The sequence below is a fragment of the Lynx rufus genome, unplaced genomic scaffold (assembly GCF_022079265.1).
Source record: "Lynx rufus isolate CCGP_SWC_20201006 ecotype Redwood Valley unplaced genomic scaffold, mLynRuf1.p SCAF_9, whole genome shotgun sequence".
NCBI classification, from domain to species: Eukaryota; Metazoa; Chordata; class Mammalia; order Carnivora; family Felidae; genus Lynx; species Lynx rufus.
Genome location: NW_025814897.1, coordinates 29,087,936 through 30,241,368, shown reverse-complemented (window position 1 = coordinate 30,241,368; position 1,153,433 = coordinate 29,087,936). Strand labels below are relative to the sequence as shown.

Genomic DNA, 1,153,433 nt, shown 5'->3' with positions numbered 1-1,153,433 from the left:
AATATTAGGGCACTAGAACATAGATAAATGGGACTTCAGCTTCTGGGGAGGCAGCATAGAATGGTGGGAGAAGCAGGGATAATGGTATCGAATTGATCGGGTTCTAACTGTAGCTCAGCCACATAGTAGCTGTGTGTCCATAAGCAAGTTACTAGTCTTGGTGTCCTAATCCATATAGTAGAGGTAATAATATCTACCCTCATACCTTGTTGTTAATATTTAAAAGGAAAACATGCAAATACAAGGATGGGAACTGGTACATAATAGGTGCTGAATAGGTGTGGGTTTCCTCATCTTCCTTCACTGCAGTACCAGAAACTCAGAGTTACTGCTCTGTTTTTGCTTTGCACAGCCGGCGGTGAGAGTTTGAGTGATGGTGTGAGACATGACCATCAGAGGGACATCATCTCTTTTCTCAGATGATGGTAGTCACTGGAAGATGAGAAGAGCACAAGAAATCCCATTTAAACCACATTTTAATTAAAGTATTAAAAGTGGGGATATGGAAGATTTTTTCCTTCACCACCTGCCCCCCCCCCCAGCTGTGGAAGCTCTTTTGCTCATTATTAGCCAATGAATATACACAACACCATTGCCCCATCTCTTATTATTTGCTGTAGGGAATTTACATTTCAGTGGTGGACAGGCTGTCTAACATATTGGGGAAAGAACTGGAAGAGGAGGGGGATGAATTCATTTGAAAGTTTGAATGATGCCATTTTTATCACACTTTCACCTAACGTTAGGCTGTATTATATACAAAGGAAACCTAGAGAAGTTGTACATGGTTCTTGCCCAGAGGGAGGTAATATCCGTGAAGGAGATGATAAGTATACCATGGTTATGGTAAGTATACCATGGTGACATGATAGTAAAGGAGGACCCCAACTTAGCCAGAGGCTGTAGGTGTCAGGGAACTAGAAGTTGTTGCACTCAAACTTAGTTTAAAAGATAAAAAGGACCTAGCTAGTCAAGTGGGAAGAAAATGTTGCTTAGAAAAAACTTAATATCTATGTGGCCATGGGCACATCATTTACTTGCCATGGGTGACAGTCACCTCAAGTGACAACTTAGGAAGTTGTTTTAGCCTTTATAGTCTTTCTCGGGTCTAATACTTTATGATTCCATATTTGTTCTAGAAAGTAGCTTGCCCTTTTCTCAAAATGTAACATCAGCCTGGAAAGAACTATGAATGCTCCTTATCCTGGCACCCTGACCATCAGGACAGAGGATTCAATCTCAATGACTCTTTGTACCTTATGTTCCCCAACATGTGCATCAGTTGTCTGTATCTCATGACCTCTAAGACTCAACCTCTTGTTTAGGGAGGTTTATCATCAACAGTTGTCTACACATTTCCTAGCCAACCATAGGACAGCAGCCAGGAAAAAAAAGAAGTCTCTGAAAGTGTTTGGGAAGATTGGAGATTAAGGGTTTGGGGCTGGGAGAATCTAAGTAGAATCTAAGAGAATATCCTGAGTGAAGTTGGCGTCATGGGACCTTTTCCCAGAAATCCCTGCTCCAGGCCTTTCAGATAAAGTATCTAACAGCCTTTTAGCGGCAGCTTTTTCTCTAGAAACAAAAGCCCATGTTTTACATCTTATTGCAAGCACCCAGCTGCTGATAAACCTGTCAGAACAATTGTGCCCCAATGCAGATAGGCTGTCAGCCTCCTGTCTGCTGGGAGTTTCAACCTTCAAGATTGCTCCCTTGTCTGACAGCAGGATTGAGGGATAGGGGGACTCTGCTTCCTTCTTTTTTCTTCCCTGGTAGCCCTTGGATCTCGTAACTTGCCACGAAAGTGAGACAATAATAGAGACTAGGGCTCTGGGGCCTTAGAAAGTGAGCAGGTGGGTTTGCAGAGGCAGAACAGCATGGTGGCATGGTGGTGAAAAGCTTGGGCTCAGAGCCAGAAACACCTGAATGTTGTAATTTAGACTGTACCATTTATTAAGTGTGGTCTTAGGCACAACTGAGCCTTGATTTCTTCCTACTAAAATGGAGATTTTAGCACTCCACTCCCTTCACTGGGTGTTTTGGGGGATGCAGTGAGGTAAATGGAAGTGAATAGCACGGTGTCTGATAAAGTGTACTGATAAACCACAAATGTTACCTCATCATTACCGTCATCATTGTTACCATCACCACTGTCTTCAAGAGGGTAGGCAGAGTTGGACAATGAACTGAAGCAGTAGTTAAAGGAAAGGCAGGACAGGAAGGAGGTATCAGGAACCTTACCTACAACATCGCTCCTTAGAGTACTCCTAACCAAGCCAGGGGAAATGGGCAAATTCCTGGGAAATATTTCTGCTGCTAGAATTTAGCAGCAGTACTTTGTGTCTTACTTCAGTGTTTGGAATCATCTTTGGAATGGTAACAAGAAACGAGGCAAGCAGTGGAGTTTCTCCAAAATTGCTGGATGCCAAAATCTTATATCTCCATTCAAAATAGGAACCACCCCCAGCACCCACCATTATTTGTGTCATTTGCAGAATGAACTGGATCTCACTTCTTTTTGGAGGTGGGCCCAGCTGTGGAATGTTTTCTTTCTCAAGGTTTTTCTCTTTTTCCTCCTCCAGTCTCTTCCTTCTGATTCCATTTTCTGCAATTCTTGATCCCTCCCCTGAATGGCACTTTACCTGATAAGTAGAGATTTGGATATTGCATATTGTTTTCTCTGGAAGTCCAAGCTTGAAACCAAAGAGATGTTTGAGCCCCAGTGAAGTACCCCTGATGCTTGAAATAGGAGTGATCTAAGCTTCCTGCCATCACCCACAGACAGCTCAGGTGATAATGGCCAGCCTTAGAAGGATTTTCATGGCTTCCGAGGTCTATATATTACTAAGATTTGGTAATTCTCTATCCTATAGAGGAAAATGGTTTCTGTGGGTCAGAAAGAACCAGAAATTCTGCTTAAAAATAGATTATCCCTCAATAAAAATAATGTAAAAATGACCTCTTCAGGGATTTAGGGTAATTGGAAACAGTGTATTATTTTTTATTTCTCCTTCTCCCCCTCCCCATAGTCCAGACTGGCTCACTCACGTCTATAAAATATCCTGCCTCACTTCCCCACTCGTTTTATTTTGCTTTTACCTATTTGTGACAGAAGTTCTTGGTATTCAACAATATTCATGAGATTTTTTTTCCCTGAGCCTCCCTTTTTATTTTATTCAGTCCTGGCCAGTGGGATATAGAAGGGAGCATAGTAATTTCAAACTTGCTCCCTAAAACCATGCACATCTCTGTCTGCTCACTCTATCCCTCTCCCTTCCTTTCTCTCTCTCTTTCATTGTGTCTCTGTCTCTCCCTACCTCCCTCTGCTCTATTGGCTGGCTAAATGCAGAGAATTCTGAAGAGACCATAGGGAATAACTGATCCACAAATACAAAGGGGCATGGGCCCTGGGATCATGAAATGAGTGAGAAATGAATCACTGAGATTGGGAGGTTGTTTGTTATAGCAACTAGCATTACTTACACTGACTTATACTCTATTGTTTTCCTGCAGAACAAGGAAATCAAGTGCCACTAAAATGGAAATATAGACATTTCCTTCTCCCTCTCTGGTATTAAAAAAAAAAACAATAACTTAATGAAAAGAGAAACATTTTCATTGTTTATTTCTTTATTCCCAACACTTACTCTAATCATTGGCACATAGTCTGTTCTACAAATATCATTCACGTAAATGAGAGAGCCTAGCAGTGCTTTTCTTGCTAGAGAGCACTGGTTCTTTTTGCTAAGTGGTCATGGGCTGTAGCTGCTGTTGGATTGGATACCCTAGGATTATCCTTTATCTTGCCTTGACACTATCCCCAAACCAGACCATTCTTTTGGGCTAAAAGTAAGTGTGACAGCCTTTATGAAGTACTGTTAGCAGGTCTCTACCCTTATCATCCACAGTCTCAATATAGACCCATGGAGATCAAAGCTGAGGGAGGCGTCAGCTCCAGCATGGGTAAGCTCTCATCCTGGGGCTATTGACTGACCATGAGCTGCTTGCAGAGGTGCCATCAAAGCCTCTACATTCACCATGGAGCAAAAGAGAGAAAGAGAAAACAGAGAGAGGAGGGTGGCCAACATAGTCAGCTAACTCCCACCTAGCGGTTCCCATTTTTCTACTTCTAAACGTTATTGACCTGGAGAAAAAAGAATTGGGATCTGAGATGACCCCACTTGGTGTAAATCTTGATAAGATTAGTGTCAGCATCTCCAGGTAAACGTTTATTCCTTGAACTCAGTCTCCTGTATTTTTGAGGAAGAGTAGGAATTTCCCACCTGGGATATGTATTTAAATCACTGGGAAAACTCTGCAAAATCACAGGTTCCTAAACCTCAGCAAGTTTGGCTTAGTAAGTCTTTCTGAAGATGGGGCCTGGGAATCTTTGTTTTAGAATGCTTCATAAAATCCTATCACACTTCTTGTTGTTAAAGCAACTTTTATTGAATGCATGCTAATGTCAGGCTCTCATGTGGGTAACTTTCTTCCATTAACTCCTTAAATACTTAGGGTCACCTTGTGATCTTGGTGTTGTTATTGCTCTCTGATTTTTAATGAGTGAACAGACTGGAATAGATACTTTACCTATGAATTGATTTCTCTCTTGCCCAGGAGACCACACTCTTAACCATTTCCTCTAATGTAGTGAAAAAAAGCATAAGATTTGAAACCAGAAAACCCAAATTCCATTTCTGGTTAGGATCTTTCAAACATCACCTCGAGGCTCATTTTTCTCCTCAAGTAAAAACATAATGTGAATATGCTTGTGGATTGTAGGGCACTATTCAAATGGCAGGTTTATCTTTTGCCATCATTGCTCTCTGGTTTGAATGAGTGTGTTGTATATTCTCCCAGGTGTATCCCTGTCCACGGAGCGCTGTGGCTATGGTGGGTTTGGTGCATTTGCCTCTCACCTGCTGACATGCTCCCTCAATTCATAGTCCAGAAGCTTTGTTCCACTGAGGAAGCAACTCTACACAACCCAAGGTTTTATTCGAGGTTCACACAACATGGAATAAGAGTGACAGGAAAGGAAGTTATTGAGAAAAGAGGTTCTTTGGATGAGAGGAAGATTCACCAAGTAGAATCCCTCTAAATACAAAAAAAAAAAAAAAATGACTCACCTCTCCCTGTCTCTTGCACCAGATTCTCTTACCTTCCAGATGGTGGAACATGAGAAAGGGGTTCCAAAGATCTCTTTCAATTCTTTTGAACATTGCTATTCCCTCAGTCTGGAATACTCCCTCACTTTCCCATTTCTCTCCCAGATGCTCTTTGACCTAACTCCAATAATCATTTCAGTCTCAGCTTACGTGAAACTTCCTTCCAGAAGCCTACCCTGACTCTAGCACTTCTGCTCTCAGGGCACATACTACATGATGGTTGCAATTGCTTAAGGATCTCCTTTCCCTGTTAGACTATCTTGCCCACCTTCTGTCTCTCTCTCTCTCTCTCTCTCTCTCTCTCTCTCTCTCTCTCTCTCTGTAATGCCAGCACAGTGCCTGGTACATAGAAAGCACTCAAATTTTGTTAAATGATCAAAAAGCATCCTCATTTTCATAAATAGTCCAGAACTTGTTCTTATCTTCTTACTCTCTTACCCAGCTGTTTATTGGATGGATGTCTCCAACTTATGAATCAAAGGCTCAAAGGTCCTTTAAACTCACCATGTTTCAAACTTATCTCATTGCTTTGTTCACTACCTACTGTGTATTATCATGTACCCAGGTGACGCAGCTAAAATGCTTTCAAGTCTGACCAAATTCATCATGTTCTGTCATCTCAACATCTCTTATCCATCATTGCATCTCCATCTCAACTGCCACTGGGTATAATAGACCCCTTTCTTTTCTCTCTAGAATTATCAGAACGGTCTCTACAAACTTTTTTTCCCTGGTCATCCATCCTCTGCCAAAATCCCAGGGTGTATTATCTTAAGAATGTGAATCTGGCCATTGTGTTACCCTTAAAATGTCAGTAATTCCTCAAGGCTGACAGGACAAGATCCTGTCCCATACTTAGGCCCAAATCATCTGCATTCATGATCTGGCCTTGAAGTCAGTCTTGCCTCCTGCTATTCTGCTCCTGGCATCCTAAATTTTAGACATATTCAATTTTTAGTTTTTAGAGTATTCCCTGTTGTTCATGCTTCAAATGTTGTGCCCTGATCTTCAGCCCCTCAGTGTCCCCTGAACTGCTCACCTGGGAAATGCCTCCTCAGCTTTCCAGACTCTGCTCCAGCACCATATTCTTGCTAATGAAGTTTTGCCATGGTACTTGCCCCTCCCCAAATTACATATGACAGACACCTCTCCCATTAAGTCCACTCTTATCCTATGAAGACTTTGTCACAGACATTTAATACCTCCTTGCCCTATTTGTTTACATATTTGTTTCCTTCTACCAGATTGCAAACACCATATGATCAAGGACAACCTATAACTCTTTTTTTCCGCCACTTTTAGTACATAGCATACAATTTGGCACTTAGTAAATGCTCAGTAAATGTTGGTAGAATTACTGAATCCCAAATGTGTGCCAAAAATGTAAAAATCAACTGAAACTAGCCAAATGCAAATAATGGCTGTATAGAATCTGGGGAAAGAGGAAAGAAAGGATCTTGCACTTGTGTGGGGGCTTTGTGGTAGGCATGAGAGTGGCCCTTTCAGATCTCCTCCTCAGGGAAGGACAGTAATTGACTCATGGTCCCACCTTCTGTGTCCTGAAACCCATTACCACTTTTGTGCCCAGGCATGCTTTCCATGCCACTCCAGCTAGTGAGTGATTACAACAGGTAAACTAAGGCAGGCCTGTTCCTGGAAGAGACAAGGGTTTTCAGATGTGTGGCTTTGATTCAAGGACTCGTTCTTCACCTTGTGGAGACTTTCTTAGAAATGCTGTGCAGTCCATGACCTTCCTTCTTTTCCTTCTTTTGTCCCTCTTTCTCTTCCACAGGACACCTGTCTCAAGGTCTGGCAAGACCTCCAGATGCTTTCATATAATTCCCCATTTTTTTTGCACAGCCCTTCCCCAGTATGTGTGTGTGTGTGTGTGTGTGTATATATATATATATATACCCATCTTTGTGGCTGACTCTTCAAGAATCCAATCCAAATTAACAAAGTTATACCAAAAATGGACTTAATCCAACTGCCAAACATATAAAAAATTCTGATTATATATTCAGAAGCTGAGAAAATGACCATTGGGTGTATCTGTGGTCCCACAGGGCCCACTGTAAGCCAGATTTCAGCCACACTCTTGTTATTACCTGGCCCCACAAATTCCTAGTATAACAGACATGATGTCACTTTGGGTCTCTGAATATCTAGACCCTGTGTCCAGTAGATCTCAATATTCCTGGATATTTCTCTTTACTTAGTATACAGTCACCTTATTAATTCGTTATAATTCTCCTTGGGAAAGGACTGGGGGAATTTTCACTGGGGTTTCATATTCATATACCTGCCACAACATTACCTCCTAGTCATCCAGCCAACTCTATTCAGTGAATTCTGAATCTGAAAATTGACTCAATATACTTGAGTATATCAGCTGGTAACTGAACAAGGAATTGTAGCTACTCTGGTGCTATCCCATTCAGTCTCCTGCTCTTCCATTCTTTGTTGTTGCTGGTAGAATTGTTAGGCAGCACACTCTTGGCTGCCCACCTATTTTGCCCCTCAGCACGTTATAATCTATTAACCATCTCCATGAGTCCATGTCAAGACCACTTGGCTCATCCACTGGTCTTTGCAGACATAGTAATTATTGTCTCCTGGCTTTCTGGCAGTTAAGTGCCATCACCTAGCCTTTAGTACTCTTGGACCCATTATCCTCATGGAAATGAACCAGCTTAGTTCTGTGAGCATTTCTCCTACCATTGACCTTGACCTTCAAGGGTAAGCCACACTGAACATCTTTGTGATGATAAGTGCACTTCTCACTACCACATTCATAATGGTTCTTAGTGAATAAGTGTCCTCAGCCCCCTTATGGCCTATGAATCTCTAGTGGGTCTTCCAGCCTCATACAATTCATCCATTCTAGCATGCCCACTTCTCTGAGCTTCTTTATTCCCTCTTCCAGCATGTTCCAGAACATCTCAGGCATTCCCACTTCACTGAGAACAGGCCTATCTCTTTTCCAGGCTTCTATAAACCAGCCCAGCAATGAGTTTGCTCCATCCCTGGGTACTTGTGAGGGTTTTAAGTCCCCTCTCCTGAGAAAGTGCCCTTAGGCAAATGAATTCTTGCTTCTCCGTATTACCTACAAGCTTCTTTGACAAGTAACTCTGACCAGAAAGCCTTTCTCATGATAGAAACTCATAGCAGTTCATCTCAGTCCATGACCTTTTTCATTCCTCCATTCTCTCCCACATAGGGTCAGACCTGCATTGTGGTCTGACAGCCCCTTCAGCCTCCTACGGCTCCCCGCTTTCCCTAAGACATTTCTCCCATTACCTTTCTTTCCCTTATAATGCCTTCTTGACATCTAGCCTTTCGGAAGACCCAGACTAAACAGGACTAAGATAGGAAAAACAAGGTTTTATCTTAATTTATAGGGAGGGAGAAACAAGGAATGGAGACAGGAATAAGCAGGTTTTATGTCTCTGTGTATGTGTGATTAGTTCCCCTATAATGCATGAGAACTTCATGTGCATAAGTTTGCATATACACACATCTGTGTCAGCATTACCTAAGATGCATGCCTATAATGTGTGCAGGCCACATATACAGCAGGGACACGAAAAAGAGAAAAAAAATCATCTTTGATAACCTTCTCCACAATTTTGCACTTTACAAATTTCTGAACAAAGCTATTTTAATTTTTGTAGAATTAGAAAATTTCTTTTTGTGGTTTAGTATAATATTTGTGATCAACTTTATACCAAGGGCCACCCTAATCTCCATGCTTAGAGCCTTACCAGGTCTCAATCCTGCCCTGGTGTGAAAGTGAGAAAAGATGGAGGGTGGCTTTGTGTTTTCCCTAGGGACAGAGGCCTCTTACAGGAAACTGTTATGCCCAAGGCAGGAAGGGCATGGTCCTAGAAAGGGACTTAAGAGGTAACCCTGTCTTTGAGTAGGGTGATAATTCTTCTTTTCTTCCCTCCTACTCTCCTCCTCCTCTCTCCTACTGGCTGGGGTCTGCTTCCCCGGAGGATTCCAGGTGGAAGCAGAGATCACTGAGCAGTGAAAGCAAAAATAATGTGTCCTCTTGTCTGTGACCGTTTCTGTCACATCTGAGAGAGACCCTGCAATCTCCAGAAGAAAGATATGCTGAGAGAGCAGCACAGCCTCCCTGCCCCTGCTCTGTTCCTGTTCTGAACATGCAGCCATGGCCTCGTGCTGCCAGGCCCCAGCAGCTTTGGCTGGGTGTGCAGGGAGCTGGGGAAGCTGGCAGCTCATGGTGCACGTGAGGGGTGGGAGCCAGGGTGGGCGAAGGGGAGAGGTGTTTTCACTCCATATGCAAGTCACTTAATGAGAAAGTGTGCATCTGCTGCACAGCCCCACCCTGGGGAATGCTGCCAGCTCTACTCGTGGGTGGCTGTAGTAAGTCGGGCCTAAACACAGACTGATTCTCTAAGGCATCCCTGAGCACATCAGAGGCACTGGGAGTTTGTTCCAGCAGCAGGGCTGCCCCAGCCGAATGGGTTCTCATTGTGTTTCTGCTTGCCCTCTGGGCCTGGGCCTGGACCTGGGCCCTGGATTCCAGCCCTGTCAAGCTCTTGGGGGATTACTTCCCCCTCTTTCCCATTGCCCCTTTCTCTTTGTTCTACCAATAGCATTGGTTTGGATTCTTGAATCAATATACACCCTGACCCACACTCTCTCCTTCAGTAACCCTCATCCTCTCATGTTGCTACAACTTTTCTTCATAGCCAGACTGTCTGAATCACTAGCCTGCTGGTCTATGCCACCTCAATAGTTATCCCATGCTTGCTCTTTGATGGGGATCCTCTCTTGCAGAACATGCACTCATTGCTCATGAGCCTATAGTCTGTTCCTGGGTCATTTCTTTTCTAGGCCCCCATTCTGAGTGATGAAACCCCTCTTTACTTCACTTACCTCTGCCTCAGGTTGCATGACCTCCAAAGGGCTGTACCTCTCTTGCTATGAATTTCCCTGCCTTGGTGGGTTCCCTCACTGACCCCTCCCTCTGAGTATGCTATTCTGAGGCCCAGTTCTCTACCCTCCTTTTACTGCTTTTCTTCTTTTTCTCATGAAATATTTTAGATGACATCCAGAACATCTGTTCAGAGCATTTATCCTTTTTTCAAGATTTAAAAATATAGAAAAGTACAATGAATACTCTAACTCACATGTACAGCTTCACCATTCAAAATCAACAGCTATTAGCATTTTGTCTCCTTGGTATCTAGTATTCTTTTGTTCTTCTTGAAGAAATAAAGCATTATAGAGACATTCAAGTTAAAGTTCCCTTCAGTCAACATCCCCTTTCCTTTTCCTCTCCAATAGTTCCCAGAGGCAAGCCTTGCAGTTCATGTCTCTGGCTTTTAGTGTTAGATATCCATGAATGATACATGGGCATCACATGGCATTAGTGTTTGTCCTAGCCATTAGTTGTATTTACAGAGATCTGTGTTTATTCTTTTTAGTTGCTACAAAATATTCTATTATAAAATATGTATAACACTGAATTACTTTGTGATACGTTCCCCTATGTATGGACATTTACCTTCTTTCCAGTGTTTTACCAGCCAACAACAACAAAAATGCTCCAGTCACACCTGTGAACATATTTCTTTGTACACATTGGGAGGAGTTTCTCCAAGGCATATACACAAAGGTGGAACTGATGGGTTATGAAGCAAACCGATTTTCAATTTTATAAGATATGCCATTTTTTTCCTCCAAAGTAGATGTACCAATTTACATTCCCACTCACAATTTATGAGTATCATATCACCCAAATCCTTGTCAACACTTGATATTGTCACACTTTAAAATTTCTGACAATCTGTGGGTGAAAAATTATATCTCATTGTTATTTTAATTTATATTTCTCTATTATTAATAATAGCTAACAATTACATAGCACTTATTCAGTGCCAGACATTATTCTAAGCAGTTTACATATATTAACTTACTTAATCTTCACCACAACCCCTTCAGATAGTTTCTATTGTTCTCATTCTCATTTTACAGATAATAAAATGAGGTTTAATATGGTATCCAAGCTTTCACAGCTTGTAAGGAGTGGTGGAGGTACTCAGACTTGGCCTGGGTCTGCACAGTTCACCATCATGTTGTCCTGGGTCCCTCATTCTGCTGAGGCCAAATGTCCTTCATGTGCTTTGAGCCATTTGTATTTTCTCTTCTATCAAGTTCCCTATTTACATCTATAGCTAGTTTTCGATTAGGTAATTAGTGGTTCCTTCCTTCCTTCCTTCCTTCCTTCCTTCCTTCCTTCCTTCCTTCATCTTTCTATCTTTCTTAAATTATTTTTATAGCTTGGATATCAATTCTTTGCCTGTTATACATGATGCAGTAATTTTTTTACAAGGACACTTGTCTTTCAGTGTTCCTTATTTTCTAATTGTGATTTTGTTTTTTGCCATACTTTTCTTTAAAATGTTTTGTTCCCCCCTTTTTGAACTGGTTCTGTTTGAACCAGTTCAGACTATTTTGACTGTTGTTCATGTCCTGGTGACTATTCCTGTCTGATGTCTACAGCTCAACTTATCATACAATTTCAAGACATGACCCACAAATTGCTTCAGAGATGTCTTTGCTTGAATCTCCCTCTGGTCCCTTAAACTGCAGACGTCTTATATGACCCCATCTTCACAAATATAGATACAGATTGTCACTGTTCCAACAGCCACTGTCCCACCTAAGTACGTGATCACTCAGACCTGTACGGCTGTAGTAGATTCCAAATCACTGTCCTAAAACTTCAAAAGCTTTTGGTGGTCCCCATTTTCTCCTGGAACATTCTTTTTATGTCCCTCATGACCTGGTTCCAACACTAATTTGGACCCTTACTGTCTTTCTTTGGACACCTGTGTTCTAGTCAGCTGCTATAACAAGTCCTTGACACAGGAACCTGCTCATTCCTTGTTCTAAGGCTTAGCTCACACTACCTCCCCTGCCTGGGCTCTTTCTCCCCCTCTTCTGCTATGTAAGTGCTGCTGTTGATCTGTGTCCAGCTATCTCCCCACTTCCTTGTAGAAGTCTTCTCCAATGCTACAGCCCCCACTCATTTTCTCCACATCTTCCTGATATCTTCCTGCACAGACCAGCTGGATCACTCCTGTGACAGTCACATGTTACCTTGAATTGTTATTCAATGGCTTCATTAAGCTGTATTGTTGGATCCTGTAGAGAAGGGACTGTGTCTTAAATTTCTTTTGTGTAATTCACAACACCTCGCACAGCATGAGACACATATAAGGTGTTAGTACTTTTCTGTGTTTGAGATGGCTAGAGTGTGGAAACCTTGTACTCACAATGATATTGGTACACCTCTTTGCAAATAAATTCATTCTCTAGTCTCAGCTCCCTAATTTGGTAGGCAGCAGAGTTTCCAAGGCTATGTGTGTGTAGACCCATCTAGCTCCTCCTTCCAAAAGTGTAAGGCTTACCATTGTGTTTACATGCTATCAAGCATTAAGAAACAAAAGTCTGTTTTTTTTTCTGTTGCCTCAATATCTACTGTGACCACTTTGATCCCCACCATTGCAGATATTCACCAAATGCTAAGCTTATTGGCTCATACACGTGTGTCAGATATGGCAAAGGAGGAGAGCAGAAGGAGGAAGTGGCAGAGCCATCATATAATCTGGTAAAGGAATATCAGCACCAGTTTAAATAGATAAAAAAAAGAACTCCAGGGGCGCCTGGGTGGCGCAGTCGGTTGAGCGTCCGACTTCAGCCAGGTCACGATCTCGCGGTCCAGGAGTTCGAGCCCCGCGTCAGGCTCTGGGCTGATGGCTCAGAGCCTGGAGCCTGTTTCCGATTCTGTGTCTCCCTCTCTCTCTGCCCCTCCCCCATTCATGCTCTGTCTCTCTCTGTCCCAAAAATAAATAAATGTTGAAAAAAAAATTAAAAAAAAAAAAAGAACTCCAATAGGCCTTTAGTTAATACTTGCTGAATGAATGAGATTTCTAGTAGGAGCTGCAAAATTGTTTTATTTCAATCAATTTGTGTAGAAAAAAAAGGAGATTAGAATCTCTGTCTCTTTCCTGATTCTGAAAGTGGATCTTGTAGAACGTTTATAGGGAGGAAGATTTCTGAAGTAATCGGGGACTCTCTGGGACTGGCCTCCATCTGTGTAGGTGCACAGGTGCTCTGCGAAAGAACCTGGCTACATCCTGCTCAAGAAGTGACAGGAAACTTGATTCTCACCTCCTCACCTAGCCTGCATGTCATACTCTGGTATCCCCAGTTTCTATTTCTCTGTTTCACTCTTGAATTTTCTCTCTGCCCAACATCCTTCTTTATGACTCTTGGGCACAAACTTATGCATCTCTTTTTAATATCTTTAAACTGGTAGTTGACTGACTTCCTCATTGGCCAGCCCCAGTGATAATAATTTGAGACATTGATTGTCCATGATGTGAGTTCAGACCAAAAGGAGCATTTATTAATTGATTCTTTTTTCATTTTTTCCCTGAAACATGTTCATACATATGTAACCCTTCAATCCTAGACACCAGGATGATTAGGTCTCCAAACAATAAACAAGATGCAAAGGAAAGCTGACCTCATCCTGAGGCCTCATTCTGCAACTGTTCTGTCCTGTTATACTCACTTACTTATCCTCCTGTGAACCCAGTAACTAGATACTAACAGAACTTGGGTTGAGACCCTCCTCAGCAGCTGAGCCAGCACTTCTGGAGGGGACGTAAGAAGGGTCCAGTGACACCAGGGTAGCAGCTTGTCGAAGAACCATTGATCTGGCAGTTTCTGTAGGATATGCATAACTATGAGGCTGAGCTTTCTGACTGTGATACAGAAGAAAGGAGGGGCCTGAGGGTCAGGAGTGGAGCATTCTTCTGTCCCTCTGCCCTACTTTCACTGTCCTTTCTTGTAGGAGAAACTGCTATCAGCATCTTTTATCATTAAAAAAATGTTTTTTCAGCATCTTTTTGTGCACATTTTGGCACCAAGAGTTTTGCATTCTGATCATCCTGAGAGATGGTAACTTTATTCATATACAATAAAATGCAGAAAGGGTGTAATTAAATAACAAGATGTGAACAATCAGAAAAGCATATATAAGGAACACAGGGTGGGCTGGGTGCAGGAACCGGGGTCAGTAATATAGTAGGGATCCAGAGGCAAGTTGTGAGGTAGTCACACATACTTGGATGTTATTGCTTGGGGGAAGCTATTTCCCCTTGGTTAGCACCTCACCTTCAAAACTGAGGTGAGCCAGAATCTGGCCTGGCTGCTATAACTTGATTACAGAACTTAGATAAAACCCAGTTCACCTGAGAAATCATCTCTACTTCCTGGAACTGTATTGTTTATCTCTTCTGTATAGCCAGCACAGTGCTTTCCACAGAGTAGATGCTGAAAAAATATTTAATCCTTAATGAATGAACAAATAAATAGAAACATAGGGAACTTGTGTTGCTTGCATATTAAAGACAGGTAAAGGAGGGTGATTCTAATTCTGGCTATCTACCTTGCTCAGCTGGAATATTGTCAAATCCCTGAAAGGTTCTTCCAAGGTAGTGTTACATTTTTTAGGGGAAGAATAAGTTGGAAGTGGTGAATTAAAGTCAGGTTTAACAATCTCAAGTTGGGAGTTTTTTTTCTCACCCCCTCATCCCTCTGAGAAATAAGGGAACACAGAGAGGATTGTGACAAAGTCTGTTAACTGATAAACAATCCCCTGGTCTCTTCTTAGGCATGACTATATTTTCTGGCCTTCTCTGCAGTTAGGGCAGCCTGGTAACTCAGTTTTGACCAGGATATGAGTGGAAGTATTTTATGCCACTTTCAAGCAACTTCATTAAAAAAAATTCATACTTAGTTCTCCATGTTTCTTTGTTCCCCATCTGACTTGATGTTAATGGATATGATGGTTTGGGGTCATGAACTGGGAGACAGAGAGCCACTAGGCAATAGAAGTGTGGGGCCCTGACTCCCAAGTGAGGAGCCTCAATCTGAGCAGGGACATGTGTTTACTACTTTATGCGATGAGAAATAAACTCCACTGAGATTTGGAAGCTTGTCATAGCATATCAGAAATAAGCCCAGGATATAGTTTGCTACGTTATGAAGAAGAAGCCTCTTCTCTATTCTTCAGTATAAATAAAACCAAATTGCTCTCTGAGTACTTCAGGCCTAAATGGATTAATTATTGAAACTTTCAGAGATTGCTCAAAAGGTTCTTGTTTTTATTTGTTTGCTTTATGCCTTCTACTAATGTGTTAAGGAAAGTGCTCAGAGTAGAAGAGAGATGTAAGGATGAATAAGACATGGATCTGTTCTTATGGAGATCTTGACTGATTTTGATGCTTCTGATATTAGGTTGATGATTTGATTTGGACTCAAATATCTTGTGCTCTTGACTTTGTCTTGAAAACTGGATTCAGAACTCTCATTTACTTAGCCTGCTCCCACTGAAACCATTTACTTCTAATTCTCAATCTACATTGTTTTCAATCATACCCTAGTGACCTAACATAGATGTGTAAACTCAGTTGAGCTGATTTTGGTGCTCCTGACTCTGGCTTCGATCTTGACTTGACTCAGGGCAGCCATAGTGATTAACCTGGAAAGGTCATTTCTCCTTTCTTGGTGAAACTTGGATTTGTGTTGATTCTCTAAGCAATGATGTGAAACAATTTATGTTGACTGAAGATAGATCAAACAGTAAAGCAAGTCATAGCAAAAAGCAAGTCATAGTTTGTGCTGCATTCACAGTTTCCACAGTTTGATCATTTCTAAATTATGTAAGATGAAAATCTCCAATAGATTATAGTAATGACATCTTATCCATTGCTAATAAGTTCCAGATGCTTTATCCATGCCTCATTAATAGGATGTGCTTCACTGTTCCAAGCTACAGTTCCCAGGAGGAACCCCAATTGGAGGAATCAGCTGTAATCTGATTTCTGGATGGGACTGAAATGTTTACACTTGAATAATATAGTGGGAACACATGCACAGTCACTTATGGACATATCGTAGATAAAGAGGCAGAGAAGAAACTAACTTAAACTACTAAGTACCTGCATTAAATACCTAATGTGTGCAAAGCACTGAATGACATGTGTTTGGGGAGGGTACATGGAAAGGATAAGCCAAGAAGAGTTAGGAGTTGTCCCTATCTTGAAGGACCTCAGTAACTAATGTAAGAAAAGGATACCCAGATGCTGAGAAAAGAAGGTGGTAAATTCAGCAATACAGACATGAATAAGAACTACTAAGGGAGTGAGATGGGGGAGATTTTCTGGAGAAGGTGGCACATGAACTTGGTAGGATGAGTAGGAGTTTGACAGTCAAAGGTTAAGAATTGTTTGGGATGGAAGTGATGTGCAGCTTTTAGACATATGGCCCAGCTTCAGCTAAGACATGAACTTTAGTATATATATTAAATTATGTACATGTATACATTAATATATATTATTGATATGCCACCTATTTATAGCAATAATATCTTCAGAATTTTTATGGGGGTGTGATTATCTCAGTTTTTAAAAATTACATTCATATGAAGTGATTTATTAAGTGAATTTATTATTATTTTGTAATGATTTTCTTTGTTGGTAGTTTCAAATAGGGAAAAAATACAATCCTTTGTCACTTGACATAGTCCAGTTTGAGTTCAGATATCATGTGCACTGTAATAGCTGTCACATATTGACTATGCGATAAAATATAAAATATGTGAAAAAGTTTTATTGAAAAATAATTGACATATATCACTGTATAAGTTAAAGGCATACAGCATGATGGCTTGATTTACATATGTTGTGAAATGATTACCACAATAGGTTCAGCAAACATTCATCTTCTCACATAGATACAATAAAAAGAAAAACAAAAAATGAAAAAATTCTCATGATGAAAACTCTTAGGATTTACTCTATTAACAACTTTTCTATAGATCCTACAGTAACATTAGCTATAGTTATCATGTTGTATGGTGCATCCTTAGTATTTCTTTATCTTATAACTGGTAGTTTGTACCTTTTGACCACCTTCCTCCAGTTCTTTCACCTCTGGCATCTGGTAACCATAAGTCTGGTGTCTTTTTATAATTCCACATTTAAGTGAAATCATATAGTATCTGTCTTTATATGTATAACTTATTTCACTTGATAATGACTTCAAGGTCCACATGGTAGGATTTCATCATGCTTTATGGCTGAATAATATTCCACTGTGTATATACTACACAACTTCCTTGTCCATTCATCTATTAGTGGATGGTTAAGTTGTTTCAATGTCTTAGCTATGGTAAATAATGCTGCCATTAATATGGAGGTGAATTTATCTTTTTTTGAGTTAGTGTTTCTGTTTCCTCTGGATATATCTCCAGAAGTGGAATTGCTAGATCATGTGGTAATATTTTTTTAAATTTTTTGAGCTTCCTCCATACTGTTTTCCATAGTGGCTGCACCATTTAAAATCCCCAAAGTGCACATATCACCTAGGCATGAGGCCATATGTCATCATCACCCTAATGACTGGTGATCTTGAGCATCTTTTCATGTACCTGTTGGCTCTTTGTATATCCTCTTTGGATAAATGTCTACTCAAATCCTTTGCCCATTTTAAAAATTGGGTTATTTTGGGTGTGGAGTAATAGATCTACCCTGTGGCCCCGCAATAGCACTGCTAGGAATTTATCCAAGGGATACAGGAGTGCTAATGCATAGACACTTGTACTCCCAATGTTTATAACAGCACTTTCAACAATAGCCAAATTATGGAAAGAGCCTAAATGTCCATCAATTGACGAATGTATAAAGAAATTGTGGTTTATATACACAGTGGAATACTACATGGCAATGAGAAAGAATATGGCCTTTTGTAGCAACGTGGACGGAACTGGAGAGTGTTATGCTAAGTGAAATAAGTCATACAGAGAAAGACAGATAGCATATGTTTTCACTCCTATGTAGATCCTCAGAAAGTTAACAGAAGACCATAGGGGAGGGGAAGGAAATAAAAGAAAAGTTAGAGAGGGAGGGAGCCAAAACATAAGAGAGTCTTAAAAACTGAGAACAAACTGAGGGTTGATGGGGGATGGGAGGGAGGGAAGTGTGGGTGAGGGGTATTGAGGAGGGCACCTGTTGGGATGAGCACTGGGTGTTGTATGGAAACCAATTTGACAATAAATTTCATATTAAAAAAATAAAAATCGGGTTATTATTATTATTTGATATTGAGTTGTATGAGTTCTTTACATATTTTGGATATTAACCCTTTATCAGATATATGGTTGCAAATATTTTTTTTTCCCATTTTGTAGATTGTTTCCCATTTTGCTGTAGTTTCTTTGGCTGTGGAGAAGCTTTTTAGTTTATTCCCACTCATTTATTTATTTATTTATTTTATTTCTTGCACTTTAGGTGTCATATCCAAAAAATCATTACCAAGACCCAGGTCAAGAAGTGTTATTCTTATGTTTCCTTCTAGGGATTTCATGGTTTTAGATCTTACATTTAATTCTTTAATCTGTTTTGAGTTAATTTTTTGGGAATAGTGTAATATATGGGTCCAGTTTTATTGTTTAATTATTTTATATGTAAATATTTAATTATCCTCACACCATTTATTTAAAAGCTTGCTTTTCCCCCTTTGAGTATTTTTGGCTCCCTTGTCAAATATTAGTTGACCTCTATATACTTGGGTTTCTTTCTGGGCTCTCAATTCTGTTCCATTGATCCATTTGTCTGTTTTTATGACAGTACCATACTGATTTGATGACTGTAGGTTTAGTATAGCTTGAATCAAAAAGTGTGATGCCTCTTGCTTTGTTCTTCTTTCTCAGGATTTCTTTTACTATGTGGAGTCTGTTGTGGCTCCGTATAAATTTTAGGAGTTTTTCCCCTTGCTTCTGTAAAAGAAGCCATGGGAATCTTGATAGGGATTGCATTGAACCTATAGATGGCTTTTTTTTTTTTGTATTTTTGACATTTTAACAATATTAATTCTTCCAATCCAGGAACACTGGATACCTTTCCATTTATTTGTATATGCTTTGATTTCTTTCATCAGTGTCTTGTAGTTTTCAGTGTGGAAATCTTTCACCTACTTAATTTATTCCAAGTATTATATTTTTTTTGATACTATTAAAATGTAATCAAATTTCCCCCAAATTGGATTGTTAGTGTATAGAAATGCTACTGATTTTTGTATGTTAATTTTGTATCCTACAACTTTACTGAACTCTTTGATTGGATGTTACAGTTTTTTGGGTTAGTCTTTAGGATTCTCTAGATCTAAAATCATGTTATCTGCAAATAGAGACAATTCTACTTCTTCTTTTCAAATTTTGATATCTTTTATTTCTTTTTCTTGCCTGATTGCTGTAACTAGCACTATCTTGAATAGGAGTAGCAAGAGTAGTTGCCCTTGTCTTATTTTTGATCTTAGAAGAGAAGTTTTCAATCTTTCACTATTAAGTATGATAGTTGTGGGTTTGTCATATATGGCATTTACTATGTTGAGATGTTTCTTCTATACCTAATTTAAAAGTTTTTAAATCAGGAATGGATGTTGAATTTTGTCAAATGCTTTATCTGTGTCTATTGAGAGGATCATGATTCTTTTTTTCCATTCTATTAATGTAATGTATCACATTGATTGATTTGCATATGCTCAACAATCCTTACATTCCAGGGATAGATCCCACTTAATCATGGTGAATGATCATCTTAATGTGCTGATGAATTGGATTTTCTAGTATTTTATTGAGAATTTTTGCATCTATATTCACCAGGGACATTGGCCTATAATTTTCTTTTCTACTATGTCCTTTTCTTTTTTTGGTATCAAGATAATGCTGGCCTCATAAAATGAGTGTGAAAGTGTTCCCTCTTCTTCATTTTTTTGGAAGGGTTTGAAAAGGATTAGTGTAACTCTTCTTTAAATGTTTGGTAAAATTCACCAGTGAAGTCCTATGATCCTCAGCTTTACTCATTGGCAGATTTTTTTTTTTTATTACTGATTTAATGTCTTTATTAGTGATTGGTCAATTCATATTTTCTACTTCTTCCTAATTCAGTTTTGAGAAGTTATATGTTTCTAAGAATTTTTCCTAGGTTGTTCAATTTGTTGGTGTATAGTTGTTCATCTTATAATCCTTTGAATTTGTTATAACAGTTATAATGTCTCCTTTCCTTTTTCATTTATAATTTTGTTAATTTTATTACTTTCTCTTTTTTCCTTGGTTAGCCTAGCTAGGGGTTTGTCAAATTTGGTTATCTTTTCAAAGCACCTACTGTTAGTATGGTTAACCTTTTTTTTTAAATCATTTTTTCTGTTTCCTATTTCACTTATTTCTGCTCTAATCTTTATTATTTCCTTTCTTCTTCTAACTTTAGGCTCATTTTCCTCTTCTTTTTACAGTTCCTTAAGGCATAGAGTAAGGTTGTTAATTTGGGATCTGTCTTGCTTCTTTTTTTTTTTTATTTTTTTTTTAAATGTTTATTTATTTTTGAGACAGAGACAGAGCATGAACGGGGGAAGGTCAGAGAGAGAGGGAGACACATAATCTGAAGCAGGCTCCAGGCTCTGAGCTGTCAGCACAGAGCCCGACGCGGGGCTTGAACTCACAGACCTTGAGATCATGACCTGAGCTGAAGTCGGACGCTTAACCGACTGAGCCACCCAGGCGCCCCTGTGTTGCTTTTTAATGCAGGTGTTTATTAGAATGATCTTCTCTCTTAGATCTGCTTTTGCTGTGTCCCACAAGTTCTGGTATAATATGCTACCATTTTCATTTGTCTCAAGAAAACTTTTTATTTTCCTTTTAATTTATTCTTGATCCATTGGTTGTTGAGAAGAATGCTTAATTTCCATGTGTTTGTGAATTTTCCAGTTTTTGGCCCCTTATTTTTTATTTCTAGTTTTTTGGCATTGCAGTAAAAAAAAAAAAGATACTTGATATGATTTCAGTCTTCTTGAATTTGCTGAGAGTTGTTTTGTGGCCTGACATATGGTCTTTCCTAGAAAATTTTTCATGTGTGCTTGAGAAAAATGTGTATTTTGCTGTTTATGGATAGAATGTTCTGTATATGTCTGTTAGGCCCATTTGATCTATGCTATTGTTTAAATCTGTTTCTTTATTGATTTTTCTGAATAATCTATCCATTATTGAGAGTGACATATTAAAGTTCCCAACTACTATTATATTACAGTTTATTTCTTTTAGCTATATTAGGTTTTGCTTTATATATTTAGGTGCTTCAATGTTGAGCACATAAATATTTATAGTTATTATATCTTCCTGATGTACTATATTGTATAATAATCTTCTTTGTCTCTTTTTACAATATTTAATTCAATGCCTATTTTGTCTATGTATAGCCCCTGCTTTTTGTTTTTTGTTTTTTTGTTACCATTCACTTGAGAGGTCCTTTTCCATTCCTTCACTCTCAGTTTGTGTGTTTTTTATAGACCAAAGTGACTCTCTTGTGAGCAGCAGATTGTTGAATCTTGTTTTTTAAATCCATTTAGTCATTCTGTCCTTTGATTGAAGAATTTATTCCTTTTATGTTTAATCATTAATGGATAAGAACTTATGATTGGCATTTTGTTATCATTTTTAAGTTGTTTTGTAGATCTATTGTTCCTTGTTTCTTGTCTTGCTGTCTTTTTGTATGTGTTTTTTGATGTGTTCTGGTATCAGATTGATTTGAATTCTTTATCATGTTCCTTTGCATAATTACTACAAGATTATCCCCTGTGGTTACCATGACACTTACAGGAAATATCTTAAAATTATAACAACCTATTTTAAACTGATATCTTCAATAGAATTCATAAACTTTACATTTTTACTTTTCCCTCCCCTCACATTTTAAATAATTGCTGTTATAATTATATGTTCTTTATATTATGTAACTAATAACAGATTGTCATAGTTATGTTTTTGACCATGTTTATTTTTAACTAGTTTTAAGTGAATTCTGCACTACTATTACCGTACCGCAGAATATAAATATTGTTTCTTTCCATTGTGCACCATAATTCATATAGGTATTCCTCACTATTTTTCATTCATTTTTTCTTTTTTTTTCTCCTCTGGGTAATTTCCAATGTTCTAACCTTCAGGTCAGATTATTTCTACTGCATGGTCAAGTCTACTTTTGAAAGTCTCTATTGAATTCTTCAGTTTAGTTAATGAATTTTTCAACTCTAGGATTTTTGTTAGTTTGTTTTTGTTCTCTTACTTCTGCATTCATTATAAACTGTACCCTATAATGTTATATTTGCTTTAAATACAGGTAGTCCTAGCTTTGTACAGTTGTGATACACAAATTCCAGTTATAACATTCATTTAATTAATATCAGTCCTCTAACAAAAGGACTTACATTTCAGTTACCGCTGTGAGTAATTATATAAAATACAAATTTTGTTGCTGGCTTTTCAGTCAGTGAATCACGACATAAATAGTCGGTGTATATCATGATCAGTAACCAATCTTCTTGCTAAGTCTGTTCATGACTATGTCGCCTTTCATTTGTTACTTAACTAAATAACATTTAGTTCAGGGGCACCTGGGTGGCTCAGTCAGTTAAACGTCCAACTTCAGCTCAGGTCATGATCTCGTGGTTCGTGAGTTCGAGCCCCATGTCAGGCTTTGTGCTGACAGCTCAGATTCTGTGTCTCCCTCTCTCTCTGTCCCTCCCCTGTTCATACTCTGTCTCTCTCTGTCTCTCAATAATAAATAAATGTTAAAAAATTTAAAAAAATAACATTTAGTTATTAGTGCATTAACTAATGCACAGACAGCAAAACAATATAGGTGTGTCACTTCTTTGTCTCCCAGTGAGAGACCCACATAATAGTGTACAAAAATGAATGGTAAAATGAGGAAGTTGGCCAACAAAGATGATAGAGCAGCAAAGAAATGAAAAGTAATAGTATGTGATAAGTGAAACTTCCCTGGAACTTCAGCAGAGTTATCGAAGAAATACTTGATCATGTGGGACTGTTGACACTGCCACTATTTGAGAGACTCTAGATATTCAGCCAAATGACTTAGTGAAGGCAAAATTACAACCATAAATGAAAAAAGTAGCTGTGATTTAAAAAGGATGATGGTGTCTTCCAAGAAGTAATGCCACCCCAAAAATAAATGAATCACATTTCAAAGACTCTTAGAGATACTTCATGATATTGAAAGCACAAAGCCCTCATCAGTTAAAAATGTAATCTGTTAGGAACTGATCCAAACTTTAAAAAGGAGTTAAAAATTTTCCAAGGCATAGCAAAGATGTTCATTCTATATCTTAAGTTATATGAAGAGAAGGCAAGCATTCTTCAAGCTACTCTTGGTAATTTCTTTTTGTAATGGAAATATTTCAATTCTCAATGATTCTAATGTTCTAAATTACAGTATCTAAATATTAATTTTACTTTTTCTCTCTTTCTTATGCATTTACATAATGAAGAGTAAAGAGTTAATATTTTGACAAAGAATTGTAAAGGTAGTAGAACCATCATAATTTTCCCATTGATTATTAATATCACTTTGTGTGGTTTCAAGGTGCTTAGTCATTTTCATATTCCCACACTACCAAGAAAAGTAAGAACTACTGGGAATCAAAAAAAATTTTTTTGAAATAAAAAAAACAGGAAAAATATACTATTTTCTATTTACTTACTTATTACCATTTCCGTTTTTCTTGCCTCACTATAAGACTGAGCATCTGTTATCATTCTACAGTACTCTTTCTATTATATGTCTGCTGTTGAAAAATTATTTCAGCTTTAGTTTTCTTAAATATGTCTGTATTTCATCCTAATTTTTGAGGGATACTTTTACTGAATACAGAGTTTTAGATTGAGAGATGGTTTTAATTGAGAACCTAATGTTGTTACATTGTCTCCTGGTGACAGTTGTTTCCAACTTGGAAATAAATCTAATAATCCAGGTGGCTGTTTCCCTATGCATAATATTCACCCCTCTACTACCACAATAAGCTGTTTCAAGATTCTCTCTCTCTCTCTCTGTCTCTTCTTTTTTTTTTTCTTTTTTCACAGTTTGCCTATGTTGTGACTGGCTATGATTTGTCTTATATTTATCCTGCGTGGGCTTGTTGAACTTCTTGAATTTGAAAGTTGGTATTTTTCATCAAATTTGGCAAATATTCAGCTATTATACTTCTTCAAATATGCTTTTAGTTGCATTCTCGTTCTCTTCTCTGTGTACCTATTATATACATGTTAAACTGTTTACATTTGCCCCATGGATCTCTAAGGCTGTATTCATTTTTCTTCAGTAATTTTTCTCACTGATTAAAATTAGATACTCTTTATTATTTTACTTGGTTTTTTAAGTTTTATTGAAATATAATTGACATACAACACTGTATAAGTTTAAGGTGTACAACATAGTGACTTGACATACATATATATTAAAAATGATTACCGTAAAATGTTTAGTTAACATCCATCACCTCACATAGTTACAATTTTTTCCCTTAGTGAGATTGAATAGTTTTTTATTGATTATTTGTAAAGTTTACTGGCTATTATGTTACTTCCAATCTTCTGTTAGGACTGTCCATGGGGCACCTGGGTGGCTCAGTTGGGTAAGTGCTTGACTTTGGCTCAGGTCATGATCTCAACAGTTTGTGAGTTTGAGCACTGTGTTGGGCTCTGTGCTGACACCTCAGAACCTGGAGCCTGCTTCATATTTTGTATATCCCTCTCTCTTTGCCCCTCCCCTGCTCATGCTCTGTCTCTCTCAGAAATGAATAAACATTAAAAACATTTTAAAAATAAAAGGCTGTCCAGAATTTTTAAAAATTTTACTTATTCTACTTTTTTTTCCCCATTTGGTTCTTTGTTGTTATTGTTGTTTATAATGTTCATTTCTCTTCTAGAATTCTGCATCTCTTTTCTCATTAAGACCATGTCTTCCTTAGGGGGAGGAGCCAAGATGGCAGAACAGCATGAAAGTTTTTTGTGTGTCTCAAGACCATGAAATACAGCCAGATCAACACTAAACCATCCTGCACACCTAGAAAACTTATTTGAGGATTAACACAACAATCTGCACAACCTGAACCACAGAACTCAGCAGGTATGTGGCATGGAGAGGTGAACTGGGGGAGAGAGAAACTGCAGAGGGCAGGGAGCTGTTTCCGCTTATGGAGAGAGGATGGAGACAGGGGGAGAGTACAGGAAAACATCCCCCCCCAAAGAAGCTGGAAAGTGGGAGCAGCCACAGGGACTGAGCTAAAAGGAGAGAAAGGAGAAAGGAGAGGGTTTAAATTCCACTAAGACTCTATAAACAGGGGGATCACAGAGTCTGAAACTCTGCAGCTCAATACCTGGAGGTACTCTGGTGGCAAAGGTGAATCCCCAGGAGCAGAGTAAGGTCCTGGGATCCTCAGGCCACACTGGGACAGATGGTTCCCCTAGTGGAAGAACATTTGGTAGAGGCTGTGTGGCCACTTGGTCCCAGAAGACCCCAGAAAACAACCACATTTGCTGGTGCTGGAACAAGATCATTAAGGGTGAAGCCTGGTGGCAGATTTGTATTGTGATTTTACATAATGCTGCTGCTATATAATCACATAAGTTTTTTCTGGGGTGGGCTGGCACCCAACTGCAGTCTCTGAGCAGTGGCAGCAGCATGATCCTGTGAACATTCCTGGGTGCAGCTGGCACCTGTCCCTTGTTTGGTGAGACCCTCCCCCAGAGGATCTGAGTGGGTCAAAGATGCTGTCCCCCAGAAGTGAGAGGTCGGGAAGCAGCGAGGATGTGGAGAAAGAGGATCTCTTTTGCACTGCTGCTGGGAATGCAAACTGGTGCAGCCATTCTGGAAAACAGAATGGCTTTTGTTTGGAGAGTCCTCAAAAAACTAAAAATAGAAGTACCCTACGACCCAGCAATTGCACTACTAGGCATTTATCCATGGTATACAGGTGTGCTGTTTCAAAGGGGCACATGCACCCCCATGTTTATAGCAGCACTATCAACAATAGCCAAAGTATGGAAAGAGCCCAAATGTCCATCGATGGATGAGTGGATAAGGAAGATGTGGTATATATATACAATGGAGTATTACTCGGCAATCAAAAAGAATGAAATCTTGCCATTTGCAACTACATGGTTGGAACTGGAGGGTATTATGCTAAGTGAAATTAGTCAGAGAAAGACAAAAATCATATGACTTCACTCATATGAGGAATTTAAGAGACAAAACAGATGAACATAAGGGAAGGGAAACAAAAATAATATAAAAACATGGAGAGGGAAAAAAAGCAGAAGAGATTCATAAATATGGAGAACAAACTGTGGGTTATGGGAGGGGTTGTGGGAGTGGGGATGGGCTAAATGGGTAAGGGACATTAAGGAATCTACTCCTGAAATCATTGTTGCCCTATGTGCTAACTAACTTAGATGTAAATTTAAAAAATAAATTAAATAAAAATACCAAAAAAAAAATAAAGACCATGTCTTCCTTACATTTAAGAATCAAGTATCTTTCAACATATGTATAAAAACGACTTTAAACCATTGTCTGCTAAAGCCTGTCTGGGTCATTTGAGGATATGTTTCCATTTCCAAACTACCTTTTTTCTTTATTGTGGGTCATATTTTCCCATTTTTGAATATCTGGTGATTTTTTTATATTTTTGGATTTTGTTGGGAAGGGCATACAGCAGAGACTGGATTCTGTAATTTTTTTGTGTGAAAAGTGATACTTTTTACCTAGAAGGTAGTTCAGTTACTGACTTCTGGCCTTGAAGTTACATAGACTTGAATTCATGTTTTATTGGGATGATCTTTGGAAAACCCAAGTTTCTCTAAAGTTCCTCTAACAGCAGTACTCAACCTTTAAACTCTCTCCTCCATGAAGACTTAGCCAGTGCTTGCCTTTAGACTTTGATAGAATGCTTTACTCTAGGGCTTGGTCCTTACTCCTCAGGGATGGTCTCTCTGGTGTCTCAGCTGGGTTCCTGAGGAATTACCAAGATTTAAATGAGGTCTATCTACTCAAATGGGGCAATAATCCCAAAGCTCCACAGAACTGCTTGAACTTTAAAATTACTCTTTTGTTCTCAGCCTGTAGAATTCAGTTTCTGGTAAGCCTTGTCTACTCACACCCTGGGCACCTGGAACTCAGACTTTGGCTGCAGGTGTCAAAGGAACCCCTTTATATAGAATCATGGGGACACAGATGTGTTGCTTCCTCCTCCCTGGTTTTTGCCTTTAAGAATCCCAGTCTCTTAAACTACTCCAAAGTTTGAACTCTGCATTTTTAGGTTAGTAGAGCTACTGTATCCTGCTTTGATTCCAAGCTGTGGTGCTAATGTCAGGAAATTATCTGCAGGCACATCTATGGTAATCATAGGGTTCATCTCCATGAGTTTCCCTCTCTCAAAGATTGGAGTGTGGGGCTGCCTATTGTCCAATGCCTGAAAACAATTGCCTAATATATTTCATTCAGTTTTTATGGTTATTTAAGGTGGGTAGGAGTAATCCATTGCCCATTAATATGTCTTATTCAGAGTGCAGTTTTACATTCCATTTTTTGTTTAGTTTTATAATGTTTTAAAATTTATATTTATTTATTTATTTATTTATTTATTTATTTATTTTTTCAGAGAGAGAGAGAGAGAAAAAAAGAGCATGAATGGGGAAGGGGCAGAGAGAAAGGGAGACATAGAATCAGAAGCAGGCTTCAGTCTCCGAGATGTCAGCACAGAGCCCAAAGCGGGACTTGAACTCATGAACCTCTAGATCATGACCTAAGCCGAAGTCGGACACTTGGAGCCACCCAGGCACCCTCACATTCCATTTTGAATTGCCCAAAAGTCAGAGGCCAGGTTCGTGGAAGAAGAAAACTAATTAAGCAAAATCTTGTTTCCTGACACGTTATCTACATGAGAGCTTCTGACACCTTGTCATCCATTTTCTACTCTGAGTTTTCTCTATTGATATGACATTAAGACTGAGAACTTTTTTTTTTTGGTCATACTTATGAATATATGTAAAGTTCAGCGTGGTGTTGCATGAACCCAGGAATAAGCCCTGGCTTTCATATTCTATATAGTACTGCACAGTTTCATGAGACTATTAACATGATAAAACAACAAAATAAGCAAAAACAAACCAAACCATGTTTTCTTGGTTCTAAGGTACACATGACCCTCATTTTAATGGTTCTGAAATGTTAATGTATCTTACGATAAAAGTTTAAATTTTTTTGATGCCAAAAAAGCTAAAATAAAACAATTTGTCTTAAAACCAATGGAATTTATATTCAAAATATTTGTTGGCATCTGGTAATATGTACTCTACTCCAGTTGCTGTTTCATTTGGCTCCAAATTTCTAAATACTTCCATAGAGTGTCAGTAGAAATTGCCTCTTTTCTTCACAGAAAATAAAACAATAAGAAATTGATTTTTTTTTTTTTGGCAGCAGTGGATTTAAGGAGAATGTTAGAAGTATCCTGACTTCAACATGGCTCTGAGATGTTGAAATGTATCTGTAGATTAAAAAATATATTTTTTAAATTAGGTTTCATTACACATAGGACAAAACATTTTGATGAAGATGATGACAGATGATGGTGGATTAAGTGAGGTCTTTCCTGGGAATAGAAAAATTGACCTGAAGACCCATAAGAGGCTTATTGTGAACTCTAGAATTCTATTCCCAAAGTCATGATTTTAATTCCTTCTAGGAGTAGGTATCTCCTGACCAATACATATTAGCACAAATTATGACAGTTTACTATAGAAGATTGATTATGGGCATATTGTTCACCTACCATGGAATAACATTTCCCATCAGACCGTCATTTCTTGTTTAGGAGAATAAATGCTTCTCCTATCTTGACATGTTTATTATTGCATGCCTGAGTTAATTATCCCTATGGGCTTAGTTTAGTTCCTAAAACTGATAGATTATTATCATGTCTTTTGGAAATGATGCATGCCACACATATGTAGGTGTGTGACAGAAGAAAAACATTTTTTGAAATCTTTATCTGCATCATTTACTGGCAATTGCATACTGCATTGAAAACCACATGCATACATGACAGCATATGCTAAGACATATATATGCATATATATGTCTTAGTGTGTATATATATATATGTATGTCTTAGTATATATATATATACGTATGTCTTAGTGTGTATATATATATATATATATATACACACACACAATCTTTCATGTATAAAATGTAGTCATATATATATATATATATTATATGGTCTTATATGTATAATATGCAAACTATGTATGTGTAATATACATGGGTGTGTGTGCATTGAATTTGTTTTTTTATACAGCTTAAAGTTAGTGGTGATCTCTAACTTGAGGTCAACTTGATCTCTTAGCTATGATCTAAGATATTCTATTTCTCATACTTATTTCTAATTTTTCTGTATATTACGTTAAAACTTAATAACTCTTCTCTCCTTCTGTCTGTGTCTTCTAATCTAAACACTCAAGTCATCTTAGTGGCTAACAGGAGAGATAAGTAGCCTTCCTTCAGTAATTGGCAAAGTTAAGGTAGACCATTTTCATTATGTCTTTAAAACTGCCAAAATTACTCTGCTGGCACAAAATCTCAGGACAAAGCATGATCATGGAGGATTTCATCCGAACCACAAGCTTTGTTGTTCATCCCTTTCAGGTAGAGTTTAGACTAGCCATTCAGAATTGGAGTTACCAACTGGAAAATGGTAGGGCTGGAACAACCTTCCACACATGGTCCTTGGTTCTCGGGTCCCTTTGAGCATTATCTCCTTTCCTGTCTCCAAAATTATACCCACACCTTGGTCCAGTTAATATATTGAATGATTGATGATATTTCCAGGCTGGCATGAATACAGGCTGGGTGAACTGGGGACCATCTACATGGCAAATGGCCCTTCTGAACATGTTTTAAGCTCTATTTCTTTAAAAAATGCTATCACACCCAAGAAATGTAAGATTCTTGATGCTTTATAAAAATGGAATGTGGTATTTATGACATGAAAAATTGGTTGTATAAAGAAGGAGGCTACACAGGAGGCCTGTGAAGCCAACTACAACCCACTGTTCTAATATCCTGTTGCTTAGATTCCAGGCCCTGTGTGTTGTTTTTTTCAGTCTCAGAGACCTTTAAGTCCCCATGGTTCCTAGTTGCTTATATGCAGTGTGTTCTCTTAATTCTCCTGGCAGACATATTCTCACATACTTGGAGGTTAAAAGGAAGGGAAAAAAACTCTCCAAAACATAAACCCCAAACTAAAAAAAAACATAAGTAGGAAATGTTGAAGCTGGGAGCCCAGTTACCGTGGCAACTTGGGTTTGCCAAGTTCCCCTCTCAGAGAGCTGGACCTTGCTTGAATTGGTTGCTTCTCAGATGGGCCTCAACCACTAGGTATGTGACTCCAGCCAAATGCATTGAAAAGGAAAACTGGATTTGGCATAGTCCCATCTCCTGGGAACATCATCTACATGAGAGCTACTGATTCCTTTGTTTGAGTCCATCTCCATCCCACATCCTCTCTCTGGGGAGCATGGAGAAGCCCAGAAACTTCTTGACTATGGTAGTTGTGAAAAGAATTAGGAAAAAGGTAGGGAGTCATCTGGTCTCTATAAGGAGAAGACTCTATAGGGCCTTGGTAACACATTTTTGTGCTCTCTATATTCTTTTCAGTGAACATTTCTGGCATTTTTTCCAGAAACAGGGAACAGTACTAGTTGTTAGGAATAAAAATAGGAGTCAAATGACCCTGCCTGTAAGGTTCTTATGGTCCCCTGAAAAACCATGCCATATATAAGGTAACAAATGGTAAGTACAGATAATATTTTCAGAGGAGCTTGGAGACATTGAAGGCAAATGACTTGGCAATCAAAAAGGATACCAGAGAGAAGATGGAGCTAGAGTTGAGTGTGGAGGAAAAGCAACACTGAGCCCAGAAGTGCTTGATGATCACAAGATGAATGTAGGTTGAGGCTGATAGGCTTGGATAGGCCTGAGTGTTGCAGAGTTTGCAAAGGGGCATAAGGGAACTAAGTTAGGAGTATTAGTTGAGGTTTCAATTCTTCAGTGCATTTAAAGTAAGACTGAAAAACTAATGAAACTGCTATGAAGGTTTTCTTAGCAAAGAAGTCGAGTGATGAAAATAAACTTTTAGGATACGTAACCTGGGTGTTAAAATGTTAGAAATAAAGATACTGAAAAAAAAAAAGAACCAAAAAGGGAAGCTCTCAGGATCCTCTATTAGTTTGGTTTTATTTACTCTTTCCTGAAAACTTATTGTATTCTAGATGCTTCACAGAGAAGGTAGAACCATTTTTGAGCCAAGGTTTCACTAGCTCTTTCTTTCTCTTTTATGAAGCAAACTGGAGTCCATCAGACATGTCTTTGGTTTGCGCATCTCAAGGTCCACCATCTATCTGTCAAAAACTAATTTCTATACTTACATTGACATTATTTATCTTAGAAAATGGAAGTTTGGCATTTTCCTAGCAGGAAATTACATCTTTAACTCCATCAAACCATTCCTCCTCACTAGCCATTCCAAGAGGTCTGTTTCTCACTAGCAGATGGACCCCTGTGCTCCCTCTTTGTGAAATAACTTTAGAAGTGGGAACTTCAGGATCCCACTTTCATTATTCAAGACAAGAAATATGAATTCTCCCATCACAAGCTTTTCAGATTTTGTGCAAAAGAAACATGTTATCATTATGTTGTTACTGTACCACTATTGAGAATATTACATTTCAATTCTATAATACTTTTTATTTTCCAAGTACTTCTAAATAAATAATAAAACTCTCTAAACATCTACCAACTGTGGTACACACCAGTATGAATTAATGGGACATCTGAATTCTAAAATGTATTTTTAAAAAAGCAATGCCATTACAGGAAAGATTGGTTCAAGCAGTAGTTGCTGGGGGATGTTACCTGCTGATGCAGACTATCAGGCCCTCTCTTATTTTCAGACAAGTGTTGATACAAGGCCACCCAAATAAATAATAGTTTTCATCTCAGCTGATACAAATGGCAGGAACAGCCAGGGTGTGTTGTAGTGCATGGGCTGGCATATGAGATACTGTCCTTGAACAACATCAAGTCTGCCAGTGGGACCATCCAGCTTTTCTTTTCTTTTGCCACGATTCCAATTATCCTATAGCTGACATTCTGTATAATGTGAACATGTCAGCTATTACAATGGAAGGAAAATAGACAGAGAGAGGTGAAGTATCAGAATAGTGCAGGAGAGGCATTTCATTGTTTAGAAAGGAATCAGCACTGATACCACACATTTATCCCAAACTAAAAACATTGCTCTCAAATGTGTATGGCTATGACTCAACCAATAAGGAATCTTAGGGGAAAGAAGATACTAAAAAATAGTAATAACTTTTATGACATCCATTTCAGTTAATTATCATAAGAACTCAATGAGGTAGCTATTATTATCCCAATATTATAGAGAAGGAATTGATGTTCAAAGATATCAAGTAACTTTTGGAGATCACACAGCTAGTGAGGATTGCGCTAAGGATTCAAATGCATATTTGATTGTATACCATGTGGCCTTTACCTATTCAATGAAAAGTTCCCTGAAGAAGAATTTGTAATTAACATATAACGGGAACTTAAGGGAACACTTCTATGGAGCCTGTGGAGGCTTGGATATATTATGCTCTCATAGGAAGCAAAACACTTTTTCAGTGATCTCTTATACAGCCTCCAGTGTCCAGACAGGAAATATAAATGTATGAATGGGGCTGGGTGACTGTTCCTGAGAAGATGTTGGGGTTGGATAGGAATGGAACATCCTGCCCTGCTAATGATAGCAAAATTGGTGCTTTTACAAACACTGTGGGGTTAAGTAAAACTTCAGTTTATTATTCAGTAACCTCACTTTTCCACTGATGAATATTCAGAATTATCACATGTATTTTTTTTTCCATCATACATGTTAAAAAGACCAGAGCCTTGTATAAGTATGAACTTGTTGGGACCAAATCAGGGAAGACCTTTTTTTTTTTTTTTTTTTTTTTTTAATTTAGACCCAGAACAATGAAACTAGAAGTACTGGGAAAGTATTATGAGCCCCACGGTAATGTTGGGCCAAACTACAGATGAGACATGTCATGCTGCACAGCTCATAAGTCATAAAGTTTGTGCCCTGGTTCAGAATGGATGGGGACTAGTTGCAAGGGAAGTTCTCCAATCTGATGCAGTGAGTGGTGACATGCTGGTTGACTGGCTGGAAGTTGGACAAGCTTCCGCAGCTAAAGACAGACAGAGATACTTACGAAGTAGAACAAATGTATATAATATTCTGAATAAGTAGAAAAACTTTCTTAAAGGATTGTAACATAAATATTTTTGAATATAAAGAGTTGCCTATATCTTCATAAAATTAAAAAGACATTAGTGTGGTAGGAATTTAAAATGATGTAATCACTTGGAAAACAATCTGGTGGTTCCTCAAAAGTTAAACATAGCATTACCATAAGACCCAGCTCCACTCTTAGGTGTATACCCCCAAAGAATTAAGACAACAACAACAACAACAACAGATGTTCAAATAAAAGCTTGTACGTGAATGTTCATAGCAGCTCTATTCACAATAGCAAAATGGTGGCGACAACTCAAATGCCCATCAGCAGATTAATGGATAAAAAATGTGGTCTATGTATACAATGGATGTAATGGAATCAAATATTATTTGGCCACCAAAAGGTGTAAAAGTGTTGACACCTGCTACAACATAGATAAATCTTCAAAACATTAGGCTAAGGGTAAGGAGTCAGTCACAAAAGACCATATATTATATGATTCCATTCATATGAACTGTTCAGAATAAGCAAGTCCACAGAGACAGAAGGCAGATGTGTGGTTGCTTAAGACTGGGGATGATGGGGGAGTAGAAAGGTGATAACTAAAAGACATGGGGTTTCTCTTTATAGTAATAAAAATGTTGTAAAATTGACTGTAGTGATTGTTGCATATAGCTGTGATTACACTAGAAACCAATGAACTCTAAATTTAAGTGAGTGCATTGTATGGTAAGTAGATTCCATCTCAATAAATCTGTTTTTTTTTTTTTTTTTTTTGCAAAAGAATATTATGTCACATGGGACTCCATGCAATCCATTCCATCTAAGGCAGTTCTGTATTCTATGTTTCAGCCATGTGTGGTACTGGTTGATTACAATGGCCTATGCTTGGGTGGCACCCTTCTTTCAAGGCTGTCAAGCAGTTTTCAAATGCTAATTAAGCCAGTATTACTGGAAGATTGGTAAACATTGTTTTACTTCTTAGACAAACATTCCAGGAAAGCTGCTCTGGGAGTCCCTGCACTGGTGCAATTGATGTAACACTTTTCCTCCTGTTGGTTGAATCTAGAGCATTTTTAAGGATTAAGGATGTAGAAAGGGAAATCATAATTAGTAAATGTTTTCTATGAATTTCCCATTGCTGTAGAACATACTATGAACACTATATGTCATTTAGCTTTCACATCAATTCAGGAAGTAAGGATAGTCACTATATCTCATGTAAGGAAATTGAGCTCCAGAGAAGTTGAGTGTATCAGTCAGGGTGCTTGGTTCCAAGCAATAGAAATCAACCCTGACTAAGTTGAAGCACCAAGGAATTTATTTTAGGATTGCTGATAGGATCAATAGGGAAGGTTGGAGCACAAAACACGAACTAAGGGGGAATGTGGGAGCCAAGAGCATAACAGATTTTATCATTGGTACCCCCATCTCCAGTACACTCCACACTGCCACTGCAAGTATTGCTGACCCTGGACAATTGGGGTCTATTCCGTAGGCTCTTAATTAAACCACTGTCTCTGTGATTAATTTCTGATGGTCACTATATTTTGTTACACTTTTCTAAGACTTAAAGTTCTAAGCCCATGCATGTGATTTGCCAAGCTTAAGTCACACTGTTTCACTGCACAACCGAAGTGCAGATATATGGGATACCACTCCAATTTACCTTTTATAGGGAAGGGAGAGCCTATCCAGGCATCCCCAAAGAGGGCAAAGTTCAGTGACTGTATAGCCAAAATGACACAGAAGATGTGAGCATCTGATTCTAAGTCTAGTGTTCTTACTAGTAAGTCTAGTGCACTTACTATGCATTGGGTAACTGCAAGCTGCTGATCATGTGGAGAAAGGAACCACACTCTCCCTTATTCAGGTTTAGACCGGTGGGGAGATGGTGAAGGGGAGGCAAAATTGAAACGTAATGTGCCATATGGAGATATTTCCAATGGTCTATGTGAGCATCCTGGAGGGGTTTGTATTCCAGACCCCAGGGAATCAGGCAAAGGTATAGACCAGTTTAGGGAATGCCTTCAGCACAAACATTAGCTTTTGACTAACTTTCTCTCCTGTAGATTATGTGTTTTCCTCTTTCCTATTATTTGCTGAAAGTGTATTTATCATCCTAGTCACCTGCCATTTGAATCCATTAAATGAGAGTGGATATATTAATGAAGAAGATTCTTATTATGGTGAAAATACTATACATGTCACCAGGGATGGTTTCCTGCTTGTCATGTCTTCATCAGGCTATCAACACCTTACCTTGATGTTCATTCATTCATGTATTCAACATATATTCATTGGGCATCTGCTATTTGCCAAACCCGGTTCTAGGCACTCAGGATGCAAAATAAATAAGACAAAGTGCCCACCTACATCCTAGTGGGGAAGGCATGCAATGGACAAACAGATAACATTTTGTCAGGTACTGATAAATGTTGCAATGAACAGTAAAATCGGGTAAAGTGTTAGAGATTAATAAGACCGGAGTGCCTGATTTTCTAGATAGAGGAGTCAGGGGTCAAGTAGTTAGGGAGAGTCACATGCATAGCTAAGTTTTTTTTTTTGATTGGGTCAGGTTGAAAGTGTTTGAAAAGGTGGAAAGCTTTCTTTGCAAATGACTGTATATGCATTAGTTACTCCATGGAGTGTCCAAGTAGTCCAGTTTGACAGGAGTGTAGAAAGCCAGGTAGGTGAGAAGTGAGGTCATGTTGAAGAGGTAGGTGACGGTCAGACAGTGGAACACCTTGTGCACTGTGCCCAAGAATTTGACATAAATATATGTTGGATCCATACAACTAGAAGGCCCTAGGAAACACTAAGCAGTTTGAAGTGAAAGGGTGCAGATGTGATCAGATTTGTGTTATAAGAAAGTTTAATCCAGTGGCAGGATGGAGACATTATTTGAAGTGGGGACAAGAGCAGAGTCAGGAATACTGGTCAACATGTATTACAGAAATCCAGACGAGAGATGCTGAGGGCTGGGCTGGAGCACTCAAGACAGATGGAGAGGAGGTGTGGATTGTTGTTTTCTCTCTGATGTTAGCATCAAGAATGCCCTGGCTACAGAATTAGGCCAATGGTATCACCTTATTTACACCATTTATTGAAAACTCCAATGGGACAATATATTCTAGGAGACTGGAGGTAATTTTTTCTTTTCAATGTAGATTTGTGAAGCCCTTAAATATATTAGTATACTTGGTAACCATTTTAAAAAATCAATTTAGCTTATTTAATTGTGCAAGTGTCTCCCCCATGACTGTGTCTGAGGTGGACATGCTGTAAGTCTCAAGGATTTTCGTTTCTCACTTTGGTCTCTCATTGCTTGTTGGATTCTAACAGGAATTGAGAGAGAGGACAGAAACTTCATAAATACTTTCCTTTTTATTACTACCTCTCTGGGGTTCCTTCATTCCTAAGGCAGTAGAATCTAGCATCTGACCAAATCACTCTATAGTGACTGTAGTCAGAGATATTTTATTCAGAGTTCTGTTTCCTCTCATGGAAGCCACAGCTGGAGCACAATGACAGTGATTTACTGGTGTTCAGTGGTCCAGTTCATGCTGGAAAAGCAGCTGTCTCTGAGTTGCATGCTACGTGTCACCCAAGACCCAGGTTTTGTAGTCATAAGTGGGCATTCTGCTCTCTTACCCAGGTACCATTAAGTATAAGCCAAACAAATTGGGGGGATGGATAGAGGAGTCCTGTCTCATTTCTGGGCTGGCCAGGAAGTGCATTGCTTTATATTTGGGACCCAACAGAATCAGGAGACTCAGACTGGGATCTTTGAGGATGGAATCTCTTGTAGACTCAATCTGGCTCATAATATCTGGCTTTGTTAACTCATTCCTATTTTCCTTTCTTCCACAGATTATGGTCCACTATGTGCCAAACATTGTTATAGACACTGGTGTGCAAAGAAGAATTGGCTCCTGCCCTAAAACTGCTCACAGTTTGTTGGTAAAGAATGATAAATAAACAGATGACTAAAATACAGTAAAATAAGCACTGTGGTGAAGATTTATCTTTTCACTTTTAGAAGGTTTTTAAAAAAATCCAGAGAGGCTTATAAATTTTACTTTAATTTCCTGTTAGAGAGTTTACAGATATATTTTAATGCTTCACCAACCCTATATCAAGAAAAAAAAAACTTACCTTAATCTCTTCGTCTATATTTCTCCATAAGAATCAATTGCCAGTTCAAGAGTCACAAACACCCATGTGTCCTTAAGGGCCAGGCAGGTGACATGAATGAGTGGAGGGGCTTCATGAGAGAGATAGAGACGGTACAAACTGAGGAGTGCTTTTCCAATGGGGGCAGCTGCTACTCAGAGAAGGCAGATTGTTGCAGGCAGAAATACACATCCACTGATGCCAGCTCTTATAATTTTTCAAAAGAAACTGGGTTTTATGTGAAGTCTCTGATTTTTAAATGTTAGCAACCAACTCCAATTAAAAAAAAAAAGATGAGTGCCAGGGAATGTCTTCTTGGGCTGTATTGTCCAGAGCAATAACAGTATTGTCAGAGAAAGGCTTGTACCAACTACTAAAGATGGGTGTGAAGACCATGGCAGAAATGTCTGGAGTTATCAAATAACTCTCATCCTTTGTTTTGGAGAGACAGAAAAGGAAACTCAAATACTTGTCATTTGCTTTCTTCCCTTTGTTATTGCAAAGCACTTTGCAGTATTTGAAGAAAAACAACTCAACTAAACAACACTATTTTTCCACTGAAGATGAAAGATATCCCAGAGCACATCCACTGGAGGTTTTTACTAAATCTGACCATTTTCATGCATCCTTTGACACCCACATTGAGTGACCATTACACTCTAAATTCTCCTTTATAGAAGCAAGAAGAAGTACTGAAAGCTAAGGGGCACTGGCCAGCCTGGGGAAGTTTCCCTTCTCCCAGTAGGTCCACCCAAAGGACTTCCTGGTTCTTTGATTCTGAGGACTCTGCCTTCCTCCCTCCCATTCTGTTATCTCTCTTTTTTAGCACTGCTGAAGGGAGCATCTGGGATGGAGGATCTATCTTTAGGGCTGTGCCCCTTTTATCCCCACTCCCTTAGGGCCAATATTTCTGTGTCTGGTAGCTACAGCCCAAGTCAGGGAGACATGCTTGATTTTGGACTATTTGAAATATAGCTGGTGTGACCTTCCTTGAAAGATGAGTGGGGCACAAGCCACTGTGAACTGTGGAGCCTCCCTCCCTCCTTAGGGAATGGGATGTAGTGTGGAGAGGTAAGCTTCCGACCTGGGGGCCCTGCTCCTTTGGCAGGCTGTATTCTCCAGACTGTCAATGGGTGCCAGCTGCCCTTTTGCTTTGCACAAGCCAATGGCTATAAATACAGTCACATTTCCCACATACTGTATTTATGTTTCAGAAAATGTCTGCGTTGCATACGTAATGGAGGAGATATAATTATAATATTTCAAAACTGGCCAAATTTCATGAAATATAAAATAACAGATGGCACCACACAATATTGGTGTGGTGCGCTTCATTTAAATCATAACTCAGGCCTGAAAATGTTCCCATTTGGTACGGGGTGGTGACAAGTGTGTATGTTCTGGGAGTTAGGGGGTGGTGTGGTTCCTCTTCTTTGTCCTCTCTAAGCTTTTCAGGGAAAGTGGAGTTACAAAGCTATACATTCCCAGGAATATCAAGTTTGGGTCTTGTCCATCTATCATTTTATGCTGCTTGGTATTTCCTTTAGCTGGCAAGTAGGAAGCGTGACTTCTAACTTGGGTGGTATTGGCCCTTCACCGTTTTCCATTCTTACTTAAGCACCACCAAGAAGTTGTTGCTAAATTTTAAAAACTTCAGATACTTATTTTCCATCTTCAGCAGCAGTTCCAAGAGATGTTCCCGTGTTGTGGGTTGTTCAGGATGGATGTGTTGGTACTTGCTTTGTTTTGACTCCATTGCTTGTTCCCCACCTTCACCAGATTCCAACACAATCTGAGGTCTCACTGATCCTCAGAAAGCCTGTGGCATGCTGGAGTTTAAATGGTAAAATTTAGTAAGCTCTCAAGGGCACACAGGCTTATCCAGAAGCAAGGTCAGAGTAAGAGACACCCACACCACCTGTGCTGCTCAAATCTTGTGCTAAACCAAATGACTCATTGATTCAGATAGATAAGGATTCATACAAACTCTTCTATGCAACCCAGATTCTCCAAGTGGTAGTATTTCGCTCCTGCTTTTTGTCATCTCAATTGCTCTTCCCATCTCACTGAAGGAACCATAAAATTTAGCAGTAAGGTTTCAGACTCCTAAATTGTTGATGAACAATACAGGCTAAGGAGCCATGAATGCCTGTTGTTGGCTCTCCCAGCCTATATGTGAAGTCTTTCGTAACAGCCTTTATTGAATCAAAGGACAGCATAATAAGCCCCACTTGTGCTTCTGTGATGGCCTCTGTGTGTCTGATAATTCTTTCCTTGTTCCAGTCTTGACTTAGAATGAGCTACCAAAAATCTGCTGGAGAAGTTATATGTTTGCAAAGCTACCTTTAAATTTATAGCATAACAAGAGTCAAAAGGTAAACACATTTTATTTTTCTTCTCTATTTTCAGAGAAAAAACCTCATGAGGTCCAAATTAGCCTTAAATTCCCTTCTCTCAATAGATTGAGATGTATCATTCTCTTTCTGAGTTTTCTTCTCTACCAGTATCTCCAATCAAAGTTGGAAAAGTGAGTCTATCCTGTTGTGCTATGATAGTGTGCAATGGAAGTAGAAATCTCTTTATCAGTGCTACTAATAGAATGTTTACATTGTAACAGCTGCCGGGGGGGTGGGCAGAAAAGGATTGTGTGGTGGCCCAAATGAGCTCTAGGAAAGTTGTGAGCTGACTTCTGTTTGAGACAAGCAAGTGGAGGCCATGGCTATGGTCTATGCTTTGTCTGTATTTATCTGGGGCAGCACCAATTTACCACAAAGAGTAAAAATAGTTACTGGGTGTGCTTTTGGATTCTGTGTTTACCATTCTGAATGGAATTATGTTTTATAGCTCCTGCCCATCACACATACTTGGGAATTAATATGTCAAGAAATCATTGATCTTTGACCCAGTATGGTCACTCCCATGAGTATTACCTGAGAGAAGTATTAAATCTATTCCTATGGCCCTAGTGGGTAAAACAACATTTGATGGGTGGGAATAACAGATTTGAGTAGTCCAAGATTGAAAAAAACTACTTTAGGAGGTAGTAAATTCCCCATTAATGGAGGAATCCATGCTAAGTCTGGGTGGCCACTGGGTAATGATATAGTTGAAGGAATTCTAGAGTCTTGCATTTCAAAGTATGGGCACAGAACAAGATGCATCAGTATTATCTAGAAGCTTGTTAGAAATACAGACTCCCAGGCCTCACCTAAGACCTATTGAATCAGCATTTGCATTTTGGCAACATCTTCCCCCCCCCCCAGTGATTTGTGTGCACAGTAGAGTCTGAGAAGCACTGTTGTATAAGATTCCTTTTAGGGGTGCCATGGTGGCCTCTGTAGGTTGAGCGTCTGACTTCAGACCAGGTCATGATCTCACAGTTCATGAGTTTGAGCCCTACCTCGGGCTCTGTGCTGACATGACAGCTCAGAGCCTGGAGCCTGCTTCGGATTCTGTGTCTCTGTCTCTCTCTGCCCCTCCCCCACCTTCAAAAATAAATAAGCGTTATAAAAATTAAAAAAAGATTCCTTTTAAGGTTCAGATATATTTCTAAGTAAACTGTGTGAGATGCATGGGTTTTACCATGAACATATGATTTTCTTTGGCACCCAGCACCTACTCAATTAGAGAAACCACATAAAAAGAGGATGTGAGGAGATTCATACATACTTTGATGAATTGGAATTAGAGTGTTTCTCCCTATCTTCTGTCCTCCACTCCACTGTAATCTACCACATGTGCTGAAATCCACACCACAAGTTATTCCTTTGAGTGTGAACATTGAAGGACAACATGAAGATGATAACATCTAAATTAGATGGGGTAATGCTTTAAGCTATTATTACCAATTAAGTTATTAATGTTAATTAGTGCATCAATTTGTTATCAGAGAGCAGGGATTATCATCTTAGTATTCCTACTATTTAGCATGTTCCTGACAAATGTTAATATATAATTTATTTTCTATGATAACTCTTTCCAAAAAAGGATTTGGGGTGGCATTGTCTAGACTAACAAATACATGTTGAACTGGAATGGTTCAGACTCTGTGGGAATAAGTCAAGGGTCAAGTGGGTGTTGGCATTTTTCACAGTGGAATTTCTGACAATAAGGTTCCAGAGATGTTGTCAACCATGGGTGGCAAAAAAGAGGAAGAGGAGAAGTCATGGAGAGGAGTCCCTGCATTGACATGCACAGATTAAAAAAAAATTATACAAGAGTGCATCTTATGTTTCTGTTTTTCTGTACATTTGAAATACTTTTTGGTTAAAAATAATTTTGTAAACTTGATTATTTCTTGAGAAGCAGGTAATAATTATATGGTCAAACTGCAGAGAAGACTCAAGTTGACAATGTCTCTACAGAATCTTAGTCACATAAAAAATGTGCTCCCACTGCCTATATGCTCCTTGCCTTTCCTATAATGGACTATAGAACTAGAATTGTGTGTCAGCATTTACAAATCCAAATGTGATACTGTAAAGTGGCTAAGATTGTGAACTCTAGGGGCAGAATATCTGCGTTCAAACTCTGGCTATCTCTTACTTGAGTAATAGCCTTGGGCAAGTTACTCAGCTTCTTTAACCCTCTGTGTCTTCATCTGTAAAATGAAGAAAATAGTGGACCAACCCACAGTGTTGCTAAGGGGATGAAATGACATAATACCCTGTGCTTTGCACAGTGCCTCACTCTTAAGTGGTAAGCAAATGCTAAATGCTCTTGTCACTGCCATTGTTGTTATTATTGTCTTCTATGGCATATTGCCCAAGCTATTTAAACTTGCAGTCAACTGTAATCATACACTTTAGTAACCTCAGAATGTCGCCGATGATTTTATTACTTCTTAGTACAACCTAAAGATTTCAGAATCTGCCGTTCCCTATGATTGGTTTGTATACTTTTGCTACAGACTTCACCATTCTTTTGCAGATGCAAGTAGTTTCTTGGAAAATCTTCATTTTTTATAGGGGTATGGAAGATCCATATTCCCTTATAATAAAGGGGCAAAGCTAGAGATATTTTATTTAATATTCATTGCCACGTGATTGTTAAATATGCTCTCCTGGAAGCCTTCAGGCATGAGAACAAAATACTACAGATGGAACCAAGTAGAATAAGTTGTGATCGAGCTCCTTACACATCCTGCAAGCAGAACTCTCCCCACATTTAAACAATCCTGTGGGAAGGAAAACTGGGTGGGGGTCCTACAAAGGAGGTAGCCACCTTTCTCTTAAATTTTTTTTTAAGAAGGTTAACTTGTTTAGTAAAAAGACGTAAGAATGTCTCAGATATCATTTGACCTTTCCACACTTTTCTGTTGGACTGCTTTGGAGGAAGAGATTACACATCTCTCAACTGTTTCTAAGAAGTGAGAGTCTTGGGTACAAGTGGTAGGGCTCAGTGCCTCAGGCTGGGTGCTTTAAGGGCATTTACCAGTTTCCCCACTAATTTCTTTCTTCTGTTCCAGAATCCCATCCAGGATACCATATTGCATCTAGTTATTATGTCTCCTCAGTCTCCTCTGGTCTGTCTCCAACACAGAAATCCAATTTTGTCAACAGACATCACCACAAGCATGGAGAAGAATGCTGCCTGTTTCTCTGTTATTTTACAATCACTTGTTGAGTTGCTACTATGTGACACAAGTAAAAATGATTAAATCCCTGCCCTAGAGAAATTTACCAGCTGAGGATGGTTATAGATAGGTAAAGAAATAATTACTGTACCTTGTGATAGGTAATATAACAAAACAAAATACTCGAGGTGCTATAATATCCCTGCAAAGAAGGGATGACTCCTGATGATCCTTGCCAGGAAAACACAATGACCCAATTCATATTTTCTGGTAGAGGACTCATTGGGATGGACCTCATGGTCAAATGAATCAATTGAATTAAGATATTCAATTTATATAAGAGATTGTGTTTCATCACAGGTCTGAAGGGAAAAAATGTCTGTGAGCAGTGTGCCTATGCATCCATGATTAAGAGGGGAGTTTGGTATGGTAGTGGGTGTGGGGGAATTAATACACAGAGCCAAGTTTTTCCAAATCAGCTGTGAAATGCATACTAGGGATTCCTTGGAACAGAGATCTAGATTTGGTTTTTAGAGAGATAAATTACCACTCTTTCTCTGCTTTTCTAGAGCTTAATTTCTTGAAAAGTTGCCATCTGAACTTTCTCCTTTTCCTCACCTTCCAGTCATCTCCCAACCTACAGCATTTGGGCTTCTGTCCCTCTTTCTGACAATATATATATATATATATATATATATATATATATATATATATATATTTTTTTTTTTTTTTTCCAAGACCTCCCTGACAAGAATCTAATAGAAAATTTTTAACATTCATCTTATCCAACTTCTTGGTAACCTTCTGCATTGTTATTCCCTCCTTCCTCAGACTTTCTTCTCTTGGATTGTGTAACACATTTCTGTCTTAATATCACTCCCCTTGTCCTTGACTAGTCCTTCTTTAGTCAGAACACTAAAAAGGGTTAAGACTCAGTTCTAGATCCTCTTATTCCTGTACATTTTTCCTGAGATTATCCCACTGACATCAGCGATTGCTTCAATTACTGGTGGGATTTAAAAGGCACAATTGATAATTTCTCTTCCCCTACCAAGGTCCGAGCCAACTGAGAAACACAAAGTCAAGCAGGCATCAAACTATCAATTTTATTATGGGGAAAGCTGAATTGCAGAATGTGATCTTGATTCAAGTCCAAAATGAGATTCTCACTTAATACACTTCTTTCTCCCAATTGGTTTTATTCACTCAGCCACAGGCAGGATAATTTGTCAACTGTAGCTGTAGGCCTTCCCCTGCAGAGACAGGGCCTGACAGGGAGCTTACCATATAGAGGTGGATGGAACAGAAAGGAAAACACATATGAACTACAGATAGTCCTTTTAAGGGGAAAAAGGGAGGCAGAGGGAGGGAGGGAAGGAAGTGGGGAGGAAGGGAGAGGGAGAGAGGGAGATGGAAATGGAGATGGAGAGAGAGAAGGGGAGAGGGAGAGAGAGAGAGAGAGAGAATATGAATGCATAGAGCCTGGTAACACATTAATCCTGCTTAGCAAAGAATCAAGGACACAGACATGTCAGACCTTTGTCATCTTTCTGATCAGATAGGTCAGATAAGTCAATCTTATTCTTGTAAGGGGAGAAAAACAAAACAGTGAGAGGTGAAGCAAAAACAGCCGCTTCTTCTCCAATACTTTTTCTGAGGAGGCAGAAGTTTCTATTACATAAACCTGAAGAAATTCAGAGAGAAGGAAAGATGACTCCACTAATTACTACCTACACTAAGATAGCTCACAAATCTTTATCTTAGTCAAAAACTCTCATCTCAGATGCAGGTTTGTATGTTTAATTTCTGACTTGATGTCTCCATTTGGATATCTCAAATGTATTTGTGATTCAACATACCCCCAGATAATCCTATTAGAAACCAAGTATTGAGTTATACTATGTGCCAGGCACTGTGATAATAGCTGTATGTCAGTTATCTCATTTGATCTTCATACCAATTCTACAAGATAGGTGGGGATCATTAATGAAATGGAGCTTCGAGAGTTTCAGACTTGCAAGCAGTAGATAAGAGGTTAGAACCCAGGTTTCCAACTCTAGAACTGTTAGCTGCTACACTACTTTCCCAACTGAGTCCATAACTGCTGTCTTAAGTTGGGTCCAAATCCAGTAAATCTTTTCTCAGTTATTGGCATTATGTCCATCCAGAAACCAAACTAAGAACAAAGGTATGAGTCTTGAAAACTCTGTTTACTTTATTCCCATCTCCACCAAATCCTGCAGATTATATCCCCTAAAAATCTCTATGGTCTATCCAGGGGCATCCACATCTGTCACAATTGACTAATACTTTTGACAAAGCTCTTCTCATTCCTGCCTGGATGGCTGTGGTGCACTTCCAAACGGCCACACCATGTTGGCTCCGTTCCAGTCCAATCTGGATGCTGCCTGCAGTGTGGCAATGTATGTTCCCTTCCCCCACCTGAGATCTCTTGCAAAACTCCCCATCAGCAATGGGATGAAACAAAGCTGCTTTGAAGACTCTGTTGATCTCTGCATGATTTGGCCTTCTTCTCCTCTTCCACCCTCCTCTGTCCACTCATTCCCTATCCTCTATCTATCTGCACCTTCTTTTAGTTCCTTAAATGTTCATTGTCATTTCCCACATGTGCTGTTTCCTCTACTTGGTATACTCCTCTCTCACCAGATTTAATTAACTTCTCCTTCTTCAGATCTCAGATGAAATATCTTCTCCCCAGGGAAGCCTTCCCTGACCTGTTTAACTAGGTCACACTTCCCATTTCTCCTCTCTTAATACAAGATATCTCCATTTCAAGGCAATCATACCAATTGTAATTGACATCCATGTATGTGATTATTTGACAAAAGTCCGTGCCTCCCTCTAGATTTTAAACTCGAGAGGCCAGAGTCTCTGCTTGGTATTGCTTTCCATTGTATCCCAAGTGCCTAGTATATGGTTTAGTACAAGAATTGCTCAGTGAATGATAGTTGGATCCCCTTATAATGATGGTTCCATCAACTGGGTATTTTCTATATGCCAGGCATTGTGTTCAGTGTTGAACACATTTTGTCATTCATTCTCTCAGTGGTGTGGGGAAATAGCTACTTTGCTTATGTCCATTTTGCAGATGAGGAAACTGAAGATGGGAGAGGTGTGGCACCCTGCCTGGAGATACCACATGTCAGAGCCAGATCCTGAATCCAGGTCTGCTTGGTTGTTTCCATGAAGATCTTCCATCTCTGCGATGTTGATTGCTGGGCCATCTATTTATTTGAGGGCTTGAAAGAAGAAATCAAACCCAAAGTTATGCATAAAATGGCCTAGCTCTCTATTGCATACATATTTTAAGTGTAATTTTACTTGACTGAAACAAAATTATTTGTAACTGTCTTAAACATGAGTTTCCTTGTTTCTGATGCTTAATGATTGAAACAGGACAATGAGAAACACCAGACAACATACAGTCAAGTAAAAAGTGCCCTAGGGAATGCCACAGGGAACACGCTAAGAAAAGAGCACAGGGACTCAAGGAGACAAGTAGGTAAGAAGCTGGAAAAGACAAATCAAGAAATAAAAGAGGGAAGAATCTAAAGTTCAGTCAAGAGAACTGGAAGAGCAGTCACCTTGTGGCTTTATTCAAACCCAGGCTCTGGAGGAGAAACTTCTCATCAGCATGACAGTTTGGAGAAAGAGCTTGATGAAGAGTTCCAGAAGTGAAATCCTGGGAAGCAATCTGCTCAAGGTCACTGTGTGGGAGAGGAGTAGTTTCCATCTGGCATATGAGCCAGGAAATTTCCAACTGGGAATCTGTAGGATTGGCCTGAGATTGAGACTTTCTAGAAATCAATAAGCCAGGTTGTTGCAGGGCCAGTAATGACAACAGTTGCCATTTATTGAGTTCTTAAGCACTGGGCTAAGTGATTTACAGACTTTCTCTCACTAATCTTCATGGCCACCTACCCAGATGGACATTGTTATCTTAATTCACCAGGTAAGGAAATAGAGACTCAGAGAGGGGAAGATGTTTGTCTAAGGACACACAGGTAGATTCCAACCAGACCTAATTCCAAAATCTCTTTGCCATCTGCATTTTGCCTCTCTGAGTATGATCTATGGCTTATGATGCAAAAGTGGTTTTATATGAAACCTAGCATGCTCATTCATTCATGCCTGCATTTATGCATTCATTCCGTACACATTTACTGAGAACTCTCTGAAGACGAAGACTGGGGATCAGAACAGCAATATTGAGAAAGCCCTAACCCCAGAGATGCAAGAAGCAAATGTGGTGATCATGGCACCCAATGTGGATTTCCCGTTTCCTGGTGTTCCAGTTGCTGACATCACAAGCTGTGATAGGATACCTTTTTCCAATGAAAGCAGCACAAAGCAAGGAGCTTGCCCAAGATAAGGAAGCTGCCCGTGATCCCTTTCACCATCCAACAATAAAAGAACCCCAAGATGTTACACACATCATCACCAGATGACTATTTCCATGTCTGTGCTGTTGGGAACTTCTGAGGACTCGTGACTCAAATGAGTTCCTTGCCAATTAGGTGCTCCATGGCTTCTACCATGTGCTCTCTCAGCTTGACTTCTTGCTTCCAAATGCCCTGTTCTCCCAAAGCCAAAATCTGTACCTTACTGTGCTCACTTTCATTCTGTGGAACCAGCTGCTTCACTACCCTCCACTCCCTCCCCACCTTATTTATTTCCATCCTTGGGGGGCAACGGGGACTTTCCCTTAAACCATAACTCAAATTTGAGAGTCCCTCTGACAAAATTTCTGCTTAAGAAATGAGATGAAGAATCATAGAAAATAAGCTGTTTTTTTCCTGTGTGTGTGTGTGTGTGTGTGTGTGTGTGTGGTGATGGTGGTATTTCGAACAGTTTCTCTCCTGCCTGAATACATCACTGAAGAATTTTGCTCTTTTATTTTTGCATCTACGTCCTGGAAAATGATTTGAGTATCACTAAGCAGACTCTTCCTGGGGACTTCTTCCTTCCCCTGCCTGTTATGAAAGCCCAGCTGACCTGCCCTGAACGAGTAATGGAAGCTGTTCTTTTCATTTTATGCTGGTTTCTCTATCTGTGTGTGCCTGTGAAGGTCACACATGACTTTTCACCTCCCCTGTCTCGTTTTCCAAGTTTTCTGGAACATGAACATCCCTCTTGGGAGGACAGTATTATCTGCAACTTATTATAGAAATGTAATGAAAGCATCATGAACAGCATACTGAGATATCCAGATGGGTAATGTTGAGCCCTTGCAAAATGAGCTCTTTACTATTTATCTTACTTGGGGGGAAAGTTTGATCATTTCTAAGCCTCTGGTGGTGTTTTCTTGGGTCAAGATAAAGGCATTCTCTGCTTGTTAACTTATAATAATTATAGAAGGAGGGTGAGAGAAAAAGGGAGGAGGGAGAGAGAGCGAGAGTAAGAGGGAGAGAGAGAGAGAGAGAGACTGGAAATTTATTCCATAGGAGCAGATGAGGCCTGAGGCCTGTGGGCCCAGGGAAGCCGTGTAGATAAATGCAGTAGGTCTGGTGAGGCAGCAAGATGGAGGATGCTTCCCTTTATACAGGGGCAGCTAGAGCATCAGATGATTTTTATTCAGACAGAATGAAGAATCAGCATGACCAGGTCTTCTCATTTTTCAAGAGTAACTGAAAATCTGCATGAGCAGATGTTTAAATACTGGCAACATATTCCATTTAAAAAGTACTGCTGGATGTAGAAAATGTGTCTGAAGGTCAGATCCAGCCCTCAGGCTGCCATATGCTATTCCAAAAGAAAGGCATTGGAAACTGTGGATCAGGTCTTGGGCCTTCTTCATGGGAGGCAGTTAGAGAGGTTATCTTTCTTTAATGAAAATTCCAGTGGAAGAAATATTTCCTCTTTGTTGTCAGAGATCAGAGCACTGGCATTAGGAGGTCCTGTGCTCTAAGGTGGTGGCAAAAAGGTGAAGGCTGAGACACTCAGGAGCAAGAGGGCCCTTTGGCATTGCTGGACCCTTTGTTGTCTGTTGTGTCCAGGTCTGTATCCTTAGGTCCAAACCTTGTCACTGGCAGCTTCTGGCAAAAAGCCCCACTGGCTGAGTTCCACCTAAATTGCTGTCACACATTGGTGGGAAATTCTCTTTTTAGGACTTTAGAAACCTCTAAGGCCAGGCTGTAATGGTAGGTGGCTCCTAAAGGGACAAGTGGTAATATGGTTTGTGAGTTATTCCCTAAGTGACCTTGAGGAGTCCATGGTAGCTTCTTGGGAACATGGGGACACTATGCAGAGGTCTTTCTGTGTACAGATTTAGCTGCAACAAACAGACTCCCTCAGTGTCCATAATGGTGTTTTGCCACAATATTAATGAAGTTATTTTCTCCAGCCACACATTTCTGATAAGAACGTATGAATTTAAGTGAGGCTCTGGAAATATTGATGTCAGGCAACAAGAGATTCATTTGGAAAGGAGGCCAATATTCATCAATTGATCATTCTTCTTGCTCCAGGGTGGCTGGGGCCATAGGCCCAATTTTCCTGGAGAATTCAAAACCTGTGTTTGTGTTGGAAGTAATGAGAGACACACAGTTTCTGTTGAAAATAATAAAAGGAGGGCACGTCCACTCAAAATTCTGCTCTATGTGAACGAAGTCCACAGATTCTGATCTCTCATTTTATATCAGCTTTTGTGTCCAGGCATGATATGACAAAAGTTTGGGGGACAAAAGTTCATTCCAGGGACTACTCAGTGTGCCCTTCAGAAACAAAAGAGGAGAGAGAGAGAGAAAGAAAGAAAAAAAGAAAGAAAGAATGAATGAAAGAAAGAAAGAAAAATTGATCCACACTTCCCCTTCTGACAATTGCACTTCAATAGTATAGCCTTCTGAGTAGGGGTATCTTTAGGTTGGCATCCGAACATGTGAGCCTTTAGTTTAACTGAACTTTGGAGCCTCTGAGGCTCTTACATCCTTCAAGGAAATACTGAAAGCAGAAGCAAGTGTGTCAAACACAGGTACCTAGTGAAGCTTGAAGAATCTAATTTTGCAGGAGGGCATCTTCATATAAATGCTGCAGTTCTGCTGTAAAGTAAGTCAACCCTCTGCTGAGGAGAGAAATCAGATTCATTTCAGTCTTGAGCTATCCACAATTTCCCATCCAAATAGATGGAGCTTGAGTTGGTTTTTTTTTTCCCTGTCATTACTACTCGGTCCAGTGTTTCCATTTTAAAAGGTGTGCATGTGGACTGAACCAAAACAGGGATTATTTAAAATACTGTGCCTGCTGATTTCATTTAAATGGACCCAATATCTTTGGCTAATAGTAGGTGCATTTTTAGGAAAACACACAGATTTGGCCAGGCCTAGTGAATTTAATATCGTTCCCAACAACAATACTATGGGGCATTTTTAGGACTGGTTATGTTTTCTGAGGGTTTTCCCATTCATCCCTGATTTGCTCCCTCCCTTCCCTGGGAAATGTAGAGCAGGAGGGCAGGGCCATGATGTTTTCTACAGTCTTCCATTCAAACCCAGTTCCTCATGTGTACAGTGGGTGTTCAGCAATTAAATACTCAGTAAATGTTACTTGAAAATAAGCTAACATGGCCCTCAATTAGATTGTGACTTTATTTTCGATGTAGAAAGACACATGGAAAATTAGGTTCCTCAGCCACTTTACCACATAGAGTATGTGATACTCCCAGCCCCCAGAGGTGACAAACTTGTACCTGCATCTCTGTGCAGTTTTTGAATGGATTCTTGGTATAATCCTTTAAAGAATGTGTGTATTGCCTATGCATTGAATGTTGGTCTCTGGAAAAAGTCGAATATGGAATTAAGTACCTCATGGCTAGAAAATGTCAGAACCTAGATCGTAACCTAAGTGTATGATCCCTAGTTGTATACTTTTTAATTACCTGACCTTTATTTTAAAATCAGTTAGAGCAGCAGGCACAACCCTGAAGTCACTGTCATGTAGTCTCTGGGGCCAGCCTATGCTAATAAGACCTCCTGCCTCTCCTGAGCTCCTATACTGCAAGAACACTTCTTTGGGTCTCCAGTCTCACACAAAGGGTCAGTGTCAGCAATGTCTGAGCATATGAGTGGGGGAGGGGTGAAGACTGAGATGTTGTCTCTGTGCTGGACGCCTCTCAGCAAATGGGCCTGGGCTGGGTGGGGGGAAAACAGCAGCTGGTGTGATGGAGAGGCTGGAGGAGTTGGGAGGCAGAAAGAGAAAGAGACACAGTTAAAATTCTTTGCCATTGCCTGACCATGTCCCCCTTGGTAGCCATGTAGTCAGGGAATGTATGGCTGTGTGTTTTTCTTTTTCTTCACCCCCCCCTTTCTCTTTTTCTTCCCCCAAATGCAAATCAATAGATGTTTATTCACAGACTAACATGATGTCAAGGAGAGAAGAGTAGCCTTTTCATCCAGAGGAGAGTGCAGGGAGCAGCCCAGCCCCTTCACACAGGGAGGAAAGGAAGACAGGAAACGAAATGTGGGGAGAAAGGACAGAAAGAGAAAGGGAGACAAAATCTGGGGAGAAGATGGTGGACAGTGCTCTGGGTAGGCATGGGCGTTTGGCCATGCATGTCCACTTACACGTGGTGTGGGCATCCTGTGGCTTTTTTCTCCACTAGCTAGAATATTTCAGCTCTTTCTTGAAAGTTGTCCTGGGGAAAAAAAACACGCATATATAGGTGAAAATTGTATGCCATTTTCTTCAATACCTCGCTAAAATTTGATCAGGCATATCTAAGTGGAAGGCTTTATGATAATGTGAGATTAGACAATATATTATCTTGAATAAATCTAGCCAGTTTCTGAGCTGTAAGTGAACCAGGGCGATACTTATGTAATTAGTAACAACAAGAACAATAATAATGATTGAAAGGAGTACTCATTGTTGGAATTAACTGATCACTTAAGACTTAAGTTAGAATATGTGGATTTTAGTCTTGGCTTCTTCCCTCTGGGTCTTTTGAAATATATATGTAAATTTCAGGGGCACCTTCAGGTGCCCTGGCTGGCTCAGTTGGAATAGTATGTGACTCTTGATCTCAGGATTGTGAGTTCCAGCCCCACTTTGGATATAGAGATGATTTAAAATGAATGAATAAATTAAAACTTAAAAAAATAAATTGCAACGTCTTCTTATTTCTCTACCTGGAAAATGGAGCTAATTAACTCCATCTCTATGTTACTTCATATGGGAGTGAAACAAATAAATGAGATTATAAATGTCCAAGTCTTTGATACGTACATCAGCAACATTAGCTCCTATTTTAGTTACTTCCATTTATGAAGGATTTTAGCTTTATATTGGAAAAACAGATTTTTGTTCCAGGTGTTTTGAGAATTTTGTTTGTAATCTTTTTTGCTTTATGGTACCAAGTGTATGAACTAGTGTTCAGTTCATCATGGAGAGCTGGCTGCCATCTTGGTCTTCAGTGTCTTCTCAAATCTCATGAAAATGATAGCAAAGGATTAAAAAGGTGCAAACCCCAAGGGCAAAAAGTTGGAAGAAAAAATAATAATGGGTGAGAGTGGGTTTTTCTTTGAAAAGAAGAGGAAGAGTGGCAACTGATTTAGTAAAACACACACACACGACAACAACAACAACAACAACAATAAAACAGAGGTATAAGGCATCTGCAGAGGATGTATAAATAGAACTATGTGGGTTTATACCACTGAACCCAGGACAGCCCAGGAATGACAGCTACAGGGTACTTCAAAAGGCAGAAATTTGAAGGGATGAATTGAAAGCCTGTATTAGACACACCCTCACTTCATTCTGCTTCTCCTATATCCCATGAATGAGAAATTAACTTTTTTGAAGCAATTGAAGAAGAACAAGAGACAGTTGAAGTACCCTGGTGAAAATAGAGAGGTTGTGGATCTCCATCCTGAATGGTAAAACCCACTGGTCACCTTTAGAATATTGGAAAACAGGATTTTACCATCCTGGTGGGTGAATGGAGGCCTCTTTTGGAAACCTGAGTGACTCAAGACAAACAGACCTACAATACTGACATTTGGAGGAAGTGGTTCCAAGGCCATTCCTTGCCTAATAATTTTTAAAGCCTCCACTAGTAAATAAACTCCACTGGAAAACACAGATGCCAGCCAGTCTATTGTTGCTTACTCTTAAATAGGAAAAGAAGACCAAAGATCACCAGACGGTTGAAGAAGCTTTCTTACATGAAAGACAAATATAAAAACAAATAAGCAGAATAAAAGAAAATTTAAAAAATAAAATAAAACAAAGGAAATGGAAACAGTGCTGACAGTAAAAGGAAACATCACTAAGTGTTGATTAATATTCTCAGAGAAGATATTGTAACTATAGAAAAAGAATAGGCACTATAAAAAATCAGACAAGGAAGTTTTGAAATTAATAATTTGATAATATTTTTTTAAATCAGTAGGATAAATGGAAATTAAAATAAAGAATACTTATAAGAAAAAGAGAGGAGTAAATATAAGAAAATTAGGGAACTAATCCTGAAAACTAATAGTCACTTAACAGAAATTCCACAAAGAATGAATAGTATAGAGGAGAGAAAACTTTCAAAGCTTTGAAATAAATAAGTAAAAATACCCAGTGTTGAATAAAATGAAATTTCTATATTGAAAGAGTATACTGAATGCCTGATACAATGGAAGAAAACAGATCCACATGAAGAATTTCATCTTTGTGAAATTTTGGAAAGCTATGGATAAAGAGAATATTCTAAATGTTTACTGAGAGAAAATCAAGTCATTAACATACAAAAATGCAAATTGATATAAATCAGATGTTTCAACAATGTTTACACTTAGGTCAAAATGGAGAAATGGCTTCAAAATTTAGAGAGGGTAATAATTTTCAACCTAGAATTCTCTGTTCAATGCTTATTTATTTATTTTTAAAGAGAGAGAACGTGTGTGCAAATGAATGGAGGAGAAGCAGAAAGAGAGAGAGAGAGTGAGAGAGAGAGATTGAGAGAGAATCCCAAGCAGCCTCTGTGTCATCAGTGCAGAGCCTGATGTGGGGCTTGATGTCAGGAACCATGAGATCATAACCTGAGCTGAAATCAAGAATCGGACTTTTAACTGGCTGAGCCACCCAGGTGTCCCTCAAACTAGAATTTTATTGGCAGCTGAACTAACCATACTTCAGTTGAGTGAGATTAAAGACATTTTTGAGTATTCAAGGTCCTGCATAATGGCCATCTATGAATATTTTCTCAGCAAACTGTTAAAAACTGTGTTGAATTAAAACAAGGAAGAGCACCAAGAAACAAGACCTAGGTTACATGTCCGACTTCAGCTCAGGTCATGATCTCATGGTTTGTGGGTTTGAGCCCTGCTTCAGGCTCTGCACTGACAGTTCAGAGCCTACTTGGGATTCTCTCTCTCTCTCTCTCTCTCTCTCTGCACACCCCTCCCACTTGTTCTTTCTCTCTCAAAATAAATAAAATAAACATTAAAAAACATGATACTGATAGATTACTAGATGTATTTTTATTTTTTTATGTTTATTTATTTTTGAGAGCAAGAGAGACAGAACACAAGCCAGGGAGGGGCAGAGAAAGAGGGAGACACTGAATCTGAAGCAGGCTCCAGGCTCCAAGCTGTCAGCACAGAGCCTGAAGTGGAGCTCGAACCCACAGACCACAAGATCATGACCTGAGCCAAAGTCAGATGCTTAACTGACTGAGCCACCCAGGTGCTCTGATTGCTAGATGTTTTTAATTATACTGAGATGAATTATAGAATTCTACAGGGCAGTTGGAGACATTTAAATATAAGTCCATAAAAAATTCAGCAAATGAAACAAAAAGGCAAATATCATCTCTGGGAAAAGCAAAAAGGTACACAAGAAAGACAATAGTTAAATAATCATAACAATATAAATACTAAATATTGATGTATTAAAAATTGTGACATTTACATCAGGTAAATGAAAGGAGATTTGTGGGGGTTAGTGGCGAACAGGACTAAATCCTTATCTTCTGTGGCACAAAGTCAATAGCTAATTTAAAAAAATCATAGGGGCGCCTGGGTGGCGCAGTCGGTTAAGCGTCCGACTTCAGCCAGGTCACGATCTCACGGTCCGTGAGTTCGAGCCCCGTATCAGGCTCTGGGCTGATGGCTCGGAGCCTGGAGCCTGTATCCGGTTCTGTGTCTCCCTCTCTCTCTGCCCCTCCCCCGTTCATGCTCTGTCTCTCTCTGTCCCAAAAATAAATAAAAACGCTGAAAAAAAATCATTAAATCAGGAAATAAAAAATAAGCAGATTAAAAAAATTTTAATGTTTATTTATTTTGAGAGAGAGAGAGACAGAGCACAAGCAGGGGAGGAGCAGAGAGAGAGAGAGAGAGACACAGAATCCAAAGCAGGCTCCAGTCTCTGAGCTGTCAGAACAGTGTCCAACATGGGGCTCAAACTCACGAATGGTGAGATCATGACCTGAGCTGAAGTCAGACGCTTAATCAACTCAGCCACCCAGGCACCCCATAGGTTTTTAAAAAGAATAGGTAGAAGAGATAGAAGTGGCTGCTTCTGAGGAGTGAGATTTAGAATCCTGTTTTCAATCATAAGCCTTTTAGTACTAGTAAAAGGTAAATCATGTAATATATTCTTTGATTAAAGTTTTTTCAAATGAAAAATAAAGTGTGATGGAAAAAATTCAGTCTTTGGATTCAGATAGTTCTAAGACAGCTCTAAGACAATCTTAGCTCTGTCAATTCTCTGCAGGGCCTTGGGGAAGTCCTAGTTCACATGTCTGAAAGATGTGTGTCATGTGTCTTCTATTTTATGGAAGGGATTGGTTTGCAGTCCCTAGGACTTCAGAAGTGTTTACTCTTTCAGTCATAAGTCAGTTGCTTAATCAATTCTTGCTCCTTTGAACTAAATGGTACCTTGTGGTTTATGGGAGTTATGGTACCTTTCAGAGTCTTCAGCTTGCTCTGAGGGAATCGCTTATAACCCAGGAGGCTCCAGTTCATTTTGGAATATTTAAAGCTAAAATGACAGAGTTAGGTTTTAATCTGTAGTATTTTACCATCTGTACCTTTTTTTATTATTTACAAGAAAAAATCCCAATGTTACAATATCTAAAATTCTATCCTTCCTTGTCCCTTAGTCAGGCTGCAAATGCAGTGATCCATCATTCTAACACTATTTACTGAGTTGATTTCAGTAAAAGTTGCTGAATGTGAATTAGAAGTCACTTCTTAGGGCATTTTCCCACACTCTCCATCTCCCCTTTGTTTTGTGCTCTCCTACCAACCTGTATTTTTTTTCTATAATCACTTATAAATGTGGTCAATGATACAATTAACAGATTAATATTTGTCTCTCCTATTAATCTGAATTTTAGGTGGGTGAGGACAGTCATAATTTTATCTTGCTTTATATTACATGTCCTGTACATCACTCATAGTAGATATTACCTGACCCATAGCAGGTACATGATGAATATTTATTCCATGAATGAATGAGTGAATGAATGAATGACTATATATAGTACCAAAAGGTAGTATACACCGTTTTTTAAAAATGTGGATCAGAGAGTCCTTGTATTCTTTACCCAAGGCCATACAGCTAGTAGGGAAAGAGGTAAGACAGGGACCCAGGTGTATTTGTCACAGGAGAAGGTCCCAGTTGTGACCCAGCCTTCCCCATTCTACATCTAGCTCTAAGAAGCCAGTCACTGCATTTGAAGAGGTATGCCTAACAACCATCCCTGGTCCAGAGGAAAGAAGCATAGGCTGGAGTAAAAGTGTGACAGTCAGCCTCATTGCACAATTGCCTGGTTTCGGTTGGTTTGTTCCCCTACCTTATTGCTATTTAAATACAGTTTTGATGATTTTGTTTGCTTTAGAGGAAGAGAAAAAATCATAGAAGGTATAGAATTGCATATTATTTACCCCAGAGAGGAGAACAGTCCCCTTAGTAAATATGCATTGAAGCATTTTTATTTGTATTTGTATTTTTTTAAGGTGTTTAAATAGACCCAGTAGACCGTAATATCTCTTTTCAGAGTTGGTGCCATCTATTGATTAAATATGTATTTATACATTTCTTCTTCTTCTTTTTTTTAAATAAAAGAGACATATTTTAATCATATAATAGACCTAGAAGAATTGATCAGTAAAAATACATATTTATGTGTTTCCTTATGGAAGATTTTATTAGGCATAACATTTTGAAAACTAAAATATTTCTTGATATATATTGATGTTTCTTAAGTGTGAATTTAATTAAAGATGCAGGGTGTGTGTGTGCATGCATGTGTGTATTAGGAAATAGTCTGGTTGAATAAATGGGGTGTTTTAAAACAAAAAATGTAACTCACAGGAAGTAGAGAAAGAACATAAACTTTGTTATGAGAAAGAACATAAACTTGGTTGTAACAGACCAAAATGTCTCCATCACTTATCCTTGGAGGAGGAACTTGGAGATTTCTATAAGTGTGTCTATTTCTTCACCTGTGGAATGAGGATAGAGATAGGGGAGAAAACATACATGAAGTTCCTAGCATTGTGTCTGGTCCAATAAAGGGAGATAAAGGTTAATTCCTGTCTATCCAAATAGCTCACAAAGGGGTAGTGTATGTGTCCTTTTACCTAGAGAGGGGTTAGTCTGCCCTATGCATCTCAGGGTAGCCTAAAATAACACTTAGCACATGGTTGACACTCAGGGAGTGCCTGCTGAGGGCGTAAAAGTCCTTCTCTCTCCTCCTTGTGGTGAAAGCCCTGTTGGTGAAGGCAGACCTGGCCCCAAACCCTGGCTCTATGTCTGAACAACTCTGTGACTTTGTGGAAGTTATTTAAGCTCTTTGAGCACTATGGGAATAATAATGACTAATTCACTAGCTTGTGGAGAAGATAATAAGGGATATATGAAGCCAATGACAGAGGACTTGGCACACAGATATGAAATAAAATGAGAGTACTCAGAATTACGAATTTTTCTTAGGGAGGCATTCACTTTGGAAACCGAAAAACCTGGGTTTGCATTTTAGCTGTGTCATTAAGTAACTGTGTGGCCTTGGATAAATTACCTAACCTCTCTGACTCTCGGTTTCCTCATCTCTCAAAAAGTTATAATGACACTTTCTAGGAAGACAAGTCTTCAGATAAAATGTGATTGATATATTTCAAAATCTTGGTCCACAGAGGGTGCAGAAGTGATGTCTATGATTTGTATGAGGCCTTTAGTTGCTGAGACTGACTAATTTTTCTGTTTCACACCCAGCCCCCAGCTTTTCCTCTTCCACTGTTACCACCTAGTTCCAGAAGGTGTCAAATCTGGGCCGGACCTACTAACAAGTACCCCAGCCTCAATAGACCCTGTGCACCTTATCCAGATTAACTTACATAAATAAACTTCCCCTTATTCATAGAGCTTCCCTGCTTAAAAAGATATAACTTTTTTTTTTCTTAACAGCAGTAGGGAATTTCTAAATATCATTGATCTGGAATTCAAGGCCTCTTTTACTCTGTCTTCTGTTTACTCCCCAAAGTCCTCCCCAGTTTTCCCCTAAAGGGTTTCTGTCTGTGTCTCCTCAGCTTCTCCAACTTGGCATATCCATCTAATTTCTCTGGTCTACCTGGTCCCTCCCTCCCTTTTCAAGCCAGTTCTGTTCTGCAGCAGGTTCAGCAATTAGTTATAATTCTTATAAACTTCTATAGGATTCTAGCATGGTTCAAAGGACTCACAGATCGATTTTTCTGTGAATGGCATGTTTTCAACTTTGGTGTGTAGATTATGTGTGTGTCCATTATCTTCTACGTAGAGTCAAAAGGTATTTTAATTTTTGGCTGGTCTTTTCAAATATATTGTATACCCTTTTCAAAGAAAAGCAAGTTATATTCTTTATATTCCCAGCCTTAAAAAAGGACTTTATATTAAGTACATAGTTTGTAAGTGCCAGGTGATGATTATATATATTCATCATATATTTTCTACTTGACTCATAAAGCTTTCAGACTTGTTTATAAGAAGGGAAATAATTAATTGTCTTACTTCTTTAAAAACAAATGGGGTTCCTTTTGGAGGAAGAGAGGAACTCTGTTAGACTGAAGTAGCTTGCTGGCAATTGATTGAGGCATAACCACTTTAGTAGAAATGGTGGCTTTTGCTGTAGGACAGATCTGGGTTTGAATCCCAACTCTTATTAGCTGCATGGCTTTTAGTAAGTTGCCAAAGCTCTCTGAACCTCAGTTTCAGTCTATTAAAATCCAGGAGTGGTAAGCCTATGTGGCAGGGCCATGGTGAGGATTAACTAAAAAGATACATGTGAATACCTGTGATGTAGTAGATACTTGGGGGAAATATTAACCATTGCAGTGGAGGAGGAAGGTGCTCTTACATGGGGGACAGGCACTTAAGATCTCCAACCCTGCACACACTTTGAGGTGGGAGGGAATTCAAGGCACTGTGGATCTTTGGAGGAAAGCCCGGGACAGAAGTTGTGTTTTAATATATCTGCTCAGTTCCTTCTATAATACCTGAGGATCTTATCACAGATCCTCAAAGTCCAAAGAATACTTCAGGGGTAGCATTTACTCAGCAAGCAAACCATACTGCTCACAAGCATGCTTTAGGGAAGGCTACAGGCCGTGTTAGAGCAGGTGCTGAGCAGGAGAAATTCTGAGGTACATCACATCCAGAACTACTGTGGGACAGGCTGGACTGTGAAATGGAAAAGCAAAAAATGGAAGACAAGAAGCCACAGGTATTCTTTCATGGCCTCTTCCTGAAGATTGCTGATGACTTCAGCAAGTTTCCTTTTCCTTGAGATCTAATCTGAATATATCCCTGCCTATGCTGTAATCATAGCAATTGTTTGGGCTTCTATAGCATCTTGTCTTGGTAGAGTTTCAGAATGCTCTAATTGTGGGGAACTGGCCAATTCTCTGCATCCTTGGTGAAAAAATCCTAACACACCCATCTTCCTGCTGGGAAAACTGAATTGTTTCCAAGTGCTCTTTTAATAGCAGAATGGGGGAGCAGGGATAGATTTAAAGGTCTCAGTGTTCTCTGTGGGTTATGGCTCCTTCTGCCTCCCTACCTGGAGACCAGGAAGACAGAACAATGATAAGGAATGGATTGGCCTGGGCTTTAGTAACATTTCCTTTCTTGTTGTGTCCTGAGCCCTGCTTGGGTAAGGATGACACCAACAGTTTCAGCCTCCTCCCCACTGCCCACCGAGGCGCTCGTGTGTCCCCACGGAAGCCACACTCTGGCATACTGACACAGACACCGGTGCACACTGCCGTGCTCGGGTGAGGGGTGAGGAAGGGACAAGATTCAACTCCCCTTGGAGTCAAACCTCCCAGATAGGAAAGCGTCCGGGTGTCGCTCAGCAGAGTGGAGCCAATGCGTGCCTTGGAGGAGGTCTGCTTTGAGCCCTGTACAGATTGGTGCTGATGATTCTTACCAGTTGTGTGTATGTGCAAGAAAAAAAAAAAATCAGAGAGGCTGCCTGCCTGCTCCCATCTCTCGCGCGCTCTCTCTTGCTCCCTCTCTCTTTTGCTCTCTCCCTCCCTTTGCAAACATTGGATTTAAACCTGCTCAGAATTCAGCACAGAGGAAGGCAGCAGCGGTAGCAGCAGCAGAAGCAGTAGCAAGCCCAGCAGCTGAGACACCGCAGCCTCAAGATGTACCACCCCGCCTGCTGGATCGTCTTCTCCGCGACGACCGCCCTGCTCTTCATCCCAGGTACGGGGAAGGGGTCTTTCTCTTCCTGGGGCGATTTGGAGATGTTAGAGAAGAAGAAGAAGGGGGAAAGAGGAGAGCCCAGGAGGAAGAGAGGGAGTGGGAGACGCATGTGGGGGAAAGAGGTAGGTTTGCTGTATGCACGCACACACATCCGCTCCCTCACTCACAGGCACGCAGATGCTTGCAGCACAGGATTTGCTCTCTGTTCCCGGAGATGCGATCTGTGAGCTGGGTTCGAGAGCTGCACCCTGCTGTGAGGCACCGCTGTTTCTCTGCAAGGTACCAACTGGCATTAACCAGTTGTGGTCCCATGGGTCTGAGAAGAGGGGTTGAAACTCCCAATTGTAAATCCTTGTCGATGCTTGTGTTGGGACCTGCAGGGCAGACGGGGCATCCTTATTTCTCTCCCCATCTGCTGTCTCTCTGTTTCTGAATCAGTGTCTACCTCTCCACCTCCTATATCTCTGTTTTTCCTGTCTCTCTTCCTGTCTCTTTTCTCTCCACTCCTCTCCCTCCACCCCTTCCTCCCTCCCTTCCTCCAGAACCCTGCCCCCCCCTTCCCCCTGCTCCTGTATTTCTTGCCTACCACTTCTCCTCCTTTCTTTATCCTTCCACCAAATGGGCAGATTATGCCTTTGGAATCCACAATCTTCTCCGTGTCTCCTCTGACTCCTCACCTGGGAAATGTGAATTTCCCTTGACAGAATTTGGAATGTTCTCATGGGGAAGGCTGGGGATCTGGATTTACCTGATTCTCCTCAGCACCTCCCCTATCTTATCTAATGATTTAGATATGATTCTAGCTATCACAGCAGTTACTTGTTTGGGGAAAACAAATCTGCAGTGACACAGGTAAGATGCTGCAATACTACCAGAAAAAGCTTAGTGGAAGTGTTGCAAAACCCAACACGTTTTAATAGATTTGATAATTGCACGCATGCCGTTCTCAAGCAGACAACTGAACGCCTGCAGGCATCCTTCAAACAATGCTGAAGGGACTGGTTATGCTTGCCAAGGTTTTAGGCAGCATCAAAGGGTCTGTGGGGTTTCCATACTAAACCCCAACCCAGTAACGATTTTCTTTTCTTTTCCTTTTTTTTTCCCAAATTGAGATACATGCATTTAGGTAAACATTCACTTAAATGTAAAATCCCAGACATATATACACAGACACAAATTCTGAGGTTCTTAAACCTTACATATCCTGATATAGGTAGAACATATAATTTTATATTTTTATATACAGAATCACTGGTTTTGATTTTTATTCTCAAGAAATGAAAGTCCTAAGTATTTCTAAGCTACCAAAGTGAAATTCGAAAAATTAAAGTTTACTGGGGAGAAAGAAGAGAGGAGTAACTTTAAAAAATAAGAAGAAATCCCTTGTATGATGTTTTCTAATTTTTTTTTAATTGTACTTTTTGTAGCAGAGATGAGCTCTGCATAACCATGTTCTTGGCTGTTTTAGGCTGCAAAGTTCATAGTGCCAGATGCTGTCCTTCTTCCAGATTCAAGCCTGGGGGGGGGGGTGGTGGCCAGACAGGGTTGGGGGAGGGGGGGAAGGCAGGGCAGGGAGGGAATACTCAGTACCTGCTCCAGCCTGGTAGAGGGAGCCAGGTGGGCTCTTTGGGTCCACAGTGTGAGAAGACAAACTTTCTCCTGTGTGAGCAAGTCCCTGACTGGCTGGCAGCTATTAGGGCCTCCTCTTGCCAGATTGCGCTCCTCCCACTGTGCTGGGGTCCAAGCAGGCAGAGCAGCAGAGCTCAGGACACTCACCCCAAGTGCTCTGGGCTGTGGGTTTGCTCTTCTTCTGGCAGGAATGAGAAAATTACACCTCAAAAGGAGAGGGGGTGAGTCCTAGTCAGCTGAAGCTGCATTGCAGTGCACCCTGAAGGAATCAGGGTGATACCTCCCTCTAGAGGTCCCATGGCACCCGAAAACGCAGCTCTACTCCATTGGTGGGGAGTGTTGGCCTTGCTTGCTGGAGAAGCCTCCATACCTAAAGGCAGCTGTGCTCAAGGGAATGACCCTGACCTCCAAGCACCTTCAGCTCTCCCTGGAATAAAGTGTGGTGGACGCAGAGCAAAGGCAGGGCACAGGGGAGAGCCTAGTGTCAGTCCTGCTTGGAGGCTGCTCTCTATGCTGGTTGTGCCAGGAGCCTGGCCTGAGAGGTCTCACAGGGAGGAGGAAAAGTTGGCTTTGTGAAGTGTATGTGGAGAGAAGGAAAACATCATTTCATGAAGGATTCCTGTGGGAAATGAAACTTGGCTATACCCAAAAGTTCTGATTAGCAGAAACGGCTTACTTGTGACTTCCTCCTTGCTTCTCTTCCTTCATTAGGATTTTAGACTTTTCTTTTTCTTTGTTTCACATGCTTTTTCTCCCACCGGGGTTAATACCAGCTCGTTAGCCATTTACTTTTCCTGTGTCTAAAGACAGAGGCTAATGTAATAATGAAACCCTGACCTGGTTAGGCCTCGATGCCATTTTATTCTGCAGCTTTCTGTTTCTTGGTAAACATGTTTCCATCCCAGAATAATTTTAAGGCTAATGTTGTTGTCTCTTGGTGCCTTCCAGGAGGAGACTGATGGTCATAAATTGCTTTTCTGGGCTGACTCTCTGGGATAGGAAAGACAGTAGCAAGTGGAAACTATAATGAACCCCCACCCAAGATTGGGAGAGGGCATAGGTTGACAATTTAAGTGTCACGCCAAGGCTCAAGAAGCTTCTGAGGCCAAGAGCTTTTATGGTCCTAGGTAGGAGGAGAGATGGGTACCTGGGGGAAGCAAGTCAAGAGAAACCTGGAGGAAAGTACATTTGCATCTGAATCATGGAGTGGGGGTGGGGTGGGGGAAAAGGATTAAAATGCAGACTCTCTGCCCCCATCTCAGACTTGCCACTTTAATCAGCATCCCAGAACCTTCTGAAGTGCTGTAAACCCACTTGGTCTGCAGTTTAAAATCTATGTGTCTATGATCTGCAGGACTCTTGTAGAAACCCATTTTCTGCCTGCCTTTTCCCTTCAGCTGTAAGAAATGGCAGGATCCTGGGGGTGAGCAGGTGTTGCTATGTTTAGTGGCCAAGGCTCAGGTCCCTGGAGCACAGCACAGTCCCTCTTTCCTCAAGTTCAGACCATTACCTCCTGTTTGCCCCCTTCTCCTTGGCCCCGTCCTGCTTGTGGCTTCTATGCTGTGACTCTAAGCAGAGAAGTTAGCTGTGAAGCATCCCCATCTACCTGCACTGGACTGAGTTATGCCCCATGCACAGTTCTGTCAGCTTGGATTCACGGCCACAGCCACATCTTCCATTACTTAATCAGGCTTGGCCTGAGAGCACTGGACTTGCATAGGCAGTTCTGTGAGGTACAGGGTTCTTCTCTTCCCAGCACATGTGCTTCTTACATCTCCCTTCAGAGAAGTGCCCTGGGCCTAGGGCTCTTTGGGCCGGAATGCTTGGCTTTGGGGTGAGTCCTGGGGTGGGCTCTATAGCCAAGTTTCTGTGAATTCTTTCCCCATCCCTTACTTCATCACCAGCACAGAGTTGAGGAGTTGGCTAAGATTGCCTGGTTTGCCTGAGAGACCAAGTAGGAGAACCCTTTGCCATTAGGAGTATCCGAGGCCTAGACTCACTACAAATGAGATATGAACAAGGAATGAGGATCCAGTTATGATCAAGACCTAATCATCCTTTTATCAATCATAGATTTGTGCCTCTTTTTCCCAACCTACCCTGTGGCTTTCAATCCCTTACAAATAATGGACATGTTAATAAGGTCAGACTACATGCTGTCAGCACTCAGCACTGGCCCACTGGCAATAGCAGGTCTGAGAAGCACTGAGAAGTGCTATGAGGCAATAGCAGGTGTCGGCAGCCTCATAAAGATGGCTTTTTCAGTAGCCTGGAGCCAGGCAGTGTTGCTCAACCTGAAATTAATCAGGGATAGATCCTGAGTGGCTTGGGGTCCTGGCATGTTGCTTCAATCCTGTCTGCTCTGTGCTTTCTCTCATTCTTAGAACCCTCTGCCATGTCTCAGTAGCCTGGAAAATTACAGAAGAAAAGTCTTGAGACAGTTGGCACTTGCCTGGGTTTATTATTTAGCAGCTCTGGGCCTGGGCCTCCCACATCAGCTACTGACAGCTATACCTGATGCTCACTGTGTCAAACCTGTGTCAGAGCTTCACGGGGCAGAGTGCACATATCATGAGGTGGGATTCTGCCCAAGCCTCCAAAAGTGTGAAAAGCAGAGGACTGACAACTCTGGTTAGGAGCTCTTTGAGGTTTCTTTGGTTGGCTCAAGGTATTCTCTTGAGTCTCAGCCTACCAATCTGTGGAATGGGTTCCAGTGACATATGCTCTTGTTCCATTTAGACTTGTCCAAAAGTGTAAGACAAAAGGGACATGTCTAAATTTTTGTCATTAAAAACAAAAACAAAACACCTCATTCTGCTCTCCTAGCAATAGGACAAAAAAGAGGCTTGTGCACAGAAGGAGACAGCACTCTTTATTGCTGAAGGAGGAGGAAGACAAGCCTGGCCCATACCAGCTCACACAGGGCTTTACCTCAGCAATGAAAATTAGCAGAACATAATTCATCCATTCATTTACCCAGTAAGACAGGTTCTAATTAAACAAAATCTATTAAGTAAGATGCTCTCCTGCCCCAAGAAACACAGGTCCAGTAAAACAGGAAATTATTCTGTATTCTCCTTTTGGACTCCCAATGAGATATGCATGCTGACCTTGAGCTTCCCAGGCCTTGGTTTCTCTGCATTGAAAACTAGGGCAGCAGACATGGCTCCAATGGTTTCCCAAAACATTGCTTTGCAATATTTTTGGTGGGGTGCTATGGACATGGAATTATTCATCAGCACTAGACAGTGCCACTCCAGGAACCCCATCACCCATGGCCCTGTACTATGGCTTGCCTGTCCCTGGCTCACTAAATAGCGGCCCATGGCCTGCTGCCATCTGCTTGCAGCTGGCTAGCACTGGGGAGAGAGGACAGTGGGAAAGCAAAGCTTGGCTATTCCTGTCAGTGAACTCAAGTGTCAGCCCACAGATGGCCTGTGGCTGCTGACAAGCCGGGCTGTCAGAAGCGGTGAATATTAGCACATCTGGATGCTGAGTGGCACCTTCCAGACACAGGGGCTGAGCAGGCACTCAGAGGAAGGAAACAGGTTGGCATCACCTTGGGATGGCTCTGCTCCACTCTCCCACTCCTTCTGACCCTGCTATAGACACCAAGCTCCTGGGGACATTTGTCCCTCTTGCTTTTATATTCTGCTGGTGGGAAACAGAGACTTGGGCTTTGCTTCTTAATCTGTGAGGCCTTGGTTACCTCAGCCTTTTCCTGAAGGGCAGGGAGGTGGTAACACAGTGGGGCATGGATATTGTTCCATTTACCAGATTCCTATACCACTTAGTTCTGTACTGAGACAATGGTGCTTGTAAGGCTTGGGGCAAAATTGAAGTACTTCTGAGGATAGGGAAAAATGAAATCCTATAACCAGAGAAAAACTTTAAGACAATTTGCTTACTATTGCCTTCCTGGAGGTTTGTGAATCACATTCCCTCCTTTCTCTACCCTCCCTTCTGAATGTCAACTCACACAGACACACACACACACACACAGTACACACGCAGATGAGAGTTTAGCTACCCTTAAAATCATATACATAACTTCTTAAAGAAAGCAAGCCACTTCCTCTTGACTTCTAACTCTGCCTTTCCAGAACTCCCTTCTGTGGCCTCCAGGCCTTGGTGTTCTTCCTGTGGGCACCTATGGCAAGGAGCCTACAGGTTGTCTCTACCAGATACAGCCATGACCAAGATGTGTGGGTGCTTCCCCTAGTGATGCAGAGACCCCCTGCAAATTGACCCCCTTACCTCTGAGCCCTTCCAGCTGGTGCTGGAGGCAGGCCTGTTTGCTGCCTTGTTTGCTATCACCTCTCTCCTACCCAGACCCTTTGGTGCTGAGACGCTAGGGACTCCCCTGCAGTCACTAGACTAACTTAATTAAATGTTTGCAAAATGCTTTGAGACACCCCTGGGCAATGTGCTGGGTAAGTGCAGAGCATTATCATTATGATGCAGGCACATTTCCTTTAATGAGCAGAGATGCTGTGCAGAGAGACCCCTGTAAAGGCCAAGATGAATCAATGCATTAGGACACAGGCCATTGATTGGAATGGCTGCTTGTATGTTAGTGGGGGATGATAAGTGACAGCCAAATGACACACTCAAATCCAACATGGAGAAAACCAGCTTGTTTGTCATTTCAAGAGAGAGTCTCTGAAATGGTCTGAGTGGTCACTTTTGAACCTTTATTTACAGGGAATTTTCACAGGCTTTACCTTTCATGGGAGTTTGCTTAGTGGTTACACGAAGAATAATGATGGTCTCATGTTCTATGGTTTACCTGGAAAATTTATCTTTGGCCTCATTTGTTCCTCAAAGTCATCATGACATAGGCCAGGCAGATATTGCCCAATTCTGATCTTTGCTTCCCTTTGCTTATAACACCAGGTAGACTTCTGGTTGCCTGTAGAATAGAGTCCAAAGTACTCAACATAGTTCACCAGCCATGACCGGCCGTGGTTCTCATTTTATCTCATCTCACACCTCTCTCCCCTCCCAGCTGGTGGCTTTAATCACTCTGGAGTGTCTCAATCCCCCCAAACACACCATATTCTTTCTTTCTTCAAGGGCTTCATCTGTGAGGTGACCTGATCCTCTTATCATGTTTCTGCCTAAACTTCCATTCCATCCTTCAGGGCTTAGCTTAAATATTGCTTCCCAGGAGAGCAGAGCATTCTCCATGCTCTACACTAGGTTAGCTCTGCCTCTTTTTTATGCAAGTCCATGATACTGGGTGCCTTCTTTCTAACATTGTGAGTCCGTATATTTTAAAGTAATTCTTTGTTTTATGTCTCTTTTCCTTCTTAGACCATGGTCCATAAAAGTAGGGAAAATGTTTTGTTCTCTAGCGTATCCTCAGTGCCTAACACAATGGCAGGTATTAAACAAGTGCTCCAAAAGTATTTGTTGATTAAGTGAGTAGGTGAATTGAATGGACAAATGCACAGGTAATCAGCCAAGGTCACACAAATACCAAGTGTCAGATCATCTATTCTATCATTCTGTTCCATTCCATTGAATACTCATAGGCATCTGGGACCCTGGTTCTCAGCCTGCGCATCCACTTCCCCATCTGCAGAGTAAGGACACAGAGGCATGGAGATGCGCTCTGCTAATGGCAGATGAAAATGTGCAAAGAATGCTTATAATGATTACTCACTCCAGTGTTCATGCTTGTCAATAAACACCAGCTCTGAGCTACCAACCAAACACACAGCAGCTTGGAGCTAGAGCTGCATGTTTTCAGATCTCACATCACATGGTGCGACAGACATGACTGACAGTGAGAGTCATTCCGTAAACACAGATGTGGGTCCTGATGTGGGCTCTTGCTTTAATGCAAACCCAAATTACTTAGCAGACTTAATCAGGGTGTCTGTTGAAATGGCCCCAATTATTTGAAACAGAGTCATGCCTGTGGCACCAATAAGTATACCCTTTACCAGTACAAGGAGGAATTGTATTGTTCACAAGAAGTAAAATGTTGAGTTACAGATAGTAAGATGCTAAGAGTGGAAGAGTGAGTTATGCTTGAACAATTGAAGCTTAAATGGGTTGATGTTCTTATAGAAAAGGTAAAAAGGGGTTCAACAAATCAGAAGAAATTGAAAAAGGCCTTTCTCATTCCTTGTACCCAGTCATTTTTTGTAGTCTTGCCTATTTCAGACTTGGTGTTTCATGGCTGTGGGATTTGGAATAGGAGGATCTTGCATTATTCACCTGGAAGTGCTCTAAGCGTCAAGCACATTAACTTATTTCACATGTTATTTATTGAGTGATTACTATGTGGCAAGCTCTATGCTAGGCACTAGGAATTCAATGCCTGAACAAAAATATTTATGGTCCTTGCTCTTGCAAAGTTTACAGTCTAGTGGGTGAGACAGATATGCATCAAATAAATACCCATATGGTTGTGAAATCACAACTGAGAAAAGGCTTTGGAGGGGGAAATGTGTGCTGATATGATTGCCTATAAGGAGGGCTTGATCTTGCCAGGGAGGCCAGCAAAGCCTTTCCTATGAAAGTGACAACTGGGATGAGCTGTGAAGGATGAAGAGTGAAAATTATCCAAACCCAAGGGAGGAGGCAGAGGAAGAGGCAGAGTGAACAAGATACACAGAGACAACACAGTGGAAATAATCTGAAGACATTCTATTGGGCTGCAATGGAGAGGTAGCAAGTGGAATGCAAGATGAGATGAGACGTCTAGGAAGAAGTTAGAAGAATCAACACCCTCCTCACCCCTAAGGTCATGTTTATCATTTTGGTCTTTATTCTAGAAGTGATGGAACACCACTGATGTGACTCATGTGGTGGGGGTGAAGATCATAAGTTACATTTCTGACTCTTGTTCTTGTTGCATTTGCAGAATGGACTAGAGGTGAGCAGACATGCAAGAGGTAGGCCAGTGGGAGGCTACTGCAGTAGTTCAGATGGGAAAAGGCTGGTGGTGCATGGAACGGGGAGATATGGATGACCTGAGAGACTTTATAGGAATATCAGAGGCGTGCCTTATATGTTTGAAGAATAAAATCTAAAAGTAAACCCACAATAAGCTGACAGCCTTTTTGGGGAGCATTAAGAAGAGAATCTGTCCTCAAGTTCCTGCTCACAAGCCACATTTTTCAGTTTAGGTGCAATCTTTATATGAGATAAGGAATAGACTGTTTTTGGAAATTCCATCATTTCTGGAAGTCTAATAATCTCAGATCCTTAACTGGTGTTCTCTCAGTGGTTTAATGTGGAAGCTTAAGGTTGCATCACTCAACCCCCAATCCATCAGAAGGATTACAAAGAGCTCTCACTGTGTTAACTGCTAGATTCTGCCCATAGCTGTTTCCTCCTGGAAGAAACCAGGCATTTTAGAGTTTTGATTGGGGTCTAGAGTGATTTTTGGGCATGAAGATGCAATCATTTCATAAATATTATCATGATGATAGGAAAGAATGCCTGACCACTCCCCAAGATCAACAAGTTGGATAAATTACATTAATTTATTTAGAAAAGTAAAGGTCACTGGAACTGCGAAGGACCTTGCAGATTATCTAATCCATTCAATTCATTTTATAGATGAAGACACTGAGGCAAAGGGAGTCTAAGTATCTTATTCATGGTCACATTATCACATAGTGACTGAGCCAACTTTTGAACACAGCATTTTCAGTAACCTGTGTTCATAGCCTGCCTAGTGTCATTTCAGCATGATAGTGAAGGGATGAGTTGAACTTTGTCCCCCTCTCTGGTACACTATTGGAAAATGAACTTACAACCTTGGCCACTACTCTGTTTCCCTGAAGCTCTCTCATCTTAGTGCACAAAGAACATCGTGGAACAGGGCAACTCCACAGTATCTTTTACCCAATGATTCAGGTGAGGGGTCAAGAAACAAAAGAGAAACCTTGTCCTTTTCAGAGGCTTTCTCATACTTTGAAGGACCTTTGTAACTGAACTAGGAGACGTCTTAAAATCAATCATTTCTTGATATGCAGAATGATATGCTCAGGGTAGTACAATATTGAATTTCAGACATGTGTCCACCTGACTTGCTTAGTCTACACACTATGAAAGACACCTGCATCTATCATCACTATGCCATCAAAATACCTATTTTAAACTTGTCTATTCAGTCTTGGCTCTGAACTAAGAAAGAGAAAATCCACATTAAGAATGCCTGAGTCTCTATATTAATGATTCATGTTTAAATGGTGACTTGCAGTGTACAAAGCACATCCATGTACATCATAACTATCTTGTATGCTAGTGAGTGAAAGAGCCAAAACGTCTAGGTCTTTTTACTTCTCCACTCCTACACCATCACACTGCCTTTCAGAATGGACAACATGGGGATGGGTGGAATCAAAATAGGTTCAAAACAGCTATAGACAAATGCAGAATGGAAAGCAAGAGTTCAATGATATGCCAGATATGACCAAGGATGGTTGCAATGATATATGTAAGATGGCAGGATTGCTAAAACATGAGAGTGGTGAGGCCAGGCAGCTATGGGCATTTCTGTTTCAAGAAAGACAGGCCTAAAGAAGCCTTTGGCTTCTTTGAACAAGCCAACCTTATTCTTCTGCATAGCCAAGTGCCAAGGGATTTCCCACTCTCCTCAAAGAGAGGAGAATGTTGGAAGAGAGAATGTGGCAGATGGAACTAGCCCGTCAGCCTACAAGCTCCAAGAGAAGCTGGAGTTTCCTTGGGAGTCCCCTGGCTTTATCCCATGGAGAAGAGAATGCCCAGTCTTACTTGGCACTGGGGTGGATGCCTCTTTGGGTGAGGCCCAGATGGGAAAGGATGATGAAAACCACTATCAGGATTCTGCATCTTTCTCTTATGGGCCTTTTCCTCTTTTTGTTTGGGACAAAACCTTGGGAGTAAAAGGGAACTGCCTTACAACTGACACCAATTTAGCTCGCATGATGTTCATGAAGACTGGACAGCTTTCTTATTATGACCTGGGCAATTCTCTTTTTCCTTGTTTCATTTATATTATTTATTTTTTAAGTAGACAATTAACCCTCTCCATTACCTTATGGGAGAGCATGAAAACACTGGCCTAGAAAGCAAAAGACACTGTCTCTGGCTTTGTCTCTGCATTTCTGAACTGAAATGTGGTGGGCAAGTGGTTCAACGTCTCCAAGACTCAATCTTCTTTGTAAAATCCTCTTTGTTTTACTTCTTTCTTAGGGTGGCCATAAGGGTGGTAACAAATGCATGATAGATGTGCCCTCTTGGAAATGTTCTACAGTTCTAACTTGCCAGGTCTTATTTTGTCTGTTGGGTTGGCCAATTCTGTCTGAGTATTTCTCTCTTCTTTTTCTGTGTAAACTTCCTTACTCCTGATTTTCTGTCTTGCTTTGACTATCGTGGGTTATGGTTATAATTGTCAGTGGAACATAAACCAAATTGCCTGTGACATTTGTTTTAGAGGAAGATGCCTATTTCAGGCAACTCCTGCATTCACTCCTCTAGTCTTAAAGCAATATTTGGTTGTTTTTTCCTTTTTCCATGGAGAGTACTGATAAGTGCTTTATGTTTCCTCAGCTGAGCTACTTTGGCTCTGCTGAGAACATGAACTCTGCTTTTTGGGTTGGGGTGAAAGAGACCCAGATGGAGTTGAGAAGAGCTCCAGTATGGAGCCTAAAGTCAGGCAAAAAAGAGCTCTTCAGCTCTGTGAATGCCAGGCCTGGGCTAATGACACCTGCCTCCGAGATGTGCTGTCACAACTTAAAGTAGAATTTCTGGAAGCAGTGCGTTGATCAAGATAATACTTTTGTGGGAAGAAGGGTTCTCTTTGGCTCTCCTAAACAAATAATGGAGAGGGGACTAATTTGTCCCCATATGGGCTAATTAAATGAATACCTAGAGATTAAAGTCCTCTTTGCCCAGGTATGTAGGGAAACTGTACAGCACACAAACCCCACAAACCCACACAGGTCCCCACAAACCCACACAGACTATACTGGGCTGAATCCAGGATGAGATCCATTGATTCAATAGTGTTCTTTGGGTGGTAGAAAGAGGGTAATCTCATGAGTCACATACCTGTCTTGTACCCCGCCCAAACCCAACATGTTCAGTTTAAATAGCCTCAGAAAAAGACCCAGCTTGAGTGGAGATGGTGAGGTGGCCCACATTTCTGGAAAGGGCCTTTGAGACCAAGAATCTTCTAAGCACATTGCACTTGGTAAGAGTCTTTCTGTCTATCTTGCTGGGCTGTCTTCTGAGTAGCTAAAGCAAGTGGACCATGACTATAAGCTTGGTCTCTGGAGAAGAATACAGCTTGCTTGAACCTTAACCACATACTGAGTCTTTGTCTTATCTTAGGTGAGGTAGGGCATAGCTCCATTTTGGAACTAGAAAATTAATTTTTTTCATATTTTAACATCTATAAAGATTGGTGAGAGTAACTTTGGGTGAGCAGACTTTCAGAGATGTAGGGCTGCACCATCTAGCTTTGGTTTTGAACTGCTCAGTTCACAACTCCCAGCCCTGGGTCTCACTCATATGCATCAGAAGCTGTGTTGACATGATCAAATTCCACAGAAACAGTGGATGCTTTTTTGGAAGCCAGTTAGCCAGGGCAGAGTATGAAATTCAGGCAGGCACATCTACTTATAGATTAAAGAGAGAGGAACTGCTGACATTTCCACAGGTTAGACTTCCAGATGTATCACTGAAGTCTTTGTGCCTGAGAGGGCAACAGGTACCAAAAAAGGTAGCAGAAGTAATGGAAGAGAGATCAGGAAGATGGGGGAGAAGTCAAAGATACATAATAGCTTTTTCCCCCTATAAAGGAACCCTACATTCTCTATTCCTCTTTATTTTCAATTCTTCATGGCTACATTTTCCTTGAGGATTTCTCCTCTTTTGTATTGCACTGGACATTTGGTGGTGGATGACAGAGTCAATGTGAAGCCAGGGAGCAAGTGTCAGAGCTGGAAGGAAAGTTAGAAGAAAGTGGAACTATGCATCACTTAAAGTCAAAGACAAGGAAGGATAAAGATGAATCCCTAGGCTACCAAGCAAGAGGATGCAGGGACAGAGACAGGCAGAGGAAGAGACAGCTACCCAGTGAGTGGAGCTGATAATGCATCAGGGAGAAAGATGTCTGAGTCCTGAAGATGTTCCTGCCTCAGAGCAGGGTACCTTCCCAGTGTTGAGGTGCTATATAGTGACTTTTAGCCACGGAGGCAAACATGTCTGTGGACAGACAGATGCCCAAGTTATCAGAGGGCAAGTCATGCAACTCAGAAATATCAAAAACCCTAACGAGTAAACACAGGGCACCTGGGTATGTACAATAACTGCCTGCCTTCCAGCCTACCCCTACTTACCACCCACCGATAAGGATACATTGCTCTATACCTCCTCTTCATTAATAATTTCTGCTAGTAAGTTAACCACCCCTCTTTTCTGCATTAAACTTGCTTTGTCCAAAGCCTACAGGCTTGGTTGCAGCTAAGTAGGTGGGAATCGATCTCCCATTCACTGAAAAAAGTATTTTTTTTGTTTTTTATTTTGTTTTGTTTTGCTTTGAAGGTTATGTCTCTGTAACATCAGAAACAGAAATGTCATAGGATTCCACTTTTTTCTAATCATAGGATGTTAGAAATGGAAAGAGATTTAAGAACTCTCTAGTCTTCCTTGCTAATTTGGTAGGTGATGCTTATGGAGGAGGACATCCTTGCTTGTTTCCTTCCTGCACTCACCTATGGCTACAGATGTCCCTTTTATTAATTTGTTTTTTTAAATTTTTTAATGTTTATGTATTTCTGAGAGAGAGAGACAGAGCATGGGCAAGGAAAGAGCAGAGAGAGAGGGAAACACAGAATCTGAAGCAGTCTCCAGGCTCTAAGCTGTCAGCACAGAACCTGACATGGGGTTCAAACTCACAAACCTGGAGACCATGGCCTGAGCTGAAGTCTGACACTTAACTGAGCAATCCACGTGCCCCTACAGGTGTCCCTCTTAAAGCCTGCCATAGTTATTCATCTACTCAGTTCTGCTAGGAAAAATTTCTTATCCCCAATCGCCTCTTCAGAACTACTTTACTCTTGCCTAGGATACTTCCTCTGTTCCGTTCTATTGCCCAGCTCTTCATAGCTGTTTGGACTCTTCATACTGATGGCTTTGCTCAAGAGTTTGCTCAGCTCTAATTAGTTTTCTTCCGCCAAGACCATGCCTCTCCGATTACTTCCAGCAGCTCCATATCCTGCTGCCTATGGTGTCCTATTTGTGTTGTTCAGAGCCCTAAGGTTCTGCTGAAGCTAAGTGGATGGGAGTCTATTCCCCACTCCCTGACCACAGCTGCCCTTAACAACCAGAGTAGCTTCACCTTCACTTATTTTGTACCATCACTTTTTGCTATTAAAAAAAACAAAAATTAAGACTCACAGTATTATCAGTGGTCTCTGAACTTTTTTGCTTTAAAGCATGTACACACAATCTATTTATTTATGTAGAAATGATAATATGTTGCCACACATGTATGATGATATAAAGTATAAGATAAAAATGAATAATAATAGGTATTCTAATATCCCTTTCCTTCACATCATTGTAACATCAGACCATACCTGGGGGCAAGCACCACATTGGAGACCACTGCACCAAGTCATACTGTGTCCTTGGGACTAGAATCAAGACAGAAATATCAAATCATCCTTGGCAAAATGATCCTAATAGCTCAACTCTGGCTGCTTATCTCTGGGACTTAGCATGGGGATGTGTCCTTGGCTACAGGTCACTCTGGATATTGGTACAATACTGTTGCTATGGAAGACCCCATCCCGGAGCAACTGCAATGTTCTTCAACAATATTATTGTGGTAAAAAATTGAGTTATGTGTCAGTGGACACAGACCAATATCAGGAATATTCTCTTGTTTATCAAAACAGGAAATAAATGCAAAATAGTCTTTAGAAGAAGAAAAAGCTGAGGACAAGGACCAACCTTTCCAAGTGCCCATGATTTTTCATTTCCAGAGTTCTCACTCTTTTCCCTCTGTGTCAGCTCTTCTGCAGGGACCACCTACAATAGAGACACTGAGGTCTTAGCTTTCCTGACTTAGCTTGAGAAGTACCCTTTCCCCTGAGGAAAATCCAGCAGAGGTAAGGTTAGAATTTTTCAAAAGAGATATTATTAGACCATAGTAATGTACATATACAGAAAGGACTAGCTATAAGGAAAATTGGAAATGCACGCACCTTCCTGAGCATAGTTTTTATCCTCAAGTGACTGAAGTCTTGTCCTGGTGTTGGTGGCAGCTGTGAAAATGTATCTTTCAGATCTTTGACTACAATAAATATAATTGACCGAGTATCCCAGCATCTGCTGTGTCAGATCCATTGCTGTGTTGGCTTTGAGGCCATGTTTCTCACATACTGCTCTCAGCCAGTGACTGAGTGGGACAGAGATAGTAGGTCAGGTCTATTCTTGGGAGATATGGTCTCCTCTTTTGGAAAACTTTGACTTGAGGGTCCCCAATGGCCTTGCCAAAATTTCCTTAGGACTACACTTCATTCTCTGCTTCCACCCAGACTTACTGCCTGGCCCCTGAACCAACAACTCACTAGGGATCAGACTGGCACTGTAGTCTGCTGGATCCTCTAGTCTTTCTCACCTCCTTTTCCATTTTCTCTCACAGATGTTTCCCCTAGTAAATGTGTTGCACATTTAGTCCTGTATTGATGTCTGGTTCTTGGAGGACCCAGGATAACACGGTGTTGCTTGGCTGACAAAGCTAAGTAGGTGTGCAAGCCAATATTTTGCTCCACATTCTAAACTTTCTAGTTTGATGTTATGCTATCCATCCCACTCTGCAGAGTTAGGATGCATTGGGCATCACTGAGATATGTGCGGTTTTCAATACCAGTAGAAACTTGTTTTTTGGTACTCTCTTAAGCAGAATCCAGTAGCCCTGCTCCTTGGAGGCCCTACTCTGACCATGGAGTAAGTAAGACATTTTTAAAACATGTCTCTTAAAATTTCTCACCTAGGTTTCTGGCTTTTCTGGACCTTACATTCATTCCTCATTCTCCTGGTTTATTATCTACTGCATATCACTATGTAGCTCATAAAGCTGGTTCTACCCTTCAGTAATGCTTCAGTTTGTAATTGTTATGGTTTTGTCTTAGCTTCTTGAACTCAGTTTTCCTAATGTTTCCATGGCATGTTTTTTTTTTTTTTTAAGTTGGCATTATTGACATTTTAGGCAGGATACTCCTTTGTTATGGGACTGTCTATACATTGTGGGATCTTTAGCAATATTCTTGACCTCCTTTATTCATTAGATTCCAATAGCACCCTTTAATTTGTGACAATCAAAAATGTCTCTAGACAGACAAGTGTCCCCTGGGGAACAAAGTTGATCCCAGTTTAGAATCACTGTTCTGTGGTTTTCAATGGTCAGTACAGTATCCTAACAACCCCTCTGACTTATGTCAGTTTTCTTTTCTTCAACTAATGAAATATGGGCTTCTTTTTTTTTAAGTTTATTTATTTATTTTGAGGATGAGAGAGAGAGAGAGAGACAGAGAGAGAGAGAGGGCATGAGAACATGGGTGTGGAGGAAAAATGGAGAGGGGGAGAAAGAATCCCAAGCACTCTCCATGCTGTCAGCGCAGAGCCTGACACGGGACTCAATCTTATGAACTGCAAGATCATGGCCTGAGCCAAAATCAAGAGTTGGATGCTTACCCAGTTGAGCCACCCAGGTGCTTCTGGACTTATCTTCTTATTTCATAGGCATGCACATCTGACCTAGTCTAGTTTCAAATCTATCAGAAACTTCTAGTTCTCAGTTTGTTTGTTTCACTGAAAATTTTGCTTATTCAGAACCTGTAAATTAGGTAATAATCTTTTTCATCTGTGTCAGGTGGTTAACAAGATGAAAATATTTCATAATAATACTATTAGACATAATAGTAAGCTTGTTCTCTGGAATGGGATATATGGATTAAAACAGATATGAAAAATCTAAGCCATAGCTATGTTATCAGTCAGATTAGCTGGACTGACTCTCTTATTGAACAAACAATTTTTATTAACCAAACTTTTCTAGCACCTTTTCTTTAGGGCAGACTTACATTTTAGTGTATTAGCTTGAAAGTGGTCAGAAGTGAGAACAACAGCCCAGATATGGTTCCTGTGCACAGACCTAAAACTAAAACTAAATGCAATATCTAGAAATTAGTGCATTGTAAATATAGGATATGCCTACCTACAATTGTGGCAGTAGAATTTTGAGATCAATGAAAGGTATTGTGCCGATTTGAAAAGAAACATGCTCCCACCAAATCAAGAATGGAGAAGGGTCCTATATATTAAAAACAAAGCCACACACACACACACACAAATTCTTGACTAAAATTTCTGGGTTACTTATTAATGAAAAGGAGAGATATTTGGCAGAACATGAATAGTCCTGTCCACAATAATTTTGGTAACAGGGGAGTCAAGAGCTTCAGGTAAGGGGGAGACACAGGTAAGGTGGAACGGAATGTCAGTTCCAAACAAGTAGGGATTTTTTATTGATCCCTTTCCTTTAAGCTTCTTTGGGAGTGACCTGTAGCCCAAAGCATAAAGCCCATATTCAAGAGGTCATTGTCTTAGGACTCCAAACCTAAGGAGCAACCCAAATGTCTCCCTTGTAAGTAACTATTGCAGAAAGTATATCTGACAATTATTTGACCAGCTGGCCCTGTATTGGTTTCTCGTTTGGATGCAAGCTTCTTATGACCCCTATTGCATATACTGACAATGCTGGAGCTCTTAAGATCTTGTAGATGCCAGATGATATGATCTCTTACTATAGCTCTTGGATGTCTTTCTTATGGTCTTGACCAGTCTTGAGGTATCTCTTTATCTTGCAGGATGTGCTCTCCAATTCCCTGTTACAGAATCCTTTATAGCCCTAGAGGGACTTGTTGTCTAAGGACTGACCCTTTGGGATTCTAAATCATATCTTTCTATATTCAGCTGGCCTCGCTGACCTGATTTCTCTGCTGCTATGTTGTTGACGACAATAATTTTAGAAGCTAAACTATTAATTTCTGGGATCGAGCTTACTGATTAGGATCTTTTCAAGAACCATTATAAATGCCAGATTTGGTTTAGATAAAAGTTACTTCCTTGTGAAACACCACATACAGTTAATAATTCTATAAGGTCATTTGTATAACTGGCCCTCATTGAGTGCTTACTCTCTACCAAGCACCAGTGGCCCGGGATAGCAAGATGACTAAGTCAAGGTCACTGTCCTTGAATGATCCACTCAGGAAGAGACAGGCCTATAAACTTATAAACACATTACAGTGTGTTACCTCAGCAACCTTTTTCATAAACCATCTCATGAAAGCATTTAAAGAAGGAAGAAACTCACTCTCTTAGTTTCCTCAGGGAAGCTTCCCAGAAGAGGGGACATTTGAGGTGAGGTTTTAAAGAAGTGGGGAACTACCTCATGGAGAAGATGACCAAGAATTCCATTAGCCACATGCATTGATGTCTGGGAATTGGCTGGGAAATAGGGAGTAGGAGGTAAAGCAGTGAGAGAAAGGTAAGGGAATGATCTAAGACCTCCAAAGTACAGTGTTGAGAAAGTGGCAGTGCTTTGTAATCCAAGCAATAATGCTCTCACTGTGTTGTGGATTTATGTTGTGTAATTTAAATGTCAAAGACATGACTGGTGATACTGGTGAAATCTGAATTTTTAATATTTCCACAAGTTTCTATATGTCCATGTTATGAATGGAGTCAAAGGGGTGAAAGAAACTTTGTGTGTGTGTGTGTGTTCTGGACTTCACACATTATCAGAGACAGGGTGCATTTCTCCTCAGATTCTTCTGTTTCTTTCAAGATGGACTTGCAACCTGTAGGTTTATGAATTCCAGAAAGCAGGACAAGTAATATTAAATTATGATTTACGCCTTGAAGGGTTTGTTTTAATTGCAAGTTATGCTCACCTTCCAGAATAAAGGTATATTTAATTGCTTATTGGGTTCTTGAAGATGAATTTATATGGTGATTGTTCTTTAACTACATTCACTCAACAAATATGTAGTGAGGACCTAGCATGGGTCAAACACTGTTCTAAGGCTTTGGGATTCTTCAATGAATAAAACAAAGACTCCTGCTCTTAGGAAGCTCATATACCAGTGGGGGAATCAGATAATGAGCAATAAACATAATACGTATATTTAATGGTATGCTGGATGATTGGAAGTAATACAGAAAAAAGAAAAGTACAGAAGAGTATGGAGACTGGCTTGGAATGCTGGGGAAGAGAGTTGCAATTTTAAATAGGGCAGTCAGGGTAGGGTTCATTGAGATAGGTGTAACTGAGGAAGTGTTGGAAGGAGGTGAGGAAGTTTGCCATGAGGACATCTGAAGGAAAGAGCATTCCAGGCAGAAGCACTGCCTAATGCACAGACCCTATGGTGCAAGTCGAATCTACCTGGTTTATTCAAGAAACAGCAAGGAGGCAAGTGTGTTTTAAGTGGGGTAAGCAAATAGAAAGTAGTAGGAGATGCAACCAGATCAATAATAGGGGACCCAATTAAATAAGCCTGTACTCCTCTGTAAGGAGTTTGGCTTTTTCTCTGAGTTACGTGAAGAGCTTCTTCAGATTTTTGAGCAGAGAATTTGTTTAAAAATATCATTCTGGATGCAGAAGGGTAGAAGTAGGCAGACCAGTCAGGAGCTATGGTCATAATCCAAGCAAAGGATAATAGTGGTTTCAGCAAGGTGAGGTGACAGAAGTAGCTAATAGCTATATGTTAAATGCAGAGCTACCAGGCTGGCAGATTGAATATGGGGTGAGACAGAATAAATAGATCCAGGGGAGGACTCCACTTTTTTTTTACCTGAACAGTAAAAAAGGAAGGATCTATTGGAAGGATAGATTTGGAAGGATAAAGTTGACATCAACTGTGATGAAAATCTATGGGTAGAGCAGTGTTTGGGGGGAAGGACCAGAAGTTTATTTTGGACATGTTGAACTGGGTATGTCTCTTGGACATCTTTGGAATGCATGGGAAAGTGGCATGAATATGATATTTAAAGTCAGAAAGCTAAATGATCTTACAGGGAATAGAATAGAATAGAATAGAATAGAATAGAATAGAATAGAATAGAGAAAGGAGAACTCCAGACCTTAAGCTCTGGGAAACTTCAACATTAAAAAACAGTGAAGGAGGTGATTACATACAAGTATGAAGAGTTCATGTATAGTAACATGTAGGTAGGCTGGTAAATGGGTCAAGGCAACAACCAATAGGTGAGTGACAAGCAAGGCTTGTTAGGCACACAATTCTTGATCACATGTCATTCCAAATCACTGCAGTATACAAAAGGTGGTGTTAATAAAGTACAGGACACATTCATAATGCTATCTTAAGTATTTAATACTAGGGCATGAAGAGAAACCCAAGACGGGGGGAGGCTAAGTCTATGCCCACAAATGTTGAGCATATCACAAGGGACAGTAAGATCATTTAAGCCAAACAACTTGATTTACAAATTAGAAGACTCATGTCTCAAAAGTGAACTGGTTTAACCAGGTTCACACAGCAAGCTATGGGACAATCAGGTACAGAAATGAGGTCTAATTTTTCCCCATTTAGAGGACTTCCCTCTCTACTATCTTCCAGAACTCACTGAGAGTCTACTATTGATCATACCCAAGAAATAATATTATGAAAATCTGAAAGCCTTCTCTGCTTGGTCAGCCAAGCTTTGAGCCACAAACGTAAACAACAGGTCTTCTAGGCTGTTGGTCTTGTGCTACTCAAACTTGCATCTTGTGGTTGTGTACTCTCTGCTCAGTGACCAGCTTAGAGCAGGTTGAATGACTGCACATGCCTGCATTTTTAGAGGCATAAAATTATCAGCAAACCTTTAGTGGAATTCTCTGTTTAAGAACTTCTCCATGTGACCTCAGTGCTTTTCCTGTGGTCAGTGGTTTGACTAGTGTGTCTGATCTGGGGAATGAATGTAGGCATGAGGTAGATTCCAACAACCTTTAAGAGGAGGCACCCAAGAGGTGGTGCCTTGCACGTAAAAAGCTCTCAGTAGATATTTACTGAATAAATATCTTAATGGGTGACTCCATCCAGTAGAAACATCTTATGTAAGCAGATTAACTGGAGAGTAGAAAATCTGCAATGTTGCTGATTACCCATATGCCTTTGGGTACCTTCTTAACCCCTCTGAGACTTAGTTTTTCTGCCTATAAATAAGATTGGAGCTGCTGACTTAGATCAATGGGAGAAGGTTAATTGAAAACAGTTATAGAAAGCATAGAAGAGTATTTCAAGACAATGTGTAAAAGCTGAATGTCATCGTCACCACAGCCAAATTAAAGAGGGGCCTTGAGTAATTCAGGAAGTGTTGGGAAGTGCAGCCCCCTTCTGTCTGTTCTGTCCTTGTAACTGGGTGGTGGTGTGGTGATGCCAAGCGAGAGGTGGGAAGCCCAGCATGCCTCCAACTCCCACTTTAGAAGCCCTTAGCTCTTTCCTTACTGTTGTTGGGTGTGTGCCCAGTTGCATCCAGAACAGAGGGAAGAGCCTGCTGACAAAGGCAGATGAGATCTGTGGTGTAAAGCCACAGGAGAGATGATATTTGACAGATCTCTCCACAATTATGTCCCTTCTTCCCATTCCCTCATGCAATTAGGGGTCTGGGTCCAGTTCCTTACTAGGCCAGCAACTTCAGCAACCCCAACCCCCCAGTTGATTTCAGTGTGGGGTCAGATAAGCAAGAGTCAGGTCTGCTGAACTTGCAAGCTTCTGTCTCCAAGGGCATGAGACCTTTTTAAAAAATGGTCTCACCTACTTCATATGGAAAACTGGAGGCAAAATTGTCCCGGATCGTTATGCAGAAGATGGAGACAAAGGCTCTAAGAAGACACTAATGTTGAATGGATCTTGCTACTCAAAATGTGCTTCCTTGATCAGCAACATGGAAGTGAAGAATCTTGGGCTCACCCCAGGTTCTTGCCCATCTCTCCAATTTCAACACAAAACCCATTTCAAATACATTTTCTTCCAAGCAGCCTTTCCTAGACACTTCACCCAATAAGAATCTCCTTCCCTCTGACCTCCTAGAAAAAAAGTTCAGAACTTAGCTGTGCATCAGAATCACCTGGGGGAACTTCAAAACCTAATAGATGCCTACCTAGAGCCTGCTCCCCAAGATTTTTATGTAATTGGTCAGTGTAGAACATCAGATATTAGTATTTTTTAAAAGATCCTAATATCTGTGTTGGGGAAAACTATTTTAAACATGCATTATTAGCCCTGACTTATTTAGGATTTTAATGATTTACTCTCTCAACAATCACTTTTAAAAGTGTCTTTATCTTGTCTCTATAATCAGAGAGTAAACTACTTGGGAACAGGGATTCTTTCCTCCTGTTTCCCCCAAGTGAACACATGTGGTGCCAAGGAAGAAGCAGTAGGAATGAAGACCTCTCATTCCTGTTCTTTCCTGGGGGTGCCTGGCTGTGTGACCTTGGGGCAGGGGTGATGGCATCCATTGGGCTTTTCTCAGCCTTGAATTCCTTCTCTACAAAAGAAGGTTGAGTTAGATGATCCCTTAAGGTGCTTGCTGGCTCTGATGTTTTGTAATTCTAATGAGCACTTAGAAAATGGGGATTGATTGCAGGCAGCCCACTGCCTTGAAACCTGGTATTTGACCCATTTTAGCATGTTGTTGCCTTCTTTCTGCTCCACAGGGGTAAGATGCTGGTACTTCTCACCTCTGAAGATGTGTCTTCTCAGCTGGCTATTAGGCTTTCCATGAGGTCACTTCTACTAAGCCTTATCCTAGTCCATGGTGTTTCTCGGTCTGCATTGCAGCAAAGAATTGATCAGATCCCCAGAATGAGCTAGCAAGACAGTGGAAAAAGGTCTTCTCTGTCCTGACTCCCACTCTATGGAGCAAAGGGAAAACAGGCACAATATTTAAATAAACACACACAGGTTAAAGAAGGGAAGCAGGAGAAGGATCCATACTGCAGGAACAAGAACAAAAAAATCAGAGATGTCAGGTGCCCACTGGACTTGGAGGGAAACAAGTGAGTGACTGGGGAAACTATGGGAACTATAGATTCAAGTGGAGAAACATGATCCAGTCCAGAGGAAGTCAGCCACTCTCCAGCCCTGCACAGATGTCATCTTTGGAGGCATGCAGAAAATTCATTCTCTTGCCCCTGCTCCAGCACAAAGCATATGAACAATGGCATTTGCCCTTGCTGATTAGACACTATTCTGTTTGGGGATTCCAGGATAAAGTTTTTTTTTTTTTTTTTCTGTTCATATGGTTAGGGCAATGTCCCCTGCAGCAACTACTGTCTCATTTTCTCAGAATTGCTAGTACCACTTCATTCTGGCTTCTGTGGCTAATGTTTCCTTCCTATTCCTGCCTTCCCACACAGTCCTCCCAGGATGCTTATCTCAGGCTTATCTGAAATTAAAAAAAAAAAAGAAGTATTGCTAAACCATGCACACATTTCCTAAAGGATCATGATGACAGAGCAGGTAGAGGAATAGAGAGGCAAAGGTAAAAAGACCATCTTTTACTACAGACTGCACTGGAAGCTTTGGGAAGTAGTGAGCTCATGTCAGCAAAGCCCTCTGAGCTATTGCTCTTTACTGAGAATTTTGGAGGCTCTTATGTGCCAACCTATTTGCAGACATTTAAGAATTAACCCTCTCACAGCTCTAGAGGGGTGTTTTGTTCTGCTCTTCAAAACTTAAATGAAGTGATTCCAAATTTGAAGTAAACTTAGAGATAAGATATGTGGCTTTTAGTCCCTCTTAACTATGGGCTGTGGAAATTTAGATAAGACATTTTCTTTGCTGGGGTCTTGGTTCATACTTATTATAGAGGCTTGCTTTTTATTTGGGTGAAAACAATAGTCCCTAATCTCAAAGAGAAAGGAAATGGTGCCAACTTCCAATCATAGGTAGTAGTCCCATGGACCATTTGGCTCACTGGGAAAGAGGCCCATGATTAGTTAGCAACTTCTGAAGAGGGTGTGTGGAGAAGGAAGCTGAGGTGGGAATTCAATACATTCAGTCACCATTCCTAAAGGGACAGGCTTCATAGGGCTTTTATCGGCAGGGTGGGGGAGGGGAGTAATGGTGGTAGGTAGAATTAATGTCCTTTTCCCAAGGATATAAGGGAAGGATTTTGTTCTCTTCCTTTTGGTGGGGGTTGGGGGAGTGGGGGTGGGGATTAGTACATCATTGCTTGTTATGGTTAATGTATGTAAGAGTAGGGAGGGTATTAAAGGCAAATATCCATTGTAGGAATGAGAAACTCAGTAGATGGATAATATGTCACTGGAACCAGATTTCTGGTATCAGTCCAAGGTGTCAGTGGGAAGTGAGAGTGAATGAAAGAAACAGTGAAGAGTGAGGGGTCAAAGGGAAGGTGGGATAAAATGACAGAGAGTAAATGTATTAGAGATGAACCCGTGTGTATGATAAGGGTTCCTGGGATAAGTGTTGAGTTGTAATCAGAGTAAGACTGAGTTGTAATCAGAGCCCCTGTCTCCATATCCCACACCTGGGCTCCCTCCTTGTAGAAGATCTTCTCTCTGGCCAAGGTTCACCCCTTTGAGCAAACCAGGAACTGATTATGTGAGGACATTTCTGTGCTGGTCAGATGCAATTATCTCTCTGAACAAAGAAGCTTCCTGCCCCCCTTCTCTCCAAGGGACCATCCTCAAGACTGTGGCCATCTCAAAAGACCACTTCTTTATTCTTTCCTACTTAGAATGAATGCTCTTAACAGAGACATGAAAAAGATTATGTTACTTTCTCATTGTCCTAGAGATGGAATTCAGGGGTTTGGTGAGGTTAAGTGCCTTTTCTAAGGTCATGCAATGTGGGGCAGCAGAAGAGCTTGTCTGAGGCCCACGAGCAGCCTGTTGCTCAGTCACTGTGCTTGTTACATTCATCTTTCCTGTCTCCTTAGGGGGTGTCTCAACCTTTCTTAGTCTGTCACATATAAGGTCCCTGTTGGTCATTTTTGCTTCTGTATTTTAATGGTTGGACTGATTTCCACTTTATTTTTGTATTTATTTTAACACAATCACTTATAATGAGGCTAATGACATTTTGTCTCCATGGTGGCGCATTTTAATTTGGTCTCGGAAATGTCAAAGCGATCAGACAATTTTGTATCTCGGAAACACAAAATGTGGCAGGGACAATAGATTCTTCTCCCCATCACTCCATCTCCCTTGTTATCTGCTAGCTCCTGGGGCCATTCTGTCCCACTGGCTGCTTCTCCATGCTGGCATGGGCAGAGATCAGCCACGAAACATTGCCAAGACAAGAGACAAGAAGGATCCAGCAGACGGACTCTTTCCAGCAAGCACAGTTAACACGATTTATCAGATTTCAGCACCTGAGCTAAGTTTGTTATGATAGAAACATGGCATTGTTTTCCTGGTGCCATTTTGTATTGATCCTTGTCCATCCATCCATCTCAGTCTTTCTTTTGACCCTGCATATAGCTTTCCACATCTCTCCTTTAAGACTAGGTTAGTCATTTTTCTTTTCTTTTCTTTTCTTTTCTTTTCTTTTCTTTTCTTTTTTTCTTTTTCTTTTTCTTTTTTTTTTTTTTTTTTTTGAAGTAAATAGCTTGGGCTTTTTTGGCCTCATAAAGTCTCTCCATCATATTCTTCTTCCTCTTTTTACAACCCTTTACAAATGTAAAATCCATTCTTAGTTTGCAAGCCATATGAATTATCAGGCAATCTTGGATTTGGGGGTTTTTAGGGAAACTTTTAGCAGTATTTGGATTGAGGAACTGAATCCAAGTCCTTTCCAGCATGGAATTCATTAGAGTATCTATCCTGTAAAACAGAGCCACTAACAGTTGCCTGTGCTGAGGTTGGGTGGTAGGTAAATTCTCTAATGATGTAAATATATAACACATCTCCATAGAGATGGTTGATTTTAGCTTTGTTGGAAATGTAGGATTCAGGGCTTGATGGGTTTTCCTCAGGAAGGTTGTGTTGTCCTGTGTTTATTCTAAAAAACTGGTTAGTGTCAGGTCTGAATTTGGAGGTCTCTCATTCTGGACTTGCCTTCCCTGCCTAGCACTTCCCTGTGGCCAGCCTCCTCTCCACCCTGCTTTGTCCTTGGAGGGAAGGAGATGGATGGTGTCTGCAGATGGGGCAGTGCAGCCCTCTCAGCCCTGATAGCAACCACATTAGTCTTCACTTCAGCACCAAGGCTCATTTCTTGGAAGCTAATCTCTGAAGTGGAAATCAGAACAGTGAAAGGAAGAGGGTCCTGGTGTGGCGAAATCTTCAGGCCGAATCCCGGAAATTCGCAGCATAACCCAGATAGAACCTGTGCCCTAGGAATGGCCTCAGCCAGGCTTCTATTTAGAAGCCATTTTGTCAATTTCTTTGCCAGCTTTTCCATGTAGTAAGGATACTTTATCTCTATAAAGCAGCAATAAGTGGACAGTATAATATATTTCACTTTTAATAAGGTGTTGCCAGTTGCACACACTCTGTAGAGCAATTAGTGTCAAAAGCTGCTAAGCAATGGAGGGAACTGTATCTGAGTGTTTACAGACTGGAAGGATTTACAGCTGGGTTTGGAGGAGCCATAGCCACAACATGGAAGGCGGGGAAGCAGATATTGACCAGCTGAGTTTAAATCCACTGATATGGGCATTTTTGAGACTTCTGGAAGGCAGGCCCTTGCATTGTGTTGTGATCTTTGCTCCTGGGGCTTGGAGATGGTGATTGTCCTCACAGAGCTAGCTCATGGGGCTGGGGAAAGAGCATGGGTTTAGTGGTGCCATAGATATAAGCCGCAAACTCAACTGTGCCATGTAAGGATGACTCCTTGGCAAACATATTTTATGAAATGCATTTTCTCCATCTATAAAACTTAAATGGGAAAATCATCAGAGAATTTAGAGTATGGAGCCTTTTTGCAGTTTGTAGCCCTTAAGTCAGGCTGTGTCTTTTCAAATTGCATCTTTCCTGTCCCATCAATGCTAATAAGGATGGGACATTTTCAGAAATCAAGTCTAAACTAGATTATCCACCTTGTGTCAGTTTGCCCAAAACTCTCCTGACTTTGAAATAAAAAGCCCTACACCCTGGGAGCTCTCAGTCCCAGGCAGACTGGGATGGTGGATCATCCTGTCTAGTCTAGAAGCACTTCTCTTCTCTCAAGTGATGAGCTCAAGTGTTGACAGCATACAAGTCAGGAATTCAGACCATGCATTTCACTGCACACAAAACACAGGCAGAGGCAAACATCTGTGAAGGACAAGGGTAGAGATCTTTGACAGGCTGGGGGACAATGGGTCCAGTGATGAAGTGAGCCTCTGGACTAAAAGTCAGAGGATCTGGCTAAAAGGCTCTTAGATTCATTTTTTCCCTGAGGATGTTATTTTGACTGTTGGAAGGGAGAAGAGGCATTTGTATTTCCTTGTTCCAATTTGTTTGAATGTTTTGAGGTTGTGTCCATGGATTCATGCCACACAATGAAGCTACTTTTCTAAATCATGTACAGAGCACCCCTCAATCCAACCCAAGGTTGGTGCACTCAGTTCATACCCTGAACACCACTCCAGAGTGACCCCTACTCCCCACCTAGGGAGCTTTTCTCCTACTTTGGAAGAAAAATGTCAGGGAGCACTGCTCTGGTCTAGGCAGCTGGCCAGCTACCCCATATCTGTCTGAACCTTTTGCAAAGTGGGGACAGAAGAGCCTTCACTCTGGCATAATGCTCCTCACTTTATCAATTAGGAAACAGACTGAGAGGAAAAGTTAAAGAAAATCCCAAGTTGGCTGGGTTCAAACCTATGTCTTGAGTCTTGAGGGGGCAGTTTCTTCTCACTTTTTCTTTTGTCTTACTTTTGCCAAAAAGTGTAGTTGTCTTCCATGACAAGATATACACTTTGCATATGGAGGGAATTTAGCAGGGGTGAATCATCTAAGATGTTGAGTGAGAAGGGATGGCTGGTTGGTGAAGAGAAGGGGTGACAGCTGGTTCTTGAGGGTGGTGGCTGTGGAAATGGCTGAGGGGTGGGGGAGGCTCACTGTGCAAAGGGAAGGTGAGAATGAGCACAGAATGTAGGCAGACAACAGGATATCAGATTAGAATGAGGGGTGTGGGGGGCAGATGTGAAGAACCTGGGCTGCTTAGTGAGGGGGGCTTGCTTCTCAGAGGCCTTGAATGCCAGGAAGACCACACTGAAGATTATTCACAAGCTTCTGAAGTATCTTAGTCACAGAATGGTTTGCAGCCCTACTCCTGCTTTTCGTGAAGTAAGTTCCCCTTTAAGTAACTATGGGGGCTGGGGAATATAGAATAATTCTCTCCAAGTACTTCCTTATGTATCCAATGGGAGTGAGAGGAAGTGTGGTCTCACTGGATACATATATTCTGAGTTAATTCCATGGGACTATGTCTTCCTTTTCTTGTATAACAAGATCAGCTTTAAGGATGTCAGAGCACCTTATTTAAAATGTTATTTCAAATATTTGTTGGGTACCTTCTTCATTTAAGTTTTATAGGGGAGAGTATACCAATATGAAAAGGTTGTGTAATTAATTAATTTTGACCACAAAAGCATAAATCAGCACTGTACTTAATTTTGTAAGTGTTACTTGGTTCCTATGTATGCTTGGAATTTACATGTCCCATTGCAAGATGGTGTCCCATTGACTCTCCTAGAAAATCTGCAATGAAGGTAAGGGCCTCCTGTAAATCAGTACACAGTTCACACTGACCACAGATAGGTTGGTGAATCCGGTGTTTTTCTTTCTCCATATGCTGCTCTTTCACTAGATCCTTTATGGTGGGCAAGGATCTTACTTAAAGTATGCAGGCCTTACAGAAGTTAGGGCTCTCAGAGCTTTCTGTCCAGTTTAATGTCCAGCAGGCCTTGGTGCTGGAGCTCTTACAGGTTCTGTTTGTTTCTCTTTTCCTGCTGGCTGTCCCAGCTCCAGGGCTTCCCCCTGGGTCCCAGTTGCTCATCCTAGGGACCCTCACTGTGTGCTCATCCTCTGCAGACTCCCTAATTGTATGAGAACTGTCCTCCCCTTCCTGCTCAAATTCCTCCCCTCTTCCCTCCAGCCTTCTTTCTCAGTTCAGTTAAGTCCCCATCTCTGGGTTTGTTCTCAAAATTTGAAATTTGAAGGTTTCTATTTTCACACCTCAGTAATTGGTGCTATCCGTTGAGAGTAACTCTGTAACTCCAGCCTGCTGGGGTCAGGAAGAACTGAATTGAATTAAAAAGAGTAGAAATTGGCTAGAAGCAGGAGGAAGACTTGAGCGGTGTGCTTTCTCTCCTCCATGTGGCTAGCAATCTTTGGGCAGGAGCCTGCCTTTAGAGCTGGCTGGTGTATATCCCACCTTATTCCCTTCACTTGATGGGGTTCCTGCAGGGGAGGTGGTAGAAGGGAATGAGACTCCCCGCCTGGCATACCCTCAGCTCAGGGAGTGACACTGGGGACCCAGGAAATACACGCCAGCAAAAAGTATTATGTCAGTGAAATGACATTGGAGCCATTAAAAATGCAAAACACTCCCTGTTTTAATAGCATAATGGCGGGGAGAAAAGCTGTCAGAAGCCAGGAGTCTCTTCGTGACAGCAGCTAATCCATCCACAATTCATGCCAGGGTGGTAGATACAGTCCCTTGAGCCTGGGTCATGGTAAGGCAGGCCTGGATCCCAATTCAGACTCACAGATGCTGCCTGCTGGTACCCAGATGAGAGGAAACAGTGTTTTTTATGATTTCTCTTTTGATGTTAAGAATTGAATTAATCCTTAGATTAAAAAAAATATATTGTTATTTTCTGCTAGTGTTGTTGATCATTTATTTTTGGTCTCCTGGGAGATTTTTCAATTCTACTTCCAGGCAACAGGTGTGTCGTGGCCATTCTTCAAAGCTGTGACAGATTTATTCTCACCCAAATCCATCAGTGGGTCTACCTCCAGGGTAGGGATGAACTTTGGGTGTGATTCAGAATCTCAGAGTCTCAAAGAATGTGCTTCCCTTGGGGCTGAGAAAAGGTCAAAACAATGAACTTCCACTTTGGTTACAGAAGTTATTATTGTTCCAGTGCCCCCCCCCGCCACCCCCCCTCCCCCCCCCCCCCCACACACACACAGGGTAAGGAGCGGATCATTAAAATACATACAGGTATTTTTCTGATTAGAAATATGTCTCATGTTAATGGTGGAATATTTGGATAGAGGAAGAAAATAGAAATTATGTTTCTTTGATGTTTGGAGCACTGGTAGAGATTTCATAGAGGGAAACTTGCTTTGATGCTACCTCTGATTCCTGCCACCTGTCCCCTTCTTGCCCCTCAGCATAGTGGTGGTGATGTTTGCAAAGGCTTTCCCCTCACTTTTCACTTTCTGTAAAGGTGGGTTTTGTTCCAATTCAGCAAGAAGGTTAGGATCTAGACAGACTGGATTGTTCTTCAATGCATCTACACTGGAGACTGTCTTTCCTTCAGTGACTAAACAGGGCAGTAAGTAGTGGTAAACATGGTGGTTAGATGTCTGAGAACACGTGCTGGTCCTTTCCCTTCCTGGCTTGGAATTTGTGGACACAGACACACAACAGAACCTCCCTGTGCCTCAACTTGCTCACCTGTAAAGTGGCAATGATGCTACTACCTTACCACATGGAGTTCTTGTGGAACTTTAGTACCTCATTCAGTGTTAGGCAAGTCAAGCTCTGTAACCCAATCCATAGTAGTTACTCTTACATATAAAGTTACCATGAGGGCACCCCTTCATCCTGCCTCTTTTTTACAGGTTTAAATTTCTAACAGTTTCCTCCTTTTTACATTCTCCTTGGGTTCCTGGCTACTTTTCATATTCTTCATGTCAAGTGGAACATAAAATTAGATGCACAACTCAGTTGGACTCTGATTCTAATAAGACTTGAGTCTGTATTCCTGAATGTGGACTTTAAATCACTGATTTAGCCACATTTGTGTAAATAAGTAGAGAGAAGGACTCACTATATTTTCAAAGTAAAGTTGTCTCAATGCATCCAGGGATGCCCAGACCAGGCAAGACAGGCTGCCAAGAAGGGGACGTGTGTTCTTTGTTGTTTTTTTTTTTCTTAATGTTGATCCGGTCCTCATTCTATCCAATTTTCCTTGGTCTCTGCATGGTTTTCACTCCTTCAGCCTCTGTTTCCTTTTCTGTTTGTCTCTGGTCCTGCATTTGACTCAAACATTGTCTCTACATCATGTCTTCATGAAGCACAGAATTTCAGTTCTTCCTTGCAGACTTGGGGATGGAGTCCAACAGACAGTGCAGAGTACGGGGTGGGGGGCTGCTTGGAGGAAAGACACAAGTCCACTTTGGCTTTGAACTGGACACCCTCCCCCCCCACTCCGAGATCCTGTACCCACTCAGAGATATTTAGGATGAAGAGGAGCAATGGAGTAGCTGCAGCTTGCCTGCTGCCTGCCTGTGTTCTTTCCTTGTCTCTCCCTTGGTGCAGAGATGCTGTGCAGCCCTGGCCCCTGCATAGCCTGGCCTGAAAATTATACAAGTGTAGCTGATGTTCTTTTTTAAATTGATAAAAGCAGAGGATGGAGCCTGGGAAGCCCTCTGACCCTGGAACCTTGGTCCATGAAAATTACAGGCGGTGTGCAGTGCTCTGTCTCTTGATGTGTACTTGCAGTGGGGAGATGCTGGTTAATTTCTCAGGACTCAGAGGTGACCCAGGTTTAATAAAGAGGATTAATGGATTTGAGCTAAAGGTCCTGGCTGTTTCAAGCAGATAGCCTCTTCCTCCTAAGACAGTTTGCAGGCTCTCGTTCAGTTCCTTCTCTTTGGGGAAAAAGCTCAAGCTGCCTATTTAAAGGGGCCTTCCTCTCCCTTCCTTCTCGACACTAATTGGACTAAGGTGGCCATCTGTCCTTTATGCACAGTCCAAACCAAAGGCATGAGGGCATTCCTGCTGACAAGAACATCAGCAACAACGAAAAAAGGGACACTTTCACATTCTGCTAGTCCAAGCTACCACTTTTCCAAAAAGCATTTTTGTCACAAGCATCAAAACTTAAAAATATTGTATATACTCTTTCACACACCAATTTATTTTCATAATTTTATGTTATGGAGTAATTAAAGATGCCTGCAAAGATGTTTACCCAAAAGATATTTATTTAAAAAAAGAAGAAAAAGAATGGGGGATCAAGAGATGTGTAACAATAGGGATTAAGTTAAATATTGTATATTATACTAAATTTATGAAATGGAGTAATGGCCATTAAGAAAATATGTTGTATTTTTATTGACTTGAAATGTTCATAGATTCTAAACCATTATGTGTAAAATGGTTTTTGTAAGTATATATATATATATATATATATATATATATATATACTTATGTATACAGTTAAGGGATGGAGACCAAGTGGCTGAACAATGAGATTCAGAATTATTTTATTTTGATTTTATTTATCCTTACTTTCTAATTATTTCCACAATTGTATGTCACTTGTGTAATGACAGCAGGGTGAGACCTGAGTGGGATCTCCCAGAGGATGCTGGGTAGCTCCTCTGTGTGTCCTGTCCAAGCCCCGTACACTCAGGTCAGGTCTACTTCTTGTCCTCTTTTCTTCTCTCAGGAGAATGTAGATCATAGGCTCCTGAGGGACAGCAAATGGCTCTCTGGGTGGCAAGGTCTTGATTTGGCCAAAGGCACACTTGCTATGACTGGTCCCAGGCAGTCTCTCCCAGAGTCTCCAGGAGAGGAAAACCCTCCACTGGAGACACAAGGGCTGAGACCATGGGACAGAGTGACCCTTTCCAAATGGAGCGGTTTTAATCAAGCCCCTCTGTTTGACCCTCGTGGAGGTGCCTACTTGTTTCCTATCCTGTATTCTCAGATGTGCGTTTCCAATCCTGTTTTAAATGACTCCCATATGGGTGATCCTGCCATATCCCCAAAGGAGTCTGTTCTGTTTCTAATAGACTATTCTGCCATCTAATAGACCTCACTGTCAGGATATTTTCCCTTGTTTCCATTAGTCACTAAGTGCTTATATGTTTTTACCCTTAAAATTCATTCCAATTTTTAGTGGGCACTGAATTTGGACTTTTTCAACAGTAATTGCCCTCTTGGCTCTTCTCTCTGATATTAACATCGGGATTACTTTTTTATGTTTTCCCTTTGATAGTTTGGCATCATTGTCTCCAATGTAATTCTTCTGTAATCCTGAGATGTGTTTTAGTCTCTAATGACTTATCTCTCTATTCATATGACCGTGGCTTAATTTGCCATTACAAAAAAAATATCTTCTGAGTGGCTTTTTACCACTGATTTTAGCTTCAAATCTTCATGACGTTGGCATTGTTCCTCTCTTTGCTTTTATGTGCTTTGCTGTTATCAAGGGTAGAAAAGGGGTGAAAAGCTGATTGGGGAGTGACAGTTTATCTCCTAGGGGACTAAGTATGAAAAGGAAAAAAAAGGCGGAATGCACCCATACAAAGCAAGGCTTCAATACTCCGCACACATTTGTGAAATGGAACCTGTCCCAGAGTGCCACAAACTAGCCCAGCAGGGAGGTGGCTACCAGCTGTGCCCCAGCTCAGCCACAGCTCCCTTCTTTCCCCCACATCCAAGGATTCCACAAAATTGGCCCGGCCAGGTTTTTGCTTGGAGCAGGACAGAGAACTCCTGAGATCCACCCATGTAAAAAGCAGGGTACCCAGAAATGACATGGGTTCCCCAGTATTCTACCTGTGGATTAAATCTTGTGTGTGATTGTAGAGTATTGTTTTAAATGTGCTTACCTCATCTCCTCTGCTGCCTACCCCAGTCTGTTAGGAGTTTGAATCAACATGTAAAGCTTGCTGGGAGATCCCAGGACAGAAAGGAGCTATAAGTGAGAAATACAATAGTTCTGCTATTTCTGGGATGGCCCTAAGTTGGGTTCCTGATCCTTTCACGCTTCTGGCTCCATTTTCTCTCTGGCTTACCTGTTCAGTTAACTGAGTTATAAATGCTCAGTGCTTCTCCCTTCTTTGAAATATGTCACCCATTTCTTAATGTACTGGAAACCACTCTTTCTCCATGGCACTGTGGCCAGACGGAGGCTTTAGTGTGTACCAGGAGATCCAGGAGAGTATTTCAAAGCTGATAGTGCTGCCACAAACTGTCTCAGTCACACTGTGTCTCTAGGTGGTTTTCTGGAATTTCTCACGTGGCTTATGGGTACTCCTTGTCTATGTTTCTCATCTCCCAATCTTCTCTAATGTCTTCAGTGAAAATGGGAAGTAAGGATTCATGGCACCGGTATATATAGACATGATAAGGGAAATTTTGTTTATGAGAAGGAACTAAGCTAAAACCAGATAGTAGATTTTTTTCCCCAGCCTGTTCTTTTCCCAAGAGGCTCATTACAGTGAAATCGATAAAACGAGGTGTTTTTCTCTTCTCACTGGGTGTGTAGTGATGCCTTCCAAAAATGAGTGCAAAGAGGCACTTTTCAAGTCTGAGTGATGCTGAGGTAAAGTGGTAAAGCGACTGAGGTAGGGAGACACCAGCAAACTCCACATACGGGATAAGTTACCCCTGGACTAGCCTAGCACCTCGCTTGCCTTCTGCACCTCCACTGCCTCCTTACGGCTGCAGCCCCCAGTCGCTGTCCTGAATATCACTGCTCACCACATTCAACCTTTGCTCAACTTTATTAAAGAATTTTGCAGTGCTGACTCAGTCAATAAAAATTTACTGAATACCTACTTCTGTGTCATGCACTCTTCTAGGTACTGGGGATTCAGCAATATACCAGGTAGATCACAATTCTGGCTTTCATGGAGCTTATGTCCTAGGGGTACATCACATGATATGCTATCAAGGGGTAAGAGCTAGTGGGGAAAAAAATAACCAAGGTGGAGGGTGAATGAAGATAGTATTTACCTAGGATTTCAGAGGGATGAGATAGTAAGCTGTGAAGATATGTGGGAAGCAGCCTGTCTTGTGCATGTAGGAGCATATCTGGAACACTTGGAGGAGTAATGAATGACTGGAGAGACACAAGCAAAGGAGAAAAAATACACAAATTTGGTTATTATTCTGGTTGAGAGGAAATAATTGAGATGGGAGGCCATTGGAATCTTTTCCACAGAGAAATGACATGGGTTGATCCAGGTTTCTATGTCTAGGACAAATGGCACCTCCTCCTTTATTGGAATTTTCTCTTCTACTTGGCTTCAGCAATTGCTCTCTTGAGTCTCACTTTACTTCATTGACCCTGCCTGCCATCCTATCCTGCAACCTTATTTCACCAATACCTTTGTAAATATATTTCTTATAGAATATGAGATGCAGAGGATATAAAAACTAAAAATATAAAATATTCAATATAAAATGCATATTCATATACATTTACTAAAAATGTAAAATATTAAGCTGTACAAAAGGCAGGTCCTTTGGTGTTTTCTATGGTTCATATGTAGGTCTGGGATGGAAACCTCATGACAGTATGTTCTTGCTGAGAGTTGCAACATCCTGTCACCGTGTTTCCACTCTCACCCTCAAAAGTTTTATCTCACATGTGTCCTTGTCACAGTGTCATGCTGATAACAACCAGCTATCTGAAGGACAAAAAAGAAGCCCTTTTACATAATTGTCCAAACTTGGAAGCAGCATGATGTCTTTTAGTAGGTGAATGGATAAATAAACTATGGTTCATCCATACAACAAGATACTATTCAGCGCTAAAATGAAAGGAGTTATTCGCTAGAAAAAGACATAGGCTAACCATAAATGCATATCACTAAGTGAAAGAAGCCAGTTTGAAAAGGCCACATACTATATAATTCCAACCATATGATATTCTGGAAAAGGCAAAACTCTCAGACACAGTAAAAATATCAGTGGTTACCAGTTACTGGGGAGAAGGAATGTATAGGTAGAGCACAGATGATTTTTTATGGCAGCAAGAATACTCTTCATGATAGTATAATGATGGATACATGTCTTTCTACATTTGTCCAAACCTATACAATGTATAACATCAAGAGTGAACCTTAATGTAAACTATGGACTTTGGGTGATCATGATGTATCAGTGTAGGTTCAATTATAACAGATGTACCACTCTGTAGGGGGATGTTGATAAGGAGGCTATGCATGTGTAGGGGTAGGGTTATATGGGAAATCTCTGTATTTTCTTCTCAATTTTGTTGTGAACCTAAATCTTCTTTTACAAAAATAAAGTCTTTTTTAAAAAGCCTTAATTCATAACATTTGCTGATTCCAGGGTATAAATACTCCAACTCTGATTAATTTCAAGCCACCAAAGAATGTGGTGGGAGGTACCTAAGTCCCCATTAATATGAAATAACCACTTTAGCTGTCTGCTAAGTTCCCATATATAGCTTTTTTTCTTTACTTTTACTTTGACACCATTGATTTATTTGTGTATCCCTGTGACTGAACCATCCTACTTAGAATAATCATAGAAATCATATGTTCATGGGTCACCTGAGTGGATCAGTTGGTTAAGTTTCTGACTTTTGATGTTGGCTCAGATCATGGTCTCACAGTTCATGGGATGCAGTTCGTGTTGGGCGCTGCACTCATAGCAAGAAGCCTGCTTGGGATTCTCTCTATCTCTGCTCTCCACCCTGTGTCTCAACAAAACAAAACAAAACAAAACACAACACAACACAACAAAAAAAAGAAAAAACAAAACTAACAAACAAACAAAAAAGAAATCATAGGTTGGTTAGCTTAATAAAGTCCATCCAGACCAAGTCTTACTGATTAGTCAAGTACCAACTTTACCAGAATTTTGATTGGGGTTACTTTACTTTCTTTTTAAATGTTTTAATGTTTAGTTTTGAGAGGGGGTGGGGAGAGAGGTGCAGAGAGAGAGGGAGATACAGAATCTGAAGCAGGGTCCAGGCTCTGAGCCATCAGCACAAAGCCCAACGTGAAGCTTGAAGTCATGAACCATGAGATCATGACCTGAGTCAAAGTCAGATGCTTAACTGAATGAACCCCCCAGGCACCCCAAATTGGAGTTTACACACACACACACACACACACGCACACACACACACACATTTAGCATCTCTACGCTATTGAGACTTTACAGTAAAATGACACATTCCTTCAAAGAATATTTATTTAAAATCTATTATGTACCTGAAATCACCCTGGCTCTGAGACAGACAAAATTGCCAAAGTTTTTCTCTAATAAAACTTACATTCTGGACGATGAAATGGGGAAGTCTCATGATGAGCAGGTGAATAAGAGAAAAATATCAAGACCAACCGTGGTGAAAAGACTATGGAAAGGAAAATAACAAGTTAATAAAATAGAATATGACTAAGAAGGAGGTGCTTTTTTGTTTGTTTGTTTGTTTTTGTTTTTGTTTTGGATTGCATATTCAGGGAATCCTCTCTGAGGGAGCTGTATTTTAGCTAGTACCTGATCATGAGGAGTCAACTAAGAAAAAATCTGAGAGAAGAACATTTCAGAGGTATCAGCCAGCACAAAGTGCCTAGGTTGGTAACTACCTTGTCAGTTTCAAGAACTAAAAAAGACAACAAGGTGCAAGATAAGCTATTTTGTCAGTGATCAGCGATATAGACAAAGATAGATCATGTAGGGTCATAGTAAAAGATTTAGATAATATTCTCAATACAATACAAAGCCTTTGGAGGGTTTCGAATAAAGTGGAATCATTTGAATTGCAATTTACCAGCCCATTCTAGTTTCTGTGAGAACAGATTGTATGTGTGTTGGGGAGAAAATAGAGGAGGTAGGAGTTGTTTAAAAAATAGTTGCTGTAATCAGGATAAAAGATGATGGGACTGTAGATTATGACAGAAACAGTGAGGTGGAGAGATGCTAATTGATTTAGCATATATTTTCTTTTTTTTTTAATTTTTTTAACGTTTATTTATTTTTGAGACAGAGAGAGACAGAGCATGAACGGGGGAGGGGCAGAGGGAGAGGGAGACACAGAATCGGAAGCATGCTCCAGGCTCTGAGCCATCAGCCCAGAGCCTGACGCGGGGCTCGAACTCACGGACCGCGAGATCGTGACCTGGCTGAAGTCGGACGCTTAACCGACTGAGCCACCCCGGCGCCCTATTTAGCATATATTTTCAAAGTAGAGACAGGGAGTTTTCTGATGCATTGATTGTATGGAATGAGAGAGAGAGTGAAGAAAAAGAAGTGGCTCCAAAGACTTCAGGTTTGAGAAGCTAATTGAATGAGAAGATTGGAGAGGTGAAACATGCGGGTCCATCTAGAGTTGTTCATGGATTCTGTGCTAACTCTAAAAGATCATCCATGTACAGATGTCAGGAAGTAGTTCTGAGTCTTGAGGAGAGTTCTGCTGGCTATAAATGCCTGAGAATTGTCAGCATATTGTTGTCCATTAAAGCTATTGGTTTAGAAGAGATTCCCAGGGAAGAGGCTGATAAGAGAAGCAGATTAAGAGAGTTCCAAGGAACTCCTACACAAAGGTTGAGGAAAAGAAGACAGTAAGGGAGGCTGTGGAGGAGCAATGATGGAGATAGCGCAGTTTTGAGAAAAACCCAAAAAAGGTTTTTCAAGAAGGTGTGGTTATTGTACAGAATGTTGTGGATGGTCAATGTGACGAGGGGAGAGAACAGATGTCTCAGACCCTTGGAATTGGTAACTGGCGACATTAGCCAGAGTTAATTATGATGAAATGATGAGTTCAAAAGCTTGCCTGGAGTTGAAGAAAGAATGAGACATGAAGAAATGAAATACAGTCAATTTGCATTATTTGTGGTAGTTATGTTTGGTAAAATCACCACAAACACTATACTAGTGATTATGGAACCACTTTTCCTAGGTTCCTAGGTCTTTAGGAAGGAGCCTCTCTTTATAACATTTTTATCAACCAATCAATACATAAACTCATGTGCATTTCTCTGTAAAGACACTTTACTACTCTATATTGTTGATTAATTAACATTGAACTCATGGTAAACAGCACTATAACTCATCTCTGAACACTTTTCTCCATAAGGTACATCGCAACTTTTTCACTCTTAAGAACATTAGAAAGCAACTCAGTACTAATCTTGGGTGTTATTTTAAACAGCAAAATCACCAAGAAAAAACACAAAAATGGGGAAAACATGGCACTTCATAGACCAAGCAAAGGACACTTACTTAGAGTTAAGAAAGCTGGAACAGAAGGGCAGAGCATGATCTTGTTAAACCTCAGATGGAAACATGCATGTGAGGTGACTCACATTTTTTGCTGCTCGTGTCCATGAATGACTACAAAAGTGCCGTAAGAACTGATTTGGGGATTACACAAAAATTTAGCAAATAGGCAGCTAGGCATATAAAGAATCTGTGAATTATGAAGATTGGCAGTAGTAACGATAGGCAAGTCTTTGGAGATATATTAATCTGAGGTTTTGTGTGGCAATGGAGGTCTTATTTTGCTTTTAATCATATGGATGATACTAAAGTGTGTTTTACAATGAGAGGACTTCACAGTACAGACAGAAACCTGACAATGCAAAACGGAGAACCATAGGCCAAGCAAAGTCTCCAGTAGGTAGGGGCGAGGTGGAATGCAAATCATCAGTGTAGGAGGATACTCGGATCAGAACAGTAACTGTTCATCATAGCTATCATTCAGGGCTTTTTAAAATGTTCTTTCATAATGTTTTATAGTTTCATTTATATAGCTCTTGTGAATTTCTTATTAAATTAATCCTTATTCATGTTGTAATTTTTGACATTGGTTTGATTTTTTAAATGTTTTATTTATTTTTGAGAGACAGAGAGAGAGAGAGCGAGAAAGAGCGAGCATACATAAGTGGGGGAGGGGCTGAGTGGGAGACAGAGGATCGAAGCAGGCTCTGTGCTGACAGGAGGGCTTGAACTTATGAACCATGAGATCATAACCTGAGTGGAAGTCAGGTACTCAACCGTCTGAGACACCCAGGCATCCCAAATATGTTTTTAATAATTGCACCTTATAACTACTTATTGCTGGTATAAAGGAAATCTATTGATTTTTGGTTGTTTATTTTTTGTATATTCTTTTATATCCAGTCACTTCATTGATGTTTTTTGTTTTTGTTTTTATTTGTGTATTTATTTGAAAGTTTTAATAATTTGCATTTCTAAGGAGACACTTATATTTTTGTTACATAATAATAAATTTATTTATTTATTTATTTTTTGTCTTCCCAACCCTCTCCACCCTCATGTTTATTTAAAATCTCTAGATGGGTATTCTTTTCTTGTTCATAATTTTATGGAATTGTCTTCTGTGTTTCAAGATTCAGTGAGGTTTGCTGTTAATTTTTGTTATACAACTTTATGAGCTTTGGGAAATTTACCTTTTTTCCTAATTTGCCTAAAGTTTTCATTCTTTTTTTTCCATTGAATAGTTGTTAATTTTAACAAAACTTATTTGGCCATCTAATGATATTATTGCATGATTTTTTTCCTCTGTATTTTAGTGCAATGCTTTATTATTGATGGATCTAATATAGTTGAGATCTGGTATACCTAGCATGAACCCTACCAAATGTGGTACAATTTTTAGTATGCTGCTGAATTTTATGTTATTACTGTTTTACATCATATTATGTAGTAATTGATTTAAAATTTTTTTTTGTTTTTTTCTAGCTGGTTTTGTAGCAAGGTGGGTGTAACCTTATTAAATAAATTGAGAAAGTTTCTATTGTTTTTTTTTTTCCTGTGGTTTTCACTACCTCTTCTGTGTTCTCTGTCCCTCCTGCTTTCTTTTCTTGGCTCTATTCTTTGGCAATGTTATCTACTGCCTAACCACGGATTTAGCTATCACTTCTAGATGTGCCTTTGCGAATCCCTCCTCTATGTCTCAGTTCTCTAAGTTGCCAACTCCTATTTTCAACTACTGGTTGGATCTTTTTTCTTTTAATTTAGAATCTTAGGTGTAGACGACTGGGTCTCATATTCACGGGACATTATCATCATTGGACAATGCATTAAGGCCCCTTTTCCTGTTTTATTTATGTAGTTATTTCCTGTTATCCCCATTTCTGATAGCTATGCCCCCATTAAGGACCATTCAAATGCATTTCATGTGTATCCTTTTAAAGCTCTTTGATCTCTCTCTCTCTCTCTCTCTCTAGATATATATATATATAGATAGAGAGAGAGAGAGATAGTTTTTATGTCTTACTGTCTTATATATATATAGAGAGAGAGAGATAGTTTTTATGTAACATAAATGGTGATGTGTTACATATTATATACTGTTACTTAATTTTTTCAGCACTGTTTAAAACCCAATAATATTTTTATGTAACTTTATGTAACTTCTAACTACTTTTAACTTTCAGTGGGGCACATCTATCAAATTTCACTTGTCCACTATTCCAGTGATTGACACTGGTTGCCTTCAGTATAAGTGCTAAGATGAGCATCTTTAAGCATGGTTTGAAAGAGGCCTGTGCAAGAATCCTGTAGGTTTATATACTTAGGAGTGGGATGAATGGTTCCAGACTGTACATTGCTTTATCTGACTGCCCTATGCTGTGGCAGTTCTAGTCTGCACTCCCACATGCAGTTCTGTGGGGTATTTTTCTCTTCCCTTTCTTCAATATTTGGCTTTATCCAACTTTCTAAACCTTACCAGTTAAGCAGGTTATTAATTGATATCTCATTTGAAAATTTGCTGATTACCAATTAATTTCAGAGTTTCTTTATATACTTCTCAGCGTTTTGTGTTTCTCCTTCTTTAAATATATCATTTAAATTTTTGCCCCTATTTTCTCTTAGGGTTGCTGTCCTTTTCTGTATGCATCCCTGATATATTCTAAATAGTAGTCTTTTGTCCGTTTCAAATACTTCAGATGTCTTTTCCTAATCTATCACTGTCTGTTAATTCTATCATGGCTTCTGTTGAAGTACATACTCCAATTTTTATATGATCATATTTGGAAACTTTTGCATAATATTTTGGGCTTTTGTTTAAACATTTGGTCTCTATCCTTAGGTTACAAAGATCTCCCCCCATATTTTCTTCTATTATATTTCAATTTAACTTTTTCATTTCAGTCTTTAATTTATGCTGCATCTACCTTTGAATATAGAGTTAAATAGATAAGAAGTTTTACTTTTGTCCATTTAATAAGCTGGTTTTTATAACATCATTTTTCCTTTCCTCAGTTATTTACAATGCCATCTTCATTGTATCTGAAAGCTCTAGCAGCTGTTTGCAGTGGTGCTAGAACAGGTGAATTTTGCCAAAAGGCAAAATAAAAGGAAATAAGAGAACTTGAAAGTCTTCCTCCAACTTACCCTCTCACTCCCTGTCTCTGCTGTCCTCAAACCAGGGGTGAGGGCACTGCCCCTGTTCTAAGCTCCTACAATAGAACCACTCAAGGTTAAGACAATGTTCAGATTTTCTAGGGATTTCTCATGGGCATTTTTGATATTTTTGTCCTCATAACTTTGTAAAACCCATGCTGTCCTCTGTATTCTAGTTTCCCCATGGTTGATTTTAGGAGAAAAAGTCAGAAGTCCAAGCTGTGTTGGTACTTTGACAAGGAACACCTTGTTGGACATCCTTAACTACATGTCACCTACCACCTCAAGTTTGGAGCAGCTAGATTCAAGCTCACATTTCCTCTCAGATGTTCTCCTTTCATGTCACTGACACCATTGTTGACATTGTCATCAGCTCTTCTCACCAGCAGGCATGTAGGTCCCATCAGCTATGGGGAACTGACAGTTCTGCATCGAGGTATCCTGCATTTTCCCCCAGTTACTGCACTTATTCTAACTCCATTGCCTCCCTAGTCTGTGCACTTTAATGACCACCTTATCTGCTTTACTCTGATCATGGTACCTCCAGGTGCCAAGTGCCAAAGTCTATAATTTAAAGACTACTGCACAGACAATACTATATAGGTTCCTTCTGGACAAGCTCCTTCACGTGGTACTCCAATCCCATCATGTTATGACCTCAGCCTTCTCCCTCATCTCCTTCTAGAAATATGAATTCTAGTTAGTCTACTTTACTTGGCAGTCTCTGAGTAGAAGTTCCTCAAGGTCCTCTCCTCCTTCCTTTGTGCTCTTCTCTCCCCTTTAGATGGTTAATACCTTGAATTTGTTTTATTTTGTTGAAGGTTATGAACACCATCCTGTGTATGATTTCATTTAGGGTTCCCCCTTATTTTTTTTCCTGTTTCCTGTCTCAGTCTGTTGAAATTTCTGCTTTTTCTCAAGGCTTCACTCAGATATACTTCTACTATAGCACCTATTATAGTCCTCACTTATTTTTCATTTGAGGATAGAATTTTAAATAAACAATGATTTCTGTAGGGACTTAAGGACATGATCTTTTGTGGACTTCTGCTACAAAATAATTCCCATCATTGGCCTGAGTGTTTTATCTTTTCACTAACTGAAATTGTAGCCACTGTTACATTGGGTTTTGTTACTCTGGGAAGAAGGGTTGTGATACAATGAAACAGATTCAGGTTCTAATACTGGATGTGCCCCTAGAGAGCTGTGTGGCCATTGTCAGTAGCCTCCCTTCTCTGGGTCTCACTGTTCTCTATTGCAAAATGAGGTGATTAGATTCCTATTCTCCAAAGACTCGTTAAGCTCTAATGTTATATTTGATTAGTGTAAGCCCTTTCGGGACAGAGGCAGCCTTGTGCATTTTTGCATATAGAAGCTGTCCAATGAATGTCTCTTGAATTGAATTAGCTTCATGATAAAATTCTGGCCTCAAATTTGTGCAATACATTCACATCCATATACACTTAATCTCAATAAAGCTGTTTAGCATCAGTGGGTCATATTATCTTGGTAATAACTTTAATTCTCCTTGTCACCTATGTATGCATCAGCCTGGTTACAGCCTCATGAGTGCCTGCCTCCACCCCCACACTCAGTGTGAGCACAAGCCCTTGCATTCTTGATAATCCCAGTAAGACAAGACAGTAAGACTATTTGTTGATACTCTCAGACTATGCAGTTCATTTAGTTCAAAATTAGTCATCTCATTCATATTGTACCCATTATGAGTAGAGCACTACAGAAGATGCCACTGAGCTTAAAAAGACCAATATAGCATGATACTCTGTAAGGAGTTTGTAATTTGCCTAGGAGAGTCAGATATGGATGACACTGAAACATACACATAATAATACAGGATAGTAAGTAATTACAAAAATGATTTTAGTAGAAGGGGATAGTGTTTTGAGGAAAAGTGGCCAGCAAGAGCTTCATGGGTGATGTAAGTTTTAATCTAGGCCATGGAGAGAATGGTTAGGCATTTACAACCAGAAAAAAAAAAAGATATTGAGTCATGTTACCTGTAGGTACAACTGCAAGTCTCAACAAGGGACCAGTACACAGTGTGGGGACTCATCAAGGGCAAGAGAGACTAACCAGTCAGGAGGCAGCAGGTCATCAAAGGCACCTTAGCTACAACACCTGTAAGGTGAGGATGGAACGAAGTACATGGTGACCTAGAGCTCAGAAAAAGCAGAAACCAAAGGGGAGGACTTCAGGGTGAAGTATAAGGAGGGTGCTGCCGGGGTTCAAAAGCTGATGCTACCACTCCTGAGTGTGTGGAGAAGATAAGTGAGGTGACTATGTGGACATTGGTTTTCTCATCTGTAAAATAAAGATAGTAGTAGCAACTGCCTAGGATGTAAGAGATGTGAGAGGGCTAACCAAAGCCAAACATTACTTCCTGGCCTAGAGTAGTCCCTGAAGAAATTTTGCTTAATTGTAGATATAAGTGATCAGACTGAGGGAAGGGAGGATGGGATGTACTTGGACACCCACCTTAAGAAGGAAAAAACTGGGCACTAAAGTTGAATGGGGAGACTGGGGCACTGTTGTGGGTCAGGGTTCACAAAACAAGCACACAGAAGTCATGCTTCAGTCAGCAAGAGCCCCCCCTTTGAATCCTTCCTCCTTTTCTTCATTATGAAGTGACAGGCATGGTGGGCTGGCTCTTTGGGTAGATGCTTAGCAGGCAAGATTTAGACTTCAGGGCTGGTGCTGATGACTTTAAGTAAGGATGCTGCATTAGAGCAGTGCAGGGTAAGGAGTAGAAATCAGCAATGGGGTGACATTCTTTGATGGCCATGCAAAAGCCACTGTGGTATGGGGCTGGTTCAAAGCACTTGTCTCACTAGGAGTGTGTGAATTGGTTGGGGCCCAAATGGGCAAGTACCAAATGGGCTTGCTGGGAGTGGGAGTGCCAGCAGCGGCAGGGCCCAGACCTGCCAGGACCTCCCCTCCCGACAAACTGCAGGAAACTGCAGGACTCGATGCCCTCCCCCTCCGGAGGAGAGGCGACAGATGGGAGGGACACTGGGGCCTTTCTGCTCCTCACCAGGGTCCACAAGGTTCTTCCCTTAGGCCATCCTTGCTGTGTTCTGGGCCCCAGGAAGGGGGGAGGGTGGGGACAGTAGGTTCTTGGTACTTAAGACTCCTGTGGTTGCCCTTTGGCTGTGCTGCTGCCTGCCTCTGTCCCCTCCTAGCAGCTGGCTCTGACGTAGGGTCCTGCACGCGTGGTGGTTCCCAGTCCCGGGGTCAAGGGCGGGAAGGACTGGGACCCCTCCTGTGGATGAGGGGATCAGCCTAGCCACAGGGGATTCCTTGGCCTGATCCCTCCCCCACATCCGGGGAAAGAACTCTCAACTTTTTATTTTAATTTTTGTTTGAAATAAAGTCCTTAGTTAGCCATCTGTGAAAAAACAAACAAACAAACAAACAAACAAACAAACAAAAAAACTAGAGCTGTGCTAAGGTCAATGCTGCTAGACCTTATCTGAGTCACTGTAGGATATAGAGAGAACACTGCCTCCTTACCTCTGAACTCCCTGGGAAGCACTTCTGGGCCTGCTGTGCACACACCAAATCTGTATGCAGGGGGTGCTAGGCCAAGGCTGTATTTCTGATAATGATATCACATTGACAATGGATATTTCCAGGTTGTTCATATACTGGGTTTAACTTTCTCTTTAACATACTCTGATAATGACTCAGGCTGAGGTAGGGGGTAAACCCATCCAAGAACACTCCTTATATTTGGTGTAGGGAGTAGTTCAATCCTAGTGCTCTAAAGGGAACTGACATTTCTTCTAGTGGCCCTGAATGGTCATAGTGCATGAGAATCACCTGAGGGTGCTTGTTGGCACTATGACACCTGGGCCGTGGTCCAGGGTACTGACCCAGTGGGTCTCTGGTGGAGCTTAAGAATGTGCATCTGTTATATTCACTCCCAAGTTGTTCAGATATAGATGGTCATGGGCCACCTGAGGAAGACTGATTTACTGAGCCCTTGTTTATAGGCCAAGAACTGTGTGCTAAACTCTAAATAAATTATTTCATTTAATCCTGATGTATCCTTTAAGATCTACACAGTTATTATCTCTATTTTACAGATTGAAGGTGAAAAAAAGCAACAAAGCAGCCCTGAGGCTTAGGTAGATTAAGTGATTTGCCTAAGATAACAATGCTACAAGGTGATGACCCAGGATCCATTTAGGAGGATGGGACTTTTTTTCACTTGACTCTACCTCCTTTGATGCCAAGGCAGTGGGTGGAGTGGGGGGGGGGGGGTGTGGGGAAGTGGAGAGAATCTATTAGATAGCAGGGAACAAAGTTAAAAAATGAAAAATGGTTATGGCATCAGCTTTCAAGGAATTCAAAGCCTAATATTAGAGACAGACAGAAGCAAATGTTAAATGAGGAAACATGTAATTGAAATGTCAAAATAGTATATCAAATGGAAACAGAGGGCAGAAATTATTTTTTTCAGTTTGTCTATAGTTTAGGTTCATCCCGATGGCCTTTGGAGGAGGTAGATCCTGTACTCCAATTATAGGTCTGTCATTTGTCTTACGTAACTTATGGAAGAAAGGTGGCTTGAAAGAAATCAATCAATTTACAATATACCATGAGTCCTTAAGCATTGCAGGCAGTATGTTTAGGCTCAGGATAGTGAGGCTCTTATGGGTTGCTCCTTCCCCACGTGGGATCCCAGACCAATGAGAATACTGAGGCACTGTGTTCTCCAAGTTCAAGATGCAAGGCCCTCAGTCAAATCACTGTGGTCTCTCACTCAAACTTTTTCCACACTCACATAGGCCTGCAACTTCCCTCTGAAGGAATAAAGGCTGGGATTCTGGGGAAAAGCAGGGGGAGGAGAAGTGGAGAGGGGCAGGGGGAGCCACATCACAGGTTGTTTGCTCCACCCTCCTTCTTTTCCCAGCTTCTCAAAGCCCAGGATGATCTCTGGGTAGATTTTGGACTCTGCCTTTTACCCCAATACACCCCATCCTGAGCAGATTTGCCCCTTTTTCAATACAGGCAAACCAAAATTAAATCTATAATTATCATTACTAATTCCACTTAATTAGTCACAAGCCAGCAGCCAAATTGGCTTTCTCATAATTATCTGATAAGCAGTAAGCACATCTCATAGATTATAATTAACACTACTTAATTAAAATCTAATATACATACACCCTTTCCTCAAAATATATCTAATTGGGTTCATAACAGCAGAAGATAAAAATTCCTCTTTGGTTACCCCTCCATAAGGATTTCAATACCCAATTTCTTTTCTTTCAGTCCCCTCTGAGAGATCTGAAGGTGCACTGCAGATACTTTTGCTGATTTGTTATTTCAGAAAGTTATAAATACTCCCCCATCCCATCCCCTCCCCAGGGGACTGAGGAAAGTCTCTCATCTTTCCTGTCTCTTGAAGTGTCTTCCCTCAAACTAAGAAATTCTTGGCCCACAGTGGCCACACAACTGGTTCACACTTCACACCAGGGAAATTTCAGCTCCCAGCATAGATTTCTTTACAGTTTTGTCTTACTGTGGATAGTGTTGAAAAGTTCCTGTCCACCTCTAACCTGGAAAAAAAAATCCCTATCAAACTTCCACCAAAAATCCTAGCAAAATTTTTGAAAGTGAGTAGGATTCAAAGCTTTTTTGAAGTTCTTAATGGCTGTGATCTGTATGTTTCAACCACTTCCATCTCTGGCAAGGCTATAACACAGGCATCTGATGTTATATTCCCGTGGGGGTGCTAGCTGGGATTAGAAGGCAGAGTATTCAACATCTTGAAAGTAAAAAGACTATTCTACCTGAGATTGCTGTCCACCCATTCCTTGGAGACAAGTTCAGAGAATAGGTCAAAGAGGACCAAAGATGGTTGTTATTTCATGTCTTTACAAGTTAGTGCTATACCATCCAGAAGGCAAAGAGCCATGGACACTCTTCATGTGCTGAATGTAGAAAGGGTAAAAAGGAGAAAAGAGAAGAATAAGTGGATAGAAAAGGAACAAAACTTTGTCGAATGGAAGTAGCCCTCTGATTGGCACAGTGGCAATGCTGTGCTTGTAACTGACTTTTTGTTTGCAAACCACAGGGAGATTTATGCATGACAATGCTGTGTCTTTCCCAGGGACTTTCTACCACTTGTATCTTACTTGTCTCACCCTGCTTGCCCTCTAGTTTAGAGCCAGGAAATGGAAGGGAATCGATAAATAGTTTCTGTATTGATACCTAGGTGGTAGATGGTTTTATACCCACTTTTCAGAATACAGAGAAATGCCTTAGTCAGCTGAGGTGTGGCAATGAAAGTACTAGAGCCAGCTACCCTTCTGGTTACTTCTCCCTGGTCACTTTTCTCCATGACACTCATGTTATTAATCATTACAGTGTAAAGTCTGCCCTCCCTGATAAATTATATGTTTCATGAAAGCAAGACCTGGGTTACTTGTTCACTGCTGTGTTCCCCACCACCTCCACATTCTAACATATACTAAATGTCCAACATATTCCTGTTAACAAATAAATTCATTTCTTATGACTTCTTTCTTATTTAACAGCAAAACACACAAACAAAAAGCAAATTCATTATCAATTATCCCTGCACAGGGCAAATACTTGAAATCTGTACTGGGAGATTGATCACATATTCATTGCTACTAAATTTCTCCTGTGAAGTCCATTTTGAATCATGAAAAACTAACCACCTAACAGTAATCAGAAGGGAAAGAATCTGCTTATAACTTGTCTTGGTATTTGTACCTATCTACCTACTTCTTTCTCCAATCAAACTGTTTGACCAGTAGGTCTATCATTAGCAATTTAAGCTGGCTCTGGGAGAGTAATTAGATGTTGAACAGTCCATCTATTTATAGTCCACCAAGGAGGTAGCTATAAATGCCTTGGAGGATGATCTTGTGTGATGAAAATCACCTTAATGGGTTTTGATCCAAATGCCATTTCTCTTCTTGTATCTTGGGTTTCTATTTACTTAGCCAGGTCAGTTGGGTGGTGACAGCTGTGTGAGTACAGGGAGACCTCTGTCTGGGCAAGAGTTTTGCTGGTGGCCCTTAGAAGCTTTTGAAGCCTTTTGGCTTTCATCCTCTTTCCACTCCCAGGGAGCCTCCAAATGAACACAGCTTGCTACTCACCTCCCATGGCCCCTGGGAGGGCCCTGCAGCCATCCTTCCTCTCTCATCCTTTTTCCCACCTGGCAAGAGCTTTTTAAAAAATTTCAGTATCTTGGAGGAAAGGATTTTCATCCTGTAGGAATGATCTCAGGGGAAACACTCCGTTTATCCTGTTTCTTTGACGCCGCCTTGGCCACCTAATCCCCCACCCACGCTGGGCTTTCTGTAATACACTGGGTTTGAATAAATTATATTTTCAAAGGTTAAGACTGGATTTAGCAGTCAAAGGTTTAGACTGGATCAGTAGTCCTGCTGATGTCTCTGTTATTTTCTGAACGCAAGCAAAATGGTGAGAACGGGTAGGCATATTATAAAGGGAAGAGATCTCTTCTCCAGTGCCATCCCTGGGAAAATTTTTTCTTTTGCAAAAAATTGAATTCTGTCTTCTCCTCCAAGTCATGGCTGTGGGACTGAGAGAACTATGTCTCTCTGGTGCTTCTTGTTCTGGAAGTTCATGGACATGGGTGGCTCCTGTGACTTTGCCTCTCAGTCTGTACCAGTTAGTGCACAAGGGAAGAAAAGGAGGGAGAAACAAGATGGAGAATGGTTGGAGGAGAAAGGTGCAAAGGAGGAAGAAGAGTAAGCAATTGAGCAGCTATTTGTTACACTGGCATTTGCATCTTATTTGGCTGGAAATATTTACCTTCTCTTGGATATGGTACCAGGTGGCAAGAAAGAGAAAAAAAAAAAACAAAACACACGTGTGTGCACACACACGTACACATCCACAACCAAAAACAAACACTTCTAAAACATCTAGTTGTGTAGCAATGATATTAAATAACTACAATGTCTGCCAACATATTTCTGGAGCAGCATCAGGGTAGGGAAGGGCAACCAGAGCACACCTAGTCTAGCTAGTCTCAGGGCTAGGGAGTGAAGGTGGCATATTCCAGGTATAGTCTGAGACTTTGTTGGTAGTCTCAGGAGATACGTGTGTGACATGGCAGACTATGGTTCCTTGGCAGGAGCATTCTGTCTGCTATGCTTGCAAGTCCTTCCACAATTCCTCAGCATCCTTTCTCTTTGACATCGTCTCTGAAGGAAGAGGGCTACTTGCTGAGCACACCCAAAAGCCAGTGCCCCAGCACATCTGAGATCCCCTACCTTCCTCTCCTGTATTCTTTCTTGCCCACTTCCCTGCCATCTGTCCTTTTGTGCAGAGAATGAGTCTTGAAATGCGTAGGTTCAGACCAAGTCTCAGAGGGTATACAGAGTGAATTGGGTCCTGGGTTGTTTACAACCGATTGGCTTTTTGACTTTGATGTCCTGAAAGGAATTCATAGTCGCATGAATCAGTGACTGCTTGTGGAGTAGTTAGGCTGTACAGAGAGAAAAATCTTTTGACACTGGAATTCTCAATACCGTTGATGTGAAATTAAGATTAAATACTAAACATGAAGATCATTTCCTCTCACTATGCATCCCCATTTCTTCTGTCACCAAATACTAATTCAATATCTTGAATATTCCCAGAGCTTCTCTACTCCTCTCCTTACCCACTACCAGTATTGCAGTTTGGGTCCTCATAATCCTTGCCTTGCTCAAGTTAGCATAGTCCAAACCTGTGTGCTCATCACCGTTTGGGAGTGGCTTGCCTGTGATGCCAAGCGATCCTGTCTCTCCCCTGCTTGTAATCCTTGGACTCCCGGAGGCCTGAAGATTTTTTTTTTCTGAACTCCACAGCACAATATTTGAAAGCTGGCCACTGTTCACCTCCACAGCCTCATATATCATCAGTTTCCCCACCCACTCACTCACTATTACTATAAATAAGTAGATTGGACTCCTGTAGCTCCCCCATATGTTACATGTGCTTCCTCCTCTCTTTGGATTGTTCCTCTGTGTTTCTACCAATGCTTCTCATCTGTAGGGCTCTTCTTCTCCAGGAATAATTATTACCTTGTTCTAGCCTCAGTCTTGGTTTGAGATGCCTCCCTACCCTTCCATAGCACCCTGTGATTTTACTCATATTTAAACTTAGTTCAGTGCAAGATATTTCTCTATTTCTTATCCTTCTTTTATTTTGGACTGTACCATCATAGAGGATAGCCATGCCTATCTAGAACAGTTGCAGGTAAACAGTTGTTGATTAATAAAAGCTTTCTGAATTCATAAATAAATGGCATCTTTAGTTGCTCACTTTAGAAGGTGGAGATCTGATAAAAATGAGGGAAATGAATGACAGCCTGTGATTTTACAATCAGTGCTGGAAGAGTCTGTATTTTCTTATCTGGATGTTGCTCTTTTTCTAGGAGACTGTGATATACTTGGCTTGGACCACATACTGTGTACTCTAGTTCAGGCAGGGACTGGCAAATTCAGAGCTTTCAAGAAATATTAAATTACTGTTTACATAAAGAATATCACCTTTGCTTATATGGCAATCCATAAACTAATTTACTTATCAATAAAAATAGAAAAAAATAAGAGCAAGTAGGTCAGAAAACAGAATGTAAAAAAAGAAGGTCTTGTATATACCAGAAGTATCCTCTTTCTTTTCTTAACTAGTCAATAACAGCTTTGCCTTAACTAGTTCTAGTTCAGCTCATGTTCACCTGTTTTCAATGTTTATTTATTTATTTAATTTAGAGAGAGAGAGAGAGAGAGAGAGAGAGAGCACACTTGCATGCATATGAGCAAGAGAGGGGCAGAGAGAGGAGACCAAGAATCCCAAGTAGGCTCTGCACTGATGTGAGGCTAGAACTCACAACTGTGAGATCATGACCTGAGCTGAAATCAAGAATCAGACGCTTAACTGACAGAGCCACGCAGGTGCCCCTATCTTCACTTTTTAAAATACATTCCATTTATAAAGATTGTATTCTTGTTAAAGTGTTACTTTCTTTAAGTAGCGTGGACATTGGTTTTGTAAATTTGTACAGCAACTCATCCCTCTTCTGGTTGTCAGTGTCCAGATAGTCTTGGAAATGAGCCCTCCCACCAATTCAGCCTGTGTGGTTTGAATGCACTGCAACAAGCCTAGCTTCAGAAATGGGCCAGTGACCCAGGGTGGCCCTGGTCTTTTTTCTAAATAACCCATTCAGAAATAGAGACCCTGGGCCTCTTATTCCCCATCCCCTCATATTTGCCCAATACAGCAAAAAGTGCCAACTAAGCAAACACCAGAAAGATCCCCAGTGTGAAATCCAACTTCCCAGAATGTGATAGCCTCAAAACGACCTCCTTTTAATGAGATTAAAAGTGGCAGTAGAGTAACTAATGGATGAAATGAATAATTTTTTTAACGTTTTTTAACATTTTTATTTATTATTGAGAAACAGAGAGAGACAGAGCATGAGCATGGGAGGGACAGAGAGAAGGGGAGACAGAATCTGAAGCAGGCTCCAGCTCTGAGCCATCAGCACAGAGCCTGACGTGGGGCTTGAACTCATAAATTGCAAGATCATGACCTGAGCCAAAGTTGGATGCTCAACTGACTGAGCTATCCAGGTGTCCTGAAATGAATAAATTTCTATTTCTTAGTCTTGAGTACTTGTAAGACTAAACACTCTCCGCTGAAAGGAACCAAGGCACCTGCGTGTAATGGTTGGTTGGTTCCAGGTCTGGGGCATGGAAAATTCAAAGTGATACTGAAATATTTTGTACCAGAAAACATGAAAATACTCAAAAACTGATGGGAATATGTTAAAACTATAGAAGAGGCAACCTGAAGAGGGTTACAATGGCTAAAATTCGGTAACATTTGAGTCTCAGAAAGAGTAATGATAATGACGGATTATAACAGTATGGGTAATAAAACAAAGACTCTTGAGTCCAAAATATTACAGAAATACAGATAAGTTCTTTTTATGGAAGAATGCCAGCCAATAGTTATAGAAGGAATGATAAAATTATAATATAACTATTTTATAATTACCAAAATAATTTAGGTAAGTATCAATGATGGGTGATAAAAACCATTGGGTGAATGTTATTGTAGCAAGATATTCACATCGTCTGACAGTATCATCCTACAGGTTATATATTAATTACAAATGAAAACATGTGACACTTTGCAGTGCAGAAATCCAGAAGACACTTCTCACCAGCTGAGCATATTAGCATCACCAACAATGAAAAAAACTGACATTCTGTGTCTCTTGATTTAATATAGTAAAAAGTCACAACAACACCTATGTAATACTCTTAGGTAAGAATGTTAACCTGAATCTAATCATAGCAAAGTAATCATATAAATCTAAATTATGTGGTATTTAAAATACCAATATTATAAAACATTTTAAAAAATAAATAGGAGACTATTCTTGATTAATAGAGTTTATGAAGATATATCAACTAAATTCAATGCATGACCTTTGAATTCTGGGTCAAATGAAGGGAAAAATCTATGTAAGAATTTGTTCAGAGAATTGCAGAATTAAATATGGGCTGTAGATTGGAAAATATCCTTTAAAGCAAAGAGAAAATATTCTGGTATTGATGTTCACTTTTTTTGAGAATTTTATCATGGTGCTTTTAGGGGACACTTGCTATAGTATTTGGGGGCAAATTTTAATCCCAATGTCTACAGTATACTTTCAACTGGTTTGTGAGGGACAGGGAAGGAAGATGGGAGCATAGAGAAAGCAAGCACACATAACAAAATGAACAATTGGTGAATCTGAGGGAAATATAAGTGAATCTTCATTATAATATTCTTTCAATTATTTTGTAGGTTTTGAATGTTTCAAAAGAAAAGGTCGAGAAAAAAAAAAAAGAAAAAGAAGCAAAAGAAATAAGCCTGGCCCAAACCAGTCCTGTGAGACATAATTCTAAGGCTGGTGTGGAATGGTTGGGTAGATTATGCATTTGTACCTCCAGTGACTTCCCTTCCTCCTTGACCCTCTTCTGATTTTGTTTTCCTTTGTTTTCTGTTTTTTTTTCAATGACAAAATATGAAGCAACCTGATTCACCAACCAACTCCTATTTCCTCATTTCCCTCTAAGTACCTGACTCAGCAATCCAACTTTTAAGGAGTTCAAATTATGGCAATGAGAAAGAATGAAGTCATTCCATTTGCAGCAATGTGGATGGAACTGGAGGGTATTATGCTAAGTGAAATAAGTTAGTCAGAGAAAGACAGATACCATATGTTTTCACTCATGTGGATCTTGAGAAACTTAACAGAAGACTATGGGGGAGGGGAAGGGGAAAAAAGTTACAAACAGATAGGGAGGGTGACAAACCATAAGAGACTCTTAAATACTGAACACAAACTGAGGGTTGATGGGGGGGTGGGGGAGAGGGGAAAGTGGGTGATGGGCACTGAGGAGGGCACTTGTTGGGATGAGCACTGGGTGTTGAACAGGAACCAATTTGACAATAAATTTATTAAAAAATAAATTGAGGTCAAATTATTTAAAACCACAGACTACTCTAAAGTCAACAAACCTAGTTAGCATCACAGTTTTTTAAAATATTTTTTAAGTTTTATTTATTTATTTTGAGAGACACAGAGACAGTATGAGCAAGGGAGGGGCAGGGGGAGAGAGAGAGAGAGAGAGAGAGAGAGAGAGAGAATCTCAAGCAGGCTCCACACTGTCAGCGCAGAGCCCAACGTGGGGCTTGAGCTCATGAAACCATGAGATCATGTCCTGAGCTGAAACTGAGAGTCAGAAACTTAATGGACTGAGCCACCCAGGCACCCCAGCATCACAGTTTTAAAATAAGAACAAACACAGATTTTCACAGGGACTTAGATGCCACTGGAGAAACAGACATAATGGGCTTTTTCTTTTTCTTTTTCTTTTTCTTTTTCTTTTTCTTTTTCTTTTTCTTTTTCTTTCTTTTCTTTTCTTTTCTTTTTTTCTTTTCTTTCTTTCTTTCATATAATTTATTGTCAAATTGGTTTCCATACAATACCAAGTGCTCATCCCAACAAGTGCCCTCCTCAATGATGGGCTTTGTTTTACACCTCCTTATTCTTGGCCCTCTATTTCTGGATTTATTTAAAGTTTGAGACTGGGTTAGGTTTCTGCACTATTGTTCTCTGCTATCAACACTCTTGGACCTCCTGTTATGCCACAGGGTGAAAGGTTATCTATTGAAAGAAGGCCAAAGCCAAGATCCTAGAGGTGGTCTAGATAACACTCATCCTCCCTGAAAATGTGATCCAAAGTCCTAGCCTCTGTGGGCTGAAATGGACCAGAGGGAGAGACAGTCCCAGGCACAGAGAAGTGCCACCTTTGGCCCTCGGTTATCTGTGGGCATTTGTGTGTGGAAGGCAGAGTGGAGGCTGAGGGAGTGCAAGAAGAGTGGTTGCAGGCAGTGTTCCTGGTCCAGGTAGTAGGATCAGGTCACTATCTCCACACCCAAGGGAGGATATTGCCAATCACTTCAGGGTCTGCTCACAGATCTTTTCAGGCAATCTCAGGCTTTCATTTTTCAGAAACACTGGAGAATTTGTATGCACAAATGAGAAAAATGCAAAGGTTCCTTGCAGTAGGAAGACAAAATATAACTGCCACTGGTTTCTAGATGGATACAGGCACACTATTTGGGGCTCTGCTGGCAGTCTCAACATTAAAACTCAGCAAGATACCCCCTGAGCCACGGTGATGCAGCTTTCAGAGGGCTCCTCACCCTCCCAAAACAACGGTAGGCAGAACAGTGTGTCAAGGCTGTGGCTCCAGGTGTAAGATTGGACAGTGACCCACCTGGGTCACATTATTATGGGAGGAAGAGTGATATGGTTCATGATAGAGAGCCTGTTCTCCAGCTTTGCCCAGGTGGCAATGACTATTTAAACTCTTGTTCCCCAAATATTGTCAAGACTGTCTTGTGTCTGACTCAGGCTATCTGAGTAGGGTTGCTTCCTCCAAAATTCATGGCCCATAATCTCTTATTTCTTTGTAATCATCAGAGAGATGTGTTTCTATTGAAAAGGCCATTGTGCTATTCAAAGTTTCACCAAGGAAAGGTTTGGCCTGGCTTCTGGCATTTGCAGAGGATTTAAGGATTAGTGCTAAGTGTTGTGTGCAGAAAAGAAAAGCAACTAAAAGACCCTCATCTCTGAAACAAAGTGTGTTAAAAGGGTTCACTTGTCTTTTTGCCAGTAGCAAAAAAATCAAATGTAACTTTCCATTCTCACTTCCATCTTAATGCAGGAGCCATATGCTTGGTCTGCTGCTGGAGCCTTCTGCCATCAACATCTCCCTACTCCAGCATACCTGCCACATCTGTACCCATATTCCTAAAATAAACTATTTGCTCTTAGCCCACCTTCGAGAGCACCCATGGTCACTTTCCATTTTACTACTTCAACTCTCCCTCCTAGATCTTTCTGGCACAAGCTTTCTGTTTCAGCTCGAGGTGTAGATGTGATATTTTTTCACTCATTCCATTCCATTCTCTCTCTCTCTCTCTTTTTCAGAATCAGATGTTTCAAAATTCAAAAGGCAGAAAAGGGATAGAAATGCCTGTGAAATGTCTTTCTTCCATCCCTGTCACTAGCCAATCAGTTCTTCTTTCTCAAGGCAGTTAATGCCATCAAAAGTCTTCTATGAACACATAAGCACATATTTTCTCTCTGTCTCTCTGTGTGTCTCTGTCTATCTCTCACACACAGAGATGGTACCTACAAGACACCCTATTGTGACCCTTTATTTAACAATATTTATTGGAGATCATTCCATATCAGTACATAAAGACCTCCTTCACTCTTTTTAACGTATCCTTTTGATTGCTTCTGCATTTCATTCTTCTGTTCCTCCAAAATCTTTTTTGAAATCTTGAACTTCAAGGCTACTTTTCCGGGGAAGTGTTTTCTAGTGACTCCAGCACCCAGTGTCTCTCACAATGCTCAGCCAAGGGTTTGTTGTTTATTTCTTTGTTTTTTAAACTACTTATTCTGTGTATTGCTAGCTTTCTTTAACGTTCTTGGCTGCAGCTTCCCAGATAGACTGTGATGTCCTTAAGGACAGGGGCCAGGTCTTATCCTACTGTGTAACTCTTACTATACTACCCTAACAGAGGCCATGTCCTTAGTAGGGATACAGTTAATTTTTTGATTTGATAGCTCAAAGAACAGAATGTGCCAATTTTCTTCCTTGTTATAGAGTCTGTGTCAGAGACCAGGTTTGTTTGCATTGACCCTGAATGATCTCTCCAGCCAAAAAAGCCTTCTCAAGCATCTCTGGTAATGTAAATGTGTGCTTGTCCTAAGCAAGGCATAAAGGGCATTTCCATGCTTGTTTTCCTTCAACAATCAGTTGCTCTTTCCATTTTTTTTCCTCCAAAAGTCAGCCAATGGGTAGGTTCTGCCAAAGCACAAAGTACAGAACAGAAAGATCAACTCTCTTGGTCAGAAGTGCTTGGGGTCAAGCCCACTTCAAGATGACTGGCAGAAGTATGGCATTCTGTCAGGTCTCCAGAAATCCCACTGCTGTTCAGGGCTACAGAGACAAGGGCAAAGTGGGATATCACATTTTACCAACTTTCTTACCTGCCCTCATTCCAAGTGATGGCTGTCGTGGTGTCTGAGACCAGCTGTGTACACCTGCATCAATCACAGGGATAGGGAAAGCTGTGGTTTCTTCCCACACTCTGGTCAGCTCCTCCCTGGGGAATTTCTCCACTATGAGATTGTTCCCAGATAAAGTAAATAACTTCACATTAGTCTAATTAATTCTAATAGACTCATTATTTCAGTCTTAGAGCTCATTCTCAAGGGAGCAATGGTCAAAAACTGTGAGGAGTATTTCCTTTGTGAGAAAATCATGTTTTCTTTCAGGTTGGAAATCCAAACTTGGCTTCTTGGACTTAAAGAACATGCCTAATTTCTTGGAGCATCAGGAATCTCAGTCCAGATGCACAGAGTCAATATGCTCTGGTGAAGGTGTCCTTGCTGTTGCTGCTCTGGGATTTCAAGACAGAGTAAATCAGCTTGTAGTGTCAAAGGACTCATTATAGTTAATGAAGACTAAGCATGCACAAATAAAAACATAACTAATATATGGCAATATGGCCTAAGTGTCACAGAAATGAAGTGTTTTAATTGTTTGGAGGTGGGATAAGTTCAGGAAATGTTTCCCTGGGGAGCTGGACTTGGAAGACCTTTTAAGAATGAGTAGGACTCAGGGCACGTGGGTGGCTCAGTTGGTTGAACATCTGACTTCGGCTCAGGTCATGATCTCACAGCTTGTGTGTTCGAGCCCTGCATTGGGCTCTGTGCTGACAGCTCAGAGCCTGGAGCCTGCTTCAGATTCTGTCTTCCTCTCTCTCTGTCCCTTCCCTGCTCACACTCTGTCTCCCTCTCTCTCCAAAATAAATATTAAAAAAATTAAAAAAAGAATGAGTAGGACTTTATGAAAGAAGAAGAAAGGAGGAAGGAGTTGAAGGAACACGTGTAATCCAGGACCCAGGACAGCCTGAGGTTTTATCACAGAATGGTGAGGGAAGCAGTCGAGCCATAGGGGAAACTTTGTGTTGGGGCTTAGGACACTGACAAGCTTCAAAAGGCAATTGGAGTATGGTGGTCAATTGAGGAGTGTGGTGGTCAAATTTACAATAGTGGATTCTTCCTGAAAACAGTGAAGGACTCCTGAAGGGGTTATTGTGAAAAGAGGTAAAACATTGAGAACAACTGTTCAGGAAAAGCAAAGAGATGACAATGTGCAGAATGAATTGAAGTGGGCTGAGGCTAGGGCAGGATGAAGCCAGAGCAAACAGGTGGGTTCAGAGGCATTTGCATTACTATTTCAGGTGATTTGTCAACAATCCAAAGGAGGTATTATGCCACAAATATTTCTGAGGGACATAGCACTTATTTGGTAATCCATACATTAGTGTGAACAAGCTACTCAGAAACTGGGTGAGGAAGTGCAGCCAGCCAATCCTGGTGTCTGCTCAGGGTGGTCAGCACCCTTGAATCTGGGGCCTTCTGTTCCTGGGTGTCCACCTGCCTCTTGTCCCATAGGGGAACTCGTGATACACATTCCTGGTTATCAATAATTATTGTTTATCCATAATATCCTTGGCTCACCACCAGAAAGCAGCGTTGCTGAACATATGGCACTGATTACTTTCACTGTCTCCTCCACCCTAAAAGAGGGGCTGCAGATCATTTCAAAAGATAGAAAAGGCGGCTGGGGAGTAGTGAACAGAGCATTACTGCAGAATTCTCATGAATGCTTGTCAAGAAGACTTTTTCTCCTGGACATCTCCATGGAACCCATTATCTCTCAGGGCCATGGTGCCTGGAAGGGCTTTACGCCAAACATGATTTTGTATTCTAATCTCATTTGCTTTGGACGTTTTCTCCAGGGCTGTGCTGTCATTGTTAAGTCTGGTTCTGGGAATGCATCAGAGGCAATCATCCAGTGCCCTGCAGCCAAAGCTACCACAGGCTAAATCTTAGTTTTGGGAGGCACTGTCCATGCCTGGTAGCAACAGCAGGAGCCCACACTTCCCATTCCAGGGCTGTAGAGCTCCAATGTCACATGCCTCAGGAAGATCTGAGTATGTCACATGTCCTAGGAAGGTCTGAGTGTGCAGGGGACCATTTCTGCCTTAGGTTATCTTCTTCCAAGACCTCAGCCTCTACTGTCTGCAAGCAGGATTCCTTTCCCTCCACAACTGTCACACAAGAGAGGGACTCGACAAGCACAGGGCTGTGTTTTGACTGTCCCATGGGACGGTGGGGAGGGTGGCAGAAGATCACGTCTCAACTGCCACCAGTGAAAAGTGAGGAGAAACCCCTTGAGTTTTGAAATTTGTTTTAAAACCTTTACATCATTTCAATTTGCAGCCATTTATCAAGAGCGTTTACCGTGTGCCAGGTACCAGGCATCTTACATGAGATGTTTGCCATCCCTGCTGTAGAGATGAGAAAATTGCAGTGCTGGCAGGTCAAATTGCCCAATGCACAGAGATCGTAAGTGGCTAAGGGGGAGGGTGCTGTAAATTCATTATTATACAAATAATCCATTATTATATAAACAAAGCTTCCACTCTTTCTCCTCCACAACACTTCTTCCCAAGTTCAGAGGCTAGATTGCTTTATTCCCTTTTATTTATTTATTTTTATTCATTTATTTTTTAAATATATGAAATTTATTGTCAAATTGGTTTCCATACAACACCCAGTCCTCATCCCAAAAGGTGCCCTCCTCAATGCCCATCACCCACCTTCCCCTCCCTCCCACCCCCCATCAGCCCTCAGTTTGTTCTCAGTTTTTAAGAGTCTCTTATGCTTTGGCTCTCTCCCACTCTAACCTCTTGGATTGCTTTATTACATTGAATTCACTGTTGTTTTTTTTCAGCCTGGGGAGTGAGCACTGAACAAGTAGCCAATGAAGTAGAGTGCCATAGAGTCATAATGCAGCAGAAAAAGGCTGGGAAGTCAAAGACATTGACTTATGCACCAACCCTACCATTTGGGACATGCAGCATGAGGCAGGGTACTTACCTTTTCTTCAGTTTGGTGAAATGAAAATGACTTCTTGATCTACAGGTGTGTTGTAAATATTGACCAAATAAACTATTTGAAGCACCTGCCATGAGAAGAATGGGAGCACTCAGTAATTCTTAGTTTCCTCTCTGGTCTTTTTATTTTATTTTTTGATGATTCTCTTCCCCTCTTTAAAAGTATTGTTAATCTAAGGGTGCTGGAGCCATTCAGTTAAGCATCTAACTCTTGATATTGGCTCAGGTTGTGATCTCCTGGTCATGAGATCCAGCTCCACTTCAGACTCTGTGCTAAGCATGGAGCCTGATGGCATTCTCTCGCTACCTCTCTCTGTCTGCCCCTCCCCCGCTGGCATGCTTTCTCTCTCTCAAAATAAATAACTAAACACACACAAAAATAAAAGTGTTTTTAATCCAGTGTTTGGGCTGTTGTAGATGTTCAATATATAGCTGCCAAAGTAATCAGTAAACATAAATACACAAATGTGTGTAATTTTATTGAATTTGCTTGAGAACTTTTTTTGAGACTTCTCAGATAGGCTACAGACAGGGGTAGAGGAAGTGATTTGTAAAACCAGGTGTAAACAGCCTGAAGGCACTTATGAAATGCATGAGATCTTCCCTCCATATCATGGATTTTATCAGATTTTGCACTTGAAAAGAAAGAGCAAGGATAAAACTGTAAGCTCTTTAAGGCCAGGACCTTGTGTGCCTTTTGCCTTTTGCCCAACATTGGGTCTGGCAATGCAGTGTAGGGGAAGCAATTGTCTTCCTAGCACTGAGAATGGCCTCTTTGTATCCCCAGTGCCCTTAGACTTCATGAAGAATAGCAGTGGGTTCATACGTGGTTCACAGATGCTCTGCATAACAGATGCAAAATGCAACAGCTTCGTCAAATGAATTTTTTTGGGAAGGGGAAAAAACAGTAGTTGACTTTTTTTGTTTTGAGTGCAAACTAAATATAAATACTTGTTTTTTGTTTTTTGGTTTTTTTTGTAAACCTGTAGCAGAGAAATGACAGAAGTGTTTGATGCAGTGGGTTTCCATTTTCTTTCATAGGATGTTTGGGATGAAAAGCTCACTTGGGAGCATTGATACCATCTGTCTTTTCTGTTAGATATCAGCTAGGATACCCGTCTTTTTCTCCTGTTCTTCCTGTCTCCACCTTTTTGTTATCTAGATTAGTGAATCTGAAGTATTAGTGCATTGCAATTGAAATTCATCCAAGTTTACTATTATGTATGAAAAAATATGTTTTTGTATATTTTCTGGAGTGAAAAAAATGTAGTTAGCATTTGTACTGTAAAGATGAATCAGGGCGCCTGGGTGGCTCAGTTGGTTAAGGATGAATTAAAATTCCTTGGCCTGATATTGAATATTCTCATAGTTTAATTGGAAAGCATTTTGTTGGCTTTATTTCCCACTCTTCCCCAGAATGGTCTTTTGCTTCAACAAAACTGTTTTCCTATTCTCTTCATTTTGTGACTCCACTGGCCTCCTGCTTATGAATCCTACTCATTTGCTAATGTCCTCATTCAGATTCTATTTCTTCCAGAAGAGATCAACATAACCACAATGACCTCACCTTCCTTGACTGCAAATTTAGCCTGTACCAATTACTTATACTGAATGGTCTTGCGACTTCTCTTTTATTTTGGTCTCAGATTTCATTTTTCTTTAACCTTCCAAATATTTGTGTTGTCTTCCATATAGATTCCACTACAAAGTTTTCTTGGACTATCTCCTTAATCCTACATAATCTCTGTGAGGTCCATGATATTATTATGTCCATTTTACAGGTGAGCAAACTGAAGCTTTGGGGGGCTACATAATCTGCTCAAGGTCAACCAAAAAATGGAGAAACTGGGATTTGAGCTTTCATCTGACTCCAGACCCAAGACTCTGACTGACCAAATTCACTCCCTCTCAGATATCCTATCACAAAACTCCAGACTCTGAATGACCAAATTACTCCCTTTCAGATATACCATCATGGAATTTATGATATAAAATACATGTGCTTGTTCATCTACAACAACGTGAACACCATAAAAGAAGAAAGCTTACTGTTATAACCCCAGCTCCAAGGACAGTTCCCAACCTAGAGCTTAGATGCTCAAAAAGTATTTGTTGGGCAAGTGAACTAAAAACATTCTGCACATATGATGGTGGACAGAATAATGGTGCCCCAGAGATGTCCAAATCCAGATTGCCAGAACCTGTGAATAATTTACCTTACATAGCAATAAGACCTTTAAAATGTGATTAAGTTAAGGATCATGATATGGGGAAATCATCCTTGGGGAGGCACAGTGTAATTATAAGGGTCCTTATGAGAGGAAGGAAGGTCAAAGTCAGTAATAAAGGATCTAAAAAAGTGAGAGTTTGGAGGGATCTGAGGGAGAGGCCAAGAGTTTAGGAATGCAGGTAGCCTCTGGCAACTAGAAAAAAAAACAAGGAAACAGAGTCTGCTCCTGTAGTCCCCAAAAGAAATTAAATTCTGCCAACACTTTAGTTTTACATGCCTGTCCTCCTGAACCATAAGGAATAAATGTATGTTGTTTAAGCTGCCACGTTTATGGCAATTTGTTACAGCAGCCATAGGAAGCTAATACACATACCTGCTCTTTATTCTCTTCTTTAGTCCCTCCAAACCCTCATCTGCACAGCACTGTCAGAGCAGGAGCCTCTACTGCTGCAGCACCAGCAAAGAGGAAGTAGGGCTGAGTCCTGCTGAGATCAAGGGCTGAGATCAAGACTTGTCCTAACCTTATTCCTCTCCTTTGAATGCCAAATCCTTCTAAATGTCTCTGTTGTGCCAACCTCCATCCCTGCACCGCCATCTTAGTTTACACCAGTTTTCTCTTAATTTAGATTTCAGAAAATATCTTAACAGACCTTCCTGTCGCCAGACTTCCTGGTAAAATCTGTTATCTACATATATCACCCTCTGCCACACTGACATTTTCTCAGTTTCACACAGACCTCCGCTCTTGGGCCTTTCTTTCCACAGACTGTCTTTCCTGACAGAAATGTCTTGACTCATTGCTCTTCCATTTGCAAAGATTCCAACTCTTCCCCAATGCATTAGTCCTTAGTTTAAATATGACTTTTAAAGGGAAGCCTTCTCCAAATCCTTCCACATCAAATTAATGTCCTCTGATGCATCTTTTTACAAAGTTTATCTTTTTACACTTGTATTTACTTACAATTGATTGTTTTTTACCTATATTTTTGACTATTAGCTCTGTATTGCTTACCACTATAATCCATAGATTAGAACATTGCCTGACATCCACTGAATATTTGTTAAAAGAAAGAATAAATACAGGCATGGGAGAATGAATGTGGACTACTTCAAAGCAATAACTAGAAAATGGGGATCCTGGGAAGATGGCGGCATAGGAGGACACTGGGCTCACCGCACGTCCTGCTGATCACTTCCACCTACACCTGCCTAAATAACCCAGAAAACCACCAGAAGACTAGCAGAACAGAGTCTCCAGAGCCAAGTGCAGACGAGAGGCCCACGGAAGAGGGTAGCAAGGGCGGTGAGGCGGTTCGTGCTCCACGGACTGGTGGGAGGGAGCAGGGGTGGAGGGGCAGCCTGCCAGCCAAGCAGAGCCCCTGAGTCTGGTTTGCAAAAGCGAAGGGGCTGGATGGAGTGTGTTCTGACAGCAAGCGGGACTTAACATCTGGAAGGTTATAAGCTAACAGCTCTGCTCGGAGAACGGGAGGGCTGGAGGACAACGGGAGGGAGAGTTGTTGAGCCCCAGATGACAGAGCTCAGCTTGGCACAGAACAAAGGCGCTCACCAGTGTGGTCTCCTTCGCCCATCCCCCAGCCAAAATCCCAAAGGGAACCAGTTCCTGCCAGGGAACTTGCTTGCACCGCGCAAACACCCAACGCCTAATGCTGTGCTTCTGCGGATCCATCCCTCCAGCGGGTCTGACTCCCTCCCGGTGCTGCAGGGCCCCTCCCGAAGCAGATCTCCGAAGGAAAAGCGAGCTGAGCCTGCCCCTCCCACCCTCACGCACCTTGCGGATCCACCCCAGCTAATACGCCAGATCCCCACCACCACAAGCCTGGCAATGTGCAAGCAGCCCAGACGGGCCACACCACCCCACAGTGAATCCCGCCCCTAGGAGGGGGGAAGAGAAGGCACACACCAGTCTGACTGTGGCCCCAGTGGTGGGCTGGGGGAAGACATCAGGTCTGACTGTGGCCCCGCCCACCAAAGCAAGTTATTCAAGACAGCACAGGGGAAGTGCCCCCAGTCCCGCACCACTCCAGGGACTATCCAAAATGACGAAACGGAAGAATTCCCCTCAGAAAAATGTCCAGGAAATAACAACAGCTAACGAACTGATCAAAAAGGATTTAAACAATATAACAGAAAGTGAATTTAGAATAATAGCCATAAAATTAATCGCTGGGCTTGAAAACAGTATAAAGGACAGCAGAGAATCTCTTGCTACAGAGATCAAGGGACTAAGGAACAGCCAGGAGGAGCTAAAAAATGCTACCAATGTGTTGCAAAATAAAATGGAGACAACTACGGCTCAGATTGAAGAGGCAGAGGAGAGAATAGGTGAACTAGAAGATAAAATTATGGAAAAAGAAGAAGCTGAGAAAAAGAGAGATAAAAAAATCCGGGAGTATGAGGGGAAAATTAGAGAACTAAGTGATGCACTAAAGAGAAATAATATACACATAATTGGTATTCCAGAGGAGGAAGAGAGGGAAAGGTGCTGAAGGTGTACCTGAAGAAATAATAGCTGAGAACTTCCCGGATCTGGGGAAGGAAAAAGGCATTGAAATCCAAGAAGCACAGAGAACTCCCTACAGACATAACTTGAATCGATCTTCTGCATGACATATCATAGTGAAACTGGCAAAATACAAGGATAAAGAGAAAATTCTGAAAGCAGCTAGAGATAAACGTGCTCTAACATATAACGGGAGACCTATAAGACTCGTGACCAATATCTCTACTGAAACTTGGCAGGCCAGAAAGGAATGGCAGGAGATCTTCAATGTGATGAACAGAAAAACATATGCAGCTGAGAATCCTTTATCCAGCAAGTCTGTCATTTAGAATAGAAGGAGAGATAAAGGTCTTCACAAACAAAAACTGAAGGAATTCATCACCACTAAACCAGCCCTACAAGAGATCCTAAGGGGGATCCTGTGAGACAAAGTCCCAGAGACATCGCTACAAGCATGAAACCTACAGACATCACAATGACTCTAAACCCATATCTTTCTATATTAACACTGAATGTAAATGGACTAAATGCACCAACCAAAAGACAGGGTATCAGAATGGATAAAAAACAAGACCCATCTATTTGCTGTCTACAAGAGACTCATTTTAGACCTGAGGACACCTTTAGATTGAGAGTGAGGGGATGGAGAACTATTTATCATGCCACTGGAAGTCAAAAGAAAGCTGGAGTAGCCATACTTATATGAGACAAACTAGACTTTAAATTAAAGGCTATAACAAGAGATGAAGAAGGACATTATATAATAATCACAGGGTCTATCCATCAGGAAGAGCTAACAATTATAAATGTCTATGCGCCGAATACAGGAGCTCCCAAATATATAAAACAATTACTCACAAACATAAGCAACCTTATTGATAAGAATGTGGTAATTGCAGGGGACTTTAACACTCCACTTACAGAAATGGATAGATCATCTAAACACACGGTCAATAAAGAAACAAGGGCCCTGATGACCTTATGAAGATAAAAAGCTTCTGCACAGCAAAGGAAACAACCAACAAAACCAAAAGGCAACCAACGGAATGGGAAAAGATATTTGCAAATGACATATCGGACAAAAGGCTAGTATCCAAAATCTATAAAGAGTTCACCAAACTCCACACCCAAAAAGCAAATAACCCAGTGAAGAAATGGGCAGAAAACATGAATAGACACTTCTCTAAAGAATACATCCGGATGGCCAACAGGCACATGAAAAGATGCTCAACGTCACTCCTCATCAGGGAAATACAAATCAAAACCACACTCAGATATCACCTCACGCCGGTCAGAGTGGCCAAAATGAACAAATCAGGAGACTATAGATGCTGGAGAGGATGTGGAGAAACGGGAGGCCTCTTGCACTGTTGGTGGGAATGCAAATTGGTGCAGCCACTCTGGAAAACAGTGTGGAGGTTCCTCAGAAAATTAAAAATAGACCTACCCTATGACCCAGCAATAGCACTGCTAGGAATTTACCCAAGGGATACAGGAGTACTGATGCATAGGGGCACTTGTACCCCAATGTTTATAGCAGCACTCTCAACAATAGCCAAATTATGGAAACAGCCTAAATGTCCATCAACTGATGAATGGATAAAGAAATTGTGGTTTACATACACAATGGAGTACTACGTGGCAATGAGAAAGAATGAAATATGGCCCTTTGTAGCAACATGGATGGAACTGGAGAGTGTTATGTTAAGTGAAATAAGCCATACAGAGAAAGACAGATACCATATGGTTTCACTCTTATGTGGATCCTGAGAAACTTAACAGGAACCCATGGGGGAGGGGAAGGAAAAAAAAAAAAAAAAAAAGGACGTTAGAGTGGGAGAGAGCCAAAGCATAAGAGACTGTTAAAAACTGAGAACAAACTGAGGGTTGATGGGGGGTGGGAGGGAGGGGAGGGTGGGTGATGGGTATTGAGGAGGACACCTTTTGGGATGAACACTGGGTGTTGTATGGAAACCAATTTGACAATAAACTTCATATATTGAAAAAAAATAAAATAAATTATAAAAAAATAAGTAGAAAATGGGAAGTTTGAAGCTTTTGGTGGATGACTGAATAGTTTAAAATGTTGGATTTTACATTATTTTAGGCATAATAAAGGATAGTTTCAGGTGTTTAAGAAGGTGATGGGACATGAGTAAGTTGACTCAATCAAGTAAGTGATTGACTGTGGTGCAGACTGAAGTTAGGAGTTCCTTTTAGCAGGTAATCTCTTTGGGAGGCTGTACCATTGTGTTAAAAGCAAGAATGGGACCATGGGACCATGAGATAGATATGATTTCAAGGGGAAAAAAGAATTAACAGAACTTAAAGACAGGTAGAATGTAGAGGGGTAGAAGAAGACATTGCCCAGTTCTATTGCCAACAAACACCTGTCTTGTGGGATGCCTTTTTGGATATTCGGATTCACCTGCCTCTTCATGTAATTTCTGTTTTTTTTTTTTTTTAAATATTCCAACTCATACATCTGATGATTTAATTCTTCTTGCTTTTCTTGGAAGATAGAAAACTAAGGTCTAAAATACTTCTTTGCCCAAAAAAAAACCATTTGCTAAATTCTGAGTACTCTACTGGGCACATAGTAAGGTATTCAGTATATTAATTGATTTAACACGTTTATTGAGAATTCAGTATAAGATCAAGAGATAAGATCTGGAAGGATTTACTTTGAAAATTATTTAACTAAATGGTATTTTTAATATTATTCAATGTTGTGAAGTGGAGGTCTTGTACTGTTGGTAAGAGTAGAAGTAGTAAATCCTTTTAAAAGTGTAATATGTATTAAAAGGCTTTAAAGTGCTGCTATGAACATTGGGGTACAAGTGCCCCTATGCATCAGTACTCCTGTATCCCTTGGATAAATTCCTAGCAGTGCTACTGCTGGGTCATAGGGTAGGTCTATTTTTAATTTTCTGAGGAACCTCCACACTGCTTTCCAGAGCGGCATAAGAGACTGTTAAAAACTGAGAACAAACTGAGGGTTGATGGGGGGTGGGAGGGAGGGGAGGGTGGGTGATGGGTATTGAGGAGGGCACCTTTTGGGATGAGCACTGGGTGTTGTATGGAAACCAATTTGTCAATAAATTTCATATATAAAAAAAATAAAAAAAAATAAAAGGCTTTAAAGTAAATTTAAATGTCTTAAAAAACATTTAAAATGTTGCTTTACATTTTTAAAACCATTTCTAATGGTTTATGTATTATGTATATATACATACTATAAAATTGATCACTGTAACCATTTTTAAATATAGTTTAAAATCTTTAAGTACCTTCACATTGTTGAACAACCATCACCACCATCCATCTCCAGAACTTATGCTATCTTCCCAAACTGACATCTTGTACCCATTCAATGATAATTTCCCATTTTCTTCTTCCTCTGTCCCTCACAATCACCATTTCACCTTCTGTTTATATGAACTTGGCTACTTTAGGTATCTCATATAAGTGGAATCATACAGCATTTGTTCTCTTGTGACTAGCTGATTTTACCAACATAATGTCTTCAAGTTTTTATCCATATTGTAGCATGTAGCAGAATTTTCCTCCTTTTTAAGGATGAATAATATTCCATTCTGTGAATATACCACATTTTGTTAATTCATTCAGCTGCTGTTGGACACTTGGATTGCTTCCATATTTTTGGTTATTATAAATAATGTTGCTGTGAACATGGGCATATAAATATCTGTTAATGTCTCTCCTTGCTTTCCCTTATTCTGGGTAAACACCCAGAAATGAAATTGCCAGACCTCATGTAATTCTATGTTTAATTGTTTGAGGACTCACCATACTGTTTTCCATAGTAGCTTTGCAGTTTTACATTCAACCAGCAGTGCACAAGGAGTCCAATTTTTCTACATCCACACCACCACTTTCTTATTTTCTGTTTCTTTCATAATAGCCATTTTAGTGGGTGTGAAGTGGTGTCTCAATGTGGTTTTAATTGACATTTTCCTAATGACTTGTGATGTTAAGCATCTTTGCATGTGCTTATTGGCCATTTGCACATCTTCTTTGGAGACATATCCTATTTTTTTAAGATTATTTATTTATTTATTTATTTAGAGGAGAGAGAGAGACAGAGAGAGAGAGAGAGAGAGAGAGTCTGTGTAGGCAGTGGAGGGGCAGAGAGACAGAGAGACAGAATTCCAAGCAGGCTCTGCTCTATCAGCGTGGAGCCCAAAGCAGAGCTTGAACTCACAGTGAGATCATGACCTGAGGTGAAATCAAGAGCCAACACGTAACTGACTCATGAGAGCATGAGCATCAGGGGAGGGAAGGAGAGAGAATCCCAAGCATTCTTCACCCCATCAGTGTGGAACCCAATGCAGGACTCAGAACCCATGAATCCTGAGATCCTGACCTTAGCCGAAACCAAGAGTCACGCTTAACTTACTGAGCCACCCAAGCACCCCTGGAGAAATATCTATTCGAGTCATTTGCCCATTGTAAAAAGTAGGTTATCTGTTTTTTTGGATGTTGAGTTGCAGTTGCAGATGTTCTCAGATGTTCTTTATATATTCTGGATACTAGTCTATTATCTAAAAAATATATATATTGTGTATATATATATATATATATATACTTGCAAATATTTTTTCCCATTCAGTAGTTTACCTTTTCACTGTGTTCATAGTATTCTTTAATGTATAAAAGGTTTTAATTTTGATAATGAATCCCTATTTATCTATTTTTTGTTGTTGTTGCCTGGACGTTGGGTGTCATACCCAAGAAAACATTGCCAAATCCAACATCACAAAGATTTTCTCTATATTTTCTTCTAAAAGTATTACAGTTTTAGCTCTTACATTTAGGTCTTTGATACATTTTGAGTTAATTTTTGTATGTGGTATAAGATAAACATCCAATTTCTTTTTTTTTTCTTTTTTCCATGTGGATATCGGTTTCTCAAACCATTTATCAAAATGACTATCCTTTCCCCATTGGCAACCTTGTCAAAAATCATTTGAGTATAGATGTGAAGATTTATTTCTATAATCTGTATTTTAGTCCATTAATCTATATGTCTATATTTATGCAAGTATCACACTGTGTTGTTTACTGTAACTTTATATTAAGTTTAGACACTAGTAAGTGTGAGACATCCACCTTGTTCTTCTTTTTTCAAGATTGTTTTAGTTTTTTGAGGTTTCTTGAGTTTCCATATGAATTGTAGGATGGATCGTCTATTTTTTACAAAAAAAATCATTTTGATTTTAATAGAAATTGTATTGAATCTGTAGACTGTTCAGGGTAGTATCAACATCTTACCAATACTACATTTTCCAATTCATAAACATGGGATATTGTCCATTTATTTGTATCTTTAATTTCTTTCAGATATTTTGTAGTTTCCAGTGCACAAGTCTTTTTCTGTTTTGGTTAAGCTTATTCTTAAATATTTTATTCTTTTTAATACTATTGTAGGTAGAATTATTTTCTCCATTTCCTTTTTGGATTATTCTTTGTTAATGTACAGAAATGCAAGTGATTTGTGCATATTGATTTTGTATCCTGTGACTTTGCTGAATTCATTTATTAGCTCTAATAGTGTTATATATGTTTGTTTATATGTGTAGAATTTTGAGTGTTTTTTACATAAAATATCATGTCATTGGTGAAAACAGATAATTTTACTTCTTTTTAAATTTAAATGTTTTTTTATTTCTTCTTCTTCTTCTTCTTCTTCTTCTTCTTCTTCTTCTTCTTTTCTAATTTGCTCTGACTGGTACTTTCAGTACTATGTTGAATAGAAGTAGTGAAAATGGGCTCTTTGTCTTGTTTTTGATTTCAGATAAAAAGTTTTCAGTCTTTTGCCATGGAGTGTTACTTTAGTTCTAGGTTTCTTATAAATGGCCTTTTTTATGGTGGACTAGTTTCTTTCTAGTTTGTTGAGTGTTTTTATCATGAAATGGCATTAAATTTCACCAAATACTGTTCATGCATCAATTGAGATTATCATTGTGGTTTTTTTCCCCTTTAATCTATTAATTGTAGTGTATATCATTGATTTTTCATATATTGATCTATCCTTGTATTGCGGGAATAGATCCTACTATGTCATAGTGTAACAAGGTAGCTAATATTCTGTTGGATTCTTTGTGCTAGTATTTTGTTGATGGTTTTTGCATCAATGTCAATAAGGGATATTGCTCTATAGTTTTCTTGGAGTGTCTTTGTCTGGCTTTGGTATCAGGGCACCATAGGTCCTCTAGAATAAGTTAGAAAGCATTCTCTCCTCTTCACTTTTTTGGGAGAGTTTGAGGGAGATTGATGTTAATTTTTCTTTAAATGTTTGGGAAAATTACTAGTGAAGCCATCTGGTCATGGGGTTTTCTTTTTGGGGGAGTTTTTTTGATTACCGATTTAATCTTGTTCTAGTTATAAGTCTATTCAGATTTCCTATTTCTGCATGAATCAGTCTTGATAGGTTGTATATTTCTAGAAATTTTTTCATGTGTGTTATCCAATATGTTAGCATATACTTGTCTGAGATGCTCTCATATGATCCTTTCTTATGTTTTCTATTTCCTTTTATGACTTATTATATCTTTTCCTTACTAATTTTACAGAAATAATTAAAATTGGTGGTAATGTCCTTTCTTTAATTTTTGATTTTAGTTATTTGAGTCTTTTCTTTTTTCTTAGTCCAGCTAGCTAAAAGTTTTGTCAATTTTGATCTTTTAGAAAAACCAACTCTTGATTTCACAAAAATTTCTACCTTTATTTTTTCTATTTTATTTCTGTTTAATTGTTATCATTCCCTTTCTTCTGCTACCTTTAGTATTGGTTTATTATTTTTTCTAGCTTCTTCAGTTTGAGATTTAAGTTTTTAATTTGAGATCTTCTAATTTAATGTTAGCTTTTATAGCTACAAATTTCCCTCTTAATGCTGTTTTTGCTGCATCCCATAAGTTTTGTGTATTGTGTTTTCATTTTAAATTGTTTCAAGGTATATTATAATTTTCATTGTAATTTCTTTGTATTGTTTAATTTTCACATATTTGTGAATTTCCTAGTTTTCCTTCTGCTATTGATTTCTAGTTTTTATATTGTGATTGGAAAAGATGCTGGATGATTTCATTTTTTAAAAAAATTAAGCTTGTTTGGTGGCCTACCATATGACTTAATAACATATGGTTTATCATGGAGAAAGTTCTACACTCACTCGAGAAAATGTTGTTTTCTGCTGGTTCTGGGTATAGAGTTCTATATATGTATGTTAGTTCCAATTGGGCTATAGTGTTGTTTAAGTCTTCTATTTAAAAAAAAAATGTTTATTTTTGAGAGAGAGTGAGAGAAAGAGAGAGAGCAAGCAGGGGAGGGGCAGAGAGAGAGGGAAACACAGAATCCGAAGCAGGCTCCAGGCTCTGAGTTGTCAGCATAGAGCCCAACATGGGGTTCTAACTCAACGAACTGCAAGATCATGACCTGAGCCGAAGTCAGCCGCTCAACCAACTGAGCCACAGGGTGCCCTTAAGTCTTCTATTTTCTTATTGATCTTTGTCAGATTTTCTATCCATTTTTGAAAGTACGTATTGAAATCTCCTCCTATTATTATAGATCTATTTCTCCCTTCAATTCCGTCAGTGGAATTTGAAGGAGACAGAGAGAGAGACAGAGCATGAGTGGGGGAGGAGCAGAGAGAGAGGGAGACACAGAATCTGAAGCAGGCTCCAGGCTCTGAGCTGTCAGCACAGAGGCTGATGTGGGGCTTGAACTCACGAACCGTGAGATCATGATGTAAGCCAAAGTTGGACACTTAACCAACTGAACCACCCAGGCGCCCAAACCCCTTTTATTATTATATAATATCTTTATGTGTCTCTTCTAATAATTTTTTACTTAAAATTTAGTTTGTTTCCTTTTTATATAGTTTGCTCAACTCTCCTTTGGTTACTACTTTCATGCAATATCTTCTTCTATCCTTTCACTTTCAACATATGCATGTTCTTACATCTTAAGTGAGTCTTTTGTAGACAGTGTATAGTTAGATAATATTTTTCAATTCACTCTGCCAATCTATGTCTTTGGTTTGGGAGTGTAATTCATTTCCATTTAAAGTAATTACTTCTACAAAACACTTCCTTTTGCTATTTGTTTTCTGTATGTTTTAGAGTTTTTTTGATTCCCCATTTCCTTCACTGTTTTTTTTTCATTGTGTTAATTTGAATATTCTTTTATAGTGACATATTTTGATTATCTTCTCATTTTGTTTATAGTCTATATATATTTTCTTTGTGGTTACCAAGAGGATTACATACAACATCCTAGAATTATGACAGTTATTCTTTTTTTTTTAATTTCTTTAATGTTTATTATTTTTGAGAGAGAGACAGAGAGCAAGCAGGGGAGGGACAGAGAGAGAGGGAGACACAGAATTGGAAGCAGGCTCTAGACTCTGAGCTGCCAGCACAGAGCCTGCTGATGCAGGACTCAAACTCACAGACGATGAGATCATGACCTGTACTGAATTCTGCCACTTAATGGACTGAGCCACTCAGGCATCTCTTATGATTGTTATTCTTTTTTTTTTTTTTTAAATTTTTTTCAACGTTTTTTATTTATTTTTGGGACAGAGAGAGACAGAGCATGAACGGGGGAGGGGCAGAGAGAGAGGGAGACACAGAATCGGAAACAGGCTCCAGGCTCCGAGCCATCAGCCCAGAGCCCGACGCGGGGCTCGAACTCACGGACCGCGAGATCGTGACCTGGCTGAAGTCGGACGCTTAACCGACTGCGCCACCCAGGCGCCCCCTTTTTTTTTTTTAATTTTTTTTTCAACGTTTATGATTGTTATTCTTAAGTTGACACCAACTTAACTTCAACTGCATACAAAAACCTTATTTTTTAATAGCTCCTCCTCTTCCCACTTTACATTATTCATGTATTGTTACATCTTTATATATATTGAGTACAAATATATTTATTTTTTTGTTTTTGCCTTTTAAACCTCATATAGTAATTAGAAGTGGAATTAAAAACCAAAATTGCAATGATATTATTTTAAAATTATTGTCCATGTATTTACCTTATTGGAGAAGTTTATGTTTTCATGTGGTTTTGAGTTACTGTCTAGTGTCCTTTCATTTCAACTTGAAGGACTCTTTTTAGCACTTTTTTCTGAAGCAAATGTAGTGATAATGAATTCCCTATGCTGTTGTTTACCTGTGAAGTCTTAATTTCTCCCTCATTTTGGAAGCAGTTTTTTCTGGATATAGAATTATCAAGTGATAGTTTTGGGTTGCTGTTGTTTTTGTTCCCTTTTAGCTCTTTAACTATATTATCCCTTTTCCTCCGGCCTGTGAGGTTTCTGGTGAGGAATCTATGGACAGTTTACTGTGGATCATTTATGCATTATGAGTTACTCTTCTTTTCAAGATTCTCTCTGTTTTATTGTCTTTTGTCAGTTTGACTATAAAGTGTCTTTGTATGGATATCTTTGAGTCCTTCTTATTTAGATTTCTTCTTGTATTTGTATATCCAGTATTTTCTTCATTTTGGGAATGTTTTCAATTATTATTTTTAAAAAATAACCTCTGTTCCTTTCTCTCTCTCTTTTCTTTTTGAAACTCCTATAATACATATATTGGTCCACTTGATGGTATCTCTTAAGTCTCCTAGGTTCTACTCACTTTCTTTCGTTAGTTTTTTTTTCTTTTTTGCTCATGAGACTCCATAATATAAATTATAAATTATAAATTATAAATTATAAATTATATATATATATATATATATATATATATATACAAATTATAAATTATGTCATCATTCCCATCTAAGCTCCAAGTCAGGCAGGATAGAAACCAGTCTTTTGGACAGCCCACAGACAGGGTAGGACATTGTAATTGTGTTTTACTCTGGTCCTATGAGACCTAGGAAGGAAACCAGGAATTGAGGCATTTCTTTCCAACTGCATTAACCAGGGAGGGGGATAGAGCAAAGATGAGTTAAAAACACCATGAGGGGCACCTGGGTGGCTCAGTGGGTTGAGTCTGATTTCAGCTCAGGTCATGATCTAATGGCTTATGAGTTTGAGCCCCGAGCCCCACATTGGACTCTCTGCTGTGGGCATGAAACCAGCTTCAGATCTTCTGTCCCTCTGACCCCGTCCCTTCCCCATCTCTCAAAATTAAAAATAAAACATTTAAAAAAACCATGAAATTTTCCACTATTTAAATGTGGCTTTTGGGGAGCCTGGGTGGCTCAGTCAGTTAAGCCTCCGACTTTGGGTCAGGCCATGATCTTACCATCCGTGAGTTCAAGCCCCACGTCGGGCTCTGTGCTGACAGCTCAGAGCCTGGAGCCTGCTTCGGATTCTGTGTCTCCCTCTCTCTCTGACCCTCCCTTGTTCATGCTATCTCTCTGTCTCAAAAATAAATAAACATTAAAAAAAATTAAATGTGGCTTTTTCTCTATTAGGCATTCACTTGGTTACTGTAGAACTTTGACTAGTTTCCAGAGCTGGTATAAAGTTACTTTAGTCAGTCTATCATTGTTTTTATTAATTTTCAGTAGGGTAATAAGGGCAAAAATCTTTGTAGTCCACCATCTTGTTGACATCATTCTTACAAGTCACTTTTGCATAGTATCTGGCCAATAGAAAGCATGGTTATTAATTACTATTGTCATTACTTTTTCCAATTATATACCTATTTCAAACTATTTATCCAGGCAGTTAGGAAGGGACACAGCAGTGGTAGCATACTGGAGAATTATTTGAAAAAACTGTACAGAGAGAAAATGGGTTTTGTGACATCCTTAAATTGTACCATGTTCATATCTGCCAAATATCTTGCTGGAGTTTGATTTTCTTAAGTGAGAACATTCACTAGATCTGAAGGCAACCCCCATATGGCCTCTAGTATATAACCCAGAAGTAGAATATGCAGGAATCACAATAATGAAGTGAGAATTTCTTAGATAGCTTTTCAGAAGAAAGCTGGACTTAAATAAAGAATGTAAGAATCCACACCACCGTCTTTTGGTATTTCCTATTCTAAGAAGGCTGACCCCATATCAAGGTGGTCTGGTAGCAATGTGAGACATATTTTAAGACTAGTGTTGATAAGAATATTTTATTCTAAACCTTCAAAAATCAGTAGTTAACTTTGTCTTTTGGTGATAAAAGTGTGTTTTTTAGCCTCACAAAGGAAGCAAGACAAACTTTGGGTTTTGATGAATGAGTTTTGGCTCTAAGACTGTGTCTGTTAAGTCATATGGTGCAAACTTCCAGAGGTGAAAATAATCCTGATGAGGAAAAAAAAAAGAGTCTTATCTCATACTTGTTTTCTTCCTTTCTCTGCATAAGTGATGAAAATACATGAACTTTTAGGGCCGTTCATTCTTTTACTCAACTCTGGTCCACTCCACCTCTCCTTTTATAACATCAAAGAAGGAGATATTGATCATGAACAAGTGACATCTTTCTTATCAGGCTGTGTTTTTCTCAGTTCAGTCAAGAAAAATGAATGTTTGACCTATTCTTAAAGTTCTCCAAAGAGATCATGATATAGATGATAAATAGTTTCTTCTATCACATTTATAATCAGGATACAGTTTTGCTTTCTTCCCCTCTACACCTTTTATCTTCTTTTATTCTATTTTCTGGAATTAAATTAATCATCATTGATCAACATCTTATTTAAGATAATTTTAATGTATTAGAAAATAATTGAATTCTACCTCAGGCTTGTATTCACTCAGCTAAACAGTTCCAAAACTCTTTAACCTTTTCCAGCATACAGTCAATGATCAATGAATATTGACCCCATTTTCCAATATTTTAAGCAATTTTGACTAGGAAAAAATTTAACAGGATTCCTGAATTCAACTATATTTTTTTTGTTGCTAAACTAAGACTATGATTCCCATTAGAACAGAAACCATCCATGTGTTTTAAACTCTCTCACAAACAACAGTACAAGGCTAAGAACATACTGACCTATATCTTATCATTGCTAGGCCTAATGGATTAACACTACATTTTTTAGTAAGTCATATCTGAGACATGTATAAATATGTTCAAGATGAATTTTAAGAACCCAGAATTCAGGACAGAGACAATTAGGATAAAAGGAATATAAGATGTGATTTCCAAAGCTCTGCAATTTTTATTACTTTGATAACTAGTGAGCCTTAATTTGGCTCTTCTGGTATGAATTCCTAAAATCTTAAGTATTGTCAACTTTCAGGATTCTTGCTTTGGGAATGTAGTTGGATTAAATGGCCTCTAAAGTTCCTTCCAAACCTCAGATTATGTGATTCTGTGAAACCACAGTGGACATAAATTATTTTTTCCTTTCACTAGATTCCTGTGTGGATGAACTTCCTTTCATCTACATGCACATATCTCATTAATATCATCACTTTAGACAACCTGTGTGTTTGAATTCACATGTAGGCTCTGTCCCCAAGCATTCATATTTATTTTGGCTTTCTTTCATCTCCATCTGTACGATATATTTCTGTGTTACTTATGGACATATAGGTCTCTTATCTGTGGCAAAGCTTATGCCATGTTTGTAAACAGTCATCAAAAGAACATTTTGAAGATTCAGGGTTGATGAGAAGTGCCCTGGACTAAATTGAGAAATTGTGGCTGAGCTGTGTTTGGAAAGCTAGTGTACCCAACACCAGCCCACAGACTCCCTGAGGATAGCTAGGGTTGTCAGCTCAGCACAGAGAAATGAAAAACAGTGAAGTTTTAAAATACACATCCATTTTTAAGCAATTTATATATATTTGGCTTGTCTTCATTTTTGGCACTTGTTTGTCAGAGCAGGAAAAAAACAAACTTCTGGGAAATTAAATAAATAATTATTCTTTATAAAAGGGAAAAGTAAAGCAATAAATTATAAATACTTTTTTCCCCTGTCAGAGTTTAACATTCCAGTATCTGATCAAAAGTTTTAAACTTCCTTTTCTATGCTTACAGTACATTAGATAAATAGGTTTTTAAAATGCACATACTCACAACAGAACCTCATTCTGATTAAATTTTCAATTCAGTCACCACCCACTTTATTTTTGATGGGCTTCATAGGAGAAACTTTATAAAGAAAATCTGATGCTTCAAGCATTGTTGGAACTTCCTGTAATGTGAGTTGTTTTGATTTCCAAATGCAATTCTACTAAATGTAGATTGGGAGAGAAGTAAGACGTATGTTTACTCTCAACTACAGCATTTAGTCCAATGCTCTTTAAGACCTTTTCATGAAGCACATACTAGGGTCTTTGTGCGGTAATCTGAGACCTGGGCTGGGACTATCTTGTATTAATCTATCGAGGAATTACTGAAGATTATATATGTTTGGTTAAGATTTTCTGGTTTCTTTTAGTTCAGGTGTTTACAAAAGTAGAAGACCTGTATGTTGGTCTTAAACTTTATTCTAATTAGTTTGAGGACTGCTAACAAATCAGCCTTAGAAATTTAGCAAAAGGCTTAGGTATTTAGCAAAAAGATTATTTAGATCCAACCTCACATTTGATAGAGAAACACAATAGGGTCCATGCAGACTAAATGTCTCACTCAGTGCCGTAAAGAGATTTTGGTAGTTAAGATTTGGTTTTCTTGACTCAATGTGCAATATTCTTTTCTTTTTACCAGACTATCTGCTACCATACTTTTTAACCTCCAAGATAACACATGGTGACCAGCTTTCCATGTTGTTTTTATTTAGAAAAAAATAGACGTGGAATTATTTTCAAAAATATAAAGCGGATTATTAAAGTGATTTCATTGTTCACTTTTATAATTTTTTTTCCCTGCTGATAGTTTCTCATTGTTCATTCATTTTCCTTCTTATTATTGAGTATAGTTATAATAGCTGCTTTTTGAGTCCTTGTGTACTCGTGTTGCCATAGATTTGGTCTTCATTGATTACCTTTCTTCTTCTATATGGGTCATATTTTTCTGTTTCTTTGTAATCTAGTAATTGTTATCATATTCTGTACATTGTGACTGGTGCAAAACTCTAGATTCTGTTGTGCTCCTATGAAAGAATTTTTTCTTTCAGAAAGTAGTCCACTTGGCAAGATTCAAACTCCAAACTGTCTCCCCTGTGGTGGGCAGCAATAGAAATCATCATTCAGTCTTTTTTAGCCTAACTGGGTGGCTTATAGTCTTCCCTGTACATGAGGAGTTCTGGGATAAGCTAGAGATTTAAACAGATTTTTTATGCAGAATTTAGGACACACTCTCTCTCTCTCTCTCTGTGGATATCTCTTTTTATGGGATTTCTCTTCTCAATTTGTACCTGCTGTGGTCACTTCAAACTCTATCAGTAAAATTATAGGTATTCTTTTGAGTTTTAGTAACTCTATTTGATGCTGACTAGAACTGCCTTCAGACAAAAGTTCATAAAATATTGGAAATTTACCCAGACCCATTCCATTCTCTTTTTTTTGAGTGTAAATTTTCCTTGTTTGCTTGCCATTGCCTTCAGGTAATGTGGGGGTTTCTCCCTTTAATTTGCTTGTTTGTATATGTGTATGTTTGTGTGTCCAGATTTAATAGCTACTGTCTGTGTAAAGGTAAACCCAGTAGAAGCTATTCCTCCATTACCAAAATGAAGAAGTAAATTTTCTTAAAAGAACTTCTCTTAGGAGTAAATTTTATAAATTATTTTTGAGTTTTATAGTCCTTTTACTTCCCTAATTACATACAAAATAAACACTCCTAGTGTAAAAATGGTAGAAAGTTTTATATGACATATCATTTTATTGTATAGATTACATACACATATATGTAGCACATTTAACATTTACACTGTATATATATATACATTAAGTATGGAGAACACATGTTATATGACACACTTTTAAGAAATACGCTGTGTACTCAATGCTTTATTTTGTTACCTGGACTGGCATACCAGACCTTTGATCTGCATGCTTCCTTGTCAGCATCCCTGGTGCCTCACAGTATCACTGGAGTTATCTGGGACAGCTATTTTACCTCCAGCCTAACCACCACCTCTCCCCTCTACCTGTGCACTCTCCATCTCTGCTTACAGCCATGATCCTTTTCTCTTTTTACCCATAGAAGTAATAGGATGCAGAGGAATTGCTTCCTATACAGGTTAGCCTTCAAAGTTAGCAGAGAGAAGGAATCAGTCTCTCTCATTTTTAAATATACCTCCCATTTTATTTTCCTTTTTTCTTTCTGGATGGTCCCATTTTTTGAAGAGAACTGTTTCCATTCCCACTGGGTATTCCAATGCTTTTTCTGCCTAGCCTCCATATTATGTCCAAGCATTAAATTTGAAAGTGGTTATAGACTTTGTGCTCAGCAAGTCAATGTCAAAGTAAGAAAATTTGAAAAGAAAATGGATTTGTACTGATGCTTCTTCTAATACTGGGGGGCAGATCAACAGCTTCCTGAGTTGCTATGGCTTCCAGTTGTTATTTTCTGGAAAAGTATCCTGGAATAGTTAGGATGATTTGACTGCAAGTAATAATAAACCTGAATTCAATGCCTTAAAAATAGGGGTTTTATTGCCTCTCCTAACAAGAATCCCCAAATTAGGAATTTGGAAAGTTGGTTAATTCAGCATCTCCATGATGAACAGACATATCAGCCATGCTGCACTGCTCCTGGCTTTCCCCTTATACCCACAGATGATTGCCTCAACTCTTAGTATCATATCTTCCTGTGATAACATTCAGATACAGGAAGGTATAAAAGTTGCACCTGTACTTTTTTTTTTTTTTGTAATCAAACAGAACACATTTTTCCCACATCACCCAGTAGATAGCTTTTTTGGTCTCACTGGCTAAAAGTGACTCATTTGCTCTCTGCTAGATAATTAATATAGGCAGGGGCAATGGGATTGTCATCACTGGCCTGGATTAGGTTGAATATCCCTTCCCAAAACAAACTCATATCCATGTGGAATGTCACACTGTGAACTTATTTAGAAATAAGGTCTTTACAGTTGAATTATTCATGATAATAAGCAAATAGTTAATTGTCCACACTTGTAATCCAGTAAATTCATCAAATGTATAGGCTCCCAGGTGGTTTTTATTATTAATACAATTGTCAATAGTACTATATTTTATGTGTTAATATTTTACAAATTTGGCAGAATAAATATTCATAGTGATAATCTTGATATTATAGATTGTGTATACAAAGTACAAGGTTACAAACATTCCTTTTTATATTTTTGAATCTCCAGATGATGATATTCAAGACGTAGGGCTAAAAACACTGAAAAATTCTGCAATAAACAACCAAGGGTAGTGCTTGTGCAATCTTATACATATAGCTCATATCTGCAAGTAATAGTGATAGTAAACCAAAATGTGGAATCCAGAAAAAAAAATCCTTGTAGTATTCTATTGATTACCAGTAAAGATGCCAAGGGTAATTTTACCCTTTTAACGGGTAAAAGATAATCTTTTCTACAAAGTGTTAGGACCATTGGATATCCACTTGCAAAAGAGAATAATTTTGATCTTTGCCTCACACTATACACAAATATTAGCAAAAAATAAACTGTAGACCTAAATGTAAGAGCTAAAATTATAAAACTAGAATAAAACATAAAAGAAAATCTTCATGACTTGGCTTAGGAAGACAGTTCTTACATATGATACCAAAAACATGATTCATAAAAGAAAGGAATAATAAATTGGACTTTTCAAAATTTAAAACTTTAAGCTTCTAAAGACACCATTAAGAAAATGAAAAGACAAGCCACAGTTAGGGAGACAATATTTACAATTTATATATCCAATAAAAGACTGGTACACAGAGTAAATAAAGAACACTTACAAGTCAACTATAAGAAGCCCAACAACCCACTTAAAAATAAACAAATAGTTTTTCTCCAAAGAAAATATTTGAATGGCACGGAAGTACATGCAAAGATACTTAACATTACTACTCATTAAAAAATGCATATTAAAAACCCAATGAGAGGGGCACCTGGGTGGCTCAGTCAGTTAAACATCTGACTCTTGATTGTGACTCAGGTCATAAATTCATGGTCCGTAAGATCAAGCCCCATGTCAGCCTCTGTGTTGACAGCCCAAGGGCTTGCTTTGGATTCTCTCTCTCTCTTTACCCCTCCCCCATTCACACAAGAGCTCTCTCTCTTTCTTTCTATCTAAAATAAATAAATAAACATTAACCCAATGAGATACCATTTCAATCAAAAAAGACAATAACCACATTGGCAGGGTGTAGAGAGACTGGCATTTTCATACATTGCTGATGGGAATGTGAAATGGTATGGCTACTTTGAAAAGGAGGTTGGCAGTTTAATAAAACTTTCAACATCAATTTACTATATGATCCAACAATTCGACTTCTAGGTTTTACCCAAAAGAAGTGAAAATACATGTCCATAAAAAGACTTGTACACAGAAATTAATAGAAGCATTATTTATTATAAACAACAATTGGAAACAATGCGAGTGTCCATCAATAGATGAATGGACAAGGATAATCAAAGGACAAGGTATTCTGTACAATGTACTATTCAGTAATAAAAAGGAACAAACTATGGAAACATAAATAACCCTTGAAAAAAACCATGCTATATTAAAGGCACCAGAGGGATGCCTGGCTAGCTCAGTTGGTAGAGCATGTGACTCTTGATCCTGGAGTCATGAGCTCAAGTCCCACATTGTGTGTAGAGATTACTTAAAAAAAAAAAAAAAAAGAAGCACCTGACACAAATGGCAAAATGTGTGATTCCATTTTTATGAAATGCCCAGAAAAGGCATATCTATAGAGAAAAAGTTGCAGGGTTGCCTGCAGCTGGGGTTGGAAACAACTGGGAACATGAGACCTTTTTGAATGCTGGAAAGTTTCTGAAATTATGGTGACAGTTGTGCAATTTATAATTTATACTTCAATGAAAGTTTTTAAAATATATATAACAAAGGTATTTTTAAGAATCTGCACATATCTAACTTTTGTTCAGTAGAAAACATTGATGCCAACTAATAAAGTTTGTAGACTGTATTGATTGCTATCTCACCCAGAAAACTGATTATAAAAGGGTTGAAGGGGGACTGGGGATTCTCGTTCTTGTCAAAGAGATGTTTAACTATTGTGTAGCTCACAGTGGAATGCCTGAGTTTCCTGGCCTCCCACTGACCCAGTAAGCAGGGTAAAAAAGGAAGAATCCTATTAGCTGAATGAGCAGAACATACTTTTATAGCTTTCCTCTCTTTATTTTACCTTTATACCATCCTGTGAGGTAGGTTGAATAGATGTTTTTGGTCCCCTTTCAGATCCTAAAATCAGACATATCACTAAGATAAACTCATATCTGACTTTTTAAACAGTCTTGGGACGTCCACCTTACTTTTCTTACTCAACTCCCTTTTTCCATCTTCCTAATAAAGTCTATATCTTGTACCAACATTACATTTAACTCTTTCATTTCTCCCTTCTCCTTTTCTCCTCAGAGAAAAAACCATAAGGCTATAATCCTAAATCCAATCTGTTTAAAATCTACCCTGGAATGCAGACAAAGCCAGTTCCAAGACAACCTTTTAGCCAGGAGGTAAATTACACTTTGCAAAATTATTATTTTGTGAGTTTCCTTCATTTACCCAAGTTGAATCTAATTTAAATTAAATTTGACCATATTCTCTAGACTATAAATGATGAGAGGACTTTGTTGCATGGTATAACAACTACAACATTTGTAAAACTATTTAGCGAGTGCTAGGAAGTCTAGGAGAAACACTTTGCTTGGATTGTCTCATTTACTCCTCACTCCTGTTCTTTGAGACAGGTGCCTTTTTTTCCATTACAGATGAGAAAATTGGGACTTAGATTATATTTAGCTAGAAAGTGGTAGAATGCAGATGTAACCCAGATCTTCAGAGTTGTAAACTCTTGTCCTTAATGCTTACACAATGCTGACTTCTTGTCACTTGGCCGACACATGTTTAGGGAGAGAGAATTGAACATCATGATCTCTTGGTTTCTTTTCTTACTGTTTTAGTCTGCTTCAGCTGCTATTACAAATATCATAGACTGAGTGACTTAGCAAACATTTATTTCTCACAGTTCTGGAGGTTGGGAAGTCAAGATCCCAAGGTACCAGCAGATTCAGTGTCTGATGAAGCTTTCTTTCTGGTTTGCAGATGGCCATCTTGCTGTTATTTTTACATGACCCCATGGAGAGAGAGAGAAAGGGAGAGGGAGACAGAGAAAGAAACAGAGAGAGAGAGAGAGAGGGAAAGAGAAAGAGAAAGAGAAAGAGAGAGAAGGAAATATCTTTCTCATATCTCTTCTTACAGGAGACTTAATCCTATCTTGGGAATTCCACTTTCATAAACTCATCTAAAGCTAATTATTTCCCAAAGACCCACCTTCAAATGCCATAAAGAATTAAGGCTTCAACTTGGGAATCTTGGGGAGAAACAAACATTTAGGCACGGTTGTAATTCTACAGATGCATAGACTAATCTCTATTCACATCTGAAGACTATCATGAACGCAGCTGTGTAAGAAAAACAGTCCTGAAGTTAGAAATAGGCAAAGGGATAACTGCATGTTTTTTCAATGCCATGTCTGAACATCACCTATTAGGCTGACCAAAGTTTATCTAGTCCTCTAGGGGGATGATTGATTCTTTGTTTGATCTACTTCTTATTATTGATTAGTATATTTTATCCCTCTGTGGGAGTAAATATTAGCTTTTATAAAACTGATATCAGTACAAATTATTCTTGTTGAAAGCAAGAAGATATTGCCTTAGAAGTTACAGTTTTATTGCCCTGTAGGATTTTAACCAGTTTTGTATGTAATTTAGCAATCTAGCATTTTTTCAGAACCTACATACAACTAACTTAGTCCTTCAAGTCCTCTTTGAACTAGCTTTACCATTCTTCTGGTTCTCCCATTAATGAGTTAAATAAAACTTTGACATGTGTTCACTTAATATTTGTAGAAAGGCCTGTTTAACTTTTTTTGAAAATTATACTCTGATAGCTTTACACTTGTTGAGAGCAGGAAAACTATTTTTTTTCTATGCCACCGAGTGACTAGTATATTGATTTTACTCTCTAAAAACATATTACATTCTACATTTTTTATTCCCTACTCCTCTTCTGCTTGTACATGCTTGGGGGCAGCATGGGGAAGGGTGAAGACTGTTTGCTGTGCTCCCATCTGCTGCCTCTACTTGAAGCATGTGGAAACATGTAGAAGAGGTTTGGTGTCTCCCTCATGCCCGGTTGTTCCCCGTGCAAACAGGAAAGCTGATATCTGGGTGCCGTGATTCTTCTGTTCTTCTGGGTCCCAGGCATGTTGCCCAGTAACAACATGTTAATAAGACATGCAAGACTTCCTTTCTAAATACGGGGCACCTGCTGTGGACATCCATACTGATGCTTTTGCAGGCAGCTCATCAACTGGGACAGAGGCTCAGCAAACTTGAACTACTGCTTCTCACAAAAGAAGTGCTGCACACACAACACTTAACCCACTTCAGAGCTGAATGATCTTGATTTGGAATATTGGTACCGGGAGGAAATAATAGGTGTTAACTGCAGCAATGAAAGGCAGCGTAACCTGGTTACTAATGTACAATGGGGCCTATTATTTTCACCCAGGATGAAGTGTTGTGAGTCTGATTAACTGTAATGAGCAATGCTGTGCATGTTTTAACAAGGAAAAGAGAATAGAAATCTAAAGTTCTTTCTGCCACAGGTAACTCTGCATCTGTCTGTGGTATTAATTCAGGATCAATCTTGTGTTAAGGGTGCAGCTTCATGTTGGTAAAATGAGAGGGAATCTGAAAACTCCAGGCTGAATTGCCACCATATCTTAGTAAAATGATTTGGCATGACATAAAAAACACTCAGCACAGAAGCCATCTCTCTCCTCAAATAGAAAGATGTTGTGAAGTTTGTACAATAGATTGATTTGGGCTCTTTTTCTTAAATAGTTAATTCTAGACCTCTAGTGTGATAGATCACATTTATGTTCCAGATTTTGTAGATCCTTGCCATGACCCTGAATTGGGGTGATACATGCAACACCCTGAATTGGGGTGATTGATGCCAATAATATGCTGCCAAAGGTTTTTACCTTGTTGTTTGTGTTTTCTATGGCTTCAGTTTCAATTCCATTACTTTACATTATTTATTTTTCTTTGTATTCTTGTTGTTGTCTTCATGACATGAGCATCTTCTCATTGTAAAAGATTCAAGGAATAGATATTGGTATTCAGTATAAAGTTAAAGTTTATCTTCTTCCTCTCTCTGCCTTCCATCCCACATGATTCAGTTTCTCTCTCCAGCAGGAAACACTGATCACAGTGAAAAGTGCTTGGTGTGTGTCTTTTTAGTTCCTTTTCTAAGCAAATAAACACACACACACACACACACACACACACACACACACACATCCCTCTTTCCACCCTTCCCTCCCTCTCTCTCCTTCCTTCCTTCCTCCCTTCCTTCCTTCCTTCTTTCCTTCCTTCCTTCCATTTTTAAAAGTATGAATAGGTTTGTTTCTGCAATTTGCTTTTTTCAGGGAACAATAGGTCAATAGGCTTTGCAATCATTCCCTATCAATTCTACTTCATTCTTATTAGAGGCTGAATGCTATTTTATTGTAGAGACAGCCCCCAAATTGTTTCACTAGGCTGCTACTTACTGACAGATATGTTGGTTCTGAGTTTCTAATCCTACAACTATTGCTGTCATAACATTCTATTTCAAACATCTTTTGCATATGGCAACTATTTCTTAATGATAACCTCCTGAAAGTGGAATTCTTGGGTCAAATGGTAGGCTTTAAAATGCTTTTAAAGAGTCTGCCACACTACTCTTCAAAAAGGCTTTATCAATTTATACCTCCATCAAGAATGAGAATAAAAGTTTTCCCTCATCCCTACTAACACTGAACATTACCAATCTTTTACAAGACTTATACCAATTTGATGAAAAGAAGAAAAAACAAAACAAAACATGGCAGTGTAGTGAACCAGTTTGTGAGCCAGACTGGCTTGGTTCAAGTTCAAACTATCTCACAACTATCTGTGTGCTGTAGGCAAGCTCTTTCAGTTTTCCACATCCTCTTTTCCTCTCTTTACAATGGGGCACACACCCACCCTGCAAAGCCTGGTGTAAGGCTTCCATAATCTGCACAGGCCAAACCCACAGACTGGTGGGCCAGGACAAGCACTCCACAATGTTAGGTGTACTTATTATTATTAGAATTAATATTATTAAAGCACAAATGTTAGGTATACTTATTATTATTATTATTATTAGCATTTTGTTGACTCTAGTAGGGCTCTATATATTTGCATATATTTATATATACGCAAAATCTTATGAGAATTACTTTTTAATGTAATTTGTGTTCTAGTAGGTGCTTTAACTTTTTCTCAAAAATTTGAAAGTACATTATATACACCCACATATATGTATATTAAATATTAAACTGTTGTCTGATTTTATGTAGAAAATAGTTTTCACAGCTATTCATATGTCCTATAATGTTGCTGTATTATTTTATAAAGTTATAGAAGTTACAATTTTTATTTTCATCAAATCTGGTCTTCCTTAACTAACTGTGACTTATGATTGCAAAGCCTAACTTAACTGTGACTGAGGGAAACCTCCCCAACCAAGATTTTTGGGAAAAAATCATGAAAACATATATATTTAATATTTAGCTCCCTAATCCTTTTGAAATTCTGAAATTTATTTGAATATAGTATAAAAAAAGTTCTGCTTTTATTTATTTTCTTACAAACAATTAATTGGATAGATAGTGCATCTTTTCTGTACTTACTTGAAGTGACACCTTTATGCATTATCATAAAATAAGTGCCTAGGTATCTATGGAGTTGTTTCTCAATTCTCAAATTCTGTCCTATTTTTTTATTAATAGTCCAACTGTTTTTACTACAATAGTTTTTTTTTTTTATATTCAGATAGTAAATTGATAGAACAATTGACTTCTAACTTTCTTTTCAAAATTCCCATGGTATTCTTGGGCTTTTTAAAAAATGTTTTAATAGTGTGTGTGTGTAGGGGTGTGGTTCTGTATATAATCAGGATTTTTAAAAATTACATTTTCTAGTTTATGCCATATGCTAACATATAAGACTATTATTGATTTTTCTACATAATGATGTGTCTGTCATTTTATGGGGCTTTCTTATTCTAATAGTTTTTATCTGTAGAGTCTGTCAATTCTTTTAGAGGTGGAAGATCATACTGTAGAAAAGTGTGACAGTTTTGTAGCTGCCTTTATGCTCTTTACACCATTTACATATTTACTTTGACAGTTTCATGGCTAGGCCTGCAGTGTAATGTTGAAAGGAATCTCTTTCCCCCCAAACTCTAATAGGAATGCTGTTAGTGAGTCATCTTATATATAATTGCTGTAGGCTTCTGTAAAAAGCCTTTGTAACATTGAAGACATTCCCATCTATTTCCAACTCGCCAAAATGTTTGTTTGCTCAAACATGGCCGCTAGATGCTATCAAATGCTTTTCAGTTTTTATTAAGATGATTGTATTGGGTTTCTCTTTAAATCTATTATCATACCTAATGATATTAATATATTAATAGTTTTGCTGATATTAAATCATTTTGGTATTCCAGAGTTAAACTTGTCATCATACAGTAGTCTGTTAATTCATAAGTGAATTTAATTTGCTCATATTTTATTTAGGAGTCTTAGAGAAATTAAATTACTCTTTTAATTTCTTCTTTGTAGTTTTTGCTTGATTTTGGTATCAGAGTTAGGCTGTCCTCATAGGAATTTCTTATTTTCTGAAACAGCTGGAATGTTTTTATAAACTCACTTCAGAGTGGTTTTGTGATTTGTCTTTACTTTTGTTTTTTAGAAGATATCAAATGATTGGAAACTTGAGAAAGTCATAAATATTTTTCTACTATTTGTTTATTCAGTTTTCTGAATCTTCTCAACTGACTGGAATAAGTTGTTTTTCCCAGAACATATCCTTTCTCCCTCTCTCCTGCACTCAGTCTCTCCCTTTTCTCTCTCTTTCTCTGTCTTCCTCTCCTGACCTGTGTCCATTCCTCTTTCATTCCTACTCTATCAACAGTTCTCGAAAGAGGTATGGTTAAAGTTCCTTCCGTGTTTGAGGATTTTTTAGTTTCTTCTTGCATGTTCATCAGATTTTGCTGATCACACACACACACACACACACGTGCATATTTAGTTTTGCAGCTAGATGGATAAAAATTTTTGACTAATTTCATTTTATTAGATTACATGTTTTATTAATTCTGGGTATTCACTTTATCCTATTAAATACTTATTACTGTAATCCACTTTTTGATGTTAATTTTGTTACACTATACCATTTATAATACTTTTTGTTGGCATTTACCTAGTAAATATTTTTACACCCTTAAAAAATCCATTGTCTTTTAATTTCAGTGGGCATGTTGTAGTCTCCATGTAGCCAATTTTTTTTCAGAGAGTTTAAAATGTACATTATTTGTGGTTGCTAATATACTTTGATTTTACTGTGTTTTTGTTTCTTTCTATATTACCCTTTGCTGAATTGATTATACATTATATAATATATAATTATATATAATATAATCCCGTTAAATTTTCTCTGTAGTTATTTGAAATTTATATTTTTCTATTTAAATTTATATGTTTCTCTTTTTCTAGGATCACACATAGTTTTTAACAATTTTAACAATCTGTCAATAGCTTAGTACTTATATCTTCCTCTTACATAAGAATAAAAATTTTAGTATTCTTGCACTTCCCACTACCCTTTCTGGCAGACTCCATGTTGAGAACATCTGGGATTTTAGTTCCAGATGGTTATTTTATACATTTTTAAGACATCGAGCATCAACAGTTATTTAATCCATCTATAACTTTTAGTGTTTCCTTTGATCATTATTCTTTTTGGTATCCTTTTCGCGGTTTTGTTATTTATCGTATTGGTTTATCCTTTCATCAATTTTTTCAGAAGTATTTGCAGGTGTCAAAATTCCCAAGTCTTTGCAGGTTCAAACTTTTTTTTTTTTTTTTGTCTCCATACTTGAATCTAAATTCGACAGGGTATAAAGTTTGGGTTTCGAGTAATGACATGGGGTTTGTTTTCTTTTAGCATCCAGTATTGCTATTGAAAAATGGGATGTGAATTTAATCCCCATATCTTTGTAAGTAATCCATTATTTTCACTTTAGAACTTTTTAGGATTTTTCTTTATGCATCAACCGCTGTTTTGACCCTGCGTCAGTTCCACAAGCCTACTTAAGATTCTCTCTCTCTGTCACCCTCTGTCCCTCTCCTCCGCTTCCACTCTCTCTCTATCTCTCTCTAAAATGAAAAAAAAAATTAAGGAGCTATGTATTCACCTCTAAGTAAATTTCAACGATGCTGGTATTCCTCTTCATTCTTCTTTTCCAGAACTCTTCTTCTTGTCTCTTCAATTCTCTTATGCTTTCTATTTCTTTTTTTCTTATTTATGATGTTTTCTAGGAGAAACCCTTAGCTTGATTTTCCAGCTTACTAACTTATTTCAGTTATATATTTTAGTATTTATTTTACTTTAAAGATTATATTTTTTTTTGATCCAAGCTCTAGTTGTTTCTGTTTAAAGATTTCATATCTTCTAACGTAACTCTAAAGACATTAATATAATTTAAAGTCTTCATCTCTGTTCTACTAAGTACTTTTTAAAAAATGCATGTTGGTTTCCTCCAAATGGTGTGTGAGTCCTGATTGTGTGTGTTTTCCTTTTTATTTGAAGTTGCTTCCCCTTTTTTGTCCGGTGCTACGTTTTCTTGACTGTTCTGGTTCACGTTACTATGGGAGAAGGCTAATGATGTACTGTTGAGGGTGATATGGCAGGTAGGGTTTGACATTGGGTACAAGTATCTCTCATCCTGGAAGAACCCATCCCCTAGGTCTCAATTTCTTAATGCTCACAGAAACTGCTTTTCAGTGGTACAAATGCTAAGGAGCTCTGCTGATTTGGTCAAGAACACAGCTAGAGAGACCAACAGACTTAGTGACTTTTTGCACATATCTTAAATCACCTCTGAACAATTTTTCAATTAACTATGCAATCAGAACTCTTTGCATATTTCATTCCACAAGTCTTCTCTTCATGAGTCATGTACTTTTGGACTCTTGTTTTACCAGATTTCATTTTTTTTTTGTAACTCTGATTCTATCTGCTTTATATTGTTTAGAGAATCATCAAAATCTGTTGTTCACTGTTACAACTCTTGTTTCTCTGTACTCTTATAAGTTTTCTCTCACCAGCCCCCATATATGTTTCTTGTTACTCCATAGGATTTGGGATCGGTTAAAGGGAAAACCCACATGGTTCAAGCTTATCTTCTTAAATTTTCTTTTTAATGTTTTTTTTTTTTGAGAGAGAGAGAGAGAGAGAGAGAGAGACAGAGACAGAGTACAAGAGGGGGAGAGGCAGAGAGAGAGGGAGACAGAATCCACAAAGTAGGCTCCAGGCTCTGAGCTGTCAGCACAGTCCCCAACGAGGGGTTTGAACTCATGAATGAGATCATAACTTGAGCTGAAGTTGGACGCTTAACCAACTGAGCCACCCAGGTGCCCCAGGCTTATCTTCTTGATCAAATTTTTGTTTTATCTATTTGAGATGGTCTTCCTCTAGGGAGCAAAGCCTTAGATTTTCTAACTCTTTCAATGTAGAGTGTCTTTCCTTCATCCATTCATCAATATTTACAATATTTGATACATACAATATTTGAGTATGTGTTTACAATATTTACAATATTTGTAAATATTTTACATACAATATTTGTAAATATTTACAATATTTGTAAATATTGTACATACAATATTGTACATACAAATATTGTACAATACAATATTTGTAAAATATTTACAATATTTACAATATTTGATACATACAATATTTGAGTATGTGTTATGTGACTGACACCTTCCTGGGGAGGAGTATAGGTCTTAAAAGACTGTGTAAGATTTGGATCTTTTCTCTGTAGAGTCAAGCTCACTTGGTGTATACTTCAAAAATGTTTCATAATGGAAAAAGAGTCATGGGTAAAAAGGTGATGGAGTGACAAAATCGTCCATTAGGGAAGATGTGGGTAACTATTTCATAGATAAGATGACTTTTGAGTTGTTTCTTTAAGGGTAAGTAGAAGTTTGCAGTCAGAGAATGTGGATGGGTGAGTGTCAGAAGTGGAGAATATGAAGACATTCCAGGCAAGAGTGAATAGTTGAGAGGTCTTGAAGTGCATGGTGTGTTTAACAAATGCTAAGTGATCTGTTATCTTGTATATTTGAAAAAGGGAGAATGAAGAAACCACTTGGTTGAGGGGTGATAGACCTCCAAAGGAAATATATACCAGGTGCTAATTGTCTCCAATGGGATTTCTCTACAGGTGGACCCACAATTTCCCAAGTGTGCATGATATTGAATCATTTACATTGTGGACTCCAATACCTGTGGATTTTCCAGGAAGGGACTAAGAAGGGGTGTCCAGAGAGTAGGTAGAAGTGGCTCTTGCACTTCATCTCATCACAGCCCCTACTGACATTATTGATCATGGCTTTTGTCTGTGGTAGATAATATAGACTGCATAATTCCCTATACCTATCTAATGGAAGTATTAGGCTTGGCTGATATATAACATGCTATGATCTGGACCCTGGTCATTAAGCAACATTATCAGTTAACAGTATATAAATATTGATTTACTGTCAGAGAAATAAAATAACATAGAAATTAAATAGATGTGATAAAAACTTGAATAATCATTAAACTTATATGAAAAGAAATAAGCATGAATATGTATTAATGAACCAAAATAAGAAAGCATTCCAACAGACTGCTGGGTGATAACAAGGGAAAGGAGTCAGGACTATTTAGTCATGCAAGGGTTTTCACGTAAAGTGTTACCCTGGCTCTGCCGAAGAATCATGTGAGTTACATTCTATTATCCTCACTCTCTACCTAACAAAGCTGAACATTTTAGTTTCAAGCTCACACAGCTAGTAAGTAGTGCAACTGAGCCTTAAGTCCATATTTCTCTAATTGTATGCTTTCATTTTCACACAGCTTTCAAGCTCACACAGCTAGTAAGTAGTGCAACTGAGCCTTAAGTCCATATTTCTCTAATTGTATGCTTTCATTTTCACAAGTATCCCTTCTACCAAACATCTTATGTCATGGTGCTCACACACACGAGTATAGGAACTCTTCCTATGCAATGATAGACTTTGAGATAATATTTATGAGCTTCATAGAACTCATCCCTTTCAAGGGAAAAGTGAATTGAGTGAAATTGTTAACTCACTCAATATAGGAAATTTCACTTTAACTATAATGCACGTGCAGACTTTTTTCAGGGTAGGGGAATTTTATCCTAAGAAAAGTCTTGGAGATAGGGGAACAAAGGACAAAAAATGGCCCTGCGATTTCCCACCCACTGCCTTACTGTATTCCATGTTGCTTTGTGCCAAGTAAGAAATAAATTAAGTGGAATTTCCAAAACTTATCATCTTTTAGCATTCATTTAATGTCACTAACTGATCCTAGTCCTTTCTTATTTATTTTCTTTATTTCTTCCTTTGAAAATGACAATGTAAGCAATGGACCATTCTGTTATTGTTCTTGCTGCAATATTAGGTTTCTTTTTAATTATAGGAACTGAACAATTTGTTGCCAGTTCTAAAATACATCTATTCAATTTTCAATTAAGTATTTTGTGTATATGTTTGTATGTGGTTGTACAAGTGAGTGTGTATATGAGTGTGCATGTATATTTTGGAAAATGTTATTTATACTCTTAATTAGTATTTTTAAAAAGAACCATACAGGCTCAGTACTTTGTTTTCAAATGTGAGCAGCTGAAATTAGCTCCTTCTTACACCTTTTTGTAACAAAACTGTGTAATATGCATAATGGCTGTCTTCTCCCACCCATGGAGAATGGAAGTGGTTAATCCTCTTCACAGGGGCTGAATTGGAAATGAAGCTTTGCAAATGAAGACAGAGATAATTTCCCATCTTCATTATTTATGAAAATCAGCTACTTAATTTTAATTATCCACTGTTTGTATTGTCCACATAAAATGCCATTTCTTTTATTTAAACTGTGAATATTTTCTGGTAGAATTATTCATTGGAAATTGGAATCCACTTTTTTGATCTCTAGAAAGCCTATTAATAATGAATGAGGATGTTATTTATTTGTTACAATTTCACAAATGGAAACTGAAGAAAGACTCTATATTCCTCACTTATTCTGATGTTACTTAAGTAAACTCACCTAAAAAGAAATGCAAGAATGTGGAGAAGCAATGTAAAAATGAGAACAGCTTCCATTTTTCCTTCATTTTTTCTTCTTCTTTCCTTCCTTCTTTCAGCAAATACTGACACGTGGTTACTTTGGGGAAAGCACTGTTAGTTAAAAATGAAGAAAAGGAGTTAAATGCTGCCTAGGATCTAAGAAACATTCATAAAATCCTTGACATTCACAAGGGATACACCCTGAGACCTTCTAGAATCCCCATATTTATAAATCTTACTGTTGCATATAATTTCCTACATAAAATGCAGTAAAATATAACTGAAAAATTTAAGTGACCCCTTTGAACCCTTAATGATTCTATAAATAAAGGATTCAAGTAATTTATAAAGCCATTAAAATAATTTTTTCATTAACATAAACTCCATACCATGTATCTTTCACTTGAGCAGTTTTGGCACTATCCACAGTACTTGCTAAAATAGTTTCATGGATTATTTTTCTCAGTTTCCACATAGAATGTGTGGTAGAATCATTCATGTCTGAGCAACTGCAGAAACTGAATCTTTTGAAATCTTAAATTTATTTTAAAAAATCTATTTTCTGGCCATAGCCATCACTTGATTGGATTTCCTCATAATCTCATCATGTTCATTACCAAGAGTAGAAGATAATTTTCTTATTAGGAAGCTGGGTATTTTTTCCCCCTTGAGAGAATCAAAGTTTTGCCATCTTATTAGCATGTGTATGGAGATAAACATAGATTAACTGGAACATGGATGCCCAGGGCCTTCCCAGCTGCCCTTAGGAGCTACTGGAATCACTTCTCACAATAGCCATGGAGTATTAGATTCAATTTTGGGCATCAATACTAAAGTATAATATCAATAATGAAACTTTGAAGGCTTTGCAAATGATCAAAGCCCTAACTTCTATAATCACAACTGAACAGTGTCTACCATATTTAGATAATCAACACAGGAAAGAAAAGGATAGATTTCCAAATGAAAGGTACAGATAAATTTCTAAATTCAGAGCTGCAAGAAAGATTAAAGAATGCTTCATGGAGGAAGCAGCATTTGTCTTGGACTTTGAGTACAGGTAACACTTAGAAATGTGTGAAGGACAAAGACATTTTAAGTAGCAGAACGGGATGATCAAAGACATGTAGATGAGGGTGTAGGAATCTTACACAAGGAAAACGAATAGTATATTCCCACCTAATTACAAAGATAATGTATCCTCGATGTAGAAAATACAGGAAATCTTTCTCTTCTTTTAGCAATATGGCAGACGAGGGATACAATATTACATTGTTATTCACCAAAATTGTCTTAGTGCTTTAATGTTTTATTATTTTATATTTAATATTTTAAAACATCTGAAATATTCTTTGCAGTATGTACTAATGTGAATATCTATTTTAATTATATTTCCCAAATGTTTAACCCTACCAGTAGATCCACTTTATTCCCTATTTCTCTGTTCCTCTTTAAAGCAAAAATCTTATAAAGAGTTGTCTCTACTGAGAGTTGGCTGCTAGATCCCACCTTTCCACCAAATTACCTCTTATCAGAGTCACCAATGAGATCCACTGGTCAATTTCTAGTCTAGATGAAATTGATCTATCAGTGGCATGTGCATGTTTGATCACAGTCTCTTCTGGCAACACATTCACCACCACAACCTCCGACCTCACTGACCATTCCTTCGCTGTCTTTTTGTTCATTCCTGCTTGTGATCTCAATGCTAAATGTTGATAGGCCTTAGACCTCAGTCCATGGACTTCTCTCTCCATACTCACACCATCAATGATTTTATCCAAACACATGGTTTCAAATAAAATTTATATATTATAACTCCCAAATTTATACCCCTAACCTGGATATCCCCCCCTTGAATATACAATAAGTTTCTCAATATTTCTAACTGGATGCAAATTCTTGATCTTCTCTCTCCAAACTGCTGTCTGTGAGGCCATCCCAACTTAGCTAATGGAAACTACATCCTTCCAGTGCTCAGGCCAAATGCTTTAGAGTCATATTTGTTCTCTCTCTCTTCAGACCTCACTTTTACTCCTTCAGTAAATCCTGCTCCAAAATTGCCCTTATCATCTTCACTGCTATTTTGTTCATCATATCTTGGTTGGATCATTGCAATAGCCCTCAACTGATCTTCCCAATTTCTCTCTTATTTCTTTACAGTCTATTGACAAAGCAGCCAGAGTGGTCATTTAAAAATGAAAATCAGGTCATGACATGCTTTTGTCCTCCTGCGAGTGAAAGCTAAAATCCTAGTGCCTATCTAGCCCTGTTTCCTACTACTCCCCTGCCCTGCTAACTCCAGGAGGAGGGATGGCTTGGTTTCTTAGTTCTTCCTTAAACAAATCAGGGCCATTCCCAGCTCTGAGGGTTTGCAGCTGCAATTTTCTTCTAGAGCCTCTCCCCCAAGATAAGGGTGGGACACTCGTCACTACTTCATCTTCTCCAAATCCTTCTCAATTTACCTTTCCAGTGATCCTTTCCTCACCATCCTGTTTAAAATTTCAATCTCTGTCCACACCACCATTCCCTTTTCGGACCATTGTTGTTACCCTTGTCATCTAACACATTATTATATGTATTAGAGTTTAATTCTTAGCAAACTTCATCTCTTCTGATCTTTCTGTCAATTATTGAACCCGTAGATCTGCTTTAATCATTGTGATTTTGTAAAATGTACTTAATGCCTAGTGAAGCAAGTCTTCTTTATTATTGTTCTTTTACAAAATTCTCTTGGTTATTCTTAGCTTTATGCCAGCTTAACCTTAAAAGTACTTTGTCATGTTCTAAAAGAAGAAAAATCGAGTTTTTTATTGGAATTTCATCATACATGCACATTCATTTGGAAAGAATTAATGTCTTTACATTATTCATTCTTCCTTTCCAGGAATGTGATATGCTCCTCCATTTATTCAGATCTATTTTCTTTTTGGTATCAAAATTTTAGAATTCCACATTTTTTATACTTCTTACATATTGCTTAAGTTATTTGTTTTAGTCAGTGTTTTCCCCCTAATACGTTTCTATTGTTGCTACTTTCTTCCATTATATATTTTCAAATGGTATTCTTAGATGAATTTTTTTCAAATTTGTATCCAACAATATATTGTTCAACGATCTTCTTAGTTGCAGTAGATTTTCAACTTATACTTTTGGTTTTCTAAGTAGACATAATGATAATTCTGTCTCTTCTCTTCCTCATATTTTGTCCCATGGTGTAATGCCTTGGCTAGACTTCTGAAAGGATGTTGAATAACTGCAGTGATAACTGGCCTGTTCCTTTTCTTCTTCTTGTCATTCTGGAGTCTGTTGTTGACTTTTTTTTTTTATAGTTTTTCAATAGACCAAACTTTTTTTTGTTTATTTATTTATTTTGAGAGAGACAGACAGCACGAGTGGGGGAGGGACAAAGAGTGGGAGAGAGAGGATCCCAAGTAGGTTCTGCACTGCCAGCGCAGAACCAGACTCGGGGCTCAAACTCACAAAACTGTGAGATCAAGACCAAAAGTCCATGCTCAACCAACTGAGCCACCCTTGCTGGTGACTATTGGTTTAAGATGCCTATCTTTCAGGTTAAGTAAATATCTTTACATTCTTATTTCACGAAAGGCTTTTTTGAGAAAACAAGGAACAATTGAGAAGTTCATATTGTGCTTTGTGTTTATATCAATTGAACTTAATATCACCTATTGATTTGATGAATAGATTTCTCCATAATAAATGACAGAAATGACTGTCATGAGTGTTTTTTAAAAAAAAATTTTGTGGAATTTAATTATTAAATATTTATTTATTTTTTATTTTTTACATTTATTTATTTTTGAGAGAGAGAGAGAGAGACAGAGCACAAGTGGAGAAGGGGCAGAGAAACACAGAATCTGAAGCAGGCTCCAGGTTTTGAGTTGTCAGCACAGAGCCTGACTCGGGGCTGGAACCCATGACCCTGAGATCATGACCTGAACTGAAGTCAGATGTTCAACCCACTGAGCCACCCAGGCGCCCCAAATTCTTCAATATTTAAATGAGGATATTATATCCATATCCACAAGTGTCTCTGATCTATACTTTTCATATCAGTGCAATCTTTTGTAATTTGTTGGAATCTGTGTTAGGGTATTTATAAAACAAACTGAAAAGCAGTTTGTCTTATTCCATACTTAGGGTAGAAAAGCAGAACATGTGTGTCTAGGTGTGTGCATATACATATATACATGCATAAATATTTCTATGGTGATTACCTGCTTTTAAGAAATTTGACAGGATTTATTGTTCAAAACTAGTCTCAAAGCCCCATAGCCCTTTTGGCTAACTTAATGATTTTTTTCTATGTCTATTGCTATATATCAGTATTCTGCTTTTTTTTTTAAAGTTTATTTATTTTAAGAGAGAGAGAGAGACAGAGAGGGAGAGACTGTGAGTGGGGTAGAGGCAGAGAGAGAGAACCTAAGCAAGGTTCATGCTATCAACACAGAGCCCGACATGGAGCTTGATCCCAGGAACCATGAGATCATGGCCTGCGTTAAGATCAAGAGTCAGATGCTTAACCCACTGAGCCACCCAGGCTCCCAATATTCTACTGCTTTTAATAGGAATCTTTATAGGTTTTGCTTTTCTAATAAATAGTCTATTTCAACTGAATTTTTAAATTATAACTGTGGAATTGTACATAGCATTCCTTATAGGTAACATATATATATATATATATATATATATATATTCTGAATCTGTTGTTTTAGCCTATACTCATTTCCTAGCTTTGCTTATTTTTATTTTTTTTTCATTTTTCATATTGGTTTTTCAAGAGGCTCACCTTATTAATTAAATTTTCCTTTCTAAGAATAAAGCATTTAAGATCTGTAAGCCAATATTTTGATAAGTTTTGACATCAGTTCTTTTTTAATCTTTCAAAAACCTGGCTTCAAATTTAGTTTGCCTGAGATATTATATATGTATTGAAGAGAGTGATTTTTAATTTCCCATTAAGCTTTTGTTTATTTGTTAAAATTATCATTCTTATTTTCTCTTCTTATTTTAGTGTAGTCTGTGAATGTGGCCCATGTAATTTTTGCTACTGAGATTTATTGGTGCTTTCTTGCAATCTAGTAGATTAAGTTTTGTAATGGTTAATGGTTACTTCAAAATAAGGTGCTTTTCAGGGCATCTCGGTGGCTTAATCAGTTAAATGTCTGACTTGATTTTGGCTCAGGTCATGATCTCATGATTCATGAGATCAAGCCCTACATTGGGCTCTACATTGACAGTGTGGAGCCCTCTTGGGATTTTATATATATATATATATATATATATAAAGGTACTTTATATATATATATGTATATACATATACACATATATACATGTATACATATATACATATATATATATATGGTGCTTTTCTAATTGTAGTGAAGAAAATTACATTATTTCTACTTCTTGAATTATAAGATCATATTCTGTATTTGGTTAGGGGCTATTTTATGTCTTAAGGTGTTACAATTTCCTGCAATAATATTTATGCTGATTTTGCCTCATTCTGCCAACTGTTTATCTGTTTCACTTTATATATTGATTCTTCAATTTTTTGCATACACATTCATCAGAATTCAGTATTTTTAGAAACGTACTTATGTTCCCTGTACTATGTAACCTACATGAAATTGCTTCACAAATTGAATTCTTCTTTCACTGATAGTAATATTTTTTGTGTATTTATTTATTTTGAGAGATAAAAAGAACAAGTGGGGGGGGAGGGGCAGAGACAGGAGAGGAAGAGAATCCTAAGCAGGATCCGCATTGTCATCACAGAGCCCCACATGGGGCTCCAACTCATCAACCATGAAATCATGACTTGAGGTAAAGTCCCATGCTTAACCGACTGAGCCATCCAGACACCCCCTAATATTTCTAACCCTGCTTTCTGCCTCTCCTTTTCAGAAAAAGTAAAAATTAACCTTCAGCATTTTCTGATTCTGGGACTCTACCCTTCCTACAATATTTGAAGTGACAACATACCCATCTAAGATTCCCCGCCCGCCCCCACCCCCACCCCCACCCCCCGCATTTCTCCTCCCTTGACTCTTTGTTTCTTTTCTGGTCACAGCATTTTCTGTACACATTGTGGTAGTAACTCTATGACTGCTTTGCATGGTTTCCAGGCTGCTGTGGACTGTGGGCCCCTGGAGCAGGGGGAAGGTGTGGCTTCCTATTTCCTTTTGCGACCATTAATGGCACCTTCACTGTTTCATCTGTAGGCTTCTTCAACTCTACAGTGTGTGGGAATCACCCTCACATTCCCATAATGAGTCTGTCTGCTTTTAGGGATATATTATGTTTCTTTTCTCTTCCTTTTTCTTCCAGTATTTTAATAGACATTTTTATGGACAGTTGATAGAGACAACATCAGGAGCCAATGGTCTAGTAAAAATAAATAAAATAAAATAAAATAAAATAAAATAAAATAAAATAAAACAAAACAAAAATTTTTGCTCTTGGCGTGTTTCTAAGGAGATGTGGAATATTTTATCAGCTGTGTACTCCAGAACTCTCACCTGGTCAGAGTGTAACAGAAGGCTGACCTGGGAGGAAAGTGCAGCAATCCCTGAGAGGTCCCAGGTCCTTGTAGTAGGGATGGACCATGGAGTACATGGACAGATGCATTAGGGGCAGAATCTATAATGTGGAAAATAAATAATCTTGTACATACACGTACAATCATGAACTGAGAGTTGGGTAGTAAGAACAAAATGTGTGGGAGAGCTCACATCCACACTGAACTTCTCAGCACAAATTAATGGAAATGTTTGGCCTGTAGTATGGAAATGTTTGGCCATACTGCCCTGAAGGTGCCGGATCTCATCGGAAATGTTTGTCATGTTGCCAAAGGAAGAACGATTTTGAAAGGAAAATAATTGTAGTAATGCAGAATAAGGGTTTCATTTTATTTTTTAAAGAATTTCATAGGGAAGCAGTAAAATGCAATGTTGTAGAAAAATAGCTGAATTAAAGATGAAAATATGTTTAAAATGTTTAAATCAAGGAAATGGTATGTTAATGTATATTTTACTTTTTTTTTTTTTTTACTTCTCTGTACGTAGAGAACATTTTCATAATAAAAAGCACGAAGGAAAGAGGAAAGGAGAAAAGTGACCTAGTTTGGGACATACTGTCTTAGGCTGCTACTAGAGCCCCCTTCTCCAGGTGAAATGGGCAGTGGCCACTGGAAATGTAAGAATAGACCCCCAGTGATAAAGTAGGAAGAGTTGTAAGTATACAAGTTGTAGATGAAGTTATTATATGCTAAGAGTTCATGAGACTACTTTCTAACTATGTAACATTAATGTCATCTTCTGTTGCCAGTAAGCTGTGTGGTTGTAGACAGTTTCAGTTTACAGAGGATATTATGGTATGGATTATTTCTATTAGATTTTAGTGTTTATGGCATACTGTTGCCTTCACAGCAGATAACACCCATTGTTTGGTAAAGTTTAATGAAGCTTCTCATTCATTTAGCAATCTGTATCAAAGGCCATAAAATAATCTTTGAGTAGTTTAACTCTTAGGAAGCAGTTATTCAGAACCATGAAAGACATGGACAAAAGATGTGAGCAAAGATGTTTATCATCATACTCTTAGAACAGAAAATGTAAAGTAAAGAAAGTGATCTTAAGTGGGCAGACAGAAAATAGATGATGATTTAGCCACAGGAAGGGGCACTGTGCATAACTAGGACGCATTGTGGTTTTGGCAATGATGTGGGAGAGTCTCTCCAAACTAGATGAGACCTATTTCAGGGTTACAAGATGACAGATTTTTGTCTTCATTTTTGTAATTTTCTGTATTTTCTGTAAATATTGAAAATAAACACTGTTGGGGCACCTGGGTGGCTCAGTCGTTTAAGTGTCCGACATCAGCTTAGGTCACAATTTCACGATTCAGCTCTGCATCAGGCTCTCTACTGTCAGCACAGAGCCTGCTTCAGATCCTCTGTCCCCCTCTCTATCTGCCCCTCTCCTGCTCGTGGTCTCTCTCTCTCTCAAAAATAAACATTAAAAAATAATAAACACTGTTTTTATCAGAAAATAAACACTATTTAAATAAAAATGAAAGTAAAGTGGTGGAAAGGAGGTCTCAGTGCCTTCCAAAGAGAAAAGGAGTTTGTCTATCTCTGTTTGTACAGCAAATGATGCAGTAGAGCCAGGGAAGTCTAAATGAAAAACACTCTAGAATTGGAGAGTTGGTTTGGGGTTCAAAATCGTTCTGGACAATGGATTGTTACCTGTGTTAATACATATTAGCACATTAGAGAATATGACTCCTGCTATCACTCAGTGCCCTTTGGTGACAAATAACATTAAGAATTCCACAAAATACTCAGCAAATGTACTTATTTCTCCTTGTTTCCCCATCCCTTATCACCCTTATCGGATCTACTTTTTAAAAAAGAATTGAAATTCCTTGAGGATTTCTCATTAGTGATTATTTTCTCCGCACTGGGAACATCTATGACCCCTTGTTGCCAGGAGGGTAATAGACTCCAGAGAATTTAAATAATTTGCCTACAAATACAATATAAACTGAATGCCCTGGATCAGTTGTCATATAGGGAAACTTGGAGTTATGATCCACTATTATTTATATGCAGCTGCAGCCCAAATGGCCAACAGATGCTGAATGCTAGCTGGATGTCCATTAGAAGTGTATTTAACCTACCTAAAATTCTAATTGTTGAAATGAAGAAAATAAATAAGGTATAAAAACACCAGAATGAAGCAATTAAAATGATCAGGAAGATGATTGGGTGCTGAAGAAAAAGATACATTTTTTTTTTCAAATGGAAAACTAAATGCTGAGAGAAGATGAATGTTTATAAGATTATGAAAGGCAAATATAAACCCATTTCTTAATTCTGGAGTACACACTTGAGGGTATAACTTGAATTCTAAAGGAAGTAAAAAGAAGAAAAGATCTTTGGATGGAGCAATGAAGAAGGAAGTAAAAAGGAAGGTATTTTGTACACATTCTGTCATTACATGGCAAGCTATCAAAGCATGTTGTTACAGTTCCAACTCTGCCACCAGCCATTCACATGATTTTCATTTGTTAGGCCTCTCATTTCTTTTGTATAGAATCAGGAATAGAATCAGTTGGACTTGAGAATGCTTTCTGATTCAAAAAGATTTTTTTAAATTTTGTAATACAAAAAATTATAAATATTCCAGTGTTACTTGTTATTCTCCAAATATTGTAAGTACTGGAAATGTGAAAATATCTGGGAAGTGTTTATATATGTTTGAGGTTGCTGGTGACATTATAATTATTAAAAGAAAATTAGTGGGTCCTAACAAGACCCAAACCTAACACGATTGCAGGTTTCCTCTCCCAAGATTAGTACCCAGGCAGTGATAGATGGGACACAGATTTGATGCAGTGTATATATGTATAATGTCTTGGTCTGAGAAAAAGTGCAACATGATATGGCTTTCCCATGAAATGGGAAATTAAACGATTCTGTTTATTCCTCTTACTCCATGTCTTTGTGCCTAACAGTGATTCCCACAACACACTTGTAGCAACTCAGATCTTTGTTAAAGGGGTCATCAGGTATAAAATCAGTGAAGAACTGATGATTTTTACTTGTAGGGAGTTACAATAATGCCCAGCCCCACCCCCATGCCTATGAATTACAATCTAAGCAGTATGTACATTTAATGCTACTTCTTCTTCAGGAGAAAGGATGAGATTCTAAATCAAGAGTTGTCTTGTCCTGTGGTGAAGAGCTGACCACTTCCCTGGCTCCTAGTTTCTACCTCCTCTTATCCTCAGAGCCATTGAGGCTGAGGTTAAAGTATGTTTTTGTTTTTGTTTTTGTTTTTATTTTGAGAAAGAGAGAGAGAGAGAGAGAGAGAGAGAAACTTGCAGTAGAAAGCACTAGCAGTAGAAAGACTTGATCTCACAAGGCTCAATTTCATGATTTGGAGATCATGACCTAAGCTGAAATCAAGATTCAGATACTTAACTGACTGAGCCACTCAGGCACCCCTGAAGTGTGGTCTTTATAGTGAGATTTGCCTGGGAGTGTAGTTAAAGCCTCAGAGGAAAATGTGCTTAAAGATATTTGAGAAACACAACTATCTCAAAAGAAATATAGATACCAGATTATAGGTTACATCAGAAGCAAAAATACCAGAGCAGCTGAACCAAAAAATTAAAATTAGTTTTAAAAACAAACAAAAAAGAGATTAAAAATCTGAAATAGGAACAAGAAAACATAAAAAGAACAAAAAAAACCCCATTAAGTATGAACGATGTATTAGTCATATTTTAAAAACAAACAGTAGAGGAATAAATAGCTGAGGAGCTAATTAAGTCTTTGGAGGATCATAGTAACCAAATCTTCAATACGGAAAAAGGAAAGACAAATAATGGAATATATAAAAGAAAAGCCAAGAAGTATGAAGAATATAGATAGTCAAGGTAATGTCTGGAAAATAGAGATATTAGAAAAACAAATTTTAAAATAGAGATGAGAAAATATTTAAAATAACAGATTTTTAAAAATTAAAATGAAAGATTATAGTTGGGAATCATTTAAGGAATATCAAAGGAGAAAGAGAAGGAATGATTCACTCATAGAAACAGAAAACATTAAAGTGAGAGAAAATTCCAAAAGCTTACAGAGAAAAAAGAATAAAAATAAAATGAACAACAGATTATTCAACAACAACATTGGATACAAGAAGACAAGTTTAAAATCTAGAAGCATCTATATAGTCAAGTTTTCACTGAAATATAAAGATATGATAAAAATATTCTTATAATTATAAAATCTCAGAAAATTTGTCAGAATTTCAGAATCAATTGGATTAAAATAGATTTTATAAACTATTCAAATAAAAGCCAAGACAATTCTGGAAGTTGTCACAAAAGATATAAAAAAATAAAGATGACCAAATATTTTGGTAATGTTTTTTTTTTTATTTTTTTTTTAAATTTTTTTTTTCAACGTTTATTTATTTTTGGGACAGAGAGAGACAGAGCATGAACAGGGGAGGGGCAGAGAGAGAGGGAGACACAGAATCGGAAACAGGCTCCAGGCTCCGAGCCATCAGCCCAGAGCCTGACGCGGGGCTCGAACTCACAGACCGCGAGATCGTGACCTGGCTGAAGTCAGACGCTTAACCGACTGCGCCACCCAGGCACCCCTTTGGTAATGTTTTTAATTGCATTTTTAAATAGTAAATGAAACAAAAAAGTCTAGATCTGTACTAATATGACAGCTGCTAGCTATGTGAAATGTAGGCATTTCAAAAATTTATAATGAAAAAATATCTCAATATTTTTATATTAATTTCAATTTGAAATGATATTTTGAATATATTGGACTAAATACAATTATATAATAAAAATTAATTCATCTTTTTTTAAACTTTCTTTTATGTGTCCACCAGAAAATTTAAAATTTTTTCTGTCTCAAAAATAAACAAAAACATTAAAAAAAAAGGGGGGGAGCAGCTGGGTGGCTCAGTCGGTTAAGCGTCTGGCTTTGGCTCAGGTCATGATCTCACAGTCCGTGAGTTCGAGCCCCGTGTCGGGCTCTGTGCTGACACTGCAGAGCCTGGAGCCTGCTTCAGATTCTGTGTCTCCCTCTCTCTCTGCCCCTCCCCTGCTCATGCTCAACCTCTCTCTGTCTCAAAAATAAATAAAAACATTAAAAAAATTTGCATATGACTTGCATTTGTAGTTTAAATTACATTTTAATTAGACTACACAGATATAGATAACATCAACATGATAGGAATTGGAGAAAAGGGAAACAAAAGTTCTAGTCTTATCAGGTCTAGTCTTACAGGTCTCAAAATAAAAAGAAGTAAGAATAAGAAGTAGAAATAGAAAACAAATTAGTATGATAGAAACAAATCAAGAATTATAATAAGCATAAATGGACTAATTTTATATTTGAAGATAAACATCAACTAACTGGATTGATTGCAAATATGTAGAAAAAATAGATTCTTTACAAGAGATATAGTCAAAGCATAAGGATATGAAAAAGTTAATAGTAAAAAGATGAAAAACAGACAAATTAGGCAAATACTAACCAAATAAAGGTGGTATGGCTATATTAATATCAGGTAAAAATGAGGTTAAGACAAAAAAAATCAATGGTGAGATGGAATAGAACTTATATGTTCATATGATTTTATGAACTTACATGATCAATTTGCTGAGACAATATAATAGTTTTAAGCACAAAATACAGGCAGGAAAAACTGACAAAACTACAAAGAAAATCCACCACCATATTGGGAGATATCAACACATATCTCTTGATAATTGATAGCTCAAACATCCAGGTTAAAGAAAAGAAAGCAATATAAACAAGAAGACTGATCTAGTGGTTTCATTTAGAATTCTACATTCAGTAAATAGAACTGACAAATTTTTATCAAGCATGCATGAAAAAAAAGAAAGCATATATTTGGTCATAAAAAAAGCCTCAACATATCTCAATAACAACAACTTCAATAACAAATCTAAATAATAACAATACAGACCATGATCTTTTACTACAACATCATTAATTTAGAAGTTAATAGCAAAAAGAAATTTAAAGATCCCCACATATGTATAAATTCAAAAATACTGATAAATATCACCTATTATGAAAGAAACCATGAAAAAATTAAATAATACATGAAACTAAATAATAAATATGCTCTATAGAAACACTTGTAAGATTAGCAAAAATGGTGCTTCAAAAAAGTATCATCTTAAATATTTATAATACAAAGGGAGAAATTGTCAAAAATAATGAGCAAAATCTTTAGCTCAGAAATTTTAAAAAGAGTTATAGAATAAGCCTAAAGAAAAGAGAAAGAGATAATAAATAGAAGTGTAGAAATAAATTGATGTACTTAAAAAAAATCATATAGGGGTGCCTGGGTGGCTCAGTCAAACTCTTGAGCCCTGCATTAGGCTCTGCACTGAGCGTGGAACCTGCTTAAGATTCTCTCTCTCCCTCTGCCTCTTCCTTACTTGTGCACACTCACTCTCTCTCTCAAAAAAATTAATTAAAAAAATCATAGTATACCACGATCAAATTTTGTTTATCCTAGATATTCAAGAATTATTTATTATTTAAAAAATCCATAATATAATTTGGATTAAAAGATGTAATTGGATAAAATACATTAAAAGACAAAAGACAGAAAACCATATGAATATCTCAGTAGACATTTACAAAGTGTTGAATACAATTCAGTACTCATTGTTCACTAAGAAAAAAATACCATTAGGAAATTAGGAGTACGTGAGAACTTCTAAAACCTGATAAAGGGTGTGTTAGTAAGAGTTCTGCAGAGAAATAGTACCAATGAAATGTGTATACATAGAAACATTGACTTATAAGATTATGGAGGCTGGAGAGTCCAAAATCTGTAGGGTATGCTGGCAGTCTGGAGAACCAGAAAGGGCTGATGTTACAAATAACTCCAATGGCAGTCTGCTGGAAAATTCTCTCTTATGCAATGGATGCTGGTCTTCTTGTTCGCTTTAGGTCTTCAACTGATTGGATGAGGCCCACCCTCACATGGAGGGAAATCTGCTTTACTCAAAAGCCACTGATTTAATTGTTAATGTCATCTAAAACACACTCACAATAACATTCAGAATAATGTTTGGCCAAATATCTAGGCACATTTTGGCTCAGCCAAATTGATGTATAGAGTTAACCATCACAATGAATATCTAAAATATATAACAAACAAAAAAGAGACAAGAACAAACATGATTGTAAATGGAAAATGTTAGAAGCATTTAGTTTAAAGCTGAGATGAGATCAAAAAGTGACTAATAACACATATATTTAATATTGTAGTGACTACCTTGCTAGCACAATGAAACAAGAATAAAGAAATTAGAGGCATATAAATTAGAAAGGAGGAAATAAAAGTGTCCAAATAATTTATATTGAAAAAAACAGTCAATAGGTGAATTATTATAAGTGGGGAGAATTTCAAACATAGTTGGATACAAAATAAAATACACAGTCAGTTGCCCTTTTGTACACCAGTGACTAAAACCCAGAATATGTTAAAACCAATATGTCATTAAAAATAGTAGCAGAGAATACCAAGTACCTACAAAAAAAATCTAACAAAAGTTGTATAAGATCTCTACGAAAAAAATTATAACCTTTATTTAGAAATGTTAAAAAAATCTAAATAATTGGAAAAATGCATCATATCCATGGGTAAAAAGACAATACTATGTAGTATCAATTCTCAAACTCACCTGGATTCAGTACAATTCAATTAAAATGTCAGCAGGGTATTTAATAGATCCTGAGAAGATTTCTCTAAAAATCTTTATGTTTGATAAAAGAATATCATTGAAGAGATGAACTACAATGAAAGACTTGTCCTACACAATATCATTTATTTTGAAAAGATGTATTATAAAAGTGTGATAATTTAGATAGTACAATACTGACAGAATTAAACAGAAAGTCCAGGAACAGACCATGCATACATGGAACTTTGATATAAGACAGAAATGTTATATCAAAACATTAAAACATTTTTAAATTAAAATACTTAATATTGATAAGAAAAAAATGTAACATTAGGGGCTCCTGTGGCTTAGTTGGTTTAGTGTCTGATTCTTGATATTGGCTCAGGTCATGATCCCAGGGTTCTTGGGATTATCCCACATCAGGTTCTGTGCTGAGCATAGAGCCTGCTTAAGATTTCCTCCCTCTCTCTCTCTCTCTGTTTCTCTCTCTCTCTCTCTCTCTCAAAAATAAATAAATAAATAAATAAATAAATAAATAAATAAGAAGAAAGAAAGTAAAATTAAATCCCTGCCTCACACAGTAAAACAAAAATCAACTGCAGAGTGATTAAGCACTTCAATATTAAAAAGTAAAACTTTGGAACTGTTTGTAGAAAATATGTGTGAAAATGTTTTGGACCACAGGGAAGTATTTTTTTTTAGGACATAGAAAACATTTCTGTAAGGACATTGTTGAGTTGACCAAGTGATTCTACTCCCTTCGTCTATACCCAAGCAAAATTCAGGCATATGTACACTAAAGGAAATGTTTAAAAGTGTTTAGAATAGCACTGTTCACAATAGCACTGTTACAGCAAAAGCTGGAAACAACTCAAATGGCTATCATCAGGAGAACGGTGGAGCAAACTATTGTCTCTTCACACAATGTAATATTATACATCGATCTAAACAAATATAGTACAGAATGTGGATGAACTTTAGCAATAAATATCAAGCAAAAAAGTAAATTCCAAATTATATAGCAGCATATGTCTTATAATCACATATAAAAAAAAGAAAGCAATGAAATGATTAATATGGAATCCAGGATATGGTTTCCTTGGATGATGTGAGGTAAGGGTATGGGGACTACCACATAATTACATATAGATTATTGTGAAAGTCACATCTTTTGTTTTGCATTCTAGGTTCATGTGTACTTACTATATTATTAGAATTAACTGTCTTATGTTTTTAGTCAATTATGAAAACGTAGTCCTTATGCCTAATTCTACTCCAGTCAATCATGCTGCAGACATAGTATATCTTCAGTTAACTAGAGCTGTGTTACTTACCTATTGCTACCTAAAAACTATGCCCAACGTTTGAGGCTTAAACCAATAAGTATTATTTCTCACAGTTTCTGTGGGTCAGCAATTCAGACAGATTACAGTGAGGATGGCTTGCGTCTGCTCCATGGTGCCTAGGGACTCAGCTGGAAGACTCAAAATCAATTGATATCTAGAGCATTAAGGACTGTTGTCATTGCTGTGGTCTGTTTGCTAGGATGTTTATCTTAGTTACTCCTTACTCACAAGAAGGAAGGCAAGTTTCAATAAATAAAAGGTTCATTTAGATCTAAGAGGAATAAAGTAAGAGTGAACAACTGGGCTCTTACATTCAATGGTTATTGAGGTTAAAACTCCCAGTTCTCAAATTGTCTTTCTATATAACATAAAGTAGCTGAACCAACAATCCCAACTCTATAGTTTGAAACAGTTTGTGTGAAGACTGAGGAGGAAAAACAATCAAAGTGTGTAGATAACTATAAAAATGATAATTTAGTTTTATCTCTGAGCTCCAACAAGAACAACTGGTGGAAAACAGACACAACCAAGTCTTCACTTTTCCTTCTTATGGTCCCCATGAGGCATTTTGTTCACCATCTTGATGCTTGTGATCTTTTCCTATATATATTCCTTTAAATTCATTCCCTTGGGATGGCCACATTCTGCAAATGATGTTTCTTCATATATGCTTAGCAAGATGAGCCAACCTTGTGCAGTGGGACATGGGGCTTGCCTCTTAGATAATATTGCTTTTCACCTTGGGACTAGGGACTATCATTATGTTTTCCCAACAGTTTGTCCTTTATTAGAGTGTGGAGAAAATTTATAGAGTTAGGTTGGAAAACATTTGTGTAACATTGATGTATTAACCCAACAGTGTGATTACCCTGAGATAATCAGGCAAGAGCTCAAGACACAATGCAGATGTCATGGTTTTATCATACTTTAGTTGAATTCTAGCCTCACAAACCACTTTTTCCACTCATGCACTCACCTGATTCAGAGGTCTCATTTTCCAGGCAATTATCAGCCACCGTGATCCTTTTTACTATTTTGATTGAAGGCTTATGGACACTCATAAATAGAAATTTGTTTTGACTGCCAGGACATACCAAATTTACCTTGGTGTGAAGTCTCCCTATATTCTTCTAGTTTTCAACTAATACCAGATTAGGGAATCTTGAGTTTAACTTGAATGCTGAATTCAATTACTTTATAAATCTAATTGCCAAGCTCTTGGCATGCCCCTGAACAATTTTTGGCCTGCCTAGATTCATCCTTTTTCAATTTGCTGATTAGAACCAAAACTTTCTGAGGCTCCTATACCCTTAATCCCATGATCATTACCAAAGATAATGATAAATGATAATGTTTCAGTGTTAATGAGGGAGTAAATAGCATGCTAATGACGTTTGCAGATGTATCTAAATTAGGAGAAGTTGTTAACACCAATGAAGACGGAAAGAAAATACTGGAAGTTCTAAAAAAGTAGAAGCATGCAGAGGAAAAAAATGAAAACAAACTGAGATTCAACTGATATAATACATATTATTGTTATGAACAAAGAGGTAATGGGAAAATAAAAAAAAAACAACTACTGTCCCAGAGACCTGAAGAAAGAAAGGAACAGCAAAGGCTATCTAAAGAGAATTTTACCCATGGCTTAAATATAAAATTCCAAGGATTTTATAACATGAACTTTTAAAAGTATTCTTTCTTCTTTGATGATTGCTGTCCTGGTAAATGTTTAACAAGTGGATCTCTGACCAAAAACAAACAAACAAACAAACAAACAAACAAAAACAAACCAAAAACAAAAAAAGGAAAGAAAAGAAAAGGAGAAATGTGTGTGCATATACACACACATTAATTATTTTAACATTTTCTGGCATAAAGGATGTATAACACAACACACCATTTACAAATAATCAATATGTAATACTCTTTGTTATAAATTAGATATAAACGATTGATTCTCATAGAAAAAATTCCCTTCATTTTTGCCAAACTCCTATACTCATAGCCCATCTATGATGTGCAAAAATAATTCCAACATTGATTCTGGTTGATATTTTCATCTACATTGAATAAGATGAAAGTAAAATAGCAAAGGTGTATGTCAGAATTTCTTTTGTCTGTCAATGACTTAAGCAACTTTTTTGCTGAACCAAATAAATAGTCTGAATACTCAAAGAATACTCAACTACTCAAAGTATGTCCTCCATTTTTGTGCTATTCACAATACGATGGTTGCATACATAAAACTTTTAAATTTAATGTCTATTATTAACATTTTCTTCATCACTTTCTTAAGTCTAGACAATCAACAAAGCAATTAATCAAGCCTTGATTTGTGGTTTTTGCTGATTTCCATGGTTTAAATAGTCTTACTATGGACAATTTCAAGCTATCAGCCTGCTGTCACTGATCATGGGCTTGTGAAAGATGCACGCTAGCATACCATTACATAGGGTTTTTATCATATAATTAACATAGTTATAAATAAATTTAAGAACATAGATAATAGAAAACTAGTAAAATGTTGAAACTTATGGCTTTTGTATTCATTGTCTTTTAAAACATTATTTAGTTGAAATTTTATATGATTTAATTTTTAATAATATCTGTGTTTAATAGCTGGCTCATAAAATTTTTGAAAATTTAACAACTGACTCACAAGTCAGTATGAATAGGTTCTAGCACATTCCACTCAGTGACTTTACTCCTGAGGCTCAGGCCTAGGGTCTAGTTTGTGCTGGAAATCATAGGATTCACAAATTCAACATGTTCAAAAACAAATTAATCTACTTTCTACCAGTGATTACTCTTATTCCCTTATCTACCTAGCTGCACAAGCTAGAAGCATGGAAAACTTTAAGACCCCATCGTATTCAGCTCTCAAATCACCAGTCACCAATTCCTAGGTATGGTGTTTCTGAATTAGCTCTTGAATTTTTGTCCTTTCTATTCCTCATCATCTAGTATAAATTCCTACTAGAATAGCCCCTCCTTCACAAATCTCCCATATTAGTCTACAACAGTGTTGGCCTTGGCCTTGGTCTGCTTCAAAACTGATCAATGTAATAATTAGGTGACTACTCTATTACTCTGCTATGGCAGACAGTTGAGAGAATTTCTTGTCTTTATTGCTCATCTCCTGCCATTTTACCCATAACTCCATGTTCCTCTGTTCTTAACTCCATACCTCTGATGGCATATTCCACAGGTAATGCTCTCAATTCAATTACTTCTCCACCTAGTATGTTCTACCCACTCTTCTCCATCAGAAGAAATTGTATTTGTTTTTCAGAAAGCAATTCAAATGTAAAGCTTTCCTTAACTCTCTGAAAAAGAGTTACTTATTCCCTCTTCTGGACTTCTGTTACTATTTTTTAAAATATTTTTCTTAAATAATGTATATAGCATGCTTTATACAAGACATAGCATATAGTGGATATTTGCTTGGTAGTCTCTCTTCCAAACTTCTAGTGGCAAGGGCATGAATTTTAGAATTCAGGTCCCAGTGACTTGCTAGCTCTGTGATCTTGGGCAAATTATACAACCTTTGTACATTTCAGTTTCTTCATCTATAAAATGGAAATAATGATGCTATCTTTTAGAGATATAGGGAAGACTAAATTAGATATAGCTGATAAAGCATGAGGCCCATTTTAAGTACCTAGTACATGTTAATTCTTTGTCTCTCGAACCCCATTTTTTTTCACTTTATATATTATTTGTTCTCACGTGCTTCTTTCTTATAAGACTATGAGTTTCCTGGGTGCTGAGACCATCCTTAATTTTCTGTGCTTCAAGCTGACCTGGTGTAATCCTTGGAATATGGTGTATACTCAGTGACTATGACATGAATAAAGATGGAGTATGTCTTAGATTTCCTTATTGTGTCTAGATTTAGTACAAGCAACCTAGAAATCTGAGGGCAACATGAATCCATGGAATGAACCAACCACCTGGTAATAAGTGAGCCTCTACTATGGGCAGAATATGAGAGAAACTTAAGACATAGTTATTGTTTTAAGTGAGTTTATGGTATAAGTTGGGAGACAAGATATCTCTGTATAAAACTTTAGATGAAGAACTTGATAAGATCTTTCATGTGCAAATTCTTCACTATAAACAAAATATCAAGTAGAATATAAGAGACTGGCAGGTTTCTCTGGTGGGCAAACACATTCAGGCATTAGTGGAGGAAGTGGGATCTTAGGAACCATGTGTACTAGATTAGGTAAAGTGAGTAAATCTTAAAAAGCTATTGATGGTTCTTGAGCAACAACAGGGCATAATGAGAATTCATTAAACAAATTAACATGTTCAAGTTCTGCACAAGAGTCTGAAGAAAGTAGCCATTTGAAGTGGAGTTTTCATTAAAAAACAAACACAACTGAATGTTAGGAGCTGAATTATGTGCCTCGAAATTCATATTTGAAATTATAACCTCAATAGCTCAGAATGTGACTGTATTTAAAGATTAGGTCTTTAAAGAGGTAATTAAGTAAACTGATATCATATGAGTGGTCACTAATCCATATGCCTGGCATCCTCATAAGAAGAAGAGATTTAGGACACAGATGGTACAGGTTGAGAAAAGATCTTGTGAGGACACCGAGAAGGTAGTCATCTGGAAGCCAACCCTGTTGAACACCTTGATCCTTGACTTCCAGCCTCCAGAACTATAAGAAAATAAACTTCCACTATTTAAGCCATCCTGTCTGTTGTTTGTTATGGCATATCAAGCAGATTAACACACTGAGCAAGGTTGACAGCAATAAATTCCTAAAAAGAATGGAAGTGAATCTGAGGTTCACTGCAAAGGAACCATGAGAAGGACCGAATGAAACACTAGAAATTGGGGGTCAGCATTTAGGACGTACACCATAGCAAACTCATCTGGAGGGCTGTGACCCTCCCAGGTCCCTTTCAGTAGTTTCTGTTTACTTCCTGACATTTTCCAGGCTTCTACTCCTCCTTCTCCCACAATTCCTTGTTTTGCTTTCTTTCAGAAGTCTGCCTAGTTTTTCCCATGCCCCTGTCAACCCTCCTTGTAAGATAACTTGTTCCCTGTCTCATTACCCTTCATACTGACTTTGCCACAGTCTGTAGTCTAGGGTCTGTCTCCCAGCTAGTTGTGAGCTCCTGATGGATGGGGTCAGTTTTAGGTATATTTATAGATCTAGAGCCAAACACAGCATTTGACATGTAGCAAGTGCTTAATACATATTTCTGGCCAGGACTACACTTGGTTTATGCCTTAATCTTGATACTGTTTTATGCCTTGACATATGCCTTTAGTACTTTATATGCTCTTTAGTGGAATAGAAAATTGACATTTTGGGTTGGTTTATTTCTTCTTACTGCTGTTCCTTTGTGCCCTTCCTCCTACTCCTTCTCCACTGCTCCCACCAGGAAATCTAGGCTATAAAATCACTGATGGTGGAATTTGTTGTTTCATTATCTCTGCCCTCTTGTCCCTTGCCACCTCTCTAAATCAAGAATTCTGCCCCAGAGTTGCTGCTGCTGGTGCCATTGGTCAAATGTAAGATGAGTTCACAGGTCTGGGCTTTGAGAGTTTTCCTTTCTAGCTCTTGTTTACAGAGTTTGGGATACACAACTCAGTTTGAAATCACAGTCACATGAAAGGGTAGATGATCATTCAATGAACATTTGCTGGGATACTGTTAAAGGAGTTGGAGATATAGGAGAAAGAAAAGAAGCCTGTCCTCAAAGAGCTCACAGTCAAGGAGACAATAACAATAAAGCAACAGATTGTAAAACAACAGTATTAAGAACAGTGTATCAGTCACCTGACTCACATTAAAGGTACTCAGAGAACGTGACATCTGTACAGGACACTCTTCATGGGGAAGTCAGAGTTAGTCAAGTTTGGTTGGACAAGAGAAAAGATTGTACTGGTAGAGATGGATCAGATAACTAAGCACAGACAAATTATAAAGACACTTTTATTCCTGTACACATATTTAAGCCATTAAAGTGTTTTAAAGGAGGGTAGGGGATTATTATGTTCAGAAGGAAATTTTAAAAAGCTCTCTCTAGCTTCTGGGTTTAGTGAATCAATTACAGAAAGAGACTAGAAGCAGGGAGATGAGAGATCAATTTTTATTTTATCTTGAAAATAAAGGAGAACTTTCTTATATTTTTTTATATTTACATGGGCAGTCATTTGCATGGTGGTGTATTAGTCTTTTACCACTGCAAATTATCCCAAATTTAGTTGCTTAAAACAAGAAAAAAATATTATCTTCCATTTCTGTAAGTCAGAAGTCTGGTATGGGTCTCAGTGAGCTAAAATTAAGGTATAGGCAGACAGTGTTCTTATCTAGAGGTTTTAGGAGAGACTCCCTTTCATTAATCATTCGAGCATTGGCTGGATTAGCGTTTTAAGCTTGGCCATGCATTTTTAAGATCGAGGCTTCTGAATCTTGCTGGCTGTCAAACAGGGGTCACCATTACCTCCCAGATGTCTCTTCTTTATTTGCACATAGGCCCCTATGTCTCAGAGCAGTGAAGGGTTGTCAAATGCTTCTCATTATGCCATTTCTCTGATTCAACCGGGCAAGTTTCTCTGATTTTGAGGATTCATGTGATTATATTGAGCTTCCTGAATAATCCAGGATAACCTCCCCATCTCAAAATCTTTAAATCAAATTGGCAAAATCCCTTTGCCATGTAAGCTAACATATTCACAGGTTCCAGGGATTTGAATATGGATATTTTTGAAGGGCTATTGTTTTGCTTATCACAGGTGGTGACCTTCTGTCTCTCATAGTCCTGGCTGACCCTCATTGCCTGTAACACTGTTTTGGCTCTTGTTGCCACATCTTGATTTCTCTAAATCCTTGTCACTTGAAGTGTGATTGAAAATGTGGAACCTTGGACCTCACCCTAAATCTACAGAATGAAAGTCTGCATTTTAGCTACATTTCCAAGTGATTCATATGGATATTAAAATCTGGGAAGCACCGTTCTATACCCCCCTCTATACTTAGAACATTTCAACTCTTGTTGTCTAGTTGAATTGAGTTGTGGAAAGGAGATTTGGTCAAGCAGATCCCCTGTGTTGGCGACCGATATTTCTTTATGCCTTCTCATCATTGCTAACAACTGATGCCATTCCTGGGACTGGCATCAATATCTGCCTTTCTAGAATCACAAAATCTCCAAGGTCAAGATGTCACTGCCTGCAGGGGGTAGAAGGTATAGTGAATTCTGGGGTAGAAAGGAAGAAAGGGAAGTATTTTTAAGTGGCACAGTCTGTTCAAATCACTGTGCTGATGAGTCAGGGAAGAGCAGAGAACTAGGAATTTCTGAATCCAGGCTGTTAACTGGGTTTTATGGGGAGTTGTCAAAGCCTGGAGAATTGGCTTCATCTGAAAGTCTATGGGGTTAGATGCATTCCTAAATTCACAGGGCCAGATTGAATTGTTGGAGGCTTTATGTAAAGCAGACTTTATTATAGAGCAGTAGTTTTGAGTTTATTTCTGTCACTACCATACTTGAGGACCTAGACTCACATCTATAACCACAGCCCATTGGTCTCAGTTTGGTGTGTGGATGAAAGAATGACTGAATGCAAAGTGATGGTAGTGATGCTGGGAATTTCCCTTATGCATTCTGCCCACTCCCCCAACCCTACTATTCTGCCAGCCATAGGATGGCATATCAATGTTTCTGAGAATCTGGGGCACAAAGAAAAAAGTCATGAAAGTGATTTTGATAAATCCCTAGGAAGATCATGCTTGCCAAGAATTTCTTAAAATTTGATGTTTTAAGGTGAGAGGTCCCATTGTAAGCCATGGAGGCTTTTATAGGCCTTATCCTCTTGCCTTGATAATTCAGAATGCTGGTAAGTCGGGTTGCTCATTCCAGTGCCCATACACACCACAAGGAGCAGAGTGCTTTGTTTAAAGTAGCTCCAAGTAAGGAACTGTTGAAAGAAAAACACACAAATGAGTATGAACCATTATATTTCTTCTGTATTGAAGCCACCACACTTCTAAGAAAACACATACATTTAAGTAGCCTCAGGGAGTAGGAGAAGGAGAGGGAGCACTTCCCTTGCTCATTCATATTGGCTTGTGAGGAAGCATCTCCATAGACTCCATAGTCTGGCTCCTTTGCTCCAGCCCGCTCTTCCTGGGGTTCTCTACTTTTCTCCAGCAGCATGTCCTTGGGTCACCCATTGGACTGGATGAAAGGACCTTTATTAAGTTTCCCTTCACACCCTGACAAGTGCAATCACTCTTGTAGGTTTTAATTAAAATGTTTAATTAAGCACAGTTCTAGTGGCAAAAAGTTAGCTCTCATCCTGGCAAAATCCCCAGGCTTGGAGTTGTAGGAGGAGAAAGAGAATGGAGGAGGTGTAGCAGGAACCTTTACAGTTTTCCATTATCTATAAAATATAACATGATGAAGTGAAGAGAGACATTTTGTTGTTTTTCCACTTGATATGGGTTTCAGGTCAAATGAGAAAGAAATTAATTTTGGCTTCAATATTCTCCTGTCCTTACTCTTGACAACCCTCACCCCCATGGATGGGTCTCGAGGCTTTCTGCAGTTCTTCAAAGCCCCCTGCAGCATCTTATCAATTCCATACAACATTCCATATTCTCTAATTTTCCCCAGCAATAACTGTCCTGTACATACATACTGTCTTTCCCCATACTTGCCCATCCTATGTCATTTTCTCAGGCCCCTGCCTCTGATGAAAGTCAATGGCTTGGCTGTGAGTACTAGACTGAGTGATGGTGCTTTCAAGCCATACCTTGATCTTAGTGACAAAAAGCCTTGCAGACTCTCCAAGATAAAGGAAAGGATCTTAGCCTTAAGGGGAGATAGTTTTGATCAAAAATAACCTTTTGGCACTCCTCAAATCAATTAAAATTTACTAGTTTTAGAGTGGTGGGTCTTGTATGTCATAATCACTCAGTAAAGAGGCTGCCCAGACTCTCCATTCCCTTTCCAGGCATATTCTCCCTTGCTGATAGACACCTTACTTCCTTCCCTTTCCAAAATTGAAGCTGAAGCAACCACAAGCAAAAAGAGCAAACTGTACCAGGAAACTTTGTTGAGGATATGAAGAGTAGATAGAGCCATAAATGTGCTGTTTTTTTTTTTCTTTGTCTTATAAACTTGGCTGGTGGTAATGAGACAGCTTCTCTTTTTTAGGAAATAGTTTTCAAATAAAACCTCCAAAACCAATGGGTACCATAATATAATGAAATGGTATGATGTTAAAGATGAAGATAAAGGTGTTGCTAGATACCTTCCACATCGATCTCTAAAGTGCTGTATGTCCTGAATAGTTGACCTCAATAAAGCATATCAACATGCTCTCTTACCCTCTGGTTTCCAATTGGCTTGCCCAAAGTAATTCATTGGCAAGAGTTAGGAGGGTGAGAGTAAGGTCTAGGTATTGATTCTCCCAATTCCTCCCTTGGCTAAATCATATTTCCTCTTATATGAGCATTTCCAATAATTCTTTTTTTCTAGGTCACTGCTCCAGTAACTATTTCTACTTTAGGTCTAGGGGTGGTAACAGTGTTTTTAATGACCAGTTCTAAGGTACTGCATTTTTTACACATTGGGGTTTCCTTATAATCCACCTTTGCTTTGTAGCTAGTGCATTTATTACTCACCTTAAATTAATCCATTTGAATATGCCATGTGTTTCCTTCTGGTGCCCTGAAAGATTCAGTGGTAAAAGGATAGATATGGAGGGACTGGTCCATAAGTAGTCAATTTGATGAAATCAATGGCAGAGCTGATAAGCATTTTCTGATTCTTGATGTTTGAGAAAAATCCAGTTTCCCTTCCCAAACTTTTGTCTTACATAAGCATTGTTTTACATATCCACTTAAAGACAACAAAAGAAGGTAGCACTGAAGGTAGAGGTATTCCTTCTCTTATTTTCCACAACAAGCAGTAAAGAAGCATAGAAAAATCTGGGAACTGAGAGAGTTCGAGCTATACCTTGGATTCCACTGCCTCATTAATAAATTGAGATAATAATACCTGTCCACCTACCTCTGAGGTTTGTTGTGAGAATAGCATGAAATAATGTCTGTGAGCACTCCAAGTTGCTGAACAAGCCATCCAGTTTCTTCTAAGATTGAGAGGTGATAGGGCCCAGAATAAAGGAATACTGTGAGACCAAAGTAAAGAAGACTTTCCTCTAAAGTAAGAGCCAGTTAGGCCTTGTAATCTTCATTCTGTTCCAAGGGTTTCTTACCTGTCACCACTGGCTGCTACTTTCCTCTGTTGGACTGGAACTTTTGCCATAAGTGGATGCATTCTAGGACTGTGCTGTCATGACTGAAGATGCATTCTGAGGAAAGGTCAGATAATTACTGTACTTTTCTTCATTAAACCACTTTTCAGCAACCATTTATTTAAAACAATGACCAGGGAGTGAGAATGAAACTTTTTCCAAAAACTCAGATATGAGATATCACATGTACTTAAATAAATTCTTTTTTAAATCATACTAAATCCAAGTTTGAGACTGTATCCTCCCAAGTTGACAGGAAAATCAATCACAGTCTTCCTCAATCCATCCCTTCCACCTCTTCTCTCCATCCCCAGTTGTCCAAAGGTCTCTGAAGTCTCAGGAAGAACAAAAACTCCATAACATGTACTTTCTACTTCATACCACTGAGGCATGCATTATCCATGTCCTCCATGATCTCTGAAGTCCACCAGCTCAGTTGCTTCCATGGTAAGCTTTCGAAATGAAAAGTCTTTGCCTAGACTCCAGCACCCCTTTGGAGTAGCTGGCCTTCATCCACTGTCTCTCTAATATCCATCTAATTCCATAGGTTCTTGAAAGGGAGCTCCTCTCAGGTCTAACCACCTGAGATATTCAAAGACTTTTATTTGTCCTATTGGTAGGCTTGAGGAGATCTGCTACCTCCTTTCCTGCTTCCATTTCTCTTTTCCAATGCCACCCCTTCTCTCTTCTTAATACTTTATGAGCACAGGCCTTCAAAAAGGAGGGACAAGAGGTTACCCTTGAATCTTTTGGCCTAACATGCAAACCTCTCCCTTAGGCAAATAGGCAAAAGTTTGGTTGCCTTATTTAAACACAGGTAAGAAAAAATAGAGAATGAATTCCAAATAGTACTGCAAAAACATCTTGCCACAATTGTTTTCTGCATGCAGCTTGTCTTTTTTTTTTTATATGAAGTTTATTGACAAATTGGTTTCCATACAACACCCAGTGCTCATCCCAAAAGGTGCCCTCCTCAATACCCATCACCCACCCGCCCCTCCCTCCCACCCCCCATCAACCCTCAGTTTGTTCTCAGTTTTTAACAGTCTCTTATGCTTTGGCTCTCTCCCACTCTAACGTCCTTTTTTTTTTTCCTTCCCCTCCCCCATGGGTTCCTGTTAAGTTTCTCAGGATCCACATAAGAGTGAAACCATATGGTATCTGTCTTTCTCTGTATGGCTTATTTCACTTAGCATCACACTCTCCAGTTCCATCCACGTTGCTACAAAAGGCCATATTTCATTTTTTCTCATTGCCACGTAGTATTCCATTGTGTATATAAACCACAATTTCTTTATCCATTCATCAGTTGATGGACATTTAGGCTCTTTCCATAATTTGGCTATTGTTGAGAGTGCTGCTATGAACATTGGGGTACAAGTGCCCCTATGCATCAGTACTCCTGTATCCCTTGGGTAAATTCCTAGCAGTGCTATTGCTGGGTCATAGGGTAGGTCTATTTTTAATTTTCTGAGGAACCTCCACACTGCTTTCCAGAGCGGCTGCACCAATTTGCATTCCCACCAACAGTGCAAGAGGGTTCCCGTTTCTCCACATCCTCTCCAGCATCTATAGTCTCCTGATTTGTTCATTTTGGCCACTCTGACCGGCGTGAGGTGATATCTGAGTGTGGTTTTGATTTGTATTTCCCTGATAAGGAGCGACGCTGAACATCTTTTCATGTGCCTGTTGGCCATCTGGATGTCTTCTTTAGAGAAGTGTCTATTCATGTTTTCTGCCCATTTCTTCACTGGGTTATTTGTTTTTCGGGTGTGGAGTTTGGTGAGCTCTTTATAGATTTTAGATACTAGCCCTTTGTCCGATATGTCATTTGCAAATATCTTTTCCCATTCCGTTGGTTTGCATGCAGCTTGTCTTAAACCAAGGAAGTTAAAGGTGCATGGAGGCTGGGGCACCTGGGTGTCTCAGTCCGTTGAGCATCTGACTCTTGATTTTGGCTTGGGTCGTGATCTTATGTTTTATGTGATTGAGCCCCACACTAGGAATGTAGAACCTGCTTGTGATTCTCTCTCCCTCCCTCTCTCTCTGTCCCTCCCTTGGCCCTCTCTCTCAAAGTAAATAAATAAACATTTAAAAATATTCAAGGATGTTTGACAAAAGAATGAAAGGTGTTGTGATAACTTTTGGGGACCATGCTTGGTTCTGATGCCTCTATTTTGAGGTCACTGGGGTGGGCGATTCTATAGTTTCTAAGAGTTAAATTACTCTTCTAAATTACTTGTTTACAGGCCCAGGAAAGCTCTTCCATTGCAGAAGGAGGATCAGAATGTATAACACATCTCCAAATGATGCTTTCTGCTTTAGGGTTTATTTAAAATATATTTCTTCTTTAAAGCCCATTTGGAGACTCACTATTGCTTGCTTTGTCTCCCAGCAACGTCAAAAAAGCTGAAGGGAATAACATTTTTTTTTCTTAATGTGTGCTTTCATTCAAGGGGGAAAAAAAAGGCAACAAAAACCTTGCGACTTCTAAACCAGTTCCCAAAATAGACCCAGAGAGAGAGAGAGAAACCAAAGCATGCCATGCAACCCTTCTTAGGGAGCAATTATAACCTGGAGAAAAAGACACAATGAGTGCATGGCTTCCAGAAACAGAACCTATTACAGAGGCATCTTCCTTTCCTATTCTCCCACTAGACACAAACATATATCATAGCAAAAGCTAGGTTTGTCCAAAAAATAAATTTACCAGGACTCTAAGAAGATTGTAGTATTAGAACTGTTCAGAGAATTTTGGACAATCATCAAGTCAGGCCACCTGGAGATAAGGCTGGAATCTTGATGTACTCCAACATCCATTTATTCACATATCTACCCAATAAGGCATTGAGAGGTGATTCAATGGGCAGGTACTATGGTAGGCTTTGGTGATATAATTGGAAATACCTTTCAGTAATGTAACAAACACTCCAGTCACTTCTTTCATCACTTCCTTCTATGTTGTATGGTGTGTACCAGTCATATTTGACCAGGAGTTTTCTGACCTTTATTGTTCTTATTTTTGTTCTTGAGGCTTTGCATATGCCATCCCTTCAACCTGATACATTATTGTCTCTCTCTCTTTTACTTTCCAGTGCATCTTTCCCTTGACTATTACCTGACCCAATTGTACAGGTAGATGTATGTCCTACTTGCGAGTTCTCATAGCATACAGTATTTGTTTTTGTAGTACTTAATCATGGTTCTGAGTTTTCTGTTTGTCTCTCCACAATCCCCAGACTATAAGATCTACAAGGGCAGACATTTTATTAGTTTTTCCATCTGTGTTCTGCAGGCTTAGCATGGTGCCTTTTGCTGCCTAGTAGGCATTTGACTATTACCTAATTATGGTTTAAGAAGTTAATTCTAGAAACTAAATTCCTTGTTCTGAATAGGCAAAGGAAACATTCAGACTTAAAACTGTCTATCAGGCTTCAGGCAACTCTCCAGGTCTCAGTTTTACCAGTTGTAAATTAGGGATGGTAATATCTTTTATGATTGGTAGAAAAACTTAAGGATAAAAAAATATGTAAGACATCTATCATGTGGCACATAATAGAAGCTCAATAGTAATAAACATTATGATGCTTAGATATAATGTTAAAGAAAAATTTTTGATGTTGTTTGAATTCTTCATTTACAATGGGAAACCAGGTGCTTTTAATTTCAACTTATGGATTAAATATTTTCACTGGCAATACCACCTTCTTAGCAACTCATGCCAAAGATTTTTCTAAATTCTCTAATCACATCATTATTTTCATCTGTCAAGGTTTTATGAACTTACAAATTAGGCACAAAATAACTCTGGAGTAAGAATTAAAAATTGTACCTCTGTGACAGAAGTAAAGAGCTCAGGCTCTGAAGTCACACTGCCTAGAATTGAGTTCTAGAAAGCTGTCATATATCTCTGCGCCACAGTGTCCTTATGGGTATCATGGTGTATTGATTGGTTCTTCTGGAAAGAGACCCCTGCTCTAAACAGTTACAACGTCCTTCCTTTGACAATCCACATATGTCCTTAAAACTTCCTGTTCTTTGCTCAGGTACATACAAGTGGCTGTTTTTTCCAGGTGTTGAGGGATATGCATGAGGCCTGGTTGATATTTAGCAAAACTTCAAGGCATCAACAGACAATAAGCAATGTTTGGCTGGCATATAATAGAGGGTATTTGATCACCAGAGGATTGAATGCCATAAACTTTCCAATCCTCAGGTTCCATGATTATATTCTAGGACAGCAAATTGCTAGGCACACAGTGAGTGCCTGGCTCCTAAAATGGGTCTCAGAATAACATGACTTTATATGTGGGAAAATCTTAGAGTTTATCTGCTCCAGTGGTCCCTAGCTGAGGGTAATTAGAATTAAACAGAAGCCTCAGTCCCTTGAAGTACTGGTTCAGGATAAAGCTCACATAATTTTTTTAAAAGTGTGCTGGGTAATTCTGTTGACACCCTCTGATCTATAGTCCATGTTTCTGTTCTCTGGGGAAAGCCTCTAACCTGTAAAATTTCATTCCTCTAAGAAGTAGTTATAAAAGAAAAAGAATCTGAAAGTGGTAGACTTCCAAAATCTGACTAAGCAACAGACCCCTGTCCACATTTCTATTAGATGGAAATCCACACTGGACATTCTTGGCAAAGATGGAGACACAAAGGGAATGTAGATCTCATCACTGTGCTCAGCATTGAGAATTGCAAGGAAGCATCCTTCTGTCTGCCCCACCACTGCATGCTGGGATGCATTTCCATAATCAAGCTCTCTCAAGCACAAAATGTGCATCTAATGGAATATCATTTTTCAGGGCAGCAAATTCAAATGTAAGCATCAGATTTTTACTTTATTGCCTTACATCATGAAATACAACTATGTCTGAAGATTGATGACTCCAGTTAACCCTCTACTCCTAATTCCTTAGATAAATATTGGACACTAATTGAAACTTTGCCTTCTGATACTAACTCTAGATTTTGATTTCTTGAATGCTAATAAAAGCCTTTATCCTGTGGATTACTCTCAATTTTAGACCCACCATTCTAAGACAGATTTGTATTATCTTGAAATGTCAGGTGGATGGGTTTGACCTGAGACCTAGAGGGGAGAAATAGACTGCTTAGTAGTTCAAAGATGAATGAAGGTAGTCAAGACAAAGCCACAATGTGGCTTCCATACCACTACAATGTTGAGTGAAAGGTTTGGGAATTTGTGGCTGGAAAACCAGACTTTTCCAGGTTGTTTTTCATAGGGTGATCACTGATATATTTATTTCTCTGATTAATGAACTTTGCAAATTAACCTCCATGCTACTCTGTAACTGTGATTTAGGTTTCAAAAAATCACTTAGGCATACGGTTCCTTTACTCCTGAGTCTATTCCAGCTGGATGGCCAGCTCACTGTGTTGATTTCACAAAGATACTGCCAGTCTCCTGACCTCTGAATTTACAATTAATTATTGCATTCAGCACCCAAATTACCCCCAGCCTCCATGTGTCTGGCTTTATCTCTCTGCACACACAAGCCTGGTTTTTAATTAAAGGCCCTCCAAATTAAATGAAAACAAATTCAATTATTACATCTCATTGGAACAGCTTACAGCATATCCTGACAGCATTTATCCAATGGACAACTCAGGGAGAGCTCAGCTCCCACAACTGAAATTAATGTGCCCAGTAAATGATTTTTCTTATCATTGCTTGAACAGGCTTTTTGCCATTGGGTCAGCCCTAGCTGTGGTCTTTGCTGCCTCTGAAGCAACTAGGTTTAATAATTTTTCTCTTCTCTCAATCTTTTCTAATCTCTACCTAGCTCTTATTTGGTCTGCATGGAAAAAGAATGGCCTCATGTTCTGCTTCCTCTGAGGCTACAAGATAATTACCCTCCAGTCTCTGCAGGTTCAGAGGTGCAGCTCAGAGATGCACCCTTTAAATTCAGATCCTTATGCAAAGCTCTTAGGTATATACAAGGGACTGGGTATATGTTTCTTGCTCTCTATGCTGCTCAAAGTTTAGAAGAATGTGCATTGAATTGAGATTATTGTTATGATATATCGTGTTTACTCAGGACTGTAATGTGCCAGGCAGTGCAAGCAGCTCACAATTAGACGCAGTCTGTACCCAGTGGGCCTATTACATAAATAGGAAGCAAGGCAAGATCCAAACAAAAGGAAAGATAGAAATGAACTGAAGGGGGAGTTGAAAAGGGAGGAAACATGATTTCTTTTGATCACTGCAGACTGAGTCTATTTTGCTGAGGCTATATCACTTAGACAGAACTTTTGTTTGTTTGTTTTTGTTTTTAGGTATGAAACTCTTCAGCTAAATGGCAAGTTGGGACTAATATTGGAGGATTTGTAAGAAGAAAAAGATTATTAAGAGGCAGGGAACTGGATCCTTTCGCTTCTGCAGGGATTGACATAGTCTGATCTGGAAGTGGCTTGTTTAGGTATGGGTACAAAACAGATGATGTTGTGCCTGACAGGAGCACAAGGTAGCCCATAGGCAACATAATCATCCTACTCCCCAGGCACAAGGGCTGGACCATGCAAAGTGGATACAAGTGAGGAGAAAGGCTAGAAACAGAGTTCAATGGATTTGCATGGAAAAAAGTAGTTCCCAGGTCTTGTACCTGAGGGTACCCTTTTTTAAAAAAAATGTTGATTGGATTTGTCTTATATCCCATGTTGCTGAGAAAGAAGACACAAATGTTGATGAGAATGGAAAGAAAACATGTAGATCATAAAAACTTCCTAACCCACTCACAACCCAGTAGGTAGAGAAAAGCAAAGCAGGAAAAAGAAGTATGGGCAAAGGAGAGGGAGCTGCAATCTGAAGTCCATGGCTTCCAGAGAGTCTGCCTCACATTTCATATGCCCTGAAACATAGGCCACACTCTTCAGAGGAAACAGGTTTGCCTGGAGAGCTCTGTTGAGTATGTGAAACTCCAGGAGAGGGGACATCATGTCCCCGTGCTCAGCATGCACAGGTGTCACTAATAGCTCCTGGGTTTGTCAAGCAGTTGGGAGAAGCAAAGACTTTAGGGAACAACACAGCTCATGCTCTATCATCTTTTCTACATCTTTGGTTGAGCAAACATCCTTAATAAGCACTTTCCCTGAGTGTCCTATGTGCAGGAAGCATTGCAAAACCCTGTTTGGAATAGATACAAGGGAAGTGGAAGATCATCTCAAGGTATTTATAATCTGGGTGGTAAAAAATACACAATCATGCAGGAACTCTAAAATGTCAAGTTGCATCTTTCCATGATGATTTCCACAATTTCCACATATGTTTGCAATTCATCTTAACACTTTGTATTGAAATTGTTTGTTTATATCTTATTATTCTGCTCTAGACTAAGCCTTATCAGCACAAAGTCTACTTTATTTTGTGGGTTTAAAAAAAATTTTTATCTCCAAAAATTAGTACTGCCTCTGGCATTTGGCAATATCTATTTACCTTTGAAGTGTATAAAGTAAAAGTCTAGTTCAAATGCTCCCATCCAGAGCAATATCAGCCTCTCTGGTCTCCTGTCACACGTTGTTTATGCTTCTTTTATCATTATTATTTAATGAGCCTCATCTCACCTACAGGTTGTAAGAGATAGTGTAGAAGAGGATTTAAGAGGTCAAACATCAAAAACAAGTTGTCTGACCCTGGACAAATTACTTCATCTCTCTGGTCTTTCCCTGTCTATAAGTTGAAAAGGATGACAATAATATTCACTTTATAGACTTATAATGAGGATTACTTGAGTAACATATGAACTGTAGCAATGCTTGGTACATGGTGAGTGTTGTATAAGTGTTACTTCTTCTTAGTATTAAAACCCTAAAGGGTACTTAGTCTGCGTTGGATTGTGTCCTCCAAAAAGATATATTCAAGTGTCAACTCCCAGTACCTGTGAATGGGATCTTATTTGGAAACAGAGTCTTTGCAGAAGTAATCAATTTAGGATGAGGCAATACTGGATTAGGATGGGCTCTAATCCAATGACTGGCGTCCTTCTAAGAAGAAGGAAATTTGGATACAGAAACACACACAGTGGGAAGATGTAAAGACACAAACAGACACAAGGAGAATGCCATGTGAGGATGGCAACAGAAATTGGAGTGATATGTCTACAAGCCAAAGAATGCCAGGGATTGCAAGCAACTGTTGGAAGCTAGGAGAGAAGCGTGGAAGAGATTATCTCCCTCAGATCCTCCACAAGGACCCAACCCTGCTAACAACTGGATTTCCAGACTTCTAGCTTCCATAACTAGGAGAAAATAAATATATGTTGTTTTCAGCCACCCAGTTTGTGGTCATTTACAGACTAAGCAAGCTTTATCTTCTGTGTATTTATCCAACACAGCACCTAGTAGAATGCTTGGAGGACAGAAGATCTTAGCCAATGAATATTTCCTGAAATGGATAGAATTAGCTATGTGATCATTAATGTGAAGACAGAATTAAAGAATAGTTTTAAAGGAGTTAGAGTTTACCAGTTTTATTCTAGGTATCACCTATTTGAAATTAATAAAAGGGCAACTTGTTATTGGTATGATGATATCACATATAAAGTTCCCTTTAAAATGTAATAATAAAAGGAAAGGATGTTGTCATAAAAGGGTAATATTCTATGGAGACCTGATCTTAGTTCATTCCCCCCCAATTCTTCCCAGTATTCTGCAGATTCTGATTTCTTCCTATGATTCTAGGAAACTCTTAAATGATAATTGGTAATTCTGCATAGAAAAAAAAAAGAAAGCAAAGTATGATGTATGTTTAATATTATGTTGGTTTTGAGCAGAATTTCATTCATAAAAATTTATCAAATGGCTTATTGTGTGCCTGGAGCTGTGCTAGAGCAGGAGAATAGGACAGAATGAAAACAACAATGATTAACATTTTATGAAATTTTTATTATGTGCCGGGCAGCATGCTAAATGCATTATTTTATGTGATCCTTTCAATAACTGTATGGTTAGGGAAGTCCATTTCATAGATAATAAAACATGCTTAGTGAGATTTAGACACTTGCCCAAAGTCATAGAGTAAATGATAGAGCCCCAGTTTTATACCTCAGCAGTCTGACTCCAGAGCTTTTCAATCACTGCAAAGAAATTAGATACCTTTTATCCTCATGGGGCTTATGGTATAGCAGTAAAACAGGTAAGCAGAGCCATGGTTAAAACATGGATAAGAATACTTGCGGCAGAGACCCTAACTTAGGGTTTCCTGGGTTCAAACTACGTACCAGCTAGGGCAAAGAGAGAGGGAGCCATAGCTGTGGCTGACTGATCCTTACAAATCCTACCTTGGTTTGGCCTCAGGGGTCCAGCCTCTTGGGCTTTTGTGGGTTAGAGTTTCTGTAGACGCCTGCAGGGCAGAAACCAGAAGACCAGGTTTCTTAGCAGTTTTTAGTTAAGAGCCAAAGGTAGGATCAGGGGCCTGAGCTGGGTTATCTGTCTGCTTTCCGTCCAGGTCTGTCTTATAAAGATCCAGGACATCTGATGTTGACATAACTCCAGGCAAGGCCCATTTTTTATGGCAAATTGAAAAGAATCTCTTGTCCTTGCCAAGAGATGGTAATCCAAGGTGAGCAACTGTGTTTTTAGGATAGAGTCATCATCTACATGGCATAGCTGCCTTCCTTCTACAGATTTCAGCTAACCTTAGAATGTACAGTTTCAGGAATCTTTTTCAATCTTGTTGGAGTCTATGCATTTGACTTGCCCGTGGCCCAGTTGATTTAGAAGTTGACAATCAGCATTAACTCTATCAAAGCATTTGCTAGGCTGCTACACTGAGAACTCACTGCCGTGTTCATTGTCTCCAGTCCCGGTGGACTTCCCAGGGTTTCCTTTAAAAATTCCACACTCAACAGTTTCCCACTCACTGAAGGCTTAAAAAAGGATACTCTTAAAAAGAATGGCTATTTTTAGTAGGGAGTCAGTTGTAAAGAGATTATTAGTGGGAGAGTCAGCCTGAGGGAAACTAGCATCTTCCCAGCTATCCTGAGCTTTTTTTTTTTTTTTTCTTTTTTTGGAGTGTATGTCCCAAACATCAGTCATATTAAAACCAATCCCACCAAAACTCAACTTGCATAAAGAGGGTTAAAGAACAGTAATATCAACCTAACATTTAACAATAGAAGAACTGTCTAGGGACCCAGCTCTTCTACCTAGAGACCCTGTGACCCTGGGCCAAAATGCAAACCCTCTATGCCTGTTTCCTCCATCATAAAAGTAGAATAATAACAATAATAATAGTTTATTTCACAAGGTTTTGGGAAAAGTCAAATGAGATAATGTTTGGACAGTGTTTTGCAAATTGCAAAATATTGTACAAAGCTTAGTTATTTTTACAGAAAATACATATGGATTTTCTGCCCTTTTGAATTATTCATTTTCCATCTCTTTCTAGTGGTCTGAACAATTGGGTATTTGATTTTTATCTTACTTCCTGGGAACTCTCTGTACTCTCACATCAATTATTTCATTTCATTTTCACACCACGTCTGTTTTACCTACAAAATATGGAGTGTGACTGAGTTGTCTAATATTTAAAATAAGTTGAGCTCTGACTTCTAAGCCTCTTGGTATTTATTTTTTAGTTACCTTTCTGATGTGAACTTGGGGAAAATTGTTAGGGTGGATAGTTGGAGTATTACTTATCAAAGCAAACAGACTTAAGAAATTACTTTTTCCTCAGATTCGTAATGTTTATAAAGAGGAAAGCAGTTGGGTGCTGGAAAGAAAAGAGTTCCAGTGTCCCATGTGTCCAGTGATTGTTTTTCCCTGAATATATGGCATTTTCAGAATGTAAGATTTAGCATCCTTTCAGGCAGGCTTCTCAGGAACTTACTAGCTTAGGGGCCCAACATGAGTTTGGGTGCAGCTGGAACCAGTCTTAATGAGCCAGACCATCACAGGGTCCAGAGAACACATCGCTCAGTGGGAAGAGCCTGGAACTGAGGATCAGATGAAGGTGGTTGATAATGGAGGGGTCAGTTCTAGCTGGATTACTTGCCTTAAGCATGTCACTTCCCTTTACAACATTACCCATCTACCTCAAAGACTGTTTTATTTTTAATTAAAAATTTTTAATGTGGTAAAATATACATAACATAAAATTTACCATTCTAACCATGTTTACATGTACATTTCAGTGGCATTAAGTACATTCACATTGTCATACTCACCACCAGTCATCTCCACCACTGCAAAAGGTTGTTTTAGAGTAAAATGAAATAATTTCTGTAAAAGCCCTTAGAGAGGCATAAGGCACCATCCAAATGCACAAATATTGTTATGACTCTTTTTCGTCCAATAGTTTAGCAGAAGGGGCAAAGATGGGGTTAAAAACATTCCTTAACTTCTAACTGGTTAAAGGAAGTTGAATGAACTATCTTTTTGGAAGGATTCACATGAGTAGAGATGCCCTCATGGTCAGGACATGTGGACAATTTGTTGCCAAGGGCAAGAAGTACTACCTGTACATTTGAAGTCATTTCCAACTTGGAATTTCTACAAATTCACAGCAATCACTTCTTTGCTCTAGTCTCAGTTAGAAGATGTCATTCCCCCCCAATGTTGGGCATTTGAAACTTACAGATCAGATAAGTTGGAACAGCAAAGAAAGAAGAGTATGTGATGCCTAACAGATAAGTTAAGGGATAGTTGGGGGAAATCACTCTATAAAGTGAAAAGTTTTGATGTTCTTATAGATGATGAGTAGCTTTCTAACTTTATCCAAACCAGTTTTTTTCATCCTAAATTCACAGGAAGGCTTTCCTAGCTTGTCAAATGCAAACTGGAGCAGACCTTTGCATTCATTAGTAGACAAATGCATAAAAGCATTCATTCAACAATATATGTACTTTCCTAATCTGGTTAAGTTTAGGAAATTGGATTAAAGAAAAGACAAATCTAGAAATTAAATGCTGTTTAAGGGAGTAGAAATCCAGTGGCATAGGACTCTCTCTGGGGGTGTTGTGCTTAGGTTATTTTGAGACCTGCCATTCTCTTTTGAAATTAACTTTGTAAAGTAAGGATAATTGTTGCTTCTAGCCAGCTGTCTATGTCCTTTACTCATCTAGAGTAGTGGAGTAGAGTAATGGTGTATGCGTATGTGTTGTTCATTGCACTCCCATTGTCCTGGGGATTCATAACACAGTTGTGCGTGGCAATGAAGTTGGTTTGCAAAAGCACTGTGAGAGGAGGAAGAGAAGATGGTAATGGTGATGATGAAGGCAACAACTGACACTATTAAGAACTTACTATATACCTACCATTTTGCTAAACATGTTAGCTGTTTTTGGTACTTAATTATTGTGTTCACTGAAGCTTAAACAGGTTAAGCAAATCTCACAAGGTCAGTATAGCCCAGGCTTCACTTACTGTTAAGTCCAAATCCCACCATACACCATCAATGGAGGTGAAAAAAAATCACAAGTTTGAAGAAAGTACAGGACAAGTTCCCTTCAGTACCTTTATTCTTTATATTAACATTTCTTCCTTAAACCTCTTTCTACTATAAAGAGGGATTTTTAAAAAAAGCATATATAAAATAATTTCAAAAAAGAAGTAAAGAGTTTCACAATAAATACCAAGATTCCTGCTTAAGGAAGAGTATACCAACACAATTGCAGATCCAGGTGTATCCCCAGGATGATGCATATAATGAATCTGGTGTTTCTTTGTCTTTGGCAGGAGTGAGTCCTTTAGCATAAAAAAGTCTTGCAGACTGGACTTAAACTCTATACTCTTTAGTAATTTTCAGGACAGTGATTCTCAACACACATGGGAAAAATAGGACTAATAGAAACAGATTTGGTAAAGGGTGGCTGATCAGAAGGAAATGGTTGACACTTGCATTTTATGTGGTTGAAAATGGGGCCTGGATTGAGAAGTATAAGGTGAGGGTCTGGGGAAAGGTTAACACTCTCTAAAGTGCCTATATAACTTAGAATGTGGTTAACAAAGGTATTTGGATTGTTTAAAACTTATTTTTGAACATTGTATCTTTTCTGTTCGCATCTCTTTAGATCGCTTTATTCAAAAATATTTCTAGTCTTGTCCTTCCTCTCAGATAGAGAGAAGGAATATGTATATCTTAAGGTGCCACTTTACTAAATGGTCCTTATAGTTTCTCCTGGGGGAAGAGAGAAGAAGCAACTCATTTATTCAATTAGTATTAACTGAATCTTTACAATGGACCAGACATTGCAGTAGATGCAGGTATCAAGAAGAAAGACATTCTCACTGCCTATGAGGAGTGTGCAATAAAGTGATTTTTGAGAAATAACCCTGTCCTAAGCCAGGAAACAAATGGTTAACATAGACCTGAGAAGGAAGTAGTTTTCTAGTAGGGCTGCACTGGACAGTACTTAGTAAGACACCTGAGAGATTCCATCAAAGCTAAAGATCAGAGACAAAACTTAGAAACGTCAGTAGAATAGGGGTGCCTGTGTGGCTCAGTCAGCTAAGCATCCAACGGTTCAGGTCATGATCTCACAGTTTGTGAGTTTGAGCCCCGCATCAGGCTCTGTGCTGACAGCTCAGAGCCTGGAGTCTGCTTCAAATTCTGTGTCTCCCTCTCTCTCTCTCTGCCCATTCCCCACTCATGCTCTGTCTCTCCCAAATATAAATAAACATTAAATTTTTTTTTAAATAATAAAAAAAGAAATGTCAGTGGAATAAATGTTACTTGCCATGAGCAAGGTTTGAGTTTTGGGCTGACCAGTGTAATTTTATTAGGGGTCTGTGATTCCTAGGCACAGTCTCCCAGGCCAGGAGATCATGCCCCTTTGTATTAGTGGCAGTAGATGAGGTCTCTCATTGCAAACAGGTTTCTGCAGGAGCATGCCCTTGGCAACACAAGGGACTAGGTAAAAGGGCAGAATTGGATAAGCTCATACCCATCACAGCCCCTAGAAAAATATTTCAGAAAACAGGCCATACTAATGATGGTCAAATAGTGTCATCTTCCTTGAAGAAATGCCTTTCCTGCATCAGGACCTAATGTAATACCCTCAACTTTCATGTAGGATCAATATGAGACCTGGCAATTGAAGAGCATTTCTCTATGTTCTATAAAAATGGGGCTGAAAGTATTTTTCCACTGTGTCAGTCAAAGTCCTTTTTATAAATCCTGTCGATTGCAATCCACACTATCTCTCACAGTTAATTTCTGATTAAGTTTGGTTCCAAGGAAAATGCTGTCTGGACTGATGAATTTGTCCACTTTCTGTTTTTAGAGAACAAATGACATAAGCCGATGTCCTTTCCATTTGCCTTAGCTGGCACAAACTCAGAACCAAATGCATTACCCAAGTGTTATCTGCCCAACTCAGGTAGCTGGAGCACTCATCCTTCTACATCCTCCAGATGACTCCCATTTTGACTTACCCTTAAAAGACTTGCTTTTCTTGACAGGGCCAGCTCAAGTCCACTTAGTAGGTAAGACACTTTTTTAGTTAGAAAGATATACAGTTTTACTTGTTCATCTTTCTATCTGAAAAGTAGCACAGAACCAAGTGAAATCAGGCTTTCTTGAGTTATTGGCCAGCAGGATGGCATTTTACTGATACTTGAGAATAACAAAATATAGATAAATGGAGAATTTTTTGAATATAGATGATTTCACATTTCTATACTGGTTATTGAAAGAGAGAAGAGAAAAAGAAATAGATATAGATGTTGCACTTGGAAGATAGCAGTCCAACCAAGGTGGGGGGATCATCTCTACTTCCATTTCCTCTCCACTTGCACTCACTAGGAAGTGACTCTGGAATATCCATCAGTTGTCTGAAAATAAGCACTAATTATAGCAACACTTCAATGACTAAGAATATCCTTCAGGACCACTTCTTTAAACACATGGACATGGAACCCTACAATGTGCACACTATTAAGGGGTGAAGGCCATGAGTCACACTCAGTTTTTGTTCTCAAGATCTGGTAGTCAAAATAGATGTTACAACAACTCCATGAATTCTCTAATATGGTGGAATGTAAATTCCTTGGTAGAAGTGGGAACATAGTTCAACCCAGAAGAGCAAAGTATCATTTTTTGTTGTTGGAAGATCAGGAAATGGTTTATAGATGAGGTGATATTGCACAGAAGGACAGTCTAGGTTGAGCAAGCAAAGATATGAAAAAGAGCAACTTCTGAGGGTGTTCAAGGATAGTGGAGGTACCATTTGTCTCATAGTTATCTGAAGGGGAGAACAGTAAGAGAGATGAGTGATAAGTTAGGAATACATCACTGCATCCTTGAGAAGTTGTACTAAATATTGTAGTTAAAGGAGAGCTATTGAAGGTTTTTGAGCAGAAGTGATACACTAGAATTGTCCTTCAGAACAATGGAGTAGAGCGCTGTAGTAAAGAAATACCAGCAATTTACAGTCCAGAGAAAAGTTTATTGTAGTAACATGGAGGACAAATAGTACTCCTTCATTGGGAATTGTTGATGGGAATGAGAAGAGATAAGGATGGATGATGCAGATGTGGGGATGATTGTTGACAACATAACTCAGCAACTGATCCTATGTGGAGTAATGTACAAGTGCTAGCCACAGCCTGTGATGACCCTGAGCTTGGGTGACTACAAGTCTCATGATGCCATCCAGGAGGAGTGATGGGGGGCCAGGAATAGAAGTTTATTGAGAGGGCTTAGATGAGGGATGGAGGAAAGCTGATGGGGCATTTTGCAGATGAGGAGCTGCTGAGAAGTATCATAAGGGTAATGTGCAGTGGGGAGGCCTGCTGGGCTGTATGGGAACAGGTGGGGGCATCATGGAGAGAGGCCATTCTATTTCCTCAGCACTGGGTGAGAGAAATGGAGGGGAGAAATGGAGGAGTTGGAGATCCTTCTCAGTTAAGTGATTGAAACTTCTTTAAACTCCTGAGCCAGATATGAGGGGAGAGGTTCTGACAAAGCCATAGTCATTGCATTTTCTGTATTAACCATCCTCCGGACAATCCTCCAGAGTTTGGGTTGTCCTGAAATTAGCTCAACATTTTTCCAAGAAGTATACCCAGCCTGAAAAGGAAACAGAAGATCAGTGACTGGCTTTCCTGAGACTGCCCTTGCTACCCCAGTGAGGGCTACTGGTGACAACAAATTCACAGAGGCTGCGGTCCATTGAGCAGCTTACTCACTGCGTGCCAAATATCACACTACACACTTTATCTCGCTGACCAGTTGTAACTTGATTAGGCAGACTCTATGATTATTGTCATTGTATAAATGAGATAACTGAGGCTGAAGTGGATTTTTCAATGTCATACAGCTACCAAAGTGAGTTAGCAATAGCCAGGCACACTCTGGGGTGGAGGAAGACTATAGTCAGTTTTATTGTTTGTAGTAGTTTTAAGGCATCTCAAACACTGAATTAGCAAACACTGAACATTGCTCCTGAGGGAAATAAAGAGTTGGGGTCCTCCGAGCCTCTGGTCACATTTTTGTCAACCAATCAATACATGGTCTTGTCTTATGTGTATTTCCTTTTAAAGTTACCTTATTTGATATATACTTTTCACTTGTTAACATCGAACTTGGCCAACAGGACTGTAAGTCATGCCTGAGCTCGACTTCCCTAACACATGTATTTCTTTGTAAGGCACACCCTAGCTGTCTTGTGATCAGCACTAGAGAGCCCTTCTGCAATACATGTGGGGCCACTTTACAAAGGGAAACTACCATGAAAAAGTGCAACAATGCAAAAAACATGGCACTGAATAGACTTCAAATGGGACACTGTTTATGGTGGGAGAACTGAGACAAGAAGGCAGGATATTGCCTTGTTCCACTGCAGCTGGGAACACATACACTGGTGACTCCGGTTTTTCACCACTCTGCCCATGTCTGCAAATGTCCGTGAAAGAGCCACAGGTATTGATGTTGGGGTTACAAATAAATTTTGACAAGTAGGCAAGTTAGAAAATGAAGGATCTTTGCATACTGAGGAACAACTCTACCTCAGGCCATGGGCACATTTCTTGAAATCTATGCACTTTCAAGAAAAACCTAGGGAGAAGTGACCATGTTTTATTTTGCTTGCTCTTGTATTTTTTACCTTCACCCTAAGATTCATCATTTCCTTGTTCCTGAGTGTAAAGAACAGCCTCCTTAGGGGTAAGTCGCAAGCCCCGAAATGAGCTGCAGGCCAAGATCACATGGCCTTAAGCAGAAGTGTCAGACTAGGACCCAAGTCCTCCTGAAGACCCACAAGTGAAGGGCAGGGTGACCCAGCAGGTGCTATAGGACTGATGAACCCAGCACCCTGCATCCTCCCTCCTGTACATTCTGGACGCTTATTTACCCTTTCTTGATCTCTTTTGGGTTTGACAACAGTGAGAGTTATAGCAGTTATTCTAATGCTAAAATTCATACTCATATAACTGTTTATGATTTTTGGTATGTTACAGAATATGGCAGGTTAGGCTGAAAGTTTTAGAGTCAGAGAGAGATATAAGTTTATTCCTGGTTCTGACCCTTAATCCACTGTAATCTTATATAAATACTTTAATCTTTTCAATCTTTAGTCTCCTCATCTGTAAAATGAGGGTAACAGCTTATATGCTTCTTTTATTTTTAGTGAAGATTAAGTGCATTGATTTATGCAAGGGGCTTAGAATGGTATCTGCAATATGACAAACACTTGGTAAGCATTAGCTTTTAAAAATTTTATATGTAATTCAAAAACAGAGCCTCTGATTTTTTTTTTTTGCTTCTACAATCTAATGATCAAGAATGGGCTTTGAAGTCATATCTCCCCAATTCTACTCCTATCTTCTCCTTTCTCTATCTGGATAACTTTGGATGGAACTTCCTTGAATGGATGGAAATTCCATTGAACGGAACTTCCTTGAATCTCAGATTCCTAATTTGTCAAAGATGGGGGCAATGTCTAACACTTGGATTGTTTTGAATGTTAAACAATATAATACATTTAAGAGAATTTTAGCACTGGTTCTGACACATGAGAAGCCTCAATAAATCCTTGCTGCTACTGTTATTACTAATATTATTAATACTAATATGGTATCTGCATTTTGGAGAGTGCATCACAATGCATTATGTAGATTTAGGATTTATTTCTTACCTTTGTTGACACATTGTATCAATGGAATGCACCCTGCTTCTTCATAGGATTGCTGTATGGTCCTGCTGAGCATTGTCAGTGGAAGAGGGCCGAAGGTCCCTCCAAGAAAGGGTGGCTGGGGCTGGAACTGGAAAGGATGGTGAGACAGCACAAGTTCTGCTGGAAAAAAAGTTTTTTGCATCCTTAACTTCCAATTCTTATCTGTCTGGGGGATCATGGAGGAGGACAACTTCTTACAAGGATCCATGTTTATACATCATATAGCCCCACTGGTTAGTTAGATGCTCAGAGCTTCTGGTACACCAACCACAATGACAGAAGTCCCTGAAGAGACTGATGGGTTTCCTTGTGTGCTTGGAGAAGCAATGTCAGAGAGCCAGTAGGTCACTTTGCACTCATAAATGTGTCTCCACCAGTACATCTCACTACAGGGACGATTCATCAAGGCTGCTTGTCCACTGCTGCTTAGCAGGACAGCCACATGCAAGCCACTGCATCACACCATCCACTGCAAAACTGTTGACATTCATTCTGCAGCTGACCTTTTCTTTCCCCCTCTTTCTTACCCAAACTTCTCCTTCCACGAGTCCTGTAGGTGGGTAAATCTTCTTATGCTACATCCCCATGCTGGGGAAATTGTCTGGCTCTGCTAAGTGTGATTGGAGCCGTTTGTTTTTAAGCTGCACATAAGCATCGGGTGAGATTTATAACACTTTCCTTCTTGCCGAATCGACCCACTGGGAGCCATTAAAGTTTTATTGCTCTCTGCAGTTGCCTGGCCAGAGTGGAATTGAGGGGGCCTGCAGTTGGAAAAACTTTTTCTTCCATTGCCTTATTCACAGAGAGCATTGGGGGCAGGGAATAGAAGACATGGTGGTTTTATTTGGTCTCCCCATTTTGGTCCCAATTCTTTTCCAAACTGCACTGAACTTTTGCAATGACCCCTCATATAATTTGCACTGCATGCTATACTTTCTCCTTCTCTCAAGGCTTCCCAGGGTCCCATCTCTTCCAGGAAGTCTTCTTGTATTGATCAAATGAAGGCCAAGACTTTCTCTGAGATCCCCCTTACCTCTCTTGGCTGGACACCAAGCTCTTTTTCATTTCACTGGTTTTTGTCCCAGATTTTGATACCTATTTTCCTTCTGACTTGCAGATACCTATTTTCATCTTATTGGATAAATGTACATGAATCCTAAAGTTGTAGGATCCTAAATCTGGAAGAAGTATTAGAAATTCTTTGGTTCAACTCAAACAGTAAATTAAATTACTTAAGTTCACATAGCAGTTAAGGTATTCTTATCCCTGTCCTCAAGGGGAAATTTTGACAAGGAATGTTTGTACACTAGGTTAAATAAAAAGAACAATATTTTAGTGATGACTTCAACTATCTCCCACACTCTCATTGAGCCTTTAGATGCAGTACGTAGGCCTGGCTTGATTTTCACTGGTGGAAGACATCCTAATTTCCTGTCAATCCATAATAGTTATTCCATATTTACCAGGTTCCAAGCACTCAGGAGGTCCTGAGACAATAGACACATAGGTCCTATATTGAAGACGTCTTGTATAATATCTTCTGAACAGCACCTGGCCAGGGTCTTGTGATCATTTATGCAGCTATGAGGGCCAGGATTCTATCAACACCAGTCTTTAATACAGTAAGATACAGTTTATATTGACAGCAATAAAGACCATTTTTGAGCACCTATTTTATTCAGGCACTGCACTAAATACATAAATAATTTCATTTTTATTCTGATAAAAAAACCTCCTAAGATAATTGTAGCTGCATGCTATCTATAAGGAAACCAGAGCTGAAGAAGGATGCAGTGACTGGTCCATGGTGGTATAACCATCAGGTGGTGGAGCTGGGCCTAGAGGCCAGACTCAGGCCCCATACATCTACATACTCTGTCTCCTATCTCATTGCAGACCTGTCAGCCTCAGGAAACTCTCAGAGTCATTGATCCCTCAGTGTGATGTCAGGTTGCTATTCTCCCTTCCTTACATATTTGCATTCAGTTGGTTCAGCATCTGACTCTTGATTTCAGCCCAGGTCATGATCTCACGGATTGTGGGATTGAGCCCTTCATCATGCTCTCCACTGTTAGCATAGAGCCAACTTGAAATTCTCTCCTCTCTCTCTCTCTCTCTCTCTCTCTCTCTGCTTCTCCCTTCTCAAATAATCATTTAAAATTTTTTTAAAAAGAATAAATGTTTTAGATGGGATATAAGATTTTATTAACAGGGATGGGAATTTTAACATAAGCACTTTGTATGAAGTCACTCCCTAAAAGGTCTACTTCATCAACTGTCATCCCAACAATCATTGATAACAAGGACATTCCACTTTTATTGGAGATTGACAGCAACATAGCAAAACAGTTGAGAGCCCAGTGCTGAGGTCAGGGTTCCAGTGTTTGATTCTTGCAACGGTCACTTATTAGGAGCTAAGTGATCTTAACTTTCTATGGGCCTCAGTTTCTTCATCTGTACCATGGGAATGATAAAAGAATCTACTGTACATGGTTAATGTCATGGCCAAATTAAAGCTAATACATCTAAAACACTTATAACTATGTCTGGCACATAATAAATTCTCAATTAAATTTGATTTTTATTTTCTCTCTTTCAAGTGTCTAAAGCCATTCACATTATCATCACATTTAGCCTCATATTCTGGGATAAAAGCTATCATTAAATGATCACTTAATTAAGGAGGCATTTGTAGACAACAAGGAAGACACAAGTTCACAGGCACTGGAATTCACTGAGATGAACCAAGGCAAAGCAGAGAATTTCAAATTCCTCATTACAGATCTCTCTTTAGAAGAAACCCATCTTCTCAATACTGTGGATGTAGTATGGTGAACATTCTGGATCAGCAGACCTTCTAATTTTGGGACTAAACTGAAACGTAACATTTGGTTATGTTACCAGTTCTCTTGACAGAGACACTTCCTTTTCCCAGTCACCTAATCCTGCCCCAGGATTGTTGGTACAATGTAAACATCCAGAACTCTTGTATGTCTCCAGTGCTCTGTTTATTCTCTTTTCCCTAACACATCCCAAAGGACAAGGTCAAAAGTGGAATACAAACTCTTTCCAAATAGTTCTCAAATTTTTTACAATTCCCAGATTTGATAGATGAGGGGTAAACTGGCAAAACGAAACCAGTGGGGAACTTCAAAATATGCAGCTGTTATACTTCGTGTATCTCTGTGTGCTAACACAAGCCCACCTCTCTTTGGCCATTGTTATCAATATAATAGTTTTAGTGATATAAATATAATAATAATTACTATTGTCACAATAATTTTTACTGGGCATTTCTTTGTGCCAGTCACAGTGTGAGGCAGGTGGATCCAAGAGATGAAGGCTTGCAACAGTCTTAAAAGGCAAATACATCTGCAGCAGAGCTTTTCTTTAGATGCAGAGTGGAAACTCTGGACATACTCTAAAACTGAATGCCTATCTGACCCTTCATATCTCCAGCCTCATCCAACCACTCTCACCACAGCTTTCATGCCCTCCCCAAACATATACAGCTGGCTAGTTCCTGTTTCACTGTCTCTGCATTTGGTATCCCTCTTCTGGGAAAAGTTATACTGGACCATGAGATGTCTCACTACCTTTTGAGATTTGGGTCTTGTTCCTGTTACTGAGGCAGGTCTGCCCTTACGCCACATTCTGAATTAATCCCCTCACCTTTAGTTTTATTTATAGCACATTTCTTTATGTATAGAGCATGCCATGCATTTGCCAGTCTAACTTCTATATTAGAATCACAAGCCTGTGCAGACAGGGATTTTGTCCGTTTTGCTCACCCTGCATTTCTATCTACAGAAACACTTGGAATGTAGCAGGCACTGAATACATATTTATTGAATAAACATAAACACCAAATGAAGGAATTAATAAACTAAGGGAATTAACTTCCTAAGTTTGCACATCTGGTGATTCTGTCAGTAACTTCTTGTGGGAGAGCCCTGGTATGGGGTAGAAAGCTTTACCTTCGGTGCCTGGAGAAGCTGTCTCATCCAGTCCTCTTATTGAAAAGGTAAAGAAAGGCAGGCCCAGGCCCATAAGTCATGACTGCGACATGGTCAAGCATAGTTTCCCTCTCATCCATAAAGTCTCTTTATGTAATGGCCAAATGCTGATGCCATTAATCACACTTAAATGGCATCTTGCCTCTTCATTGGGGCTGGCCCCCCTACAAGTGATTTGCTGGTTCCTGAATAGAGGGCGAGTACAGAATGGTGACATAGGCCACTGCCCCCTCTCCACCCGAGGCAGAGCCTCCTTGATCCCTGAGCCTGAATCCTGCCTCAAATCTAAGCCAAGGTTAGTCCCTTGTTAGGAATTGTCTCAAATTCTGGCCATGTGTTTGATGAACAGTTGTATAGAATATGGTGCAAAGGCCAGGGTATCTGAATTGAGGGATGCTGCCTGCCTGGCCAATCTAGAAAGGGTGTTTTCATCTTGTCAACCTCAGTTTTCTCAGCTGAGATACGATGGACAGGTGGGACCATCTGCAGCCTTCAAGACTCCTGTCACCTCTGAGGGACCCTCTCTAGTGTCCACCTTGTTCTGCTCCTATTACTGTGTGATGCTTTGCTGGCCAGTACAGACCTGGCTGCTTCTCTCTCCCAAAGACCCTGGGGTGAAGCCTGGTCACTCTGCCAAGAGCCAAGATGCAGAGAGAGAGAGAGAGAGAGAGAACGCACAAAGACAGAAGGATTGTCACCTATTAAGCAGTCTGACTTGCTTAATCTGACTTGCTTGATTCTTTCCTGCCCCAGTGAATTAGAAAAGGACATCTCAGGAAAATAGAAGCAGGGGGACGTAAGCAATATTTTTATACTGCCAATTATCAAGAAACTGTAATCATGGGAAACACCTAGCAAAGTCTACAGCTCCTCATGTGCTTGTTCTCTGAGTGCAGAGACCGCCCCCACCCCCAAGATAAGCAGAAAGGGGAGGGAGCCCTTTTGAGAGAGGAAGAGAAAAAAATAGTTCCTTAGAGCTGGGAGCTGGCCAGCGTGTCTTCTAATTTAATTACTTATCTTTCCCTCAAATTGTTTATGGTACACTAGGCTATTAAATGTGCCATAAGCAAACTGCTCTTGAAAGAGGAAGTGGATTTATTTGTTTTAGTTACCACTCCAACAAAAGTCTATTTCTTCCGCTAATTAAGATTCCATTCGCTAATTTAAATGGTATGCTAATTAAAGTATAATTCTGGAAATGTAAAAAGGAGTTAAAAAAAGAAAGAAAAAACTGGGTTGGCCTTTAGGAATTACATTAAATTTATTGCGTTGTAACAATGGTAAGCTGGGTGATTATTTCATTTGCCTCGCATGCTGTATTCACGCTTCTGCTTATTCATACCCATTCTCTCACTTCAGCTCATTAACACACACTTCCCCACTCCCTCTCTAATGGGAGTCTTCTTGTGATGGTTTAAGATGAGTTGTGAGTTAGATCCTTGAAGCAATGTTTAGAATTTCTTCAGCTGGGCCACACAGAGTGTTGCAAGCTGCCTCCCGACTTGATGTTTAGAGAGAGAAAAAAGAAAACATCTGGATTTCTGCTTTGTAACCAATTTCTGGAGCCAAGTTGCTGCTGCTCCAGCTTTTCCTCCATCTTCTCTGAAGTCTGGGTATGTTACAGATAACAGAGATTATAGTATTTTACAAGAAAGAGAATGATTTTCCTTGGTCACGTTAGTGCCTGGTGCTTCTTTTCTGAGCTCAGGTGTGGGACTCTGGTGACCTCAGTGGATGTTCATGACATGGGCAAACCCTTCTCCTAAACTTCAGCTTCCTCATCAGAAAATGCAGGTTATTAGTAGGATTGAACACACTGAAGCTTAGGAAAGCACGCATCACAGCGACTGGGACATAGCAAGCTGCCCGTGTGTCCACTTTCTTCCTAATTTTGAGACTGTAGCACCAGACCAGAAGCTAAGGCTCTGGAATTTCTCAGCTTGAACTTTGCCCTGCAGGTGATCAAGAGAGAATACTTAGCTTCTGCCTCCAATTAAGGCAAAACACATGTAGCCAAATGCATTTATTTTTTATTGCTGCATAACAAATTACCCCACAATTTAGTAGATTAAAGCTGCAGACACTATTATCTCCGTTTCTGTGGGTCAGAAATCTGCAAGAGGCTTCTCTGGGCATTTCTGGCTTAGAGACTTTCAAGAGACCTAGCAATTAACAGACCAGCCACAGCTGCAGGCTTCCAGGCCTGACTGGCCTTGAGGATCCAAGTCCAAACTCGCTCTCACAGGCTGTCAGCAGCCAGGAGCTTCATGGTGCGGGGGCCGGGGGGGGGGTGTCTCTCCAGAGGGCAGCTGGCTTCTCATCTACATTTCCTCCTTCTTCTATTCATTACTAGTCACTAAGTACTACTCACAAGCAACAAGGAGGGGATTTCACAAGGATGGGAACCCAAGGCAGACCACAGGATCATCTGAGAAGCTGGTGTGCCATTTTGGGGTACTTACTTTATGACTCAGTGCTTTGGTCTGTCTTGCCCTCTTCTTGTCAGAACAATAGCTTATGTCCATCCATCTCCCCACTGTCCAGTATGGACATCTTGGGATGGAAGTCTTCAGACTCTTGCTCAGAGTCAGCTGTCCAGGGATGTGTCATGTGACCACCACAGAGGGACTTAAAAAGGACTGTCTATCACAAGGGTGTGTGCAAGGATGAGTGTTGTCTGTGTGTGTCCTGAAAATCCATAGGTGGACTCTGGGCCATATCTCTGACAATGCTAGCAGCCTTCTGACTGTGGGACACTTCGGGGAAACAGTTAGAACTCAGTACAAGAGGTCGGGGCGGGGAGGTTTCTTTTGCAGTAAGGCACAGGAGCTAGGACTAATAGAAAAGGAAGCTAACAAAAATGAATTCACTTGCATCTCAATTTGACTTTCAATGCCAGAAAGGAGAAGGAAAACAGCATCACAGAGTTAATTGTCTTTCATTTCTCATCTGGTTAGGTTGGCTTATTCTTTTATTAGTGTCTTTCTTGCCAACCCTTGAGTGAGATGTTAACACTATAAACCTAAGGCCACCATCTAAGTGAATCTTGACAATTCCTGCTTTCTTCTGGCCCGTGGCTTGGAAGGGAGAGGAAGGTGATAGGTGCTAGGTGGGAGGGGGCCGGAAGTAGGAAGTCAGTGCTGGGTAGTTGGCGTCCACAGCAGAATAGCCTTTGGCGGGCACATTAATCTATGGGGCTGTTGGAAAACTGCTGTCAAAAGTCTCCCCAGAAATTGGATACACTGTTGCTAATTGAATCACACAGCTGGGGTAGTCTGGCATTTATACTGGCAGACTACAGGAATATTTGCTTGTCTTTACTACTAAAGGAGAGGAGGACCAGGTGGGTGGGGAAGTGATATTCAGAATAGGTCCACAGGTGAGCAGAGATGGGCATGATACCCTTCTGGGACACCACTCACACATCCCTGCTGTGCCTGGGAGAGTAGTTAGTTTGCCCTGGTCTGTCATACACCCCTCCCTCCACTCACTGTGAGTGTAGACTGTATTTACCCAGGTGTGCAACACAGGTGGACTTATTCCCTACTCACTGCTGTCCTCGTGTGAGACTTAGGAACATAGAGTCTCAGCCAACAGAATGGACCCATAAGCTCATTTATCGCTCAACAATGAATAGCTGGTTCTGATTCTATTAGGGTTTATAAATCACCTTCTAAGAACCTCAATTGCTGTTCACTTCATTCACACTTCACACGATCTCAGGATAGAGTTTGTGGTATGTTTAGTGAGTAAATATTTACCAAACATTCCCTAATATGCTGAGTGCTGTGTTTGATGCTGGGAAATGAGTGGTGGTGACAAAAACAAATGCAGTCTGATCCCTGTCCTCAGTTTACATGAAGAAGGAATAAGTGTCTCGGGTGGGAGAGTGGTGGATTACTGATGGCCCAACTGCGTTTACATCTTCACTCAGATACCTGCCAGCTGTGTGACCTTGGGCAAGTTACCCAAACATTTCTAATCAGGAATGAAATGATCAGATCTGTGTTTTAGAAAGAGCATTATCACAGCAAGTCCAGAAAGCTGATGGCTAGAGTGGAACCAGAAAAAATGGTTATCAGTTAATGAACTCTTGCAGTGGTCAGGGTAGGAGGTATCAGAATTTGAACTAAGAAGAAAACAGGATGAAAGTGAAGGAAACAGGAAGCAGCAACTGTTTGGGCATGCAGGAAAGAGAGGGAGGCATGCAGATGGCTCAGGTTTAATCTCTCGGTGACTGGTGCATGTCGGTGTTATTAACTACGGTAGGAAAAGGAGTGCAGAAGTTGGGAATGTGGCAAAGAGAAGAAACTTAGAACTTGCCTTTGGGATGAGTTGTACTAAGGGCTCCTTGGTGTCTGTGCTATGATCTGTGACCTGGGTTCTGTGCTCCAATTCCAAGGAGGTCACCTAGAGGAGCTGAGGATCAGAAAAAAACTGTGGAGGAACGGGATTCTGGTGGCAGTTTTAAAAACTCCTTTCATAAGCAGTGAAATAAATCTGGAGAGATGCCCTCCTCTCCCCTCAGAGGCTTCTTCTTTGTCGGGCTGGATGGAGTGGGGTGACAGAACATTGATCGGTATGAGATAGATGGGAGGAAAAGCCCTCATTGCCTGCTGAATCAATGCTCCCTTAAAGACTGCAACAAACAGGATTAAAGGTTGAAAGACATTTATTGAGGGGCGAATCTGAGTGTATGTTTTATTAGTCAGCCATGGTCCTGGGTTTATAGAAATGCCCAGCCTAGACACTGCCAAGAGCAATAAATCAGGGCTTTCTTCATTGGCTGGCTGCCTGGGCAATGATGTGGGGGTGTGTAGCCCCAGGCCAGAAGGATGGAAGAGAGTGTTGTCTCTAGTCCATCTGGGGTGGGGGAGGGGCTGGAGGAGGCTTGGCCAACACCGGCTCCTGGCTTCCTTCCCCAGTCACTCACAGACTTAAGATCAAACATACTTACTGCATGGGTAGAGGCCTCGGGGCTCTCTCAGAATTAGGATGTTCCCCACCCTTCCTGCCAAAATCATTTGCCTAACCTTTTGCCTGAGTGATTCAGAAGCTATTAAATATACAACATCCACACAGCTGGGCATTAATTGGAGGCCAGAGCTTGATTAATGAACATTATGCTAATGTCGGGTCAGGGGGCAGATTATGTGTAAAGGGCCAAAACAGTAAGCCGAGTCAAAAGTAATAACACCACCTTTCCATCCCTCCGCCTCCCCAAGTTAGTTGGCAGCTGGAGGCAAGCAGAGAAAAGGCATATTGATGAGATGGTGCATCACAGTTTGGCACTTGCCCTGGCTTGAGACATCCACAGAGGATCATCGCCCCAAGGAGGAGTGGCAGCCACCCTGGAAAGGTGGGCTCCTGCTCCAAGCTTCCCTCTGGGAGGTGCAAGCAGCTATGGGTTGCGGATGTGACACTTCTCAGGCTAAGTGGCTCTTTCGAGGACTCTGAAAACTTATAGAGATGAGTAATAAAATATCCCACTATGAACATGTCCACGTAAAGTGTTTGTGTCTGAACACTGAAATGAACTTGGACAAAAAAATCCTTAATCAGTCACTCCTTAGAAATCTTGTTTCATTTGTCAGGTAGAATACCACTCACTTCTGAGCCTCCATGTGCTTGCCTAAGTGTTCTGTAGTCTCTCTTCCTCTGATTCCTCCTCCTGAGTTCTCCCTTGAACACAGAATTTCTATCATGTTCTTTCTTCTTCTTCTTGTCTTCATGCTCCATGATTTCTCCAGGGCTGAGTGTAAGTTATCACAGATGACTTTTTATGAGGTAAGTTATCACAGATGACTCCAGAAGGTATATGTCTGAGCAACACGTCTCCACCATAGATTTGTTGCCCAACACCTCTGTGTGTAAATTCTGTAAAATCCCTAATTCACTGTACAACATGCTGAATTCTTCTATTACTAGCATACATGTACTTGCTGCCTGATACAGAAACAGAAGTTTCTGTTTGGGCTTCCCCCTCACTTCTTTTTTAAAGTTTATTTGTTGATTTTAAGAGAGGGAGAAAGCATAAGTGAGAGAGGAACAGAGAGAGAGAGAGAGAGAGAGAGAGAGAGAGAGAGAGACTTGGAGCTCAATCCTAAGAACGATGAGATCATGACCTGAGCTGCAATCAAGAATTTGATGATGCTTAACCGACTAAGCCACCCAGGCAACCCTCCCCGTCACTTCTTAAACTGCCCATGCCACTTTCTCTGCCAATTTCTACATTTCCAGTGTCTCTGCCACTTGTGGAGTTCAGAGTCCCACCCTCTCATTTATGCTATAGCACGGTCTCTCAACCCATCCCTCCTTACCCAGTCAATGCACCATCCTGATCAGCGGATGTATTTCTCTCCGTGTTGAGCCTAACAGTGCTTTCCCACTGCCAGGCTCCCTAAAGGCATACACAACCCTTCAGACTCTGGGTTTAACTGATACTTAATCCCATTTCATGCCCTTCTCACCTTTCTCTTCTTCCCTTCATGCCATGGGGCTAATGGCGTTTCTGGAGGATGTAACCCACATGTGGACCTCTTTGGTCTATACATGGTGTTGTGTTGATGTGAGTCTTCAGGACCTCAGGTTTCTGTCCTAGACCTGTCTTGGGAAATGACTTCATAGATGACTCAAATGAGAGTACATATAACGATAAGCTAAGGCATACCTACAAGATTGGGAATGACAAGAAGCTGGGGGGAGAGACTAAATATGTTGGATGACAAACTAAGAATCACAAATGAAACTGACAGCCTGTGAATGGAATGTAACCATATTGAATTTAACAGGAATAAATATAAAGTCACATTTTTGGGTTAAAAACAATCTTTAAAAAGATACAGGATAAGAGAAATATGGTTTAGCTAAGGCACCAATTAAGGAAATTTCTATTGACAGCAAGCATAATTTAGGACAATACAGTCCAAGTTATCAAAAAAGAAGAGAGAATTTTAGGCAATATTGAAATTTTCTACCAGAAGGATGGTGACAGTCTTCATTGATTCCATGTTAGGCATTGTATACTCAGAGTACTATACTTTTCATAAATTAGACAAAAGGGCATGTTTTATGAAGATTAATTAAAGATATATATATATATATATATATATATATATATGAATTATTGAAGGAATTAGGTGTCTCCCTATCCCTTCCAAAATTGAAACTGTAAATGGTCTTTCTCCCCCTAACTTCTGAGGCCCTTTGAAATATTCTTTATTCTTTTGATCTAAATGAAATGTTATTCCTTTAAACCCTCCCTAGTACACTTCATGTGAATTGACTGCATCCTCTTTCATGATCCCATTGCATTTTGCCTGGTCTTGTGTTTATATTCTGGCCAGTCATTTGTATTTCAGCCACCAAGTTTTAAGCCATATGAGACTCAATTTGGTATTTCAGAATCAAGCATATAATTAGTAAATGTTGAAAAAACTTACATACAGGGACAATATTACCCTTTAATCCAATATTTCCCAAACTGTTTTCTAGCTGTGTTCTGAAAGCTCTAAGAGAAGCATAGTCTCACAGCTATTAATACATACTCCAGAAAGAGTTCTGTGGTCAATTAAATAGGGGAGGTGTTAGGTTAATTAAGGTGAAACTGGTTTCTTTACTACAGGACATTTTGGACTCTTTAATATGTTCATGTACCCTGTGAATCACCAACAGATGGCTATCATATGCAGGGTCTACCAAAATCATTTAACTATAGAACACAACTTTTATGTAACACCATTTGACATTTAGTGGAACATAGTTTGAGAAATGTTGAACTAAGTCTACCTTTAAAGAAATGGAGCATAACCTGTCCAGGGAGGGCCAAGAGGTAAAGTGAAAGGGGTAAGAACTTGGGAACTCACCTTATAAAGAAGGAGATACTACATAGCCATGTACTTGAGACTTCAAGCAAATATGTATTTAAAATTTGATGGCAATGTTAGCCATGATGATAGCTAAAAAAGATTGGGACACCCTGAATACAGAATCACCAAATCTCCTGATAACTAGAGAGATAAGTGGAACCTTTAAAGAAACAGGTGTGACCACAGAGGGAGATCTCTGAGGAGTTCAACCCAAAGGCTGGAAATGGAGACAGAAATATACGAGGTAGAATGTACAGAAATGCAGCAGAGTGGGGGAATCAACACACAGGATGGTGATGGCCCAGGGCAAAGGGAGCCAATTTTTAGACCAAATCATTAGTGTGTGAACTAATTAGAAGGCACACAGGTTCCTTCAAAGTACACACAGCAACCTGTTTTGGGTGGCTGATCTGGAAAATCATTATGCATGGATTTTGATATAGGCCCGTTTTGAGTTCTGCCTTTTTCAAAGATTTAATGGTGAAATAAAAGGCATGATTACCAAATTTGCATACAGCAAAAATCTGGATAGTCAACAATGTTGACAAAGGGAAGTCAAGATTTAAAAAGATTTCAGTTGCTGAGAATAATTGATCAAACAATTACAGAATGAGAGCCAGTAGAGATAAAGGTGAATATTTGCAATTAATTTCCAATTTGCAGGGGTGTGGGGTCTGACTTGATTGTATGTGGAGAGAGCACCCTTACAAGGCTATTGGCCCAATAGGAGGAAAAGCTGACCACCCTGCCCACTGCCAATACGTACCACAAATGTTAAATCTAATACAAGTGTGATGTTTTGGGTAAAGGTGGTAGTGGTTTTACTGTTCTCCTGAGAGGTCATACAAAATGTGAAATGTTTTGTTCTCTTTCGAGCAGGATTGGAGATACATATTGACACAAAACTTTGGTCCAAGGGAGGTGGCCTAGGAAAGTGAAGGAAAAGATAAAAATCCTATCTGAAGAAAAATGGTTGGAAGGACTGGAGATATTTAATTTGTAAAAGAAAAGACTTTGGGGAGACATTGCTTTTTCCAAACATCTGAAGCATAAAAAGATAAATTGGATCAACTGGATGGCTTCTGGTGTTAGAATAAAGAGTAATGCCTGGGATTACAGGGAGGCAGATTTCAGCTCATTGTGGTGTATTAAACTTTTTAACAACTGGTGCTATTGAGCAAAGAACTGATTCACCCTAAAGGTCTCGAATGAACTGCCTGTGATTAAAATGAGGTAATGTGCTAGCAGCACTGAGCATAGTTCCTGACACAGGGGAAACACATGCTTCATGGTTATTTTTCCTTCTCTCTCATGATGTTCATCTGTGTCCAGTGAGGAAATGGGAAACCACACTATGTATTTCCAACAGAGAGAATTCAATAAAGAGAATTAGCTACAGCAATGTTGGGGAACTAAAAGAGCCAAAAGAAATGAATGTGTGCCCCCAAGATAACCATAGGAAGTAGCTACCATTCCATGGAGATGGAGGAGAAAGGGAAGGGGTGGAACTCGGGACATAGCAGCTCAGAGGACAGACCGTTTGGAATTAGTGCTCAGATTTCTGAAAATGGAGCACCTGTGGGAGAACATGATGAGATTAGTTCTGGGATTTCTAAACAGAAGCTAGAGGTTGAAGCCAACTGCAGCCACTGGAGGTCTTCTGCCAATTCTGGATACCCACGACAGAAACACGGGAAAAGAGGAGAAAAGTAGCCTTCTCATACCCCACCTTTTGGATTCAATTTGTATTCTCAATTGGCAGGTCTTATGAGCTGACCAGAAAATGTATTTCTCAGTATTCCAGGTATAGGGCAAAGTCTGGAAGGTAAATTTGGAGCCAAAGGAAAATATTCAGCACAGTTGGCCCCTTGACTACTCTGAATCCACACACACCTTTATATACTTTACATGGGTGCCCTGCAACTTCATGCTTCAACTAAACTTTCATTCTCTCATGCATTGCCCATGACATGTGCCTGTTGCCCTCAGGCAGCACCTCCACCTGGTAGGATTTCCTATCTGGTGGGATGACTCAAATCTCCATTCTTGATTTGCTTTAGTTTTGTACCAACATTGACTACTGGACATAGAAACACTAAGGCAGATGCGTTCCCTCCTCCTCCTTCCCTTCCACCATTTCTCTCCTTTCTTTTTCTTCCTTTACCCCCTCCCCTTCCTCCTTCTTTCCTATTGCCCTACAAAATACCTGGAGGGCTGTTGTGGAGGGGATTCCTATAGTGGGTGAGAAGTTAGATCAAAATAGTTTTCATGCTTCTTTAATGCAAAATGTTCAAAGTTTTAATAAAAACAGATTGTTACTATATTGTGATTTTGTATTAACTAGTTTCACTGCATTAGTTTCTCTTTGCCTCTGGATATCTTCTATCTGGACTCCCTGATTCACATGCCTGGCTATTCCCAATTACTCTATCAAATAGATCATATTTAACGGTCAAAATTTAGAAAGTGTAGGCAAACAAGAAGACTACAAACAGCTCATAATATAATCTCAACTCCAAGCAGGCATCACTGTTCAACTGTTGGTAAATACCCATGTAGTCGTATTTCCATATTTATGAATTATATGTAGATATAGATACAGATATTTGTATCATTCACTACAAATGGTTTTATAATCTTTCTGGTACTTTTTGGTAATTTTTTATGTATGTGAGTATTTTCCTTTTACAAATCATTCCTATACTATTTTTAATCTCTGTATAGTACTACAGCATATGGCTGTATCATAATTTATTTAACCAATCCTCCATCACTTGGGCATTCGGTTGCTTAGAATTTGTTGCTGTCATAAATATTGTGCATGTTCTCAATGATCATTATGGAATGAAGTCTTTATTGCCTACCCTCTTGATGGTTAAACAATTTATAACTTTTTAATTGCCAAAATATGTACACACGATTTCATTATAAAAGGCCTGGGAATGAAGAACAATGACAAACCAATAGTTCTGTCATGAGATTCCCAAGGCACCTTATTTAATGAGCACTGTGTGTCCAGCACCATGCTGGGTGCTGTAAGAGCACAGATATGTGGTGTTTCTCCTAAGAGAGATAATAGCCCCATAGAAGAAAACGAGGCAAGAGACTATCAGAAAAGTGTTATGATTTAAGTAGAAGTGAAAGCCACAGCAACAGCTCAGCTGAGGATTAGGTGAAGCTTACAGGAGATAACAAGAAGATCCCAGTTCCGTCTTGTTAGGCAAGCCACACAGGGTGGTCATGTCAGGCCATGGTACCAGACCCTGGACACTGCCATTTGGGCATCAAGTTTATAGTTCTGTTCTCAGGTCATCTCTAAAAATAGTTCCATGGTTATTTTCTTCTTGGAATCTGAGAAATGACACCTAAATCATACCCAGTGGAGAGGGTACCTAGGATTCTTCTTTCCCTTCACCTGAAAACAAGTTTTTGTGGCACATTGTCTGCAATGTGCATCTGCCAGGAGATGGTGAAGACAAAGGTGAATCAGGAAGTCCTGTCTTTGAGCAACTTACCAAAACACGTAGAAGGAAGTTATGTGCTTATATGGCAAGCATACAAACTTAAGTATGTGATAAGCATACAAGTGTCATGAGGTAAGCACATCTCACAGATCATGAAAATTCAGATGTAGACTTATGGAGGAAATGGTCATGAAGGGTGGGCAGAATTGTGATATGTAAAGACAGAGAAGGGAACGGCATATATGAAGTTTGAGGAATGAGAGCACAGTTTGAGGAATGTCTAGACAGAGTAATATGGTGTAAACTAACAGTTTAAAATTCTGCTTTGAAAAATTTTATTACAACATTTTAGTCAAATCATTACTACCCCATTTTACAGATGAGGAAATTGAGTGTTACACAAGGAATGACTTAGTTCAGTGCCATTTCCACTTGATTACTCAGTTGGCACATGCTACACGGACTCCATAAAATAAGTAGAGTGTAGAAAGGGAGGTAGGGGCCAAATAATGTTGGTTCATGGATGCCAAAATAAGCAGTTGATATGGAGAGTTCACTAAGTGAAAACTGAGGAGCAGATGAAAAGTTTTGATCAGAACTGAGCTTGAGGAAGATTAATCCAGCAAAAGGAATAGTGTATAGGAAGGTCAGATTGGTAGCAGGGCAATCTGTTAAGATGTTATGTTTCTAATCAGTGCCTAAGGCAAAAAGATTCTAAGAAAGGAATTCCACTAGTTCACAGAGACACTTCTCACCATTTTGAATCACTTTATTGAAATATAACTGACACACAACAAACTGCACATATTTCAACAAGTCAATAAGTTGTGATATATGTACACAATCACCACAGTTAATATAGTGAACATATCTCTCATCTCAAATGTCTCATGTCCCTTGGTAATGCCTCCCTACTCCCTCACTCCTGGGCAATCACTAATCTAATTTCTATTGCTCTAGGTTATATTGTATTTTCTAGACTTTTATATAAATGGAATGTTATAGAACAAATTCTTGTCTAGCTTTTATGGATGAACTTAATTATTTTGAGATTCATTTACATTACTGTGTTCATTATTTTTCATTCCATTGTACGGATGTACCACAATTGAGCCATCCATTCACCCATTGAGGGATTGATTATTGTGTTGCTTACAGTCTTGGACATTATAAATAAAGTTTCTATGAACAGCTGTCTTTTTGTAGACATACACTTTCATTTCTGTAGGTTATTGACCTAGGAGTAGAGTGATTGCATCATATAGTGGGCATATGTTCAAAGTTTTTTAAATTAGCTGCACAGAATTTTTGTATTAGTGAAAAATCAGAAGCAATTTAAATTAAATGGCTAAGTGCATATGATACATACAAATGATGAAAAAGCCCAATGAAGGCTTTGTATTTGGCAGAAATATGACTGGAAATATGGCAGGTTATAGACATATATATGTGTATATATATATATATATATAGGCGAATATGTAAAATGTGGGTATACTTTAATGTATTTTTAATTTGTTTTTATAATAAATAAAACATGTTTATAATCTGCAAAAAAACTAATAAGGCTATTCTTACATTGGAAGTGGAAAGAAAAAAAAAAGCTTACACAGCTTCAACTAACCAAATAGTCAGAGGTAGGCAAGTTTTGGAGTGTGGGAGCTTCTGGAATGGGAAATGAACCATAACCACCTTGTATTGTTTTTGTTTTTGGTCTTTTTTGTTTTCATTTTTGCTCTTTATTTTTTATTATGAACTATATGCTTTTCTCTGAAAGAGAAGAAAATTTTATTTTTCAGAGTACAGGAAGAAAATAAGAATGAGTGTTAATAATAGCTTGATTATTTTCAACTCAATGGCTAAGTAAAGTAACAACTGATGTATAACTTATGCAGATCTATGCAAACAATTATTTAAATTGGAAAAGGAAGGATGGAATACACAAGAATGGCAATATTTGCCAGATTGTTAATATGTCAGGCAAGTTCTTTGGTACAAGGCCACCAGAATGAGGAATGAAGGACATTTAGCTTTGAGAAGGTCCCAGCTTGTTTCAGTTGGAGGACATTGGGAATTTCAAGGTTAACCTAATATAATGACAATCATTTATGAAGTGGTTTATTGTTTCCCAAACACATCCATATACATGAGCTTGCTTAGTCCTGAGAAAATCCTATAAGGAAGCAGGAGAGGGATTTCATTTTAACCCCAATTTGATAAAGGAGAAAAGTCAGGTCCATAGACATTAAATATAGTAACAAATGTTGGTATAGCTCCTCAAGGTTTACCAGGAGCTTTCCCATGCATTTTTTTCATTGAATCCTCACGACCACTTCAGGAGGAAGTAAAATGTGTAGTTATTTTTAACCCTTCAACCCATTTCTCAAGTAAAGAAATTGGGTTAAATTATAAGTTGAACAAGGGACCGATGGTGGACTGGTTGTTATAAGATATTAACTTTAGACTTGGGTTCCAAAGCCAATGTTCTTTCATTTGCTCTTTAACCATGGCACACCTGAAATCCCAAGCTGGTGAATAATGGAGCCAGTGCTTAACTTCAGTTTTCTGACTGAATTTAATGCTTCTTATCGAATACTGCATGGCCAGGTAAGTGTTAAAGCATATATTCTTTACCTTTCATCATTGTTTTGTTTAATATAGTAGAAAGTTGAAGTTGTGTGTGTGTGTGTGTGTGTGTGTGTGTGTGTGTGTGTGTAAGTAATGGTATAGAACTGGGGACTCTTTTCAAATCCATTGAGTTTTGAGTGCATGGCATGGGGTTGTGGAATGATGTATTGTTCCATTACAGCTCATGACTCCCTGTACTTTGTGACAATATCTTATGTCATGATGAAATATGGTGTGTGTGGTTAGAAAAGTGCAGATATGCCAACTGGCCCTGTGCTTTGATTCAATTATTTACTGCTACTACTCTTATCCTACTAAAAAGCTTTCCTCTTCTGTAGCATTTCTTAATAAAGCTAATGACTTGGTCTCTTCCTCTCTTGAAAATTCTTTTTGGAAAGCTTCTCCACATTGACAAGTTGAGGATGATGTTTATTGTGGTATTGCCTACTAAGAGTGAAATTATTGGCTTAGCATTGTTTAGTAATGCATTTCTCTTTTGTTTTTGTTCCTAAGTATTTTTTAATAAGGACAAGAAATTCCTAATTCATTTTAAGTTATTGTGTAACAAATTATTACTTTTGTTGCAAGCTTAAGTCAGGACGCATACGTTTCCTTTTCTTAGAAACAAGAGGGCAGACGAATACCCTTGGAGTTGATTTAGCCTTGCAATCACTTGAGACTTCGTTGCACCAGATCTGATTGGTCTGAATATTTGTAGATGGGATTTCCTGGCCCTCTGCCCAAGATCAAGAATGCTTTTGATTTTTAGCATCACCATCCTTTTGAAAATCTAGAAGGCATTCTTACAGAAGTTTTAAATTCATTTAATTGTATAGCTATGTTTATCTGGCATAGAGAAGTCAAGTGAGGAATCAGATATCTAGGACAAAGTCTTGAGACTTGGAATCCAGTCCTTTACTCTGCTGAGCCGAAGAATAGGCTGGATAGTAACAGCATTATTCTAAAAGTGTGAGTCACGTCCAAAGTGGATACCTAATTACTGTTTCTATATCTGCCCATTGAGATTTTTAATGAATATCATAAGAGTTCTGGATTTTTAAAACATTATAAACATTATATGACTTTATCTTTCATCCCTCTTCTCTCTTGTGCTTACTTAAATACCCTTCACAGATAATGATGGGGGCTGGTGATTGATTGGATAGTCTCAATTTGTCCATTGTTTTGCTTGGCTTTTTTTTTTTTATTAGTGCCAATTTTTATTTGTGCTCATCCATTATTAATCAGAGCTTGTCAGCAGTCTGAATATGGCCTGAACATCAGCACTAAAAATAAAGATGACAGTAAACAATTAGAGGCTATTGGTGTAGATTAAGAGACAATGAATGAGTTCAACTTACAGATCTCAGTTTCTTAGGTCCTACTTTTTCCCTTTGAAGCCAGAGAACGACAGCATGAAGTCCATCAGTTAAAATCTATTGGTAGAGCCCCTCCTGATCCCATGACACAACTGGGAGTGTGAACACAACTGCCAAGGCAAGAACTTAGAATTTGTTTTTAAATGTTTATTTATTTATTTTGAGGGAGAGAGAGAGAGAGAGAGAGAGAAGTGCAAGAGGGGGAGAGGCAGAGAGAGAGAGAAGGAGAGAGAGAATCCCAAGCAGGCTCAGTGCTGTCAGCGCAGAACCCAATGACACAAACCATGACATCATGACCTGAGCCAAAATCAAGAGTCAAAATCTCAACTGACTGAACCACCCAGGCACCCCAAACACCTAGAATTTGGATGCAGGGTCATAGGAAAGTTGGGAAGACAGGCTTTGTTTTGATAGCAATGGGATATTTGTTGAAACAAGTGGACAAAGAAGAGAAACAGGTCAGCAAGAAGCTCCATGGAGCTGTCATAGGGAGAGTAAATTGCCCTTCATGGGTTGTCTCAAAGTGTTTGACCTAGTTGGGAAACTCCGAAGATCTTTTCTGTTTCTATTCTATTGCAGGATTGGAGAGACAGGGATATACTTACCTTGGACCAAAGAGGCTGGGCAATAAATAATTTTACATTATTATAGTGCTAGGTTCCCTTTGACTTTAATGGTTGAATCTGATCCCCCACTCTGTCCCTCTGTTGCCATCCCCCAACACACTCACACAGAACATTCACAAAATTTCCCTCTCTCCCTCCTCCTTCCTCTCTTGCTTTCACATTGGACTGATAACCAAAAAGAGTGAAAGTGTGAGGGCTTCTAACACCAATTCCCAACCTGCAGTAATATCACAGAAGCTCAGTGAACAGCCCTGGAGGGGCACCTTCCTCCGAGGACTGCCGAGGCTGTTTACACCATTTTCTCACCGATTTTTGGAGGGTATGAGGAACAGATAATGCAATTTCCCATCTTGGTAGCTAGACAGAGACACAAGTTGCAGGCACTGTGGAGACTCATGCTGAGTCAGGAAACAAGTCCAGTTTTCACTCAAACATCCCCACATTTGTGCTCAGATGCAGGGCTGCTCTGTGCCAAAGAAATGGCTAATGGGGTGCTAAATCAGGAAGCAGAGGTCAGCTCCCTGAAGGGGAATGACAAGTTCTCTGTGGGTGTTTGTGAGGGCGGTGGAAGAAGGGCCAGTGTATACAAGTTAAAAGAAAAGGAAAAGAAAATAACTAGTCTTTGGGTTTTGCAAAACTCCTCAAGTAGAAACAGATGGGATCTGTGTCTTAATTGAGCTATTATTAGACGCTAAATTTGAACCACTTTTAACTGTGCCACCTTCCCTCAAATTACCGATTTACTCAAAAAGCCCTGATTGTGTTTCCGTGGTTTTTGGCAAAGGTAAATTGAATGAGCAAAGATGTCAAATTTTAATTGTCTTTTTCTCCCTTATGTCAGCTGCTGAAGGAGGTGTTATTCTCCAAGAGACAAAAGTGGACGCTGACAGTGGGGATTTTTTTTCCTTTTCATTTAGAGTGGAGTCAATGAATTTCTGGCTCTTGAAGAAGTATCTCCACCCTCAGCTTCCCTTGATGAGCTGATTGTGTGTGTGTGTGTGTGTGTGTGTGTGTGTGTGTAGGTAGGTAGGGGTGGGGAGTGGGGAATGGAGTCAGAGAAAAAAGTAACATATGTGCTGTTTCTTTAGCTACCTGAAGCACTTTACTCCTGTCTTGGAAAATACATTTTATGGTGTGGATGATTCAAAGGGGAGGGTGAATAAAGACACTCAGCTCAGCACATTGGGGATCCTCTGCGTGGCTCCTCTGCATCTTTAGTTGGCACACCCTGGGTGTTAGCATTGATGTGTGGTGCGTGGAATCTTGGACACGATCATAGCTTTGTACTCATCTCTTAAATGCAGAGCTCTTACATGTGCATGGTGAAAAGACTAAGTAATCTCAACATTAAATCACTCTAGAAATTAAACATTGCAAGTATGAGAACAAAATTTATTGTTGCTAATGCTAAGGAGTAGGAATCTGGACTGGACATTGTGATACCTATTCTGCAGACCTTTCTGCATCATCCTTCCCTGATACTTTCCTGGCTCCTTCCCCTTACCATGTGGGTATAGTTGTAAAGATAGAAGGAAGAGAAGGAACTGATGGTTTCCTCCCAGACTTCAAGCCCCAGCTCAGTATAATTTCGGCCTTTGTCTTGACACTTTCTGTCATGTTCTTCGGGCATGTTGAGTTCTGTTCTTCCCCATAGCGAAGGGGTGAAAAGTTCAGCTTTAGTTCAGGCCAGGCGCCCTTCTTTTTTCTGGTCTCCTGAAAAGAGTTGCTGATGCTCGCAGTTGATGTCACTTAGTCATGCAGCCTCATGCTCTCGACCTGTTCACCTTCCATGCTTTCAATAAACAGTGACAGGGCTGGGCTCACGTCTCCAGGATCTCCCAGCAGCATTTGTATTCGTGGACTGATTTACACTTTTTTTCTCCCTGCCAACAATTTGTGAAGCATTTGTTGAGATGTGAAAAGTGAGGAAGGTGGTAGCATGTTTCTCTGGCCATTAGCCTATGTATTTCAAAGACCAGCACACTCTAAGTTAAGAGGAAAATGGAAGAAGGAGGAAGTGTGGGTTGTGGGAACACTACTGGGGGCCCTAATACCCATGGCCCTTACTGGTTCATAAGATCCCTGCTTGGGGCAGCTGGTGGCCCATCCTAAGGATTGACCATACTTCCTGATGTCCCAGCCTCCTCTGCACTGTTTGGCCAGTGGGATGTAAGTGGGAGTTGGTTTCCAGGAAAGCTTTTCCATAATCAATAAAAAGCTCAGTTACCACTTGCATTAGCCTTTTCCCCTTTTCTCGCCTTGAATGTCAGAAGCTATTTTGTAGGCACAAGGTGGCAAGTGTGAACACAAATGCTGAGGGTAGAAAGCTAGAAGGTTGAACCTGGACCCCAGATGGCCTCTCTGAGTATCTCAACACTAGTAACTTTCTTCCCATCCCCCAACTTCATGTTCCAAGAGGAGGGGAAATCTCTATTCTTATAACCCACTTTGCATGAGGTTGTTACTTCCCATTGGAAGCACTCCTAACAGGTATTGGTACAGCTGTGAGAGATCCTCTGAGAGGCTGCTGAGTAGGTCCTGTGTAGGTCCTGCTGACTACACATCTGGACATGGCAAGCTGATGCTCAGAAGTGGTTCCTAGGGTCTGAGAGAGAGAGAGAGAGAGAGAGAGAGAGAGAGAGCTTGTGACAGAGAGAGAGAGAGAGAGAGAGAGAGAGAGAGAAGGGGAGGGGGAGAGAGAGAGGGATGAAAAGAGAGAAGTAGAGAAGTAGAGAGGGAGATAAACAAAGAGAAGAAGAGAAGGGGAGGGAGTGGATGTAGTGGGCAGAAGCATAATAATGAAGAAGAAGAAGAAGAAGAAGAAGAAGAAGAAGAAGAAGGGAAGGAGGAGGAGGAGGAGGAAGAGGAGGAGGAGGAGGAAGATTCCAATCCTTGGAATATTTACCCAAATCAAGTATTTGGAAAAGAGGTAGCTTAAGAGCAAGAGTCACAATAATTTGCTCTCAATTTTATTTACAATTTTAAGGCTCAACCTCCCCACCCTCACCTCAGTTCTCTGTCAGGCATTTCCCCTTTTAAGGAGGAAATCTACTTTTTAAAATGTATTCATTCTACAGAAATTCAGAGTCCTCACTCAGTGACAGTGTTATTCTAAAGACTGAGGGAACAAATATAAAAACAAGGGCTAGAGCTCACATTCTTGGAAGTGCCTATTTATTTTGCAACATATTTTAATGCTTGAAATAATATTATGAAATAAACAGAGTTTTTTTCACCACCATTTTACAGATGGAAAAAGTGAGTATTGGTTTGAGGTTAAGTAACTTCCCCCAGGTCACCCAACTAATCATTGTTGGAGCTGGCATTTACAACTGTATCTAAATGCAGAGTCAGCTTGTTTTCTGCTGAACTATCATTTTCTGCCTTTTAAGGTTCCCACTCTAATGGGGTGGAGACAATAGGGAATATACTAATGAAGAGTATGGCTTTGGAGTCAAAGGGACAAGAGTTGGAGTCCCAACTCCAGCACTAGTTAGTTGTATATATTAGCATAGTTTAGCCTTTGCTTCTTTATTTGGAAACTAGAAATATTAATGGCCAGAATTTAGTAAATATTAAATATATGATAGCTTTGGTATAGTGTGTGTGTGTGTGTGTGTGAACCAGACCTTTCAATGACTGAAATATAATGTGATAGCCATATTATTTGCACTTACAAAGCACCTACAAATACCAGTAGGTACCGAATAACTGAGGGAAACCAACAACATCACAGAAAAGGGACATGTGAGCTGGGACTTACAGGATGACAAGATCTCACTAGTCTGAGAAGAAAGAGTGGGAAGGGGAGACCCTCTGAGCAGAGAGCTTGTGCACAAAGATGGAGCTATGAGAGAACATCAGGTGTTAGAGTCATCGCCTGTGCGGAGGCTTGGGTGTGGCCCAAGGAGCAGGCAGAGAGGGAGGTGAGAATAGAAAACTATGCTCAAGGTCAGCCTATGAAAGTTCTTGAGAGCCATGCTGAGCCAAAAGAGACAGTGAGCCTGGATGTCAACTCTTATTTTTTTTTTAACGTTTATTTATTTTTGAGACAGAGAGAGACAGAGCATGAATGGGGGAGGGTCAGAGAGAGAGGGAGACACAGAATCTGAAACAGGCTCCAGGTTCTGAACTGTCAGCACAGAGCCCGATGCGGGGCTCGAACTCACCGACTGTGGGATCATGACCTGAGCCGAAGTCTGATGCCCAACTGACTGAGCCACCCAGGTGCCCCCTGTCAACTCTTTATTAAGGGGAAACAGAGAGCCTTGTTTGGTTTAGAACACAGCTTCCAGGTGCTGACAGGCAGGTGGGTAAGCTGATGGAATTCATGAAGGTGTCATTCAGGATGGTGAGGGTGATTCCTTTCTCCTCCCTGCCCATCCATCCTGCCACATTTCCCTTCACAGCTCATGTACAGAATTGCTGCTTTTCCAAACAAGCATGAGAGGGCACCTGTGTTGGGAAGATTGTGCCTCTGCATCTCCCTATCAAATAGCATCTCCTAAGAAGGTGATAGCTCTAATGGGTGTCTCTATTATAGTAATAGCCAAAGACATCACCCTGCAAGTAGTATTAAAAAGAAAAAGGCAGAGAGAAGATAAGTCAACAATCTGTGTTTTGGTTGGGGGAGTGTTATCTTATCATACAAGGAGAATTTATCCAAAACATCTGGTACTATTTCATGAGAAAACTCACCAATATGCCATCGTTCAGCCCCAACCCTTGACCTTTCTAGCTGTTTGGGGATTTCTATTTTCCATCATCGTATTCTATTCAGCCCATGAAACCTCCTAGAATATGTGTAAGTAGAGCTATCTTACTCTGTCCATGAGAAGCAAAGTGGAACCCCATGCTCATTCACATGACAGTGTTTTCAGTAGCCCTTGGTTACCCACCCCCCATCCTCTTTCAGTCACAAAGAAATGTACTTCTTGTGGCTTTCCCCACAATTTCTCCCCTGAGTGGTCTTTCCATGGGGGCAGGGTTTTTCCAGTGTTAGGATGCCTGGCTGGCTTAGTGTAGTGCCCTTCTCAGAATCTTACCCGAATAGTTAAGCTGCCATATGATAATTCAGTCTCACATGAAGACACAAGAGCATGCTTGCTTTCTCTATATCTTCTTCTAAGCAGTGTTAGAGCACAGAGCTGTTTCTGTGAATTTTCTCACTCTCTACTTTTTAGGAAAAATGGCTTTGCCTCATGTATGAGCCCTGGGCAAGACAGAAGGTAAGTAGAGGAATTACAGGGTGGGATGAAGTGCTGATTGTTTCACCTTGGGTCCTCAGTTTTAATGCTGTTGGATCCTGTGGGAGTTTGGAACTGTGCTCTTGTAATCCTTCTTTCATGGCCTACTTTATTTCTCATTTCTAGATTCCCAGCCCAAGGCAGGGTTAACATGTGTGACTAATATCATATCCACTCAAGATGTTTCTCACCTCATTCCCTTTAGCCAGCCCCTGCTCTTCAGCCCTATGTCTCGTGTTACATTTATCTCCATCAGAAACAGATGGAATATTGTGATTATGGCAGCTTGACAAGGTTCTGTTTTTTTGAGTGAATAATCCCAGAAGACCCAAGCCCTCAAGTCTGAACCTCCCTTGGTGTGTCTGTAGGATAGCCCAGTCCTGTCTGATGGCAGGCAGCTTCCAGGGGTGTGGGAAGGGAGGGGACAGCATGAGAGGGGAAAGCAATTCCAGTGGGGAAGGAGCTGGGTCTCTTTATTCTAGCTGTGCAGCTCTTTGCAGTACAGTCTAATTGTGAAGCAGTCATTTGGCTTACTGAGCCCAGTCCCTTTCACATTCATTCTTCATACCACCTGCCCTTTCTCTCCACGAATCACCATATTTTTCAAAATCCCAAGTAACTCTGCTTCTTTGCAGGAAGCCTGTTAGATGGGCTCTGCTTCTGAGGGAGATAGTTATGTGACAGTGAGAGGAAAATACATTTAGTAGTAAATGGATGATCTAACTTCAAGACTCAGATCCTATGTCTATGCCTTGTTTAATGCCTAAAACCACCATAGTAAGACACCATCCCATCTAGGCCTCACATGAAAGTGCCCTTGTACACTTCTCAGATGAATATTGTCATGCCAGTACTTTACCTTTCAGAGAGATTATTGCTTTGTGAGGGCCTTTTGGTTATTTTATGTAGCTAAGTGTTTCCCTTGAGAGGCAGGGTTGAGACTCATACGGCTTCTCTGTCTCCCATGTTGAACATCTCACTCTTGTACTGAATACATTTTGAGAATTGTGAACCATTTAAAGGATGAACAAATGTACCTGTTAGCTTTATTTTGAGCTTTCTTTTGAGTCACATACAATATGTGAGCAGGGTACTTGTTCTTGGCTCCTCATGCTTCTTTCATCGAATCCTAAGTGCCTCACTCAGGGTCCTGCTTGGAGTGAGTGCTAGCATGATGACTCTGGCCCTGGGACACCCACCAGCCTGCTTTCCTCCTGATTTGTATGGAAGCTGAGCCACATCACCTTTGGTTCCAGTAAGTCAGCAAACCATGAGCTGCCAAAGCCAGCTCCATCAATTGAGCTTCACCCTAAAAGGACTTCTCTTCTGAATAACCCAGGGGACACTATGGCCTGTTCGGCCCAGGGAACTCCCTAGCATTTCCAGACTGAGGTAAAACCATCCATCTGGGGGAGCTCATGGGCTCCAGGAGCCTGCTGGACCAGATGGCTAGTGGCTGCAGGCTCTAGCCCTACAATAAGCAGGGACCATAAATACCCACTGAGGCTAGGGACACAAAGCAGCAATATGAACTGAATAAAATTAACAAGGACAGGAAAGGAAGAGCATTGGAATAACAGTTCTGCAGTTAGAGGTGTATGATTTCAAGGCCATCATTGTTTGAGCATTTTCCTTGTCACAGACTCCATGGCAAACCATTTGACCTTCATAATAGCCCTTAGTGTTGGACTATTAAGGGTTGATGGGGGGTGGGAGGGAGGGGCGGGTGGGTGATGGGTATTGAGGAGGGCATCTTTTGGGATGAGCACTGGGTGTTGTATGGAGACCAATTTGTCAATAAACTTCATATAAAAAAAAAAAAAGATCTCCAGTTTACAGATTAGAAAATGGGGGGCATGGAGATGGTCATTTTCTTGGCCAGGTTAGATAGGAGCTGGAGCTGATATATGAACTGAGATGAGTCTGATTCCAATGTTTCTGTCCTTAAATATTCTCCTATAAAGTGTGTGGATAAAACAAATACAATGAATAATGGGAACAAAGAAAGCTGGGCTGGACAGACATTGTTAATCAAAATTAAGCATCGTGAATTCTCTTCCTTCCTTCCTTCCTTCCTTCCTTCCTTCCTTCCTTCCTTTCTTCCTCTCCATCAACATTTATTAAAAGCTTCCTACCTGTGTGTTCCACAATTACTGTCAAAATCATGTTTTCCCAGCCATGGAGGCTCATCTCTCTACCTCACAGCATTAAAACTACCTCAACTTTCTATCCGCTTCTATTCTTAGTGCTAAAATCATCTTTATTCCTAAGCCCCAGGACTGTGGACATTCTGTGGAGGTTTTTTATGCCCTACAGGCCAGGGAACTGTATGGAACCTTGTGCAAGCACATTGTTGAGGCTTCTGTTATGATTATGTAGGTATAATGATAATATTAGGTCCCAGTTTGATGTAGTAGAGAGAAGAAGTTTGGAATTGGCCAGATATAGAATGGCATCTCAGCTCTGATACTTCCTTACCATATTCTTTCAAAAATATATTTATCTTTTTTGATATTCAGTTTCCTAGTGTTTGATAATTCATTCTTATGGGTAATTAAACAAGAAAGTAGATGTCACACTGCTAGCACAGTACTTGGCATATTATTGGAGTACAATAAGTGTTAATTCCCATTTTTCTTCTCTGATTGGATTTTAAGTTTCTTCGGATAAGTGCCAATTGTATTTACCTTTGTATCTTCCACAACACAAACATCCACCTCTACATATTGGATCACATAGTTTTGTGGAACAAATAGACACAGAAATGAGTGAATAAATTTTAAAAACTGGGCAAATGTAAAGATTTTCATGGATGATGCCTCTGAGATCTTTCCCTTGTGATCATTCTCAAAGTTGTACTTATATTAACAAGTAATTCTTAAGCAACCATTCTGATAAATACTGAGGATAACAAGATGAATTAAATTTGCTCTATGCCATGAAGGAGCTTACAGTTAAATGAAGCAGACATTCAGAAATAACTACCTACAAGTGTATGAAAGAACACAGGCATCTGGGATAATGGGCCTTAATTTTTGCTCTTACTTGCAGTGAAGTAAGTTTTGGGAACTTACTTCACGTATCTGACTCAGTCTTTGCTTTCTCATCTGCAAGATGGAGATAGGGATATATTCAAGTTTCTAATGAGAAGTGCCCAGCAGAATGTCATACCTATTGTAGGTGCCAAATAAACAATAGTTGATAGGATGATTAGCTAGATATAGTCATCAGTACCATGCTCTAGGGGCCTAAGTTCCAAGAAGATATCACTCATTATACGGAGATCTAATGAATATGAACAATTAAGAAGGAGAATAAAATGTATTCCTGAAGGTGGAAATATAATACATCAATTCAGCAGCCACAGGCAGAGACACCAAAAAATTTGGCTTGAGAAAAAAGCAAGGATATGAGAAAGTGATGGGGAAGAAAGCATAAGTCTGTATCATAGAGGAATTTAAAGGTCAAGTAAAGGCATTTGGAATTTATTTTGAAGGAAATAATAAGCAAATACAAAATTTAATATCAGAGAAATGTGATCAGAGCTGTGTTTAGGGATCATAATTTAAGATCCCTATTCAAATTATTCTGATGACTTCCCATGTAATTCAGAATAAATTTGAACATTCTTGCCATGGCCTACCAGGCCTCCCTTCCCCATATCATCCCCTATATCTTATCCCTCCCTGGTCTCCCACACCCCTGCACCCCTGCCACACTGGTCTCCTTGCTTTTCAGAAGCCCATTAAGCATCAGTTTGGAGCCTTTGTGCCTGCTGTTCTCTCCATGTAGGGTGCTTTCTCAGGAGATTTCTAGATGACACATTCCCTCCATTCAGATCTCTGTTCAAATGCCAATGAACCACAAAGGCCTTTCTCAACCAGTTGTCTAAATAGCACTACCCAGCAATTTGTGCATGCTCACCTACTTTGCCATCCCTAATATATACTTGTATCTTATTTGGCCTTTGCTTCCCTAAATTGTAAGCTACATGAGACCAGAACAGAGCCCAGAAAAGAAAGATGCTCAGTTGATATTTGTTGAATAAATGAATGACCTAAATAGTGATGAATAAATAAGATGATTATCAAAAAGCACAGTTTACAGATGATGAGGCTCAACCAAGGGAATGATGGGAATGAATAGCAGTACATGTGTTGGTTAGTCAGACACTAAGTTTATGTTATTGAGTATCTAGTCAAAGCCCCATAGTAAGTGGTGAGAATACAAGAGAGATGGAATCTTTGCCTTGTCTGAACTTAGACCTCACTAGGGAAGAGAAAAAACAATAGAACAGGTGATTATAAGACTGTACAATAAGAGATTTGGATAATTTTGGAGGTGATAGAGTACAGGGATAGATTAACATGATAAGAGTTGTCATCAATTTATTCATCATGGAATCTGTGAATCAATCAATCAGGCAAAGAAGGAGAAGGACAAGTCAAATCTGTTTCCATTTGGGCTTAACTGTGAAGGGGCTAATGTATTATCTGAAATGAGAATGATGCCAGGGAAGGTAGGGGCAAGAGGGAAGGGTACCAGCTTCAAGTGTCTACGGTGTGCAGTGGGAAAGCTGGATATGAGAAAGAAGTAGTCGGTGCAGATTTCTTTTCCAAGAGGTTGGCGGTGAAGGTATGGAAAGAGTGAAGAAGAGCCAGCTCAGAGGGGAGGTTTTGGTTTAGTTTTGAATTTGGCTGTTTGTTATTTTGGAGGGATTTCAGTCTGTAATCTGGCAGGAGAGGAGTGAGCATGAAGAAGTTTCCAACAAGTCATTAAACTTGATGAAAGAAGATCATGGAGGACACAGGAAGGTGAGGGGTTAAGAGCAGGATATTTATCCTTCAAAAATAGGAGGAAAATATTCTTCAGAATCAACACAGAAGATGATTTCAGCAGTGGACACATTTTGATTTAGACAAGTTATGGACCCTCATGAGATCTTGGTCTTTCTCGTCAAAGATTAAAAGATGAGATTTGAGAAGATTGGATTTGAAAAGAAAGCAGGAGGTGGTACTATGAGGACTAGACAGCAGATCCAGTGGTGTCCTTAAGACCATTAAAAAGCAGCTGAAGTGAGCCCACGTAGGTGGAAAGTCTCCCCCCAACCACCACATGCACTTCTTTAAAAAGCTTTGGTTTATCGTCCACTTACTTATGCCAGGCATATACCCTTGGCTTTTCATATATTATTTCTGGTAATTCTCACCACAACCCTATGGAGACAAGGGTACTTTCTACATTCTATGGACAGACAAAAAAATCTGAGAGTAACTTTAGCAGAGTTAGACAGCTACTAAAAAGAACCAGGTTTGAATCCAGATCAAAGCACACATCAGTGCATCCAAGTTATTAGGTTACTCCCTCACGAAGGCCTCATCTGAGATGGTCATTTTCCTAGCAATGGCCTCATCTGGGGTAGTGTATAGTACATGACGTGGGTATGATTTAAGTTCTGTAAGTCTGAGGTGGTTTTAGGAGCACTTTCAGAAATGGCCATGAGTTTATATTCCTTTCACAGAGCAAACTGTAAAATGACAATTCAAGCATAAATCTGGATTTTTCAATACATCTCTGTATGACCATAGGGTGCCCTTTGTCTTAAGTGGGATTAGCTGGTGGTCTAGTGTTGCTAGAACCAGCTTCTAAGATTACAAACAAGTTTCTTGATTCCTTCTGCAGGAAGGTCCTTTAAAATGAGCTGTCTGCTAAGCTTGGCCAGTAGACTGTTTGCATGAGCATTTATTTAAAAAAAAAAAAATTCAAACCTGACCTGGAAGAGACCTTGAGTTTCCAGAATTAATATATGTCCTGTTCCTGCCACACCTGTGACACTGTGAATTTGTAACCACAAACAAAACCTGGACAGATTCCATGCCAGCCGTGACTTTAATTAAAGCTATTTGGAGGGGCTGAAGGCTAATTTAAAGGTGATTGCCAGATGGGTTTTCTCAACTCTAAAAGTGCTAGTTTGACGATTAATGATAGTGCAGGGCTTAATTGGCTAGAGTTAAACAAGGAAAAAGCAATAGAGGGAGAGTATAAGCTGACAAGGCCCTCTGTCCACATGGTGACAAGTCACCTGAAAACCCATTGCTGTCTACTTCCTCACGTAAGCAGAGGAACAGAGAGGCAAGCATAGAACTGGGTGTGGATAGATAATAGTGGGCAATCATTTCACTACATTTACTTTGCTTCAGTGTGTGATCAAACCCTGTTGAAACACAACTTTTTATTAAGATTTGGAAACTTGGTAGCTTGGAATATAAACTGTGAGGAACATAACCACAACATACAAAACACCCTTCACCTGTAATTGGATGTTAGTTCTATGTCCCAACCCCAGCAGAGACAGCTCCCTAAAGAGTTAGACTATAAAATATTTTTAAGAAACTTGTGAAAGGAGAAATTCCAGCTTTCTCCCAATCATATCTGTCATTGCTAATTGCTTGTTTTTCACCTAGTTCTACAACTGAAACTCTCCTCCCCACCAGCTTTTGGAAGCTTTCAGAGATTTTCTTTCCTTCTGGCAAAATAAACTAGGTTACACTGAATGCCCACTCTATTTCAATCCTTCTGGCCTTTCTTCTAATACTAAGAGCGAAATAAAGCTGGTTAGTGAGGCCATTAGAAACATAGGTCCTAACTGTATAACCAGGGATTCTGTAAATTATAGACCTCACTCACTACAACTGCAAATTTCTGTAACCTTTAGGGACGTGTATGAATTTGACTGAAATCTACTTTAAAAGACAGAATATATAACCACTTAAGATTTTTTTTTTTAATCAGCTGCCATTTTCTTTGTAGTAGTTAGACTGAATCACTTCAAATATTTCTTAGACTGGTAGAGCTAAAAGTTAGTAATGAAATCACCTGATATGGGATGGAGAGCACTGGGCTGCAGTTCAGGAGAGATAACATTCCAGACCTAACTGTGTCACTTGTTTATCAATGAGTTCTTAGGCTAAATACTTCCTCAGTATCTCAGTCCTTTATCTAAGTGTTGACTTTGCTCTAAATGACCTAGGAGTTTCTTTACAACTCTATATTATTTCTGTAACTCTAGTTCATGGTCACCAATGAAGTTTCTGGATGACTTGAATTTAGAATCCTGGATTCTGACTCGTAACCCAGTGCTCTGTGCATTCTGCCAGATAGACTTGAATTATGACTCAGAACATGTTATTAAAATTGGTTAATTCCATTAACAGTTACTGGGGATCAGAGAAACAGAATGTGCTAGAAGGATGAGTTGCAACAGAGACCTCATTTTATTCAGTCAATTAGAAAATAGATTTGAGGTTTCCAAATCTGTTCCTTGTGGGCAGCCGCTATTTGACCTAATTTGAAAAGTCATTGGCATTGACTTCGAATTTGCAGAACTCCACTTAGTTAACTGAAAGCCCTTAACCTTGTGTTAAGCACTTATTACCTTTGTTAGGAAAGGCAGACCTTATGACCTTTCCCTTCTAGGTAAATGGAATCAAGAAACTGGTAAGAAATTTGTGCAATTTAGTAGCTAGTCATTTTCTCCCAACTCTACCCCATCTTTGTCCTTCTTTAATTCATGTGGGATTTTTGGTTCTGTTTAAGAATATCTAGAAGTTTATCTACTTTTTAAACAAATTATTTGAGAAGAAACATTCTTTCTATAATTTCATGTTCCACATGCATGTCATGTCATTTTTATTTCTGAGGCATTTGCAAAGCCAAATTCTTGAATGGAGTACCTTCTGTAAATACACATGTTGTGTCACTCTGCAGCCACTAATCCTGGAGTTAGAAAAGTATGTTGAATAACATTTCACTACATACTATGCATCTTTCTTCAATAGCTCTCAAACATTGAGATATTACAAATAGAATACAATTGTTACATCTCCCAGCTTACAAATGGCGAAATAAGAGTACTTTTAAAAGTTGACCAAGGTTAAAACGGTCTTTTAGTTAAAGGCTGGTATTCTGTACTTAGGCTGCATAGATTGAAATCAATTAGAACAAGAATTCAGTTCTGCTGCTTGCTAGCTAAGTTAATTATAGAACATCTCTGTGCCCCTGTATTTTGTCTGTAAAATGAAGATAATAATACCTCCCTCATAGGGGTGTTATAAGAATAATATTTTACAGTAAGCATTCTGTATGTGTTAAGTCTTGTTTTCTTCTTCCCCTTATCACCATCACTACCACTACCACTTCATCATCACCACCACCACCACACCATCACCATTATCACCTGAACAACCACCACCACCACCACCACCCTCCTTACCACCAACACCACCACTATCATCACCATCACCCTCACCATCATCACCATCATCAACATCATTACCACTGCTACTACCACCACCATATGTGTAACTATTTACATTTTGGAAAAATAGCCTATGAGTGTTGCAAACCTAAATCCAGAACACCAGAAATACAAAGCAGACACAGACTTTGAAAACATGTTTTGGGCTACAGTAAAAAGAGACTTTGCTTACACTCTGGGGGAAGAAACAGAATATCTGATTCCACAGCCTGTAATAAGTGCACAGAAGTGTGATAAAAGGAATAATTCTTTTTTTTTTTTTGAGGGTGGGTTGGGAATGGAGGACATTATCTAAATTAACCAGGTCCACCAGACAGGTAAACTTCCTATAGCTTGAGCCCTGCCTAGCCTTCTTCCTAGAAAATTGAGGAAACAGCAGGCATGAAACCTCCAATTTTGTTTCATCTACATTATCCAAAAGTTTGAATCCCTGTGATACCCTGGGATAAAGTCAATCTAGAAGGAATCTGTCTTGGTGGTATAGTGGCTGGAAGCAGAGAGCAGGCTCCTGTCTGCCAAGCGAGGATCTTACCAGTTAGATGGTGGTGGAGGAGCAGTGAGCTCACTGATTTACTTGGAGAAAAGGGACCAGAGGATTTGCACAGACTGATTTCTTCTCCATCATCTGGTTTTTCAGCCCCCATTAGCATGGAGACAAAGTACTTAAAATATGCAATCAAACCAGATGCTTCCTTCCATCTCTAATGAGAACTGGCCAAAACGAGGGCTTACAGTAAAAAGCCAGAATCTTTTGGATAGATATGATTCTGAGGCAGATTCTAGGGAAGAGGATGAAGCCTCCATCATTGGAATTGTTTCAATATGGGAATAGATATTTAAATTTTTTTTCAATGTTTATTTATTTTTGGGACAGAGAGAGACAGAGCATGAACGGGGGAGGGGCAGAGAGAGAGGGAGACACAGAATCGGAAACAGGCTCCAGGCTCTGAGCCATCAGCCCAGAGCCTGACGCGGGGCTCGAACTCCCGGACCGCGAGATCGTGACCTGGCTGAAGTCGGACGCTTAACCGACTACGCCACCCAGGCGCCCCTAGATATTTAGATATACAACCCATAAGTGAGACAAAAAATACTGAGCACCAGTTGTAACTTAGAGACTGAGGCAATGATTACTTAATTTGTCTTCGTGGTAATTGTAGGGATTATTATTTTCATTTAGTAGATAAGGAAACTGAAGCCCATACTTTCCTCAGGTCAAACAGTTTGACATGAACCTAGATTCACTGGTTCCAAGTCCACTGCTTCAGTTATATTTGTCTAAGCCCTAGGAAATGTTACTTTTGGAAAATAGGGATGGAAACTGACTTTTTGCCATCCTTCAATTCTAAGTATTCTTATGTCCAGGGAAATCTCATTCATGCATTCTCTCATTAATTCATTAACTTATTCATTCAATAATTTTTATAATCTACTATTCCGTGAGTATCAAGGATATAACAGTGACAAAGTCCTTATTATCACAGAGATTCCCCATTTTTATTCATGCATTAGATATAATAAACATGTAAACTTACATAAGTAGATTTGTTCTGTGAAGTAGGCAGTGGTAGAAAAAGCCACCAGTGATGGGTTTGAGATACTTGAGCTCAAGAAGTCAGAGAAGGCTCAGTGAAGGCTACTTTGAGAATAGAACAACTACTTTATTATCTATGGGAAAAGGCATTCTTGATAGATAAGAAAGCAGGCACAAAAGTCAAAGAAAACAATGAGCATTGCTTGTTTTGGAGGAATAGAAAGAAAGTCAGTGATGTGGAAACATAGCAACAATGGGAACATTTCAGGAGATGGGGTCCCAAAATTTGCCTCAATAAGTTCATCTAAGGCCTCAAAAGCAGGGTAAAATAATTGAAGTTTATTCTAAGTTTAATAGTGGAGGCATTAAAGGTTTGGACCATCAGAGTGAAGTGATCTGATTTGAATGTTAAAATTACCCTGACTGATAGGTAGAGAATGAACTTCCAGAGAGAAAGAGGGAAATGGATTATAAGGCTATTCCATTAATCCAGGTAAGAGACAGTTGTATAAACTATGGTGGTAGCCATGGAAATAGAAGGAAATGGAAAACTAGATATTCATTGGAAGTAGTATGGAGAAAACTGACCAATGGATTGAATATAAAGTAAGAAGGAAAGAGAGAAATTAAAGATGATTCCTTGTTTTCATCTAAAGAAATTAATTGGTAGATGGAGGTGTCATTTGCTAAGACAGAAGCATCTCAAGGAAGGAAAGATATATGTGGCAGGGGTGTGGTATGCCATGGAATTCCATTGTGTGTGTGTGTGTGTGTGTGTGTGTGTTAAGTTTGAGAAGCCTGTTGAATTCAAGTGGGCATTTACATGTATGAACTTTGTACTCTGGGAGACGAACTGGATTGAGAATAGGCAGTATTCTCAACGGAGTAAGCAGAATACAAATGACATTTAAAACCATGGGGTGGCATGAGGCCATCCTAGCAGAGAGCGTAGTGACAGGAGAATTGGGGACTGTGGCACTCCTTTTAGAGGTGAGGAAGAGGAGAGGCAGAGACTATCAAGAAGAGACAACTACCTAGTGGATGACAAGCAAATGAACAAATGAACAGGAGAGTATGATGTCACAGAAATGCAGAGAGGCAAGTATTTCCTTTAAATGTTGATGAGAAGAGAGAAATACAATGGGAAGACTGAAATGACTTTTGGCAATTTGGTAAGATGGAGTAGTTGATGATCTCGATAACAACTGTTTTGTTGGAATGGATGGATTTGAAAGCTCAATTGTGGGTTGAGAAGGAAGGTGAGAAAGGGGAGAGATGGAGAATATAGACAACACTCTCCTCAATCCACTCCTAATTACACTTAGTCCCATACCACAAAAGCTAGATATTGACAAAACTTTGAAAGGCCATTTACTGCTCCTAAAATAACCATGGCAAATGGGGGAAAGCCATTTTGTGGTACCTCGTTGGAACTCAGTCCATTTTTAAACAACTTTCACTGTCAGCAAGTTTTTCTATCTATTGACCTCAGAGATTTTTATCCATTTTAATTTTATGAAGATAGAGACATACTAAGTACATTCACATACTGCTCCTTATGCCCATGCTTCCATAGCTTTCCACCTTTCTTGACTGGGCTACCCCCAGCTCTTCATGACTAATACCTCCATGTGAGCTCCCTGCAGTTTCCAGTCTGTGCTGTGTGTATTGATTTGTATGTTGGACTCTTTCACTAACATGTTAAGTTCCTGGAGAGAAGAAGTGCCTGCTATCAAATGTGTATACGTGGCCCATGTCGATAATATTTTTTTAGTATAAAACTGGTCTTTGGTAACTTTTAAAGTCTAGATATATTTGCTCAGTTTTTCTTAAGTTAGAATAATGGTATTCTAGGCCACCCACATACATGGGGTATGAGAAATTCCATATAAAAACAGTAGTTTGAGATGGAGAGTGTGATTTTTTTCCCCATTCCCATCCAAAATTTCTTAACTCTGTTCTTATTCTGGTGGGGTAATACTCCTATGCTATTATTTGTTCTACCTTCACATTATGACTTTCCATTTCTAGAAAGAAGATAGATGTGAATTTCTTTACAAATAGGATGTGCTTCCTCACATCCTACTGATGTTTTCAGTCTAAGGCGAGGGGTGGAGGGGACAGCAATCTGGATGATTCCCTATTAGAAGTGTGTTATTAAGTTGTCAATTTCCTGAACTACATGGTTGAAAAACCATCATTCCCCCCCCCCCGGTAGTTTACCCTAAACTATATACCTGTCACCAGGCAGTGTTCTAGCGTGTGGGTACAGAGAAACTGTGGGAAGATCTGCGTGGCACTTAAATTACATTCTCCCTTTGATTTTGAAGACATTTAGTGCCATTTAGTAGAATTCCAATGCAGTTGGTTCCATAGAGGATGGGGGTTGTCCCTTTTAGAAGTGTCACTGCTGCAGTGACTAAGAAAAATAAATAAAGGCATTAAAACAACAGGGTAGCCTTTTTTTTTATCCAGATCATCATGGAATTCTGTGGCTCTACTACAATCTTGCAATGGTGTTAACTGCTTCACATCTGTTCCAGAACTGGATAGACCAATCATCCCACATTTTTCTATCCCACTATTTGGGCACTAATGTTTCCATGAAAAGTTGGTTCTTTTAAGAAGGCAAGTGGGTAAGGACAAGAATGGATTTCATGCAGAAGATTGCTCTTTCTATCTGGTAGTTTCTAGAGAAAGTTTGTTCTGTGCATAAGTCAAAATATTGTTTTGATTGCTAAACATGTTCCACTATTTCCATCTGAGATCTGAGAGCACAGCTGTATTCTTCCTGTCTCACACCTCACCTTCAGAAAGAAAATCCTTCAAAGGCAATGTGGTCACAGACTGCACAAAATCTACAGGGAAGAAAGATGCCACGTTGTGATTGCCCAGGCATTTTAAATAGATTCTATAAAGGTCATGGAGATATGGGTCACTATCCCTGAATCAGAAGGGATTACTGGTGTATCTCTGGCTGGCACCATGCTCTGCTTGTAATATGAGGTATTCTCACTCAGGGTAGACCTAGCTCAGAGCCCATCCTGTGATGAGTTCTGTTTGTCTACATCTCTGAATACTATTTTGAAAATAGTATTTTCAAATGCTATTCAGTTTTTGAAACAGAACCACATGGTTTAAGTACCTTCCAATGCACTATCTGAAGGAGTTCTTTCTTCAGAATGAAGAGTTGAGAATTTACACAATGCTACATAAAGAATTAGCACTTAAAATGTTAACGTTTTTCCTCAAAACTGCAGATGGCTAAGTAAACAGTTAACAATTGCAAATTTAGAGCACAATTTACAGATACAAAGGTATTTGTTTCCAATCCATACTCAAGAAGGAACTGTGAAATAAATATTCAGTCAGTTTTGGCTGAGGAAATGGTTTCCATCTTGCCCTTTGTTAGGTTCTTATCCTCTCATAAAAGTAAAAGCTTGCATTTATTGACTGGTTACCATGTACACGCACTGTTTATAAAGGGTCAGAAGTGGATACAATTAATGCTATTTACAAAGTGAGACTTAGAGAAGCCAGGTCACATGCCAAAATGTCAGTGTCTGAGTTACTGAGGTGCACAGCCTGTGATTCAAACCTGAGCCATTTGCCTTCAAGGTCCGCATGTCAAATATTTCCACTCCCTGGTGTCTCAATTCACGGTGCTCTTTCTTTGCCACTAGACTGTGAATTCTTTGAAGGTCAAGGACATGTATTTTTTTGTCTTTGCATCCAGCTCATGGTTGGTGCTTACTAACTATGGTTTAAATGTTGATTGAATCTGTCCCACATGGTGTACTTCCCCCTTGACATGGTTTGACTTATAACCGTGTATCAGGATTTTTATACTAACTGAAATGAATTCATGACTTCTTTATCTAGAAGCACACAGATCAGATTTTAACACAGCATTTTTTTCTGTCAGTTTTTATTGCTATTAATGCTTAATCAAACCATGAAATCTTAGAACTTGCTACTGAAGTTCAAAGGCTCTCAGAGACTGTGTGCCCATCTGTTTGTGAATAGTTTCTCTGAGTAGCAGTAGTGAGGGGGTTGGGGGAAGTAGACACTTTTCCAGGAGATTGAGCATCTCCTGAATAGGCCCTTCTAAATGTTTCCTTATATGTACTGCATGCATTATATTGTCAAACATTTCTCTTCACTTAAGAAAGCAGTCTCCTATCAGTTGCTCTATGCAAGGCATCATTCTAGGTGTTGGGGGGACTCAAAGGGAAATTAGCCATAGTCCTTGCCCACAAGAAGCTCACAGCTGAGTTATGCTAGATGAGATTCAATTGGCATCTGGGCTCTGGTGAATCAATGACTCTCATTTGCAGTAGGTCTTATTCATCATCATCATGGAACTGGTATAATAATAATTCAGGCGATCTGAGGATCATTCTTTCTTATCTTATCCTGGATTTCTACCCCAAGTACGTTCAGTGTTGAAGTGAATGAAAGCAATTCCAGTCCCATCAGGCAAAGAGAAATTGGCTAGCAGAAGCCTCCTTTCCAGGTCAAGATAATCTCTCTTCTCATTTGGAAATGAAATTAATGTTTTTTTTTCCTGTGTCTAAATGCAGATGGGATCTTCACCCATTAGAAGTCCCTGGTGTACATCTTTAGCCTTAATTTCAGAGGCCAACCTGTATGCTGCCTCAGTAGATAGTGAGTCACATATAGGATGTAGGACAAAATTCTCATAAGAACAATTGAATGTTTTATATTGCTTTTCTGCTCTTAATCTAAGCCTACTTTTGGTTTCCAGTTACCAAAATCTCAATTTTGAAACTTATCAGTCCTGTGATCTTCCAAGGGTGTGTCCAAGGAAATGCCACCAGTTTTAATGACCTCCAAAAGCTATCTTTATAATTCTTGCATGTCAGAATAAAGTAGATGCAGCTCCCAAAAGAATTATTGCAGTTGTGTTGGGCTGCCCTCTAGGGCAAAGAAGTAATTAAAGAAGGCATGGAGAGGTATAGTAACAACATGCCACTCTCTGGCCAAGTGTGCTTTCCAAGCGGCTTAAAACCAAAGCTAAAGCATAAATCAACAACTACTTTCTGAAGAACAAACAAAATGGTATGAGTAATTAGTTCTCTGGCAACAATAACAACAAAAAGTAAATAAATAAGAACATAATTTTGTGCTCAAGTTAATGCAGGAATTTGAATGCATTATTCTTTCCACCTCCAAGTAGTATGCACCCCCATTATCCTTTCAAAATAATGTGAAGCCATTCCTTCTGGAGGGTTGCCAGAAGTTACGAAAGATGGTCTTCTGTAGGACCTATTATAATTATAATTATAATAAGTTATACGAGATCTGCATCAAAAAGACCACAGCTAGCAATCTAGTTGAGAAGTTTGATTTTATGGATGAGTTTTTATAGAGGTTAAATAAATAACCCGAGCTCATAGAGCTAGTAAGTGGCAAAACACAGTCTGAAACCAGGTTTTCTGATGCACAATTTTGTGTTCTTTCTACTGCCACCATTTTGTTTTGAATCTAATGCCTACTTGAAAATGGATATGGCTAAAGTACCTATCTAATCCATGCTGGCCCTTCCAGAAGCTGATATGAAGAGACTAGATACCCTGGTGGCTGCATATCCTTCTACATGCCTTCATATTTCCAGTGAATTGTTCAGTAGGGTGCATTTCAAAAACTGCATTTGCATTTCTGTTCTTCTGTAGCCCTCTAGTACCATTCACATCTCGAAATATTGGCCTGTGTTCTTTCTTCTGCTTTTGGAAGCAAGAATTACCTATCAAAAGAATGGGAATTGCCTCTCACATGCTGAGGCTTAGTTTTCATCAGGAATTTGGCTGACTCATGAGCATCCTGCTTGACATTCAGGGATGTGTACCTGCTGAGGGGTTGGAGGAGGAATCAACCTAAGCCAGACCTGTGAACCCCCCTTAGGGACTCTGACTCTTTGCCTACGACAATGGTAATGTTGATAACCAAAGTCCATTACAGCTAGGGGAGCCCATGTCACAGTCTAGTTCCTGTCAGGGCTTATACCAAATTATCCAAACTCTCAACACTCAGTTCATCATTTTCATGGAAATAAACACATTTTATCATTGGGTGAACATTAATAACCTCAATGTTAGTCAAGAACTACTTTAATGCTGATAAAATTCTCAATTATTCTAGTAAAATCTCCTGGCTTCTTATTGGCATACCAGTGGCCAGAGCTACAAATGTAACAGCCTTGCTTTAGTTTAAGGATCTGGTTTGACCAGATCCAGAGTGTCTGTGTTCCCTGCAGCCACCATGCTTTATGAGGTATATTGATAATTGAAGAGAATCAAGCAGAAGGGACCCGGCTGTTACTAGAATGTGAAATGTCATCAGAGTAATCATTGAAGGCTCAAGTGGATTTTAGCCTGCAGGATATAATTAGAAGAACCATGAGAACTTTCTTCGTGTATTTGAAGACTGATTAGTTTGCTCCATATAGCCCTAGAGGACAAATCTGAAAGTTCAAGAAAGAAGTTATTTTGTTAAATGCAACAAAGAATGTTGTGGTAGGGAAATGACACAAGCAGTAAGTTCTCAAATCAATTATGAACGCAGAACTGATGTAGAGGGGAGCCAAACATTTAATGAAGGATAGGGCTGAGTGATCCTAGACCAGTGTGTTTCATGGAACATTACTACGATGAGGTCATTCACTACAGAGAGTAGATGACATGGTAAATATGTTTGGGGAATAAATATACTGTATTTATGGAGATACATTATTAATATTAAAAACAGTAAATAAATTTGTTTACAGTTGGTTCATGTAGGTTTTCCCAAATGCATTGGGCTTTCATGACTGCCTGTTTTTAAGTAACGCTGACTTATACCCTTTGAAATACTTCCCTGTGTGTTCTTTTCCTATTCTGAGATTTTATATATTTAGAAATTCTAAATTCTTTAAAACAGATGTGACTTTGATTCAATGGCAGCCCTTGTAGACACTGTACGGTTTCCAGTTATGAGAGTATTATTCTAGGACTCTGTGATTGATTTAGGGTCAGGTTGTTTATGTTGTGTGAGATAAATGTGATTGCCTAGATTAATTCTAAAGAGAGATAATGGAAGCCATTCAGATTGTAATGGTGAGGAAGAGCACAAGGCTGTAACTATCGATCTGCTGGAGGAAATCTCTGTATGGGACATAGCTGGACAAATCCACTCACTTTTTATTCTTTCCTCTTTGAGGTTTTACAATTCCCAGAGAAGCAAATCAAAGAGCACATAGTGCAAGTCTCCAGGTGCTGAGGTTTGCAACCAGAGATTTTTATGGGACTCTCATGAATGGAGGTGGCATCATCTTGAGGTTTTTCTCTTAGCTAGATCTTCCAAACTTTCAATAAAGCAAATGGCAGTCCTGTCACTGAATCCTGGTATGCAGAGTTCCACCTTTTGATATAGTCGGAGACAGAAGGTTTTCAAAAAGAGAGAAGTGGAGAAGTCAGGATTCTTGAGTTGATTTAGTCAAAGGTAATGGCTAGCATGCTCCCATTTGTCAAAGGTTGAGTTGATTTAGTCAAAGGTAATGGCCAACATGCTCTCCCATGTGAGAGAGAAGAGTGTGTTTGCCTCATTTGAGCAGGATGTTTTCTAAAACATCATAGGAGTTGGGGGTAGTGACTTGGGGAGATGGGAGGGAAGGAAAGTCTTGACTATATGAATGAACTGCGGTTTTGTCCATTGTTTTAGGAAAGTGTAGTATATGTGAAATGTTCAAAGTACAGTGGAGAAGGGTATCCTGGACATCAGGTGGACAGGGTGAGGTCAAGAAAGAGTTACAAGCCAGAACCATACCACTGAGTCATGTACACCTCCTCAAAGACAGAGAGCCTGGCTCTAGGGGCTAAGCTCAGAGAGATGTCAGTGGATTCATCTTTTCAACAGTCAGCAGGAGCACTGTAGGCTGGACTGCCAGACCCAGTCCCTCACTCCCACCCTGAACTGGGGCTGCCACTGTGTAGATGTGACTGACCTGAGTCTAGGAGCAGGCATGCTGATTATCCCATGGATCCTGACTAATAGAGAGGGCATTCATCATGCATTGCTGAGGTGGGTGGAATTTAGAGTCTGCAGCTCACCTTTTAAATGTGTTTCCTTATGTGCTTTAATCTTTTATTGTGAAGGCTATTAGGGATTTCATCACATGCTGCTTTGGCAATTAGTTCAGAATAAACTGAGAAAACTCCAGGGGCATTGCTGGGGAGACTTTAGCCTTTGCATTGACAGCATCTTTTTTAAGTGAAATAATGAGTGTGTTTAAATTGTACAGAGATATTTCTAAGAGTGATGAATTTTCAAGCTGCTGTGAGGAAGTATAGTACAGAAGAAGAGAAGGAGGGGGGAACACAACAACCACCCTGCATCAGTTGTTTATTCCATTCCTAAAGTGATTGAGCTTTATTGTAAACATGGATGTTTTTTGTTAAATTCATCCTAATGCTAGGCAGAGAGCTGAGAAGAAATGAGTCAAATCTTTAAGTGTTAGTGAAATTTAATCCCACTACTCATTGTTTTGAAGTAAATATCTTGGTTGGTAACAGTTTGGAAGCTGCTCTGGCTCTAGGGGAGAAAAGCCCCTCAGCTTGCAGGATGGGAACTCCTGTCAGCCCCACCCTGCAGCTCTCTCTGATCACAGGCAGAAGAAACCTACAATAGAAGGTTTGGCTCTGTGTCAATAAGCCATGTGGCCTGATAAGGGTAATTGATTTCCATTACTTTAATTAACAAAATTTAATTTTTATCTAATGAGGGAGACTTGGGTATGACAAGGGTAGATGGCAAGCTGCCAAGTGCTTGGCCCCATGGTTTAAAGGGGGAGTGAGGATGACTTGGGCCCTTTGAGGATCTAAGGGGGCAACACAAAGGAGTCATTAGAGATAGGTCACTACACCAGTAAGCAAGCCAAGCCTCCTTCTCTTAGGACTTTTTGCAGCCCTTATTGGAAAGGACTCGGGATCTGTTATTCCCTTGTGATGCCAGATTTCTGAAACCCATCACTTCCTCCTCAGGAGTCCCCGACTAATGATTCTCAGCAAAAGCTCCGTAAAAGGCTGAGGCACCAATTAGTCTCCCCCCTCCTAGCTTCCCCAACTCCAGCCCAGTCTCTTGCTCTCTCTCAACACCAACTGCCTTCAAAGCCAGCAGGGTCCCAGACCCGAGCTGCCCTCTGACTCTCAATGGCCACTCCGTGTCCCTGCCTCTTCACGGGCTCCAGAGTGCCATACATCTTCCCCAGTCTCAGCACCAGCTAATCCTGCGGGATGACTTACAGCCAGCCTTGGGTATGTGTCTGGCATCATCAGTAGGCAGTAGGGAGATTTGTTCCTCATTGGTTTGATCAATCTCTCCGCCGTTGAAGCCTCTCAATGAGTTGAAAGTGATTTTCCCCGCCATATGTACAGGTGGGAGTAGATCACTTTCAATTTCTAGTGTAGCTCCCGCGGTGCCCTCGCAAGGTGCCACCTTGCATAACCATGAGCGCAGGCGTTTCAAGTGCACATGGACTGATGGCGATGCTCGGCTGTGTGATCTATCTTAGCCCCGTTTGCTGGAGTGCTTCATGTCAAAGGCACAGCTATTTCTAGTGCGTTAGCTCTCCTCTTCCCTCTGGGGGTCTCTGAAATACAGGAGGCCCCTAGCGATGGTTAAAAGAAAAACTGCAAAACTGCCGTGATTAGTTCTGATACCTTAGGAAACTCACGCTTAGCCAAGAGATATCACACAGAAGCCTCAAAGCTGTCTTCCCACCCTCCCTAGAAACACGTTTTCACCCTCTTTAAACACAGTTTAGACAACTTCTTATGGTTCTCTGTGGGACATGGTAAAAACACTGCTTCTTCTGGCTTCATGGTGTTAATCCCCAGTTCTGTTTCAGAGGAATAACTTGGCAAAGGCATTGTAAGGGAAGCTAATTCCTCTTCCTCCTGCAAAACCAAAGGGTGCGATCTGGGATTGTCTACAAGGAAGCATCCAGGTAGACCTTGCTACTGAATGCTTCACCCATTGAGGGCTGTGTTTTCAAGGGTGGAGGGGAAATAGCATCACCAAGATCACCCGAAAATCATTTAGAGGGTAGGACCCGCTGCCCAACTTGTTCACATCAAGGGGATTCAGGGAGACTTAGAAACAGGCAGTAATAGGTTGCTAACCTTGTCTAGGTATCTCATTTTACAGATGAGAAGGGTAAAACGCACAGAGATGAAGTCATTTTTTGAGTCCCTGATTTGGTTAGCATTAAATTAGAATTAGATTCAGGACCTTTTTTTTTTTTTTTTTCCAAATCTACTTATTAGAATTCACTTATGTGTTTATCTAACAATTCCTCATTGATGCTTTATTAAACATCTGTGATATTCCAGGCGGGGAGGCTTCTAGGTCTTGGGAATACAGAAATGAATGAACTAGACAGGACTCCTACAGTCATGGAGCTCCCACTCTGGGAGTGTGTATGAAGGCAGAGGAAGAAATGCACACAGGGCATCAGCAGTACCACTGCCATGATAAAAACAGAGTGGGAGATTGAAACTGATGGGGGTACCACTGCATAGGAAGCATTAGGGAAATACCTGTCTAACACTACATTCAGTAGAGATATGCAGAAAGTATGGAGCAGTTGTGTGGCCCCTGGAGGGAGGACCACTCTAGACAGAGGGAATGGCAATTGCAAAGGTCCTGAATTCATCTTTTTTTTTTTTACCTGTCATCACAGAAACAGGTGTCAATTTATACATATTCTTACACATACAATTAAGCCTCTCTCTTTCTTTCCCCCTCTCTCTCTCTCTGTCTCTCTCTGTATCTCTCTTTTTCATGCATATACAGACACATGCATACACAATTAGTGGGCTACAGGGGTTATACACAGTTCAGCTGTAAAAAAAAGAAAAGAGAAGAGAAGAAAGGTGATGGGGTGGGGGAAAATGTTTAGGATCTGGAGACTGTCCATGGATATTACAGCATGTACCACTTAAGCACAAATTGCTGGTCTACTCTAGGATGGATAGGCTGGTAAAGAAACTGAGAAGTGCATTTTTGACAGCTAGAATTGGCCAGGAACACGCTGCATGCATCTGGATTATCTGAGAGTAAAATGATCCTCTTTGGGGCTTGGATGTTGGTTCTTACTTTGTGTTTCTCATATATTCAGAAATCAGTGCCAGCAGAAAAGGGGGGGTGATGTCCTATTTCAAGTCAGAGTCCTCACTGTCACATAAACAAAGGCAGACCTTTGTATAAGCACACCTGGGTATTCTTCAGAGTTAGAAAAGAAAACCATTTTTCCCAGCTACAAACAGAGCACCAAAGATTGTAAGGAGCAGAGGTGCATGTGGTTTGATTCAGCCATGTGTGGCATTAAAGGCACAGTAGATTATGGTAGCCCATTCATTTTCTCTTACAGTTTTTGTGAGACATGGGGGTTAGAATATTCTCCGGAGTCCCACACTAGGCTGATCTAATTCAATTGAGTATTTGCTATGTTTCTCATATTGGCAAGATTTTACAAGGGATATAAAATAATATATGACAGTTTTCTTTCTATTAAATGGCTCATAGTCTCTGATAACAAGGCAGTATACAGACATAGACAACAGGGGCCATCACGCAGTGACTCTGATTGTGTGCCACAGGGTCCAAGGGGATGCGGGTGGGCTTGGATCCCTCAGAGAACATTGCAAAGAAGACTGGACTTGAGCCAGTCTTTGAGAAATGGTAAGATTCAAATAAGGGAAGACATAACAGGCCAGATGGGAGAAGGGATGAATGTGAGCATGGTTTGTTGTATAAGACAATGAAGTGGCTAGCCTGAATGGAATGCAGGCTCTCTTTGGCATAGAGGGGGCTCTGGGTGAGAAATTGAGAGAATCTGTGGGCAGGCTTCCATGCCAAGTAGAGAGTTTAATGGTGAAGAACATGGGCTATGGAATGAACCACCTGGTTTTAGATCCTGGCTCTAATACATACTAGCTGTGACCTTGTCAAACTGTAACCTCTCAGAGAATCAATTTTCTTCATTTTTAAAATGAAGAGGGTAATAATACCAACTTAGAAGATTGCTGTGGGAATTAATTAATACGTGTAAAGTTATAAGAAAATTTCTAGTATATAGTAAGTGCTCAGTAAAGTGTCATTGACATTAATAGAACAGCATATTTTGCTTTAGTGAGGATGGGCGGGCATGAGAGATGATTAGATAGAGTTGTGACCTAATAGAGGATCAGGGGAGGAAAGTCATGTTACAGGAAGTGGCGGTGTGAAAGGTGGTTTTCAACAATTGAGAGGTGAGAACAACAATGCTGGCTGGCCAAGCTCAGGCCTTGCAACAGGGAGGGTGTTACAAGAACAGGGAGGAGGGGGAGAATCTCGAATATATTTGAGGAGGGCATCGGCAACTTTCCTCTTATGAAAAGTCACCTCCTTGAACATTTATTCCCAGCTTTAAGACTCACAGAGAGATGAGGAGCCAGCTGAGGAGACACATTCTTCACAACACTGGCCAGCCCAGTTACTGGTGCACAAAGCCTTTTCCAGCAGGAAAGCTTCTTTCCAAAGCCATTTCTATCAATCCAAAGATTATAGGGATGATTGGGGTGAGGGGATGCCCATTTTCCCTTCTCACAGACCAGAATGAGGCATCATTTTGAGCTTCTTTCCATTGTTCTGACCCGTCTTACCTACTTTAGCCCTAACCAAAGTGGCAAATGTTACTACAGATGCTTTTCTTCTGAAAGCTCGGCACAGAACAACCCTGCAGCGTGTTGGGGGCCCAAGGGGCTGGCAAAAGTGAAGTTTCACTGTTGGCCCTTGTTATGTAAGACAATCAAACCAGACTTCAGGAACCAGAATAGCAGGAGCCCAAGCACGGACCAACACACTTCTCTTCCCCAAATCCCTCTTGTCTGCAGCATGAAACCCCACACAGTCATGGAATCGCCCATCCTGTCCCAGGGGACATGGCATCACCCATCTGGCTTAGTCACCAAGGCCCAGGCTGACTGGAAGAGGGGCTTTTTTAGCCAGTGGCTGGTGCTGGGTAAGTGCCTGCTATGCTGTTTTCCGTACCACCTCTGAGATGAATTAAGTGTCTGCAAAATTGCGGCATTCACAGGCTGCCATCCAAACAATTGCATTCGAAGGAAGAAAACAAACTCCCTGTCCACAGGCAGTCATGTTTGGATTCTGAAGAAACAGTAGCAAAGCTGATGGAAAGGGGTGGAAGCAACCAAGCTTTCTTCCCCCACAACGAAGGATTTCGAGATTTGTTACCCTGCACCACCCCTGTTCTGCATCAGCTGTCAGGGGGTGGTGGGGTCTGGCCAAGGGACAAACGCTCTCCAAGTGGAGACAGAAAACTCACTGGATATCTAAGTGGTTGGAAATGGTTAGTGGGGAAATTGTGTGCAGGACTCTGCAATTTCAGAAGAAAGACTTGATATGCTGATCATATTATATTGATTTAACATCCTTTCCTTTTTATTTAAACTTGGTGTTTGCAAAATTCTAAAGCAACTTGTGAGTTTCTGGAGACCCGGTTTTGCCCGGGGTGAAAGCTAGCCCTGTGTCCTTCCTCCCAATGTTATGTGGAGGCCACACTTTTACATGGAACTGTTGATGAAGAAACACTGTGAATGTGGCCTGGTGAGGTAGGAGTGAGTATTGACAGAAATGAGAGCTGGATTCCCTTACTCAGAAGTCAATTAACTGTGGAATATGCAAGGTTTCTTCCCACAGCAGATAAAGGCACTAAAGTGGTTGCTGATTTCCCCAAATAGCTCAGGAATCCACAATGTGTGTCAGAAGCTTAGGGCAACTGAGCTTTCCATTTCTGGCATCACCTTGGCCAGGAGGCGGACCCTGCAAGCCTCCTGCATGAATCCCTGGTTCCCCAGGCAACTAGGCTATTGTTTCTGGTGCCTTGTAAGACCAGACTTCTTTTGAGTGGGTGTTTATCAGTAGCAGCCCAGTGGGTGAGCAGGACAGCCAGGTAATAGTATTTAGAAAGTAAGGGCGTCTTTGTACCTCTAACAGCTGTAGAGGGGCCTGCACAGGTGGCAGCTGTAGGGAAAATCTCTCTAAATAGTGGCTGACTCCTTGGCACCCCTTGCCATGGGACAAGCAAAGGAATTATTGACACGTCATGTCTTACTTATCATATCTAAAAAGGATAGTCTTACCCCAACTATCTATTTCTATCATCATAAAATATCTTTCCAGAGTGTGCTGTGTGTGTGTGTACATGCACACACGCACACACACGCATGCACATGCACACAAGTGTTTTCCTTTTGCCTCCAAGATACTGTGCCCCATGTTAAGTAATTCTTCATTATACATTCATTCGGTTCTCTGTTGCCCTTGCAAGCTTAACAACCTTAAAAATTGGATGCTTCTCACTGGTTCTATAATGAAGTAGCAGTTTGTCTCTAGATCCAAATCCAGGTGTAGCTATGCTAACTTGCAGCCTGGCCTTGAGCATCTGGCGAATATTAAATATCTCTGGGTGTAGGAAATTCTTGGATGTCACAAAAAGGGGGAAAAAAGTCTTCATGCCTTTTAATAACATATGGAGGTGAGAGGAAGCGAGGAAGGAGAAATACCAAGAGCAAGGACAGTCACTAAAATTAGAACCTCTGACAGTAGCAGGAACCCACCTTTCCTTCATCTCCTTCCTCCCACTTCAAGTGAAATGTTAAATTGAGGCTGGGAAACAAATTATTTTATTTTAAGATACTATTGCTGAATTTTTCCTATGTTCCAGGTTTAAGGGTTTTCTATTTCTATTGCCTCATTTAAATTTCTCAGTCCTATGAAAGAGATTCTATATTGACCCCCACCTTAAAAGCAATGACATCACATGCTGAAGATAATAAGTGCCTTTCCAGGGCCATCCAGTTGTCTAGTGTGAAGACTTTAACATAGCTTTACTTGTTCCTATGTTCTTAGCTACCATGTCCTACTTCTTGAGGGTTTGTTATTGTTGTTGTTCAATTAGGAAAAACTAAAAATTCTATGACACCCGAAGGGGCCAAAGTGCTTTCTCAAAGTTGGCTTGGCTCCCAAACCCTGCATCTCACACCTGACAAGCCTTCTCCCCTCTGCGCACCATTCCCATGGTCCACACTGTTCAGAGACAGGGTGTGGGCTAATTCTGACCCTATACCCTGTGGATTCTTCATCAATTGACCTTTGCTTTTTTTAAACTTTGATTGGTACCTTGGTCCTGACCACAGACATCCTTTCTATTTTGAAGTCATTCCCATAACAATATTGATTCCATTCTCTGATCTGGTCTCCTAGTTTCATCCTGGGTTAGTCCTCCTGGGTTGCTCTTAATGGTCCCCTCCAATAACTGGGAGCTCACCCTGTCTGGATCCTCTTTAAACAGAGCCCCTAGATAGAGACTCCTTTCTTTCAGGGTCTCCATATTGTTTTATCATATCCATATTGTCCTATCAAGGACATCCTCAATCTTTATTCAGCAAACCCAGCTGTTAACTTTTCTAAGGTATAACAATTCCTTAGATTAATTCCTGGGGGCTGCATTTGCCAGAGCATGAGCCTCTGCTGTTAGCCAGTGCCACTGGGCCAGCTTTGCTGCAGCCTCACCTGGGAAACTGTCCAAGATGCTCTGTCTTGTGGAGATTCAGAAAAGAGAAAGGAGGGGCGCCTGGGTGGCGCAGTCGGTTAAGCGTCCGACTTCAGCCAGGTCACGATCTCGTGGTCCGAGAGTTCGAGCCCCGCGTCGGGCTCTGGGCTGATGGCTCAGAGCCTGGAGCCTGTTTCCGATTCTGTGTCCCCCTCTCTCTGCCCCTCTCCCGTTCATGCTCTGTCTCTCTCTGTCCCAAAAATAAATAAATGTTGGAAAAAAAAAAAAAAGAGAAAGGAGAGGATGTTGAAGATTTACCAGATATGACTCAATGGTTGAATTAGCGGCTTTAAAGTCAGGGTACCTGGGTAGCTCAGTCAGTTGAGTGTCCGACTTCAGCTCAGGTCATGATCTCATGGTTTGTGGGTTCAAGCCTCACACCAGGCACTGTGCTGAAAATGCTAAGCCTGCTTGGGATTCTCTGTCTCCCTCTCTCTTCCCCTCCCCCACTCACACTTTCAATAAATAAATAAATAAATAAATAAGTCAACTTGTCCTCTAGTCCTTCATTGAAAACTAGGCATTAGGGAGGCTGATGACTCTTAGCCTCATTTAATTTGTATAACACCATGGTCCATAGAGTTTGTCAACGCCACCAGCAGCATCTTAGGCAGAGGCTTTTACTTCCTTGGGAAGCATCTAACCAGTGACATAGCCTGGGGGGAATGCTGCAAAGAAAAAACTGCTATTCTTATTCTCAGGCAATGTCCCAGTTACTTGTCTAGTACAACTATCAGCATAAAGTACTGAAGGGAGCACTGGATGCTCCTAGATCTAGGTACTACTCTACAACTCTGTGTGACGTCTGCAAGTTCACAGCCTCTTGGCCTGAGTGTCCTTCTTTATAAAACGAAATTGTGGTAATAGTTGTCTTGTTCATCATGAAAAATGGACATAGCTCAGGACATGATCTCATATAGTTCATGAGATGGAGCCTCACAGCAGGCTTTGCACTGATAGTGCAGAGCTTGGTTGGGATTCTCTCTCTCCTCTCTCTGCTCTCTCTCTCTCTCTCTCTCAATAAATAAACATTTTAAGTGGACATAGGATTAGATAAATCAGTGTTTCTCAGCAGGGGGTGATTTTGCTGCCCAGAGGACATTTCACAATTACTAGAGAAGACATGTTTGATTGTCACAACTTGTCTCAGGAATTGCTACCGGCTTCCCAAAAGGTAGAGGTCAGGGCTGCTATAAACACAGGTACAGGAGAGCCTCCCACAACAAACAAGTATCCAGCCCAAAATGTCAAGAGTTCAAGCTGTTATATGGTTTCATTTAATCTGTTTCAGGTGTTATGTTCCAGTGACAAACAGCACCCTATTCTTACCAATCCTACAAGGAAGTAACAGCAGAGAGTGCCACATAACTAATAGGACTTGTTCCTGCTGCTCCCTCCCAGGCTCCACCCAAAGGCCTCCCTAAACTGACTGAGGACATCTGCCATGGAGACCTGGAGGCCACAGATGAATCCCTACAAAAGTTCTAAGCTTCTATACAACAGGCACTTTGGATTTACTAGAACATGCAACTGCAGACTGGTCCTGGTCTCTGACTTCCACACCCACTGCATTAGGAGAAAGCTACTTTAACTTGTGGTAAAAAGGTTAGATTTAGAACCCCTCAGACTTGAGCCTCAGCCCTGGCTATGCCACTTAATGAACTAACTGAATGTGAACCAATTGTCTGGTTTGTTTGAGTCTCAAATTTCTGACCTATAAATTAGAAGATATATTATTTAGCATGGTTTCTGACAAATTAAGGCTGAACGATAGTAGTAGTAGTTGTTGCAGCAATTGATTTTATTCTTATTTATATTGGTAACACTAATATTATTTTTATCATTATGCTATGAACTGAGATCTTTTTAACCTGCTCAAAGTGTCTCAGCCTTGGACACCTATTGGTCACCTGAAAATATTTTTAAAAATATTGATGCTTGCTCTCTCTCTCTCTCAAAAATAAATAAACACTGAAAAAAATTTAAAAAAATGGGGGGCACCTGAGTGGGTCAGTTGGTTAAGCATCCAACTTCAGCTCAGGTCATGATCTTGCATTTCATGAGTTCCAGCCCTATGCCAGGCTCTGTTCTGACAGCTTAGAGTCTGGAGACTGCTTCAGATTCTGCCTCCTTCTCTCTCTGCCCCCAAAATAAATAAACATTAAAAAAAATTTTAAAGTATTGATGCTTGAAGCCCACTCCATGCCCATTCACTTGATTTCTCTAGAGGACAAGCCTAGGCATGGGTTGTTCTAATTCTAATAAGGTGACCCCCAGGTAATTCTAATAAGTGACCAGGATTGAAAACCTATTGTTTTAAACAATATCCTGGGCCTAACCTTGCTGAGGACACAGATGGCACTGAATACTCTATCAGCACATCGAAAGAGGGAGAGTAGAGGTCTATTCAAACTTCTGGACCCATTCTGCCTATAACAGACAGTCTAGGACAGTCTAGCTCATGGACAGCTTATAGGAAGACCCATTCTGTATACAGTAATTCCTGGTGTCTTCCTGTTATTAGAGGAAAGCATGAGCAGATCAAACTAGAAGAGGCCTCCAGCATCTGTCATTTGTAGGCTTAAGTCCATCTTAATAGTTGATGATTGCCATCATTTATTAACAAGACATTTTATGTGTACAGTGCTTTATAGATCAAATTGCTTCCTGCTTATAAATTTATTTAATTCATGGGTGATCTGAGGCTCAGAGCTTTCATAAGGATGAACTTGTGCAACTCCAACTATCTATGGCAGAGATTTGTGGAGGACACCTTTCAGCTGGTTGGGATAACCTTGTGTGGAGTTTGTGGGACAGTGGTGAGAATAACTGTTCATCATGCTCTCGCTATCTGCCCTTACTTCCTGGTAGACTCCATGAGAGCTCACACTGCTCTGGACCCAAACATCTGAAAAGAGCCTGATTAAATTTTTTGAATGAAAAATTTACCACTATGGTCATGCTTTTTATTGGTTATTATAAATAGAAATAAAATATAAGATAAATTCAGGTCACAATGGGAAGATATTATATATATATATGTATATATAAATATGTGTGTATATATATATATATATATATACACACACATTAACTATAATAAAAATAGGAAGATAGGAGAGAATTCTTTACAATTGCCAAAATTGCAAATAGAAATAAAGTAGAATTGTAAAATAGCAGTGATCAAGTCACAAAAGATAAAAGCTTAAGAGTTACAAAATAATGTATAATATATGATATTTAAATATATAAGATAAGAAGGCTTTTAGAAGCCAATAAAATACAAGATTAAAAGATCAAGACAAAAGGCTAAACCCATAACATAAAAAGTTAAAAACAAAGAAGTATATAGAATTAAGAAGCAGAAATAACAAACAGAAAATTAAAATTAAAAAAAACCATGGAAACTATTGCAGTGCTTTTTTAAAAGAGCTTTTTGATGTGTGTGTGTGTGTGTGTGTGTGTGTGTGTGTATTTAGTTTCTGTCTTTTTTTTTTTTTAAGGAAATAAGCTAGTGTTCGAAAATTAGAGAGAATGAGTAAGAAAAACAAAATTTTAGTTAGAAGCAGACCTGAGTCCAGGGCTGTAAATGAGGCCCCAGGTGGCTCTGATTCCCCTGTGGAATCCTGCTAGGAATCACAATATCCCTCCTGGGCAGAGAGACGGGGATGGGGGCACTGCAGACCCCTGACTCCCACATGCAAGCCCACATGTGGCATGTTCCATGTCAGTTATTCCTATCAGCCCCACTGCTAAGAACATGAGATATGGGGGACCCTGGACAGGTGGGGGAAGCCAGAGTCCACAGCCAACTCTTCTTGTGAAATTTACCAGCTTCCCAAGGGACAGTACAGTCAATGGGATTTCAGAAGTTCTGATCTCCCAGTGCTGGTTCTCACTGAGTCTACTCCTCTCCTCTTTCTTGCTCATTCTTGAAACTTCTGACAGAATAACGCAACATATAAGTTCATGAGTGACCAAATCCAATTTCTCTTTTGATTTTATTACTGGATCTATCTATACTAATTGCTATGGAAAGCAAATAGAGGAAATCCTTTGTAATAACTTGGATTTAGGTTCTAATTGCACTTTTGTCAATTAACAGCTGTGTAACTTAGACACTTTATTTATTTGAACTTCAGTTGCATCATTTAAAAAAGAGGAAGAATAAAAAAGTCTACCTCTCTTAATTATACAAGTGAAGTATTTTCTAGATTATAAGCTAGTCAAAGTCATGACCATTTATTATTTGCCTTTACGTCCTCAATACTTGGTAAACTGCCCAGTATATGTTACTTAACATACCAATGCTTCTCTGATAATAAAAATAAAAGCCATTTTTTTAAAATTATGCATTGCTATGTGCCAGGAATTATGCTATGCATTTTACTATGATTATATCAATTAGTCATTATAAACACACATACAAGAGGCTTATAATCTCACTATCCCATTCTACAGATTAAGCCTAGCAGTTAACTTGTCAATTCTCAGCTACTTTTGAGTTTTTAATCATAACTTAATGAGTATCCAGATCTTTGGTAAGCACAGGAGTTGAAGCAGGTTAAATAGGAACTTAAGAATGGCTGGAATACCCAACTCACTCTTACCATAGTGTTTTCTGGAGCTTTGCCCCCAGTACCTCAAAGTGGCTTCCCAGTATTCATGGTTAAAGTCCCTGAGCATTGCAGTATAAGCCCCATGTTGCTCTGATCAGAACCCAGGGGCATATCAGTCCCATCTCAGGTAGACTGTTTTTGGGCCTCAAAGTGGGATCTATGCCCATGCGTCTTGGACTCTCCACTGCAGCCCCACCCTGCTGGCCAGGATTGAATGGTCATTCTCTGCCTATCAACAGAAGAGGGGCTTCAGTGCTGCTCAAAAATCTGGAGCTATAAAATTGGGTCTGTAGACTTCCCCATATCCACTTGGTCCTAAAGGAGAAATTAAGTAAATAAGCTGATTGAGAGAGTTAGAAAAGAAAGTGAGCATAAGCTAAGTAGATGTGGGGTGGGGCAGCTTTATCAGAGCCTGAGAGCTCTCCTCTTAAACAATCCAGTGCTCACCCATAAAAATTTTCTCTTACTTCCCTGTGTAGGAGTCTGACCCTGAAGAATTACTCTGAGCTGTTACCACTCCAGATGGGAATATAAGACCATTTTATCCCTGCAGTTAGCATAAACTGGAGCATAGCCACTAATTCCCGAGTCTGGGCAAAAATTTCATGCCAAAATATACCAAATGGCCCCTTCAGGTACATATTGGGGGCTTAGTTAAGTAAAAACACCCTCAATTCTCTCCCCTGCCAATACACACACACACACACACACACACACACACACACACACACACACGAATTTCTTTTCTTCTATTGCCCATACAAAGGAGGGGTAAAATTGGGTGGAATAAACTATCTTGATTGTTTTTGGAGGAAAAGAACATTAATGAAGTGACAAGCTATGAAGTGTTATGAAGTGACAGGAAAATAAAGCAGCAAGAAAAATAGGTTCTGTACTGCACTCAGTTTTGCTGAGGAAAACAGGAAAAGAAGAGCAAGAAACGAGGCTTAATTTTAATGAAGGGAAATTTGCTGCTAAGTAAAGAGATTGCAGGAAGTGGGGGTTAATGGGTTTCAAAGAAGAGCAGGGCCTTACATTTCATTGTTATGGACAAAATTTTGTTCCTGAAGAAACAGTCTTAGCACACAAAAGACTGAAAACAGAAAATGCTGGAGGTAGAGTACAAAACAGACTTCTGCAATGCAGGGAAGAAGAGACCCACTTTCTTCCGAGATGAGCTCTGTGGAGGTCGATTAAGGATATGCCTTTCTCACTCTGAAATTCCTATTTTTTCTCCACATGAGTGCTTTGAACACGCAAAAGATGCTGCATATCTTGGCGAGGACTCATCTCTCTTCCCTAGAGAAACTTGGTCAGATTTCCCAATCAGGGGCTTCTGGGATATCTTAAAAATCTCATTACCATTTATCACCTATTTATAGAATTAAAAATTTATATATATATATAAACTTATATAGTCTAATATAATAAAAGTAGTATATATATGTGATATATATGTCACTATTTGGGGGCTGTTTTTGCATTTTGACAGGTGTTAAAATTACTTCAGTGGTAATGAAGTTTTGTTGGTGTAAAAAGACTAAGGTAAATTTTCTTCACTTAGTAGTTCAAGTTAATAAGTTAACAATAATCAGAGTAATTACATTTTCAGGTATTTAAACAGAAGTGGATTAGTGAAAGATGGGTGGGGTCAAGAATGATTTCTCTAAAATAATGCAGCCTAGCAATATAATATTTGGAAGGGTGAACATAGAAGATAAAAAGGAATGCTTTGGTCTATATGTATGCCAAATCAGATCTTCTAATATTTCCAATCAGAATACAATGCATCCACAGCAGTATGTACTGGAAAATTGAGGCTTTTGATACTAGAGCCTCTGCTAGTAAGTGAGTCTGGAGCCCTCTGGCTCAGTGCTCCCAGAACCTTGCCATTCCCTGTGCTCCAGGACTCTCCCTAGTTCTCTTGGAGGACAGTCTTCACACAGAGGACACCTGCAAAGTTTCAAGTATCTATCTGGAATGGAGATTACAGTATTGCAAATCTTAATCATAGACGTAGTAAAAGAAATTCGAGGGTGTGTAGAGGTATAGATGTAGAGTATATGTAATACTATATGTGTACTATACATAGAATTGTATGTATAATACTATATATAATTCTTTTTCTATATATATATATGTATAATACTATAGATACAATTCCATATATAAATATATATATATACACTTATATATTTATAAATATGTAAATGTATACACCTATATATCTAAGCTAAAATTTAATTTAGCATTTAGTGCCCTGATGGAGAATACAGCAATAGCAGTTTTGTTGTAGTTTGGAACTGCTTAGTGACAACTTAACATCGCAAAGGCAGGAGAGTAAGACCAGCAACGACGGAGAAGTGTACTCATTAGAGGATGTCACGGGGCCTTCAGAAAGGCAAGTTAGCTGGGGTGCAGTCAGATTGTGGAGGCTTCTGAGCAGTTAGTTTCTTCTCAAAATGATTTCCTTCCCTTCCCTAGCAATAAGTGTTTTCTACTGACCCAGAATTCTTCATTTTCTTAGAAGTTCTAGGTTAACTGTAGACAGTAAAGTTTTCCTTCATCTTGATTCCAGCCCTGCATTCTTAGATAATTGATTTTTTCACTTTGGCTGAGCAGAGGCAGTATGGCTATAATTACAGAGTGGTGGCATGCCATCCCTACATTCTTTTTTTTTTTTTTTTAATTCCCCCAGAAATGGCTCACACCTTGGATTTGAGCAATGTGGAGGCAATCTCTTCAGACAGTGGAACAGGCAGGGATCAGACCACATTTGCAGTTAAAAGGAGGGAAAAAAAGACCCTACTCAAATATTCAGGGAGAACAACAAAATGCTGAAGTAAATCCTCATCAGGAATTTTAATGAGCAAAATAAAATATGAAATCTCTGTGATTAAAATCAAATCTTTCCCCTTCTGCTCGGCTAGAGCTGACTGCCAAAACCAAGGCACAAGGAAGGCGCTGGGAGGCCTTTTGTATTTAATTACTGCCAGGGTTTTTCCTGGGTTCAAAGCAATCTCCCAAGCCCCCACAGGGGTAATAGAGAACTTGAGAGAACAAATAAGCTCTCTTCTGAGTGATTTAGAATCCTGGACAACAAACAATAAACATTTTAACTGAATTGTAGAGATCCAAGCCAGCTTAGAATTTGTGTCCCTGTTGGGGAGGGGGACATAGTGACGTCTGGAGGAAGCTGGAAGGTTGGACCACTATCTCCCATTCCTGGACCATCCTTCAGGGGCCACTCAGACTTTTTGTTTTGTCTCCTCCTTTGATCTCTTCCATAGTCTCTGTATGTATCTCAAACCCACAAGCTTGGGAGTTGAATAGGAGAGATATCCATCCATAATAATCCAGGAATATCTGGAATATAATATTCATCTCTCATGCCTAGTGGCCTGGTTGGTGCCTCAGCTCATTTGGAGAAGTTACTTCTGTCAGCTCATCTCCTAAACTCTCAGTGTTGTCTGAACAGCACCAGTGGAATTACTCAAAAGGATTGTCCTTAACCCTGAAACATTTTCCTTCTTTAGTGGTTACAACAGCTGTTTTTGTTGGGGTATCTTTTGGGGGCTTGCATATTTGAGGTGACTATGCAGTGTCTGTCTTTTCAGTTCAGAAATATTATCTTTCCATTTACATTCAGATTTGTTTCATTTCAAGCAGCGACTTCACCACCTTTGCCCTTTGTGAGGAGCAAGGCTATTTTGTGTAAGCTTTCAGACTGGATAGAACACATGTGGGCTGTAGAGACTCTCCAGAAATCCAATCTTCTGCTTCTCAGATGAGGAGGCGCTAATTGATATCTTGCCACCTGATATCCCTGTGTGGACTGTGAAGATGGTAAAGCTCTGGCACATGCATTCCCCAGCTGTACGCTTTTTAGTAGGAGGGAAACAGGAGATTGGGCAGGCTTGGACCACAGGTTTCCACATCTCTGGGTGCTCTGTGTGGCCAGTATGCCATTGGGATGTTTTTCTTCCCTGGTATTTACTGCAACCCTTAGACATATTATTAACTTTTTTTAATTCAGTGTCTACTAATATTAATTCAATTTTATACATACCAGGTCTGGTGCAAATAGTTGAAAAGTACATCATGAAGAATGGCTCAATTGTTTTTTTATTCTCTCAAAAAATGTGTATGGAGCAGGTATTATGTGTCAGTCACTGTGCTAATCCTCGGGAACAAGGCAGTTGGTGGGCAGGGGATTGCAGCTTGGACTACATTGGTATCTGTGAGGTTGACAGAACATGTGCCTGAGAGTATTTTGGAGATAGATCCAGGAGCACTGGTTGGTGGGCTAGATGAGGAAAGCAGGTAATCAAGGATTATTCCTATATTATTGGTGATAGCAATTATGTCAATGGTGGTACCCACTGACACACCCAATAGGTCTTGGGAAAGACCAAAGACTCTTCTTCAGTGCCTAAATAGCTGCCATTTTAATATTCCTTTAATGCAGTAGCTTAATCAGTACATATCAGAATTAACTGTTAAGATTTTAATTTTTTTTTTAATACAATTGCATTGGACCCACCCCAAGTCTTACTGAATCAGATTATTTTGTTGGTGGGACCTAAGCACCTATGTTTGAAAAAGGTTCCTAGACATTCTTTGCATATCTCTGGTTAAAAAAAAAATTATTGCTGGAAAGCATCACAGTAAACACACGTGGGTATTATGTGTTTGTGTATCAATATTCACATGGGTCTGTATAATCCAACTGTGATACGCTTTTTTTTTTAATTTTTTTTCAACGTTTATTTATTTTTTTTGGGACAGAGAGAGACAGAGCATGAACGGGGGAGGGGCAGAGAGAGAGGGAGACACAGAATCAGAAACAGGCTCCAGGCTCCAAGCTATCAGCCCAGAGCACGACGCGGGGCTCGAACTCATGGACCGCGAGATCGTGACCTGGCTGAAGTCGGACGCTTAACCGACTGCGCCACCCAGGTGCCCCTGTGATAAGCTTTTAACCTCAAACTGAGTTCTCCAAATAACTGTCTTTAATTAATCTCTGCCCAATTGCCATCAGTCAGTGCATCTTCCTTGCCTTTGAATAAATAACTGAAAGCTGATATTGTCTGTTAATATAAAATCACATATATAATTTTTATTATTTTTCAGCAGAAGCCTTCTGTCTGGTGCCACACTTTTTAAGACCATTTGGCTCCTAAATGTAATCTTGCTTGAGTTTTGCACTCAGAAGTGATCATAAACACTCATATCTCTTCACATGTTTAAAATAGTAATACAAGTATCTTCCACAGTAACCACCACCCTGAATCCATGGGACCAAGCTTGAGTTTCTAATAGCTGGTTGGCATTTAGTACATATGTGTATTATTATATATTTCAACTACATTAGAGTCAACAGCTAACCTGCATTGATATACGGTAATGAGAAAAATGGGTATTTGCTGCATAGGAAATCAGAAGCAGAGTTAAGATTCCTGGTTTTATGCTTTTGCCATAACCAAAACCACAGTATAATACTCCCATCCAGAGTGGCCCATACTGTGAAAATGCCTTTTCAGTCCCCAAATACCCCCAACCATAGAAATATTTAGGTCCACACACACCACAGGGGGGGTCTGCTCTTGCAGCTTCATATGTGCTGACAGCCTGATACAATTTATCTTTTGAATACCCCATCTAAACCAACTATGAAAAAAATCAATTTAACCAAAATCAATGTTCTTTTGTACAGCTGCTTAAAATCTAAGTGGAAGTGAAATCTTTGAAGCTGCCTTCCCTCAGTAAATGCAGCACTTACTGAGCTTTTGATGGTTGCAGGCACCTGTGGGATCCTCCTGTGTCAGGTGATTTGGCACCTACATTCCAGGAGCCGGACAGTAATTAGGGAATGGGCAGAAATTGAATCAATTATGGATTTTTTTTTTACAAAACGTTTTTTCCTCCCTAGTGCTGAGACAGCCCGGTGTGTTTGTCCCAGTAGTCTGTGTATCTGGGCTGATGTATCTGTAGACTGGTGGGTTCCATAAAACACTTCGCTTTGCACATTTTACATACAGCAGAAAAAGAGGACCTGAGACAGCATCCAATTCTAAGTTGTGGGATGGCCAATGCCATTTATTTACACATTAAAAAAGTTGATTGTTTTCCAGAACGAGCATAATTTTTAAGAGCTTTTATTTTAAATTATTAAGTCAATACTTCATAAGCAACAGAAAGGCATTTATAAGATGTTAGCATTCTGAAATTGGTGAAAATACTTAACATTTTAATTTATGAAGGAAGAAGTTGATAAGAACATTTATTAGATGCTTATTATGTGCTAAGTACTCTGATACTTCATGCAAATTATCTCATTTAATTACAGCAAGAAACTCTGAGTTGGGTGGGGTTATTATTCTCATTTTATGTGTAGAATAGATGAATAGAGGATGTTTCAAAAAATGTCACATAGAATGAGAAGCAAAACCAGGACTCTAACCCCATTCCATCAACCTGACTCTCAAGTTCATGGGATAAAGAAAGACAGCTATCATTAAAAAAAAAAAAAGAACAAGAAGAAAGAGAAGGAGGAAGAGTGGGGGGCAGAGGAGGGGGAGGGGAGCACGAAGAAGGAGGAGGAGAGAATAAAGGGAAAAAAAACCCAAATTCTCTTTTCAAGTAGATTGTCTCTATTCATTAAATTAACTACATAATTGGTCAAGTTATAAAAATTAAGTGTGCCATTCAATGAGTTTTGGTACATATTAGTAGGAAGTAAAATGTATATAGTGTTAAACACAGCAAAATAATCAGATGAAATGAAAAAATGGAATGGTGAGGAAAACATCCCCGTTAGCGTGCCCTGTGACAAGAACAGAAGCTGCTTCACCACTGGCATTCATTCAGTGTCAAGGACAAGGTCAACTCAAAACAAATTTTTCCAGGACATTTCCTGGAAAGCTTTGAATGTAAAAGAATATGGTTCTGCACCACCCTAATGCCTCGGAAATTTTAGAAAATGCAGTTTTCTCTGAATTACTCAATTAAAGAAAATTGGTGGAAGACTTTTATCAGCACAGAGGTGCTTTTTGGTGCTTCCAGGGGGCTGTCTCCAGGAGCTGCTGGCCATACCAGCTGAGCTGTCCTAGGTTGGGGACCCTCCTGAGACTGGCATCTCTGTGTTTCTTACTGTGTACCTTTATTTTAAATTTGCTGGATAGGTGGTGTTAATGCTCAGACAGGCCCAGACTTAAAGCCATGGAAAATGTGTCAGAGTCAAGAGTGAAGGCAAAACAACAATCTTTTCTTTCCTGTTTTTTTCCCCCTAGGCGATTAGAGGATCCAGAAAATAAGAGTCAGATTGATGCTGGTTATGGGTGATGTTTTAATTCATGGGTAATCTTCCCTTTTGGGAGATCACAGCGGGGTTGCCACTAAATGCCACAAATTCCAAGCGGTTCTGAGCTAAGATTTCGAGCAAAGAATTTCACCCTGTCAGGAGCTCAAAAGCAGCCTCTTGCTGTTGTTAAGGGAGGCATATGGAACAGCTGGGTGGTCTGTGAACTGTGCCATGTGCAGTCAATTCTGATGCAGGGCAGGTAAAAACAGTGCTCTGATTTTCCATTCACGTGCATCTCACCTGGGTGCACAACTAGACTGGGCTGCTGGAATGTCTTGACTTGTCAACAGGATGTGCCCTGAATTTTGAAAAGAAGGCACTGAAAAGGACAGAGTAATTACTGTCATAGGTTACAAAGATCAGGCTTGAAGTAAAGAAGTCTCAGCATCTTAGACCAGTGAAATCACTGAAGCTGTGAGCAAAGCAAGTTTTGATACCTACATCATATTTAACTTAGCTTGTCTAGTCTTTCAAGCTTTGGGCTTATGGGATGGAGCCATGCACGTGGCTGGTTGGGATGGAACACAAATATGATTGTGTTCATGACTGCGCAAGATGAGACAGGGTGGTCCAGCAATTGGAATGTGTGTTCCGGTGCAATTTGATTCTCATAGAATAGTTAGTATGAAGCATCGGAATTGCTGACCACCATAACGTGGAGGATATTTTTCTGGGGTTTTGTCTATTGGCAAATAACTGAACCTGTCTATGCTTCTGTTTCCTCATCCCATCCATAAATGGAAATAATAATAATTATAATAATATTATCTACTGCATAGGGTAGCTCTGAAGCATAATTGCACATGATAATTGGCATGTAGTAAATATTAGAAATTGTTATTATAACAAAAAAGTTATATAGGTCTGGTATTTCCATGAACTTACGATTTTAGACTAACACACTAGCACTGACATACACACAGCACCCACAAGAGAAGCTTAAGGAGCAGAATTTGGATACCCTGCTAGAAGCCACTAGTGTGGATATAAAGTAAAGAAGACAGCACTGGTACAATCACTTACCATGCTGATTGTTGCCGACCTCTCTCATACAGTTTTAAATTTAGGCAATAAGCAATGACACATCAGCATATAAATATCCCATGAATCTGTAGCGATAATATCACTATGATACTAATTTCTAGCTCTGCCACCAGTATTGCAATTACCACTTCCATTAATGAATATTTTGTTCTTGCTATCTCCCTTAAAGACAGTATCTACTACATAGTAGAAGCTCAACAATTACTTGTTGAATTTGTTCATTGATGATGAAGATATTGATGCTGAGGCTATTTATAATATAGGGGAACAAGAATAGAGACATGAAGTGGTTTTAAAGTCTCTGCTCTAGCAATGGCCTCAGGTGTGAGTTTCACCTTGAGATGACTTTGGAAAGAAAGAGAGGTCTTCTAGTTCATTGTTGGTGGGGATTTGCTCATATATCAATCCAACATATATGCCTCCTCTAAAATTGAGGAGTCCTTCCAGTGTGAGAGTTATTTTTATAAGCAAATGACTTTTGTAGCACATAAGTTAATATGGTATCACAAGAGTGATATGTCCAATGCTGACTAGGCCAATTGACTTTTATTGCCATTAGATTCCCCTTTAGAAACTGCACATGCATTAACTTTCATAGTTTAAAAGAGGAAAGGTAGATGCATGGTTTTTCGGGACCCATTTGAAGCCTTAATTTTTTAAGGTTAGAAAAAATCAGAAGTGAAATGGTGCTAAAAATGTTTAGGAGACAAGCATCTAATTTATTTTTAATGAACTGGTGAAGTTCCCTATTTTACCTTATTCAGTTAGTTTTTGATTCACTTTTTTAAAGTTTTTGTTTCAAGCTGTTTATTTATTTTTAGAGAATAAATAAAGGGACAGAGACAGCATGAGTTGGGGAGGGGCAGAGAGAGAGAGGGAGATAGAGAATTTCAAGCAGGCTCTATGCAGAGCCCAATGCAGGGCTTGAACCCAGGAACCGTGAGATCATGACCTGAACCAAAACCAAGAGTCAGATGGTTAACCAACTAAGCCACCCAGGCATCCCATACTTGGTTCACTTTTTAATTCTACAGAATACTCAGTATACACAGTCTTTCTTTAAACATATACATATGCACAGACACCTGCACACAGACACACGTACACAAGCATGCACATGCAGACACACATACACAGACTCATGCTGAGGTGTGGTTTTCAAGGTCCTATCGTGTTTAGCAAATATTTCATATGAAACGATATGTTCATCTGTTACACTGATTGCCAAGATTACAGCATGACAACAGACATTATTTGGGGGATTGAAGCTAAAATTACAGCCCACTCTGCTGTCTGCAGCGATGAATGGATGCATGTTAATTTTCTGCAACAATGTCCATTACTTTAGAGCGAGGAATCCCAGGGCATTAGTGTCACAGCCGGCAGGCCGGATGGCTCTATGGTGGAGACAGATGAGCCAGTGGGCTGTTGAAGGCTGTAACAATTAGTGTTCTCGGGAAGATGCAGATACCATATGAAAAAAAAATGTGCTGATTATGAAAGGCAACATGGAAAGCCATAGCAGAGGAAGGTTTTGGCTCCAGATGTACGGTGCTACCCACTGCTTAATGAATAGTATGTGGAAGCCAGCCACATTTTTGGAACAAAGAAATCAATGGAGGTTTCAAGTTTTCCTTATAAGCACACACAGAGAAAAACAAATTGTGCAGTCATCCCCAAGTTTTTAAATTCTCTAATTTTGGCCCTAAGTTTGGAGAGCTGTTTACAAGGAAGTTTATGGAATCAAGTGATTTTTTTTTTAATGTGAGTGAATTTTTTTTTACAATGTCGAAAATCCTATTCTGGTAGCAAATAAGCAATGGACTTCCTCAGACTGATATTAGTTTTCTATCACTACTGTAACATAGTATAACCAATGTAGTAGCTTGAAATAACACACATCTGTTATCTTAGAGTTTCGTCCATCAGGAATCTGAATTGGGTCTCACTCGGCTGAAATCAGGGTGTGGGCAGGACTGCATCCTTTATGGGGGTTCTAGAAGAGAATCCATTTTCTCATCTTTTCCAGCTTCCTGAGGCCATTTATGTTCCTTGGATCATGGCGCCCTTCCTCCATCTTCAAAGCCAGCATCATACTGTTTCTCTGACCCTACCTATCTCACATCACTTTCCCTGACCACAGACTGGAAAAGTTCTTCACTTGTAAAGATCCATGTAAATAAATAGGGACTGTCTGATAAATCAGGATAACCTCCCAATATATAGGTCCTTAACTTAATTGCATCCTCAAAATCCAATTTTTTAAATAAATGTTAATTCATTTTTGAGAGAGTGTGAGTGGGGGAGCAGCAGAAAGAGAGAGGGAGAGGATCTGAATCAGGCTCTGTGCTAACAGCAGTGAGAGCCCAATGTGTGGCTTGAATTCACGAATGTTAAGATCATGACCAGAGCTGAAGTCGGAAGCTCAACCAACTGAGCCATTCCAGGTGCCCCTGGAAAATCCATTTTGCCATTCACCGGTTTTGGGAATTAGGAGGTGGAAATGTTTGGAGGACATTTTTCTGCCTACCAAAATTATGTGGGAAAGACCCAATATGGGTGTCAAGTAAAATCTGCCTCCATCATTTTTAGAGTTTATTCATTTATGAAGAGTTAGCATACTTACTTGGTTAAGGGCATAGGCTTTGGAGTAAGTCAGATCTGAGTTCAAAACTTGACTAGCTGCATTCATTCATTCATTCATTCAACACATATTTACTGAATGTCTGCTAAATGCCAAGCTTTGTTCTGGTCACTGGGGATGTAGCAGTGAATAAGAAAAATTTGCTGCCCACAAGATATTTATATTGTGGTAAGGGACATAGATAGTATAAATAAAGAAATATATCATGCAATGTCAGATAGTGATACATACTATAAAGGTAGATGGTAATACAGGCTTATGCTGTTCATGTATAAAAATTACTCAGTGACTGTAGCCATGTGTCTGTTCATTCATTTGTGTCACCATCAAACTTTTCACTGAGAGACTGATTGTGTATAAGGCATTAGAAAAGAGTTTCAGTACACATTTTGCTTTTTTATATTCAACATAAACCTAGGAGATTGTTGGTGTTTTCTGACTTTGTTGATGAAAACACTGAGGGTCAAAAAAGCTAAATGGCTTTTTATCATGTGGTAGAGCAATACAATGAAGCAAGTTTGAAGCTTGTTTGCTTTAATTGTGTTTGTTCTCTACCTAAGCAAGGAATGACCCCCTTGTAATTGTAGATCGGAGAGGAAAGCCTGGCATGGCATTTGAAACACTTTATTTTCCTCCAAACCTGAGATAATATGATTTCTTTGAGCTTCCCCTAATTTCCTTTTGATCATTATGTGACTATTCTATCTTTGATCAATCATTTAAATCTGTGTTTACACAGGCCAGGGAAAAGGAAGAGTAAGACAATTACCCATGCCTTGGAACTAATCTAAACAGCCTATTCAGGGCTTCAGCTCATCCTCTATTATTTCATTCTCTTTGCTCAGATACAGCTGCTGAGTACACACAGATTGGGTGAAATGAGGGAGAGGAGGTTAGAGGAGAGACTGTACAAAACAAGAGCCTTTCAACAAGGTGTTTTACTATTGATGCCATTGGTGGTATTGGTGGCTATGCTTTACGGGGGAGTATTTTCTTCTCTTGGTTAATTAGATGTGCTTATAAGCTACATACATGTATTACTTGAACATATTCTCCATAAAATATTTTTGAAAGGATTTGGATATAAATGCATTCTCAATGTCTATCTCACAGAGGAAGCTATTTAGTCTCCAACTGGCTTTTTTCTTTAAGATATCTCCTCCTATAATCTGATTGTGTGTGTGTGTGTGTGTGTGTGTGTAATATTATATATATAACATTATATATATAGCATAACAAAATCCTTAACTTTCTGTCCTTCCTACCCTAAACAGAGGTCCCTTTCCCAGGTCTGGTTGTGAGCCCTGGAAATAATTCTGCAGTAGAGAGTTAATGAATCCCACTGCAGTGAATAACATGTCTCAGCATAAAGTCTACTTCTGTGTCACTTCTAACTTTTGCCCAGCTCTTGGTGGAGAAGGATCCCAATGCTTCTGTCATACCATGCCTGCATGCCTGCCTTCATCATTTTTCTCAGGTCTCAGTTACTGCAGAACTTGGCCTTTGCTTTGACTTGCTCCCAGACATTGGACTCCAGTCCCATGGTGCGGATCCTCCTATCTGCTGCCAGGCCATATCTAAATCTCATCTTAGCCTCCTAAACTCTGTGAAATTTCTCTTTCTGGACCCCTATGAATCATATTAAGAAAAAAAACTTCCTACTTAGAGCTTATTTCATCTCATATAGCTGGGTTTGGCCCAAACACCCCTTCCCACTGTCCCTGAGCTTCCATTTGAACACCAGCTGGGCCTTTTGCTTTTAGAATCCTAAGACTCTACCACTAATGATGCTGTGTTCTTGCTTAAAATCTCTAGAAAGTCTGGGCCAAAATCTCAATGCTTCAAACACACTGAAGGAAAGCAGCATATTATATAACAGGAAGAAATAGATGATGTCTTGTATCCTTCTAGTCTTTCTCCCTCTCACTAAACCACACTTCCCTTTCAAAGTCTACCCCTAGAAGTGTTTCAAGGGAAATGCCAGTAAGTGCAAAGATTATAAATTAATAATCCACAGCAATACTTTAAAATGAATTTTTTCCTGAAGTGTTAGCATGAGAAAAAAAATTGAAAAGGGGGGGGAGTGGGTGGATAACTAATCCAACAGTGAAAGAACAGGATTCTGAACACAATATCCTCCTAAATGACACACAGAAGGAGTTGGAGCTTTGTAATACCTTTTATATTGCTGTCTGCCATCTGGTCAGCAATTCTTAAGCCTAAAATATTCAGGTAAGCTCTTTTTTCCCAAATAGAGTGGTGTTATGGGGATTTCAGAAGCTACTTGTCTTTTTAAATATCATTATATTTTACTGTTTTCCAGGGCAAAACAAACCATGTTAGCAGGATATTTGCATAGCATGCAGAGAGTTACGTTGAAGGTACTGGGGAGGACTAGGCAGTGTTTCTGTGCAGAGAGGATTTCTGCATGAGAGCAAGGTGTTCTGTTTGCACTTTGAGCCAAGAGTTCAGATTGAGGATTCTCATCTGACATGGATTGACTCATTCATCTGAATCCTGGCTGGAAACAGTCTTCTCAGGGAAGAATGACTCTTGGACACTCAACAAGAACAGTAGGAATTATTAAATCATCTCCTTTGTTATAGATGAGGCCCATCGGCAGAGTGTGGGGCCCCAGGCCAAGCATTTCCTAGGATTTTTTTTTTTAATTTTAAGACTGCTTGTTGATTATTGTTATCATCCTCTTAGAAAGTGGTAAAGGAAATAAATAGGTCATATATTACTTGACATTATACTTTTAAAGTATAATTTACTTTGAGGTATCAGTTCTATCAATAAGCTAGATATTTAAACTCTGGGGAAAGGCTTTTTAAATAAAACCTGAGATACAGGGATGATGAACAGATGTAATGAAATATGCTTAAAGGCAGATTTAAACATCTATGTAATACAGGTGTCTGAGAAGATGGAGTTATTTCTTCCTCCACACATATGTTTAATACACTTCATGGAACCACTTTTTTTTTTTTTTGCCAGGCACAATACTAAGTGGTAGAACACAGATATAAATAAGCTATATCTCCTGTTTGTAAACCAAAGTAAATGTGAACAAGAGTTAAATTTCAGTTTCATCCTTGAGACATTTTTCTCTTCACCACTCATGTTCTTCCTCAATGATTCCATCCATTCCCATGCCTCTAGCTAACTTCTAGATGTTGACTTTTTCACAATTTATATTTCCAATTCATACCTCTGTCTTAGACTCTAGACACATTTACCAAACTGACTAAATCATGTGTCCATCTGAATTTTCTAGAAGCACCTCAAACTCATCATGTTCCCAAATGGAACACTCATTGCCCTCCCACGCCTGCACTACTACCTGACTTCACCATACTGCTGAGTGATCACCATTATCCCTGACACTCCACATTTCATTGATCACTGGTCTTATAGATTCTACCACCTTTCTATTGTTCTCTGGTTCCACTCTCTACAGCTTTGCTTAACTTTTCTTTCTGAAATAAAGTTAAACAGGCAGAAAAGTTACAAAAGTAGTAGAGAGAGTCCCAAATACCCTTCATCTATGTCAACATCCTGCATAATCATAGGGTAATTATCAAACTAAGAAATTAACCTTGGTACAATTCTATTAACTACAGAACATATTCAGAGTTCACCAGTTTCCCCACTAATGTTTTTTTCTGTTCCAGGATTCAATGCAGAATCCTATGTTGCATTTAGCTATCATGTCTTCTTAATCTTCTCCAACCTGTGACAATTTCTCAGTCTTTCCTTGTCTTTGGTAACATCAACACTTTCAAAGAGCACTGTTTCATGGCTCTGTGCAATATCCTACAACTTAGTCTTTACTGATATTTTCTCATGATTAGCATGAGATTATGAATTACTGGGAAAGATGCCACAGCATTAATGTGCTGATAAAAGTCCACAATATCAGCAGGTACATGATATTGATATGTGTCTTTCACTAAAGATGTTATCCCTGGGAGTGTTAAGGTAGTATCTGCCAGCAATCTCCAGTGTAAAGTTACTTTGTTCTCTTTGGGGTACTTAGGGTGAGAAACATCTCCTGTTTCTGCTTAAATTTTTGCCCATTAATTTTAGCATTGATTGGTGGTTCTTGTGGAAGCAATTATTACTGCATGCTTTTAATGTTGCTTTTCCATTTCTGTCATTTATTTTCTCCAATTGTTCATTGGAATCCTTTTGCAAGAAGGAGTAGTCTCCTCCTCCTGTTATGTGTATATTCAGTTAGTTATTCATATCAATATAGACTCATGGCTATTTATTTTAATCTTTGTTATTTATTTTGTTTCTCAAGTTGTTCCAACTTTAGTCATTGGGAGCTCTTTCAAGTTGGCTGCTGTAACTTTTCAATATGGACACATTCCTCTCTCTTTCTTTAAGCACTTTCTTACTTTCTCGTGCCAGAAAATGCTACAGTTTCATCTTATATTTTCCTTTCCCTCTCCCTGGAATCTACCATTTCTCTAAAGAGCCTGGTTACTTTTTATTGGACAATGGTATTTAGAAACCAAGGTGTAAGTGCTAGGTGTGTTTGTTGCTGCTGTGGGGTGACTGCATGGAGTCTGTCTCAGTGGAGAGGGCTCATGCATAAGTGAAACCCACCCCTATCTGTCTCTCTCTATATATCTGTAGATATATTTAAATCCTTTGACTCCACACTGATACCTGTGACTCTAATGAGCACTACAGTGCTTATCCTTGTCTTTTTCTTTCCTTATCTGAAGCCTCTTTCTCCAATGGTGAGAAATCTGGCTCTTATTATCTACAATACATTGGCTTGTTTAACCCGAGTATGCAGATAAAATCGTTTCAGAATTGTTAATCCCTGCCCCTATAAGAAAAAAAAACAAAACACTAAGTACAATGTTTGGTTTGGGTTCTTTTGTTATTATTCTTACAATAGCTTACTGCCTTAAGCTTTCCTCATTTCTCTGTGGCTAGCCTGCTGGAACTAGAATTCCTAGTGAGTTTTTCCTACCTCTGATTCATTCTTCACATGGCAGTCAGAATTGATTCAGCCAAAATAAAAATCAGATTATCTTACTCTGCTGCTTACAATTTTCCAATATCTCCCTTTAGCCCATAAGATAAAGGCTCAAGTTTTTGGTATTGCTTATGAATACCTTCCCAATATGGCTCTTATCTCATCATTTGGTTATTAGCTCTCTAGCTCCTTGCACTGAACCTGATTCAAAACTCCCTGTATGTTCATTGACAAAAAAAAAAAAAAAAAAGTATACAGTCTTTGATTGATAAAAGTGCTCTGAGAGCATTAAGTCCATGACAGTTTTCCTGAAAGGTAAAATAGAAAAAGGGAACTTGAAAATAGGAGAAGAGAGAAATAAGATGGTGGACCTAGTACTTTAGAAAGGTCATCTCCTTCAGCCTCTTGGTCACTCTGAATGTGGCACAGTTAATGGTGCAGCTCCTGGGAGCAAAACAGACCTGAGTTCAATCCACTTGCCACTTGCTAACCACACCTGGGACCAAAGCTAGTGTTATTGTCCTGACACCATGGTCTTTCCCTTGGAAGTAGTTAAGATGGAGGCTCAGAAGAGACACCATCTGACCTGAGTCAGAGAGGAAAGCAAAACATTCAACCTAGACATGTGAGCGACCAAAAGAAATGCTCAGGAGAGGGCAAAGGGATTACCTAAAACAACAAACTATCCATTTCAGTCTTCTCCATGGCTACTCTTTTATGTATGTATTATATACATGTACACTTGTGGAAAGAGACTTTGCAATATAATGTAGCAGAAAGGATATAGAAATCAAAATTGGAAGTTTCATTTCCAGTCTTGGCTATATCCCTGACTAGCTGTGTAATCTCAGTCATGCCATTTCAACTCCTTGAATCTCAAATTATTCCTATTTGAAACCCTGGAAGCTGAATTTATGACCTCTCACATCCCTTCCTTCTCTTTGCTTTTAGGATATTACTCATTTCCCTAGCCTTAACTACCTCTGCTCATCCCACTTTGCTCTCCCTGACACTCATGTAACTTTACTTGCAAAATGGACTTATAAATGCTGTGGGAGGCTGTGTCTATGACTTTGAAAGAGGGAGGAGGTGAAGGACAATGGCATAGGATAGGGGAGAGCAAAGCAGTGGCCACTAGGTGATCATGACCAACTGACCCCAGCTTTAAGTCTGTATCATTACCAAGCTACCAAGTGTTCTTATAGATTCCCCAGTGTATCCACTGTATAGGTGATGCAGGGTTAACCGACTACAAAAATACTGCCCCAAAGTTGACTAGACAATTTTGAATCACAGAACATCCTATTATGTGGCCAGTTGTATGTGTCTCTGTTAAGGATAAAACAATAAGAAATGGAATCAAATTGTGGCACAAAAAATTTTATGCTAGCCATGAGGAGAAATCTGATGTCAGGCAAATAACTCACCGGCATCTAGTTTGTAGAATATCTTTCCCTTTATCCCTTTCACATTTAACTGAACTGCCAAGAGGTAGGATAGACCAGATCACTCCCTTAACGCCTGTCACCCCATTTATAAAAATACCAGATTTTTCTACATTTATGTGACATTTGGATTTTTGCCATTGTATGTTAATAAAATCTCTTACCAACTTTCACAGAATATGGAGACTACAGGTCACATGTATACACTACTACTTCTGGTAAGCTGTCCTGTATGTCCAAAACATTTCATAGCAATTATGTGAAAAGAAATTGTCCCTTGTAAATTGAAGTCAAAGTCGACTTTGGACTAACTGAATCACATTATCATTAAAACTTAAATCATCATCACCGTTTTCTTAAAATAATTATGTACAGTTATGCAATTGTCATTGTTTTTGGTATTTTGCATTGCTTCTATTTTATTTAGATCATGAAACTTCTGAATTATTTCACGGTGGTATTTAGAGCTTTCCTAGTGTACTCAGACATACAGATACCCATTTTATTGACTTGTAATACAGCCTGCATATAAACACACAGACATGATTTTAGCACCAAGAGGAGTCCGCCTCTGGATCGTTCCACTGTTACATGCCAGTTAAGGCTCTGAACAGCTACATTATTGTGTCACCAATTCAGTCAGGTTGCAATATTTAAGAGAGTGGAAAAATACTACTAATGGTGATATACTTTTAAGCACCTTTTTAGCTCTAAAAGGCTCTTCAGGCAATGCACTGATGCTTTTTCAGTTGAAATAAAGATGTGAAGGTCCTTCTTATTTAAGACTTTTAAATAAGCCAGATTTACCAATGTCAAATTACTGGTGAGTCGTTTGACCCCATATTTATTTCTAATTTCCACAAGCTGTTGGTAAGAGCTGCTGTAAATCAGGTTGCCATTGATCTTGGCTCCCGCTCATGTAATTCTCAGATGAACTGCTTATGATGAACAGTCTTTTTCTAAAGACTGTCGCTCTGAAGAGAACACCTGCAGAAGGAGTCCCCAGGACACCCTGGGACATGCAGGGGGGCCAGCCATTCAGAGAATAGAGGAGGCAGCCACCTGTGCACTTATGTGGGGTGAAGGGGGACTACGAAGTGAACCTATACATCAGGACATCTGAGTGTGGAAAGCAGTGAAATTTGGCCTTAGAGGAGGCATTAGGGAAAATGATAAGCATGACTATAATACACCATCACTTAAAACTATCGATTTAATTAAAAGTAACTGCATATGCAGGGCACTTAAATGATTCTATCAGACCTCCTATACGTCATGGTGTTTTTATTTGAGTACTCTGCTTTCTTAGCCAGAGGGAAGGCTCTTCGATCTCCCACAGGCTTTGCCTATTTCCACATGCAATGGAAATTGTCTGAGCCAATCATCCTTTTCCAATGTTGGCATCCTCGGGTTGCTGTGGCCATCCTTGGAGGGGAGGGCGGGGGAGCCATTGTCCGAAGAATAATGTAATAATGAGCTTTCCTTAAGTCCTTCTAAGACTGTCATTGTGCTCCTTGCTTCATGGCTTTTATTGAAGCCTTACAGCATCTCTGTGAGATACGTATGAAGAGAAGGTGGGCTTTTCTCTCTAGTTGGGAACAGGAGAGAGAATGATTTGTGATAAAGGAGAAGAGTTAGGAATCATGCTCTGCTTATTACTCTCTGCATAAAAAAAAAAAAAAAAAAAAACTATGGGGGAAGAAGGGGCAGGTTGCTTACTCCTTCTGAGCCACAGTGTCTTGAGGCAGTGACTGCTTGGCAATTTGGAGCCCATATCTTGGTGCAGGTGGGTCTCCTTACACATAAGAGAGAGCTCAGGAAATTCAGCTGGAAAGCAAATTTCCATAAATGAATCCTATTTTCTACTAACTCCCGTTACATAATTTGGGATTCGTTTTGACTAGAAAAAACTCTTCAAAGGTATTTTTGGTGAGGAAGAAGTTAGGTGGTGGTAAGATATCTGCTTCAGGATATCCGTTGTTCCCTTTCCATGGCAACATGGGTGGCCCTTAATTCTACTGTTGGGTTCAGGAATTTTAGACTGCCTTTCCTTATCTCAACCCAAATGCTTGGGGAACCCCATGATTTCACACTTCTGCTTTCAAGAAAGCCTTGGCTAAGTGAATTGTTGTGGAATCCAAGTACAAGCTGGAGCTTGAGTTGTATATGCTCTCTGGACATTGTCTCTGCATCTAGGAAATAGAAATCACACCAGTTTGCAGTCCACGATCCTTGTAAAGTGCTGAGTCCAGTGCTTTCTGTTTGCTGAGTTTATTCTGTTAATTTGGGGGTCTGTCAGGTATTTGCTATTCTTCCAAGGAAAGGGGCCAGAAAACAGATTTCCATAAATTTCACCTGTTATTATTCAGGTACTCTGTTTCCATCCTCTTGTTATCTTACTGATGACGGGGTTGGATTTTAGTGAATAGAAGTTCTACTTCACAATAGGTATTTGCTGTGTTCCTGAGTCTAGATGTGGCATAGCTGTGATCTACAGAATCATACCTCACTTGTGGATTCAGCCATCTAGCACACTCTGCTTCTTTGTGTGAACACCTCTGATTTTCAGAGTTTGTAAACTAGAACAACAAATGTATCACCAATATCAGTGAAAAAATTTTACACATAAACCTTACTAAGACAGAATGGTTTTCACGCTAAGTTTTTCTGGTACTTATTAAAGTTTTAATCTACAATCAAGAACATGGGATGAGAGCAATAAAGTTTTCGGCTTCCCATTGTTCACAATGGATACAAAGGATAGCACAAAGAAACTTGCTACAAGCATTATTTTCTTGTGTGACTCTATGTGGAACTTTTCTTCATCTCAGCAGTGTTCTCTCTCTCTCTTTGGTTTCTGCATACTTTTTAGAGTTCTCTTCTGTGTATTTCAATCTACTATCTGACAAATAATGTATGCTAAATTGTAGATGACTGATGTCAGTTTATTGATAACATGCCATCAATAACAGATCAAGGTCAATCCTGGAACACAATGGTAGCACATTTCCTAAAAGCCTCATTCAATACCATACAGGATTCAAATATCCACTGTAACACAAGTTATTAATAGGATCCAGGTGTTCATTGTTTTCTTGCTAGACTTTCTATTTCTATTATTTAGTGAAAACTAAAGAACCAACAGGCTAACTGCAATGAATAGCAGACTCAGCAATCAGCAGTCATGAAACCATCCAGCTTACCATTTGCATGCTGTTATGCAGTAGGTAGTTGAAGGTGGAGACCGTGTGATAAGGCACATTTTTGTTAGATTTTTCTCTTCTCGTGCCATATGTATGATTGCCTCCTGGTAACGAAATTGGTTCTACATGCTTAAATACTTTCCAAGTGCTGCTTTCCCCTTATGCCAATTTCCATTTCTGTGTCTTAATTGTCTTTCCTGTGCACCGGAGGGCCTCGCATTTTCCCTCTTTTGCTCCAACTTCATTATCCAAAAACAGACGTCAGTGTATTTACTTTTGGGTTGCATATTCTTCTTTCTTTCTTTCTTTCTTTCTTTCTTTCTTTCTTTCTTTCTTTTTCTTTTCTTTTGTTAACTTCCATTTATTTGTGAATAGTTCATAGTCAAAATCAGACCAGGTCATCCAATGTTTAGGTACCTTGAACAGTAATCAATATCCAAACATACTCCTTTGATGAGAGGTGTTATTCATAGGAGAGCTGGAAATTCTAGTCAGTTGGCCAATTAATCATTTCTAAGCTGCTTATGGTTCAGTAGTACTAGAGATGGAAACTGTTTTGGGTAATCTTTCCTAATTAAATTTATTTAATTTTTTTTTGCTGAATCCCAATGTATAACATTGCATACCTTCAACTTGTGAGAATATAATCTAATTGGCTTAATTGACAAGAATTTAGTTTCAGAGAATAGGTTGAAAGTTTCATATTAGTCCAAGGACTAGAGAGTAAGGAGCTCTAAGTTCCGTGGAATTTAGAAATACTGTAACGTATATAACATATATTTTAAAGCAAATTTATCAGTTCATATTGAGTAAGACAAAGGTGACATGTGATGTTCTTTTCATATGACATGTGAAATTCCTGCCATACACTATTTTCCCAGATTGGCCTTGCACATTCTTCCCTCTGCCCCTATTAATACCAATGTGAATCCCATGCTATGTATTCAAACTCCAGCACAAAGCCCAACTCTTTATGAAGCTGTTCACAATTATCTTAGCACACAGTGGACTGTCCCTTCTCTTAATGTTTCTGGTACCTGCAGTTAATGCCATATAATTTAGTACAATAAAGCCTTGCATTGGCTTTTGATTGGTTAAAGTCTTCCATGTCTCTCCGAAACTTCCATGTCCCCAGTGAAATTGTAAGTAGACCAGAAATTGTAGAATATATTTTATGCTGTTTGCTTCATTCCAGTGTTTAGTATATAGTGATTTACACTCATACATACTTGTTACTTGATTCATGTAACTGCTGGCTCTGGATCCTAAGGATTTTATTGGTTGGAATTATGTTAACTTATTATTTTTTTACATGCATACTCATGCTATTTCATATATACTCAGTTAAATTGCTTCCTGATTGCCCCCCCCCAACCTGGACACACACACACACACACACACACACACACACATAAATATGCACAAACAAGCAGATATTTACTTTGACAGGGTCCGTGTACATCATCTTAGCAGTGTGTCAGTAGTCATTTCAAATGGACCTTCCAGCTTCCCTCTTCCATTCTCATCAAATATGTTTATGTAGATATTTCCTCTGACATAACCCCACAAAAGACATAAAACTGTATTTACTTAAACATATAGAACAGGCCCCTTATATGTATCAAAAGTGTTATCAATTTTGAAAGTCCAGTCTGAGATTAAGATCTTTATTCATTTTCAGGACAAACCTCAGGTTTTGAGTGAAGCCAACTTGAAAAACCTCACCTTCGAGCAACAAATATCTCTGAGCATGTTCTCTACTTCAGTCAAACAAAATATTTCCTTATTTCTAAAATTCATATTTAAAAAAGATTGTGAGCAAATCATTTCTAAAATGACTGGGAATTTTCTTCTTTACTTCAGAAACTGTACACTGCTTGCCTACAGTAGGCATGACATTGTGTTAAGTGTACTGTGGATAACACAACAAAGATTAAAATATCGTCTGCATCTAGGCTGATCATATAATTTTTCTCTAAACTAGAACAGTTAGGGAGTGAAAGGGGAACTATTATAATTACACCAAGAGGATACGCATACAGCGGGGCTGTCCAGGGAGATTCTGCTCCTATAGTCACTTGATATATTCTGTATTAGTTTCTTAGGTCTGGTATAACAAATTACCATACACCTGGTAGGTTGAAACAATAGAAATTTATTGTCTTACTTTCCAGAGAAGAGCAGTCCAAGATTAGTAATGCTGAGCTGAGATCTTTGTGTTGGCAGGGCTATGCTCTCCACAGACTATAGGGGAGGGTCTGTGTGTTGCCTCTTCCAGTTTCTGGTGACTGCCAGCATCCCAGGGCTTGTGATTGCATTGCTCCACTCTCCGTCTTTGTGGTCACACAGCTTCCTCCTCTTCCATCTTGATGAAATCTCCCTGTGCCTCCCTGTTATGAGGAAACTTGGGAGGGAATTTAGAGCCCACCAGGATAATGAAAATTAATCACTCAATCTCAAAATCCTTAACTTAATCAGAGCTGCAAAAACCCTTTTTCCTTATATAAAGAGATGTTTATAAATTGAGGAATTAGGACGTGACATCTTTGGAAGCCATTGAATAATGGCTTCCACACCATCCCTACCCTTAATGTATTCCTGGTGTCACCAAGGGACAAAATACACAGTTAAGGAATTAGAAATCATATCAGGGAGTATTCATGACTCAGTTCCACATGAATGGTGTGGACCATATTGTGCTGTAGTAGAAGTAGAAATGAGGTAGACTTATCATTAAAGAATGACAGAATTTGGAAGGATGTGGGAGAACAATTGAAGGCACACACAGCCTGAGCAAGGTTTGAGGATGGGCATGAGCAGAGAGGTTTGGGAGACATGCCTTAAAAGCAGAGGTCATGTTAGGAGCAATGGAATTAAGTTTGAGAGTGAGCCTGACATCCTACGCCAAGCAAGTCCTTCACATCCTCCTACCTTATTTATTCTAGCACTCCTTCCTTTCAGCCTCCCAGTCAGCTCATCCTCTTTAAATCTCCATGATTCATCTGTTCTTTTCCCTTTCACAATTTTTGTAACTTTGCTTCCACATCCTGAGTCCCACTCACCCTGTTCTGCCTGCCAGGATGATTTCTACACCTCAGACCCACTGTTCTTTTTTTTTTTAATTTAGTTTTGAGAGGGAGAGAGAGAGAGAGAGAGAGAGAGAGAGACGAGTATGAGTAGGGAAGGAGCAGAGAGACAGGGAGACACGGAATCTGAAGTAGTCTCCAGGCTCTGAGCTGTCAGCACAGCTGTTGAACATGGGACTCAAACTCACAACTGCAAGAACATGACCTGAGCTGAAGTAGGACACTTAACTGATTGAGCCACCCAGGCACCTGACCCACGTCCTTACTACTTTGCTTTGCAAACCTGTTGTACAAGACTATGAACTCTTTGAGAGAAAGGGCCATGCCATGTGCATCTTGGTATCTCCAGTGCTTTATTAGCACAGGCTAATAAACGGATATATAGGTTTATACCAAGGACACTGAGACTCCTTTGAATGTCTTCAATTAATAAGAATGATAAAAGTGGTGGTGGTATTTGTTTTTTGTAAGGTAGTGATCCCTTCTCTTCCACCAAAAATGAATCTGGAACTCCTTAGACATCATCTGGGTCACCCTCAGTCTACTTAGAGGTAATAGCAAATTATCTTTGTTAGAAGCTATGTGCAGTATGTTCTTTCTAAAGATATTTGGAAGTGATACAGATGATTTTCTTCTATCAATTTCAAGCACGTTTTATCTCACTTCCTCCTTCATGTTACCCACTTTCATAATCTACACATTTTCTCTTGTTCTGCCTTCAGGCAGTTAGGAAATAAATAATTAGCTACCTGTTCTTGATAGCCCACAAATGATATTGGTTTCTGGTCACTGTAATTAAAGGTGACTTAAGTAGAAGAAATTGGGTATCTGCTCATTAATAAGCAAGGTTATGTTCATAAGCTGCTTTGCCACTGTCAGGCTCCTAAATCCAACCCCAACAGCTTTCCATTAAAACAGGGGATTAACTATCGGTGCAGCACAATGGAAGGGACAAGAAGAACAGCTCCTTGGGTCCCAACAACAAATTACTTCTGAACCAAACCTCTGATTAATAGCTCCAGAGTTGCCTCTCTGCTTTGCATAATTAAGTTTCATGGAGTGTTACAATTAACAGCCTTGCCATCACCCAGGTAGACACAGCCACCATTTATTTGGCCAGCAGTGTCAAAAAGTGCTGGGTGGTGAATAAGAGGCATTTATAAGGGGATTAGGTGCATTCTGGTCATAAATTGAATAAGGCTATAATAATCTTCCAACAAAAACTACAAATATGATGATCCCATGATACCAACCCAAAGTCTCCTTTCATTTTTTTTTTCTACTGATGTGGGTGTGAGAATTCCCATCCCTAGTCAAATACTAGCTATGGTGCTGTGAAACTTGTAGATATACATGCAATTTGACAGCTTCCTCTCTCTAATATGTCATGGCCTTTCTGAACCTCCAATGAATAACTTGTTTTATACCATTTATTATTGTGGCATTTGTTATCACACAGGTAGTCAGACATGCACTGCAGAAGTCGGGTAAGCTTCAGACTCTTGGAATTATCTGGGAAGAAAGCCAAGATGTCATTAGAAGTACCAGGATACAACAAAATGCTGAGTGCTTTGTTGGTTGTGAGCAGGCCAGGAATTAACCATTCATCAATGCCTGGGATTAAAACATGACCAGAAAATATCCCTTTTAGACTTTCTTTTTTTTTTTTTTCTGTGAAATGTCCTTTCTCTGACACAGTTACTACCTTGACCAATGTTATTTTTTTATTTTTATATTTTTAAATGTTTTTATTTATTTTTGAGAGAGAGAAAGAGAGAGAGAGAGAGAAACAGAAAACTAGTGAGGGATGGGCAGAGAGAAAGGGAGACACAGAATCTGAAGCAGGCTCCATGCTCTGAGTTCTCAGAACAGAGCCTGATGTGGGGCTCGAACTCACAAATTGTGAGATCATGACCTGAGCCGAAGTCGGACACTTAACCGACTGAGCCACCCAGGCGCCCCAATGACCAATGTTATTTAGACATTTCAGGCATATAGATCAACAACAGCCATTATATGGATGATAGCCTCTGTATAGTCAAGTTCTTCTTAAGTCAGTAGACATGAAGGAATGGATGATAACAACTAGTTTTATGGGGTTTCTCTGTCAAGTGTTTTTCCATTCTTTTTACTTGCACAAATGTGTTCGATAAAGAACTTGTAGCATATTTGATTAGCTTTAAATCTTTCTGCCTTTCCTACTTCCTTACCCCTTCCTTCCTTTACTACCCTCCTCTTCCTCAATTTGCTCATTCCCCCTTCTTCTTTCTCTTTCTATCCTTCTCCATGTTTCTTCTTAGCTACCTTTATACAATGTCTGAGATTTGATCAAGAGTGAATAATGGGAAACCAGGAAAGCCAAATTCAAGTCCTGGAACTGTCATTCTTTCTGAGTCTCATTTTAGGAAAGCTGGTTAATTAAACTAAGTCCCAGGTTGCTTACTTCAAAAAAAAGTGGGGGGGGAATAAGGAGAAGAAAGAATGGGGGATAAAGAAGAGGAGGATGAGGGGCAGAGATAAAAAAAAAAAACAACCTGTTGTACCTACAATAAAATGTTGCCATGAAAACCAAAAGATATGGTGTCTGTGAAAGCCCTATGTAAATTGTATAAATTCTACAAATTTCACTTGTTTTTGCTAACCACCTAATAAATATTTTCAGGAATTTTACTAGGTTTTAGAGCCAGGCATATTTGAAAAAAAAAAAAAAAAGACAGACCATGCTCTAGACAAATTGGGTGCCTCGTTACACACTTACCAGGAGGAAAATGCTGCCATTGCTTGCTAAAATCCCATTTGTCTTGCAAATTTCTATAATGAACAGATTTTGGAATAAATACCATGTAATCTGTGATGACAGTTCTCTCATTTCTTTTTTATTAGTTCAATCTTCTTAGCATCTGAACCACATAGCTACAGAACCTCCATAATCATTAAGGCAGCTGGGTCGTATGCATTTTTCCCCTTTTTTTTTGGCACATAACTGAGTCCCCAGCCAGTCTCTTGTTACTAGGCCCATGTTCTGGTTGCTAAATGCACCTGTATAAGAACACCAAATCGGAAAAGAAAAACAGTAAGCTGTGTGGCCTTTGCAACAATATGCCATTTCCCCACTGACCTTTACCTGGGTATATTTAAAACTTGAATTTTACTTGGAGCTTGTGGAGAACTTGAATTGCATTAAACAATAGATTATCTTAAAATAGATCATCTCTATGGAACATAATGTGGTTGTGGTAAACGCTAATCCTTCTTTTTCTCTATGCTTTTTCTCTTTTGTCTTTCCCTAGGTAAGTGATTTTTTATTATTGTTTCGAGCTTCTTCAAGAGACAGCTCAAAGGCCTGCTCAGTTCTCAGTCCCTTTGGAAGGAAGTCTTTGGCCAGTTACTATTTATTCTGCTCAGTGGTTCCATTTCATCTCTTGGATTCTACAGCATGACAAGGCACGTGGAGGTATGGCAGTTTACCATTAATGGGTTTGCATCTGTTCATGGTAAAAGGAATGTGAGTGTTGGATCAGTGTCAATGACACAGTTAAAAGAAATTGCTAAGGATTGAATGCCAGAAGACAGTCATTTTACCTCTGCCTATCAACTCATTTTATAGGTTCTCATGAATTTTATGTGAATCTAATAGTAAAAATAAACTTGGTGAAGCATCTAAGTGAATTATAATAATTTCATTTCTACTAAGTAAAGACTTTATGAATAATTTTTACCTCTTTTTAAAAAGGAGAAAACAGGTTTAAATATATTATTTTGTTTATAGACCAATTGGGTACATATCGGAGTGTGAGTATTCTCAGATGATGGCATTCAGTATGCTTGGACATATAATTGAAAACATTAGGAAAATACAAGTATAGAGTGTCAATGGATAATTCACTTCAAGGACTAAAATTATTCATATTCCTTGTGTTTTTGACTTTTAGCACATTAAGTCCTTGCCCCATAAAATTTACTGTAGAACTGTTCTATCAACTTTGAAATCAGAATATTTAATGGAATTGCCAAGAGGACATTCAGAGTCATGAATCTCACCCCACAGCAGCTGAAGAGGGTCTTCTAATTCAGGTGGTTGTGGAAGTCAAAGCTGGGCTAAGTGATAATGACAGAATCTGTAGCAAGAGCAAATGGTGATGACATAATAAACAGTTAACTGCAGACTTTAATCTAGATGAAACACAGGTATGATTTCATTGTAGTATTTCTACTAGAAATCTCCTCTGTCTGCTAAGTCGATAGAAACTTTAACCAGGTGTGGCTAAAGGAGATTTCTTACTCTGATTCAAGTGGAAGACATACTCTTCCTTCATCACCCTGGTTCTATGTCATTCACTGACACGTTCCATGATAGTCTATGTCATTTCCTTTATTATACTAAATACATGGAGCATCCCTGTCTACTTTACTTGTTAAAAGATAATTCTCAGAAAAGGTAAAATGATAAAAGCAATAATTTTTTATGATAAAACATGAACAATATATTGTTTAAATCATTATGAATGAAGAAACGGGGAAGATGGTATATATGTTCCAAAAGAGAAGTCACAGAAGTGCAAATGTGTGTACAATAAAGGAATATGGAAATCAATTTGAAATGAACAGGAGACTGGATTTTTCCAAGGGAGAGAAGGAAGTTGATTGAAACTGCATGAGACTGAATTTATTTCCACGTCTGTAGATGGAATTGTGTTTGCAATGCTATCAGTTATCTACAATTTACAGAGTTGTAAAATATCACAGAGGCTAGAATGAGATAGCCCAGTAGGGTGTGCTCTAAACAACACACCATTTTCCATTAGACACTGTAATCTCATTTGCTTGTTTCAAATTCTCTTACATACTCAAAAGTGTCAATTTTAAAACAGGAAGTCACCATCTACCATATTTTCAGATTCTGATAATCTATGCTCCTATTTATTAAAGTTCAGATCTGTGCCAAGTCTGGAACTTCAGGTAGTACAAGGCTTCCTTTGATTTTGTGAACAATTCTGCCTTACTTTTTTTTTTTTTGTGAGTTTTCTGGAATGCTTAGTTTTACCACTGCTATTAAAGAAATTCTTAGTATTTTACTAAAAAAAAGTACACATTCATAAGAAATGTTTGCTCAATCAATGAGACCTTTAAAGCTATGCATTAGCTAGAAGCTCTTTATTTTTTGGTTATTTATTAAATGGTATTATTAAAGTATTCCTCCAATGGAAAAGGTTGGATTTGAAACCTTATGCTTGCAGTACCTTTGCCCTTGAACACATTTTGGCCCTGTAATTCATCTTCCTAAGTAGTGTGGTGTTTCGCAGATCTCATATTTGTTTCATATCAGTGAGATTGTGATGTAGCTATAGCATATTATCTAGTTTTGTTGGCTGTTTTTCCAATGTGGTTGTGCATCAAGGCATCTCATTCACCAATTTGGGAACACTTCCCCAAATGGGTAGGAACCAGAGGGAAAAGAGGTGGCCCAAGCTGAAGGGGAGAGAAAGGCAAGCATCACAGAGGCATGGGAGGCTGTCTTCATAGAGGAGCACTGTGATTTCAGCTCCCAGTCTCATGCAGCAGGGGAGTCTGTGGGTGTGATTGCCTCCCAGCAGACGTGCAAGAGTTGTTGCTAGCAAGCCCATTTGCCTCTGCAGAATTCTGCTTCACGCTGTTGTCACTGATGAAAATCCCTCTCAGTGGGCTAAGGCTATGGTGCCACCAGGACCCACAGTGATGACTTTTTCAGGAGAGGCAGTGCTTCTTTCCAACACTTCCCAGAAAATCATATCATTTTCACTGTTAGCAGCTCTCCCTGAGATTTCCCTAACTCCTCTCACGTAGAAGATCCAGCTGTGCTGCTGGGAGAAGTTTGAAAGTGAAAGACCTGTTCCAGTATTTTTCTTCCTCATAAACCATCTGGATTTTTTTTTTCCTTTCTGAGATTGTTTTCTTTTTAGGGTGCAAAGAGGAAGCTCCCAAAGAGAACAGACTCCTCAGCCAAGACTTCCCACTGATTTGATAAAACTCTGATGGGAACCTATGTGCTACTGGATTTACTGTGTAGATTCCTCTTAGAGTGTACAAGGTCACTGCCATGACATGGTTCATCTTTGAACTTTTCTTTTTTGGAGTAAATTGGAACCAGAAGGTTTGACTTGATTAAGGCAATAAAGATGGCCATTGGTGCGACCGAGTCCAGAACACCAATCTGTTTACTCTTTGTTATTTCTTTGTTTGATTCTCTATGGCATATGCAATGTGAAGTGTAGATTCTAAACATTTAGTGTTTTATTGTTTCATAGCTGATTTTACTTCCAGTTTCGTGAAGGGGCCCTAGATCTCTACACATTACCTGTCAGACATATCCTTGGGATGAGGATACCCATCAGCCTGGAATCTATTCACTTTTTGTGAAGTGATTTACTAACAGCTCATGGAGTCCTGAGATAACCCATTTTCTGGCTTTAAATTCTAAAAACCAAATGTGTGGGGTGCCTGGGTGGCTCAGTCAGTTGAGTGTCCAACTTCAGCTCAGGTCATAATCTCACATCTCGTGAGTTCGATCACTGCAGCTGACAGCTCAGAGCCCGGAGCCTGCTTCAGATTCTGTGTCTTCCTCTCTCTCTCTCTCTCTCTGCCCTTCCCCTGATTGCTTTCTCTCTCTCTCTCTCTCCCAAAAATAAATATACATTTTTAAATTTTTAAAAAAATTTAAAAATATTCAAAAATCAAATGTGTTTTGTAAATAAATAAAAAATATGATTTCTCTCCCATGCACCCACTGAAGTCACAGAGGGTGTATGTCTCCAGGATGATAGGAAGGAAGGCCTGAGGCATGTGGTGCCTGTCATTCGTGCAGGGCTGCTTGGCTGTCTCAGTCCCTGCTCTTTCCTCTACCTCATTCCCATTCACAAACTCTACCCAGCTCTGAAAAATACTGAGATTTCCAAGGGGGCCATCTCCCATACTGAGAAAGACAGAATTACCAGGTGGCTGTGGCTTATTAAGCTGTGCATATCTGTGTTCTCGGACTTCTTTACAGAGCAGGCAGTCATTGGAGCACAAGGCTGAGTGACCATCCCTTCCTCCCCCCATAGCTTCTCTTCCTTTCTTTTTAATTCTCTCAGTATCATATCATACCCCTCCTGCCTGAGCCTGCAGTCCAGAGAAGAGCAGCCCCATGTGCAAATTTTAGCTGCAGATTGATTTCTAGAATCATGATGTGAAGCCACAAGCAATATGCCAGGTGGAGGAGAGTGTGATCTAGCTTCCTTATATAACCCTCTGTAGCTCAGTCACTGAATGTCACTATTTCTCAAGTCCATATATTATCTCACTATAGCAGATGCAATAAGGCAGAAATACAGGGTACTTGGAATGCAGTTTATTAAGACATGTTTTGGAGCCAGTTGGAAGGGCACTGGCTAGAAATGTTAATCACAGTAACCACCAGGGTATTGACCTGCTTGCTGTTCTCCTCTGCCTTGGGGGATTGGAACAGGGCACCCAGCCCCTATCACTCGAATTCTGGTTGATTATGATTATGACTTCCTTCTGGCATGTGTATCAAACTGTATCTTTTTACTTATTTGGCAAACAACAAAATAATAGTGTGGAGGTCACAGCATACTCACTGTATTAGAGTAGGAAAGAAAGAGATTCCTGCAGGGAGGAAAGGGGCAATTTTTTGAACCTCTAGGAAATTTTCTGGATGTTGGAAAGAATCTGAAAAGCCACAATCAAAAAAGCAATATTGCATCTATATCGCAATGAGCTTTTCTAGGAGCTGAAAATGGCATTATTACTCCTGGAGAAAAGAGTGCTTTTTTTCCCCTCCCTTTTGATTTAGACTTCTGTGAGTTAAAGTGTTCTGGTGTTTTAATGGTCTGTTTTAAAGATGGAAAGGGCCCTTATGTGTCAGAACACAAGCCTGTCCCAGTCAGCACGGGGCTTTGTTTGATTATGAAGCTTGTTTGGGATAGATGATATTTTTATAGCTTCTGCTTTGCTTCACCGACGGCCATATTGATGTAGCTCTCCAGGACGGGCCTAATAAATAGTTTATAAAACTGTAAGGCCATTCTCTTGGGTAATCTACCACTGTGCCTTCCCAGACTGCAAAATTGCACGTCCAGCGTGAGCTGGCTTCTCACACACACAGCTGGCCTCAGGCCTTGGGTAGGAGATTTCATGGTGTGTGTATGTATATGTGTGTACCTTCAAAAGAACTGCCTGAACTTTCTTGTGAACATTTTAGAAGAGCAGTGGAGAGTGAAATGCTGAGATGGAGTGTTTCATTAATGTTGCTCAATCTGTGTTCAGATGTTGTGGCTGCTGGGAAAGCTGGGGCCCAGGAAAACTGTGGAAAACCCTTCCAAAGTGTTTTAAGCCTCTGTGACCTCATTATTTGCCAGAAAACTAAGAAGGAGCTGGGAGACAGTAGAAAGATGGTGAATTGGACCTGCTGGCACATCAGGATAGAGGTGGTAAGAGGTGATCAAGCACACAGCCTGCTCAGGACCCAGGTGAGACCTGCAATTCCTTTAAGGAGGATGGCAGAGGCTAGCTCCCCCTGGGCAAGGATAGGGACTGTGCCCATAGGGGACACTTTTACAGTAGCATGCTGACAACCAGGGGAGTGGGGGTGGGGCAGAGCTCACCGAGGCCATGGATGCTTGCATGCTAGGAGAGAGGAGGCTCTGTGTTGACATTAGTAAGTATCTGCAGATATCTGTGCCAGCAATTCTGCGTTCATCATCTATCTCAATAAATTATCACAGTGTCACAATGTTGAAGATGAGGAAATTGCTTCAGAGAGGGTTACAGAACAGACAAAGCAAACTTACCAAAACAAAACAAAACAAAACAAAACAACAGCAACAACAACAACACCTGAAAACTTGCCTCACAGTGGTTCAGCTAACTGGCAGAGTCAGAATTTGAACCTGTATTTTTGTCTGACCACACAGCCTTGCACAGTGAACTATACATGACATGAGCAATGTTGGTGTTCTGTGTAAGCTATGTAGGCAACTATTTATGAGATATGACTTTAAAAACTTGGGGAAATGCCTTTGCCCAGAAATCCCCACTGCTCCAAATACCTGAGCATTTCAGGCTGATCTGTCTGAAAACATACCTCTAGTTTGAGGACTTCAGACTTATTAAAATTCAAGTGTCCCTGGGAGAGATAAAAGCTTATGCTGGTATTTATTCTTGAAACTCCATTCCATTGGCTTCACCAGAGCAGGGTTTAATGGAGTCACAATAATAGTCCCAACAAATCTTTCTCAAGCTCTGCCCCCACCCACCCAGTGGGAATGGAGGCTCTTCTAAAGGCCCTTCCAGCTAGTTCTGGGAATCCAAGGCACGTTGCAAATGAATCCCTGGAGGAGCTTCTTGGTTTCTTGGGATTGTTTATTGTTTCCTGTTCTCGTCTCTTTGTTCTGATCACATCTCCTGATACTCCTAATCCTCTGCTAGCTGCAGGTTCTCACCCAGAGATGTGCTGGCAGGGGCAGCTGCCTCTGACAGCCCAATGTGGATGGCAGCTGTTTGCCCCTATTCTGCTTGTGCCAATACCTCCCATTCATTTACACAGCATCCAGTCACCCACTGTAACTGCTAAGCTGCTAGCCCCTTCCTTTTGGGTGGTCCATACAGGATGGAGTGAACTAGCTCATTTAGTTTTTAGTTGTTCGTATATTGAAGTCAAAATCACCCTAAGGCTCAAGCACAGGCCATCAGGCTATCTGAATCACAGGTAACATTTTCTGTTGAGGATTGCCACCCTAATCCAGCATTCACCCACTCTTGTTGAACTCAGCTGTGTGACTCACGATCCCTCATTCAATACTTGACCCTCTGGGTCTCCAGAGAGTCCCAGATATGTCTGAATACCAGTGTGAATACAGGACAGCTGGAGAGGTAGAACTTTGAGATGCTGTAGGCAACAGGTTTTCCCGAGGGCTCTTTATGTGAGGTCCCACTTTCTAGATATAGCCTTTGTCACTGGAATGAATTAATAGAAATGCTGAGAGTGAATTGTCTCAGTGGGTTAGAAAGGGAAGTCTCTGGAAGCTGGAGTATTGGGGAAGGGGCTTTGTGTTTGTCTCAGGTCACGTCTTCCTCCCAGGTACCTTGCCCACCTCCACACCACTGGTGGTCTTATCAAGGTAGCATAGGAATGAGTGGCTGGTGACCCCCCCAGAGTCTGCAAAGACCCAGCATTCTTCACAGGTAGTTCTTCGCAGGCTTCTGTGGACCCTAGAATTTTGTAGTGCCCAAGGAAAAGGAAATAAGAATGTAAACCCTTGTCCAGGCTTGCACATTAACTGTGTGACCCCAGCCAAGTCAGTTTAGTGTGACTAACACCAGCTTATCTCCTTACCTGTGACTAACGAACAGGAATACTGACCCTACTTGCCAAAATTCAACTAATGGTAAAGATATGCAAATAAATATCACCAATTAAAATGGAATTAAATTGCCATCCAAATATAAAGCAGAAGAAAACTAGAACATAAATATTTGTCTCATCTCTCATGTGAAAGTTTCCTAAATCAGTGTTTATCATCCAAAGCAAACAAACAAGTAGTATCAACTTAATCCATTATTCATTATACCCTGATTTCAACAAAGCAAACACCATCTAGGATAAATCTGGGTCTTGCTATTTCTTTTTTTTTTAAAGTTTATTTATTTATTTATTTTGAGAGAGAGAGAGAGAGAGAAATGAGTGGGTGGAGGAGCAGAGAGAGAATTCCAGGTAGGTTCCGCACTATCTGCACCAAGCCTGACACAGGGTTCGAGCCCACAAACTGTGAGGTCAGACCTGAGCCAAAGTCAAGAGTTAAACACCTAACTGACTGAGCCACCCAGGCACCCTTTGGCCTTGTAATTTCTTATCCAAGTTACTGCTATGATCTTTTAGCTCATTCCTAGTGCCTTTAATATATTTCCCACACGTCTGCGATAATGCTCTTTTTAAGGGTTCATCAAAAGCAAAGTAAGCCATGATGGATCTGGCACTGTGTTAGGCCCAGTTGTGGGATGATATCGAGTTGAATCTTCTATATTCAGGACAACTAAAGGCTATGTATGTCTCACCTTTTACCACTCCCTTCAAACTTCCAAGAGAAACAGCCAAGAGGCAAGGCCAGGCAAATGTAAAGTACTGACTTCCATGAGTCTGCAGCCTAAACCTCAACACATTTGGTCTGCCGCAAGCTAGCCTGATGGTCAAGAGCAGAGTCTCTGCTCTGGCTGTTCATGAGAATCACCTGGGAGATCTGAAAATAAAAAAACAAATAAAAACAGTGGTTCTCAGGCTTTTTCTCACAGGATTCCAATTTAATTGATCAGGGCTAAAGCTTGGACATCAATGTTCTAAAAGTGCCCAGATGATTTTGATGTGCTGCCTGCGTTGAGAGCTATGGATTTGGGGAACTTTTGCACGGGCTATGGCCTGGTTTGGACCCCAGACAGTCTATTTTCTATTTCTTCCAAGCCCAAAGCAGAGTCTGGCCCCTCTCTTTTAAAGCACTTGAAAGGAAATAAGCACTTTGGTTAAATGGAGACTGAGGAGCTATAAACCTGACAGCCTGTGGAATTTGCCCAGTGTCTAGGAGCTGCTTATAGGTGCTTGACTTCTGGGTGTCTCAGGTTGGGATAACTCCCAGCAGGACTATTTCTAGGTCTTCATAACATCTCCAGGTTCTAGGAAGCAAGAGTCCAGAGAGAGACAGAACAAGGAGGCCAGGAGCCTTCTGGTACCTTCCTAGAGCTCTTCTTCTTATGCCAAACTTAGCCTTGAAAGAATGGAGTTTAAAGAGAGAGTCCCTCACAGAAGTCCAGGAAGTTTCACTCTTATCACTGATGCCCAGAACTTACCCACAAGAGGAACTCCATTTGGAAACAGCATGTAGCTTCCTTTATCCAGAAGTCAGCCAGACAAAAAACATGTAAGCCTGTCTTTGAGGGGACTGTAAGCCGGGACAAAAAGACTACAATCTATAAGCCTGTCCTTGAGGGGACTGTAACCTAATGATGGGGGCCAGAAGTCAGCTGCAACCCTGGCCTCCCCTCTGCTTTTGCAGGATGCAATCTGAATTCCAAAGTCTGACAGAATTGGTGATCTGATGGTTTCCTTCTTGTGAGTTTTCTCTCTCTGGCCATCCCCCATACACACCTAAGTAGTTCTCTGCATGATTATTTCCTACCAGTATCTCATGCAGATCCTCTGCCTTCTCCTGCTTTTCCCCATGGCTACTTCCTGCTGGCCTGGAAATGTCTACCTCAGCTGTTTCTTCCTCTAGAAAGCCTTCCCTGGCACCTCTAGTCAGTGGAAAGCTCCTCTCCTGTGCTGCAATAACATAGTATGTACACTTCTTCCCCAGAAAATTCCATATCCAATTTTGTTTGTTTCTTTGTTGGTATTTTTTAATTCAACTTTCTGATGGAAGAAACCAGTCAGTAGCTATAGATGTTCTGCCCAGTGTGGTGGTCACTAGCCTTATGTGATTTTTGAAGTGTGCCTAGTACGTACCCATGTTGAAAAGATAATATTTTTAATATATTAAGTTAAAAAATATGTTAGAATAATTTAACTGTATATTTTTAATTTTTTTATTTAAATTTATTTTTCTTAAATAATCTCTATGTCCAACATGGGGCTTGAACTCACAACCCTGAGATCAAGAGTTGCATGCTCTACCCACTGAGCCAGCCAGGCGTCCCTCATATATATATATATATATATATATATATATATATATATATGTACATACACATATATATATAACTTTTTACTATGTGGCTACTAGAATATTTTAAATTATTTTTATGGCAAAAATTATATGTGTGGCTCATATTATATTTTTATTGGATTGCTTTGGTTTATAATATGAAATAAAGGGTCAGCCACTGCCCTTCACATTGTTCCTGTTTATATATATATATTTTTTTTTTTAATTCTTTTTTTATTTTAGAGAGAGAGAGAGCAAGAAGGGTAGAGGGGCAGAGGGGGAAAGAGAGAGAATCTCAAGCATGTTCCATGCTCAGCACAGAGCATGACTTGGGGCTTGATCCCACAACACTGGGATCGTGACCTGAGCCAAAATCAAGAGTTGGACACTCAACTGACTGAGCCACCCAGGCGTTCCTATTCCTGTTTATATCTTATCTTTTCTTTCTGTCCTCATCCTCCAACCTTTTCCTTCCAGATAGCGAGCTGGTGATAAAAGGATGAATAAGATATTGCCCTTGATCTTTTAGTTTTTATGGAGACATATTTTACTTTTGCAAATCTTCTAAACTTCCTTTCCATGGTGCCTACAGTAGAGTCACTGCTCCACAAGTAATTATTGGTCAATTCATTCGTGCAATTATTATTTATCCAGAATTATAAAGCATGGTTTTATGTAGCTCTTTTAAAATTTAAATGGTCCCTTTTTTTATGGAGTTTAAAGTCCCTCACCTTTATTTCATTTATAAATGCATTTATCTCCTTAACACACTCGAGGTTAGCAAAAGGGTGTGCAGTCAGGTTCTGATTTTATTGGTGGGCAAGTGAATCATACTGAGAATAAATTAGCAACGAGGAAGGGATCAGCCACAGATCCTCACATTATAACACACTGCTAATTCAGTTTATGGACAGAAGAGCCAATATTTGGAAACTAATCAGTGAAAAATCAAATGAAATTGAGGTTGTCTTGAATATGGTATCTGCTCCTGAGTACTTTTTCAGGTGTAATGCTTCCTCAAGTGCCTTTGAGGGAAGGATTTAGAAACTAAGTGCCCCACTAAGGTGGGGCAGAGGGAGGGTCCTCTCTTGAAGCAGATGAATGTACCTGCTTTTACAGTTCCACTCATGTCTCCCTCTCAGGGAAACCTACCCTTCCCAGCCCCTCTCAATCCTTTCTCTACCTCAGAGTTCTGTAATACATTTATTTTGCAAATACATATTTTGTGTGCTATTTATGCTATTATTTTGAGTGGTCAATGATCTTTTGAACTGCTCCATACACATGGTGTGTGTTTGTGTCTCCCCAGTGTGGCAGTCAACTCATACAGGATGGGACTGTATGGTATGCTGCCCACGTCCTTGCATACAGACTTACACAGTGTGCAAGCCTATGGGGAGTGAGAAAGTAGCATGGTAATACACTTAAGAGAGGTTTAGGAAGGGGTACAATTTCATATACCTTTTTAAAGGAGTCAAATCATTAGCCAAATCCATGGAAGTTTCTTAAAGTTTATAAATTGTTTAAAATTAATTAGGCAAACAAAGTTCAGTTCATGTAAAGTGGTATCATAAATAGATCTGACTGAAGCAGAAATAGCACTCTCTCCTCTAGCGGACTCCCTTTAGCAGCTGAAGATTGTTCCGTTGATATGACGCTTCCTCTCCGCTGTCACTGTCATTGTCCCTTCCTTAATTCCAAAGCTATTCCAAATTAATCATAGCATTGTAACAGCAACTAAAGCATACCCTATGACAAAGATCTCATGCCTACAAGTCTCCCAAGCCCTCATAGCCAGTGTTCATTCAGATTGATCTTCAAACCACCTGCTGAGTGATATTTCTAAAGTCACTCCAAGGTTAAGAATGACTTAAAAGGGTCCTCATTTCCTGTCTGTGTGAGGGAACATCCAGACAACGTAAATCAGCATACATGACCCTGTGTCTGTCTTGCTGCCTGTTTATCCTCCCCACACACCCTCTGCTTGGCCATAAACATCTCAGTTGGACAAACACATGTTGCTTGACTTGTCTTTCTGACATCAAACTTACTCTTCCATTTCCTGGATCCTCATCTGGAACTCCCTCTTATTTCACTTATTACTCATTACTTATTTATTATTACTTTATGCAGAATTAGTTACTCCACTCCTTGTATTCTAACTCTTTCATTTATGTATCTTCTAGCATATGAAATTGCAAGTAACTGTGGTTCTCCCCTGCCTCCCCAGAGACTCCAACCTCCCAGAGCAGGAACCTTGTCTACCAGCTCTTGTTTGGTGAGTGCCTGCCATGTGGCAGGCATTTTACTTGTAATATCTCATGTAAATCTTTAAACTGTTTTACTGGGTCATGTTATTTTCCTTGGTTGAGATCAAACTGAAGCTCTGGGATTTTTTTGTCATTTACCTAAATCATAAGTAAAGCCAAGATTTGAATCCAGGTGTGTCTATTCTAAAGCCAATGACTTTTACCAGGCAACGTGTGTTACCTTTCCTAATTGAAATTTATCTGCCTGTGCCTAACATGCAGAGTTGGTAGCAAATGAACTGACAGCTCAGTGAACGAGGCCAGATTTCCAGTGCCCATGGCCCTTGAAGGGAGGTGTGACACTGGACCTTTTCTAGTTTTCTCTTCCTGTTCTTCTTTTCCTCCTTCTCCCCCCCGCACCCAACCCTGTCTCCATCTTGCTAACCATGTGGGTCATTTTCTAGTTGACTGTTTGTTGTTTGTTCTGCAGGCATTACAACTGCTCCCCAGCCCTCAATGACATCTCCCATACACTCCCTTTGCTTTCTGACATTTTCAGTGTCTGCTGCCAAGACCTGCTGTGATCCCTGTGACAGTAGCTTTGTGTGTGAGCTTGAGGCAGTCAGAAGGGCCTCTGACAGGACAGGTCATCTCTAAGCCTGTCAGGATGCTGGGGCATAATGAGCTTGCCATTTGAAAGACCCGAATCCCAGGTTTTGTTTGGTTCCTCCTCCCTCTCTTCCTCCCCTTGCTACTTGATGTGGATTGGCACAGACCAGGTTTTTCTCAGTGTAAGAACATAAAGACATGAAATATTTTCAGAACAGGAAAAGGCCACACAACTCAATATATTGACCTCTCCTGTTAATATTTCCACTGATTCTTCACTTTGGTAAAAGAGTTTTGCTGATTAATAATGGCACGAAGCAAAGGAGTGAGAAGTTTCTTTTGAGTTTGACGTTTGGGTATTAGAAGATAGGAGGGGTCTGCACGAGTGTCAGGCCCAACTCCTCACTTTAAAGATGAGCATAAGTGGCTCTTGAAGGAGGTGAGATTTCTCAAGGAACACAGGTATTTAGAGCTGAGCTCAGATCCAAATGGAATTCGTAAGTCAGGAGGCAGTATTCATAGCACAATCCCAAACCTCTGCCCACAGCAAAATGAACCACAGCCAGGGAAGGTTTATTCTCTCAGTTTGCATTTTAGAATTTATTGGGCAGAGTCACTTGAAGACTGGGATTCAGCACTCTTCTTTGATCTATACTAAATTCAAAATAATCTGGTCCCACAAAGATCTAGGATGCAGGCTGTGGGTGATGACCTTATTTTTCCACAGAGGGCTTCCCCATTGCAATTTTTCTGCAAAGTGTCTCTAGAGCTAGGAGTGAGCTCCAGTAAGGGACACAGTCTATAGGATAAATCAGCCCACAGTAGACATTTTCTTGTTCTGACAATTGCTGTACTGCCTCTGTAGAAATTCTTTAGCTACCATGCTAGAATAATCTTCCCTAATGGATTAGAACAATTCTCAAGATGTTTAGGATAGTGAGTGGAATTTACGAGGGGCAGGACCTGACCACTGCTCTCTCCTTGCTCTTGGTGAGAACTCCTGCTTTCTCACCAACTGCCATTCTGATTAGCAGTGGGTCCCAAGTCATAGGGATTCCTTACTCTCTTGAAGTACTTGACACTCTCAGCACCACATCATCATAAAGTGGTTCACAAAAGATCTCAAAGGTCTTATTATTTTCATGCAGCTAGGGTAACAATTTATGTCAACAAATCAGTCCCCCATGTGCACTGCATCCTTCCTCCTTCCTGAAATACATATCTGTCACTTACTACATGCAAGGGACAAAGAGTGCCATTATTCAAACATGGATCCTCAAGCACGTGTTGGTCAACAGAGCAACTGTTAAGTGTTATTCTAGAGATATGCATAAACATTAGGGGATCTAATTTTGTCTTGCATGTAGCGGGAGGAGGGAGCAGAGTAGACTTCCCGAATGAAGTGCTCCTCCAAAGCCATCTGGTAATTCATATTTTAGCTGAGGCAACAGAAGATCTGTTAGTTCATTGAAACCACTTTCTCCCTTACTACAGGTGAAGAATGTTAGACCAGTTTCTGCTCAATTTTTTTCTTACTGCAACATCAGATGAAATTTATATTCTTAAATCACTTCCCTGGACACTTCTAAGATTATGCAAAGTTCTGAACATGAGAAAAGGAGGGACGGGAAAAAGATGAAATTTATTTGCAAGGCTTAAGTAAATGGAAGCTACAATGAGACATATAGAATGGTTTCATATGCAAATGTAGGAGGATGAAGCTATTTTGTCTGATAAGTATAAATTCATTGAAAACAGAGGCCATATCTGTCTTTGCCATGCATTCCCAATTCAACTTCTGAGGCTCAAGAAATACATCTACCCTATCACAACTCAATTCTTGTTCTGGCGTCTCCTTTTTAGTCCTGCTTTTTTATTGTTATCTGGGTAGAGGGATGGTGACAGTGTCTGGAGGAGAGGCCACAGATAACATCTGCCTGGCTATTTCCTCCAAAAAAAGAAATTAACTAATTGTGCACCGGTATTCACACAAATATCTTCAGCTTCTCTAAGTTTCGAGAGGAAATTTAATTCAAAAAAACTTGGATTTCTTTTTTTATTCTTTATGAGCCAAGTTGTTTTTCACTTCTTTGCTTGAGAAGGGGAAATAATTGAAATAGGGGAACATTTCATTCCCCTGCCTACTGTGGAAAGACATTTTTCAATCATGGTTGAGGTTCTCTGAAGTGGTGTATGGCCAGGCTGGCAGAGACACCAGCAGAAAGCAGTGGAAGCTGGGGCCTGGACTGGGGGTGAAGGGGAGGAAGGGGGGGCTTGTTTGAAAATGACTCCAGCCATCATCCTAAGACCTGGGCAGCAGCAGTTGGAGAGAGGAACTCTGGCAGGGAGGAACAAAGTAGCAGGCTTGCTAGGATGGGAACCTGCTTTTCCTTCCCCTCCTTAGCCATACAACTGCTTATCAGGAGCCCTCAGACTGGAAGACAGGAAATTAATGCTGGATTGTAGGGTCGTTTGTGCTAAACTGCCCATGGTTGCTTAGGAGAGCTCATAGGCACTGAGCCCTGGCCACACCTCTGTGCCTGCAGAGAGCAGCACCAGGCATTTCATAGCAAGAATTTAGACCTGAAAAAGAAGTGAGCTGTTCTGAGTGGGTCATAACATGATGCCTACTTTAGACATTGAGAGATTCATGGCATGCAAAATGCTCTAAGTGAACAGATTTAAGGAGGGAGACTGTTGTTTATTTATTTATTGCCATATGACTGGGGGCCCAGGTTTGGAATTGCTGAGGCTCTCGCTTCAGTTCCTTCTATCAACCTTGGGCTACCAGTGGCAAAGTCAGAAGAATAAGACCTTGGTTCTGTGAAATCACCCAGGGTTAAGCGCCAGCACTATAATTCAGGCGTTGCAGTTGAACAGACTTGGGTTTTAATGTCCAATCTGCTGTTGACTAGGCGAGTGAAAGTAAGTTACTTAGAGGCTGTAAGTCCCAGTTTTCTCATCTGTGAAATGAAGATAATATAGACCTCAGGGAATTTCTATGAGTGTTGAGTTTGGGACCTTAGAGTTAACATACTCCTTTATTCTTCACTGCTGAATTTGGAATCAATCAAGCAGATGATAGATTTGTTGCTGTTGTTGTTAAGAAACAAACAAAAAGATTAGGTTTATTACTACTAGTGTTATATTAGAGAACAAGCTTGAATCCACAGATAAAATTTGGGCTTTTTAATATTCTCAGAAGGAAACTCACATGTCCGGAAAGGCAGACTTCTGTCTCTATCCTCTCTTTTGTGCGCACACACACACACACACACACACACACACGGGGTGGGGATTTCTTTCAGGAAGCAGAAATTCCCCATGGGAACATAAAGACAGGGGACTATGAGTCCAAGCTGACAGTGAGAAAGGTGAGTCAAATAATTACTAGCACCCTATTATTATTTTATTGATATAGCTTCTCACTCATCTCTAAATAAACAGGTTCATGAAACACTTTAAAAAAACCAAAACAGTAACACAACAGAAAACCACATATATGTATCTTTTCTTCATTTCCTGCTGTCTTTGTGTTGGTTCTCATAGGGACCTGAAGGCAGATACTGATATTCATGGTTTCATTCTCCTCAGTCATGGCATGTGGGTGATTTCTATGCAAGAGTTCCAAGCCTGACATCCAAACAGGCTTTGAAAAGCTAGTCATGGTGTGGGCTGGTTATACACTACCATGGGACAATGGATATTACAGCCAATATATTCCAGACTTACTCTCAGAGTCCATGGCCCATTGAATCACACTTCTAGAAAGAACTACAACATTTAAAAGTGACTTCTCTGGCATTCCAGAGAGAACTATAAAGCTGGAGTTGAGATACATGCTTGAATCCTACCTCCGCCATGTACTAAGTGAACTTAGACATTTCTTATCTTCCTCTCTCTTTACTTCATTCTCCCTACCTATAAAATACAGACAATAGGGTTGCCTGGATGGCTCAGGCAGTGGAGTCTGCAACTCTTGATCTTGGGGTTTGAAATCAAGATCTTGTGAGTTTGAGTACTATGTTGGGTATGGAGATTACTTAAAAAATAAAAAGTCTTTAAAAAATATGGACAATAATACCCATATCACAGGGTTCTTGACAGGATCAAATAAAGTAATCCTTGGTAACAGTCAGTTTCATATGCATATATGTCAGATCTGGAAGGAATACATATAGAAAGGAATCACCCAGTTTACTCCCCTCACCCCCACCCCCAAAACCCCACATGACTTGAAGGGGAGGGATTTGAGGGCAATATGAAACAGTTATTTTGCAAGCTCATATGACCAGCCAGCAACATTTGTTTTTCATTACCGTTTCTGCATGATGGTATAATGTCATCTAGAAGTGACCCAAATGCCTAAATGAATACAAAAATTAATGAACATATAAAAATGTTTGTCTTTTTGTATCAGAAAAAATAACATTCCTTTGGCCATAAAAAACATATGACAGTCAACTCCTCATGTTGATCTATCTGCACATTTTATTTAATTTAAGTATGAAAACAGGACTTTTGGACAGGGGAGCAAATTGATTGCAACTGTGCAGGCCTGGTTAGGGAATTGGTAGTGAGTTAAAGCTGATGGCTGAGATTGACAAGAATTTGAAGATGAGAAGTCAGCCAAGCATAGAGAGGAGTTGAAGATGACTAGTAAGTTTTCAGTCTGTGTAACTTGCCCTAGGGAGTGAGAAAAGGGTTCTGGAGAGTGTTGCAATGAAGAAATTAAGGATGCCAGGAAATAGAATTTGTTTCTGACTAAAGTAAAGGAGTGGATGAATTTAAGATATCTGTAGGAGATAATAGATGATAAATAAATAGATGATAGATGATAGAGTTTGAAATATGTCTGAAATTTGAGATTTGCAAATACTAAGGAAGTAAGTGAAGCCATTGAAATGGATGGGGTCATTCAAAAATCTGGAGTAATGGCTAAAATTACTGACAGGGGTGAGAAGTGGATGGAGAGATTTGTTTAAAAAAAAAGATGGAGAAATAAATAATCTGGGTGGTCCAATGGCCTCAGTGTCATGGGAGAAGAGCATTTCAAGAAAGGAATGATCAGGGTCAGGCCCTATAGAGATTAAGAGAAATAGAATATAAGAAAAAGGTCTCTCAATTTGGTATTTGGAAGTTGCCATGGATTTAGAATATTTCCACATGCCAGGGTGCTAGGGATTAAGGAGTGGATAAACGTAGGGGTAAAGGCATTAATATTCTTTTAAGAAGACTAGGGTAACAAATGAAGGAAAGAATCAGTTTCCTAAAACAAAAAAAAAAAAAGAATCAGTTTCCTGAGTTTTTTGTTTGTTTCTCCTTTGTAAAGAAGAATTTGGACATGAGCATGTTTATAGGTAGAAATAAAGATGAGTGGAAGAGACTGAAGGTCTACAAGTGGGAAAGGACCAAGATCCTATAGGATCTGGAAGGATGGGCCAAGAGCAAGGGAGAAGTGGAGGAGGGGCTAAGGGGGACAGACATGAAATAAGCTCACCTCAAATGAATTTACTCTTAGTTATAAGAAGTGGGATACTCTCTGAGATGGCAGGATAGATATGGATGAGGCTTGCAACAGCCATCAGGGGAATGAGGTAGGAATTTCTTGAGAATCATGAAGGGAACTCCAACAGTGAGCACTCAGCTGATGCTGGAAACACAGTGAACATCACAGTCAAGTTCTTATTTTGCTCATCACTTCATTTTATTTGTATAACATGTTAGATTTGCCAAGGTCAGAATTTATTTTTCAGTGCTGCACTTTGGGATGCATAAGGAGCCACCTATATTTTTTTAATAAGTACCCTCCTAATCATGTTGACATTTCTGGGTGAGTTTTCTAATATAATTGTCATTTATAAAACATTGGCTGTAACAGATAGATACTTGATTCCAAGTTGTGTATTTTCCCAAAGATGGTTTCCCATTATTAGTACTCATTCTTTATTCTGAATCTTGAGATTAATCTTAACTTTGAGACTTTGGCCACTATTCACCCTCTAACCATCTCTCTTTGGTTTTGCTTTGTTTGGTCATACTTTAGTGGGGATGTGGACATCCTAAACATCCGAGAATGGCCAAAATGACCAAAGGGTTACAAAAAGGTAATAGTTTGGGTAGTTTAGTGACATTGATGCCAAGAGAGGAGATGAGAACAGCATCAACAATTATTCCTACAATTCCTTTCTTCTGTTTATCAACAGATACATATTTAACACCCACGTACTGGGCACTTTGTTTGATGCAAGTAATTCTTGGTGGATGAGCAGATCTTCAGCTTCCAACATGCTTAGTGTCCAGCAGAGAGAGGGAATGTTTTCAACTGTGGTATATTAATCTCAAATTGTCATTCTCCTGGTGGGGCTGGAGCTCATATCAGTGTTTGTTGAGCCAAAGCAAGATGGATAGTGGTAACATTCTTGAGGTCAGTGGTTTCTAAATGCCAATCCAGGGACTGATGCTCGTCCATAATGGAACCCCAATCTGTGGAGGAATAAGAAAAAATAAGGAGATCAATGTCAGCGTGAACAACTGTCCTTTAAACTATGATTTTATCCCCCCCCCATTTGTGTGATGTAAAAATGCTCACTTTGTTTTTAAGAATTAGTGGTAAGAGAGAGTAGATATTTACTTGGCAAAATAAAATATTTGCCACATAATTCTGTCTTTTTTTTTTACCTTTTAAATTTTATTGGCCTCTACAACTCTGAATTCTAAGAGTGTCTGCTCAAAATGATCCCTGTTATGCAAGCAATACATCTTTTTTGAGGAAAGAAAAACTCCTCAGTTGGGAAAATCCAGGCTGAGTTGAGAGTTGGTCCAATTTCCCTGTTTCTCTTTGCCTGGATAGAGTGCACATTCTGCCAAGGAAACCCACTATGAAGCGGAGGGGTGATTTGTCAGTAAATCAACTTAATTGTTAATGGGGGCCCGACCCAGAAATGTTCTTGGGACAACTAAAATCATAGCTGCCTCTCTGACCATAAGGACAGGAGACATAAGTTTCAAAGACAAAATCTAAGTCAAGTGTCCCAAGGCAAATTAAAACAAATGATACCCACCCAGAGTTTCTGATAAAGAGAAGGTGTTAAGCTTTCCAGCTGAATTGAGTTTTCCTTTTTATCTGCCTGCCCTTTGTAGGATTTAAGGTGGGAATTCTGAGAGAAACTTTAAAGTTGGGATTCAACTTGATTAATTCTTTTCAAAACCTCTGTGACTCAGTAGCAGTGTGGGGGGCTACTGTTGGGTGGACTCTAAGCTTCTGGAAACTGGGAGCTAATCATGTTAAACCTAGCATTTCAGTGTTGGGTCAGTTTCCTAGGGCTATTATAACAAAGTGCCAATAGCTGGGTGTCTTAAAAACCACAGATTTTTATTGCCTCACAGTTTTGGAGGCTAGAAGTTCAAAATCATGGTATTGGCAGGACCATGGTGCCTCTGAAACCTATAGGGAAGACTCTTTCCTTGTCTTTTCCTAGCTTCTGGTATTTTATCAAAGATTCTTGGTGTCCCTTGGCTCCCTTCAATCTCTGTGACTCTGCCTCTGTGTCTCTTCTTATAAGGGAGCCAGGCATGTTGTAGTATGGGCCCACCCTACTCCAATGTGACCTCATCTTAACTAATTATATCTGCCTTGACCATTTAGCAAAATAAGGTAATATTCACAGATACTGGGGGCTAAGGCTTTAATGTATCTTTTTGGAAGACACAATTCAACATAAAAAGTACTCAGTAATGGAGTATGAATAAACAATTCTTGGAACTCCTACCAGTTAGGACTTTGTCTGTGAGCATGACAGATAGTGAACAGAGAAGTGTATACTTTCTCTAGATCTGAATGTAGCTATGAGCATGTGTTTGCATGTGGGTAAAAATATTTTGTTGTATTTGGATATTACCTATGTAGCATTTAAGATTATATTAAAAATTTGAGTTTGTGTTTTTGAAAGATCTAATACATGGATTTCGAAGTAGTAATAATTGAACTTGCACATATTGTCGATCTTGCCCATGGCCTTACAATTTCACACTCATGAGGTTTTACCTTATTGAAAGACTCCATTTGTACTGAGGGAAATCAGCTTGCAATGGGACTGACCATTTTCTGTGAGAACAATTAAGTACTCCTGAGGTTGAGAGGGCCTCCAGAAAAGGTAAATGGTTCTTACCTGTTTTTTAAGAAAACAGGACTCATTCTTCCTCTAGAAGGAAGAAGACCATCTCTCTTTGGCTTCTGGCTTAACAGTTCCCATGAGGAACTATTTAAAGCCCAAGAATAATTTTTACTAATTAATTTTTTTTAGGTTTCTGGAAAAAAAAAACACTTCTGTCTCTTGAACTCCAGTTCTGTAAGAGAAAGAACACAAGGTCCTCACATTATCACAAAAATGACCTTTCATGGAGAGGCATAATGAGACAGAGGAAACAGTTTGAGGGGTGTGTGTGAGGACCAGTTCTCAGCTCCTCAGGCCTCTGAAGGACTTGAAAGTAGGGTTTGGTGTGTGGCAGGAAGAGCTGATCCTCAGGTCTCCAGCCTCTTGCACTTGCTCTTGGGTTTTCCACTTGCTCACGTGTATCATTTATATCAACATCCATGTTCCTCCAAAGCTCAGAGGCCTGCTAGTGTTTCTAGCTTGTTCTTAGGGCATTTTCTTCCCTTTTCACACCTCCCCATTTTTCCTGTTCACTTCCTTGCTTGAGAGAATGTGCTGATTTGTGTCTGCTCTGTGATGCTAGCTAGAATAAAATAAAAGGAATGGTTTCACAAGTCAAGAAGCTTTTAATTTCCTTGCATGGTGACACCCACTTCCATTGGTCCACTGCTGCCTCTTGCTCTGTCCATCTGTACTCAAGACTCCTGGCAGCCATCTGAGATTAAATGCAGAGCTCTTGAATAATCCAAACCCAGCAAGAAGCCACTATCTCAGCAGCAGGCTGAGTGTTCTAGACTGTCATCATAGTAAGAGCAAAAGGGAAATTTTTGACTTAGAGGAAGGCCCTTAATTTTCCAACAAGGAGTGGAAGTGATGATATTTCTTCCACCCCCTGCCAGCTTACCACTTTATAGAAACTTGGCTTCTCCATGTCCCACTCATTCTATTGTGCTTGGATATTTTGTCAAAGGCTTTCACAAAGAGATGTTCTTTAACAAGAAATGCATTGAACCTGTGGAAGGGAACAAACTGATGTATATTTGTGAGTTTGGCAAAATAAAAAAAGATGTGTTCATCAGGAGACTATAGATGCTGGAGAGGATGTGGAGAAATGGGAACCCTCTTGCACTGTTGGTGGGAATGCAAATTGGTGCAGCCACTCTGGAAAGCAGTGTGGAGGTTCCTCAGAAAATTAAAAATAGACCTACCCTATGGCCCAGCAATAGCACTGCTAGGAATTTACCCAAGGGATACAGGAGTACTGATGCATAGGGGCACTTGTACCCCAATGTTTATAGCAGCACTCTCAACAATAGCCAAATTATGGAAAGAGCCTAAATGTCCATCAACTGATGAATGGATCAAGAAATTGTGGTTTATATACACAATGGAGTACTATGTGGCAATGAGAAAGAATAAAATATGGCCCTTTGTAGCAACATGGATGGAACTGGAGAGTGTTATGCTAAGTGAAATAAGCCATACAGAGAAAGGCAGATACCATATGGTTTCACTCTTATGTGGATCCTGAGAAACTTAACAGCAACCCATGGGGGAGGGGAAGGAAAAAAAAAAAAAGAGGTTAGAGTGGAAGAGAGCCAAAGCATAAGAGACTCTTAAAAACTGAGAACAAACTGAGGGTTGATGGGTGGTGGGAGGGAGGGGAGTGTGGGTTATGGGTATTGGGGAGGGCACCTTTTGGGATGAGCACTGGGTGTTGAGCACCCATTGGATGAGCACCAATTTGACAATAAACTTCATATATTGAAAAAAGAAAGGAAGAAAGATGTGTTCTCAGCATGTGATCCTACATGTTCAGACCTAGCTCACCTGTAATTCCTCCAAGCTACCCCCGCCTCCTGGCTCCCTTTCTCTTGACTCACACTCTGTACCATGGCATCACCCTCCTTGGCTGAAAGGGAATGGCCATGCCTTTTATATGACCACAGGGGCTGATTCAGAAACACAAATATGATTCCATGACAAGGAATACTGTTTAAAAGTAGTGTTGTGTACATGGAAAATCTACATCCTGATATATGCCCCATAAATAGACTGCCTTGTGGGTCTAGTTGCAACAAATTTTAGTCAATAATCCTATACAATATTGTCTGATAAGAAGTAACTGTAATTTGCATGATGTTCTGGGCTGTTATATCTTTTCTTGTTACTCTACTAGCAAAATGCATTTATCTTTCATTTTGTTTTCAGTTCAAATGTCCTGCAACTGCTTTATAGAGCACTTCAACTTGCCATTTATCACTAATTTGAAATATGCCAGAAAGCAGTATAAGGGCTAAGAGAAAACTGTCTCTAATAAGAGGTGAAGCAATAGTTTGGGGACTGTTAATACAGATAGTGACTAGATAGTAAGCAGCCGTCTCCCCTTGGGAATGGTCTCCAATCTCCGATGAACATCACAGTGAGACACACAGATGGGGATGTGAGTGGGGGTCTAACCCAAACATGTCACCTTGTTTTACTAGGTTTGTTTGAACAATTTAGGTTCAGGGACTGTATGTTTTCATCTTTATAACCCTTGCCTTTAGCATACTGCCTGGCACATAGCGAGCGCTCACCTAGTTTTGTAGAATGAATCAGTACACAAATGAATGAGGAAGTCATTCTGGATTCTGTACAGTATATCAGTGTATAACTGACTCAGGTATAAGGCATGATTCTGGTGGCAATTTTATATTTGTACTAGTTTCTGGAGTATTGCCATTGTGTAGTAATACTGCACAAGGTTAAGAATGTTAGTTGGAGCAATTACAGCTTCTAAGGTTCAGTTTCTTCTTCTGTAAAATGGGAGCCACAATGGTAGCTCCTTCATAGTGTTGTATGTGTATGTGGTCAGTGAAGTAATGCATATATTTAGCATGGCACCTCACAGACAGTAAGGGCTGCTCCAGTGGTGGCTAAAGTGGTATCATGATTATTATTGAGACTATGATCATATCCTCCCCTCTTCCTACCATTTAATCTGACTAATTTTTTTTTTATCTCCAATATATTTAAGACCCACGTGCCTTCATGTTTTCAATTTACATTCAGGCTACGTCCATCAACATCAAAGATCCAGGTGTTAAGAACTGAAGAGTCTGCTCTCTGTGTCTGTGCATGTGTGTGTGTGTTAGTCTTCAAAACCTTACCAATGGCTCAAGAGGACTACTATTAACTGGGTGTTGAGACTCTGTGCGAGGCTCTGGAACAGCAAGATACTTTATAAATGCTATCCTCTTTAAAGTGTATATATATATATATATATATTTTTACAAACTAGGGAATTTCAGCACAGAAAGCAATATACAACTCACTCAAATTCTTATGTTAAGAAAATGGCAGGTTCGGGCTTTCTCGGCTACAATAGCCATTCTCTTTCTGCCATGTTAGATCAGCGTGCCCTTCCTTTTAGACTCAGAGTGAATGCCAAATTGGTGAGCCTATTTCAAGAAGTAGCTCAAAATCAAATATACAGATCTTAACCAGGATACAGCAGACCTGATACTTAGTCAACCACTTCCTCAAGCTGAAGCTTCTGGCGATCTCTCTGAGCCTCCTAGGCAAAGATGGTAGCACAATGGGGACCATGGCAAGTAAACTCAGGATGTCCTTTACACAACCTCATACCTATGACTTCAGACTTGGAATGCGTCAACTTTGCAACAAGATTAGGATAAATGTGAATCATTTAATTGGAGAGGAATTTTCTCTTTCCTTGTCTTGGCTGTCTGAAATTCTGTGAACCCCTGCATTCTTTAAGTGTAAGTTGCTAAAACTAGCTGCTTATAGTGTTCTCAACCTCTCAACCAGTAAAATTCCATTTTGAATTACACAAGAAATTGTTATGGAAATGCACACATCTGAAAGAATAAACAAATACCAGATATCTATGTTAAATGGAAGCCAAAAATATGTCATTGGTATTTTGTATTTCTCTACTTAAATGCTCCTAAAATAGGTCTCCAGGAACCAGAGAAGCAGAATTTCAGACCCTGGAGGGACCTGAGATAAGATTTGTCTAGGCTTCTCATTTTCCAGATAAAGAAAGAGGTTCTTTTCCCAACTGTATAATATTTTTAAGTTCTCCAGTGGCCTAATTCCCCATCTTGCTAGTGTTCACTGGTGTGAGGCCACATGGAGAAAGTATTGAGAAAGTCATACATTCCACAAAATGCCAAATGGGTCATTGCTCTGTATTTTCTGTCAATCAATCAGTCAATCCAACCAAAAGATCTCATCAATATAAAACCTGAAATTAAACACAAAAATTACAAAGTAACAAGAAGTCTGTTCTTGCTATCTTTTCTGTAATTGTTAGCACCTCTACATTGAAAGAGCCATGAACTATGATGTGAGAATTAGATTCAAATGTCTGCATTCAAGAGCTCCCAAGTATCATCTTTTACTTAAGATTTCCTGTATTTTTAAGTTATACCTTGGAGTTATCCAGCTACAAAAATAAAATATATAAAGTCACACCTCTTGGAGGTATTTTCCTTTTGTTCATTCCTTTCATTATCATGAAGAACTTTCCTGCAGGGATGCTGAGGTTTGCCAGAACTCTTGTATACTGCTCTCTTCCTTGGTAAATGATAGGGTATTCTTCTTCCTCTTACAAAAAAGTAATCTTATCAACAATGCTTCCCTAGTTAGAGAGATGGTTTGCTGCATATGGATGATATTGTCTACTTCTGATATGGAGTTCAGTCCCCACGTGCTCCCATGTTTAGCATGTTAATGTGAGTTTTTGCCACTGCCTAAAATGGATAGTACGTGGGCTTAAATGAAATTCAGTGTTCTTCATTCTTTTTTTTTTTTCAAACTATTATTAAAAAAAAAAAAAGTAGTAGAGAGAATCCAGTCCATAGCAATGTGATAAACTAGATTGGCTTTTGGGAAATAGAATGTTAGCACATCAGTGAGCAAGAAGGCCATGAAGTTCCCAAACCAACTATGCTATCTTCCTCTGGGGGAAAACACCGATTGCTCTGAGGTCTTTTGAAAAGCATCTTTCCTCCCTGTTGAGAGTCACATACAACTACTCTCTGCAAAATGTATGTGTCCAAGTTTATTTTCCACTTCCCCAATATCCCCCCCACCAAGGGAATTGCAGTTTGGAATTGGATCAATTCTAATGTTTGACGCTATCACTGAAAAAGCCATGAACATAGAGTGTTATTGTTCAGAGATGTCTTCCCAAATAAGTGAACCATCACTCCTAGACATAAAGTGAAGTCTCCAAACTAAAGAACTCATAGGTCTTTGGTGATCTCACACTTGTGTCTGAGCCTGTGGATCTCACTGTCTCTGGGAAAAGGAAGGTTCTGGAGCCACCAGCTGCCACAGAGCACTCTTGTCAAGTATATGTCATTTACATATACTACAGTGTAAATAAATGGTGCCCTCTATATTGCAAAAACACAATACCAATTGACTGTGCACTTTGCATTCAATGCAAATCCTTGGGACCAACATTTTCTACTCTAAGACTTAAACATCATGGTGGCAAAATCTACCTTTAGAGAAATGCATGCACTACTTAGCCATTTTCATTTCATTTCATGTTAAAGGAGAGATTATCTACCCATATCATACTCAAAACTCTTCTGTCTCTATTCATGCTAAGTTATTATATTTGGAACCTATAAAGTCTCTTTTATAGAGGTGGTGAATTTAACCTGCTCAACACTAATCATAATTTTGGAAACATTTTTTAATATGTGTGGTACTAAAATTTGTTAATCTACAGTCTTGCACTTTTTCCTGTCGATCTATAATTAAATCATCTGAAAACACACTGATTTTACATCATTATAATAAAGGTGTATTCTGATATCTCTGATGACTGTGGCTCCCTCACATTCATTATTTAATTGCTAGACATTTTACTATCAGCTCACACGGTGTTATCTAAATTAATTGTGAACTTTAATATACTTGGATCTAAAAAGGAAATCAGCTGTCTCCTCTGTAAAGAAGTCTCAAAAGCTGAATAGACCAATTTTATGTTAACAACCTAATATCCTCTTATGGTTAGGAACAAAATCTAAATGTTTGGGGAAATGCCCACTTTATAGAAGGTTCTAAATTGTGACACTATTCTATCAGTTTATTGGATATCAGTTTTATTGAACTGTTTGGTGAGTGTATTTCTAAATCAATTTCAAGACAGCAAAATCCATTTAAGAAGGTCCCTTAAGTGCACACGCACCCCAATGTGTATAGCAGCACTGTCAGCAATAGCCAAAGTATGGATAGAACCCAAATGCTTATCAACTGATGAATGGATAAAGAAAAAGTGGTGTATATATAAAAGGAATATTATTGGTGATCAAAAAGAATGGAATCTTACCATTTGCAATAACATGGATGGAACTAGAGTGTATTATGCTAAGTGAAATAAGTCAGTCAGAGAAACAAAAATATCATATGACTTCAGTCCTATGTGGAATTTAAGAAACAAAACAGATGAATATAGGGGAAAGGAAACAAAAATAAGATAAAAACAGAGAGGGAGACAAACTATAAGAGACTCTTTTTTTTTTTTTTTTTTATAAGAGACTCTTAAATACAGAGAACAAATTGAGGGCTGTTGGAGGGGTGTTGGGTGGGGGGATGGGATAAATGGGTGATGGGCATTAAGGAGGGCACTTAGTAGGATGAGCACTGGGTGTCATATATAAGTGATGAATCACTGAATTCTATTACTGAAATTATTATTACACTATGTGTTAACCTGGATTTAAATAATAATAAAAAGGTTCCCCTAAATATGGTCTGAATATCCAGACCTTTCTACTTGGGCCTGGAGAGTTTGCTGGAAATTCTTTGCTGGGCTAGGAAAGAGACACAGGAAGGAACATAATCAAGGGAAACACCAGTGATACTCATTATCAAATCCATGAATATAGAATCTGCAGATCATACAAAAAGAAATATGTCTATTGGATGGACTAGAGAGGGAAATAGAAGGCACAAACAGTTACATTTTATCATGGATTGGGACCAAAAATATTTGAAAAAAATTATTATCAATATAATAAATGAATGGTAAAAAATTCTGTTTGTCCTCTGTTATGATTCAGACACTCAATTAAGAACTTTAGTATGTATCTCCTTTAATCCTTACATTGTGTATGTAAGGAGATTTGATTGTTCCATTTTACAGATGACAAAACTGAAGCTCAGAGTGATCAGAAAACTTTCTTAGTAGCACACTGCTAGAAAGGGGTAGAGACAGGATATGGAATCCTTTTTTTTTTATCTGCCATTGATAATAATTATTGAAACTCAAGTCTGTAATATAATATTAATTTGTATAACTATATAGCAGTGCTAAGAGTTGGGCTGAGAGTGACTGTAACTTGGTCCAAATCACACTGCTAGTAAATTGCAGAGCTGGGATAGGAGCCAAGGTCATTTTAATTCCAAAAGTTATGCTCTTTCCAGCATACTGCCTTCTACCATCTACAAAAGTCCTCTCTGTTATACTAAACAGTCTCTCTAGGGAAACAAACAATTATTTATCTTCCCAAGGTACAGATTCATAGTTCTGCCTTTAAGATAGACAACACAGTAGATATATCCTGCAGGTCTTTATCTGTCCAAAGTTGGACAAGGAAGTTTCTGAGATCACATTTAAAAAGGGGCTCCCCCTTTAGACATCTCACCCACCCTGAAACGTGGGGAAACTCTCCAGCATAAAATAATCTATTAGGCTGGGATTCCAATCTAAAGCAATAGCATATACCTTGGCACGAACCATAATGTTCTGGTTTGGAATGTTAAAGCTTGCTAGTTCTATTCTTACTTTATGCTCAACACTTACTCATTCCCTTGGACCACATGTCTGTATTACCCACTAAATTGAAAGCTTCCTCAAGGCAAGGAGTGTGTTTCCAGTTAGTCATGCAATATATATTTATTGAGATCCTGATATGTGCCAGGCATTGTTCTAAATCCTGAAGATAAACTGTTAAGCTGGACAGACATGGGTTCCTGCTTGCACATTTTAGGAGGAGATAACAACAGACAATGAGAACAACATCTTGTGACAGAGTGTGATGAGAAAGAGTAGTATATTGTAGGAGCACATATAACCCAGATTTAGAGGCCAGAGGAAGATTCTTGAGGGAACATCTAAGAGAAGCCCAAAAGGATAAGCCAAAATCAGTCATGAAAATTTAGGGTCATGGAGGCTGGTGAGGGCTCATAGTGGAAGGAACAGTCTGTTTGAAGGAGTGCAATGAGCAAGAGAATGGGGTATTCAAGTAGTTGAAAGGTCAGTTTAGGTGCATGTGGTCAGGGAGGGCTAGAGGCAGGGGAACACTGGGAGCCCACTGCTACCCTCCTCAAGTCCTGTGGGGCTTGCATAAAAGATTCATATATCTGTTTGCATGTTTGTTTGGTTGGTTTGTTTTGAGATGCTTTGGATTGGTTACTTCAATTTGGGATTTGATGTCTACGTTCTTGGCTTTTTCTTCCAGTGCTGCTATCAAATTGCTATTTTGATCTTTGGCCAGGTTGCCTCATGTTGCTCCACTCCCTACCCGTTTTGTAAATGGAGGTCTATTAATACTTTATTCACAGTGAACTTGTCAGGACTAATTATCTGATGCCTGCAAAGCCTTGTGAGCCGATTGGCTGAGAGATGTGCCACCAAGTCTCATTGCTTCTCAAAAGCCCTGATTGCTTCCGGCACATTCTCCCCCTTCTGTTTCTGTGGTCTGCAGCAGCAGTTTATCCCAGTGCCTGTTATTCCAGAGTCTGTTACTCATGAATCATCTGACACCTGGGAGGGGTGCTGGCAGCATCTCTGATGTGCAGCCTGATTCCTTCAGACAGATCTTCACCCACAAACAGAGAAGGGATGCTGATGCCCCTGAGACGGAGACACAGCCCCATGTTTGAATTCTTGTGCAAGAGCAGAACTTCTCTACTCCCCAACCCTCATTTCCCTGTCTTGTTTCAAAGTAATCAAATCCTGCTTTCTCCTGCTCTCTGGGATATTACATCCTTCAATACTTGTCAGAAACAATTAATGGTGAGTTTTTTTCCCCTACTTTTTTTCCAGAGGAGAAATTAATAGTAATTATTCAGACCTCTCCCCTGATGTTGAAGTTTCTAGAAGACAGAAAACAGAAAGTGGCAGCATCAGAGGTAGAAAATGCCTATCAGACTGTCAAGACACATTTCACTCAGTGATGAGGGATAGGAAGTGCCAATGCAAATAGCCCAGAGATCAGATACATGAGGAACTTGGCTGAGGAGGACAGATGCTCACTTTACTCCATTTCAGGCTCATTCTCTCCCCCCCTCTCTACTGGCTGGTTTCAGGATCACACTGTGTTGCTCATCTCTTCCAGAGAGTTCTTTAAAGTAAGGTCATTTGCCACTGCATTCCCATAGTGCGCTTTTTCCAGTGGATGGATGGCAAAGAACAGACCTGGGCTCAATCCTCAGATCTCCTGGGGGCTCTCTGTGGGGCCCTGTGCAGGTTAAAATCTCTGAGATTTTCTTCCGTCCCATGTAAAATGAAGAGGCACACTAAATCTACAAAGGTGGCAAAAAAATTCTAACGCATGATTAAAGGGTCTATTACTTGAAGCAAATATTAGAATCCTATCTCCTTAAAGTATTTAGTTTACTGAATTTTTATGCACTGTTTATAATTAATTATGATATATTGGTGACAGTTGTAAAGCCGTGTACTTTTTTATAAAGAGCTACTGCATGCATTTTTTTCTGTTGATTTGCAAAAAGCCCTGTGAATTGGATAAAGGAGGTATTCCTATCATCTTGATTTCAAAGTTGGGAAATCTGAGGCTTGCACTTGTTTCTGAGTGCTGTTATAGGCTTGCCATCTGTGCCTTAGTTAATGGTTAACTCCAGCATGCGAGTTCACCCACAGAGCCCAGGAAGTTGGCTATGCAGTGGTCATGGTGGGAGGGAGTGCCCTCTTGGTTAGATCAGACACTGACCAAGAGAAAGACCTCCATTCCAGGGCCCCACACATTTGTATTGAGTACACACATTTGTATTGAGTACACAAGGATAGATAGAAGTTCTCAGGTACTTGGTTATAAGAGGAAAGACTTCTGAACATTTCCCTCTTGAGAATTCACTGAGAATGCTTTTGATTGTGTTTGTCAGCTTCATCAAATTTGGGAGATGAGAGCATGCTTTTGTTCGTGAAATGATAGCATCCTGTCCCACATGTAATAATTTTCAATATGGTGTTGTCATCACTTGGAAGAAGTTATTTTTTTCTCAGCATCAGTGCTTACTTTGGGGATTCTTTTACTTCAGGTATTAATTGGTCTTGGTCTTTACATTTATTCTTATTCCTCTTATATCTCTAAATAAAACCTTCCGGTTTTCCCCACCTTCCATTCTCAACAAATCCAGGGGTGGATTTTTCTTTCTATTTTTCAGTATCAAAATATTAATTTTCAGTGGAATTTTTTTATTGTTGCCTTTCAATTCTAGGAGAGAAAACAATGTAAGATGGTATCTTTTCTCTGTTCTGTTTTAAACATGATATCGAGAGTCTTGAGGACAGGTGTGTAATGGAATTGTTGCCATGCTCTCCCAAACTGAATCATGTAGAACTTTTACAAAATGACTGCAAATGCAGTTTGGAAAGCACCAGGTCTAAAATATAAGTCAGATTTCCGTATCTGCATGAGAAATAAAAGGAAGTATATGCTATTATGTATTTCTGGTGTCTGATTTCTCTTCCCGGGTAGATCTTTCTCGTGTGTCTCAAGAAGACCTAAAAGCCCATATTCTGTCATCAAAGCCATGTCCTTGGCTAGTTGTCCATTAGCAATGGGAATTTCATAGATGAGTAAACATAGGCCACCCACCCCTGCCTCCTCACAGGAATACAAGTCATGATCCAGTGCAGCGGTTAACTACTGGAGTGTCTTTTGCTTTATACATTTTTTTTTAATCTCTGAAAAAACCTGTATCAGATATGTAATGTTATCTTCTATCATTTACATTTCAAAGAAGTCACTTTTTTGCGTGGTGTCACATCATGGGAAGTTTCTGAGCTAAGATCCAACAAGGTACCCTTCCTTTCAGATTCCATGCTTTTTATACTACATGACCACTTCCCCAATTGGCTTGGGATAACATTAAGTTGGGCATCCCTTCTTTTTATTTCGAGAAGTCTCAAGGTATCCGTCCCAGTTCCATCCTGGGGCATTTCTCCTAGACATCATTTAACTATGGATGCTGGGTCAGTGTAGGATATCTACCAGCCATTTGCTGCTGCTAGACACTCCCTTTTGGGGCAAATCCAGCTTCAGGCCTGAAATCCTTTTCTCAGGGACTTCACAGGCAGTATCCCTTGGCTGGAATGGCCCTGCTGCTACTCTCTAGTCAAGATATCCTAATATAATTCTCTACTAGAAGTACATCAAGGGAGCATGCTGGTAAGAACTGGATGGGAATCCCCAGAACATTGCTAAAGCTATTCAAGCATTGACAAATGAGGCAGTGTCTGTAGTGTAAGTGTTTCCAGATGTACATTTCTATCCTCTCTGTTCCTTGTACCAGTAAAGATGCCTCACTCTGCAAACTATTTGAGAATGATTGCTAATGCTTCTTGAACACATCCTATGTTCAAGAATGTTTCTTAACATTTATAATGCATTATCTCATTTAGACACGAGAACCTGTTTTTAACAGGTGGATCCTATTATTAATTAGATTTTACAGAAAATTGAGGCAAGGAGGAGTGAAGTAGCTGTGCCCCATTTCAAGAAGCTGAGTGAGTGCTATAGCCATCCCACATACAGGAAGCCTAGGAGAAAGGGGCAAATATGTGATCAGGAAAACCAGGATGCTAGGAAGCAAAGCAGAGGCAAGAAAGAGAGAGTCTGACAGTAAGAGGAGAGGCTCCACAGCCCTTGCTCCTGTGCATGGCATTCCACTACAGCTCCTCCACAGCCAGAAGCCAAGACTTCATGTGGCCACTGAGGGTGTATGATGATTGAAAAATAATAGGCCCAGAAAAACTTATTCTCTCCTTCTCTTCCTCCTTTCCTCTTTCCATCCCTCCCTTCTCCCATCATCCCCTTCCATGTATTGTGCATCTATTACATGCTGGTCTCTAGACATTGAAGACACAACAGTGAACAAGAACAGTGAGAATCCACCCATCCCAGAGGTCATATGGGGAGGCAGTGCTAATGCCTAGATGCTTCCAAACAGGTAGAGATTGATGTGGCCCATGCTGTAGCTTCCAGGACTCTTTCCTGGAATGCTCTTTCCAGGGATGCTAGCCTGAGCATAGATAGAGATACCACAGTTCCATTTGATATACAGCTGCTGAAATGTTTCCAACAAGAAAACAAGACTGAAGAGACAGGACAGGGTCAGATCTCCTAGGCTCTAAAGCAAAGGAGAGCTATAGGAAGAATCAATCAATCACCTATTGGCCCAGAGAGGGCAGTTCAGGAATGAGAAAGGACATTCCTTTCTTATTCAGAGGGCCAAGGAGTGGTCAGATCTGGACTATAATTCACCCCAGTCCTGGATCGCATATCCTGAGGCTTTCTTCACATTTAGCAATAGCTCCAATCTGAGACTGTCACCAGTGACTTGGAGCACTTGCCTCTGCACCTACAGCAGGTCAGACTGGCCAAAGAACTGAATTCATAAGTAAAATGCACCGAGCAGCCAGGAGACCTGTGGTGTGTAACAATAAGGAGTTAGTGTTGTAGGGAGTACTCTGTCCTCTGTGTTCCATTTTTCTGTTTCTCCTCTTTCCTTCTTAGTCTGATTTGGAAAAGACCATGTTGTAAAACATGGAGGAATAAAGTAAATTTTCCTGTGTGTAAATCACGGAAGTTCAGGGGAGCAGAGTATCTACAATCCAGAGGCAGTTGTGGCAACCGAAATCTGGGCTGGGGCCATCTACTCTGTCTCAAGTTTTAGTCATCTTGACTCCTCACTCCATCTCTAAGACAACCTCCCCCCGCTTCCTCACCCCCACAATCTTGAAGCAAATCCAAGTGGCTCTACCTTCAAAGCCTTTTTAGAGCATGATACCTCATCACTGCTTATACTGTTACCACTCTGGCCCAAGTCTCCTGGGCCTTGGCTGCCCTGCCTGGTCCCTATCATCAGCCCGGTCCCCCACAGCAACCAGAGGGAGTTCTTCCAGATGGAAAGCAGACCATTTAAGTCTTCTGCTCACATGCTCCATGTATGCTCCAGTGAAAGCCAAAATCTTCAAAACTCCCTCCAGGACAGCACTTGATCTACATCCCACAAGCTTTCTGGCTTGGCGTCTTTCTCCCTTCACCTCATTCACATGGCACTAGCCCCACTGGCCTCCTGTTTTCTTTGAAGTTGCCACATATGCTTCCACTTCTGGTCCTTTGCAAATTCCCCTTTCCCTGGGGCTCTCTGCTGTTGCTAGGTATGGGCTGACCCCATATTCGCTTAGGGTCTTCACTGACGCACCTCGATAAAATCGGACCCTCCCCTGCCTCCTCTCCTTTTCTTTGAATTATCATTAGCCAACATATTACATATTCTAATATATTTATTTTTTGTTTATTGGCTGTCATATTTTTGATTAAAATATAAGCTCTATGAAGATGGGGGCTTTGTTATGTTCACAACTGTCTAGAACTAAGAAGGTAATAAATAATAATAAATTGATTTAATGATTAATAACTAAGTAGTTAATATTCATTCAGTGAAAGTTCCTAGGGCCTAAAGAATTGATTTGGCCTTCTTGTTGCTAACTGACCTTATATTATTGTTTCCTCTCAGGCAAGATAAGTTTGGCTTAATAATTAACATTCTAGTTTTTTAATGTAATACTCATTTTTTAATTTTTTTATATATTTTCATTTATTTAATTTACATCCAAGTTAGTTAGCTTATAGTGCAACAATGATTTCAGGGGTAGATTCCTTAATGCCCCTTACCCATTTAGCCCATCGCCCCTCCCACAACTCCTCCAGTAACCCTCTGTTCTCCATATTTAAGAGTCACTTATGTTTTGTCCCCCTCCCTGTTTTTATATTATTTTTGCTTCCCTTTCCTTGTGTTGATTTCCTTTTTGTTTCCCTTCTCACACCACTGCATCAAAGATTGAGAAGAATCAGCTTATTTCTACCAAATACAATTGACCTTTGAACAACACATGTTTGAACTGTGGGTCCACTTATACATGGATTTTTTCTTTTAAAAATACAGTGCATTTGGGGTACCTGGGTGGCTCAGTCGGTTAAGCTTCTGACTTCAGCTTAGGTCATGATCTCACGGTTCGTGCGTTCGAGCCCTGTGTCGGCCTCTGTGCTGACATCTCAGAGCCTGGAGCCTGCTTCAGATTCTGTGTCTCCCTCTCTCTCTGCCCCTATGCTGTTCATGCTTTGTGTGTGTGTGTGTGTCTCTCTCTCTCAAAAATGAATAAGCATTAAAAAAAATACAGTGCATTTATAGAGTAAACATATTTTCTCTTCCTTATGGTTTTCTTAATAACATTTTATTTTTTATAATTTATTGTAAGAATGTAGTATATAATACTCATAATACACAAAATAGATGTTAACCAACTATTTATGTTATTAGTAAGGCTTCTGATCAACATTAGGCTGTCAGTACTTAAGTTTTGTGGGGAGCCAAAATCATACACAGACTCTGACAGTGCCGGGGGTGCCGTATCCCAATGCCTGTGTCCTTCAGGGCTCAACTGTAGATAGAGATACGTGTGCTTAGATGGAAATGCATGGGCTTTTATTACATTAAGTGTTATCACATCTCAGACTTCACAAACTAGCCTTCCCTTGAATGGCAGAGTATTATAGGAAGAAATACACTGTTCTGGGTTGCAGCCTGGTAGTGGTGAAAAACACTGACTTCATAACCTCACTACTGAAGTTCAAATATCAGCCTGTTTCAGTCACATACTCTGTGACCTTGAGGAAATTACTAAATCTCACTGTGCCCCAGTTTCTACTTTTGGAACCTAGAGAAGGTAATGATGGTGTTAGTTATATAATCCCACAAATTTGAATTGAGAATTAAATGCGGGAATACTTGAAACGTATTTTGAGCCAGGCCTAGCATAAAAAATGTTTGTTTGAGAAACAAAAATGGGTGCCTGGGTGGCTCAATTGTTTAAGCGTCCAAATTTGGCTCAGGTCATGATCTCATGGTTCAGGAGTTCGAGTTTGAGCCCCACATCAGGCTCTGCACTGATGGTTCAGAGACTGGAGCCTGCTTTGGATTTTGTGTTTCCCTCTCTCTCTGCCCTTCCCTGCTCATTCTCTCTCTCGATCTCTCTCTCTCTCTCTCTCCCTCTCTCAAAAATAAAAACATTAAAAAAAATTAAAAACAAAAACATAACAAGGCACTTCCTTTTCCTATATCTGGGATCATGAACAAGTATTTCCCATCACACTGCACTGGGCCTCAGTTTCCCTATTGATAAAGAGGGATAGGAAAAATTGGATTATTTCTAATTGTGATTTTATCCACTCTAACATTAGAAGTCTAAGGTGAGGTTGTCTAAGAGCCAGGAAGACAGATTTTGTGCTTCTATTTTAATTTAATTTTTACATTACTTCTGCCCAGACCTTGAGGTTTCCAATGGATTATCCTGATTTCAAGTCCAAACTCTGGTAGGCCCTTCTGCTTCTCTTGCAGTTTCTTCCTGAAATACAGAGGGGATGCATTTACAGAAGCTGCTGAGGAGCTGGGCTGGGTGGGGTGAGGCCATAGGGTCTCATCGCATCCAGGACCCCTTAGCTGTTGGGACTCCTAGGGAGCATCGGGGGACATTGGATCACCAGAACTATGTGTGTTAGTGGGGTGGGCCAAGGGTGAGAGGGTAGCATGTGTGTCAGAAGAAGTTGGCAGAAGTCTTTCCAGAAGTCCCCAGTGACACTGCCCAGCAAATCTCCAGGGTTGTGACTAGCAATGTTAACCTCTGCAGGAGGTTTTCCTGAGAAGGTAAAAAGAGCCCAATGAGCACAGAACTTTGGGTGCAGAGGCTGAATCATTGTAACATCTGGTGGGTCTTCTCACTCAAAGTGACAAGGAGTTCATTGTCACTGCCTGCATGATGAAAGGGGAGTTGAGCCTATAACTCCTATGCCCATAGGCAAGAACCTAACTTCCTACTCTCGCTGACCAGAGCCCACTAATTCTCAAAGCCTTGAACAAGATGCCTAACTGTAAGGCTTGCCTTATAGAGCCAGTTTTTTTTTTTTTTCTACTCAGATCATTTGTTTGTTCATTTCCTCCATGCCCCATTCACAGAAATAAAAGGATCTTTGTCATTCTATACTGACTGTGACGTGTGTGGCCTTCCAAATCTGGATGTTGTTCAAATGGCAGGGACTCGGGCCAGCAGGATGTGCCAGCCTCTCTTTGTCTTTACCCTTGGTGCCAATGTCCCAGCCTGTGTGAGCTAAGGCACGAGGACCCTGGGGAGACGCTCCAGAATACATTGCTGTTTGTGGCTGTCATGCCACCATGAGGACAGAGGGATTTGGGGCCAGTGTTGAACTACCTGAAATTCTCAACAGCTTAGTACTATAGAGTTTTTTAAATCACCCCCAGATACAACCCTAGAGCAAATCTAAAGGCCAATAAGCTTTTCCAGTAATCAATGGATTTAGTAGTCCTGACCTTGTCCCAAAGGTGTTCAGCTACACTGATCTTCCTGAAGAAAGAAAAGAAGGGAAAAGTGAGATTGGTAGGAAAAGAAAAGAGAAAAAGGAAAATAAAGAGCACCTGGCATACAATAGGGTCTCAGTAAATTTTTGTTGGACAGGTCAATGAATGGATGGCGTGAGTCATAACAAGATTGTTGTAACAATGGAGAAAAGAACACTGAAAGTAGACACCTATGTTCTTAATCTGCTGCTGCTATGCTGCTGTCTAGTGGGGTGTGACCTCTGGAAAAATCCTTCACTGCAGCAGAATTCAGGTTTCGCATCTGTCCTTGTAGGGAATCAATCAACAGAATACCTTAAATTCTGCTGGCTCTAAAAGCTGTTTGTTTATTCACCCATTCCACAAACATTTGTGGAGTGTATGCATCTTCTAGACTCCGAGAATAAAAAAGGAAGACATTAAGGAGTTGAAGGAGTTCCCTACCATGTGGGTAGGGTGGGGTGGCCCTGGGTGAATGGCTCCTGCAGCAGAAGTCCAGAGACCACGATAGAGAGGACTTACATCTGGCACAAATCACAAGTACAAAACAAGTGACTGGAATGCATTCCATCCTTCTTATTGGAGAGGTATTCCTCAGACACCATGGCTCTGTTTCAAAACACAGTGAAATGAGAGTCATCCCACAGGCTACCTGTTCTCTACCTGAATGTTGCCCTTTAATTTAGGAACCCTCGCTTATTCCTAAACACTTGGACCCCTATTCAGAACTAACCATCTCTTGCGTATTTTTGAAATTGTAGATCATTGAGATAGAAATACAACCTACGGAGACAGAATGTTGAATGCTATTTTTATACCTGGTTTTGTCCACTTCAGTTCCCAAAATCTTTACTTTAATAGTTAAGTAGGACAGTTGTGTTTCAGAGCCATCACAGATCAGTGTGTGAGGAGCTGATTGTTAAATATTCAGGGATTTTGTAGCCCAGTTTAAATTGTTGGCAACTTCAAATTGGCCCTAGTGGGAGTATTTACCTCACAGAAATCAGCAAACAGTACAAATCAGAGCTTTCTTTTCTTTTTCTTTCTTCTTCTTCTTCTTTTTTTTTTCCAGAGAGCTGGTTTACCGGCCTGAGTAGAACCCACTTTGTGTAGGTACCAGTTAATGAAGTCACCCAGAGGACTATTTCAAAACAAACATATGCAAAAGAATTGAAGCAGTGCGTGATAATAATACAGAATATGAATCATTCCAAAACTTCAGGCATTTCCAGACTTTGCATTCTTTGCCATATTTGTACTAACCTATATCAATATGTTTACTATTTTCTAATTTAAAGCTAATAATTTTTATATATATTTTAAAGGAATTTTTCTTATTGCTATAAGTGAAAAAAAGTATTTCTGTTCTTTTTTTTAAACATTTATTTATTTTTGAGGGAGAGAGAGACAGAGACAGAGTGTGAGCCAAGAAGGGGCAGAGAGAGAGAGAGGGAGACACAGAATATGAAGCAGGCTCCAGACTCTGAACTGTCAGCACAGAACCTAACATGGGGCTCGAACCCACGAACTGTGAGATCATGACCTGAGCCGAAGTCCGGCGCTTAAACAACTGAGCCACCCAGGCGCCCCAAAAGTATCTCTGTTCTAATTGTAATAAATGAATAACATTAAAATAATCTCATATAAAAATGAAATAAATTTAAATAATCTCATATATATATAACCATGCATATATAGATATATAACTATATATAGATAGATATACAACTATATATAGTATAGTTATATATCTATGTATATAACCACTTAAAATCATCCCACATACCATCAGAGGTGAGGAAAATGAAAAATAAGATTATAAAATGAGTTCTTATCATAGTCTTCAGTGTCTTTTCTCTAAGGAATGATCATTGCAAGGGTTATGATACATATATTAATGTATATCACATATAGTTATATATACATCAATACAAGTGCATTAGTTACAGATATGAACTCATTTAATTACTGTAAAAAATTCTTTGAGGGAGATATTATACTCCAGTGTTAGAGATAAGGAAACTGAGCATGGAAAGTTGAAATAATTTGCCCAAAGTTTGCGGCAAAGCCAAAATGGAGCCCAGGCAGCTGAGCTCTTAAGCTTGTGCTCTTTACTTCATGGGTGGGTCAGTCCATGTGGTGTGTCTGACTCTTGATTTCAGCCCAGGTCATGATCCCAGGGTCCTGGGATTAAGACCCACATCAGACTTTCCACAGAACATGGAGCCTGTTTAAGATTATTTCTCTCCCTCTGTCCCTTCTCCCCTGCTCATGTGCTCATTTTCTCCCTCTCTCTCACTTTAAAATAAATAATAATAATAATAATGAATAAACTAAAAATACATATAATACTAGGATTTTGTTAGTAATCCTAAATCTTAGAAGACCTGGAAAACTATTCCATAAAAATAAAAGCAATATAATTAAAAGTACGTATTTTTGACTTGCGCTATTATAGTTTTGGTAGCAAAATAAATAAATAAATGTCCACTAGTAGGTATGTTACCAAGAGTGAGATGGAAAAGGAAAGAGGCCTTGGTTCTTTTTGCTGCCACAGTGAAGAATTGTAGGGCTGTGAAATGAAAGTGAAGCAGAGCAAAGTTTTATTAAAGTGTGTTCCAAGGAAGGAGCAGGGCAGTCAAAAGAGACAAGGGCCTTGAAAAGTCTGGAGTGTGAGATTATGTCATTTTTTTTTTTTTCTTTTGGGTGTGTCCTAGGGTGGCAACTTTGAGTGATAGGCCTGTATTACACAATAATTAGCTAATTAGGCATGTGCTTTCCCATGGTGAATTCAAAATACTGTATCTGCAAGGGGTAGAAAACTGCAACGTTGTTTCTGTTCTAGAGACAGAAGTCAAATCAGAACAAGCAGCTGCTTTCTGCACAGCTCAACACTCTTAACTCTTCCTCTGCTCGGTGTTCCTCTGACTGGTAGATGGGTAGAATGGGGTGGTCCCTGGGTGATCTCTGGGTGGGCATCTCCATCAGGACGTCTAAGGTCATCCTCCGGTCACTCAAGCCTCGCTTCCTGCCAAACAGGTAAATGGTAGAGTGAATGAGGTTTTACTTACAGCGAGGAATTTATGCAGCTTCTAAAAGGATAAATTCAAACTAGGCCAGATAATTTGGAGGGATTTCCATGGGGTACCACTGGAGTAAGAAAAGGAAGATAGAGGCAAACATGTACAGTCCTCCCGGTTTTATAACATCACACTGAAAAAAGTATTATTTCCCTGCCAGCGGTAGGTGGTCTCAGCCTTGAAAGCATCTGCCCAGTCGTGAGTGTGGAGCAGCAGGCTGTGTGATTTGTGTTTCCCAAACTACTGCAGAGATGCACACAAGTTCACGTCACCTTTCCATTTGTACTTGTTCTGTGAATAATCCGTTTGTTGCACATTTTAATTTGTTTATCAATCATTTCTTTTTAATTTGCAAGAGTTCTTTTTTTTTTTTTTACTTTCTTCTTTATTTTAATGTATGGCCTCTTTGTAAATCTCTCTCTCTCTCTTTTTAAATAAATCTCTTATTCGTCTTTTGACTTTGTCACAAAGTTTCAGGTTTTCATGTAGTCCCATATGTGTATCTCCTTTTTAAAAAGCACTTGTTTGTTTTCAGTCTCAGGTTAAAAGTAAAGAAAAGGAAAATAAAATAGAGACAAATAAAATCTTGGTTGGAGGGATCCTCTCCTTCCTAATAAGACTATGAACCTAAAAGGAATCAATCTCTGTGCCATACTCTGACCCTCCCTGTAAAACAGCATTAAATCCCTTTCTCAGGCAGCAGGGGAGAAGACGTTACTATTTAAGCATTCTGGGGCCCAGTTGTGTGCTGTATACCTCCATTCCTGTCTACCAACCAGCTCGTGTCATCACTGGACAAGTTTCCGATAGGAGTGTGAGAAAAGAAGGTGGCAGGTTGAGTTACATTAGCATATCTATGGCACAGCACTCCTTATATTTTATTATCCTAATTAGATGGGTATTAGGTGATATTTAAAGCTTAATTCTTCATTATATCCTATTACTTTTGTGGATTTTTAAAAATCCAACACGACTTTGAATCAAGGCAGATTCTTAATTTGGCTTCCCTGTCTATTATTTTGTCTGTTTGCCAGATTCTTCCCACTTTTTGAACTCAGTGCTATATTTAATGGGCTCATCAAACATATATATAATTTAGTGTTCCTTATGAAGAGTCTCTGGGGCCTCATGAAGCAAGGTAAAGATTACCAATTCTGTGGCTCCCCTCTGCTTGTGTCACTTCCAGTATACTCCCATGAAAATTTGTCTCCCTCCAGCTACCCCCGGACGAACAAATGCCCCAGCTTGAAACTATGGATTCACCAGACTCCTCTATCCCTTCACCCCAACCATTTAGGAGTCAAGTACAGTCTAAGGAGATCTGTCTTCTAGCTGGCCCCTCTCCTCTCTTCTCTCCTTAGGCTTATCCTCAGCTTCCTTGGCCCTGGACTGTCATTATAGCATCAGGCGCCCACCCAATTCTCCATCCTAGCCTCCATTTGTTCCAGAGCTGTCCTTCTGGACAACACATATTTTACCATTCCTCTTTGAAGAACCTTTCATGCATGGAGGATAAAATCCACATTCCTTGGTGTGGCCCCCAAATGCTAACCTTATCTGACCCCAAAGTTACCCTCATTGACTGTCCCATAGACAAGTAGAAATACCCTGGTAAGATGAGTGTGGGATGAAGTGTGAAATAGAGCAAACTCCTGCTAATCATGATTTCTTAAGGGGGCTGCTCTTGCTTTCGAAGCTGCCTGGAACATCCTTTTCTTTTTCCCTGGGGGATTAAATACTAGTTGTTATTTAAAGCCCCATTCAAGTGTCACCTCCTCTCTAAAGCTTTCCTAATAACCCTAGTGAAAATGAATCCCCCCTCCTTTGACGTTCCTTGAAAATTTCTAATACCAGTTTTGTTGTCGCTCAGCTGATTGCATACCTTTGAAGGTAGAACCAACATCATGGTCATCTTTGTAGATTTTGCCCATAGCACACTTGAGTGTAGTTGTTCCTCACTGTAAGTATGTGGAAGGAAGGGGGAAAGGAGTGGGGAGAAGGGAAGGAAAGGGGAGAGAGAAGAAAAGGAAGGAAGGAAATATGTGGTAACCTTAAACAAATACCTCCCTGGACTCCACATATCTTGTTTATTTCTTGCTTGCTTGCTTTGTTTTACTTCTTTGTTTATTTTCTTATTTTTTTAAAATGATAAAATAAGCACTACCACTTAACTGTGGAGCTTCAAGTTTTGCTTGTAGTGAAGATTTAAAAAGTGACTTGCACTGTATAAGACATATAGTAGTCATTACAAAAGATCACTTATCATTATTTTCATCATTAATCACATGAGCATTCCTATTTTTATTAATTCCAGTTCTGATTCTAATGCATTCTAAGCATAAGAGAAAATAAGGACACTTGCACAGAATCTAGGGTCAACATAGTCTGCCTATATTTTGCTGTACCTCATTAAGATATTGATCCCTATCCCTTCTACCCAATCCCCTACTCAGCAAACAAGGAAAGAAGAAAAGGCCATGATGCTGGCATTTTTGACTAGAAGCACAGGGGAATGGGCAGAAGCCAGATGGGAGGTTCTGTGGAGCAAAGCCCAGCAGCTAGTAGTAATGAGATTCCTAGAGAAGATAGTCAGAATTAAAAACATTTAGGGCAATGCTGAGAACCATCTGAACTAAGAGAGTTAATCAGAAATGGGGCCTCCAGAGGTTTGCCCATCCCCAGCTAAGCATTACAGCACCTGATCAGGTGACTTCAGTTGCTGATGGGTGACAGCTTAATTTACAAGAATGTAGAGCAACAGCAAATTTGAAAATAAACCAAATATACACTTTATAAGGAAAGGGAAATGTGATTCTGAACTCCATTGCATAGTTTCCCTGAAGCTTCACCAACCTTATAATTAGATGATACCTAAACTGGATAAAACATTCATATTAAATATTATGAGAAATCTATTGGAGTTTGTGCTATACCTTCTATTTATATTTCTGGTCTAGTTTGTCTGTCTTATATTAGTAGAGAATATGTATGCATGTATGTGTATATGTACTTTAGAAATTTCCATTAGGAATTATTTCTGATGTCTTAAAAAAGATTAACCTTGCTGGTACCTAATATAATTTATTTTAAGAAATGAAATTTCTACCACTGCAGAGGTTTTAATGGGTAGGCTTTCTTGGTATCCCTCCAGAAATCTCCCTGCCTAAGGCTGCAGTTTTCCTAAAAGATTCACTCCCTGCAGATTCTGGTGGGAAGCTTGCCTGCACAGCAGCTGTGAAATCAAACCTTACTTCTCAATAGAATCCCACTCTCAGACAAAAGATGGGACTCACATCTACCTAAGTATTTTGCGCAGTCTGAAATAACTATTTATTAATAGCATGAGCCTCTGTGCACCTTTCCAGCCTTCCCTCTCTGGGTAACCAAGAGGCATTTGACTATTCTAGAAAGACAGACAAGCATTAGACTCCACATTAAGGGTGGCTCAAAGGACCGAGAACTTAGCTCCTCTTAAAGCCTAGTGCATTTTGATTCTCTGAGATATGACATTAGCAAACTCTTTGATACTGACTTTTCTGAGAAATTGTGATTCCAGCAATCGTATGTGTTCCTTTACACAAACCTAAGAAAACTCTTCCAGGGCTTCCAAAATTACACAACGAGGCCTGGTTCGTGTGGGCACTTGAAGAGTAGAGGATGAAGGAACAAGGTTGGGAGTTCCTCATCTTTATCTGTCACTTTCTGTCTCACAGAAAAGGTACATGGTTCTTTTTGCCTCATCAGGACCATCCTGCTGTTTTCTAACAGATTCAGAAAGGCTTTGCTTTTCTGTGTTCTCCTAATAAGTGCCAGGACAGTGCTGTTGACTAGAATTCCACACCATCTAACATTGAGAATGCACAATTGGCTCTGTTTCTGTCCCTATAGATATTTGTCTGTTTGGGACACTAAACCTTCTGCTTTGTCTCCAATTCTGCCTTATACTCCTTTTTTTCTGCCCTGTAAAATGGTCCATGTTCAAATCCAGAGTGTCTTAAAAGATTTCTACATAGAGTCTTCAGCTCTCTAAAAACATGTTTACTGAGCATCCTTGAGGTTTTCTGTGTTTGCTGAGAAATTTCCTTCTCCAATAATCTTTTAGCAATCCATGTGAATATGGAATTTTTCATATAAACCAGGTAGGGTCACTAACGTGTCCATGGGTTCATACTACTCAAAGGACTAAGGTTTCTCTTATTCCCAGTGGACATCTTTTCCCCAAAGACACACTAGGGTCACACTAGGCCCTTTTCCCCTCGGGCCACACTAGGACATGTTGCAGAAATCCAGTCCTCCTCCTGCTCAGTACAGTATTGTGTTGGCAGGTGCAGCAGAGATGAGAAGTGAAAGGGACTGCAAGGGTGGCAAGCGTTTTGAATCCTAGAGGTCCATTGCTAATGATAGTCATAGTAATTAAATTAAAGAAGAGCTGCCAATTACAGTTCTTTCTTTGCTCTTTAAAAAATGTTTTCTTTCCTTTCAGGTGCCCTTTTTATGAGCTTGAAAAAAATTCGAATTAAGGAAATCTCTCCTGATTTGGTCCTTAGTAAACACTGTAGTCTTTCAGTCCAATAGAGGAAATAATAGGATGATGTTTCTGCTTACTTTCTTAATTTACTGTCACAATGAACTATGTTAAAAATCTTCCATGTTGAAGAGATTTTTGTTTTATCTCTTTGTACTCTTCTTCTTTCTTTCCTTCTTTTCTCCCTTCTTCCTCCATCCTTCCTTTTCTTTCTTTTCCTTTCTTCTTTCCTACTTTATTGATGGAAAATTTATTTCATACAAAACCTGGATTGCTAGTTTGGCTGATATAGAATTATAGGTTATTGTTCAAAAAACATGGAAAGATTCACTCTTTTGTAAACCTCTTCCTTTTTAAAGTAAATGGCTCAATGAATTATATCATAAATATAGTGGACACAAATGATAAATGTTAAGCTTAAAGAAAAAATTATTTTTTAAAACTCTTTTTTAATGTTATTTATTTTTGAATGATAGAGTCCAAGCAGCAGAGGGGAAGAGAGAGAGGGAGACACAGAATCCGAAGGAGGCTCCAGGCTCTGAGTTGTCAGCATAGAGCCCAACGCAGGGCTCGAACTCACGAACCATGAGATCATGACATGAGCCGTCATTGAAGTCGGATGCTCAACTGACTGAGCCACCTAGATGCCCCCAAGCTTAAAGAAAAATTTAAAAGAGAGACATACCCATGTTATTACCTAAGAGGGACCTGGGGTCACATGGATGTGTTTACTTTGTTACATTCTGAGCATCTATGATGTGTGGAACAAACTTGTGCTACATGAGGATACTCTTTAAGCTGAATTCGGCTCTTTGGTTGATTCCTTCATTGCCTCCAACCAGGGAAGTTGGGTAACTGGGGGTTATTAAATGGTATCTCCCAAGCTCAGAGTTGGTAATCTGAACTGTGTTGTTTCTTCTTGGCTAAGTCCTGACCTAACTTCTTCCCATAGTCCATTTTCTTTTCATCACGCTTCTGACAAGTCTTGCTCAGACTGTTGGACTGCCTTCTGGCATTGTTATGTGAAAAAAAAATTAATAAGAAGAGTCATAAAGTGCTTTGACATTCTAAAGTGCTATAGAACTGTTTAATGATGATAGAATTACCATGGAGCTGTCTGGTTCCAATCACATCTTCAGAGGGAGTCTAGATTGAATTGACAGCTCTGGTAGGTGAAGTTTAAAATATAAACTGTCAAAAAGATCAGAAATGGGTGGTGACATTGTCAGCTTTCCTTCTATTGCCTTTGTCTGGGTTGCCTCAATCCTGTTATAAAGTATCTCTTCTAGAGCAAGAGATACATCAAAAAAAAAGTCTGTTTGTTCAAGAGTCAAATGGGATGGGCCAGTAGCTCTTCTTGTTGTGGGTTTTGCTGCATGGGCTCCAGGTGGTTTCAAAAGAGGGGCTAGAAGAAATAACTGATTTTGTATGCCCAAAGAACTCTACAGTGGTAGGTAATGAAATCCTGCCATTTTTCCCAAACGTGGTCACATCCAAGTAGATGACACATATAGCACTTTAATCCCATAACTTCTCTTGTATTCTGAAGACCTTCACCTTCGCTCCCTTTCAGCAGTCCACTCTCCTGACCACACGCTGAAATTGGAAGTTACTTGAAACTTCTGTGACCTTAAACTCTACTGTTTGATACTATCATTTCCTCTGTCTATGGACCCTGATCTTCTGTCATATCCTCAACTCTTCTACCATTTCTAAAAGTCCTCAGATTATTTCCTTTTGTCCAGGTCTGCCAGTTTCTTCTTGGTTCCACCTAACTTCTGTATCCATTTTAGAACACACTCAACTTACCTACCACCTTTTATTTTTGCCACAGATGCCTTGAACCACCTCACTGCTGACCCTCCACATCATCATATCTTCTTTATATCCAGGATTCCAAGCACTGCTGCAGGGAAATTATTTAGCTGTGTAGACTGGTATCCTTATAAAGTTATGACTGGGAGCTAAATCTGTGCCCTTTGCCTTTCTTGGTACATCTCTACCTTGACTATTTCAAATCTACCACTCCCTTCAAGGCTTCCTACACATTTTTTTTTTTTTTGTCATTTTCAACAGATGACCTTGCCCCAAGTTCATCAATGAAGTAATCGTGTATAACTTCCCTCAAATTATTTACCTGCCTCCCATTTACAAATTTATCTGCATTCATATCCCCCTTGCCTTCTTCCATTCCATCTTAGTCAAAGAAGTGCCTCTCATCCTGGTTATAGGTAAGCCCACTTCATATGAAGTCAGCTCCATTAGTGAACCAATATGCTCTACTTATTTTCAAAATTATCTATTTAGTCATTTTCTTCAAGTGAAACAATATGTTCAAGTCGCTCCCATCTTTTCAAAAACCTCCCTCAACTTTCTTGCTCTTTCACTGGGTGAAAGCATAATCTATACTCATTATTTGTTTCCTCACTTTCTGAGCATTCATCAAGCTACAGGAGTTTAACTTCTTTATGTCCTTGTCTGCTCACGTTCCTTTCACTAAAACCAGAATGGTCTTCCAATGCCCAGTCTTGTACTCATCTGATTTTACATTTCTCTGGCATTGATGCAATCAACTGCTCTTCCCCTTTCTCTTTAAAACTCAAAGTCTCCTTCCTAACACTGTTTGAAAAAAAAAAATTCCTTTCTGTGATTATTGAATAAATATTCATCTCCCCAATTGTACTGTAACTACATAGAGGGAGAAATCATGTCTTTATTGATACACATTTTAAACCTACTGCCTAGCACACATATTAGATTTATGATTTATGTTTAATTGAATGGGTGGATGCTTTCATGGAAGATGTAGCACCATTCTTTCTCCTAGTGTTTCTCTTACTTTTCTGGGCTCTCCATTTCAATTTTATACTTAGCACACCCTTTACATGTTGGTGTTTCTCAAGGTATCATTTAGCATCTTTATTCTCATTCTTGAGAGCATGCTTATAAATCAATCTACTCTGTGTCCATATTTTCAAGTGTTCACTCTCTCCTGAGCTACAGCCTTATATAGCTGTCTTCCTATTGGATGTTTCATTTGAATTTCCATAGATACATTAACTTCATCTCCATCAAACTTGATGTCTTCATCTCCTTCTACTTTCATTCTTGTCTTATATTATAGTCCATATCATGGCTGTTGACATAATGTGCAATGCCACAGCCCAAGAGGCTGGCAATGTTGGTTCATGCACACCATCACCTCAGGAAAGACTTTTCTGAACTAGCATGTATTAAAACACTCCTTTGTACTTCCATAGATTCTTGCCTCTCCTTCTATTTTGTGATTATCACATTGTTTTCTATGTAAACTATTTTTGTTTCTCTATCCTTCTACTAAATTGAGAACAATTTGAAGGCAGAGACTACATATCCCCAATGCCTAACAAACATGGTATCCATAATATAAGAGTTTAATAAATCTACATTGAATGGATTTTGAACTCTTCATATTTGTGTGCCTATTATGAAATAATTGGACCATTTTCCCATCAAGCCTCTTAATTCTGGGAAAGAGAACCCTGCAGTTGTTTGAGGTAAAAGAAAGAATGCATACTCAGCCACTGTTGAGCTGTAGGAAGGATGTGTTGAAAATTCCAATACATTGGCGTCAAGGAGGTTTTAACTCAGAGACTCCAAGACTCATTATTTCCTGGGACCAACAAGCTGCACTGGGTGTGCATGTAGTCCTCCACATCAATGGCCAAAGTAATGGGAAGCCCAGATGGCTTCCCTTACCATTCAGGCAGCTTTGACCTGCCTTCTCCAACAGCCAGCTGGTGTGTGCTTAGGGAATAGAGACCCATTTTAATACTTCTCTAAGAAAATTTGCTGTGCCTAAGTGTACCTAAAAGATAACTGTAAAAAAAAAAATTGAATTATCCAAAGGTTTGTGCGTTCCTACCTTTAATCTTTCCCAATAGTGCAGACAGTTGAGAATTGACTATGATTAAAGTGACACATTGTTCTGTACAGCCACATACTCCAGATAACTAGGTGAGAGGTGTGTCCTTAAGATCTGATCACAAATTTTCAGTAAGTCATTTTTTATACAATGGTAGACTTACTTTAACATCTGCTAAGTAAAATCATGAAGAAGATATCCTTAAGGGGAGGTTGCTCACATCCTTGTGAATTACTGCAAGAGCACAGAGATTGCCTATTTCCCGACAGGCTGTAGGGTCTCTGGGAAGCATTCTCCTCCGTGACAACTTCACAGTCTATATTTACTCCAGAACTTACCTGTTCTAGGCCTCATGCATTCAGGAACCCACTCTTCGCTAATTTGGTAGGTTAACGTGATCATATTGGTGGTTAACAATACAAATAACTAACATTACTGAGTGCTTAGCAAATACTCAGAGCATTGCATAAATAAATTCACTTCATCCTACCTCAGCCCTTTCAGGCACGTCCATGCATTACTATTTCTGCTTTTTCAAATGGAGAAATTGAGATATAAATGATTAAGTAACTTGGCTAAGGGCACTCTACTACTAAATGGCAAACTAGAACTCCAAGCCACGCTGATTCCAAAGTCTGTCTTTACCCTCCAGATGTTGTGTGTACCCCACCTGTGTCCTCTGAATTCCTACTGTTAGTACCTGGGTTTCTCCACCTAAATATGGAGCCCACCCAGTTACTGCTGGAGCCCACTCTGTGTCCAGGAGACAGGGCAGAAGGGCTGGGAGGTGATGTACCCCCATCCACCTCCCAGAGCAGCCATCTGCCTGTGACTGCAGCAGTTGGTGTGTGCACATTGCTGTGGCTCTTGCCTGCCTCCAGTGGGATAACTGAGGTGTGGGTTTTACGCTGGCCCTCGAGTTACCAGATGGGATGAAGTTTGCCCTTCTTTCCTTGTCTCAAGACCCTGCTCCCCCACAGGTGTTTTCCTTTACCTCCTAAATAAACAAACTGTCCTTATACCCTTATCTCAGCAGCTGCTTCTAAGAGAATCCAAATCAAAGCGAATGACTTGCTGTGTTAACCACTCCCAGATCCCCTGCAAGGACTTTCAATGCCCTAAATAGAGCAAAGCAGAGACTGACATGGGGACTTTGAAGCCTGTGGGAGTGTCTGGCTTCTCTGTCTATCCAGAGCCCTGGCTCTGCCTTTCCCTGCCTCTCAACATTACCTGCTTTTCTCCCTTTCTAAAAGCAGATGTCTGGTCCCTCTACAGGGCCTCCTCACCTTGCTGTGAGCACATTTGCAATAAGCCACTGTACCTCGCTCCATTGCACCTGGAAGGATAAATGGTTCTCACCTCTTGTCCCCTGGATCAAGTTATTTGGCGGCTGGTTATTGCAACAAAAATAACTACAGGTGAAAGTGGCAAATCATCCCCACTCTTCTCTGTGTGGCTCGCCTGGAAGCCCAACCCACACATTTCCAAGAATGGCTCTCTCCATCCCCACAGCAGAAACCCCACTCACCTCACCTCATTTAGCATACTGACTACCTCTGGGTTTTTGGTACCGTACTAGACACTCTCTCTCTCTCAGGCTTGCACCTAGTATTAGAAAATAGTTATTCTCAAGGATACCTTGTTTGCCCTGAGCCCTGGGCTCCTGAGTTTTTACCAGATTCTGGAATTTCACAAGAATCTCCCTGCTCCAAGTGATTGCCTGCAGCAAACACAAGATGTGCTCCCCATTTCCCTGGCACAAAGAGTCTGGGGACAAATAAAGACCAAGAAAAAAGAAAGCAGAGGCAACAGAGCGAAACTTGTTTTGATTGTACTGCTGGGTTTTGTTGGACGTTTTTCTTTCACCTTAAAAAAAAGAAATGTATCCTTACTTCTTTTGAACCTGGAACTTGGGAAAAGTTCAAATGTCTCTTGTCACTTTAAGCTGGAAAACAAAGACAAACACAAACAAAGGAACAAAAAAATAGAACAATCACAATATTCCCTCTCCAAAATTAATAGGTCAGTTTCTCAGTTACACTTAGTATTTAGTGTATATATAGCAATTATGTGCAAAGTGCAGTAAGAATACTGTTATAAGCAGACTGTGTCCCTTCCAAAAGCCAGACATATATTGAAGCCCTAAGTACCAGTTCCTGAGAATGTGACCAAATTTGGATATAGGGCCTTTAAGGAGGTAAGTTAAAATTAGATGGTTATGGCAGGCTTCATCTAACTGACTGATGTCCTTATATAAAGAGGGAGAAACACTGGGGACACACACAGAGAAAATGTGAGGCCACAGGGGGAAGGCAGCCATCCTCAGGCCAATGAGAGAGGCTTCAGAGGAGAACAAACCTGCCGACATCTTTATTTTGAGCTTCTAGGCTCCAGAACTGTGAGGGAATAAATCTTTGTTGTTTGAGTCAGTCAGTCTATGTCATTTTATCATAGCAGCCTTAACAAAATAATATAAATCCTCTAGTGTGAATCGGGGCACCTGGAATAGAACCAGAGCTGTGACCTCTAATTCACTCTTTGATCTTGAGAATATCACTTGTCTCTCATAAGCTCAGCTTTTCTAAGTGATAATGTAATTATATGATTCTCTGAACCTTGGTGAAATGACATATTTATAAAATGTGCATGAAGGTACCTACCCAGCACACAGTGTTCTCACATGCATGCTTAACACATATTGGTGATTTGTTTTCTGGGTGTCAGAAGAGGAGACAGGATCCAAATTTTTTTACAACTTAGCTGCCATGTAAGTCACAAACATTTATGAAGGCTAACTAAAATATACGACTTATGTGTGAATGTGGTGATAAATACATCTTAAAAGATTGCAAGAAGGGATGCTGGTGTATGATGTTCTCTGGGTGGGTACCAGGGAAAGATTTTCTGAAGATGCACCCTGATCTAGACCCCATATGATAGGTAGTATTGGAGAATCGTATGGAGAGAATAGACTGTGCAATGTGTCGCTGGAGTCATGTAAGCTGGTGGCAGCAAGGAGTTCTGCAGGTCAGAGTGTGCCCTTTGTTGGTGTCCCATAAGAGATGGCCTACAGGCCAGTGGGCAGTGCCATGCTCTTCTCTTTGGATTTTGGGAAAAGGGCACCCCAGAAGAGAGTCTGACTTTGGGAAGGAAGTAGTTCTTACATGGTCTATGACCTCCTTTGACTCTAAAATTCTCTAATATGACATGAAAGTTAGTAGGGGCTAGTTTGATACATGGATAGACTTTTCCATTGGGTAATTGGAAGCAAATAATTTTTTTTTCTTATAGGACATGATCGGTGATGTTAAAATGTGCTCTAACAATTCATCCAACAGTGCACTGGAAGTATCTGCCAAGGGGACTAGTCTGCAATGCAGCAGAATGAAGAGCTAGATCTTGCCTCTGGCTCTACCATTCACTAGCTGTGTGACCTTTGGAATATGATGTCACTCATTTACTTCCATGCACATATTTCACTCATTGGGGAATAATTTAGTTTGTGCTTTCCATCTCACAGGCACACTGCTGAACAATGAGGAAGTGGTGGTAAATAGTTACTGATCACATGTAACCAATACCTAGTGTTCATGACAGAGAAAGTGTTGAATGATATAGGGGTTAAAAGAAGCACAAAACTACTCTTCAGGGATTAAGGAAGTGATATTGAGGCTTCCCAGGAAAAGTATGTGAAATGAGCCCCCTTTCCCCTACCTACTGAAAACAAAAAGGAGGGAGGATATTTTGCCTGCCTATTTCATCCGTTTCCTAAGAGCACAAATAAGAGGAATGTATGAGAAGTGTTTAGAAGCTCTAATTGCTAAATAAATATAGGGTATTATGCTTCAAAGAAAGAATTGGCAGATCTTCACAGCTGATTGGATATGGAGGAATGATAAAGCCATAAGGAAAAGTAGGCTATAGTTTTCAACCTGGAGAAGGGAAAGATGTGGGATATTTTTAAATTCCAAACTAAGTGGAATGGTTTAAGAACAGACACTTGTTGGCTGAGGAGAAGGGGCAGCAATGAGAACGATGTTGACTTTTGAGATGATCTATGACTATATGATGAAAGTATCTGAGACAGGTAGGGCTCAGCTAGAGGGGAAAAAAAAGGATTACCAATATAAAGGTGATGTCTGGGAGCTAGGTCAGTGTTCAAATAAAGAAATGCAGAAGATCTTTCCTTATCTTGATTTTAAAAAGAATGTTAGAACTTTGGAATTATATATCCCCCACACAAAGCCGAAGCCTGGTGTGCTGTCTGCTGGCTACTTTGCTCTGTAGTGGGTACTTCTGGCTGCAGAATGAAGGCCTGCAGGGGTGGGGGGAGGGGAGGCTGGAGGGAGGACAGAGAGACCATAGCTCTGATGACTGGTTTAATGGACCCACAGATAAGGATTTGTAATCTACTAGCTGAAGAATTGTGGGTGAGAAGAAAGCAATTGATTGAGCCCTGGGGAAAGCCCACACTTGGTGGGCAGGAATTAAAAATAGTTGGGGAATGATGAATAAAACATTATGGATAGATTTCCTTAGCATGAGATAGGGTGCATGCAAGTCTGGTTTTCTGCTCCGCTCTATGACAAAGGGTGAGGGGTATTCAGTCCGTTCCACACAAGACTCTTGTACAGGAAGGAAGCAGCACATAAGACAGAGCATTTGCCGGGAACGGTAGGGCTTCTGGGGAGGCCTGTGCACTGTGCACATCTAATGTTTTTGTTGGAGCCATTTCCCATTATTTAATGTTTGAATCTAATCATTTCCTTGATTTAGCAAATCAAAGATTTTTTTTTCTTCATTTTATTTTCTTCTCTATAATTAAGTAATTTCTTAATTAGTAATGTTCAATTTATCCAATCTGAAATGACACATTTTATTTTATTTTTTTATAAAAGCTTGCATTCACACACAGCCCCCACCTGATGGTGGAGTGCTTGTCACTCCTGTGCTCTTTTGTGTCCCTGAGCTCTGCCCCCACCCCCCTCATTCTCTTTCTCACTTGGTGAGAGATTAGGCATCTCCAGCAGTTCTTCCTGAGCAGTGGGGAATCCAGCTGTGTCATCTCACACTGTGACTTCCTGGTGGCTTTAATTAGCATAAAGGAATTTCTCCTCAGAGGGGATGTCACACTGTGGCTTTGCGCCTGGTGGGCAACCCTACTTTTTGGTCTTTCACACTTGGCAGGCAGGGGGTAGGGTGTCTTCTGGAGAGCTGACCCAGTGGCCTTAGTTGTGGCATTCCTCAAGTACTTCACACCTGAGGCTGGGCTCAGGTCAGGCTGCAGGGAGCTTGCATGGAGTATGCCCCCTTTCTATTTTTGCAGGCTTTCTCCCTTTGCTTGATTAAGCACAGCATCAGATGTCACTTCCCTCATGTCAACCTGTTGTAGGCTCCAGGAAATGGTAGGGGTCCAAGCAAAGGCTGGTCTGATTGGACTGAACACCATATTTAAGTGCTATGTCCTGTGTCAGGCTGTCTTGTCTGCCACCAAGGTTAACAATTCTTGACAGATAACCTTCTCCACCAAACAGCTCAGTCAACCAGCGAGCACCTGAGTGCTTGTTAGGTGTCAGCTCTATGAAAAATTCACAGGGAATGCAGAGAGAGCACTGAGGAAGGAATTATTTGGTGCAAGTTCTCAGGATCCCCCTCTGTATATGTGTGAGTCCAGTCCTCCAAGATAACTTTACCTGAGACCCGGGCTGGATGCAAGGAGGGAAGCTCTCCCCAGCCTGTGTCTACTGCTCTTCCCTGACCACAGGCAACCTGTTACTTTCTCTCTCCCCAGCTACTCTCAAGCCTGGTAGCAAGGGAGATAATGATTCAGTGTTCCAATGAGGCACAATTAATGTTAAAGTAATAGAACAATAATGCCTGCCTGTGATAGGGACTTTGAAATCTCCAGATGAAAGGCCCACAGAAGTACAGAAGTATAGCTATTATTAGCATTTATGTAGCACATTTCATCTTCAAAGCACTTTGCAAATATTAACTAATGAACACAGAATACTGTCTTTTTTCTCCCCTCCATGAGCCTCTGATGAGTTTCCACTTAAATGGAAACACTACTCCATGACATAGAGGCCGAGGAAACTCCTCTCAGTGGCCATCTTCAGTCTGTTTAGGGACAGTCCATGGAAAGGAGATGCAAGCCTGCTGTTTCCCTATGGATGTCTAGGAAATCAGAGCACCAGCTCAGACCAGTGCTGTCCAATAGAAGTATAACGTGAGCCACACATGTGATTCCAATTTTCTAGGGCTAGTCTTTAAAAAAGTAAATAGGTGAAATTGGCCTTAGTAAGTTAGCTTACATGACTTATCCACGATATTATAATTTTAGCAACATAAATTTATTAATGAGATATTTTATGCTTTTTTTGTACCGTCTTTGAAATAGGCATATATTTCATACTGAGAGCACATCTCAGTTTGCACTAACCACATTTCTCATGCCTAATTGCCACATATGGACAGTGGCTACTGTATAGGATAGCACAGATCTAGACCCTTTTTGAGAAGGAAAGCCCAGAATGCCTGGTGGTTTCATCCAGGGCTATAACTCAAATGGCAGAGTGGGACTGTGGTCAAGTGTGGGCCATAGTTGAACAAACCTAAAATCCCATCCTGATTCAGAAACCAACTAGCTGTGTGACACTGGACTTATTTAACACATTTGAAGTTCCCCATGTAGAACTATGAGTACTACTACATCCATTGTCACAGTTTGTATGAGGATTAGATGAGATTATTTTTGTAAAACATTTAGTGTAGTACTTAGCATGTAATGACAATGCAATGAAAAGTAAATATTGACATCTGATCAGAGTGAGCTCCTATTTCAGGACCTTGACTCTATCTCATTCTCCACTAGCATCAAATGCATCCTAGTTCTGTCTCTGCATTTGGTTGGGTTTTGGCAATGGGGTGGATAGATGCAGTCTCTCAGCCTCAACCCACAGTGGTCTGTGTTCTCCACATGAATATACACTCACAGCTTTGTATGGCCAGGACAAGGACCCCTTGTAGGGTCACATGATTTGAAAAGAGGAAAGCTAAAAGGGGGCTGGAATCTGAAAGTTATTTCTGCAAGTGTCTTGGAGTCTCCAATTACTTTCTGCTGTCTACTCCTTAACAAGAAACAATAGCCCTTCCATAACTCTCGCCCACCTTTAACCTGACCTTGCCCCTCCCATGATGCAGGCACTCCAATCCCTCTATCTAGAAAAGTTCTTCCAACTCAACCCACAGATCTTGTGTTAACTTTAATCCCAGCACTTGTAGCATATCATTGCATTTACTTCTTCAGGGCAGAGTTGGCATGTACTAGCTTCTCAATAAATGCTTACTGAATCTTTGCTAAGTTACAGGGAGGGTTGCTAGTGGTATGGGACACACCTGCCAGGCGCATGCAGGCCAGGCCTCCACACCCCCTCTGTGCATATTGTGGGTGCTCTGTGCTGTCTCAACCTGAAGCTCAGTGTTATTTACACAAACAATTCCTCCTGTTTAAATAATTTTAAAATAAGAAACAGCAATGGAATTATGACTTGTCCTGTTTTAAAATGTATCACTTCTAGAGACATCTTTTCAGCAAGAAGCTTTCATATTCTAAAGCATTTCTTATGGTTTCTCAGCTCAGGAAGTGGACCTCTTACAATCCTAGATATTCTTTTTTTTTTTTTTTAATTTTTTTTTTCAAAGTTTATTTATTTTTGGGACAAAGAGAGACAGAGCATGAACGGGGGAGGGGCAGAGAGAGAGGGAGACACAGAAACGGAAACAGGCTCCAGGCTCTGAGCCGTCAGCCCAGAGCCCGACGCGGGGCTCGAACTCACGGACCGCGAGATCGTGACCTGGCTGAAGTCGGACGCTTAACCGACTGCGCCACCCAGGCGCCCCTCAATCCTAGATATTCTAACACAGAATGTGCCCTAGCTCAAGCCCTCCCACTTACAAAGGAGGAGACCAGTGCTCAGCTACTTCCAGTCTGAGCTGGTAACTGATCCTAGACCTAGACTACCCACTGGTCATAGTTCTCTGACTCGATAAATCCAAAATGACCATAGCATCCAGTTGTCGACAACGAAATTCTCTGGTCCCTAATGGGTGTCTCTCTTTGTTTAGGACCACAAGGAGTAATCCAATGGGGACTGTTGAGCCTCGGTTCGTTTTCATAACAGGATGATCTCTCCCAGCACTACAAGCAGCTGCACGCAGTGTGCCCTGACGTTTGTTGCATCTTGTAAAGCAGCTTGGGTGCTGGTGCTGACACAAGCATTGCTGCTCTGCCCTCCTGTCTGAGTTGAATATGTTTGATTCCTTCCTACTTGCTTTTTCCTTCCCCTCCTTTCTCTTCATTTCCCTTTCTTGCATTTTATTTCCCTACCTTTGTTCTCATTTCCCTCCCCCCATGTAAATGTCTGGTGCTAGGGTTACAGAATAATCAACTACCTCTCAGGAAAGGGAGTGGGAAAAATAGGAATTGATTTTCATGAGATAAACTGGCCCAAGTTGGACTTGTACCAAGGGTTCCTTGCCTCCAGGAATTTCCTCTGTTGGGCTCTTCAGAGCAAAACACAAAAGCACAAGACACAACTGACCAATTGTACAGAACTATTTGTAGGGAAAGATAGTGTGGTTGGGTGGGGAAAGGAATTCTTTGTAATCCCCCCCCCCAGGTGGCCAGCCAAAGCTACTGAGCCCCTGAAGCATGAAATTTGATTACTCTTATCTTGGTGCACAGCTCCTGATAACTGCTGTTGGTCATTCAATTACCCAGCAACCTCAACAAATGTCTGCAACAGAAGGTAACGCAGCATTAGAGTGGAACACTCCACCTTCCTCAGGTGATACCTCTGAAATGGCAGCAGACCATGGGCAACATGGAAATGGCCTGGCCAGGGACGACTCAGGGCTTTGATTGTTACTCCTAGGCGCTTCTATCAAATGAATGCTTTCTTCTGCTTTGAAGATTTTGTTGACTCCCTCCTCAGATGATACATAACAATGGCTTGAAGAGATTCCAAGGTGATTAAGGAGTTTGGAGAATAAAAAGCTCCAAAGAAAGGCTAAAGAACTAGCATTATTTAATGTGGAGGAGAGAGGCTGAGGGTGATTTACTATCTTCAAACGTGCAGAAAGGCCCACAAGTTGGGAGATGATCAGCCACTCTGAATATATCCTGAAGCCAAAAGAAGAGGAATTGGGTCCCCATGGAGTGCAGGATACAAGTGCTGGCCTGGACAGTTGGGAGACCTATTCCCAATCGTGTCCCTTCCATTAGAAGTTCTCTGTGTGACTTTGGATATATCCCTTAGCTTTCTGGGCTTCATGCTAGATGGCCTGCTTTATTTCCTGAATTTTTTATGATTCTATGAGTCATTAGGTTAAAATAGGGGGTAGCCTGAAAAATAGCAAGTTTTCAATGGCTGATAGAATACTGCCCAGAAGCAAAAGAACCTGCTAAATAATCCTTCAACTTTTTAAGGGCAGTTTCCAAAGATTTTTGTTAGTTATTTAAAAATGGAAATTGAGGTGTTTTTGAGGGAACTGAGGAACTGGACTCTTTCAAAGAAGAACTGGGTCTGAGGAACAACATCAGCTTCCACTAAGACAAAATCCCAACAATTCTGATCTCTGTCCCTATAACAGTATCCCCATTGTCTTGGAACCCGAGATGGTCTAGTTGGGAACTTTGTCCCTTTCCAGGTTAATGCTGGTGGCATTTCAGTTGTGCAACCATTTCAATTATCTAGCACATGACAGGAACTGGAGAGCAGGAGAGAACAGCTGTCCCGGTTGTTCTGAGTGTTGTTTAACATGAGCCAGCCAATGGTCCAGGCAGGTGACATGCCCTGGGCAATCTGGGTTTTATCAGCAGGGGAGGAAAGACTTTTCCTTTACTCTTTCAAGTTCTATAATTAGGACCTATGACTTGAGTTGACAAGATACAGTTTCATTGGAGAAAAGCATATAAATTTTACTTAATGTTAATATTTTTTTCTTAATTTTTTTAACATTTTATTTTATTTTTTGAGAGACTAAGATAGAGGGCAAGCAGGGAAGGGGCAGAGAGGGAGACAGAGAATCCAAAGCAGGCTCCAGACTCCAAGCTGTCAGCTCAGAGCCCAATGCAGGGCCCAAACCCACAAATGCAAGATTATGACCTGACCTGAAGTCAGATGCTCAACCAACTGAGCCACCCAGGTGCCCCTTGATGTTAATAGTTTTTACATGACACTGGGGGTCTTCATAGAAAGAAGAGGTTAGACCCAGGGGCTTATCTACACTTTAATAAAGAGCAATATGTTGTGGACACTAGGCAAGACATAGTAAAAAGGTGCTTGGGTGAGGGACAGTAAAATTTGGATAGTGACTAGAAAATACATGAAGGAAACTAGTGAAAAATCAGTGTTATTTTAGTACATCTGTTTGTACAGATCCATTTTGTTGCTCCCAGTCCTTGGTGAGAAGAATGTTCTTCTCTTCCTAGTACAGGGAAGTTTTCTAATGGGAAATTTCATGTCCTGCGTTTAGGTAGAAAAGGGTGGGGGGCAGAGACCCCTCTGTGCACCTGCTGTTTCTCAAGTGCCTTCAGCCCAAAATAATCAATGTGACAATGTGGTATATTTTGGGGGAGCACATTCTGAACCCCCTCACATCCTTCCTACAAAGGCTAGTGCAGCAGCTGGGAAATGCAGCTGCATCCTCACCCTCCATGACCCTTCTCTCCAGTCCAAAAGGAAGTGCAACACCTATTTTGGCCCATAATTTATTTGGATATATTTCCACAAAAGTTGCTGTTGTTCTTTGTAAAAGAATCTATCTACTACACAGTCAAATGTGGGATGGCCCCATCAGGCCACCAGGCTAAGAAGAGCCCCAAAGAATGGCCCAAGCTCCCAGGTGCCATGACAGTGGAAGCAGGTGTTATTTAGCAGAAGTCAACAATACCCCTGACACAATCCCAACTACAAAGGCAGTATATCCTAATTAACTGCAAATGTCTTGCTCATAAACCTGTCAGCACTGGGCTCTAATGTCTGTACTTTTAATGATGCATTTGATTAGTAGGTAATTTTATTCACTCGGTGGCAGTCAGAACTGTTTGGTGAGGGTATCTTTCCCCTGCTCTTTCTCCACCTTTCTTCTCCTGTTCAAAACATTTATAAAATTGTGATGCCCAAAACTATCTGATAAGTAAATAAATAAACCCACAAAGCAATGTCACAATGACTGCTCAACACCAGCCTGTGTGTGTGTGTGTGTGTGTGTGTGTGTGTGTGTGTGTGTGTTGTTGTTGTTGTAATGGGGTATAGTGAAGTGTGATTTTTCTAATTTCTCATAAGGGCCCACACCTGAAATCTCTTCTTTTCCAACCTAATATTCTTTTCACTCCAAGTCCAAATAATTAACATGGCTTCACAGAGCATCATATTTTTCACATTGATTCCATGTTCTTTTATTTCATTTACCTCTAGCAATATACCCATGAGATAGTTGTGCCTCTGATGTTGGAAAAGAAATTCAGAGATGATATCATCTGTCTTGGGGATCCAGTCAGTAAGTAAGGAATTCAAAACCAATCCCAGTTTAAATTCTAGGTTTTCTCTACTACACCACACATCTTTCCAAGGAATAGTTTTATCTTTTTTCATTGAAAAGGAAACATGAGGCTGACCTGTACTAGTAATTGTTGCTAGAGGACACCCAGGGAGAGGTGTGGCTGGGTCCAGTCAAGATTATGCACCTCCTAGATCCCATTTCTTGCTGTGGAAGCATAAGGTCATGTTTAAGGTAACTAAAAATACAGATTTTGGAGTACATCCAGAAGCCCACATGAACTGTGCTCTGCCTCTCTCCCTACCCCACCTCGTCCCCCCTGTTCTTCCTGAGGGTGCATGGTCTCTTCCATACAGGATCTGGGCCTCTTGCATCTCTGGATTCCATTTCCTTCTCCTTGCATGGTTTCTTCTCCTTGCATGGTTTTTACATGTATCAGCTCCCTTACTCTACATATAACGTAGACACCGTATTATCCCCTGAAGGAAACTATGTTCCCAAGGTCATCTCACCCAAGGTTACAGAGAGGGTGAGTGGAGGGGCTGCCAGCATGACTCCATTGACTGAGGTCTCCATTGCTGCTTGTGTGAATAAGCATATTGCTAGCAGGTATCTGATGTGCTTTACACTGAGTTAGGTGCTATGAGAGGCACCACAGGAAAAATAAGAGATGATACATAATTTTTAACTTGGGATCCCAGAAGAAGAGCACTTCTCTAAATTACCATTTAATATCTGTATGTCAAGGCACACACACTGTCACCTAGGAATCTCCAAACACCACGGCCTGAGTATGGAGTGTACTGTGCTTCTAACTCTTTTACCTTGTTTTGTAATTGAAGGTCATAAAGGTTAAGTGGCTTTGATTTGTGTGTTGTTGGTGGTTGGTGGCAGTGCAGGGATTCTATACCAGGTTTTGGGGCCCAAGGGCCAATCCTCTCTCCACTTTACTGTACCTCCTGTCTGTATTCATCAAGGGGCAAAACAGAAGAGTCTGCTGTGCCCATCTCCTCCGAGCTTAATTTTTATTCTGAAATGTTTCAAGCCTAGCTACTCTTTAGGTGGTTGATTATACTTCTATGAAATCTCCATTTGAAGGAAAATTGTATCATGTGTTAGAACAGCGAAGAGAAGAACTCATGACCTTGCATTGCTTTGTATTATGTCGCCTTCCCTGATATTCTCTAGTGCAGCTAGCAGGGAGTTTGACACATTGAGTCAGACAGCCCCTTATTATTAAATCTGTTTGCAAATGTGTGGAAAGTGCCCTGCACACCCCCCCTCGTTATGAGTGGTGGCAGGTCGTGGATATGAATCATAGGCTCCTAGAAGCACTTGCCTTCTCCCTTTCCTTAAATGAGATTGTCAACATTTCAAAAACAGTAATGGTAATAATGTTGGGCCATCTGAGCCATTGAGCTGCATCCTGTAACATGAGGCACATCACTCTGAAGAAGTGGACCACTAGGTGAAAAAGGTTCATCTTTCAGTGAAATAGGTTCTACCTCACCCTGATTGCGCTAAGATGGGGGCATTGTGTGTGTGTGTATACCATCTACTTTTATGATGACCTTGATTGTATGGAATTAATTAACTGAGTTATGATTACCAAACATTCTAGAAATGTGAAATGCTGGATAAGATCTTGTTAAAATAATAATCTCATAAACTAAGCAGGTTTGAGTGCGGTGGGTGCCCAGGGGAAAGCCCCCTTGGGAAAGCCTTTCGCTCCAGTTCTGGTTCAAAGCCTGTGTTCTGTTCCTTAGGTCAGCATCCCTCCCTCCAAGTCTACCCAGGGGCTTATCTACCACTTTAAGATAAGTACAAAGTATAGCAGCTGCTGGCTCTCCAGTGCCTCGCCCTGACCAATGGCCAGAGTGGAGTGTGAACGCCTTTCCATGATCTACATCTCAGGCAGGGCTGCCGCTTCACAATCATTTGACTGCCACGCGATTCCCCCCACTCTTAGCCACCACTACACTACATCAAGATGAGACTTTTCGGGGGCGCCTGGGTGGCGCAGTCGGTTAAGCGTCCGACTTCAGCCAGGTCACGATCTCGCGGTCCGTGAGTTCGAGCCCCGCGTCGGGCTCTGGGCTGATGGCTCAGAGCCTGGAGCCTGTTTCCGGTTCTGTGTCTCCCTCTCTCTCTGCCCCTCCCCCATTCGTGCTCTGTCTCTCTCTGTCCCAAAAATAAATAAAAAAAAAAGTTGAAAAAAAAATTTTTTTTTTTTTTTTTTTTTAAATTTTTTTTTTTAACGTTTATTTATTTTTGAGACAGAGAGAGACAGAGCATGAACGGGGGAGGGGCAGAGAGAGAGGGAGACACAGAATCGGAAACAGGCTCCAGGCTCTGAGCCATCAGCACAGAGCCCGATGCGGGGCTCGAACTCACGGACCGCGAGATCGTGACCTGGCTGAAGTCGGACGCTTAACCGACTGCGCCACCCAGGCGCCCCGAAAAAAAAATTTAAAAAAAAAGATGAGACTTTTCGTTTCCACTTAATTTGGAAAGTAGTGTTTCCATACTTCTGCTAAAATTCATTCAGTTCTTCATTCATTCAGCAAATCTCCAGAGAGCTGTGTGCTTAGCAATATGCAGAATTGCATGTCAGATGCATTGGGGTGCATTTTTCTAATCCTATGAATTGATCATTTTTTCCCACTCTGGATAAAAGTCAGCAAGGCATCTTATGAAATATCTAATATAATCAAGACACAGGCTGAGGCAGTCATGTAAGAATACATGCATATAGTAGGGCTTCTTAGGTGAGGAAATTATATATTCACACATACACGCCATGAAACTGACAAGGCAATGTACGTTAACTGTACTCTGTAAAGGACTCTGGGGATTTATTAAAAGGATTGAGAGTCCTAGATGGGTTGTTCTGGGAAGGCTTCATGGAAGAGGTGAGAACAAGGTAGAGCCTTGAGAGGTGCTAAAATCTTATATTCAAGATCTCCTAGGCTTTGTCCTCCAATAATGAAATAAATTTTAAGTGAGTGCTGAGCATCCTGTCCTTGCCCCAGGCAACCTGATAACTGCAACTTTAACAAAAGAAAAGCAATTTAAACAGGCTTGGCTTCCTGGAGTGTCCTTTGCCTTCACTTTAATGCCCTGGACCTGCTTCTGCTCTGGCCTCCTCCAAGTCCAGCCCCTAGGTGAAGCCTCTTCCTAGTTTCTAGATTTTTTTTTTTCATAAGGAGAAATCTGGAGATGAAGTACAAAAACTTACTGAGAATTATGGGGTGCCATTGGGACACTTTGGTTTTAAATTGAGACCTCAGCACATAAAAAGTCTGCTGCAAACGCAGAGGTTTGGCTTCAGAAATTAAAGCCTGTCACTTTAAACTGATTTCCTCTTCCTGGGTCTGCTCTCCTGGCCCCAGCCTAAGGCAGAGGAAAAGGGATATTTTAAAGTGACAGGTTTAAACAGCCTCCATGTGTGCGGTGCAATCATTTTTCACGTGTAGCCTCCTGGGCTCCTGCTGAGGGGCCCTGCAGGATCCAATCTCCCTCTATAAATTCCTGGGAAGCCCCATGCTGCCTGGAAGCAAGAACTGGCAGGAGGGGCTGCCTGAGGCAGAGTAAGGGAGCAAGAAGAAGGCTTGAAGAAAAAGAGTCTCCAGAGGGCACTGCGCCCTCAGGCCTCCATGCACACTTTGGCTGGCACTGCTGAGCACCAATGGGCACCTCACAGTTGGCCCATCAGAGGTGAGGAGTAGATTCTATGAATGCCTTTGAAAATTATGTCTGAGAGTCTATTTCCAGGAGGTATAGTAGAAAGAGAATAGAAATTAGAAGCAGAAAGCTTGGTATCTAGCCCTATTTTGTCCAGTATTTGTGCCGTATTGACCTTCACCAAGTTCTACTGTTCCAAATCTCACACTCCAGATGCCCCTCGGGGCCTGTTTCAGCTTGTACACTGGAGGTGATGACACCTGCCATGCTCACCTCCCATGTTCCTCCAGTTCCTGGAAGGAACCCCTGAGCCCTGGATCTGAAAGAGTTTTGTACAGTGCAGTGTGGTACAAGGAAATGGCCTTTATTGCGTTGCCACAGTGACACCTGTAGAATTGGACGCCAGTGGCAGAGGTGTGCACCTAACTCGCTGTTCTCACAGCATAGTAGTGAAAGCCAGTCTCCTCTTAGCACTTACTCAGAACCATTACTGTAATAATGAATGGGATACTCCCACCTCAAAGGCAAAGGTCTCCTAATAAAGATGAGATCCTCAGCTAAGAAGTGAAATAATCCCAGCCGCAGCGCTCCAGGCAGAGTCCCCAGGATTCTGGCCTTGGCCATTGCCCTCTAAGCATGAATGGACACTGGGCATGTTGCCCTCTGGGTCAGAACCTGACCCAGCTTCCCTTTGCTCATGGCCATAAGGCCCTGCTCCTGACCTCAGGAAGTCTTAGATGCAGAGATTTAATCCAGTTCCTGTTTGCCTGGATCCCAATGAAGCTGTCCCCCCTTGTCCTGTAAGGAGAAGAAAGCTGTCTGGGAGAGGCAGGTGGCTCCTGGTCACTGTCTGGCTCTGCTCCACAGAAGCCCTTCGTGCAGGTGGGCTGCAGAATTTCCAGACAGAGCCACAGGGAACCTAGTCTAATGGGTGGGGGTGGAAGAACTGCCTTTTTTCCCTTCCCTTGCTTTAAAACCCTATGATTTTTCTGAGCAATTCTTAGCTTGCCGGCTGAGCATCACAGCCACTGATATATTTAAACTTTCGGTATTAAAGATCTCAGAAGCCTCTCCCAGGAAATTACCTCCCCAGTTCAAGTAAGCCAGGTGTCCTCTTGAGATGTGTGAGATTCGTGTCCCCAGCAAAAACCTCTCTCTTCAAACTGGTAGATGGCAGTGCATAGGCCTATTACTGGAAATAGATGCATTTATGAATTTCAACATCCTATTAGCAGTGATGATCTGACAAAATCACGAGAATGGAGATATTTGGGTGTAGTGCTGACAGATGATTTATGTGCTCAGATATCACGAGGATGTTGAGTGTGTCTCCAAAAGGCCCTCCAGGAGACAGTGCGGGTGCAGCCTGGGGGGGTGGTGCAGAGATCCCACCATTGTGACACAGGGGCTGCCTTGGAGTTCATGAGGCCCCTTTGGGACATTCTTAACGACCACGAAGCTCAGGCAGTGACACAGAGGGGTGTGCAGGTACTGGAAAGGAGGAGCAGCTTGTGAGGACAGCACTCCTCACTCACGCGCCAGTCTCCTTGAAACAGGTTTGAACTGACACAGGCAGATCAGCCAAGGTAAATTTCTTTTCCTCGGATGTAATAATTTAACTGGAATTGATAAAATGAAATATATTTTGGAATCACTATCTACCCCAAGTGAGATTGGATCATGACAAGAATATATTGAGTTATGCATATCTAAACATGGCCGTTAAGGGACTCCCTCTCCCGATATCCATTGGACATGGGCCCTGCTATTATTAGTTGCCTGATTTGGGCTCCTATGGCTGTGTTGACTGTTTATCCAACCCATTCTCCCACACTTTTCCCCCAGAGCAGAGAGTTACCTAGATCTTTATTGGATTTTATGCTTTCTCAAGCTCCATAGATAAGAGAAAAATTGAATTGGTCCCATTAGCTTGATTTTAGTAGTTATGGAGAAGGTAATGGATTCCAGGCTCGCTTGCCATTTAATTTAGATGTTAAAATATTGCATATGATTGACCTAGATACATCACTGCTGCTGCCATAGGAGGTTGGAAGTGCACAGGAAGGGAGTACCAACAGCCCTTGTAGGTCATCAGTGACCCCATTTGTGAAATATTTAGTTAATTAAGTGAAGATGGTCACCAAATTGAATTCCTTCAGGTATAAAAGAGATTGGAAAAATAATTTGTTATAGCTGGCTTTCTTCATCTCAACCATCACCATCTGAAGAACATAAAAGGAAGGGAGCTTCGTCATCCTGGTGGGAACAGAGCAAATCACTCCTCTTATCCCACCAACTCACACACAAATTGCAGTGTTTTAGAATCATGGACCACAACTCCCAAAGGACAAAAAACATGCCTGGCAGGTTCACTGCCATACCCATAGTGTCTCTCCCTGTACCTGAGTGGGGTGGGAGTGGGAATGGGCTGGAAAGAGAGCAAGGGTGTGGAGATTTGGGAAGTATTTGTTGAAGGTACCATAAGGTTGGTAGATAATTTGGACTTCATCCTCAGTTTAATCTCCTACTCAAAGAGGGCTCTGCAGCCAACTGGAAACTTTCAAATCCCAGCTTTGCACTTAATTGCTGTGCAAACTGCTGCAGGTGACCTAGCCTCTCTGTAGAGTTTCCTTATCTGTAAAATGTCAGTCCTAATGATACATACTGCATACAGATTTTTGTGGGCTAGAATACTTATTGCATGAAAAGCTCTGTGAAGACTAGTGTCCATTATAAACATGTTAGTGTCACTTGGTATTATTATTAAATGGTGCTTGCAATTTGCTTTTCGCTCATCTGTCTATATGCCTATTTAAGATAGGAAATGCCAAATTGTAAGAATTTTCAATTATTTTGTTATATGTTAAACCACCTTTCCTTATACCAAACTCATAAAGATAACACAAATCGACTATCAAAGCTACCTGGATGACCATGGATAAGTCTCTGTTCTCTGTGGACCTCAGTTTTGCTTTGTTTTGTATAATGTGGAGGCCAAGCTACATCATCTCCAGAGGACTCTTTCAGCTCCACTATGGTTATTATGGGCCATAGAAGCAGCAGCTACACTTAAATTATTAGCTAAGCACTGTTGTCTTAACTTCTTTAATTCATACAATGATCCCACTGAGGAATTTCTTTTTTTTTTAATATTTTAATGTTTATTTATTTTTGAGAGAGAGAGGGGATGGGGAGGGGCAGAGAGAGATGGAGATACAGAATCTGAAGAAGGCTCTAGGCTCTGAGCTATCAGTACAGAGCCCACCGCGGGGCTCAAACCCATGAACCACGAGATCTTGACCTGAGCTGAAGTCAGATGCTTAACCAACTGCGCCACCCAGGCACCCCTGCATTGAGGAATTTCAATGTATATCTTCATCCTGAAGATGAGAAACTGAGGCACAGGGTTCAGGTAGCTTGTCACGGTTGCCCCAACCGTAAGTAGAGGAGCCAATATTTGGATCTAGGAGAGTCTGTGAGTATATGGAGCAGAATCACTGCTTCCATGGTTTTCTGTTACTATGGTTTTGTGAACCTTCCTGAACTCAGGGAAAATCTAGAAATCAGAATATTTCTACTCTATTGGCTTTATACAGGGACCTGACCTTGGCATCAAAGAATATTTTCCATCCATAAATAGCAAAACACATCATTGCCAAATAAATTAGAGAATATTTGCTACTGTGAAATGTCCCCAACAAGCTGAGTTATTACTACTGTGTCATGATTATAACAAGAATAATGTGCATTTATGGAACACTTTATGTCCTCCAAGTACTTCATGGCCGTCCTAATTAGGCAGCCTGTTGACACATTCCCAGGAGATGTCTGCAAATGTTTATTTCAATGCTTTGGTGCCAGAAAATGTAGAAGTCCCTCTCAGCTTGGGGTGGAGAGCTGGGGAAGAGGTATAGGAAAGCCAACAAGGCTGAGTCCCAAACAATGACTGAATAAGGATCAGACCTAATATGTTAGAAATGCAATTCTTGATCCAAATCTCTTTGGACTGTGTAAATCAAAAGTTAATTACTGGGAGGGCCCCATTTGTATTTTTATTGCTCTATTTACATTTTATGAAACCATCTGGTATCATTAATATGCTCAAAGTCAGTTTAGCTTTATTTGTAATTTTACAGCAAAAGAAAAAGTTCATTCTTCCTTAAGTGTGAGAAATCACAGGCCTGGGGGAGGAAGGTGGCTGGCATGGGCGTGGCTTTGGCTGGAACAATGACCAATGGAGTGGCTCCTGGGGTTCTCTCTGGATTAGATCTGGGCAGGTTTCCAGGGGTCCTGGCAGCTTTTTGGCTGGCTTAGTCTCGTGGAGGGAGGGAGGTGACCTGAGCTGAAGGATAATCAGCATCTCTGGGATTCGGACTTCTTAAGAGTTGTACAATGACAGGTTGAAGACCAGTAGAACAAGCCCACCAGCTGCCCTTTCTGGGCACCAGGCTACAGTGAACCAGTCCAAGATATCACTGTCTCCAACCAGGCCCATCTGCAGAGCATCCCAGGGGCCACACACATGGATGGCGCCTACAAGCCCTCTTGTTCTTTTTCTCTTGTTCAGCTTCCCTAGGACACAGCTGAGTGGCCCCCTTGGAGGTGGCTTAGGGAGATGAGGAACCACCTCCAGCCACTCTTGGCTCAGGGATTAATGGCAAAATGCTGCCTCCCAATCTCAGCCCAAAGTGAGCAGCTGCTGGAGGATTACAAAGCACTGGACCTTCTCGTTTTCATTTTAAATGTTATCTCAGCTGGGCAGTTCTTGCAAATAAGCTCTTCACCCTCCCTTCCTTTCTAATTTCCACTCCCTCCACCCCACAATAATCAACGTACACTCTACCCAAATATGCTCCGGCCAAAACCAGGGCCTACAAGTGGTGCACATTAACTAAATTGCAGCTTACTGGCTATATTGGTGATGTTCCCAGATTGAGTTCCTCTGGCTTAACACTTGGATGCTAATGACAGGAACTGGTGGGTCAGATGTGGCAGAGGGATAGCCTTCAAAACCTAAATGGGAAGAGTTAGCATCGCGGAGCTTCAGTTTTAAACTAGATCATGGATCCATAAGTAAGGTACAGTGGGGGTGTATTTCTTTTAAACAGTGAAAACATCTTTCTTTCTGCTACAGAAAAACTTGTACTTCATAACTGTCTGCAATCGTACCCTGCAGGTTTCAGAAACACAAAACAAAACCTTTTATTGATTCTGCTGAAAAATAACCGTAGTTTCTTTCTCTAAGTGATCCCCCGGTGCGGTTTCTTCCCTGTGACCCCTGTCTCCGTAGTTTTCCTGACTCTGCCTCCTCCTCCCATCCAGTTTTTTCTCTGCTACAAGATAGGAAGGGGAGGGTGGCAGTGGGGGGCGGGGGGGAGGATCAAAGGCTTTGAACAGGAAAAAGAAATAAGAAAAACAGAACAACAACACAGTACGTGCTTGATCATTTCTATCAGATACTACAATTGCTTGGGACCCAGAAAGAATGTTTTGTCCGTCCTTCCCTATTCCCAGCTGGAGGCCATTTCCACAGCTGAAACCACAACAACAGACAGTGAACAAGGGCAATGGTTAAGAAACTGAACTCACTCACTGGGCACTGGAGAGTGGAGAAGGACTTCTGGAGTTAGGGCTTGGTCTGGTACTCCATGAGGAGCAGAGCAGAGACGATTTCTCTCCCTGCCTAGGGAGGCGCCATTGCCCCTGCCTGAACTGGTCAGAGTTCTGGCCCAGCTCTTGGCAGGATGCTGCCCTTTGCTCTGGTGTTTGTAGTTTCAAAGGAGGTGGAATATCTGGCATTCTCCATGTGAAATCCAAATGCCCAACATCCATGAGTCTGGGACCCGGGGAGGGTTGATCAGGTGCTCTTCTAATTCCAAGTGCTTTCCAACCTGCCCTTTTGTTTCCTCCTGTTACTGTGCAGCCCATGTTTGATTCATGATGGGGTCCTCGCTTCCTAATGCCATCCCTTCCTTCTTGCCCCCTTATGCCTCCACGCATGTCCATTTTAATCCTCTCCTCCTTCCTTTGGCATCTGGTTTATTTTGTATATAAACTGCTGATGTAAATGTCCAAAATAAATTATGCTGAATAATAGATGAAGACAGCTACATAATTTATAATGCTAGAGGCCAGTTAGAGCTGCATGGGCTGTGTTCAGGCCAGCGCCCCCTCCTCAGGTGTTTACCACAGCCTACTGAGTGTTTACAGCCTTAATGTTAGGAAGCAAAAGGGCCCAGTGTCTGTGGCTCAGATGGTCTTCCTTGAGGTGTGTGTCTGCCCTCACGTGGACCCAGACTCTTCCACCCAAGCAGCAGCTGTGCACTCACAGAAGGACTGTGTGCCACATCTGCCCATCAGCCCAGACCCTGAACCTGGCTCTTCCAGCACCCCTGGCCTCCCAGCCTGCAAGCCCCACCTGATGCTCTAACCACCACCCCTCACCTGTGTCCACACTTCTGAGTCTTCTTCCTTGCTTTCTTGCTACACCTGGCCTGTGTACTGTTTCAGCTTCTCGTGTGCTCTTCCATTCACCCATACCTGGCAATGTGGTTGTTCATGGGCCTATAAATTCACATAGTCAACTTCCCTGTCAGGGCGCCTCAGCCCTGATCACCCACAGCCCAGGAACTCGAGTGTGTGGGCCTGCTGGACCTGTACTGGCTGCAGGCCATATACCTGGGGACTGGCAAGTCTTGCCTGTTTTCCCTGACCTTGGGAAGCTACAGGTTGGAGCAAGTGCATAGAACTGGTGTTGAAAAGGGGAAGAGAAAGTATCCTTCAGCTTTGCAAACCCAGGCAGCTGTCTCTGCTCCTAGAAGACATCTTCGGAAGAGGGGGCCATCAGTTATTTTTCCCAGTCCTTGGTGTCATATGATAATTGAGAATTGTGGAATGGCTTGGATCACAGCACTACGTGATCAGCTAACAAGAAATGCTAGTTGTGTAATTATGACAGCAAATTCACACAGGTCAAAACTCATTAGCCAAAGTGTAAAAACAGCATCTTTTGCTGTTTTTTGGAGTATATTACAGCATTCACTGTGTAGCTATGTGCCTTCAACTTAATTCCCATCATGCCTCAGAATATCAGCAGATGACACCCTCCCCACATGTGCATCTGTCGCTCCCTGCCTTGTACCTTTGCAGATGTGGCAGGTTTCTAAATCCAGGAGCTGTGACCCAGGGGTATGGGCACCATGGTAAGAGATTCTGAATTTCCTCAATGCCCACTATGGTCGAGGAACTGTGCTGGCACATGAATAAGTGTTATCTAATTCACGCCTTAAACTACCCAGGAACTGCTGTCTGCTCCATGTTCCAGAGAAGGAACCCAGGCTTTGAACTAAGCAACACTGTTCAGATCACACAGGTGACATGTAGAGGAAAGGGGGATTTGGGATGCTATAGAAAGGGTCAGAGAGCAGGAGGCTGAGGTGTCTTCTGGGACACAGATTTCTTCATAGGTACCAACCAATTCCAACCTGTTCATTCTGCAGAAGAGATTTATTTTCCTCACAAGAGCTAATCACCAGAGCCCTGTGCCATCATGCGCTGGTACCTTCTCTATCCTGAGCTGCTGAGAGAGCAGTGGACAGAGCATTACCAACCACAGGCTCAGAAGAGGCATCTTGTCAAACCCTTGCTATGTAATGTAGACAAGTGACCGGGACAGCAGCTGCATTTGAGAAGGCCTTCTGAGCATTGGAAAATAGTTTGGGGATCTAAAAAAGGAAAGCGCATTTGGGCCATGAGGATAGTTGTGGAATGATTTCAGATTCTCATTTCCGACAAAAAGATAGAAAGGCCATATAACTGTGAGATTAGTTCTGTCCACTTTCACATCTGTGACTCACCAGCAAGGCCTGGGGGATCTTGCACTGCTAAACAGAGAATCCAGAAAAAAACAGTTTTGTAAACAGACCCCAACAGGGGCAAAGGCCTCTGGATTTGGGGGCCTTTCATGCATTTAGAGGCTCCTCCAGCTCCCTTGGAGTTGTGGCTTACAAATGGAGTAGGGGATCTGTGAGTGGGACTTTGCTGTCTGAGATCTTGGGAGAGAATTTAGTGGTGGCACAGGTGGAATATCTGAGTGATTTTAAGACCTGAAATAAGAACAGCCTCAGGCAGGAAATATCCAGAGTTTGCTATTCTTAAGCAGGCTAAAAGTGACTTGCATGCCTTGAAAACCCATATGCTTGCTATGTGTCCAGAAGGCACAGTGACAGCCAAGGGGAGGCTTCCCTACTCTGGCCTCTGCCTCCCAGGGACTCCAGGTGCCTGTAGCCCCTCTCCTGGAGGTTCCTGTGTGACAGCTTGGAAGCCCTAGGAAAGCAAGGGCAACTGTGACGATCACCCACACAAAGCTGAAGAAACTTCTTCAGAAGAATAGCAGGAGCCCTGGCATTTCTGTGACCTTAACTCCTATTTTATTTCCTAATGCGCTTCTCAGGTTAACGTCTCCAACACAGCTCCTTGATGACTAACTCTCATGTGATTCACATGCAAAAATTAGACACCCCATGTACCTCTTCTCTGAAAGATTAGATAAGGAAGCCATTTGCGCCTCTTGTCTGGCAGGCTTTTCACCTGTCAAGCAAGTGCTTTCACTGGGACTTGGTGGCCTAGGGCACACCTGTCCTATCTCCCACTGCAGAAACCTGGGGCGGGGGGAACCTCACATGTCAAACCCCAGCATTTAACTTCTCAGTTTGGAACAGTCTTAGTGTTGATGGAATAGATGGGTATTATAGCAATTGGTTGAGGAATAATGGCACAGCCTGTTAAGGATATGGGGTAATATTGAATAGAAATGATGTTACTGCAACCACTTTGTACTCAAAATCTGATCAGCATGAGCAATTAGTAGGATTTCTCAACTCTGGCATTACTGACATTTTGTGCTGTATAATCCTTTGTTGTGGGGACTGTCCTGTGCCTATGGTATTTAACGGCATCCCTGATGTCTACCCACTAGATGCCGGTATCACCACCTGCCCCCAATTGTTACAGCTCAAAGTGTCTCCTGATATTGTCAAATGTCCTCCAGGAAGCAAAATTTTCCCTGGTCCCATAACTACTGTGGAAACTAATCTCAATCTTCTCCATCAGAGCCAAACAAAGTGAGGTCCTGGGACGTGTAGCAGTGGTGTCACCTGGGGGCTCCTTAGAAATGCAAATTCTCATATCACACCCAGACCTCCAGAATCAGAAGTGCTGGCTCTGGGACTCAGGGTCTTATGTTTTAACAAACCTTCCAGGTGATTCTTATCCATGCAAAAATTTGAGAAATATTGCTACAAGGTAGCCACTTCCCATTTGTGGCTATTTGAATTGTTTCAATTACATTAACTAAAACTAAAAATTCAGTTTCTCAGTTGCTCTAGCCACATTTCAAAAGTCCAATAGCCACATGTAACTGGTGGCTACCAATACTTGCTAAGACAGTCTGACAGTCTGCAGTCATTTTCATCACTGCAGAAAGTTCCATTGGAGTGCACTGTTTTTCACCATAATGAAGTTGCTGCCAAAATGTGGATGCCTCCAAGAACCACAAGACTGTCACTTTTGCTCTCAGCCAAGTCTTATGGAATAAGCACTGGCTACCTTATGGTATTATGTAGCTAGATATAGAAGCAAACTGAGAGAAGCCACATTTCTTCCTCACCTATATTTGCGTGTAAGATAGATATAATAGTATTTACCTCCCCCACAGCCTATCTATGGTAACAGTCAAGGCAACTGGCCAGAAGAACATAAAGTTTGGGGTAAAATACACAATACAGAGCAGGCCCAAGTCTTACTTTAAGGCAATACATTATGGTAGGGAAATAAAAACAATTATAAATTCAACTATAACTACATTGATAACAAAGGACATAGGGATATGGTGTTAGTTACTTTGGTGGGGCGCTGGGCTTCTGGTAGGATGATGGTGGACTAGCTCATTCTAGTGCCTGTACTACTGGCTCATGTACAACTGATGAACTTGGATGAACACTAATCCCCGCTACTTCAGAGGAGTTAATGTAGGGCTCTTACTCTAGCAAACTCAAAAATAGAGCTTAGCAGCTCCAGAATAAGACATAATAATTCTCATAGCACCAGACTTCCAAGCAATCCCTAGAGTAGAGAGCTGTAGCACATTCACCACCTCTTCTCCCTGCCCTGCTTGCTGCAGACATCATTTGTCAATTGAGGATGCAGTCAGTACCAATCAATCCACATTTACATGCACAGGATGCCACCCATTCACAGTCTTTGTCTAACCAGGATTCTCTTATTTACCTCTGTTTCTTTTTGAAATAGCCCAATGCAACAAGATGTTCTACCACATTTCTCCTTTAGTGACTAGAGTGTTTCTTGGCTTCTAGAAGGTGATCACTAAATGTTTACTGTAATCATTCCTTCTCTATAGCCAAACCCTGTATTTTGGCATAAACTGTAACTCACTGTCCAATACTAAGCAGCTGAGCCCCTGGAGCTGCACAGACACAAGTCTACATCTGAGGTACTCCTGGGTTGGTTGATTCCAATTTGGATTATACCAAGCCTGGAGTTCTTTATGATTTATTATCAACTAGAAATAAAATAAAATAAAATAAGACTTATAAAAAATGCACAGGACATTCCCACCCCAGTCTGCAACAGTTCAGCAAGACCTTCTCTGCAGGAACCCAGTCTTGAGTGAAATCTGCTCAATGAAGAAAATCTCTTAAACCTCTGCCAGACAGCTCAGCAGGCTCAGTGCTATTTGTCTCCAGCCTCCCTCATATCCCCTGAGACAGGCTGGGAAAGGGCTTCACTGAACACGAAAATGTAAAAGGTACTGACCCCGTTGGCCTGGCTGCAGTGGCTGGCCAACTGGGGCACCCTCCACCCAGACTGATGGTTCCTCCTGCTGCTGTCAGATCTCCGGCTGACTCAGTCCTCTGGTTACCATCTTGGGTACCGTAATACTGTGTCCTCCTTTTGGACTTCACTCTCATCCCCCCACTGTACTCAAATTAGAAGTACTTTAAAGCATAAGAACAAGCAGAGAGCTTCTGGCATGCTCATTTTCTGAAGGCCCCAAAAGTGCATGAGCTGAATAAGACAATGAGCTTCCACTTCTACCTATGGGAAAGAGTGAAACTGATGAACACTTAAAAGAATGAAGGTTCATCCCTGGTGACCTGATTGTGGGAGAGTGTCGAGAAACAGCAAAGGGGCTGCAGCAGCAGACCAGGGTGCTAGAGAATTCTAGCCAAGAGAGATTGTGAAGGTTGACTGGAAATTAGAGAAACAGGTATGTTTGGTGGAAATTGGGCCATAGATCTGAAGGTGAGAGATTGTCCCTATTCTCTAAAAGGAAATTACAAAGTTCCTACAAAGATGTGGGATGAATGTAGTCAGTTGATTTGGGGTGAATTTTTTTTAATGTTTGTTAATTTTTGAGAGACAGAGAGAGCAAGAGTGAGAGAGCGAGACCAAGAAAGAAAGAAAGGAGGGGGCAGAGAGAGAGAGAGGTAGAAAGAGAATCCCAAGCAGGCTACAAACTGTCAACACAGACTCCAAAGCAGGACTTGAACACACGAACCATGAAATCATGACCTGGGTCAAAATTAAGAGTCAAATACATGGGGCGCCTGGGTGGCTCAGTCGGTTAAGTGTTCAGCTCAGGTCATGATCTCACGGTTTGTGAGTTGGAGCCCTGCGTTAGGCTCTGGGCTGACAGCTCAGAGCCTGAAGCCTGCTTCGGATTCTGTGTCTCCCTCTCTCTCTGCCCCTCCCCTGCTCATGCTCTGTTTCTCTCTGTCTCAAAAATAAATAAAACATTAAAAAAAAGAGTCAGATACTTAACCAACTGAGCCACCCAGGAGCCCCTGAAATCTTATTCTTCAATACAAGCTACAGATTACACCAGGCCAAGCCACGTGCTCTGATTAGCTCTATTTCTGAGACATACACAGTATTTGCTTGTGACCCTATACCTATTTATACATGTACCATACATATTGATACATAGATTTCATATGTTTATTTGTATGTAAATTACCTATATACACATACATATATATAAACACATATATTTATATATAAAGATATATATATATATCATGATAAAAAGGTTTGACTGCAAAATGTCTATGTATATACATATTTGTACATATAAATGAACATATGTGCAAATTATGACATGATCATAAAAAAGGCATAGTCTTTGCTATGAGATAGTTTCAATTTTGAGTCCCAGTTCTGTCACTTAGGGGAGGTGTTCCCTTGGGTGGAATATTTAATTGAGCCTTAATTTCCTGTTCTGAAAATAGGTATAATGACACACATAAATTTCATACAGATGTTATAAGGAATAATATAATGAATATAAAACATACAGAGCAGGCAATGAATGGTAGATATAGCTATGTGCCCACCTTTTCTGCTACTACATTGAGTTGAAGAATGACTCTCTTATTCTCTTGGGTGGGTAGTGAAAATAGGGCAGAGTTGGTGGCATTTCTGTTTGAGGTATTCCAAACAAATTCATCCATTATATACCATCCAGAGTGTTCCTAAGGGATATCTTTACTTTTTTTTTTTTAATCAAGTTGCTTCTATTGCAAGAATGACTCATTTCTATTTTATAACTGGGTGATTTATTGGAGGTGTTCCCTGTTGGGGTTTATAAACCACACGGGTGCAGGTGACAGCTTGTAAATCCAGTTTCAGGGAGTTAAATATCAACTCCATACAAAGGAGAACTTTCTAAGACAGTTGCTTCTAGAGGGAGTGAGTTCCATGTCATGTTCAGCAGAGTCAGAGAAATCATATTGGGAATTTAAATATCAGATGAGTGTTGCACTACATATTTTTGAGGGTCCCTTGGACCAAGAAATCCACATATTCCGTGGCTTTTTAGATAGTGCCTTCTGAATGTGGTGTGCTGTGATTTCTGTATTACCTGCACCCCCACCCTCACTCCACCTCCCTCCTGGTGGCCTCTATTCATCAGTTACAAGGCCTGAAGGAATCCAATAGTGAGGAGGTGAGATTACATTCTGAGGAAATGGGTAAACTGAAATGGGCCTGGGATTGAACTCAACCAGGCAGCCAGCTTCATTTAGCGGCTAGGGCAGTCTTATTAGGAAAATGCAACGATCCAGAACAGCAGCTCTTACCCGCTCTCCTGGTGGCAGGAGGGGGCGAGGCTAGGCACGCTGCAGTTGGAGGATGCAACCCTTTGCACTGGCTATGAGCTGCCTCCTTACCAAGACAGCTCCCCTGGGCTCAGCTCCCTTCGGTGATCAAAGGGTACGTATGCCCTGATGCAATTCGGCCCCTGACTGCCATGTCTGTTCTCTGGGAGCTTCCTTCCAGGTGAATTTCTTGCCTTGCCTCACTAAGTGTTCTCCCCAAGCCATTTCTGATGTATGTTTCTCTTCACTAGTCTACAGAATAAAACATGTTGCAGTGGACTGGGAATAGAAGGTAGACTACACTGAGTATCTAGATCAGAACAGTCATGAGGGGAAATTAGAAAATGACATATGAAGAACATTGGAAACATCCATGAAGACAGTCTCTGTCCCTTTGAGGACAGACAGCGAATGAATAAGGACAGGGAGTAACAACTCAAACAGAAGCTATTCAGGTTCATCTTGCTAAAAAGAACGCCTGGAGTTCATAAGATTTCAACCCCAGCTATTCGTAACCTCACAAGCCACAAGAGAAGGATGTTTCTGCATTTCTTCAATCCTCAGGCTCTCCTCTCACCCTCTAACTCCTTGTCTCTATTTCTCTGCCCCTGTCTCTCTGTCTCTTTATCTCTCTATCACACACACACACACACACACACACGCACACACACGCTCAAAATACCACCTTTTCCTGAACTCCTTTGAGCTTTACAGGGCCATAAGCCTGGGAGGAAGGACTTTTAGTTCCCTGCTTTATAGTTGCTTAAGCCTTTCCCATCTATAAAAAGGTAGAAATATTTAAAGATACGACTAGGTATTTTTGTGTCTGTGGCACATTCAAAGATATATGCTCATGCCATTCTAAAGGCAGCCTTGGCAATTTTCAGATGAAAAATGTCATAGAAGTTTGAGATTCTGTAATTATCTATTTATATGCTATGGATGCCCAATGAGGAGTCCAGAGATTGCCTCATTTGCTGACTAGATAGCTGTTCATAAGTAAGTGTAATGTGACACACACCCTATATTGGTTCATAGGGATGGGAAAATTAGTTATGTCACATCTGAAAGCCACTTTACATTCATAGGTCATAAACCAAGAGGAAAAATAACCCAAAGTTTCAGTATTCAATTTGTTTACTCTGAGCAAAATGCAACCTCTTAAGCTGATGAGCAGAGGGTGGAAGAGATGGAAACGGCTTTTAGGAGCTCACTTTAAAAGCTCAAAAGGTGTCTGGGACATTAAATAGCTGTTAAAAGCTCTAGTTGGATAATTTAGGTGTAAATGAGTATGAACTATATGGATTAAATTTGCCTTAAAATACCAGTCTGAAAAATTAAAGAAAGACTATTTGAGACAAACACAGTTTGCCTTTTTTCAAAACCTGAACGTTTTGAAAAAAATAATTCAGAGTTTCAATGAAAGCTTAAATGCAGTCAGATTTAACTGTCCCTAATGATCTCCCCATTAAAAGCTACAATTCAGTAATAATTACACTGCCATTAAAATAAGTACATGTGTTTATACACACACCACATAAAGTGTACAGATTTAGTCTAAGCTTTTAAAACCTTTTCTACCATAAATATATATAGTATATATAAATACACACACCACACACACACACACACACGCACAGGAAAGTTCAGAATTTGAAAATGTGGATTAGAAAAAACTTTACAATTTACTATGCTTGTTTATTTTGTCCTTTTGGGTACTGTCTTATTATTATTAAAATTGTAATATTATACCTTTATTGTATATTTTGCCCCCAAATTACTGCTAAAGTCTCTCATTTTGCTAAATTAATATATAAAGAATTTTTGTGCTTCCTTCTGAGAATAGTCACATTTGAAATACTGTTACACTAAAATACCATGTTTTCAACTTTAATTATAACCTGTAGAGATGATTTTCTACATTGTGTTCCTTATGCAATGAAGGCATCCATGAAGGAACATCTTTTTAATTATTCATTATCATTATCATTATTGTTCTATTAAGGCCATACTTTTGCTTGATTTTAATGTGCTTTTCTTTAGAATTTAAACATTATGTGCAACATTTGGCAAAAAAAAAATTCCATTTCAAATATCCTGTACTCTGTAAGGCCCTGTTTTTTTAGAACATATTGGCTTTTCTCTCTTCTTAACTCATCAGGGTGTTGTGGGTTCATAAGGAAAGGGAAGAAAACTTGAGAAATGAGAAAATTGGGTCACAGAAATGCCCATGACCTTGCCCTAGGTTACAGTGGCAGCTAGTGGAGGTATTAGGCTACAGAATGATTTACTATTCTTTCAATTTCCAGGGTTCCATTGCAATATACCACTAAAGTTTAAGGTGTCTAGCCCAATATCATTGACACGATTTTTGAAGTTTTTGAAGTACCATCAGAGTAACTGTTTGATGTAAGTTTGAAAAGAATGATACAGATACATACCTGGAATTTTAGTGTCTGGAAATCCACACTAACGATGATGTGCCATGAGATTACTCAACCTCTTAACAGTTCTGATACCAGGTTCAGTCCCAAAGGGTCTGACACATGCGAGGGCATCCCTGGATTTCACACTAATGGCTCATGTGGCCTGTGACAAACACCATGGCAGTATCAATTTAAAACTGACTCTAAACCATAATTTCTATGAAATCATGGGCTTAATTTTTAAAATACCCCTTTTGAAAATATTCACTAAATCAATATATACAATTTTGTCTAAATTTCCACCCATATACCATCCAAAATCACTATGCATGGCATGCACCCTATAATTTCTAAAACACCAGTCTAACCTATTAGTCTGATAGAATGTCTTTGATTAAATCCAATTAAATTCAGCAGACATTGGCCTGCTGTGTGCCAAGATCACAGAAACCCTTAAGATTTAAAGGTGAAAAATACTCATTTCCTGTATTTGAGGTGCTCATTGACTCTTTATATTCTGGTAGTAACATACATCTTATGTATCACTTAACTTGTGCTACATGACAAATTACCCCCCCAAAGCTTAGTGGTTTTTAAGCAGCAAATGTTTATTGTTTCTCAAGGAATCTATGGATAGACTAAGAGCTAGTTCTAGTCTGGACTAGTTCAGCTGATCTCTAAGGTCGGCTGGAGGCTCAGTTGGGCTAGATGATTTCACTCATGATTTTGGCTTGATGTCAGCTAGAGTAACTGGAAGGCATGGCCTTACATCTCTCTTCATTCCACAGACTAACAAGGGCTCATCCCTATGGTGGTAGTCACAGGTGTGAGAAAAGTCCCAATGAGTCAGTGTTATGGGAGTGTCTTCTAGGGCAACTTTGCTAATGTCTCATTGGCTAAAGTAAGTCCTGTGGTCAAACCCAACCTTAGGGAATGAAGAAATAGACTATGTGTTTTGATGGAAGTAGCAGCAAAGTCACACTACATACGAGGATATGAGGAATTTGTGGCCACTTTTGTAATCTACCACATCACATTACCACATAATATATCTTTTAACATACCCAAGTAGAAATCAGTACAAGGAACTAAAAAAGGAATCAGACTTGATATATTAAGGAAGACTTTGCAGAGTTGATGACCTGTGCATAAGATTTTGGAGGACAAATGGAAGCTCTTTGAGTTTAAGAAATCTGATTAGAAGAGCTAGAGCCAGGAAAGACAGAGACAGAGAATCAAGGAGTCAGAGTGCACACAGAGAGAGGTAATCAGACTCCACTGTCCTTGCTGGAGGATAAGGCTGGGCTAGAATCGTGATCCTGAAATTATATACAAAGTACTGTATTGTTGCTATTTTAATTTTATTATTATAGGTTTTTCCCCTCATTTTAGATTTTCTCTCAACCCAAATGAAAATTAAATATCTTATTGGTAAAGGAACTTTTTCTTTTTCTTTTCTAAGGTGTGTTGTTTGCAAGCCGTCCTTTGCAAATTAACTATAAATATTAAGCTTGCTTTTCTTTTGAGCATCTGGAAGATGCACACAATTAAACCAAGATCTGGATGCTCTCTAGAGTATAGATTCTCAGAACTTAATTTTTCTGAGCTCCTCCTTGTGTTCTATCTCAATTTATTAAAACATTAAAATGCTTTCTTAGCCACAATTTGACTCATCTTGAGTTGTAACTGGATGTTTCATTTTAGTATTTAGAGCCCTGAGTGTTGAAAAAAAATAGGTTAAGCAAGATTACTTAGCTCAGTCATTCACACAAATACTATTCTAGGCACCGGAGTAAAATAGGCATAGAGCCATAGAGTCATGGAGCTTCTGGACTAACAGGAGATGGACAATAACAACACTCATAGTAAGGAAGTAAATCATACAGATTGTTAGATGACGAGTGCTTTGGAAGAACTACACAAATAGAACAGAGTAAGGGGAATCAAGAGTGCAGTGGAGTGGGGAAAGTAGGCTGCAGTTTCAATAGGTTGTTCAGGGTTGGCTTCCTGGGGAAAGAGACAAATGAGCAAAAGACTTGAAGGTAAGATGTTGGCCAAGCTTTCAAGGAAAAGAAAACAGGGGGTGCAAAGATCTTGATACAGAAGTGCACCTGACATATTTGATGAACAGCAAAAGGAATCAGTGTGGCTGGGATGAAGTAGCAATGAAGGAAAGTGGTAGGAGGTGAGATCTGAGACGTGATTGGGGAAGAAAAGAGACAGATTATATACAGTCTTAGAGACTATTGGAAGAACTTTACAAACTTTACACTATCAGATAAATAAAGCTATCAGATTTGTTTTATTGTTGTTCTTGCTAATTTGGTTGATTGGGTAGTTGGTTGTCATCTTGTGATTGAGGGTATTGTGGGTATTAACACATTCAGGTTCAAGTACGTGAAAAATCTTGACGCCATGTCTCACTCTGCTAGTATACTCTATATCTTTGAAAGACTGCTCACAGTGATATATACTGTCAAGGCAACAGGGGGCATGGCCAGGTTGATGCCACCAGAGTTTGTGGCACCGTTTGAGTACATGGACTACTTCATAGTATTTGTGATCAAAAGTTCCAGAGTTAATGTCTTGGTTTCCACTCTGCATTCTTTCCCTCCCTAACTATGTAAGTTTAGGTCAAATGCTTACACTCTTAAAGCCTTAGATTTGTCTATAGAGTTTTTGTGACACTTTTTAAAGGAGGTATTGTGTGAAAAGCATGATGTGATGATTATAATGGTGATGATGATGATTGATGATGATGATGATGATGATGATGATGATGTAATCAACATACTCCGTTTTGCACAAATCTGGATGGTTCTCTGTCCTGGGAATGTCTCCTATCACAAGATTTACAGGTGTAGATATAGAGAAGGCCTCTGAGTCTCTTGACTTCCTCCTGGGAAACTACTTTCCACTCTATTGTGCCAAATCAGAGCATGGTCACAAAGTCTTTGAAGAATTCAAGGTTTTAATAGTCTCCAACACACACGTACACTTATGCCACCTCTGGCTTATATGCAGACTGTATGTGGGAAAAGTCTCTAGGGGCCCAAGGCTGTTTATTGATAATGTCTCATTGCAGTACAGTAAACACTTTCATCACAGATGTAAAGCTTTGATGCCCCATTGTTCTATGTCTCTGTGTGACAGAGAGGACTCAGGACTTCCAAGAGTTCAATCACTAAAGAAATCAAAGGGACACTTTGCCTGGAGAGTGAAGTTTGGGGCACTGGGAGCTGTTGTCTCACAATGTCCTCAAAATGATAAATAACAACAAACTACCTTGCTCCCTGGGCTCCAGAAACCATCATTGGAAGGCAGAACCTGAAGGAATCTTGACTAAATTTTCCAAACTTATGGAAATATTTGACTCCTCCTGAGAGGCTTATCAACCAGATGATGATTGGAAAGCTGAGGTTGCAATGGACAGGCCTCCATTTGGAATGATGCTTCATTTTTTCTCTATCAGTAGGTAGTTGTTCATAGAGAAATTTCCCTGTATGTTTTCTTTTATTTTGCTAGATTTTCTCCTCTTATGAGGATAAGGGAATTATGGCAATGATTGAAAATCTGGGATGAGGACAAGTTACCAGAGGGCACCAACGTGTAAGAGACCCAAGTCATTCTTACTGTGCACCTGTTCTGCACCAGGCACCATAGACAATCCTTTGTTGCCTCATAAAAATAGTGTGTTCAGTAAAGCAGGTTCAGAGAAGTTAGGTAAACTTCCCAAGATCATATATCTATTAGGAAACAGAAGTGGAATTGGAATCCTAGTCTTTCTGAGTTAGGGTCCAGGTTGATTTTCACTAGAAAACAGCTTAATTCCATCCCACATTTCCCCCAAAAGAAAAATAAATTGTAATATGTATAGGGACCCCCAATTCCACTAAAACTATTTTTTAGTCACTTCCACTGTGATGGAACTGTGATGAAGAAGGCAACAAAGAAGATATGTTCCTTTGAGCTTAGTTTCCATGGTTTTGCTAGCCAAAAGCAAAAGAGGTTCAGTCAAAGCAGCACACAATTGAATATAGGCTTTTTTAACATAAATCTCAAGAGGAAGTTCATCAGAGAGAGAACACAGGCCAGCAGAAGGAATCTTAGCCAAGGAACTCTGTTGTGTCAGTAATGGTAGAGCTGCAAAATACCACAGTGGGGCAGTCCTGGAAAGAGGGAGAGAGAAAGGAGGGTCAGGCAGGAGAAAGAGAAGACAGGGCATCAGAGCAAGGAAGAGGCACATCATTTTCTTTATTATCCTGTCCATTCGCCTTCATTTTCCTGATGTTCTGTCCATCAGTTGCTAACACCTAATTCTCTAAAAAATAAATACAACTTGAGCAAATTAAATGAAAAGGCTTTGGAAAGCCCAATTACTCTGTGTCCCCCAGTTGCTTGGAAATGGACTTCATTTCCCTGTAATGAACAAAATGGTGAGTGACAGCCTGGCCAAATGAGGCATGTCCCAGCTCTGGCTTCATCTGTCAGGCACAGGCAGAGAGAGAAAGACTTTATGGATTGTCGCTGCAGCACACACAAATGTGTGAGTGTGTGTGTGTGTGTGTGTGTGTGTGTGTGTGTACACATGTATACTTAAACTAAATTGAAAGACACCTGCTCCTGGGAGAGCTGCTATTTTTTTCTAACCAATTCATCATAGCATCATAGCAGTTGCTACCTCTTGAAAATCTAGTAGGTTTCTGAGAAAAGTCATGTTTATTATGGAAGTCATTTATGAATAATAAATAGAGGTGAAATGCAGAAACAGAAATATTTTGCTTCCCCATACCTAATATGAAGATATTAATGGATAACTTCCTTCTACCTTACAGACTGGACTCATTGTTTTTAGTTACTTCTCTAGATATTTTTGGTTCATTCATTCATTCAGCAGATACTTAACAAAAGTCTACCCTCTGCCATGACTATAATAGGGGCAGGGTGGTTGCAAAGCTGATTAAACAATATTTCCCTACAAGAACTTCTTATCTGTGAATAGATACAGACATATAAAAAACAAATATCTAAATTATAATGTGTTATATGTAATGCTAGAACATTCCCTTTGAAGAATGATATGATATCTTTCAAATTCAGATTGGTAGTTTTTGCCCTTTTATTTTGATGAGTGTGCTATTTGCCAAATTATCTCAGGGTAAACACACTTGCATTTCTATTTTTGACCCTAACTTTGGCATTAGGGCAGCTGACAAGTGTGCCTTTTCCTATGTGTGATGTGAGACTTTTATTCTTAAACTTCTCAGTACTGAAAATAATGTAGTTTCTTTATCATCCATTTGACAAATAATTGTTGGGCATCTCTTCCATTCCAGGTATCATATTGGATGCTGGGATTCTAGAGGTAAACCTGACTCATGCAGTCCCTACCCTTATGTAGTTTCTAATCTATCAAGGGAAATAGATATTAAACAAATAATTACACCATAATTATTTAATTATAGGTATAATTAAGTGATGTGATGGAAAAGAACAGAATGCTTTAAGAATATATAATAAGGACCTGATATAATTTGGGGGAAGTGAGGGAGGGTCCACGAAAAGCTTTCTTGATAAATGAAATCTATAATGAATTGATCACATGGGAAGGACATAGGACGTCTTTTTAGGATGATTTCTTTTATTGTTGTTCCCATAGAAGTATCTTTTTCTGAGAGTGGGTGGGTTTGATTCTGAGATATCAGTGGGGGTGTGTGTGACAGCAGGGCTACCTTGAGAGCAGTTAGAACATGTAGTCTGCAGTGGCGTGATTTATTGGGAATGGGAAGCCCCATACCCTGAACCATACCCTGAACCATATCACCTGCTCCAGCCCTTCATATAGTCCTTTGGTTCTGGATGAGGCTATTGATTTAGACAAAATGTTTTTCAGTCTTATAGCATCCTTTATTCATGTGGGCATTCTTCTAGGATAGCCAAAACTTGTAAATTCTTGAATTAAAAGAATACAAGGTGCATGAGGCTTAACAGCAGAAAAAGAGCACATAGTAGGTGAGATGTGTGTCAAATGTGTATCAGAGACCATCTCTTCCTACTCTGTGTCCATTAGTATAGATATATGGATAGCAAGTGCTGGTGTTGGTTATATTTACGATGCCCTACCAACATACGTCATTTAACTTTATCATTCCAAACTATTCATGCAAAAATTGAGTAATTTAGAGAGGTTTAATGAGTTACTCTATGTCATATCCTGTGCAGAGTTTACTTGAGAGATTCAAAGTTCTCACCTACTGTTCTTTCTACTATGGCCCAGTTGCCCTGTCAAAAGTTCATAAATAGAAGAAGTAAAACCAATGAATCACTGAAGTAGGAATTAGTAAATGTTTATTGTGCCCACACCAAAAAGACAGTTTGTAAACTAGGACCACTCAAACCAAAACATGAAATGAGGCTCAGAGTTATGTTGTTATAAAGCAGCATATATAGTGAAAAAGCAGTGACTATATATTCTTTACAGTAATTGTTTACAATATTAGGCTTTTCTTAAATGATAGAGAATTGGCTAGTGGTTATATCATGTCACCCTGGGAACCAGCTTAAGTTTTGCTTATAATTTCCAGAGGCATAAGCAAGAAATGACCCAGGTCAGGTTAGGTCTTACAAAATAATGTAAATTAAACTTTATATGACTATACTGGTCTTATCTGCTCAGGGAATTTCAAGGCTGGTCTCCATTGTTTTTTATTGTAATCGCCTCTCCACAATGATTCTGACTATAGCAAAACACGTACAGTACAGACTTCTTCCCTGCATCAATTTACCCACTCATGTATTTATACTCAATAATACAACACAACAGAGTACAAAGCAACACACCACAACATGACACAGTGCAACACAACACTACACAATGCAACACAACACAATACAATACAAAGTACAATAAGTGTTGCTAAGTACTTTCTATGTGCTGAGCAATGTTCCAAGAACTTAGGATACAATGGTGAGCAGAATAGACAGGACTCTTGCCCTAATAGAGTTTATAATCAAGTTAAAAAGAGCAATAACTCTTCAATATAGGGTGATAGGTGCCCCTATGTAGAGAAAGTATAAGATGCCATGGAAACTCAGAATGGGGGATGCTTCACCTTGCATGGATGGTTAAATGCAGTCTCAAGTGTTAATTATGTGCCTTAGAGGTGCTAAACAGATGGGGAAAAGGAAAAGTCCAAAGTGAAAGGACAACTCAAGTGAAGATCTCATGCTGGCTAGAACAGAACATATTGCAGAGTTCAATATGACTGCAGTAAAGCATGAGGGGGGCAGTGGCAAGAAGTAAGGACATCACAAGGGTTGTCTTATTTTCTAATATTAAAAAATGATCATAGTGATAGCAATGTATCCAGAAGCCTGGGCCTGAAAATTATATTTAACAGTTTGCTTTCTTCCTCTGTTGATATTGTTTTCTGAGAGTGCACGTACTACACCACAGACTTACGGTGCTTTTGCATCTAACAGTTAATGCTCATCTCAGCAATAGGCTTTTTTTGAATGAACACATGATTAAAAATAGAATTTGAAGAAACCCAAGTTCTACCAATCCTGTCCCAATTCCTGCAGATGAAAAAACTGAGGCCTAGTGATAGATAGTGAATTACCCAAGGTCACAGAGCTACAGACACATCTGAAGTTACAATCAAAATCATGCAGTCCAAAGCCTTTAAACTGGATTATGATTATTATTATTCATTATTAAGGAAAGTGCCTAAAAACTCTAATATTCAATTGCTAATATTCTGAATTTAAAACCTGTTAATTTGTTCAGTAGCAAAGCCACTGACTTCAACTGAGAGTTTTTATGGCTTTCCTCTGGAAAATCAGGTTAATGTATTGCTTGGTCTGAAGCTTTACTCAGCACCCCCACACTCCCTTAATCTTTAAGCCCTAAGACTCTGTCAGTGGGTCACTGCAACTGTGAGTACATAAGTGGGAGCAGAGAGGGCAAAAATGTGTGCTCTATTCATTCACAAATTTGCTGACCAGAAGGATCTTCTGAATTAGTGTACTTCTGGTTTCCATTTTGGCCCCAGGGATAACAGCTGGTAAACAAGTATACCTGTGATACAGGAACAGAAGGTGCATAAGGTAAGACAATGTGATCAGCCCTAGTAATCTCTCAGAGTAACACTGGACACTTGCTTATTGGGCTAGCCTATAAATGGCCTTTCAAACCCACTAGGCTTTATGTACTTAATGGCTTAGAATTGCAAATGTTTCAGGGGCACAGGATGTTACAGAGGAGCGATAGGGAACAGTAATTCTCTTTGTTCCCTTCCTCTCTGACACATTCTTTGTACTCTTACTGAGGAGTCATGGAATCCAGCAGTTTTACAGCTGAAAGAGCCTTTGATTATTTAGTTTTTGTATTTTATAGCTCAGGAAACTGAGGACCCCAGAAGCTACACAATTTCCTGAAAGCTCCCTAGCTACATGGTAGTAAATACAGAACTGAGTGTATCAATGTCTCTGAGAAAGGATAGCACACACAGACATAAATATGGTAAGTTTTTCTTACTGTTTAATTACTCTGATTTTTTAATAGCAATGGTTCCCATCCATTGAGTATTTATGATTGTTAGGCACGATGTAAAGTATTTTTGGTTCATGGTCTCTTTTAAGCCTTAAAATAACATTATGAAGTATAGCTAGTATCATCATACCTGTTTTACAGAATAAGAGTTGATTATTAAATGCTCACTGTGGGCACTAGACACTGTTCCAAATACTTTATGTGTATTAGCTCTTGTATTATTCATAACAGTTTTGCTAGAAACCCCCATCTCACTGATGGGAAACTGAGGCAAAGCAAAGGTGCATAAGGTTTCCAAGATCATAAAGCTAGCAAATATTTGGAGGCAGGATTTGTACTGGAGCCCTCACTTCGCTGAATCTTACTTCACACCATTACATCTTCATGAGGCAAGATGTGAATTCACACATCACCAGAGACTAATTCACATCTGTCAGAATCCAGAACATTTGCTCTTTCTCACTGTACTTTATTCTTTCTAAGTTTATAAACACAAAATATACCTTATGCCAAATGACATCTTCTTGAGATTCTTAATGACAAGGGATAATACAAACAGTAATCATTTCTTTTTTTAAAAAAATATTTATTTTTGAGAGAGAGAGAGAGAGAGTGGGAGAAGGAGAGAGAGAGAAAGAGAGAGAGAGATCAGGGGAGGAGAGAGAGAGAGAGAGAGAGAGAGAGAGAGAGAGAGAGAGAGAGAGATACAGAATCTGAAGCAGGCTTCAGGCTCTGAGCTGTCAGCACAGAGCCTCATGCAGGGCTCAAACTCACAAGCCATGAGATCATGACTTGAGCTGAAGTCAGATGCTTAACCAACTGAGCTACCCAGGCACCCCTCATTTCTTTATCATGAACCAATTTAAGGTCAGTATCAACTGATGAACTCTGATCTTCACCCTTCTGAGAAACAACAGCTACAGGACATCAGACATCCTCTATAGTCCCTAACCTGTCATTTTCCTGCCTTTTGGAAAACTAAAATTGCTTTTTTTCATTAACAAGTGCATATAATCCTAAAGAATCTGATAACTAATTATATTCATTGTATTCCCAAGCCACTCAACATCACCCCCACCAAAAATAAACAAACATATATAAAACTTCCTATTTGTTTAGTTCTATTGTGTGTGTGTGTGTGTGTGTTTCACAGATGATTGGCAAAGGTTATGCTGTAGTGTATGGATCAGGCCACAGGGGAGTGATGAAGTATCAGCCTATTAGCAGTCTTTACATCTTCCTTGGTGCTCAGCTATCATAATTTCCTTCTATATAAAGATTTTCCATGCATCACATGATTTGAATGCCATATAATCCATTCACTTTCCATGTTTAGAGTAACAGAGAATGGAGAGTAAGTATAGGCTTAAGTGGTGAATATCAAAATAGAAATGTCAAATTTGGTTTACAAATAATTTTCAATGTAAGTCAAATGACCAGATTATTCTTCTTCTAATTTGGCATTTAGATAATAACTTTGCCCAATTCTGTATTGTCCTTTTATTTTCAGAATATATATTTTACATAGTTTAAATAGTTCGTAATTCACAATGCAAGTTCTCTGTTAAGATGAAAGAGATCCCTTTTCCAATGTATATTTTTAAATATTTTTTAATGTTTATTTTTGAGACAGAGACAGAGCGTGAGCAGGGGAGGGGCAGATAGAGAGACACAGGATCCAAAGCAGGCTCCAGACTCTGAGCTGTCAGCACAGAGCCTGATGCAGGGCTCGAACTCACAAACCGTGAGATCATGACCTGAGCCAAAGTCGGACACTTAACTGACTGAGCCACCCAGGTGTCCCTCCATTGTATATTTTTAAAATTATCTTGCAACAAAGATAAATTATGTTATTTAAAAACACTTAGCATAGTCTGACAGAAAGACACAGTATAGCCTTATTAACTTGGACTCCACAAATTCAGAATTTTATAATAATTTGCACATAGGACTGGCCAGAGATTGCAGATTATTTACCCTTATTGATAATTCACTTCCTAGTTCCACAACTTTATACAAATAATTCAGAACTACCTATTGGCTGTATTTTGAGACAGAAAAATATTGTATGGAAAGTCTCTGAACTGAGCACTAATACCTCTCTTCCCCTCTAGCCTTCCAGGTCCTTCATGGATTTCACTTGGAAAGCAAGGATACTCCCTGTTGGCCATGTAGGCATTCTAAGACAGTGGTTGAGGGATGAAACAGTAGCAAAGGGAACAGTACTTCAAGCTATTGTTATCCTATTCTACAGATAAGGAAAATGAAGTCCAAACAAACTGAGTAACTTTTCCAGATTTATGATGGAAAGCTTGGGATTTGAAACTAGATCTGGGTTTGAATTCTAACTCTACCTCCAGTTCCCATCTGGCTTTGGGGTCTTGAGCAAGTTACTTATTATCTTTCTTTGTGCCTCTTTCTCTGCATTTGTAATATGGTGACACAATGGTACTTCATATGTAATAGTAGAACCTCATGATGTTCCTGTGGCAAAACGTAGATAAATTCCACTCAGCACTGGGACATAGGAAGTACTAAACAATGGTAGCTATTTTTACTTATTGTTCAAGTATTGTTCATACTGCTTGTAAGAGAAGAAATGAGGATAGAAATCTAGGAGGGACATTCCAAAGCCTGTACCTTTCCCCAGTGCCTACTCCCTTATACACATTTGTCCCAGCATCTAAGATTTTCTGGTGGAATGAAGCTGTGTGCAATTAATATTGGGTCCTAGCAGGTTCCTTGGGAACTGTGACAGAACATACGAGCTTCCCACAGATTCCCTAACTCAAATAACTAAGCAGGTCATTATTTGAAGAAGTTTCTCTGTAAGGAGCAACGCCTTGAAATCATCAAAACCACAAAGATGGAGCTTCTGGACAATTGATCCTTGTCCCAGGCACTTAAGCAAGACAAGGGATGACAGAGGCCCTTAGACTTACTGCTCCTGCTGCTGCTAAGTGGTCTACATGGTCCTTTTTATGTTAAAGACAGTGAGGTACCTCTGATAGCACTCTTATTTTGTAGAAACATGACACCAGAGACTATTATTATTGGTGGAAGGACTAATTAGTGGAAGTCATTAATTCAATTGCTTACACAAATGAGAAAAAGACACAGGGAGTAGAAATATCTGCCCAAGTTTATAGAGCCAATTGGTAACAGAAAGGAAAGAATGGAGGAGGTGGGTTTAGGCAAAATCTCAGCAGTCTTTCCATTCCATCTACTGAATGAAATATGATTTCTGCCATAGAGTAGCATGGCTGGCCTTGTCAGATCTCTGGGCAAACATTACATCCTCAGAAGACCCTACCTTGATTATTAGTGCAAAATCTTTCTCTATTTCTTGTACTCTTATTCCTTTACTATTTAATAGTGTTACCAGTAGCTGACAGTTGATTATGTATTTTATTATGTAACTTATTGTCTGCTTGTTCCATTGGAGTATAAGATCCATTATGCAAGGAACTTTGTTTTGAAAATAGCTTTATCCCCAAACACATGGAACAATAATAGTAGCATAATAATTAATAAATATTCAATAATTTTTTCTTGAACGACAATGATATAAAATACTAACCCAAGAATGTAATAGGTAACTATTGGGAGGTAAGTTTGGAGAGGCAATGAGAAGGAGAGCAAATTTTCCATCCTTGTCTCCTGGTATGGCTCTAGAGAGTGCTGAGTATTTCTAGAGGCAGACACAGTACAGGAATAAAGTCTTCCAAGTTACTCATCTCGGCTACTCTGCAACCTCAGCTTTCTGGAAATCCGGAAAATCTCACCTTTTCCTGTTTTTCTTTATTTACTTCCTCTCCTTTTGCCTTCTTGCACTCTGTTCTTGATTTACAACTGCATATCTTCTGAATAATGAATCTTTCAGATTGTCAACATCTTGCTCACATGCTACATACCTACGTACTTGTGATAAACTGAAGTGAGTTATGGTTACCTAATTAATCTAAAAAAAAGGCTTAGAGTACATGAAGAGAAAATATTCATCAAAATGTTTGACCACCTGGAATTGTAAGTAGGACCTAGTCATTTACGAAGTGTACAGCATTGTGCTAAGTCTTAGGAATCCATAGTAGATTACATTGCATAAAATATACTTCCATGCTATGGAATCATACTCAATTGTAAACAAAACAAACCAAAAAATGGGTTATTTTCTATATATACTGACATGGGAGATATCCAGGCCATATTATTAAGTGAAAAAAAATAAATAAATTGCAATTTGGTATACATATATTAAGAACTTGTTTTTAAAATATCACAATTTGTATCTATTTCCGTATCTGTATGTCTATGCCCATATCTCATCTATATCTATAGATTAGATATATACTCAGAGATTTTTGAGTGATAATATCTACAGAAAAAAATACCTTTAAAACAGCATAACAATTTGATACTAGTGGACACCTCTACAAGAATGGGATTGATGATAGCAGAGTTTTGCTTTATGTACCTTGCTATTTTTCCAAACATTTTATGTAATGAGAATAACATTTATAATTAATTTTTTTAATGTTTATTTATTTTTGACAGATAGAAAGACAGAGCATGAGCAGGGGAGGGGCAGAGAGAGAGGGAGACACAGAATCTGAAACAGGCTCCAGGCTCTGAGCTGTCGGCACACAGCCGGACGAGGGGCTTGAACCCACAGACTGCGAGATCATGACCTGAGCCGAAGTCTGACGCTCAACCGACTGAGCGACCCGGGCGCCCCTAACATTTATAATTTTAAAACAAGAGGTAATAACAACAAAAATGGTTGTGCAATCAGCGTCTACAGAATTGCTCCCATATACCACCCTAAATAAGCTATGGCCCTCTTCTTATGGGAGACAGGCACATATAAACAATTGCAAGCCAGTGTGCAAACTATTGCACATCTGAGATGCATAAAATCTTCTGAGATTACACGGGGGGAGGGGCTTTTCTTGCAGCAGTCATGGATGATTTCTCAGATTATTCTTGAACTGGTTCTTAAAGCGTAAGTGGGGGTTTGGGAGGCAATTAGGGGTTTCCACACCCAAGGGAGCATGCAGACAGGTTTGGGAACTTGTCTGAGAAGTAAAGAGCAATTCAGCATGGATGGACGGCAGGGTGTGGCTGGGCAGTAGCTTGAAGAAGGCCAAAAAGGTAGGCTGGGTAAAGACTTAATCACTTATCCTTTCAGAAAGCCCCCAGAAGCCAGTGCAGAGATTGATTCACTTTATTCTTAAATTTCGGAAAATTTTTTGAACATCCACTTGGTTTTAGAATTTTACTATGTGTGAGGACTTAATAATAAACAAGAAATATAGAGACCTTGCCTTTTTGGAGACTCTAGTAGTCTTAGAGATTTTTTTTTTCTTCTCAAGAAAGACAAGAGATAACAAATGATCATATGATTTATAGGTAGTTAAGAATTAAGAATTGGTGAAATCAGGTGTTGCTAAAGGACCAGTGATTCAAATCTATAGCTCGGACATTCCATACTTTGGGGAATACTTGCCAAGGATTAAAATGCATAGGTAGAGTTGATTTCTTAAAATCAACATTGAAATGGAACAGAATAGAAAACTCAGAAATAAATCTACATTTATATATTCAGTGAATCTTTGACAAAGTAGGAAAGAGCATCCAGTGGGAAAAAGATAGTCTCTTCAACAAATGGTGTTGGGAAAACTCGTCAGCTACAGGCAAAAACAAATGAAACTGGACCATTTTCTTACACCATATACCAAAATAAACTCAAAATGGATTAAAGACCTAAATGTGAGACTTGAAACCATAAAAATTCTAAAAACAAATACAGACAGTAATGTCTCTAACATTGGCCATAGCAACATTTGTCTAGATATGTCTCCTGAGGCAAGGGAAATAAAAGCAAAAATAAACTATTGGGACCACATCAAAAAAACAAAAACAAAAACAAAAACAAACAAACAAACAAAAAACTTCTGCACAGTGAAGGAAACAATAAAAGGCAACTTACTGAATGGGAGAAGATATTTGCAAATGACATATCTGATAAAGTGTTAGTATCCAAAATATATAAATAATTTATACAACTCACATCCCCCCCCAAAATAAATAATCCAATTAAAAATGGCCAGACAACATGAACAGATATTTCTTCAAAGAAGACATCCAGAGGGCCAACAGACACATTAAAAGATGCTCAACATCACTTATTATCAGAGAAATGCAAATCGAAACTACAATAAGATATCACCTCATACCTGACAGAATGGCTAGAATCAACAACAAAAGAAACAAAAGGTGTTAGCAAGGATGTGAAGGTAAAGGAATACTCTTTCATTGTTGTGGAAAACTGTATGGAGTTTCCACAAAAAATTAAAAATATAACTATCCTATTATCTACAATCACACTACTAGGTATTTATACCAAGAATACAAAAACACTAATTGAAAGGGATACATGCACCCCAGTGGTTACACAGCATCATTTACAATAGCCCAATTATGGAAGCAGCCCAAGTGTCCATCAGTAGATGAATGAATGAAGAAGATGTGCTAATATATCTAATATAATCTTGTCATTTGCAACATGATTAGAGCTAGAGATTACAATGCTAGTCTCAATAAATCAGTCAGGGAATGATAAACACCATGTGATTTCACTCATATGTGGAATTTAAAAACACAATGAACAAAGGGAAAAAAAAAGAGAGAGACAAACCAAGAAACAGACTCAATGAAACTATAGAACTATAGAAAACAACCTGATGATTACCAGAGAGGAGGTGGGTGAAATAGGTGATAGGGATTAAGGAGTGCACTTGTCATGGTGAGTACAGGTCATGTATGGAAGTGTTGAATCACTATATTGTAAACCTGAAACTAACACAGCACTGTATGTAAACTATACTGGCATTAAAAAAAATTGAAATAGCTGCAGCATTTATTCTTCTGTCAATTGTATTGAGAGTAGAGAGTTAATTTGTTTAGCTCATCTGTCTAGCTAGCTACTTTCCTCTCCATGTTACTGTTACCTCCATCACTCTGTGAATAGAGAGTCATGGGTCTGTGTTGGCACACTAAACGGTGAACCTTATATTAAAAAGAAACAAAACAAATTCTATTAAAACTAAAAAAAAGGAAGAAAGAAAAAGGAAAAGAAACAGAAAAGGAAAAACTGATTACTTGTAAAACAATAGTAGAAGCAAAGATAATTTTCAAAGGCAACACATAGAAGTATATTACTTTTCTCTTTGTTCTTCCCCAGAGCTAATTTTAAGCCAGAAACTGTTTTCAGATCCTCTAAAAGAAGTTCACTTAAAATTATCCCTTGTCCGCCCTCTCCCCAACTTTTGAATAAGATCAGGCTATTCTCATTCTTTTCGAATTTCATTGGCTCTTGAGGACTTAAGTGTGCCAAAACTCTCTGTAAACTAGAGCTTTCTGTTCTTTTCAATTAGCCAGTTTAATATTTTTCATATCCTTTTTTATGTGAATTTTTCCCTTGGGAATTAAATCTTGCTGTTCTCTTTTCCATCGTGTTGTTTGTACCTTGTGTATGGGGGAATATGTTCTTTATTTAAATACCTTGAGTGATGTATCTTCCCGTATAAAGTATTTTGATGTACAAAAAGATTGATTTCAGAGATTCATATATTTTTATTATTAGAGTAAAACTATAGCTCATCATTTGATATGCCCTCAATCCAATATGCATGTTGTCTACAGTCTTTCCATTGAGTACTCAAAGAGCCTCTGTTTGAGCATCCCTGAGGACATGTCTTCTACTTACAACTCATGCCATTATACGTAGCTATGGTTTTTAGACGGAGTTTCTTCCCATTACAATTCCATGGTCCCCCAGTAAACTCCCCCCTGTCAAATATTCGTTCAATTTCGGAGAACATATAGAACAAATATGATCCACTTCCCCATCTATTCAAAGGGACCTATGTTGTGTCTCTTGACATTGCTCTTCTTCATATCCATCAAAAGTCTGATAGTGAGGCCCTCCTTAATTCTGGTTCTTTTCAGGCAATGGTCTTGGTTTGTACAGGCCTTTATTATGTGTTGTCACCAGATATAGTCCGATCAATGGAGCAAGAGTCTTTTTTCTTTTGTTTTTATACTTTACGTGTTTAATATGCCCACTGTGTAAACTACATGAAATCTATGATAAAATATACATTTTAAATAGTGATTTCATCATTAAATTTTTAACTCAGGGCTTTGAGAATACTATAAAATTGTTAAGAATCTTTCACACATATTGCTATTACAACACACCTTCTCATTGAATTTTTAAGTTATTGTACAGGAACCTGCTTCTTTCTTTGTAAGAAGCAAAATGGAATAGGGTTTTACATAGTCTCATCAAGTTAATCCATATACAAATCATTAAATGGGACATAAATCTTTTGAACCCATTTTGGAAGGATACAGAAAAGAGTTTTTGTTCTAGGAAAGCTGAAAAATGACAATTTCATTCATTTTTCTACTAGTATAAAAAGTATGGCTACCTTATGTTGGGAATGAATAACTTAAAAATAGGTTGTCTGTCTGGGTTGATGACTGTTTTTGAGGAGGGCCTGGTGGTTGTGCAATGGAGCCTCCTGCAAGAAATAATTTTACTATATGGCACTCCTTTTTTTTTCTGGCTATGCCAAGGCCTAAATTTTCCATAAAAGATAACTGTTTTCTCCCTTACTCACTTGCTCCTTGACTAAAAGCTGATTTGGGAGACATCCCAATCAGATCATACCTGCCCCATTTAAGCAAGTGATCAGTAAAGTCCATCACACACAGGCACTTTTGAAAGATCTGATAGCTCAGACTCTCTGGATCCCACTCTTGCTGGATCAATACCCACTGAAGCAGTGTGGCTATTGACTCAGAATTCATTGCCATAAACACCATTTGTCAGCCTTCCAGAGAGAAGAGTTCCGTGACCAACCTAAAGACTGACTCACTCCTGTGATTAGTCATTCTAACCTAATTGCAGTGAATAGTTTGTTATCTCAGCACCTCCAGACCTTACTCACTTGTGAGAAGCAGTGAGGTGTGGAAATGAGTCCACACTAGCATTCTTACTATTATAGTAGTTCTGCTATTGTCACATGTCTTAAGCAGGTACCCATGAGCTAAATTTAGTACAGAATTTTGAAATGACATGGTTTCTGCCTTTAATAAGGGGAAAAATTAAGGTTTAATGGTATTTTACCAAAAATCTGATCCTTTTGTAGGTAAAGGGCAATATTACTCTAGAAGTAAAGTTGTACTTTATTTACACTTCTCAAAACCTTTCAGATTTTATACAGCAAGATTCCAATGGGATCCATTATACCCTGATGCTATCACTTAAGATGCTAAAAGGGGAAGAAGTATCTAGTGGAGGAAAATCTTACTACTAAAATGCTATATTATTTGTAGTGAGTATAAAATATTGCAGAGATGATAGATTCCATATTCCAGTGTGGGAAAAACTTAATTTAACTTAAGACAGCCCACTTCTAGTAGCATACTGATTTGGATCAAGATGACACACTCAGGGCAAGTCATTCCCAGTTGACTGGCTTCCTTAACTGTGTAGTCCCTGCACCCTGTCTTTATCGGAAATGGTGAGATGCCCTCTCTTTGAGTAATATCAAATTGTACACAGAATCACGCCTGCTTCCAGTAAGCCTTTGGGTCACGACAGTTACAGGAACAAGTCCTTATGCTTCAGACATGTAAATAAATAGCTCTTTAGTATTTCAGATTCTCATCAATTTACAAGTGTCCCACCCCAGTGTAACTGGGTAATTGACCATGTATCTTGGCTCACAAACTGTTTTTTCTTTTATTTGGTAGCCCTGCTCCCAATTGTTCCTCACTCTCCTCACTAACATTTCCCTTTCTCCCATTACTCTATTCTGGAAGAAATAATATTTGATTGTCAATAAATCTCTCAGTGAACAGTGCTATTAAGGGGCAAAATATTTTTATTTAAAAGTCTGGTTCCAGGCAATGGAGACATTTCAGAATTGGTACTTAGATTACCAAGCTATCCCCTCTGGTATCAAGAAGCAGACTGCCTGGTAAGAAAGTCAGAAAATAACCTTCACCAAGGGCATTAGATTTTGCCTTGTCATCTTTGCAAAGATTAATATGCATGAGCATTCCCCAAGATTCTATAGAATAATTGTTGGATGAAGGATGTAAACCCAGTCATTGTAGTTCCCATGGAGAAGAGATAAGGAGTCAGAGTGAGCAGCTGCATGAATGGATGCATTAAGCTGATATTAAAATCGCCAAGGTGGTTAAGAAATCCACTAATAACACCTTGCAAGGCTCAGGGGCAGATTTGACTTAGGTAGTTCAGGAAATTCCACACCTGGCTTGTTGCAGTAAACCCCAGAGTCATTATGAAGAATTAGTTAAGCCCCCTTGTTCCTTATACATTTATTTTCCTTGATCCTATTTAGTTCTTTCTTCAATTTGCTAAGACACAGGTGTACACTGATCTCAGCAGCCCATGAATATTTGAAAACTAAACTTTCTTGTCCCAAATCACTGCCTTAAATTTGTATTGTCTGATCACTTAAGCTCAAGGAAGCCTTTGGGAATGCTTCAATTTAGAGAGAGAAAAGGCGGAAGGAGTCTGGCCTATAATTATTCTACTTCTAAGGACCAATGCTGATTTAGTATGACAACAGAGTTCATTCATGTCACAAATATTTATTCATTGAGTGTATACTATATTTCAGTACTTGGTTTGGTGCTGAAGATCATGACCATGAAGACAGATGTAACCCTTGTCTTTATGGAGTTTATAATCTAATCGAAAGACAAAGACACATAAGCAGGGAATTTTAATATGTAATGGTAGATGTGATCCTTTCAAAATAAAGACCATTTTCATGATAACTTAATCCTGTACTTCTCCTTCCCACATTAATTTAATACTGTACAGATACCATGATGTGATTGATGACAGAACATAATAATTGATTCTTATCAATGATACTTGATTGAATACCATAACGGATGCTAGAAATAGAGTCCAAAAGAACTTCAATGTATTAGAGAAATGTTTATCAAAGTCAGCAAGAACAAGCAGAATTTTACAGAAAGGCACAGATTATACGTGTTGAAGACGCCAGCATTTTTTCTCATGGTTCTCATCCTACTTTAACAATGGACTGTTAATGAACATTAATGGAACACCTAGTGTGGACCATACACAATACATGAGTAAACTTTTACATATTAGAGAAATGGTTGTTAAGATGCAGCAAAATAAAGACATTAATATGGTTTTACTAAAAGCCATAGGTCCTAACATTTCAAGATATTGATGTTTTCCCCATGGGTGTCCTCCCCACTGTAGCAATAGAATTCAAAATATATATATTAAACAACTACTACATACAAAACTCATGTACTCTGGGGTCTTATAACCTACTAGGGGAGAGTTGTGTATACATTTAATTTTATACAAAGGGGGCGCCTGTAAAAATCGATCTGGCTTTTTAAGTAGAAGAAGTGTCTTGAGGGAAGACACTTGAGGTGGCTCAGTCGGTTAAGCGTCCAAATTTAGCTCAGGTCATGATCTCGCGGTCTGTGAGTTCGAGCCCCGCGTCCGGCCCTGTGCTGACCGCTCAGAGCCTGGAGTCTGTTACAGATTCTGTGTCTCCCTCTCTCTCTGACCCTCCCCGGTTCATGGTCTGTCTCTCTCTGTCTCAAAAATAAATAAAAACGTTAAAAAATAATTTTATACAAAGAAGAACTAAAGAAATGATCTAAAAATGCTACAATTATGATTGCACTGGAGTACAAGGAAATCAGGGATCAACACTAAGTAAAGGGACTATGAAAGGCTACATGAAAGAGTTGAGATTTGAGCTACACCTTAAAGAAGAATCTCAGCAGATAGGGAAGTGAATTCCATGTGGGAATTAGTCTGAACAAAGTCACAGACATATGTAAGTGCATCAAGTGGAAGGGTCATTATAAGTATGCCAGTAGAAGTAGGTTCTGAAGAGAGAATATGGTGCAATGTGGAGCTGAAAAGCTAGGGTGAAGACAGGTGATCAACACAGATTTTTAATTTCATTCCTTCAATTTGTTATTATTGAAGGATCTTGAGAAAGGGGTTATCTACGTTTTATGAACCTCCTTGTGTAGGGAAAAAGATGGATGTGGAAAATTCTGGGTGTAGGAGGTAGTTATGAGGTTATTATAGCTCATTATAACCTCATCATTATGAGGAGATGTGGCCTGAAGTAAAGCTAGGGTGGTCATTTTCGATGACTGAAGCAATGGACTCAAACTTCACCTGTGAGTAAGCTGAGTCTGGATAGGCTGAGAGAGTCACATGGACTTATATTAGCTTCTCTCCTCACTTAGGATAGGCACACTACCTCCTTAAAAAAAAAAGTTTATTTATTTTTGAGAGGGGGAGGGACAAAGAGAGGGAGGGAGAGAGAATCCCAAGCAGGCTCCACAGAGCCTAATGCAGGACTTAAACACACAAACCATGACATCATGACCTGAGCTGAAACCAAGAATCAGATGCTTAATGGACTAAGCCACTGTGGTACCCTTAGACAGCTTACCTTCTTCAGAAGCAAACAAAAGTACATTTATATCTGAGACACATCTGTTCCTGAATCCAGTAATTTAAAAGTGCTTGTGAAATCTTCCTCTTTTTCTAAAATAATAAGTTGTATTATTCTAAGTGTTATTTTCTTTTCCTTTATTTTTTATTATAAGACATTGATTATTGTTGTTATTATTATAATTCTTAAAATTACATTTTCTTTGAATCATAAATCTATGGATTATCTTCCCTCAAGACACTTCTTCTACTTAAAAAGCCAGATCGATTTTTACAGGATATGCCAACAATAAATCTTCGGGCACTATTTTTTCCTCCTGAAGACTTTTGGATAAGGATTATTATTATCATTATTTATTATTTATTGAGTGCTGTCAGTGAGCTTAGCGATATACAAATATAAATGGATAAACATCATCATTAAATTTGTTTCCAAAAGGAGCAGGTGTTTATCATTTAAAAAGAAAAGTATTTGAATTACCAAAATAATATCCATTAGTGGTTTTCATTTCCTGGAAAATATTGCCTTTGTGGTCATTCAACTCCTGTGGCATTTCAAGTGGAATAAGTGGGAGCAATTTCTAATTTCTGATTCATTTCCAAATTGGGAATTACCTCCTGCTTTTTGAAAGTTATCCTTTATTTAATCGGATTAGCTTTGGCTTGATACCTTCTAAGATTTTCTCTTCATTAGTGACTTAAAGCCCAGCTCCCTTCTTCAGGGGAGAAGCTTTCATTTACCTCTTGGTCTTCTCCCTGTGACCACCTAAAAGGAAGCCAGCCCAACCAGAAGTTGCCTTCTTTTATGCCATTTATGATGGTTAACAAGAGGAGTGATTATAGCCTGAGCAATACAGGTCCAGAAATCTTCTGGTTCTATGAACTGTGAGTTGGAAAGGGGCAAGTTCTATCACGTACAAACTGGAAGAATGTGGTAGTAACCCCCTTTCTCTCACTAACACCTCAAGGACCACAATTAACAAAAGCATTCCCTGTCATTCTTTTGGGTCAGATTTATGCAATATCTAGGTATCCATAGAACCATTTTCCCTTAAACTCTCCTGTAGTCTGTGTTAGTGGAAAAGAAACACGATGTCAAGAATCAACCATTTATCTCTAACTTTTATTTTAGTCATTTGTTTTAAACTATTTCCAAATGTCACATTAACAAAGCTGTAAAGGAGAAAAAAAAAAGCAGAATAACTAATGGGTTGATTTGAGGTTGCCAAATGATAATAGCAACCACTGGTAACATTTGTTTTGAGTTTAACTTTTTGCAAGGTACTCTCCCTTATTACCTCAACTTATATTCACAACCATCCTGGAAGGGAGGGTAAAAGCATATTATATTTAACATCTCGAATCTATGGAAGAGGAAACTGAGACTCAGAGAAGTTAAGTGACTTGCCCACAATTAAACAACTAATATGTTGCAGAAATTGAAGCCCTGTCCCTTTTTATTATTTTTTATTATTTTTATTATGTTTTATTATTGAATATGACCAAGTAAGGACCAAAGGACAGGTAACCAGCGTTAGAAACAAAGGAAATACAAGGAATATAGTTAGTCTTCAGAGAATAAATGTTAAGGGCAAGAGTGGTGGAACTGCTAAATAAATTACTTTTAAACATCCTTCTAGATCTGAGTAAACAGGTGGTCTGATAATCACGCATGACTTAGATCTGTTTACCTTCCCAGAACTAGATAAAAACCATCTCATGTATATATAACGACCTACACTGGGAAATAGACATATTTATAGATAGGGCTATCAATCTGTAAATGAGCTTCTCTCCCTGATGAAACTTGGAAAAATATTTAGGACCATCAAAACATTAGTATTATTGGCTCTGGATTTGGAAGAGCAACAACCCTCTGACCAAGAATGAAATAAATCTGTCTTTTCATCAGCTTTTCTAAATGGACAAAGCCAAACATTTAAAACCAAATGCTTCCCAAGAAATTATGGGCGTTGCATCACTTCAACTGACACTTAATGAGCACTTACCATGTGCAATGATGTTTTATTGTTCTTTTTTAGTGTATGTATCTCAAATGAATATGACTTCAAATTTGCCTCAGGACTAAACAGTGGACAATTCAGGTGTTTCTGTATAGCTCTAAGGTTTTCTACCAATGAACACACCAAGGTTTTCTACCAATGAAGTTTCAACATGCAATACCCATGGGCATGTCAATGGGAATCTATGGGAATTTAAGAGATGAGAAGAATTATATGAAGATATGTTCATTCTTTGGTAGAAATCAGAATTTATCTTGTTCTAATGATTTTCAATGTTGTGAAATATACATTTAACTTTATAAATTTGCATCTAAAATCATTAGCAAGTGTATAAGAATGCAACTGATTTCTGTACATTGATTTTGTATCCTGCAACTTTGCTGAATTCATGTATCAGTTCTAGCAGACTTTTGGTGGAGTCTATCGGATTTTCCATGTATAATATCATGTCATCTGCAAAAAGCGAAAGCTTGACTTCATCTTTGCCAATTTTGATGCCTTTGATTTCCTTTTGTTGTCTGATTGCTGATGCTAGAACTTCCAGCACTATGTTAAACAACAACGGTGAGAGTGGGCATCCCTGTCGTGTTCCTGATCTCAGGGAAAAAGCTCTCAGTTTTTCCCCGTTGAGGATGATGTTAGCTGTGGGCTTTTCATAAATGGCTTTTATGATCTTTAAGTATGTTCCTTCTATCCCGACTTTCTCAAGGGTTTTTATTAAGAAAGGGTGCTGGATTTTGTCAAAGGCCTTTTCTGCATCGATTGACAGGATCATATGGTTCTTCTCTTTTTTTTTGTTAATGTGATGTATCACGTTGATTGATTTGCGAATGTTGAACCAGCCCTGCATCCCAGGAATGAATCCCACTTGATCATGGTGAATAATTCTTTTTATATGCTGTTGAATTCGATTTGCTAGTATCTTATTGAGAATTTTGGCATCCATATTCGTCAGGGATATTGGCCTGTAGTTCTCTTTTTTTACTGGGTCTCTGTCTGGTTTAGGAATCAAAGTAATACTGGCTTCATAGAATGAGTCTGGAAGTTTTCCTTCCCTTTCTATTTCTTGGAATAGCTTGAGAAGGATAGGTATTATCTCTGCTTTAAATATCTGGTAGAACTCCCCTGGGAAGCCATCTGGTCCTGGACTCTTATTTGTTGGGAGATTTTTGATAACCGATTCAATTTCTTCACTGGTTATGGGTCTGTTCAAGCTTTCTATGGGAAAAGATATTTGCAAATGACATATCGGACAAAGGGCTAGTATCTAAAATCTATAAAGAGCTCACCAAACTCCACACACGAAAAACAAATAACCCAGTGAAGAAATGGGCAGAAAACATGAATAGACACTTCTCTAAAGAAGACATCCAGATGGCCAACAGGCACATGAAAAGATGTTCAGCGTCGCTCCTTATCAGGGAAATACAAATCAAAACCACACTCAGGTATCACCTCACGCCAGTCAGAGTGGCCAAAATGAACAAATCAGGAGACTATAGATGCTGGAGAGGATGTGGAGAAACGGGAACCCTCTTGCACTGTTGGTGGGAATGCAAATTGGTGCAGTCGCTCTGGAAAGCAGTGTGGAGGTTCCTCAGAAAATTAAAAATAGACCTACCCTATGACCCAGCAATAGCACTGCTAGGAATCTACCCAAGGGATACAGGAGTACTGATGCATAGGGGCACTTGTACCCCAATGTTCATAGCAGCACTCTCAACAATAGCCAAATTATGGAAAGAGCCTAAATGTCCATCAACTGATGAATGGATAAAGAAATTGTGGTTTATATACACAATGGAATACTACGTGGCAATGAGAAAAAATGAAATATGGCCTTTTGTAGCAACGTGGATGGAACTGGAGAGTGTGATGCTAAGTGAAATAAGCCATACAGAGAAAGAGAGATACCATATGGTTTCACTCTTATGTGGATCCTGAGAAACTTAACAGGAACCCATGGGGGAGGGGAAGGAAAAAAAAAAAAAAGAGGTTAGAGTGGGAGAGAGCCAAAGCATAAGAGACTGTTAAAAACTGAGAACAAACTGAGGGTTGATGGGGGGTGGGAGGGAGGGGCGGGTGGGTGATGGGTATTGAGGAGGGCACCTTTTGGGATGAGCACTGGGTGTTGTATGGAAACCAATTTGTCAATAAACTTCATATAAAAAAAAATAAAAAAAAAATAAAACTTGTTCTTTGAATTAGAGCCTATAAAAAAAAATAAATAAAATCATTAGCAAGAAAGCAACGGGAAAAACTCTTACAACTCACTAATAAAAAGGCCAATAACCCAATTTTAAAATGACCCAAGAATTTGAACAGACATTTATTTGAAGAAATACACAAATGGCAAATAAGTATATGAAAGATGCTCAGCATCACTAATAATTAGGGAAATACAAACCCAAACCATAATGAGATATCACTTCACACCCACCAGAATGGCTATAATAAAAAGGAGAGATAATAATAAATGTTGAAGGGGAAGTAGAGACATTGGAGCTCTCATATAAATGCAAAATGGTCCAGCTGCTTTAAAAAAAATCCTGTTTTTTCCTCAAAGTTTCAAACATAATTACCTTATGAACCAGCAGTTTCACTCTTATACATATACCCAAGAGTAATAAAAATATATGTTCACACACACACACACACACACGCACACTTAAATATCAGTATATATATCAACATTATTTGTAATGTTTAAAAAGTGGAAACTGTCCAAATGTACAACTGATGAATGGATACACAGTAAGTGGATGGATGAATAAGTAAAATGTGGTATACCCATACAAGGAAATATTCAGAAATAAAAAGAAATGAAGTACTGATGCATGTTACAACATGGATGAGTCTTGAAAATAAAAGCTAAATGAAAGAAGCTAGCTAGTTACAGAAGACCACATATTGTACTATTTTACTTATATGAAATGTTTATAATAGGCATATCTATTAGAATGGAAGTACAAGTAGTGATTACCTAGGGCTGTGGATGGGTTTGAGAGATTAAGGATAATTGCTAAAAGATATAGGAATCAATCTTTTTTGAGGTGATTAAAATGTTCTAATTGTGATGATGGCTGTGCAAGTTTGTGAATGTACTAAAATCCATTGAATCACACATTTTAAATGGATGAATATATTATATGAATATACAAAAAAAAATCAGAAAGCAACTGGCTTTCATAGACAATGGTCATCCTTAGATATCACCAAAATATTTGTGATGCACATTGATTCCCTTCTTCCTTCCTCTTTCTTTAATCCCTTAGAATGGCTCTGGAAAAAGCAGCAATTATGTTTGTACATGCTGCCTTGCAAGATGGAAGCAAGACTATATACAGCTTTTTCATCTCTTGTCTCCATGGGGAAATTTTAGATGTTGGGGACTTATAATAGCTTAGAGCAAATTCCCAGCTGGTCACAGCGTGTTTGGACTCTGGCTTTCAGGATTGGAATTCATCAAGAACTTTTGTGTTTGCTGCTGTCTGTAGGATTATATCTTTATTGATCCTCCCTAATACCGATGGGAACTACATGGAAAAGATAAAGCCCTTTGGAAAGAAAATTCAGAATCTGGTGAAAACTAACCAGGACCCACCAGGGGAGGATGAAGCATCTGTGTGGAGTCTGTTCAATACAAAACAACAACCATTCCTTGTTTTTCCTGTTCAATTAGAAGAATGTTCAATTGCCCTGGCTGTAAGCAGCCCCTAGGGATGAATATGGCTTTCCCCCCAATTACTTAGACAGCTGGTTCATTTGGGAATCAACCATGAGTTGATTGTAGCCATACCTGATGAATACCCTCTAACTTATTTAAAATGGCAAATGGAAACTATACCATAAAATGGCAAATGGAAACAATGGATGGGAAGGGATGAGGCATGGGATTATGAAGCTCTGTGCAGCCTCAGAGTACCCCAGACACCTGATATGTGAGGATACTGGGAAGGATTCTTGTTTGTAATCAAGAAGAGAAAGGGACCACATGGTTTTTCAAAATTTTGGTATTTATAAAAATGGGTACTATACTTATCAGGTAAAATTTAGCTGATATCATGTATACAATAGTTCCTAATTAAGACTCCATTTTCCAGTAAGTGTTAAAAATATAGGAGACAAATATTGAAGGGAACATTAAATACCAGAACTTACCAGTGTGTATATAATCTAGAGCTTTCTACCCTGATCTTCAGTTTCCTCATCTATTAAAAAAAGTGAGTATTTAGTCCAGATGAGCTCCAATGCAAATTACACACCAAATATCCAGAACTTATGTCAGCCTATGAAAAACCATAGTGTTTTCTGTTTCTTTATCAGGGTCTTGATTTATCCATTATGTAGCAATATATAATGAGCACTTACTATATGTTGACCACGGTGTCAAGAATTGGGACCACAGAAGTGAAGTACCTGCCCTCATGGAATAGGCACTAGAAAATAAGCAAGAAAATACACAAACTGTTTATAGAATCCAGTGATTACACCAAAGGGAATAAACAGGTGATGTAACAGAGGAGAACAGAGGTACAGGTAAAAGTTTACTTTAGAATGGGCTTATAAGGGAAGGCTTCTCTGGGAAGGTATCTGACTCAGTGATAAAGAAAGGGAACAAGACAGTCATTCTAAGTTTTTAGAGACACAATAGGTGGAGGACAGCAAGTTCACAAGCCCTGAGAAGAACATAAAGAAGACATGTGACAAGAGCCTGGTCACCAAGTCAGAGAGGGTAATGGGAAGCTGGAGATATAGGAGATACAGTTAGACTATAGAAGGCCTTGGAAACCCTAGCGGGCAGAATAATATTTATTCCAGGAGAATGAATATTTTAACTTGACTTACATTTAAGAATGATTACTGGGGTGCCTGGGTGGCTCAGTCGGTTGAGCGACCAACTTTGGCTCAGGTCATGATCTCACAGTTTGTGAGTTTGAGACCTGCGTTGGGCTCTGTGATGAGGGCTCAGAGCCCGGAGCCTGCTTCTGATTCTGTGTGTCCTTCTCTCTCTGCCCCTTCCCCACTCATGCTCTGTCTCTCTCTGTGTCAGAAATAAACATTAAACAAAAGAATGTTTACTAGCTATTTTGTGGAAGGTCAATTTGGGAGTTGAAACTGAAAACAAAGAGGCCAGCCAAGAGGCTATTGTATAAGTCAAGGTGACAAGGGTGGCAACTTTGACAATGGTGGCAACTTTGACAATGGTGGTGGCAGCGGAGAAGAAGAGGCAAATTTAGAAAACATATTGGAAGAACAAATAAAACATGGTGATGGATGGGAAGTCGGGGTGAGGGAATAGAAGGAAACAAGGATGAGCACCTGGATAGATGGGTGGTATGATTGACCAGATGGAGCAGAGCAGGGAGAAGCATGTCTGAAGGCTGGGGACAGGTGGAGGACAAAGTCCAAGAGCTCTGTCTTGGATGTACTATGTTTGTGCAGGGATACCATCAGAAATATAAGCTGAGATAGCATGTGTATAGTTCTACATGCAAGTCCCTTGCTAAAATGGCTTCCTACTCTGTCAAAGTACAGAAATCATGCCTGGACAGGAAGTAAGAGGTACAAAGGTGAAGTATTTAGGGTACATGCACTATGTCACATCTAAATGCGGCAGAACCTCACTAATGGGGATGATTTAAAGACCTTCAATCTATAATTTTGAGGAAGGTAGAGTACCTATAGTTAAAAATAGAAAGTAGAAGGGAAGATTTTCATCACTTTCCAGTTATTAAATTTCTTTCCTAAAGTATGGATGCTCAGCTTTCTGTATTTTAAAAATGTTTTCGGGCGCCTGGGTGGCACAGTCGGTTAAGCGTCCGACTTCAGCCAGGTCACGATCTCGCGGTCCGTGAGTTCAAGCCCTGCGTCAGGCTCCGGGCTGATGGCTCGGAGCCTGGAGCCTGTTTCCGATTCTGTGTCTCCCTCTCTCTCTGCCCCTCCCCCGTTCATGCTCTGTCTCTCTCTGTCCCAAAAAAGATAAATAAACATTGAAAAAAAAATTAAAAAAATGTTTTCATATAAGCACATTTTAAAACAATAAATGTATATATTTTTTCTATCTCCTGTGTCTATGACAATTTCCTCTTATCTTTCACCTAGGACAAATCTCAAACTATTGTCTTTTTTAATCCAATCTTCTATTGTCTATGAATAAGAAATAAATATTCTTTTCTTATTTTTGTTTTTATTTGTTTCTTTGTTTTTCTTCTTTATTTCATTCTTTTATTCTTTCCTTCCATCCTCCCTCCCTCCCTCTTTCTCCTTCCTTCCTTCCTTCCTTCCTTCCTTCCTTCCTTCCTTCCTTCTTTTGAATTAGGCTTGTGGCAATACAGATAGTTATGGGCTTGATAAATGTTTTCCCATTGTTCCTCAGAGATATTATTATTATTTTTAAAATATAATTTATTGTAAATTTGGCTTACATACAACACAGAGTGCTCATTCCAACAAGTGCCCTCCTCAATGCCCATCACCCACTTTTCCCTCTCCTCTACCCACCATCATCCCTGTTTGTTCTCTGTATTTAAGAATCTCCTCAGAGAAATTATTTTATTCTGAACAGGCAATTTCACAGAAACAGTCAATGGTAAGGACAAAAGTGAAGAAAAGCTTGCCCAAATATTTGTTCCTGAAGGTAGGAAAGCCCCTTCTAGTGTATGAAGACACCCGGACCAGAGTTCAGTCAATTCTTAACGATAATTGTGATGTCAGTTTGTTGGGAGATAATTTCATTCTCTGCCATTCAGCTGATTCTGACCAAAAATGACCCTCTTTGTGGATTGGTGTAATTTTCTCTTGAGAGCAAAAGACTAGTAAGATTTTAAAGGTTGGAAACTAGGGAAAATATTCCTGGACCTTCAGCTGGGACAGAAGTTTTCAAAACCCATTTTCTTTTGTCACCCAGAGCTGACTCAATGTTCTGGAGCATCGTGCTTCAGAAGTATAACAAGTTGGAAGTGTGTCTTGACTCAATCACTTGTCAGCTGTGTAGTCTGGGACAGTTTATTCTGTCATTCTTATCTCCAGTTTTACCTCATTATCAGTTGGGAAATATAAAAATCTATGAGACAGTTGCATCTGTATGACTTACTTCACAGGGATATTATAAAAATCATGAGAAATGAAGGAAATACTAACCCTTAGAAATTATTGTACACAATATATGCATAACAGTATACCTGACACTGGGTAAGGAGATGAGCTATCACATTTTCTAAACACAGTAGCTATAGTAGACTACATTGTACAGCTGCCAATGGCCCATTTTCTGAAAGAGCTTAAAGTCCCAATTTATCTTAACTCTGTTTGCTGCTCTTGGCATCTGCTCACACCCTTCTCTTGGTGAGCAGAAGGGGGGTGTGGTTTGGAGGAGAATCTGAAGAGAAGGAAACAGTCAGATCAAGCAAAGATTAGAGACTGGGTGGGTATGTGAGTTTGGGGCAGACAGCTTGCTGATACAACATCTGGCTGCTAGAATTCTCAATAGAAATCCTCAGGGCTGAAGCCAATGCACTGCAGAGCTGATTCTGAAACTTGGCTCTGGACCATCCAGGAATTTCTTTTGGAATTCCTGCCAGAACTGGAGCTGATATCCAATTAGAAGCAAACTTGAGGAGACCTACACCCCAGTGAAAAGATAAGGGGAGTGTATTTTAGGTGAGAACATGAGTGTCAGTGTGTAAATGTGGTTTTAGGTGCAAGTCAGAGGACAATATCTGACCACCACTCCCCACCTCCATTACAACCACACTGACAGGCAGGGATTACTGCAATTGCTTCCTGCCTGTCCTCCCTGCTGCTATTCCTGTTTCCTACAATCTGTTATCGATATAGCACCCTTTATGATATCAATCAGGTTATGCCGCATCTCTGTTCATAGTGTTGTAATGGCTCCCTATTCCACTCAGTAAATGTTCAGGTCTTAATGGGCTCTATATCTTCTGGAATCCCCCACACTTCCTTCCACATAACCGATTCCTCTTTACTTCCATCCCTTATCCCCCCCTTCTTCACTGTTCTAGCCACACTGATTGCCTTGTTATTCTGTGGTTACCCCAGGCATACTCTGGTCTCAGGGCATTTGCTATAGCTGTTATAGAATATTTTTTACCTAGATATTTGCATGGGTAGTCCCCTCACCTGCTTTAAATCCTTGTTTAATTTTCACTTCTTCAGTGAAGCCTACTCTGACAATCATATTTAGGATTATAGACATCTCTCGAGCCCCTGTCCTCATACCTTTCCCTATTTGAAAAAAAATCTACAATAGTTAACACCATTTAAAAGGCTGTCTGATTGGCTTATTTATTATGACTTGCCTGCACCTTATAGAATAGAATATATGAGGAGACAGATCTTTGCCTGTTTTGTTCATGGGTATAACTGAAGCAACTAGAACACCTGGATATTGTAGACACAATAAATATTTGTCAAATGATGGAGAACAGAAGCCAAAAAGACACAGAGTAACCCAGTAACCCAAGACAAGGATAATAAAGAGACATATGAAAGACAAGGCCTTTCTCCTTATCACTCCCTTCCCTAATCTCCACTTTCCCTATTTCCTCTTCCTTTCTTTTCTCAGCTCTCTCTCACTTCTCATATGGCCAACTTTGTCCCATCTGGTGTGAGCATCTACTGCAGAGGCTACTGAGGCAAGCAAGGGGCCTGAACGTGAATGACTTTTCACTGTTAGGTCACAGATATACTCACAAATAAATATGTATCCCAAACTGGTACAAGAAAATGAGTAATGTGCCCTTAAAATCTACACTTTGGGAGACCAGTTACTTCCACCCTATTGTGTCCATTCTTCTCCATTATACCACTTATGGGAAACTTCTGTGCTAGGACTTACATACACTGCCTGTAGCTCATCCTTTGACATATTCTCAGAAGTAACAAACCTGATTTCCCTCAGAGTGGGACCACTTTTGAGAAGCAGTGAAACATCACAGAAAATCAAGTCTGACATACAAGCTAAAGGACCAAGCTGATGATTCGTATTTGGATCAGAGCCAATATAACTACAAAGGCTTAAAGCTAGGTTTCTGGTATACTAGGTTACTATGGCAATACTCAAAGGTAACTATAGATGTCCAGAACTGTGGTTGTGCCATCATTGGAATAAGAACATATACTCTCAAAGTGACTACTTTGACAAACAGTACTTATGAATGTCTTCTGAGAATATAATTTAAAAAATACATTATTCTACCATCATAAATCCTACATTTTATAGAATTCACAAACCATCTGACTTTGTTTATGCACTGGTAGAAAGGAAAGAAAGATTTCTTTCCACATCATACTAGGGAAATGGGAATATGAGGAGGAAAAGATATACTTGCCATAGTTCTACCATAGAAAGGTAACCATATCAACCATGAATCGTTTTTTTTTTTATCCTGAAATAAAATAGTCATGGGACCAGAGAACCAAAATACACTATTTTTCTTGCTTTCCATTTTTCTATCCATCCCCCACCTCCTCCTTTGTCTTTGAGTTTTCTTAGTAGCTTTATCCTTCTGGATTTTTCTCTGTGCACAATTGTTCTCTAATTCCCCCATCCTCCACATCCCCACTGTGCCACCATTTTGTCCCTCCTGTTGGAATCCATTGTAGGTGGCTGTCTGCCTTCCCTGAGATTGGCTAGAGCCTGCAGCAGCTCTCAGAGAGGCCCTGCTGACACAGTGAAATGAAGTCAGAAAGCTACATTAATTTAAATGACTTTTCTTCACATTTAGGACTGCTATTATGATGTTGATGGTAATAAAAGACATTTTTAGTGTGGGAAATCAAATAATCTTACACAAACATAAATGGGTCTGGACAGTAATTATCCTAATGTAATTGGAGAGTGAACTCTGATTATGGGTGTCAGTTCTTGCCTTTCTTAAGGTATTGTAGGGCTAATATAGCGATTGATAGATTGACACTCTTTGTAAGGTGTGGAGTTTATCATTAACATGCTGCATTTCTTACATTTTGTTTCTCTGTAGCTAAGACGTTTTTGAGGATGAGTTTTGATAGCTTTGTAAGTATTGGTTTTGTAGAAGTTTCCAGAAATGTTTGGCAGTGAAGTATGATAGTATCAAGATTGGGGGGAAAAGTCAATCTGGTCATCAAAGTTTCTCTATACAAAGTGTGCTCATCACTCACTCATCTCTCAAGAGAAGTAAAGGAATTCGCATTTAGGGAGGAAACGTGTAGTAGAGACAGAAATGTCCTGTGGGAAACAATTCCCTGTTTGTCAGTAGACAAAAATTTACCTGTCTAGAAAATGATTTCCATTCATCCTGGAAAATGTCCTTGCTCTACGTTAAATAACATATGGCTAAAAATATATTTGTTGAGATTTATTTTTTTATTTTTTTTCAATATTGTTGAGATTTAATAACCCTGCAATCAATGTCTTCTGTGAATAGCTGACTAGTTGGTAATAAAGATCTACTGTCCTACTGAACTGAGGCGGAGCTCCCTGTCTTAATTATTTTAACTAGGTAGTTAACTTAATGGACCTGGGTTTTATGGATCTGCCAGTGGTGTTTTTTATGTGTACATAATAAAGGGCCAACAGACAGACTTACACTTTCATCTAAGGGACAGGTGTTAGTGCCAAGTCCAATCTTGCTACTCAGCCCATTACACCTTTACTCCCTTTCTTACCTCCTCACAGAAAGCCCTCTCTCTCCTTCAGCTATCCTCTTCCCCATCCCTTTCAGGCCATGTCTCACCTACCACATCCTATGAGGCTGAGACCCGGAAGGCCACCTCATCCAGGAAGCCTCCTCTGATCTTCCTAAGAAGTCAACTCTTCCTCCTCTTCTTTTTCTTGGTTATAGCAGTCATCACTTGCCCCCATTTTGTATCATATTCACCATTACATCTCCCTGAACATCTAGTGGTGTCTTATTACAAAGTAGCACTCAGTGAAGGTTGAATGAGTGAGCAAATAGATTAATGAATGAATCTCACACTGAATACTCTGGTCACTCTTAACCTGAAGCATCTATCTTTGTAACCCTCTTTATTCTGCTCCAGGATTAGGGTCCCGAGCTGAGGCCCTACTTCCTCAACTCGTTTATTTAATATCAGATTATATCTGACAAGCTTGACAACTAGAGTGAATATTATCAAACAGGACAATGGTTTGTGCTTCATAAATAAGTGGGCCTCTTAGGTGAGAACCAGTTAATCATATCTCAATGTGAGTGAGTGTAGGCTTGAACGTGATTGAAAAGCAAGACATTTGTTTAGAGTGGATGTTCAGGAAGCACTCTGCAGCTGTTTCGAATTCTTTGAGTTTATTTTCTCTTCAGGGTGTGAATTTCTCTCAGGCTTATGAGCTGACTAGTTCATTAGGCCCTAACTCATACACAGCCTTTTACTTTTGTTTATGTATTTTTAATGTTTGTCTAATATCTCCAGATACATTATGAGCACCTGGAAGGCAAAAACTAAGCCTTACAATTCTTTGTATCTCTTAAAACAACATGGCCATGGTGTAATATAGTACACATTCTCAAAAGTTTAAGTAGGATTTTGCTTGTACAGTGGAGTGTAATAACTGAGTGGAAGAGAGAGGTTGTGAGAAAGTTTGTTTTAATGGGGATGATACTTATCTCACAGCAGTTAGAAGAAATTATTTTACAGTCATGAAATTGTAATTCAGCAATATTATTTATTTATGCTATCTTATTTCTCAGCTCAGAATTCTGCCACCAACCAGAATGTTTTTACTTTAGGAAATTCTACTCTACTATGTGGAGTAAAAGCTTTCCTAGGTTGTGAGATGTGACTTTGCAGAATGAGATTGGATTTAAGACATGATTTGAGATTACTAACAGTTTTTCCTCTCTCTGCTTTATCCAGCAGAACTGCACAGCCCGTGAATATTTCCTATTTACTTTTGGTAGAGTCCAAAAGGATTTAGCCAAAAACAGATTTTATTTCTTAGACTCTCATGTCTATCTATAATTCCTATAAGATTGGAATTCATGAGATTTTCTTTTCAATAGATATTTATAATCAGCGATATGGACCCACAGAAAGCTATAATAATGAGATTTTATTGTGGGCTAAAAATGGCACCATATGGCTTCTTTGCCACCCCACCTTATAGAGTGGTGGTGTTGATAAAATTAGCACCTTTTCAATTTTCTTGACACACTCTGGTGATCACCTTGGTTGTTTATGGGCTAGAATTTTAGACTAGTCAATTGACTTAGGGTAGACTCCCTCATGGTTATCTAGGAAGAAAGAGTTTCTTTCTTCTTTGTGAGTACAGGGATTTATGACCATTCTCAATATCCACCACATGCACTTTCTTTTGCTTCAGTTCCACCAAGTTCCTTGACACTCTTGTAATGTAAACCTTTATTAACTACAGAGTTTTAGACCCACTTGAACAGGAATTCAGTTTTTCATGTCATTTTGCTTTTCCTTTTTTTTTTAAATTTTTTAAATGTTTATTCATTTTTGAGAGACAGAGCACTAGTGGGAGAGGGGCAGAGAGAGAGGGAGACACAGAACCCGAAGCAGGCTGCAGGCTCTGAGCTGTCAGCAAAGGGCCCAATGCGGGGCTCGAACTCACAAACAGTGAGATCATAACCTGAGCCGAAGTTAGATACTTAACTGACTGAGCCACCCAGGTGCCCTTCATGTTGCTTTTCTGAAGGTAAACCATACTTTGGCATCTTGGCTCTGGCTTCCTCACTTTCTCACAGGTGACCTTGCCACTCTTGACAGTCCTGGAAATTCCTAACACCTGGCAACTCTTGCTGGAGGTTTATGACACCCCTTCAGAGATAAGATAAAGTGACATTCTTCTAAGCTGAGCTTTCATTTAGTGGCCTTCTTGTGCAGGAGGAGTGTCTCTTCCTTTCCTTCACTGCTATGTCATCCTTGCAGGACATGACTGGTGGTCAGCTGGCAGCTGTGCTGGCCTTGGGTTGATATTAATAAGAAAGAATAAGAAGTATGTTCAGTTTAGATAACCATACAAATTGCACTGCTGCATCTTGTCTCGATATTTTTAAAAGGTTAAGATGTTTTTCTAGTTCCAAAATAATAAGAAATCAAGGGAATGGCTAATCTTTTGGTCCCACTTTAGCATCGATTTCAGCTATAGGAGATGAACCATCTCTCAGAAGATTGACATCTTGCATAGGAAGCTTTTCATTCCCATTACATGGATTTTCCTCGAGATGGTGAATCTTCAGCCACATCATGGAGGAGGATGTTGTAAAAGAGAGTAAAGTGCCAGCAATGAAGGGGAGAGTCGATATGAGGGTTGCCCTCCAATTACTTTGCTGAGGAATCAGTACCAGTCTGTTGCTTTTTTGAAGATGGGGCTTTGAGAAAGTGGCCAGTAATGAGAGTGCAGAATGTGCCTAATTTATGTAAATCTTCACCATACACCTGAGCACATGGATTAGTGATTTGTCTGATGGCGGCTTTTTGTCAGTCATATCTTTGGCTAGACTGAGGACTCAAAGCACATTGACCAACTGAGGGAGATCCACTGTCATATCCCATCCAGAACAGAGTAATTCCTGATGAGAAAGGACCACACTAGAGCTTAACTTTGAGACTTATAATTTAAGGAAGAAATGAACATTTCTTCTACAGAACAATGGTATATTGACAGGTAAAGTTTGCTTTCCCCCCCATATCATTTTTTATTAAACCTTTTTTGAGTTAATTTTAAATTTGCATGCTGTTGTAAGAAATAATATGGAGACAGTGTAACTTTAACTCAGTTTCTTCCAGTGGTAGGTAACACCTTGTAAAACTATAGTACAGTATCACCACCAGGGTCAAACATATAATCCATTCATCTTATTCAGATTTCCCCAGTGTTACCTGCACCCAGGTGTGTGTGTGTGTGTGTGTGTGTGTGTGTGTGTGTGTGTGTGTTTAGTTTTATGTACTTTTATCATACACGTAGTTGCCTGTATCTACCATGACAATCAAGATACTGACCAGCTTCAACAACATAAGGATTCCCTGAGTTGCCGTTCATAACCACTCTAGCTTTCCACCCTCCATCCCTAACCCTTCACAATCACTACTCCATTTCTATAATTTTATCATTCTGATAATTAAATCATAAAATATGTAATTTTTAAGACTGACGTTTTCTCACAGCATAATTTATCTGAATTCATCCAGGTTTTTGTGTGTACCAATAGTTGATTCCTTTCTATTGTTGAGTAATATTCCATAGTCTAGATGTGGCACAGTTTATTTAACCACTCACCTATGGAAGATCATCTGGGTTGTTTCCATCTTGGGGCAATATAAATAAAGCTAGTATAAACTGTCATATATAGGTTATGTGGATGTGACAACCTCTGGGAAAGAAGGTTGTATCCACAATCGTAGCTCATGGGCACAGCATATGCATCTTCACAGATTGTGCCTACTGCATGGATATAATGAGGTGTTCACCACTTTTCTGCAGTAATGATGATGAACAAGGTCATGCCTGTGGTGTAAGTGGGAAACTAAGACAGGAAATGCAGGGGCTCACAGCCTCTCCTTCTGATCCATGGGATCAGAAGTCTGAGCTCCATCTTTCTTTAAAAACCCTTGCCCCTCCTTTCAGGGTCCATCTCATTTCCCTTACCTCCGGTTGAAAGGCGCATACACTGCAGAGAGAGCAGAGGTGATGTGGTTCTCATGTCCTTGCAATGACCTTGTCCCAATTGCAGATGATTTACATGAAGCCCACATTTGTTCTGGTTTTAGTTGGATTGACACTGAGGAGGGACATGAGGTGGTGAAAGGGAGGGAGGTTCTGGGAAGAAGCAAGAGCAGTTCATTGATTGTTACTCATTTGTAATCAACCTCTCAGGTTACATGCTCATCTCTACATGGCAAGAAAAGTCTCTTTCTCACTCTTATCAGTGGCCAAGAAAGCATTTTATGAACTCACTAATGGGTCTGAATGAAACCCATGAGGACTCACCTGGGCAGGGTGTACAAAAACCCTGGCACTTGTTCCCTGATTCATCCAACCCCTTCTTGTTAAGGGTGGTCGTGGAAAGGTATGGGACCTGTGTGTGAAGGGCCATGCTTAGTACAATTATCTGATAGGCATGGAGCTAAGTTGCTCATCACTGCCATCCTAGTCTTTTAGCCTCTTCTTGTTCTCACTGTCTTTCCTACGCAGGGACACAGATTCATGTGTTGGTCCTCTGGTTACCTTCTGTGGGTTTCTATTGGCCTCAAACAGAGGTTCTGTTGTTTAAGGCCCTCCATCACCTTCTCAGTGCCACCCCACCTCTCTGCTACCAGGAGCCAACTTGTTCCATTGAAATTTCCACAATCATCTCTTCATACCTTATTCTTCTTACCTGGAATGTCCTTTCCTCTGCTCTTCCTAGAAAATTTCTAGTTCACTTCTGGGGCACAGTTCCAACATCCTGTCTCCTGTCTTGCCCACACTTTTTGCTTTTGGCATGTATCAATATCACAGTGTTGCTGTGCTTCTAAATTTCCATGGACTCTGAGGTCTTTGACAATTGAAATGTATTCTTCTTTGACCTCATAGTGTCTAGTATTTTATAGCCACCTAATACATGTCTGCTGCATGAAGGATGGAAAAGAAAGAGACCAATGTCAACCTGGTGACTCCCTCCTTGTACTCAGAGACCTGCTCCTTCTGCTCACCATTTCCCTTCCTCTGTACAGCAGTAGGGAGTGCCTTCCCCCACAAGTACCATGCAGTATCTTTGGACATCTGCATGGAAAAGAGGCTTTGTCCCATCCAATGGGAATAAATTCCGTGGTACCTACCCACTCCTGAAGTTCCAACTAAGTCCTGTAGTGTCTGTTATTAGTAGTCATAGTAAAATGATTTCCCTTTTTATGAATTCCCTTGTGGAGTGTTACTCTGCCTTTCTCTGATTTTTTTTTAATTAGTTAATTATTTTATTTATTTATTTATTTATTTATTTATTTATTTATCTTAACCTCACATTTATATCCTTCAGGTGCCTATGTATTTGCTGAACACATTCCCAAACCAACAATACCACACAGACAAAAATTAGACAGACATTTCCTCCAGGGTTTCTGTTTGCGTGAGGGACAGAGGTGGCTTATGCTGGCTTACCAAAAGGATAGTAAACAAAATGGGTGTGGTTCAGAGGAAAAGAGGCAGAAATATATGGGACAGCCATTTAGAAAAACACCTTTTGCCTACTTAAGAAGCTTTAAGTCAGAGTCTTTACCCCTCTTTAGAATCACGGAGGAGAAGTAATTTTTCGATAGAAGTAATTTTTCTCTGAAACATCTGCATACTGTACATGCTGTGTAGTAGTTCTTTCCATTCCAACATATTGTTTCTTTCAATACTTTGCTTTCAGGTGAATATGTCTTATTTCCCTCAACTAGTGCACAGTCTGTGAAAGATAGGAAACATGATTTTACTATGTACTTTGTACCTAGCAAGTATCTAAATATGTATATGTATATATTCATATTCATATTGATTATATATGAATAGTATATCTTAATATTATTTATATATTATATATATTCACATGAATATATATGAATGCATATTCATATTAAAATAACAGCCTTCTGGGTTGCAGAGGGTCTCAGAGGCTGGGTCCGGTCATTTGGGAAGGTCATTGTGACCCATTCACTCAGAGCAGACCACTCTGAGTGATGGATCCATGTTCACATCTGCAGAATAGCACACAACATACTAGTGTTAACACCCTCCAACCTCTGCCTAAACAAAAAACAAAGAAACTATGCTTCCAGAAGGCAGTTTCTTACAGTTGTCTACACATCCAAGTTGTATTCCCATTTTATGCCTGAGGCCAATGAGGCCGAGGGACATTTCATGGCCTCATTGTATTAGTACTAGGATTTGTAATGGTAAGAGCTCCTGACTTTAAAGTGCTCATGAATTTGGTCGTTTATTGTCATTTGTCCTTGGAAAATAATATCCCTTGTCTGATCCAAATTAATCCTAAAATATATGTATCAACAAAGCTATCTTAAGTTGGCCTTGAACCTTGGAATTGCCTCCTGCCAGTCCTCATTTATTCAGTGTGGCTTAAAAGAACAGAGGCATCTTGAAAATGGCCAGATGGCCCCACATGTCAGTCTCCCTTCTTCTTTCTTCCTCACAGAGTAAATGAAAGTCTGCAGTAAGTGATTCTGAATGTTTAATTTGATGCTTTGATATCAAAATTTGGAGCCATTTCTGTGAATATGTGGCACCGATTTCATAATGAGATCCTTCATTTGCTGCAGCAGCTGGAAAAATCTGTGGATGTTAGTGTAGCACCCACTGCTATTCAATTGGCAGTTCTGAGAAGTCATGTTCTCCATGAGAATCAAGTCATGGGAAGAAAGGGAAGGGTCAGGGAAAGAAGTGGAGTTGGATTCATGTTTTCTTACACTACCTCAGTAAGTAGATTCTAGAGTTTCTCTCTCTGAGAAAGCTTAGCCCTGGTGCAATCTTTCATGTCCAGGGGATATCAGAATTCTGATCTGTTTATTTATTTGTTCAGTCATTTCAGTGGATTAGCTAAGCTTAATAAAATTCAAGCAACCTGTCCAAAATCATAAATTAGCATTAGTGATTCAAGAATACTGATTTCCTCAGGGTTCTGGCAGAATTTACAGCCATCTTCACTTCCTTCTTTTAAATTATAGAATCTTAAAAAGACCTTGGAAGTCATGCAGCCCCACTACCACCCCTTATTAGATCTCTATTAGGCATGCATCCAGCCCCTGCTTGGATCAGTGGCTCTCAACAGGTATGCAGAGATACATCTGTGTTCCTTGATCCCTTCACAAGTGTGCTTCTAAATATTAATTAAGGAGTAAACTTTATATTTATAAAACTAACACATGCAGTATTATGGTGATGCCTGGCACTTGACCTCACATGACCTCCCATTGAGAGGATTGCAGTTTGTGCTAGTAATACCACAGGAGAAGCTGAAGCTGGTGCCAAACATAGGTTGCATGCCTCAGGAACTTCACCTGGGAGATGTCTAGACTGTGGAGAACAGAGTGGGGGCAGACAGCTCTGTTCACACTGCTGGTTGGTGCTCAAATTTGGCCAAAGGGTTGTGGGACAATTGTGGAGGCTCTTGTGGACGACAGGGCGACTTATTTTTAGACCATGGGAGAGATTGTGAGGCAATTATTGCTGACTTGCCTAGAAGATTCTGTGTTAAAATAGTGCCATGGATACAAAATAATTCAAGACTACTGCACTGCTCCCTTTTCATGATGGAGTCTCATTACCTCAAAAAGCAGTCTATTCCAGTTTTGCCCAGCTTCAGTTTTATACAGTTTATATTAAAAATATTTGCTAATACCAATGTAAAATCTGGCTGTCTATAACTTCCACCCAAGAGTTTATGTTTTGTTTTTGGAATAGAAACAAATACATCAAACTCCATGTTTACCAAAACTGGCTGTACAATGAATCCTGTAGGAACCCACTTTAAAGTTTGGACTCAGAGATTCCACCCCCAGAAATTCTGCTTGATAGTGGTCCAGGAGATCCTTATTTTTTATTAAGCTTCATAGATACTGCTAATGGACAGCCAAGTTTGGAAAATACTGATGTCTTATAATCTTTAGCTGGTAGCTAATTCTTTTAGGTTAATTGAACAATTTTTCATAAGCTAAAAACCAGACTCCCAACATATAGATCTTATTCATGGCACATTTTCATGCCTTTCATGTGGGTGTATGGCTCTCTTCTATGAAGGAAAAGAATTTAGGTTCTGAGTACATCCATTTACACCATGCATACCTGCTCAGTGTGGGTTGGTCCTACCTAATGCTGTCATCTACAGACACTTTAAATCCAGACTTTAAAAAAAAAAAGACACACAATCAGTGAATTAGAGTATTTTCTTTTAGGGCTCATCATCCTTTGTTGTCCTTTCCTTTCAATTTCAAGTTTCCTAATTAAATGTGTGAACAGAGAAACTGTGTTCTTGATAGATGTTACCTGTCATGGGTTGTAGTCCATAATAGAAAACCTAGTTGTTCTTTCTTCTTCTTCTTCTTCTTCTTCTTCTTCTTCTTCTTCTTCTTCTTCTTCTTCTTCTACTTCTCTTATACTTATAAGCCTATACCAAAGTAAGTAAGGTATAAACATGTTTAGTAACAAAAATAAATAAGCAACAGAGGAGATGACTCATCAGACGTTGAGTGAACTTTATCACTATCAGGCCTAAAATAGAATGCGCTGTTACTGCTCATGACTCCAGCAGACTCTTAGCAGATACAAGTCCTTCCTTTTAGCCACATCCTTTCCGATCGTTGTGTCTTCCATTTGAATTGAGCTGTGGTCTTCTGTCTGCCCACATAGTTCTTGTTCCTTTCAAATACAACATAGTCTCCTTTTTACATCTGCTCAGACTGATCCTGTAACACCAAGTAAATCTTGTAAAATACTAGCAAGCTTGTGACAAACAGATCTATATTCTACTTCCAGGATTTGGGAATTCTCTTTTCTAGTCTTTACTGAGACTATTCTTAAAGTACTTGTTTTCTAGTGCACAAGAAATAGATATTCATCACAAAGAACTAGAACACAGATTTTAAGAGACTACAAAATGGGCACAGAGATGAAAATATAGACACACATATTTTTTTCCCAAACAACAGCAAAACCACACTATACATTCTATTGTCTCTTTTTCCCCACTAAACAATATTCCACAAACAATTTTCCATACAAATGGATCATTTTGCATACAAGTAAATACATATATTCACCATAAAGACATAGCACAACTACTTTTACTGTTGTTGGGTATCTTGTTTCTAGTTCTCCACTATTATAAATGGTAATGATCATAATCATCTCTTAACCATAAGAATTTAATGTTAGTATATATATTTTTTAACTCTGCCAAGAAAATTATTCTGTCTTTCATAGTTGGAGGTGGGGTTTCAGTGCCCTTCTTTCCACTATTAAGTTACAGAATATGGTGCTTTTAAGAAACTAGAAAGTAGTAATTTTATCTAACCTGGAACTTGGGTTCATCATGAGGTTCTTCATGTTTCTAAGTTTGGGAGGAATGGTGCTCATTCTGTTCAGCCTTCTAGAGTCTACTATGGTGCTCCACTTGCTTCTTCCTTTCCTGGTGGTGGGGCGCAGCACTTCTTTGTGTCAGAGAAGGTGGGGAAGGAGGGTGAGGGAAGACACAAGGGACAGCCTGACAACACAGAAAATGCTGACATAAATTAATCAAACGAGGCATCTCACAGGATTGAATTAGTTCCTGATTTATGGTTGCAGTGCTGCGGCTGCCAGGCCGTTTCTTCATGCTCATCTGTTGTTGCCCCTGATTTATGTCGGAGTCTCAGTGCATTGGCTGACTAGAGATCCTTGCACGATGGATGGAAGGGAGAGGGCTGCTCCAATAGTGGCCGTCCCTGGTCCAATCTTCATTCCACCCTCAGAGGGCAGACCCATCTATCAACTTCATTATTTGCCTCATAAACTCAATGTCTGCATCTTTAGGCTCTGTTACATTGCCATGCAAGTCGGGATGGTGGTAAAGGGAAAAAAAATATTATTTTTTGACTTCCGTGTTCTTAGAAATTCTTAAAACTGGATAAGATTAAAGCTAAGTCTGTGCTGATGTTATTACCTGTAGGGAGTTGCCCACCCTTCTGTTAGCCTCCTTAAGGTACTCTTAATTTTTGCAATGAGAGACACCTGGGGGGTGATTTGTACAAAGATGTGGTTTGGATGCTTGGGGGCTTTTTCCTTCAGAGAGAAAATTTACCATTGCAACACTTTGTTATAGGAAAAAAAGTTGTTGGGAACACTTTGCTGCTCATTCTAGAAATCTGTCTGTGGCCTAGTGGATATTCATTAATTCATTTGTTTATGTGTATTCTTTTTCAACGACCTTGCTAAATGCCGTATACTGATTTCCTGCACTTTTGTCTATATTCTCTGACTTCCAGTCTTTAAGAATTCTATGGCCTACAGGAGGAGACAGGCATAAAACATTTTATCAAATAATCATATGATTGTAGGTGTATAATTGCTAATGGTAATAATTCTGGTAAGTGGATTCAAAGTTATGCAGAGTATGTCTAATTTTTTTAAGTGAACATGGAAAACATCAACATCTTTGGAATTCATATGAAACATTCTCTTAAATATAGAGTAGGTAGTGTTGTTTTTGTTTTTGTTTTAAACATATGGTTGGTTGTTGGAAATGGCTAATGTTACTTTAAAACAAGCCTTATTGATAAGGTGAAAGATCAAGTTCACCAATAGTAACTTTGTTCACAATTATCTAAATGATGTGTGATTGCCAAGGCACAGGATTATTTTTATTAGTCTTTAAATGTTATGACTATAATTTCCAAATCTATATCCTAGGCAAAACAGTAAACATCTCTAAAACTCATTGTTCTCATCTCTAAATAGTATCTGATTCATAAAGTTAGTATGAAATAAGATAAGTTATTTAATATACTTAGCACAACAGGGATACCTGGGTGGCTTGAGGCCCCTGGGTGGCTCATTCCATTGGGCATCTGACTCTTGATTTTGTCTCAGGTCATGATCTCAGAATTTGTGAGGTTGAATCTTGTGTTGGGCTCCATGCTAACAGCACAGAGACTGCTTGGGATTCTCTCTCTCCCTCTCTCTCTGCCCCTCCACTGCTTGCATGTGCATGTACTCTCTCTCTCTCTCTCAAACTAAATAAATAACCATATATATATATATATATACATATATATGTGTATATATATAGAGATAGATATACATATATATGTGTGTATATGTATGTGTGTGTATCTATCTATAAATAAATAAATATATATATATATCATATGTATATATATATGTGTATCTATCTATCTATAAATAAGTATACATATATATATCATATATATATGTATATATGTATGTGTGTGTATTTATCTATCTGTATATAAACCTAGGACAACAATACCTGGCATATAGTAGATATTTGACAAATTCCTGTTATTATTTATTGACTTACTTATTTCTAGCACAAATATTTCTCCTATGTTTAAGAATCACATATTATTTATTGGATATCACCAATTGGATATCCTATAGAAACTTCAAAATTAGAATATTAAAAATAAACCTGGATTGATTGTCTTCTCACTCAAATCTGCTAGTACTGCTACTTGCCTCAGATCAATGAACAGCTTTCACCAAAAACATAGGTGCTCCTGTAGGAGTCTAGTTCAGTCTTCCCATGTATCAAGGTTCCAACCATATTGAATGCTTTCACTTCCTCCACCCTGCCATGGTTTTCTCCCTCAGAGCCTTTACCTATGTGGATCCCTCTGCCTGAAACACTCTGTCTTCCTTCATTTCAACTATGTATCTACTATGCATCCTTCAAGTATCAAGTAGACAGCGCTTCTTCCAAGAAGCTTTATTAAACCTCCATACCTTTTATGGGATTCTTCTAAATATTTCATAGTATCTTATAGTATTCCGATTGTGGCACATAACTTCTTATATAAAAAAATAACTATTTTTTGTTACTGAGTCATGGTCTCTACTATTCAGTCACTGAAATACACATTACACTTTATCCCTTTCATAGATTGAGGAGTAGGTGCTTGGTACTGCACTACTGAATGAATGAGTCTATCTTCACAGGCAATTCCAATACAGAGGAACTTAAAAACTAATTTAAAGGGTATTTTAAATTAAAAGAGAGGTAATCTTCCAATTGAGTTCAAAGCATCTGCATATACGCACAGGCGGCTTATGCTATGCATTCAAATAAGTACCATGATTCACTTTTTACAGAATGAACAGATCAACATGAAATCAATTTCCATGAAGTTTTCCAAGAACTATAAAATAAGCCAACTATACTAACTAGATTCTAACCATTAGCTTTCTTAGCATCACACTTTCTGCATCTCTTCTCCCCCAAACACCCCCCCCCCCAGGTAGTTCTTATACCCTGGGAAAAAGCAAATATCCTTCCAGTCCCCCAACCTTTGCTATTTCTTTGACATCACTCATGAATTTCAGTGTTAAAGGGCACTTTAAAAGTTTTGACCTCTTCTCCTGGGAGACCCGATCTACAGAAGAATTCTTGAGGTAAAAGATAAGCAGTCTTAGACTTTGCAAATTTTTTCCCTACACAACCTGATATCAGACAGAAGAGCAAACAGTTAGAGCTTCTGGCTTCCTGTGGGATATTGATTTTCCCTCTCTGCTACAGCATTTTCCTCATCCTCTTGGCATCCTCTGCAAAAATGAAACATGAGACTTGAAAAACTAAAAATACTGAAAGTGACAGGTTATTCTGGCATCATGGGTTATGTGAGAATTCTAGTGGAGAGGGGACCAATGTAGCACACTATTGCCCTTCAGGGGTCATCGAGTAGGCTTTTTAGACCCTGGAGAAGATTGACATAAATAATAGGTACTAGGAATGGCAACATAAAAGCCTTTTGGAAAAGTAGGCTAGAAGGACATCAAGAAGCAAATCTGAGGAGATAATGGAAGACAGAGGTAATGGCCCCACAAAGCAAACAGGAAATGTCTTTTTGAGTTCCTTTAGTAGCAACAGAGTAGGTAGCGGCAGACAGGTAGAACATGTGAGTCAGGATGACTGTTTCTTAAGTAAAACAATGAGGTATTGGCCAACTTGTTCCCTGAATCTTATCATCAGTTTGATAGTGGGTGGCTCTCAGCTCTCATACTGGTGAGTCTCCCAGATGTCCTACTGGCCTCTCCAAGGCTGACTGTGCCCATAGTTCAGCCCCACTCCCATAGTCTGTGCTGAATCCCATTTTACAGAAGGAAATATTTGAGAAGCTCTTGCCTCATGCTCAGTACTTCTATTTTCAGTCTCACCCACTGTCTAACTGACTTTAATTTAGCACCCATGTTCAATTAACAAGGGAATTGTTGTTCCAGATACCTGTTTCTCACCTTGCCCTACAGTTCTGAATACTAAATTGGGTTCTTTCTTTCGACAACTGAATCCCTGTATTGACTTCTCTAATACTTCAGTTCCCTCTTAGTTTTTACATCTCTTCTGGATTGTGCCTTGTCTCTAGTGGTTGAAAAAAAAATATTACTTTTTGCAGTCTTATTTCCCCAACTATCATGATCTAAAACTTGACCAAGCCACCCATCTGTTTGCTGTCTTTTTCCTTTGATATTTTGTCTTAAGGTCATATCAGACACCCAGCCAGTACCTGGTCACTTTAGTGGAAAGATTTAATATTGGGTTCTGTCCCCCATCTCACTGTAATTAAATGGTTCATGCCCTGTACCTGCACATTTGAGACTTGTCTTCTCTGCTTTTCAAACTGATCATTTAGTCTAGCTGCACAAAGACCTGTACATTATCTTCTGATTTATATGTTAAGCTGTCCAGTGGACATATTTACCTGCCTTTATTATGGGCAACTCTAACTCAGTGTTTAGGAGGCCTAAGTATATCACTTTCTTTCAAATTCTGCTTCTCCTTCTCTATCCTCTTTTGGTTAATGAAATCACCATCTGTTTACTAACTCAAGCCAGAAACTTAGGCATCAACTTTGACTCACTTTTTCTTTCACCACCTATTCCCTAGGTTCTCTATTCATATCTGTGACTTCTCTCTCCATGAGTGACCTCATCTGATCTTACAGCTCTAAATATTACCCATGTTTTTATGAGATCTAAAACAATTAAAAATAATGTGTGTGTTAGTGTGTGTGCATGTGTGTACATGTGTGTGTCTCCTTGATGCTCGATACCTGACTTGGCTACCTATCTAACAGTCATCTCAAACACAACATATTCAAAGCAGAACACTTGCTGTCTGACCCCAACACAAGTCTACACTCCCAACAGTCTTCTCCCATCTCAGCAAATGGCATCACCATGTTGCTCAAAGCCAAATTCTCATAGTTAGCTTTAATTCCTCCTACTGAAATGTAGGCTCCAAGAGAACAGGGGCTTCCTGAGTCTGGCTGAGCACTGTATCCTCAGTGCCTGAACATACTACATACTTAATAATATTTGTTCAATTAATTAATTGATAGGTAATCACCCCCTATATCTTTGCTTGTTAAATTATCATTATTTGACCTTTCTCTATAAATAGTAGTTTAGCCATGTTTATAACTCTTAATTTAGCTGTATTTAGAATTCTCAGGTAATGTTTCCCTTTTATCCTTTTCAACAGCCCTAATGAGGCAGATGCAGGTATTTTCTGGCAACAAATGAAGACAGTGAGCAGAGAGATGTTAAGCTAATTATCCAAGGTCACTCTGCTGCCCAGTGACTGTTCCAGGATCCCACCAAGGAGAGTCTACATCCAGATTTCTCCTTTTCAACCAGTCTCATGAGGAGGCAGCTAATCGTTGCTCTTCTCGGGATAACCTGCCTGGCCTTAGCTTCCAGGTTTTCACCAGAATCTAGCTCCATCTAGATGCAGGGGGCTTGTGGCTGGAGGTTGTCCCTGACTGTGTCCAGTCTCATAGTTTTTTAGGTCCACAGCTTTTACCTTCTTTAGAGCTTCAAGGTAAAATAAAGAATATCTGTTTAAATTTGAATTTCAGATAGAAAATAAATCTTATCTTTTAGTGTAACTATGTCCCATGCATTTAATATGAAACTCAAGTTTAACTGTACATTCTATATTTTTATTTGCTACATTGGGAGTCCCTACCCCTCCTCACTTATATATTTGCCTTTCTGTTCTGACCCATGAAACATTTGGCTTGCTTTCAAGCGTGGCTATATCCTTTTATTCTCTCTATATATGTAGCTTAAGTGTAATATATATATATTCCTCTGGTTCTTAAATTTTTTTAATGCTTATTCATTTTTTAAGAGAGAAAGAGAGAGAGAGAGCATGTGTGCACATGAGTGGGGGAGGGGCAGAGAGAGAGGGAGACACAGAATCTGAAGCAGGATCTAGGCCTTGAGCTGTCAGCACAGAGCCCGATATGGGGCTTCAACTCACAAACCGCAAGATCATGGCCTGAGCCAAAGTTGGACACTTAATCACCTGAGCCACCCAGGCGCACCATACATTCCTCCAGTTCTGAGTCCTAAATTGTATATATGTATATATAATTTATTATTGTTGGGTCTTTGGAATAGAAGTTAGTGACCACAGTGTAATTCATTGTAGCATTTTGATAAGAAATCTACTTCATTTAAAAAAAAAAAGTGTATCTCAAATTTTGTAATTCTTTCCCTCTTTTAGATACAGAAAAACTCATATGATGTTCCTTCATCTTCATACACCACCAGCAAAAGTGATTTCCTTAAGTTCTAATGTTTGGTACTAATATAAAAATAATGTCTGTTTTGCTTTTCAAATGTAAATTTATTATAAAACATGTTTTTCTTCAACTATCTGTGTTTCTTCTAACAAGATGGGTCTCAAACTTCTTTAAAATGATTCTTAAGTACCCCTTCTACAAGAAACCTTCTTGGGCTCTCTCAGGGAGAGCTCATCACTCCCTGCTCTGGGCCACAGTGCTCCTTCAGATCCACCTGTCAATTCCTATTGAACACTTTGCCTCTGAATTTATGAATGCATTGAACACTGAGGTGCACATAGCACAATGTTTTGTTTTGTTTTTACCTCTATGCTCCCAGCCCCTTGCAAATTCAATAAATATATGTGGTCAATTACTTTTCTAATAAATGTTTACAAGAATAAAGAAGAGCGATATGAGAGCAGCAAAACTTCTATCCCAAGCAAGAAACAATTGGCTCCTCAAAGTTAGATTTTTGACTGAAAATTGGCAGATATTAGTGCCAAATAGTAACATTGTTTCTCTCATCTATGCTTATATTTTATATATTTTTCTTTGAGTTTTAAACTTTGGAAAAGGGCATTTATTCTCCTTTCTCGTGTAGTTTTCGTGAACACATATAACAAAGTAGATAAGAAATTAGCATCTGGACCCAGACTGGTTAGGCTCAAGCCAAGACTCTATTACTTTCTAGCTGGACAATACAGGAAAGTTGCACTTTGTGCCTCACATTCTTATATGTAAAGATGGATTATTAACAAGTGCTTTCTCATGTGGTTCTGGTAATAGTAGGTGGATTAATACGTATAAGGAATTCACACAATTCCTAGAACACAGTGATGAGCATGATGTACATGATGAGAGCATGCAGGTCTACATGGCCCAGCTCTTTTCTGAAGCATCACTTTTTACTTTTGGAAGAGTTGTTGGTGTCTGAAGGCCTGTGGTAAGATGTGGTGCATGTGCTCTTGTGCAAGATAGGACAACCCAGAGCTTTCTGTCAAGCAACTTACCATAAATTTTCTAAACTGTACAATATTTCATATTGCTTGTTTTAATACTTAAAGTCCTCTGTCAGCCTGACATCTGTTTTATTCCTTCAGCTTTCTGCTTTCTTTCTTCTCAGAACACCATTTTTTGTCATTCATTGTTGACTGCTACATACCCCCAAACATCATTTTCTAGAGCATTAGCCCACATGAAAATCTTCCGGCTCTTTCTGATCATCTAATCAGAAAAGGCAGGACTCTACTGCCAGAACCATCTTCCCCACTTTCCTTTTCACTCACTGACTCTTCCCACTTCCAGTTTTCCTGTGTTTGGCCTTTTGGAGGCCATTTTGCTAACACCTTTTCCCAACAGCAAAGCATTCCCAGTCTGGGAGAAAAAATCATCCTGGTACCTCTTCCTGATGTTATTGTTGCTGCTGTGCAAATTAGGAAGGCATGTCACCTGGTTGTCCCCAAGCACACAAAAAAGTAAGATTGAATATTCTGGCTCCCACCTATAATCAAGTGAATTATCTTCCCATATTTCTTATTGGGACAGGCAGCAGAGCTCATCTTTTTCTGTGGAATTTTTCACGGGAATTTGTTGACATGCCTTTGTTTCCTCCTATATTTGTTAAAATTGAAATATAAGTGAACCTAATACTTTAGGAGGAAACTGTTCTCTTTAGTTTTCTTGAAAGAAGGAGGAAGAGAGAGATGAATGGACATGTGAATTCACACACTGATAGGTGTGTGAAAGAAAGGGATGGGTCAAAAACACATGCAAGTTTCTGGTTGAGGTGGACAGTTAGATAACAACTGAGATAGAGAAAACTGGAAAAGAAGTTAGAGTATGAAAGGTTATGTGATAGACATGTTGAATTTGCATTAACTGTTGCGGAAAAGTCTGTGCTGAAAAAGGCTAGGGAATCTCCAGCATGTGGGTGATGGTTGAAAACCCAAAAATGGATACTATCATCCTGGAGGTTATAAAGAAAGAGCACAAAAGGTGAAGCCTAGGAAAATGCTAGCATTGGAGTCATGATTTCTTCAGGAATGGAAAAACTTAGGCATATTGATAGCCTGAGGAAAACAGCAAAGAAAATTATCGCAAGAAATTCCCATACATTGCTCACCTGTGGGAAAGGCATTCAACACGGTCCACTGTGGTCAAACCTCTGGCTCAAATTAGAAGGTGACCAGCTTTTTAGATCTGCTTGGAATTCAACTGAGTTAGACAAGATTGTGTTTACCCATAATAGCTAACATGGGTCCAGTGGTTTCACTTATTTATTTCATATTTCTCAACAACTGTACAATTTAGGTATTATTCACTTGTTATTAGAGATAAGAGAAACAAATAAATGGAGACCCAAAGGATGAGGGTACATGTCCAAGCGACATACCTAGTTAGTGCCAGAACTGGCTTCCAGCCCTAATCAGCTGACCCTAAATCCTATAATTTTTAAAGAAAACACTGTCCATTTTTTTGCTTTATAGCACCTACTCCTCTAAAATCATTTTGTGGCTCTTTAACTCTTTTTACCTCTTGCTTTTATGTGCTGATATTTTACTATTCTGATAAGAACCCTAGACTGATAATAAGAGGATGGGGACAACAAAACACCAGGGAGAAAAAGGCCAGCCTATTTGCCAGTAATCACACACTTTTCTTCTAGATAATATGCAAGCAACAACGCAGAGGCAGTGATCCAAAACAATGCCAATACTCACTGAATGGAATTGCTAAGAGGTTTCAGTGCTCCCCCCAAAGAGGACAGGTCTGGTAATTGCAAATGAGTTTAATCTGTTTCACATCTGAATTATCCTGGGCTTAGTATCCAAATTGGCTTGCTTCTCAAGTTTGTCAGGTTGGTCTCCTGCACGCTCACCTTTGTCAAGGGAGAAGGAGGTCTGATGAAGAGCAGAGCATGGCTTGGAGCCAGTCTGCTCATCAAGCCGCTATATATTGCACACCTATCCACATAAGTCAAATATGATTTTCCTCGGCAAATCTCCTGCCACCCCATCTCTACCCTAGCAGAAGTAATTGCTCCTTCTGTGTATTCCTACTGCATATGCCAACATTATAACATTAACTCTATCACACATAGACTAGTGTTAAGAGTGCAGATACTTCCTGGGTTTGACAGAGGTCAGCCATTATTAGCTATATGACCTTGGGTAGGTCATATATTCTCTATGTCCCAGCTCCATCATTTATAAAATAGAATATAGTTCTTGTGTAGATTAAATAAGCTAATATGCATAAGGAACATGTAAGAGCTCCTAGGATCTAGGAATTATTTAAATGTTAAGTCATTATCATTAGTTTCTTTAAACATTACCTATTCCACAAAACTGTAGGTAGTGGTCATTCCTTAATTAATTTATATTTCTCCTCATAGCACCATCTGAGATAGAGAAGATGTTCAGTTACTACTAGCTGCAAAAGGAGAATGAATGACTCTCATCTTGGAATGACTAAGGCAGTGTCTGACAATTAGTAAACTGAGCAAGGGAGAGAGTGAGGACCAAATGAATATAAAATCTGTGGAATGGTAGCTGACAGCAGAGTTGGCATTCAATACATTTTTGTGTCCATCACCAAGCATCTACCTGCTTTTTAGGTAGGTCCCATTAAGTCTTCCAATTGCCTTTGTCTAGGTAGCATGTATCTGAGGTGTACCCCACCAGAGGACTCCGGTGTTGGGTTTCAGGCTCTGGAGATGAGGGTGGCCTACAGCTATCAAAGAAGCATCCTGGAGAAAAACTCTTACAGTGATCCTAGAAGGATAGACAAGTATTACAGACCATAGTAGGAGGGGAGGGTCTGCCAGAACCAGCAGCTTCCATCTTCTTTTGCTTGGTGCTGTGTGGTAAAACAAACATGAAACACAGGAAACAAAAACCTGAAAGTACAACCTCCACCCTCAGGGAAAAGACCATTGTATTCATTAGATAAAAGCTTGGAGGACATTTATTCTGCTGGACTCTTTAAAACTGAGAAATTAGAAAGCATTTTATTTGTTTTTAATGTTTGTTTATTTTGAGAGCGAGAGAGAGAGTGCACGTGCACAGGCAGAGGAGGAACAGAGAGAAGGGGAGAGAGAATCCCAAGTAGGCTCTGCACTATCAGCGCAGGGCCCGATGCTCTGTGAACCATGAGTTCATGAACCATGAGATTGTAACCTGAGCCGAAATCAAGAGTTGGACATTCAACTGACTGAGCCACCCACGAACTCCAGAAAACTTGAGACGTATGAAGGTGTAGGTTCAGAGACAAAGAAGGAATGAGTACTTTTGATAACCCTAGTTAGCACTAGGAGCTGTGTTTGCCTGAGTTTGGTGAATCAAGACTCCTCATGCAGGTTCCTAGCTACTGAATTGGAACTTGGAGCTTCGGGGTACAAGTAGACGCCTCTCCTGAGCTCACTACAGTTGGGTCATTGTGGTTCAAATAAGCCAATTATCCCCATGGGACCCCTTCTCATAGCTTCAGTGCCACAGCCTTGGGATAGGAAAGCCACTGTACTCCAGCAACTGGAGAATGGACTGCTACTGGCTGAAGCCACTTCAAGCTTTGTAGAGACCCAGGACCACATGGCTGCAGTGGGTCTGCTGGACTGTGGCTCAATATGCTCTATGAGTGTTCCAGCTGTGACCAAATCACAGACATATTTTTCTCTTGAGTGTGTTTCCCCCTTAATTTTAAAAATGTATATGTATTTCAAGGAAAATTAAATCCATGGGTTTCTAGTTCATTTACCCTTAAATCATTAAAATGCCGTTTAAGAACATTAGGCATCCAAAGAGCTTTGTGAGCCATTCTAATAAGCATTTGAAAGACTCTTCTCTGGTTTCCTCTGGAGCAAATGGATGTGGAGTTTCACAGGATGCAAGTGTGATTTGGAATTCTGAATCAATGTTTTATATAAGGCAAAGGGCCTTAAACCAGATGAAAACACACTACTCTCAATACAGGGAGGTCATAAAAATAATTCTGTTTATTCTACCAACTATGAGTCTAGGAGCACCTTCTGGGATTCTTGAGGAGTAAACCTAACACGAGGTCGCATTTTCAGAGCACTGAATACAGTCAGTCCCTGGGCTCTGTGCCTTAATGTCCCTCACCCCTACAGCACTGCAAGGAAGAAATTGCCCCCATTATTTGAATGAGTTTGAGAGAAATAGATTCTGTTACCTGAGATCTCAGGGTGGTAGCCCTAGGATCCACCTTTCCAAAAGCACTTACAATGTGTCCAGAAATTTACCAAACAATCCATTCAATATATATGTTTATTCATTTGAGACATATTTATTCCAGACACTAAATTAATCCTTAAAATAACCCAGTGAGATGGGCATGATGGTTTCCATTTCACAAATAGGGAAGGGGGTGGAAGGCATGGGGAACAAGAAAGGCTCAGAGGTTTAGTGGCTTGTCAAAAGCCACCTATATAACCTGAAAATCCTGTGTCACTCTGTGTCATTGCCTTTTTAAGACAGATATGTCTCAGGCAAAGAGTTACCTGGTTGTTACCACACTGTCGCTGCTCTAATTTAGACAACTTCTTAATAGCAACTTGGACGTTAGCGCATACAGTTGGGTGGTTTCATGCAACTGACAGAATAGCTGCTGTGTTTTAAGTAGAATTGTTGGGGATAAGACATCGATCCCTTATTCATACAAGGGGAAAAGCAAGTGTATTGGGTTCATTAGCAAGGAGAATTTATTCATATCACATAGACACTAAGTTGAAAGCTGTATGGTAGGTTTTTAATTGAAAGTCTGGTCAGTGTTGCTGTGATAGCAAAAGCAAAATGAAATTTGGGAGGGGCTAATGGTTCCAACTCATTTGAACTGGAGTTGTTATTTATCTAATACAGTAATTGCAGGGTTAAAGGAGACAGGGGCACATCTCTGTAGTACTAAGGATAAAAAAAAAAATGGAAGAACACTCTAAAATTAAATCAAGTCTTTCTTTCAACACCCATGCCTACATATTTGGAAAAAAAATGTGGCCACTAGAGGGTACTGTCCAAACACCCAAAGAGATGGAAAGGAGGTAGCTCCTGCTGTATATTTGAAATCCAAAGGAATTCCTAGCAGTGCTATTGCTGGGTCATAGGGTAGGTCTATTTTTAATTTTCTGAGGAACCTCCACACTGCTTTCCAGAGCGGCTGCACCAATTTGCATTCCCACCAACAGTGCAAGAGGGTTCCCGTTTCTCCACATCCTCTCCAGCATCTATAGTCTCCTGATTTGTTCATTTTGGCCACTCTGACTGGCGTGAGGTGATACCTGAGTGTGGTTTTGATTTGTATTTCCCTGATAAGGAGCGACGCTGAACATCTTTTCATGTGCCTGTTGGCCATCTGGATGTCTTCTTTAGAGAAGTGTCTATTCATGTTTTCTGCCCATTTCTTCACTGGGTTATTTGTTTTTCGGGTGTGGAGTTTGGTGAGCTCTTTATAGATTTTAGATACTAGACCTTTGTCCGATATGTCATTTGCAAATATCTTTTCCCATTCCGTTGGTTGCCTTTTAGTTTTGTTGGTTGTTTCCTTTGCTGTGCAGAAGCTTTTTATCTTCATAAGGTCCCAGTAATTCACTTTTGCTTTTAATTCCCTTGCCTTTGGGGATGTGGCAATGAGAAAAAATGAAATATGGCCTTTTGTAGCAACGTGGATGGAACTGGAGAGTGTGATGCTAAGTGAAATAAGCCATACAGAGAAAGACAGATACCATATGGTTTCACTCTTATGTGGATCCTGAGAAACTTAACAGGAACCCATGGGGGAGGGGAAGGGAAAAAAAAAAAAGGACGTTAGAGTGGGAGAGAGCCAAAGCATAAGAGACTGTTAAAAACTGAGAACAAACTGAGGGTTGATGGGGGGTGGGAGGGAGGGGCGGGTGGGTGATGGGTATTGAGGAGGGCACCTTTTGGGATGAGCACTGGGTGTTGTATGGAAACCAAGTTGTCAATAAACTTCATATAAAAAAAATAAAATAAAATCATGCACTTAAGATAGATTAAAAAAATAAATAAATAAATTTAAGTCCCAAAAAAAAAAAAAAAAAAAAAAGAAATCCAAAGGAATAAATTAATTCAAGAGGTACTGCAATGAATAGTCTGTGATCTTCAAACTATTATTCCTGAATCACACATGCCTTGTGAGCCTTTTACTTTTTTTAAAATTTTTTTAATGTTTATTTATTTCTGAGACAGAGAGAGACAGAGCATGAAAGGGGGAGGGGCAGAGAAAGAGGGAGACACAGAATCTGAAGCAGGCTCCAGGCTCTGAGCTGTCAGCACAGCTGAAGCGGGGCTCAAACTCACAAACCATGAGATCATGACCTGAGCCAAAGTCCGTCGCTCAACCAACTGAGCCACCCAGGTGCCCCATCTTTTGCTTTCTTCATGGGACTGAAGAGGAAATTTTCACTCATTTGCATCATATCTTGTTGCATGTGCTCCAGGAACAGTAACTTTCAGGTTTATTACATTTTCTCCCTACCCAACTTTTATACTATAGACCACACAGTACAAATCTAACCTTAGCATAACTTAACGGTCCCAAAATATTTTATAAACCAGACTTCCAGGAACATGTACTGAATACCTTCTGACGTGTTTACTGTGTTATAAAATGATAACCCTAAATTAAAGAAAGAGTGGCTTTTGGCTAAGCAACAACTTACCATCTAAAATAACCAGAGTAGTCGCCCGTTCATGCTCTGTCTCTCTCTGTCCCGAAAATAAATAAAAAAAGGTTGAGAAAAAAAAAATAACCAGAGTATATGGAAACACAAGAAACATGCCAAGAACCAGCATACATATAATTAGTATTTCTGTGCCAATATGATCTCCCATTTGGAGAGCAATTTTTGACAACTTTTCATCTATGTAGCTCATGTGATCATTTTATCTTTATACAGATGTCATGATTTAGGAGATCCTTTTTTATCAACACACCCATTTTATAGAACCACAAACAGAGGCTCAAGGGAGTAAGTGGATAAGACTGGTTACTATAAATCCAGATTCAAATTTCTTTTTTTGAATCTAAAAATGCTTCCAATACAGTGAGATGCTTCTTGGTTTTCAGTACACATATCAATGAAATAGATTAATTCCTGATTTCAGTAACAAAACAAGGACATGTGCATTAAGCAAATTAAGTCAAGGGCAGATCAGGAAAGCTATGCCAGCCTCTGGGATATCTTTCCAGCTGACTTGACCATGACTGTCTCTTTTTCTTCCCTTTTGACTGTTAACTGCAAAATTTCCTATATGTGGATACTGTTGTGATGAATGTCACAGCTGTTTATTTACCATCAAATCCAGTTTGGTATAGCTCATAGTGGGTAAGTTCCTAAATAAGCCAGCAGTGGAAGCCTGCAGATCCACAGACTCTCTGGCTGAACCCCACCAGCACTGATTCATGAGGGATGTCTTGCTAGTCTTCCAGCCAAAGTAAGGCAAGATGGATTAAGACAGGGGCCTTTTTTCCCCCTGCAAACATGAACTAGAGCTGCCATACTTCAGTAGTGTTCCATTTTACCTTTGTACCAATAAAATCTCACAGCAAAATGCTCAAGTGGAGGGCAAAGTCAGTGGCCAACTCATCACCCTGAGAGTGCTTCCTTATAGGACGTGGCCAGCCAGCCCTTGCTGCCCTCAGGTTCTCAGGGCTGGCTCCTGGTTTGATTGATTTTATCTGCTGCAGGGCCATCTGCATATCTCGCAGACCTCACTCTATAGTGAGGGTTCTCTGTGCTTTCCTTTTTTCTTATTCCTTCAACTGAGTTGGTTTGTATGCACTTTCCCTTCCCCTTCACTGCCAAAATCCAGGTACAATGGAGAGTGACAAGCCTGAGATTCAAAGTGGAAGAAAAAAGGAAAGAGTCTGATAAAGTGTGGATGCTGAACAATTTAGGAAAAGCTCAATCTACGGACATGTAGGATATGCACGTAGCACAATTTTATGCAAAAACAAAACAAAACAAAACAAAACAAAACAACAACAATGACCAAAAAACCAAAAACCACAAGAGACCTCCTATCCTGGGCTAAAAATAGTCATCCTTGTCTATTTGTTGTTTTCCCTGATGGGGCTAGAATAAAGTGTCACTGGAGAGCTAGGTGCTGTGCTGGGTTTTGAAAATGTTTTTCAAGTTTTGGTTGTCCTATTTTTCAGCTTTATTTTTTTCTGTGTTAAAACAGTATTTATTTATATATTTGGCAATTGCTGTGTATGTGTTGAAATCCCATGACATACATACACTTGGGCTTATCCAAGGTAGAGGCTACAAAGAAGTATGAGTGAGACCCATGCCTTCAAGACAAGACACATCTATGTATATATTTACTACATTAATAAAAATTAAATTACAATACAACATCTATATCAAGCCTTTTAGTTGGACACCACTTATGTGAAACAGTATTCCTGTTATATGGTGAACTCTCAAGATTAGGTAGGCAGAGAACTTTAAAAATCATCTATGGATTTCCCCTAAGCTGTCTTACCAGACTAAATTCCCACTTCATTCATAAAGATGAACAGACCCTGCTAACCATCAGCTACAGATGTTCTGCCTATCCATACCTCTGTCCACACACCTGTCCACACCAGCGCTCAGTTCCCCACTATTCCTGCACACTAGGGTTCTCATCTTCTGGTACTTAAGCTCCACCTCCACTGCGAACCCTCTCTGTGGTCATTTCAGTTAGAAAAGCTCTCTCCCTCCCCCAAAGTCTAGTAACAGGTATGTTGTTTGACAACTCTTCTACTGAATTCATCTTCTGTTTTAAAAGAAATTACTTAATTTTTATTCTTTGTATTTTATGTCTTGCCTCTGCAATGAACCAGAATTTCTACCTCTGACTTCCTTTCTATCTTGGAGGCCACAGAGTCCATGGGGAAACACAGTAAAAGCTGTGCCCGGCTTGTCTGATTTTCCTTCTATGGATTCCCTTTAGTTAAATACAAAAATGAAGGAAATGTAAGACAGGGGCTATGATACTTTCATTCGGCCCGCTGCCTGCTCCTTGTTGGGCCTGCTGCCTAAGTTCTGTTTGGCTTGATGTACCTGGGCTGGGGCTATTTCCAGGGCAGGCCCCGTGCCGTGAAGAACATGGCAGACTGCTTGCTTGGTGAGTTGAGCCATGTGGCACTATAGCACTCCATATGCTCATTGGCTTTGTCTGTTTCCAGTACTTCATCTGACTTTTCTACAACTCTTCCAGGAATGAAGGCAATGTCTACTTTTCATGGCCTAAGCACAACCTGCCAAGATGGGGATAAGTCTAGTCAAGGTTACTCAGGCTTGTAAGTTCCTAGACCAATTCTGGGAGGAAAACTTTCTTTACCAGGCTGATAGTCTATGGAGGCACTGTACCAGAATAGGAAACTGGAAGGTTAGCAACCAGGAAAGAAAATCAGGAGGCATGGTGATTTAAGGTAAAGCTGCCTACCAACTTTGTGGACCAAGGCAGGAAGCCTGGGGCTCAAACAAGGATCAAAATAGATACAGATAAGACAAGACATGCTCAGCTCCAAGGGAGACTCAGGGCTAATGTGGCCTTTAGGTCAGTCAATGGCAGAATCTTCCTATTAGGCTAGAATCTTGTCTATTCTTGGGCAAGACTTGGGGACTGAACATTAATGCCTGGCACACAATAAGTGATCAATGATTATTAAATTGTGTTTCTTCTCATCCTGCCCAAGGGCCACCAAGGCTTTGGAAGTAGATGCTCACTGTAAACTAATTCACTTAGCTCCTTTTACTGGAAATAGCTGGGTAGGTTCAGTTCTATTTATCATCAAATGAGAGATCTGGCGATACTGTAAAATTGGTAGTTACACATTTCACATTAAAATTTCCTAGAAATTCTTCACTGAGTATAATTTTGAATTGCTGAAGTAAATAGAACATAATAGAGCACATAATCCCTTCTGCTGGGTTTGTTTAAAAGATGAAATGTCAGAAACCAATGTGTGTTTTCCTCAAGCTTTTACTCAGCTGAAAGGGCCTTTTGATAGCCAGTTCTTCCTCCACTGTTTATGTCCTCTCTGTCTTTGATTATCCCTAAGACAAGGCTGAAACCACAGCGTACAAAAAGGTGGCCAGGTAGTAAATGTTGCACAAAAGATAAAACCCTACTGGTGATAACTTGGGGTGCCCTGGTACACTATGGGCTGGAATGTTGGATAGGTCAGGGTGGGTACACAATCTTGAGCTTGTTTTGTAACGGGGCTGGAGGACAGTGCTTTTGTGAGAGACTCCACAGTGGTGGGCTCATTCCATATTCCAAAGATGACAGAGCGCTGACTACTTTGTTAGGAGATTGCAACAATCTTTGTAAATAGTTGCCTTCCTTCTCTGTGAAATAATGAATTATTGCCTTCCTGTTGAACTCAGGAATGGCCACATGACTTGCTTTAGCCAAGGAAATGAGAGAAGAAATGATAGTGTCAGTTCCCAGCAGAAATTTTAATCCACAATTCCTTCTTCCTCCTCTAATGTGAGACTGGCAATAGACCATTTAGAGGTTGCCTAGCCACTCTTGGTCTAGAGGGAACACACTGTGGAATTGGATGGACATCTACTCCTTAGCACAAAGTACAGAGCTGTTTGTCACATCCTCTAAGATTCAGGGTCATTTGTTATCACAGCATAACTTAGCCCATCCTGACTGATGTATATACCATACCCCAGAGACCTCTGACCTCTCCCTATTCCACACTGCAGAGCACTCCTGGGAAAGGAGCATCACATTCAGAACACAGAGTATGTGCTGGTTATGTTTTCAAATGCCTAGATGTGTGAAGAATTTCTTGAATATCCCCTGTGGCGTCAGTCTCAATCAGGATCAGGATCAGAATCGATCTTAATTCACTTTCAGTTAGCTCAGGAGCATTTTGCAGACGAGACCCAGGAAAAGGCAAGGAGACTTCCTGAAGAATTTTAAGAATTGGGGAATAATGCAACTCTTAACAAATCCATGATGAATGGAATGGAACGTGACACCTAAGTGTGCAATCTAGGTATCTCCATCTTGCCTGGTGCAAATCAATGGCAGGAAATGGAGTACTGACCGCATTCCCACTCTCTTGGGTAGGGAAGGCCAACCTTCTAGACAGAAGAGAATGGGTAGCCCAGCTTGTGCTATGTTCTTTAGGATTTTCCTCCCATTTCTCATTAGGGGCTTTTACACCTCTCAGAGCTTACCTTTGGGAAATAAACCTTAGACACTTAGACACCTTTCTTATTTGCTGATGAGGTTTTGTTTTTGTTTTTTGATATCTCATCTAAGCTTCTCATTTATATTTTGTTTTGAAAAACAAATCCTCTTTGGTATCAGGGAGAGGCTTCATTTCAGGAATGGAGAAATTGAAATGTGAGAAGAGGCTTGCCCCACATTTCTGAACTCAGTGTGTAGAACACAAGAATCTGATAACCCAGTTCTCAATGCTAAGTCTCCACATTAAGCCAAGCATCCTGCCCCTGCTTGAAAATGTTTGTCTCGGCCTTTATCTTCCTCCGGAGCCAAGTTCCAAATGTACATTTAAGACAAAGCTGAAATGTTTGTTTCACTTTTCCCCTGTTATTTTTCAATTTCCCATGGCTCTGCACTTCCTGCTGGCCCTTGCTGGAGACCTGAATACAGACCCAGGAGGAGTAGCCTCTTGCATTACCAGGGTCCCAGGAAGCTGGCAGGATGATTTGTTTTTGAAGATGTGCTTTCTTTCATTTCTCATTTTCTAGGATCAATGCAGAGGAAGAGGCAGTCCCGGGTCTCAGGTTTTTGGACGATAAAATTAAATTAGCAAGCTAGGTGGACAAACCAAAATTGGACAGTTTAGGTCCCATTTTCCTTGGGTTGTTTAGACAGATTGGTACAATTTTAGTTTGCAGTTTGATCCAAAGAAGGAGTTGATTACTGGCTCTGAAATGAGCTTCCTTCATTCCCTGCGTGAGCTGGTTGAGAAGATGAATCCTACAGCAGCCAAAGGAGGCTGCTAACTGAAAAGAGAGAGAGCTGAGGAGGGTTGTAGGGACAGGGGAGGAGGAGGGGCGTGAAGAGGGGGGTAACAAAAAGTGGGAAGGTTGTGGTGTTTCTTATTGCTGCCCAGCTAAGCCTGCTGGTGATTAACCTGGTAATAAAAGTCAACTCTGTGAGGCATGCCTGGAAATGAAAAGAGGGCCCAAAGTGGATATAAAACAATCTCCCTTTGCTTAGAAATTGACAGCTGATGTTGTGTCCCCTCGGGGAGCCTGTGGGAGGCGACCAGTCTGTCAGCATTCTGAACAGAGCTCCTGCTGCAGCTGCCCGGTCCTGATGAACTGCGAGATGCTTCCTTACAAACTCAATAGGACAAAAGTTTTCTCCATGGCTTTTAATTTGTAAGGTCTGGTGATGGTTTTTTATAATTATGACAGCCTGCCCGTGGTGTCTGCGGTACACCGTGCGCACTCCGACTTTTTCTTGTCCTTCAGCAAGAGCTATTTTGCTCATTAGCTTCAGTATGAGGGAGAAATTGCCGGCTCCCTCTGAAGATTTTGCCATTGGGTGACCTGATAAGCAGAATGCAAATGTGCAAATGTAGCTGGAGCCCAGCTCTGGATATCTCTGTGGCTGTGAGGATGAAGTTTTCTGAGTGGTTTCATGGACTGGGATTTAGGGGCAGACAGGGAACAGCCTACTGTGAAGACTGCTGAAAGGGACCAGAGCATGCCAGCCTTCCTGATTTGCTTAGTCTAGGATCCAGCATGAAGTACGTTGTTTTGGTGTCAGTGTCAGATTTTTTTTAAGCAAATATAACAACAAAATACAGTAGTTTTGATTTTGTTTTAGGGTGTGTGTAGGTTTTCCTGCGTTGGGGATTAAAATAGCCATTTACCCAAGGGACCCTTATTTGGAAGACATCTTTTTAAGTAAACACTGGTTTTTCTTCATAATTCTTTGTAGATAGCCTTATGGTTAATTGTGTGTGTGTGTGTGTGTGTGTGTGTGTGTGTGTGTGTGTTTCGGTATAGTTTATAAACAATTCAACAAACTTTTTATTAGTTCCTATAAAGAGACAGACACTTTACTAAGAGATGATACAAAAATGTGGTTTTCCTCTTCTCAGCCCAGTGCAACAATCAGATGAGTAAACAAAGATGCTGGGAATGCATATGGTAAGTACTCTCATAGAGGTAGATTCTTACCCAGACAGAGATAGGAACATGGAGGAGGTGCACCTGAGGAACTATTCCTTTCTGCAGACAGTGACAAGAGAGCTGACTTGTGCAGGCTAGGAATGGGCAGCTAGGTAGACAAGGGAGTTCCCAAAGGAATACATGTCTTCAGGTAGCTGCTAGAATCTTGAGTTGGATAGAGTGAAGGGTGTAGGAAAGAGGGGCTGCAAGGAGATGAGGATGGCCATGAGGTGGGGGATCACATAAAAATGGAAGCTCTGTCCACCATGCTAAGGAATTGGGATTTTATCCTCAAGAACAAAGGGAGACTTAAAAATAATTTAAGCAGGAAGGTGATATGATCAGATTTGCATTTTGTAAAGATACTCTGACAGCCAAGAAAAGGGACTGGTGAAAATTAACACCGGTGGCACAATATCTAGTTAGTAGACATGCTGATAGGTTAAATAGGAAATTCTGAGGCTCTGACCTTGGACAAAGACCAGAGGATTACAGAAATGGGAGGTCTGAGAGATAGTGGGTAGAAAGGTGAGGATCTGTTATTTGGATGATGAGAGGGAGAAGCAGGCAGAGATGGTCCCCAGGATTGTCATTCTAGAAACTGGGTAGATGAACAAGTCATGTTCAAAATGGGGACTAGAGTAGGAGGAACAAGCTGGGAGCAGGCACTGGAGGAAGATATAGGTTTAAATTTGGATCCGTAGAGATGAATAGAAGGCAGTTGAATAAATTTGAGTTCAGAAAAGAATTCTGGCCTGGATATAGATATGGATACAGACATATAAATGTATAGATTATATATAGTAGACTGACGTAACATAGCTGATGCTGAGTGTGTGAGCGGAGGATGTACAGTGACAAAACATGTTGAAAAGCTGCAGGTAAAGGGGCACTGGGTAGCACTCCCATGCAAGAAATTGTAGATGTCCCAGAAAGATGGAGGGAAAGCTATGGCCAAGAAATTAGGAGAAATTTTAGGAGATGATTTCATGAAAACAAAAGTGTTTCAAGAACAGAGTGGTCAAAATGATCACAAAGAGGAAGACAGGCAGTAAAAACGTATCTTTTGAACTTTCTAACCTGGAGTTCCTTGGAGGTCAATATTGTGTAGGAATAGAAACCAGTTGGCAGTGGGACTGAATGAAAGGTGAAGGGAGGTAAGAAAATGTAACACCAAAAGTAGACCACTCTTATGACATTTCCCTGTCGGTGGAGGACAATCAGAGTCCTGACTCTCACAGCTTCTTGGCCTTTAATAGCAAGGATTTCTGTATTCCCCTCCAATTCTCCACTCTGGCTTTAAGTGGCTTTTCTAGTAACGTAAGGGGCAAATTTCCCCTAAGTGCACATTTACAACATGCCTTTTTTTTTTTTCCCTGTGGAAACCCTTAGCAACCTATTTAACCAAATAATAGGATAAACAGAGTAAAATTTGATCCTATCTTGTATCACTTTTCTAGAAAGACACAAGAAACAGTACTAATGCAAAGTTCTCTGAGGTAAGAAAATGGTAATTCAAGACATTGCAATGCCTATGTCTTCCATTCCCAGAAACCTAGATGTTTTCACTCACAAAGTTTAGCATTTTACTATTTTTTTTTACTATTATTCACACTTATCTGCTCTTTTCTTTTTTTTCCCCCCCCATTGGCCATCTTTCAATCTGGATTTATTCTCAATTCTTAACGTCCCATCAATCCACTCATTACATGTTCAATAGTATTTTTCTGATATGCTGGAGTTGTTTCCCTGATGAATGGTTTTTCCCTTTAATTTTCAGGCAGCCCTTTTAAGATATTGTAATGCTGATAATTAAAAATAACAGTAGGTTAAAGACACATTTTCCCCAGTGAATGAGGTTTCCCAAATATTTGGACAGATAAAAATGAAACTCAATTCCATGTGGAAGCATAGTCACAGCTGCATAATCTGTTATAAAAGTAAAAGTTCCCAGTGACATGAGAAAGTGGAGAAAGACTAAAGTCACTGAAACACACACTTTTATAAAATTTAGAGAAAAAAAATAATGATTAGGTGGCATTTATCAGGTGACTTATTTTGTCATATTTTTTGCAACTTGCTCATGACAATGTCTTCTTTGGAGAAAATAAAATTAACTCTATGGGGGCATGAACGCACTTGGGGAGATGGTGACAATGGCATTCATATATATCCTTTCTGGTCTGTCTGCTCAGCAGCTGCTCTAGAAACCTGACAGATGGGGACCCTGAAGTGGATGGGGTTGAGCTCTCTGGATGAGATGCTTCTAGGCATTATTTCTGCAGGGCTACCCTGGTGACTAGGGGAGCCCCAATCAATCCCCTGCCTCCTAAGACTTGCTTCTTCTTCCCTAGGGCCTCTGATCAAAGAGGAGGCCCTTCCAATGTTCTCTTCAAAGAGCAGGAAGAAGTGTCAGTTGGTAAAAATATATCTTCTTGGCTTACTTGTATGTGCATCTAATTAAAGGGACTTTAACTGCATTATCTAAATGCAACTTAGGTGTGTGGTACTGGACATCGATGGGCCAGTCATCTTACTGCACTGTTTAGGAGGAAACCAGCACTCTTTCCTTTTTCTTCCTACTTTTAACCTGGACAATGAGAGGATAAAATGAAATCCTAATGAGAACAGTATCTGGGCTGGAAACTAGAGATGTTTTCATCATGCTTCTGCCCCTCTGCTCTTAAACCAACTCTTTGGAAAGAAAAACTGAGTCAGGTAGGCTTAGATCCATCCTTCAAATAAATGGGGTGGTGGCAGAAGAGCCAGCTCTTTAATGAGGAAGAGACCCTCCAAGCCACCAGGCCTTGGGGATGGAGAGCTTTTTAGCCACTCCACAGGAAACAATGACAGGAGGAGTTTAGAATGTGATCTAAGCACCAAGCTACAACTGGCTTGCTGGGCAAATGCCCTTAGAGCCCCCACACCTCGCTTCAGTGAGATTGCCCAGAAATGGGAAACACCTGAACCTGCCATTTAGGCAGCTGGGTTCCCTTCTCTCCCTCTGGAAGATTAGTTCCCCTGTGGAGAAGCCTTCTTTGTGACTCCAGCTCTGGTTTCTTGCAGCAGCCTCAAGCCCTCTGTGTAGCTTCTGCTGGAGGTGAGAGAAATGGCCTTTCACTGCCTCCCCTTCAGAAAGTGTCTCCAGGTATCTGGCTGTGCGGCTGGCTGGCTCTTCTCCACAGCCCCAGAAACTGCGGAAATTTCTAGTGCTTTTCTTCTGGCTGCAGGAGGATGTGGGAGGCTTGATTAAGTCCTGATTGAGATGCCAAAGCAGAACTCCCCCTGGCACCACCCTCACAACCTGATGGCGGCCCTTGCAGGCAGGTTGCAGAATGCCACATAGGGAAAAGGTCACTGAGGAACGCCACAGCACTCAGGATACTGCCCCTCACCAATCGCTGCCAAAGCTTTCAGGCTGTGAAATGAATATTTTATTACCTTATGAAGGGGGAAAAGATTAAATTAGCAAAATGACGATAAAAAAGGGATAACCTGACTTCAACCCTTTTATTATGCTTCACACAACTAGACAGCAAATTGCGTTCTGGGGCTTCTGCTTAGATGGCTGTAAAGAATCTAACTTTTGCTTTCAAATTAACCTGTCAAATCATATATTTATAAAGGAATGAAGGGAAGAAAATGAGGGGCCTAGGTAGTCCCACGCATCAATTAGAGAGAAATTAATTACAATTTATGTGCATTAGCACAGGAACACTCCCAGATTACTCAAGAAATGTCTCTGTACCAGGAAAGGAGTCAAAACAGACCACGTTGGAGGGTAGAGGGTGTCAGGAGGGAAGGGGTTAGTTTCGGCCCAAAGCTAGAGTGGAAGGGGTAGGGGATGGTAGAGATGGTCATGGTTGCTGGCAATTAGACACTCTTCCTGGTGCCTGCTGATGCAGGAGCCTCTAATGAGTGACATATTTTGAGGAAGCAACCTTAGAAAGATCCCCCACACTCTGAAATTATGAAGTGGGCATCCACATACAATAATACCACACTGCTCCAGATAAAGATAGAGTGTCTCGTACTTTCAGTGAATAAGAAAGAACCACATAAAGAAAGGCAAACATCCTTCTTTCTCTTCCTTTGGGACACTGCTAGGTGAGGGAAACTTAGTGGCTGCCCAGAAGGTTAGGAAGGAAATTAGAAGGGGTGTATGATGCTCCTTCAAGTAGTTCCTCAATCTGGTGGATGGCATTGGAATGTGAAGAAAGTCTGTGAATGTCAGAAAACTTCACACTCAAGGTCAAGACAGCCCATGAGAAAATAAATCAACAAGTTAGCAGATTAGACTTTAAATCTTTGTCTCTGTTTTTCATAACTGTGAACAAGGATAATGTTTTGTTTCATATAAGAATCACAGAAGCCTTCTGGAAGGTCAGGAATTGGAAGCACTCTCTTCCCTGGGGGCCCGGCCAAGGTACCACGATGCCTCCTCTCTATAGGTGCTGGGCTGGGAAGCTGGGTGGACAGCCTCTGTGACTAACGTCTTTCTTCATGCCTGGGAACTGAGGCTGGGATCTGTGCTGGAACCCAGACAACTCTAGACCAGAGTCCCCACCTTGGTCTCCTAGCTATTTCTCTAGAAGACCTAACAGCCCCTGCGATGGAAGGAATACGGGAACCATGAGGGGCATCTGTGGGGTGTGAGGAAAGCCTCCTGGACTGAGGTGCAGAACACAGGGGTCTGTGTGGTCAGCAAAGCCTTAAGCTCTTGAAGATGTTTCCTCATCTGAAAACATTAGGTTAATTAAAATCACACTATTCTCACTCAGTTTGTTTTAAGAAGCAAAATGTGCATATGGAAACTTTTTGTGAAGTCTCAGGAGCTGTACAAATTTAAGGTCTTACTGTTATAGGCTGCTCTCACTTTAAAAGGTGTACTTTTTTAAAGCAAATGCTCTTTTCCCTTCCTCCTCCATTCCCCCTCCCTCTCTTTCCCTCCACCCTCCTTCCTACTTCCCCTCCTCCCTTTCTCCCCCATCTTACCATACTCCAGCCTATGAATCTGAAAACGACCTTTTCCAGTTGTGTGGGAGTCTCTTAGGCCCATTAGATCTTTGTTTTCCTCTTTTTAAATTTTTTTATTTCCCCTCTGGAGTTGATGAATTATTCATGTCTTTGAAATAGTTTCTGAAGGCACTGCCTCCAGAGAAAGGTTCCCTTGGCAGGGGACCCTGTGGCTTGCTGATAGAGCTACCAGCCCTTCTCTGATACCCTTCCAACCCTGCAACCTCCACACACTTGTCCGGGGCTGCAACCCCTCAGTACAGCCTGATGGCTTCTGCAATACTCCAGATACAAGTGCCACTTTTATTTTCATTACTAGGATCAAGGGGTCCATTTGACGTCCCTGTAACCTGGGAGAAGGGAAGAGAGAGAGGAGAGAGGAAGCCACTTTATAAGATGCCTGGCAGAGACGTGCAAAATGGGCAATGGGGTGGACAAGGATCATTGTCTTTAGGCAGCCTGGACCCTGCAGGGGTTGCTGCTGAGACTGGAAGGGGGAACCAGATGCCAAATCATCACAGGGCTTAACTTTTGAAATGGAACCATAGTGAGCAGCATAAAGCACATCAAGTGAGAGAGCTTGAGAGAGAGTATGAATTTTGAAGACTATACATATGGGTTCAAATTCCTGCAACCCTGATATTTACTCACAGCACAGGCTCTGGAGTGCTGGATTGAAACCCTGCCTGCACCATGTTAACTTGGGCAAGGTACATACCTTCTGTGAGCCTGGTGCTCCCCCTTTAACTGAAGATGATGATGGTGCCCCTTGGGTTGTTGGAGGGTCCAGTAAGATCATCCACACAGAGGTTTAGCACTGTATCGGGCAGAGAACGGGGGTCCAATCCACCTTAGATGTTGCTATTACCCACTGTGTGTCTACAATGTGTTAAGTGATGTATCTGTGAAGCTGTGTTTCCTCATTTGTAAGTTAGGAGGTGGTGACAGACGTATAAATACCTAAGACACATTTCCCAAAGCTACTGTTTATGTTTTAAATGAAATAGCAGAAGAAGACTACTCATACTGAGCCTAGCCCAGAAGGGAAGGGATGACCAGGGTGGGCAGGGTTAATCTAGGAACACTTGCTTTCTGGAGGCCCTGGCTGTAGCTCCACTGCCTGGTGCTCTCCTGTAGGCAGGGATGAAGTTCTCTTAGAAAACAAGTTCTAGATGGTTGCCTTCACCAGTGCTGAGTACTAGTGTTATGTCTCTTTAAGCATTGCAATGGTTCATCCTCTGTGACTTGTCTCCTTGGGCACAACCACCCTCACTGCCCCCTGCCCCCCTCCCAAGAAGGTTCTCCTTTGATCTCCCCAGATAAGCCTCCTCTCAATAGTCAGGCCTGGAATCCAAATTGGATGTCTGCTGCTCAGACTGAAGGATTACCCAGCTGATAGGATGTGTGTTCTCAGCAGCTTCAAAGGTCACCTGTACAGACACTGAGAAGCAGGCTGGGGTTTCAGTGAGCAAATAGCACCACCCACACCTGCAAGATGCCCTTATAACTAAATGGACAAGGTGTCCACAGTTGATTATTAAACTGAAAACTAGTTTTTATTACCTCAATGGCAGGAGCAAACGTGGAGGTGGGGACTGAGGAAATTTTCCTGGACAAGTGGTTTATCAGTAACAAACTGAACGGCAGAGGAGATAAAAGACAGGACACTTAAATTTTATGTCTATTTTTTGCAACTAAATTAACATTGCTGTCCTTGAAGTGGGAAGGATAGGAGTTGCCTGGGGCCTCTCTCTGCCTTGACTCAAAGAGGTAGGCTGGGAAGAGTAGAAATGGCCCTTTGTAGGGGAAATGTATGGGTTTTATGTTGCAATGTCAGGAATATTTTCTCATCTCCACAAACTGGGGCTCATCGTGAGTCTCCTGTAGGACCTGCTCCAGATGTTACCATTACAAATTCTTAATTTACATTGCCCCATGTGCAAATATTGTGCTATGTCACAAAGTTAGAATGGACAAACCACAAGACCTAAATAACAGACCTTCAGAAGAGAAGACGAGAGCCATCAATTTAGATTTTTAAAGTGCTAAATAGAATTGAGGTGGCTGTCTGGTATACTGCTTTTTGGGGAAGGAGGAGAATAGGGCTGAGGGTGGGTGAGGGATATTTCTTTCTTCTACCCTTTCCCCTCTGCCTTATCCTATCTCCTTCCCACAATCTAGTGTGCTTGGTTAATCAGGATCCTAACTCCTGCATCTTGGTGGTTGCTCTCTGCATGTGCTCTTTCCCTGTCTAATAGTTATTGCCTGTCTGGTCTTGGACAAATCACTTAAACTCTGCTCCTTGTCCCTGGTATTTGTAGGGCTGGAACACTAGGTCTGCATTCCATTTCCACCTCTAGAGGGTCATGGTGACAGAATGACAACTGACTTGGTCTCCTTGGAGGCACCACCCCTGTGTCCTCTAGGCCTGGAGGCCAAATCTCCCTGATAGGTGGGCAGAGCTTCCAAACCAGTGCTCCAGGGCTACAAAACCCAACAACCTGGGTTTTCTCCTTTTGCATTTTAAGGGAAGTTGGAGTGAAGTAACTCCTTCTCTTTACTGACTAGCTGAGTATTCTCTATCCAAGTTATCCCATCAAAGTCACTGGGTCACAAACTCAAAGATACAGTTTGCAGTGGGCAAATCTCCCTTCACAGCTCTTGAGCCACAGGAGAGGGGCCCTTCAGTTGGCTGAGCAGGAGAGATTATTGAAAGACCCAGTGACTTTCCTGAAGAGTAGAGAGAAATGAGATTCCTGGTTCTTTTTTTTCTTAGGAGAGATAGAGAGAATGGCAGAGAGAGAGAGAGAGAGAGAGAGAATCTTAAGCAGGCTCCATGAGATCATGACCTGAGCTGAAACCAAGAGTTGTATTCTTAATCAAATGAGCCATCCAGGCACCCCAAGGCCCCTGGTTCTAAAGAGGTTAACATTTTGCAGAACCTACTTAGTGTGCTTCTAAAGATAATTGCTTTGGGGACAGACTATGGTAAATCTGGCAGCTCAGATCCCTGATACCCAAAGGTAAAATTCCCACCTTTAGCACTGCTGTCCTCCCTGCCTCCCTCACTCTGTCAGACAGATCACCAGGGAATTGGCAGGAGACAGGCAGGAGGAAGGCATTTGCTGAGTGACTACTGAAGGACAGGCAGTGGGCCGGGTGATTCTGAGTTAAGTGTGATCTTCATTTCATATTTGCAGATAAAGGATGGATGGAGGTTATCAAGTAGCTGAGTTTGCACAACTTATAAGTATCAGAGTGGTGGACTGGATTCCACAAGTGACAGGGATTTGGTACAGCTGGGGCCAGCCTTCTGTGAGCCTGGCACTTGGTGGGCACTGATTTAAAAATTAAGTAAAAGAAACTTCTCTAAAGAAGACATCCGGATGGCCAACAGGCACATGAAAAGATGTTCAGCATCGCTCCTTATCAGGGAAATACAAATCAAAACCACACTCAGGTATCACCTCACGCCAGTCAGAGTGGCCAAAATGAACAAATCAGGAGACTATAGATGCTGGAGAGGATGTGGAGAAACGGGAACCCTCTTGCACTGTTGGTGGGAATGCAAATTGGTGCAGCCGCTCTGGAAAGCAGTGTGGAGGTTCCTCAGAAAATTAAAAATAGACCTACCCTATGACCCAGCAATAGCACTGCTAGGAATTTATCCAAGGGATAGAGGAGTACTGATGCATAGGGGTACTTGTACCCCAATGTTCATAGCAGTACTCTCAACAATAGCCAAATTATGGAAAGAGCCTAAATGTCCATCAACTGATGAATGGATAAAGAAATTGTGGTATATATACACAATGGAATACTACATGGCAATGAGAAAAAATGAAATATGGCCTTTTGTAGCAACGTGGATGGAACTGGAGAGTGTGATGCTAAGTGAAATAAGCCATACAGAGAAAGACAGATACCATATGGTTTCACTCTTATGTGGATCCTGAGAAACTTAACAGGAACCCATGGGGGAGGGGAAGGAAAAAAAAAAAAAGAGGTTAGAGTGGGAGAGAGCCAAAGCATAAGAGACTGTTAAAAACTGAGAACAAACTGAGGGTTGATGGGGGGGTGGGATGGAGGAGAGGGTGGGTGATGGGTATTGAAGAGGGCACCTTTTGGGATGAGCACTGGGTATTGTATGGAAACCAATTTGTCAATAAATTTCATATATAAAAAAAATAAAATAAAAAAATAAAAATTAAGTAAAAGAAAAAGACATGGTGAGTTGACATTAGGTACATGATGTTAGCATTTGCTAGCTCCCTAGAAAGTGCCATGCAAACCACCTGATCATTTATATATATTACTTCATTTAATCCCCACAAATCTATCCCAGGCAAGCATTATCATCCCTATCTTACAAACCCATACTTAATTGTTAATGTTCAAGTAAATGCTATTAGTGATTTTGGAATTGGCCTTTATCCTCCTCACATGATGTGTTCTTCACCTTTGGAAGGAGGAATGCATTCTCATCTACTGTCTGCTCAGAAGTTGCCTCCCTTCTCCCAGGTGCTGAATCAGCCAGCTGTTGCTCAGCCTAGATTTAGTGCCATCTCGAACTCATCATTCAGTCCATCAAAATCTGAAAACTCCTCAAATATCCTGTGACCTACGGCTACCCTGGTATCCTGCCACCTGCCTCTCTCCCTTCTGAATGACCAGTAGCTTCCTGTTCCTTATCTTTTGTCAGAGGTGCTGAAGCCAGAACCTGCATATGGAAAATGACACAGCAAGAAAGCTTATAACTTTCAAAACAAAAATATTCCTGTGACAAACCATTTGAAGTTCAAGTGGGAAGGGAGCTGGGAGGCCCTGACACTCAGGAATTGGGCCCCATAATCTACTGCTGACTGAGGGAGTTGTAGTCTTCATGTTTGATGAGGATGCCTTGGTGACGGTTATTTGAGTATGCTCCATTCATTGAGCTCCTACAGATGAGAAACATGCTGGGGGAGGCACCACCACTTCTCAGCACTCAGCAGAGGTCAGGAGGGGAACAGCCGACAAATTGGACAGCTCTTTTTAGAAGTTTAATCTCAAATGTGATTTTTTCCCCTTGTCTATACTGAACACTTGCACTAGCCCTGTCATGTTACTAAGCCTGGGAAGTAAGTCCTCCGGTTTTGCAGGAGGTGGACATGGTGGGAGATAGAGTTTTTGCAGTGAAAACGTCTGCACTCTAATTGATCATGACTTCTTGTTCCCAGAGCTCAGAGCATCTTATCTAGAGGTCCGTGCATTCATCATCCCCATGGCCTTATCAAGTAAGCCATTATTGGGCATCATTAGCCCCATTTCTCTGTTATGCAGCCAGAGTCCCAACAAAGCTGAGTGATATATCTGGCAGTATACAGCACAAATGGTCAGCCAGGAGTAAAATGGAGTAAAATTCAGCTCTCAGAACTTTAGTTTACTGCCTCAGTCATGGATTCAAGCTATCATTTTATTTTACTTTTAAAAGTGTGTTTATTTATTTTGAGAGAGAAAGAGAGAGAACGTGCACACACAGAAGCAGGAGAGGGGCAGAGAGAGACAGAATCCCAAGCAGGCTCCACCCTGTCAGTGTGGAGCCTGATGCAGGACTTGAACTCATAAACCACAAGATCATGACCTGGGTTGAAATCAAGAATTGGTCATTTAATCGACTGAGACACCCAGGCACCCCCATTGCTAGCATTTTAAAATAAAGATAATAAACCAGTCTCACAGAACTGTCATTAATAGAATTGTATATGAATATCCTTAAACTTGTCAGGTGTTTGCTAATGCTATGTGGTCTTGTTCCTTTACTTCTTTTTTTTTTCTTTTTTGCAACATATTTGAAGTTTAGTGTAGAGGCCTTTAAATTATTGGAGTCTAGAACTGACACATTGACATTTGTAATGGTCAGAACATTTGCTGTTGAAATTAGTATTGACTCTATTCATTCTTTTCAATAACCTGTGCCCCAAACCCAGAACTTTATAAATCACAAAGGAAGCTGTTAAATCTGGGGTGTCTGCACACAGTGAGAGTCTCTCCCTGATCCAACTGGCCAGGCTACCAGAGATGGGCCATGATGGGCACAGATACTGGAGGAGACATGGCATGTCACCAGGAATAAACATTGTCCAGTGAAGACAAGAAGCTTCTCCAACCACTGGAGGGAAGTTCCATTAACACATGTAGATGATCAGTTAATAGCATTCAAACTTAACCATGTATTTAGAATAGAAGAAAATCTCTTATTTTTCCTTCTCTAATGCCCTAATAAATCCACAATAGCCTCTTCATATATTTGCCACTCCTTAAAACTCCCAAATCTATCTCTGTCACCCTTTTTCAGCTCCAGACCTCTGCCATTACTCTAGAGAAAAACAAAAAACAAACAAACAAACAAAAAAAATAAAAAAAAAACCAGGAACCCACCAGTGTCAACGTACTCTCTTTGCACTTCACGACTTTCTTAATGGCATCCTCCTCCTCCTGGTCACTTGGGTTCCATCTCCTAGAATTTCCATCTACTTCTGCCTCTCTTTCATACTTATATTCAGTCAGCAATCACAGCCTCCTCATCTGGTCCTCCCCTTGAGCTCAGCCCCCTTCCAATATACTTCCAATAGCACTTCAATAGCTCACAACCTCATGGCCATACCTCCACTTTCAAATTAGTCCTCTTACTTCGAGTCCTTTCCTTATGTGACATATCTTGGGCATTACCTCCAGAGCCACCTTCCTAAAATACAATTTTTGTCCATAACTCCTATACTCACAAGCTTTCAATAGCTTCTTGTTATATTCAGAACAAAGCATAAATGCTTAAGTTTCACATTTATAACTCTTAACTGTGTAAGCCAATCAAACTTTCCAGTCTTCTTTACAATAAAACTTTTTATTCACTCCTATACCTAATTTTCCTAGGCCAATTTAATAATTACCTAGGACATTCCTTCTTGTTCTTATCTCTTTTCTTATCTTCTCCCTCTCCTATAATTGCCAGCCAACATCATATGTAACTTACAAAGCTTAAGTAAATTCCATTTCTTTTAAATGTCCTACCATATATACCACCACCCCGACCTTGACAAAATACGTCTTTCATTACATTCCCATAGCACTTTGTAATTCTAGTGAACCACTCATTATTAATCATAGTCAACCTTAGATTAGTTAGTAATAGATCTTTATCTCTATTGTTCTTTAACATATACTGGTGAACTAAGTCCTCTTTGTTTCCTCTAAAGAATCAGGCAAGCATAGTTTGGGAGCCCAAAATATATTTGTTGAAATGAATTATCACCTGGCTTCACCTCTATTTCCTGCCAATTCCCATAGGCCACCTGAAGACTCAATTCTCATCTGGTCCCCTTTTGTTGCTTAAGAGCCCAAGATTTTTCTTGCCTGGATACCCAAGAAGTATCTGTTTTCTGCTTCTCAGAAACTTGAATTAATTCACTACTCTGTTTTGCTAACTTCTTTTTGTCTCTCATCCAGATGTCTGAGTATTATTGTTTATTTATTCCCTGAATTTGGACCCACAGATCCTTTTTTTCCCCACTAGAAAATGAAAGACATATATCTCCCTTACTTATTAATAATTAACATGTAAAAATTAGCTGTAGCTGTTAGAATATAGATATTTGATCATTTGTCTCAATTCACTTGAAATAAGATTGGATATCAATGGACAAATATACCATATAGAAAGTAAGACTGTAGTCAAAATCATGCATTAACTTTTCCCTCAGCAAACATTTATTAAGCTTTTGCTATGTGCCAGCCACCATGCTAAATGCTGCTCATGTGTAGAAAAGTACAGCTGAGACCTTCCCTGAGCTCACAGGTAGGCTACTATTGGTAGGTCCACTCATATCAAATCTGTTCCTACTTTGCATCAGTTCTGGATTTAAAGGTATTTGAAACTGATACATCAGCCACGTGAAGAAAAAAAAAGTCAAAATTTCTGAGAAAAGTAAAAATGTAACCCACCAAGAAAGAAGGACTCCATGTTGCTTGATGGCACTGGCATGTCTCTTCCTTTGGGCATGCACCAGGTTCTACTGAGAATTTGTGGCAGGCAGGTGGTAAGGAGAGAGACTTTCGGGGTAGGGGCTAGATCCTTATTAATCCCTGGCAACTAGCCCAAGGAAGAGAGCACAGGGAAGCAGAGAAGGGCTGCTGTTTTTGCTCTTTTCTTCCAGTGACTGAAATATCCACTGTGCAAGGAAAGGGAAGTTACCCCTCCTTGCATTCCCTTCTTGAAATTCTCCTTAAAGTCCTCTCACCACAAGAGAGAGGGGGGCAGGATACAAGGAGGCAAGCAGACTCTGACTAAGAGGCATTTCTTAAAGTTCAGATATAAAACAAGAACCAGACAAAACAGTGTGTACTCAAGGGCCAGCGTGAGCTCTCCTCCACCTTCATGTAGCAGATCTCAAGAGCCCTCTGCCTTCCTCTTCTCCTCCCTCTTCCTGCCTCTAAAAAGAGCGATGTGATTTATAAACCTGGATTGCAGTTGGTGCCACAGAAATAGAATGTGTTGATCTGTGGAAGAAAATAATAACAGTGGCATTGAACAATAGTTTTTCTATTTAGGAGAGATAGTGTGGTCAAGTAGAGAGAGAAGTAGACAATTTTCCCCAAAGTCCTAGATTCTAATTGAGGGATTTAAGACAGGCCAAGTAAACATTTCTATCATCACAAAGAAAATAGCATGTCAGACTTATCTCTCCTTTATCCCAGGTTTGCTCTGTGGTTTGACTGAGACAAGCAATGTGAAAGTGTTTTGAACAGTGTATTAGTTAGCCTAACCAATACTAAGTGTTATAGTAAATAACCCGCAGATCATAGTACTTAATAAAAAATATCTCACAACAGTTTGTGGTTCAGCAAGGGCTCTCTGCTCTATGTATTCATTCAGGGCCTTGGGCCTACTCACATTGAGGCTCTGTTGTGCCTCAATGCCATGCTGGCCATTCCAACCACAGAAAATGGGAGAGAGGGCAGGGCTTTGTACTGGAATTGCCACTCTTTCATCCCATTCCATTCAGGAAAGTGGATGCTAGTGTTCTAGCTAAATTCAAGGCAGCTATGAAATATAGTTTGTGTTAGTCCCAGAAGGAGAAGTGGGTCCGATGACCATCTTGCCCAGTCACTGGCCCAGTTGCTGTAGGTTATGATTCAAATGCCATCCATCATTCTATCTAGCTAATAATAGGTTGTGACACCTCATCCTAATGGCAACCATCCAAGGTCAACTATTCTCTGCAGTCAGATTCACTAAGGCCACACACATGGAGTAGATATTCAGTACACGCTGTGGCTGACTGCTCATGAGACATGTGGTCTCTGACCACATCTGAGGACAATAGCAGCAACATGGCCTATGCCTGGGCTGCACAATTACTTTCACATCGAAGGGTGTGTGATCCAGGAATGTGATAAGACCTTTGGCGGTCTCTTCTCAGACTGTGTCAGACAGACAGCTATGGAGTTAGAAGGCTTGGACCTTACCCTGTAGCCATCAGAATTCCCATTATCAACAGCTATCTCTATGCCATGCTCACCCACTCACATGTAAGCTCCTGCTTTATCTCTTTCATGTCCCTTCATATCTTTGCCTTTTATTTATCAATCTCCTAGTATTTCAGCAGAGATAAACACCTCATTTACATTTAATTAACAAAAATAATTGAGAACCTACTGTGTGCCATGTTACTGCCAGTGCTACAGATGTAAAATCAAATTTCAGACATCTGCGTTCTTATAGTTTAGGAATAAGAACAATAAACAAAAGACAGTGCAATAGTATTAAATTGGTAATATTGACAAAAATGCAAAACGGGGTCAGAGGAAATTCAAGTTACAAGCAGCCCATTGGTGCAATGTTTTGAGTGGGATTTTTGGTTCCAATCAGAAGGTAGATAGAAACAGCAAAGATTGTAAATTGATCACTCTGACAGGACTAGAATGCAGATAGACTACTAGGGAAAGTGCTTAAAAAGACAGTGAGGGCCAGGCTACAGACATTTTATTTTATTTATTAAGCATTTTGGAAACTTTTGTGGTTTTAGATTAGTGAAATTGTATTGTCACAATAGTGTGTTAAGAAAACTATTCTTTTGATAGAGAACATGATGGATTGGAATAGATACAAAACTAAGGGAAAATAAGTAATATTAACAAAATAACTACTTACTAAGAATTTACTCAGCATGTGACTACTTAATCGTATCAACCACTTTATGGGTATGTATTATTGTTATTTTATTTAATCAGTATAACAAAGTCAGAATTTGGGCAGTAGCCCAGCTGGTTCATACCCCTAAATGCTAGTAACTTGGCAGAGTAATAAGGACATCTTGAAATTTGGGATGGTGGTAATGAGAATACAAGGAAAGATGAATGAGGCAGAGATTGTAAAAGAAGAATGGATCAGCTGTGTGGATAGATTGGATTTAGGGAATACAGGAAAGGTGAAACATTTATCCTCATTTTCATCCTAGATGAGTCTAGAAAAGCAAAAAGTATCATTAAGGAAATTAAGAGGAAAGCATTTTGAGGAGGAAGGAGAAGGTAATTTAACCTTCAGGTATATTGAGTTTCAGATGCACATGGATGTAGATAGTAGCTATGTTGGTGGTTCAGTGTGACAATTGATCCTCATCCAGGAAAGAAAAGAGATTTCAGTTCTTGGCTGGGGATACCCAGGTACAGTGCCCAGGAGGCGGTGGAAATGTGGAATCAGTAAAAGCGTGGGAGTCATCTATGTAGAGGTGACAGTCATAAAATACAATAGTCTGTAGGAATTGAGGGAGAGATAGAGAGGATTAGGGCTTCAGAAGAGTGAGAAAAGCTAGCATCCCCCTTGTCAAGGGAGGACCAGGGAACCCAGAGAGATGAAGGCTATCTTGTCCAATAACATGTGGATACTTGTTGAAACTAGTTCTGAACACAGGGGATCTAGTGAAAGGGACAGGCAGACCAAGAGAAAGAGAGAGAAAAATGTGAGCACATCATGGGATGGGTCTAGAAGCAATAGCAAAGGATGCCATTTGATAAATGTGCCATGGTGGGCAAGACTCGAGAGCAACGCCCTAGCTGGAGTGAAGAGAAGCTGCACACTTATTCTTTTCACTGCTCCTCCCCCTTCACACGCTGCAGTCATGGTAAATCTACTTTATGAGGTAATCTCTCCCAAATTCACACACTCTCTTTTAACTCACTTTTTTTCTTCCTTTTCTACTTCTAGCTAAAGACTCCCCAGTAACCTCAGGAAAACCACACTTGCTCTCTTCTATTTTCTTTTTTTTTAATTTTTTAATGTTTATTTATTTTTGAGAGACAGAGTGTGAGCGGGGGAGGGGCAGAGAGAGAGAGAGAGAGAGAGAAAGACACAAAATCTGAAGAGGCTCCAGGCTCTGAGCTGTCAGCACAGAGCCCGATGCGGGGCTTGAACTCACAAGCCATGAGATCATGACCTGAGCCAAAGTCGGATGCTTAATTGACTGAGCCACCCAGGGGCCCCCTTTTATTTTCACTTGTAAGGGAAAAATGTCAAAGACTAGCCATGGCTGATCCAAGTGAAAAGAGCTTTAGCCATGCATCTACTACAGGAATACTCAAGCCCTGAATCCAGATGGAAAATTAGACACAATAGAGGTGGTGTTCCCAGTTCCCATCACCTCCAAAATGCAAGACATTTCCATTAAAGAATATCAGTCTAATCTGCCTTGCTTTTTCTAATTAAGCAAGCATCAGAACACAAATAGATGCATAGCTGTTCCTTTGCATCTATATATTCAGTAGATAAATTTTCATTGCTTTCTACAGCATATAATCTGAAAGCAGACTGAGCTTAAATTCCAGTTCTATCACTTGCTAACTAGTTCACACTGGGCAATCTTTCTGGTCTCAGTTTCTTCAGCTGGGGATAAGAGATCTTACCATATTAGGGGGGCCTGGGTGACCCAGTCAGTTGAGTGTCTGACTTTGACTCAGATCATGATCTTGTGGTTCATGAGTTCAAGCCTCACATCGGGCTCTGGGCTGACAGCTCAGAACCTGGAACCTGCTTCGGATTTGGTGTCTCCCTCTCTCTCTGCCCCTACCCCCCATCAAAAATAAATAAACATTAATTAAAAAAAAGAGATCCTACCTTGTTAGGTTGATGTGAGGAATATATTAATTAATATATTAAACACTTAGAATAGTATCTGGCACACAGTAAGCACCACATTAGTGCTAGCAGCAATTATTGCTGCTGTTGAGCTATGCAAAGATAAATATGATGTGTTTTCTATCCTCAATGAACTCTCATAGAAAGAAGACTGATTTATTTAGCTTATTTTCACATTTTTCTTAATTATTAGTTTAGCAGGGCCATAATGAGAGTATTTCAATGACATTAAGAATTAAAAATATTTTTATTGGGTCAGTGGAAGACTCTGACAATCATTTATGGCATTATATCTAGAAAAATGCATACCGAGCTCTATACAATCAATACACAAATACCTATAAATCACATCCTATTGTAAATTTGGGGTCTGTTTTTTTGGCCAGAGAGGAGACTCATATGTCAGAGTGACACTCCTTGTAGGTTTGTGAATGGGAAGAGGCTTGACTACCTTTCAAGTATCCCTGGAAATGGTTGAGAACCCAGGAAAAGAAGGTTTACTACATAGTCATATCCAGGAATGCTGTCTGGGAGGAGACCTCAAGGATTCCCTTTAAGGTGTCGATTTAGAGTCATTACAACCTATAGCATCTACCAGTGATGGGACAAGAGATGGGTGGAGAATCTTTCTTTAAGGCATACATAGGATTTGGTAATCAGGGGTTGGGGAATGCCTATGAAAGGTGAGTTGTGTACCATGGTACACATGTGTACCACAAGTAGAGAACTGAACAGATTGTCCTACTTTGCAGATGAAGAAACTTGATTTTGAGAGGTTAGGAAACTCTCTTCAAATCAGAACAAAATCCTGGCTATCTGGCCGCCATGGAAAAGATCTACATTTGGGGCAGAGGCAGAGAACAAGCTTACAAAGATTTTCCTTACTCCACATGGCTAGTTTGACTGAACACAGGCACCCTTACTTTTCTATTAAGGACTCAAAAAGAACTGTGTTTTAGCTGCTAGATGCGTGTAATTTGCTATCTGTAAACTTCTCTGAAATACTCCCGCCTTAACTAGAGGTTGATTTTTTGATTGCTAGAAAGTGAAATTTGCTGCTAAAATGTGAAACTTCACCCTAAATGGAAAGGGGAGGAATATGAAATGACCACAACATTTAGCTTGTTTTTCTCAGGGAGGAGACAGAATGTTAAGGTGCAGTGAGCCTCACTGCAGACCAGGACACCGGCCTGTTTCATGCACTCTTGACATTCAGAGTGGGTTTACAAGAACAGTATGACATGATAGCATGCTGATACACCACACTCCATGTTATGAATCTGACAGATATCAGAAGCAATATGGCTCGCTTTACATTCATCCTTATGAAGCAATCTAATGCGTGAGAGCCATCTTGAAGTCCTTAACATTCCTTTTATTCATCAGTCAGTCCTCCCAATTTAAAACAAACAAACAAGCAAAGAATATTGATGTGATTAGGAGTAAATTCTTGACTCCTTGTTGTCTTCTTTGTGCCTAAGTAAAATTCCAGAATAATATAAACCTCAATTTTAAGCAGAGTTAAAAAAAAAAGCAAATGAATAAAATTAAGAACACCATTTATATGTCTCAAAGAAGATTCCATACCTTCCAAAAGAGTGATTTTTTTTTTCCAGGCAGAATAGCTGATCAAGCTTAAACTCATTACAAATAGCCAAGATCAGAAAAGTTTTCCAAGAGATGCTCATCCAAATTTTCTGTAAAAATATTTCTCTCTCGGGGCGCCTGGGTGGCTTAGTCTGTTGAAAGTCAGACTTCGGCTCGGGTCATGATCTCACAGTTAGTGAGTTCAAGCCCCACATCGGGCTCTGTGCTGACAGCTCAGAGCCTGGAGCCTGCTTCAGATTCTGTGTCTTTCTGTCTCTCTCTGCCCTTCCCCAGATCATGCATGCTCTGTCCTCTCTCTCTCTCTTTCTCTCAAAAATAAACATTAAATTTATAAAAAATATTTCTCTCTCTCTTCTTTCTTTCTTTCTTTCTTTCTTTCTTTCTTTCTTTCTTTCTTTCTTCTTTCTTTCTTCTTTCTTTCAATATTTCCACAAGTACTAAAGCTTCCTATTGTTAAATGGGCCTTAAACCAGTAATGACAAAATCATCCTTCACATTAATGGTATTTTTGGCCTTTTTGGTCCTGAAATATGAAAATTCCTTGGAAGATATTGGTCATAATTGTTTCCCCAAAATAGTTTACCTTTTCAAAGGCATATTTCTGATAATAATTCTCCTTTGCTAAAAAGTATCCCCTGAAACACCCCAAAACATATCAAACTCTGCAGCAAACACATGAACATACACAATGACTTCAGTGGCTTTCCTTAATTAACAAATAAAGCACATGCATTCCAGGTCCTTCAAAATCCAATCACATCCTAAATTTCTGATTTATTTTCTTTGTTGTTGTTGTTGTTGTTTTTATTTTTTAGAAAGAGAGTGAGAGCCCATGCATGTGCATGAGCCGGGGAGGGTCAGAGGGAGAGGGAGAGAGAAAATCCCAAGCAGGCTCCATGCCGAGCACAGAGCCCAATGCAAGGCTCAATATCGTGACTGTGAGATACTGACCTGAGCAGAAATCAAGAGTCAGACACTTAGCAGACTGAGCTACCCACCCAGGCCTCCCCTGATTTATTTTCAAGTGTAGCATCTTCTCCTCTCAACCCTCTCCATCCCTTATTCTCTCTCCCATTCTCTCAGAGATCTGACTCTCCCAGCTTGCATGCCTTTCTGCCTGGAATGGCCTTCCTTCCACCTCTACCTCTTGAAAATCTACCCAGCCCACAAGGAAACAGCTTTATTTTTAGTGTTGGAAGATTCCAAGCTACCATCACCTTGTGGTGTCCTGCCAAGGCTTCAGTATTGATCTGGAAGCTTGGAGGGTCCTTTCTCTGACTCTGTAGTGCTTGCAAACTCCCCATGTTCAAGGCAGTGAGGAAAGAGCCACTGGCTTGCCTGATGGAGATATACTTCCACCTTGTTTGAGGATGAGTTTGAGTTTAGCAGTAGAGGTTTGGACCTCAAAGTCAAATGTTTTATTCCTTCCCTGCCCTTGCCTTATTTCTCATCATGCACACCATCCCAAACTCTTACCACCGTACCTTGCCTCACAAGAGCTCTTCTTCAGAGATAGAAATTAAATGGGTTTTACTGTTTGCATTATTAATTTTTCTTACCTGTCTTCTTCTCTCAGACACTACATCCCTGAGTCTCTGCAAATACCAGTAATGAATTTCTCATAATAAGTAGTTAGATCCTAGGTCTCTTGAATAAATGGGGGTGAGGAACAAACAATCAGAATGGGTCTGTGAAGGGTAATATGATATTTCTTGGTCAATATTGCTTTTTTGTCCCACCATGGAATTCTGCAGCTGTCGTATATGGCAAGTTTCTAATTTGGGTAATTACAGTCTGCTTACCTCTGTTTCTCTTGTGGTTCAAATATAACTTATTTTTCATGTGCTTTCCTAAATAAAACAAAGAAGCCTACTTGTGGTATTGCTATTTGCAGAAACAAAGGGGGTGGAGAGGGGTAGCAGAGTAGAAAAGAAAAGTGCTTTCAGAGTCAGAGGCACAGGCCTTGCCATGCATGCTAGGAGGACCCTAAACACTGAAGAGTCTCAGGTTTTGCATCTGTAGTTTGGGAATCTTATCCTGACTGCTGCAGGGATTACATAGGATAATGCAGCTACATAGAAACTTTAAGTTGGTAGGAACAGGTTTAGCAGAGCATTTCATGTAAGCAAGGAAACCTCCTTTCTTCTGCAGTGTACGTCCAGTTCATACCAATTGTTAAGAAAAGCACAATGAAGTGGAGGAAAGAAGAGTAATCACCATGACTACCTCTTGCGCAAGGAGATAGCTAACCACTATGGAAGGAGAACCAGCACAGGAGTTAAGAGTCAAGGGGTTCACATCTGGTTGACCTCAGCTGCTAACCAGCTAACCACCCATCAATCACAAGGCCATTAAATTCCTCCCTAACAATCAGGGAAAAGTAACTTCAGTTGTTACTTATTGTCACAAATGTTGTTGTAAAGCTCAGAAGAACTGACATAGGTGTATGCACAATGATCAAATATAAGTCCTGTGTATTCATTAAGTAGAGAGGAAGGCCAGCCTTAGTAAGTTAGGTAACCAGTAAGAGCAATCTCTTTCAGAGCATTTCTTCCAGAAGTTTCTTATCAGCGATTGTACCATTCTGTGCACTCCGCTGGCTTCTAAAATGAACCTGATGGGGCACTTGGGTGGCTCAGTCAGTTAAGCATCTGACTATTGATCTCGGCTCAGGTCATGATCTCATGGTTTTGGGTTCGAGTCCCAAGTCAGGCTCCATGCTAACAGTGTGGAGGCTGCTTGGGATCCTCTCCCTCTCTGCCCCTCCCCCACTCATTCTCTTTCTCTCTCTTAAAATAAATAAACTTAAATAAGTAAATAAAATGAATGTGAGGCTGTTATGCAATTAAAAAAAAAGGAATCAGTAAATTTGGATAAAATGTGCAGTAGAAAATTAGCCAAGAAATGAAGAGAAGGCAGTTCTGGAAACAGAAAAAAATACTCCAGAAAATACTGGTAAAGGAAAGTGACTACAATAAAGCACAGCAGCTCTTATCAAAGAACCTTATTGGTGATCTCTGCCCCCTCCTGGCTCTGGGGTCTCTCACTCCCTCCTGAGTATGGATTTAGGGAGAAGAGCTCTACCCGATTCTACCAGCAGAATGCTGCCCCATCTGTGTTGCCTTCACAAGTTACACAAGATTTCCCAGTCAAGCAAAAAGCCAAAGACCAGGACTGGGACACATTATGGAGGCAGCATCCAGAGAGGAGCTTCTGAGCTGATAGGACAGGGCAGGAAAAGAAGGCTTGGAGTGAGCCCCCAGGACTGACCCATCCAGCCCTCCTGTCCTGTCTCCACTGCCCACGCAGGGGTGAAGGCACCCCCACCCATCTGCCCAGGTCTCCCATGGGAGACCTCTGTGAGCGATTTCAGCTCACTCTTAAAGAGTCTCCCGCTCTTATTTTATATGGATTTCATTTTGTAGACACTAAGTCTACCTGCACACATTTCCCTAGTTAAGTCTACAAGTGGAGAAGTTAAGCAGGCTTTGCAGTGCTTGCTATGTGAGCAGGAGAGGGGTGTGGGGGCACTGCAGGAGGGGGATGTAAGACCCGAAGGAGCCTTATTAATAGTTAAGTGGACAGGGCTGATAATGGGATATCTTTGTATTGTCCCAACAGATAAGTTACAATACACAAGCTTGCAGGCAGCTCCCGTGATTTGCATTGATACAATTCAGGCTGAGGTTTTTCATTATATGCCAGGAATGATACAGGAGCCTGTATTATCAAAGACAGCTGAAAAGCGCTCGGCAGCTAGCTCATATTCTGTGTGTGCGTATTCATTAACAGTTAGTAAGGTACTTTGTCCCCGGTGGTATTGGATGTTTCATGGTGAATCATTAACAACTTGAACAGCTTCATACATATGTCTTATTGATGTGTAAAGTTATTGCAACCCAGGCTTTTTTTTCTTTCTTTTTTCCTGAATGAGTGAATTCTGCTCTACTCCAGATTTTGAGGAAAGCCTAAGTGACACTTTCAGTGATTCAAGGATCTTTGAACTAGAGACGGGCTGCTATAAGGCAAGCCCCCAGGAAGCTGACAATCTGGCTGATGAGACAACAGGTGGATAGATTTTTTAAAAAGAGTATGGAGCAGGAGATGCTCTGTAGCTATTCCTCAAGGGCAATAGAAGGGCAGCCACTGCATTGCCAAGCAGACAACATAAAATGAAGACTGTGGACAAGGGTGACTGGTAGCCCTTCTGGACAGAGGGCAAGGCGGGGAAACTGAAACCCTAAGCAGCCCTAAGGTAAAGGAAGGACTATGTGAAGGAGGGAGTGAAGTCTCAAGAGGATGGAAGAGACAAAAATGCTTAGCAGCTGACAGTAAGAAAATTTGGAAGCTAAAAACAAAGGAGCCAAGGCAGCTTTTCCTGGCTAGGGATAGAAAGAATAAATGGTATCAGAGTTAGAAACTAATTATCTCTGATTGCACAATCAGGAACCTGCTTTGAGCCAGGCTCCAGCCCCACCACCACCCAGGGGTCTGGGGCCACCTGAGAATGATGTCAGACCCCAGGAACTGCTCCATCCTATTTACTTAAGTCTGGATTAGCATTAGACAACATTTGGGGGCCATGCCTTCTGAGTTCTAACAAAGCAGAGAATTTCCTGGCAGTTGTCAGAACTATTTTGTTGGTAGAATTTCAATTTCTGAGTCGTTAGGCACCAAACAATCCAAAATATATTTTCTGATTTCCATGACTTTTGTTCCAAGCCCTCAAAGAGCTTCTTCAAAAGAACACATACAGTTGACCCTTGAACAACACACGTTTGAACTGTGTAGTTTCGTTTATATGCAGATTGTTTTTATAGTACCGTACTATAAATGTATTTTCCTTAAGATTTTATTAATAACAGTTTCTTTTCTCTAGCTGACTTTATGGTAAAAATACAGTATATTATACATATACAAAATGAGTCAATCAACTATGTTATTGGTAAGGCTTCTGGTCAATAGTAGACTATTACTAGTTAAGTTTGGGAGAGTTGGGACATCTGGGTGGCTCAGTCTGTTGAGGGACCAACTCTCGATTTCAGCTCGGGTCATGATCCCAGGGTATGTGGAATCGAGCCCGCATCAGGCTCCATGCTCACAGTGCAGAACCTGCTTGGGATTTTCTCTCTCCATCTCTCTCTCTCTCTCTCTCTCTCTCTCTCTGCCCCTCACACCTGTGCACGTGTGTTCTCCTTCTCTCTCAAAATAAATAAACATTTTTTTTAAAAGTTTTGGGGAGTCAAAATTTATATGCAAAGTTTCAGCTACAGAGTGTAGGTGTCCCTAACCCTGACAGGGGTCAACTATACTTTATGCTATCTCTAAAGCCACTGGTCTCACTATTCTATATGTTTAACCACTGAGTGCCTTTGTGTCTAATCTGCATTAGGCCACCACTGTCTTCCTCCCCAGTCCCATCCAACCAGATGTGATCTACTGCAAAATCTGCACAATTGCTTCATGGTCTGTTTTTGTTTGTTTGTTTTTTTAACAGTTTTATTTAGATTATAATTGACATACAAGAAACCTCATATATTAAAAAGGTATAATTTGATTAGTTACAGCAAATATATACGTCCATGAAATAATCACCATCAACATAATGACCTTACAACACCCACAAATTTTGTCATTTCCCTTTGTAATCCCCTTCTCAACCCTGGAGGACCACTGATCACATTAAATAGTTTACATTTTCGGTATTTTAAGATATTTCATTTATTTTAATAAATGGAATCATGGAGTATATAACTCTTATTTTTTTGTTTTTGTTTTTGTTTGTTTTTTGTTTTTGTTTTTGTTTTGTTTTTTTGGTCTGGCTTCTTTCACTTATCACTATTGTCAAGTAGTATTCCATTGCAGAAATATACCAAACATAGTTTGGATATCCATTCACTTATTGATCAAATTTAGTTTGTTTCCAGTTTGGGGCTACTATAAATAAAGCTGAGATGAACATTTTTTTAAGTTTATTTATTTATTTTGAGTGAGAGAGAGCAAGAGCGAGTTTGGGGCACAGAGAAGAAGAGAGACAGAATCTCAAGCAGGTTCCACACTGTCAGTGCAGAGCCCGATACAGGGCTCGAACTAACGAAACGTGAGATCATCACCTGAGCCGAAATCAAGAGTTGGACGTTTAACTGACTGACCCACCCAAGTACCCAGTGATGAACATTTGTGTACAGGTCTTTATGACCATATACCTGAATTCACCTTGGAAAAATATCTAGGAGAGGAAAGCCTGGTCATTTGATGGGTTTACTTTTAACTTTTTAGGAAACTGCCCAAATATTTTCCAAATTGGTTCTACCATTTTATATTTCCATCAGCAGTGTAGGGGAGTTCTAGATGCTCCAATCCTTTCAGGCACTGGTTAGAGTCAATATTTTAACATTACCCATTTGAGTAAGTGTAAAGTGGTTCTCACTGTGGTTTTAATTTGCATTTTCTCTAATGACTAATGAGATTAGGCATCTTTTCATGTGCTCATTTGCCTTCAGTGTATCTTTGGTGAAGTGTTTTTCAAATCTTCTGCCAATTTTTAAATGGGTTGTTTATTTTCTTACAATTGAATTTTGAGAGTTGTTATATATTCTTGATATGAGTCCTTTACTAACTATATGATTTGCAAATATTTTCTCCCTGTATTTAGTTGTCTTCTCATTCTCTAAACAGCAATTTTAAAGGAACAGTTATTAATTTTAATGAAGTCTAATTTATAAATTTAACCTCTTACGGATCCTTCTAAAAGTTTTATGCTTTGTATTTAGATCTGGGTCCATTTTAATTTTTGTATGTGGCCTGTATTATGATTTGGAGTCCATTATTTTGCATATGGATATGCAATTTTTCCACCACCACTCAGTGAGAAGTGTGTTCTTTCTCCACTGAATTGACTTAGCATTTAAAAAAAAGGTTTATTTTTTAATATAATTTATTGTCAAATTGGCTTACATACAACACCCAGTGTTCATCCCAACAAGTGCCCTCCTCAATACCCATCACCCATTTTCCCTTTCCTCCAACCCCCCCACTCCCTCCACCTTCAGTTTATTCTCTGTATTTAAGAGTCTTTTGTGGTTTGCCTCCCTCCCTCTGTGTTTGTATCTATTCCCCACCCCACCCCTTCTGCCATGGTCTTAAGTTTCTCAAGATCCACATATGAGTGAAAACATATGATATCTGTCTTTCTCTGACTGACTTATTTCACTCAGCATAATACCTTCCAGTTCCATCCACATTGCTGCAAATGTCAGTAGACAGAACACTAGTGGGGGAGGGGCAGAGAGAGAGGGAGACAAAGAATCTGAAGCAGGCTCCAAGTTCTGAGCTGTCAGCACAGAGCCCCACGTGGGGATAGAACTCGCAAACCATGAGATCATGACCTGAACCGAAGTCAGATGCTCAACTGACTGAGCCACCCAGGGGCTCCGTGTCTTAGCACATTTATCAAAAAACACTTGTCCATATACATATATATTAGTCTACTTGTAAATTCCCCATACTGTCCCAATGATAGATTTCTCCACTTTTACATAAAACCACACTGTTTGGATTGTTGTAACTTTATTATAATCTGGACTTAGATTGTGCTAGTACTCTGACTTTACTCTTCTTTGTCAAGGTTCTTTGTTCATGCTGGGTCTAACATTTTCACATAAATTCTATAAAAGTCAGTTTGTCAATTTCTAATGATAACAATAATAATAATAACAATAATAATAACAATAATAAACCTGCTGGGATTTTCATTGGAAATGCATAGAATTTAGAAAACAATTTGGGGAGAATTGGCATCTTTGATTAGTTTTGGTGTTAGGCTTAACTAATAAATTGAGTTGGGAAATTTCTCTTTTTCTAATTTCTGAGTTTGTGTAGCATTAGTGTTATTTCTTTGTTGAGTATTTGATAGAATTTACCACAGAAGTAATCTGGGACTGGAATTTTATTTCTGGAAGGATTTTAAATTATAATCTTAATTTCCATAATGGGTATAATAGTATTCAAGTTACCTATGTCTTTATGAGTGACCTGTGGTAGTTTGTGTCTTTGGAGAATTTTTTTTTCTTTTTATTTAAGTTGTTGAATTTATTGGCACAAACTTGTTAATAATATGCCCTTACTATCCTTTAATTGTCTGTAGAAACTATAATGATGTCTCTTTTGATTTCTGTTGTCTCTCTCTGTTATTATTCCCTGATCAATTAGAATTCGATCCCTTTGGGTTTTAATTTTAAAATTCGTTATGGGTCTTGCTTTTAAAGTTTGTTAGGCTGAACTGGAGTTATGCACTCTCTATGGCTAATTATTTCCTACTACTAAAGATAGTTCTGTGTACTCTACCCAATGTCCTGGGAATAATGTGTTCTTCCAGTCTGGCGGGTAGCAACAGGCACTTTTCCTGACCCAGTGTGTTGTTACTGCTAATCACTTGAAGTGATCTTTTTCATGGCCTTGGGTACCTTACATGCATGTTCTGATCAGTACTCAGCTGAGAACTTCAGGGGAACTCTTTGAAGCTCTCTGAAATTCCCTCTCTGTGAAGCTAGCTCTCTCCTCTCCAGCACTCTGTTCTGCAAACTCTAGCTGCTTTGGTCTCTCCCGACTCTCAACCTAGTCTCTTCATTTCGGAGAGACCTCAAGGCTCCATCTATTTCCGTAGCCTGCATACTCCTCTGTATCACTGCAGAGGTTACTTTCTTTGTTTTCCATCTCTTATGGGTCACTGTCTCTCACTGCCTGATGTTCAGGGCCTTGGAAATCATTGTTTCATATATTCTGGCTGTGTTTTTGGTTGTTGCAGTCGAGAGGGAAAAACTGGTCCCTGTTATTCCATTGTGGCTTGAAGCAGAGCCTTTGATATAGAGAAGACTTCCCAGAGCCCTCAAGAGAAAGAAGGCTGCACTGTTTCATTTCTGCTGGCATTTTCTTTTCCATTCTCTTGGCCTTCTTGATAGCCCTCCCTCTCCCAGGGTCAGTGAAAAGCTGTTCCAAAAATGCAGACTATCCAAAGAGCTGTGCTGATAGACCTTCTCTACCCTGGAGTTCTGCAGTCAGCAAAAAGTTCCCACCCATGGGAAGCCTGCTTTGAAGCCAGAGCTGTGGTGAGGCTCTTCCTCTGACTTACTTTTCTGAGATATCTCCAGTGGTTCTTTTCACTGCCAGGGATTACACCGTTTAAAAGTCAGAGCCTTCTCCTCCACAGGAGGGAAAACCTCATTTTGTGGAGCAAAGAGTTTAGTTTAGAGAACTATACATAAAAAATTTGACTTTATAAGGAACAAAAGGAACCATTCTCCAGGGATTATTTTCCTCCCTTTGCCTCTTCTACTTTTTACATTTGAAAGGGATGGAAAGGCTGAGAAAGGTATCTGCCAGATCCTTCAGGCTGATTCTGCAAAGCCAGAGTCCAATGACTGTAAGAGCAGCAATAAATCAGGATTCCACCTCCTTAGGGGTGTCTGCAGAATCCATCAGGTACGAGGTTGGAGAGGGGTTGCCAATCAGCATCCTTCACTAATTCCTTTATTCTATAAATTTCTGCTATGTCTTTAAATCCACCAGTCACTTTGAGATGCTGAAGATAAATGATTGAGAAAACCTGGTATAAAGGAAAATATCAGGAGTGAGGGCACAAAAGAGGAGACTTTATGGAGTCTCTGGAAAAAAATTCAAGGGAAATTAGTCCTATTATGTTACTATGGACTGATGGTTATTTACACTGCAGAACCAGCATGTCCTAAAAATCACACTGTCTTCTGGTATGGAATAAAGCACATGGCTATTCCCTTCTTCTTTTGGCCAACTCTACCTGTTTCTGAGGGCTTGGTTTGGAAGCCTCTCCTATCTCTTATGTCTCCATTAGGTGCCTGTCTTTGATGCTTGTGAAGACCATTATATTTGCCCCTTAGTAAAATACACTTTAATGTTCTACTATTGTTTTTTTTTTTCTCAAATAGATCATAGGCTTCAGGAAAGCAGCAATTTGTCTCCTTCATAGTTGTATCCCTACTGCCAGCACAAGTCTGTGCACATGGCTGGTAGTTGGTAAATATTCCTTAAATAAATGAATGTTGACGCATTATTTTTTTTTCCCCTCAAGTGAATCTGTGAGATAGGAAGAGGACCTGTAATTATCATCATTTGACAGATATGCAAAGGAGGCTCAAAATAGTTGGATCTTGAAATCTTAGAATAATAGCATTTTAAATTCCTGGGGATCTTGAAGAATGTGCACTACAGGGTATGGCAAGACCCCTTTGAACTTGGAGGTACAAGATGATGAATCAAAAGAGAGAAAGGAGCCACATCTAAGGGCAGCTCAGGGTCACACTTCTTTTCTAGTTTCACATATATTACCATATTCTTTTGAAAGTTTGAGGATGGGAAAAGAGGACATGCCAACAGAGTTGGAAGTACAGTGGAAACATGGAAGCCACCTCTGAGCACTATCCAGGCACTATTTCAGAGCACTGGTTTAAAAAAAAAAACACATCTTTCCTTACCTGCCACTTTTCTAGGCATTGTCTTTTTTGGTAGCGATTTTGCATCTTTCCCATTCCTACTTTTCTGTCAACCTTCTGCAGGTGCATTTGTGTGCCCATGGCTCAGAAATCCAGAAAGGATGCCTGGCTGGTTTAGTCAGTTAAAGCGTCTGACTTTGGCTCAGGTCATGGTCTCATGGTTCGTGAGTTCAAGCCCCACATGGGGTTCTGTGCTGAGAGCTCAGAGATTCTGTGTCTCCCTCTCTCTCTGCTCTCAAAAAAAATAAACGGTTCCCCTGCTCTCTCTCTCCCTGTCAGAAACAAGTAAACCAATTTTTTTATTAAAAAAAAAAGAAAAAAAAAAAAAGAAATCCAGAAGGGATCTGGCATTCCAGTCTGTTTCCCCGCTTAACTGAGTAGCAGTGAACAAATTATTCAGCTTCCCCCAACCTCATCATTCTCCACAGAGAAATTATAAAAATACGGGGAGGAAGGACAAATGTCATCTTCAGGATAGTGGCTGCCTCTGTAGTATCAAGGGGTAAGATTCAAAGGAGATTTCAACCCTATCTGTAAGATTTTTCATTCTTAAAAATTTATGAGGAGCACCTGCGTGTCTCAGTCAAACTGCTGACTTCGGCTCAGGTCATGATCTCACGGTCTGTGAGTTTGAGCCCCATGTCGGGCTCTGTGCTGACAGCTCAGAGCCTGAAGCCTGTTTCAGATTCTCTGTCTCCCTCTCTCTCTGCCCCTTCCCCACTCATGCTCTGTCTCTCTAGCTCTCAAAAGTAAATAAACATAAAAAATTTAAAAAAACTTATTAAGTAAAAGTGGGAAAATGTAATACTTCTTAATTTTCAGTGCTGGGTACATGAATATTTGTCCATAGTCCTCTGTACTTGTCTGTATGTAGTTTGCATAAAAAACATTAAGGGGTGGCAATAGGGTGATAATTAAAGTACCTTGCAGAGTTTGGGTAAAATATGGATTCTGTATGTAAAACATTAATACACAGCTGACACAGCGATGGCGGGTGGTGAGGGAGAGAAAAAGAGTGAGTTATGAACAAGTCAGGGAGGTAAAGCTCAAACATAGACCCCGAGAATGGCCTTGGTCCATTAATCCAGGGAAGCAATTATTTCACTTATGGAAAATAAATCTATCATGGATATTTTTAAGTGTCTATATAAAAACCTTGTGCAGGGGTAAACCCATTGACTCCCTGGGATTGGCTGCTCCCTGTACACATCCTTAACATCAGAAAGGGAGCTGGTCCCCTGTTGTGCTACTAATAACCATGAATACAACCAGTTGGTGCATCTCCAGTGGCTACACCTTCCAGTTCCAAGAGGTTGCTTAGACAACAGAGAACTCAGATCACTGTGTCTTTTTGTTCTTATTTGCATCAATTCCTGGCCCACAGAGGGTTTAGCCAGAGCCCACTGACCAGTACACCAGCTGTGCACAGGTAAGAAATGGCTTCCACTTTGTGTCCACAGGAAAGACCTTGGTTCTTTGGGTCTCTTCTGTCTCATGTAAATGGCCAGGTCAAAAGGAATTGAATGAGTGGATTATTCAGGTTTCCATGCTACTGTGGAAGAGACTGTAGGCAAAGTGTTAGCAAGGAGATGTTGAGGAGGAAGATGGCGGGGAGGACAGAGATGAAGAGAATATTTCAGGCACCGAAATGGGAAGGGTTTCTCAGAGGCACAGGAGACCTCAGGGCTGCAGGAGGTGGGGCCTGTGTGAAGCTGAAGATGACAGCTCCATCTCAATGCCACCACACTGCCTGCTTGGCCCTGCAGTGGGGCTCTGTGATTAGAACGGGAACCTTTGCCCTCTGGGGATGCTCAGCAAATGTCAGGCTTTAATGAGATTTCCCACTCTGGTGAAGGGCGCTTGTGAAGTGTGTGCCATTCACAGCAAGAAACCAGCTGGAGGTTGCATCGACCTGCCACTCTGGGAAAGGTCCCCTGAACCTGCGATGAAGCATAGAAACCATAGAAAGGTGCCCAGGGCCCCTGGGTAGAGGAGATGTCCAGGACTCCATGCTTCCATCCTGGGCTGTCCCTGAATTTGCTGAATGCTTTGCACAGAACCCACAGATGGGGAATGCTGTGGTAGAGAAAGAACCATAAGATGTCACACTGCTTAACCTTCTACCTTCAGGAAATACTATACTTTAAGCAAATCAGAGAACATATGCACTTTCTTAGAATGATTTTTTTATTCCTTGAGGGCATAACTTAAGTACTGGAGAGAAATGGACAAATTCTCTCCCACCCACTTTTCACTCTTCATTCCACATTTCCTTCCCTGTAAGACCTAGAAGGCTTTGGGCTACCCAAGTGCAGAACAGAGATAAGACCACTTTCTGTGCCTTAAGGGCATGGTAGCCATTGCTGGCATTACTGCTGAGGGACAATAACCAAATTGAGAACCTTCAACCTGAACGGTGTGAGCTTGCATTGGGAGCTTGCTCTGTTAGCATACTCCACATCCTTTTTTCAGATTTATTCTCTTGAAGGCTCAGATGAGATAGCAAGGTTGATATCAATGATATTAGTACTTAAAGTAATTATAATAATGCATTCATTAAAACCCCACAATGCCTGAAATCACCAGGGTGCTGACTCCAAATGAAAAATCACAAAGAGAGAACCAGGAAGGATGCTACTCTGGTCGAGGTGACCTTTTGGCATATGGTGATTCAGAGGTTGGGTGCATTGGTTCTTAAAGAACTCTCTAAGAACCCATCCATCTGGACCCCTGTGTTGCTCCTCGAAGCATTCCGAGCTGACCATATGGCCCTTGATAAAGCAGCTACGGAAGAGGGAGGTAGGGAACCCATCCAGAATAGCTTGTCATTCTCAAGGCATGCTGCACTTGGCTAAGGCACATCCCTTGTTTAAATCTTAAAAGGAAAAATATAAATAAATAATGTAAATTTTAAAAATATACCTTAAAAGAAAAGTTTTTTGTTCGTATGTTTTGCTTGTATGTGTTGTCATTTCTACCAGGGCAAACAATAAAAAAGACGCCCACCAAATATACATTTGAGTAAAACACAATCAGACCTTAATAAATAAAGAAATGGTCTCTAGCATGAGAATTTCTCCACTCAGGGACTCTGTTTAATATGCATGATCATTTCAAAATCTTTTAAAGCCTGAAAAATGCAATGGTAATTCAAGGGCAAGAATTATCTGTCACCCAAAAGGGCTAGCTGACCCCAAACCATACAATCAATACAGAGTCTGGAATTGAGAGAATTTCTTCCTGAATGATGTCATAGGTGAATGTTCTTCAAATCCATGTCCTTGGGGTTATCATAGTGTACACAGTGATCTGAGAAGGAATTAATTCTATGGATTAAAGTATTTTTTCCTGGTGAATTTTCTTAAGAAGAAGTCATGGAGAAACATAATTTCTGCTTTAAGAAGACTTTAAGAAAATTGTAGAATATATCCTCCACAGTAATTTAGACACACTTTGATAGTAATTTCCAAATGAAAAGACTCTTTAAGTACCTTACAGGGAAGAAAGCAGCTGGAGAATGGAAGAATTACATGCTGGTCATTGGATAAAATGTCATAGTAGTGAAAACGAGCTTTTGCCAAGTTGTTATTGAGAAACACACTATAGATTCCAACATACCTTTGGAAGCAGGTATATTGGATGGCCAGCTAGGCTTCTTTGAAGGGTGATTGAGGTACATGTTAGAATAATCAGAAAATTGATAGCTAGGGGAATTGAGTTTGAGTCATGTTGGAGAAAAGAGTTAAAGTGGAAGGAAGGCAAGTATATGTTGACTAAAAGATCCCTGGATGACTCTGATGTGCTGTCTGCACACCTCACCCATACTCTATGAAGAACCACCATCCAATTATGCTCAATGCACATAAATGTGATAAACCTAAAAAGTCAATAAAAATAAGAGGCCTCCTGTCCAGAAATGTAGGAGGAACTCAATACTATTATTTTGAAAGTGAAACAGAAGTCAGGACATTTCTTGCCTAGCACAAGATTGTCAATAACCAGCAGGATGACTTTGCAAAAACCCATTTTACATAGAGATTATGTCACCCTATAACTCTACTATGGCCAAGGAAACTGAAGTCCCAAGAGGATTGTCACCCCTTTATCCACTACCTTTCAAGGTCAGGCAACGATTTAGTTAGCAGAACTGGAACTAGAATTCAGGATTCTCCAGCTCCATTAGTGCTTATACAATTACTGCCATACATATTCTTTTCAAAAATACATTGCAATCAATAAGGACATCTCCCTATAATCCATAAGGATCATCTCTGTTATTACCAGGAATAATAGCTTTACTATTCCCAAATGACTTTCACAAATGTAATATAGATAAATATGAGGATATGGGGAACTTTGACAATATGGATCTTCAAATAAGCATTTGAGCAGACCCTACATCAAGAAATACAGCTTTAAAATAATCACAAGGAAATGGCACTGGTATTTTGTCATTTATTTGGGTCAAAACAAAATGCAATTACACATGATTACTTTCCTGGGAATGAAAATATTAGCATTAGATGTTCCTTAGGGATTTTTTTGAGATCATTTTTATTAAATATTTGTACTCATAGAAAAGTTTTCTTTGGGGGCGCCTGGGTGGCTCAGTCGGTTAAGCGTCCGACTTCAGCTCAGGTCATGATCTCGCGGTCCGTGAGTTCAAGCCCCGCGTCGGGCTCTGTGCTGACCGCTCAGAGCCTGGAGCCTGTTTTTCATTTTGTCTCCCTCTCTCTGACCCTCCCCCATTCATGCTCTGTCTCTCTCTGTCTCAAAAATAAACATTAAAAAAATTTTTTTTAAAAAGAAAAGTTTTCTTTTTAATCTTGAAAACTTTAGAAGGTCTTAAGGATTGTCAAGAAATGAAATGGTATTCATCTGGAAAATATGCTGGCAGATTTCAAGAGCTTTAAGTGGGTAGGCAAGCAACAAAGTCTAATGTGATCAAGTATATATTAAAAGATCTAGGTGAGTGAAATCTAATATATGTAAAATGTTTTCCTAGATCTCATCAGTTTGGGGGTAAAAATAAAACTATATGAAAAGTAATAAACAGATACAACAGTCTTTACTTCTTGCTGATCCTTGGCCGGGACACCTACAAATGCACTCCCTTCCCAGGTATTTCAGGGCAACCAAATGCCTATTAATCCCTGCCAGTCACTCACTAAAAGGGCAGATGAGTAAATATCCCAAGTTTTGATGATTTAACAAAAGTTAAAAAGTCTAAAAAGTTCCTGCCAGCCATAGGAAATGACTCTGTGTAGATTTAGACTAATTAAAATATTATGGTTTCCTTCATAAATGCCATATATATTAATACAATGGGGTGTTTGGTGAATTGTAATAAATAAGGGAAACTGTGAGAAGTTATCAGAATAATTTAATGGTACATAGTATCTTCCTTATAGTTGGAAGCTCTGGTCCTGGAAATAGATCATCTCTAAGCACTGGAAAACTTTTAGGGTGCACATGATAATAGTAGAGTGGCCAATGTATGAGTTTTTGAGATAGATCAGAATTAGAGTGATGTTTACAAAATTATTTAGTCTCTCTGAACTTTGACTTCATCCTTTGAGGCACAGATCTTTTTCTATTTAAAACTATTAGGTGGATGGCCTTGGATAGCTTCCTTAACCTGTGTTTACTTCACATAGTATGGAGTCAATCAATTTACCTTCTAGAACTGTGAGATCAAATTAGTTGATTTATGTAAAATGATTAGAACAGGACCTGCATCACATGGTAAGTGTTCATTAAGGCTTAGCTCTTGTATTTTTCCAACTTGATTTTAAACTCCATGAAGGCATGGATTTTGCTGCATCCCCAGTGCCTAGAACACTGCCTTGTCCATATTACATGCTTAATAAATATTTAAATATTAACTGAACTAGTCTTTGCAATGGAAATAATACCTACACATATCAAGATGCAAAACATTGTCTTCTGTATATATATATGTGTACGTATATATATACACACATATATATACACACACATATATACATATACACACACATATATATATACACACATATACACATATATATGTGTGTGTGTGTGTGTGTGTAGCTTATACACACACACACACTCACACACACACACACACACACACACCCTGGGGAGGATCACCATAGACAGGGTTGGCACTTTACTTCTGGGCCCAGAGCTCAAGAGCTTTGATCAGTGGTCCTGGAGCAAGTCCAGAAGTTATGCTATCCCTGAGCTTCAGACATCCAGGTTAGGTCCAAAGCTCTGAACAAAGCTGGGCCTGGAGCTGTTGTTTCCTAGGATTCTACATGATTGTTGATTTCCATGTTTACAAGCCTCCACTGGTTTTCCAGTGCTCACAGAAAGAGTCTGAATCTGCTAAAACAGCACCCATTGCCCTCCCCTCCAGCCTTGCCTGCCTGCCCAGCTCAACTTTCCCCATGCCCTTGCTGCTGCTTTGCACCGTGTGTGATGTGAAAGTAGACTCAGCTTGCCTTAGCCTAACTCCCAGCCCTTGGGAAAGCTGTTCCTTTCCCTTCTCTTCTACTGGCAAGTTTCTCCTCATTTGTGATTATACTCCATTGCCTTCTTGTGTTTACCTCAATTTCCTTCCTTGGTGTGAATTTTATCCTTTGAAAGTATCCTGCAAGATTCTGTGTATACCTTTAATATTCCAAATGATATTTTGAACTATATCTGTTTCCAGGTTCATATGAGTTTCTCATATATATTCAAGTGTATTACTGATCTGGGTGTTCTGGTGCTTTGTCCTGGGCTTGGTACCAAGAAGTGCTTGGTGAAGATTTGCTGAAGGAACATTCAAGTGAAGGGTTGATTTTATCCCTGGTCCCACTGGCCAGCCAGGTATTTCTAGCATAGTTTCCTACAAATCAGGGACAAAGTGCCCTACTGGGAGAGCATATAATTGCAAATATATCTTTAAGGAGATACAGATGTAGAGATGTGTGCCCCTGATAGCTGAGTACAGGAACATGGACCTCCAAGGAGAGGCCATACCTGAACCACTTAGGCCTCTTCTCTCACCAGAGAAGAGACGTCTCTTGTCCAGTACGTTCATCTCAGGCTTGACTGCAGTGATGAGCCCCTTCCAGTGCCTGAGGCATAATGGTGCTAGAAGGAGTTTGGATTGATACTGATAATACTTGCCAAGCTATGGCATGATGTGGTATTTATATGCCCAATAGGCCTCTAAAAAAGTAATTATCTAAAGGAAGGAATTGTTTAGAGCCTCACATTGAATTCCAGTCTTCCTTTGGCCTTCAGGGCTAACATTGCTAATCAGTGCCAAATTACCACTATTTTAATACTTGAATTAAAAACAAAACCAACCATTTGCTCAGTGGGAGGTCTTAACTGGACCATATCCATGCCTGGGTCTCTGTAGAGGGCACTTTGCTATATTTCTGGTTGCCAGTGAGCACTTGTGGACAGAAGCAAGACCAGGAAAACTGCCAGCCAGCTGCCTGCTTCCCCCACCTCATCTCTCCAGCGGCAGGCCCTGCGTACAGGGGCAAGTAGCAGTTCTGTGAGCAGAAACAGTGAGTAGATTGGAATTGAAGAATTGTATTTTTTGATATGATAAAATTGCATTTCATGTGAGAGGAGATTTTCTCACGAAGACAGATGGTCACAAAGGCAGCCTCTAGGAGACTGCTTCTCCACCTTGCCTCCCTCTTGCTTTTCATGCCTTTGTGATTCTTACTACTGAGCTCATCTCTCTTCATTCTGTCTCTTTGACCAAAAGATGGTATAAGGGGAGGTCTTTTCAATATTCTTCCAGTTCCCTGTCCACTTTAATCAGGGCCATTGGGTAAATGCCATGAAACGAAAGCCACCCCTGACTCTGATAAAGACTCTAGTTTATTACTCTCACTATTAAGGAAATTAACTGCCATACTCCAGCCCAGGGCCTGAGCTCTACAAGGATAAACTTTCCTTCAGAACGGCTTCCCTATGGCTTTGATGGTGTGAACAAAGCCCGGGACATAGACATGTCTCAGATATGTCCGATGTAGTCTCTGGAAAGAACGAGGCATCTTAACTATGGAGACAGATGCCACACTACCGTGTATAGAGACATATTCAAAGGCTGTTAGTGTAGTGCAAGATTTTTTACCCGAGTTACAGTTAGTTAACAAGGGAGCTGGGACTCACACTGTGACATGTTTGTTTGTTTGTTTTCTGAGGAGTGTTTTCACCTGCTGGAGAAACATTGTACCTTTATGGGCTTAAATTGAAAACAAGGGCTATTATTTGATAATTATTTGATATTGTTTGATATTGATAATCCTCGTCCAGCTCTCAAAGGATGGTGGATTTTGAACAGTACCTATTTCTTCCTGGAAATATCTGTTTGCATATTACTGTAGACTTGATAAAGTCCCTGAAAAGGTTCCAGTGATGCTTTTACAATCTATTGGTATCATTATTATTACAATCATTCAAAAGTTAGAGCATAGTCTGCTTGAGATCTAAGCAATTTATATAGCTTCATTTTCCATTGCAGTTGTGCATTACTTTCATTTTTATTTTCTGTAGTTGAAAATAGTTGTTTTTACTTTGAAAGTGATTATCAGACTGATCACTCTGAGCCCAATTACAAGGTAAATTGTCTAGTATGTCCCAACATACTAGGTTTAAAATTAGGTTCTCACTTGAGCAATTATCTAGTTAAACAACTTCTCATATGAGCATTAGATCAAAAAGTAATCTGTGCTAGACATAGACATGTGGGAAGGAAGCAAGGAAGGAAGGAAGGAAGGAAGGAACGAAAAAGGGAAAACATAAAAGGGAGGAAATGAGCAACTGCAATAGAATATTAAGCTAGTGAAGTTGCTTACATCAGAAGCAGACTATGCTCTAACTCTTAGAAAGAAAAGAAAGAGGGAAGAAGGAGGGATGAAGGAAGGAGGGAAGGAAGGAGGGAAGGAGAAAAAGAAGGAAGGAAGGAAGGGTCATAGACTCTAAGTCTAAAGTTCTCTTTTGTCTAACAAAGGAGCGGACACAGGATTAAAATGAAAGATGGCTATTGTCCTGGGAGACACACACACACACACACACACACACACACACACACACACACGAGCCCCCGAATAAGGATCCTTGCCTCATATTTATTCAGATCAGAAGGCTTGCAAATGTGATGGGTGTTTACAAAGAGACAAACTAGGAACTTTAACTTGTGGATGTGAGGAGGAAAAGGGGATTTTGAAGATATACAGTGTTTGGGGTTTGGGTCAATGTAAAACAAAATCCAGGTGCCAGGCAGATGAGTAGATGGTTGTTAATGGCAGACAGGAGGCGCACTATCTGTTTATCTTTGCCAGCCTAGGGGATGAGACAGACAGGGGAATAACCTCAGGGTTAACAAGACACCTGTTTTTTTTGTTAACTGTGTCTGCTCCGGGCTGCTTTGCCTGAGGCACAGCGGTCCAAAGTCCAATTCGCCAATTTACCTAACCTGGCCCTATTCTCCTATGAAAGCAGCTTTCTGCTGTAGTACTAAACTTGGGGTGCTTTCACCCTGAATATCTAATCTTGTTATTCCTATGCATTGGGCACCTTTGCGCCAATTCTATTTCAGGCCTTTGCCTCTCTCTCTCTATTTTTGGGGGTTCAGCACCCCCCTATTTTGGGGTGTCTTTGCACCTCCTTATTCTTGGCACATTTGTGCCTCCCTATTCTTAAAGTGCCAATCTGGTTACCCAAACTCGGGTGTGAACATTTTATGACTTTGTGTTTCTTTATGCCTTGTTAACCCACTGGTGTAGGCTCCAGGGGATTCCTAAGCTTATCCCCCACAAGGAGGGAAGGAAGGAAGGAAGGAAGGAAGGAAGGAAGGAAGGAAGGAACTGCCATCTGCAATAGGGCCAGTTCTCTATGGTCCCTTTATAGCCCAAGATTAGTCTTCTTTCAAAAGTCTGTGGGAATCCTATAGGACCATGGTTAATGGAAAAGATCAGTGAAAGCTCTGATTCATCCCAGACTCTCTTTAAAAGTAGCCAAAATTCTGGGGCGCCTGGGTGGCGCACTCGGTTAAGCGTCCGACTTCAGCCAGGTCACGATCTCGCGGTCCGTGAGTTCGAGCCCCGCGTCAGGCTCTGGGCTGATGGCTCAGAGCCTGGAGCCTGTTCCCAATTCTGTGTCTCCCTCTCTCTCTGCCCCTCCCCCGTTCATGCTCTGTCTCTCTCTGTCCCCAAAAAAATAAATAAACGTTGAAAAAAAATTTAAAAAAAAAGTAGCCAAAATTCAAAAACTTTCAAGTTAATGATATATATGAGGTGGGAAAGAGCTATATACTCTACTCAAAAGTAGTCTAAACTCCTTGCTGATATAGATGGATCCAGGGCTGAGGTAAAGGGTCTACAAAATGAGTCTTGAACATTTTCATAGGCCACAAAATAAAGATAATGCTCAAGAAGACAATTGGAATATTTATTTTTAAAATTTTTAGTGTTTACTTATTTTTGAGAGAGAGAGAGAGAGAGAGAGCAGAGAGAGAGAGAGAGGGAGACACAAAATTCAAAGAAGGCTCCAGGCTCTGAGCTGTCAGCACAGAGCCTGACATGGGGATAGAACTCACAGACTGCAAGATCATGACCTGAGCCAAAGTCAGATGCTTAGCCAACTGAGCCACCCTGGAACCCCAAGAGTTGGAACATTTAAAATGACATGGGAGCCAGTTTACAGAGGTCTCCCTGAACAAATCTGAGCTAATTTGAGCATCAAAACAAAACAAAACCGTTTTTAAAAGCTTATAACATAAATAAAAGACTTTAATCCCTGAATAAAATAGAATCAAAGAGTCTGTATGGATTTAAATAGAGGGATGAATGAATGAATATATGAATTCATGAATGAATGAATGGAAAATATCTTTCTGGCAGTATAATTCCAACTCAGAATGAAGAATAAAAGAAGAAATTGGAACAGCACCTTTTGCAACATCCACAGAAATAATTGATACAGGCAGTAATCATCAGCAGTATTAAAACTAGCTGATGAATGTTTGATGAGGAATAAGACACGGATATAGTTATAAAGTATCTTCTCAGAAACTACTTATAATTTACAAAAGAAAAAGAATATTCACTTGACATAATAAAAACCCGCCAGACCCTAACCAAGTAATCAAAAAGTTAACATCCCCAGGAATGGTTCAAACCTATATCACATACCTTTATAAAGAGATGCATTCAAGAAGAACATGGCATCATTTCTATTTATTCCTGTCAAGAATGTATAACCAGAATCTAAAACTAGAAAATATTTAGCACACTTACATTAGGGACAATTCTACAAATTCACTGGTCAAAATCTTCAAAAACATGAAGGTTTGAAAGAAAGAAAGCTTGAGGAATGGTTCCAGACTAGAGCAGTGCCAAAGCTATTTCACAACTAAATGTAATGAATCTTTTCAGATTGGCTTCTGAACCTGGAGGATAGAAAATTACAGGGGATATTATTGAGAAAACTAATAAAATTTGTCTGTAAATGGTGCATTTGATATTAATGCTAAAATTTCCTGATTTTGAAAATTGTACTGTGGCTATGTAAAGAACACCCTCAATTTTAGGAAAGAAGCACTGAAGTATTTCAGGGGTAAATGGACATAATGGTTCAAATTTACTGCTGATTATTAATAAAAATGTAAGAAAGCAAACACATTAGCAAAAATACTAAAAAAAAAAATAGGTACAATGTTACCCAGTGAATCTGGGTAAACATATGAAAGATTTTGTATTTTTTCCCTAAATTCAAAATTATATAAACATACACTTAAAGGGGTGCCTGGGTGGCTTGGTTGGTTGAACATCTGACTTCACCTGAGGTCATGATCTCACAGTTTGTGAGTTCAAGCACCGCACTGCTGTCAGTGGGAACCCACTTTGTAACCCCTGTCACCCTCCTCCTCTGCTTGTATATGCTCTCTCTCTCTCTCTTAAAAATAAATAAAATATTTCAAAAACTTTAAAAAACATACACTTAAAAATAATTTTTAAACTGTTCAAAGCAGACCTAAAAAGCTATAACAATTCAGCTAAATTTATAGTCCCTTAGTCTTTAGCCATTTCATAAGGCTGGTTTTATCATTAATTTTTAGTAAGAAATGGAATGTTTGTCAAAGTGATTCAGAGGAATGGGTTTCTTACATCTCAGAAATGTGTGTGAATGTTTATAAGACTCCAATTACTTTTTACTTCTTTAGACCTCAGATATAGATCCATTTTTTTGTTAGAATGGCTTCAGAGTAGAAATTATAGGCACAAAAAGTTAGTTCCAGGGGAGATTACCTTCTCAGCACCCTCATTTGCTTCATAACCCCTACCTGCGTGGGCTGGACCAGCACAGTGGTAGATTTGCAAACAGCTTAGAGGAAACACCCAGAAAGCATTGCTACAAGGCAGACAAAAGTGCAACTACTCTCCCAGATCTGTAACCTGACCTACAATGAGGTTTCATAATCTTAGACCAAGATAGCAACTCCCCTTTGTGAATAGTGTCAGGATAGTATGAACCTTGTTGGGGGACCTCAGGACTGGAATGTAGATTGGATAGCTACAAACAAGGAAGTGATTGGTATATAGGCAAATGTCAGTGTCAGCTTGTGATATGCTCTTCAACCTCTCATTCAATGATATACAAATAACTTGTAAACAAAATTTAACTGACACCCTACATGATCCAGCCTTTAAAGAGTGTCAAGTCAAAGCCACAGTATACTTACAGAAAAAAGTAGAACTGAAAACAATTTCAAGAAAACAATTTCAATTCAATTCTAAGAAAACATGAAAAGGGAGGGAGTGACTTTTTAATATACAACAAGACACCTTAAATATCCTTTACCTCAAACCACTGCTCTCTGTAAAACTCTCAATCCAGTCTTTGAGGTTCTTAAGTCTGCCTCCTTATTCATCCATCAAACAAGTATTTAATTAGCACCTACTTCATGCCAAGTACAATATTTTGCCCTGGAGATACAGTGGTGAAAGAAATAGACACAATTTTCTGTCTCTGTGGATTTTGTATCTGGTAGAAAAAGTAAGCATTACATGAGGAACTATTGCATATTTTGAACATGATCTGGCTTAAACCTTTAAAAAATATCTCTGGCCATGGGTTAGAAAAGGGCTTCAAGGCAATTGAAGAAGAAAATGGAAGATGATGGTTTGGTCCAGGATGATGACATTAAAGGTAAAGGATAATGATAATATTCTAGAACTTGAAGGTACAGTTGGCAGTATTTGCCATGGATAGGGAATGGGATATGAAAAAAAGAAAGTCATCAGCATGGCCACAAGATTTTGGCCAGAGCAACTAACGAGATGCTATTAGCACTTCCAGAGGCTGGGAAGACAGTGGGAGGAGTGTGCTGAGAGAGGCCCAGAGTTCAGCTTGGGTACCTAGTAGATAGACTTATACACTGTGAAAGCAGTTCAGGGGACTAGTTTGTGTTGGAGATGTCACTGTGTGCCTAATTAGTGTAAGTCTTTCACATAAGCTTTTTGTGAACAACGGGATGATAAAGCAAGTAGAAGGTCTTCAACAACTGTAAATATGAGGAATTCTTCTTATGCTTATGCCCCATTTCTGATGAAAGCAGAGGGTAACGTGTATAGGCCCTGGTGTGTTTCAGAATGGCCTCTTTCCAAGCATGGGTCCACAATCTCACAAAAAATCACAATTTGGTCTAAATGCTCACACTGTTTTGTTTTTTGTTGTTTTTTATAAAAATGAGTCTTTCAGTAAGGTACAATGCATTTAGTTTTATGCTAATGAGGAAAGAATCCTATTTGTGCTTGAAGCTCAGAAGTCAAAGCACTGAACTAGATAATAAAAATGAGCAGCCTTATTCACACACTGGGGGAGAAAATCATAGTTTCTTATCTATGGAGGGGAAACTAAGAAAAATCATATGATTTCTTTAGGATCAGTTTATTCTTCAGCCCTTAGTCATTAATAAAATTGCCTTATCCTTTAACAGAACAGGAAATCAGCTATTGCCAGCATTTGGCTTCAGCCACAGTTTAAGTTTCTTGTTTCCTCTTGAGCTATGTTTCCATTCTATTCTAAAAAGAGCAATGAACTTTCAGTCAGAAAACCTGAGTGTATATCCTGACTCTATGTGACCTATGAACATTAGTTTCTTGGCTATGATAAAATTTGATGTACGTATCCCTTAGAGGTTTTAAAAGAATTGAATAATGATATACATGCATGAAACCATCATAAAAATGAAAGTAGTTCTATTATTTTTCTCTCCTTCCTTATTGCTCTATCTTCTGCTCAAGTTTCAAATTCTTAAGGCCTAAAACCATGCTGTAGGCAAATAAAAGAGTGACCAATTGGTTGATTTAAAAGATTATTTTTTTTTCTTTTGATCAAAGTTTTTTTTTTATATGAAGTTTATTGACAAATTGGTTTCCATACAACACCCAGTGCTCATCCCAAAAGGTGCCCTCCTCAATACCCATCACCCACCCGCCCCTCCCTCCCACCCCCCATCAACCCTCAGTTTGTTCTCAGTTTTTAACAGTCTCTTATGCTTTGGCTCTCTCCCACTCTAACGTCCTTTTTTTTTTTTTTTTTTTCCTTCCCCTCCCCCATGGGTTCCTGTTAAGTTTCTCAGGATCCACATAAGAGTGAAACCATATGGTATCTGTCTTTCTCTGTATGGCTTATTTCACTTAGCATCACACTCTCCAGTTCCATCCACGTTGCTACAAAAGGCCATCCCCAAAGGCAAGGGAATTAAAAGCAAAAGTGAATTACTGGGACCTTATGAAGATAAAAAGCTTCTGCACAGCAAAGGAAACAACCAACAAAACTAAAAGGCAACCAACGGAATGGGAAAAGATATTTGCAAAGGACATATCGGACAAAGGGCTAGTATCTAAAATTTATAAAGAGCTCACCAAACTCCACACCCGAAAAACAAATAACCCAGTGAAGAAATGGGCAGAAAACATGAATAGACACTTCTCTAAAGAAGACATCCAGATGGCCAACAGGCACATGAAAAGATGTTCAGCGTCGCTCCTTATCAGGGAAATACAAATCAAAACCACACTCAGGTATCACCTCACGCCAGTCAGAGTGGCCAAAATGAACAAATCAGGAGACTCTAGATGCTGGCGAGGATGTGGAGAAACGGGAACCCTCTTGCACTGTTGGTGAGAATGCAAATTGGTGCAGCCGCTCTGGAAAGCAGTGTGGAGGTTCCTCAGAAAATTAAAAATAGACCTACCCTATGACCCAGCAATAGCACTGCTAGGAATCTACCCAAGGGATACAGGAGTACTGATGCATAGGGGCACTTGTACCCCAATGTTCATAGCAGCACTCTCAACAATAGCCAAATTATGGAAAGAGCCTAAATGTCCATCAACTGATGAATGGATAAAGAAATTGTGGTTTATATACACAATGGAATACTACGTGGCAATGAGAAAAAATGAAATAAAAGATTATTTTTAATGGATTGCATTTTCTGAAAAATCTTCATTCTTTCTAAATAGTAATTCAAAAAGATAATGTGAAACCATGGCAAAATGGCAAAGCAGATACAAAATAAAGCAAAGGGAAAGAGCTGGAAAAAAAATTGTTTTATACCCATGCAGTTTAGCTCTGAGCAGACAAAACAAAAAGCCCTTCTTTTCACATGGTATGAAGAGGAGACTCACCACTGTCACTGGGCTTTCAATGAGGCATTTAAAAAATACATTTGGTGCATTTTCAATTTAGCTGGGAGAGCGAGAAGGTTTTCACCTTCTCATGTACACTGTAATTGCAAGTCAACTGCAGGTGGGAATTGTAAATACTAGGACTTGCCTGGATCTGGGTGGAGCAAGGGAAAACATAAGTCACAGCATTTTCCCTCAGGGGCTGGTGGCTGAGGCAGACACAGTGAAATCCCCCAAAGGGCAAGAGGAATGACAGTTGTCTAGTCTTGAGCTTTGTGAAATAAATGAGTTGCCAAGTGTCTTTTCACTGGCTTGCTCTGGGCTCACATGGAGCACTTCTGAAGGTGGCAGGACGATGTTTTTACAGAAGGCGGGTGGAAGTGCTACTGAACTACAACAAGATAGAAAGAGGCAACTTGTTTCCTCCTTAGCTCGGACTTGCTAAACCTGGGGACATTGATCTATCCAAAAAAAAGTATAAGGTAAATACCCCCTCATCTTGGGTCTGCTATTAGGACACCTGTTATTCTAAAAATATGCAATGTCATTTTTTCTCTGAAAAAATAAAATACATCTAAAGGACAGCAGCTCTTTTTGCCCATGTTCAGAAAATTGTCTGAAATTGTTCTGACAAGGAAAAAAAAAAACAACCAAGACCAATCCAGTTATACTCTTTATTAATTACTTCTTTACTTATTTTGAACTAATTTCCAATATGTTAGACACTCAGCATCACAGTAACTGAGTTTTAAGATCAACGTTCATTTTTACGCATTTATATTCCATTGAGTTTTATAAGTAATATGTTTTTTTTTTCTTTTAATAATTTCTTCTTTGGGAGGCTACTGGGTGGCTCAGTCTTAGGTTAAGCATCTGACTTTGGTTCAGGTCATGATCTCACAGTTTGTGAGTTTGAACCCTACATTGGGCTCTGTGGTGGTTCAGAGCCTGCTTGGGATTCTCTCTCTCTCCCTCTCTCTCTGTCCCTCCCCCACTTGTGCTCTGTGTCTCTCAAAAATAAATAATAAACTAAAGTTTTTAAAAATATTTTTTCCCTTTTTGGCCAGAAGTGAACAAACTTGAACTTCAAAAAGCCTGAGTCTTCTTCAAAATTCTTATAAAGTACAAAGTCAAAAAAAAAAAAAAAGATTTGATGAAACCATACTCTCTGGATTAATATAAGGAATCAATAAGTTTATCATCAAGCTGTCTATCACCATATCAAAACTAGGGTAATGAAAGTGCATACATGCATTATTTGAATATTACACACAAGCTTGGCAATATATTTCCTAAGAACCAGCATGAAGGTGGAGGTACAGGACAATTTCCCCAGTCCAATGTCTGTAGATCTATAACAACATCTTAAGAAAAAAATAATATCCTTCACTGCTGCCCTTGAGTGACAAAGCTGATGAAAAATAAAGTCATAGATAACTCTGGCTGACAATATAAGCATCTTTTACCCATCTTGCAGGTTATTAACAGGTGTCAATCACAGGTGGGAATCTAATCAAATATCAATGTAATTCCCTAGGCAATGATAAGACCAATATCACCTATGAAGGATCAGCTCATCCCCCCCTCCAAACAAACAAACAAACAAAGAAAACCTTTCCCAGAACTGTGTCTTATGGGAGCCCTGTCTGCCTAGGATAGAAAAGTTACCCAAGTTCATTGTTTTTCTAGACAGGTGGTGTTCCATGAGTTTGAAGTGGGCTCCAGATGGGCAGAGATGATGAAAGAATCATCCAAGTGAAACACATCCCTCCTGGGTGTTGAATAGTGCATTGACTGTGTCATGGAGCTTTGAAACCAATAAGGCTAATGACAGAGCTGGTATCTGAGAAGGCTTGCACTAACATCGGGGAAACATGTCAAGTGACCTCTTGGAGAACTGGGGACAGAGGGAATATGATCGTGGAAAGTCTTTCTCCCCAGCCATAGCAAAAGAAAGAGATGGATATTTTCTCAGGGATACTTCAGTTTCCATCTAAGTTGCAGATGCACCAGAATAGACAAAGAAACCAGCTACAGTGCCAGTAAGCGAATGATTTGTTTTTTACTATTATGTTGTAAATGGCCCAAGAGTATTCTGCTGGGATTATAGTAGATTTGTGTGTTTTTTTTTTCTCACTCACATGAATTAAGCATATTACCCCAAACAATGTTCAACGTTCTCCTTTCTGCAGGGATCAGACTGGCTTGGAGAAGAATACTCCTAACCTTTGACCCAGAAACCAAATCACACTGGCTGGTCCCATTTATTTAGCTCCTTACTCAGGGCTGTCTTACATACTTTTTGCATATTATTTGTTTTGCTGCCAACAACCATGTGGGTCAGTATTACTATTATTCCTACCTCATACGTGAAGGGAACTGAGGGCTAAAAAAGTTAAAGAACAGCCTGATAGCATGGAGATGATAAATGGCAAAAGTCAAATCCTGTCACAATATGACTCCAGAGTCCATGATCTTAACCACTGCACCAGATTTTTCCCAGTTAGTTTCTGTGTTCCACACTATCTCTGCCCTTAGTACTGCTGATTGTACCCAGTTCATAAGGGGAAATGCTGTTACATAACTTGCTTCCCACCTGGCTCTTAGAACTAGGAGAGATGTTGGGGAAGAAAAAATAATCTTATAGATTACCAGAAATTCTACCTTTGAACTGCAGGGTTACCATTCATTCTGAACCCCAGAATGAAGAAGACAGAGGTTGTTCTAGGTAATGTAAAAAAAAAAAAATCCTACAGCTGAGCTGAAGAGCCAAACGTCTTGACTTTTAGCTCAAAACCCTTCTCAAAACACTAAACACTGTACCTTCTTCTCTGATATAGGAACTCAGTTTATGGTCTCAAGATAAATGTAAGATCACTCACAAAGATCTGTCACATCTGCTACATACTCAGAACTTGAGTGACTTAACAATGCACAGAGCTCATACTGTGAGAACACCAGACTGAGGCAAGACTCAGGAAGCCTTGTCTTTTCTGTACCTGATGAATATAAGGTGTTCTTTGGGGGGGGGCAGGGTGGTATCATATTTACTCATTAATATTTAAATATAGGAGTGCCTGGGTGGCTCAGTCGGTTAAGTGTCCAACTTTGGCTCAGGACATGATCTCATGGTTTATGAGTTCTAGCTCCAAATCAGGCTCCATGCTGTTAGCATGGATTCTGTATCTCCCTCTCTCTCTGCCCCTCCCCCCTTTCTCAAAAATAAATAAACATTAAAAGAAAATATTTAAGTATAGTCACATAATCTTCACCTTACAGAACACCCATTATCCTAAAGTTTCTGCTCTGTGGAGAATATACTCCAGAAATGTAATGTAATTTTATCTCTTTCATTCCATCCTTGTCTATGTTATGTTGCCTTAATAAACTAGAAAAAAGGTTTTCCCACCTTTGCACTATTGACTTTTTGGACTGAGAAATTCTTTACATGTGTGGGCTATCCTGTGCACTATAGGATGTTTAGCCTCCCCGTCCTCTACTTGCTGGATGACAGCAGCACCTCCTACCCAAGTTATGCCAATCAGAACTATCTCCAGGCCATGCCAAATGCTCTAAGGAGGCCAAAATTGCCCTTAGTTGAGAACCACTGGGCCATAGGCTTCCTGAGTTTAAGTTCCATGCATTCTATTTGCTTTCTATTTCTGCCTCACTTTCTTCGATTGCAAAATTGGATTGGATGAGATAAACTCTAACTTACCCATTTTCACATTTTTTAAATGTTTATTTATTTTTGAGAAAGGCAGAGTACGAGCAGGGGAGAAGCAGGGAGAGAGGGAGACACAGAATCTGAAGCCAGCTCCAGGCTCTGAGCTGTCAGCACATTTCCTGATGTGGGGCCTGAACTCACGGACCACCAGATCATGACCTGAGCCAAAGTCGGAACCTTAACAGACTGAGTCACACAGATGCCCCACTTACCCATTTTCAAATATAAGGACTCATCTCTCTTTTGGGATCTGATCTTCCAGTGCTCAACAATATTTCCTGGGGGGCTAAACTCATAGGTAAGTTTTGGGGCAACGCCAAGATCAATTTACCCAGTGTACTAACCAAAAGCATTCTTTGGGGGCTAAAACTGTAAGTGATAAGGATTCCACTAGAAAACACAGAAGGAAAGCTAGCTAGAGAGAACCAATTAACCCACCCAGAAGATAGGAAGAGCAACCAGGAAGTCGGAGGAAAGAGCAGGAAAGTCCCAGCCTTCTGAAGCAGTCAGCTTGGATGTGAGTCTTCCTGAGGCCTGGAGGCTTGCAAAGGGCTTAAAGCAATAGAACCACAAGACTTCCTGCATGTGAAGATACACATGCAGGAAACATCAGTAAAACCTTCCCCTACCTAGTATATTTCATAGAACGTGCTTCATTGTATATTTAACATGTATTTTTGATCACCTATAGCTTTCAAAGTGCTCTCTTTGATAAAAGGAAGGTATAAAGATTTATTAAATATGCTTTATCACAAAAGGACTTAAAATTAGTGAAGGTGATACATTTGTATTCAATCCACAGAAGAGAGTAAATGGTAACCCAAGGAAAGGCAGGCAGGCTTAGTGTCGACTCATTATGGAAGACCCAGTCGTATGTGTAAAGTGACTTGTTTGCTAGAACCTCAATGTTTCAATTTACCCCCCTGAAAAGCTCTAGTGCAGAACATTCTAACATCTTTGGGATAGTAAGCTACAACGGTCTTTCTTCCTCGAAATATAATAAAGTGTTGACTATAATTTTATTAGGAAGGATTGAATTTTCATTTTGTATTCTTAGACCAACCAAGTAAATGTGTAGCCAAATGTCTGTGCACCCGTAATCCTATAATTTAGTAATATATGGCCACTTAGAGGACTAACAACTTTCTAAGGACTAAGAATAGAAGTAGAGTTGCATATTAATTCATAGCAAATTTGTCTCTTGGTCTGATCTGAAAATATATCTTGACACTGATCAGCAAATGTATGCCAGCCTTTACTCTGAAATTAAAAGAAAAAAAAGGTATTTTTCAAGGCTTATTTCTTTGTTATACTTCTGTCTTGATCTAAAGTGAACCCTCTCCTGCCATAAACAAGAATAATTTGGCTTCTGTGCTTTTGTGAGTCCCGAACCCTTTCCTTTAACAATCTTGATGAGCATGTGGGGTTGTGTGCTGCATACCAATAGCCACTCCAAGCCTGAAAAAGAGGTAGTCAACCCAACCCACACCATCTGTGGTCTCAGCTAGATTTGTGGCATGTCTCCCTGAGCTGAAGCAAACCTCCCTCTGTCTCAAGTACATTGAGAATCAGAAATAAAAAATAAATTAAGACAAGAAGGCAAACATTAAAATGAGTTGTTACAGAACATTTGTGTACATTCCAATCTTCATGTCAAGAGAGCATCATTCTGTTATAATGGCATCCTTTCCTGAGAGCACCTCATGGCAGTCAGTCATAAATAAGAAGCCATGGAAATAAATAATAATGGGAAAATGGAAACTGAGTCACTGAGGATCTTTATTACCATTTAGACAAAGCATCAGTGACTGTGAAGACGGAAAGACAAACAAAAACAATGAAGAAAAGAAGTCCCACTATTGTATTGCTGTCTTGTCTATGTCAACAAAAAATCTGGCTCTGTTTGGCTGACAAGTTGTCTGAATAAATAAGTTAGAGCCAGAAGTATTCATTTGTGATGAGAAGTTTCTTATAGCCTGTATCAGGAGTTCCAGAAGCCCTGACAAGGACAGCACTGACTCTATAAATCAGTGAGGTCATTTTGTCTTTCTCAAAAATATTATCTCAGGGTTCATCTGGGCAATTTTGAAGGGCTCTCTCCCTCCCTCTTATCAGAGAGCAACAGCTTTAAATGCAGATAGACACCCTCTAATAAAAATGCAAGCAGAAGTCTTCAATCCGTATTAAGTTATGGTGGTTAATCATTTATTTATATGTACTTTGGCATTTCTATTTAAATATATACCATTTGTTTACTACCACCATTCCAAAAGTGGTCACAGTTATGCCTGGGGTAGGCATCCCTTGCAATTCTCCTCTTGAGTAGAGGAAAGGAGTCTGGCCTGAGGTTAGGGAGAGTTTTAAGTCTTGATCCGGGCATGATTTACCTACAGGCCCTTGGCCTTATTTTCCAAATGAGGTTGCCTATGACTGGAATATATTACCAAGCATCTTATTACCTACGGAGTTAACATAATTGATAAAGAGCTCATCTCTCCCCCTAGTGCAGTGAGTGGTTGATAGTCTCTTTAATGTTGAGTGGGGTCAGACCAAAGGAGGCTTAGAGGCAAGAGTGGGGAATGATGACTGATCTGAAAAGCACTGAGTACTTTGGAAGTAGTATCATGCATTTGTATTTATGTTTATGTAGTGTATATTTACTTTTTATTTTTGTCTCCTCCTCCCCCATCCCAAGCAGCTGACTTTGACATGTGCTCCATTGTCTGGTCCTGGATATGTCATTTGTGCTTACATTTGCTTTGCGGTTTGCTATTTGAAGTATCATTAGTTGCTTCCTCATCCTGGCTTTACCATCATCCCATTTGCCATCTGGATGGAACACATTGCTATAAGCACTGCAGCCCCATATACACAATTATGTAGTTCCTTACACTGCTGGGGGGTTCGTTATTTCTTTAGAAAACAAAGATGTGATGTGCATAAAAGCGTTAGCTCTGATTTTACCATCTAAGACATATGATAAATTCTTTGAGACTATTTCTAGTTGCTATCATCATTTCTTGCAGAAAATCTGCATTATGTATCTGCATGGTGCTTTACAGACTATGGCAGATATCGCTAAGTAAGTGCAATGTTTGTCTTCTAGAAACCTGCAGTTTCAAAAGGGCAGGATGAACAAATGTTGGTAAAGATACCCAACTATACAGTGCACAAAAATTCTTTTTCTCACAAGTGAGTTTTTGTGAAAGTAAGTTGATAAAAATCACTGTTAAATTGGTATAAGTGTACATGTGCTATTAACAATTATAACAACTGTTTGAGAAAATGAGGAATTTAAAACATTAAAATCATTCAGTTTAGCCATAACAATGCTGGATCTAGATGGAATATTGTTACTTTCAAATAGTGCCATTGAACATGATTTTTCTACAAAACTATTCTTTTTCTATTTGTGACCCAATAATTCCAGTTGCCCTAGCTAAAAAGCTCCAAATCCTCTTTGAGTCATTCTTGTTTTTCTTCTACTAAATCAAATTTGTTATCAAGTCCTTTCATTCAGAATGTGTCTTAATATTCACATTCTTTCCATCTCTATTTTAGACCTATTTCTGAATTTTGGCAGCTCTCCCCCAGGAGATCTCCTTACCATTGGTTTCCACTCATTTCGATGTATCTGCGCACTGACACTAAACACTGGCTCTGACATGCACATATCACCAATGATTATACATATCCACATCTTTTCTTCATTTCTTGAAGGTGGAAATCCCCTCTTTGTACCATTCAGTTACACAAATCTTATTTTCACCTCATGACCCCATCAACGAAACCCTCAGCAACTATACTTAGTCTGATTAAAACTTTCTCTGCCTTGAAATTTGTGCTTCTAGTTAGAACCACAGCTACATAATTAATTGTTTTCTTAATGATTTCACATATGCATTTGTCCCTAGCTCTGGCTCTAGGTCTTACATTTCATTTTTAGTTATCAGCTCACCAAGCATAAAGTTGATCAAACAGACATAATAGGTGGACAACAAACCTTTGATTGTTTTTCCAGGCATATCTCTAAACCATAAAGTTCAAAGAGACATAGAAAATTCTTAATGTGTCTAACAACCCATTATACACCTATAGCATATAATTGGTTCAAAATTGTTTTGGCCTATTAATATTTTGCTTTACATTACATCTTGGGTTAGCTGGCATTAATGGCTAAATTCTGACTGAGAGTGACCTTTATAGGAAAATTATTCCCACAGTTCCTGATTTGGATTTGAGTCTTTAATATTTTTCTCTATAGCTTGGTTGTGAACTATGTTTGATTTAATTAAAATCCACTTTTAGATACAAAAGAAATCAACAATCTGAAGAAAAGTGAAATGTCATATTCTTCAATCCTCTCTCTTGAGTGCTTTGAATTTTTTCTTAAAGCATTTGCTGAAGGCATTTATAGGCCCTTTTCACCAGAAATAAAACCTAACACCAGCTGAGTCAGAATCAAGATTAGTTCAAATCTTGGACATGTTTTAATTTCAATGTTTTTACATCTTAGCAACATTATGAGAACATATTTTAATTACCATATGTATCTAGGATGTATAGTTTCCAAAGCACAGGGAGATAGAATGCCAAACCATCACCAAATGGACAAATGCCCAAAAAATTGGTAAGTATTGCTAAAGAATTTGTTTTCTGAAAATTTCTTTCTTTTGCCAGGATCCCATGAGGTTAGGGTATGTTTATGCTAAGTAACAAAACATTTAGAGGTTTTGGGGAGCTAGACTGTGAGATCCTTGAGGTTTCTGGCTCTCAGGCAGGCCCAGCCCTCTGTCTAATGAAGGGAAAGGGGAAGAATTGATGATGACTCTTCAGTACATTGGACAGCTCCTGCTGCCAGCCTGCCATGGAAAAGCTTCATCAACAGATTGCTAATTTCCCTCCTTTCTCCCTGAATAGCATTATGCCTTCTGGCAAGAAGCAGTGTGTTGCATCCATCCACAAGACCTCACCTGTGGACATGTGAAGCTATCTAATGGGCTCCTGCTTTTTGCCCCACTGGTCTGTGACTGAGCAGGGAGACAAAGCTGCACAAGTTGCTAATTGTCTCAGCCTGTAACTCTTGAATGATGAAAAATATTAAAATGGAAGGAAAACAGCTATTATATCTCTTTCTTGAAAAAACTTGCACTGTGAAAGGCTCATTAACATCATTAGTGTTCCATTAACCTCTAGCTAGACAAATAAACTGGAGGTAATTTCAGACTAGAGAGAGAAAGAGAGAGAGAGAGAGAGAAAGGAACTTAAAAATTATCCATGTCTAGGTGACATTTTCCAGCTACCCTGATTGAACATTTGGACAGACACCAGCAACTTTACTTACTTTAATGCCAGCCTGGCACTGGAGTATAGCCAGAACCCTGGCTGCTAGGGAGGGCTGTAGGTAACAGCAAGTGGGGAGATTCATTGACTGGGACAAAATGAAATTCATTTTAACACAACATATTAAATCTTGCAAAGGAACACTGTGTGATACAATACAAGCTTAAAAAATATCTACTACAAAATTATCTTCTATTGTATGAACAAGAGGCTTTTTCACCTTGTAATTTTTCCCCATCACATTTTGTTTTATTCTAATCCACACCTCCCTACCTGGCTCTCCTTCTTTGATCCCCATTCTCAAAGTCTACTACAAATCTGGAAGTTAAATGCAAGCATTGCAAAGGCTGTTAATCTTTAGGTTTCTTAGTATAGGGTGTAATTTTTTACATGGGAACAAATCTTAGGTTTTGTTTTTGACTCAATCTCAAAATACAACGTGGATTTTGTTGATTGCATTTTTCCTTCTTTAGAAAAAAGATCTTTAAGTTTTCTTGAGTACTATTTGTGAAAAATATAGATGTATAAAGTTTGATCAAAGTATAATAGGTAGTAAAACTATAGTTTCGCAATTATCCAACATAAGCCTAAACAAATACATAAGTTACAATGTCTGCCTCAAAATTGAAATCCTCAGATCACTGTTATAATAGTGTTTTTTTAATGTTTATTTTTGAGAGAGAGACATACAGACAGAGAGACAGACAGAGCATGAGCGGGGGAGAGGCAGAGAGAGAGGGAAACAGAATCCTAAGCAAGCGCCAGGCTCCAGGCTTTGAGCTGTCAGCAAAGAGCCTGATGCAGGGCTTGAGCTCACTGATCGCAAGATTATGACTGAAGCCAAAGTTAGACTCTTAACTGACTGAGCCACCCAGATACCCCACAATAAAATAGTGTTTTAGTTTTATTATTAATTTTAGATATAACAATTATTTGCATTATTTCCTTAATTTTGTATCCAGGCATGAAAAGTTCATGACAATAATTAAGGCACCTTTATAGGGAGGGACACTTTCCCCAGTAACCACTGACCATCCTATTATTTCCCAGAGAAGGGATGCTGGCTGTCTGTTGAGAACTTGATATGGCACCTGGGGTTTTACTCCAGCTTCATACTTCATGGGTCATAAAATTATCTCATTTAGAGAGATTTCAGTTTCCATCCATACAGACATTTACGTTGGATATTCAAAATCAAAGTTGGCTTAGTCATGGAGCATGTATTTCTCTACATATTATGTACTTAAGAGTCTTTCTCAAACTCTGAATAATTCTCTTAGCTTGGATGGAATGGTTTAGCCTTTTTGATTATAATTCAAGGCCACTGAATCATTAGTTTCAAATTAAATCTTTTTCGTTCGCATGCCAGATAAATTTTCTTTTCTCACTTGGATCTGGGAAGTAAACTTTGAACTTATCTCTACCTTAGAAGACTCTGGGTAAGGTCATATCCATAAACAGATAATCTTTCTGAATTCTCCTTTGAAGCTCTTAAACCCTTTCTTTCACCACACAACTGTTCACTTACTTATTCCTTCCCTAAAAAGTGCCTAATAGTTATTAGGCAATATGCAAGACATTAATGATCTAAATATCATGAGTTCCCTCTAACTCCTCCCACTAACCCAATTCTCAGATGATCTCCCTTCTTCTCTTCGTCTTCTTAGGTCCCATCGTCTTTATTCTGTCCTGTTTCCCCTAGCCAGAAACAGACATGCAGTTGCAAAAAACATTTGCATTAAAATAATTTTAGCCTCAACAAATCAGGCTAGTAGGGCTGTTTTATGGGAATATATGGCTGGAAAACATCTTACTCACCAGATGAGGAAATGCATACAACTCATTATATATTGATACACTGAGATACTGTCTGGCATCAGTAGAACAGCTAGATAAACAGTGTCCTAATGTTGAACCTTGACACAACCATAACACGCAGATACCCAGTATCTAAGGACACTGCTGATTTCTCCTTGGAAATGTAGCACGTTATATGATAGGATGCTCTGGTGTTGGTGCATACATAATTGAGCTTTGTACTAAATATCAGCAACCAGATGAAATATTTGCACAAAGCTGCTGGTATTTGAATGCCCAGCAGCACTAAGGTAAAAATTTAATGTTATATCCCAGTACTCTCTTTATATTCATGTTTTCATGAACTCTCCTTCCCAAGCTCAAACATCTGCTAGATACATGCTTCAAGACCCTGCTGTTGCTAACTCATTTCCAGCATCTCAAGAGAACTTTAAGGCAGGTGTTTGAATGTGTAAGCATATAGTTCATTCCAGACATTGATTCCCTAATAAGTTGTCATTTGGTACCGTCTTGCTCTTTCCTGCTATTCCTTGAATAAACAAGATATTGTCCTTAGTTCTGGTGATTTGAGCATTCATCCAGACCCTTGCATCAAGATAGAAGTAGTAGATCATTGTCTAAAAGCAAGATAAAAACTCAAATGATGCTTCTGAACAACTTGCATGTGTAGAAGCATTAACAATGCCATGTGTCACCTACTGTAGGTCATTGTAAGAGAAGCATTGCAAAGAGCTAACAAAGGACAGTGATTTGCCAAAAGATTGGAAAAGTTGCTTCAGGCTCTCTCAGGGAACCATGGGTTGAAGACTTGAAAATAATGTCTGGACATTTGTCCCTAGTTTTGCAAATTTTTATACTGGAGTTTTCAGCAACATAACCTTATCTGGTAAATCTGGCCTGTAAGCAAACAGATTTAAATCAAATATATTCATTGGTGCATGGGTGATTTCTGTTAAATGTATTCTTGTGACTAGCTTTCTTGACTGAAACAAAAACTACTTCTCCATTTAAAGAAACTTTGATCTGAAAGCCTCAAAGGCAAAGTAATTAACAGCTATTCTCACATCTCACAGTACAGGTAGATAATTATAGCCACACCTATATTTTTTCAGAAACAGTTTATCCCAGATTCATACAAGTGGAGTAATGCTATTAAAATAAGGGCAATATTTAAACACATCAGGGGGCACTTGGGTGGCTCAGTCCCTCTATTAAGCATCCAACTCATGTCATGATCTATTAAGCATCCAACTCATGTCATGATCTTATGGATCATGAGTTCAAGCCCTGTGTCAGACTGTGCTGACAGCATGGATCTGCTTGGAAATCTCTCTTATCTTTTCTCTCTGCCTCTCTCCTCCTTTCTATCTATCGATCTCTCTCTATATATATATCTCTATCACTCTCTCTCTCAAAATAAATAAATAAACTTATTTTTTTAATAAAAAATAAACATACCAGGACTCCTGATTTCTAGCACTCAGATCACAGCTAGCAGAAATGAAGACCACCTGGCCAGTGAAACCACTGGACTTATTTATCAACTCATATTCTTGGCTTTGACTTAACTTTATGTTTCTTGTAAGAGAAAAATTAAGATTTGTCTATTTTTTAAGTGAATTGAATTAACTGAAGGAAATGCAGAAGCATCATGCACATTGTGAGCCCCTTTACCACACACTCAAAAACTCTAGCAGTGGTTGTTCAGAAAGTTAAGTACAGATTCCTAACTTTGGCATGAAAGACCCTGATCAGCATAAGTCTGCCACTTTCTTTGGAAATAAGCCCTTGTACTCCAGTAAATCTATATATTTTTAAAGCTATTTTTAATGCATGTATACTACTTGCTTACTACTTGCTTTCAAGACAGATGGAATTGTGTTTAAATTCAGGCCCGTTATTTTCTGAGAATAATAATAATCTCATAGATCTTTGTGATAATTATGTAAGATTCAAACTGTAACTTACCAAAGGTTGTGCTGGACGTGTAACAGGTGATTAATAAATGATAGTCATTACAGTTACTATGCATTCAACAATTACTATAGCTTGGTTGCAAGCTATAGAATCCAGTCAATCGAGCTTAGAAAAATAATGGGATTTATTTGAAAGACGCTGGATATTTCTGATAAGCAAGCTATGGGATGGGAAAGTGCACAGCTAGACCTCAGAGATACCTGGCGTTAACAATTCAAACACTGTTACCATAACTCATCTGTTTCTCTTTTGCTTCTCACATTCTCTTTCTTTTGCTCCTTCTTATAAGTTGGATCTCTATAATGTTTGTATTGTAGACTGAACTCCTCTGTGTGAAAAGAATAAGATAATTGAGAGTTCTTGGGCTTCATTTCGTGATTTACTCCCATTCTCTGTGGTTCTTACTCCAAAAGTAGAGGCTATCCCAGAGTGCAAAGACTGTTATCAGATGAGAAGTGCCAAGGATTATCCATTATAATTATTGTAGAATATGAGCATATAAAGATAGCAAAATTAAATCCCTATCCTCAAATTACTTAAAGTTGTAATTAAAGTAAAATAAAGTTGTTGAGAGTTATGTTAAGAAAGTGAAAAAGATTAAAGTGTAGACAAAAGAGTGCCTAACTTGGAGGGGATGGGAAGGCAGGGAGGGTCATGATTTATGTGGGAAGTGAGCTGATGACTGAAAGAGTGTGTGCATGTAAGTGTGTATATGCAAGCACACACAGCTGTGCAGGAAGGAACTATTGTGAGTAAAGATATTCCAACCAAAATGAGCATCGTTTGTAAAAGTACATAAACCTGCGTAAGCTTTCTGTCTTTGGAAATTCCTGGGCAGTTTCTTATGGCTATTTATACAGTCTGTTAGACCCTGTGTACATGGAAGAATCTTAGCAGGAGAATTCATACTTTGAAATGTTTTTATGAGATATGATGAGGTTGGATGATAGATTATAGATGGTAGGATCCATTCAAGTATTTAAATTAGGAAAATGATATAATCATATTTACTTTTTAGAAAGATCATTTTGATAGTGCAGAGAATAGGTTGGAGGGGAATAGGCAGAGGACACAAGAGAATCTGTATAACTCAGGTAATATAATGATAATATGAACCATGAAAAGTGATTCTAGAGATAGTAATGAGGCAGAAATGATAAGGCCTGCTGACCTATCAGACTTCAAGGAGAAGAACAATCAGTGTGGCTCATATATGCATGGGATGCATGGAATAGCAAATGGAAAGAAGAGGCAGATTTAGAAGAGAAAAATGTTGATTGAGCTCATATTTGGATAAACTGAATCCAGGGTATTTGTGGATTGAACCCACCCACCACTTCTCTTCACTTCCCTTATACTACACTTTCAGTTCTTTAGACTTTCCATATGGGCAGGTACATGCACTGCCCTCTCACTACTGTGGTCTTTCCACTGTCTCATCAACTTAAGTGCAACCTGTCTCTGAATTGCAATTCAATATTTATTTTCTCTGTATATACAGTCTTCCTTGTTTGTCCTTATCCTGTGGTATTATGGCCCCAGGTATCTCTTCTTCACAAGATTATCACAGTTATAGTTTCAGATTTTGTTAGAAAAATTACACCAGATGTTTGTTAAAAATGTCAAAGAATACTTTATTCAAGATGATTACAGTGAGGGTCAATACTATTAGGATAGGGGAGAGAGAGATTGAACTCAGCTCTGAATACAATAGGACCAAGAAGGAATTTGAGGCCAAGGAGCAGATGGAAAATCACTTAAGAGGAACTTGTTTAAAGTATCAAGGTTAGAGGAAGGGAGGTGAATTAGCTATCAAGGTGAGGGGTTCTTCACAGACTGGCTCAGCAGACCAAGGACAGGGCCAGGGACAGAGTCAGGAAGAGAACACAGAGGAGCCAAATAAAAGTTTGGTCAATAAAGGAGTTCTTGTCAACTTACATGGGTGAGTTTTTGATAACTTTGTATCCATTAGAATGATAGCTCCGAAAGAATGAAGATCCTGTCAACTTCAGCTCAGCCTTTATTCCCAACCCTAAAGCAATGTCTGGCACATGGCATGTGCTCAATAAATAACTGTTTAATCATGGAAATAGATGTCAAATTTGGAGACTCAATCACAACTTTCTACACACAACTCTTTCTGCTTCAACCCCCCCCCCATCCAGTGTCTCTATCCAATCATAAGGTCCTGGGCTTTCTTTTGGGGGGTGGTTGAAGTCCCCACTTGTCAACAAGTCTTCTCTGATATCTTTAGTTCCAAGTATATCCTATTTCCCTGAACTTCAACAAGTCCTTATTATCTGTTTCATTTATCAAGCACTTAATCATATTCTTCCTTATTTTTTAATGAATTCAGTGAGACTCCCACAACAACTAGATGATGTGTCCTTAGAGAGCAAGAAACTTGTCAGAAGACTTTTGCTTTAACTTTAGCACAGAGAATGCTGCTATCACCTGGTAGTTCTCAGTCAATACCTCCAAACAAGTGAGTGACTTCATTAATTAATACAATTAATTCTTATCCCTAAAGAAGTTTATAATTAATAAGGAGCATAGGATAAATATTTATTATTTTTCTTACAAAAATAATATAACTTATCTGTCTAGGTAAGTAAAATTGCCTTCAAAGAAATCACCTTGGGAAATAATACACTGTTGTTAAAATATATTCATTGCTCAGAATGTACTCAGAATTTCTCTTTTGGCATAACATATGCTGTTTGACATATTTCCAGATGCTACGTGTTATATCTATACTTGTCACGTAGTAGCAATGATCTCAACAAGGCAATTGGTCCTGTTCACTTACTATTATCACACAGAATGGCTCAAGATCAACTGTTCTTCTTCTTCTTCTTTTTTTTTTTTTGGCACTTTTCTTTCAAAATTTAATTGGCTTAGATCCAACAATTCTTGACAGTGGGTCAAATCATTCCATTACCGTGATACATTTGGCAGTGTATATCAGCAGGTTCCCCAGAAACTACATTACTTACTATTGGCCTTCCTATGGGAATTTGTGGAGATATTTTTATTGCTGTGATGGACGATTGATAACACTTGCTTTGAAATTTTTCTGGGATAAAATTGTAGTCACTCTGCTTTGTGTATTAAAAAAATGGGTACTTGATCACCAAATATCCCTGTTTAATATAAGTTGCCAACCTTATTCTTCACTCAAATTGATGGTCAAAGCATCTAAATCATTCTGGATTGGTAACAACATAGACTACCTGCATTCTGGATGTTTGCCAGAAAGCTATGTTGTCCTTTTTTTTTTTTTTATTGTTCTACTGTCATTAAAGTTCAATTGTGGGAAGAGCTATTTATCCAGATTGTGTAATCCTTTAGTTGAATTAAATTAAGACAACCTCATGTTTTAACTTAGTATCAAATTATTTTTATTGTAATCCCCTTTTTATATTATTACCTAATTCACTGCAGGCCAAGGGAAGGTGATAAAAGTTGTTGTTTTCTATTAAAGAGTGTTATGGAAGAAAGTGCCTGCTGTCACTTTTATTCACTGCTCCCACTGTGTGGGCATGGCACTCCACCCAAGGGCACTTGTATCTTCCCACTGGATGGAAGAGGACATTATGACTTACAGCTGAAGTATCCAACTAAGGGGCCAAGGTGGATCTCAAGCCCAAGTCTATGTGACTTCAGAGTCTATGTTATTTTTTTCATTAAAAAATATATTTTAGAGAGGGATAGAATGAGCAGGGGAGAGGGGCAGAGGGAGAGAGAGAGAGAGAAAGAGAGAGAGAGAGAGATTGGATCCTAAGTAGGCTCCATGCTCAGGACAGAGCTAGACATGGGGCTCAATCCCAAGACCCTGGGATCATAACCTGAGCAGAAACCAAGATTCAACACCCAACTGACTAAGCCACACAGGTGTCCCTCAGAGTCTGTGTTCTTAAGACATAATGAAAAACCATGGAGTTTTCTGATAGACTCAGTATTGAAAAGAAAGAAAGAAAAAAGAAAAAGAAGAAAGGAAAGCTGTGGTTCTCTTGAGAAATGAGCTCACTTTTACTTTACCAACTACTTGCCTGTAGTAAGAGCATGTTTCTCTTTCTGAAGTTGATAGCACAGAGTCAAATTTGCCACCCACTGTTCACATTTGTATAAGATTTTAAAAGATATTTCTACAGTGATTTTCTGTGTAGTTGTATTTTTTTCTTAACCTTATTTTTTCTGCATACACATTTTTCCATATATTTATTTCATTATGCTCTGTAGTAAATACTTTTGCATGTTGTCACAAACTTAATGTGATAATTACAGCTTATAAGTTTTACTCACCTATACCATCTACTAAGGTGAGTTCCCACTTTACAGATGAGAATTCAGGTTCCTACAGTATAATCTGTATATGCAATATTACCCAGCCAGCAAGTATGGGAAAGAACCTATCACAAACCTGGGCTGACTTCTGCAGCATTGGAGTAGAAGGCAACATTTCCCCAACACTGTTCTCTGGTCACTAGGGTCTGAGATGTGGTAATAGATACTTATTAAAAAAAAATAAGTTTTGAAAGGCCTGTGGTCACATATGTGGGTCAAAGTATGTATAGCATCTCTCACCACTCCCTCTCTTTCTCTCTCTCTCTCTCTCTCTCTCTCTCAGGGAGTTACTAAAAATGAATATTGTAAATTCTCTATGAAGACCAGTAATAAATAAACCAGTAAGCAAATTTATAAACTACTGAGTCAAACTGGTACTTTTAAAGTTTATTTGGTCCTCTTTTTTCTTTTCGCTTAAAACATCTATTAAAATCTTCTTGGGAATTGTTATTTTTAAAAGCACAGCTTGGAAAATGTTGGTAAATGAAATAAAAAAATATCAAAGCAGAAATATAAGCAGCAACTAGATGTTAGCCTGAGCTCTCTGCTAACCAGCAGTGTGACCTTCATTCAGTCACTTAACCTCTTTGGGTTGTAAGATCATCCTGTGTTAAATTATAGGTTTGAACTAGATGCCCTCAAATGCGCCTCTCAGTGCTAACATTTTTGATGCCTGACTCTAAGTGCAATCTCATTTGAGGCAGGTTCAAGTGTATACTTAGGTTTGAGGGTTGAATGTAGCATCCAGAGGAGTTTTGATTCGGGAATGAGCTCAAAAACAGTAAAGTCCTAGTTCATCAAGATATATTAGGAAGCACTTCAAAGACACAAAGGAAGAGTATCATGGCCCCGTCATGGGGATGGGGATGAGAAGTAGGGAAGGAGGAACACAAGGAGCGGCAGAGAATCTTCCTTCTCCCAAAATGAAAAGGCAAGCACAGGTCCTTTGGCAGAATTTTCAGCTGCAAGAAGGAGATGAAGTAAAGAGGAGGATATTTATTAGATAATAAATTGAATTTTTTTATTGCAAACTGGAAATTGAACTTACCTGCATTTCTTTTCCTATTTATAATATTCTCCAACTTGTAGGAAGCTCGGAGGAAAAAAAAAAACTCGAATACATAAAAAAAGTTGATGTCCCTTGCAAAGTTAAAAAAATCACATCACATTTTATGTTAGGCTTTTAAAATAGGGAAAAATAATTACACCTTGAATTGAGAACATTGTTTGACTGTAATATCTCTTTTCAAGTAGATTCTACTAATTCCAGATTTAGAAAATGAAAATGTGTTCATAGAAACCATCAGAGCAAGGCAGATGGAATAAGGTATTTGAAAAATCTTAAAGCTGCACTTGAATTATCACCTTCAGATCTGCATATTTGAAATATATTATTAAAAGTCTTTCTCTAGCACTGCTTTATACCGCCTTCTGATATGTACAAAGGGGCATCATTAACTGTCCTCTATTTTCTCTGAGGACTGAATAAAGGGAGGAGAGATTTTAACAGCAGCAGGAAGAAGCTAAGTTAGCTATTAGATGAACTGGCAGGTTAATTAAATGATGCAACTACATAAATATATGCATGATCTAGATTGCCTTCTATTCTATAATTTATTCTCAGATTGGATTTGCAAAAGGACCCAGAAAGTCTTTATTCTTCTACTTCCTTTCCAACATGGAATACCTATTTAGCTCTTTGCCCAAACCCCAATAATTCTTTGAGGTGCACATAGATGCTTCTTCTTCTTTTTTTTATATAAATGGTTCTTTACTTCATGTAACACTCTATTACATATTGTTCTTTATTTTCATCAATAACATAAGCTTTGGCACTTTATTATAGGAGTATGTAAATGATGTTACATAGGCTACAGCACTGACTTAGTTAATTGTTACTTATGGTTTGTCTTGCCAAATGTACTGAAAGTTCTTTCAAATCAATTCAATAAAGAGTGTCTTCTCTTTGTGCTGGGTACTTACGAGATCTTAAAGATGATGGAAACCTCCACTGTCCCAGGTCTCTAGGAGCTTAGGTCAAGTGGGGAGTGGCATGCTTGCAACGGATTAGAACACAGAGCAGCCCAGAGCAAGGGTGGAGAAGAAAGAGAAGGAAGACATTTTATGTAAGAGGTAATGAAGAGAAACTTCCTTTTGGCAGATTAATAGCCCTACTATGCAACACAATGGCATATATTAGTTACTCATGGAATACATTTAATTGTATGAATGAAAGAAGAGATGAATGTATGTTGATAGACAAAGACATGAGGGAAGTGAAATGTAAAAAGAAAGGTAAACATTAATATTTAATAGTAAGGATTCCATTTAACTGGCTTCTATAAGAAGGGAAGGTAAAGGAGATAAACTTGGAAAAGTGGGTAGGAACAAGGTATTTGAGTGCTTAAATGACAAAATATGTGGTTTATTCTTCATTCTGTAGGTAATGGAAAAAAAGGTGGAATTTGAGCAGAAGAATGACATTATGGAGTGTTTTGATGTCAGTATTTTTATATCATGATTCTTACAATAAATGTGTATTGCATGGTAGGTGCTTACTTATATCTGAATTACTGTTTTGAGTTCTAATTTAAAAAACGGCAATAGGTTAGATAGAAAATGCAGGAGTCACATTCATATAAAAAAAACAAAACAAACAAAAAAAACAACCCTGATCTAAGAGGCAATCTTGCACTCACTGTAGAGAAGGCTATGGAAACCAAATGAGGTTCAACAAAAGAGCTAGGATCAGAACCCAGGTGTCCTGTTTCCAGGTCAAGCACCATCCTACTGGCTTAGGCCCCCGAATGTCCCTCCGGGCAACCCACTCCCACAAAGGCTTCCAAGCAGAGCCTAATCTCCTTCAATTTCACTTGAAAAGATGAAGTGCTTCAAGTTTCAAACTTAGACACCCTCTAGAGGTGCCTGGGTCAATATTTGCCTCCCGGGTATGAAGTTCTCTGTGTCTAAGCTGTATCTTACTGCTAAAGCCTAAGACCAATTTATGAGGAACTAAAATTTGAATTTGAAAATTGACCTTCATCAAATTTTATTTTACATCTTCAAACATTGATGGTTAAGGATAATAAGACTCAAACAGCATTTATTGAGCACCTAGTGTGTGTAAGGTACTGTGTCAGGGTCTGTGGGGTGGGCTGGAGTAGAACTTCCCAGTGCAAATCCTAGTTATGCCACATACTAGGTGTTCTTAAATGAGCTATTGCCTTCCATTAGTCACTTTCCTTAAAATGAGAATAATAAAACCTACTTTTCAGGTCTTTTCTGTGGTTACAGGCAGTATAGAATTTTGTCTTTTCTAGCCAGATAAAAATAGCCAAGACAGGTCTCCACTCTCAAAGAATTTGCTGTCTAGTTAGGGAGACAAGGCTGGAGCATGCAAAAAGTTAATTAGTAACAAAAGATTAAAATAACAGCTCCAGACAACAATAGGAAAGATGTCACAAGGCTGTATAAGATTAATTGCCAAATGAATTCTTTACACAATAATAATCCAAAGAAAGAACGAATCATTTAAGATTCAGAAGCCAACCAAATTCATCACCCCCTCCTTCAATACTCTTCTATAGGTGGGGGGGGCGTGGGGGGGATGTTCCTACACCCAAATTGAGAAGCCCTGGATTCTCAGAGCTCATGTGGAACTCTACCCTGGTCTTGAGAGCACTTGACCTGGTCTTCCCTGAGTTGGGTATGTGATGGCATCTTCCCTAATAACAAGGCCATGTTCATGCTAATATTCCCTGGGGTACCTAGAATATAAGGCATTTATTCCATTAATGCATTACCTGGTCTTTTTTTATTAAAAGTGGCAAAAATGCAAGTAACTCAACCCAGCTTTTTTATATGTGAATTTATTGGCTCAATGGCTGAAAAAATAGAGGGTGCAATTACTGGTTTCAGGTACCCCTGAATTCACAGGGCCAGGTGGCCTCATCAGGACTCTGCCTCTTTTCATCCTTTGTCTTCTCTCCTTATTGAAGGGAGCCCCCACTCAGGTAAGCTTTCTCCACAAAGTGAATGCACATAATCCCCATAATCCTAATAGCTGTTAACCCCAGAGAAAAGAGCACCAGCCATTTCTCCAGTCTCAGGACAAGTCCCTTCCAGGATGACCTGGCATGGGAACATGTGAATTACCATTTCTTCAGAATCATGGGGAGGGATGCTGCACAAAGGAAAAAATTCTGGGCTGACAAAATAGCAGTATATGGCCACTTCATAGTAAATTCTAAGCTTGTTCATATTTTTTATCATTGGAGATAGAGGAAAAAACTACAAAGAAATTTGTACCTTGATGAGTGTGCATACCCAACTCGGTGTGTGTGAGTGCATGTGAGTGAGTGAGTGTATGTGTGAGTGTGTGTAGCAAGCAGGTGGGTAAGGCTGATGGGGATTACTAGCATTGGTGCTCAACTTCTCCCTCACGCAAGACTCACCTGAGGCTCAAAGTCCTTCAGATGGAGAAAAGATAACATAAACTCATCACCATGGTTTCCTATTATTTCTCTTATCTCCTGCCATGTTGCAAAGAAATGCTAGGTTTGAATTTTCCCAGGACTACGAGAAGTCTTCATGGATTTCCATGTGTCCATGAGGACACAGCCCTGGCCAGCTGAGCTGGGGCAGCGGGGGGGTGGGGGGTGGGGGGAGACAGTTCCCCTGACTGCAGCAGCCTAGCTGTGGAGGGAGCAGGTTGCACCCACTCTGTCACCTTGTGCTATGCTCAGCCCTTGAGCATCTGCTTGATTGACTCGCTGGTGCCTGTCCAGGGCATGCTGTTAAATTCCTTGGTCACAGTCCTGTTTTCCTTTTGGCCAGAGCTCTTGTTTTTTTTAAATGGATGCCTGGTCTATAATGAGCTATACAGCTCAAGGCAGGTTTAAAGACTTTCCGGGTCAGTGAGCCAGAACGAGGTACCAAAAGCAGGGGCAGATGGCAGAAAGGACGGGGACCTGTGGGGCTGCAATGGGTCTCCAGACACAGCCTGTGTGTGGGTTTCAGTGCCCAAGTGATGGGCTGCTGACAGGATCTGTCAATCAGAGGGGTCTTGCAGGTGTAAGACAGCTCTCCTGTTCCCATATGACTGTCTGGAGATGCGATAATCAGTACTATGGCTGAGGGAAGGTGAGCTCTGCAGCTGCACTGACAACCTAGGGTAGGAGGGGAGGTCCTCCAGATAGAGGAAGGCTAGGCGGGAGCCTTCAAGGGGTGTCCACCTTGAAATGTATTCCAAGGAAATGAGCTGGAACTGAAGAAGGGAAGGCTAGGTAGTGCTGCATCACAGACTCCTTCTGAGTGCATGTATTCCTTCTCTCAGGAGAGAAGCGGCTTGCTGTCTGCTCCTGGGACTCCCTGGTGCTCTGTCCTCCTGGAAGAACTTTTTGCTTTCTGTGATCTAGAGCAATGCAGGAAACTCCTGGCAGCTTATTTGGATGCAGGGCTCCCTCCAGGGGCTGTTATGGGAACTGAAGTACTAAGCAGGGTCAGGCTTGTTCATCTTCTGGGTCTGTCCAGGAAGCACTGGGCCAGGCACTAGGCATTCCAGGACCAACCAGACATAACCCTTATTTTCAAGGAGCTCTCCAGCAGAGGAATGAGCTCCAATAAACAATCTAGCACAGTATGATAGGAGTAAAATGGAAGTGTATGTGCATACTCTGGAGGAAGGGACCAGAACTCCTCAGTAATCCTAGGATGCTTCCCAGAGGATGTAGCACTCTGGGGTTGAAAGAGGGACTTTTGTTTGATAGAGAAGAACATTCCAGCCAGAGAGAATGACCTCTGCAAAGGCAGAGAAGACCATGTCTGAAGCTGGTGAGAGGTGGGCTCAGTAGGGTGGTAGGATGTGTGCAGTAGAAGTACTCAGATATGAATGGAGGTATAAAAGACTATCTGGAACTTTACACACTATGTTCATGACTGCATCCAGATTCTTCCTTCAACCTCAGTTTCTTTTCCTAGGAATGAGATTCTTGACTGGGTGATAAGCACAATTGAAATATGCCTCAAAACCTGGACTGTCCAAACTTCTCAGCTGAGAGGGTCCCTCGAGAGGCCCCACAGCAGGGCCCCACAGTGAGAACCCATGGCAGAGCCCAACAGTGGAACCCTACAGTAGGACTCCTATAACAGAACCCCATAACAAGGGTACATTGTATACACTACTGGGCCTTTCACATTCTACCTCTGAGGTTGTGGCAGAAGCTACTATCTGCCACCTCAAGAGGAGGTAGGACCTACCTATGGATTGGTCAGTGGCTCTTACATGTGCCACCAGTCCCACACGTAAAAGTCAAGAGATGGGCTGTGAACATCAAATACATTACTATGTGTCAAACGCTTCATTCACTCATTCTCTCACTTATTTCTGAGTTCAGCAAACTTTTGTTGAGCTTGTACATCACAGCACAGGTCAGCTAGGTGTTGAGAATACAAAGGAAATGGGATTTCGGTGCTAAGTCACAGAACTTGTAATTTTGAGGGAGATGTTCACTTGCATGAATAATTAGGATGCAGTGTCCAATGAGATGCCTGTTAAGTATCTCCACAGTGTGAGGGCATCCCTGAGGAAAAAGGGAAATAAACTCTTCACAGAATTCCAGGGAGTTTTGGAGAAAAGCTTCCATCAAAGAAAAGTTCATAGAGTCTTTCCAGGCAGAAGCACTGACTTCTAACTTCATGTACCTCATATGGTCTCCTCCACCACCCATAATTGATGCTAGAAGGGCCTGTAGCCCTGAAATCCTGAACACAGACTGGGGATGCTGTGGCAGGTCCTACAGAGGATAGCAACATTGAATATCTGGACTTCAGATCCCTCTTAGTCTGTTCAGGCTGCTATCACACCAGGTGGCTTAAACAACAGACATTTCTTTCTCACAGTTCTGGAGGCTGGGAAGCTCCAAGACGAAGGTACAATAATGGTCAGGTACTAGTGAGGGTTCTCTTCCCAGCTGGTGGAGGCCACGTTCTCACCATATCCTCATCTAAACTTAATTACCTCCCAAGTCCCCATCTCTGAATAGCATCACGTTAGAAGGTGATGGATTTGTGAAGGACATAAACATTCAGTGGTCCTTTCCAGTTCTAAATCTTCTGATTTATATATTTTAATATACTTTTGCAAATCATTCCCACCAAAAGCTAGGTGGGGCCTCACACTCTTCACAATGCATTCTGCACCCACACCCTCTGCCACTTCCCATCCATCTCCACTGGACTGTGAGGTCCATGGACAAGTCTTGTTCTATGCTGAAATGCCAGATACTAGACCAGAGTTTGGGATTTAGTAGAAACCTTGAATAAGTAATGAATAGACAAATATGTGAAGAAACAGACACTGGAGAAGTGGTGAACACACCTAGTCCTCCAAAACAACGTGAGCTTTTCCCCATCTTTAAGTTACTCACAGGCTCTTTTAAGTGAAAAGACAGGAGCACAGTGAGATCAGGTACCTTGCTGGCTTCAAGGCAGGGACGAACTTGTTTAATGAGATATGTGAATATGAACCCCGGGCCTGTGGGTATCCTCACAGCCAAACCGTGGTCTCAGGCAATGTTACAGCTAAAATCTTCCACAGAAGAGACGAGAGCCTGTTTCAGGGAAAGCCATTTCCACAAGAAAATGGAAATGAGTTATGGGTCCACTTTGCATATAGATTTTATGCTCCTTCCTGGTCCACACAGAAGCTGAAGTAAACAATTCTTAGAAATGAAGGGACTCAGGTTACACGCAGACCTACCAAAGCAGAACCTGCATTTTGACAAGCCTGCCAGGTGGCTAACCAGTGTGCACCTAACAGCATGAGAGTCACTGCCCTGTGGTCCCATTTTTGTTTTTGTTTTTGTTTTTTGTTTTTAACATTTATTCAGTTTTTGAGAGACAGAGACAGAGACAGAGCATGAATAGGGGAGGGGCAGAGAGAGAGGGAGACACAGAATCCAAAGCAGGCTCCAGGCTCCGAACTGACAGCAAGGAGCCCGACAGGCAGGCTCAAACCCACAGACTGTGAGATCATGACCTGAGCCTAAGTAGGACGCTTAACCAACTGAGCCACCTAGGCGACCCCCGTTTTGTTGACTCAGGGTCAGTTCTTTACCTCTGACTGTTTGCATGTCTGGCTGGATTGCTGTAGGTAGCTCTACCTACAGATTGGTCAGTGGCTCTTGGTGTGGGTGGGTGGGGACATTCTTCCTAACCCTTGAGGAGTTTTTCTGTAGTGGCATTCTTCTGCTCACACTCATCCACCACTGGGCTCTGAAACCTCTGGTAAGATGCTCTCCTTCGTGTCAAATCAATTCTGTAAATCTGTTTTGCTAACATTGTTGAAGTTCTTTTGAATGAGTTCTCTTCCCAATGAGCTGCTTCATTAAGAGGGAAGAGTAGAGCCTACCTTCCTGTCCTCCAGGAGAGGCATCACAGCATGCCTACAACACCTACAAGGAGAAAAGGCAGACCCTGCCGCAGGCTGGAGAAGATCAGGGTAGGAGAGGTGGATGGAATGTTGGAGATCTCGCCATTCATTCCAAACAGAGGGTGGTTATGGAATTGATGAGCTCACTCGATGACCTGGTGTGAGGGTTGAGTTAGGAATGAAGCCTGGCCTGTCCAGAGACTCCTGCAGTTCCCATGGGGCGTAGCTACCCTTGGCTGTGCTCTACATGGAGATTTCCAAAATCACTTTGTCTTCCCCCTGAGGACAAGCTCCGAACACTTCGGGTGCATTTTTTACTTTCTCCCTTTTCATAAAGAGGATTTTAATTCATTTTTATTTCCTTCAATCCTGGATTTATTTATTTATTTATTTATTTATTTATTTATTTATTTTAAATATAATTTATTGTCAAGTTATCTAACATACAGTGTATACAGTGTGCTTTTGGCTTCAGGAGTAGATTCCCATGATTCATCGCTTACATACAACACCCAGTGCCAGACTGGAGATCACAAGTTGTTTCCACTAAGACCAAAAACAAATTAATGGTTAGTAATAATGGTAAACACGATCTACTCCAGCTGTGTATCAAAAACATGGGCCCTGTCTCCAGCGTTCCTGCATCATTGATGTGTGGCCTTGAACACTTCTGAGGAAAAAGGGAAATTATTCTGGAATAAGAAAAACCCACTATGAGCTCTAATGAGTCATATGGTCACTTTTTCCTTCTGTTGGGCTGCAGTATGTCTCTCTTGATTTACACTAGCACAAATGTGTATCAAAAGTATCTGCAATGACATATCTAATACTTTTCCCAACAACCAATGTCTTCATCCTGAAGCAGGGTCAGAAGAGCAATTCAGGCAGATGTGCATGCAGAAAACTGCGTGAGGCAAGATGGGAAATGAAGGTGGCCAGAACGAATGCTGGAGTGGGGATGATCCAGGATGACAAGAGGAATAACAAGCACGGCATTTCTGAGGAACACCAGGAGACCAAGCCACTCAGTGGCTTTTTCTGGCTCAGGATTTTCATCTGCCATTCAAGACCCTGTAATAAGTGTATACTTTGTATTTGTCAGGAAGTGAAAAAATAGAATAGAATAAAGGTCAATAAAGGACATATACGTAATTCTGGTGGGAGTCATCCTCCAATATAAGAGGTTTCTTTTATATTTTAAGTTTTGAGAGACAGCCAGGATTATGAAAATCCATGGGCAGAGAGCGCCCTCTTGTGTCCTACAGGAGTCAGTACAGTAAGTGAATTACTGTGCTAGGGAAATGAGCTTAAGGAATGTTGGAGTTTTGGACTGGAGGTGATTTTAGGGCTTGTGTTATTCCTTCACTACACAGAAAAGGAACAAGGGACTTGGACAAGAGGAATGGAGGATCAAGGGTAGAATGTAGGTTTCTAAACGTCCAAATCCTATTGCCTTTCATTTTACTGCATTCATTTTTCATTCAGGCACAGACCAATGAATGAATCATACTTCTTCCTTTCTGGTATGTCATCATTCTGGCTTGCAGGAGGACTCTCTCATTCCTTCACCCTTTCTTTAGTTTCCTCTAATCCATATTCTCCACTCAAATCACTGCACACAGGCAACGTTGCCTCTGTTTGCACATCTAGTGTAAAAAAATATATGTAGACATTCAGCTGTTGACAACATTCAGCTGTTTAGGTAAGTGATGCTGTTTGATATCTTGTTCCCATCTTTGCCACCCAGAGTCATGTTGCTGCCCTGTGTGTACTGAGTTAATGGCTTCTAATCGCTGTTCTGTGCTGTGTATGTGCACAATGTGCTGCCTCTTGACCACCCAGCTGACGTGCACCACGAATGTCTGCAGCCCTCTTCCACCAGCATGTCCGTGGGCATTCTCCCAGGTGCACCCTTAAGGACACACATATCTGGGGCTGATCTGGACCCAGAAGTGAAATTGCTGGGTTACAGAATATCATTTATTTAATCTAAGTGCTTCCGGATCTCTCTTCAGAATAACTGCTTCCACAAGTTTTCTGATATTTCCTGTATCCCCTACAACACTTGACATTATCCACCTTTCCAATCTTTCCCAGTCAATTAAGTGTAAAGTTATTTCATTCCCTTTTCTCATCATTTTAATCTCTATTTATCGGATCACCAATGAGATGAAGATCGCTTCCTGCAGTGATAGCCACGTGAATTTCATCTTTAAATTGCTCATATATTTTGCCTATTTTCCTTTATAATTCTTTTCTTTTTTTAATGATTTGAATAATTTATTTGTAGAAACAAAGTACTAACTCCTGTTTTTTTTTTAATTCATTACAAACATCTTCTCCTAGTAAGTCAACTATTTTTTTTTAATTTTTTTTAACGTTTATTTTTGAGACAGAGAGAGACAGAGCATGAACGGGGGAGGGTCAGAGAGAGGGAGACACAGAATCTGAAACAGGCTCCAGGCTCTGAGCTGTCAGCACAGAGCCCGACGCAGGGCTCGAACTCACAGACCGCGAGATCGTGACCTGAGCCGAAGTCAGCTGCCTAACCGACTGAGCCACCCAGGCGCCCCTAAGTCAACTATTTTTAAAACGTTTCCTTCATTGACCAGAAATGCTTAATTCTGACACACTTAGAATCATCAGTTTTCCTTGTGCTTTTACTTTTGAAGTTATTTATAGAAATTCAGAAAACCCTTCCCCTGTTCTAGTTCACAAAGACATGCTCCAACATTTCCTTCTATTGATTATATAATTTCACTTCACATTTCACTTTTTAAATCACACAGAATCCAGCTCTGAGAGTGACATTAGGCAGCAAAGGATCTGACTTATTTCATTCTTGAATTCAAACTGCTTTCTACTTGTCACTTACACAAGGTATCACACCAAGCCCACAAGGAAACTGCAGGCAGATCTGTAAGCCTTAGACCTGATTCCACGTGCTCAGCTCCCTACGTCGAGGGAACAATCCCAAAAGCTTTTTTTTAAGGTTGGGCAGAACCCAAGATCTCTTTCAAGTACCCCCAGGCATTCCTAGCCTTCATGATATCCCATCAGGAGTGGGTCCTTAAAGTCTCATGTTGCTATATGAGAAGCTTGTAAGCTGACCTTATCTGATTTTCTCAATGTCACATGAGGGAACTGAGGTCTCATACAGACTGGCTCATGTTCAGAAATCAGTGATTTTTGTCTGTTGCAGGCTTCTCTCAAGGAAAAGGCATCAGGCACCTTTTGTAGGTAGGTTAATAGGGAAGAGCAAAATAATCCACATGTGCCACTTACCATCATCCCCTGAAGACTTCACTATCAGACAGCTAAGTATTTCCCCACACTATCTTTTAAATATTATGTCCCTAGGAATCATTCAGAGCTTACATAAGAATTGAAATTGACTTGGGGCTTTTGTCTCCTTGAAGGAAGAGAACTGGGTGAAATTCATGTACCAGCATGTAAAGGATTATGAAGTGGGAGGCAGGAGATACATTTTTCATCCAACCTGAGCACTGATTTCAAATCACTTAGTTCCTCTGAGCCTCAGTATCTTCATGATAATGACAACAATGATGATGGTGGTGGTGGTGGTAGCATCACACGTGGTTTCACAAGGGTGGGCCAGTGAAGGTGACAGCTTTAGAGGTCTACAACACAGAGTAGTGGCGAGATCCAGTAATTTGTCCCAGAAATGACCCTCTCCTCAAAAACCTGAGTCATTAAGATGGAAACATTTTTGGAATAGGGGACAGGACAAATTATTTGGACAAGTAAATGTAGAATTAGGCAGAAGTAGCCAATTTGTTTACCAAAGATATACATGTAATGACTTGAAAAGATGTCTACAAAATATTAAATAAATAAAACATAAATACAATAGTATTGCATCCCTCTGTCTATTAAAAAAACACAAGTGGGTGCCTGGATGTTCAGTCAGTTAAGCATCCTACTTTTGATATTGGCTCAGGTCACGATCCTGGGATCATGAATCCAGCCCTGCATCAGGCTCCATGCTGGAGCCTGCTTGAGATTCTCTCTCCCTTCTCTGCGCCTCTCCACTGCTTGCATGCTCTCCCTTTCTCTCTAAAATAAACAAAGCAAGAAAGGTGTACAGATTTTATATACATTTTTTCATGAAAAGAATAAATTATGGAAAGAATATGCAGTACTTTTCTAAAATTCTAAAACATTGTAATATCAGTATAGATGGGAGAGGCAAAGACTATGGATTTTACATTAGATTTTTTTGTATTTTTCAAGGTATTTCAATGAACATGCATTAGGTTCAAAATTCAAATAGCAAAACAAGCTATAGGATGATTTGGATTTTGGAGACAGATTCAACTGCTGTTGGCCCCTTCCAGTTTCCATATAGATTTATACATATCAGCAGAATCCATGCCTCAAGAAGGCCCCACTCTCCTAGGCCTTATCTATGGCTTTCTGTTGCTCCAAAGGTCAAGTGTGCCTGAACCATGAGGAAATGGGACTCTCTGGTGTCCTGGCCTTGCCCTAAAGAATATTCTCTTCCTGATTAAGTGGTCAGAGTCTTCAGGGAAAATGGGTCATGTGTTTTTCTTGGCCAAGTCTTTTAGGGCCTCAGGTGTGAAAGGCAGCACTGCCAATAAGCAGTCTGTGTGGCAAGTGAGGGTGTTCAAACCTGCAGAAAATAACAGTAAACCCAGGCCTTCCATGCAACCTTTGCACCCCTACACCATCAACAATATCCCACAAGTTTTTCTGAACACCTCCCAACAAGCGCCTCTTAGAAATGTCAGCCCTTCTTTAGAGAGGCATAGGAAGAATGAAGGGATGTGCCTGTTAGAAAGCCTTCTCACATTTGTGTCTCTGTTAAGAAGAAGCTCTAAGACCCAATGAACCTGTTCTCAGGCCCAGTCCTGGGAGAAAGTTGGCTTTTCTACAACCTAGTAATAAAAGTCTGATAAGCATATAGCAGATTGCCAAACCAATCTTGACAGTGTCATAGAAATATTGATCCTACAGTCACTTCTGATATCTGTCAGTGTCAATATTTTGCATCCTTGTGGTTACTTTGAGAGAAAGAATGAGAGAAATGCCTGCTGCATTCCTCTGTCCTGTGTGACAAAATGCAGCTGAGGCTGACAGGAACAACAGGGAAACTTGAGAGGTTCACATCTCTGCTGTCTTCCTCTTTGTTTTGATTCTCTTGTCCTGAGGTATTTGCCATAGACACCGTTTGGCTAGAACCTGAAAATCCCTGCAGGAAAGTGTGAGGGTGGTGCACAGGGATGGGGCAGGTTCTGTGTATGATTATTGACTCTGTCCTTCACTGTTTACAATTTTTGAAACAGGACTAGAAGATACGGTTTCCGATTGCTTTCTTTCCAACTATATCAACATTTAAAGCACTTAGAAATCTGTGTTGCAAAGAAACTGGGTAATGATGAATGATCATGGATACAGCCAGATCTGTTACTCATATTTTTGTAAGAGTAAATAAATTAGATTAACAACAGGAGTGTCCTATCACTCACCCTCTGCAAACCAGTCTAATCTGGCCAGTTCATCAGGGATCTTGGGGTCAAGTTCCACTCACTGTTGGCTATTACTCTCCCCAGCTCTCAGCTTCCCTCTTCCTGGGAGCTGGAATAAAGGGTCTCTAAAGTCAGGTGGCAAAGTCTGCATTTGTCCCCTTCAGGCTAAAGGCTTACATTTTCTTCTCCACTTAAAAGGGAGCTGAACACACAGAAATGCATTATAATGAACTAATACCAGAAATATGTGTAAGTAAAGTTTCTAGAATTCTGAGCCTCCTACTAGCCAAAGTAAAGACAGGAGTCACCATTAAACTAGCATCAGAAGAATCAGATCTCTGAATCAGAAGGAAATTTAGAGGTCTTGTAGTATAGCTCAAATATGATACATAAATCCCTCATATAACATCTGAGGCCATATGTCAGGGAAGCCAAGAAGATCTGTTACTTGGTGGTCTTAGAAAAATGAAGGATTAACATTTAAAATGAGTTCTAGAAAGATATAGATGTTTCAAGTAGATTTACATATTGAGAGGAAGAATGTGGATTGACTTATTCTGTAGGGCCCTGAGGGCTCTCTAAAGATTGAACAAGCTATCTCGGCAAATAATGAATGAGATTCCCATTATTGGAGTCATTCATGTAGAGAATAGATGGCATGGGATGGAGGATAGATTAATATTTAAGAATATACGTTTTGGAATAAGTCAAACTGGTTTTGAATTCTGGCTGTGCTAGATACCATCTGTGTGACCTTGGACCACTATTCTAAGTCTGTTTTTTTATTCACAAAGTAGATATGGTTATTCATTGCTCTACTTTTAAGGGATTTGGGGAGTTTTCAAAGAAATACTGTGTATAAAGCACATAGCCTTTTACTTGGGTCAATAAATGGTAAGTTTCTATTGCTATTGTTTATAATAGGTTGGCAAAAGCATTGTTGGGGGTTAGGATGTCAAGACCAAATGATATTTCACCTTCCTCCCAATACTATGACTTCACACTCACAAGCTGTTTATTGAGAATTTGTTGTGTGGCTGGCACTGAGAGAGGCATGCTGAGTGCACAGGGTCGGTGAGGTTGACATAATCCTCACTCTCATGGAGCATGCAGTCTAGATTCTGTGATGGCTTGTGTGAGGGGCAGGAGAAGTACTGACTTCTGTTCTAGTGGCAATAGATTGACTTAGTGCTGAGAGCTCCCCACATCTCATATCTCTTGGGTTCCCCTTGTTAGAATATTGCTAATACAGGCACTTAGCATTCCTTCTCTTTGGCCCAAGAGGTCTACGGGAATATACTGTATTGGACACCTGCTGTTGCCCAGTTCACATTCTTTTCCTCTGTCCACCTTTTATTTCAGCCAGTGCTGCAATGAGAAGCTTCCTACAGATATAAACAAAACCCATCTCACTTCAGCTGCACCTTGCTTTTCTGCTCCAGGGCTTTGTGGTGCCTACAGGAACCTTCTAGGCACTCAGACAATAACGTGAGTGTGAGCGAGTTAACAACCAAGGAGCGACCCATAACAAATGAGGAAGTGGAGGTGGAGGATGTGTTCTTCCCTCTCCACTCCTCAGTCAGGTCATCCTGAGATGCATTTACATGACTCCTTAGAAGAAGTCTGCAGGATTGAACCCCATCTGAACCTCAGTTTAGATTTAGAGACTAAGTCAAGATCTCTCTTTTGTATTGCCTTTTTCTCCTTCCAAGTTTCAGCCTTCCTGGTCGCCCACACCTGTCACCTGCAATCACTTCCACAAACAACCTGTCTTCACACAAACCCTTGTCTCTGCCTCTGCTCTCCTGCATCAGTAAAGTCTGTATCCCAACACTCAGTCGAAGTCCCTACTAAATCTCACTCTTTGCAGTGCCTGGGTGGCTCAGTCAGAAGAGTGTGTGATTCTCGATCTTGGGGTCATGAGTTCCAGCCCCATGTTGGATATAGAGATTACTACAAGACAAAAATAAAAATATGGGGCACCTGGGTGGCTCAGTTAGTTGGGTGTCTGACTTCGGCTCAGGTCATGATCTCACAGTCCGTGAGTTCAAGCCCCGCATGGGGCTCTGTGCTGACGGCACAGATTCTGTGTCTCCCTCTCTCTCTGCCCCTCCCCCGCTCACGTTCTGTCTCTCTCTGTGTCAAAAATAAATTAAAAAATTAAAACATAATTATAAAAATAAGAATAAATAATATTTGGTATTCAGAACCCAAATGTTCATTGAGGAAGAGGTTGTGTCGGTGGTATGTCCCACACCCACTGTGGAGACTCGTCAGATTATTACAGGCACACTGCCATGCCCTGTGTTTATCCCAATATTATACTCAGAGTTAACTCACTTCCTTAGCACTTAACTTTTCTCTAATGCACAGAGAATTATGCTTTCTCTGTATATTATATTATATATAGCTATATAGGTAATATTATAGCAGTTCCAAAAATATAGTTTAGACTTTACAAAGTTATTCCACCTTTGATCACTAAGCAGTTCCTAGAAGTAAGTAGGGTAAGTACAAGAATGAGTTTTCCTTTGGGTGATATCCCACAGGTAGAACTCACCAAAGTCTCTTTTTTTGAGATTAATAATACCCACTTTTTTTATTTTCTTGAATGCTTTGCCCCTCCCTAAAACTCATAGGAAGATTATGTTGTTATTGTTTTTCAATTATAGTAACTGTTTAGTCTCCCATTTATTTCCTTAAACACAGAGTTCTTTAACAACATTTTGAATGATTGTCATAGTAGTTTTTTAAAAATTAAGATATAGTTCGCATACCACAAAATTGACCATTCTAAAGTTTACAATTCAATGTTTTTTAGCATATTCCCAAAGTTGTAAACCTATCACCATTAGTTAATTCTGGAACATATTTGTCATTAGTAAGAAACCCATATGCATTAATAGTCTCATAGCCTCACCAGTTGCTATGTTGCTATCTTCCCACTGCATAACTTTATTTTGCCCATTTCAGAATGAGATTCGTGAATCAGAGCACAATGTTCCCTTAGGAATACAGAGTGACAAAGGACTGTCCTGGATGCACAGTCTTAAGTGCTTTGCTAACTCTTTGACTTTGGACAAGTATTTGATCCTTTCTGAGCCTGTTTCCCATTTGTAAATGAGAAGACGGGGCTATATAATGAAGACTACTTTGGGATTTGCAGGATCTTAAGAATACATTTTCTAGGAGGCAGATGAGTGCAAAGTCTCCAGAATTTTTAATGAATGTTGATAGATGCATTTTTCTGAATCCAGATAGCAAAATTTTGAGGGAGTCTAGCACCTTCTTCACCACTTAAGAAATGAACCAATAAAGCTCCTTTTGCAGCTCTAACAGCTCAGTAGTGTCTATAGTTTACCTTTGAGAAATAGTTTCAAGAAGTGACTTGCCCAAATCACCCAGAAGGTACCACAAGCACACAGCACATGTCTGAATCTTGGGCCAGTGATTTCTCTGGGTCTTTGCTATTCCTTTGATAAATGTTGTGCTTCAAAATCAGAAAAATCTCCAAGTCTTATTTTATACACCTAAATATGCAATGAATACTACTCATCTACTAGTAATACTAGTTGCCCCTCAAAGAGACAATATGAGGATTTTAAAAAGGGCCCTTCAATGGAGTAAACACTCAGTAAATCACATTTTTATTCTTTGCTTTTGAGAAGGGATCGTAGTTACATGTTTTACAAAATACCCCTGCAGCACACGTACACACACATTGCAAAATTCCTTGCTGAACTAGTAGGAACCATATACACAATTTTTTTTCCTGGCTGAGTTGTGAAATTGCTTGGATATCATAGGTTCTCTTGAAGCACAGTAAAACTTTTGGTTGTCTCAATCCATCTCACTGTGCTTAGATGGGGCAAAACCATCATCTCTGGTAAGATCTGAGGAGTTGTGAATTTCCTGCCTCTCTTGCACAGGACTTCACACACACCAATGTGGAATATCTTATTTTTTCAGATGAAACATATCTGGGTGTATTTAAAAACATCGTCTCTCGTTTGACCTTTTAAGACTGTGCACTGCAGGGAGAACCACTGTTCTTTCCCCTCAGTCCCTTTGCTGGGAACATCCATATTCACCTGGATGGGTGGAAAAGAGCCTAGTTTGCTGGCAAAGGATGTGTGGTGCCTCTCAGGAGATTGGTGGCTGCCACTGTGCTTGTAGGAACATATGGAGCTCAGGGTGTGACCCCGCCTGTCCACCTCCTGGTCTGCAGAGAGTCCTGGGAACTAACACCAGTCACCCCTAAGCTCATGTCCTCTAAGTTATGCCTGGTACAGTTTCATACTCATACTTCCCGCTGCCTGCCCTGACCACCCAGCCAGTGTGAGCCCAGGCAATGGGAGCTAATTATAACATCAGCTTAGACACAACATAATTATAAAGGAAACTGCAACAAACAAGATGGATTTATGCATTCCAAAATCAACTGAATATTACCTTAGGTTGTATCCTTTTTAGGAATAAACCACTAGCTAGTTCTCTCCATGATGTTCTAACATCTGATAGTAGAGAGTAGATGTGTATAACTATGTCCCTTTGTCTGCCTGCCAGAGGATTTAGAGCTGGGCCGCGGTTCATCTATGTCCCCGGGTGACCTGGTATCCACTTATCCCCAGGGGGGATGTTGGACAGAGATTGTGAATTCTTGAGCCTAAATCATCCTGTAGGAGAGAATTTAGCAACTGGCAGAAGCAGGGCCAAGGGGTTCCAGGAGCTTTAGACAGAACAGGGACATGCAGGGAAGCACAGAAAATTGACATTGAAAGTTGCCTGTTTGAAAGACACGACAGCCTTTGCTTGCTGCAGAGCTAATTATTATGCAAATTTATGCTAATAAACTCTGCCTTGAATGTTGTTGAGAAGCTGCCTTTTCCCGTTAACATAGCTGTAATGAGAGGTAAATTTGTAATGCAGATGCCCGAGGTAATATATCCTAAATCACTTTATGGTGTAACGGACTCTTTCTCACCCCACCCCACACAAATGTCAATTTAAATTAGCTTTTGCTTTGCATATTTATTGAAGCTTTATTTATTGTTAATATGTACTAAGGACACCAACTAAACAGCCCCCCACTACTTGTTAGAAGTGGAATTTAGCAGAGAGACGGGGATTGGCATTTGTTCATCAGGAGATGGTAGATTTTTTTTTTTTCTTCTCCCAGACAGAGCCACAGTATCAGCTTGGATGGTGCCAGAATTGTTCACATGCCTCCATCCTCCTCTGAGCTTGCTATCATATTGGGTTCTGCAAGGAGAGAGCAGTTCTAAGACAGTAATTATCATAGGGCATTTCTCCCATCCAAGTACTAACCAGTCCTGACTCTGCTTAGCTTCCGAGATCAGATGAGATCAGGCGCGTTCAGGGTGGTATGACCGTAGACTATTATAGAGCATTTCTAAGAGTCAATAGTCTTTGCACCTCTACTTCTGTGTCTGTGATACCATCTGGAGGTGCAGAAGCTTGCTCAAGCTTGCTCCTGCCCAGGAAAGGGAGTGCAATTGACCCCTTTGGAAGCTTACGCATGTACATGCACACATGCGTACACACACACACATAGGCACTTAGGTCCACATGCTCTCACACACTCTTATCTACCTGTTATGGCTCATATACAGTGTCCTGGCCCTGTTCCCCTTGTGCTCACTCCCATTTGTGTAGATCAGGCACACCTTTATTCTGATAGTCTTGTGCAAATCTTTTCTTGGTGTCTACACCTGGGGCCAACACACACAAGCCACCACTCCCCACGTACCCCAGCTATGGTCTTGGGGTACCACTCTGTCATGAATCGGAAGGCGTGGCATATGTGCTCTGAAAAGTTACTGCAAGTAATTCTGATATGAACCTTCCCTGGCTTGGTAAAGACACAGCACTAAACCATGAGTAATTTTCTTCTAGCTCCGGTTCTGTCCCTTTTTAAAACATAGAATGACTATTATACGTAAGTCATAATGTTAAGCATTTTACTTGCATTTTCCCCTCACAGTAGCTTTTTTTTTTTTTTAACTAAAGTACAGTTGATATAGTGTTACATTAGTTTCAGGTGGACAACACAGTGATTTGACAAGTCCATATGTTATTATGTGTTCACCACAAGTGTAGTTACCTCTGCCCCTATACAACACTATTACAGTACCATTGACTATATTCCCTGTACTGTACCTTTCATCCCCATGCCTTATTTATTCCATACAGTTACTTTTGATTTAGCTATTATTATGCCTATTTTGGAGATGGGAAGACAGGCTTTGTGGTTTAAATTAACCTTCCCAAGGTTCTCCACTTATTGCACATGGTAAATTAAATCTAAATACATGTTATTAGGTTCCAAAGCTCATGTTCTTTTCACTACACCATTTTACTTCTTAGCTAATATCTCAGTAAATTTATATTTTATCTCCCTCTATAAATTAAGATGTTGGATTTGAAGATCTCAAAAGTTCTTTGATCCCTCTAGTGCCAAATGATGTTATTCTATGATAATGTAAGTAATTATCTCTTGATTCTAATCCGGTCTCTTCATCTTTCATTGTGACCTAAGTGTAAACTGGTTACTCGCTTAAAGATCTTTGAGTGCTGTTACCTACCTCTTTAGTTGCTCATAGGTTTCTTCTAGGGCACCTTGACCCTTACCAGCATGGAAAATGAGCATATAAAGAATCTGGGCTAACTGAACACAGTACGATGTCAACCAGATGTGTTCATTTATGTATACATATATTCAGAGAATGCCAAAATATCCATCTGCTAAGAATCGTCTCAGGTATTTATGTGTCACATCCCTATAATTTTCTTCATTAGCATAACTCCTTTGAATCAAGCTATCAGGACGCTTGGGGAACATGTAAATCCACATGACATGGGGCAACATATCAAGTGTTTGTGCCAGATAATTCATGGATATATATTTATCAGAAATCAGAAGCTAAATAGGAAGCATTGCAAGAACAGAGACATGAATTTTGATGAAGAAATATGCTGAGAACTGGCTTTCTCCTCTATGGTTTCTACATCAAGAAGACTATTGCTGCTATAAATCATCCCTCTGTAAATAAAAATCAAATTAATCAGATTGTTTTTAGCTCAGATTTATTAAGGGAAAAAATCATCTTGTGGCAATTTAGGGCAAATTATTGAAGCAAGCTTTGAGGTCTTCTTCAACTCCTGGTACCCATGCCCCCGCTGCCTGAATCCTAAGCTCTGTTCCAAATAAGCCAGAATGTCTTGATTTCACATAGCGTTTCAGAATGTTGGCTTAAGGAAGTACACTAGGTTATAATGCTGAGCTGGAATCAATACACAAACTAATGGCATCAATCTTTGATACCTTAATATAAATAAGTTTATCAGATAAATTTTGGCTGTGACAACGTGCTGAGAAAAGGCTTTTAAAAAGGCATATTATTTCATGTTTAGAAAGAAAATACATGGGTGAGTGGGTGAGATCAAGCCCTGTACCGAACCTTGTGTTGAGCCCAGGTCAGGCTCTGTGCTGAGCGTGGAGCCTGCTTATGATTCTCTCTCCCTCTCCCTCTGCTTCTGCCCCTCCCCATCACTTATGTTCATTCTCTTTCTCTGTCAAAAATTAATAAAATTTTAAAAACAGAAAGTACATTTTCTTTATTAAAATTCCCCAAAAGTGAAAACACTGAACAAAATAGAAAAGAAGGTAATAATTATCTATAACTCCACCCTCAAAAATAACCATTCTTGGGTCACCGGGGTGGCTCAGTTGTTTAAGTGTCTGACTCATGATTTCAGCTTAGGTTGTCATCTCACAGTTCATGGGATTGAGCCCCACATTGGGTTCTGCACTAACAGTGCAGAGCCTTCTTGGGATTCTCTCTCCCTCTCTTTCTCTCCCCTTCCCCCCCTTGCACACACTCTCTCAAAATAAATAAATTTGTAAAACTGATCATCCTTCAAACTTCTCTATAGGGCAGAGTTGATAAGATATTGCATATATATATCATGAATATTTTCCCAAGGAAGAACGGATTTTGAAATGTAGGATGTACAGCACCTCACTCCAGGAACCGGCAGAACTGGGTTTGAGCCACATAGAGCATCAGGGATGACCATGCTGATCCCTGAGGGAAGGAAAACAGGATGGCAGGAGGGAGCAGTGAATAGGATAATGGAAGGCTACAAAAGACACCTCTATCCAAGTCACCATTTTGCCAAAGTGCAAAATTTGGGCATACAATTGATTCAAATCCCTCAGCCCTTCTGAGTCTTAGTTTACTCCTTGGTGAAATAAGAAATTCAGGCTAGCACATCTCTGAAGTTCTCTTCAATCTAAGGGTTTGTTCCACTTGAAAACGGATTGCAATTCTGCTGACCCTGAGTTCTTTCAAAGCTTCAGCCAGCATCAGGGGTCAGAGCTGCCAGGTTCAACGGTCCCTCACTCCAACCCCCCAGAGAGTCCCTCTAAATAGATTAGAATTTGTGGCTTTTAATGGGAACATTGAGCAGTGGTTTGCAGTAGGAAGAGCCTGGAACCTGGATACAGAAGGTCCTATTCAGATTCAAGCTATATCCTTTACTGACTATAGAACTCTGAACAAATGTCTTAACCTCTTTGAGCTTCAGTTCCCAATCTGGTAAATGGCACTAATTATACATACTTAAAAAAATGGTTGTGACACTGTGCTTATATATATATATATATATAATATATAATCTATATAATATATATAGAATATATATATAGAATATATATAGAATATATATTCTATATATAGCCAATATATAGCCATGTTCTGCAATTTCTAAAGTACTTTATACCTTTTTTTTTTTTAATTTTTTTTTTCAACGTTTATTTATTTTTGGGACAGAGAGAGACAGAGCATGAACGGGGGAGGGGCAGAGAGAGAGGGAGACACAGAATCGGAAACAGGCTCCAGGCTCTGAGCCATCAGCCCAGAGCCCGACGCGGGGCTCGAACTCACGGACCACGAGATCGTGACCTGGCTGAAGTCGGACGCTTAACCGACTGCGCCACCCAGGCGCCCCTAAAGTACTTTATACCTTAATTGAGCCACAAAGTAGAGAATAAGAACTCAGTGATTCTTGGGATGCCTGGGTGCCTCAGTCGGTTGAGTGTCCGACTTTGGCTCAGGTCATGATCTCGCAGTCTGTGAGTTCGAGCCCCGTGTTGGGCTCTGTGCTGACAGTTCAGAGCCTGTAGCTTGCTTTGGATTCTGTGTCTCCCTCTCTCTCTGCCCCTCCCTGACTCGCACTCTGTGTCTCTCTATCAAAAAATGAATAAACGCTAAAGAAAATTTAAAAAAAAGAACTCAGTGATTCTTTAGAACCAATTGTACAGCTCATTATTGACCTTTTTTTTTCTATTTTATTTGTTTACTGGTTTTACTGTTCAGATCACTTTCATCTTTATCATCTTAGTACAGTTTTACAAGGATGTGGGGGATATATGACATGAGGTGGCAGCATCATTTGATAGATGAATGGAACCCCAGGGTATTCCAATGGCTGCACATGGTATACAGTGACTTCCTTGTTGCTGACTGCCAGAGTCAGGATTTGGAAGTGTATTTAGCCAGATGTATTGAAAATATTTCAAGACTTAGGTCAGGCACTCTAAGTTTGGTTCCTTGAACTAACAAGGAAGCTCTAGCAAGTGTTGTATCCTCTCTGGACCTAAGTAACGTCTTCTTTAAAGGATAGTGTATGGTGGGCACTGGCATTTTCTAAAGTCTCTTTCCAGTACTGTTAGCTCATTATTTTGAGTGTTTACAGAGTATTTCTACTGTTTGGAGAAGGGCTATGAGTTAAAGTTTCACTTTGTTCACTGGTTATAGGATTGGTTCCCCTCAAGGGAAATGGCTGTTAGCATGAGCAGAGGTGAGATAAGCCAGGGTATCTCTCACTTTCCCATTCACCCTGGATATGCTCCCCTCCTTGGTAAGCAGTGCTATCGAAAGGGGGCTGCTGGCACACGGTCCTAAATGGACTGAGGAAACAGGATTCTGGGCCTCTCTGGTCTTTATGCCCAGGGGATGTTTTTCTCCTATCAGGGAGTTAAGGAACAACTAAAGGAGCCTTCCTCTCAAGCGGAGTACACTGTTTGGGGAGAGAAGAGGTAGTCACAGGAAAGATCTCATAAGACAAAATGGGCTGCCAAGCTGTACGTGTTGGGGTTCAGCCTCTGAGCATTCGTGTTAAGAGGAGGCTTAAGGAAGGTTTCATCCAGGATTTGAGGGATGAAGAGTTTAGATAGGTGGAGGGAGGAAGGAGGGCACTCTGGACAAAGGAGCTTAGGAGCATAAGCACATGCTGGCAATGCACCTGCCTGTGAGTGGGCAGGTACCTTGGCCTAGATGACCAAGGCAGTATCTGAACTTTACCTCTGTAATCATTCATATCCCACCCCACCTTGTAAATCCACTAAAAGTACCCTGTCCACACTGAGAAGACACCAAGGGAGAGGCTGACAGAGGGCCTTTGTAATCTTTGTTCCCTGTCTGCAAAGACTGCAGACAAGTGTAAGACTATCATGGACCACAGGGCTCCATGATGAGGCTTATTGCCAGTGCCCTTTCTAGCCAAGTTTGGCCACTGTGCTGGAAGAAAAAACATAACAGTGTACTTACATAGGAGAAATAACATGTAAGCATTCACTTGTTTTTAGCATTGTCATATGCTCCGGGCTCCCCTGTGCTATGGGCAGTGCCGTGGAGATGGCCTGCCTCAGGAAGGAAGGCTGACTAGGTGACAGAGGCCCCCCAGGAGCACAGGCAGCAGTGGGGTGCATCCTCTAAATCCACCCTTCGAATGCCACCTCATTATATTGGTGGGTTGGCAGGCACTTGCATACATTGTTTAGAAGTGCACTTTCCCACTTTGCCCTACATCTTGTAGCTCTATTTCAGCTGCCTGGCCCAGGGCTTGGCACAGGGATCCACTTTCTTTCATAACAATGCCCCTGTTCCCCGTGGGGCTTCACACCCACTCACATCCAGCATAAACACAATGATTCCTTTTCCAGCACCAGATTGGAACCATTTCCTATGCATCCTGCTCTCTTCCATCTGGGGCCACAAGCTATGCCCATCACTCAGGATACCAATCCTTATTTGCACCCCACTTCAGACCCCTGGCAATTCCTCCATCCTTGTTTTCTTTTTCTCCTTGTACTTATCATTATTGAACATATTTTACAGATGGAACTTGATGAATGTCTACCTCAGTGACAGAATACAGACTCCAAAGCAGATTTTTATCTGTTTTGGCCAGTGTTATATATCTTTAGCACATAGTAGGCCTCCAATAAATGTTTTTGGAGTAAATGAATAAAAGCTTTTTAAATATTTCTTGCATTACATTCACTTTCTTACATTCACGTGACTATTGCATGTCAGGCAATGTAGCTACAAAAACGAATAAGATTCTGGCCCTGCCCTCAAAGAGATCTATAATTTGTGAGGTTCTTACTAAACATGATCCTGATACAGCCTTATAGTCCCATTCATCTGCTCCTAATGAAAGGCAAGCTTGGTGTCAATCCATCCTAGGAAATAATTTCACAAAGCATATTCACAACATAGAGTGCATTTCTCCCTCCAATGGACTTCTGGGGTGGGAGGCACCAAAGAAAGATGGTCTCTGAGTGGCCACATGGGGACTTCTAAAAGACACAGTCTCTTGTAGAATCCAGCTTTTAGCTCTTTCTCCCCCTTTGGCTCTCCACACTTTTCCCGGGTCACAAGCAACATTACCAGGTGCGGTATAGCTGCAGCAAACTTCTGCGCTTCCAATATGGCAGGACTACCCACCCACCCATTGTCTGGCTGACAGACTGACTCCTGTCCTATGGGAAAGCCAGCTGCACTTGGGCCTCAGCCAGGAAGCCCCATAAGGTTGATATGCAGAGTGGATGTGTAGTGCTAGTGACTGCCCACCAAGTGGAGACAAACCTCTATAAATGAGCTAAGAAACTGCACTCTGATCAGGCATCATTTCTTCAGCTCCTCAGCCTTCTCATTACAGGAGTCATCTGCTTTTCCTGTCCCTGCACATCAGGGCCATACATTTTCCCCCTCCTCACCATGCCTGACTCTCTACCTGAACCTTACCTGCCACTCTAATGCTTATCTGACTCTATCTGGGGCCTTATTGCCCCCTCCTTGCCTTGTTTAACTGCTTAGCCAGGCCTTAACTTCCCCTCCAAAGTCTTGTCTGATTCTCTACCTGGGGCCTTACCTGCCCCTCCAAAACCCTGACTCTATGTACCATTCTTTCCTTCCTTTGCATCAGGGCCACCTCTATTTTTTTTTTTTTTTTTTTTTTTTTTGCCTCCAGCCCCTTCCGTATAATCAGCCCAAACACAAGGGGCTTTAGGAAACCATTTTTTGAAAAACAGATGTTAAAGCAGTATCTTCCTAGCCCTGTCTGCATCTGACACATTCAAGTGATCAAATCCTGCTCATGGTTAACCAGTTTGACAAAAACATCCAGGAAATTTTTCTCAATTCAGAAACTGCTTTGAAGATCTGTCTCATATTAATGATCACAAACTGCTCTGTAAATGACCTTTTTTTGAGAATGAGGCTGATGAAAACCTTACAGCATATAAATAAGACCCAAAGTCATCATTCAAATCCTATTAAAAGAGTGCTAACACAGACATGCTTCACAGTCTCACTGCATGAACATCACTGAAAAATCTCACAGAGCCATGGAATACGGATCCATAAGACTTTTTATAAGAGTACAGTGTACCTTTATGCCTTTTTGACACCATGAGATGCAGTCTAGTCTGTTGTGCTTAACAAGAAAAACATGACAGGTGGAAAAGAGACCTCTGGAGAGTAGCCAGAGCCTGAGAGAACCAACCACTGGGTTCCTTCTCTCTCCCTTGGCAGGACACAAACTGTCAGTTCTAACTCAGGACTTCACCACTCTGGTTCACTATTATAGACTGGTGCAATCAGAAAGGGGCAATAAGGAGAAGGACAGACTAGACCTGGCCACTGGCATAGCTGGTGTCTTGACAGACAGATCCTGAGGTGCACCAGGAGGTGCTGACAGAGTAACTAGAATACAACAGAAAGACAGCATGATATCTAAAAACCCAGACAAGTTCAGTGTGGAATGATGGTGATGGATACTAGGCAGATATACGGATGGAGCAGTTGTCTCCATAGACACTGGGGTTCTGCAGGGGCATCTGGGAGCAGCCACACCAGGGGAGCCCAAGGCTACTCTTGCTGCAGGCTGGCTACATGCAGTGGTAATAGGAAAAAGACAGAAGCCCATTTATAGACAGAGAAGTATGGAATACAGTCTACCAAAGCAGCACCTCAAACACAGGAATGATGCCTGGGTAGAGTTATCAAAATTGGTGTTAGTGGTGTGGTTGTTGAGACAGTCTGAAATCAGAATGGGGACAGGAGCAGTGCCTCGGTAGCTCAGTTAGTTAGGCGTCTGCCTTCGGCTCAGGTCATGATCTCACGGTTTGTGAGTTTGAGCCCCACATTGGGCTCTCTGCTGTCTGTGCACAGCCCACTTCAGATCTTCTGTCCTGCCTCTCTCTCCCTGTCCCTCCCCTGCTCATGCTCTCTCTCTCTCTTTCTCAAAAATAAAAATAAATAAATAACTTTTTAAAAAAAGGAAAGGGGACAGGAGATCAAGCCTGAAATAGCAGTAAGAGTGATGTGGTGTCCCCTCCTAGAAGATTGCTCAGTCAGTCCTGTCTTAGTGACATGTCAAATGGATGAGGATCAGAAGACTTCATCTATTGAGAAGAGAGGGTACAGAGTAGAGAAAGGACAAGGCATAACATTTTGAGCCCAGAGCTTTTTTGCAAATCTTTGGCATGGAAATCCTAAACTGGAAACCAATATGTTACAAGAAAGGACGATCTAAGCCCCATTTTGTTAGATCCTATTATTTGCAAATGTTTCTGGGAAAACTTCTTAGGCCCATTTGCAATACTGGTGGTGAAATTCAGGGTATAAAGAGATACTGATACTGACTTCACTTACGCGTGGACAATGAGGATCCATGAGATTTAACATAGTGAGGCTCAACAGATTATCATGAACCTACTTTCACTCAGGTTTTGGCCAGTTTGGAAGAGTCGAGGCTAGGCAGTGAGGGTGAGATATTTAGAAACAGGTCTTCTGAAAGTATGGACAGGAGTGAGAAGCTTGGCTGCATCCTGTTGTTGGTGGACACCTGAAGCTTGAGCACCATTGAGATTAGCACAAAATAGCCTTGGAAATGACACTGAGCATAGGCTGGATTAACGGACCCCCTCTAAAAGGTGTCTTCACACTTATTTCTAAGAATTTTTTGGAAAATTATTTTTAGTGTCCCTTCTTGAAGCTAAATAAGACCCCATGCCCTCCTTCCATAGGGTTGCCTCTAAAGCACCATTGAAATTCTCATTTTTAAAACCCCATATTCCCTTTTGATTTACTTTTTGGTTCCATTTATGAACATACCTAATGTGCATGGATGGAAAGAAGAAAAGAAATGAAATCAAGGGCCCCCACCTAATTATACTTGTGGAAAAGTTATCCGAAGAAAAGGTTAGAAGACCCCTTTTGCATGGCACATTAAAATAATTTATGGAGAACCTCTCCCTTCCAGCTGAGGAGGTGGTCAAGATGAGAGGATAAATCTTTAAAAGAATAATGTTTTCAAAATCAGATTCCTTGTCCTCAGATCCTTTGATGTATGAGTGTAATAGTAGGTAGGACACATAGTGAAATATACATGAGATTGTCTGAGAGAGCAGAACTCAGTGGAGGAAATATTAGTGTTTACATCAAAACTCAATTGGAACACTCATTTCAAGATGATAGTTTGTTATGTTGAATGCAATTTAGCTCCACAAGGATGTTTTCTTGCTGTCTCTAGGACTCTCCCCATTCCTGCCCCAACTCTATCCCCACTTCCCCTCTCTTTTCCTCCTCCATATCACTATAAGGAAGCAAAGCACAACCACCTTGTGATTTGTTCTTGTGGCTGCCAGACTGAAAAGAGAAGGAAGAAAAGGAGATAGAACACTTGGACATTACCAACAATTCTCTAGATTTGTGGAGACTTAATCAGACAGTTTTAAACAAAGAAATTAGTACAAAGAGGATGATTTCCTTGTAGAAAACCAACCAAAGAAACTAGCTCCAGGCAAGAATATCTTCCTCCTCCCTTTCCTCAGCTCTTATTCCTCTTGTCCACACTTTAAGATAATTCAACAATAGTAAAGAGAAGTGGTGGTGAGACTGACCTTGTTGGGAGAGCCAGCTTGGTTAAGAGCAGCTTCTGCAGCCTCCGAAGGCAGCAGTCCCATTGGTTAATGCAAACTTTGATGCAGGCAGAGATTGACATGACCATCATCTCTGCATGTAGTCGGTCCCCCAGTCAACAAGCATTTAGTGAGGAACTGCTGTTCACAGCCTTTCCAGACCTCCGTGTGGGGCCCAAAGAGTAGTGCTTTTAAAATGTGGTAAGGCTTTTCAGCATCCTTCCCTTACATTTTTGAATGGGAGGCTTCCTCCTCAGCAGGATGCTTGTTTTTCTCATCAGGCAGTTTCTGTCAGTCTGCACTATAGGAGGACTGCAGGTGCCTTGGCCCAGTGGAGCTGGCAAACTGAAGACATGGTGGTCGTTTCCTCCCCTCCACACCTGGCTCTCACTGAGTATCTCCCTCCATCCTTTGGCATGACTTTGCCCTCAGCAGGGAGTAGACAGGTCTGAGCTCAAACCCTTAACACAGGTGCTAAGTTATAATTCAAGAGTGGAGGAGAGCTGCCTTTCTGTGTGTGGTTGGCTACATAGGTAATGTGTGGCTATTGTGATGTGTCAGAATCTCTTGTTTCCAGACTCTGATGGTGCAAGGTCCAGTAATGATGAGGGAGACAGTTGATTCCCTTCTAGAAGTTTTGTGGACTCGCTCTTGACCTTGGTAGCAAATATCCTCTCTTCTTTCTGAGAAGCTTAGAAGCTCTGAAACCTGAGTATGAGAGAAGGAAAAAAAAAAAAGGACAGGACAGAAGATGAGAGAATATAAATGTAAGAATTAGAAGTAACTGCAAAAAAATCCTTTATCCTAACTTAATTTTGTTTTTGAATTTTGGAATGTGAGAGCCAGAGAGGAGTGGCTTAACAGAGGTTTTATAGATAGTTGGCGGCAAATCGAGAATTCAAAATCATGTCCCTTAATTGTGAATATCACCACAGATCTCATTCATGAAGTCTGAGTATTAGAAGCTGTTAAGACAATGGGAGCTGATAAAAGTTTTCCAAAATTCTAATTTTCACCTGAAAATTTTGGCATTGACAACAGATACAGGTTTTTTTCTATGAAGTGATTGGCTTCCTTCCTTCACTTTTGAAAAAATGACTGGCAAGTACCCAAGTCTAAATAACTATGGATTGGCCATCATTTTTTCAGGTAAATATCACACTCTATGAAAACAGCAGCTAGTTCAGCTTGCAACTCAGACACAAGTGCTTTTCCTTGTGACATTGTACTTGAGTGTGCAGGAAAAGTGCTTTGTGTGAAATTCCCATTTCATTATACAGAATACTAAAAACATTTATACTTAAGAGATGAGATCTAATAAAATTAATTTTTTTTTAGTATTTAATGAAGGACATTATTTTTTTAAGTTTATTTATTTATTTGTTTATTTGAGAGGAGAGAGGGAGAGAGAGAGAGAGAGAGAGAGAGATGGAGTTGAGGGCCTGAGAAAGGGAGAGAGAGAATACCAAGCAGACTCCTCATTGTGAACATAGAACCTGACGTGAGGCTTGAACTCACAAACTGCGAGATCATGATCTGAACTGAAGTCAAGAGTCAGATGCTTAACCAACTGAGCCACCCAGGCTCCTGTAATGAAGGCCATTCTTAAGTGAAACTGGCTTTGGGGAGTTACAATGTTTGGAGGTGAAGACCATAATGACACTGGCACAATTCACTGCTGATCCTGTGGTTTGTGCTAAGGCCCTGGCAGTTTTGCTTTTGCAAAAAGCAAATTGGTTTCTGCCACATGACTGCAAATATCAACATGATAAAAAAAGTAAGTAATGTCTTAATATCATTATGAAAATAGCTGTGCTCTCACAGATACCCTGAAAGGTCTTGGAGACCCTCAGAGATCTATGGATAATACTTTAAGAACCATTAAATTAAAGAATCAGCAGATGTTTTGAATATCAGGGTGCTGGGCTCAGAGACTTTTGTGGTATATTTGATCTATACGGTAACAAGTGTCAGGATGGCAATACAAACTGCAGACAGGTGCATAATGTTTGTGATATTACTGCATTGACCTCTGAATGATACTACATAGAATCAATAGTTCCTACCACTGAGTCTTTAGGATAGAAATCCACATGGTAATCATGGAGAAAAATTTGGTAAATTTCAATGACCAACAATGCAGGTCTTTTCAAATTATCATATGTCTGAAGCTTATAGCAAAGTTTCCCTGGCACTGTCATTTCCTGGTTTAACCTTGGCCCTACTGGAGGTGACTTAGGTCAGTGAGGCTACAACTGATTTGGAACCCACTGTGAGAGTATCTTCAAAAGCCAGGCTTCCTTTGTCTCCTGAAGTGCAATTATTACTTCTGTATATTTTATGCAAAAACAACTTGCTGTTTTATTTTTATCCTTATCTTCAAAATACTTAGGTTTCTCTCTCCTCTCTCTCTCTCTCTCTCTCTCTCTCTCTCTCTCAAAATAAAGAAACCTAAAAAAAAAACATTTAAAAAAAACATGAAAAAGTGGCACCTGGGTGGCTCAGTCGGTTGTGTCTGATTCTTGATTTCAGCTCAGGTCGTGATCTCATGGCCTGTGAGTTTGAGCTCCACATCAGGCTCTGCACTGATAGTGTGGAGCCTGCTTGTAATTCTGTCTCTCCCTCTCTCTGCCCCTTCCCCACTTGCTCTCTCTCCTCTCTCTCTCTCTCTCTCTCTCTCAAAACAAATAAAGAACCCTTAAAAAGTAACAAATAAATAATATAAAATACTTAGGTTATTCATAGACTCTTAGCAATGGACAGAAACCTAAGCAAAAAGCTGTCTTGTCCTGGGAGATGCTGAGAAACACAAAGGAGGGGTGGGGGCATTTGGGGTGCTAACACTAGACAGAGCCCTTGACCTCTGAGATTGAATTCTTTCAAGATGCTGCCATGGTGAGAGGGGGACTGCTTCTTTTTACTGAAACGAGAAGGCCCCTGAAATGGTACCATAATGTAGAAATCGAGGCAAGAAGAGACTCTCTAAATTCTTCCCTGGTGTGCTGCATTCTCAGTGTAACATGTCTTTCCTATCTTACTTTCCTCTAATCTTCCTAGGGACCCCCATGTTTCTGTATATCAGATAATCAGGATGTTCACCAGCACCCCCCACACACATCATGATCCTCTATATCTTTGCTGCCCCGTGTTCAACCATGTTTCCTCTGTTTGGAATGCTCCCTTATGCCCCCCTTACTTTCTGAGAAGCTTCTATTCATTCTTTAAGTCTTATGTCATGTCACCTTCTCCCCAAGATTTCTATTCTCATGTCCTCATTCTGACCAGTCAGAATCAATCCCTTCCTCCTATATGTTGTGATAGCTTCAATCATGCTACATTTAAACATTATTATATTAGCATTAAGTTTTTACCTAGCTTTACTAGTCTGCTTGAAATTTTTCAAAAGCACTGACAAATGTACATGAGATTAGTGGAAGGTACTGGCCATGCACTGGGTGGGTATATATTGAGTAAAACAGACATGGTATTGGCAGTCAAGATGTTCCCATTCTGGTGAGGAAGGCAGATAATAAACCAGTAAAGATAAAGTATACTATGATGTGTTATAAAGAAAATAAGCTTATAATGTTAGACAAGGTACGATGCTTTATTAGTTTTGTGTATTACAAACACTTAGAATATTGCCTTATATGTTGTACGAGTTCAATATATTTTTGGCAGTGCATACACCCTCAATGGGCACACGAAGACCAGAGAAGACTGTGTAGGAAATCCAATACATTTATGGAAGAATATGTAATAAAAGGACTGTGACAGAGATATGGGCAGAATTCAGGAAGCAAATGTGATGATGAAATACTGGTGTGGGCTATTGCTTTGAGAAAAGGACTGTCCAACAGCAGCTGGGTTAAGGGTCCTCAACTCCTCTCTCTTCCCACCTGCCATCTCCTGCTGGAGCAAAATATTGGCCAAACCCAACCACAAGCTGAAGGCAAGGGAGCCTGGCTGATGATGTCTGTAGAGATCAGTCTCCAAGGGCACAGAGCAGGGCAGAAAGGGTGAAGAACGGAACTAGAAAAGCAGTTCACCTAGAAGCAGAATGACCAGCACATGTGATCAAGTGTGTACCCATCATATCTAGCTAGCCTTTGGCCTTGCACAATTCCTAATCACATTCCATGCCAATCTGAGGTCTACACTGTCCCTCTGGGTGATAGGGTTTATGTAAGGGGTATTCCCTTAGGCCCTGAAGCCAAGCACTTGACATAAGATTCTGGCTACCTGTGTACAGGGTATAGAACCCTGCTTGAGTAAAATTAAAGACAGAGGATAAAAGAGTGAGAGATGTAGTAATATCTCTCCCCTGGAGGAGTTGTAAATCTGTTTTATGAAGAAAACAATGTCCACGAATGAGATTTTATACTTACTAAGCCATATATAACAATTAAAAATTAATATAGTATCATCTGAACACTGCACATGTTTGAGGGCTTGGCAGAAATTTACCGTGATCAGAATCAGGTTGAATTAATCAGGCAACAATGTCTTAGAGTTTAGGATAAAGTCCAGTCAAGTTGAAAAAGGAATGTTGCCCTGCCCTGGGAACAGGTATTTTCTCCAGACATTTAATTTGGGGGATCCTTGAAATTAGTAGTTAATTTCATAGTAGATTTATTCTTTAATGTGTCCTGGTTTATTTCCATTTTCACAGAAAGAGACATTCTCTCTATGATTAGAGATTTACTGAATCTTGGGAGAGATTGAGCATTGATCTGGCTTACCTTATTGATTTCCAATTCCCCAGAGACTCTAAACAGGTATTGATTGAGATGTTTATGCAGCTAATCATTCTGTATTCATTTTCCCTATGCCTGTCTTTTTCCTATTAGGGTATGAGATAGTTTATGAAATTACAATCAATTTCATATCAGATGTTCAGGAATGACCACAGATGACTTTTTATTCAATGCCAAATATAGCATGAAAATTATTTGTAACTTTTTCCCCCCTCCTCTGCCAAATCCCCCCAATCCATGATAGTTGGAGTACTTTGAGTGTCAAATTTTTAAAATTATTATTTCTCTTACAACAAAGGCAATTCATCCAGGAGGTAAGTCACCACTTGAAAGTATGTTTCTCAACTCAAAGTTGCAGAGTAGGCTGAAAGGAGACAGTTGAACTCTCCACAGTGTTATGAGTAGAGAGAAGACTCAGACGTTCCCCTGCTGCTCACCGATAGATCAGAACAGTCCCTGCCAGTGCTTTTAAATCCCTATATGCCTTTCATCTATGCTTATGTGATAATGTACCCAACCAAGGAAGTTAGCCAACAGATAGGTGAAAATAAATAATAAATAATTTGAAGACAATAGAGCACAACACAAGAAAGAGAGTGAATAGAGATGGGAAAGAGAGTTTTTTGGGTGGCATGGTTGGGCAAAGCCTCTCTGGGGAGGAGGCATTGGAACAAAGAACTATATGATCAGAAGCCAGCTGTGAGGAGACCTGGGAGCAGTGGTGAGGACACCTGGAGCCTCCTGCGAAGCTGTGGCACAGTGAGGAAGGCAGGCAGGCACAAGTAGGCAAGTGATGGGCAGAGCAGCCTTCCAGGCCACATAAAGCATGGTCTTAGGGGAATGTTCAGATTATATAATAGGCATAATGGGAAGCTTCTGCGGTTTTGAGGCAGCAGAGACATGATCTGATCTCTCAGCATTAGGGGCAAATATGAAGCATGGGAACCAGTAGGAGGCTGCTGTGTGGTCCTGTACTTAGACTGAGGAAGGAATGGAGCAAATGGGGAAGAATATAATTCAGGACTTAGAGCTTGCATCTGCTGATAGATTGGACATGATGATGAGGAAGAGAGAAAACAAAGATGATGTGTAGAGTTTGGCCTGAGAAAGTAGGAATGGCCATGACATTCACCATCATGGAAAATACAGGAGGAGGAACAGACTTGTTGGAAGGAGAAGGATGGTGGAACCAACAGGTCAGTTGTGCTCAACTTGCATGTATTTAAGGGCCTTCCTAGCCATCCAGGTGATGTCGTGTGGATGGTGAGATGGAGGAGGGAGCCTGGCACTAGAGTGTTTGTTTCACATGGACCACACAAGAAGAAGGCAGATTAAAGTAGAGAGAGATGATCAGAAAATGGAAGATGAGTCAGCAAAGACAGAGAGAAAGTAGAGAGAAAGGTTGTAGAAAAGCCAAGTGAGTGGTTTACCAGAATCAAGTAAGGAAAATGCTTCTAGGGAAAACATGCATCCACTGTGATCAATGCCACTGAAGGGCTGAGTACAATGAGAGAAATTTTAATCATTGTTTTTGGCAGGAAAGAGTTCACAGGCGACCTTGACAATAGCAATTTCAATAGCATAATGGGAACAAAGCCTGATTGGAGTAGATGGAAATCAGGGGATAGAAAGTGAAAAGTGCAAAACAGAACACAACGTGATTTTTAAAACAGAGTTTTATTGTGAAGGGGGGCAGGGAAACAGGGCACTTGCTGGAAGGGAGGGCGTGGAACCAAGGAAAGGATTTTAATGTTTATGATGATTATTATGATAATAACCACTGTCATCACAATCATAATGCCTACCATTTATTGAGTGCTTACCATGCGCCAGGCACTGTGCCAGGCTTTCTCCATACATTATCTCCTTGAACCTTTCAGCAAACCTAGAAGGAAGACTCTGAGATTATTATCAGTTTAAATGTGTGAGAACAGAGAAACCAGGGTCCTAAATTTGCTGAGTGATAGAGAGCAATCCACTCTCTAAACTCTCTAATCTACCTCATGGATAGGGTCCCTTTAAAAGACTAGCTGAAAATGGGTGAAATTCCTAACTGCCCTTAGTCAAGACCTATTTTGGTTGCAAAGGATAGAATCCCAGCTCAAACTGGCTTAAGAAAAAAAAAGTGAGAGAAATTTAATTCATGTATCTCAAAAATCCAGAAGTAGATCTGATTTCAGGTATAACAGGATTCACAGGCTCAAACAGTGTAATTAGGATTTAGTCTCTCTATCTCTGCACCACTGGGCTCTGTTTTGTACTCTGCTGACTTTATTCCCAGGGAAGCTTTCCTCACGTGGTGGTCTCCAGCTGCTCCTGGCTTACTTCCAACAGTTTGGAAAACCGGTTTCAGGTGCCAGAGTCACAGAGTCATGGCATGGGGTGGGGCAGGGGGTTGAGGGTGGAGGGAGATGAATCTTCTCACAGGACTTGAGTCACCTCTTCATTGCTGAAACAATTGCTAAACCCCAAGGGCACAGTGTGATCTCAGGGTCTGGGCCTAGGCCCTGAGACTGCCTCCAGAGGCTCAGGACTGATGTGGATGTAGAGGTTGCTCTGTGAAAGAAATATCTGTGTGTTATTCACCAAAAAAGGGCTATGGGGCAGGCCAAAAGGGCAGATGCCCAGTGAACTATGAATGCATTCAGATGTTTCCTCTTTTCTCTTTTACAAAGATTTCTAGAATATAAATTCTAAGAGGACAGACGTCTTTCCAGTCTTACTCACCAAGAATAAATAGTCTTTTAGCACCTGAGTGGTACTTTATAAGCTCAGGTTCAATCAGTTTCAAACATATAAATATATATGTATGTGTATATAATTATATATATTTTTATTTACTTATTTATTTACAAAGTTTATTTATTTTGAAAAAGAGACAGCACAAGTTGGGGAGGAACAGAAAGAGAGGGAAGGAGAAAGAATCCCATGCAGGCTCTGCACTGCCAGTGCAGAGCCCGACATGGGGCTCAAACTCATGAACCTGTGAGATCATGACCCAAGCTGGAATCAAGAATCAGATGCTCAGCTGACTGAGCCACCCAGGTTCACCTATTTATTTATTTGAGAGAGAAAGAAAGAGGGAGAGAGCATGCATGCAAACACGTGGGAAAGGGGCAGAGAGGAGAGAGAGAGAATCCCATGCAGTCTACTTGTTATGTGTGCAGAGCCTGATGCCGGGCTTTAACCTGCGAACTGTGAGATCATGACCTGAGTCAAAGTTGGACACAACCAACTAAGCTACCCACCCCAAATGTGTGTGTGTGTGTGTGTGTGTGTGTATACACATGTTCATTTATTTTGTGAAAGAGAGAGCGTGTGTGTGCGCACATGCACAAATGGGGGAGGGGCAGAGGGAGAGACAAACAATCCAAAGCAGGCTGCACACTCAGCCTGTAGCCCTATGCAGGGCTTGATCCGAGGACCCTGAGATCATGACATGAGCCAAAAATCAAGAGTTAGATGCTTAACTGACTGAGCCCCCTAGGCGCCCCCAAAAGTATTTTTTTTAATGAATGAATGACTTCAAGTGATTCTCCTATATTGCTGTCTGTTTCACTGGATTTATTTACTTAATTCTAGTTGGACAGCTCTTTATGTATTTGAAACACATGATTATTTCTCCTACCTGAAGTTTTCCAACCTTCCAAAACCCTTAGTTTATTTGGAAATAGTATTTTCAGTTAATGCCCTCCTCTTCAGAACAGTGTTTCTGATGTTATTTTATTCAAAGGGGAAAAACTGCCTGGGTACAAAAACTGCAGCTCTTGCTGTGATGTCCCCTGAGGGTAAGAACCTGAAGGTTTAGCCAGAATTGAAATCCCCACAAATTCTAATGAAGCTTTGCTTTGTCTCACCCCTGGGGGTTTATTTTCTCCCCACTGACTCCCATAAGGTGAGCAGAGCTCTGGGGAAAGACAGGTACACGACAAAAAGCTTGTTTGGGTGTATTTGCTTCTGAGGCTGGAGTGCCTGTGGCAGAACCATCCATCTGGAAAACTCTCAAGTGGGTGGAGAGATGAGCACTGAACTATCTTCATAGGCGATCTGAAATTTTACGTTGTGTAGAGTGTCAGTATGAGGATGCTGATGGCCCTTTAATTGTAGAAAAAGAAATCTGAGTTTTCTGTAATGATGAGGGGAGCTTATAATAAAAAATCAGTACGGTCCATCGTGTCCTACGTAAACTGAATGCCTTCTTGAATGTTTAGAGTTTTTTTTTTTTTTCATAGCAAAACCTTATGTGGAGCTATATGGAAGAGAAGCATGGAATAGTATCTTGGACAGAAAGCAGCAATTTATCATAAAGATAAAGGGCATGGGCTCCAGAGCCAACCGCCCAGCTTCAAACCCTAACTCCCCTTTTCTTTAATTAGCTGACTACAAGCCAGATGCTAATCATCTGCATCTTAGTTCCGCTCTTGGTAAAATATGGACAATAAAAAAGTAGTACCTCATAGATGGTAGACATCAGTTGATATATTTAAAGAATTTAAAACAGTGCTTGGCACACAGATATCAATATATGTTTGTTTCTACTGTTATTATTTTGAATGGGAAAAAGATAGAAATGTAAGTATGAGTGTGCATAAAAAATTGGGAGCTTTGGTCTGAATATTCAGAGGAAATGTGTGTGTGTGTGTGTGTGTGTGTGTGTGTGTGTGTTGAGGAGCAGGAGGAGGACCAGGAGGAAGATGAGGAGAAAAGTTTGGTTTTGAGGCTGATCTCATCTGGCTGTTGGCAAAATATTTTCACATTTTAGGAACTGAGAGCACCTGTTGGCTGTTTCACAAGTTTAAGAGCAATTGCTCTGAAGTCAGAAATGGAATTAATGTCATGGAAAGAACCAGAGGCTGATGTGAATAATTAAGCCTCCTAATGAGAACATTAATATTTCCCCAATAGATTGATTTAGTGTTTCTCTTGCTGGGATTGTTGCACAAACTTACCTGAAATGCCATTTATCTTGATTGCTCAGGACAAACTGCACCGGCAAAAAAAATAAAATAAAATAAAATAAAATAAAATAAAATAAAATAAAATAAAATAAAATAAAATAAAATAAGTTTAAAAACCTGGTAGACCACCTAATGTTATACTGAGGACCCTAAAAATGTGGGAAGGGAGCACTTCACCTAGGAAATCATGAGCCCACAGGATAATTCTTAGTAGTAAAGATTTCCAAGCAAAGCATCTCTGGGCTTCGGCTTACTATGCTTTACTAATTTTTATGTGAAGATGGGCTTACTTGCTTAGCCTCTTCCTATGGCATTTAACGTGCTAGAAATTTGTACCTCTCAAGTTCACTGATGCCAACTTTGCTTCGACCATGAGAACACTCATGCTACTCGAACAAGCAGGCTAGGAATGGTGCTTTAGTCAGCATCCAACCACAGCAGTGGGGCCAGAAGGAGACATACACATATCTAAATGGATTTTTCTGAGGGATGGCCTACCCAAATGCGGGCTAAGTAAGTCCAGAGTTCTTAGGGTAGGCCACCAGGAAGGGAAAAACATGAATAGGCAAGAACTTTACTGGCATGAGCCAAAGTTTGTTGTCCTAAGGTGACAATGAGGAAGGAAGTTCTAGGGAGAAGGGAGAACAATTGTGGCTCTAGGGGTCCAGTATCCATCATGGAGGGTCTAAGCTTTCCAATGGTTGAGTTGGACCCATATAGGATAATTCATCCTTTTGATTAACTTAGAGTCACCCACTGGGGACTTCAATCATATCTACAAAATCCCTCCACAGCAGCACCTACATTACTGTGTGGTTGAATAACTGGGAGAATATGTATGTATGATACAAGGTGGCAGCTGCTTCCTCTCTGTCCTCATGTTTGCCTGAGAGAAACTCCCATGTACTCCAGCTAATGGGAAACATACGAGAAAGAGAATTCTGGGGGCTGGAGTTCAATCTATCCAAGCCAACACATCAAAAACTAGCACAAATGGTGTGCAAAGGATAGGAGTGAAAAACAGTTCCTAAGACAACTTTGACCTGCACATTGTCAAGGAAGAAGATCAGGTTTTGAGGACACATTGATCCCAGTTTACACATTATTTTATTGGTATCAACATCTCACATCTCTGAGCTAGTTCATAGATTCCCAGCAATGCTCACATCTGCAATCCATTTCCATTTTGCTTTGTTTGGCTTCGAGCTTTATCTAACCCTTTCAAATAGCTGCTGTGGGTATCATTCTCCTTCATTTTACAGGTAGAGCCTCTGAAGACAAGGGAGTAAGTCATGCAGTCAGTGTGAGGTAGGCCAGATAAGCCGAGATCTTCTGACTCCAAATCCAGGGCTCAAGCCATGTCTGTGACTGTCCAGGATGAGATTCAGCTTGCTTGGTGTCTTGAGCACTATCTCCTCTGACAACACTTTCCATTACTGCCGAGTCTTTAAATGAATAGGAGATGATCCGAGATGGTTGTGTCCAAAAAAATGGCTCTGGGCTCTCCTTGTCTATGGATAAATTCTACTTTAGGTAACTAATAGTCTCAGAAAATTAAAGACCACACAGAAGCCAATGTTATACTCATAGGAAATTCCATATTCAAAAGACAGCCATTAGATTGTAAGCCCCACAAGGGCAGCAAGTTTTATCTGTGTTATTCACTGTTGTATCCATTTGGGCTCAGAATAAAATCCATCAAATAGCAGGCTTTCAATAAATAGTTTTGAATATAGATTAATGTAAATGAAGCTATGAATCCTGAATCCATGGGGAATCCTGAATCCATGGGGAACTCAATGTTATTGAGTTTTTGTAAAGTAAGATCTCCGGGACTTTTAAACATACTGTGTTAATTAACAGTACTAACTTGCCACTTCGTGGTCAAAGTGCACATTACACATGCTGGGCATCTTGGGGCACATATTCTAAACATCTTCAAAGAGTCAGGTCCTAGAATAATCCAGCAGAAGTCAGAGCTCCATGTCTTAATCTCACAAGATAAAGTCTCTCTGGGGCACAATAGCAAAGCCTCTCTTGGTATCTCTTCTGAATCTCCTAGAATTAACTGATGCTTTGTTCTGGGGTATCTTGTAGGTAGGAACCAACCAGGAGCCCATAAAAAATGATAGATTTTTCCCCAAATAAATATATGCTATAGACAAGGGGAAACTTTTACTTCTTTTGAAGGCAACACGAAGTCACAAGTTTAATTAACCTGCAATAAACTGAGAGCTGCTTTTATCCAGTAGCCACTTTCTATCTGTTTAGAGTGTGTAGTTTCTGGCTCCAAATGGTATGTGTTCATTGCTTCTTTTACAGGATTTTAGCAATTTTTCGTAAGTAGAAAATCATCCTTGTGATGGTCAGTAGAGAGCAGGGATTGATGTGGGCTGCTCTGCCATCATCCTGCTTGCCTTTGAACATGAATTTCAAAGTTAGTTCACTTCTCTGATAAAATGGGAATGATAAAAGTATTTGCCTTGCAGAATTGTGAGAATGAAAATGTGTTAATCATGTAAATCATGTAGAAGAGTACCTGGTCTGGCATAAGTTCTCAGTATTATCAGTACTATTAGTATACTGGTTGAAATCCTTATTGAATTAGCAGGACATAATATTTGGGGAAGAGGGAAATCTGAACCTCTTTAGGAAGCCTGGGATCTCAAGTCCTGCACAAGTGTGTCGAGAGAGGGACAGTGGCCCCATGGACTTGCTCCACCAAGGGTGTCAAGGCTTTCAAACAAAGACAGACAGGGCAGGAAGCACCCCACAGTCTCCTGGCTGTAACATGTTACAACGGAGAAATTGAGCACGTCCGATTCTCAGAGGAAGCCTGGCTAATATCTCCCAGGGGATTCTTCACATTCAGAATTCAGACAAATTGCTGCTTTTTAATTAACAGAGCCCCAACAACTCTGTTATCTGTCTTCTCATGAATCTATTTTCTCTCTAATCCCTTCTCGCTTTCCCACCCTGTCTGCTGCTGAGCTGTAATCTTTCAAAGCACTCCCTGAGGAGTGGACAAAGGAAGGAAGGAGCAGAGAAAAGGGTGGCAAACTTTAGGCAAATGATGGATGGCTTGTGACCAATGGTCAGCAGTCCCCTGACTATCTGTTTACAGCTGCAAAAGACCCATGACTGAGACCCCCAAAGTGAAACACGTGGGCTGCAGTGTGGTCTGTGAGCTGGGTATTATTAAAGATCTAGCAGAATTCCCTTGACAGGAACAAGTGGAGAAAGCATTAAGGGATGTCTCCCAAATATCCCATTAATTTAAATTTAATAGGACAGTTATTGAATAATAAATAACAACTGAATTAAGGGGATATATTTATCAAGGACTTATGCCCAGATAACACAATTGTGGCCACACCAGTTGAGAAGCCATAGTATTAATGGTTGCATCTTTGTGAAAAGATCCCCCAATGATGGTGAGGATAAACTCAGAGGAACACTCAAGGCTCTACCTTGTCCTATCAACCCTCCAGGGTTCCCAGAGTAGTGGCATGTTTTTTCAGGCTGAGGGAGCCTCTTTTGCTGAGAAGGTGGACACACATCTTCACACTGGGCCAAGTGAAGCTGTGATCAGGTTTTGTTTTCCAGAACATCCACCATGAGGCCTGTGTTATGGAAATGTAAGATATGATCACCTTGTCTCAATCACCATTTCATATCTGTCCTATGACTCTGTTTGATGCATTCTCAGTTTCTAGAAAACAGCTTATTTCCAGCTCCATTCCCAGCAGGGTACTTCAAAATGACTTTTGAAAAAAAAAATTCTAAAGTTAAAAATATCCCCTTCCACTTTCCTGCTCCTAACTTATTAGAACAACGCCTAAGGCAGCCGGGGTGTCATTGGCGGCTCTATTTGTGATGGGTCTGGAAGAGTTGATATGTTTATGAATATTTACATCTCCAAGAGAAGACTGCTGTTAAGTAGATTTTTTTTAATTCTGTAAATCTCTTCTCCTGTCATTAAATGCTGTAAGCCACAGAAAGGCAGAGGAAAGAATGCAAAGGAAAATGAAGAATAGGCCACTATGGGCACCCCAAAGACTGCTGCACACTCACATGGCAGTGGATAAGAAGGAGGAGGGCATGGACAAGGCATGTTGTGCAGTTGTATTGTGATCCCTCCGCTTTGTTTTCATATGATGGGGCTGATGCTTTCTGATATTAGAGAAAAATTCCTGGCATTGGAATCTATTTATAGAGGACAGGAGAAGGAAGGCAGTGGCTCATTCATGCAAGAGCCAAGTGTAAGAGGCAGGAAGGCAATCATCTGAGGTTGCATGGAAAGGGCATTGGGATATGTTCTTTAGTCGACTAGCTACTTTGAAATTTAATAATTCTTCATTTTCATCCTGTTACCTGTCTCCACATACATACTGCCTCCTTCCAAGGAACCTAAGCATTTACATTTTTGGAAAAGTTTCAAAGGTATTCACCTGGTACAAAGTAGGTTACAATGCTCTCCTCTTAGTGATCCCAGAATGTAAATAAATCACTTGAGAACACACAGCAAACTGAGAATCAAAGGTTGTGCTCATCCCCACAGTCATCTTCAGGCCATCCCTCGGGCTGGTGTCTCCATAGTATGACAACTACAAAACTGTGTATTTTAGCATCACGACCTGTAGGAGAGCAGAGAACAGGCTATCTTCCCTTTGCATAACCCTCCTTCAGGGAGGCATCTTGACACCTTGTATTGTTAGAGGACTGTCAGGGATTTGGGTCTCTTCCTGCTTGGCTACAGAGGCCATTTGAAGCTGGTGACTATTGAGCCATTACTGTGCCCTAATTTGCAAGTTACTTTGCAAAGATGCCTTCCCCTTAGCAGGCTCTCTAAGCATTATGAAGCTGTCTATCAGTAGGCAGTCTTGTGCACATTTTCTAGTTAATTTAAAAAAACCCAGAGTAAAAGTTTCTAACATTCTAGAGTAGATGTCTCTAACTTGTAGACATCACTAGATGTACCTTGTTCGGTGAATGTGGTGTCCAATTATGGGTGACACTTCTGATAGGGGAGGAGGAAGAAATGACACAGTCTGACTCACAGGGCATTAGCTCTCTAGCAAGGAAGCTTTGCTGAGCCTTGGCCAACCAGTGGGATCCTGACTCCTTATCTCCCATTGTAGACTTTAGAGAGACTAAATTCCCCCATTTCTCTCTTCATAATGACCATGCCACTTCACCGAGCATCTGCCACTCCATTTCAGGGATCAAGTACGACAGCCCCTGTATTTTAGGAAAGAAAAAAGATGAAACCATCTGTGACTGTTCCTCTGAGATGGGTATCTCCTGTGTCCATTCAATAAATGCTCTTAAGTACCTAATGGAATGCAAGACCATAGAAACATGAAGAACCCTACAAAACTTTTTTCCTGACATGGGAGGAACCAAGCATCAAGTATAAGGAAACAAAATGCATACACAGGAAATGAATCAGAATCCAGCCTGTAAGCAGGTCCAAAACAATAGAGCTCAGAACTGATGACATCATTTCTGGAGGGACCCGAGTGTAGCAGGTGAATGAGGGAGTACATGTGATTTGATCTATTCCCACATTCTCAATTTGTTCCCCATGCTAGACAGTCCCAAAACTTGACCTGCAGCCAGTAGTGTGCATGAGATCCAATGGTACATCCCCTTCCCAGCACTATACTCAATGATATCACATTGGTAGCTTGAAACTGGCCATGGCAGGAGGACATTACACCAAGGAAGTAGAACAACACTAAGAATCAAGGGTTTTGTTCTCCTTTCAGAGAATTGGTTGCCACATTTACCATCATGCCTTTGCCTCAGCCTGCATCTCTCGAGTTTCACTCCCATACATCTGAATGCTTAAAACATGTCCACTAGCTGGTTTATGAATATTTTTAGCTCAGTATATTTAGTCCCAATTTATTTATTTGTTTTCTTTATTTGTTTCTCCTTTGATTCCCTTCTGAGACAATAGCACCCACTTGTTCATATAGAAACCCAGGAGTCATCCAGACTATTTCTTCTCCCATACTTCCTAAATCCTCTAAGCCAAAGTCCTATTGATTGTGATAATATATTTCTTCTTCTGCTCTCCATCCACTGGCCCTACCCTAGGTCAAGACACCATCATTTATTGCCAGATAACATCATTATCAGTCTTGAAAAAAGGTTTTTCTGCCTTGTAGCTAACCTAGTTTTAATCAATGCTAAAATCTACAGCTAGGTAGTAAATTTTTAAAAACCACACATGGAAACATGTGATTCCTTGCTTAACCATTCTACCCCCAGTGATTACTCATGTACTTGTTAGAAGTAAATGATTCTTTACCACTCTATTATAGCTTTATAAAGCATTGCATGATCTAACCATTGTTTTTCTCATTTCTTACTGTCTTCCTAACACATAATTTTTTGCTTCTACACATATTTCTTATCTATTTTTTCCAGCTCTCATCTCAAGCAAAAGGATGCATATGAACATACACCCATACATCCACACCCACACCCACTTATACACAAGCATGTGCACTTGCAAGTACGCATGCATCCTCTTCACCTGGACCATTTCTACCCATCTTTGGCTTCAGCTTAGACCCAGCTTTCTTGTGAAAGCCTTTTCCTGATCCTTTCTATGTGATAGCAAAAATCTTGGATTTCTCCAGCATAGCATGTAACACCCTACTATAAATGTGTAGTAATACATCTTCATTTCCCTCAGGAAAGCAAGTGTGATGAGAACAGTCATTGCTGTCCCCCATCCAGCACAGTGCCTGGCCTCTGGAAGGTGACCAATAAGTATTTATTTATTAATTCAATGTATGCATACATGAATGAAGATATCAAAGATTAATTCACTCCTAGATATACTTTTTTATTGAAAGTGTTTACTGGCTCACAATTATTGAGATCTATCTGCTATGAACTATTTGTCTGGATTTCTCCCATTATTTTTCTGATTCTTTTTTCCCTGTCCTTTTTGTAATGCATAATACAAATGACCTCACACAATCACTCACAATTGGGACCATCAGCGGATGGACAAGAATGCGTGAGGGAAAAAAAAATGTTCTGCATGGACAAAGACGGATTCTGTTTGTCAGAACACGTATTGTCAAATCCCACACACATCAACGCTGTGGACTGGAGCACGGATCCTCCTAAAGCAATATCATGGTGAAGCCGGAAATCTATTTTCCTGGGTGTGCACAGCTGTCTCCTAGCACTTTGGGGAGCAGCAGGGGGTACACGAAGAAGGCAGAAAGGGAAGTCTGGTTAATTTAGGAGTTGAGGAGCAGAGCAGCCTGGTGGGGTGGAGGCCTTTGGTCAGCTCGGCTTCCTTAAGGAAGGAGGTAATGAGAAGAATGGCTCCTTAAGAGTGCTTGGTAGGGGTTCATATGTGTTCTCTCACGATCAATTCCAGGGGAAATTTAGGCAGGTTTCAAGTCAAAATAGGATTTCTCTAACAGCCAGAACAGAAAACTGCACCTGAACCCACCATCCCAGCTGAGCTCTCTCTGCCTCTTGCATCCTCCTTGGTAATGAAGATTCTCAAATGAGAGGAGAGTTGATAAGGTTGATGATGAAAAAGAATCCATTTGAGGTTTACTTCAGCCTTCTCTGACATGCAGGGGCCTGAACTTGTGTGTGCTGGGCTAGTTGGGAGTGATGGCTGAGGGAATGTGGAAGCTTCTTCACAGAGAAGACGTAGGGCTTCTGCAAGTGTTTTGCAGGAAGCCTTTTCTGTGTGGAATGGTGCTCGAGAGGCACTTTCTTTCTCTCTGAATCTCATCCCCTAATTTTCTCCCTTGATAATTAAATTACAGTAACAGGTTGACACCAAAAATAGAGGGGGCGGCTTGAATGTCTTCAAAATTAAATTCATCCTGTGACAGAAATATGATTTGGCTCTACCGAGGCTTTCTGCTTCAGCGAGTAGCTAAGGGTTCCAGTGTTAACCTCAGCAGTTAAAGGTGCCCTCTGATACGTTTGGAAACTAGCCAAGGTCTCACCATTTGGCTCCCCTGAAGAATTTAACAGCAGAGCTAGCCTAGGGCAAAATACAAAAGGAATAGGGCAGCAGTGACAAGAAAGGAACAACACATTAATGGTGTTCTTTGAGCTTCACGAAGCCAATGTGGGGATAGCACTTGGGAACAGAAACCCTCAAACCAGACCGTTAGGGCAGATGTGTGGTGGGAAACAAGCAGTGGATTTCTGTGAGTGAAACACTGCCACTTGCATTTAGTTATTGAGTAATTTCTGTAAGCTCTATCCCTCCATGTGTAAAGTGGAGAATATGATTCACCCACTTAGCAGAATTGTTGAAAGGCAGAGTATGCGTCTGTCAGAGGTAAGGTGTTCAGTGCTTGGCACACAAAGGCTGCATGTTTAAGTTTTCTCTACATTGCACACATGAGGCCATTGCTATCCATTAGGATCCCAGGGTCCTTTCTAATTAATGCTGGGAAAGGCAGCTTTTCGTGGAAGATGAGCAGTGAAGGCATGAGACGGATTGCTGAGTTGGTGCGGTCGTTGGCATTCTTAGAGCATTGCAGCCCTCGCATACCCCAGGAGCCTGCCTTCATTAAACAGGAGTGGGGGCCTCTCTGCCTTCCCTTGTCACATGTGAATGTGGGCCTAATGGTGGTGATTAGTCAGTGTCCAGCGAGGGAATGGGTGGGCTCCCACTGCCCCCCACTTCTGCACAGCATGCTGAGTGATGCATTGGATGAGGGGATGGAAGGGTCATTAGCCAACAGGACTGGATATTGATCCAAAGAGTGAGATTCTGGGATTTGGAGGCAAGTCACAGCCCCTTCTTGTGGAAAATAAGCAGTTATGCCTTCTTGGAAGGCTCTGAGCACCCAGAGGGCCAGGAAGACCGTTTGGAGTTGGAATCCCAAAGAGAACCCCTTTTCCAAACCCAAATCAGTCTGATTGTATACAGTAATGTCAGAGATGCCTTGAATTCTAGTTTTTTTTCATCTTTTTAACACATTATTCCATATTTGTTCATTCTTTTTTAAAATGTTTGTTTTGAAAGAGAGAGAGAACACAAGCATGAGGGAGTGGGAGAGGGGCAGAGAGAGATGAAGAGAGAGAATCCCAAGCAGGCCCTATGTTCTCAATGTGAAGCCCAACTCAGGGCCTGATCCCAAGAACCATGCAATCATGACCTAAGCCAAATCAAAAGTCAGATACTTAACTGACTGAACCACCCAGGCCCCCTATCTTTTTCCATTCTTAATTCATATACAGTAACTGCATTCCCAGGAGATGCTCTCTCACTGTGCTGTTAGAAAAGCATGTCAACTGAGCAGTACATTTCCTCTGAATAACACTAAATGTCATCCTAGAGTTAAAAGCAGAGGGTATATGTGACACATTTGCTGCAAGAGGGCAGGCTACAATACTTGGAGAGAGACGACATGATGTTCTTCTTTCCTAGAAGCTGTCCCTCATTTCTTCCTGACAGTTCATTTAAAGGCCATTGCCAAGCACAGAAAGAAACTACCAAGGGTAAGAGAGGTGGTTGAAACCCTTGGAAGCAGGGCTGTAGCAACTACAGAGGAACAAAGAAGTGAATACTTCAAGAATTAGATCCAAACCATAGCCTTCACTTGTGTTTGAAAGTTAATTCAGTCAGCAACAGTAACATGGTGCCATCACCTAAGATTTACTTACACAGTGAACACTTAACTGTGTTCCAAAAACCTTTGTCAAGTGCTTCATGTGCATTATCCAATATTATCTTAACTACCCTAAGAAATGGTTGTTATAGGGGCACCTGGGTGACTCAACTTGAGCATCTGACTTCAAGTCAGGTCATGATGTCACGGTTCATGGGTTTGAGTCCTATGTCAGGCTCTGTGCTGACAGCTCAGAGCCTGGAGTCTGCTTCAGATTCTGTGTTTCCCTCTTTCTCTGCCCCTCCCCCACTAACACTCTATCTCTCAAAAACAAATAAACATTAAAAAATTTAAAAAATATAAATGGTTGTTATTGTTACTTCCCATCACCCAGATTTAAAAAACAAAACACACACACGTGAATAAGTAACTGAAATGTAGAAAGTCTCAGGAATTTCCCAAGGTCACCAGCAAAAAACTGCTTGAGGTTTAAGTAAGAAGCTGGGATTTGAACTCAAACTGTCCCCGTAGTTAATCCTTTCATCTGGCTCTTTCCTGGGTTACTTGCAGTATTTCCAAGCCTTTTATAACCAAAGCCCCTGCAAAGCTTTCTGATTCCTTCCCCGCTCACCTTTACCAGGTAAGAAGATACTGTGTCTGGTTGTATGTTCTGCTCTTTGTATTATGAAATCCACAGGTATTGTGTTCAGATGGCACAAATCACTCCCCAGAGTGCTTGATATGCACCCTCCTTTTCTCCCTTTCTCCTTCCCCTGTCCTAGTGGCATTCATTCATGTATTAATATGACAGCATCTATTGAGCCCCTCTAGTGCCTATAGGGAGAGACAATCATACAGTGATGCTCTGGATGACTCCCTGCCTCCCAGGCAAGCAAGGGACCCCCTTTCATGCAGTGGGTGTTCCAGGTGGGAGCAGGGCTACGTGTCCTCCCACCACTTCTAGAAGTGAACACCACTCATCTGTCTGCATTCACTCCAAAGCATGCTCCTGTGGGAAGCCTTTTCCAGCCACTGCATGCCTTCTCCTCCCACACACACATAGGAATTAAAATAAGACATTCCTATAGGAAAGTCTCAGAAAATCAAGTTGGAAAGACAGGTTAGGCTGGATGAGAAAAGGTCTCAATTGATAGACAAAAGAGCTTGGCCTTAAAACAATAGGCAATAGGAAGTGATGGAGGGCATTTGAGAAAGAGAGCGGCATTTAGCAATATGGAATTAGGACATGACTTATGGGGCAGGTGGATGAATATTAAGAATGAGTTTAGGAGGAACCAGACCAGATCAGGGGCATATAGAGGAGGAGGAGGCGATGTGAGGCCTTCTCAGACAGGAGAATATTCTTATTTGGAACAGGGGCAGGAGTCAAATAACACTGTTAAGAAAATGCAGTGAAAGTCAACACCTTTTATTCACCATTCAAGATTAAGGAGTTGACTTGAGGATGCCAATAATTTAGGACATGTTTCATTTGGCCAGTTGAGGAAGAGAGAAAAGGGAAGTTTTTCCTTCCCAGATCCTCATGTGACTGATGAGACTTCCTTTTAGTCCGTGGCATCTGCCCTCTGATTGGTAATTCAGGCATGCCTGTCCAGATTGCCAGTGAAGACAATGTGGCTTACAGTCTGGGCTCCAAGACTTCTGGCTCCTGCACATGATGCACTTCCTATAGAGCCCAGACCAGGTGCTCTGAGCTCTTCAGTGTATTGACAGCCAGCCTGTCCACCTACCTCATACTCCTGGCCTGCCATCCCCACCCCATGAAGTATAGTCCCTCTGTGTGAGAGGATACTGAGTTCAGAATCCACCTAACCTGACACCTCTGGTAAGCGCTGGAGGCTTTTGGAAGGCATACAGAGGAAGGACTGAGGGACATTTAAGTGAACATAAAACTATAATTCTCCGATTCCCTATGCCCATCCCAAGGTCTGTTAAAGATGCCTTGAACGAGGTGGTTCCAATGGGCTAGAGGCTGGCACCTGCTGGCCAACCCAGGTGCTGCTGTTCACTGTACACTCACATGCTCAGGGACATAGATATCAGCATCAAGCTGTGGGGAGAATAAAGTGTATTCTCTTTTCCCTTCCTGACATCTCTAATCCTGGACCTGTGGAATTCGTTCTGAAGGCACCACAAGGCCTTGGAGTTCTGAAATCTCTAAACACATGGATAAGAAAACAAGTCCCAGTCAGCAGGAGAAGTGGGAATGGGAGCATTTGCCACTTTCCTGCTAACTGCTTGGAAAGGAAAAGGACAGGTGTGGGTCCTGCTGATTCCTGAAACTGTCACAGATGAGAAACAGCATGAAATGGCAGGACAGCTTTGTAGATCTCAGTCTGGCACTCTTGCCAAGATCATAGAGACTTGGGGGAGGAACTGTTTCAACCAAAAGAAGCAGCAGGATTTTGGTTTGTTTTTTGTTTGTTTGTTTTGTTCTTGTTTTATTTGTTTTGGCAACTCAGAGGCAACAGTGAATCAAAATGGTAAAAGGAAACTAACCCTATTACAACCAGTTTTTTTTTTCTTTTTCATGTGGCCTTGCACTCACTTCTTCAGACAGTGGAGGGTGGTGGGATCTTATCCCAGCTCTGCTAGCTGTGTGACCTAGGTATTCATGCTTACCCTCTCTGGGCTATGACTGCTTCACCCATAATGAGGGTAATAATAACTCCCACACAGGGATTTTTGAGAAAGTTAAGATAGATATCACTTTGGACTAGTGCCTGGCAATCTAGAATAGCTCAATTTTTGTTGTCACTATTTAGAAAAAAATATTTATAAATTTAAACATTTATAAAAAAATTATAAATCCTTTTATATAGATAACGTTGTATATGTTGTATATGTAACGTTGTATATGTTCATGGTCTATTGAAATAACTCGTGTTTGTTAAATAACAACCTTGAAGCAGGGAAGTTTTTATTTTTCCCACATTTTATAGCTAAAGAAACCAAAGCCCAAAGAGGGAAGGTTGGCAGACAAATGCCCCACCTGAGCTGTAAACAATCTCTGGGGGGAATGCCAGGGCAGGAGAAAGGATTCAGGCCACATGCTGGGTGTGTGAAGAGACATGACAGATGCTCAGGTTTCCTATTCTCCACCTGGAGCTCTTCTTGCTCTGCTCCTTTGCCAAGAGCCAAGTGAGTATCTAGGGTAAGAATGAGGCAGCCACTTCCCTTGTTTGCAGGGACATGTTCCCAGAGTTAAAGGGTCTCTAAAATCCTTCTGCTGAAACATGAAATTTAATACGGAGAAATATTTCACATATCCATCCTCATAGTTTGCATTTGTTAGGTCCTTCAGTGGACCAGACACTGCAAAGTGGGGCCTTTCCTCAAGGATTTGCCCTCAAGCATCTGGAGTGGGCATAGTAGACTCTCAGACTCACGCATTATGATCAAAAGTTGTCCCAATTCACACAAATTCTAACCATTTCAACATGTTGGCCCTTCTTCTGGCCCCTAAGAGTTCTAAGCAGCATAGCTCAGAAGAGAGAGGTTGCCTTGAAGGTCAGTGCTAATTGCAAGGTGACCGTGACCCTGGCCCATGAAAGGGTGATGAGTTTAGGCAGCTGGGTTCTCTTTTTCTTCAGCAGGATCTGCGTTCCCTATCCAGCAGCTGTGGGTGCCTAAAATTGACATTTGAGCTATGTATAAATTTCACTAGCTCTCTAAAAAGGTGGCAAAATGAGCCCATATATAGGATTGTGTACTTTCCATGCCAGCCTGGCTCCAAATTAAAGAGTCCAACTAGGTTAGAAGAGAATACAAAAAAATTAGAAGCCACATTGGAGGTCATTCAGCCCTACTTCCTATTCAATGTTAAGAATCCTTTTTGCAAGCTCCTGCACATGGTCTTGTAGTCTGAACTTGAATACCTCCAATAACAGAGAGCTCAGTACTTGGCAAGATAATCAAATTCAATTTTGAACACTTTTTTTTTTTTTTGCTTCAAATGAATCCCATCTTTGGTTTCCTATAACTCTTACCTGTTGGGTTTCTTCCCAGGGTGAATAGAGTCTATCCTCTCAGTAGTGTTCTGAATTGTTTTGAAGTAGGCTCTGTTGACTCAAATAAGTTTTGTCTTTCTACTTTTGTTTTTTACCATTTATTTAGCCTTATGATTTAGTCCTTATGATTTTCAGCTATTCACTCTCTAACCTCAATGTCCTCTGCTAGGGCACAGGATGAACCTCATATGAATGCTTTCCAATGTAGCCAGGCAGAGGGGTCAGGGATGAAACCCTATACCATCTAAGTTGACTGAGGACAAAGCTCATATGCTGGAAGGGAGAACAAAGGTTATGGTCACAAAGATCACTCATTGCATGAGCCCCAATGAGGAAGCAAGCCTAGAAATGTAAGGGAGAAAGTATAGCAAATGGACAGAAAGAGGCAGAGAAGTAGAAGCAGGATGGCTCAAAGATCTAGATTTGTTCTCTTGCTGATAAATGAGGCTCCCTCCCACTTCCCGCCTCAGCAGAGACTAAAGCTGTCCATTCTTTATCCAAATACAGGACATTGTCCTGAATCAAGTGCACCAAATTAGTCTTGGACCATTGTCCCAAGAAATCAAGATCTTTTGAATCCTGATTCTGTCTCTCGGGATGCTCATTATTTTTCTCAGCCTCATATAGTCCATAGGAGACATTAGCATGCATTCCACATCTTTCCTCAGGTCAATGCTTAAGTTAAATATCCAATAAGACAGGGCCATGTGCAGAACCCTGAAACACATCCCTGTGTTTAGTATGTATTAGACATGCTGAAATATACCTATTGTAATATTTGGTGAGTGAATATGAGTTAAGGAGAAGATAACAATGTAAAAGAAATATCAGATCATCTAATTATAGCATGTAAACAAATATGAACAATAAAATTTAACATTTCTTTCATGAGACCACGGAGAATATTTTATTGATCTTTGTAATCTTGGCAGCTAAGCAGTGCCTGGCACATAATATGAATTTACTCCGTGTTTATTATTTTTTTTAATGAACACATACACCTTCGCATCATTCTAGGAAAGAATGGGGATTAGGGAGGCTCTCAGGTCTGTTTCTCTAAACTTAGGGAGGGACCATGCAAAGCAAACATAATTCATCATCCTCCAGCCACCCCTGGTGATCTGCCTCTTCTCTCACTCTCACTTTATCTGTAGAACTTGAATTTTTAGTTTATCAAGGTCCCAACTATCTTGAGAAATTCTATATTTCTTGGTAGATGTATGAGTCTACTCAGGCTGCCATAACAAAATACCACATGCCCAGAAAGATATTTCTCTCAGTTCTGGAGGCTGGAAGTCCAAGACTAAGGTGTCAGTGTGGTAAGTTTCTCTTGCGGCTTCACCCTTTGGCTTGCAGATGGCCATCTTCTCGCTGTGTCCTCACATGGTCTTTCTTCTGTGTGCTCTCCTAGTGTCTCTCTGTGTGTCTCAATCATCCAAGGTATAAACGTGAAAATGGAATTTGCTGGAGAGATCTGTGAACATGCACCTGCAATATTCTTTTTGCAGTTGATGTAGTAGAAAGTGTCTCTAGGAAGAGGAAGCTTTGCTGCCACTCTGGTAATTTGAGAGAGAGGGTGCCAGGACACTCTGCACACTCCTCACCTGTGAGGCAGACTGAGCCACGATAAAGATAATCTAAAGGCAAGAGCTCATGTCAATACTGCCCTTCCTCCATATATATCCTAAGGGGCAGAAAACTTAGGGAAAGCGACATTCCCAATGCATCTCTACTTCCCATCTGGGGCATTATCCAACTGGTGCTGAAGGTCACATCTGACAATGGTGAGGGTGGGGGACATGAAGGGGAGGAAGGAAGGGATGATAATCCTTGCAAAGAGTTCCCCTTCATCATCCCAGGGTTAAAAACCTGCCTTTTCTTGTGCCTGTGGGAACTGGTGTTGTCAGTGTGCAAGACAAAATAGGATCTGGGTTCCAAAATGGATTTTCCAAGTTAACATTCAGACTATCTGTACCTCTTACGGCTCAGTTCTTATACCTTGGTTACAGTGATTTAAAAGCTAAGTTTATTAAACACTTATGATAGCTCAGTAACAATTCTCAATGTTCTTACATCACACTCACAATGCTCAACCCAGTGGCATTCTACTTTGGGGAATACTGAGGCACACTGAGGTTAAACAACTTGTTCAGCGGCTGACACTTGGAAAGAGATGAAGCTGGCATTCAACCCCAGACAATCTCACTCCAGACCCCATGCTCTTAAAATGCTCCTCTACTTATGAATAAAACGTAATAAAAACTTATTAAGCACTAGATGTGTGACAGGCACTGGTCTAAGGTCATACAACTAGTAATTGGCTTTCCAGTATCACATACATGCTTCTCCCTCTCTGTTTTGCTTTCACTGCCACACACACACACACACACACACACACACAGCTCCTCTTCTATTTGGAATCAAGCCACTCATCTTGGGGTAACTGCTTGGGGATTTACTCCTCCAAAAAGAATCCAGACTGAGGATGAGTTATAGAGGCATACTAGGCCTTTAGGACAGACCAAAGCAGGCCTACCTCCTGGAAGAACATCCTTTCCACCCCCTTTCTCAAAATAGCACTGTTGCAATCATTCATTGGCAAGCACACTCTTTCACACTTATTGGATGGGAAGCATGCCCAAATTAATTACTATACTTATTTCAATCACAACTAAGTCATTTTTTTCCATTTGCATCAAGGAGCCAATAAAAGATGACAGTTTAAGACTCCTGTCTTTGGAGACAAGCAGATTTAGCTATGCCTTATCTTGCTTGTATTGGTGAGTTGGTTCTCTGCAAATTAAGTAATTTAATTGTTTCCTGAAGGATAGTTGCCTGATCTTACAGTGGGAGTACCATACCTACCTCAGTCTTACTGTGAGGTTGATGCCCATGACCACACAGCTGGTAAGTTGCAGAGATAGGATTCAAATCCAGTTTTGTCTGATTCCACATCCATGATCACTAGTTGTTGCACATGTTTTGTTTTTTTTTTTAACTTTCTTTAGACTAAATGTTCTCTTTTGTAAAATGGGCATACTTATTCTCACCTCACTGATCTGCGGTAATGAAATGAAATGGTATGTACAAAAAAATACAGTGCTAGGCACAATGGGTTCAATGTGGTAACTGTTGTAGAAAGATCAGTAGAAGCTGTAAGAGAAGCTTTATTCCCTGCAAGCTGTAAGTAAGAAGATATTTATATATGATTATGTTCTTACATCTACTTTTGCTTTTGACTTCAGAATATATGCATATGCATCTACTTTTTGATTTCAGAATATATGGATATGAATGATATGTGTAATTTTTAGAGTGTCTGAGATGGCAAGTAGTCAAAGGAGCTAGACCAGTAGAGAAGACATGATGAATGCATAGTCCTAAGTGGGAATGTATTTATTCTGGAATGTGACCTGCCTCATGCACAGAAGGACGGGTGAACTGGTTCTGCTGTGGAGATGGAGTTGTAAGCTTTGGAGCAATCAAGGCACTTTGTCTTGTCAGCTTGCTGGTAATTCATCAAAGAGAATAAATGGACAGAGTACCCTGTGTGAATCTAATCTCTCCTAACTTACCAGACTCAATTCCCAAGAAGGCAGGAGATAGAACCCAGACCAAAGCACAGGGTGGAAAAAATGAAAGGGACCTTTCTGTGGTAATATCTCTACGTTCTTTTTTTTTTATGACTCCAGTTTTAGTCCTTGAACAAATGGACATAAATAATTCCAACCATTAGTAGCTAAAAATGGACAACCATTTCTGGATCAGGAGAGAGACAGACTAATTATATTAATGTAGAGTAATTATATATATTTATGTTCCGTATCCTCACTGCAGTTCTGAGATAAAATTCTCTTTGGGAGGGAATTGGTGAAGTCAGAGAAGCAGTAGGGCACTAGGCGGATGTTTCAGAAATTCTAATTGTTTGAAAGTAGAAGAAATGTCTGCATTTGAGCCTTTAACTTAACACTAAATGCTGGTCAGAGTAGTGTGCTGGTCGCTAAGGAGCCTGCACCAAGTGATAACTGTTAGATACCAGCCGCTGTGAGAATCCAAGGGGAGTCGCTTTTAATTCACATCTTGCATTAGGTTCTTGATTTAAAAAGAGAGTGAAGTTCTGCAGCTACCTTGTACATGTGAGGGAGGATTATTGCTAGAAAAGGAAGATGCTTAAGTGGAGTTTTTGGCCATTTATTGCTGCTAGTTCTGCCTAGCAGAATATGGGACTGCCTGCCCCATATTCTCACATAGACTTGGGGATTCAGCCACCAAATGATGTCCCCAAGGTTTTACAGCCAAGACCAATGGGAGTGTATGACAATTTCAGTTCTTTTGTGAACCCTATTTTGGTTTGAAAGGTGAATGTGTATGCTGAGTGGGGCCCAATTTCACATCCTGCATGATGACTGAGTCACCAGTGAAGGCAATGCCCCAGGATGGGTGCACTGATTTGGACCTCACTATCTTGTGCAGGGTACAACTAACAGACTGAGGCATTATGGAAGGGGGAAAGTGAGGGAGGGGGTTGTCTGATCAGTCAGACTTGGGTCATTTGCTCAACTTTGGGTCAGTCATTTGGTCCAGAGAGACTAGTAATCTGACTAACTAGGTCTAGGTCATGTGACCTCTGTTCTATCTAGAAGAGGACTAGTCCCACCAGAACCCAATGAGCAGGAAAGGACAAGAGGAAGTCCCCATTTTCAGAGCAGATAAAAAGGGGGATGTTGGGGGGAAAAAAACACACTATAAAATACCCAATCTCACCATCTTTCACTGTGTGATCTTGGGCAGAGAGAATGTTATCTATTTTAGCTCAAGATAAATGATGATGATAATTTCTCCCTCATAAGGTTGAAGATTAAATGAGTTAACAGACATAAAAAAACAAAGTACTGTGTTTGGCATGGAGTAGGCACTCAATAAATGTTAATTCCCTTGGTACTAAACAGATACCTGTATTTTAATACTTTTTAAGAGGTCTTGAAGTGCTAATTTGAAAGCTTGGTTCTAATGTTTCTGACCAGGCTGTGATTCAGAGAGGAAGGAAAGAGGAGAAAATACTTTTTTGTCTGCCATACTGCCCTGTATTATTAGTCCAGATCATTCCAAAACTTCCCTGTACCTCTCATCAACAATCACTGAAGCAAAAGCTATGGCTATGCCTTCTATTACCATACTTGCTCTTTGGAAGCTTCTCATCCATCCATCCTTCCATTCATCCGTTTGTCTTTCCATTCCTTCAATAGGTATATTTGAACACCTATTAAATGCAAAACACTATGCTAAGTACTGTCTTTACAGGCATGTTTTAAACAGAGCCCTTGCTTTATGGAGACGTCTTTGAGGTCACTTTTCAGAATTTATATCCTACTCTATCTATCCTATAGATTGTGGGGTGAGTGAACAGACAAAGGACCTTCCCTAATAGAAGCTATTGAAACTTCCAACGTGTAGTTACTATGATACTTTGAAAAAAAGAAAAGCCCAAACTTTGAGCACAGTACAAAGGTTAATGGAATGTTTTTCGATACCTCTGCTTAGTAGAGAGAAATTTATTATGGAAAAAAGAGGCAGGAGTTCAAACTTTCCTGGATAGCTTTTTAAGGGGCCCAGACTATCAAAATCATCTCCCAAATAACCCTTTTAAATCCAAAAATAATAGTCTTGCTAATTAAATTTTTAACGAATATTATAGCTGGCATATCAATTGTAGGTAAAATTTATGAAGCAGTGGGCTGAATTTTATATGCTGCATTACTTTATGGCTGTTGTGAATATTAATGCTAGTTTTCACTTTACTGTTTTGGCCTCAATGTGGGTTCTTTTCTTAGAGCTTTGTGATGGTTCTGTTACATAGACAGGGCAGAGTGCCCTATCCTTATGTTACAAATTAGGAAATGAAGCTCAGAGACCTGGAAGATGAGATGAGTCACACATTTTTACACACTTTGTAGACTTTTGAATATAACTGCTTTAACCTAGTGTTTCAAGGACTTTATTTGTCTTTAGAGCACATTATTTGCTGTGTCTAAGGCCTTTTTAGCCTTGAGACCTTGATGACAGCATGATCTGGTATGGTGCTGTTGTTATAACCAGAAAGTTCATCCACCTTGGAGGACTTTCAAAGGCATAAGTCTCCAAATATGCCCCTGTGCTAAGGGTCTGTTGTAGCAGATGTCAGAAACAGGTCTCTGGAGCCAGTCTCCCAGGCCCGAATCCTGGTGTCTCATTTTAAGATTATGGGGAACCTGACTGACTTATTTCACCTCTCTGTGCTTCATCCCCTTCCTCTGTAATATGAAGATAATAGCATTTCCTATTTGGATTGCTATGGACATTAAGTGAGCATTATCAGCTGCATGGGGGCTAGGTATTCATGGGATTCCTTCAAGAATCTCTCTCTCACACACACGCACACCCCTCCCACCAAATAACTCAAACTTGCACACTTGTTACAAACACATTATAAATGTGTGCACCTCACAAGAAGTTATGTGAAGATTCTTGTCAGAATGAATGAATGATGGGATTTGGACAGGATAATTATCTGAGGAAGTTTCTAGTGAGAAGATGAGACAAGAACTGACTTTTGGCAACTACCTGGAGGACAGAGTGGTATAGAAAAGCACCTTTCCAAATATGTCCTTCGCAGCCTGTCACCCGGCCTGACATTCTGCCAGTAGTAAAATATTCCATTAGGTCTTAGACTTTTTTTCTCTAATGGACATTTGAAGTGCAACACTTACAAGCAACCAGATTCTCTAGAAGTATAACAATAAATGGTGTTAAATTTGAAGAGACACGAGTAGGAAAAAAAAATCACTAGTTGAGGAGAGATGTGGGAGATTTTACAGCTCACAGATAAATTCTTCAAACTTCACTTTTGTACCTGAAGAGGGGCTAAGCCCCAAGTAGCTAGAAAGTAGCTTTTTATTTTTCCCTTTTTCTTATTTTTTAAATTAATTCACTACATGAAGGATTTGTAAAAGCATATTCACATTTGTTAAATTCTGACTTAAGATTTATGAATCACCCACAAGCCTCCTTTACCCAAGGAAGGCTTTTATTGGCATGCAGATGAAGCACACACACACACACACACACACACACACAACATGCATCACACACACACACGACACACACATACACACCAAACATAGATACTCCTTACACCACACCACACTATACACTCACATACACAGAAAATAGCCCAGAATCTGTAAATCTTAATCCCCTTCCATCATTTCTTGCTGTGTGACAATGTAGGAGACATTGAGGAATTAGGATAACTAATGTCTTCCCTGCCTCCCTCACAGAATTGATGGGAGGGCTGGGATGTCACGTGGAAAAGTGCTCTGTAGCCATGCAGAGCTCTATAGAGGTCAGTCAGTGCATTCTTCACTGAATGAGGTTGTGAGCAGGTCTTCCCCACAGACCACCATGAGGGGTCATTGGGACTGCCAACCCCTCTCAACCCATGCCCAAGGCTGGCTGTGTGCTGATGAACTGATTCATCTATGGCATGACCCAGGACACCACAGTCCACGCAGGGGCACTTGGGCAACACTGCCCTGGCCTCATGGAGAAACTCTCTTGTAGGGAAGTGTCTTTGCACTAAAGGTATCAGCTGTGCAAATCCTGTTAAGACCACTGTCAATTCTTCATTTTGCTTTGACCAGCAAGTCTTTGGCAAGTGCTTGCTTTTAACCTATATTGAACCTATGTCATATAAGAAGAGAAAAATTTCTCTCAGCACTTTCTTAGCACCTAGGAATTATGTCATAATAACCCCATGGGATACATACCATTACTATTATCTCCTCTGTGACATACAGGCGATGAAACTGCCAGGGCAACCAGCCATTCTGGCTCACCTGGGTCTGAGGGAAATCCAGGAACATGACATTTTCAGTGTTAAAATTGTGGAAGTCCCAAGGCAAATGATGACAAGTGGTCACCAGAAAACCGGGGCGCAGAGAGAGGCTATGTCACTTTCCTGGGGTCACACAGCTAGTAAATAGTAGAGCTGAGATTTGATGCTACTCAAGCATTTCAGTTACTGATCCCTCAATCTTAAGTTCCTATTTGCCCTCTGTGACCTGGCTGAGCTCTTACAATTTCCCACCATGGGAATTTTTTTTAAGGTTAATGATATGAAAATTAAAATTAAAATTTATCAAGGTTAATGATGTATCTCATAAATTATTGTGTACATCAGGGCACTCTTAATATATTTGTCCAAACTATCTATTAAGCATATGAAAAAACAATGTATTATAAATCTCATATTTTTCATGTAAAGCACAAATAAACAAATACAGGCATAACATGCAGTCCTGAAAAGATAAAAGCTGATCGAACTATTTATTTATTTTTTAAATTTCTTTAATGTTTTTATTTTATTTTTGAGACAGAGACAGAACATGAGTGGGGGGAGGGGCAGAGATAGAGGGAGACACAGAATCCGAAGCAAGCTCCAGGCTCCAACCTGTCAGCACAGAGCCCAAGGCGGGGCTCAAACTCAAGGACCATGAGATCATGACCTGAGCTGAAGTCGGATGCTTAACCGACTGAGCCACATAGGTGCCCCGAACCATTTATTTATTTTTGATTGAACTATTTAAAATTAATTACTACTAACCACCTAGGAATCCAGAAAACAGAGAAAGCAGTGAGAGGCCGGTCATGAGAGAAAGCACTGTGAAAATGTAGGACCTTAACTGAAAGGTTTTGTCTAGACCAGATTTAGATATTTGGAGAGGAGAAATTTCTAGGTAGAAAAACAAGGGGAAAAGCACACATCCCAAACACTGCACAGCATATACCACACACATAGCACACACACCATACATACATGTCAGGCAAGAGAAAACCTACTGTATCCAGATACTTAGGATGAGGTTGGGAGCTAATAGGAAATGATGATGAGAAAGGAGGGTACAAAAGGCTCTTATAGAATTTTTAAAAAATGTTTTATCTTAGAGAGAGAGAGTTCAAGGGGCGGGGGGAGAGGGCAGAGGGAAAGAGAATCTCAAGCAGGCTCCTCACTCAGTGAGGAGACCGACCAAAGCTTCATCTCACAACTGTGAGATCATGACCTGAGCCAAAATCAAGAGCGCTCAACCACTGAGCCTCCCAGGTGCTCCCAGGCTTTTCTAAAGAAAAGGCAGAACAGCTGTCCTCAGTCATCACTCAGATGACCACAAACTGTGGTATTACAATGGGTCATTTTCTAAAAAACCTGATAAAATTCTTTATTCCTTGAATAAGCCAAAACTCCAAATCCATTTTGACATTTTTCTACATGTACTATTTGAGTATGGGGAGGGATTCTACAATCCACTTCTATAATTTTGTTCAAAACTTTATAGATTACAAGTTTTCACCATTTGATTTTTTTATGTTTATTTATTTTTGAAAAAGATAAAGAGACAGAGAATGAGTGGGGGAGGGGCGGAGAGAGAGAGAGAGGGAGTCACAGGCTCCACTCTGAGCTGTCACCACAGAGATCACCTTGGGGCTCAAACTCACAAACCATGAGATCATGACCTGAGGCAAAGTTGGAAACTGAACTGATTGAGTCACCCAGGGTGCCCCACAATTTTTCACCATTTTAAAGGCTCCTAAAAACAAAAGAATTATTCAGATAGGCCGTATTTCTTGAGAGTTATTATGTACAACAGAAAACTGTAACATATTTGCCCAAATTACTTGAGCTTCAATGAGGGAAACAATAATATATTAAAAAATCAAATTTAAAAAGCACAAAAATAGCCGAATAACCCATTTTTTTCCAATTTCCAGCCTTGCTTTCAACTGAAGAATCCAGTGTTCCTGAGAGACCCTATTGACTGACTTACCAAATAGTTAAGGACCATAAATTCTTAAATACAGTTATCCAAACTCCATGTGAACCACACATTTTGAGAGTACCTTTGCCCAGCAATGGTTTTAATCCAATAGACATGAAGCTGTATAATCAAGAACTTCATCACAGTTGTAATCACCCACAGAAATGCCAACATAGAAAACAGTCCCAATACTTGGGACTGCAATTCACAAGTGAAACGAGACTGCATATATTTGCTCAAAGAACAATCATTTACATTTCTGTGAACTATAGAATGAGTCACTCCATATTTATATATTTATGCTTACTGCTGGGTTGTATCCTGCAGCCTAATATTCTAATTACTCCCAAATCAATCCCATTTTTCTCTCTATGGAGGGAAATGAGCTATAGGCTCATCTATGCATATTCTGCATAGAGCCCTCAGCACATCAGCCTACAAGTTGTCTTAAAGTAGAGTTTGAGGGTTGCTTACTTTTGAATCATCAGGGTTATGTGATAAAATGTAAATTTACAGGGCCTGAACAGAACACAGTTTCAGGAATCTGAATACCTAAAATCTGTTCTCTAGTGACCTTTATCCACTCTAGTCTGAAGGATCATTGGTATAGAAAGTGCATGAAAACAGGCTCTTTTTCTCACCAGGTCACCCATGGCACTGATAAAACTGAGTTCTAGAAGGTGATTTTGCATCTAGGTCTTTGACAAAATGGCCTTGCTAACCCAGCTTCAAATGTTGGAGGGCTAGCAAAAATGCATCGCATGGGAACTTTCCCCAGAATCTTTTATTGATGAAATGTCTTCACCACTACCAGAATTGTCTGGGGAAAGTATGAGACTTGCTTGACATGTTTTGCAAGCTGCAATTAAATATTCACAGAGCAAAAAGTCATATGTAGTTCTTTGTTGTACATGAATTACGTGCAAAGGGTATATTACAGTAGGCAAATAACATTTCTTAAACTGTACATCTTATTGACTGTGAAATCCAACCCACTCTGCCCTGTGAGCATCTGCTCCCCTTCTCTTTTTGTGTGCTCCACCTGCATTTCTTCTGTTTTTACACCTCTCCGGAAGGCTTGCATTCTGATGAGTTAAGGGTAGTGGATATGTACACTGGTTCACCTGGTAAGAACATCTGTCTCCCAAAGAATGCTCCTAACTTCTATCAAAACCCCTCAACACACTTGCTCTGGTAGCCTTCTCTTATTTTCTCTTCATTGCTACCAACCTGACTGAATTATCTGGTAAATCATTCCACCCTCCCCACCTTCTGTCTTCTGTAAAACAGCATGGGGTGTCCCCAACTTATCTATGTAGGTTTCTGTAACACTTACTCATGTGAACTGACACTCATCTTTGCTTCCCCATGGACCATAATGATCTCAAGGGATGGAGGTGTTCGCTTCTTCCTCTGTCATACCTAATGATAACCAACTCAACATTCTGCACAATTAGCTCTGGGCCTCTGTGCATAGTGGGTGCTCAATCAATGCTGCCAACTGACTGACATAGTGATGGTTATTCTTCCTTCACCTTATTGCTTAGAAAGGCAATTCTCTCTGCCACCCACAGAACGAAACTTGATTTCCCCAAGCATTAATTTTATAAAACCAGGAGAATCCATCTAATATAAGGCCATCACTAGGAGTTAACCTCATAGCTCTCATCAAGTAAACTCATGCAGGCCTTTCTTTTTCTTTTCTTTTTTTTCCCCCTCACAGACTATTTTTTAAAACTCTCAGTAAATACATTTAATAATCAGCTGGTAGATTAGCATACAAAACTAGTCTTAACTAAATTAGAATTCAATCTTTATTTGAGTCAGTGATGGCTAATATTGACTGTTGCATAGAATTATGAGAAACCCCTGAATAGTGAGCTCCAGTGGAGCCTAGATCTATTTTTTAAAACCAGTTATTGATTTCTGCAAATAGGCTTTCCTTGAGGCTCCAGCAGATCATGGTCTTTAGGTGAAGTGTGGTGAGGTGATGGATAGTAAGGGAGAGTACATTTTCCCTTTGTTCATCTACATTCTTATTAATAATAATATCTTTCATTTATAACTCCTTTCATCCCCGAGCATCGAGAAGTGCCTTGCAGATGTAATAATACTGTATGGAGAAATCCATCACCTAGCCTGGAGGCAAAACACAGCGGTTGTCTAGCTACACAGCTCAGATGAACCATAGCTCGGGACACCAGGAGGAGGTGAACATCTAGCCAAATATATTTCAAGAAGACAGTGACAGGTGCCTAGATTGGAGTGGGGCTAGGCCCTTTGACCTAACCACCACCAGTGTGATGAAGGGCTCTGCACCTGAATCCCCAACCACTGTACCCAGTGCAGGGTGGCAATTGAGCATGTTATCTCAAAACGATAACCCATTTAAGAAGCAAGGTCCCATTTCTCTTCCCCCCACCCCCAAAATAAAGGAAGGACAGAATTAACTAGGCAAGTTTGATGGAATGCACTATTTGTAGAAATGTGTGCCTGCCCTTCATCCACAGGCAAGTTGAACTGTAATAACATCTTCTGTATTGCTGTGATCCCAGCTTGTAAGCATTTCCTCTCAAAGCCTTTGTTTCTGTCTCTTTTAACTGCATAAAGGCATATATGGAAGAATGACTATCTGGGCATAATGGGTAAACCTCAAAGAGGAGGTTACATTAGTTCACTTCATCACTTACTGATTGTGTAAACTTAGGCAGGTGGCTTAACCTCTGTGCCTCTATTTCCTCATCTGCAAGAAGAGAGTGACAATCGTACCTATCTCTTAGGCTCTTTGAAGACTGAATGAGATGGTCTACGTGCAGTGCTTATCATAGTATCTGCCACACAGTAAGCGCTAAATGTCAGTTAGTATTAGCATTATTATTCTGTAGATAGAGTGGAAAAAAATTTGAGATTAATCTTTAAACCCCTTATGATTAATTTTTATCTGGATATTTTCCTCCAACTTGGTTGATAGCGCATTATAAATATTAAAAATATGTCTGTTGGTTAAAAAGCAAAATAAGAAAACAGAAAGGCATGCGTAGGCAAGAATAAGTTCATCCATTAAGTTTCCCTTCAGAGGAGGTTGCCATCAGGATTTATAGGTGATTTCTTTTAAGTGTTTGTTGTATGAAGTCATTTTTTTCTGATCACTTGGACATCTCTTGAAACCCAGGAAAGCTTGCCATCTTGATCAGCAAGGAAATTGCCCACCCATATCAGGAGATCACATGATGAGCCTCCCAGGTCCTACTGCTAATTAGCAACCCAGATTTTTCCCACCCCCAAGCAATCCATTGACTCAGTCCTGCATAGGATGCCAGTACCTTTCTCTTGTGTATGGCTTAGTTTAATGGTTTTACTTCACTGTGCTTTGACCTATGCATGTGCATTCAAATCACCACTAGTGCTTAGAAAGCAGTCTTAGAGAGTAAGCATTCAGTCTGCTCGGTTCTCCAGCACAGGGCCCACAATGTTGTTCTGTCATGGGCAAGTGAACACTTAAATGTCCCCTGATGCCAATGATTCAGGTGGTGCTATTTTGCTGTATGCACTGGATACAGATTATTTTTGACCAGCTTAGTAGCTGCTGTGTGAGCAAGACACTGGCTTAATTACCTTTCCTAATGGTGGATAAGGATCAAAGGATGGGTGAGCTGGAATGCTGAGTGGCACCAGCTGCCATTTCCCATTTCCTTACTGTCCCCAGCCTTGTCCATGAAAGGCAAGATTAGAAATGACATCCACTTATCGCCACTTTTCCTCCAATGACATGTGGCTCATACCTTTAAGTGAGTGAGTTTCTCCCTCCTGCATGTGGCAAAGGGAGAAAGCTATGTACTCCCTGCTCACTTGATTATTCTCTCTCCAGCTGAGATGCAGAAACCTAATTGCTGTTGAGTAAATCTTATCTACAACTGAGCTGACTACACAGGACAACTCAGTCCTCAGCTCAGAAACTGGGATATATTACAAAAAAACTGGATTGTACAACAGATTTCCTTCACTAGAGGGGCGCCTGGGTGGCGCAGTCGGTTGAGCGTCCGACTTCAGCCAGGTCACGATCTCGCGGTCCGTGAGTTCGAGCCCCGCGTCAGGCTCTGGGCTGATGGCTCAGAGCCTGGAGCCTGTTTCCGATTCTGTGTCTCCCTCTCTCTCTGCCCCTCCCCCGTTCATGCTCTGTCTCTCTCTGTCCCAAAAATAAATAAACGTTGAAAAAAAAAATAAAAAAAAAAAAAGATTTCCTTCACTAGAGACATACACTGAGGGCTCTCTTTTGAAGTCACCATTTGCCTTCTGAGACTCCTCTCTGGAGTTATAATTATTTCTAAGCAAATGCTCTGGCCTAAAAATTTGGGAAAATATTTCCGTATCAGAAGTCAATGATCTCTGCACACTATTCTGTTCATTCATTTACATAGATGTATTCACTTACTACACTGTAAGCCCCATGAGGACCATGGATTCTCAATTCCTAATATCTGGCCCATGACAGGTGCTTGATAAATGTTTATTGGATGTCTGAAAGAATAAAATAAGGAGTGAGTTCTACATTAGACATAAGAATGAATACATCAACAAATAAGCAAAGATATATTTGCATTTTTGGCTAAATGTCCTGTGATGTTGATTAAAACAATCTACACGAGGACCCCTGGGTGCCAAGTTGGGGGAATTGGGGAAAGGATTAAAATCCATTCTTTGCTCAGGTCACTAACACAAAATTTTCCAAAAAACATAGGAAAACAACAAAAAAAGAAAATTTCTTAATGGGATATGTTGCAGTTGGTGTGCATGTGCCCAAATCTTAAAAGGAAAGCCTTGCTTCTCCATACCATTAAGTAATTGTTGGACCCTGAAGTTGTTTGTTCTCATACTTTTAGCTCAGAAAAATTACCCTCTAATGTCCCTAGGTGCCAGCCAAGAGCTTTAGAAGTGGGTTTATTTTTCCACATCTGGAGCATCACCCTTTGCCCACTAACCGCAAGTGTCTAGAAAAGGAAAGGAAGAGAAAGAGTCCCAGCTGCTTGTGCAGTGCAGGCAGCTCTAGGCAGAAGAAACCACTACCGAAAGCACTCCTAGGGCAACGGATAACCCCTCCTTCTCAGGACACTTCCAATGGGGGCAATCCTCCTGACGTAGGCACTAAAGAGTAGGAACCAGTTAGGTCAGAGGCAGCACAAGGTTTGAAGTGGTCCATAGCAGACTGACAGTCTCAGTGTTTGTGGGGAGGGATGGGAAGACAGATGTAGGTGAGATTCCAAATTGAGGTGAACTGGCAATCCATTTCAAATCCTGGGAGGCCACACCTCAGGCCTGGCTCATTGAGATGGGCAGGCCGTTTTGGAAACTGTCTTTCTATGTATATTTATGTAGAACACCCAGCATCCCTGCAAGGAGCTGTTGCTTGTTATTTTGACTGATTACAGCAGAGTGGCTTTGTTGCAATGGCAGCAGCCACGCATTAGCTCTGGTGAGCCAGACAGAAACCATCAGCTCATTCCGACCACATCCACCCCTGGAGGTGAATATTCAACAGGAATTGATCTCCTTAATGAGAACACAGCCCACACTGCTTTGATTAGCAGCAGTGGAATTTTAAATAGTTAATTATGACAGAGAGTTCAGCATGTGCACATGTGTGCACTGGGGAGCATGCGCATGTATGAGAAAGTTGACATACAGATGGTAAGTCGGCACTCAGCCAGTGCCTGGGCCTGGAGCCTTGCAGGATGTCCAGGGAGGGTAATGCCAGAGAACAACACCAAGCCACTGGTGGTTGGGAACAAGAATGGCCCCGCCATCAGAGAAATCCCTTAAGGGAAGTGCTTGATGATGTGCCCTTCACTTGGTGCCCGTAAGAAATGCTTTCCAGTACATTCTGTCCAGACTCTGTCCGATGTCCCTGTCCTCTGATATGGCCATGGGACATATGGGATGATGCAGATGAATGCAGTGGTTTAGGAGAGCAGATCTGCCCATTCCAAACAAAATAGCTCCCTTTTTCTAAAACTTGGCTGAAATACCTCCTCCCCCAAACCCAATGAACATAATTAAGAATAAGCTGAAATGGACAAGAAGACATGATAATTGATTGTGGCCTTTCTGCCTGGCAGCTGCACTTAATTAACCTTTAGATTCAAATATCAAGTGGTGTCTGCATGGAGAGACTTGGGGAAGGAGCTGTCTGACCACACTTATCTCTGCTCACTGAGGGGCTGGTTCAGAGGTTACCCTGGGGATGAGCCAAATCTCAACCATCCATCCCCATTCCCACCAAACATCATTCAGATACCAAGAGTTTCCTCTCAAATCTTCCAGGACATGAGAATGCCTAACATGTGCCTGTGTTTTTGCAGGCTGGTCTCTAGCTTTGAGTCATAACACTTGCAAATGAGAGTTTATTACTTTGAGATCTTCTTAGCTAGGCTTTTCAAAAGGCAAACAACGACACAACCCACAGACCAGATGTCATGTGTCCAGAAAACAAAAGCATGACAGTCCTGCTCAGGTCTTTTTCATCTCACCAGCTTGTGGAGATCATGATCACTCAGTCACATCCCCTTTAAGAACAAAGCACAGCAAACGTGAGAACTGCAGGTGAACACTGGGAATTTGGGACTCTGCTCAAACTCACTCAACAAACTGAAAAGGCAGGAGCAGCCAGTTTCTCAGCAGCATCTGTGTGGCTCATGGGAGGTGGACACAGCTTTGATTTTGTCAGTCCTTGTTTAAAGGCTGACCCTGGTGCAGCCACCTCAGTCTCACTGTTTTTGAGGCATGTTGCTGGGGATGACACAAAGCGTGCCTCAGGGCATATGGGGCCAGGGTGATGCACTGTGTCCCCAGACTTCTCTGCCCCCTGGGATCAGGTGGAGGCTGGTTCTCAGCCCATGCACGGTTGGAGCTCTTTACTGTATGGCTTCTCAAGGACTGGTGTGAAACCAGCAGCAGGACAATGGACTGTCTGACCTCTAAATACAGTTCAGAGCACAACTCAGATATCTTTCCCTTGTCTCTCACTGGCAGTCTGGTTTCAAAAGAGGGTCAGACTCTACTGACTTACAAAATGGCATATCTAAATTGTCATACATTTTGGAGGGTAATGTCAGTGTTTCTGGCTACACTTTGCCTGTCTTGGCTGGCCACATTTAGAAGAGGGGAAAAAAAGGAATAGAAAAAAGACAGAGTAAGGGGAATAACATAGGAAAGAAAAAGCAAGAAAAGAAATAAAAGAGGAAAGAAGAGAAGGAAAATATAAACTCACATTTCCTCTCCTTATTTCCTACACCCATTTTTGGTACCTAAGTTTCCCTGTTCAGTCGACATCTTAATGGCAGACCTATTCCTCCCTCTCCAGCATTTTTTCAAAAGCAAAGTAATAACCCTAGCTACCAGGCTTTTAAATAAGAGAGTAATTACTTTTAACAACAGGACAGGGATAGTAGGCATACTGTATTTCACAACAAAGAGCATCCCAGCTCTTCAGCAGATAGACATCTCCCTAGCAAGTACTGCCTTCCCATCATGGCTCTAGTTGTCGAGTGCCTGGTGTCCTTCTCTCATTGGGTTTGGACCCATTTTATAGTTTCTATAAAACCAAAACAGTCATTTAGAATAACTCCTGGCCAGTTACTCATTGATCACTCCAAGAATGTGTATACTATTATTCTTCCAACTTCCAGCAAGTGGTGTGACAATGGTAGAGTCATCTGTCAGCTGAAATTCAGGTATAAAGAAAAGTTGGCCATCAATTGCCCAACTGAACACTGACTGGTATCATAAATAAGCATTAAAGATTCAAAATATCATCTAAGGAAGAAAGGCACCCAGAGTGATGGTTCTCAAATATTAAATTACCTAAGGGTCACCTAAGGATCACTTAAAAATGCATATTGCAAGGCACCATCCTCAGAGATTCTGGTTTATTAGATCTCAAGTGGAGCCCAGACCTCCACATTTTAACAAGAACACTGGGGTAATTTTTCTTACATGTGGTTCCCAGGTCTTACTTGGACAAACATCAGTGAAAGTTAACAATGTATCGTTACTCTTTGTCTTTTCTGAGGATATTTCTCCAACATTGCTTTGGACCAAGGACATAGGCCCAGTTATAAAAGAACAATGTGGACTGTGCCTCCTGGCATGTCATAATGTTTGTAAATATATGTGAGGATGCTTGTGTGTATACGTGTGGGACAAGTGAGTGTGCTGAAATAAGACTTCCTCTTTCTCTCTTCCCTCTTTTCTTTTTATTCACTATGGAAGATACTGAATGTGACAGGGAAAACTTCTAAAATGGCCTCCTAAAGATGCTTCATCCTGATTCCAGGTACTTTCAAATATGATATCTATCACTCCAGTGATTATGTTATACGGTGCAGTTGACCTTAAGATAGGAAGACTATTCCTGGATTTTCCATATGGGTCCAATGCTATCATAGGAATCCTTAAAAAGCAGAGAACCTTCTACAGCTGGTGACATAAAGAGACATCAAAGAGATCTGGACCACGAAGGGGAGCTGAAAAGCCTTAATTGGCTTTGAAGATGGTAGGTAGCATATACCAAGGAATGAAGGTGATCCTTTGGAGCTGGGTGCCAGCAAGGAATCAGGGACGTTAGTCCCATAACTTCAAGGAACTGAACTCAGCCAATAGCCTGTATGAGCTTAGAAACAGATTCTTCCCCAGAGTCTCCACATAAGAGCCCAGGCTGGCCAACACCTTGTGAGACCCTGAGCAGAGAACCTGGCCAAGCCCACCTGGATCTCTGAGCCACACAGTTTTAAGCCACCAAATTTTTGGTAAATTGTTTCACAACAATAGAAAACTACTACTCTTAGCGAATACCAAATGGATAAAATATAACCCTATCCTTCAGGATCTCATAATACAAGAGAGGCCAACAATACACCACAAATCAAAATGTGATGTACTAAGCATCTGCTAAAGAGATGAACACAAGGAACTATGGAAACTGGAACAGAACCATTCTTGCTTGGTGTGCTAGGAGTCAAGGGAGGTCAGCAAAGTTTCCACAGAGAAGGTGAATGGGCTGGTTTTAGAGGGTTTTGTTAGGTACAGAAGTAAGAGGAGACATAGGTTAAGGAAAGAGCAGAATCAAAGGCAGAGTGGTCTGAAAGTACTTGTCAGGATGGGAAAGGAAATTCAGAGCCAAGTGTAGCTGGAGCCTATATGGACAATGACCACAGATGATGTTGGAAGTCATGCAGCAGTCAGGGGGAGGATACTTCACATCTTGAATTTGTGATGGGGAGTCCTGGAAGGTGGTGAGCATGTAGGAATGACTAGTCAAATTTTCCTTTCTGTGTGCAACTCAGGCACATAGAATGGGATTAATTACAATTATGGGTTCATGCCACACTCACAATTGTGGCTTTTTTCTCATTCTTACTTTCTTCCTCCTTCGTTCCCTCCTTCTTTCCCCTTCCAAATATAATGCATACTTTTGAACACTACACCCAGAACAGAAGCCAGAGCACTGGCAACTTATCTACTCGTGTGTATCCTCCCCTATCCTATCTCGTATCTAATGATTGATTAATCAATAATTTTATCAATCTACCTTCCAACCTACTTATCTGTTTTTCTCATATCTATGTGCATTTCTCATTTGTAATTGTTTAGGTATTTTCTTTTTAATTTACAAGAGGGCACCATGCTGTTCATAATCTTTTGTATTTGTGATTGAGTTACTAAAGTTTCATCCCATATGTTGCCTGGAGCTATACTTCATTCATTTTGATTGCTGTACATTATTACATTGAGTGCATATGCTGAGATGAATTGGCCTATTCTTCCATTCTTCTAGATCTGGCAATTTGGGAGGTTTATGCAAGAGTTCACCTAGCAGAAAATATGGCACTGGGATTAGGGCAGTAGATGTGGGTTGCAAAAGAGAGGGCAGGAGAGAAACATAGAGATAAATTGGTCACGATCAGTGTTCAAAACGGCTAGCATAGGAAATAGTTGAGTAAAACATACATTAAAATCCTATAGCTCTGCTTCCCACTTCCCCACTGGACTTCCCGTGTGCACGCAAAAGGAAGCCTCATGTGGTTGAACCCTGTGGTCCAAGAGAACACAGAAGAACATGTATCTCAAAGTAATGCATTCTATGCATCACAGAAGAAAATCAATGGATCTTTTCCTGCATGGGAATATAGATGTGGGCAGCAGCACTCTGGATCCTGCTGGTAGATGGATGGTAATATTTCAATGAACTGGGAGGCTTTAGAATCCTTGAAAAAAGGCCTGTGGTAGAATAACCATCTTGAGATGGAGAAGCAGCAGGAACAGAAAATCTTGCAGCCTAGTAGGCAAGAATTGAAACTGAATATAGAGCTATGTTTTTATGACATTTGTCCCAGACCAAATCACCACTTGCTGCAGGTATAAGTACCCCCTTGGAGTTCCAGTAGGACACAGGGCTCTTCTTCACTCACTGCTGTAAGCAATTCTGAAGAGCCCTGACTATACAGTGTTAAGTGGATTTAGGAGGAGGTGGATCAAGGGACATTTTTTACCATCTCTCTTTTAAAATATGTTACAAAGTAGGGTGGTAGAAGAGAGGTTTTTAATTTTTATTAGAAATTATACTTACATTTAATTCCTTCTGTCAAATGGACCATTATGCTTACAATGAGTAATTATCTTTATCGTCCTAAAATACTTCATCTTCAAAAGAAAATGTTTAAATAAACCTTTGTTAGAATATTTCAATATAAGAAGCTTTACTGAGTTTCACTTTAATGAAATTTGGCCTTCTTACAGGACTGGTAGTAATTGGATGTGTACATTATTTAAATTCATTTTTCCTAATTCATTGCATTATTTTAAACGTTTTATTTTTGAGATATTGTACACTAACCAAAAAGTGATTTAGGCCATGAAAAAAAGGGAAAGTCCTTGTAATTTTTATATCAAAGAGATGTTTTATCTTTTGATAAGTAACTGTCATTTTCTTTGTACAACAGGGCCCACATGGTGTGGGGAAGTTCAGAGGGGCTTCATGGAGAAAAATAGTTCTAGATTCAGTCCTACCACTAAATAGCTAGGTGACCAAAAGCTAGGTACCTGACATCTCTGTGCCTGTTGCCTTGTTTGTAGAATGAGGGGGTTGATTAGATAACAAGGGTGCTAATGCCTGGGGGAGATGCCAGCCCAACTCACAAGCCAACGGAAGTGAGCCATCTGGGAGTCCTGTTCCAAATGCTAAAATATCCAGGAAGCTATGAGAAAGTCCAACTGCAAACCTATTGTTGTTCAGCATTAGATGATCTCGATTTTACCTTTGTTTTTAATCTAACAAATTTAAATTATGAGTTGAGTTTCTGCTATGTGTAACATATACCATTATTAAAGAAAATGCTTCTTTGATGAATGTTTACATTGAATTATTTTACCATTTATTTGAATTAACTGAAACATTCACTATTCCCCTCTTTGTTTTCCAAGTGCTTTGAACCCAAATCTTCTGGGGCTCCAGAAATCAAGCAGGAGGTTGAGCTTGATGCTGAGGAACTCTGATAAGCAAAAGGGATTATTTATTTTGTCTAGACCAGTGCTTCTCAACCTTGACACTATTGACATTTTGATCTGATAGTTCTTTGTTGTGGAGGACAGTCCTGTGTATTGTGGGATGTTTAACAGGGTCATCCCCACTCTCCACCTCCCGGGTGCCAGTAAAAGAACATCACGACTCCCAGTTGTGATAACCAAAAATGTCTCCAGACATTGTGCAATGCCTGTATGGGGCAAAATTGCACCCAGTAGAGAATGATTTGTCTAAATCAGGAACCAGCAGACTATAGCCTGTGGTCCAAGACTGGCCAGCCACCTGTTTTCTAGATTAAGCTATATTGGAACATAGTCATGCTCATGTGTTTACATATTTTCTACAGCTGTTTTTATGCTACATCAGCAGAGTTGAGTAGCTGTAACAGAGGTCATATAACCCACAAAACCTGAATATTTACTATCTAGCCCTTTACAGAGAAGCTTATCAGCCTTTGCTCTAGACAAATACAATGAGTGAGGCAGGTGCTTTCCCTGCCAGGCAAGAATACATTACAGCTCCTTACAGGAGAATGAGTGATGTGGGGTATGTAGGTGAATGAAGGAGTAAGAAAATCTAAATAGTGTTAGTGTCAGCACCCACAAGGATGCCAAGAGCACGTCAATACTGCAGGGTACTTAGTCAACTTTTCTAGCAGCTTTCAGTACATGCTATTCTATTTTACTTTTTAACACCTTGTAAGATATGCAAAAGAAGTGATGGTAGGCCCATTTTGCAGATGAGCAAACTGGTTTAAGAACGACTATATGACTTGTCACATTCTGTCAGAACTTAGACTATAAACCAATTTTGATTGTCCCAAGTCTTTCCATTTTACTTCAGAATCCTTGATGCTGAAAGGACTTCGAATATCTTCCATTCTAGCTTCCTAGCTTCCTATCAAATACAACTCTCCTTACTATAACAATATTTCCAGAGGGAAAGAGAAATCACTGTTTATTCAATTTTTAAATTGAATTTAAATTGAATAAATTTAAATAATTTTAATCTTTTTTAAAATTTTTTTTAATGTTTATTTATTTTTGAGAGAGAGACAGAGTGTGAGTGGGGTAGGAGCAGAGGGAGAGGGAGACACAGAATCAGAAACAGGCTCCAGGCTCTGAGCTGTCAACACAGAGCCCAATGTGGGGCTTGAACTCAAGAATCATGAGATCATGACCTGAGCTGAAGTCGGTCTTTTACTGACAGGGCTACCCAGGCGTCCCTAAATAACTTTAATCTTAAGAGGGTTTGCCTCTTAAGGGGGCGCCTGGGTAGCTTAGTCAATTGGGCATCTGATTTCAGCTCAGGTCATGAACTCATGATTCGTGAGTTCGAGTCCCATGTCGGTCTCTGTGCTGACAGTTCAGAGCCTGGAACCTGCTACGGATGGATTGTGTGTCTCTGTCTTTCTCTGCCTCCTCTGGCCCCCATGCTCATGCTTTCTCTGTGTCTCTCTTTCTCTCTCTCTCAAAAATAAATAAACATTTTAAGAAAAAGAAGGTTGGCCCTTGAATTAATCTTAGCCATAATTTTTGGAGTTTATAACATGTCTCCTCCAGGCAGAATCACAGAGGTCACTTCCTGACAGAGTCTCAGGAACCCCAAAGACTATGGACTCCAATTGCCCATGCTGTATGTGAATCTAAAGCAGAGGGTCCCCAATGGGTGTTAGTCTCAAAACCTTTAGTCACTAGTATTAAGGGAGCTCACTTTTCCCCACAATGGCCAACACCAGGGTTGCATAACTGTGACTTTAAGAATTCATCATCCTTCTACTAAATAGAAATAAGTTTTCCTATACCTGCTACCATTAAACATCATTCTACTACTTAAAATTGACAGAAAGAGTCTGATCCTATTTGCTAGAAGCGAATCCTTCAGCTCTTACTCATTTAACAATAGGATCTCTACTAAATGTTCTTGTCTTTGTCTTTATCCTGCTGGATTCTTATTTCCTTAAACAACATGGTTTCAAGGACTCTAGCCATGTTCTGTTGTTCTGTCCTGAACCCCTTTTGCAGCAGTTCATCTACATCCTTCTAAAACATTTCCAAGTATTGTTGCACTACCAATCATGTTTCCTAAGTTTGCAAGTCGATTCATGATATGAACTCATTATCAACTTATCCTCAACTGAATTCCCTGTGGATTTTTACAAACGCTGCAGCTTGGCTACACGTTTCTCATCTTCTATTTTATAGTTGTTTCGGGATCTGAAGGCATGGCTTTCTATTTCCCTCTTTTTAATGTCAGCTTGGTAAACTCAGCTCATAATTCTAGCCTCTTGAGATATTTCTAGATCCTGTTTTTGTCTTCCAATTTATTTACTATTCCACTTGGCTTCATGTCATCCATAAATTTTGACAGTATAGGTTTTGTATCTTTATTCAAGACATTGATAAAAATATTGAATAGGATAAGGCTAAAGACAGTTATCACTGGGAAACTCCTTCCAGATTGCCAGAAATTCATTAATCAGAAACTTTTGGTCACAGTTATTAAATTAATTACAGATTCACTCCATTAAACTATGATCCAGTCCACATTTCTTTATTGTGCTACAAGGATACTTTAATAACTCTTTAAATATTTGAAGACTCTTCAACCTCTTCTAAGTCTGCTTACCTCTAAGCTGTCCCCTCTTGCGTTTAGAATTTGCTTCTTAGCTTCTTCATTTGTTCATTTTTAATTTGTCTATTTATTCACACATCTCATTCAATTACCAAATACTGATAAATACTTTCTGTATATCAGACACTGTGCCAGAAGCTAGAACTACAATGATATGATACACTGACAGCCCTGTGTCAATTAGCATAACTAGAAGAAGATGAGTCATGATGAATGCAGTGATAGACATATGGACACACAGTCCCTATGTTGCACAGATAAGGGAGCCACCAACTCCCCAGATGTGGAAGTGTTAGTTTCACTGAAAAGGTTGTTTTCAAACTGTATCTTGAAGCCTGGAAAGGACTATTCCAGGTGTGAAGGACAGTGGGGACTAAAATACAAAGGCACAGGGAACATGGATCTGTGACACTCTTTGGTTTTAATTGCAGATTATGAAAAAACACCAGGGAGACCTAGTCCTCAAATATGTGAATTTCTGGATCTTTCTCCATCTTGGGCATCATCTACTGAATGCCCTCTGATGTTGGTACCTAGCACTGAACCCAGTACTTCATACTGTCCACCTGGTGCAGAACACAGCAAAACAATACCTCTCTTGGTCTGGACACTATTCAGCTGAATCCAATCATCTAGATTTTTTGCACTTTTATCGTTAAGCCAGGTTCACCAATCTATCAATACAGTTGATTTTAGGAACTAAAACACCAGACTTCCTTATTGTGCTCCTAGTAATATAAACTTGTTATATTTGGACAGACCATGAGCATCTTTTTTATTCTAGATTCTGTTGTTTCTCACGTTAACCAGCTCTTCTCAATGTGTGCTATTATATTTTTGACAAGCAAGTCTTTTATGTCTGCTTACTTACAAAATTTGAAATTTCATGAGATCAGAGATTGTATCTATATTGGTAGATACAACGTGCCTTTTTCTTGAAAGGATAAAGAGTAAATAAATGCTCATCTAAGTTATTGTTTATGTTAAACAGCAAAGTATCAAAGAATGCTTTTAACTCCACTGGAAACTTCTGTACATGCTGACTCTGGTTCAGTAATCAAAACTTTTTATATAGATGTCCTAATAATAATCACTCCACATCAGTACACATAATCCATACTAACACCCTTAGCAATGTGGAAATTTTACCTAGTCTTCTTGCTGTGACTTCTTAATCAGGCATGTTTATGAAGAGATCACTCATATTACCAGATACCTTAGGGTGGGTTCCATGGAAATAGATTCTCAACTGGAGAATTTTGTGCAGCAAGTTTATTCTTGAGTATGCTTGGAACAATATGTGCAACAAGGGAAGGAATCAGAATTGGCCAAAGGGAAGGCTGGTTTCATGTAGTTTACCAGAGGACTCAGTCAATACTACAGGAGACTCTGGAGCTAAGATAACCCTTTAGAGTTGCCCCAGATGAGGAGGGAAGGGTGCCAGAATTTTGTATTCCCATACAACTTGGGCCCTGGAAGTGGGCTACCCCATTAATGTGAGGTGATCTCGGATGAGATAGCCTGACCCCAGATAGAGCAAAATGACCTTTGATGAAACAAGGTGACCTCTGATTAGGGCATTTCCCAGAGAGACGGTCAACTGGTAGAAAACTTCCAGGATGAATATTTCTGGCATTTAGGAAAATGAGTGCCTCTCCAAGGATTTGTGTAACACATCATGGCATCCACAACAGCAGGAAAAATAACCCAGGGAAGAAATATTCTCAGTATAACCTTGGAACTCTTCAGAAATTTTGCTCTGATTTTGATGGGAATCTTTTTTTTCACCACCTAATTTTCATTTACATTTTAATTGTCTACCAGTCCACTGAGATGTGTAATGATCAATTGTCAACTTCTTATGACGCACTCGCTCTCTTTCCATAACTCACAAATGGCTAATCCATAAACAAACTAACCTTAATTCTGTAGCAAATGGGACAGCCCAGGGATTCCTGGGATACTGATGCTATTTTAAAGCCATATTTCTACCCAAGAGACTTGGAAAACTGAAAAGCTTTAGTAGTTGGTGAACTCTTTGGAGAACCAGAGAACATGTAGCCATATTACAGGGTTGCACTGACTTGATAACTCTAATGATAAAGCACCCTGGGCACACTTTGAGTATTTGTATACATGTGTCTGCCCTCATAGAATTATCTGCATTTCTAAGAGGATAATCATATAATTGCAATAGCTCCCAAGTACAGGACAATATATGCAAGAAAAATATAAACGATTTTTCCCCAGAATCCTTTGTTCGTGGATAGTATTGTCATCTGTTTTGCAATGAAAAAAGCTGAAAGAAGATAGGAACCCAAGAAGACCTGATACATGTGCTATACTATTCATAATTTCTATGCCCAGCCTTTCCTCCAGGCATCCTGGGCTTGGGTCTGTTTCTATTACACACTGAATTTTTTCCAGCCTAATTTCTTTGTCTCTCTATGTGCCTTCTATTTCCGGAAGAGATTAAAAGACAACAAAATGAAAACAAGCACCTGTATCTCAGTTTCCACAGGTACTTCCAAAGTTTTAAGCTTCAGCTCTGAGGGCTCAAACCCCTTTAAATGCTCAATTTCCCACCCTGCCTTCCAAAGGAACAGAGAATCTGTCTACTGGACAGGTTCATTAACAAATTAATAGAATAATCAGCAGGGCTTTGTGTGCATTTTGGAGATAAAAAACTAGTAACAGCATTCTTTGACTCTTTAATGGGCTGATAAGCACCAAGTATCTGCTCTGTGGCTGAGCTAATCACACAGATAACGGAGGTTAAATCAATCCAGAGTTCTGCTGAGGTCATTTATAGATGGAGCTGTACTCTTGCACCAGCTAGCAGAATTTCAGGCATTTTTGAATATGATAACAGGGAGCTGCTAAAAGCAAGAAAGGGGGCAGGGAAGGCAAAACAAAACTCTAAAATGAGTCTTGTTAAGCTGTGTGTATGGGGGAAATTCCCAACACCACAATTTGTGGGGTTGAACCCATAGAGGTGCCCGATCAGTTTGGGGGCAAAAATGCTTTGGGGATATGTCTGCTCTTGAATTGGTTTGACATGTGATCTGAAAGTCAGAAAAGCAAAGGACTTTCCTTTCCCTGCTTTTCTCTCCTCTGTTTTTTTTTCTTAATTTTTTTTTCAACGTTTATTTATTTTTGGGACAGAGAGAGACAGAGCATGAACGGGGGAGGGGCAGAGAGAGAGGGAGACACAGAATCGGAAACAGGCTCCAGGCTCTGAGCCATCAGCCCAGAGCCCGACGCGGGGCTCGAACTCACAGACCGCGAGATCGTGACCTGGCTGAAGTCGGACGCTTAACCGACTGCGCCACCCAGGCGCCCCTCCCTCCTTTGTTTTAAATTAAGTGACTATGATTGCTTTTGAGAGTGAAGGATTAATAGCTCAGGTATTCTGCAGACAATTATTAGGCAGGTCTCCAGCTCAGACCGCAAACACTACTCCATCTCAGCCAGCCCCTTGACAGAAAACTGCATGTGCCTGGTGTCCTCCACCTCTGTCCAGGGATGTTTGGCTGCATTCTGACATAATTGTCTAGGCCCCTTCCAGGGCATTGTCCCTACTTCCATGGAAGGAAGGACCTGGGAGCACATGGAGGGCTGATGTTGTCAGGCCAATGCATAGACACTTATAACTCACAGGCAAAAAAGTGTAGGAACAATTATAATAGCAAAAGTGGAAATGGCAGACACATGGGACTACAGAAGACGGTATAATATACATATATATATATATATATATATATATATGATGAATGCAATGTACATAAATATTTTCTAAACCCAACAGTGAATTATTTGCATTTTTTGCTAATGTCTCTACTTTCTTTGGCATATAGAATGAGCCAATGAACCTGTGTCCTGTGGAAAATGTATAAATGTTGTCTGATGTTGCTCTTAGATATAATGCTGACTAATGTTAAATCACAAATAAACAGACAGTATTTTAAGTAGAAAGAAATGGTGTGTGTTTTACATAGTTCTGGCCAGCAAAGCATAGCAGTCAGCCATCTACTTTTGACACTTCCTGTACCAAACATGTGCAAAATCGGAGTTCATTATTTCAAATTAGGTTAATCTATGACAAAAATATTATGATGATTAAGCAAGACAAGACTTTCTTGTTCATTTAAAAGTAAAGAAGCAGCTTGTTCAAGGTCTTACGGTGACTTAAAGTCAGAAAAAGAACTAGGTCTCATTGTTCTGCTGTGCACTCTCTATTTCCAACGTCACTTTAGGGTAACCAAATAGTTAATCTCACCGGGTCCATGAAGTCCACATTCCAAACAGGAAGAAGGAAGAAGTACAGGAAAAGGGGTGCCCTTGCTTTAAAAACTCATCCTGGAAGTGCCACACAACTTATTTGCCAGAATTTAGTCATAAGGTCACAGCTAACCCAACAGATGCCTAGAAATTCCAGGATTCTGTGATTAAGAGTAAAGATAAATATGGATACTGAGTAACAATCAGCAATCTCTGTCCCACAGGGCCAAGGGAATGCCCATCTCCAGAAAGGAAGGAGATTATAGAATAATGGAACTTGGAAAGAAAAAAAGGTTACAAAAAAATGAGATTCACAGAAGAGATTCATTGGGGAAATCTGTATCAGATGTGCATAATACATTGAGAAATATATCTCCATGCCTAACAGTTTCTTCTTGGGTCACTGAACTACCAGAAAGGAATGCTGTGAAGGTTTGGGATATATCTGTAGTCCCCGACAAAAGACAACATACACACAAAAGACATCACACACACACACACACACACACACAAATAGACAGGTGTGTGTGTATGCAAAATCTTTTAAAAAGTGTATCTTGCCTCTTGAAATGGCAGAGGAGACCAGCGGCACTGGTCTCGCCCAATGTGATCTGCCACATGTTCCTACAGAAGAGAAGAATACCCAAGTGGTATGGAGGTAGTGGTGATGGAAAAGTGTAACTTAGGTAGAAACCACGTTTGCCAAATATACCCACATCACATTTGCCACCTCTGTATTTCCAAGCAATCTGGGAACAAGACTATAGACATTCAGTCATTCATTCATTTGTCCCACAATTAATCTTTTAGAATCTCCTCTTCCCCAGGAGCTGTGATTGGCAGTAGGAATGTGATGGAAAACAGTGTCCAGGGATATTGGTTGGAGAGGTAGGTGAGCATCAGAGCATACCATGATTTAATCTAAGTTTGTATTTCATTCTAGCTTAATGTGTAGCCATCAAGGACTTTAACCATATGTGAAAGATGGCTCTGACTGATGAGGGAATGGTTCAGAAAAAGGGAAGGATGGAAAGAGGCAACAGTGGAGAAGCACTCACAGCCCTCTAGATGGGAAGTGAAGGCAGTATTAGACTAGCTCAGAGCAGTGGAGGTAACCAGAAGGCAGAGCCACTGGAGAGAGTCCACAGAAGTTAGTGAAGGGATAAAGAAAGCAGAAGCATCATAACCCACTGATTTCTATATGGGAGATGGTATTTGATCCAGCTTCTCTTAATGCAAGAGAGGGGCAGAGCAGGAGGAATGCAGTGGAAGGAAAGAGAGACAGTCTCAGTCCCTGTCCACCCAAGGGCCTAGTGTAGACCAAATCTGTAGAGGGCTAATGTCAGCTAACATCAAGTGGACCCTGAAGTGAAGCAGCAGCACAGATCTCCTCGCCTGCTGATGGGTAGAGCAGAGCAGAGCACATCCTCTGAAATGGACTATGCCTATGTTGGCTTTCACTGGAAGGGATTAGAAGAACTACAAAGCAAAGTCAGCATGACAAGGTCAGGCCTCAGTAGTCTGCAGAGGGCATTTTCAGGCTGGACCCTGCATCCCTTCTGCCAACCACCCCACAGCATTCCTCTATTTTGCTCATTCTTGGCTGTCAATTGCAGATCATAGACAGGATTCCAACTGACTCTAAGGAGAGCATGGAGCCATTAACAGAACATCAATACCACAGGAATCCAAAGGAGCCTAATAATAATAATAATAGCTACAGCGAAATCACACTTTCTTACCTCACACTAGTCTCTAAGGAGACAGTTCTGTCCCAAGGGGCGTTGACTATGGGAAATGATTTTCAGGTAAGGTGGATGGAGGCCGTCTCAGATTAAATAGCAGACACAGAGTGAGATCTACTCTCTGGAATGCTTGCTCCGGCTGTGGGAATGTGTGGGCGCCCAACTTCCTTCCAAACTGGAACACAGCCGCCAATGTCCCCACTCCTTTGCCTCTTCATCTCCTCTTTTCCAGCTGGCTTTTCTGCCCAACTTCAGTGGGTTCAGAGACATGTGCCAGCTTTAGTGGCAGGTGAAGAGACTGGGGGTAATCTGCATGTGGAACAGAATGACAGGTACCTCAACCTATGATTCCAGATGCACACCGGGAGAGTGAGGGATATTCTGACATCTGTCATAGGTGGGGGGTAAGAGCACAAGATGTACGCAAAGACCTGCTTTGTTCATTTTTCCATTTCTTGGAGAAGATTTGTTTTGTTAAAAGTTAGATATTCAAGAGTTAGGGACCTTAATTCACTACAAGAAGCAATAGCATGCTATGTTTTCCAAATATGCTCCTATAAAATAATGGAATTATGTGATAGACTGAAAAATGGCTCTCCAAAGACATTTACATTCTGCTCTGGGAACCTGTGAATGTCAGTTTATATGACAAAAAAGAGATTTTGGAAGATGTGATTAAGTTAAGGATTGAGATAGGGAGATTATCCTGGATTACGTGGGAGGGCCCTAAACACAATCACGTACATCCTTACAAGAGAGAGGTAGTGAAAGATTTTATGACACAGATGAGAAAGTGATGTGCTGATAGAGCAGAGAAAGATTTGAACATGCTGACCTTGCAGGTTGGAATGGTGTGGCCACAGGTCAAGGAATGTCAGCAGCCAGCAGAAACTGAAAAAAGCAAACAAAAGATTCTTCCCTACAACCCCAGGAAGGAGCATAGACTCACTTGATATGGGCCCAGTGATGCTAATTTCAGATTTCTGCCTTTTCAAATCTTTGCCCTATGCTAGCAATCACAGATGAATGAAGAAATTGTACTTGATATTTTGTGGCATATCAAAAAAGGCCCTGTCTTACAGGTCTCATTTTCTCCCATTGATGTAAGGAACATAATACCTACAACTCATGGGGTTATTTCATCAAACGAGAGATCAGTGTTTGCAAGTAGTCTTGAAACATTCCAGCATCAATCACGGCAAGTTTGATTATAAGGTCTTATCAGATTGGTTAATTCTAGAATAATTTACAATTATCCAATCTCACTCTCTTGCTCTGTCTCTCTACACACACACACACACAACTTATGGAAAATAATTCTATATTTAGGTGAACACTAGGTTTGTAAATGTGTCTTACATTGAATAACATGTTACAGGTTACTGAGAACTTTTACATGTACCATCTTACCTAACCTCACACTACCCCTACAGGCACACAAAATGGGCATCATCATCCTCATGTATAGGTGAAGAAAGCAAAGACACTCCCTACTCTTGGTAGAAAGTGTTGGGACTTACTCAGGGTAACATGGATATAAGTGGTGAGCCAAGATTCAAAGACAGATCTTTATGAATGCATGAATGAAAAACTGAAAAGACTTTCTTGTCTGTTTAATTCAGTGACAACTAAGTAGGTACTTTACATTCAGACAGACCTGGAATGGAATTCTAGCCTTGCTCTTAGTAGCTCTGTAACTTTGGTTAGTTATTTAACCTCTGTGACTTCTTCGTCATCTATCAAACTGGGATAATAGCGCATATTTTATCAGCCTGAGTGAATATTCAAGCCTGAATAAGTTAAGGGGGAATCCCTGGATCCATTCCTGATCTTAAGAATTGTCCTTTCAGTGGGCTTGGGTGGCTCAGTCGGTTGAGCGTCTGACTTCTGCTCAGGTCATGATCTCACAGTTTGTGAGTTCAAGCCTTACATCAGGCTCTGTGCTGACAACTCAAAGCCTGGAGCCTGCTTCGGATTCTGTGTCTCCTTGTCTCTCTGCCCCTCCTCCACCCTCCCTCTCCCTCTCTCTCTCTCAAAAATTAATAAACATTAAAAAAATCTTAAGAAAAAGAATTGCCCTTTCAAAATTATAAGGTGTTTTTTTTGTTTGTTTTTTGTGTTTTTTTTTTTTTTTTTGGAACTCTTGTCCAGACCTCGAGTTCAATCCCAGTCTTAGCATCTGACCTATTTATTTAACTCCTTTCAAAGCATTTGTGCTCAACTTTTCTCTCTTTACGTTTATCAAAAAAGTAAAGTTATAATCTCAGCCATTTGTTACTTAAAAGATAAATTTGTTAATTGTAATTAAAATGACTCGTTGCAATGATTACACCATATTAAAACAAGGGTGCTAGGAACACCACTGGCAAATGGTTAGGATCTCTTTGAACACATCTTTCTTATGCCACAGCTACAGAGGAGCTCTCTCCTATAGTTCAGCTGAGCCTGGGGTCCATACTTATGTGCTCTGAGGCTGAGCTGACCTAGAGATCTCTATCTCTGATCTCAGTACCTTCAGTGGTCCCTACTTTGGACAATGTTTGATTGAAGTACACTTGGAAGGCTGATACTCAAGATGATCCCAACAATTTATTTATTTTTTTGATCACACTAGGTCTGTGACATGATCACTCTTCCACCCTCAAAGCAGCAGCAGTAATGTAGCCAGCTATTGACTGGGTTTTAGCTAGTAGGAAAGGTTTGGTGTGGACAGCCACTACTTAGTGTTAAGTTACAACCAATGACCATGGTGTGAGGGAAATACTAAAGGTTAATCCACACAAGAATACAGTCTAGTGAAAAGCTCGGTCTAGTTTACCTTCTGCTGAGACTTCATTCTGCCAACTGGGTCTGAAAACCAGGGACTGCTTTTCTGGTTATAAGGTTTCACTCTTAGGAAAGAAGGAGTCCTGCCATCTCAGGAGCATTAGTTTCTTTGTGTGTGTGAACATAGGTATGGGTGTGCTAGATATTGAAATTAAGATTTCCAGTCTGTTGTCTTGGTGCCTGGGTGGCTCAGTCGGTTGAGTATCTGACTTTGGCTCAGGTCATGATCTCACGGTTTGTGGGTTCGAGCCCCATGTCGGGCTCTGTGTTGAATGGTTGCTCAGGGCCTGGAGCCTGCTTCGGATTCTGTGTCTCCTTCTCTTTCTGCCCTTCCTTTGCTTGCGCTCTGTCTCTGTCTCTCAAAAGCAAATAAAATGTAAAATAAATTTTTAAAAAAGGCTTCCAGTCTGTTGAGCATAGTCCTTAGTTACTATTATTTTTTTCTTCTTAAGACTCCTGTTTAACCATTCCATATTCTTTCTCAAGAAGTTCTTTTCTTTCTTTCTTTCTTTCTTTCTTTCTTTCTTTCTTTCTTTCTTCTTTCTTTCTTTCTTTCTTTCTTCTTTTTCTTTTAATTGCAGGGCATTGGCTTATCCTTTGAATGACATGGAATTATGGTTTTTATGTATCCTTTATGACTTCTCTTCCATTCTGGAGTTTTGCATATTTCCTGGAGGATTTTGCTAATATGAGAAATGATAAAACCAGCTGCAATTATAGATTATGGACATCCTCCAATGCAGACCTTGAAAGCTGATATCATTAAACATGGATTACTATCTATTAAGTATTTGACTTGGTCAAGGGTATTTTATAACAAATATATACCTCTAGGTTTGGATTCTGCAGTTTTAACATATCCTTCTCTTGTGTCAACTTTAATTTTTATTCATTTGGCCTATTGAAGTATATGTACAGGAAAATGGCTCCCCATGTCTAGTGGGCTGAGTCCAGGCAGACTTCCTGCAACAGGCTGCATTTGAGATGTTCTGTGGTAGGAGGCTGAGATAGTCTGGCAGAAGAAGGGGGGAGTTTAGACTTTCTGCTCTGGGATAGACCCCTATCTCCTTTCCACTGTGTTGCCAAGGGAATTATCCAAAAATTCCATTTTTGCTATCTGGTAGCTCTATCTTTAAGGGAGACTCAAGCTGTTTAAAGCCAGGTTGGCAGCCTCCTTGGCACCTGAGTTCCTGACATTTCTGACACCCGCCTCTGGCTGTACCACATGTGCATGCTCATGGCAGCATGCAGAGGTACAAGAAAAACCTAAATTTAAATGTTAAAAAGCTTTTGTTCATTACTGGTGGCATTCCCCCCCCCCCCACCGCCCCACCCTCCATTTGTCACTTGGAGCGGAGCTGTGACTCTTTTAATATCAAACAAATAATAAGCTCCCTCTAAAGTGATTTTTCTGACAAGGAGCTCAATATATTAAACTTTATCTATATTTTAATAGCCAATTTCACACCAAACTGCCTTCTTAATAATGTATTTACCACCTGGGGATATTATTCCAACCCATCTGGAAAGAATTGGAAATTAACTGTCCCTAAACTGAGTCTGTATGTGCTTTACACTTGCTGTAGAAAACAGCAGTGTCATTTCTAGGGGTGGGGGCGCTGGGACAAGAGGGAGACTCCCCACCTGGGGAGGGTGCAATCTGGAAGAGAAATGATAGTAGGCTTCGACGCATGCATGCATGCATGCATGCATTCCTTCTCCAGAGGCAAAGCTCATTCCCATGATGAGCTGAGAAAACCTAGTGCCAGAACTGGTAGGGATGCTGGGAGCAAGGAACTATCCCAACTGTATTTTAAAGAAATATGGACTTATTTTATTACCAACTGACAACGCATAGACTTGAGGCAAGTTTCTTATTGTCTGACCTTTAGTTTCCTCATCTGTAGGAAGGGGTTTGGCCAGATGACTCCAAACAACTTTTGTGTACGTAAAATATGTAATGCACATTGGAGGCTTATGATCCCTCCAGAAAATGCTTTCTTTACCCATTCCTAACCATAATGGGAGTTTTTTGGGGACTATTGTTTTACTGTTTTGGTCATTTATACCTATGGAAATTGACAGAGTGAGAGGCTCTATAGACACTAAAATGAATAATGAGCCTTAGGACCATACAGAAAAGCTTCTCACTAGGGAGTTGTGAGTAAGTCCATGGTCTGCATAGTAAGAAGTAAACATAGGCTCCCTCCCAGTGATAAGGTGGAGAAAATGACCAACTTGTGTCTAACAAAGCCATTGAGTGGGGCTGTCAAATCATGCAGATTAATTCGTCAAGCCCTACCTAACTTATATTCTATTGGTGAAGACATAAACAGATTGTTGCATGATTACGTGATATGTTTTATAAGGAACAGAATATGACAGGGCACAGACGTGGAATACTTCTTGGAGCACTCAGAGAAGTCACCCAGAAAATAGATATTTCACCTGATTCTTGAAAGATGGACAAGTGGCCACTGTTCATTCAGATATAGGGAGTAGACTTATACCCCAGCCCTACTTCATGGGCTCTGACAAGGAAGCAAGAAGAAAGGTCTTTCTGAGGGTCAGGAAAGTTCTCGGTTCCAATTTGCACAGGACATGAACCTCTGGCATTGGGCTAAAACCAGTACCAGCTAGATTTCAAAGAAAGCAGGGAGAAACTTTGGGTTTTGGGAATCTGGAGACACAATTTGTGTCTGGAAAAAAATATTGGGTCTAAGATGTGGTGAGTACAAGTCAAGATTTCAAGAGTGGGAGAAACAGGTAACTTTGAGGAATGAGTTGAAAATTGTGGGAAGCACACAAATTTGCTCTTTGAAGCAAATAAAATGAAAAATAAGATGAATCCTGCTGTGGCTCATGTGGGCTAGCCTCATCCAGGAGTCTTCTCTTGAGATCCTATGAAGGATGGTGATGAGGGTAGCCTCACTCTCTCCTACTGACATCCAAGTGTCCTTCTTGGCTCCATGACTTTTGAGGAGCCAGTGCATCTGGATCAGTGCTGCGTGAATGCTATGTTCATCCCAGTCAAGCCCAGGCAGTGCAAAGCAGAGGCAAATGTAAAGAAGCCATTCCCAGGAGGAACAATGGTAAGACAGCACCTCATTGGTCTTCTTGGAGGCAAATGAATTTGATTCATCCAGACCCAGACAGAACAAAAAAGTGTAGATGGGAAGGGAAAACCTGATGGGATGTTTGGTGGCTTGGGCTGATAGCAAAGCCACAGAAATACCAGACAGTCGTGGTGTCAGAAGCCTGCCATATCTAATCTTGTGTGCCTGTCTCTTTCCAGGGCCTGAGGAGCACTCAGGTGCCCGTGTGTGTGGGGGTGAGGAGAGAGAGGTGATAGCTATCTTCCAGGTCCTAAGGACCCAGAGTCCCAAATTAATCAGCAAACCAGAAGACTAACCATGACAGACAGGTCAAGGAGGAAAGAGGTAACAGTCTCCTTTAATCCTGTGATCGGAGGATGTGCATTACTGACAGTTACCTGGGGACCCAGAGATACCAGATTCCCTAACTTAATCAGACAGATAATGGAGCAGCCCTGGCTGAGGCCTCACCAGGAAATGTGCAACAATAGGAGAAGTCCCCTCAGGGCCCGTGCTGCTACAGAGATAATAAACTATATAAAAATCTGTCACCAGACGATAAGTGATGAATTAGAATCAATTATATGTTTAAAATAATAGACATCACCGACTTCCCTACTGGAAGTGCCATGGTTTTGTCTGGCCTCAGAGGTGGTAACAGAAGGATGACTCTCCATGATGTCGTCTGTACTAGGTGGACGAAAAGTACCATATAGACAAGACTTTTTCAGGCCAGATTGACTGCTTTGTGGTTAAAAGAAAGAAAAATACACAGAAAGCTGTGAGCCAAGTTTCCATCTTTACCCCCTCCCCAATTTTGTATTTGCCTTTATGTCCTGTCTGCTGGGACTGAAACACTTGATGAGCAATTGGTGTAAGGAGGTCTCCAGCAAGGCATTTGCTCTGTGCCTTTAAATTTTTCCAGGTGTACAACATGCTTAATAACCTAATCTCTGATGAAGATTGACATTTGTTAAAAATATGCTAAAGTTTGTAGAGCATTCTATGCAGACTCTTAATCCAAAATGGATACACAGCAGTGAGGGTACATTTGGAGTGCTGGTTGAAGTCTTTTCCATTCTCCCCTACCGAATCCCTCCCTTACTGAGATGAACACAGCCAACATTTGAAAAAGAAAAAGAAAAGAAAGAAAAAATAATCAAGAGCTTTTAAGTTTCTTTAGCACTTTGGATTCCAATTCCAAATTTCCACATTTTCTTTTATTATATTCTCACTGTTATTGTTGTTTCTACTACTACTTCTGCTACTATTTAGGAAGAGCCTTGGTCCCTAGATCCAAGTTCTGTCTTTGTAAGTGATGGCAGCCACAGCTCATTGAGGTTTTCATACACTCCATTAGTAATATCCTCCCTCTCATCTTCCTGTCTGCCTAGCAAGCTTCTATCTATTCTTCACATACGCAGCTCATCCTTAGTCCACTTGCAAAGCTCCTCTTTGACCATCATATCCCTCCATAATATTGAATACCCTCTCCTTTATACTACTGCAGTTGCAATTTACACACTGGGCTATGATGCACTTACCACAGTGCACTAGTAGACAGAAAGGTGACGAATACTCAGGGGCTTGGGTTTCAATGTCAGCTATTTACTAACTACAAACAGTTGTCTTTTTAAAATCTCAATTTTCTCAGCCAACAATGGGTATTATGATGATAACATTCAAATCCTAGGGTTTCTTGCATATTAAATGAAACAAGGCATGAAAAATGCTTGTATTAAATGCTCAATAAATAGTGGTAGTTGATGTTATTATAATTCTTTCTTATAATGTCTGCATTAGTTTGATTACATGTCTGTATTATTTTCAATAATGTATCTTGAAGGCTGGAACTATGTTCCATTCAACTGGTAAAATTCTAGCGCCGAGTACAGAAGCTGAAGTCAGGCTTCCCTATGTCCCATTGGGCCCTCAGAGATTTCAAATGCCTGTGGACACTTGAGTATCCCTGCCCTTGTCCTCTTACCAAATTTGGGACTACCCAGCACCCTCTGGTCTACTCTGCCACCACTCTGCCCCCTTGGCCCCACCCCTGTCTCCGCCCCTCTCCTGCTCACCCAAGCCCGCTCTCCCCCACTTCCTCCTCCTCTTGCCCCTCCCTCTGGACTCTCTCCCTCTTTGGGACACCCCCAACTCAGCTGGACCGCGGCCAGGCCACTCCCCAGCCCGCCCCGCTCCCTCTTTCCTCCCACCGCCTACGCACCCCTGCCCCTCCCCATCCCGGCCCGGCCCCACCCTCTCGGCCCGCCTCCTCCCGCCTCCTCTCCTGGGCGGTGCTCGAGCTGCCCCTTTATTCTTCGAGAGCACCACCCTCTTGTCTCTTTTGCTCCTCCTCCCTGTACTTACGCTGACCTGGTAGATTTAGTCTTTTGAGTGGTTCTGTATCAAAAGTTTAATTAGAAAATCGCGCCTGGGCTTTTTAATAGCCTGTGTTCTGGCCGTAAAGCCCTGGACGTGGTCCCGAGCGCGCGCGCCGGGCGCCGGCTAATGGCAGGAGCGCGCCAGCCACCGCAGCGCGCTGGGACTCCCGCCCTGAATCTTATTTACATTCGGACTAACAATAGCTCTGGAGCCGGGCTATAAATAATTTCTGGGGAAGAGTTGTCTAATTAAACGTGCAGCAGTAAGGAAAGTGCTTTAACCACAAGGCTGGTGTCCTAATGAACGTAATCACTGGATGGGGACAGCTTAGGAATCACATCTAGACATCTCCCAGTGGAGGCAGAGAGATGGAGGGAAAAATACTCGGGGAGAATTTCCAATCAATATTTAATTGTGCAGTGTGTTAAACTCGTTAGAAGACCTCTTTTTTCCTTCCATTTTCCCATACCCAGAGGTAAAAAAAAAAAAAAAAAAAAAAAAAAAAAGATTTCAAAATGCAGCTTTGTGGGGTGGTCTCAGTCTCAGACTGCAGTGGGAAAATTGTGTGTTGTCAATACTGAATAAAAATTAACTGAACATGTAAGATGTATGAATTAACAAGTAGTGGCATATAATCTTGATAGATGCTGAATTCAAAGATAAAGATGAGTATAAGGTCTGATTCCAGAGTCTTTTTGCCTGACCTACTGTATTTCTAAACTCTAGTCTCCTAGAAGTCAGGGGCTCTGAGCGGTGTGTTCTGCCCTCTTAAGCATGGAGTTGGGACAGGGACCTGCTCCCAGCAGTGAATGACGACTACGGAAGGGCAGCTTTTCCCACAGGGATCTTTATGGAGGGCACCATGCCCCTGTCAATATCTAAGCGGCTGCCAGCCAGCCAAGAAGTAAGCCCAAGGCAGCCATGCTTATTTCTGCTCCATTAGAAACAGACAATATAACATCAGCCAGATGGAAAAGGACAAAATCAGAATGCAGTGTCATTATCTCTCCACGTTCCTAATACCCAACTCCTGAGGACAGAAAGTGTATGAGGCAAGGAAGGACAGCACACCATCAAATTGATTATGTGTAGGTGACATGGGAAATACACGTGTACACAGATTCACATAGATACCTAGTAAACACAAATATATATATCAATACATCAAATGAATAGAGACGCACAAATACGGATGATAACACGCAAGCTGGTGAAACTGAATCAACCCAGTGTAGGAACAATGTAAGGACGATGACAGGAAGCTGAAGCTGGTGAGGATGTGGTTCTACAGAGGACCTCCTGCTGAACTGTGGTAACAGACTAGTAGCTAGTACTCATATCCCTGACATCCTTCCCACATGCCATACACCATACCCATAGATGAAAAAAACAGTGTGCCACCTGTGATTAATCTAGTTCACCACTGGATGTCAACGTTGCTCTAGCCAATTAGAGAACAAATAGAAATCGCAATATCCTCTGTCTTGTAAAAGGAGAGTTTGAGCTCCAGTGATGTGTTGAAGTTATGAATGTACTGAAGCAGAGGAGGGTTGGATACCCATCCTCTGATAAAGTCCAAAAAGGAAAATTATCAATTTTTAAATCCATCCTGTTCCCCTTTCATCTCAACCACTACACTTTTCCCAACACTCCCAATTCCCTTTCCCCAGCTTACCACTCCCCACAATTAGCACTTCCTAATATACCATATAATATTCTCATTTATTTTGCTTACTGCTTGTCTCCCCCAGTTAGAACATAAATCCCATGAGGACACGGAACTTTTTTTTTTACCTTGTTCTGTACTCTATTCCTGATGCTTAACACAGTGCTTGGCATCAAGTAGGTGTTTGATAAACATTCATTTTGAATGAATAATACATAAAGGAATTAATGAAATTTGATCAATAAATACAAACACAACAGAGATCTTATTCCGATACTTCTGGAAATTCTCTTTCTTTCTCTGGAAGAAGCTTAAATGGCTAGTGAAAGAGTGCAGAAGCTGAGACCTAAACTCAGGAAATATCAGACTTGGGAGAGATTTCAAGCCTTCATCTAAGTGTAATCACAAATTCTGCTTCTACCTTGTTTTGTCCACTTGGGAAGATAGCACATCCTCCCTCAGCCTTAGCTTCCTTGTTAATACAGTGGGATAATCATGATAATATTGGCCCCACCTACCCTTTAAGGTCTTATGAGGTCAAATGTCACAGCATTAGTACAAAATGTCTTCTCTTGGCTAATATATTCCAGATCCTCCCCAAATTCCCACATGCATGCAGTAAACATTGAAGCCTGTACACATGGTACTGACAATATAAATATTATAATCCTTTTCCAAAGATGAATATGGAATTTATAAACCTTCTTGAAATAAATCACTTGACTCAAAGATCTTAATTCAAAAACTAAACTACAATGAAAACAGGCATCACAAATCAGTCTTGGATTGGACAATAAACATTTTGTCTACCCCAAGATATCAAGGGATTGTAAACAGAGCATTTCCTTCAGAGGCAGGAGCCTCAAGTTTGCTGCCGTTTCTGTATCTCCTATTTTAGGCATATATGCAAGACTTGGGCTGCCATGGAAGCCGAGCTAGCATTTTTCTAAATCCATATGTTTAATTTTTAATAAATAAATTAAATTAAGCAAAACTAGGTCTACAGTGTAGAGCCCTTTCAAATTATTTACTATGCTGTCACTTTGGGCTCATTGATGCTTGTTAATATTTCAAATTCAATGATAAGCACCATTTATAAGCTAAATAAGATATTATTAGCACAATAATGGTAGAAACATGAGGACACTGCTAAGCTAAGGTGAAAAATGCATTATTGAATGAAATTTAATTAGCAGATTTTGTTCTATTAATGGCTTATATATCGCATTTATGAAAATGAATACAAATATGATCCAGGCAATCTTTCCACTGAGAAAATGTCACTGGTAATCTAACTTCACTCCTACTCTTTAAAGCAGATGCAGGATGAAAATTGATGTCCTGGTCTCTTGCCAGTCAAAAGATTTTTTAGTTTGTGGTTCTAATAATAGCCAAGCAGTGGAGACAGATGTCTTATGTGGAGCTATGGCAGGTGTGAAGAAGGCTTTGTGGTGGGAATTAATTGTGGACTCTTTTCTTATGGCAATCCTTGGGGCAGTGGGTGTCAGAATGGAGCTATAGTTGTGCATTGCTTAGCTGGTTAAGTCTGACTTATTTTCATTATGTGTTCCTATTCCCCTGTTGGGCAATATGGCTTTGGTAGAAAGGAAAGGACTTGGAATCATATACCATGGATTCAATACTTACACCATTTATAAACTTTGTGCGGCTTACCTTTTTTAAAGCAAAGAAAACACATTAGCTGTCTCACTCTTCCTGACAATAATTCCATGAGGTTAGATAATATTAAAATCTCTGTTATACAGATAAGGAAGTGGAGCTTTAGATTCTTGAGTGCCTTGCTCTAGGTCACACAGCTAATAACCTAAGTTCTCTGAAGTTTCCATTTTCTTCTTGCAAGGGAGATAATGATATTGCCTACCTCCTAGGGATATTGTAAATATTAAATGAGATAAAGGTTGCAACGCAGTGACACGTGTATTCAACAAACGTTAGTCTGAACTCCTTGTTTCCATTTGGCTCCTTCCTTTCTGTAAGGCATCTTGGAAAGGACATGGAAGGCCAGTGACCAGAATTCTCACTTCTAGGTGGTCAATGTGAAGTCTCTCCAGATGTCAGGTCTTCCTTATGACAATAAGAAAGCAAAACCCCTACCCTTTTTGCTGAGGTCATTGCAAGAATCAATTGGACAGAATACCAGAGTCCTGTTGTTAGTGCAAGTGACTATTCTCTGGATTCTGTGCCCAGATGCACTGACAGGTATGCTGGGAGAGGAGATGCCCCAGACCAATGCTATAAGAGTATTTCTTTGCAGTAACTTTGGGCTTAAAGGTGAATGCAGGTGCTTTGCTACCCCTTTAACCATCCACTCCAGCAAGCTATGCCTGAAAATCTGTCCCTCTGAACGACATCTTTCTGGAATCACCCAATCTATGACTCTGTAGCTGGTATGGAGATTCATCTGACCTCAGTTTTCCTCTTCATAAGCTCTTGTGCTTCCACACAAGGATGCTATGCCCTTTTGCCTGTATTTCAAGATTAGCTAACCTCAGACATTCTAATCCATTAGTAACTTTTCATGCTATTATTTTGCCTTTCTTTTCTTGCCACATCTTTGGTAAATCAGGAAAATCACCCAATGGTGATAAAATAAATGCTTTTGTAGGGAATTATCTAAATTAATGATAGAGCAGAAGGACATTTAAAAACAAAAAAACAAACAACCATTATAAAGGAAAAGACGTTTGATGGTCAAAGTTTTTCCTTTTCTAAATGAATCTCAGGTGGACAGACTTACATTATTTATAACCATCGGTCCAAGATACACTTTCTTCATTATTCTATGCATGGAGTTATTTTATTTTTATTTTTTAAAAAATAGCATAATAAGTAAACACAGGTCCATAACCTCTCCAAAAAATGCAAAGGGTAAGACCTTGTCATCAATATACAGCTCAACCAAATGGTCCCTCCACCAATCCCTCCTCTTGCCTCCTTTCTACTTCAAGACAATCATCATCCAGGATTCCACATTCATCTCATGCTTTCCCTGTTATACAATTTCATCCCATATATATGAGTCTTTAAAGTTAATTTTTTTAAATTTTTTATCTTCATAAAAAGGGCATGCATTCTGAGATACATAATTTTGGGGATTTTCACTTCTGAGATTTCTCAGATTCTCATATTTTTGTATTTTGCTGGAGTTCGTTTGCTTTGACTGATGTATATTATTCTGATTTGTGAATATACTTCAATTGGTTTGTCCACTTTTATGTTAATGGGTATTTAGGTAGAATTCACATTTTTTTTTCCTATTATAAACAAGTTGCTATAAACATATATACTGAGGAGTGAAATTGCTAGGTAACAGCTTGGGAACAATTAAATACGGAAGGTATTGCCAAACTACTTTGGTAAGTAGCACTGGTTTATACTCTCACCAACAGTGTATAATGATATAGAGGAATCACATATTCTCCAACACTTAGTGATAGCAGACAATTTAATTTTTACAGAATGATTCTGCATAAAATGCTATGTAATTACAGCCTTAATTTAGAGTCTGTAGGGCATCTCTTCATGTGTGTTTCCTCCCCTCTTCTGTGTCTAGTCATTTTATTCGCCATTTTTTTTTATTGGTTTGCTGTGCTCTTCTCATTGACTTATTGTTAGGAGTTATTTAATATTCTTGACATTGATTTTTGTCAGTTTTATGAATAGCTCCATTTTCAATCCAAGTGAGATAATTAGCCCAAAGAATAAAAGAAGCATGGATTTGTTTTATTCTTTGATCAAATAAACCCACTATTCTTGACCTCACCCCGTCACCTTTAATCTTCTATCCTGTGACACTAGCGCAGGGAATGGAATTGATGTCAGAACTAGAAAGAAGACTATATTCATTAGTACATTCCAAGAGGAAGTGATAGACTCGGTAAAACCAAAGCAAAACTTTGTTTTATTTATTTTAAAAGGAAAGTGGAGCAGTCTTCCCAATTCTGTCCGGGTTTAATTAATAGGCCTACTTGATGCCTATACCATCTTCTCAGAAAGCAGACTATCTTTCTCCAAAATGATCAAAGAATTACAAATGAGTAATTCTTGCTTCTGTACTTCCCTTGGCAGAGATGAGACAGACATTGGAAAAAGCATATAGGGATTCATTATTCATGCAGATGAGTCTCACAATTCAATAGAGCTAATTAGGAAAATGATGGAGTAAATTAGCACTTTATGCAAGTGTATTAATATTAATAAAACTGCCATTTTACCCTGAGGTTAAAACAGATAAAGAGGATAACACGTACCTGACCAGTGGGTGGACTGTCAACATGGTTGCTTGCTGGAACACTGACCACTCTCGTCTGTCCTGGAGAAACTTGTTCCTTTTGTGTTATAAACATTTTCCTAATAAAAAGAGAAATCAAAATATTTCAAAGGCAGGGGTGAGCTTTCTTTGCTTTAGTATTTGGGCTGTTTGAAAGAAAATTCTCCATTTTCCTGTCTTGTTGACAATCATAACTAGCAACATGTTGTGCATATGGCAGTTTCAAAACCATTGTCTTATTTAAGTTTGCAACAAATGTATAAGGTAAATTATTAGTATTTTCCAATTTTTAGCTTAATAATCTGTCCATATGTCTTCAGATCATTCATTTTTATTCATACCCATTCCATGATTATTGCCTTAGCTCTAGATGCCATCCTTCTCTCTGTTGCCCCCTAGATTTCATTCTCCAAACTGTAGCTAAGATATCAATTGAAATCACAACTGATTGTGTCTCCCCCACTCCATCTATAAACGTTTGAGTAGTTCAACCTTGCTTTCAGAATTGACCCAAACTCTCTAGCACTTGAACTTTTGCCCAGTTGGGGAAAGTTCAGGTCATCCCCACTGTCACCATTTTGTCATATGCCAACCACAGGGAACTACTTGCTGTTCCAAAAGTATACAGGAATCTCTGGGTCTTTGTTTATGTTTTCACTGCTACCTGGAAAGTTGTCTTCTCTCAGGCTCTGTCACAGGCTCCTCAAGATGTCAGTAGGGAAGTCTCTTTTCCCAAATGCCCTCCTTTGCAGCTTTCTTCCACAAAAACTGTTCTCAAAGAACTTTCTACTTTTCTCCTCAAAACCCACTCATGTGCTAAAGATAGAACTTCTCATTTATCAAATCTTGTATTTACTAATCCTTCTATATAGGACAGTAAATTCCTAGAGATAGGGGTCATTTCTTGTTCACCATGATGTGAGGAGGTGAACTGAAGGAGGATTTAGAAACCTGTCTTGAAATCCTGTGCTCTTTCTAATATTCACATGGTGTCCTTGGCTCATTCAGGTTCATTACTTTTAGGGTGCTGGTTTGTATAACCTGTAAGATTACTCATTAGATGGAGCTTAAGAGGTTGAAATTTTACAAGACTCATTATTGGAATTCTGTCTACATCTTCAGTAGATTTACTTAATTTGCCTCCAGAGTATCATGGAATCTACAGAGAACTTCTGATTTTAGTTTATGGGACTTTTCTTTTTCTCTGATCATAATTAACTCTCTATTACCCATTCTTGTTTTAGTATTCCAAACCCTAAACCAAGATTCAATTTCCATTTAATTGGAAGAAATATTTCTTTTTTTTTTTTTTTAACGTTTATTTATTTTTGGGACAGAGAGAGACAGAGCATGAACGGGGGAGGGGCAGAGAGAGAGGGAGACACAGAATCGGAAACAGGCTCCAGGCTCTGAGCAATCAGCCCAGAGCCCGACGCGGGGCTCGAACTCACAGACGCGAGATTGTGACCTGGCTGAAGTCGGACGCTTAACCGACTGCGCCACCCAGGCGCCCCATGGAAGAAATATTTCTAAAGCTACAAAGATCCAGAACCTTTAAAATTAATTATAATTCCCTATATGGTTTCCTAATATAAATTATTTATTTGTTTGAACAATTCTTGATTTCATTCAAAAACTTTTATCACGTAGCCCACCTATTATTATCATCCAGGCCAGATATTACTTCCACTTAGGGATTAGTTTTGGTAATAGTCATGGCACATTCCTAAATACGTGATCTTGGATGTCCAGTTTTGAATTGCTGGATGGTTCCTCCATCTGCTGGAGATGTGTTTCCTATCTCCCGTTCTGACTCTTACTGAGTATGTGATATTCAGTGACATACTTAACCTTAATTATCCTGTTTCTATAAGTGTAAAATGATTATTATGCTTTCATTCATATAGAGAGTGTTTATTTGGTAACTCTTGAGGTAGTAGGTATTTGGTTTTTTTTAAACGCCAAGGAAGATACTTCCTATGATCTGAAGGAATCAAACCACAGTGATAGAGGAATAAATTAGTGATTAGTCCACAAAGAGATAAATGCTGGGTTAGAATTTGCAAGGAATGCTGTGGGGAAAAAAGGTCAAGCACCAATCCCAGAAGGCATCTACCCAGCCTTGTTGTTGGGTGACATTTCTCTGTTTTTCTTTGCCCCCTTGCTTGGGGGAAAGGTCACTTGACAATGGCTTAACAGAGATTTTGACAGGAAGAAATGCCTGGATGACTCTTTTTCTTAGAAAAGCAACTTTTGAAGCTTGAGAGGGAATGGGTACCATTCTGCCTGTGGTGATTGAAGACAGAGCATACCACTAGCAGCTGTTCAGAGACAAGAAAGGCAGCTTCATTCAAAAGCCATCATAATTTGGCAAGGAGTGCTCCAATCAGTAGCCTTCCTAATGCGTGTAATTGTTATGCAAATAAGCCACAGTGCATTGCCCAGGCTGGGAACAGGAATATCAATTCTGTGATTTACAAGGGGCCCAGAGTCTAAGAGAACCCTGGCATGCATCCCATCCTAACGGGGCCTGCTGAGCTGTCTTGATGCTAGGCTTATGGTGAACTAGTTTATTAAAGTTGATCATTGGATTGAAGCTGATTCTTTAAAAACTGAACATATTTGAGTTTAATAAGGTGATCAAGGCCTGGATTTTTAGTTTCTGCCTGCAAATATCAGAAACAATATTAAAATGCACCATGGTTTCAGTGATTGCTGGATACCCAAACCCCTTATATTTTGGAGGAGGAACTGAGTCCAGAGTGGTGAAGTGACTTGTCCAAAGAAACTGGCTTTCTTGCCTCCAAGTTCAGGGTAAATTTACACCTCATGCTACTGCCCCTTGAACGTGCATAGCTACAAGACATGTCATTTCTTAAGCTCAAGACCTTTTCTTTCCTCCTTTTTTTTTTTACCTTCTCCATTTCCTGTCCAACAAATTCCTATTATAAAATAATTATGAAGATTATTGGATAGATAAGAAATCTTATTTAATTCTCAAGAAGATGCAACCTAATATTATAGATGAGACAAACACCCAATAACTGCAATATAAGTAGCATAGAGAAAGATAGAGAGGAGGTAGAGCATGAAAAAGTTTCATAGGGCAGATGATATTAGGAATGGTCCTTTAAATCTTAACTGAGACAAGTAAGGAAGGAGAGGAAGAGACAGGGGATGGTGGGAATAGGAGGAACAAAGGCAGAGGAAGCTGGGGCTTGCAGAAGGAACAACAGTAGCAACATTTGTCTGGAGTATGGAGGAAGTGTGGCAGAGTAGAGGTGGATACATTTAAAAGCATATATTAGAGCAGTAAAGCCAAGACTAAGTCTCAGAAGATCCTCAGACATTGGAAATAGCCCTGGACTTATAGTCAAATGGCTTGTGTTTCGATCTCACTTCCACCAATACCCAGATATGTGACCTTGGACAAATAACTCAAATATCTAAACTTGGACTTTTTCCCTCTCACAAAGGTGTGGTGAAGGTTAAAAATATGAAATGCCTAACACAGTACCTAGCATCTGATATGTGCTAAATGAAAAATGTTTCCCTTTTTTCCTTCATTACTTTGGTTTGGTTAGGAAACTGAGAATTATCATTGAACCTTGACTTTGCTGTCATGGTTTTTTGTCCATTCTTATTTGGTGGTGTCACTTACTTTTACCTTTAACCCTCTTTTTAGAATGAGCCAAGTGTAAATTCACTTAATAAACCAAGACTCTAATAATTGCTGTGTTTTCATTTCCTTTTTAAAACTCTCTTCTCTAACTGTTCTTACCTGTAATGTCAGATTAATTTTCCTTAAATACTTCTCCAGCCAATAGTCAATTGTTAACTGTTTAGAAATGCGGAAGGGTTCCTATTTGGGCCCTATTGTATCAAATCCACGTTCCTCCCTCAGTCAACCAGGGCCCTTGGCCACCAGCCTGCCATACTCCTCCCAGGGCCCTGAAAAGCCCCCTCTATGTTTATGTTAGGCCATTTCAAGGTTTGTCCTCAGATATAGTGAACACATACGAATCTATTATGTCTACAACTTTCCCTTTCATCAACTAACACAGACTTGGCCTTTCAGTGCTCATCTTTGTATATGAGGCCCATCTTCACCATCTTTGACATTCCATAACTATAATGCGGACTGTCTGCATCACAGCATTACACTGTTAGGTATAGCAAACCATGTCTCATCTTTGTCTTATGGCTGCTGTGGCACTGAATATACCTTATTTTTATTTTTTTAAGTTTATTTATTTATTTTGAGAGAGAGAGAGACAGGGGGGAGGAGAAGAAAAAGAAGGGGAGGAGAATCCCAAGCAGGTTCTGTGCTATCAGTGTGGAGCCCAACGTGGGACTGTATCTCATTAATCGTGATATCATGACCTGATCCCATGTCAAGAGTCACTCAACTGAGTGAGCCACCCAGTTGTCCCCCCTCCTCTTTTTAATTTATTTAACATACTTTATTTATTATTTTAATGTTTTGTTTTTTTTATTTTTGAGAGAGAGAGAGAAAGAGAGAAGAGAATGCTAGTGGGGGAGGGGCAGAGAGGGAGACACAGAACTGGAAGTGAGCTCCAGGCTCTGCACTGTCCACACAGAGCCTGACCCAGGGCTCAAACTCAAGAACTGTGAGATCATGTCCTGAGATGAAGTCAGAGGCTTAACCGACTGAGACACCCAGATGCCCCAAACATACTTCAAAGATCTTTCAAATTCTCTGTGTATCCTTCTTTGTGCCTCACACCGTGCAAGGCATAAAATAATGCTTACTATATGCTTATGAGATATATAAAGCCACCATTGACCTCAAACTGAGAGAAGATATTTCTTTCTTGCCCACAGGGACATAGCAAATTGAAGGGAAACCCTTGGGCCTGTTTTCCCAGTTCCAGACAGAGTTTGAAGATGTGTCATTTTCCAAATTATCTCTTGCCTATGAACTGAGCAGAGATGGCCCAGACACCACTGAGAGAGAATAAAGATGGAAATGTACATGCTTGTTTGTAGAGTCAATTTTCTGACTATATTATGCACTTAAAAATTAAATTTGCTAAAGGCATTTCAAGTGCCTTTCATGCTAACACTTCATTATAAGGTACTTATCAGTAATAAATCCACAGGGCCTATGTTTTTTTTTAAGAAAATAAGAAATACTAAGAACAAATAAAAACATCTTTCTTTTTTCCCACTCCTAGAACTATTTTTGTTCTAGGGGAAACAAGTAATTTCTTGTTGAATATATTAAAAATGTCAGCCTGCTATTAATATAGTATTTTTAATAATAACACAAAATGCCAAACTTTTCTTTAATTCCTCTTGCAGGAATTTAATATAAACTGGTAATTAAGAAAGTAAGGGGTGTTTCTTGCTGACATCATATGTCAGTTTTTGATTATCCACATAAGATCTCTCTCTGGATTTCTTTTCCTACTTCCAGATCATAGCTAGAGGTTAGTGACAGCTTAAGAAATACACTATCTGCTTATATACCTGTCTTCTGTTCAGCATCCATCTTGCCTTCTGTCTTCCCTTCAGAGAGTTTGTGAAAGAGAAGGGCTACATTTGCTATCCATATGTCTTTATTTCTCATTTCTCTCTCAAGTCTCTCTCATATTGTAGCTTCTGTTCAGCTAAAAGTGATTTGAAGGCCACCAATATCCTATCAAGGTCCAGACTCAAGGTGCAGTGTTTAGCTTTTATCTTACTTAGCCTTTTAATGACACTTGACAAAATGGCTAAATCTTGTGTTTTAAAACCCTCTACTCTTTCATTGTGGCATGTTTTCTTCCTAACTTTATAATTCTCCTTTCTGCTTCTTCATTAGCATCCTTTCCTTCCCACTTCTCTTAAGTGGTTGTTTCTCCCCCTCTAAATTTTCCGGATGAAACACATCCACTCTTCTGACCTCAAATGTTACAATCTGAGGTCTATCAAAGCTGCATGGCCACCTGCCATGCTTGTGATATTAAGCAAGCTTTTCTTCCAGTGGAAGAAACAATAAATGCACTAATTAGTAAATACATAAAGGAAAATACAGTACTTGGTGGCAATATACACCGGAGCAATAAAGCTGGGGAAGAGTGGGAGAATGTGAGGCAGGGGCCTCACAGCCAGAGAAGATGACACCGAGAAGGTGATATTGGAGTAGAAGCCTTGAGGAAGAGCTGGCCATGTGGATATTTGGAAGAAGAGCTTCTCCTGAAGGTGGGGCTGCAACCTTACATGCCTCAAGGCAGGAGTGTTTAATAACATGGAATAAGGAAATATGGCTAAACTGGTATGGTGAAAGAGGAGGGGAAGTCAGAGGGGATGAGGAGCCAGATTATCCAAGGCTCTGAACTGCAGTGAACTGCAGTGAGATGGGGTCAATGGAGGCTTTGGGTCAGAGGAATGTCAGAATCTGAGTTTTAAACAGACTATTTCTACTGCTGTTCTGCAAATCCATTGTATGGCAGACAGTGTAGAAACAGGAGACCACCAAGAAGCTATCATAGTGATCTGAAAGAGGAAGAGGATTTAGAGCAGGATGAGACCAGCCAAGGTGGTCAGAGAAGGGATGGGATTCTGAATATATGTTGAAGGTAGATCTGGAAGTATTTGCTTATGGACTGGGTATGACAGGCAGACTGGGGACAAGGATGATTACAAAGTTTATATCCTGAACACTGAAAATATCAAGTAACATTTGCTGAGATGTGAAACTTGCAGATGTAAGTTTGGAAAGGGTGAAAATAAGGAGTTTGGGATTGACACCTCAGATGGCTGTCCAATGGTTTTAAGATGGCTGCTTACAACCCAAATGGAGAGGATAAATCAGAAGAGTATTCAATTCTGGAATTCAGAGAAAGATTTGTATGCATATATCATGTGAGTTGTGAGCATAGGTAGCAGTGATCTCTAAGCCATAGGACTGGATGATCTCCAGGGTAAAGCCTGTAGATAGGGAAGACATTCACAGTGTGGCGCCTTCTCCCTCATCCTGAACATTGCCTTAGTTGAAAAGCTTTGCCAATTTAATCCCAGAAATATCTTTTATTAATACCCTCTTCAGAATCACAATCAGCGCACCTCCAGGGGCATCCCTCACATTATAACCTATTTAAAGGGAACCTCTGGAAGACATTTACATACAATATGAAGACTACGGATTTTGCTCCAGTGCTGTCTCTGCTTTACAGACAGTTTAGTTTAAACTCTTGTAATTTTAAGTCCTCTCAATGACAAAGGCTTCCTGATTTGTCCCCCTGCTATCAATTTCTTATTTCCATTGTGACAACAGAGTAACTATTTTAACCAAAATCTGATCACACCATCGATTTCTTAAAATCCTTTGTGTCTTCTTGCTTATTTGAGGTTAAAAGGTTCTTTTAAAGCCTTCTGGAGCTTGGTGCAAACTATTTCCCTACCTGTATCTCCTACCTGACCACTCACTGTTAATCAACTCCTGGCATTTCTTTCTACCACCTGTGCTCAGAATGTGATGTCCCTATCTTTCAGACAGGAGTGCTAGGTGTCCCTCCTGCATCCAGCATTTATTTACGCCTCTACCATTCTGACAACGTCATTTCTCCATTCTTATTATTTCCTCTGAGTGTCTCCAAGTCCACAAAACAGTTTTGGTCCAGCTCAGCTCCCACATCTTCTACCAGGACTCCCATGTGTACTCTGACCCATTTCAGTTCTTAATCAATCATGTATCATCTCATGATGTCCTCCAGTTTTTTTTGTGTGCATATCTTACCTCCCCAATGAGATTATAAGCTCCTTTAAGGCAAGAAACTGCACCATATTTCTTTCTATTCATCATAGCATCAAGCTGCAGAGAGGCATTTTAATAAACACAGTTTTGAATTGAATTAAATATATTGAACCTGCTTCTGATTTTAACAAGTTCATAGATCAGGGGTGTCACCAAAGACTCCTATATATGCTCTATATGATTCTGTCTACCAGCTGTTGTTGTGCACAGTAGCTTCCACTGTTCCTAAATATTTCTTCCTTATATTGACAGTTCACAGGTTCGATGACACAGATTCTGCCAAAGTGTATTTATAAGAATATGAAACTCTGGCCACATGAGCCTGAATTTGTGCCTTCATGTATAGTGAGTGTGATACATGATTTCTTCTGATTTGAGAAATGCAGTATAAATAGATAGCTAACTTTAAGCTAAATCTAGGAGGAAGCTGGCCCAGTTCCAGATTCTGGGTATTTTGGTGTATTATTTAGTTATTATTGACACAGTTGAGAATTCAGCTCAGAGATCCAACAGTGAGAGAGAAATCTTTCTTAGGAGCCTAGGGCAGGGGGAGCAAAGAGACTGTAAATAGCTTAGCAATCAGTGCTTCATGTTTGAGTGTTTCCAACAAGCAAAAACAAAACAAAAAACAAACAAAAAAACAAAAAACAAAGCCTTTCATAAACAAAAATAACTAACATCCATTGAGCCTGACAATTAACAAAACATTTTCACATTTATTATTTTATTAGACATACTAACTACCTAGATTATGAGAAGAGATGATAATCTCCACTTTTATAAATGGCGGAATCAAAACGCTTAGTTACTGAGAGACTGGTCCAGTGTCACCCAGTCAGGGAGTAGGAGAGCAAGTATACGGGGCAAACATCTTCAGGGTCAATATCCAGTATTTTCTGCGGTTTAGTATGTTGCTCCCAAAACAGTGGAAATTTAAAAAAGTTTAGATGATTTCATCTAAAGCTCCTGCCTCTTCTCTCCCTATTTCCTTTCAAAATAAGAAACTCTATGGAGACACTATCACTCACTCATATATTTGGCAGCAATGTGAGAGCAATGTGGGTGTTTTAAGCTTTAAAAGGTAATTTAATAAATAAATATGAAACAAGCTGAGAAGAGTAGCTGAACCAGGTCTTATATTTCTAATAGAATCATAAATGCCAGAAAGTGCTGGGAATGATTTATTATCCTGTTATTATAAGTGACTGGGAAGCTTTCAATGGAGTCCTTGCTAATTTCTAGCAGCTGCATTAAATCAGAAACTCTATTAGCTATTATAAAATCATCATCCCATTTTTCTGCAAATCAACTTGAACACCTGATGGGAATTTGGAGCTGTTTGTTACTATATGTGCTAACTTCATCTTTGGCCTCCAAAAAGGAAATAAACACAAGGCAGAGGTGGCATGATTTTGGTCACATCTAATGTTAGGGATTAATAAATGACTGTCAACTTTTTTTAAATTTTATTTATTTATTTTGAGAGAGAGAGCAAGTGAGCATGGGGGAGGGGCAGAGAGAGAGAGAGAGAGAGAATCCCAAGCAGGCTCTGCACTGACAACATGGAGTTTGATCCCATGAACCGTGAGATCATGATCTGCGTGGAAACCAAGAATCAGATGCTTAATCGACTGAGCCACCCAGGGACCCCAACTGTCTACTTTTTATAAGAGATATTTCTGACAAAAGAAATAGTTTTCTTCATCAAATACCACCTCATTAATTAGAAGGATCTGAGACATCATCAAATACTGTGTTCTGAATTGGAACCCCTCCCTCAGCTTCATTCTACTCAGCCTTACACCCAAATATAGCAGCTGTCCACCCATTGTGTGAACAGGACAAATAACCAACTATATACAAACTAAATTGGAAATTTCTGGCACCATTACCCTTCACTCTGAGTTTTACAATGGAATATACTTCCAAGGACTCATTCTTTAATGACCAGAGAAGTAACACCTTATGCTGGGCAAGAAACAAGAGTCAGAAGCAGATATTACTACATCTTTGAATACAACTTTGGCCTTATGGCTCAGGAATGAGCTGGCCAGGTAAAGGTTAAGTGCAATCTGATGGAGGCAACCAGGAGAGGCCACTACCTAGGAGATATATGCCTGCTGTGTTAGGGAAGATCCTGGAGTAGGAACAGCAGAGTGAGAGGAAAAGAGGCACCTGCTGATAACAGCAAATATCTAACTAGGTGGAATAAAGCGGAGTTTTCAGAGAAATAAATTTTACAGAATTTAGTAATGGATTGAATATGGAAAGTGTGATTTCTTGCTTAGAAAACTCAAATGGAGGGGCGCCTGGGTGGCGCAGTCGGTTGGGCGTCCGACTTCAGCCAGGTCACGATCTCGCGGTCCGTGAGTTCGAGCCCCGCGTCAGGCTCTGGGCTGATGGCTCAGAGCCTGGAGCCTGTTTCCGATTCTGTGTCTCCCTCTCTCTCTGCCCCTCCCCCGTTCATGCTCTGTCTCTCTGTGTCCCCAAAAAATAAATAAACGTTGAAAAAAAATTAAAAAAAAAAAAAAAGAAAACTCAAATGGATATTCAGGCTGAAGGAGTTGATTAAATTGAGGGAAGCTTTAAAGTTATATTTTTATGATGAGTTTGTATGTCTATATATTTACCTTATATGTTCCCATCAGATTGTCTTTATAATTGCTATGTTCTGTGCTTGAAATTATTTTCCTCTAAAACTTCCCATAGTCCATTCCCTCATTCTGAGTGTTTGATCAAATATGACTTAATCAGAAAGTACTTCTATAACCTCACAATTTAAAATAGAACTTTTATCATTTCTTATTCTATTGTCCTGCTTTAATTTTCATCAGGGCACTTATTGTTACCTACTATTATATTTTACTTTAATATTTTATTTATTTATTGTTAATCATCCCACTGAAGGTCACATTAAGTTTGATCTGGCAATTACATTGTGCATTTGTTCACTTTTGTACTACCAATGCCTAGAACAGTACCTGGTTCATGGTAGGTGTTCAGTAACTGTTGAGAGAATGAATAAATGAGTCCCAGAAGTAATGTTAAAATGGCAATTGTGTATCTACATAGATAGATAGAGAGGTAGATTGACAGATCAATGTAGGTTTAGATATGTAGAGGACTCTAGGCTTATAAGATAAATTGGTGAGTTATCTTCGTATGAATAGCAGCTGAAACCATACACTCTGGAAAAAGTATAGAACAAAAATATAAGAAGGCCTCGAAGAACCTCAACAGTTGAAAGCCATGTAGAAGATGAGGAGTTTGCAATGAAAACAAAGACAAAACAGGAGGAAATCAGTAGTGTCTGTCTGTAGGAGGAGAAAGGGTTGAAAAACACAGAAAAACTATGATGAATATTGAAGAATATCCAGTGGAAATAGTATTATTGAAGTCACCAGTAACCACAGGAAGAACTTCTCTGGTGGGGTGATGGGTTAAGAGCTGTATTGATGTTGGGGAGTGTGACTGGGAAATGGGAAAGAGCATCTTTAGAAAACTCTTTGAGATACTTGTCTGAAATGAGAAGAAGAATGGAGAAATAGCTGTAATAAGATGAAAGTCTAAGTATTTTTTTTTACTTTAGTTTAATTGTTCATATGTTTAAAAGTCAATGGGAAGGATAAACTTGAGAGAGTGAGGCTGAAAATGCAGTGGATAGAGGGAGTGCCCATTAGAGTTTTCTGAGAAACCAAGAAAGATGGAATCCAAAGAATGGGTAGAGTTATTAGTGAATACATGAGGAGACATAGCATCTCTACAGTAACCAAAGGGAAGGAGAATCTAAATACAGACAGTTTTACATGCTTGGTAATGGAAAGTTAGGGCATTCCCAACTAGTGGTTTCTCTATTTCTCCAAAGTAAAAGGTGATCATCTGCAAAGAGCAACAGGATATGAGTGGGAATTGAAATGATGGAGTTGAATGGAGAAGGAAAAAAAAAACACTGCAGAAAGTATCAGTGTGAGTTGACCAATGAAGAATAGAAAGAAAAATTGTAGGCTAGCTGTGATGAGCTGATTGACTCTGGTGAGCATGACCTAATAATGGAATCATTCTGCCCTGTTGTGTCCTTAACCATGCCCAGAAAGCTGAGTTCATCCAGTGCTATAAGTTGGTAAAAAGTTGTGACAGAAAGAGTAATGAGCAAGGGAGTTGAGGGTACTGGACCAATTGAAATATGGGACCATGATATCCAAACTGTTTAGGAGAAAAGCACAGAGAATGAAGGTCTTAGAATTCAACAGAAAATAGGGGAGTCAATGGTCAGGAAGTCCCAAAGTAGTCAAAGATGCATCATAGTGGGGATGGTTGGACAAACACCCAGAAGGAGAGGTAATTGAGGTATAAGCATGGACTAGTCAAATTAGGAATTTTGTGGGAGGTGGGTGATAACATTTTCTGACAAGGCCCATTTGTTCAGAGCAAGGCTGGCATCATGCATTCCTTAAATCCCTCAGAATAAGGACAACATTTATCTTAAAATCTAGACTAAGACTTAATTCGAAATAAGGATGAAAAGACCTCACCAACAAGTTGCCAAGGTAGGCTCTGGCACTAGTAAACAAGTTTATTAAAAATAAGCAACAAATGCAGAACTGTCATACTTGATGTTATTGTTTGGGACAGAGAGATAGCTGGAGGTTGAATGACAGGACTTAGGAGCCTTAGGGCTTCTCCTAAGGAGCATAAGGTGCTCCTTAGACCTGGGGACACACATATTTTCTAACCTGTGGTTCCAGGTGGCAGACAGATCTAAAGAGTGAATACTGAGTGCTTTGTCTCATCAACAAAATTATGTGCCAAAAGTACCCAACATCTGATATGAGCACTTGGTGCCTCCAGCAGAGAGAGCAGAGGGCTCCAGTTTCCCATGAAGATTGCAGAACTTATTGAAAACAATAAAGAGCCTGTTCCCCATTCTGTTTTTATTCAACAGGAAACAGAGCCACTTGTCAGGCTGAAGGTACTTGTCCATTGCCACTGCAGCGATGGTTTGAAAGAGGGTAGAGGGAAATGGAGGAAAAAGACATTAAAAGGAAAATGTCACCATTTCCAAATGCCATATTATTTGACAGTTTCTCTTTATGTTGCAACAACTGCTTAACATGACAAATGATGGCTTTAATAAAAACGCACACAAGGAGATGCAGCACCAGAAAATGAATAATAGAGCTTTCTATTCTGACATGTTGTGGAGCATATTCACTCAGCAATGAATAGGACTCGGGGAACTGTGTGTTGCTTGTTGCTTTCAGACAACTCCTGGTAGGTGGTTGGCCCTGTGTCAGTTTCACTTGTGGGAAGCAGAATACAGTGCAACTGATTTTAGCAGTGAAGTTTGGGTAGGGAGCATTAAATGGCTTGCTTAATCATTGGAGGGGGGTTGCTGACAAAACAGGTCGAACTTTTAGAAAACCACATCACAGAACTGGAGTCACCAACAGATCCCATTTTACAACCTAGAAGCTGCCACCACTCCTAGTCAAAGCCACCAAAATCCTGAAGCCAATACTGTCAGGAAACTACCGCCTCTAGGAAGCTTCCTTGACCAGAAGGCCATACCATGCGTGCCTAGGTGACCAGCACCAACATGGTTGACCCTTTCCCTGTCTCTAGGTATCTGAGACAGAAAATTCTTGGGTCCCTGAACTCTTGCTAATGCTGCCCAGAAAAATTAGGGGCAGTGTTTTCCAAGAGGAAGAGCAGCAGCAGCAGCAGCAGTGTGGTGACTCTTGTACCAGTAATTGAAATATAGTAAGTTTCACATGAGGTGTGGGGGCTAAGTTCGGGCTGGTAGGGTTTGATGATCTTAGGATCCTACAAGTCCAGATTTGATATTGATAAATCCAGTATTGGTGTGGTTTAGAGCAAGAGGGGTAGAGAGTAATTAAGAGGGTGGGAAAGTGAAAGCACAGGGAAAAGCAGACTGTCTTCAACCCCAGGACTTCAGTGGACAGGGATTCTTTGGAGTTGGATAACCACGTGTCTTCATACTTCACTTACTGTCTTGTCACCTCTGTGCAGTCACATAGGGGAGGAAACCCTCAACCATTGAAAGTTCCACAAATGTGCAATTCCAAATCACTGTTCAGAGTTAGATGCAGAAAGTTAAGAAAAGCTACAGTAGCAACACACATCAATAATGCAGAAAAACCAGAAATGGGCCTGGTTGGAATCATGGGAAGAGAGGCATGTTTGTAGGGGAGTTGAAGACTTATGACATTGATAAAGCCATGAAGGTCTGCCATAGTTTGTTTTAGCACATTGGGAAAATAAGCAATAGTTAGTGCAAAGGAACAAAGTGGGGGGAAAATGGCACGGCAAAGTATATGTCAGTCAACAGCGAGTTTTATTCAATTTTTACCTATCATCTACTGTTTGCTAGTAATTAAAATGCTGAAAATAATATTTTGTCTGTGTCCTTAAGGGAATTTAGACATTCATTGATCTTGTCAGAGTCATTACATGAAGGAATTTAAAGGATACGAATTTTTAGCCTGTGTTCTTTCTCAACATCTAGAAGAAAAGACATCTTTATTACAGCTAGTCACTATATGTAAAGGGTTAAAAGCCCTACAGCACTCTGCTGTGAGGAATACAAAGAAAAGTAAAGACTTTATTATTATACCCAAGAAGGTAATAGTATATTTGAGGGGTTAGAACACACCAGAAAAAAGTGGTACATGTTTTAATTGGCAAAGACTTAGTAAAACAGAGGACACAAAGTAATGAATTTCTAACTGCCAAAGGTAACGGATACAGAGTAAATGCTTTAGTAGATAAGAGAAATTAAAGACCATTTCCGTTTGGAGTGTTGAAAAAGTTTTCATTGTGGGGTAAAATTTAAGCTGAATTTTGAAGGAAGGACAGAACTTGCTCTGATAAAAAAGGAAGAGGAAGATTGTGCTGAGTAGGAAAATAACACAAGGAAAAACATGGATGGGAGACAATGTGATGTTTCCACTGAAATGAGGGTTTATAGGATACTCAGGGAAAAATGATTTCATTAAAAACAAAACTATTAATAGTTAGGAAAAATAGGACTCTTATTATTAAACAGCCACAAATGCCAAGATAAATAGTTTGGCATATGTGCTGTGGGCACTGGGAATATTGACATTCCAAAGGGGATCCACTTGATATGTCCAGAATCAAGTGTATGTGATCTGGAATTTTTAGACCATGATTACAGTTTGATTTTCTTTTTTTTTTTAATGTTTTTTTTTTTTAAATTTATTTTTGAGAGAAAGACAGGGTAAGGGCAGAGAGAGAGAGGGAGAGAGAATCCCAAGCACACTTTATGCTGTCATCATGGAGCCTGACCTGGGCTTGAATTCATGAATTGTGAGATCATCACCTGAGCTGAAACCAAGAGTCAGATGCTCAACCAACTCAGCCATCCAGGGACCAGAGTTTGATTTCCTTTTTAATTGAAGCAAGAATTAGGGTTTTTGAAAAAAATGTTTCTACCCTTTATATTTTTATCTATATGATTACATTAAAATACACCCTCCCAAAAGGGGGCTTATGTGTTTTTTTTAATGTTTATTTTTATTTTTGAGAGAGAGAGAGAAGACAGAGCATGAGTGGGGCAGGGGCAGAGAGAGAGGGAGACACAGAATCTGAAGGAAGTTTCAGGCTCTGAGTTGTCAGCAAAGAGACCGATGTGGGGCTTGAACCACAAGTTCATGACCAGGGCCAAAGTCAGACACTTAACAGACTGAGCCACCCAGACACTCCTTGGGTGCTTATATTTCAATCAAAACATCTCCAGGGGTGCTTGCATGGCTGTGAATCTGTGATTTCACCACAGGTCATGGTGCCAGGGTCATGGGATCAGGCTCCACATCAGGCTCTGTGGTGAGCTTGGAGTCTGCTTCAGATCCTTTCTCTCTCTTTGCCCCTCTCTCCTGCTTGCATTCAGTCTCTTTATCTCTCTAAAATAATAAAAAATAAATAAAACATCTTCAAATATAAATAAAATACTTTGTATGTGCCTATATAAATGTCTTCAAGAATTTTAAAGATAAGATAAATTTGAAAAGAGAAATGCATACTTTGAATCTATGAAAGGGTATTTGAAGAAAAGGTGACTTGGTGCACGTGGCACTTTTACAGTGGAAGTTGAAAAGGCACAAAGAATTGGAACCCATAAAGACATATGTGACCAACTCACTAAACACATAAACAAGCAAATGAAATACATCCTAAAGAGGGTATGGGGAGAATCAGTATATAAAGTTGCCACAATATATTATCTAAACTATCTACTTTTCAAAAAAAAATTATAAGACATGAAAAGAATCATAGTGTGGTCCATACAAAGAAAACAATCAGGCAACAGAAACTTCCCAGATGTCATATTTAACAAAGACTTCTAAGCAGCCATTATAAACATATTTGAAAAACTAAAGGAAGCCATGTTAAAAGAAGTAAACGAAGGTATTATGACAATGTCTCACCAAATAAAGAATATGAATAAAGACATAAAAGTTATAAAAAATAATCAAATAGTAATTCTGTAGTTGAAAACTATAATAACTGAAATTAAAAATTCATTAAAGGTGCTCAACAGTAAATTTCAACTAGCAAAAAAAAATCATCAAACTTGAATATAGATTGATAGAAATCATACAATCTAAAAAACACAGAAAAAATAATTTAAAAATTGAACAGAGCCTTAAAGAAATATGGGATACCATTAAGCACATCAGTGTATGCGAAGTAGGAGTCTTAGAAGGGGAGGAGAGAGAGAAAGAAGCAGAAAAAAATATTGGAAAAAATAGTTGTTGAAAATTTTAAAAACATTGATTAAAACATTAATCCACAGGGGCGCCTGGGTGGCGCAGTCGGTTAAGCGTCCGACTTCAGCCAGGTCATGATCTCGCGGTCCGTGAGTTCGAGCCCCGCGTCGGGCTCTGGGCTGATGGCTCAGAGCCTGGAGCCTGTTTCCGATTCTGTGTCTCCCTCTCTCTCTGCCCCTCCCCCGTTCATGCTCTGTCTCTCTCTGTCCCAAAAATAAATAAATGTTGAAAAAAAAAATTAAAAAAAAAAAACATTAATCCACATATCCAATAAGCTCAACAAACTCCAAGTAGGATAAATACAGAGACATAATAGTAAAAATGTTGAAAGACAAAGAGAAAATCTTGAAAGCAGAAGGAGAAAAAGGACTCATCCCATACAAGGAAGCCCCTATAAGATTAGCAGATGACTTTTCATTAAAAACAATGAAGGCCAGAAGGCAATAGGATGACATATACAAAATGGTGTTTTTTTTGAGTCAACTAAAAATCTTATATCCAGCCAAATTAACACTTAAAAATGAAGGTGAATAAAGACATCTCTATACAAACAACAACTTAGAGAGTTTGTTGTTTGCAGATTGCCTTACAAGAAATACTAAAGGATGTTTTTTAGACAAAGCAAGTGACTCTAGATACTAAGCAAATCCACACACACACACACACAAACATACATACACAAACACAAATGTCACTGATAAAGGTAATTATATAATTATAAAAGGGTATAGATGCTTATTCCTTATTTCTTCTATTAAATGATATAAAAAGAATTATATAAAACAGCATGTATATAATTATACTTTTGTGCCTATAACATATGGGAATGTAATATATTTGACAATAACAGTCTAACAGGTGAGTAGAAGAAAAACTATTTTGGAGTAAGCCTATGACACCAGACAGTAACTCAAATCCACAAAAACAGATAAAGCCAACCAGAAATAGTAAACAAAATGGTTAACATGACAAACTCTATAAATACATACATGTTCTTCTTTCTTCCCTCAGTTCCAATAAAAATCATAAAATTAATTAAAAGAAGCTATAACAATGTATTGTTGAGTTGAAATATAAACAGATTTATGTGTAAGAATAAAAGCACAAACAGTAGGAAAAGGGAATAGAGCTATGTAGGAGTTTCTATAACTCACTGGAATTAAGTTAGTATAAATCTGAAGTTGATTCTGATAAGTTAAGGTGTATATGGTAAGTCCTAGGGCAATCACTCATAAAATGTCCAGAAGTAAATTGTAAATTGTTAAAATCATTAAAATGTTACATTATAAAATATTCACTTACTTCAAAAGGAAACAGTGAAGGAGAAATAGAAGAATAAAAAAGACATGAGGTATATATAAAACATAAACATAAATCTAATTATATTAATAGTAATATTATATGTTAATGTATTAAACAAAATAATCAAAATGCAGAATTGTTAGAGTGGATAACAACAAGATCCAATTATATTTAATCAATGGGAGACACATATTAGATATAAATGTGTTAAAAGTAGCAAGATAGAAAAGATATACCATGCAAATGGGAATAAAAAAGATGGAGTAACTATTCCAGAAAATAGACTTTACAACAGAAAACTGACTACAGATTGAGGGACATTTTAGAATGATAAAAGAGTCAATCTCACAGGAATATGTAAAAATTATAAATATATATATATATATATATATATATATATATATATATATACACCTAACCACAGAGCCACAAAATATATAAGCAAAAGCTGACATAAATAAATGAAAAAATAAACAATTCAACAATAACAGCTGTAGACTTCAATAATTCACTCTCAATAATAAATATGAGACTAGGCAGAAGATCAACAAAGAAAGAGAAGACATGAATACTGTGAAATAATTAGAACCAACAGACATCTTTGGGACACTCCACTCAACCATGGCAGAGTATAGATTATTCTCAAATATATATGGAGCATTCTTCTGAATAGACATATGTTCAGCCACAAAACAAGCCTCCATGAATCTTAAAGGATTTGAATCATACAAAGTGTAATATCTGACCTTAATTAAATGACAATATAAATCAATAACAGAAATTAATTTGGGGAATTCACAAAAATGTGGGAAGGTACAAAATCTTAATCAATGGATCAAAAAAGAAATCACAAGGGAAATTAAAAAATACATGGAGTGGAAAGAAAATGAAGTCACAACACAGAATAACATATGGTATGCAGCTAACACATTGCTTAGAGATAAATTTATAGATGTAAAAAGCTATATGAAAAGGAGAAATGTCAAATCAATAATCTAACTTTTTATCTTAAGACAATGGAAAACAATAGTAAACTAAACCTTTAGCAGGCAGAAAAAGGAAATAATAAAGATTAAAAATGAAGTTAGAGAAAAAAAGAATAGAAAATAATAGACAAAAAGAAATGAAACTAAAAGTTGGTTCTTCGAAAATACCAACAAAATTGACAAACCTTCAGCTGGGTTAAAAAAGAAAAAAAATATAAAAGACTAAAATTGCTAAAAGCAGAAATAAACAAAGGCCATTATTTATTACCTCACAGAAGAATTGCAAGGGAGTGTTATGTATGCCAATAAATTAGATAACTCAGATGAGATAAAGAAATGCCCTGGTATGACACAAACTACTAACATTGACTCAAGAGGAAATAAAAAATCTAAGTGGACAGTAAAGAGATTAAATTAGTAATTCAAAACTTTCCACAAAGGAAATCCTGGGACTAGATAACCTCACAGGTGAATTCTACCAAACATTTAAAGAAGAATTAATATTTCTTTACAAACTCTCCTCAAAAAATAAAAGATGGAGAATACTTCTTAAATCATTCCATTAGGCCAGTATTATTCTGCTTCTAAAAGTGGACAAAGGCACCAAAAGAAGTACAACTATAGACCAATATTTGCTGTGAATTTACATGCAATTATTTTTTTTTAGAGACTAGCAAATTGAGGGGCACCTGGGTGGCTAAGTTGGTTAAGTGTCCGACTCTTGATCTCAGCTCAGGTCTTGATTTTAGGGTCGTGAGTTCAGGTCCTGGGCTGGGCCCTGCACTGGGTGTGAAGCCTACTTAAAAAATAAAATAAAATAAAATAAAATAAAATAAAATAAAATAAAATAAAATAAAATACTAGAAAATTAAATCAAGCAATATGTAAAATGGATAATATACTATGACCAGGTAGGATTTACACCAGGAATGCAATGTTGGTTTAACATTTTGAAATCAATTAATGCAATGCCCCCATATTAATAGAATAAATGTGTTCTACAGAACACAAAACGCAAAAACTACAGAATATTATAATAGAGGCATCAAAACTACTCAACAAAATCCAATACCTTTCATAATAAAGATACTAAATGAATTATAAATAAAAGGAAATTTCCTCAACTTGTTAAGAAAAATCCAGACCTAACATCATACTTAATACTAAAAGACTGAATATATTTTTCTCTAAGGTCAGGACAAGTCAAGGATATATGCTTTTACAACTTTTACTCAACATTGTACTGTACTAGCCAGGGAAGTTAATCAATAAAAATAAATAGAAGGTATACATATTGCAAAGAAAATAGTAAGACCATTTGCAAATAATATTATCTTATATAGAGAAAATCCTAAGGAATTCACTAAAGTACTAAAGGAACTAATAAAAAAGTTTAGAGAAGTTTCAGGATGAAAAGCAATACAAAAAAATCATTAGTATTTCTATAAACTACTTATTAGTAGTACAATCCAAAAATGAAATTGAGAAAACAATTTCTTTTATAAAAAGGAAGAAAAAAACCTTAGGATAAATTTAACTAGTAAAGTATAAAATTTTTACTCTCAAAACTACAAAACAGTGTTAGAAGAAATTAAAGAAGAACTATATATATGGAAAGACAGCCCATATTCATGGTTTAGAAAACTTAATATGGTAATATTCCCCAAATTGATTTGCACACTCAATACAATCCACATCAAAATTTTAGCTGGTTTCTTTGAAGAAGCTGTTCTTAAAATTTATATGGCAATTTAAGGGACACAGCATGCTCAAAACAATCTTTAAGGAGAACAAAGCTGGAGGAATCATAACTTCCCAGTTTAAAACTTACTACAAAAGTACCATAATAAAGACAACATGGTACTGGAATAAAGAGGGACATAAATATCAATGGAATAGAATTAAGCATCCAGAAATAAAACTGTCACCTTTACCTTAACCTGATTTTGATAAAGATACAAAAAATATTATTTTTATCAAAAAAATGGTGCTGGGAAAACTGGATATATAAATGCAAAACAATGAAGTTGGTCCTTTATTCACACCATACAGAAAAATAATTTCAAAATGGATCAGAGACCTAAATGTAAGAGCTAAAATGATGAAACTCTTACAAGAAAATATAGGACTAAATCTTTGTGATCTTAGTTTAGGCAAAGACTTTAGATATGACACCTAAATGATACGGCTTTCCTTTTGGGGGCAATGAAAGTATTATAAAATTTATTGTGGTCATAGTTGCACAACTCTTAGATTATACCAATAAACTTTATGTTGTATGGTATGTGAATTATATCTCAGTAAAGCTGAGTGTGTGTGTGTGTGTGTGTGTGAGAGAGAGAGAGAGAGAGAGAGAGAGACAGAGTGAGGAAGAGAGAGAGAGAGGAGTGTGGTAAAAATAAGAAACAATGAGTATAGAGTGTCTTGGGAGAGAACAGTCTCAGGGAAGTGAAGAAGTGGTAAGATAAAGGTTAAGCCAGATATTAGAGTGTATAACTGAAGATGAATCCCTTAGAACTCTGGGAGATAATATGCAATACAGGCTTCTGAATTATTCCCAACAAAGGTTAGGAGCTGATTTATTTATATAGTCATACCTGTCAATTATTGATTGAGGCTGCCCTTGGCATTTTTGACCTGTTACATGCATTGTGAAAATGGTTTTCTGTGATTCCATAGAGGCCCTCAGGCACAGAGATGCTGATACCAGAAGTAGGAAATTATCTGCATCACATTGAAATGGTAGGGTCCAAGGTACTTTGGGTGGGGCACTAAAATAATTAGTAAGATTAATAATAAATAAGAGATGACATAAAATAATTAATATTTTATCTCTGATTTATACCATGTATTGAGAACATAAAGCTTTTTGGTGTGAGCATTTCATAAAACTGGTAAACTGGTGATCTCCATGGTGGTGGTTTAGAGATTTCTTCTTCCACTTTTATTTTAATATCACTGAAAACATTACTTAAATGAAAACATAAACAAATATGAAGCATCAACTCTCATCCTTGTCATGTGAATAGCCCCCATTTTTATTCCCCACAGTGACTCCTCCAAACATGTATTTCCCTTCTCAAGCCCCTGACCTTTTCTCACATTCTTCAAAATTGATCTTGATTCCAACAACTTCAAGACAATGGAAATTGCTGCATGCAAATTATTTCCATTTCCATCAGTCTAATTAATATCTCACTTAACAGCAAAGTTGAGTTTTTAGGATATTTTTAGGGAGTGCCATTTAGAAGGGATGAAAGAAAAGGGAGCAGTAGAGACTGAGCTACTGTGTAGAACCAATAGCTTCAGCCAAACCTACTGAGTTCTAGAGTTAAAATGGACTGGCAGAATGTCGCACCAAAATGCCTTGGCCTTTAAACTTTACCTCAATCACTCATTGATTGAGAGTTTTTCTAGGAAGGCATGACTTAGGGCCAGGAAGTTTCCTGCAGCAGAAACAATTCCCTGAAGGGGTTGTTAATACTCCTCATACCAGAACAACACTACTAATTGTTTCTTTAAAGGAGGATTTGCATAGCACCTCTGTACATCCTTCAGAGTTCATGTTTATGCCACTCAGATACATTTCCTTACATACGTTGAGAGAGTAGCATCTCCAAGATTCCATTGTGCTTTCTTCCTGAAGGAAACTTAGAAGATCAATGTTAATGTGATAAACTACAGCCCTCACATCTCCAGCTGGTCCTGAGATCACACTTGATACTCATCATCTTTTTCCTCCACTCTTCATTATAGATAGTCTCACTCTCACACCTCAGCTAGTTCCTCTGCTGCATCTCCATGGCTTACCTGGTGGTGTGACCCAGACACTAATCACTGTGAGCTTTTTTAGCCCAGGGCTACTGCATTTACCCATTCATTATGACGACTGGGCAAGGAATGCCAAGAGGTGTCCAAATGAATCACATACATTGCTCCCTGCCCCACTGAGTCATAGCATGATGATCCGGTGACATGGGGAAGCTGAGCTAACTTCCATGGAATTGCAGCATTACTGTATCCTTATAAGAAGGCATTACCTTAATTTTATCCTACTTGTTCCTTCCAGTTTCTTTCCTAACCCCTCTCATTCCATCTGGAATCTAGCCTCATATATTATTTCTTCTTTTTTATAACACCTTTGTTGCTCTTCCTTCTTATTCACCTACAAATATATTCAAATTCTGAAACAAATTAAAAGCCAAACACACAGCAGGGATGACAATAACAAATTTCTCTCAGTACTCCCTCACTTTCACGTTGCTTATCTATTTCTTTTTCTCTTTATTATAAACCTTTTGAAGGAATAGTGTATATGTTCTCCTATACTCCATTTACAATTGGCTTTTTTGACCCATTTGAATCTGGCCTCTCTAGTACCATTATCTCCTCATTCCAAGGTCAAAATTCTGACCTCCTAATTGCCAAAGATAGAAGCTAATGTGTGTCCTTCATACTGGACTCCGCATCACAGGACAGAACTGCCCATGCATTTTTGCCTTTTCCTTCATCTTAGTTTCTCTGACATTTCCTTTGTTCTCAGGCTAAACTTCTGAGGCTACGTTCTCCATCATCTTCCTAGGTACATTTTCTTTGTCTTTCTTCCTGGATGCCACCAATCTTCAGGGCTTTGTCTTCTGCCTTCTCTGTCCCTGCATTTATTGGCCAATTTTATCACTCATTTATGACCAGTTCTATTCCTAGATAAACCCAGACTACCTCTACATCTTACAATTTTTAAAATGTTTATTTATTTATTTTGAGAGAGAGAGAGAGAGAGAGAGAGAGAGAGAGATTGAGAGAAAGAGAGACAGAAATCCACAAAATCCACAGTTTCAGCTCAGAGTCCGACATGGGGCTCAATCCCACAAACATTGAGATTATGACTTGAGCTGAAACGGAGTCAGATGCTTAAGCAACCGAGACACCCAGACACCGATACCTCGATATCTTAACTTCTCTCCTGCTGAAGGAAGTTCCAATTTCATGTGGTATAAACAATCCACTAAATTCTTTCAAATCATCTGATGCCATTAAGATATCTACTCTCTTGTTTGATAATGGTATCATTAGCCTTAAATTTTGAAAGAATGACTGAGTGGTACTAACTTCTCTCTTTTTTTCACTCTTGTTGTCTCTGGGGTTGTTTATCTTGGAAACCTGTCTCTTGATTCACACCTTTCCTCCAATTCCCACAGTTATTGATCAGGGCCTATTCTATATTGACTGAGCTTATGTGGTTGAATCTGAGTGAGTTTCAGTCAGGCCTACTCAGCCTTCGGCAATGGCTTTAGGACTCATTTTCTTCAGGCAGAGCTCAGGGTCAACTCAGGTTTGTGCTCAGTCTGGTAGAGTTTTTTTTGTTTTGTTTTGTTTGTTTTTATTGTTGTTTGTTTTGCTTTTTATGCTTTTCTCTTCACGGTGAAGGTGAGCAGAACTTGAAGATTCTACATTTCTACCAAGGGGTGGAAAGAGGGTTGAGACAAACTGAAAAGCTGTCAGGTAAAGTGGGATGAATTTTGGCTAGGTATGTACTCTGGGAAATGAATTTTTCAGAGGCTACAATTGTTTTTCCTTGAGCACATGGAGTTAAAGAGAACTGGCAGTGTAGAATCAGATAGACACACATGACATCTGTAATCCAAACTGAGGACCTATTATGGCCAAATCATTCAGTTTCATCTACAATGTATAGAATATATTATACACACACACACATACACACACATACACACTATATATATATATATATATATATATATATATATAAACTATATATAGTATAAATGAAAATGAATATATATATATATATATATATATTTGAAATAGTATGTTGCTCCTTTTCACAAAAGATTTTAGTCAAGTGTTTAAAATATTGCTTTTATGGCTGCTTGGGTGGCTCAGTCAGTTAAGCATCAAACTCTTGATCTCATGGTTCCTGAGATTGACCCTGTGTTGGTCTGGTCTCTGCACTGACAGTGTGGAGTCTGCTTGGGATTCTCTCTCTCTGCCCCACCTCCCCCACTCATGCTCAGTCTCTCTTTCAAAATAAATAAAAGACATTTAAAAAATCTTTAGGACATCTTTATCTCTTGGTATGCTGGTATAATTATTATAGTTAAAAAATAAAAATTTCAGCCGTGAGTAAAATAATAATATGTAGTAAAGATAAAAAACTATGTTTATGAAATAATTTCAGAACCTTTGCAAACATTTATGGACCAGTGTTGCTGTGACAGCAAAGGGCTGCCGTAGAATGCAGGGGTAAAGGGAAGTGATTCTCAGGATAACAATTCCTTCTTCCAGTGGCCAGAAAGCCTGGTAATCATGGGATTCTCTGCTCATAGAACCTCACCTCTGCTATCTCTGGCTCACTGCACTTTAGGTCAATCAATTGCCAAATATGCATAGAACTCTTGGGACTGTCTACCAGGAGTGTGTGTGTGGGGGGGAGGGGCTGTAGCAAGCACCAATGCACAGCATTTTACTGAATACTAACTAGAACTCTTTGAGGTAAACTTACTTGCAATTAAACAGAGGCTTGGAGGAGCTGATAATGATCGTGATGGTGATAATGGCTATGTCTGTCCCAGGTTGGGTTCTCTGAGATGGTGGTTAGTACATGAAGAGTTTATTAGGAAATTCCCTTTGGATCAACAACTGTGAGGGGTTGGGGCAGGAGCATGATGAGCAGAGGTTACGGTGTGACAAAGTCCTATCCTATCTAGTCTGTCTCTTTTTGGGTGGAAATAACCAGGTCTGTACTTTGAGTAGTCATTGGAGGGGGGCCTTGTGGGAAGGTCATGCACTTGGGGAGGGTTCTCCTTGCAGAAGAGGAAATTCCTGAAGGCTGGCTTCAAATAGCACTGCCAGTAGCTAGGCAAGTAAGTGTTTCCTTAAAGAAGAACACAACCAGCTCATCTCTATGTCTACCACAATTTGGGAATTAAAATGTATAAGTACTTAAGAAGGATTAATGGATTTAATACTAATAGCAACCAAGTAAGGTAGGAACTCTTTTTTTTTTTTTTATCAGGTGAGGAAAATGAGGCTTATGAGGATAAGCAAACTGCCCTGGTTTGCACAGCAGAGAAGTGGTAGCGTCCAGATTTGAACTCTGGTTACCTAAACTTGTTTTCCTGCAGTGCATCACCCACACAATGAGAGCTACAGGAAAGTACAGGGAATTGTTAATATCCTAAAAAAAACAAACTCTCTAATTATACATATAAGAATAACATCCTTGATAAACAAGAATGCAAAATATGGCATGTTGTAATATAAAAACAGCAGGGAATAGGAGTCAAATGATTTCAGTTTGAATCCACCATGGCAGACAGTGATGCTACATAATGGCACAAGTTGAACTTACATGCTGCAGGGATTCAGAGGAGCTCAGTGAGGACTGGAAGACCATGGAGGAAGGGGTATTAGGCTGGGCTTTAAGAGTGGTGCTGGGGAAGGGAGAGGAGGAGAAATGTTAATAGGAGAAACTGGTGAGAAGGTTTAGAGGTGGAGAAGGCACAATGACTTTCTTAACCAAAGTCTTAGACATTCCAAATGCCATCTCATGAAATCACCTCACAACCAACTAGGTAGGTGCTGTTGCCATCCTCCATTTTCACATAAGAAAACTGGGGCTCTGAGAGGTTATGAGATATGCCTTCTGTTGATAACCTCTGTGGTGGAACAAGGATTTGAACCCAAATCTGGAGAATTCTAAATTCCCTGCTCTTTACACTAGTGTCAGGCTAATGTGTGCTCCATATGTGTCCATAGCACATCTGTTAGGAAAAACAGCAATCGTGAGGGGGGAGGTGAATCCAGTGTTTAGCTGGTGAGTCTCTCTTCTTGTTCAAGTAGCATTTCCATGGGTGTTTAGAGTCTGGACTGTTCGGACAGGGTCTGTGCAGAAGGGGGCCTTTCCTATTACCCATGTTTCCCCCTTCTCTAGTTTTATCCATCATTTGCTTCCCTGTGCTGGGCATTTCCTGGACTGAACCTTTTTTTCTCACATCCATGTGTATGTCTTGCCCTCTGGGCTCAGCACAGAAGGTTTATCTGCCAACCTTGAGGCCTCCCTCAGGCACACAACTGCTGTTTGCAGGGTGGGCACAGGCTTGATTCTGCAATTCGGAACCAATATCCAATGCACAAAAAACTAAACTCAATTCCAAGTGTGTAAAGTTGGGGGCCAGTGGAGAGGGATTCCAGACACAGTTCAAGGCCCCCTTGAAACCTCGGGGGGCTACCTCTAATGTGTAGCTAGGATAGAGACAATATTCAAATGTAAAATAGACATAATATTGATAAAACTACCACAGCCACCATGTAGTAACCAGTAATAATAATATTGTAATGGTGATAGGAAAAAGAACTAATATTTATGGACAACCTAGACCTCAGCATCCTTGTTGCCTCACATTTCCCTTCTTCTAGGTCAGAATAGTAGAACAAAAGGAAATAGGAAGAACATTCTAACAGCAAGTGCTGCCTGTCAGTATTGTAAGACCATCTGTGGTGCGTGACCATGGAAATACCCAGATGAAACCTGGTGACCACCAGCCAGGCATCGCACATAGAAGTTTCCAGCATTAACTTCAGTTTAACAAAGCTAAGCTAATGTCTAACCCCATCCCCAATCCAAAATTCTATGATACAGTGATTTCCTAAATGTCTATTTCCCAACCTGAAGCTTCTCTATCATGCCCTTGAGGACTTAAATGTGGGGTGGATAATGTCATGCAGTTTCCATGTCTCGAGGTGCTGGGGCAGTATCAGATGTCAGCGCTGTAGGTCCACATTTATGGATACCTATGTGCTCTGTCAAGCAGCGCTGTTGTTCCAACAGATAAACCAGTCTCTGTGTTTGTTTCTCACCCACTTAGGGAAGTCTGACTAATGGGAAGATAATGTTTTTGAGGTCAAAGTTGCTGAAGCCAAAAGCTACGTTGGTGGAGAACCCCTGTTTTAAAGTACACATTGTATAAAATAAGGCAAAGACTGAAAAATCGAATGCAGTTAAGTGTCTGCTTGTGAATGGATCCAAATGATGTTTCCCCCAATCTTTGTCAGGGTCTTTCCTGAAAGGTGGACTGTCTTTCAAGTTTGAACAGTGCAACAGTGGTCTTAGCTAAAACAGTAGTTTTAAAGATGGATTTGCATACTGAAGGAGTAACTATAAAGAAATAAAGGACCATGTCCTTAATTTGGTGCCCTGTTCTATGACAAGTATAAGGATAACAGACAGGGTTTTCCTTTGGACCACAATTTTCCATTATCTCACACTATGGTCTAGACTTCAAATCTTTTCCTCAAGCTCTGAGTGGAAATCACTGATTAGGCAAACTGCTGATGTACGAGCAAAATTAGACTGTTTACCATGTGGGAGCTTGCTAATTGCAAGGAAACGTGAGTTCCCAGGCACACTCTCCTTTGTCTGTTAGATGCTGTCTTCACCATGACAGGGAAGTGTGTACAGTCAGGAAGAGCCCAGGCAGGGTGGGGTATGATAATTGGGCTAGTTTCTGTGCTTTGCTTTCCTATGATGAGATGATTCATCAAGAAGCCTCCTTGGCACTCCATTGTGCTGTGCTCTTATACATCCAGTTAAAAGTCAATGCCGCTATGAAAATGGATCTCCCGCAGAAAAATGGCACATTCATTCATTTAGTAAAGCTTTACTGAACACCTTCTTTTTGTTAAGCATTGGGTTTGGTGCTGAGAATAGAGACAGACATGATTCTCACTAAATTAGCAAAGAGAAAGTGTCCTGTACTCAACTATGTCAAATGTATTGTAAGATTATAGTAAAGAAGGATAAAATTCTGAGGAGGTACAGAAGAGGAATGAGTTACTCATGCCTAGGAACTGGGGAAATGCCCAGACAAGGTAATATTTGGGCTGGGTCTTAAAGATGAGCTTTGGAATTTCATTGGCAGAGGAGGGGTTTTGGATAGAAGAGGCATCATGGGCTAAAACAGAGAGAGATGCAAATGTGAACATTATTCTGGAAGGATCCAGTGGTCCAGTGATAGTCATGGATCTATAGGCTATTACATCTGAAAGTGGATTTGCAAATGATCTAGTTCAATAGCTTATTTTACAGTTGAGGAAACCACAGGTAGGAATGCTGGACTGACTTCCCCGAAGTCTGAAATTGATCTGCTGAGTTCCTTCCCACCAGCTCTCTGTGTACTTGAATCTACCATTCTTTGGATATATATATGCGATGGATGGAGTTACTTACATCTTATATCAGTGTGCTTTGCACTGGCTTTGTCCCCTTGCCAAGTCTACAAATAGCATTCTCTTGGCTCTTCTACATTAAATACATCCACCAGTCCACCAATCAACCAGTCTATCTATCAAAAATGTATATAGAAACTACCAGTCCACCAATCAATCAGTCTATCAAAAATGTATATAGAAACTACCATGCCTGGAACTTTATACACTATTTGTTTATTTCTTCTGCTGTTTGGATCTACTCATTTCTTTGTGTTGCTTATCCTTAAAATGCATTTATTCTTGATTGATATAATATGTGAATATCTGAATCTATACTTCAACATTTCAATGTACTGAGAAACATAGGTATTTCAGAGCCAAAAAGATGCTGGGATATAACTTGGTGTACTGTTTATGTGTGTTCCAGTTTATTCATTTCCAAGAAAACTAGTTTTAAGATCCCATTCCATCACCATTACTCTGAGTTAATTAAGATGAGAACAATGAGAATTCATTTCTGACAAACCCTTGCCACCTGCAAAAGAAAGTTGCCTATGCCCTATTCTGGAATCTGGGAGTTTGGTTGCCTGTAGCAGGCAGCACACGATTATTATGTGAGTCCCCTGATGCTTCTCTTCTGGACCCTCCCCTGTGTCCTCAACCTCACTCTCACCCAGCCTGGCCACAGTTACAAGGTTGTCCAGCTGTAGACCTGGTCTCTCTTCTCTGCAGACCTGCAGTGACATGGGCTGATTGCATACACAAAAATGTCAGAACAAATAACTACGTCTGGGAGCTGTCTGAATAACAGCCTGTGGAATAAAATGCACACGTTGTCGAAGCGATGGGGGAGGTTAGAAAGCAAGGATATCTTGACAGAAAGAGAAAAGTGTTGGAATTAATTCATAAACGTGTTGGATGGAAATTAGCAGATGAAGATTTGCAAAGGGAGTAGAGGCAGTGGAAGAGAGAAAAGGGAAGCTAGACAGATGGAGAGGGGGAGGGAAACAGTGGAAAAGAGAGCAGAAGACACAGCTTTATTTCGCGGTCTTGCTTTACCCTCAGCTGAAGCAGCCTGTGCTTTTACAGGGATCCCACTTTGCCTTTTGTCTTGTGTTCCCCTCTTAACCTCCACCATCCTCCATCAGCACTCCTGTTCCTGGCCTTGTTCCAGCCTCCCACCTTCCCCCACAATTGTGCTTTTTGCACTCATGGGATTCCTGATTTCTTGATAAGGGGACTCTTAAGAGGCTAAAAGCACCAAACTTGTGGCTCAGGCATGGTAGGGAGGAAGGACTGGGGCTTTAGAGGAGCTCTTATCTCCTGACACTCGGGTCTGTACAGATCACCCACTCTGAACCTCAGGTTTTCAACCTGTCAAATTAAGATTGTTGGCTAGCTGATGTAATTCTGTTACATGCCATTTATCTTAGAATCTGGTATGTTGTATGTATTCAATAAGTATCATTATCATCATCATCAACATTCCTATCATTAATAACAGCAGTAAGAGTAGTAGATTCTAAATTTTCTCTCTAGTGTTTTATACCTAGTAGTTCAGTCTTTCTGATACAAGTCAAGAGGTCGAAGCTGTGTGTTTAAACTCTGTTTTAGAGCCAAAATGGACACATGCTTCCCTATTTCCATTCCTTAATTGATGGTTGGAGTTTTGCCACATAACAGTAAGTCTGTTGGATGATGTTCCATTCTGGATCATATACAGGCAATCACCCAGTTTCATTTTGGAGGAACAATTGAGATTACTACGTGTGATATAAGACAAGACTGCGTTCATTTTTTCCATTATAAGAGTTTGCCTTGAAGTATCTTCTCTTAATTGCCTCTCCACCTCCCCAGATTCAGGTAGCACTTCTGTACCTGTGCCTGCATACAGTCTCAATGTATGCAGATTCTGAGTTTTTCCCAAAGTAGATGCAGATACGTCCAGGCCGCATGCACAATTATGCTTTTTACAAAGTTATTTTTCACCTCTCTCTGCTCCATTTTATTTCTCTTTCTCTGTGGCTTCAGAGTCCTTGTTTCTCTACCACTCTGCCTTATGGCCTTTTCCTTCCACTTATGAAAGGGAACAACAATTTGCATTTTCCATAAAATCCACTCACACCAACATATGAACTCTTTTCAAGTGTCTTGTGATTGGAATTCCTTAAACTCTAATTGGGCTTTATTTTTTGAGAAAGAAGTCAGGCATTAGCTTGCCCAAAGTAAAACTATCTGGGGAGGGGTAGAGGTCACTTTTCCTCCCCTTCCTTTTCTATGATGTCCCTGAGAGAATGCACATTTTAATCCTTTCAGTAGGGCTGCTTCAAAGGGCAATTGAGATGTGTAATGGTTAATTTTATGTGTCAACTTGGTTAGGCCACAGTATCCAGATATAGAGTCAAACATTATTCTAGATGTTTCCTTGAAGGTATTTTTTAGATGAGACTAACATTTAAGTCAGTAGACTTTGAGGAAAGAAGATCACCCTCCATAATATGGGTGGACTTCATCCAATTAATTGAATACCTTAATAGAAGAAAACTGACCTCCCTTGAGAAACAGGGAATTCTACTAGGAGACAGCCTTCAGATTTGAACTGTAACATTAACTCTTCCCTGGGTCTCAAGCCTGCTGGCCTACCCACACACTATGGACTTGTCAGCTTCCATAATCGCATAAATTAATCCTTAACACACACACACACACACACACACACACACACACACAGAGAGAGAGAGAGAGAGAGAGAGAGAGAGAGAGAAGGACAGAGAGAGGGAGAAGTAACATATATGCAAAATTCTACTGTGTCTGTTTCTCTGGAGAACTCTGACTCATACAAGATGCCTGGACCTGTCCTCTCTCTCCCCTATAATTCTCCTTTCTTTCCTTGTCTTCTGCTTTTGTTTTGCCACTTCCTTTCCCTTTATCTTTCCGAAGACTTCTTGACCCCTGGAGGAGGGAAAGTCAAACACTGATTTTGTCTTCTCCCTTCTCGGGAAGGGAAAGACTTCTTGCCACCACAGGCAATTTACAGCCCCATGATCCAGGGAGGTTTTTTGTTGTTGTTGTTGGTTGTCTTTTTTTTTCCCCCCATGTCTCAGTATTTGTGACACTGAATGCATCTAGTGAGGTAACCTGGAGCTAGGAGCTAGAGCAACTGGGATGAGATGAGACAGAATTTTCAGGATTACAGTCAGCAAAATTTTGGTGCTAAGTTAAGAGGTGGGTGGGGGAGCATTCCTGGTGATAAAAAAGAGGTGGTTTGTAGACAAATCCTAGATATTTCTGAGGCGGTGGTGATGATGCTTACAGCCCAACAGAATTTTAGAGACTATTTCGGCCAATGCACCACAACCTTTTTTGGCCAAAAATCACAATAAAAATACATTTAAAAATGTCACTACACCACAAGTGCACACCCAAGAGCCTGAGAACTCATACAAGTAAATGAATAAAGTCTGCACTCTGTGATGTCATAATACTTTATGAGAGGCTTACTCATTATGCTAAGTGACCATATATCACAGTGATTATGTAAATCACAAGCTATGCTTCTGATTAATATGGTTATGTTTTATTAATTAGGATATTCATATCTGAAGCCCATCCACCTAACTTGTTACCCATGTCATACAGCAACTCTTTTCCTCCCATGAAGAGCTTCTCACAATATAAATACTAGTATGGTCCAGCATCAGTTGTATATGGGCACAGAGCATATAATTCTAATTCTTTTTCTTCACCTCAAGCTAAACTGCTATCAGTAAAATCACATCCAATGTCTAAATGAGGATAAATATATTCAACTATGTAATATTTGGTGTGTGACTCTTGAATAGCTATGATACCTGTGAGATTTCAGAGTAAGGGCTGGAGACACATGACTATTCTTTATTATATTTTAAATAAATATTTATTGAAAATCTGCTATATCCCAACAATATTGTTATGGGCACTGGTGACAGGCCAGGGAACCATGGGGGGGGGCAGGAAAAGACTTAGCATTTTCTACTTAGAGTTTCTAGAAATCACTAAGGGTAATCTTTCTTCTCTATGTATCAGTTTTTTAACCTAATAATACCTTCCTAATACAGGTGTTAAAATAATTATATGAAATTGTGAGGTATACATTCTGGTGTGATGATGATGATGATGATGATTATAATGATGACGAAAGCCACTGTCAGTTTTTAAATGTTGGTTGGTTGGTCAGTTGGGGAACCCAGGTGGCTCAGTTGGTTGAGTACCCGACTATTGATTTCAGCTCAGGTCTTGCTCCCAGGGTTGTGGAACTGAGCCCAGCATTGGGCTCTGCACTGAGCATGGAACCTGTTTAACATTCTCTCTCTCTCTTTCTCTCTCTCCCTCTGTCTCTCTCCCTTGTTCCTGCTCCCTCTCTCCAAATAAAAATATAATAAGAAAATAAAATGAATGCTGGTTGGTTGGTTGGTCTGTCCCTGAGTGGGTCCAGACATGGAACTTCTAAACTGAAACAATTAATCCTAACACATTTATTAATCATTAGCCATGTACAAGATGCTGTGATTAGCACAGGTGGGTCTATGGCACCTCCAGGGAACTCTGACTTCAGACACTACACATCAATATTCAAGTCTCTCAGGCTGAAGTGAAATAAAACAAAACACAGCACTAACCCCTTCCAGACCCATATCTCTGTCTAGTTAGAGCTGCACTTTTTGTTTTCTTTTCATTCACTCAGAGGTGATCTTGAAAACCTGGCCACATCTGCTTTCTGCACTACTTGTATTCCATCCCACCTAAGTTCAGCACCTAACTTCCACAACCCTGCCGGAGAAACTGCTTCTGCCAATGTCTCCAGCATCTTCCACTGTGCAGGACCAAAAGCCTGATTGTCCATCCTTCGCTAACCTGAATTCTCTAGCATTTGACACTGTTAAACAATCCCTTCTTCCTGATTAGACTCTGCCTTGATTTCTATGCAGCTATCAATCCCTGATTTTCCTTCTGTTTTTTAGTTACTCATCAGACTCCTTCATGGGTTCTTCTGCTCACTCCTTAAATGTTTGCATTGCCCAGAATCCACACTAATGCTATATTCCTTCTAACTCCACTGCCCTTGTTGACTGACTTTATTCTTACCCAGGGCTTCAGCTCCCACTTTTACAGAGGTGATTCCAAAATCTGTAACTGTAAACATTGTCTCTTTCTCAAGCTCAGAACCTAAATATCCTCATGCCAACAGAAATCTTTACTTGGATATTTCACTGGCAGTTTCCATTCGGCATTTATCATTGATCACCCTCCACTCAGTATCAACTCCTCTTGCTGTTTCTCTGATTGGTAACATTATCTGCTCTGCTGCCAACATCAGAAGCCAAGTGGCAGCCTGAATCCTAAAACTTCAGCCTGTAGGAGTGAATTTAGGGCTCACTTCCTTTGATCAGCTTTCTGGCACCCCAAATCCAGTTTAGATGGTCCAACTCTAAGATGCTGAGGCATCCTTGCATACTGTTACTTTAAATCTTATATTGTACTTCAAAATCTGTTTTATTTGCCTTACTAGGCTATAAACTCCCTGGGGGTAGGTAATATATCATATTGTTAGTATCCCCAGGCCCAGTAAAGTGCCCAGATATTCAATTAATATTGGTCAAAGAACCCCCAAAACCAAAACCACAACAATGAATGATTGAATGAACTGGTCAACAAAATAAACAATATAAAACAAATTGGCCAATGTGATAAGATTGTGATAATATAAATGCACAAGTTCTAGTTCGTCTCTAAGAACAAGAGAGAGCAGTTTCGTTTTAGCCCAGGTGAAGTAGCATCCGGCTTATTGATACTTACAATGTGTCCAGACCTCTGCTAGGTATTTCATGTAAAACTTGTTCACTTCTTCAAAGAAAGAAAATAATGTTAATGTTGCCCAAATAACCATTGAGGAAACTTGGCCCCAGAGAACTTTGGCCCATTGCTCAAGGCCCCAGCTTCTCCGTGGCAGGTCCAGATTTAGAGCCAGACAGATTGATCCTTCTCTCCTTCACACCTTGGTTCCCTGAGTGGAATGATCCATTTCCCACTCATTACAGTGGAAGCATGAGTGAGACCTGGGAGGAGAAAGACTGTAATAGCTCCTATTGAGCTTTTAAAAATTCATTTTATGGTTTGTAGTTCTCACTATAATGTTTTTTTGTTATTTGATTTCTAGAACTATATGTTATTTGATTTCTAGAACTCATTACTATTAAGTAGTGAGGCTTGTGGAAATTGGTCCCTTTAAAGGAGTCTCCATTTTTTCTAGAAGGAGGTACTTTAATGTGGTTGATGCTTTGCGATGTCCCACTCTTGGCGAGTTTGGGGGCCAGGGAAGAAATGAGAGCATAGTAAAGAGAGTCTCTGGTGGGGATGGGGTTGGACCCTCTGCTGTCTACTTCACTGACTTTCTACAGATTATGGATAGTGGACATCAGTTCTCTCATGCAGCAAATATTTGATATTTACTCTGTCCCAAGCTCTAGTCCACAGTAGAGGAATCAGGGATGACAAGACAGATATCCTGCTCTCACGGACCTTGCGTTTCTAATGGAGAAAGATAATTAAATGCATATGCACATATGCCACACACACACACAAACACACACACACATTTTGAAAAAAAAGAGAGTAAGATAAGGAGGATGATACATAGACTGGATTCTACAGCTATCTTTAGATCACTCTCTATGTGTTGGGGAACACCTCACCTATATATTTTTACAATGCAAATATTGTGTGCCTTATGTTTTCCTGTTGGTTTTGCTTATTTTAGTTTTTTTGCTGCTGTTTTTGTTCACTCCTTGGGCTATTTTTGTTGTCTTACTTGTTTTGGTTTGGTTTGGTTTGGTTTGGTCAGTTTTAATAATTTTGGCATAGAGAAGGGGATTTGAATGCTCACTGTCACTGATAGTTGCAATCAGGCCGGGCACTATAATAGGAGATTTCACGTGTATCATCTGTCTTAATTCTCACAGCAACCCTTTGAAGAAGCTCTTATTAACCCTGTTTACAGATGAAAAGATAAAATCACAGTGGAGACAAGTAATATGCCCAAGATCACAGAGCTCATAATTGGCAGAGCTGGGATGTGAAGCATGAATTTTAATTCATGCCCAGTATTGGTTCTTTTTACCAGCTCAAGCAGATGAGTACTGTATTAGAAAGGATGTGAAATGGTCTATGATGAAAGAAGAACAGATTAAGATTCAAGTGACCTAAAGTCTGGCCTCAAGTCAGCAGCTGACCAGGAAAACCGTTTGACTTATATTTGCTTCATTTGCAGAAGTTCAAAGAGACAACTGGAAGTGAAGTTCCTCATTCCCACCTAGCAATGATCACATAGGTAGCTATTATATGGAAACTGCTTTAGGTTTTACAGAGTTCACTACTTGTGTCTCATTCATAGTATTGTGTTCTGGCATCTGTTTCTATTTCTTGGAACTTCCTTGACCCTAGAAACTGAAGGCCCAGTCAGTTCTTACCTCTCTGATCACTAGCAAACATTTCTAGTTTACTACACCTCCAGATCCTGAGGACCTTGAGAGAGACACCTTCTATAGGCTAAGTTACAAAGCCTCCTTGATCATTCCACCCCACTGGGTCCTTACTGATTTAGGTAGGTTTCTGTAATATAAATAAGCATCATGCATGGGCTTCTTACTTTATGTTTATTCCTAATGCACACACAGAGCAGCTGGGTACAATTTTTTCTCAGATAAACACAAGCTGTAAGTTTTCTTTATTTATGAATAACACACAGTTTGAAATTGCTTTTACAACTGGATACAAATTTCATTAGGCAAATTCAGATATTTCTGTTGGATGCAGAATTCCCCCAAAGTCATCCTTTCCTAGGCAGCTTCTCCACGGTAAAATAAAACCTTATTAATAACCACTTTTGATCTGTAAGTGATCTTTTGGTGACTTCTAATTCTAAATTGGCTCTTCTTTGAAACCATAGAAATACCTATCCTGTTTCCCATATTACACACACACACACACACACACACACACGACCTTCAAACAAGTTGGGAATTTGCCTGTTCTGCACCCTACAGCTTATCTGTCCACATAACCACTTCAGGGAAGAAACTTGTGCATGGGGAGAATTAGGCACTTTGTATAGGTAATAAGAACTAACATTTATATTGAGTGCTTACTGAGTGCCAGACAGGATGCTGATGACATTACATGCAGTATTTCATTTTAACACTCACAAATACTGTATGTACTCAATATTATCATTGTCTCTATTTATAGATGGGAAACTGAGGATTAGCAAAGTTAAGAAAATTATAAAAAGTCACACAGAAGTATGTATTTAGAGGTAGGATTCAGACAGACTCCAGTGTCCCTGTTCTAGTCTTACTACACTTTAAAACAGAGGCTTTCTTTCAATTGACCTAGATCATGGTAGACACATGACTTAAATTTGGGCCATTTGACTCTTATTAAGGGGAAGTGAGCAGCATGTTTTCAAAAATGGACTGATAACTTCATGGCCTCATTCTGAGTCAATCCTAAAATCTACTCTCAAGAGTTCAAATGTAGCTGAGGAGAGGAAATAAACTAAGAGACAAATTGAAATCCATGGGATTGCTTAGATTCTGAAGCTTAAGATAAGGGGGGCTGTTTCTAAGGTACAAACAAAGGCAGAGGGGTTCCTAGATCTGGGATAAGGGTTCCATGGATAACATGCCCCCCCAAAAGAATTTTACCACATCTTTTAAAACAGTAAGCTTGGAAGTAGGTTTTCTATGAGATGCTAGTGTTGTCCTCATTCCTGTATAGTAAGCTTCAGATTCTTTTCTCCCACTGTCGACCTCATATCTCCATCTGACGGTCTCAAGGAGCTTTCTATTCACTCTTTCAACTCCTGATTCTCAAAATCTATTCCTTCTGGAAACATCCCCTTCACAGGAAATTGTACCACCCAATATCCAGTTACCAACCAAAACTTAGAAGTCATCCTCAAACCCTGTTTCTTTCTCAATCCCAAAATCCAAACTCTCAGAAAGTCCTAAATGCTGTTCATCCAAATGCTGTTCATCCAAGATATACTCCTTACATTTTCATTTTTATTATTTTTTTAAATTTTTTTAATGTTTATTTATTTTTGAGAGAGAGAGAGAGAGAGAGAGAGAGAGATTGAGAGAACATGAGCTGAGGGTGGGCAGAAAGACAGGGAGATACAGAATCTAAAGCAGGATCCAGGCTCCCAGCTGTCAGCACAGAACCTAACGTGGGGCTCAAACTCACGAGCTGTGAGATCATGACCTGAGCTTAAGTCAGATGCTTAACTGACTGAGCCACCCAGGTGCCCCACATTTCCATTTTTTTCCATCATCATTGCTACCACCATTATTTCCTTCCTGTTCTACTTTTGAAAATCTCCCTGCTTCCATTCTGTACCCTTGCAAACCATTCTCTACATGACAACCACATTTCAAAACTATCATTCAGTTCATGTCACCTCTCTGCTTTAAGTTTTCCGAAGTGACTGCACTGCATTGGATCCACCTCTGCCTTTTCTATTGTAAATCACCATGAATATCAAGATGTCTGTAGATCTGAATCAAATCTCTAGTTTGGACATGGGACATTTACAATCTTTCACTCATGTCTTTCTACATGTCACAAGTTGTTATCACAGGAAAGTGGTAGTTATATTGTATAATCATAATTTATGATTACGAAATGCATCCAAAGTGCTGAGTTCTTTCGTGATGTGCTACCCATATTGTCTCATTAATTGTCACCTTGTATTAATCATGTTTTTAGTATTTTCTGTATTTTATGATGCCTTGACATCTGGGAGGCTTGCTAATACTGGATAAACTGCCCCTTCTAGGGTTAGCTAATTCCTAGAAGCAAGCAACTTGCCTTCAGCATGTCTTTTATAGGCAAACCAATCAAGTATGAGCCCATACCCCAAACCACCTTTTTTTATCCAACTGTTACACACCAATATATTTCCTCTGCCCTAACTCACCTCAGGAACACTAGATACCACCATTGTAGCCCAGAGCCTGTCAAAATTACTCGAACAATCTGATCCTAAGCTTGCTCAAACTCACCAACCCTGCCTCACCCACTCCTTCTCATGGAGACTGCAGCTGAGGCTCTGGGCTTTTGCTTTCTCGTCTTCTCTTGACTTTTCTCTTCTTGACCCACCCTAGTGCTTTCGTTCGTGGCTCTGCACATCCTCTCCTCTTGGGAATGATAAGAAATAAATAAATTCTTTCAAGGAAGCTGTCTCCATGTCTATCAGCATACTAGATCTCAAAACAAAATCTTGGGGAAATTTCAAGACATCCCCACCCCCATAAGATAGGTATTAATAGGTACCAGTCACACAGCTGAAGGCTTGAGGAATCAGTATTCAAAGAGACAGTCCAAATTCAGAACACTCTTAGTACTCTTAATTTGTCCTCATACAATTTGTCTTCATGTATGTGGATATATATCCAAGAGGGGTTTAATTGGAAGTCTCCCCATCATGGTACTCAAGCAAACATTTCTTAGAAAACCCCCAATATAAACCACTGTAGTGCTTGTTCATTGTGAACCTCACCTCTGTTTTCTTTCCCATTCCAAATTGGTCGGGCTTCCTACTCTATAATTGGAATAAAGGCCCCTAGCAATGCCTTACACATGAGTGAAATCTCCCCTACAAAACTGCAGACTGGCAAAGATTAACATAAGGATTAGGTCACTGCAGTCATTTCTCTGATTCACTAGCTCTTGAATTCAGCCATTTATTCACCCACAAATATTGAAGTTGGGAAGCCAGCTTACAGAGGAGAGCAAACACAATAAGCCCTGTTCTCTAGAACTCCAGATACCCATAGTTGGGGAAAGCCAGCCCAGCAAAACACAGATACTTATCCCTTCCTTAAAAGAAATATTTATTACATATTATTAAGAATATATATGAGGCACCTAAGTAGCTCAGTGGGCGTGGCCGACTTCAGCTAAGGTCATGATCTCACAGTTTGTGGATTTGAGCCTCCTGGTAGACTCTGTGCTGACAGCTCAGAGCCTGGAGCCTGCTTAGGATTCTGCGTCTCCCCCTCTCTGCCCCTCCCCTACTCACGCTCAGTCTCTCTCTCTCTCTCTCTCTCTCTCTCAAAATAAATAAACATTAAAATATTTTTTAATAAAAAATAAAAAAAGAATATATAATGTCTTGCTTCAACTTATCTCTGCTGCTCTTCTTTTCTTGTCCCTTCTGTTCTTTTCCCAGCTGGACTTGTTCCCCAACAACTTTTCCCATTTCAAACAATCCTTCATAGATTAAGTTAGCATTTAGCAACAGCCCCGTTTGCATCTCCTGAGAAGCACTAGGACCAGACCTACAGGTGCATGAGTAGGAAATATCATCTGAGCCCACTACAACCAAGTGGCAAGTGCTGACCCAACCCCATGCCACCATCCCCCAGGGTTCGAGATACAAAGTATGTAATTGAAGAAAATCATAAGCACAGTCTTATGTTCTCAGCTTTACTCAGGTTAAAGCACTGAAAAAAGGCTTTCCAGTCTGGTGATAATGGATAAGAGCATCTCAGAGTTTAGAGGATTTCATATAATGTGTATACAGAAAACCCAGGTACACTCAAATCTTAAGGAAAGATGTATGCCATTAAAACTGGCAGGTGGTTCCAAAGTAAGTAGTTTGGCTGCTTTTTGAGGTCTGAGCCTCTCTTCTGGGCATCTCTTCTCCTCCCAACATTGTAGCCCAAGAAATCAGGATGAGTGTCCTGCCTAACTCCTGCCTTCATTAATAGCTCCTCTCTGGAAAGGAGACAGTATGTGTTTTTTACTATATTAAAAGATATAAAGCATACATAGCAACACTGGTGATACGTATTCTTTTTTCCTGAGGTGTAATGCTCTCATTAACAACTTTAAGCCTAAGAATGTATGTGGGCTCCCATTTTACAAGGGAGGATAGGGCAGTATTTATTTGTGTTCAGTCCCTCATAACCAAGAGCAGGTATGATGTCTTTGTGTCCTTAAACAGCTAAAGTAATGAACAAGAGTTTAAAGCTTATTTTTGAATTAAATTCCATTGTTCAGAGCCCTGCCTAATTTAACAAAAGGATGTGAGAAAGAATAAAGAAAATGCACATAGCAACCATTAAATTATGATATAGGAGTATAGGCTATGCTTCTGTCAGGTATGAAGTGGCTTCTGCCAGGAGCAACAAGAAAAGTGACAGGAGAGGCCCAAAGAAAGCCTGAGCACTCTGGTTTAGAACTGAACTAAATTAATCTAAGCCCCAAAGAAACTGATAAGTTGACCTTCAGGATAGCCTATCCACCAAGTCCCCTCCCAATACCATTATGGGGCCAATTCATGTTGAGAGCATAAAGCCATAGAGTTTCGGAAAATCAACTCTAATACTTTTTAGGATTTCCATGTGTTTTTCCTATCTCTTACTTTTTTTTTTTTTTTTTTTACAATAAAATACTTGAATAATAAGCATGGAGTAGGTTGTGCACCATTCTGTATGTTGTACAGTAAGAAGAAATTCAGAATTGCCAGTTTGGGAGACAGAGTCTGGAGCCAGGCGTAGCTCAGAGGTGGGTCATCTGAGCAGAGAGCGTACTTCATCTTTTTACAAAAGCTTCGGGGAGCTCTGCCATAGTACTGTATGCAGCTTGGCGGGGTGGCAAACAGCGACAGTGGCGAACACGCACACACCAGTTTAGCTACCTCCTAGGAAATGATGTTCAGTTCTCCAGGGCAGGGTCTGCCAACTTCTGCTTGAGCACGGGGAGGAAAGGTGCGAGCATCAATTTTTCATTTGCTGCTCCCCCTGCCCCCTCCCCCCCCCCCCGCTACTGAACTCTCTCTTCCCTCACTCCCCTCCTCTGCCCCCCCCCCCCCACTCCGCCCCTTGCAGGAGAAGCCACCGAGAGGGGCGCGGCATCCTCTCGGCTAGCTTGAGTGTCAGGGGGAGAGCGGAGCCGGCTGCTGCACCTGCCTCCCGCCGCTCCGCGATACAGCCCGTGTGGGCGCGGCAGGGGTTAAGGTGGGCGCCCGCGCCCCGAGCCCCGCGCCTCGCGCCCACCCGCCGGCATGAGCGCGCAGTCCGCCCGCTCGCTCGGCGCCGGCCCAGGAGAAAGTGGCGGTCAGTGATGGAGCTGCTGCCATGACAACCCAGGCGGTCGGGGCCCGCGCGCTTCTGGACTGCTCCCGGGAGGAAGGCGGCGCGGAGGCCGGGGGCGGCCTCTGAGCGTGGCGTCCGCGCGTCCCCGCGTCCCGTGCCACGTCCCCGGAGGAGGCGGGGGCGCCGTCCGCCAGCTCCCCGTGCGCCCGGAGCCTGCGCCGGGCGGCGCTCCGCGGGCTGGCGACGCGGGCCGGGCTGGCCACCAGTCGCCGCCCGGGCTGCGGTGGAGGACGCCCACGGCACCGACGGATCCTCGGGCTGAGACGGCCGCCGGTCCCCGCGCTGGAACTTTTTGCCGCCTTTGGGTTCCAGATTCGAGACTCGGGCTGGTCTATAAATACATCTATACATGTGTGTGAGCTAATAAAACATTTTTTCCTCTCCTTGAAGCGGCAGCTTTTAGGACATCTCTTTTATGTCAGAGACACTTGCCTTGCTTCTTTGGGTTATAAACTTTTGATGCCAGACCTCTGCAGAACGTGCCCAACTGAATCTTAAAGTAGCATCTTGAAGAGAGAGGCAGAGAAAGAGCAATCTGTGACCTTCATCCCTGCACCTTCCTTCTTCCTCTCCCTTCCCGGCTGCCTCCCTCTTCCCCAGGGGAGCGTCAAGAAAGCTCTTTTTGGATGCAGGAGGGGGCATCTGGTTCTGCTAGGCTGGAAAGCTGAGGCAGGATTTGAGGAAGAATCATTAGACTCCGGAGAGCCTGGACTCGTTTCTCCTCCTTCCCCCTCTCTGCTTCTGGCTTGCTCCATCCCCTTTCCGTCTCCCCACATCACCGCCAGAGACCCGCTGGTGTGCGGGGCGGGGGACAAGGACCGTGCCTCTGCTGGAGTTCTGGGAAGTTGTGGCTGTCGAGGATGGGGGTCTGTGGGTACCTGTTCCTGCCCTGGAAGTGCCTCGTGGTCGTGTCTCTCAGGCTGCTGTTCCTTGTACCCACAGGAGTGCCCGTGCGCAGCGGAGATGCCACCTTCCCCAAAGCTATGGACAACGTGACGGTCCGGCAGGGGGAGAGCGCCACCCTCAGGTAGGGAGCTGTACTTCAGCGGGGGACTGAGCCCCTTGGATGCGAGGATGTGGGTAGGGGCCAGCCAGAGAGGAAGAAAGAGAGAGAGGGAGCATAGGTTTGGGTGGGGAATTGGGCGTGTGAGGGCCTTTCTGCAGCCCCAAGAGTTGTCCACTTGAAGACTGTGCCTGCCAACACCTATTTTCCTGGACATGTTTGTCATTTGTTCTGGCTTTTCTGGTCCAGGATGGGATCCAGGACAGTGAGGTCGGTTCTTGGGACTCCACGTATCTATGGGGCAATGACATGGCTAGATTCACTTTTGCCCTGGCACCAAGGTGAGAACGTGAGAGCCCTGCCAATTGCAGTAGTGGGGGTTAGTCTAAGATCACTGAGAGCTTTGGTGGCTCTCTCACAGACCAGAAGGTATGTGATAAAGCAAGATAGTCTTCCAGATGGGGTGGCTTGCTCCTACCAGAGAGATACCAAAATGTCAGGCTCTGGAATTGCCAGTGCTGGGCCATGGCCCTTTATGAGTCTGCTCAAGATGCATCCATCCATGTCAACCGTGTGTGGTGCTCCTGGGACCCCTATTATAAATTATGAGGGCAGTTTTATCTTTGCAGGCTCGGGCCAAGGAGCAGAAACATGTAGCTTTTATGCAACGACATCACTCCTGTGCGAAAAGCACAATAGAAAGCTTTTTGTTTTACCTTAATGAGTTACAGAGAATCACTTACATGCTCCAGGCAGAGGGGTGGAGATTCTTGGAATATGAACCTTTGGGGACTGGGCCCACTGCAGCAGAGACTTTAATAAAAATGCAGCCACCACTTTCCACCAGCTCAGCAGATATCATCTTTTATCCCTTTAATGAGGCAGTTCTGGTCCTGGGAGACAGATTCAGGGACGTCCCAGCTTAACTCTGGCTCACAGTGTACACAGGCTGAATGTGTTTGCCCTGTCTATGACTTTGATGGTTATGGTGAAAATAAAACATGCTGTCCCAGATTCTGCAGCTGAGAAGCCTGGCTCCTCCAAGGAACAACTGGGGATGGGGCTTCCTTCTTGTTCCTTTGGCTTTCCTGGTTGAACTCTTTCTGTATCTGGACAAGCTGCTCCCTGGGTAAAGAAAGAAGAGACCTCTTGGGACACTGGCTATTCTTCCCTAAACTCCAGGTTAAGGTTGGATTCTTGCCACTTTGGGAGATTCTTACCTGCAGCTTCTTTTGAGGAAGAGAACAGGCTTTGCAGTCCTGTCTCCTGGTGCCCTGGGGGCCCTGGAAGAAGAGAGAAAAAGGGAGGCTAGGGAAAGACTCCCCTCCCTAACAGCAGGAGGGGAAACCCTTCAAGCCATGTGGGTACTCCTCAGCCTGTCCCAGACTAGAGTGCAATGTCTGATTCAGTGTCCCAAGAAGTTTCAGGAGCTGAATCCCTAAGAATTAACTTGTGGGATGCACATTTGCAACACACCTGTCGACTCAAAGATAAGAATAATACATGGGCTACAACACGCATTAACCATGGAAATGTTGGTAAATGTTAGCAGATGTGAGGGGATGTCGATGCTGCCACCCACTTGTCTTTATCTTCTAATCTAGTATTGGGAGCAAAGAGGCATAGCACCGAATAAGGCCTCCTTACTGAATCTTCCAAATCTTCTGTCCCTTTCCTGCCCCTGAAAGTTAACGCAGAAACTTAAAAAAAACTCCAGCTTTCTGCTTTCTGGGATGCAGTAGGACTATTCCACCAGCAGAGGGCCAGCTTTGCTCTACCTTTTTTTTTTTTTTTTTTATTAGCTGCTGGCCTGGTTTCCTGATCTTCAATTCAAATGTTCAGCAGCTGGGCTCCGTAATGGGAATGGGAATAAAAACGGGAAAAGCTGAATAGTTGCTTTTTGTGCTTTGTAGAGGAAAAAAAAACCTTACATGTGCGAGTATAACTGTTATCTGTTACCTGATTGCATGCTTTAGTTTTTAAAAAGTAAATACGGCTTGTGTTGATTTTGCCTCTCCTCCTCTGTATAATTTGCTCTGAAATAGAGAGATTCAGCACATTGTCCACATTGTAATCTCTTTATATTCTCTTCCTTTTGCCTCTTGTGTTCTTCTCTCTTATTACTTTAATCTTCATTTTTATCAGGTGACTCCAAATTACATGCTTTTGCCTATAATGCGTTCTCTTCTCCCTTTTTTGTCTTCATCATTTAATTTTTATTAATTTCTGATTTTTTAAGGTTTTGATTTCACTCCTGTCAGAATGTTTCTTAAAACAACATACAAATCTCCTGAAGTTTTCTGGGGGTCCCAATCCCTCTCCAAATTTGTGTGCACTTCTGCTTTATTGGCTAGCAGCTGGGTGCCCACGTCAATGGAAAATTTATTTGTCAGTACTCAGAGGGGGAGTCCTGGCTTCTAGTCTCAGGAAGTCCTTAGCCTCAACTCCAGATAAATGTATCATGTTTTATTTTGTGTTGTATTTTTCTCTTAAAAAATTGTAAGTATGGTCACACTTCAGTCTCCTTAAAGATGTTCCCTTGGGAATGCAGGGTTTGGAAATTTAGCGTTCTGAATGCATCAAATGTGCAAGAGTTATTGAAAAAAAAAATCGAATGATTCCCAGGCCTGTCAGCCAGACAAAGTCTTTTCGTATGTGGCTGCCCTGGATCAAAATATCCCAAGTCTCTTTATAAATCTTGAATGAGGTCACATAGGAGGCTAAAGACCTAGTAGAAAAGCAAAGGAGTGGAGAAAACTGGGTCCCTGTTTGAATTTTCCAATGAGAAATAGCAAGGCTCAGAGAAGGATGATTTCCTTCCTTGGAGATATCAGTTTTGTTTTGATAGATCTTTGATTGTATTGAAGGACATTAGGAAGTGATGTGCCAGAGATCACACTGAAGTTTTGAACGTGGATAAAACTCATTTTCTATAAGTGAGGCAATATTATCTTCCTCATAACTACTTCACAGGGCTGCTTGAAAAGTAAAAATAATTATTTGAATATTGAGTAATTTTGCCTTCTTGGAAGAGAGATGATATGGAAAATGAAGGTGGTATTCACTATGGCTGAATTATAGCTTCTATGAATCTGATTTGAATTCATTATTACAAATGGGCCCTCTTGGCCAGAATCATTTCATTACAATTATCTGCTGTTGGGTTAAAAATGTTCTGTGCCTTTCCATTAGATTAGATATGACAAGTATCTAGAAGTCCTACATCTGAATCAGTGCCCACATCAGGAAAGTAGTCCAGGATGCTCAGTGTGGTCAGTTGGGTCCTATTAAGCCATTTCAGTTACATGGATGATACCAAGATGTGCTTTCTTCCTGGGTCTCAATCTCCTCTAAATTTGTTTTAGTTACTTAGTCGAACCACATCATCTGTATACAGGAGTATTGTGAGGAGCTTAAGTAGGATGGAAGTAGGGCTTGCTGCTGTAACAAACTGGTGCACTAATGGCAAAACTTCCACTAACATACTGTATGTATGTATGTATGTATGTATGTGTGTGTATTATATGGCAGGATTATCATTTTTGCTGATCCAGGCTTTCTGATCTGGGATTATGCTTCATAATTCTTTTCTAAAATGTCCCTACATTTTCATTTGGTGTTCTGAGCTAATCCATTTGGAACCAAGTATTTGAGGGTTAACTACTGCCAAGAAATAATCTGAGCAGCAGGATTTTGCCCAAGCAACTGGGGCAGTCAAACTCCCAAGGACAATGCACTGTTGTTTGCCTTGGTGTTTTTCTCTATTTTGCACTCACCCTTAGTGGCTTTTCTCTTTGTGAAAATTAGAAAACTCAGAGCAGCCACTCTATTGTTGGAAATAGGTGCACGACTTGTGCACATTGCAGTATTTAAGTTGCCCAAGCTGAATAAGGTCATGGGTAAGTGCAGAGTCTTCACTATTGGTGTGGGGAAATGAAGACATAAAAGGACACTGAAGCACGTACTGGTCTGTGAGGAACCCCGTATATGGTGATGCTGCCCTGAGCTGCACACTGGAGTTTCCTGGGATGCTTTAAAAAAATTCTACCGCCAGCCTTCCAGACCAATGAAATCAAAGTCTCTGGAGTTAGGCTAGGAGTGAACTTGTGAGATTTAAAAAATCTCCTCCATTATTTCTAGTGTGAAACCAGAGTCAAGAACCACTTCTCTTTCCTTTCCTGTCCCCAGAGCATCTGAACAAGTGGTTTTCCAGGGACCCTACCTCTACTTAAGTGTCTCCCACGTGCATGCACATACGTCACCACTCCCAGGCTGTGTTAGTGCTTTAAAAGAGGCACTGAGTTCAAGGGCCTGAATACCTGGGTTTGATTCTTATTCTGCCCTCAATAGCTACATGATTTTGAGCACTTCGGTCCAACGGTGTATATCTAGAAGCAATGTCTGCTCAGTGTGTCACGTCAGGTGAGATGAAGTATATGGTATTATTCTAACTACAAAGCAATGTATACACCCAGGTTGTCACTGGTGCTACCTGGGACTCCTCAATAACAACCCATAATACTCTCAGTCTTTTACAGTTTCATGTGCTCTGCCTTCTCCCCCTTCCACCCTCTCCCCCCACATATGTACAAACATTTAAAATGGGCTAGTTTCTTCCCACTTCCCCTCAGCATCCTGCTTTACCCTTGAGGACAAGAATTACCTTCAGTTCCAATACCATTTGCTAAGTATCTCTGTTCTAGCAGATATACACCATGGGCTTACCATTTAGGTGTGGGCACAGTTAGACGGGGAGCTCCTGGAGGTTACGAGCCATGTGTTATGTACCAAGTACAGATATCATGATGGATACAAAAGATTAACAAATAAGTATTGTTTGGGGGCACCGGGGTGGCTGAGTCAGTTAAGACTCTGACTTCAGCTCAGGTCATGATCTCGTAGTTTGTGAGTTCGAGCCCCATATCAGGCTCTGTGCTGACAGCTCAGAGCCTGGAGCCTGCTTCAGAATCTGTGTCTCCCTCTCTCCCTGCCCCTCCCCTGCTAGCACACTCTGTCTCTCTGTCAAAAATAAAAATCTTAAAAAAAAAAGTATTGTTTGCTTGAATCCTTTTTAATGGGACTCAATCTATTATCATGTATTATTACCTCTACAGCAATGAAGTGCCCATATATACATGGTTCCGTTCTTTTCAGAAGATGACGCTGGGGCACTCAGGAACAGCAGTTGGTTAGAGATCTTGGAGGGCTCAGGGGATTTTGGATTCTGCTTAAGTCCCTTGCCAGAAGGGGCACCTGAATCCACCAGTGCTCAGTCTGATCTGAAACTATGCAAAAGGCCCCACTATCCCTGAGGGCAAGATGCTGAAAAAGGCAGTAGGATTGAGAGGAATGTTCTTTTTCTTTTTTTTTAAATCTTTTTAAAAAATGTTTATTTATTTTTGAGGAGGGGAGGGGCAAAGAGAGAAGGAGACACAGAATCTGGAGCAGGTTCCAGGCTCTGAGCTGTCAGCACAGAGCACGCTGTGGAGTTTGAACTAAAAAATCGTTGGGGCGCCTGGGTGGCTCAGTCGGTTGAGCTTCTGACTTTGGCTCAGGTCATGATCTCATGGTTTGAATGACCCTCCCCCATTCATGCTTTGTCTCTCTCTGTCTGAAAAATAAATAAACATTAAATTTTTTTTCAATATATGAAATTTATTGTCAAATTGGTTTCCATACAACACCCAGTGCTCATCCCAAAATGTGCCCTCCTCAATACCCATCACCCACCCTCCCCTCCCTCCCATCCCCCATCAACCCTCAGTTTGTTCTCAGTTTTTAAGAGTCTCTTATGCTTTGGCTCTCTCCCACTCTAACCTTGAGAGGAATGTTCTAAGGGGCAATAGACTCATATATTTAGAAGTGAGGCTGTGTCTGCTGAGAATTGCCTTGCTGGAGTCGCGAGGAGATACACAGAGCAGGAGGTAGTAGGGAGCAGACAGGGATTCTAGCCTGGAAGTTGGTGTGTCAGCACTGGGGCAAGGCTGCAGGGGTCAGCAGGCTGGGGTTGGGGGTCGCAGGGCTGCCTGGTTGCTGATGCTCCCTGACTCTCTTTGAAGTCACTGATTGGTTGGAATCTGTGTGCTTCTCCCAACACATACACCAGGTTCTGCATGTCAAAGCAGGGGAAGGAAGTTTTTTTTTTTTTTAATTTTTTTTTCAACGTTTTTATTTATTTTTGGGACAGACAGAGACAGAGCATGAACGGGGGAGGGGCAGAGAGAGAGGGAGACACAGAATCGGAAACAGGCTCCAGGCTCCGAGCCATCCACCCAGAGCCTGACGCGGGGCTCGAACTCACGGACCGCGAGATCGTGACCTGGCTGAAGTCGGAGGCTTAACCGACTGCGCCACCCAGGCGCCCCTAGGGGAAGGAAGTTTTAAAGTGTTCATGATATATGCTCCGTTGGCTTTCTGGATTGCTGTGGAAACTCAACACCTCTTGTCATAAGCCTTTTTGTTTTTTTTTTTTGTTTTTTTTTGCTTTTAGGTAAATTTGGCTCTTAGGTTCAGTTTCAGTCTGTTCTTTCCTTCTAGCTTCTGAAAAGGGACTGTGCCCTTGGCCTGCTGACCATGCTTACTTTGTGGTGGGCTCTGAGGGTGCTGGGGAAGACAACAGCACTGGCAGGCATGTGCTATAGATCTAATGGGGTCTGGTAGTGAGAGGAGGAGCCAAATAGGTCTTATTTGACCTTCCCAAGGGAGGACTTTGAAAATTACTTATTAGTGGGAAATAGTCTTCACAGTCCTGAGATAAGAGGGAATTATGGACCAAGACATCTTTAGGGCCAGCGGAAATTTGCATTGTCTATTAAGTTAGGAACCAAGTATTAATCTTTTTTGATGTTTTAAAATTCAGACAAGAGAGCACCAGTTCATTTCAGATTTGTTTATTTGTTTATTATTTTCCCTGCAAGGAGTTGCTGTTTCTGATGGTGGGTCTAGTATAATTGGAGAGAATGCCGGCATGGGGTGGGCACTGGGGGAGAGGCTGCATTATCAGTCCCTTCCCACCTCCCAGTAAATGGCACCTTCCTGCAGTTCTTTGTACCCTGGTGTATCTTTTTTAAGATGTGAAAATTGAATTTGTAATATCTCTGCAGCTCAGCACTTACCCTGCCTCAATCCATGTGTCATTTCCTTGGTAGAGAAGGTTAGAGATGGGACATGTTTGAGCCTTATGTCACTCTCCCTGCAGGATCATACCACAGACCCTTTAATAAAATTGGCAAGTCAGGGGAGCTTTTATTTTATTTTTTTATTTATTTTTTAATTTTTTTAATGTTTATTTATTTTTGAGACAGAGAGAGAGCATGAACAGGGGAGGGTCAGAGAAAGAGGGAGACACAGAATCTGAAACAGGCTCCAGGCTCTGAGCTGTCAGCACAGAGCCCGACGCGGGGCTCGAACCCACAGACTGTGAGATCATGACCTGAGCCGGAGTCGGATGCTCAACCGACTGAGCCAGGCGCCCCTAAAACAAACACACTCTATTATCCATGATTAAGTGTGTGTCAGAGGCCAGGCCAATTATTTATTGTTTCATGTGATTTTCAGAATAATTATTATCCCTATATACAGCCTCAGAGGCTGAGGTTTAGAAGAGTTAAATCACTTGCTTTTGGTCACATGGTTATTATGTGTCTGTATTTGCTCCAGGAAGACCTTTTTCTTCTTCTCAGTTTTAGAGGAACCCACACCCAGGTATAGAGAACAGAGAAAGTTTCCATGTGCTGCCAGCAGGAAAAAAAAAAGAAAAAAAAAGCACCCTTTCTGTGCCCCAGACCTGAGCCTGACAAAAGGTCAGGAAATCTGTGTTTCAGTTCAGGGCTGTGTGTTGATCTACCTTAGTGGTCTTTGCTTTCTGCTGCTCACCTCCCCTCACCTGCATGTGAGTCTGTTGTCTGGGGCAGGACTTGATGCAAGATGCAAACAGTTCACAAAGAGACAGCTGCCAGGAGGGTCCAGGGTACTATCAAGCCAATCACTGGTGGTCTTCACTTTGAAGCTGTCCTACGGGTTGTACTGTCCTGTTGCATGACACCCCACAGTATGCCAGTGTCTCCAAGGACCCTGCAAACTAAGACAAAGTGAGCAGGTAATTGTTGACAAGAGTTCACCAATGCCAGAGCATTTCTTGAAAACTGTGAGGAAATGAGTGATTTATATGGAAGTATAGAATGAAGAGAAGTTATTTTTCTAAATCCTAAAATACATGTCATTTCACAATTCCCTGTCCCCATCCTTATATTTTAGTTTAAACCATTCAGCTGTGAAAACAGAGAACCACAAGCTTTGTACTCACCTTGCCTCTGATTCATACCCTGGAGGAAATCATGTGACCCCTTTTGGCCTCCTCTTCCCTGGAGACTGCACATTTTGCTTAAATCAAAGAGATGCTGAAGGACTTGACCTGGCTTCCCATAAAAGTGCTGATCAATAAAATGTTTAAAAATTCATTTTGAATATTAAACATTTTCAGTGGATATGAAAATTTATGGCATCTCGATTAACCAAGTTTCCACTGCATAATGGGAACAAAGAGTGTTTTAAGTGGTTGCTAAGTTTTCTGACTAGCCCACAGAAGATTATTTAACTCATAATTATCCAAAATAAGATACACTAGCAATGAAGAATAATAGAAAACAATGTTGTTTTAGAAGAACTAATTACACAAAAATGAGAAAAAAATGAATATGACAATTTTCTATTTATCACGAATGCCAATGCTGAAGAAAAGTAGGCATAATGAGAGGAAGGTAATATGGAAACATTTTCTCAAAGATATTTCTGAATACTTTCAAAAGTTTTGGAGTTTGTCTTGTTTCTGTTGTGCCAAATTCAATTTTAAGATGTATAGCTTTCATCTTATTGAATTCAAGTACATGTATACATTTGCCACTTCTCTGATGATTGGATTTTTTCATAAATATAGATGAAGAAAGGAAGATACATATAGGAAATGAAAGACAAAAATGGAAAGAAGAGAACATGAGGGAAATTTTCCCAAGGTGGCAGCTAAGAGTTGAAGGAAGACACAGAACTAAAGAGGAAGGGATAGTATGTAGTTGTGAGAAAACAAAACAAAACAAAACAAACAAAGAAACAGCCTAAAGTAGAATTACCTAGTAGTCAGAGGTAGACAAAAGAAGGAGAAAGAAAGTAGTAGATAAGAATCAAGAATTACCAGGCCCCATCTGCTTAATATCTGGTGTGTGAATGCCTCCATCCCCTCTGTCCAGGTCATAGGACCACACACACAGGTGTCCAGTGCCCATGCTAAATCAAGGCAAAGAGCTACATAGGGCTTAGATTCTCACTTGCTGCTAGGATCCAGCTCTTTCTGAACCTGGTTTCTCACCTGTTCTGTAGCTGTTGATTCCCTTCTTGTTACTGAGTTTTTAGTCCACATCTTATTACTCTGCGTTGTACCTACCATAGGCCCTGGGTGATTTGAAGTCCTGCCCTGTCTTGCCAGGACCTCTTCTCTGAGAGACCAGGTCTACCCTTGACCCTACTTCTAGAAGCCTAGGTGTTCACAGACTTTGCAATGCTTACCGTTTGCCCACCCACCCAAATGTCTGTTTTGGAGACCATCTCAGTGCACGTAGCATGTGAAGTCTAGGCCAAGTCACACTTGCTCCTGTGCAGTTAAACCATTTATCTCAGTCTTTCTCAGATATGGATTGTCATATGAGCTATTTGTCCACTTTGACTGGGATGGGTTGTGATTGATGCCATCACAGCATAAGGTCTCCTGGTCACTGTTTGGAACTTCCCACGATGGATAAAAGGCAGAGCCAGCTTCTCTTACACAAGAGGATTCAATCAGTCAGGTGTTTTATGGGAGTGGCTGTGCTCACGTGGAAGTATATTCTATAAGACACTGTGTAAGAAAGAGAAGGGAATTATGGTATTCACCTTTGTATTTTGTTGTGCTTTCTGTGCCATCTGAAAATATTTCTCTTCCCCTTGTTGTTTTTACTGCTTTCTCCATGTCTTTTGCTCAAAACATTAATATGCACTCTTGGTTTTTGTATCCCCAGTGTCCAGTACAATACCTAACATGTAGTAGTTGCTCCGTTTTGTTAAAAAGGTAAATATTTGTCCTTTATCTCTATCTGTCTCTTTCTCCACCCGCACACATATGCACATACACACACACACACACACACACACACACACACTTCTACTTTTTCTAATGAAGATATTCTCACCCATTTTGAGGTAATCGGGAAGTCGCTGAAATTACAACCAGAGATTCTGACATTTGAATCCTAGTTGAGATAATGACCTCTCCCTAGATAGTTGGTATTTAACTTGTCCTGTCTCCTCCTGCTTGTTATAATTGCAGTATTCACCGATTTCAACAATATTCTTAAAGGCACTGGCAGGAAATTCTGATCCGTTGCAAGGGAGGTGTGCCTTGCTCCTCCCTTTTTATCACAATTACAAAAGACATGAAGTATATCCAGCACATTCTGGAAGTATATCTGCAAACTTTAGGGGCTAGAAAAGCCAATGTGAGTAATCTAAAATTGCAGGAGGCATTTTAGAATGAAGGGATTTATGGACCCATTTTCCCAGCCATTTGAAGTACAGCTGTTTCTGTGATAAGTTCTCACTGTAACATCCATGAATGTCTCAGGAGCCCATAGGTCTGCCTGCCTGGATAGGTACAGCAGGACCGGTTTACAGATTGTTCTTGATTATATACCTCATTTATAATTGGCTAGTCAGAGGCACTTAGTGAAATATAAAGTAAAGCATAAGCATAACCCCTATCAAAAGGTTTATAAACACAGATTTTACAGTGAAAAAGGTTCATTTCTAACCCCAGCTCTGGTGTGTATTGGGTCTATATGGTTGGAAATGACTAAGTTTCTCTAAGACCCAATTTCCTTATTTAACAAAGAGGACTCTGTACCCACTTCACTGTGCTGTTAGGGAGGCATACATGGTATCAAGTTTGTAAGAACTTAAAGTCTGGCATGTAGTATGTTCACAATAAACAGTAGCATTACATTAAAAAATAAGTTACTGAATTAACAATTTTGTTTATTTTATTTTTTTTGTTTCATTTTTGTATATTTTTTAAATGTTTATTTTGAGAGACAGAGAGAGAGACAGAGAGAGAGGAAGCACAAAAGTGGGGGCAGCAGAGAGAGAGGGAGAGTGAGAATCCCAAGCAGGCTCCATGCTGTCAGTGCAGAGCCCATCTTGGGCCTTGATCTTACAAACTCAGGTCATGACCTGAGCCGAAATCAAGAGTTTAACCAACTGAACCACCCTTAAAATTTTTAAAAAGAAGGTTTTGTTAACCACTATATGCCAAGCACTATACTAAGCAGTGTGGATATTACATAGTTGAATTAATCCTAGACTCTCCTCTTTAAACACTTAACATCAAGTGAATGTATTAGCAGGATAAAGGGCCCACAGATCAGGAAGCAGAAGAGGAAAAGACAAGGAGAAAAAGGGAAAAGGGAAAGATAATGTACTTACAATGCACCAAATTAAGTGTTCACTGAAACAAACTTGGACATTTGTATTCACCCATGTAACCATCACTCCAAATGGAACAGAACATTTTTATCATCCTCAATGCTTTTTGTATTACAGTAAAATATACATAACATGAAATTTACTTTTTAAATATTTTTAAATATTTATTTATTTATTTATTTATTTATTTGAGAGAGAGAGAGAGAGAGAGAGAGAGAGCAAGCAGGGGAAGGGGCAAGGTGGTGTGGGGGGGTGGGGAAGACAGAGAGAAAGAGAAAGAGAATCCTAAGCAGGCTCCACATTCAGCGCAGAGCCTGATGTGGGCTTCATCCCAGGACCCTGGGATTATGACCTCAGCTGAAATCAAGAGTTGGATGCTCAACTGACTGAGCCACCCAGGCACTCCCCCTTTTAACTATTTTTAAGTATACAATTCTGTGACATCAAATATGTTCACATTATGTACAGAAATTACCACTGTCCATGTCCAGAACTTTTCTCACCTTTCCAAACTCAAACTCTGTACCCATTAAACACTAATTCTCCATCCCCTACTTCCTGCAAGTTTCCCCTGGAAACTATCATCCCACTTTCTGTCTCTATGAATTTGACTACTTTGAGTACCTCATGTAAGTGGTATCATGCAATATTTATCATTTTGTAAATGTTCTGTTTCACTTACCGTAAAATCTTCAAAATCCATCAATGTAGTAGCATGTATCATGATTTTTTTTCTTCTTAAGGCTGGATTATACACACACACACACACACACACACATACACACACACACATGTAGTATGTATATCAGTATGCCCATCAATAAGTAAACGGATAAACAAAATGTGATACATAATTTTGTTTATCCGTTTACTTGTGGATGGACACTTGGGTTGCTTCTACCTTGTGGCTCTTATGAATAATGCTGCAATGAACATGAATGTACAAATACCTATTCAAGTCTTTGTTTTCAATTCTTTAGGTATATACCCAGAAGTAGAATTGTATATACCCAGAAGTGAATAATATGGCATTCTATTCAATTTTTGAGGAGCCATTGCACCAGTTTCCATAGTGGCTGCACCACTTTACGCTCCTGCCAGCAGTACATAAAGGTTCCAATTTATCTACATCCTTGCCAACACTTAATTGCTATTTTTTGATAATAGCCATTTTAATAGATAATGTAAGGTGTTATTTATTGTGGTTCTGATTTTCCATTTTCCTATAGATTAATGATATTAATATGATTATTGGGCATTTATGTATGTTCTTTGGAGACATGTCTATTCAAGTTGATGGCACACTTTTTAATCAGGTTGTTTGTTCTTTTGGTTGTTGTTGTTGAGTTGCAGGAATTCTTTATTTATTATGGATATTAATAATTTATCATACATGTGATTTTCACATGTTCTCCCTCTGTGGATTGCCTTCTCATTTTGTTAATAGTGTCTTTTGATGCATAAACATTTTAAATTTTGAGGTAGTGCATTTTATGTGTTTTTCCTTTGTTGCTTATGCTTCTGGTGTCCTAAGAAATCACTGCCAAATACAATATCATGAAGCTTTTTCTGTATGTTTTCCTTTTAAGAGTTTCATAGTCTTTGCTCTTACATTTAGGTCTTTGGCCCATTTTGAGTTAATTAATGTATATGGTATGAGGTATGGGTCCAAAGTAATTTTTTTGCATGTAGATATGTGATTTCCTCACCACCATTTCTTGAAAAGACCATTTTTTCCCCATTGAGCAGTCTTCATGCTATTGTTGGATATCATTTGAACATTTATGCAAGGGTTTACTTCTGAGCTTTCTGTTCTATTCCATTGGTCTATGCCTGTCTTCATGCCAGCACTATATTGGTTTGATTACTTTAGCTTTGTAGTAGGTATTGAAATCAGGAAGTGTGAGACTTCAACTGTGTTCTTTGTCAAGATTGTTATAGTTCTTTGGGATCCTCTGATATTCCATATGTATTCTAGGATGGATCTCTGACATTCCATATCTATTCTACGATGGATCTTTCCATTTCTGCAAAACAAAACAAAACACCATCACACTGAAGTGTTCTTAGGGATTATATTGAATTTGTAGATACTTAAAGTAGTATTGACATCTTAACATCTTAAATGTCAACTTAAGTCTCCCAATCCATAAACGCAGGATATTTTCCATCAATTTTTGTCATCTTTAATTTCTTTCAGAAACATTTGGAAGTTTTTGGTGTATCTGTCTTTGACCTCCTTGGTGAAAATTGTTACTAAGTATTTTGTTTTTTAATATTATTATAAGTGAAATTGTTATTTAATTTCCTTTTTGTATTGTTCATTGTTAGTGCATAGAAACATAACTAATTTTTATGTGTTGATTTTGTATCCTGTAATTTTGCCAAATTCATCTATCATTCTAACAAGTTTTGTTCAATCTTTAGGATTTCCTGTATATAAGTTTATGTCACCTGCAAATAGATAATTTTACTTCTTTCTTTACAATTTGGATGGCTGTTAGATATTTGTCTTGCCTAATTGACATGGTTAGGACTTCTAGTATGATGTTGAAATGAAGTGATGAAAGTAGGTATCCTTGCCTCACTTCTGATTTTAGAGGAAAAGATTCAGTTTTTCATTATTTAATAAAATGTTAGTTGTGAGTATTTCATTTATGGACTTTATTATGTTGATGTAGTTTCCTTCTACTCTCAATTTGTTGACTTTTTACCATGAAAAAGTGTTTAATTTTGTCAAATACTTTTTCTGCATCAGTTAGATTATCTTTTTCCTACTTCATTCTACTAATATGATGTATTACATTGATTGTTTTTCAAATGTTGAGCCATTCTTGCATTCCAGGAACAAATTCCACTTGGTCATGGTATATAATCTTTCAGGGTCCTGTTTGAATTCAGTTTGCTAGCATACTGTTGGGGATTTTTGCATCAATGATCATAAGAAATATTGGTCTATAGCCTTCTCATCTTGTAGTGTTTTTATTTGACTTTGGTTTTAGGATAATGCTGACATCATAGAATGAATTTGGAAGTGTTTCCTCCTCTGCAAGTTTTTGGAAAAGTTTGAGGATGACTGTTGTTAGTTCGCTAAATACTTGGTAGAATTAACCAGTGAGTCCATCTGGTCTTAGGCTTTTCTTTTCTGGGAGATTTTTGATTCAGTCTCCTTATAGTTATGTATCTGTTCAGATTTTCTGTTTTTTTCAGGATTCCATTGAAGTAGGTTGTGTGCTTCAAAAAAATTTGTCCATTTCATTTAGGTTATCCAATTTGGTGATACAGTATTATTTACATTATTCTTACAATCCTTTTAATATCTGTAAGTTTGGTTTAGTATTCCTTATTTCATTTTTGATTTTGGTTATTTGAGAATTTTTTTTTTCTTAGTAGGTCTAGATAAATGTTTATTAATTTTGTTAATCTTTTCCAAGAACTAACTTTATAAAGTAATCTACACTCAACATGAACTCACAATCATAAGATCACGAGTCACAGACTCTACTGACTGAGCCAGCCAGACACCCCTCTCAAAGAACTAACTTTGTTAGTTTTGTTGGTTTTGTTGATTCTATTATTTTTCTATTCTCTATTTCCTTGATCTCTGATCCAATTTTCATTATTTCCTTTGGTATGTTGATTTTGTGTTTAATTTGTATAGAGGTCCAGTAAATTTCTTCTCTTAAACTGTACTGCATGCCCAATGAGTGGAACAGAGGCAACTAAAACACCATGCTTTTCTTAAACAAAATAATGCATTTTTAAAAAATTTGACACTTACTTGGTTGCCAAAGATCTTTGATTTTCAGAGTCCCTATAAAGTCACTCTATTCAGTTTCTAATTCCTTATTCAATGTTTCTGTGGGTAAAAAAGGACTTGAGGCTTTCTAGTCTGTTATCTTGCTGACATCGCCTTCCATGCCCTTTTGAAGTCAGTCCTTCAGCACTGGGCAGAAATCCATTTCCAGAAACTGTACATTAATTTTGTCTGTTCTGGAATTTCTTATAAATGGGATGATACTGCATTACACAGTACTTTTATATATGGCTTCTTTTTCTTAGTATAATGTATCTGAGATCAATGCATGTTATTGCATATAGTCATTCCTTTTTTGACTGCTGTATTCTATTGTCTGGATATACCATTATTTTTTCCCTATTTATTTGTTGATGTCATTTTTGCTTCTTATGAATTAAGGTACAATGAATATTTGAATATAAGTCTTTAGGAAGAAATATATTTTCATTTTTCTTAGGAAATACCTAAGGATAGAATTTGAGTCGTATGGTAAGTGTAGGTTTAACTTCTAAGGAAACAGCTAGACAATTTTCCAAAGTTATTATACCAACTTTATTCCCACCAGTAATATGTGGGATTTCCAGCTACTTCACAGTCTCAATATTTGGCATTGTAGGCTTAAAAAAATTTATTTTTAGCCACATGAGTGTGTGTATTGAATAGTGTACCATTGTAAAATTTTAATTTGCGTTTTTGAAGGATTAATGACATTCAATATCTTTCTGAGTGTTTTTCATATCGGTAATTCTTATATTTTTTCATAGACCAAGGGTGATTGATGTATTAATCCATCCATTCATTTAACAAATATTTCTTGGGGTGTTTGGGTCATATAGTCAGTTAAGTGTCTGACTCTTGATTTTGGCTCAGGTCATAATCTCACGATTTGTGAGTTTGAGCCCTGCATTGGGCTCTGCACCGACAGCATGGGGCCTGCTTGGAATTCCCTCTCTTCTTCTGTCACTGCTCCTCCCCCACTTGTGCTCTCTCTCTCCCTCTCAAAGTAATTAAACTTTTTTTAAAGGAGAAAGTATTCCTTAAAAAAAAAACAAATAATTCTGGAACATTATGTTCCATGTACTGTTTTCTAGGGAGTGATATAGGAGCTGGAGTTATAGTGGCGAACAAAATAGACTAAGCTTCTGCTGTTATAGAACTTACATTCTAGGGAAGCCAGATATGTGATAAAATATAATATAATGTTAATAGTAATGTATGTGTTAAAGAATAATAAAGTAAAGCAAATGAATTGAAAAAGACAGGTAGCTCTAATTTAGGTTAGAAACTGCTTATTTCATGTGGTAATATTTGAACAGAGTGCGGGAGTGAGCCAGGCAGATGTCTGGGGGAAAGGTTCCAAGGAACAGGAAAAACAAAAGCAGAGGGTTCATGGCAAGCATGTGTTCAACATATTCTGAGAATAGTGAGGAGGGGTTGGAACAGAGTAAGCAAGGGATTGAGTGGTAAAGAATAATAAAGAGTCACAGACTAAGACTTTAAGTTCCTGGTTGAACAAAGCAGGTTGGAAACCAGGACCTCTGTCCTCACAAGAAGAGAAATCTGAACAAACTGAAAATGAACAGCTCTTCACTTAGATCCATCAGAGAGCTGAGACCATGGGATAAACCTCCACACTGAAACCTAGAGACAGGTAGATACAGAGAATCATAACATATTCTGAGGTGAAACGACTGCTTTAGTCAAATTATTCTAGGAACACATAAAGGGAAATTGACTGCAAGAGATTGAGTGTGGGCTACCTTGAGAAAAGTTCAGGTGTCTGAGTCTCGGGGGTGGGGCTCACACTTTTGTGAGATGTACCTCCAGAGGCCCCAGCAGGTTCTCAGGGTGAAAATGGGAGAGATAGCAGGAGGAAGTAACCATTTTGAAGTAAACCCAGGACCTTCTATTCTCTTTAACAGAATCCTGCCCTCAAGGAAACTAGTTTACCAGAGCTTAACTACACTGGGGTTGCTAATGCTTAAACTCCAAGGGAAAGAGGAATGCCCAACTCCAATCCCCTCTAGCTAAAAGGCAAAGAATATTTTGGAAATCTATCACCAGAACCAGACTCAGATATTGCAGAGATGTTGGAATTATCAGATCGGAAATTTAAAATAACTATGATTAATATGCTAAGGACCCCATTAGAAAAAAAAAAAAAAAAAGGAAAACAGGCCAGAACAGATGGGTAATGTAATCTAAGAAATGTAAATTCTAAGAGATAATAATAATAATAATAAAAGAAATGCTATAAAAATTGTTGTAGGGGGCACCTAGGTGGCTCAGTCGGTTGGGTATCCGACTTCGACTCAGGTCATGATCTCACGGTCCGTGAGTTCGAGCCCTGCATCGGGCTCTATGCTGATAGCTCAGAGCCTGGAGCCTGCTTTGGATTCTGTGTCTCCCTCTCTGTCTGCCCCTCCCCCACTCAAACTCTGTCTCTGTCTCTCTCAAAAGTGAATAAGTATTTAAAAAAATTTAAAAAGTTGTTATAGAAATGAAGAATGCCTTCTAACAGCTCATTAGTAGATGGGACATGGTTGAGCAAAGAATTAGTGAGCTTGAAGACAATGTCATTAGAAACTTCCCAAACTTAAAAGGAAAAGAGGAAAAAAAAGACTGGGTAAAAAAGAAACAGAATAGAATATTCAAGAACTTTGGGAAATTTACAAAAAAATGTCATGTCCATGTAATGAAAATATCAGAAAGAAAAGAGAGAAATGAATAGAAGATATATTTGAAACAATGACTAAGAATTTTTCAAGGTTAATGTCAGGCATCAAACCACAAATCTAGGAAGCGTAGAAAACACTAGGAAGGATAAAGACCTAAACATAACAAAACAAAACAAAACAAAATCAAAACAAAAATTATATTCAAACTGAGGAAATTCAAAGGTAAAAAAAAGATTCTTGAAAGAAGCCAGAGAGGGATGTGCGGTGGGGGAACGGACGTTTTAGTAGACCAAGGGTAAGAATTACGTCAGACTTCTCTTCAGAAACCATGCAAGCAAGAAGAAAATGGAATGGAATATCAACTCCATCCGCCAGTATTGTAGGTACAGTTGACTTTTTGGCAATGAAATTGTTCATTCTCTCTCTCTCTCTCTCTGTCTCTGTCTCTGTCTCTGTCTCTCTCTCTCACACACACACACACACACACACACACACAGACACTTCTTTTTTCTTCAATTAGTACCTCTGGGACAGGAATAGGATTTCAATTCATTTGTCTCAAATACCTACAATATTCTGCAAATGGAGCATATTAATCAGGTCTGCTTGACAAGAAGCTGGTAGATAGCATCTATCTCTCTGTTCTCATCTCCTTCCTGATTCTATAAGTAGGGGTAATGCTACATTTATATTTTTGTGACCATACAAAAATAGCAAAATAATAGACATAAGCAACTTTTATTTGTGTAATGATGTACAGTTTGCCCTTTCTCTTCCTGAAAAATTCTTTTGTAACCTCTTTGTACATATGAGAGGTCTTATTCATCTTTTAGCCCCCTAAATGTTACTTCTTCTGTAAATGTTCCCTGCTTTTCCTCAATAGCCTTTATCTCAATGGTTTCCAAGCCTTTCAAGCCTGGCTAGGCATCATAGTGACCCAAGAAGTATTTTAGAATGCATGTTCTTGTGCCCAGTGATAGACATATAGAGTTAAAAATGCTGAGACATATATTTAATAACCTGATCTTCATGCAACCAAAACTAGTTCTGTGTACTATTCTTTGGAAATATTGCATCTGGCCTTCTTAGTGTTTCTGAAGAGGATGCTGAAGGAATAAACTAGCTGTCTTCTCTCCCATATGTCAAGTTCTTCAAAAATATTTACCTGTGTCTCACAATTGCAGGACTTAAGTTCCTGGAAGGCAGGGAAAATATCTCATTCATCTTTGAATCTATGGTTCTGAGTACAACCTATTTTTTTTTACCTTAGTCGTTTTGTAAACCTTATGAAAACCTACTCAAATTATTTAAACAAAGAAGTAGTCTCTGTTATAAGGACCATGGAACCCAAGAGAGGTGAAGAACATTGGCTTCTGAAAGGAGACAAATTAAGCCACTTTGTGTGCCTCTTTCCATGTGGTCACATGGTCTCTTATTCCTGCTTTTCCTACACATCTGTTTTCTTTATCCCTTAACCTTTCAGCTTTCTGAATTTCCACAAGGTAGAATATGGCCACCCTGCATCTTTTAAATTCATAATTCTCATTTTTTAAAATTTTAAAAAAATGTTTTCTTCATTCTTGAGAGAGAGAGAGAGAACAAGAGCGGGGGAGGAGCAGAGCGAGAGAGGGACACAGAATTCAAAGCAGGCCCCAGGCTTTGAGCTGCCAGCACGGAGCCCTACACGGGGCTCAAACTAACAAGCCGCGAGATCATGACCTGAGCCGAAGTTGGATGCTCAACCGACTGAGCTACCCAGGCGTCCCCATAGTTCTCATTAAAAAAAAAAAATAACGTTTATTTTTGAGACAGAGAGAGACAGAGCATGAACAGGGGAGGGTCATAGAGAGGGAGACACAGAATCTGAAACAGGCTCCAGGCTCTGAGCTGTCAGCACAGAGCCCAACGTGGGGCTTGAACTCACAGATCGCAAAATTATGACCTGAGCCGAAGTCGGCCGCTTAACCGACTGAACCACCCAGGCGCCCCCATAGTTCTCATTTTAAACTAGTTTCCACTGATTGTCTAGAATCTCTTTCTCAATGTAAAATTTCCAGGAGATAAAATCTGATGGTCTCAGCTTGGGTAGAGCATACACCCCTACTCCAATCACTCCATGGCTGGAGGAGGAAAATCCTTGGATATTTTAACTCCAAGTAATAAAACATAACACTTTTAAGTGATGTACATCACTTTTAAGTGGGTTAAATAATGGCAATATTTCTAATCTGACTTGATGAGGATGCTGGAGGGAGGCAGTTCCAGGATTGAGTGCTGAGGTCATTGCCTTTTATGGCCACAGCATTGCTGGAGTGGCTCCAGGCATCACATTTTCACACAACAAAGTCTAGAAATGGTCATTAAGGGCTTGTAGGTGTTTCTTTTCAAGATATTTTCCAGAAAGTCCTTCTCAGCAGATTTATATCTCTAGGCTCTATCTGGAAGGGTGTGCTTGGGAAATAGGCATTTTGGGTTTTCGACACCTACAGTGGGAGGCAGACCCCATCAGCAAGTTATTGGTGGGAAGTTTTTGGGTTGGCAAATTGTAATGTAGTGGTATAAATGTGGCTTGCTAATGTGGTTGGAGGGACAATAGAGGAGAAAGTGGTCAGAATTCTCAGAGAATGGTAGGTTATGGCCTGGGCAGGCCCCCGCTAGGTGCTTTAATTTAATACAGGTGGGTTGAAGGGACAAACCAAAAAAATGCATGTCCAATTTGACCCCTGTGGTCCAATCTGATAAAAAAAGAAAACACCAAAGGTTGCTCGCTTTATATGGTCACTGATGACATCTGAAACAATACATACACATTTCAAAAAACAAAAACTGAAAGGAACATGAGAATCAGGAAGACTCAAGGCCAATGAAAAGAAGTTGTAAACAGCACCCCACACTAATCAGAAGAGGAAACAGGCATGGTAGAAGGAAATGGGGGGAAGCAAAAGGGATGGAGAGAGACAACCAAGTTGGGTGAAAGGAAGGGGAAAACAGTGAGCAGTGGGAAGCTTCTGGAACTGAATGGGTCAGAGCAGTACACTTCTTAAATCATGCTGGGCAAACCAGGAGATGCACTGGAGGACAGGAGGGAAAAGGTGCAGGGAGGAGATAGCTGAGATTAATGAGGACAGGCAGTGCCAGGCTCCCGCTGGCCAGGGCCGGCGACATGATAGCACAGGCCCGGGATGGCTCCCCTCTCTTTTGAGGTCAGTTATTTATTTATTTTGTAACGGAACCTAACAAATTTTAAAACCAGATAAATCCAATTACCCATGTTTTGCCTTCAGGGAGTGTGAAAGATTAATGGTGGTATTTTGGCAGTAGCATAAAAAGAAATAGGTGGTAATAACAAGGAGGCTCATAAAAGGAGCTCGTATCCCAGGAAGGCCCGGAAAGCTGGCTGTAGCTCTGGCTGGGGCACTGGCTGCTTGTCTATACTCAGGATGCTATTTGCATCCTCCATGTTTTCAGGGCTTGGGAGAGGGCCCAGGGAGACCATCCTCCTCCGCTGCCAGTGCCAGGATCAGAGACAGTGGAGCAAGGGCATGGCGTCCTTTCTTAGGCTGTGTTCTTTTTTACACCCTTTTTGTAGATACCCCACAAACGACAGTTTTGGTTTCTTACGTTTTAGAATGAACAAAATATTTCCCCAGGAGTTACCTCCATTGATATTCTCGTAACTCCTTGGGGGGCTTGTTTGGCAGTTGTTATTCTCTTCAGTTTATAGATAAGGAGGCTGCATGATAAGGTTCTACTTCTAGAACCTGCTTCTGATACTGTTTTTGTTTTTGTGCTCTTTCTTAAGCTGCTGTTAGTATAACTATTTTTGGAAACATTGACACAGAAACAATAATGCCTCTAGTGCAGCTTGTTACAAACTTCCTTAGAGCCAGGCTGCCATTGACCAATTGGTTCAGTGAAACCTACACAAGGGGGTGGCCAATGGAATGTTCTAGTCTCATTTTGTATTTGCTGTTTTCTCTGAAGTGGCATTACGTAAGACTGCCAGTGTCTTCCCAGAATAGCTTTTGGCTTCTGAAATGTTTCTTCCAAAATGTCTTGCTTGATATTCACACATTTGGCTTTTTTTTAAAAACATAATTATTTTTATTGAAATATAATTCACATATCATAAAATTCACCCTTTAAAAATGTACAATTCAGTAATTTTTAGTATATTTCTAAGGTTGTGCAACCGTTACCACTTTCTAATTCCAGAATGTTCTTGTCCCCCCTCCCCCTGAAAGAGACCTCATACCCAGTTGCAGTCAATCCCGCTGCCCCTTCTGCCTTGTCCTGGGCAGCTACATGTCCTCTTGCTGTCTCACTGTCTCAATGAATTTGCCCATTCTGGACATTTCACATACGTGGATTCATACAGTACATGTGCTCTGCTTTTCACTTCTCTTTCATCCATTCTTTCATTCATTCCCTCTCTCATTTAACCACAAACATTTTTTGCACTCCTATACAGTCCAAGCATTTTGTTAGGCACTGTGGGAGGACATAAACAAGCATGGTCTTTACTTTTGAAAAGCTTGTACTTTTGAGGTGGGGAAGGTAGAAGCAAGCAGTTCAACATCATGCTAAGTCATCCTTTCCCCCTGAAAAGGTGCACATGTATTATCAGGATCTACTTGTTTCTCCCAGTTGTGTTCTAGCAGTGACTTCGCCTGGAACCAGCCCTTCCACTGCAGTGATATGCCTCGATGAGGCCTCTTTCCCCAGGACTCAGTACTGCCTTCCACAATTGTAGCTCAGCTCTAACAATACTGCCTAAGAAACAGGCTCTACTTAGCACCCCAGTCCTCACTTCTTATAGCACTGGTGTCCAAACTGTAGCCGGTATTGGGATCACCTGGAGAGTCTGTTAAAACAGATTACTAGGCCTCAACCCCAGGTTCCTGATTGAGTATGACTAGGAAAAGGCCTGAGAATGTGCATTTCTTGCATTTCCTGGTGATGTTGATGCTGCTTGTCCAAGGACCACATTTTGAGAACCACTGTTTTAGAATATACCCTTTCAACTTGTTGGTCCTTGTCCTAGTAGCCTGCCAAGTAAATTAATACCTCCAGAGCTGAGACTCTTCTTTTCTCTTACTAGTCTCTTATCACAGACCCAAGCCTTGCAATCAAGTCTTGATTATTACCTAGTTGCTTATATTCTCAAACACTGTCTATTTCTGGCTTTGATGGTCTTCTCTGATACCAGCTCATATACTGAATCTGGCTACTTTTTATGTATACTGAGTTCTGTCTATTGTATATTTTACCAAAATCCACACACAGTAAGCTCCTAGGCTTAATCCAGTCTGATTTTTCTCCCCGTATTTAACTGGCAACATTGCCCAAAGATAAGGCATCAGTCAATTCAAGATGTCATTGTCAAATTTCCTATTCCCAACTCCCTGATTTTATAAAATGGATAAATGACAAAGATGACATTGTTTTTTGTTTTGTCTTGTTTTGTTTTGTTTTTTTACTCACCTCTGGCACTTTATGTTGGCAAATCCAAACTGAGAAGGAGGATGTGCAGTAGACATCTTGTTACCTTTGTGGTTAAAATTTTCCCATATAAATCCACTTGTAAGATTGGTGGTGATTGTAGAGTCATAAAAAAGAATGTGTTGGTTCTTGGGAATTTAAGAAAGACCAAAACCAGCTAAACATATTTAAAATAGGATTGCATTATTGGAGTTAACGGACTTAAAAAAATTAATCAAGGACCCCTGACTTTGATATATGCATTTTTATTTTTATAAATGAATGCTTCTCAGACATAAAGGTGTACAACTGTATGATTCCAATTTTATGAAGTTCAAGAGCAGGCAAAACAATTCAATGATGGTAGAAATGAATATAGTTATTTCAAGTGGTGGTAGGAAGAGTTTTGAGAGTTAATGCCTAAAAACTGGCATGAAGAAAATTTGGATCATGGTGGGAATGCTCTATATTTTGATCTGGGAATGCTCTATGTTACACAAGTGTATGGTTTTTTAACCATTGAACTGTACTCCTAAGATCAGGGCCCTTTATACACTTTAATATTTTTAATAGTTTTTTAAAGTGTATTTATTTAATTAGAGAGAAAGAGAGAGAGAGAGAGAGAGAGAGAACATGCACAAGTGGGGGAGGGACAGAGAGAAGGAGTGGCAGAATCCCAAGTAGGCTCCACACCATCAGTATAGAGCCTGATGCGGGGCTTGATCTCAGGAACCATGAAATCATGACCTGAGATGAGATCAAGAATCCAATGCTCAACTGACTGTGCCACCCAGGCACCCCAGTGCACTTTACTCTTTAAACATGAACCTCAATAAATAGAATACTAAAAAATGATGCAAAACAGTTTAAAAATGAATGTTAAAATAAGTGTTAGAGGAAAGGTAAAATAAGATTTTATTTATTTAATTAAATTACCAAATTAAAGACTATGTTGTGCTTCTTGTGAGATTATTTGAAGAGTAGTGGCATAGCAGCAACCTCATAACATAGGAAAATAGCAACGGCAACAAAAATGTATACTCCACAGAAGGATGGGGATAGAAGTGGAGAAGCTTCTCTCAAAAGTCATGGTGTGCCAGAGATTAAAAGCTTGTTTTACACATAAAGAACCATTAAACTTAAAGTCTTATTTATTTCATTTCAGGGTAAAGGTAAGGGACTTCGGAGCAATCTGAGTAGACACTTGAATTGCATTAACCATTGCCACCATCACCACAAAAATCCTCGGCCATCACTCTCCTATACAGTAGGGCGTGTAGACTGATAGGCAGAGTAGCAAGCTCTTGATTCAGACTCCGGGGAAGGTTAATGGCTAACCTTGTCCCAGGTACCATGACAACCCAAAAATCCACAACTTCTAAACTTGGAATCTCTGTAGAGGAAACCAGGCACCTCAGAACACTGTTCTGTGGTTTTCTTCTTTCCCAAATTCCCAGGAAGCAGCTCCGTCCATACTCCTCACTTCATCTTTTGCTAGGCCACTGCCCTCAGTCCAGCTGTCCTTCAGGAGCAGAAAGACTTCTTTAAAGCATAAATAAGAAGGAGCATGTCAGGCTCAGCAGGAGAACATGCTAACTGCTCTGCAGTTAACCAAGAACATATATGCCTGATTCCCAGACTTAAACTGTAATCGATGGATATTAATTAACAGAGAGAACAATAACTGTCTTATTAAATCAGCAGTGATAAAAAACAGGCTATAGATACTACTGAATGCTAATTGTCAGTTGATGACTCCACAGTTTCCGATGGTGAGCAGGCACGTTCAAGGTATAACACAGCGTTTCCAGTACATGCCGTGATGTTAAATCCTCGCTATGGTGTCTTAATAATCAATTGGAATTTAGCGTACGATATTTGTCTAATTAACTCCACATCGACAGTCGGGAGCCAGCCTTGATGGCCACAGATGATGGATTCGTTATGGTAGCTTGGACTTGATTATTGGCAGGGGTACATTTTCTATGCGCTGGGGGGCTCATCTCCAGAGGCCAGGGTCTGTAAAATAACCTCAGGGCCTGAGCTGAATTTTGTATCACATTTTACAATAAAATATGAATGAGAGGGATGCTATTCCTTAATTACAGTTTACTTTTCTACTTATGGGAAGGGCCTAGTTTCTCATCTGCCTTGAAAACCACCATATTCTGCACCCCCCAATGAGTTCCTGAAACCCTTACATAAAGGCAGAGGCCGGTGGAGAGGAGCCCCACTCTTTACTTTCTGTCTGGTGCCTTGAAATGCCCCCTACAGTCTTGAACAGTCTTCTGTGACATCCTTCTCACCTTAACCCTCACGTGGCATATTTCCCCTTCTCTCCTAGCAGTTCATACCTCTTCCTTCCTTCAGCTCCCAAAAGCCCGAGTACACATATTTGTGCACATTCTTTCATCCTTGTAGGCCATCTTCTGTTTTCTGCTTCCTTTTCACATCTATTGTCTTGGGTATTTAGCTTGTATGTTCAAGTTCAGGAACTGTGAATTTTATATACTTTTCTCCATCTTGACAATTACACACAGGGATTCTTCAATGTGACTGTTCTAGAGTGCTTGTGCATGAACAATGGAAGAGTAGCTGCACAACTCTGCTTTTCATGCTTTTGGTGCCATAACTTTGCTAGGCTGTGGACACCCAGCGTCAGGGAGAAAAGCGGTCCTGGGTCAGGGATGTCAGTGCAAAGCTCTGAGAAGGGACTAAATCTCTTGGTAGTGACATCATTATAAAGGTTTTTAATTACTTACTTATAGTGAACTTTTTCAAAGAAGTTTAAGTAGCCTGATAAGGACACAGATATGTCATATGTTAGTATAAGTTTAATGTTAATAAGACTGTACCCCATAATAGAATAAAAAAATAAAAGGCAGATGGATTGAAGAGCCGAGTATTAATATAAATATAAAAATTCTGACAGTATCAGGAAAATAAAGAATTTTATAAATGCATGTACATGTAATCTTGGGAATGGGGAAGCATTTTGTAATTAAGATGGGAAACCCAAAAGCGATGAAGGAAAAAGAATTGATATATTGATAGATTGGCCTCATTAAATGCAAAAGAACTAAACAGAAAGAGATAATACAAGCAGTTAAAAGCAAGTTGTAGACTTGGGGGAAAATGGTGAGCAATATTTATAACATTAATATCTGGACTATAGAAAGAACAGCTACAAATCACCAATGAAAAGATAAATAACCCATTAGAAAATAGACAATGGATCAGCAATTCATTGAATCCAAATTGTGCATAAGTATGTGAAAAGATGCTAAACCTCATGAGTAATCAGGGAAATATAAATTAAAACAGAAAAGACAAATTACCTCTCAAAAACTAATTAAAAATACAAGCTTGTGTCAGTGAAGACTCAAGAAAAAGGTAATTTTTGGACACTATTGGTGAAAATATAAATTTGTTCATCTTTGGAAAAGGTGATACCTATGAAAATTAGAAATTTAAATACCAGTTGACTTCCAGATTTAGAAAAATCTTTTGAGTAGTACTCCTGGTGATCCAACCCCAGGCAGAATGGAGGCTGGGAAAAAAAATTGGACACAAAATATGACCACTTAGTGTGAAGCTTTGCCAACCTTTGTATGCTGTACCTTGCAGCTCTTAAAAAGAATGAAATACTGCAGCTTTTATGAACATCAGAAATGTACACATTTCACTGGAAGGTAAAAAAGCAGATTGTATAAAAACACATATAACATGTTTACAAAACAGTTAGATGTATATGCACATCCCCAAATGTAATGTTTGAAAATGGGTAGAGGACCTCTGAAAAGTTGAATAAAGATGAGATGGTAAGATAAAGGCAGGGTTCCTGTATTTTGTATGCTTCTTTATTTTATGAATCTCTTAGATATACTGAATTGATGTCATTCAAAAAATGTTTTTAGAAGGAAAGGAAAATGGGGGCTCCTGGGTGGCTCAGTCAGTTGAATGTCCAACTCTTGATTTTGGTTCAGGTCATGATCTCACAGTTTGTGGGATCCAGCCCCGCGTCATGCTCTGTGCTGACAGTGCGGAACCTCGTTGGGAAACTGTCTCCCTCTCTCTCTGACCCTCCCTGCTCACTGTCTCTAAAAATAAATTAATAAACTTTTTTTTTTAGAAGAAAGGGAAATGAAGAGTAACAAAGATAACATAGCTGATACACAGGACCGTGTAGCTGTCAAAGCCCAGAGAGTTATGCACCAATTATGTCATTCATAATGTCTGTCTCATAAAGATTAATCAGCTTCTGGGGTGAAGCATAACTGTTTCTAAAACTAAGACCATAGCAAAGCTTTTCCAAGAGTCACACAGATCTTGTGATGTATAATAGTGTATATAGTCTTCCATCCTCTGCATGCTCAACCAGCTCCTCAGGGGATTGATTGATTCTGTGCTTCCATGAGGATCCCCCATCCTTTCTGCCCAGTTTGTTCACAACTCAGTGGCTGCTCTGGGTTCACATTGGAATCAGCCAAACCGTATACAATTGGATGTCCTGGTCAAACAAGGAGCTTGAGTGAGGTAAAACCTGGCTGGCAGCTTCCATGGGACTGAGATCCAGTAGGGAGCCTACCTTCTGGAACAGCAGCTCACTCCTCTGTGGTTATACTTTGGCGTCTTCACCTACTCTCAAATTCAAAGATTAGGGGCAAAAGGATAAGGATATTGAGGCCATAGTAGTAACTCAGTTGAATTTAGTTCATTCTTCCATACACAGAATCAAGAAATTCAATAGCATTTAGTACATTTAAACAATTACATGAACATTATACTGGAATAGGAAACTTATGGTCACAATGGATTGACCACATTACATAGTAAGATAAACAGCCACAGTATTTACTGTTTTTTCTAAAGTTTCAAAAATAATGAAGATGTGCAATCAGAGGTGCACACTTAGCTGCACTGAGTTATCACCAGTTCAGAATGGATAAAACAATGTTCACTTAAAACTGGGAGGACCAGCACTGTGGAGGTAGTGAGGAGCCCCAGCATGGATCTGGGGCAGAGACCTAGGGTGTCAGCACATTGCCAAGGGTTGTCAGTCCTCTCTTTGCAGCAGGACAATTGGGAACTTGCTTTGTGAGATCAGTGAGATGGATTATATGGCCTGTGGCACTTTGAGACAATCAAGTTGTCCTTCACACTCCAAGTGGATGTAATTAACTGCACTGATAGGATGTTATGCCAATAGCAACGCAGAAAAGAGCGGAAAATGAGTCAAAAGGATGCCTAGTGAAATGACGAAGGGGGGTAGTGAGTTAGCCAAGTGTGCTAGGTGACTCACCCTTTCATGTGTAGCTTAGAGAATGCCTTGAGTCCCATGACTTTCTAAAGCAAACATGAATTTTTGCTCCAAAAAGGAAAAGAGAGTGTATGCCCTTTGGTTTTCTCTCTGAGTTATGGGTTATTTCACAAGGAAGCCATGCTCAGAGAAGTGACTATTCTGAAAGCCAGAGTTTTAAGATACCGGTTGCAGGATCACCAGCAATTGGCTGCGACTTCTTGGGCAGCCCAGTTCACCTCACTGAGCTTGAAAGTCTAACTTGTCAAATGAGGAGGGGGAGTCTGATAACCGCAGCCTATCTTCCAGCTCTTATGGTCTCTGGTTCTTCATGATAGTAATTCACAGAGAAAGGCAGAAAAGGGGAATGTGAAGTGAAGTTACTTGCAATGACATAACATTAGTCATTTTGTTTCCTGATGAACCATAATCAGAAGTGATATTTGTAAGCAAAGTGTACCAGTGTTTACTATCGGATCATAATTGTAAGTAATTAAATACTAGTTAATTGGTTTCCTGAATAATAAATTTATTTTCCAGTAATTGTCCTCCATTAATGGATGCACTCTTATAAGTGTTTTTACTATAATAAGTCATTAAGATTTCCTGAATAATTTCTCTCCAAATCATCGATTTTAAGTTACTTTTGCTAACGCAAATGCATAAAATCTCATAATGTTGCCATGTATCAATTTCAATCAATGTAGCTATGACAATTTGTAATTTGTTTATGTTTTAGTTTTAAATAATAAAAGAAGGAATAGGAAAGAAGATTACCGTAATAGCTAAAATATTTTCCAGGTTGCAGATAACATTTTCCAAATTGTGTCTTTAGGCCACTCTAACTGCATCAAATCCTCTTTAAAGGATTATTTTAAAGATCTCTCAAGATTATAAACATGAAAATATCAAATGGTTCCTGACATACATTTGGTATATGGTAAAAAGTTGTCTGCTAATTTGTTTATTTGTATCCAGAAGGCCTGAGGAAGACATAGCAATGGATTTTATCCTATGGGGAGTCACTGAAAGGTTTTGAGCAAAGTCATGATGTTTTAATATATCATTCTGGCAACAGTAGATGGAAGATGTAATAATGTGGGCTAAAATGAGAGTCAAAAATAAAAGCAAGCGAACACTTCCAGTTAGGATGTTATTCAAACTAGTTGACACAAGAGATAAAGCCCTAAACTTGAGAAACTTGTGGGTGTGCCTAAATAAAAATGATTGTTTTGCAAGCTGCCCTAGGAGTTAATTCACAAAACGTGGGCACCATATTGGATCTGCTGGTAAAGAGAGAATCCTGTCCATCTTTTGATGACTGTTCTGCAACTGGTTCTGATACTTAATTATTTAAGTATCCCAAATCCAGTTCAATAGAATCTCTTCTCTCTATCTCCCTCACTATTCCCAGAAATTATTCCTTATATTTCAGCTTTAGGAATGATATACACAATGGAAGTTATTAAAATAAATGAAGAGGGGTGAAGGAAGACAGTGAAAGCAAGAGGAAAAGAAGGGAGGAAGGTTGCAGAAGTGAATAAACATTCTGGAGAAGATTATAATGAAGAAATATCAGCTTCACTGAACTTTGGATAATCCAAACATAATATTTTTGAAATGATTGAATAAGGTAATATTTTTCCATGGCAGTACCTGAAAATCCAGCCAAGTCACTCTTTGAGATATTTTAAAATAAAATGTTTTTTTTTCATTTTTAAATAAACATATTGATTACTGGTTTCCAAAGATTTAACTTGTTTTGCTTAACTGCTTTATAAAAATATAAATTTTATAATAATGGCATTGTTGATGTGTAATGACTACAAATTGTGGTTTTCTGATCTCATAACCAAGAGGTAGAAAGGAGTTCATCATATCCTGGTTACCTACGTATATCAGTCCACATGTAATGATTTCATTATTATTCAAACTATCTTACTCACCTACTGAGTTCATAACTTACTATGTTATATAAATATTTTCTGTATGATATTTCACCATTGTAATATTTAGTTTTATGAAAGGTCAGGATTTTAATATTATAGTGGAGAGTCTTATAATTTTATTCATTTTGGTGTCTTTCCTTTTTTTATTGGAGTTTATGGGGCCTCAATTTCTTCTATATGTGAAAGATATTCCATGTTATTCTATGGTTTTGTATGAGATGGGAAAGATTCATTGTTCTAATGGTACTCTGAGCCTAATACACAATATCTAACTGGTATATCTCAATTTATTCCATTTTTTTTCAAGATGATTAATGTCTGCCTGCTCCATTTACTCTGTTCTGAAGAAGACAAAAGGAATAACTCACCAGATATATTTCTCTCTGTTTAATTTCTTAATAAGTATGGAAATAATTGAAAGTGCTTTATATTTATTTAAATAAACAGAAAACTTCCAGATTTATCATTTTCAGACTCTACGTGGAGAAAGGTGAGACTTTATGCAAGGTCTCTGAGCCATAGCTCTGCCCTTTAGATGTCCTTGTGGTTAAAAAGGCCATGGAGGGGCGCCTGGGTGGCACAGTCGGTTAAGCGTCCGACTTCAGCCAGGTCACAATCTCGCGGTCTGTGAGTTCGAGCCCCGCGTCGGGCTCTGGGCTGATGGCTCAGAGCCTGGAGCCTCTTTCCGATTCTGTGTCTCCCTCTCTCTCTGCCCCTCCCCCGTTCATGCTCTGTCTCTCTCTGTCCCAAAAATAAATAAACATTGAAGAAAAAAAAAAAAGGCCATGGAATGTGAATAGAGGGGTGAAGGTCCCATAGTTGTGTGTATGTTGCCAAGGCCCCTGGTACATTGTATAACTGGAGAGTCACTTAACAGTCAAATGCTGTTAGGTGGTGCCCACTGTTATCTGGGTTTGACTTTCTTTTGCTTATTAGGTCAATCTACTCCCTCTTAGGTAATTACCAAAATAATCAGGAAAACGCTCCTTGGGATGTCTGGATGAATCTGTGAAAAGTCAGGATATTTTGCCAATTGTGCTTTGATAGGAAATTATACATTCCAACTTCCTTGTGTTCAGTCCCTTCCTATACCATAGAATGCCTATTTGTAGAGTCATTCTGGGTTCACAGAATTGGTGGCTCTTCTTCTGGTTATTTGGCAGCCAAGAGACTGGAACACATATTTGTTGCTCAAATTTCTGGTTTCCAGCTGTTGAGGTAGTCAAAATTCCCTTGTGACTTTTTACCAAAGGTTGATCCTGCTCATTCAAGATGGTGGTGGTTAGGAATGAGACTGGAAGTGACCATTGTTTACATGTGGACTTGTTTAAGAACTGGCAGAAGTATTAGGGAGAAATGTTGGATTTCTGGAATCAGAGATTTTTTAACTGCAGCTCTAATATCCAAATCTATAATCTTAGATAATTGCATAACATTCTTGGTTTCAGTCTCCTCATCTTTAAAATTGGGGATTTGTACTAGATGGTCCCCATCATTATTTCCACCTTTACATTCCAACATCTATTTTTGTCCAATTTAGCCTGACTTTAAGTGACTTTAACACTATCTACCTAGAGATAACATCAGATTCCACAGGTAAAGGGCTCAGCCCCTCAAAACTTCCTTCTACTTCAGATGTCAATCACAAGGTCAGATTGTTACCTGTGCTTCTGACCAATGCTGTAAATCAGGGGTACCACAAGTCCCTCCTTGGGTTCTACTAATTTGCTAGAACATCTCACAGAACCGAAAAAAACCTGTTTACTCACTAGATTACTGATTTGTTACAAAGGATATTGAAGGATACAAAACAATAACCAGGTGCAGAGAAACATAGGGTGAGTTCCTGAACAAGGAAGCAGCTCTTCTTGTCGAGCTTGGAACCTGGCATGGTGGCCCATGGAAGCGTTCTGTTTCCTTCAACCTGGAAGCTCTAGGAACCTTGCCCTTTTCGGTTTTTAGGGAATCTTCATTATATAGGCATGATTGATGGCTATTGGCCACTGATTTAACCCTCCAGCCCTTCTCTCCTCTCCAGAGGTCAGGGGTTGGGACTGAAAGTTTCAACTCACTATGTATTGTTGAGATGTCTATCGAGGAAGAGTCGACACTGAAAATAGAAATCCCTCTTTCATGTGAAATCCTGGTAGAGGAGGCTTTCCTCCTCTGTGAACTGCCTTCAATAAACTCTTTTAATTGCAGTTAAAACAACCAAAGGACAAAGGTAGTAAGTCCTTTCTCCACTACTCATCCTTAAGTGGGGTCCCAAAAGTCACATCATTAACTTACTGATTGTTCTCTTTACTGAAGGAATTCCAAGGGGGTTGGTAGCTGTGATCCAGGAACCATGGACAAAGACCAAATATATATTTCGTATTACAAATCACAATATCACACGGATGATGGACTGTATAAGTGGAACAGAAATGACCTGCAAATGTAAAGATTTTGATTCTCCATTAAGTTCCACCAGAATGAAAATGAGCTTATTTTCTCTGTGTACACTTAATTTATATTTAAAGCTCTCATAATAATAATACCCAATTTCTACTTCATAGAAATAGTAAGGAAACGATGTGATGAAGGGATCATTTCTCTCTCACAGGGTATAAATTAATCCCCTATACACATGCTTGAGGAGTCCTGATGGAAGAATTTTGATAAAACAGAAGAAAGTGACACCATCCCCACAACACCAGGGGTATGTGCAGGGCTACCCACTCTTTGCACCATCCCATGTGGAGATTTTAGAATTTCCAACTTTTATTCTGTGATATCCCTGCATTCAACTCTGCCTCTGGCCGTAGGAAATTCTGAGACTCTCGGCCGTGTAATTAACTTCACATTTGAGAAGTCACCGTTGTGCAGAGCTTTGGGTCCTTGCCATTGCTTCAGGCTGCTCAGGGGCCAGGCCTGCCCACATGGGGTCATAGTGGCCAATGAGTCTGTGCCAAGGCCCCCTCGCCCCCTGTACCACTGCCAGGCCCAGCACCCATGGACTGCACTGGAGAATGAGACTGAGTCTTACCTTTGTCCTGTGGCCGCTTTTATCACAGTAAAAAGAGTTTATTGAAGGCAATCCGCAGAGGGGGGAGGGCCTCATCTACCAGGATTTCATTTGCAGGAGGGATTTCTATTTTCAGTACCGACTCTCTCGATGGAAATCTCTTTCTCCCTGGCTCACTCCCTTTCTGCTGAATAAAAATTCTCCACACAGTGATGGTTAAAAACATCAATTAACTCTAAAACAATTATTATTTTTTGAAATGCCATTTTATAAATGTAATAACACGACACAATAATCCAGGGTTATTTAACAGAGCATTTACCCTGAAAACAGTCATTACTCTTTAAATGCAGTAGACTCTAGAAGCCTCTTAACATTAAATGGCAAGTGAGGCAGAAGCAATATTGTCAGAAATGCCACATCCACTGCATATATTAGCAAGAGAAGGCTGGTGATCACCCTGCCCACTGGCTGCCATTTTCTTGGCATTTCTTGGGCCCCAAAGCTTTCTTTCTGTAAGTGACAACAGTCAACATGATGTGACAGGCTGACAGTTGAAAGAAATGCCCTGCGAAGCGTTTCCCCTCATGCACTCATCCTCTTGGTTTTCCATGAGGGACAGAAATCTGACTTCATGGTCAGTAGAGAGGTGCTTCTTGCAAATTCTCTGTGGAACAAACCACAGATGGCAACAACAGAAGGATTGGGGATGTTGTCACTTAATGTCCCGTGGGTTGTAGGTGTGCAGTCATCTCCCAGCAACCTTTGGCACAGGATACAGAAGCTTTCCTGGCTCAATACATTTCTTTCAGAAGAAATGCCTCCTCATATATTTTTAGCTAAACCTGAACTTCACTTCTATTTTTGGATCTGAAAAACATATAAAAGTGTTTTGACCTACATGAAATTTCTATGACACTCAATGCTAAAGGTCTTACAGTTGCATGTGGAATCATTAACAAACCATTAGACTGTTTTTTTTTCAAGCGTAGGTGTGTAAAATGTAGAATAATGTGCCCCTCAGTGTAGCCTCCCTGCAGGTAACTGTTCACACTGTGGACCCAGGAGGGACTCCAAAGGATTGCAGCTAACTGCCCTGCAACTGCCTGCAACTGCCTGCAACTCAGCCGTGTGTGGCTGGCAGGCACCCTGCACTGACATTTCTGTCTCTGAGGTGTCTTCGCCCTTTTGAAGAAGAGTGATTGAGCAGTGACACCAGAATGATGCTCTAATTGGTACTGGCAGAGCTTGGGAAGCCTGTGATTCATGTGGCAGAACTCCTCAAGGTGGCTCCCACAGTGGGCTTCGGGCAGCAAGCCTTTTATGTTTGGAGGCTCAGCACTCTTGGCTGTGATCCCCAAAACACAATGCCTAGAGAGTCCGAGTAGATTCTAAGAGACTCCTCTATCTTCATTTATTAATATGAACGTGCAAAATTCGATGCAATTTTATTGTACAGACAAGTCAATTAGTTAAGTATTTCAAACCACGAAGCATCTTGTCTCTGTGTTTACACTAAAGAAAGCAAACTGGCTGGCGAGACTTGATGGGACTGTAGTCAAACAAGGGTTGCCGAACACACTGGTCATTCTGGATCCTTTAGGCTGTGTCACCTGAACAGGAGCTCTGATTGAAGACTCTAGAAAGCTAATTGAAAACCCTGGGAAAGGACTTACATAAGCTTCTAGAGGAAGCACGAACTTAGATTTCATATACATTACATATTTTTAATTTTAAAATAATGTGTATACAAGGGCACAGAGAAATTGAGTGGTTTTCCTGAGGTTTAACAACTAATTAGAGGCAGGGAATCTGATGTGGGGCCTCTTGCTTTAAGCTGTGTGTGTGTGTGTGTGTGTGCGCACATGCACACGCAAGTGTAAGCTTACACTTCTTGAATGTGAGTAGATTTCTTTCATTTTTGTTTTTAATAACATAATGGCCCTTTTCTCAGTCTCCTGGTTACTAGGCAGGCTACACTTGATAGAAAGGACTTCATCCTCTTGCTTTTATACCATTGTTGTTCTTTTGGTCTCCCAGAGGTGCACACTACTGTTCAGCTTTTTTTTTTTTAATGTTTATTTAGTTTTGAGACAGAGAAAGAATGTGAGTGGGTTAGGGGCAGAGAGAGAGGGAGACACAGAATCTGAAACAGGCTCTAGGCTCCGAGCCATCAGCACAGAGCCCACTGCAGGGCTCGAACTCACAGAGCTGTGAGATCACGACCTGAGCCGAAGTCAGATGCTCAACCAACTGAGCCACCCAGGCGCCCTTTTTTAAATTTTTTTAAATGTTTATACTACTGTTAAGCTTCTTTTGGGAAATACCTAATCCTGGTATCAGACCTCTGACCACAAAATATTTCAAGAGACAAACATAAAGTTCCCCATGAAATAGCCTCTAGGAGCACTATATGTTTTTGTAACTCATTTACTCAGGCTTTTATTTTTCACTGATGCATTGATTCATTGAACATCTCTTTCCTGTCTACCATGGTTCAGAAGATGTATGAGGTATGGGACTACTAAAACCAATTAGACAATGCCTCTCCTTGCAAGGATGTCATCATTTAATGAGGGAGGCAGTCACATTAACTACCAGTTAGACTGCAGTGTCCTGCTGGTGTAATAAAAAATGTGCAAAGAGAAACCAGATTGTGTGTGAGCAAGTGGCTTATTCTAACAGAGTTGGGGCAAGGTCTAAGGGAAGACGTCATGTGGGGAGGTCACATAGGTGGATTCACATTTACAAGAAGTTGCATTGCTTGCTGGAGACAAAAAATAAAGTGGAAGGAAAAACATTTCAGGAGAGGGGAACAGCACAAGGAAATGGATACAGCAAGGGGAGCCCATCAAGTGACTAAGAAATGGGAAGTATCAGAGAGTAATAGAAAATAAGACTGAGAGAGTAGATAGGGACCCTATTGAAGAAGGAAATGTGTCCCCTGATGGGAGCTAGTGACATGAATAGTTAATAGTATTTCAAGTAAAAAATGGATGGCCATCTGCAAGATATATTAGAGGCCTTGAAGAAAATAAACAGGAAGATCCAGCAGGTAGGAGGTGATTGGCGTATTCTGGGTGGATGTCAGTGGTTAGGGTAGGAAATGGTTATTGGCTCTAGGGAGAAGATATATTTGAATCATCACATATAAAAGTGTTATGGTTGTTCTTGCTGAAATTAATGTGAATATCTTTTATCATTCTTGATTCTCCATTTTGTTTCAGTCCCCACCATTCCCTATTGCTTATACCTTAACCAGTCTCATCCTGATTCCTGTAGCATTTTGGTTTTAACCAAGGAGATTTTAGTGGGGGTGCAGAGGTGAGCAATCTTTGCCAGCCAAGAGAGGTATTTAGAAAAGAGGCAGCATACTCCTTTCTGGAATATCTAGTTCCATTTTTAGCTTTCCCCTGAGTTTTCCCAGCCCTGTAACAAGGGCACTGCCTTTTCTCCTTTCCTGTAGACTCACTGACCTTTTCCATGGCATTGGGAGAACACTGCTTGCACTTCAAGGGTATGGATTAACTAGCTGCTTCCTGTGAAGCAATTTTGAATGGCAAATGAGCCTAATGGAGTAATATTCCTTTCCCCTGTTTCTGTGCAGCCACCAAATAAGAATTAACATTACCCCAATGATTTGACTCCACCAGCACAGAGACCCCCCAGAAAGATAAAGCTTTGGTAGGAAACACTTTTGGGGCTGTACTTGGGGGAACAAGGACCCCTTAGGGCCGACTGTTCACAGAGCCCTGAAGATAAAACAAAATAGCTTTATTTAAAGATTTATTTAAGATGTTTTAAAAATTGAGTAGAACATACATTTTTAATACTGATTGATATTATTGTAAAGCATTCTAATGAGAATCTGCCCCACGGGCCCTTGCTGGCTACACAGACAGAATATTCCTTTTCATTCCTAGCATGAGTCATATTTTAGCCATGGACTAATACATTGATGAAAGGTGCCCCTGTTCTGGTAGGAGCAGAGGGAAAGAGAATGTAAAAAGGCAGCAGGGAGAAGAAAGAAGGAGAGAGCCGTGGTGTATAAAAGTCACGTTTTAGGCTGCATTTCAAGAAACCTTTCCAAAATACAGAGGGTTCATGTTCACATTCTGAAATATTCCTTGTAGTTTTGAAAATGTGTGCATTTGAGAAGTTATTAAAGACTGTGAATGCTAAGACATGCGCTGTTTATCAAATTATGGTTCCAATTTACTGGACATCGACTAGGTCCCAGGTTCCTGTTTTTAGATACATTAGTTCATTTAATTCTCAAAGCAGCCATGATTTTATTCCCATTATACATATGTAAATGATAAGACTTAGAAGCATTTGATAGTTTATCCAAGCATATATTATATATTGTAAGAAAGTGCTAGAACTAGGATTTATGAAAAGTAATTTTGACTCCAAGGTCCACTTTTTTTTTTAAGACATTAGGTTATCTTGACTCTATTGAAGTCTTCCTAAAATGAAATAAGTCTCATAATTTTGTATCATACGAACTATTGATCTTTCATCTTCCATCTTTGGGAACTATTGGCATAGCATGGTGATTAAACTTTGAGCTCTGGAGACAGAACTGTTTTCCAATCCCAGTTCTGCCCCCCTATTTCCATGGAGCATTGGATAAATTATATAATGTCTGAGGCTCAGTGATTATAAAATGAGTGTGGCCTTGCCACCACCTCTTAAAAGTACAGGAGGTGGTCCATGTAGGATTTATGCAATGCAAGACATCACATCTCAGTAAATGCACTCCCCAAAAGAAGCTAAAATTCTAAAAAGAAAGGGAACCCAGATTACTAAAGCCCATTTGCTGTTTCTGAATGCACCTGGAAATCTTTCGAGTCTCCAAAAAAATTGGCTTCATGTGGACTATTTTGGCAAACTCTAAGTTGTAGGGCTACTCAAAATCCCAAATACAAACAAATTTGCCACCTCTATGGGGTTTCATTAGACAAGTTTCCCACAAGCGGCTCTAATTACTACCACTCAGATGGCCCCAGGAGAATAGCCTGCTAACTAGGTGAGGATCCAAGGAGACTGCGTGGCCAGCTGTGTGTGGGCAGCAGGCTCCCGGCTCCCATCCTGAGCTCAGGACCCTTCTGCAGGCTACTGTGGTATGTCTTGCTTTTGAATTTACAGAAGCATTAGTCTGGAATCCAAATAAAACACCTAGTTTTAATAGCTTAGTAGATAGTTCACCAACAATTTCAAAAACCAGAAGCAATGTAAGTTCCCAGAGGAGTAGCAGTTGTTGTTTGGAAATAAGTCTCTAAATTGCATTTATTGCACAACGGTCTGAGGTCTCAAATTCAAAAGCAATCAGGACTCTATTCAATTAGACACCTGGATCAGTAGATCTGTCAAGAGGACATTCTGTCTAAAGGACCAGTTGGGATGGAGAAACAATTTAGCTGCTGCTACTGTTTATTTAGGTCTTTTATTATTATTTTACAATTTATTGGGAGTTAGGAAGCTGGCTGTGGATGAGTGCTGGGCAGTTCAAGGCATTTGTCATTCGATCAGATAGAAATGCATTCCCCACTTTTTGGTGTTTGTGTTGTATTAATGGCCAAATGGGTGAAAAGTGTTTCCTAAATGGATAGATAAATAACTGCTAGCTCCAGAAGGGATGTCCATGATTTTTTCCAGCTGTGTGTCAAGCCATCTCTTCTCTCCTCTCTCCCCACATAAAGGACGGCCCATCTGTGTTTGCTAGCCCAAGGCAAAACTTCCAAGACTCATAAGGCAGCACTGGCCCCTGACCCAGTCACCTAGGAGTATATATTGACATTAAAGTATTATAAGATAATATGTTTCCTACAGTCACATAGCCAATTTCTAATTTCAGGTAGAGCAGACCATTTATCAAAGACAGATCGTGGAGCTGCAATTTAAGAACACTTCCATCAGCCACTACCAATGGAAACTACACACACACACACACACACACACCTTTTTCCCCTACAATGATAGAAGGTAGAATAACAGTGAGTGCAGAAGTTAGGGAAGAATATTCCCTAATATGTTTCTTGCTTTACTGTTGTAGTGTTCTATTATATATATATATATATATATATATTACACATATTATTCTATATTCTATATATGTTCTATTATATATATTATATATAATATATATATTATATTATTATAATTATTATTATATATAATAATATATATAATATATAATTAATATTATATATTATTAATAATAATTATTATTATTATAATATTATATATAATATATATATATTATATATATATATCGAGCCTGACATGGGGCTCGATCTCATGAGCCATGACATGGGGCTCGATCTCATGAGCCATGAGATCATGACCTGAGCTGCAGTCGGAGGCTTAACCGACTGAGTCACCCAGGCACCCCTAGTGTTCCACTATTGTAATCTCAGCTGGGAAAGTAATGATGGACTGACCTCAAAGCCCCAATTTATCCCTAACCCTATCCATTTTTTTTTTCCTCAACAGTTGGAAGTCATAGTTCATTTTGAAAGAATGCCTATGGTGCCAGGAACTGTGTCTGGTGCCAGAAATTTCTAAAATTCTTAGGGCTAGAGAATGCATGAAAGTTCATCCACTTATACTCCATTGTATTGGAGCTTATCCAGTTGGAGATAACAGTGGCTCAGAGAGGCTTGGGACTTGACAAGGGCACTGTGATATTCATGGCAGGTTCCACGTACGACCCAGGATCATGGCCCAGCCTCTTCTTCTCATCATTGCCACTGCCTTTTGGAAGCCACATAACATTTGACTGCAGTCAGGCTTCTGAAGCTATTGGATGCATGGAAGCAGGGAAATGATAGCCAGTGTAGTTATAGAGCTCAGCCTGGGTGGTTTACTGCATAAATATTTTCTCAAGATCTCCTGTTCTCTGGTCACATGTGGGCAGCCTTTGACAACAATGTTGTAACCCTTATTACCATTTTCTGAATTCCTCCTGTCTTCCCTCTGCCCCAGGTCAGAGCCCTTGTCTGGCCCTCTGGTCTTTGTCCCTTGGTTCAGGGTAAACCACACCACCAGCAGTTGAATAGCTCAGTCACAGAATAGCTGAGTCACAGAAACACCCTCAATGCAGACCCACCATTTGACAGACACTTTCTAAGTACATGGCACCGAGCCTCTTACACAAACTCTCATGAAGTCTTTTATAAAATTTTACTTTCTCCAAGCAAATTAAGCCATTAACCAACTCCTTCGAGAGCCCTGACTTCTTGAGCCTGATTCTCACAGGATACAACTTCGTGTGTGACTTACTAGTACATCCCCTCAGTTCATTCAGTCTTGGTTGGTAAATGAAGAATGTTCAAGTTGAAGGTCTCCCTGGGAAGGTCCAGGAGGCTCCAATGCTATCTATCTATAGATGCTTGGGCCTGAAGCTTTGATTTATTGAATGCTTCCTCTGAGCTGGCCTCCATGTTGATGGCTTTCCATCAAAAACTAACATTTAAAAGTCTCTTAATTTACATAAACCATAGGTAAATTTGCCCCAGTCTGGAGTAAAAAGGGATTACATAATGCCCATGGTACCTACACAAGAGGGAGAGGTTAGTCATCACGCTGGTAATTCTTTTTCCAAAAGAATTCAATAAAGGATCTCTTTAAATACCAAGATTCCCTTGTGAATTCAAAGTATAATTCAGTTTACACATATTTTTCAGGAACACATCTGTCATGTGTAAATCAAGATGTATTTGAATAATCCACTTGCCATCCTAAAGACTGTCATTTCTCTTTCTTTTATGTATCTTTATCTTTTCTCTTCCTCTACCTCCTGATGACTCTTCTGTCATAGAGAACTAGAAAGGCAGGGTAAAATCTGAGGATGCACAGTGTCCATTTTTGAGAAAGACTTCCATGATGAAAAAGGAATGCCATGCATAATAGGGGGGAATCTTTACCACACATTTGTTGTCCTTATTTTAAATCATGGCTAGTTGTACTTCACCATCTGGCTCCATGCCATTATGTGTGTCTATTTTGCAGAGAAATAAAGAAAGCTAACCTTTACTAAGAATCTGTTACACAGAAAACACTAAGCTGGGCTATTTGGATATATGATTTTATTTAATCCTTAACAGAGTTCTGTGTAATAGTCATTGTCCTATTGTCTACTTTTAGGAAACTGAAGCTAAAAGAAGCAATATGATTTTACCCAATCATTTATTTAGTTTAACAATACACTGTGTTGCCCTTGGTAACTCATTTTGGTGAGATTTTAATTACTTAACTGAAGTTTATTTAGCTTCCCTTGTGTAGCAAGTACTGTTTTGACCATTGAGACTGCAACAGGTGCAAAAACTGTGTGTGTGTATGTGTGTGTGTGTGTGTGTGTGTGTGTGTGCGCGTGCAGGGGAGACATTAAGGAATCACACAAATCACACAAGAGGCAATTGCAGTGGCACAGGGAGAGTCGGTGAAGAGACACCTGGCACTAGGGGAGCAAGATTTAGAGGATTAGCCTAGTTAGAAATACCCAGGACAGGCTCCCCTCAACCCAGAGCTGAGTGAGTTGAAGTAATTTTGTTAGAGATGGTTTCTTACAGAAGGACTAGAATGCAGAAAGGTCCTAGGGCAGGAGGGCCTAAAGGAGACCAGCATAGCTGGAGTTCAGAAAGTGCAGACATTGCAGAGTCTGATAAGGCACATTTCAGAAGTTTATTTTTATTAAGCCAGTAGAAGATATGAGAATGGATGGGGGGGGGATGACAACGTAAACGATTTTTTATTTAATTTAATTAATTAATTTATTTATTCATTTTTAAAAGATCATTGGACCTGCCATGTGGGAAAATGAATATGAGGGCACCTGAGGGCACTTGGTAACACCTTTGGGATTCAATGCAGTAGTTCATTTGAGGGATGATGGTGGCATAGATAGAATGATTGGTAGAGATAGGGAAGGCACACAGACTTGAGCACTTCAGAGATAAAAATCAATAAGACTTGGTGGTTTTCTGGGTACCAGAGAGGATGAAAAGAGAGCTATCAAGGATGACACCAGGGTTTCAGCTTGCCTAAGTGAATGGCTGCTGGGCCAAATGCTGAAATAGAAAGTGCATAAATAAGACCCAGGTGGAGAGTACATAATGAGCCAGTCATGAACCACTTTGGACCTGGATGTTTTGAATTGCTGTTAAAAGCATGCAAGGCATACACAGAATAACTTTGACAGAGCTTTGAAGAGCTTTGGTATTTGGTGGCTTGAGCCTAGATTAAAGAGGGACAAGAATCAGCCAGAAAGTTAGCAGGAAAACAAGACTCTTAAAATATGAGAAGCCCCAGGAAGACTGCTTCAAGAAGGAGAGAATAGTTCATAGAACCAAATGCTTGCTGGTAAGTCAAGTACAACAACCTAATGGATTTAATAAAGATAATTGGTGGCATTAATATAAAGTATCGCAGTCAAGGATGGGACCAGAGCTTTGATTTGAGTGTGCTGAGGACTGAGTGGGTTGAGAAATAGAGACAGTAAACATATATCATTCTTGTGAGACACCTGGCTGTTCAGAAGAGAAAAGAACAGAAACATGACTGAACAGTGGGGTCAGCCACTGTGTGTGTGTGTGTGTGTGTGTGTGTGTGTGTGTGTGTACATGTGTGTGGGTGTGTGTTATAAAGACAAAGACCTTACCTTTCAGATATTAACAGTTTAATGGAGAAACCAGACACAGAAACAATCATATAGTACTTTGATAAATGGGAACATGTAAAGACAGTCTCTAGCTCTGTCTTGAGCAATCTTTTGAAACTGGCTTAATATGGGATTCTTTTCCAGCTTTGACTGAAGCCTCAAAACAGTGAGTGCCAATTATGTCCACATTGCAGAGCAAGGTGCCTGACTAGAGTTAGTACTTGCAGAGGAGCTGACTAAACAGTTATAAAAGTGGTTGTACACTATCAAAATGGCTCACTTCTAGCCTTTGAGGCTGGGGGTTGTTGATGAAATGAGATTTGGAAATTAGAGAGGGGTACTGATACTTCCTTCACATATGGCAGCTGATGATGGTCTTTGGGTTGTGCTCCTCCTGGGGGCAAGTACTGTAGAAAGTACTCTCACCTCAAGACTAGATGGAGAATCTACAAGGAGGCAACATGCAGAGCTTGATGGTTCCAGGGGACCAAACACAAGAACACAGGTGCTGGGCTGGCAGAGGGCCTCATGGCAGCAGAGAATGGGCTGCATTTGGGGAATAAATGCGCTACTAACAATGGAAGTTTAAGAGTCTGTGTTTCCTGATGGTGAAATATGAGCCATGCCACAAGCTTAGGCCTTGGGTTTGTATAGATTGTGTCCAAGACAATGGCCAAATGATTCAGTATCGCAGAACAATTAGAGGCCAAAGGCATCCACTGCAGTTAGCCAGGATGTTGGTGATCTTAAGAAGAGTGATTAGTGGGGGTGGAAGACTGATGGCAGAAGGGTCAAGTGTGAGTTGGAATTGAGGAAATATATACAGTGAATGAGGACAACTCTATTGAAGTTGAGCTAAGGAGAGAGATATATGACACCAGTTACAGGAAGGGTTTTGATTTGATTTGGTTTGGTTTAGTTTAGTGTGGTTTAGTTTGGTTTCAAGAATGCTAATCTTGGGGTGTAACCCAGATGAAACTGGCTTTCTTGCTTCCAAATTAGACCCTGCTTCTATATTATGAATCATTTAGATGGATAGAAGTCCTGCAAGCTGTAACAAATAATATTGGAAAGCAAATGAATCTTTAGTTTTGAAAATGAGAAAGGGTCTCTTACTCCCTTTATAATATGTATCAAAGTATCTTAAAGCCCTTTCTTGGGGCGCCTGGGTGGCTCAGTCGGTTGAGCGTCCGACTTCGGCTCAGGTCATGATCTCATGGTCCGTAAGTTCCAGCCCTGCGTCGGGCTCTGTGCTGATGGCTCAGAGCCTGGAGCCTGTTTCAGATTCTGGTCTCCCTCTCTCTCTGACCCTCCCCCGTTCATGCTCTGTCTCTCTCTGTCTCAAAAATAAATAAATGTTAAAAAAAATTTAAAAAAAGCCCTTTCTTTCTCCCATATTTCTTTAAAAAAATTAGTGTTTATTTTTGAAAAAGAGAGAAAGAGAGAGAATAAATGAAGGATGGGCAGAGAGAGAGGGAGACAGAATCTGAAGCAGGCTCCAGGCTCCGAGTTGTCAGCACAGAACCCGACACGAGGCTTGAATCCACAAACTGTGAGATCATGACGTGAGCCAAAGTTGGATCCTTAAATGGCTGAGCCACCCAGGTGCCCCTCCCCATATTTCTCTTAATGTCTTATATGCCCAGCATTGTTTCCCCACCCCAAAGAGCTTTCTTTTCCTTCTTAACCACCCAAGCTCTCTTCTGAACCCAGTTGGAATAAGTTCTTGATTCTCCTACATTCTTCTCAATACACCTATGCTGTTCTTCTACAAGGGGAACTCTGCCTTTTCCACTTTAAATTTGTTTAGTTCTGACCTTTCCATCCTCCCAACCCCCTTTTAGCCCATTACTATTCAACATAATGATAGACTCTTTCTGGATAATGAAATAAGAAATGAAAACTTTTACCTCTTAGGGGGATGAAGGAGAACACCTTGAAAATTCATGTTTCAATATTTTAGCTTTGCTTTGACATAATTATTCGTTTTTAAATTTATTTTTTAAATGTTTATTTATTTTTGAGACACAGAGACAGAGCATGAATGGGGGAGGGTCAGAGAGACAGAGGGAGACACAGAATCTGAAGCAGGCTCCAGGCTCTGAGCTGTCAGCACAGAGCCCGATGTGGGGCTTGAACTCACAGACCGTGAGATCATGACCTAAGCCGAAGTCATAAGCTCAACCGACTGAGCCACCCAGGTGCCCCTTGGCATAATTATTCTTAAATATTGCTGGAAAAAAAAAAGCCAGAGAAAATGGAACTGGTAGAGCAGATCCTTAGGAAGAAGGAAGGGTGGGACCAGAACACGGGTGAAGGGAGGAACAGAAGTAGGACCCTTCCTTCACTGCAGCAGGGATGGGAGTTGGACAGGCTGAAGAGGGACAAAGAGAAGATCTTTGCAGATGACGTTTGAAGTAAAGAAGTCTGGGTGTTAAGGGATTTCTTCCATGCAGCTGATTTACTCATCCAGCTAACAAAAATAGTGAAGACAGTATTTGGTACAAATTAGTGAGGACAAGATTTTACCCCAAATAGTCATTCATTCACTCATTTGTTCAGCAAACTTTCATTGAGCACCTACTCTATTCCAGGCCACATATTGGCAACTGGAGGCATAAGAGTAAACAAGAGAGACAAAATCACTATTCTCATAGAGTTTATGTTCTAGTAAGTGTGGTGTTGGAAGAGACCATTTACCCATAAACAAACTAAATTTCAATATTGGTAAGTGTTTTAAGGAACATAATACAAGGTGATTGGAAAAAAGTTGAGATGGCACTGAGAATGGCTACTTGAACTTCAGTGTCAGAGAATATCCTCCTGAGATAATATGTGAGCTCAGATCAGATGTAGAAGAATATTCACAAATGTTGTGCTCCTAAATTGTCAGTGAAGTTGACAATTGAACCAGGAGAGATAGACACTTTGGGGAATGGAACATACTTGTTGTAAAACAGACTTGCAAAAATGTAACCAACAGATGACTAAAACTACCTTACCTGATTTATTTAAATGTTCTAAATTATGTATGTGCCTTTCTCTTTAAGGCGAATAAGTTTGGGCATTGTTTATAAATTACATAATCCCAGCAAGCAAGACAAAAACGTGGTAAGATTATACTGACATACCTTATGGGAGAAGATAAGGGGTGGAGATGTAAAGAATGTTAGTATTATGTGGAGATTGGCAAACTCTGACTTTGTTCTCCCTATGTCTTATCCTAAGGTCATTTTTCTTCCTTATTTTTAATTTATTTTATCTTGTTCTTTTGTATTCATCTTCGCTATTTCCCTTAAATTCTTTAGGGTAAAGAGTTGTGTTGATAAATAAAGAAATAGCGTACTCTAGAAACTGAACTGCTTTTCTCTTCTGCTTCTTTACTTCTCTCATCTCCAAATACTGATGTGGAGGTATGCATCTATCATGCTGAATTAAAATAAAAGAACCCTGTATTTCTAACATGTTGACTCTTTTGCACCTTGACTCCCCTAGAAGCTGAGCATGAAATTTGAAGGGTGAAAAAAAGGTGTTGTCAGTAGAGATAATTCTAGTATTATAGGACTTCTTTGTAGAATATAAGGTATTTTAATCAAGACCCATATGCCTTCAAGAATACCCCTGATATCAGAATTTCCTTAAAATAGACAGTAGGGCATTAAAAATTAGATTATAAAAGGAAGGGGAGGATGAAAGATGGAAAAACATTACAAAATTCCCTTAAAGATAGAAAGTTGCATTGCTAATGAAAGTGGAAGCTTCATCCAGAAACTCTTGCCACAAATATGAAATTTCAGGTTTTTCCACTCTCAAAAAATAGCCCATTTCTGCCTGCTAAAATGGGTACATAGCTTACAATGTCCACTCCCTTTTTGCACACATAAGGTGAGACTTTTGACTTAAGTCTGTGGTTTCTACCAGCATTGTACCAGACCATATGGACAGAATTTATTCATACAAACTCTATCCCCATCCTAATTGTAATATGAAATTATAATGTGTTCTTCTATAAGACTGCTACCCCTCTAAGTTCCAGCTGAACAAAACGAAATCATAGATTTGGAGGATAATAATATTGATGACAGAATGTACTAATGCCAGTACTATTCTGGGCACTGGCTACTGGAAGGAAGCTTTTGAAAGAAAAACCTACTGGTTGTGCTGTGTTTTTTGCTATCTATCACTTTAATCATTCAGTGACCACATTTTTCTTTCTAATGTGGTAGGTGATGCTTGCAGATTCCAAGGTCCTCAGCTGGAAGGTGACTGGCTATATTGGTAGTGCATTGTTGTCATCCTTTATATAGATTTAGAAGTCTCTTTTGGGTGAATATTCTCCATTCCATGGATGCAGAAACACCTGCTTGCTAAGCATCCACAGATTATGCCTGATGAACATTTGAACATATGCAACCTCCTGGTTCTTGACCATGCTTGGCGGGAGGATTTAAGAGGGTGTCTGAACTCAAGAGCAGCAGGAACCCACATCATTGTGACACTTTCCTTTGCCCAGAATTTAATGTGAGTTGTTCTGAGCAAATCAGCTTTCTTCATGTGTTTATCCTGGAGGATTTCTTTGAAATGGTATCTAAAGATGGAGTTCTGAGGCAAACAGGTAGATGTTCTCTCTAGACCCTCTGAAAGCCACTTTTTTTTCATTCTTATACCTTCATCCTCCCTTTGTGCCTGGAAATAAGTCCTGCGAAACACCCCCTACTACCAGCTGGCCTATAAACCATGGCACCAACTTGTGGATGAAGAAGTAAAATGTATGATTTCTAAGAGTTTAGGACTTATTTGCCCTTTTCATCTATTCTGATATGATTTAATGTTCCAGGACTTGTAAAAGGAACATATTTTTTCTTTTTTTTTTCTTTTTTTTGTTGTAAAATTTGTGAATAATTTATCAAGTGACTGAAAGAGCTGCAGCTTTAAATTATTAAAATGCATTTTGGTTTTGAAAGAAGACATTAGAGATGTTTGCCTTGGCCCATTGTTATGCCTTTGTGCAGCAGCAAGAAACTCCTACAAATTCAGGGAGTGGTAAGGTGATTTTCAGTGATTTATGGGGTGACTGAGAAGGAGCCAAAATAAAAAGAACCAAACAAACAAACGAACAATACAGACAACTTTCATTTATTTAAGACAGAGCCTTTTTCCAAAGCAAATAACCTTTTGTCGCATCTCCAGAGAAATGACATTTCCTTTCCCTTCTCCTGCTTTGCAAGGACAGCAGATAGGTGGGGGAAGAAACTGAAACAAATGAAAAGAAAGGCATTTGCAGACTCTTTCCCATTCCTTCTCAGTGTCCATCCTTCACCGAGCAAGTTGAAAGCATGGCTGTGTTTCCTTCTATTTGTCACACGTCAGACATGGTGCATAGCCTCTGATCTCCAGAGAATATTATCCATTCCATTTAGTCTGACCTAAATAATAAATCCATACTGGGCCAGGAAAATAAACAGAAGCCTAGAATATTTCCCATCTGGCCTGGAGGTCCCCAGTCTGGACAAGCTGTCTCAGCCTTGTGGGTGTGGCCTTTACAGTGATCTGGGAGCTCCTATCAGTGACAGAAAGAGAGCCAGATACCCAAACCACTCTGCCTGTACTTGGACTCATTAGCTCCTACACCTTGCTTTTCCTTGTTCCTTCCCTGTTTTTCCACTCTTCCATCTTTGCCAGTAGTATATTTTAGTGGTGCCATGTGAGGGCTACTTTTTTCTCTAAAATTCTCCCAGGTCTTACTCTTATATGGAAAGAGGACTTTCTTCCATCTTGATCTTAGAAACAACAAGACATAGCCTCTGGCCTGGCCTTGACCTTTCATAGGTTAGATATAAATTCCTAAAAGGAATTGTTTGTGGAGTTGGAAATACATCATAGACGACACAGTTTAAGAAGAGAAAGTACAAAGTTAAAGCATAGTAGAAAATTTGGCAGAGGTGTTGAAGTGTGCACAGTGTGGTCTTTAAAAGAGCAATCCCTCATGTTTTTGGCGCTCTTTCTTAGAAAGCATTTCTTATCACACAAGCACTGCCCATTTCTCTCACGTTCCCATTCTTTGCTCTGAAAAGGAGAAGTGAAATTTACTACCCCTACATTCTCTTTTGGAAACTCCCAGCATAGGGAGCAACATCCTCACTTACAAGTTTGCAAACATTGCAGTAGGTTTTTTTCATCATACCTGGTGGCTAGGTGGCATGGGTGGAGTCATGCTCAGGTTGTGTGATGGATATGGAAGTTTATTCTATGTGGTTAGGCCCTGCCTTTAGGATGAATTCAACAAAGACTGGGAAACAGGAGCGGGGTTCTGTCCATTCTATCTTTTGTTTCTCCTGCTCAGAATAAGGAATTGGAAGATGAAATATATGGATTGTGTCTTAGAACAAAAGAACTTTATAATTTGCGGGAGGGTCTTGGTTTAATCCTTTAATTTAGTTTAATCCTTTCCTTTTAATGATGAAACTAGGGTTCTGAGACTTTCAGTGACATGAATTCATTCACCAAGGAGCTGGTGCTCTTTCTATTTTATTACACTGTCTCTGTTCTCTCTAAGCAGGGTATGACAACATTCTGGGATGCATACATGGGAAATCAGGAAACATTCTGTCAACAAAGAGCCTGTTTGTGATGGCAGGAAGGTTTTTACAAAGCACAGAAGCAAAGGACCATGATTTAAGGCAATTGCTCTGGATTGTATTTCCAGAGATGCTGCAATGACATCTCCCATCCATGTGCTTTTCTTCAAAGCTAATGTAGCTACTACTTTCCTGGCAAGATAAAAGGAGTCTACTTCCCACTTGCATGAGCATGGTCTGTCTTTGTGACTTTCTCATAATCAAGAGAATGTGGTGGAAGTCATGATACATGGCTCTTAGGCTAGGCCAGAAAAGGCCATCAGCTTCTGCCCAGCTTGCTTGAGGTAGTTGACTAGAGGAACCAGCACCCTGGAAGAAGTTTGACTGTCCAGAGTCTATGCTGGGGCGGCCTACAGATGAGCCAGTCCTTCCAGCCATCCAGCAAGTGAATGAAGATGCTTTGTTGGATATTAGAAGCCCCATTGTTGTGGTTGCTCTAGTCATCTGAGGCTCCTCAGACATGATGGAGCACAGACAAGCCACCCCTGACCTGTCCACATTCCCGTTCAGAGTCTGTGCCAGTAATAGCATGGTTGTTTATGTTTACCAACTTTGAGGTGGCTTATTACAATTAACAGATAACTTGACAGTAATAAATATTTATAAGATAAATATTAAAATAAAAAATACTTGTAAACAAAAATAATTGTTAAAGTTTGGCCAATATAGGACTGACTGGTTATATAAAGCATGCAGTTACAAAGCAACATGTGTACTATGACATTGTATGTCGAAGGAAAAGGAAATTGTGTGTGTGTGTGTGTGTGTGTGTGTGTGTGTGTGTGTGTGTTTCCGGGCGGGGCTTATATATGCACAAGAAAATTCTGGAGTGATACACAGAAGACTCTTAAGTTTCAACTCTGGATAGTGGGAATGAAGAGTGGGATCAAGGAGGTGTTAAGTGACAAGATAAATTTTCTTTCCATGTTACTCCATTCCCTACTGTTTGATATTCTACCATGAGTTTGTATTCTGAAATTAGTATTTCCCCAAATTTTAAGGCAATGAAAATTCTATATGCTACCACCAGAGAAAACATTTTCCTTTGTTGCAGGTGCCAACTGAAATTGTGTATTTCAACTGTAGCACAAAGACAGTGACAAAGATGTTTTTCAATACTTGAGAAGACCCTTTTTCCCCTAATACCAGCTTCATTTTCTAGATAGCTCTGTCCTAGGTATCATGCACAAAATAATATAAAATATGATGTCATGTAAAACAGATGATATTATTAGAGAATTAATTATATTTTCTTTCTGCACCTCCTGACCCCCAACGAAAGCAATATAAACAGCATGTTAACCACAGACAGAAATTAACTCAGTCACCCAAAGAGAATGGTAATTAGCAAGATGTAGTTTTAGATTATTGGACATGCCAGCTTTTTTATATTAGGTATCTACATTGTGTTTTGCAGCCATTAAAATGCAGACCTTACTAGTTTCCCACATTTTAGACATCTTTTTCAAGTGGCATCCATGATAGTGCTCTGCAGATAATGTCACAGTCCATTTAGGAAGCGATCTTATGCTATGGCTCATATGGAGGTCCATAGTATCTGGTGGTGGGGTGCATTTGTGGCTCATTAATAAGTTGATTTATACGGTGGAAAGAGGAGGTGGAAGAGAAGGGGGTAGCATATGATCTTGAGAGTTGCCATCTACTGCTCATGATGAACATCCTAGCTAGAGTTGCATAGCTCAGACTAGTCTCGGGCACCTGGGTATTTTTGCCAGTCTTTAGTTGGGTACAGAGTTCTGTAACTGAGCCTTTTCCCTTTAAAGTCTCCTATTAGAAACCACATTTTCTTAACTGATGTGTCACTGATCTGAGCAACCATTTCCTATTTCAGGGAAATAGCACCTTTGGGTGTATTCACTATATATTTTAATAGAAACAATTTTGTGATGGTTTTGAATTCTTCTCTCTGTGTGTATGTGAAATGTAGTAGATTTTTAGTTGTAGCCACTATTGAAATCTTACATAAAAATAGGAGGATTGCTCTGAATTTGTATATAGCTGTCAACAGTTTTCATCTCAACAAACCAAAACCCTATGCAATTTTGCAACTTGTGATATCCTCTCTTTAAACCAAACAGAAAACAACTAAATAGCAAACCAAGATATATCTTCACAGAATTCCCACTTTACATGTCTCCCATATATTATATTTTCTTTTCCAAGATCTCATCAAATGAAAAAAAAAAGGCAATCTTTCTCAACGTTGCTATTTGTCTCTTTGTATTATTTTCCTTGTTTCTTTGACAAGTTCCAAGGCAACCAAGGCACTACTAACAGCCATGGACAATCACCTCATTTTTTTTTTTTTTTTTTTACTTCTCAAAGCCATTCAAAAGTTTTGATTACCCATTCCTAACCATCTGTTGACCCTGGTGTGAGAGGCATCTCACCATCTCCTCCCCTTTACAAGAAACCACTTCCCTATCTTATTAGTGAGCCTCATTCCTTCACTCATCCCAGAAAGGTAGACACACATAAAGAATGGTAATTAGGCTTCTAATATACATTTTCTCTCATATGGTGATTTCATTCATGTCCTAGTGAGTTAATCTTCCCATATGGACACCCTCAGCTTTAATCTCTTTCTGGAACTTTGGTTCTATGATTATGTAATTTTAAACTTCCTTCCAGCCCTATATATTTATGATCCTGTTATGTCTAACTGCTCACCAGTTATTTCCTCTTGGATGTTCCACTATTATCTCTAACTCACCATGTCCAAATCTAAATACATCATGTTTCTCTTCAGAACATGGGAAGTATATTGAAAAGAACTAGGACAGTGTAGCACAGTGGATCTAGGATTCAGTTTTGGCTCTCCAATTTATTTGGGAAATTTGTACTAACTCATTTTTTTATTTTTTTAAAAATTTTTTAATGTTTATTTATTATTAAGAGACAGAGTGTGAACAGGGCAGGGGCAGAAGAGAGAGGGAGACACAGGATCGGAAGCAGGTTCCAGGCTCTGAGCTGTCAGCACAGAGCCCGACATGGGGCTGGAACATACGAGCTGTGAGATCATGACCTAAGCCGAAATTGGCGCTTAACCGACTGAGCCACCCAGGCGCCCCTGTACTACCTCTTTGATTTGCAATTTCTGTATCTGGAAAAATTATGTTTTTTATCTTATAGGGGTTTTAAAAGGATTAAATGAGCTAAATAATGTAAAATTGATGGGTAAATATTAGAAATCCAAGTCATCACATAACAAATGTTAGTTCTCTTTCCCCTGTGTTCCCCCATCTTCCTGATCTCCTTGTCCTTGTCATTCTCCTAGTGACCCAGACACAAAACTTTAGCAGCATTCTTGGATATCACCCCAACCTAAATCAAATCAAGTTTCAGAATGCAAAATGCCATTTATATTTATATTTATGTCCCCTTGAAATCAGCCTAGTGGAGAATTTCATCTCTTCATGCCTGGTATATTACACCAGCTCCCTACAGCCTTCTACAACAGCTTTCTGGTTTCCAGGGCTGATTAATCCTGCACTCCCTTCAGGTATCTTCCTAATTCCCCTGTCTGTGCTTTCTACAATGGAAGACTAAATATGTGCACCACGCACAGCACAGTGCCTGACCTAGACGTTATTTAGATTGTTTCCTCCCCTTTATTAAAAAAATAGCTTCCATCATCTGTGAAATATTGTTCTTAGGCACTCTTGTCTGTATTTTACTTCTGCCTTCCCGTGGCTTTAGTTAAACCAGTATATTCATTTCTCGCATAAGGCACATGCAATCCACTATCATGCCTCTTGTACAGGCTCTTCCTTGCGGGAATGCCTTGTCCTCAAATCTGGCCACTTTGGCCTTAACAAGAAAATCTCCCCTCCTCTGTGAATTCTTTCCCAGTTATCATTGTGGAAGCTCCTTTATCTTTATTCCCATAAATACATTATATATTTTTGGATCTATTAATTGGACAATTAAACCCCGGGATGTAAATGCTTTCATTTGCAAAATTCCGACTACCTGAAAAGTCTTCTCACCATTTATAGAATTAGTGAACTCCTTACTCTTTTAGTTTGAACAAGATGAAACATTATATTCTTTTGTGAATCTTTAATTGCCTCTTCACCGTGCTTTTTCACTCTTCAAGCTGATCTAGGCGTTTGTTTTTTTGTGCATCCATGACATTCTTCCCATGCCTCTCTTCTAGAACTGACTAGATTGTGGTCACTTTCTCTTTCAGTTTTCCATGGATTTCTTGTTCATCTTCATACCCTCAACCACAGTGGACTTCCTATCACACAAGAAGTGGTTTATAGGTATACATTAGATGAGGTAAAGGGGTGGAGTGGGGGGAATTAGTGCAATATGATGTGCAGGAGCATGTGAACGAATGTCAGGGTTCCTGAATGATCTAGAAATATCAAGTATCTCTCCAGAGGGATAGGAAGGCCACAGGAATAAGAGCATAGGATGAAAATCAAAGACTAGAAAGCAAAGACAACCTACACCTGGCCATTTGCTGCCTTCCTTCAAGGTTCCTGTCACTGGCAAGACCTTCTTCCTGTCTGCACACCCATTCATTTCCATCCTGATACAGATTTGTATGTTATGAAGAGTGTGGTGCACTGAATTTGGTTTCACACTATTTTTGTTTTGTTTAAAAGTGATTTGCCTTTTATTTACTTCTCAAAATATTTACATGGTTAATTTTTTATTTACCTTTTATCAAGTTGACATTTTAAATTTACTTGTTGGGTTAGGAAATACACAGCCATATATTTCTGGATATTATTGGTTATTCCTTTTGTTTTCCCTCTCCCTTCCTCCATAGGAGGGAATGTCTCTCTTGAAATGTCCCCAGAACACCAAATGACTTCTGGCTCCAAGGAGAATCAGCCAGAAGGAGGAGGAAGTTGGGTTAAGTCTCCTTAGCCCCTAACCACAAGGCTAGAATTGCAATGACAGTAAAATGTACTAATATATCTTATTTTACATAATTAGAGTTAGGGGCTATTGAACACAGAATGCAAATGTATGCTAAATATGCAAATCAGCCACATTTCCCAGATTCAGAGAAGGGGAAATGTGGTAGCCTTATGTTGGATGTTCTCTCTTATCTGTGAACACAACTTTTCAGCACTACAAATGCGAGCAACTGCACAGTCACAGTTGGGGCTGCTAATTTGGAAATCCAGTTTAGGCTGATTTGAAAAGACAACAGCATTTTTGCAATCATTGGTGTATCTTTTATGATGGAGCTGGTTCTGCCATTTCTTCTTTTCTGAAGATAGAATTTTTTTTTTTTAAGTTGGGATCCTGCCCAGATCTTGAGTACAAGGTCTGGGCCTAACTAAAAATGCAGAGTCGAAATTTACTGGGAATTCCCTCAACCTGACTGGTTTATGCAGAGATGAACCCTTCCCAGACTCCTGCCCAGAGGCAGGGGCCTGTGGCCTGCAGACAGGTCTGCAGATGTCACCTCCATCAGAATCCTCTCAGCTATAGTGAAGCTGCTTCTGTGTGGCTCCATGCCCCTCTTCCAGGGCAGCTCATGTCCAGTGACCAAGCTGGGTAGGAATATAAGCCTCAGGTCACTTTGGCACATGGTGAGACATCTATAATGGACATTACTGCTTCAAAGCTCCCATTAGGTTGGCCAAAATTGTGCTAGGTCTGCATTGCTGGTTGACTAACTTCTTTCTGATACTGCTTCCTTCTTCCTTTCCCAGGTGCAAATTCCTAAAAAGTAAATCTTGAACCTCAGATTTCAATTTGGCATCTGCTTTCAGAAACCAAATCTGCTACACAGACCATTCCCTTACCGATTTCCCCCCAATTTAGAAAACTTTTTTTTTTTCTAGGCATCTCCTCCTGTCCCAAAAACCCTTGTAGGTGGATCAGGTAAATTACTTTCCAGTGCTTTATCCTAATTAAGGTTTAAACAGTGGCATTTCAAGCTGTCATGACCCCAGAGTAATGAGGACAGCTTATTTGAGCTCCTTTCAAACCATGTCATGTGGATGACCACACCATGTTTATACCACACCAGGTTTATAAAACAACTGTTTTTAGCATTGTATGCCACCTTACTATTACTCTGGACAAACTTTGCATGAGGCTGGGAATGGAGAGTTGGGGTGGGAATTGTCTGCAGGTTAAAGCAATGTCAAACTTTATTTCAAAGGTAGGGGAGGAACTATGGAGATCCTGAATGGGTATCAGTTTCAAATTACTATCTGGACTCTGTCAAAGAAATTACTTGCAATTGGTATGCAACATTATTATAAGGAGTAGAATAATATGACCATTCTACCAGTAATTTGGTTAGTAATTTGTAGTAATCTCTAGTAATTACTGTAAATGCTAACCAGTTCATTTCCTGAATCACATTTCCTTTTGGGTGTTCACTTTATTTCGTACACTTTAATTGACTTTTTTGTAAAATGTACTAACAATGTTTTACATTCCATGGCCTCACCTAGGGCTGAGAGGCAGAAAAGGCAAGCTAGTATTCTGCATTCTATTTTGAGCATCTGTATAGTTGCTGATTAATTCAAATTAATCCCTGTGAGTCTTGGTTATGGTTATAATCAACTAAGGCTTTTTTTTTTTGAACACTGAATATCTTTGTGATATTATAATGGGGGAAAATAAGATACCAAGTTAATCAAAAGATAAGGTCCACTGGGTTTGCGATTGAAAGAGATAGGCACAGACACACTTAGATTTATAAGAGTTTTAGCAATAGGTGATAGACACTCAAAAGAGAGTCTGTGTGCAGTCTATGTGTGTGAGCATGCACAGGTTTCAATTATTTAATTTCATGTTCTTAGTGACTTTACAAATTGATTAAAGAAAGCTCGGGGACCTGAAAGAGGGAAGTTAAGAAAAAAATAAAAAGATGAAGGGATGTTAACATGATGATGTGTGCTAGGATTTGGAAGTAAGGAAAAGTAGAAGCATTTAATGTCTATCTGGAATGAGCTCGATTATAACTCTGCAGGTTAAGGATTCGGATTAATTCTGGAGAGAGGAAAACCTGTAATTGGCATGTCTCTGAAATCTTTTTTTGTGAAATAGGACTCAGAATATCCCAAATACCAGGGTTACTATAAAGAAGGTATGATGGAAAACTGCGTGTTTTTGTTGGTTTGCTGTTTGCCCAAAATGATCCATGCATGAAATAGACTCTCAGAATAGATCCTGCTATTATCACAAATACAAATAGAAGAAAAATCTACTTACTGACCCTGAACTGGCCTTAGTGTTAATTCATTATGCTCTTTCTGAAGACAGCTGTTACCTGGGGGTTACTTTATAGCTCCTCTGTACAAGGGTTTTAATAGATGCTCAGTGCAACTTCACACTGAAGTTTGTTATTCTCACCCGTCATATTTTTATCACAGAAATGTCACTCTGAAGGCAGAAGCTCACTTTTCCAGTATCTTTCCCACTTTAATTCTTGCAAAATGTAATTTGGTTCATGGGCGGCTACTAATAACTTGTAAAGTCTGACTTCTATTTTAAACCTTCCTTTCTAATAACACTTTATTTTGTTTTTGAAATCTGCAGAAGTTTTTGTGATTCTTTGCCTGTCTTTAATTTGTAGGTTTCTGAAAAGCTAAGAAGTGGAGAAGGTCCGAGTGGCCTTCAGATCCTTCACCCTGTGCCTTATCACTCATGAGGTTATTCTATGGCTTTGTAGCATTGGCTGTGTGCTTTTGATATTTTTACTAACAATATTTCATATATCTTTCTCGTCTAAGTGCCTAGTGCAATATCTGACATACAGTAGAACTCTGAATCTCTGCAGAACATAATAAAAACACAATCAGCAGTTCCCATTTTGCTTTGTTTTAGATTTTTGGCTCCAATAAGGAGAACGACTCACTTATCCTAATTTCATTTATATGAAGTCCCTACCCCTGAGCCATGTGAAGTGATGTGTGTTGAAAAAGCTTATTCTGATACCTCTTGTCACCCATGTTAAACAATGACTTCAACCTAGTGCATGGGCCATTCATTCACCTCTGAGTGTTTGATGAGTTTACCTTTTAACCAGAGTATACAAAATGGAATGTGAAGCACTTAATGGTCAGATCCTCGAATTTTATTCATGCTCTGTGCTGTATTCATCATGGTACTGGAAGAGAATGCTTGGACATTCCAGATCTGGAGGTATGGCCAACACTTCTATGCCAGCCATCATCAGAGCTACCACAAGCCCATAAGAAACATTCTACCTAAAGGGTGCAAAAATTAATATCATTATTTATATTTGTCAGAGAGGAGAAAAAAAAGAATAAAATGGAATGCAAACAGTTAGAAACTTCTAGGTAATATTCCTGTGACCACATGTCTAAGCTTGATAATAATTCACATTAATCTGGTCAGTAGGGTTTATTTAGGTCCTCAGTATTTTGGGGAGAAAAGCTGTTTTGCATGGCCCCAAATTTGAGATTGGATGAAGCCTGGGATAGGGTACTGTATTGGCAAAGATGATGGTAAGATCTTCCTTGATGTAGTAAAAGAAGCAGGCCACATCTCCATTCCAGACAACTTCCCACAGGACTGGAGACTGCCAGCTAGGATATCAGGGGACTTTGAGAGCCTTTGGTCCTTGCTTTTAGTATTTTAAATATTATCTATTGAGACTTCTTAGAACAAGTACAAGAAGTAAGTAGGACAACTATTGCTGCCTCTTCCTACAAATAAGGAATTAAGAACTGAAGAAGTCAAATGAACTCTTGAGGTAACATAATTAATTTGCAGTCATGCCAGGACCAGACTCCAGTGTCCCTGGTGTTGGGTGCTGCTGTAGGCTCAGTTCATTGACACCATGCTTGAATTCTTGATTATCTGAAGGCCTCATGTTTTCTTTCATCCTTACTCAAGTGAAGATTTCATCACCATTTAAAAAAACTATCTCTTCAGTTAAGGTACTGTTATGTCATTCTTTTTTCTTTTTTCTTTTCTCTTCTCTTCTCTTCTTTTCTTTTCTTTTCTTTTCTTCTCATTTCCCCTGCTTTGTTCCTGACAGCTTTGTTCCTGTCAATGACTGCCATCAAAAATGCTGACCATGAATTTCAGAACAGAATGACTTAAACTTCTCTGAAGGTTGAAAAGACAGATCTCACATTTTGCACATCCATCTCTGCAGAATGTGGCTGCTTCTCCTCACTTTTGTGGGACATAGATCACTTTTAAAAGGCTACTGCTGCCTCTTGCACATTGAGGAGTGGTTGGGTAGCTTTCTGTTGCAAAAAGTAGTCGGAGAATTCCACGTCAAAGCCTCTGTTTCTTTCCTCCCTCAAGGAAAACCACTACCAGTCATTCTTCCTGATCTAAAATTACTCCCTGGAGAAAATTAGGCATGTTTTTGGTTTACTTTCTTTAATGGCCTGTGGTTGCAGCCGCTCCCTAACTGTACCTGTCTTGAAAAGCAAAGACCACATCCTTTAGCCCTAAAGATCCAGACTGACATTACACACACACACACTCCCTTCCTGAAGCTGCTGTGTTCTGATTCCTTCGAAAGCATCAGGCATATTTACGTTTTATTTTCATCTTCAGTCTCCACCTACCATTTTGGGCAGGTCAAGATAAAACTGGGGCACTAGCTCATTCCTAGCCTTTCCAAATATCCTACTGTTGGCACATTTATATTAGATATTGATTTCTGTTTAATAGAATAAGCCAGAAAAAAATCACACTCTTTGTTGGCGTTCAAAGGATGAACCATAAAAGCCATTAAGAAGTACTGTAAGTATGAGGATGATTAATGGGACTTGAGGTGCTGTCCACCGACTATTTCCAGATAATGTCTTTAAGAGATTCCATTGCTTCTGGCTGCAGTTTCGAACTATTTATTTGCAAGGTGAAATTCTGAGTAATGATGTTTCCCATGTAGCCCTGACTGACAGTGTTAAAGAGACAGAGCTGGATGGCCCTGAACTCAAGTCTCTTCAAGGGTTTGTGCCAAGGAGTAGCTAGGATTACTTCAGAGGTCATAGTTTGAAAGTCCTAAGGTCTGCCCTCAAAACGCCCCTCCTTTTGTGAGCTGGGAGTCTCCTCTCCATGAGGACCTGCTGGGATGAAACTTTATCAAGAGGAAGTGATTGTCAAAACTTATTGATTCCCAACTTGTGTGAAACCAGTGTGGATTTCTTCCTTCTTCACATTGGATTTTGTTTGGATTTAGCAGTAGTAAACATCCTGAAAACAATGCCATACCAGAACACACCAGGATTTTACTTTACTTTTTTTTTAACAGAATCTTAAACAAATTACTTCAAATGTTCTATCATTTCTCAAATTTTCCTTTTATTTGTTAAAATTATTCCATTTATGTTCATGAAATTTCCAATACATTTTTTATTGACATCTGGGCTGCAGCAAAGTTGTATATATATCAGCATGCTTTTTGGTGCTTGAAAATTTACCCCAATCCTTCCAGCAAAGCAATCAGAGGATCCCATATTATTTTGATAAATGGTGAATCCCAACCACACAGAACAGTGTCTGCCATGGACACTTCAATAAATGTTTATTAGATGAGTGAATAAATGGATGGATGGAAGCTACCATTTTTTTACTATAATATTGTATAAATTATTGATTTCTATAACAAAGTACATGTTTATTATTATCATTCCCATTGTCCCAATGAGAAAATCAAGACTCCACAGTGGCTTTTCCAAAGTGATAGAGATAGGGCTTAAATGTAAGCCTAATTCATTTTCAATCTAACACAGAGAAGGGGGGTTCAATAGTATATAGAATGGGTACATTATAATTTGTACTTTATTTAAAAACAAGTAATTATACATTATTACAATAATGGAAAGTTTCATGTATTCCAAAGTACACATCCCCTTTCTTTGGGAATATTCAAAATATAATGGTTGGGATGCTTAAAAGCTTATGAAGATTATACATCAGACAATCTTAACATTCCATTAGGATCTGACACTGTTCCTTAAATATTTACTTGGGCTGGTATTTACCTGAAATCTTTTCTGGTAGTCGGAGAGGAGGGAGACTTTAATTCTATGTAGAGAAAAAAAGGCACTTTTAGTTGTTGTAAGACTTGAACCCATATTTCTGAACATTAGTTTCCACTTTGACTCACTGTTAAAGTAAGCATCTTAGATTTCTCACCTACCCCTGCTCTCCAGACCTGCATGGCCCCAGGTACCTCATCTGGGGTCAAAGCAGTTATTTTTTCCACCTTTGACTTCATTCATAAGGTTTCCTCCAGTCCCAATGTTACTTAACCAAAGCCCATCTATTGGTGGTTTTACCTGTCTGTTCTGAGTAGTGTAATGACTTTGTTTCCTCTTTAGACCCACAGGCAAGAACAGGAAGAAACTATTTCCTAAGAACAATCCAAAAGTCTCTCTGGGAGTATTCCCAAACAGCTTGTGGTTGAAATACATCTTTCCAAAGAAGATAGCTTGTCCTTTAGGGAGAAAAAAATTGTTACTTATTCCTCCTTTGGATTTCAGTGATGATTTTCTCTCAACGGCTGCAGGTTTCTTCAAAGTAATCAGTTATGCCGTCCTGAAGTCCAAAATATAGATAGGTTTTCTATCAACTTAGCCAGTGTGTCTTGATAGTTTATCACTGAAAACAGTAATGATAATAATAATAGTAAAACCCACTCTGATTATGATTGACAAAATGTCATGGGGAGAAAAGGAGGGTATCACTGATGGTAGTCATTAAATATAGATAGGGACTCAAGTGCGGAAACTGCACCCCAAAAGGACACAGAATAATAAGAAATCTGACCCCGGGCTGGTGTGGAAAAGGTGAGGCCCTGATTCAGAGAGTGACAGTATTACTCATTTCTTCAGCAAGTGATTTTCAAAACTGCATAGGGGCAAGGAAAAGAGGTAAATTTGTTGTATCTGAGCAGTATTTTATTTTTAAAAACAAGTATACAAAACTGAATCACTAATGTTTTGATTACATTTTAATCTATCACCTTCTCCTTTGACTTAAGAAATTTCTTACTGGCTTTATTTACTTTTCATCTCTTTTCACATTTATTACTTTTCACTATTTTTTTTTTTGAAGATAATATTACCTTTCTGGGGCACCTGGGTGGCTCAGTCGGTTAAGCATCTGACTTCGGCTCAGGTCATGATTTCACGGTTCATGAGTTCAAGCCCTGCGTGGGGCTCTGTGCTGACAGCTCAGAGCCTGGAGCCTGCTTTGGATTCTGTGTCTCCTCCCTCTCTCTCTGCCCCTCCTGGGCTCACACTCTGTCTCTGTCTCAAAAATAAACATTAAAAAAAATAAAAAAAATATATATATATTACCCTTCCACCTTCCCCCCACCGTGCAACCTCATCCCAGCCTCCAACTTAATTTCCTGTCTTTATTCTTTTATCTTTATTGTTATTTATACCTCTTCTGGTTTCCTTCTCCTTCCGCTTTGCCTTGGCTTTGGTACCTCTTACCCTCTTCCCTTTGCCATTGCCACACCCCTCTACACTGGGTGATAAGGATGACTTTGTTCCAGGATTTTCATCCCACTAAGCAAGCAAGGACTTGTAACCTATTGCTCTCTCCCAGGGGGAGGATTGCAATATGGAGCAGGGGCCCCAGGGAGAGCATGTCTACAGCAGCGCCCACAAGTCTCTTACACTCAGAAAGAAATAACATGGTCTACTTGAAGGAAATATGCCCTCTAACTTGGTTCCAGAGTCATCATTAAAAGATTATTTAAATTGACTAGAATGCTTGGGGCACTTGGGTGGCTCAGTGAGTTAAGTGTCCAACTCTTGACTTCGGCTCAGGTCACGATCTCATGGTTTGTGAGTTTGAGTCCCATGTCAGGCTCTGCATTGTAATTCTTTCTCTTTGCCTCTCCCCTGCTGGCTCTCTCTCTCTCTCTCTCTCTCTCAAATAAATGAACTAAAAAATGGTTTAAAAATTTACTAAGATGCTTAATTTTTATCTGAATGTACAGAAATATTGATCAAAAGAAGAAACAGAAGCTATTAAGTAGAATCATATAGTGGTTAAAGTGGAATTTTTATGAAATTTAAATTCAGCCCAGTTTACAAAATGATCATGGGAATCTATCAGTTGGATTTTTGACCACTTCTTGAAGGAAAAATGAGTCTCTTTCATGACAAGATAAGAAGAACCCCAGCCTGAAGGGTAACCTCAGCTTTTACAAGACAAGGCAGAGGGTTATACAATGGATCCCTCTGCACTGCGGGCTTTGGTTTTGAGGATGACCGGCAGACCTTGAATTTCCTTGCAGGAAGGGGTGTGTGTGTGTGTGTGTGAGTTAATTGCCTCTGCACTGCCAGCCACAGGACTTCTCAGATATTGAAGCTCTTCCTGGAAGAGAGAGGTCTCATCCTATGGATAACTAATGACACTGAGCAAATCAGGGTCAGGGGCGAGGTAGCATGGCAAGAAGAGAAACTGAGTAATATAGGAAGGTAACAATGTCAGGAATGCAGAGCCCTGTTCATAAATTCCTTTATCCAGTCATTATCACCTTACAGGTATATTTTTAGTATCTCAGAATAGCAGTTTAAACAAACCGGGGATCTTAAATCTTTTGCATCTGACTAGTGGGAAGTTACCTAACAGTTCTGGGGCCTCAGAATTCTGCCTATAAACTGGGAATGAGCATGGTGCCTCCTCCTGGCTTCATTATGGGATTGAGTGGTCAGAATGCAAATCTCAGTCTGTTAGGTGCTAGCTTGGCAAACTGGACCAGAAGGGCCTGCTCAGTCTTTGGCTCCTTACCTGCAGAGTGAGGTGACTTAGTGCCCTGCCCTCCTCTGTACAGCTTGCCAGGTGTGGAGGGGCACATAAAATGGTTATGTACTTGGTAGCATTTTAGACCTGTGATTAGTTCATCAACATGCCAGATCTGAAGCAGCCCACTGCATCTAAGTCTCCCAGAAAAGAGTCACGTTCAGAAGGCTGATTAAATGACAGCAGAATATTTAAGAAAAAACAAGTTCACTCTTAAAATACTTTTAGAGTATAGATTACATTCATTTGGATATCTCTAAAGTTGAAAAGAATGTTTCCTTTTGTTCAAGAAACAATTTTTGAGCACAAACTGTACGCCAGGCACTGTTGTATGAACTCAAATGTAAAGAGCAACAAGCTAACAAAATCTCTGCCCTTGACAGAGACCAATGAATAATTTAAAGTCATGTAATATGCTAGAAGGTAAACAATGCTAAGGGAGAAAAATAAAGTATTGAAGAGGGATAGGAAGTTCTGGAAAAAGAGATTAAATTTGAGTATGGATGAGGCTGAATTTGGAAACAAGGACAAGTCAGCCAGATTCAGGTTTGACAAAGTGAGTTTGATTATCCCCTTGGGTGAAGCAGGTCTGGTTTAACAACAAAACAAAACAAAAACACACATACATGAATGATATATGTTCACAAAGTAAGGAGAATCATGTCTTCTGGAGGGTTCTGCAAAGCTGAAATTGATTCCAGCAGGGGCAGCTGAACACATTCATTCAAAATACAGTTGGTGATTATGTATTCTGAACCGGGTGCTGCTGCAGGAGTGTCCAAACTTCAATGGGCATTGAAAATTACACAATGGGCATAGCAAATAAGTAAACGACATAGTGTCCACTGGCTTACTTACACTGCCCTCAAGTAACAGTGCAGTACTGAGGCAGTAATGTCACATTTACTGGAAACAGTATGGGTTCTGAGATCAGGTAGATGTTCTTGTAGCTACTATCTAGCCTTCTGTCTGTCTTTGATCAAGTTGCTTAGGCTCTTCCAATGTCAGGTTTTCTGTTTTTAAAATGGCATTAATAGTATCTCCTAATATTAAAGATAATATGTTTCTAGATGCTGAAATATTGTCACATGGCTAAAGAAGGTAGTGTGCGGTGGGTAGGAGAGAGTACAAGAGAGAGTAGATCATAAATATTATTACTTAACCTGAATAATGTAGAATATGGTAATAATTATGATTTCTACTTAATTTAGATAATGTTTGATTGTTTTTCTTTAGACATTTTTAATTATTTTTTTTTGCTACACGTTGTAAATGGATATGAATATAAGAAGTGCATCTGTGCTCAGACATGCCAATGACATCTAGTATTTTTCTAAATCTTTGAGACAGTCAAGTTACCCATATGCATTGTGGCTGACTTTATGGAAGGTATACTTGATACACTAGGAAGGTGCACAAAATAAGCTATCACAGTTCTGCCCTTCAAGAATCTAGCTGAGGAAATGTAGTCCCTGTAAGATTGCTAATGCAAGGTGATATACTGTATCAGATAAGGGGTACACATGATGCTATGGCATTTCTTCTGTTTATAGTAATGAGGGTAACATCCATGGTGTGAAAGTTATTAAAGGGAAACCTCACTAGAGTGGAGTCGGGAGACTGGAAGGAGGAACAGTTCCACTAAATGTCAATTACAGGCAGAACTGTCAATTACAGACCCTAACACAAGAATCTCAACAGGAAAGAATGATCAGTTATGGGCCCCAGCAGGAAAAGATGCATATTGCATCTCCTACTAGAAATTGGCTACCCCTGCACCTCAGCCAATGAGAAACTGTCATCATGCTGAACTCTTTTCTTCAAAGGACTTCCATTCAAAACGACCACTTCCCTCTTCCTCCTCCTCCATGAAGCAGTGTTCTCCTCTTTTGTTTGTTGGAGTTGTCTATAGTTTTGCCTTAGCTTATTACATGTCCTGAATTGCAATTCTCTGCTTTCCCAAAATAAACATATTTTTACTGGTAAAATAACTTTTATTTTTAAGTTTAACACTAGCAAATTACCAAGTTTTTTTTTTTTTTTTTTTTTTTAAAGATAAAAGACCTGTTGGGGCGCCTGGGTGGCGCAGTCGGTTAAGCGTCCGACTTCAGCCAGGTCACGATCTCGCGGTCCGGGAGTTCGAGCCCCGCGTCAGGCTCTGGGCTGATGGCTCAGAGCCTGGAGCCTGTTTCCGATTCTGTGTCTCCCTCTCTCTCTGCCCCTCCCCCGTTCATGCTCTGTCTCTCTCTGTCTTAAAAATAAATAAACGTTGGAAAAAAAAAATTTAAAGATAAAAGACCTGTTGTCCCACTGTCTGATTTTTACCATTTCTGGGTCATTCCTCCCAAGTGGTGGGTATTTTTTTAAGATGCATAAGTGTATACATATATTTACACACATACTATGCAAAGATGCTTGTACCTTGTTGTCAGCCACACTATTATGTAACCCCAGTGTTTTGTCCCTCACCCCTGAGAACCAGGGGATCTGCTCAACTCCCCTGGATCTACTCTCGCTGTTCCCTCCCCTGCAGCTCTGGGCAGCCCTGGGTCTTCCTGAGCCCGGAGGCAGATATTAGTCTGATGTAAGCCTTTGTCTTTACACATGATTGCCACCTCCCTGGCTTCCCAAGACTCTAATTTTCCAGTTTCTCCAACACAAAGCTGGAAAGACAAGACAGACTTAACTGAGAATCTAGGGATGCTTCTATGAAAAAGAAGTAGGAAAACAACACCACAATGTTACATATTATTCCAGGTCAGTAGGAAAAAAATAGATTAAATTCCCTGTGGTGGAATGGGTGGGGGCATGTCCCCTTACACTCCAGTTTCTAATCTTACCTCCTGTTCTGAGTTCCTCAGAAGGAGCCTTTTCTTCAGGTGTGCATGAATTGAATTGCCACACCAGCTGCTATGGAAAAAAAAAAAAAACAAAACCTCCCTTCCAAGCTCAAGAGACGCAGATACCCTTCCAACCAAAGCCTGCATTAAGCCACATACCTTCCATAGCTGCCTCTTTGTGTAATGAGGGGAGAGCTGTGCCCACAGCCTGCCTGCCTGCTTGTACTGAGCAAACTGGAGATCAAGTTCACACATGCACATGCACACATGCACACTCCTGTGCATGCACGCACATGAAAAACCCACTCTTAAAATCAAATGATCCTCAAAGACAGTGTGATTTAAATCCACAGAAACCTGTTCTTACCAGCAATGTCATCTGGTACCATTGCCCTGGGTATAACGTATCAAGACACAGCTTCTCCTTGTTCATCTCTCTGTTTTTGAGCCCATGGTCCTTGAGGCTGTAAGAAATGATGGTCCTGTAAATCACCTTTCCCAAGAGAAAATCAGCATGAAACTTTTCCTTCCCCAAGGCCAGAACAAAATCATAGGCTGGATTTCACACTTCACTCTGACCACTTATTCCCATTTGAGACACAATCAAAGGAGGAGATGAAGTTCATTCTAATTATTTAAAAGGCATGCCCATTGATTATAGAAAAATTAAGTCACTTACCTAAAACAGTATGATGCCTCCAATAGTGCCACTGTTTATGATCCAAATCATATGGTTATTCATCTACTTTTCTTTTCACTGAATTTGATGCATTCCATGACCTAAGCATATATATAATACACCCTTATTTTTAAAAATCATAACAGCAGTAAAAAAAAATAGAAAACAAACATGGTTTTGTTGGCTAAAAATACCCTTAATATATCCTTTCCTCCATTTATTATTTAAATTTTAAAGTTTATTTATTTATTTTGAGAGAGAGCATGAACAAGGGAGGGTCAGAAAGAGGGAGAGAGAGAGAATCCCAAGCAGGTTCCAAGCTGTCAGCACAGAGCCCAATGCGGGACTCAGACTCACGAACTGTGAGATCATGACCTGAGAGGAAATCAAGAGTCAGAGGCTCAACTGACTGAGCCACCCAGACACCCCTCCTCCACTATTTTTAATCCTTGGCCTCATTGCCCAAATTGGGAAAAATTGAGAAGAGATAGCTGTTGGTGCCTCAGTTGTTCCGTTTGTGAAACTGAGAAACTAACACTTGACATCTTCCATTTCCCACAGAAGTAGGGAGGCTTAATAAGTTAATGCAGGAAAAGCACTCTGCACTCCAAGAGTACATTTCACTAACAATATCAAAGTATTACTGTGCCCATTATTAATAAGTAGGATTGGCCTGAACATGGAGCCCCATGAGAACTCCATTGTTACTTCCTGGCATGTAGATTGGGTGCCATTCTCTAGGAGCCTCTTCATTTTGCCTGCCAACAACCTGCTCGTTAACCTACATAACAACACTGTTTTGTATTTTTCCACTGCCTTTCATTTAGGGAATTCCAAATGCCCTGCTAGCACTATTAAATCAAGGATCATTACACATAGGTAAGGTGTTACAAGTGCCATTAAACTTAGCAGGTGGGTGGATAGAGGGATCTGAGGAATAGAAAGGTAGGGGCAGGAAGTAGTTGTGACTTCCCGAGCCACCCCCGCTAAACTGGCTTTCCGCACCTGCCCCAGAAACTTATACCTCCTTGGCTGTGGGTCTTTTCATCCTCCCTTCTTGAAAGCCCACTCTAAAGTGTAAGAAAATTGCAGTGGATTCACGGGCATGCTCTATTTTCAGCTACTTCCATAAAGAAATCAATTCAATTTGTCTGACAGTCTACTTTTCCTGAAGCTCTGCTGGCAGAAGGTTTAACTTTATATCATCTTCCACAACCCCAAAACAAAACAACCATTTTATTCCATCCTCAATGAAAGTAACTTCTATTTATCTTGGTGAGGCTCCCATGCTAGCTAATCTATAGTCACCCGTCGGATCGCCTTTGTTCTCAGCACCTTTTGGCTATTGAATCTTAGTGCATGAGACTCTGAGTCCGTGACAGAGGAAGCGTGCTGTCACTTTAACGTATGGAGTTCTCTTCCAGTGCCACTCTTCCCAACAACGGGCCACTTCCATAGCCATCAAGATGTCAGATGCAAAATAAAACCAGTTGTGGCATAGTACTGTGCAAAAGGCAATTCAGATTAGTATTGAATTGTGTGGCTGGAAGAACTTTGAGAGATGCTTTGCTCATCTCTACCTTTTTGAGACTTCCCTCTAATTGGAACAAAATTATCACCAATTACAACGTAGCTTTTAAACCTCAAAGGATCTAAGCAAGTGGAAGGAAATAGGATGTGTGAGGTGCTGTGTTAAGAAAATAGCTAAGCCTGGGCCTGTTTCTCTCAGCACCTAGCTTTTGGCTGCCATCTCAAACCTTTAGAAGTCAATTAGTGAATACAAATAAGCAGGATTATAATGTGGCAGTAAGTACAAGGGGTTTTCAGAGCTGTGTGATCTGAAGAAAGTTACGTGGTGTCCCCAAACCTTGCTATACTCCTCTTCGAATTGCAGTAATGAAACCAACCACGGGGCGCCTGGGTGGATCAGTTGGTTAAGCGTCCAACTTCGGCTCAGGTCATGATCTCGTGGTCCGTGGGTTCAAGCCCCGCGTCGGGCTCTGTGCTGACAGCTCAGAGCCTGGAGCCTGTTTCAGATTCTGTGTCTCCCTCTTTCTCTGACCCTCCCCTGTTCATGCTCTCTCTGTCTCAAAAATAAATAAATGTTAAAAAAAAATTAAAAAAAAAAAAAAAAGAAACCAACCACCTCACAGTGTGGAAGTGATAATTTGTGAGGGAACATTTAAAAGTCTTTTGTATATTCTAAAATTCTGTGCAGATATTCATTATTGATATTATGAGTTTGAACTAAACTTAATGACAAGGAAAATCCACAGTGAAAAAGGTGAGGTGCATCTGAAGCAGACAGAAAAGACGCTTTGCCATTTACAATCATCCCTGGTCCATTATGAAGACCCACTTCTTTTGGTACAATTTGGGGTGAAAAAGTAGAAAACTGGCAAGAAAAGCACTAAGATCTCTAGGTGACTAATCAGGATTCTCTCCCTGGCACGGTGCTTTAGAAGTAATTTCTGCAGTGCTTAGAGAAGTGTTTTAGTAACAGTAAAGGTGCATCCATGGCTTAATACCACTAGGATTAGTATTTGATAATTTAGTAATGACCTTTATAGAGTTCCCTTGGTTTTTCAGAATCCCTAGCTTGACAATGACTTCACCTGGACAAATGACTTAACCTTTTTTCTGCCTCAGTTTCTTCATGAATAAAACAATTTATACCCTTTCACACCTTTACCACATAATGTCATAAGAATCAAAAGCAATTATATGTGCAAGTATGCATAAATGCTCACTATAATTTAGGATCTCATTAAGGTTAAGTCTTGATTTTTTATGTGCTATCATTTTTAGGCTACTTTTCTTCCTGTGGGGCAGAGAAAAAGATGGCTAGGGCCGATGCTAAGAGTGCTCCAAGGAGATGAAATTTCTGAGAGTAACAGGATGAAGTGAATATGAAAAATGTCAGCTGACCACCAGGAATAAACAGATTCCTGGCAATAGCCATTATTAGATCGTGGAATTGCTTCTCTCAGGAAGTGGTAGAAACATTTACTGCTCAACTGGATAAAGTGCTCTCAGGGGCCAGATGACCTGCCATTTCCTTCTACATTATCGATGAGTTTCTTCTAATAATAACAAAACGGCTGAAAATGGCTATAGTGCTCTAATCACTCAAGTATAGGTTTCTAGCTACATCATAATTATGTCTGGCCATGTTCTCAGATAAGTTATCTCTATTTGGTCTTGGTCTTGGCAACTTCTCCAGTCAATTTGCCACTGGGTCTGCATCTGCAAAGGGCTACACTAATGTCTACACTAGCATTACATGCATTTAACAATGTTGAGTGACTAGAGAGGGAGGGAGCCAAACCTTAAGAGACTCTTAAAAACTGAGAATAAACTGAGGGTTGATGGGGGTGGGAGGGAGGGGAAAGTGGGTGATGGGCATTGAGGAGGGCACCTGTTGGGATGAGCACTGGGTGTTGTATGGAAACCAGTTTGACAATAAATTTAATATAAAATAAAATAAAATACAAAATAAGTAAACAGTGGCCTGTGTTCAAGCAGCTTCAGACACACCATGAAAACATTTAAATGCTAATGCTGAGACCAGGGAGGGATGGTACCTAACTGGGAGTCAGAGTGCCTCTGCTGAGTTAAGCATATGATTCAGCTTCTTCTATTTGCTCAATTGTAGTAAACATTTTTTCATGGACTTTTTACAGGTTTGCAAAAATGCCTCCTAAGCAAAAATAGAAACGTGTTGTTTCTTTTTTGTAATGGTTTTCAAACATATACTTTTTGAATTGAAAAAGCTTATGGAAGAATGAGGAACTTCTCAGGAAACAAACCACATTTTATATTTACAAATGTGTATTATTGTTATTAAATTCAGTTTGTAAGAAGGTATATATTAATATATAGATCTATTACTCTTTTCTTTCTTTCTAAAACTAAATTTTGAAGCTGCGGTTTTGAAAACTCCAGCAATTTCCCCAAAGCTTTTTTTTTTTTTTCATTTCTTTTCTTTTTTTTTTTTTTTGGTAGGAATACCATGTTTAGAATTCTAGCCCCTCCTTTGACTTGCCAAAAAAAGGAGCAAATCTCACTTTCAGAATTGCAAATATTTTTTTAAGAGTAACTATGCCTGTTTCAGTAAATCAAAACCTAAAATGATGACTCATGCAAGAAAGGGGTAGTGACTGGCCCGGAAAGGCCTCCTATTCTGCTTCTGCCTCACCTGTTCCTGGCAGCCAGTCCCGCTGACCATGTTCCCGCTATCATGTGACTCCTTAAAGCTGGGCCCGGCTTCATCCAGCCTGGTATTTCTGGCTCGTAGCAGAGTGCCTGGCACACAGTAGATGTTCGATAATTGTCTGTAGTAATAAGCTCTGAGGGCCTTTCCAACCATGTTGTTGCTATTATTTAAAAAAAAACAAAACACAACACTCTAGGAAACACTCTCAAAGAGACTTCTATAAGAAAATAGTGGGGCGCCTGTGTGGCTCAGTTGGTTAAGCTTCAGACTTTGGCTCAGGTCATGATTTCATGGCTCTAGAGTTTGAGCCCCATGTCTGGCTCTGTGCTGACTTCTCAGAGCCTGGAGCCCTCTTCAGATTCTGTGTCTTCCTCTTTTTGCCCCTCTCCAGCTCCTCTCCCACTCGCATATGTGTTGTCTCTCTCTCTCCCTCTCTCTCTCTCTCAAAAATAAATAAACATTAAAAATAGTGTTTTTTTTTTCTAGAGAACTATTTTGAATTGCAGTGTGAAACTTGTGGTCTGTCCTTCCCTTGTGACTCCAGATTTTATACATCTTTCTTTCCTTTTAATCTGAAGTACATTTTCCTATCCTGTTTCATGGTCATAATTTCATTCAAGTTTATTGAATTTCTGCTTGTAATTTCTATTATATCCTACACTTTGTAGACAACTGATGGCACAGAAGTTTAGACCCCATAATTACATTATACTTTGCTGTTAAAGCACTTTTTATTTGCACTTTATCCAGCAAATCACTTAGACTGTTTGAAGTGGAAGCATAGGTATTATGACCTATTATAGGTGAGGAAACTGAGGTTCTGAGATGTGCAGTGAATTGACTGAAGTTGCGTAGTGAATTAGTGACAGATTTGAGACTTAAACACATTATCCTGACTGCAAATCCAAGGCTGTTTCTGTGATGCCACAGTTGCTGTGAACAGCTGCTAACTCTTACATGTTGTTTACAGTATTTCTACCTAAGCCATCAACCTGCCAATGTCTAGATGGCAGAAGACTCACCATCTCTTGATGGTCTTGCCATCTTGTACTGCTCTGACTAGAAAGTTCCCCAGGTCAAGGTCTGTGAAATTAATTTTCAGTCAACAAATCAATTCAAGAATGTTATTGAAGACCTACCATATGACGGAGCCACTCTCTCCCTGTCACTGGATACAATCCACATGTCAGGAGTGCCTAAGATGGTCAGCTGGCTTAAATCTAGGAGCTTCAAAAGCTGTAGCCTCTGGACAGTGAAACAAAACAAAACAGAAAAAAAAAAATGAGGCTGGGGCATAAACATGACTAAAGGAAGAGAAGATAGAGGAGGGAAAGGGAAGGATACCCAGACAGAGGGAGAAGGGAAATTAACTCAAGTGCAGTGTGGACCAGTGGGAGGATGTGATGGGGACATGGAGAAGCCTCAGATGGATGAAGAAAAACCGGGAGGAGAGAAAGGGTCAGAGTCCACTTTTGTGCCAGCGCAGAAAGCAAATCACTGGAAAAGGATCTGCTCGTGAAAAAGTATAATCAAGAGATGCACCGCAGCTCAAACACATCAATTAATTGTAAATCACTTTTGTTGTTGTTACTGTGAGCTAGTCTAAAAGAGTGTTATCCACAATTCCACTTGCTATTTTCTGTGTCTGGACATGAAATCCACTTGTCCCCCAGGCCTTCTGGCCTCTGTGCACAATGACACACATCCTAGTGGCCCACATATAGCCATCGAGTTCCTCAGAGCCTTCCCAGGGTGGAGGAGCATGTTTGCTCTGGAGCAGATCTGTGCCTGCTGTCGATCCATCTCATTAACTCTGCAGTGTGTTTCCATGTTGCCCCTGTGGCCACAGCCATTTTATGCTAGTGGTTGACTGGAACGTCAGAGCAGCAAATCCCAAGCTATGCTGTGGAGGCAAAATTTGGGGAAGATGGAAAAGAAGGACATTTTTTCCCACTTTATCACCTGGGCCCCAGAGGATACTGCTTGTGTCAGAACATTATATAGCTTCTTCTAACATGACTCATCCAAACTGAACCCTTCTCTTTGGAGGTACTTAGAACCACTTCATCAGGAAAAGGGGACACACACACCGTGCCCTATCCTCACCACACATCCCTGTTTTCCACTGAATATGTTCATTTGTTCCTCTGTTGAAAGCTTCAGTATATATTAATTTATGCAACTCTATTTCTGGTTACCAGAAACAGCAAGACTGGATACCAGAGTGAGCTCAGTGGGTTCAGGATTCTCTGCTACAAAAACATTGAAGGCCAAATAATGCCCCTTGTAGCCTAACTACACATAAGAAGGGTCTGACCTGTAGTGACCATCCTGCGAAGTAGATATTGATCCTGCCCCCAACAGAAGTGCATACATTGTACATGGAGAGTCATCTTGAAAGCAGTAAGAGGGATGCTTTCTATAGAGAAAATATGTTCTTAACCTCAAAGAAATATCTTAGTGTAACCATGCAAGATAAGGTTTTGCATAAAGGGTTAGCTTTATGATTTATAATCTTCTTTTATGAAAGAATAGCCTGGGAACTTTAGGTCACACTTGTGTCTAAGGATTTGAGATATTTTAATCCAAAGAGAAAAGCTTTCGGGAAGAGTTTAGGTGCCAGGGAATTTTTTTTTTTTTCTGAAGCACTCAAGAATGAGGCAAAGGAGGGGCGCCTGGGTGGCGCAGTCGGTTAAGCGTCCGACTTCAGCCAGGTCACGATCTCGCGGTGGGGGAGTTCGAGCCCCGCATCAGGCTCTGGGCTGATGGCTCAGAGCCTGGAGCCTGTTTCCGATTCTGTGTCTCCCTCTCTTTCTGCCCCTCCCCTGTTCATGCTCTGTCTCTCTCTGTCCCAAAAATAAATAAACGTTGAAAAAAAAATTAAAAAAAAAAAGAATGAGGCAAAGGAAGGTTAGCATAGTCCAGGAGATGGGCCCCATTAAAATCTTATTAACATGCTTTGAAGTTACAGTATCACCATGTCTGGCCTATTTTCTCAGCCCACTGTCTGCCCCAGCTAGGATACTTGGCCACAAGTAGTGGAAGGACCCCTGAACTTGGCACTTGTTCAGTCCTGAATTCAACCCAGCTAGTAATTTGACCTGTGAGAAGTGATTGTATTTCTCTGGCTCTCAGTTGCTTTACATGTAAATAAAGGAGTTAGAAGTGATGATCTGTAAGCCCTGCCCTGTGAGCATCTATGAGGGATTTGCTACACTGCTTTCATTGGTAAGAGACCCAAATACCATGGGATATTTCAAAACAAAGCCAAACTGGAAACAGATGATGAGCCCGGATTACTCAGACCTCAGTTTCCATCTGTGGTGCAAATATAGACAAATAAACAGCTTAAATGGATAAGTGCTAAAAATACTTGGGTGCTTTATAAAATACTAATTATTACAAGTAATAATCAGTACATTCGAAAGTTATCTCTGAGATGCATGGTATTATTTTCTCCAATCACAGTGCTCCCTTGCCAGCTATTTAAAAACCGGATTGTTCTAGTTTCTTGGCTGCCTTTGTTTTTCATTCTTAGTTGCAAAGTTGGTAAACATATGAAATGGAAATGATCACTAATCCAGGTTAAGAGTATGTTCAGATTAATAAAAATTTAACTCGAGAAATGATTTAAAGGAGAAAAAAAAATCAGGCTAAACACAGCCAACATCCAGTAGGAGTAAATTCATTTCAAAACCAATTTAGCTTGCTTAGGGAGAGAATAAAATTAATAAAACAGTTTTAATTAGTGAATCTCCTACTCTGTGCCAGATACTGTGATACACACATACAAACATGTATATGTGTGTTTGTGGGAGAGTATGTTTGTGTTTATGCACATGTGTATATGTGTAGGAATACATAGTTATTTTGAGTATTCAATATGGCCTTAACATATAGGAGTGATTTTTTCTAATTTTCAGTTAAGGAAACTGAAATTCAGGACTGATTCACCTGCTGCCCCCCAGCTAGTAAATTAAAAAGCCTAGAATTTAAAGTGGGTGCCTGGTCCTAAAGATATTTGTTTTCACATTATACTCTATTTTCTGAAGTGAGGGCCTTCTTGTAAAACATCCTGAGGGCTTGCTGTTTAGAAACTATTAAACTTAGCTTAAATAATTTACCCAAGTTATTTAACATTTTGAGCTTTGATTTCTTTCTCTGTAAAAGGGGGGACTAAAAATATCTGCCTTAGGGGACTGTTGCCTGGAATAAACAAGATACAGTCAATGAAAGTGTGCACCAAAATTCCTGGAAGTTCACCAGCTTGTGTGATGTATCCGTGACATTTTCTCCAACCCCCTTTGGACTTGGACCTTCGTGTCAGGTTAGGAAAAACAATTCTCTTATTATCAGCAAGAAGAAGAAACTTAATTGAATGTCTCCTATTATGCTACAACTTTGTGATGAATCAACGTTCAGAGTTGGTCAAGGTGCCAACTGCAGAATCTTGTGTGGGGGGTCGTGATAGCTAACTACCAAGTTCAGTCTCTTGGACCCCAGGGCTTCCAGCATCCCCAAGAGTTCAAACTGAGTTTTTGTTAAAATTAACTCTGGGATACTAAAAATAACCTTACTCTTTGCCTTTCCTACTGCGTTGATCCTTCTAGGCAGTTTTCCTCTAAGGGCTTTGACAGAAAAGCTTTCTGCACGTCACACCTTGAAGCTGGACACAATAGATTGTGGTTGCCTTTGCCATGCATCTTGTCTCAATCTAGGCCTTCGGGGGACAGACCTGGTACATTACCCAGTCTACAAGTGCAGGTAATTTAATAAGGTTATCATATTTTGCCTCTATAAATTGACTCAAGAACACCCTTTTAAAAAAGTCACGTCAGATGGTGTTCCATTTAAAAATAGGTTCCCGAATCAGGCAGGTGCGACAGGAACCAGTGAACAGTGGGTATAACTCAGGTTTTAAGGAGAGAACTGGATCTACAGGCCTTTGTACTACATCAGGTTTGGAACATAAGGAATCTTGTGGCTGTCCCTAAGTTATTAAGGTCTCTGAATTAGAATGACATCAATTAGACCATGCTGGCAAAGTCCCTTCAACTTTCATACATTAAACTTTTAGAAATATTTACTTACATTATTATATCTTGACTCCCCTAAACTGCTTTGCATATGCGAAATTCAGACTTATCTGAATTAACGCAGTCCCTTTTAAGGGATCTTATGAAGTATTGTCTGTCAACCCATGGTCTAATTTCCTTCCATCTTTGTATAGTGTGGTTTTTTTTTGGTATAATTATTTAATTTTTTTTAATGTTTATTCATTTTTGAGAGAGAGAGAGAAAGAGAGAGTGAGAGAGAGAGAGAGAACACGAGCAGGGGAGGGGCAGAAAGAGGTAGACACAATCCAAAGGAGGCTCCAGGCTCCAAGCTGTCAGCACAGAGCCTGACATGAGGCTCAAACCCGCGAACTGTGAGATCATGACCTGAGCCAAAGTCGAACATTAACCAACTGAGCCACCCAGGCACCCTGGTATAATTATTTTAATGTTTATTGCAAATTTCTTTTATTTCTTTAATGAATGTAAAGCAAAAACAATGAAAGGATTGGCATTAGAGTTAGGACGCTGAGGTACCTATTTATGTATAGCTGAACTCATAGGATAGTTTAGAGAATGAGGGAAATGAATCATTTATAGCTTTAAGAACACATAAAAACACTGGAAATGTCAAGAATTGTCTCTGAAATGTAAAGTGTAATTAGGAAAATGATAATATTTTTGTGGTGTTCTCTTTTAATCAGGTTTTACAAAATATAAGCCTGCTTCTGACCTTTAACGTTAGAATTTCATGGGAGCATTATAGAAAGCTCTGTCTGGCAAAGTAGGGTGTTGTCTGTAATTGTCAAACTCCTGCTCTTTTGGCTGCAGCCTGGTTCTTCTGCAGGACACAGATGCAACTCTGGGAGCGTTCTTGGACAGAAAAGATTTCTCTCATTACTGAAGGCCACACATGTTTCCTCATTATGGAAGAATGCATTTCGGGATGTAAAATCTAATGTATACAGCTGTATATGGTTTGGGACCCAGTTAACTTAGAAATTGATTCTCTTCCTCTGCACAGTCCAGATGATTGAAATAAGTTGAATGTTTTCTTCCAATACAATCACCCACATTTGAGGCATCGTGACATAAAATTTTCCCCTGAGAAGTCACATCTCTGAAAATATGTTACCTTTAGTCCTTACTGCTAGCTGCAGAGGCACATGGAGAAACACAGCACAGCATACAGAGTATACTTATTATTTTGTGACTGCATGTGGGTATTTCCCCTTCCTATACTGCCTTCAATCTGCCTTCCCCTAAAGTGACATGCACTTTCATTCATCACTATCATCATCATCAACATCATCAAATTAAATTAAGAGATTAAATATTCATATTTCAGAGAGAAATCCAACCCATTTGAGGGAAAAAAAGGAACATATTTAATATTTAAATTAACCGAGCTCTAGTATCCTTGGCTCAGAGAATGAAGAGAGTGTAGAATGCCTTGTTTTGATTTCCAAGTATATACATTAACAGCAATACTTAGAAACTTTTACATTTTTCTGCTGAATTACCCCATGGCCAAAGTCATTCATGTTTGTTTACAAAATACTCTTAATAACCCATTGAGTTAGGTTTGAAAAACTGCTTTCAGACTTAATAAGAATAACTTACACTGATAGAGTATTATATTTAAAAACATCTGTGCAAGTATTTCTTCAGTTAATATGAGAAGAATCCATAACCCCTGTATTGTCGATAAGATGTTGAGACACTGAAAGGCTAAATGAAGCTGGCAGAGTCAGGACTTGGATTAGATTGCCAACACCAGAACCGATATTCTTCCTGTTATTGTAAAACAAAGGCCCTGTAGGAAATCCTTCTGGGTGGTGGGCCTCACAAACCTTGAGGGGAGGCTCACAACATTCCCTTGTGGGTCCCTTGTACTGCCCTTCCCTATTTCCCTGCAGTATTTAGCAATAAACCATGATTTTCAAGGATACCTGTGCTTCCTTTTATGCAGAACAAGGAAGGGATGCCTGAGGAGGCTTCATGCACCTGTAGCAAGATGAGAGGGGGCCATGCAGGTGTTTTGAGGGAGACAGCCCAGTGGCTGGGACCACTGTAAAAGAGAAGGAAACCTGGGAACGCTGCCTGAGCTGGGAGAAGCAATCACAGTAGCCAGAGCAGAGCCTCAGTGTGGTGTTTTGGTGAGGAGCCCAGAGCCTGAGTGATGTACAGTACAAGTTGTGGATCTGAATTTTCTTTGTGTGTCTAGCACTGCACTTAGTACCCAGAGAACTAGGTCACACGATCTCTTCCTTCCTACCTCCCATAAGTGAGGGGCTGTTTGCATACATGTATATTGTATCCATAAGGATACCTGCAAGTCCTCCCCGGCCCTGTCCCCCTGAAGATACCTCACCATCTCCCCTAAGAAGGATAGAGTTGTCTTCATCTCGTGGGGTCCCGTGCCCAACTACCTTGTCCTTTCAGGGGCTTAGATTAGCAATTATCACACTTTTTGGTTTCAGGACTCCTTTACATTTTTAAGGTGATTGAAGATCTCAAAGAGCTTTTGTTCTTATAGGTTATATCAATACTTCCATATTAGAAAACTGAGAAAAACTTAATGATTTACTCATTTAAAATTAACAATAAGAGCCCAGTACATGTTAACACATTTTCTCCTAGTAAATACATTTACCCCCCAATAAATTATTGAGAAGAGTGACATTAAATTTTTGAAGATCTTTTGGCAAACAGCTGCATTCTTATATGTGCTTCTACATTCAATTATTGCAAAATATTGTTTTCTTTGAAGTGCATAAAGAAAACATGGCTTCACAAAGATTATATTTGGAAAAGTAATGACTGTTTTAATAAACTTTTAAGGTAGTTGTGGATTTTCTTCTTTGATACTCTATCAAAACTCAGCAAGTGACAATTTCTGAAAGAGAAGTTGCAATCTGAAATATGAAACTATATCAACTAAATTGTCTTACTCTGTTACATTAAAATCTGCTGATGGCTATACTGTCTTTGCAATTTCCTGTGAGTGTGTAAGTACTTCAAAATAAAAGGTTTTATAAAGTGGGTGAAGAATTTGAATACACACCTGTCAGAATGGCTAAAATCAACAACACAAGAAACAACAGATGTTGGAAAGGATGTGGAGAAAAAGAAACCCTCATCCACTGTTGATGGGAATGCAAATTGGTGCAGCTACTATGGAAAACAGTATGGAGGTTCCTCAGAAAGTTAAAAATAGAACCACCCTAAGATTCAGCATGTGCATTAGTTGATATTTCCCAAAGAATACAAAAACACATTCAAAGGGGTACATGAACTCCTATGTTTATAGCAACATTATTTACAATAGCCAAGGTATAGAAGCAGCCCAAGTGTCCATCATATAATGAAATATTATTCACTCATGAAAAATAATGAAATCTTTCCATTTGCAATGTTATGATGGAGCTAGAGAGTATAATGCTAAGCGAAATCAGTCAGTCCAAGAAAGACAAATATGATATGATTTCACTCATATGGGGGATTTAAGAAAGAAAACAAATGAACAAAGTGGGGGAAAGAGACAGAGAGAGACAGAGAGAGAGAGAGAGAGAGCAAGAAACAGACTCAACTCTAGAGAACAAACTGATAGTTACCAAATGGGAGGTGGGTAGGGGGCTTGGTCAGGTAATGGGGATTAAGGAGTGCACTTGTAATGAGCCCCAGGTAATGTATGGAAGTATTATACACGTGAAACTAATATAACATTCCATGTTAACTAACTGGAAGTAAGATAAAACTAACAAAAAAAAACCAAGAAAACAAAACTGAATAGACTTTTCTCAATAGCAGATATACAAATGGTGAATAAGCATATGAAAAATGTTCAACATCATTATTCATTAGGGAAATATAAATCAAAATCACTGTGAGATAGTACTTTTCAAATCCACTGTGATAGCTATGATAATTTGGACAAGAGCAAGTGTTAGGGAGGGTGTGGAGAAATTGGAACCCTCATATATTTCTGGTAGGAAGTTAAAATGGCATAGTCATCTTAGGTATTTATCAAAATATTAAACACAGAATTACCATATGACCAGCAGGTTTTTTTTTAATTATTTATTTTGAGATGCGACAGAGACAGCACAAGTAGGGGAAGGGCATGGGGGCAGACAGAAAATCTCAAGCAGGCTCTGCACTGTTAGCATGGAACCCAATGTAGGGCTCGAACTCATGAAACCGTGAGATCATGACCTGAGCCAAAACCAAGAGTTGGATGTTTAATTGACTGAGCCATCCAAGTTCCCCATGACCAGCAGTTTTAGTCCTGTGTATCACTATAGAGAAATGGAAGCTTATGTCCATACAAAGATGTATATGCAAGTGTTCATAGCAGCATTACTAACAATAGCACCAAAGTGTCCATCACCTAGTGAATGGATAAACAAAATGTGGTATATCTATGTAATGGAATACTGTTTGACAGTGGAAAAGAATGGAGTACTGATACATGCTACAGTGGGATGAACCTTGAAAACATCCTTAGTGAAAGATACCAGTTATGAAGGAATACATACTTTGTAATTCTACTTAGGAGATACCCAGATAAGGCAACTATATGGAGAAAGTAGACTAGTGGCTGCTTAGCACTAGGGGTAGGAGTGGAGAACCAGTGTAAAAAAAAAAAAAAAAGCAGTTCATTATGGGCTGATAGGAATATTCTAAACTTAAGTTCTGGTGCTATGGCCCAATTCTGCACATAGACTTAAATGCATTGAATAGTACACTTAAAAGGGGCGAATTTTATGATATGTAAATTTAAAAACATTCCAGTTTTTATTTTTATTTAATTTTTAAAAATTTGAGTACAGCTGACACACAATGTTACTTTATTTTCAGGTATACAAAATAGTGATTCTCCTCTCTCTATATTATGCTACGCTCATTGCAAGTGTAGCTACCATTGGTCACCATGTCTCCTAAGGCAAGGGAAACAAAAGCAGAAATTAGCTTTTGGGACTACATCAAAATAAAAAGTTTTTCACAGTGAAGGAAACTATCAACAAAACAATAAGGCAATCTACTGAATAGGAGAAGATATTTGTAAATGATATATCCGATAAGGGTTAATATCCAAAATATGTAAATTTTATCCCTATCATCCACTGGTCTTTCTTGCACTTGGATATTTTGCTATGCCCAATTTTGAAAAACCACATGATCTTTTGGAACAGAGTAATACAGATCTTCTGAGTATGGGCACATCTCATTACACAAAATTTAAAAAAAATAACATTTGTTAATAATACCACCAATATCATCTGAAAAGTGTTTAGATACTCAGAGCTGTCAAAGTCATGGTGACAAGTTCAAGTTTTCTAAAATTCCTATTTTCCCCATGAAAGTTCAAATTGTACCACTGGCAATAAATACTACTAATTGTTTTCCTTGAAGTGACACTTCATTCATTTTTGAGAAAATACCTGTGAGATACCAATTCTGAATAACCAGGGTTTGTCCACATTTATTCAAGGAAAAATAGTTTGTCTTGAAAAATTTGGTAGTGTAACTCATAATTCAAGTGACCCACAAAATTGCTTTTCTCCTGCTGGAATTTTTTGGGGGATAAGGGCCAGAGAGCAAATATTTTAGGCTTTGTGAGCTATAGGTCAAGCCAGATGTGACCCCAGACCAAAGCTTGCCAACGCCTACTTCTGCACAATCACCATTCTTTGGTATATAGAAGTGCTGTTTTTATGCTTCCTGTTTTGTCACGAAGAGTGTTAAAAATATGTACAGTCAAGGGTCAAGATTTATATTGAAAGTATCAACTTTCTTTGCTTTATAAAGGACATTCTTAAGTGAAACCAGCACCCTTTCATCCATCCTCCTTTTCTTTTTCTTTCTTTCTTTTTCTCTCTCTTTCTCTCACTCTCTCCTTCTTCCCTCCCTCCCTCCCTTTCTTCCTCCCTCCCTCACTTCCTTCCTTCCTTCCTTCCTTCCTTCCTTCCTTCCTTCCTTCTGTGCAGGCATGGTGGTGAAGCATGCAATGCCAACCAATACACTTTGGTATCACTGCTTTGATTCACACCAAGGCACACAAGTTTTAACGCCCCCCCCCCCATTGCTTTTGCACCTTTGGTGAAAATGCTAACACAATGAAAAAGGCAAATATGTCATGGAATTATTCTGACAACAGTTTTGACCTCACGAACCCTCTGAAAAATCTCAGGGAGCTCCAGGGCTTTGCGGACCGTGCTTGGAAAACTGCTGGTCTAGATGTCTTTTTCGCATCCTTCCTTCCCATCATGTTTTCAAGAGTGAAAGAGTAATCACATAAAAACAACTCCAAGAATCTAGTTGACTTTAGTTGTGAAATGGTCTAGTTGGGTGTTCTTAGGCAAGGTACTTGAACTTCTGAATCTCAATCTCCTCCCATCAAATGGGGAAAATAATAGGAGCCACTCATTTTTTTTTTTAAATAAAGAGATTTTAAGTAAAATACTTAGCTAAGTGCCAGGAATAGTAACTGGTTTGTTGTCAATTATATTCTTTTCTTTTCATGTTATAAATTAATTTCCTGTGTGCTGTTAATTATGTGTATGAAGAAATATCAGGTTCAAAGTGAACACTTGCTGGTAGACTTTTAGGCACTGTAAAGAGAAAGCAGAGGAAATCTATTTGGATGTAGCCTATCCATACTGGACCCCTGCCCCCAACAGAGTCTCTTAGGAATGGCAGGAATGGCAGGAATGGCTCTGGAAGCTTGGTGTTCATCATTTTTAAGCTCTTGACAACCTTTGACATATACATAGGATTACAAAGAAAGCTGATTGTATTTGGGTTATCAAATATTTTAAAATGTGAGGTTGCATGTGCCTTATGATTAATGCATTAAATAAAGTCTAACAGTGAGTCCAACATAAATTTGAAAAAATGTCGAGTGAAGTGGGATATTGACAACAAGTATAATATGATATGAAAATAACTGTGATTTCTACAGTGATAAAGCTACAGGCACTGCTAACACTACTGTGATAAGTTTCCTATATTCATAACTGCACTGCAATTAGAGGGCAGTGGAAATAAAGTTGTAAGTTTCCTCACCACTGAAATTGATATACCTTCCTGAATTCTATTCACAGACCACTTAGGGAAGCCATAGACCCTAAGTTAATAACCTCTACTCTATATTATCTCCTTTTGCATTTTTGTTTGCCTATAGTTAGAAAGTATGTAAAAGACAAGGAAAAAATGTTGGAAAATTGTCAGTTGTTTGATGAATTTGGGTATAAATAAATCAATATATATATATATATATATATATATATATATATATATCCAAATATATAAATACCAGAGGCATCTAGCCAGGTCTGGTATTTTTTACCTGGATTATGATTATTTGTATGCAGAGTCTATTTGCTGAATGATTCCTCATCTCCCATATAAATTTAAACTCAGCTGACCAAGGTTTAGGAGATAGGAAAGCTACAATATGCTTAATTACAATTTGCAAAGTTACAAATACAAGCCTTTTCTGACTCCTCAAATGGTAACTTCACACTCAGTGGGTAGTTTCTACTCCATTCATGGATTGAATTATACAAACTATACACATGAGTGATTTTAAATCTGAACTGAAATGTAAACATACACACACACACACCCTTTCCACAGTGTGCAATCATAAGATAGACAAATTATTTAACTTTTAACACCCTGTCTGGCCCTAATTGATTCTTCTTACCCAACTGTGCATTTTAACATGTTCCAAGTTAGAGAAATCTACCAGCACTAATTCGATGCTGCAACTGTTTATGAGCCTTTTAATGGGCAAAGGGGGATTGATCTAATTTCTCAACTCATCTGGGGACTATGTTAAGTGGCACCTGATTGGTGTACTGGGATGAGGTAAGAACAGTCATCCATAACCACTGGGGGTAAGAAGGGCTTATTTTCATTCCACGAGAAGCAAATCCTGACAGAAAGGGAAGTTTTCTTGTAGGGATTTGAGACTTTGTTAATGAGGATGCCTCTTTGGTGGATTATTTCAGTAAGAACAATGGCTAAATACAAGACTTTAAATGAAATGCACACAATCCAGTTTGAACTTTCTAGTTGGGGCAGAACAAATTTGTCCTCCTCATTTTCACTTTAAGATTTACAATGAAACTGTTTAGGGAAATAGTTAATATATAAGGTTAAACTTGTTAAAATGGACTGGAACTGGTTAATTTTCCTGTTCAAGTGAACACACAAGTAACTGCAGAGATCCATGAAGTTTCACATCATTCAGAATAAAATCTTAGGCTGACAGGGACCTATGGAATCCACCTCCCCATCATGCACACATCCTCATTTGCACCTTAAAATACTCTTATTTGGTCAGGTGACCCACTTCAGCCACCCTGCCCTTCTTGCTTGTCCTGGAACAAGCCTGCTTGGTACCACTTATGGGTTGTGCATTTGCTTGGTGCTTGCTGATCCCTCTGCTGAGAACACTCTTCCCTAAGATATTAGCATGGCTCCATCTGACCTCAGTGAGGTTTCTGCACACACATCATCTCCTCACATAAGACTCTTCTGATATATGGAGCACCTGAGTGGCTCAGTCGGTTAAGTGTCCAACTTCAGCTCAGGTCATGATCTCACAGTCTGTGAGTTTAAGTCCTGCGTCAGGCTCTATGCTGACATCTCAGAGCCTGGAGCTTCCTTCAGATTCTGTGTCTCCCTCCCTCTCTGCCCCTCCCCTGCTCATGCTCTGTCTCTCTCTGTGTCAAAAATAAATAAAAACATTAAAAAAAGAGACTCCTCTGATATATAGAATAATAGCATTTTACCAATCCTGGCCCTCTCTGTTCCTCTTGATTTTGACCCATAGCACTTAGCAGTGTTTGGCACAGCATAGTTATGTGTGTTTATTTGTTTTTGGCCAGCCACCCTCCTCTAGAAGATCAGCTTCATGAAGGCAAAAGCTCCTGTGTGAGCCATTGGTGTATCCTCCATGCCTAGAAGAGTGCCATGGCATACAGTGGGTGCTCAGTAAATACATGCTGAATAAATAGGTGAATCAAATAGGCAGTTGGTTTCCTCATATGATAGGACCAGATCACATTAAACCTTACTCTTGAATTCCTAAGGTCTTCTAATAATCAGTGGTGTGACTGAGAAAGTTACTTAATTTCTCAGTTAGTTTCCTTGTCTATAACATGGAGACAGTAGTGTTTATACCTTGAGATTGATAAGACAGTGCAAGGAAGAGGACATTGCAAACTGTTTAGCATCATGCAAACTACATTTTAGTAGATAAGAACCAAAGCCCAGAGAGTTCTGGTCCTATATGATTTTAAGTTCTTCATGTTGGTGTTCCATTGAGTGGTATCAGTTGCCCAGTGCTATGATTGTGTGTGAGAACAAGACAAGGATAGAGGAGTGGGGCAAATCATTCCCTTCAACAACTCTGCCCAGCAGCAGATCTGCCTTACATTTGGAGAGGACATTAGAAAATTTTTGTTGGCATGATCCAACTTGGTTTTCATAATTACTCTGTAAAGAGGGATGAGATGCCATAATTACCATTTTACAATAGGAAATGGAACACAGAGAAATTAAGAAATTTGCTCAAATCACACAGCTGATAAAAGGCAGAATAAGGACAAACATTCTTGATTTTCTTAGTCAATTCCAATATTTTATTTACTATATCTTATTACCTGGAATCAGGAAAGGACTTATGTCAGGATAGTTAGTGTATCATCTTCATGAAACTCAATGCTCTGTCCAAATTTGGTCCAGTCAAAAATTCATGCTCTTCTAGTCCTCACAAAAATCACAGGTACATTGAGGAAATGCTTGTAGCTCTCACCTCATCTCCTCAGAGACACTGATGTCAGAGCACAAGCACACAAAGAGATCTCAAGACTTAAGGGAAACATCAAGTATTCCTTGCACACACACGGAGCAGAGAATCTCAAATGATTAGCTTGCTTGGAAGGTCTTAAGGGATGACTTTGCTATTTTCCAAGGTGGGTGGAAAGGTGTTTGAATATATAATAGACCACAATGGAAACCACCACCTGTTACCTTTGCAAAATTGTATAAATTGTGTTTACGACAGGGAGGATATTCCTTAAAGGTGGCATTATACTTTAGAATAGCAATATCATTTGTTACAGAAATGTGTATGAGCTCTCACGGAATACCTGGAACCAGTGTTTTCCCTTGAAAGACATAAGGTCACATGGGAATATTTACAAACTTTTTCCCAATTTCCTACTGTCAACTTATGAAATTTAATCATCCTGATCCCGACAGATCCAAGTAATGGTGATTTAGTGCTGCATGCTTTTTACATTTTACTTCCTAATACAGTGAGTGTTTGATCAACACCACTGCCGGGCAGTCTGAATTGTTTCTTGATGAACCTGCATTGAGACTGGGGGCGGGATGGGGGGACGATGTGCAGGTTCTGGCTGAGTGATACCCCTGACTGCTACAGAACTCTTTCTGACTGATTGGGGAGCTGCAAGTTGAAGCATCTGGTGCTTATGTACAAAACAAACATAAATAAGAAATCATGTACAGATGTGACTCTAACAAATCCCCAGCAGCAAGAAAAGAAGTAGCATCAACAAATGAAAGGAGAAAAATCAATACTAAAAGAAGAGAAGAAAAGAAACAGAATCCTCCAAAGACTATACTTCAGAAGTTTAATTTCAGGCTCAAATACCTGACCAAAAAACAGTATTTGTAGTGATATCTAAGATTCCTGAAAAAGAGTTTATGAGGACCAAATTAGAAATTGCCTATTCCATTCTGCTGTCTCCCTCTAAGGATTAAGAGTGATGCTTACCCAGAACAATGGATGCCTAGAGAAGAAAAATTAAGTATTACAGATCACTAACACCAACATTTTGTATTGTCTAAAGGAGGCCCCATAAATTCTATCCCCATATATCCATATATTCTATTAGGTCCAAGTAAAGAAATGTGAGTTGGATTATTTTAGCTGTTTAATGCTAATTACAATGTAAAAATTAGCACAATTCTGGAATTTTACTCCAAGAACATTGTTAATGTATATTGACAGGAAGATATTCTTCTTATTCTAATGTAATGGATATATATTTGACTAGCAAAAGAAATATGTTAATAATATATAAATAAAATATTTAACAAAATAATGAGGAGTCAGATTGTGGGCTCAGAAGTATCCTATGCTTGACCATGAGAAAATACCAATACACCTCTGTCACCATGGGTCCATGACCTTCTGTAGGGTTTTCCTTTGGGTTCTGAGAGACAGCCCAAACTCTTCAAGATGGGTCACAATACCTATGCCCCATGAAGAAGGGTATCATCTCATACTTTTACTGCCATTGGGGGAACAAATTTATATGTTCTACATACCATTTTCTTGGGCTTTATACTACAGTTAGGTAAAGTATACCATGTGGATCTCAAGGGATAGGATTAGGATCAATGCATGGAAGCTACATGAATAGCTTAAGTCAATACTTAAGACACACAGAGCTGTCTTAAGTAAGAGTAGTATACATGGTAAGTTTTCTGTCACCAGAGATTTTGAAAATAGAGGAGAAGGAACTTTGAGAGGCTTGCTTCTGTAACTCCAGCATTTATCACAGTACCTGGCACATGGTAACTTCTCAACAATCAATTATTGCCTGATGACTACATGACCATTTAACAGGTTAGGAGAAGATGCTATGCCATTGAACTAGATCAATGCCAAGGCTCATGTCAGCCTAAGATTGTATAAGTTACCATTTTTTTGGCCTTGTGTAAATGGTGTGGTGCTATAAAGTCATTTCTTAGACTTGTTCTATTTTGTGAGTATTTGAGGGATTTTTTTTAAAATTGTGTTTTCCTCCTAATGTCTACAAACATGCAAGTCTTTATGAGAGAGAAGTAAAAATATTTTATACTATCTAGCTAAAAGGATTTTTTCCAAATACTTTTGACTTTATCTCCTTACTGCCAACTAATTTGACTAGTAGAACTCAGGAACCATTTTAATATTAGTGTTTTCAGGCTGAAATGAGAAAGTCTTCGAGAACCATCCACGTGTGGGCATTTGTCTTTTGCAGCTGGTTACTTTTTTGTGGGGCCACATCTTAGTCCATTGAGACAATGGAACCCATGGCTGTAAATCTTGCACGCTTATAAACATTAATCTTGTAAATCTTGCACTATTTCCAAGAAGCTCAGTGAAACCCTGCAAAGAAAAATCTGATCAACAGTAGTAAAAATATACTATAAATGAATTTTCCCTTAAGTGTTATGATGCTTAATGGAAATGTGCCTGCCCTTTTCTTTAATTAACTTTTAATTTCCATGATATTGTGAAGGAGTGATGATGACAACGTTATTCTAAAGCATGATACAGAAGAGGTCAAAGTTAAGCATCCATATTGAACCAGGTAGCTTGGTTCAGCCCAGTCCCCCATGCTGTATAGCAGCCAATCATGTGAAAGAACTCTTCATCACCTGGAAGACTAAACAGAGAGTAGGGTATATGAACCTACATTCATCACTAGGTCTAGAAAAAAATAGTCAGGCAGAGAGGAGGAAGGGGAGAGAGAGAGGTGAGGAAGGAGAGTAAGGAAGGAGGAGGGGGCTTTCAATTTGCCTGCAAATGACATATAGAGGAATCTAGATGGAGTAGAATATAAGAGGTTTCCAGAAGGTTTTTTTGGATGTGAATGGACAGAAGTCTGGGAGTCAGAACTTAGAGAGAGAATGTAGAGCCCTACTAGGGAACATCAATATTATCCACCTACTGAAGCCCCTTATCCTTGGATACCTAAAGAACATTTGGGGATGTACAAGGTAATCCCTACCTAAGTCTATTTGTAGCCTATCTTCAGTGCAGTTACACTGCCCTATATAGCATTCTACACATTTTTAAAGGATATTTGAAGTTGAAATGTGATATTTTGCTCCATATTTTCTTTCCTATATTTGCTTTTCTTAAGCTGCTGTTAAAATGAGTTTGCCTTCATCAGTGATAAATAACTGAGGTGGCCCAAGCACATAGTGACAATGAAGGGTTATTCTACTTGCAGAAACTCAAGTACTAAATTTATTAGGAGAAAAAAAATTACAAATGAATTTAGCATGAATACTGATGACTAAAAGAAAACCACCAGGAATCATGCCAAGTAATGATTTTAGATTCAAGTTACAATGACCCACTTTGTGGTTTCTCAACAATGATTTTTGTAGAGCTTCTGTTACTTCACCACTAGCAAAGGAATTGGAGAGGTATGTGGAAGTGAGTACGTGTTTGTTGTCTGTGAAGGTATATCTCATTTTATTTTTAATGTTTACTTATTGACAGAGAGGGAGAGAGAGAGAGGCAGAGAGAAAGGAAGAGATAGAATACCAAGCAGGCTCCACGTTCATCTCAGAGCCTGACTTGGGGCTTGAATTTACAACTATGAGATCATGACCTGAGCCAAAATCAAGAGTCAAATGCTTAACTGACTGAGCCACCCAAGTGCTTAAAAAAAAGTCTTTTTAATTTCTTTCCAAAACCATAGTGTACTTAAAAAAATTTCTTTTATTTCCTGTAGTTTTCTTACATATCTTTTAATATGGGTAGCAACTAGTCATCTATATAGATCCACACAAGACCCATGTATATAGTGACCCATAAGGCATGATTCCCTTGGCCTAAACCCAGGGTGGCACACTACAGCACAGGAACCAAATCTGACTCACCACAGTTTCATAGGATCAAAACCTTTCTTGATCTTGGTACATATTTTCTATGCATGCTTTCCAGCTACAACAGAAGGGTTGAATATTTGCCCTAGAGACTGAATCCTGCAAAGCTTAAAATACTTACTACCCAGCCCTTTACAGAAAGCATTTGTCAATACTTGATCTAGACTCTATAGATACTAGATCATCATCATGGCTCATCTGGATTAATTACAGAAATTCCTGAATTTGTCTTATCTCTCACCTTTCTAACATATGTCCTATTTTTATAGGGATCTTCTTAAAACTTGAATATGATTAGGCCACTCCCCTTCCCATTGTTTACATAATGCAAATCTAGCCCCCTTTTTGGGTGAACTTTCCAAAGCCATTTCTCATTGCTTCCTTGCCAGTCAACTCTCTACTCTCCTCAAATGCACCATGCTCCCTTTTCCTGAACCCGTGTGATCACAAATACTGATTCATTTTAGAGTGATTCCTTGTTCCTTTTCTTGTATCACTCCTTATGTGAAACCCAATGCAGACAGAAGTCCACCAGGGAAAGTTTTTATGCCCTCTGTGCCTGTAGCACCCTTTATATATCTCCATGATAACATTCATTTATGACAATATATTGTCATTTCCCTACTTACTGGTCTATTCTCCTAGTAGATGGCAGGCTTTTAAAGGATAGACCCTGCTCTGTTCTGAGTGTCAAGAGTACATGTGTTCTATATGCACACATATTCACACATGCATTTAAAATACTGTCAGTCTTAAAAAGAGGTCTTCATTCTATTTATGTGTGTATCATTGTTTTGTGAACTACCCCATAATAGTTCTATTGCATCAGAATCTTGATGGTAGAATTTGTTTATTTTGGAAAAAAAGATTTGCAGGTGAGTTTGATGCTTCCCTCTAATTATGAAACACATTTTACAGTATCAGAAGCATAGAAGAGTAGATTTGGTCCTTTACAACTTATTTCTACAAATAAATGTAATATCTTAGATGGATTGATTAAGACATTTTTGAAAGCCGAGAACCACCTGAGCATGGGGAGCTGGGGAATCTGTGTACCTGAAAGCCAGCACGTTAGGCTGATGAACATAAACATGTCATGGAACTTTTCTAATGTGCAATGTCTTGACATCAATCGATATTTTAGGGTGTATATAAGTCTTACGTATCAAAAGAGAGGGCTGAATTTTAAGCATGTCTGCATTTTTGCAGGAGGTCTTGGCCATGTGTGCAAATAGATATATGTGACCAAGATCGACAGGAACCCTTGAATGGGTTTGGTGGGAGGAGTCTTTTCTATCTATAAGGCCAGGAGTTGGAGACAGTTCCCAGAGGTGGAAAAACTCTGACAGGCAAACATTAAATCGCTGAAGAAATCTTTCTTAAATTCTAGTATCACCAGGGTTTCCCCCTCAGGGCTGAAGGGACTACTGCCTTCCTAAACCCTGTGGCTAATAATAGCACAAAGGCAAATGACTTCAGTTCTTTGGTCCTCAACCAAGTTTGTTTAGCCCTTAAGCTACTGTGAATATTGCCGGAAAGAAGGAAAGCTGTGGTCAAAGCTGCAGAGTAATGTGGTGACAGCTTCCCTGAGTGCCTGCTAATACAGATATCATTTCATCAGTGTGATCCTCAGCGACCTCTTGCAAGGATTAATAATGGGGAATAAATCACTTGAGGGAGACTCAGCAGCAGGCCCCTCATGGGAGCTCTGGGTGACTACACCAGAATACTGGAGAAAGAAAATGAAGGGGAAAAGTGGCAAATGGGATTAACAGAGAAACACATTGCATCGGGGGGGCCCTGGTTGAGGGAGTGAAGCAGACCCATGAATAAAAAAGTGCAGTGCTAGTTCTTTCATTTCTGTGTTTGCCCCATTTCCATGGCTTCTGAATCCACCTGTCTCATGGGGACTTTCCCTGCAGGATGTAATTTGAATGTTATTCTCTTTCTATAGGTTGCAGAGAGTTTGGCCTGGTTCTAACCAAGACAATATCTTGTCCTCTTTTGAAGCTCATTTTATAAAACAAAGACTTACCCATTGTTAATGCCAATTGCTCCTCCTTGTCTTAAAGTATATTGTACTTTTGAGGTACTCTATTTCCTAATGTACCCAATCTCCTCTCCCAGCCCGGGGAAGTTTTTGGACATTTTCAATGAACAGTTACAAAGAAATCTTTTTTTGTTCGTTTGTTTTTAATATTTGTTAGAGAGGGAGAGAGAGAGAGAGAGACAGAGACAGAGACAGAGAGAGAAAGAGAATGAATCTTAAGCAGGCTCCATGCTCAGCACAGAGCCTGACACAGGCCTGATCCCATGACCCTGGGATCATGACCTGAGACAAAAGCAAGAGTCTGATGCTCAATCAACTAAGCCACCAAGTCACCCCACAAAGAAATCTTTATTTTCAGTTGAAACTCTTGTGGGCCAGGCAGCTCCCTCACACAGGCCATGTTAAGAGTGGTCTATCTAGCCAGCCCCATCCTTGTCAGACCCTTTGAGTTCACAATTTTATTTTCACTCTCTGGACCTGGAAGTCCTATCTATTCTCTTAGTGAACAGGACCTTCCCCTTCTGTTCTCTCTAGATAGGGAATAATTAGTGGTACCATTGGGAGAGGACCAGGGGATCAGTGGGTGCTAAGTAAGTGAATTCCAAACTTATGCATTATATTTAAAAAGGGACAAGAATGTGGCATTTTGGCTCAGAGGAAAAAACAAGTGCCTTTCCCCTAACACAGTGTGAAGTGTGGGATAATTGCATGCAGCATTTGTTAATGGCTAATTTAATGGCTAATGCTTATGAAGCCCTTACTTGTGCCAGGTACTTTATAGGCATTCTTCTTCTTTTTTGTTCATTTTCGAACAGCACTATAGAGTAGGTATTATTTCCCCCTCTTTAAAGATGAAGAGTGTGTGGCAGGGAGGTTGGAGAACATGGCTGGGACCACATGACCAGGGAAGGGTGAGGGCCTATCTGTGGGCTCACTGTGGAGGCCCAGACCACCTCACTCCACCTGGGCCCTGAGCTTTTCTTCTGTGATGTACCTCCACCCACCCTTCCTCTGCTTCTCCTTCCCCTTCTTCCCTTCTGATGCTGTGCTCTGGTCTCCCTCTGACCTCATTTGTACCTCTATAATCAGTCTTCTCCAGCCCTACCATGTTCTTTATATTTCCTGTCTTCCTCAAAAAAGAATTATCATAGTTTCTTAGGAAAAGAAAAGATAAAATTATAAAAACAAATGTGAATGCCATTTTACAATTTACTGAGCATTTAAAGACAGATTTCATACTTTTGAGCAACTGCATGATAGAAATTTTATCACATCTTTCTTAGAGATTAGGGAAATGAGGTTTAGGACATGAAACCCCTGTCCCAGATGCTTCCATCACCAGACGAGGCCCAATGTAAAACTGTATCTCTGGACTGTGAAGAGTTTTCCACTTACTAGCAAAAATTTCAAACTCCTATGGTGGCACCATTAATGAGAGTAAGCAAAAGGGGCCCAGTGGGGGTATTTTGGGAATTCCTGCCTTCCACCTTGACCGCAGAGTGGCTGCTTCTCAGCCCCAGGCTGCTGCTGCCATGTGGGAAAGAAGGCACAGGGTTGACAGATTCTTTCAGCATCTCAAAGGAAGGCAGAAATCAGAATGGTTAAGAAAAATTCCCTGATCTTCATTTTATGTTTTTAGTTTATTTATTTATTTTGAGAGAGAGAGCATGAGCAGAGGAGGGGCAGAGAGGAAGGAGAGAGAATGCCAAGCAGGCTCTGCACTGACAGCACGAAGCCTGACATGAGGCTTGATCTCATGAACCGTGACATTATGACTTGAGCCAAAATCAAGAGTCAATGATGCTAAACCGACTAAGGCACCCAGGTGCCCCTAAGACATCCTGATCTTTAAATGTCAGTAACTACTCCGCATACCTGCATGAGATCCCAGGGGAGGCCAATATGTGCAAGCTGTGTACTGTCCCGAGACCACTAGCTCACAAATTCTCCACCAGACCCCATGACTTCCCATGTCATCTTAAATTGTCCGATTCCCACTGTGACCCCTAGTTTCATATCCGTTTCTTTCCCATTTGCATTCCTTCTGCTAGCTGACCATTTTCACAGTGAACAGCCTCCTATAGTGTTCTCAGGGGCTCCCCCCTCCCCTCACATGCTTCCTCCCAGCAGCTAAGATGCTTGGTGATAGAATCAAGAATGGCTATTTACAAAGAAGAAGGAGGTAATAGGACGAAGGAGGCTCTGTCCACAAAGCAAGAAACCCTCTACTCAGGCAGTCGATGAAGGGAAACAGAATTGGAAATGATTTTTATTTCAATTAGATTTTAATTAGCTTCTGTCTTGGAACTATCGGATCGGTTCCCAAATAATTGAAAAAGCAACCATATTTACATCTGTTGCTCCTAAGAATAGCAATTTTGTAGCATCTGATCCATATTGTATTCAGAGGGTGAGAGAGAGGAGGGAAGTTCGATGGAGAGAGGATTTCAGATGAAATAATCAGTGTCAACAAAAGCAGTGCAGCGGGTCAGCTGGGAGACTGTATGAGCACTCCTCTGTAGCCTTGCCCTAATTTCACATGGAATTAATATGGGATGGGTGGTAAGAAGTATTTCATTAGCAGCTTGCACAAACTTATTATAGAGCTCTAGCAACTCTGAATCAAGCACGCTGGAGAATTAAGAAAAGCAGATATTGCAGTCAAGTGCGTAACATACAGGAGGGTCAAGTGAGGCATCTTAGGGAGGGAGTCAGGAATGTGTCCTTGGGGCCAGGTGCTCAGCATTGAGAGTGTGCTGGCTCCAGCTGCAGCATTCCTAGTGAGTCACATTTCTCTGTGCTTCCTCCCTTATGGTCTGCTGAGATGAAATATCATGCAGTGAGTGGGGCTGAGACCTGTGTCCCACCTGATTTCCGAAGGCCATTCAAAGATTCTGATCATAACTTTGCAAGATCTCTTTTTTTTCTGACAAGACAAACAGGGCTTGCAAGGCTATGAGGTTGATGAAAATGCTTTCCCCATGGGAAAACACAAGTGGATAGCTCTGTGAATTTTCTCTTGAGGAAAATGTGGTGTTTGGGAGGCTAAGCAGCTCATGGCCCCAGTTTCCTCCAGAGACCAGTTTCCTGTTCACAGAATAGTGTGTTGCAGAAAAATTTCTCAACATTTTTCTCTGTTGGTATGTGGTTGGTAATGTCTTTGAATAAATACTTAAGGATCCCCTTCCTGCCACAAATTAACCATATACTTGACTACACTTCTTCCCCCTTCTTAGAGGATGCTAGAAAGATGATTGCTGAGTCCTGGTGCCTGAGTCACCTCTTCAGCATCTCTTCACAGTTATGCAGCTTCCTAAGGCCCAGGCGAGGAAGGTCATGCAATTAGTGATTCTAACCCCTAAATTTCCTCTCTTGCTCTGTGTACTTCTCTGGTGCCTGAATCTTTTGCAGTGGAATGCATTCATGTGGTACTTGAATAATGCAAAAATAAATTTTACAAAGTCTGCTGCCTGAAAATAAATTTAATATAGCAGATTGTGATTGTGTTTTATGCAATCAGAAATAAAATTATGCTAATAATACTTTCAAGAGTCTTATATAATATAGTTATTGGTCCATTATCACAACTGTTAGTTCTGTCTCCAGCATTGCCAGTAGACAGGTGGTTCTGCTGTAATACCATAAATTACGTGTAAGCAGGGTCTGTGCCATTTATTCAGGACAAATGTCAACACAACATGCATACATATATTCTTTCAGAGTTTTTTTCCTTAACTGCCCTATGTAACTTTATATTCTCTACCCCCCAGCACCATTCCCTTTATTCTTTCCTGTTAGATTTATTTTCTTTATTGAACTTATTACTCTTTAAGATAATTATGCATTTTGATTGCATATGAACTGCCTTGCTCCTCTTGACTGTTAGTACCTCGGGGCAGGGACCATATCCCCAGTGTCTGGCTCATAGTAGGCTTCTAATAAATATTTGTTTAGTCATTCAGTAAGTATTCCTAGAGACCTCCCATTTAGCCAGAATATTTCAGGCATGAAAACATAGACATGAACATGACCAAGAAGGCTCCTTCTCTCATCAACTATACAAATTAGTAGGGAAGGTGGCCAATATGCAGTCAGTTAAGTAAAGAAACAAGATATGAAATAGAAACATGTCATAGAACACCAGAATCCTGAGGAGAGGATAAAACACAGTGATGTGACAGTGGCTTTGCACTGCACTTGAGGTGTGCCAGCTTCAGATGCCAGGGAGAGGAGGTGGAGCCTCACAGTAGCCCCAAGTAAGGGGCAGAACAATAGGTTCATGTTGTCACAAGGACATCAGTAGCCCCTGTTGGATCATCCACACCTCCCTTTGCCCTGGCATGCCCTTTGTGTCTCTTCTGCCTGTTGGATACCTATTTTTCCTCAAGCCTTCTCTTAGGTATCATTTTCTCTGTGAAGTATTTCCTGTTCCCTCCTCCCCAAAGGGAACTGGCCACTGTCCCTTTGCACATATATATACTATCATCCCCTACACATATTTACATTGTCACCATGACCTAACCTTTCTTTCTCTCATATGTTCACATATATTTCTTGATGTCCTGTGGTACTGTAAGCCCCTGTTAGACAATAATGACTCCTCCTTGTATGCCTAGAGTGTGACACAGACACGGATTTTAGGTTCTTGATAATTATTTGTTAGATGAAGGGCGAGGTTGGTCTATGTAATCATGGATAAATATATAAATGAAGGAAATGGAAGGACTCAGAAAGGCTCTTGCATTGCTAGGATTTCACAATTACTGTTTTAAAAACTTGCCCTTCTTTTCTCCATCCCAGGAACCTTCATTAAATGCATTTTCTTTGGCTCCTTTTGTATTTTTATGTATGATATGTAGTCCACAGCTGTTGTCATCACATAAATTATAAAATTACATTGAATCCACTTCTGCCTTAAGTATAAGTTCCAGTGACTCCCCACCCCCACTCCAGTACACACCCATATGCACCACTCTGTTCTTCACTATGGTCTAGAGTTCCCTTACTCATTGATTTTCCTGCTAGGGCTTAAATAAATTTCAAGTCATGAACATTTCTGCTTTCAGCTCTCTGTGGTTGACTCTGTCTTTTGATGTATGTATTAATAGAGAACAAATATTAGCAGATAATGTATTGGTGGCCAAAAGATGAAAAGAGGATTCCTGCTAGTGTAATATTCGTGAAAGTCTTGACTTGAACTGTCATAATCCAACAAGGCTAAATTTGTCCTTAAATAGATGAAATAACACCAGAGGTTCCCCTAAAAGTTATAACATCTTAATTACTGCCATTAAAATCTCATATCCACACATCATATACATCTTGAACTTCAGTCTTAAAACAGATACGTTATTTTTCAGAGAATCCTAAGGGGACAGAAGTCACACAGTACTGCTGAAGCCTGCTCATACTGGACAAATAATTTTTGGCAGAACACTCAATCTAACCTAATAGATAATGCTGAGCAAGCAGAGCCTTTAGTTCTTCGAACACTGATGAGATTCTATACAGTGTTTTCCTTTGTGTAGTTTCATTATTTGGGAAAGGCCAACATAATATTTATCTGTGGATTAGACACCATGGATACAGGCAGTAAGCCTTTTAGATATGTCTCCCTAAGTTCCCTATTGAAAAAATATAGGTGGCTAGTGTTCTCACTGGTTAATTTTGCATTTTGAAATACACAACTTACCACTGGTTTAGGAGCCAGCATATAGACTCATGTGTGAGCATGTTAGGACACAATTGTGCAGAATGAATTCCTTTAAGCTTCCACTTCTCAACCAAGTATGGCAGAGAATATGGAACAAAAGGAAGGACGTTTTTGTATAGATGGTGCATGTCAAAACCTACCTGATTTTTCATAGGTGATAGAAAAGAAGAGAGATAAAAGATAATGTTTTGGGTTTTTTAAGGATCAATATTTTAGTCTATGAGTGATGTCCCCATCAAATAGTGAACACAGAGAAGGAGGTGGTGTAAGGGGTACAATGATTCACTTGAATGTTGACATATTGCATTTGAGTTGCACGTGGCCATCAAAGGCAAGATGACAACAAATATTTTCTGTGGTCTGGGCCTCTTTTAGGGTCTGGGGATTGAAAAATGAAAGTAACACATGGTATCTCACGGTGGAGGGGCAGGGTGTTTATAATCTTTCAGGGAGCAGAGATGTATAAACATACAGCTATAACGCAAACGCAGATAGAAAGTGCTGCTTGAAATCTAGAAAAAGTAAACTCAGAACAGGAATCTGTCCCCAGGGTCCTGATATTGTCTAGGGAGAAATAAACTCCAGTTCTAGATTACTGATCTCAGAACTTTAACCTATTCAGTGGGCATTAAGTACTTCTTGTGTACGCTGTGCTCCATTTCTTAATTATAATGCTTCTGAAATGGAGAAGGGCAACTTTTGATGCTTTGTAATTTAATTATATTCTTTAGGGATATTACAACTTCCTTTTGTACTATGCCCACACTTAACCAGTAGTTTTCTCCTCTGTAATTTGTTCTTTCCAGTATATTTGCCCAGGAGAAGGGCCTGGCCACTGTGCATGAACTCCCCATTTCTCAGACCAGGGAGGAGATTCGTGAGTAAGTGGTAATGGATATACTGTCGTGCTAGTTCATAAATCAGTCTTCTGTCAGTTATGTGGGCATGAATCCATCTTTCAAAACTTGATCACCTTTGGTTGAGCTGATTAAATTAATTTTATGATTCTGCAGAGTGGAGGTCCTGTCTCTGGAAAGGTGGTCACCCCTTGGTTGCTCCATTTCTGAGTGCTTCCATCCAGGGGACTCTGCCTGAAATGACTAATTGACCTCTTCTTGTAATGGCAGAAGTCACTGCTACTCACTTCCAGTTCCAGATTTGTCTTTTTAAATTTTTTTTAATCTTTATTTATTTTTGAGAGAGAGAGACAGAGTGCAAGCGGGGAAGGAAGAGAGAGAGAGGGAGATACAGAATCCAAAGCAGGCTCTAGGCTCTCAGCTGTCAGCACAAAGCCTGATGCAGGGCTTGAACTCATGAACTGAGAGATCATGACCTGAGCTGAAGTTGGATGCTTAGCCAGTTGAGCCACCCAGGTGCCCCTAGATTTGTCTTTTTAATACCAATGTCATTGCACTGGTAAAATTTCAAGCTAATACAGTGTCATGGGTTGAATTGTGTTCCCCCTCAAAACAAAATATGCTGAAGTCCTAGCCACTGTTTACCTATCAGTGTTACCTCATTTGGATATAGGGTCTTTGTAGACATAAGCAAGTTGAGATGCTTTCATTAGGGTGCATCCTCATTCAAAATGACTGATGCCCTCATAGAAGAGAGAAATTTGGACACATACACAGAGGGAAGTCAGCTGTATGAAGCTGGAGAAATACACTGGAGGTTTGCTGCCACAAATCAGAGAAGGATTGGGGCTACCAGAAGCTGGAAAAGGCAAAGAAGGACCTTTGATGTTTTAGGAGGGAGCAGGATCCTGCCAACACCTCAGTTGTGGACCTATAGTCTTCAGAACTGTGAGCTGATCAACTTCTTTTGTTTTAGCCCCCCCTCCAGCTGCCACCCCCCTCAGTTTATGGAGCTTTCTTACAGCAGCCTTGAGAAACTAATACAACAGGTTATGGTTAGCTCTCAAGTTGGATTTAAGAGTTCACTAAGAATTCTAATTGGATTTAGGGTTTCAGATCAGATTTCAGAATGTTTCTTAAGTGTGTCTTCTCTGGAAGGAAAAGGTTAAAGTTGAATCCCAAGGACCCTGAAGTCATTTTGGATCTATCCACTGTGACTCTCAATATGCTCTCTCCCTTTGCCCCTTTATGAAGAAAACCCCTTCTTTATTGAGTGCAATATAATCCAGCATCAGAGAACTTCTCAGAAAAATAGAGCTATGAGCTGGGAATTAGTGACCTGCAATTGTAAAATAGCAATTCATTAAATCACATAAACTTTCCTTAAAATTTATTTGGAAGCAGGATACCAGTAAGAGTTAAGAGTTACCAACTCTCTTTTTTTTTCTAAATTGTTGAACATGCTGGGATAAATGGGTATTTTTTTGCCTTTACATGCTTCATTTATTTTTATGATTAGACCCTTCTCCAAAGTATGGTTCCTCCTAAATACATTTATAGAATTGTCCTTAAATACCTAAATCTATATATGGTTATGATATATGGTTATATATATATATGGTTTTGTGTGTTTAGATGTGTGTGTGTATGTGAGTGTAAGCTGCGTACCATTTCGGAGGCTAACAAATACTGTCTGAAGCCTACCTATGGAGTGTATGGGCTGAATAATTGTCCACAAATAAAGGGTATCTATCCTTTGGTTGGGATAAAGAAGTCAGACAGAAATCACACATTAAACTTTACCATAGCCCTAGTCTCTTCGATTTTGTGGTTTGAAGTTTGGGCTTCCACCTTTAAAGAATGTTGGTTTGATCTTCTCTTCCTTTATTTTGGACTCTTTTTTTTTCCTGGAACTTTAAGTAATATTTTTTTTTCCATCACAAGCAAAGAGAGAGGTTGGGAATGAACATGCAATTAGATGCCTAATTGCCTTTTGATGAGGCTGCGGGTTGTAGAGTTAGGGCATGTGACTAGGGATTCTTTAGCTACTTAAAGCATTGCCCAAGAGGCTGTGGTTCAACAGGACCACCAGTTTCATGGTCACTCTTTGAGAGAGCTACTTGCTGTAAAGACCCAATAGGAGAGGTAAGCACGGTGGGAAGGACTTGGGGCATGCCTCTTTCTCCTTGAATGGAGAGTAAGAGGGTACTGAAAACCAAGAGATGGCAGAAGCAAGAAAGTGAAATGAAGAGGGCAGACAGGAGGTACACTTGGGAAGACAAAACAATTGCTATTTAATGTCCATTATTTTGTAGGACAAGATGAAAAAGAAAACTCTTCACATGGCAATAAAGGTCTCTATTGCCACAAGGTTTGTACAGGGTTTTTGGTGCCTACACCAATTTGACAGCCTAACTTTGAAGTATTTAAAACTTGAAGGGAGGAATGCGGAAAGGCAGCAGTTATGCAGGGGAGGTTGCCTAGTAGGGAGAGGGAGTCAGGAGAGAGGGTCAAGAGAAAATGACTGCAGTGGTCATTTCTGGCCCTATTACCAGTTATGATGGATGATTTTGGAGAGGCAGGAGGAACAGTGTCTATTTAAAGATGGCAATTAAGAAAATATGTCTAAGTAGAGGGAAAATGGCAGTTCCGATTCTGGCTGTTGATGTGTCTGATGAAGCAGGACTGATTCACCTACAAACTGACACAGCTGCATTAATGTGGCTGAAAATAGCAGTTCTCATCTGCCCGTGATGGAGCTGTGGTGGAGAGTGCCTCATCACCTGTGGGCTTATGAATGTAGATTATTCCCCTTTGACTGAAAATCATTTCTATCTGGTTTCTTCCAAGGGTGTTGAATCACTGCCTTCCATTGTCTGCTAAATGAGCATTTAAACGCCAATTTGTTGTTTGGAGTTTGGACCTCTGTTCATTGGGTGATAGTGAGGTATATTAACCTTATGCTTTTGAAATTTTCTCTTGTATTTTGTGTGAATCTTTTTTTTTAATGCCAAGTATAATTGCTGTGATTTGCCCAATTGCTTTCATGTACATGTAGTGAGACAGGTTTATGATACTGGGATATACGAGTCAGTGAGCAAAATTAAGCCTTCATTATCTGAGTCTATGACTGTAGCTCAGTTATAAAAAAAATTGCAGGTGAAAAAAATTTGATTCTGAACTTAAAGAGACCTTGCCTCACACGGACATATTTTAAATATATCCTATGGCATCAAAACTATTGAATTTAGTTATGCTTTCTCTGCATTTTCTCTCACCAATACTGCTGAATATCAGGATTGCTGGGTGTAAAGAGAAGCATTTCCTTGTAGTTTTAAATTAAAACATATTTCCATTTTTCACTTAGGAGATAACACCCATGTATGTTTCTTGTCTTTAGAAAGGTAAGACACATGTACAATTTAAGGGAAAAAGTAGAGAGGCAGAATTCATTAGAGAATGGTAACCCCCTACCTTCTGCTTTTCATGGGTTATGCTCCACAAATGAATCTTCTTAGAAATCTCTCTGGGTTCCATCTACAAGCCAGCACCTCCTGGCGTTGTCTGTAATTGGGCATTATGATTTGGGATTCTGGTATTCTTTGAGGGAAGAGCACAAATAAAGGGTCTGATGATAAAGTGAGAATTGCAGAAGGGATCTTGGTGAACCAACACACCAGGGATAGAGTGTACATGTGCAGAGAAAAGCTCACACTGTGAACTGGTTAATCAAATCAAGGCACAAATAGGTACTTCACACACTGTCCCTGTCCCAATCTTACATGTCAAAGTGGGGGTACTCCATTTAATTAGAAGGTACAGTCCAACACAGCTTTCTGAATGTTGACATGAAATTACAAATCACATACTTACCATTTGGGGAAGTCTAAAACTCAGAGAAGTTGGCATAGTTCAGGTTTGATCGCTATAGTAATTGGAAGGAACACCAGATGTGCAATAACCTTATGGGCAATTGATGAAAAACATTACAGAGGCTAAATTGATGAATAGAGAGGAGGAGCAGTGCATGTGCAATATGCATATGGAAATAATACAGACTGGGGGAAAAAAGTGATCCAATACAGGTTCTGTTCTGCTATTGCAGACCAGAAGTTTTGCACAGCCAGCTATCTCCAGTGTCATTGAGCTGCTATAAATGTTAATGGGGAGTATTTTAATTTCTCTACTGTAGAAATATCTACCGATATTTTCTCTGGACTGAAATCTGGTTTGACAATACACAGCTAACATTATAGTTAACATTAAAGATATATTATTAATATACAGTTAATATTAACAGAGGTAGACAGCCAGGGACTTGAAATGCAGACCATTTATGAGAAAGACATGAGAAAAGTATAATTTGTGAACTCTAACTATAGACCAGGGAGGTTTTGGCCAGACAGACATAAAGCGTAGCACCAGATCTGAGGCGTAAGGCTGTTGATGTTGGCCAACAACAGACGCCAGGTTTAGAGAAACGGCCCTGTGCCTTTAGATCTTTGATCTTTTTGCTTCTCCTCAGGAGATGAGTCCTTTCTCAAATACTATCTGGTGGGAGATCAGAGGCCTTTCTCAAATACTATCTGTGCACTGTAGCTATTTTATGTTTCAAGGCTTGTGCTTTTGTTTTTGTTTTTCTGGGCCTGTCCTGCTTTCCCATCATTCATTTACTGACACATTCAGTAACGTTTACTCATTCATTTATCCATAGCAACAACTACCATTTCTTGCATGTCCACCCCCTGCCGCTGAGCTTTACTGTATTATTTCTGAGCCTTACTAGAGAGAGAGAGCCTCCAGTAAGTTATCCTTTCTTTGATTCCATTTCCTCACCTGCCAAATTGAGTTGGAAATATTATCCACCTCCATAAGGATTAAACAGCTTCGTCCATTTGAGGCATTTAGCACATGACAATCACCCAATATTTCCAAGCTGGTCTTATTTTTTTTTTATTTTTTAAAGTTTACTTATTTTAAGTAATCTCTACACCCAATGTGGGGCACAAACTCACACCTCTGAGATCAAGAGTTGCATGCTTTTCCGACTGAGCCAACCAGGCACTCTCAAGCTGCTATTATTTTTAAATCAAATTTCCATTTGAGTTAGTTCACTATAATCATCTGGAGCTAATGTGTCCCCTCCAGAAATGCCAAATTATACTTAGGTTAGCAGGAATAGGCATAGCTTGACCTAATTCTTCTAATACTGGAACAAATAATATCCTAACTAAAACCTTCTGATAAAATTAGGTGAATTTTAAAGTTGGAATCATCTGGGTCTTTAATGTCAATTATTTCAGTTCTTCACCATGCTGTTGGAAAAGTTATTTAAGCACCCTGTGCCTTTCTCTCTCTCTCTTTCTCTTTCTCTCTCAAAGAAGGGTAGTCTTCAGAGGGTACCCTTTCTGGAGACCACGAGGCCACCTGCTCCGTTCATTGTCTGGCCTACTGTACAGCACATGGTCATCCACTTAAATCTAGTTCCCTGCCCTCTGCTGCCTGCCTACTTCGTCATTTACTAGGAAATTTACTGAGCTTTCTATGATTTCTAAATAATAAATAGCCGATGTTCTAGATAACTTCAAAGTAAGCATTGGCTTTCTTTGGGGCAAAACCGAGTTTTTTTTCAGCTAAGATGTGATGTTCAAAAGTTTGCCATTTGTATATAGCATAGGACAAAACTAGCAAATACTAGAAAAAATTATTTTTCTCTCTATTGGTAAACAATAGAATGATTTTCTTTTCTTGTTCCTTGAACTTGTTTCATGAATGAGTAGATTCTAATTTTAGAGCAGCTTTAGGTTCATAGAAAAATTATGTGTGAAGTACAGAGAGTTTCTGAATTTTCCCTCTTTCCCTACACATAGCCTTCTCCACAATTAATATTATGCATTAGTGCAGTTCATTTGCTGTAATCTATCAATCAACATCGACACATCATTATCAACCAAAGCTCAGAGTTTATACTAGGGTTCGCTTTGTGTGTTCTACAGTCCATGGGTTTTAACAAATGCTTAATGACATGTATCCACCATTATGGTATCATATCAAATAATTTCATTGCCCTAAAAATCCTCTGTGCTCCACCTGTTCATCCCTCCCTTCCACTTAGCCCCTAGCAACCACTGATCTTTTTACTGTCTCCATAACTTTCCTTTCCCTGAATGTCTTCTAGCTGAAATTGTACACCACATAGCCTTTTCAGATGAAGCTTCATACTCATTTCTTTTTAGCACTGAATAATATTCCATTTTGTGGATGTACCAGTTTATTTACCCATTCACTTACCAAAGAACATTTTATTGCTTCCAAGTTTTGGCAATTATGGATAAAATTGCTGTAAATATTTATGGGCACGTTTTTGTGTGAACATAATTTTTCAGTTCATTTGGGTAAATCGCAAGGAGTGTGATTACTGAATCATTTAGTAAGAGTAAGCTTAGTTTGTAAGAGAGCCAAACTATCTTCCAGAGCGTCTGTATCATTCTGCATATCCACCAGCAATGAGTAATGGTTCCTGTTGTCCCAGCTCCTCGTTAGATTTGGTGTTGTCAATGTTCTGGACTTTAGCCATTCTGATAGGTGTGCAGTGCTATCTCATTGTCCTCATTTGCAAGTTCCTACCGAGGAGTGGTGGTGTTGAGCATCTTTTCATAGTCTTAATTGCCATCTCTATATCCTGTTTGGTGAGATGTATGAACCTTTGCCCATTTTTTTTTAATTGGGTTGTTCATTTTTTTTATTGTTGAGTTTTAAGAGTTCTCTGTAGATTTTGGAAAGCAACCCTTTGTCAGATGTGTCTTTTGCAAATGTTTTCTGCTAGTCGGTGGCTTATCTTCTCATTCTCTTGATGGGTCATAGAACTTTCAAAATTAATTTACCATTCATGAAAAAAGAAAAAAATGTGTAACAAGAAATCTTTTTTAATCTTAAATTAAGTTACAAAGTGTTAGGAAGAATCTGATGCTGAATGGGTCGATATTTAGAGACTTACTGTCCTATTACTCTTTTTTTGCTTTTCTTAGTTGTTCTTTCTTTTTGCCTTCACTTTCAGGAGCACTGACTTCAAGAGTGGTGATTCCTAGTACAGGCTATTTATAGTCGCTAAATATATTCAGACAAGCCCTCTTTGTATGTGTTCACACAAGCGAACCTTGTTCGACCCTACCTCGTATCAGAAAAAAGGAGCAACAAATACCACCTTCCCTATAGCTACATATTTTCTTATGTATTACCATGACTTATAAGAATCATGGGTATAAAAGAGAAATTCTGTGGAAATAATGCAGTAAGAGATAAGTTGAGAGAAATATCTTCTTAACAGACAAGTGGACAGTTGATCATTAAAACAACTGAGGCCATTTGGGGAAGTGCTCTGGTCATGCTTTATAAACTAGGCTTTTTCTGCTGTCTGGAGTAATCTTGGCACAAGCAGAAAGGGAAAAAGACAGATCACATGGCTGTGGGACGTGTCTATAAAAGCAAACACAGATGCCTTTTGCATTCTCCCCCTGACTTTGCCATTGCCATTGACTGGGGGCCCTTTCACTAACTGTGTTCAAAGGAAACTGTCACTGTTCCACTCATCCTGGCAGACTGGAAATTCAGAAGATAAGAAAGCCTCCCTGGCATGAAATGCACTGTGAAATGTGTTTGAAAATAAAGTTGTTAATGACAATTGCCATCAAAACCAGTTCTTTCAAATGCATTTTTCATAGTTTCCAGGCCAAAAAGAGCTTGTCTTGTATTGAAATTTCAGATGGTTGGCTAACTGTGTGACAGACAAGCAAGCATATTTAAGTATGTACAAAGACACATGAAAGAGCACCTGTGCATCTGATTACCTGTCTATAAACTAGATCCACACATACTGTTCCCAGAGACACATGGGATTTAATAGTCTGGGGAGCTTCTGCTCACAGTCACTACACCTCTACACCTGGATATTTGTGGAAACTGCCTTCTGAGAGAGAATGAAAAAAAAAACCCTAAAAATAAAATAAAATAAAAACAAACAAACAAACCAAAAACCTGTGTGCTTCAGAAGGTGGTGGCATCAGATATGGACAGAGAGGGGGAAAAATAACCTAAACAGCAAGAAGAACAAGAACAATTAATGTGAGGCGACCCCACTGGCCCATAGATGCATTCCTTTGTTTTGGCCTAGCAACCTAGCCCAGAGATATATTCCCTTCTCTGTCTGAACTCCCCCCACCCTTCACTCTATTAAACTAATTGAAGTCCTACCAATTAGTAATGCATTTAGGTTAATAAGCTTCCTCTGGGATGACTAAAGGGCTAAGAGGCATTTGTGCATTGGTGTAAATTTGTTTAATTAGAGTTGTTTTTTAACAACCCCCTTTTCAGATGGCAAGCTGAAATCATCTACACTGTGGAAAGAAGAAAGGAATTGCCATTTATTGAGAGCCTATCATGTGTCAGGCCTGGTCACTTTAGATTCTTTATTTCATCAACTCTCTCAGTAGTTTTTCAAAGTAGGTATTATTTACTGTTGAGAAAACAGAGACACGGATGGCTTTAAAAACTTGTCCAATGACACCTGTCAAATGGACAGGGTGAGGTTTGAATACACGCTGATCATGTGGAGAGATGAAGGAGTTGGTTCTGAAATATTTAGGGTAGGCAGAGTTGATGTTTGGGCAGCCTAGATTACTGTGTATCTAGAGGCCCATCTACAGTCATAAAGTTGGACTCAAAGTAATCCATTCATTCATTTAAGAAATCAATATGTTTTAAATTAGACCACACACCAGATACTTTTAATAGTTCTGGGGATATGGATACTGAATAGGCAGATGACTACTGTCCTGAGGCTCATTGTGTAATAAGGGGAGAAAGATAATAACCAAGTAAATGCATAATTTAAAATGTAACGTCAAACAATGCTAAGGGCAGTGAAGAATGGAAAAAAAAAACAATGGGATAGAGGCTCATGGAGGTACGTTGAATTGTGACTTTGGATTATATATCAGATTATTCCCTCTCTGATCTAAGACCTAGAAGACAAAAATATCTTCCTAAGCAAATATCTACGGAGAGAAACTTCCAGACATAGGGAAGAGAAAGTGCACTGGCTTCTGGTGGGTGGAGTTGACTGAAGGCCAGCGTGAGGGGAGCACAGTGAACAGGGTAAAGTGGAATGAGAGGGAAGCTTGGTAAACATAGAAGGGTGCTCTCTCTCTTTTTCATGATTGATGTTTAAAGCCATTGGGAGACTTTTTGAAGGCAAGTGCTCTCTGGTTTTCTGATTAGAAAGGTTGCAGCTGAATAGGGATTGTATGCACAGAGGTTAGTGAGAGCAGTGAGGCCAATTACAGATTATAGTGCCCAAGTGAGAAGTGAGGTTGACTTGGCCTGAGAGAACAACAAGGGATGGAGACAGATGGGGGAGATTCTAGATATATGTTGGAGCTGGAGTGGGCAGTGGCAGCTGGTGCATTGGGTGTGAAAAAAAGGCAAGAGAGAAATCAAGGCGATGATTAGGTTTTTATCTAGAACAATTACATGAACGGACATTGTGTTTGGTGAGCACAAGCCAGAGAAGGACTAGGTAATTTTGGAGAAGGGTGGGTGATGGTGCAGAAAGCAAGATTTTAGATAGAAGTAGTGATTTGTATTAGACATTCATATGGGAAGGTCCAGTAAGTGGTATACACTCACGACTGAGAATTAAATTGGGGAGTCTCCAGCACTTCAAATTTTTACTGACAAGATCAATGAAGGAAGGAATTAAATTGGGAGATCTTCAGCACTCTGATTTTTTGCTGACAAGATCAATGAGGGAAAGATGTAGGCAGAGAAGAACCTAACTCTTCAAAGTTTAGCTGTCCAACAGAGGTGGGGTGGGCAGTGAAGGACCCAGAGTAGGATAGTCAGAGAGGTAGAAGAGAGTGTGTGTCACAGGAAACATGTGGTATGTTGTTGTTGTTGTTGTTGTTAAAAGACAGTGGTCATCTGTGTGGAATGCTAGCTCATCATGAAACAAATGCTTTCAAAAGTATGGAGGTATTTGGTGATCTTGAAGAGCTGTTTCAGTGGAGTGGTCGACATGAAAGCCCAAAGGGGTGTGTTCAAGAGAAAATGCACTGAGAGTAAGTGGAGACACAGAGTGTGTAAAATACTTCTGTGATGTGTTGCAGCATGGCAGAACAAAGGAATGAGGTGGTAATGGAGAGAGATGCAAGTTAAAGGAAAAGCTTCTGTTTGTTTTGTTGGTTCTTTATAAAGGGAGATGTTCCAGATAATGTTTCGTGTTGATGGGAATGACCAAGAGAAAAGCATCTTTGATAATGCAGAGGAGAGGTCATGCCCACGGTCTTGAAGCTCTTGAGCAGTCAGGCAGCAGGAACCTACGGCACAGGGAAATGTGTTGGCCCCTGAGAGTGGCTGAGACGTGTCTTCTCATTTATCAAGTGGGAGGAAGAGTGTGTGGACAGGTGGTTGTAGTTTCCTAAATATACTGACAGTAAGAAAAGTTGGTCTCTGTGTGAGTGCTTCTGTGCTTTCAATAGTTTATAAAGTGAGATTTTAATGGCAGGGAGGGATGGCAGGATGTGCAGAGGTGAGAAGGTTTGAGGAACCTAGGTGTAAATGGTGTAGACACAGAGTTTGCAAAGGAGCAAGCAAACCAGAGAAGCAGGGTAGAACGACCTGGCAGAGGTGGGAGCCCATCCAAATCCTAAGAGTAGGATCTAGCATTCTCTTGAGATTACTGGCAAGGCATATAATCTATGAAGAAATACATTCAGAGATTGAAAATGGACAATCTACATACATTGTAGTATAATAATAATAATGAATATTCATTAAGTGCACTTGGCATGCATTATTTCATTTAATCCTTTCAACTTCATGAGGTGGATGCTATTAGGGTCTTCATTTACAAATGAGGCAATTGAAACCTGGAGAAGTGAAGTGAGCTATAGAAGGTCCCACAGCTAAGAGCTTTGAGACAAGCAGGGTAGAAACCAGTCTACTTAATGACAAAGAGGTGACCTCACATCTCCATGCTCAACCACCTACTCAGAGCACACCTGGACTGTTCAAAGGCAAGGCCTTCACCTGGGTGGGAACACAGACATATGGTACTTTTATATTATTAAAAATCTCAGCTGTGTAGCACAAGTACCATTAGGGAAAGTGAAGGTCTTGTTTCCAGATTTTGTCTGCTTCATTCAGCTCTCTGGGATCTGGGACTTAGGTCACCAGGAAATGAGGGGCAGGCTGACTGAGCCATGGGACCTGCTTTTGCAAGGCAGAGTACACACATCCACATACCTGCTCTCTTGTCATCTGCATCAAAGGGAAAACCTTTCTCTCATGTTTCTCCTTGTAATCTATTCATCACCCGAGAGACTCCTATTTCCCCAGGGGAATGTTCCAGATCTGCCTGGTATCCCTGAGGGCCAACTGGTGCTGGGAGTTGGAGTCCTTTGCGGTGTGATAGGGAGTGATACAAGTGGTAGGAAGAGATATGAAACTGCTTCATCCATCAGGGAAATGTATGAGTACCAGTGATGTGGCAGGGACGTGGCTGCAAGTGATCCCTGAGGTCCTAGAAGGCTGAGGGTCCTCAGCAGCTGTGCAGCTTTGAGCAGGCTCTCTTGATCTCCCACCCAGGAGAAGGCTGCTCTGCACATCATCTGTGTAGAGTTAGCTCTAGTGGAATCCCAGAGAGTTACACAAAATACCATCCTGGGGTCTGTAATCATACCCTGAGCCAGGCTTGCTGGCCTGAGGAGAGAAAGTAGGCAAGGAAAGGTGAATAAGAGACAAATCTCCGTGTGTTTACACCACATTTTAATAATTGGCTGATTACGGTCCATTTGTATTTGGTTTCACTGGCCGTCAGATAGAAAGCTGTGATATCCACTCACACCTTGTAATTGCCACTAATTTTTTCTCTTTTCTCTGCACAGTCAAGACAGAGTTGGCAGAGAAGCCATGGGAGGTGGGATCAGACTGAAGTCAGATGCATATGCATGAGACAGGACCAGCCAAGGTTCTGAGGAGATGTTTGGTGGGGCAGGATGGGAGGGGAAGAAAGGAAGAAGGCTGGAGATGGAAAGGGGGGGGTGGAAATACCTTGAATTGGAGACAAAGGCAAATGGAAGAAAGTGTCGAAGTCAGCACAACAGCCTTGCTAGCTTAATTACCATAATGATGTAAAATAGCCCAATCAGCAATCTGGGGCTAATCTTTCATGTATTACAGGTCTCTCCTTCATAGAGCTTCACAGCTTAAATGCATTTTTAATGAAGATATTTGAGGCAAGCAGATAATTTCCTCATCTTTACAGGAGAGAATCAGAGCACATTAAATGGGCTGTTCCTCTTGCCTGTAGCTGTCCACAGTTCTTGCTTTGCCTGGCACATGAGAGCAGATCCTCTTCCAGAATGGGTTGCCCTGCTCTTCCACCCCTCCTTCCAGAGGCAGTTGGGGAATTGCTTAGATTGACTGACATGGAGGGAGAGCTAAAGCTTATCCCAAGGGACCTGTGCTGTGTCTTGCCCAGTGCCTAAGGGATGTCTGGATCTCCTCACTAGGGATGAGAGAGAAAGGACTCCAGGGACATTGCCAGCCCCATGCTGTCTCAGCAAGCAGAAGCTCAGCCTGTTTTGCCTGTGTTATGCTAACAGTCCAGATACGACTGGCAATCATTGGAACATGAAGCCTGGACTTAAAAGTGCATCTGAAGAAGTGCCTGTGACCCTTGCATGTCAGCAGGATAAAAGAGCAGTCCAAACCAGCATCTCTAACCCCACTTCTAGCCATGGCAGCTGGACAATCCCAACATCTGAGGTCTCATTGTTTACAACACACTTAAGTGATATGGAGTCAGATGGGTTTGACCAGTGTAGGGTTTTTGTGCAGGGTTTAATGACGTTGAGACAGAAGCCGAAAATGGCTGGGCTAAACAAAATGCTAGGTATCTGTAATAGGGCTCCCTTGAAAGGACAAAGTTGGGGATTAGGTGAGGGGAAAGAAAATACCAGCTACCGATTGTGAATGTCCTGGTAAGGCAAGGGCAGACTAAATTCTGGGAAAGCTTTAATTATTCCTTTGCTAGCATATCCTCCTTTCACCAAAATGCCTAAGATAACAACTTTAACTCTTTTGATGTGTGTAGTGAATTCAGCAGAGTTTCTGGAAACCATGCCTTCAACCCCCTGCCCCACCATTTCCCATTAAACTCCCTGAGTTCCAGTCAATGGCATACATCTTCTCAGTGGATCAGTGTAGGGCAAAGGAGGGTCTCGCACTGTACAATACATTTTCAAAAGTGAACTCTATCATCTGTCTCACTGTTGATCTCTATTTATCATCTATCTCTTTTGCTTCCTTGAGGTGGGAGCTTGAATGTCTCTCTAGATGTCTATAAGACACTGGGTAACCTAATTAATTCAACCTCAAACATTCATGTGTGGAATATGAAGTGCTTTGCTTCTTTTCCTACTTTTGTGTTTTGCAGAATGATGACAAGGTGGATAGTAAGAACTTGCAGTGTTAAGGTTATCAGGACTCACATGTGAAAGTAGGTTCTTCACCTTCTAGAGGTTAAGGGTACTGCCTATTAATGGTCCCTAAGACCTCAAGATGGCAGACACTCTTCATGTTCTTTATCCCTTCTTTTGTTTGATTCATCTGTTCATTCTTTCATTCATTCAGATCTTACCATGTTCAGGCTATGTGTAACACCCTCTAACATGTGTAAGACAAGGAAGGTGCTTGAATGAGAGGGATAATATAAGCATTCAGAACAACCTCCAGACTCTGAAGATTGTGGGTTATCACACACTATGAAAGGAAGCTTCATAATGTTCTTCATTCAGGCCATTATGAACAGACTAGCAGCCCCCAGTTACAAACATGCTTTGTTATGTAAGTTTCTTGGTTGGCTCTTTGGAAAATATGCTTAAAATAATGTAATGATGATGTCCCTTATTCTATTCCTTGAAGAAAGCATATAATAATTAAAAGAAGAGAAGTAAAATCACTCATCCTACAAATGGAACTAAATACTGGTACCATTGGTACATATATTGTGTCTTCCCAACATAAATGGGATAATACAACTGTTTGTAACCCACTTTTTCACTTCATAGAACATGTATATTTTTGTGGCATTAAATATTCTTCTATCACATAATTTGCAATGGCTGTGCAGTAGTCACCATATGGCTATACTCTAGTTAATTTAATTAATTCCTGCATAATGTTTTACTACTATAAACAATAAGAAATACCCTTGTAAGTAACATCAAATCACATTTCCCATGTCCAAAAGCCTGCTCAATACATAAATAGCTGAAATGTACATTTGTAATGAAACATGCAGAAGGTGTTTTTTTTGCAATGAATATTTTGAGGCTTTCCTATTGATTATTCTATAGCTATTGATTTTGTGCTCACCACTGCCCCATTGTTCTGGGGATGTCATGTAGAAATAGAGTTGCAAAGTTCCTCTTCTTTTGTAGCTTACAGTTCTCTAAATCACTTAATCCCTTCATTTTGTCCAAATATAACTTTCTCATTACTTTCTCTTTCTTCTAAGAGACGAGTTTTTTTCAAGGTTAACCCAAAATGTATCATATGGACTTCTTTTCATATAGTGAAGCTTTATGTAAATTTCTGCTGTTTTTATCACTCCGTGGTATAGTTATCTCTCTCTCTTTCTCTCTTTAAATACCTATCATGCTTATCCTTGCTTTTTTAATGCACTGGAGGTCAAGAACCTGGCTGTCTTTGTCACCATTGTCTTTTTAATGCTGCACATAGTGCCTGGCACATTATAGGCACCTAGTAAATTCATTGAATTAATGGATGAATGAATGAACCAGTGCCAGTTTTGTCAATTTGTTTAGCAAAATATTACACACATCTTGTGCCAATGTGGTGATATTAATCTCCATCCATAAAGCTACCACTTATCTTTTATTTTCTCTCATAAACTTTTCATTATCCCACCTTCCTCAATTCCTGTAAGGGTCCATTCTTCCTCTAACAAAGCACATCACACTTTTTTGTTTAATTTTATTTTACTTTATTGTTTCATTTTCCTTTGGTAAGCAGTAGAGTAAAAATTCAAAAGGAACACAATGAAAATAGTGAAAAGACTCTCTCCCACTTTTGTTTTTTTAGCAACCCAGTTTATGGAGACAATCTATTACTAGTTTTGGGTCTAGTGTATGTTTCAAGAGATTTTTTAGTCATAGAAAGAATATATAACTTTCTCCTTAATGCCAAGTGGTAGCATATTGTATAACACTATTCTTTCTTATCAGTTATTCACTATGAGTATTTTCCATTAGCCTATGTTCCAGGTTGCAATTTCCATGTCCAACCACTATTAACCCCATCTTTTATATTAATAATTTTAGCCATTGTATTTTTCAGTTCTAGAATTTCTGTGTGATTCTTTTCTAACATATTAAAACATTTTGTTAAAATTTCCAATGCTTGTATATATTTCATCCATTTGTCGCTCTATTTTCTTCACTAATCATAGTTATTTAAAGGCTTTGTTTGCAAACTCCAACATAAGTACCATCCATAGGTCTGTTTCTATGTCTTCTTTTTTATCACTGATTAGCAGTGATACTTTCTTGCCTCTAGTGATTTTGTACTAAATACCAGACATAGCATATGAAGGAATCATAGAGGCTATAGATGTTATTTTTCTACAGAAAAGTTTCCATCACAAAATTTCTGGCATTAAAAAAAAATGTTGGATGCATGAAAGGACAAGGACATATGATTGGTAATCAAGAGAAAAAATGATAATAGAAATAGATTTATATATGATTCCTATATTGGGTTTAGTAGACAAAAAAATTAAAATAACTATTAGGGGCACCTGGGTGGCTCAGTCAGTTAAATGTACGACCTCAGCTCAGGGCATGATATTGCGGTTCTTGAGTTCATGCCACACATAGGCTCTGTGCTGACAGCTCAGAGCCTGGACCCTGCTTTGGATTCTGTGTCTCCCTCTCTGTACTCCTTGCTTACTAACACTCTGTCTCTCTTTCTCTCAAAAATAAATAAACATTATTTTTTTTAATTAGCTATGATTAATATGTATATTAGTCACGTTCTCAGGAAAATCAGAAACAATATGATGTATGTGTGTATGTGTGTGTGTTTGTGTGTGTGCGTATGTATGTGTAGGTCAAAAATATTTATTTAAGAAATTGGCTTGCATGATTTTGGAGTCTGGTTAGTTCAAAATCTTCAGGGTGGGCTGGCAGTTTAGACACCCAGGGAAGAGCCAGTGTTGCTGTTCAAATGCAAAGGTCCTCTGCTGCAGGATTCCCTCTTGCTCAGGGGAAATGAGTGTTTTTTTTTTCTTTTTTTTTTTAATTTAAAGAATTTTTAAAAAAAATTTTTTGAGACAGAGAGAGACAGAGCATGGGCAGGGGAAAGGTAGAGAGAGAGGGAGACACAGAATCCAAAGCAGGCTCCAGGCTCTGAGCTGTCAGCACAGAGCCCAAGGTGGGGCTCGAACTCACAAACCGCGAGATCATGACCTTAGCCTAAGTTGGATGCTCAACCAACTGAGCCACCCAGGCGCCCCAGGGAGATGAGATTTTGTTCCATCTAGGCCTTCACCTGATTGGATGAAGCCCACCTACATAATGAAGGGCAACCTATTTTACTCAAAGTCCATTGTTTTTCATGTTAATTTTATTAAATAAAAACAAAGCAAACAAAGCACCCTCACAGAACATCCAGAAGATTTGACCAAATATCTGGGCACTATGGCCCAGCTAAGTTGAAACTTAGATACAATTAACTATCATAGGGGCGCCTGGGTGACTCAGTTGGTTAAGTGACTCTTGGTTTTGGCTCAGGTCATGATCTCACCATTTGTGAGTTCAAGCCCCACATCAGGTTCTGCACTGACAGTGTGGAGCTTGCTTGGAATTCTCTCTCTCCCTCTCTCTCCTCCTCCTACTTGCCCTCTCTGTCTCTCAAAATAAATAAACTTCAAAAAAATTTAAAAAAGAGATTTGAAATAAAATAAAATAAAATTTTATTCACTATCACATTTATGAAATAGAGAAGTATATGAAATAGAGAATTGCAACAGAAAATTAAAATCTATAAAATGAATCAAAGACCTTGAGGGATATATTTTCTTCATAAGCACTGCAAGACTGCACCTAATTTCATTTGTCCTTGCAGAAGTTTTGGACCTAGCTCCCCAGCTTTCTGTGCAGCCCTAGAACACAAGGTATTTCACAGTGGAAACTGCCATGCGTTTGAGGTGACTGAAAATTTCAGTTTGTCACTCTGCACACTACTGGTAAAATCTTTGTTGCTTCTCTTTTTCTCTTTTTTTTTCTTTTTTCCTGTTTTCCTTTTGCCATTTTTCATGGAGTTATTCTCCCTGAATAGAGTCCCATTCCCAGCCCACATTTCAGATGGGGTGGTGAAGGAAAAGAGGGTGATGATCCACTCACTGGTTTTTCCCATTCTGGAGCTGAGTTTATTCATCTTTATGTCTGCAGCTCTCTGGATATCTTTAATTTACACAGCCTTTTAAATTGTATTAGGAAGAACATTAGTCTGTTATGACTATTATATCGTACCCAGAAACATAAGTTTTACTCATTTTTTGTTCATATAATTTAGTGATTCTTGATTATGACTGCTCATCAAAAGCATGTATATGAAACTTACAAAAATGAAATGTCCAGGTCACATGCCACACCTACCTGATTTTGGATCCATAGCTACCTTTCCGATGACTTACTATTTGTGACTTCTTTTCTCTATATGCATCCATTTCCTATATAAATTCATGTCCTATCCTACCTACTCCCCTCTCCTCACATTCACATTCTGTGGACTGCTCTAGCAACAAAGGAAGGAACCAAAATTTATTTATTGTTAGATTTCACCCATGCTTTATGTTCCACCCAATTTTGATGCACAAATCAATGCTTTCTTATTTCCAACTTGGCTCTATTTCTTGATCCCTTCCTTTCCTTTGTCCATTTATCTAACAAACATTTATTGAATACTTTTTACAAATGTCCTTGACAATAGGTTTAAGGAAATAAAATAAGACACGTAACTCAGCCAAGCTAGGGAGATGACTACTTAACAAGTGATCACAAAATAGAGTGTTAAAAACTATTAGTTGGATGTTTCGAAACAGGGCAATGCAGGAGAGTGTGATGAATTGAATGAACTATGGGTGAGGGCAGGGAAGTAAAAGAAGGTTTTTCAGAGAATGCAATTCTTTAGATTCATTTTGGAGTTCTCTGTTTTCAGTCTCAGAGTTTCTACAGTTTCTCCATCTGTTAACGGTGGGTCTTGGACCCTCTTCTAGTTCTCAGCATGTCTCAACACTGTTAGTGGGGTCCAACAATCATGACATATCTATCCTCAGGGTTATTCTTTCTAAATTAAAATGCCTCCTTCTAACTTCTCTTCTATCAGGTGTTACTTTAGAATGAGTTCCACACTTGTAACTGCTCTATTATGGTCATTACTTCATCATGTATTGGTGATACATAAATTACTTTAGTTTACCTCTTTGAAGTTTAATGTTCACTTTGTATATTGCAAATACTGTGCTCCTTGCATTGATACACATATGGACTTCGGTAGCCATAAGTATTTTCTCCTGATAATTACTAGGCACTTCTTCCATTACACTGTTTTTTGTTAGATTGCCCTTATTATCTTCTGAAAATATAGTTTTATCTAATTTTCCCCCCCCAGGTGCCCCTGAAATTTAAATTCAAAGCCCTCCTTGTAAAGCTAAGTTGTCTCCTGCCAAATTCATTATTCTATTTTTGGGAATTATGAAAAGTTCTCTGTTCTTGTCTTGGGGTCACCTCTGTGATAGTACAAGCATCTTTCCAGAAAACCAAACCTTATTTTCCTTCAGTATCCTCTACCTAGCCAGCTGTCTGCTTCACAAATCCTATTTTATTTTCAAAGACAAAAAAAAAGAAGATATGAAAACACCACTTATGGTCTGCAGTCCTTCAGTTTCCTACCTAGGACTACAGTACAGGGTCAATAGAAATGCAAGGCAAATTTGTTTGGAGCTCCACATTAATAAATTATATATACTGACCTCCACTGGATGGGTGGATTTGAGTTTTAAAGAAACTTTCTCTTTTCATAGAGGGTCTTCAAAAGCAAAGCAATATTTCACTCCCACCCCACCCCAGTCATTTGAGACTTTCCATTGTATGATGACATGATAGTTCTTCCTTCAAGATTGAATATGAAAGCCTCAACCATCACATCAAGCCACAGATCAATCATAGCCACCACACAGAGAAAATTACCATTTGACCACATCCATCATCTTTACAAGGGCTACCCACAACCATTATCACCTGAGCCATCATCTGTTGTTGCTACTTAGTCCTGTTTTCAGTGAGACTGCACGTCAACTAAAGGCTCTTATTCCATTTTTTTGAGACAGGACAGAAACATAGAAATGCTTTTATGACGGGGAAGCTCCAATCCTGGTGTCTGTTATTGGCATCTCCTGATGCTCTGCTCACCTGTGATTTTTATGACATCAATAAAGAACTGAGATTCCTCATTATTTGTTAACTTGCTATATTATACGTCTCTTCCCTTTGTCCCACTGACTTTGAAAAAGATGTGTATAGCTATGGAGAGGAAACTCTAATCTAGTCTAGGATGAAGAAAAATGCAGAGTGCACGTCTGTTTTATATCTGGGTCATGGAAATGTTATAATGCAGCCTGACAAAAGACCAACACATCTCTCAAGGCTCTTGAACTTGCTTTGAAAATCTCACTTCTCTTCATCTCCTGTGAGTAGTAGCCTTGCTCCCTGAACACCCAGGTATAGAGTATCTCTTCTTACTATAAACAAGAAGTCTTTTCCACAGTTAGAGATAAATGTACATGTCTTTAGTGTGAAAGTTCAGCCATGAGAACTGAATGAGAAATAGAATGCATAGTCACTAAATAGATGTGAATATAAAGCTACATGAATTTACGCATTTGGGCATTTGAGATATTCTAGGGAAAGATCAGGAAACTATGGCCCATGGTCAGCAAACCAGCCCATTCCCTAATGTTGTCATCCATGAGTTAAAAAAAATTGTTTTTACATTATTAAATGATTAAAAACAAATCTAAGAAAGAATAATATTTTATAATACATGAAATTCATATGAAATTCAAATTTCAGTGTCTTTAAATAAAGTATGATTGGTACATGCTCATCATTTACATATTGTCTATAGATGCTTTCAGGGGCAGAATTGAATGTTTGCAACAGAGACCATATGGCCCACAAAGCCTAAAGATTTATTATATGATCTCTTATATAAATAGCTTGCCAAGCCCTGTTCTAGAGCAGAAGAGCTATCCTAGGAGAGGTCCTAGAAACTCTCTGGGTCCTCTGCCCAGCCCTTCTCTTATTTGAGAGAATGGCTATCCCAAACATTTTCATTCTCTCCCATCTTGCACTCTCCCTTGCTATCTTTCAGAGTCTCATGAGCTGACCTCATTTGCTGACCTCCATATTTCTCATAGAGGAAAATTAAGCCATCAGTTGTGAACTACCTCAAGCTACTTTTTCCTTCCCTTCTCTTATTTGCATCTGGTACCCAGCTAGTCTCCCTCTGTACATCTCAGATTAGCTTTTAATATATATCCCTCTGTCTACATCTATTCCTTTCCCCTCCATGGTTTTATTCCATCAAATATCCTTTTCCTCCTTTAGATATCCACCTTCAACTGGCTTTTTATGTCACAATATATGAACATGATTAAAAATATGAATAATAATTTTAAAAATTATCTTAACCCCATGTTTTCTGTTAGTCATCATCTTCTTCCTTATTCTCCTCATAACCAATCTACCTGAAAGAGTACTCTGTATTCATTCATTCTTCTTCTTCTACTTCTTGGTTAAATTTATTTGTTTATCTTAAGAGAGAGAGAGAGAGAGAGAGAGAGAGAGAGAGAAAGCATACAAGCAGGGGCTGGGCAGAGAAAGAAGGAGACAGAAAGAATCCCAAGCAAGCTCTGCACTGAGTGCAAAGCCCAACATGGGGCTCAAAACCATGATCTGTGAGATCATAATCTGAGCCAAATTCAGGAGTTGGAACCTTAACTGACTGAGCCCCTCAGGTGCCCCTATATTCATTTTTATTAACCATCCCGTTCACTTCTCAACCCACAGAAATCTTAAAGAGACATGAAAGAGCATAAAATATTTGAGGAGCAAAAGAATCTAAGATTGGGGTGATGAGTCAGGCCCAAAAAGACCTTAAATTCAATTGCTGTGAGCTTTGAATATGATCCTAAGAATGAAATCAGTCATTGAACTAAAATAAAACCTTGGATTGAGAGTCACTTGTTCTGTGAGTGTTCTACAAGATAAGAAAATATTTCTAATAAATTTTAACTTGGTAAACAAGTGATGTCTCTCCATGTGAGTAGTATGTGACACCCAACGTCACGTAATCACAACTGAGCCAATGGTTCTTGAAATTCACTTTGGTATACAAGTGCTTTGGAGTACAAGCATATTTCTGGAACAAATTGTGCTTACAAACAAAGGTTTTACTGTACTTAAAGCTTTATCTCTTACCTATTTTTTTTATTTTCCTGATGCATGTTATGTTTGGATAGCCCCCCTTCATATCACCATGTACTTCATAAGAAGTTCTTGCCGTCTGAATTATAATCTACGATTCTGAAAATACTCAGTAGACCAGTAAGTCAAGATGATGAGCCTTGTATTCTCCTAGAAATACTTGAACATCCTGGTGGGTCATCAAAAGGAAAGACATAATCTGACACATGTTTTAGAAAAATCACTCATAAAAGAATAAGGAATGAATTTAGTTTGGTTGACCTAGAAGCAATGGATAAATTGGGAGTCTATTAAAATAGTCCAGGTGGGTAATAATGATGGATCGTGCCAAAGGCTTTAACTTGTAGCAGAGGTTTTAGGGGGGTGGCTAAAATCAGATAAGAAATAAAACTGAACACTTTGGGGAAAGATGCTTTTTAAAAATTTATTTATTTATTTATTTTTGAGAAAGCAAGCGCAAGCAGGAGGTGGGGGGAGAGAGAGAGAGGGAGGGAGAAAGAAAGAGAGAGAGAGAGAGAGAAAAAATCCAAAGCAGGCTCCAGGCTCTGAGTTGTCAATGTAGAGCCTGATGTGGGGCTCAAACTCATGAACTGTGAGATCATGATCTGAGCTGAAGTTGATCCTTAACTGACTAAGCCACCCAGGTGCCCCGGGGAAAGATGCTTTATAAATTCACGATAAGAGCTTCACAATGATTAAGTATAACTTTTTTACTTCTAAAGGGGTCATATTCTATTTAGTTCAGAAAACTTATAAGTAGCTACATACTACTGTCCATTGTAGGTAAACTACTTGGTAGTGTCTTTAGGACCTCCCTCATCCCACTTGCTTCTTGTGAAAGTGCTGTCACAAGGATCCTCTATTCCACTGGAGTGTGAAGTCTAAAATCCTAATGTTCCCATAATGCCCTACAGTAAATTCTCATTACAATGAACTCCATTAGGGGACGCGGCGAATCCAATGTAGTCTCCAGTGTCTATGATACACGGTTCCAGTGCCTAGTATCACTTGGTACACAGTAGGCCTTCAAAAATATTTTGAGTTAATGAAGGAAGGAAGGAAAGAAGCAAGGAACTTGTGAACTTGGAAATGATTACTATAATTCATCCAACATTTACTGTTTTATTAAACACATACTGTATTCAGAACTGTTCTAGACATTGGGGTTTTAGGATGACAAGGACAAACTTAATATTTTTTAACAGGCTTAAGGTCTAGTTTGTGGAGGAAACTACAATCAATACAGTGGACATGTTCTTTGAAAGGGTGTTATTTTCAAGTATAAAAGGAGTACCTATCTCAGAGAAGGGAGAGGATCTGGCTTCCAGAATGGGTTTGTGTTTAAGCTGAGGCTGAGAGCAGACAGTAATTGGCCACAGAAAGGCAGTATTGGGGAAAACAATACAACAGGGAGGCAACAGAGATGAAGGGAAGATGGGGAGTTTAGTGGACTGAGGTAGTTTGGCATTGCTGGAAGGAAGTGTTTTACAGGGTCAATGGTGAGAAATGAGGCTGGAGAAAAATCAAATCGTGAAAAGTTGCTATAACAAGATGTTTGGACCTGAACTGACCACCCTGACATGGTGAACCTTTAAAGAAGTTCTCTCTAATTAAGACAGAATTCAGATAAAAGTGTGAAGACAAGGGTACAGAAGAGATGAGAGAGCTCCTACTGTGAACACTGTGGTACCAGTGCAGTGTGGTAACTGATGCTGTCTATTTCTGATGAAGATAGTTGGATTTTTAGTGTACATTACACATTAACATGATAATGTAGGTGGTTAGTGTCTACCATTGTACTGTAAAATTAAAGAAGCTTTTGTGGGTTTACTTGGTAAATTAATCAAGTCTCTTAATACTCTTTCTATGGGAAAAGATGTTTGAAGTTCTAATAATCACTTTTGAAAATGGACTTAAAAATACTATCTAATTATAATTCAGGGATTGTTTCTAGGTATGTTATACGTTTTTTAAAAAATATATTTTACAAAAATGGACATGACCTTTGAACCAAGATTTCCTTAAGGCAACATCAAAATAGAAAATTATCTAGAAAGAAATGTAGTGGAAGATGGCAGTGTAGGAGGATGCTGGGCTCACCACATCCTGCTGACCACTTAGATTCCACCCACATCTGCCTAAATAACCCAGAAAACCACCAGAAGACTAGCAGAATGGACTCTCCAGAGCCAAGCGTAGACGAGAGGTCCACGGAAGAGGGTAGGAAGGGCAGACAGATGGTGTATGCTACATAGACTATCAGGAGGGAGCTGGGGTGGTGGAGGGGCAGCCAGCCCACCCGACAAGGCAGAGCCCCTGAGTCTGGCTTGCAAAAGTGGAGGGTCTGGATGGAGTGTGTTCTGACAGCCAGTGGGACTTAACATCTGGAGTGTTATAAGTCAACAGCTCTGCTCCGAGAGCAGGAGGGCTAGAGGACAACGAGAGGGAGAGTTGTTGAGCCCTGGAGGACAGAGCTCAGCTAGGCAGGGAACAAAGGTGCTCGCCAGCGCCATCTCCCTCGCCCATCCCCCAGGTAAAATCCCAAAGGGAACCAGTTCCTGTCACGGAATTTGCGTGCACCCCACAAACACCCAATGCTGTGCTTCTGTGGATCCATCCCTCAGATGGGTCTGCCTCCCTCCGGGTGCACCACTGCACCCAAAGTGGACCACTGAAGGCAAAGTGAGCTGAGTCTGCCCCTCCTGCCCCTGTGCACCTTGCAGTGCCACCCTGGCTAATATGCCAGATCCCATCGAAGCAGTACCACAAGCCTGGTAGTGTGCAAGTAGCCCAGACAGGGGCCACACCACTCCACAGTGAGTCCTGCCCCTGGGAGAGGGGGAGATAAGGTACACACCAGTCTGACTGTGGCCCCAGTGGTGGGCTGTGGGCAAACATCAGGTCAGACTGCAGCCCCGCCCACCAAAGCAAGTTACTCCAGACAGCACAGGGGAAGAGCCCTGCAGTTCCAAGCTACTCTAGGAACTATCCAAAATGATGAAACAGAAGAATTCTCCGCAGAAGAAACTCCAAGAAGTAGCGACAGCTAATGAACTGATCAAAAACGATTTAAGCAATGTAACAGAAAATGAATTTAAAATAATAGTCATAAAATTAATCACTGGGCTTGAAAAAAGTATAGAGGACAGCAGAGAATCTATTACTACAGAGATAAAGGGACTAAGAAACAGACAGGAGGAGCTAAAAATGCTATAAATAGGCTGCAAAATAAAATGCAGGCAACCACAGCTCGGATTGAAGAGGCAGAGGACAGAATAGGTGAATTAGAAGATAAAATTATGGAAAAAGAGGAAGCTGAGGAAAAGAGAGATAAAAAAATTCAGGAGCATGTGGGGAGAATTAGAGAACTAAGTGACACAATTAAACGCAATAATATACACATAATTGGAATTCCAGAGGAGGATAGAGGGAAAGGTGCTGAAGGTGTACTTGAGGAAATCATAGCTGAGAACTGCCCTGATCTGGGGAAGGAAAAAGGCATTGAAATGCAAGAGTCACAGAGAACTCCTTCAGACGTAACTTGAATAGATCTTCTGCATGGTGTATCATAGAGAAACTGGCAAAATACAAGGATAAAGAGAAAATTCTGAAAGCAGCTAGGGATAAACATGCTTTAACATATAAAGGGAGACTGATAACAGTAGTGACGGATCTATCTACTGAAACTTGGCAGGCCAGAAAGGAATGGCAGGAAATCTTCAATGTGATGAACAGAAAAAAATATGCAGCCGAGAATCCTTTATCCAGCAAGTCTGTCATTTAGAATAGAAGGAGAGATAAAGGTCTTCCCAAACAAACAAAAACTGAAGGAATTCATCACCACTAAACCAGCCCTACAGGAGATCCTAAGGGGTATCCTGTGAGACAAAGTACCAGAGACATCACTACAAGCATGAAACTTACAGACATCACAATGACTCTAAACCCATAACATTCTATAATAACACTGAATGTAAATGGACTAAATGCTCCAATCAAAAGACATAGAGACTCATTTTAGACCTGAGGACACCTTCAGATTGAAAGTGAGGGGATGGAGAACTATCTATCATGCTACTGGAAGTCAAAAGATAGCTGGAGTAGCCATACTTATATCAGACAAACTAGACTTTAAATTAAAGGTTGTAACAAGAGATGAAGAGGGGCATTATATAATAATTACAGAGTCTATCCATCAGGAAGAGCTAACAATCATAAATGTCTATGCACTGAATACGGGAGCCCCAAATATATAAAATAATTAATCAGAAACATAACTGATAAGAATGTGGTAATTGAAGGGGACTTTAATACTCCACTTACATCAATGGATAGATCATCTAGACACAGGATCAATAAAGAAACCAGGGCCCTGAATGACACATTGGATCAGATGGACTTGACAGATATGTTTAGAACTCTGCATCCCAGAGCAACAGAATATACTTTCTTCTTGAGAACACATGGAACATTCTCCAAGATAGATCACATACTGGGTCACAAAACAGGCCTTCATAAGTATACAAGAATTGAGATCATACCATGCATACTTTCAGACTACAATGCTATGAAGCTTGAAATAAACCAAAAGAAAAAGTCTGGAAAACCTCCAAAAGCATGGAGGTTAAAAAACACCCTACTAAAGAAAGAATGGGTCAACCAGGCAATTAGAGAAGAAATTAAGAAATATATGGAAACAAATGAAAATGAAAATACAACAATCCAAACGATCTGGGATGCAGCAAAGGCAGTCCTGAGAGGCAAATACATTGCAATGCAGGCCTATCTCAAGAAACAAGAAAAATCCCAAATACAAAATCTAACAGCACACCTAAAGGAAATAGAAGCAGAACAGCAAGGACACCCCAAACCCAGTAGAAGTAGGGTATAAATAAGAAGAATAATAAAGATCAGAGCAGAAATAAACAATAAAGAATCTAAAAAAAAACTGTAGAGCAGATCAATGTAACCAAGAGTTGGTTTTTTGAAAAAAATAATCAAAAGTGATAAACCTCTAGCCAGGCTTCTCAAAAAGAAAAGGGAGATGATCCAAATAGATAAAATAATGAATGAAAATGGAATTATTACAACCAATCCCTCAGAAATACAAGCAATTATGAGGGAATACTATGAAAAATTATATGCCAACAAACTGGACAACCTGGAAGAAATGTACAAATTCCTAAACACCCACACACTTCCAAAACTCAAACAGGAAGAAATAGAAACCTTGAACAGACCCATAACCAACGAAGAAATTGAATCAGTTATCAAAAATCTCCCAACAAACAAGAGTCCAGGACCAGATGGCTTCCCAGGGGAATTCTACCAGACATTTAAAGCAAAGATAATACCTATCCTTTTCAAGCTATTCCAAAAAATAGAAAGGGAAGGAAAACTTCCAGACTCATTCTATGAAGCCAGCATTACTTTGATTCCTAATCCAGACAGAGACCCAGTAAAAAAAGAGAACTATAGGCAAATATCCCTGATGAAAATGGATGCAAAAATTCTCAATAAGATACTAGCAAATTGAATTCTTTATACTAGCATATAAAAAGAATTATTCACCATGATCAAGTGGGATTCATTCCTGGGCTGCTGGGCTGGTTCAACATTCGCAAGTCAATCAATGTCGTACATCACATTGATAAAAAAAAGGATAAGAATCATATGATCCCATCAATCGATGCAGAAAAAGCATTTGACAAAATTCAGCATCCTTTCTTAATAAAAACCCTAGAGAAAGTTGGGATAGAAGGAACATGCTTAAACATCATAAAAGCCATTTATGAAAAGCCCACAGTTAATATCATCCTCAATGGGGAAAAACTGAGAGCTTTCTCCCAGACAGGGAGACGACAAGGATGTCCACTCTCACCACTGTTTAACATAGTGTTGGAAGTTCTAGCATCAGCAATCAGACAACGAAAGGAAATCAAAGGCATCAAAATTGGCAAAGATGAAGTTAAGGTTTCACTTTTTGCAGATGACATGATATTATACATGCAAAATCCGATAGACCCCACCAAGAGTCTGCTAGAACTGATACATGAATTCAGCAAAGTCGCAGGATACAAAATCAATGTACAGAAATCGGTTGCATTCCTATGCACTAATAATGAAGCAACAGAAAGACAAATAAACAAACTAATCCCATTCACAATTGCACCAAGAAGCATAAAATACCTAGGAATAAATCTAAACAAGGATGTAAAAGATCTGTGCTGAAAACTATAGAAAGCTTATGAAAGATATTGAATAAGATATAAAGAAATGGAAAAATATTCCATGCTCATGGATTGGAAGAATGAATATTGTTAAAATGTCAATACTACCCAAAGCTATCTACACATTCAATGCAATCCCAATCAAAATTGCACCAGCATTCTTCTTGAAGCTGGAACAAGCAATCCTAAAATTTGTATGGAACCACAAAAGGCCCCAAATAGCCAAAGTAATTTTGAAGAAGAAGACCAAAGCAGGAGGCATCACAATCCCAGACTTTAGCCTCTACTACAAAGCTGTCATCATCAAGACAGCATGGTATTGGCACAAAAACAGACACATAGACCCATGGAATAGAATAGAAACCCCAGAACTAGACCCACAAAAGTATGGCCAACTAATCTTTGACAAAGCAGGAAAGAGTATCCGATGGAAAAAAGACAGTCTCTTTAACAAATGGTGCTGGGAGAACTGGACAGCAACATTCACAAGGATGAAACTAGACCACTTTCTTACACCATTTACAAAAACAAACTCAAAATGGATAAAGGACCTGAATGTGAGACAGGAAACCATCCAAACCCTAGAGGAGAAAGCAGGAAAAAACCTCTCTGACCTCACCCGCAGCAATTTCTTACTTGACACATCCCCAAAGGCAAGGGAATTAAAAGCAAAAATGAATTATTGGGACCTCATGAAGATAAAAAGCTTCTACACAGCAAAGGAAACAATCAACAAAACTAAAAGGCAACCAACGGAATGGGAAAAGATATTTTCAAATGACATATCGGACCAAGAGGTAGTATCCAAAATCTATAAAGAGCTCACCAAACTCCACACCTGAAAAACAAATAATCCAGTTTGGGATTGGGCAGAAAGCAGGAATAAATACTTCTCTAAAGAAGACATCCAGATGGCTAACAGGCACATGAAAAGATGCTCAACGTTGCTCCTCATCAGGGAAATACAAATCAAAACCACACTCAGATATCACCTCATGCCAGTCAGAGTGGCTAAAATGAACAAATCAGGAGACTATAGATGCTGGTGAGGATGTGGAGAAACGGGAACCCTCTGGCACTGTTGGTGGGAATGCAAACTGGTGCAGCTGCTCTGGAAAACAGTGTTGAGTTTCCCCCCAAAATTAAAAATAGACCTACCCTATGACCCAGCAATAGCACTGCTAGGATTTTACCCAAGGGATACAGGAGTGCTGATACATAGGGGCACTTGTACCCCAATGTTTATAGCAGCACTCTCAACAATAGCCAAATTATGGAAAGAACCTAAATGTCCATCAACAGACGAATGGATAAAGAAATTGTGGTTTATATACACAATGGAATACTACATGGCAATGAGAAAGAATGAAATATGGCCTTTTGTAGCAACGTGGATGGAACTGGAGAGTGTTATGCTAAGTGAAATAAGTTATACAAAGAAAGACAGATACCGTATGGTTTCACTCTTATGTGGATCCTGAGAAACTTAACAGAAGTCCATGGGAGAGGGGAAGGAAAAAAAAAGGGGGGTTAGAGAGGGATAGAGCCAAAGCATAAGAGACTGTTAAAAACTGAGAACAAACTGAGGGTTGATGGGGGGTGGGAGGGAGGGGAGGGTGGGTGATGGGTATTGAGGAGGGCACCTTTTGGGATGAGCACTGGGTGTTGTATGGAAACCAATTTGTCAATAAATTTCATATATATATAAAAAAATGGGGGATACATGATATTAGACATTTGTCAAAACTCAGACTACAACACCAAAGTGAACCCAAATGTAAACTATGGACATTAGTTAATAATAATGTGTCAATATTGATTCATTCATTGTAACAAATATACTACACGAATGCAAGATGTTATTCGCAGGTGAAACAGGGTGGAGGAAAGCAGGGGTATTGGGAACTCTACTTGTGGTTCTGTTTTTCTCTAAACCAACATTGTTCTGAAAAATAAACTCAACTAATTAAAAAAAATAGCTTCATGAAAAAAAAAAACTGAGGGTTGATGGGGGGTGGGAGGGAGGGGAGGGTTGGTGATGGGTATTGAGGAGGGCACCTTTTGGAATGAGTACTGGGTGTGGTATGGAAACCAATTTGACAATAAATTTCATATTAAAAACAAAATAAAAAAAAGAAATGTAGCAAATGCACAGAAGTTAAATTTGAAGGAAATCAAATTATAAAGAAAGGAAACAAATCTGAGTCAAAAAGGGAATATTTTGTTGATTTCCATTGAAGTTTCATTTTATATTAACTTGAGAGTTTATATCTTGCATAGAACATATTAATATTTTCAGGGAGGTCTCATTTACTAAATCACAGATGTGCAAACTCCTTTTCTTTTAAAAAGGCTTCATGCCCAGCACAGAGCCTGACACAGGGCTTGAACTCATGACCCTGAGCTCAAGACCCGAGCAGAGATCAAGAGTCAGATGCTTAACCAACTGAGCAACCCACCTTGGCAAACTTCTAATTATAGGACTTCCATGAAGATCTAATCTTTCTTGCTTTCAACAAATATTTTTGAGCAGATACTATATGCAAAATCACTATAGAAAGTACTAGGGAAACATAGGAAAGTACTAGTGAAAATAGATGACCACCCTCAAGGAAAATTTAAGTTAGTAAGATAACTAATAACACAATCTTTGTAATAACAGAGTAGGAAATGAATTAGTAATAAGATAGTCAAGATCATTGTAGTTCTGAGGAGTGAGCAATTAAATTTAGCTGGAAGTGAATATTAGTTGAGCTCTAAATCTTGGATCCATTTTCAATAGGCAGAGAAAAGGAGGAATATCATTTGGTTTTCTACTTCATCAAGCTATTGAAACTATACTCTAAAACATTTTCAATAACCTTCTAATTGCTATCTCAAATAGTCTTTCCTCAGCTTTCAGTCTATATATATATATATTGCAGAATTTAAAACTTTGTCCTCCCTGCTGTCTGTAATGTGAAGTAATGTGACTTTTCTAAGTGCCAGTGAAATGCTAGTTCCTTGGTTGCATTTCTTCCTCCTGTGGTGCAGGTCAGGAACATTTAGTGCAACAGACTATATTATTCCTACTTTTTATTGCCTCCATTGGTTCATCTGACACAGGTAGTAAAATGGAGGAAACTTATTTGCAATTTGCAATGACCAGTATAAGGACAGTCCTGCTAGGCTTCTGGGAGGTGGAGTAGATCAGTGGTCTTCAATCCTGGTTGCTCAGGGGGGAATGGTCTAAATCTGAATATCCTTCTTTCAATCACCTTCACTCCTTAAAATTCCAGGTTGAATTAAAAGGGATCTGTGAAGCTGATACATAGCTAACAATGAGAAAATTTAGGTTAAAATTTGGGGGGAACCATTCTAGGACAGATATTTTTGCTGCCAGCCACGATATCTAAGTTGGAGTAATGAACAAAGATATAGAATAGATGGCAAATCACTGCATATATTTGAGCATAAGCAACTAATTGTTCTGTGATTATGTTCCTTTCATCCTATTACCAGGTTGATACTTTAATCCACCTGCCTATTGATGGAGTGTTATACTCTTAAAACTCATGGGCTGTTGTTGTTATGTTTTTAAAATAGGATATGATTGTGCTACCATGTCTGCATTTGATCCCTTGGTGGGCACTGACCTTTCCAGTCTCTGAGTGATTAAAGCACTTATTAATTTCCTGTAGGGATGCCAGCACTCTAAGGCAGTAGATTGGTGGGAGTTCATCAACATGTGGGGCTCTAATTAGCCAGCAAAAGAATTGTTCATGTCCTCGCTCTGTATCTAACACAGCTATAAATATAGACATATGAGGAAAAAAACATGAAACCATAATCAAAAGCAAGATGTGTTGATATGTCCATGGCAGATCTTTAAACCACAACAACCATGCTGTTATTCTCCCTCACATTCTCCTGGGATACACTCAGGCTCCTCTATAAAACTGCATGTGGATGGGATGGCACGGTATAGAAGAAATATGAGGGGGGTCTAGATCAGTCCTGGAAATAATTATCAGTTGGGTTATTTTAAGACCCTTCTGAATCTGTGATTCTATGAATAGCAAGTCTAAGGAGAGTTAAAAAAAAAAGTGAAGTTATTTGGCATTGAAAAAAGAAGAAAGAAATTTAATAATAATCTTTATGTCTGAATAGGACATAGAACTCATGATGACCACCTTCTCCATTACCCAAACTAGAGAGAAGCAATTTTAGATTACAGCTGGGAAAAGTTTGATTGGCTAATTAATATTTTGAGGGTCCTTTCAAGTTACTAAGCCTTTTAGAGGGAGCTGGTAGTGCACATCTCTGGGGGAGGGCACCTAAAACTGTGCTAGATGTGTATACAGAATATCCTCACACTGACAGAAAACCAATTAGGTGATGCTCCAGGAGGCACTCTGAAGATTGTTAAATGCTGAGTGAATTCCCAAGCAGACAACATTTGTTCCTTCCCCTCTAAACAATCTTATAAACAAGAAAGAAATCCATCAAACTGAGAATAAGGATCTGACCTGACTTGAGATGGAGAATTGGTCTAGGATTCGAGAGAGGTGACCCTCTCCCCCCAACCACTTGAGGTACCAAGAGCACACACTCTAAGGGTAAAACTACAAATTCCATGTTCAACCTTGCTTTTTTGGTATTTTCTTCAGATTGGAGTCTAGACATACTGGTGCTTGGAAATCTCCATTACTAGAATCCTTCCTTTCTTACCACACCTGCAACCATCTAGGTAATATTTACCTGGAAGTGGGAATTCCAAGTACCTAACAGAAAGGTTCCCAGGGCAAAACTTTTATCTGTAGTCTGACCTGCCATTGTATGTCCACAGTGTCTTGATCTCACTTCATTCATTTCTAGCAGCCTGCACGAAGAAATGGCCTTCAGAAGCCCGTTTGAGAAAGTAGGAGAGAGAGGAGCCTTTTTGTACCTGTTACCAGGTGAAATAACTCAGCACTTTCAGATATGGCTTCTTGGCCACCCCGTTCAGAATCTCTGTGCATTAAATGGGGATGAATATGTGCGATGCAGAGACCAGTTTTCATAGAACTTAACTATAAATCATGAATAGATACTTGGAGATGGCATTTTTTTTAATTAAAGTTTTTATTTTTTAAGATGACATTTTAAATAAATGGGCTAACAGTGTATTATGCTTATTGGATACTCCAGTCTCTTATTAACCCTAGGGAGCATTTAGAAATATAATATTAAAAATGGTGTTAAGATTTACAGTCTGTAGCAAGGAACATAAAAAAATAAGCTCGATAAGCCCACATGAGCTTAAATGAAATAACCCTGGTAAAGTACTTAGCACAGTGCCAGGCACAGAGTGGGTGTACGGCAGGTGTTAATTACTTTAGGTAACTGCTTTGTTCAAGCGAGGTTCCTAAGTCAGCACTCCATCATGGAGTTGGGGTGAACATGTCCCTCACATTTGTGCTTACTGCTCCCCTCCCTCTTCCTACCTCATTAGGCTGTTTTTCTGCCTACCAAATGCCACAATCCATGTGGATAAGGGAAAGGAGTCTTTTAGCCATTTTTGCTGTTGCATAGCTTTAGTGACTGATTTAGTAAGGAAGATGGTTAACACTATTGATCAAAATTATTTTAGCATTAATTTTGCTTCTTCTTCGGTTTGTTTTGTTTTGTTTTCTAATTTTAAACCCCAAAAGTGACATTTCCTGTTCAGTCTCTCCAGACAGTTTCTTTTAGTGCAGCCTTCCAAGGACCACTATTGTAGGGGGGTGGGGTGGGAGGGAAGTGGGGAAAGATAAAGCAAAACATTTCTCCTTGGACTTTTAGTATAACAAGGTATTGACATCTGAATTATATTCATAACTGAAAGTGTGCACTTTGGACAGCTCAGTGTAGTGGTCTGGCCAGAGGCCCTGGTTTTCACTAAGAGACCCTCTCAGTGGAGGCTCAGAAGCACATTAATAAGTCAATCAATGATGTGTTACAGTGTGTTAGATTCCTTTCTTCTGCATTTCCCCATACTTTGTCAAGAGAACTTCCGTGCAATCCCACATTGCTTCAAATCTCTTTTTATAATTAGTCAGCAGCAAGTATGTTGAAGGAGAAAATAATGTAAGGAAAGAAGACAATCATACATAGTCACAGTCCTGTTTGTTTTCCACTAATGAGTGACTTGGATACTTCATTGCTTGGGTTATATACAAACCTGGAAGGTCTGATCAGAAGATTATCATCAAATTTCTTTGGAAAAAATGTGGTGACCTTAAGGATCCAGCCTCCAGCCTTTTCTGCACATGCCGCAGTACCATCACTGCCCTTGGTCATTTCCATTGTGCTTTTTAATGTTTAGATATAAAGAATCTTTTCAAATTTTCCTTACCCAGACTTTCTTATAGCTTTAAGCATTCACACATTCTGTTCCCAATGCCTGGAATTTCTCTCCTTGTGATTTTCTTATTGAACTCATATTTCATGTCAAGACGGAGCAGATAAGGATTTCCCTTCCATGCTCTCCCAGCACAATGAAAATGCCTCATCCTGTTAAAAAGGCATAGGGCTTATCACATTTCCCTACAATCATCCATGTAATGTCTGGCCTACCTTCTATAAATCATGAACCTCCCTAGGTAGAGAACTGTATTTAGTTCATTACTGTGTTCTCAGTGCCTAATATAAAGTTGAATCAAATAAAATTTCTGGTATTTGGCAGTTTCTTAAACGTACAGCTATATGGTACAGGAATTTCATATGTCAGATTAATACATTGCTGGCATAATATCATGTAAAATGTTTCACATGAATGAATGAATGAGTGAACGATACATATCTATATATGTAATATGTAGATTTTTTTCATTGTAATGTCTTTGTCAGGTTTAAGAATTAGAGTTTTGTTGGTTGCACAAATGTGTTGGGTACCATTCCCTCTTTCCCTATTTTCTGAAAGACTTTGTGAGATATTAATTTACACATATTTTGTGTAAATATTAATGAAGGAAGGTATTAATTCTTCCTTCAATTAATGGTATAATTTACTAGTGAAACTAAGCCTGGAGTTTTCTTTGTAGGAAGTTAATTTTCTTTTAAAGTTTATTTACTTGTTTTGAGAGAGAGAAAGACAGACAGCAGGAGGGGCAGAGAGAAGGAGAGAGAGAGAGAATCCCAAGCAGGCTCCATGCTGTCAGAGAAGAGTCCGATGCAAGGCTCAAACCCACAAACCATGAGATCATGACTTGAACTGAAATCAAAAGTCAGATGCTTAACCAACTGAGCCACCCAGGTGCCCCTGTGGGAAGTTAGTTTTTAAAAATCTATTAATTTTATCCTTTTAGTTGATATGGGGCTTTTGGATTTTTCTATAAAATGTGTTTGTTCAAGGAATCTGTTGATTTGATCTAAGTTATCAAATTCATAAGCATAAAAGTTGTTAATGCTATTTCTCTATTATCCCTTTAATATCTGTGGGATCTCTAGTGATATAGCTCTAATTTCATTCCTGATGTTGATAACTTGCTCTTTTTCTCTTTTCTCCATAATTATTCTTGCTAGGGAATTTGCGAATTTTATTAGTCTTTTCAAATAATCACATTTTAGGATAATCAGTTTTCTCTATTGCTTGTTTCTTAGTTCACTAATTTTTACTCTTACATTTATCTTCTTTTGTGTGTCTAAATACTTAGGTTTGCTATTTCTTTTCTATCCTAAGGGTGGGGGACATAGATTATTGATTTTATTTCTTACCTTCTAATATAGGAATGTTGAAACGATAAATGTCCTTATGAGCCTTGCTTTAACTGCAACCCTCAAGCGTTGATATGTTAATTGTTATTCAGTTGGAAATATTTTATACTTTCTCCATGATTTCTTCTTTGACCACTGGGTTACTTAGAATTCTTTTAAAATTTGATTACTGGAGCATCTGGGTGGCTCAGTTGGATAAGCATCTAACTCTTGAGGTTGGCTCAGGTCATGATCTCACGGTTTGTGGGTTCAAGCCCCACACTGAGCTTTGTGCTGACAATGCTAATACAGAGCCTGTTGGAATTCTCTCTCTCCCCCTCTCTCTCTGCCTTTCCCCTGCTCATGAACTCCATCCTTCTCTCTCTCTTTCTCTCTCTCTCTCTCTCTCTCTCAAAATAAATAAATAAACCTAAAAAAATAAAATTTAATTATCAATTCAAGCTTTGAAATCTTCAGATTTATTTTATAGCCAAGAATGTAGTCTATCTTGGTGAGTACTGCATGTACACTTAAACAGAATGTGTGCATTCTGTCACTTTTGGGTGTAGTGTTGGTAAGTGTCAGATCAAGTTGCTTAATGACATTGTTGAGCTATTCTATTTTCTTGCATTTTTTTGGTTTACTTTTTTCTAACAATTAGTGAGTAGAATAAAAATATCCAAGTTTAGTTATGAATTTGTTTGTTTCTGCATTCAATTTTGTCAGTTTTTGCTGCACAGGTTTTGATACTCTTTTCTTGGGTGAAAACATATTTACAATTGGTTTGCCCTCCAGGAAATATTTTTAATCATGTAATATTTCTCATTGTATCTTCTCATTACCTTCTCTATATTTCATGTATATACTTATATGTAGTGTATATTTTCATATTAATGTAGCTCTATCAGCTTACTTACACTTACTGTTTCTATGGTGTGTCTTCTTTATCCTTTTATGTGCACCTGTCTATATCTTTTTATGTAAAATGCATTTTTTCCTCTTTTTTTGTGTTTTTGTTTTATTTTTTTAGCGTTTATTCATTTTTGAGAGACACAGAGAGACAAAGCACAAGCAGGGGAGGGGTAGAGAGAGAGGGAAACACAGAATCTGAAGCAGGCTCCAGGCTCTGAGTTGTCAGCACAGATCCCGATGTGGGGCTTGAACCCATGAACCATGAGATCATGACCTGAGGTAAAGTCGGATGCTTAACTGACTGAAGCACCCAGGTGCCCCTGAACTGAATTTTTTGTTTGGGCACCTGGTTGGCTCAGTCATTTAGGGGTCTAACTTTGTCTCAGGCCATGATCTCAAGGTTGGCAAGCTCAAGCACCCACATAGGGCCCTCTGCTAATGGCAGAGGATCCTCTGTCCCCCTCACTCTCTGCCTCTCTCTTTCCCCCGTTCTCTCAAAAATAAAATAAACATTTAAAAAAGCATCTTTTGTAGATAGGTTATAGTTGGGTTTCACTCTTCTATTCATTCTGGTAATCTCTGCTTTTTACTGAGATTTTAAATCTATTTGTATTTCATATAATTATTGTCTTGGTTTAATTTAAGTCTATCATATTGCTATTTTCTTTTTAATTTGTACTTTTTGTTTTGTTTTGTTTTTCTACTTTTCCTTTCCTAGTCTTCTTTCATGTTAATTCAGTATTTTTAGAGTTCTGGTTTATTTCTTCCATTAACTTCTAGCTATATATATATATATATATATATATATATATATGTATATATATATATATACATATATATATATATGACTATTATTATTTTTAGTGCTTCTTCTACAACTAACAAGATGCATCCTTAATTCTTTACACTTCACACCTGACACTCCTTGATTCTCACTTCCCATTGTCCACTTCATTTACCTGTCCCTGGTTTCTGTGTGATTATTGCGTATCTTTTTAAAAATTTTTTAAACATTTATTTATTTCTGAGAGACACAGAGTGCAAGTGGGTGAGGGGCAGAGAGAGAAGGAGACACAGAATCCAGGGCAGGCTCCAGGCTCTGAGCTGTCAGCACAGAGCCTGATGTGGGGCTTGAACTCACAAGCTGTGAGATTATGACCTGAGCCAAAGTTGGATTCTTAACTGACTGAGCCACCCAGGTGCCCCTCAAAACTTTTACTTCTGCATATGTTTTGAGCTCCACCTTACACTGTTATCATTTTGCTTGAAACGGTCAGTGTTTTTTAAGTAAAATGTGAGAAGTAAGTAAACATAGTACTTTAAATGTACTTACTTATTTACTATGGCTGGTGCTCTTCTGTCCTATCTAGATTTGAGTTTCCATCGGTTATCATTTTCTTTTGAATAGAAAAATCTTTTAATATTTCTTGTTTTGCAAATATGCTGGCAACAAATTTTCCAAGTTTTCACTTACAGAAAAATTCTTTATTTCACTATTGCTTATAAAATTTTCACTCGTCATCGAATTCTGGGTTGACCCTTTCTTTTCCTTTAGCAATTTAGAGAGGTTGTCCCATCATTGTCTTCCATACTCTGTTTCTCTGATGATAAGCCAGAGTATTGTGATTGTACCTATATTTAAGGTGTTCCTTTTCTTTGATTTTCAGCAGTTGACTATGGTGTGTGTGTGTGTGTGTGTGTGTGTGTGTGTTTGCGTGTATGTGTGTGTGTGGTTATTTTATATTTATCCTGTTTGATGCTTGCTGAACTTCTTGGATCTATAGTTTCATGCGATTTTTAAAATAAAATTTGAGAAGTTCTCTGTCGTTATATTTTCAAATATCTGCCCACTATCATTCTCCTTTTTGGGGGGACACCAATTACACGTAAATTAGCCATTTTGATAGTATTTTATGTGTCCCAGAAGCTGTAATTACTTTCATTATTTTTTTTTCTTTCTGGTGTTAAAATTGGATAACGTCTATTTGTCTGATTCCAAATTCACTGATTTTTTTTCATGAATCTGCTATTGAGTCCATCCCATGAATTTTTAATTTTAGTGGTGTAATTGTCAGTTCTAGAATTTCCATTTGGTTATTATTTTTCAATAGTTTTCATTTCTGTGTTGAGGTTCTTTATCTGCTTATGCATTTAGACTATATTTCCCTATAATTTGTGAACACATCTTTGTTTAATTATTTGAACATATTTATGATAACTGATTTAAGTATATCTGCTAAGCCCAACGTCTGGGTGTCTTGAGTTCAGCTTCTATTGGCCGTTTTTACTCTTAAGTATAGTTCATATTTTTCACTTTCTTTTTTTTTTTTTTAATTTTTTTTCAACGTTTATTTATTTCTGGGACAGAGAGAGACAGAGCATGAACGGGGGAGGGGCAGAGAGAGAGGGAGACACAGAATCGGAAACAGGCTCCAGGCTCTGAGCCATCAGCCCAGAGCCTGAGGCGGGGCTCGAACTCACGGACCGCGAGATCGTGACCTGGCTGAAGTCGGACGCTTAACCGACTGCGCCACCCAGGCGCCCCAACTTTCTTTTCATAAATATTGACTTGACTGAATATTGAAATTATGGATAATACATTGTGGAGTCCCTAGATTCTATGACCTTATTCTGAAGACTATCGCTTCTCATTTTAGCAGGCAGCTCAATCACGGACTTGATCACATCGACCTAACTTGCCAGGTTTCAGCCTCCAAACTCTGTATCCACTTTAGATCTTGGTAGGGCTTTATTTTAGGCTTTGCCGAGAGCATCTAGAGTAGTTGTTGCTCTATTGTGGCTCTGACTCTTCAGGTCCACCCTTCTGGTGTTTCAGCTGGAACCCAGTGTGTTAAAAAGTAGATCTGATCCTTCTAACAGGGTATAAACTCCAAATCTCTGGGCATTGCTTTCCCCCCAGCACTACCTGTGGTACCTATGTTGTGTTCTTAACCCCACAGTAGCTGTTATCTGGCATACCTTTGGCTATCTTGCCCAATCAGCGACTCCCTCAGCTACAGATTTGTAGGTGACTCCCCTAGTGATTTCTGAGGCTAGCTGTTTGCATGGTTTTCTCCTCTCCAAGGCCCTCCCTGTAGACCCCAGCATCTCCAGCTTTCCTGACTGTGATCTCTGCCACCTTAGCTTAGCAGGAACACAGTACTCTGGTGTGACACTGAGCATCTGCAGCGTGTTTGGGAATTTGTCTTGAGATAGAACCCTGGGCAACTGTGGGACTTACCTCTCAGCCATTGCAGTCTTGTGCTGCCTGTTGTTAATTATTTGAAAACAGCTGTGTCATATCTTTTATAACTGTTTATGACCGTAGGGTTGGTCTAATGCAGTTACTCCACCATGGCTGAAAGTGGAAATTAATTACATAATTGTTATCAAGTATCCTTATCAGGAATGATAATTTTTCTTCTTAATAAACATACTAAGAAAATAATAGTTAACATGGCTTAAAATATGCCAGGAATTGTTTTGAATGTCTTGCTTATTAAACTCATTTAATCCTTACAACAATTGTCTAAGTTAGGTACTGATGTCCCTATTTGTATATTAAGAAATTGAAACACAGAGAGATTAAGTAAACTGCCTAAATTCATACATTTACAAAAGTACTGAGTCATGTGCTGGTTTGAGCTCCTATGCCTTAGTAACCGTACCATCCTGACTTTTGATAGAAAGTGGGTCATGATTAAACAAGAGGAAATGATCAGAATAAGAAGTGAATTTAAATTCGTTAGTAAAGGGTGCGTATAATAGGTTGAATCATGGCAAATCTGGGCTCTAGGGCTTTGGCTCCCTGCTACCCCGTACCACCACTTTTACTCACCAGGTTGTTCTATATTCACCATTAAGTACTACATAAATACAGAAAAAGTGCTTGGAATAATAGTGAGATTCATTCTTATTCTCTTTCACACTCCCACCCATTGCTTTTCTTTATCTTAGTTTGGATGTGAAGTCATAAATGTGCCACCCAAAGAACCTAGTTGAAAATGTAAACTTTTAGGTGGAATAATATATGTTAGATTGGTCGTTTGATCTATCTGTGACAAGTGTTAAAACACATGTGCATTGATTTTTTTTTTTTTTGAGGAGCGTATTTCTAAGGGTAATTTAATAGTGGTATTGAGCATAGCTTTTACTGGTAGGGAGGAGGAGGGGAGAACAAATGAAGAGAGGGAGCTGCTAATGGCGTTTTCCTAATGCAATTGCTTAGGTCAGTGGAAAGCTGTCACAGCTTAATGCACTTACTGTTTGAGGATGCTATCATGTATAGGATTAAGCCATTCCAAAACATGAAAACAACAGCAGCTTGTTACAGTGGGAGCTTGTTAAAGACCTTCTATCAAGCAGTTCTGATCACTTGAAGAAAGAAGCTATGGTTCTTATTTCTCCCTCCTTTAATTCTAAGTCAAATCTAAGTGCTAGGAAGAAAAAGCATTCCACTAGCAAAAGGCCACAAAATATATTGCTTCAAAGACCATTCTCTCTCCTTCCCCATCTACCGGTGGAAATAAGACTTTCTTTCTGGAAGGAATTGAGCATTTTTGCTCTAATATATTTCTGGAACCAGGAGAAAGTTTAATTTCTGAAATGTCTTGACTTGATGCTCAGTGCTAGTGCTCAGTGTGAAAGTAGAACTTCATTGAACCCACATCTTCTGATACTGAGAAAAATCTAATTTGGGGGTATATTTTAAATTCATATTTATTTTCTGTTGTTGGTTTTTGTTAGGTTCAGGATATACAATTCAGAAAGTCTCTGTGGTAGGGAATTAATTAAGAAATAATTGGATCATAAAAAGGTTTTAGTAAGAAATCTTTAAGGATCAATTTTTCATTGATCCGTTGAACAAATGACCACTAGGTACCAAAGAGCTAGTGAGCATAAATCATATTGAGTAAGTAGGGGAGTGACTCATGAAGAAGCCAGAGAGACAAAAAAGTACTAGGTATGCAAGTCTGTTTCAAAGAATTTAGGCTTAATTTTACATACAATAGAAAGCCATGGAAAGGCCTTAAGAGCCGGGAGGGGTGATATGATCTCATTTACATTAAGTAAGGATCACTCTGGATTCTAGGTAGAGAATGGATTGGAAAGGAGGGAACAGAATTAAGAGCTCAGAGACTATGATGATTTGGACAAATGAAGGTGGAAAGAGTGAATTGATTCCAGATATAGATTTGAGTCAGAAGCGAAATATTTTGTGCTGGTTATGAGGAAAAAAAAATAATCAAGGATGGCTTCTAGGATTTGGCTTGAATCTGGTGATTGGTCATATATATTGAGATGATGATGACTGGGTCTTAAACCCTATCAGGTGGCATGGGTGGTAAAGTGACAGATTTGTAGAGAGAGGAATCAAGAGTGGTATTGTGAGATGTTAGATTTTTTGGAGGGATGGAACGGTGTTAGTTATGAAGTGTCTTAAAAATACTGATTTCCAAAGTTGAAAATTTGATTCAGTACAAAATGTAATTATTGAGGGTAGGAACATCATCTGTTCTGTATAAGAAGCATATAGAATCATGCATGGTACACAATAGCTCACAATAAATATTCCTTGAATTAATGAGTGTAGAGCTCAGAAGATAGGCTAAGACTTAAATATAAGAAATGAAAGCATCTATTTTAAACACAAGAAAGAGAAAACTTGATATAAGATAAAGTTCTCATCTGTCTCTAAAAACAGCTTCAAACTGTAATCTCAGAATTTTCTAAACTGCTCATATTCAATGCAATTGAAAGTTTCTTAGGATTATGTAACAAAACAACCTAATTTGTGTTCCTCACATTTATTATACTAGGAACTGATGACATCTTATTCTGGTATATAACGACAGTGAAAGAGAACTGCTTTTCCCATTCTGGAAGACCTCACACTCTCTATAAGCATGAATCTTTGGGACTTCTGGTATAAAAAAGATCAAATGGAAGTCTGTGTCAAAAATCATTCTAAAGCAGAACTACCAGTGGGTTCTTCTAAAAGGCTGACAAAATCAACAAATCTTTTTTTTTTAATCTGAGTATAGTTCACACAATGTTACATTAGTTTCAGGTGTACAATTTCATAATCGACAAGTGTGTACATTACACTATGGTCAGCACAAGTATAGCTACCCTCTGTCCCCATACATCACTATCACAATATCATAAAATTCTTAGCTAGACCAATCAAGAGAAAGAGAGAGAAGACTCAATTTACTAAAATTAAAAATGAAAGAGGGCACATCACTAGTCACCATACAGAAATAAAAAAGGATGGTAAAGAAATATGATGAAAAACTATGTCTTCAAATTACAGAACTCAATTAAATAGACAAACTCTAAGAAAGATGTGCACTGCTAAAATTAACTCAAGTAGAAATTGAAAATCTGACTAAACCCATAACAAGTATATAAGTGGAATTAATAATCAAAAAACTATCTACAGAGGAAAGTCCAGGTACAGATGGTCTCACTGGTGAGTTCTACTAAACAAATAAAGAAGAAATAGCATCAGTTCTTCACAAACTTTTCCAAAAAATGGAATATCAGGAAATATTTTGCAATTCATTCTGTGATGTCATTATCACTCTGATACTAAAAATAGAAACTATGAAGGAAAATTATAGAACAATATCTCTTAGAATATAGATTCAAAAATTCTCAACAAAATATAAGCAAACCGAAGACAGTGATATATGAAAAAAAGATTACACTATGACCAATAATGTAGAGTTTGTTTAATATCTGGAAATCAACTAATATAAACCATCATACTAACAGAATAATGGGAAAAAAACACACATGATCATCCTACTGGTACAGAAAAGAATTTGACAAAATTCAACACCACTTTTTTGGAAAAAAAAAAAACAAGCAAGAATGTGATAAAGGTCATCTATGAAAAACCCACAGTTCACATTATACTAATGCTGCAAAGTCAAAGGCTTTTCCTAAAAATCAGAAACAAGGTAAGGATGTCCACTCTCACCACTTCTATTCAACTATGGGTTCCAGTTAAGGAAATTATTCATAAAAAAAAAGGCATTCAGATTAGAAAGAGATAAGTAAAACAACATCTCCTTTACAGATAACATGATCTTGTATGTAAAAAGTCCTAAGGAAACTGCTATAACTCTATTACAACTACTGAGAGAGTTAACCAAGATTGCAGGATAAATCACTATAAAAATTGCTTGTATTTCTATACACTATCAATGAGGAATTCAAAAAATGACATTAAGAAAACAATTATATATATAATCACATCAAAAAGAATTAAATTCTTAGAAAAATATTATCAAAATAATTGCAAAATTTATGCTCTGATAACTATAAAACATTGCTGAAAGAAATTAAGGAAGACCTAAATAAATGGAAAGATACCCAGTGTTCTCAATGCCCATGGACTACAAAATTTAATATTACTCTGAAGGCAAATTGATCAACAGATTCAACACAATTCTTATCAAAACCTCAGTGGACTTCTTTTCTGAGTTGGATATCCTTATGATAAAATTTATAGGGAAATATAAGGGTCCAGAATAGCCAAAAAAAAAAAACAACTTTCAAAGTAACAAAGTTGTAAGAATCACACTTCCCAATTTCAGAACTTACTACAAACCTGCAGCAATCAAGATAATGTAATACCAGCTTAAGGGTAGACAAAGATCAATGAAATAGAATTGAGAGTCCAGAAATAAATCCTCACGTTTGTAGTCAATTGGTTTTTGACATGGTTGCCAAGACAATTCATGGGGGGAAAGAATAATCCTTACAATAAATGAGGCAGAGATAACTGCATAGGCACATGCAAATAATGAAATTGGAATGTTTTCTCACACCATACATAAAAATTAACTCAAAATGAATCATAGACTGTATGTAGGAGTGAAAACTGTAAAACTCATGGAAGAAAAATATGGGAGTAAATCTTCATGACTTTGGGTAGTGAAAGGAAATCTTAGTTTCTCCCTCTACTGACCACTCTATCTACACCCAACACTTCCTAGAACATTTCAGATACCAGATGTTTTTTCCCACACCAAACGATTCTCCAACACCAGCTGGGTGTCCTAAAATTTAACACAATTCTGGCATGAACTGCCTGGAGTTCATACAGACCTTCCAGGCTAAGGGCTCAGTCCTCCAAGATGCCCCCACCTCACCCCTGCAAAAGAAACTGCAATTGGTCTTCGGGTTAACTACAACCGCTGTGCAACTTGGCTACAAATCAGAGGTTCCTATGAACCCCTCCACAGGTTTTATCATTTGCTAGAACCACTAACAGAATTTAGGACAACAGTTTCCTTACCAGATTACTGGGTTATTACAAATGATATATTAAAGGGGCGCCTGGATGGCTCAGTCCGTTAAGGTCTAACTGCTGATTTCGGCTCAGGGTCATGGGATTGAGTCCTACATGGAGCTCCATGCTGAACATGGAACCTGCTTGAGATTCTCTCTCTCTCCCTCTGCCCCTCTTCCCCACTTGTGCTCTCTTTCTCAAAAACAAAACAAAACAAAACAAAAAACAAATACAAAGAATATATTAAAGGATGCAAATGAATAGCCAGATGAAGGGTGAGGTCAGAAAGGGTCCCAAGTACAGGAGCTTCGGGGATTGGGACACTCTCCAAGCAGACAGATGTGTTCTAGTTCACCAACCCAGAAGCTCTCTAAACCCCATACTTTTGGGATTTTAATGAAGTCTTCCTTTTGTAAGCACGATTGATTGATTAAATCATTGACCATCTGGAATTAATTCAACCAACAGCCTCACTTCCTTCCCTGGGAGTGTGGATTGAGGGGCTTAAAGTTTCAACCCTTCTATCATAGAACTGGTTCTCCTGATGACCAGCCTTCACTCTGTGGTTATTTAGGGGGTATACAAAACTCACTTCATTAATATAAACTCAGATGTAGTTGAAAGGGGATTGTTTTGAATTAAAAAAAAAAACAAAACATCTTTATCACCCTGGAACTATTTCAGGAGCTGGGAACAAAACCTAAGTTATAACAGAAGGTACTCTTATCACTTTGGAAATTCTAAGGATTTTTAGGAACTGTGTGCTAGGAGGAGCCACATACCAAGAAGAAAAAATTAACTAAATCACAATGTCATAGGTGGGTGAAATTTCCTGAATATCATACAAAAGCACAATTAACAAAAGAAAAAAAATTAGATTTTATCAAATTTATAAACTTTTGTGTTTCAAAGGGTACTATCCAGAAAGTACAAAGAAAAACCACAGAATGGGAGAATATGTTTGCAAATCATATACTGAAAATAAACATTCATCTAGATTATGTAAAGAACTCTTAACCCTCCATAGTCATCAGACAAATAATCTTAAATTTTTAAAATTAGGCAAACAATTCATATAGATATTTCTCCAAAGAAGATAAACAAATGGCCAGCAAACACAAAAAAATATCTTGGAGTTAGCCATCAGGGAAATACAAATCAAAACCACAATGAGAAATCCCTTCATACCCACTAGGTTGACCACAACCAAAAAGACAAATAATAATAAGCATTGATGAAGATGCAGATAAAGTGGAACCCCCATAGACTGCTGGTGGTAATGTAAAGTGGTTCAACCTCATTGGAAAACAATCTGGCAGTTTCTGAAAGGGTTGAACCAAATCATCTACCAATTCCACCTCTAGGTACATAATCAAGAGAAATGAAAACGTATATTCTGATGAAAATTTGTGGTAATATTCATAGCAGCACTATTCATAATAGCCAAAAAAGGGGAAACAATCTAAATGGTCATCAAATAGCGAATAAATAGTATTTGGTACATCCATACAACTGAATATTATTTAACCATAAAAAGAAATGATGCACTGACATGTGCTACAGCATGGATGAACCTTGAAAACAGTATGCTAAGAAGCCAGTCACACACACACACACACACACACACACACACACACACACCAAAACCACATAGTATATGATTCCATTTACATGAAATATCTAGAAAGCAGATAAATGGTTTACAAGGGCATGGAATGGAGGGGTGGTGAGGCGAATGGAAATTGACTGCTCAGTGGCATGGGGTTTCTTTTGGAAAAGATGGGAATGCTCTGAAACTTTCTGTGCTGGTTGTACAACTCTGTGAATATGCTAAAAACAGTAAATTGTACACCTTTTTAAAAAAATTATTTATTTATTTTGAGAGAGAGAAAGGGAAAGTGACAAGGTGGGTGGGAGAGAGGGGAGGGAGGGAGAGAATCCCAAGTGAGCAGAGCCCCATGAGGGGCTCAGTCCCATGAACTGTGAGATTATGACCTGAACTGAAATCAAGACCTGGATGCTTAACCAACTGAGCTGCCCAGGCGCTCCAATTGTACACTTTAAATGGTTGAATTATATCACAATAAAACTGATCCAGTATACAACAACAACAAAAAAACAGAATTTCCACTCATTTAAAGATCTATCTTATATAATTATAGAAAGTTAATCATTACTAAATTTTAAAAATTCTGAAGTATTTGAGAGAAGAGGAAAATTCAAATGTATGGAAAAATGGCAGCAAAAACTCACTCATCAGCCAGATATTTGAAATGTTAACATTTTTTTTTGCATTTTCTACCACACATATTTATATATAATATAAATAATATAAATAAGATGTTTTTATTACATACATTGGTGTATAAAATAAAATAAAATGAATAGGCATCAGTGAAGCCCTTTCCATACTGTCTTCCCCAATCCTGTTCCCGTATGTGAGAAGTGTAATTGTTGGATTGTTTGAGAATGTTCAGTGCCATGAACTAATGCCAAATTCCTTTCTAAAGTAGTTTTATTTATTTATTTATTTATTTTAACAATTAACAGGAGCATGTAAGATTTCCTCTTCTCTATGCGTTTTCTGAACAACTTTTATTGTCAGGCATATTCTTTCTCTTCCCCCTCCTTTCCTTCCTTCCTTCCTCCCTCCCTCCCTCCTTTCCTCCCTCCCCCTTCCTTCCTTCCTTCCTTCCTTCCTTCCTTCCTTCCTTCCTTCCTTCTTTCCTTCCTCTCTCACTTTCTTTCTTTTTCCCAAACTGAAGAGTATGGACTCACCACATTCCCAGATTTTCCCAATCTGAAGAGTATGGACTCAACACATTTTTTTTAAATATGTTTATGTCCCTTGGTGCCCGGGTGACTGGCTTGTCTGCCCAGGGTTCATCAAGTCGCTTGTTGATATATACATGTCAAATATATACATGTCAAATATATCTATATGTATATGTATGTATACATATGTATATATGTATATATTACACTAATATATATATTATATTAATATATATTACTAATTACTAATAATATATTACTAATATATATACTAAGTATATATTATATACTAATATATATTATACTGATATATATATATTACACTACAAATATACATATATATATATATATATTTACATTACCACCAGCAATCTATGGGGGTTCAAATTTATCTCCATCTTTATCAATGCTCACTATTATATGTCTTTTTCGTTGTGATCAGCCTACTGGGTATGAAGGGATTTCTCAATGTGGTTTTGATTTGTATTTCCCTGATAGCTAACTCCAAGATCTTTTTTGTGTTTTCTTTGGAGAAATATCTATACCAATTGTTTGCCCAATTTTAAATATATATATATATATATTTTTTTGAAATGTATATATGTGTCTATGTGTGTGTGTGTGTGTGTGTGTGTGTGTGTGTGTGTGTAGTTCCTCATTGGAAGGAACTTTTTTTAAAGTTTTTATTTTAGTTCCAGTTAGTTAACATACAGTTTTATATTAGTTTCAGGTGCTCAATATAGTGAGTCAACACTTCCATACAACACCTGGTGCTCATCAGGGCAAGTACACTCCTTAATCCTAATCACCTATTTAACCCATCCCCCCACCTACCTCCCCTCTGGCAACCATCAGTTTGTGCTTTACAGCTAAGAGACTGTTTCTTTGTCTCTCTCTTTCTCTCTTTTTTCCTTTGGTCATTTGTTTCTTAAATTTCACAAATGATTGAAATCCTATGGTATTTGTCTTTCTCTGCCTGACTTATTTCACTTAGCATTATACTCCCTAGCTCCATTTATGTTATTGTAAATGGCAAGATTGCATTCTTTTTTATGGCTGATAAGTATTCCATTGTGTATGTGTGTATGTATACATATATATATACATATATGTGTACATATATACATATGCATACACAATACATATATACACATATGTATACACACATGTGTATATATACATATGTGTATACACATATGTGTGTATATATGTATTTATGTATACATATATATGCAGTTATATAATGGAATATAATTACTTTAAAGTGGAATTTGGCATTAATTCCTGGAACTGAAAAGTATCAAACAATCCAACTATTACATTTCTCGTATATGCCCTAGAGAATCCATCATGCATATGCAGCAGCAGTATCCTGCATATACAAAAGTATTTATCTGTACACAGATGTAAATTGCTGTATATATGTGATATATATACACATATGCTTTGTCCATTCATCAGTCAAGCAGCACTTAGTCTGCTTCCATATATTGGCTATTATAAATAATGCTACTGTAAACAGGGCTGCATGTAGGAGGAGGGAAGGAGGGACCTTACTGTAACATAAATGGTGAGTATATATTCTCTATTATATACAGACTGACTAGCATACATAGTACATATGCTTAGCTTAGATTATCTGGTTTTGCATTTGGCAACTATGGACTCATTCTTAATTTAATTTATATTTCTTTGCTTCCTATAAGCCTGAACATCTTTTTGAATATTTATTCTTCATCCAAGCTTATTCTTCTGGTTATTGCCTATTCATATCCTTTACCCAATTTTCCCCCCAATTGTGTTTTTTCACTGTGTGTTAAGATTATAAAGATTTTATATGACACAGGGCTCAATCTCAAGAACTGTGAGATCATAACCATAGCAGAAACCAAGAGTTGGACACTCAACCAACTGAGCCACGCAGGAACACTGTATAACTTTTCTTTTTTATAATCATTCAAAAAAAAATTTTTTTACAAAACTGTTTTCCTTATCGATTTTAGAATTATTTCTAAACATCTTAATTTTTTACTACCATTTTAAATGGGATTTTATATATGTGTCACATATCTAAATGGAATGATATTTTAATACATTTTTGCTGGTATATGGAAACACTATCACAAAATGATAGTACATTTTGTCTACTTTATTCTGAATTCTTAAATCTTTTAAATTTTATTAAGTGTAATAGTGTCTATGTTGTATTAGTTAGGGTCTCCAGAGAAACAGAACTAATAATATGCACACACACACACACACACACACCACACCACAGAAAGAGAAAGAGAGAGAGAGAGAGAGAGGAGATTTTAACAAAACTGACTCATGATTTCCAAATCTTCAGGGTAGGACAGTAAACTGGAGACTCAAGGAAAAGTTGCATTTTGGGTCCAAAGGCAGTGTGCTGACAGAAGTTCCTTTTCGTTAGGGGATGTCAGTCTTATTCTTAAGGTCTTCAACTGAATAGATGAAGCCCACCCCTGTTACAGAGGGCAATCCTAGTCAAAATCTGCTGATTTAAATCCTGTTGGGGTACCTGGGTGGCTTAGTCAGGTAAGAATCTCACCAGAATAGGTCATGATCTCACAGTTTGTGAGTTTGAACCTCACATCGGGCTCTCTGCTATCAGCACAGAGCCCACTTCAGATCCTCTGTCACCTTCATTCTCTGCCCCTCCCTCAGTTGAGCATGCATTTTCTCTCAAAAATAAACATTTAAAAAAAGTTAAAAAATAAATGTTAATCCCTTCAAAAAATTAACTTCCGAGAAACATCTAGAATATTACTTGATCAAATATCTGGGTATCATGACCTAGCCAAGTTAACACATAAAATTAACCATCTCGTGTTCCTTGAGATGTTTCACATCATAAATAATGACAATTACACTTAAAAATTTCTTAAAGATCCATTTCTTTGGGTGTTTTTATACTATAGTCTTTATGCTTAAGTAAAATGTTGAATAGAAGTGATTGCAATCATAGTTTTCTTGTACCTCACTTTGAAGAAATGCTTTTATTTATTTATTTATTTATTTATTTACAGTATTCTTTTATTTTTTTTATTTAAATCCACGTTAGTTAACATATAGTGTAATGATTTCAGAAATATAATTTAGTGATTCATCAATTGCACATAATACCGAGTGCTCATCCCAACAAGTATCCTCCTTAATGCCCATCACCCATTTAGCCCATCTCCCCACCCAACACCCCACCAGCAACCCTCAGTTTGTTCTCTGTATTTAAGAGTTTCTTATGGTTTCTCTCACTCTCTGTTTTTATCTTATTTTTGCTTTCCTTCCTCTGTGTTCATCTGTTTTGTTTCTTAAATGAAGAAATACTTTTAATCTTTTACCACCAAGTACTATACTTACTGCAAATTCTGGACAGAGGTGCTTTTATTGGGAGTGGAGAATTATTTAAGGATAATCCTTTGTGTTTCTAGATTTCTAAAGTATTTTTTTCTTTCTAATCAACAATTGGAATTTACTTTTATTACATTCTTTTACTATATCTCTTGAAATTATGTTTTTTTCTTCCATAACTATCTGATTCCTAAATTGCACCTAATACCTAAATTCCTAAAATAAACTATTTTATTTATGTCTGATTTTACTTGTACATACATGCACACATGTTCATACACATTGTTGGATTTGATGTACTAATACTCAAGATTCTTTCACTTTTGTTTGTAAATCTTGTCTATATGTTTTCTTTTTGTGTATTATTTTTTATGAGTTTAGGTATCAAACTCATATAGTAATGAGTTAGTTGCTCATCGCTGCCCATTAGCTTCTGTCACAGCCTCTTACAAAATTGCAGTAAAGATGTTGGTTGGGCTACAATCATATGAAGGCTTGAATGGGACTGGAAAGTCTACTCTCATGGCTGGCACATTGGTGCTGGCTGTTGGCCAGAAATTTCAGTACTTCTTTATATGGGTATCTCTCAGTATTACTTGTGTATTCTCATGGTATAGCTTTTAGTTTCCACCAGAAAAATAATTCAAGACTGAAACTGCAGTGTGTTTTATGACCTAAGTTGAAGTCATAGAGTGACACTTCTGCAGTTTTTGATTGGCCATACACCAACCATGATTCATCATGAGAGGGGCCTAAACACCAGGAGATGAGAAACATTGGCTCATCTTAAAGCCTGGCTGTTAAAACTACCTGTATGTAATGTGTGTGGTTTTTCTCATCAGCTGGAAGAACTTGCCTTACATAGAAGTTATTGATGTTTGAAGAATTTGTAAAGTCCACCAGTCAAACCATATGGTGCTTTATTTTGAAAAAAAAAAAAAATGCCTTTTCATTGAACATTTTGCTGCTGATAAATCTACTCAAGTTTTTTTTAAGTTTTCTTTGAGTCAATATTAATCATTTAATATTTAAATAAAATTTACTTATTTCACATAAGTTTTGCATCATAGGTATTAAGTTAATCATGGAATTTTCTTTTTTTAATTTTTTTAAGTTTATTCATTTCTAGAGAGACAGAGAAAATTAGTGGGGGAAGGGTAGAGAGAGAGAAGAAGGGAAAGAATCTCAAGCAGTCTCCACACTGTCAGCTCAGAGCCTGAACGCAGGGCTCGAGCCCACGAAATGCTAGAACATGACCTGAGCCCAAACCAAGAATCAGATGGTTAACCGACTGAGAATCATGGCATTTTCTTACGTTTTAAACAATTGATATTGAATTTCTGGCATATACAGTCTTTCATTACTAATTTGCTTACCTTCATTTTACCTTTGTATCTTTTTAATTACTCTTTTCAAAGAAATAGTTTTATTGATCCTCTATTTCATTATTATTTATTATATAAATAAAATCACACACAACACCTATACATAAATTACATTGTATTATATAAGTACAAGTAAATTTATAATAAATGCAATATATTTTCATAATATAAATAACATATAGATAACATTCTTAACTTTATTTCATTTCTTTACTTTTGTATATTGTTATTTTCTAATATTTTCAATTGAACATTTAGATGATTAATTTTCTTTATTCTTGCTTAATGTATACAATGAAGGGTATACATTTCCTTTTATGTAGTACTCAGTTTTATATGTACCATTTTGTCATTTGTGTCTACCTATTTTATAATTTTTATTATAATATTTTTGATCCATGGGTCATTAGCCCGTGCTTAATATTTCATACCAACTTCTAATGATTGACTAGCATTTGTATTTCACTTTTTAATGCTATATGTTCTCTGTGATGGTGCTCCTATGGTATTTTTCCAGATTAAGCTTATGTCTTAGAATGTGATCAGTATTTTTAAATATTTAAAAAGAACATTCAGTCTTTAAATTTTGTAGTTCAGAGTTTTAGATATGTTTATTTGGTCAGATTTGCTTATTATATTTAGCTTAGTTGATGTCATGGTTTCTGGAAGATATGTACTAAAAACTTATGCTACAATTTTGGACTTTTTCAGTTACACCCTATAATTCTGGTAGGATATACCTCATAATATTGCCTTGAATTAATGTGTTAATTACAGGGCTTAGTGTGATGCTTGAAACATAGCCATGACTCAAAAATGTCAGTTGTGATGAGTTTTGCTACAGGTTTATCAATTTTGTTGATCTTTTCAAAGAACCTGCTTCTGGTTGCATTGATCTGTTCTATTGATTGTTTTGTTTTGTTTTGTTTTAGTTTGTATTTCATTTATTTCTGTTCTAATCTTTATTATTTCCTTCCTACTACTGTTTTGGGGTTTTATTTGTTCCTCTTTTTGTAGCTCCTTTAGGTATAAAGTTATTTATTTGAGATTTTTTTTTGAGAATTTTTTTTTTAAATTTTTGAGGTAGACCTGTATTGCTATAAACTTCCCTCATAGAACAGCTTTTGTTGCATCCCAAAGGTTTTGGACTGTTGTGTTTTCATTTTCATTTCTCTCCATCTATTTTTTTATTTCCTCTTTGATTTTTTGGTTAACCCATTCATTGTTTAATAGCATATTATTTATCTTCCTTGTATTTTGTTCTTTCCATATTTTTTTCCTGTGGTTGATTTCTAGTTTCATAGTGTTGTGGTAGAAAAAGATGCATGGTATGACTTCAATCATTTTGAATTTGTTGAGACTTGTTTCATGGCCTAATGTGTGTTCCAATCTAGAGAATGTGACACGTGCACTTGAAAAGAATGTGTATTCTGATGTTTTAGGATGGAATGTTCTGCATATATTTGTTAGATCCATCTGGTTCAATGTGTCATTCAAAGCCACAATATCTTTGTTGGTTTTCAGTTTGGGTGATCTATTCATTGATGTAAGTGGAGTGTTAAAGTCTCCTACTATTATTGTATTACTGTCAAGTACTCCTTTATGTTTGTTATTAGCTGCTTTTATGGACTTGGGTGCTTTCTATGGCATGCATAAATATATAAAATTGTTATATTTTCTTGTTGGATTTTTCCCTTTATGACTATGTAGTTTGTCCCTTGGTAGAGTCTTTGTTTTAAAGTCGACTTTGTACAGTATTAGTAAAGACACCATGGCTTTCTTTTCACTTCCATGTGCATGATAAATGCTTTTCCCAGCCCTTCACTTTCAATCTGCATCTGCTTTAAAAAAGGAGAGAGAGGACTCAAACAAAATTAGAAGTACAATATGAGAAATAATAACCAATACCATAGAAATACAAAGGATTGCAAGAGAATATTATGGAAAATTATATGCCAACAAATTGAATGAAATGGATAGAAGAAAAGGGTAAATTCCCAGGGACATAACCTCTCAAAACTGAATCAGGAAGAAATAGAAAATTTGAACAGACTGGTTACCAGCAATGAAACTGAATCAGTGATCAACAAATTCTCAACAAACAAAAGTCCAGGGCCAGATGACTTCACAGATGAATTTGACTGACATGTAAAGAATAATTAATACCTATTGTTTTCAAACTATTCCAAAAAATAGAAGAGGGAGCAAGACTTGCAAATTCATTCTATAAAGCCAGCATTACTCTGATACCAAAACCAGATAAAGACACTATAAAAAAGAAAACTATAGGCCAATATCTCTGATGAGCATAGATCAAAAATCCCCAACAACATATTAACAAAATGATTCTAACAATATATTAAAAAATCATTCATCACAATCAAGTGGGATTTATTCCTGGGATGCAAGGATGGTTCAATACTTGCAAGTCAATCAACATGATACAATACATCAGTAAGAGAAAGGATAGAAAACATGATCATTTCAATAGATGCAGAAAAAACATTTGACAAAGTACAACATCTATTAATGATAAACCCTCAACAAAATAGGTTTATAGGGCACATACATCTACATAATAAAGGTGATATATAAAAAAACCCGGAGCTAACATCATTTGCAATCATGATAAACTAAGAGTTTTCCCCCCAGATCAGGAACAAGATAAAGGTGTCATGTCTTACCACTTTCAATCACCATAGTACTGAAAGTTTCAGCCACAGCAATCAGACAACAAAAAGAAATAAATGACATCCAAATTGGTAAGGAAGAAATAAAACCTTCACTATTTGCAGATGACAAAATATTATCCTAAAGACTCTACACACAAAAAGACAAACAAAACAAACCAAAAAACAAAAAACAAAGTAGAACTGATAAATTAATTCAAAAAGGTCACAGGATACAAAATCAATACACAGAAATCCATTGTATTTCTAGACACTAATAATGTAGCAGAAAGAAAAATCAAGAAAACAATCCCATTTACAAGTGCACCAAAAAGTAAAATGCTGAGGAACAAACTCTACCAAGGAGGTGAGAGACCTGTACTCTGAAAACTATAAAATATCGATGAAAGAAATTAAAGATGACACACAAAAAAATGGAAAGATATTCCATGCCCATGGGTTAGAAGAACATTATTAAAATGTTCATAGCACCGTAAGTAATCTACATATTTAACGTAATCCCTATCAAAATACCTACAGCATTTTTCACAGATCTAGAACACATAACCCCAAGATTTGAATGGAGTCACAAAAGACCCCAAATTGCCAAAACAATCTTGAAAAAAAGGAACAAAACTGAAGGTATCACAAACCCAGATTTCAAGACATACTACAATGCTGTTGTAATAAAAACACAAAAATAGACTCATAGATCAATAGAACAGAATAGGGAGCCCAGAAATAAACCCAAGATTATATGCCCAATTAATCTTCAACAAATAAGGCAATAATAGGCAATGGGAAGAGTTCTCAATGGTGTTGGGAAAACTGGATAGCTACATGCAAAAAATGAAACTGGACCACTTTCTTACACTATACATAAAAATAAACTCAAAATAGATTAAAGACATAAATGTGAGACCTGAAACCATAGAAATCCCAGAAGAGAACACAGGCAGTAATTTCTCTGATGTTGGCTATAGCAACATTTTTCTAGATATGTCTCCTAAGGCAAGGGAAATAAAAGCAGAAATAAACTATTGGGTCTAAGTCAAAATAACAGCTTCTACACAGCAAAGGAGATAATCAACAAAACTAAAATACTGTCTACTGAATGAGAGAATGTATTTGCCAATGACATATACATTGAAGGGTTAGTATCCAAAATATATAAAGAACTTCTATAACTCAACACCAAAAAAAAGTAACCCAATTAAAAATGAGCAGAAGACATGAACATCTGAAAACATACAGATGGCCAACAGGTACATGAAAAATGCACAACATCACTGATCACCTGGGAAATGCTATTCAAAACTATATCACCTCACACCTGTCAGAATGGCTACAATCAACAACAAAAGAAACAATAGATGTTGGGGAGGATGTGGAGAAAAAGAAACCCTCACACACTGTTGGCAGGGATGCAAAATGGTGCAGCCACTATGGAGAACAGTATGGAGCTTCCTCAAAAAGTTAAAAATAGAACTACTCAGTGATCCAGCAATCTCACTAAGGTATAGTTCCCATAAGAATACAAAAACACTAATTCAAAGAGATACATGCACTTGTATTTTTATAGCCACATTATTTACAATAGCCAAAATATGGAAACAGCCCGAGTCCATCAATTGATGAATGGATAAAAAAAAAAAAAAAAAGATGTGGCATATACAAGCAGTAGAATACTACGTATCCATAAAAAGAATGAAATCTTGCCATTTGCAACAACATGGATGGATCAAAAGATTATAATGCTAAATGAAATAAGTCAGCCAGAGAAAGATAAATACCACATGATTTCATTCATATGTGGAGTTTCAGAAACAAAACAAATGAAGAAAGAAAAAAAAGAGACACCCCCCACCCCGCCACTGGAAATAGACTGTTAACTGTAGAGAATAAACTGATGGTTACCAGTGGGGAATTGAGTGGGGGCAGGGGAAATAAATGAAGGGGATTAAGAGTACATTTATCATGATGAGCACTTAATAATGTATAGAATTGTTGAATCACCACATTGGACATCTGAAACTAATATAACACTATATGTTAACTACGCTGGAATTAAAATAAAAATAAAAATTAAAAATATTAGTTTTTTTAGCTGTTTTAGTTATTTTAATCGTATTATTTTTGCTATACCAATGACCCTTTCAAATTATTGACTCTTCCCATATTTTTTTCTCTAAACTTTAAGATCTCTATTCCATGTACATTTTGTGAATAGCATATTGATGGATGATGTTCATTTTTCCAATGAACACATTTAAGATATTTTACCCCAAATGTAGAGGATAATATTATTTTCAAGCATATCTAACACATGTAAAAAAAAACAAAACTAACCACATTCTAGCCTATAAGGTAATATATATAAAAATAGATATATAGTATTATATTATATAATACTTTATTTTTAATAATTTAAATAATGTGACTCTGATTTAAATTTTAAAGTTAGCTGATGTCTTAATTTTTCCCCTAAACAATATTAGGTCCACAGAATATTTTGATTCTTATCATTATTTTTTTATATGTAGCTGTAATTACTAGATATCAGTGTATTTATGAATTTTTTTGACCAGTGTTTCAAAACATTCTGTTTTTCATTCTGGGCTCAATTTCTTTCTTTCTTTCTTTCTTTCTTTCTTTCTTTCTTTCTTTCTTTCTCCTTTCTTTTTTTTTTTTTGAAATATAGCCTTTAATGATGGTCTGAAACTAAACTATAATTCATTCACTTAAAATGTGCATTTCAATTGTTTCTCTTAGCCAATGCACAGATGTGTGCAATCATCACCACAGTCAATTTTGGAATATCCAACCACCACCGCCACTACCACCATCACCCCCAACCACTGTCCATAAGCAACTATTAATTTATATTCTGTCTCCATAGATTTCTTTATTTTAGACTTTCATATGAATAGAACCATATAATATGATTCTATGTTGTACGTGTGTGTGTGTGTGTGTGTGTGTACACACACACACACACATATATATATATTAGTATTTATATACATATATACACACACACATATATATATTAGTATTTATACACACACACACATATATATATATTAGTATTTATATACATATATATATACACACACACATATATATTAGTATTTATACACACACACACACACACACATATATATATATATATATATTAGTATTTTGTTCTTTTGTGACTCGCTTCTTGGAGCATATATCAATACTATATTCCTTTTTGTAGCTAAATAATACACCATTGAATGAATTTAGAAATTTGTTTCTCCCTTCATCAGTTGATTAGCATTGGGTTGTTTCTACCTTTGGGCTTCTATGAATAATGTTGCTATGAAAATTCATGTAAACATTTTTGTGTGGACATATGTTTTGATTTCCCTTGGATATATACCTAGAAGTAGAATTTCTGGTTCATACAGTAACTGTATGTTTTGACTTTTTAAGGAATTATTAGAGTGTTTCCCAAAGCAGCTGAACCAGTTTACATTCCCACTAGCAGCATATGTGTGCTTTAACTTCTCCACATACTCAGCAATATATGTTATTATCCCTTTTACTATAGCTATCCTAGTGATTGTGAAGTGGCATGTCATTGTCCTTTTGACTTCTGTTTCCCTCCCTCATGAAGAAAGATATTTAGCATTTGTTTGTATGCTGCTGGTCAGTTGTACAACTGCTTTATTTATTCTTCTTTGCTGGAGAAATGTCTATTACAATCCTGTGCCCATTTATTAATTGGGTTGTCTTTTTATATTGAGTTGAAAGTGTTCTTTATATATTCCAGATATGTCTATTATCAGATATGTGATTTGTAAATATTTTCTCCCATTCTTTGGTTTTTTCTTTTTCACTTTCTAGATGGTGTATTTTGAAGCACAAAGCATTTTAAATTTGATAAAGTCCAATTTAGTTATTTTTTTTCTTTTTTTGTTCATACTCTTTGTTTTATATCTAATACTATTTTTCCCAGTTCAAGGTTATGGAAATTTACCCCTGTTTTTTCTTCTTAGAATTTTGTAGCTTTAGCTCTTACATTTAATTCTATGATCCAATTTGAGCTAATGTTTGCATATGGTATGAGATGGGGGTTCACATTCCTTAGCATGTGGCTATCCAGTTTTCTCAGCACAATTTGTTGAAAAGACTGTTCTTTCCTCATGCAGTGATCTTGGCACCTTAATTAAAGATCAGTTGATCATAGATACATGGATTTATTTCTGTACTCTGAATTCTGTTTCATTTATCTGTACATTTATATTTGGGCCAGTATTATAGTTTCTTGATTATTGTTGTTTTATGGTAAGGTTTGAAATCAGGAAGCATGAATTTTCCTATTTTGTTCTTTTTCAGTTTTGTCTATGTCATTTGCAATTCCATATGAATTTTAGAATAAGTTTGCCAATTTCACAACTTCATTATTTGCCTAGGTGATAGAGGCTTTATTCAGGCTTTTCTCATGTACAGATTATTTGAGTGTCAAATTCTAGATTGAAACTTTTGCTTTGTTTTTAAATTATCATTTTGATTTAGTTATTTGATGGTTTTCTGCTTTATGCTTTTGCTGATAAAAAGTCTGCTGTTATCAGTCTAATTTTTGTTCTCAGGTAATCTATATATATTTTTTCTCTCTTGTTATTCTTTAGGGAAATTCTTTGTCTTTGGTGTAATAGAGGTTAATTATGATATATTCATGTTTACATTTGTTTTTTGGTATTTTTCTTGCTTAAGATGAAGTATACTTTGTAAATCTAAATCGCTATGCCTTGCTTCTAAAATTCCTGTTAGTAATAGGTTAGACCCTTGCATTTATTTACTTATTTATTTATTTAGAGAGAGTATGAACAGGAAGGGGCAGAGAGAGAGGGAGAGAGAGAGAGAATTCCAAGCAGTCTCTGCACTGTCAGTGCAGTGCCCGATGCAAGACTTGAACCCATGAACCACGAGATCATGACCTGAGCTGAAATCAAGAATCGGATGCTGAACCAACTAAGCCACCCAGGGGCATCTGGACCATTGGATTTTAATCTTTATGACTTTCATATCCTCCACATTTATTTATATTTTCTACATCTTTTCTCCATGAGGTAGTCTGTAGGAATTCCTTATATATATTTTCAATTTCCTTATTGTTGTCCTCAAATGTATCCAATCTTCTGCTGGTCACTGAGTTTGTTTTTAATGAGTATCCTTTTCATTTCCTGAAATTCCATAGTTGCCTGTAGTGATAAAGAGAAAACTCTCCAAGATAGTCTGGGTTTAAATTCTGACCTTAGTCCTCAAGAGGTGGAAGATCTTGAGCTATATTTAATATCTGTGTGTACAAGTTTCCTCATCTCTAAAAATGAAGTAAACATAGTATCTACCTCAAAGGACTGTTGTTAAGATTAAAAAGATCGGGTGAGGTAATACATATAAAATTCTTACCAGTGTCTAGCATTTAGTAAAACCTCTGCTTTGTTTGTTTGTTTGTTTGTTTTAAACGAGGTTTTCTACATTTTCTTAAAACAATCTCCCATTATTTGTATTTCTTCTTTTGTTGTTTCAATTGCTTTAAACATAATAACTGTGTTGTCTTTCACCTCTGAGTTGGGAGTGCTAGTAGACCTTTTGTTTCTTCACTGACTCATGGCACTATGGTTCCTTTCCTCAGTCGTTGCAGTTTTCTGGGCTTTGCTTGTTTACTTGTTTTTTCTGTTCCCTGTAGGAGTTCCACTTATTACTTGTGGGTTGGGTCTATTCCCTAAGGGCATATTTTGCATATGTTTTACTGGAACCTCCGGTGTTTCAGAATTTGCAGTTTATGTGAAATTTTAGTACCATGTGATTTCAGACACTACATCTATGTGTGACTAAGTTTTAACAAATTTTTTAGTCACTTTTACTCAGAGTACAGCTCAGGCAGATTCTCTGCTTCTCTGGGTTGATAGGTAGAATTTCTGGGTTCTTTTAGTTAGTTTCCTATGACACAGACAAACCTTAGAGAGTAGTGTCTTCATGCAAGGCTCTATGTTCCAGCTTCCAATTGAGTAAGGACCCTTGGCCACATCCGTTTCTGTATGGATTTTTTAAACCTTATCTTCCAGGTCCAAGGTCCATATCAAAGTTTAAAAAACCTGCCACAGTATCTGCTCACTGGAGTGTTCTGGTTTTAAATCACGTCTTGTTTTGTTTTCCTGCCACTAGGGAATTATTTTATACTTTGAGATCAGGTGTATATTTAATTCTTTTTGTCATATTATATCTGACATTTCTATGTGTTTGCAGAAAGAAGACATAAGTCTTTAATTACCTGAGTCTGCCATGTTTCTGAACCCTATGTCTCCCATTGTTTGCATTTTCTGCTTGGGTTTATTGAAGTTCAACAAACACTGAAGTGCCTACTCAGCTAGCCCTATAGTCTGCAACTCACAAAATTGTCCTCCAAGGTATGGAAGCATGAGTTAAGAAAGATCAGTGCCAGAGTCAGTGCTAAATGTTTTACTTATAATTTTAGTGTATAGTGTTATTACTATTCCCACCAAATAGGTAGGGAAACTAAGGCTCATAAAGATTAAGCCTGATTTAGAGTTTATGTTCTTTACATTATGTCAATTCTATATGCCCTTAATGCACAAATGAACTCACTAAATAAAATATTTAATTCTCTAACTAAACTTAACAGGTAACATTTGTGATAATGTTGAAATACACTATATTTTCCAAACTCAGAGCTCCATCTTATTATCCTTAAATGGTACAATTAGGCTATGTATTACCCATTGTTATCCAGCAAAGTAAAATGTCATGCATGCTTGTAAAAATGATTTATTTATTCTTTTATTTATTTATCTACCCAATAATTATTGAACTCCTCTTAGATGCTAACAGTGGATAGGGTTAGGGACAGGATTGCCCTTGCCTAGGCAAGAGTGACATGGGCACTGGATGGCCCCACCTTCCTCCCTTTGCTTGTGCCTCTTCCCTGGAAGGAGGGATATACAGATCTGAAGGACGTGGCCACCTGTGATCTCCCTTTATAAAGTGTTCTGCGTACTGAGATCACAAATTCCTCACCAAAACGATTCCCAGCCCCTCCCCCAAGGCTATCTTTCCTGAACAGATACCCAGGGGTCATTTGCAAAGGGTGGTGGGCAGAGCCTGGAGGTGTGGCCTGAGGTGTCCCCACAGGTATACATAGATCCTTCTCAGAGCAAGGTGGATCCAGGGGGGAGAGGAGGATTAGGAGAGGGTCAGGATCCAGGACAGTTAATCTCATACCATATTCCTGGCCTTGGGGAGTCCAGAGGTTCCAAATCTAGACCTGGCCTTGTAGGCCATTATAAAGGAGTACTTACCAAGGTAGGGACATAGAATATATTTTAATTATAATGTGATGGCTTGATTTATAACTTTAAAATGTATAGGCTTGGCATGTAGGCCTCCATTTGAACTCTTGCCCAGGGCCCTGCAGATGTTAGGAGTATACAGCATTCAGCTCTAGTATCAGAAACAGATTCTTAAAGAGAGCATTAGGATAAAATGTGTTAAGTGCCACATGGAGATGCTTAGTGTATCATGGGGATATAGGGAAGAGCACTAATTCAGCTGTAGCTTCCATGTGAGAAAGGAGTTTGCCTGGAGACACAAGGGGTTTGGGGCTGCAGATATTTGAGATGAACAAACAACAGCATGAGGATGGAAATAGCAAGATAGAGTGGGAGGTGGGTTTCAAGAGGAGCTGCATTGTTAAGGCAAAATGAGTGAAGGAATGAATATCTGGAATTATCTAGCAAGAAGGTGAGGCTAGAGTAGGAATTGGTTACCCTGGAGGGGCTTTGGACGGCTTACTCCAGTAGCTGACTCTCTATGGGTGTAGGGAGCCACCACAGCAGGTCTGGAAGCTGCTAGAGATGCAGCCAGGCCCTTGTGTCATGTGAATGCTATTGGGGTTGCAGAAGCAATCTTTGGCTGACAAGATCTAACGCCAGGAGACTTCTTTAGGAAGTTGTTAGGTGGGAACTCAGCAGGGGTCTTAGTCCTATTGAAGAATGGGGACAGAGTTGAGAAATATTTAGGAGATGACATCGTCATAGTGAGGATGTGCTTCCATCAGGCTGACAAGTGCATGTGTCCTCGGAGGTAATCACTTTTCAGGCTACACTGAGGTTAGAAAAATAGAACTGGCATCAACCCCAAAGAGCAATAAACACCCTCAACTAATCAGAATTGATTTGATCCCCTTGGCTGGTACTAATCCTGCCTCTTTCACAAATGATGTTGAAAAATTTACAGATGCATCAGATGTATTTCTCATTGACTTTAAGGACAGGGGAACAGAATCAGAGGCCCAAAGAAGTTTCTGCCCTGGGCCACCTTTTAATATTTGGTGACGAAGCCACATCAATATTTTCCTGTACAATATAATAAGTGCATGCACAAGACTTTGGATGGATCCTGACCTTGGGAAAGACAGTGGTGTGTCCCTATTTCCCCCTGATTTAGGACTGTTGTGGTCCTTGGGGCCTGTGTGGTTGCTTCACCTACCAGGCTGTCAGGTAAGAGATGCTAGATCAGGGCAAACAGGGCCGACACCCATCAGTGCCCCTGGTGCCAGCACTGGGAGTGGCTGGTGGCCATTCTTTCTGGGTGGTGGGGGTACAGTGCAGCTGAGGGTGCCCAAGACTACAATCAATAGACACCTGAGAAGCTCAGTCCTGAGTCGGCTGCCTGCCTGTATCTCCCTGATCTAAATTCACAGTGCCTGCGTCATGTAAATGGCACTTTATCCGGCTGGAAATGTGAATCCTGTCAGGAGCACTGGGCTCTGTCATGCTTATCAGAAATACATTATCAGGTGGGGATTAGACAGAGACTGGTGCTACTGTGCTGTCCATGCCCGGCAAGTAATGAATAATGAAAATTCCATGGGCTGGAGACAAACACAATTGACAGGCAGGGGCTGCTGGAGACACCCTTTCACTCAGTTTAATGTGACACACTGAGCTTCTAGAAGGCTTTCCACTTCATTCACCAGGGCTGTGGGCTGGGCGCCCCCCTGAGGGGGGGGGCTGTAATCCCTGCCTCCACACCCTTTCCAACCTTCCTTTCTGGCCTGCTTCTCTTTTCTTTCAAACTTCCTCTGCTCACCAAAGGTTTCATTTTAAAGGCACCTGTGGAAATATAACAGCAGAAAGGAAAACTTGTATAAATGTCCCAAACTCTTTCACATGGATGTGGGGTGGGGCTTGAAGGGATCAACCATCTCTCTCCTCTGAGAAAAGCCAGGGTGGGGATTACTAAAGGCCTTAATTACTTCAAACTTCAAATTCATCACTTTTTCTTATAATTGAGTTGGCTTTGAATGAGGTGGTTCAAGTTCTCAGTATAATGAAGTGTTTACAGTATATAGATCAAAGTTTATTTTAATTCCTTTCACTACCCCCTCCCCCTTTATTTGACAGGGAAGACCCAGGTGGCGGAGTAAGTAGTTATAGCACAGAAAACAGCAATAATTACAATAATAGCAATAATTACCTCTCCACAAAAACAACTCCCTTTATTTTTATATTGTAAAGGTAGAATAAGCAAAAATCACAAAGTCCTATTTTAAAGAAGACACACACACACATACACACAAACAAAGAAAATGAAGATGCTTCCCACTAGTTTTTATAACCAAGTGAAATGGTTCAAACAGAGGCAGGGTTCTCTTACCAAGAGACATTTAGACTTGAAACCAAAGTTTTGGCTTTTATTCATGACTCATTCAATCATCCATTGCTTTATTGAGGAAAAATGGGTGCTATTTGTTAAGTTTGAGAGAGATGTGCTACACACAGGCCCAGAGCATGAACCTCGCCCATCATTTGCCCTGGGAGAGCTTAGACCCCAGCAGGAGAGAGGGCATCTGGGGAAATATTCCAACACAGGCTGTAGGTAACATAGGAGAAGAAATGCCATGCTCAGGTGAGTTGCCCAAAGCAGTAGCAACTTTTCTGGCAGCCCTTGTGTGGTCCTGGAGAAGTCATCCCAAGCTGAGCCCCACTCTTCTTGTCTTTAAAATGTCATCGTTTTGCCCAGCTCTGCCAAAGGCACAAGGTCCCCTGAGAATGACAATCCTTTTATATAGGCTGGAGCTTTACAATACCTCACAGCCCATCCCAGGAGAGGATGGGTTTAAAAAAACTGTAATATGCCAAGTATACATAAGGAGATATTACCAATATTATTACTGCCACTGCTGCTACTATTTATATACTAATTATTCTTCTAGAGCTACCACCACGGCTTTTTCATGATGTCCTCACGGTGGAGCCAGGAATCTAAATCTCACTTCTCCCTGGCCCTGTTTTCAGTGTGATTTCTATGGTAGATGACACTGTTCTCACTCCTCTAGTGTAACCAAAATATTGGGAGGGAGTTGATCCAGTCAAGTCAGCAATGCAAGTTGGTCTTTGTCTGAAAGGCATGTAGATGTGTATGTCAGCCTTGGATTGAAGAGGTAGAAACAAAGCTTTCCTAGCATCTGCTGCTTATGGCAGACCTCTTCCACTGAGGTTCCTGCTAATTGATGAAAATTCATTTCAATGAAAGCCACATGTGGTATCCTGCATGGCAGAGACAAGCTCTTAGTGTTGCCACAACCCTGCTGGATCACAGAGAGGATCCTGGAATTGCTAAGGGAACCAATAAGAACACTAGCAAAAGGGAACACATCCTCTATTGTTCTGTGATGTTTGGGTTGACTGCCTTCCTTCCTATTCTCCACATTGATGAACAATTTTGAACTCTGTGGTCTTGATTCCTTGCAAGTCCTCTGAGGTGTCTTACTGGGGTATCAGAGATAATACTCCAGGGTAAGGCTGCTGTGGTCTAATGCAGCTGCCTGAAGCAGGGTTCAGATGGGCCTTTTGGGAATTATGTGCCTGCAGCCACATAAGTCTCCAGCCAGATCAGGAGGGCTGATGCCGATGTCGGCTATTTACACATTGGCTGCAGCAGGCAGCCTTGCTTATAACAGTATATAAAATGCGTTTTGAGTTTCTTCTATATATAATATTTCAAACTCCCTTCTTCCTGCTATTTGAAAAAAATGTTTATTTATTTATTGAGAGAGAGAGAGAATGAACATGAACAGGGGAGGGGTGGAGAGAGAGAGAGAGAGAGAGAGAATATCCCAAGCAGGCTCCATGCTGTCAGTGCAGAGATTTACTCAGGGCTAAATCTCATGAACTGTGAGATTATGACCAGAGCTGAAATCAAGAAACAGATGCTTAACTGACTGAGCCACCCAGGCACCCCCCTTCCTGCTTTTTTTTTTTTTTTTTTTGAGCTCTATTTCTTAGTATTCCCCATGGAATTTCTTTTTTCCCTGCTTGGTTTTGTAAGTACACCATCTAGGTTTAGGCCTAGAGTTCTCTGTGTCACCACTGCATTCCTCTTGGTCCATTTGTCCAGAACTAGCTCACATTAGTCCCCTTTCCTAGGTTCCTAGATGAGGCCAGTATTAAATTCTGTCCTCATCATCTTTTGTCTAAACCAGCTCAATGGCTTCCCTTGTCAATTCAACCTCTTCTCACTTCCAGCTCTTTTTCTAAGCATCCATTGCCTCTCCTGACTCTCTACTTCCAGTCTATTGGCAACCCATTTTCCATTTCCCTATTTATTGTTTTCTGTTAGGATATTTATGCTCATATTACACTGGGCTTGTCAGATGCTGCCGACACAGCAGTGAACAGGACAATCTTGGCCCTGCCCCCCTGAAGCCAGATACACAATAAGCCATTGCACAAACACAGACATTATGTTGAGTGCTATCAAAGAAAAGACAGGGTATAATAAACACAACAAGTAGAGCCTAATTTAGATGTGTAGATATGTAGAAAAAGCTCCTCAAAAGCAATGAGATCCAGTGGAAGGAACAGCATTTTCAAAGACTCTGAAGCAGAAGAGCACTTGACATGTGCTGACTCTCCACACATGGAGGAGAGAACACGTGAAGGTGAAGGTAGAGAATGATACCAAGGCCAGGTTGTATGAAGCCCTAAAATTCTTGGCGAAGATGGCAAGTTTGATTCAAAGTCAGTGGGAAGCCATTGTAGAGTTTCATGGAAGGAGTGACATATCCAGGAGCATGGTAGAAGAAGTATAATATGGTCTGGATTTTGTCAGACTGTCTAGGCTTCAATCACAGCTCTGCCCCTTAAAAGTACACAACTTTGGGCAAGTTACTTAACTTCTCTTTGCTTTCATTTCTTCATCTCTAAAAAGCATGATGATAATACTTCAAAGGTTGTAGTTCTTTAAGTTAATAGATAAAATGTTCTTCCTAAAATGTCTGTCCTGTAGAAAGTATTATATGAATGTTAAATGACAATGATGACAGTGACAATGATGATGGGTATGACAAGGAACTTTCAAAGATATTCTAGTGTTTGTTGTCTGGAGGTAAGATTATAACGACAGGTTGGTCAGGGGAAGAGGGGAAGTAAATGGACTAAGGGAAGTGCTTTTACTAGTGCAGGAGACAGATGATGTTATCCTACATCAAGGTGACAGTAATGGGATGAAGAGAAGTGCATGGATTAGAAATATATTTGGGAGACAGAATCGGAAGATGATGGATTGGATGTGGAGTTGAGATTAAGGAAGGTGTCAGATGATTCCCAAGCTTCTGGCAACATAAACTGGGTGTACAGAAGTGCCATTTCCTAGAGGAAGAGTAGATTTCAGAGAAAAACAAGCAAGAGTTGGGTTTTGGAGCTGGTAAGTTAGAGATGCCTTTGAAATCTGTAAGTGGGGATGTGAAGGAGCTTGTTGGATGTATAATCAGAAGCACACAGAGATCTGGGTTGGAGAAACACATTTTGATTCTTAGAAAAGAGATTGGATTGGCTAAGTTCACTTAGGATAAAAGAATAATCAGAAAAGAAGAGGGCCCAGGGCTAGTTCTAAAGAACTTTAGCATTTCAGACTTGAGCACAAGAGTGCAAAAGACAGGGATCTTCTTTGGTCAACTGTAAATAGGTACATAATAAGATATTACCAGGAACTATTTAAAGCTTCCACACTACTTTTGGTGTTCAAATCACTCTTAACATCAGCTGATCAGATTCTCACTGTGGCCCTGTTGGTTCGATCAGTCAACATTATTCTCCCCATTTTTACAGATGCGAAAACTAAATCAGAGTGTGTGGTTTGATCTCAGTAAAGACTTTGAATTATGTGTAGAAAGTATTCATGATGTACTTTTTGTTTACAGCAAAAGGAATTATAAAATAAATTTTGTATGTCTTTACATTAATGAGGTGCATATTTTTGTGTCAGGAAAAGAAACATAGGTTCAGGGAAGTTGCTTACACTCATACAGTCAATAAATTTAAATATTTATGACTAACTCTGGAAAACAGTCTGGAGGTTCCTCAGAAGGTTAAAAATAGAACTACCCTACTATCCAGCAATCACACCACTAAGTGTTTACCCAAAGGATACAAAAATACTAATTCAAAGGGATACATGCACCCCAATGTTTATGGCAGCATTATCAACAGTAGCCAAATTATGTAAAGAGTCCAAGTGCTTATGAACTGATAAAAGATACAGAAAATGTGCTATATTTTACACACAATGAAATATTACTCAGTCATCAAAAAGAATGAAATCCTGCCATTTGCAACAACCTGAATAGAGCTACTTTAAGCTAGGCGAAATGTCAGAGAAAGACAAATACCGTAGGATTTCACTCATATGTGGAATTTAACAAACAAAACAAATGATCATAGGGGAAAAAAGAGAGAGGCAAACCAAGAAACAGACTCTTAACTATACAGCACAAAGTGATGGTTATCAGAGAGGAGGTGTATGGGGGGATGGGTGAAATAGGTGATAGGGATTAAGGAGGGCATTTGTGATGAGCACTAGATGTTGTGTGTAAGTGTTGAATCACTAAATTGTACACCTGAAACTAATATTGTCCTGTATGGTAACTAATTCGAATTTAAATGAAAACTTAAAAAATGAATTTTTATACCATGTTGAATTTGGATGCTATTTATGTCACAATGCACACTAGAATAAGTACCCCTACTTACCAGAGAATATTGGAGATTTCATTTAATCTAGATAGCTCATTCTTTTTAATGTTTATTTATTTTTGAGAGAGAGAGAACGAGCAGGGGAGGGGCAGAGAGAGAGGGAGACACATAATCTGAAGCAGGCTCCAGGCTCTGAGCTGTCAGCACAGAGCCCGAAGTGGGGCTTGAATTCACAAACTGAGAGATAATGAAGTTAGATGCTTAATCGACTGAGTCACCCCGGCACCCCCCCCCCCCCCCGTTTTAAAGTCTGGTCATCAGACCAGCAGCAGCCTCACCTGATAAGTTGGAGATGCTGATTCCTAGGCTTAGCACCAGATGTACTGAATAGAAGCTCTGGGTTGAGGCCCGGAGACCTGTGTTTAGGGAGGCTTCCAGGTGATGCTAATGCCCACATTGCAAGTTAGGCAAGTCTAGACTAGATGAACTTCCAGTCTGGCTGTTCCATGCTGTTTTCTCCCTTGACAGACTCACTCATCAACTTGTCTCCCTGACCATTACTCACTCACTCTGTGAAGAACACAGGATTGCAAGGCTTTCAAGTTTATCTGTGCAATTCCACGTGCTAGGAGCCATTTTTGAAGAATGATAAACAAGCAGTGTTTATATGTCAGAAGTGAAATATATTCAGTTCAGCAGACACTGCATGAGACCTACTCTATGCATGTCTGGTGACTGGATAAAGAAACTCCTACATCTCACAATGAAGTCCACAAATTATAGCAACCTAAATCAGTGTTGTAATAATTGTCTGCTCCCTGATGTAGCTTTCTCACAATGATCTCAAAGTCCTTCTAAAATATTAATATTCCTGAGAGGCACAAAAGGTAAATGTTATTATCTTTCCCTTCCAGGTGGGTAAGAAAAGGTGAAGGGAATCACACTGGGAAATGCCAGATGTCAGAATCGGAGCTATTCATTTTCTTTGGAAGTGACAGCAAAATCACTTATTTTATTTGAGTTCTCCAAAAGATATCTATGGCCTTAATATCATTTTCCCATTTCTTTTCATTTTAGTGATTACCTTCGATTTGTACTATTGTGTGCAATTTTAAATTAATTATTACACTCTAATGCCTAATTTTGGTTAGCACTTTAATTATGAAGTCATTTGAGCTTTTAGATGAGTTACAGCTGAAGTTAATGAACAGTATTTACTTTCATTAATGACAATTTTCATTACTCTTCCCTTCCACGATCACCACATAGTGAAAGCTTTCAAAGCTAGAGGAAAAATCCAATAAAGGGAAAATTCTACAGGCCCCCTGGTCTCTGAGGAGAGCAGATGGAGCTGAAATGGGCCACCTTGTGATACTGTGGGAGGATGGGGTATTTAATTGTGTTTAATATTGTTTACAGAGCTTGCTTTTCTTCCACTGTCCGTGTAAGCAGTGATTGCCATCCGAAACCCAGAGCTCCACAGACTTGGAAATCTGAGCATGAAGGCCTGTATTTGTACAACTCTAAACTCCTTGGATGGAATATTTTAGGTTTCTATTAACCCACTCTATGATTTGCTTATATGGCTAGAAACAACTGGTGATTTGGAAGGTTTAGATCTAAGGCACATGTCAGACTCCTCTTTGGAAATTCTCTACAAGGTGCACCTGCCTGCCTCCTGCTCCACAAACGGAGCCTAAATCCTGGGGATCTGGGGCAACACCCAGGCATGTGCTTCCAAAGCAGTGGTATGGTTTTGCTGCTCAGAGTTGGTTATATAGAATGGTGAATAAACTTTTATTTTTATCCCTTAAAAATATCTTGTGTTCTGTAGATAATTTCAGTTGCTTGTTATATATTTAATAGGGGATATTGCATTGCATCTGGTTTTTGTTGTTATTGTCTCTCTTTAGATGGAAAAAAAAATGTAAATCTGTTGCTTTTTATGGAAACATTAATGCAAAATTCCTTGTCCTATAGGCTTCTTTTCTTATTTCAAACCAGGACATACACTCCATGGATTTGGACCATGTCCACAGGGATAAGAAGCAGGGATGCGGAGGGAGTTTGCTTTGGGAAGCCTGGGTCTGCCACTTACTAGCTGCTGGCACTTAGCATGTGCTTGACCTCTCAGGTTCCTCCTGTGGTAAATAAAACAGCCCCTGTCTCATAGGGCTGCTCTGAGAAGTGAATTAATTCATATGTGTAAAGTGCTCTAATCAGTTCTTGGCACACAGTGGATAAGAGTGGATCACGAGTTGCTGTGTGGTGGTCACCATTATGACTTTGGCATCAGTGTTATCATTATTTCTGAAAATGCTCTGTGGACTCAACTTCAGGGGTTTTTTTTTGGCACAATATAAGGAGAAGCTATTTTCTAAACAAAACAATTAGGTGTAACCCACTTAACACAAAATAAACTTTTTAAAAATGTTTATTTTTTAGAGGAGCGGGGGGAGAGCAAGTGAGACAGAGAATCCAAAGCAGGTTTCTCACTGTCAGCACAAAGCCTAGCGTGGGACTCGAACCCAAGAACCATGAAATCATGACTTGAGCTGAAGTCAGATGTTCAACTGACTGAGCCACCCAGGTGTCCCAGAAAATAAACTTTTAAAAGAAATTATCATTGTGGAAACAAACAAAGACCAAACAAATGAGAACAAAGACTGTGTATTCGGAGCTTGCTGTGGTAAGGGAGTCAGCCACTATCACTTGTATTTTGTGGAAACTCAAAGCAGAAGAGGAGTGGGAAAGCTTTATAGAAGATAAAAGGGAAGGTGTCAGGGGTGCCCTGATGGGAGGCTATTGGCATGGGCAAGTGGTAAGCAGGCAAACTAGAAGCAGGGTGTCCCATATGACTGATTAGGGGGTGCATCCTTGGTTTTTTCTGCTTTGTCCAAAGTTGGAAGCAGGAACAAAAATTAGGGAAGCTGTCACTTATCAATGTTTTCATGGCTATTTAGGGCCAATTGTTAGAGGGGCCATTGTTTCGCTTCCTGGGTTGTTGGGAGAGATAACCAGCTGTCTTCCTGCAAATCTGATGTCTAGAATGCTGGATCCCTAGGCTGGTTACTATAGATACTAGGCTGGTTTCTTGGGCAAGTTTCTGTAGGCTGTGGGTCAGAAGTCTAGTTCGGTATATGTTCTGGACATTTGGTCTCCCACTCTATTCATTATTTGAATGCAAATGATTTTGCTTCTCAGGCCTATCTGATCATTAAATCAGAGTGGCTAAAACTTCTATTTAGAAATTCTGTAAGTTAAAAATATCTACTTAAAAGTAATAAAGTTGTATTGATTTTTTAGAAATATTCCCATAGCAGTTGCTAGATGAATAAGTATTTTGGATCGAATTGATTTCAGAGCTTATTTTAATGCATGATGGCCTTTCTCCCACTGGGCTTGGAGTAAAGTATTTCTTAGATTCACTTAGATTTTTAATAAATTTAGCTAACAATTCTATGATCCTAGAGTGGAGGAAGGATAGTAAGTTAGATCATCAAAAGGATATATTTCTAGGAAATAAATTACTAATACTTTTGAGGAGTATTATACTGTTATTTAGTGAGTTTTCATCTGGAGTTTTTGCTTAGTATGTATTTACATTTTTGCTTAGGATAATTTCATGATTGAATTATATTTCTGGGGAACTCAGGTTGGAAGATAACTCTAAAATGTGTTAGTTGATAGAGATTAACTTGTTTAGGAGTGAATATTGACAAGGAGCAAGCCACCCAGGGAAATCAACAATTGTTTTAATATGAGGATCCATTGTGAAATTGTTATGATATGATCTTTAAATTTGACCTCTTGTGTTATAGTTCATTGCCTTTGGGTATTAGCCTGTGATGAATATGACTTCACTCTGGTAAGGTAGAAAGTTTGATACACTAAAGGGGTGAAGATATAGGTTCATGGAAACTTTATGACTCTTTGTTCATCATGAAGACAAACAAGGCTTAGAAAGCTGTTTTCGTATTATATCTACTAGTCCCGGGATCCCCTAGTCTGACTCTTTTACTCTAACTTGCCTCATGTAAGAAGATGAGGGACTTTGAAACATTTAGAAATGAAATATTGTAGAGAAAACTCTTCCAAAACTCTAGTTGAAGCTGAATAAACTTCATGTAGTATGTGTACACACACACACACACACACACACACACACACATTAAACAATGAAATTATCCCCTTGACTCTTCGCTCCACCCTGCCTCTTGTTATAAAGAAAAGGAGAGAAGCATTTCCCCCCATTTTTATGGGAAAGAATCTTCAGGAGAAAGTGCTTTTATTCTGCTGAGAAGTCAGGGTGGAGGTTGGCAAGCCATTTGATCTTTATAGCTCCTGAAACTAACAAGTAACAAAACCGAAACAACAAAAAGATGACAGTGGAGGAGCCAGAACCACCATCATCTCCTGTATAAGTGATGTCCTTCTTAGTATAATTAAATGCCTTTCCAGAATTACCATTTCTGTGGCCAAGGTTTCTCATTGCTGAGCCTGCAACAAACATCCATCCTGCAACAAAGAGAGGAAAGCTTGAACCTGTGAGAACTGCAGAAAAGCGGGCCCTCATTCACATAATCCATCTCCAGTGGTGAGCAGGCAGATGCCATGAGTGGGGCTGAAGGACTGGCCTGGGCACCAGCCTACCCAGCCGTCTCTATGGAAACCCAGTTGGCAAGAGTGAAAGATGCCTTCGCAAGGAGACACACCTGCAGCTCTTAAGTCTCAGCGAATTTACTTCCTCCCTCTCCCTTCATTCACATCTTTTCATTAAATGAGCTGATTTGTCACCACTGACTCTCTGAGACAGCAGCCCAAGGTTTTGATCTACTGAAAAAATAAAACTTTCATTTCAAAAATTTGCAGAGGTTTCGAGCAGTACAGGGCTGCTGTAGATAAAACTAAGGATGTGGCAGTCCTCTCTGGATTGAATGACTTAATTATTCTGGCTGTTCTTTCTCTGAAAAAAAAAAATATATATAGCAGAAACAGCAAGCTATTTTGACTATTTCTGTCACTGAAGTCACTGATAGAAGAAACCGTTGACCACTTTAGGTCTCTGGTCTCCTGGGTGTGTTAAATTTGTACTGAGGTCTGGTCTAAAAGTTTATTTAACCTAAAGATTATTTTCATGCTGGTTTCAAAAAAGTTTCCAAAATGCCCCCTCTTCTGTAAAGCCTTTCTATATATTATGTTCTGAAGAAATAACCACTGCTCTTGCCAAGACCTGAGTGTGAAGATCCCCTGGTTATTTTCTCTGTTCTTCTTGGGCACCATTGGGATGTTAACATCTAAAATAGCCCCAGCTAGGTGATCATTCTTGATAAACTGTCTTAATTCATTTATGGGAAGGGATGTAACATAAATGAATGAATGTAAAAACATATAAATTGGTAAAATTTTATCCTTTACAACATTTTCTTTTTAATAGCTAGTGTATGTAAGTTTCTCAGTGAGTATTTGCAAGCCCCCTAGTCAGGAATTTAGAGCATGTACACTAGGTTTATCTTTCCTTGTTTACTAGCTGAGAGAGTGTCATGTGCAATTAGCTAAATTATGAAGGGTTTCCAAAATTAGATAAATAAAACAGTCCATCCTCTCCTACACTTGTCAGCATGTGGTAAAAACCAAAATGGGGCCAAACACATATACACACATTCCCAACACCCCTCTGCTATGGGGATGTGGGCTGCTTACCGATTTCCATAAAAATCCTTACTTACAATCTGCTATCTCTCAGACCCATCCTGAGTCCATTTGAATCTGGAACCTAATGAATATGTGAGAGAGAGACCAGTGATTTTTAATCCATATTTTTCCTGTCATCTACTTTTTTTAAAATCCCACAGCATCAAGCACTGGTTATAGTATTTTTTCAGAGATCAAGCTTGGAAAAGGGTGTGAAAGGGGCATTTAGGAAAAAAAAAAAGAACAGAAAAAAGAAAAAAAAAACTCTGAGAGAAAACAACCCACTATTAGTACACTAGGGTGAAAGCCCTTGAATATCCCATCAAAAAGCTTCTGTACTTGGACTTCCTACTTCTGGCACCTGCTGATCCTACTTAAAACCCCCTGCATTCATTAGAGGCAGAAAATGCTTCTCAGAATCTTACACACAATGTGGGGCAGAGATCTTCACCACTAATTAATGTGGCAATCTCCAGCCAGCAAATGGGCTCATGTCCACAGTACAGAAGGTCAGGAGAAGCACATGCCCTCCTTTGTTTACCAAGCTGCACAGTGTTTAAGGCCTGGTCATGCTTTTTGATGGGTGTCGTGATGACAGATTTGGATTTTAGAAGCATTTGGACTTCTCTTGGGAAACACGCACACACACAAACACACATTCTATTTTTCTCACATACCACGTGATCTACACCAGAATCAGAGCAGCAGTTACTGAATATTAAATTAAACTACAAAAAAAAAAAAAAGGAGGGGGAGAAGAAGAAAGGAAAGTCGGTATGCATGAAAACAAGCTGGAAAGGTTAAGAGCAAAAGGAGAATTGTAGAACAGTTTCGGTCTGTTTGGAATGAATTAATCAGACCATTAAACAAATCTTTTAATCTAAAGTATCTCTTTCATTTCTGTACCCTGTAAAACAAAGTGATGGAGAGTTGATGGCAGAATCTGCCATTGCTCCTTATTTGTATTACACAGGCTGGAGTTCTGGCTTCATTAACATTCCACCGCAGTCAAAGACCACACATTCAGGCTGAAATCTGGACTAAAACGTCTGGGGGGCCCTGAGGTCCCTTACCTTGATATAAACCACCAAGTGGTTTCTTCCTCTTATGCTATCTATCTATCTATCTATCCATCATCTCCCATGACTTGGAGAATATGATACAATCTCTGAGGAGCTCCTCCTCCAAAAAAAAAGTATCTAAGGCTCTACATTAAAATTTTGAACACAATTTCAGAGATCCCCTGAAGCCCATCCATTGACTTTGAGGTTAAGGGTAAGAGGAAAATCTATATTATCTCAATATCCATACTAATATTATAGGGAATCTATCTTCAAATCCTTTCAATGGGACTTACATTGTGGCACATTTCAACTTATAGAAATACACAACTTAAATTCAAGTCACAGTGTAACTAACTGAATATCAGAATTAGATGAAAAAAAGATTCAATTAAAATTCATTTCTGTTTTTTCCAAAAGGTCCATGGATACCAAAACCATTAAGTGTGGGGGTAGGGAAACCCATATCTAATTCTACTTCTTCCAATAACAGGCTAGGATTATGGACAACTGATTTAATTTCTCAGGGTCTTGTTTTTCTTCTCTGCAAATGACTTGGTGCAACTGAGTGACCTCAGAGGCCCACTTGAGTTTTTGATTCTACCTTATTTGGTGAGAGAATTACAATGACAGTAAAAGGGACAAATAAATAAAAGGAACAACAAAAAACATAATTACCAGAATGAGACAGTAAAAATCCTCAGAAAAAGATGTAAAATGCATCTGAATTTTTCTTGCTGTAGGAATAATTTTCCCATCTATATAATAGTTGATGCTACTTCGTTCCATAAGTTCATGATTTGCATTTGATTCCTTTTTTAAAAAAATATTTTAATCACCTATGTCCCTTAGTATGGTACCTACTTATTGCCAAGAAGATGCTCAAGAAATATTTGTAGATGAGCAAATGGTTATGTAGATTGAGAGGTGGGAAAAGGTTTGAGAGAACCCTGTGGCAGTGCAGGCAGCTGGGGGCCAGCACAATGACTGGTGGAAGGCCAACTCAGCAGAGTTCTTGGAAACTGTAAGTTTTTTGGAGCTGTTTGATTAGTGCAAACAGGGAGCATTTGGCAAGCCCAATGGAAAAGGACATTTTATGTAAAGCTATAATGACACAACAAGCATTCTCTCCTTGGTTTATCCAATCACATCTGCATTTCAATGCTGCTGCTGTCCTGTGAATCTCGTAAATTATTGTCGCTCAGTTTTCTGGGAGAATACAAACCTCACTCTTCTTTCAGGAAACAAAGAGAATTCTTGGCTTAGGTGTCTCCTGGAAGTACTAAGGTTCATTCCTATCCAGAGGAGAGGAATGCCAGATGGAAAGATGAGAGCTTTCTGTCCCTTGAGTAAAAAGAAAAAGGAGAGAAAAGGTTTATCTCATTACTTGGGGATAAAAGAACTAAGCTAGCTTCAAAGTGGTATGCCTTTAAACACCCATCAGAAACCACAAGTGTGGGACCAGATGGAGTAAGAAAGCCCCCTTCCCCAATTAGCTTGCAACCTCTCCCTTTCCCTCTCCTTCCTGTCTCCACCATTCCCACTCTTTTCCTCCCCTTTCCTGAATCCAGCACGATTAAGTGGCTGACTTATCTCCTCAGTACTGAATTTTAAAGGGAAGAGCTAACTGTGTGATCATATGATTAATATTTATACCCTGTCACTGAATGTTGACAGATTAATTATGCAACATAGTATAAAAATCAGCAGGCAGTGTGGGCCAGCAATTGCAAAGTTAGGAGCTCAACTAGGGGTCTGGCAGGTGCCCCAGGGGGACAGTAAGCTCCGGAGCCTCATGTCCCAGCCTCTCTCAGGTAAAAGGCTCACTGGCTTTTTCCCGCTCCTTACAGCTCAGCATGTCACCTTTGTGGGCATCAACGAGTAATGTTCATGGAGCCCTCCTTGGCTGCATTCTAGCTGAATCTCTCTGGGATTTGACCCCCTGAACCATACAGCCCTGATGCAGATGTCATAAATGGGGCACATAGTATTGAGCAGAACCAACTGAACTGTAATGGTGGACACTTTCCGGACTGAATTCTCAGTCCAGAAGTCCTTTTCATGGAATATAAATAATCTGTGATTGATTTGGAAGGATTTTTTTGCATATACTGTTCCACTAGACAGAGAGTACAGCAAAGTAAAGTGGGTTCCAGTCCTTAGGGAGCCTTTAATTCAGTCTGGGAAGCAAGGCTTCAGTTCAGCAAGGAGCACAGACAAGGGTAATGGGAGATGTCTTCCCAACTTTGCCACTAATTAGTGTTCTATCTGGCGGAAGATACTTTTCCCGCCAGGACCTGCAGTTCTTCTCTGGTGGTTGGGGCTTTACAGAGTTCAATTCTGCGGGACTCAGAAAAGGCAGCAAGGAGCAATGGCATTGCTGCCACATGCCTGGGACCCAGGGCTGGCAAGTCACTTGGGCAAAATCTGGAGCCCCAGTTACTTGTTTGTGAGATGGAATGACAATGCCACAGGGTTTATTACGTAGGTTTTATATATATATATATATATATATATATATATATATATATATATATAAAGTGCTTAACTGTGATGTTAATAGCTATGCCATACATTGTTAAATCACTGTGAGAGATGTTTCTGAAAGAAATGGGTTGCATTGAGGTCACCTGACAGCCTCAACTGTTTTAGATTTTGCTGCTTTGCACTTCTCTTCAACTTGGCCTGTGTGAACTTGTATACTTATAGAGTGGCATTGTGTGGTTAATTATGTGGCTGGCACCATTTCTGCCATGTGGTACTGCTGGCATCTCATATTATATCTCTCTGTGGAACCGTATATTGGCACTGGCCCTCTTTGAAAAAGCCCAGGCAGCTCTACTGTATTCCATGAGCCTCTGTAGGGCACACAGGGCCCAGCATCATGAGACATGTTAGTGAAGGCTGACTGAGTAGCAGAAACATGAACAATGACAGAAATCTTGGTGGTAGGATGCCCCTACACATGCTGGAGGAGATTCTTCAATGGCACTTGACTAGTGGCCTGTTCCAGAGAGTGGAAATGCTATCTCAGAGTGCCTGGGATGCTTGGGTGACTGATGTTATGTGTGTAGTTTGTCATTGTTCTTTTCAGTGAGTTTGTATGTGTGTGTTTGGTGGTTATTGAAGGCAGATGAATAGATAATTCTACAGAGAAGTTCACTTGAACCAATCAGTTATCAGGTCACATAACAAAAAGCTGTTGCAATCACAACACATCAAATCAATTCTGGGAGCGATATACCTTATAATCACGCAATGCAAATAATCAAACCCAATAAGCAAGCAAACCTTCAATGTCATCAAGCAAAACTCCAACTACAAGTAGCTCTGATAGCCTTAAATCAGCTCTTTACCCCTTCTGCTCCAGGAAAGCACTCATTGATGTGCTTTCCAAGCCAAGCTGGATAATTTAGCATCCACAGAGATGATGCTCCAGTTAACAATTTATCTTTGCATAGCAAGTTGGCTGATTAAATTAACTGTTTAGTAATACTCTGAGATCAGCTGTGAGTTAGAAGAAAAAAAAATCCACTTGTATGTATAAAGGGAACTGTTCTAATATTCATTCTGACAATAATCTTTCCTGGTGTTCACCTGTGCCAGAAACCACCTTAGTGGGTTTGGATTAGAAGAAACAAAATAAATACAAAATGTGGTTCTTTCCCTCTACAGTGAATTGGGATAAATTGCATGCCCAAAACAAATAAAAATACAGTGTGGTAAATGTGATCTATATATACTGATCAATGTCAGTTTGTTAAACACCTACTGTGTGTCAATCCCTGACAATTTGCACAGTTCCAGAGGGACAGAAAACAATCTGTGTCCTGATGGAACCGGTAATCTACTGGAGAAATAGAACAGCGGAGAACATGGTGAGGCTATGAGGAAGGGAACATTAGGTGAAGTCTAGGAAAAGGGAAGCCAATTAATCCTGAATCCTGCAAATACATCAGGAATTTTGTGCAACATGCATGTGTGACAAATTTCCGTTGATAATCTTGTTACCCCTTGGAGTTGTAGGTCGTCAAACTTAACTCTGTTTTGCAAGCAGAGGATGAGAATCACCAAAGGCCTATGCGTGGATACCCACAGTAAAAAAGGAGTTGCAGAGGGGACTAGGTTTCCAATTTCCAGCACAGACATTCCACAATTGTTATGTTGTTCATTCTTATTGGTCAGAGCCTATAAGATGAATAAGCCACCCTGTAGGTTGATGAAAGGTACTTGGGTAGATAATTTAGTACTTTAAAACCATTAGAATGTCATTTAGTGCATTAGTAATAAATTAATAGTTAACAAGAGTGGGCAATTATTTCAATGTGTGGACCAGAACAGCAGGGAAGAATAGACCAGGCTGCATATTTGGAACCTATCAGCACTGCATTTGTATGTGCCAGGTAACCTTCTAGAAGGTGCTTCTTTGTAAATGGGCCCTAGTGAAGCTTAAGTTGTAGAGTGCAGTCTGTTCAAAATGACCCACACTATAGGTAAATTGGATGGCATGACACAAGATTTATCCAGACACGCTGTGTTGTAGGACATGATTTCGGACCAGAAATCTTTGAAAGTCAAATCTTTACTATTCTACCATGACTACCGACTAGTGGGTGCTGAGAACAGAGCCTTTTCTCTCTTTCTCTTTACAAAGCTCAATTAAAATGTGCATGAGCAATAATCTCCCATTTAGAGTTCCTGTGGTGATTGATAGAGTGATTTCCAAGTGTGTTTAGGCTCAGTGGAATCTATCTCTTAACCCATTGTGGGGCCAGCACAGAGGAGAAAGAAAGGAAGGCAATACAAATTAAAAAGCCAGAGGAGGCAGATTACATTCAGAAGAAATGGAGTACAGAAAAGATGACCTACAACAATTAGAAAGGAAGGAGATGGGTCCTCTGAATTGTGCACTCCAGCCATTTTCAAAAGTAAAGAAACTTCTAGTAGCAGGGTAAGAAACAGTTTTTGATGCAAAGCTCACTGCGTGTTTACCAACGTGAAGGTTAATTGTGAGGCAAGAAAATGCCACCACGAGGCTGAGGCTTTTCTATTGCTGCTTTTTGTAAGTATCTCCAGGAACCTGCAAACACAGAAGAGGTCCTTTGATAGCCACGTTGGCAGCCCACGTTGCTCACTGAGATCCGGCAGGTTAATGTAGCGCTGCCAACCCTCCAGACTGAGGCAATCAGAAGCACTGCTTGATAGAAATAAAATGAAATGTGGTGGGAGGAGGGAGGGAGCCTGTGGTTGGTATTTCAGCTACTGGCAAAGCCCTCCTCAAATCAAACCCTCGGTGGAGGGCGGGTATTAGCGGAGTGGCTGAGGGGCACCTGCAATGCCGAGATTAATCCCCTTTTTGTTTTCTTTCGGGTCTATCTAGGCACTGCTGAGTGGGAGAATTTATGTTGGCCTCCTTCCTGGAAGGGAGCTGCAGGCTGAGAAAAGAGGATGTGTCATCATATGTCACTTCTCAGTGTGCCTCTGTCGCTGTCTGTCTGTCGCTCTGCCATGCTAGATCTCTGCCCCTCCCTGCCAATCCATTCTACCTTCCTTCTGCTTCTCTGTGATTTGTTTCTGTGCCTTGGATTATTATCTCCTATCAGAGCAAGACAACTACAGTCTCTGATGACAGAGCCCCAAAAGGTGGCTTTCTTCTATCCTCCAGAGCCTGTCAGGTCACAAGTTCAGGGCAGGCATTAAAGTGACTAAGGGAGAAGTAAGCTGGCCTTTGATCACACTCCATCTTGGAGCCCAGAGACTCTGGCCAGGTTATGCAGATGTCATTTGGAAATTAGCTAATGCTCTGAGAGATATCCCTGGGGGGGTCATTTTGAAATGCAGAAAAACCCCATCTCTCATAGCAGCCTTCAATGCTTTTATTTAAGCAGAGGAGTAATTTTTTTTTGAAAATAAAATACCATTCATAACATCGATGTATAAAGTAGAAGTGGATGTGCTCTGACTATAAAAGGGTGAGAGGGTGTTTGGGGGAGCCTGGAGTCAGCCCAGTGAGCCACTCCATCACCCAGAACCCTCAGAGCCATCACATCCATACCACTATGCAAATGGTATTATCAGCAAGCCCTGATCCTGGGCCTCTGACTGCAACATCCCAGAAGAAGAGTTTCCTTGCTTACATTCCCACAAAGTTACCCCCTATGAGCTGGCAGAAGCTATGCCTGATCTTTAAAATGCATATTATTACTTGCATGAGGACTCTCTCTGTCTCCTGTTCTAAGGTAGGGTCACATTGGATTTTTACAAAGGAGCTGCTCTCTCTCCTGGTATATATCTATTAGTCACCATGGCAGGTGCCATTTTGTTGAGTATCTTACATGGGTTTCCAGACAGGTACAAGGGTACAATTTTAAATCTTATATCTTGGTAGCTACATTCTTCCTATTCCAGATAAGGACTTTGGCAAAATTAGTAGTTGCTAGATATTAGCTATTCCTCTTCTTACTGTATCAGACAGAAGAGAAGGTGAGTTTATCTCAGTATCTTATCTTGCCCAGAATTCCATCCCTCATCAGTGCAAATAGTGGATGCATTTTTGATGTAAGAGTCAGTATTTTGGAAAATGGCATTTACCCTACAATGGCTATGCCCCAGGTAGAATTCTGGGCTTTGGGTTGTGTGGCTCAAATCCAGAGAACAGAGGGGGGACAGTTGCTGGCTCACGCATGAGCTGCTTCAACATCCTGCCTAACTGAGCACAGCTATGCTCCATTTACAAGAGGCAGCGTTAGCGCCTATCTCATGTGGTTTTAAATAGACGCGGGATGTAACCCTTCTTTTCTGACAGCACAAAACTCCTTCCCGAAAAGTCACCTTCAGGAGATATGGTTTTTTGTGAAGAATCACTGTCTGTATAGTTAAGTCCAAGGGCCATAAAACAGAACTCTGAGTTTATAGTCTGAGTGCTTTCATTGACTTATTCTGTGGCTTTTGGGAAAATTGCAGTTCCTCCTTGTTATTGTTAATTGGTGAAGTCTCAGAAACTTGGGAATACCACAGATATGGGAGGTGCTTTGTTTATGAAAGATGCCACATAGAGATATTGATGTGGTCACTGGGAATTTTCGTTGGGGGTCTTGGGAGTCTCAACATAAAATAATAATAATAATAATAATGAGGTCACATTGCTCATCTTCCATTTCTCACTTAGTCCTTTTTCTGCCTTCAGAGTCCATAGTAGGAACAACTGGTGTATTTAACTGTATTTCTTCTGCTGAATAATCGGCTAATTGATTTATTACAGGCATGGCCTTTCTGCTCTCTGTTCCTTAGCATCCTGCAGTGAAGTTTGTTACCTTCTCGGCCCTGTTTATTGCATCCCCATCGTGCAAGTAACCAGAAACTTGGCACTAAGCAGATGGGGAAAAATGCATTCTATAGATATCAAAGCTGAGTGGTTAAATGTTGATCTCTTTGGAGGTAGATGGCTCCCAAGACCCTGGTGCTTTTTGAAATATGTTCTAAATAACCTATTTTTCTATGTGAACACGGGGCTCGGTGAATGGAGATTATTTTCAAGTAGCCCTCAAGGTTAAAGTTGGTTGCTCTTCCAGATGGTTTCTATCTAATGCTTTGGATTATGATATTGAACCACCCTGTGATCAGAACTCCTAGTGCCAAGAATAACAAGAAGTGGAAGCCAGCCGCAGCAAGGGCTGCTGCTTTGAGGGCATGCCGAGATGTAAGGGTCAAGTCCAGACCATATGGTCTATCAAGGTCCTGCTGCAGTAACCCCAGGAAATACAAATCAACTTGCAGAACTGCTCATCATCTCTGTTTCGTATTGCGTCCGTCACTGTATCTTCTGAGTGCCCCCTTCCCTAAACCCTTCTTCTGCTAACTCTTTCCACAGGCTTCTTTCTGCAGTAGCTTGTTTTATTCCAGCTGCCACAGATTCTAACAGACTCCTCCGGAACTTGATCCAGGAGGGCCACATGGTCTAACAGTATAATGAAGCAGAGGGGGCTCCTAGGTTGCAGATGCAAGAGTGAGACATTTTATTTAGCCTAACATTACAGCAGGTGATATGGATGCTGGGTCTCAGCTACCCTGCAAGAAAATCGTGTGTGAAATAGTTCCCCAATGAAAAGCTTACCATTTCTGGGTACTTGGACCCTAAAATGGTAAGTTGAGGACAGGTCCCTTGAGAGAGTAGAGATGTATTTGAGTTTGTATTGCTTTTCCTTTTTTCCTTACTCTGAAAGCAGTTATTTCAGCACAAAGCTAAGTGACTTTAAATATTTGCTTCCTTTTCAACAAGACCATAATGAGGCTATATGCATGCAACTAAAATGCAAGTTCCATGAAGGCAGGAATTTGTATCTGTTTTGTACTGCACTATCTCCAGCATCTAAAATAGTTCTGGGAACACAGTAAATGTTCAATAAGTATCTGTTGACCTCTGATAATAAAAACTGAACCTTTTTCTTTCTCTAATACTCTTCAAAAATCAAATCTGAAAGATCTTGCTTCAAAATCATTTAAAACTGCTGTCAGTTCCTTACCTTTCCCAGTGTCCCTCCCCAGTATCTGAACAGCACACCTGCCCAGGGTCGAGGCATTCATTCTATCTTTTCCCTGTTTCCCCAGAATTCGTCAGAACCACATCGAATGCTACTGCATTCACGTGGGCAGGGTTTCAACAGCTTGGAAAGGTTTAAGTTTCCATAACCCATATTCCACTTATTTTATTTCTGTAAAGATGGTGGGGAAATGGATTAAAGTTGTGTTTGCCCCTGGCTTAGGGACAAGATAAGAGAGGAGCCAGCACTTGGACCTTTAGTTATCAAAATCAGCTATGGATTATCTACGCTCAATTTCACATGTACGCATGCCTTCATTCTGTTTTCCTCCCCTCCTCCCTTTTATATGTTGAGAATTTTTTTAAGCTTTATTTATTTATTTATTTAGAGAGAAAGAGAGAGAGAGAGAGAGAGAGAGAGAGGATCCCAAGCAAGTTCCATGCTATCAGCACAGAGCCAAATGTGGGATTTGAACCCATGAACCATGAGATCATGGATCTGAGCTGAAATCAGGAGTTGGACACTCAACTGACTGAGCCACCAAGGGGCCCCTATGTTGATGATTTTTATTGCTTGGCCATACTACTTAACTTAAAATTTTTTTTTTCAACGTTTTATTTTTTATTTTTGGGACAGAGAGAGACAGAGCATGAACGGGGGAGGGGCCGAGAGAGAGGGAGACACAGAATCAGAAACAGGCTCCAGGCTCTGAGCCATCAGCCCAGAGCCCGACGCGGGGCTCGAACTCACGGACCGCGAGACCGTGACCTGGCTGAAGTCGGACGCTTAACCGACTGCGCCACCCAGGCGCCCCCATACTACTTAACTTTAACATCCACAGGCAACATCTGTTTGAGGGAAGAGGGCACACAACAAAATAGGAATTCTGTCTCGTGATGGACAATGGACTAGTGCTAGGGGAGGGCACAACAGCCTGATGCTGAGGAGGGTGTTTTCTCTTGTTGAGAGGGTTCTAGCATTAAATTGCCACTCCTTGCCACTCCACTCACAGACTCTGGTTTGTGTAGATGTCTGGATGTTTTCCTTTATAGAAACCCCTTTGCATATTCATCCCCGAGTACCACAGTGGGCAGACCCACTTCCCCCACACCCATTCCTATTCCCAGTAGCACAGCAGCCACCACAAACCCACTCAGCAGAACAGCCTTGTCCCCCGAGGGAGCACTTATGGAGCTGACCTTAAAGAGCAATTCCAGTCAGGAATAGAGAGGCTCAGTTGTTCATAAACCTGACGTTTATTACTTGGAGATTCTTTCTCTACAGAACAAGCTTCTCTTTACAATTTTATCAAAGAAAGCGCTCCTTTCCTTGGCACCCAGCTTTCTCCTCTGGGCTTCCTCCTACTTCTCACCACTCCCACCCACCTGTGGGCTTTGCATAGGACAGCAAGGGAAACAGTGGGATTCATCACCCACAAAGCTTGTGGCTCTAAGGAGGGCCAGGCTGGCATGTGGAGCAGACGATGAGCATCCTTTTCCCTCCTTTTACTTAGGCAGCAATTAGTGAGAAAGAAGAGAGATAATGATGCTTTTTCCACTTTGAAATGCATCAGCCTTTATGTGGTATTTTCTATGTTGCCAGGTCAGACCAACACTTAGAGTCAATTTATTATAAGCATTCAGAGCCCCCAAATGCTTAACGAATGGAAGCAACACACATTGGTTGTTTCCTGTGTTGAAGAAGTAAAGGACTTAATGTAGATCCTTGTGGTTATATTATTTTAATTAACAGATACTCCAATTGTAGAGATTCCTGATGCTCTCCATTTTGACTTAATTGGACTCACATTTTGGGGAATGGATAGGCCAGTGGTCTGAAGGCAAGAAGAGGAGTTAATGGATCACAACAAATCCTACTTATATATTAGTCAATAGCATCATATGTAGACAGAGAGAATCAGAGGCAAGTCCTCCCCAGTTCTGAATCATAGATGGCCTTCATATAATCCAAGCCTGCTGGGCAGAGAACTGGGATGGTCTAGTCCTTTTTATATTTCAGATAGGAAGAACAGGTGCTTTGTTATTGGAAAAAAAACTATGTACAGTAGTGATTCATAAACAATGATATAGGAACACTGTAAATTAACAAAGCATGTAAATGCACCTTCATTTGACTTCCAACAGAGTCAAAGCCTTTTCTCTGAAAATGATTTAGTTGACTGGAAATTGGTGTCTTCTTGCACAGACAGTATTCAGAAGTCAACGACCATGATTTCTAGTTTGGTTTATTTAAAGTCAGGCATGAGGGTGATGGTTGTAGTGGTGGAGCAATGTGAGTACAAAACACTTGTAGACTTTTATGGTTTTCTTCTAATCTATTACAATTTGTTCTGCCATGTAATGAAACTATAGGTCTTTTTCCACTTGCTGTTACTGAATCTTTCCAAAGTATTCTATTTAGTTTTCATAGAAACAGTAATTCTCTCTTCATACTCATATTGATCAGTTTATGAAGAATTTAGGTAAAGGATGTAATTATATGAAAAAAGTACATCTGGTAAGAACAGATTTGGGAAAAGACGCAGCCGACTCTTGGTAAGCATATAGCTCAACAAGTGAATGTGTTAGTGCTTGGGTAATCCAGAGGGAAGGACCGGCATCGCAGGGAAATTCACTGTGCTGTGGACGTCAGTCAGGATGACTGGCAGGGAGGACAGAGAATGCCAGTGAACTCAGCATTCCAGTTAAGTGGAAGTTAAGCAGAAATTGGTTAAGAGAGCTTTTAGTGCCTGCTTAACTTGGATTCCAGGTTTCTTAATTCATGTGCTAATATTAGTTATTGACCTCAGACAAATTACATAACCTCTCTGAGCTTCAGCTTATTTACGCATATAATGAGGATATTGCTAACTAAACTGTGTGAATGTGTACCCACATACACACCACCACCACCACCACCACTACTGAGGGCTTTTTTAAAATTATGATTTTATTTGAGTATAAATAATAACACCAAGGGCCCTTTTGAGAAGATCAAATAAATGAATATTTATGGTTGTTCTGGTAACTGTAAATGCTCTACAAATTTAAACTTCTTTTTAGCTTTTTTTTTTACTTTGAAATAATTTCAAACTAGAGAAAAATCACAGGAATAGTACAAAAACACTGACCTCTAAACAATTTGCCTACTGTTAACATTTTGTCACATTTTTTTTATCATCTTCTGTATGAATGGACAGATGAATGGATGGATGGACAGGAAGAGTACACATTTGTATATATTAACCTTTCTCTGACCATTTTAGTGCAGATTACAGACACCATGCCCCTTTGCCCCAGCACATCAGTGTGTATTTTCTAAGAAGAAAATAGACTCATATACTTACATAATTAGGATATTTAAACTTAGGATAATAACCTTGAATTATTATTAAAAACTTTCCAAAGTTCCCAGTAATGTCCCTTATAACATTTTTTTTTCCCCAATCTGGGATCCAGTACAGAATCACACAATGCATTTCATTACCATATCTCTTTAGTCTTGTTAGCCTATCTTTCTCTTTCAAGGCACTGACATTTTTGGAGAATGTCTCTCAATTAGAGCTTGCATGATAGATCCTCATGCCCAGATTCAGGTTATGTAACATATGATAGGAATATCATCTATGTGATTGTCCTTCTTATGTTAGGAGTCACGTGATGTTGGTGTGCCTCATTATTGGTGATAATAGTAATCACTTTCTTAAGTTTTTCTCCCAGGATTTTCCACTCTACTATTTTTCTCACTGAAATTGGTAAGTTATTTCTGGCAACATATTTTGAAGCTCTCTAAATAATTTGCCTGCATCAAATGTTTACCTACTGATTTTCACATCCATTGATAATTCCCACTTAATTGAATTGTTACTATATGATTGCAAAGTGTTGAATTTTTTTTATTCCATGATTCCTTATGCATTTATTAGTTAATATTCTACTGTAAGGAAGAGCTTTCTCTTCCCCATTTCTTTAGTTGGTTTCTTGTTTATTATTAGTATGGAGTCATGAAATTTCATTTTATTTTATTCAGTGGATTATAACCAGTGTATTATTTTTTTTCATGTTTAAATTGGCCTCGATTTGGCCACTTTGTGTTCCATCAGGCTGGCTCCTCAGCCCTTTTTTATGTGTCCTTACTGTTTTTTGCACACTTCCTTTCTTTCTGGCACAACACAATATTTTAGGCTCATCTTCTGCTTTCCCTTCTCCAGTCCTGAAGCCAGGCATGTCTCTAAGTTCTGTTGAGTGGGTTGTGGTATTTAGAAACCAAGATCAGGTTCCAGATGTGCTTGATGCTACCAGGGCATCATTGTTTCCAGAAAGGAGGAAAAGGGAAATGCAAGTAATTTCTAATAATATTTCTCTGGGATTTTTTTCTTCTTTGAGAGCATTGCCTTTGCACTGATATGCCTCCTTGATAAGAAAGATTGTTGTAAATTTGGACTCTTCTCCTATGTATCCTAGAAAGATATCCACATCACTATTCTGGTTCTTCTAATAACTAAGAAATAAAAACTTCCCAGGACTAAACTCAGGAGCATGCAGCATAAGGGGGTGCCCATGTCAGGGATTAAGAGGAACTAAGCAGGGAGTCTTGACAGATAACATTAAAACCATAATCAATTCTCATACCTTTAGTCTATCTAGTATCCCAAGTTTAGAAATTCCACATTGATGTTCAAAATTTCCTAGGACGACTCCTCCCTTAGGTGATATTTTGGATAATAAAAACATTATTATCAGATATTCCTAATTATGATGGCATTACAGGTTTTATTCAGTGATTACATTTAATTTGACTTATTACTCGTATCAGCCCTCCTCTTGAAGTCCTGTAAAAATGAAGAACAGAAACAAGACTGTGGGTGTGGATCAAAGTACAGTCCCAGGTATATAAATGGAACCCAGGGCTCCTGGCCTACCATCTTGGAAGATGCATCTGAGGCCTTGTGCCACCATATTGAGATCTGTGACCTCCTCAGGGAGAAGCTGGGCCAGTGAACCAATGATTAAACACCCTCACTCCTATCTCTGAGTGGAGAGTTGTATCCTGCTTAATAACCTTAATATCCTGCTCAAATGCAGGGGAGAAAAAGAGAGTGAAAGCAAAGGGGGCTTTAGAACCACGTAGAAGGTAGGCCTTTGCCCCTGTCCTAGTGGCGCTGTTTGTGCAGAAGCCCCAGTGAAGGGGCTTGGGGAAGGTCTGCCTAGCTAGAATGTGGACTTGGCAGAGCAAGGGGACAATACCGGGCTACATTTGAGCTTAATTGCCCTTAAATGTGGACCGAGGAATGCCAAACTCTTACCAATCAGTGAAGTCACTCCTCCTTCATTAGAGAGGAATGAATGAGAGGTTTGAAAAAGCTAACAGGGGGCGCCTGGGTGGCGCAGTCGGTTAAGCGTCCGACTTCAGCCAGGTCACGGTCTCGCGGTCCGTAAGTTCGAGCCCCGCGTCAGGCTCTGGGCTGATGGCTCAGAGCCTGGAGCCTGTTTCCGATTCTGTGTCTCCCTCGCTCTCTGCCCCTCCCCCGTTCATGCTCTGTCTCTCTCTGTCCCAAAAATAAATAAACGTTGAAAAAAAATAAAAAAAAAAAAAACAAAGAAAAAAAATGAAAAAGCTAACAGATGTGTTTGTCCAATCCTACTTTCTTCTGCTAAATGGAATAGAGGTCTATGGAAACACAAGAGGGGTAGAATTAGAGAATAAGTATTTCCCCTAAATTCTTACTACGTGTCCAATTCTATAAGAGCTTTTCATACATTACTTGCTTTAATTCTCAAAAGAATCTAATAAAGTATAATCCTATAAATTAATATATCCATTTTACAGACAGAGAAACTGAGCCCCAGGGGTTTAGCCATATCCCATGCATGGCTCATACATGGAAAATGTCAAACCCAGGTCTTCCGCCTTCAAAGTCATGTGTTTTGCTCCTGATGTTACCAATTTTAGGGAAGATTACTTTTCCAGTAGGTAGGATAAGGCAAACCAGTGAGGAAAGGATCATAAGTTGAGCATGTATGTGTTGGGTTGGAGAATAAAGCCAGTAGGGCAGGGGGAGCTAAGAATGCCTCAAGATAAGAAGCATTAGGCCCAGAATTTCACCCCCTTCTGGCTGGCCCTGAGTCACCTGCACACTAGTAACTACTCTTCATTCAGAGCTTACTACCAAAGCGAAGATGATAAGAGATATTTCTTTCATTTCCTTATAATTTTCCCCTCCCTCTTTAGAACATCTCTGTGCTGGGAGATCAATGCCTCCTGCTAATCAGTTATCCAGCAGCTTAAAGAACATCTCAAAATACTCATTTTAATTTCCTTATAATAGCGACTGTCATCATCCCTTTGAGTCCTAGAGATTTGGAGCCCTGGTAGTCTCCAGCCAAAGCAAACCTTCTGAGACTGGGAGATTGTCGGCTTGATATTCACAGACTGGCTTCTTTAACATTGGATTTCTGTGTTTGTGAGTAAAATGAATTCTCTTTGTTGTAGTATGAGAGCTGGGAGAGAACAAAGGATGACTCCGCAGGAGCCAGGGAGACACCAGCTTATGGTCGCCATGTTCCTAGGGATGACAACCCATCTACTGAGCTAAGCACTGCTAATAACATGACCCAGTGACACTCTCCAAGGCTCTACCACACAGACACCTGGAACATTTAAGCAGCATGGTTTCTGTCTGCTTTTCTTCCTTCCCTTTCATTTTCTGTATTAATCAGATATTTACAACTCATGACATCAGATGTGGTCATTATATGTGACACTAGAACTATCTTCCTAGGGATACCCCCTTCCTCCATCTAACTCTTTCTGGATATGTTACTGAAAAGAATATTTTCTTCATAAGGAGCTACAGAGCATGGTGGAAATAGCACCACTTTGCAAGTTAAGCAGATATGGGCATAATCCCAATTCTGTCATTTATTGAGCTGTGAGATTACAGGAATTATCCTAACTGCTCTGGATGTCAAAGTCCTCCTCCATAAAATGAGAATAACACTTTTTTTTCAGTGTTATTGGGTAGATTAAATAGGGTAATGGATGTGAAGACCTTGAATAGGGTCTGGTTCTTAGTAGCGTACTCTGTAAATTATTTTAATTACCATAGAAATTATTTATGCAATTCTAATATCTCACTTATCCCATTTCAGGGGTGTGGTTTTGATCTTCATAAGAGCCTTAAAAACATTCATCACTTTATTTCTCATGCTGCAAAGCACAATGCCACATGCATGATACACAATGGGCACAGGTGTTTAAAGTGAATGAGCTAATCTTGTAGGTATTCTCTTTAGCATGAAATGTTAAACAAGCTTGCATCTGGTGGTGATGACAGTGATGAGGATGGTGATGGTGATGATGATGATGATGGTCATGGTACTGTCAACAATTTATTATAGAAGGAAGTGCAAGCCTGCAGAAGTATGTGCTCATTGTGTGTCTTTTTGTCCAGGCTAGCAAGAAACCCAGGCTAATGCAGCATTGAAAAACATGAACTCTTTCATTCCAGATTCCTCAGTTATTTCTCACCTTTTAACATTTTCTGCTCCTTCTCTGTCCTTATTATAATGATTCTGTTCGGAGGGTTTTATTATTGGGAGCATCTTGATATCTGTTCTTTTCTTTTCCAAGAACTAGATGGGAAAGCACACCTCCACCCAATCACATACATACAATTAGTACTATTAGGGCACTACACTCATTTACTTGATTCCTGCAATTGATTCTTGAGCCATAGGGCCCTCTCCACTCTAGTCATGGGGAAAACATGGTGACTTGTATTTGGACCACAGCATCTGACTGAAACCGAACACCCCAACAAAGGCTCGTAACAGCCCATTTATAGGATCCCAAAGGAGGGTTGCTTTCCCAACTGACTAGTTAGCCTGGGAATAAGATATTCCCTATATTTGCTTGGCAGCCTGAAAGACTTCCTTCTGTATGCTATCTGCTACACACTGTAGCACATCTCTATCACAGCCAACTCACTCTAGTTGAAGAGTGGTACATTCCTTACCAGAAATACCTATGAATAAGAATAACCCTAATTTGATAGTACCTCATATATACATGGTTGTTTTGTTGGTGGTGGTTGTAGTTTTATTTTAACTGTGCAAAGGATTTATAAGATAGTGACACATTAATGACCATTAGTTCAGTTTACCTAATTGAAAGAATGGGTAGATTTAGACTGTTTAATTCTTATTTTACGAATGAATTCCTTAGTGATACAAATTATTCTGTCATTTAGACTATATCAAGATCCTTATTTTATAAATAAAATATAGTATCCAAAATCAACAGTTTATAAACTCCTTTTGCTTAAAGAATATAATAACTGAGTGCAATCTATAGTTCTTGAGAGGACCCAAGTTTGATTAAATCAAGAGTGAAATATATGTTTTAGGCAACTGGAGATATTTGAATATCTGGACCGATTGTTACTTGATATGGACATTTGTTTATTGTGTTAAGTACAACTACATTGTGTTTATGTAGAAATATACCTATATTTTAGAGATGTGTACTGCATACTTATGGGAAAAATGCCATAAAGCTGGAATTTATTTTAAAATATTTAGGGGAAAATAATGAAACAAGTATGGTAAAATGTTAGCAATTGTTAAACCTACATGATGAGTATAGGACTGTTCACTATATTTAAAGTGAAGCCTATGAAATTACCTGTATTAGGCCATTTTGACCCCAAAATGGCAATTTAATATGGTCCAACCTTTTACTGGTCTCTAAGTTTATGTGTATTTGAATTTGTTGTTGTTAAAACAACAATTAAAGGGGCGCCTGGGTGGCGCAGTCGGTTAAGCGTCCGACTTCAGCCAGGTCACGATCTCGCAGTCCGTGAGTTCGAGCCCCACATCAGGCTCTGGGCTGATGGCTCAGAGCCTGGAGCCTGTTTCCGATTCTGTGTCTCCCTCTCTCTCTGCCCCTCCCCCGTTCATGCTCTGTCTCTCTCTGTCCCAAAAATAAATAAACATTGAAAAAAAAATTAAAAAAAAAAACAACAACAATTAAAAGTTCCTATGTGTCTGTAAGTAGAATTCCAGATATGCTAGTTATTATCGTAGAAAAGACAGCTAGCAGCCTGGTCTCCAACATGGAGACTGTGAGCCCACTGTGGAGGAAGCTTTGGTCAAACCTCCTTATTTTGAAACGCTTGATTTTCCTAAGCAAGCTAAGTCTTTTCCTGTGCCTTTGCCTAAAGTGTTCCCTTTGCCTGGAACATCATACTTCCACTTACCATTCTGGAAGCTACTTACATCCCTAACTCAGCTCACGAGTCACACTAATTTTGAGTTTCTGATCTCATCTCTCCCATAGTTTCTTTCTCCTTGGCCTCCACTGCAATAGAATCTCTCGGTGCTCATTATGCATCATTGCAGGGATGTTTTTCAAAGCTTTTCCCCAGTAGACTAAGTTTCTCAAAGGCGAGCCTAACCCCTTACTAGTCTTTGTGTCTTCAGGAAAGGTCACTTACTGTCCACATTCAGGAGGCTAAAACCAGAGGATTGTCTTTCCACCTGTTGTGTGCCCTGCAGCTGCACAACATCTGGCTGGCCTTCCCTCAGTAGAGCTGATGAGCTTAGCAACAGGCACAGGATCAGACCCTGATAGATGCCAGCTTGTTGAATGAATGTGCACATGTTGGGTTCTGACTCCAGTAGGTCTTCTGGCCACTCGTCACTTAACATGATTCTTTCTTCCTGATAGGAAATAAAGTTAAAATCAATGGTCACAATGTGGACAAAGCCCAGGAGGACAGAGAGGTAAATGTGTAATCAAAGGCACCTGGGAATTAGAGGCTTTTCTTGATCTGGTGAAGGTAACCTTGGTGGCTTGATAGTTAAATAAAAGATTCTTTTAATCATTCTTCAAGTTCTACTGCCTCCTTAAGAGTTTTTACCGATCACACCACCTACAATGACTTTATTTTCCTAGTGGTGTGTGTATGCCAAGTACTCAATTTACAATTATGGTAAGCATTTGTGTCTACATTTTATTTTACTTACCAGACTGCAAGCCCCTTGAGGGCAGAAATGATAATTTACTAAATTGTATTCCTCATGGTACCTAGCAGTGTTTTTCTCTAGAATAATAATAATAAAGTTACCAACAGCATTATATGGCATTTCTGTGTACCAGGTACCTTTGTTAATGTTTTACGTATATTACTTCATTCAGTCTTCATATCCCCCATGCATCAGACACTATTGTTAGTTACATGAGAATATATTGTACATGAGAATATTAAAAGGGAAAACAAGACTTTAGTAATTGGCCCCAAATTATTATTCAGTTAGAAAGGGATAGAGGCAGGATTAAATACCAGACAGCTTTATTAAATGTGTGTATATATAGCTGCACACAAATTGTATACAATGGATACTCCATTTATATTGGCCAAATAAGAAAATGCATGAAGACAATTATATTTTCAATAACACTCTCCAGTATCTTATTCTGCATCTTTCATAATATTCAGGAATACATTATGGAAATGAATGGGAATGAAGGAGATAGACTTTAAATTAAATGAATTAAAAATAATTATTTAATTGTGCACTCTGATAAGTGCTCAGAATAGAAGTACCGAGTGCTGGCAGAGTGTATCAATCCAGTCCCTGCAATAGACTGGCAGCCAAGGAAAGAGGATGGCCTTCATGTCAGCTGTAAAAAGACCTGAGAGTAAGGGGGAGTGGTGAGTGGAGGGCTAGGTGAGTCACAGGATGTGCAGACTTTTGAGGAAGGTGACCATGCAAGTTATCATACAAACTGGTCTCAGATCATATAAATGGAATTTGGGTGCTGTAAATTACTACCCTGTATCCACAAGTCAATAGTGGATGCAGGGAGCCAGAGACAGTAAGGCAGCTATTACAATAGTCCCTGAAGGAGATGATTAGTAGCTATGATTACAGAGGTGGTGATGAGAAAAAGACAAGCAGAGAAATTGGGTATATGTTAGAAGGTCAAGTCAACAAAGCACAACCGAGAGACCTAAACAAAATTCTCAGGAACTTCTCAGGAAGTACATTATCTATCTATCTATCTATCTATCTATCATCTATCTATCATCTTTGTCCCTGTGAAAGCTTCAATTATGGCACAAATTTGTTAATATATGCCGATAAGAGGAGCAAAGTCCATCCAAACTTACACTGAAACTGATTCTTTTTTTTTAATGCATTCAGTAGGTTGGGAGCTAAATTCTTTGTAAGAAATTAGATAGAATGCTAATAAATCTCTTACTCAAGGCTCTAGAGGATCAAGTTCTACAGATTCTTTATTTTCTCCGGATTTTAGTGGGGGATTTTTCCTACTATTCAGTTCTATGGCAGTGAATCACATTTCTCTCCAAGGCTCCTCAACAAACAATTTACAGTGTAAATATATTTGTTAGCATGCAAATCACTCTGCATTATGAGTCTTGATTAATATTATAATGTGTTGATGAAAGCCTGTAAGTGGTTCTTGGAACTAAGGTTTCAGACAAAGATGTGCTGTTTGGGTGCAGAATGTTTTTTGAATATTAGATTAGGTTTTTTTGTTTTGCTTCTCTTTCTTTCTCTCTTTCTCTGTCTTTTTATTTTAAGGAGATGCTTGGTGTGAAGTGGTAACAAACTTCAAAACACACAATTAATTAACACAACCCATCTATTGCCCAAACTGCATAAAAAACACTCCTCCCCCATGCACACATTATGTCTGATCACACCGAGGCTGCTTTTGAGTCTGTGGGACCTTTGGTTTAGTTGTTTAGCCTCTTACTCATTGCCAACATCCTGTCTCTTGAGGAGTATTGTTCTATAACATCATGTGCCTTTTAAATAGTGTGCATGCATGTGGGTTGATTAGACCCTGTGCCCAATTCCCAATCTACCCACTGAAATGCAAAGATACTATTACTGGGCTTTGCTTTTGTGAAGACGGGTTTCTCCTCATTAATAGGTGTAAGCAGATATGCCCAGAAAAACAGAAATGGACCCTCCACCTCAAGTGATGCAAGTATTGACTGACACTTTTCTTTCACACACATAGCTTGAATAAACAACAATTCAGTGGAAGGCACACAGACTCAGAAAATAATCTGTGATTAAGAGAATTGAGTTTCGAATATGGGTAGAATTTGGTTCAATTCCAGCCCTGCACTTAATAGCTGCCTGACCTTGATCAAGTCATGTAGCCTCTCCAGGTTTATTTTGTCATTTTGAAAATGGGGTTAATAATTTCTATTTCTTGAATTTGGAGTGAAAGTTAAATGAGATCCTGGATTTAAAGTGCTTTCCTGGACACAAAGAAAAAATATATATACCCAGTAAATGGAGGCTATTATTAGCAGATTCCCAGCCTCTGGTTCACTGATACTAAGACAATGAAGCTAGTATTTGACCTCTCCTCAAGGTTTGTGGATTTTCTTATATCCAATCATTTTTGAGCCCTCACAAACAAGAATTCCTACTCTCATCTACACTGTACCCCGTTTTGCAGATGGAATTCTGGGGTTTTGTGTCAAAGTGCTTTGCAAAACATACTCCAGCAGCTCGGAAACAGAGTGCATATTGCCGCTACATGAGTGGGCACCCAGGTACATTCCCAGAAAGGGAATTCAAAACAGAACCAGAGGCCTTATGGAATAAAATAAGGAGACACAGAATGAGATGAGGTCCACAGGTTGTGTTTGGTAAAGGAAAGCACAAACAGAAGTGGAATTTTGACCCAAACTAGACACATAGGCATGCTCGGGTTTTGCCCTTGCCTTATGACCCATTGAAGAGATAGCATTTGAGAACATATGTGCTCCATCCTCTAAGCAACTGGTGAGTCACTAAAGCCTGTTGGCCGATTATTTGCCTCCTAAGTGGATGTGGATATCCATCAGAAACATAGGATGTATGCTTTGTAAACAGCCCTGAGGCAGGCCTGGAATGACTTTGGTGGGAGGGCAGAGTAAGACTTTTCCATGCATAGAATGTTCTGTATTGCCAAGGTCGGCATCATTTATAGGTGAGGATTATTGTTTCCACAGGTTAATATCTCTTGTTTTCCTTTTATCAATAAAATGTCATGCATGGATTGGTACAGAATATTCAGATTCATTACTAGACCAATAGGCATATGTGCATAAGTGAAATTCAATAAGATGATCCTCAGATCTCGACTCTTTCTTGAGCCTCCTCATTCATGGCTTGTTGCTTTTGCGCTAAGAACATGGCTGCTGTCATAAGAGTGTGCACATACCCCTGCTACCAAATCTATTAACCTAGTACTTTGCCCGCCTTTCTTTGGGAATGGATGACCACCAAGTTTTATGTTTTGTTTTGTTTTGTTTTGTTTTGTTTTGTTTTAATCACAGGCTAAGCCCCTTATGCCCTGTCTCCTTCCTTTGTCCCTTCCTGCATCGCAAATGTTCCTTCTCTATGGGATGGTTCCCATCAGCAGATGCATATGTGCTAATATTTTCCATCTTTGAAACCTTTCCTGACCTCAAAACTGCCTTCTTGGGAAGACTCACATGCAGATGATGGCTGATTAACTTCCTGGAGAGAGCCCTCTCCCTGGCTTGTAGACAGCCCCCTCTCACGGCACTCTCACATGGCATAGAGAGACAGCATGCTCCCTCTGGGATGGGATAAGAGCAGTAATCTCATCCTGAGGCCCCCACCCTCATGACCTCCTTTCCCAAGCAACTCCCAAAGATCCTCAATCTAAAATATTATCACATTGAGTGCTGGGTTTCAACATATGAATGTTGAGGGGACACAGATAGTTCATAATACATACCTCTCATTTTAGCAAAACTTCACTTGACAGTGACACTAATAACTTCTTACCAAATTCTATGGTTCAGTTTTACACAACTTCCACTGCTCGTTTTTTAAAACTATTTCTTTCTGTGGTCTCCGGGACACCAGCCACAAGCCCCTGCTTTTCCTCCTACTGGCTTTTCTTTACTGAGTTCTCATTTCCCAGTCCCTCCATTCCTTTGTCTCTGCTAGCTGTCTTGCTGACTTCATCCAGGTTCACGGTTTTAAAAACCATCTGTATGCTGAGGATATCCACATTTGTATTTTTAGCCCTGAATGACCTCCTGAAATCCAAACTTGTATTCAACTGACTACATGACTTCTCTGTTTGAATGTCTAACAGGTTTTCCAAACCTAACTTGTCAAAAACTAACCTCTTGGGTGTCTAGATTATCACACCTCCACCACCCACTCGAACACCCTGTCAACCTGCTTCACCTTTGGTCTTCCCTGTGTCCTTGAACATCAACACCATTATTCTGATTCCTCAGGCCCAAAAGCCTAGTTCTATCTTTGACTACTCTTTTATCTCTACTTCCAAAATACATCTAGAAAGTTTACACTTCTTAGCTCCTTCATCCCAGCTTCCCTGGTCCAAACCCCTGTAGTCCCTATCGCAGAGTATATGGCAATCTTCCACCTGGTCCTCTAGCTTCTGCTCAGTGTATATCTTCCTAGCAGAGTAGGAGGGAAATCCTGTCAAAATATGGAGCAGCACATGTTCCTCCTTTTTGTTCAAGACCCTCCAGTGACTTTCCATATCCCTCAGAATAAAGGCCAAAATCTTAGCAATGGGCAGCTACCCCTGCAGAATTCATCCCTCCTACAGGTTCATCTTCTATCACTTTCTCTGATGTTCACTCTCCTTCAGTCACACTGGTCTCTGCTTTTACCCAAGCACAGTACAAACCCAGGCACTTTGCATCACTTTCTATTTTATTTTTCTTCATAGCCCTATGAACATATTTTTATTTTATGTTTTTAAACTAAGTCCCCACTAGAAGACAAGCTCCACAAAGCTCTGTTGAACTCATTATTGGCTCTCTAGCCCCTAGAACAGCACATCGCAGGTTGCAGGCACTTAAAAATATTTGTGAATGATTGAGCGTATAGAAAGAGAGGAAGATGTGGTGAACCAAATAGGATTCCATAAAGTCAGCTAGAAGCAGAATTGATATGGCTAGCTATTTATTTCAGAATGAACAGAATTCCAAAATCTTGTGTTAGTGTTTCGGCAATCCTCTAATGAATCATATGCATCCTGAAACCAATCTATTATGATAACACTTTTGGAAGAATGGGTGTTGAACAATCTCAGGTTCACTTTTGCCTTCAACCTCTTCCTTTTTTTTTTTCTTTCAAAAAAGGCAAGCAAGTTGAAGGGAGAAAAGAATAATAAGATGGCAAAAATAGAACCTATTGGAGTAAGATAAGAGGTTGGTGTAGGATGACACAAACTCTTTTGAGCACTTGCTTGCTAATCCCATTAAAATATCACTAAGTCATGAAGACAGCATATTGTATCCTCTATTAACCTGTCTGAAATCTACTTCAGAAAATGAATTCTTCTTGACAGAGCTAATACTTCTTTATTATCCAAGTTGATCTAGTTATCTTTCTGTCACTTTATAATTTCCCCTCCCTTCTAGAGTTCTGTCTTCTGAGGTTCTGCTGGTCTTTTACCTGTGGCATTCAGTAAAAGATATCAGCAAACATAGAAGGCTTGAGGACTGAAAAATATGTTTTCTATCAATTACAAATGCTTACATCATCTCCCAGTGGGTCCTCTTTGGTCCCATGGTTTACTATAACAGGAAGTTTGTTCCTCAGGTTACTAGAGGGGATCTATTGGGATCTACTCTACTCTACTGGGATCTAGTTGATCCCTACTCTATTGGGATCTAGTTGATAAAAACAAAAACAAAAACAAAAACAAAACCTACAGTGATTGGATCTGATTTAGGTAATGAGTGATAGCTTTAGGACCTTCTGTAACCAGAACCATCATCTCAAGAAAAGTTTTTCTCTTTCACTGTCCTACAAACTACTGTTCTGTCACACAACAGGCCTTCTTAAACCTACTTATTCCCAACTTCACACTTTTGCCCATGAGTTCCATAGCTGCCTGAAATACCTCTTGGTGGATTGTTTGTTTGCTTGCTTGCATCTAAAAACCCCAGCTCAAACTCAGTTCCTTGATGAATTTGTCCAGAACACCAACTCACATTCATCTCTCTTTCATTGATAGTTCTGCAAAATGACCCTCTTGTTTTCGAACTTCATCCTATTATATCTTGCTTTTCTGGTTCATTATTATCATTACAAATACAATAAAATGAAATCAAAATAGTAACAACTACTATTAATACCTAATGTATACTCTGCTTACATTATTTCATTTAGTCCTCACAGTAATTTGAGGAAGGCTTTAATGTTATTTCCACTTTACAAAACAAAACAAAACAAAACAAAACAGCAACAACAACGACAACAACAAACTAAAGCTCAGAGAACTTATCCAAGGTCACACAGCCAGCAAACGCCAGAGCAGGTAAGCATTCCTGGCTCTGTAGATTCCCAAGGTTCTTGTTCTTACCACAGGGCTTGAACCACACTTGAATTTGAAGGACAGTACTCTATCTCATGCTTCCTTCTTATTTTTTGGAGTGTCAAGCATATGGGAAGTCCTCAGTACCTACTCCTAAATCAAAAAATTTGAAAACTTACTTCTGTGACACTAAATTATTGAAATAATATCAGTAAGAAGGAGATTCTGTAGGATTCTTCTTTTCAGGTCAATGTCACTGAGATGGGTGGGTTACAAAAGGCTTATCCAAATCTATTTGTCATAAAAAATCTAGTCCCAACCACTGGTTGTCCTTGTCCTCTTTGCCTTTGGTAGGTGATGCCACAGAGGCAAGGCCTGATGGAAACAACATGACCTTTTTGGAGTTAGACCAACCTGTGTTTGAAAGGCAGCTCTGAGATACTGTTGGACCATGGGCAAAAATCTTCACCTCTGAGAGTCAGGGGGTGGGTGGTTAGGATTAAAGGCAAATGCAAATAAGAATGGTATCTACCCACAGAGCTGTGTGATTCCATGGGACTTGAGGGCACATGTGAAAATCCTTTAGCATGGTTCCTGACATACTGTTGGTGCCCATTATTTGCCCTTTCTTTCATGAAACTGGGTCTTTAACAAACAGTTCAAGAATGGTAAATCAAAGCCTCAAGTCGTGACCTTTGTTAGCTACAGTTTTGTTCCTAATATGACAGAGTCCTGTAAAACATCCTATCTCTTCTTTATGTGCTTCCTGAGGCCAGGAATCTTAGGGTAGGTGAGATAGGGCTATCTTCTGTTAGTAGAAAACACTTTACCAAAAGCCTGGGAAGGCAGAGCAAACATGAAGGTGCTGGACTTCCACAGTTCCTCAAAATAGCCACTCTTGTTCAGTCTACGCAACTCTCCCCCAGGCAGAACATTCTCATCCTTCATCTCTCTGAGCTGACTCCCTTGGAGTGGCAGCTGACAGCCAGCATCACTGCCTTTTACACAAGTCTCTTCCACAGATGAGAGGTTTGAAGGCAGGACAGGAGCCTTACTGAAATCTTCTGTTGTTATATTTCTGCTTTGAGTACCGCTCTCCCCCAGTCTCAGGGCCTTTTAGCTGACCTTGAACGCCTAACCATCATCTCAAAGAAGTAGCTTCCACCTGGCCTGGCACCCACCTCCTAAATTACCCCACAGTTGCTCATTCAAGGGGAGCCGGCACTGAAGACTGCAAAACCTCCCAGAGCCACAAAAGTACTGGGAAGATGGAGAAAAACCCTAAAGAAAGAAAGAAAGCTTAAGACTATTGTCCTTTCTTTTCTTTTCTTTTCAAGACAGCAGTGCCTTTTGCAGCACTTTTAAATGGTTGCCAGGGAAACAGAGCAAGGGAGAGGAGAAAGGTTATATGGATACTGGATAAAACTAATGCACTTTTTAAAAACATGAACTAACAAGTGCTTAAGACTCTGGAGGTTCTAGTAACAACTCATTTTCAAAATTCCCCTTCAGAGCCTCAAGTTCCTTGATATCATCATTAACAATAGCTTGATCGTTTGTAAACTAATTCATCTCCATCAAAGACCTGTGCTGATGGATTGTATGGAGCATGGCCTTATGAGTCAACTGTTAGGGGGTACTTGGAATGAAGTATCTGGCATGTTGGACCATGAGTCCACAGGCTTTGACTTAAGAGAGTTTGGCTCCAAATCTCCAACCCTTCTCCCTGAGCAAGTGGGCAATCCCTAAAATAAAGCAAACTGCCAGGAAGCCTCTATTAATTGGTTAGCCTTATGTATGGTCATGTGAATGTGAGCATGGAAATGCCTGGTAGAAATAGACAATATGTGTGTGTTCCCACTGGTCTGCTAGAGAACATTTATCCTGTGGGGTGATTGCTCAGGGACCTGCCTGCTCCTCCATGTACTGAATATTTATGAGAGCCTGTTCACTTCAGTGAGCATGCTCGTGAATTTTAGTTCACACTGAGTTTCACCATTGTGACCTCCAGTGAGTATTTATAACACTTGCTCTCTGGAGTATTGTCCCACTTTATATTTTCTCTGTCCCCTAAGCATTTATTTGCTCAATTTGTACTATATTAATTTGCACATGGTTATTTATTGTCTTGGGTTCTTAAGCCTCTGTATGTTTCCCAGTTGAGTCTTGTGTGGTTCTTCCCAGCAGTGCCTAACACAGCTTAAGTCTGAGTCAGTGAGCAACAGACATGGGATGTTCACTATATGGCATCTGCACACCTCTGGTACTCATTGCTTCCTCAGTTGCAGGCAAGAAACTCTGCTTAACCAGTTGGCATTGGAGCTATCTACAATGCCATTGTGCCAGTACTCATGGAGGCCTGGCTGGCATCAGTCATGGTTAGAAGGGAAACACAGACCAAATTCTTAGGAGAAGGCTAAGTCCAAGTATTAGGAAGAACAAGTTGAAGACTCTGGCGATGGACAATGAAATGATATTCTAAGAGTTCAAAGCAGGGAGCCAAAAGCATTAAAACCAAAGTAATGTGAGGCATACTTAGCCACTGGTGGAAATGTCCAGCTATAATTCATGGACTGTCTTTATGGACAAGGAAGTGCATAAGAGATGGACCAGGAGCACTTTAGACTAGAACAGAGAGGTTAAGTTGGCTGGTCCAAAATCAGGAGAGAAAATGCAACACAGGTACACATTTTCTGTTATTAAATTATTTGCTTATGCTTTACTACTTTTATGAAAGCCATAATATATTTTCAAATCTAGTGGATATTAACCATGGACTGAATAGTCAAATGGGGCTTTGGTACCCAGACCACAGTAGATGTTAAACCACAGAGATCGTTTAGCATCAAGTGGTTAGGATGGGTGTACATAACACAAAACATTACACACGGGTACACATTATTGCAAGGACCTTCTGCCTAAGAAAACCATTTTCTCATCTAGTTTCTTAGAATATGAGCTGAGTTTGTGGCAAGGTAAAAATGACATAGTCCCCCTCTTATCCTTGGGGGATCCCTTCCGGGACCCTAGCAGATGCCGGAAACCAAAGATCATACTGAACCCTGTAATACTATGTTTTTTCCTCTACAAATGTATCTATGATAAACATGATAAAGTTTAATTTATAAAGTGGGCACAGTAAGAGATTAACAGCAACTAATAATAGAACAACATACTGTAATAAAAAAGACTATGTGAATGTGATCTCTCTCAAGTTACTTTATTATACTGTACTCACCCTTCTTGTGATGATGTAAGATGGCAAAATGCCCATGTGCTGATATGAAGTGAGGGTGAATAGCTGAGGCCCTGACATGGCATTGGGCTACTATTGACCTTCTGACACTATGTCAGAGGGAGGTCATTTGCTTCCAGACCATGGTTGACCATGGGTAACTGAGACTGTAGAAAACAAAACCACAGATAAGGGGGAACTACTGTACAAACTCTTTTGTCCCTATGTGTTGTGTAGGCGCTGCTGTGGTATAATGGGAAATATTTAAGGTTGCTTTTAATATGAGCATGGAGGGACATCTCGGCGAAAAGCAGTTATGATCTAACCTTAAGAGGGCAAACCCCTATTGTGAGGAAAGTGGAATGAAATGTTAAACCAGCATGCTTGGTCCATTCATGTTGCATCCTGTCTTCCAAAAGATAAATTTGAGTTTTCCTTTTGATTCCAGGACAAAAACTTATTTTGTTCCAACCTCACCAAGGAGAAGGGAAGGGTAATTATTTCTTCTCCTCTTCCTCTTCTCTCCCTCCCCCTTTCCATTCCTTTCTTCTTCTGATACTTCTGCTTCTTCTTTTGCTTCCTCGCCATTCTCTTCCTTCTCCTTCCTCTTCTTCTTCATCTTCCTCCCTACTCCTTTTTCTCCCCCCTTCTCCTCCTCCTCCTTCTCCCCCTCCTCCTCATCCCCCTCTTTTTCTTCTTCTTCTTCTTCTTCTTCTTCTTCTCCTCCTCCTCCTCCTCCTCCTTCTTATTCCTTAACCAAACAGAAGCTTAATAACATGTATACCTCTTGCGTACATTGGAGCTACCCAAGAAAACTGAGTAACTCCCAAAATAGCTCAAACTATCAACTTAAATAGCACCTTTAGCTAAAGACAAAAGAAAGATTTGGGGGTGTTGGGGAGGCCAGTTAAAAGAGGTTGTCAGGCAAAGTACAGCAAACAAAGGCAAGATTTTTATACAGATTCAAGTTTGGACTTTCTCCATTGATAAGAAAGATCAGATTTTGTCATCTTTCTGTCCCTGGCATATGTGCTGCCAAAGGAAGCATATCTTTCTGTTTCTGGTACGGAGAGGAAGACACCCTTATAAATGAAGATTTCCCTTATGAATGTAAATTTCCCTCACAAAAAAGCAATTTATTCTGTTTTCAGACATTCTCCTACACGAGCTCTTTTTTTAAGTTTTTATTTTAATTCCAGTTAGTTAACATTCAGTGCTATATTAGTTTTAGGTGTACAGTATAGTGATTCAACACTTCCATACAACATCCAGCGACTATCACAAGTGCCCTCCTTAATCCCCGTAACCTATTTAGCCCATTTAACCACCCATCTCCCCTCTGTTTGTTCTCTAGAATTAAGAGTATGTTTCTTTGTTTGATTCTCTCTTTTCTCTCTTTTGCTCATTTTTTTTGTTTATTAAATTCCACATATGAGTGAAATCATATTTGTCTTTCTCTGACTAATTTCATTTATATTATTTTTATCCACCCATGTTGTTGCATATGGCAAGATTTCATTCTTTTTTATGGCTGAGTAATATTCCATTGTATGTATGCCACATCTTTATCCATTGGTGGACATTTGGGCTGTTTCCATATATTGGCTATTGTAATTAATGCTGTTATAAATATATGAGTGCATGTATCTCTTGAATTTGTATTTTCGTATTCTTTGGGAAAATACCCAGTGGTGCAATTGCTGAATCCTAGGGTAATTTTATTTTTAACTTTTTGAAGAACCTCTGTATTATTTTTCATTGTGGGTGTACTGGTTTGTATTCCCACCAACAGTGCAGGAGTGTTCTTTTTTCTCCATATCCTTACCAATGCCTGTTGTTTCTTTTGTTGTTGATTTTAGCCATTCTGAGAGGTGTGAAGTGATATCTCATTGTAGTTTTGATTTGCATTTCCCTGATGATCAGTGAGGTTGAACATCTTTTCATGTGCCTGTTCGCCATTTGTATGTTTTCTCTGGAGGAATATCTGTTCATGTCTTCTGCTCATTTTTAATTGGATTGGGTTTTTGTTGTTGTTGTTGTTGTTGTTTGTTGTTGAGTTTTATATAAGTATATATATATATTTTGGATACTAGCTCTTTATCAGATATGTCATTTGAATATGTCTTTTCCCATTCAGTAGACTGCCTTTTAGTTTTGTTATTCTTTCAGAAAACAGAAGCTTTTTTATTTTGATTTAGTCCCAATAGTTTATTTTTGCTTTTGTTTCCTTTGACTCAGGAGACCTATCTAGAAAAAAACTTGTTATTGCAGATGTCAAAGAGGTTACTGCCTGTGTTGTCTTCTAGGATTTTTATGATTTCAGGTACCACATTCAGTTATTTAAACCACTTTGAATTCAGTTTTATTTATGATATAAGAAAGTGATCCAGTTTAATTCTTTTTCATGTAACTGTCCAGTTATCCCAACACCTTTTGTTGAAGAGACCATCTTTTTCCTATTGGATATTCTTTCCTGTTTTGTCAAAGATTAATTGACCATATAGTTGTAGGTTTATTTCTGGGTTTTCTAGTCTGTTTTATATTGATCCAAATGTCTATTTTTGGGCTAATACCATACTGTTCTGGTTACTACAACTTTGTAATATAACTTGAAATCTGTAATTATGTAGCCTCTCCAGCTTTGCTTTTCTGTTTTAGGATTGCTTTGGCTATTCAGGGTATTTTGTGGTTTTATATAAATTTTATAATTGTTCTAGTTATGTGAAAAATGCTGTTGGCATTTCAATATGGATTGCATTAAATGTGTAGATTGCTTTGGGTAGTATAGACATTTTAACAATAATTGTTCCTCCAACCCATGAGCATGGAATGTCTTTCCATTTCTCTGTATCATCTTCAGTTTCTTTCCTCAGTGTTTTACAGCTTTCAGAGTCCAAGTCTTTAAACTGTTCGGTTAGGTTTATTCCAGGGTATCTTATTTTTGATGCAGCTTTAAATGGGATTGTTTTCTTAATTTCTCTTTCTGCTGCTTCATTATTGGTGTACAGAAATACAACAGGTTTTCACATGGATTTTGTATCCTGCAAATTTACTGAATTAATTTATCAGTTCTAGCAGTTTTTTGGTGTAGTCTTTAGAGTTTTCTAAAATAATATCATGGTATCTGCAAATAAGTTAAAGTTTTACTTCTTCCCTACCTATTTGGATGCCTTTTATTTATTTTTGTTGTCTGATTGCTATGACTAGGACTTTCAGTACTGTGTTAAATAACAATGGTGAGAGTGGACATCTGTGTTTTGTTCCTAATTTTAGGGGAAAAGCTGTCATTTTTTTCCCTATTCAAGATGATGTTAGCTACGGGCTTTTCATATGTGGCCTACATTATGTTGAGTTATTCTTTTTTTTCTTAGTCAGCCTTAAATAATCCTTATGTCAAAGATGCATATTTTGGGGTAGCATATTCTGTTCCAGTTCAAATGAATATAAGGGATAATTTCCTTTTTGAAATAAGTTTTCAGGAAAGAAAATTCCATGATCTCACTAATTATTTTTGTGTGATTGCCAAAAATATTTGCTGGTAGAAAGACCCAGCTATGATCTTAAATTGCAAACTGAGTAATGATCAGTCTCTTCCATATTTAGTGTAATAAGTGCTATGTTCATAGGCTCTGGCTTCCTTTTTTTTAATAATTTTTTTTCTTAATGTTTATTTATTATTGAGAGACGGAGAGAGACTGAGCGTGAGCAGGGGAGGAGCAGAGAGAGGGAGACACAGAATCTGAAGCAGACTCCAGGCTCCAGCTCTAAGCTGTCAGCACAGAGCCCGACTTGGGGCTCGAACTCGCAGACTGCGAGATCATGACCTGAGCCGAAGTCAGATGCTCAACCGACTGAGGCACCCAGGCGCTCCTGATCTGGCTTCTTATTAGAAGCTCAGCTTTGTTCTAGTTTTGCTATTTGAAAGGTCAAAACAACATTTCAGATGAAAAGTGATGTCATAAGTTATCACAGGCTAAGATGTGATGAACCTAGATATGCCCAATTCTGACCTTCATGTAATCTCTTCATGGAGGGCTTCTAAGGGAGATGTGAAAGGACTGATAGCGGGAGATGAGGTAGGATGTATCACTTTATTTTTGGATGTTCCAATTCCTAACGAATTCTAAGCAGATATCTGGTAGAATTAAGCTGGGGTGAGCATGTCCTTAATGGGGCCTCCTACCTCCTTTTGAACCTAAATCTTAAGTATTTGCCATTTGCCATATGGTTCAGCAACTGGAAGTAATAACCAGCATTATCAAGCAGAGAGAAAGGGAGCCCAAGAAAAAGGTCTTGGCTTAGCTTACCAATTCCTGAACATAAAGTGGAAGAAAGTCCCATCCAAGTGTATAACATTTTAATGATCCAGAACACTGTCTATTAGGAATATGGCCCCATCAGTGTTTTGTAATATGATCAATCACATTGATGACTCCATTTGTCTTGGGAGTTCATAAAGAGTTGAGAAAGAAGCGTAAGGGTAAGTGGGCAGAGGGCAAATTTAGAGAAAATTCTTACTGTGGCATGTCACTTCAGAATTTACCTGCAGTTGAGACCTAACTTGTTTTGGATTATTGATGAAAATAGGCATCTGAATATATAATATTCTTGCATTAAAGTACTTTACTTCAATGTTTTGAAAGAGTTCCTATTGTGTGTGTGTGTGTGTATATATATATACACACACACATATATAACACACACATATATACATATATATACACATATATACATATATACACACACATATATGTACATATACACATATATACACACATATATACATATATACACACATATATACACACACACACACACACACACACATATATATGTATCACATGTGAACATGTGACTGGCAATTGCACTACCAATGTGATCACCATCATGCTTCTGTGGTGATCTGTTAGGATCTGTACCTATGGGCAGCACATTGGTGCTATCGCTGATCAGACATTCACAGCCCAGAGAATCACACCATTATCTTGCACCATTAAATAAAGCAAGTCATTTTTAATTACTATAATGGCATGATTTTTACATGGATGATCATCTTAAAATACATTTAGAACAATGCCATTGTTTGCATACTTTTAGTGATTAGAGTCAAGATCATGGCATTATATTATTAATGGCTTACATTATTATATGAATGGAGCAAAGAACATTTATTGAATAACTTCAGTCTTTGGCACTGTTTGAAGAGGATTTTCATGTGTCCTCATATAATTTTTTTAACAGTTCTAAGATGTTAGAATTAATTTTTTTATTATTTATTTATTTATTTTTTGTAGGAGAAATCTGGTCCTGTTGCTCACTATGCTCCAGCAACAGAGTTGGGATTTGAACCTGTATCTTTATGACTCCAAGGATTATGTTCTTTCTAATATCCTAAAGCATCAAACATGTTTCCAGATTTTTGACCTAGGTATGCTTGGAAGAAAGCAAGCATTTAGGTAAGGAAGTGGGTTTATTGATGAAGATGTTTCACTTGGCTCGGAGGTGCCTGAGTGTGGGGCATGCAGAATGTCAGAAGCTAGAGATAGCAAACTGAAGGTTGACTGGGTCTGGTCATCTCAATTTCAGCCTCTGCCACAGGAGTGAATGCATAAGTCAGGATAAGTTCTATAAGACTCAGGATATACTAAGCTGCTTATATCAGAGGCTTCCTTAAGTAGCATTAATTATCAAATACATAGACACTGGGAAAAAGTAAGAAATGTAGGATAATACACTCTAAAGAATCTGGGTTGATACCTAATGGGTGTTGGATTTGAAACTTTGGATCTTTTATCATATTGTAGCCTCATCACGTGATCCGTTACATACGCTCCTTTAGAACAAATACTAGGTGCTCCACGTTATTGTATCTCAAGTGTTTGGCATGATGAGTGACACAAAGTAAACACATAATAATTATTTGTTGAAAAAAACAAATAAGTGAATCAGTAATTGTTTTGGAATGAATGTAGATCCCTGGTTGCCAACTGCCCTGGAAATACTGTGGTTTAGAATTGCGTTCTTGGCTTTGTAATGTATTCCCTTCATGGACCATGTATATTTTTAAAAATTAAGTTGAATGAAAATTAATTTTATTTTCAGACTATTTAAAGACATTATGGCCCCACAGAGATACACTGGAATATTATGAAACAAACTTTGGGAAATCACTGACCTAGATACAGTACCAAGGTGATAGGTGCTACATAAATATAATAAATTATACTGAGAGGGCTCCCTAGGCCTTTCTTTCCTACGAGTGCAGATGGTACAGAAATAGTCTGAAGAAACATTGAATAATGTCTCAGGGCAGAAAAACTTAACACCTTGTGCCGCTTTTTCCACCTATATTCAAGTTGTTTTATTTAATATCAAATTCACACATTCAACAAATGTATGCTGATGGAATGTATATGCTTATGATGCGCCAGACAAGGGGCAAGGGTTTGGGAAGGTAATGGTGAACCAAACTAGTCTGTTCCTCCTCCTTCCACAGAGTCTATGGTCAAGGGGCAGGGGAGTAATGGACGTTAATTAAGTGAACACATAAATAGATACATAATAGATGTTACTACTCATTTTACTTCTTCAGTTAAAAAGCAGGTACTGCAAATAAATCTGTTCGACTCTTAGCATTTTCCCTTAATTGTCCTTTGACACACACTTTCTTTTCTTTTTCTAAAACATCTGACTCTTCTAAGCCCTATTAAAATGTAGAAGTAAAGGGTAGGTAATATTCAAATGCTGAGTTTGGCTTTAATTTTGTTTTTCTGAGGGGGTAGTAAATGAAAAGAAATAAGGTATCTTGTCTGATTTATTTTTTATTTAATTTTTTTTAATGTTTATTTATTTTTGAGAGAGACAGAGACAGAATGAGAGTGGGTTAGGGTCTGAGAGACAGGGAGACATAGAATCTGAAGCAGGCTCCAGTCTCTGAGCTGTCAGCACAGAGCCCGACACGGGGCTCGAGCTCACGAGCTCTGAGATCATGACCTGAGCTGAAGTTGGACACTCAACCGACTGAGCTACCCAGGGGCCCCAGATATCTTGTCTGATTAATAATTGTATCCCTATAGTAGAAGCTGAATCAGTATTTGTAGAAACAAGTTGAAGACACAAGACAGAGACCAAGTGACTGGGTTATACCATAAGTCAGTATCAAAATGGATGGGGTAGAGAGAAGCTTTGATATGGATTGTATCATGCAGCTTATAGAGACTTGTGGATACCATTGATGGTGGTGGTGAGAAGCTAGCTTTGGACTCTGGCACACTTGAGAGACAACATCATTTAAGAATTCAGAAGATGAGGGGCACCTGGGTGGCTCAGTCGGTTTCAGCATCTGACTTCAGCTCAGGTCATAATCTCATGGTTCGTAGGTTCGAGCCCCGTATGCGACTCTGTGCTGACAACTCAGAGCTTGGAGTCTGCTTCAGATTCTGTGTCTCCCTCTCTTTCTGCCCCTCCCCTGCTCATGCTATGTCTCTCTCTGTCTCTCAACAATAAATAAATGTAAAAAAATTAAAAAAAGAATTCAGAAAATGAATCATGAGCACAAATTTTTACCCTCATCTTTCTTTTTTAATCTTGTTACCACACAACAATTTGCCCTGCCCCCAGTGTACACAAATGCACAGCATCTTTGTCATCTGGCTACAAGTTGATGGGTTTTTCCAGGAGACAGCTGTTAGGTTGATATTATGTCTCATCCATGGCATTTTCTGTATCCACAGAAGCTCTTTCCTTGGCTGTATAGGTGCTGGATTGGTGCCTCTGGGAAGTTCTTTTCCAGACCATCGCAGCTGTTTGTGAAGCTGATTCCAGAATACCAGTAACCCTTCTCACATTTTCACCTTCCTGAGAGTTTACAGTGTAAGGTTGAATGCACCACATGCTGCTAAAGTTGCTTTTTTTTTTTTTAATTTTTTTTTCAACGTTTATTTATTTTTGGGACAGAGAGAGACACAGCATGAACGGGGGAGGGGCAGAGAGAGAGGGAGACACAGAATCGGAAACAGGCTCCAGGCTCTGAGCCATCAGCCCAGAGCCCGACGCGGGGCTCGAACTCACGGACCGCGAGATCGTGACCTGGCTGAAGTCGGACGCTTAACCGACTGCGCCACCCAGGCGCCCCAATGCTTTTTTTTTTTAATTAATGTAAAATAGTTGATTCAAACACAAAATAATTAAAGGGCTTAAGAACAGGCTACTTTCAATAAAAGACACATCTGGTATTTTGAACACACTGGAAGCAATGCATAACTACAGTATGACAAACTAGTTGGTAATCTGTAGAAATCAAAGTGGGCTGCTTTCTTACATTGTCTGTAGCCGAAAGCATAGCACAAGTTGAAGGATCCTGAGGCTGGTGGCGGACGGGTTTTATGTTTCTCACCATGGGTCACACTTAAAGCTGCACACTTCTGAAGTTAAAGAGCACCCTTTGCAGAAATAACCATTCAAAGTACTCTTTGGGCACCTGAAATCTGAAGAACAGCATAGGAAGATTACCCTAGTGCAAGAGGGGTGCACTTGTGTGCCAGGGGAGAGAGAGTTTAAATTTCTTAGGCCAAGGACTAAGCTCTATACTTCATCAGGTAAGCCTGTAATTCTCTGACACTTGGGAATGTTCTGGTCCTTAAGTATGAGGTAGGAGATGCCACCATAGACTTACAATCACATTCACTAGAAAGATGGGAAAATCAATCCAACATTTAAAAATCTGATTTGCAAAAGAACTTTGATATAAAATTTTTTTTCTTTCTTAGTTTGGAAAGGAATCAACAAGTGATGTGTGGATTAGTTTTGATTATAGAACATTAAACCCTTGCTGACTTGATGTGCTGTGAAAAGAATGGACGTGTTGAGGTTTTGAGGTTCACTAGTTGTTCATTACTCAGACAGAGGCAATCTGCTCCACTTCCCAGCCTGTGCCTCTTTTCTAAAGTGAGAATAATTACATGCATCATTCTAGCACAATGCCTGCCAGATACTAAGTGCTCGCTTCTTAATTTTGTCCAGTAGAGCTATCTAGTATCTTCCAGGCTATAGGCTAAGTGTCTGGTTAAAACTGGCCAATCACATAATGGGTGTGGTGGAAGGGTGGGGACATTTTATAGAGGTGAAATGTAGGAAAGCTTCCCAGCTGCATTCTGGGCATAGAGATGCTAAAGGCTTTGGTCTGACAAACATCACACAATTTCTCCCTGTGATCTGTGGGATGGTCGTTAAGTAGGTAGTAATTTTCTGCTGCCCAGCTCTCTTTTTCTCCTTTTCCATTTTAGTTAATCCCCATAGCATCTTGGAGTTTATTCTAAGTCTAGACTAGAAGGAAAAAAAAAAAACTCGTTTTGTTACTATTTTATATGGCCAAGGGCCTTTCACCAAGTAATTTCAGCCAAGAAAAAAATTTACATGAAGAAATAACTCAAAAGTAAGAGGAAGGTCTCTACACAGCATAATTTTTAATTGGGGGAAAATGTAAAAGTAAAAGTCAGCAATATGAGAAGGGCTACACAAACCATTCTATATTCATTGAAGGAATTCTTTTAAATTGAAATTATGAAGAAAATATAGTGTCTGTAAGTTATTATAGTGGAGTAATCACTTAAAAGGAAAATGTTAATTTTACTTATGCAGTAACTACATAATTTTTCATATAATCAAAAATATAAACATATGTAAAAGAGTCTGAAACATGTAAAAAAGGTAGGATTGTATGAGTTTTCACACTTCTTGTCTTTATGATTTCTATTATATTTGTGAAACAACAAAAATTCAGGGGAATGAGTATTATGGGGCACTAAACTGAATCCTAGGAATTAATCATTCACCCTTGTGAAATAAAATAGGGAGATAGCCATCATTTTTGAATTTCACTTCACTATGCTTTCTATCATCATTTTTATAATCCTTGACTTCCTTGCAACCCACCAACCCAACTCATTGAGGAATTTGGAACCTAGGCAAGTGTATTCTGTTCCAGGTCATACTACCCAAGAAGCATCAGTGTCCACGTGGAAACAATTCAACACTCTAACTTTGAGACATTACCTTCAAGTCCAAGGAACAAAATCCATCTTACTTTTAGCATTCATACTCCACATCCATAAACTGAATATTTTATCACTTGGGAATTGTAATAATGATCTATTATTAGATAAAAATTACCATTAAAATTAGCTTCCTAAAATAACAATAAACATTGATAATCTCAGTCAAATTCAGTGACTCAGGAACCCCAGCCTGGCTTACCTGGCTGGTTCTCACTCAAAGTCTCTCAAGAAGTTGCAGTGAAGATAGTGGCTGTAGGGGCGCCTGGGTAGCTCATTTGTTTAAGTGTCTGACTTTGGCTCTGGTCATGATCTCACAGTTTGTGAGTTCAAGCCTTGTGTCAGGTTCCGTGCTGGCAGCTCAGAGCCTGGAGCCTCCTTTGGATTCTTTGTCTCCCTCTCTCTCTTTCCCTCCCCGACTCATGCTCTGTCTCTCTCTCAAAAATAAATAAACATTGAAACAAAATAATAATAATAATAATAATAATAATAATAAGATAGTGGCTGGAACAGAAGCCATAAAGGCTCAACTAGGGCTGCAGGATTTTGTCGCTAGCATCCTGGCAAGTTGGTGTTGACTGTTGGCAGGAGTACTCATTGCCTTACCATGTCGACCTCTTCACAAGACTGTTTCATTGTCCTTACAACATGGCAGTAATCCAAGAGAGAGATCATGGGAGGAATTGCAATGTGTTTTATGACCTAGCTCTAGTAGTCACAGATTCTTGCTTCTGCTGTGTTCCATTGGACACAACAGACAGCCATAATTCAGTTTAGGAGAGTTCTATCTAATTATAAGGAGGCAAGGATGGTTGGGGGCCTTTCAGAGACTGGCTACCATAGTTCACCCTCTGGCCCTTAATGCTTTACATCCTTTCAAGTTTAATATACACTCACCCCCTCTCAAAGCACTGAAGTATCACCCAATTATAGCATTAGCTTGAAGTTCAAACTTTCATCATCTACATCAGGCAGGATGTAGGTGAGGATGATGCTCCTCTGGTGTGTTTCCTAGACTGTATCTCCTTGAGCACAATTTATCTCAATCCAAAGGCCTGTGAACTAAAGAGACAGTTATCTGTCTAAAGAGATAACTAAAAAGCCCCACCACCACAACACACACACATCCTCTCAAGTGCAGTTAACATGAAGTGGTGGGATAGGCATAATGTTATTGGTATAGAATGCTCCCTTCAAAAAAGGGAAAACAGGATGTATGTAGGACTTACTGGTTCATAACAATTCTGAAATCCAGCAGAGGACTGCTGACGTTTCCTTGGTTTGGATTCATGGCCTGGGAATAATTCTCCATGGTTCTTGGTTTTTCCCACCAAGCTCTTCATTTTACCTTATGAGTAATCCTAACCTTTTTCCATTAAAGGTGGCTTATGGTTGCATCTGAGTTTTTTTTTTTTTTCTGCCTATTTCTAGTATGCAGAAGTTTAGGGATCCAAAGACCCCTTTTATTTTGCACTGTCTCTTTTTGATCCAACCTGTCAGAATTCTTGCCAATATGATTCTTTTAAAAACTTAGGTTCCCTTTGTTAACATTATTTGGTTCATTATATTAGGCAAAAGCAATATTCAAAAATATCTTCTCAGTGAGTCTTTGCCTTCCCTGGGCTTTTGCTGAGGAACAAAACCTTTAAGCTTCTTAGAAACCTTATTGTTTCACTGAATGGTTCTCTGCGGCACCAACCTAGATGTATCTTGGAACTTAAAGGATTTTGTAGACACACCTTTGGTTTCATCATTAATACCAACTTTTTCTGAGAATTTCCCAGGCTTTTTTTATTCCTAGAAGTTAACTTTTACATTTTTTTTATGTATGTATGTATTTATGTTTAATGTTCATTTATTTTTGAGAGAGAGAGAGCGCAGGGGAGGGGCAGAGAGAGAGAGGGAGACACAGAATCCGAAGCAGGCTCCAGGCCCTGAGCTGTCATCACAGAGCCTGTTGTGGGGCCTGAACTCACAAACTCTGACCTGAGCCGAAGTTGGATGCTTAACTGACTGAGCTACCCAGGCACCCTTGTTTTTATTTCTTTTCGAGACAGAGAGAGAGAGAGAGACAGAGAGAGAGCAGAGGAGGGGCAGAAAGAGAGGGAGACACCAGTCTGAAGCTGATTCCAGGCCCTGAGCTGACAGCATAGATCCTGATGGAGGACTCAAACCTACCAACCTTGAGATCGTGACCTGAGCTGAAGTTGGACACTTAATCGACTGAGCCACCCAGACACCACACCCAGTAGCTATTTTTAAATTTTAACATCACCTGACATCTGGAGATTCTAGGAATTTTCACCAGTGAGGCTTGGCTCCTTTACCTTTCACAGTCCTTGCTTTGGGGTATCTCTTTTCTCTCTCATTTTACTATAGACATGAAAATCAAATGGCAGCTTCAACAGCCTTCCTTGAAGTCTGAACTAGATCACCTAGGTTATAAGGTACATTTTCTACTTTCCTTGTTTTGACAAACAGTGTTGCAAAATTTTTTTCCTTACATAAAAACAATTCCATCTCTTTCCATTTACAATAACATTTTCCTCAACATTTCTTTAAAGTCTCATGATGACTTTCTCAGGGGTCATGGCTTGTGCTCCTCAGGCTCTCACTCACACCCATCTCAATATCCTTACAGTTTTTGCATTACCTGCATTTTTCTGTTTTTATTGTTGATAACACCCCTTGTCTAGGTACCAAATTATGCATTAATTATTTGTTGCTATGGAGCAAATTATTATAAACACTTAGGGGATAAAAATAATAATAAACATTTATGGTCTCACATAGTTTCCTTGGATCAGAAGTTCAAAAGTGACTTAGCTGAGTGCAGACTTGAGTTTCTAATGTAGTTGTAGTCATGATGTCTGTATCTGAAGGCATGACCTTGACTGCAGGATTTACTTCAGAGATGGTTCACTCATATGGCTGGGAAGTGGGTGCTGGCTGTGTGTGGCATCCCCCAGGTCCTCACCATGTGGAGTTCTTGTGCTGCTTGAAAGATCTCATGACATGGCTGTTGGCTTCCTCCAGAGTGAGTGAACCAAGAGTCCAAGATGGAAACCGTGGTGTCTTTTATGGCCTACCCTTGCCAGTCAGATGCCATCATTTTGGACAGATTCCACTGGACACATACGGCAGCCATGATTTAGTGTGGATGGGTTCGGCCTAAGGATGTGAGGATTATTGAGGGTGTTTTGGAAGTTGGCATTAAGGAAGATTCTTTGCCTCAAAATCTGAAGCTCCACTATGTGTGTGTATGTGTGTTTCCTGCCATTTACTGCATATTTACCATGTATCAAGAACTGCCATAAGTGCTTTAAATGTATTACTGTGTCTTCTCTTCACAGAAAACACTGAGATAAATGTTATCTTACAGATAATAAGACTGAGGCACAGAGATTTTAAATAATTTTCTCTGGGTCATATGTCTAGTAATGGAAAAACTGGGATTCAGTTTCAATTGTACCTAGTTCAAAATCCTGAGATTTTAACTTTGATTTGATACTTGTTTTTCTCCCCAGCCACAATCTCCTTTACTTTTAACTGTTTCCCAGTACATGGTCTTCAATCTTAGAGATTCTAGGTCCTTCTTTCTCCCCCGATCTATCAGCATTTCCTGGACTCATTTCATTCCTCACATAGCTCTTATCCAATGATTGATTACCTCAGCTATTTCTCAACATGGCTCCCTCCCTTTGTAGCCTTGTCCTCCTACCACACTTTCCATAGAGGTTCAATATGACAGTCAAATTCTTGGTTCTATATTCAGGTTACTGATCGCAGCTGAAGAAAATCTCCTAACACTGGATTTATGCCACTATAAATTTGTTGCCTCCATATTTAGCTGGGTCTTCAGGCCTGAACAATTCTTTCTCTTGTCCTTGGCCAGACCTCTTTTTCATTCTTCAGATTACCATTCCAAACCTTCACCTCTCTCCTTGAAGCTCTAATCTTCACAAGTGGACTGATCTCCCAAGTCAACCACATACACATGCCAAGAAGTTTATCTGTACCCAAATTCTTTCCTCTGGTCTCTAAAAATGATGTTCATCTTACTATGCAAGATAGCACTCCCACGTGTCTTTTTAATCTTCTCCCTGCTCATCGACTATGGGTCATTGCTCCATTAATTATCTCCTCTGTCTTTTATCTATCCCTCTCTTCACCTTTCACTCTCTGTTTTCTCCTTTCCCTCAGTCCTATGCCTCCTGTGACTTTAAAACTCTCTAAAACAGGTTCTACCAGAGGCCTCAATTTTCTTTCATAGTCATCCATCTGTATTATGTATGTGCTCGGAGAATCATTTTATCGTTGTGGTGATTCTTATCTTCATTTGTGCTTATCTTTATTTGCGTTTTTAATTATAAAATCAAACATATGGTTCAGATAATGTGGAAAGGAGTGAAAATTTATACAACGTGAAAGGCTTCTATTCCCTGCCTTCCTACTAGCCCATCTCATCTACCGGAGAAACTACCTTTTGTAATTTACTGTTTCTCCGTCTAGCCATGCTACATGCCATAATTTTATTTCTTGTACTTTCTGTGCCTCCTAAACCCCATGCTGTTTGGTTCCTGTTCCTCATGTAAATTTCCCTGATGCTGCCCCTGCAGAGATCATCACTGCCTTCCAAATACTGAATCCAATGGACACATTTTAGTCCTTATCATTCAAGACTCATTTGCTTTATTTCATGCAGTTTAGTTTTTCCCTGTCTCCTTCTTTCTTACAAATCAACAGTCTCTCATGGTTTTCTGTCCACTTAGGACATTTATTTCTTCTGTGTCTTTTTCAGAGATGCAATTTCTAGAACTTCCCCACACACACTGGGGCTCCCCAGGGTTCACTTTTGCCTCCTTATTGTTCCCACTCAGTCTACCTCAGAATTCATATCTATTGTTATGGTGTTAATGGCAAGTTTGTGCTGATGACCCCTGTATCTCTGTCCTGTGATGTGTGTATGGAAATATCTGAAACAGGAACATCAAACTCATTATGTTCAAAACAAACTCATGAAGTGCCTCCATGTTTGCTGCTGCACTTATAACCCCTATCTCTCCTAATGACACCACAATCCTACTCCATCACTTCTGCCGGAAACCTGGGATTTTTCCATGATTCTTCCTTTCATTTGTCCCCCACATCTATGTAGTCATTGAAGACAGACAGACCTGTGTTCTTATATGTTGTTTGAATCATTCACCTCATCTCTAAGTTCCCTACCAGACACTATCATCTCTAATCTGAACTTAAAAAAAATATATCTGAACTAGTATATCTGCCTATAAACATTCTCTCATCACCCCATGCCTTACTCCACCATACATCCCCATTTTCCCCACAAATAAAGATTCTATCATTTTCTGTGTGCAAAGAGTGTGATCCATTTAAAATAATAATTATAACACCACACATAGCTTTCCATGCTGCAGCAAATTAAAGTTCATTTTCTTAGGATGTATGGTGCACTTAGTATGCATGGTGATTTTTCTTTCCTTACCTTCCACTTCTTCTTATGATCCCACCACCTATACCCCTACTTAATCATCCTGATACACGTAGTTGCTTGTCATTTCCTGCATGTGTTTCGCCATTTTACTCCTTTTTTGCCATTGCTGAAATTGTTTTCTCTCCTTAGAAGGTCCGCTGTTGTATCCCCAACCTCCTTAGCTGCCTACTCATCTTCAAGAATCAACTCAAGGGTCACATTTTCTGGCAAATGTTTCCTTCATCCCTTATCACTGTTAGAAACCCTTTAGTGTACTACTACTGCACATTCTGATTACTTCAAACACAAAGACACATAACCTTATAATGGCCTCATCCTGTGCCTTATACAGAGTAGATCTATCAAATACATGTGCCGATTTTAGTGAATGAGTTCACAATATAAAGGTAGCTTAGCTGTCAATCCTGGATGGACTTGTGTTATGTAGGATATAGGGCAATGCATTGTAGTTCATTTCTCTGCCTTAGTCTTATCTAAGAGAGTCAAGCCTTTTTGCTCTTTAGAGTGAGATGGACTGGGGTTGGCATCACTGTCAGATTTATTAGGACTGTTAGGTTCTTCTAGTAATTGCTTTTGTCTATTTGCTTTTGGTACATGCTCATCTTTAACCTCTAGTTGTCCTGAATTATTTGGATATCATTTTGGTTCTTGAGCCTCTTGATTTATGCTTATGCGGTAGTCACTAGATATGGGTGACTATTTAAATTAAGTCAATTCAAATTTAAAATTCATTTCTTTAGACACACCATCCACATTTCAGGTAACCACCAGCACATGGTAGTTTCCTTACTGGACAGTACAGATTATAGAGCATTTCATTATCACAGACAGTACTAGTGGGCAGCACACCTGTAGATGTAAACAACAGCCAAGCAAATGAAATGAAACAAAACAAAACAACCATAACTTTATCTTCCACCAAAAGTTCCTTCCCTATATTTCAATTGTCCTAAACACATCCTCCAAATTCTTTCTTGACATGTTGAGTTTTCCCAACTTATATTCACCAGCTGATCCTCTCTTATTGCATATGTGGGCTCTATGTGATGCTGTAAGGCAGCTTTAGGTTTTTATCTTCCCAGAACTGGGCTGAATGGAGTCTTAGTGTCTAGTTCCTGAAACTCTCCTTTGTTGCTCAGATTTTCAGACACTTTCTGTTCACACGTAGTGCCTGTCTTAGAGTTTTTACTGAGGGACACTGTAATTTCCAATTTATTTTTGAAGTGGAAATAACATTCACTCTTGATCCCGTAAACATTCCACCTTCCCTTGGTCCAGTTTATTCGATCAACTCTCTTCTACAGATTCTCTTTGACAATTCATCACTCAGGTGCTTCTCCAGGGAATGATTTTCCTGAGTACCATCACCACATTTTTATACTATCAAAATTACATTTCACAGAGAAGAAAGTAATTGGCATAATATCTATCAAGGGAGAATCAAAGTCATTTTCCCATAGCTACTATACTCCGTTTGCTTTTAGAGCATTTTAACCCATATGTGCCATTTTATTAAGAAGACATTATTTGTTTTGGTTTTGTTGTTGTCTCTACCACTGTTGAGGTAATTACCATCAGAACATAGTCCTAAACTATGTCTCCTATATGGGTGCATTTGTGTTGTTTATTAGCATTCATTGAGTTAATCAATCAACTGCTATATGCCCAAATAGGCTGCATGAAAGTCACGATGGCAAATACAACATGTACACTCTTCTTCAAGAACTCAGTTTGTTTGTCTTCATGGTGATGATTCAGGTTAGACTGTCTTGGGAAAGCATCCATTTAGCAACATAAGACAGAAGGTACTTGCCTTCTGTAGGGGAGTATCCACATTTTTTTTCAACCCCTCTGTAGTATATCAGGAGTTGGGTTCTTCCTTTACTTGAATTCTGACCACTGCCCATACTCATCAACCAACAAAGGCAATCTTATGCTTTCTGACAAACCCCATGACTTACTCAGAAGGCAAACCATATGGACTAATTTCTAGAAGCATTAAGAATGAGCTTGATTCCTTTCTCATGCTGGACCCCTTTTCACTGGTTCTATGTAATGGCTTCAAAGTATTTCTCCAATGGGAAAGCATGATTAATCTGTGACTAATAAAATTTGGGAGAATAACGGAGATAACATATCTGTCAGGGAGACCCAGAATTTGTAGGAATAACAATTCAAATCTTTTGGCACTCTGATCCTGACCTTGGTTCAACCTTGGTTAAACCATGTAACATTTGTCAGACTTTGAGGAGGGTGGGTATGAGTGTGTATATGTATATGTGTGCATAATCTGTAAAATGGGAATGTTCCTTTTTGACTTATCACAGCTCCAAGATGTAAGGAGATATGACAGTAGAATGCACTATTGCTATTTTTAGATTTGTCAAATGTGAAGACATGAAGAATCTGCAAAGTTGTGCCTAGGTATGCACACAGTGTGGTTGTCTTCACTTGAGTTATATAAAGATGTTTATAAAACTTGTTAGGTGTAATGTGAAGTGACCAGGAGTTCAAGAATGCAGAAAGCTCCCTGACCTTTATTCATATTTCCCTGAGACTCGCCATGTCTCTGTCACCAACCATCTGAGAAGAGTGGCCACCCTCAATTCTCTCATCAGCAGTTCCTTCATATTGAACCTGTTCATTGTTATTCTGCTTCTTTTTTATCTCCTTTCTCCTTGCCCCTCATCCTCCTCCACCTCTTTTACCATTTTCTTCCTTTTTTTGTTATTTCATTGATCACAGCATTGAGATAATAGGAGTAACACAGTCTTGGTGGCTGAGAAAATGGAATTGGATTTTTTTTAAGTATTCTTTTTTTTAAAGTTTATTTATTTATTTATTGAGAGAGAGAGAGAGAGAGAGAGAGAGAAAGTATGCACATGCACATGAGAGATGGAGAGGACAGGGAGAGAGAATCCTAAGCAGTGCAGAGCCCTACATGGGGCTCGAGCTCACAAACCATTAGATTATGACCTGAGCAGAGAAGAAGAATCATGTGCTTCACCAACTGAGCCCCCAGGTACCCAGAATTAGAATCTTTACTCTGTTATATAGGCCCTGGATATTTGGGGGGGGGGTGGGATTTATGTAATTCATAGCCTGCTTCCTTGGCCCTAAATAACATTAGTTATGTCTACCTTTCAGGGTTATTATGAGGATTAAGTGAGTTAATGTAGGGTAAGCACATGGCATGTGAGTAGTATTTCATTTTAATTATTCAGTAAATATGTATTAGCATCTACACTGTGCCTGATACTGTTCTAGGCACTGGGGTTACAGCAAGAACCAGCCATGCCCTTGTAAAATGGAGGCTATGCCAGAGTGGGTAGAGAGGTCAAAAAACAAATAAATCTTACATTGTCAGCTGATGAAAAACGCGAGTGAGAAACACAGTTGGCAGTCATAGTATTATTATTGCTGTTGTTATTGTCTTAGGTTATCTACTGGTTTACCCCTTTCTCCTCTTCCAAATTCAGCCTTTCATTTTCCCTTGCAGCTCTGCTCCCCCACACCATGCCTTCACGTTGATTCTAGGGCACAGGTTCCCCAGTGAGTTGACATTACGTCCCTTGAAAGAGAGATTAAGTACAGAGAAGGAATGATTTATGAGACTTCTGTCACCCAGATAGGACATTCTCAGCATATTCTCAAATAATTCACAACTCCTTTTCTGCCTAGGGCTAAAGGAGCCCAACCAAGGGAGCCAGACATTCTGGGTCACCCAGACAGTTTGGCTGCTACAGTATGGGCATTCTGAGGGAGCCCAGGGGGTTAAGGGAGGTCATATGCTTTAGTTTTTCACCAGTTTTCCCTGTAAATCAAACTTTGATGTTGTTCTTGGAGATCCCAAGTGAGCCATGCGGCCAACATGTTTCTTCCTCTTTCTTACGCCCGGCAAGAGCTGGGGACTGGGCTGCATGCAGATGAAGGCTGCCTCTGGGCTCTTCCTGAGCATCAGCAGATTCTGTACTTGCTCTCAGCCACAGCACTCCTGGATATCAACAGAATGACTATCTTTCTTTTTAAGGGGTGACATTTTTAAAAATACAGAACTAATCTTCCTCAGGAAATATTTTAAGTGAGTGTAAATGATGTTTCATCCTGTGAAGTATGTTCCAGATTGGATATGCTAGAGTACAGGTTTCAACTCTCAGGAGATTTAAAAAAAAAAAAAAAAAAAAACCTAGTGTCCAAGACACACCCAGGGCTGATTATTTTTTTTTAATGTTCTTATTTATTTTTGAGACAGAGAGAGACAGAGCATGAGCAGGGGAGGGGCAGAGAGAGAGGGAGACACAGAATCTGAAGCAGGCTCCAGGCTCTGAGCCATCAGCACAGAGCCCAATGCGGGGCTCGAACTCACGGACTGTGAGATCGTGACCTGAGCCGAAGTCGGACGCTTAACCGACTGAGCCACCCAGGCACCCCACACCTAGGGCTGATTAAATCATGGCTTCTGGATGTGTTTTTTTATAAAGATTCCTAGGTGACTCCAGTGTGCAGTTGAGGCTGAGGACAACTGTTGTGCGCTCCAGGAGCCCAGGTCAGCCCTGAGAGCAGCCTCAGGAGCAGCTTTGTAGCCAGGGGAACAGTTGGGGCTCCTGTCCATGAAGCACATCCTAGGTCTTTCCTCCTGAGGAGAGGTTTCTGGCAGTTTGGAGTATGCAATACCTATTTGTTGAGGAAATGGACAGATAAACCCAGCAGCTCAAAAGATTCTGGGAGAAACAGGGATGGGAACCCCTATTGTAACAAAGTGCTATGTGTGGGAGGGAGGTTGGCTTGCATGGTGGTGAGTAGTGGCTCCACACTCAGACTGCCTGGGTATACAATCCACTAGCCCAGCTGTATGGCCTTGGGAAGGCAACTCCACCTCAAAAGGTTGAAGAAATTAGTTGACTGATGTGCATATACAGTGCTCCTGACAGTGTCAGACACAAAGGAAGTCCCCCATAAATGGTAACGATCAGTGTAATGGTGAGTGCTGATGCATGTGCGCTAGGTTGGAGCTGCTTCAGGAGCACAGTGGGTATTAGGCCAGCTCTGCAAGGGGTCAGGAAGGTCCATGTACAAGGGACATGAACCTTGGGTTAGATATAGGACTCTTTTATACTGACAAACCTGCCGGGTGATCGGGCAGAAAGCATCTAGGGTTGGAAGGCATTCCAGGCATGTGGAACAATGGCCTGGAAGTTTGTTGAATGAGCTGTCACTTAAAGGAATAGAAGCAAGCAAAGCAGACTGGTCATTTTCTATCATGAAAGATTCTGGTGCCTGAGTCTCTGCTTCCACTTTCATGGACCTGAGTCTGGGCCACAACAATTACTTTGCCCTGGAGGAGACAACAGTTTAGTGGCAGATCCTGGATCCCACCCCAAATCTGTTTGGCTAAAAGTCTTGGACACTCTGCTATAATGACTCACCTCACCTACAGTGTGGAGTTATGCAAGAAACCAAATGAAAATTCTCAAAATATTGTTGTGAAGTTGGCAAGAATACATATTTTTGGTAAATAAATGCATATTTTAAATGTGCTAGGGTCATTCTTTACATAAAAGCATCCTGTGGTGAATTCCTTTGAAGTGCAAATAACCATTTCCTAATTATCTGGCTCTTTGTTCTGTTGGCTCAGTAGATTTTGTAGATCAGGTTGTGTTGAGAGAAGATGTATTTTCAGGGTCTCTTTTTGGTCTAGAAGTTTCCATTCTCTGTAATCTAGTAGAGGCAGCTCCAGAACATCACCCCTGGAGGCACATTGATGTGATCCAACCAGCTTCCATTCCTTCTGGTTCTGTCCATGTATTTTCATTTAATTATAGGGTATGAAGAGTATGCTGTGAAATTGGCATGGATACAAAGGTAACAAAATATAGGACATTCTAGTAACTACAGCAGGATAATGCTAAAGCTCTTCCCCTTTAGATGCGGGGCAAGGCCTTGAAGGTCTGTCCTGGGGATTTGCCTCCCCTTCCTGCTCTTGCTCCAGCCTTCTGGATGACTGAGAGCCACTTACAGGTCTCTGTCTTCCCGCCAGATGCACAGGCAGGTGGCAAGATAAATAGCTGCCATAAAAGGCAAGTATGTCAATTAAATATGATGATACAGTAAACTAGTGAGTTCTTGACTAGGAACTGTGTATTTCTCTAGGAGTCTGGACTGACCAACAACTGGCCATGTTTTCTTTTACCAGCTTGGATGTCATTTCTGTGGTTCTCCCTACATTTCAGACACACAAGAACATGCTAGGAGATTGGAGTCATTTCTTGAAATACTTATGTTTTTATCTGTTAGGTTTTTTTTTTTTTTGTAATACAAGAAGATATAAAAATAGACATTTTAGATTAGCATGCTTTTTTAAAATTCAGGAAGTTTCTTCACCAGCATGTCCCCTCTCTGGAAAACAACTTTATAAAATGGATGTGATATGAGTTTAGATACTTGTTAGAAAGAAAGATGAAAGAGAAAATACATTCTCTTTGCTCCTGCACATAAATGTCTCCCAACTTAAAAAAAAAAAATCCCCATATAGCTTCAAACAGGTACCGTTTTCAGTCCCTGATCTCTCTCTCTCCTTCCCTTCACCTCCAAATGTCTTGAAAGCCGGGCTATTTTTGTTGCCTCCACTTCCTATTTTATTTCCTATTCAGTCTCCATTTACTGCCACCCAGACTCCCACCCACCCCCACTGCTCCTGGAAAACAGGCTTGCCAGCGCCTCCTCACTGACATGTCAAAAGTACGCTGCCCTGTTTCATTCCCCACATTTTGCCTGGGCAGCTATCCACCTTCCTACCAGCACAGAAATCTTCCCCCAATACAAGTTGGAGCATCATACCTACTGGCTGAATTTTCTGTCTGGAGTAGCTGGCACCCAGAGGTGCATTAGGAATTCTTCATTCTGCATTGCAGGTCTTTGCCCCTTCCTCCAAGGGCCCCCTATCCTGCGCACCCTGCCACACCATGCTGGCCCCCTTGTCAGTGGTAACTCCTTCAAGGCTTTGTTTGCCCTGCCTACTGATTCTGCATGCAATTCCCTTGCTTTCTTTGTTTGCTGATGCATTTAAGCCACTTGAACTTTCTCCTCTTCTACAGTTTCTCAACTGCACTCACCACACATGACACACATGACTTGAACATGCATCTATTGTAACCTACATCACATTGCACTAAATGTCCTGCCAGTCACACACACACACACAGACACACACACACACACTCCCATCCACTATGGCCTCCTTGAGAGTTGGGACAGTATTCATTTCTCAGTTTTGTGTTTCCGGGGCTGAACAAAGTTGCTGGCTCATAATGTTAGATGAATGAATGGATGAATGAATGAATAAGCAAACTACATTTTAGATCCTAAAGTGTTAGTCTGTGTGGGATAACGTCAGAGAGAAGAAATCTGTATCATACGTGAGGGATTTGGAATTTAAATTTAATTGTAAATGATTACTGGTTGAATTATAAAAGAAGATAATTTTAATTGATTTATTCAGAACCATGTGATCATTTTGCCTCATGTTTAAAAACTATACATAAAACTATTAGGAGAAAAACACCAGACATGTATTGAATTGTAGCTATGAAGATCCACATACACAAGGTAATGATATCATTGTGTGACATTTTATGAAGAATTTTATAAATAAGCCACCTCTGACTATGCTGTGTCTCCAGCTAATTTTCTTGCTAGTTATCTCAATAATTGGATCCTAGGTCAGTCTTTAGTCATATAAGAAGATTTGACAATAAAATGAACATTTGGAAATTGTATCTCCATAATTCCAGCCAGAAAATATTCCCAGATAAATAGTGAGCCAATTAGGGAAATATATGTGTGCTGATGAGGTTTCGAAAGCCACACCAGTGAACTAGTGGGGACTTTTAAATGCCTGGATCCGTCAGCAACTTTGAATTGACAGCTCTTTTTGGCAAATCCAATTTTTAACTGCAAGTAGCTTCTTCTAGAAAGTTTAAGAAGAATGTTTGGAGAAATTCTTTCAGTATTTAAAATGGTGATCGTTTATCTTTTCCTGGCATTAAGTAAAAACCGAAAAACAAAGGCAGCCAGAATAAGGCTTGCTAGAGCTTTCAGGAAGACAGTCTGCAGTATCTTTTGGAGAATGGGCTGTGGCCAGAGCCTGGCTAACAGGCTAGATCCCAGGATGCCGACCAGGATCATAAATTTTGACCATGGGCCTTGGTTCAGGCTCTGATCTTCAGCCCTATTGGGCTAACACCTGATTTTAACCATACACCCAGAGTGAATCGGTCTCTCTCATGTGGTCTAAATTCATAAAAGGGCTAATTCATCCATTTATCATGGGGTGTTTCTTTTTCCAGTGTGAGGACTCTAGTTTGCAGGCACCTTCAGCACAGAGTAAGTTTTGACCCCTGATGACATCTTTCTGTGCTATGCTTGCTCCTTGGAGGATGCCCACATAATTCCAATCAGTTCCAACCAGTTTGCCACATCAGACATCTGTGGGAGACTACCCTAAGCCTTCTGAGAACTGCATGTGTGAGAAAGGACCATTCAAGGCCAAAACTTACCCCAGGAAATGGGCCTTCTTTGTATAGCAGGTGGTAGAACCCTGCTCCTGCCTATTCTGGACCATGTAGTGAAGTTTAATAAGCATCTCCTCAGACTTTTTATTAGAAAAAGGTACTCATTTTTATGACTTTTTAATTTCAATATAAAAGGATTTCTGAAAGAACACCACTTCTTGCATCTTTCTTATCCCCTCTTTACCTCTCTCCCTGGAAGAAGAGGTTTTTCTGATAGGTAAACTTGTGAGAAGGAATCTTTCTTTGTGAAAATCAACCACTCCTAGGTTCTCCTTTGCAACATGCTGGCCACATCATACTGACATTCAGGTCTGCTCTCTGTTATACCACAAGAGACTGGTTTCTGAATGAATATATGATACAGACATTATTTCAGGTCTGGGGTAAAGTAAGAGAAGGCCCCTGTACCTACACCCACAATACCTCCTCTTACATCAGCAATACAGTTGACACATTTGTTCCTGGCCTCTCTGTCAATCTCTCAACTCCAAACACAGAAGAGGAAGATGATACTGATATCCTGCCCCCAACACTGACCAAAACCAAAGAAAGCATTTACCCTGTAGGATATACCCTGACTGCATATAGAGTATGACCTATTTCTCTGTCTTATCAAAAATGTAGGGGAAAATGCTTTTCCTCTGCCTATGCAGAAGGTATGCATGATAGAGGGTCCACCAAAACCCCAGAACAACATGCCCATGGCAGCAAGCTGGTAACTATCAGTCACTGACCCCTTGCCTGGCTAATCTGGGGTCCTGTGCCTATAAGGAAGCCCTCCCCTGCTACAGCACATGTCCTGCACTCTGCTCTGGGAGGTGAGAAGACTCAGTGCTCTATGTGGAATCACCGTCTTGTGCTGCAGGCAAAACCTCATTACCCTCTCATTCCAGTCAGAATGGATCAGGTTAGGGGAAGCTGCATGAGGAAAATGGAGATTGGTTTAGTAAACACACCGATCTGTGGCTGTTACAGACTTCTGTGCACAGTGAGGTCATGGCTATCCTGCAAAGGGCTGACCCCCTGGAGTTCTTCTCCCCTCGTCCACAGTGTGGCCCATCCAGGTGACACATGAATGTCTCACCCAGTGTCTCCTGCTAAAGGTGTGCAGGGTTGTAGGAGAAACAAGCCAGACTGGAAGATTCATGCAGTCTTAGAGGGTAAATTAACAAGTGAAGGATTCCATTCTCACTGATGTCTAGTCAAAATGGGGTTTTTCTTCCTATTGGGAATATACACGATGTAGCACGTGCATTTATAAACATACCCTACAATGGTTTAAACTGTATAACATACTGTGGTTTATTCTATCCTTCTCAATACTCATTTTGTACTCAATTTAGGACTCATAATCTTCCATTTTCTTCATTGGAAAGAACTCTCCCCGATTTTAAACATTTCAGATATCACAAAATACAATTAACAACCTCATGTGCTCTACTCCTTGAGATAAAGGAGAATCTACTGAGATATCAGAGAGATTCAGCACCAAGTAATATTCAGGGACAGAAGAGGAAGCAGGGATAGAGAATATGTCACCCAATTACAGTGAAGCCACTCAGCCCTTAAAGTCTGTGGACTTGAAATGATCTTTGTGTCTCATTTTCTTTGTCTCACCCGTTAGGCTGGGAAAATGAGATTTGCTATCACTCCACCTTGTGGAAAATATGAAAAGGAAGATTTTTTCCATGCAGTTCTCAGTTCTCTCTCCATGCATCTCCACAGGATGCAAAAGCCTGTGTGATTAGGCATCATTGGTGACTGCAGGGCCATCCATCTGTCCTTTGTAAACTTGACCCCTTAAAGATGCTCAGCCTGTACCCCTCCTTGCTCCTCACATAGCACAGCTCCTAGACTGTGGCTTTTATTATGTTTTGAAAGTTCCAAACTTTAAAAATTTAAACCTTATTTTTTTTTTCCCTTCACACAGAAGGAAGCAAACATTGGGTGGGAAGAATCCATTTCGTGGAACTATCTCTTTCAAACAGTTATATTATCTGAGTCCTCTTGGTTTCTTTTTATTTTCTGAGTTTGTTAACCTGCTTAGGATGAGGGAGGATTTATATAACTTTCAATTGTTTCTCTTATTGTAATATAATACATGTTAACTTTAGAGAATTTGGAAACTATGGAAAGTATGAAGAAGAAAAAAATTCAATAATTCTACCTCAGAGATAGCTAACTATTACAATTTTGATACATATCCTGCCCGTATTGTTTTAGGCATGTTTATTTCTCTTGTATAGTGTGAATAATATTTGTGTACTATTTTATATCATGTTTTTTTATTCCTAATTCTGTGAACATTTCTCAAGTCATAAGATACTTTTTTAACACTAATTTGTAATGGCTGTGTAATATTCCATAATACTGATGTAATTTCTTTAGTCGGTGCCTATTGTTGAAGAGGGGATTGTTTCTTTTTTTTTTTAACCATTAGAAATTATACTCTGATATGATACTTGAATATAAATTTTTACTCTCATCTTTGATTATTTCCTTGTAATAGATTCCAAAATGTTAGATCATTGGACCAAAAGCATCCAATAAGGTTTACAATGTGTTCATCATCCATGAATGCTGGTGCCAGTTCCACTGGACTCTTCTCAATATTGTGCACTATTATTATTTTTTATTTGACTTAAAAAATCTTATTATTTGTACATTATTTTTATAACATGAGAAATGTCTAAAGTATCTTAATGTTTTAATTTCAGTTATTAGCTCAAGAGTAAGGCCGAACACTTTTAGTGTGTTTATTTACTAAATCCTTCTTCTTGTCAAGTTTTTCATGCCATTTATCCATTTTTACTGGGGTAGTTTAAAAAAATATATATCTGTAAGAGATAACTTGTCTTATCTCATATCCTGGGGACATTTTAAATGTTGTTTATGTTAGGGACTCACTTTGCAATTCCCAATGTCAAGCCTATACTAGGTACTTAATAAATGATTATTCGATTTTAGATTTACCTGAAAAATTAATTTAAATTGTGGAATTAAACTGCAGACTGCTGGGTTTTTTTTTTAATAGAAATTACATCTACCTCTGTGTTGTAAAAACTAGGTATTAAATGTCAAATAGGAAGGGTGCATGTTTTGTAGGGAAGTTCTATTAAATTGGATTTCCTAGAGAAGTGATTTAAATTAAAATTTCCTGATAAAGTTTTTATCCCTATACAACCCTTCATAGGGCTCATTTTTCCTGGGTCACTGAGAGCTGTTATTATTAAGACCATTATGGATGGATGGATGGATAGATAGGTAGATAGATAAATGTCATAGGTAGGTGATAGATAACAAATATCATAGATTGATAGACAAGTAGATAAATGACAGATGATGGACAGATAGGTAGATAGATACACAGATGATAGGGAGACAGATGATAGATATCACAGATAGGCAGCGAGATGATAGATGATAGATATCAGAGAGGGAGTTTCTGTGTCTCCACTCTTCCAGCATGAAGCACCCTTCCTGCAGCATATATTACTTAAACCTGTTGTCTACTTCCTGGACAGGGTTTATGAGACTCAGGGATTCTCAGATTAGTGGCCCTGGGGGTCCAGGATGTGGTCACAGGTCCTGCGCCACTGCCATTACCCACCTGGATTTGAAGGTGTGGGCTAGAGTGTGCAGACCTTCAACTAGCCCCAGGAGCAGCTTTCTCACCTGGCAAGCCACTGCCCTTTCTTTCCATAAGTAGATACATTTGGTGTTATAAGCTACACCTGTGCTGACTGCCCTAGGGGATGGATAACTGAAATTAATTGGCACTGACTTTTCTTCTAAGAAACATAAACTTGTTTGGGAAGTCAGGCCTGTCATTTAAAAAAAAATGCCTTCGGGGCGCCTGGGTGGCGCAGTCGGTTAAGCGTCCGACTTCAGCCAGGTCACGATCTCGCGGTCCGGGAGTTCGAGCCCCGAGTCGGGCTCTGGGCTGATGGCTCAGAGCCTGGAGCCTGTTTCCGATTCTGTGTCTCCCTCTCTCTCTGCCCCTCCCCCGTTCATGCTCTGTCTCTCTCTGTCCCAAAAAAGATAAATAAGCATTGAAAAAAAAAAATTAAAAAAAAAATGCCTTCTGCTGAGCATTAACCATCAACCATGTCTCATCATGCACCTTACATATATTTACCTCTATTTTCATTATCCCAATTTTACAGATGAGGAAATGGGAGGTTAATTGTTCAAGTTCACTGAGCTAGCAGTGGCAGAGCCTGGAATGAAATCCCAGTCTCCCTAGTCTCAAAGTCTATGTCTTGAAACCCCAGCATACTGTCACGTTGTGAATAGCTCATGGGCAGAAATTATGTATTATCCCTCTGCTTGTCTGCAACATTTAATATGGTGCTTGGCACATAGTGGATACACAAGAAGTAGGTATTGAATAAATGAGTGAGTGGGTAAGTTAAACTATCTTCTAGGAAAAGCCACTGTTGAGCTACTTTCTGTCTGGTTTGAGATCAAGAGAGGGAGGGGAGGGGTCAGTAAGAGAGGAGAAGAACAGTGGGAGTAAAAGTTCCTCCCTGGGACTTGGTGATGTGTTGTGTCTGCAAGCTTCTGGCCCCTCCCTCCCCATGGGCAGGGAGTTGGCAAGGATGCATTAGGTGTCACTAGGACCTAGCAGCCCCTCCCACTTTCTCTCCCGGGAGCCCTCCTTTCCTTTGTAGTGTGAGCTGTTTTCTGCTCCATTTCCTCTCCAAGCCCTCAGCTCACCCTCAGAGCTCTCTGCTATCTTCCACATCATCCTAGCTGGAATAAAATATAACTGTGTCTGAAAAGTACAGAAATCAAAACTCCCCTTGGGGATTTTTTCCCCGTATCACCTGTCGAATTGAAAACCGGTGTGTCCTTGAAAAGTTATGTATTTCAGGCCGCAGGGGTGCTAATTTGCAAGGCCCATTACTCAAATAAAACATTAAAACAGTCTTCGATAAGCCAGTGCTCTTGGCCTGTTTCCACTCCAGCACCAACATCACCGACTATAGGCTTCCTGTCAAGCTTCAGAGCCCAAAGTCAAGATTTATCAATTGATATTTTGACTTTAACTTTTACGCTTTCATTATGTCACTGCATTGCGAACTCAGCCACAGTTCTCTCTAGCTTTTGCCATTTTCTTTCTCCTGTCCTTGAAGCTAGTGTAGAAGATGGAGTTTTGAAGCATCTTCCTAGGTCTTCTGTGTGAAAACTGCTGAGCAGCTAGTAGATGATTTACTTTAGACTTATTCACAGGGAGATAGTATTTCATGCAGATGCAGTGTCCACTAGTATTGCAGTATGTCCAACATTGTGGATGGCCTTGCAATGCTTTTTACTCAGACTTGTTAAACCAAAAATGGAAATAGCTTCATTAGACATGTCTTCATGTCTTCAAAAGAGAACAGAAAAAAAAAAAAAACATAAGAAAATAGAGAAGTTGTTATTAACCATACCAACTGGAGAGAGGTAAGGAAATGTGTTGCTGGATATTCTTTCAGTCTTATATTGCTTTATAGGTTCTGAATTATACTGTCTTTATGCTTTTATGCTATAACTTAAATTTTCACATATAATTCAAAATTTTGTAAGCATTTTCTAAAATCTATATAGTCATCTGTCCTAAGTACATAGCGTAAGTTAACTAACCAGTCTCCTATTACTGTTCCCTTGCTATGACTAACACTTTAATGACATTTTTTTTCCTATAAGACAGTTGCAGGGGAGATCAGAGGGAGGGTCATTTCATAGGAAATTTCCCCTGCTGTACAATTCCTGGGTCAATAATTAGGATTGTTCTGATGCTGTTACTAAACAGCTTTCCACAGGTGGAGGACATAACAAAATGACACCTGGACAAATCTCGTTTCCTGCCTGACATTCATATTGGTAGCTTAGGGCCGAGCTGTTGACCCTGAATGCTGTAAGAAATGAGATGGAACACCAATTCTGTGACCAATTCCAGATTTCTAGCTGAGCCCATCTTGGATCTGGGGTCTGAAGTTTGAATATATCAAACAACATGGCTTTGCCTTAGGATAGGAGATTTGGGGCAATTGTTCCCCTGTGTGTTTTAAGTTATCCATAATGATATGAGATGATTTTTTTATAATTTTAAATATTTTTCAAAGGAAATGCTGCGCATTAGGGCCCAGGAAAGCAATTTCTATGTGTAATGATAAGGCATGTTTATTTTGTAAAGTTCTTAGGTTTTCCTACTGCATATTGGTTAAGGGAGTGTAAAGATATTCACCTTAATGATAAATGAGATGATTCTTTACCAAAACCTTCCTGGAAATTGGAAAAGGTAATTGTAATTTAGAGCAATTACCATAAAGTATTGCACCTGTAGAATTAGAGGCCATTATCCCGGAATCTTGGATGGATTCATTAATGAATCGGCAAATAAAGCACATGATGAATTACAAAGCACAGTGTCATTATAATTTTATGATAAAGTGTCTTGTTCTGGGTGACATTACATTTTCAGAATGAAATAATGACTGGCTCTCTCAAAGTCTTGAAGGAACTCCCAAGCTTTTTCAGATAACAAAGGGAATAGGAATGTAGAAAAGGAGGAGGAAAAAGCAGATGTCTTTTTAAATGAGTATATGCTGAGGTGTGAAAAGCATATCCAGACCCTGGCCCCAGGAAGCAGAAATGAACTTTGTTTAAATGCCACACTTTTAGAGAGAGACAAGCCTCTCCTATGCCAGTAATGAAGAGAGATGTGCTTTAAGCTGATTCAGGCCAATTATTATTATTATTTTTGTAAATCACATGTTATTTCCCCTCTCATTCCCTGACCACCAGGTTGCCCAGGGCCAGAGCCCCACATCAAAACTGGAAAGCCTGCAAGAAGCAGGACCGAAATTGCTTTTTGGTGGGCCCGATTTCATGCTGAGTGGGAAGCGGCAGCTCAGAGATGAATTGGAAGGCCACGCTTGTCAGCGAATGAAATGTGATGAACCTCACATTTTATTGACATGCGGCGGCAGAGCTGTGGCAAAGCAGCTGGCACAGCGTCTTCTTAATCCTGTGTTCTTGGGGTGGGAGTTTGACCCAGTACTTTCTGTTAGAAGTGATACATATTTATTAGACTATACTGCTTAAAAGAGAGAGAAGAGTGTGCCCAGTGTCAGACACTATTGCAACCAAAGCTTTCTTTTATTAAAATAAATACAGACAATTTCACTATGACAGTTCTTCCACCAAAGGGGAGTTTTATTAAGTGGTGACCTTCATTCTCTCCATGGAGACAGGCACGTTTGTGCCAGACCACTTGTTGGGGAGGAGGGATGTGGGGGGAGGGTGGGGGCACCTGTGGAACATTTTATGGGTTTTGAGAAAACCAGCCTGAAGTCCTGAGTAGCCTGCAGCTCCATTAATTACATTCATTCTCCCATTTGCCTCTACAAAACCAATTGCAAACAACATCCAATCTCATTTTCCACGGTACATTTCTGCAAGATATAGCTGTACAACCAACTCTTTCCTCCTCTCTAGGAACAGCTACCTGCCACCACCTTATAGCACAGGAGTTTTCAGATTGAGGGAATATGAAGGATAGACACATAATAATATTAAATCCTCCAGATTTTTCATATAGGCTACGCCAATTATAAGTGCTAGAGCTTATGTACTTAAGGAAGACTGTTGTGACTTTGGTTGAATATTCACTCCTTAAGCTATCCCTTGTGTGTATCATTATTGATGTTAATTTTGTTATTTTAAGGGAGAGATGGTGAAACAGGAGTAGGGAAGAGTAGGGAGGATCTCTTTGCTTATGAACATGTATGGTACATAACCATAGGTACAGTATACATGTTCATATATATATATATATATATATACATACACACACACACATACACACACACACACACACACACACACACACACAGCATGGGGCTGCTTGCTGTGACGTCAAAAGACCTCAATCTGCCAATCGTTAGCTCTGTTTTCTTGGATGGGTCAATAACATTCTCTGAGCCTAAATGCCTCTAAGTTAAATAGACATAATCCCCAATTCAAGGGACTAGTGTGAAAAATCCAAATCAGGTAATTAATTTTAAATTGAGAAATTTGTGTCAAGTTCAAGAACCTTTCTAATATTCATATGCAGGAACCAACCCCCTTATGTTCTGGACAGTCCTATCTCTCCTTTAAGTGTGCTTACTTGTATTTGTCCTATTTGAATGTTATTCTTTTGGGTTCTTTCCATTTTTTGTATTTGTCAAATTTTACATCAGTTCATTGTCAATATTAATTGAGTGTCTTGGTCTTCAGAGAAACGTTTGAGGTATTTTGACAAATAAAAATAGTAAAACATGGATTGTTTTTTACCTTCAAACAAACAAACAAACAAACAAACAAAACTGTCATTAGGCTATCCTTTTGATGCTCTCTTGTTTTATCCACATCAAGTTCGGATGCATTATCTAGCTTTCAGTGTCCTCCCCAGCAGATCTCATTCATCTACCCACCTCTCTGTCCTGGTGGTGATTATGCCTTGAATCTTTTCTCAGGCTCTTCCTTCCCCCCCTTCTCCTACTCCCACATTAAAGACCCATCTTCCCTCCCACCCTTCTCCTCCTCCACATTAAAGGTCCATCTTTAATCCAGCCTCTTTACAAAGCCTCTCCTGATTTTCTAGGCCCTCCCTCTCTCTTTTCTTGATTCTTCAATGACTTTTAAAGTCAGTCCTAACATTGACCATACAACAACTATTAAACAGTTAATGAACTAATCATTTTATCTTTCCAAGCAGGCTGTGAGCAACTCTGGGCAGAACCAAGTCTTACATATCTTTGTAATATCCTTTATAATGTGTGCCATCATGCTGACCGTGGCAAAGGTATTTTACTTAATGATTATTTGAGTGGTGGGACAGCTCTTATCTTCAGGAAGTTTGTATCCAAATAAATATCATAAACTCTATAATATACATAGTATACCAGTTTATACTCTGTCATTGATTACTGTTTTAACTGAAAGAAAACAAAGACTCTTCCTAATAGACAACTGTCACTCTTTTGGTTTACATCAGATTCTAGTCCACTTAAATATGTTCTACATTAAATACATATTCAGCAAAAATATTTAAGGCCCATGGGGCACCTGGGTGGCTCAGTCGGTTAAGTGTCCAACTTCTGCTCAGGTCATGATCTCACGGTTCGTGAGTTTGAGCCCTGCATCAGGCTCCGTGCTGACAGCTCAGAGCCTGGAGCCTGCTTCGGATTCTGTGTCTCCCTCTCTCTCTCTCTCTGCCCCTACCCCTGCTCATGCTCTGTCTCTCAAAAATAAATAAATGTTAAACAATGTTTTTTTTTAATATTTAGGCCCCAGGTCTCTGCATTTTTAACAAGCTCTCTATATGACACCAATGTACACCGAAGTTGGAGAACGATAACAAGGTGTTCATTGTATCCTAGCTTACAAGTGCGGAAGGTTATTAGATTACTGGCTATTTTATGGACACCAGTAAACACTAAACATTTGCTTCTTACTAGAGATAATATTATATGGTAATTTATTTAAAACGTGTTTATGTAACACATTAAAGTAAACATGTGTTGAAAATAATGCCTGCTCAGGGTGCCTGGGTGGCTCAGTTGGCTGAGTGTCTGACTTCGCCTCAGGTCATGATCTCCCAGATTGTAAATTCAAGCCCCATGTTGGGCTCTGTGCAGACAGCTCAGAGCCTGGAGCCTGCTTCATATTCTGTGTCTCCCTCTCTGCCCCTCACCCACTTGTGTTCTTTCTCTCAAAAGAAGTAAGCATTAAAAAAATGTAAAAAAAAAGAAAGAAAGAAAACAATGCCTGCTCAAGACAAGATGGACTGAGCAGAGTTCAAAATTAGTGGGCCAAACTTTAAGGAGAAATAGGATATTTGCATAACTTCAATGTATGTTTCCCCAATGAATGTTATTCATTGTGTTTGTTTTAACAAATCACTTTTTTTTTTTTTTTTGCTATTCTTCTTTCCAAGAAGTAGAGCTTAATCCTCTTCCCTTTCACTGTGGGCTGAAGTTAGTGACTATCTTCCAAAGAATGGAGTGTACTTGGGGAAACATTTTAAATTTACGGTGGAGAAACCTGACAGATGCCATTTTCCCAAGTGAGCAAAATTGCCATCATGAGTAATGTCATGTGGATTTCATGTTTTCCCAATATCATGCAGTAAGAAGGAACATAAACTCTGTGGTATCCTTACTCAGTTTAATCATGAGAAAATATCAAACAAACCCAAATTCAGGGACATTCTACTCTATACCTGTCACTACTATTTAAAATCAAAGTCATAAAAGAAAAGGGAAGACCAAGGTACTGTCACAGATTAAAGCCGACCTAAAAGACAGGCCAACTGGGTGCAGTATGGATTGATGGATACAGTCCTGGACATCAGTAAGAAAACCGGGGAAATGTGAATACAATATGTAGTTTAGTTAATAGTACTGTACCAATGTTAATGTCTTAGTTTTGATTATTGTACCATGGTTATATAAGATGTTAAGAGAGTGTTTACAGGAGCTCTATTATTTTTGCAATTTCTCTATATAAATCTAAAAGTATTTCAGAATAAAAAGTTCGGTGTTGTTGTTGTTGTTATTAAGAACCCGAAAAAAGGCAATGCCTCCTTGAAAAGCTTTACCTTTTATCACAAACCATACTGGATGCTGACCTGTTACCATCATACAAGTAAAAGGGGCCCTACTGATGTAGGTGGAGACACTGGGTTATACACTGTGCATTATTGATGAATATCACTGCAGGGGGTTAGAGCTTGTCAGAGAATTCCAGAGAAGGGAAGTGACAAAATGGCAAGGTTCTCTTTCTGTTTCTTAAATACCTGCCTCTCTTACTTGAAGGAAAGTGAAGCAATGTGTCCTATGAGGCTAAGAATAAGAAACTCACATCAGGAGACAAATGGCCATTGCATTTAAATATGCTCAATATCAAATGAAAGAAATTCAGAAAGTAAGACCTATTAACATGTTAAGTCTTCTCACTTTATATCCTGAGGTATTGATGGCCATATTGTATGTGTAAAGGAAAGGTGTTATTTTTGTGTGTGGCTGATTTTTAGAGCTCTCTGGAACTGCTTTATTCTGATTCATTGAGAAAATTTCCAGCTTCATCCACCTCTCAATTAATGAACTTTAAATGTTTCCTGAGGAGCAAAAAATATATTAATCTTCTCTGACCTTTTCTTTTGACGGAGTCTGAGTAAATCACTTGTACTCCAATAATACCAATAAAGTAAGGGGGATCCAGGTGAGTTTTAGCTCTGTTACCTACTATGTCTGATTTTCAATTCTTTCATTAATAGTAAATTTTGCCCTTTGGTCATAGCTGAGTAGAAGGAAATAACAATGATTCTTTTAGCATCTCAAATTATATCCCAGATAGAGAGATCTGCACATATGGAAGTGATAATTGACTTTTGAAAGGTTTTTTTTTTTTCTTATTTTTCATGACACTTCTGTGCAAATAAGATACTCTCACTCTATTTGAGGGATCTTGGGCTACAAAGGGAAGAAAGATAATGTGATTGGGAAAACAGAAAATGCTAATTCCTGTAAGTTAAGTCATTAGGTTTGAGACTGTGAGGATCAATAGTCATAGAATTATAACTGAAGAGTAAGAAGGAACTAGAGAAGTTCCTCAGTCTACCCATTCAGCGCAAAAATCTGTTTTCCAATATTTCTTGCACAAATGCTTATTTAGCACTCACTTTAAATATTCATTGTGACAGACACACACTATAAATAATAATGCCTCAAAATAGGAGGCACATTCTATCATGCCACGTCTCGATAGTTAAATTTTGGCTGAATATAAATTTGCCATTTCTATCATCCTGGAAACTCTGCCTATTTGTTTCACTCATTTCTTCTGAATAATTCTCTCTCTTTTACATGACAGACCTTCCTCTGTCACACCTGCCCCACGTTGAAGTTCAGGCTCAATATCTCCAGTTCCATCAGGAGTCCTTCTATGACATGGTTTCTAGACACATGAGTATTTATTACTATTCCTCTTTGAAAGTGCTACCCAGACCTGAACACAATCTGAATCATCACCAAGTAGTGTGCAATATGTTTGTACATGTCAGAATTGAAAGGTTCATACACACTCATAGCATGGATGAAGAAGAGGCCTATAAAGCATGCTATGGATGGTTATATTAGGGCACTTGATCTCACTCCATTAAATAAGCCTACAGATTGATGGAAACAATCACCCATTTCTCAGGCATATTCCTGAATAATGTAATAACACAGCTATACAAAAAGTCCTCATTAGTATGCCTGATTTTTGTTCTCATCAGCTTGCAGTGACTAGAGAGATATCATTTGGTATATTCACGTACAACTAAGATATGTTAAATTAGATCCTGTACCTAAAGTGCCTAGCAAAATGCTGGCAGATCCTAGGTATTAAATAACAATTAGTTCCTCTCCCCCTCCTAAATCTCTCTGTTTTGAGCGATAATGTCATTTATTCTTTAGTCTCTCACAGTCTGCTGGAGCTAACAAAAGGCTGGGGCATATGTGTCTGTTGCTGTCTGGTTTGGGCATTCCAATGAGCCTTGGCTCTGAAGCCCATGGATGCAGTTCCACATATTGCTATGCCGAACTTCTCTTTCATACAATGCATCATCTGGTTCATTAGCTCTGTCAACTTTCTAGTCAACTCTCCCTCAACCCCCCCCCTTGATCCTTTTACCTGTGGAAACAGTATCTGACTATTTTATCATCTGGCTATTTCAATTGAATTACATTAAAAAAGCATACTGTAAGGTTAAAAATGATCACTATATCACTCCAACTTTCTTCCATCCCCAGAAGGTTAATTGAAAGGCGGCCATCTTGGCGACGTTTAGACAAATGAGGATAATTATGTGTTCTCCAGCTCTTTGAGAGGTTAATTGCTTAGATGTACGAAGCCTTGAAGAACAAAGAAGGAATAAATCAGAAGCAGTACTATGATCTGATAATGTAATTTGGTATATTCATGTATAACTCAAACAAATAAACTCCTAATTAGATGAACTCATTCAGTTGCATGGACACACTGCCAGTTTACCAGGGTCAGGCACCCCAAATCTATGCACTTTGTTGAGAGGCCTCTGAGAAGGAGGAAGGTGCTAAGATGAAGCAGGGTTCAAGTGGGGGCTCCCAGGGTGTGGTACAAGGGGCCTGAATGATGGAATTTTACTATACTATATGCACCTCTAAGTAGATTTTCATTTGTCACTTCTTGATGAGAAGGTTGACTTCTGCTGGCCTCCTCAGATACAACATCTATTTTTCTGAAGGCATCATTTTGAACATCCAGGGAGAAGCAAGGAAATAGCATGAAAAATTGCTCTGAAAGCAGAACAGGCACCTATGTCTAGTCAGGAGGGCCAAGACTTTTCCATCACTTTTGTTCTCAGTGACAGAGTCTTAGAGTCCCAATAGGGGTCAAGTGATTGACTCTAACAAGTATGTACAATGTGTTCAACTATTTTATTTCATTTTAGCAAAGTAATACATCCAGTATCTGGATCTGCACTCCAACTTTTCAATGACATCTGTTTACTCACCACTTATAAGATGGAGCTCTGAGGCTGGACAAGTCCATTTTACATCCTTCACTCGCATCTCTAGGCCTCGGTCAGTGAACATTAACCCTCTGTTTGTAACCATATTTCACTTCATGTATTTTGTCTCTAAGTTGATCCTAAAGATTTAAAGAGCCATTTGAATTATAGTTTTATAAATGGTGCTTTTTTGTAGGTTGACTTTCCTTCTCAATGGCTTAGTGGGACAGTCTCTAGACCACTTGACTTGAAATGGCCTTACTCCCAAGGTCAAATGCATTGTTTTTCATTTGGAAAACAATGGAATCCATTTCTTCTTCTTTTTTTAAATTTTTAAAAACATTTTAACATTTATTTATTTTTGAGAGACAGAGAGACAGCACTAGTGGGGGAGGGGCACAGAGAGAGGGAGACACAGAAGCCAAAGCAGGCTCCAGACTCTGTCAGCACAGAGCCCGATATGGGGCTCGAACTCATGGACTGCAAGATCATGACCTGAGCTGAAGTCGGCCACTTAACCAACTGAGCCACCCAGGCACCGCGTTAAAAAAATTTTTTTAATGTTTATTTATTTTTGAGAGAGAGAGAGAGAGAGAGAGAGAGAGAGAGGGAAAGCATGAGTGGGGGAGGGGCAGAGAGAGAAGGAGACACAGAAACTGAAGCAGTCTCCAGGCTCTGAGCTGTAAGCACAGAGCCCGACACGGGGCTCAAACTCTTGAACCATGAGATCATGACCTGAGCTGAAGTTGGACGCTTAATGGACTGAGCCACCCACATGCCCCAACCCATTCATTCTTGTTAAAGGTATTTTTGAGTACCCACTGGCTTCTGGTTCTTATTTGGATGGCTTGCTTTCTAGGCTTGTCATTCTGCTCTTAATTTAGGTTTTACTTCCATTAATTCCTAGTTTAATCCTATGTCTTTTATCCCACATCATCCTCTTGCTTCGTTTTCATCCTTAGGCTTTTGTACATAGTCAAGTAACCTCCTCAAAAAATTATGTGGGAGTTAAGCTTTCTGGGTTTTTTAATATACATTTGATATTTTCCTAGAGGCAATTATAGAACTTAGTTTTAAAAATTGTTGGGGCGCCTGGGTGGCGCAGTCGGTTAGGCGTCCGACTTCAGCCAGGTCACGATCTCGTGGTCCGCGAGTTCGAGCCCTGCGTCGGGCTCTGGGCTGATGGCTCAGAGCCTGGAGCCTGTTTCCGATTCTGTGTCTCCCTCTCTCTCTGCCCCTCCCCCGTTCATGCTCTGTCTCTCTCTGTCCCAAAAATGAATAAACATTGAAAGTTTTGCTGGGGGACCTGGGTGGCTCTGTCAGTTAAGCATCTGACTCTTGGTCTTGGCTCAGGTCATGATCTCACACTGGGTGGCTTCAAGCCCTGTTTTGGGCTCTACATTGGCAGCATGGGACCTGCTTGAATTCTCTCTCTCTCTCCCTTTCCCTATGTCCCTCCCTTGCTTACACTCTCTCCCTCCCTCTCTCTCTTTCTCTCTCTCTCAAAATAAATAAATAAATAAATAAATTTAAAACATTGTTTTGCCACATTTACCTTTGTTCATCCAGGGTTCAGAATAAGAAAATTGTTTCCAGCCCAGGTAATTGATCCTTTATAGATTTCCAATACCTGTAAGCAGACAAATATATCTATTTTTCTCTAGAAGCCATCAGGATGTTTCTTTATTCTTAAGTGTTTTGAACTTTCATGTACATGATGAATTTATTGAGTCATTTTTTTATTCATCCTGCTTGGTAGTCATCCCAATTGATTTTTTTTTGAAAAATTTTCTTCTATTATTTCTTCAGTAATAATTTTCTCTTCTGTACTTTCTCCATTTTTAATTCTGCAACTTTTATGGGTCAGTGTTGGGCTTCTTGGGTTGAATCTCTCTCTCTCTCTCTCTCTCTCTCTCTCTGTGTGTGTGTGTGTGTGCATGTAAGTTTTATAGTATTTACTATCTGACAGGAGCTACTCTAACCAAACCACTTACACAAACTCATTCATCTTTACGACAATCCTAACAGGTAGGCATTACATCCTAACTCAAAGATAAGAAAATCGAAACACAAGGATAAGGAGAAAATTCTAGGTCCCAGCTATTAAGTGATGGGCAGATTTCTACCTGGTAGTCTGGCTCCCCAGGCTGTTCTCCTGACCATGTCAGTTTTTGCTCCCTCATACATATTTTCTGCCTTTGTCTTCTTTTTGCCTCTATGTTCTGGGAGATTCCCTGTATTTGATCTCATACACTGTTAATGTTATTTTAATACAATAATATTTTTAATCCCTATGGGTTTGCTATTTGTTCCTGATTATTACTTTTTAGTATCTTGTTTTTATTTTGTTGGTACAGTACCTCAAATTTTAAATCTCTGAGAATTTAGAGACACTTGAAAAATACTTTCTCTTCAGTTTCCTGTTTCTTCTGAGGCCAGTTCTTTTTGTTTATCTTGGCTTTTTTTTAACTGGTTTTCATTTTATAATTGTCTTATATATTTAACCAGATACACATCTTTATGAGAAAGTGGACTGATATTCTAGGATAACCAGTGTGGGTTTTCTCTTCCCTTGGAAATGTAGAACTTTTTTTTTTTTTTTTTTTTTTTTTTTACATTAGATTTCTGCCATGAAATCCAAAGTTACTGGATGTGATTAAGCTTATTTACTGGCAGGTCACACATTTGTTAATATAGATATGGAAATGACCTTTAGTCTTAGATATTCCCAAAAGCCAGAATGCAACAACGTTCTTGGCAGCTTGTTTAATTTTTTAAAAGAGAAGCCATGTGGCCTATTTGCCTGGGATAATATGGGGCTGCCTCCATTCTGTATGTGCAGGGAGGTAAAGGAAAGACTTAGGGAAGACATTAGTAAAATTGCTTTGTGGATGAGCAATTTCTTCCTTTGTTTTCAACCGTGCTCCTCATTTCTGCCCCCCATACCTCTGCCTTCAATCCAAAGCCCCTCTGAAATTCTGTTTGAGGGGCTAAAAGCACCTTCCTGAGGTGTGACTGCTTCTACTCCAGTGTTCCTCTCTTTCTATGCAGCCAGGGATTGATTGAAATTCCTGGTCTTCTGATGAGCCCTCTCCTATTCTCTTTGATGTGATATGGCTATTTTTTCCCCTTTACTATCATTTTAATGTGGTGTCAGGAAGGGAAGGTAACCAATGCATGTGCTTAGTAAGATCAGCTGAGGTAGTGGCTCCTAATTCGGGTTCTCCTACCTTGTCCAAGAAACAGATTCCTCTCATTCACTGTGTTATTGAATAAATATACTGAGTGCTCAGATCTGACAAGTTTCTCTGATGCATCAACTAAGCCTAGACTTGACTAGTGGAGTTATTCAGCCCCATCATGAAAACCATTTGTCATCTCACTAGCTCCTTCAAAATAAAGCCTGTGCTTCTTACTGTGTTGTACAAGCTCTTAGCACTTTGCCCCCACTTACCTCCTTTCCCCCAGCCTCATTCTCCTTATCCCTTTGAATTGCATGGTTTTATAAGACTCATGCCCCCATGTCTTTGATTATGCTCTCTTTGTCTTTGGCCACACCTTATCTTAACTCCCTTCTTTACCCAACCAACCATATTCATCTTTCATGGGTCACGCAGCATATTATGATTCAGGAAGATTTGCTTGACAATAACACCCAGAAAGGACAGGCAAGGTGCCAAAGTACAGTGCTTCCAAAGAACAGTCTCTCTTTCTGGCTATCTCGTTATCTTTCTTGATCCTTCTTAATCTTTCTTTTTTTCTAGATTTTTCCCAACATTCACCACATTTTACTGTAACTGATTTGTGCATGGATCTGCAACCCCCTAAGAACGTCAGGGCATGGACATATTGCATCAGTTGAAGTTGTATTTGGCTGCAAGTAAGAAAATCTGAACCAAATAGGAGTTGATTTTTCTCAACCAAAGATTCTGAAGCTATGCTTTATGGAGCTAGGCAGAGACTTCTTTTGTGTCATTAATGTCCCAGATACTGTTTTGTTTTGTTTTGTTTTGTTTTGTTTTGTTTTGTTTTGTTTCCCTCTATGTCACCTTGAGTCTATGGTTTTTATTTTAACTCTTGTCACCTCCTGGTCTCAGGATGCCTGCTCCAAATCCAAATTTTTATCTTCATTATACCAGAATGGAAATAAGGAAAAAATGGGGAAAATAGCAGCATCCATATCTGGAAATTTAAAATTCATATAAAATTCAGATATATTCAGTAAAAATGCCAAAATTCCTTGCCCAACTTTTGTCTACTTCTCATTGCACAGAATTGAATCACATGGTCAGCTTTGGCTACAGAATAGTCTAGGGAGATAAGTGTTTCAGTTAGGCACATTGCCACTTGGGGCAGCACTGGGATTCTCTTAGTAAGGAAGAAAGGAAGACAGGATATTAGGAAGCTATTTGCAGTAACTTGCACACAGTGGTTGCTTATTTTAGTATCTTCTTTAGTTAGCACAGTATCTGGCACATAGCAGGCACTCATTACATATTTATAGAAGAAGATGTTGATTTAAGGACATAGAAAGACTCATTCTCTACCAAAGGGAAGTTGAACTCCAAAGAGTTTAAATGACCTCACCAAGATCCATCGCTACATGTGGCAGAGCCATGAGAAGTTCTAGGAACAAAATCAAACCTGAGCCTCTAGCAAGCTTCCTGCAGTGAGTTTACTTTGCATTCTAATTTATGGAACTAATCTGATATGATAAACCAGAATAATGAATCCTGTGGGCTTTTGTAGTTTAAGATTCTTATTATTGGTTCACAACAATCTCCAGCCAGACCCACATGACTCCTATTTTCATGCTGAAACCAAATCACTCAGAGACTACTCTTTAGATGTGTCTGACTCCCTCCCCTGCTGGCCCTTGATTATTTCTAACCCAATAAAAGAGAATGGAATTTCAATTTCTAAAGGAAAATAAAAACAAATTATAGTAAACCTTAACAAGAAGGAGAAGGTGGTGGCCTGTCACAACTCCACTTCCTCAAATGGGTTATTTGATTTTGCTTAATTGTTGGTGAAATTTTCTCAAATTGGCAATTATAATCTGGAGCTGATTGCTTACCCAGGTAATTTACAGATTTCTCATTTGGCAAGAATGCTTCATAACACTTCCCATGAAGTATGACTTCATCATCTTTCAGCTGAATTTTCCTTTTTGTATATATTCTTTGTTTGGAGGATGTTATTACTTTGCCCACAGGAAGTTTAGGTGCTAATTCTGTTAGCTGGATGTTTCTGATGAAATCAAGTCATTGTTTTTTTTGTGTGTGTGTGTGTTTTTTTTTTTTTTTTTTTTTTTTTTTTTTTTTTTTTTACAATTTGTTTCAAATCATTTAGGGCACCAGTGGAATTGATTAGGGGTTTCCCAAAGCATACTAAATAATTAGGTTCAGATAGAAATTTGTCAAAATTAGTTGCAAAATATTAATAATAAGTTATTCTTTTGCTCTCAATGAGGGATTTTATGAGGTAACTACTATGCTGTCTCCCTGTGCTTTCTATTTTTAACAGTCTCTCCACTCACTCTCCTTGTCAGCCTAGTCTGAAATCAAAGTTTAATTATCCTTATTTGCTCTTGTACTGTGCATTAAGATAGAGTTTATCCAGTAGTCCAGCTGTTTTGAAGATAATTAGTCAAGAATTCAACCTGCTGTAAAATAATCCTTCTGGGCAAAGAACTGGGGACTGAGGGCATATTCTCCAGTGATACCAAATTCTCCATTACTTGTAAGAGTCACATATTATCTATCTCCAGTCAAGTACTGTGAATTGTACTTTCATGTTAAGGGTTTGAATTACAGAGCACAGTTTCCATTGTTAATAAGTGTCTGCTTTAGGATAATTACATTATTTCCATTTTGGGGAGGGGACATTTAAAGTCAATGGTAAAAGTTGATGTATTGTGAATTTCAATGCAATAGTCAATGGACACTTTTAAATTATTATTGCATGAACTTGAGTGGTAGAAGGCATCTTTGCATGTGGTGCCTGGTTGGCTCAGTTGGTTGAGTGTCCGACTTCAGCTCAGGTCATGATCTCGTGGTTCGCTAGGTCAGGCCCCGCGTTGGGTTTATGCTGACAGCTCAGAGCCTGGAGCCTGCTTTGGATTCTGTGTGTCCCTCTCTCTCTGCCCCTCCCCCACTCATGCTCTGTCTCTCTGTCTCTCTCAAAAATAAATACAAACATTAAAAAAAGAAGGCATCTTTGCACATAAAAATTGGTGTTGTCTGATTTGTTTAATTATTCATTCAGCAAACATTCATGGAGCGCCTGTTATTAGCCAGCAGCCATTCTAATTATCTAGGATGAAGCTGTGGGTAAGACTTACTAGTCCCTGCCTTCAGGAAGCTTAACATGTAGGAGGGATGATGTTTCTGTGTTTTTTTCTTGTAGTACTGAAAGTGTCTCCCTTGGGTGATTTGTTAATTTTCGAGCAAACAGGCCAGCTTCTTGGTCTGAGCCTGCATAGAGGGCAATGTGGCCGGACCCCTTTTAACACAACCTACTGGTCTCATCTGTCCTATGTGTTCAATTCTGTAGCTTGGAGGGAAACCAGCCAAGCTCCAAAATATGACTGAGCCTATAGATGCAAAAGCTGGATGGCAAGGAATGCTAATTACCAGTACCTAATTTCTGTACTCATTTTATAAATGTAGCACTGGACATGCCCAACCTTCTCCCACTTTCTATGCGAACAGTAGCTCACCCTTTCTGTAGCATTCCAACAAGAGGAAGAGGAGCAAAAGGCGAACCTGATCTTCCTATTGAACTTCAAGTTCTTGAATTTTCAGGTCTGCTAACATTGCTTGCAATAAATGATGCTTTTCTTCTGCTGCTTTTGATTGAAGAACACTAGAAATCAGTCAGGAGCAGGTGCTGCATTGTGTTAGATTAACGATGATTGAATTCTTACACAGCCAGCTGATTGAAGCACGTGTTCTGCAAGCTTATGATTCTGCAAACACTAGGTTGCAACCAGGAGGGTATTTTGCCATATCATGTCCCTTAATCAACACCCTCAAATCTGTCAATACTGTCAACTAGAGTTTAGATTCCTCCACCCACTCTGTGAAATAACACCTTAAGCTGGTCACAAGCACAAAAATGGATCTCTGGGAGAAAGAATAGAGTTGGTTTCAAATTGTTTCCTTTTCAGGCTGAGTTAGATGAACATTTAAAGCATGAAAATAATCAGATGTTCATCAGACTTGGTAATGATACTGTTTGGACATGGGCCTTTATTCTCCATTTCAAAGCATCCAATTTGTTAACAGGATGAAAACACTATAAGTTATTAGCACAAAATCCTTGCAACACCCCCAACCCCACCCTGGAGTGCATCAGGTGCTGTCGCTGGGACAGCACGGCCAGCACCGGATGTATAGGAGATGCTCAATAACCATTATCCCACATTTTAAAAATGTGGCTTATGTAAGCTCTGGGACACTTTAGAGGCCATCCTGCTGGGAAAGGAAATGGAGTTAGTTGCTAGGAGAAATAATGCAAAAGTAGATGCAGTTGAAACGAGGGTTTGGATAATCCTGTGAAAATCAACAGACCATTTTCCGCAGGGACTTTGATCTACTCTTAAATTGTCCCAGAGGGTCCCCAGCAAGCTTGCTATAGTTCTGGCTGGGGAGTGGAAGACCACGAGGTATTATCAATGAGCGAATACCTTCTCACCACTCAAAGCATGCTAGTCCATCATTCATTCATTAATATTTCACATATTCAAATGTTCTTCATCACACATACATTGTATAACATATAAAATGATCTTAACAGTAAAGCAAAAAAATTATTTGTTCCTCCATTCTTTAAATTTTAAATGGGGGTTCTGATAGCATCTTACCTCATAGGATTGTTGTGAAGTTAAATTGACTAATGTCTGTAGATTAGTGTCTGCCATTTAGTAAGGCTTTCATAAATGTTGGATCTAGGGTGCCTGGGTGGCTCAGTCGGTTAAGCTTCCAACCTCAGATCAGGTCATGATCTCCTGTTCATGAGTTTGAGCCCTGCATTGGGCTCCGTGCTGACAGCTCGGAGCCTGGAGTCCACTTTGGATTCTGGATCTCCCTCTCTCTCTACCCCTCCCCAACTTGCTGTCTGTCTCTGCCTCTCTCTCAAAAATAAATAAACAAAAAAAAAATGTTGGATCTTATTAGTGCTTAGAAAAGAGAATGAATCAACCATGAAGATTCTGTAATTCCTATTTCCCATATTGTCTTTATACAAATAAATTGTTCTTCATGGAAGTCTCATAATTTCTTACGACATTTCCCATTAAACTAATAGTTGTTTTCCAGCTAAGTTGTACATCATAGTTCAAAATCCTGTTTCTAAGTCTAGAGGTGAAGCAAGACTACCATCACCCCTGTTCTAAAACCTTCTAAGCTATAACCAGAATCTAGCACTGTGCCTGGTATGTGCACACACATGGGCACGCATGCACACAATCAAGCATGCCATGCACACATAGTATTTAAATATATGATTGAATAGATAAATGCATTAGCAGTGGAATTATAAAAAAATGACTTGCTACACTACCCACGCCATTTCTCTTCCTCTGCGTTAAGCTCTGGTTGGTATTCAGAGAGAAAGAAGTAAGCCAATCATTCCACACAATAAGCTCTCTCTTAACTTTCCTTTGTCACACTCCCATGGTCCTATTATTACACTAATAGGCACTGGAAGATTTCATTGAATTGTCTAAACCACTGGCCTCAAAGTGTGCTCATCATAAGAGCAGCATTAGCTTGACCTGGGAACTTGTTAGAAATGCCAGCTCTCTGGCCCCACTCTGGCTCTACTGATCCCCAAAATCCAGGAGTGGGCCCCAGAAATCTTGGTTTAACAGGCCCTCCAGACTATTCTGATGTATGATGAAGTTTGAGAACCACCAACTTAAGTGATATCTAACCCCACATTTTGCTTGATGTTTTGAGCCTAGACAAGTGTGGTCCAGTACTTTTGGATATAAAGTCCATGAAATTTGCTTAGAATGCTACTTTTGTTGATTTGCCTACCACATGTCACAGAACAAGTCACTTTCTCTCAGTATGAGATGTGAACACTCCCATAACTTTGTTCTCTACAGACATTATCTGAAGGTACTGTGCAAATTTTAATTCCTTCTCAACTTCTTGATAAAGTTGGCTTGGCAAAAAAGAAAATATACCATTTCATTGATACATTTTACGTAGCTTATCTCATGTGATAAAATGTGTTTTAAGGTTCAGCAACTTGCACAAGGTCTCACAGCTAAGTAAATGGCCAAGTTGGGTTTGAATGCAGATGTTCTGATTTTGTAGACCTATGTATTCCTGAATTCTATATAATTCTGTTTTTCATGGCTCATGACATCTCCTTGCTGCCCTTCAGAATCTGGTTGTTAAATATCATTTTATTAAATTGAACCATCTCAGTCAAAATACAGTTACTCAAATTTTCTTCTGAATCATCCCTGATTCTGAGACTACTTTTGAGCCAACAAATAAGGAAAGTTGTATATATATTTCTCTTCCAATACCCCTTGGGATTGGTTTGGTTTCTAGAATCACAATTTTCTCAATACACAGACAGTTTTTGCCCTACTCTTCAGAAAAAAACCATTTCTGTTAACTGCCAAATTTGGACTGTCAGGCATCCAAACAATCATTGCTCTTCATAAGCTCATCAGCCCAAATCAATGAGAAAACAAAGAGGGGTCTTATTCTAAGTGAGGAAACTTCACTGCATAATCCAGTGAAAATCCCAATGTAATAGGCAAATTACCCTTCACAATTTAAATGGTTTTATTGAGCATTTTCTTTGTATATTTTGAAAATAGGCCTAGAAGTGTATTTAAAAAATAATTATGAAGACTGACATTATGGATTGAGACAGTCTCAGGATTCATAACATGTTGTGTATAATCAGTGGGACACCTCAGGAGCTAAAAAACAAAAAACAAAAAACCGTCAACTCACTTTATTAAAACTTTCTCAAATTTCTCAAATACACAAAAAGGAGCTCTTTTTTTGTTTGTTTGTTTCAGTTCTATTAGGCAGTATGCACTCTTGCTGAAGTTGTACCCTGGTTCTACTTATGTAAGGTTATCCAGTACTAAGACCATCAAAAATAGTAATACCATCATTATTTTTAGGCTGTGTTAAATAGAATATTGTTCCTTAAAAGAGGTTAAAGAGACAAAGTTTAAATTATAGCCTCCAATTCAAAAGGTCTAGGAGATCATTGCATCTAACATCCTGGTATTCCGGATTGGATAACTGAGGCTTAGCAGCTCTGTTTGTTTTCTCAGGGCCATACATCTGGTTTGAGGCAAATTCAGGACTGAATATGGCCATCAGTTTAGTGGCCTTGTTCTCATTTCATTTAATACCTGGTCAGAGAGGATGACTAATGACAAATATGTTACCCATTCAGTATTCCCCTCCCGCCCCCCATGGAAAGAACTTCAGGCTGTAGCTTTATAATCCTAGAGGGGGGTTAAAATTTAGTTTTTTTACAAGAATCATTAAAAAGAAATTACATGATTCCTCAATTTAAAAAAGCAATAAAAGTAATTATTATATATGTTCTCCATCCAAAAAAGGGCAACATTTGTTAATATTTTTTTTTTTAGAAATTGCACAAACTTCTCTTCTACTGAAGAGATAGGTGGTAGGATCATCTTAGGAAAAGTGAAAACCAGAATGGTTAAGTGACTTTGTGTGAATGGCACAGCAAGCTTTCTCTTAGAATGCATTACACATGAAATCACAGAGAGTTCAATTTGCAAAGCAAATTAGTAGAATATCTGTTTTATATCAAACACTGAACTTAAAAAAGTCTAGCCCTCTGCTTTTCAGAGTGAATGGAAGCAGTTGCCTGCAAAAGAAAGTGACTGATGTAAATTAGACTGGAGACATTACAAGAACCAAATCACTTTCTAAATACTTGGTACTTAGTACTTCAATTTGGAAGTTGATTTTGTGACAAACAGGAGAGTTGCTTTCAGATGGAAAACACCATGATAAGACATAAAATGGTGAGATTAAGATCGGAAAAGCTGATTTAAATATGAGTTTGCTTTTTAATTCCCTAAGTATTTGAGAGATTAAAAGGCAAAAAAAAAATTGAAAAGAAAGAAAGAAAAAAATAGTTTTCTATGCTGAAGAAAGGTTGTGTTTCAATTTTGCAGAAGAACATAGGATTTATGTCAGGGATCTCAAACTGCAAATCAATATGGCAGTATTTCTTGGTATCTAGATGAAAAAAATATATCTATATATGTAGCTTAAGGGAGAGTGGTTTGTAAGAATGACATAGATTGAGAAGTAGAAGTCCAACCCTTTAGCAGAGCATTCAAATCAACAAAATATTTAGTACAATAAAACTGGCCTTAATGGGGTAAAGCTAAATCAAGGAAATTTGGTCTCATAGTGAGGGGGGGACATTTCTTTATTATATATGAGACATATAATACATGTGATACATATGGGACAGTAAAATAATTTCCTAAGGGAATTGCCATTCTTTGTATTGCTCAGTTTATTAAGTTCCTACAACATTTACAAATCCTATTTAGAATAAAATTACAGTCAACCCTTGAACAATATGAGTTTGAACTATGTGGGTCCACTTATATGTGAATTTTTTTTTCAAAAATACAGTACAGCACTGAAATATATTTTTCTTTCTTATGATTTTCTTAGTAACATTTTCTCTAGTTTATTTTATTGTAAGAATACAGTATATGATACATATAACATGCAAAGTGAGTGTTAATCAGCTGTTTATATTACCAGTAGGGCATTCAGTCAATAGTAGGCTATTCATAGTCAAGTTTTAGGGGAGTCAAAACTTTGTGGGAATTATTGAATGCAAAGGGAATTGGAACCCCTGACCCTTGTGTTGTTCAAGGGTCTGCTATGGTTACAGTCTTTGCCCCACGAACTCATAATATTTGTGTGGCCGATGAAACTGAAGTAGGCTCCAAGCCAGCTAGAAATTTCTTGAGGGACAACTGAGTAGTATTGAAAAATACTCCTGATATCCAGAATGGATATCCATTTTCAGCAGAGCAGAAGCCCTATTTTTCAGCAGAGCAGAAGGGGATCTCCTATTTTTTAAGCAAATCTGTTTATAGGACTGATTTTATGCACCACAGCCTTTTATCTATGATCTCCTTCGAGGAATGTTTCCCTCTGAAAATGGGGTTTGAGCAGGAGGGTAATATCCATGATAGACTTTTGGGTGATGTGTCCAGACTAGGGCATTCTAGACATCCATATAAGAGAATAAAGTACGTAATGACACACACATAAACTTTTAACTGTCTTAGAAATTCAAGGAAATTTCTTGAAACACTGGATAATAAAAACAGAAAATGTTCCCACTGAAGGGTTTTGAGTACCAAAGGAATTAGAATAGTAAGAGGTATCTACACGTTTGATCTAGAGAATTCACATGCTGACTATAAACTGAAACTGTTTGCATAAAGAGTTCTGGAACAATTTCACTTTTGGAGTAGGGGTTTAGAAGGGAAGAAGTATTTGTTCAATGAAGTCCATCAGATTCCATCATTTGCAAGTTAATGTGGAGTCAGTTTTGATAGAACACAGTATGTTTTCTCAGTAGCTCTTTTGGTGAAGACAGATCAAACTTTCATTGATTGAGCTAGTCTTAGCTTTCGGCTGAAAGCCTAGAAGATCATCCATTTTCCAATGCAAGGCATTGCAATTTCTGTCTTCATTTTCAGTGTTATTGTATTTGGAATTGTCATGTTCCCCAAAGGCAAGTTGCACAGTCTGAGTTAGAACTGATGATCTGCACACATCTGCTTCAGGGAACCTGGGGCCAGCACCTGAAGGACAGCCTGATGCTGATCAACCGGAAATAGACCAGAAGGTTTGGAGAGAGATCACAGATGGACGAGAATCAAGGAATGGACAACTCTATAGGTTAGGTAGACAATAAAATGGCAATAGGCAGGAATGGGCATCAAGTGAACATGCCCCATGCCTGTGACTCAAGATAAATACCAACAAAAACAATGAGAGAGGTCCAAAGGAAGTTGCTCTTCCTTTTGGGATCCCTTGTTTAAAACCCAGAGCTACACCCTGCGGATGCCATTGAACCCCAGGCTAATTTAATGATTTACATTGTTGAGAAAGGATTAGTGAAACTTCTCATTTCAATGGTCTGTTCCTAATTTGCATCTTTAACGAGGTGGGATGCAAGCCAGGTTCTGTTCCTTTGTGTTTATTTTGCAGGAACCGTGTTTATTTCTGATAATTACAAATGAATCTTTCTTCCTTTTCTCAATTGACTGAATAAAAGATGTTGGGAGTATGTTAAATTCATAGCTAGAATAACTATCAAGAAAATAAGAAGTAAAAATCCAATTATAACTCCTTCAAAAATGTAATTAATGTTTTCTTCCCAAAGAGGATGGTTGCTACATTTCATTTTAAAACATTTGTCTTCTTCTTTGTAGTTTCTTGCAGCGTGTCTAAGAAAAACTTACTCCACAGGGAACAGTGACTCCAAACCAGGATGTCATGACCGGGTGTGTCATGAAAAATGATAGAACCAGGGAAAATGTAGGTTAGAAAGAACTAGAAAAAAACCTAGACTTTAAATTTGATAAAGAAGTTTCCTGATTCATCTTCAAAGAACTCAGAAAACCAAAGCATATCTCTCAAAGTTGACTAATTTTAAAGGTCTGTCAAACAAGCAAGGGGGAAATGTCATATGTACTTCTGAATTCAGCTAAGACTTACACCATTCAGAAGTATTTAAGAGGCATTTCAATGACCACAGAAACTGAAAGGGAAAATCTGGTTCTCATCTACTGAAATGGACTTGGTGTAGGGGTGGTGGGGAAAGACGAAACCTCATTATGAGTGTTTCTTGGAGCAAATCTAATCCCAAAATTCTCACTTAAAAGTTCCATGGACAACAGGTAATTTAATCAGGTTTAGGGCATTAAACCTGACATAAAATTAAAAAAAAAAAAAATCAGCCCTATGTAAACACGACTATCACTAAGGTAATTCCATTATCTTTTACAAGGCAAAGATGGATTAATTAAGAGAAATATTAGTGACAATTGCAAAGACTGTGACTTTTACATATCTAATAGTTGTGCTAGTCTTGAGCTGTTATTTATTTATTTTTTCTATAGCTTTAAGACAAATGAGAAATTCAAGAGAAGAAAATCAAGCTGGGGGAGACATTCATCATCCTATAAGTGTCACCACAGAGTTATTTATTTGTCTGACTGTTTGTTGGTTTTTGAGAAATACATATCAACAGCCAAACTCTGTATGAGAAGACTTTTGCCCTTTTTTCATTGCTGGTTCTCTGTGTATAGATGTTGTTCAGCACATTGTAGGCACTCAAGAAATATTTGTTGAATTAAAGAATCCATTAAGTTTATAGTCTTTATTTTCATAACAAGAGTAGGGTCTTTTCTTTTCTTCTATGGAGGTAGAAAAATATAAAGTTCATAGAAGCCAATCATGAAATTTAATCTAGATTTAATATCTTTGTCCCCTATGAAAATGGCTTTATGCTCTGTGTGTCTATATATTTCTGCCTTATGTTAAAGTCATGGGATGTAACATGAATTAGAGTTAAAACATGAATTTTATACTCATACTGGCTCCACCACTTAGTAATTGTATGACCAAAGACAACACCTCTGACCTTTGTGAGACTCAGTTTACTAATATGTAAAATAGGAGTTATTCACCTGTCTCATAGTTCTTGAAAGTATGCTTGTCAAGAATCTGCACACATACACACTAAGCACTTAAATACTGACAGTAGCTGACTTGGTTTTTATTATCATCAATATTAAGTTGCTGTTTTCCTTGACTAGGTTATATAATTCATTAGGGACAAGTATGTTAGGTTCTTTATTTTTCACCTCTCAGTTGGTTGTTTCTCTGCATTCTGTAGCTGCTTGAACATGTATTTATTTACAAAAGTGATTTTTGAAAAATAGAGTTGAGCAGCATTGTATTATTGGCTATTTAATGAAGGCTGATGGAAATAGAATAGCAGGATATTCAAAAGGGTTAATACTAGTATACAGTTAAAGACAGGCATTCAGAAAGAGACAACTCAGAGAGACAGAATAAGAAATAGCTGTGAATAGAACTCAGAATCACAGTCTATTAAAGCTGACAGAGATGTTTGATACAACGTAACACAACCTATCCTTTTCCACACAGTGACCCGCCCAAGGCCCCTTAGGGACCTGCTTTGCATTTTCCCGGGGACAGCTAACTGAGCCAATCCTTGATTTGGCACACATGTGTTTAATATCACTCAGAGATGAGGTGCTCTACTTCCTAAAGATATAGAGGAGGCACAATGGCAGGAACATCAGGCCATGGTAATTAGCCAATTGGGTTCATGAGTTCTGACTCACAAACTTATGTTATTGTGGCTCAAGATGGGATCACTACGGTTTTAAAGATGTGGAAGTTGAGGTTGGGGAAAGTTATTTAACTTACACAAGGTCTTATGGCTGGTAAGTAGCAGGTTCTGCACTTGATACCTGACTCGAAATGGCCCACTTTTTCCAGAATGGGAGCCATATTTTTTGGAGTTACAGAATCATCTTAAATTTTAAAAAATAAACCAACAGACTTCATTTTCTTTTTTTCTTTTTTTTTTTTATTTTTTATTTTTTTTTTAATTTTTTTTTTCAACGTTTATTTATTTTTGGGACAGAGAGAGACACAGCATGAACGGGGGAGGGGCAGAGAGAGAGGGAGACACAGAATCAGAAACAGGCTCCAGGCTCCGAGCCATCAGCCCAGAGCCTGACGCGGGGCTCGAACTCACGGACCGCGAGATCGTGACCTGGCTGAAGTCGGACGCTTAACCGACTGCGCCACCCAGGCGCCCCATCAGACTTCATTTTCTAAGAAAATTTCATGCCTATCAAATTTTACTTTTTTTTTCTTTTTCATACCATTCTATTCAATACCTCCATTAAAGCCTAGCATAATGTATGTTAAAGCTTCTTCAACTAACGTATCTAAGTTGGTTGTTAAATTGACAGAAATATCCTGTCTAGCATCAGAATCAATGAGTGTGAGGCTTAATTCTTTTTTTTTTTTTTAAATTTTTTTTTTCAACGTTTTTATTTATTTTTGGGACAGACAGAGACAGAGCATGAACGGGGGAGGGGCAGAGAGAGAGGGAGACACAGAATCGGAAACAGGCTCCAGGCTCCGAGCCATCAGCCCAGAGCCTGACGCGGGGCTCGAACTCACAGACCGTGAGATCGTGACCTGGCTGAAGTCGGACGCTTAACCGACTGCGCCACCCAGGCGCCCCTGGCTTAATTCTTTTGAGTGACCTTGAAGACATCATTGTGCCTCTATTCCCAGTCAGTGTGATGGGGAATCTTTGCAAGAATGGTGTGTGTCAGTGAAAGTAGAAGAGGTAAATGGCACCTTCGGGGCACAATGTGAAAGAGGTCCACTCATTGTAAGGGCCTTGAGAACTGAAATTAGTATCTGACATTTGCTCTGTTGATAATGAGAAGAAAGTCTTCTTGGGGAGAGATCTTTTACTTTTATTTATGGCTGATTTAGGTTCCTTACATAGGTCCTGGCCCAGAAAATTCCCTTCTCCTCTTGGATGCTCTCTCGAGGAAAGGTTAATTACCTCCTTAGCACCTCTTTATAGCTCTGTGAGCACAACTGCATAGGCAGACCTTGGCTCTGAATGCATTTTCTCAATATGCAGGTGCCTAATTAGTATCCCAAAGTTGATTGCTTTCTCTTAACTCAGTTTCTATTCCCCTTAGCAAATGTTTTAAAGAGGAGGCCCTTTGTATTTTTACCTTACAAATGTTAAAAAAAAAAAAAAAACAGGAAAAGATTTAAAAAAAAAAACTGGTATGTTATAAACTGTAAGCAAGATGTGGAGTTCTCCTCATGGCTTTCCTCTGAGTAACATGAGTTCCCTTGGTCTTTGCTGTCTCGTTTGTTAGTGACTGTCAGCTTAAGTAGATACACCACCAGAAAATGAGATTTTTGGGACAGTTATTCAGCATCAAAACATGATGGACATTTTTTTTTTTTTTTTGCCTCACTGTCTTCTGGTCACCTTGTCCTTCAGGCTTGGAAAGGACCGCCAGTTCCAGGCCTTCCTGGCTGATGAAATCCTGGTGGTTTGGGAGATTACTTGACAACTTCAATGATGCTCTACCTTCACTCATGCTGGGCTGGCTCATTGCTTGCCTGAGAGCAGAGGCCACTGAACACATACAGGGAGGAAGCAGAGCAGCATGGGAGGGGAAGCAGACATCCTCTGCTGCTGAATCTTCCTTGTCACAGGCAGCTTGTCAATATCATTAATGAAGGCCAGCACACACTGCCAGAGTGATTCAAATGGGGGCCTGGCTAATAGGCCTCCAGAGCGGCCACTGACCAGTTTCTCTACTGGAATATAAAGAGCTTATCAACAGTGTTATCTGTATTGTTGACACTAAGTAAAATAATTCCTTGGAAAACTTCAAAATTAGTATTTAAGAATGAAGAATTGTTACAATTACAGCAGCGATAGAATCACCACTGCTGGCCCCAGCTCTCTGCACCATGCATCTTCTCACTTGACTGCACTCAGAGCCAGGGCCCTTGTCTCTTTAAGGTTCCTGAACCTGAAATTTTTATTCTCCTACTCTGAGGAAGATGTATCAGGTCTGTCTTTATGTGGGCAAAGGGAGCAACTGCCTACATGGTAGGCTTACATCTTAGAAACTCACAAAGGACTGATTTCCCCTCCTGTTTGGGAGGAAATCTTGCCCATTACTATCATTTCTTTTCGCCAGGTAATTCTGATAATTGCCCAAAGAAGATCATTACTAAGTTACTTGGATATGGGTTAATGAGAGAGACCCACACTAAGGTTGGCATTAGCCTGGATTAGGGCCATTGTACTATTTGGAGCCCAGCCCTAAGAGGATGGGTGAGAGGTGGGTCAACCCAATGGCTTGAGCATGGCCATACAGCTCCCCAGATAAACAGAGATGTTCACAGCACTCCAAATGTATCACAGTTACATGTAATCTTCCAGCCTGTAGACCTGAACACATTCTTAAAAAATGAATGGGTTTATAAAAGTATTTTAAATCCACAAAGGAAAAGAAACATTGAAAGAAGAGGAAATTGAGATCAAGTTTTCCCTACTGTTGAGTCTGCTAAAAAAATATGTATTTGTGGACGCACATCACCTCCCCTGCTTCCCCAAACAGTTTCCTGGGATAAACATCTAATAAAACTCACACATTCACAATCGTAGCATGAATTTTGATTAAATAAAGACCAAATTAAAAAAGCAATGAGAAAATCTCTTTCAATAATATCATCCTTCATGGTTTAAGCATGTTCTCCCTTTTTAAAAATGACTTTATTGAAATACAGTTTATACACCATACAAGTCATTCATTTGAAGTGTACATTTCAATGCTTTTTAGTATGTTCACAGAATTTAGTATGTTCACAGCAACTATCTGCACAATCCAGTTTGGAACATTTTATCACCCCCAAATACATGCCATATCTATTACCCGTCACTCTCCAGTTTTACCTTCCTTCCCTCCCTCCCAACCCGGGGCAGCCAATAAGTCATTTTCGCCTCTGTGGATTTGCCCATTCTAGATATTTCATATCAATGAAGTAATACAATAAGTGATCTTTTGAGACTGGCTTCTTTTACTTGGCATGATGTTTTCAGGGTTCATCCATATTAGAACATATGTTAGTCTTCCACTCATATTTATGGCAGAATAACATTATGTTGTATTATATTTCATGGACATTTAGATTGTTTCTGCTTTTTCTCCAAGATAAATAATGCTACATGAATACTCATATACAAGCTTTCTGTGGACAAATGTTTTCATTTATTTTGGGTATATACCTAGTGGAATTACTGGCTCATATGGTAACTCATGTTTAACTTTCTGAGGAACTGCCACATGGTGTTCCAAGAAGCCCCTTCATTTTACATTCCCACCAGTGGTGTTTAAGTGTTCAAATTTCCTCACATTCTCACCAACACTTACAATTTTCCTTGTTTCTCTTTCTCTTTCTATTTTCTTCTTTCTTTCTTTCTTTCTTTCTTTCTTTCTTTCTTTCTTTATTGTACTCACTTTAGTGGGCATGAAGTGACATTTCAGTACAATTTTCATTTAGATTTATCTTATAACTAATGATATCTACCTTCTTTTTATGTGCCTATTGGCTAATAGTATATCTTCTTTGGAGAAATATCTATTCAGATCATTTTTTTAATGTTTATTTATTTATTTAGCATGCATGCATGCATGTGGAAGCAGGGGAGGAGCAGAAAGAGAGAGGGAGAGACAATCCCAAGCAGGTTGTCCACACAGAGCCTGTCACGGGCTCACAGTTCCTGAGATCATGACCTGAGCTGAAATTAAGAGGCATACACTTAACCAACTATTCAGATATTTTTTTAAAAAGATAGATTTATTTATTTATTTATTTATTGGGGAAAGCAAGTGGGGGAGGGGCAGAGGTGGGGGGGACTGGAGGATCCTAAGTGGGCTCTGCATTGACATGCTGACAGCAGCAAGCCTGATGTGAGGCTTGAAATCATGAACTACCAGGCTGGGACTCACTAACCACAAGATCATGACCTGAGCCCAAGTCAGATGCTCAACCAACTGAGCCATCCAGGCGCCCCTATTCACATCATTTTTAAAACAGTTTACTTGTTGTTTGTGGTGGTGTTGATTTGTAAGAGTTCTTGATATACTCTAGAAATAAGTCATATTTATTGTTTGCAAATATTTTCTCATATTATGGAGTTTCTTTGACTTTCTTTATTGAGTTCTTTGATGCACAAAACTTTTTTTAATTTTAATGAACTCCAGCTTACTAATTTTTCGTCTATGTTTGTACTTTTGGTGTCATGTTAAAAAAAATGACTAATTCAAAGTCTTACACAATCTTTCTTCTAAGAGTTTTAAAAATTATTTTTTAATAACAGTACAGTTAACATACATTGTTGTATTAGTTTCAGATGTACAATATAGTGATTCAGCACTTCCATACAACACCCAGTACTGATCACAATAGGTGTACTCTTAAGCCCCATCACCTATTTCACCCATCCCCCACCCACCTCCTTTCTGGCAACCATCAGTTGTGCAGTTAAGAGTCTGTTTTTCTGGCTTGTCTACTTTTCTTTGTTTATTTTGTATCTTAAATTCCACATATAAGTGAAATCATATGGTATCTGTCTTTTTTGACTGACTTACTTCACTTAGCATTATAGCCTCTAGACACATTCGTGTAGTTACAAATGGCAAGATTTCATACTTTTTAATGACTAAGCACTATTTCATTGAATATATCATATCTTCTTTATTCAATTCATCTATCAGTGGACACTTGGGATGTTTCCATATCTTGGCTATTGTAAACAATGCTGCAATAAACATAGGAATGATTAGATCTTTCCGAATTAGTGTTGTTTTTTGTTTTCTTTGCATGAATAGCCAAGAGTAGAATTACTGAATCATATGTAAATTCTATTTTCATTTTTTTGAGGAAATTCCATATTGTTTTCCACAATGGCTGCACCAGTTTGCATTCTCACCAACAGTGTACAAGTGTTCCTTTTTCTCCACATCCTCTCCAATGCTTGTTGCTTCTTGTGTTTTTGACTGGAGCCATTCTGACACATGTGAAGTGATATCTCATTGTGGTTTTGATTTGCATTTCCCTGATGATGATGATGTTGCACATCTTTTCATGGGTCTATGGGCCATCTATCTGTATGTCTTCTTTGGAGAAATGTCTGTTCATGTTTTCTCCCCATTTTTAAATTGGATTATTTGGGTTTTTTTGGTGTTAAGCTGTATAAGAGCTTTATATATTTTGAATACTAACCCTTTATCAGATATGTCATTTGCAAATATCTTCTCCCATTCAGTAGACTGCCTTTCAGTTTTGCTGATTGTTTCCTTTGCTGTGCAGAAGCTTTTTATCTTGACACAGTCCTAATAGTTTATTTTTTGCTTTTGTTTCCCTTGCCTCAGGAGACCTATCTAGAAAAATGTTGCTACAGCCAATGTCAAAGAGGTTACTGCCTGTGTTCCCTTCCAGGATTTTTATGGTTTCCTGTCTCACATTTAGGTCTTTCATCCATTTTGAATTTATTTTTGTGCATGGTGTAAGAAAGTAGTCCATTGCCATTCTTTTACATTTACTGTCCAGTTTTCTGAGTACCATTTATTGAAGAGACTGTCTTTCTCCTATTGGATATTTTTCTTGCTTTGTTGAATATTAATTGACCACATAATTATGGGTTTATTTACACACTTTCTATTCTGTTCTATTGACCTATGTGTCTATTTTGTGCTAGTAATATACTGTCTTGATCACTACAGCTTTGTAATATAATTTGAAGTTATGGAGTTATGATGACTCTAGCTTCCTTACTTTTTTTTTCTTTTTCAAGATTTATTTGGCTATTTGGGGTCTTCTGTGTTTCATATAAATTTTAGGATTGTTTGTTCTAGTTCTGTGAAAAATGCTGTTAGTATTTTGGTAGGAATTGCATTAAATGTATAGATTGTTTTGGGTAGTACACACATTTCAACAGTATTGTTCTTACAATCAATGAGGGTGGAATATCTTCCTATTCCTTTGTGTCATCTTCAATGTCTTTCATCAGTGATTTATAGTTTTTAGAGTGCAGGTCTTTCACCTCTTTGGTTAGGTTTATTCCTCTTTTGGTTAGGTTTATGGGTTTTGGTGCAATTGTAAATGGTGTTGATTTCTTGAATTATCTTCTGCTGCCTTATAAAATGCAATAGATTTCTGTATATTGTTTTTCTATCCTATGACCTTACTGAATTCTTTGATCCATCCTAGCAGGTTTCTTTTTTTGTTTTGTTTTATTTGTTTTTTTTTTTGTTTGTTTGTTTGTTTTTGGTAGAGTATGGTTTTATGTATAGGGTATCATGTCATCTGCAAATAGTAAATGTTTTATTTCTTCCTTTCCAATTTGGGTGACTTTTATTCCTGAATCTTCTTTCTCTTTTTTTTTTTTTTTATGAGACTGGCTAAAGATTTATCAGTTTAATTGAGCTTTTCAAAGAAGTAGCTTTGAGTTTCACTGATCTGTTTTATTGTTTTATTAGTTTCTATTTCATTGGTTTCTGCTCCATACTTGATTATTTCCTTCCTTCTACAGGTTTTGGGCTTTGTTTGTTCTTCTTTTTCTAGCTCCTTTAGGCATACAGTTAGGTTTTTTATTGGAGATTTATCTTACTTCCTAAAGTTGGCCTGTATTGCTGTAAGTTCCCTCAAAGGACAGACTTCCCTGCATCCCAAAGGTTGTGAACTGTTGTGTTTTCATTTCCATTTTTCTCCATGTATTCTTTTTTTGTTTCCACTTTGATTTCTTAGTTGAGTCATTCATTGTTTGGTAGCATGCTGTTTTTTTTTTTTATATGAAATTTATTGTCAAATTGGTTTCCATACAATGCCCAGTCCTCATCCCAACGTGCACCGTCCTCAGTGCCATCACCCACCCTGCCCTCCCTCCCACCCCCCATCAACCCTCAGTTTATCCTCAGTTTTTAAGTCTCTTATACTTTGGTTCTCTCCCTCTCTATTTTTTTTTCCTTCCCCTCCCCCATGGTCTTCTGTTAAGTTTCTCAGGATCCACATCAGAGTGAAAACATACGGTATCTGTCTGTCTCTGTATGCCTTATTTCACTTAGCATAACACTGTCCAGTTCCATCCACGTTGCTACAAAAGGCCATATTTCATTTTTTCTCATTGCCACGTAGTATTCCATTGTGTATATAAACCACAATTTCTTTATCCATTCATCAGTTGATGGACATTTAGGTTCTTTCCATAATTTGGCTATTGTTGAAAGTGCTGGTATAAACATTGGGGTACAAGTGCCCCTATGCATCAGTACTCCTGTATCCCTTGGGTAAATTCCTAGCAGTGCTACTGCTTGGACATAGGGTAGATCTATTTTTAGTTTTTTGAGGAACCTCCACACTGCTTTCCAGAGTGGCTGCACCAGTTTGCATTCCCACCAGCAGTGTAAGAGGGTTCCCGTTTCTCCACATCCTCTCCAACATCTACAGTCTCCTAATTTGTTCATTTTAGCCACTCTGACTAGCGTGAGGTGATATCTCAGTGTGGTTTTGATTTGTATTTCCCTGATGAGGAGTGATGTTGAGCATCTTTTCATGTGCCTGTTGGCCATTTGGATGTTGTCTTTAGAGAAGTGTCTATTCATGTTTTCTGCCCATTTCTTCACTGGATTATTTGTTTTTCGGGTGTGGAGTTTGGTGAGTTCTTTATAGATTTTGCATACTAGCCCTTTGCCTGATATGTCGTTTGCAAATATCTTTTCCCATTCTGTTGGTTACCTTTTAGTTTTGTTGATTGTTTCCTTTGCAGTGCAGAAAGTTTTTATCTTCATGAGGTCCCAATAGTTCATTTTTGCTTTTAATTCCCTTGCCTTTGGAGACGTGTCAAGTAAGAAATTGCTGCGGCTGAGGCCTGAGGTCAGAGAGGTTTTTTCCTGCTTTCTCCTCTAGGGTTTGGATGGTTTCCTGTCTCACATTCAGGTCCTTTATCCATTTGAGTTTATTTTTGTGAATGGTGTAAGAAAGTGGTCTAGTTTTATCCTTGTGCGTGTTGCTGTACAGTTCTCCAGCACCATTTGTTAAAGAGACTGTCTTTTTTCCATTGGATATTCTTTCCTACTTTGTCAAAGATGAGTTGGCCATACTTTTTTGGTCCAGTTCTGGAGTCTCTATTCTATTCCATTGGTCTATGTGTCTGTTTTTGTGCCAATAACATGCTGTCTTGATGATGACGGCTTTGTAGTAGAGGCTAAAGTCTGGGATGGTGATGCCTTCCGCTTTGGTCTTCTTTTTCAATATTACTTTGGCTATTCGGGGTCTTTTGTGGTTCCATACAAATTTTAGGATTGCTTTTTCTAGCTTTGTGAAGAATGCTGGTGCAATTTTGATTGGGATTGCATTGAATGTGTAGATAGTTTTGGGTAGTATTGATATTTTAACAATATTTATTCTTCCAATCCATGAGCATGGAATGTTTTTCCATTTCTTTGTATCTTTTTCAATTTCCTTCATAAGCTTTCTATAGTTTTCAGCATACAGATCTTTTACATCTTTGGTTAGGTTTATTCCTAGGTATTTTATGGTTCGTAGTGCAATTGTGAAGGGGATCAGTTTCTTTATATGTCTTTCTGTTGCTTCATTATTAGTGTATAAGAATGCAACTGATTTCTGTACATTAGTTTTGTATCCTGTGACTTTGCTGAATTCACGTATCAGTTTTAGCAGACTTTTGGTAGAGTGTATCGGGTTTTCCATGCACAATATCATGTCATCTGCAAAAAGTGAAAGCTTGACTTCATCTTTGCCAATTTTGATGACTTTGATTTCCTTTTGTTGTCTGATTGCTGATTCTAGAACTTCCAACACTATGTTAAACAACAGGGGTGAGAGTGGACATCCCTGTCGTGTTCCTGATCTCAGGGGGATAGCTCTCAGTTTTTCGCCATGGAGGATAATATTAGCTGTGGGCTTTTTATACATAGATTTTATGATGTGTAAGTATGTTATTTCTATCAGTAGCATGCTGTTTAACCTTCATGTATTTGTGATTTTTCTAGATTTTTTCTTTTGGTTTACTTCTAGTTTCATAACATTATGGTTAGAAAAGATATATGGCATGACTTCAATCTTTTTGAATTTTTTGAGACTTGTTTTGTGACCTACTAATGTTATCCTTTCTGGAGAATGTTCCATGTGCATTGAATGAATGTGTATTCTTCTCTTTTATGATAGAATGTTCTGAATATATTTGTTAGATGCATCTGGTCGTCTGTGTTATTCAATGCCAGTTTCCTTGTTGAATTTCTGCCTGGGTGATCTATCCATTGATGTATGTGGGATCTCCCTACTATTATTATATTGCTATCAAATATTTCTTTATGTTTGTATTAGCTGCTTTATGTATTTGGGTGCTTCCATTTTAGGTGCATAGATATTTACAATTATTATACCTTCTTATTGGATTTTCCCTTTATGACTGTATACTGTCCTTCTTTGTCTCTTGTTAAAGTCTGTTTGAAGTCTATTTTGTCTGATATAAGTACTGTTACCCAGACTTTCTTTTCTGCTCCATTTGCATGATAAATACTTTTCCACTCCTTCACTTTCAATCTGCATGTGCCTCTAGGTCTGAAATGAGTCTCTTGTAGGCAGGATATAGACATCCTTTTTTTAATCCATTTGTCACTTGCATCCTTTGAATGGAGTGTTTAGTACATTTCTACTCAAAGCAATAGGTATGTACTTACTCTCATTTTTTTTACTTGTTTTGTGTTTGTTTTGTAATTATCTGTTTCTTTCTTCTCTTTATTATTTTTTCATTTTTTAAATGTTTATTCATTTTTGAGAGAGAGAGAGAGAGAGAAAGAGAGAGTGTGTGAGTGGGGAAGGCAGAAAGAAAGCGAGACACAGAATTCAAAGCAGGCTCCGGGTTCCATGCTGTCAGCACAGACCCTGAGGTGGGGCTCAAACTCAAGAACCATGAGATCATGACCTGAGCCAAAGTCAGATGCTTAACCGGCTGTGCCACCCAGGCGCCCCCCCTTTCTTCTCTTGCTCTCTTCTCTCGCAATTTGCTGGCTTTCATTACTGCTATATTTGGATTTCTTTTTTCTTTATTTTTTTCATATCTCTTACCGGTTTTTGATCTGTGGGTGCCTTATGTTTCTATATAACAGCTTATGCAGATAACTATCTATATTCAGGTGATTGTTGCTTAAATTTGAGCCCATTTTTATTCCTTTCTTCCCCCATGTTTTAGGTTTATGTTGTCATATTCCATATTCTTTTGTTTTGTGAATCCCTTGACTGATATATATATATATATATATATATATATATATATATATACTTATTTTTACTGCTTTTGTCCTTCCTAGTTTTCTTATTCCTACTTGTGCTCTTTCCTTTACATTCAAAGAGTCCCCTTTAACAATTCTTATAGTGTGGGGTTAGTGGCCATGAATACTTTTAACTTTTGTTTGTCTAGAAAACTCTTCATCTCTCCTTCTATTATGAATGGCAGCCTTGCTGGATAGAGCATTCTTGACTTCAGGGTTTTTCCTTTCAGCACTTTGAATATATCATGTCTCTCCCCTCTGGCCTGCAGTGTTTCTGCTGAAAAATGAGCTAATAGTAATGGGGTTTCCCTTGTATGTATTTTCTCTTTCTTTCTTTCTTTCTTTCTTTCTTTTTCTTCTGCTTTTAAAGTTCTCTATTTACTGCTAGTTTTTCCATTTTAATTACTATGTGTCTTGGTGTGGACCTCCTTGGTTGATTTTGCTGGGACTCTCTGTGCCTCCTAGATTTGGATTTCTGTTTCCTTCCTCTAGTTAGGGAAGTTTTCAACTATTATATATTCAAGTAAATTTTTTGTGCCCCTTCTCTCTTCTCATTCTGGGACCCCTATAATACAAATATTATTACATTGATGGTGTTGTGTGTTCCTTAAGTCCATTTTCATTTTTATTATTATTTTTTCTCTCTCCTCTTCAGCCTTCTCAGTATTCATTACTCTGTCCTCCAGCTCACTGATCCATTTTTTTTCTTTTTTCTAGTTTGCTATTTATTCCATTAGGTGTATTTTTATTTTCAGCGATTGAGTTCTTCATCTCTGATTGGTTCTTTTTATGTTTTCTACCTGTTTGTTAAGGGTTTCACTGAGGTTGTCCACTCTTTTTTCAAGTTATATGATTATCTTTATGGTCATTACATTCTCTATCAAGCATATTACTTACCTCTGTTTCATTTAGCTCTCTTGCTGTGATTTTGTCCTCTTCTTTCATTAAGGACATATTTCTCTGTCTCCTAATTTTGTTTAAATTTCGGTGTCTATTTCCATGTGTTAGGAGAATGAGCTGTGTCTGTGTCTCCTGCTCTTGTCTAGTGGCCCTCTGAAAAAAAGTTCCTGTAGTGCCCTGCAGTGCAGTGTCCACTATTCACCAGAACCTGGCAGTTCAGGTGTCTCCTATGTGTGTTGTGTGTCTTGTCCTGTTGTGGCTGAACTGCTTTTGCCTTCAGTCCAGTCTTCTGTGATGGCTCTTTTTATTTATTGTGAGAAGAATTTGGTCTCTGTGTCGTTAATGGGCCAGTCTGGGGCTGCCTTGAGCTTGAGTTGAATCAGACCAGGCATTTGCCAGAGAATTGCAGGGCATTTTGCCTGTGCTGTCCCTTGAGAAGCTTTCATTGGTAGGTGAGGCCTGTAGTCAAACCAGATGTCTGCTCCCAGTCCACTGCTGAGGCTGCAGTTGTACCCATGTGTGTGGTTACCTTCCCTTCTCATTGGAGCAGTAGTCACACTGGAATGGTGCCGGTCCCTGTCACCACTGCTTGAACACTATGAGGCTTGTGGCACTCCAATGGATGGGCTCAGACCCAGGGTGTACTGGAAGGGGCAGGTCCACAGAAGACTGTGGGGGTAGGGTGCATGGTGTTAGCAAGGCATCTGCAGGTGTGCTGTGGAAGGGGAACTGGAGCAAAGGCCTGACTAGAGGGGTCCTGTCCAGAAGAATGTGGGGACATGGCACATTGTTAGCAAGTTAGGTAGCAAGTGTTAGCACTGCACTGGTTCCCGCAGGTGTCTAGATGGGGGGGGGGGAGGGTGGGTAGGAAGGAAAATGGCACTCACCAATTCTTTTGTTCCTGGAGAAGTCTCTGTCATGGTTATTATAATTTTGTAGTGGTTTTGAAATCTTGAAGTGTGATTCCTCCAACTATTTTTTCTTTTTTTCCCCAAGATTGTCTGTTTTGGGTCCCTTGAATTTCCATATGAATTTAAGGATCAGCTCATCAATTTTTGCAAAGAAGACAGCTGGAATTTTGAAAGGGATTTAATTGAATTTGTAGGTCAATTTGGGAAACATTGCCATTTTAACGATATTAAATCTTCTGATCCATGAACATTAGATTTTTTATGTATTTACATCTTTAATTTATTTCATCAACATTTTACTGTTTGGAGTACAAGTTTTACACTTTTGATGTTAAATTTAGTTAAAATATTTGTTTTGTGTGGCGCCTGGGTGGCTCAGTCGGTTGAACATCTGGCTCTTGATTTCAGTGCAGGTCATGATCTTGTGGTTTGTGAGTTCAAGCCCTGTGTCAGGCTCTGCTCTGGCAGTGCACTCTGCTTGGAATTTTCTCTGTCTCCCTCTCTCTCTGCCCTTCTCCTGCTCACTTTCTCTCTGTCTCTCTTTCTCAAAACAAATAAATAAGATTTAAAATATATATATTTTTTGGAACTAATGTAAATAGAATTATTTTATAATTTTATATTCAAATATTTTATTCCTGTTACATATAAATACAATTAATTTTTTCTATATTGATGTTGTATTTTGAAATGTGGCTGAACTTGTTTATTTATTTTAATAGTTTTTAGCACATTCCTTAGAATTGTCTATGTAGAAGATCATGTCATCTGCATAAAGATAGCTTTAATTCTTTCTTTCCAATCTGGATGATTTTGGTATCATTTTCTTGCATAATTTTCCTGGATACTACCTTCCATACAATGTTGAAGACAAGTGCTTAAGCATCTGTTAATCCAAAATACACTTAACTACACAACTAAACATCACATTGGAGGGTGAGAGTGCTATTAATGTTATGCATTACTATACACGTGTATGTGTGTATACAGCATTGGCATAAAGTGCATATATGTGCTGTCATAACTCTAAGCGTCACAAATTAAATCACTGAATATATTTTCTAGTTGCTTCCTAATGTGACTCATCTTTCATGTCTGGTCTCGCTTCTTGGAGAGCATTGCTTTAGCCACACACACAGGAACTGACATATGAGTAGTACCTTATTTTAAAATCTAAATAGAAAAAGTTTAACCTCAAAATTAAATAACTTAGAATGGATAACATAATTTCTTTCATCTTCATGAAGGATTACCATAGGGAAGAAGCACTGGATGTATTTGCGTTAGAAAGGACAGAGCTAGAACCAGTGGGTAGGCATTAGAGAGGTAGATTGCAACTCAGTGCAAGGTCTTTCAAAACTCAGCTAGTCTACATTGGAATGAGATCTTTGTTTAGTTAATAAACTCCTTTTCATAAGCTTCCAGAGCCATCCATATAAAGTGACAAATTTTACTCAGAAGTATTATGATCTTAAGAATATAATAAACTTTAATAAAAAGCAGCCACTATTACCCCTCAAAGTTATTTTTTGAAATTAATTTAATTTTATAAGACAAAGGTCACCCCACTTTGGTCCTCCTGGAGTATACCCATGGTTTTGGGGCAAATTTTCATCTTTATCATGAGATCAGCAACTTAAACTGGCCTATTTTCCATTTAAAAAATACAAAACAAAATAACTCTGATTATTCACTGGGGCTATCCCCTTGCCAAAAAAGTTCAGCCTTGAATGATGATGCCAGGTTTCCTCCAGGCCATCTGTTGGGCCTGGCTTAGCTTCCTGCAAATTTAAATGTTTTAGATGCTTTTGAATTTCCGTTCCCTAGGTGGCCCTTCCACCCACAGCAAAATTACAAGCTTCTCTCCTATCTCTTCTTCTGCTCTCCCTCTTTGCTCTGACACGAAGGTTTCTCTTTTGGATTTACAACAGTAAAATTTCTTCAGAGGTGAATGGGATGCCTTGAGGAGAATGATAATGTACATTTGCCTTTGTTCTTAATTAGATTCCTTCAAGGGAAAACCTCCTGGCCTGGTTTATTATCTAGCTTTGTCAGAGCTTGTCTGCTTTATCTAAACACTTTGAAAAAGTCTCTTTACCGATATACCGTCTGTATGCTTACAATATAGATTTTCATAATACTGGTCAATTGGAAAAGTGTAGAAGTAAGTAGCACTGATAAAGGAATGCCTTAGGATAAATTGCTAATAGTTGAGAGGGAGGGAGGAAGATAGAAGGAGGGAAAGATGAAGAGAGGGAGGAGGGGAAAGAGAGGGAGAGAGCGAGAGAAGAAGGGAGAGAGCAAGAGAAGAAGGGAGAGAGAAGAGGGTAAGGAAGGAACAAAATCAAAGGAACAAAGGGAGGGAGGAAGGGAGGAATAGGGTTAAGCTTTACAGAATTACAGAGACTATTTACCTTTTAGATTCCTACTGTGTAGTTACTGTTCAATTTTTGGCCCAAACTCTGCTTCTGAGAAAATATAAGATCGCTGTTTTGACAAGTCATCATAAGGTAGGAAAGTATGGATGGAAAAATTCTCCCCACGGAGTTCTAAATGGGTAACGACAAGGGCTGCCTGGGTCGTTCTATTGGTAGTGTCTGGCTCTTGATTTCAGCTCAGGTCATGTCTCATGGTTTGTGAGTTTGGGCCCCACATCGGGTCCAGCTAAAATCTTGGGATTCTTTCTCTCCCTCTCTGTCCCTCCCCTACTCGCTTGTGTGTGCTGTCTCTGTCTCTCTCTCTCAAAAATAAATAAACTTTAAAAAAAAAAAGAAAGAATAAATGGTTCCTGGCAAGTGTTTCTTCCTGTCTACATCATAGCTCCCAATATCTAGTGGTTAAGCAGAACGTGGCTTCCCTCTGAGGGTGCCCTCCCCCTTTTAAAACAGGACTCCCATTAATTTCCCCTGTCCCCCACTGTAGCAAGAATGGAGCTAATAAACCTGGATTTAGTTGAGTAGCTTTATATGGTCTCTTGGTCATCAATGTAATCTTGAACTCTTGCTCAGGTTCTTGATTCTTTCTTTTTAAATTTTTTTAACGTTTTTTATTTATTTTTGAGACAGAGAGAGACAGAGCGTGAACAGGGGAGGGGTAGAGAGAGAGAGAGAGACACAGAATCTGAAACAGGCCTCAGGCTCTGAGCTGTCAGCACAGAGCCCGATGCGGGGCTCAAACTCACAGACCGTGAGATCATGACCTGAGCTGAAGTCGGACGCTTAAACGACGGAGCCACCCAGGCGCCCCAATTCTTTCTGTTTACAAATTACTGTTGGTTGGTTCCTTCCCTGGGTTTTGAGACCAGTTATAAAGATATTCTCAGATGTTTGATGTCCCACCTACCCCAAGTCTCTTTGGTCTTTTCCTCCCTATATGTTCCACTGTTTCATCACCATTGTTATCATCGTGATGATGATCATTAACCATCTCCATGTTTTGTTTTGTTTTATGAGCCTCAGTTGTAAGTGTTGTCCATGTCCTATAAAAGCAAGCTAAAGGTATGAGTATACCATTAATTGCACCAGTGTAAGAAAGGATGGAACCACTCACACAGGAATAAAGGTGAGTGTCTTGTGCAAAACACAACTATGAGCTTTAAAACATTAACTTTATTAATAATAGTATGAATAATTGAAAATATCAACAAGACAAATGACAGGACTTTTTATTTTCTAAAACTCAACAGATGAAGGCATGGAAAGAGCAAAATCTTATGTTGGGTAAAGGAGTGAAATCTAAGACCTCAGACTCTCTTATTCCCCTTGTTCATTTACCCTGACACACGAGTGATGGTGAGGCTCTTGGTGAGCATTTTCAAAATGCCTCAGCCTGTTTCCTTCTAAGCATGAACAAATAACAGTGACAGTTAAATCTAGTAGGAAGCAGTGAAGAACCAAGCTAAACATGTTTTCTCTTTTAAGACGGGTTTGATCTACCCTTAGTAGATAAGAATCAGGGGTTTGGTGAACATGGTAGGTGCAGGGCCCTGGAGGAGCTTTATTGGTTTGGAAACAATTCTTACTCTCCTAATTACCTCCTGAGGATGGCTGCAGAAAGCAAAGTGGAGGTCCTGCTGAGCTCCTCAGGTTGCTTCAAGTGACTTTGGAGCTGCAATAAAATAACAAATATGTTATAAACAGCCTCATCTTTCTGGGGAGCTGCACATTCAGAGCAAAGAGGGAGGTGGAAGTGTCTGATTTAAGCCTTTTATTTCCAACATCCCCAACTACCTAGTTCTTAATGAGGGGAGGAGATGGGTCTTTGGAAATGCGTTAGATTGACTATTTATAGGAACCCAGATGCACCAGTTGTGTCCCTTACGTATTACTGCCCTGATTCTTCAGTGCACAAGATGAATAATTTACCAAAAAGCACATGTAAGTATCTCTTTATTATTCATTATAATGAACTGAGACAGGAGTAATTCTCCACTCTGCTCGAATCCCCTAGGGCTTAACTTAACCAGACTCTGCTTGCTTTCCCACAGTTAATTTGAGTGGAAGAAAACTCTTTCTTGGACATGTGGCCTATCTAGCTAGGACTTGTGCTAAGTGAGGGGTGTGTGACAGGAGGAGTGTGGGGCACCCAGGACCACTGATGGCAAGGACAGTGTAAGGTCAGGCTTTAAGGGCAGATCTGTTGGATGCCCAGGAAATGAAGTGTTTCAAAGGAATTGTCAAAAAATAACTGGAATCAGTCAATGTGTGCTCGGAAAGTACATAATTATTTTTAACATTCCCCTGAATAGAACACAATTAAGCAGGTACATCCATCGGCTGAAAAGTATAAAGTAAATTAATTATATATGTTTTCAACCAATCTAAAGATTTATTCTTTTATGTTTCTTCTTTTATCCTTCTTCCCTTTTCCTTTTTTTCTCCCTCTTTTCCCCTCTCTCTTTTTCTTTGTCTATCCCTTTATTTATTTAAAATTAGTGAATAGGAACCTCTGCCTTTCCACATTGCAAGGAGTAATTGGGTTTTATGGCAAACCTTTCTTTAAGTAACAAGTTTCCATGAGAACATTCTCCTCTATACAGAGTTCCATAAGCTCAGCCTGGCTTAACGGTTTGCACAAGTGTTTGGAGTACTATCCATACAGGTTTCTGCCCTTAACACAGAAGTCAAATAGGGGAAGGCCAGAGAAATTCAGGGTGCTTTCAGATAAGACTTCCTATTCTTTTGGTTCCCTCTGAGAATCCAGAGAGTCCCAGGAATGAAGAATACCCTCTCTATCCCAGACTGGCAACCTGTGGCACAGAACTATAGGTGATATAAATTAAAAGCAGCAACTTTCTGGGCCTACACTGGAAACATTTGCAAAAATTAACCCTGTGACTTTACTGGCCCCAGGGAGTAGCTCTCTTGAGCATCTCATGGCCCAAGGAAAGAGTTTGCCTGCCTTCTATTTTATTTTTTAAGGGGAATTCATTCTCATAATCTATACAAAATAAGCCACTATTCCAGAAAAGATGATTGGTGCATTAAAAATATATGACATATATATTTTTAAACAGGCAGAGTTGACATTCTACAGGAGAAGTGCTTATAAGAATGGAGAAGCACTGGAAAAAAAGTATCACTTCCCATTCCTCCTCCTCCATCTGTCTTTGCCCATCTGTCTATTTAATGAGGGTGTTATTTTTAAAAACTCAAATAAGGTTTTGTTCAGATGTGTAGTCTGTTTAGGGTGGCACAAGATGAATCAAACAAACTTATTGGCCTCCTAGTTGGCCAGGAAGCCACAATTACTTGAACACATGCAATATCTATTTCCAAACTTGAGGCAGAATTGTATATGTGCTGAGATCCAAAAAAGTGCACTCCTTACTTAATTTTCCAAACTTTATAATGATGTATGTGTACATTGGAAAATGAGTACTAAGGGCAAGTCAAAAGTATTATAATGTTTGGTATATCATTATTCTTTAGTTTTGAGTAATTACAGAAATGTAATAGCAAACATTTATTAACTACTAGGCTCTCAGAACTGTGATAATAGTAAAAGGATTATTTTTTAATATTTGCCATATCTATGATTTTAAATGTTATTTCCATTTTATAAATTAGAAAACTAATGCTCATGAAAGACCAGGAGTTTGATAAATTATAGACCTGTGATAGAATTAATATACCTCTTATTAAAGTATTTATTCTCTTAATCAGTATATTACACTGAAATCCTGTAGGATAGCGTAAAAGCTCATCTATTTCCAGCATAATTTTTGGTTTCATAAATAAGAAAGTCCTTTAGCAGTTTCTGATAAGTTTCACCTGAACTCAGAAGGGCAGGAGTTTGTTTATGCACAATTCTGGAGGAAGAAGAATGACCTTTGAGGTTTTGCCTGTCTTTGGGATTCCATGATCCCTTACATTATATGTGGGAAGGTATTTGCAGGGAAATCCGTGGGCTGTAATTTCTGCCTTGCCAGAGTCTTTGCTCCCACGATACTCATGCTGGGAGCCTGTGGCTGACTTGCTCCATTCTTCAAAAAGATATCAAGCTCCCCAGACTCTTTGCTTTTAATTTAAAATTTTAATTTATACTTTTCCATGGATGATACTGAGACAGACATGGCCGTGAGTAAATATGTCAGGATAATCTATTGAATGGAATTAAAATGGTGTGTGCTTGGGAAACATTTTAATTTCATCTTGCTCCCTTCTTTTGCCAACTATAATGAACAAATTGGGAGGCTGAGTTTTAAAGCTGTTCAGGATTTGGAGGAAGGGACAGCGGAGTTGGAGCCAGGTGACAAATAAATAACGTGAATTGTTCTGAGTGGCTTCTCAAGGCATCCCTGTTCCACAACGGGGCTGTCTCTGTAACAGCTGTCTCTGACAAGTGGGCAGGTGTGACAGCGAATACCCTCATTGCCTTTTACAACTCCACTTGGAATTCTGCACCATTGGCAAGGACCAAAAGGGCAAGGGACATGGGGCTGGGTGACAGAAAAGGAGAAACTTTTATCATTCCTGTCTTTTAAAAGACACTTCTTCTTCACCCAAGGGTTCTTAGCTTCTGAAATGGCTTTGCCTTATGCTGTAGCACTACTTCTTAAGATATAAAGTTGCAAGGAAAAAGGTAAATACAGAAGGCATCCCAGAGCCACACCATGATTCTGACTAGTAGATAACCATCCACCGATGGCTTGCCCAGTGCCCAGTTCGCCCTTTGGTAAAATCTGCACTTATCCTTCATCTATCCTAAGATGAATCCTTACTACTGTCTCTAAAACAATGCTTCACCAGCTGATGGTGTTTCCTTGGGCTGGAAGTGAGGCCTTTTGAATAATTTTTACTTTTTCTTAGTGTCCAACAGTATCTGTGCAGTAGATGTCTCTTAAAATAATTGAATATATTGCCCTGAAGTTTCTGACCTGAAACAAACCATTCAGCTTTGATCTTGCCTCCATTACCCCACCACTCTCCTGTCCTGCAGCATGCCTTAGTCTGCTCTGGGATCTGGTCTTCTGGACCAACGTTTGGCCCATTTACACAGTGAAGCTGCCCAAGACAAGGACACCTCCGCATGAGCTACTAAGGGCCTGCAGGGCAAGTGAATTCTCTTGCAGGTGTGCACGATTGTATTGATTGATCTCTCAATTATGTATTTTTAGAAATACAGCATTTTACCAACCACTGGTCATCAATCTAGAAACTAGCCCATCAACCACTGTGTCAACACACTGTGGACAAGGCCTGATAAAAATACAAAGTTAGAGTTGTCTCAGTGGCTTTAGCTAAGAAAATAAACCTTAGAGGGAAATGAAATCTTATTGTAGAACTCTACATTGGCCAAGTGCAGAATACTTCTGAAGAGTTAGCAATTTCCAGAAAAAAAAATGAAAATATTGGAAGTGAAAGAATCTAGAGGTAAAATGTAAAAGCACTGGATTGATTTTCTAGGTAACACTAAAAATGTAAATCTCATGTTATTTCTGATCTATTAGCCAGTAGAATAACCAGTCTTGAAACTGTGTTCAAACAACCCTAAAGCAAACACCATTCTTTTTTTTTTTTTCAATCTATTTATTTTGAGAGAGAGAGGGAGAGAGAACACACAGAGGAAGGGCAGAGTGAGAGGGAGAGAGAGAATCCCAAACAAGCTATGCACTGTCAGCAAGAACCCAACTTGGGGCTTGAACTCACAAACTGCGAGATCATGACCTGAGCCAAAACCAAGAGTCGGACACTTAACCAACTGAGCCGCCCAGGCACCCCAGACACCAATCTTTATGGATTTGAAAATATAGAAAGAGGGGCGCCTGGGTGGCGCAGTCGGTTAAGCGTCCGACTTCAGCCAGGTCACGATCTCGCGGTCCGGGAGTTTGAGCCCCGCGTCAGGCTCTGGGCTGATGGCCCAGAGCCTGGAGCCTGTTTCTGATTCTGTGTCTCCCTCTCTCTCTGCCCCTCCCCCGTTCATGCTCTGTCTCTCTCTGTCCCAAAAATAAATAAACGTTGAAAAAAAAAAAAAAGAAAATATAGAAAGAGAAGTCTTCAGAATGCCTTGGGAAATGATAAATAAATGGATTCAGTATCACTTGGTTAAATTAGCACACACTCCCAGATAATAGAATTCTAATAGAATTATAGTTTTCCAAATGAAGCAACAGAGCTCTTTGACAGTAGTAATAGAACAGGCTCTGTGTAAAGAATGCTTACTATTTGCCGGGTACAATTCTGACTCTTGTTCAGACATTACTTCATTCAGGCTCATAATAATATTGAATAATACTGTGAAGTAAATATGTTCATCCTACTTCACAGATGGGGAAATGAGGTAGTGAGTGGTTAAATTAAAGGCTGTTCTCAGGGTTATCTGCTAGTAAGTAGCAGAGCCCTTATCTGTTCGATGCCAGGGCCCTCCCCTTAACATTATAATATACTGTGTCTACAATGCTCAGTTTACATATCTCACTGAAGCTCATAAAGAGCTCTTGACTCCCACCATCCTTCTCAATATTGTCGAGATCCACCTAGATGATCCACCTAGATGATTAAATACTTTAATCCCTCATTGACAAGGGTCATGTTTATAATGTCACTGAATATTCTTACTTTCAATAATGTATAGTCTCTTCTATTTCAGCTCATTTACTCAAGGAACTTATTAAGTCTTCCAGTGCATCAAACCCACCAGGTTCTCTCTATCCACCAGCCCCTCCTATCTTCTTTTTTTACTCACATTTTCAGTTCCTCTAATCCTCATCTTCTCTCTTGCTCATCTGGCATACTCCAACACTGGATGATCTCAAATCATCTACATTCTGTATGCCTACAGTTGAGCAGTGTTGGAGAATATCTTCAAAGCTGGCAGAGCACTGTCATGATAAATCCTTGGCCATGAACTGCAAATGAAGCTCAGCACAGCCTGGGAACCTAGTAGAATTCCCCAGTAATATTGCTCTCATTTTCTGCAACAGCTATTCCCCTTTGTCTTGCATCATCCTTCCCCTATCTCCTACTCTCCCATTTACCTTCAGCTGATAATTTTGCCCTTTACTTCAGAGAAAATAGAGACCATCATTCAGTAACCTCCTTAATTTCCCATGACCAGATCCACAAACATACCTATTTCCATTCTTTCTTTATTTTTTTTTCTTTTTCATGGGTTCTAGATCCATAGTTTTTCACCTTTACAGTAATATCAATGAGCTATCCTCTTTTTCTTCCTTCCATCATCAGTTGCCCCATTCAGTAAGATCAGTCTTATCAGTATATACTTATATATTGGAATGTAAGAAGGTCCTTGTCTTATTCACAGTTGCATCACTAGTACCTAAATTTGGGCTGCTCAAAGGGTGGTCCCCAGCACATCAGCATAATTACATAACTTGTTAGGAATGCAGAATATTGGGCCCCACCCAGACCTAGTGAATTCATAAGAGGCACAAGCAATTTGTAGGCATATAAAAGTTTGAACAGTCCTAGAACCCAGTAGGTGTTCAACAAATATTTATAAAATGAATGAATAAGTTCTCAAGTATTTCTATTCTGAAAAGAAACAAGCAAACTATCAAATGAAAAAAAAAAAAACTCTCAGGAGACCCTTGTGCCCTTGTGGGCTCCGTTTCTTTTTCCACCTTTGCTGACAACATTCTTGGAAGCATTGGCTGCAGATATTGTCAACACTTCACTGTCCATTCGTGCCTCACTCCCTTTCTTCATTCTGGCTCCCTCACCCTTTCCTTAGGCTGTGGACTCTGTTGTCACATAACTCTTCTCTCATGTCTACAGGGATACAATAGTCCTTCTGCTTCTTGTCCTGCTACAGTTCATTCTTCAATGAAAGACTAGCATTTCCTTATAAAAAGCATCATTTAGATTATGTCATGCCTCCACCTAAACCTTTTCAAGGATTCCCCATGACAGCTAGAGTAACATACAGACTTTTTTAAAGTAGAGATGTATACCTGTCAGCCCCCTGGAATCTACCAATTTTCCCATCTGCCTTGCTTGGGCCACTGTAGCATCCATTCTCTTCCATACCTGAGTCAACCTTTTACTCAAGGCCTGCACATCTGCCTCTACCTAAAATGCTCTCTGTAGCCAGTACATTGACCTGGTGTTCTCAGTTTTCAACCTTAGGTTAATTGTCACTTGTTCAGAAAAGGCCCATCTGTAGACTGTGTATCTGAGCAGGGCTTTCCATGCCGTCCCCTGTATATGACTGTCCCAGAAATCATCCCAGTTCAATTTGTAGCAAGTATAAAAGTATACAATTTGTTGATTGAATATTTCTCCCCCCATCTGAAAAATGCCATGAGGGCAGAGACGGGGACCAGTAGAGTGTCTGACACTTAGTAGGTACTTAATAAATATTTATGAATGGGTGAATTTACACTTTTTATTATATCCATGAAGATGAAGAATATCTTTTTAATGTTGTTTGTATCCTATCATTCACCTAAGATCATAAGAATCTTGAAGGCAGGCACTGGTCTCTTATTTTGGCCTTGCTCCTGTCTCCTTGGGAAACCAATATATTTTTAAACACATTGTGAATTTACAGAATAACTTGAAGTCTGGGAAGAAGCCAGCTCAATCTTTCATTGTTTTGCTCATAGAGCTTTCCACTGACCCTTTCTTTTCACAATTATGTTTAGCTACCCTATGTTTTACCTTCTGTTACCATGATAGGAATTCTCCTCCTCTCTCCTCCCACAGCCATGCAGTTTAACCCTCTTTTGTGATTGTAAGCGATTTCCCCTCTTTGCACAGCCATCTTTCCACAGAAATCACTCCCTTCATTTTCCTTCATCCTATCAGGTGCTCTGTTCTGAACTGTCTTCTGCCTGACTGCCTCACTTGGGTGGTGAGGTGTATGAAGTTGCTCTCTGCATTCAGGTAGAGCCCTCACTGTGTGGGGAAGGAAGTTCCCTTTGCTTGCTTCAGGACACAATGAGCACTGTTCTGATGGACTCATATATCATCGGTCATGGCTGAAACCACAACACATCATCATCCTGCAGCTGATTTTCTGCTTCAGGTGACACCATTTGCAGGAGACCCCACACTTTCCTTAGTTTGGTTTTAAATGCTGTTTTCTCAAGAGCCCCATCCTGCATGCATTTGTATATGTTTTCTCCTCTTCTCTGGAGGACACCTCTTCCCACTTATATACACACATGCACACAAACTGACACATGTATTTCTGTGTATTTAATATAACTCCCCAAATCCAGCCACTGTTAGTGTGGCACCATCTTCCAATTAGAAACAATCTGCAGATGTCATGTATCTGTCAGCCTTTGAAGTCAGTCTCGTGCTGGACTGAAAAATTTCCATACTGGACCTTCTCTAAGTAGCTCTATTCCTCCCCCCCCCACCACCAAATCTTCCACAGAAGCTCTCATATATATTCTCCACCAATACCTTATTAGCAAATATTAGCTTTAATAGAGTTATTACTTTCATTGGATTTTCAACTATCTGAATCATAAAGATTTCCTTTACATAATTTAGGGTCCTTGTTGATGCTCTAGAGTTGGCTATATTTGTAACTCAGGAAATAACTGAGTAGTTAAAGCTTCCCAGGAGAACAGCTATGTGCAATTTAGAATACCTTGGGAATTGAGCTGCAAATATTTCATTTTGGTTTGCCTCCTCTCCTCTCTTTTAAAAATTCATTTATTATTGGTCTTTGAATTCTCTAAAACAAGATCTTCTTCCTCTCATTTTTCAAACTGGTATTATTAATATGTTTTGATACATGTAAAGTTCTTAACTGAAATTCAATTAACTCAATTTATGAAAAAGGACAAAGACATTCAAAAGCAAAAACAAAAAAATTAATATCATAGGTAAATATAAAAAGAAAATTCAAGGAAAATGCATATTGGGCTTTAACATTCAACTCTATCACCTTTATCAGCATTTCTAAATTGAATACTCTCTAGAAGGCCCTTTTGAAGGCAGGGGCAAGGGTGGACAAAAACAAGATTTCAGGATTTCCCAGTTGCAACAATATTAAAAAAAAACATTTTATGCATAAAATCATAAAACTAGGTATAAATCCCTTAACCTTTTTAGACTTACATGACTCTAAAATCTGGTTTTAAATCATACACATAGGTAACCACTAAAATTAACAACATTAATTTAATGGAGCAGATGATATTTTATTAAAATTAATTTCCAAGTTGCAATGTGAATATGGTCCTGACTGCTGCCAGAGCATCACTTTTAACTTTGGTCTGTGCAATATGACAACAGAGTTCTCTTTCCACATGGCTTCATTCCAACTTTTGAGAACCTCATTACTATAGTGGACCCTGGGATCATTCAGCGTTCCTTGGGAGAAATGTACTGCTGAACCTTAAGTCCACCTCTGTATTTTTTCATTAGTCTGAAACAACAGAATACATACTCTTTTATGCTATTGTAATAATAGACACAAGTCTGAAAATTTAAATCTAATTGTAGTCATAAAACATCCAGAATATGTATATATTATATTTTTAAAGAATATTTTACAAATGAAAACACTAGATTAAAAAAATACACAAGAAAAAATCCCATGGGTGCTGTGAGTGTGTGTGCGTGTGTGTGTGTGTGTGTGTGTGTACATAACTTACAGAGTCACACACATAATATCTCCAAGGACATCTACTTCATCTTATGTAGGTTCTTTTTTTTTTGAGCTTTACTGAGATATAACTGACATATAACATTTTTAGGTTTGAAGTGTACAACATGTTGATTTGATGAATTTATGTATTGCAAATGACTACCACCCAGCAAAAGCTAACACTGCCAGCTCATCACATGATTAGCCTGTCTTAGTTGTGGTGAGAAGATACAAGATCTACTCTCATTGCAACATATCATTATTTATAATCTTTGTGGGCTTTTTTTATGTCTTTCCTTTTTTTAATGTTTAATAATTTTTGAGAGACAGAGCCTGAGTGGGGGAGGGGCAGAGAGAGACACACACACACACACACACACAGAACATGAAGCAGGCTCCTTGCTCTGAGCTATTAGCACAGAGCTGGATGCATGGCTCGAACTCAAGAACTGGGAGATCATGACCTGAGCCAAAGTCGGATATTCAACTGACTGAACCCCACTATAATCTTTGTAGGGTATCTTGACATCAGTTTGAAAACATTGCCTTACACCTTTCCATCATTATAAATATGTACTGGTCACCAATAATAGATACCAGATCCGCTGTGGGAGGTTTGGTGTTAAAAAATGAAGACCACTGACATGATTCTTATCCATGTGGTATTTACAGCCCCAGAAAATAAGTGCATAAATAATTAAATCCAGTGTTGTAATTCTATGAAGAAGTCCAGGATCTTCTCTATTAACATTGCATTACAAAGAGAGTGGAAGTTTAAAATGATGAGTCTGTATTAGAGGTTATTCACTCTATTCACTACTGTCTACTTATTAAAGCAGAGAGGCATGCAATGTATTTTAGGTATTATCCCAATAACAAGGGTGGAAATATAAAGACATTTTCTGGTAAACTTTAGTTTCTCAAAATGCCAGTTTTCAATTTTTTGAATACTAGCATTTACAGAGTTATCCATACAAGAGAGGCACTGTTCGTGAGACTGGTTCAAAATATTTGTAATAATTAAATAGTCATGCTCTAGGTATCCATGTTATCTAGATGCTCCTACACCTATCTGTGTATATAATTGAGATGTGACTTTTATTTTTAAGTACACATGATTTTTATACATGCACTGTGCTGCATTCAGATGTAAGGTTGTAAAACTTTCAGCATCTAATATACAAGCCCCAGGTGGCATTTACTAACCCCTCTGTCTCAAATATGCTCCCAGTCCCCATGGCACTCACCATTCCTTAACCTGCTTTGCATTCACCACTTGTCATCCTCCAAAACTAATATGCTTATTTACTTATATGCTTTCTTTGTCTCACTGGACATAGCCTCAAGGATCATGACCTTTGCCTGTTTGCCAGCCAGCATTCTCAGCTCCTGGAATATTGTCTAGTGTACCTTAGATATTGATTAAATATCTGTTATGTGAATCACGTTTTTTTTTTTTTTTGTATTTTCAGAGGCAAAATATAAAAACAAAAGCAGACCTAAAGAACACAAACAAAAACCTTAAAGCTACCTAATTTCACTTTTCAGGAAGATTTTATTTTGATTGAATTCCAACTTGTCTCTTGTCTGATTTCTTAAAGGCGGTGGTTGTCAAAGAGGAGTCTTCAGACCAGTATCAATGGCCTCACCTGGGAACTTTAAAATGCATATTCTCAGCCCCACTTTGAACACACTAAATCAGAAGAACTTGGGAGTTGGGCTCAGCAATCTGTGTTTTAAAGAGCTCTCAGGGTGAATCTGATGCACAGTGAAGTTTGAGAACCACTGCCTGAAAGCATGGATTTCTTCTATCTGCACTTCTTCCTTAAAAACAAAACAAAATGACCCTGCATCTTAACTGCATGTCCCATGTTTAGTGGAATTGAAAATGACAACTTTGCCTGCAATATTCCTTTCCTCCAATAGCTTTTGGCATTTCTTTGCCATTTCTGAGTATTTCCACTCTTCACAAATAGCTAGAGGTGGTTTAACAATGTACAAAAGTCATTTCCAAATATCTTTCCTGTTCTCCTAAGCTATTTTATCTCTTATGAGAAAATTAAATGCTAAAATTAAAAACTGAATACCATAAATTTGTGGGAAACTGGATAATACCAATGAACTCCTCCTGGTCTTATTACTTTGAGTCTTGAGCCACAAACACTTTCTTTTTGAGGAGAAGCCAACAGCCCTTAAGTGCAGAAATTCTACACAAGGCTGAATAGGTGTAAATTCTCTACGCTGGTTGTACCAGCTGTTCAGAGTCCTGAACCTCTCTGCATCTCAGTTTTGTGATCTGTAAAGTATGATAATAATAAAGCATGTCTCAAAGGGTAGTTATGAGGATCAGGTTATTTAATATATGGAAAGTTCTTAACTGTGCTAGGCACCAATAAGCACTATGTAATTTGAGACTTTACCATTGAGTTGTAATGAATTCTACCTTATGAAGAACCACTAGATAAGGGTTCTTAAGGGTAAGAATTTTAGAGACCTATAAGGGTTTTCAAGAAATTAGAAAGTTGTCATTCATGTTTCTTGATTTTCCTCTTGGATGCCCTTATTTAACATAAAAAATTCTCCATGTGCTTCCTGTAAATGAGAGTTCAACACAGCCGTAAACATCAAGGAAGGAGCCAGGTTTGTAAGAACACTTAAGCATTTTTTAAAAAGTTATTCTCTGAGCTCTTCTTCCTGCTGTTCCCTGTTGTTTCCTTCTTTTCCCTCAAACACCATCATCATTCTCACAAGTGACTTTATCATTCTTTAGGTTCTAGTACTGTACAGACTCAATGAATGGTCTCTGCCCCATTCGGAGAGATAGATTTATCCAGTTACTCCACTCTATTTGCCCCCGTCCATGCCTGCTAATGAAACCCAGGTTTGACAGCAGGTAAATTGGGCTGTGGGTATCTGTCTGGGGTATATCTACCCAAGGAGTGCACAAGGCTTCCCAAGGTATGTGTGGCAGGGCACTGAGAGTCTGTTTTGCCCATGGAGAATAGATTTGGACTGACCTGTTTCAAAGTCAGTCCCTGCAAGACTCCTGGTAATTTGTACTGGTTCCATGCACTTAAGAGGATACATTCAAGATCTCAGATTTCCTAAATCAATCTGCCTAAGAAAGGCACTGAGATTGAATTGTAATTCTAGTGATCCTTTTGACTGTTCCCATTTTTATAAATTGTCCAGGAAATAATTTACCTTTATTTGTCGCCATCATCCAACTATTACAAAAAAAAAAAAAAAATCACTCTTGAATGAGAATCCCACCAAAGTAAAGCATAGATGTAATGAAGGGAAAGGACAAAGACATCATAGCAAAGCACATATCTTCTCTATCTTGTAATTAGAGAAAGAGACATTTTCTGGTAGAGAACAATGTGATTTGGCATATTAAAATAAACAGTATTCAATTTTACCCACCTTTCTGGGTGTATTGGGTTAAACAAGGTCCTTCTAAGTAAAAGAGAAATACACCTTAAAAGTCATTTGATAATGCCTGGTAAAATGTTAACAATATACTGTCCAGATATTGTGAAATTGAATGAATTTAATACTGAGTTACAAAGCCCTTTGCAAGTCAGGTATTTTTCAATTCATTGCTTTAAAAAGAGCTGAAGGAGGAACTAATTGAATTGTCAGCTGTGAGATCATTAAAATAATTTTTGAAGCTATATTTCTGTGTGATTTTTGGCACATATCTTGGAAGAGGTTCAAAGAATTGAGTGGCACTGCTATACAAGATTTTCCCTCGCTTATGTGAACTAGGTTTCTCCCAAACAAAAATAGAAATTGAATCAGTCCTGAGCTCTATCTTATTCTAGCACTAAGGTTATTTATTCAAGGTATGATTTTATTTTTATTTATTTTGTTTCAGTTTATTTATTTTGAGAGAGAGAGAGAGCATGCGAGCAGGGAGGAGCAAAGGGAGAGGGAGAGAGAGTATCCCAAGCAGACTCTGGGCTGATAGCATGGAGCCTAATTCGGGGCTCAAACTCACTAACCATGGAACCATGACCTGAGTTGAAATCAAGAGTCAGGCACTCTACCTACTGAGCCACCCATGCACCCCTCAAAGTAATTTTAAAAAACCTCATCTACCCCATTAAGTACTATATATCCAGCAAAAGTTTACTTTTTATGTTTAATTATTACTTAATAAGATGAACAATATATTTATGTTGTTTTATCAATACTGTCCTTGTAATAACTAATTTTAAAAGAAAATAGCATTACTCAGAGCTTTATGATTATAGAACATATAAGAAATTTCAATTTCCATCTCTCTCTGTATATTTGCAAATAAATATGGTAGCTGATCAATAAAAGGTTTTAAGTATGAAAGGTTACATCAAGACAAAATCCTGCAGAAGACATATATTGGAAACACAAGTTCAAGTTTTAAAAAGGAACAATTCACATTTTATGACTAATAAAGAACTTTTTCATGATTTTGAAACTAGATAATCAAATCAGTATTGCATTTAAATTGTATTGAAAATATGTGTGTGTATATAGATATAGATATAGATATAGATACATATATAAAGGAATGTTGTGACACTTTAATTTTAAAATTGTGAATATTCTCCACAGGCCAGAAGTGCATCCTTTTAACTTAAATTTTAAAAATTATATGACTTAGGGGCATCTGGGTGGCTCAGTTGGTTCAGCGTTCAACTTCTACTCAGGTCATGATCTCGTGGTTCATGAGTTCAAGCACCACATTGTGCTTGCTGCTGTCAGAGCTGAGCCCAGTTTAGATCCTCTGTCCCTCTCTCTCTGTCCCTCCCTGACTTGTGCCCTCTCAAAAATAAATTTAAAAAGTTAAATATATATATCAACTTAAAATTTTTGAGACGTTACATAATTGACCAAAATAAAAGCAAGAATATTTGTTTGCACTTTGTCACTTGGGTTTGTGTGGTTCTGGGGACTAGAATGTGACTCCCTTTACTCTGTCCCAGTTTACCATCCACTTCCAGGCTTGACAGTTCCTGGCACTGAACAATTAGAACTTCATTGTTAGAAATTATTCAAATAGAAATTTGGTGTTTATGAAAACACAGCTGTTATAAAGAAAGGTTGCACAGGAAACTTCATCAATCATTTTCAACTGAAAGTGAATGAATGTGTTTATCTTTTTTGTTCTTTTTTTCCCCTAAGAAATGCTTTTGAAAGGGTAGAGTGCAAGGTCCATTAAGAGCTTTTTAGTTTGCATTAGGGAAATGGAAAGTTGCTGCAGAAGGACAAAACTGCAGATTGAAGCTAGGGTCCCAGGATATGAAGGAAACTGCATACATTCATTTTTTTTTTATTACTATGACACACCTGTGAAGGTGGGAAAGAGTCACTCAATGATACTTGAATTATTTCTAATTTTAAATGCGGTTGAGCCTCCAAAACTCATCTCGCTGATCTTAGACTTACTTAGAAACAATTACAAAAGTAGGGGCACCTGGATGGCTGTCAGCTGAGCATCTGATTCTTGATTGTGGCTCAGCTCATGATCCCAGGGCTGTGGGATTGTGCCCCGTGTCTGGCTTCATCCTGAGCATGGAGCTTGCTTGAGATTCTCTCTCCCTTTCCCTCTTCCCCTCTCCCCCACTCATGCTTTCTGTCTCTTAAAAAAAAATACAAAAATAGAGCTATAACTACTGGTGTTAAGGGATACCTGTGATAAAGTTCCAAAAAAAAAAAAGCTTCATAGGAATATTAGAGTATAATTCTATTTCAGGTAAATAAATCAACACAGTCTTTATTTATGTGAATATGTGTATGTAAAAAGTGAGATGTAGAAGGAGAGGTAACAAGAGTGTTACCAAATTAAGGACCTCATTTTTTCACACATTTAAATATGGTTATTTTATTTTTGTAGTTTGCAAAACAGCAAATAAAGAAAATTTAGAAGAGAAAGGCTTCTTCCTGCCGTCCTGTGAAAGCATCTAATTATCACCCCACCCCTAACTCAAAGCTGCCGGAACCTGCTGAATGACAGGTGACCTGTACATACAAAGACTTCTGTGATTGGAAGCTAGTATTATTTCTATGTGTCCTACCAACCAGGGAGAGTACTTTGCTAGACAGAGCATTTTCCCCTTTCAACAGAAGCTGTCATCTTAGTGCTCCAGTATTATTCTGCTCCCATAGCCATTCAGGCTGTGTCTGGCTGGCCATTTTGCTAAGGGAAAACAGCATGTCCAAAAGTTCATGCTCTCTCTTCCCTTGTCAGTGTCTTTGGTGTTCTCGTCTCCTGAGCTTTGTAGAAAGATCTCTGCTTTCAGTCAAAATGGGATCAGATTTGGTGAGATGAGGCAGTGTTTTTTTTGTTTGTTTGTTTGTTTTGTCTTCTCATCTGGAGGTGCTGGATTGATGTTCCTTGTGCCCAGAAGGTGGGCCTCAGACCTGTTTGCTGGGACATCTTATGGGAATAGCACAGCTATAACTGGACTTCACTATTTGCCCAGATACCGCAACTCAGGTTTAGACTAGAGGGGTGAGTGGCAGGTGGGCATATACCTGGGGCCCTTGAAACACATCCTTCTTTGCAAGCCCACATTTACAAGGGATTCTCTTCCATTTTCTTTCAATGGATTGTAAAATCCTGGGGAACATATGCTAATTTTCCTTCTGACCAGTAGGCATATTTATTTCTTCATTAAACCTAATAGCCTGCAAGTCATTCATACCAAACAACAAATTCCACTTACATTCACAGCTTCCAATTGTTGAGTATGTGCGATGTTGAGGAGGTAGAGGTTAGCTTTTTTTTTTTTTTTTTTTTTTTTTTGAGATTAGCTTTTTACCATAATGATAACCCATGTGACATCAGCCACTTTGTTTTCTGGGCTGGGGGGTGGGTAGGGGGTGGCAGTAGGAGGGAAGGGGAACTCTGATCACTTTCTTCTTACCTCTGCTGACATCTTCAGAGGCAGCCAGGACTTCCTAAAAATTGATGGCTTTCTAAGGTGAATTTTATCAATCCATGTTATAAATTATAATTTGCAGGATTTGGGTAGCTTAGGTGTAAAAGGAGATTATCAATACCAGGGAGGGCTGGTGGTAAATATGTCCAATTTTTGACTAACAAGTTAGGTATTTGCTTTGTAGATTATCTGTGACCTATTTGAAATACTGATCCACTTTCTTGCCCCTATGCCCCTGGGCCATGTCTCCCACAAGGTGGTAAATGTGCTCAAGAAATATAAACTAATTTTCATATAAGCCTGGGGGGAAAAATAAGATGGAAAGCAAATATATGGCAAAGATCTTCACATAATATGCTCCTAAATCAAATAGAAATGATTTTGTATCATCAGTTCTTCAGGATAATTCAGGCCACTGTTACCCTATACTTAGGAAGTTTCATCAATAATTGATTGTTTCCTTTTAGCATGGGGCTATTTTGTTCCATTTACTCCTCAGAATACAGCAATCACATTTATGACACAGCCTCTCAACACTCTCTTCTCCCTTTCCCCACCTCCATTCCTCAATGTTTCCCTCCCCTGCTCCCCTCCCCTCCCCCAATGTCCTCCATCTCCACTCCCCACCCTCCTCCCTCACAGGTGTACCATAGATGACCGAGTCACCCGGGTGGCCTGGCTAAACCGCAGCACCATCCTCTATGCTGGGAATGACAAGTGGTCCATAGACCCTCGTGTGATCATCCTGGTCAACACACCAACCCAATACAGCATCATGATCCAGAACGTGGATGTGTATGACGAGGGCCCTTACACCTGCTCTGTGCAAACAGACAACCACCCGAAAACTTCCCGGGTCCACCTCATAGTGCAAGGTGAGTTACAGCTGGATTCGGGACTTGGTGGACCTGTCGATGATGGAAGGGAAACATTATCTCAGTCTTTGCTTCTATTCTGGTGTGAAGACATGAGAAACATTTTCCTCTGTGGAACACAGAGACTGAGTGTATGTTCTGGATTCCTTCCCATCTGCTGAATTCTTGACTAAGTACTGCATATCTTCACAGTCTCTCAATTGTACCTTTGGTCGTTCTGTTCTTGTTAATAAGTTGTTTGGCATGTGCTTGTTGAGCTCTCTTAAGTTACTTAGCGCTCTAAAGTAGGGCAAGAAACATTAAAAAATAGAGGTGGTATTACTCTCTGTGCCTTTTAATTATCTTTCACAGGATTATTTCATAATAAAAGGTTAACACTGATTTGATGTTATATGACTTGTGACTAGTTTTGCATGGTTGTTGGGTGTGCATATTCCAGAAGGGGTTCTGGATTCTGCATTCGAGTCCAACCCAGCATGGTGGTTGGGTCTGTGCATCCCGTTAGCCCCACAATGGAGTGTATATTAAGAGGGATACTAGTCAAAATGCTATCTCCAGGTCTATGTCAGAAATACATCCATATAATTTTTAAAAAGGGGAGGTTTTCCTTAACATCCCCTCTTATTCTCTCTTTAAAAATCTGTGTCGGGATACCCAAACATATTGTACAATAGTTTTTCATTAGAATTTCACATTGTAGGAAAAAAACTAAGGCTGAAGAAATGTCAGAATCCCAGATATTAACTATTAAATATTAGGAATTAAAAGCACATTCAAATAGCAGCTATGAGAATTTGGGAGCCATTTTAAAACAAGGAAGCAATATAAATTAACTTATTTTTTTTTCCAACATTTATTTATTTTTGGGACAGAGAGAGACAGAGCATGAACAGGGGAGGAGCAGAGAGAGAGGGAGACACAGAATCGGAAACAGGCTCCAGGCTCTGAGCCACCAGCCCAGAGCCTGACGCGGGGCTCGAACTCACGGACCGCGAGATCGTGACCTGGCTGAAGTCGGACGCTTAACTGACTGCGCCACCCAGGCGCCCCTAAATTAACTTATTTTGAACTACCCCCAACTAACATCACCCCTCTGCCCCACCATTTCTATGTAAAGTAATTTATCTCAGGTGTTGACTCATGGTAACAATGAAGTACTAAGGATACTACTGGCCATCCCCCAGTGACACAGCCTTCCTCCACCAAATGAGAGACTTGGGTGGACCTTTCTCAGAGTCTCCTATACTTACCTCTTGGAGCCGTACACTGAAATCTCAGAAAGAGTCCCTGTGTGTGATTCAGGCTTTAAAAAGTGCCTTTTATCAATTCCCATCTGTAGTATATTTGACGAATTGTTTTCAGTTTATGAAATGTTTGCTGCATCCTGGCTTAGATAATGTGGATGTTTTCACCCCTACTTTACTAAAAAAAAAAAATACTTTACTCACATCAGTTGGTTTCATGGAGAGTTTGAATAGGGGTTAGTGTCTTTTCACACTTCATTCACTTGTAAAAATCAGGGTGGCCATTCTTTCTTTTGGCTAAAACAGCTCTTTGCTAGCTTAACATCCAGGTCTCTGGTTCTTGGGACATTTGTAATGGCATGTGCTGGATCAGAAATCATTCTGCTGCAGCTTTCTTTTCCACCAGGCCCTGGGTGCTGCCATATTGCTTGAAGCCCAGCCTCAGTTCAGCCTCCAAGCCCTTGTCTCATCCCCAAGTGCTTTCAGACACCCACATTGGTCTGCATACCACAGATGTCTGTACACTCTGCTGCTTCCATTCTCCACTCATGTCCCACCCAGGGGTATGGCTTGGTGATGATCACTGCTTTGGAACTACAAGACGGCCTGCCATCTGGAGATAAAGGCAGCTGTCATGTCTGATGCTTCTTCTCAGAGGATGGTGGAGGCACTTGGTGAGATCAGTTATCTGAGATGAGCTGGAATGTCTGTTGAAAGTTTCTGGGGGTGCAGAAAACAAGGGGGTGTGAGTTCTCACTACCCCGCCTGCCACCTGGGCTTAGTTCCAGAGGAGCTGAAATTCTCAGCTTTGGAAGTGACGCCTCCATGGCACCTTCGTGGCCTTGACAGCAAAGTTATCTTCAAATTCAGGAAATGCAACACTGAAATAAAAAAGAACTGTCAGGCACTGTACAGAAACAGACTCAAACAGAACAAGGCTATCACTTTTCAGGAAATAAGACAGATTGTGTAAGCATGTCAAAGTCAATACAGGCCATAAAGTGCTAGTGATGGAGAGCTTCAGGGATAGTGTGCTTCATAAGGCCCTTGGAGCAATTCGTTGGGCTGGATATGGAACCCAGTGGTGTTTCCCTGTGGGCTTCATAGGTTTGGGTCAGAAAGAGTCCAAGAAGAGGCGAGAGCAGAGCCATGGAGTGACTGCAGTTTCAAAGGTCAGTTCCTCACAGTCTCCACATTGCAGACCAAGTGACTCTTATAACTCTGGGCAACTGAGGTGTGAAATCCAATGCAAAAGATCAGGGTGGGTGGAGGTGGGAGGAGACAACCTTCCCTTGAACACTTAGCAGATGGGCCTTTACATTTACTGAGAGGTAAAAAGAAGGCACTCACAGAGCTGCATTCTCTTCTGTCTTGGTTAGCAATGGGTGACTTGTTCTTTCTTTGGAGACCAGTTGAATTTCTAGTGGGAGGAAGCAGAGACCCCACTGCTCAATTAGAAAGAAGTCCAAGAGTCCTCCTTCTTCCCAGCAGCTATCGGCTTTTGTCCAGTCTATAGATTAATTTTTCAGACTTAGTGTTAGTTCAGGTTAGATAAAGATAATGAAAGTTTCCTAATCCTCTTAAAGAAGATTTATCTGACTGAGTAGAAAGCTTTTGGAATACAATAAGGCATGTATAAAACTGAGGCCTAATCTTGCCTTTAATTTCAAACTGCTGATGGTTATTGATTTTGCAATGAGAAAAACTGAAAAATTTCCGAGCTGCAACATGTCTGTTTAGAGAGAGAGAGAGAGAGAGGGATGTTTATCTTCTGTCCATTTGAGAATGTTAGGATCTCGTCACCTCTGCCAACCAAGTGCCATTAGCAGAAGGGAGAGCAGTCCCATGGGGCCCTGGCTTTGCTGCTCCCTGTTGCCGCAAAGTGAGGAACTCAGAGAGGCTCTGTCACTAACCTCAGAGCCTGTCCTTTACTGTTTTATAAGGTGGCCTTTGCCACATACCTGATAGCATTAGTTTCCAAGTCCTCTTCAAGAGAACTGCATTCATTAAAATACTATCACTGATACCCATGACACGTCTTGGCCTCTGAGGGAATAATTTTAAAAAGCACCATGTGAATATGTATGATAATGTGACCTAGACTGTATACTTAGGTATTAAGAAAATCCAGAGCAAGAGAGAGGTGTTGCTGTGGAGTCAGATTAGTCAGGTAGGAAAATCAACCTGGCAGCTCTGTTGGGGATGGAGTGAAGTGGAGAGAAGCAGAAGTATTGGGGAGGAGGTTACTCCTGTCACCCAAATGTGTGATGTGGGTGGGTTGTATGTCTACCTGTGGAAATGGAGAAGGTTCAAGATATTGTTCAAGGGAAATTGAGAGGATTAATCTTAATGCCTTAAAAGAGGAAGAATTAAAAGGATATCGTTTCCATTTTTGAGTTTGGGGAAATATCGACGGCATGGCTAATAATCATGGAATTAGGATCCTGGGCCTCTAGGATAGGAAAGCATTAGTCTTGCTAGGTTTAGGGACAAGGAAAGCACAAATATTAAACATGTGCTATAGAACTAAGGTGTAACTCAGGATCAGAAAAGGTATATTTGAGATCCATTATGAACCTATTAACATGACAGTAGGTAAGATTTCTGAAATTAACTATTCCTACAGAGCAGCAGAGACCATAATTTATTTATATCCAACCCCAGCACATAGTACACTGTCAGAGGCATACTAGGCATTCGGCAAATGTTTGTAAAATGAATGGAAGAACAGATTGATACAGCTAATGAAATGGCATCTGAAGGCAGTGATCATAAAGCCCCTTGCAAGCAGATCGGGGTGGGGAATGAGCCAGACACTGTCCAGATAACTTGGAATGGACAGTAATTGGGAACAGTTCCCTGGAGGGATAAGGGTCTTCAGTGTGACAAGCTAAGAGATATACCAGGGATAACGTGCATTTATTTAGCACTTTACAGCACTGGTCACAATCTTTGTCTCACTTGACCCTTACAACAAGCCCTGGGAGGCTGAAGTGCAGTGACTGTTCTCCTCGTTTTGCAAATTAAATAACTGCAGTTCATGGAGGTTAAGAGAGCAGCCAGGGTCTCCTGTGAGTAAGTAGCAGAGCTGGGTCTTGAACCATGGCCATATGACTCCAAGATCAATGTTTCTCCAGCATGCTCCAGCATCCCCACTGCCAGCCATGTCTGAGGTTATTTCTCTAATTTAAATCCATGGGAATTTTTCAGTTATCCTTTCTTTCCACATACCCCCCCCCTTTTTCCCTGCTGCTGATATTACATTGTATCATCAGAAATTGAGGACAAAGCTCAAGAAGAAAATTAGCAGTGGGGGTGGGATGCCAAAGCTACAACAAATGGTATAGAGATGCTGAGTGAAGCAAAGAAGAAGATAATTAATTTACTAGTAGCTCATCACTCCAGGGATACACGTTTTAAATGTTACCTCTTTATCCTATGTAAGTACTGAAAACTCTGGCCCCTCTGAGAATCCAGTATCTAATTGTGATTCTAATTGTCATGAAGTCTTCAGCACTCTGAAATTCTGTGGATATCTGGTGTCACCATGGTCATAGTCTTTGTCCAGGATGGATCGGCAGGAAGATGTGCTGGTTCTTTGCTCCCTGGATGTTGACATTTTCTGTCTGCTTTCTTGGCTAGTTCAGAAATCTGTTTACTACCAGGTATTTCTTTGCATGGAACAAACTCCTCTTGCTCAGCCTAATTTTATGCAAATTGCCAGAAATGCCTAACTATGTGAATTTCTCACATCTGAGACTCCACAGCAACATCATGCAATTTTTGTGTCTGCAAAACACTTTGAGTCTTTGAGCCTGGAGTCAATTCAGGTGAGACTGGTTGGTACCCAATGTTGAGTTTGGAGAAGTCTGATTTGCGAACCAGTCCAGTCCTAGATTCTGCTGAGTACCAGCCAACTTCTGAATTGGGCACATTAAGCATAAACCTTAGCTCAGTTGATCCTCACACCAACCTTACAAAGTCTACATCAGATTTACATTTTAAAAATAAGGAAGCTGAGGCTTAGAGAGGTTAAAACTGCCCAAAGATGATGGCACCTACTAAATGCTTTAAATTCTCTTCACTAGATTTGTGTCTGGAAAACAGCTATCAAAATAGAGTAAAAAAGCATGTTACTTACATAATCTTTTGATTAATTCTTCACAAAAGCCCTGGGAGACAAAACAGAAAATTACCATATTCCAAGAAAAGAAATCGGGATTCAGAGTTGAAGTCATTTGTCCAAGTTACCCTGGCCAGTAAGTGGCAAAGCATCATTTAATAAAAAATGCCAGATGATATGATTCTAGATCCAGTATGTTCACACACCAGACTGCTAATTCATAGCTAAATAAAAGGACAGGTAAATGTCACTATTAGTGAGAGAAATATAAAAAGTTCTAAAGTACTGCTAAGAAGAGTGGATACCAAGGAGACTTGCTGGGGTGGAGTGGCAAGGCTGAGTCTGAGGCCGGGGAGCAGATGTGGGGCAGGGCTCTGGGGGAGCATGTGCAGCAGGCAGGGGAAGCAGGCCCTGCAAGTCACAGTTGTGCCAAGGAGCAACCTATTTTCAGATTTTCCTTTGTAACCAACCTCTTTTCTTCTGCTATTTTCTCCTCTTCTCCCAAATATTACAGTCATTTCAATTAACATGTGTAATTTTGGGCCTAAAGAAAAGCAGCCAGTCAACCTGAAATAAATTTAATTTATTCAGTCTCTATTTTAAATTATAATCACACTTGTTCTTCACAGAGTCAGGGTGGAAAAGTAGAAAAGAACAAGATTGTGCATCAGAAAACTCACTCCCCAGGCTGAGCACTGCTCTTGACTTCCAGGCCTGTATTTTTAGGATGTTCCCTTCCTGGCTTCTTATCCTTGGGTGAATAATAAAAGTCAATGTACTTAATTTTATTCAGATACACATATGCATACCTTGATCTTACATATTATGCAGATTATATTTTGCGTTTGAAAATAAGATACTGAGAAAGGGTCTATAAGCTGCAAATTCTATGTGCAGGTGCAAATAAAACACACAGGCCAAAGAGTCCATAGTACAAAATAAGTTAGAAGACTTTCTCTGGGCTTCATTTTCTCTATTTTAAAATGGAAGTGTTGAAGAAATGGTAAGGAAGTCCTTTCTAGTTATTATATTTTAGGATTTATTAATGTAATTTCTTTGGAGGATTTTTGTATAGCCAGGCATCTCTACTCCCCGGCTTTTCCTCCTTCACCCATTGATGGAGAAGTCAGAAAGGTTTGCTCTTATCCTCTTTCTCATTTGTATTTTCTTCAGAGACCTTAAGATTTGAGGTCCCCTTGCTCACACCATTTTTAGTGGTGACTCTGAGCATTGCTCACCCACAGTGGTTGTGGCTCAGAGGATGGAAAAGAAAGACATCCTCTCCTTCCCTGTTCCACTCTGATATTTGTAAGCCGCCATAACCCACATCCAACAGTGTAATATATGCTAACATTCTTTTTTCTTTAAGGATTATTTTACTTATTTGGGGGCGGGGAAAGACAGACAGCATGAACAAGGGAGGGAGAGAGAGACATTCAGTGAAGAGCCCCAACATGAGGCTTGATCCCAAGAGCTGTGAGATCATGACCTGATCCAAAATCAAGAGTCGGATGCTTAACCGACTGAGCCATGCAGGCACCCCTATGCTAACATTATTAGTTTAGGGACTAGATAAACTAAGAAGGCAACTACAACTTAGAGGGGATAGGAATGAAGTTCTTGCCCTCAGAATACCCCCAGAATACAATACAGGAAGGTACCTCAAAAGCCTTCTTTCACAAGAATGGTATCCCCACGCAGGCTCTCTTCACACTTGACCTGGTCTCCTTCTGCCCCAGGGTTGGAATGAAGCCCATGCTCTCACTCTCCATTCAAAGATTCTATCCCTTTCTTCAGACTGTTACTCAACTGTTATCTGACTTTGTCAGCCATGTAGCTGGAGCTGGATTGATGTTCACTCCACCTAGTCTCCCAGGTTGCTACACCTCTCGTGACATCATGTGTAGTTGGCTACAACACAGTCCAAAACACGTTTTGTAACAAAGAACATACCTCCTTTTATCAAGTTTCTACTCCTGTCCTTGTGAGGAGAAATATGGGACTTTGTTCTGCTCTGCTTAGAAGCTAAGATCATCACACACACAACACACACAGCACACACACACACACACACAGCCACTCATGGTCACACATACATGTACACACAGTTTTCACAGACTTCATGGCTATTTTTTGGCCTGTCGAATTCCGTCCCACCCTCCATTAAATATATAGGTTCAGCCAAGACACCTGGTTGGCTCTGTGGGTTAAGCATCCTACTCTTGATTTTGGCTCAGGTTATGATCTCACAGTTCATGAGATTGAGCCCAATGCCGGGCTCTGTGCTGACACCACAGAGCCTGCTTCAGAATCTGTGCCTCCCTCTCTCTCTCTCTCTGCCCCTCCCCTGCTCATATGTGTGTGTTCTCTTTCTCATAAATAAACAAATGTTTAAAAAATATGTAGGTTTACCCTCCCTCTAGAAAAGGCTGGGAGGGGGAGTATATGCTCAATTTCTCCTGTAAGGCTTAAAATCTTTGAGTTCTAGGAATAGGAAGAGTTGGATTTTCCATGGTGAATGAGACCTGAGCAAAATTAGACACTGGATGAACACTTTGTCAGGGCTGGAGATGGTATGACCCTGTCTGCCAAGGGGGCAACATTTTCATTTGAGAGTTCTGGCTTTTAAAATGTGTGGGCTTGTACTGAGGCACAGACACATGATCTAAGACGGTGCTACCAATCCTGGCACCTAGTGATGTATACAGTAGCCAGAAAGAGAAGTACCAGGGCCTGGGGCTGTCATCTGCCTTATTTTCAATAGAATTAAAGAAATAGGGGGTACCAAGTTGGCTTAGTCAGTTGAGCTCCTGACTCTTGATTTAGGCTCAGGTCATGATCTCACGGTCGTGGGATTTAGTCCCAAGTTGTGATCCACACTGAGCATGGAACTTGCTTAAGATTCTCTCTTTCCCTTTCCCCTTTTCCCCTCTCCCCACTCATGCTCTTTATCTAAAATAATAATAATAATAGTAATAGTAATATAATAAATGAATAAAAGAAACAGAACAGTCATAAAGTTTGTTCTCAAAATCATCACTAATGTGGAGATGGAGAAGAAAATGAAATGCCTGTTATGTTCTACTCAATTTTCATGGTGAGCTCAGCTCATTTCCTAAGAAGCTAGTCTGTCAATAGCTCAAGTAAATACAAGAGGATCTTTACTGTTGTGGGCAGAGGAAGCAATCACACTTTAGAAGAAGATAAATTACTAAATGTTCATAAATTCTAATAGATTAAAGTTCATCATGGCTCTCATATAGTCAGGATCCTACATAAGATTTCAAACTTCACCACCCACAAGATTAGTCATAGCTTAGAGACAGAGTAATATGTAAATTCAGAATACTGATATTTTCCTATATGTAGTGTGTGTACACATATTTGGAGAGCCTGACTTGTGTTCTGAAACCTGGAGTTGGGTCCCTAGTTAACAAGTTTTATCTCACACACAGTGTCTTGGCAAAAATAACTATCCTCTGTACGTATCCTAGTTTGGCTTCTCATAAAGATACCAAAAAGACTTTGACTATTTACTCACTAATAATTCTCCTCCATAGGTATAGAAATTGAAAAGTAATAGTAGTGAAGTAAAACAGGATTTTTTTTTAAATAATCATAAATCATGGCTATCATGCACTGAGTACCTAGTATGGCAGTCATTTTACAGACATAGTCCAATTCTATTTTCCAGTTAAGCCCAGAAGATGGGATATATTTCCCTACTTTTCTGAATAAGGAAATAGTCCAGAAGGCTAAGGAGCTTGCCTTGGATCACCAGCTGATAAGACCTGTGATTTCACTGTGTCCAGTCTGTAGGGAGAGCCCACACTAAACCCCCACTTGGAACTTCCTCTCAATTCCGTCCCTTTTATATAGGCAGGCCAGACTGCCACAGACTGTAATGTGTATTACAATACACATGCTTTCCTTGCCAGGTTATTTCTGGTTAAAGGATTTCCGTCTAATATCTCTAGAATTAGGGCCTCTCTTCCTTAAATCTTTTTCTATCATTCTAGTTATATTAGTAATTACAACATCCTTCTCAAAGTTAATATCAGGTTTATATCATCCTGCTAAATCAATATTTCTGGTTGTGAATTGCTTCCGTAATTCTATCCTCTAATTTCTGATTTGTCCCTGAACTCTTCAAATTGGGCATCAATAGACATTTTTGGATGTCCCATGTTGTACTTAACCTTCTTTGCTCAAAATCTTGTTCTTCCTCTTTTAGTTCATATTCCTATTCATAGACACACCATCCTTGTACAAAACTTTTGCATAAACCTTGACCCTTCTCTTTCTTTTTCTTCTCTATCAAAGCAGATATGTCCAATAAAGTTATTGTCTTCCTTTCTGTTCCATCAAAGTGCAAAATCTTACTCCCAAGCCACTTTTTAGTCACATTGTAATTGCTACACAATCCTGTCTCTGTCACCTCTTAATTGAATTTAACACCATTATCTAAATATTCCTGCACACATCTGATCATGTCACTCCCCCCTCCTTATGATTGTAATGACTCCCTATTGATGATAAAGTCAAACCCTCTTAGATTGCTTTTCCAACTGCTAAACAATTAAAAGCCAAGCCTACTTTCCACTCTTGCTTTCTGTTATTCCATTTGTGTATCCTACACACAATGTAGGCAAACTTGTCTTTGTAAAACCCCTACCCACAGTGCTCTGCCTTCTTTTCAATTTCTCACACCATCTGTCTTGAATGTTCTTTTCTCTGAGATTCCAAATTCTGCAGACCCTTTCAAGCAGCACTGTCCCATAAACCTCTTACCTGCCCAATAGCCCTTTCAGTGATGATGGGATTGTTCTATATTTGCACTGTCCAACATGGTAGCCATTAGCCATAGGTGACTATTGAGAACTTGAGATGTGGCTAGTAGGACCAATGAACCAATTTTTTAGTATTATTTAATTATAATTAATTTAATTAAAAATAGCCACACATGCTAGTGGCTATAATATTGGACAGTACAATTTTAGATTTGTTAAATATCCAAAGCCAAAGGCTTTCTTTGGAATTCTAATACCATTTTACCTACACTCTCTTAGGATAACTGAAACTTTTTATTTTATATTTCAGCTATTGGTGGATTTCACTCTTTTCTACCTCCAGATTATAATTTCCTTGAAGACAAGGGCCAGAGTTAGCATCATATTTTTTTTTATATGGGTGCAGTTTAGGGATCACAATCTGAATTGGCATGACCAGTTACCACATTTATATTAAATGTTTCTAATCCATAAAAATAAAGGCAAAATATCCTATCTTGGAGGTTATTAGAGACCATATCACAAAAAGCAGCATCCACCTTGGATTTGTTACCTTTGTCTTCCTGTGCTTAGGGTGGATTGATGTCCACTGTAGGCACTGAAAATATTCCTATTGAATAGAGTTCTTAGTGAAACATTTTTTTTTAAATTTCAGAATTCAGAGCTCAAGGGGAAAGATCTGATATAACCACTTTCTTCTGGTGGAGTTGGAAATCACCTTTAAACAAGATGCCTCAGAGGGCAGCCCTGGCAGACAGAGCTGAAAGTGTGTGCACCCAGCTTGATGCAATAAACATAATGGGATGGGCGATGTCTTCTGATTGGCCAGCAAGCAGACATTAATGACCAGTTAGCAACTGTGTTCAGGTCAATTAATTTATATTTGTATTTTGCAAACTAAAAGTTGCCCTGTTAGATTATTGATTCTTTGTCCCTGTATTCAATTTGTTTTTAATTGCACCATTGCTGGGCCAAGCCCTCCCTCCTGGCAAGCTCACAATAAATCTGCCACCATCTCAACAATCAACAATAAATGTGTCTCTTCATGTCATTATTAATATGTCTCTTGGATTGGTTCATTACCGCGGTTAACAGTTTATAAGAGCAGGATGGCACACTGCCAGGAGGATTCCTTTTCCCAAGGGCTATTTTGTCGTGACAGGATTGATGTTCTCAGGGCTGTGAGTGCCTAAGGAAGGTGGCCTAGGATTTAATTCAATATAGCAGGAATACAGGCTACCTAATCCTCTTTTTATCATAAACAGCTTTAGAAGAAGATATTGTTGGAATAGATTTTACCCTCTCTTACAGTTCTCCTTCTCCTCACTTCCTATTCTCTTTATATCTTCTTAATTCCTTCTTAATTTCTGTTCAGATAGACTCTTCCCCCTCAAAAACAACATAACAGGTACCTGGGTGATCTAAAATCCTCAAGTAAGGGTATCCTCCAGGAGTCGGAGTTTTATGATTGTGTTATTTATTAGTTGAAAGCAGAGGGGAGTTCCCTGTATTTGATGTGTGAATTGTGATTAACAGACCTACAGAAATACTGCATTCAGAATGTCACCTTAATTGAGGTGAGTGCTGAAAAAAGAAAAAGCTCTATCTTATAATAGAGATAATCATTAATTATCATACTGTTATTGGCTCTTTTAGGTAGTAGAATTTTTCAGGGAGAAAGCACAGATTTTAAATGAATTTGTAGCTTGACAGAAGAGATTCTCTGTGTCCCAGAAATGCCAAGTGAGAAATCTGGATGGAGCAGAGTGCTTTATAAAACTCCCGCAGTGGCCTAAGATCTAATAACAGTCCAGACGTTTTTCATTTCCAAGGCACAAGTTGCTCCAGGACAAGAACTGTGGTCTCCCTCCGACACAGAGTTAACAGTCAATTTTCGGTTCAGAATATAGATTTTATGCTTAATTTACTACTAACAACACCCACACACATAACTTTTCTCCTTTGCACAAAGTTCTCCAAAACAAATCACACTGAGCTTATTGAAAGAGAGGGATGTGGAGGAGGGGGGGGTTACACCTCTTGTTTCACTAGATAGGAGTTTAAGTAGCCCATGGAAGTGGAGGGCAGAAGGAGTGGGGCTTGGGCCAGGAATATTTAGGAAAGAAAAAGGCGACAAGAGAAGAGATGGAAGAAGATCCCAAGGATGTCTAAGGAGGGCCACAAAGATGCAAATAGTGGATGCCTTTGTAAATGAAGGAAGCAGAGAAGGGGGAGAGTGGTCAAGAGAAAGGAAAACAGGGGAGCCCAGCCCCAGTGTACTGAAGACACCTACCCTTATGGAGGTGGGGACACCATATACCAAGCTCAGCTGCCTTTGGTTCCTGAGGCTTTCCATGTGGGCTTCTCCAGTGCAACTCATACTTCACATTGGTTCCCAGGACACTCCATGGCCTCTCCACAATGCCTGCTCTCACTTGTTTGTCTGCTACTCTGCTTTAGCTCATTGAGCATGTCCTCTGCAAGAGGCGGAGAGAAACTGATGCAACAACTCATGTGGAGCATCAGGCTCAGGCAAGGTTTCTGAATCCTACTTTCTGCCATCTTCCTGTTCCCCAGACACCAACAGTGAGAAGTGGTCACATCTCAGGCAACTGATGGTTGGGTTTATGTTTCTAAAGTGCTGTAAGACCTAGAGAAATCCAACAGAAAAGGCAGTGTTGATAACCAAACCTTCATGAAAACATACACAGAAAAGAAACCCACTCACCAGGCTACTTGGAGGTAAGAGGTCTGCAAAACATAACTTATGGTTTGGCTGCTTGTTTTGTGACCTTAAAAGTATTACTTACCCTAAATTTCAGTACCTTCATCAGTAAATTGTGGGAAATAAAGACTGTTGAACCTCCTTCTTAAGACTGTTGTGCATTAAATGGATAGCACTTCATACTTTACAAATCTTGTGCAAAGAAAATATTAAAATTTTAAAATATTAAAAGTATTTTAGGATACTAGGTTAATTTCTAAAAATGCCTCTAGGTTTGCATGACAGGCATTACGGAAGGGTGATTCAGGAGTACTAAGAACTACTTACCCTCTATTCATCCTGATACAGTTTTAACACATAAAAATATAGCCCATTGGCCTCCTATGTTTTAATAAATTATATTGGATTTTATGGATAATGATAGAATTATGTCATCTTCTGAATATATATAAATTTATGTTTGTGTGTGATGTCTCCTTTCCTTGAGGTTTTATGTTATTCCTATTATTTTTAAGTATTCTTCTCTTAACTATTTTTGATATTGTCCTAATATTGTAGTCTCACATCAAATAGGTACTTCTGAAAAAAAAATATATATATAGTTACACTCATTGAGAGAAAATTAAGAGATGAAATAGACAACTTTGAAGCCAAAAAGAAAAAAATCACTGATCATCAAAACTTTCATCAAAGACTGTGTTTTCCTTAAGAACCTTCCATCCTTGCATAAATATGACTTATATAAGGAAATGCAAAACATGGATACCTTCTGAAGAATCCATCTTTTAAGGGTTCACTACCACATACAAAATAGTATTCATTTGTAATAGCTTCATTTGTAATGAATTCCCCTTTTTGCATCACATCCAAAGTAAAGTAAAATAAAATAAAGTAAAAATAATATAATATAATATAATATAATATAATATAATTTAAAGTAAAATAAATAAAATAAAATAAAATAAATAAAATAAAATAAAAAATAAAAAGTTTATGCTCCAGTTTAAAAAATAAGTCTGTGGCTCCAGCTCACCCCCCTCAAATGCCCACTTTTAACACCCCACCTGTGTGAGTGTTGAATGACAAGCCCTGAGCCCTGACGACAGCTAATCCAAAGCACCAACAACCAATAACAGAATCAGAAAACGCAAAATAGCTCCTTGAGGAATAAAGCTTTCCAGTCCTTGGTTCTGCAACAGCAGGGTAGAAAGTGAGGGGACAGGAAAATCAAAGTTGCTTTTAAAAAAATGATCACACATAGAGGCAAAATGTCCCCACAGCAGGAAGGAAAGTGGAAAACACACCAAATCAATCACCTTAAAAATAAGGCTTAAAATCTTCTACTACATAAGATGTAGGTGGGGAGGGAAGAATGGGCACAGCAGCTTGAAAATCTTTTATTAAACTGCATGCTGACTGCATGGCACAAACAGGAAAATGCAATTAAGGTAAGGCCATTAAAAAGACACCCAAGGATAGCTCTGAGAGAGACCAGGGATCAATCAGCAGGCACTCAGGCAACTTGCAAAGGAAACTCTCTTTGAGAAAGTGCCAGGCAGAGGGTGGAAACACCTCAGATGAGACATTCCTGGAGTAAGAGCACTTTGGGGCATGTAAGAAGTTAAGGTGTGACAGCCTTGATGGGGGAGAAGGTGGGGGTGAGAAGGTAGGGCCTCCCAGTACCCTCCCTCCAGCTGGTGGAGGACAGGCTCTCACCAGTATCATCAGAAGCCTTTGGTGCCTCTGGGTCTATCTTCATTTCAACTGCAGAGCCCTCGATGAGTTTTGGCTATTGTGCTCCTAAGGAACATATGTGAGCAGGAGGTGATGACATTTCAAATACAAGTCACTTGAGCCTCCCCATGGGCTGCCTTTCCCTCAGACTGGGTCCAGTCCAGGTGGTACCTGCTGACTAGGAATTGGCAGATGGGAAGCCCTGGGGAGTACACTCACCAACCTGCTCTGAAGGCACAGAACTAATCTGTTAATGAGGAGCTTGACTTCTCATTAGAAGCTTTCTAGAAATGGTGTCAAGAGAAGTCTCCAGGTTCAGGGGCCTTCACTAGGCAGTGCCATTTCCCTGGCTGGTTACAGAAGGCACAGCCTGGTGGGGACCACCTCTCTCTCTGTCTCCACCTATGAAGCCCATTGTATCTCACTTGTGTCTGCTTAGTTCAGGGGCTTCCCCTATGTGTCCCTGCAGTTATTACAGGATCCAAGACCTTCTAAATTTCACCCCCTGCCCCAGGCTAGTGTTCTGTCACACTGGGCTGGAACCATGGAGCTACATACCTGATTGCCCCACCAAAGTATAAGCACTGTGACGATGGGGACAAAGTTTGCACCTCCCTGTGGACAAAAATTTTTACTTCCCATGTGTGGCACAGGACCTGACATAGATTAGATGCTCAAAAATGCTTATTAAATGTATCTGGCATGTAATGAGCAATCAATAAGTATTTAATGATAAGATAAATGAAAATATTGGTTGAGGGAAACTGAAAAATATTGATTTTGGCATGTGTGTACAAGCAAAAATAAACTATGAATCACATATTATTCAGGGATAGCTGTGGTATGAGTCTGGTGGTAAATACACATCCTTCCTTCCTCCATAGGCTTTAAAAGAATTCTTCAGTCAAGACTGGTTAAGGCAGTGTTGATCTCCATTGCAGCCCGGGCCTGTCTCTAATCTTGTGCTAATTTGGGGGCTCCTAATTCTTTCTTCCATTCTCCAGAGCCCAAACCACTCTCTGAGATTTAGCATCCCACACCACAATGCTCGTTTCCTTTGGCTAAAGATGGCATGCTAATTGCTGTGGGTTTTCAGTGTGTCCTCAGTGCTCAGCCTCCATGACACTCAAGAGTTCATCTATTAAATGTATCCTGCACTAGTCCTTTCTTTCTTTCTTCTTCTTTTAATGTTTACTTATTTATTTTGAGCGAGAGAGAGACCCTGTGAGCAGGCGTTGACAGAGAGAGATAAGGGAGAGAATCCTAAGCAGGCTCCACACTGTCAGCTCAGAGCCTGACACAGGGATCAAACTCACAAACCGTGAGATCATCACCTCAGCTGAAATCAGGAGGATGCTTAACATACCAAGCCACCCAGGTGCCCCTGCTCTAGTTCTTTCTGATTCCTACTTGCTACTGCAGGAGTCTGTGGAGTACCTTCCCTGCCAGTGTGAACAGGTTCTGGTAAGGTTTCTAGCAGAAACAACATCAACTACAAAGTGCCCATTTGGGCTATGGCAAGAAGGGTTTTATAGACTTCTCTGACTTTAGGAAGGGGAAAATAATTTCTAGGTATAATACAATTTGGAACATGCTCTCATTTTCCTCGGAAACTATTCCCTTGCAGTGATTTTCTGTCTCAGAGAGTAAATGTTCCCTGGGCTGCAGCTACTGTGAATCAAAGCAGTCCCGGTGGTAGGTGAATGGGGTTGGTTGCTCAGTCAGTTCTTGCCCACTTACTTGTGGCCTGTGCTAACATCTCCTTCCCTCATTCTACTGCTTTTTGAAGGTGCCATTGTTCCCTTTCCTCTTCTACTGATTCCTTAATCCCTTCCTTCTTCCTTAATCCTCTGCCCTCCAAGCAGGCAGTGCTCACCTACCTTCTGCAAGCAGGTAAAGCCTCTTCGCAAAGGCCTGAGGGCCAGGCCAACTTTGCCAGTACATTTGCATACATTTACATTTAGTTGGCCTGCAAACATGATGATTATGCAAAGTTCTGCTCCTGGCAGGAAAGGATTCTGTTTGGATTCAGGAACTTTCAGTTCCACAGAACACAACTAGGTGAGAGAGGAGCTGCAGTCATTGCTATTCCACAGGAAGGGTGCCTGAGTGTTATTGATGGTAATGAAGGTTGGACCCAGGTGTCAGTGGGACATCTCCAAGTACAAAAGTCACCCAGCTGGGTTCCTGCTTCTGTATCCACATCTCCCCAGTGTCATTTTGTCCATAGTTAGCTTAAGAGTTAGGGGACTGCCTCTCACATTTTGATAGCATGCCCTCTGGCAAGCTGCCTGAGTGCCTCTCAGTAAGGCCTATGTTCTCAAGGCTCCCCTCCTCTCTTCTAGTAAATTCTGCATATCTCTGCAGAAATCAGCTTTCAGACCACCAACCTGCTCTTTCTTCATGTGTTGAAAACTTTACTGGGTCCCTGATCCATTTTCTTTCTTGTGAGTAACAAAAGGTCCTTAGGTACCTCTATGGTGCCAGCATCTTTTTAATGCAAGGGTCCAATGCCTGGTTTGTAGAAAATAATCACTTGGTTATAAGAACATAGTATGATGAGTCAAAAGACATAGAAACTACTTCAGCATCCATTACTTGTGCTGTCTTAGGCATATGAATTAACTTTCTTAGATATGTTTCTTGCTGTATAAGAGAGAAATATATGATCTTTGAAATCCATTCCTGCTCTGAAATCCTAGATTTTTATGCCTGGAGTTACATATTTTATAATCACAGATAGATTTATATTGTAGTCTATCCACTGTTTCATCTGCTTGTTCACTAAATATTTAATACCTACTAAGTGAAAGCATATTCAATGAGAAATACGTTAAGCGTCATCTCTGCATTAAGTGCTTTGCTACAACACCAAGGATAAAATAATGTAAATCATCAGTCTGCCTTTTACAATGATATCCACACCTCCTTCCTTGGGGTTTTTACACTCTGTCCTTGGGGAACAAAAGATTGATTGTGTCAACCTGAACACCTAAAATGTGCAATGTGGATAATAGCACTCAATAATGTTTGCTTGAACAGAATTAAGATGAACCCCACTTGAATTCTAAAATTTGTCCTTATTTTTACATTTTTAGTGGGGAGCAAGAACAATGAACAGGAAGACAATAGTCACAAATAAATTATAGTTTTCTTTTGTAGTAATTAAAAATGTATTTGGGGAAATATTGTGGCAGGTAAGTTGTTAAGCCACCAGTCTAGTCTTACCTTAAAAATTCCAAGGTAGTCTGGGTAAGATTTTGTCCCTTGGACACCAGTCACTTCTTAAAAAACAAATTCACCTACTTAATCATTAATTGAATGTTTTTATATTCATGATATGATAAGAACTATGGGAAGAAATGGGGGAAGAGTTCAAGGAGGTTTTCATTCCTGAGGGAAGACAATATACCCTCCTAAAACAATTAGTGAAAATTGTTTGAAGTAAGCAACAGGTAAAGTGTATATTTTGCCAAAACATATATTTAGTGTTTAGCATTAGCCTGTGAGTGTTCATTTACTTTACAAGTAGACTGACTTGATATCTGTTCTTGGATGTCTGGGGGACACCTCAAAGTCGAGATGTCCAGAATTGAACTCAAACGTTGCCTACACCAGTGTTTGGCATCACCATACACTGAGTTCCATGAACCAGAAATATGATCATTTCCTTATATACCTCTCTCAGTCCCTTTAAACATTGGCACTATTTTAATTAGTTCGGTACATAACAAAATACCGCAGGCTGGATGGCTTAAACAATAAAAATTCTTTTTTTTCACAGTTCTGGAGGCTAGAATTCCAAGATTAGGGTGCCATCGAGGTTGGTTTGTAGTGAGAACTCTCTTCCTGGCTTGTAGAAAATGGCTTTCTACAAGCCAGGTGTAGGCCAGGTGTCCTCACATGGCCATGTCTCTGTATGCATGTACGGAGACAGAGAGAGAGAGAGAGAGAGAGAGAGGGAGAGAGCGAGAGAGAGAGAAGTGAGAGAGATCTCTTATAAGAACACTAATTCTATCAGATTAGGATGCCATGCCTGTGGCCTTATTTAACCTTAATTACCTCCTTAAAGACCTTATTTCCAAATACAGTCCCATTGGGTGTTGGGGCTTCAACGTATGAAATTTGGGGGATCATAATTCAGTCTTAAACAAATAACAAGTAGGGTAGCTCCAGCTTCTCACAGCTCAAGCTATTAGTGGCTTGACACAATAAAACTGTATTGCTTGTTCAGATATTCCAATTATCTAAAGTTGGGAGAGGGCAAAGTGCTAGGTTCCATGCAATCATTCAAGATATAACCTGATTGAGGTTCTGCCCCTTTCAAAGCCTGGTGACAAGGTCAACTCTGGTCCTAACAGGCTGACTGGCAAGGAGGTTAAAGACTGAACATAAAAAGATGTGGACTGTTGTTGTTGTTGTTAGAGAGGCTTGTTTTCATATGTTTTTATTATTTTTTTTAATTTTTATGGGCTAGGCTTCTTGGAAGTGGTATATATGACTTCTGTCCACATTCCTTTGGCTAGAACTCCCTGACATCTAGAAAATAGAGTCTAGCTGTGTTCCCAAGAAGAGAAGAATGGGTTTGGTGAATAGCTAACTTGTCTCTCACATATGAAGTCCAATTCACCATTCTCCAAAAATACATCTTAAATCTCCCCACCTATTTCTGTTTCCACCACCCAATAATCTAGAATAAGATATTGTTGTCAATCACTTGAATTACTACAAAAACCTACTAAGTGTTTTTTTTTAATCTATATCTTTTCTAAAAAAAATTAAATGGTAAAATATACACAAAATTTAATATTTTGTACCATCTTAAAGTATATAATTCAGTGACAATTAGTATATTCACAATTTTGTACAACAATTACCACTATCAATCTCTAGAATAATTTCATAATCCCAAACTCAGTACCCATTAAACAATAACTCCTTATCCCTTCCTCTCCCCAGTTTCTGTAACTGCTGTGCTTCTATTTTTGGCCACCTCAGATTACTCCTGCAGTCCAAATTATTTCCTAAAAAGTCTAATCACACACACACACACACACACACACACATACACACAGTGTTTTTGTTTTTTAAACTTTTATTTAAAATTCTAGTTAGTTAGCATATAATGTAATATTGATTTCAGGAGTGAAATCACTTACATATACTACCCAGGGCTCATCATAATGAGTGCCCTTCTTGATGCCCATCACCCATTTAGCCCATCTCCCACTCCATCAACCCTCAGTTTGTTCTCTATTGTTAAGTGTCTCTTATGGTTTGCCTCCCTTTCTCTTCCCTGCCCCTTCCCACATGTTCATCTGTTTTGTTTCTTAAACTGTGTAAAATATGGGTGAAATCATATGGTATATTTGCCTTTCTCTGGCTGACTTATTTCATTTAGTATACTACACTCTAGCTCCACCCATATCATTGCAAATGACAGGATTTCATCCTTTTTGATGGCTTAGTAATATTCTATTGTATATATTTGCCACCTCTCCTTTATACATTCATCAGTAGATGGACATATGGAATCTCTCCATAGTTTGGCTATTGTTGATAACACTGCTATAAACATTGGGGTGCATGTACCCTTTAAATTTTCATTTTTGTTTCCTTTGGGTAAATGCCTAGTAGTGTAATTACTGGGTCATAGGGTAGTTCTATTTTTAACTTTTTGAGGAGCCTCCATACTGTTCTCTAGAGTGGCTGAACCATTGTAACCTGTTTGTAACACACTCTATATTTAGACCCTTACTTAACTCCCCATTGGTCCTAACAAAATTATAAAAGTCCCTAAGCTAGCCTTCATCTCATGGGAGCTCTGATCCACAGCTGCCTCCTAGCCTGATGTAAACACACTCTCCCCTTCAGATTCTGTGCTCTCATTTAGAACTTCCTGGCTCTCAAGTCCCCACTCACCTCTAGGTCTTTGCATTGGCTGCCTTCTCTCTAAGTGTTCTCACCTCCCCATTTGCCTTGTCAACTCCTATTAGCTTCCAGATCTTATCTCAACTGTCTCTTCCTCAGCAGTTTCCTCTCAAACTCCTGACTATGCCAAACCTGCCTATCATAGAATTTCCTAGCATTTCAATCCTCTTTTCCAAATGCTTCTTGCATTATTGTTCATACTTTCAAAATGTTGTAGTATATACATCTCCTCCCAATGAACTTTAAATTCCATAAGGGTGGATACTATACGGTTTATGTTCAATGTTTTATTTCTAGTACCAAAATAATGCCTGGCATATAATAGGCACTTGATGAATAAGTTATGAGTGAACAGATGAATGCTATCGGCACCAGAAAGGGTTGAAATCAGAGTGACACAGAAGATGACTTGGAAGAAAGGAGCATGAAAACATTGGTAAAATTGGCCTACAACAAGGAAGAAGCCATTCCCTGCTGGATGAAGTAGCATAGTTTTGGTTGTTTTTTTTTTAATTATATTATTTATTCATTTACCATAAAGTCTCTTTAGCACATCACTTCTTTTTAAATCTTGGTGATAATGATTTGATGATTAGGATAATATTGCAAAAGAAGAATCTTTCTTAATTTTAAAGCATGCCTTTCTTTGGAGAGAAGAGAAAGAAAAACAATATTGTTGAATGATAACTACTGAGCAAGCAATTTCACATGATACTATATTTGATATTAAAGTTCCTTTAATAGAGTATCTTTGACATTTCTACTATATCCTTGAGAGCTTTTAAAAGAAATGAAACTATAGCCTCACAGCCATAGAGAAATGCACTGAAATCACAAATAGGGATGCCAAGAGTAGAACTTAATTGTTCAGACTCTCAGATAGGTTTTCTTTTCCTTTTTAGTCTTGGTGTCCCCCATTAACATCCTCATATTTCAGTTCTCTAGAAATTAGATGAATTGATATCAGTCAAGCTGATTTAAAATCTTAAGAAGTGTTTTAACCAAGCTTTTAGTTATGGGTCCCTGGAAAACAGATCCTGATTAAATGCCGATGTTTCATTTTTGGGGTGAACTTCCAGGGCAGAGAGTGAAAGCAAAGGGAAGTGAGGAAGAGAAAGATGGGAAGCAATAGGAGATGTTACCTTATCAATACTGACTACAGATCGATGATGAGCAGTGAAGATCTGTAGATGACCACTTGGCAGGTGTTCCCACTCAGCCATGTAAGAAGTGTACAAACCAGCTCCAGGGAGAGACTCTGCTTTGAAACCATCCATGATCAGAAGAATGAAGAGAGGACTGACTGACCTGATTCGCTCCTTGACTCATTTCCTATCTTCCTTTGGTATAAGTTTATAGGGAGTTAACTACTCAGACCTCTGAGTTTCATTGCATGGGCCCTGCAGCAACCACTAGGGAAGCTAGATCTCGTGCCCTGAAGGATGGCATTTCATCAGAAGTTGAATGTGGTAGAGGATCCAGAGACTTTGCATGCTCAGCTGGTCAGCTTGAGGTCAGCCATGGGAGCTGAGGAAGCCGAGCAAGAGACCCAAGATTTGGGAGTTAAGGAGGCCAAGAGAATTTGAGCAGTATATATATCTTACATATCTGATACACAGGCTTTTGAAAGACTGCAGGATTTGGTGCAGTTGCCTTTTCAACTTGAATCTCTCACGCTGGCCAGATGGCAAAAATGAAAAGACTGATAACATTTTCTTTGTGAAAATGGGTGTCAACTGAAACCTCAGACACTGTGGCTGGGAGTTGCCTCAACTACATTAGAAAGTTGCTTTGTAATTTCTATTAAACCTAAACATGCATCTATTTTATGCCCCCCAGATTCAACTTCTAGGTATTTTTCCAAAAGAAGTTTGTATATGTACACATTAGAAGACATGAATAAGAATGCTCACAGTGGGAATTTTTTTTACAATAACCCCAAACTAGAAACCACTCAGTGCCTATCAAGATAATAGATTAATAGGTTATGGGATAAGTACAGTGAAAAACTACACAGCAGTTACTAAAGAACAAACTACAAATACGGACAACACATGGGAATCTCACAGATATCATGGTGAGTGAAAGAAGTTACACACAGAGGAGTACTGCTTATAGTCTTCCATTTATACAAAATTCAAGAGAGTCATATTAGTGGCAATCATTTGAGGAGGTATTAAAGAGGAAAGAGCATTAAACTCTGGAAGGAGGAATGTTTTTTTATCTTGATCTGTGTTGTGGTTAAATGGGTGAATACATATATACCAGTCCACTGACCTGTACACTGAAATCTATATTCTTTGCTGCATCTAAGTTGAACCTCAATTACACACACACACACACACACACACACACACACAAACACAATCTCAATCACTATAAAAACATACGGACAAATAATATCAAAGCCTGCAGCTTTGGGAATTGTTGATTAAAGCCTTTTGTTTAAGACACATGGAGCAAGTTTGTCCTCCATGGAATTTGTAGATTCTACAAGAAAAGAACTGTTTTCAGTTTCTGGGAAAGGGACCATCCATTGTCTTCTTCCACCTCTAGAGCCCTGACAGCTATAATTAAAATAATGAATGATCAAAGGAAGAACAAACATTTAGGTCAAAACACAAACCACCAAATGGATCATATAGACTGGTAAAAGATATTTTCTTTTTGCTCCAAGAAAAATGATGACGGGAAAAAAAATTGACTCACAAAGAAAATACAGAAGGATGACAAAGCTTTAGTCCAGCAGTAAAGATCAAAATGCAAGTCCCTAGAGCTACAAGAGAAGAATCTCAGGGAGAATAACAATGAATAGAGGGGAAAGGCATCCTAGAAAGAGGAGTCAGACAAACAAAGAAAGGAAGAAAGAGGGCCTTTTACAAAAGAACCAAACATGAAAAGAAGAGAGAGAGGCACAGAAATCTATAAAAAGGCTACTGAAGAAGCGAAAAGCACACACACAAAAAAAAGAAGGACTTGAGATGAAAAATAAAAATAAAAAAGATTAAAAGGAAGGGGTGAAATAGCAGAGGGAAAAGGACTCACCGATTGCTCTGAGGAAAAACATGGCTGTGCTAGAAAATCGATGTTTGCAGCAGCAGGGGCTGAGCCTGATGTGGGTCAGGAGGCCAGCCGCCATCCACTGGCTCTGATTTGGCGTGGACGGCCCCGGCAGATGGAGTACAGGACCACCATGGAGAAGTGTTCCAGGGACCTGGAGCCATGACAGTCCTTGTTAGATTTCACTAGCCCTGGGATGGGCTTTAGGGTACTGATCTGAGAATTCTATCTCCAAGGTACCACATTTTGTTTGGAAGGTGATAGGATCCTTGTCTTCTGTTTGTCAATGGTGAAAGCATTAATCTTAGTTAATTGGTGTTGGAAAAATATCTTCATACAGTGGAACAAGAAAAGGAACCAGAAACCTGGGCTTGCTAACTAGCCCTCTGCTTATTGTGGAGCCTCAGGGAACTGATTTTACCTCTTTGAGCCTCTACTTTCTCAACTGTAGATTGGGAATAATGTCACTTGGGCAATACTGCAAATGGGATAGCAAAGAAGAAAGACTTCATCCATCATAAAACACTATCAAATTTAGTCATTTATGTTGTTATATTATATTAATTATATTATATTATATTATATTATATTATATTATATTATATTATATTATACATATCTGGTTATCTGTGTTAGTTTTGTTATTGAAGGATGCTATGCGGAGACCTCTGGTCATTTGCTAATAAACTTAACCAGGAAAAGCACATAGATTCTGCAGGAGTGTCTTGGGTTTAATGGTTATTGCACAAGGGAAAATGCTGGCATCTGTTTCTGAGTGCTAAACCCCTGAGACAGTGTGCATAAAACCAAGTTTATTGAGATGTGTGACTACCTATGCAATGCAAAACATCCTGGGCTCTAAGCTTCACTTCGCCTAGAAATTTTAAATGGCTCCTTCATGGCCTGCAGTTGTGCCTGTCTAGTGCATTTTGAAGAACTGAAACATTAAAAATCAACAACAACAAAGCAGAGCTGATTAATTACTGCAAAAGCTGTTTTAGGGGGAAAAAAGAGAAAAGTTGTTGTCCTATTATATTTCTGGAAAAAATGAGCATTTTGTCGCTTCTACAAATTGCTCCCTGGAAAGTACTTTCATTTTCTAATTGTTCATAAATTTACTGACAGGTGGTTACACAGTAGGTGTAACATCGTTATTTTCATTTTATTATATACACTGTTTTAAAGAGAAAATCTGGAAGGGCTGGGTATTGTATATCATTTGATGTACCCTGAAAATGTGTGGGTGGGAAGGTGTAGCCTAAGGCTGCTACTTCCCCATATATGTCTAGGTCTCTTTTCCATCACACGGGGTCAATCTAGACAGTTGTGACTGGTTAGAATACATTAGGATGGTGACAGTAAAACTAAATTGTTTTTCTGTGGTTACTCTTTTTCTTAAAAAAAAATAAAAGATATGAGTAGTCTTCACTTTCACTGAAGGATCTGTCACAGGTTTTCATTACCAGGGACAAGACAAATCTCAAGTTCATATGGACACTGAAATGTTGGTATTTGGAGACAATTAGTTGTGTTGGACAGATTGCTCTGTTGAAATTAACATATACTGGTACATCTACTTGAGACTGTTAACTCTGTGAAGCTCGGAATTATCCAGCATTGTTTAGCATATCTGTAGCACCTAGCATTTTGGCTAGATTATTGCAGGTGCTCAATAAATATTTGCAGCTTACTGTTGCAGTTGTGAATCATAATTTATTTGCAGAACTTAATATATAAATTAATAAAACTATCCTCTTGTGGAAATAATAACCATGATTTACATAAAGACAACTATAGGCAAATGAGTTCAGCAGCTAGGTTCAAGGGTTTATGAGCATAGAGCAGGTGGAAAGAACATGTATAATTGGTTTCCATCCCCACCTTATTGAAACTTAACATATCAAGGTTATCATTAACATCCAAGTAGCTGGACTTATTTCTTCACACACTTCCTCCCTCAATAGATTTGGAAGCTGTTAGCCACTTTTTCCTTACAGAAATACTCTTTTCTTGTTTCTATGATGTTATGCCACATTGTTTATGTGCCTTTACCCACTCCTTTTCATTCTCTTTCAAGAATATTTCCTCAAGGTTTAACCTGTCATGGCAGGGCTCACTGTAATTCCATTAATGCCCTCCTTTGTGCACGCTAATTCCCTGTATTGATCTCACTGATTCAAAATTTTCATCCTAGTTCAACAGTCTGGACAATTCTCTTGAACTCCTAAAGCAGTCATCTGCTAGATATACATGCTGAGTATCCTGTCAGTCACCTCTACTCAACAGGTCCAAAATGAAGCTCTAAGTTCTCCTTATCTACTCCTCCTGTTCTTCCTATTCAGTTCACTATATCTATGGCTCCATGAAAGTGGCCAGATTTAGGAAAAACAACAACAGGACACTCTGTTAAGCTCGAAGTTCAGAGAGGCAGCAAATCATTTTTTAGTATTAGTATGTCCCCTTCAACATTTTTTAATTTTCACTTTTTCAGTTTTATTTCTTGCAGCTTTATTGATTTACAATTGACAAAAATGGTATGCATTTAGGATATAAAAGTGACGATTTGACCAATGTCATTCAATACTTAAAAGCAAATATACCTGAGTGTCTTGTATTTTATCTGGTCACTGTATCTCCTTGCTAATTACCAAAGACTAAAACAAGGGGACCATCTTTGACACTTCCCTCTCTCTTATGCCTTCAAAGACAATCATCCGTGGGTTTAAGTCCACTTTTCTAGGAGTTTATTTACCTGAATAATTTTCTTTATGTTCAGAACCAATATCTTAACAGAAATTCTTTTCACTTCTTACTCAGATACCCCCAATTTTCCTGTTCTTCCTCCTGCCTCACTTCCCTTCAGTCTATGCTCCACAGGACAATCAGAGTGACCTTCTAATGTCATGTTAAGTTATATGAACAGTGACCATCACAGGAGAACTAATGCAGGCTTTGATATAGACCACTGGTATGAAAAGCACATTTTAGAAAGCCATCCATGATGTCAGTAGGACTTGAAGACTTCTATCAGCTCATATGCTTCCTCTTCTACAGACTCTAAAATCAGCTCTGGTATTTATTATACTGTCTCTAAATCACAACCATGATCTTCACATCTCCAGGCCTTGGCAGTTACTTGTGACTTTGGCAGAAACATCTCTGCTCATGCCCTCAGAATGCAGATTAGATGTCATCTCTTCAGGAAAACCTTTCTTAAATTTGAATGTTAAATAAAGTGTCTTTCTTACACCACTGTGGTGAAACTTATGTGCATTGTAATCGTCTGCTTATTATCTGTTTTCAAAATCAGACCATGAGCTGGTCTGATTTTAGACTCAGACGTAGTCTTTAGTCTCCATCTATCCAACACCTAGCAAAGTGCTTGGCATCAGTGAGCTCTCAACTCGTGCTTGTGATGGGAATATAAAGGAGGCCAAAATCCATGCCTGCAAATATCTTTCACAACCCCTGTTATATCCTTAGGAGTCCTCACGGCTCCTGGCCATTTTGAAATGCCCTAATAGAGCTGCTGGAACTATAGGCTACCTTCATATCAAATATACTCTTAGAGTAGCACGTATATTGTATCTTATTTATATATTTAAATACCTCTCTACATTTATTTTTTTCTGGAAACATTCAGGGAGCTACTGTGAGGTAGAGAGCAGGTCCAATTCAGTCCCTTTTTCCAGGAAGTTTATAATCATTAGTATAAATAAACCAAAATACTGATAGATAACCCATCTTGGGCACTAGAATATATGCATGAACCAGGTACAATGGGGCTAAAAGAGGAAATGGTCACCTTCTTATGGGGACAGCTGGAAACATTTGATAGAAGGCTTGACACTATACAGATCCTGGAAGAACGATGCAGAATAACCCCAACTAACAAGGGAGAACAGGCTTGGGCCAGTAGACTAGCAAGCCCTATTCAAGATACTCTAAGGAGCTATGGATGGCTGGAACATATTAGGGGGGAGATAAAGCTGGACAAAAGGCAAAAGTCAGATGCCTTGGGGAACTAAATGCAAAGATAAGGAATTTGGAAACCACAGAAGAATTTTAAGCTGGGAGAGAATTATGATTAATGTGACCAGATTTTGATTTAAAAACTATATGTATGTTATCATGAATGCAGATAAGGTGTACAGAAGATATGGGAAAGGCTGGTAGAAAATGAAAAATCAGCTTATCTGTATGAGTAGGTTTTCCTCTTAGAAATAATGATCACTAAGGGCGTCCTGACATGGCCCAAATAAATGAGTCTACCATAAGAAGTAGGAGTGGGCCTAGGATTCAAATAAACTGGTTTATTGCTATATGGTATAAGATTCAAAAAAAAAAAAAAAAAGGAGAGACAGAGAGACCAAGAGTTACTAATCAAGCTGCCTGGGTTTTGGATTATAGACAACTTTCACATTTGTTTTATTGCTGAAAATATCTCTTGTGTACAGAACATTTTTAAGGGAGCATTCCCTCTCTCTCTCTCTCTCTCTCTGTGTGTGTGTGTATGTGTGTGTGTATGTATATATGTGTATATATATATATATATACTTTAAAAAAAAACCTTTTTTATGATATAGTCAAATGATGAAACATCACACCTGCCAGCCCTGAAAGGCTATAAATACAGAGTGAAGTCTAAATCTAGAGAGAAAAATAACCATATCCATTATATATTTATTGCAATTAGGAGGTAATTTTGATGGCAGACTAAAGATAAATGGTTATTGATTTGCTTAAAACACATAAGAACATGAAATATAAGATATGTAATAACCAGAAAAACTATACATCTATTGGAAGAATTATTATTATAAATTAATTGGATTTATTAACTTGTATGTGAAATGTAGTGTTCTGCAAGAGTAAAAATAGACAGAAAATAAAACAAAGAATAATCCAAACCAAATTATCATAGCAATCTGTACAGCAAGAATATTAGAGGTGGTTGTTGTATTCAGGATTCCTAGTCTTAGCTATTCATGCTTCAGATATAGAACACCTTCTGTGTGTGTACAACCTGTCAAGGTATGAAGATGTGGCCACGTATAAATTGTGGCTTCTGCCCTTCCACAGTTTACACTGTGGTAGTAGAGACAGACATCGGAAGTAGATAACTATAATCAAATGCTGAAGTACAGTTGTGTTCCAGGAGAACATTATGGCTTTTTATAGAGGAGAGAATGACTAACTCCCTGGTGTGGTCCTGGAGATCTTTAATGAGCTGAGTTTCAGATGATAGACAGGTGATTTCCAGCTGGGTAAACCCTAGGAACATTCTCCCTGGAGAGAACACTATGCAAAATCTCAGTTGTGATGAAGTATTGTCCTAGCTTAGCAGTGGAAACAAGATGCAACACTTGCCCTCAAGGAGCATCCAATTGGAAGAGAAGGCTGATGAATTTCAAATACACACTAAGGGAGCAAATCCAATCACAGTTAATCCGTATAACTGTGGGAGGAGGAAATTGGGAAGAATAAGATATTGCTTTGAAATAGAGATGGAGCTTCCACTGGGCCTTGAAGAATGGATTGTACTTGGAAAGAGGGTGGTAATTAAGAAAAAGAAACTTACAAAGAAAGACTCTTTTAATCTAAATTGGAGACTTTGACTTGATATGAAAGAAAATAGGGGGTCATTTAGAGGTTTCCAAGTAGATGAGTGGCCTGAGAAAAACACTATTTAAAATTAGGCTGTGGCAGATATGCAGAAGAGTTGCCCAGGAGGAAAGGATTCAGGAAAGTCTCATGGGAGGGAATTGCCGTAACCAGGACAGAAGTCATGCAGGTTGTAAAAGAGAGATGAGCAGAGAAGGAGAGGGAGAGAAAAATATAGAGTACGTTTCAAAGAGATTGTTTGGATAAAGAAGTTAGAAAAACATTTGGAAACTGTGTGAAAAGGAATGTTTTTCAAGTTCCGTTTGCAGCATAAAAATGTTTGAGAAGGGAGTTCCTGTTAACATATTGTATTAACCCTGATTTTATTTTCTGCAATTGGCATCAGGGTTCTTGCTGACACTGGAGGAACTGGATCTGTCCTGCCCAGGATTAACCAATTCCTAGAGATAGTAAACTTCTCCTTTGCAAACAAGCACATCTTTTTTATGCAAACCAACCAATCCAGATCCCACACCTCCCAACCACATCTTTAGTGGGGTCTCACACTTAGGGTCACCATCCACCTGCCCTAATAACCCCAGGACCAGGTACCAGACAACACGTGTAATCTAGATCCTGCAGAAATTATTCAAACTACCCAATCCTAAACCTGCTTCTCCTGCTTTACTTTGCCTTTCCCATGGACACCATAATACAGGCTCTAACCAAGATTTCCCTCATTTGCCTTCTGACTGACCCTAGTGCTTCCGCATGTGGCCTTATGTGCTATTCTGTGACCTATGGATTTGTGAGTATAATAAACTTCTAGGGACCTGTGAGTATAACAAACATTTTTACCTTCAAATCAGGTATTTCCGTGTTTGTGTGTCTTAACATACCTGATCAAAATGAATCCCAGTTATCTGATTAAAACAATATATTGCCTGCAGTTGATAACTCTGGGCTTGCTTATATAGCCTAACTGATCAGAAGAAGAACATAAATATCCGTGAGAAATGTGTACATCTAAAGCATTGCGGTCACTTTTAGAGTATATAGATATGACCTTAAATATGATCAAATAATTTATATTTAACCTTAGTGTGTTTTTATCTGTATTAGTGATGTCTTTATTGTATTTAAAACTAGGGATGATTCTAAAGATACTTGCAAAAATTAGTAACAAAATGCTGCTACATAACCATTTTTTTCTTTATACCAATAAAATCCTCTTTAAAAATGTCAGTAACACCTAAAAATGATTTTTTGCTTTATTTTGCTTTTTCCTAGTTGGCCCCAGGTGCAGCATTGAGTATATCATATTCTTCAGTTTATGACACGCTGTCATCTTTGCTCTGTAGAAAGTTGTTCTATTTAAAACAAAATCGAACAGTTGAGAAAACTGGAAAAATTAATTGACTGCAAATATGTTAAGCAGAAGGTTAAAATCATTATTCTATAAATAGGAAATAATTAATTCAAGGAAAATAAAAAGTACTAATAGATTAAAAAATAAGAATGGGTATTTCAAAAAGAGGATATAAAAATATTAATACAAGTGTGTTCATAAAACTAACTTAATTCTCTTATTATAAAGATATTACACATTCAAATGCCATTTTTCAGCTACTATATTGGCATTTAAACAACATTAGAACACTCAGTAGTAGGGAGGTTGTGATAAAAAGGTCAAACCGTATCAGTGCAGTGTAAGTTATTGTGGAAAGCAATTGGCAATATGTCCCCAAACCTTTAAAACATTCTTATCCCTTAAGCCAGTAATACCACACTTGTTAATTTTTACTATAGAAATAACTAAGCACCGCATGACAATGTATAAAGATGTTCATTTATTTTTTATTTATTTAAAAAAAATTGTAAATATTTATTTATTTTTTAGAGAGAAAGGGAAACAAAGCATGAGCAGGGGAAGGGCAGAGAGACAGGGAGATACAGAATCTGAAGCAGGCCCCAGGCTCTGAGCTGTCAGCACAGACCCTGATGTGGGAGGCTTGAACTCAAGAACTGTGAGATCATAAACTGAGCTGAAGTCGGACGCTTAACCGACTGAGCCACCCAGGTGCCCCTCTTTGTTATTTATAATTAGTGAAAAATGTTTTTCTAATTACTAAAACAACAACAACAAAAGGTAGTTTCTATACAGCCATTGTGTTTGTAAAAAACATTTGGTGATATGAGGAAATGTGTGTGTTACAATAAGTACAAAGGCAGGACAACTAGATATGTATATTTGTAGGTATGATAGATGTGTGTGTATATTTGTGTGTGTGTTCTCATGGTTGAAAGGATATACCACTAGACAGCTACTATAACAGTTAAACTTGAAAAGACTGGCAATATCAAGTGTTGGTAAGGATGGAGAGTAAGTGAAATTCTCATCTACTGTTGGTAAGAGTATACAGAAGAACAGGGATTTTAAAACCATTTGGTAGGTTCTTATAAACGTCAGTGAGCATCTCTTCCAAGACCAGCAATTCTACTCCTTGGTATTTACCTAAGAGAAATGAAAAAAAAAAAAAAATTCCACAAGAGATTAGTATAAAAATGTTTATAACAGCTTTATTCATTATAACACAAAACTGGAATTACCCCAAATGTACATTGGAGAAGGATAAACAAATTGTAATATATTCATACAGTGAAATACTACTCAGCAAAAAAATTAAAGAAATAATCAACTGCCAGCATATACAACATAGAGAAAAATTTCAGAAACATTAGGTTAAGTGAAAGAAGCCAGGAATAATAGGTATATACTATTTGAGGCCATACCTACAACTCAAATAAGCAAAACTAAAATGTGATAGAAACCAAAATAGTGACAGAAAATAGAGAAAAGTCACAAGGGATCTTTTCTAAGGAAATATTGTCTACCTGTTTTAGATGGTTACCTGAACATATAAATTTTCAAAACTCACCCAATTGTACACTTAAGATCTGTGGTTTGTAAATTTTATCTCAACAAAGAAATCCAGATGAATTTAAAAATGGATTAAATCCTTCAACATTTAAAAAAAATAACTTCAAAAGATCATTTATATGTATGTTTACCTAGGCTATAGGCATCCCAAATTTTAGGAAGAACATTTCCTTATTTATTGTTTGTTTGAAAGAGAGTAATAATGTGAGTGGGGGAGGGGCAGAGGATGAGGTAGAGGGAGACTTAGGCCAGCTCCATTATCAACATGGCAGACAGTCATGGGGCTTGATCCCATGACCCTGGGATCATAACCTGAGCTGAAATCATGAGTCCTAGGGGTCGTCCAACTTACTGAGCCACCCAGGTGCCCCTAGAATGTCTGTTTTTTAATTCGAGACTAGAAGTCTAAAAATGAGTTTAAAAAGGAAAAGATATTCATATTTGACAGTGTTTATTAGAAAAATTATCCTATGGCAATAGTATAAAAAATGAGTTGACTAACAGGAGGAAATATATTTAAAAGCATAAAACAGATAATCTATAAATAATATAGCATAAGGAGATGTATCAGAGTATTTTCTAAGAGCACAGGTCAAATAATACTTTTGTTGTTGTTTTTTCTGTTAACGACCAAGTCATTTTTGAATGTCGAGGATCTGTCTATGGAAGGTGACCAAATCATAACTTCCGTCAAGGTTTGCTTTGGCAACAAAGCACCTCACTGGAAATGAACATCTGGTAGTCTTATTGACCTGGATGAGGCTGTTAAAATGAATTCTATCCTGAATGTGTCCCTCCTATAAATATCCCTAGGATAGGGAATCTGGACCCAGCTGAACAAAACAGAAGATAATCATGGGATGAGCACATCATATAGAGATTTAGGCAGTATCCTGTTAGGGCCCTGAGGGAACGTCCGACATTCTATATGAGCAGCTGTGTGTGTGTGGAGGGGGGAAGGAGGAGGGGCAAGAATGAGATCATAAATTTGCGGAACTGCCATCAAAGCAGTATCTGACATTTATGTAATACTTTATGATTTGAAAAGTTCTTTTGCATTCATTAACTCATTAGACCTTCACAACTCTGTGACATAAGAAGAGCAGGTAATACTATTTCCATGTTAAAGATGAGAACATTGATATTCAGCAGTATAAAGTAATTTTTGTAAGGTCAGATATATTTTAAGTAATAGAGCTGGGACTTAAACTGAGGTTTGCCTCTCCCTATGGCTTTATTATTTCCACTGTGTCAATCTATCTCCAGGACAAAATCATGTAGCCTCAGAGAAGTCTCTTCCTGAAAGATTCCATGATATTCAGCCTAAAAGTGTCTACTTCTTTCTGTCTTTTTCTGTTTCCCCACCTTCAGCAAGGCTAGGTAATCACTCTTCTTAGTATGTGAAACATATATCTACTCTGTCATATCCGCCTCTCAGTTGTCACTTAGCCAAACTATGCAAATTCCTCTGTCTGCACACCTCTGTGTCAGCCATTGCCTTCAGCAACACTGTTGTTCAACTCTGGACTCCTTCCAACTGTTCAGATGGGCAGGGAGGAGTTTCACCATCAGAGAATATAAAGAAACATGACTATTCAGCCCTTTTTATGCACCTATTGGATACCTAACTAATGATGTTCTCGCCATATTGAAAAAAAAATCGAGGATGACAAATTTATTTCAAATGTCTTCATGACAAGTCAGTCAGTTCATCACCAGCCAGAATTACGTGTGAGCTGGATGCTGACCTCTGAGCTCAGGTAACAGAGGAACCTGAGGAAATGACGTTTGTCTCAGCTTTAAAGGGGGTCCTCTTCAAATCACAAAATCTGTACACACAACATAACAATATGTTTTCTGTTGCAAGTAACAAAACACCCAACATTGGAGGGGAGCTATTAGTAATATCTCTTTTCCCTGCCCTTAAGTTTCAGAACAACTTAAGAGATAGATAAGGGGAAAATAGAGCTAAAAATAGCACCTTCCTTTGTGACAAAAGTTGAAAGTGGATAATGTGGTTTATATCTTCAGGCAGATGGCCATTTTAGTTCTAAATCTAAGCATTAGATGCCTGTAACCCTAGTGACAGGAAGTGCTAGGGAACTCTAGGCCACCCAGGCCAGGCCCGGTGTCTTATACTGCACAACTCCAGACTTCTGTGAAAATATCAGCTCCCAAGAGAAAAGAAAGGCCTGACAGTTCCTTCTTTTTTCCTTACCAAAATCACATATTAGATTGAGATATTCCTCCTCCTTTGGTGGTGAGGGTGTGTATGGGAAAGTCCAGGGTTTCCCTCAGATATAAGGAACAACAACAGTGGTAAAGCCAGGGGTGGGGGTGGGGGAAGGGTGGGAGGGGTCCTTCCCAACACCAGCTGAAAGGGATTTAACCAAGAAAAACATCGTGTTATCTCAAAGTCAGAGGAAGGGTGTAAATCACGACCAGAATTGTTGCCTTAAAATCCGGACTTTTTCTGTCTTCTGTCACTATGTGTATTTGGTCCTTAGGTTTGAACCATCACAGTGAAGAGATGGTGATAGCATTTGCAGACAAACACAAGGAGACAACATGTAGGGGAAGAAAAAAGAATGGAGGTTTTGCTCTTATATCTCTTTTTGTGAAGGAGGGAATGTTTCTCCAGATATCTTCCCTTAAACTTTACCTCAGATCCTGCTAATTAAGATTAGGTGACATTCCCATGCCCTGCCTGGATGCAGGGGAGGCTCAGAAAGTGAGTTTCTGGTATTTGAGCCTCTTTAGGGGAAGGTGGCCCCTGTCATACAAAAAGAAGGCAGTTCGGTGGTGGTGGTGGTGGTGGGAATAGTTATTGAGTAGGTAAAAAACAATAGCAGGCTTAGTTACATGTAAAAGCTTTCCCAAAAAGATCTGCAAATATAAAAAGTTTCTGCACAGCAGCTCTCTATATAGAGCTCCTAATAACTAAATATGCTTTTGGGTTCATATTATATTTCCGAAAAAAAATAAAACACAAGTAAATCCAAACTTAAATGTTATTGTTATTCCTGGGCCCATGAACTATTATTTGCTTCAGGAGGAGGATCAACCATTGAACAGATTGATAGGGTATTAGATCTATTCCTAGATGGTTTCTTTTTTTTTTTTTTTCCAACGTTTATTTATTTTTGGGACAGAGAGAGACAGAGCATGAACGGGCGAGGGGCAGAGAGAGAGGGAGACACAGAATCGGAAACAGGCTCCAGGCTCTGAGCCATCAGCCCAGAGCCCGACGCGGGGCTCGAACTCACGGACGGCGAGATCGTGACCTGGCTGAAGTCGGACGCTTAACCGACTGCGCCACCCAGGCGCCCCTAGATCTATTCCTAGATGGTTTCTTAATCCTTCTGCATCTCTAAAGATGTCGACAGGAGGTTCCAGAAAATTAAATCACTTTTTTTTTTCTATTGTCACCAGCTCCTTAGTGAGGATTAATTGAGCCTCTACACTTAGGACCAGAACACAAAATTCTACCTCAGCTTTATATGCAAGTTAGGAATATAACACTCCTTTACTTATATAGAGATCTTCTTCAGGGAGGTACATGTTCAAAGAAGGACATTTTCCTGGAGATTTCAGTGGTTCAGGATCCATACAATTTGGCAATTCAGTATAGTTTTCAAGTGTGAGAGAGAAATATCACACATGAGTTTGCAATATGGAGCAGCCCTTTGGATCAATTTTGGGTGTAGAACAGTGATGAGCAATTATTTAAAGGCCTTCCGCCCTCTAAACATCTGTAAGCACTGTGAAAATCCAGATTCCCATGTTTAAAACCATGGGATCTGCTGAATTTTCTGGTACAACAAAACTTCCCCTGTCATTGCAAAATGAAAACTGGTATAGATTTGCAAAGTGCTAAGAACACTTAATTTATTTCCAATCTATTTCCTTATATTCCTTGTTCTTGCAGGCGGAAGGAGACAGGGAAGGAAACAACTTTAGACAAATGCTGATAGGGCTCAGGAATGATTGATGGCTCATATAAAAAGTCCTCTTGGAAGCATAGGAGTTTGAAAGAAAAGTGACTCATTTTTTTTCTTTCAGGATATTTTGTCACAGACTTTTTTTCTTTCTAAAATGGTGTTTTATTTAAAAGAATAAAAGCAAGGACTTATAATGTATGTCTTGCCTACTAGAGAAATTTGACAAAAAATAAAAATAAAATTTTTGTTGCCCCAAATCTAGCTGTCAGACATATTTAATCTATTACCTTGATAAAATCAACTTCAGGGAAGATCTCAGATTGTGCTGTCATCAAAATTGATTTTATCAAACAAGATAATCTTCGCTGTCAACAAGCGGCATTTTCTTGAAACCCTTAACTTTTCTTCTGTTCACTCTACTCCACTGTCCTTGGAAGCCAAAATGAAGGTTGCAAAACAATTATGATCATAAGTCATCACTTAGAATCTCCCAAACAGAAACAAGCAGCAGGAGATTGAACTTGAGCTGGCAGCTTGCAGACCACACTCACATTTAAGGAAAAGAAAGCTGAAATGGTAAATGTATAAAGCTACACATTGAAAATAGACACCCAGGATACAGGATGTCCATTGTTTGAAGCAATCAGGTGCAAATGAAACCCGCCCTTGCATGCACAATTGGGCATTTTCTTCCATAAATGCCTGATTGTGTATGCAAATGAGTGTTTTGTGCAACCGGTTACCTGTTTGCTATATTCATATTTTTAGGGTCGATGTAAGTGCTTTTATTATTTTGTTTAATAAAATTGTTCTAAATTGTCTGTGGATGAATGATGCTTTGTTATTTCCTTAAAATCCAGATTTAAACAAGCATCTCTGAAACCTTTCAAGGAATAGATCTGTATTAGTAAAGTGAAGTACAAAATTAAAGCTATTATATAGGTGATTCAAGGTAAACATGCTACCATGAATATATTTGCTGAATTTTTCTGGAATTTTAGGTTGAAGAAAGGCCTTACTTAGATCACCCCATGCATGTGGCTTTGCACATCCCTTAACCAGTCCAGCCACAGCACCAGCAGGGCTTGGGTATATGGGAACTTTAGACTCCTCTTAGAATGTATTCTGGTGTAGAGAAGTGGATCCATTGCCCCCAAAGTGATCACGTGTCCAAGCAAATAAGCTTTCCATATAATTCATCCTGACTTGCATTTCCAGCTTTTCTCAGAAAAGAAATCGTGAATGTGAGGATACACCAAATTAGGTTACAAAACTGTGAGTTGAGAGAAAAATTTCTGAATAATTTTCTTGACACCGCATTCAACTCCTTCAGGACCCATGGTGATACAGCACTGAAGATTTATTTTAATGTGTAAAAACCCTGCTCTGCTCCTCTGGGAGATTGTAAGGAAGACACTGGGAGGCTCAGGAATAGTTTATATTTATCAAGTAAAGTGCTGTCTGCTCGCTAATAAGCTTCATAAATATTTCTCCCTTATGCTGAAAAGAACTAAAAAAAAAAAAAGGCCAATTTTGTAATTTTTAAGTTTCTTTAAAGAGAGAGAAAAGAAAAAAAAAAGGCCCTAAATTTTGAAAAGTTCTAACGCCTTAGTATAAAAATGTAACTGAGTCACTAGCGGTCTTCTCGGCAAGACAATATCACTGATGTAACCCTGGCTTCATCAGCACACCACTAACTAGCCAAGCATTGCAGCACCCAGATAGATGACTAGCTCAGGCTCATGCTGTATATTTATGTATTTCTTATCTCTGTAATCATTAAACCTAGAAAAAGACCCAGATTTTTTAAACCGGATTTAAAGCTGATTTCTTCTGTGGTTCTATCTAAGGTGAAAATCTCAGTCTCTGAGATGTACAAAATAGTCCCTTTAATGATGTGCCTGCTCCTTCCTATTTCTGTTTTTTTCTAATGCTAGCTGATTAGACCTTCTTAAGTGTCATTACTGACAACAGTCCACCTCCATATTTTATGCCCAATTCTATCCCTAAGTGGGAGAAATGTCTGGAATTGTATGCCAGCCTTTCTCTGAGTCAATATCAAGTCAGCCTTGCTGATAAGGCTGTCCAGCCCTTGGAAACCTCAATCTTTCAGTGGCAACAGTCACTACCCTTGAACCTCAGCTCCAAAAAGAATGTAGCCCTGCAAGTCTGTACCTGATGCTATGCTCACCGCAAGGGTAGCTACTATTTCCATATAACACTATTACAATACCATTGACTATAGTCCTTGTGCTGTGCCTTTTATTCCTGTGACTTAATCATTTTATAACCGGAAGCCTGTATCTCCCACTCCCCTTTACCCATACTGCCCATCCCCCACCTTCCTCCGCTCTGGAAACCATCAGTTTGTCCTCTGTATTCATGGGTCTGTTTCTGCTTCTTTTGTTGCTGTTCATTTGTTTTGTTTTGTTTTGTTTTTTTTTTAGATTCCACATATAAGCGAAATTATGGTATTTGTCTTTCTCTGTCTCAATTATTTCACTTAGCATAATTACTATGTTGTACACCTAAAACTAATGTAATGCTGTGTATCAACTATACTTGAATTGAAAAAAAAAAAAAAGAACAAGAAAAAGGAAAAGAATTTAGCTGGTAGCCTTAGTCCTACATGTTCAGCAGTTTTACATCCCCAACTTTTGCTACCAGTTCTCTCTGATGCTGAATTTTATTATCTTAGCCTGTAACTACTTCCAGACTGACACCTTAGCTTTTGGTCTTTGCTTGGAACTATGTTTATGGTATTTAAGTTCCACTTGCCATTTCCCCTCTTAACTAATTAATTACCTCACATTTCCACAGACATTTATTAAGTGCCTTTTATGTTCCAGGCAAGTATTTGGCACCACCAGTACACAGGAAAAATAGGCTCTACCAGCATGGAACTTGCCTTCACGTAGATTCACAGTGACTGATCAGATGCCTACATTTACAGCAGGCTCTTCCAGGATCCATAGGTCAGTCTGGCTTTACAAGCCCACTTTGCCATATTATGCCATTAGGTGAGTCCTGTTCAGGATATTTCATGACTTCAGGGGATTTATAATCTTGTTTGGGAGGTCAGGAAGGCTCATTTTGTCAGAGTAGCTATTTCTGTCCCACCCATCTCATTGGACATGTTGTTGGAGAGGAACACAGGTCCTAGGTGCTAATAATATGGGACCCTAAAGTGAAAGTGGCATGAGGGAAAAGCATGAGTTTCTATATTCATTTTTAATAAAGGGAAATAAACAGAGAAATGCAGAGATAGATATCAAAACAGAACAACTTTTCTTAAGAAAACAAAGTAGCTACAGTGTGTAGTATGGGATAGATAATGTTCAGTAACTCAACAAACATTTATAGAGTGACTCCCATTGGTCTGGCATGTATTAAGTGCTTAGGAAAACAGAAATAAAAGAAATAAATAAAAAGCCTTTCCTTGAGTGATTAGCAATGTAGTTGTATCACACTTTTAACTATATTACTATGTTTAAAGGCCCACAGAAGGGATGCATGTGAGTGCCTCTGTCTATACAAGGCTTTATAAAGTGAGGGAAGTATAAGAAGCATGTAGGTTATAATCTACTTTTTTATATTGTAGAAATACAAATTAGCCAGTTTGACCTAGTCCCTATATTAATATAGATCTTATAACTTCTGTATTCAGACCTCTACGTTTAGTAGATATAATAGAAATCACCATGACTGGCAAAAGAAGTCATGTTCTATAGCTTTGTGTCAAGAGAGAGCTAGATTTCAGTAGCACAAGCTATGAATTCTGTACACAGTTTGTGCATTAGTTTATCCACTATGTATGTATAAAAATCTGGTGGGTTTCCTTTTGCTGCCCAAGGCCTTTCCTTAGCTAACACAGCTCATATCCCGTTTTAAAACATGCTGCGAGGCATATCTCCAAAGATAAAGGTAAAACAACATGGTAAGTACCACAAAACATTTTTGTTGAGCATAAGTATAATTACTCTGGATTGGTCAGCATCCTAGAAAAGATGTTCTAAGAGTTCTCTTTATTCCTATCTAGCTAGGTGTTAGAGAACAAGGTGCTGTAAATAGACCTATTTCTTCAAGTGTAGTCATTGGTTCTTCTTCACATCACTTGGTTTTATACCACTAACAATTGTGACTTTTGTCCTCAACAATCTATTTCTCTCTCTCTCTCTCTCTCTCCATCTCTCTCTTTCTTTTTTTTCTTTCTCTCTCATGGCTGCCATCTTGTTCTCATTTCTGAACATAGACTTCACCTAAGGTTCTTTTCTGTGCAGACTGCATTCCTAAAACTAATCATAACTTATATTTATTGAGTTTTTGCAATGACTTTTATGAAATATTTGCATGTATTACCTCATTTAATCCTTACATCAATTCTTTGATGGCAAAACCATTATCAGCCCTATTTGACAGATGGACCAAAACATAGAGAGATAAAGCAATTTTCCAAAGATTCTACTACATATAAGATGGAAGAATAAGGACTTATGCAAATTTTAATGAGCTCTATAACTTGGAGTCTTTCCCCTTATGTTTTAATGATTTACTCAGTCTCAGTCCACAAATATCAACTTCCTAGAACCTTAGCAGAAGCCAGTAGTTCACTTATTCTTTTTAAATCATTATTTTCAACCTATCTAATCTGTTCTACCCCACACCATAAACACAGTAATAAAAAAAGTAAGCTCCTTGAAGTCTCAAAGATCATTTTTCCCATTTTAAAATTCTTTGTAGTATCTAGCTGTCCTTTGAATAAAATATATGTACATTATTCATATGTGCAATAAATTTGTCATATTTTAATTTGAATTGAACACTCCAGCTAATCAGCCCCTTGGCAATAAAAACTGTCAAACACTCAGTGCAGTGGTAAAAGTTAGGAAATGCTTGTTAAAATAATCAGATTTAAAACATAAAAAATGTAAACCCCAGTATGCCGTTGGACTTTACAGTTCATGACAAGAACAAATAGTTTCCAGATACCTAATTTCTCTCAGTTTTAACCTCTAGCTTTTGATATCTCTAATCAAATTTTATTTGGGAAATGCCTGTGCTTTTAACAATGCCATTCTAAAGATCTTACCTCTAACTGCTAATCAAATTTGAGAGAAAGTTTTGTTTTCTATTTATCCCAATAAAATAGGCTCATATGCACAATGGTTTTCCTCTAGGGTTTTCAAGAAATCAAGATTTCAGATAGATCTTGTCCTAAAGAAGCATAACATTCGTGGTAAGAGAGCAAGGGTTATGAAGAAGATGATGGCACGAATAAAGAATTGTAGTGTAAGAATACTCACTGCACGTGACTAAGAAGGGCCAGAAGAAGAAAATGTCACTGCTGCCAGCTGCTTATATAATCTTGAGCAAGTCCAATGTCTTTGGATTTTCAAAGATACTAAATGAGGGGTGTGGCTAGGGGTGACTCCATTCTTTTAGCTCAGAAGCAGTATGATTTTAATGATGACAGAGTTTCATCAAGGAGGTAAAGTTTGTGTTGGAAAGATGTGATGGGAGGTGCAGCTAGAGGGTGGGTTGTTCACAGCAAATAAATGTAAAGAGAGTAAGGCAAGCAGGTAGAAAAGCACAGACTTTGTGTCTAGGAAGCACAAGTAGGTAAGTTCAGTCGATGGAAGAGAGGGTCTTTGAAGAAGACAGCGGGAGGTAAGGAAGAGGAAAGCCAGTAAAGGTCCAGATGTTGGAGGGCTTGAATGTGTTTTTTTCCACTTGGACACAGTCATGGAATACCACTTCAAGTTTTTATCAGGTCTATTTTAAAGTAAGAGCGTGTTGATTTTGTTGACTGGTTATTTGGTAAATAGATTTAAAAAATTGTGTTTGGTAATGCACTTCATCTCTAAAATTAAGTAATTGAGAAGAACCCAACAAACACATCAAGTACCCCCAGAAGAGATTTCAGGAGACTCTTCATTCTGACATTACATGCAAACATACCCACATACCATGTGACACCAGGAATTTAACCAAATCCATCATTTGCTTTTCCCAAGTTCTTCTTTGCCCAACCATTCTCATGCCTTTGCAATACTATTTCCATTTTTCTAAAGTGAAAAAAAAAATATGTCTATTCTCCCAATTCAGTGCAAAGTGTTTTATGCTGCTCACTCTCCAGACCCATAAAAAAGCCTTTCATCTTTATGTTTCACCATTTGCAGATACTCCTAACAGGGAGGTAGGACCAACACCCAAGATTCCGATATCTATTTCTATGACTTTAGGATGTTTAGGAACAGTTTCAACTGTTCAGTAGAGGCGTTTCCCAAAAGATTTCTCTTATAAATGAATACCTATGTACATAAAATCAATTAGCTGTTTTGTATTGTTTATGCATATTTTGAGTTTATACAGTTCTCACAACACCCAAAAACATAGCTGACTTTGATGTTTGTTGGAATTGATCCAAGGTTCAGTGAAGATGCCCTGATTTAGATTCTTGAACAATGAGCCCCTCCTTTTGTAAAAGTGTATATATCCTGTATGTAAACTGGCAAAATATTACCCAATATGCCATTTTTTAAGAACAGGATTACGATGTCTTTTTGCTTTTCTCTGGGATAATGGCAATTGGCCAGGTCTTATGAGGCTCTTCAGGGGGCCTAGATGTGCATAAAGTGGAACATTGCTGAACAGCAGCTTACCCCATGCTGTTGCCTCTGCAAGAGAAAGGGATGATTTTTCTCCAGTTTCTTTTCATGTGTTCTACCTTTTCTAATTTTAAATGACCCTTTTGGAAACAGGAAATTGTCCAGGAGTAAGCTTCAAATACATTGCTTGGTCACAGAAGTCCTCTAAGCATCTTCTGGTTGGCTGTCTAGAATGAGCTGAAGCTGTGCCTTGAAACCTGTGAGAAGCCACTTCTGGAGCATTTATGGCTCTCCAGGGCCAGAATTTCCTATATAAAATAACAACAAAGAATAGGAGAGTAGACAGCAGACTCCAACCAGCTCCCAGCACTGCTGTAGGCCCTACACAAACACATTCGCTCTGGCTGTAAATGAGACGCTTCCCTCGGCTTCATTTCATCTTGATTGCCTACAGTCCCTCAACCTTCCCAGGATCATTTGTTTCTGGTGGTGCCTACTTTGGCTTCTGAAGTCTCTGCTTTTGCATGACCACTCATGCCCATTGTGACTCATTTTATCTTGCCAGCATTTGTCTTTTGCCCTTGCCTGTTAGCAACTCCCAGCCTCCAGCCTCTGTTATACTCTCCCCTCCTACAGCTCCCCAGTTCTGATGAATGGAGCATGACTGAATTGGCACACTGACAAAATTCCAAGGATAAATCAGGTTTCAGAATCTGCCTTTCACATAAAACTTGAGAAAAGTCAGATGAGGTAGGTTGGCTCAGTTTGCAACTTGGACTACAACAGAAAGCTGTATTAACTTTTCCAGTTAATATCAGTTATTTGTATCACATACGCATACTTAAGTGCATGTTCATTATTGAGTACAATTAATCCATGCATAAAGTTAGTACCTCTATGGTTTTTCAAGAAAAAAAGAGTTTGGATATAAATGACTCATTTTATTTTCTAGATACTTTAACGTCAGAAAGCTCTTACTGAACTTCCTAAATACTTCTTGATAAAACATAAATTAATCCAATTAATTCTATTTTTTCACATTTATACATATATAATGTTTATTTATTTTTGAGAGACAGAGAGAGTGTGAGCAGGGGAGGGGCAGAGAGAGAGGGAGACACAGAACCTGAAGCAGGCTCCCAGCTCTGAGCTGTCAACACAGACCCCGACATGGGACTTAAACTCACAAACGAAACCATGAGATCATAACCTGAGCCGAAGTCAGAGGCTTAACTGACTGAGCCACCCAGGCGCCCAAATTAATTCTATTTTTGATGTCAGTAATAATGCAAACAGCTGGCTACCATAGCCCTTAATAGCCATAGAGAAATTTGGAGGAAATAATTACACACTTTTTTGACAGTATAAATTATCAAATGTCGAGGTCAGCAACTCTGGGCTATGGCTTTTCTGCTTTCCTAAAGGGAGACTCTTCATTCTGCATAAGCAGTAGTTCTTTCCAGTCCTGGCTTCCAGACATCCTGGCCCCTAACATGGCATGTTGGCCTCCTCAATAAACAGGTAAACAGCAGTGCCTGTTGTGATGTTCAGAGGTGCCCATTTGGAGGGCAGCCAAGTGGTATGAATAAGAGTGGTTTATGCCAGCCCCCAAGCCATTAGCTTTCCAGACAATGTGCCTCGTACAAGATCTACTGTCATCCTCAATTTCTCTTACCTGCCCATCGTCACAATCTACTTAGTGAATTTGAAACTTTTTGAATAGAAAGGGAAACCAGTTCTCTAATGGCTGATAGACACCGAAACACTGTTTCTCTCTAGAAAACATGGAAAGGATTAGGGGTTGGTGTTATGATAATGGTAAGGGAAGTGTCAGAAAGGGGCTGCCCACCAATCCACATAAACTGTTGGCAAATGTCCCTCCTCCTGCTCTCCATGTCTCCCATTTCTGGTGAATGGATTTATGAAGTTCTTACTCTGATCTGTCTTTACAGAGCCTATCTTCCTTTCTAGGCTTATGTCCCACTATATACTTGAACACAGTTTATGCTTATGAAACCAGTCTATTCAGTGCTTCTTCAAAGAAGCCCTGTAATATCCTCCTCGGGCTTTATACAAGCTGTATTCCCAGTGGGATGCTTCCTCCCACCCCTTTTGTAAGTAAGCCTCATCCTTGAGTTGGTCAATGAACCCATGAAGATTTCCCAGGGACTTTCTCAGTGATAACATGAAAGTACCCCATCCTGTGGAATCCTTTAGTCCCAGACAGTTGGTCACCCAAACCTTGACATATTACTGGTTCTTCTAATTACATTACTATATTTGCATTTGAATCTGTAGAAGAACACTTGGCTTTTCTCTTCGAATAGTGATCATTCTCCACTTCAAATTGTAGTCTTCCCCCTCTACACACCTCCATCACAATATAAATACTTTGGTGAAATTTTTCTTTCATTAATTTAACATTGGGTTTCAAAAACCTACTGCATGCTTTATCGTAAGATAAAATTTTGTCCTCAAATAACTTAAAATCTAATTGGGAATAGAAGGAAAAAAAGCAATAACTATACCATGAAAACATTCTGGAAAAACAGCTGTTATGAAATTCAGTAGAGACATGATCATTTCCAGTTATCATGGGAGGCTGCATAGAGAAGAAAGGATTTGAGTTAATTGCACTAGATTTTGGTTAGGGAAATAGGTAAGGACACATTCCAGGTGAAGAAACCAGAGGAGTCAGAATTTGTGAGGATTTTCCCACACTCACTTAATTTCCCCTCTGGGGCTAAATCTCAGACCCCAAATTATTCAGTTATATTTGCCAAATGAAAATGAACACATAACATTGTCAGAAACAACAACCAAACCCATTAAAAATGATCATAGCTTCAAGCTTTGCATGCAAAACCAAAATGGACTACGCCTTCAAAAAGCCCAGAGAAACACCACAGAGTTCTCCTAATTAAAGTCAGAACCTAATTTTCAGGTAATTTCTTAGGAATGTAGCAGAAACAAAAATAAATCTTGAGGACGTGGCAGGAGATCAGCAGGACCAGAGAGGCTGTATCTGGCTGTGAAAGGGGTCTTTAACTGGGAAATCTCCCCTGAAGTATAGATCAGATCAGAGAACAAAGCCATAGGGAAGACAGAAAAATCATTTTAAATACAAACTGATCAAACCACTTTAATTTTCTATGTAAAATGTTTTTCTTTCCAGTGACTCAAGGAGGTTGAGGTTGATAGCTTCTTACAGGACAGATCACAAATTTGCAGTCATCCTTTGCATTTGAGAAGTAATTAAACATTTGTAAAATGACAGTTTTCAAATGAAATGTCTGACCAGAGTCTCCTTCAGAAATAATGATGTGGTTTCTTTGGCTGCAAGTATTGACACAGGCAGCAGAGCCTCTCCTCACCCTGTCCTCCCTGCCTTAGCTGCAGTTTTCAATGGCGGTCACTGGTGATGCTCCTCTCTCTGAGTTTATTTTCTCCACACCCCCACACTCTGATAGCCCACTCTCCCTTGAGATAGCATGATAGGAATACCTGCATTTTGCCATGGTTTCAACCTCTTCTTTTCAGTGTGCTTTATTTTAAATGATGGCATCAATGGAGATGGGAAGCCTGGAGATGTGCAGCTGAAGGGTCAAACTGACAGAGCTTTCATCTATCACCTTGTGTTGGGAAAACTTTAGCTAAAAGCAACTGGCAAGGGAGTTCCAGCCAGATATCTGTATTATAGAAGTGTGACTCCTTCAGTGCTTGTGGCAGTGCATGATCTTAAGAAATAGCTAAGAAATCCCCCCTTGATGCCAGCACTTTGTTATATTATTGACAGGGGGCTTGAGGATGTGGTCGTAGATGTGCTTCATCTAGTTCATAATTTAGCTGGGTGCCAGCACGTCTATGATTTTTTTTCCTTTGGAAACTGGGATATCAAGTAATTGATTCTCATGTGCATACATGATTGTTTGATTCATATAGAGCTGATTTAGCCTTTTTCTTGTTATATTTATTTGAAAAATGTTAACTCAACCGAACCTGAATTCACAAGGAGAAAAATGTATTTTTGTGATGGTTGCTACAGAGACAGACAAGTGTCAGTACAAGGAAAAGAATTTCTGGTATTAATGCTTTATTATTGTGCAGTCAGAGTAGATTTGAGTACCTTCCATATACCCCTTACTGGGCCAGGCATTAGAGATACGGATACAGATCAGCCAGTTCCCAGGCATTGAGTAGATGAGGGCAGGCTACACGTAAACAAAGGCAATGATAATGTAGCATATATGCATATGAATATGAATGGGAGGTATGAATGATAGGATAATTCCTACTGTAAAGTAGCACAGAACTAAGAGCAGTTAATATACCTAATAGAAGGTTTCCTGGATGAGGTGACATTCCAACTGATCCTTTCAAGGAGGAGTGGGAATAGAGGCATAATGAGAAAGGATGATGGGTAATGGTATGGTAGGCATACAACAGTCTGTGCAAAGGCATGGAAGGCTGGATATTAATATCTTGGTGAATAAGTGTGCATTGTTTAGAATGGCTCCACCACAGGGAGAAAGAAGGCAAGCAGAGGAAGAAGTGAAGCTAAAAATGTCACAGATGGTTTTGAAGTTCTGGTGGAAAGAGTACAGGTTTGAAGGTTAGACAATATGAGTTCAAAAATTCCCTCTGAAACTTTCTGATTCTCAGTTCCTTTAAAGTGGACCAGAGAATAAAAATAAAATTTATTTTGTTACACCACTGGATTAAATTCATGACACTGAGTTAGTACCAACTGGTAGTTATCTTTGGCACTTTTCCTTTGCATACCATCCATATAAAAGTTTGGGGTTTGAGGTGCCTGGGTGTCTCAGTCGGTTAAGTGTCCGACAGTGGATCAGGTCATGATCTTACAGTTTGCGAGTTCAAGCCCTGTGTCGGACTCTGTGCTGACAGCTCAGAGCCTGGAGCCTGCTTCGGATTCTGTGTCTGCCTCTCTCTCTCTGCCCCTTCCCCACTTGGGCTCTGTCTCTCTCTCTCAAAAAAATAAATAAACATTAAAAAAAATTAAAACAAAGTTTGGGGTTTATTCTGCATGTAGCAAGAAGATAGTGAAGAATCTGAATTAGAGAAGTCACAGGGTGGGGTACTTGGGTGACTCAGTAGGATAAGCGTCTAACTCCAACTCATTTGGTGATCTCACAGCTTGTGAGTTCAAGCCTCACATTGGGCTCTGTGCTGACAGCTTGAAGCCTAGAGCCTGCTTTGGATTCTGTGTCTCCCTCTCTTTGCCCCTCTCCCACTTGTGCTCTGTCTCTCTCAAAAATAAATAAACATTAAAAGAGAGAAAGAGAGAAGTCACAAGTTTAGCTCTTGGCTTATAAAATTATCAGTGTCACATTTCTATGAAAGAGGGCTTACCATGTGGTGACACAAAAGACAAAGAGATCAGTCAGAAGCCTTTTGCAATTTTCCAGAAAAGGACTAATAAAGGCTAGAACCAAGGCTGTAGTGGGGATAATGATGAGAAAAAAAAAAAAAAAGATTCCAGACATGTCAGAAGTCACTTGAATGGAGATCTGTAATTGAGCAGGAAAAATCAAGAATGAGGTGACTATTTAGCAGTGGCCAAAGGAACTCCTTGCACATTCATTTGGAATACCCAGACACCTACTGAAGGCCAGGCAGCCCTTAGAAGGGCTCAGGAGGGGCTGGTTTCCAGGAATACACCCACTGGTAAGGGGTAGTCTACCCTCCAGAAGCTCTAGCCCTACATTATTATCATTGATTATTTCTGCTGCAATCATATTTGTGAAGAGTGATATAATCATTTTTTATTAATTCTCCTCCACAACAAGATGCCAAGCTAGATTGCCCAGCAGCATCAGCAAAGCTGGGACTAACACCCTGGAGTCCAGGTTCAACCACTAACCTCTTCTCTATTACTTGAGCTTTACTGAAGTAAGTACCGTAAAGCCTTACTTAATTAAAATCAAGAAAACAAGCTGCAGTGACAGGACTTGAACAGCTTCCAATGTAAGGAGGAAATAAAAATATCAGTCCCTCATCCCTGGACTGGTCAGAATTATAAAAAAAAAAAAAAGACGTGGCAGTGTGTCTCTGAGCAGGATGCCGATCTGAAGATGCAGGAGGCTGGCTACTTATGAAAAACACATATAGATCAATAATGGCGTATACAAGTCAAACAAACAGAATACATTTGAACAATTGCTTCCTGCCAAGCATTGTGGTCCATATTTTATACACAATTGGTGTATTTAACCCTTCTGATAAGTCTTTATCTAATCCTTCTGGTAATACCATCAGTCATGTTCATTCACAGAAAAGGAAACTAGAATTTAGAGAAATTAGATACGTTACCTAAAATTGCACAGATAATGAGACCATAAAGTCAGAACTGGAAGCCACATCTGACTTTAGAACCCATGTCCTTCACCAATGTATGATGTGTCCTTAGTTCAGGAAAGCAAGTGGTTTAAGGATGTGCCTTTATTCTTTGTGTGATTAAAGTATATACTTGTGAACTTCTATTACCAGTTCCTTATAATGAGCATCAGAGACAAAAGCAGAGGCTATGGACCTTACCAAACTCAATTCAGCCCAATCAATATTTATTGGGTCCTTCTTACTGTTTATGCAGATAGTATTTGGCCATTCAGGAAGAAAAGCACCCTGGGAAATATTCTGACCTTTGTATTGTGTATATTTACACCCTAATAAGCCCTAGAAGCAACCCCAAAATTTCATGATGCCAAACCTTTACAAGCTGGGTACCCCACCATTCCAGAGAACACCCCCCTCTCTGGCAACAATGATAAAAGATAAGGGGCTAATTGACTTCTAAGATATTCCCCTCCTGGCCATGTTATAATCTTCAAAATGATAACAATAAGAGCAGCATGATATTATAAATAATAACAGCTAGCATTTGTTGGGTATCTACTGGTGACTCAAGCACTCTGCTGGTAACTTTAGTCACTTACTTAATTAAAGATGGGATTTGGAATTAAAATTCGAGTCTGCCTGAAAATAAAATTCCATTACAAGTCAAAATGTAACCCTTTCTTCCAAGTTACCTCACTCTTCCTTAGGGAACTAAAGCCTGACAGATCAAAACACCTAGGAAGCCATTTCTGCACACTCTCAAAATGGGATCTAAGAGTATTAATAAAAATAGTAGATAAAAAGGTGATGTTCTTCTGTTCATTCATTTATCAAGCTTAGTCCAAGTCTAAAAGATTTTTCCTTACTTTACTTGCAGCTTTTTCTTTCATTCCAATTCTCAACATATTTTTCTATTTTTTTTTTCCTCCTAAGCTAAGGAACAACTCCAGCTTGGTTCCTGGTTGGAGACATAGTCCCATTGTTCCAGAAACAGGAAAGGGAAAAACCTTGGAGGCTGACACAAGGATCCCTGTAAAGTGGCTTTGCTTCATGAACAAAGAAAAGGGAAGGTGGTGGGGGTGGTACTGGCCTGTCTGCTTGGATCAGCCCTTCTAGGAAAAGGCTCTGACTTCCTGCCTTATCCCCCAAATTACAAAGCCAAATCAGCCAGTCATTATCCTGTGAAAGAAGATGCTCAGACAAAAGGAGGCAGGCAGTGGAAGTCTGAAGATAGCCCCATGGAGGTCAGGGAAGTCAGAGCCCATCTGGGTGGTTTGAGACAGCTGCCATTGTTGGAACAGGAAGAGTGTCTCCCCAACAGGCCTTTTATAGGGCTGCTAATTACGCATTTCTATGTATATATCCGGCTTGAGCAAGGGCAACTGTGTCCAGAGAGAAAGCCAAAGAGCTGGTGATGGATTTAGGAAGGCACAATAGATCCATAAAAGTAGATGAATAAATAAAGACATTAACTTTTAATGTAAATAGAACTGAAGCATTCTTATTACCTTATTTCTTGAAGATATAAGAGGAAATTCCTTTTGCCAATTTGAACAGCTTCAAAGTGTACTTGAAAGCACTTGGAAGAAGAAAAAGGACCCAAGTACCAGATAATATCTGCTTACAGGTGCCAAGGGTAACTCAAAAGTGTTCATAAAACTGGAGAAGTGTACTGATGTTCAAATAGTCATAAACATTACTAACTGCATTGAAAGGATGCCAGTCACTAGGAGAGAAAGTCCAACTATGGACTTTGGCTCATTCATTCATTCATTGGATACATATTGAGATCTTTCTATGTGTTAGGTGCTGAATATGTTTTGTCGATCTAGAGATGAACAAGCCATGACTCTGCCCTCAGGGAGCTTGTGGCCTAAATGGAAGGGAGCAGACAGAATGTCCCTATAGAACATTGATTGAGGCCGAAAGTGTCCAGAAACAGTCTCATCATTCTTTGGGGCTAAGTTAAGTTGCAGCCAGAGCTGAAGGCCAAAGCATCAAGAAATCAAGGAAGGCTCCTGGTGAGTAGTAATAATTTTTGAAGCCCTGAAGACAAGTTATTTAGTGCTTCAAATGTGCTGGCACTATCGTATGTACTTTTGGGTGCACTATCTCTAACCCACAGAATGTTCCTATGATAACTATTATTCAATTAATTTCTAGAGAGGACACCCTCCGAGAAACTCTGCCTTAACAAAGTCACACAGCTGGTGACTGAGCCATGGAACTAAAGCCATGATCCTTTGTGCTTGAAATTTTTATTTTATTGTTTTTTTTTATTTATTTTTTTTAATTTAGAGAGAGATTAAGAGAGAGCATGAGCTGGGGAGAGGTGCAAAGGGAAAGGGAGAAAGAATCTCAAGTAGGCTCCATGCTCAATGCTAAACCACATGTGGGGTTTGATCCCACGACCCTGGGATCACAACCTGAGCCAAAATCAAGAGTTGGATGCTCAGCCCACTGAACCACCTAGGTGCCCCTTGTGTTTAAACTTTAAATAGCACTCTACCATCACCATCCCAACCCTTCTGCATGCCTAGACCAGATTAATTTTTACTAAAACTCATTTCTTATATTAGTATACTCACAACCTCCAAAGTTTCCTTTCAAAAGAATTGCCAGTTCCTTGGCTTGGAATTTAAGGCTGTATGGCAGCTGGTTTTGTTCTAGTATTTTGGTTTTACCTTTCATCAGTGTTTTAACATATCCTGCACATCAATTAAACCAAACTACTTGTCATGTCTGAAAACTTCGTTAATTTCTCCACATCCATAATAATTAAAAAGGTTGTTGTTACTGATTAAATGTGGGAGGCCTAGAAGGAGAAGATGACAAAGTTGATTCTGCATTTTCAAGGCTGAATGATTCAGAATGCTGGTGCCATCAGATAAAACAGGAAAGTCATAGGGAGGGGTAGTTTGGGGGGAAAGGATAAATCTTGTGTTAGTGTCTTCTTTGAATTGACAATAGAACCTTCAGGACAGCAGCCTGGCCTCCAGTTAGAAAATTGGCCCCAAGTTCAGAAGGATAGTCAGTGCAGGAACTGAATTTGGAATCATCTGCAAGGAAGTAATAGGTGCAGCTATGGGTGTGAAGGAAGTGACTCAGGAGGGAGTGAGATGGGAACAGAGAACCACAGACTGAATCTTGGGGGAGAAGGTCCAAAGGCCTCTTTTGGTTACAGGTGGACAGATAGACATTGGAGTAAATAAGAGGAAAACTTCAAGCAAAAGCACAAATTCTTCCCAACATTTGTAGGAAAATAAATACAAGCAAGAGAATTAATTTGGTTCCCAAAGTGAAGCTCTTCACTTTTCTCTAATTACTCTTAGGAGCTTCTCTTAACCATTGAAGATAGAAGCATGGGACAAACATATTATATGAATCTGAGCTATTGCTTATCTTCACGTTGTGGACCTTGTTTTTTAAATTTTTTTTTTCAACGTTTATTTATTTTTTTGGGGACAGAGAGAGACAGAGCATGAACGGGGGAGGGGCAGAGAGAGAGGGAGACACAGAATCGGAAACAGGCTCCAGGCTCTGAGCCATCAGCCCAGAGCCTGACGCGGGGCTCGAACTCACGGACCGCGAGATCGTGACCTGGCTGAAGTCGGATGCTTAACCGACTGCGCCACCCAGGCGCCCCCGGACCTTGTTTTTTAAATGAGTGTTTGGAAATGCTCGCTATCAGAAATGGAGCAAGAACCTAGAATTCTAGGCACTGGGTATACAATGGTGAACAAGATAAAGTCCCTGCTCTGATGGAGTCTGCTTTGCAGTGGATTATAGCACTTGCAATTATACCACTGGGGTTGGGGACAGAGCTGGCACACAGCATCACGAGTGTTAGGGGAACTCTATCAGGGAAGGATCCTGGAGCTGGATCTTAGAGGGTAAAAGATAGTTGCTAAGTCTGGATGTAAGATGTGATTGAGTTAGGTAGGGTGGCGTGATCAAATTAAAGAGATAATAAAAGCAACATCTATGAAATTACCTTCAGACAGTTCAGTTTACCAGGAAGGATGACAGTCTTTAGGCATATGTGAGATTACAAGGAAAATCAGGGACCAGGCTGTATACGATGCTAAGGAGTCTTGATTGTATCCTTCAGATGATAAAAAGCCACTGGAAGATTTTAAGTTGAGCAGCCACATTGTTCTGATTATGTTTTAGAAAGATCTCTCTCATAGATGGAAGATGAACTGGAGAATGTGAAAATGGGGACACTTTAGGAAGCTGCTTCAGTTGTCCAATGATGATAAGGGTTTGAACCACAGTAGTGATGGTAGAGATAAAGATGTATGTATGGATTCTGAACTTCTTTTGGAAACAAAATTGCTTGAATTGGTGATACACAGGATGTGGAGGAGAGCCAGAGCCACAGAAGACATGTGCAAGTTGATTTGGAGTGACTGAGGGCATTGTAGCACCAGCTACAGAGATGCCAGCACAAAAAAGGCATTATGGTCAGTTTTGCTGGTATCGATTTGAGATTCAACAGTATGCCAGTGGGAAATACCTGGCAGATATGCGAAGATACAAATGTAAGTCTTGGCAAAATCTAGGTTGGACATGTAAATTTAGGAAGAAGAACTCTGATCCTTGTCCTACACTAGCATTTCTGTGGCAGCCAGAGAAAGAGCAGGCTCTGATGGAAATAAAGGAAAAGCTGTCATAAAAAAACTAAAGTTTGTACAGATTTCATAGGAGTGAGGAGAGCATTGAACTCCAAGAAGGAAAGGATAATCATCCCAAATAAAACAGAGAGGTACACTGAAAAGACAGTTGAATTCATAAATGAACATGGTGGTCTCCATGATGCAACTATCCTCCCTCCATGACACGAGCACTTAACTATGGGTTCAGGGCATGAGCACACTGGTATATGCAAGCACTGTCTGGCCATAGTAGGGTTTCTACCATCCCTTCCACTGTAATTCTGGACTCCAACAGACCTTAAGATTGTTCTACATTTCATCGTGGAGTGGTTTTAATTTACGTGGCACAGAAGTGCCCTTAGTTAATAGATGTGGATGAATCTGCAGACAATGCAAACGTCTTCACAGGCAAGACTAATTTTAATGAAGTTGTAGAGAATGGGAAAATGTCTTAAAAGTGAGACACTGGGGACCCCATACGAAGGAGTAGGAAGGCATTACCAAGGCTCTGTGGTAGCAGCTTCTGATCATGATTATTCGTTATGTCTGATGAAAGTAAACTCTTGTTATCTGGGACTTAGAAACAAAACATATTTTTGTAGTAGTAGAATGCACACTGGTATAACACTTGATTCATATATTAACCTATAAGTCCAAGGTATTTCTAGATTTTTTCAGGGGGAGAATTAAATGTATACTTCATGAGAGGTGTAGCATAAAAATCTATAGGTTTGAGCCAAGTTTCTCTTGTTATTTCTTTGAAAATAACACGTCTTGTAGGTGAGAATATATTGTATAGATGGTAATTGGTTTTTTGCTAGAGCTACATTTTCATCCTCCTCCCTTTCTCCTCCAATATTAATTATCAGGCCTAAAAATAGTCCATTGTGGGTCTGTGTGCCTTGGGGAGGCTTCTACGGAAATCTGACATCTGTGCAGAAGGCTCCACTGAGATTGTGTTTCTGTGAAGCTGTCTCATGTTTGTGAATTCAGTAAACACTTGCATAGTGAATGCTGAAGTGTCTGTCTCTCACAATGGCTGTGAGTGGCAGCCTGTGAGAACAGTGTCTTTCTGAGTAGACATGACTCACAGTGCCTGGAGGGAATAGAGAATGCATGGAATATTTATGATTCAGACCATTAATGAAGATAGAAAAATATCAATACAGTAACATACCACAATGTAACTATTGTTTGCAAACAAAATGCCATGGTCTTTTGTAGTTTCTTTTTTTGTATATACGTATAAACAGATGTTCACAACCCATATCTCATCTGGAGAAAAAGCATATGAGGAAACTTAAAAAAAAAACAGAAAAAAATAATGAGTTGTTTGTATTCACAGTGAGTTAAGGTGTAGTTGGATACTAGAAAAGTCTTCATGGACCAATATGGATCTTCTGGAATTAGAGACTCATGGCTTTTCAGTATGCCTCTTCCGAAAATTACAACTATCACTCTTGGTAAAATTATTTTCCACTTGGTAAGATTTAATTCCATTAGATATTCTTTATTTATATTTCTGGAATGAATGGTACTTTGATGAGGTGTAAGCTGATATGAAGGAGAGAGGGATAACTTTGTAGTACGGAAATATCAGTCATGTTTCCTAATCGGGACACATGTTTTGACAAATGAGTGTACTGCTAGTGAAAGTAAGATTGATTACTTTAAAATTGGGATGTTCCTGAAAATCTGAGACCACTCAACTATGGGGGAGTGTCTTGTTAAGAAAGCTTAGGTGGAGTCTCAAAGTGGGGAGCCCTATATATCGGGGTGCAGATGGGAGCCGCACAGAGCATTCTCAGAGGAAGGCATGAGATAAGAAGAGGAGGTAAAGGTGCAGGAAAAGGAGGCAGAAGGTCTGAGAAGAAAGGCCTATTTCACAATCATGTTCATATGAGGATAGTTTATGGACAGTTGTTCATGCTACAGAACTTTTTGTTTTAATATTTAAGCTCAAAAGATCACTTTACCATCAACTTTTGATCAACTTTCTGGATAGTACCTAATGCCCTCACATTGTTGTAATACGTGTGTGCATTACATACAATTATATATGACATACAATTTGTGTATATATTACATACAGTTGAAAACAAAATTTCATTAAAATTAATTCTTTGATTCAGCAGGTATTTTCTACTTAACTATTAAGTGTAAAATGATATAAGTCACTGAGAATTGTGGAGTATGTTTTGCATTTAAGAGTTGAGGAATTTCCCCATTATAGAAAATAATAACTGGGGTATTTACCTACTCATTATTACTCATTTAACAGAATATGAATATAGTCCCATATTGTTTCCTTGCTGTCATACATCATATATCAGTGTTGCTGGCTCTTTTTTTCAGTTGCTGTGTGTAGGAGTTGAAAATGCACTTTATTTTTAGCCTAAGGAAAACATAATTTGGAAGACAAATTTGTTGCAATTAATTTTTTTCTTACAGTTCATCTCATATCAGATAAATTACTGCTACTCATCATCCTGAATACTAAGAGAGGTACCTCCACATGGAGAAGCTGAAAAGACTTGCTTTGGCCTTTGGTCCTTCCACAGTCTACCATATGTGAAGACTATATCCTGAATGTTACCCTAGTTGTCATTTCCAGTCTTCAGTTTTGTAAATATCTCAAGTTGGAAGCTTAAATATAATCACTCCAATAACATCTTTACTGATCTCTGGACCAATTGGTCAGATACCTTTATTGCTTAGAACAGAGAATCCTTAGACTTTCTGTCCTGGTCTTTTAGTTTTTCCAAGCCTTATTGTGAGAGCACAAGGATTGGGTCAGGATACCTCAGAAGCTGTTGCCGTAGCATGTGGGGCAGAGCTGTTTAGGGAGAAACCCCCAAACTTAGCCAGTGGGGTCCAGACCCTATACACACTCCTGCCCTGAACTTAACTTTGACCTACTACATTCTGTATAAAATTTCATTTTTAAATAAAAAGTGATTATTCAGTTTTATAAGTTTGAAAACCATTGACTGAGATGATCCATGAATATCTCTGAGAATAACCTAAAGGTTCACCTAAAAAGGAATATTTGAATAGGTCATAGCTCAATATTACTATCTAAAAGAATATATGCTGTTGTATAAGATGGTATAGTAATAGTGTTACGTTTTAAAAAGATAAGTTGCAAAACAATACTTACAGAATGATCCCATTTGTGTAAAAATACGTATAAATCAAGACTATAGACTCCTTTACATACAACTAGGTGTAGGTATTTGGTGGGTTCTTCAAGTTAACGTTTTGGTAATGAAATAAGTGGGAAGCACCAAAGTCTGCCTGGGAAAGTGAAATGTGATTCTGTCATTTGTTGTTGTTGTTGTTGTTCTTCTTCTTCTTCTTCTAAGTAAGAGTCCATTGGTTTGTGCTTGGCTCAGGTTTTTACCTGCTGACTAACAATGAAATTGATCACAGAATTAGTAAAGCCTCCTTGCTTGAAACTTGGTTCTGAGTGAAAGGGGAGAGAACAACCTCTCACGTGTAAACCAAGTTACATTGAAGAAAATCTTTTAAAAGTTTGGCTTCAGTATAAAAAAGAAACTAGAAAAATGCGCACAAATATTGACCAAACTGTGGGAGAAGGAATAGTAAATGACTCATATTTCAATTTATAAAAGACGATCAATCAGGGAGTTATTTGTATTAAATTCAGCGTCAGACCATTTTCATTGCACTTCTGTCCATGGCCTCTCCAAGAAACAAATTATACTGTAAATGTATTTTTTGGCACACCAAACATTATGTACCAGCTTATTCTTGATTAATATTACAATGTGTTGATGAAATTTTCTAAGCACTGCTTAAAGCTGAAATGAGAGGTTTTTTTTTTCTTAAATAAAATATGTTGATACTTGTTTTTGTGGTGACTATTAGTTGCATATTCAATTTCATGTGCATAGAAATGGTGTTCTGGGAAATTATTTTAATCATTGGAAATATTGAGTTTCTATATTCTTCCCATGCCTCAGCTTTCTTTTTTTTTTTAAGTTTTATTCTGTTTCAACACATTTATTGAGACCTACTATGTTCTGGGTAGCACACAGGGATTAGGATGCAGTGGTAATTTTAGAAAAAGCTGTTTCCCACATCAAGAAATTGATTATCTAGTAGGTGGAATAAACACACATTAAAAATGGTGATAAAAAGTGATAGGTATAAAAAGAGGTTGGCACACTGTGACATGGGGGAAGAGGTGAGCTAGACTATGCATTCCACATGGGCAGAGAATATGCTAGGATCTTCTCCACTCCTGTATATCCAAGCCCCTGGCACAATGCCTGATACCTGGTATATGTTTAATAACTATTTGTTAAATGAAAGAATGGTAAAAACCACGAATGAAAAAGACTTGTTGGAACCAGCCTCATGGAAGATATGACCTTTACGCTTGGTCTGAAAAGAGAAAAATAAGTAAGGAAAGTGGTAAAGGAACAAGAAGTTATTCCAAGTAGAAACTTGAATATATATACCTACTGGTATGTGAATACAGTAAAAGAAAATTCTGCAACATTAACATGCATATACTTAACATGCTAAATAAAACACACATGTGCATATTTATAAAGCATATTTTTGTTATATTTATTTTATCCTTGTGTGTTTTATCCAAATATGCTGTATCTTATATATACAAACTCAAAGATTCTGCAGCTGTGAAGACATCCATTCTGTATGATTCATTGTGACCAGGTCCTACTTCATATACTTTCTGTTTAACAGCATTTACCTCCTCTGTTGTCACTATGTTCTATGTAAACCTCATGCTTTTCAGCCCTTGGTCTTAATCATTTATTTTAAAAGTCACTGTCAATATTAACCACAAAACCTTTTAGGATCTCAAAGCCGTGATTGGAATGTGATCTTTTCTTCTCTTTGTCTTGGTTCTGATAAAGTTTGGGGCTATTCAGAAGGTTATTGGCAGGAAGAAATCAAGCATAAGAGGCCAGTAGGAGCCCTTGAATCATCACAGGGCAAACAGATGTATGTGAACCATATGTTGAAAGCCCTTCTAAGTAGGTTAAATATAGTCTCTTTTAAGTGCCTTGATATCATCCTCTTTTATTTTAGCTTTATTCATATTCAACAATAAGAAAAATGCCTCTGCTATTAACTATCTTTGCATATGGCATGTTATGAAAAGAAATAGTAATAAGAAGTCTAAATCAAGCTGTTCAAAAACTAGGGTAGCTGGGGAAAAGTTACTAGAAGAATAGAAGGAAAAACAGGTTAGACTTCACAGACTAAATGGCATATCGGTTCTTTCTTTGATTTTATATATTATCAAACACTTTGAGTAGACATTTCTTGTGTTCTATATTTAGCCAAAAGGATAGCACCTCAATAAATGCTAAATGCTGTCTACATAGATTCTATATCAGACAGAGGGAGCAGAGGGAGCATGGAGGGAATGTGAGGCAGCTACTGGAACTTTGAGCCATTCAAGGGGTGGGTGTGCCGGAGACATCTATGTGAGCAAAAATACCAGCTGTAGCTCTGCTACCTGGGCCGAGGGAGGGCAGCCTGCTATTCCTCTGAAGCAATCTAGTCCATTTATGATGTTGTTATTTCAATGGGAAACCAATTCCTATGGATTCATTTTGTTACCCTTTTTAAGCCAAATGCCATTTCCACATACTTTGGGAAAGGCAGATATGGTGCTTAGGACTCAAGAGTAAAGGAGAGCTTTTTTTTTCTTTTCTTTTCTTTTTTTTTTTTTTTTTTAAGACTTAGGAGCCCTGTTCAGGGTAAGTGACATGTCTGCTAATCACAGAAGCAAGAAAACCATCCTCACATCCTGGATATGTTGTAACATGACCTGGCTCACACATCTCTCTAACACACAGTCTTGACCCTTAGAGATTGTTACTCCACCCTTTGAGGACCACAGGAGGGGATGGATATGTGAATTCACTGAGTTTCCTTGTCATTTCCTCTCCTTCAGTTTACTTTCTTACCATTAAGAAATTGCTTGCTTTTACAGAATAACTGTTGTTTAAGAATAAACAAGCAGAACTTGAACTGGTAGTTTTTGTCAAAGAAGAAACAGAAGGAAGGGGGAGACACAAAAAAAGAAACACAAACAGAGGCAGACATACATCTATTCAAAACTATCTGGTCTCTTAGGCATTTTTGTAATTGATACTTTGTCCAAGCATAACAATAATGCCCAAAGTTTATTGATTACTTAACTATGTGTTAGACACTGTGATAAGCACTTTACAATCATTTTCTAATTTAATCTGCACAAAACTCTATGGGCAGAATGTTATTATGCTGATGTTACATATATGAAAATTGAGTCTTAGGGAGGTTGAATCACTTGCTCCATTGTCACATAGCCAAGTGATTGAGTCAGTATCATATCCATATTTGACTTGTTCCAAAGTCACTTCTCTTAATTATAAAAATGTACCACTTATTGTAATTATAGCCAAATACAGTAGAGGGTATCTGTTAGGAAAAGCTATATTTGATTCACACACCAAATCAAACAATGCATATGCTATCTATCACTCTTAGCTGATCCAATTTTTTCATTCCCTGGGAGAAACAACACAGGCAGAGGGTAGACATAGCTCAAGAAAGCAAGTCAATGCTCACATTCCATGGCTGATTCCTCTACTCTGTCCTATTGATGTTTAAAGCCTTAACAGCCTAAGTGCTAGTGTTGATTTCCTCCAAGACCTTTAAATATCATGGAAAGAAATTTCAATTTTGCTCTGGATGCACAGGTCCTAATTCTGTGGGGTTCAGAGAATTCTGTGGAGTCCATGCAATAAGCTCATGTCCCATCTCTCCCAAATGCCTTTACCTTTTAAATGCTGTAGTTGCTTGTCTGTAGGCAGCTTCCAGAGCTGAAATGGATTTCAGAATCTTCAGAGTTTTCATTAATGGAAACCTGCAATTCAGCAAAAAAAAAAAAAAAAAAAAAAAATAGAGGAAGTAAAAGGGTTGTGATATAGACAGGTGTTAGAGAGAACCATCTGCTTGTTAATAACTTGCCCACAGATTTTCATGCAGCAGGGATGGGTACACATTTATTATGTGATGCTGGGCCCCATTCCATTTCACTAGCATTTTTGTAGAAATATTATTACTTGCACAACGTGCTATATTTTTTAATTTACTTTTAAAATCCTCCTCTCCCTGGATCATGTTCTCAATATGCTTTTCTCCTTCCTCCCCCACCTCCTCCTCCTGTTTCCTGATGCAGTTTTCTTTTCCAACCCTCCTACAAACCACAGCACAGGCTGCAAATAGAATCCATCACCCACAACAGTCCCTCAGTTCACTAAGAAATGAAACTCTGATTATATATATTGAAAATGGTATTTTCCAATGCTGGTCAAAATTTATCCCAGTGATTTCAAGTAAAGGTTTTTTTTTTAATGTTGATTTAATTTTGTATTATGTGTACATGCCTTGAGACAGATACAGCAGTTGCTATACACTGTTAGGAAATTTGAGTGATAAGAACATCACATGTTGTTCTGGCTGTGCCATTAACCAACAGTGTGGAATTACGTTTTATCTGTAGAGTGAGTGCCTGGTACTGGGTTGATGAATTGATTCATTCATTCATTCAGCAAATATTTATGTTTGGCTTTCCATGGGACATACACGGTGCTAGGTAGTAGCTGATAAAAGTACAAGGTATGAGTTTTGTTCTCAGGGATTTTCCTCAGGAAAGGAAGAAGCAGAAAATTGCAAAAGTGATGTCTTAGGTCTTGTGGTTGACATATGTAAAAGGTCATATGGTCCATATGCAGATTGGTTCAAAAATTCATAGAGCTATTTTTCTTGTATTGAGATCTGTTTTAGTGATATTTGTCCAGGGCAGCAGAACCAGTCTTTGGCATCTTTGATGACATGGTGACAATAGTAAAAGGACAATTCTTTCTATGATCCCTATCATTCAATTAAAGGGAATGTCCTCTTGGAAGATATGTTGGTGTACATCTGAAATAAAGATTAGTTCATGAGGATCAGACTGTGCATTATTTTCTCCAGACTCAACCAACTTAGACTTTAACAACTTTTCTGGACTTGGTGATGTAATTTGATATTCACCCAGAATTAACAGAATCTTTTGAGTGAAACCAGCCCATCCTTTTGGACACTTACACTATTTTTTTTCCTAGTTCTGACTATATGATATTTATTCCATAGCTTATTTTCATTAGCTTTTCTGAAAGAAATAGGATACTCATGATTTGACAAAGTTTTTTTTTATTGGAAATTTATAGATATGAAATTTCTTATAAAGGTGTCTATTAAAATGCTAATTTGTTTATTTTAGAAAGAGAGTACACACCAACTTGGAAGAAGGTTGAGGGGGTGGGAACACAGAAAGAGAATCCTAAGCAGGCTTCATATTCAGCACAGAACCTGAGGCAGGGCTAGATCCCATGACCCTGGGATCATGACCTGAGCCAAAATCAAGAGTCAGACACTTAACTGACTGAACCACCCAGGCACCACAGAAAGTTAAGTTTTGAATTTTGAAAACATATCTCAATATATTTTTAAAAATACAAATATTATTACCTAATTATCTCATTAGTCTATTACAACTATTGCTATTTGCTGTAATTCTTCTCAACTTTTTTTCATATGCATATTTTTTAAGGAGTATAGTAATTACCAATATCATTAGTTACGATATTCCCATGTCTGTGTGAAGAGGGGATGATATTACAAATTTTTTTTTTTTTACAAATCAGTGAGTGAAACTGTTATCTCAATGTTATTTACCTTTCATTTATTTAAGCACTCATGACCTATGCATTGCCTCTTTTTTATATGCCTTTTTCCACCAAAGGTAAAAAATATTAAATGTCAGCAGAGTATGTATTTTCTCATATCACCATTTGGGTAGTCAGCAGCTTTGTGAACTCATTGCTGGGAGACAGTGTAGAATCATGGTTAAGAAAACAGGTGGGGGTACACCTGGTGGCTCAGTTTGTTGAGCGTCTGACTTCAGCTCCCACATCAGGCTTTGCACTGACAGTTCAGAGCCTGCTTTGGATTCTCTGTCACCCTCACTCTCTCCCCCTCTCCTCTCTCTCTCTCAAAAATAAATAAACATAAAAACAAATTTTGAAAAGGTAGTACAGGTTGGGGACATCCATCCTTACTTTCCTCCTTACTATTTGTTTGGAATTAATAAAGTTCATTAACCTTTCTAAGAAGTGGAGTGACACACAGCTTTTTTCATTACTGTTATAAGAAAATTGGATGAGACAATATATTTATACTCTTGGCACACTGTTTAGCACTGGCAAATCCTGTTAAAATGTTAACTATTGTAATCATCATCTTTTTCCCCCCTTAATCTAATAAAGCTTTCTTTCTCCTACAATTGATTTTGCATAGTTCCAGGACAAGGAAAATTAATGAATTAATTAGTTATGTGACTCATTAAATAATTAATTAATTCTTTGTTCAACCAATCCTAGGGGTCATCTCAGCTGTCTTCCCCAAGTCGCAATCCACAACACCAAATTAATTGTTGGTCTTGTGACTACACTTCTACACTTGATCTCAAATCTTACCACCTCTCTCCCATATTCACTCTTACAATGATTTATCTTTTGATTTATCCAAGCAGTCTCCAGGCTGGCCTCTGGTTCACTACAACTTCCCTTGTCCAGCCCCAATAGTCCATCCTCTGCTCTGCATGCAGATTTCTTTCAATATGAACCAGGAAGCATCACATGGCAGAGTAAAGCCTTGAATGTGGTCTCATTGTGTTTTAAATGAAAAGCAAAGTCCCTGCCATAGCCTACAAGATACTGAGTGATATCCCCCTGCCTATTCTCCCACTTCATTTTCTATAGCTCTCCATCACAGTTGCTTCCCACCAGCCATGCTAGTATTTTTGCTGGTACTTAAACATACCAAGCTCTTGCCTTCTGCATGGCTATTGAAATTTCTCTTCACCCTGCCTGGAGTGCATTTCTCCCAGACCTTCACACAGGGTCTACCTAATTCCACCTCTTCCCAGATTTTTTCCCTGACTCCCCTACCTAGATTTCAGATACATCATGTACTTTTAGACTCTTATTTTCTTAATTGACCCATAACTATCTCAACTATCTCAAGTTATTGTCATTTTTATGTATCTATTCATGTACTCCTTTTCCGTTCATCTCCCATTCTCAAGAAAATACATGAACATGTTTTTTCCTCAAAGGGAAACACTATGTTCTATTTATTGGCGTATGCCCAGCACCTGTAACAGAGCAGATTGTTAATAACAATTAGATAAATAAATGGGCAGCTATTTTGTATGTCTACTGTATAACAGGCACATCAGAATTACTAGGCCTTGGGCTAAGTGGCCCAAGGTCATAAACGATGCATGATTTGGGTTAGTCTTCCCTTGATCTTTGCCCTCTCTGGAGCACTCCTTTGTTTTGAGAAACACACGATGAACGTAGGTTGTTGTGTGACAGAGAGGAAGCTCTGGAAGCTCTGGTATAGGAATCCAGACTACATCCAGAAAATTCCAGCAAAGCACATCAGGGGGGTCAAAGGGCAGGGTCTCATGATGTCCAGCCAACCCTTCAGGGTTCTTGCCATCAAGATGCTCAGTGGGCAGCAACTTGCTCACTGAGGGAGAATTCCAGTTGATATACATCAGGTAATTCAGAGCCTCTTCATGGCCTGAGCCTGGGCAATAAAACGTGTTTCAGCAGGGTAGACCCCCAGCCCTCTTTTGCATCTCTTGTACACAAAGGGTAACTCAGATCCCTTTACTTGTCTGTCTTCTCTCCCAGGGCAAACCAGGCCTGTGACTAATTCTGGACTGGGTTCTTTCTCCATCTGGGTTCCTACCTGTCATTGCCCCTCCCCCAGTCCTGACCCAGGTGGCTTTCCATCTCTCATGATACCTCCACATATGTCCTAATGTGACCAAAGAAAATGCATGTTATTAAAAGCAGCTTATAGCTCCTGCTGCATTTGGAACATATCCCTTACTTAGACAAACTACAGAGTGAGGATTTGCTCTTATTTTAGCTTGATGAGTTGATATTGGTCCTTGTATAGCTTTCTATTTGGAAACAACTCTGTTTATGTAGCACACATTTTCTGTATTTCTACTCTCTCATTTTTTACTATTAAGGACACTTGCCTGGAAACAGAATCTGTATTTTTTTTCAAGTGTTCATCTCCTCTGGCTGCCTGTTCCTCACCTGAGTATATCACATTTGATTGCTATGCCATAGAGTTCTGCACAGCTTTATCCTGCACTGTATAATATCAATCTGTTTGCCCATCTATCTTTTTTCCTATCTTTATACACACGTGAACACATAAATGTCTCTGGTGAAATGTATGTGTGCTAACATATCTTGGAAATGCAGGAACAATACTTTCTTTTATTTTCCTGATAATACAGAAAATAATACCTAGCAGTTATGGTAGCATCTTACATATTTAAAGTAATTGATCCTCACAGATACCCATAGAGACATGATCCTCCCTTGTTCCCATTTTAAAGATGAAAACACTGAGACAAAAGGAGACGCACTTACTGTTCAAGGAGGTACAGAAGCCACTCAACACAGTGGGAAATTAAAATTCAGAGTGGTGAACTCCCTAATCCTGTGATTAGATCATCAGACCATGATGCTGTGCATCAAACCTCTTTTAGAACTTGAAGAATCAGGTGCTTAATATTGTTTAAGGAAATTGATGGAAAGGTCAAACATAAAAGATACAAAGAGCAGGTCCTCTTCTACTCTACACATAATGAAGCAGATTTTTCAGTGTTTAATTTAAGAACCACTTTATATATGAAATACATTTCTCAAAAGAGAGAGAGAATGATTTCGTGTCTGGACTCCTACACTTTGGGATTAAGAGCATTGTCTGGAGGGAGGACCTGCATCTCTTCAAAGCTCCTGTCCTCTTGATGCATCTCCCATTTTCCAAATGCACCCTGCTGAGTTCCTGTGGAAATGGTTACAGAACCACAGACAGGAGATTATATAACCTCAGATCAGGGATAACTAGCAGAAAGAGATAGATTCTTACTGAACAACAATCTTGCTTTGTGCAAATCTGAATAGGAGAGAAGAGGGAAGGGAGGAGAAATACAGGCTACCTCTGATCTAAGGGAAATTGGTTTTAAATAGTTTGTTTTTTAAAGGTTTCTGGGAGATATTTGTTCTTCCAGAGAATTACAGAAAGCATTGAGATAATTACCATAGCCTTATAAACTTAAAATTTAAAAAAAAGGCTTTTCTTTATATAAAAAGTGTGTTTAGGGTTCAGCAAGCTGTCAGAGGAATTACCAAGGAAACCAGAGTTGAGGAACGGGCACCCCACAAGCAGAGCACACAAGGAATGTGCTGTCTTGGATAGTGACCACACCCTGGCCCTGGCCATCACTCAACTGCTCTATTGTCTGTGCTGGGATCATGTGTGCAAAAGAAGCAATACACACATAGCTACCATTTGGCTAATTCTCATACAGTTGTGCTTAAGAGCAGGGCTTTGGAGTCAGGAGAAACCAGTGCTGTCAACTTCCTGAGCTGTTTTTCATCAGCTATAAAATATGAAATTTACCTATCTCATGGCATTGCCATACAGTTTAAATGAAACAATGCATTAAAAAAACACTTAATTCATTGCCTGGTAAGTTGACAGATGACTGTCCTGGTTCTTGTCGTGGTCATTACAAAATAAAAACAATAGAGTGTTCAGCAGTCTGCTTCACATGCTTGTTCCTGTTCATTGCCTGCCCACTATATGGTGTCTATGTGGACATTGTCTGGAAAGAGACACTTTTGCTTTAGCCTTAGAATTATCCATTCACCCATTCATTCATTCATTCATCCATGTGCACTTAATTCCAAAAAATATTTGGAGTATCTTAGAGAAAGATATAAAATAAATCAGATCCTTATTTTTAAAGATGAAGAGATGTGGGTAAAGAAAAAATAAAGTTTGAATAAACACCTGTTTTGGTAATACTTTTTCCATCGTAGCAATAATAGGAATATGAAATTTCTCACTTGTTCACCCACTCACCCATTCAGTTGTTTGTTTAATTCTTCAGTGAGAACAGGCCCACGATTAATTATCCAATATCTAACCTAGTGTTGATCACAACATTAACAGTAAATAAGTATTTTATGAATGCAAAACTAATAAAGAAGTACAATTTTCCACTTTTTTATAGCATCTCCATGTAAAGTGAGGGCAAATATGAATGTGTTCTTTATTAAAGTGCTCTTGATGGGGTGCCTGGGTAGCTCAGTCAGTTAAGTGTCTGACTTCTGCTCAGGTCATGATCTCACGATTTGTGAAGTTGAGCCCTGCATCGGGCTCTGTGCTGACAGCTCAGAACCTGGAGCCTGCTTCGGATTCTATGTCTCCCTCTCTCTCTGCCTCCTACCCCCTCCCATGCTTTGTCTCTCTCATTTATATATTTTTTTTTTTAAAGAGCTCTTGGGGTAGGGATACAAAGTGTAGAGGAGATTTGGAGGTTGGAATACAAATAGTGGGTTCTATGCATTCTGGTCTGGCTAGGTCTAAAATCTAGAAGGCTTAGGAAAGTGGATAGACTCCATATCTGTTAGATGATCTTTTATTACCAAATTTTGATAACTGTTGGAGGTCATAGTCACTGTCAGTCTACAGATGTTCTTCATTGGGAACAAAACGGATATCAAGTTACTTTGTGCTAACAAATGACTCCTAAATTATAGCGGCTTCACATAATGAAGGTTCATGTCTCAGCTTTGCATTGCAGTTATGCAGGAGCCTAGGCTGATTATTTTAGATTCTGCTGTTTGGAAACAGACTTTGAGACAGAATTGCATGCAGAGGGTTGACTGAGGAATACTTTTGGGAGATACATCAATAAAGAACTGAAGACAGGACTGAGAAGAAAGAGAGCTGATCTACACTTTGGTTGGTCTCAATCAATCTATGGTAAGACCTTTGTTTTGTGCTCCCTCTTGAATGCACACAGGCTTAGGCCAGGCAGGCCACATCTGATGGCAGTTCCCAGTGAGGGACTCAGTCTGAGTTACCTTCAGTGGGTACCCCACTGGGTATTCTTACTAGTTAAGTGACAGTTACATCAGCCCTAAAGAAGGGAACTGGGCAGAGTAAGAGGGTCCACCCTTGTGCTGTATACATTTACTTGCTACTTAGAGTGATAACATCCATCTGGGGACAGCTATTCCAGGTTTTTGGGTGGTTTTGTTTCTTGGGTTAAGGGGATGGGTTTGAAAACCCACTTCTGTAGGGATATGAGGCTGAAATTGATGCTCATTATTCACTTCCACAAACACGCATTCTAGATTCCTCCCACTGTAGCCAGCACATCTGCTGGTCTAGACACTTGGCCTTGTGGGATGACCTGTTCTCAGGAAAGATTCTACCCTGGTTTCTATAAACTTCTTGGGCTATGGCTGCTACCATTGTCCATTACCAGTAAAACTGGAAATGGAGCACAAGAGATGCCCCAGTGGACCACTGAACTCCAAACATAGTCTTATTTGATCTCCCTGTGGGGTAGCAGCAGCATCCCTCTGGATGATCAGAATCAATTCCCATTGTCAATTCGGTGACTTCTCTTCTTGTTTACTGATCTACTGGCATGAAGGTCATGATGTGATCTGGTGGCAACCATAGCATAAAGTCTGGTAGGACTCTTGCAATCTCAGTTACCAGCTCTTTATCTCTGGGAACCAACCTTGTATACCTCTGTACATCTAAAGTTACAAAAATGGGAAAAATTGATTCTCCATGTGGATCACTGGGGGTGATGGTAAGCAGGGTCACTCCTCCTTCTAATTCTTGGTTTCTGTACCCATGTATTCCACCTCTTAATAAGCCAACCCCAAATTGATACTTCAGTTCCAATTTTAAGAAGTCATCTACAATTCCGTTAGATAGAGAGGTTCAGGAAAGTTCAGAATGTGATAGAATGAAAGGATTCCCTTGGCCTTATTCCCGTGGTTGCACTCCCCTTTGTTGTAAAATGGGTACTCTGGTTCAAAACAACATTGTGTAGAGTCCCTATCAATAGATGAAATATTCAGCTTCATCTATGAACCATGCAAGTCTTTTGTCTTCCTTCTGCAGCTGGTCACATCCGCAGCACCATTGGTGTGAGCAATTGAAGGCACAATTGCAGTAGAGATGGATAACTCATGACTCTGAGCCACTAAATTGTATGTGTGATACTGCCTGTGCCTGGTCTTATGATGGATTGCTGTTGGGCCACCCAACCTCATGACTTCGTGTGTCTGCAGAACTCAAATCATAATGGACAGCTTTGAAAACATGGACATTTGATATCCTATGGGCAGGTGGTCTGTTTCTTCCAGAACCAAATGGCATTCCTGAAGTTGCTTTATGAATGGTGTATAATTTTCTATTAGATATGGCATGGTCTTTTCCAAAACTCTAAATGTCTTTGTGGTGATTCTTCTACTGAGGCTTGCCATAAGCTTCACATTGTGATTCCCCATATTAGGTAGCTCCAATACCATAGGACCTGTTGGTCTTATGGTGCGTGCACGACAGCCAGAACTTGCCAAGGAGTACCTTTCTATTCTGGGCCTCGGCCAAAGCTGGCAGTCTTCCATGTCACCTAATAAATAAATCAGATTGGTATGACCAAGTGCAGAGTATGCTCCTTTCAGAACCTACAGAGGGCTCCCAAACCTTGTGCTTCTTTATTATTGGTGAGAAGTATGAAATGCAGTAAAATACCCCTTATTTTTTAGCAGATGTCCCATCATGTCTCAGAGTCCCTAAAAATTTCAGCAATATTGTACACCTCCAAGTCTTTTCAGGACTTATTTCTTTTCTATAGAGTAAATTCATCTTACCAGGATCTCTAAATACTTTCCACTCCTTGATTCTCTGTTCTGATGAACATGGTGTCATTAATCTAGTGGATGGATGTGATCCTCTACCTTATGTCCAAGCAGTCCAAGACCCTTCAGAATACGTCAGGGGTTATCATAGACAGGCAAACCATAAATGCATAGCTGCTCATTCCACAACAACACAAAATATTCTGATTCTTCTTTTTGATAGGAAAGGAAGGGAATGCATTCACTAGATCACTGGCCATATACCAAGCCCTACAGTCTGTTTTAATCTGTTCTAGCAAAGATACCACATCTGACATGGCAGCTGTGATGGAGATTACTACTTGGTTAATTTTGTGGCAGTCCACTGTAATCTGCTGTGATCCATCTGGCTTTTATAAGGGAAAGTGTCATGAAGTAAATGAGGATGTGACAGGAAACACTCATATATTCTTTAAGTCTCTGAAATTGAAACTCTCTTATTAGTACCTGGGATGTATGTTTTTTACTTGAATGGAATGAATGGCATTGGGGTGGGAGCAGGTATGGAGATTCTCACTTGGCCTTTTCTATGGTAGCCCTTAGTAGGTTAAAGAACCAATGTGAGGGCTTTACCAGCTACTATTTGTTCATCTTATTAGACACTTGGGGACTAATGAAGTGACCATGATGTGGTTCTTTGGACTCAGAGTACCTGCTCAGAGCTGGGCATGGGATGGGAGGACATTTGTCCCCCACTACATTTCTATTTTAAGAGGCAGGCATAATGGTGATTTGGATCCTGAGTATCACTGTCAATTCATAACCCTGTGTCCAACTATTCACTTTTCTCCAGATACTTAGATGTCTGAACAAATGGCTTGAGATCCCTTTAGGAAGGACTGACTGAATTACTATTAAATATATTTACTAGCATGTTGCAGCATCTTTTCTTACTAAAAGCTGGATCTGTTTCCTTCAATGAGTTCTGAATCTGAAAGCCATTTTATCCCAGAACCTGGGCAAAAGATAGTTACTTTTTCTAATGGTAACCATCCAGACTCCTGATCATCTGTATTTCATTTCCTTAGACTATACACATTAAGCAAAACGTCTCTACTTATGCCTCTAGAAACTTCATGACTTAACCCACATTTCCATAGCTTTTGGAAAACTGGACCCCTTCCCCTCATTGCCACTGAAATCTTGTCACTTACAGCAATAATTGTTCCCATTTTTCTATTGACGATTATTCACTGTTATCTGGTTCCTTTTATTTGGGTGTCCTGTCATCTCACAGTCACTACTTTGGGATCTGATCTCCACTGTTATCAGGGAGTCCAGTTCTGCAACCACATTCCATGCATTATCCCTGGTCTACAAAGAGCAACATTTGCCCATAAACAGAAACTAGGTCCATAGATTAATGTACTGTTATACTTTATAGAATTGAAACCCATATTTTATTTTTTTAGAAAAGTGTTAATGTGCTTCTCATTTGAATTTATCAAAAAAGGAAAAAAAAGAAAAGAAATTTAAGTGCCAATGAAGAGATAGTTGATCTTCAAATAAATATATTACTTCTGAAACTATTCCTCTACTGTTAAGGAGATATAACTATGAAAATTATTTTTAAGTTGGCTTCACTGTATCTAGGTTTATTTTTTAATGAAATATGTTTTATATTTAGGTCATATCAATTGACTCATCTTCAGTGAAGATGAGGGCACTACCATATTTACATTTTCTCCCATCATCACTCCTACCATCACTTAATATCTGTTAATTATATTATGTTTATATATTCAGCCACATAAATTGCTTATTTTGTTTTGTAGCCATGATTTCCCATAGTTATTTTTTTTAGGTTTATTTATTTATTCTGAGATAGAGAGCAAGGAGAACAAGTTGGGAAGCAGGGCAGAGAGAGAGGGAGAGAGAGAATTCCAAGCAAGCTCTGCACCATCAGCATGTAGCCTGATGCAGGGCTCGAAATTACGAGCCTTGAGATCATGACCTGAGCTTAAGAGTCAGAGGCTTAACCAACTAAGGCACCCACAAGCCCCTCCCATAGTTACTTAAATGGCCTTACCTTACCATTCTGGTTTTTGTGGGTTTTTTTGGTCATGTTTTCTCCATTGTCAAGTTATTCATTTTGATTTATGAATCCACTGAATTTTGTTGTCATGTAGGGATCTCCCCTATGCATGAGCATTGATAGATGGGATGCAGTATCTATCAATGTTTTCCTGTCTAAAAAGACTTGCATTATGCTTAATTGGTGAATCAAAGAAACTAGACTGAGTATAATAATTGTGTACTAAACATATTTTATTTAAAAATTTTAAAGACATTCCCTACTGTCTTTTACATTGAATATTGCTATGGAAAAAGCCTAAGGTCAGTCTGAATATTTCCCTCTTGTTGGTGATTTGCTTTACTGCCTCAATAACTAAATAATTACTTTTGTATCTTTAAAATTCATTAGCTTAAATGAAAAGTATGTTTCAGTATTGACTACTGAGACATATTAAATTTTTCTGGAACTCTATGTGACCTTTCAATATTTAGATTCAGTTTTTCCTTCATTTTGGTGAAAATTCTCTTGTTTTATCTTTAAAGTTTTTTTAATGTTTATTTTTGATAGACAGAGTATAAGCATGGGAGGGGCAGAGAGGGAGACACAGAATCCTAAGCAGGCTCCAGGCTCTGAGCTGACAACACAGAACGTGATGTGGGGCTCAAACCCACCAACTGTGAGATCATGACCTGAGCTGAAGTCGAACACTTAACCAACTGAGGCGCCCCAATGTTTTATCTTTTAAAACATCTTCATTTCATTTGCTTACTTGAATATTCCAGGAGCCCAAATTAACCTAACTATAGATCAGCATAACCTGCCTCTCATATATATTATTGCTTTTCCAGCTACTTTAATGTATTAATTTTTGCTGTCATTGTTGTTTGTTTGTATGATGGGGATTAGGTGAACCTTTCTGCCATGCTAGAATTTTTATTTTCAGCGCTGCTTATTCTATTCCTTGAAAATTTTAATTTATTTTCTGCAGTTTTACTGTTTGGTCTTCAGCTTGTTTACTTACATCTGTAATTTTTTTAATGTCATTATCCTCATATAAACTTCCATTTCATTGAATAAACATTCTTTTTAGGCTGTTCTATAGTAGAAATTATAAGAAAAAGTATGCTCCTTCCCTCTTATAGATAGGATTATTTGGCTTTTACATGCAATTTCTTCTCTATCTCCCACACACACATACACACGCACGCACATGCACACACATTCTCACACACCTTTATGTAGACATAGTTGTCATACAACTCTTTTTCATTTTGTTCACACTGGGACAGCGGTGTCTGGGCATGGAGGTATGAGTGATTTATTCCTACTGAACCTGAAACCAGTTTGTTTCACTGAGAGCTGCAGTTTGTGAATTGACTGCTTACAGATATGCCCAGGTTTCTAGGGCTGGGGATAGGATGGTCCCGAACATAAGGACCATAAGAAAATCTGGAATTTTTCAGCTATCACTGCATCAACTTGTGATGTGTGTCCCTTTCCTATGAGATCATATGCTGAGGTTCCAGGACATCTCCTAGTATCAAGTGCAAGAATTGTCACCTCAGTCAAGCAGAGGTAGCCCCATTTTTCAAAGTCTCCAATAAACGTTGCTTCTAGTCTTCTATCCAAAAGGAAAAAAAAAAAAAAGATTATCTGACCAAGTTAGGATTAGTCATAAAAGATCGCTGGGAACCCTGTTCATGTTTAAAGGGTGGTGGAGACATGAGTAGGAACTGAGCCTCCCTCCTCTGCTTCAGTTTTCTGCCCCACCATAGGCCAGCAAAATAATTCAGTTTTCAAAATAAAGTTTGGTGAACAGAAATATGTAAGATACAGCTCTCCCTCTGGGAGATTGTCATCCAGTGGTATGTGACTTCATACGTAATCAGAAATAAGCCAAAGCACTGGAGAAGGATAGCCCCCAGTCTTTGTAATCTGATTGGATCCTTGCATTTGCTGGGACTAAAAGCATGTGTAGGTTAAGGGTCAGGATACAGTGAGCACAGGTGATTTGTTTAGTTCTATTGAAGCATGACTGCTTTTGATATTAAGAAATAGATGGGCATACCTCAGAAATAATAACTAACTACACAACGTATAAAGGAGTTATTGTTGTACTGTATAATGATCCATAGGAAGCAATATATAATTCTTGGTATGAGGAATTGAATTTTTCTGAATTTAGACAATTCAGACTTAGTTACCTCTCTATAATTGTATCATGTCAAAGACCTGTTCTTATACAGACTTGAAATGTTATCGCCCTAAATGTGTTGTCAGTCCAGACCCTCTTCCAAAGTACATACAGAACCACGTGTACTAGTCCATGGTCTGCTCAACTCCTACCCACTAATATGATTTAATCAAATTTTATCCTTGTGTCATCTATCTTTTACAACATTATTTGAAACAAAACAAACCAAAATAAAATGGAATTATGGCCCCTATGGAACAAATGCTTCTGCCAGACCAGTACATATTGACATGGTTAAATTAACTTTAGGATAGGCAAGAACCAAGTTTATTTCTTACAGTGCTGAGAAGTGAGCAAAGTAATAGAGAAAGTGACTGAATCGTGGGTGTAAGAAATGAAATGACTTTCCTCACAGTTGTGCTGTGACTGTAGCTTTGGAAGAAAATTAAGTGTGTGAGCTAAAAATATCAGTATGAGGTAATGACTAAGCAAGAAAGGCAAAAGGTGTTAATAAATTAAGTTAGCTCCTGTTGCCCATAGTTTGCTAAAAGTATATGCCTTAAGAATATAATGTTACAACAATGCTAAAGAGAATTTGGCAAATGAAAAAAAATCCCACATAATGTATTTCTTCTTGCATAACGAGTTCCAAGCTCACATGTGACTTTCCAGTCGTGAGCTCTCTAAATCTATAGTCTTCCATCTACCTTAATCGTGTCATAGTCTACATTTTCACTGAACATTAAACATATATATTCCCCATGTTTTTTTTTTTCTATTTGGTCTATATAATCATTGCAATAGATTCATCACATTTCATCATGCAGGCATTTGTTAATTTATCAAACCATTTCCATATTATTGCATAAATAAGTTGTTTTCTAAGGAGACATACAAAATTGTTCTCCTAGCAGATATGGAGGGACAGAGACCTGTGGGAAAACAGATCTGCAGGAAGACAGACCCTGCAGGATCCCACAGGACCAAATAAGAACTTCTGAACTGTTCTTCTCCTCCCCGTCTGCAAAGACTTTGCGATTCTGGGGAGCCTGGGTCAGGTGATGTGGATGTTGCAGGACTTGTGGTCTCCAGGAGGGGCCTGCATCTGCCCTTGATGAGAACTCCAACCAGGTAAGGCAGAGAGCTTCGACACTTCAGCTCTCAGTGTTAACTACATTTTTCACAAGACACCACTGAACACTTTTCATTTTTGGATTGCTGGTTTCCCCTTAAGGACTGAGACAATCTCCCTTTGATATAACAGACTGTACTTCTATATTAATGTGTCAAGTTGCTGTGAAATTTACTGCCTCGCTGGGCCCATTAGACTGCTGAGATTCAACTCCGTCTTCAGTGCGTCTCCGTCTATCAGAGCGTGATCGCCTTTCTCAGAATGGCTCGTCCCCCTGTGCCACTGTACTGAGCAAAGCTCTTAATAGGATGAGTGCAGATGAATTCCTCAGGCTCCGGGGATCTTTGGGGACAAGGCGATGCACTCTCCCTGTGACCCTAGGCAAGCAAAACCTCTGGCCTCCAAAGGGCTTTCAGTCAAGAGTTTTGCCTGGTATTTCCAGACACTTCTAGTTATCTGCCACTTGTCCATAAACCATCTATCACCACTGTGGCTGAAAATTATACCTGACCTGCTACTAATCTCACCATTCCCAGCCTCCCCTATTCCCTACACATACACACACACACACACACACACACACACACACACATGCATACACACACATTTTAAGCTGCTTGCCACCTTGAGACCCACCCAAGTTATGGAAATATGTCACTTTGTAGCTGATTGTTCTAAGGAAAACACCCTTTGTAGGAGAAAGCAAAGTCCTTATCGCACTGTAGAAAGTACACAGAAGTGCTTGATGAGAAGGGGAGACAGACACATATAGACCACCTGGAAACTTGGATGGCACATGAGACACCGAATTTGTGCTTTATATTACCAGATTCTTTTGCTTAATGTAGGTTCCCATTCAGTCCTTACTGTATACTCCAGAAAAAAGGCAGAGATAGTCAGGGTGGATATTTGGTTTGTTGCTATCCTTTTAAGAATAAGTAGATAACTTTATCACTTAGAATGTTGCTTTTATTTTTTTTTCCCTCTAGTGTGGTAAGGTGGGGGCTTGTTAATTCAGAGAGGAGCAGGAATCAAGCCTGCAGAGTGATTTCCACAGGGTAAAACCCAAGTGTGACTTCACAATCTTGTTTTTTGCCAGCCATGCATCAATTGTTGTCAGTTCCTGAATATGTAATATTGTGTATGATAATGCTCCCTAATGGGTGTTTGAGATAGAGTCAGAATATTGTACAGCAGCATGTGTCATTGGGTATTGTTAGCAAGCTCAGATGAACACCGTTGTTTTCTTTATTCAAAAATCATCTGTATTGCTTTGGCACAATGTGGGTAGAGCTACTGGTACAATTTTATTTTTAACATTCTGAACCATTGTAAGCCTAGTGAACTGTTTAATATGTTACATTCAGCAAGGATGGCTTATACATTACCAAGGCTTCAGAACTGTCATACCTCAAAATGAATACAAGTATGGACAAAAGCTTTTTGTTATGAAGCTCCACGAATGCAAACCAGTTACCATTAGGACTTAAGAATAAATCAGGAGTTGTTTTTCTTGTTTATGTTGTTGTTGTTGTTCTATATTTTTCATTTTTTTGTTTTGTGATGGATATGTAATATACTATTCTGCTTCTAGAAGAATTTACTACTTTTATTTTCCTTCGAGCTCTTGCTATGATTTGGTTTTTTGTTTTTTGTTTTGTTTTGTTGTTTTCTCTAGGAATGTGATTTGCAAACCCAAAAGAATTGGTGAAGAATATACTTTTAACTCAGCAAACTCAATTTGGAAAATAACGTTCTCTAATTGCACTTGTAAACAAACATGCAAGACATTGCAGGAAAAGCTAAGTGGGCTGGGCACTTATATGTGGAATCTAGAGTAAGTAATTCATTATAAAAGCCCAGAAATTCAAACTCAAGGGGCATTCACACACACATAAAATTTAGATGGATCGTGGGTAAAATCCTCTCTTAGAAGACACAGTTAAATACCAGTATTAAGTTACATATTCATCTTTTCAATGTGTCTTTTATACCTGCTTCTATATACAGAGTAGTCTTTTGGCCTGTCAGGGAACATTACCCGTTTGATCACCTGTTATGTAATGGTATTCGTATAACCACAAACATAGCCAATGCACCAAAGGATGTCCCTTCCTAAGCATTAATAAGAAGGGGACCTAACGGTCAAAACTTAAACTCAGAATTTTCGTGAAAGAAAAGAATTAAAAAGAAACAGAACCCTATTATAGGCTTCCTGTAGAATAGGTTTACCAAGTAGCCAATATGGCTTCTTACATATTATTACAATCTGAACAGCAGAGATGGTATTTACTAAACTCTCACCAAAGGATGTGGGGTTGTCCAGCCCAGGGGGCAAGTCTCATTTCTGGTCTGCTTCTTGACGTCATCACATCATTTTTCAAAGGGAATAAAATGACCCATAAGTTATCTATCTGGGCATTTCTGTTCCCTCTTGGTAGGATATTCATTGCTGTGCCTGTGTTTTATATGCTAGGGCCATGGAAGTACTGCTGTTAAAATTTGATATATATGCTTCCAATCTGCTGTTTATGTGTGTGTGAGCATGTGGTCATGCAGATCTAGCTGAATTGCAGTCACACTACCCTGTAATCTTTATTCAAGGTCATTGTTTTATTTTGAGAAATTAAGATTAAGGATAACCTTGAAACAAAAACTGTAATCCCCATGCCTAGAATTGACAGCAGTTGTCATTTTGCTTAGAGTAGTTTCTTCCTAATATGAACAACCATTAGAAAAATATGGTGATTAAAAAAATTACAGCCCCTTCAAACTCTTCCCCAATACCCAATCCCTTTCCCTCAACTCTTTCAGTACTCTTAAAATACTTTTAAATACATATGTGTCCATGAAGCACATTATATATTTTCTATTTACTGTTATTTTTCCTGATTTTTCCCTGACTTTCTACTGATTTATAAAGTTTTTAAATTTAATTCTTCTGCTTTTTTTGAATTTGCAAGTTTAATAATGATTTTTTTCTATTGTTTTAATGGTTACCTTTAAGGTTTTCATATGCATGCATAGTTAAATTTATAGTTGTTAATGACATTAAAGAAAAACAGCATGCCATGCCTCCTCTCAAAAATGAGGACCTCAATAAAACTTCATGTCTCCTATGTCCTCCCATCATCTCCTCAGATATTTCTGTGGCAGCGTGATCTATATCAAGGATCCACAACTTTTTCCTGTAAAGAGCCAAACAGTAAATATTTGAGGCTTTAAAGGTCATTCAGTTTCTACTGCAACTACTCCATTCTGCTGTTATAGCATGAAAATGATCCTTGGCAATTTGTAAAGGAATGAGTGTGGCTGTGTTATAATAAAACTTTATTTATGAAAACAGAAGAAGGGCAGATTTGGCCTATAAGATATAACCTGCTGATTCCTTATCTAGGAGCTTAGATTCACACATTTTTTATTTAAAATTATTATGATTGCAGTCAATATTTAGATTTGCTTGTATTCAATTGGCTTCTTTTTTCACCTCTGCTTAAATCCCATTCTTTCATCTTAATTCATTATTTTTGTTGTTGTTGTTTTTCACTGAATATATCTTTTAGGACTAAGGTCTCTGGGTGACAAAATCTATCATTCCGTGTGTGTGTGTGTGTGTGTGTGTGTTTCAGCAATGGGGACATGTAGTGTATACAGTCTGTAGAACATGCACATGGAGATATCCATTAGCTAGTGGCACAGGCAGGTCTGGAGTTTGAGACTTGGAGGATAATAAAGATGTTGATAGTAACATGTAGATGGCAAAGGTGAATTTATGTTGTTTATTCTTTTCATGTTTTTTTTTAATTTTTTTTTCAACGTTTTTATTTATTTTTGGGACAGACAGAGACAGAGCATGAACGGGGGAGGGGCAGAGAGAGAGGGAGACACAGAATCGGAAACAGGCTCCAGGCTCCGAGCCATCAGCCCAGAGCCTGACACGGGGCTCGAACTCACAGACCGTGAGATCGTGACCTGGCTGAAGTCGGACGCTTAACCGACTGTGCCACCCAGGCGCCCCAATTCTTTTCATGTTTTAATATGATTTTATCTACTCCCCTCCAGATGATATTATAGCTGGATATATAATTGTACTTTGGCTGTTGTTCTTTCCTGAACCTCTGATTGCAGTAGGTCATCATCTAACATTATCTATCATTGCTGCTGAGAAATCTGCTCCTTGTCATTCCTTTGCTGGTAATCTAAATTCTCTCTGGAAATTTTAAGATTTTCTATTTATCTGCCTGCTATATTCTGAATCTTTATGTTCCTCCAGATTCATATGTCGAAAACTAATTGCCAATGTGATGGTATTGGAAAAGGGAGCCTTTAGGAAATGATTAGCACCCTATAAAATTGACCCCAGAGAGCTTCCCTGTCCCTTCAGCCACATGAAAACACAGCATCAAGGTTGAAACAACATAAGTTTATTCTGTCACAGTTCTGGAGGCTTGAAGTATGACATACAGGTGTTGGATGGGCCATGCTCTCTCTGAAGGTCCTAGGAAAGAATCCTTCCTTGCCTCTTCATAGCTTCTAGTGTTTGCTGGCAATCTTTGACATCTTTTGGCATACAGCTACATCCCTCCAATCTCTGCCTGTCTTCACATGGCATTCCTTCCTTGGGTGTGTCTGTTGTGTCCACATTTCCCTCTTTTTAAAAAGCCACCAGGGGCGCCTGGGTGGTTCAGTTGGTTGAGCATCTGACTTCGGCTCAGGTCATGATCTCAAGGTTTGTGAGTTTGAGCCCCGCATCGGGCTGTGTGCTGACAACTTAGAGCCTGGAGCCTGCTTTGGATTCTGTTTCTCTGTCTCTCTGTCTCTGTCTCTCTCTCTCTCTGCCCTTCCCCCACTACTGCTCTGTCTCTCAAAAATAAATAAATGTAAAAAAAATAAAATAAAAAGCCACCAAATCACTGAATTAGGACTCACCCTAATCCAGTATAAGTACATCTGCAAAGACTCTTATATCCAAATGTCATACACTGAGGTTCTGGGATAGACATGAATTTGTGGGGGATGCTATTCAAATGAGTACAGCTGTACAGTATTCTGTGTTATAGATATGATTCATATAACCAATCCCTAACCATTGAAAATACAGGTTGGTTCTAGAGCTTTAGGTTTTTCTCTTCCTTTTCTCCTTCTATTAATAACATGACAGTAAACAACCCTACACAAGGAACTCTATGCATGTGACTGATTATTTCTTAGGGTAAATTCCTGGCAGTGAAATTACTCAATTAATGCTGTAGTTTTTACATCCATCTATAACCCTTGGCATTTGTACACCTATGCAACACATTTTAGTGCTAAATAGAAAAGTGGTCGCTTTCTTGTTCCTCCTGACTAATCAAAACATGAGACAGAGAGAGAGAAAGAAGAGTGAGAAGGAAGAAGCTGAGAAAGGAATTGACCCTCCTTTGTTCTGTGCCAAGGGCTCCATTTCCATGTGTTACATTAGCTGCTGAGTTACCTTCCCCTGCACATCCTAATTATGCTAACATTTGTCAGGGCTTCTGCCTGTGGATCCCACATACAGGACCAAAATAAAACAATATAAAACACCAACCTCCTGGCCAATACTGTCATCTTGCACCAAAGCTTTTTAATTGCCTCCAATATATCCCCTGAACTACAGCAAGATGATCTTTCTAAAGGACAAATCAGATCTTACCTACTTCTCAATCCAACTTTAAAACAAGAACAAAACTTTACCTGACACTCTCTCCCACCTCAGAATGTTTTCTCATTGCCTCAAGGGTAAAAATCCATTATTTTAAACATAATCTCTTAATTCTTTTATGACCTATAATATTAAGTAATATATAAGCTTCTAGTAATATAATAAGCTTCATGATACACATCATAACCATGTATAACAACTTGTAGTTCTCTATAGTGAAAACCCACCTGGCTATTTTTCTAGCTCACAATGTTTTCCACTTTTGTAATAAAATCACCCTCCTCCCCTGCTCCCCTGCACATCATTCCCCAATCACCCCACCCTCTGATAGGTTGCAATGGGAAAATCATGTTTGTCCAGTAGGGGACTTTATCCTTCCATTATAGTTTATTGGACCTTAGGTACCACCTGACCTGGGTTAAGCCAATGCCCTCTTTTCTCAAAGTATTTGAAATGGGAGCTGTAGTACACTTCAACTGTTTTCAATGATGATGATGGCAACTCGGTGGCTATTGGCAGTGGTAACAACTTCACCAGGTGAGCTGAAAAGCCGTAAAAGTTTTGTTACCACCAGAGAGAAGAATAATGTGGTGAGAAGCAGAGGTAAGAGATGGCAAGAGAGAAGACTCTCTGAGTCCCTGCTGAACTCTTGTCCCTGATCCCATTGCATTCCTCAAGAGACTCTGTTTCTGCCGTTGGGACCTATCATATCCATCTATATCCTCATCAAAATGTTCTCCTTTTGCTTAAACTTGTTCCACCAGTCACTTGGAACAACTTGTTCCACTAGTTGTTGCCAACAACAACAAATTCTAGCTGATTCGCTCAGCATAGGCACTATGCCCTTCTTTTCCTCTGGGTTTTGCATATTCTGGTCTCTGCACCTGGGATGCTGTATTCATCCAATACCTTCACCACTAATCCAGTTTTGCCCCAGTAATAATTACTTAATTTTGCATTTGTCTCAAACATGGTTCTATTTTCTAGAATATCTTCCCCCTGACATTCCAAGGCTGGTTGGGTTTTCCTCAACTGTGCTTCCATAGTACCTGCTGCCAAACTCTGTAAGAACACCATGCATAGCAATAAATGGAAAATAATAATGCAGCATGATGTATTGTCCAGTAGCACATAAGCTTTTTGTGGGTTGTCTTTCTCACCATTGTTTCACTCAACATTATCACAATGCTTGGAACAAAATGATCCTTCAACAAAAATTGTTGATGTAAATTGAATAATTCATTTCTGACTATTCACACATTTCCAAGGGACTGTATCTTAATCTCTGTGATAATTTGGAACATTTTAACCCAGTAAGTTGGTCTATTAACAGCTAGCATTTTCTAGCTGTCTGCCTCTCTTGATGTACTATTAGGGTGATTCAGGGCCAAACACCTATAAAAAGAGCTATGCTGAGGGAATAGAGGTTATAACAGATAAGCATTCCAACACCTTACTTGTCTGTGCTGTGCTCACAAAGACAACGTAATTCAAATTTCAAGCCCTACATTAGGCAGCTCCAAGTTCCTTTAATTATACATTAACAATGGTATTGTCTGAATTTGGACCCAAGTGTTTCACCAAAGGATTAAGCAAAGTAAAAGAAAAACATTTTAGTTTATTGCTTCAAATTATTCACATTTTTCTTTGCATTTCTCCCTTACCAGATTCTATCACCTGTAGTGACTAGCACCATGCTTTGATACAAGTAGTGAAAATGAGGGGCACCCTGGTTTTCTACATATCTAGAGAGTTAAATGCAATGATGGATTCATATGTAACTGGGAAATGTCAATCACAACTATTGAGGTGGTTTGGGGAGTGCTACCAAATTCTACTCTCTCTGGTGGTCAGTGTTGAGCTTGATTCATAGTTGAGGTGAGGGCCTGAACAGGGACACAGCCAAGGCAGGTATTTTTAAGTGGGTATTGGAGATATTTGCTCTGAGAACCCCTGTAAGGTTAGTGGAGTCATGTGAGGGCTAACTGTTTGGATAAAGTCAAATTTGGAGATAAGAATGAGTCTACATGGTTCCTAAGTTCACATTCAAGAGCAATGAGTAGCAGGAACTTGTTCCATGTGTGGGAATTATTTTAAAGTCATCCAGCAGATTTTAAGGTATATATCAGAGATACAAGCCGGAATTGAGAAAGTGAGCATAGCATGTATGTTTTGGAAATATTTTGATAATATGGAAAAAGGGATACTTGGGTTGAGGTAGAATCTGATAGGTAAGGGAGGAGATTTTGCAGAGGTCTCTATGAGGCAGAAAAGTTTGGTGGTAGATACCTAAGTGACCCTTTGGATTTCTGATGTTTAATGGTGCAAGTTCCAACAGATTGTAGTGGTGTGTTATGATTATTTAATAACAAAATAATTTCACAGTTCAAAGCTCTTCCCCTTACATCTTGTTGGAACCTAACCATGACATTACATGATTAGACTTGCTATCATTATGTCCTTTTTACAGATGGGGAAGGAGAGTTTCTATAAGATTAAGTGACATGCCCAGGACTCTATTAATAAGTGTGGAGGAGTTGGGGGTAGAGACTGATCTTTTGTGTATGAATTATATGTTTGTTCGTTTGCTTATCTACTACACTCCACTGGCTTTGTCTAGTCATCAGCATTGTGACACCTACTGAGCTACCTTAGCACGTATAACCCAACACATAAAACACAAACACAGAGACCAGAAGTGCTGTTTTTTTTTTAACACTATGGAGTACATAATGTATAAATGCATGCACACAGGGGAAAAATCCCTTAGAAGGGAGTGCAAATAAATTCCTTCACATCACAGCATTTAGGCAGCCCATTTTTCTGTCACACTTATTAGAGAACCTTGGGTGATGCTTTACAGTGGGGTTATTTCCTCAGTGTAACCAGTTTATACTGTGCTTCTGAAATGGCAGCCTCTACTAGTTACTCAGTGAATAATATTTACCAAGCCTTCAGAAAAAAAACTGTGGAGAGATTCAGAAGAAATAAGAGATTAGATCTTTGAATGAAGAAAACAGACAGTCTTGGAAGAATCATCAAAATATGCCCACATTTATGAGGTGACACTAAAGCAAATCCTGGGCTCTATTATCAGGCCTCTCACTGTGCTTAGAGAAGCTCTTGGCAATCTTTCGATACAAGTGAGGGCTGTGGCTTAGAGATTTATTTCACTACAGAACAAAGGAAGAGAGGGAGGACATCCAGACTCTTAGAGACTTTATTCTTACCATCCCAGAGTCATAACAACACAGTTCAAGGGAGCCTCAAACTGAGCTCAGTCAGGATATCTAGCTTCAATAACCATGATCTTTCTATATGATTTCAACCAAGTTGCTTCATATCCCTTGACCTCAGCTTCCTCAACCATATAAGGAATCAGTAAGTTGATATCCCTCAAGAATTTGATGTTGTAAGTCTCCCTCTTTAGATGGTAGTAGTTGGCCACAGTGTGGTCATCCAAACTTACTCACCTTGGGCATTACTATCTGGAAGTAGTAACATTTTTGGTTGCCATCAGCATTTTGGATGTAAATCATGCAACATCTCCCTGACCTCCACTAAAAAACAAAAACAAAACAAAAACACGTATTTAGAAACTGCAAAGCAGTAAAGTTTTATCATAATGCAAAAGCTGACAATAGCACTTCAGTGCTTTAAAATAAACTTGTAAAAATGGCTTCTGCAGATTGCCTTTGTAAGGGATAAGTGGACACTGAAAGTACAACTCCTTTATCAAGTGGTTCTAATCATGGAAGGACTTTGGAGAGGGTGAATTGTAAAAAAAAAAAAGTTTAGTGAGGTGAAATTTACATAACATAAAGCTAACCATTTTAAAGTTAACAATTCAGCAGCATTTAGCACATTCACAATGTTGAACAATGATGAACTGTATCTACAATTGACTCTTAATACAGGTTTGAACTGTGCAGGTCCACTTATACATATTTTTTTTCAATAAATACAGTACATGTACTGTAAACGTATGTTCTCCTTTTTATGATTTCTCAATAACATTTTCTCTCTTTATTTTAAGAATACAGAATATAATATATACAACAAGCAAAATATGTGTTAATCAGCTGTTTATGTTATTGGTAAGACTTTTGGTCAACAACAGGCTATAAGTAGTTAAGCTCTGAGGGTGTCAAAAGTTATACAGAAATTTGTTTTGTTATTTTTTTTTAATTTTTCTTATTTGTATTGAGAGAGGCAGAGACAACATGAGTGAGGTGGGCAGAGTAAGAGAATCCTAAGTAGGCTTGGTGTTGCTAGTGCAGAGCTGGACACACGGCATGAACTCAAGAAACCATGAGATCATGACCTGAGCTGAAATCAAGAGTTAACAGCTTAAACAACTGAGTCACCTAGGTGCCCTTACACAGGTTTTTGACTGTGCAGGGAGTCAATGTTCAAGGGTCAACTATAATTTTAAAATATATCCATCACTTCAGTGGAAAACCTTTTACCCCTTAAGCATTTTGTTTTTGTTTTTGTTTTTGTTTTTTCAGGAAGAAGGTCAATTATGAAAGAGCCAAAAAGTAACCCAGAGACAATGGGAGGTGAGAATGGCACCACCCCAACACACACACATACATGCATACTCCCTTCATTCTCATTTACAGCTATGAATTCAACAGAAATTCTTTAAGCATCTTGGCATAGTGTTGTCCCATAGCATAACAGAGTGCTAACAAGTACACAGTGTGAGGTCAAACTTCACACTTCAAACCCTAAATTTGCTACTGACTGTCTGCATAAGCCTCATCTCTGTTCTGGGGTAATAATTCTGTATCTCAGAGGGATATTATGCCTTAAATTAATAATGTGTATAGTCATTTATTTTAGTGAATAAAAACATAGCTATACCCAATAAAATAAGGGTTGTTTGCCAATGAGGAATAAAGACAGGCACTTCCTGTATTAGTGAAAAGCAACAAATGACTATAGCCTATATGAGGTGATCTCCCATATTAATGTGTTATGGGACCTCTGTCTCCACTTACTGAGTTCAGTGTATATTTGAAGGCACTTCCATGTCTGAGGCCATCATAGATGACATTTGCATTTTGCCAGTTTCTAGTTTCACTGTTAGCCAGTTGGTTTAAATTTGCTCGGTCTGAATCAAATGATTAGCCCTATGATGAAATGAGAACCCCAACCTAAAGGTCTTCTTTCACTTCTACTTGGGTAACTTCCTGCCAGGACTCATCCAGATCAAAAGTTTCTCCTTCATAGACTATGGTTTCCCTCTCCTCACATGTCCTCATTATTTCTCCCTAATTATATCCTTAAGCACACCAGGCTATTAAACAGACAAGAAAAGCTTGGAAGTAATCTGTACATAAATCAGATACAGTACAGGCTTACAGTTCTGGATTTTATCAACCACTCCAGTTCCATTTTTTAATTTAACTGGCACTTGACTTTAGTTACTCTGGACTATTAGGAAGAACAGGTCTTTCATTTGGGCTACGGATTCCCTCTTAGTCAAAAAAGGTCAGGAGTCACTTTCTTGTAGCCACCCAAATTTCAACAACATCACTCTTTGGGTTTACCTCTGATTTTTTTTTTCACACAGCTTTTCTTTTCTTTTCTTCCTCTCTTTCTCTCTTTTTCTCTTTCTTTCTTTCTTTCTTTCTTTCTTTCTTTCTGAGAGCCCTAGTTTCCAAGTAGTGCTTCACAGAAGATCTCTGTGCCCCTACTTTCTTAATCCATCATTTCTCTCGAAGCACTAAGTAACGACAGCCCTTGCCCTGAAAACATCAATTTCTAGTGCTGCACTTCTTTAATTTTGAGGGACCTATGTTGCCAAGCCCTACTTTTGGAGTGTTAATCATCTCTTTTCAAATAAGAGTCCATATTATAACTCAAATGCATTCTTCTCTTAGTCTCTAAGCCAGGGATTTCCATCCATGCATGACTGGGGGAAAGGAAATTTACTACAGATTCCTTCAAGAATTCCCTTTAACACTGTAACCCTTCAGTTTTGTCTAATCCAAGTGCAACTGTTTTGTAACTCTGTTTTTGTCAAAGAATTGCTGAGGATGTGGCTATGTGGGCACCAGACTAGTAGCTCTACAGCCCAGTGATTTCAATTGGAAAGGGAAATATGCTGCAAAATGAATCATAATTTGTTACAAATTTTAGCATCGCTACATGTATTTGGCTGCCCATGGCCTTACTCCCCCATGCTGTCATTGGCCACTGAGTTACATGTGGTGTTTAGTAATTATGTCTCTTTCTAAGTGAGCTCATGATTCAGAATTTAAATTCACAAACTGATTAAGAAAGACATGAATTCATTTTACAGTGAAGCCTTGAATAATTTTCACAGTGGATTGGAGCATGAGCTATATCGTGGCTTCCATTAGCACAGTGAGGTAATGAATCCTTGCTACTGGCAATCAACAAGCGTTTCTTGAGTGCCTATTTTTCCAGGCACTGTCCAAATACCTAAAGAGACCCAGCCAAGCAAGATACAACTCTTGCCACCAAGGGGCTATTTAGTGGGGGTAACAGGGCATCTTATCCTGGAACCCAGGGCTCATGCAAGAGTAAAACATTTGATGAGTCAGTAGAGGGGCTAGAGGGGAAAGAATCTCGTCCTAAAGAGTTTGGAAAAGAGAGAAAGAACCAGTGAAGGATTTTAAGAAGCAGAGCTCAGTGGTCACATTCACCTTTTAGAAATACTGCTTTCTAACAATATGGAAGATGGAATAGAAGAATCTTGAGGCAGGCAGGAAAACCATTTAGGAGTTAGTTGGAGTAGTTTATGTAAGAAATGATAAGAGCACCATTCCGTAGTAGTAGAATGAAGAGGAATGGGGAACTGCAAGTCATTTTAGACCATGAATATCACCAGATGTGATCACCTATTGGCTGTTGGAATTAAGAAGCCCTGAGGGGACTAAATTGGCTTTTAGGTTTCAGGGATACAAATGAATGATTAGGTATTTAGGTGGGTAGAAAGAAGTGTTAGATTTTGATTTTTGATAATTACTAATAATTTGATATATCCAAGAGACATAACTTTATAGGCAAATGGAAAAAAAGATGACCAAGTTCTGAAAGGTGTCTGGGTGGAGTCAGTTACTAACCCCAAATTACAATAGAGATTTTTATTACCCAGGAAATGGTGATGAGTCCACAATGTGGGACGAAAGCTCATGGAATAATAGTATATAGGTATTATTAATGTCATTAGCATTTCCCATAAATATGCACATATAAAAACAGCTTATTAAAACCTACACTTCAGATATGTATATTTGTGGGAAATGATGCTAGCTTTACATAAATTTGCTTTAGAATTAGCCTATAGCTAATGTGAAGTGAGGGATACTTAAAAAATGGTTTTCTTTCCTGAAGTTTCAAAGCCTCTTAAATGGCTCCATTTAAGGGTCACCGTCTGGGTTTAAACCAGAAAGTATACACTGCCTTCTGTGGGTTTTAACACAAACTTCCAAGATGCAGCCAAGGACAAGAGTGGCTCTAGGAAGAACAGGACATTTATCCCTCCAGGTGTTCATATATTGTTGTTTCCTTTTCGTCTTATCTTCTGGAAATAATCTGCTCTCACTTTACGAGTTGACACATGGGGTGAAGTTTCCCTCATGTGTTAATATAATCTCTGAAGGAGTCAAATTCCCTTTGCTTCAGCTTTTATTAATTTGTTTCTCATAATTCTAGTGATGTGTTTAGATAGGGGGGAAAATAGAAGAGAAAAAAGAAAAAAGAAATAATAATAAAAAGCAGAATGCCCCCCAGCGGCAAGCTGGTGGCATCCAGAGGTTGCAGATAATGGATTAGCTTTTACCTATTTCCATAGCAACAGCTTAGCTGCTCTTAAACACTTCTTTAAAAGCTTCTGATAAATGTATCCTGTGACCCTGAAAACTTTTCCATCTCCCTCCTGACTTCTTTCATCTTCAACCCCTCCTTTTCCTTTGCCCCATGAAAACATCAATTATTACCCATAACCTTGTAGCACTTGTCTTGGTTTTCTGCAGACCTGCTTCCTTTAACTGCCTAAACTGGATTTGAAGACAGGAATGCTTCTTTCTCACTCCCTGACTCTGGCCTCTTGCTTCTCTCTCTCTCCCCCTTACTTCTTTCTTCTCCAGCATTGTTCCTTCTTCTTCCTCTTTTCCCTTCTCTCTTTGTTCTCATTTTTCTCTCTCCCACCTCCCAAACTAAATATACATGGAAGTCTTTATTTATATGAATCTCCACCTGCAACTGAATTGGGAATTCTCAAACAGTTGAAGTTTTAATTGAGCACTTTCTTATGATGAACCCTGAGCTAGGGTCTCTGATGGGGGAGTGGGCCATGTGGATGGGATAATATCAAGAGTCTAGAAGACTGTCCTTGCCTGAACCATTCATACATAAATCAAGGCTTTAGCTGAAGAGACAGAACACTCAACAATGAGACAATAATCAAGCAGGATCATGGGGGAAAATGGATTTGGAATATGAAGACAAGACTTTAGCTTCTGGCTATACCACTTCTGTATCACTTAGAACAATCACTTATGGTTAGCTTTTTATTTATCATTAGCCATATTCATTTGTTTTCATCTATAAAAGGAGGAGTTTATAATCCAAAAAGGTATTATGGAGATTGAACTGGATGATTCCTGTAAATTTCCTTGTATCTCATAGAGGTCAATTTTATGTTATTCTTGTTGTTGATGTTGTTGGCTTAATATCCATTAAAAACCAGAGAAATTAGAAGTAATTATGGGGCAGAATGGTCACAGAAGTTTTCAGGAACAATAGGGAAATTTAAGCTGGGTCTGAAAAAAATAAAGAGAGTTTAAATATGTGGAAGAGAGGAGAGAATTCAAATAAAAGCAAAAATATCAGGGACAAGGGAGGCAGGCAGGACCTAAGCTTCTCCTCACAGAAACTTCTTTATCTACTGACATGCCCAGCAGATAGTAAGACTAAATAACAAGGTGCTTGTATGGGTTTTCCTTTTGTTTCATTTGTTCCACCCAAGAGAAAGAAAAACAACAACAACAGCAACAACAACAACAAAAACAATGGGAAGTGGGTGTGGAGATTTTAAACAATAAATTAAAGCTAGTTATTCTATAATTACCTCCAAAAAACCACAGTGTCACCCCTTCTGTGAAGCCTTTCTTGAGTCTACAGGTACACACCATACCTGTGTATCACACTGTGTGTGCTTCTCACATTATCCTCTTACAAATAATGTAATGTAAGAATTGAGCCTTATCTTCATTTCTTACCTCAGTGTCTGGCACTGTGCTAGGATATAGGAAGGACCTCAGTTGATGTTTGTTAAATGTAGGCACAAGTTAAGGATTGCCATGAATCAGACAAGGATAACTGAGAAAGGTTTTCTTGAAGAGCTGAATTTTGAACTGGATTTTTGATGAAGGCTGTGGATTGAAATAGGCTTTCGAGGCCCTTCCTCTAATGGCTCAACCCACCAAATGACATAATAGGCATCTCCCTTCCTCAGAGCAGGGGCCGTGGCAGCCAGAGAAAACATCCTGTTGACCAGGCTTCACAGGGATATAGTGAGTCATCGCTCTTTCTGTCTGCAGGGTTAATAAGGAAGAAAGAAGATCTAAAATCCCCAAACCCTGATTTTGCTCAGCTTAGTTTATATAGATACCTCTTTAGCTTATTTCTATGGGACGTAACACTACTCTCTCCTTGACTGAGGGAAAAACACCTTGGAATCCACCACTACCACCCATGGCCTCTGTGCAGAATTTAAATGGTTTTTTGGCTCCCAGAATCTAATCTGGCACTTCCCCTGTGCATTATATTTAATAAAAACAGCTGTAAAGACAATAAAAAAGGTAAAAATAGTGTTATTTGTTTTATTATTATTTAGTCTCCCTAAGTTTCATAAGTTTAATCCTTGACTCCTATCAAGGATTAGGAGTTTTATTTTAATATTCTTTTCCACAAAATCTGTTTCATGTATAAAATAAGGAACTCATTCTCAACTTGGGAAATACTAAGGCCTAACTAAGCACATATTTTGTGAGAAGGAGACTGACCTCTCCTCCTCATGGGATTTCAAGTGGGTAAAATTCCAGGTTGAGGGTAGTTTAGAGGAAAAAGTAAAGTCCAATATGCTTGTAGGAGAGTCTGGGCCCAATTTAAATCATGCTTTCTCCTTTCCTGCAATACTTTGTGCAGGTAAAGCTAATGTCCAGAGTATCTTTGAATAGGAAATGGAGGTATAATAGTGGTGCTATCACAAAGTTTACAAAGAACCTCAGACCAGCTAAGGAGAGGATCAATGGACAGAGAAAGGGAAAGTGGGAGATATATGTCCATCAGCTTTAACTCTGTTTTACTGGCAAGAATCTGTTGAGCCATCTCTTCTTCCTTCTTTCCTAGGAAGTTTTGGTTCTGCTGCCAAAAGCTTGTTAATGACATGCAATTCCACAGGCTCTTGGCTTTCAGTGACTTTGGAGGCCATGTGTGTCTGAATGTTTGTGTCCTCCCCAAATTCCTATGTTGAAATCTTGACCCCCAAAGGGTATATAGCATTAGGAGGTGAGGACTTTGGGAGGTGACTAAATGGTGAGGGTTGACCCTCATGAATGGGATTAGTGCCCTTATAAAAGACCACAGGGAGCTCCTTCAACCCTTAACTTGTGAAGACACAGCAAGAGGTCTGCCCTCAGAAGAAAGCCATACCTGGCCACCCTGGTGCCCTGATCTCAGACTTGCAGCCTCCAGAAATGTGAGAAATGAATATCTGTGTTTTATAAACCACTCAGTCCATGATGTTTTATTACAGCAGCCCAAATGTACTGAGACAGGCAAGTGTTTTCTCTCTGAACCCTGGTTTTTCCTCATTTGCAAGATAAGAGGATTTGATCACTAGGAGATTACTAATGTTACCTTCTAGTCTAAAATTCCATGATTCTGTAAATTGAAGGAAAATCCCCAAATGTCCTAAATGCTTTTGAAGATCTATGGGCAGTGTTGTAATACCAAGAGAAAAATCAAATCAGAATTGTGTTTCTTGTAAGTGATCTTAATTCATTTTTTAATGAATACGTTCTGGTTCCCTTCATATTAATACTTATAGTTTTAGTAGGATGGGGAACATTTTTGTTGAGTCCTTTAAAATTGTTTACATGGAAAGAACATTAGAAAGAGTCCATCTGGGGGCATGTGGGTGGCTCAGTCAGTTAAGTGTCTGACTTCAGCTCAGGTCATGGTCTTGTGGTTCACGGGTTCGAGCCCAGCGTTTGGCTCTGTACTGACTACTCAGAGCCTGGAGCCTGTTTTATATTCTGTGTCTCCCTCACTCTCTGCCCTCCCCCACTCATGTTCTGTCTCTATCTCAAAAATAAATATAGAACGTTAATAAAAAGGTGTAAAAAAGAAAGAGTCCATCTTTTGTTTATTTCACTTTACAACAGTTGGTATGCAGCCTTACAGCAGATACAAGGTTGGCAGGAAGAAGATCACAGAAACTGTTACGTGTTCAGACTGATGTGCACATGGGCCCAGAATTCTGATCAACAATGACCAAAAATGAATGGGGGGCATGGTTGCTCACTGTCTAATCTTCAGAAGTTTATATACCTTCATCCTTCTTCTCTTCTTCAGACTCATGAATATGTCAGCCATGAGAGTTTTCCAAGACTTTCTAGAGATAAAACCACCTCTCCAGATAAATATAAATTGAATCCCCTAGTTCTTCCCAGTCAAAAAATTATGTTTTTCTCTCAAAAAAAGTTGAGCTGACTTACCAAACGTGGTTTTTCTTTACATTCTATTGTTTGCTCTCTACTCACTCAAATGGGTCATGTTGGTCTGAATTTTTCAAGGATCCTACCATTCTTCCATGGATGAGTTGATATTCATGGACTCATCAGAGTGTGCCCCTGAGGGTCCTGGAGTAGGAACAGTATTCTCATTAGGTATACCCCAAATAGTTCACAGAAAACTCCCAAATAGATAAAAACAGTAGATCTCAACTCTAGGGCTATCTTAATTGTATAGCTTGAGGCAAAAAATAATATTTTACCCCATGCTTCCTCTTCTTTTTAGTTTCATTTATTTATTTTTTTTTTAATTTTTAGTGGAAACTATAATCAAAGAGAAACTGGTACTTAGTAATGTAAGTACATGGAAAGAGACTTCAGTGTCCTTCCTTTTTACCAGGCTAACTCTTCAGCTAAAGCTCAACACATTTGGGACTTCCAGTGAATTATGAAACTCAGTGTGAACCTGATCTGGGAAAAGTGGAGGAGGGTCATTGACACCAAGACCCTCAAACCCATGTGGTCTGGACCTGACAGTGCTGAGAGACCCCACTTGCCCTCAGCAAACCTCAGCCAGGTCACCATTTGGTGACCAGTTCCTGCTCTTCTCCTTTATGAGTGTGTCAGTGGTTCTCAGGAGTGAGTTGGCTTCTAACTCTTTTGTTAACAACTTGCTGGAAATGACTCTTTTGCTTATGCCTTGGGACTTACTCTACATCTGGGAGACTTTGGTTTGACTCTGTATTGAAGAGTAACTACTAGACTTATGCCAGGGTCAGCTGCTTTTAGGGTGAAGCAAGAGACAACAAAAGATTCTGTAGCTTTGGCCGAGAGATTTTGTTCAAATTAAAGCCAGGTATACTTTATAAACACAGTTTGATGGCTGTGGAAACAGCTGGATATGGAAATAAGGAGAGCAGGTTTTGGCTGATATCTGTCAGCAGAGCTGCGGAGGGGGCACTTTCATCCTCAAGTTTAGAAACATAAATTTCAGGTCTCAGCATGTTCTCCTTTGCTCTAACATCTGCAGCCCCCAGGAAGTTACATCAGGACAGAACATTCCCACAAAGGTCACTTGCAGGCTTGCTTTCCACAGGCAAGCTCTTCATTGCCCTGGGCACTGGGCAGAGATGGCAAGGAGAAAAAAATGGTGGGAGAGGATGGAAGGAGGCCGTGGATGGTCATTTCCAAATTAATATCTTTTCTCCTCTCATTCTGCATTCAAATCCAAACATAGTGGATCCAATTCTGCTTCAGGCACTTTCATCTGTGAAGTCAGATCAACAGAGTCTGGAAAGGCGAGAATATGGGGGAATCCAGGGAAAATGTACAGGAATGCATTATTCATTCCACAGTATCAGATAATGAGATGTTCCAAATGAGTGAATCTTCTAGATAACTGCATCTTCCTTTCTAAATATTAAAACTTTCTTTACATTTTAGACTATATTTATGTACTTTTTAAAAAGTGTGTTATAAGCCTTTCTGTCTTGAAATAGAACACCTTATTATAATTTTACCAAATCTTGCTTAGTTATCATCATAGTTTAAGGAGAAATTAATTATATCCCTCTGCCTCACAGAGGTGCCACCCAGGCATGCTCTTCTGTGGCCCCACATTTTTTTATCTCTTTTTACTGGTGAATCAGCTGTGTTCTCCCCTGTGGGGTGTCACTTGTCAGTGCATCAGCTTATAGCACTCTGTCCTCTTCTTACTTCTAATCTTTTGTCCACAATGACTTAGGAATAAATGGATGTCCCCAGGGAAAGGCAAATAACCAAAGCCTATTAAATTGGCAACTTTATTTCCTGTATGATTCTACATTGCTATTCAGTTCAGATCAACAATTATTCCAAGTCAGTTAAGTGAGGATGCTGTGTTTGGTACTGAGGATTATCAAAAATGCCCTTGAGTGGTTGCCATCCATTAGAGGAGGCAAACAGATGCCTCCCATTTTCCAGGGATATCAAATAGGTAAGGACCTTAAGTTGAGTTCATTATGTGAAGTGTATCAATGGAAGAAAGTACAGGGTAGAGAAGTAGAATAGAGTATTTAATTTGTTTTGGTTAGAGAGGGTCCAGGAAGGCATTAAAAAGGAAGTGATACCTTAAAAAAAGAAAAAAAGTGTTATTGGATCAGCAGGAGTTCTGTATAAGGGGAAAAAAAGGAAGATAAAATATGTCCTAGCCACAAGGAACAAGAGCTATGTTCATAAATTTGAGAATGCTAAAGTCTATCTTTGTTTCTGTCAGAGTCAACCACAACAGTCAACCACTGTTGATTGAATTCAGGGTGCTTTTTTTTTTTTTAACTCTATTTTCCAGGGGAAAAAATGTCAAGTAAGTGAAGTTGCTATTTAGTTACAACTTACAGTTAAATGTGGGGGATATTGGAGAACAAGAGAGGGATCAAGTCTGTGAGGAAGGGACATGTCCATTTCCTCCTAAACTGGAAAAATCTTGCATATGAATGGGGGAGTGGTCTCAAGTAGTATTTTACCAGCCAATTTTAACAAAGGTGCCTTGTGGGTTTCCAGTCTGGAGATCTCACAATGCAATCCCCAGAATGGCAGCATCTGTACCACCTGGAACCTGTCAGAAATAGAAATATTCCATCTCCACCTGACACCTGCTGACATGACTCTGGGGAAATGACCCTTCCATCTGTGTTTTTCCCTAAGTCCTCCAGATGACTCAGATATACCACTGTTCAGAGAATACAGAGATTATAAGGGAAACCCTGGAAAATCAAGATCTGAATTGAGGAAAGTACTGACAAAGCCATTTCTTCTCCCCCTGCATCCTATTTCCTGATTCCAGAGCACATGGACTGGCGGAAATGCCACACTGTGGGGAGGAAGAAACTTCTTAGGCAGGGCGCACATTCCTCTTAGTTTTGAAGTTTCAGAAGCTTTATTTTGTGGTACAGTAAGAAAGGGTAAGAAGGGGCCTGCCTCTCAGGAAGGCTCACAGTCAGGCTTTTCCAAAAACAAACTGGGGAAACTCAAATGCTAATTTATTGATTTGCAAATGAGCCAAACCTGCTGAATGGGCTAGTGCAACAAATCTCTCCAGGAGTCCACTTCCCATTAGAAGGCTAAATGGGAAACTAAAATTAAATCAGAAGTTGGCAGAATCAGGCAGAGGGGACACAATTGTTCTATTCAAATATTTTATGGCATCTGGTTATTCTGCCTAATCCACTTGATCCATAGAAATCATTTCTGATGCAGAAACCACGTGGGTGGATTCTACTAGTCAGGACACTCCCTTCCCTTGGGCAGCAGTGGGTGGAAACTGCCCTCATCCTTCTCTCTTCTGTGCTTCTGGATTAAGAGATGCTAATATCATACATTAGGTTGGGTTCAGGTTTCAATGCAGCCTCAGGAGCTCTTGTGTGTGTTTAAACTGAGTTTATATTCATATGATCTCACCCATTGTGTGTGGCATTTATTAATCAAGTTCACAGAGGAGGAGAGGTGACTGTCCTGTATACAATCTATGCATTAATATGACTGTATTCCAATTACACTAGCCATTGTATTATGATGATAGAGGGCTGAAGAAGGAGAGAGAAAATGAAAGATAAAGAGAAAATTGACATGGCCTGAGATGCCTTCTGGAAAACACATAAGGGATTAAACACACACACACACACACACAAAGACAAAAACAAAACAACAACAAACCTTCAGTTTTGAATTCAATGTGATTCAAGTCTTAAAGTGATGTACTTCATTCTTTGGGAGTTAGGTATTTTTCTTAAACCAGGGGATACCTTGAGATCTCCTGATTTTTTAAAAATATTTTAAAAGAATTGTATAGAGAAGAGTTTCTTCATTACCAGGGTCCACTGTGTTGCCATTGTGTAAATACTGTTACTTTATACATTATTATTAATACTACTTTGTTGCTTTCTCTAACTTTTAAATGCTGCTTCATTCAGGAGTAATATGAGCAGATTAATGTAAATGTCTTTGGGGGAGGAGGCCACTGAATCCCTGCCTTAATAATACTCTCTCTGCCAGAGTCATTCTGGTCCCAGTATTTACCTTCATCTTTGTTTTTGAGTTAGGAGTGTGTGTGTGTGTGTGTGTGTGTGTGTATGTGTGTGTGTGTGTGTGCATGTGTGTGTTGAGTGGAACAGGAATTCTGTACCTGATTCTAAATTGGGAACAATTTTTGAAAATATCCACTTTTATTTTTGCCTGCTTCCTTTCAATCCTACCCTCTTCCTCTTCCAATCTTTTCATTCCACTTATTTCTTGGACACTTCTCCTTGCCCTGCCCACCTTCTCCCTCCTCCCCCAGCCCCTGTAACAAGCCCACACCAGCTTGGCAGGTTGGTAAGCCCTGGTCAGAATTAGAGGCAGAATGTAGGATAAGTGTTGAGTCTACTGCACACACATGCAGCCTATTTATAAGCCTGACTCTCTGCTCTGAATTTCCCAAATGCTCTGTGTTTCTGCTTCTGGCACTTTCAGTAGAAATGTCTCCAACTGTAATGAGTTTTTATCACCTTGAGAAGTACCACAGCAGGTTCCAGGTCTAAGCTCTCATTTTTAAACCCGTAGGAGAAATGAAATCCATTGGAAATTAATCATCCATCGTTTGAGGGCTACTTTGGGTCCTTTCCTCCTCCTGCCATCAATACATATTGCTCCATAGCATCTCCAGTGAAGGAGGGTCCTCCATGTACAGTGGATAAACATGTGGTTGTCTGTAGGACTGATAGCACTGTCAAGAAACTTTCTTCATGGAGGTTTTAACTTCCCCACTTCAAAAAAGTTAGGAGATAACTAAGTTAAGGATTAAAATAAACCCCTCCCAATAAAGTTGATGATGTGTAAGATAATAAATCTGATTCATCATTACACTTGAAGGAGATTTTTTTTAAATGTTTATTTATTTATTTTGAGAGAGAAAAATCCTGAGCAGAAGGGTGGAAGAGAGAAAGGGAGAAAGAGAATACCAAGCAGGTTTCCTGTTGTTGGTGCAGAGCCAGACTTGAGGCTCAATCTCAGGAACTGGCTTGATCTCAGGAACCTTGAGATGATGACCTGAGCCAAAATCAAGAGTCAGATGCTTAACCAACTGAGACTCCCAGACACCCCTCACTTAAAGGAGATTTTTCTTTTCTCTCAAAGTAACAGGCTGTTGTCCTCTCTATTGGATTGGGAACCTAGTGGTTCACTTTGCCAGGTTCCCTGCCTCTGCTATTTCTTTTTTTTTTTTTTAACGTTTATTTATTTTTGAGACAGAGAGAGACAGAGCATGAACGGGGGAGGGGCAGAGAGAGAGGGAGACACAGAATCGGAAGCAGGCTCCAGGCTCTGAGCCATCAGCCCAGAGCCCGACGCGGGGCTCGAACTCACGGACCGTGAGATCATGACCTGAGCTGAAGTCGAACGCTTAACCGACTGAGCCACCCAGGTGCCCCTGCCTCTGCTATTTCTAAGACTCTCTGGTCGTAGCCATTCCCTCTGCCTACCATCTTAATATATCTACAGCCAAGGGGTAGGATTGCCCCATTCCTGATGGCCCAATGTCTATGGGCCATTACTGTCTAGTTCATTGCACCCACTTTGCCTTGTCTGATAGAGGAATTGTTAGAGACACAATAAATGCCTACGTGTCAAGATCAATTTTGCTGCTACCATCCTACCTATTTCTGCCCTTAGTTATGGCATCTCCCCTAAATTGTAGTATTTCTTCTCTTATATTTTCAAGGAAAGAGAACAATTTTATCAATTGTAGCTCAAATAAAATGGGGGCCCCACTGCCTCACTTGAGGACATGCCAAACATGATTTCTACCCCATTCACCTTACTGTGTCCCACAGTATCTGACATTTACTCTGGTAACGCATATTTAAAGTGGTCTCTATGTTTGGTGCCCAAGCTTATAGGAAGTGCCAGTCCACAGATATGTTGTTTTGCAGAGACTAATTATTATCCTGACTCTTATGAAGTACCTCTGGTCCCCAGTCATTTTTCCTGCTCCGTGGCAGTAGGATTGCACAGCCATTCCTTTGCCCAATGCTGTCATAAACCAGGGCACCCAATTTACGAGACAGGACTGAGCACCTGGAGAAATTCATAATGAGCAGAATCTGAGACCAGTAGTGTCTATAAGATGGCCTACACCATTGTTACTTAATATGTGTTGACTCTTTTACTCCTTACAAAACACTCCTGCCATTTGGGTACTCATTTTATGTCTATTTTAGAGTTAAAGAATATTGAGGCACGATAGGTTGAAAAACTCCCAAGGTCACAGAGCCAAGAAATGGTAGCACCAAGAAACAGACCAGGCCCCCTGTCTCCTGAGGTCAAGCTCTAACTAACACAGTAAATTAACTCTGATGTATAGAGAAGGGTGATTTATTAAAAAGGACACTGGCAAGCCCAACAAGCTTAGGCAAAGGACACAAGGAGAGAGTTCACAGACAATGTTTTACACATGTGAAATGATGAAATCAAAACCACACAGAAATAACATCTCTCATTTATCATATTGGAAAAAAGCCAAAAGTTTATTAATACATGCTGCTGACAAGATGGTTGGGAAACAGGTAGTCTCATAGATTGTTCCTGGATGTGAAAGATAGTAAAATTCCCGTGGAAAGAAGTCTATCAACAACCATCAAAACTACCAATGCATCAACTCTTTAAACCAGTACCTATTCTGGGACTCTATTATTCCATACACACATATTCCCATGTCTAAAACACACATGTGGATGCACACACATGTGTACATACACACACGTGTACACACACACACACACAAATACAAGGTAGCTTGAGTGTCATTGTACTAGCAACAGACTGAAATAGAGATTAGCCCTCGTATCTGTGAATAGAATGCTAGTTAGATAAAATTTAATACATGTATACAAGGGAACACAGTGCAACTCTGCAAATATATTGGGTATATTTTTATAAATATAGAGACAACAGTATATATACTCTGCTACCTTTTTTTTTTAACATTTATTTATTTTTGAGACAGAGAGAGACAGAGCATGAACAGGGGAGGGGCAGAGAGAGAGGGAGACACAGAATCCGAAACAGGCTCCAGGCTCTGAGCTGTCAGCACAGAGCCCGACGCGGGGCTTGAACTCACGGACCGTGAGATCATGACCTGAGCTGAAGTCGGACGCTTAACCCGACCAAGCCACCCAGGCGCCCCACTCTGCTACCTTTTGTATCAGGGAGGGTGATAATGCAATTTTCTTATTTGCTTGTTTTGCACAAGTAAACATTGGACAGATAAGCAAAATACAAATAAATTATGGGAGTCCATAGGATAAAGGGGTATAGAGGGTAGAGGTGGGCATCAAAGTTTTCCATGTATACTTTTTAAAGTAGAATCATGTTTGAATCATGGATATGTACTAATATTTCAAAAGATTAAATTAAATAATTTGAAAACAGGATGCTATGTAGCTCATACTATCCTGAGGTGCTGAATATCTGATTATAACGTATCTCTTATTCTAGGCAAAAATAAGTGTTCTCCATCAAACCCTTCACCATGTTACCCAGATCTTCTGACACCAGGCTATGGAAGTGAAACTTAGTGAAGTGAAGCTTACTGCTTGTTCTTCTTCACAATAAATGAAATAGTGGGAGTGGGGAGAAGTATTTTCGTTTCCAAATATCCCCACTTCACAGCCCTGCAATCAAGTTCAAGTGTAATGACATTACTTGATGTGCCCTGGAGCAAGAAGACTTGTACATATAGTGTGTTATTAGGCTCCTGTGAAATTATAGAAGGTGATTGCTCCCTTCCCCTGACAATACATATGTGACCATTATCTGGGAAGTGAAGTGCATAAAAATAGACAATGTTAATAAAAGGATTGAAAATATTATTAAAAGGTGCATCAAATTAAGCTGATTTAAAGGCTGCAAGAGTCTGAAATTTATGGTGAGTATGCCATGGGCTCATTGGGATTTTAATTTGGAGAATCCCTATAAAACCTGGACTGGAGCCATCCTTTCCTACTCAAGGCAATTTTTCCTCTAAGCTTCCCTGAATACAAGGAGAAATGTCTTGGTGTGTGACTTTTTTCTCTTCTACCTGAGTGCTGGTGTGTCAGATATAATGTACAGCATACCGATTCATATGAGTAGAAAGTAAGGACCCAGATTTTCCTCCTTCACACAGCCCTGGAGGTTCAGGGAAAGTCAGAGAAGAGGTTTTTTGTTTTGTTTTTGTTTTTCAGGGAAAGTGTCCTCCTTTTGCACCAAAAGTACTGAACTTGAAGCTACTATCGTAAATATCAATGCCTTTTTACCTGTCATGCTGGTTGAACCTTATTAACCTGAAATATTTTCTGGGCTAGTGACACTGGAACCTCTAATAACCTTTTAGTCCACTGCCTTGATACTTAATGTGTTTTAAACATTTTTGGCACAACTGCTTTCTGAAAAGGTTTTTGCACATTACATTCAGCCCAAGCTGTCTACGATATTACAGAGCACTTGTTGCTGGGAATAATATTTTCCACAATAAAATACCTGCATTATTATGACATGTTAAACATTTAAAGATAGTTTCTGATGTGTTTTGTTTTTGAAGGGAACAGAAGTGTAAATTCCTTGTGGGTGAGTGGTGAGCACAGGAGACCTGACCCCTCAGCAAATGGCGTGAATTATTCCATTGGAAGCATCCAATGACACTGCATTCTGGAGTACTGGAAAGCCACATTTTTTTTCCCTAACGTGCTTTAATTGCTTTTTGCTGGGGCCAGGGATATTTATGGGTTAGGAGATTGCCAAGTTATTTATTAGATGGAGTATCTAGGGATAGACTAATATAAATCACTTAGGCTGGTATTGAATATACCAGACACTCAGTAATTTAAAAAGCTTTAATAAAAATGCTAAAATATGAGACTTGTCTTTGGCTGTAATGAGACTCAGTTATCATGTTTTTATCAGCGATATTCAGTCATGGGCCCCTCCCCCTTTTCCTAGTGTAAGAAAATGAGGATGCAACCATTATTTCCAGACTCTCCAGATTTGTTGGAATTGAGAAAGGTTTTACAAATTTGAGGAAAGATTCAAATGAGAATTATATTGAGTGTCTAATGGCTGACTTCCTCATACTAAGATATCTAATATGTTTTTTTCATAATAGAAATCTTGTCTTTTGTGGATCTAGCATGTTGGGAGATAAGCGAAAAGAATATATAAGATTCACTTAGCCTATAGAAACCTTACGTGGTGTATCTTTTCTGTGATACAAATCACATTATTGTGAAATCTGTAGCCAATCCCTGCTTTACAAAAAGACAGAGTCAAAACTTATCAAGTTTAGAACCAGTGGAATCCTGGAGAACCAAAGCAGTAGCTTTTATTTTCTTTAGTGGGAATACTGAATTTTAGGTATATAGAATTCTATGGTTTTTATAGTGTAATTTTTTCATATTCTTCTTTTTTTAAGTTTTTATTTTAGTTTCAGTTAGTTAACATACAGTGTTATGTTGGTGTACAATGTAGTGATTCAAAAATTCCATACAATACTCAGTGCTCATCATGATATGTGTCCTTCTTAATCTAGTTCACCCATCTCCCCACCGCCCCTCTGGTCACCATCAGTTTGTTCTCTATAGTTAAGATTATGTTTGCCTCTCTCTCTCTCCCTTTGCTCGTTTGTTTTGTTTCTTAAATTCCACATATGAGTGAAGTGATATGAAGTTTGTTTTCAAGTGTACTTATTTTTATGATCTTATTTATTTATAACTGGAAACTTTTTAAGGAATTTTATCATCCTTATGTCACAAAAGACTGAAAAGGTAGGTCATGGAGGTAATTGCCATTTTCATAAAATTAATGAATGGAAGAGAGAGAGCCGAGTTTTCTCTACCCTCTTCCTTCCACAGCAGCATCCAAGTAGGGATGAGATTATGCGCAAGTGCCCATTTCTTCCTGATTTCCCAATTGTCACCTTTCTCCCATGATGAAGAGTTTTTGCATGTGATTCCATGGAACTCCTATCTTCAACTCTGTCTCAGACCTGCGGGTTGCATAATGAGTGCAGGAGTGAGTTGCAATGACCTGTCATGGTGACACAGAACAAGTGGAGAAAAGTAGAGAAGAGGGAACATCCAGTTAGCTGGTGGGGTAATTATTGGGGAGAATGTGAGACTGATTCCTGATGGACTTCCCAAGGGCTATGCCATGTCCAAAGGGGTGGCCAGCTTAGTTGAGATACCACCCATGCTCTGAGGTTACTATTCAGTTGAACAGAGCATAGCAGAAACTTGCAGCTCAGCCTTATAATCAGAAAGCTCTGGGGTGGGGTGTGGGTTGCACAGAGCAGGGAGAGAGCAACAAGGTACTAGTCTTTAATATGGAGCAAGTCAGGAAGGCTTGGAGAGGTTGGGTGAATGTGCCCCAGGCAGTTGCAGCCGTCCATAGGGGTGCTCCAGACCTATGTGGAGCCTGGGTATTGGATAAGGTTATGGGACACACTTTGAAGAAGGGCATGAAGCAAACCCATTTCCCTCTCCTCTCCCTGTTTAAAATGAGACATGTAAGATTTGGAATAGGAAGGCAAGTTGGACACACAAAGGTAATATCAGAGAGTACCTGCTGACAGGTCTGTTGAGCAGAAAAGAACTCACAAAAGACAGGAGTTGATGGTAGGGTTGGGGTAAGGTCATTAAATCCTAATAGTGGACAAGATTGGCCTAATTCTCAGCCCAGCCATGCCTCTAGCCCCACCTGCCCCAGCCAGTAAGGGCCTAAATAAAGCAAGACTGGGGCTGGAGCATCACAGACTCTGTGGTGAAATGTTGGGGTAAACACCAGGTGATATTGTCCCTTTTCACACTTTTTTCTGTGGTGATATTCTGTGACATGGGAGAAATAAATAAGGAGTCCAGGAACTTGAGGCAGGAAATGGGAAGAAATCATGGTTAAGAAGATACTGGAACATTACCTGCATTATCTCATTTAGTTTTACCACTTACTCAGTGAGGCAGGAGTTTTTGGTATTATCTGCCCTTTCAGATAATCAGTGTGAGAGACACTTCTCCAAACCCTACAAAAATTCTCCATTGCCTACCATGCCATGTCCAACTGGGGGAAAAAAAAGAAAAAAAAAATTCTGCTAGGGGGCAGAAATCATGGCTTTTCAATCCAAGCAGACTTGAATTGTGCCTTTGTACATGGACTGAGACCTTGGGTTCTGAAGTCCGTCAGAACCAGGTACACAAATTTAGCTTTTCCTTTTTCTGGCTGTGTGTCATTTGACAACTTATTTATTTACCCTTCCTCTGCCTCTATTTCCTCATCCTTAAAATGTGAAATAGTAATCTGGCTTCATAGGGTTTTCACAAGGATAAAATAAATGGTACATGACAAATTCTTTGTATGGTGCCTCCTGACATGAAGTTCTGAGAGAGAGAGAGAGAGAGAGAGAGAGAGAGAGTTGCTGATAAAAAAAAGAAAGAAATAGAGAAAAAGGAAGGAAGGAAGCATGATTCTAGAAGTGGAATTAAAGAGTCCATTATATTGACATTTCCCATGTCCCAGGCACCATAATAAAACACTTTTCCCCCTTTTCTGTTCATTTGCCCTTTATTCCTCACAGGGCCCTATGAGTTACCTGTGATCACCACCCTGCTTTGCAGTTTGAAAACTGTAGGTTAGAAACCTTTAAACACTTGTTCAAGGTCATGCTATGAGTGAACAAGCGGGGGACCCCAGGTTGCAGTAACAAAAGAAGCTATGACATAGTTAAAGAGGGAAAGTAGAGAAGGGGAGAGGTCTGAAACCAGAGCCTAGGGGTCCAGAAATTCCAAGGGATTCTGGTGTGAGAGACATGTGGGTTAAGAGAGATTTGGGGACTGGGAAATACTTGGCAAATACTTGACAGAATTGGGGCTAGAACCAAAGTGAGCTGCAAAATGAGGAGGTTGTGCTAGATGATCCCTAATGTCTCTTTTTGACTTTAAAATTGTATGATATAAATTAAACCCTGTGGTTGTGTGTGTGTGTGTGTGTGTGTGTGTGTGGCGAGCATTCTCAGGGGGAGGCAGCATGTCAGCAGAGCAATGAACAAAAGGAGCCTCCCAGAGGGAGGGCATCTCCATGCCTCAGAAAGAACAGGACCATATGAGAAAGTCTCTTTGACTGCATGTAATTTCTCTGATCATGGTCAGTTGCTGGAATTGTGCAAATTAAAAATAGGAGATGTGTGCCTGAGTCTATAAATAATTTCTGTAAGTGATGCTGTAGAGACAACCCTTACAAACAAACACAGCAAAGCTTGTGTGGTTTGTGATGCTTCCTGGTTCCTGGTGTGTGTTTATGTTTCCATAATTCATAATCATTTCTTCTCATTCCCCACCATTTCTCTCATCATAATAGAACCAAGAAGAGGAAAGCAATCAGAGTATAACAGGTCTAATCTTATCCGGCATAATATAAAACTCTATCACACCGGGACATGTGGGGAGGCTATGTTCACACTCACAGTCTATAAAACCAAACAGTATGGATCTGGCCCTGCTTCCCAAGCAATGGGATGTGACCTCAAGCAAATAAGACTAGTTCTTACTCTCTCGCTTCCCTCACTGGATCCTGAGAGGTTGCATTGCCTGGAAAATCTCTTGTACTTATCAGTTAAATTCAGTACACATTGAGCACGTACTAGATACCAGGCAGTAAACAATACCAGGGATATTGAGATGAACAAAATGTAATCCTGGATCACAAAGATCCCCCAGTCCAGTGGGCAAGAGAGATGTAGAAATGAATAGAACACCCTGAGAAGTGCTTTGAACTGAACACATAATGATATCAGTCACCAAGATTTGTTCATCTTACTTCTTAAGACGTAAGATGCCATCTCTGCCCATCTCTCCTGCTTGTACACTTGTCCAAGCTGCTACCACCTCACTGCTGGACAACATCCTAGCTAGTTCTCCTGTTCCTATTTTGCTCTAGCTCCTTCTGCTCTCTGTACTGTAGCCAACAACCTATTTTCAATGAAAATCTGTCCAGCCCCTGGCACACACCATCATCATTATCATCATCATCATCATCATCATCTTTAGACATTCTAATGCCTTCTGCAATTTCTCTTATAAAAAGGACCCAAACCTTAACATTTCCTCCAATAAACTATAAGGTCTGGCCCTGCCCATCCACTCTCCATTTGTGTGATTTCACTCTTTTGACTTCAGCCACAGGCACCCAAGTGAACCATATTCTGTGTCTTTGCAGAGCCTGTACATACATTGGTCCCTCTGCCCAGCTCTGCCCAGAACAAACCGTTCACCCAAACTCATTGACCAGGACAGACCCTCTATTTGGGGCTGTCACACTTTGCACCACCACGTGTAGCACAACCACACATTGATTCCTATGATTATTTGTCAACATCAGTTTACCCTTCTAGACATTAAGCTCCATAATTCACACAAGAGAAGGACCTTTCTGTCTACTCTTCTCAAAGATAATGCCCAGGATACAGTAGACAATAAATAAATATTTTATAATGAATGTATTACATCATTATGTGCATGTAGCCCTGGGGCACAGACTTACATTTGTCTTTGGAATGGGAAGAACTGACAGAGAGAGGATTATATCTCAGTATCAGTTTTCAAGTAAAAGTAGGTCTTGTGCAGGCAGATGCAAGGGGAAGAGACACAGACACAGAGGGTACAGCGTATGCACAAATGTGGAATTGTGCTAAGCAGGGAAGTTTCAAGAGTTGCAAAACAGGCTGACATGGGTAGGTAGCATTAGCTGTCTTGACGAAAAGAAAAGAAAGGGGAAACAGTGGGCACTATTGAGAGACAAAGAGATTAGCAATTGTAGGTTAAGCATAATACAATGAACTAGCAATACATGAAAAAGGTATTTTCTCAGAACCCACAAGTAGCAGGTTGCCTTTTCTCCTCATATAGCACAGAAACTTTTGATTCTCCCTATCCACAGCTGACAAGCCATGTTTCTTTTCTTTTTAATAACATTTATATCAGGGTTATGATTTATTTACCAGAATTATCTTCCATAGATCTTCAAGGTTTTGCAACAATCACCCCCCTCCAATTCTAGAACATCTTCATCACTCCAAAAAGAAACCTTGTGCCCATTAGAAGTCACTCCCTATTTGCCCCTCTCCCCAGCCCTGGCAACATGTTAACGTACTTTCTCTTTCTCTATAGATGTACCCATTCTGGACATTTCACATACATGGAAATCACACAATATGCAGCATTTTGTGTCTGGCTTCTTCCACTTAACATGTTTTCAAGGTTCACCCATGTTGTAGCCTGTATCAGTACTTCATTTTTTAAATAGATGAGTAATACTCCATTGTATGAATATACTACATTTTTTATCCTTTCAGCCATTGATGAACATTTGCATTTTTTCCATTTTGTGTCTATTATGGATAACGCTGTTATGTACATTTATGTACAAGTTTTGTGGGTTTGTATTTTCATTCCTCTTGGGTGTATGCCTAGGAGTGGAGAATATGGTAACACTATCCTGAGCCCATTGAGGACCCACCAGACTGTTCTGAAGGCAGCTGCAACACTGTGCAATTCTGCCAGCAGTGCATGAGGGTTCCAATTTCTACATGTCCTCACCAACTTCCATTGTTCTTTGTCCTTTTGCTAATTACAACTATCCTAGTGAAAGTGATGTAGAATCTTACTGGAGTTTTGATTTCCATTTTCATAATGAATTATGATACTAAACACCTTTTCGTGTGTATAGTGGCCATTTGTATATCTTCTTTGGAGAAATGTCTATTCAAATCTTTTGTCTATTTTTAAATTAGGCTATTTGGCTTTTATTATTGAATTGTAAAAGTTTTTATATAGTTTAGATACTAGTCCTTTATAAGCTATATTATTTGCAAAAATTTTATCTCATTCTGTGGCTTCTCTTTTTCACTTTTTCTATAGCACTCTTTGAAGCACGAAATTAAAAGCTTTCTTTCTATTTTGATGATGTCCAATTTATCTATTTTTTTCTTTTGTTGCTTGTGCTTTTGCTGTCATATCTAAGAAACTGTTGTCTGATCCAAGGTAAAAAAGATTCACACCTGTGTTTTCTTCTTTTAGTTCTGACTTTGAGGTATTTGATCCATTTTGAGTTAATTTTTGTGTAGAATGTGAAGTAGGAGCCCAACTTCATTTTTTGCCTGTGGATATCCAGTTGTCCCAGCACCATTTGTTGAAAAGACTATTCTTTCCTCATTGAATTGTCTTGGCACCTGTTGAAAATCAATTGACCATAAAAGTATGGATATATTTCTGGACTCTCAATTCTATTCCATTGATGTATATATCTACCGTTAGGCTGATTTTTAAAAGAGGGTGCTTCCTAGGAATATGTTCATGATTAAAGGAAATAATATATACAGAGCAATTAATACTAGGCTAAAAGAACTAAACACTAGCAATTTTGTGACTGCCGTTGGTGCTGTTACTGCTGTGTTTCCAGTACAACACTCCTGGACTGGTAATGTTGCTAGAAGATCACCAACTGGCAGAATTTTAAAACAGAAAAGACCTGAGAATTCACAATTTATTTTTTTCACTTAGAACCAAGCAACTTAAACAACTGAACACCACCACCACCACCACACACATACACATGTGTATATGCACATGTTAGCCAGAGGGGTTAAGCGATTTACAAAGATCATACACCTATGGAGGAACCAAGATCAGATCATTTGTCTGACACTTCATGTCTTGCCTTTGGCACCATATAATTTCTGTATACAAAATATGGCATGACCTAGCCTATCATGTATGCTATAATTCCCAAATTATTCTTACCTACACTTTATGAAATAAACTTGCTTATTAAAATACAAAACAAAAGTTAACCCTACAAGAATAAAACACCAATTCTTTTATGTATTATTTTTTTTAAATCAGCTTTGAGTATAATGGAGAACACTTCATATTTATGTTAGCTTTCACATGGTCTCTTAATATTTTGTTATTCTCTGAGGATAACAAGAAGGAGAAGAAGGAGGAGAAGGAGGAGGAGAAAATAATAGTAATAGCTATTTAAGTCTCCTTAAAACATTCTCTCTAATCTAATCTCCATATTCCTGTGTGATGTATCTTTTTATGCCCATATTAGGTAGGGGAACCTGAAGCTTAATCACATCATTTTTTTTTTAATCACACAGAAAAAAGTTGGGGAAAAAGGTATTCAAACTTTAGCCTCTATTACTCCAAATTATAATACTTTTTAAACGGTGCCATCCAGTCATAAATAAAACACTTGCAAATACTGTGGCTGGACAGAGTCAGAGTAGGTTTGAGATGGGTGAAATTAATGTCCTTGAAATAATGGCACATGGTGCTAAAGCCTGTACTCAGTTCCTTCTACAAACAGAAACAGACACCCCCTAAGAGAAAAGAGATGAGAAAAAGTCAAGCAATTTCTTTATACAAATCTGTGATTTGTCCCACTCATTTGCTGAGGCTCAATTATTCAGCTAAAGAGGAAGAAATTGATATTTATTTAATATATCCTTTTTACCCTGGAAGCATATATAATGAAGTCTTCCCAGTTATCCAAGGTGAACATCAACTATATATAAGCCCTGATTTAAAGTTGAAGGAACTGAGATTTAGAAAATGAGCAATTGGGCACAGATTAGGCTTATTCTAAATGGCATGAATAATATCAAAAATGAATATATAAAAATAAATAATAACAACTAACAATTATTAAGTACTAATTTCCAGGCCCCATGCTAGTGTGCTATATACATTGCTCCTTAATTTTAACAGCTAGAATTAATTATAGACAGAGAGAAAAATGCTGTCTTAATTTTATAGATGAAGAACTGGGGGTTCAGAGGAGTTAACCCAAAAATATCCAAGGTTGCACAGGTCTTTTGGAGCCTGGAACCTAAGCTATGGTAATGGCCTTCTCATAAGCTATTTCAACTATATTATAATCAACTTTATGTAAGGTGGTGTTAATATGTCAGAATGTGTGCATTTTAACCCCTAATTAACTCAGGTTTGCTCTCCCACAAATGCAAAATAACATGTATAACAAACTACAATTGACCTTTGAATATGAGGGATAGGGGCATCAACACTCCCCCAATAAGGTCAAAAATCCACATGAAAACTTTCAACTCTCCAAAAATTTAACTATTAAGAGCCTAATAACATAAAACATTGGTAGCAAATATTTTATATGTTATATGTAGTTTTTACTATATTGTTTATAATAAAATAAGCTAGAGAAAAAAATGTTACTAAGAATCAAAATGGAGAGAAAATATATGTATAGTACTGTACTGCACAAAAACATTATATGTGTACTCAAATCTGTGTTGTTCAAGGCTCAACTGTATATATAGTAAGCATTTATTTATTCAGAAACATTTTATTAAGCACCTGTTATATGCTTTATTAAGCACCTATGATAGTGCTAAGTACTAGTGATATAATGGTTTATACAGCCTATAGTTTTGGACCAGAGAGACCTTAAACAAATAATTATAAAAATGAATATAAAAGCACAAAACTATATAGGAATCATTAAGGAAAATTTAAGGTTGAAGAGAAATTATAACAAAATAATATGAATTAGATAAGTTGGGGGTAGGACTCAGGTCAGTAACAAAGACTACTCTGAGGAGGCAATGTCAAAACTGAGCCCAGAAGGAAAAAACATAAGATTAAGGTGGGGGGGTACTTCAGGTAGAGGAAACGGGAAATGTCAGATCTCTAGGATGGAAAACACTTGACAGATTATAAGATATCCAATTTAAAAACTGATTCATTCATACATTACATTTAGAGGGGAAAGGGATGTTACTACACGTCGGGTTTTGTGTTATATAACAGGAATACAAGGATAGAGCAGATTCCTTCCATGGAATAAGCTTAGTTGCAAAGATAAATTGTATGATAAAGACATAAACAAGAATGCCTAGGGAACAGAAGAGAAAACAGCTAGGGCTCATAAACGAGCTCATATGAGTTGAGTGTTGAAGGATGAGGTGTTCAAATGGCTCAGAAGTAGGCAAGTGCTTTCCCAGCAGAAGGGACAGTATATGTAAAAGCACAAAGATGAGAGAATGATGTAGCCTTAGAGAAGTATCTGGGGTCTACTAGTTAGAGAAGAGGCTAGTAGGCTATGGCCAGACTGTGAATGGTTTTGTAAATCCTGCTAAGAAGTTTGGATTTCCCAGTCTTAGCAAGGGGCAGATTGTTGGAGGTATTCAACAGAACAGAGATATTTAAGAAGTGATTGTGGTAGGTGTATGGGGTTTGAATTATAAAATGGAGGCAGGTTGAGAAATGAAGAGTTTTGTAACATTCAAAGCTATAGACAATAAACTTCTCATGGCCATGTGATTGGAGAAGATGTGCCAGGTTCAGGACTCACTGGTATGTTTAAGAGCAGCTGGCCATTCTGAGGGTAAAGATAGAATTTGTATATACCTTATGGTAACCCAGAGCCCAAAGATACTTTTGCAAATCTGCTTCTTCCTCAAGATAATTCATTGCTATCTGATAAAATATTATCTGTCACTTTCTGTGTGTGGTATGTGTATGTGTATATGCATACATAGACTGGCAGACAACATTTTATTTATGTCTAATTATACATCTAAATGTCTATATCTATTTAACTATTTTTATCTATTTATGTTAAATAACTACAATTTGAAATTCTTGTAGTTGTCCATTGAACAACATGCACTATGGAGACCCTATTGTATGCAACCCACCACCATCAAGGACAAGATAACTGGATGTATTCATGAGGTGGGGCTCCTAATATCTGCAGATCTGACTAAAACACACTATGCTATTTGTCATCTTTTAATTAAACTTGTGTAGGTCCTGTCATTTTCAGTGAATAATATTGGTTTTTGGTTAAGATTTTTGTGTTTACCTATATATATATAGGTAGCTATAGATGGATATAACTATATATAGGATATAGATGGTAGCTATAGATGGATAGATAGATAGATGATAGATAGATGGATGGATACATACATACATACATACATAGATTGACACATAAATTTCATAGATACTTAGAAACAGATAGCATTTGCCACAGATTAGTGTTTGCAAATGGAACAAAGGTCTCCTATAAAAATATGTAGAAACATTTATTCACTTCCAAGAGCTCCTTCAAAAAATTATCATGCTAACAAGGGGAGGGTCATAAAAGTATTGCCAAATTAAATTTAGATTTAAAATTAAATTAAAAGCATTGAGAACCTTCCGTGAAGATGCTGCTTGTCAAAAGCACACCCTGGGGGAAACAAAGATGTCTAAGATGGACTCCTACCTTCAGTGTAAGCAGTGTGCTGGGGAAGCAACAGGAATGAGGTGGTTTTGTTCCTTGTGGTAAGTGCTGTGAGGGGATTTTTTAAAATTTGTTTACAAAGTTTATTTATTTTTGAGAGAGAATGAAACAGAGCATGAGCAAGGGAGGGGTAGAGACAGAGAGGCAAACATAGAACCCAAAGCAGGCTTCAGGCTCTGAGCTGTGATCACAGAGTTTGACGCAGGGCTGGAACCCACAAACCATGAGATCATGACCTGAGTCGAAATAAGACGCTTAATCTACTGACACACCCAGGCACCTGGGAATTTTTTTTTTTTTTTAGTGTTTATTTATTTCTGAGAGAGACAGACAGGCAGACAGAGTGCAAGCAGGGGAAGGGCAGGGAGAGAGGGAAACGCCGAATCTGAAGCAGGCTCCAGACTCTGAGCTGTACCTGGGGCTCAAGCCCAGGAGCCATGAAATCATGACCTGAGCCAAAGTCAGAGACTTAGCCTACTGAGTCACACAGGTGCCCCAAGTTCCATGAGGGAAGATGCACTGGAAGGTCATTTGAAGCAGAGGAAACAGACTATGCAAATATAAATATTGTGTTTGGAGCATTGATAAGATGTTGACCAAAGAAGCAGCTTGACTTAATGGAAAGAATTCGGCCATTTACTAACCATGGCATTTTGGGGAGTTTACCTAACCCTCCACATGCCTTAATTTCTTCATTTTTCATGGTGAGAATATTTGTTTTATTTTTTTTTTTAATTTGTGAGGAAACCATGAGATAATACATGTGCAAGCAATTTAAAAATAAGCATTGTGTATTAACACACATAATTACATTTGCATATTAATAAGGTTATCATAATTGAGAACATAAAGAACTTTTCTTCCTCTCAATCCCTTCTCTATGTTTCCTTTCTTACTGGTATCCATACCCTTGAAACTATGGTTATCTTTCCTCCTTTGAGAAAGTGGCAGCACCATTCCTGAAGTGCGGGGGGTGGCAGTTAGTGATGCCTGGGGCTTGGTGGAAATGTTTGGATTAACCTTTGCAATGCCATTCCAGGAACATGCCTCCTAATGGGTGACATTGACTGAGCACCTGGAGAATGAGGAGTTCATGCTAAATATCCATGGAATTTTACAAATATCTATTAATCCAGGACTCCTTGAACTATCAGAGGGAATATAGCATGTATAGAACTGATGATTCAGACCTGGGGGTCATGTTGGGAGATCTGTCCCTTGGCATCATAGCTGCACTAAATTCTCCTCCACTAACTTGACTGTATGAACTCCTCTCCTGAACTGTATCTACCTTAAGACCAGCACCAGGCAGACTCCTGGGTCCAGAGAAAGAAAACTTCAGATGGTCTAACACAACCAGCTAAAGCAGACATTATTCTGAGAATATTGTGGAAGGTGCACTGAAGTTGTTGCTTTATAAAAGTGAAAAAAGTATTGACATTTCTAAGCCCAGAACTATTTTTTAACAAGCTAGAAAATACTGAAAAACAGGTAGTACAGTTTTCTCAAGAGAATGCAGTGTAGTTAGAATGCACACTATTTTTTCCCAGTGTGTATTTGGGTAAAATATGTTCAATGAAATTTCAGGCCAAATCCTAATGCAGAAATAATCCAAAATATGGCAGATTTATAGGGTAGGCAATTTTTATTTATTTGCTAATGGGGATTCCCTTAAGAAGTCCAATGTTCTACTTGTTACTTATGGCTTCTCCTTGAAAAGACTTACCTCTAAGGTCTCCGCAGCATAAAACTTGAGGCTGCAGAATTGTCTGCATCAAGCATCAGCCATAATTCTCCTTTGCCACTGACTCAGGGTGGTTTGGAATCTACCAGCACTCTACCTGTTTGGTAATTAATAATTCATAATTAAACTGGCAGTTTGAGTAAATCAGCATAGCCGTAGGCTTGGAGCCTCTCTTACCGTCCCTTTGAGAATGTGAATATAACAGAGAAGAAAGCTTTAGGTATCTGAAATCCTCCATGAAAAGGTTTGACCTCACACCCCCACACCCATCTCATAGTTTTTGGATTTGTTTAATCTGTTCTTTGGATCTTTCTTTCAAAGAGGAATTAAGCAGGTACCCTTGTCAGCCTTTGTGCCAGACACTGTGGAAATAGAGATGTATGTGACTCCATCTTTATCCTCAAGCAACTAAGTCTAGGTAAAAAGACAGGCATAAAAAAAAAAAACAGCTGTGATACCACATGCTCAGTCCCTTCCCCATGGGAAGTTCAGACAAATACAGTGGGAAAGAGAGGTGATTATCTTTTTTGGATTTGGGGAAAGTTAAGGAAAACTGTGGAGAGGACATGATCTTTGAGGTCCCTTGAATGAGGAGTTGTATCTTTTCAGGTAGGCAATGAAGCAAAGAAGAGGAAAACAAAGCTATGCAAGTACTTGCACTTTTGCCACACTCTGGGGAGAGCTCGGGTTGAGCAGCTGAACACTAGCAGTGTGTGGTATAAATGGCCACATCCTTGTCAAATCAATCAATCTGAATATTATTTCTGAGAATAATACTTACCATAGAAACATGCTATGCAAATATTTATAGGCCAATACCTCCTTTTGAGTACAAGGAATCATCCTCATGTATTTCTTTTCTCCTTTGTTTCTTTACAGTTCCTCCCCAGATCATGAATATCTCCTCAGACATCACTGTAAATGAGGGAAGCAGTGTGACCCTGCTGTGTCTTGCTATTGGCAGACCAGAGCCAACTGTGACATGGAGACATCTGTCAGTCAAGGGTAAGGACTTTACCTGTAGGAATTTTTCAGCATTATTCTATTATTCTATTAAAGACTCTGTTCTAATACACAGCAAAATTTTGGGAAATCAGAAAGTAATGCTGTGTTTGTAGCATAGTAATGTAAAAGCAAACAGACCACATGCATCAGTCACCAAGTACTCCATTAAAAAAAAAGGATTTATAGAGATAAAATGTGCTGAATTATTTTTCTTAGTCCTTTTTATGACCATAGAAGACTTTTGTTTTCCCGACCAGGAAGAACAGAGGTGCCATAAGAATAACTTCCAACAAAGACACAAATTTCTCATCTGGAGACCCGTGGGTCAAATGGTAATTTGCCTTTTCTCTAAAGAGAATGCTAGAAGGCTAGAATGTCCATTATAAATGTTGGTGTCACTGTGCATCCAAGAGAGAAAGGATCTCCTCACTCAGTACTTTTAGGACATTTCCCCAGAGCTGTACCTATTTGACGTATACATAAATAGTCCTCCTGGGTGGAAGAAGGAGGCTAGAAATGGTGAAGCACCCCTAGATATGAATGTCCTGGGTACTCGATCATTGGTATTAAACATCAGTTATGATCATCTCCACCTTCATAGGAAGGAAACCAAAAGAATGGTTCCTTATCCTTTTGGAACTAAAACTTACTCCAAGTTGAACTTGAAGAGATGAACACAGAGTCACTTGGTATATTTACACATTAGTAGAAACTATGATTAATTCTAGAAATTATACAAAAACAAATGTTCCCTCAGGCATTAGAAAATCCAAACAGAAATTTCAGTGAATAGGAAAATGTGTGGGGTATGCCTGTGTGTGATGAAAGAATAGCCTAGATCTAGAGGAAAATGTAGGAACAATCTTAGTAACCTTGAGATAGAGAAAGACTTACTAAGACATCAAAGGCTCTAATCATAAAAGAAGAAAATATGAATAAATTTGGTTTGGCATTATTTTCTCACAGCTGCTGTAACAAAGTACTACAAATGGCATGGCTTAAACAACAGAAATGTATTTTCTTATAGTTCTAGAGGCTATATGTCCATGATCAAGGGTAGGGAGGGTTGGTTCCTTTTGAGGGCTGTAAGGGAGAACCTGCCCAATGCCTGTCCCCTAGCTTCTGGTGGTCGACTGGCAGACATTTGTGTTTCCTGGCTTGTAGGTGCATCACCCTGATCCCTACCTTCATGGTCACATGGCCTTCTCCCTGGGTGCCTCTCTTTGTGTCAAATTTTATCTTTTTATTAGGACACCAAGCATATCAGATTAGAGCCCACACTAATGATTCCACCTGATGTTGATTAACTTTGTAAAGACCCTATTTACAAATCATATTCTGAGGCATTAAGGTTAGGACTTCAGGGTATCTTTTTTGGAGGAGGTGCAACTTAACTCATAATGGCTTCAACAAAATTAAAAACGCCATTAAGTGTAAATGAAAAGACAAGCCATAGACTGGAAGATAACATTTGCCATACATATATCTGACAAATAATTTATGAACTTTGTCTGGGCTATATGTTTGGGCTTTACCTGGGCTATATGAAGAATTCTTACAACCTAATTCTAACAACCCATCTTGAAACGAACAAAAAAAAATGAACAGACAATTCACAAAATAAGATATATGAATAAAATAAGCACATGAAAATATACTCAATATATTTACCACAGAAATGAAAATTCAATCATAATGAGATGCCACTACACTAGAATGCTGAAACTTTAAAACAAAAAAAAAGAAAAAAAGAAAAAGAAAAAGAGAAAGAGAAAGAAACTGACAGTATAAAATGTTGGTGAGGATGTGGAACAACTGAAAATCTTACACATAAGTCCTGGGACTGTAAAATGGTATAAGCACTGTGGAAAAGAGTTTGGCACTTTGTTATGAAGTTAAACATATACTTAGCATATGACCCAGAAATTCTGTTTCTAGGTACTCACCAAAGGTAAATTAAAATGTATGTCTACAAATATGAACACACACGTTCATAGCAGCTTCACTGATAATAGTCTCAAGCTAGATATAACCACAAACCCTCAACAATTAAATAGACAGATTGTGTATATTTAAACAACAAATACTTCTCAGCAAGTAAAAGGAACACATCATTGTTACATGTAGCAAAATAGATGATTCTCAAAATCAGGCTGAGCAAAAGAAGACACAAAAGTACATAGTGCATGAATTCATTTATAGAAAACTCTAAAACAGGCAATACTAATTTGTAGTGACTGAAATCAAGTCAGTGCTTACCAAGAGCAGGGATTTGGGGAGATGTGACTACAAAAGGGCCCAAGGGAATTTTTTTTTCAGGTGATGGAAATGTTTTATATCTTGAATGGGGTAGGGTGCTGGTTATGTTGCTACTTACATAAGTCAAAACAACAAAGTGTACACTAAAAAGAGGAACATTTTATTGTATGTAAATTAGAATCTAAATGAAATTTTAAAAATACACATACAACAACATGGGAAATAATGATCTGAAAATTTGCCCCTAATTTGTAACATCATTTATGGAAGCAGTACTTCCTACCTGAGAGACTGGATTTTTTTGTTACTAAGAGCATCAGTTAAGTGTTCACTCTCTCATTTCCTCCATGTAAACCAAGATACATATGTCAGTCCCTGCCTTGTGGTAGGGAGATAATAAATAAATCCACTAAACATTCTTTGTATACAGAACTCAGATATCAAAACATAAAATGTCTTTATGATAGAGTAACATTAACAAGAATATTAAAATATACATAAGAGACATCAGAAAGCCTAACTTTAACATAAATGGAGCAATAGCTTATGTTACCAAAGGCACAAGCTCCATGGGAATATTGCTTGGACTGAGTGACAATTTTGGATTTAAATTACATACAAAACTATGTCTAAACACCAGACCAATTTTTATGTATCTGGTAAATTCAGATGTTTTTGTAAATGCTTGACATCCAAGAATGCATTGATTTAATCCTAAATACATAGTTTTCTGAGCCTAGAAATTTTTTGAAAGGCATTTCACCTTTGTGTAAGTGTTTTGAAGGAACTCCTTATAACGGTACACTGGTAAGGTTTTCCTCTTAAAATAAAGGAGATTCGTCCATAGTCCCAATCTTTTATACAACATAGTAGTTACAAGTCAGTCTCAAAAAAGCTCAGAAAATCCTACATTTAAATGATGGCTCTCCTCTTCAAATCTTCCAGGCTATGATATACTTTCAATTGCCTTTCCTTTTCTCATGGCTTTGGCCTTCACTTTGCTGTCTTTAGTTCCCTATTGTCTCTTTCCCCCTCTCAATGACATTTAAGCACATAAACTCAAAGCATTGTTTCCCAAATTTGAAAAGCTTTGGAACCTGGAGGATTTGCAAGTTTAAAATGTGCATCTGCAGAGTGTCTACCAATATTTACTTTTAGAATGCTATTTCTTCTCTCACATGGAGTTGAGAAGGCCTTGGAAAGTTGTTTTAAAGGTCTAGAAGAGCAGCCAATAAAACTTGAATGTCAAATAGCATTTTTTTAGAACAATGTGGTGGTTAATTCAGCATGTAAGGATAGGAAATAAAAGTTGCAATGACATTTCCTTTGAAATTCCAATAAGATTACAGTTGAGAATTTAGCTAACTGGACAGCCCTGTTCCCAAAATGCTGATGCAATACTTGAAATCTGTTGGTTAAATGTGGGGATCTATATAACAGAAATGAATAACTAAACTTTCATTTAGAAATAGAACATTTTAATGAGCAGACAATTAAAGATCAAGAATGGTAATGCTTATGGTTTAAAAAGACCAAACACATGCCACCAATCCCTAGAAATTATGGGAAAGAGGTAAAGACTAATGATCCAACAAATCCATTATCACACTGGAGAATAATCCAAAGCTTGCATGTATCAGAATCTATATGAAATCTAAAATATAAAAAATAAACAGATGTAATGAAAAGAAAAAAAATAGTTCAAAATACATGAGTATGAACTATACCTGAAATGACATATAGTTGAAAGTGGAAAGTTTTAGGGAAGACTGGGTGGCTCAATCAGTTGTGTCTGACTTTGGTTCAGGTCATGATCTCGTGGTCCCTGGGTTCAAGCCCCATGTCAGGCTCTTTGCTGAGAGCTTGAAGCCTGGAGCCTGCTTGAGATTCTGTGTCTCCCCTCTCTCTCTCTGCCCTTCCCCCGCTCATGTGCTCTCTTTCTCTCTCTCAAAAATAAATAAACATTTAAACAGTTAAAAACAAAAAAGAAAATGGAAAGGTTTTAGGTCTTGGTACACTGGCAGATGTTTAACACTGATTGGGGCTGAGGTAGGGAAGGCAGGGGTGCCTGGTAGCATTTGCCGATTTCCATGGTGTAAATATTCCCATCATTGCCACTTTCCTGAGAACCCCTTTGAAGTCACTGTGTATTGTAGGCTCATTTTCACTTAAAAGTGAACAAACAAACCACAAAACAGTCCTTCTTATGAAAGTAGGCTGAAATTTTTGGAAAAAGTCACCAAGATCTCAGATGTAGATCTAAAGTCTCCCCAGCATCTGTGTTCTCCAGACACGGATACCCCATTGGAGACCTCTGGCCTTCCAGCTTCCTTTGCAATCTTGGAAGAAGAAACTAGGTTTTCCTGGAGGACATCTGCCTCACCTCTGAGGAAAACTAGAGATTTTTTTACAGGATCATAATTATTAAGCATTGTAAACATCTCAAAGGAAAGTGCTGTGCAAACATACATTCAGAGGTTTTGCAACTGACATGGAAACCACTGAACATTTGACCATGTATTTATTCTTTATCTTCAGATATAAAAAGGTATATTTAATTTGTTTTCAGAAGCAGATAATGGGTCTTTAAAAAAACATTTATTTATGTGGATTTGTTAGAGAATATAGTGCTTGTTTAACAACCTTCACGCACATAAAATCTGTACTGGGTGACCTCCATCTTAGGAATTAAAATAATGACGGAATCACAGGCTGCTTCCTCAAAGAATTCCCCCCCACACCCCGTAGAATGGGCAGGTCCTAAAACAGGCAAGCAAAGTGGACTGGCAAGTGGCCAGTATGTTTGGAAAACATTGCAAAACAGGTGAATTCCAAGGATGGTTTTCTTTTCTTCTCCTAAAGGACAGGAGAAGGGGCACTAGGCCAGCATTCACGGCAAGTCCTATGAACATAAAACCATGAATAATGTGAATCCAAAGTTTCTTAGTGTCTTAATCTTAAGTTTCAAAGATGGGTGTGGCAGAGGAGACAGTACAGGCCATTGTGTTCTAAGGAGGGTTGTTGTTCCTTCTTACAATGCCTTTGGAATCCACTAGAATGTGTTACACACCTGGCCCCATTTCCAATGACATATTTGGAAAGGCCAGATGTTCTGGGAAAATAATAAAGTCTTCTTTTCTGTTTCCTCTCCACGGAGATTTTAAGATGACAGCTATTCACCTGTGAGTGAGTTGCTCCTACAATCTATTCATATGCAGTAATACCTCAGGGAGCAAGTGAATGAGTTATTTCACAGAAGTGAATTTTCCAGGTAACTGAAGCTGACTCCTTTATCATTGACTTGAGTCATTTTTAATGGAAACGTTTTAAAAATGTATTGTGTTCTCCTCTGTTTCCTTGAGTACAGTGAATGCTATTTGGTCTCATCTTTATAATGTAACACCAACATCATGCATATCAATTGTTTGTATCTTAGCATTTGGGGACTGGGATAGCCAGGAATATAGCCCTGAAATATTGTTTAAATTTTTGTGACTGTTTTTATAGTTCCTGTATCTTTCCTTCCTTCTCTCCAACTGACTATTAATTGCAATTCTTCCTAAACTCAGCATACCTGCCTTTTAACAGCCATACTTCTTCTGATTATTTAATTCTAATTTGTCATAGGCAAGAATCTGTATAACCCAGTTGATTAGTCCTGAATAAAAAAGGTAGTGATGGGACAGAACCTTCTCAGAGGAAAGGGCATGAGCTTTCATGAATGTGATAAATGGCACTGAGCATAGCTATTCTGGGGAAAATCATGTTTGGCTTTTGTTTTACATATATGAGGTTCCTGGATGAGTGAATTGCATGTAAGCTAAGAGAGCTAATGCTCGCTAAATCATTTTCCGTGGTTCTGACCTTATTGGGCAGCTTTTTCTATCTTGTATTCACTTTGCTAGCTGTTGAGGTCATAAAATGTATTGGTCCAAGACTGTTTCTACTACAGCCCTTATTTTTTATGCTAGACATTCCTGAGAAGAATGTCTTAAAAGAAATTGCCAAATCCTTAACATTCCAAATAAAAGGAGTGCTAGCCTGTGCTCATGTGTGGGTGTCAATTCTGTTTGGCTGGTGGTTCTATCTTAGACAGAACATGCACTTCAGATTCTTACAGACCTGAGATGAAGTCTGGCCCAAGCAGTTAACAGTCTGGGTGACTTTGGAAAAATCACTTCCTCTGTCTGATCTCCTGGGCTACAAAATGGGATTATTTCAACTCATTTAATTCCCTAGCAGTCCTGAGAGAAAAGTGCTCATATTTATTACTATGCCTCATTTTATTGTTTATAATTATTTCTATTATGGTGTCTATCCCTACCTCTTATCCCTTGAGAGTCTTGGGTCATTCATTAGTGATGCAATGTCTGTCTGCTTCACTTAAAATCCTGGAGTGACATAGTTTTATTTGTAATTGCTGAACTTGGCAACAATCCAAATGTCCTCAAACAAACTGTGGTACATGCACACCATGAGATGCTATGTAATAGCAATAAAAAGGGATGAAATCAAAATACACTCAAAAACTTGGATGGACCTTAGGGCATTTGTGAGTGTTCAAACAAACTGTGGTCCATGCGCACCATGAGATGTTATGTAGCAATAAAATGGGATGAACTCAAAAACTTGGATGGACCTTAGGGCATTACACTGAATGAAAGGAGTCTGTCTCAGAAGGTTGCATACTGATTATCCCCCTGTTGTAATATTCTCAAAATGACAAAATTATAAAGACATGCAATAGATGAGCAGTTGCTGGAGGTTGGCGCGGGGAAGAGGAAGGAGCACCATGAGGGAGTTGCTTTGCAGTGATGAAATGTCATAGAATTATACACAAAGACAGTAACAACGAGTACATATAAAACCTGGTGAAATGAAAGGAAGTTCCATAGTGTAGTTAATTGCACTGTGCCCATATCAATAGCCTGGCTTGGATAATGTACTTTATTATATAAGATGCCATCACTGGGGAAGCTGGTCACAAGCACATGGGACCTGTGTCTATTACTATTGCAACTTCTTATGAATCAATAATTATTTCAAAGTAAAAAGGTTTTTTTGAATAGAAATGATAAGTAAAATGAACCTATAGTTTTCTACTAACACACTTATATAGGAATGTATTATTTATAAAATATTGTCGCATGCACCATTTCAAGTGAGTTTACAGCAACTCTCCTACAGGTCAGCACGAATATTGTGCCTGCTCCACAGGTATGGAAAAGACTTGGAAAGGCTAAGTAATGGTGAATGGTTCTCAGCTGACTAAGGTGGTGAATATATGAAAGGAGCCTATTTCCTGTTGTTTAAGTCTAGAGCTCTTTATACTGTACAAAGATGGTGTCCATGGCTTGCCATTGGAACAGGTACAATATAAAATGATATATTTTATCAAATTTTACTTGTTATCTGGGGAACCCAAAAGTGCTCACTAGCTTTGAGCATCACCCATGCTATTATATTTCCCTCCCTAACTCTTCGCCTACCTTCCTATGCATAGGCACTTTCTAGCTATCACTCAGTATTGTTCTAAGGAAAGCACAGCACAGCCTCCAAATGAAACTCACACCCGTGCTGTTGTCTGCTGTAGGTCCCTATTGTTTCTCTCCTTCAATTAAAATCAACCCGCTGAGACCTACCAACCTCATTTCTCTTCTAAACCATCCTAGGTACAAGTTCCAGCCACTAATAGGAATTGCCTATTAGTTGACCCACTGCATCATCCAGTCATGCTACTACTTCTTTGTCCCTCTCCAAGGCAGCCAGGATCCTTGTTTCTAATCTGAAGTCATGTTTGGAGCCTAATTAATCCCCAGAGTGTGAGAAAGAGGTGTCTGAGATGAGAAATCAAGGTTATACATATCTTGCTCAGTGGAACAGTTATGGGCAAACAAGCTGTTCCTCTCACATTTTTGCAAAGCAAATTTATGTTCACTAACTTTGGTTCTTGTTGTAAATGAGAAGTGTATGAAGGTCTAGCAATGCGCTTTTCACCATATGGGTACCCATATGTTTTCCCCCTTTGCTTGCGTACATTTTCGCTTTGGCATGCACATATGCTTGTATTTTTGCAACTTAACAATATTAAAACTAATCCCATTTATGCTCCTTTTGGGTGAGTTGATTGAGTCATAAATTCCTGAGAATCTCTTCCTTGGGAGGCTGAAGTTCTTTTGTGTGAACAAGGGGAGGGCATGGCAAGATATCCTGGCAGACCAATGCAGGAAGCCAACATCATTTTGTAGCTGATACAGCTGATGGCCCTGACCCTGGCTCCAAAGTGGGGAAACTGACTGTGGAACACTAGGAAATATGGGTGCATAATGCCTCAGTAGTGTTCCTCTCTGTTCTTTCGTATGAGGGAAGGCACTCACTATGAAATACACAATAGTTCCCTGGGGTTGGTTCTGTTCCTAAGGGTATGGGAGACATAACTTACCTTAGAGCAAACAGTCAGGTCTTGAGTTCTTGATATGTGACTGTGCTTCATACTACTCACACTCCTTACACAGAGATGAGAAACTGTATATCAGAAATGGGGCAGCTGGCAATGAGGCTTGCTGTGAAGTAATGTTTAGCCTCTTCAGTAGGCTTTTTAGATTATAAAAATAAGAATGGATATTAACATGTATCATACCAAGTGAAAAGCCCAACTAATTCAAATGTAAAATTGGAGCTGGAAATGCTGTTTGATGTCTTTTGTAAAGCCGCTGCTATTTTTATCTCCTCTCATGAATTCATTTATTCATTTGATGTATTGTTCGCTTGCTCTTATGACAACAATGTGTAAAATAGACATGATCCCTGGTCTTATGAAGCTTATAGTCTAGTCAGGGATAGTCATTAATCAGATCATCAAGAATATATAAGTTCAACATGTGGTAACTGCTATGACAATGGGCAGCAGGAAGGTGTGAGCTAGTCTAGGTTGAATCTCTCCTGAGATAGTGATGCTTGAGCTGACTGACATATGAAGATGAATGGAAGTTAATTAGGGAGAGGGATTGAGATTAGAATATGTGTATATGTTGGGGGTGGGCTATATAGAAACCTTCCAGGTGAGGGAGCACAGGGTGTGAAAATGCCCTGTGGTGAGAAGGAGTATGGGTCCTCAAAAAACAAAAGAACTATATCTTGAATGTATAGAAATGGGAGACATTGGCCTGAGACGGGATAATTAAGGGTCATATCACACAGGGCCCTTTAAAGTTTGATCTTTATTCTATGAGCACTAGAAAATACAAAGAAAGTCGCAAGTGAAAGAACTAAGAAATGAGATGTTTACATGTCAGATTTAACTGGGAACATTTCATTTCTGATCTCATTCTCTGCGTAAATCTGGCAAACCACTAAATCTCTGTCTCCATTTCCCCACCTGTAAACCAGAAAGGAGTTATTAATAATATGCTCCCCTTATGGAGGAAGAGAGAATGGAATTTGATATTATCTATTCCAAATACTTTTTAGATTATAAGAATGGATATTAAAATGTATCATAGCAAGTGAAAAGCCCAACTAACTCAAAAGTAAAATTAGAATTGGAAAGGCATCCAATGCTGCCTGCCGTCTGTTGTAAAGCCCTCTCTTTGCAATTGCTATATCAAATTATGCTATTGAAATCAGTTGGACACTGATAAAATTGAGACCAGCTTTACAAGTTCGTAGATCTAATTGGCCCCAGCAGTGGGTCCACAGTGACTCTTGCTGCTGAATAAAAATCATAGGCTTCAGTAGAAAATAATAAGCAGCCTTGTTCCACACTAACATACTGCAGCCACCTCTGGAGATAATGCATTTAATTTAGATACTGGGCTCCTTCATCTGGCCAGATGTTGAAGGAAACTTAGAGAAGTTTCTCCCCCGCCCCTTACCTCCTGGACGAGCACGTTTGATAGTAGATTCAAAGGACTTTCAGGGCCAGCTGTGTGTACCTGTAGTCCTTGATATTTCTTTTCTCACAACCTTTTACATCTTCTTCTAAAAACTTCTGCATCTCTAGGGCAAATGTTCCTGTAAATCACCTTTTCTTGCACAAGCTATTTTAGTTGGGTTTCTGTCACTTACATCAAAAATAGTTCTGATTAAATCCACCACGGGATGTATGAGGCAACATGCTACTGAGGTGAATAGAGCATAATCCCAGCTATAAATCAGGTATGGGGTATGGGAGAGACATGTAAACATAACATTGTCATGCAGTATGGTTGGAGCCAAACCACCTCTGAGAAAGCCTCTTTCATATATGAAAGAGACAGGGAGGGCACTGTCTGGGGTCCTGATTAAATTTATAAAGCCACTGTATTTTTCATGTATTGGAGAAAACCCTGGACGTTGACCAACGAACTCTGGGTGGGTTGCTGAGGGGATTCCACACACACATCAGCTTGAATCAGGCCAAGACAGACACATGGACACTGGCTATGAATTATGGAGTAATCAACATCAGGTCATCACTGCCTCAGTATATCCAAGTGCACAACATTCATTTAAGCAATCATAATTAAGGTTGAGTGAGCCTGCCTTAATGGATGCACTGAGAATACAATGAGTGTCATAAACCTAGCCTTTGCCCTCACTGAGCTCTGGCTACTCTGGGAACAAACAACATGTAGATTGTCCTAATTAATTGACTCATTAATTCACTAAATTTCCTTGAGTTGATGTGCTCCACCCTGTCCAGCAGTAATTTCTCTCCTCTCTGTATGTAGGCCATTTGAGAGCAGGTACTGGGCTTATGCAACTGTGATGCTCTATAGCACCTAACACAATGTCTTGCATTTCAAAGGTGACCAGAAAGTACCTACTGAATGAATGCATGTTTGTCTATCAATCCTGTACTGATTCTCCAGCAAGCCAGAAAAGAATAAAGGAGACAGACAATAGGGATCTGTATAGACTAGTCTCCAGATCTATGAAACACTATCTGGTTGACAAAGCGGAATTTTGATGTGTAGAATGATGGCCTGTTTGGGGAAGGCATTCAAGTTTGATCTGTATCAGAAGGTTGCAACAGCTTGCAGTCTTATCTCTTAAGTGCTTTTCTTCCCCTTTCCCCACCATCTCTCTTAGTTCCTCCTTCCCTAAAAATTGAATGCTGTACTGGGTACCAGATATTAGTACTGCTAAGATTTTTATTTATATCATATTTTAACCCAACAGTGAGACTCCGGCCCAGGCTTCCAGATGATGTTAGTTGGTGATCTGAAAGTTATGCCTCAAATCCTATCTAATCATGTTCTTAGGGGAAACCTGTGACTTGTGTGGAAAACCCATTAATTTTATAAAGGGGATACATACGAAGAGTTGGGATGATTTGTCTCAATACATTCAGTTCAATTTGGACAAATTGGGTGAGCGCTTTTAGCATCTTGTGTTCAGGAATTTTCCTGTGACACCATAATTTTGAGCTTCCCTGTCTCTGCAGGCTCTTCCTTCGGTCTTCTTTCTCAGAGCACCTGCCATCATAAGCTTCCAATGGTGCTGCGTCTTATCTCCAACATGATGGAGGCTGAAGTATGAAATGGTGGTAGTGGGGGAAAATTCTTTCCTCCCCCTTGTTTAAAGGTAGTGAAGATGTTTAATTAGCTGCCTCTCTTCCTGTGAGATCAGAGCAGGAAAGGAAAGGAGAAGGAAACAGGTGATTGCTTGGAGGATTTTAATTGGAGTGGGGCCCTCCAGTCTTGCAAATGTTCCAGTCTCTGAGAGGGAATATCCACTGGACATAAGCAGGATCAAGGGAAACTGATCTCATTAAGCAAGAGTAGTTCATTGTCACTTTGAATCTGGGCTTCCCAGTTGGAGGTTATGATTGACTCATACTTGAAGGGGAATTGGAGTTGAGTGAGGAGGTGAGGAGATTTGACCTCCCACGGAACACCTAAAGTGTAGCCCATGGGGCCCTCACTCTGCCCCTCCTGGTGGCCTGCAGAGCCTCATTAGCCAAAGGAGACAATCACATAAGCCTTTTCCTTATGCTTACTCTTTTTTCACCCTTATCCTTATTTCTTTCTGACACTATCAACAATTTCCTCACTCTAGAATCACTTATTGGTGAGAGTAAACCCTCCTGGGGCACTGGAAGTGGTATGTGTTTAATGATACTCTGGATGATTTTGCTTCCTAAGAGAAATGTTTATAAAGTACCTGATATAATCAGAACTAGCAGCTCTCTGCTTTCCCCCTTCTCTTTCTTTCCCCACAAGCTTTGCTCCCCTCAACCTCTGTTCTCCACACCATTGCCACCTGGAAATGCTTTTTTCTTGGGCCTCTCTAGGGTCTTCGCCTGATCCACTGAGCCTACACTGATTTGTCCGCACACAATTGGAACAGGATGCAGTAATTACATCTGCAGTGAAAGGTTTTTTTTTTTTTTTTTTTTCCCTTAAGGGTGTTAAGGAGGTTGCCTGTGCTGCTAATGAAGAAATAAGCTTTCCTTTCAGAGCCTCAGGGGGCTGCAGGGAGCTCTGGGACATCACACAGTAAGACATTTGGAGCTTCATCTTCCTGGGCTAGGTTGTACCCCCAAACACTCATTCTCTCCCTTCCTCAGCACCCTTTTCTTAAACTTCTTACTCCTGACTTAGCTCCACACTTCCCATAACACCCCAGATATATTTTCAGAAGCATTTCCTGTCCCACAGGGCACGAAGACAGTCAGAACAAAGGCAGGTTGACCATAACACTTTGAGTCATGTTTGAGAATCTCCTGTATTCTGAGCACCTCTGGTTCTGCCCAAGGTATAATGTACCTAGAAGTCTCAAGTGTCACCTTTAGCTGGAATGACAGTCCTTAAAGTCCAGGCCCCAGAGTTTCTACCAAGAATGCAAAAAGAGGACAAGGAGATAGCACTTGTGCTCGTGCATGGGGCTGGTCTGCATATCCCTGTTTCCTGGTGTTGCTGCCTCAGATCACCTGGTCTGTGTATTCACACTTCATCTTCCTTCACTCTTAAGACCTGCTGATTCTTCCCAGCTTTGTTTCACTGGACTTCCTCCATGGCTATGTCTGATCATTGGAACTTGCCACACCTCCCATTCTTGCTGGACTCTCTGGACTCTCCTTGTCTGTATGCTTTGACTATAAGTTTCCATCCAATAAAACACAGTGACATTGTCCTCATTGCACATTGTTGTCACCAGTGACATCCCTTAAACTTACTGAGTTGCCACTTCAACTTAATCTCATTTGGCTTTCACAAAGGTCTTCTGTCAAAATTCAGACAGAGAAATAAAATAAAGATGATAAAATGATAAAAAATAACATAACATAAACACAATAAATAATAAAAGACAGGGATAGGAATATGCATTTTACATAGGAAGAAACAGAAGCCTGGTTAAATTGATTGCAGCTGGAAACAATATTCTTTCAATTATTTATCCATGCACCCATTCAACCATTTAAGAAAGAATTAGTGGGTGCCTATTACACATGTCAGGTACTGTTCTTGACACTGGGGTTAGAAAGGTAAATAGCATTATACTTTTCATCAAGGATCTCACAATTAGACACAGATATAGTAACATATAGTTGCATCACAGTGCAGAAGGTGGATGAGTAATACATTCAGAATGTTGCGCATTCCAAGAGAGGATCATCTAACCCCAACTGGGATCCCCAACTGGGAAATATGGGATAATCAGAAATCACTTACTGGAAGAGGTGGCTATTAACCTGAATCTTAAAAACTAACAGTTAGCCAAGGAAAGAGAACATTATGAGTGGGGTGGGGGGGGAGAGGAATATCTCAGGCAATGGGGAAGTAGCAAGATGTCATTGGACATATAGGAACAGTTTAGTGTTGCAAGGACATAAAGTGTGAAATTATTGTCACCCAAATAAAATCTTTGGATCACTTGCAGCTTGTCCAACTATGGCATTGCATCATAAGGACACAGATTTAGTCACACTCATTGAGGGAAAAAAAAAAAAACATTCTGTGTAAGCTAAATCTTTACCAAATCTTTCAAAGTGACCCTAACATGTGTTATATAACAGATAATAAAATCATTGAATGATGTGTTTTATTGCTCTTTTCTCTACATTTCACTCCACAAAAACACTAGGTGATCCAGATCTCTGATTTCTTACCTAAACTATCTCTCTGGCCTCATCTTTCAGTAGTAAATTTCTCAACTTTCTAAGGTCAAAAGATATAGTTTTTCAACTCCATTCTGCAGCTTTGCTCATTATTTGATCAGCATAAAGCCTAAGAACCAAGAAAGCATCTATAATTTGTTATACTTTTTTTGTCCTCATGAACCTGATATGGGATGAGATTTAGATAGTGTATGACAAGCAAATAACCAACTGCTAAGTAGATGGTGAATAGAAGATAAAAACAGACTTTTTATAAAACCAATTTTTGTTTGATCATAATTTACATAAAATAAAATGAACTCTTGTAAGTGTATACTGGTGAGTTTTTTTTTCCTTCCAGTGTTATTAAGATGTAATTTAAGTACATACCACACTGTGTAAGTTTAAGATATATGCCATTATGACTTGACATACATATTTTGTGAAATGATTACCATGATAAATTTAGTTAAAATTTAGTTAAATTTAGTTAAAATTTAGTTAAAATTAGTTAAAATGACTTTTTTTTTAAGATTCCACGTATAAGGGAGATCATACAGTATTTGTATTTCTCTGATTCATTTCACTTAGCATGAGCCCTCAAGGTCCATCCATGATTAGTGAGTTTTGACAAATGTATACATCCCTAAAACCACCACCCTAATTAAGATATAACACATTAGTACACTACTCTCAAGTCTACTAATTCCCTTATTTTCAGACTCAAATCTCACCCACAGTTTGAGACAAACACTGATCTGTACTATATACTAGACTTTTTCTGGAGCTTCATACAAACACACACAATATATTTATACTCTAGAAAATATATAACATTTGTATACTCTTAGGACATGCACTCCTTTGTAATCAGCTGCTTTCAGTCAGCTTTTGGCTTTCATTCATGTTGTATGCAGTTCCTTCCTTTTTATTGCTGAATAGTATTTCATTTTAGAAACATACTAATATTTTACTGATTTGCCAGTTGATGGGAATTTGGTTGTTTTTACTTTATGACTATTGTGAATGAAGCTACATGAACATTTATGTAAAGATCTTCTCATGGACATATACTTTCATTCCTCTTAGGTAAATACTTAGGGGTGGAATTGATGAGTCATATAGCAAGTTTATACTTAACTTTGCAAGAAATTGCCAAACTTTTTCCAAAGCCATTTTACCTTTGTAAATTCCCTTCACTATTGGATGAGAGTTACAGTTCCACAAGCTTGCTAATATGTGATATTCTGTTTCTTACATGTTATCTCTTCTAATAAGTGTATAGAGTAAATCACATTCTAGTTTTGATGCATTTCTCTGATGATTAATGATGTTAAGAATCTTGTCATGTAATTTTTGGCCATTGGTATAACTTCTCTTATGGAGTGTTGGTTGAAATCTTTGACTATTATTAATTAGGTTATCTTCTAATTATTGTGTTGTAATAGCTGTTAATATATACCAGATACAAGTCCAATGTCATATACTGAGAATACTTTCTCTTAGCCTGTGTCTTGCCTTTCTCATTTTCTTAATGGTGCTTCTCAATGAACCAATGTTTTTAGTCCAATATATTAATATTTTTACATAGATATGGCTTTTTATTTCTTATTTAAAATTCTATGCAATGTCAAGTTAGAAGATAATCTTCTATGTTTTCTTCTAGAAGTTTTAGAAATTTATTTATTTATTTATTTATTTATTGGTATAAGATTCACATAAGCTATTTTGTGTGCATGGTGGGAGATCGGGTCTCAAAAGAAAATGAGATTCTTTTCCCTTTTTCTTTCCCTGTATGGCTATCCAGTTAATTGAGCACCATCTGTGGAGAACACTACTCTTCGTAATGAATTTTCTTGGTTTCTTTATCAAAAACCAATTGAATACTATTGGGTTTCTTTCTGGACTCTCTACTTTTTTTTTGTTGTTGTTGTTAATCTATAAATCTCTCCTGTTTTATCAGTATTGATTCATAATAAGTCTTAAAATCAGATAATATATCAATTTTGTTCTTTTACAAGATGCCAGCCAATTCGTGCCCTTTGTATCTGCATATAATTTTAGAATCAGTTTGACAATATGTTCTGACAAACAAACAAAAAACTTGCTACGAATTTGATTGGAAATGCATTGAAATTATATATCAATTTAGGAACAATTGACATCTTACCCATATTGATTTTCCAATCCATAAATGTATTCTTCCACTTATTTAAGTCTTGTTTAATTTTCTCAATAATATTTTATAGCTTTCATTATATAGTTTCAAAAAGTTTCATGTTTTTGAATGCTATTGTAAAGGTTGCTTTTAAAATTTTAATTTCTTATTGAAAATAGATAGAAATACAATTAACTTTTATATATTGACTTTACATGTGTGGCATTGGTAAATTCATTCATTAGTTCTAGTAATTTTTAGATTAATTAATATTTTTTACATAAATGATTCTATCTTCTGTGAATAAAGACAGTTTTACTTTCTCGGTACCAATCATTTGTAAGGCATGCCTTACCATTTCTTTATCTTGTCTTATTGCACTAGCTAGATTCTCCAGCAATGTAATGTTAAATGTAAATGATGAGAGCTGACATCCTTGTTCCTGATTAGAGGAAAAAACACTTTAATGTTTTCCTATTAAGTATAATTTTGTCTGTAGATTTTTCACAGATGGCTTTCATCAGACTGAGGAACTTTTCTATTACTAGTTGCTGAAAGTTTTTGTGTATCTTTTGTTTTGTTTTGTTTTCATTATGTGTGAATGGATGTATCATTTTGTCAAATCGCTTGTTTGGCCCCTATTGAGATGATCATACAGTGAATTATACTGAGTGATTTTTTTAATGCTATAACAATTTGCATTCCTGTAATAAACCCCATGTGGTCATGATACACTTTATTTTTTTCGTATTACTGGATTGGATTTACCAATAATTTGTTAAGAATGTTGCATCTATGTTCATGAGGGCTGTTGGTCTGTGATGTTATTGTTTGGTTTTCAGGTCGGGGTAATTCTAGCCATGTAAAATGAGTTAGGAAAAGTGTCTTCCTAATTTATTTTCACAAAGAATTTGGGTATAATTGGTGTTAGTGGTATTCCAAAGCAGTATTTAATAATACTAATGGTTAATGGGATCTGCATCTTTTCATCTTTGTAATAGAAATATTTCTAGTGCTTTTCTATTGGGTACAATGCTGGTTTCAGAGAGGCCCTTATCATCAATAGTCATACGGAATCATTTGAAACTGAAAGTAATTAATACCAGATTTTAATACAATATTTTCATGCATTTTTGATACTTTTTGCCTTGTGTGTATCATGTACAAAGTTTAAAAATAATTAAAAACTCACAAGGAATTGCTCCCTTTGTCAGTATAAATGCCTTTTTTACCATTTAATGTTTTTAGTCGTGCATTTAACTTTATCTGACATTAATATTGTATTCCCTGCTTTGATTTTGTTTGTTAGTACTAAAAATACATTCGCCCATTTAAAAAAAAAACATGCTTGTATTATTCTGATTTAGGTGTATCTTTTGTAAATAGAACAGTAATATATTTTTTCTTTTTCTTTTTCTAATCCTATCTCAGCCTCTATTTCTTTTTAATGGGAAGTGTAACCCACTTGCAGGTATTATTAAAACTGATGTGTTTGTTCCCTGTCATCTTTTTGTTTTCTGCTTTTGTTCTGTCTAGCAGTCTTCATGTTCTATACCTTGTGCTATTTGAAACACATTTTCTTTGCTTTTGTCCTCTATATTTTTTTGAGATGAATATATCGTGTTTATTCATACTGGTACTTACATTTAAGTTTCCCAGAAGTATTTTTAACATATGTAAATCTAATTATTCAAGCTGAGTAAAGGTATTTTTTTTCATGTTCTCTTATTTGTGACAAAAAATGTGATAGATATCCCTCCATCGTCACTCATACCTTACCACTTATGTTTCTTGGACTTTATCAAAATCACATTTTGAACTTGTAATGCAAGATTATGTATTGAGACATTTGTACTTTATTTAGCTTGTGAGATTTATAACAATTCCTGAGCCTCATCTTTTTAAGTCAGACTCCACTTAGGCCTTTCACAAATCTCCTGCAGGTATCTATCATTCATTAGGTTTTTCTTTTGTTTCATCTTGAAGTTGTTTGGGATAATTTTCAAGAAGTTTACCTAAAAGATAGGTGAATGGTGTATTTTCTGATTCTTGGATTATTTCCTATTTCATGTGATAAATATTTATTGGAAATGTGTTTTGCAACAATAGCTATGGTAGGTGTTAGAAATATAGGAATATATGACATAGATAACCCATCCCTCAAGGAGTGTATAACTACAAAGATATTTTTGTTGTCACAAAATATGATTGGCATTTTTTTCTGAGTGTAACATCCAAAGGTCATAATCTTTATCCTCAAAACTCCTGTAGTTACTCCTGCCTTATATTTGCATTAAGTGACAAAGCAGAGCACTCCAAGGCTTGATTTTCTGATTTTTGTAACTTTATGAGTAACTCATTTACTTCTTATGGGGATGAAGATATTCCTTTCTTTATCTTTGGATTTAGAACTCTTCCCAGAGTGTGGAATTGTCTCTCACAATTGACCTCCTCCTGTAGCATATGATGATGACATCATTACATGCATACAAGCCTTTTGCAGCACAAGAAAGTGAGTCTCTATTAAGCAAGATTGTTGGTTCTGAGTAGTGTGTTCTGAGGAATCTTAATTGGTGGCTCTTCATTATCTTTCCCTCATAACTGTAATTTCTCTCTCTCTCTCTCTCTCTCTCTCAATAATTCCTTGATCTGTCTTTTCCTGTGTATCCTGGGAGAGCTTCTCTGAGCTTTGGTCTTCATATTCATTTTATTTTTTTCAGCTTCACATTTAATATGTTTTACTTCTAATGTAGACTTAAGATGTAATGTTGATTTTAACGCCTTGCTTGTTCTCCTTTTCTGATTGGACTCTTTATTTCATTTTGTTAACTTCTCAGATCTATGTCATTCTATTTTCCAGCTTTGCCTCCTTAAGACTTTTAATAGAGAGAGGCCATCTTTTTTTCTTCTGTTGAGGTTGTCAGATAGTCTTTTGAATTTTTTATTAGGGTCCTGGAAGTCAAATTTTTAATGTGATAAAATATACATAGCATAACACTTAACATTTTGACCATTTTTAAGTGCATAGTTCAGTTGCATTAAGTAAGTTCACATTGTCATTCAATGGAAGGGAATTTTTAACTATGCTTTTCCTAAAATTTTTGTGAGTGGTCTTCCTTTTTATTTCTACATTTTTTTTCTTAATACATATTCTCAGACATGATACGACCTGTGTGGAGAGTGAATACCTCCTTGCCCCCTACTCGCTGATCTTTATGTAATGCTTGAATCCCATTTAGTTCTATTCCTGAAATACATATTGAGATGTAGCACTCATGATTCAATTCCCAGCCTCTAGATGGCTTCCAGTTTCTTATGCTTCTGTTTTATTGAAATGGTACTTTTTTCTTTGTCCGCTGGGATTTCTGATACATAGTTGTGGTTGAAGAAATCAAATAAATGAAGGCTTGGAGATGCTTATTTGCTAATTTAGTTTGAAGCTGCATTGGTAAGGCAAGACCATAGTGTTTCTTTAGATAATCTATTATAATAGCTAGCTTCCTATAGGCCCACAATGTTCCCCACCTCCTAATATTCATGGCTTTGTGGAGTTCTCTACCCTTTTTGCATAAGCATTGGTCTGTGTGACCATAGGACATAGCGAAATGATGACATGTACTCCCAAGGCAGTCATAAAAGGCATCCTTGTCCTCTTTCTTGGACAAGTCACGCTGAGGGAAACCAGCTGCCATGACATGAGAACATGGAGAGTCCTTGCGGTGAGAAGCTGATTTCTCCTGCCAAAAACCGGTACTAACATGCCATGCATGTGAGTGAGCCATTTTGGAAGTGAACCCTCCAGACCCAGACAAGCCTTCATAAGACTGCAGCCCCAAATGATATCTTGACTGTGGCCTCATGAAAAACCCTGAGATAGAACCACCCAGCTAAGTACTTCCCAAATCTCTGACTTCCAGAAAGGATGTGAGATAATAAATATTTACTGTTTCCAGCCACTAAGTTTTAAGGGGACTTGTTATTGAACAATAGGTAAGTAACTAATGCACATATCCATTTGAGTTAGCTTTTGTATTACTAATGGATGCTCAGGTCTCTCTTACTTGAAGTCTTATTACCGAAGTAAGTAGAAAGATATTACTGGAGGTGTATGCATTCTTCTTGCCTCCTTTGCAATCTTGTTCCATAAAGATAAGTTATGCCAATTTTCCAAAATGTCTGTATTTACTCAATCCAATTCCATTTCCCTTATAAATACTGCAAATTCTGGTTAATTTTAGGAAATACAATACTCCTCAATCTTAGTTTTCCTAAAAATAGAAGTATTATTTTTATTTCTAGATGTTTGTTAGTTATTTTACTAAGCAGCTAGGGAAGATGCATTTGGGTCTTCTACTTTGATATTTTTTATCCAATTGTTTTTAACTTTGATACCATTTTGAAAGAGATCTTTCCTTGCTCTCAAGAAGGGTACAGAAAAAATACTTTCATATCTTTAATATGCTAGGTTATTTTAACAGATATCCAATGTATAATATGTATAATACTATATTCTTCAATTTTTCAAATAAGGTAAATATCCTTGGGTTCTTGAAGTAGAAAATTATATCAGATTTTTTAAAAGATTTTATTTTTAGGTAATCACCACACTCAGCTGGCACTCAAACTCACAACCCCAAGATCAAGAGTCACATGCTCTACTGACTGAGCCAGCCAGGCACTTCCCCAAAATTATATTCGTTTTAAGTAATATGATTTCGGTCTTCTTTATGTATTCCTTGTATTCCTTTTCCTGTCTCATTGCATTGGCTATAAAGTCCTAAAACATGTTGACTATTAATAATTATAATTGGCATGTTGTGTCTGTTTTCTGCTTTCATACAATTGCCTCTAGTGGTTCTTTCCATTCAGTATAATGGTAGTTTTTATTTTCAGAGAGCTCTTATTTATTGAAAGATCATAAATAAATGTTTATTTCTATTAATTCACTCTTTTTTTAGGATTTTTAGAATGATTCATGCTGATAATACTGGCACATTTTTATATTCTTAGAATTAATTTCAGACACATTTTATTTGTTTAATGCATTGTTAGGTTCTATTTGCTAATAGAATTGTATTCTTATAATTAAAGCATTATTTGCAATAGTGGAGACAAGAAACTGTACATTGCCTGACAATACATAGATGATCAATACATCCTAGCGGTAATTACTACTGCAGTGAATGCTGCGAATTATAGTTTTTCAAGGACAGCATCAGTTCAGAGCACTAATAATGGAACAAAGGAGAACCTTGGAGGTAGGGTAGCAATTTTCCTGCCACCAGGCTTATCCCCCAAAGTTACAATTAAATGTCATCAGCAAATGGAGGTACAAAAATTATTTTTTAAATCTCAGGTTCTTCACACTGTAATCAAACCTTTTTCATTAGTGCAGCTATCCTGATTCTGGCTGTGCAAAATAGGAGAAAGAGCCCCAGGTGACTCTACTATTTACCAGACAGGAGATCTTGAAAAAGTCACTACAATTTTTGAGCCTCTTTCATCCATACAAAGGAGTTAGCCAAGGCATGTGACCTTGCATTTTTTGGAATATTTCTGAGGATCAAATATGATGAGAGGAGTGAAGTACTTTTGAACCAGGGCACCATACACACATAAAATTGGTGCGACATCATCATCATCATCATCACCATGCAGGAATAATATTAAGCCAAGTCTCACCACTCCCTACATAGACCAGGATCTTTTGCTTCCATATGTTATTACAGGCATTGTGAAAGATTAGTTTACATTTCAGTGCTACTTAATTACCCTTCCTCATCTCCCAGCCATTTTTACATTTAAATAAAACTCTCATTTCACTTAACAATGGAAAGGCTAAAAATTTGCATATTAAGTGTGAGTCAGTGGCACGGATATCTAATTAAAACCTTCTATTTTTTTTTCCTTTTTCCCTTTTTCATTTTTTCTCCCCTGAGCCGCTGACATTATTGTAACTGTATTCAGTGTCCCCATTCTGTCAGGCCTGTGTGCTCTGAGGAAAGCAACCCAGAAGAGTACCAGGGAGAGCAGGAGCTTAAGAGAAGCAAGGAGGGCGGGGCAGGAGGGAAAGGGGCCCAGCAACAGCAAGACAATGGCAAGCACAGAAGGGATGTGAAGGAAAGATCACACGGAAGACAAGCACATTGGTAGTGGCTAGGTGAGGCTATTGATTTTAAAAAGAGGGCAGGGTGAGGAATGGAGTGTGTAAAAAATGGAAATTTATCAGAAAGGAGAGAAGGGTAAGAATAGAAAGAGAAAAAAGGAGCGAGTCTTATGAAGCCAAGAGAGAAGGAGAGACTGTTATTAAGGGGCACATATAGTCGACCCTTGAACACCATGGGTTGGAACTGCATGGGTCTGCTTATACATGGATATTTTTCAATAAATACAGTGCAGTACTGTAAATGTATTTTCTCTTCCTTGTGATTTTCTTAATAACATTTTATTCTCTCTAGCTTACTTCATTGTAAGAATACAGTATATAGGGGGCACCTGGGTGGCTCAGTTGCTTGAGTATCTGATTCTTGATTTTGGCTGAGGTCGTTTATATCAGGGTTCATGTCAGGTCAGGCTCTGCACTGATATGACACAGAACCTGCTTGAGATCCCCTCCCTCCCTGTGTCTCTGTCCCTACCCTACTCTCTCTCTCTCCCTCTCTCTCAAAATAAACAAACATTCCAAAAACAAAAAACAAAAAAGAATATCATATATAATACATATACAAAATCTATGTTAATTGTATATGTTATCAGCAAGGCTTCTGGTCAACAGTAAGCTCTTAGTAGTTAAATTTTTAAGGGAGTCACAAGTTATATGGGGATTCTTGACTGTGCAGGTGTTCAATGCTCCTAATTCCTGCATTGTTCAAGAGCCAACTGTCCTTCAAGGGGGGTTAGAAGAATGGTATCAGTCTAGAAAATTGCAGTAGGCAAAGGTCTTTGGATCCTTTGGGAAATCACTTACAGAGTTCTGTGAATAGTGTCTATCACACAATAACATGGAAACATGTAATAAAAAGTAAAGTCTGTTGGTCTCATTTGAATATTTGTCTTCTCCCCTGCAAAAGCTTCAATGGCATCACTTAATAATGCAGGTATATTCCACAACGGAGATTTTCTTTGTTTTTCCTCCATAGACTTCACACAGAAACAAGACTCAGAAACAGATTCCTCTGAAATTGTATATCTTTAGGACATAACCAAATATAAGCCTTGTTTCTCTTTTTGCTCCTTCCTCAACCCCAAGACCACACCAGTATAATGAACTAAGCATTAGTTAAAATCATCTGTCCAATATCTTCCTTTGCCCCCTCTATTCATTCAAACATATTAGTTATTTCCTTTTTTTTAAGTTTATTTCTTTATTTTGAAAGAGAGCAAGCTGAGCAGAAGAGGGGCAGAGACAGTGGGAGAGAGAAAATCCTAAGCAGGCTTCACACTGTCGTTGCAGAGCCCAACGTGGGGGCTCAAACTTACAAACTCTGAGATCGTGACCTGAGTTGAAATCAAGAGCTGGATGCTCAACCAACTGAGCCCCTCAAGTGCCCCCAGATTACCTTTTTTTTTTAATTTTTTTTCAACGTTTTTTATTTATTTTTGGGACAGAGAGAGACAGAGCATGAACGGGGGAGGGGCAGAGAGAGAGGGAGACACAGAATCGGAAACAAGCTCCAGGCTCCGAGCCATCAGCCCAGAGCCTGACGCGGGGCTCGAACCCACGGACCGCGAGATCGTGACCTGGCTGAAGTCGGACGCTTAACCGACTGCGCCACCCAGGCGCCCCGATTACTTATTTTTAAAACTATACAATTATGAAGCAAATCAGTTATTGGTAATGGTATATGGTGAGAAGTGTGGCTCAAGCCAGGAGTTAGTACAACTTTGTGGTGCTGTGATTGACAGTCATGCCTCTTGGCATGCAAAACTGTCCATCTGTCTATATCCAGTTTCTTGGGCAAATATGGACTAGATCAACTGAGAGATTGGACTGAATTAAGTCCATTTGGCAAATGAGAGGTCCCAAAGGGAAAAGTAAGGAGGAAATCATGCTATTGAAGTACAGGCCCCAGCACTATGGCACCAGGACCTGGAATCCAGTTAGATGAAGAAAACCATGTGAATCTAGATTGTAAAGGGACTAGACAACAGAACCAAAAGAACAGGTGGTCAACTTCTTCAAAATCCTTTGGTCACCATTGAAAGTTTGCAAAGCAATTCCCACAACTCATGGTTAAGTTCAAGGATTACCTGTCCTCCTGGTATAGTGTTTCCCAAATGGCTTAATCATAGGAATTTCTTAGGCTGTTGTAAAATTATACATTTCAGGCCCCACCCCAGACCTATCAAGTCCAATTTTTTTAGGAGACAGCCTAGAGGATTATATATTTAATAAACAACCAGGCAAGATTGGTAAATACCAATTCTTAGAGGAGATGAACAGTCTCTGGTGAAAAGGAGTGCTGAGCATTAGAAGACCAAGACCTTAAAGCCCTATCTAATGAGGAAACTTAATATTCCTCCCAAACCTAGTTTTCACATGTCCAGACTTTAACAACAGTGTCCTGACTCAATCTTGGTTTAAAGCATGAGGTAATTAAGCAGCTCTAGATTCATGTTTCATAACTTATTACCTCCATCTTCAACATTCTCCAAACTTGGCTTTAAGTTCAAGACAGAATAGATGGACCTGCACTTTGGTTCTTTTGGTCCCCCCCCCCCAAAACCCTGCCTTATTATTTCCATTCTACTTCCTAGAAATTAGAATATTGTCCCTGAATATTGGCTTGGTGTTTGAAAATAGCTTCCTATTGACAGAGCATACCTTGATGCAAACTGCCTGCAGTTAAGGCAAAAGCTGGCAGGAGTTTAGCTCTTATTGTGTGCCAGCACGTCCTTGATAATAACAACCCATTTTTTCCTCAAGATAACCTTATAGCATAGTTACTGTTAGTTTCTCTGTTCTTCAGTTAAGGACACTGAGGTAAATCAGAGTCTTTTAGAGAGGTAAATCAAGTGCCCAAGACCACCCAAGCAGGATGTGGCACAAAAGGATTCAAACCTAAGCATTCAAACTCTGGGGTTTGAGGTTTTAAACATAAAATTATTCTGTCTCACCTTAAATGTCTCATTACTCTGCTTATCTCACCTGTGTGACATGAATGGTTTCCAGTTTGAACTGTTTAACTCCTCCATGGACAACTGGAGGACTGTTCTTGGTGATCATCATACTGTGCCAGGCTTAGCAAGTGTAACTACAACATAGTACCAAGGAAGGACTCTGGCCTCTGACAAGCCCTCAATCTCAGCTTCCTCAGGGAGCCAAGATGATGGTCTTCAGAAGCCAAGCTTAGTCTTGGTGACTATTGACTTACCCTATCAACTGAACTTCAACTGCTTTTACAGACTGCCCGTCTTCTTTTTCCTTGGGTACTGCTTCTGCTTCTGTACCACATTATAGCTGGCAGAGGGATTCCTCCCTCATCTCCTTATAGCTGGAAGCATCCCATCTTTACCTTTAGCCTGAAGTGACCTTTTCTAGTTCTGGTTCTTGTCTTTCTTTATCCTTACTTGCCTTGCTCTATGTCCCTAGTTAATTTCAAGATGTGCTATCACCCACAAGGGAAACAGAGTCACAGAATTCTGAAAGGGTAGTTTTTGCTTAAGACCCCAGAAGGACCAGAGTGTTATCTCTGTAAGAAATGCACTCACATTTGAATTCAAATCATTTGTGTAGCACGTACACACCTCTGCTGGTTTTCATTTTTTCTGAGATTTGGAACAACCAAATTTTCTCAAAGTGTGAATTTTCATTCCTCTTCAAATCTACAGGGTGCCCCATTACCAATAAAGCAATCTACTGCATCTTGATATATATCATTTTTAAAACATCAGGACCCTCTTCAGATTCCCTCCCAAAGTACTAAAAGTGAAAATTCAAACCTTTGTGTACTAAGAATATAGCCAAGTAATCTGGACAGTTTCCAGCATCCTCAGACATTGTTGTTGGACACTCTCCTGGATAAAAATCTTCTAATTCCTCTGTCTTAAATTACAAAGACAAATCATGAACCTGAAGCTGTGTGGCAAAAAATTGTTTCATGATTGGTGGCTCTTTGAATATAATAAATGCACAGTTAGAGCCCATTTAAAATGGGATGGAAAATATGGACACCCATGGATATATACTAGGGCTGTGAGACTTAAGAGGAAGAATAAAAGCTGATTGGTGACCTTTATTCTTGATGTCTAGAATTTCAGTTAGCCCATTAAATCTGTGTGCACAATCTCCTAGTTTATTTTCCTTGAAACTCTAAGCAGTGTAAACTTACTTTAAGACATTGTTTCAGTAATGCTTTCAATATTTTTCTTTTGATTTGCAATGGAATTATTTAAATATAAATATTTTCCTTTCTGTTTTGTAACTTTAAGGTACAGGGTTAAAATAAAACCTAAAAAGCCCAGATAGTATATTTAGACGAATACCTTATGTTCCTAAAAACCATAAACTTCATATTCCACTTTCCATTTGATTAAAGAGGTAGAGTCCTAATCAATCTATTTGGAAAATTTTCAGAGAGATTTGTTCATGTCTGTTGACTACTCACAGGGATATTTAACTACCAAGCACCGGTATATATATATATATATATATATATATATATCTAGATATCAATATTGATATCAATATCTAGATATATATATAGAGAGAGAGGGAGACAGAGAGAGAGAGAGAGAAGAACAGAATGTTTAGCCTCCCATTTTGGAATAATATTGTAGTTTTTACCTGTATCTGTAATAGTTGTTTCAAGGAATGAGAGTGTAGAAGTCAAAGGCTTCACAATGGCCTGAAATACCCTGGGTCATCTGGCTTGGTTACCTCCCTGACCTCACCTTCTGTCATTATTCCCCTTACTCCCCTAGAGTGAAAAAGGGTTTCTTTCTGTTTGCTAAGCATGCTCCCACTTCAGGATATGGGTACTGGGTCTGAGACTTTCCTCTGTTTGCAAAGTTCTTCCTCCAAAAATCCTCAAGGCTCATTCCAATATTTCTTTCTGGTCTGAATCAGTGAGACTTTCTCTGATCACATCCATAAAATAGCTATCTGCACAGAAATTACCATCCCTTTACCTTGCTTTATTTTTCCACCACCACCACCACCACTACCACACACACACACACACACACACACATGCACGCACACACACATTTTCTTTATATTGTCTGTTTACTGCAGAGTAGGATATGAGACATTGAATAGAGTCTATTTTGTTTACTAGGCTCCATCTCTAGTCTCTGGAAGAATACCAGAAAACTAGTATACATTCAATAAATTTTTGTGTGTGTGTGAATAAAGGAACATGTGGATGTGTTTGACTACAAGGAACAGACAACTAGGAAGTGGCTTAGAGATTTATTGGTTTCACATAAGAAAAGTAGAGAGTCCCAGGAGTGGGGAGGGAGCTCACAGCATGTCCTTTTCATGACTTTTTACTTCATGGTCACAAGACGGCTATTACCTTTACAGACATCATGCCCACATGCAAGATAAGAAAAAAGAGAAAGGGGAACAAAGGAAAAAGGGATTTTCCCTGAGGGAAACTTGTCATTTTATTCATAAAGTGAAGGCATCCATAGCACATATGGCCATGCCCAGTGGCAAGAAAAACTGGGAAATCTAGTGGTTAGTTTGGAACACAGTTTGTGAAAAGGGATTTGAGATTGCATGTTGAATAAACCCATGCAACATCATTGTTAGCCTTAAATGAACCATTGTTTATAAGATACACGCACATAGTAATCATTGAGGGAATGACAAGTCATTATTGTCATTGAAGGCTGTATAAGATACCATTGAATCCATTCAGACTACCTCTTTGCTTTTTCCTACAGAGAATAATTTCCTATACCCATTCTGAGAGTTTCATGGCAACATTTTATGATATCATACTGACACACTCTTAGTCTTAGAATTGTAAAAATTATGGTTTTACTTGGTTCCATATATTAATAAATTCCAAGTGGAGCTAACCCCACAATTCCTCTCTTGATACTGTTTTCATGATTCTGAACTCATTCAAAGATTTGGATTTTGGAACTACTTGGCCCAAGTTGATGAGAGCATATCTGGGTTTGCTTGGGTGGCTTAGTCAGTTAAGTGTCTGACTCTTGGTTTTGGCTCAGGTCATGATCTCATGGTTTCATGAGTTCAAGCCCTGCTTGGGATTCTCTGTCTCCCTCTCTCTCTGCCCCAACTCATGCTGTCTCTGTCTCTTCGAAAATAAATACACTCAAAAAAAAAAAAAAAAAAGAGAGAGCATATATGATTAGTCAGATTCAGAATTTTCACTGGCCAATGTATTCTGTTTTTGTTCATGCTTTTCACATCTCAAGAGGAGAATACAAGTGTCTCAGGGAGAGCCAAATTTTTCCTCAGTAATAAGAATCATGAAACATTGGGATGAATTTTCAGAATTACATATATATATATATATATATATATATATAGTGTGTGTGTGTATTCACCATAATTCTGACACTTCTCAGAAAAATTACTGTAAACAAAAATAAATATTCTAGGTGATGCATATCACCAACATGCTTTGAAATGCTACCACAACTGATTATAATAAACCCTCACCCTTCTTGGACTCTCACATCTCTTAGTTCATGCCATCACACAACCAGGAGAGGGAGGAGAGCTGACTCCTCTTCCACTCCATTGAGGCCCTGAGGGGTGTGACAGCCACCCCTTGGGGCAGGACTGGGCTGAGGTGTGCATTGCTTAGGGGAAGGGACTATTTTGGGGTCTTCATGACTACCTCTTGTGCCTGGCACAGAACCTGGCACAGCGGGGGTACATATGTTTCTGTGAAAGGAATCAATCAAAGGAGACACAGACTGGATGGCTTGGCTTAACTGTTCACTTAGAATGCTTATTTCAAATGACTATATAATATCCATCCCATAGAGGCCACAAGGAATTTCAAAATTTAAAAATCACGTGTGAGTGTGTCCTTGTCAAATATGAGTGTGGTGAGGCTGCAATGACCCTGAGCTATCCCGAAGGGAGTTGAAACACATATTCTGGTTTGATGCAGTCCTGATTAAAGCTTCACTTTTATGGGTTTGATTTCTGAGCAAAAATCTGTATTCTAATGTCCCTGAACAGCCTATCCACAGCTGTTTCAACTTCCTCCTCTTAATCCCCAGAGTATGTTTTGCACATCTCTTTTAAAACATTAATATTCTATTTGATGTTGTCGCTGCCTTATGACAGTCATCCATATCAGTGTTATTGCCCTGTCACTCCTACTTAATTGAGAGCCCCTAAAAGTCAGAGACAGAGTCCTAATGGATGCAGGCTGAATAAATGTTTGTTGAGAGAAATGGAACAGAACAAAAAAGGATGGAAGGAATAGAGTGGATTGGAATAACCTAAATGCAAATTGAATATATAGGTAAACTACAGAAAAGTGACAATAATGTAGGACTTTATGAAAAGTGTGGTATATGGTTGGCGGGGGGCGGGGGAGGGGAAGTAGCCCCAATTGTTGAGAGAAAAAAGAAACTTTTTTAGTAGAAATCTGTTCCCCATAATGTTTGAGTTCCATTATCAAAGCACAGGTTGTTTGAAATTGAATCTGAGCCAATTAAGAGCTTCTTCCTCTTGTTTCTCCTAAAGGAAAATACCTTACAGGGTATCATGTTCTTTTCCCCCCGGGACACGTCCTGGTCTGGTGTTTGTCTAGAGGTAGATGAAGGGATGTTTCTGAAACAAATGCTTTTTTAAAAAACAAGATTATTTGGTCTTTGGTTGGGGCGCTTTCATAGAATGGCCATGTCCTCGACGCTGGATTTAAATTACTTGTCAGAAAAAGCATGGAAATCGCCCAAAATGAAAATGCTAGAGATTTTTTTCTTCCCTTCTGCTGATTGAAGACACCAGAGTTGTTGAGCTTTTTGTCGCTCGTCCTCATGCGGAACCAGCTTCTTAGAGAATGATTAGGGTTTTGCTGACATCGATCCAGAAAGAGGACGGGAAAGAACATGGGATTGGGAGGGGGAAAAAAATTCCTGTTTTTCTTCTGCTGTCAAAAAGAGAAGAAAAAGAAATACCCTAAGATCAGTTTTCGCTTGAAGTCACTCTGAAAAGAAACAAAGTTTATTTCATACTTTTGCGAAATCCCCAACACCATGAGCACTACTGAAAACAAGAGAAAAGTATCTCTTTTTAAAAGGATAATTGTTACATTTTTACTGTAAGTAGGGGCTCTCAGGGGAATGGGCATGATTCATGGCTGTACTGGAAGACAAACCAACACATATCAACTGGCATCTTCCTTCTTATATCTAGAGAAATATGATTGAGAACAACTTCTTGGATTTGAAAGAAAGCTGGCAACAGGCACGGCTACTTCCTTGGGTCTAAGGTGACCATAGCAAGCAAAAGTGAAGTAGATTGGCGATCAGGAGGCTTGGCAGGCAGCCAACGGCCTAGCTGGGTGGGGAGGGCAGAGAGCACAGCTGGCAACAGCTGGAACACTGCTCACAGGAAGCTCAAGCTGACGTTGCCAGTGCTCCCACAACCAGCTGAAATTGTTTTGCACCCGGAAAACAAAACAGATGAGAAAAGAAGCGTAGAGGAACAGGGTAGGAGCAATCATCCTGTTATTTGTGAAGCATGGGATAAACAAGCTCAGATGCCTTGCATTCCAAGTCCCTTGGATCAGGGTAAAATTGAATTGAACAAAGCAAACTATGTATTATTAATGTTAGTGTTTCTTTTAAAGATTTGATACGGGCAGGCTCAAAACATTGCAATAAAAAGGGAAAGGCTCTTCAAAATTGGCAACCCTTTTTCTTCAGTTCTCTCTCAGTGGGATGCAATATGCATCTTTTCTCCCTTTTTACATTTTTGGGAGCTTTTTGAACAATGAAACGGGAATCCAGGAAGCAGAGGAAAAAAGAAGCAGCAAGGCAGAGGGGGGGAAGGAAAACATAAAAGCTACAAAGGGACATAGACAGGGAAGCAGAAGGTGAAAGCAGTTTGCATTAAAAATTAGAGAGAGGGGAATAGTAACAGGACAAGACATTGATATATTTCTAGAATATTCATCTTGCACCCTGGGGACTCAGTGTAGACATGACATTACCCTTGGGGAAACATTGCACATTTCTTCCCTGTGTGACCATGAAGGAAGAGAATCTCTGCAGTTGTTTAGGTAGGAGGAGGGGATTGCTTCATTTCAGGGCCTCCCTGTGGCCCAGCTCTATCTGGCCCATCCTAGTAAGACCAGTCATGGCATATTTAAAAACTCCAAGTTCTACACTAAGCTGTAATTACCAGCCTGATACAACTTCCTGTCTACCCAGTTTCAAAGAATCCTCCACCAGACTCACTATAGCCCTGAGAAAAAAAGAGAGATGAAATCATGATATTCTGTAGCTTTTTGTTTTCAAATCTTGTCGTGAGACTCCACTTCCTTTATTGGATCATGTTTAATCTGTCAGTCATTCATTTTGTATGTACTGAGCAATTAGCATTTACTAAACACTAGTCCCTGCATGCCTGGTGCTATGCTTGCCCCTCTGGAATCATCACTCATTCATTTGTCCAAAATACTTACTGAGCAACTACTATGTGCTAGGCCTGTTCTGAGAAAATTACAGATAGAACAACACAAAACAGGGTTCCTACCCTCATTATGGGGCAAAAAAGCAAATAAACAAACAACAAAATAACCCATGAATCTGGTGTCATGGTGCTTCATGTCATTTATATGTTGATGATGCCTGAATCTCTCCCCTGAACTGCTGAATCATAATTCAACTGCCTACATGGTACTTCCACATGAAAGTCAAATTGAGCATCTTTAACTTAACTAATGTTTCAAAACAAACCATTAACTTTCTGGCCCCTTCTCAACCTGTTACGTCTTCATTCTTCCCCATGTTAGAAAAAGACAACACTATTTTTCTAGGTTTTCAGACCAGAAAACCAAAACAACCAAACAAACAAATAAACAAACAAACCCACAAGCAAACCAAGGACAGATATCCTTGATTCCTCCTTTTCTCATACCTTGCACCCAGTGCATCAACAATTCCTGTTGATTCTACCTTCAAAATTTATTGAGAACATGGAACCTTCCCACTGCATTCATGCCCATCACTGCAGTGCAAGCTTCTATCATCTCTCCTAGAGGCTGGCAGTGGCTAACTGTTATCCTTGTTTCCATTCTTGGGTCCCTCTATATCGTACAATAGAAGTCTGATCATGCCACCCTTCTTAGAAAAGCCCTTCAATGACTCCCTTCTCCCTCCCAAGAAAGGCCAGAATCTTTACAAGGATTGGGATCCCACATGACCTGGCCACTGTTCCTCTCTGACTCCACTTTCTACTACTCTCACCTTGATTCCTTGCTTTAGACACAGGGGACCTTAAACTTTCTGAATATACTTCTTATTGTCTCCTTGGATTGTTACCTTCTCTCCCTGGCTATACCTAAACCTCATACTCACTCTCACTCCCTTCAACACCTCTCCTCAGATGTCACCTTACCTACGAGTCCCAGCTTGTCCACTAGATATTTTAAAAAGCATGCCCCCAGACCTATATTTCATATCTCCTTTGCCTTGAATCATTTTTTCCAGCATGTACTGTCCCTAGCATGTTATTTATTTACTTACTAGGTCAATTATGATCTATCTTCCTCTAGCAGAGTGTAAGTTCCTTATAAGCAGGGCCTTTTTGTTTTTGATCATTGTTTTAGACTCAGCTACTAGAACAATGCCTCACTCAAAATGGGGGCTCAATATATATTCGTTGAATAAATGATTGAATGACTGAATTAATTAATTAAATATATAATACAGTTTCAGGCAGTGAGTGATGCCATGAATAAAAATAGAACAGGGAAAGAGAAAGAGAATGCATGGATAGGATTCTAATTTAGATACTGTGGTCAGGGAAGCCCCGCAGAGGAAGTGATACTTGAGCAGAGATCCAAGTGAACTGGGCCAGTGCACCAGGCAGGTGGGTATTGGAAATCAGAGAAGTCCAGCAAAGGGAATAGGATGCAAAGTATGAGGAAGGAGTGTGATTGGCAAACAGCAAGGAGACCATTATGCCTAGAACAGTTGAATGAGACGAGAGTGTAAAAATGAAAAAAAGGTAGATCATGTGGGACTCTGCCTTGTGAGGGATTTGGATTTTATTCTAAGTGTGATATGAAACTCTTAGTGGGTTTTGAGCAGGAGAAGGACATAATCTGACTTCCATTTTAGAAGACTCAGTCTGCAAGGACTATGGTGAACACACTGAGGGGAACAATTTGGAACCAGGAAACTGGTGAGGACACACTGTGGTCAGGGGAACATGGTGTGGGCTGAGACACGTTGGGCAGCGTGGATGCAATGGGAAAGCCAGAGTTAAACACAGGGTGGATGTGGGTTGTAAGGGAAAAGGAATAGTCAGGGATGGTCTGAGGTTTTTGACTTGAGTTACTTTGGTGAATGTTGGTGACTTTTACTGAAATGGAGGAAATTGTAAGGGAAAGGTTTGTGGGGGGAAAACACACAAGATTTTGGTTAATACAGGATAAACATGAGGCCCCTATTAGACACTGGAGCATAATCAAATTTGGAATATATAAATCTATATATTTATATATTTCAGGGGAAAGGTCAGGGCTGAAGATACATGCTTGGAAGTCATTGGTGTATAAAACATATTTAAAGTCATGACACCTGGCAATAAATACCACCTAAGGAATGGTTACAGAGAAATGATGGCTGAGTCATGAACCCCAGAGCACTTCAACATCCAAAAACTGGGAAAAATGTGTAGACTAGCAAAAGAAAACTAAATGGCAGTCCCAGTGAGGTATGAGAAAAACCAAGAAAGTATTTTCCCTAGAACATGGGACACAAGTTCTTTCAAGGAAGGATGGTGATGAGTAGAACACAATACCTCTTCTCAAGGTGTTCTCAGACTTGGCAAAAAGGATCACAGTTCAGGAGGAGAAACTCTGTAAGACAGGTGAGAAGAAAGTACTGAGGATTCTCAGTTCTTTGATTAAACTCTGCCTCTATGGTAGGAGGTGATCAAAGAATGTTTCACATAAGAAGTAATATTTCAGGGAGACATCTCAGGAAGGGTAGACATTTTCTGGGTATAGAAACCCTAGGCTTTCCTGATAGAAACATGAGCATGTACAAAGGCAATGTGGTAGAAAAGGCCTAACATGCCTGAGGCATCAAATGTAGAAAGTCATGTGGCAGAAAATGAAGCCCAAAAAGAAGGTTTGAGCCAGTTTGGTAAGACCCCTACACATCAAGTTAAGCTTAGATTTTATCCTGGAAACAATGATAGAACAGAGTAAAACAACCTATATCAACAGAAGTGCTCAAGGCATAGTAGTGTGTACTAGAATGCAGATTAGAAAACAGTAATGCATGTTACTATGTATAAAGATAAGAATCACGGACATTCTGGGGCTCCTGGGTGGCTCAGTCAGTTAAGTATCTGACTCTTGATTTTGGGTCAGGTCATGATCTCATCTCAGGTCATGTGTTCAAGCCCTATATTGGGCTCTGCACTGGCAGTGTGGAGCCTGCTTGGGATTCTCTCTTTCTCCTTCTATCTCTTCTCCTCCCCTGCTTGTTCTCTCTCTCTCTCTCTCTGTGTGTGTGTGTGTGTGTGTCTCCCTATCTCTCAAAATAAATAAAATAAACATTAAAAGAAAGAATCATAACCGTTCTGGAATGATGTATCTAGCCCCACCCTTTAAAGGTTCTGATCATGAAATGTCCTTGGCAATAAGGTGAGACTGAATTAGAAGATTTCTGAGATCTCTTCCAGCTCAGGAACATTTCTATAACTATGTGGTTAGCTAATATGATCAGGGAATGCTTCCTGAAGACATAAATGCAAAATTTGGTTTTGAATGAAATGTAGACATTTTACAAACTAAAAGAAATGGAAAAGGTAGTCTATCAAGGGAAACATCATGAGGAGAAAGAATGAGGTGGTCTTTGCTGCAAATAGTAATCTCTATGTAGATAGGAGCTACATCTGTTATTCATAGTTGCCTAGCACCTTCCTGGTCCAGGGTCTGATAAACAATCAGTTCTGGAGAAATGTTTGTTGCATGACTGTGGGAACAGATGAATAAATGGAAGAGGGATGGACCTGTAAGTATACTGGAGGCTATGGCAGATGATGCCTCCAGGTCTGACAGGACCCTGTCAAGGAGGACCTAGAAGTCAATAAGGGAACTGTACCATGGGGACTCCTAAAGAGGAAGCCATGATGTTGACCATCATAAACATATTTTAGAAAATCCCAAAATTAGATTTGTCTCTAAATACATGACGAGCTGAGCAATAGTCTCTCAGTGACCCAAGACAACCTGTTTTTCTGTATGTAGCAACTGTTATTTGTTTCAGGGTGAAAATTCCCCACTGGAGACAAGAGAGCCCAGCTGTGTTTGGGTTTTACAGGCTGTCTCAAGATTTCTCTCAGATGTTTTGGTTTATGGAAAAGTTGAAAATACAGCATTATCATGATCATTATTACCATAATCACTTATTCAACTACCACTAATAATTAATGTTTACTGAGTACCAATAATATGCAATGGGATTCAATAAGCATTGAATTAGACTTGGCCTCTATCCAGTGGGCTTGTGGTAAATAGGAAAACACAAACATGGTTTATATATTGGCTTCACAGGCTCCCCTTGGTTACCACTTTGCTAAACTGACTGAAACCAAGAAAACTGACTTTAAGGTTGCCGTCAGTGTTTTATACTAACATTTCCCAAAATATATTTGGTAGAGAGAACATTGATAGATTATATATATATATATATATATATATATATATATATATATCTGTGTGTGTGTGTGTGTGTGTGTATAATCCCAAACGAATTTGGAAGACAATAGTTTGAATAAAAGTAAAAATATTCACAACTGTAGGATTTTGCTGAGGTTTAAATGGACTAATATGCCTTGCAAGCACCAAAATAAGTAAATAATACATAGCATTTCCTAAACTTATTTGGGCATGGAACCATTATATAAAAGACTATAAAATTGCAGTTCAAAAAATAAATTCTAAAAAAATAATTCTAAAATTCAGAATACTTTTTTTCATTTAAAATATTTATTTATTTATTTATTTTGAGAGAGAAGAGAGAGTGTGAAAGCTAGGGAAGGTCAGTGAGAGAAGAAGACAATCCCAAGGAGCTCTGTGCTGTCAGTGCAGAGCCCCATGTAGGGCTTGATCTCACCAACCATGAAATAAGGACCTGAGCCAAAATCAAGATGCTTAAACAACTGAGCCACCCAGGTGCTCCTAGAATGCTTTTTTGTTTGTTTGTTTGAAGTTTATTTATTTTGAGAGAGAGAAGGTGAGAGAGGGAGAACACATAGAGGGAGAACACATAGAGCAGTGGAGGGACAGAGAGAGAAGGTGAGAGAGAGAGAGAGAGAGAGAGAGAAACAGAGAGAGAGAGAGAGAGAGAGAGAGAGAGACAGAGTGAGAGAGAATCCCAAGCAGGCTCCCTGCTGCCAATGCAGAGCCTGACACAGGGCTGGATCCCACAAACCATGAGATTGTGACCGAGCCAAAATAGAGTCAGACACCAAACAAACTGAGCCACCCAGGTCCCCCAGAAGGCTTTTTTTTTTTTAACAAGAAAAGTATTTTATTTCCCAGATCTGGTTGGGTTGCTGTTTTCTCGATTCACCAACACATTAGTAACATGTTACCAAGGAGCCATTGTGGAAATGTGCTTGATCCAAGAAGTGGTCCCCAGAATCCCCACAGCATTGGGACACCCAGGAAATTAGATGATAATGATGACAATCTTTTGCAGTGCAGCATAAAGATTTGAGGACCAGGCTTTAACAATTATTAAGACAGTTGGAATTCCTGACACACATAATGGTTAAATAAGTAAAACTGATCATACATGTTGGTAAGGATGGAGAGCAACTGAAACCCTCCTACCATAAGAGTTATTGCTGGGGGTGTAAGACAGGACAGGTGCTTTGGAGAACCATGTTGCACTTTCTTAGGAGGTTAAACACTGTACTATACCAGAACGATTCTGCTCCTAGGTATTAATTTAAGAGAAATGAGTAAACATGTCCACAAAACATTTTATTTTTAAAATCCCTAAGTGGAAACAGTGTAGATGTCTATCACTAAGGTAATGGATATACAAATTATGCTATATTCATCAGCAGAATACTACTCAGCACTATAAAGAAACAACCTACTTTCTTACATAAGAGCATGGCTAAATCTTAAATAAATAAATAAATAAATAAATAAAATAGTAATAAATTAGGTTAAGCAAAAGAAGCCAGATATGAAAGATTTTACATTGTTTGATTCTGTTGATATCAAGTTCTCAGAGTCAAAACTAATTCACAGTGATAGAAATCAATCAGTGGTTGCCTTAAGTTAAAGGGGAGACAGTGGCAAGGTGAGTGGAAATTGGAAGGACCTTGAGGGAATTCTGTGAGGTAAAGGAAATGCTCTATTTCTTGATTAGGGTGTTAGTTACATGAGTGTTTATAATTGTCAAAACTCATCAAATGAAACACTTAACATCCCTGCATTTGATTATATGTAAATTAAAGCTCAATGAAAACAAAGAAACAAAACTATTTGGAACCCAAGCCCCAGGCAGCAGCTTTGTGTGGGATATGTCAGCACAACAGCCATTAATTTCACAAATGCTTGCCTATGAAATATACAGAAAATTGCAAAGTAACCCCTTTGTTATGACTCAAAGGATAGTGTTCATGCTAATCTTTTGGGATGAACATGGTTAATGCCAACATCCTCACACTTGGATAAGCTTGGACAAGTCTCCTGAGGAGTGAAATTAAGAACCAATTCCATGTATGTTGTGTCCATGTGCTCCAGCATGTCTCCTTATGAAAGAACATATTTCTGATATATGGTCAGCTGATGAGTAGCACTTTATTTTTTAATTAAGATCATCACTGACTCTTATGTTTAGACCATATTTTATATTCTTTATCTCAGCCTGGCACTTTGTTTATTCATTGGTGGCTGCTGTCCTTAGACTCCTAAAGCAGCCAATCAGCATTAAGAACAACACCAATTGGAATGCTGGGGTGGCTCAGTTGGTTATGCTTCTGACTTTGGCTCAGGTCATGATCTCATGGTTTGTGGGTTCGAGTCCCATGTCAGGCTCTGTGCTGACAGCTCAGGGCCTGGAGCCTGCTTTAGATTATGTGTCTCTCTCTCTCTTTCTCTTCCCCTCCCCTGCTCATGCTCTGTCTCTGTCTGTCTCAAAAAATAAATAAACATTAAAAACTATTTTAAAAAGAGCAACACCAGTTAACCTTAGAAACTAAAGAGTCAACACAAGCAAAATGAATAGCTTTATCAGGCTCTTCTAGTATCACTTTGATGAGAAGGCAACAGTCATCAATTATTATTTAACATGTCATTAAACTAAGAATAGAAGAATCAGCATAACCGTAGTCTACACATAAAGTTAGGATTGATGAATAATTCTATGTTTTGATTTTTTTAAGAGAATTATTCCCTCAATATTGCTCTTAGATTCTCTGCTTGGACTATAAAGTCCTTGATTCAGTGCCTCTTCGGGGAGCACATGAGAAGGGAGGGTTCATACATCCCCTTCTCTATCTCTAGACTGTTCTCTCAACTTTCTTCTTTCCCCTCTTCTTCTTCCTCCCACCTCACCATTACCACACTTCACACTTAGTGAGCACTTACTGTGGACCAGGTACTCTGTGCTCTGTACTTTAATTTATATACATTTATTTAATTATTTCTTAACTTATAGTTGGAAGTGGTGTTATTAACCCAATTTACATGTTGAAAAGTGAATTGGAAAACACATGCAACTTATGGGAGAATGCAAAGTTTAGACTTAGAAGTTGGTGTTTGTTCCTAGGTCTGTTTGATTCCGGCTGAAGTTCCTATACACGAGAGCATATCACTTCACACGCTTTGTCCTTTACTTTGGTGTAGGTATGTTTTTTTTAATGATTATTCTTGAGAGAGAGAGAAAGAGATGAGGGGAGGGACAGAGAGAGAGAGAGAGAGAGAGGATCCAAAGTGTGCCCTGCGCTGACAGCAGAGAGCCTGATGATGCAGTGCTCGAACTCATGAACCCTGAGATCATGACCCAAGTCAAAGCTGGATGCTTAACAGACTGAGCCACCCAGTGCCCTTAAGTAATGTTTTAACGTGTATGTTATTATATCCTGTATGGTTGCTGGAATTCGAACTGGCTAGCATTCCTTAACTTTAAATACCTGTCACTGTTATGTTTGTTTGCTTTTACTTAAAAGGCTTCCATGCATTTAAAATTGAATAAACTAACTTCCCAGTGAATTATTTTATTTTATGCCACCTCAGATATAACAGTGAACTTCATTTGATACAGTATTTGCATTTTAGAAATGTTTTCAGGGAGTTCTTTGTATATCAAACTTTTTCAAGTGAATTACTTTAGATATCCTGAGAGAGTTAACAAGTAAAAGGAAAAAAAATAGAATCCTCTTCCTGAAGTAAGTGATTGCTTGAATACACCAGTCCACGCTCCCTGACTTTCTGAACCTTTTCACCCCACCCCTCACCACACCAGGCACTCTGAGAAAAAAAAATACAAACATCTTCCAGAAAAGTGTGTGTTTTTTATTTCAGGTGAGATTTGCTTCAGGCTTGACCCCCAGCCCCATAGTCTGTGTTGGAGATTAAGAGTGTTCCCCTTCTCTGAAGTTTGCACTGACAATAACATGGAATAGACTTGACCACTTCTCTAAGCCACATCTTGGCCTTGTTTAGTTTTCCAGAATCGAAGCTATGTTCAACACAGAAGACATCCCTAGCCCCAAAAGGCCTCCCTAAGACAAGCCTCCAGCTCCCAGTTCAGTTGAACTAATCTCACTCCTTCCTGAAGTCCTTGTCCCTCCCTGTGTTACAACCTCAATCTGAGAGGGATGGGGGCATCTACTCTCCCTCCACCCTGAACAATGGGTCTTCTTTGGCTGTGATGCCTGTCACTATCTGGTTCTGTCCAGAAGAGGGCAGCCTGGCTGTGGAGGAGGGTATGTAGCCAGGATACTGGGGTATGTAACCAGGAGACTGTAGTCAGAGAGCTTCAGGTAGCATTTGGAGACTTGACTTTAGGAGCCATCTTAGGCAGGGCAATCACTCTGGCCCTCAGCATCGTCACTGGAAAACAAAGGGCCTAGACTCCATCAGTGGTCTTCAGCCTGGGGAATGTGGGTCCACAGGCGTCCATGTGGGGAGCATCAGGGTTCATGAATTATTTTTGGTATTTCAGAAGCTCATCAAGGTCCACAGATGGTTGATTTACCTGTTTTGAACTGAAATCATATCAATTAAGCATAATGAATACTCAGACTAAAAGGACACCTGCATCTAACAATTAAAAAAAAAAAAAGGTTGGAAAAACTAATACAATTTGTTCAGTAAGAAAAATATTTTAAAATATAGGATCCATGGGGGAATACTTTTTGAAAGGAGGCTTAATGCTGAGAAGGTAGGGAAAAACTATATAATTTCTCAGATTCCTTCAAGCTTTAAGAGTGTGGTTCTGTGATTTGAAGTTTACATATGGATATAATATATATGGTAAAAGCATGAGTGTGTGTGTATATACTATTTGAATCACTTATGCTTATAGTTTCAAAGATTTTTAAGGGCTCTACACATCTGCACAACAAACACTGAAGTAGATACTCTTGCCATCCTTATTTTACAGAGGACTTGGGGAGAGGTTAGGGCACTTGACCAGGGCCACACAGATCTATTTGTCTTTGTGTCTATCATGAATTTATATAGATGCGAAGACCTGTATATCTATCTGTTTGTAACGTGTCTATATGTGAGACATAGAAGTTTCACTTGAGTTCAACATGCCTACAGTGTATGAAACAGTATTGCACAGTGCAAAGTTTTTTGTGCTGAAATGGTGGTGCTCAGGCATCCATGAAAAAATAACCACAGCCTACGTGGCATCAACAACAAAAACTTATTTTCTCACAGTTCTGGAGGCTTGAAGCCCAAGGTCAAGGTGCAAGCAGAGTTGTTCCCCTTTGAGATCTATCTTGTGGTCTTGTGGATAGCCACCCTCTTGCTGGCCCTTCTTCTGGTCTTTTCCCTGTTTTTCTACATTCCTGGTGTCTCTTTGTGTGTCCTGATATCCTTGCATAAGGACAACAGTCTGATTATATTAGGGCCCATCCTTGAGGCCTCATTTAATTTAAGTACCTAATTCAGGGTCTCACCTCCAAATTCAGTCACATTCTAAGGTATGAGGGCTAGGGTTTCAGCATGTGCATTTGGGACAGAGGTGGGTAGGGAAGACATAATTCAGCCCAGGAGAGAGGTGAATAGATTTCCCTAATTTGTGCTTTACAGCTACACATACAAGACAAATTTAAAAATCCCTGTAAGTGACACTTTTGTTTCTATGAACTCAGTGACCTATTTAGTGGAAAACAATAGGAGAAATTGGAGAAGCAAACATGTCATAGTGCTGGGATTAAGGCCAGTCTTAAGATCTTCTGAACTTTCACACAGACTCCTCCCAATCCATCCTGTGTTCTAATCCCATGGGCCCTGCTATGACTCAGGAAGGGAGCCCAAAAGTGAATGGAGAGAGGGAAATAAGAAAGCTCTAGTGGGCCAAGGCTGATGAAATAAAACAGCAGTGTGGCAAACAGGAGCAGGACCTCCAACCATGGTCAGTGGGGAGACTCGGCAGACAAGTGGGGGCTAAGACAGACTTGTGCTGGGAACCAAGGATTATGGCTGCTGTGCACTCAGGACAGGTGGCCCACAAAGTTGAAGTGCCATGTACAGCTATTCATTTTACCTGTAGTGGCAACAATTGAGGACTTTGAAGGAGAGATCCAAGCTCGGTAGGTATCCTGGTTCCAATAATACATTCTGAGGTGTGGAGTGGAGTTTTGCCCTGGTGAGTCATGAGCATAAAAGAAACATTGAGACAGGATACTGATCCCGTGAACTAAGTATAACAACAGTGAGCTTAGAAAGAGAAGCCACAGGATACCAGACATTTTGTGGTCACTGCAAACAACTTTCTGTTCTGCACATTAGTGGGAGGCTGAGATTTTGAGTACACAGTTTACCTTGATCAGGTACAGGATGGGGCTGGGCTGGGCCAAGTCTGAGGATGCAGGTCTTTTTGCTCCTGGGCATGTCTGGGACAAGCAAGGACTAACAGGGATAGACCATAGGGACACTGAGGTCTGGTGGGGGTTTGACCTTGTTGCTTTCCTATATTTGCCTGGATTTTTTCCCTCTACTTTGTGTACAAGTCCAGTTCCTCTTAATTTGATCTCTCCTTGACTGCAAGTTCCAGAATGCATTCTGCCCTGGTGCCTTCTCACTGAAAATTATAAACAGGATAAATACCAGGGCAAGGAATTTACTCTGGGGAGCAAAGCTGCAAAGGCAGAAGGCGGGCTACCTGACCCAATCGGTCTGTTTCCATCTCTAATGTTTCTGACTCTGTGATTATGGTTCTATGAATATGATTGCTGCCACACATTTGGTCTGCCTGCTTAGATAAGGTAGGCCACTTTGCCCCTCCAGAGAGCAAGAGCAGGCTCCTCTCCCTCACCTGAGGTCACCCATCTCTCCCATCCTTTCTGCTGCTAGGCCCAAGGATAAATCAGCATGTGTGACACCTGGTATGTGCACTGATGGCTCTTTCTAATGAATTGGCATTGGGTTGCAGGGAGTTCTGTTGCTGTCTCCAAATAGAGGGTCTGGTTTGAATCTCCCCTTCTTTTGTGCCTTCTGGGTCCCTTGCAAAGTTATTCCTTAATGTAGTTCTAGATTATGAATGCTAACTTGAGTGATGGCAGGAAAAGACTGACTCTACCTTTAGGAAACTTCTCCCTTTCAAAATGCAATCTCCTGGGCTGTGCCATAGTTTTGCACAGAACACAGAGGTCTACAGTCATGTCCTCCTCCATACCACCAAGAGGGAGGGAATTGGATTATTCATACAAATAGAGTTCCTTTAGGGACAACGTTTTAATCTGTGTGGGTCTGTGAGATTGCCACTGCCTCACTTACAGAGTAGGGTTTCCTATAATGGAGGGCCTGGAATAGGTGGGTTCTCTGTCCTTAGTTGCCCCAGGACTCTCCTGCCCTTCAGCTAATTACCCACTTTGTGTGCCTTGCATTGGCTGGGAACCCTGCTCCTGATAATGGCTCTGCTAAAGGTCATTCATTTACTTGGTGGTTGCTGTTTGGCACCTCTTGTCCTTGATGGAGGGGTTACTGATTTGCATGTGAAATTTTCATTGCTGTGCATTAAACAGCTGTTCCCTCTAACCAGATGCTTAATCTGGTTCCCCTTCCAAGCTGAGTAAAGGGAACAGACTCACTAGCTTGCAGTTGAGAGAAATGATCTGAGAGGCTAAGGATACATGAAAAGAACTCCTTGGTGGCTTGGGGTAAAATCTTCTTGGGTTAATTTTGAGGACATAAGAAGCATTTTTTAAAAAATGGGTGTGGGAATAGTTGATTGATTGGATTGGTAGCCTATTGATGTGCTGATACTGAGCTCTCAATGCAGCACTTTGAGGTAGTGAGACAGACGCCATGTGGCCATGCCTTCACTGCCCCATGGCATAATGAGGCAGGGAGTCCTGTTGCTGGGGGCTGTGGTACCAGTGGGGAGCCATGGTTCAGTGCAAGCCCACTGCAAAGCACAGTTCCTGTGACTGGAAGTTCACCTCTACTTATTCCATTTATCTGAAATCCTGGCCCAGGCTGTGTGCTGCAGTGATATAGTTGCCATGGAGAACTTGTATATTCTTGGCTTCCTTGCTGCTTTTACAGGCAGAATTACAGAAGAGAATGTCTTTGCTGCTAGGAAATATAAATATTACACAGAGATGCTCATTTTCTCCCTCTATGATGATTATTACCAAAGATATGCAAGAAGACTTCATTACAGAGCATTGTCCTTCATAATGAGCCCTCCGTACACTGTTACAGGGATGAATAAGCCTGCAAGGAATGGATTGTGTTAACCCTCAGCTATCTACTATACAGATATTAACTAGAACTATTTATATATTTAATAGATTCTTATAGAATGCTTACAATGTACAAGACCCCAGGGATACAGAGACAAATAAGATATTACCCTGCCTTCAAAGATCTTATATTCTAGTAAAGGAAAATAGAACCACAAACAAATAAATCTAAAAAAAAAAAAAAAATTAGCATATGTTACAATAGATTCCTGTACCAGGTGCAAAGAAGAGGCCTAAAATATATATTTTTTCCCCTGGGGGATTTGTCAGGAAGACATCCTGAAAGAGGCATTCCTTGAAGTGAGTAACAAATATTCCATAAAGCATCCTAGATATATCTTTAGCACATAAGTTTTGCCCTCATCGTGTACTGGTACTCCTCCTCTGAACATTTATGTCCATAATTTATGTCCATGTTCCAGACAAGGAAGTAGGGGAAGGTGAAGGCAAAATCTAAAGAGGTATATGTCAGCTGAATCTGCTCTCAGGCTTTCCTGGAAGTCCTGTTAACTAACATGACCTACCCAACTGCAAGACAGCTAGAATTGCTCAGTAATTTTCAACTGGGCACATGGATATTCTGAATATAATTGTAGTTTGGTTAGTAAGGCTTGGTAATCAGATGGTATCCAAGAGAGAACCAACAGTCTTCAACTCCTGGTACTCATGTTCTTGTGTAATCTTCTCCCCCCTGAATAAGGCTGAGTTGTGTGACCAATAGGTACAGTGGCAGTGATGGTGTATGTTTTTCAAGGCTGGGTCATAAAAGGCATTGCAGCTTCCACCTTGACCTCTTGTTGTGAGGACAATTAAGCAGCCCTTTGGAGAGATCCATGTTGAGAGTAACCAATTTCTAGTCATGTGAGTGAGCCCATTTGTAGTGGATCTCATAGCTACAGGCAAACTTTCAGATGACTGCAGCCACAGTTGACATTTGACTACAACCTTATGAAAGATCCCTGAGCTAGAAACATACAACCAAGACACTCAAATCCCTGACCCACAGAAACCATGAAACAATAAATGATTATTATTGTTTCAAGCCACTAAGCTTGGGGTCATGCAGCAAAAGATACTTAAATAATAAGGAAAACAGGAACACTAGCTAATGAGCAGGCAACTAGAAGGGTTGACCATACCGACCAAATGGCCTCTATATGCATTATATAGATAAGGTGCTGCACCTACTATCAAAGCCTCCTCCTCCCCACCCAGCTGGGAGTTTTAGGCCTCCTCCCCTTTTGTTTGCTCAAGTATATTACCACTCTGATGAAATGTTTATCAAGGTCAATATTGAATAATGTGTTACCAGATCCATTGACCATTTTCCATGAAATATTTTCCATTTTCCATGGAACAGTTGACCATGATGAATCACTCTTTTCTTGACTTTTAGTACCTTCAAATTCTCATGGGTTTCCTACTAACTTCCTAGAAGCTTTTTTTCTGTTCTGTTTGAGGTTCTTCTTTTTTAGTGTTCAATTGATAAGTGTTGGCATATTGAAGATCTAGGTCCTGACCTGACACAAGTTTATTTCTCAGTCTATACCTTTTTAAACATAATCCCAACCGGTATTCTGACTTTAAAGACCAATTACAGTATTTGTAATTATTAGGTAATGATTCCAAAATTCATATAGAGAGTTCAGTATACTGGTTTAAAGCATCAACTTTGGGACTAGACAACCCGGGTTTCAATCCTAGGTCTGTTACTTGAAAATTTGAGTGACCATGGACAAATCACCTAACCTCAATTTTCTCATTTATGTAGTTAGGGCAAGCATAGTATCTATAATCACACTTAGAAGGCACTCAAACATGAGCTGCTCCTACTACACTATTATTACTTTTGTTACTGGGCGTCTCTACTGGGTATCTAGTGGATATCTTAAATTTACATCAAAAACAGAATGTTTGGTTTGCCATGGACCTCAACTGCTTCTCTCTATTTACTATGACTTAGCAAATGGTAAAACTATCCATATGGTCACAGCAAATATTAAAAACATCGGAGTCTTCCTTAATTCTTCACCTTCCTTTATTTCAAATAATAAATGTAATAGGAAGCCCCGGTGTCCCTAGCTCCACAGCACATGCTCAATCTATTCATGTCTTTCCATCATTCATGCTGTTACCTTCATCCTAGCTACTACCATTTTCAGCCTGAATTACCAGCCTCTATCCTGGTCTCCATGCTTTCACTTTTGTATCCCTTTCCCAATAATATTTTCTCAAACAGCAGAGTTATCTTTTTAAAGCATAAATCAGATCACATCACTTATATGTTAAAAATCCTGAAATGTCCAAGTGCATTTAGCATAAAATTCCAGCATGTCTTCTATAGTTGTGCTCTCAATCCAATTACCCATTTTTTTATATACATTATCAATTTTGTTTCCATCATCATATATTTTATTTTCATTTTTCTATATTTTTTGTCCTGGAATTTTCTGTTTATTTTATTTGTAACTCCCCCTATTAGACTATACATACAATAACAACATGGGTCTTATGTCTCTGATTCATTGATATATCCTTAGCACTCATAATTCTAGATATCTGAATTTGAGGGGAGTTGTCTGCATGTGACTGACTCAGTATACAATTAGACTCATGATTTTGGAATGCAGAATAGTTTTTGGAGGTATATACAGTTTCGTGATCCATTTGTATTTACCATAAATGACCTAACTCAATATTAGACTTACCCTTCACATTAGTCCCCAGAAAAGGGAAGAGCTGTCTTACCTTAGAGTCCATGTGGAGCATTCTGTAATCCAAAGTGCTCTCTTAGTTACTTACGTAGAGCAATAGAGTAATGTTTGGGCAGACACATTAACCTGAAACTACCTCAATCAATGTTACTTTGGGATACTTAGGAGGTCATTTAATAGAATCAACTGAGAAAAAAAGTTAAAGATTTTTAACACTGATTTAAATATTTTTTGAAGCTGCTACCTAATAATTACAAGTGTTAGAAATTATTATAAACAGAATTTTAGAAATAATTTAAAAAAGGAGCATAAATAGGGATCACAAATATATACTTTATGAAAAAAAACAAAACATTTTTATCCAAATGGATACTAATGGTTCAGAGTTTAATTTCCATTTATGGCATTATAAGGAGATTCAAAAGGTCAAAATGTGCTCTAGCTCAAATATTGGAATAAAAATGATATGCCTTGGAAAGCTGTGTTGCATCCAACATTACTTCCCTAGGGATATCTAAGAGACAAGCTATCATGATCCATGGGCATAGCTGAATTGGCCATGTCAGAAAAACAGTGACATTTCTGAATTAGTGTATTGGTTTATACGTTATTTTACTTTATTTTTATTTTTTTTTATTTTTTAAACTTTTTCTTTTTATTTATTTATTGAAAGAGAGAGAGAGAGAGAGAGAACAAGAGTGAGCAGGGGAGGGGCAGAGACAGGAGAGAGAGAATTTCAAGCAGGCTCTGCATTATCAATTCAGAGCCTGATGCAGGGTTCGAACTCATAAACTGTGAGATCATGACCTGAACTGAAATGAAGAGCTGGATGCTAACCGACTGAGCCATCCAGGCACCCTGGTTTATATGTTATTTTAAACACATATATTAATTTATTTTAAAGAATTAAATATGAGTACATAAACATTTGATTATATCATTTACTTTCCTAAAAACAGTCAAAATTCTGTTTTCATTTGAAAAATGTAAGGTTGTATGATAGTCATGGTAGTTTCATTCTGATCTGTACAGTAAGTGGTAGCTGAAACAGGAAGAGGGTTTCATGGGGCATAAAAACAAAAAGGCTGAGGATAGAGTGTTAGGGGTTACAAATACTAAGAGATCAGGAAAAGTTCTATATAGAAGAATTGACAGAAATGAGAATTTTAGGTAGGAAAATTAAGAAAAAGTAATGATGTTGAATCTAAGAGAAGAGATCATATAAAAATGTTTTTTTTAAAAATAACAGTACAGGGGCGCCTGGGTGGCGCAGTCGGTTAAGCGTCCGACTTCAGCCAGGTCACGATCTCGCGGTCCGTGAGTTCGAGCCCCGCGTCAGGCTCTGGGCTGATGGCTCAGAGCCTGGAGCCTGCTTCTGATTCTGTGTCTCCCTCTCTCTCTGCCCCTCCCCCGTTCATGCTCTGTCTCTCTCTGTCCCAAAAATAAATAAACATTGAAAAAAAAAATTTAAAAAAAAAATAATAATAAAAAAAAATAAATAAAAATAACAGTACAAATAATGGAGTGGTCCATGATGTCCTGGCCTTTTCTATGGAGAGGTCAAGTGAAGGCAAGGCTGAAAGAATTTGTTGCATTTACATAGTAAACTCTGATCACCTTGGCCATGACAGTTGGGCAGTTGAAATGGAATGAATAATAAGGTCAGAAGCCTGTTGCAAAGGTGAAGAATAGAAGGGAGGGGAGTACAGATACAAAGTGTATATTCTTTTATAATTCATTTGACTGTAGAGAAGGAGAGGTATGTAACTTGGCTAAGAGGAGATTTATAGTTTAAGGAGGTTTTTGTTTGTTTGTTTTTTATTTTGTTTTGTTTTTAATGAGGGGAAAGTATTGGATGTCTATATACATTTCTTCAAGAGCCAGCAGAGAGTGAAAAGTTCAGAAACTAAAGAGGGCTGCAAGGTCTGAGCAGAGAGAGCAGGAGAATGGATTGGGTGGCCAGATGGGGAGATTAGTTTTGTCTAGATGAAGGAGCACTTCTTCCTTTGGGCCAAGAGGTAATGAGATCAGGTACAAATACAATTTTGTGAGCTGGGAGGTCAGAAAGTAGAGGATATCACTTGGCTCCTAGAATTTACCTAAGTCAACCTTGGCAAGTACCTTGAAGTCAAGTACGTTGTTCTGAAGTTACCAGCACTCCTGTATTTAGAAGCAGCTTGATCAGCAGATGGAAGAGTCTGAATTTTCAGTTTAGTTGCACATAACATTGTTAATAAGATTTGAGAGAAGCTATGATCTCCGCCATGTTTTAGTACTTAGTTCCCTTTCCACTTGACCCAGAAACCCCTTTCTCACAGTGTTGCCTTGGGGAGAAGGAGGAGAAACTTCATTTTCCTACCCAATATTCTCAGCTGAGCATAGTCTCCGTGGCTTTCTGGGCTTCCATGTGCCAGCCTATTAAAGGGAGTGTTAAACTTCATCTCTAACATTTTATATATCTATAAACACTTAGCTCATATGATGCCTTTAAATAATAAAACAAGGTGGAATATAATTAAGGGGCAAAATGAGTTGTACAGACAATTTGTGCTGTGAGCAAGTCTTTTTAAGTTGACTAATGTGACATTATTCTCAAGGAAAAGAAAACTTCAGCATTTTATTTTCAGAATTACCCTGATCCAAATTAGGTCATGGATGTGTGAGGGGGGAGGACTGGAAAAGTCCCAGAGAGCCTCTTAGGTGATATACTCTTGATTTTCTTTGTAATCCCACTGAAGGGAGAGGAAAGGCCAAAGCAATATGGCTGCGGCTGAGAACAACTTTGCTTCTGTCTGAGGCACTATTTCTGCTTGCAGAACAATAAGCCTTCAGGCCAGTGGACGAGTCTGTTATCAGTCTGCGGCAGGCTGAGAAATAATCTCCAACCACTAGCAACAATGGGTGCCGTATCTCAGGCCAGGTAATGAGTAGTCTTTAAACTGCATCAGCTCGATTGTATTATCCTTTGGTTTTACACTTCTCAGCCTAGAATAGTCTTATCTTTTGCTCTTTTTGTTGTTCTCTGGAGCCCCTCCCCCTCCACAAAGGAAAAGATATTAGGTGACCTTTCTTCCTTTCCTTCCTGTTTCAAATTTGAAGCCACAGCAGTATAATAAGTCTCTATAAAAATACACATATGTTCTTGCATAATTAAAATTACCTGCCTCAGTTTCTTTTGTTCAGTATCTGAGCCAAAATAGCCAAATGCATATCAGCTACATATTAATGACACAGACTCAAGGTGACAGCCCTGGGTGCTTATTGGGGTCATGATCTCTGAGCAGGCAAAAGATTAATCTACATCTAGGCAAATCCCTTGGATCCTGTGTTGGAGACACTTCGCACACCAGCTTTTAAACACACTCACAGACAACTAGTAAGAACTAAGATCCTGGGCTGCCAAAGCCAACTGTTTCCACACTGCAGATGCAGTTCAAACCATTAATTGGTTCTTTCAATTTATTCCATTTAAAAGCCATTTCTTATTTCAATAGGAGGTGGCCATGCCTGATAAAAGTTTATTTTTTCATACAGAGTAACTTAGACTTTCTCCCCTGACCTCTCCCTCTGCTATTGTCTTGTATCTATGAGGCATTCTTCCTGAGTCTGAAGGGAAGGATGGCTCAGTGGGAAGAAGGGAAGTTAACATACTCAAGAAGATCGCAATTTCTCTCTCTAAGTGAGTGTGTGTTTGGTAGAGGCCAAGTCAAAATTATTTCTTTTTTAAAAATGTTTATTTTTGAGAGAGAGAGAGAGAGAGAGAGAGAGATAGCGTGAGTGGGGGATGGGCAGAGAGAGAGGGGAACAGAGGATCTGAAGCAGGCTCTGCACTGTCAGCAGAGAACCTGATGCAGGGCTCGAACTCACGAACCATGAGATCATGACCTGAGCCGAAGTTGGACCCTTAACCAACTGAGCCACCCAGTTGCCCTCAAAATTATTCCTAATTCACAAGAAAGGAAATGACAGGAATGTGAAACAGTGACCCAAATATGTAAAATGAGTCTACAATCAACCTTTTTTTTTTCCTTCCATTTTTAAAGACATGTGTAGATTAGTGGTAAAAAGCAAAGAATTTTGTTTCATTAAAAAAAAAGGCATTTGGAATAGTTTCTATTCCAAATGAATTTCTAAAGGAGTTAAACAAAAAAATGCATTTGAAAATATGTTGGATATTTTTATAACCTTGAGTTTGGGAATAACCTCTTAAGCAAGACTCTAAGTGCAGATGTGATAAAGAAAAGGTTGACAGATTTGACAATGTTAAAACATATTACAATGAAATAGAGACTCATCAGTGGAATAAAAAATTACAAGGCCGCCTAGAAGAAAATATCCTCAATATTTATAAGGAAAAAAAGAAGCAAACACAGAATATATACAGAATTCTCATAAATCTAATACAAGGGAAAAAAACACAACTCAATAGAAAAAAATGAGTAAATAAATAGGAAATAGTAGAACAAAATAAATGAAAAATATAAAAAGATGATTTATTTCAGTAGAAATAAGTCATTACAAATTATGACAAGGAGATATTTTAAAGCAATGCTATTGGCAACATATAAGGAGATAAATTACATTTGATTTGGGTGAGGACCAGGGAGGTGGGCATCCTCACGAACTGTAGGTGAGAGTAATAATTCGCAAGCCCAAGGTAGGCCAATTGGGCAGCATTGATCAAATTTTATTTCAGCGTTTCTAAGAATCTTTTCTAAAGACATTCTTGTAACATGACCAAACAGAGATGTAGAGGGGTGTTCATGGAGGCATAGTTAACCGAGGGAAGTTAGAAACAATCTAAATGCTGATTAAGATGGGGAACATTTAAATAAAATATGATATGTCTTTTTATACAACCAATAAAAAGAACAAGTAACAGCCATAAGGACACAGAAAGGAATGTCCTGGAAAAGATGCAGAGTAGTAAATATATTATTATCCCATGTATATAAAATTAAAAAAAATCAATGTGTGTATATATCTTTCTATCTGTGTATCTGCACAGACAATGTAATACTAAGGATGTAGCACACATTGTGAACCATGCTTTCCTCTGGGGAAGGGAACGAAGAGAGAGTATGAATAGCAACTGATTTATTTCTTACACAACATACTTCTTTATTATTTGAATCTTTTACCAATGAATCTATTCACCTATTAATTGCAGAAGAGGGAAGAAAGAAAAAAATGCAGATCCCAGTCATAAGGTTTACTTATTAGTAATAAATAGAGCAGTTTACTCTACATGGAGTTAATTTAGAATGCCCTGAGAAAGGATCAATGCTTTGGTTATCTTCCCAGATAAAAGGTAAGATAAGGGTCATCAAGATAAGAAATAACTAATGAAAATAGAGATATCTGTTTAATGGAAAAGGCCATATGCTCATTCATTAATTTGACAAATAAGTATAGAGCAACTTTCGAAGCATGAGAGACACAGAAGAGAGCAAAGCAAAGTTCTTGACTTCATGGAGCTTAAATTCTAGTAGCCAGGCGGAAAGTAGTGGGGGTGGGAGTGGGGGTCAGACAATACATAAGTAAACACGTACATATATAATGTCAGATGGTATGAAGCCCTCTGGCACAAACATAGACAAAGTAAGGAGGCTGGGAAGTCTGACGGTTGGGAGTGTGATTCCATGTGAGGTAGTTGGTTAAGGTCTCACTTCTAAGCAGAGGCCTGGAGGAAGAAACTAGCTCCATCTGGAAGAATTTACCAGACAAGGACAGCAAATGCAGAGGCCTTGAAAGAGGAAGTTTCTTGATGTTAGAAATGCAGAAAACAAAGAGTGGTATGGAGCTCAGGGAAATTACAGGGAGATTGGGGAAATAATGAAACGAACTTTGTTTATGTGCTAAGTGATTTATATAAATTATTTAATCTTCTAGAGTCCAGGGAGTTGATAATAATATTTCCATGTTCAGGAAGAAGAAACTGTCATTCAAAGCAGTTAAGTAACTTTCCCAAGGCTACATGGCCTTTCCTATTGTATGACGGAGCTATATTTGAACCATGGTCTCTTTGAATTTGGGAAATATGCCCAGGTGTAGAACAGTAGGACTCAAGCTTATCTGCATTTCAGAAACTGTGGAATTAGAATTCCCCAGAGAGAGGCCCAATAATCTGTATTTTTAGAAATCTACTTAAATGATACAGATGATTGTTCTGCCAAGTTTAGGAACCAAGTACCTCATCTAAGCCCTGCCCTCGTGCAGATGAGAAAATGGATGTCCTCAAAGGTTTAATGGCCTATGAGTTAACCCTCAGTGTGTCAGAGCAGGGACTAAACCCAGATCCCCAGACCTTCAAAGTTTCTAAAAGTTTGAAGTGCAGAAAGGTAGGTCTTCTCAAAGGGTAATATGCCTAAGAATCACCTGGAGTCTTTTTACATTCCAGAAGCTGTTCAGTACACCCAGGGAAGGACCTGAGATTCTACAGGTTTAGCCAGCAACCTAACAATGCCAGCGCTTCTGGTCAGGGGCCACATTTTAAACAGCAAGAACTCAAAGGAACCTGGGTGGCTCAGTTAAGTGTCTGACTCTTGATCTTAGCTCAGGTTGTGATCTCACAGTTCGTGAAATCGAGTCCCACATCTGGCTCTGTGTTGACGGTGTGGAACCTGTTTGGGATTTTTCTCTCTCAGTCTCTCTCTTCCACTCCCTTGCTTGTACTCTCACATTCTCTCTCTTAAAATAAATAAATAAACTTAAAAATGTTTAAAAAAGTAAACAGTAAGAACTCAGAGTTTCCTGGAGAGTCTGTTAGAGTGGTCTGGGCCTCATCCCTAGACTTAGAGATTAGAAAATGAAGTACTTTCATTTGAGTATGTGACAAATACTATCTTTGACCAGTTGTATAAGTGTGTGATGATCTTAGGGGAAAAGATGGTGGTTGAAGGGGACAAAATGAGAAGGGAAGGAAATGAACTGATGTGGGCCAAGGAGGTAATGAATTCTCTAAAGCACAACTCCCACATTAAGGTTACACAGAAATTGTAAGGAGAAAGTTGAGGCAGTTATGCACATAAGTCAAATATCCCAAAGTTCTTACTTCATGGATCTGGACAAGTGGATATTTTTAAACCTGATTAATCCAGATAATTGGGGTGGGGAAAGTCGGTTAATCAGTTCCTATACTTGCCCCACCAGACAGTGAAGCAGCATGCCGGAAGAGTGTTAGAGGTCATTTCGAAATGGTTGGCCCTACTTTCCTGAGGTCTAGGAATTTTGCCATCTTTTCTACCCTGGCCTTTCCCCCTGTGTGACCTTCAGGGAAAACTTCCATCTGGGAACTCAAGCACTGCTTTCCAGCAAAACCTAATTATCCAGTCCTGGTCGCTGGCCACCCTCTCTCTGTGGAAATTCTCTTCACTGCCATGAATTGCATATTTGCCTAAGAGATGGGTCAGGCAGATTAAGATATATTGTCTTGATTGTTGGATCCCTGTTCCTTCTTCCCTTCCAGGGAAGTTAGGAAGCAAGGTAATTGAGGGTGTGTTCTTGTGTGTCTTGTGGCAGAGGAACCCGCTCTCAGGGCCCCTAACAAGGTGGCTCTGGCCAGGGAGCAAACCTGACTGCATTATTTAGATATTATAAATCATCACATCTCCTTCAGTGCTGCTGGCTCCCAGCTCAGGATGACTGATGGGCAGAGATCACATACAATGTCCCCAAACACCCAACTTCCCTGGGCCCTCCTGGGTGGAGCTCGAATACTTAGATGCTGAGGTTTTGATTTCACAGGTGGTGCATCACAGTCCACTGGGCAGCTTCAGGAGGTGGGGGAGACAGTGGCTCATGTATGGGACTCAAGATTGGACCCTCACTGTATCTTTTGGTTCACTCAGTATCCACATGGCCATCATTAATCTCCTTCAGTCCTACTGCCCATCTATTAAGTGAGATATGTAGTCTTACCTAATTCATGGACTCTTATTTAATTACTGAGATGCTTTGTTTTTCTATAACCTGATATGAGCTAGTTTACACAATAGATACCTTAATAAAACCTCAGAGCAATTTTTAAAATTTCAGTGATTGCTATGGGAATCTTTTTGAGGATTTGTTTCTGAGAGATATCTTTCCTTTTATTGGCTTCTTAAACATAGTATATTTAATGTTTTTTCACATTGTCTTAATGACCCAGGGTCATCATTGTGAACAGTGCCTATTGAAAAATGCTGTGTTTTGAGGATGCTGTCTGGAGCTATTGAAGTGCATGATTATTTGCTCCTATTTAAGATAACCCCTAGTTGCAATGCTGTTGAGTTCATGTGTCTACTCTTTATAGTTTTTCCTTATTCTTCTTTGCTGTGAGAATGCCAGTCATCATTTTTTGCTGCTGAAATTTAATTTATCTTTACACAAAATATGTCTTCCTGCCCTGCCCACCTCAGTGCCTCGAAGTTTCTATTTTGGCAACAGTTCTGAAAGTGTGATTCATTTACCCTGTGATCCGTTGATCCCCAAGATGCTTTCAGGGGATCTGTGAGGTCAAAACTGTTTTCATAGTATTAATAAGGCATATTTTGGCTTTTCAAGTGTGTTGATACTTACTCTGATGGTACAAAGGTAATGGTGGGTATACATGCTGGAATCTTTATTTTTAATTTTTGTCTCATTTTAATGTTTAATATAGTAAATATCAAGAGATATAATACAGTAAAGCACATTCTTTGAGGTCCTAAATCAATTTCTAAGTGTCAGTGGATACCGAGACCAAAAAGTTTGGGAACTGATATATTATGGTGACAGATTAACTCTTACTCCTTACATACTATTGCCTCATTGGAACCTGAAAACAATCATGAAAGAGAGGCTGGTAAGGAAATAGTGTCCTCAACTTTCTGCAGAAGGAATGGAAGAATAATTACGTTGTAAATCTAGATTTGAATCTACTTTTTCCAGACCCTGGTCAGGATATGCTGCACTACAGTTAGCCCAGGGAAGGTGACACAGCCAGATTTATGCAACTTTGTCTGATACTAGTATTAAGTCAGGTCTGAGTGGCCTCCTGAGGTGTTCTTTTAGTTGTTTATGCTCTTTGATGCATAGATTGTATGTCATTCTTTTTTTTCCTTTGTCTCCCCGACGACCCCCACATCCTCTTGTATTATTTTCCCACTCCCTGTACGTCTCCTCTTAAATGCTGTCTTACCAGAGAGGTTGTCTCTGACCACCCAGCATAGAATAACATGTACTTATAGCTCCCCATGCACTTCAGCCTGCTGTGTTTTTTTCTGTGCACCACTGACACATCAGTTTGTTGACCAGTTCTCCTCTCTGGAATCTAAGCTCTTAAGTGTGTGCTCAGGTCTCTGTGTGCCCCCATGTATAGAACTTCACCTGGCACAAAAAAGGTGGTCAATATTTGTTGAATGAGAGAATTAATATTTTGAGATGTTTGGGATTTTTTTTTTGGAATCAGTGGTCATGTCAGATAAGTACCCTCCAAGAGAAATTCTGGATTACTCTGTATTGGCTGCTATACATCTGTCACCACCCTCCTCTGAGCAACAATAGCAGTAATTGCCTATCCTGCTTAGGAAAGAGTAAAATGTGGGGATTAAGAGCACTCCTTCTTAACTGTGTGACTCAGGTCAAGTAATGACCTGAGCTTCAATTTCTTGAATGATTGCAAGATGTCTTAGGTTGCTTTCCTCAAGAAGCAGTCTCTGAGACTGAAATAGGAGTTTTATCAGGAGTCCAGTCAACAAACACTCTGTGAGGGGATGAAGAACCAGATCAGGTGGCTTGGAGAATTTGAACTGAGCAGCAGTCGTAACAGAGGTGTGGGCCCATCTTATGTTGTCTGTGGTGCCAAGAAAGCCTTTGAAGTTCACCTTGATGAAAGCCAAGGGCGCATCTTCTGGAGCAGCCAGTGGTTGGATGCATTCTGCCAAGGAAAGGGGCATAGCATTGGGCAGGGCCACTCACCACCCCAATTTCCTGAGGAGACTCAGCAGACAGCACTCCTCACAGCTGAGGAAATGAGTGTTTCAGTCCAGAAGAAGGAACCTGCGCAGTCACACCACGGCCTTCACCATAGAACATGAAATGAGAAGATTCATGGCAAGTGCTTGTCAAACAGTAATTACTCGATACATTTTAGTTATTATTACTGTTGTAATATTTCTGCACAGTTCTTATTACTGTCTGATGTTATAAGAATTTTATATCATTCACTGAAGTATGATCAGTAATTAATCAGGCACTGGAACATAGTAGGCTTTCAATACATATCTCTTAAAGGAACAGATTGTGTTATGATTAATGCTATGTGTTTGTGTGTGTGTGAGTGTGTGTGTGTGTGTGCATGCCCTTACTCACCCACTATAGTGTAAGCTTTTTAAGAGCAGGGTATGTGTCTTATACCTTATTATTGTCCTTGTTACCTGTTTGAAGGGACCATTCCTTAGGTGCATTCAAGGCTATTCCCATCTGGCCCCACCTCTGCTTCTAGGCTTTCCTAGAGGTCACACTCCCTCCTGTGTCTGTACATTGAACACGGCACCCCTTCTGCTGGGACTGCCATATCTGAACTTCTTGGATGTGCAAATTCCTCTTCACTCACCAGCTCTCGAGTCATATAGGACCCTTCCACACCAGTCTGGTTCTGTCCTTCCTGTCTGCTCCCAAATCCTCTGGCTTCCCCCTTTGATGCACGTACCACACTCCATGTTACAATCATCTTTATGACCCTAAGACTTCAACAAGGATTGTCTCATTTGTCTGTATTCCTACTACCTGACACAGGCATTGGTGGTCTAACAATGTGATTAATATGCTTTTATATAACCAAGGAATTGTAAAGAGTATTATAAAAAGTATTGTTTAAAACTTCAACTAATTTTAACTGGACTATGCTGAACAATACAACAATAATACCACAAATTTATTTGATAACTTTCCCCTGACAAGTTCAAAGCACTATGCATGTTCACTATTGTTCTGTCCTCCACACTTGATGACTTAGGTGAATTATGTTGCTTTTTGATGGAAGTCAGCTGGGCTTCCACCCTCAGCACTGTCTGTATGAAACACAGGTAGAATCATTTATCATTACTGAATAAATGGATGAATAATGTAGTTATGGGCTAACTAGGAAGACCTAAGGTCTTTTTGACTCTTTTCTATTGCTCCTGACAACAGCATACTTGGAAGTGAACAAGATGTATCACAACACTATTAGACTAGATATAGGGAATTTTCTTCCAAGTAAAATCCATAAACCTTAAAATAATTAACTAAATCTTAAAATTTCCAGCCTAGTGTGTGACCTTTCCTGCCTTAAAACTCCTTTAACAGTTATCAGAATTCTTAGCTGTTTAATTCACACAGTTTTGGACATCTTTCTTTTGTTCTGACTTGCTACTTAAATCTTCCATTGTCATTTAATATTATATCTGTTTCTGTATTGTTTCCCCTTTTATGCTGTGTTCTGCATAACAGTGGGAACCTGTTTATCACTAACTGCAGTTCATAAAAGGCCTAGAAATTCTCTGACCCCCTACAGATGCCTCTGTGAAGGTTAGAGAAGGAAGGGAGATAACAAGGGAAGGAGACAGAAAGAGGATACAAATGGCTGAGGATGGACCCTGCACTTAGGTCCTGGGCTCCTCCACAGTCCCTGCCCCAACCGCAATGGAGCAGCTCAGCTTTTATAATTCAGTGAATTTCCAGTGTAGGATTTCTTTGGCAGAGAAGGTTCTGCCACTTAAAAACATGTTTCATAGCCACAAACAACGGACACATATGAACCGATGTCGGTTCTTTCCCTACTAAAATCTAAATTCCACGAGGGCAGGGATTATAGTGAGTATAGTAGGTAATCTTTCATATATAAGATGAGAGAATAAGTTAATTTGACAAAGAAGGAGTTATACAAAGATGGTCTTGATTGATATCTGATTGGCTTAAGATATTTAAACATAAGGGGTCCCTGGGTGGCTCAGTCAGTTAAGAGTCCCACTTCAGCTCAGGTCATGATCTCACAGTTCATGAGTTTGAACCTTGCATCAGGTTCTGTGCTGGCAGCTCAGAGCCTGGAGCCTGCTTCAGATTCTGTGCCTCCCTCTCTCTCTGCCCCTCATCCACTCACGCTCTGTCTCTCTCTCTCCCAAAAATAAATAAACATTAAAAAAAATTAAAAAAAGATATTTAAACATAAGAGGGTTTTGAAATTGGGATGATTTAAACATGGCATTATCATAACATTTATTGTTTACATTGAAACCATTCATAATTACATCAGTCAACAGATGTAGACAATGGCTGCCTCTAGTAGAGTAGGACACAATTGACTGTCTTGAATGACATCTCAACGGGATCTTGCTTGAGGGAAAATTTTAAGATTTAACCTTTGGCAAAAAGGATTTCAGGTCCTATTAGTTTCTGCCTTGTAAGAGTGGTTATTACTTAGAGGACACATCCAGTGTTGGTCTTGTTGCAGATTACTCACTTCTCCCAATGTTTAGGTGTCTGAAGATTGGAACTACAACCAGAAGGATAAAGGTTCCTTTTGGGGCTGAATGAAATATCCTATCAACAGTCCCTGGCTCCTGTCTCTCTGACACTGAGGGAGGCAGCAGTGAATATGCTTTCAAGCTGACAGGGAGAGTAGCTATTATATGCCATCTCTGTTACCATTCCCCTCCCAAGCCCTTCATAGAGTCCTATCCATGAAAGTGGATTGGTTATTCTAAGGGCAATACCAGAGATGAGAAGACAGAGTCAGGGAACCACCATCGCTAACAAGGACATTACTCTGGCAATGGGGTGACTGAGGTAGAAGACCCATGGCTGTAACATGGAAGGTATCTGGATTCAGGGGACATTCGTTTTCCAGCATTTCCCAGGCACCCTCCTCATGTGTGTATGACAGAGTGTGTGATCATTTGCCACATAAAGCATTGTGGTTGCCTGTGCTGAATTTAGGGAGTTCACAATAAAGTAGAAATGAGATGAACAAGCCCAGCAAAACTCCTTTTCAATGTTGGTATTAGGATCATAGGATTTAGATCAAGCCATTTCAGAATGCCCCTGTTATGTTTTAGGAAACGGTTTGACCTGTAATATATCCAAGTTTATGTGATACATTCTATTATAATCCTGTTACACTCTGTTCATAAAATTACAAATGTCTCCCAGGAAGAGGGTGAATCAGATGTTTTATTGGCACTGCCCCTGGCATGTTTATTCGGTCTGGGGTCAGTGCATGATTATTAAACCCTACTGGAAAAAAAAATAAATTGACATTCTGGACTGAAAATCACATCATTGCCAGGTGGTGTGCATACTAGCTGTGTACAGATATTATATGTCCCTGCAGTCATGAAGCAATTTATGTGCTGGTGTGGATTTCTTACAAGTTAGTTCATCCTGTTTCCCATAGAGCAGCTTGATTGGATGTGAAAGTAGCCTCTCCCTCCTCTCTGCAATAGGCCTCCTAGAAACTGGTTACACAAAACCACAAACCCCATTTCATCCCAGCAGGGGACAGCTGCCATCACATCCCCCAAAGGCGTGGGGTGCTGGCTCCCTCCTTCCTATCTGCACTCTGTCCTCATCCCAGAGCCTCTCTGAGGGGCTGTCACTGTGAGCAACTTGTGGAAAAGGCACTGGAGCGTCCCGTCCCCACTGTGGAGGGGCCGCCTGGGGGGATGATGAGGTGCTTGGTGGCTTCTGATTAGATATTAGCCCACTGAAGCCTGACCTCAGAAAGGTGGCCTCTGCCTCACTGAGCACCCTTCCTCACCCTTCCGAATCAGACTTCCACAATCAAACTTTTAAGATGATTTCTCTTGTTGCTGATCTCTTGGAGTTCTTGGGCACAAATGTTGATTTACTCAGACCTTGTTTTCCAAGAACAGGTTATAGCCTGAAAGAAGCTGGGTCTGTAAAGCTAGAAACAAAGTGAAAGGGGAATCTAGTCATTTGGAGTCTAAAATTAGGGACCATACAAATGAGACCAGAATGAAATGATGTGTGCAAGAGTATTCGATTCAATAGATATTTACTGAGTGATTTCAATTTGCTAGGCCTGGTGCTTAAACCTCACTCCACTTTACCCCATCTCTCTCCCCCCAAAAAAACCCACCTCTGCTGCCTATAATGTGCTTGGCACACAGTGGGCATCTTTTCTTGCTTATCATAAGAAAATTGGGAAAAGTATGATGAGAAAGCAAAACATGAAAATATCCATTGGCTCCTAACTACAATTTCCCTGAAGTCGTTTAACAGGGCAGAATTTTCCCCTGGAGCCAGAATCCTCTAACCGAGAGCCATCAGTAATTTTCCTCAGAAAAGCAGTCAGAGTGATAAAATAACTTACAATTCACTTTCCAGAATCGTCCTACCTCCTCCGCTTCCTCATGCTGTTTTCCTGCCTTACATGCTGGTCCAACTCTGCCTTCTGAAATGACAATATTTCAAAGTTGCTTCAAGTACTACCTGCTCTACATCTTGAGTTCATCTCTTGGCACCACCGTCCCCCAGCTAAAGAGTACAAGATATTTCCTTTAAATCCTGATGAGGGGTTCAGACAGCATGCTTTTATTGTGTTATTTCTGGCTAGGTTTATATGTAGGTATGACTCGAGCTGTCTTATCCTCGGCATTGGACAGTTAGATGATGAAACACAGGAAACTGGGTTACATTAGTGCATTAAGTAATTGATTTTTAATACTTTTCAGCCACTGTGTGTGAGGCCCTACTGTGTGTCAGCAATGGCACAAGGCCCTGGGGAAGCCACTGTGCATGGCATGGATAGTCTGGTATTCACTGAGCTTCCTTTTAGAGGGAGATTCAGGTGACTGAACAGGTGTTTACACTCTTGCAGTGTTCGCAACCTTAGCACTATTGATATTTGGGGACAGAAAATTCTTTGTTATGGGAGACTGCCCTATGTACTATTGCGTTTTTAGATCTCTACCTCTGACCCTGAACTCTACTCCCTATATCTCAGTGGCACCTCTTTCCTGACCCCTAGTTTGACAACCAAAAGGGTTGCCAGACATTGCAAAATGTTCCTTGTGGTGTCAAGTTACGAGGTTGAGCATTACTGCTCTAAAAAGATAAATGTAATGATAAGTACAGGTTCTATGGGAGCCTGGAGAAGGGATATCTAAGATTTTAAGGGTCAAGGAGTCAGGGCCCCAGCAGGAAACAGACAACACATTGCATTGTGAAGAATTATAGGCAGATTTAATAAGGGGATTATTTACAAGTTATGGAAAGGGTATAGGGAACCCACACCCAAGGCTAGTAACAGCAGGATTGTTCTTACCCCAAGGTTAGAAACAGCCAGAGGGGTGAAGTTGGCAGTTGCTGGATAAGTGGGGAAGAGTTATGTGGAAAGGGCTGACTGGAGAGAAGCCATGCTCTTTGGTGAAGTGACTCAGGCATGGGACATGACCCTGCTGGAAAATTCACATTTGAGCTCCCTTCCCTTCCTCTACTGGGCTTCCTAGTGGTCACCCCAACCAGAAACCAATGGCAAAGACCCAGTTCGTGGAGCCCATGTAAATCAGACACTCAGAGAAAAAAGCGGAGCAAAGAAGGCTGACAAGTGTTTCGAGAGGGTTGAAGAGGAAATATCTCTTGTGGCAGCCTTCCCTGAAAGAGTCAAATCTAGGTTAAGACCCCAAATGATAAGTCAGAGTTAGTTGGGAGAAGGTAGGGGAAATAACACATGTGATTTCTATTCCATAATATTCAGTTATAGGATCGTTGCTACATTTATAGTTAGTCTCTTGAGCCCCTGCTACCCTGACATGTGAGAAATTCAATCTAAGTCATGTTTGGGGAGACACCTTTCTTCTCTGAAGTATCTAGAATGCTCAGGAGATGGTCACTAGTTGTCAGTCCTCGGTGGTAGGAAAAATTCATTCCTTGAATAAAGGAAAAAGAAAGGGAGGGAGGGGGACAAGTAGATTTCAGCTTCTGGATCCATCTTCATTATCACCCGGGTGAGGTGCTGTCGATTACTGGGCATTTGCATAGGAATTGAATACGTGATCTGCTTTGGTGGAGATGCCTCTATAAACCACATCACCTGGCTGTCCATACTCCCCACTCACCCCCACCTGGCTGGCCCATTCCCGCCTCTCTGAGTGAAAACTCTTTGTTTTCCGGTTTCTTTAAAACAAAAACCTGGATGGTAATCATCTTCTAGGTGCCTAGCAACTGCTTGAGACCCCACGGCACAAAAGCCATTAACAATCCTGATGTAAGAAGCTCAGAATGGAAAGCTCAAAAAGCCTGGCACCTTTTGGGGATTGGGAACAGGGAACCCCTTTGATTCCTTCTAACCTTCTATGGCTTTGAGGACAAAGCACACATCAGTTTCTTAGCAGACCAGCCTGCTGTGCTACAAAGTGGGGGATTGAACCAACATTTGGCAGTTTGGAGGAATCAAGGCCTATTCATTATGGCATAGAAATCCACTGGGGCCAGAATTTTACAAAATGGTAAGACAGAGGAAGATAAAATACAGAGGACCAGAGAACCTAGTAAACCACTAGAGTGGTAGAACTTTTTATTGAGACCTGTACCATAACCCCAGCACAGTAGAGGAGTACACAAAAGTCTTTTGTATGTGCTTTTTTCATCCTCCACAAAGGTACATGAGATTCTAGTGAGTCAGGCAGTTTTTACTTTGCACCAACACAGAAGCACTCAGATGGTAAGTATGTAGGTGGGGAGCACACAAAAGCCAGCAGTCAGCCATGCGACCCAAACCCAAAGCTTCCTCATGGTTAGGCCCCAGTGAATACAGTAGTCCTTACAGAGCTCCTTCTTGCACAAAAATTAAACAGGCAATAAATTGTGCATGGCTTTCTTATTTATTTGTACCTGTTCATATGTTGACTCTTTAGAATGAAAACATGGGAGCCAAGTGTTTTCCTCAACACAGCAGGAGCACTGACTCATTGGTGGCTGACCGCAGATCTCCTTCTCAAGTGCTCTGTTCTTCCATCTCAGGAATTAACCTGGCTACCTCCTCCTGTCTTTTCTGTATCCCACTTCCCCATCATCTCACCGGTGTCCTTGCTAATTCGACAAAGTTAATACCTGATTAATAACTCCTATGATAGAAGAGTTCCTGGATGAGCTGTAGCCCCCATTTACAATCTGCTGGTGATTGAAAAATTATGTTCAGTTCAGTAATAATTGATGGAAATGGTCTCTTCTGCAGCTGATTGGCTTTGTAATTGTGATTTAATAATGTAAATACCACTTGTTTTCTTCTCAAGATGAATTACCTTCTGATTTGCTAAGCTCAAGGCTCATTGCACTTTCTTATATCTTTGTCCCTTATCATGGGATTATAGGTGAGATCTATTCATTATTTTGCTATATTTTCTTTGCACACACACACACACACACACACACACACACAAATACACACTGAATCAATGGTTGGAAAGAAGACATTCTTTTTTTCAACCAGATATTGATTATCAAGTGTTAAACCTAATACTTTTAGAAATAATTTAGAACCAGAAGGCCTGGGTGGGTAAGCAGGTGTACACAAATGTATACAGAGTTAGAGGTTTCTCATGAACTAGTATTGTGCTATTTCCTAAATGATGAGAAAAGCTTGAAAAAAGTAGCTGTTATTTTGTGATTTATGATAAGAAAAACATATTTGGTCTTTGCTCAGTTTCTGACACAGAGCTCCTAAAACCCTTGAAATTTCCTGTGATGACAGAAAAAGTATCTTCTATTATGCTAATGATGTGACTTTGGAAGCACCTAAGGATGGAGGATGGTTGCCAGGGGAGCCAATCCTGTTGTTAGAGGGCTGAAACTCTCAGTGTCCCCCATCCCCATGACACCACGTCAGGCAGGGGACAGGGGCTGGAGACTGAGTTCAGTCATCAATGGCCAGCAATTTACTCACTCATGCCTACATAATCAAGACTTCAGAAAACCCCAAAGGGCAGGGTTCATAGACTTCTGGGTTGGTGAACACATGGAGATTCAGGGATAAGGGAGCACTGAGAGGACATGGAAGCTTCGTGCCCCTTTCCCCATGCCATGCCCTATGCGTCTCTTCCATCTGGCTGTTTGGAGTTACATCTTTCTATGATAAATAAATAATCTAGTAAGTAAAATTTTCCCTGGGTTTCATGAGCCACTTTACCAAATCAATCAAACCCAGGGAGGGGTCACTGGAATCTCTGATCCATACCCAGTGGGTCAGAAGCAGAAAGAACAGCCCAGACTTGCAATTGGCCTCTGAAGTGTGGGATTAACAGTGTCTGTGGGACTGAGCCCTTACCTGGTGGGATCTGATGCTATCTCCAGGTAATTAGTGTCAGAATTGAGTTGAATTGCAGAACCCCCAGCTGGTGTTGAATTGCTTGGTGTGTGTGGGGGAACCCACACAATGGAATTGGTTTCAGAATTGCAATGGCTCTGTATTTTCCTTTCTATATTGAATGTTGCTCTACTGCTATGCATGCATGCCATATGTATATCTGTGTGTTCGTATGTGAATAACATGCGGCATGAAGTAAATACCACACTGTTATTTACATTAATTTTATGATGTACCATTGGGGTACAATGTTCTATAATTGAGAAAACCTCTAGAGCTGTGTGTAACTAGAGCAAGCTCAGGGCCACAGAAAGAAGGTGGCTGACACTATGCACCCTGACTCATTCTCCTAAGAAGCTCCCTGTCTGGATAGTCCTGGAAATCCACGGGCACCATCTGTTTAGCTACCAGGCTCTAGGCACCTGCCCTGCATGGCATGGAACACAGCAGCCCCTTCCAATGTCCTCATTTTTGTACACGATCCTTCAATCCAGGCCTGCCCTGTTGGAACCCAGTCACCCTTACAATCCTCCTTGCTTTATAATATATATATAATATATAATATATTACAAATATATATATATATATATATATATATATATATATATATATACATATATTTCAGTACTCTTCTCCCTCTCCGGGTAAGATGTGTTAATTTTGACAGAGGCCTGCTGGGCTTATGTGGCCACTAAGTACAGGGAAACCCAGCAAAGGCAGGCAGGAAGGGTGGCACAACAGGGGCATGGTGAGAGTAATTTTAGAGGCTGGCAAGCCTTGCTTGAGCTTTCACATCCCACCCAGTGTGCTGAGCTGTGGCATTTCCCAGAACCAGAGACAGCCCCAGGTTTCAAGAGTAGAAGTAGGATTCACACTCCAGACTTCCCTACCCAGGGGCTTCAGGACTTGATCAAATGCTGGTTGCTATCCAGAGACTGATGATAAGAGCCCAGCATCCCTATGTACTGGGCCAGAAGGACTGCCATGAATTAAGTTGAGAGAAGAACTGTGGCTAAGGGGCTAAGAAATAAATGGCCCAGTGCCCTCATTTTGTAGATAAGGAAACTGAATTTTCATGAAGTGAAGTGGATTGTCCAGAACTCCTGGCTAATTAGTAGCGGAGTGAAGACCAGAATCTTGACCTCATAGGGTTCCAATAGGCCTGGGTTCTCCAGAGAAACAGAATCAATAGGGTAGAGAGAGAGACAGATAAGATTTGTTACAGGAATCAGCTCGTGTGGTTATGGAGATAAAAATCCCATAATCTGCCATCTGTAAGCTGCATACTCAGGAAACCTTCTGGTATAATTCAGTCTGGTCTGAAGGTCTGAGAACCAGGTGAGAAGATGGTGTAACTCCCAGTCCTGAGGCCAAAGGAGCCACTGGTGTAAGTGCCAGAATCTGAAGACCTGAGAACCAGGAGCTCTGATGTCCAAGGGCAGGAGAAGACAGACATCCTAGCACAGGAAAAGAGAGAGAATTTCCCCTTCCTCCATCTTTCTGTTTTATTCAGGTTCTCAATGGACTGGATAATGCTTACCACATTAATGAGGGCAATCTGTTTTACTCAGTCTACTGAATCAAATGCTAATCTCTTCTGGAAACACCTCACAGACACACCCCAAAATCATATTTACCAGCTATCTGGGCATCCTTTGCTCAGTCAACTTGATACATAAAATTAACCATCACATGGCCCCTCAGATCTTGGCTCTATTCTGGTGTAGCCATAGATCAATTCTGACAGTGGAGGTGCAAGGGAAATTTAAGTTGTAGTACTGAGTGTTGGGCCTTTCCTACTGCCAATGCCCCTTTCCTTGTTTCTCAGTGTCTGTTTTCTGGTTGGGAAGGGATAGCAAGATGAGCCACATAACTAAGAAGGGATATTTTTAGCAAAGGTAGGGGAGGACAGAAAGCAGAGAGAAGCGTCATTTTCCTGCATTTGGAGTGCACCCTCAGATCCACGAAAATGGGTCTCAAATCATATAAGTGGATGATTAGTTATACCTGTAAGACATTACTCCAACCTACCCATCGAGAGGAGGGAAACAAGAACAGCTACTTGTCAAAATCTGCATGAATAGGATTCTTAGAAGGGAATGAAAAGAATTAATTTCCCCCATTAATACAAGACATTACCCTCAGACACACACAGTCTTTCATAATTGTCAAAACCTCTTTCCTCCTCATCACCGAGCAGCAACAGCACAGTGACAGATGAGAGCCACCTTGAAATTGCATGGTGTCTTTATTATTGTGCCTGCATTGTCAAGATCCCAGATAAAGCTAGGGTGGCATAGGTCAATTCTGCAGTGTGCATGCCTGACTGCAGGAAACTTCTTATGTTTCCATATAGGTCAGTGACCCTGAGTTTCTGGGTTGGAACTTTGCCTATCAACACCATGGTCATAAGATTTCTAGAACTTAAAGAATTATGCAGGATTCCTGGTCATAGACTCTATTGCTAAGTTATGAAAGACTATAAATGACCTTAGAAATCATCTAGAGCAGGTTTTTATTTGATAGGAGATAAATAGTTAAGGCTTGGGGTGCTAAAACACTTACTCAAAGTCACATAGCACATTAGTGGCAATGCTGGGGTTAGATACAGGTCTTCTGATCTCTAATTCAGTAGTTTTCTCCACTTATTCCTGCTCTTGGCAGAGTCATAGAAGACTGTGTGTATGGTGACTTCTATGGGGACTAGGCTAAGAAGGGAAGCCAAGAAGATAGATGTCTTTTGTGAGAGGTCAGGTTAATAAGAGTCCAAGTTGGATGATAAGAGGCAGACAGACTTGCCTAGAATAGCACAAGGTGCAGATGTAGAGAGCCCTTGACAAGAAAGTTTCCAAAGGGATCCAACCTCACAATAACGGCTCTTGGCCCCAAAGGCAGAGACATTGCCTATTGAGTGCCCAGTTCCTAATTCTTCCTTTTCAGCTGCTGCTCTGAGTGTGTGAGCAAAGCTATCTCCTGTGATGCTTCAGAGCTCAGGCCCTCTAATTCTGTGAAGTGTGCAGAATGTCTCAGATGCGGCCAGCATGCCAAGTCTGCTGTTTGGCTTAGTGGGTGTTTTGCCTGGAAGCTAATACAAGGATTTCAAAAATATTAATGAACATTGATAATTAGCATCATTGTCATGTGGCTGTGCTGTTGGGAACTAATACTGGGAGAACATAAAAGGGAGAGAATAAGAGAAGAGGAAGGAGGAGAGAAAGTGAGAAGAGTCAGGCTGCATCAAGCCTTCAAGTGTAGAAACTGGGCTACATTCTTCCTCAAAAGAGCATCTCCCCAATAACCTGAAAAGGCTCTGGCACTGTGTCCATGAGTTCTCTGGGCCATCCTAACCATTTTAGAAGGTGCAGGTATGGTAGATGACATGCCAGGAATTTGAGCCAGGATCTGTTAAACCCCAGATGGATTTCCATCCTTTGAGCTGCAGTGCTGATCCCCTTGTTGCAGTTGATTTAGTGTCCAAGCAGCTGCTCTAGTCTATAATCCCATGGAAAACTGTAGTTAGCTCATGGGTCTCAAGCTCCAAGGAACAGAGCACTTGAAGTCATTCTTGACCTTCATCTAGCAGAATCCTACATCTGAGAATGCACAATCTCCTTGGGGACCAAACCACTTCTTATTGACTTTAAAAGTGTAGGTGTTGGGACAGCCCCACAGGCAGAGTAAGGTGCAATCAGCAGCCCAGGCCGATCCTGACGGCAGGACTTTCCATGCCCTGGGAGTACAGTGGCCACATGGATTATCATCCAGAACAGGATACTTTTGAGAGCAGAAGGTGACCATTAATAATTAGGCTTGGAAAACAGGTGTGAACTGACAAACTTAACTATAAGGTCACCCTACTTATAAAAATAACAAAGACGTCCTTGGTGTTGCTATACAAAAAACACTAATCCCCAGGGAAAACAAGCCATGTGCAGTTGGTATTGGAAGGAAAGGTTTAATTCCCCCCAAACCACATAAGGAGCACAGCATTCAGCCGATGTGCTCTGTTATTAGAAATAATTTGAAGAGTTTGGACACAAGCTGAACCCCAATGGATTTTGACCCTCTAGATTTGCTGTGGGCTCAAAAAGCACATTTTTCAAAGCACCCTTAGGTAATTCTGGTGTTGGATACTCACTGACCACACAGTGGCATGGGACATTTCCATACCTCCAACATATTGTTTCCTGGGGCACCAGGGTGGCTCAGTCAGTTAAACATTTGACTCTTAATTTCAGCTCAGGTCATTATCGCATTGTTCATGGGATCGAGCCTATCAAGCTGCACACTGATGGCTCTCTCTCTCTCTCTCTCTCTCAAAATAAATAAATAAACTAACCAAATGAATTATATATATATTGAAACTGGAGCTAGGTAACTCGTCATTCCTGCTTAGGCTAATGCAGGCAAGATCAAATCAAACTTTCTTAAGACGTCTATAAGACATACACAAATGAAACAAGTAGTATCTATTCAGTGCTTTGATTTGTTTTTTTAAATTATTGATTATTTTTTAACGCAGTAGTTTATTTCAACTAAAGTACAGAATTTATTCTCCTTATAGTTGTTAGTAATGAAATAGCCTTGTTGGTTCAGAGTGCAAATAATGGTAATGAAAGAAGAAACCCTGTAATAAAGAAAAACTTTTCAAATGCCCTTAATGTTTTGTCAATAACTTAGCTGTTTCGGCTGTGCTTTCTAAAAGCAATGATTTTGTTTTCTTCAACCTCTATGTCTTTTTGGTTTGAACTGTTTATATCTGTCTACATTTGGATACTTTGTAGAATATAAATGTTAGCTACTTCTTTAATTAAATAGTCTGCTTTGTTCTCCAAATGGATTTAAGCTTCTGCCCTCAGTCAATTGTCTGCCTCTATGGGAAATCCCGGAGTTTTGCATTCTGTATCCTCATGTTCTCTGTCTTCCTCTCTCACTGTGTGTGTGTGTGTGTGTGTGTGTGCACCTGTGTGTGTGTGTGTGTGTGTGTGTGTTCAACTCTTCTCTTCTTTATCTGGCATGCACTCTGGACTTCCATTGCAAGGCTATGGGCCACATTTTTGCCAGTATCCTGACTCTTTCCATATCATTCACTCAAGACTACTCCCTCTGGGTCAACAGTATCATCTAGATTATAAAACTCTCATGTCCTGGTTCTCCTTGTGGCTAATGAACCAATCTCAGAAAAGAGACACAAGTAAAACCAAACTAACCACATGTTTTCACTGTACTTTCGACAGGAGCAACTCTTGCCTTGATTCTTTGTGTTAGTAGATCTGGGCATTCCCGTCCATTTTGGGCTGATGAAGGGCATTCGACACTGTCAGGCCCAACCCTGGCTGCCAGTACCTTGCAGTGTGGCAAGGTCCCATTTGCCAGACTCACTTGCTGGCATTCTAACTGTATGTCTCTCATGGAGGCCAGTGAACAGTCAACAGAAGGCCTGAGCACACTCTGAGTATGCAGAGCCTTATGGACTGCTAGGTCTTGAGTGCATTCTCAGCAGAAGAAGCCTGGGAGCCTATAAGTAGAACTGGCACTTGGTAGATAAAGGCCACAGGAGCCTCCCAGTCTACCAACTAGGGATGTAGTCCCTTGTTGTATGTCAGGTCCCCTGGACAGTGTTTAGAGGATGCCAGTGATGGCACAGTTCAGCCAATCTGTAAGCATGGGCACAAAAGTATGTTTTCATAGTGCTCCTTGGTTGATGCTATGTGCCACCTGGGACAAGACCTCTAGGCCCTCCCTCCTAGACCTCATTGCAAAAAGATTTCTTGACACTGTATTCTCCTGTCCCCACATACCAGACAAAACTCTTCATATCCCCTGTATTTGGCTTTCCTCCTTCTGATAAAGTGCCCATGTACCAGAATTTATCTTTCTGGATAGTCCTATCAGATGAGTCATTTGAGCCCTTCTCTTCTTGTGTCATCCCAGGTGTTCCATCAGAAAAAGGGAAAAATTTAGGAAACTCACCACTGCCAGGCAATTCCTTTGAGCCCCCAGTTCCCCAGAGCATTATTAATGTACTCTTTCCCCCACTAGAAGCTCAGCTGACTTTCCCAGTCACACATTGATCTTGTCATTAGCCAACTTCCTGTCAGCCTCAGGGAAGGCAGCCAGCAAGGCAGTCTTGGAGAGGAGCACACCACCCTTCCCTCAGACAAGGTCCTGGTGGCCACAGTCTGAGAAAGGTTGTCTGAGCCCAAGACAAAGAGCTTCTGTCACCACCAGCAAGTGAGACATTGACCCAGAGGCTCAGTCTCCAAAACAAAATGACTTTAGCACAATTCAATTTCTTATATTAATTAAGGGAAAATTAAACCATGGGTTTATCATACGTTTCATTAACTCCAATGCAACAAAGGGATGTATCTGGGAGTTGGGAGCAAGTGAGGACGGAATATACTGCTGTCCATACTTCCTGGTTTAATTAAGGAGGGGTAGCTCAGAGTTGCTTATTGTCAGCAGCATTCTAAAGAGAGTCAGAGTGTCAGGGAACACAGAGATGGTGGAGCAGGCCTGGCAGAGAGAGAGATTAAGTGGAGAGAGATAATTTGGTGAGGGTTCAGTTTCCAAACCTTTGGCAATTGGATGTAGAATGAATAGATACTGTGTGTTCATCTTACATGAGATGCATATACAGCTCAAGGGAGTGGAAGGTGTAATCTCATCTCAGTGTGTTCGCAATTTAGAAATGGAACACCTACCTTATCAGAAGCAAGTGCAGGCAATACAAGACTGAGGTCACATGAGCCAAATTGTACCAAGTGCTGAGATTTTACTCCAGTTCCCACTCAAGCATGTTTCTAATGCTTCTGTCATTCAAGAGGAGGCTCTTGTGTTGAGAGGTATGTGATTTGAGAATGAGGCCAGGAAATCCCTAGGGAGGGTGAAGAAACCTACTCTCCAGCTTACAGGTTTCCAGAAGACAGTTCCCCCTGTACTTCCTAGGAGGAATAAACCCCTCTTCTAAACTGGTCACTCTTTGTCTCCACGGATGATGGGTGACTAATGTCACTGTTAAAGTTATTTGCTCAGCAGCCCTTGGACCTTGTCAAGCAGGGATAAGTCCATTATCTAGAAGTGAGGCAGCACATCTGATTCTCCATCACCTTCTTAATCTACCTCTGCTTGGGTCAAAGGGTTCTCCTTACCCTTGATTTTCTATTCCAATACAGCCCTTATTCCCAGGTCCAGCATTGGGCCTGTAGCTGAATACCAAGGCAAGTACTCCTACTGCAGTAGTCCAGACACCTTTAGTTCATAGGGAGAAAGGCAAGAACTTGTGTCAGTCTTGGATGCCAAGCCCAGATTGTAGGCCAGCCTGACAGCAGTAAAGCTGGTATTTTGATCTGCTTGTGGCTCACTTTATGTGATTATGTTCTACTGGCCAGGATCCTGGAGAGAGAAATGGATGAGCGACAAGATTGTGGCACATATCATCACATGCACTTCTGATATCTACCTTGCCCTACATACCTCAAGGGCACAGAAGCCACTGGGAGGGAACTACTCCAGACAGTTCTTTTCCTTGACCTTATCTTGCTCCAGACCTCTAGGGTAGGAGTTCCAGAAAATATACAACAAGCCAGCCAACCCACACCTTGTTTGATATACTAAGCGCTCCTTATAGGAGCAAAATCTCAGTTCCTTGCTAACTTGAATGGATACCTAGTTTTGGTGAATGGACAAGAAGCTATTGTCTAATATAGATCAAAAAGCCTAGGTGAGGCTTAAATAGGTCAGAAGCATTGACACAAGCACCTGGACTTTGGATTCCAACTTTCCAAGTTTAGTATTAATAAGGAACATCTATAATAGCCCTTCTTGCTGAGGGAACAGGGAAATCCTTTTTGAGAAATCCTACCATGTGAGCCAGATAGACCCTGGGGTGTCTACACAATTCCCACTCCCAATGGCTTCCTTCTCTTCCTCTTTCTCTTTCTTCTCTTCCTTTCTCAGCCATCTGAGTCCTCTTTCCCTCCTCTGGCTGTTCTCTTCATGATGCCATTTTCTCTGTGTCAATACCTCCTTAAATTCTTAGCCCTCCTCCCTCTTCTCATCTCTTCGTATTAATTTCCTCTAAGACACCTGCCCCAGGCATGTGCCACTGTGAGCCATCTCCTGACAGATCTCTTGGCAAAAGCTGTGACAGGTGCTGACATTTAACCTCACAAAGCAGTTTCCCTGGATAGAGCGTCAGCTTTCAGCGGCATATGAGGAGGGACACTGGGGTTGGGGCACCCAGAAGGGGACTTTTTAATTATTTCAAAGGGAGAAGCCAGGCAGAGTTTGCCTCAATATGAGGATGCTTGTTTTGGATGGTGTGAATAGCATGGCAACGGAATAGACTTCCCTCTGAAATCATCCTTGGGGATATTTGCACAGAAAGGGGAAAGATATTCTGTCAGGGACAATAATCCAAAAAATGGAAGGCTAAAATCTTTGATCCTCCATGGTGTTTCCAACTGAAATTCTAAAGAGTTGTGTGAAGAAAAGAAGGAACGATTAGGCATAGGAATGGTGACTGAGATACAGCTGGCATGGGAGGACAGGATGTGAAGGGAAAAAGAAAGAAGAGGAACAAGGTCAGAATCCTTCCAGATTTCTCTGGATTTCCCATTTGGTCTCCTCAGAGATGAGGATGATGTTTAAGTTTCTTCCAGCTCTAATAAATCTTTCTGACCCACTGCACCTTACGAGAGGGATCTAAAAATGATTAAGAACACTGAAAACTGAGCTGAGGGACAGAAAAATATACAGTGCTCCAGTTGTGGGCTCATGAGATTATAGACTGCCCAGGGTCAAGGACCTTGTCTTCTACATCATCTCCACCCCACATACAGTGTCTAACCCAGCCCTTCTCTCACGGTACATGCGGGTAAGATAACTGCAGGTGATATCAGGGAAAGCAGATCATGCCAAGGATCCTTCCCTGAGGCAGTTTCTTGGTCTGCCCCTCCGTTTCTAAGATGCCAGGCCCTATGCGTGGACATTGTTTGTTCTTTGCCTTCTGTGACTGTGTTAAGTCAGAACACGTCTTTGTAGAAGAAGCCCCCTTGTGCCCACAGAACCACGGGGCTTGCTTACTCTGTCCCCAGGCACATGCCTTGCATCTAAGGGGCCCTAGTCCAGGGACCTCCCACATCCCATGATAAATGGCCCCACTTGTATTCTTGAAGATCTTAATCTCACTAATACAGTGTATTGACTTTCTTAAAAGTACTCATCTAAGGAAAGAAATAGCCCATTTTTAAATTTTTTAAAAATATTTATTTATTTTTCAGAGAGAAAGAGAGACAGACCATGAGTAGGGGAGGGGTAGAGAGAGAAAGAGACACAGAATCCGAAGCAGGCTCCAGGCTCTGAGCTTTCAGCACACAGCCCGATGTTCGAACCCATGAACCATGGGATCATGACCTGAGCTGAAGTCGGATGCTTAACCAACTGATCCACCCAAGCATCCCAGAAATAATCCATTTAAAAAAATATATTTCTGCCAATGGCTTAGAATTCACTTACTTTTCCTCCCAATCATGTTATATTGGATGCCTGAATGCATAGAGCAGGTTGATAATGCTTTTGGGTTATTGGCTTATTAAGAGACATCTCACCATAAAGCAAAACTGTGAAGCAGATTTGGAACTCTCATTTTCATGCATTTTGTCAGAGAAAATATTGTAGCCCTTTAGGCTTTAGTCCTTTAGTTTTTTTCTTTAATCCCTTTTGAAAGTGTCTTCAGAATCTTTCCTGTGGCACCTGGGCCATCTTGCTTGCACCCCCTCTACCTTTCTTTCCTTCCTCCTTCTCCTCCTCCTTCCTCTCTTGTTCCTCCCTCAGGTGTTTCTCCCTGCCCAGTTCCCTTCCTCTGCTTCCACATCAGCAGTTTGTCTTCTTGGCAGCCAGCAAAGAGGATTAAAACATGTGTTGCCTTCTGCCCTTTTCTCTGCAGCATGGAATCAGGATTTTCCATTGCAACCAGAACTGGAGAGGGCAGGGAAAGCATTAAACCCTGCAGTTTCCTAGGTCTCTAGGCATTTAGCAACCTAGATTTGTTCACCTAGTATTCAAAGCAGTAACAAAAATAACATCTCAATCACCTTCAGTGGGCTTGAGATGGGGAGGGATTTCAACATCCTCTTTCCATTTCTTAGCAAAGAAATCCGTTCAAGAGAATGAACACTTTGTAGTAAGATCATAAACACTCAGTGAACAGTTCACTTCAGGGGTCCAGATGCCCGGCTTCAGTGCACCTTACTGAGCGCTATACCCCCAAGAGGGTGTCTTTTGAGATGCAGACTCCACAATAATCCCCTTACTGAGGGGCATTCAGTAAGCTCTGTTGACCAAATGGCCACTTCAAAGACCCAGACAGTTAGAAATGTGTGACAAGAGAGAGCTGAGAACAGCACGTGGTGGTGCCTTATAGCTTCACTGCTCACTGTGTGGGTCCCAGACCTGCAGCATGGAGATACTCAGGCATCTGTTAGAAATGCAGAGTCCCAGGCCCTGCTCTAGACCTATTGAATCAGAATCTCTATATTTTTTAGATCCCAGAGGAATTTATATGCAAATTAAAATCTGAGAAGCACTTACTTTATGGTACAAACTTGACAAAATTCATTTTATCACTTAACGAGGTAGTATTATCGTAACGATCCCTATTTTGCACAAAACACTCTCTTCCTTCTTCCTTTTTTTGCTGTCATATAATTGTTCCATAAAAATACCATTACAGATAGTGAAAATACATCCCCGCATTCCAAAGGGTGGTTGTGTTGCCCTGTAATTGCTTCATGAAGAATCCAGAATCTGCCCTACTCATACAAATGCAGAGAATTACTCAGGGCCCCAGCACATTGACCTCCACCTTCTTTGAGGTTGGTTATCCCTTCCCTTTGCACAAACCAACACTTCTAAGTTGACTGGCATCCATAAACTTGCCTTATCAGGGACTTTAAGACAGCGCTGTCTGGTGTATACTGTGTAGCATGATATAGATCTATCTCATTCTCTCCAAGGTAAGCAGGTCAGTAACCTTGCCTGAGGCTCCTGCCAGGCCCTACTGCAGGTGGCTCCTTTGGTCAAATGAAGTGGAGTTTAATTACTTGTGGTAAATGCACCGCAGCACATTTTGAAAAAATAATGGCCTGTTAGTAGTACCAAGACAGACTTTCAATTCTGCCATATTTATTCACTGCAGAAAAGGTACAGTGCATTTGGGAAGTTGTTTTGGTGTGATATCATTGTTATTTGATCCTTTAAAATACTGAGATTGGTCCACCAACATAATTTCAATAAGTGAGGCAATTTTTGTCTTTATAGACTTCCTGAAATAAGTGATCTCAGAATCTTCTTCAACTGTGAGATTCTGTTAACCCTAAGAGAAATAAGGGGGGAAAAAAGATGGGAAGATGTTTATATCCCTCCAATAAATCTTGAGGAATTAGTATATGAATTAGCGTGAATGACCAAATGTCTGCTGTGGTACAGGGCTTGTGACCAGCACCACTACCTTGGGATCCTGGTAAATAGGGCCCTACGACCCTATTTCTCCCATTCAGGGTGCGTTTCCAACCTCTACCCTCAGCCATTCTTCATGTGGGTTCAACTAGATTCCCCAAGATTCCCACACTTATGCCTGTGGGCTTGTACTGGGACCCAATCAACAGTTCCTGGTTCTAGGAGGGTGGCAAAGGATTGCTCCTGCTGGAAGACCAACATTTCTTTCATGTAATTACATGATATTGGGCTACCAGAATTGGTGACTGCAATTGTTTATATATAGAGGGTCCCCTTGAAAAATATTTTGCCAGGGGCCCCACACCTTCTTGGGATATACTTGGTAACTAATGGAAGAGCCTGGCTGTTTGGGACTTAGGGTGGGAAGAGGAGGCAATGAAGGCCACATGAGGTGAAAAGCAAGTGGTCTGGGGAAATGGGCAGGGTGGGGGAAAACTCCCCAAGGCTTCGACTTGAATCAAAATCAGGTTGTTAAAGCACCTGTCTCTCTACCCACTGCCCATCACCCTACCCCTCAACTTCCTGCTGTTTCACATCCATAGTGGACCTAAACTTAGTTGATGGAGCATCCATTGGATAGGAATATGTTTATATGTGTGTTTGAGGAAAATTATAATGAGTTGTTATCTTCCTAAAACTGTTTTCACTCTAATGTCTGGAGCACAAAAAGGAATCAGGCAACAGGCAGAAAAGAAATGCAAATGGCTGTACTTCCTCCCTGGCCTTTGTGTTGGCTGGGTTTTCATGGGAGCCTAGTGCTTTGACAGAACTGAAAACATTTGAATTTCAAGGCAGAGGGTCTGTTCTATTTGTGCTGAACCACAGGGATGGGAATAAGCGACAAGACAGAGGGACCAGATTTTTGTAAGACATGTAATGGCTGCAAACAATATACATTTTACAAACCCACAATATTTTGTATCATGAATTCCAATCTTCACAAGTGCCTAGGAATAAAGCCTCCAGAATGTCCCACAAAGTCAGGTATTAAATCCATAAGGCTGTTCCAGTAACTCTGGATCCATCATTTGAGGCCACCACTGTTATTTTATGTTGGCAAACATTTATTGAGCACATCCTGCAAAACAGTCACAGAGTACTTCTGTATTCACTCTTTCTCCAATTTTTCTTCTCTAGTAGAATTTGAAAACAAATCAACTGCTTTACATCTGTCTATATTAAAATATTAATTTATTTTGCTTATTTATTCTACAAGTAGTTAGTATTTTGTGCTCTGTCTCCAAGGGAATTTCTACATAATAAAAAATTAAGATGCCCACACTAACATACCCTAAAGTTATCCTTACATTTTTATTATGTTATTAATCATAACAATTCTCTTTAAAATATCAAAGTTTACTAGTGTGTTGGGCATTTCACGTGTATTCTCTTAGTTAATCCTCATAATAATCATATAGGAAAAACAATGAAAGCCTCTTCTTTTCAAATGGTCTAAAAAGTTAAAGTGACTTGGACAAAAACACATCGACGCAAGACTCAAGCAGAGAATTTCTTTCTTCAAATGCCATACTATTTGGTCAACATGGTGTCTTATAATCTTTGACTCAATGTTCAAAACCCATTATTACAGCTTTTTGTATTCCTTTCCTTACAAGCTCAAGATATGAATATGGTTCTGTCCCTGGTTTCACAGTTTCTTGATTGTTTCTGTCTCTTTCTTTCCTCCCAGAAGGCCAGGGCTTTGTGAGTGAGGATGAATACCTGGAAATCTCTGACATCAAACGTGACCAGTCTGGGGAGTATGAATGCAGCGCCTTGAATGATGTTGCCGCACCTGATGTGCGGAAAGTAAAAATCACTGTAAACTGTGAGTTGACCCATTGTCAGGAAGTTTCAGAGGAAAAAATAATATAGGTATTAAGAGAACAAGTTGGTCATGACAGTGCCATTTTCTGATAGTTCCAAATTGTTTCCAACAGGAAAATACTTTCTCAGATTGTTTTGCACCATGAGTGTCCCCATTGCCATTTTGGCCCTGGAGTCTACCTGTGCCTGTCAGAACTTTTAGCTAATGGGGAGAATTGTTTACTTTGAATTGATTTCAAGGCTTAAGAAGATGCTGGGGTAAATGCAATATCTTTAAGCAAGAATTATTTTCCTAAAATAAAGGGTTATGTAACTGGGAAGGTAGGGTGTCACAAGAAATCCATTTGCATAACAGGTGACTAAATTTCCCTTTCATCTGTTTCATGAAATCACTCTGCATTTTCCTTCCACAGACCCTCCCTATATCTCAAAAGCCAAGAACACTGGTGTCTCTGTTGGTCAGAAGGGTATCTTGAGTTGTGAAGCCTCTGCAGTGCCTATGGCTGAATTCCAGTGGTTCAAGGAAGATACCAGGTACCCTGAAAATGGAAATAGGGCATATCTGATGCAGAGCCAATGGATCATTCCCCACATGGAAAGAGAATGATAAAGTAAAGGAGAACGATATGGCAAAACCAAAATGCGTTAGTCCCCTTTATAACAATGTCTCCTTTTAGAACCAGGAATGAAAAAATAGAGAAAGCTGGAAAGTGGGAAAATTAATTGACCTCATTTCACAACCTGAGATTAGTTGTAGACATGGCAGCCATCAATGACTAGACACCAGTAAATTTCACCTTTGAAGCATGAATATTCTCTCTTTTTTCCTCCTGTGGAGGCTGTGGTACTTATGTTTTGAATTAGAGACACTGGGTCAGTTAGAGGAAAGGTGTCTGTGAGGAGGGGAGCCTCCTTATAAGATTCATCTCTGGTATCTATCACTTTCCCCTGCTTCTCTGTTTGCTGTTTCACTCTATCTGTAGAACCAGACCAGCAATACCTTCTCTTATTGCAGGCTAGCCACCGGCCTGGGCGGCGTGAGGATTGAGAACAAAGGCCACATATCCACTCTGACTTTCTTCAATGTTTCAGAAAAGGATTATGGGAACTATACTTGTGTGGCCACAAACAAGCTTGGGAACACCAATGCCAGCATCACACTGTATGGTGAGTGCAGGAAGCCTGGGTGCAGTGGGATCGGGGCATGTAGAGGGAGAAAGGCTGGATTTGCTTGGCCTATGTTCATCCATACTGTTCAACCCACCACCCTTAGATATGAAATGCTTCTCCCTGTCATTCTCCTAAGCATGAACAGTGATGTTTGCAAGGTAATTAATATTTCATGGTCTACTGAAAGGCAAGGTTTGCACCTCACAAAAGGAGTAAACCCAATTCTGAACCAAGTTGAATGGTGGTTGCCATAAAGAGCATAGAACCAGGGAACAGTTTGATTGTAGTATCTAAAGGTCTGAGGGGGTAAGTTAGATATAATTTTAAGATACCTTATATACTAAGAGTCTATAATTCTGGGGGTTATATTTATGGATTTGAACTAAGTCAACTGCAGCCATCATGATTCTCATATCGACTGTCATGTCATGTTCTCACTCACTGAGTGGACAGAGCAGTAGTCTGTGTCTTCATCACGATGGCTGCTCTGTCCAAAGCTGGAGCATCAAAACCTTCCCTGAAGGTCTTTTCCTCCCATATAAATGGAGAGGTCTCCAGAGTCCTGACTGGCTCCCTTAGAAGCCCTCATTTCTCTCTCATCCAGCCTTCCCACATTGTTGTGTCCATCTCTGTGTGTAGCATTTCACACCATGGGCCAGGGCCAGGTTGTTGTGATATTTCGTGTGTGTATGTATTTGTTTATTCGCTGAGATTTGGTTAGAGGTGAGTGGGATGAAAAGGTATTCATCTTTCCATGTGTACCTCAGACCCTGAACAAGCTTTCAGCACTGACATTAACTAAACTTTGTCCACCAACCATCTGAAATGTGTGATCTATGTCTTTTGTTTTCTCTCTGCATTGTGTGTGCATTGTGCTGTGTGTGTCTTAGAAATAAGCCCCTCATCAGCAGTGGCAGGTGGGTACAGCATGTTCCTTCCTTCCTCTGCCTGCCTGAATGCCTATGCTTTTGAATATAAGCCTACTTTAAAGATAGGCTTGCCTGCTTGACCTCCCTGACTTATTTACCCTTAGTAGATAGATTTCAGGGAGTTTGGTTTGCACAATTTAGGTAACAAGCATGTAGAATATGATGGCTTTCACATAAACACTCACATTGTTATACATTTTTGGGGAAGAGGTTCCCCCCAAAATCAATACACTTTGACTTGGTGGCCTGTAAAATAAATGAATATTCTGCTATTTCTGCACATAGCAGCACCAAGAGGAATGCAACCAAGAGACCAAATGGATTATCAAATGACTATCTTCATGGGGAAGTCACCCTACTATGAATATTTTATTCTTTTAGATCAAGGCAAAAGGGGAAAATGATTTAATTCTATAAACTTCATTTTAAAATAGAAATATTTGGGGGTCATTATTCATAATAATAGTAATAATATTTACCATTTACCAAATATTTACTGGTTTCTATGCATTATGTTAGCCAGTACTGTGCAACATAGGTTACTAAGTCCATTTTAAAGACGAGTAAAAGGAAGACCAATGAGGTTAATTAACACTGAGGTACACATACCAGTGAGTAGGTACTGGATGAAACCCAGAAGTGGATGCTCCTTCAGATCCTGGGTAAATAGCATTCAATGAACACATGCACACACTCACAACGATGCAGCAGTACGTGCTCATCTGTGCTTCCAGAGGCAATAGCCTTACAGCCCTATTTCCCTATGCTCAATCTCGATCACAAAGAAAGTGGTGACATTAAAATTTTTCAGTCCTGGAATCAGCTCTGTAACTGTCACTTTTTATAGCTCTGGATCTAGGACAATTACAGGCCACCAGCACTGCCCACACTTTAATGTCTATGAATGTCCAAGTCTTGGTCTTGATTAAACGGAGGGGAAATGGTGGGATGGGTGTGATGCTCTGCTCCTCAGCCTACCATGACCCCCTCAGAAAGGTCATGAGGGGTAATGAATATGACCAAGAGAGGGAACCTAGGACTGACAACTGAATAATCTAGGTTCTTGCACCTCCCAACCACTAATGAAAAAGGTGTGTCATAGCAGATAACAGCAATGTATCTTAAGACTGTATCACCATGCCAGGGCTACCATAACAAAATATCGTAAACAATATAAATGTATTTCCTCCCAGTTCTGGAGGCCAGGAGCCCAAGATAAGCCAGGAAGACCTATCATCTGGTTTTGATGAGGGCTCCCTTCCTGGCTTATAGATGACCACTTTGTCCTCACATGGCCTTTTTTCTGAGTGTGTGTGGTGTGTGGAGAGATACAGGCAGAGATGGCAATGGAGGGGGTGAGGGAGAAAGAGAGAACTCTCTCATATGCCTTCTTACTAGGGCACTAATGCTATTGAATTAGGGCTCTAACATTATAACCTCAGTTAACTTTAATTACTTCCTTATAGGATCCATCTCCAAATACACATTAGGGGGTTAGGTCTTCAACATATGAATGTAGTGAGATACAATGCATTCCATAGAGAAGACCTAGCTTCCATCTCCCAATTCAGCAGGCCACCTGACAGCTACTTAACCTTGCTTATCTTACTTTCCTCAGATGTGCTATCAGTACCTTCCTTTAGAAAGTTGGTGGGAGGACTGTATAACATCTTATAGACAGAAAGCCCCACAGATGCTATGTTTAGATGTGTGACTTAGACAACACACTCAGTCTACAGGCCTCAGTTTACAAAGCTAAAACTGGGATGATGTTTCCAGGCCTGCTGACTGTCATTGGGAATTGTAAATAAGACAATGTTCATCATGGAGGCATAACAATATGAAACAGCTGAACAATATGAAACAAAAGTATTTTTCAACACTTTGTGACACAGCCCATCTTCTCACTGCTTCCCTTGGTATGGCTGCCAATATTGTTGCTCAACTGGACTGTATGTTCCTTTCTTCTGAAGTCTCTTGTGCCCTTTACTACAGCAGTACTAATCCCCAGGATCCTCCCAGCCTGCTTCACCTGGTTAGTACTCACTCACCTAGGATCCCTTCCTGAGGAAGTCTTCCCTGAGTAGGTCAGTGCTCCATTTCACACTTTCTCATACAATGCTTCTGGAGGTTGCTCTCACCACAGTGCTTTCCCTAGCATTCGTCCAGTAAGTATTTGCCAGTATCTGCCACAAGTCAGGTGCTGTTCTCAGTGATGAGGACACAGGGCTGTGCCATGGCTACAATCCTTTTCTCTGTAGACTTCACTTGCTAGTTGCAATTTTACTTCTGCTTCATTTATGTAGTTTGATTAAAATCTTCCCTCCCTTTTAGCCTGTATGCTCCATAAATGTAGGGACAATGTCTGGTTTGATCCTTAGAACCTAGCACAGAGCTCCATACACATTTGTGGGTAAAGAAAGCCTTGTTGAATGAATGGATAAACAGAGATTGGACGGTTGCATTGATGATGCCAGCAGCAGAAATTCAGCTGTTCAGGAATGAAATGCAGAAAAATGCAATAGGTCAGTAGTCTCAGAGCTTCTCTGAGGCCAGGCTCTGCTGCTCACCAGCAGAAGGGCTCTGGGAAAGTCAATCTCCATGTAACTTATTTTTCTCCTCAGTGAAAGCATTTTAGAAAATATGTCCTGTAATTATCTGACACTATGACTGAGTGGAAATAACTTGACACAAGATCAGAGTGACATTGTCCAACTGACTAGCCCTTTCTGTGGGCCACAGGTGTTCCTTCTAGGCCTCAGTATTCCCATAATTGTGTCTAATTAGTGTTACCAATGATTTACTATGTGCAGAGCCACTAAACTAAGTGTTCTAAATAGGTTTTTTTTTTTAGTTTAGTTTTTTTTTTTTTTTTTGACAGCAAGAGAGTGAGAGAGTGGAGGTGGGCAGAGAGAGGGAGAGAGAGAATCCCAAGCAGGCTCCATGCCTGCCATCAGCACAGAGCCTGACATGGGGCTTGAACTCATGAACGGTGAGATCATGATCTGAACCAAGATCAAGAGTCAGATGCTTAACTGACTGAGCCACCCGGGCACCCCTGTTCTACATGTTTTATCTCATTTAATGACTCTAGGAATTAAGTACTATATTTATCCTGATTTTACAGAGGATGAAACTGAGAGATTAGGCAGCTTACTTACTCATACTATCTTACAAATGTTTGAGCTGAGATTAAAGCCTATGTACTCTTGTTCTAGTATCTGAACTCTTTTTACTGCTTTGATACAACTCACCATACTTGGCAACTCATCATGGACATTGGTAGACGACTTTTCAGATAGAAACCCATATCAACAATTAGCCTATGTGTGTCTGTTACCTATACCAGCATCTCCACTCATCCATCTAAATCTGATCCCATTCTTCAGTAAACATAAGGGTGCATATATCTTTTTGAAAAAGTGTTTTCATTTTCTTTGGGTACACACCCAATAGTGGAATTACCAGATCATATGGTAATTCTATTTTTAATTTTTTTTTTAATTTTTTTTTTCAACGTTTATTTATTTTTGGGACAGAGAGAGACAGAGCATGAACAGGGGAGGGGCAGAGAGAGAGGGAGACACAGAATCGGAAACAGGCTCCAGGCTCCGAGCCATCAGCCCAGAGCCTGACACGGGGCCCGAACTCACGGACTGCGAGATCGTGACCTGGCTGAAGTCGGACGCTTAACCGACTGCGCCACCCAGGCGCCCCTATTTTTAATTTTTTGAGGAAACTCCATACTGATTTTCACAGTGATTGCACCCCATTTGCATCCCCCCAACAGTGCATGAGGGTTCCTTAAAATAATTTTAAAAATTCAAAAAAAATTTTGATTGCATTCTTTTAAAAGACATTTTTTACATTTACAACCCATATACTCATACTTCCCAAATACACACGCCTCCACATTCTCAGGCATGCAGCAGTGTTTGGCCTCAAAGAATGTAGGATTGTTTTTGGAGACCCTTTTGACTCTGCACTGTGACCCCATCACAACACATACTCAGAACAGGGCTCTCACACAAACATACCTTTATCTATTTCCTACCTGCATGCAAAGAACAAGGGAAAATGGGATGAAAGCAGTTTCAAAAGAACACATAAGACAAAGCTTGTGAGACAGTAGGTTGGGGAGTGGGGTGAGGCAGGACACGATGGGGCAGACTGTGAGAGCCAACATAGGTGGGTGGGCAATGCACAGAGACAGATCAGTGGATGGCACCCACATGAGGTGATTCTTCCCTCCACACCAGCTGCTGCCCTTCAAAAGCCACACTGATGAGATAGGTCAGGCAGGCAGAGTACAACTCACAGTGGCATTTTAGACTGCCTGGAAGTTTCTTAGTGTGGGGCAATGGCAGGTACTAGAAAGACCACAGAACGTTGAGAGACCAGGAACAAGAAAAACAGAGTTCTGGTCCCGACCCTGGTTCAGACAAACTGATGCTCTCTGTTCTCTGGTTGTCTCTGAAATGTAAGAACAGAACAAGATGGACTCTCAGCTGACTGCCAGCTAAGTGTTCTAAAGTTAAGAAACAATAGGGAAATAGTATTAAAGGCAGGTCTCCAAAACTTATCATTCACAACCTTGGAAATGGCAGCAATCAAAATGATTTTTTAATGGAAAAGCAACCTGCTCTAAATATAAGTAAGTTTTATTGAGTGGATGCAGCTATTTGCAAGCCCACCTGGAGGGCTGGCACCTTGAAGTCTTGCCAGGCCTGCAGCAGCAGAGAGATGGCCAAGCTCAGCCTGCTGGCCCCAGCTCTGCCCCTCCAGGAAGCCACTCACTTCTCTCAACTTGCCAACCCACTTTGCCTCCACTGAGTCCTGAGCCAGAGAGGCCCCATCCCCCTGTCTTTAAAGAGTAAAGAGGGAAGATACTGAACTTGATTACATCCAGCACTGCAGAGAGTGTGATGCGCTTAATGAGCCATATAAACGCCTGGATTACTGGAACTGGCAGGGGAGAGGGACAGAGAGCGCATACAATGCCAGAAAGGATGGGGTGGGGGGGGCTGCAGAGAGAAAAACAGATTTCTCACATTTTATCTGTGAAATTGTAGTGACACAAATTAGTTTCATTAAGAGTTAAGTATCAGGAATAGGGACAACTGATAGGAATCTTGTCATTGCAAATGAAAATGGCAAAATATTCCAGTTAAGGCAACATCTGGGCTCTGGATTTTTTCCTCAGGCAATGCCTCAGCCCCCCTCAGAGCAGCCAGGACTCCAGCTTACCTCAGTGGCCCCTGGAAGCCATGAGGACAAATCTATATTTTCTTTTGTTAATGGCCATTCCTCCAGAATAAATATACATATCAGGTTGGCTCTTCAAACTGGATTTTCTACAACTACAGGCAGCACCAGCCAATGACTCTCAGCCTCCACCCTTTGATGATTGCCCCATCCACTGTGCACCCCACCGGTACCTGTAGGCAGAGCCTCAGAGCCCCTGCTCACCCCACACCAACACCCTCCTGCCTCTACCGGCCTTCCCCACTCCTTTATTAGGGTATGCTAAGAAGCACACCTTGCCCCCACGTGCCTCCAGAGGAGATCTGGGGAATGGGCATGAGGAGTCTAGGGATTGTCTTTAGTGTGCCCTTTGTGTACCATCCTACATCTTCTTTGGCCTTTTCCTCCAGACCTCTGACAGGGAGATTCCTTGTTCCCTTCTCCACCTCTTCCAGCACCATCACACCTCAGTCTTCCATATTCTGTCTCCCTCCTAAACCCAGCTGAATCTCAGCTCCAGACTTCCTGTTGATCCCCAGCACCCACTCCTGGCTTCTGTGATACATCTGGGTAGTGTGTTTCTTACCTTTCTGGATTGCTCTGCTCCTGGCCCCTCCTCCACCTGCCCCATGAGTCTGTCCAGGGAGCATATCATCGCAGTGGGAGGAGAAGGGATCTTCTATGTCTTCAGACATCTTACAAAGCAATATTGTAGCCTTCACTGCACTTGCTTTGGGTGCTTTAAAAATGCAGATTCATGGGTCTTCCCGCAGACTCATTTTATCAAAGTCTCCAGGGAAGGTCCTGAGAATGTGCTTTTAAAGCAAGCACTCCAAGGGAATCTTTTGCACACTGAAGACTGATGGTCTCTGACAATAGTCTGATAACTACGAAATTTGTATCTTTATAACTTTCCTTAATTCTGAGCTACAAACCACTCTCCATACTTGTATGCACCGTGGGAATCACAAATTCAATCTTTCTCAGACATGTCTCTCACTCAATTGTATACCTTGTCTTCTCACCTACACACTTTCACTAGAATCTGTCTGGTGGTTCTGACTTCTTCCTCTCCCTTATGTTTACACCTGGTACCAACTTGCAAGTGGGCCATGGCTCTTCTTCTGGACTGTGGGCTCACCATTCCATTCTCACTTACACTGGGGTGTGTGCCTTCCCTGAAGAGTCATGCTATTCTCTTACCAATTCCTGCGTGTTTGGTGAGCCCTTTGCCACTGTGGGGCCAAATGACATTTCCAAAACTTAAACTGCACCTGTTTATGTCCTGATGAAAATTGCCTGCAAGGAAAGAATGGCCTTGGCGTTTGTTCTTGCTGTAGGATCCACCCACCCTTATCCTTCACGCTCTCCTACTTCCTTGTATGCACCCATCATGCTAGACCACCTGTGTCAGAATGCCGATCCTATTACATATATAAGACTTGGACCATGCTTCCTCATCTCTTCTCATCCATCAATCCATTTGGATTGAGTTACAAAGAGGAACAAAGTCCACAACTCGATACAAACAAGTAAATAGACAGTTACAGTAGAATAATAGAATATACTAAATGAAAAGGCTACTAACTATTGAGTGTCAGCCAGACATGTATTAAAGAGCTAAGAACACTTTGAGGTAGGTACTGTTATTATTCTCACTTCAAAGAAGAAGAGAACAGAGCTCAGAGAATTCAGGTGATTGGACCAAATTCTCACAGACAGGAATTCTACCACAGGAGGAAGTGGAAAGACCAGGTTTTGCATCCAGGTCTGTCTGATCTTAATCTCATGTTTCTTTCTAAACTATACATATACTATGTCTTCCAGGATGCTATAGGGTCACAGGTGGAAGCTTTTGCCCTCTTCTCTGATAAAACTGCACTTCTCCTTTAAGATTGTACTCAATGTTACCCCATTCATAAAGTGTTTCTGAGCCCCATTGAAGAATCACTTTTCTCTTTGGATTTCAGAGTAGCTTACACTTAGACTTATATCTTGTGTGTATTTTTTTTTCTGCACTTACAGGATGCAGCACTGTATCTTGCAATGTTTTTTCCCCAGTAAACATTTGTCAAATTAACAAAACTTCCAGTCAAAGGGGGGAACCAATGGTAGCCTGTATACAGTGTGAAACTCAAATAGCCAAAGAAAAGCCTAATACACAAAAGGACTTGTGGTCTTCTCCTTCCAGGGAAGTCAAATTATTATTTCTCTGACACTCTCCCCTTGCATTCCAGCTTCCATATATCCTATTTGGAATTTAGGTATCCCTCCCAACCCTGGGTCTTCTTTCTGAGAGAGACTCTATTAAACATTGCATTTCACCATTTAGGAAGATGTTCATCAAGTGACTTCTTCTTGCAAAGACATCTAAAGCTGTACATATTTGTCCATTTCCTGTTGATAATAATGTATATGATTTTTATTTTTCAAATCCACAATTTAAATCCAGGTGGGAGGGAATGAGTCAGAGAGAAATACCAATTGCTTTTGGCTGATGACAGCAGCGTAATCATTTGTATTTTCCCCAACCTGCAAAATGTCAACATATTAGAAAAAAAATGCAGACATTTCACATTTCATTCCTGATGAGGTTCCTTGTTGTTCCCTCACACCCCACCCTCCTCTATCTGAATCATTGACATCTGGCTATTAGCCTAAGCATTTAGAACATAACACTGAGCATTCAGGGTGTGCTGATGTCAGCACACACACAAGAGCTTGTGGTTCAGCATAGACCAAAGTCTTGTCTCTTTCAAGTTTGTGATGAGCTGACAGATTGGAATTAACTTCTGATATTAACTTCTTCAGCTCTTGTCTTTGTGGTAAATACAAAACAGGGAATGCTAAAGAGAACAAAACAAAGATGGCTGCCTTTTTTGGCCTCTTTATCCACAAGTCTTCACTCTGTAAAGCCCAGTTAATCTTCCTTGTAAAACAACATAGTGCCATGTTTTCCACTGTAATTAAAGACAATGGAGGAAAAGTTCTCTTTGAAGGGGAATGAGGTGCCTTCATCAGCCAGCACTGCTGAAAATAGGTTCCTGTTTCACCAACAAGTGTAACACATGCATCCTCTAATTAGATTTCCTTGCTCCTCTTTTAATCACCAAGAACATCATTATCCTTTTGGTTCCTCATTAGGAAGGTCACCTAGTTCATATTCATACTTATAAAACCCATCCAAATTTCAGAACAAAACTGTATCTTCTTAGACTTCAGATACTTCATTGATCTCATTGTGCTATCACCAAGTTCAACTTGCCTGTGGGTTTTTTTTCTTTCTTTTCTTTTTTAATGTGATCACCCTACCATCTGCTATTTTAGTAGAATTACAGAGATACACTGTAATGTTGCTGAAGAACCATGCCATATTTTCATGGCAATCATGGAAAGGAAAAAAAATAACAGTGACACCTTTCAATACCTTTATTGCCATTTTTAAGCTTCAAAATCTCTTGCAAGGCAAGATCTCATCAGTAAGCTTAAATATATTTGAGGGGAGCTTTGTGCTGAGTTTGGGTACTTTGATTTTCAAAACCTGCTCCTCCAGAGGGTTATCATCCACCGCTTGAATGCGGCAGCAATGTCTTTCTTCCAGAGCAGCTAGCTAGGCCTGTAGTCTGATTCTAGGTGAAGCCCTCAACCAAATTTGCTTTTTAAAAATCTAATATTTAATATTGAAAAGTTAACCACCCTCTCAAAAGTGGACTTTATTTTATTTATTTGTTTGTTTGTCTATTTCTTTATATCCTTCTCTGCTGAGCTTCACATCTGGCCATAAAATCTTCCCTCTGGCCCAGAGGGCACATGTCAATTGACCTCCATGCCATTTACCATTTCTTGAATTTATCTCTTGTTCATTTATGTGCTCTGTCTCTTCTTTCTATAATCTGAAGACTAAAGAATTTTTGTCTGCATATCTAGCACTAAGGTATTTTGTAGTTGTCATTGTTGTCATACATAGTTTGGTTTGTGGCTTTGCATTATCATTAAAGCTTTTATTTTAACAACAGTTAGCATTGAAAGGGTGGAGAAAGGACTGGATCAGGGGAAAGGGCAAGAATCGACGTTCTCACTTCCAATTTATGCCTGAAAAATATTTAATTAAACCTGATATTTGTATTAACCATTCTAATTGAACTGAGTCATCGTTAACCATAAAAATGATTCCTTAAATGTGCCAGTTGCCCAGAGGGAGTTGGGCCTCTAAATACACTTGCTTCCCTAGGAAGCTTTAATCTATGATTTGTAGCCACTTCAGGTCTTTTAAGGAGAGACCAGGTCACTTGCTTGCTCACCATAGCCAAATTTGCTTTCAGCTGGTGTTTGACAGTTATCCTTGACAACCTAGGATTCCACAAGGTCTCTTTATTTGAAGCAGGATCCCCATAAAAGATCCTATTTTAAGGATCAGCTGTTACTGTCCTGGTTTTAATTCACCTCATATTTATTCATCCTTTACTTCAGTGATCTTATACATCATCTTTATTTTTTTTTTTAGAGTACGTAATTTGTTTATTTAAATTCAAGTAGTTAACATACATTGTAATATTGGTTTCAGGAGTAGAACCCAGTGATTCATCACTTACATATAATACCCAGTGCTCATCCCAACAAGTGCCCTCCTTAGTATACATCTCTCATTTATCCCATCCCCCAATGCAATATCTCTCCAGCAACCCTCAGTTTGTTCTCTGTATTTTAGAGTCTCTTATGGTTTGTCTCTCTCTCTCTGCTTTAATCTGATTTTTCCTTCCCTTCCCTACGTTCATCTGTTTTGTTTCTTAAACTCCACATAGAAGTGAAATCATATAATATTTTTCTTTCTCTGACTTATTTCGCTTAGCATAATACACCCTAGTTTCATCTACATTGTTACAAATGACAAGATTTAATTTTTTGATAGCTGACTAATATTCCATATATATTATATTCCATATATATTATATTCCATATGTATACATATATGTATATGTATGTATATGTATAATATATATATACACAAAACCACTCTTCTCCATTCTATACATTTAAAAAAATGTTTTAGAGAAGTTGATTTTCTTGTCCAAAGTCATCCTGCTAGTGAGTACCAGCGTCAGAATTCAAATTCAGTTCTCTCTGACTATTGAATTAAATTCTCTTAATACTCCAACAGGAAGGGTATTATTGAGATGAAAGCAATTTTGGTTATTTGTTCCAAATGACTTTCTACTCAGAATCTGGGAGGATTTAAAAATTTTCCTTCCTTCCTTCGTTCCCTCCTTCTTTCCTTTTTTCCCCTTCCTTCTTTCTTTCCCTTTTTCAATTGTTTGTTGACTGATTTAGACTGGGAGAAAGGATATTCCAGGTCCTATTAAAGTATAAGCTTTGTCAAAGCACAGACTGTGTCTTTCTTTCTCTCTGAAAACAGAGACTGGCTCACATCAGCCTCCAACCAATACTTGCTGAGTGAATGGCAGTGGCTTTCTGAGGCTAGTGTGGGGTCCCTTACTCTTGCAAGGTTGATCCTTTGCCTTTGGACCATGCATGGAACTTGGCTTTGGACTTCTCCTATCATTCTGCTCTATGTCCCATATCTTTCCATGGTCCTCATGGTCAATGGCCTCTCTCAGCAACAAACCCCCAACTCAGGATCTCACCTCCTTTCTTTGTCACCAGCAAAACCACATCTCAGGTTTAACACACTTGGGAAAAATTGAAATGAGCCAATATTAGCCTCAACTAAGGAGTGGAAGGTAGCAGGTGTGGAGGCACCATAGTGGTGGTTACCATGATCACATGACTGGCTTGTACCAGGCACTATGCTAACCAGTCTGACTTTTTAATTATTCTGTAAATTCAGTATTATTACCTCTATTTTCAATAAGAAAAGTGAAAACTACCTTGTCTGAGATCACATAGCTGGCATGCCACAGAGTCAGGATTTAAATCCAAATTGGTCTGATTCCAAAGTTTCCAGGATTGGTTGCACTTTTATAGTGGTCATTGCCTGGGGCACCTGGGTGGCGCAGTCGGTTAAGCGTCCGACTTCAGCCAGGTCACGATCTCTCGGTCCGTGAGTTCGAGCCTAGCGTCAGGCTCTGGGCTGATGGCTCGGAGCCTGGAGCCTGTTTCCGATTCTGTGTGTCCCTCTCTCTCTGCCCCTCCCCTGTTCATGTTCTGTCTCTCTCTGTCCCAAAAATAAATAAACGTTGAAAAGAAAAATTTTTTTTATAGTGGTCATTGCCTTTATCCCAAAGGATATTTAGGGCTGCAAAGATGAGACAGCAAAGCCAAGGGGTACAGATGCATCTAAATCCTTTCTTAAATTTCATAGAAGATTTCTATTTTACCTGTGCATCCAGGGATTCTGTTCCTTAGACATTTGGTCCCATCTTTCTTTCAAACCTTTGTCCTTTATCCAAATGTATTTCAGGGTTAGTTTTTTGTAGTAGAACACATAATTGAAAATCTACCTCATGTTTCCAAACTCTGAATTCTAAGTTTGAGATAAGAACTAACTTTCTCCCTATTTCCACCAAGAAGAGGGGGGGGAGGAGGATGAAGAGGAGGAGAAAGAGGAGGAGGAAGTGAAAAGGAGGAGGAGGAAGTGGAGGAGGAGGAAGAGGAGGAGGGGAGGAGCAGGAAAGCACCATTTGAATTCCTGACCATGTTTATTGAAATTAATACTAGTATTACTTTGGATGCCAAGTATTTGGAGAAGTCCATGTAGCTGTTGTTACCTGAAAAAACCAAGTATAGGAAAACCATAGTCAGCTTGACATCTGAAGATGTGTGTTCAAGCTTTAGTACTACCACTGCTAGGCTCAGGTGAACTTTTCCTCCAGTAACATGCCCTTCCCTTAACAGATTCATTGAGCTAACATTTGCAAAAGCCTCCTACCAGCCTAAGGGACCAAACATAAGTCCTGAGTGATCATGGAATCACACCAATTAGCTAAACAGTGGTAATCTATATTAAAGCACAAAGAAGCACATCACTAATCAGGTGAGTGGCCTCTGCAAGAGGAAACCCTAAGGGAGACAACCAAACCAAATGCTTTCTTCATTAATAGTAAAATGAGGGTTACTGTAATGATGATATTAAAAAAAAAAAAAAAGCTCATAGCTGATGGCTTTTATTTCACATTCCTCGAACCTAGAGAGTGGTACACAGATGTGAGCCTCTGTTCCTGCTCTGAACAAGGTACAAGTGCCCTCCTATATGTCCCTCTACTGACATTTGGTCCAGCTACCAAAACTTTTTTTTTTAATTTTTTTTAACTTTTATTTATTTTTGAGACAGAGAGAGACAGAGCATGAACGGGGGAGGGTCACAGAGAGAGGGAGACACAGAATCTGAAACAGGCTCCAGGCTCTGAGCTGTCAGCACAGAGCCCGACATGGGGCTCGAACCCACGGACCGTGAGATCATGACCTGAGCCAAAGTCGGACGCTTAACCGACCAAACCACCCAGGCGCCCCTAACTACCAAATCTTAAATGTGTGCAGGATCCATGAGGAAAGAGATGCTAATTTTAATCTTCATTATAGTGGATTAGATTAACTCATTGGCCAGACTAGCTCAGCCACTCCTCATAGATTGATTGGCCAAAGGCAGTTTGGCGTTAAATTACCATATTGTCTGATATATAAAGCAAGGCTTATCACACCTGCTGAAGAGTAAAGCTCCTTGGAGCTGCATAGAAAATGTGGCCACAGAAAAGGAAGCCCTGGGGTCCAGGAATGTTTGGTGCCCTCTTGCTGTTTTAGGAGATGACATGCTGACGTGCAAAAAGCCACAGTAGTGATGGTTTTGTACCAACTGGAAAGGGCCATCTGGTTGCTCAGCAGCTGCCCCTTCTAGTACCAGATGTAAATTTTCCATTCATACAATTACTCAAAATGCTAATAGGAGAAGAGCTTTAAAGGTCTCTGACCCCAACCTTCTCTACTTTTTTAGATGGTAGAACCAAGGCCAGAGAGGGGATGCCGGTCAGCTAGGGAGCAGCAGAGTCATACAGAGAAATTAGGTCCTCAGATTCCTCACCAGTTGTACTTACCAATTCATGTGGCTGTGGTCCTCAGAAAACATGCACAAAGGGTCATTTTCCACAGAAAGCAAGTCGAGTGGAAACAATCAAGGGTACAGGCTCTACAGAAAGAGTGACTCAATTCTAATCCAGCTTTATGTGTATAAGTTGTGTGACCATAGTGAGGTACTTAACTGTTCTGTTCTTTAGTTTCTCCATTTATAAAATGGACATGCCAGTAGTCCATAACTCATAGCCTTTTTGAAGATTAAATGAGTTAATATGTGTGTAGCATTTAGAATCCTGCTTGCAACTTAGAGAACACAATGCAAATGCATGTTACCATCATCATCCTAAGCAAGCTGAGCAGTCCCTATGTCTGCTAAGTCACACTCACAGTTTGGCTTCCATTCTACGGAACACTCAACTGAAGTTTAACTGTGGCTATAAACCCTCTGCCTGATCAGTAATGAACATCTTATTGCAACTGCCACACACCACCAGAAACATTCATTTCTCTTTATGATTCTGCCTCCTTCTCTCTCTGTACCTCACCCTTCATGCTTTGCCTTCCTCATATACTGTTTTTCTTTTCTGCTTTGTTTTAGCTATATCCCACCTTGTGCTGGTAGCATGGCATCTACAGAAGTGCTTAAGTCCACTGGTAGAACTTGGAATAAAGTGATTCCTACACTAAAGATCTCTGTCTCTTTAGTGTGGAGCTTATTAATCTTTCAATTGTTTCTTAAGTTAATATCAGCATCATGAATTAGACAAAGATACACACAGACACATAGTTTAATGCATGTCCTCTCCATATATAACATTATTATTATAATAAATATTATATTAAATATATAAATAACATATAAATAAACATATAAATAACATTATAAATATTATAAAATATATTTGATAGATACTCTTAAGGAGACATATATATCTTACAAATCTATATTGCTCATTTTCTTATAAACTCATTTAAAAAATGTAAGTCTTTCATTTTTTGAAGAACACAATATAGAGAATTGCTTTGGGCTCCATCTTGGGCATTTTTCAACTCCGTACATTCTGTAGGCCAGTATGGCTCCTTAGGATATATGTCTTGACTGATGGAGCCTCCAGAGTCAGGCTACTTTTCATAAATATGTATGGAGCCTTCCTGGAGATGATAGCACTGGGCTTGTGACTGGATCCTGCCCTTTTTTGTGAATGCTCTATAAAAAAAGTGCACAGCAATATGAACCAGACTCTCAAACTAGCAAGTAAATGTGAATTTTTAGTCAATAGGAGAATTGTGTACATTGTAAATCAGAGGAAGGAAATATATCCATGTGAAAATCCGTGGACTGGGAACAGTTACATGCTCATTGCTAAAGTGAGGGGCCTGTACTTCCCAAAGCAAAAGGTTAGCATCAGTCCCTTCCTAGGCAAGGCAGGGATCTACACCATCATGCTGTCTTGAGACTCTGTACCAACTGTGCTTCTTAAAGTAATCATGTCTATTTCCAATAAGCCAATTTGCTTCTAAAAGGATCAGGGAAGTCCTGTCTTGAGAAGGTAAAAAAAAAAAGCCATGCTTGTCTTGTCTGCAGCTCCCTTTCTTTGCCACTGGCTCTACAGGAATGACTCTTGATGGCTTCTCACCCCTGTCTTATACTCGATTCCATGTTCCCTGGAATCCTCTCTGCCTGCAAGCTACTGGTGTCTTGCTTATGACTGCAGTTTCTTATGCTTTGCAAATAAAGGTGATGGAGGAATATAAAGGTGAATTAGATGCTGATCCATGTGCCCTGGGTCCTTGAAACAGACTAGGACAATCCCATTTCATGTGGTTTGTTTTCTCAAAGGTGGCAGATTAAGTGAAAGGACCAACACTTGTGACTCAATGGTCTTGTCTTACAGTGGAGCATGGATGACTCACTAGGGGCATTTAAAAGAGCCAAAGAGGCCAGGAGAAAGGGCAAAGGGAGAACTCTATCAGGCCACACCATTAGGTGGCAATGTGGACAGAATACAGAGTCTTTGTGACCTTTGGAGAGGCACTGCTACTGCTGGGATAAACCCAATCATAGTCTCTAAAACTCTAGAGTGTAACAATCCATTCTTCCTCAGCTACCTCAGGAGGAGCTTCCACAATACCTAAGTTATACAGGATAAAAAGTTGGCCACACCAACACATAGACTCCTGTTGCTCACAAAATGTTCCCATTCCTGTCTCCTCCTTTCCTCTACCTGCTTCTCTCCACTGTGGACCATCTCCCTCCCCTGTTTTGCTGCTCCCATCCCTGTCTGTTCTGGACACCTTTTCCATAGTTAGAGGTGCTGCTTATGGAGCAGCAGTCAAATCCTGCCATGCCACTTAGCTCTGTCTGCTATTCTAACTTTTCAGCCAATAGGCCTAATGACTGCCATTGCCTCCCTCTATCCCTTTTATTTTTTAAACCCCAGTCTTTGAGAGCAGGCTGTAGTGGTGGGTATGTGAGCAATTTGCCCCTTTGAGTTTCTAAATATTCCCAGTGGGTGCTTTCCATTTTTCCAGATTTTGAGGGACCAATGGTGGGAGGTGGGAGATGGGGGAATGCTCACAGAGAAGCATGTTTGTATATCTGCTTGTCAGGGAATAAGTATGGTATCCTTTGAGTGCATGCTAATGGGTCTGTCTCTCTTTCCCCTACACAGGGCCTGGAGCAGTCATTGATGGTGTAAACTCGGCCTCTAGAGCACTGGCTTGTCTCTGGCTATCAGGGACCCTCTTTGCCCACTTCCTCATCAAGTTTTGATAAGAAATCATAGGTCCTCTGAGCAACGCCTGCTTCTCCATATCACAGACTTTAATCTACACTGCGGAGGGCAAACAAGTTTGGGCTTCTTTTTGTTTGTTTCTGTTCTTCTTGTTTTTTTGGGGGGAGGGTTGGTTTATTTGAGTTTTTCTCCAGTTTGAATGAGTGGGGTTGGGGGGATGGGTGGGCTGGATTCTACCATGTTTAGGGTAATCATTCATTGGTGTGTCCAAAAATGGAATCTATCCCTGCTACCTGGGCCCTTTCCTTTCCTCTGCTCCTCTCCCCATCATCATCACTACGAACCTCTCCTCCCCTAACACACCAAACCATAAGCTCCATTTGGGCAAAAAACGTGCCTCATGATAAACACCCTGAAGACACAACTTGACTTACAATGTAGTGCACAGCAAGAGTTATATCCAAGTGTCCTATTATCTGTGTCCTTTAAGCTTTGGGCCATTTTCTTTATTATAATGTACATATCCCTCCCTCCATGTTTACTATTATCTAATTACATTGGGGTTCACATCCTTTCTTTCTGGGAAGGTCTGAATACACCCATATCCATATATGTGTATATATACACATATATGGATATTCTTGTCACCTTCTCTCACCACTCTGTCCTATTCACTTGCTCTATCACTATGTGGGTTAGAGGTTTGGGGCTATTCACACAACCTAAAAGTAAAAGTTTAGAAGTCACTTGACCAACAAAGAGGGGAAGCATTTTGACGACAGTACTTCTTTTTTAAAACTGCTAACTCATAAAACAAAATGATCTATGGATGACTGATTATTTAGGGCTTATCAAGCTATCACAGGAATCATATGGTTATCCATCTACTTGACTGTGTGACTTATCTCTCCCTCCAATTATCTACCCACCCATCTTTCTCTGTAGCAATCTATTTACTCTATTTATCAATCTATCAATGTAATTATCCAACACTTCTCTATATTTCTTCCCTACTACTCACTATCAATTCATCACCATATTAATTTCTAATTGTATTGTGTCTATTTCACTATATTCATTTCTCCTCTACCTTCAGCAGACACTGGCATCTTCAAAATTACCTATCAACTTTCATATGAAAGTCAATGGTCTCACAGGCTAACAGCATAGAAAAGCAATATGTCGTGGACTCTTTGGAAGGTGATATCCCATCCACCTTCCAAAGTAGATGCCATTAACAGATGGACCAAAGTAGCAATCTAAGGATCAGTCCCTCACCATTCCTGGAGTACTGTGTTTCCAAAAGCATCTTCTTGGGAAGCAGATCAGCCCTGGAAAGGCCTTGATCAGTGCCATGTTTTGTTTTGTTGTTGTTGTTTTTTTTCCTTTCATATTTGAAGGATCAAGATGCCAAACTTCATGTTTCCCTCGGCCTTCCAAGAAAGTGTGTGTCAGAAACCTATGGGATTTACTCCATGGCTGGCTTTTCTTAATAGCAAGAACAGAAGAGAGGAAACACATATCTGTCTCTGCAGTGAAGAGAGAAGTCTACCTGTCTGAGTGCAATGAATTCAGCTATTGTCTCCTCCCTCTTCCAGTTTTGGTTTAATCTGTTTGAAAACTATCCAGTAAAAAGCTGATGAAAACCAATTACATGGCGGGTGTGTTGACAACTCTGGTATTTGTTTCAGGAAGCTCTTCTGAGCTGAGGGCACTTGAGCAACTGACTTAATTTCCAAGCACTTGATTAACACAACACTGCAAACAGGAGGGGAAAGTGTAAGTGACACACAATTTCCTCTGATACAGGCTGCTTCTCCAGTGGCTTTGGGGAAGAATGTCCTCAGTTTTCCATTTTCACAGCAGATCCAGCAGACAAACAAGAGCTAACCTGACGTTTATGCATCATTTCCTGAGACAAGAAAGATTCAGCCAACAAGGGTGCCTATAATCCAAAAGAATGGCATTGAAAACCATGCAAGCTTACGCCTCTCTTTACTCGTGCTGCAAGGACTGACCTTCTGAGATGATGAGAAAGGAAAGAAGCATCAACAGTGACTATCTCACAGACCTGCTCTGCCTCAGTGGGAAGCTTTCAGGTCCACAATCTAAAAAAATAATAAATATGAGCTTTATAGAGCTCCATTCCCTTAATGCTTAATTGATCTTCTGCCTCCAATATAAATGGCCTCTTTGTTTTGTCCATAGTGGCACATGAACATGACATACACAGTGGGGTAATATATACTTAGATATGTATGACATACATAGATACCTACATGTATACAAAGGTAGGTAGTCTTGGCATACAAAATGCTAGGCACTTTTGTAAGAGTTGGAGATGGTGTGAGTAAAATTAATATTACATTTGACAGCTATAAACAGACATCTGCATTTCCTAGTGAGCTGCCAGGAGCCAGATTCTGGGAATATAAATGATGTGCCAAAAGCAGTGTATTGATTCCAAGTTCCAGGGACAATCATGAGCAGACGCAAAGTCAGAATTAAAGGTCGGACATCAGTGTTTCAGATCTGTCATCACATTCTGCACCTGGAGTCAGGTTGGTGTCAGACATTGTATGGGGATTAAATTCATCATTTGAGTGTTCTACTGATAATAAATGTTACTTTGGAGTAAAATAAATGTGGAGGCTCTGGGGAGTAACACAGTGCTTGCTGTCTTGGAGAACACAATGCTTGAAGTGGACAAGCTATACATGTTCTTCATGTCAAGGGTTGTTCTAGAGGAAGGGACCCATCTTCCTCTGACCAGAAAGATCACCAGAACCTTTTGAACATGATGAGGCTGGGTCTCAGAGTCACTATGGAATTCTATGCTGCCCTCTTCCACTGGATACCAGGAAGCACCTCTGGTGTTTGTCTATTCCAACCATGTTTTAGAGGGGAAAAAAAATCCTACAGTCAATACTCATCTGTCTGGGATAAAGAAAATCAAGTAAATAAGTAAATAAACCAAGTAAATAAATGAAGAAAACTGGGCACTAGGAAAGAAAATGGCTCTTCTTCACTATAGACACACTCCAGCTTCTGTGTTGTTTGGGTTACTTTTGTGGGGATGGCTCCATCAAACAGGAGCTGTTACCCAACATTTGAAGTGTATAGAACATTAAATGCTACTAAGGACAATATCCACACTCACACATGCTTTTTCAGCTTCCAATATGGAGGGTAGATGGATAATGCCTGTTGTGTAGATTTTTTTTTTTAAGGTGCCAGTGCCAAGAAAGGGGTAGGGGTAAAGAAGGAAGGTAAACAAAACTCTGAGCAACCTATAACTCTCCATGGGTTTTTCACATGGGAAGGAAACCAAATAAGACTTATCATCAGATTAGGTGTGACAAATTCAGCAATGTACTTACTCTGAAACCTTCCCCCTTCCTAAAACACAGTTAACATGTATTGCCACCAAAGTAATGCCAATGAATGAGCTAGTGTTAAGGCTCTGGTCAAGCTTGTTTTTCAGTAGTTTATTGTCAAGTGCCTGATACAGTCATCTGCAAGTCTAAGCAAATGTGTTTAGTTTTTTTTTTTTTTTTTCATTCTTGTTTTAACTGGGGGAGAGGGGACATTTAGGTGAGCAGTGGTCAAAACTTGCACATATGTTATGCAGGGAGCATTGTGCACGGCTGTTCTACTGCAATTGTGCTAGCTGAAATGGAAGGAAAGTTAAGGCTTTCTATGAAAAATAGGCCTTGGTCTTTGTCCCCTGAAACCTATGTCTCATACTAGATGATACATTCCACAGGTTGGGCAGTTTTTCTCAAAACCTGGGTGGGAAGTGTGCTCCACTGGGTCGAAGTGGACTCCAGAAACTCCACAACCAAGGCTAAATTTAAGGGCCTGTTTCTGCATGGATCCAGTAAACTTGATCTCAACCTGGAGATGTTAACAAGTTCTCCTTATTTTGGAAGAACTCTTATGTGAAAAGAGCAGAGAACCTCCAAGTGGGCAGTCAACATCAAAGAAAGCTTATTATTGCCATCGCGTCCAGAAATGGAATGCTCTAGTTTTGGTTGGTGCTTCCAATGCCAAAAAGAATGTTCTTTCCTCTGTAGTTGTGTATGGATGTCATCAGAGCCATGGGGAGAAAGAGGGTAGGAGTGGCTCAAGATAAGATGGATTATGGGGGGAGGTTATGTTTTCCAATTTGACCCTGAGTCCTCACCCGGAACCAGCCCACTTTCCCTTCCCACCTACCCACCCCCCCCCACCGCAAACAAACAAACAAAAACTTATTATAGTAAAGTTTAATATATTTGAAATTAGGGAAAGGAGCATACAATTCTTCTTGTTGGCAAATTTACTTTTTTGTCCTTTTCTCCAAGAGCGAGGATGTTTTGGTTTTGTTTCACACAAGTTATATTCCTAGAAACTTACACCCAATTGCCTCTTCTACCATCCAGAGCTTCCCTTTTGGTTTTAAGACAAATAAGTTTGAGCAGTTGCAGTAAAACTTCACAGGTGTGTAACTAGGAAAGTAACATTTTCAAAAGATACCATATGATGAGGACTCCTAATGATCACTAAAAGCAAACAAATAAAAATGCCACTCTCATTTCCCTCATTTCTTACTTTAAAGAAGAGAAGTAAATGAAAGGAAAAAGAAACAGATTTGCAATTAAAAGATAGGGCAGAATGACAGAGCTGAACCAGTGCAATTGAGCCTTCAGGTGCAGGAGCCTCAGAGTCCAAGGGGATGTGGAGTGGACTTAATTAGGTGCCATTGTCTTCATCCTAAAAGTAAGCAGCTAAGCCTCATTTCCAATATTTTAAAGAGATTCCTTTTTGTTTCTTTCAATGGTGCCCTTTTAAAGGCATACAATTGTTCCATGCCACTGAGTGGAGAAAGAAAGATTGTGAACCCTCTACTATCCTTCTAGGGCCGCATTCTACATTATTGGCAGATTTATAAGGATATCAATAATAGCAATGATAAGTAATAATAGCTGCCCTTGTGTTAGTTAAAGGGAGCATTTTTAATCATTCAAAAATTTTTGTGACCTGTAAAGTGCAGTTGTGAGGAATGTGTGGGTGTACGAAAATGTATCTGTCAAGTTCAGAGTCTTTTAGATTAAAAAAATATATATATATGACTTATCAATGGTGCCGTTATAGCTGTGTCAGACAATGGGTGTGCCCATTCTCACAATTATCCTTAAAACAAATCTATGTTTAAATGCTTTAAAAATTATCACATGATACAAGAGTATAACTTCTAGAGTTCTTTTTCTTTTATTTTCTTTCTTATTTTTTCCGTCAAAAATCAATGAAGACTTGATTTCTGTCAATAATTGTATTAAGGGTGAATATACTACCTGAATTTTGTGCATGTTACATTGTAGTTGTAACCTTTTCTAATTCAGGATGAATACGAGATGGTTGTGATTGTGCAGTGTATCAATAAAGTTCAAAGAAATTTGTAACATTTGGGGGGTTGTTTATTAGGACATCTTGTTAAGTATCCAGGAATGGAGAAAAACAGGCTATGCTTTTCCCATATGCTTCTTCCATATGTGTGCTTTAAGCTTTGGGGAGTAGATGCAATCAGAAAACTGAGTAGCCTATTTCTCTGTCTCTCTCTCTCTGTCTCTCTCTGTCTCTCTCTGTTTCTCTCTCTCTTCCACACACACACACACACACACACACACACACACACAGAGTAGAAGGAAGTCTAGGCACTTTGCATATTATACCTATATATTTGAATATCTATGCCATTTACAAATAATAGAAAATGTAACTGCAGCCTCAAAGTCTAAATTATGTCTTGACCTAATCTAAAATGAAATCAATAGAGAAGTTGCAAGAAAAAAAATGACACTCCTTAACAGTTCCTGTGACTTGATTCCACTGAATCATAACCGCTTTGACAAGAGTACATATGTAGAAAATATGGTGGCTATGATGTGCATTTATTCTTAAGAGTGTATGTAATTGGATTGATTGTTTCTCCATCTTAGGTTTTTACTATAGTATACATATGGGAAATAGCATAAGAAAGAGATCGGGAGAAGAAGCTGCCTTTTTCTGATTGTCTTTTCTAAAACATCGTTCTCGTTCAACAAAACTCCAACACCTCTATCTTCATCGCTTGTCCATCTGCTTTTCTGAAGGGATAGCTATTAACCTCTTTCTTACAACTCAGCTTCTCATCAATCATTTATACATCAGCTAACCCTTCCTAATTCTGCCATTAACTATGTGATCTTGGACTGGACACTTGACCCTCCTTTTCTTTGACTCCTCATCTGCACCACTATTGAATTGATTCTTGTTGGTATGTTCTATTTCAAAATTTTTAGGACAGTTTTTATTTTTCATTCAGCTATTGGATTTCTCAAGACTACCCCCACATGAAGCCTAGGGCCAATGTCTAACTATGGTTTTGAATACAGCAGAAAGTGTGTTAAAATTCTCCAGTTGGCTTTACATCTTAGCTAGCTCCTCTGGCTATGACCCTGAGCTAGATTTATGAGGCTTATTTCTTATTGGGTTCATAGGTAAACAATGGGTCATTCCTAACCTGTTAAAACTTAGTCTCACCCAGGATGCCTGGGTGGCTCAGATTAAACATCCGACTTCAGCTCAGGTCATTATCTCACAGTTCTTAAGTTTGAGCCCCACATTGGGCTCTCTGCTGACAGCTAAGAGCCTGGAGCCTGCTTCAGATTCTGTTTTCCCTATCTGCCCCTCCCCACTCAAGCGCATCCTCTCTCTCTCTCTCTCTCTGTCTCTCTCTCTCTCTCTCTCTCTAAAATAAATCTTAAAAAAAATTAGTCATCCCAACAGAAGATGGAGCACAGATAGCTTGATAAACTAGGTCATGTTCTTTGTAAATTAAAATACCAAGAATATGGTGGTACCAATGATTTAGAGTTTCCAATTTCCTCGGACTCATTGTAAAATTATGACTTGTCAAGGTAACAAATTCCAGTCCCCCTTACCATCATAATACCTTTAGTGCTACCCTTTCCCTTCTCCTCTTTCTTCCTCCTTTTAATCATCCTCTTCCCATCCACACCTGACCATCTCCTGCTTCTGTTCATACCACAGCATTTACCCATCTATTGGCTCTCCTGCTGAGGCATAGACATTCATTGGTCTTTCATTCCATCTGGCCACTCAGTTCCATCAGTCTTTTATGTACCAATTTATTCTTCCATTAGCAAACCATTCATCTCTTTATTCATATATTATCTCCCCATTTATCTAACTCCTATTCTATCTATATACTCACAAAACTCCCTAATATTACTATTCTCATTTATTTATTTAAACCATGTATATTTCCCTTACCTGTCAATCCATCCACCAAGATTTCTCCAACTAGCCTTTGGCAGACATACCTATTTACCAAGCCACTTCAAGGTAATGAAAATCTTTGCTGCTATCTATTCATTCTGCAAGGGAGCCTCTATCTAGTTATTCTTAAGCTCGGCAGCTAAATTATTGGATACATTTTTGTTATCTTCACCCAAAATACACCCTATGAAAAACATATCTACAGAGAAGGGCTTTAGTAAATATATTAAGGGCATACTTTGTTCCTATCAGGATATTTTACAGTAAGAAAAAAGATGGAGAATTGGGAGCTGAGTGGAAACACCCAGATGAGTAGACATCGATGTTGAATTTTCTAACACTGGGAATGCAGTCTTGCAATGAACATAACAAATGGCTGAAGACAGGAGAGATCTCAACTGGCAATTCTGCCTTCTTTTTTGTTTTTCTGTTAAATAATTTTGATGAAAATGGTGGGGGGCGGCATTAATTGGTACCAAATCTTATCAGCTTTAGAAAACAAAAGTTTCAAACTAAAAATGATGCTACTTTCATGGAACATGTTCATTTGATCAGTAGGAAATCTTTTTTTTTTCTTAATTTTTTTCCGTTTATTCATTTGTTCATGCATTGCATTTAGTGAAGAACTCCCTTTAAGGAGCTCACATCTAAGATATGGAAACAGCTATATGAAGAGAAAATTACAGTATAATATTGCAAGAATTATAATACAGATATGAGAAAATGAGTATAGCAGAAGCAAATATTGGGAAGTGATTAGGAAGCTACTTTTATCCCCCAAGGATGAAAAGCTGAGAGGTAGAGAGCTCCTATAGGCAGTGGATGTGGTGAACAGATCTATTAATACAAAAATAAATGGGGTACCAGGGCCAGGGCACATTCAGTGTTCAAGATTTTATTGATAGAGTGAATGATATCAGTTGGATAAATGAATATCATGAAAGTCATTCAACTATAAATGTCCAAAGGGCCACACGACCCAATTGGTGAGAAAGTTAACAAAATTTCCCAGAGAGGGAGACAAACCACCTATAATGTCAATTCTGGTTAGAATATAAAGTTTTGTTCCCACATGGGATTATTGAGCATATTGTCTTCCATTGGATCTCAAAGCTCCACGATACTTTCTGGTGGGGACAAGAGGAAACAACAACTGTGAGTATGAGCATAGCAGAAACTTGAAGGGTGACAGGCAAAGATAGTGTGAACTTGCTGAATAGTTTCCTCTAAACTGAGTTCCTCAGGACAAGACTTTCCTAGAACTCTAGGATTTAGGATGGAATACCTGGCTCATTTGCATCTAAGTGTTCCACAGCAGCTCTTATTTCAAAAGTAAGAATAGTTTACAGTTTTTATCTCTTCACTATTTGCTATATCCTGTGAGACGTATTTTCTTTTATTTAGTTTATATGCTCAAACCATGTATTTTCTCTTCAGAGACATAATGTGTTGTAGTTTGGGGGAACTTCTTTTACACTCTGACATCACAAGTTACAAGGTATGTGGCCTTGGACTAATTTCTTATCCTCTCTGGGCTTCAGACTTATCTTTATTAAGATGGTGGTCATCATATCTACCTCAGAAGACTGACTGGGACATTATTGGGTGTGAGTAGGTAAGGATGTTCAAGAAATTACATAGTAGATATTAGTTGCAAAATAAATAATCCCCTTTTCTTCCTATTCTTCCCTCAGGCTTCCTTCAATGCCCTCACTTCCCTGAGCTCTTTATAAAATATAATTTCAACTGTGTTTGCTTCTTTCAAAAAATTTAAATTATATTTATATGTTAGTTTTTAATTTTTTTAACATTTTATTTTATTTTTTGAGAGAAAGAGACAAGAGTGTGAGCATGGGAAGGGTAGAGAGAGAGAGAGAGACACAGAATCCAAAGCAGGCTCCAGGCTCTGAGCTATAAGCAGAGAGCCCAATGTGGAGCTCAAACCCATGGACATGAGATCATGACCTGAGCTTAAATCCGATGCTCAACCACCCAGGTAGCCCTATGTATTACTTTTTTATTGAAGTTTAAAAAGGAGAAACAAACTCTCTGAGTCCTAGATCACTCAAGGATGTAAACCTAGAAAGTGGAAAGATTTTTGGTAGAATTCCATGGGAATTTTGAAAAAAAAATAGAGAAAAACTTAAATTCCAATCTAATAAATATGTATTGGAAAGCTAATATATGGCAAGTACAAAGGATGCATGTAGGAGAGACAGAGTGTCTATCTTCAAGAAGGTCTAGGTCCAGTGGAGGATTTAAACTATAGCACAACATAGTAGGTGTTGTTCAAGGCTAGAGGTGCCCAGCAGAGAGCTCATAACCAGACACTAGGGCTACACATGCACTTTCAGAAATGATTTATGAAGGAATAGAAGAAAAGCTAAGAAAAGGGAGGGAAAGGGAACAAGTGAGTCATACAGAGGCTCATCCTTCCTTGATGAACCAGTGCAGGCATGAGAAACATAGCAGTCAAGAAAATGCAAGTGCAGATTATCTCAAGACAGTTGAGGGCAAAGGTTAAATGGCAGGAAACAAGGTAGAATGAATATGTAAGGGTGAGATTCTTAATAAATTTACAAGAAATAATTAGATATTGGGATTTGTCCTAAAAAAGAGGAAGAGGAGACAGAAGGATTTCATCAGAAGAATGACTGAATTGGGTGGCAATTTGGAAAGCTTGCCATGACAGAAGGGTCAATTAATGTTTGTTGGTCACACTGGCAAGGAAGACACAAGTTAGAGGCAACTGAAATAATTTAGGTGAGAAATAATGAAGAGTAAGAAGAAGCAGGCAAGTTGGGATGATTTTTAGGGGGTGAATCAGAGGGACTAGATACATAGGGTGATGGGGTATGTGAAATATGGGGAATATTCCAGGTTTCCAACTTAGCCAATTAGGTGGAAGATAATACCATTCTATGATGCTAAAACTTAGGAGGGGGATGTTCTAACCAGTTTTTGATACATCCATTTTCAAGCACCTTTAGACCCTCCAGGTGGAGAGGTTTAAGCTCTCTCAGCGTTTTCCTGAGCCATCTAATTATATCCATCATCATCAACAAGGGATGCTTGATTTCCTTCCTGTGCCTTCCACTTTAATTCCATAGGAACTCTAGCTCCTTGGATAATCTGCAACTCATTCTGATCCTCCATTTTCTCTGTTCCTGATTTTGTCTTACAAAGGTACTGTTTTTGTTGCTTGTTGTGATGGAAGGGTAGAGAGTAGTTCTCTGATTAGGCAGCCAGGAAGTAACAGATGATTTAAGCAAGGAAGGGAGGAAATGGCACAGCTGTCCCCCTACCCAGATGGGATTTGGCACTTGTCAAGTCTATTGCAAAGGGCCAAACCACTATTCACTGGAAAACGAGAGAATGTTTGAACGTGTTTTATTACAATTCATCTGTTATGTTACAGTGAGGCAAGTCCTCTTTGTGTTATCATATTATCTGATGCTCAGTTGCTTGCAAACACATTTCAGAAAGGTTCTTAAGCTTTCAAACCTCATCAGAGAGCCACTGTCAAGAGGAATACATTCTATTTGAATGACTTGAGGATATAGCTATAATTCTACCTCTGTTCAATTTTTTCCCCAATGATCCCAGAGAGGCCCTCTAAGTCTGGGAAGGCTGCACCTCAACAAAAAGCCATTGGTGTCTGGCTGCATCTCACAGCAGCATGATTCTGCAGGTGGGTCTATCAGTGTATGACAACACAGAGCCGTGTGAGTTTGCACCCATCTGTACATGCTGCTCTGAGGTGAGGCAGCAGATCTGCAAGCAAAGAAGAACTTAGTTTAAATCCTAATTCTCCCATAGACTAGTCGTGTGCCTATGGGTTTATAGCACAACCTTTTGCAGGCTTGGTTTTACTCATCCACAAAGTAACATTAGTAACTATGCCAGGACACTGCTGTGAGAGGTGTATGATAGAGTACAGTGGGGAAGTACCTGGCAAGTTCCTGGCCTGTAGGTGCTTGACACAAAGAAGTCACTGATAAGTGAATTCTCTTCATTCACTCTCTGCTCTGTCTTACCACACTTACCACATATGATGGCCAGAAGGCATAGTGTAAGGGATGGTTCTGCTTAAACATCATTCTCTGATTTTGTTGTTGTTGTTGTTGTTGTTGTTGTTAAGATCACATGAAATAAAACTTGTAGAGTGCCTAGAAAAGTATCTAGCTCCTTAGTGTTAAATAGTAGACATTTCCTTCTCCCCTTTCTCCTGTGCCTCCATGCCATCACTAGAGTGTCAACAATCCAACTACAAATGCACAGAGGATGTCTCTTAACTCCCTGATGCCTGGACCCTGTGGGGTGTGGGGTACTTTCCGGGTTCGTTGTTCCTGAGGAAGAAGGCAGGCTGGCACTACCTTAGGAGCCTACTCCTGTGCTCTTGGCACCGTTCCCTGTTCCGTGGCTTTGCAAGGATGGTTGCTCTGGTTACAAGACCAGATTACTTCAGTTTCTGTCTCTTCATGGGTAAAGGTCTCAGGGGAATCCGCTTATTAGAGAAACCGTTGCTGTGTGGTTAAGTCAGTGAGGACAGTAAAGAGACTCATCGGAGGTTCTCACATACAAAGGCACCAGTTCTCTTGATGAAGCCAGGGTTCCAGTCTCAGTACTGCAGCAGGCAGCTTAGACACCCCCATTTGTGATTTCTCCCTGTCTGTTATTTTCCACCTCGTGCGACGGTGCCTCCAGTACCTGAGTTAGTCTGCTTGTTTGAATGTGTCCCCTTTGATGTCAATTCCTTGTTGAGTTACTCGCAGAATTCTCTATTGTCCCTGCCTTGCTCTTTCCTGTACTGATCTGTTCTGTGGGCAGTTTCAGCACTGCTCAACCGGTCCCCCTCCCTCCTCTTAATTCTTACCTTAAGGAACTTGTAACTGCTGCAGAAGAGAATAAGACAAGAAGTGGAAGGTGCCAGGGGGGGCGAAGAATACTGTCTTGTGAATATGCTTTTTGTTTTCACACAGTGCAGTTCACAGGTTAATGATATTTTAGCAGACCCATTCCTTGTACAATAGCATTACAACAGCAGCAATGTATGCACAGGGGCAGACAGCAGGAGGCAGAGCAAGGGCAAAAAGCCTCTAACACTGATATTTTTATTGAAATCACACAAGGAGCTGGGAGCTTTCACATATACTAATTTATATAATATGCAAAGCAACCTCAGGAATGATGTATTATCCTCATTGCAGCTCAGAGGCACAATGCTGGAGATCAGCAGGGTTAGGAATCCAATGCAGGTCCATTCGATGTCCTGCTGCATGCTCTTTCCAGTTCAACACCAAAATGCCCCCTCCCCCATTCTCAGGCTTGACCCCATGTTCCTAAATGCACTGGAATCTATTTACTGAACCCAAGAGCAGGTCAGTTAGGTCTTTTGTAAGTCTACCTTCTTTGTGAGCTTCCATGATCAAAGTTGAGGGGGTTCTGTCTCATGTAAAAAATGTCACTGAGTCCCTAGACAATGCCCTGTGATCTTCAGCACTGACCCTTCCCACTTTTCCATTGAGGAACAAGCACGTGGTAGTGTTGGCTTATGTGTGTCTGACCCTAAACTATGCACAAGTCTGAGAGTAACAGAAAAGCAACATGTAGGAGGGAACTATAAATTGTACAAAGAACTGAGGAGGGAATGTAATTCCAGGCTCCAACTATATGATACAGTGTCATATAAGTAAGAAAGAGTAGCTTTTCTTGGTTATCCAGTTTGGATAAAACAAGAAAGATCCACAAAAATCTGCCTAGGAAGGTAGATTATGGACAATGGAATATAGACCCTATTCAGTCAAATATGACTCCATTCAAGCAAATGGGAGCCATTGACTTTAAATAAATATAAATGGATATGTCTATGTCTAAATGTCTCTCTCTCTCTCTCTCTTACTTCCTCTCCTTATCTATCATCCTTCATCATCCTCCATGAACCTAATTCAGTGACAGCAGGTCATTTATGTCTTTGCAGTTTCCTAAACATGTACAACAGTGTCTGGCACATGGTAAACTCAGTGTCTATTGAATGAGTGTATCTATGGCTTTTGAGTTGAGAAATACCATGAACAAAATGTTCCTGTGAGCAGAGGCCTGGTAGAGATCTGCTGGGAAGAGTGAAAGAGTGTCAACACTTGTAGGGTGGGGAGTAGGGGAAGTAGAGAACTCTGTGTGGTCCATATTTATGATCATGAGTGTGTGCTGTAGGAGGTAGTCATGGGTTGGAAAGGAACTTACAGATATGAAAGATATTGAGAAGGGAGAATCCATTGTTTTCATCTACATTACTTCTTGTCTAAAGGGAAATAGAACTGACTAGAAACAGGTAATTTATTTATCTATTTATTTATTTATTTATTGCTTGTTTTGTTTGTCTTCAATGGCAATACTAATCTTAAGTTTTTATAAGTGTTCACGTTTTAAGCAGCTTGGGTCCCACCATTCGTACTTTTCTGACAAAGCATATACACATTGGAGGCCAGTGACTTATCCTAGGTCTCACAAGTAGTTAGCAACCAGATTTAGAACTGGTGTTCAGGTTCCCTGGTTACTGTTCCTTTCCTGGTCATCTCTCCTCCCCTGATCTGCTTCTGTTGTCACTCTAGAAATGCAGTGTCCTTGAACCCTATCTCTTGCTCACGGGAAGTCCAACTTCTATTTCCTCAATGTATTTTTCTTCTCAGTCACACGTAAGCCCCATGACCCCCAAAAGGGGAACATATGCTCCACTCTCATTTCCATTCAGTTTATACTGCACCTTTGTATCTTAATTAAACATTAGGGAGAATTCAATAGGAGTAGAACATTCAACTGGCCTCACTTCTCACGGAATATCATGAAAAGGGCAATGCAGGGAGGAAGCAGATTGGATTTCAGCCTTTGGACCAGTGGATTCCTAATATCCATGCCCTCCTTTAAAGAGCATCTACAGTGTGCCAGCACCATACAAAGTCCAATAAAAAATCTAGTGGTATTAAATGTGGTCCCTGCCTCCTGGGAGCTGAGGCTAGAATTAGGAGGACCACAAAAATTGATGCACAAATTCATATCATTAAATCTTTCAGCAGTGAGGTGCGGTTCTCACAGGTCACATCCCACTGGAAGAAACTCCAAAGAATGATTAAATCACAGAGAGTACTTTAGATGAATAAATGCCTTACTTTTCTATACATAGGCTCTCCCACCTAGGCAAGCTCAGGGAAGTCTACCTTAGGGAGTGAAACTAAGAAGGAGGGCTAATCCCCTTCTCTTCCCCACCTAATCCTAACAGTAGCCCTCAGGGCTCCGTTGTTCTCTCCTAAACATTAAATAGCACTCACAGAACAGAGGGAGGTCCAGGGACTGGAGTGGGTGAGCACCCAGCTGCTGCCCTGTCCTCAACAGCCACATCAGTAAACAGCACCACAGCAATCAATTTGGCTTTTTTGATGAAGACAAAACCATAGAGGAAAACCATTAGAAGAGGTAATAAAGGCCCTTCTTGTACAGTTAATAGAGAGCCTCCTGGATGGAACAAGCCCAGCTGTTGCTGCTGAAAATTTACTTCTGTTTTCAAGTTCAAATAGAGCCTAAAACATTATCTTCGCGGGAATTGATTTTACGTCTTCCAAACACATATGCCACCTTAATTGTGATTTGTGTGATAGTTCAGCTGCTGAAAGCTTTCGTTTATCTCTACCTGGTTAAACAACTTTAAATAATAACAAGTCAATATATCTGTCTATTGACCAGGGTTCTTCTTGCATCCCCAGAGCATACTGTTGACGAAGAAAAAGGTGTTTAACCCTTCATAGCCCCAGAATCTGTCCTGCATCCATTTCCCCATGCTCCTTTAAGTGGAGAGATATAATTGTTTAACAAAGGAAATGAACAGAAATATGCAGGACCTGCTCTGATATACTTTCTCTGGCAGAGGCTGGTTTTTCTTTTGATAGTTTGTTTTTTAATTTGTTCTCTTTTATTTTAGCCTCAATACATTCATTAAAAGAAAAAAATTCTGATTTTTTTCAAATTGATTTCCTCATTCATTTTAGTTACAATGTTTTGGCATTGAGTTCATGGGGAGGATATTAAAGATGGCAACTTGTTTTGGAAGACCCACCTAAAAAAAATCCATGGGTTCTCCATAGTGTTTCTTATAAGATATACATTTTTTATAGGGGTGCTTAATGGTAGATAAAGTAGGGTGAGGAGGTGAGGGCAAAGGGGGTTATTTTATTCACATGAATTTAAGCCTAGAGTTCTTTGGAGATTTGAATAATTTGGTGATAATGGTGGTGATGGAGTAAAGTTTGGGGGTGATATATATATATATATATATATATATATATATAATGAGCTAAATCACTTGTCAGCCAATAGGAAGGTAAGAATGGAGCAGGCCAGGAACATGAGAGCTCATCTAGCCCATGGGCAGAAAGTAGCCAGTAAGTGGCTGTCCCCCTTTGCAAGGGTCAGCAGGCTGTCCTCTGTTAGTGGTGTCAAGGGCCAATAATGAAAGGGTTGGAGTCTGTCTTTCCCCAAGCTGTCCCAACATTTCAGTAGGTGGCAAGGAGGGGCCCTGCCTGAATCCCTAGCTCTCCATGGAACTAGAATCCCCAGCTCCTCCCCCTAGGGTTGGTCTTGCTTCTGTATCACAAGCAAATAGGGAGTGTATGTGGACAGGAGGTGATGAGATTTCACATGCATCTGGCCTGTTGGGAAAAGCATTCTGGTGTCAGCCCAGCATGAGGGTGCAGGGAGGACCAGCATGCAGTTTCTTCCGGGGGAGAAAGAAATGTAAATCAGACAAAACATACCATCCTTAGGTAGACTGTCCTGGGTATGGGAGCTGGAGGGAGGCTGCTGGTAGCAGTTGGTGAGTTTAGTATTAATTTGTTTGTTGAGGACTCTTTTCAAATTTTCACAAACTCTATTTTAGAGCTTTGTTTTTGTATTGATAATTGCAGACCAGACCTCCATTTAAAATACACCCTCCCTGCCAGGTCCTCACTCTCTTTTCTTCTTCTTGCTTTTCCCAGAAAACCCTATACACACAGAGTAAATACTAATACAAATAATAATACTACTCCTCATAACTGACAGATTGCTTATAAACAGTGAGCTGTGAAGATGGGAAGTTATCATTAATTGCTAATTAAGAAAACACTTCTCTTGGGTTTGTGTTCATCTGATAAAGAACATTTCTTGACTGTTTCCTGTTTGTTCTCCCTGAGTTTTCCTCCAGGGCATGGACTGTGTATTAATTATCTGTGTATCTTCAGCTGTGAATGACTGACTGAATGAATGAATCTATTTATTATTTTTTTTATTCCACAGCTTGCTTCACTGGATGCATGAACTTCCTCCTTTAATGTGGATATTAAAATAACATCCCTGGTGAGACTTTCTGGCTGGGGTCGTAAACGTGACTCTGTGCTTCCCCCTGTCTTATGGCAACCCTATGTCTAATACACCCGTTCCATCTATACACCCTTGTGATGGTCTGTATGTGTGTCTGCATAGACGACATTATAACACTGCACGTTGCTTACTGCCAGCTTCCCAATACCCTATTAAATCAGCTCTTGTCTTACTTTTGTATTTTCTATTCCTCTCCAATTCTTGTCCTCATGCACAGATAGTCTCACAGAGATGTAAGGATAACAGAGATATAATTTCATATTACAGTTAACTAAGATGCAAGTGGATGTCTTTTCTAGGTGATTCATTCGGCTGGGGTGGGGTAGCGGTGAGTTCAGCAGTATCGCGCTTGGCATATAATGGTCACTAAATGTATGTTGTTGAATTAAAGGAACAAAAGTGCTGCTCACCTTCTTGGATAGGAACTGAATCTCCTTACATGGAATCTAAGGCTGGAGCCACAGGAACCTCAGGAAATGTCTCCTTCAGTTTTGTAATCTAAAATAAACGATCTAACTCATTAAACTTTCTGAATTCTTTGCTACTGACTCCAAGGGAAAGGTGAGATGGAGGAGCAGCCAGGGAGAGGAGCTGAGTGAATATCACTGTCCTGCAGAGCTCTGGAAGGACCCAGCAGGGGGCAGTGAACACATGACAGGCAGGTCAACTCCCCTATGATTCAGTATTTATTTTGCAGATGGAGAAATTGAAGTCCCAAGAAAAAATTGTGCAGTGACACAAAACTAGGCAAAAACACTGACATCTTCAGCTCACACTTTCTAGCCCGGGGCTCTTTCACCTACATCAGGCAGCCCTTGCACAGAGCCCTGGCCAGGGAGTGAAACCCTTGTTCATCCTCTGGAGGAATTCTAAGCTCTTCCTTGTCTACAGCACACCCTTGGAGGACCTCTTGAGATCTTGTGGATCATACCCAGGACCAGAGACACTCACTGCATCAGGAGATGAGAAGGGGAAGTCTCATTCTGGGCATGGAGAACTGCTTAGTTATTTTTCACTCAGATTAAAGAAGCCCTTGCAAAATTTTTCTTTGGGGAAGTCAGCAATGAAATGCATGCTCCTGGTGGAGGGCACTGGTAGCTGTGGTGCCACTCCCCTTTACCCCATAAAGTGCTCCACTTCTTCCTTTGTGCACAGGGGGGCACTAGCAATACACCAGCGGCAGCCCCAGAACCTCAAGCTCTGCAGCTGCTGGGGAAAGACTTAATTACACCCACTTCCCAGTGAGCCTAGCTTGCTCTTCAATGAGCCAGTTCTGCATTGCAGACCTGCTGGCTATGCTGGCTCAAATGCCACCTCTTTTAGGAAATCTGACCTTCTCTGATTAACCCCACTTACCCAGGTCACTCCTAATCCTCCTGTCTCCCGAGCTTATTGGGTCAGTGGGCCCTTTACTTGTATATCAAACATGCTGCTGTTTAAAGCATCCCTAGATATTTCTCTTTGTCTTCTTTTATTGTAAACTCCCTTTGTGGAAAGGCCATGTTTTCTCGTGTTGGTCTGATAGAGAGCTGTGTCCATGCTGGGGCAGTCTGTAAATGTGGTGTAAAGAAAGCATAATCCTAACACCCTCCATTGCCATGTAACCTCAGGCAAATCCTTTTACCTCCCTGAGCCTCGGTTTCTCTGTCTGTGGAATTAAGAATAATAGTATCTCAGGGCTGGTTTGAGAATTACTGAATGAAATTATGTGTAAGTACTTTGCAGGGGGCCTGAGCACAGAGGCACTTTATTCTGTTCCCTGGATCCATGTAATGCCAGAATTATGCCCTCACTCAATAGTGAAAAGAATGTGTAGTTTCTGTGCCATTTATTTATAGTCAGCCCTATGCAGGGCACCCAATGCAATGAGCTCCCTAAGGAAGACACAATTCCTGTTCTCAAGAAGCCCAGTGGGGGGCAATTTAAACAAGGGCAATTAAATGTAAAATAATCTTGCTAGGGTCAGGATGCTAGGAGAAGCCAGTGGAGGGATGTATCTGTACCCTTCTTGAAGAGAGAGGGGAAGGAAGAAGAAAAGTGTAGCCACTCCTTTTCCCCAGAACTAAGGCAACTGAAATGCGAGTAAGGAATGTGTGGACAGCTCTCTCCGGTTATTTTCAAACCCCACCCATCAGGGCCCTTAGAATGCTGCTGACAATAGGGTAAGACAAAGAAATCCAGTGTGGACTTCATGCCCTGTCTCTGACCCTAAACAGTGTTCCCCCTTGACACACTCTCTTACCTTTGTAACTGCAGAGAGTCCTGACACCCACGGGGTTGGAAAAGATTTCAGTCAGGTACACTCTGGTAATATGCAAGGCACATAATTAGTTTCCTTTCCCTTCCCTGATGAGGACCAAAGTTCACAGCTACAGCATCTCCTTAGATTTTCCCTTCTTAGAGCCCCACACTCAACAGTGCTTCCACTTTCTTCTAAGTGCCTCACATGACTGCAATCATTTTTTACCCCAATCCTGAGAACTGGAGCAGAGAAAAGGCAACGGGATTAGTTTACAGAAGACACATTGAGGTCAGTGAATGACCAGTACATTTGCTCTTTCAGGGTTTATTTGCATTTCAGACAAATAATTCTGCTAACCTTGTGACTCTCTAAGGGGTAGCATGTAGACAAAGATCATGTTGAGTTGGAATTTTGGGGTTTTCCATCACTTTAGGTCAAAGTCTTAAACCACTTGACTCTCCACTATTGTTCCAATGTCAGAAGAAAGTGGGCCAATTATTTGGATCCTCACATCTAAAAGGTTGATTGCCTTGTCTTTATGTGAATTGCAGGAAACTTGAATCCATTTGTGGAAAGATATCTTTTTTTTTCCCTCTGATCTCTTCTATCTTCCAAGAACATTCCTATTGTGCCTAGTTTTGAAGAGAAGACAGAATTCAGTTGGATTTTAACTTGACATGAGCGACCCCCTAATCATTTCTTTTGACCAGAATGAATGTTTTAGTTTAGTGAACTTTGTGCAAACCCACCCTTCTTTTTTAGGTGACCCCAAGAGACCAGGGTCTTTTCCACTCTGCCTCCCCAAATTTAGGAAATATACTCTTCCTGCAGAAAATGTCTCCATTTATTTTAAGGGACTTCCATGGACCTTTGGTTGACCTTGGCAAACTGGAAATGAATCTGTTGATCTCTGCCTGACCCCATTCCCCAGGACCCACTTGCTCCTTCTGATTCTGGCATTGCTGAAGAAGGAGACCATGACATAACAAGTGTGCAGGTTTATTCCATTAGCCACTCATAGTAATCACAAACTGTTTTAATTCCAAAATGCAAACTTGTCTAAAATTTAATTGAGCTATGGAGAATTGGGATTGTCAAAGCTTTGCCATCTTCCTTGTCCTAATCTTGTCCCTAGAACTTTCCATGGAACAAAATCATCTCAAACTAGCATCTCCCTGACATGCACTTCCCATTGTGATTTGACTCAACTTCTTTTTAGCTTCCTCCATATAAATCAGTTCTCCTGGTCTTGGCTTACCTGTTTTCTGTGAGTCTTGCTTTCTCCCTCTGAGATTGTGGCTTTAGGATGCTGGCAAAAAGTGGATGAGTTTTCCCATTTATACTTTTCTGTGATAGGTTGGGGTAGGTTGAATAATGATTCCCTAAAAGGAAACCCCTGAAATCTGTGAATTTACCCTCAGATGGAAAAAAGGGTGTGTCTTTATAGATGTAATTACATAGTTAAGATCTTAAAATGAGGAGATTTTCCTGAATTATTCAGTGGGTTCTAAATGTCATCACATGTACCCTTATAAGAGAGAGGCAGAGGGATATTTGACATCCAGAGAAGGTAATATGAAGACAGCAGAGGGAAATTTGAAGATTCTAACCTTCAAAGTTGAAGTGATGCAGCCACAAGCCAAGGAATACTGACATCCCCAGAAGCTGCATGAGGCAAGCTAGGAGAGCTGGATTCTTCCCTAGAGTCCCTGGAAGGAGCATGGACCTGCCAACACCTTGATTTCAGCTCAGGGATACTGATCTCTGACTTTTGGCCTTCAGAACTGTAACAGAATAAATAGGTGTTGTTTTAAATGGCCAAGTTTGTGATAATTTGTTATAGCAACAATAGGAAATACAGAATACTGTCTATTACTTCTTTTGAACATTTGGACATGTTTCCCAATACTAATTGCCTTTTTAATCTCACCACATTCCTAAATGATACACCACATTTACACCACTGCTACCACCATAATTGTGATCTCTGAGCCTATGATGTTATCCTAGGTATTTTTAAATGAAGTTAGAGATTTCTAATTCAAAGTATACTGAATTATAAGAAGCCATCTTCCACTTCAAACACATAAAAACACTACATAAAAAATATTTTTAAAAGAAATAAAACATGTAGCCAAATGTGGAAATAAAAAAAGAAAAAAAGGACTAACTACATTTTTCCAGAGGAAAGATGGAACACATGGTAGAAAGGAGATGTTGAGATCATAGTATCCAGGAAGGAAAATGGACAGGATATATACCATTGGGGTCTTAATGTATGTGTTGAATGGACATCAACTTCCAGTCCTATGTGTGTAGGGCAGCTGAAAATATGCTCCTTGGAAAAAGCCAGGAGCCTGGAAAATGTGCCTACTTAGAAAAACTTCACCTCCTGGCCTGAAGAAGGCAGGGAAACAATACCTCCAGCTAGACCACCGGGGGATAATGATTCAGCTGCGAGAAGTCAGAGACCTACGTCTGAACTGTACTAAAATATAAGACCCCAATTTTTATATGAAGTAAAATTGGTCTGGGATTGCAAAGTTAGCAACAATTTCAGAGGCAACTAGGAAACCACCTCTGTGGATGCTTCTGTAGTCCATAGAATATTACAAAGCCCCTACAGAAGAAAATGTCTGGAATAATGAGCTCATAATCCAAAATGTTATAACACATATGGAAATCCAACATCACAATATTTAAAGTAAATAATACAATGATTGGGAGATACCTAAAATTCCTAAAGTGGAAAGACATTGTGAGCACACACCAAAGAACAAATGGTTTAAATAAATAAGTGTAAATATGAATGTATGTTTGAGTATTAATGGTAAAGAACAATTAAGTCATTGTATTTACTCTCCTATTTATTCAACAGATACTTATTGAATACCAACTATGAGCCAAATAGTCTTTTAAATGCTGTGATGCAATGATGAATAAAACATTACCGCAACCTTTGTGGACCTCATTTTCTAGTGGGAAATACAGGAACTATTTAAGTAAATATGTAATAAGTTGTCAGTTAGTGATCAACTGCTATGAGGAAACATAAAATAGCCTAAAGGAGACAGACCAAGCAGAGATGTGAATGTTGTGAAGGAGAAAACCAGAAAGGTCTTAGAAAAGAGCACTCCAGACACCTGAAATAGCCAGTGCAAAGGTCCCGGGGTAAGCACATGGGTGTGTGTTGGAGAAATAGCACAGAACTCAAGCTAGATGTATGTAAGATAGAGAGGTAGCACATGAAATCACAGAGGTCACTGGAGGCCTGGTTATGTAGGACCTTGTAAGTAAAACTATTTATTTATTTATTTATTTTTACCTAAGTGGGTTGAGAAATCACTGGAAGCTTCTGAACTAGAAATGACATGATCTGATTTACATTTTTAAAGTAGTATTTCTGGTTGCTATGGGAAAAGTAGATTACAAGGAAAAAAATAAAGGAAGAAAAGGAGACCTGTTGAAGACTACTGAAGTCATCCTGGTTGAACATGTTGGTGGCTTCTCCTAGGTGCTGATCTGGGATGATCATGAGAAACACTGGATTTAAGATTCATGTTTAAGAAAAGTCCAACAGAATTTGCTGACATGTTGGCGTGCCAGAGAAAGAGTAATCAAGAAATCAAAGATGTGTCTTAACAACTGTCCTTTCTAAACAACTGGAAGAAGGGTGATTCACCGTGTGTGTGTGTGTGCCCATGTGTGTCCATGTGCATCCATGATACATTTGAGGTTTCTCTCGGATATCCAGATGTCGAGTGGCTGAATATATGAGTCCAGAGCTTCAGGGGAAATCGGAGCTGGAGACACAAATTTGGCAGCCATCAGGATATAGATGAGATTTAAAGCCAAAGTCTCAAAAAAAAAAAAAAACACTAGGAAGAAATTATTGCTAGAGATGAGAGGAGGTCTGCAATCCAACCTTTAGAGATGAGGAACAAGAGCATAATCAAGTAAAGGAGAGTGAGAGTGAGCTGACACTGAGGCCAGAAGGGAACAGAGAGGGACAGAAACCAAATACAAGATGTGTTTCAAAGCAGTGACCAATTAGGTCAAATGCTGTCAAAAAGTGTAACAAGATTAAGATTGGGACTAGACTGACATATTTGGGGTAGAAATACATTTTTAAGAGGAAGGACACTGATATGCAGTTTCAGTGATATGAAGCAATGAGGAGAATTCCTGGCATATGTTAAAGAAATAATAGATGAAGAGGAAGTGGAGACGATAGTTACTTCACTGAGTTTTGCCTTGTCTTTATGAGAAATAAGTAGTAGCTGGAGGAGGAAGTGAGGACAAGGGACAGGTTTTTGAAGATGGGAAATGCTGGCATGTCTGTGGTCTGAGGAGTCACTCCAGAAAGAGCAAGGAGATAATGCAGGAGACAGTGGAAATCGTGGCAAGACAAAGACTTGAGACTAAGTGGGAAGATAAGGGACAGATTTTACTGTCCCAGGAGAGATGCCTTCAAATGGAAAGAGTGGTAACTTATTTCTTGGGAGAGGAGATAAATCAGAATGTGTGTGTACAGAAGAAGGCTCATCTCCTAGTCAGGATTCCTTAGAAGGCAGGAACTGCCAATGCTTCATTTGGGTAGTGCAGGCACAGGGCAACATGGATGAGGAAAAAGGAATTGTAGTGGTAAGAGACCTCAAAAACAAAACAAGAGGATGCTTTACTATTCTGGCTACCACTTCACAGTGAGCCCAGCAAGGAGGAAGCAAAGCAGGTCACTTAGCAGTTGCTGATGCTCAACATGTGGGCTTTCTCTAGATAGTTTCCATGGAAGAACTTTGCCTTGCAATAATCCATGAGAGGGAGAGAGACGAGGGGAAATTATTTCCCCAGCTGCATTTCATCCTCTGCTTTTCGTTAAAGTGTTCTGTGTGCAGTGTAAAGTCTCTTGTACTTCTGGGTTGTATCACCTGACCCCTTTGGCGGCTTCTTGGGATATGAGATCCCATGCCATGCAGTGTGGTGTTTCACCCAAGTTTGGAAGTGTTACTATTAGCTGTGAAAAAGTTGGTGTGATAGTGGCTAGGGAGCAGGGCTTGGTAGGAGGGCAGTAGCAGAGGCAGGAAGCGTGCTTACCCATTACATACATCTTCCTCCTTACAGTATACGAATTCTACCATATATGCACGTGTGCATATGTGTGTTGCAAGAAAATGACATGTTCACACCTTCCCCAAAGGACAGGGAGTTGGGGCATGAGTCCAACTGCTCACAGAGTCTCATTTAAAATTATAGCCAATTGTGAGCTCTTGCAACACTTAAGCAGAGTCAATGATGTAAAGAACAGTGCTGACTGCTACAGTACCTGGCCCCAAGACTGAAGTTGTTCATCATCTGTCTCCTCTGCCAGCAATGCTACATTTTCTTTCATTCTTGGAAAGCAATTAGGTTGGTCAAGGGTACATGTCTGGTAGGGTGATCCAGACTCTGACCCCACAGTATCTAAGCCCTTAGTTTCCCTATACTTTTTGATTTGTGGTTGCTATATTTGCTCCTTGATGGTTATTACCAAGTCTGGAAGTTCTAAGAGACACCTTAGTGAAGTAACTCTGCTCTTTTACCTCATCTTGTAGTGACAATTCTAGTTCCTCAGGGTAAACAAGACCTATTAATTCCACTAGTTACATTAACTCCTTTCTTTTCCTGTTTATCCACTTACATGAGAAGCCCAAATCAACAAGGTGACAGTTGCAGCTTCTAGTTCAATGGAACATTTAATATATCTTCTGGCAGCCTTATTCACACTCTGTGAGCCCAAACTTCTCTCTCAGCATATCTTAAGGTTGACTAAATAGAAAGCTGAAACTCTGT

The 1,153,433-nt window shown here is 39.6% G+C and overlaps 1 protein-coding gene across 3 annotated transcripts; it reads left to right on the top strand.

Moving 5' to 3' along the window:
- Positions 1-627,608: 627,608 nt before the first annotated feature.
- On the top strand, positions 627,609-1,128,669 carry OPCML (opioid binding protein/cell adhesion molecule like). Of its 3 annotated transcripts, XM_047071582.1 has the most exons (8): positions 627,609-627,775; positions 916,738-916,970; positions 1,031,377-1,031,502; positions 1,110,392-1,110,529; positions 1,110,942-1,111,062; positions 1,111,544-1,111,695; positions 1,112,589-1,112,615; positions 1,128,569-1,128,669. In XM_047071582.1, exons 1-8 carry the CDS (start codon positions 627,609-627,611, stop codon positions 1,128,667-1,128,669), a joined length of 1,065 nt encoding a protein of 354 aa, XP_046927538.1. The 3 variants fall into 3 exon arrangements, with proteins under 3 accessions (XP_046927538.1, XP_046927540.1, XP_046927539.1); XM_047071584.1 differs by lacking the exon at positions 1,112,589-1,112,615 and having other exon boundaries at positions 1,110,395-1,110,529; XM_047071583.1 differs by lacking the exon at positions 1,112,589-1,112,615.
- Positions 1,128,670-1,153,433: the final 24,764 nt, after the last annotated feature.

What these genes read in the sequence shown, in the direction of transcription:
- OPCML (XM_047071582.1), top strand. Translation starts at nt 627,609, where the DNA reads ATGGGGGTCTGTGGGTACCTGTTCCTGCCCTGGAAGTGCCTCGTGGTC. An exon ending in GGTCCACCTCATAGTGCAAG is followed by an intron (nt 916,971 to 1,031,376) that starts GTGAGTTACAGC and finishes GTTTCTTTACAG; the next exon opens with TTCCTCCCCAGATCATGAAT. An exon ending in AGTAAAAATCACTGTAAACT is followed by an intron (nt 1,110,530 to 1,110,941) that starts GTGAGTTGACCC and finishes TTCCTTCCACAG; the next exon opens with ACCCTCCCTATATCTCAAAA.